The sequence below is a fragment of the Alligator mississippiensis genome, chromosome 1 (genome assembly GCF_030867095.1).
Source record: "Alligator mississippiensis isolate rAllMis1 chromosome 1, rAllMis1, whole genome shotgun sequence".
Lineage (NCBI taxonomy): Eukaryota > Metazoa > Chordata > Crocodylia > Alligatoridae > Alligator > Alligator mississippiensis.
This window is the reverse complement of record NC_081824.1, coordinates 224,033,213-225,186,645: the sequence shown is the minus strand read 5'-3', so window position 1 is coordinate 225,186,645 and position 1,153,433 is coordinate 224,033,213. Positions and strand designations below refer to the sequence as shown.

Here is a 1,153,433-nt window from a genome sequence, read left to right as displayed (position 1 = left end):
CACCACTGCTGCGAGCCACCTAACAGAAGCCCCATACATCTCTTACCAGCAATGAATGCCACCCTTTCCCAAACATTCCTTCCCTATGTCTCTGCTTCTACTTCATTTTTCAGAAAAAAAAGCTTTTTACAGAACCCATCTTCCACAAATACACCTTTTCCAAACCCCTGGGTCACCCACAAGGTTCTCTTCTTCTCCCTGCACCTCGCCTCCCCAAAGCCTGTGTTACTCCCAAACATACCACACTAGTATTTTCTTCATACCTCTGTCTCCTCCGTATTGCGAGGACAAGAAGGAACACAGGCAGACTGACTCTCAGTCTCTCCAATCCAGAGAGCTCAGTCCTATGCTTGCCTGACTTCTCTCTACTTTCTATCACAAGTTATGTGTGTATTGGGGCAGGTGTTGCAGGCCCCAGGGAGGAAGGCAAAGCTCCCCCCCCCCCCCCCCCCCCCCCCCCCCCAGCCCCAGCCCCAGTTCCAGAAGGCTGCAACTGAAGCTGACTTTTCCTATGTCAAATCAGTGTGGAAACACAGCACATTTAAATTGACTTTATTTCATAGTAAAACTGAAGGGGGCCACATGATGGGGCCTTATGCAAGTGTCTCAGTTCCAGATAAAGTTACCCCTCAGGAAGTGAAGCCTAACTGGTGCAAGTTACACAGAAATAATAGCTGTATGTCCAGAGTTCTCACCAGGTTCAACCCAGGGTAGCAATTTGCTAAATGCTAAACTGGATTCTCACCCAGCTAGTAAGCAGGTACTATAATAGCTACTAACCCAGGCAACGAGCCTGGCAGAGCTGGCTGGGTTACTTACCCTTACTGAAGGGTGAATTTACAACAGACAAAAAACTGTAGTAATCATATCACACCCTCACTGAGTATAGAGTGCTCAGCTACATACTAACCAGCCTCATACACCACCACCAGCTCTCACTTTTTGCACCCTAGGAAGGGGTTGAAAAGGGGTTGAGAAGGAGGAAGGAGGTATCAATGATTATGCCTCCGTATACCTCCCTAGCATAGTGGGAAGCTGCTACCAGGTCCCCTTTGAGCCTTCTTTTTCTCAGGTTGAAGAGTCCCAGATCCCTCAGCCATTCCTCATATGGCTTGCCTTTTAAGACTATGATCATACTGGTCATATCATCATATGACTCTGATCATACTAGAGCTTTCCTAAGTCCTCTAAGGCTGAACATCCTTTCTGGTTAAGGCAGAGCCATGCCAGGAGGGTTGCACATGGAGTAGCTGCTCATGCTAAGTAAGAATGTAGGTTGTGGCTACAAAAACCAAAAAAAGTCATTGTAGAAGACAGGACTTGTGAGCTGACTGCAGTCAGACCAGCCCCCACTTGCTATGAACAGTCATGTAATTCTGACCCACAAATAATGTAGATGTTCAAGGCAAGGCTCCCAGTGTCATCAGGAGCATATATAGTGCAAAGGAGTTTGAACTGGCATTGCTCCTACTTTATCTGTTCAAGCGGGCAGATAAACCAGAAGAGTTTGTCAATACAGCATTTTCTCAATGGGCCCCAAATGGGCCCCAAAGTTAATGGATGTCGCAATGGGGGCTGGATCTGGACATGAAGCAACAGTGCAAAAGACCCATGAAAGTGAATGACCACAGAGAATTGCTAGAAACCCTGTGTCTTTTGCTGCACCATTTACAGTACAATTCCAGCACTGTACAAAGACCAAGAATGGTAAAAAGATTATGGAGAATCAAAGGAATACTTATTTATCTTCATTTGCAGTGAAATGCCTTGATCTGATAGGTATAAAGTATGTTTTTATGCTCATTAAAAAAACCTCTTGAAATGACAACAAGCAGAAAATGCATATGTTTAAATCATTTGAGGTCACCATTCACTGGCATGGCAAAGAGTTATTTGGATTGCCGACTGGCTTTATAATCTGTTATGCAGCATAAAGTGGTAGTTACCATGGGAATGCCCATAACCATCCTGCCTGTGATAGTCAAAGCACCTGACTTTAAAAGACATTCTTAATATTACAGCATATCACCTACTGAATTTCTCCAGTGTCCTTGATTAACCAAAAAACAAAGAGGGAATTAAAAGCCCAAGGGTTACTACAGCATTAATGGTAGACTGACTGGTCATGAATGAACACACACAATGCAAAGGTCAGTAGAAGTAAGTCAGATAAAAGAAGAACCAACTAAACAAAATCTCAGTTTTTAACTCCAACATTTTAAAAAGTTTGGTACAGAATTTAAAAAATAGGAAGGTGGCTGGTTTCATTGACCCTACCTGGGCAGAATGGTAAGGACTGAGATTTTGAAAGGCCAAGGCATGAAAACCAATCCTTGTAACGTTTTTTGGTCACGGTTTGCATAACTCCACCTGCATAAGCTGAGGATATGATTTTCAGCATCTAAACTCCATAACAAATTGATTTCTGGTTGGGAGACAGCAAGAAGGTTGGGAAGGTTTTATTGTCCTTGTGGGAACCCTGCTTCCACACCAAAACAATGCCCCTCATCTCTCAAATTGCTTTCCTAACTCTTGCTGCCCTAACCCCCCCAATTAAATGAATATGCCCTCCCATCCAGTGCAAGTAAAATGAACATAAAAGCTAACAAATAAATGTTTTCTTGCTGCAGATCCAACTTTAAAGGCCTGACAAAGTTCCCAGGGAAAATGAAAGAAGGCTTCTGGTGCTAAATGCCACCAAGAAAAAAGCCCTAGGGTTCAGATTCTTATTGATGTAAATCAACGTAGCTTCGTTACCCTCAACAGAGATGCCCCAGTTTACACCAACCAAAGATTGAATCCCATTGATTTTAGACAAAGATCACAGCCTTGTGTAAATAAGTGAAGTGAAATAAATGATGTTGTTGTGGAGTGAATTTTTGGTCCCTTCTCAGTGATATAAAACCAGAACCCGTTTAGACAGGAGTTCTTGAGTCAGGGTCAACAACCTATGGCCTGTAGACCAAATTGGGCCCATGATCCACTCATTTTAATAAAGGAATACCAATTCCCTATTACAGCTTAGCCATAGGATCTGTCATAGATTCTGTGTTCTACATTTTATTAAGGGCCAGCCAATCCCCTTGCTGCCAGCAGCTCTGGAGTGCACCCTGAGCAGCCTGCACGGGCTCTGTACAGGGAGCTGCTCTCTCCCCCAGCACTGCAGTTTCTGCTCACTAAATTAATGACTCTAAATTGCCCCTCACCATACCTTTCAGGGGAGGCTGTGGGGTGGGGTGGCAGAGTGAAATCAGTGAAATGACAGAGTCCTCTTTCCCACCCCCATTTGAAACCATTTCAGGGTGTTGATAAGTGAATGAGCTTCTCCCTGTTAAAGGAACCTGGGCTTAGTTTTCCCAAGTTTCTGGGTGGCAACTCCAGCTGGTTTAGTTGTTTGCCAGGAGGGAGTCTAAATATATTGAATCCAGTACTCTCTTGCTGCCATTAGCCACCTCACAAAAGAGGTGCAAACATGTAGAAAGAATTCTGGAGTCAGTATCACTTGTTATTAAGCATACATTTGGGACCCATTGACGCTCCCCAAAAGGCCAGCCCCACCCAGCCCAGGTTTGACAGAACATAATGGTGGATTCAGGAGAAAGCTTGGGTGTGAAATGCTATTGCAGTTCATTAAAGCTCATATGTAAAATCCATCTCTGATCATGAATTGGGATGTTTCCTCTGCTACAAAGGTTGTTTCCCCCATGGCTGTGTTAGATTTCTGTATCCAGCTGCTGTACGTGGCTGCCTTGTCTGTCTGCAGTGCCAAACAGTGCACAGTACTTGACCCTCAGCTTCATGACAGAAGTCATTTTCTAGCTGTTAAAGATCAGGCTAACAATTATCCCACATCTGTCTACACAGTGTTCTTGTGCTCCCCTCTGAAGCAGCTTGGGTGGTTGATGTCAGAAGCAGGATAGTGCCCTCGACAGGCCTCTTTTCTTCTCCAATCAGTTCCTGTGTACTGTGCCTTCTCTTTTCCTTTCCCTGAATCATTCATGCAGTAGACACCCATATCTAATAGGAATGGGGAAGCTAGAAACATGTTGTCTATTCCACTGCCCAAGTTCATCTTTTGAAGACAACAATAAAAATGGTTAAAAATCCCATGCTTTCATGTTACCCAATAAACTTTCCTTAAGTCTCTATGATTTAGTAACCCAACAGGTAGGGCACAGAAAAATCCAATTAGAACAAGAAAAATGAATACATTACTGAATACAGGAGACCCTCGCCATTCGCAGGGGATATGTTCTGGAGATCCCTGAGAATGGCAAAATCCGTGAATACTGATGGGGCTCCCTGTCAGACCCCACAACCACTCCCTGCTCCCCCCCCCCACATTGTTCGCAGGGCTTCCCCGCAGCGCCTGGAGACCAACCCTTCCCCCACCCCAACCCCGAGTGCCACTGTGGCAGCTCCAAGTGCCTCAGCATCTGCCTCCAACAATGGAGGCAGAAAAGATGCTGCTGCTGGTGCTGCCGCCACCCTCCCCATGCCCGGGGCTCCCCCGCGGCGCCTGAAAACCAACCCCTTGCCCCCAAGGCTGCTGCCGGGAGAGAAGATGAAGCCACCACCACCACCACTTCTCTCCATGTTCCCGGCACTCACTCTCCTCCCACCTCCTGGCTCTGCCCTCCCCCACGAATATTTGAATCCATGAATCCAGAGTTTGTGAATAGCAAGGGTGTCCTGTATATTAATAGTATTAAAGACCATATCAGAAAAAGAAGAGGTATCTTCAGTTCAGCCCACAGAGAGCAAAACAATGCTGCTGGAACTCTAAAAACAGAACAGTAAAAACTGAAATTTGCAGCACAGAATTGTGTCATCTCATCTTCATATCACCCATGATTGTGTACCCGCGGTTTGCAGTATCAAACCTTTCTTAAACACACTCTCTGTAGCTAACACCATTTTTGCATGATTATAAAAGGTCTAATGGCAGGCATCACTTCAGTATAAATAGTCAACACTAGGCCTGTGCAAAGCAGCTATTACTTGCTTCAGATTCGGATTTGGCAGATTCGGGAGACAGTGATTCGATTCAGTAATTCAGGTCACTGTCCTGAGTCAATAAGGCCAAGATTTGGCAGCAGCTGAATCTCTGAATCTCCATATCAGCCAGGCCCACCCCCCACCCACTCTCCCAGCCCCAGCAATGGCTGCACTGCCCACCCCAGCTCCTGGTTCTTTGAAAAAAAAGCCCTCACTCACCAGGTGCTGCTGGGTGGGGGGCGACCCCCACTGCTCCCACTGCCCCATGCTGTGTGGGAGGCTTTGCATGCCAGAAGCACTCACCAGACATATTCTGTCATTGACATATGCTGTCCCTGGCCCTGTGGGAGGGGGGAGAAGAGAACCAGCAAAGCACACTGAGATTTCAGAGGATGGCTCTGCATCTGCTGCCTGTACAGATGTTCTGTCTCCTGAGAAATATTCTCCAGGGAGCCACTTCACTCAGGGTGTTTCCAAGTTCTTTTTCTCCCCAAGTGGCCAGTTTTTCTCTGGGAGAGAAATTACAAACTTCCATACAGTTAGTTTCTCCACAGAGAGGAGGGACTCTCCCTGGAGAAAATGAACATCTCTTCAAGCCCAGAGATGCATCTCTAAATAAGATCATACTTATTTGCATAAGATACATTCAGCTCTTACTTAAGATCCAATTTGCATTGGCTGGACAATAAAATCAACTATTTTGTAAAGCAGAGCTGTATGTATCTGCCCAGTATTATGTTTCTGTTTTCATGAGGACCATGATAGGGAGTGTGAATTAGATCCTAGCAAATCCTTCTTGTGGACTTCCAGATCTATGGCTTATTTAGAAACATGTCCTTTACAAATTGTGATGGGTTGGCAATTCCTGGAACCTGAAAGAATGAATCTTTGCAGCATGAATTAGCTGGTCTCAGAGCACTGAAATCAGATGGGTCAAATATATCTATTAATTCTCTGCCTCCAAATGCTAACAAACATTCTCTGGGTGTGTGATCAATCAATTTTTCACCAACCATCCTCCCAAGCTAATCTTTTCCCTAGATCTATTACTTCTTCTAGCCACCCCCCACCCCAAAACCTCTCTGAAGTCCTCTCCTGCTGCATTAACGTTATCTTCAGAGGCCAGTGGCATGCCAGCTCCTTGTGCTCAGACACTCCTATTCCTGCACTCCTCACTTGTCCCCATTTCTGAAAAATGTAGCACTCCTATCAACTTTACTCTTTCCACCTCTGTTAGTCTGACTTCCCTAATTCCCTCCTTTTTTAAAGCACCAGATGATCCAAGCAACATAACTGGAGGGGTAGGGAAGCAAACAGATCACCAGCCCCAGAGCTATTAGGGGGCACCAGAATCTTCCCCAGGAGTCTTCACCATGGCAAGGCAGCCCTGCACTGCCTGGTTGTAGGAGCTGGGCAGTACATCCCCACACTCAGTAGTAAATCTGGGAGGTAGGGGAGCAAGCTGAATGATGATTCCCCACCAAAACATCCACAGGGAACTGTTCTCACAGTAGGAGCCAACCTGTGCCCAGTAGCATACTTAGGGTGGTGGTGGAGCAAACAGGCCCTAGGGGCAGTTACTAAATAACTCATACCAAAGGGTTGCCACTGCTGGACTCACTTTCTTCTGCTGCTGCCTGGCCTCTTTACATAGGGAAAACAGCTGCACAGAGATGTTGGCTACAGCAATAGCAATAGTAGCTGTCTTCCCTGTAAAGAGCACTAACGCAGGTAAGACTGTCTCTCCCTGTTATATAGGTCTGTATATCCCCTCTTTCCTTGGCCCCAGATAGTGAACAAGCTTCTGAGATGGTCCAAGACAGCTCATGCTTTGAAAATCTTAAATAGCTTCAGGTGACTGAATAACAGAGATTGGAAGAGTCTTCCAAGTCCCTCTGTTAGAACTATTAGCTAAGACCACAGTTCCTTAGCAGAAGCATTTAAAACCCAGCTCTGGCCTAACCAGGTAAAGTCTCCAGTAGCTTATGTGTTCTCCAAACCTTTGAAGAAGCATAGGGAGCAGTCAGGGTTTTGGATCAATGGCTCTTACACTAGTCCACTTGCAACGACATTATCCCAAAACAGTTACTGTTTCAATGTTGCAAAACCATACCAATTGGCACTTGGCAAACCAGTAGTTTCAGGTACAGATCCTTTATGAGAACAGCTAGTGTCCACATGAGGAAGGGCATGGTTCTGACTCTGCCTCATTACTGATTTGTAGAGGTTTGTTTACCTTGAGACCCTAAAAATCTTTGATGGATCTTTGAGCCTTTGGGGATTGCTAAAAATGCCATCCTTTGTTACAGACTTCCTGTATGGCCTTCACAGGCAACTTAATCTCTCCATCACATTGCTCCATTTATAAAATAGAGATAGTAACATGCTTTTCTTCCCATTGGTTTTCTTGTCTATTTAGCTCACAAACTCTGCTGGGCAGAGCCTGCCTCTGATGTCTCTCTCATGTGCTCAGCACAGTAAGACCATAATCTGGATGGAGACCTATGGATATCATTGTAATAAAATAATAATAATTAATGTAATAATGCCAATGTACTCACCTAACCATGCAATCTAGAATCTATACTTGCAATCTGAACCTTTGTGCACCTCCCAACCTTCAGGCAAAGGTACAAAAATAAATACAAATGCTGAGGTTCTGCAAGTACTGTACTGTGATCAGCGATTCGTTTTAATTGTCCAAGCATTGTCCCTTGAAACCACTGGAGCACGATGCCTCAAAAACAAGGATTCTGAACTGTAAGACAAAGCCAGTTTGCATCTGGAGGAAAAGCTTTCCTGTGTCAAGAACATCTTTGTTTTCAATGTAGCACATGTGGTATTTTCCCTCTGCTTGGCAAGAGATAAGATAAACAGAAGCAAGGCAAAATGAAAATAAAATGGAGTATGTAGGCATCATGAAACAATTACTTTGCAGTTTCACTACGAGACCACAGAACCATGGAATCATAGAAAAGTAGGGCTGGAAGGAACGTCTGGAGGTCTTCTAGTTCAACCCAGCCCCCTCCCCCACCGCCTAAGACTACCCCATCCCTATGCAACCATCCCATACAAATCGTTGTCTAAACTATTACTAAAACTACACAACCAACATTGTCACACAACTGCAAGGCATGGTATCCTAACCTGTCACAGGTAAAGCAGAGGGATGATGGTGGTCAGTGCTTTGCTGCTGCAGTTTCTCCATCTGTAAATTATGAAACATACCCTCCATTTTTAAAGTGCTGTAAGATCTGTAGCTGACAACTGCTGTATAATTGATAGAGGGTGATGATGATGATACAAAGTATGACACCTTAGGTTCAGCCAAATTTGTCCAAAGTATAATCTCTAAACCATTCCCAGCATTTTTAAGTATAAATGTAAAACAAAAATATAGCTGATGTAAATCAGCTTAGCTTGATTGTTTAAGAGTTGTTAAAATATGCTTGAGAGAACCAAGGAAGAGGGCCACACCTGACAAAAAGTTTCACCAATTCTTTCCTGACCTACAAAATGGCAATTGGTCTGACTCGGAGCACAGGGGCAAGACCCTCTGGCCAGGAACCTTCAATTTTTAGTCCCAGCAAAAGCACTGGCACACCCCAGTCAAAATCCCCAGCCTTGACTGCAGCCAATACCCAATGCTTCTGGGGAACGTGAAAAAACCCCGACATATGTAGCTCAGGAAGGGCCCATGCAGCAACTAGCAAAGTCCTGAAGCATGGAAAATACTAAACACCCTCCATTCTGTTCTGCAACCTGGGGACAGTAAGCATAACTCCACACATCACATCCTCTTACTGGACAGCCAGAACTTCCCTTTCTGTATCCCCTCCATAAATCTTATCCCAGCTCCTTTAATCTTCTTTCATAACTAAGCCAGGTTAGTTATGCTAAACATGCTGGGCTAGAATTTGAAAGCAGAAATATTTTGCAGTCTGTAAGGCCAGGCCCCTAGGAGGTGTAAACATATGCAGGCTGTTTAAGTCATTGGAGCTGTATTGATTTACACCAGCAGAGGTTCTGTCCCACTAACATTATACTAACTTTCTAGGCGTGATCACAGAAGTCAACTTACGTGTGTCCTGTAATGAAGCAGTTATTTATAATGGCCTTCAGTGTGGTTTGCAGCCAGTTTTCCACATCAAAAGTAGCTTTATAAGAGATATCCTTACAGGGAGTTTCACTGCACAATCATGACTTGAGCAGCCAGCATTCCCCATACTCTTCATATTTGATTTCAGACTGAAAATCACTCAGGAGGCCAAAAAAAGCAGAGCCATTCCTGCCTACTTCCCTAGCTTTGCTTCATCTCTCAGTCTACTGCATATCCAACAGGCCTGAAATCTGCACTGCCCATTTATCAAAGTGAGTTACTCTAAGTGTCTGTTTATTTATGTTCAGAAATTCTCAATAAGAGACAAATTCCAGGCATAACAGGCGCATTTGGGTTTTGTTTAGTTTTTCTTTTAATGCTGGTAATGTAAAAATACTTTTACCAGGCCCAGAGCAGTTCTGTTTGGTTTGGCTATAAGTAAAAAAAAAATACAATAGAATGCCCCAGAGTCGAGGGTAGACCTGAAGGGCACAAGGAAAGATTTGGTAGGCTAGATGTTCATTGTACTGGTTAAAATATACAGCCTTTAACTCCAAATTATTGGATGATGATGGCAATTTACTTATCCTAGCCCCTGGTAAATGCACTTTCTAAACATTGAGGAAAGTGGTGGGACTCTGCTTTAGATTGGTGATGTCTGTGAACAGACAGATAGACAAGGTAGAAGAGGTGAAGTCTGGCCAATCTAAAAATAGTATGAAGTCAATTGCACAAGAAGCCAATGAATGAGCAAAAGTGGGAGCAATGGTGGAACACCAGGAACGTGTGGCAACACAAAGCCATGATCAGACCAAAGGGAATGGCAGATTGTGGCAGCATAGTAGGGGATGCTATTACACAGAGGCACCTGCCTCACTGTGCCAGGCCTAAAACCTCCCTTCAAGGGTCTTCCTCAGGGAACCTACAGCCGGCTGTCCTGCTTCCTGGAGAACCCCGCAAGCCTAGGGTAACGCTGCCACCACCCAGGCACTGGTCTCTGGCAGGGCTCTGTACAGCCAGAGACCAGTGCCCAGGTGCACACAGACCCCAGGAACTTAGGGGGTGCTTTGTCCCTAGTAATATTTCTGGGTGCTTCTTTCAGCCTAAAGCATCCCAAGATAGCATCAGGAAGAACTGAGGGAAAATAAAAAGACAAACTTTCCTGGCCCGGCAGGGAGTGGAAGGCCTTGCCCTCTCTTGGTGCCCAACAGCCCTGGATGTAACCCAACACCTTTACTCATGGGGGGGGGCAGTAAGGAGGTTGAAAGAAGAAGTCAGAATACACTTTGAGGAAACAAAGGCAACTTGAGTCCTTACAGAGTCCAGGTACAGTGACCTTTCTAAGATGTGACTTGCCTATACCAAATTCCTAACTCCTGGCAGGTTTCCAGGTTTCTACTTACAGAAATTTCCAGGCCGTTGCCTGGGATACTTGCTTGTAGTTTCAAGATGACCACTAGAAGGAAGAGAGCTCCCCCCTTCTCCCTAGAAATTTTATCTGGCCAGGTCACCTGGGCTGACCCAAGTGAAGGTCAGAGTGAGGGGGAGGTGATTTCTTCAGACAGATAAACTTAGGAGTTGCTTCTGACATAGGAAAAGGGGACATTCAGCTCCCATGGGTTATTTCTCTAGGACAGGCTTGAGACAGTGATGGTGTGGAGACTTAACATTCTGTAGAGCTGTCTGTAGTGCATCTGATATGTAAAGACTTGATAAAAATCCAATAAAATTAATGGAAAATCTCCTGGATCAGATCCTAGAACAAACCATTATAGCCCCTGGGGAATATCAAACCAGTACCTTTCTGCATGTGATAAATTTACATGAAAATCCAAGCGCACAAAACCAGAGGAATTCCTCTCGCTGATAATTATTAGGGCAGAAGATCTGTTCTCAGCTCATTATGGGAAAAGATATCATAGGAACAACGACAAAACATGAAAACTCACAAAACTTCGGTGTGTCCAGAATCTCCCCCATTTGGTCTTACTCTTTTGTTCAGACAGTATCCAATAAGAGTTTATCATCACCCTTCATGATTTGTATTACAGTGATGCCTAACCATGACCCATGACACCGGGTCTTCCCAGCATCTACTGTTCCTCATGTCCACCTCAAAGGCTTGGGCCAGTTTCTAAATTTTTTATGAAAGCTGTCATAAGTCCCTTCTCTGTTTCTCACTTTTATTCTGCCTCATTATCCAGTTAAGATTTGGAGGTCAAGATGCTTTCACAACCTTGATCTTGTTCCCTATGTTGAACACTCACAAAGCTGTTGTGTCTGGATCTCAGCCCTGACACTATGTAGTCCTATGCTTCCCTTTCATGAGGATATGTTCCAGAACATCATCTCATTCCTCAACCCCAAAGCCCACTCACTCAACAAAGACTCTTTGTCCAGCTACCCAGGACTCCAAACCAGTGCTGAAACCCCTAAAATTCTTCAGTAGCTTAAGCACACCCTTCCCCAAGACCTGTCTGTATTGGCAGGAAGGCCTGAAGTTTCATTCTGTGGGGACAGGTGATTGTTGAAAATACAGACTTTGCAGAGGGGTGGTTAACCTGCCACTTTAATCTTTAGATAGCACTAAAGTGATAGAGATCTATGCAAAATAAGAAACACCTCCATGCAAATCCCCAGCCTTACTATTCTTCATAGTCCTTTGGGATTTTACTCATTGTTTCCTAAAGAGTTCAGAGTTTCTGATGTCTTGTCTTTCCAAAATTGCAGCTAAAAGATACCTTCCTTTATTAAAGTTGCAGATCCTTTGTCAGATGAGCCTCCTGGTCTGCCTCATAGCATATCTGGGCGTTAGTTAGCTAACTGATCAGGAAGATTTCTATTTGAAAAGATGGCCGTCAAATTTTAATGACCTCCCCTGTTAGCCAATGCCGGCACCAAAATGTTACCTAGCATTTCCTGTGTGTTTCAGCTCAATATGAAGGTTACAGAGCCAAGGTGAAGGCACAATTCAAAACTGCTTCCAAAACAAGAAGTGCACTGCCTGGCATGACAGACAGACAGATATATTTAATCAGCACAAATGCCAGATACTTTTCTTGTGTTCTCACTGCTGCTGCACCTTCTATAGAGGACTACTACTTACTGTTCTTGGTATTGAGCTTTGGCTTTAGTTTTGAGCCACATTCACAAGTATCTGTACTTTCTCTGCTAAACCAACTGACGGTAAAACACTAAGACTATTCCATCCTATTCCAATTACCTTCTTATCATGCCCTCATCATAGTAACATTGACCAATCTTCTTGCCATTAATTAAATTCTAAGTTCTAATTAAAGCACAGAAACAATAACCTAGAAATAGTTAATTAGCCCAAGTAACAAAGTAAATTTCTTCACCAAAGAAATTTACTCAGAACCACAGCATTACAGAACCTTCCTCAAATTCGGCTGGGGTAAAGACAGGAAGTTGCCTCTTCTAAACTTTAGAAATAGATCTTAAATTTATAAACATAAGATATTGCACCCCTATCTTATAAGTAACATTTATATAATCTAAAATAAACAGTCTTTCTGAAGCTGCTCTGTAATTGACATCTGACACAATCCACATTGCAACAAATATGCTAAGTGCAGTAAACAGTAGGAATTATGCAGCCTTATGCTCCGAGAAACATACATATTTCCTTAAACATATAAACTTTATTTTGTTGCTAAGCAATCATCAAGCAACACAGCCCATTCTGTGGTAAATAAGAATAATAATTTTACAATAGAAGGGCAGCATTTGGCCTCTTGGGTTTTGTTTTGTTTTGTTTTACCACCTTCCTCCCCCAGAACACACACACTTTGAGTTCTAAGCCAAACATGAACTCATGTTGTAATATTCACAGATTCACAGAAGTTTAGGCCTGGAAGGGACCCTGTGAGATCACTGGGTCCAGCCCCCCTGCCCTTCTGTCATTTTTTTCTAAAGCTTTTTTACAAACTCTCAAGCTCTTGGTAAAAATGTTCCTACAAGTGAAGTGCCATGACAGGGATCCAAGCACGACATCAGTGGAGTCAAGAGATCAAGTGTATGTGTCCTATTAACAATGATGGGAAACAAATAGCTAAGGGCCTGAATCAATGGTAAACTCCCCTGAAATTGTCAGTGGCACCAGAAAATGTAGCTAAGATATCAACTTTTATATGTTGCTTCAAGAAATTACTCCTATTCTTGTAGGGCAGAATTTTAAAAGGTGTTCTGCACCAACTAGTCTCTGCTTCTTTTGACACCATCATTGCTTTCATTGGAAGACACATTTGGATGCTTATCTTGCTGGGATCCTATGATCCCTGCTGACTTCCTGCCCCTGGGGCAGGGGGCTGGACTCAATGATCCTCCGGGGTCCCTTCCGGCCTAAATATCTATGAAATCTATGGAAGCAGAGATCAGCCAAGACAGACCCCTTATAAAATCCTACCTCCACTGTTCTGCATTCACTTGGAAACCAAGGACACCAAGAGCCATCATGATTTTATCAAGGGTATGACTTTAGAGTCCTACTTTTTTTCTCTCTAATGCAGGGGTAAGCAACCCCAGCACACATGCCAGAGTGTGGCATGCAAAGGCATTTTGCTTGGCGCACACACTTCAAGGAAGGGGCCAAGGCTGCACTGCCACAAGAATCAGACCCCTCACTGCTCCCCCATCATCCTCCCCTGGCACACCATGATCTTACAAGTCAAAGGTGTGGGCGTTTTTGACACTCTGCCCAAAAACATTGCTGATTCCTGCTGTACAGACTTGACAAGGCATTTTACCCTGCACAGCCCATACTCTTATTCTTCACATAGGCAAGATTCCCATTGTACTAGACAAAAGTTTCATTCTCCCAAGGAACAGGTCCCACATCTCATTTTCCCTTATTTCACACAGAATGATTACTATATCTTTAGCTGCCTTGGGATCAACAGACTGTTGCAACTTGGGCACCTATTTTCATGCAGGAGGGGTGGCTCCAGATTCTTGATTCAGTCCATGACACTATTTCTGCTGCTCCTGCTTTTCCATCTTCTGTTGTCATAATCAGGTTTCAAAGTACTGAGATCCTTGCAGGAGACTCTTCCTCCACTTGGGGAAGTCCTGGGTATAATCTCCCGTGAGTTGTTGTTGATGTTGCATTTTTTCAAGTTGGTCTTGAGGACATCCTTGAAGTACTTTCTCTGCCCTCCACTTGAGCATATGCCTTGACTGAACTGGGAGAATAAAACTTGCTTTGGGAGTAGAGTTGGACATCTGGATGATATGGCTGGGCCAGTGAAGCTGATATTGGACGAACATTGTCTCTATGCTCATGGCATTTGCTTGCAAAAGGACGCTAATGTTGGTGCATGTGTCTTCCCACTGGATTTGAAGAATCTTCCACAGGCAGAATTGATGGTACATCTTCAACAACTTGAGGTGTCTCCTGTATGTTGTACATGTCACAGCTCCATGCAGGAAGCTGGGGATCACAAACGTTTGACAAACCATGAGTTTGGTTTTAGATCTGATGTTGTTATCTTCAAATACTCATTTCCTCAGGTGTCCGAAGGCTATACTTGCACATTTGAAGTGATGTTGGATTTCTCCATTGATGTCATCCTTCCACAAGAGATGGCGTCTTAGGTATGGGAAATAATGTTCTCCAGAGTCTCACCGTGAATCTGAACTGGAGACTGCTCATAAAAAGCTTGTTGATGAAGGACCTTAGTCTTCTGAATATTAAGCATCAGTCCCATTTCTTGTATGCCTCAGTAAAGATGTCAACAATTGCCAATGATCTGCTTCTGAGTAAGAACATGCTACAGCATCATCAGTGTAGTGGAGCTAGATGACTGAGGTTGGGGTTCTCTTGGTTTTGGCTCTGAATAAGATGATATTAAACAGCTTACCGTCCATTCAGTAGTTTAGCTCCACTCCAACTGGAAGCTTGCTGGTGGCCAGATGTAGCTTCAAAGTAAGGAATATTGAGAAGAGTGTTGGAGCGATGATTCAGACTTGCTTAACTCCCATCTTAACCTCAAATAGATCTGTGATAGATCCAGTTTGGAGAACCACTGCTCACATGCCATCATGAAGCTGGCAAAGAATGGGTCCTGTCAGCCCTAAACTGACACTGAACCATAAACCACACCTCTTGATGCCCTAAACCCACACTGAGGTTCTAAAATGAGCTCTTCATCAAATGGAAGGAAACAGTTAAGGAGGGTTCTTGCAATGATCTTCTCTGTTGTGGATAGCAGAGGTCATCTAGGATTTCCTCATCATTCCAAATCCTTAAGATGAGAACATGGAGCTGTGATGTGAGCTCCTCTCTCCCCTGCTTGAAGATTTCAGTGGGGATTCCATGAGCTCAAGACACCTTGTTATTCTTCTTCTGCTTGATGGCTTTCCTCACCTTGTTAAGGGCTGGAGAGATTCCAAGATCATCTCTGACTGGGCATTGCGGGATGGAGTTGAGAAAACTTTCGTTAACAACAGAGCCCCAATTGAGAAGGTCTTCAAAATGCTGCTTCCAAGAGGCATTGATGTCTCCACTTTCCTTGATCAGGTCTCTTCTATCCTTAGGTCTCAAGGAGGGTGGACCCTCAGTGCTCAGACTAAAGATGGCTTTGGTGGCCTTGACAAAACCGCACATATCATGGATGTCAGCAAGATGGTGAATATCCTTCACCTTGTCTTCTCACCATCTATTCTTCATAGCATGGGTCCTTCTTTGGACCTCTACCTTGGCTCCTGGGAGATTTTTTTTGCTTGAAGTTTATGTAATTCTGCCAAACACTTTTTTTGATCAACTTTTGGATCTCCTGGTTATTCTCATCAAACCAGTCTTGATGTTTCCTGGTAGAGGATACAACTGTCTTTTCACAGGGGTCAATGTCAGAGGTCTTGAAGGCACCCTAAGTGTTGCCACATCATCCATTGTTGTTGATTGGAATTTGTCATTTTTCATTGAGTCACTGATAGGTCTCAGACTAATGGATGAGGTCTCACTTTAGTCCTTCAGCGTTAAACTTCTATCAGCATTGGATCTGCAGCAGTCATCATTTGGGAGAGCAGGTGAGTTGGTGATCATTGCAGCAGTTGTAAGCTCATAGCATAGCTTGGGTTATGTGGACATTTTTGCAATCCTGGACATCAACAATGTTGTAGTTAATCAGATGCCAGTGCTTAGATCACAGGTGTTGCCGTGATGTCTTGTGCCTGTTTTTTCTAGTGGAACAGGGTGTTGTTGATGGTGAGGTATTGTAAGACTACAAGCTACAAATCCTTCAAACTGTTCTTACTACAGTTGAAATACTCATGGAAGTAAAGCTTTACAAAGTCAAGTCATGAAAAACTAGGGCCCTCACATACCAATTTCACTGAAAGCATTGGGATTTTATATTTGAAGGGACTGCTTGCATGAGGAGGAGGTGTAAGAACTGACCTTTTAAGGCCCATTGAAGTTGATGGAAAATTTCCCAAGGATTTCACAGGCCTTTGTATGATGGCCTCCAAGTGTCAAATGCTACTCACATGAGAAGTCTTGCTGGCTTTGATAGGATTTGGTAAGTACAATAGGATTTATATGATATTACTTATAGTCCAGTTTGAAATATGATGGCCGGAGAGGAGAGATGTGTTATTATCCAAGGACTGTCTTCTGATCTACCTGAGGGTTAAAAATTCCCTTTAAAGACCTCCACTAAAAGAAAGACTTGTTGTTCCTAATGTTATTAAAGGAGAAATAAAGCGGGGAAAATATCCCTTCTGGGCCTCCTTACTTTATCATGAAGGGAAAAGAAGGGCCCAAATTCAATTTAACTTACACCCTGAACATACCGCCATTAACATTTTTGCACCACAGCTTCTTCATCTGTAAATTATAGGAATTATGAATCATACCCTCCATTTTTAATGTGCTGTAAGATCTGCGGCTGACAACTGTTGTATAAATGATAGAGGGTGATGGTGATGATGAGGCAAAGTATGACACCTTAGGTTAAGCCAAATTTGTCCAAAATATAATCTCAAACCATTCTCAGCATTTTTAAGTGTAAATGTAACACAAAACTATAGCTGTAACAGTAACAGTATATATAACACGTAACAATATATATAACACAAAACACACATCAATATAATGTAACACAAAACTATAGCCAATGTAAATCAGCCTAGCTTGATTGTAGTCATTAGAGATACCTGAAGCCAAGATTCTTGACTGGTGTAAATTCAGGCATCTCTAATGACTACAATCAAGCTAAGCTGATTTACATTGGCTATAGTTTTGTGTTATATTATATTGATATGTAATTTATATTTAATGGAAAAGAGCATTAGGTCAGTTAAAAAAGACTTCCCAGATCCTGGTTTCCCATTCAGTTCCTTGCAACTAAAACCCTTCAAGGATACTTACACAGCTACAAGTCTACACTGTTTATACAGTGATGAAGCTGCTAGAGGAAATGATGCCATGTTGATAGGAAAGCAATATTTAATCTGGATGATCTGAAGTGTAGTTTCCATAAACAGTGAACAAGAGGTGTCCTTTGCATTTTAAACTTTTACATTTCAGGAGTTGTTTGCTATCAAAATATTTCTGTTTATAGTTTCAGTTTAACAGTTAAGTTACTTCCAGGCATGCAAGTTCGTATCTTAAAACTGTTCTTAGCATTTGTACACATATTTCAAAGTCAGGGCTTTCTGGGTAATGAGAAAATAACTACAGTTTGTGTACTAATAGAGGAAGACAGTCCATGCCTGCAAACCTAAAGCCTACCGGGTGGAAAGAGGTATCAACTTTTTCAAGAGTGTTCAGCTCTGAGAAAGAACTGCTTTTGGGTTTGGAGACCTCATGCAGTGTAACTAGGGAGACAGGTAAAAAGAGCACCAGCCCCAGGCACCAACTTTGAGGAAGTGTCAGAATGAAGCCCCCCTCCCCCAGAGCCTTTGCTGAATCTGGAACAGCCCTGTGCCCGCTTCTCTGTGGTCATAGGAGATGAGCTGGAGAAACCCTGTGCTGCTTGACTGTAGGAGGTGGGTACTGGGGCACAGCAGAAGCAGACTTTTTTTGCCCAGTCATAGAAGCCAAGCATAAGAAGCCCTGTGTTACCTGGCCATTGGAATCAGGTGCAGGGACAAAGCAGGAGCAGTGGGGGGGGGGGGGCAGTCTTTGAGTCCCCAGGACAGGTAAGACCTTCCCTATGGCTGGGTGGCACAAGGCTGCTCCAGTCCAGCTTTTAGGGCCAGGCAGTGCAGAGCTGTTTCAAATTCAACACAGGAATGCTTTCTACCACTACCCCTACCCTCCAAAATTTTGCCCAGGGCACCAAAATTCATAGCGAGACCTCTGCTCTTGTTAATGTCTGACCAAAGTACTTCTCACAAAAATAGTCCCATATAAATGAAGGGAACTGCATTCTAGCCAGTGGGTAAAGAAATCATCTTCAATGTTAAATCTTGGCAACAGCAGCTGACGCTGTCCGTACCAGCATTCTGTCAATCTCTTTCACACTTCGACATCCTGGTGAAAAAATAAAAAATGTAACACAATTTTAGGGAATGTAGAATAAGAGTTTGCATTTTTCCAGTCCCAGTTTTCTCATAAAGGTGGACATGGGTTACTGAGAGGAAGACATTGTTTTCATAGTAAAGGCGTAAAACTAGTACTCAGGAGAATAGCATTAAATTTCTGGCTCTGTCACAGACTTTCCACATAACCACAGGCAAATCCTCTTTGTAGCCTTTGATTCTAGAACACTGTGACAGGGGACCATCCCAAGGCCAGTTACAGTACTAGCCCACCCACCTGTCTAGGGCAGTCCACCCTGAGTCGCCTACCATGCTTTGTAATAATACCTGATGTAAAATACAAGAGGCTGCCCACTGAAATGCTCCCATGCCTAGAGCGTTATACACGGCTCCAACCTCCCCTTTACTATGTCCCATGCCTTGCAGATGGCATCCAAAATCACTATCACTGTTACTCCCCTAACCCCATTGCTGGGCCACACTTGGCCTCTGGCCCAAACTTGGCGTCAGATGTCCAGAGACTTAACTTGGCCACTTGCCCCCTCACTGGGGCCTCATTCACTCATGTACCCTGGGCTCTATACCTCTCATTAGGCTTCTAGCCCCTTACATTCTACCCCTCACTGGGGCTGTGGAGCCTTCTGCCCCTTAGGGCTCAGGCATCTGTCAACATACCTGGACACCACTCTCCTTCCAGCCTCTCACTAGCGCTCACTTGTTCAGGCCTCCCAGTAGGCCTTACTTGTTCAGGCCTTGGGCCTCAGGCCCTCCAGGCCTCCATATTGTTGCCCAAACCTGTTGCTTTTCTCTCAGGGTGTGCTCCCTTAGCCTTTCCCATCCATAGGGTTACCCGCAAGGCAGCAGGGGCTGAGGCTTTCTGGTGCCCTGTACTTGCCATTCACTAGGGAGGCACTAGTGTAGAATGTCCTGGGGATTGCCCTGCCACCACCAGCCCTACCACACTATCTCCCCCAGTAGGGTATAGTTTGAGGTCATTCTCCAGAACCATGGCAGGCCTACCTGCCTTGGTCTTTCCTTGCCCCCATGGGCTCCTGGGTGTTCTCCTGGGGCTGCTTACTGAATTGCAACCTCCATCTCAAAGACTGTGCTCAGTCACTGGCCTATCTCTCTTAGACCCCCTTATAGGATACCTCCCCTCAGGAGGCTGGGCTTCAGCCTCCGTCATTGCAGTCTGCATGCTGGCTGACCCCTACCCTCTTTCAGCTATGAATCCCCCCCCACCCCGAGGGGATCTTCAGCCCCTTCTAAGCCCTGACCCCACCTCCAGACCATTCAGGGTGCCAGATGGTTCTCTGCAGCCCTGGCCTTCCCCTTGTGGTGGGCTCCTTCAGCCTTTCTGCCCTGGCTCCCTTACATTGGCTAGTCAAGAGGTCAGAAGGTCAGCCTGGCAGCCACTGACCTCCCTAATCAAGAGGGGTCATCGCCCCCCCCACCCCACCCTGGGCCCCACCATACAGTCATCACCCCAAGATGGGCTGGCCTAGAGCCCCAGAGATCTTGCATGAGGCCCATTACTCAACTGGGCTCACCTGAGCCCCAGCCTCAGCCCTGCCAGGTCTAATCAGGGGCTTGCCTAGCTGCTGTGCAGGCCCACAGCTCTAAGCCCCTTTCTAGGCTGGACCTTGCTCTCCCTACGCCCATAACCTTCTCCCTGGGGCTTTGGACCCCACTGGGCCCCTAGGAACTTCTTCCATCCCCATAGTTCCTACCTGGAATCTCCAGATGTTCCTGGGAGCAGAGGAGCTCCAGCTAGGCAATGTTAACTAGGCAGCATCCCTGCAGCAGCTGCCACACACCTCCCCACTTAAAATCCTTCCAGGTAGGGGTAGGGGGTGCATCTTTCTGCTGCTTCCCTTGCAGGCACCTCTGTAGCCTGCAAAAGCCTTCATAGTGGCAAGCACCCCAATAGTTCTCCACCACAAACATACCATTCTGATGACTTAGCCTGATCTTCAGGAAGGGGAATTTCACCATATGAATTTACTTGATTCCTGTATGGATCCCAAAGCTTGTGCTTGGTCTAGGGTGGATCTTTTAGGAAAATATTCAGGCCTCATTCAAAAACTCCTGGTGATGGAGAATTTACTACCCGTCTCTGTGTGGTCTTTCAGTGGTAAATTATGTTCCCCTTTAAATACACACTGCTCCTTTCCACTTAGTTTCTCTGGGACTTGGTCCCTCATCAGAGAAACAGGATTACAGCACTCCCTTCATTGAATTCAACCCTGTTCAGTTCTCTTCCAAATAGTAACTTCAACAGAGCCACACAACTATAGGGGGCAGAAAGTATGCTTCACCTGATAAAGCAAGCTATCCTGATGGCCCAAAGCAGGATTCCTTAGGTCTACCAGGAGCATTTCAAAAGAGAACCTGTGAACCTTTGCTTGCTATGCAGTGCACCATATGCACAGATCCACCATGCCCCCTCCTCTTCCCAAGCCATAGACCATGTCTATTTCTTGGGCTCAAGTCAAGGGATAGGGTTACTGCTACATGGATGCTAAAATGCAGTTCCTGCAAATCTACTGTACTGAGAGAAAGTGAACATGTGTGACACTTCCTTCTACACATAAAGACAAAGAAATAATTGTATCCACAGTTCTCAAAATTCCTTTGAGATGAAAGCTGTGATAAAACAGCAGGCAGCAATACTGATGTCAGGAAGTAAGTTTCTATGTCTCACCAGAAAGGGCCATTGCTAAATGGAGTTCTTCCTTCAGTATCTGAAGAACCTCCTTTGCTCCTTCTTCACCCTAGCAGATTAGAAGACAAAACACTGTAGAAGAATACCTAACTCAAGATTAAACCTTACCTAGCTTTTGAGTGCCTGACATCATTCCTTTAATATGCTTTTAAATTACTTTTTGGGAATAATTGATGCATGCTCATTTTTAAAAGGCCAGTGAATTTTGCTGGATTACCTGATAAACCAAGCCCCAGATGATAGGTCTTCCAATGAACACAGCCTTAGCACCAAGAGCTAACGCCTTAAGAATATCTGTGCCTTTTCTTACACCACCATCAAGGAACACCTCCACCTTCCCCGCCACAGCCTCCACAATTTCAGGCAACACATCAATCTAGAAAAGCAAGAACAGGAATGTAGCAAGTTCATTATTTGATTCTTAAACAAGCCAGCATATGTAGGACACAGGTTTAAAGATATTAAGCACATGCACATTTAAGGTGATTGTGGGACACGTGAAACTGAATAATCATGCACATACAAAGATCATATTTTCAGGGTGATTTGCATATGCATGGTATGTAAATTCTTATTCATTTTGAATACAGACCCCACTACAGGAGGTCACTGTACATACACATAACAGAGAGTCCCTATCCTGAAAATTTTACTGTGAGGACCAATGGAAAACTTCCCATTTCTTCATAAACTGATGTTGCAATGAAAGAGAAATTCTTGCTAAAAAAAAAAAAAAAATCAATTTTTGCAAAGAAAAATTTGGTTTTAATTGAAAACCAAAGCATTTTTATTTTTTCAACCAATATCTAAAACAATGTATGCATGTTTGCCTACATATTTTGTAAATGTTGATGGAATCCTTTTCAAACCCACTCCACTTACTATCTATCTAGCAAGATATATAGGAAGGCAGACAGACAAAAATGATTTCTAACTTATAAATGGGAACTGGGGCAGAGAGATTAAATAATTTGTCCAAAATCCTACAAGACATGTGCAGAAGAAACAGACCACTAGTACTCAGTTCCAGAGCAGTACACACTAACCACAAGACCTTCATTCCTATCATGCCTAACTATACAAGATAAGCAGGAGACACAGTCATTGGGGAGCCAATTACTAAAGACGCTGAAATTACTCTGCCATAGGAGGACAAAAATGGATACAAATGTATGCCTTCTCAAACACGGATGTAATTCATTCCTTTTTAATGGATAAAAATGACTGGAGGTAGAAAGGAAAGAAGCTTTGAAAGTGCAGTTAGTGTTTAAATTTGGATTCAAATTTTCTTTAACTTTGGCTCTTGATATGAACACCCCTCCCCCTGCTCCTCCCACCCCTTTTGGTTTTGTTTCTTTGCCAAACATATTCTGGATCTACTTCCATACACAAACCACTCTTTCTACATCCTGACAAACTGCACCAATATAGGAGTGCTGTAATTACTAAGGTATGATGCAAGCCATAATTAAAACATATATTTCTTCAATGTGTAACTAGACACTAAAAATATTAATCAGGTTGGGTTCAAGTCGCATTTTGAGAATGCATCAGATTAAAGCAAATTATTATTTTTTGAAAATAGAAACACTTAAGTGTGTTAAAAGACAACTATTTATATTATGAAAATTGCATTATAAAATATATCCCACTTTTGCTATGAAGAGTACATACAGACATTCAGGGAAGTTAGAGGAAGGTTAGATTGAGTTAAAAATGGCCATCCAATATAAGGTAAGTTGGGAAGTGGGGCTGACAGGAGGAGTGGGGGGGCGAGTAAGGTCCATGGAGGGGGATTGCGGGGCTAGTAGAGTCCACAGGAAAGATCATAGGGCAGGCAGGGTCTGCAGAGGGGTTTGGGGGTATGGGGAGGCTCTCCCCGCAAACAGGCCAGGGGCAATTTTTATCCCCCTGGCCCCCACCACCCCTAAGCAAACAACCCCCACTTCCCCTCTGGCAAATGTACCCTCCATCCCACCTGCCCCTCCCCCCACCTTCAACTTGCTTCAGTTGGCTCCTGGCACTGGCAAATGCCAGTAAAACTGGCACCAGGAGAAGCTTGCAGGATGAGGGAGTTTGGCAAGCTCAGCGGGGGAGGATGCCGACTAGTCCACAAGAGGCACGGTATTGTCCATGTGGGAGAGGGATTAAAAATAGCCTGGTACCATACAGGCAGGGGCCAGTGTCTGGGCTTTCCTACCCTAGGAGCTATGCTGAGAAGTATACAGAAGTTCAGTTAAATTGGTCTTGTCTAACCTAATCTAATTTAAACTAATGGAGGTAGCAGTAACTTAGATCAGTTCAGCCATTTTAGACTGATCTAAACTTCCTGGAGTTCTATACAGTTCACACCTAGATCCCTAAGTTTAGTCAAAATAAGTGTAAGGTTCAGACCTGGGTGAAATAAGTTAAATCAAGTGGCCATTTTTAATGCCATCTAACCTCCTCCTATCCTCCCCAAATGTCTGTACCTAGCCATGGAGTCCAATGAACAGACCAGATGGTTCTACACATAGAGCTTTAATGCTTTCTTCTCTGTGCTGAAATAGTAAAAAGAAATAATTTGTAACACTTCATTTTTCAGTAAATTTTCACCTCTATCACAGTTGACCAAACACAATCAGATTTTAAAATTCTTCAATGTACATAATATTCAAAATTATTTATTAATTTCTTCATAATTTTTTCCTAAGTGTATATCATCTAGATAGATAGATAGACAGATTCATAGATTTCATAGACATTTGGGCTGGAAGGAACCCTGGAGGATCATTGAGTCCAGCCCCCTGCCCCAGGGGCAGGAAGTCAGCAGGGATCATAGGATCCCAGCAAGATAGGCATCCAAATGTGTCTTGAAGGCATTCAAAGTGGGTGACTGAACTGCCTCCAGCGGCAATGTATTCCAAACCTTGGGGGCTTGGACAGTAAAAAAGGTCTTCCTTATGTCCAACCTGAATCCGTTGCAGCGGAGTTTGTGACCGTTCGATCTTGTCATCCCTTGGGGTGCTCTGGTGAACAGACATTCCCCCAGATCCTGATGAGCACCCCTGATAAACTTATAGGTGGCCACCAGATCACCCTTGAGCCTGCACTTTTCCAGGCTGAAGAGTCCCATAGCTCTCAGCCTCTCATCATAAGGTCTGTTTTCCTGACCTCTGATCATGCACGTGGCTCTCCTCTGCACCCTCTCAAGTTTCTCCACATCCTTTTTGAATTGTGGAGACCAAAACTGGACTCAATATTCCAGCTGCAGCCTCTCCAAGGCTGAGTACAACAGGAAAATGACGTCCCGGGATTTGCTTGAGAAACATCTATGGATGCAAGCCAGGGTTTTGCTCACTTTTTACTAGCTGCAGCATTACGCTGAAGGCTCATGTTCATCTTGTGGTCAATCATGACCCCCAAGTCCCTTTCGTCTGTAGTGCTAACCAGCATAGCACTGCTGAGCCTATAAGCATGCTGCAGGTTTTTCCTCCCAAGGTAGAGAACCTTGCATTTTTTTGGTATTGAACACCATCAGGTTCTCATCCGCCCATTTCCTGAGCCTGTCAAGATCTGCCTGGATCACCCTCCTGTCCTCAGGTGTGGTGGATGCTTTACCCCAGAGTTTGGTGTCGTCGGCAAACTTGGCCAGTCCACTTCTGACACCAATGTCCACATCATTGATGAAGATGTTAAACAGTATAGGGCCTAGGACGGAGCCTTGAGGGACCCCACTGGTGACAGTGCACCAAGACGATTGACTTCCATCAACTACCACCCTCTGGGTCCTACTGCAGAGCAGTAATTACAGCACATCATAGCAGCCTCCAGGCTTGTGTACAGGCACCTTTTGTTTTCAGAAAGTGCTAAACAGCTTTCGAGAGTCAGGCCCTTTTCAAATTTGACACCTGGAAACTGAAACAACCAAAATTACTAAACACAGGCCATGTACATGAAATGCTACTGTGCAATAGTGAACTAACTGTGACATGACGCTACTGCACATTAGCGTCAGAAATAAAAACATGCGGGACATATAGTTATTTAGTACTCAGTTATGCAAGTGCTAAATGACCATGTAGTAACAACTGTGCAGTCCACCACTCATGTAGACGTGGCCACAGTTGAAGAGCTTGGCTTATGTCACTTTTGTAAATGGGAATCATGCACAAAAGTAATTGAGGAACCCTTGAAAATGTTGCTGGTATTTGCTGATATCAGCTTCTACAGATAAACTAGGTACCATGAACTAATAAACCTAAGTCACATGGTATTGTTTCTTCCCCACTGGAGAGATTTATGAGCTGAGCTACACGGAACAAATTTTGAATTTTACAGTCAGATATATAATGAGAAAAGTGCTTTCCACAAATAGGCATGTAAGGCAATAAAGCCATTTTGACTGAATGTTTGCAAAAAGCAAATACCCTAAGGTCATAGTCAGAATTGCATTTAATTTAGGATTCAAACAAATATTCATAGAAACACTTTCTCACTATTTGTTCAGCTCCAGTTACTGAAATTAGCTGGTTGGAATAGGTGCTGTGTTCTGGTTACAGTCTTACCTGATTTGCATAAAGGTTGCTCTTCCTTACCTATAAGGGTAAGCCTCCTAGTGGGCCACCACTGCAGAATACCTTGCCACCAGCTCTTCCAATCACCAGTACTCCATAGTCTGCCTGAGACACATGGCTAGGCTGGAGCCCAACACGACATGATTCTTCACTGGGTTTAACATCAAGGAAGTCAGTTGTAATCATAACTTGGCTCCATATTCTAACTAGTTTTGGGTTTTTTTCTGGAATACTAGCCAGTGTTATTGACAGTGGGCTGGTCTGTTAACACCAGCAGGATCTGCAGGAAGGATGAAAGGTGAAAATTGGCAGGACTTCTAGTGAAAAAGAAAATGAAAAGGCTCATACCGGAAGGCTTTGGGGAAGGAAGGGATATTCCAGAGCAAATCTATTAAAGTAGAGCAGATCAAAGGTTTTCACGGAAAATAAGTGTTGATGACAAATAGTCTAGTCTTTTATCAGAACTGAAAATTATCCTAATTTTTTTTTATTTTGAAGTTCTTCATTAAAAACGGACATTTCAAAAAAAGTTATGAGGATCAAAATATTAATTTGCATGACCAGAAGCCAGTGACCAAAGCATGCTCAGCAACATCCCTGCCCAAGAGCAACTAGGATGCAGCAGAGGCATACCCAGTGGGTCCTGGGCAAGTTTCACAGCCTGTGGCTGAGCCTCTTTGCTGCCTTGGATATGACATTAGCAGAAACCAAACTAGCTCAAGTATGTCTACATTAGCTTCAGTCAGTCACACCCTAAACTGCAGCATAGAGTCATAGAAGATCACTACAGACCATGTCTCATGAGCAGAGGAGAGAAGGAAGGAGTTTGCTACAGCTCAGTTCCCAAGGAAAAGAGAACTCACTGCCAACAGCAAGTGGAGAGATTGGTGTTAATCTAGCTTCAGTTAGCTTGTCTCATCACAGTTCACCCAGCCAACACCACCACCTTCATTATTATATGTGACCCTGTCATACTCTTGATTATGGAATCTATGTTTCCATAAGTCACTGGGCCATCTGGTCATGTGAGGTAAGGTGTGGAGGGTGTGAGCAACAGCTCCCTGTACAACCCAAACTTTCAATTATCCATAGGATCTTGAATGCCCAGGGCTATCCTTACTGCTTTTACTAAGCTATTAAATGATCTAACCTGAAACAGCTCCTTTAGAGGACTTTACCAGGCCCTACAGCCAGGGCAGGATGCCCAGGTAGTCAGAAGAGGCAGCCCACGTGTAAATCCTTCTGTGGTTTTCTGTTTGATTTCTTAGAAGAAAGAAATCCACACACTACACTCACCCTCACCAGTGAGAGGTAAGGGTTGCCTGGGAAAGCATGCAGGGATGTTCTGATTGCCTCAGAAGAAACTGGTCACTATAGTTTAAAAAATACGGCGCACACATTTATACATTCCCCTCCAGTAAACACATGTGCAAATAAAAAAAAAGAAGCCAAAGATGCAATTAAATATTAATAAACAGATTTCTGAGAAACATTACTAAGTGGTTTCCTTCAATACTCACAGTTGCAGGCACTCCATCCAGTTGGCGCGCACCATGGTTTGACACAAGGATCCCATTTACACCATGCTTCACAGCTTCTTTAGCATCATCAGCTGCAAGAAACAATACTGGGCCTCTCAGGAATTGAAGATAATTAGGGCTGTCATTGCAGTAATTGTCACATCTGTGAAAATGTTCTCAGAGAATGAAAATCTATTCAGGACTTTGGCTTTTAAAAAGTGGTGGCTTGCCACAGAGTGTATAGAGTTAGTCATGGCACCCATCTAAATAAAAGTTCCTGTTGTTTCACCTGAATCATAGAAAAATATGGCTGGAAGCCGTCTCAGGAGATCATTCTGTCCAATCTCCTGCTCCAGGCAGAATTGTCCCTGTCTAAACCATTCCAGCCAATTATCTAACTCAGTGGTTTGCAAACTTCTTAGTCATGGAACCCTTTCACGTCATTTTTTCCACGGGCCCCTACCCCCATCCTAAAGATTGCCATGGAGCCTGGGGACCCAGACTGGCCATGGCAGTGTACTGCCTCCCTGCCTGCTCTGCCATTACTCCCAATTTCTTTGCAGAACCACTGGTAACAACATATCGCAGAACCCCAAGGTTCCATGAAACACAGCTTGAAAACCACTAACCTTCTCTTAAAAACTTCAAAGGATAGAGATTTCACCACCTCTCTAGGATATCAGTTCCAAGACCTAATCCCCATCATTGTTGGAAGGTCTTTGTAATATCCAACCTGAACTGCCCTTCATGTGAGTCCACTATACTCCTTGTCCTGTTGGTATTTGAAGGCCTTTATCCAATCTCTCCTCAGTTCTCTCTTCTCCATAAACATTGGAAAGGATAAACTTATAGCTTAGTTTGAGCAGTTATTGGCCTCCTCTGGCTGCCAGCCTGGCTTTTCCTCACTCTGATCTCCAATTTGCCATCAACAAGAAATCTTACTGCTGCGTGATATAATATAGGCCAAAAGTATTAGTATGATTACAGTTATCATCTACACTTAATGTAAGAATTTTGCTATGTTCAGTTGGCTTTGGATTTATTACCGATCCTGCCAGAAGAAAAATAAATCCTTCTCTCACTTGCACACAAGCAGTCTCTGGGCCTCTCTACCCAGTGGATTGAACAAGCTCTATTGTTCCCATTCTGGGTGATTACAACTTCAGACAAATGAATGCCAGTCTGGGAACTCTGATAAAATAATTTAAAAAGGAGTATTTTAAGAGGTTTGGTTGCATTATTTAAAATAGGATATTAAGAGCCCTCAGAAGGCAGGATATTTAAAATAGGATACTAAGAGCCCTCAGAATTGACTTCATGGCTTATTCTAGTCTACCTGATTCCTTCTAAACTCTAACCTCCTGGTGGTTAGCTCACTAGATTGGGGCTTAAAACAGAATTCACTGAGGCATGTCCAATTCAGCTGCTAAAGGGCCTGCCTCTAGGCCTGCCAAGAAATGCTCCAACCTTGACAATGCTGAGCAGCTTTGCACCAATCACATATAAGTTCTTGGAGGATTCATAAACTGGGCATTCCTCCACCTATCTCCAGTACTGTAACACGGGGTGGGCAAGCAGGGCACATGCCCCAGACATTGCTTAGGAGAGAAGGCACCTCTCACCCTCATATTCCCCCCCTTACCTTGTAATTTCCAAGCTGCACATTGCAGTGGCTCAGGCAATATATGTCATGGAGTGCATCGATCTTAGTTTTGTAGAGCAGCAGTACAGTTCACTGCTGCTGGGGGGCAGAAATTGACCCCAATTTTGCTACCAAGATCAGCATGGGTTTCAGCAGCAAAAAATGGGGTGAAAGTTCCTCCCAGTGGTAGTGAAGTCCACTGCTCCCCTAGAGAACTACAGTTCCCAGGACACCTTGCTCCCCATGACACACACCGCCTGGCTGCTGCTTGCTAGTGATGGGAGGGGTGAGAGAGGGCTGTCCCAGATAGATTCTTTCCATGTCACACCCCCACCTATCTGGCCTACAGGATGTGAACCATTATCTCAGAAAATTCCTCCTAGATCAGACCCCACACAAAAGACAGTGCAACTCCTCCTTATCCAAGAGGTCAGCAGTTAGAACACTCCTCCAGGATGTGGGAGAAATGGGTTCAGTTCCCACCCTGAGAGAATGTGCCTCAGCCACCACTTACAAAACTGTTAAGGGAAGAGTACTCTCAGCCCCTCCTGGTGAAGCTGTTCCACTCTCCATGGAATAATTAAATATTTACTGGGCTGGAGAGACCATGTGCCACTCTAGCCCAGTGGCTAGGACAGTTACCTGCTAAAGGGAAACCTGGCTTTCAAATTCTGTCCCACTGAACATTTCAATATTGTGCAACTGTGCATGTCTGCAGGGGATCCTTTCAGGTGACTAATCTGTGCTGCTATTAATACCCAGGATATCTAGGGTAAAGCTGGATTGTGTGTGCCAGTTTCAGCTGTAGTCACCACCTCTTCAATGCAGCCTAGACATAGGTCTTGTGTACACTAGGCAACTTCTGCCACTAGAAGTGCTGCTGGTAGAACATATGTATGCCTGGGTGGCTGCTGCTGTCTCCACTTCATCAGTGCAAAGGACACCCTGGGGAGGCACAGCTTTTACAGTGGTCACAGGAGGTGCGTTCATGTCTATGGGCATCTTGTGCTATCTGCTGGGTGGTGGTGGAAGTTTTCTGTCAGTCAGAGAGCTACCAGGTCATAGTCTGAGATCAATAGCATTGCACTGGAGGAGAGACAGCAAAAGCATCATTGGACTTTCTGTCTTCTCTTCTCTGCCTGTATCATGGGAGTGATGATAACCATTACTTACCCTGCAGGAGCTATGTGAATCTTTGCTAACCAAAATGATGGTTGTGTCACTGCCATTAATGGATTTACCCTGGCTTCTGGGAAGATATTCCCACTTTTCATCAGCGTGAATGAGATAAACATCACATTCATTAAGTGCTACACCCTGCAAATGTTTCCTAACCCAAAAGTGTCACTCCATAAAAAAAAAAATTAAAAAATCTCTCTTTCCCCACTGCTGTGTGTGATGGGTGCATAGGGTATAATATTGTAGGATCACACCCTCCTAGGGCCCAATCCTGAAAATCAACTAGTATATCCAAGCCAGGATGACTGCAAACCTCAGTCGGCACCTTCAAAGCAAAATGCAAAACTGTCTTCATCATACAGACCAATCCCTGCTGACCCAGAGGAGGAGAGAACACACGTATGGTTCTGTGTACACTTCCTAATCTCAAGAGATGCTCTCATAGTACAATGAGGACCTTGTGAGATGGGTGCGTGAGCTTGTGAGATCCAACATGACAGACAGTCTTCAGCCCCCATTGAACTCAACTGCAATTGAAGGGCATTTAGCACCTATGAAATGATGACTTCTGCTTCACAAACTCTCTTCATTTGACTGACTTTAGCCTTACTCCAGTATGCCATCCCTATTCAGCAACACACTGAAGCGTTGAATCTAATGACAATTAATTACTGTATTTTCTCACGTACTACACACCCCCACGTAAGAAATGCACCTTATTTTTGGAAGGCAGAAGATAAAAAGAAAGATTTTTCCAGAATTATGGCTGACTGCATGCAGCCACTCACTTGTCCTCGACCAGCTCAATGACTTCGTCAGGCACAAGTACAGTGTTAACCCTCTCACAGATGCTAAGGAATTAGTAGCAAGTTTTGGCTGCCCAGCCAAAAACTACTGCCAATGTCTTAGCAGCTGTAAAAGTGTTAAAATTAGATTCTACTCCTGCTGTTTGCTGGGCCAGAGATAAGTAGCAGCCATTTTGGAGGTCACTAGAGTACAGTGTCTCCATATTTCCATTCCATCAGAGAAAAATCAGCTTCCCCACTTAAGACTGGGTTAGGACAGTATTTTGAAAAACAGAAAAGCAAAATCATGCCCTCTCTGGATAGTCCTTGTACTTACTTATGTGGACAGATGCTCACCATTTATTTGTGGGGGGAAATCAGCACAAATAAAGCAACATCAAAGGTATTATTGGTATGGATTTGAATAAATGAAGTCTCATCTACTCTCATTAGAAGGTACAGCATAGCTTTCACTTCTGTGAATCTCACCTCGGAGGATGCCTTTAGCGACAATGGGTAGTGAAGTCAGTCCTCTCAGCCATTTAACATCCTTCCACTGGATGGATGGGTCAATGGCCTGTGCCACATACACAGCCAGACCACTGTTTTCTCCATAGCCTTTTTCAGAGGAAAAAGCCAAATCGTTGGTTTCAAAATTTTTCATTCTAAAGTTGCAAAGAAGGGAAAGGAAAATTAACCTGAAAAATGAGCAGCATTAAAAATGCCCTCCATAAAGTACCAGCCCTGTCACAAGTTCCATGCCAGTAGCCCCCCTCACCTTGCAACTGTGCAGATCTTACAGCAGATTTGGGGCTTTATATTACACAGAAAAAGCAAGGGTGCACAACCTAATATCTACAGCAAACTCACCAACTTCCTGGGCCACTTTCAGACTGTGGGGCTCCTTGTAGGCTGGATCCAGATATGGCAGCAGTATGGTGAGCTGCTAACAGCAGTAGGGCAAGCAGCGGTAGCAGCTACAGGGGTTAATGCAGCCATCATTCACCTCTCACCCCCTGACATATGCCTGTAGCGAGGCTTCATGCCCCAGATTCCCCTATTTATCCCACCCCTGAATTCTCAACTCTTCAGGCCAGAAAACAGAGATTCATGGGCCAGATCCACCCAGGGCCATACTTTTGATTCCCTTGATTTACAATAATATTCAGTATTCAAAAACAAAACACATGGTCAGTCATGCATCTTGTAACTTGAAACAAAGGGATCCAAACTATTCTCTTTGGAGTCAGTAACAACCCTTTCCTTACCTGCAAGAGAACTAAGATCTGGCCCAAGTCCAAAGACTGAATCAGTATCAGAATCAGGAATTGAAGACATAAAGAGTAAAGATATTCCAGTGGTTATGGACCTATCTTAGGACTGCAGTTCAAATGCCTGCTCTGCCACAGACTCCCTGTATAGTCTTAGACAAAACCCTCTGTGCCTCAGTTCTCCATCTATGAAAAAGGGAGCAAGAACATTCCTTGCCTTCTGAGGATAAAGGAAAAATGCATTTCAGACTGTGAGGAAATCAGACATTATCATGGATGAAGGTAGGTATGCATCAAAGACAGACAGATCCTTCTTCTCCTTCACCAGATCTGACCCTTTAACTCATAATCCAGAGCCCACTGATGTCAGTGTGAGAACCCTGAACTCATTGACATAAGTAATAAAACTCGTTTTGACTTTAATGCAGCCAGGCTTTCACCCATGGATCCAGCCTGTAGCTGTCTCCTGATTCATCCATGAACATGCCTGGTGTTAGCATGAAGCCAGAAGAATATAAAGAAAATTCACTCTGATACAACTTCCACAGGCCAGTTCAGAGGTTTACCTCCTCACAGAAATTCACAAAAGACTCATCAACCTTAGCAGCAACTAATAGTTAGGATTTCTACTCCAACTGCCCTGTTTTCACTCGTACATGTGTTTCTGAATGGTTTATCTTTCAGACTGAAATTTTCCTCCTTGGTCACTGCCTGAAGGTGAATATTATTGGAAAGTTCAAATAAGTGAAGGTTCAGATATTTTCTGAGCAAAATGAAGAGGGATGGGAGGCGCACACGAACCCTGTGAGTTTTGTTAAGTTCTATGCGTTGCATAGGGGTCTATAAGGGCTCACAAACCCTTGAAAATTAAATTTGACCAACAGAATTAACATGACTAAATGACATGTTTCTTTATAAAATATAAAACAAATTAAAAATTGCAGACATATTATATGTATTCTGGTAGCATCTTGACACTCCCCAGCTGGCCCATATCATGAAAGGTGTTGTATCTATACAAACTAAGAACCAGTCCCTGTCTTAAAGGTTGTAGAGTGCTAATAGAGAAAGTGAGAGAAGAAAACATATGATGGATAGGCAAAATGGCTTGCCCAAAGTCATATAGCAGGTCAGTAACAGAACCATGATTAGAAATCAGGTCACATGTGCACCAAGTTACAGATCTAGCCATTGGCCAGCTCTGCTTCTTCGAAGTGTTGCTTATTCTGTGATAGCATGGCATTTCATTTTGCATTTGTGAAAAGACTGGGGAACTTTTGTGTGAAAAAAAATGGCTGGTTTTACTTCTGCATCCAAATCAGGAACCGGCTGAGTTTGGCATAGGTTTAGACCTTTGCTCTGCTGTTCTAGTCATAGCATTCAGAGAAAATGAGGAAGGAGCTGTCCGCATGCTCACTCCCCTGGTAGGCAAGATCCAGCTTCTCAGCTGTTGGTTTGTGGGGAGGCAGGGTGGATAGGAAAAAACAGGCCCATGGATAAGATTATATAAATAACTGTTGTTTTTCTTGGACTCTGAAATGCAGATCAAAACTTGAATGAATGTTGCCTTACATAAATTTCTGTGCACAATGGCACCTTGTTGTTACTTTAAAACTTTGTTGAAAGTCTGAAGCCAAGAAAAAGTTGTCACATAACTTAAGAGAGTACCACACTGGAGAATTTCACCTATGACTCTGAAATGAAAAAACAACATGAATGCCATTTCATAAAAAAATCTCAAGTATTCTATTTACATATTACTCCAGTATTAGAATTTTACATGGTTCATTCCATTAAAAGCAGATTTTCCTCAAGGTACTCCTTTGATTAGATTTCACAGTCCCAGAAATGTTCTACCAGCTATAAGTGCATGGAGGTTCAAAGTGTTTCATAAGAAGTAAATGATAAATCAAGCAGGCAGAGGTGTAAGAAAAGGTTGGTTAGGGTACACATTGAGTTACCACTGTTTCATGATGAGCACCTAATATTTAAGAGGTAGCAGCCCAAACAGCACGCATGACTGAGCCCCCTTGTCTACGCAGTGAACCAGGATAACTCCTGGAATAAATCTCAGTTTCTTCAACCCAAATCATCCCTGATTACACAAGATGGTGAACAAGCCAGATTAAGTATCAAGCTACTGGACGCTTATTTAACCAACTCTAAATTACAAACAAGTGAAGTTAATGGACCTATGCCAATTTGTACCGGCTGAGGTCCTGACCCCTTGTCAAATTAGTGTTAGTGTTAGAGACACATGTAGAATATTCTTGGAAACATGCATTTAGATACTTGAGCCCTGGGATAAAGGTGACCTGAAATGATTGCTGGAGTAACTCAGGAGGCTGCAGCTGTAGTGTGTCATAGACTATAAAGGTTCTAAAAAGAGGTGCGAGAATGGAAATAGGAGCATATAGAAGGGCAGAGAGAGGTAGACTGTTATGTTCAGTGAAATCTCAAGACAAAGCTGTTGGAAATGTGGTACTATGCTTGGCGGAGAGGCACTTGGTGACCTTCCTGAGGGACAGATGTGTCCCTTTTCCCATAATGTCTCCATTTCTCATAAGGGGAAATGGAAACATGGGGCATAACCCAGGCAGAGACGGCCTCAAAGGACTGTTTAACCAGAAAGTATGTCCCAGTAGGACTGGAAAATATGAGACACTTACATCAATGCAGTTGTTGGATTGATGGCAAGAGAAGTTATGCTACACTGTGATTTTCATGTAACTCATGAAGAAGCTGACACTTCAGTCTCTTTATGCATGTATATTAATGCAGTGCCTCTCTGTTAGATATTGCTCAGAATTCTTAATAAATGGTAATTATCTTCTATGATGCAAAGCACTCTTCTATTTTATAGAAGTGCAGGGAGATATGCCCCTGCCTAAACGGGCTCATCCTTGAATCACATGGCATCTGAATGAGTATGAAAGAGGAATCAGTGTCTGTCACTTGATTCTGCATATTCACTCTCAAAGCAGAGTGGAGGTGACAGCTTTAATCAGTGCAAAACACCACACAGTGCTAAAGCCTAGAGGGGACAGAGTCTATTCCACCTACTAGGGATGAAAGTGGACTTAGGCACCTACGTGCAGTTCTATTCTATTCTGTTCAAGTCCTTGTTTGTGCAAAAGGTGTGCAAGTCCTCCTCCTCGTTGCTCTTTTGTGATTCAGTCTTAAGGGTCAAATAAATACAAAAGTAGATGTATTCATGGATTTCACAAATAAAATGAAACAGAATAGCGCTTAGGTGCTTAAGTCTACTTAGTGCTCAAGAGATGAAACAGTCTGGGTTATGGTTGCCAATGGATGGCTCCACCTACAGAATGAGTCCCGAGATACACAAATACATCACACAGATGAATGCCTTCATAAAGAAAAACTACTTACACAAATGTACTCAAACAAATAAACCCCTTCAGCTTCTCTCTCATACTGGCAGCTTCATTCAGCCCAGCTACTGTACACACTGTCTTCTTCTTTATCACTACACTCAGCTAAGAAAGCCCAGCAGCCCCATGAAAGGGGGTTGCTCTCAAGCAGGCTCCTATAGCTGGCAAGGGCAAGGGAAGCATTGCAGAGGGAGCTTGCTCAACTCCTGGCATGGTAAATGGAAAAGAGACATTTGTAATCGAGAAAAATGTCCTCCTCTCAGCAGAAGGAAACAGCCCAACAACAACAAACAACATTGCAGAGGGAGGCGAGGAGCATGCCCAAGGTGAATACGCCCTTTCCGGAGCAGCAGCCTGGTCAGTACCTGAGGTAAGGGGGGAGCTGGAACCTGTTGCGTACATCATCAAAGCGTTTGCCAAGGAGCGGCGTGTCCACAGTCACAAAGATTCCTTTGTAGCCTGCTTTCTCTGCTCGCTGCACAAGTGCTTTAGTGACCTCCCGGTCTTTGTAAATATAAAGCTGCAGCCAGCGAAGGCCATCAGGAGCTGCTTCTGCAACTTCTTCAATGGAGGAGGTGGCCCAGGAGCTCAGCATCATCCCTGTCCCCATTGATCTGCAGGCTGAGAAACACAAGTTTAGATTAGTATCTATTTGTACTATGCTGGACTCCTTTCAATCACTCTGGATGCATTTACACGTGCAATCAATGCTGTTTGGCTTTACTGCACAGTATTTACATATTTACTGCATAGTAGACTAATTTACTGACCAGTAAGCACCTGCACGTGTAGCCAGTGACACTTTACTGCACAGTTGATTAGTCTACTGTGCATTAAAGTATCATTTGTAGACATGGTTTCCATGTGGCAGGAGTAAATGGATGGCCTGGTTACAAAGAGTCTTCTTTTGGCATACAAGTGAGCTTTCAGTCTTTGAAGGAATGCACAATGTTACTTCTGTTACACACTCCAAGAGAAGCTGTGGCAGGGAACAGAGCTCGCCCTCTGGTTTATTCTTTGTATTGGGAAGCAATTCTTAGTATAGAGTGTACCTATGTTGGTGCAGGGGCTCAAGGAAGGAATTGGCTGCACATGTTTGTGATGTTCTCTCTTCATGTCCAGATCCACATAGTTTCAGTTAAGGAAGAGACACTTAGGATATGCCCAGACTTCCCATTGCTCACTTTTCCTTGAAGGGAAAGAAGGCAATTTGCAAAGCCTCAGAATCCAGCTACCAGCTGCCAGAAAGACTGACACCAATGCCAGAAACAAAGCATGAGTGCCAAACAAAAAGGACATACACACGCATGCAGCCATAATTAACAGGGGCCTGTGCACAATATGTAGAGCCCTTTTAAAGGAGATATGTCAAAGGTTTATGTTTGAGGAGACTGTCTCTCAAACTGTGACCTTTGGACCCTCAGAGATACTTGAAGCATGTATTACTGAAGTGTCAGTCAAAAGGTTTTGGTTCCTCTTTGTTTTCATCTGCTAAATGTCATTAAATAACCTACAAGTATTTTTCTACTCATATTTTTCTAAGTAAGCAGTTCCTGTTGTTCCCACAGGGTGTTCTGAGGTGTAGGAAGTAGAAGGAAAACCATGGTCCACAACACTGTCTTACTACTTAGCCACTCTCCACATTATGAAGTTTAAATACTGCTTGAGGAAATGCTGTTCAATATATCTGGTGTTTTCATTGATGAAAATTTGGGCCTCAGCTTCCTGCTTGTAAAAGGATACGTAGCATCCCTCATGGGTGACTGGTGCCACCTTAGTTAGGGGGGGCACATGCCCCCCCAGCCACCAGTCAGTGACTGGGGGTGGGGTTCCCCCGTGGCCAATCTCACCAACCGGGGGGAGGGGGGGAGGTCCACAGCTGATCACACTGACTGGGAAGTGGCCACGGCACTTCATCCTGTGCTCCCAGGGTGGGCACCAGTGCTCCCGCCTGCCCACCTTGCCCATTGCCTAAGCAGGGACTGCTGCCTGTCAGGCCCTGAGTCTGAACATTTATAATGTGAAATTTTATCAACCAGAGATTAATCTAAAGCTAGAAATCTTGTCTTTGGTTGAACTATTGCCCTAGTGCCAAAAGGCTCTAATTGAAATCAGGCTTTCACTGTGATAGGTGCTGTACATACACCAAGTATCCTGTGAGCTATATTTCACTGCCTTTTCATAGGACAGAGCCTTTCTCCCTTACACTTAAAAATCTCCTGGGTGAAATCAGCCATGTGCAGTGGGGTAGGTAAGGACTGGGCATCATTTAAAATCTCAAAATAGGGACAGAAGGGCTAAAAGCAAGGTTCTGTGCTGGCTATATCCACAAGGGAGAATCTACCCAAGCAGCTTAACAAACCAGCTAACCTCATGCCATTATATTTTATGAATCTAACACTTATTCTTTTCAGAGTGATCTATCACTTAATGTAAAATAAAGGAAAACATGCTGTAAAATTCAAAAATATTACATAGAGCCTTATTTTTCTTGGTCTACCACATTCTGCATATTTTTCATGTAAATGGACTTCTGTATAAAACCTCATCTCTATACCATCCAGACCCTAAAAAGTGGTCTTTATGACAAGGTTTTATTAAATAACGATTACAAATCTCTCAAAGTGGAAACTTATGAACAGTTTATTCAAACAAATTGGTTACACCCTCCCCTCAACCACCAGGCAGTTTTCAATCAGTGGAAACAAGTGTGCTTTGGTCTTCTATCTTTCAAGTTTCGCTGCTTCACAAAAATGAGACAGAGAGCGCCATAAATTACCCAATCCATAGATTCCAGGAAGCAAGTAGACATCACATAGGCATTTATAATGTATCAGAACCTGGTTAGCCCTTTCTGCTTATATTTTTCTTTTGCTTAAAAATACTATTCATTCAGTAGAAAAATGACAGTTATGCAAAATGAATCATAACAGATGCATCTCTTGCATTTACCTGATCCTAATGAGAAAAGTGACATGCAATTTTTTTTCACTTTCCTGCCTACTCAAGAGAGGGTGAATTACAAACCATTTGTTTGGTAAATGTTGCTTCTCTTTTTGTTCACAAATTGTCAGCAAGCAGACAGCAATTTTCTTAGATGGATCTGTTCCTTGAAATTATCTTCTAAATAATCCTCAACTCAATTATTCAAAAGTATTAAAAAATCAAGTCAGCTTGACATATAATAAGGCATATTTTTTGTCACTTGATTGGGTTATTTTTAATGTCTAGTTGTGTGGAGGAACTCTCATGTTTTAAATTCACTTTCTGTAAATATGAGCTTGAAATTTACTATTTCAACTAGTAGTCCCTACCGTTGAACTACCTGGGCATGTCCAAATGAGTGGGCACAGACATTTCCCTGGGGACAAATGGCAGCGGCACAACTATGTACACGCATACTCTGGTGCACAACAAGTTGCCCCAGGTCGGGTAGGGGAGACTGAGCCCAGCACCTGGACTGGTCCCAGCGGTTTGGGGTCCTGTGTTCCTCCCAGGGCTCCAGCAGCAGCAATCCGTGTGCATAGAGCCAGGCTGACAGCTGATGTGTGGCTCTAGCTGGCCAGGCTTCAGTTTCAGGTGGCACACACTGCCACCCTGTGCATTGTCTCACTTTTTTCTGCTTGGATTCCCCCCCTGAAAAAAACCCCAAACCTGCCATGCTGCAAATTAGCAGTATGGCAAATGCCTGCATGTCCAGTGTGTGTGGTTTGTGCCATCGGAGACGGGTCTGCAGTGCCGCAAACTACACGTTTGCACTCATTTGGATGCACCCTGAATGCGGTATTTGAGGAATAAATATCTGTATAGCACTGCTGTTTTTGTATGGTCTAAATCAAGATATGACTTGGTAAAATTCATCTAGATTGACTTAAAAGCCCTAGTTGAGTTCACACCATTGGCAAATCCAAGAAAAATCTTTCACACAAACTAGCCAATCCAAGAGGGAGTTTCTCAGAAATCATAAGCTTTTTCAAGATAGAAAGCATCCAGATCTAGCAAAGCACTGATGCATATTAAATCCTGCTAAAATTAGTGGGATCATTCATATATCTCAATTGTATAAAAGTAGGATTTCCAAAACTGCCTGTGAATGTTGCACACTTAAGTCCAATTTAAATCAATGGAACTCGGGAGTCCAACTCAATTAGGTCCTTTTTTAAAATCCCACTAAATCAAGTCCTTTAAGTGTTGACAACTCAGAAGCCTGAAACCAGATCATGGCAGAAAATATCTATATTTCATTTCACAGTGGTTTCACTGTTCTCTGTTATACCTGCACAAGCCCAGAAATACAAGTACAATTGCAATTTTGTAATGAGAATGGATGTTGTGCATTTTCTGAAACCTGTACTAGATTCTAAAGAAAGGAAAGAAAGAAAAGGAAAAAGAAAATCAGTAGTATATATGGAGAGGGACTGCAAAGAAAATGCTTACATATGGATCTAGATTTAGGTTTAAGTTAGACATTGAGTTCAAGGTTAAATCAGGGCTCACCATACCAAAACAGATTACACAGTACTGAATTCTCACAGGTCATGCAACATTTATATCTCATGGGTACTACACCTGGAAAATTAACCATTTCTGGTTATGACCGAGATCCAAAATCTAAACTATAGGAATGTGTTTTGGATTCCCAAAGGCAAGCGTGAAGCACACACATGCACATGCAACACGCACACGCACACACAAAGCTGTTCAGATTTAGGCTCCAGGTTTAACTGAATGGATGTATAAGTGAATGCACTTTTACATATTTCAACCATTTTATAAACTTTAAACACCACAATTTTTACATTTTCAAAATGTGTGATGCTTTTAGCTGCCCTAAAAGAACTTCAGACCTTTCATCTATTGATGGCAGGAAGTGTGAAAAGAACTGACAGATATTTAAAGCAGTATATTTTTCTCTTTTAAGTCCTCACAGCTACCATCAATGTTCATAGGAATTACCTCCATCGGACTAGAGAATAGGCTATGAGATCCTATTCCAATATGATCTGAATGGCCAGAAAAGCCTAACACTTCAGAATAGGTATTCACTGAAACATCTTAATGACACTATATCTTGAATCTTGGCTTATACTAGGCATTAGTTTTTATTTGCCTTATTATGCAAAGTACTATTGGATTCATGCTAGGGACATTCTGGTTACACCAAGGGAACAGTGGGAGAATGTAAACATTAGATTATTTGTGTTAATCTCCCCTCTCACACTCCTCATTGACTTGGTATGCATTTCATCTTCTCTCTTAGGCTTTGATCCCGCACTGGCTGGCACCTGTTCATACACTATGAAGGCTCCCATAAGAGTCAACAGGGCTGCTAAAAGGAAACCAAGTTTTCCATGAGCAAACATCTTTTCAAGATCAGGGTCACAGACTGCAAGGTCTTTCTGGAAGGGTCCGTCATATTCTATATGCTTGTGCCTAACTCAGTGGGTCCATCAGCTGGCTGAGATCCAAAATGAATGCAAGAGGTCATGCGATACTGCCACAAGAAAAAAAAAAAGATTTAATATAATGTAGTCCTGAATTCAGTATACCATATTTACTCGATTCTAAAATGAGGTCCGCTCCCCACCCCCCATTTAATATGGATAGGAAAGCCCCTCATCTTAGAATCAAGTATGAAGGTGGGGGGCATGTGGCTTTTGTGGCTCTGGTTCTAGCCCCTACCTGGGGTTTGGGCCATAGCCGCAGCCCCCCTCCCTCCATAGCCTCTGCACCATGCCATCTCCTCCCTGCAGGCTTTTCTCCTCATCTCTCCCCACCATGCAGCCTCAGCTCCTCCACCTGCCCCTCTCCCTACCCCCCTTACCTTGTTCCACACTGGCAAGCTTCATCCATGCTGCAACATGGGGCACAGAACATAGCCTGGCCCTGTAGCAAGAATGGGGATGGAGCCTGCCAGTGCAGAGCAAGGAACAGAAGCTGATGGGGAGGGGGAGAGAGAAAGCAGAGGATGCGGGGGAAGGGCAGAAGTGGGAGCACAGGTGGAGAGGGAAGGGGAGCGGGAAGGGGAGCCCAAGGCTATAGGGTTGGGGAAGGCAGGCAGGGGGGCAGGCACAAGCAGGGGTAAGTGTTTGACCTACCCACATCACCTGCACCTCAACTGCCTAGCCATGTGCAGCAGTGGGGGGGGGGGGGGGGGGGGGGGGGAATTAAAGACAACCTTCCAATAATTAGATTCTATACATGGAAAATTATAATAAAATGTATAAATGTTTCATGTATAGAATCTAATTATTGGGGAGTCACCTTAAATTTGAGTAAATGCAGTAAAAACATAGGATAAAGAGACAAATGAAGGTTAAGAGGAGCCTAGATCAGCCAAAAAATGAGGTACCCAACACCACCTGGAAATTTTGGGCAGTGCTCCAAGAGGCAGCACAGTTGTTCTTCACCCCCTGAAGACATTTCTTCTTACTAAAAAAGATATCATTGCGACACATAGTGGGTGCACGCGGGTGCATATGCACCCCCTGAGATTGGCAGTGCACCCCCTGCAGTTGGCCGCCACCGATGCTGCTGGCAGTGCCTGCGGGCAGCTACTGCTCACCACCACCCCCCACTCACTGCCAACACCGCCAGAGTTGACAGCTGCAGGAGCTCCCCGCTCACCAGCGACACCGTTGCCACTGCCTACGGGCGGTCGCCGTGCCCCCCCAGCCTCCAGGGGCACACATCATTCATGAAAGATATGGTTTAGAACCTACTCTCACTCAGTGATATGGAAAGGGTACACTGGATGTGACCTCCAGGTTAAACATAGTTGTGGAGAAGAGCATGGCAAGGCCTCAGGTTTAGCTTGCATATTTTCTCAGGGAATTAGTCTCCTTGTGTGATTTATATGAGCTTGGCTATCTCTTTCTTGCCGCATCTCCCATCATTTCCAGTCTTACAGGACCCTTTAGAAAGGGTCACCAGGACTGTCCTAGTCCAGTAAATCTGATACAAACCCACCTGTGAAAACATCATTTCTAGGTTTCAAAGGGAGGAATGTACTATTTTGTGTTCATTTGGTTTCCTTCTGACTTGGTGGTATTTATGAAGGGAAGTAACCAGGTTTTCTAGGTTGCATTTCCTAAGAAATAAATTGTTTGACGTGCCTAAAGTTATTTTCTTGATGAAATGCATTTGGCCAGGAAGGCCCTGACAATGACTTACTCAACAAAACACCCTGTGCCAGCTCCAGCTGCGCCTAAAATAATTTTGTTGACAAAATGCATGTTGTCATCTATACAGGATGTTGTTACTCAGTGGGGAAAATAGGCAGTGACAAAGTACAAAATATTTCGTGTTGATCTAAAAATCAGGGCTGTCATGCCAGAGCACTTGTATAAATGTGCTGAATGAAGTCCATTGCCTGTGGCAGCCTTTACCAAGTTTCGGTTTGTAGCCGGAAAGGCGATTAACTCAGACTAGCCCTTTTTTGCCTGCATTTACATTGTTTGATGAATGAATTAAATGATTCCACTGAGATTTGCCAAAGGCGTGGTCAAAAGACCATTAACTTAAGGGGAAAAAGGCCCCTGAATGTGCCAATTATGCTAGGCTTGAAGTACTTAGGAAGCATCACACAAAAAACTGTTGTCTCTCCAAATGGTCAAAAAACAAGTCATCCCTTTTTCCCAACAAAACAGAAAGAGATGCATGGAGTTTACAAAGATACATGGAGCTTTGTTGACAAAGGTAATAGTGTTGATGGAATATATTTAAATTTCTGTAAGGCATTTAACTTAGTACTTCCATGACATTCTGATTAAGAAATTGCAACAATGGCCCACAGAAAATTTTAATCTATCAATATAGCCCACAATAAATCTTAATGACAGGCAATGGATTAAAATTTGGTTAACTGTTAGGTCTCAAATACGCAAACATGCAATCTTCTGCACTGCAAACTGCACTGTATCATTTGCAAAGTAAAATGTGGACTTATCATCAAGCAGGTGTGTTTCAACAAGGATCCTGCAGAAATTGGTTCCTGACCCTATTCTATTTAACATGTGAAGACAAAGCTCTTCAAATCCAGCCAGAAAAGATATAACAAAATCCAGTGGCAGGATGCTTATGCTAGGCACACTTAAAGATGCACTTAAAGTACAGATAAGGAACACATTTTTTTTTAAACAGGAAGAAAATTAACCTACTGAAACAACTGATTAAATGTTGTACTAGATTCTCTATCATGGGAAATTTTTTAGGGCAGGATTGGATGGTTTTGCTAAGCAATAAGGCCTTGCTCAACCAGGACTATCAGACCTGAATCAGGCATTAATACAACAAAGTCCAACCATCTGTGTTATGTAGGAGGATGGCCAGAGAATCACAATGTTTCTACCAGTCTTTAACATCAATGAATCCAACACTGAAATACCAGAAGCTCCCCCAGGACAGATACTCCAGATTCCCAGAACTACAGCTGGTATGAATCACCATACACAATTATGCTTTATCAGTTTCCACCAACTGAAAATTGGGTTCATAATTCTTATGCAGTATTCAGCAGGCATACAGTATTTACAATTACACTCTAAACTAATGACCTGTTGGTGTTCACTCTGTAGGATAAAGTTGCAAGAAGAAATTCACTTTTCTCCCAAAAGCACTATAACAGCATGGATGCCCATCTACCCAGAATTAATTTTTCATTTAATGACATAGAATCTGGAAGAAAAATGTAGAAATGCCATTTGTTTAAATCATTTTCTTTTCTTCCATCTCTGGATGATGTGCCACATAAGGGAATTCAGTGGGCAAATTAAATGTTATAAATACATGTGTTTTTAAAACACAAAGAGGTAGATAAAAACTGTTCTCTCTCATAGCCATAACACCTGCAAGGTTGGTACAGTCCGTGTCAGCTTAGATTCTCTCTTCTGAAGTCCAATCTCCATAACACTGAGATCTATTGTTGTGTCTGCTGAATGGTGGCCAGATAACACAGAGTGGTCTTATTGACTAGCAGAGCTGCTATCCTCCAAAGCTGGATTCTGTGCATGCAACCTGACCACTACCTCCACTGGGATTCAAAACCAGGCCACCCATGGTCTGCAGACAACAGTTTTACCAAAGGCCCTACAGAGAATCCTTCTTCTGGCAGAGAGCCTCAAGCGACTGCTCCTCCTGACGATTGTTCTCTTTCTGGAAAGAAATGTCACAGAACACATTTTGAATGTTCTCACAATAGGAAAGGCACACATTATGGGTTTTTTTCCTATGCATCTTCCAGAATATTTGAGCTTACACATCATGAAGTATTTTACAAAGGGCATCAGGTAATGAGCCAGATCCTCTGCAAATATAAATAACTGTAGCTCAGTTAAAGCAATGCGAATTTACGCCAACTAAGAATTTCTTCTGTATATTCCTGTCGTCAGTGAAAATATGACATAGGTTTTTAAAGGGATCATAAGAAAAATTAATTAAATGTTAAAAATTGTTCAGAACCCTATATTCCCAAAATTAGAGGGTGCTCCAGTTCTTATCACTGCATTTCAGCCAAACAGGATCTTGGATCTAAATATCCACTCCAACTTCAAGAGGTTTCAAATCTGGTAATAAATATTAACCCAATATTACAGCTGAGATTCTAATCATATCTTTATCTGAATGTGGAGAGTTATATAATATTTATATATATATATATATTTGACCACACACTCTGACAAATGTCAACTCCCCTTGTTTTTCCTTTTTTGATGTTAAATCTGAAAAAAAATAAATGCAAAAATCACATGTTAAATTTAAGATCTTAAGGACACAAAACCAAGACATTCCAAAATTAAATTATCTACCATAACCATAACTCAGCAATTGTAGTTAGCATATTGTAGGGCTGTACTGTAAATGCAGTTAAAATTTATGCTTTAAAAAGCAGCCAGGTCATGATCTATGTGGGAATCTTAACTGTGGGAATGTCCTGAATTTTGCACATTTGCAAATCTCAGCCCTTGCATTACATTACCATGTTTGCATTTAACAGCGTTATGGTTCACAGTTTCCTCAGCAATGTTCTATCATTGTAGCCAGGGCCAGAAATAACCTAGAAATGTTGCCAGGGAACCAGACATCACTAATACAACTGACACTGCTGGAACCCCTTCTCTTGAATCATTACTTCCTGTTAAAGGTATTAGAGCTCCATCATGTGGAACATGTCTGTATAACCATACACCATGAGCTCTTGTTAGCTTATAAATCTTTTAGGAAATAATACTTTAAACAGGTATGTCTCTTCATCAAAGCAACTTGCTTTTACAGAGTTTATCCTTCAGGCTGCTTCTAAATGAACACTAAAGATTGTGAAACCTAGTCCTAATAGAAGAGCTGACCTTGATTAAACTGCTGGAATCCTGTGCTGGAGTTGATATGCCCTCTGAGTACCAGTTTCAGCATGTAAGCAAGGTTTTCAAGTAGATCTTAATCCTTTTCCCCATGGAAGAACAGAGTGGAACTATAAGTTTCACATGAACAAAAAGCACTCAAGTGCATTTCTTCTGCTTCTAATGTGGGATATGTATAGCCCATTTCCCATACAGTGCTATTTTACCTTGCTGTCCCATGTTTCATAGCCCTATTTGCAGAGGTTTAGCTTCGCAGTTCTGCACCCTAAGAACATGGGGCAGCAGCAGTGGCCAGGTCATTGCCACAATCAGGCTGGCAGCAGTGGCAGCTACTATGTTTGCACCCTCCTGCCCCCAACACCAAAGTTGGCACCTAGATTACCTTGCTTATCCTCCATTAGTTGCACTATTACCTATTTGTTATGTCTTCATTAGAAAATGTTTATGTACAATCTGATCCTATTCAAGTTCAACACATATATCCACCTGAATGACACCTTTCTAAGATACACACCAGGAGCCAGATTCTATTCCACCCATCTGGTATGTAAGTGGACTCATGCACCTAAGTGCAGTTATATTCCCTTTTTGTGACTCAGTTTTAAGGGTTAGATGATAGTGGGCATGTCTACATGTGTGGCCTACTTAGCTCCACAGAAAAGTCTGTTATTTACTGTGCAGCAACACACATGTAGATCCTAACAGGGCTGTGTAGGGTATAAGGGTGCTTTAGTGGAGGGGCTGCCTACTGGCTAGCCCTGCACTGAAGCACACTTGTGCTCCAGCCAGCCCCTCTGCAGCACGTTGAGCCAGGTCAGAGCAGCCCTGGGCTGGCAGGCTGACTCCCCAGGGCTCCTGCCAGCCAGAGCTGCTCTGACCTGGCTCAATGTGCTGTGGTCCCAGACACACATTCAAACACGATACCTGGAAGCAATAAACTCCAGCACGAAATGCACCAGAGTGTATTGCTTCAAATTAATTGTATGTGTAGATGCACCCACTTGCAAAGATAGAAGTGTTTATGGATTTCAGGATTTCGACAAGGTGGAACAGAATTGAATTGCACTTAGGTGCCCAAATCCATTTAGATGCCTAATAAATAGAATAGAATTTGTCATTTCTTTGGAGAAAAGATTGCCAGTTACCCTTTTTGTACAACACCTAACTTAATACAGTCCTATTTTGCTTGATTGCTTGATATATAAACAAAGGGTTAAAGTTCATGAACAGATTGCAGTTTTTCCAGTTAATCAAAGCCCCTTTAAATTCTATAAGTAAAAGGATGAATTACTTAACATATGCAAAAACAGACTTAGGATTGGCAGTATAGACAGTCTAACATAAAAGCCTATTATTTTTGTTTGCATTTTTATTGCATTATATTGAATTGTTTTAGTAATTGTTTTTATACAGTCACCTGCATTCACATTTTGCAAACATACTACCAGAAGACTTAAACGTTAAAAAAATCTCAAAAACAATTAATTATAAGCAACTGTGGTAGAATATTTGGGGCAAGTGAATTCACAGTTGGACACCAGACATCCAATACTGAGTGTTATGCTCATCCAATCAAGAAACAAAAACAATATCAGAGAATTTGTATAATCCAAGAAGCTACAATTTTAGATACTAAATATTTCCCCTTTAAACAACTTGACAGTAAATTATAGACCAAGAATGCCATTACACTGAGGGTATGTTTGAACAACAAGTAACTGTAAAGAATTTGCTATGAAACATTTGCACAGTTTAAGCTGTAAGTGATAACAAGAACACCTAGAGAGGTAGAAAATATGCTTTAATAACAGTACTAAAAATCACAGAATCATAAAGGAATAGGGCTGGACAGTGCCAAAGAAAGTAATCTAGTCCAACTACCTGCTCAAGATTAGATCATCATTGTTTAAACCACTGAAAACAAACTTTTGTCTAACCTGCTCTTAGAATCTGCATCTTTGGATATTTTTATCTATTTAATTTACCAAAGAGATGGTTAAGAAATGAACTGTTCGTGGTCCTTAAGTGCTTGCATGAGAGAAAGTTTTCTGATAAAGAAGACTCAAAGCTATCAGAAGAAAAAAAGAAACCATATTAGAACCTTATGGCTGGAAACTGAAGATGCATACTACAAAACAAGATGCTAATTTTTAAGAGAAGGCAATTAGCCATTGAAACAATTCATCAAGACTTTCTTCATGCCACAGCTTTAATGCAAGGTCCCTCCCTCCCTCTGTAGCTGTAGGAAGGGCATCAATCCCAAGTCAAGGTGTTAGATTTGGAACATCCTAGGAGTAAAGGGAAACGCCCCCACCCCAAACACTGATAGAACTGAGAGCAGACAATGACTCTCACTTAGGAATAGAAAACTGAGAACTTACTTCACCACAAAAGAATAAAATAAATAGAGCCAAAAGTAGTTCTAATGGTACCAACAATCCATAATTAACATGGTATGTAGACATTTCATAAACAGCATTCGTTTTGGGGAAAAAAGGAAAGGTTGGGTTTCCTGTTGCATCACTTTTTGGCCCAACAGAAGTTCTCATGAGGCAGAATGAATTCCACTTCATGTTGGGTCAATGTCATTCCCTAAAAGGGTCAAATCTTCAGCTGGTATAGGTGGGTGTAATTCTATTAAGAAGCAAGCTGATGACACCATATGAGGATAGGACAGTCCATGTAGCTCAAAGTATGGAAGCCGTGGCCCCTTTGCCCAGGAACCAACTGCGACATTCCAATATGTTCACGCACAGCTTCCCTTTGTAAATTATGCATAATCGATTTGAAAAGGAGATAATAAAACAGATATGACTTTTTGCCTTCTCTCTTGGCTGGTGAATCATTTCCCTTTCTAGATTGGATTTCTCATCACCATTCTATAGTGAAGGAAAACAAACAAACAAAATAAAACACCAATTATTCTGACAGTAACATCTGAAATGCAGAATTACTAGCAAGAAGCTAAGCAGGGGGGTTGTGTACAACAGGCTCATTGATTTGGTCTTCTATCAGAGTTCCTTAGCTGTTGGGCAATTTACCTCTGGCAGTTGCTGTTTCTCCATCAAGGTGAGCCATGCACTGCATAGCAGTTGCTCCAACACATATGGGCATGCTGACATTCTGCCCTAGGACACAGGTTGAAAGGTCCATTACAGACACGTCCCTGAGCATCCGGGGGTACAGCCTCAACCTGACAGAAGTGGGGAGAAAAAGAGAAGGATACGTTATATACATTGTTTACAGCTCATTAGGAAATGAGATCAGATTTCCTTTTCTCAGAAGAACCATTGTCAAAGTTTGAGAGAAGAAGGAAGCAGTGACCGTTCTCTAGAGGGGAGGCAAGGGTAAGTTAAAACTAAGGACAAAGTTTTAACGAATTGCCTGAAACTCCAGTGAAGCTGATAAAATTTACAAAGCTGAGCAAAATGGGGGAGAAAACCAAGAAAGAATGAAAGAGACAAAGCACACTAGAACATTATCAGTTGATATAGTATTATATCAATATAATATAAACTGACAAAGCCCTGGCTGGAATGGTCTGGTTGGGGATGGTCCTGCTTTCTATGATTCTATTAAAAATATATAGACAGCAGCTGCAAAACAGTTACATTTCAAATGAGTTTTAGGTTCTCAGAGCAAAAATGAATGTCTGTCAATGTCAGATAGCAGCAAAAGTTATTGCTACAAAGCTTGAATTCACTCACTGATTTCCCCTGTGTATCTAGGAGCCATTGGAGGTATGCACTCCGCAGAAAATTATACAATATAGTCAATGCCCACACCCACTTTGCCCCTTTCCACCCGCCTCCCCATCATTCTGCTGTTTTCTTTCTTTAAGGCTTAGTTATCTTCTGTCTCATGCACACACACCAGCAAGTAAACAAAAATAAATTGACCTTTTACACTCTGGAATGGGCTGTCTGCATCATGGGTCACAACACTGGGCTGCTGATCTTCATCTGATGCAGAGGGATAGAACAAGGATAGGTACTCAGAGCTGGGACAAACTGAGCCAGTGCAGTGGGGGGAAGTTAACTGTTCTTGCTCTATACGCAAGAGCCAAGACCCAAGAAGTCATCCTCCCACTTTATTCGGCCTTGGTGAGGCTGCAGCTGGAGTACTGCATCCAATTCTGGGCTCCACACTTTAGAAAGTATGTGGAGAAGCTTGAGAGAGACCAGAAGAGAGCCACAAACATGATTAGAGGTCAAGCGAACAAGCTTTATGAGGAGAAGCTGAGAGGCATGGTACTGTTCAGCCTGGAGAAGCAAAGACTTAGGGGTGACTTGGGTGGCAGCTTATAAGTGCATCAGGAACTGGGAGAATGTCCATTCACCAGGGCACCCCAAGGGAAGACAAGGTCTAACAGCCACAAACTGCTAGAAGACCATTTTGGACGGGACATAAGGAAAAACTTCTTTACCATCCGAGTCTCCAGAGTCTGGAATAGTCTCCCCCTAGAAATGGTGCAAACACCTACTACTCTGGATACCTTTAAGAAATGTTTAGATGCTTATCTTGCTGGGGCGATTTGACCCCAGCTGACTTCCTGCCCCTTGGGCAGGAGGCTGAACTCGATGATCTCATGAGGTCCCTTCCAGCCCTAATGTCCATGAAATCTATTAAATCTATGCCACCAGAAAAATTACTTCTACCAGGAAGCAAGTTACAATGTAGTCCTAGACTGACTTGATCCAGAATCAGCCTGAGCGTTCCAGCCCTCACAGTGTCCCCTTTCATTCCAACAACTTGGACAGGACAACCAACATCAGTCCAGAGCAAGACTTTCCTGGGTCTTCGTAAAAGGCCCTTGTTCCACCAGATTGACACAAAATAGACAGGACCAGAAAAGGGAGAATAAGAACCAATAGCATATGCTTTTAAACGAAGCTGTTTGAGACAGGGCCATCTTCTGACTATGTGCTTGTGCAGTGCCTAGCAGTCACTAGGGGCCTGAGGTGGTAAACAACAAATATTGTGTTCACATTATTGCTGGCCTCCAGTCACACTTTATGATCAGCCAACTGCACTAAAGAAGAGCCAGGTATTACATTTGGCATTATTACTCTAAGCCACAAGAGGGTGTGCATCAGCAAGGATTGGTGCATGTCATGAGGAACAGTGTGAGGCTCGCAAAGAGAGACCCAAGTGTCCTCAGGTTGCACGAACAAGATGTGCATCGATAGTTTGTTAACGCACATCCTGGGATGGCTCATCACTGTTCCACTTGATCTCCTGGATTTTAATTAAGGAAAGTGAATTAAAATAGTGCTTCACTAGCACTGCTTATTCTAGTGACCTGTATTGACTGAGAACAGATGGCTTGTAAGATAGCATCCAGGTACCCTGGATGCTGACCTAGCACAAGTAACAGTAGCAGTGATGCTACAGAGGGAAGCCACGTATTCATGCTATCCTAGCACAAATAACACTACTGGGCAGAGACATAGGGAGAAATGGTCCCTACCTGGAAAAGCTTGCCAACTAAGAGGACAGAGAAAGGAAGCATTACTCCCTTGGGAACTGAGACACAGAGAGATCACGTCAATCTCCCTCGATTGTAACAGTAGTCTATGACAGAGCAGGCAACTGAATCCAGACCTCATTAGTCCCAGCAAACAGTCACAGTACAAATGAATCTACTAGGCCTGTGAGAAGTGGCTAGTATTTGCTTTGGATTTGGATTCGGCCAGTTCAGAGGTGATTGGATTTGGTGATTCAAATCACTGTCCCAAATTGATTCGGCCAAATCTGATTCAGAGATTCAGCTGCTGCTGAATCTCCAAATCACCCAGGCCCATTGCCCCACACCATGTGGGGGTTCTGCATGAGCCCCCACAAAGCCCCAAGGCCACTGCAGGAGTGGTAAGTCTCAGGGTTTTTCTTGGTTTTTTTTTCTTAAAGGGCTGGAGCTGGGACAGGTGGAGCAGCCATGGGGGGCTGGAAGACCAAGGGGGAGGGTCAGGGGGCTCATGAAGAGCCCCCCATGCAGTGTGGGATAATGGGGGGCAGTGGGGATTGCCCCCCCCCGCCCAGCAGCGCCCGCTGAGTCAGGGCTTTTTTTTAAAGCACTGGGAGCTGGGGCAGGAGGTGCAGCCACAGGTGGGATGGGTGAGCAGGTGGGGACTAGGAGGGTCTGGGTGAGCAGGCAGGGGTCAGGGAGGCTGGCGGAGTCCCTCCATGGTCCCCTCCCCCTCTTCCAGCCCCCTCTCCTCTGCCCCCTACTTACCGGCTCCAAGTCCGTCTCTAGCACCCTGCTGCAGCAGGTGGGGACTGTCCGAATCATCAAAGCTCTCCGAATCTTTTCCAGAGATTTGGAGAGCTACGAATCAATTCAGACCTTTTTATTGGTCCCCTGATTCAATTGAGATTTACACTGAATCAGGCTGAATCTTCTCTGAATCGAATCAGCACCCGAAGCTTCACACAGCCCTACAATTTAATTCTCTGAGAAAGCAAGGAGAAGAAAAATTCTCTCTTCTTTTTCATCCACATTACAGAATGTAGTAGCACTCATGAAGTACTCAGGAACCTATTTATCAGGCTGCACCTTTCCATTCAAGTCTTCACCTTATGATATCTTCCTGTTTGTTTTTCAGGGTGGATAGATAGATGAGTAGGTTAAGAAGAAGAAGCAAAGATATTGCTGTTTCTTTTCCAGTTCCCACTTAACATCCAGTACCTTATTATCTAGAGGTCATTGTTATTTCCTATATGTGGTCATGGATCTGTTCCAGACTGAATTAACATTAGAAAAAAAACCTCTGTGTGTGTGTGTGTGTGTGTGTGTGTGTGTGTGTGTGTGTGTGTGTGTGTGTAAAGGGGGGAGGGGAGGGGACAGCACTTTACTTTAAGCTTAGTGCACCCTCGTACCGAGCACAGCACCTGCCCACAACAGGCATTGTGTTAGTTTGACCCAGCTCTCCCAATGTCTGTACAGATCAGGTGCTTCAGCGGGGCTTTTTGGTGCTTTTATCTAATAGCTGATTGAATCAGCTATTAGATAAAAGCGCCCAAAAGCACCACTGAAGCTTACGCTCTGTATAGACATTGCATAGCTGGGTCAAACTAATAATGCACTGCCTCTTCCAGGAAAGTGCTGGGGGCATTTTTTAGTATTATTTTCACGTCTGTCAGTGCCCTAAAAGACTAGCATTAACTGTGGTCTGCTTCCTGCCTACAAGACCTGCTGCTTGGTCTACTGATGCTGCTCTCCCTCTGGCTGTCCAAGTCAACTTCTCCCAAGTGCATGCACAGAAAATGCAACTCCACCACCTCCCTGCCCCCTCCCCTCCGCAAAAAAAACCACTTCTCACTGTTTTATACCATACACAAATTTTACAATTTGAAATTCAGTAATTTAATGCATTTTATCCTAATTTCTTCTCTAGAAATCTGGGTCCCTAACACCTTGCTGTGCAAGGAGTCTTTTGGATTAACCAAATTGAAAAGTGAAGATTCTTATGCAAGGCAAATCCTGACTCATTCTGCTACATTAATTCTCTCTACATTCTCCATTTCCTGACAGGCTGAAATATGCTGTTGCTGTGCACTGTCAAGTGAATGCTGCCTTACCCAGAGAAAAACACATTTCAGTGCATGTGTGGTTTGGAGACTTAATTGTGTAAGGCTTTTCAGCTACCTTGAGTTCTCTAGATACAAGGTACCATGGAAGGCAGAGTACTATTCTGAATAAAAATATATCAACTTCTCAAGGACAAGGAGAAATCTTCATAGATTTCCTTGAATCTTCCTAGAATTCAAATGAGCCATCTAAAAATGGACATATTTCCACTGCAGCCCCAACATTTGAGTCTATCCATTTATCCTTTGCCACCAACGTAGTAATGACAGCATGATGGCATTTCTAATTTGCCATATGCTGCCTGGCATTATCTGGCATCAGTAAGGCACTCAGTTCCAAGAATTTACACCCAAAAGGCTTGAGGAAGTTGCTGACTACAAGAATAAACTACAGCCAGAGTCAACAAGCAGGAGCAATAAATCACCAACTGTTCAAACAAACCAGCCAAAGAAGTAGATGCCAAATGAGGTGACTTGCTACTACTCAAGTGAAGCACTTTGGCTTTTCCAGAGGCAACACTTTTCATTGTTCCTTTGAACTTCTGCTTCAAATACAAACATTCCTTGGCATGGTATTTTTTTAACTGAATATACATAAATCTGTTTGAGCCCAACAAGAATCATAGAACAGAAAATTAGGGCTGGAAGGGACCTCAGGAGTTCATCTAGTACAACCCCCTGTTCAAAACGGGACCATCTCCCAACTAGATCATTCCAGTCAAAGCTTTGTCGAGCCGAGTATTAAAAACCTCCAAGAATGGAGATTCCACCAACTCTCTGGGTAACCCGTTCCAGTGCTTCATCGTCCTCCTAATAAGAAAGATTTCCTAATATCCAATCCAAACTTCCCTTGCTGCAATTTGAGACCATTGCTTCTTGTTCTGTCATCTGCCACCACTGAGAACAATCTAGCTCCATCCTCTTTGTAACTACCCTTCAGGTAGTTGAAGGCTTCTGTTAGATCCCCCCTTAGTCTTCTCTTCTGCGAACTAAATAAGCCCAGTTCCCTCAGTCATTCCTTAGAAGTCATGTGCCCCAGGTCCCTAACCATTTTTATTGCCCTCCACTGGACTCTCTCCAATTTGTCCACATCCTTTGTGTAGTTGGGCCCCCAAAACTGGACACAGGCCTTCAGATGTGACCTTACCTGTGCTGAATAGAGGGGAATAATCACTTCCCTCGATCTGCTGCCAATACGACTACTAATACAGCCCAGTATGGTGTTAGCCTCCTTGGCAACAAGGACACACTCTTGGCTCATATCCAGCTTATTGTCCACTGTAACCCTCAGGTCCTTTTCTGCAGAACTGTTGCTTAGCCAGTTGGTCCCAAGCCTGTAGCAGTACATGGGATTGTTCCATCCAAAGTGTAGCACTTTCCACTAGTCCTTGACATGATTGATATGGTGCAGGAGGTAGGTATATCTACTAAAGCCCCCAGCTCGGTGTCATCCACACATTTGCTTAGGGTGCAACCCATCCCATCTTCCAGATTGCTAATGAAGATATTGGAGGGAAAAACTGCCCCAGGACCAACCCCTGGGGCACTCCACTTGATACCTGCTGCCAACTAAATCTTGAACCTATGATCACTACCTATTGAGCCCCACAATCCAACCAGATTTCTATCCACATTATAGTTCATTCATCCAACCCATTCAACTGCACTCTCAATTTTGCTTTCCAAACAGATATGACTAGTCATTTGAATGACCAGCCCACTTAACTGCAAGCCAATGATAATTTGTTGCATGTAAATGGAGAAGCAGTCTTTGGTAAACAAGCTGTCATTGTTCCATGGACATACAACACAGCATAACATTTCTTACTTCAAATGCCTTTGCAAAGTCAACAGCAGTGTGTGTCATAACAGGTTATCAGAGATTTGATTCCCCCTTTAAATGCTGAAAGAGGAGAATTCAGATTGATTTCTTGAGTGCCATCAAGCTAAAGACACCCTGACCTTGTCATAAAATCCATTCTCTGTTCCCTCTGATTAGTTATTAAGAGCCAATTTAATCACCAGGCAGCACCGTATTGGAAGGACATGGTATCACAGAACTGAAAAACAAGTGCATGGTGCCCAAGGTCAGATCCTGTCAGGGATAAAGAATGTGCTCAGATTTCCCAAAATCTTCTCAGGCCTTAAAAATCACACCCTCACAATCATCTTTCATTAAGTGAGAGCTGTAAATTGAAAGTTACCTACTCTATGCTATAAAAGGGCAGACACTGAAATGTGAGCTCTGGCTCTTTATTCCAATGTTATTGATCACAAAAAAAATCAAAGATACGGGAAAGTTACTGAGACTAACTTTAACCTCGTCTAAAAAAAAAACAGTCTTGGGTGATCTGATTTTATGCACAGAGCATCTGAACCTACTGGAGACTTCTCCTAATTGCCAAAAAAAGTGAATTCATGCATTTTTATAACACAATGGATTTGATGTCATTCTCCACAAAATCATGGCTGGTGCATACCAAACAAATAGTTCCATGCCAAAATTATCCCTCACTTGCCAGTACATTCACTGATAGCCAACTGAATAATCATTTGTCCATTGATGCAGCCCTTAACATGACAAGAAAGGCTAGCAAAAATAATGCAATGTGAATGTGAAGTGTGCAACAGCAGGGGGCCATCTACAGAGCTGTGCTGACTATAATGTGGACTACAACCCCCCAGAAGCGCCCAGGGGGCTGAAAGACAAAAGAAAATAGGAAGAAAGCAAGAGGCTGCTGAAGGGAAGGAGAAAAACTGCAAGAGAGATATGCATGGTCACCAGACCCCAGGAGTGCGCAGCTGGACTAGACATCTCACTGGCTCAGTTGGTAAGGACTATGGACTGAAGTAGCTAGACTCAGACTTGGAAGCAAGTGCAGACTGCTGTTTGAGTGCTCTCAGAACTAAAAGCCAGGTTGGGGACACCTCTGGAAGCATGGGGGAAAAATTAAGGTGCTAAGTGTATGTTACCACCATGTTAATGTCTATTTACCTCTGATCTGTTCCCTTCGGCCTGTTGGCTTGTGACCCGAACCCCTATGATTTTCTCTATAAAAGTGGGAATCCCCTTTGCTTCTTGTGACAGTTTCTGTGGCTGCAGGGTTGGCACAAATTAGTGGGAGCACTTGCATTCTGAAGGGGGCTATCCCACAAGTGAGGCAAATGGGGATTGGTGGTAACAGGCCATAAAGCACAGGACAAACTTGGCTGGCTTGGTCGGCCAGGGCTATGGACTGAAGGAGCTGGACTCAGACATGGGAGCAAGTTCAGGCTGCTGTTTGAGCACTCTTGGGACTAAAGCCTGGTTTGGGGACACCTCCAGATGTGGGGAGGAGGGGCAGGAATTAAGATGCTAAGTGTATGTTACCACAGTGTTGATGTTTCTTTACCTTTACCCGTTCTCTCCTTTGGCCCATTGGCTTTTGACCCTAGCCCCTATGATTTTCTATAGAAAAGTGGGAACACCCCTCCTTGCTTCTTGTTGCTGGTTTCTGGAGCTGCAGTTTTCTAACAATAATACCATAAAGTAAGTTTGTAATGTGTGTTTAAAGAACCCCTGCCTAGCACAACAGTTCACAGTTTGCACACAAAGAATTGCTGCATGTACCACAACAGTAATTTGGGCATTTGCCACATGCTAAAGTGTATGTCTGATTCATTACTAATCTTGTGCTGTGTACTCTGCTTTGCAGTAAAAAGGAAAAAATTAAATTGAAGTGCTATATTGAGCCATGCACCTTGAAAGAATGACCTGTGTCTGCTTCCATAGAAGTCAATGGAAATTTTAGGGCTTTCATAAATAAGGTTAAATATTAATTTGTCTTTCCAACACTGACTTTGTGAGCCAAGCATTCCTTTTTCTTTTCCAAAGTAGCACCAAGATACAAGGCTAGATGCTCATAGCTAGCCCATAACTGCATAAAATTAGAGCAGAGTCTGGAACTAAACTCAGATCTGCATAGGATTAACCTAGTGCCTCAGTCAGTAGACCATCCTTCCCCAGACAACCCTCAGGCAAAAACACTGATGCTATCATTTCCACTGAAGCAAAGATGTTTTACAATCCAATACACAGTGAAGTCTGTAGACAAAGGGAACGTAATGTTCTAAATAAATTATTACCCAAGACACTGGCTTCCTTGATTTGCTATAACCTTAAGTCACAACATCAGAGTGTTTGCTTGGAAAACTGAAATTCATGATCATATTTGGCAAAATCCCCCATGTACTCCTAATACAGAACAAAATTACATTACCATACCAGAAGAGTACAACTCCTTAGCTGGTATAAATTGTCACAGTTGAACAAAGCTATGACAACTTTCACTAGCAGACCATCTACCGTCCCTTACCACACCTGCACGCACACACTGTAAGATGTGCTCTTCAGAACAAATTCTTAATCCTGCAGGAAAAAGCAAACAGATCATTAAGGTACATTCAGGCTGCAGGCTCTTTCCAGATAGTTGAATGTATGCAACCTCTAACAAATATGTGAGTTTAAAAATAAAGAGACACACACACACTAGAAACCCAAGAAATACATAAAGGTTTGTACATGTCAAATAGCATTAACTCTGCAGTAGCAGGGATGCATACCTCTGATCTTCCCTACTTATTACAGATAGATAGGGAAACCTGAGTTTCCTTATCTATACCTAGGCACTTCTACAAAGCTGTGTGTGTGGTGTCCATACATACACAACCACCCAGTGAAATCCCCTTTGACCTTTCACTAATACAAAGCAGATTGTAACAGGGGCCAAGCCCTGTAGGGCTAAGCAGTAGAGAGCTAGAGTGTCAGATAGCTACAGCACCTCACCTAACAAGCAGCTGGCAACTAATTCAATAATGACCTGCTAAGGAGACCCAGGAATGACACCTGTAGCTTGCTGAGAGGAGGTCAGGAGATGAGAGAGAGGAGTCGGGGACTAGGTAAACCTGCAGACAGTCAAAGGGGGCAGTCTTACCTGGGCAGAGACGGAAGAAGGAGGTTACTGCTGGGAACTGGAAACTGACCCTGGCTGTGCTAGCTGAAGGAGTTTTCTGTGCTGTATAGAGAAGCAACATGGAAGACGAGAAGGACTGTGAGTAGGCTCAGGAGGACCGAAGCTGGGTGAAGATGGCAGAGCCAAGTAGAAGCCCAGGGAGAGCTTAGAGAAAGGCTCCCCAGCTTCACTTGTGTTTGAGTTTTGTTTTAAATTGCTGTTTAGGCTGCAAGCCATGGGAGTGGCTCAAGGTGGGGGACAGAGACCACTTAAGGTGCCCTGCTTCAATTACTATTGAATTGGTAGGCTGCTAATGGCCCTATGAGCCACAATCAGGCTCCCGGAGCCCACGAGACAACACGGGTCAGGGCACCCAGAGTCGCCATTCTAGTTCTCTGGAGGCAACCTCCTAAAGTTAATAACAGCAACAAAAGTGAGGCCAGGGTGTCACCTGGAGTGAGGTGAGTGGACGGGGTGAGATTAGAGTGTCACAAGATGATATCCTTTCCCATCAAGCAGCAGATCCTGTTACACAGGTAAGCTCCTTGGGGTGAGAATGAATGCTCAAAAAGTAAGAACTGTTAGCTGCATGTAGCAATTCTCACTGAATAAGAAGCAGTGATTCCTAGTGACTAAATCCTCAAAATGGGATTCAGGAGACCTGTTTCCTTTTCCAGCTTTGGCACTGGCCTGCTGGCAGGTCACTTCAACTCTCTGTGCCTCAGTTTCCTCATCTATTAGGAGCACTGTGCGATATATCAATGAAGACAGCTACTTTATAATAGCATTATTAAGCCACACTTATTTTGGACTTTCCCCCTGATAGTTATGAATTAAAAGGTGACACCCCATGAAAAGCAACACTGAAAAAAATATATCCTAGGCCCTGTCCTTTTCTCACAGAAGTCGGTGGCAGGCCATCCATCATCCTGTGGGAACACCTGTTATTAATGGATCTTCCTCTCCTTGTAACTACCACCAATAAAAACCTTTTTAATTATTTATTAACAATACAGGAAAGAAAAGGGGGAACCCATTAAAGCAGATGAAATAGAAGGTAACTTAGGCTTTTCATCCTTTTCCTTAATAGCCACTCCATTTTGTCATGCTTTGGCAGGGAAAAGGGAAAACTTTAAATTAGATGACCTCGAGTGTTTTGGATTCTGCTGCTGTTCAAGTATGATCTTTTTCTTTTCCACAAAAGGGAAAAGAAGCGAGAACAACCAAGATAGAAACAGCAGCTCCTATCTCTGGTACTGACTGTCCATGGCAAGCTCACTAACAGGAAAACACAAGTACAGCCTACAGTCTTATCGGCCACTGCAAAAACTGGCAAACTTTTATCCGTATCAGGCTGTTGAAGTTATTATGTTTTACCAGCATCTCTTGTCACAGGCTTGCTGCAAGAGGTGATGTCTCAGAGAGTCGGGGCCTAATTTATATGACAGTTTTGCTGCAGAACAAAGGGTGGGCTTGCATTCAAAGCCCTTCCAGGGCAGCCTCTTCTCTGACAGCAGAGTTCCTCCACCCCCGATGAACCGAGAAATGCTTCTGTCACTGCCTAGCAGCCAGTTGAAGGTATTTGTGGAACATCCTGCTCCTTTCGCCCATGGCTATGATCCATTCAGCAGCTGGGGCCTTCCCAGAATGCACTTCATGTCTGGGTAATGCAGCCGCTCAGAGTAGCCAAGCAGAGTTGCCCACAGCATGCCATTGTACGCATAGTCACAGCTTGTCTGCCACCAAAAAATCTGGCAACAGAGACAAATGAGCATAGACGTGGCCCAAGATGCTGTCTTACTTAATAAAGAACAAAGGGAGAGACACAGGAATGAAAAGGTAGGTAGGGAAGGAAAATTACTCTTAAAGGTGGGGTTGACTGCAAATCTTACATCCTCGATGTTGGTCAAGATTTAGTCTAGATATTCATAGGACTATAGGAAAGAAGAGTTGGAAGGGACCTCACAAGATCACCTAGTTCAGCCCCCAGCTAAAGCCAGGATCATCTGTGACTAAAACCATCCCAGCCAAGAGTCTGTCTAACCTGCTCTTGAAACCACTTTGAGATGGAGATCCTATAATATTGACAACTGATTCCCATCCTCTGTCTCAGCCTATCAGGACATCTTTCAGGATCAGAAGAATGAAGACTCAGAGTCAACATCTGGGTCTGAGATCAGGACTGTTCAACTTTTACGCAGCCAGGGCACTGCACCACACACCCAGTGCCCCCCTGCTGCTGCATCAAACTTCCTACCCTGTTGCACTGCATGCCCAGGCACCCCCCTTCACTGTACCTTGCACCTGGGCCTCCCCACCTCCCCCTAACCTTCCTGGCTGCCTGCTGGCCTGATGCATCGCATCTCTTGGGTGTCCCAGACCACCAGCTCCCCCAGCACTACAGGCTGTGCAGTGCTGTAGCACTCCACACCCTGGGGCAGGGGAAGGGAAGCTGGAGGGAGAAGGAGCCCAGAGACCCACACTGGTCCTGCAACCAGAACAATGTGGGGGGGGGGGTGGCCAGGTGGGAGCATGAAGACCCACAATGTGACCCCTTGTGAGTCATGTGCACAGCCCTCTCCTAGATGATGGTGGCAGTAGCAGCCATAATGGCAATTTAATGCACCTCAACCCCCAAGAAAGTGTGGTGACCCATCAACACCCCACCTGCATTAACAAATAAAAACATATTTGATGATCTCAACTATAAACATCAACTCCCACTTTAATTCATTGTCTTAATACCTAGCTTTTACACAGCAGGTAGATATCATCAATTCAGTATACACAACATATATACAAGGATCATGACTAGCAGATTCTGCTGCAGGAGTACGCCCATTGATATGTACTACATTTTGCATATAGACCTGCTCCTGTAGGTCTATATTTAATCTCTTAAGCACTGTCAGTCTTCCACTTCTCCTTTACTTTGAAGTTGAACTAAAACGGAGAAAAATGTGACAAATCATTTCAACCTGTTCAATAATGTAACATGCAGACTATGCATGCTTGACATTTCCCTTCTTATTGTAGTGAGGAAATCTTAGTCATCATGTCAGGTATTTGGCACTCATAAAAAAGAAAAATAATAAAAGCAGGAGGAAAAAAATCCAAATATAATTCCAAATCTTCAGTATTTTGGTTTTGTTAGAGAGATAATACATACAAAACATTAAAGATTAAACCTGCAAAGATTAGCAGAAACAACAAGTGTAGGGAGACCTGAACAACAGGACATAAGTTAAAAGAATGAATACAAAGCTAAATGTTGTTTATTTAAACTGTTTGAGGAGGCTTAACTGGGATTAAATTTGGATCCTGCATTTTTGCAGTGGTTTGGTGAAAGGTGTGGAGAGATCCAAACAAATTCAGGAGGTAGGGAGAGACAGCATCAAAGAAAGTACAATTTGAAACAGTTTGGGAAGCTTCTGTGGAACCTACTGGACAAAAAGCTTGTTCCATGTGGCTTCTGAATGAGGGTGAGATCTCATGTTTTGGGGCCAAATGTTGAATGGGTTTAGATCTTGAAATCAAGATGAATGGCCAGATCCTCACATAGTAAAAATTGCTATAGCTCCATTAGATCTAATTTATAATGACTCCCAACCTTTACAATAGTTAATGACCAAATGGGGACCCTTTCCATGGAGTCTGAGAAAGGGCCTAACCAAGAAAACTCTAGTCCTTTTCATTATGGGAGGAGTAGGCTCCATGGAGGTTTCATAGTTTCATAGTTGGTGGGGTTGGAAGGGACCTTGACAGATCATCAAGTCCGAATCCCTGCCATGGCAGGAAAGAGTACTGGGGTCAAACGACTCCAGCAAGGTGTTCATCTGGCCTCCTCTTAAAGACCCCCAGGGTAGGAGCCAGCACCACTTCACTTGGAAGTTGGTTCCAGGTCCTAGCTGCCCTGACTGTGAAGTAGTGCCTCCTGATGTCTAGTCTGAATCTACCCTCTGCCAGCTTGTGACCGTTATTTCTAGTCACTCCTGGTAGTGCTCAGGGGGACAGGGACTCCCCCAATGCCTGCTGGTCACCCCTAACTAGTTTGTAAATGGCCACTAGATGCCCCCTCAGCCTTCTCTTGTGGAGGCTGAACATGTTCAGATCCTGTAGCTTCTCCTCATAAGGCCTGCCCTGCTGCCCCCTGATCATGCAGGTGTCCCTCCTCTGAACCCTCTCAATGCTGTCCACATCCCTCCTGAAGTGCAGCGCCCAGAACTGGACGCAGTACTCCAACTGCGGCCTGACCAGTGCTACATAGAGGGGGAGGATCACCTCCTTGGACCTGCTTGAGATGCATCTGTGGATGCATGACAAGGTGTGGTTGACCTTCCTGACCACATCCCCACACTGTCAGCCCATGTTCATTTTGGCATCAATAATGACTCCAAGATCTTTTTCTGCCTCTGCACTGACAAGAAGGGAGTTCCCCAGCCTGTAGGTATGCTGCTGGTTCTTCCTCCCCAGGTGCAGCACCTTGCACTTGTCAGGTTGTTAGCGCACAGCCTATCCTTTCACAATGTACACTAGCTTTTGTGGTTTGCCCATCCGTGCATAAGTAGGATATGCAGTTTTAGATATTCAGCCATCCTGCAGGAATGCCCATCACTAATAGAGTGCTAGAGACATAGATCCCCTTTATTTTCACCCTTCCAAAAAAAATCAGGTGGAGGTTAAGCATGACCTAATTTTTCATATTTGTTCATGTGAGCACACACTAGTGTCAACTACTTTGGATTATAATTTTGGTGAAATGCAATGTAATTCTGCGACACTTCTCACCTGGCCAACCAAGACAGATGTAAAGGCACACAGACAGGTAATGCCATCCATGTTGTGAAGTATGATATAGAAATTAAAATCTCACTCAGTACCAGTAGATTAAAATTGCTTAAAACAGGTCTGATCCAAAACCCTCTGACATCAATAGGAGATATTCCATTAACTTCAGGGTACAGTCAGTCAGGCTCACAGTTACAGGCTGATCTACAATTTCCACCAAAAATGTTTCCTTTTTTCTTTTCTGTACTTTTTAAATAAAAACTGTTTTTTCTGACAGATCAGAAATGTTCAAGAGAACTAATAAATTTCATAAAACCTAAATCATGTTGCTTAAAACAATTTAAAACAATTGCTTCATGTTACTTGAAGAAATGTTGATGAAAGGGAGTTTCTCATTTTTGTTACATTCCCCTCTGCCCCACAAAATGTTAATTTTCTAAACAGCACTAGTTATGATACAGAATTTCAACATATTAAAAATTAAATACATGATTTGTCCTACCTTGAAAATGCTGCTACATTATCAGCTAAGGTTTGCTGATCATCTGCTCCTGATCGGTAATAATCATACACTGATTTTGGAAGAACTTCTTTAGCATGTTGTTCAAAATCTGCTATACAAACTGGCTTTCCAGACATTTTGCAGGTCCCAAAGAATAAGTTTTTTCCTACTTCAGTCTCTTTTTAGCTATATTTTTCCTCTCTGTAAATCATTAACACAAAACTTCAACAAAGTTCAAGTCTCTGTATTTAATTAACTACATCAAAAAAAACTGTACAAACAATCTGTCAATGTGTTGGACATTCTTTTTGGACATTGCCCTATGTGCTGATTTATATACTGAGTTATGGGCCCAGTTTGCTCAGATCAGATCAAGATCACAATGGTCCAAAACATGGCAAAAAAAGGAGGAAGAAACAAATTAATACATAAGCAAAACAAACATATTAGCACCACATGGATAAGTAAATTAAAGCTTATTCTGGGAAAGCCTATACGTTACTTGGTCAGTGACTTTATGTCCTGAGGGGACACAGCTATGATGTGACGGCCGACACACTCACTGTGGGAATGCTCAGAGCCTGGGGACCCCAGCAATGAGAGCATCCTGTATGCCTGCCGCGTCTCCCGCTGCTACACCAAGCTGATGCACTACCTCACTACCATCCATTGGTCCCGTGAAATCTATGTCGAACACATCACGGGCCAACGCCAGTACACCGACCCCACCAGACCAACCGCCACTGGACCGGACACAGAGGGGACTGCCTGAAACCCTCTCTGCATCTGATGGACTCCAAGAGGAACCTTCAATGATGGACCACTCCACTTCACCCAAAGAGGACCTCTGCAATGAGACTTTATATAGACTGAGAAACTTTCCCCAACCTATGCCCTCCACCATTGCAGACCATTGTATGGGTTTGTGTGCATCTATATTCTCTCTCTCTGAGCATTGCAACCCCCCCGCCCTTCCCCCACTGTGGCAGGGCACTGCGGGTGCCTGCCACTTTAAGGGTCTGGGACTGGTAGCTGCCAGGTGCTGGATAAGGGCAGCCATTTTGAACCCTGGGCTGCCCATATAAATAGGGCAGTTTTGCTGCTGGAGGCCGCGCAACAACACCGCCTGGCAGCAGGGCTGCTAGTATCATCTGGAGGCAAGGGAGGTGCTGTAGGGGATGGTAGGAGGCTCCTGGTCCTGGGCATGACCTAAAACTGCACCCTGCCAGGAGTGGGTGGCCTGGTGGGGCTCTCAGTGGTGTGGGAGCCCCCAGGAAATGCCAAGCCAGTTACCACCCCAATGAAAGGCAGATAGGGGTGCCTTAACCCCAGCCATCACCTTCAGGTGGGTAGAGGTAACATCTGTAGTAGCAACACAACCCACTGCCCCAGAGGGGGAGTGAGAGTCCCCTGTGAGACCCCGGGGCACCAGTCATGGTGTGAGGTACCCCAGCTCCCCAAATCCAGGAAGGGGGACCCGGAGAGACTGTGGGGCTAGTGAGGCTGGCGGTAGAGTGCTCCTTGACTGGTCTAAGCTGGGGCCAGAGCCAAGATGGTCAAAAGGGCCAGGGGCCCGCTGTGAGGGGCACCCTGGGTCATGGGCCTGGGGCCCCACCTGGCCTTGGAGGTGAGGCCAGAGCCTGTGTATGGCCGAAGGTCCTGAGCGGGGGACCACACCCGAGAGGGAGCCAGCTACGAGGAGCTTAGAAGCCAGAATGAAGGCGGTGTAGACCACCTGAGCGGAGGGTCCGAAGGAGGTCCCACCAGGAAGATTCTGGGGCCCAGTGTGGGGGCTGAGATGCTTGTTAACATCTGGATGCCATCTGTGAGGCTTGGGCCACGGTGTAGGGGTGGTACAGAGCTGCGGGCACCCCCCTAATATTGGGGTGCGAAGGAAAATGGGCAGCCTTCTGCCTTATTTAACAGCTTATTAATTTTCCAGCAAGTTATGGCAGGCAAGACAGGCTGGTGATGATGGCTGGCCTGAGAGAAACTCACTTTGCCACACCCACCCCATTCCCCCACCCCCAGGCTTAGTTGGCTAACATTGTATTTTCTGTAACCTAGTTGTATTCCCCTCCTTATCCCCATTCCTCTTATATTAGTCCCTTGCTTGGGCGCTCTGTATTTCCCTTCTGGCTTTGTCATCTTTTTGGGCTCATGACTCTTAACATCTACTAATAAAATTCATTCTGAATATTGCCAGTGCTAAAGAAAAAAGAGGAGGAACTGCTAGATATGCTCAAATTGCAACAGCAAAAAAGGGCCTGGTCATTAGAGTAGGCTTCAAGCTAAATGTGAGTCAACAGTGTGCTCTTGCTGCAAAAATAAAGAAGAAAGCAAATAGCATATTGGTTGTAATAACAGAGTGTCACGCGCAAGTCAAAGGAAATGATTCTTCCACTCCATCCAGCACTGCTGATGCCTCACCTGGAGAACTCTATCCAGAAGGGAAAGAAAGATGAACAAATTGAAAAGGATTCCAATAGAGACCAACAAAAATTATTAAGGGTCCAGGAAATACAATTTACAAGGAAAATCCTAACTGGAGTTATAAGCCTGAAAAAATGAAGACTGAGGGGTGTATTGACAACTACAGGAAGGGTGGTTATAAAGAGGATGGTGAGGTTATCTGTGGCCATAGGGCATGTCCACACGTGCAAGCACATGCACTTACAGCAGCTCAAATAGAAGTGGTGCAAATTTGAGCTGGGACGTTCTGCCTCAGTGCACATGCTTGAACATGCACTTTGTTGTGGAGCAAATTGTGCCACTTGGAGCAAAATAACCCTGCCTGGCTCCTCCCAGATCTGCAGCCAGGGGGAGCTAGAGCCCAGGGCCAGCACCTGTGCTGTCCCCAGCAGTATAAAAAGCTGCACTGTCCTGGCCTCAGCAGTACAAAAAGCTGCCCTGGCAAGTAGCTCAGGAATACTCGTTCTCAGGAGCTTCTGGGCCCCAGCCAATTGGTACCTGGGGACACTACCCCTTGTGCCAGCTGGACTGCTGAAGCAACCCTGAGAGTTCCCTGCACCTTTTACCCACTGCAGCAGTCTGGCAGTGGGGGCTGTGACCTGCTGTGCACCTGCCAGACCTGGATGGGCACTGGCCCCTCTAGGCCAGCTGCCACTGGGCTGTGGCTGCAGAGTTGGCCTCTGTGCCACTCTAATGCCACATGTGCCCCCTGCCCAGAAGATGTTCTGGGTGTGGTGGCCTGCTTTGAACTGTCAATGCATGTCCTCCTTGCCCCATTTGGCTAGGAAGTCAGCCACAGCCAGCTGGGTGCAAGGTGCCAGCTCTGAGCAGGCAGGGTCCTGCCACTGGCCTACCTAGCAGGAATTCTGATGTTCCCTATTGGAAAACTGAAAAATCCCTGATAAAAAAAATCCCAAAGTCACTCTGTAAAATACCCTAAAATCCATGTTCCTCCACAGTTAAAACAAAAGACAACTATAAAGAGAGAGACAGTGAGACAGAGACAACGATCAGTTGGACAATGTTTTATTGATATATCTAGTATTAAAAGATGTCTCATCATAATAACAAAGTGAACTCTAAATACATGTTTCATGAATTCATGAATACATGAATATATATCTTGCTGCCCTCCCACAGCGGTGACAGCCCTCACACAGGAGTTATGGCCCCCCAACAGGGGCTACCACCCCCCTGCAAAGCCCACATGTCCCCCCAGCCTCTCCCCCCCCCCCGATTGCTGCCCCACCTGGCCCAATCCCCCACCAGCTGCTGCAGCCCCCCAGTGGCTGCCTCACCAGGCCCCATTCCCCACTTGCACCCCCAGGCCCCCATAGCTGCCCCCCAACCCCAGGCCCCATCACCTAATGGATGCTGATCTACACTGAGTATCTAGGCATTTCTGTAATGTGAATGGTGATGGCTTACCTTTGCTTATCATCATGAACTGGCAAAACTGACACCCAGACAATTTATTTATCAATACCAGGATTGACATGGCTGTTGCACTTCCCCTTCCCCAAAGCAGGAGGTACTATAAGGAGGCGAAGACTGTTAAGGGTGCTTCCTCGGTCCATTCCTCCATTTGAATCATAAAAACATGGAGGAAAACAGCCTGACAACCACAGAGGGGAGCCCAACCTCCAGCCAAAAGGGCCAGTGTGTTAAGGTGACAGAGCAGTGAGTAGAAGACATCTCTCCAGTTCCTCCAACAACCTCCAGGCTGGGCTTCATTGTTGTGTATTTCCACTTTCTTATTGGGTCCCTACCCTACAATCTGCCTCAGTGTACCCTGAGCAGCGGCATATTTTAGGACTGGTCATCTCTTTGGGATGCAGTTCCAGCACAAATGAGTAGGGCCTGAAAGGATTCCTGTGGGTTTTTATATATTTCAATAGGTTACTTCCATATTTGCTAAATCCCCCACTTCTGCTGTCTTATATAGCTGGAGAATTTTCTTAACAAGTGATGATGTTGTAAGTATTTTTAAAACCTTGTCATTAACTCATTTATGCACAAGCTGGAAATAAAATGAACTCACCTAGTGGGTGTTATTTATCCAAAATGCAGTGACTGTGAAGTCAAGATTTGGACAGGAAATCATAATATTTGACTCTATCACAAATTTCTTACTACATGTTTGCCAGAGAGAATTGCAGCTTACAAGTGCATCTTATCACATGTTTTCAACCTTCTTGCTCTGCAGGTATCAATTATTAATTATGTGGTTATTTTGCCACTGATGTTTGGGATGGAGGGAGAAATCAATAATTAAATTTAAAACTAATCCTTCAAAGCTGTAGGATCAGAGACAGCAGCACTTTGAACTTGTCATACAAGCCTTGTAGGTCACAGCTTGGTCACCTCTGGTGAATACAGGCCTTGATTTCTCACTGTTACTCCAGTTTTGAAGTTATACCAGCTTAAAACTGGTCAAAGATGTGAGCCAGAACCTAGCACCCATTATTTTACAATCTGCTTAGATATCTGTAATAAGAAACAGGGTAATCCATCATTTACTGAGACATTTGGATTTTAAAATGGCTTGATTTTTCTGTAATGAGGCTATAAAGTAAACAAATGGGGGGGGGGGGCAAGGGGGAGAAAGAATTACAATCACATGCTTCACTATCCTAACACAGGATAGTGAAATGCAGATTCTTTTTTAAAAGCAAACACTGCCTTCTTGTTCTAAAGGAAAACCCCGAGCTCATAGATACACTCTCTAGTGTATAGGATTCAACAAAAAGTGAGAAAGACACTTAAGATTCCAAAGAGATTTGCTAACATCTTTTGAGAAATACCTTGGGGACCGGAAGAGGAAGAGTAGCGCTGGCTATAAGGTCAGTCTCGAGAAACATTTAAAGAAAACTATAGCACATGGAGACATTCTGCTTTTTCTCTAATTGCTTTCCCATATGAAGGGAAGCTTAGCCTAAGAGGCTTGATAGCGAGGGGTTTATGCTTCCTATGGGCATTGATCTGCTCAGAATTTTCATGAAATGAATTACTGGAGGTGAATATTAATGCATATGTAATTATGCCAGGAGGTATTTCATCTAAGGCAGGCAAATCACACCAGCCATATTAATTTCAAACAAAACCCAAAAGTGTTCAATTGACATATCTTTATGTACCTTGTATAAAAATTAGGGCTGTTTCTGCTTTATTTATGCATGCATTTAAAATGAACACTGTTCATGCAAAACATGCACATCAGACAATAAGCACTGTATGGAAGCCAAATGCTTTTAATGCAGGCAGCTGTATTCAGCATTAGTTTGTGTGTCAGTTTATAGTCATGACAATTTGCAGAAAAACTGCTGAAGATAGCTAAAGTGCTTCACTGCCAAACTTTCCTCTCTATCTTTATGAAACCACTTATGCACTTGCTGGAAAAAAAATTTAAAAATTGCTCCCAAGCTGTTCCTATTGCCTCTTTCATTCCTCCCTCTGCTTATTTTCATTAGTCATATTCACATAAATCAGGAAGCTTTTATGTCACAAATAGTTACATTGCATTCATGCTAATACTTGCTTTCCTCAGTTACCACACTCAGGCACATGCACTCTGCATACGCTAAGGCTAGAGGTTCCAGAAACCCTGTGAATGGATGCTCAGTCCATATTGACTAAGGTAGACAGAGGATCACATTCTGTTCTGTATAGGGAGAGTTATGTCAGAAGATCCACAAGGAAGGGAAGGTACATTCTGTCATAGGCGACTGGTAGGAGGAGCACAGGGAGGCATGTGTCCCCCCAACAGGGTCCCTGCCACCAATGCCATCAGCAGTGTGTGTGTGCTCTCCAGCTCCATCCCCGCCGACAGCGTCTGCTCGCCAGCTCTGTCCTCGCTGACACTGCCTTCTGCGGGTGCCCCTCAGACTCAGGAGGCACTAGTTGCCCATGCATTCTGTCACCATACCAGTGTCACAGTATATTCCTGTGCAAAAACTGAAAGGGAGAAAGTGTTCATAATTCTGGCCTGGCAGAACCTTAAATTGAGGGATCATAGTTCACATATTTGTATGAAGAAGGTCTTTGGTCAAGTGACGGTGGCAGTGCATGCACCTCACACTATTCATGTCCCTAGGAGAGAATCTGGATAAGGAAATATGGATATTTGTGGGGGGAAAGTGACTTTTGTAATGTTCATTCATCCCCTTTATGGTGCTACCTACATGACTGAGTCGAGCAAAAGGTCCACCCAAGCCTAATGGTCCACTGAGGCTAGCATGATAAAGATCCTGCTGCCAGCAGCCACACAATGCAGTGACATGGCTGCTTCTGATTCCGGAGCCTGAGTAACTAGGTGCCCATTTACGTTTAGGTCATCTGGAAGTGGTCTTTGGCATGAGTCCAGAGCAGGGCTATAATTCATATCTCCTGAGCCATAGCAGGATGCCTTAACTCTCTGCCACCACATGACAATTAATTGTGCTTGAATTTATCCCATATTCACTCATGACACAGACATTCAAGTGAAATAAAAAAAGAAAGGCTACATTTTTTACAGCAAAATCATCACTCAGCTTCCTGATATCAGGTGACACCAGCAAAATTGCCTCCAGGCTACAGAGAAATGCTTTTGTAGAACATACTTGAATTTATACTAATAATTTATAATCTCTCTGCAATCCCTTTTGTGTCCCTTTGTATTCTGTTCTTGGAATTTGGTCACAGAGATGCTAATCTCCCCTTTCAAAGATGCAACTGTTTAACACAGTAGTCCCCCAAAACAAGTTCAGAATGTCAAGCACAGAATGCGTCCAGAACCTATACCTGTACTGACTGATATATCATGAATATTGGGCAGCACTTAAAAAGCCCACCCAGGAATACCACAGATAAGCTTTTGAATAATAGTCAAGAGCAAACACCACCTAAAAATAATACCAGCCATGCTTCTGAAAAACAGCTGAACAATCAAGGAGGAGACAGTTGTCAGCAACATCAGCACTTAGCTTGGGATTCACAGTCAACCCCTATGTGGGAGAGCTTCCCTTATTATGTCTTGTATCTGAAAGGCAGTAGGCAATACCATACATTAAGGCTTTTGATACTATTGATAGGGACCTACCAAAATTGTGATTGTGTATTTTTCATGGAAAATGCAAAATTGGTCTGACTCTGTGGAAAAAATGGCAAATTCTACGAAAAATGGCAGGTTGGTTGTGAAAAAAACAAAGAAAAAAGCAAAAAAAACCCCCTACCAGTAAGCAGGGAAAAGAGTGGGAAGCCCTGCAGTCCTGAAGCACTAGAGGCAGGGGAGCGGGGTGCTAGGAGAGCAAATAAGAGGCTCAGCCCCTAATGTAGGCTTAGTCTAGGAGCCAGTCCAGGACCCAGCTAGAGAAGTGATGCTGGCTGATACAGTATGCTGCAGCCTGAAGAAGATTCAGCGTGAATGCTGAGAAGAAATCATCCAAGATAATCAAAAATGTTTCAGTTTTGGACCATGTGAGGCAGTATCTTGCAGGGGCCTTGCATGAAGACTGTTCTGTAGCACCTGCAGTGTAACTCTGAATATGCTGAGGAAAACCAGCATAGATCGACACTTAAAAGTCCGAGGTGCACATGAAGCAAAAGGCTGTTGCAGAAGCTGAAGGTCAGAGCAACAAACAAGTAACAGTCTCTTTGTTCTTTAAAAGAACCACAGAAAGCAGCTTGGCAAGGCAAGAGGCAGCATTTTTCCTCATGGAGGCTTTCACAGTGGTGAACATCCCACTGGAGAAGCTTGATCACCCTAAGTTAAGGGACTACACCTGAACCAAAATATGCCAAATATTAGCAGTTTTCTGTGTGCCAACAAGCTCTGCCAGGACTATCTCCCTGCAGTGACACATGTACAGTCCATGAATGCTGCCCTGGCAGAGTATGAATCCTTCTCCATTGTGTCTGATGAAGCCACTGACCCTCAGGACAACTATGTGCTGCACATTTGTACCAGGGAGCTGGACAGATTGGAACCTGCCCATTTCAAACAGAACCAGTCCACCTCACATCTGTCAATTTTTCTACCATGTCTCAGGCCATAGTAAAGATAGTTGTCAACTATGGCTTAGAATTTAATGGAGTTTCAGCATTCCTGTCTGGCAATGCCATGTATGTGTGCAAGACTGTCTCTGATGTGCATCTGGTGTGCTGCAAATACAGTTTGTGCCACCTTCAATGTGCACATTCTGTCTTTAGTAAGTGACATCTGGTGCACACAGTTCCCTAATGTGGATATCCTGGTGTCATCCTTCAAGAAGGCCTTCAAACACTGTCCAGGACATAAGGTCAGATACAGGGAGTCCATTGCCAGTCAAAGTGAAGACTCACATGGAACTATGCTGCTGCCACCAGAACCTCTGTCCATTCATGGTTCAACATGGTCCATTACCATGCCAAGCACATGCAGTACTACCAGCAATTTATGAGCAAGGAGCTAGAAATCACACCCAGTGCACAGTGCATGCTTAAACTTCAAGATTTCTTAAGGCAGGGCAACATTCAAGATCGAGTCATGTTTGTGGCTGAAAATGCCACCCAATTCATGGAGCTTCTAATGTGGTTTGAAGGCCAGGAGGCATGATCCACCACACAAACAACCTCATGGATTTGATAAGTTGAGTCGAAGACACAGCATCACAAGAACTGTCAAGCTGTCCTCATGAAAATCAGCAGAGACAGAAACTGCTCCAGGCAATAGCTGTAAAGCTGAACCAGTACTGCAGGTGTGATGCATCACTGCCTCCGTGGTTCAGACAACCACCTCCTTCCTTCCTTAATGCTGTTCACATTTTGGCCCCCCAACTAGGTGCCTATTCTGAGTTGTGACCCTCAGCTACCAAAATCAATCCCTGGATGGTGGAAAGAGCATGACAACGAACATGCTGCTTATGTGAGCTTTGTCCAGGAGTGTCGGATGACTGTGCCTGTGTCTTGTGACTCTGCTTGTGAAAGGTTTCCATATCTCTATGCCCTGGCAAAACACTGCCTCAGCATTTCAACAAACTCAGTAGATGCTGATTATACCATCTCAGTGTACAGACAAGTGTTCACCCCACAGAGAAAGAGGCTATGTCTATACAAGAATCTGACTGCACAGTAGCCCGATACTATTGCACAGTAGCACTGCATGGCAAAAACCATGGCACAACCCTACTGCACAGTAGTGTTAGGCTACTACTCAGTAGCACCACAAAAAAGTCATTTATTGGCATTACTGCACTGTGACTCAGGTTCCTGTGCAGTCAGTGTCTCATGTAGATGTAGCTAGAGAATATCTACAGTTACTGCTACTGGATACGGCACGCTAACATTTGATAGCTACCTCCTTTTTATTATGTCCTTTAATAAAGTGTATATAGTTGGTATTAATTACAATTCATGTTGTGTATAGCTTTAAATTTCATAACACATTTCAATTTAGTGTTTAATTAAATGCTTAGATTGCTTAATAATGTGTCCCCTGATTAAGCACACAAAAGCCATTAATGGTAAGCAATTAAGCCACAGTTTTGGGCCATCTGTCAATCTTTGGGGAAGGGTGGGACTGCCAGGACCCCTTAGCCAATATGTAGGGGGGTTGGGAGACACTGCACTCAGCTTGAAAAAATGGCAGCTGGTCCCAGGATCTGCCCATGAAATCAGCCAACCTCCTCCTTGAGTTCAGTAGACCTCTACCTATGAACCAGAGTGACAGTACCTTATTTTGACATTTAAAATGAGCATCCCAGAAATGCAGGGGTGCAGGGCACAGTCTGGTGAGGAGGCAGAGTGATGAGGAACAGAACAGGTGGGCAGACACCACCGCCGCCTGCCTGCCTGGCACACCATGTGGCCATACCCCCACCTCTGCCTGCAGCAACGCTGACCCAGGAGAGGAGGGGAGGAAGAGTGTCACGGATTTCCTATTCTCCCATAGTCACCCTAGACATAGCCCATGAGGACAAGTTTGCTTCTCTAACTTATGATCATCAAATGGAGTGGGGAGAGGCAGTTTGATCCAGTGAGACAGGATACATTTATTTTGCCCAACAGAAGTAAGTTTTGTGTACTGACTCCATCCCAGTTCTAGGGACTCTGAAGCTGTCTGTCCATATACCTTAATCTTCAAAGGCAACAGCTGTCATCATTGGCTGAAGATGAAGTTTATAAGGCATTCAGTGATCAGTTTATGAGCTGAGGACTGAATGTATGTGAGCACCTCCAGCCTTAATACAAAGCAAGTAAAAAATGTCATTTGGTAGATCTGATCTTTTCACCTCTTTTTGATCTGGCAGCCCCTAGCACACAGCACTGAACAGCCTATCCAGTGCCACTGACAAAGATATATAGGCTAGGTCTGACACAGCCTCCTTACAAGTAATTGGCTCCTTTATTTTATTGAACCTATCTAGTTGCTATCCAATTGGATGAAAGACTCCCTCTGTCTGCTTAATGAGACCTCAGCTGTCTTAGCTTTAACCTTGGGGGGAAAAAAAGAAAATGACATTTTACTTAACGGCAAAGGGCTCACCTGAATGACTAAGACAAAGATCAATGATAAAAGTCAATGCTTGATTCAATTGAAATGTTCAAATACAATTAGGGCAAAGAAAAACAAAATCAAGACAGCATTAATGTTCTAGTCCATATCTTACTGCTTCTCATTTGTTTCCCTGGCAGACTTTGAAGAATCAGCTTTGGACAGTGGTGTCACTGCTGTGACAGATCAGCCAGGCAAACCACCAGAGTTTGGACCATTGCTAGTGGTGCCAAAAAAAATCTTGTTTAAAAAAAAAAATCTTTACATTAGCTGCATCTCAGATTGTTGTCATGTATGCTTTTAGTTTTATGCATTTGCTTTTCACTCACCTTCATTTTGGAATTGGATCAGTTGGTTTCTCTTTATGGCAGAAAACGCTTTTACAGCACTGTATTAGCAGAGTTATTTTACGCAGAATGTGTTGCTATTATAGGACTTTTCATTTTTCCAGGATGATTAAAGTGTCACACTATTTCCATTGCAAAGCTGGCCTCACAAGGGAAGGTCTTACCCATACAACCTGGGTCTGGCAGGGACTTGGAAGGGGACAAACTAGCTTAAAACAAGTTTGGTCCAGCTTGTGCACATGCCTTGCAGAACCAAACTGGGCACTTCGATGGTAGTAGCTGCTGGAAGGTCAAGGAGGAGCCATGGCTTTTTGTCAAGATCACATCATAGAGTCTTCTTTTCACCAGCCTCAGGGACTGGGGTGGGAGGAGGAAAAGTGCAGAATCCAGTTGAGGGGATGAAGCCTTCCAAGCTCTAGGGTTCCTTCTCCCCCCCAATTCTACAGAAGGTTAATCTCTCCAAACTGCTGCTTAGGCTCTTCCAGAGTACCATGGCTCTTTCCTGTTAGAGTGACCACATAAGTTCTACCCCTCATCTACCCATCAGGTCCCTTCCTCTGATAGGTGCCGACTTCATCGCCAATGTGTGCTAGAATAGCCAACCACAAAAAGGCATGTGTATGAGTAGCATTTCCAATATATAACTTTGTAGCTGCTTCCTATCATGCCATTAATTGAATGCATGGCCAGGAGCTCCTGTGGCTGGGAGCCCAGGCAGCTGATCAGAGCTCCCAGATGGAGTGGGGAGGGGGGTCTATGTGTACCTCCAAGTCTGACAGCTTCCAGATAACAGGGCTCCTAGCTGCAGGGGGGCCCCACTCACCCCCACAGCTGAGACCACAGCAGCTGTAGTCTCCCAGCTGTGAGGGTGCATCAGGCACCCCTGCAGCTGAGAATCCCATCACCTGGAGGTGGCACTGTGGTAGCCAGAACCAGAGGGGTTACTATCATGAGCAATAAATATATGCTCTTGGAGGCATTCAGGCAATTGTGTAAGCAGTTAAGATTAGCTAATGCAAAGCTTGCATGTTTGCAACCTGCAAGTGGAATTTGTCTGTCACAATTTAACCAAAGTGTTAAATCTAACTGTTTGCACTGATCATGGGCCCCAAAACCAAGCAGAACTATAAGATTAACTGATCTAACAGGTTTTTTAAAGGTCAAGCCATAAGAAGATCTGACCACCTAATATAATTAGCACATTCCTAGGAATCCAGGAATAAGAAACTAAGGGCAGGTAATGCTAATTTCAAACCTCAAAGTAATGTGGTGTAATTTGCTTATTGGGTGAACCCGAGTTCGGGCAGTAACCTTTCATGATAATTTCTAACACCTTTTGATCCCATAGGGTAACAGCTATAGGGCAAGATTGTGAGTGGCTCTAAAGCCAACAGATTAGCATAAAATAAGGCATAAAGGAACATGCGTGTCAAGTGACCAGTTAGAAAGTCGGGACAGAAGGACCATCGCTGTACCAAGCCTGGACCCCAGACTCTCAGTGTGAGTGAGGACTGGATCCTGACCAAGGATCTTCCCAGTGACCCCTCGGACAGCATTGATCGGGGATGCCTGACTTCGCTGGAACAACTTGACGCGCACCTGGCATAGAGGGACTGCCGATAAGTTGCCAAACCCATGTGGGAACTCTTTGTCATTCTATCTGTTGTTATCATTCACTATTAGCTCTTTATTACTGTACTATCTGTTTGTCACATTAACCTTTTTGTTAACTGTTGTATGCTAAGCTATAAGTAAATTTGCCTTTACTTCACTCCCAACTCACCTCCTCAATCCCAAACCCAGCAGCCTAATGGCTGATACACTCACAGCGCCTAGCTGGCTTGTGACATGGCACCCAGCTGTGGAAGTTTGTTTCTTGCTGGTGCAGGGGAAGCCCATGATCAGACTCCCTCTCTACTGCCCATAAGGCATGATGGGATCTGATTTACGATCCCACAATCATGCTTCCTGCCATGCATATGTGGCACAGCAGGAGGTGCAATTGAGTGCATTGCATATTAGATCCCATTGCATCTTTACGTGCACATGTAGAGGGGCCCTAAAAGTCAGAATCAGTTGGGCTCCTCTTTACCTACTCACGCTCTTCTCAGATGAGCTGTCCATGATGGAAGGATGATTCTACTCTGGTTAAGATGGTGCATGCCCCATAGGCACTCAGGAATTTATTCCCAAGTGAGGTAGGTAAGTACTATTTGGTATTTTGACAATAAGAGCACACCACAGAGGTTAGATAACTTATACAAGCCCCAAGTCTGTGTCAGAGATGGGAACTGAACCCAACCCACGTAAGTCCCAGTTCCATGTCTTACAAAAAGGGAAGGATGAGTTTGTGGTAAGAGTAGTTTCACTAAATGAAAAGGATAAGAAAAGGTGGAACTTTCATTTTCATGCCAGGAAAAGGGCTCAGGCAAAGTAATGTACCAACTGTATAGCTATATTTGAAAGCTGTTCCTTGCTGGCGATGGCAAAAGACTTTTTTTCTGAACTCACACATCAAAGGCCAGATGTTTAAAAAAAGACTTACCACTCTCAACTGGATCTAGATTTTCCAAAGTACAAAGCTCCAGTTTGAGGCCTTCATTGAAAGCAGCCACTACTCTCATTTGGATATGTTGGGCGTGGAACAATTTTAAGTAGCCATGGAAATACCAAGGCTCATAATTGGGAACTACTGGGTGCAGGGTTCTTTTGGATATCTGGTTTCAAAGATCTATTTTTACATATGCTACATATGCTACCCAGAGACTAACTCACTGATGTATATGGATACATTTAACCCAGCTAATCTAAAACACAAAAACAGGAATAGGGAAGGAGGATCTCCTTTTATTTACATAAATATATACGAGTCAAGTCTGGCCATGAATGCAGTGGCTTGACAACACTTTTAGTAAGATTTGATGCCATCTACAGTATCCTTTCCATTTCCATCAAAATAAGCTACATTCTTTTGAGAACCTCTTTTCCGTCGGACTATAATAGTGACAGGGCCTGGTTTTGAAAATCTTTTCCCAGCTGCAGCCAGAGTTGCAAACTGAAATGAAAAATGATGACAAGGAGGTAAGAAACTGACACACAACATTTACCTTCTTCATCAGCAATCTACAAAGTCAATGTAATGATTAAGAAAAGTAGGCTTCCTACTGAGGAAAATAATGATTGCCCCTAGCCATTCAACAGCCAGGCAACCAAGGATAGTGAGGGGTGTGGGTGGGTTTCAAAGAACTGTCCATTCACTTGTGCTGAGTAAGAAGGACACTGACCTCTCCATGGTAAATGGAGGGTGGAAATGTCAAGTGTAGTCTGCAGGGAGTATCTGCAGGACTCTAGTAAAGTGAGTAACCAAAGTGGGGTCTAGAAAGGTGGTGTGGCCATTCCAGGCAAGTTTTTACACAGATTTTATCCACTGCCAGAGGAGAGGTCACAAGCCCTCTCAAACTTAAGTGTAGCGGTAGAGCTCCCCCCCCCACCCCAAATGTAATTTTATGGTGCACTAATTTATGAGAGAAAGATCCTTATAGGATTTCTCTCTCAGCTCCTGCTTCAATATCCACTAACTTTCATGTTGCCCAGTCTGTAGCAACAGGGATCTCCACATCCCTAGGAACCTGTCTATGCACCACAGCTTGAAAGCCCCCAGTCTCCACCTTTAAAATACTTCTAGGTACCAGTAAAATAAAGGCACAACAGACTTAGTTTTTTATGGAAGCACCCATTCCTTGCTTGCTCACCTTGTATGGTCTGCACCAGTGCCCTGGTCCAGCCATATTCACTGCACGGACTCTGAAGACATAATCCATGTTGGGTGTTAGGTTCTTCAGTTCAATTGAGTTCCCTGCTACTTGTGAGAAGCCACATGTGTTGGGCTTCTTGCTGACCACACCTGTGCTCTTTACTTCTGCTTCATGGATCAGCAGCTGGTAAAACCTGACCTGATGGCTATCAAATGGACCTGTCCAGCATATCTGAAAAGAACCAAAAGAAACTTCCTAAGACCTGGGGAATCTTGTAGAAGCAGGGGGAGGTTTTAATTTTGCATTACTTTGAGAGTAGATCCTCAAAATTATCATGGCAATAGTACCAACATTTGCACACACTTTGTAAGTCTGGGAAATTGACATGCAGCTTACATGTACATCATCTGTCCATACATGAGCTTAATTCTCTTTTCACTTATTCCAAAAGGGTAAATTCATTGGAAAAAAAAAAAAAAAAAAAAGACCAATACAAGCACAAGAGATAGGGAGAATCCAACTTCAGTTGTAAAGAGTTCGTTAAATTTTTTGCAAATGTTTTTACTTTTTCAACATTTTGTCAACAAAAATAAGGTATTTTGAGGAAAAAAATTAATTACTTTATTCCTTCTCTTTTCTTCCTTTCCATCATTTTAGCAAAATTTTTTCTTCCTTCTCTGGAAAAGGGAGGTCAACATTAAAAGGAAAAGCATAAGAGGCAGTGAAACAATTTTTTCAACAGGGAAAGTGGGAGAAAATATTTGTTAAGTGAGAAAAATTGATACTTCTCAAGAAAGAAAGAAAGACTTTGACTTTTAAGAGACCTTTATTCCCCGGAGGGTGATGACTCGGAGCCAGTAAAAAGCATGTACAAGGATGCCTGAAGCTCTGGGCCTCATGGACAAGGCCTGGGCTCATGGCCTGCAAGGCCTGCCCGTACACGCTAGACAAAAAAAAACCAACCAACACAACGAACATAAGGACTATTTACAGTTCTGCCAGCAGGGACACCCATGGAGGCCTCCGGGGTCGACCCGCACGAGCAAAAGTCCAGGGCCTCGGCCCGCTCTGCGGCTTGAGCAGCCGGTGGCATCACAGAACGAGGATCAGGCGTGCCGCCTCGACCCGGCACAGCACCCCCTCGAGGGCCCAGCACTCCTCAAAGGCGGGCACCGTCCGCCGGAGGACAGCGTGCTCAAACTCGAGCGAGAGGCGGGCCCGCACCAGCAGGCGGAAGAGCTGCAGGGCGTCGACCATCCCGGTGCTGGCGAGCTGGTTTCGCCGGCTCTTCAGGGTGGCCATCTTGGCCTGGCCCAGCAGGAAGTTGGCCAGGCTGTCCGTGGCCCGCTCGGCCGCCCGGTATGGAAAGGAGTGGACGTAAGCGTCTTCGGAGAAGTCTCGGCCCAGTACCTGAAGCAGTGCGCCCAGGGCGGCAAAGAGAGGCTGCAGCCGGGGGCAGTCGAGGAAGGCGTGGAAAATGTCCTCGTCCAGCACCCCCGGGCAGAAGGGGCAGGCCGCTGAGGCCGCTGGGTCCAAGTGACGCACAAAGGTGCCGGTGGCCAGGATGCCGTGCACGAGCCGCCACTGCAGGTCGCCGGTCTTCTTGGCGATGGGCACCTTATACAGCGTGCGCCACGCCGGGGTCCCGGGCCGCGCCAGGCGCCGCCGCCACGCGGTGTCAGGGCGGCCGGCGAGCACCTGGGCGTGCCGGGTGCGCACCACCCACATGTAGAGGCCCTTGCGGGGCAGGGTGCCAAAAGGGCAGCCCGTATTGCTGCTGGGGGGCACCGGGAGCCTGAGCAGCGTGTTGGGCCGCTCGGCCAGCTCGCCGGGTACCGCTGGGATGACGGGTAGTGGTGGGAAGGTGTCTTCTGCGGCGTCTGCGGCGGGGAGGGGCCTGCGAGTCTGGAGATGGGCTTCCAGGGCGGTCGCTGCCTCCGTCGGAAGGGCGGCCCTAACGGCCCGCAGAAGCCGCCCCGCGATGCGGACGGAGCGCATCGCCAGCCGGGCTGCCAGGGCCTCGGATGACAGCCAGTCCGACCGAGCGGGGTCCAGGAGGTGCTCCAGGCGGGTGGAGCGTGCCTCGACGAGAGCTGCCGTGAGGCTGGCGGAGGCCAGGCTCGGCACGACACGGTGCAGGGCCGGGTTGTGGACCAAGGGCTCTCGAAGGAGCTGCGGGAACCGCAGGTGCCTGGCCTGGGGACAGAGATGGAAGGCCGCCCACCAGGCCCGCACCATGCTGCGGTAGAACGGGGGAAGGACCGCCCCGTTCAGGAAGGTGAGGTCCAGTTGAAACAACTCCCGGTCAAAGCCGAGGCCCCCCACTCGCCGCAGGAATCGGCACGCCAGCTGTCGCCACGGGAGGTGGCCTTCGGTGTACAGGAGCCGCTGGAGGGCCTGCAGCCGATAGGCGGCCACCCTGCTGGCCAGATCGATCAGGCCCTGGCCCCCCTCGCCGGTGGGCAGGTAGAGGGCAGCTCGTGGGAGCCAGTGGCGTCCGTCCCACAGGAAATCGACCAGGAGCCGCTGCAGTCGCTCCAGTAGCTCCGGCGGAGGGTCCAGCACCGCGCAGCGGTGCCACAGGGTCGCCGCCGCCAGGTTATTGATGACTAGGATGCGCCCCCGGTAGGAAAGGCTGGGCAGGCGCCAGCGCCACCGCTGCAGGCGGGCCTCCACTCCCTCCTCGAGGCCGTCCCAGTTGCGCGCCATGAAGGTCGTCGGCCCCAGGAACACGCCCAAGACCTTGAGGCCCTCGCGGCGCCAGGCGAGGCCCCCCGGCAAGTCCGGTGGAGGCCTGCCAGTCCATGCGCCAAGCAGCAGAGTGTCACTCTTGCCCCAGTTGATGCGGGCGGAGGAGGCACGCTCGTAGGCCCGCTGGCAATCTGCCAGAGCCCGCACGTCTTCCTGGGTGGCGAGGAAGACGGTGATGTCGTCCGCATAGGCCGACAGCCGGAGACGAGGGCCAGCGGACGGGCCCGTGGCCGATGGCAGGGCCACCCCACTCAGGCGGCGGCGCAGCACGTGTAACAGCGGCTCGATGGCCAGGGCGTAGAGCATGCCCGACAGCGGACAGCCCTGGCGAATGCCCCTGCGCGCGGGGAACGGAGCGCAAAGCACCCCGTTCACCTTGAGCAGGCTGGAAATGTCCCGGTACAAGACCCGGAGGGCCCCGGTGAAGAGGGGCCCAAAGCCAAAGGCCTCCAGCGTGCAGAAGAGGTAGGCGTGGCCCACGCGGTCAAAGGCCTTCTCCTGGTCGAGAGAGAGGAGGCCGACGTCGAGGCCAAAGAGCTCGCTAGCCGTGAGCAGGTCCCGCAGCAGGAACAGGTTGTCTTGTATGGTCCTGCCCGGCACGCAGTAGCTCTGCTCGGGCCCGGTGAGAGAGGCCATGACCGCGCGGAGGCGGCTGGCCAGCGCTTTGGCCAGAATCTTGTAGTCCGCGCACAGCAGGGAGACCGACCGCCAGTTCTTCATGTAGCCCAGGTCTCCCTTCTTGGGCAGCAGGGTCAGCACCGCTCGGCGGCAACTGATCGGCAAGACCTTGTCGGCGAGACTCTCCTGGAAGACGCGCAGGAGGCTGGGGCCGAGGAGAGGCCAGAAGGTCTTGTAGAACTCGGCAGGCAGCCCGTCGAGGCCCGGGGCTTTGCCGGAGGCGAGGCCGGCCGTGGCGGCCGCCAGCTCTTCCAGGGACAAGTCCCGCTCCAGCTCGCCGGCCTCCAGGGCATCGAGACGCGGTAGGCCCTCGTGGAGTTCCCGCGTGGCCTCGGGGCACGACGGCTTGGCCGCGAACAGGTCGCGATAGAAGGCGACGGCACGTTCGCGGACTTCGCCCGGCTCTGTAATGACCCGGCCCTCAGGAGTCTTGAGATGGTCCAAGACTTTGCTCGCTGCCCGCCGCCGCTCCAGGTCGAAAAAGAAGCGGGTCGGGGCGTCGGTTTCCACCAGCTCCTGGCAGCGGGCGCGGATCCTCGCGCCGCGGGCCACGCTCTCCGCCAAGTCGCGCAGGCATTTCCTGGGAGCCGGAGGCTCTCACTCAGTGGTGCGTCGCTGCCAGCGGCCAGCAGAACAGCCTTGAGCTCCGCCACGTCCTCCTCCAACTCCCGGATACGGCGGCGCGTCTCGCTTGCGGCCAGCTGGGTGTACTGCTGGCAGAAGGCTCGGGTCTGGACCTTGCCCACGTCCCACCACAGCTTCCAGGAGGAGTGGCTCGGTCTCGCAGCCTCCCACCTCCGCCAAAAGTGGGCAAAGCAGTCCCGGAAATAAGAGTCCTGGAGCAGACTAATGTTCAAACACCAATACGGTGCCCGTGCACAGGCTCTCCCCGGCAGGCTCAGTTCGCTGAAGGCCAGGCCATGATCTGATAGACCCGAGGGAGCGATGCGGCTGCTGCGCAGGAGTGGCAGGTGGTGTCTGGTGATATAAAGGCGGTCGAGGCGAGCCACGGTGAGACCGCCGGCACTCATCTTGGCCCAGGTGTACTGGCGCGCATCGGGATGCAGGGCTCGCCAGATGTCCACGAGGTCTGCCCCCTCCAGGGCAGCTTGCAGCTTGCGAGCGGAGGGCAGGTGGGGCTCAGGCCCTGTGCGGTCGAGGCGCGGGGCAGTGGTGCAATTGAAATCACCCCCGAGGAGGAGCAGGTCATCATCCTCGCTAGCGTCGCACAGGAGGGCAGCCAAGCTCTCAAAGAAAGCGACCCTCTCCTGGCCATCGGAGGGCGCGTAGATGTTGACGAGCAGCAGACGGTGTTGCGCGAGGGTGATGCGGACGGTCAGCAGGCGGCCGGGGACGACCTCCCGTGGCACCGCCGCGTCAAGCTGCAGCGATAAGAGTGTCGCGACCCCCGCGCGGAGGTTGGTGCCGTGGCTCAGGAACACCTGTCCTCGCCAGGCAGCCCGCCAGGCCGCCTGGTTGAACCTGTCAGAGTGGGTCTCTTGTAGGAAGGTGATGGCCAGCCTCTTCTGTCGCAGGAGCTCCAGGATGGCCTCGCGCTTCACCGCGTCTCGACAGCCGTTGACGTTGAAGGTGTCAATGGTTGTGGCTGCCATGGGTGTGGGTGTGGGAGAGGAGGAGCAAAGCAGAGTGCGGGTGGAAGAGCGAGCACCCAAGAGCAGAGCAAGGCAATACAGACAGGTCAGGGAAGGCCTACTGTGCCCTACTCTAGTCGAGGGACCCGCCCAGGCCCCACTCCACTCTCACCCTCTGGGCAAGCTTGTCCAGACGGTAGGCCATCTGATGTGTGCCCCGATCTTGCTGCATGAGCTTGACTGCCGCCCTGGCAGCCTTGACAAACACTTTGGGGTCCGCACACCACTGGGTGATGCGCCCCGCTACATTTTTCTGCCCCTTAGTTAGCTTCAGCAAGGACAGGAGTCCCCCATAGTCAGGAGGGACCCAGGGGGGCTCCGCCAGCTTGGGGTGGATGTTGCCTACGGAAGAGCGGCGAGGCCGCACCCCCGGCGGGAGCTCGCCCGCAACTGCAGCGTCAACCCCCTCGATGTCCAGGCACATCAGCCGCCTCTCGTCGTCCGAGTCAAGGACCGGCTCCGCGAGGACATTCCCTGTCTTCTTGGGGGGGGAGGGGCCATCCTGCTCACGACGTCTCTTGCAAGACTCCGAGAGCTGGATCTCCATCTCGCTAACGTCCCCGTCTGCTCCGGTAGGCTGGGGCGTGACCAAAGGGGCAGCGGGCTCTCCCGCCACCCCCGGGGCTAGGCCACCGGAAGAGAGACATTCGCCACTATCCCTGCTGCCGCCCGACTCCGGAGGCTGGGGGACAGGCGAGGGGAGGGGGACCCCTGAAGGCCCCTCCCCCCCACCCGCTAAGTCTGCCTCGTCAGTGGCTACATCCGACGGGGCGGGTGGTGTGGCAGCCGGAGCGGGGTCCGGCTCTGTAGTGGGGGGGCCCTCGGCACTGGCCGAGGAGGGGTCTGTCAGGGATGGGGTGTCCTGAGAGGCCCCCCTCATCTCCCTCTCTTTGTCGGGTGGTTGGGAGGATGCCCGAGCCCCATCATCCGATGAGGCTCCAGCGCCGCAGTCCCCGGCCACCCCAGCCACTTTGGCCGGGGCAGGCAGGGGGCAAGGGGAGGCGTCCGCCTCTCCACCCGGTGGGGCTGCCGCACCGAGGGCAGGGGGCGCCACAGACGGGGGAGGGGGCGGTGGGGCCATGGTAGTAGCACCAGCCCCTCGGCTGGACGATGGCTTCCCACTGGAGACCCCGGTCCCCTGAGATGGAATGGGGGGGGAAGGAGGTCGGGAGGAAGAGCTCCCAGCCTCCCTGGGCCTGCCGCGTGCCCCAGAGGTCGACGCGCCGTCTTTCGGCGCTGCCGCAGGCGGCGATGGTCCGGCCGCCTTGCCCCGAGGGCACTGCGCGGCCAGGTGGGAGGAGTCCCCGCACTTGAAGCACGTGGTCTCTCCCACAGATAGATAGATAATAAACCGCCGCCCCTCGAGCGTGAGGCTCAGGGAGCGAGGCAGTGACTGGGGGCCCTCCTTGAGGAGCATGAAGACCTGCCTCCGAAAGGACAGGACGTGCTTGCCCTGAGGGTTCTTGTTTCCCATCTGCAGGCGGCGAAAAGGACTCGCAGGAACCCCATAGGCCTCGAGTCCCCTGGCCAGCTCCCGATCGGAAACGTGCGGTGGGACGTTGGAAATCACCACCCTCACTGCCTGAGTCTCTAGGGGCGTGACAGGGTAGTGGATGCCCGCAATGTCCAGGCCCTCCGCACACACCCTGTCAACCAAGGCGGGCTTGCTCAAATAGATCATCGGGACCGTATAGATTTAATAAATAGATTTCACGCGCCCCGCGTAGCGGATGGTACGCCATCCCAGGAGGGCGGCCAGAGCCTCCACGCAAACCTCGAGCCCCACATGGAGAGGTGTATGAACCCTCAGGCCATGAGTCAGTGGGAGGTCCCAAGAGACATCCTCATGCCAGCTGCCAGGCGTAGGAGCCGCCATTCCTCGCCAGGACAGGGTTAAACTGCGAAGCGCAGCAAAAAAAAAAAAGCCTCAGGCTGACTCGGGGGACTGGGAGGGGGCTGAAAACGCCCCAAAAATCGGCCTGAGGGGGGGGACAGAGCAACCCCGCAGGGGCTCAGGGCAAGCCCCAAGGCAGGGGGAGATGGCAGGGACCCAGGGAAGGGGCCCTGGGGGAGGGAGGCAGCAGAAATCAAAGGGACAACTCAGGCGGGGGAGGGGCAAAGACAAACGAGGCTGCCAGAGCCCAGGGGAAAAAGGCTAAGAAAGTGGGGGGAAGGGGCAGGGAGGGGGTCCCCAGGGACAGGGTGGAGAGAGGCAAGGGTTTTTTTTGGGGGGGACAGGAAAAGGGGGGCAGGGAGTGCCATATGAGAAGAGGAGAGGTAAGTTCTGCAACAACAAATGGTAAAAGGGCCAAAGGGGACAAACACATTTCTTCCAAGCTGTGCTTTCTTGTAAAGTATCTTGTTTTTCATTCAAAAAGAGGAGAGAAGTAATTTCATTTCCCTCCCACCATAATACCACAGCCAAAAAGGTGCCTTGCCAAACTCTCCACTGTACTGAACTTTTCATTGTGAAAACAACATCACTACCCACTACAGCCAGCCACCCTCAACTACCATCGGCATGCTTCTCTGCACATTGCATATGTGGGATGAGAGGGATTACAGAACAAAATTAAAAATAATCTAGATGAGAGGGGGAGAGGGTGTTCCTCAAAAAGTTAAAGGTTTCAATGGGGCAAGTTGTAATGGGGGCTGTGATATTTGGAACAAAACTAGAACAAAAGCAAATATCAAATTAATGACATCTCTTTCGGGATAGGAACTCCATCTTTCAACCAACTCTAGTGGATGGTGCCCAGAAGATTAACAGGCTTTTTAAAAGAAACTCCAGCTGGTGCTTGCTTTGCCCCATGATTCAGTTAAGTGCTAGATTGACTGTGTTGAAATAAATACACAACCTATTTCCCCCCACTCTCCAACTAAAGCGCTTCATATTCTCATACCATTAAACAGGGAAAGAGAGGGCTGGCTGAATGGTAGAACCAAAAAAAAAAAAAATCCAGACCATCTCATCACTCTCATTCAAGTTTCTCGTTCAAGTTTCCCCAATAGCCTCAAAAGCAGAAAAAAGTAAAAGCCACTCAACCCATGCAGTAGTACTGGTCACACGATGCTCACAAACAAAGGGCAGTTCAGGCAGTTCCCTGGGCAATACTGAATCTGACTGCTTGCCCAATCCATTAACATCATGCATATCATCTAAAGCCATGGGGATGACAGGCAGCTGCTCGTTGGGCTCTTGGGACTCCGTTTCCATTTCCACATTCGGCAAGCTAGAGCTGAGACCACCCATTGTGGCAAATAATCCTTGCTGTAAGTGACAGCCAGCAAGCAGACCATCGATATTACCCCACTTCTTGGTGGTCACATTGCCATGAAGTGATGTGCTGCTCTCTGTTCTTCCCCACACTGGGCTGGTGGATTGATGATAAGAGTAACCCTCCATGTCATCCAGAAGCATCCTAACAGAAGATAGAAGGAAGTGTCAGGCCGCCCTGTATTAGCAGGCAGAAGTCTAGGGGATAAAGCCTTTTCTTCTACCAGTATACAGTATGTGACTGCAACCTAAGGCTTGGTATACTCCTAAACCACAAAATGAAAGCTTAAGTCACCAGAAATCCCCTGAGGGAGAAAGAGGGGAAGGAAGTGCAAGGATGGGGGAAGAGGTCACCATTTGCAGTGGGCTACCAAAGAGCTGAAGCACAGCCCGTGATTTCATCCCCCCTCCCCAGTGGAGGACAGTCATGCCCACAGGAGGCCTGGCATAAAGGGGTGTTGTTTCAATATTTTCTCCCACCTATATAAAGCCTATGTATGCCACTGAATAAAAATCGCAAATATCTAGCCTTTGACACACTTGTTGCTCCCAGTTACAATTGGATACTTTGGAATAATTCTGGGTAGTATATTACAGTCAATGGGGAGACTTTACAGCTAAGGTGCTAACCCAATATTGGTAAGCCTATTTCATTCAGGCCCTAAGTACCTCTGCCATGGGGCAGAGAGCATCTTACTCTGTCTCTTGTGCAATACTGTAATTGTTAGCAACTCCAGTCCTCCTAAAGGATGTCTGCGGGGAAATTTTGCAACTCATCCAGTTACAAGCAACACCTCAGATAACTAGCTGGGTCTTGAGTGAAAAATCCAGGCACTCAGATAGCCTTACTTACATCTAAGGGAGCTGTTTCCAGCCTTTTCTAGGCTCACAACTCTACCCTTTTCTGATTAGCCCCACAGAAATTCAGTCATCACACTTATTAGAGCTGGAACCCGCTTGGGAGTCCCTTGACTTGGGAGACCCCAGAATGAAAGCCAAAGGTTTATATGCATTTGATGCTGAAAATGTAATTATAGAGGGATGACTCTATACCTTAGCACAGTACTCACCATTTCCAAAACTAGAAAACAAAGATCACCAAGCCCTGATAGAATAATGGTAATCAAGAAGGTTGCTTCAGGCTTTCTTTCTCCTAGCCTAAACTCAAATGACTGTCCACAGGCAGACCCAGGATTTGGCAAAGGGGAGTGTGGAAGTAACTACACACACTGCGAAGGTGGCTGCTTTCCTTGCTCCCAGCCTCCCCTCCCACCGGGTATACAAGCAGACTGCACCACTGGAGCCTCTGGGGATTTGTTTGAAGTCCCCAAAGCACATAAGAATCCCCTCTCCCTTCTCCCCAGTGCTCAAAGGCATGTCCCCTCCCTGCCTGCCACTTTCCCCACAGTCCTGGGGGAAGGGGAAGCTGCAAAGCTGCTTCTGCCTGCTCTACCTGGACTGTGCAGAGGCTGGGCTCAGCAGCAGCAGTGACAGGCTGGGGGTTAGGGGGAGGGAGGGTAAGTGGGTTTCCCCACCCCATGCCTGCTCTCAGGGGACCAGACAGAGTAGGGAAACCCACCCACTGGCCATCTCTACTGCTGCCATTACCCCCTGCTGAGTCCCATCCCCACACAGTGTGGCTGGAGCAGGCAGGAGTGGATTTGGGCTTCCCATGTCCACTAGGGCAGCAGGGAAAACAGGCAGATGGGGAAGAGGAGGGGGCATGCCTTTGAGAACAGAGGGAAGCCCTTATGTACTTTGGGGACTTGAAAAAACTCCCCAGAGGCTCCCATGGCTCAGTCCAGTCCAAAAGGGTGGCAGCCTTGCCAGTGCAACCCCCCTGGGGACACTCCTGTGAGCATATGCAACTGCTGGGCACTAAAAGTAACCACAGCAAGCCATGGTGATGCAAACACTGCCCCAGTAATCACTATAGTCAAAGGAATCTGATTTCAGGCACTCTACAAGCAGAATCCACACGCACATGACCTTAAAGGAAAAGGCATCAAGAGGCAAGTGCCAACCAAACACCCCAGTATGGCAACCACCAAAGTGAAGATTATGTAACCAGTCAACGTGACATAAACCTCATGTCAGGGAAATCGACTGCATCCATGTGTTAAACGGGGAACATTAGTCTCTTTAGAAAGACACAAGAATCCTGTCCTATCCAAAGAATTCCCATGAGCACATAATTAAACCACTTGATATATTATGCAATACAAGTGAAGAAACAGCACACTTTTACTCAAACACGTACGACCAGAATAATAGTGACAGTGATGACCACTATTCTGTAAGCTCTTGAAACAATTTGGCAAATACTTAAGAGAATAAAACTGTGATTTTCAGAAGGGAGTAATGATTTAGAGTGCCTCGGATTTTGAATGCCCAAGTTGAAAGTCAATTTTGAGTATTTCAGTTTTTGGTTTTCCAAATTCCATTTTGAAAACCTTGGCCCAAATTTCTTGAGCCTAACACCTAACTTAGACTGAATGCACTCAAATGTACACTGTACATCAAAAGCAGTACCAAAGTGCAACCCAGATTCATTGTAGAGAATACATTTGTAACTCTATCCTCAGATTAGATATGCCTAACACCTATTAAGAAAGAGATAGAAAAGTCTAATTTTTCTTACTGCATTGGGATCTACTGGGAAATGCAGCCCTTATCCATGAACAAGAGAATCGCTCGTGATGGGATGTTTCTTGTAATTCAGATTGACTAGTCATAAAAATATGCCAGACAAATGCAAGTAGAAACCTCAGACTGCACCCCTACTATCCCTGGAGATAGTTTTGTAATATAGTGTCTCCAAGCCAGAGAAGGAACAAACTGTGCAGAGAGCAGAAGCCCTGCTGTGCATACAACTAATTCCCCACCAGCTGGGTCACAGAATTTCTGAGGTCACAATGGCAAAGCAGGACTGCTAATCTAGGACAAGAATGCATCTGCATCCCGATTGGTAGAGAACGGTGACATCATCATCAAGATATCCATTTTAGCTGACTACAAGTCTCACGTGGGTTGAACCTTTCGTCGAGATTGCTGTGGGTTGGGCCTTTGCTTCTTGCATTCTGTACAAAAATCACATTCTGTAAATCAAAGGACTTCTAAGATCTCTGTAAATTAGGAATGTAACTGGATATTTTTCTTTCCAAAATTAAGTCATTTGATACCACCTGTTACAATTGCACAGTATACTGGTATTATTGTACCTTTGTCTGTTGAATTGCTGAAGCTTACTTTTTAATGTAGGGGCTTAACAAAATTTCAGTTTATTTCAAGGGTTGCGAACCTTGTCAGTTTATTTCAATCAGTTTTTGCCAGGAGTAAAAACTGGTTAACCACCTGGTGAGAAGTTCCAGGTATCCCTTAGGGACACGTTGGCATTTCACCACAATAATTAGCAACAGGTAATGAAATCTGCAACAGTGGGAGGTGTTGGGTCATAACAGCATTAGCCAGGTGTGATGTGGCTGTAAGACCAGTAACAGGGGCTTGAGGGGATGAAAGAATGGTCAACATATGTAGAAGGTTTTTATCTGGAGAGACCAATAGAAAGATTATGAAAGCAGGAGAGTGAGGGAAAGAGATCAGTAGGAGATGGCTATAAAAATGGAAAGAGGAGACGCTTCCTATCTGGTAGAATGGAACTATAAAAGGGGAATCTCTTGCTATAGCAAAAGGAAGCCCCATTTGTGATTCTGCATTTCAGGCTATGCTAACAAAGGGAAAGAATCTCTCATAAACAGAAAGAGCTCGTCTTCCTAAGGCAGGGGCGGGCAATTATTTCAAGCGGAACACCGCTTACCGAATTTAGGTAAGCTGTCGAGGACCACATTGTTAGCCCCACCCTTTGACAGGTGCCCTGCCCTGTGATCAGAAGTCCTGCCCCCTAACCCCTGACCTTTGCCACCAGAAGTCCCTCCCCTTGGCCCCAGAAATACTCCTTTCAGCCAGGGGGTTTGCCATCTCAGGACCAGAAAAATACCAAATTATATTCTAAAAATTGAACATCTACAACATGCATTAATTTGATTTCAAAAAATATTTTTGTCCTGATTTACTTGCATTTGTGTAGTGTACATAGAGGGGATTGCACAATAGCTTAAAATGAAGTCTTACTCTTATATTGTGGGGGGCACAGGGTGGTGGGTAGACTTATGGGGGGCTGTTGGTGTGCGGGTATGTGAGGTGTAGGTGCGGGAGCATGTGGGTGTGTGCATGGATATGTGGGGTGTGGGTGGGTATGGGGTTCGTGGGGGCACGTGTATGGCAGAGTGAGGGGGGATGCATGTGTATGGTGGGGTGTGAGTGCGTGACTCACCCTATGAACACACACACACACACACACACACACACACACACCCCTCCTGCTCCTGGCCTTGGGGTAGCGGTATGGGGCCATGCTCCCACAGTTCAGTGACAGCTGGGGCCATATGGTACTGGAGCACCCAGTGGGCAGGAAAGGAAGCAGTGAGAGCTGCAGCAGATAGAGGTTTCCAGCTGGGGGGAGGGCAGGGGCTGGGAGTGTGGCAGGGCTGACCTTGCTACTCAGTCCTGCCAGCTTCCCCCGAGTCCTACTACTTCTGGCTCCTGTCATCTTTTGCAGGCAGCCAGAAGTAGATACATACACATTTTCTAAATATTTTAGGGGCCCCATGGGCTGGATAGAATGGCCTGGTGGGCTGGATCTGGTGTGCAGGCCATATTTTGCCTGCCCCTGATCTAAGAGTTCAAACAAAAGGGAGGGGAAGAACTCAAGTTTTGCTATAGCTTAGAACAGTTTTACATGGGGAGAAGCATGCTTCTGTTTAAGCTCACCTCCATTCAAAACATGCAAAAGCAGGACCCCATTTTCCACCATTTATTTATCTGCCTTCTTCACTTCTTAAAAGATTACTCTAAGCATTTTGTTTTCACAACACTTAGCAACTGATATGAGAGGCAGGGACAGAAGCAATAATTGAGTCAGCAGCAGATGAACAGGTCAAACATCAAGGGGTACTACATAATGGTTTCCAATCCAGTGCACAGCTCTCCCACAAGCTAGAGAAAATGGCAAACAGCCTCACTTTTTCCCATCTGATCTCTTCTCGCTTTCCATCCCTGTGCTTCCTCAAAGGAAACCCATTCACTCCTTGTCTCCACTCTTACACAGCTGTAAGTTCGCCCCATTTACTCAGGTGGCTGTCTTGTTCTTTCTACTTATCTGTTATTCATTATAGAAACCCTGTGCTTTCATCTAAATATTTAGAAGAAATGTAGAGATGCCTGTGGGCATGAAGTTTTGTGCTAGCAGGGGCTGCTTCCAACACAAATCCTCCAAAAGAAGTCCTCATCCATATGTACATTTTACCTGCGTGTGCACGTGTGTATATAGAAAATAAATAAAAATATGGGTGAGGATCTAAACATGTATATAGGTTACATTTCCTTATTTAGAAGTTGCATGGCTTTATTTTTTTTTAAACCACACACACACCATGCCATTTCTACATAAGAAAGCTACACGTACACCCCCCACCCACATACCCCATGGCTTCTTGGACAACTGATATAACATTTTAAAAGATCGCACAATTTTTAGACACCCCCCCCCCCAAAAAAAATCTAATGAAGAGAGAGACAGCTACTAAAAAAGAAAAAGAAAAACTTATTTTAAAAAATCCTGCTTCTCTCTCATTCCCAGAACCAGGCTCATGTAATGAAATGCTAAATAGTTTAAGCTATATTTTAACAATTAATAAGTCATAAGCACTGATTAAGGTTTAAGAGTGCTTCAGTTACTCAATACACTTGGACCACGGATGCTTTTATGAGAATCCTAGGTGTGGTGAGCTACAATAAAGAACAAAAAAATCCCTACCTTCCTGTATTGAGATCTTTATAAAACTGGAAAAGTTCTTTATTCACGTTTTTTCACATAAACTCTGAATTTTACTCAGCTTGTAACACTCTTCACATTTGTCTTAGCAGTCAGGCCCATTTTTAATATTTTTTTAAAATTGTATTTAAGGTCCAAACAACTGGAAAAAATATTCACATTCAATCACAACTGCAGACAAATCTATGAAGGAGGAAGCAGGGATTGGTTGCAAGAAAATGGAGACAGTTTAGAAGTCTTATTTGTTTGCTTTAAGCAGATGTGGTGCCTTGACTCAAATTATCCTTGATCCAACTTCAAGGTGACTATGCCAAACTTCTACCCCAAAACCATAAAGGTTCTTTATTTGACAAACATGCAGCAGAACTAAACTCTTTTTATACCTAGCCACTTGAGATTTTTGATCATTTAAATACAATTATGGTAAAAATGAGAAATTAGCCATGACAAGGTTATAAATAGAAAATTTATATGCAATTCCATTACAAATACCATAGCATAAATCTGCAGAGCTTTTAGTATAGAAAGATAACTTTGCATAACATTTCAATGAAAAAAAGCTATATAAACAACAAACATTGTTAAACACAGTTATAACCTAGACAGGGTATTCTAAGACTTACATGCAGGTTTGTATTTTCACTCAAAACTTTGAGAAATACAAGCAGAAGTAGAACGGCCTCATTTGTGCTCAACGTAGGCTTACATTTTTCATAGACACTTCATAGACATTTGGGCTGGAAGGGACACTGGAGGATCATGGAGTCCAGCCCCCTAAGTGACTTACTGATTTTTTTTAGATGTCTCAATTTTGGGGTGAGAGATTTATGGTGAGGTATCGTAAGGAGGCCCAAAAGGCAATGAACACTCAATTTCTGAAAGTTGGGCATTCAAAAACCATCAGTCACTTTTGAAAATGTGGACCTCATCCACAAGACTTAAGAGCACTACATTAAACCTAACAAACATTTTCAGCCAACTGTGAGAGCAACAGCTTCTCACTAAAAGGCATTCTGTCTATATCCAACACTCAGGGTGAATTGTGCCTCAGGAAAAAAACCAAAACAAAAAACCCTCAAATGACTCAAAACAGAGAAGAGTGGATGCCAACAATATTTTGAGTTGGCACAAATGGCAGGTGTCAACCCTTTGGATAATGCAGTAACACTGCAATGTTAATACTGTTGTAAACAGCACTATACTCATGCAATTTAAAGATTGACAAACAAGGTATTTTTTCAGTGCAAGAGCATAAATCCTGCAGGACTCATACCAACACATTTTTATTATTATTGCACCACAAGCACACCTTTTTTTCTCATCAAGGAGAAATCTGCTCTTTATAATGCCCCTTTAATAATATCCCATTTGGCTAAAGTTCAAAAATAGATTTCTTCCATAACCCAAGAATCATTCATGTTTTATTACAGCATTCTACCTAACACTGACATACAAAAGTAGCATTATTACAGATGATGGGGATGTGAACATTGGTGTAACATTTTGTAAAAATAAAAGTGGTCAATCATTGTACTTTTAAAAAAGACCTTTCAATATAAGAGATCAATATTCAAATCACATTATGTGCTTAAAGGCTTGCTGTTCAGGAATGAGTTTCCCTCTTGCATTACGTCACATGAAACAGATTTTACATATCTTCATCCAGATTGGATTTTCACTGAACTCTTAGTAGACCAGCACCCCATCTCCCCCCTAACCTCCCAACAATGACATGCAAAAATGCCCCTTTACTTCAATGGGAGTTTTGTGAGCAGAGAGAGAGAGAGCTCCAAGAACTACATGCAAGTTTCTGATGGTTCTTATGATACCCTGTAATACCTACACCTGTAAAGCGGTAATATTCCCCACTTAAGATTTAATAACTAATATGGACACTGATGTCAAGAAATGGGATAATCTTGTAAGGAATAACTTACACATCCAACCAAGCCTGGATTTTCAAAAATAGGTGCCTGAATTCAGGTTCATCTTCAGACACCTCAATTAGAAACAGATCAGAGAGTCAGTACATACAGCATTTTTTTTTAAAAGACACAGAGAGGTCTTGTATGCTCTGAATTTTTAAATACTCAACCTTTAAGCCTAAAAGATGGCTCTAGGAAGGCACCTTTAAGCTTTAGATCTTTGCCAGGCCTATTTGACAGTCTAACATGGATAGCTCGGCACTTCATACGACTTACATTTGTTGGAGAAGCTCATGCTCCCACTCATTTTTTTCCTATTTTTTTAAAATGTTCTTCTCCTGCTTTAGCAACTCACACAGAGATGAAAGAAACTTACTGCACTGTGTGGGGGGAGGGAGGGGAGGCATAGTATAGAGTTCTGTTAAGTGTGCTAAGTTTTCTGTCTGATAGCAAATGTGATTTACGTCAACTATGTCCCATTAAAAACAGCGGACCTCAGCTACACTACGGAAGTTTAGGGGATTGTCTCCAGACAAGTCAGGCCATCTGCTCTCATTCATCATCTCTTATTTCGGAGCAGTGCAACAAAATATTTACTCCCATAACTGCTTAATAAATCTTCTCTAAATCCAGGTACAAATCCAAAAAGCTAGACAGTAAGGTAATTAATCTTCACGGTTGTCAGAATACCATAAATACCTGACTTGACCATACTTCTGTCATGGAGACAATTAAGTACAGGTCCAAATCTGATCTTTACCCTCAGGATTTCAGTAAAGCAGGTGCAACTACAATGATGTGAACAAACCAAGATCAGGCCCTGTGAACACAACATACACACAACATACATAAGCATGTATTGAAACCACTCATGACAGTAGAAAGATTGCAATAAAGTTTGTATTATCAGTAAAACAAGCAACTCAAGACCAAAATTGACTAGTCTCAAAAAAAGAGACCTTTGTGCACATGCAATATCCCTTGTCTAACACAAGGGGGCTAACGCTCTGTATTCTTGGAAAACAAAAATAGAGCAAAGCTACTTAACCAGCTTTGTGAAATAAAAAAAAAGGGGGGGGATGACAACCCCAAAACTTTGCTTCTTATGCAATCTTGATCAATACACTACCAAAATTGGAACGTTTAAGATTTCATATTCAATCCCTTATCGTAAATCAAGCCAACTGGAACAAGGGAAAAAAAATGATTTACTGAATAAACTAGAAAGCATGAGGGGCTGTCAGCAGATTAGCTTAAGCGCGAGTTTCACTTTACGCAATTCAAAACAGCCCCATATAGATTAAAGAAAAGAGTACAACCAAAAGGCTATTTCTTTCATTCCCTGGTGTGTTTTTTCCACTACTTCTGCCAGTAAAGCCAGCACACTAAGGGGAAAACCATGAGAAGCTTTTTAGTTAATAATATTAAAGTAGTCCTAACTGTGCCAAAGAACTACTCTGGACTGGGAATGGCCAAAAAACAAAAAAAACCCCTACAGTTCTCTGCATATGGCTAGCTTTTAGGGTGTACTGGTTTAGAAAGGAATATATTTCATGGTAATATCTTAAAAAAATAAAAGGCTACACTTTGGCAAAAATTCCCTCCTCTTATCCTCTTACTAAACTATTTTATTTATTTTTAGAACTCCTGAGGTTCAAGCTTGTCATATTAAGCACACAGTCAAAAAAAAAATAATCCCAAAACAAAAGAACAACTTGGATTATGAGACAATGACAACTATCTGAACCCCTCGGGTATTAAAAGCACCATCTGAAATAAGTCTGACTTCTGCGTTATGCCTCTGAATACATAATCAAGAGCTGAGAAGCCTTGGGGCCCCACTTCAAGCACAGCACAAAAACCAGTCAATGTTATAACACTGTGGCATATTTTCACAATAAACTTGCAAAAGAAAGAAAACACATTAAAAAAAGGTGCTTCAGTTGAGAGGAATGAAAACAAAACCACCACACAAAGAGGTTTTAATGGAAGACTATTAAGGTGCCTCCTTTTGCTACTTTATGGTGTGGCTGCTGTTCTCAAGACATCTGAGGAAAATAAATACTTCAAATAGAAGAGTCAGACTTCTATTAAGCTACTTCAGGGCACTTCCAGTTAATGCAGGTAAGTGAATTCAAATTTGTATAAGCATTAACAGCAAGTCCCTCGTTCAAGTGTTCATTTCCCCTTCCTCTCATACATTTCTAAACAAATCAAATTTTACTTACGAGTGATTGTCATGGCTAATGTATTCTATTAAAAAAGTCTGGGCTGTAAGTTTATGAACAACTACTGGTTTCAGAAAGAAAAGAGCCTGCTCAGGCAGAACAGAGGTTTTGCTTAATGTAAACACAAAACATACACCAAGTGTTTAGCTTCAGCTGCAGACCAAAAGGCCTGATACTTCTTCGGTCCACGTTTAAGGAAACTGCCACCAAGGGAACTATGGTCCACTATCAGCCTCCTGGCTTTTACGCTGCCTTACTGAGCTCTGGGTCTCTGGATCGGCTGGAAGTTGTTCAGAGATGTCTTCTCTCTCTTCTGTCCCTGACCCTTCATCAACTGCAGAGTCTTCTTCTGAACCATCAGCACTTGAATGAGCCCCATCTTCTCCATCTGAAAGGTCCTTCTTTTCATCCTCAGCTTCTTCTAACTCATCTGCTGAAAGCTCTTCAGCCTCTTCCTGCTCTTCACCAGCAGTTTGCTCTACATTCTCCTTCTCAGTCACTTCAACTGAAACAGAACAAGCAGCAGAAATACTGAAATCCTAATGACAGCTCATCAGCTAATAAGGAGTTCAAGGAAAAAACAAATACTGTTGTAATTCTGGTGTAGCATTTAAGGGAGTGTGCAAAGGAAACGGAGGCCCCTAAATTGAAGCGGTGGGTTTTAAAACCACTGCTTTAATTTAGGGCCCTTTAAAACCCTGTGTCGTGTACACCTGAACTTACCTGCTGCTCCAGTGGTAGGGAGGGGAGGGCGAGCTGCTGGCGGTCAGAGCGGTCCCTGGGCTACAGGGGGCTGGCTCGTGTTTCCCTCTGCGGCAGCAGCACCCCACCCCCCAGCAGCACTTGTTTGCAGGCACTAGGCTCAGGCAGTCCCGGGGTGGGGGGCACTACAGCCGCAGAGGGAAGCACCAGGCCCCAGCGCACCTCAGGCAGGCAGGCTCCAGGGAAAATAAAGATCAGGCTCGCCGCTTTTCTTGGGCAGAGCCTACCTTCCCAGGCTGCTGCCAAGCTACCTGCACGGGCTTCCTGCAGAGCTACATGAAGCCTGGTGCTTCACTCCGTGGCTGTAAGGCAGCAAACTAAAACTCCTCAGGGGAGTTTTATTTTGCTGCGCCCCAAGTCTTTTAAGGCTCATAACGCCACCAAATTTGCTACAACAACTGGAATTACTGCACAATACACCACTGATGCATGCAAACGCCAGCACCATTTAAATGTTGCAAAAGCATTTAACCCACTTTAAAGTGTTGTGCACACATGCCCCTTGTTTTGTCTAGACACAGCCATAGTCTTTTCATCATTTTTTTTCATTGTATTCTTAAATTTCGGTGTAATCTTTCCCGTTTAAAATTTGTTTTCCTTACTATCTGGCAAACATTTGTTTTCGTTTTGTTCATAATGGATTACAAGCTAACAACAGCGCTTTTTTAAAATTAATTCCTTAAATGTAGACCATTATCCTAAGAAGTCAGCAGGAACATAAGCAGCTCTTGGAATCCTTTTTGCCAGATAATTGCTGCAGTTGTGCCAGCTCATAAAGCAGACAAAGCATACATTTGTGTAGATCCAACATAACTAGAGTCTTTTTTCCATTACCAAGAATGATATAACTCTTAATAAAATCTTGTACATGAAGCCTACTCCCCACACTATGCAAATTTTGCTTTTGGCCAAAGTTGGGTCTAATGACTTGGCTGCATCACTTTATATGATGCATCAGACAGACAGGGTCTTTGTTTCCAATACTATTGAACCAAACCCAAATATCTGCCAACACACATAAATATAATCACAGTTTCATTCCCATAATTTCTATAAAATTACAGTTTCTTTGCCTTCAAGTGATAGAACTACACCAAAATAATAAGGTTCTTGGAATATGTTTGCCCAGAATTAAACACAAACCTGAATACTTATTTCTGCTGGTATATCAATTGGGACAGACTTTTTCTTATTCATAACTGTGCCTCCTGCGCTTATAGGGAGAAGAGCCTTGCTCTGACATTCTTCTTACTGACAAGATGGCAGGACTGGGTCTCATTTAAATCGCAGGAAATGTAAAAGACTTTCCAAAGCCCACTTTCTATCCTCAGATGCAAACAACATGTCTGTCAAAGCCTATGGAGCAGTCTTTATATAATCAGCAGAGCGAATGAGAGATACAGACAGAGAGCTAATCAGATGATTAAATGTGTAGTTTGTGTGGTAAGAGACAGCTGGATCTAACGGACTCCAAAACTGCTTAGCATCAGTCTTCCATCTACCATGCAGTCACCAAAATGACCTTCACAAAAATTTTACATAGCAAATCTGTTTACATTACATGAAAAAAAAAAAAAAGTAAAATTCTCATTTTGAGAAGCTGAATTTGACAGAATGACAGAGAATGAGTTCAGCTCTACTAAACACTAAAAGTTATTAGACTGCAACTGCAAAAACTTCAATTCCGGTGCTGACACAAAAGCAAAAAAATTGCCTGACTAAGCAAACTGATCACAAACAAATTGTATCTTTAGCCTTAGCAACTTCAAAAAAACCCAAAAAACCACAATCCTGCAGTCCCCACAGGCATACAATTCTGAAGTACTGCACAGGATCATGTGGATGCAAGGTAGAGTCAAATAAAGGTGAGCAGTAGGACTGAGGCCATCACCACTGCTTTTCCCTGCTGCTAAGCAACACTGCAGTGCAGGGACAATCCTCCAGGTAGCTAACAGCCGCACAGTGCAAGGATAGCTCCCACAGAGGCTGAATGCTGCCAGACTACGGGCTGTCAGCGGCTGACCTCTGTACTGGATTACATGATATGCCTGACTGTATGCAGAATGTGTGTTAGGAAGCACAGGCGTCTGTCCCACCTGAGAACAAAACATTTGCACCTCTCTAGTCATGAAGCTAGAGAGAAAAAGTGGAATCTGGAGACCCAAAGTATTTCCAGGTCTCCACTGCTTTTCCATGCTATACCCCACTTTCCCCATCAGTAAAAGGAGTTTTGCCATTTTCCCCTTACGGAGTTATATGTCAAAGTCAACTGGTGTTTGTAAAGTAATTCGAGACCATCAAACTAAAAAACTTGGATGTTCACAGTATTTCCACAACAGGAAATATAAACAAGTGTCAGACATCTTTGTAGGACAGTAGTGCCCAAGCTTTCTGGCAAACAGGCTGGATGAGTGGGTTAGGGATGTTGTAGGAAATGCTCAGAGATGTGTCACTTACTCCGTTGCCATAATGCAAGCTTAAAAAAAAAAAAAAAAGAGAGAGAAAGAGAGAGGCTGCTGACACATGGAACCCCCCCCCCCCAAAAAAACCCCTTACGCTTTACTGGAAGAAGTAGCGCATTAGTTCGAACCAGCTCCGCAGCATTTTTATAGATCACACTCTTCAAATGGACCTGTTGGAGCTTTTATCTAAAGCTGATCAATCAGCTATTGGATAAGAGAGCCAAAAAAAAGCCCTGCTGAAGCTCTCACTCTATACAGACATTAGAAATGTTGGGTCAAACTAACACGATGCCTCTTCTGGGCACGCACTGGGCTCAGTGCAGGGGTGTGCCTAGTTTAAAGTAAAGTGCCTGTTTTGTGTTTTTACATCTGTAAGCAGCCAGCTAGAGGTCAATGGGATATACGCTAGTAGATAAATATCATTCCAAAGATCTGTTTATGCACTCAAAGTACTTACCAGAGGTTTCATCTCTGTACCTTGATTTGGCTGGGCAAAGGCAGTCTGATATCAAAACCAAGAACTGAGAAAAAGGAAAATGTAGTTCAGTGATCAATCAATAAACACTGCACTGCTATCCAATTTGTATTTCTACAATATAGTATACTCATGATGAAATTTAAAATTATTCTTGTTACAAGTTCATTAATGTAAGAGAATGCACCATCCTGCAGAGAACAATTTGTTGCTGTACAACTCCTCAGTAGTGCATGACAATTATATCAATTACTTGACCATTTAAAGCTTATTTTATACTGAAGGTACAACCCCCTTTATCAAATCGGTTATATGGAAAAATTAGAATTAAACACACAGAATAGATTGTTAGACTAACAAGCCAGATGTTAATTGAGTGACAGACATTATGTACATGGTCTATAATACAATTAATTCACTTCTCACATGCTTATATTGCATTTTATAAACTATTAATATACCATTAAAAAAAAAAAAAATCAAGTGACCATTAAAGGATTATTTCAATATGTTGCTGTTACAGTCTTCCAAATCAGAAGTGTAAAAAGATAGCTACACAAAATATAATAGAAAACAAAGCAAGTGTCATTTGCCAAGGCAGGAAAAATAATGGCTCTGGTAAACTTTTAATGGCTACCATATAGCATCACAGCCTTCAATGGGAACTGCACTTAAAAGGTCATGTTCCTCTTTTCCCATCTTAGCCAGACTCCCAAATAGCCCTACCTCACTACAAGCAGAAGGCAAAGACCTGCCTAAAATGGTAGGTAGCTGCTGTCATTTCAAAATTTGCCATAGCCCCCCCCAACCTGCCCTTCCAGCATTGTTGCCAAGCACCAGGAAGAGCCTGGTGCACCACCAGCCCCAGCCTGCAGCTGCAGCCTGCTCTCATCCTGCATGCAGATCCGGGGGCATGCACCCCCCGAGAAGAGCCTAGCACAGCCCCCCCAGCCTGTAGCCTTCCTGGGATGCGTGTAACAACAAGAGCTGCACCCTGCCATGCTGCACCCACTGACAATTCCCTCACTTTGCTCCCTGCTGCAGCTCCAAGCCTCTGCTTCTCCCCACTCACCCCAGCCCCTGCTGCAGCAGCCCCAGGAGCAGCCAATGTCAGTTGCCTACAGCTGCTGGGCTGCATTGTGTCCCAACCCCCCGGGGCTCGACCTGTCATCACTTATCCCAGATCCTGCTGCACCAGATCCGGGAGCAGCTGACACCAGTTGCCTGCACCACGGCACAGCACAGCCCTGGAGCTGGGGTGAGTGGGGACAAGCAGAGCCCCAGGGAGTTTGAGGCACAGTGCAGCCCAGTGGTTAACCACTCCCAGAGCAGTTTCTGCAGGGGCTGGGGTGAGTCCTGAGCCCCATGACCCATTCCCCTCCCCACAGACTTACCTGTTGGGGAGGGTGGGGTGCCAATGCCAATCACATGTGAATTTACCTTGTGTATCATAAATTTGGGGTATAAAAAGGGTCATCACATAACAGCTAATTTGCATATATAGAACCCACATAAATCGAGGGAAACCTGTATTTTGAGTGTTATCATAATTGTGCCATAAAATCACAAACCCACAACAATTCTATGAACATGTCGCCAGTTGTTATTCCTTACACAATAAAGATCTTAAATCGTGCCAGAAGCATAATATGTACCAGGGACCTGAAGGGCCACACCTTAATCAAGGACTTATTCTGTCAGAATTAAGGTCCGCTGTCTGAACCACTCCAAGCAATTTTTTTGCCTCAAAAACACCAAAGCAGATGTCCAGTCCACAGCCATTAACTAACTGACTACCGAGCATGCAAAATGATTCATGTAATTCTGGTACGATGGCAAAAGCTAGAATAGCACGATTGCTCCACTTGCCCATTTTCCAGAGGACAAAACACTCTGAAGAATAGCGTAGCTTCTCTCCCACCCCCCAAAAAGTAGCGCAGATCCAATCTGCAAAGGAACCTATTAGACACGTGGTCTATAGAGCTGAAAACAGCATAAAAATAAGATACCCCTGCGACGTCACAAGAAGTTGCCCCTTGGTAAAACTGAGCCAAATTAAAGCAATAATGGAACCACGCTGTAATCTGTCAACTCTCTTAAACCACTTTAAGTTCACACTTTTGTAGAAGCCTTGGCTATAAAATGCATGTTGCATTTTGATCAAATAAATTTAGTCATGCTCAATGCATTTTTATTACAGTTGCATGCAATCTACCTGAATTTCTACCAAATATCATTAGGAGACTGAGCATGTATCTCCATCTTTCAATAAATCAACCATGTGGCTGACAACTGGTTGCATAAGACAGACCTTCAATAGTGTGCTTTAAGGGCTTTGTTTAAACTTCTTTGAGAAAAGCCTGATTAAGTAGTGCACTGAAGAAGCTAAAAAAAAAAAAGATTCTTGCATAAGTTCACTTTTTCCCTCCCAGTTCATTTCTGTTTATTGAGCAAAAATAGTTTATCATACTTTTTCTGCATTATGGGGTAACATTCAGTGATTTGAATAGACTTTTCAGCCACAGAACCAAAAAAATACAACCCAGTAAATATATGCTCCTGGCTTAACAGAAGCATCACTTGCAAATGAATGGAAGTAATCCTTCTGCTCCATTCAGCACTGGCAAGGCTCTACCTGGAGTACAGTGTCCAGTTTTGGAACCCACACTTTAAGATAATCGTGGACAGTTTGGAAAGAGCTCAGTGCAAAGCAACAAAAATGATTAGGGACTTGGGAAGCAAGACTCATAAGGAAAGGCTGAAAGAGCAGGGTTATTCAGCCTGGAAAAGAGAAGACTGGATGAGTGATTTGATAATAGTCTTCAAATATCTGAAGGGCAATTACAGAGAGGCTGGGGATGGGCTTTTCTCTGTTGCCATAGGGGACAGGACCTGGGAAAAAGAGTATGACATTAAGCTTCAGCAGGGGAAATTTAGGTTGGAGATTATGAAGAACTTGGATTTTGAGGGTGGTCAGGCATTGGAAAAGGCTGTCTAAAAAACCTGTGAAACCTCCATCCTCAGAAGTTTACAAGAGTAGATCAGACAGATGCTTGGCTGGGATGGTTTAGTCAGGGATAATCCTGCTTTGAACTGGAGGCTGGACTAGGTGACCTTGTAAGGTCCCTTCCAGGCTTACTTTCCTATGAACCTCTGATCAACAGCTTCAAGGAGGAACACATTTTCACCTGTAACCATCTATAAGTCCATATTCATCCAACCCTCTTAAAATTAGTGCCGTGTTGATTTTTATCAGTGCTATAGGAGTTGCCAAACATGTTGGCCTGCAGGATGGATATGGTCGGCTAAGCTCCTGGAGGGGCAGAGAATTTGGTGGCAAACTGAGAGATGATGGAGTTAACTCCTGCAGTTCCCCGAGCCAACGCAGCAGCTCAGTCACCCACAGTGGTTAATGCTGCTGCTGCCACCACAATCTCCTGGCTCAGCTGGTCTCAGAGTCTTGCTCCTCTGAATATTTTCAACCAGAACTATTTGGTAAAATTTGACCAAAATTTGTGAATAGTCTTGAGTGACTGAAGCCAAACTTCAGCCAAACTATTCAACAAAGAGAATTCACCCATGCCCAGCTGCAGCTTTCCTGTGAAGTTTATGGTCATAAAAAGAAAGTAAAAAAACCCCCAAGAACAAATTAAAAAGTCAAAGTAGCAAAGAATTTTTGGTTTTTTTTAATTTTGAGTTGGCATATGCGCATTGAGAAAGGTCCTGAATGAAGTTTCCACTGAAAGACCCGGAACAGGAACTTAATGATCATTGAGGCATTTCAAGTACGGCACATCTGCTCCAGACAACTATAAATACAGTGTCCACGGAGATTTCCATAATTTGCTTCTGTGCCTTCTCAATAATTGTCTCAGTAAATTTGCTGGACAGAAGACAGAGCTGCAAGGTGAACAGATGAGGAGGCTAGATTTGGAAGTGCTAAGCAGATTTTTTTCTTCTATTTTCTTTATATTTTCCCCTTTTTTCTCCGGAGATTCTTCTGCTCTTAACAGAAACACTAAATGAATGAACTCCATGCTTTCAGTCTGAAGGAGCTAAAAGTGCCAAAGGGATGTAGAAAAAGCCAAGTCATTTATACTGACTGACATTCCCCTGCCTCTTGCTTCCTTTGTGTATGCTGCATTGAAGCACCTTAAGGTATAAAAGGAAAAAAACCCAGCAACTGCCATTTAAAGTACTGAGGCTGTTTGCTTGAGGGGGAGTAAGGAAGGGGAAGAATTTTAGGGAGTATATTTCTTTTCAACATAAATAAAGTTACTGTATCTCCTGGACAATTATCTGGCTTGTTTTGCATAATGTGTATTCTGGCTACTTAAACAGGCTTTGCTATGGGAAGATAATGTAACTTGAAATGAAAAGACTGTCTTTATCTCCACTTGCCTGCAAATACTTAAGACTGTGGCACATCTCAAAATGGTAAGGAAAACTTAAAAAAAAAAAAGCAAACCATGCTGCCTTACAGGGAAATAGATCTCAGCCACCCAGAAGTAGAGTTTCCCCACCCCCTACAAGTAAATGCCACAAGATAAGCCAGGTGTTGGCAATGATTTGGGCTGGAGGGCCACTTAAGAAGTTTTGGTGAGCTGTTGTGAGCCAGGGTGGAAGGGAATGGGCGGAGTAATTGATCCTACCCAGCCCTGGGCCCATCTGCCCCACACCCACCACTGGGGGCACTGGACTGAACTGGCGGGTCTCCATGGAGACCAGCCTGGGACCCCCAAAAGGCAGGACACTACTGGGCAGATGGAATAGGGTTGCAGGCAGGCGGAGAGTGGCATCTGGGAGTTGGATGGGTCTGGGACCAGTATCACAGGGAGGTGACAGTGTGAGGTCGCTCCCTGCAGGTCCCTACCACAGGCACCAGTTCCATGGGTGGAGACCTGAGGGGAGTGAATCACGGCTCTGCCCCAGGTCCCGGCCCCATGCTGTCACCACCCTTTGATCCTGGCCCAAGCCCCTAACCACCTGTCCCTCTTGCAGATGCTGCTCCTCACCTGCCCACAACCCCATTGTATCTGCCTAGCCCAGCATGCCCTGCTCACAGGGGTCCAAGGTCAGTCTCTAAGGAGACCTTGCCCACACTCCTGCTCCATCTACCGCCCATGGCAGTGGGTGCAGGCAGGATGGCTGGGGTGCCCAGGCAGCAGGTGGTGACACTGGCAGTGTCAGCTGAGCAGAGCAGAGCAGAGCGAACTGCTGCCATGGGGGCTGCCAAGAAGCAAAGTCCAACTGCTGCACTGCCCCTGCCCCATTGTGCACCCAGGAGCAGCAGGACAAGCCACACAGACCATGGCCTGGACTGCCCCCCATGCCTGGGCCAGGTGGAGCCATGAGACCCACTCCCAGCCAGACAGACTCCTTTGGCAGGCTGGATCTAGCACATGGGCCATATTTTGCCCACCCCTCAGCTAAGCATACTAGTTCTGTCCATTTTTGGTTAGCAACGCACTTTTTAATTGCTTTGAATTAATTAAAAAATGTTCATTAAATTCAGAGTTTAAAGGCTATAATTTTTGTAACAGTAAATTAATCTTTGCATAGGTTACACATCAATGACCAGAGCATGCTGCATCCAAATTCTGTGGGTAAATACGTATTATCTTTCTGTGGTGTTTACAATCGGATTCTCAGGACACAGCCCTCAGGTCTAGCAATGCTTTGCTCAGTATAGGACTGAAGGGAAGAACCAAAAGATGGCTTTAACCAACTTTTATACATCCTAATACTTGAGCTGCATATGGAAGTAGTTCAGTCCCACAGCAGGATAACACTCACCTGCCCAATTAAAGCAGCTGTACAACTGGAAAGCACAGGGACCCGAATCTGGTCATCAGCACTTCAGTGTGTTACCAAGGTCATATAAACTTCTACTGGAAATAGTTTCTGAATTTTATGATCACCAGGGGATTGCAGAATAGTCTTGTGTGCCAGCTCTGCTCAGTTGCAACAGATGGCAATATCACAGATGCTTAACTTCTGTGTCACCAAGAGGGTCACAAACCAGGAGAGAATACATGGAGGAGAGTAGAAAATCCAGTTCCGATGCAAACTCAGCTGTTTATGAAGCAGAGGAATTATCAACTGTTTCACATTTTCTCACAATCAAATAATGAGAAACTGCCCATAGAATTCTCAATATTTTTCTGTCAGTCTGCAATTCAGTTGCTTCTACTCCCTGAATCTCACTTTTAAGGGTGCAATTTTTTTACTCTTACATAACTATTATCCATATGATTGACTTCAAAAGTAATTTCTGTTTTAAAGCTATTCCTTCCATTCTTCCAGATTGCTGGTAAATTTACCATGGCTGTTTTTAAGTGCCTAAAATCCTTTGAACATCCCATTCAAATGAAATATGTTGATTAATGACTGGACCTAGACAAAAAATACACCCAAACAACTCTTCAACCTGCTCAAGCAATTCCCATTTCATAAGAAGGCTCAGGGTTTGGTTTTCTTTCATTAGGGCCATCATTTTTGTCTTGGAAATATTAAATCAGACTCTTGCACTACTTTATCTACCCTATTGACAAGCACTGTGGTGCCTCAGATAACAATGTAATCAAGACCATCCTCTACATGTCTCAATATTACTACATCTCCTGTCCTAATGCTTCCTCTAAAACTGTACCTTTCCTCACTGACACCTATTGCAGACTATTAAGATAAGGTGACATAGGTATATTCTATCACATTACCCAAATGCAAACCATTTTGACATTAGTTCTGCCATTCTACCGCAGACTTCCAATTACAATAATTGAAATAAGTGCAGCCGGGATCCCATCTCCAGCACAGTCAGCCATAAGGTATGTTGAACCAAATCAAATGCCTTAGTGAAATTGACAAAACGGACATATAATGGCTGTCTGAATCCTCAAGCCTCACCCATCATGATCCTGAGATCAGTCACTTAATCTTTTATGCCCTTTTCAGATGTCATTATACATCACTGGAATTACAGCACAAAAAGGCTAGATGATAAACTGCTATTTAAAGAAACTTTGATTCTGAAATACTAACAAAGCAAATGAACAATTACAGTTTAGATCTTATGAGCTGAGAAATGTTCAGTAGTTCATTCACAACAGAAATAAGCCAACCCTTTCAATACTGCACCTCAAGAAAGAAACAGTGGATATGTGCATTGATGAAACAGGTGAAGCAGCTAAGTCATGGATGTAAACATACATATTTCTACTTTGATTTCCCAATTTTTAACATCACTAATAAAAGGAAGCAATTACTACCACGGTAGAAGGGGGGGTGGGGTATTAGCTTCAGTCAGACTGTTATCTCCTTACCTGTCATACTCACTTTGACTTCCAAGGAAATGTATTTAACATGTATTTAACTTCTATATTCAAAGGATAAGTTGCTCAACTGAATATCAGTATACTGTATTTACCCAAACACAATATGACCCTGAATGTAGAATGACTCTCCCCCAATAATTAGATTCTACACCTGGAAAATATATACATTTATTATGAATTTCCATGTATGGAACCTAATTATTGCAGGGTTGTCTTAAATGTGTCCCTTCCCCCACTACTGCACGTGGGGGGAAGAGGTGATGAGGAGGGGTAGCAAGGGGTAGGCAGTGGGGGTGCATGTGGTAGGCAAGCGGTAGGGGACGAAGCAGCAACGAAGCAGGCATTAGGGGACACGCATTGTGGAGGTGGTAGGGCAGGCAATGAGAAAGAAACGCAGCTTGGCCCCCTTCTGCCCACCCTACCCCTCCACTTACCTCCCATTATGCCTATCCCCCCAGCTGCCCCAATTCTTCCTTCCCCTATTCCCTCCTCTTCCCCCCTCCATGCCGCTTCTGTCCCACACAGGCTCCGGGTCTTCCCCCTCCAACCCCTTCCCCCAAGTATCTTTCCCCCTGGGCCCAGGCTGGAGCAGCAGTGCCAGTTCCATGCTACTGCTACAGGGGTGAGCTAGAGCCAAGCTCTATGCCCCTGGCTGTAGCAGGGACAGAGCCTGGTTGCACAGAGGAAAGGTAAGGAATGCAGCAAAGGGGGGAGAGAGGGAGAAACAGCACAGGGGTACTGGGGAAACTGGGGGCTGCAGGGGAGGAGTGGCAGGGCCTGAAGAGGCAGAAGGGGACAGATAGCAGCTGTGGCTCCAGCTGGTGCCCCAACCCCAGAGCACCTGCCTGCCCCCCCACCCTCATGCTCCCCCTCATGCTCGACTGTAAGGCAACAAGGCTTCTGTCCTCTTGTTATGAGGGGGAGGGGGGGAACTTTCTAACAGAGAAAATACAGTAGTTGACATTTAGTCTACTCTAAAATTGTAATATTTTTAGTACTGTAGGATACCCATAGGATAACCAAAGCAGCAGGATCTAATTTGAGCTGGTGGTCAATTCGGACAAAGACAGCCAGTTGGGGAGGTAGGAGGCGGCAAGGGGCAAGACAGAGACTAATGGTAGTGGGTACCATGTAAAGAAATCTGAGGGAGCAATGGGTGGGGTCAGCACAAAGAACAGCTGTCCCCAGAATATCTGCCAAAGTGTTTTGATGCTATTTAGTAAAAACCATTATTATGGCTGCCTCTATTAGCATAACTGGCTGTGCTTAGTCCCATACTATAAACACACAGCTTAATATATTGCTAAAAAAAAACCTCCTTATAGCTCTTGATTTTAAATAAAAGCATTAGAAATGCTATTTTTGTCATCAATTACTGTGCAGCACAAATCTCAGAAGTACTTTCAAATGCACATTTTTCCCTATTTAGTTGTAAGAAAAAAATTAAGAACAAAATATGCTTACCAAGCCCAGGGTTAAACCAATCAATAAGGTGGCCAAGATGAAAATTGCATAAGAACCCCAAACATGAATTCCAAGAGTGTCTGTGAAGTAGCTGTGAATTTGCTGCAAATGGAAAAAAAAGGATTTAATTTGTTTTTAAACACACACTGTACTACAGACTACAAGGGGCTAGAAAAGGTCAATTATCCATTCTGCCATCAGCTATTTCTCAAATTGATCTTCTCAAGTTAACTCCCAAATGACACTTTCCTTTGTGTTTTCCTCTAATAATTATGGAAAAAACCTTTAAAAAAAAATCAACTGACCATTTTTTCTTCCTCTGATAACGTAGCACTAATAAGTTTAGACTATTAAATCAAACTGAATCAATATTTCATGGTGGCACTTCCCTTGATTTACAATTCAATCTCTTTATCATGAGATGAAAAGTCTTCTTGACCACATTCCAAAGCACTGAAGGCAGAAAGTTAACCTAAAACTTACAAAATTGCATACTCCAAAATACCTACTTTCAACTGGTATATTATATATACACTAAAGTGCAGAACTAAGCATTTATATTAAATAAAAAAGAAATAAAAGTCATAAAGAAGTAAGTATGGAGGTACCTCTTCACAATACAGAGTTGCATCTTTTCCATTCTTACTATATTTTTGCATCTAATGTCCTCACCTCTACTTTTGTTCAGAAATTGGCTGGCAAAAAAGGACAGTAGTAACAAAATGAAAGACTTCAGATTATCCTAATGCACTTAGCAAGCAGCTCTGCTAGCATTAAGGATGTTAACAATCCAGATAATTAACGGTTTAAACTATGATTAGCAGACTCACAAGAATCAGAATTAAGTCTAGATTTCAGGGAATTTATCTTATCTTATTTACTTGAATCCAAGATGAGGTTCATCCCTGCTCCCCCTCACCCCACCCACTCAGCAAAGGGGAAAAAAAAAACATGATCTTGAATTCAAGTACAAAGAGAAAGTGGGGGGCAAGGGGACAAAGAAAGTAGGAGGGGGAGGCAGGCTCAGGGTCAGAGTCAGAGCAGCTGCCTGGACCCTCTGCCCCTTCCACCACCCCCAGCAGCCTCTGCGCAACCAGACCATCCACATCCCTCTCCCCCCCTCAAATCCCTTACTGTCAGGTGTGGCTCCAGCTCCATTTTATCCAGGGGCACAGAGCACATGCAAGTTCCATCCCCTGCGTAGCCGTGCAGCAGCATCCTGGGGCTGGCACCATGCCACCACTGCCAGGCAGGAGATAGAACTTCCACAGGCTGTCTCAGGAGGCAATGGAGCCAGAGTCATATCTAACTTAAAGGGTGAGGGGAAGGGCGGCAGGGGGTCCCCACCTGCCTCCCACAGCAGCAGTGGGGTAAATTAATTTAAAGATGACCTTCCAATAATTAGATTCTATACCTGGAAAATTAGATCCTTTGTATGAAAAATGTGTTATAATTATTGGGAGGCAGTCTTAAATTCAGAAACCATCTTAGGTTTGGGTAAATACGGTGTTTAGGTTTGGGTAAATATGGTATTTGTTTTGTAGTTTATGCCAGTCTCCAAGTATGAGAGATTAGAGAAAAGTAGTTAGCCAGGTTAGTCTGATGTTAGGCAGGAGGCAGGGAAATGTGTCACCTTAAAGACTAACTTGTTAAGAGTAAGGCTAGGGAGACTTTCCTGGAGGCTGCAAATGATCCCAAATCTGTATGCAGAGGCAACCTGAGCAGGGTGCGGGGCCTGGGGCAAATCAGCTGCTCTGCCCAGCTCTGCAGGGCCCAGGGCAGTCGCCCCAGTTCACCCCCTCCGGGCCCTATCTGCATGCTGCAGGATTTTGGGGGGTTATTTTCTGAATTCCTCTAAAGTAACTACTAATCTCTTCAATCTACCTTCGCCTTGCTCACAGTGCCCCCCTTTCCCGATCCTTTGTATTTAGAGAAAGATAGCTACATTAGTCTGAAGTTAGGCCGTTAAAATATACCGTGGCAGCCTGCTCTGCCTTCTTTGTACAGTATTTAAATTACCATATTCTTTTCTATTCAGTAACCCTGCCCTCTGCAAATCCACTCGCAGCATCTGATTAAGTAGGTTAATTATCTATGAAAGCTTACACATTTCTGAACAAGTTGGTCTCTGAGGTGCCACCCTGCCCTGCCCTCTCTCTCTGAATATGGTCTTTAGGCAACATATCCTACCATATTTTCAATGGAAATGCTTGCATAAGAAAAAGCATGCAAATACATGCATAAGAAGAGCATACAAATCACACCTGGGCAAGAAAGAGAACCTCTGTCTCAAGTGTCCCGCCTCTGAAGTGTAATAGAGAATAAAAAGATATGTACTTGTTGGGAGAGGAACAGAAAGAAGAGCAACAGGTTGTGCTGCTGACCATTCCTTCCAATGTGACTGAAGGGGTAGCTCAGTCTACTAAAAAGTATCCAGTGAAGCCTGCCAAACCTAACACTAACCCGTTTCTGACTCTGCTCATTCTATGCCTACAGATATCAAGGTACTTTGGTTTGTGGCCTCTCCTTCAGAGAAATCTGAAACCCAAACACCTGTGCACCAGGGATCCACAGCTGTGAGCAGCTGCTAAATTTCTCCCAGTGTTATGCATGATAGATCATTCTAATCAACCACATTTTAATAATTAAGCAAACATGGTATGGGGCTCAGGGAAATCAAGGGTTGTGATTTTCAAACTCTTCCGCTCATAGGAGAAAGTATGTCAAGTGCCTTCAGTAATGGCATACGTACAGAACCCTGTCATTTGCCTTCCCCCTGTCCCCACAATGTATGTGGGGTAAGAGTTGATGGTACATACCTATTAAACTGTTGGCAGAGGCCCAGGATGGTTCTTGATGAAAGGAAAGCGGCAAATCAAGATTTCTTTTAATAGCTCTGTTAGGGAAGTCTTAGTGGAGGGGGAGAGTGTTGGGGGGGGGGGGGGGGGGGGAAGCACGTGTGAAAAGATCTCAGCCAAACTCAAAGTTAAGGAGCCTTTATGAGAGAGAGCCTGCCAGTAGCCCGTTCCATTGTACCAAGAAAACTGAAGCTTGAGAACCCTAGTAATAGCAGTTGTACCACTAGTGGTAGTCTATAAAGTGGACTTGCCACAGGTTGGTGTTTCAGGGGTTGAAACCAACACTTTATAAAATTCCACCTAGAAGCCAAATAGTAACCAACCCCGGTTGCAAGCAAATGTAATGGCCACACGCAGACAATCAGTTTCTACCAGAAGAAACTGTTATCCTCCCAGCAGAAAGCAAAAGTGTGCAGATGTTCCAGCTTTTTCTCCTAGAGCAAAAATGGCTGTTCCAAGAAAGAAATAACTTGGCCAACCAGGGTTAAACCACTCCTGGGAGAGTTTCTCCTGGGAGACTGAACATCTGCATAACTTTCCTCCAGCTTAACTCTTCCTGGGGACCAGAAATATTGGAGCCAGAGGAAAGGCTCCTGTTCCTTCCCAAGACCAGGGTCAGTAGCCTGCAGAAGGTAGGGATGGCAGTTGCTCCTGCCCCTTCCTGTAGACAGGAAGAAAAGGGAGAGGAGGAGCAGCTGCCATCTGTTCACCACGTACTTCTTATCCCCGAGTTCCCGGTGTGAGATGCAGGCAGAGACTATTATGCTGCTGCTTCTGCTCAGCTCCCAGGTACTGGGAGCACTGCCCCCCCCCTGCTTCCCCATGTCCCCCCTTCTCCCTCAGCTGAGCAGCAGAGACTGCAACTGAAAAGCCAGTGTGACACCAGCTGGGCCTGAAAGCCTGGCTTTCAGATGAGACTGCTTCCCCTTCTCTCCCACCACCACTCAGTGGAGCGCGAGGGCAGCAAATTAAAAGCTGGAGGGGCCAGGAGGCCAATTTGGGGAAAGCCTGTGCACACCTGGCTCCCAGATGTGCCAGCTTTTCAATTGCTACCCCTGTTCAGATGACCCAGGATAGTGCACAACCAGATAGGATACTTTTCTGCTGGAACAAAATGGCTCCGCCTTGCCCCATGCTGCTCAGAGTCAATCCAGGGCAACAGAAGGTAAGGCAGGGTGGCATGCCCATGTGGCAAGGTTCCCAGAGCCTGGCCATGACTCAGTGGTCTCCAATTCTCTCACACTCCTCTGGGTCAGCCCAGAGAACACAGAGTGGGGGCTAACCTCCTATGGGCAAGAAGGAGGGTTCCCACCTGTGGAGGAAGGCCAGGGCTAACAGAACTTAGCCATCCATACTTTTCACAGTGGCCAGCAACAGCAGCAGCACCATGGTGCTGCCGTCCCGCAGTGCCCAGCATTGCTCAGCGTGCAGTTACTCCTCTGCCGCTGCATACAGCACCAGGGTGAACCAGCCCTGCAATGGCTCTGTGGGAGGGAGGGATGGGGGTCAGCCCCCCAAATAATATTTCCCCCCACTGCTTATGGTTCCCACAGTGAGAAAGTATCCCCACCAATCAGCTGAATGGCAGGAGACGGGGCATTCTCCCAGGGCGGGGACCTTCCCCAGCTGTCTGTGGCAGCTGCTGCTTTTCTGCAGCTGCCAAGTGCCACTTAACAGCTTGTCCCCTTCCGAGGCAGGGGAGGCTGCCCATTAATAGTTCCCCTAAAGGTGGATGTGGCCCTTGGAGCAGCCCTCTAGGGCCCCCTGGCTAGAAAGCTTGCTGAATAACTCTGCACAGTCCACTTCCCAGGCTACTTTTCTACTGGAAGACATTTCTTCAGATAGAAATGAACATCAGCACGCAGCCTATAATAACATCTACACCCCAAGCAGTGTGGCCTATTGCACTACTTCCAGGTTCTGAATGAACTTAAGAAATAGCTCTATATCCTCCACCATCCTAGCTTAGACATAATATCTGAAACCCAACTTTTGGAAATTTAAAACGTTATAAGGCTGGATTCCACACCTTATTTTAAACTTTCTTCCTGGGAATTTGGCCCATATCTGATATTGAAGCCAAGCTGTTCTGCAAAGATTTTAATAAAAAGAAGCTGACAATGGAGTAAGATGCATTATAATTTCTAAAATATTTATTAAAGGAGCTTTCCAAAAAAAATTTTCAGACTTCTTGAAAAGCAAAGAACCCCATTATTCAAACTGGTATATCTACAAGAAGGCAGGATTTAGTAATCCAAATCTCCAGGAAAAGTTTCCCTGCCAGACAGCTATTAGACACTCCAATGGAAAACAATTTATGATACTAGAAGAAGGGAGTAGTCTAAAGTAAGTCTATTATAAACAATTATTTCAACCTTAAAAACCACTGCAACTCCAAACCCATTTAATTTTTCTGTCAGAACAGCTTCCCACCTTTATAAATGAAAAGGTACGTGAGTAAAGTGATGAAAGATACAGATGAAATATTAACAAGGGTTCAAATGCAATGAACAGAAAGCAGAATGCTCACAATAATTGAAAGGCTAGTAGAGGCAGATAAATAGTGCATTTAATGTTAATATCACTAAGACAATGAATTAAGCAAACACATAGTAAAAGGGTGTGCATGTCATATGCATGATATGACAAATATAACACATCAACTGAAACTGAGAGGATGCCTTGCATAGAAATTATCTTCAAGAAAGGCTGCACCCTTCTGAACTATGAAAGTGTTTCCTCTGACTGAAACCATATTTAATAGATGGGTCTTGCTTCTGATCACTTTTTTTTTTTTTTTTTTTAAGGTGTCATTATCCATCGAAGAGGATGCAATATGGGACAGCCAGTGTGTCTGAAATGGCTCACAGTTAGACTGGAAAAATTTAAGTGGTTACAAGAATGGACGTTCCAGTAAGTAACAGAAAAAGAATTTTAAGCTTGACCCTTATCTTTTCTTACAGAAATAAGAAAAGACAACACCTCAAGCTCTGTATGTAGAGGTATAATGATCCTAACATGAGTTTGGCATACAATAGTTGTCCTTTAAGTAGGGGTAGAGCACTAACAAGATCCTTCCAATAACAAAGGAGACCAAACCCTATATACAGATTCAGTCCTGATGATCTGTATTCATGTCGCTTTAGACATTCATAAACAAAACATTCAATGCAGATATACTTAGGATTGCAAAGCAACACAGATACTTAAGAAAATTACAAAACTGGAAGTGAATAAATACTGCATTTCAGATTCCTAAACCAGATTCAATTCTGCCAGTTTTTTCTCACTATATTGCAAATTAGTACTAGCCCTCCAACAGCATGGCAATATAGCTAGCACAAACCCTCTTCCTTTTTTTACATTTGTTAAAATAAATTAAAAAATAGGGAAAAAAATGAAAATGTCAATACTATTAGCTTGACTCTCCCAAATTTTTGCAGTACTTCTGAAAAGTCATTGCAATGCTTGACTGGATATTAGAAAGCTGACATTCTCAGTAGAAAAGGTTTTTCATGTGTTTGTGAACTTTCAAAACATATACAGTATTTTTTGCTTGCTTGCCTAAGGAGGAAAAGTTCCAGTTTCAATGAATTTCACAAAAAAATGAATTGGACATACTTGCACTACTCCATTCATCTTTCTTAGTTTTGTTTTTCATGACAGAAGGTATACTTATAGAAGTCACAGCTATTGACTTTTCCCATTCTTTTGACACAACCATATTCATTTTAATTTACCTAGTCCAATTTAGAACTGAATCATATTATAATCTTACAGACCCCCTAAATCAAGAACCATTGGCTATAAAGATTAAGAGGACAATAACCTGCAACATGTGGTGGCAACTTAATGAATGGAAAATAGATCCTGCTATGGTTATGTGTGACCTATAACAACTCCCAGAGCCAGCACTGTATTTATTTGATAATGGCTTATTCTGTTAAAACTGCTGAACAATATTGTTAAACAGTTAACACCTCTAGTAGTCAATCAGTCTCATCTAAAAACTTTTTGGAAAACAATCTTAGTCCCATGTAGTTTGTGCCATGAGTTGCAACGACACAGAAAAGTAAGTATCAAGGACATTAGTTAGTCACTACAAAAAAGTGCAAATCAAATAAGACTGTCAACGTTTAACATATTTAAAATCTGAAAATACTCAGGCCCTGTGTGAGTAGACAGTTTTCCTTACCCTGATCCATCCAGATAAGCGAAAAAGTCCTGCCATTCCATTCATCCTAAGAAATAAACAAACATATTCCAGGTAAGATCAAAACTTAGACATGTGACATTGAAAGACGTTTTACATCCATCTCTCCCAACTTCTTTCACATCCAGCCTTTCACATCCTCCAGCAGAAAATTCTGTAGTATATCTGTAAACAATTAATTAAATGTGTCCCTCCTCCACTGTACCCAAGAACAGTCATATCTGTGCAGGTCAATACAACAAAGATTTTGGGGAAGAAACTGAAGCAGACTGAAAAAACTTAAGAACAGTTCTACACAGCAGCTATCCAGAAGCTACTACTTTCATTAGGCTAGAACAGCCACTATTGCCTCCCCACAACATCTAAGAAGGATATACATGATCTTAAACCAATCACCAGCTCAGCTTCAAACTCCCCCATTCATCTGAGGGGGGAAAAAAAAAAGAAGAGGCTCTTTCTACTTTTAAAATTCCTGTAGCCCTTCAAGTTTTCCCATGGTGCACAGGGGATTATGCAAACCTTCCATATTTCCTAACTCTCATATGCAACTAAAGAGACAATCTTTGTTTCATCACTGACAGTTTAAATGTGGTTTTCACTCAACAGAAAATAAGCCCTGTGTAAATAAAGCAGAGTAGATCAAAATACATTGTGCCAACATTAAGTTTCATCTCCTCCCATTCAGCAACGGAAAAGACCATTTAAAATAGTAGCCCATCACCTAAATAAAATATACTTTAACCAGTACAAGTGGACCAGATGTTATGTGATGATCAGTCTGTGATCGACATAAGAGTTTCATTCTAGCACTCCATGGAAATCAGAACCCTCGCTGCTGGCTAATAAATCATTTATCGTTAAAGAACTTTCTATATATTTAATATTCACATCTCAGAAGAAATACTAAGGACTGAGCAGGCATGGTGAATAAATTTCTATCACTCCAAGGTAGAATTGATACACTTAGTAGGGTAGTTTGTGAAGGTTTACATTGCTTTCACCAGTACTATGCACACACAAGAACAAAGGTCTTCAGGACTTAAAAGCTATCAGTCTGGCCCCTTTATGAACACTCGGGGAACTGAAGAGAGTTTAAAGTTGCACTGTAATTACATTATAGAAGAAGGGGATTTCCATCCTGCTACAGGTTCTACAGCCTCCCATTTTCTCTCCAGAATATAGACTTGAAGGTCTTCTGATGTTCTTGAGCCACGGTACCTGCGAAATACTCCATCCTTTGCACTGCAAACAAATACATGGTAATTACTCTAATGTTACTTAATGCAAGCTACTGCTGTAACATGCTTCATTTACTATTTTTGTGTCACTTAAGAAATACTCTATTGGGGTGGCCAACCTGCAGCTCTTCAGAAGTTAATATACCTCTCCTTGAATCTTTGCACAAGCCCATGTTGACCAGCTTCCATAGCTATGTCATGTGCTTGTGCAAAGATTCAAGGAGATGCATGTTAACTTCTGAAGAGCCGCATGTGCCTCCGGAGCTGCAGGTTGGCCACCCCTGCTATAGCAGGTTTCAGTTCACTGCATGAACCTCACAATCTACTGGGAGTGATGACTTAAAAAAACAAATCCCAATTTATTTCTAAACAAATTTACCCATGCATATATAATCTCAATCCAGTTGTTGGAGTCTTCCCAAAAGCCTAAAAATTGGGAACAAAATCTTATTTAAAAAAAACAAACAAACAAAGAAAACAATCCACAATATTCTCTGGTTCTGGAGGAGGGGGAAGGGCAGCTGTAAAAGTTACTTTTAACACAGACTGTTAGAGTAAAGTATTATTAGAGCTACACATTCAACATTTTTTTAAACAATAATGGAAGAAAGGATGACTGAGCAAAAACAGCTTATATATTTCCCCCCTAAATTGTTGCAAATTATTTTGTCCTATGGGTAGCCTAACCAGGGCAAGTTAGTGAAACTATTTTTCTTGGGACAACTCCAAGAGACAAATTCATCTGCATTAGAACAGTTGAAACTATTTAGTCAAAGGCATTAATTAATGTCAAAGTTAGTCTATTTATGTCCATTCTACTTTCAATTATGGTTTAAACACCAGACAGAGAGAACATAAAACTTGGCCAACTCTCCATGAGGCTGCATGCATGTCCATTTATATTAAGAGGCCTACACATTTAAAAAGCTATCCAATTTTTAAAAATCCATTAAAAGTATATGCAGTGTGACTTGCTGTGATGAAACCCCACTTGTATTCTGGCCTGTTTATATTTGTTTATTAATTTTAAGTGGGCAATTCTTCCTGGTCAAGCAATTTTTCCAGGTCATCTGAGTTGCAATAAAATTCTTTGAGAAAATTTTTGCCTTGGGCCGATACGGACACTGCAAAACTTCAACTAAAGTTAAAATTATCCAGGAAAGAGGACAGAGGAAAACTTAACTATGATGTTAATTGTTACAAATGCTACTAAATACTATGTTTAGACTAAAACACACACACACACACACACACACACACACACACACATAAACTGTTTGAAGATAAAATGTTACATATATATTGAAAAAGACTTCTGTATTTTGCCTTGGAATGAAGATTAAGTTCAAGTGTATTCGCTGACATTTTTAAAGATATAGTTGTAAACAGCCTGTGTCAATCCCAAGCATTAGAAAAAACTGGCCACCCTAGGATTACCCATATTTGCATCTACCTCCTACCACAACGTGGTTAACAGCATTAACAGAAGCAAGTTAAACAAGTTTTGATGTCCTTACCCATTCTGATAGCCAGCATTCTGGGAAAAGGAAGGTGGGAAGTATGTTGTACAACATACAATATACTAGAATTATGTTCAACAGGCAGTGGCCATCAAGAACAGTAAGTAAGGATTCATTTTAATTTGCATCTGTTCGCTGGATCTACATGATATTTGCAGTCATCTAAAAACAGACCACTGTGTTTCCCAAGGGACATGGACTTACTGGTAAATAGTAGGAAGTGTTGTGACAAAGAAACGGCCACTCAAACCTAGGAAAAAAGAAATTAAAAATATTTTTAATTTGAACTGCTGAAACATTTCCATTTTAATTTTCTAAAGAAACCATAAAAGATGAGTCTTTCTGGACTAAAATGTTGGCAGTGGGATTTTTAATGACATTATTTATTCTAGAAAACCCTGCAGTAAACAGTGGCAGTGCTATGTAACGTGAAGTACTGTCCAGAATCAAAGCAACAATAAAAAGTAATGGCTTATTTTTTAGAAACTGTGGTTCTTTATCTCTATTTTGGTTCCTATTCTAGTTATATGCAACTCATACATGCAAGATCAACATTTTAAATAGCTGTTTAAACATTTAAATAGCATTTAAATATCTGACGACTCTGTACCCTGTTTCTCCTTGAATGCCTCCACTTGACAGCATTAAGAATAGAACAGATGCAACCATTCTTTCTCTGTCAATTCAAACTCCCCATAAAAGACCTCTCTGAAAAGGGTCCCATTCTTGGAGGATAATGATAATCTCTTCCATGAGATTGGAGCTGAGGAGTCCTTACTACCACCAAGTATCTAGCAATTGTAACATTGGCTCATGAAACCTGGCACTTAAGCTTGTGGCCAGATAAAGGATAGAGCTCTTAACAGCATGGAACATGTTCCACCTTGCTGCCTTGCACATCACAAATAATGAGGACACTTTCTTTGGAGGCGGTAAAAAATAAGTCTTAATGTTTGAAGGCAGAGGCAGACCAACAACTAGATAAAAGACCCAAAATAGACTGCATAGACTGTTTAGATGTTATCTTCTAAAGAGGAAAATAGCTCGCTCCTTACAGGTGAAACTTATGGCAGCAGATGGAGTTTGTCTACAGGGCTTTGCTTATAATTTGCAATTTGTGATCCACCAAGTTTGCTTATGATATGTGATCTATCAAAGCATCTCGGTTATGAAGGGCTGCCCAAATTGATATTTTTTTCCCCTTGGGTGCATATTTTTTCATTGTAGAAAGCAACCGCATTTCTTATTCCTGCAGTTAGGAAGAAGGACTCAAACAGCTGATACCCAGGCTGTCAGGCACAAAAGTGGCAGGCCTGAGTACAGTATTTGAACCTAGTTTTATGACGTTATACATGGACAGTTTGAGAATGCAACTGAAAGTGGAGTAAGAGGAGAGTCCCAGTACATATGGGAACCAGAACAGTCTTGGACAAGATGGAGCTTGGACATTTTTCTGTGGTAGGAATGAGTCTAGCATGGATTTCCCCAGTGGCAAAATCTTGGCATGATACCAGGGCTCCTCTAAAAACATTTATGATTTCTAGATTACTAGTTCCTGCAAGACACTTATTCAGGTTTCCCCATGTTGGCTGCATGCCCATAATTTCACTGATAATTGGCAAATGGGAAAGAAGCAAACAAAGATTTATAATACATTGGAAGCACTTTGTCTGTAAGAATTTGCATGGAGGAATTCTTTCTATTAGCTAGGTTAACTTCCACAGCAATCCTAATTACTTGTAGTTCTTGAACATTTATGCATAAGGTCATATCCTTTTGAAGCCAAGTCCCTGCATGCGATTCCCATGTTCTCCCCAATTCATTCATGCACAGTCATGTATCACCAGTGCATCAGGGCCATAGAAAAATGAACTGTTTCTATAAATGTTCTTACGGTCTGATGACCAAAACCAGTAATGACAGTAAGCTGGAATTACTATGTGCACATTTATCAACTAGCTTGAGAAGTGATAGAGATCTCACCAAGTGAAGTCTGGCTGGCAGTGTCACATGTACATGCTGTCATGTGGCTCAGAAGTTTAAAGTGGGTTCTTATCCACAGCTTCCACATCATTTTTCTTGATGTGTTCATTTTGATGCTGGCAAAAAGAAAATCTAGCAGAAATGTATCTTCCCAAGGAAAACCTGGAATCAATTGAGTATGGGAAAGATTCAAGGAGCCTCACGATGAATGTCGCTCTCTGCAATTCACAAAGAAGCTTATGTTGGTTTAGCAGGTGAAGGATGACAGTACATTCTTGATGGACTTATCTTAAACCATATAATTGTCTACAAATAGAGCTAAACATGAATGCCTCATCTTCTTAGCTGGTTGTTCTTTGTAGCCAAAGTGATACTGGCGACTAAGTCTTTGTTACATTCAGTGCAAAGATCTAGTTTCTGTGCTGGAGAAAGGTGCCATACTGAGTAGGTTTTCCTCCACTGTTGGCATCACCACAACAGGAGATCAGATGTCTAGCAAGGCTGAGTCTAATACCATTTGTCCTGTTCCATACAAACAGCAACTTTTTGACTTCAGGTCACCAGCACAGTTTATGTTTGCTGTTGGTGCCTAAACCTAACAGCTTGGACAGCTGTTGGGAACAGCACCAAGAACATCCGTCTCGTCACTACTGAGTCAAGATTACTTGCCTGTCTCACAGGTGATTTCAGTGCTCCAAGCTGTAGAAAAACATGAAGATTTCAGCATCTAATGAGAAGATCCATGTTGGGAATTGCTTTGAGTCTGACATGCCAATCTCCCTAGTCTTGGTGTGGAAGTCTTCACTACCAGAATAGTAGACAAGCAGTTACTGGCAATCTCTGGTCCTTGTCCAACAGAGCAGAGAGAATCTTCTTCTGGTAACAGTTTTAGGTTTCAGGTGCCAGACGCTGGGATTAGAATCTAGAGGTCCCATCTTGGAAGTCAATGACCATTTTTCAGGGATTGAAGTTCCTCTCATTTATTGGTCAACTAGGTACAATTTCAGTAAACTACCCCTGGATTTTCTTGTTCTGCTCAGAGAGTAACAAACTGAGCAGCCATCATACATGTGGCTCTCACCAAGAAAAAAAAAAAAAAAAAAGGCATTTTTGCAATGCTCTTTAAGGCAAATGAGTCTGTCACAAACTGAACAGAATTTTATATATAAAGGCTTTGAATTTGCGATCTTGGTTTCAAGAGTCTGCTCAGCATCGGTAAGTTAAAAGAACAATTATGTGTGGAAAGGAAAGTTGGTGAGGAAGTTAAATTACAACGGCAAGGAAAAAATGTCAATAAAATGTTGGGGACAGGGTCCTTTTGTTTAAAGGTAACTAAAGAATGAGTGTTGCACTTATGCGCTGGAAATGCAAAAGCATGCAGTGAAGCAACAGTCCACACACTGCTACTCAAAGTAGTGAGAAGCATATGCTCACTTGGAGAAAACACAAGAAGTCCCACAAAAAAGTAGTTGCTGATTCAATTTCTTCTAGGTTTCACTAACATTGCATGCAGATAATCATCTAAAGATGCAACTTCACACAAACTTATAAAATCTTACTAAATGGCATTCTTATATGGAATCATAGAACCAAAGGGCCAGAAAGGACCTGTAAGGGCACCAAATCCGGTCCCCTGCCATGAGCAGAAGGTTATTGGGCTCAAACAAGCTCAACAAGGTGCTTGTCCTGCCTCCTCCTGAATACCTCCAAGGATGGCGACTGCACCACCTTTGCTGGAAACGCGTTCCAGATTCTGGAACGGAAAAGAAGTTTTTCCTTATGTCCAACCTGCATTTTTACTCAATTAGCTTGTGCCCATTGGTTCTTGTCCTTCCAAGGGGTGCCTTTCTGGAGAGTTGCTCCCCTACATCTTAGTGCTCACCCTTGACATACTTACAGGTGGCTATCAAATCACCTCCCAGTCTTCTTTTGATCAAACTGAAGAAACCCAGTTCCCAGAGTCTCTCCTCATACAGCCTATCCTCCAGGCCCCTAATGATTAGGGCTGCTGAAATTTTGCACAACCATTTCATTTCAGAGGTGTTTCAGACCGTTTTGGCACCCAAAACACCAAATTCAAATCAAAACGGAAGGCTCCAAAACATCTCAGAAATGAAACAAGGCATCCAAAACGTTCTGGAAAATTTCGGAGTTTTGGAGCCGGGCTTGCAGAGAAACGGCTGTCACTGTTGCCCTGCAGCATGGCCTGGGTTTGCAGGGAGCAGAGATCTGCGCCAGGGATCTCCTCGTCACCACCGCCCACCCTGCACTGCCCCAGTGATGTGGGGCTGCGCAGGGAGAGCAGCAGTGGCAAGGAGACCCCCAGCACAGATCTCTGCTTTCTGTAGAGCCAGGCCACACGGCAGGGCAGTGCTGGTCCCTACCATGCAACCTGGCTCCGCAGGGAGCAGAGATCTGGGGCACCACAGGGCAGGCAGCGGTGGCAAAGAGACTCGGCCCTGCAGAGTCAGATCACATGGCAGGGACCAGCAGGCTTGCTCGCCACTCCGCGCTGCTTCCCTGCCCAGCAACCTGGAGTGACAAGGATCAGAGATCCGTGCGGGGGTCTCCTTGCCTGCACGGAGGGCAGCAGGGCTGCGCAAAGCTTGCAGCCTGTTCAAAACAAATTCGGCGGAAATGAAACAGGATGGCAATCCAAAACACTGAAACGAATCACCTTCCTCCGAAATGGCTGAATTGGAAACTGAATCAAAACAAAGCTGTTTTGCACAGCCCTACTAACCATATGGGTGGCCCTTCTTTGTAACCTTTTGAGTTTATCTATATCAGGGGCGGGCAATTATTTTGGGCAGAGGGCCGCTTACTAAGTTTTGGCAAGTCATCGAGAGCTGCATGACAGGCAACCAGGGGCAGATAAATATTAATTTTCTAAATTTTTTAGGGGCCCCGTGGGCTGGACAGAATGGCCTGGTGGGCCGCATTTAGCCCACCCCTGATCTACATCCTTCCTGAAGTGCGGCACCCAGAACTGGACACAGTACTCCAGCTGTGGCTTCACCAAAGCCAAACAGAGTGGGAGGAAAACCTCTCTGGATCTGTTTGCAACACATCGGCTGATGCAAGCCAGAGTTCTATTTGCCCTGCTGGCAACTTCATCGCACTGTTGGCTCATATTCATCTTCTGCTCAACTGTCACCCTCAGGTTCCTTTCAGATGCAGTCACCACTCATTGTATAGTTATGGTGAAGGTTCTTCCTACCCAGATGAAGGACCCTATTGAACCTCATCTGATTGCATTCAGTCCATAGGACCAGTCTATCAAGGTCATCCTGGATCCTTACCCTATCCTCAGATGTGCTAGCATTTCCCCACAGCTTGGTGTCATCCTCAAACTTAAATCATTCTGCTTTCCAACCCCTCAACCAAGTCATTGATAAAGATGTTACAGAGCATGGGCCCAAGCACTGATCCCTGAGAGAGACCACTTGAGACAGCCTCCAGGATGAGGCCATCCCATCAGTTACAACTCTATGGGATAGAACTCTGAGCCAACTGCCAACCCACCTTACTGTAGACTGTTCTACACCAGTACCCTCCAGTTTAACTGAAAGAATCTCATGAGAAACAGTATCAAAGGCTTTGCTGAAGTCTAGGTAAATGATGTTAACCTCATGTCCCTTGTCCAGCTTGTTCATTAACCAGTCATAAAAAGGGCACCAAGTTTGTTAAGCACGACCTTCCCTTGACAAAGCCATGCTGGTTACTTATTAATACCCCACCAGTTACTAGCTTGTGGTTGACTGTCCTTGACAATTTTTTCAAAGATTTTTCCCAGGACCGAGGTCAGACTGACCAGTCTGTAGTTTGCAGGGTTGTCTCTCTTCCTTTTCTTAAGGGTGGGTACCATGTTAGCCCTCTTCCAGTCATTTGGGACCGCTCCTGAGTTCAACAACTCATCAAACAGATTCGCCAGAGGTCCTGCTTTGAGCTCAACCAGTTTTTTCAGGACTTTTGGTTGCAGGTCAACTGGTCCAGCAGACTTGAAGATGTCCAAATGTTCTAAGAGTACCTTCACCTGTTCAGGACTGATTTCATGTGGACTGTTGTCTTCCCCATAGAATGGGGTTGTACAACTCTACTTGGTGCCTCAGTTGTATCCAGTTTGGAGTAATGCATTAATAAGAAGGATGCAGAGGAACTGGAGAGGGTGGAAAGGATCTAGTGTAGATCAAAGATGATAAAAGGGTTAGAAAGCAAGTCATGGGAAGAAAAGGCTAAGGAATTACTTGTGTGTAACATCTGTTGAAAAGGAGATTAAATGAGCATGTGATAGTTTTAAAATAATTGAGAAGGGAAAAAAAAAATCAGCAAGCCAGCAGAAATGGAAAAACCCTGGTCAGCAGACGTGCTGCAATGGGTTTAAACTGCAACAAATCCCAAGAAAGGCTTCTTAACTAACAGTAGTGGGAAGATGGAAGAAGCAGCCTATAGAAGTTGCACCAAGGTTTCCAAAAAGAGTTTGGAGGGGAATCTAATTGGGATAGCTGAAAAACAAAAAAAATCTGCATTGGACTAGATTTGTGGTATCCAACCCATAGTGACACAGGTAGTCAATGTGTTAGGCACACAACAGACTGGGGAGGGCAAGAGAGACTGGAGTGGCAACTTAGGAGAGGATGGGAGTTTGGGGGAGAGAAAAAAGTGGAGTGGTTCTGTGCTGGCTTGAGGGTTTGGCCCCACAGGAGCTGCAGGGGTAGATGCTGCTGAAATCACATCTGGTGGTGCCAAGATTCAAAGGCACTAGAGGAAGTGGTGGCTGATTAATAGAATGGCCCATTGCCAAAAAGGTCAGACACCACTGGATTAGATTATTCTTGACATCCTTACTATATTCTGACAAAAAAATATATTTTACAAAAAAAAAAAAAAAATACAGAGGATATGGATTGTAGTAGCAATATCAGAATAATAAAACTGCTTGCATCATTGGAGACAGCACTCAGAGGACCATGGTTTGGTCTCCAGGTAGGTGACTGGTGAGAACAGTGCTGCCAGAGAACCAAGTAGCACAAGCAGCAAAGGCCCTAAATGCTAGCAAGAAGGTCCAAAGTCTCGCACAAAAGGCCAAGTAACTGGAAAGGAGTTAAGTTGCCCCAGTTTAATTTTATCCTACAACATAATAATTGTGTGCATATGATCAGCTCCTGTGTGCCATCTGCTCTCTGGTTTAAGTCTCTGCTCCCTGTTAATTTGTCTCTCTTTTATGTCCAAACCGCAAGTGTGAGGATTCCATGGCACTTGCATCACCTCCCAATCTTTGTTCAGCATAAGAAGCCATAAATGTGTTATTAGGAGTCTTGAAATACCAAGACTACTCTCTTTTCCTTCTGGAACAATATAGTCTTGTGCTGATGAGCCGAGAAATAGCACTGGATATAGATCTTAAAGATTATTTGTTCTTCAGTGTCGAAATCAGAAAAAAAGTGGGGAAAGGAATAGAGTGAAGAAAACTAATTAAACAAAATAAAATGCAATCTAAATGCAAGATTGAAAGATATTACCTATTATATAAGGATCAAATCAAAATCAAATACCCTTTCTGTAGCACATTGGACTGTTTAAAAATAGTGCTAAATGAAATGGTAATTCGTTTTTTGGACCCACACAGTTTTTCATTTACCAAGCTGCATTAGGTCAACTGGTCACTTCTATCTGGGAATACTTAATTCTAGGGTGTATTGTTCTTTTCAGTTCATCTTAAAGAGATTTACCTCCCTCGTGCTAATTATTTTTAATAACTGCCATTTAAAAAAGATTCACTTTTCACATCAGTTGCCAGATATTCTATTTCATTTTAGATTGTTGCTATGGGATCTAAAAAAAGTATTTTTGAAATAACAACAATGAATTAAAACCTTTGACATGTCAAATTATTCCACACCATCATTTCTGTTCCATCCGCACAACAGCTGTTCCCTCTATAGCTGGTTTTAATTTCTGCAATGTATCTTAACCTTTTATTGGCCTTTCAGACTGCAAATCACCAAAAGGCATGATCAAGGCATTAATGCAGGAAACATTCATAATAATGAATATGGATATGATCATTAAAGGATATGCTGCCCTGGACAGAAGTTGTAGGGGAGGATTTCCAAAGGCACAAATTGACAGGTAGCCACTTAACTCCCATCGAAGTAATTAGGAATTAGACCTATACCTACAGAACTAGACAGTTAAGTACCACGTAAGTGCCTTCAGTCCAACATGGAAATCCCCAATGCCTCCAATTAATTACCGTCTAATCCTAGAGGTGCCTAAAGTCTACAAGCACCTATACTGCTGACAGTAAAGTTCTCTAGGCACCTACTTATTCAGGGGTCCAGAGAGAAGAAAATGCAACCATGGCCAAGCTATAGCCTGATAATTAAGGCCTTTAGTTGAGATTGGGTGAAGAGCTGGGTTCCAGTCCAAACTTCAATGAATTTATACTTCGGCACTGCCCCCATTCCCCACACCCCCTCTCCAGCCCAAACACTATTTAATTATTTCATGCAAAGTGGAACAGAGTCACTAGGAGGATTTGAGAAAGCAGTCTTCTGACCACCCAACATTTGGGTGGGTTACAGCACTATCTGGAGAGGAGGGATTATAAATTCAAATCCACTTAAGCAGAAAAACCCGACTATCCCACATCTTGTGTGAGTGTTTCAACCACAGAGATGGTGTGGTAAGAGGGACATCACCACCACCATTCTCAGTGGTGTTTTGAGAGAGATGCCTACACCTGCCATAAGACCAGAAGAGGGTTCTGGGCTATTTATCACAACCAGAAACAGGCACCTTACTCTCCCACTGCCAGGGGAAACTATATCCCACAAAGGTGCTATTCAGCCACAATTCTTTCCTCCCTATTTCACACTGACTAACTTAGATGAATTCCCATTCAGCATTCTGGCCTTTGTGTGATCCCACCAGTAGGCACTCAATTCTCCACAAGCACATTAGACAGAAGGCACATTTGCTAACTACCCGTCTCCAAACACAAAGTATATAGATTCTATAAGTGCCTAACCCAGGACAGTGGATTTCTCTAGTCAGCGATAAACATCCTGTGTAAACACACAGTCCCAAAAGAGTGAAGGTAATAGCTGATGTGCATAAATCAATTATTTAGCTTTCCAAAACAGTTCTCTTACTTCTCTTGGACCTTAGTTTACAAAGAAAAAGGTTTTTTGCATTGGTAAATTAAAGTATATTAAGAAGCAAAGCAATAGAGCTGCAAGGCAGATGGTTACCAGGTACATACTGAAATCAAGCTAGTATTTAAAACTTTAAAGACTTCAACTGTGGTTTACTGCCAGTTTTATGGACAGTTTCATCCCAAGAAAATGAACCATTATAAGCAGGCTTAAGGTCACGCATGGAGTTTTTAAAGTGGTTCTTTACAGTTCTATAAAGCAAGTTGCCTTTATTTGTTTTTTTTCCAATTTCATAGACTCTTATTTTTATTAATATGTGGAGAGTTGTTAATAAACAGTTCAAAATGCCACAGGCAATGGATTATACAGCATAAAATAAGGGCACCGTTAATCAGGTAGAGAGAAAAGCAGTGGACCTGAAAAAGGTAAAAAGAGCAATAAACGGAATGGAAAGGTGTGGAGAGACTAAGAAAGAGAACCTGCTTGAAAAGGTCGAGACAAATGTTAGATTATTAGTTAGCTTAATTAACAGTTCAGAGGAAGGTGCATCTTAGAGTATGAATCATTAGCTTCAGAATTAATGTTAATGTTAAACAGAAATCTGTATTAAAAGTTGTACTTTTCAGCCAAGATATGTTTTTAAAAGCTGAACTAAGTAAGGAAACACTGGGTGTTAACACAACCTGAAATAAAAAGATTTTTTTTTTTTTTTGGACCCACGCCCTGGTGAGCAAAATGGGGTAGTGGGAGCTCTGATTTTCTGTGATAAAAAAACCAAAATCAAACACCAAAATATATAGGTATTTAGAACGTATGTTACTATAATGATTGAAGCACTGGTAGGTTTTCAAAATGCTTTAAAAACTATAAATATCAATAAAACATTGTGTTCAACTCATACGTATAAACAGTGGCATTTTATTTTAATCATGGAAAAAACAGATTTTAGGGTTTTTAAATCAGAGAATTTTGGATTTGTTATCAGGAGAATTTGTGATCTTTAAACAGAGAAAACCAGATCCTTGTCCACCACAATGACACTAACTCACCCCTAGCTGCCTTCCCCCTCTCTATTTCTTAGTCCTTTCGGTCATTGCCATCACCATCTTCTTTCTTGTCGACTCTGCTGCTGCTGTCGTCATCCTCATCGCCACTCTTTCAGGGGTCCCACCCATGTATAGTCTGTGCCGGCCCATCCTCCTCCATACGATTCCTGGCATCTCCTCCTGCTTTCTTGTAGTACCCCTGCATCATTTAGACTCATTTTGGCACCGACCTCTATTGAGAGGTTTGTGCACTTGTACATGAGCAGGCTCCTGGACTTCCACACAGCATTTCTGAAGCAGATGAACCAGTCAAAGCAGGCTGTTGGGGTCCCCTGCTCCTTGGACAGCTGCCCAAACAGCACCATTTCTCTGGTTAGGGTTCTGTTCCCTGTCAGCATCTTCTTGAGGAGTATAAACACTTTCCTCTGCACCCCTTTGGCATATGGACAGTATCACAGGAGGTGGTCGGTTGTCTCGGCCTTCCACAGGCAAGTTTCTCTGGGGCAGTATGGTTGGTTTCCTTGCCCCCGTGTCACCCTAACCACACTGGGAGTGCTTAGTGGGCCACCTGAAAATTCATGTCTCTATGCTCCTTCTGCAGATCTTCACAGAAGATCCTCTCCCACACAGCCTGGCAGGTGTCACCAGGGAGTACGTCCACATGTGACAGTCAGCCCCAGGCTGATAGAAGCTATCAGTGAGCAAGCCTGGTTAATGATAGGAAGCCAGTTAACTAGGAATAGAACGCAAGCTTATCTGTGACCAACAGAGGCAACAATATTACAATATAAGCAGACATGGAATGACATGCAAAATTATACCAATAGCTTACAGAAGACCCTTCTACACACTACAGAATAAAAACAAATGTTGACTTAAAAAGCTATCAACCACAACAGGTAACTAAGAAAGGAATGACCCCTTCCCTCCCTCCCAAGCACATCCTGATACTTCAAATCGAAGAAAGATTTAAAATGTTGAATGGAAGTAGCCACCAGCCAGCAAGCAAAACACAGGAGAAGATTATTCAACTAGGCTCATAGAAACCTGTTTTTCTTTGGTGTTTTGTTTTGTTTTGTTTTGGGGGGCAGGGAGAAGGAAAGTCTAAGACAAGTAGTTATGTGACATACAGCATACTACTAAAACTTCCAGAGCCAGGGGGAAGCTTCAGAGATTCTCATCCTTTCCCTCCTTCGATACACATTAGGAATGGAAGGGAAAATACCCTCCTCACAAGCGTGCCATCTTGAAGAAAAGAAATTACTTCTAATTGGACCACGAAGGAATGAGAGAGCCTGAAAGAAACTTCAGAAACAGAAGATAAGCACAAATATGAAAAATGAAGTGAACATGGGAGACCCTTGGTTGATTCAGCTATCAGCAAGCTAAAAACATCTGTGGAAGGGAAGGTTAAGAGAAAAGAAGCAAGAGATGAAGGAGAAAAGCAAACATTTAAGTGTTAATGAGAACAGCAAAATAGCAAGTGCCCTAAGTATCTCGCAGAGCAAGTACATGACTGTCCTCAATCCAGAGAGTTTTCTTTAACTCCGACTTAAATAGATAGAAACAGAAGACCAGTAACAAAAATAGGATGATACATAAATACTGAGAACAGGGAACTAATACAGAAACATCATTAAGGTTGCAGTTATGCACACTTAATGGTACATTACAAAGGTGAAGGGGGAAGTTTTCAACTGAAAAACTGATTTTTAAGAAATTAATTTTTAGAAGCCATTGAAAAAAGTTGAAAAGACAAAACTTGTTACTGTAAATGCATTTTTTCCTTCTGAAGGGACCCAGCATAGGACAGTCACTAAATAATGGGACTTGCAAGTTTAAGAGACAAATGATCTGGGCTTGGTCTACACATCATTACTGGGAAACAAGCTCCACTCGTTCACTCTCCTCCAAGCATGTGTGATGCCAGCAATCAGGCAGCCGACAGTCTTGGGGTGGTTCACAGCACAACCCCCAGCACTGCTCTGCAGCTGCCTAGTTGCCAGACTCCAAAGTGCATAGAAGCAAAAATGAGCAGGCAGCAGGGAGGTGGTAGAGATAAAACCCTTAGGATCTTGAAAATCTTATCAAGAACTTTTAATCTACATAACCAAAAAAGGGGTTGGAGTGTTGTTGTAGCTGTGATGGTCCAGGAAACATACAAGCAGCATGGGGTTTTGTTTTTATCTTTTATTGGACCAACTACATTCTGATAAAAAGATATCACAAAAAAACTTAACCGAAGAGAAGCAGGCAAGGTTTAGCACAACCCCCCAGCACTACTCTGCAGCTGCCTCGTTGCCAGACTACGATGCGTATAGGAATACAAGTAAGCAGGCAGCTGGGACATGATAGAGATATGCCTGCCTATGGCTTCAGACCAACACAGCTACAACCAAAAACCCCTTAACCAAAAATACTCATTTATTCAAGAAGTTTCCCCCAAACAATTCTGCCTTTCTTGCATACCATTTGAAACTTCTAGTTTCTAAAAAATGCGTACTCTATGTATACAGTAGTGTTAGAATGATGCATCCGGACAGTCCAGAAATTAAGAGAGCAAAGATTTCTCAGGGAAATGTTTTATTAGACCAGCTATAAGCATGGGACAGTTAGACAAGCTTCTGAATGCAAGACATTCTTCCTCTTTTCCATTTTAAGTGGCAGATTTTGATATCCTCCATGTTACAGTACTGTAAGAGTGATGTTGCAGCCATGACGGTCCAGAGATCCTTGCCTCACAATTTCTGGCCCGTCGTGGCTGCAACATCACTCTTACACTACCATAACATAGAAGATACCACCATCTACTGCTTAAAATGGAAAGGAAAAAGAATGCCTTGCACTGGAAAGCTTGTCTAACTTTATCCCAAGTGCACAGCTGGTCTAATAAAATATATCACCCTAAGAAACCCTTGTCCACCCTGTGTATATGCATCCTAGGTAAGTGCATCATTTGCTTAACTGCTCAACACAGTGACAGTCCCAATTTGTTGCCTATCACTAACATTCTAGCAAACACAGAATTAGTTAAAAACACAAGCCATTTCATCACATACCATGCATCATCACTACCATGTACTTTGTAACCTAATACTGTTCTGTTTAACTACAACAGCAACTGTCCACTTTGAAAGTCAGTGCAGTCCCTTTACTCTAGAAACAAAAAGTCTATCAGAAGTTTTTAAGTATACAGAATGAGTCTCATAGCTAGGAGCACCCCATATTTTCAAGGCTTCTCCTAGCAATTGCAGCACTGATTTTTAGAAAACATGAAAATGGGAGGAACTAAAGAGTTTCAGGGCTGCTAATACCACAGCAGTGACCCAACCATGTAGGTAACAAGCTCCAGTTGTTTACAGGTAAGTGCACCCACTGGTTAAGCACACCCACTGGTTAAGCACATGGCCTTTTTCACTCCAGAGGCTATGCACGTAAAAGGAATGTATTGGATTTGCATCATAGTCGTGCGCTGATCCCCTAAATGAGGATCAAAACTTCATTCTACAAAAGGGAAGAAGTTTGTCTTTTAATTAATGGCAGAAGTAAAAAGGTCATGTTTATAATGAAATATTAATTACGACCATGGCTTGACATACTGCCTATATCCCCATAGTTTCGTAGTAGCTAGGGTCAGGAGGGACCTGAACAGATCACCTAGCCTGACCCCCTGCCACACGCAGGAATGAATGCTGGGTTCACAAGACCCCAGACAGGTGATCATCCAACCTCCTCTTGATTTTGCCTAAGGTAGGGCCGAGGACCACTTCCCTGGGAAGTTGGTTCCAGATTTTGGCCACCCTAACTCTAAAATATTGCCTTCTGATCTCTAACCTAAACCTATTCTCCATCAGCTTATGACCACTGTTCCTCATCACCCCAGGTGGTGCTGGGGAGAAAAGGGCTCTGCCTATTTGCTGTCGATCTCCCCTGATGAGCTTGTAGGCAGCCACCAGGTCCCCCCTCAGCCTCTTCTTGCTGAGGCTGAATAGGTTCAGGTCCCCTCCTCCCATAATGGAGTTTTCATGGTTTCTTTAGTATGCAAAAACAGAGGATTTCTTTTTTTTTTTAGTTTGGTCTTGGGTGAAAAAGAAAAAGTGTTGTTCAAAAACATCTATTTATTAATCTGCTAATAATGATTAGTGGCCAAAGAGCCCATATTGACAGTTTGTCACCTTTGGAGAAGTCTGGGACATCTCCAAGTTACTAATTCCACTCATAAGTACACACTGAACTTCTAGGAATAGTTGGCATTCTTTGTCTTTGAGACCAGAGTTCAGCTTCACAGGTATTGAAAATTAAATCTGAACTTGCTAAAATTAACGGCAAGGAGTTAACTCATGCGAAGCATCACCATCTTGAGCAAAAAACCCATGAAATACGCATGCATGTCTAGTTTGGTAAAGCAAAGTTTGGTGTTCTCATTGGGTGTAATCAATCCCCTTCCACATTTATCACTGGAAGTTACCACTATATTAATAAATGTAAAAAGTACATAGACATTTTCTTTCACAGACCTAACAAATGTAACAGTTCAACTTTATCTACACACACTTCCTAGATTAACATGTGTTTCAAAATGTTACAAATGCGTTATTAAAAAAATACAACTGAAGGCAGGAAATAACCTAATCTGCAAATATAATTATAGCACAAGTGTTCTAAAAGCACTTTTTCTATACATGCTCAAGGAGGAAGGAAACCTGTCCCTTCAAAGCAGTATAATAATCAGGTAACTACAAAAAAAGTAATGAAATGGCAAATTTGAGAGAGACCACTAAGCTAAAATGGATTTTTATTTATTTATTTTTTTTTATAGAGCAAGCTCAAAAGTTGTTTCCTTACCCAGAGGAATTCATAGTTTTCAGCCTCTCAGGTTACAATCAAGCTCTGAAAAATGTCAATCAAATGACAGCTTTCCATGGCAGAAATCAACCAAAATTGTAAGCAGACCCTTCAATCTTACACTTGCTACATAGATAGGGCCTTAAAGCTGATGACTGACCAAGGTAAAAGAACAGCTGTGAATTTAACAGTATAAAGAACAGTCCAGAAAAAAAAGTAATGTTTCATTTTGATTTAGTATAATTTTTTTTCAATTGGTGAGTATCCCAGCTGCCCCAATGAAATTGAGCATATTCCCAATAGTTAACAGCTGCTTATGCTACATATTCTTTTTAATATAAATAGCTATACTGAGCCCATTTCAAACAGTACCTGGGTCTTCCGTGACATCCACTTTCCCTACAGCGAGATCTAGAAGTTCGCTTTCCTTTGCAAAATTCTCCCAAGTTGATTCAAGCCGCTGACAAGCTGAACACCAGGGGGCATAGCTATTAAAAGCAAAATCATCAAATTACTATTTGTGTATGCATAAAGTTTTTTTTAAATCAAAATCCCTACAAAGTAGAGCATATACTATACAAAGTTAAAATATAACTAATCATAGATAAAATGGGTTACCCCCCTCCCCCGCAGCAAATTCCCTTTATCAAGTCTTTTTGGACTAGAAGAATTAACATACAAAGTAATCCTAACCACATTTCACCAAATCAACCTATAATTTTCTCTTACACTGAGATAATTTAAATTCCTCCTTCCCAAATCCTTCACAGCTGAACACAGATGAATAACTCAATTTATTTTTTTTATTCAAGAATTACTGAAGGAAGGCTCTTAGAAGTGGTGTTCAAAAAACATTTTGCATCACCCTTAGGTACTTAGGCCCTCCTCTAAGTGCCATTTACCGTACCTTGTTACTCTATACATCTGTGAAATACACCATTGCTGCCAAGGTATACTCTTCCTAAACAATGTTCTAAAGAGATGCACCCTAACAAAACTTGTTCAAAAGGGAAAACCACCACAAGCACTAGGCATGAATACCACAAGTATGAACTTGATGTAACAAAGTAGGTAACTTAATCAGAAAAGAAAGCTGCCTTCTGAAGGATTAGCAAATTGTCCTTTGACCCAAATTTATGATTAATACCTTTGATGTCATAAAGGTGGAATAGCTTCAGTTAACCAATGAAATTGGAATGCTAGATGTTGATAGGACTCTATTGGTCATTTTTACTGGCTGGTTTCCCAAACTGAATTTAAAAACAGGAATTTTTTAAAAGCCACATTCATTCCATAGTATCCCTTTTTCAAGTGCAAAAAGATAGGCTTTCATTTATAAAACTTGTAATCAAGCTTATATCTTTAATGACACTGGTCTTTTGTAAACACATAATAAGGAAGAAAATGCCTATCCTCAGATCATGTACTTATCAGAATTAACTCCATTACTCTACAGCTAGGTACAGACATTCAAAAAGCCCAAGACAGAAGCAATCTAAAGTATGTGGCTTTCTGTAAGCAGCATTTAGATCAGTAACAAACAGTTGCCCTTTGGTAGGTAGGGGGAAGCAAATCTTAGACTGGGTTCTGCCATTTTGAAGCCAGTCTGTGTGCCAGAGTCCTATTATGGGTACAGATCCGTTTCTGATCATTTATACTAGTAAAAGTATAATGTCTGTACCTGGCCTACGCATTCTACAACTTTATTGTAACTAGGGACCTACCTTAATCATAGCACAAGTCTGTGGCACTGCAGCACCTTTAATTTTGTTCTTTGCACTATGCACCGTGACACTCCTGCCCCGGTGAGAAGCTAAGAGTCAAAAAGTGTGGCATTAATTGCCTCTTGGCCTCTCAGCAACGGGGGGGGGGAAGGAGGAGGAGAGGGGAAGTGACGCACAGTGCAGCAAAAAGAACAAGATTAAAGGCGCTATTGCACCACAAATTTCTGCTGCAATTTAGGTAGGTCCCTAGTTATTTCTAGTGTGATATATTCCATGGTATAAGTCTTATGGGAGCACTCAATTTGCAACTAAAGATTCTCTGTCTGTGGTTATTACCATGAAGACCATCTCCCATTTTACTCGCAGATGCACACAGATCCGCTTCACAATTGCCCCAATTAGCCAGGCAGCAGAGTATAGGAGTGGTTTGTATACTTTAAATACTGGAGGCTTCATCTATTTACAAAAAAATTCACAAAATTGTCATTAATGTCCTTGCTTTTAAATTTTGTCTCTACTTCTTTCAACTATGCATGCATTTCTCTTCTACTAGACCACCTTGATGATTTTCACTCTGAAAGGTTCTTTCTAACCAATTCCCCTCGAGAGACAGACCACTTATGCCTTACACATCATTACAGCTTGTTTTCCTCTCCTCATCCTCCTTTACTAAAAGTAGTCCAGTGCAGAAGCAGGGAAAACAATATTGTACTTGTTTTACATCTTATTAGACTCAGATTTTATTGCCTAAACGTCTACAGAAAAAGAAGAGGTGTAGCAAATCTGAAGGCCAAAACTTAAGTTTTAGTCTTAGCTCTTCCATCAAGGTCTATTAATATTTCTGTGCCCTATCCAACCTATAGTATGAACCAGGCACAGGCTTTGGGGAATAATTCTAATAAGATAGCCAAATCGCATCCACTTCCTCACAAGGTCATTCAGAAGGAACATGCTTGGCCAACAGACATGGACTTGTAGAGGATAGAAGTATGAGAAAGACAATACATGGGAGGACATAAAAAGCAGTGAAGTAGCTGGCAGCCCAAGCAGGAGGCTGGCATTCAGAAGATCTGTCCAAACCACTAGGATTTGTCTCATTTATACTACTTGTTTGGGTTTTTCATCTTTGTTAATTTTCTTAGCCCATAGTCTAGGAGGAATTAGAAGAAATTTAAGCAGCTACGTAAGAACCTGTCTTCTCTACGCTTAGATCCATCAGATGACTTCTACAAAAAAAGCCAAAAAAAACTTCAGCTTCAACTTCAGAGAACATGTTTACCTGCTTAAGACTCAGGTTTATTTGCACAAGTCCCTCACAGGGAAAAAAAAAACAACACACTGAGTTTAGTTATTAAAAACGTTTTGAATTCTTACAGATGTCAAGATGAGAAATCTTAAGTCTTTAGAAGCTAAAAGGGAAAGTATGATTGGAAATAACTTTTCTTGCTTGCAATAATTAAAAAAAAAAGATACCTTTACATGAAAGTTAATACTGTCTATTTATAAAGCCAATGGCATGAGAATTTAAAAATCCACAAGTGTAAGACTTATCCAAAGAGGTAACGAACACTTGCAGATATTGAGGGAATGCCTTTCTTAACCAGAACAAAAAATATATTTTATTTTTTTACATTTCACAATATTCCATAAAAGTTTCTGACAAATAAAGCAAAAATATCAAATAACCAATGATGCATGAAAAAGCAGAAGTACTCAATCAACTGAGGTACCTTTAAAAAGCAGAAAGCAGTCAGAAGATGTAAAAGACGAAAAATCACAAGTGCAAGATAAGGATGCCATTACTGAAAGCTGATGCAGAACAAAACTTACTATCCTTTTTTTTTTTAGCTTTCAAAGTTCCTTTTGGCCTAGAGTTGAAATTTTAAAAATAAGTAACTGTACAGAATTACAATAAAAAACCCAGAAATTAATAGAGAAATTAAAACAGAGAATCTTAATAACTGATGCATGGATGAAATGCAATCAAAACCACCTCAAACATCCAGGTTGCATATAGTAGCCTAAACTACTTTAAAACTTTATTAGTGAATGTTAAAAAACTACAGTTAGTCGCATGGGTTTGTAGAGCCTGAAGAATATAGGGGACTCCACGCATGATGGCTACATGTAATATAATTGCAGTATATTGGTGCAATCTAGGACATGGTTAGTCATGTAAAATGTGAGAGCCCAGGGTGAGGGGGGAAAAGGAAACAATGCATCACTACCAAGGGGATACAAGACCCTGTGCACTGTAATCACATCCGTAGGGAGTTGTGTCCTGGTAAGACACGGACAGATACAGGTCTAAGCACGTGGTGTACAATTGCTGGGATGGGGGTAGTTCAGGTTACAGAGAGCTTTGTCAGTTCATGGCAAGTGCAAAGGGGGTTCAGGCCACCCCCTTGGTCTCACTTCCAGCTGTCAGTCTTTAGCAGCTGTTCTCATATTGGCAATGGCCTATGATGCGTTCAACACAGATGCCTATGGACCATCAAATAGTACTGGATACCATGAGGGGCCTCATCAGCTTAGCATAACAGTGGGGTACTCTGCAGACATCCCCGATGCTGTCATTGCTGGGGTCCCATGCTCCAAGCATCCCACTATCATGGCATACCCTTTGGCCCTCAGGATATCAGTCAGTGGCTTGTAATTGTTTAGCTTTCATTCCCAAGCTCCAGGGAAGGCCTGCCACCAGTTCTCAAAGGGGCAGTTACATTGATCGTCAGGATCCAGTTGTTGTCTTTGTCCATCACAATGACGTCCAGGCACAAGGGGCTGTCACTGCTGTCACCACTACCATTCCAGCTGTCTCCAAGACAGCACTAACTAACAAGGATTGGCTGATAAAAGCTGTGGGAGAGTTGCCAGGCTCTGGCATCGGGCCTGCAGCCACACAGGATACAGGGAATGGTCTAATTTTCACAGCTGCACCTCCAGCATCTCTTGTCATTGTTTCTGGAGCCAAAGGTGCCATTAAGCAGCAGATAGATGAGAAGGCCCTGACTGATGAAAAGCCAGCCAGTGTGTGACATCCCCATGGGGCATGACGTAGTTACTGGCATCCCACTTCAAGGTGACCTCAAAAACCTTGCCCTGGTTTTTAAGCTCTGGGTAGCCAATGAATTTGGCCCTCAGAGTCATTCAGGAATCTCTCCTGGCAGGTCCTGATGTGGGGCGTGTTAGTGATTCAATCTTAGCCAAAAAGCCAAGAAACAAAACACAACCTAAGTAAGGTGTTGAATAAAAGCAAACAGCTTCATAGAGAACAGGGGCTGGGTTGCAAGTGTGAAGTATCCATTCCAACCACAAAAAGTAATTAAAAAGATATGGAAAACATAAAGGCAGATAAAACTTTATGCACTGCTGCCTCAACTAAGCTTATATAAATTGTTTACAATATAAATATATATATACACCCAAGTTCTGCAAGTCGAACTGAAAAATGGCAACTGCACTTAGAAAGAGGGGACCCTGAACTGTCTCAATGCAAATTTAATATATGCATACATAATACACACCCCGTTTGACACAATGCATTTGCCATATAATGCAAGCAACCTCACAGCCTCCTTTCCCATAACGTTTCTCTTATTCACGTTGCCTGCATGGGCCCTGAGCCTATAATCTAGCCACATGGACAGACCCTCACTTTAGTCAAGATCCTGTTCAAAAGCAAAACAACAGTGGGGCCGATGACAGATCACCTAAATAACATGCACGGGTTGACTGGTAGTGAGGTATAGGTTTCTTTCGATTTATGTGGTACATGCGTTCCCAGAGAACAGCGCATAAATTGAATTCGCATAAAGCAAATCCACTTTACAATGCAGGGATAGGTTCCCACGGCAGTGAGGGAGGGAGGGAGTGAGGCTGGGACTAGGGAAGGGGCTGGGGGAGGGGTGCCACTTGCAGGGCTGCAAAAGGCAGCAAAGCAGAGGGAACAGAGTGGCACTCACCCCAGTCCTGGCTGCAGCAGCCCTGAGAGCAGCCAGCACCAGCTGCCTGCAGCCATTGGGCTGCACCATGCTCTGCCTGTCCCCCTGTGCCTGGGCTCTGGTTGTCCACACTCACCTCTGCTCCTAGGCTGTGCCATGCCCTGGTGCAGGCAGCAGCTGCTCCCAGGGCCGCTCTAGCACAGGCTGGGGTGAGTGCAGACAAGCAAAGCCCCTGATGACACGGCACTCACACCAGCCCCGGCTGCAGCAACCCTGGGAGCAGCCAACACCAGCTGCCTGTAGTAGCTGAGCTGCACCAGTGCCTGGGGCCAAGCACCCAGGAAGTTTTAAAATGAAAGCAAGCATGAAGGCAAGTGCAAGAGCAAGTACATACCATACTTATTTCATACAGAAGACTCTGCTAGCCCCACCCCACACCCTTATAAAGGTAGAGGAATATGAGCTAAATACTGCTATTCAGCTCAGTTGCACAATTATCACTGTGCTGTTGGGAAAAGCTTTCAGTAGGCTACATGTAAGGTACACCTTGGCTGTGTTAATCATAAGGATCTACACTTAATTTTATTTGCAGGGAGGGTGTTACTAAATATGGTGGTCAACTGTATACCTGTCACATTCAGTAATGCCTAAATTAAGATATTGCTAGATGTATTAAAATAGTGTAAATGGATGCTTCATGAGAACCTGGCTTTGGGGGAAGTTCATCTGTCACGCAGCTGCTTGTTGTGTGCCATAAGTGCACAAACATCTAAGATAGCAGTCTTGCCCTGTTAGTAGTCTCTAAGATCAGGCATGGATAAATCCTGGTAGAGCTGCATGTTTCAAAGAAACTTTGTAGCAGGCTGCTGTAATAACTGAAGTCACCCTTTGACACTTCAAAATTTTGGTAATCTGCAACTAGCTCATCTTTCATTTTCATGGAGTACTTTTTTAAATCTACCGCAAATCAACCCTTCACACCCCAGACCCAGTCAGGGACACACCTTAAATGACAACTACTATTCAATGGTGATCATCCATCAGAATTCAGTGATGTTAAAAAGTACACAAACATTAATATGGTATTATACAAACTTGCAGCAGACTGCCAGCTCAAGGAAGCTGGGGGCAGTCTGCAGAGGCTCCAGCCCATCTGCAAGCAGTAACCCCAATTACAGGCTGCTCGTGAGAATTGAGCTAGCTGAGAGAGATAAGTAGTGGTTGCAGAAAGTGGAAAGGCTCCAAGGGAAGAGAAGCCAGGGAGAGACTCCCCTGGAGGGAAAGTCTGGGAGAGATATTCAAAAGGAACCAAAGGGATCCTGGGGAAACAGCCAGAGAAGGGAGACAGAGAAGAGTTGGATGGAATTGGTAACAGAGAGACACAGCTAGAAAGACACCCAGAAGGAGACCTGAGAGAGAGAGAGCTTGCAGAGAGATGGACCTGAGAGAGCAGCGTCAGGTTCATGAAAGCTGGAAGTCAGAAGCTGGGATCTGAGAACGGAGATGGAGACCACCTGCAAAGGAGAACAGTGTGTTGGCTGAGCAACAGTGAACCAGAGGCTTCTCGTCTTGGGCTGGAAAAGACTCAGCATCATGAGATAATTTTGAGGAACTGGGTGGATGGGTTGATGTTGACAATAGACTGAGACTCTGGTGTTCCTATAAAGCAAGTGTGCCCAAGGACAAAGGACTGTGGAAAGTGTTAGAGACTGGGAAAGACTGTACGAGCTGAACAAATCAAACCTGCTACAAGGCTATAAAATAGTTGTGAGTTAAACTAGATGGGAGTTGGGGAAATGAATACTTGGGACAAAATGGAGACTAAAGTTACAAACTAATGAAATATTAAAAGGACACTGAATACAGCTTATGTCCCAACACTTTAACAAGCAGACGTATTTAGGCAGTTTTATGTAACGTGCTTCTGGAACAGCTGGCTTCAGAACATTTTCAGGAGCTCTGAAATATTAGAGGATGGGGGGGTATAGTTTACTATAGCAAAAGCCCCACCACCTGGTCTTCAAACAAAACCCCCAGATCCTGAAATTTTTCATGATTACCTATTATAAAAATTGAATTAAAATAGAATTGATACTTGAAGAATCATTTAACATTTATAAAAGATAATCTCTGAGAAACAGCTCCCCCCCTTGTAATGCTAAAGTATCTTAATGCTGTGAGCAAATAAATGTTCATAGTAGTGCAACAAATGTGTGAACCAGACAGCTTAAAAAAAAAAAGAAAATAATGAAATGCTTGACACTAGCACTGTAGCTTATCACTTCTTATACAGAATATGCCCCTTCAGCAGTGAGAAACAGGTCAAGGTCTCACTGACACCTGTAAGTTGTTAGATCACAGGTAACAGTGCAGTTCAAAACCACCATATTTAAAAAGTGTTGTTTAAAACTGCTTGAGGTTCAATGATACATTTGTGTATCATCACTGAACAAATAGCATAAGCAGCCTGCAAAGACAATTTTTTAAAATAAAAAGTTTATTAATCTATGTTTTAGTCTCTCTTATGCATACAAACACCATAGGAGTACTGGTGCTTAGAAAAAAGATTGCTACTTAAGCTCAAAAATTTCTTCTTAAACCAAACTCTGTTTCAATAATGACCATATTTACATGAACCCAAGATAGCAGCAAGTTTAAGAGTACCATCCCTATCCCACAATACTTGGGCTCCAGTTGGTATTCCTGCCATACTTGCTAGTCTTCCTCAGGCTCCAGTCGGTCCAATAAAAGATATCACATTAAGAAATCCTTGCCACTTGCATAATTTTTGGACCACCACATCTAAAAAAACAACACATCTTACCTTAAAAAAAATTCATAAACTCTTTAATGCACAAACCGCATCTCCACAAAAAAAACCACTCTCCAGCTCTAAAAGTAAAAACCCCACAGCTACTGGCTAGTAATTTAAGAGCGAGATGCTTTGCACTTGTGCCACTCCCTTGATTTAAAGCTCTCAACTGTTCTTTGTAGCATTTTTAAGCATCACAAGAGGCTTGTGATCCATCATGCCCATTTTGTAGAGTAGGGGATAAAAACTGAAGCCTAGAGAGAGAAGTGAGTACAAATTAGGCCTGCTTTTATTCAACTCTGCAGCATCCTGAAAGAGATCAAGGCACTATAAATAGAAGTGGGAGTACCAAAGTCTATGGAACTATGAATAATCTCTACTATGTCCTCCCCATTCAAAGTCCTTCTAGCAGATCTCCCCTAAAGAGATGAGGCCTCCTCTAGTTTATGAGAAGCAGCAATCCCATCAGCCTCAAGTCTCCTTTTTTGTTACTTCCCAGTGGTGCATTAGTCCAAAGCATTTTTGTCATCTTTAACATAGTTAAGTGCAACAAAGTCCACAAAGGCAGCAAGAATTTGTACCACAGACTGCAAAATAACCCTGAAAGTGTCCCACATGACAGTATATTGCAGGCCTCACTGTAATTAATAGGGGGGGTTTGTTTGTTTGTTTTTTTAAAGAAAAGCTGTATTTTAGTCACTGATGCTGGGAAGCCACGAGGGCACAAGTACTGTATCAGTAAAAGCTTGCTAGCTTCCAACACTTCTTACCAAACTAAACACCATTTTTCAATGACGCAGTATCTCAAATTACCTACGTTTGACACAGGGTATTTTGTCAGCTTTCATAATCAACTTACAGTCTTACTGAAATTCTTACAGGGTAAGAAGTTGTTTGAACCTAGCCTCAAATATACAACACACCAGTGAGGTAAGCAGTTCAGGTAAAATCTGATACTAATTAATGTAATTAGGTTTGCACTGTACTCACTGGGTTCACAAGTTTTGGTAAGGAAGGTATTGAAATGAATGTCAAGAGACAAAATTCCCCAATTTCCATCCCAAGAAAATGAGCCACTTAACCGCCCCACTTAATACTAGCTGTTGTAACAAACAGAGGAGCTACATGGGGCAAGGTACAATTTTACATATATATTTATAGATATATCCAGAGAGAAAGATAGAGACAGAAAGACCTGTATAGACAGACATATACATATGCATAAACATGAAATCTTTTTCATCTGCTGTCTTCATGAATCCTTTCATTATATATATGTATGTGTGTGTGTGTGTGTGTGTGTGTGTGTGTGTGTATTCTTTCATTATGTGTGTGTGTGGTTTTTTTTTGGTTTTTATATATATATAAGGTAAAAAAAAACAGACAAAAAACAAGACAAAAAAACAGTACACACTCTGAGGTTTAGGCAAGACTTGCAAGGTAAAGCAGAGTTAATGACATATACTGTGCACCATATCCTCTAAATCAGGGGTTGGCAAAGTCCAGTCCACAGTGCCACAGGGCTTTGCCCATGACCATGCCAGGGCTGACCAGTATGGAGCTGCATTCATATATATACATATGAATATATATGAAAGAATTCGTGAAGACAGCAGATGAAAAAGGTTTCAGCATTATTACAAGCAAAAAGACTCCAGATCTGCTCAATATGCAATACTTGTGGTGCCATATATGCACATTTGCAGACCCAAACACCTAAGACAATACCAATGACATTATCAGTTGCAAGGAGTAGGAAAAATAGTACAGCTCAAGTCCAGCTAAACCTGTGTTTCTCTACAAGACAAACATAACACACTCTGAGGTTTAGGCAAGACTCACATTTTGCACCATACCCTCCATATCAGGGTTTGGCAAAGTCCAGTCTGTCGGGGCCGAGGGGCTGTGGCCAGCAGCCCGCGCACATGGGCCAGGGAAGAGGTCGGCATGGCAAACTAGAATTAGGCACTGACACATAGAGGTTGATTAAAGATTGTTTTACTTACACTGTAGGTGGTCGCGGTGCAGGCAGGAAAAACTCTCTTGAGTTGCAGTGACAGACAAACACAAGCGGAGTTTGCTAGGCTCCACCGAAGACACACGAGCGGAGTTTGCTAGGCTCCGCTAAACGAACATGAACAGAGCTCTGGATACCACTCACGGAGTTTGCTAGGCTCTGTGGAACGACTGAAATGAGAGTCCGAAAGGTGACTCTCCACGAGCACGCGCGGTAGGGTACGTCGAGGGATCATGCAGCGACGGGGAGAGGCTAGAGGTTGATCAGGTCCCTGTATCCTCCTCTAAGATACATGCGGAGTTTGTTAGGCTCCACAGCGCGCTTAGAGTTCTTCACGAGATGGATGTGAAGTCCTCCAACTTCAGCGGAAACTGCTCAAGCCTCTTATACGGCTAGCAAGCCAATCGCCAGCCGCTACGTGGGAATAATTTAGAAACAGCCAATAGCGGGAAACAAATTCACATACGGGGGGCGGGAACTCCTTTGCACCGGGGTTCTCTCTATGCAACTGAGAATTGCACCGTGCAAAGAAAGCTCCTTGTGGCGGGAAATAATTCTGCAGTGCCGAAGCACACACAAAATCATACCCTTTGGGTCACGACACAGTCCACAGTGCCACAGGGCTTTGCCCATGACCATGCCAGAGCTGAACAGTATGGAGCTGCATCAGGGCTAGGGAGAGGGAAACTGTACCCATGTTGTTACTGCTCCTCTGGTTCCGATCTCCCTCAAGGCTGAGTGCAAGCTCAGCTTCTAGACAGAAGGGTGCTGCATCAGAGATGGGCTGGATAGTGTGGTGTAAATAGGAAGGAGAAAAAGGGAGAAGCACCATGGAAACAGCTCCCCTGCGGGTGAAGGCGTGCATGTACTGCAGCTGGGTCTGCAATGAGAAGCAATGCGATGCCAGAGGGTAGCTAAGCCACGAGCAAGCTGCTTCCACACTGCTACCATTCCTCTGTGTCTCTGCCCCACAACCAGCCCAGCCCTGGCACAGGTCCCCTGTGACAGGAAACTGCACTGGCACCACAGCTGGGATGGGGGTGTGGAGAAGGGGGAGATGCAATGGCAGTACAGGAGCAATTCCTCGCTGCATGGCTTTGCTAGAGGCACAGAGAACCCCTCACCCCCTCTAATGTGGTGCAAAGCCACCTGGCCTGCATCAGACCACAGCCAAGTTGTTTCAGCCCATGGCTTGAAAATGGTTGCTGGCACCTGTTCTATGCTGCCAACCTTAGCCATCCTTTGCCACCTTGTAGAGGCTGAAGTCACTTCCACAATGATGGCAAGAACTTGTTTGAAAGCGAGTATAATAAATGCCTGCTTTCAGCTTTCACTAATGTGAAAATGGATGCTCTCTTCTCTTCACTACCTTCTCTAGGGACAGCTTCAAGAACCTGCAAGAGACCAGGAACTAAACAAGTGATCCAAAGAATGCCAACCAATAGCACCCAACCAAAAGGTGTTCTAAGACTTGCCAGAAGCAAAATCGCATACACATTTAATAAAAATAAACCTGCAATAAAACTGTCTCATAATTTCCAAGTCACCTGTATTATGCCTTCTATTCCATGATAGGAAACAAAAACAAGTCATCCTGTAAATATCAAGAGAATACCCTAGAAACAGAGGGACATACACCACAAAAAAAAACAGAATAAAAGCAATAACCTGTGTCTTCTATCTAATTATTGCATTTTACTGTTGCATACTTGGGGAACAAGATAGATTTACAGAGCAACAGACAGGAAATTCTGGACACTGAAGTTACTTATGTATTTTTGTAAATTAGAAAATAGGTAACGGATAAAAACCCCAAGCGTGCTCCTCCACCCCTTTAACTAAAGAGAAATTATGGTATGTTATTTATATTGCAACCACACTTAAAACCTGTAGTCAGTTATTGTCTCTTTATGATCTGAAACCAATTTACATAGTAAACACTAGCAATGGCAGGTGAGAACAAAACATTTAGCCCAGGTAAGCTACCTTACATTTCATCACACCTAGTAAATGAAAGCCATAAACTCACTCATCCAGCTGAGTGATGATGAGGTTAAGGCAGTATGTCCTCCCTTCACATCTATCAGAACAACATGCTCTTTTTACCTTATCAGTTGTTGTAAGGAGCTAAAACTAATAGTTTGTGCAGCCTCAGACCATTCCCAAGAGGTTCTCATAGGACAGAAAGCAAACAGTCATTTCTGGCATTATGCCACCAGTATAGTTTTATTTAGCCTGTAATAAAGTCAGTTTTCCATGGCCTGAACTGACAGAGCCCCAAAATAGTGGATTAAAAGAAATTTGTAAAATTATACTTCTCAGACTATATTTTAATTCCTGGTTCTGCCAAGGAAAGTTTCACCTTGGTTTTTTGGGGTTTTTTTAATGTTTTTTTTTTAAATAGTTTGATTCAGAAAGAAATAAAATATTGTAAATGCAATGATTTCTCAGACCCCACCCTCACAGTGGGCTCTCTTAAGTCTCCTGTGTATTCCAAAGCAGCAGACACGGTTCTCTGGCTAAATCTGATTTCTTTTATTAGACCAACTCAAATAGTTGGAAAAATTCTTCTTAGCAAGCTTTCAGGTACAAATACACTTCAACAATCTAAGGAAGCATCTGCAGCTGGTCTGTGCTCTTCCTAGATGCTTCCGCAGCCTGACGAAGAGTATTTATACCCATAAGCTTGCAAAGAAGAATTTTTCCAACTACTTCAATTTGTCTAATAAAAAGAGATCAGACTGACTCAAAGAACCTTGTCTGCCTGTGCCCTTAGACCAGCACAGCTACAACCTATAACCCTGTTCCAAAGCAGCAAATGCTCACTTATCAAAACCTGAGGGTACCTGCACAGATATATATTCTGTCTTTATTCAAGTCTCAGTGAACCCAATAAGCAAGGCAGATAGAGTCCCACTGCCCAGACCCTGAGAGGATGTCTTCATGTCCAATGACTAACCTCAACAGGGCAGACGAGCAGCAGAGATCAAGGAAAGGAAGAAAAGTATGTATTTTCTGAGCTTCAGCAGGACAGGGGAATGGAGTCAAGAGTGCATATGGCAAAGGGAAATGAAAGAGGGAAGGAAGGCGCACAGTCAAAGAAAAGGAAGAATGGTAAGAGAATGCAGGCAGATGGAGACTGAAAACCAGGTTCTGTTGATCAGGAAGATAAATAAGGGCTTTCATGCTGCTGAGGGACAAACACCAAAGGGAAATGGCATTACCACCGACTTCAGTAGATTTGTGATTTCACCCCACTCACAGAAGCCTACCACCCTTCTCCATCAGCCTTAATCAAAACACTTCTCAGGCCAGCTTCTCCTCCTTCATATCTTCTAGCCTTTTTCTCCCACCACTCTCCCTCGCTTCCTCACACAGGTTCCTCTAATTAGTCTCATGCCAGTGTCTTACACAAAAAGCTGTTTTTCTTCCTTGCATTAAACCCTCTCAGGATGAGAGAGGGTTACTGTTTATTAGCACATCTACTGTAGCATAATTTTTGCTGATGTCTTATCTTAAATCTTTAGTATAAAAAGAACTGATAAACCTGCCGTTAAAAGCCTCCCCCCTCCTCCTACACAGCCAAACTTGTGAAATGCTTGGCTCTTTCTCAGTTCTCAAGCCGGAAACTGGTGGCTAATGCTGTTGAGACTTGGTTGCCCACAGACATTAAGATCTACACTGATGGCAAATGTTTTCCTGGAAGCTTTTTGCAATGGTCAGAAAGGGTATAAGCCAATGATTCTCAACCAGGGTCCCACAGGACCATAGGGTACCTTGAGATCATAGAAAATTAGGGTTGGAAGGGACCTCTGGAGGTTATCTTTTACACAAGCTTAGTGGTGTACAAATATAATGCACAAGTTAAACCTAGAGGCTTCAAATAGGAATCCAGAGTATTAAAAAAAAAAAAAAAAAGAGACTGCAACATCTCATAATCTTGAGTTTTTGCAAGAGAAGAATTACTCTAGTTTTCTATAATCAAAAAAAACCAAGTGAAAACTAAGAGTTGGCATTTTCCAAGGGTTGCTTTGAGTCTAATGAAAGCCAGTGGCTCAACTTTTAAAAGCATTAGTCTCTAAGGTGCCGTTCTTCCCTGCCTGCTGCCCGACTTTAGACTACTAATCCAGCTAATTACCTTTGTCTACAGATGGAATCATGTATGCAGTAAATAGAAAACTATGCATTGCTGGAAGAACACAGACAGCTAAGTGGTATTTTAAAACCAAAAATTGGTGTTATGATTAGAAAAGGCAGTACTATTCAGAATGAAACAGGTTCTAGAAAGCCATCTTTATTTACATGTAAGGCAAATACTCCACATTTACCTTGGGATGAATTTGGCCCACAAAATAAATTGCAACTACAGATGTAAAGCAAGAGCACCTTTTAAAAGAAAATGTCCCAATTATTTTGAAGGATCACTTTATGGAAAGTGTAAAAATATCAAAATAGAAAAAGGGTAACACTCAAGAAAACAGAAGTGAACAGGAGCTATGGTTATTTTAAGCTTTCCAGCTCAATCTAAGAGCTCTCTCTGCTATGCAAGATATACCTTAGAGCAAAGATGTGGGGCAGAAAATTTTCCAGTTCTTTATTTTCCCATGTGAAGTTTTTCATTTCTAAAAATTCATTGTTACATAAAATTCATTAGTAACAATGAATGGATTCCAACACAATATTAGGCAAGCTTGGCAGTTTCAAAGTTGTAATTAATGTTTTTCACATGATTATCCCTAGGAAGTGTGAGAGAGAGAGTACATATATGTTTTACTGATTTGTAAACAAGTTAAATACACTCACAATAATCCAAGCCAAAAATCAAGTTATGAATTCACCTGACTGGCTGTGCAGGTCAAATCAAAACCAAAGCTAAAATTCTTATTTAATCTCAGACTGCAAGTGAAAACAAAACCAAAACTAAAACTGTGATTTTCTGTTTCACTTTCAGTTCAGCAAACGCACAGAACAGTGTTGGAAGTGTTTGCATAAGATGTTATGGTTTTAGTCCCTTTGGTCTGCAGTAGTCATAATAATGCCTAATCAGGAAAAAAAAACTAGTGTGGGGCATCATTACAGTGAAGTTCAAGCCACTGAAGGAAGGAAGAAAGCTGGTAGATGTAAATACTGCAGGCAAGAGTATGCAACAATACAACAAAAATGAAGAAACATTTAATAACATGTAGAAACTATCCTGAAAGAGTACAAGCCATATACAGAAAGCTAATACAACAAAGTGGTGGAACAACATCATCATCTGAGAGAAGTCTACTTTAGGACTCCTATGTAAGTAAACAAATTAATGTATTAAAACACACAGTATAAACTAGCATATATATTGTTTTAAAACATAATTTCAAAAGTTGTTACTGCAACTCTGGACTATTATTTATTCATTTAAAATATTTGTGTCCTGCTTTTCTGCTTGCACTAAGCACCCAAAGTGGCTTAGGCTTAACAATAAATTGTTTTTAAATTACATAATAGATAAATAATTAACTATTTCAACTCAGCAGAGCGAGCTTCAACCTCTGGCCAATGGCAGAGGCAAGGCTATACTTCCCTTCGTCTCTGCAGTCCCAGGGCAACTGAGCAGCAAATTGAGAGCAACGTGTTCTTTCTGGCAGGGAGTGGGGAAAGCAAGCTCCCTGCCACTTCTCCTTCCGATGGATGAGGCCAGACTAGAATAGGTTAAAATAAAAATCTTTTCCCCATTTTGTTGCAGGAACTTGGTAGCTGAAGTGAAATAGCAGATTTGCAGAAAATGGAAAATGAAAATGTTGAGCTGCCAGGGGAAGAAGCAGCAGGATCCTCCCTTTCAAGATCACTGTCACCAGACATGCGATTCACCATGAGTAGCTGTTCAAGACAGTCAAGCTTTTTATCAAGCTTTGTGGACAAAATGTCAAAGGAAGATCAAGAAAAAGCAGATGAGACATTAGCTCTAGCTATATTTGCAAACAGTACACCTCTTTCCATAACTGAAAATCAATACTGGAAGGAACATTACAAACTAATTGGCCCATCATATAAGTTACCGTCACGTTACCGCTTAATCACATTCTCTCTTTGAGCATGGCAGAGTTCAAACAATGGTTATTCAAAGGATTGGTCAAGCAAAATCAAAAACTCTGATGCCGGACAGATGGACTGGTATATAAGGAAATCCTTTATTGAACATTATGTTAGCAACACCTGAACCAATATTCCTGAAAGCAATTGCTACCAAATCTTCTCATCATACAGGTGAGCACATAACCCAATTACTGAGTGAAGAGATCGAAAGTTTCATAGTAGTCTGGGGTCAGAAAGAACCTGAACAGATCATCTAGTCTGACCCCCCACCACTGGCCGGAACACACGCTGGGATCACACGACCCCAGACAGGTGTTCATCCAACCTCTTATTGAATTTATCCAAGGTAGGAGCAAGGACCACTTTGCTAGGAAGTTGGTTCCAGATCCTAGCCACCCTAACAGTGAAATAGTGCCTCCTAATCTCTAACCTGAACCTATTCTCCAGCAGCTTCTGGCCATGGTTCCTCATCACCCCAGGTGCTGCTGGGGGGACTAGGACCCTTCTTATTTGCTGCTGATCTCCCTTAACAACTTTGTAGGCAGCCACCAAATCCCTCCTCAGCCTCCGTTTGTAGGTCCCTCCAGGGTACAAGCCCTTGTAAGTGATAATCAGGGATCCGGGTTTTTCATTTCCCATGGAAAAATGAAGAAAACCACAGATTTCCGGTTTAATAGGAGAAAATGTAGATTTCCCCGTTTTGCAAAGAGCTCTCCAGGCTGGCTGAGTTCAAGCCTGGAAGAGCTGTTTGCAAAAGGGACAGGAAACCCCCAGCCCTGCCCAAAGGGGAAGGGAGAGGGGGAAAGGGTGGGACCCAACCCACCTCAAAAATCACTCTTTGTTCCTGGAGTTAAGTGGGGCTTGGGGGTTGTGAGGCGGGGCTGGGGGTAGGGAGCTGGCTGGGAGTTGAGGAAGCGAGGATGTGTTGGGGGAAGATGTGGAGTGCCTGCTGGCCAGCCAACAGGCACACCTGGTGGGAATTTCCCCAACACCTTCCCTTTCCCCTCAACCCAAGTGGGTGGGTGAGCAGGCCGGGGGGGGGCTGTTGTGGGAGGTGTAAGGGGCACAAGCAGAACTGGGGAGGCTATAGGGGGGGAGTGAGGGGCACTAGCAGTACCCGGGGGGGGCACCATAGGGAGCCTTTAATTATTATCATGAGTTTTGGGTTTTTTTTAAATCAGAGAATGTGTCATTTTTTTTTTTTTTATCAGGGAAAACCAGGATCCCCGCTGATAATGGGAGTAACATGAAAGCTGCATGGCAAATATTAAAAGCAAAGTATCCTCATTTAATAGTATTTGGCTGTCTGGCTCATGGGTTGAATCTTCCAGCAAAGGACATAGTAAGTATGAATACAACAGAAGACAATATTGGCAAACTGCAAAGCAATTGTGAAGGTATTCAACAATCATCACGTTGCTAATCGGACTTTGAAGAAATTACAGAAAGAGAAGCAGGGGAAGGAAAGTGCACTTTTCTTGCCAGGAGAAACTAGATGGAGTTCGGCTACAAAGTGTTTACTTAGTTTGCTGCACTCAAAACTGTTTGCAGTGTGCTTCAATAGATGACAGTATCCCAGCTTATTCCCATGAATATTCAGAAGCAGATTCTCAACAACGATGTGTTCTGGGTTCGAATTCAAGGAGCATTCGTTTGCTACTACCAGTTTCAGTGGCTATCAAGAAACTTGAAGGAGATATACCAAGCCTTTCAAATATTCCAGAGATATTCAGACAACTGAAAGAAAATCTAATCAAGCTTTTGCCTTCTTCACCTCTATCCAAAAAAGTAGTAAAAAGAAATGTTTACTAAGAGATCTGAGTTTTGCTCTCATCCAGTTCATCTGTCAGCAAACTTTTTGGATCCTCAACACAGAGGACAGCATTTATCAAAAGATGACTTATCGACTGCTCTCAATACAATTGTGGAAGTAGCTAAGAATGTCCTCAACATCAATAACATGGCCATGATGACAGACATTGCCCAGTACCCTGCAAAAGAAAAACTTTGGAGCAAAGACATCATTTGGCAGGCAGCAAAGAATATGTCTCCTCTCACATGGTGGAAGGGATACTGTAACACCTGCCTGTTGTCCAGGATTGCTCTAAGGATCCTAAGCATGCCACCAACAGCAGCTTCTTGTGAACAGAACTGAAAGGCATTCAGCTCAATCAAGATAAAAAAAGAGGAATAGACTAACAAATGAATGCACCGCTAAGCTTGTTTCTATTTCTCAAAATCTTATGCTTCTGGAGAATCAGTCAGAAGCACAATTAGCGAAGAAGATGCAGCGTGATGATAAGTTGCCCTTGCCCATAGGCTCATTGGTAAAACCATCCTTTAGCAAAAGAGAACATGGGTCAAGTAGTTCTGAATCAGGTTTGCCTCAATCCAACTCTGAAATGGAACTAATAATCAGCGCAAGTCATTCTACAGATAGTGATGGTGAAACTGGAGGTGCCACAATGCCCTCAATGGAAAAGAGTTAAACTCTGTTGGAGGAGATGAGTGGATGGCAAATCATGCACAGTTCTTTGAGTGTGCTAAAATTAGTGTCTCAACAGTTTTCAATGCCTTTGTTTGTTTTTTTTCTCCTTATTTTTTTTTCCTTAAATTTAAACAAACAATGCAAGGGAAGTACATGCTATTGTGTATTGTCTTTAAATTTTTACAGATATTTGAATAAAAATAATTTATTTCCGCATAAAGCTTTGAATTTGTTTGAATATACCACTGAAACCACATTAAGTGTGCTATACTTAATATTCTTCCTAATCAAATATTTCAGTTCAAATACTTGTGGCTATTGAGACATAAAATTAACATGGGGTCCTTTTTTGGTTTTGTTTACTAAATATAAGTCAAATAAACATACTAAATCAGATCACACACTATTTAAAGCATTGGAAAATTTTCCAGAAAACCCACATTTCTGCTTTAATGTGAATAAGAACTTTTTTTTTTTTTAATTTAAAAAAAAAAAAAAGGGGGAAATTGAAGAAAAATTCCTATATCTGATCTGGGTACGAGGGAAATAGAAAGGGGGAGAAACAAAGTCAGATGTGCAGGGCCAGGGAAATGATCTACAGATGAGGCACAAGGTGTGTACAATGATGAGACTTCAAGTATTGCCTGTAATATTATTTCTTACCATGTTATTAATTTAGATTGTGTTTGATTTTACCTTATGTGTTAGCAAAGTGATTCTCAACCTTCTTCTACTTGAGGCACCCCTCCATAACATTTTTGAAATTGGGTCCCACTTAATTCACAAACAAATTTATACATTACAGTACTTATTTCCTTACACAAAAGCTGAACAGTAGGGGAAGAGGACTGTCCAAGCAGGGACAAGCCTGACTTATCTGCTCACACCTCCCAGAACCCTTCAGAGGACCTGGCAACACTACGATTGAGAAATACTGTGCTAGCAGAATGTATCAAACCACAAGCCACATCTGATCCTTACTGTAAGCTTAAAGCTGGGGTTTCTGTAAGATTTGCCACATCCAAGTGAAACTGCACAATTATCCCGGACCTTTAACGCAAAAATGAAACACAACTTGGATATTAACATAACAAATCAAGACAGAAAAAGAAACGCTCTTATAAATTAGGACCACAGTGCCAAAGTTAGTTAAATTCACATCTGAATTTTAACAACTGTTGTACTACTTATGGTGTAGGTTTACCCACATTTTACTTTTAGGCCAAGTGACCCAAAAAACTTAAGTTAATTTAAACAACAAAATGAATGGGAACAAATGTATTCAAGACCTCCAGGAATCTTAGCTATGATCAACAGCATTACATAGTATAATGCAAGATTGGTATGAACTCATTAGTGAATTGTGTCTCTGCTTCCAAATGAAGATGTGAAGACTTTTCTACTACATCATTCTCAATTAGATAGTTTTCATTCAAACCCCCTCTCCCCATATACTCTTTCTGGGCATTTAAGCCATATTTAAAAACTACAAAATATTTTTTAAAAAAAACTTAAAGTCCTCAAGTTCCACTTTCTCTACATCTCTGGATGCACATAACCAAATACATACGGAAGTTAACAAGTGAAAAAAAACAAGCAAAAGAAGGCTTCTCAATTATTGCAGGATGCATTTCTATTCTGTAAGCTGTAGGAAAAAAGACAAGTCAGCAAACAAGCCTTGGCAACACTATTCATTCTAACCTCATACTAATCACCATTTCCTAAAAATACTGGATATTACGCACTTCAGTGCACCATTTATCAGATTAAGCAATGCAAACAGTAGACAAAAAAGCTATAAGGCTTTCAAAGACCATCAGTTATCCAAAACATGCGTCAATGATATGTAGGAATATTTCCAGATCCTGCAATTGTGCCAGCTCTGGATGGATGAACAGGCACAAGAAACCATTCAAGTTCTCCCTTTCATTGGCATATTTTGTAACAAAAAATGTTACTGGGCAAGGAAACTTATTTTACATAACACAGGTAAAAAAAAAAACCTTAGAAAAAGTTTGAATGTCAATATAGCTGTTTGCCCCAAGACACCCGGACACTACTAAGGAAGCAGCAGTCTACACATTATTCCACAAATTTCTGTATATTTGCAAAATGCTATCATTTGTCCAGGTTAACATGGAATTGGCAACAGTCCTTAACACAGACCACTGTAAACCCTTCAGTAGGGACTTCCAGGATAGTTATAGCTACCGCAGAGATGCTAGAAGAACTAGTCATTTGTTTGTATAGAACAAAAACTCAGAAAAAGAAAAGGCTCAGAAAAAATGACAGGCCTCCCAAACAGCTACTACTCTGCAACAATATCAGCAAATAGCGGTACCGTAGAAAGAAACTGGACCAGGGGACTGACAACTGGAGGAAGCACTCAAAGCGAAGTGGCCAGTATAAAAAGAAAATTAGTAGCAATCAGAAGTCATCATCTAAAGATTTTTCTGAGATCATGCACAGAACAGCAAGTGTACTTCTAGCTATTTTAGCAGCGATGTGCAAAGACTCGCACTCTCAAACCTGAGACCAAAGGCACCAAGTCAGCTCCCTCAGCAAAAGCCATGAAAAAAACCAGGTAGCGTGTGAAATTGCTTCTCACTTAGAGGTGACCCCTTGAGGAAAAGTCAAGGACATATGGGGCTGCATGAGAGACAACAGCATAGGAATGCATAAAAATCTGTTCCACGTCACCTAAAATGTATACAAATAAACATGGGTATGGCTATTCTAGAAGGAGGAGAGTTAGGACAGTTCATAATCCACTTCTGTTAATCCTGTGCTCCTATTTCTCTCCATACAACCACCACCATATCATCTATTTTTATTGTGTCAGGGCAGAAAGCAATTGCTATAGGTGGGAACATGAAAAACAGGAGTTTCAGGCTGAGGAAGTCAGCAAAGAGGGGAAAAAAAAGAAAAATCCAGGTGGCTGCCTCTATCACACGAGCCCGTTGTAAGATATTAAACTTGTTCTTTACAATTTAAAATGCCATAAAAAGTTAATTTAACATATGAAGCACCACTTCTTCTGTAGGTGTAGCGAGGGTGGCTAGCTTAGAATATTCTCCACTTTGAGGAAGAGAATACAAGAGGTCACAATTAACCACCCACTTACTTTCAGTATAAAATTAATATTCATGCACAGATACCAAAGCTTTAAGTTCTGACTTTATGTAACAGCCTTTATTTATAATCCTTCCCAGAAATAGTCTATCAAACATTTTTGAGGGAGTTAATTTGTACAAATCTCTGTCATGCAAGTCCTATATAGGATTATCACCACCTAAATACCAAGTGATTTAAACATTAAATATAATTTCATGATAAGTGGCCCAGTAATTTTCAGTCTGCAGCACCCAGACAAGTTGAAGTAGCATTGGTACCCCGATCATCACAATCCTTTCCTTGATTTTCCTCCGTTTACATCAGAAACTCATTTTCATATCACATTTTTGCATTTAGGAGAGCCAGTAAAAACAAAACTCCACCCTACAAACTTACACAATAATAGTCTTTATTCAAGTACAGGTCCCTAAATCAGGTGTTCCTGGATAGTCTGAGTAGATATCATCTTTGCCCATTTGCTGACATCACTACCCCTCAAATTGGCTTGTGAAATTTGCAGTCCCAAGGTGGAGCTGGGCAGGACCACTCCCTTATAACCCTGCCCCCACATAGGGAGGCTCCATCCCAGGAGAAAGAGAGACCAAACTAAATTTAAGGAAACATGCTGCCAAACAGAAGAGAATGACTACTAGCACTGTAGTTTTTCATAGGAAGTTTGCATCCAATATCTGCCCAATGATTTACTGGGATTGACCATCCACCCACCATTAAGCTTCAGGTCACATTATTTAAGGAAGCTGGCAAAGACACCTGATGTGCAAGCCATCTGTAGCACTCCTGCTGTAGCCCATAAACAACTTATTCTGTTTCTCACAAAGCCTTTTTGAAAAGCTTTTGCATAATCAATATATGAAAATGTTCCTCCCCCTTATGATATGGTTGCACAGGTCATGACTGCCATTTATAACTTGCTCTAAATTGCTCGAATAGTAAAGATTTTAGGGCAGTCTCACAGAAGAGAACTAAATGCGTCATGATAGAACTCTACAATACAAAAAGCCTAACGAATATTACAATCTCTTTTTCACTAATTTCCTTTTAAAATGCTTTATAGAAAAACAAGCTTGTTACACCAAACTCCACTTATACATATACCAGAAAAATGCATAAAACTCAATTAATTACATAACATAGTGGTGATCAAATGGCCAGCTGTGTGGGCCTGATCCCACTGACAGGTCTATAGGTCTGATCTGGCATGCCAGCCCAGCTGCATGCCCACCCCAACAACATGCACAGCCCAACCCATACACTGCCTCCAAGGCATGTTGGTGCAATCTAGCACACAGAGCCAGACTGGCCCATGGGTCTGGAAGTTTGGCAGCAGGGGAGCTGCAATTGATGCTGCAAGGCCAAATTTTCAGACCCATGGGGAGACACAATGCCAGTCCCAATTTGTTTGCTGGTGCTTATATTATAACGAACGAGAGGACAAGGATTTGTTTTTGGCAGTATCTTTTATTGGACCAACTGTATAGTTGGGAGAGAGATTAAACTATTAAAAAGGTACCCTCTGACTAACATCTCTACCAATTATACAGCTAGTCCAAAAAACAAATCACCAAAAAAAGCCTTGCCTTTATTTATTTTTTGGACCATTGCAGCTTTGACAACATCTTAACACTGTTATAGCAAACATCAGTTACCTGTGTATCAGTTAAGCACATAAATTACTTAATTGCATAGCATCTTGCAGTCCCACTGTCTACTTTGTCATGATAATTGTACTCTGTTTACCTGCTAAAAACTAGCACTAGAAAACACTGAAGGGGAAAACAGCTGTCAAGGGGCTGCTCTTGGAAACCTTGAAAACAACAGGAAAAAGCTAATCATTTTCAGGGTTCTGTCTCCTCTCAGCCTCAAGGCTTCTAACAGCAGCCAGGAACTGACAGTAGTTAGTCAATTTTAGTGCTCCTAAAACCACAGCTATGACAGCTCACATTAAGTGTAGTTAAGTGCATACTCCAGGAAAGCGCATAGCCATTTTTCAGTTCTCAGGTTTAAACAAAGCACCACCTATTTCTTAACAAATACAGCAAAACTAGCCTGCAAAAGCAAATTATGTACATTTCAGAAACTCAAATGCTCTGATACCCTGAATGAAATCCTGGCATCCTTGAAAAGTCAATGGGAGTTTCCCCTAGTTAAGTGCACTCAGCTCCCACAATCATAGCCAACTGAACTCCTATGGACGTCAATGGGAGAAGGACCAAGCTCACAATGTACTGGGGGTTTGTGCTTCTTATCTCTCAAGGACAAGAATTTTAGACCCTTGCTGCTGGGGGAGGAAGAGGATTTTAGAGGACATGGAACTGGTTACTACTTCAGAAACCTGCTCCTACTCATTTCTACCCAAGAGAACTTTTGCAATCTTTTCTCCGATGCCTGATGAAGGGTTTTTGTACCCAAAAGCTTGCAATTAAAGATTTTTTTTTTTTTGCAAAAATCAAGTGGATCTAATAAAAAATACCACTTCTACCACAAGTCCTGATCGCTTTTTCCTCTAGACCAATACAGCTACAACCTGGATACCTACTCATGAAGCACATTTTACCACAGTTTGAGTGCGAAACAGGTGCAAGACACATTCTTTAACTTCTCGCTTGGCTTTCATTAAAGTTAATGCAATGAAATAAGCGTGTCCTGCTAAGTTTTTGCCTGAAGCCAAGGCCAAAAACCTTTACTACATTGTTCTTCCTTGTGCTGAAGACTATGAGACAAAAATAGACAACAACTACAACCATCAACATTGTTTCTGTGCTCACAATTTGCAGCTGAGGGTAAGAAGTAGCGAAAAAGTTTAGTCCTGATAGGATCTCTCATATATAAGAGTTACTAGATCAGAACCATATTTCAGAGCTTTTCTATTAGTTATCTTCTGTGCACATCAATATAGAACTAAAGGGAGGGAATAAACATTCTCTTCCACTCCCCTACCAAAGCAGGTGGAGAACCCAAGCACAAGACACGAATTTCCTGTCTCCTCCACACCCTCCTTTGATAGATGCTGTATAAAATCCTGCTCAGCTTAGTGCAGGAGTGGAATGGATATACTATTAGCCCAGTCATCCCTGCCCCCAGAGGGCTTAGACATGTGAGATTCAGCAATAATGTATCATTTCACTGTTTACACCCCAGGGAAAGGATTTGTTGTAGAAAAAAGAAAGAGCACATACACTATCCTCATCACTGCAGCACAGATACAGCTTCTGGTAGGACCAAGGGGGAGGGAGTGAGGGAACAAGCTGACTTAGTATTATATTCATATATGGTCATGCTCATTCTCTTCCTATTATGATTAATAACAGGAACACAGTATTAATGCCTAGACCTTTTGCATGGGGGGGGAGGGGGGGGGGCAGCAACCAGGTCATGGCAAGGATGCAGGCAGTAAATGACACCAGTGGTGCTCAACCTTTTGGCCACATCAAGTGAAAGATATAGAGCTTGATCAGATCCTCTGTGCCAGGACTGGGCCCAGGAGCCCACACCACCTGTGCCTGGCCCCATATACAGGGCTTGGGGCCCCAGATCCCAATGCTGCCTCTGTCCAACCCTGCGTGCCAAGATTGGGACCCCGGGGCCCTGTGGGTTGAAAGAATGCTGCAACCACCAATGCTGCAACCACCCAGCCCTATACGTGGCATCGGGGCTGCTTCTGTCTAGCCCCATGTGCTGCAATTTGGATCTTGGAGCTGTGCCACCTTTGCCTGGCCCCACAGGTGTGGATGGGGGCCCCGGATCCCAGGGCTGCTTCTGTCCAGCCTCACGTGCTGGAATTAGGACCCTGGGCCACCTCTGCCCAGCCCCAGTGTTGCCAGCTGTCAGGATTTTTATATAAGTGACATGTAAAACAAAAAAAAGGGCCAAGTTTGTCACACTGCAGCCCTATACCCAGGGCAAGGACAGGGACCCAGGGCTCTGTGCCACCTCTGCTTGGCCTGATCCGCGGCATCTCAACGCCACTTCCATCCAGCCCCACGCGCTGGGACCGGGGCCCTGCACCACCTCTGACCAGCCCATAGGTAGGCATCAGACCCCAGATCCCACTTCAGCTTCCATCCAGCCCCACGTGATTGGATCCCCATCCAGGGGCTGTGCCACCCCCGGATCAGGCCCCCAGAGCCCAACACTACTTCCTCCCTCCCGCCCAACACCCTGCGGCCCCGAAGCCTGTGCCGCCTCCCCCTGCCTGCCACCCACCCCGCAGCCCCAGGGCTCCCCCCTCCCCGGGAGGCAGCTACTCACAACTGTACCATCCACTGGCCGCGCAGCACCAGGCTCCAGTTGGCGGCGCCCAGCACCTGCACGCGGGTGCGCGCCGCCCCAGGGCTGCCCGCCGCGCCGGGGGGCGGGGAGGGGGCGGCCACGCACGCCCAAGCGGCCAGCACGCCCACCACCACCGCCACGCCCGTGGACCCCCACCCCCGCCACCGCCGCTGCAGACCCAGCCCGCTCGCCGCCATCTTGGCCCAGCCCCGCCCGAAGGCGCAGCGGGGCCTCCCCGGGGTGGGGCTTGTGCTGCAGGGGAAGGCACCGCGGGAACTAGGCTCGAGGGCGGGGCTTGGAAAAAGAGAGGGGGGCCCTGAGGCAAACCGCGAGCTTGGGGGGCGGGGCCTCTAGGCGGCGGGAAGGAGGCTCAGGGGACGGGGCCTAAGCAAGGGAGTGGGAATAGCATCTGCTTCGGAACGCGACGCCGGGGAGGGGGGCGGGGTCTCTAAACTGGGAACGAGGTTCGGGGGGCGGCAGCGTGGGCGGGGCCGAGGAGGGAAGGGGGAACCCTGCAGCTGAACGCGACGCGGCGGGAGGGAGGCTGGGGGCGGGGCTTGAGGCGAGGGCAGCGTGAAGCAGGGGAGTGGGACTGGCAGCGGTGTGCGAGGGTGGGGGACGGGACTGGGGTCGTTGGTTGGCGCTGGGGGAGTTGTTCCTCCGTCTGCCAGGCGGGCGGGACCTATGGGGGGTGCATGAGGCTGGGGACATCATGTGTCTCTGGGGTGAGCCCTTGTGCCTGTGCCCTGATGGGTGTGCACCTACGTGTGCAATGTCAGGCTCCGGTCTGTGCCCTCTTTCCAGTAGGAAAAGGCAGGAGACCTTAAATGCTGCGGGGTCCCCTGGCCGGCTCTGCGTCAGTGCAGTTGCCCCATTTGTATTGCCCTGACATCTCCCTCAAAGCATCCATAGGCTTTGCCACACCTGCTGTTGTGTAGCTGTGTCCATGGGCTCGCGTCCATCCATGCTACAGAAGAGTACCGCTATGCACATGGTCCAGTCCAGCGGTTCTCAAGCCTTTTTTGTACCAGGACCCCTTTGTGAACATCGATGGCCAGTCCCGACCCAGTGCCCCTCAGTCCCAACCCACTGCCTCCTGCCCCCAGCCCCACAGTGTGTGGGGCAGGGGGGGCCCAAGCAGCCCCTCACAGGCTGGAGCTCTGCCAGCCTGCAAGGGAAAACTCCGATTTTGCCACGTTTTCCTCCTTTAAAGGAGAATCCATATTTAAAGGTTATTGATCCATTTTGAACGTTTGTTCACAACCCTTACATATATTCTTTCAACCCACACCTGTCCCATTTTGAGGGTGTGGGGGGAGGGTTGTGACTGCTTTTGTGCATGATCAGTCTCCACTGTCTGGCATGAGGGGAGGAAAAGAAAGGGCACAGATGGCATTAACACTTCCTGCACTCAGGTGAGTGGTTAAAGGGAGCTTGGGGTATGTATTAGCACCCTCCCTTACTTCTTTGTCCCTCTGGCTGGTGCTGGAGTGGATCTGCATTCCATTCCCACCTCGATCGTCCTCTTACCTAAATGGGTTGTTCTCCTTCGTCTCACGAAGGGTTGAAGGAGGTTGGAAACAACAATTAGACACCAACATCTTTGAGATATGGGGTATGCCCTAGTGCACTGGTTCTCCACCTTTTCAGACACAAGACACCTCTTGAAAAAGACCAACTCTTAGCTTTCACTCATTTTTTTAACTACTGAAAAGTAATAGAGCAATTCTTCAGTTCAAAGAACAGGGAAAGACCACAAGTGAGAATGTTGTTTGTAATGTAGATTCCTATCTGAAATTTAAGCTTGTGAATCGTGTAGGTGTTTGCACAGCTAGCAGTCAGTGCTGATACTCCAGTTGAGAACTGACCTAGTGCTTGCAGGTCCTGATGCCACATCTATGTGGGTAAACACTTATGGACACATTCACAAATCATGTGGATGTTTGGTTCCCCCAGGGACAACTACTGGCAGCAACCTTGTGCTGCCGTTGGTTGTCCCTGGGGAATGCCCATGCCACATGCACTCTGGCGTGCGGCACGCTACCTCTGGGGCAGTAGAGGAGGCTGGGACCAGTACTGGGCTGGCCCTAGCAGCCTTACCTGGGGGCCTCCCAGGGCAGCAGCAGTGGCAATTCTACAGTGCAGAGCCTGGCCGGCAGCCACAGCACAGCTCTAGCTGGCCCGGCTCTGGTTTTGACTGACATGTACTGCCCCAGCGTGTGCCACTCCACGTTTGTTTGTTTTTAACACAGGATTTTTGGAACCCTGGATATCCAGGGAAAACCCAGCGCAATGCTCCTTTGCAGTGTGGAGAACAACCAAGTATGCGCTATGTTTGGAGTATGCGGTATATGCGGCACAGCCATGTTCATCTGGATGCGACCTATATGTGACCTTACTTGCATACAGACGCAAGTAAAAAATGCTTCCTGCTATCATTGTTGTCCTGCTGAGACAGACCAGGCCCAGCTTTCTTGAAATGTTCTCAATGTCTATCATTTTTTTAAAAAACCAAAACACATAGCATTTCCTTGGCTGGCGGCACATTCAAAGTGAGTGCAGCCAATTCTAAAAAACTCTCTGAAGCATCTGTAAGTGGGGCAAGGAGATATTTAATAACCTCTGTTTTTCAAAGACTCCCTTTCCAGCTGTGAGAAAGCAGTAAGGCTCAAGCCTAATTTAATGCAAGTCAAAAGAGACCATTGTGATAATTTAACCTCTGGAAAAACACAAGCCAGAGGATTTCCCTGAACCATTTCCTGCCTGACAAGAGCATCCCTTGAAGGAGAGATTATCAGGGATAGAAAATCTATTTCAAATTGTTCCAGTAGTTAAGTAGACCCAGTGTTAAATAAGTACAGCTAGTTTAGATAAATTCAAATTTCTAGCTAATGGAAGTTCTTATTACTTTGCCTGCTACCTTAAAAAAAGCTCTACTATTTAGTGTTTCCGCCATGTGCACACTTCTGGACTGATTAAGTCACCTCCTAAACTTCTGTTTAAGTCTGACCTTTACTAACTGACACCTGCATACCCAAGGTTAGCTGCTATGGTTGGACCTCAATTTTCCCTTGTTCACCACTACTTAAAAGTTTCCAGTCCCCACCTGGCTATTACTCAAATAAAGTCTGTCTTTTCAAGCCTTAATAACCCCACTACTGGTGGACAATAGAGGAACCTAGAGCCACACCCACTCCACTGGCTTGAAGCCCAGGGCCCCCACATGCAACAACAGATCACAGTTTTTCATCATTGTTTTTTCAAGTAACATCTTACTTTATAGCTCCCAAAAATATTCTCTCAGTCCTTATGCTTCTTTTCCCGCAGTCACATGGTCGGCATCCCTGAACCCTATAGTCCTAGATCGTGCTTCAATGTGACCAGGAGATGCAGGAGGTGCTGGCATGTGACCCCTGGGCTACATACTGTGAGCCACATGCTGTGGACGCAGCCCCCAACCACATGGACAGCACCAGCAAGGCACAGCACCCCCTACCTTCCCCCGCTCTCCCTCTCCTGTGGACCCGGGCCCTCCCCTACGGTGTGGTAGCAGAAAAGGCAGCCACCAGGGTCTGCAGGGCATAAGTTAAGCATTCATGGTCCACACAACCTGCAGACCACCAGTCAGACAATGCTGTCATAAGTCATTCTTGATAGCTCCTGAATGCTTATGAACCATCTCCCTTTCTGAGCTGCAGTATTTTTATCCACCCAGTTGCTTCAGGGCCCACAATTAGTCCCAGCTGAGGGGGTTGTTAATCTCCCCTCTTAAACTCTTGAGTGGCTGGAGTAGCATGGAATGCAAGTACAACATGGCACTTTCTCTTGATAAGCAGAATGAATTGTGCTCTTGAAGTCTGCTGTTATACAGCATGCTTTTCAGCCTCTTCATCATTCTTGTGGCTTCGCCATGAACCCTCTTCAATTTATCAACGTCCTTGAATTGTGGATGCAATATTTCAGTGATAGTTGTACAAGTGTCAAATAGGAAAGTACAGTAATATAATCTCCCTAGTGCTCCTTCTCTAGACTCCCTATTTATACACCTACGGATCACATTATACCTTTGGGCTATTGAGTCACACTGGGGGCCCATGTTCAGCTGTTACCCACCCTGACTCACATTAGGAAAGGCAGCCAGATGTGCCCTGCTACAGTTAGCATCACTAAGATGTTCCTGCTCCTTTAAGGGCAGAAGCTGCCTGGTGGGGGAGCCTGGCAGGCTAAGCAGAACTCCACAGCTGCAGGCTGCTTGAACAACAGCCTAAGGGGGTAACTGGCCAGCACCTGCAGGCAGTCAAATGACCAGAAGGAGGCAGGGCCCTGGGGAAATATAAGCTCAGGGCTGGACCTAGCATGGTTACTCTGTCTCTGGCAATTGCCAGAGGAAGAAGCTCCTGCATGAGACCTGTTTCTGCCTGCTGTGTTACCCAAGTACAGTGAGACTCCAGGAGCTTCCCGTGTGCCCAGTGCTAGAAGGCACACTATCCTAAGGTTGGAAGTTTACTCTCTTAAAGGAGTGGAGTGCTGCCATCATTGTTAGTGTTATGTTATAGGCCAGGGGCTTACGTTTCTGTTGTTATTTGCACTGGTGGTTTTGGGATGAGTCTATAAGGGGAGGAGGAGGCCACATTAGTGCCTAGTGGGCAGGGCACCCTATGTATAGAGCCCAGGGCTAGAAGAGCACAGCTACAGAAGCCAGAGGGCCTGGCATCAGAAGGGCATAGTAAATACAGGGGCTAGAGGGTGCCAGAGGGGCATGATAAACAGGGACGTTAAAGAGGACCAGCATTGGGGCAGAGGTGGGTCCTGGGAAAAGGCTAAGTCAACTGTTCACATTACATCTGCAAGGCATGGGGTGTGGTAAAGGGGAGGATTTGGAGACACCTCGAGCCTTATGGGCTAATTGCATATCCCGTGGGGCACCGTCTGGGAGAGGGGCCCAGTGAGGGGTCCAAAGACCAGTAGGGTCTAGCAGGGTTTAGTGGGACTGGAAGCCATGCAAAGGCTTGGGTGCAGCCTCCCTATCTATCATTTTACCAACAAGGCGTGGCAGCAGAAATGAGAAGGTGCCCTCGGGGCAGAACTGGCCCAGTCACGGGGCACCAGGGAAAGTTTACAGCCAACCCTGGGACCCCCATCTGCCACACTAATTATATTATTCCCTTGTGCACTGTTGACTATAGAAACTGGGGCACCTCACCCATGTTAGTCTGAGGAGCTAACCAACTTGGGTGGACTTCTGAATTACATTTTTTATTTTTTTTATTGTTGTAATTTTTTAATTAAAATGTCATACAGTACCAAGTTGAATGCTTGACATACATTTAAGTGTATTACGTTGACATAAGCTCATTAAACATATAAAGACAGTTTAACAGGATCTTTTGAGGGGAGGGGTTGGTCATCTTGTGTGTCTCAGAGCTGCTGGCCCCTTCAGGTAAAGGACTTCCAGAATCCCTATGATGGGGTAGATACATTCCATGTGAACCTGACAATCATAAATAAAAACAAGATGAAAACTCTACATCAGTGATTCTCAACCAAGGCCAGGTACAGAAGTTACACTTTTTGTGCATTAAGACCACTAAGTGCTCTACAGCCATAACCAAGCAGACACACAGGGCACATAGAGCACTGTAAAAATTGCAGATCCTGCTCTAAGATAACCCTGGATAGATGTGGTATCAGACATCAGTTCTGTAGGTTTGAGCACTGTAACAAACATCTATACTACATCCCATCCCAATGTACAGTAGATCATATTCCACCAACATCCCATGGAGCATTGCAGCACCCCCACTTACCACCCCCCATGAGGCAGCAGTCTTACTTAGGCCAGAGCTTTTCTCTTCTGCCTGGGTGCTAAGTCAGCCCCTCCCCCAGCTGTCACTGACAAGAATCAGCAAAGCCTCTGTCCTGAAACACACTCACATCCTCCCTCCAGATAGCATAGGTCCACCCCCACAAAGAAAACTGCTTATTGCTGAATTTCTCTTATTGCATATTGTCATGGGTACAGGTGAGCAAGTACTGAATGTGGGTCAGCTGCTATTTTGCTTCTGCTGACAGTTAACCTGTCTTAAGAACTGATTCATCTGCACTGATTTCTGGCAATGGACAAATTCCCTAATGGCAGTAAAAAATGTACTTGAACATGCCCAAAATGTACATCAGCACATCTATGCATGCTAATACGTAGCATCACTGCTTTCTGACTTGTCTGTGGAAACTGAATGCATGTGTAAGATGTAGATTATGAAAAGCACTTACACTGTCTATGCTCAATACAGGAGGCAGGACCCATGGGTTTGTCCACGCATGCAAGTACGTGCGCTTGCAGCAGCTTAAATAGGAGTGGCACATGGAGATTTGTGCCTCAGCACGTGTGCCTGAACGTGCACTTTGGTGTGGGGCAAGTTGTGCCACCTTGGGCAAACTGACCCTGCCCAGCTCCTCCCGAATCTGCAGCCAGGGGGAGCTAGAGGCTGGAGCCAGCACATGCACTGGCCCCAGCAGTATAAAAAGTTTCCCTGGTGAGCAGCTTAGGGCTACTTGCTCTCAGGAATTTCTGAGGCCTGACCAGTTGACATATGGAGACACTAGCCACCTATGCCAGCTGGACTGCTGCAGCAGCTCTGACCTAGAGTGGACCCTGCACCCTGTACCTACTGCAGCAGTCTGGCAGTGGGGACTGCTGCCTGGCTGTGACCTGTTACCACCTGCGACAGCATCCACCCCGTTGCACCTGAGGCCCCATGTCTGCCTGCCTGCCAGACCTGGACAGGGACTGCACAGCCACCTGGGCTGTGGCATAGGCACTGCAGCAGAGGCATCTGCACCTCTGGGCCAGCTGCCAGTGGGCTGTGGCTTCACAGTTGGCCTTTGAGCGGCACTGCTGCCATGTGTGCCCCTGCGCTGCCATCTGGGCAGCTATCGCCTAGATGTGCTCATTGTGGTGGCCCACTTTGAACTGTCAAAGCAGGTTCTCCTGGTCCCAGATGGGCAGGAGGTCAGCTACCTCGTTTGCCCTCCACCTGGTCCCTGGCCCTGGGCAGGCTCCTCTGCCTGGTTCCTGCCACTTGTCTCACCAGCAGGAATCACAGTGTTCCCTGTTTAAAAATTGCAAAATCTCTAATAAAAAATCCCAAATTCAGTCTTTAAAATACCCAAAAATCCATGTTCTTCCACGATTAAAATGAAACGCCACTATATATATATATAGAGAGAGAGAGAGAGAGAGAGAGATCAGTTGGGCAATGTTTTATTAATATATTTACAATTTTAAAGCAATTTGGAAGCCTACCAGTGCCTCTATCACCATAATAAAATACATTCTAAATATCTATATGCTTTGGTGTTTACTTTTGGTTTTTTTAAAGTAGCTGTCCAGCTCTTACACGGAGAAATCCCTGGTTTTGACTCTGGACCCCTGAAAGTAGGATGCCAGGTCAAAAAGTTTCATGTTTATTGAGTTTCATGCATGTGTAAGAGTCCAGGATGCCCAGGTTTTCTGTGTGAGTGTGTGTGTGTGTGTGTGTGTGTGGGAGAGGGGGTGCATGGACACACACACACACACGCAATCCAAACATCATATACACACACACACACACACACATGCACGCCACCAAGGTGGCCAATATACAGGACACACTGAGGATGCAGGACACACTCAGTGGGCATGCAGGTAGTATGTGGCCATGAGAGCACCTGCCAGAATGAGCTACTGCTGCATCAGGTCCATGTGAGTGGCTGTGATGTCCTCATCAGCCAATCAAATGACTTGGCCATCTGACACCCTTCAGGAGTTTTTGCTGCCTCTTCCCCTCTGCCCTCCCCCCCCCTACCCGCTGCCCCCCTCCTGCCCTGCAAGGACTAACATGTGTTCTGGTTCCTTCTGACCTAAATGGGGTCCCTTAGAGTAAAGCTCAAAAGTTAGAGCATTTCTGCCGTGGGCTTCTTAAATGCCTATACTTAGCCCAAGGTACTGTAGCACCCTGGGTTGTTTTCAGAACGTTGCCAAGGAGCCACGTATTGTTGACACATTATTCACAAGATAAATGACTAAAAAAAAGCTAGTATTTTCCAAGGGGTGCCTTGAGTCTTATGAGGTTGAGAACCACTGCTCAAGATAGTTACAAAACTTTCTAAGAGGAAATAGCTAGTGGGGGCTGTCTAATGGGGATGGGTAGAAATTTTTTTCAGGTATGGAAAAGGAATCGATTATCTGGACCTTCCTGGTGATCTTAGCAGAAGTCTTCCGGAAAGCAGCAGAGGGATGTGACCGTGGACTTTCCTAAATGGGTAAGCTAGACTGAGAGAGAGCAGCAGGAAAGGTTGCTGCTGGCTTTTTCTAAGGCTGGTAAGTTGGAGTGTGCTGGTAGCTCAGTGGAGGGACTGAAAGGTGGAGAGAAAGGGCCAGAAAACAGAAAACTTCTGGTTGAGAGTATAAGGAGTTCCTGTAGTAAAGGGCAGTGCAGGCTGTTTGACAAGGGGTATCTTTGAAGAATTTTGAACACAGAAGATGTGAAAACAAATTGTTCAGAGGTATCTGAAAACATCAGTGAAGTGGCTGTCTGCAAAAGTGATGGTGCATGATGAGCCCTAAAATTACAGGACAATGAAGTATCAGTTTGGAGTTCAAAAGAAAGGAAAAAAGTGAATGGTGACTGATCATGCTGCACCAAGAGTGAAAGGAAGGGAAGACATTCTTTTTAGGGATGTAATATCATGGAGAACCTCTCTGAGCACTAGGTTTGCAAGGAGCATTTCAGATATTAAAATCCCTGGGAACAGCCTCTGAATCAGCAAAAGCCAGCTCAAAAAAAAGAAACCATTTATTTTAAGAAAGAAAGCTTTGTGAATGGATTGCTATTGCACCTGATAAAAGGGTAATGTAGCATCTGAAACTGAAAACTGGAGAATTAGCTGTCTACAGGCAATAGCGAGATGAGTCTAGGTGGGATTTGGCTGGCTTTTCCTTTGAGAGTAACAAAGGGATGTGCCAGCTGATATTTCTGAGGTAAGGGGAGATGCCAGAGGGAATATCAGCAAGGCTGGCTGGTTCCCTCATGTAGTAGAAGCTGAAAGGTTAGAGGAGGGTAGCAGTAAAATTTCCTGCTAGTTCTCCTAGGCTTTAGTCAGGGTATCAGCTGAGTGGGGCTTACCCAGGGATTCATCTAAGATAGAGAGCTGGGGCTACAGAGAACAGGGAATTCAACTCCAAAGTTGAATACTGTAACGGAGTTGGAAGCTCCTGTTACAAAACAGGATCAGGCTCATTGTAATGGCTGCTGGGCAAGTAAACAAGCAGGCGAGATAAGAAGTGCTAGCCAGTGAGCAGGCGGCAGGGAGGAAGCAAAGAACTGCTGATTAATTCCTAATCAGAAAGAGACTAACACTTGGGTACCAGAGAATAATTGTCCACACCTGATAATGGGAAAAAAGAGATAAGGGAAAGCAGAGCAACACACAGCTGCCGAAAGCCCTGTGGAAGAACTGAGCCCTCTCACAAGAAGGGGAAAAAAAATTGGGGGGGGCACATCTATGCATTCATTAATGTGCCTTAGATACTGTACATTTAGTTTAGTACTTCCTTAATGAAGTAATAACTAAATGTATAGTACCTAGCGTTACTGCACAGTAGTGCCAACACACAGGTATTTAGCGACACTTACTACACATTAGCCTAATAATACTGTGCAGTAAGCTATTAGCACAGTTTTTACTGTGACACGCTACTGAACAGTGCTATTAAGCTAATGTGCAACAAGCGTCTCTTGTAGATGCACTCCATATGCTGAGGAATCCTGGCAGGGGGCTAGACTTGTGCAGCTTGTGCCAGGGCAGGCCCAAACTGCAAAAATAGCCAGAGGCAGCAGGAACCAGGGCAAAGGGCCCAGCACCTGAGAGGGACAGGACCTGAAGTTATAAGTGAAGAAGCACAAGATTGGATTTGGGACCTGTCGCAGGGCACTAAGATGTGCCTGCTCTTTAAAAGGCAGAAGCAACCTAGTAAAGGCACTTTGCAGGCTGGTCAGAACTTCAGAGCTGCAGGTTGTCTGAGTAACAGGCTAATAAGCTAATTAGCTGGCACCTGCAGGTGGTCAGCTGACCAGAAAGAGGCAAAGCCCAGGGAACATATAAATGAAGGGCTGGGGCTTTCACAGTTTGCTTTCTCTCTGGCAAAGGCAGGGATAGGAGCTCCTGCACAAAAGTGTTGCCCCTAGGATTCGTTTTTACTAGAGATCCCCAAGGATTGATGCGGCTCCCAAAGGTGGCAACACAGAACACATGCGTGTTCCTTTGTTTGTCCATCACTTTTGTAACTTCTCTCACCCCAAATTGTCCAATCCCTTGGCTCTTTGCCAAGCATTCCTTATATGGTGCACCAATCCCCTGGCACTGTGTCAGCCACATTCCTTATAGGGAAACTGCTGTGCCTTGCTCCCCTACTGCTCAATCACAGCACTCGCATCTCCCAGTGCCACAGAAGGCACTCTGTCAGTTTTGTTGCTTAGTTCTGGGAAAGCCTGGACTATGGCTAAGAGTCTTAGCATAACTCAGTTTGCTTGCTACACTCTCCTCCTTGATGCCCTGAAATAGAGTGGCATCACACAGCCATCGGTTGGCCTCTCGCGTGTGACTCAAGGCATGCAGTTTGCTGCCGCATCCGAGACATGGATCTTCTCTCAAGCAAGCCACCGTGCCCTGAGTGAACTTACTTTATGGGGAGTTTTGAAGGAAAGCCTTCATCTCTTCCTCCCTTGCTCTGGCAAATGAGCACACACTGGATGGTTAATAACAGGATTCCAAGAACCAAGATAACCACAAGGGGATGTAAAGCCAAATTCAGGATGTAGGTTGCAATAGGCAACCAACCGAACAGTTGGGGGGGTACTAACAATAATTATGGGTAATTTTATTTTTTTTGACGCTATTATACATTATTATTATTTTTACTATAAGAAGCTAAAATACATGTTTAGTACAAACAAAGCAAAACAAACAAAAGGAACCAATAAAAGAATGACAATAAAAACAAATGGTTAATTCAGCCTTCTCAATCTTTAGCATGGCCAACCTCATTTTTGAGGCCCTGGAGGTGATGCTCCAGGTGATGCATCATTTCTCTATAACCATTTTGCAGATATTTTATAGGCTATCAAGAAGTTCTGCTTACATTTCATTGTTTAGCATAGTTAATATCACAGCCACTTATAATAACATTGCACAAACACAGCCAAACAAGCAAAACAGTTGCTATGCATAACACAATCAAGCTCTATTCTTCTTTAAACCAAGCAAATGTATTGATGCTCCAGTGGCGGTCCGCATTCTGCAAAACACAAAGACAAAAAGGAAGGGGCTCAACCCTTCTTTAGGTTAGTTCAGGTTCTGGAATCACTTTTGGCACTGTGGCTGGCTTTTCCCTGGCTCTGGCTATGCTGCAGCTTAGAGATTTTCTTTCTTGCTTCTTGCAAAGGCTGCTTTTTTTAGCAGTCTTTTCTTTCTTAAAGAGACAGGTTTTCCAACATGTACCCTGAGACACATCTTTCCTCCTTGGCCTTCACCAAGGGTTTTTCTGTTGAGGTATACTTCCCTTAGCCTTGTCTCATCAAAGGGTAACCCTCAAGGCAGTGGGAGCCAGGGTTTTCAGGCACCCTGTTCTCCCTTTTTTCAGGGGTGGCAACATGTGTGTGTCGTTTTGTAGAGACTACCCCACCACAAGTAGCTCTAGCACATTAACCAGTCCCAGGAGGGTATAGTTTTCAGGTCTTACCTAAGACCAATTTCCAGGTTTTCCTGCGCTGGTTATTTTTACTTTTCATGGGCAAAGTCTTTTACTTCTGGACTTCCTGGCCCCTCTCTGGCACCTGGCCCTGCTTGTCCTGGGCTGCAGACCTCTCATCAGATCTTTGTTTCTTTCAGCTCCACTCTGAGCCTCTTGACCCATCTGGTATCACTCTTTCCAGAAGTTCCTTGAAGTTCCCATACTTTTTGAAAAAAACATATTATGGATTTATCCACATTTAAAGCTTCCTGTTGCCACCAAGATTGTATTTGACATTTACCATAGAACCTGTGTCCCTCGTGAGACTGGATATGTACCACCAAAAAGTTGTTTATATACTGGAAGGAAGTGTCCTAGTCTGGGATTCACAGACAAATTCAAATTTTTAGAGGGAGTATTATCAATGATTGTTATCACATTTTTATTATATTTACAAGCATTTAAACTTTTGACAACTTAAAACAAATTAAACAAACCAACAAACAAAACACAGCAAGACAACATAAAGCAGACAAGACAATATTTGCTGTAATTTTTGCCATGGCTTAGGTGAGGAAGACACTGTTGATGGTAATGAGGCTTCCTGGTCTACCAGTCACCTTTGCTACTGGATTAATTACAATATGGTTACTGCAAAAGTAAACAAACACACACAAACCTTCCAAGGAAAACTCCTTGCAATGAAATATTATTCATAGTTACAAATTTACAATGCTGACATCTGCATTGGCAAGGCACACACCATTGCAATTTGGGAGGGGGGGTTATATACACACACACACACACACACACACATATTAAATGACAAGGATTATCTATATTTAATCTATTGTTTTCAATGGCCCATTGCACCATATTGAGAGTTGGAATTAGGGCATTTACATTTTTTTCCTAAAAGTGAGATTGAGGGATGCCAATACCCTTGCTACAATTTAACCAAAAAAATTTAAAATTTAAAAAATGCAGCGGGGGAGGGTCCATTTAGAGGGACAATTTCTCCTTCTGAATTTTTACTTAGAAAGCTTTTTTCATATTCTGATTGCTGGACATTGTAAAATGTTTAGGATACTTGGATAAAACAATACTGTTGTTTCCTGAATATAAATTTAAAACTATACCAGAACTTTTATACCAAGGAAATAGAAAACAAAACAAAATACCAACTGCATTAGCCAAATTCAATACTGAAAATCATTTTACCCCTCCTGCTCTAGCTGCTAGAATTTCAGGGCACTTTGCCACAGTTGTTACTGCACTTAATCTATTGTCAATTTTCAGGTTTTTTGCTTTGCCTTTAGAACAGACCAAACTCTAAATCAGGGAGTCTCACACACTAAGCATCTATTATATTATCACTTTCTGGCTTAAACTATCTACTGTGAGTTCTAGTATTATTTCAGCTTCTAGTGAATATTCCCATTGCCTTTGTGGGGGAGGGTTTGGTCCCTCAATCAAGATGGGGGGCCTGCATATTGCCACATTTTAACTTATTCTTTGCCTGAAACTTAGCAGTCAATTGTCTTGGTTAATCCTATCAATCACGGCACAAACCTTAATAGCTGCTAACACTTTTCTTCGTAGGCTGTTCACGCTATTTCTGGAGAGCAGGGGTGGGAGAAGGGGAAGATAGCAAAGACAGGTTTGCAGGCACTTACACGTCCAACAGTCTCTGCATTGCAATACAGGCACAGAGCAAACACACAACACTGCTTTATATTCTGTTTTGCACAAACACTTTAACAATTTCAGTAATGCAGCCCACTTCTTATTTCTACTTCTGTTACAAACATTCACACAGTGCCTAGCACAAAACTTAGTTTTCTCTGCTACTGACTTCTTATCGGACCAGCAACAGAAGTTGTACTTAACCCAAACAGACCACAGCATGACCTCAGGCACTCTAAGATCAGGACACAACTTTTCCTCAAAGCAGTCCTACCTAAAGTTTCATTCTTACTCTCTCTTCCTGCCTGCTCTTGCATCTAAATAAACTCTATTAATCTCTTCACTGCCTTTCTTTCTAAATGGAAACTGTACAACATGACAAAGAAAGAAGCCAAACTCAACAGCGACATATATTTTCTAAGCCTATGCAAGAAACACAACTCCGTTCCCCTAGGACTAAACATCTACAATCCTCTGACTACTACACACAACTCCAAATATGCTTCACAGCTATGCAGAAGAACTTCAGAGAAAATTAGAAATCATCTACTTCACCTAACCTACTCCAAAAGAGACCAACTCAGGAAGGAAATCACCACATACTACAACAACTTAAAAGAAAGAAATCCAATCATCTTCCCTAATAATATACAATGGATACAAAGAGACTACGAAAAACTTTCTACAACTTTCATCCTACATAAAAAGAAGAAATGGAACAAATTCCTCCAAGAACAAGTTACCCAGCCACAAAACAACCATCAGAGGAACACCACCAACACCTTACAACATTCCAACCCCAGACTTGATAAAACTGAAAGCAGCAATCAACTCACAAAAGTATCAATCTCTCCACACACACACTTACCAAAACTGAAAAATCTGTCCTTTCTAAAGGCCTAAATTTCTGTCCAGAAAAATACCCTAATAAAATACTTCAATGTGGAGAACTAGAAGAATTCTTCCGACACCTGCACCTCAAGGAATATTTCCACGACCAAACTGAATCCATTCCCAACAACAACTCATCCTCTGACAACATTCAGGAAAAGATCAACCCCAAAACACCCAAAAAATCATCAGATTGGAACCTCACAGTGGATGGAACCCTAACCTTGACCGCTACATTGACTGCTTCAGGGAAAGAATGAGCAATGAAATAATCAGCAACACACGCCACCACAACAACCTCTCTCTACCAGAGGAAAAGGCCATAGAATATATAAGATCTAACCACCAAATAGTAATAAAACCAGCAGATAAAGGAGGAGCAATAGTCATCCTAAACTGGGAAGACTACATAAAGAAAGCCAACAAACAACTCTCTGACACCACCTGCTACAAAGAACTACAAGAAGATTCTACTCCCCCTTTCACCAAGAAACTCAACAATACCATCAAATCATTTCCATCAGGACTACAAAAAAAAAACTACAGACCTTGATCCCCCCACTACCTAACCCGGGGACTTTCTACATGCTCCCTAAAATCCACAAACAAGGGAACCCTGGCAGACCTATCATATCTAACCATGGGACCCTAACTGAGGAAATATCAGGTTTCATTGAAGCAACCCTAAAACGGGTCATCACCCACAGAGCAAGTTTTATCCAAGACACTACAGACTTTCTATGGAAACTTAAAAACATAGACCACCTTCCCAGCAACACCCTCCTAGCCACCATGGACCTTACCAGCCTGTATACTAACATCCCACACCAGTATGGCATCCATGCCTGCCTTACATATCTACAGGAACAAGATTATAACTCAGAATACAGACCCAAAGATATTACTGACCTTATACACTTCATCCTCACACACAACAATTTCACTTTTAATAATCAACACTTCCTCCAGACGATGGGAACAGCTATGGGCACCAAAATGGCCCCACAGTATGCCAACCTTTTTATAAGCCACCTGGAAGAAGACTTCCTCAAGAACTGCACCATCAAACCCTTGCTATACTTAAGATATATCGATGACATATCCATCATTTGGACTGAAAACCTGCAATCTCTGATTGAGTTCCATCAGAAATTCAACAATCACCATCCCTCCATCCAACTATCTCTTAAAAACTCCAGCACCAACATCTCCTTTTTAGACACAATGATCAGCATCCAGAATGATAAATTACAGACCACGTTATACAAGAACCCCACAGAGCAACCTACATATCTGCACAGAACCAGCAGTCACCCTAAACACACCAAAAAAGCTATGATATACAGCCAAGTCCTCAGATACCACCGAATTTGCACTGAAGAGAACACCCTGGATTGCCACCTCACCAATCTTAAAAAGGCTTTCACCCAATGAAGGCACTCCTCCAGAGAGATAGATCGCACGTTTGAAAGAGCCATCCGGATACCATGTGAAGAACTGCTGCAGTACAAAAGAAACCCTCCCCCACAAATAGCACACAGCTGGTTATGACATATCCCCGCCTCCCTTGAACCCGTACGGCAAATCCTCAAACAATTGCAACCCATACTAGAAAGAGACCCTAATCTTAAAGAGATCTTCCCAGAGCCACCCATCCTAGCCTTCAAACAAACACTGAACCTCGCTAACCTCATCACCAGAAGCAAACTTCCTCAGGCCCAGAACACACCGAATGGATCAAGATCATGCCATGACAAGAAATGCAAAACCTGCCAACACATCTCCACCACCCCCACAATTACTACACCCCACAACAGAGCCATCAGCATTCCCAGATCTTACAGCTGCACCTCCAGAAATGTGATATATCTCATCCAATGCACCAAATGCCCTGATGGAAAATACGTAGGAGAGACCAAACAACAACTGCACACCAGAATGAACGCACACCAGAAATCTATCAAAGACAGGAATACCCAATTACCGGTGGGGGCACATTTCTCACAGGAGGACCACTCTCTCTCCAATCTCTCAGTCCTGATCCTCAAAGGAAACTTACACAGCACTTCCCAGAGACGAGCCTATGAACTCCACTTCATCAACCTCCTGGACACTAAAAATCATGGACTAAATATAGACATTGGATTTATGACACATTATAACCTGCCTGACATCTGACTCCCCAGGTATCTCTCCACTTTCATCCCCCTTCTCTCTCTCTGCCTCCCCCCCCTGCCCCCCACCCCAGCCTGTCTCTCACCCACTGACTCCTCAATCTATATTTTCACTGACTGCCTGTCTTGTATGCAGACCAGCCCAGCCCCTGGCTTCTTTACTTGTCATTCCATCCAGGAAGAGCACACACCAACTGCTGAAACTTCCTCAGCCTGACGAAGGGTTTTTGAACCCAAAAGCTTGCTTAATAATTGTTTTCCAACTATTTAAGTTGGTCTAATAAAAGATATCAGATTCACCCAAAGAACCTTGTCTTTCTTTCTAAAGGCTTTCCGCATCTTTCTCTCCTCTGTAGTCGCCTTTTGTTTAACAGCCCTCTGGCAAAGCTTTAACAGCCATCTGATGGTAAGGATTTTTCAACTGCTTAACCTGTTTCTCTGTATCAGATTTCAGCTCCCACAGTCTGCTGCAGGGGAAAGGAAACATCATGCTTAATTTTTACAACTTGCCCAGAACTAATCCAATCAGGAATCAGCTCCCTCTAGCACCCTCAGACAGATACCTAAAATGGAAATTAGGGTTCTAGGTTGCGGTCCTTGTTCCCCAACCCCTAGAGATTACCTTTGCCCACTGGCTGTAGTTCCCAACTTGATACCATCAATCAGTCTCTGGCTCCTGCCTGGCTTACCAATTGTTGCCCATAGGATTCCTTTTATCAGAGACCCCACAAGGACTGACACGTTCCCTCATCCAATTTGATATCAAGTGAACTTTTAATAGTAACCCCTAGGCTTATTAAAAGTATACTTCCTTGCAATATGACCTGGTAAGTGGTTCCTTCAAAGCGACCTTTGGTGGTACCAGCCTCAGATCCTCTGCTGGGTGTGTGTTCTGTGTTGCCACCCTGGGGAGACAGGAGCAGTCTTGGACTTCTTGTTTGAAAAACAAAGAATCCAGAAAATAACATCCCACACAACCAGCAGAGGTTCTGCAGCTGGTACCACCAAGGTTTCTCCTGTAACACCTGAAGGAAACGCTTGCTAGGTTGAACTGCAAGGAAGAATACTTGTAATAAGCCTAGAGGTTACTATTAAAAGTTCACTTGATACCAAATTGGACGAGGGGCCATGTCAATCCATGGGGATCTCTAGTAAAAGGAATCCTAGGGGCAACAAAGAGGTGCCCGAGACACAGTACTGCCTGCTTTGCTACCTCCAAACACAGTAAGACTCTAGGAGCTCACAAGGCACCCAGGGTTAAGAGGTATGCTATCCTAAGGGTGGAAGTTTACCCTCTTAAAGGGGCAAAGTGCTGCTTTTATTGTTAGTGTTACGTTATAGCCCAGGGACTTATGTTTGTGTTATCATCTGTACCGGTGGTTTTGGGATGAGGCTAAAAGGGGAGGAGGAGGCCTCATTAGTGCCCAGAGGGGGACACCTGATTTCCCAGCACCAGAGGGGCACAGCAACAGATGGCCAGACAGCCCAGTGCTGGAGGGGTGCAGGAGACAAGAGCCAGGGGCTGGGACACAAGAGAAGGTTGAGGAGAGTTAGTGCCTCAAAGCCAGGCCTGACACCATTAGTCTAGGTTAGAAGGCCTAGCTATATTAAAGGGGTGGAGGCTGAGTAGGCCAAGGCCCCAACAGAGGGTATAACAATGGTATAACACCCACAAGGCATGGGGCATGGTAAAAAGGGAGGCTGGAGCCACATATTTAGCCACCACAAGGCCTAAGGTGTCCCACGAGGCACTGACTTGGAGTGGGACTCAGGAAGGGGTCCAAGAACCCGCAGGGTCTAGTAAGGTTCAACAGGACTGTGACTGCATAGAAACTCATGGGCAACCTCCCTACGTATTATCTTTACAGACAAGATGTGGCAGGAGACATTAGAAGGCGCCTGCAGGGCAAAGCTGGTATGGTCATGGAGCCCTAGGGGCATCACAGCCATCCCTAGATACCCTGCACCATGACAGGGCCAAAAGCCCATTGGAATGACTGTGTGTTGACACCTGCAAGGCATAGGCATGGCTGTAGGAGTGGTCAGAGGCCACGAATACACCTTTAAGGCATTGAATGCTAAGTTAAGAGGAAAAGTGTGCTAGGACCTAGACCAGTGAGTCCCATAGGGTCCTGGGCACTCTCCCAGCATTTCTTTTTAGAAACATCAAAGATGTGACAGGCAAGTGAGGGGGAAGGGCTCGGGGACCAGGTAGGCAGGAATAGAGGACCGGAAGTGCGCGCTACTACAATGCCCAACATCATCCTACTACACGCACTGTTGGAGGCAGGTATGCAAAACAGCTAGTTAGGGAAATTAGTATAATCACACAGTAAATGAAAGGGGTGGAAGTTTGCTCTTACCAAGTCTAAACCTGCAGTCTGGCTCTAACCTGGAGCTACAAAGGGCTAAAAAAACTCAACAGACTCAATTTAAATTTAAAACCACAAGATGATATTATTATAACAATGATGCCAACAAACAAACAACAGTGAACAATAGCAATCACAGAATACAATGACAGAGGAGGAAAAAGACCAGGGGAACACAGGAGAGAAACAGAGAGGAAAGTTCCTTCTCTTACTCCGGACTTGCAACACTGTTGTGGTTGCAAGTTCAGTCTTAGCCTGTGAGTCTCTGGGAAGTTTTCTCAGTCAAACTAGTAAGGCACTCTGTACTACCTCCCTCACACCAGGAGGCTTAGTTCCTTTACCAGGGATGGGTGATACTTTACCCTCCTAATGGCGGTGGTGGTGACAAATAGTGGTTAGCTAGTGAGATATTGACCTCCCAGGTCCTCACTCAGTCTGCGATATTCCACACGCAGTTGCAGAGGAGCTTGGCCTCCCAGGCCCTCATTCACTCTGACAATCTCACACTGTAATAGGGCACCAGCCACGGGCCCTATTATGGTCCAAAGTGTCCCACCGGACCTGGACACAGACAAGGACTTGCCGGGGAATGCAGGGCCAACTGAGCAGCAGAGAGAAAGGCTCCAACAGCATCCAGGGTGATCATGGCAGCCCACACACCTGGTGTGGAGTGAAGCAGAGATGTGGAATCCTGGGGCCAGCTTCTACCAGCTTAAATAAGAAACTGGCTCTTACTGGACTTAATGAATTGATGTTTGAAATTAATTAATCACAGATGGTAGCCATTTAATTGATTAGACTGGCAGGGAAATTGCTCAATGGAATCTGACAGACCTTATAGTCAAGTATCCAAGCGACAGATAAAAATAGAAATAAATTGATTAATATAATGTGAGACATAAGGTCAGCAAGATAAGCTGAAGACTGAGACATCAGTTGATTGATATACTTCTGGGTATATCAATGGATGAAGTAATGGTGGGTGTTAATTGGATGTGTAAACCTCAAACAATTGAAGTGAGAGAAAAACTGGGAAATTGCTGATGGATTACCAGGCCTCCATACACTGTTCTTGAGAGAACAAAGTCCTGGGGTGGATAACAAGCCAGTGTCTACTTAGATGTGGCAAGGGCATGTTATAGGGGAAACGGAGCTCTGTGAAGGAGGCTCATCAGCCATCTGACTCACTAACTATTGGCAAACACCTCTCCTATCCTTATTTTTCCTTTTTCTTTAACATCAGGAAAGCATTAAAGGAGGTGTTCAAAAGTGGAGAGAGGTGGCTGATCAGGAGAGGGACCAGGAAACCTAGAAGTAAAAGACTGTGCCCATGAAAAGTAAAAATTACCAGGGCAAGAAAGCCTGGAAATTGGTCTTAGGTAAGACCTGAAAAATATACCCTCCTGGGACTGGTTAATGTCGTAGAGCTAGTTGTGGTGGGGTAGTCTCTACAAAATGACACATGTTGCCACCCACGAAAAGCAGGCTAGGGACTATTTAAAAAAGCTGGATGTGTACAAGTTCATGGGGCAAGATGCAATGCACCTGAGGGTGATAAGGGAGCTGGCTGATGAGGTTGCAAAGCTGGCCATTATATCTTTGATAAGTGGTAATGAATGAGAGATGTCCCAGATAATTGGAAAAAGGCAAATATAGTGCCCATTTTTAAGAAAGGGAAAAAAGAGGATCTAGGAAACTACATACTGGTTAGCTTTACCTCAGTCCCTGGAAAAAATCATGGAGCAGGTCTTCAAGGAATCCATGTCTAAGCACTTGGAGAAGAAGAAGATGATTAGGAATAGTCAGCATGGATTCATCAAGGGCAAGACATGCCTGACCAACCTGATTGCCTTTTATGACAAAATGACTGGTTCTATGGATGTGGGAAGACCACTGGACCTGATATATGTGTACACACCCCACCACACACATGCACCTACACCTCCCCATCCACACCCCCCACCCACTCCTCCACACACACACCCCATCCACCCTCCCCCGCCACACATCCCACAGCCCTCCACAAACCCCATACCCACACACACACACACACAAACACATGCACATCCCCACAAACACACACTCCCACAAACCCCCCATACACATCCACACACACATCCACAGCCCCCCACAAACCCCCATACCCACCTACCCCACAGAAACCCCATACCCCCCACACCTCCACATCCCCACCCCTCAATATACAAGAGCAAGACTTCACTTTGAGCTGTTACACAATCACTTCTATATACACAACGCAAGCACACACAAATCAGGACAAAAATCTTTTAAAAAATAAAATTAAAATATGTTATTGTGGATGTTTGATTTTTAGTGTATATAATTTGGGTTTTTTTCCAGTTCCAAGATGGCAAACCCCCTCCCCAAAAGGAGTACTTGCAGGGGCAAGGGGAAGGCCTTCCAGTGGTAAAGGTCAGGGGTTAGGGGGACGGACTTCTAGTTCCAAGATGGTGACCAGAGGGTAGAGCACCGGTCCAGGGGCAGGGCTACACTTGTGGCCCTTGACAGCTCACTAAAACTCATTAAGCGTCCCCCCAGCTGAAATAATTGCCTGCCCCTGGCTTGATGGCTAGTTGGCAGCCAGTACCAAGTGCAGTGCCCCAGGGGTCAGTCCTGGGACCAGTTTTGTTCAATATAATATCAATGACCTGGAAGATGGGATGGAGTGCACCTTCATCAAGTTTGCAGATGACACCAAACTGGGAAAGCAGTAGATATGCTGGAGAGTAGGGCTAGGATCCAGAGAGACCTCAACAAATTGGAGGAGTGGGATGAAAGAAATCTCATGAGGATCAATAAGGACAAGTATAGAGTCCTGCACTTAGGATGTAACAGTCCCATGCACTGGTACAGGCTGGGGACTGACTGACTAAGCAGCAGCTTTGCAGAAAAGGACCTGAGGGTTATAGTGGGTAATAAGCTGAATAAAAGCCAACCGTGCACCTTTGTAGCGACAAAGGCTAATGGCATACTGGGCTGCATTAGTAGGAGCATCGCCATCAGGTTCAGAGAAGTGATTCTGCTTCTCTATTTGGTATTGGTGAGGCCACATCTGGAGTAGTGTCCAGTTTTGGGCCCCCCACTGCAGAAAAGATGTGGACATATTGGAGAGGGTCCAGTGGAGGACAACAAAAATGGTTAGGGGGCTGACATGACATGAGGAGAGGCTGAGGGAACTGGGTTTATTGAGTCTACAGAAGAGGAGACTGAGAGGGGATTTAGCACCAGCCATCAACTACCTGAAGGGTGGTTACAAAGAGGATGAAGCTAGAATGTTCTTCGTGGTGACAGATGACGGAACAAGGAGCAATGGTCTCAAGTTGCTACAAGGGAAGTTCAGGTTAGATATTATGAAAAACTCTCTCACTAGAAGGGTAGTAAATCACTGAAACAGGTTACCCAGACAGGTGGTGGAATCTCCATCCTTGGAGGTTTTTAAGACCTGGGTAGACAAAGCCTTGGTTGTGATGATCTAGTTGGGGCTGGTCCTGCTTTGAGCAGGCGGTTGGACTAGATGATCTCCTGAGGTCCCTTCCAACCCTCATTTTCTATTATTCTAAAAGAGATTTGGGTGTAGCAGAAGATGCTGGAGCTGGGAATACTTATACTGATAGATTCTGCCTGGGGCTTCAAATATGTGCAAGCAAGGCAACTCTCCTACATAATGTTAATTGCCAATGATTAATGGCCTGCCTTTAATTGGTTTTATTATTTTAAAAGTCCTGTCTATGTTGTTCCATTATTCTGAGGGTCAGAGTTATACTAAAAGACCCGTCATTACCTGGACCAACTTGTTCAGTCTTTTTAAACAGAGGCATAACATTAGCTCTCTGCAAGAACTTTCCAAGCATTTGAAAAGTTACTGCTCCTTAGCCAGTCCTTTTAAACTCTTGGTTAAGTTATTCAGATCTGCTGACTCACAAAGATAACTGTAGTAGCTATGTTTAATTTAATCCCAAATTACTGCTGATGAAACACTTTCTACTCTTTGATACCATTGCATTTGCCTTTCTCAAATACACTATGGAAACTGTTATTCAAAGTTTGTCTTTTATTGGCTACTGCCATTTTCAACTTCTAATGAACAGTGGACACATTTACACATGTGCTTTAATGCACATTACCCTATTTTAATATGCATTAAAACATCACAAAAAGTGCACTTCCACCAATGCGCATTAAAATAGGCTAATGTGCCTTTTTTCTAGTACCTCAAAATGAATGGCTTTTATAGACATGCTCCCAGAGGTGGGGGTGAGGAGTACTTTCATTAGTGCAGCTCCAAGATCTCTAAAGCACCCCCACTGCCATTTTTCAGCATGGGGATGCTGATACACCTGACACTGGAGTCTGCTGGAGCATGGAAATGACCACAGTCCAGCAGACTCAATTAATCAAGTCTGCTCCAACGCACTGTAATTACAGCACATTGGAGCAGCCTCCCTACATGTGTGTAGGAGCCCTGAGCTACTAAATTAATGTGCATTAGCAAAAGCGCATTAATGAACATGTAGACATGACCAATATTACTATTTTGGGGATTACTTTATGTCCCAGTATACTTACAAAGCCTCCTAATGGTTGTAGAGTTCTGTCATCTCTTGTTTTTTATTGCTTCCCTTATCTGACAGTTTCTGACAGTTCATAATTTCTGATCTGTAGTCATTCCCACCAAATGCCCCTTTCAATCAACTTGTAATACCAGTATGTTTCATATTTTTTATAGCTGCTTTCTCAGCCTCTTTAAGCAATGTTAACCTTTGTAACCAGAGCAGCCATCTTTCTCAGTTATGACTGCTTGGCATTGTGTCAAAATATTCTAAAGCTATTTCAAATTATCATTCATGTTTTTTCTCTTTAGTTTTTTCTCCCATTTAGTTTTCCATACCAAATACGTTATAGTACTCTGCACTTTATTTGCAGGATCTAAGCTTTCACTAATTTATTTTTGGATAAATGTTCAATTTCTCCTTTGTCGACCAAGATGAGGTCATACAGCTTTCCCACAAGTTGGGTGAAATGCTTTTTTCAATTAGGAAATTACAGTATCATAATAATTAGCTATTCTAAGGAAGAGACGCTTAGCATTGAATTCCTTCCTAATATTGCAGCTTGTTACAGAGAGTCACATTCTTCAGTCTGTTTGGGTAATCTATAGCAGATGCCAGTTAGTTCCCTATCTTCTACTTTATCTGATTATCTTCCACCACATTGTCCATGGTTAGGAAACAGCCAGGTGATATTTTATTGATGTTGCTTCCTCTTCCCCCATTCCTTTTGTCCATTCATTCCTTCCTGCATAAATTTGTAAGCATTGTTTTCAACAGTCTTATTATGCAAATCATCTTCCAATGTTTGAATCATGCCAGCTTGGTCATTTTTATACTCATAAATGACTAATTCCAGTTCCTGCTATTACCCAGGTTCCTAGCATTATTAAATAAGCAGTGAAAGACTTTTTCCCATTCTTTGCCATCATGCTTAATTGTAGTGTCAACATTGTGATTTTTGTTCATGTTGTTAGTAGCCACACCTTTTTCACCTTGAGTCTTGACCACTGACATTGACACTGACCAGTTGCAAAATATGGCTGCAGGCTGCTTGATCCTTACAGCAGGAATGAGAGGTACTCAGGCCCAGGTTCAGAAATCCGCGCTGGTTGCCAACACACTAAAAGATACTGTCAGAGTCTTTGTGTATAAAAACCATTCATAATCTAGGTGTCAAGTACGTGTCAGGCATTGAGTGACTGGCAGTTATGAACTGCCACAGCAAATAAGCCCCCAAACCTTAGATGCAACCAGAGTCAGGCTCATGCTAAACAGTTCTCTGTCTCAGGTTCTTTAGCTGAGGAGCAGTTTCTTGGATAAGATGTCCATTAGAGCTTAATATGTTTAATTTAGACAGCTGAACCATGCATTTTCTGATTTGCTTTGAATTGTTTTCACCCTTTTCTTTACCTTCTTTTACATAATTTTTGTGTAAGGTGTGGTTGGAAGGCTATTGGAGTTACCTCATTGCTAAAGCCTTTGGTTTGTGGCTAGTTAATGTTGTGTATCATTACTGTTCGGTGATCACATGTTTTCTCAGTTGCCTTACAAGTGCATTAAATAAATATTATGCACTTAAGAAATGACCTAAAGGCACTAATGGCAAAACACAGAGATCAAGCAGCAAAGTTAATAGATTAAACTTTTTATAATAAACTATAGCTGCCAAAGATAAAAACTAGAAAGTAGTGGTAATCCCATCTGAAATCTTCCACTAGGTTGTAATAGGTAACACTGCAAGCATTTTTCACAGATGGGGCCAGAATCCTCTTTTGAAACCATAAATGGTCCAGGTAATGTCTGACCTGGAAGATTCAAGAATGCAGGGTGTTTATAAAGTCTTTGTGCAACTTTAAACTTTAATAAGTTTGTATATACATATGATAGAACAAAAGTATAAATGGTGATTGAAAGCATAATTCATTAAGCTTTTTTAGCATAGTATAAGTTATGCATAGGGCAAGGATCACAAATGTAATTCATGAAATCACTCAGCAGCAACTCAAACATGTTTTCTATGAGTTGGAAAATCGGATTGAACGATGTATCATGAAAGGTGGCAGTTATGTTGAAGTCTAGAAATTTGACCTGAATTGTGTTAAAATTTAATGAATTCTAATTTCAATTACAATTTACAGTTTGCTTCTATCAGTTGTACATCCGAAGTAACTAAAGTTGAAAGTTGCACAAAGACTTTATAAACACCCTGTATTAAAATTACCTAGTACAACACATGAATTTGTGTGCCATCAGTGCATCTATACCCATAATGGGGTTTAGATGTGTCACAACCCAAAGTTGTGATTTTGTGTTTTGTGTGTGCTTTGGCACTGCTAAATTATTTTCCCGCTAAATTGCGGCTTCTTTGCACGGTGGAGTTTTCTGCTGCAGAAGAGAACCCTGGTGCAACAGAGAATTTCCTGCCAATTTGTAGCTTTCTTTGCATGGTGCATTTCTTTTTGCATCTAAGAAATGCTCAGTGCAAAGAGTTCCTGCCATTTGTATTGAAATTCGAGCCACATTATTGGTTCACATTAAATTATGTATACGTGGCGGCTAGTGATTGGCTTGCTAGCCGTATAAAGAGCTTGAGTGGTTTCCGCCCAAGTTGGAGGACTCCACGAACACCAGGAGGAGGAGACTTCACACTGTGTGAAGATCTCTAAGCGCTGCAGATCCTTACGGACCCAACGCATTTCTTAAAAGGCAACAGGGTCCTGACCAGCCTCTGGCCTCTCCCCATTTCCAATAGATTCCTAGATGTATCCCTTCCTGCGCGCAAAAGAGACGGACCCACGGAGCTTCAACAACTCCGTGGGAGAGAGCGAACTTGTCGTAATCCTCAAACGAGGATGTAAGCGGAGCTGTGCCTGGAAAACTGTCCAGCCTACACCACGACCATCTTCGGTGTAAGTAAACAATCTTTAAATCAACCACTACATGTCCGTGACTAATTCTAGCTCACCCCCGGTCTTCTCCAACCCCACGTGCCCGGGCTGCTGGCCACAGCCTGCGTGCACAAGATGGGCCCGGATCGCTCCCGGCCCGTACAAGATGCACTGTACATTCAGACATAGTGTCTCTACATCTTTGTTCAATTAACTTTTAATTTACTTTGACTATCTCTTTTCCCCTCACTCCTCTGCCATATATTTTTCCTTTTATTGATATAACAATGTCAGGTTAAAAAAAAATCCTAAAATAATTAAACTAATTAAGTGTAGACAATGCCCATATGTGTTCAGGATAAGCCTTAAGGCAGGGGTGGGCAATTATTTCAGCTAGAGGACTGCTTAATGACTTTTGGTTAGCTGTCAAGGGTCACAAGGATAGCCCTGTCTCTTGAGAAGTGCCCTGCCCCCTGGCCACCATCATGGGACTGGAAGTCCTTAACCTCTGACCTTTGCCACCAGAAGTACCTCCCTTTGCCCCCAGAAGTACTCCTGGAGTGGGAGGGAGGAGGGATGGCATCTTGGAACTGGAAAAAACAAATCATACACCAAAAATCAAACATCTACTAGAACATATTTTAATTTTATTTCAAAAACTAGTTTTGTCTTGATTTATGTGTGTTTCCATAGTGTGTACAGAGATGATTGCATAATAGCAATGTGCATTGTGTGTAAGGAAGGTGTGGGATGTGGTTGCGGGGGCGTGGTGGGGTATGGAGGGTTTGTGGAGGGTGTAAGTGTTTTTGTGGGCTATAAGTGGGTGTGGCTGTGTATATGGGGTTTGTGGAGGGGTGTGGATGTGCATGGGGGTGTGAGGCAGGATGTGGGCAGGTTGGGTATGTAAAGTAGGATATGTGTAGATGTGGGGTTTGTTGAGGGGTGCAGGGATATGGGGGGTTGTGGATGTGTGTATAGGCAAGGTGTGGGACAGAGGGCATGGGGTTTGTGAGGAGTATATGTGTGGGTATGGTAAGGTGTGTGTGGAGAGAGGCTTTCCTCATGTTCCCCCCACAGCATGATGCATATCCCCCACCACTGGTGGCACCAACAGCAGGCGGTGGGCTGTCAGGGTGCTTATAGGCCTTTTTTTTCCTGAAAAACACAAGGTTAAGCTTTTGCTACAAATATATTGGCTACTCTTGAACTTCTCTTCCAAGTCATTCTTATCTTTATTCTTATTCTAAGCTGAGGAAGTTTTGGAGGATGTTGCAGCAAAATGTATCTTCAGAGGTGGAACTGAAGAGTTGAAGAAATTCAACTTTCAAAACAACTTTTACATTAAAACAGTAGGAACTAACCTTTTTGGCCAGCATGCCACATGTAGCCTACTGGCACAACCAGAAGCATGTGCTTCCCACAAATATGCATGTATATTTCCAAATAAAGTTGATGACACTGTCTTCAGCTGCTGTAAGTGGATGGGAGCTCCACTGATTGCAGCAGCATTCCAGAATTTCATGAATTGGGATGAGGGAGCAGCAACCTGAACTTCAGGAATAACTTCACACTGGCTCCCACCCACCCCCAACACAATGGTAGGCAAACCAGCAGCAAGACCCTCAAGCAGATAAAATCAGTGGCACAACCCCACCTCTGGGACAGCTGGATATAGTGTCAGTGGTGGACAAGGGAGGGGAAGGGACATACCACTGAGCAAGGAGAAGGGAGAGGAGGATTCTTACTTGCTTTGGGAACTTATGGAGTCTTTACTCATGCTCCAGAGTTGGGGGCAAAGAGAAGAACTTTAATTAGAGTGGCTCCAAGAGCTACTCTAATTAAAGCTTCTGCAATTTCACATGAATTCAGCATCCGGTGCTTCAAAATGTTGGTGCAGGCGCTTTAACTAAAGTTTGTTCAATGACCTAAACTAAAGCTCAATGAATATATGTGACACAGAGGCTGCTGAAGCGTGCTAATAAATGCCTAGTGTAGATGTTTGTATAATTACCTGGAGGAGGGAAGAAAACAGGGCATGGTTAAGGGGCTGACCTTGTGATGAAGGAATTCCTTGTAAGTTTGGAAATAATGAATGGGCCAGAGGCACCAGAGGCATTGATGTGTGATTGAGGGTGCTGGCAGATGCCCTGATAGCCTAAATCACCCATGAGGTAGGGTGCACACTATTTTCCTAGGATGAACTCTGAGTAGTCCAGGAAATACAAAGGAATAAGCAATATGGCAACTTACTAGACTGTAGAAGACCTCTGGAAGGGTGCACCCTACCATTGGGTACACATGACATTTTAGGCACCAAAGACTGAGTTAGAATATCTGATTAAGAGTGCAAACCAGGTCCTCAATGAAGAAGGCACCCGGGACAACTGGGGTGGTAAAGGCAGGGTATGGGGATGAAGAAGCCCTGTGAAGAGGACAAATGGCCATCTAAGATCTAGCTGATCTACCTTCCTAGTTTTACACCTTCCTTTGGGTGGGGGGGGGGGGGGGGGAAGGGGTTGACAATTCGCATGGCAGGCGAGTTCCAGAAAGGGGGACTATTAGGTCCCAGCAGTTTGACTGCAACACACAAACATCAGAAGCCAGATCTTCTACATACTTCCAAAAGGAAGTACTAAAGCATGGCACAGTAACAGAGTCACCATAGGGCAACATGTAGATGCAACCCCTGTAACTCAAACCTATTGCACACTCATGAGTTTGATTGTATTGGAATGCAATTTTCAGTGCAGGATCAGTGAGTTTGTATGTAGGACATCTAGCATCTGCATAGAGAAGAGTAGCAGTCTGCTATCTTTCATAAAGCATAGGAAAAGTAATGGCCTTTCAGTGTGTGTATCTGGGTCCCATTGGGAGGACATAAGAGTTCCTGCACCCTGTACATTTTTACCATGGGTAGATTCATTTTTTAATTATATATTGTTCACTGAACCAGAATTTGGCCTTCTGTGACTATGTCTCCCTGTTTGCCAAACAAGGGGTTAACAGGATTCTCTGTTTTAGATGCAACTGTGGTATATAGACTGTGTTCCAAATATCTCTTCTGTAAGTCTGCTTGTATCAAGTTTATTTTGTACACTGTTAAACACTATCCTATTATTAGTTTGGGTGGGTGTCCTGTGGTAAGGAGTGGTATTCCAGCATAATCTAAGTGGCTTCCTTCACCATGTTCCATGACAGATTCATGACACTGCCTAGAGCAGAATAGATTATCACAACACTCATTTTCCCAAAATATACCTAATTGCATCAGCTGCGTAATTTTATCAGTTCTATACTGAATTTCCAGACCTATCATTCTAAAGTTTCAAGGGTTTATTTTTGTCCTTTTTCTTTTTTTTCAAAGGGCATGTGTCTGGGAGCTGAAGTACAATGGCAAAACTTCATTTTTACTTTCCAATTAAATCAAAAAATAAACCATATTCAGTTTCCCCACTGCAACATTATTATCAGCACTTCTAGTTGTTTCCTTGAGGGAAACCTGCATATGCTTTGGTCAGCCTAAGCACCTGGAGAAATATTATTTGTCATATATCTCAGCAGACATAGACACTTTGCAGATTTCACTAATGATAATTTGGGTTAGACACTTAAGTAAAACAATAACAATTCTTGACACCTGTCATAATAGGCAAGATAATGTATTTAAATATTGTGTAACCATAAAATATATAAAATTTAATTAGGATCCTTAGAAATGAAACATTCAAGGGTTTCCTTTTAAATTAATTTTACCACTGTCTATAATATTGAAAGTAACACTCATCTAGTGAGAAATTGTGTAGTTCCACTACATTTGGTATCCTTTTAAACCAAATCAAAACTTTCCATTAGAATCCCCATATTGACAAATAGATCATTTACTTCTGTGCTTCAGAAGTCAGGCTGCTGCATTCCCTTTGGAATTGCTAATAATATACAGAAGGCCTCCAGTGTTTATACGCATTTTCCTAAATCTACTATGTACTGTACAGTTTCATTCCTGCTACTTGCACAAAGGTGAAGGGTGGGTTCTATACCAATAACTCAATTTAATTCAGAGTTTAAGAATCATATTACTAAATTCCAGGATTTGGCATTACACACACACAAACACACACGCTAGATTTCAAAGACATTAGGGCTGGAAGGAACCTCGGAAGATCATTGAGTCTAGCCCCCTGCCCAAGGGGCACGAAGTCAGCAGGGACAGTAGGATCCCAGCAAGATAAACATCCAGATGTCTTTTGAAGGTGTTCACAGTAGGTGCTTGAACCACCTCTGGTGGCAATCTATTCCAAACCTTGGGGGCTCAGACAGTAAAGAAGTTCTTCCTTATGTCCAGTCTAAAATGGTCATGGAGAAGTTTGTGACCATTCAACCTTGTCATCCCTTGGGGCACTCTGGTGAACAGATGTTCCCCCAGATCCTGGTGAGCACCCTTTATAAACTTAGAGGTGGCTACCAGATTACCCCTGAGCCTGTGCTTTTCCAGACTGAAGAGTCCCATGGCTCTCAGCCTCTCTTCATAAGGTCTGTTTTCCTGACCTCTGATCATGCACCTGGCACTCCTCTGCACCCTCTCAAGCTTCTCCACATCATTTTTGAATTGTGGAGCTGAAAACTGTATGCAATACTCCAGCTGCAGCCTCACCAAAGCTGAGTACAAAGGCAGAATGACCTCCCAGGATTTGCTTGAGAAGCATCTGTGGATGCAAGCTAGTGTTTTGCTTCCTTTCCTAGCAGCAGTATCACAATGAAGGCTCATGTTCTCCTTGTGGTCAATCATGACACCTCCCAAGTCCCTTTCGTCCGTAGTGCTAGCCAGCATAGCACTGCCGAACCTATAAGGATGCTGCAGGTTTTTCTTCCCCAAGGTGGAGAACCTTGTATTTTTCAGTGTTAAACACCATCAGGTTCTCGTCTGCCCATTTCCTGAGCCTGTCCAGGTCAGCCTGGATCACCCTCTTGTCCTCAAGTGTGGACGCTTTACTCCAGAGTTTGGTGTTCTCGGCGAACTTGGCCGGTCCACTTCTGATACCAATGTGCACATCATTAATGAAAATGTTTCATAGTATAGGCCCAAGGACAGAGCCTTGGGGGACCCCACTGGTCACAGGGCACCACAACAATTAACTTATCAACCACCACCCTCTGGGTCCTAACATAGAGCCAATTCCCCAGCCAGTGGATTGTGGTGTGGCTGAGGCCACAGTTAGCCAGTTTTACTAAGAGGTGATCATGGGATACCAGATGGAAGGCTTTTTTAAAGTCAAGATATACAACATCTTGTAACTTTAAACTAGGCTCGCTGGGGGGAGGGGAAGATGAGGGCGGGGGAAGCTGTGGACCACCAAACCATGTGTCACCCACAAGGACAGCCCAGCCTGAAGAAAGAAAATTGGGAACCTGCAAGATGCGGGGCGGCCAGCACTACGGCACAGGTAAGAAACGAGAAGGTAAGAAATAAGGGGCCCCTTGGGACTCAGAGCAGGGGGGCATCAAAGGCACCTGTCGCAGGGCTCAAGTGCCTATATACTAATGCTAGGAGCATGGGAAACAAGCAGGATGAACTAGCGCTCCTGCTTGCACAACACACCTACGACTTAGTAGGGCTAACGGAAACCTGGTGGGATTCGTCCCACGACTGGGTGGTACATATTGAGGGTTATAGATTGTACAGAAAGGACAGGGTGGGGAAAAAAGGGGGAGGGGTAGCTGCGCTCTATGTCAATGAGCAATATACGTCAACCCTCATCAAGACGGAATCCAAGGATGAGGAAGTAGAAGGATTGTGGGTTAGGCTACATGGGGGGCAAGGAAAAAGGGATTTGGTGGTAGGGGTCTGCTACAGAACCCCACATCAAGGGGAAGAAATAGATGCGGGGCTCCTGAGGCAGCTCTCAGACACCATAAAAGCTAAAGAGGCGGTAGTCATGGGGGACCTAAACTACCCAGACATCTGCTGGGAGACACAGACGGCAAAGTCCCACCACTCACGCAGGTTTCTAACCTGTGTACAGGACCTCCACCTGACACAGGAGGTACACGGTCCCACTAGGGGGAATGCCATACTGGATCTGGTATTGGCAATGGGGGATGACATGGTACGGGACCTACAGATTGGTAGCTATCTGGGGGACAGTGATCACCTAATAATAGAATTCACCATAAGATGTCGAGTGGGTAAGGTAACTAGTAGGGTGAAAGTACTAGACTTTAGGAAAGCTGATTTAAATGAACTCAGGCGATTAGTCAAGGACACGCTGCAGAGTAGGAGTTTTGAAATGATTGGAGCCCAAGAAGGCTGGCTGTGCCTTAAGGAAATGATCATTCAGGCACAAAGCGAGACAATCCCTGTGTGGGGCAAAAGAGGGAAAGGGGCCAGGAGGCTTCCCTGGCTGACCGCAAAAATTCAGGGCAGCCTAAGGGCCAAAAGGGGAGCACACAAAAAGTGGAAACAAGGAGAGATCACCAAAGACGAATATACCTCCTCTGCTCGTGCTTGTAGGGAGGCAGTTAGACGGGCCAAAGCTACCATGGAGCTGAGGATAGCATCCCAAGTAAAGGACAACAAGAAATTGTTTTTTAGATATATAGGGAGTAAAAGGAAGGCCCAGGGAGGAATAGGACCCCTGCTACATGGGTAGAAACAATTGGAGACGGACAGGGGGGACAAGGCTGAACTCCTCAACGAGTTCTTTGCCTCAGTGTTCCTAAGTGAGGTGCACGACAAGTCTCTCACTGGGGTTGTAGAGAGGCAGCAGCAAGGTGCCAGACTTCCATACGTAGACCCTGAGATGGTGCAGAGTCACTTGGAAGAACTGGATGCCTTTAAGTTGGCAGGCCCGGATAAGCTCCATCTGAGGGTGCTGAAGGCACTGGCCGACATCATTGCAGAGCCACTGGCAGGAATATTCGAACGCTCGTGGCACATGGGCCAAGTCCCGGAGGACTGGAGAGGGCCAATGTGGTCCCCATTTTCAAGAAGGGGAGGAAGGAGGACCCAGGCAACTATAGGTCAGTCAGTCTCACCTCCATCCTTGGCAAAGTCTTTGAAAAAATTATCAAGGCTCACATTTGTGAGAGCCCAGCAGGGCAAATTATGCTGAGGGGAAACCAGCACGGGTTCGTGGCAGGCAGATCATGCCTGACCAATCTAGTCTCTTTTTATGACTAGGTTATGAAACGCCTGGACACAGGAGGAGGGGTGGATGTCATATACTTAGACTTCAGGAAGGCCTTCGATACGGTATCCCACCCCATACTGGTGAACAAGTTAAGAGGCTGTGACTTGGATAACTACACAGTCCGGTGGGTGGCGAATTGGCTGGAGGGTCGCACCCAGAAAGTCATGATGGATGGGTCGGTCTCGACCTGGAAGGGTGTGGGCAGTGGGGTCCCGCAGGGCTCGGTCATTGGACCGACACTCTTTAATGTCTTCATCAGCGACTTGGATGAGGGAGTGAAATGTACTCTGTCCAAGTTTGCAGATGACACAAAGCTATGGGGAGAAGTGGACATGCCGGAGGGCAGGGAACAGCTGCAAGCAGACCTGGACAGGTTGGACAAGTGGGCAGAAAACAACAGAATGCAGTTCAACAAGGAGAAATGCAAAGTGCTGCACCTAGGGAGGAAAAATGTCCAGCACACCTACAACCTAGGGAATGACCTGCTGGGTGGCACGGAAGTGGAAAGGGATCTTGGAGTCCTAGTGGACTCTAAGATGAACATGAGCCGGCAGTGTGACGAAGCCATCAGAAAAGCCAATGGCACTTTATCGTGCATCAGCAGATGCATGACGAATAGGTCCAAGGAGGTGATACTTCCCCTCTATAGGGCGCTGGTCAGACCGCAGTTGGAGTACTGCGTGCAATTCTGGGCGCCACAATTCAAGAGGGATGCGGATAACCTGGAGAGGGTCCAGAGAAGGGCCACTCGTATGGTTAAGGGGCTGCAGACCAAGCCCTACAACAAGAGACTAGAGAAACTGGACCTTTTCAGCCTCCGCAAGAGAAGGTTGAGAGGCGACCTTGTGGCTGCCTATAAGTTCATCACGGGGGCACAGAAGGGAATTGGTGAGTATTTATTCACCAAGGCACCCCCGAGGGTTACAAGAAATAATGGCCACAAGCTAGCAGAGAGCAGATTTAGATTGGACATTAGGAGGAACTTCTTTACAGTTCGAGTGGCCAAGGTCTGGAACGGGCTCCCAAGGGAGGTGGTGCTCTCCCCTACCCTGGGGGTCTTCAAGATGAGGTTAGATAACCATCTAGCTGGGGTCATCTAGACCCAGCACTCTTTCCTGCCTATGCAGGGGGTTGGACTCAATGATCTATTGAGGTCCCTTCCGACCCTAACTTCTATGAATCTATGAACATCAATCTCTTCTCCTTTGTCCAGGTGATAGGTCACCTGGTCATAGAAGGAAATGAGATTGGTCAAGCAATACCTACCCACAACAAGCCCATGCTGGCTATCCCTCAGAATGTTGCCATCGGGAAGTCTGTTAAGAATGGCCTCTTTGATAATCTTTTCTAAGACCTTCCCCAGGATAGAGGTCAGGCTGATGGGCCTATAGTTTGCTGGATCCACTTTCCTCCATTTCTTGATGATAGGCACCACAGTGGCCTTCTTCCAATCTTCGGGCACTTCACCAGAGTGCCAGGAGTTCTCGGAGATCTGTGCCAGGGGCTGATCTATGAAGCTAGCCAGCTCCTTGAGTACCCTGGGGTGTAAACTGTCAGGGCGAGCTGGCTTGAAGGTGTCCAGCCTCTCAAGGTGTTCCTTCATGAGGTCCGCAATCTAAGGCTAGCTTCTTAGATGTGCACTACTGTGAGGAAAGAGAAGAGCCCCAGAGAAATAAATTGGTCCCACCTGAATTGCAAAGAACTCCACAGAGCTCATTCTTCACCCACGTTTCAGGAGGGGAGGGGGAGTCAGCTGCAACTCCAGGATAAAAGGAGTCCTGGGGCAAGCAAAAAGGGAACACCAGAAACTGTAAGTGGCTGACTCAGGCAGAGAGATGGCAGGGATAGCTGAAGGCACTGAGAAAGCAATGGAGATCAGGTTTAAGAGAAGCAGTTTGGTGGAGGGAGCTGCTAGGGGAGAGAACCCTGAAGGAAATGCCTGGAGAGAAACTGAAGGGGGGGAAGTTAGAGGGTACTGTAACCAGAGGGATGGCAGGGTCACTGTGCTAGCCCTTGCCGCCTCCTCTACTGTGCCAAGCTTTAGACTTGCACCCTCCTATTCTCGCCCACCACGACTTTGATGATATGTGTTTTTATAGGGAGGCTACCTCTCCTCCACTTGGCCACAGTTCTCCTGCTCCGGGTGTCCTGCGTATCTAAGTCTTGCGGGCCTTCTCTGTACGCCACCCTTCTCACTAGGGCCTTCTCTGTACTGCTGCCCTTCTCACTGGGGCTGCTCCGTAATGCTGCCCCTCTCCTGGGGCACTCCGGGCTCTCACTGGGGCTTCTCCATAATGCTGCCCCTCTCACTGGGCTCTCTGCGCCCACACTGGGCCTCTCCGTAATGCTGCCCCTCTCACTGGGCTCTCTGCGCCCACACTGGGCCTCTCCGTAATGCTGCCCCTCTCCTGGGACTCTCTGCGCCCAGCCTGGGGCCTTCTCTGCAAGGTTGCCCTCTTACCAGGCTCTTCCCTCTGCAAGGCTGCCCTCTCTCATGGGCTCTTCCCTCTGCAAGTCTGCCCTCTCTCAGGGCTCTGCTTTGGAGCTGGGGTCTGTACCCCTGAACTCCGTGCCCTCACTGGGGCTGGGGTCCTCACTCTACCATGAGTCCCCTATGAGGCCTCCTCCATCCCCTTATAGCCTCACCCAAACCACCGGTGTTAAACAAACTGCAACATAAACTCAAGCCTCTTGGCTACAACTTAAACCTAAGCCACCTGGCTGTACCGATATTGCTCAGCCGTCTTGGAGCTGCTACCCTTTACTCTGCAAGCAGTACCTGCAATCAGGCTTCTCCTCATATCATTGCTCCAGGAGCTTCTCTCTCTCTACCTGCTGGCAGGGAATTCCTTCTGTCTTAGATGCTGGTCGGAAACTGCCTCTGATCTCAGCTCCCTCTCTCATAAGAGCCAGGCCTTGCCCCTTATAGCCAGCTGACCGCTGGCAGGTGTGGGTTGTTTGCTGCCTCCCGTTGCCCTGGCAACCAGCACCTGAGGAGTCTTCCGGGCTCTCTCAGTATCAGGCACCTTAGTGTCCTGCTACAGGTACCATAAAGACCCTAATAGCAGGGCTGAAGAAAAAGGGTACCATAAAGTTGGGAATATAAGTGCAGGAGAAATGCCAGTTTGTTTTCATTCTCCTTTTCGGTAGCGTGAAAGGGAAGTCATCCCAGATAGATAGTGCGTTTGCAACTATTGGGACAATAGGCTAGGATTAATAAAAGAACTGGCTAGTATTAATGGCAGGTCTGTGCAAGGCTCCAAGTCAGGTGAAATACAACCGGGCCCATCAGGGCTATTGATTGGCCAGACCTTGAGACCCACAGAGCATTTGTACTTCTCGGAGGCAGATTGTACTGAATTAATGACTGGTGGAATGGGTGAGGGTGTAGGGGTTGGTGGAGCCCTCACTACACTGAGACAGATTTCAAGAGCTAAAGTGTCAAAACCCACATGCCCTGGCATTCTATTTTCTCCTGAAACAACAAGTCATGGCAGGAGAGATCATGGACGTGTGGGAGAGCCCAGCAAGACATCGTGGTGGACTTCGGCCCACTAGCTGAGGTGCTAAAACTATTTTGGTGCAGAAGACAGAGTAAGAAAGAAAAAAAAAAGAGAAATCTGCTCAGACAAGGCGATGAGCACCAGAGATTGACAAAAAACATAGAATGATAGAAACAAGCCTCTACCCCAGATAGGGGTCGGGTTTTGGGGTAGAGGCCCACCATTGGACAACTACCCACAGTTGATGTCAAAATTATTTTGAGAAGTACCCTCTTACACTGGCTAAAGAAATCTGGTCACTTTTATCTGGTTATCTTTTTTTTCCTTTTCTCAGGGTGGGGTGAGGAATTAATGCAAAATAAGGTGGGATGTAAATTTACACTGTACAGTGCACTAATTCCTTGTATGGACACTCAATCTGCACTATGAGTATCCTGGTATGGTGTATCTTAATAAAAGTGTATGCCATTTCATCTTGCCACTCCATCCAACTGTGGAATGCACTTTCCTATCATAGTGATAGTTATCATATGAAAACCTAAAAAGCATACAAACCTGGTGTAGTGAGTTGTCAGGTTGCATACCACAGTCTTTATTTTCCTGGGAAAACTTGCCCTACAGAACCCAACATAAACCAGAAACCAACAAACATCAGGTGCAAACAATACAGAGTTCAACCAAACCCTGTAGTCTTTTCCCAGACCCTGAGAAAGTACCCTGGCTCAATGCTACAGCATGTAGCTTCCCAATTTCTTTCTCCTCCCCCCACCCCACTTCCCTGGGAACTTTTAACTTCCTCTGGGCCAGCCAATTATCCTCATCAGCTGGCACAGTCCTCCTAGGCAGGCCTGCAATCACTTTCTTACTGCCTACAGCTGGGCTGCAGCCCCTGAAACATGCAACAGCCCCTGAAACATGAAACAGTGAGTTATAGCTGGTAACTCACTGTTAGACCCAATTATTGCTCAATGTCACTTCTAGCCACCTAGGGATATTATAATCTTAACGGTACAGGAAAGGTACCAACAAAATGTAGAGAGAATATAGCTTAGGAAGAAAGCAAAGTTTGTGGGAGAGATGAAATAGGCGATTGAAGACTATAGCCTTGGAGCTGGCTTTAAAGTTTAGGAGCTAGGACTAAAAAGCAGAAACCTGTGTTGAAATTCTCTGCTATTAGCCAAGAGACCAGCAGCAACCATGATAAGCAGAAACGTTTGTGGTTTGCAAACAACTGGATATTTGTTCAGACACAAAAGATCTGAACTCTGGCCAAGGGATCTGCTAAGCAGTACATGATTACCAGCAGCAAAAGGGTGCTGTAGAGTACATATCTATGGCAGCAGGCTGGAGGAGCCCCTTCTTACCTCTGCATTGCATAGCCTTTTGTGCTAAGTTAAGAATTCTGATTTGTCTTTATTTGTAACTTCCATCCATTATCCTTTGAGTAAACACATTGTTTGAACCTGGCAGCCCTAGAATACTAATCCCATGTTAGTCAGATGTTGAGTGTTCAAGGCAACTCACTCTGGACTAATGCCTAGAGGAAGGTCTAGTACATGAAACACTTTCAGTGCTTGTCTGCTATGAAATGTCTACAAGACCGCAGCACTTGCAATCTATCTCTTCTCTGGGCTTGGCTACAGTAGATTAGAATTTAGGACAAAGTAACTTATATTGTATTTAAAGGAAGGAAACGACATAGAGTATGTGCATGAGAGAGAAAGCAATATCTCCCATGCTGCAAGCGCATCCATTTTGAATTTTCTTGTAGCCCTACCCCAAGCAGTCAGATAAAATGAGCTAAATACTCAGCCTGTCTTCCCTGAAGTCAATGGAAACATGTTCATTTATAGCATTAGCCAGAAAGATGCAGTGCACAGGAAATAGAGTTGTAGCTATGCATACTTTGAGTTCCCACTCCTACAAAGAAATATGTACTAAGGGATTCCTTCCTGTTGAGCTCCACTGAAGTTCATTGTGCAGAGAAACATTTTTTTTTACAGATATCAGGTCTAGGCTCCAGTAGTGTAACGAGGGATGTGTGAGAGGGGCACCTGCCCCATTCACCAGGTGGGGGCATCAGGATTGCCCCCCAACCCTGCAAAGTCCATGCCCCAGCAGAATGCTCCAGAATAGTTCCCATCTGCTGCAAAAACAACAGCCAGAGCAGGTGCAGACGGTGCAGTGGCACCAGCTCAGCCAAGCGTTTATGAGTCCCTGGCAAGGGTAAAGTTGCTGCCCACTCCACCCACCCCCACTGTTAGAACCTGGCCTCCCACTCCCACCCTATGCCTGCCCCCCTCAGAGCCCATGCACCCCCCTACTTTCCTGCAGGATTTGCCCTGGGTGCCAACTATGCTTGTTATGCCATTGTTAGGCCCCTTTGCACATCAGCTTTTCTACCCCTGAACTGCTCCCCTTCACTTCTGCAGTCAGCTAAGCCTTCCTGTCAAGCCTCTTCAGAATACAATGAAGAATGAAGCTGCAGGAGAGAGGAGGACAAGCTTTCAACTCTGAGTGAATTGTATTAGGACAGTACTGACAAGAAATGTGAATTTTTATTGCTTCATTTTTTTTTTCAAGATGGAATTCTCCTTCCGGGTAAGGAAATGTTTCCAGGAATATATATCTTTTCTGCAGTAAAAATATCTCTGAGGCAGAGATACAAATTTCTCTTTTTAGACTTGACACTTCCAAAGCCTGATATATATGTGGCTGTGTGAGCTAGATGAAAAGGAATTATTAGGTTTTTATTAGATTATGATGCAAGCACAAGCTGGCTGTGCTTGTCAGACTGCAAGTTTACTGCAAAGATGTACTGCCAAATTCTGTCCTTCTGCTTCTCCTCCAACATCAACACTCTTCTTTACCACAGTAAAATAATCCTTCTTGAAATCAGTGGGGTGATACAGGTATAAAGGAATGGATAGTGTGTTCCACAAGACTCTGATCTACATCCGTATTAAATCGAGAATAACTCTGCTGGAGCTGGTGGAGTTATGGCAGCATAAAATTCACATGATAAAGGCTGGAATCTGACTCTACAGAAAAAAAGTCCTATGTTATAATGTGTAAACCTCATACCATCAATATAACTTCAGTATTTTTTGTAATTCCAAAGGCAATGCCTACCCACTTAGTTGCAGTAAGTGCAAACTGTGTTTAAGGAATAGGCAAATCCAGCTATATGGACAGCTCCCATATGAATCAGTAGGTCTTGTAGAGGGCTGGAGTATTTGAGGTCAGCAATGGACACTTCAAGTACAGCAGCTATCTGGTCAGCTCCAGATGGTGAGACTTTGTAACCACATTGTTTCTGGCAATGGCCAACCTTGTACACAGTAAGTTTGTATACATTTCAAATCTGCTTATCCTTAGGGAAATCACTGGTAAGGTGGACTGGACTGAATGCTGCTGTAGGCAACAATAGTGTAGAGCTGTAGTAAATCCTCTGACTTTTAATATTACTCCAGAGTAGAATGGCATCTACTGTTCTCTCTGCAAAACACAAAATCTATAATGTCCTTGCATAAATTCAAATTTTAAAAAAGATCACATGCCTCAGGAAAAGTTAAATAATTGACACAATATAAACCACAGTCTTGTTCACTCTCAGGAACCTGGAAAAGGGCCTGCATCAGATCCTAACATCCTGTAAATTTGTGGAAGTCTAGGTTGAAAGCTAGATTGAAGTCTAGGTTGAACATTTGTAGTTGGCCCTTATCTGTATAACAACCCAAATTAAAACCTCAGGATGGAAGGAGAAAGGGAAGGAAGAAAGGAAGTCTCAACCCATGGCTGCACATAGACAACTTCCAGGTGAAGGGCTGCCCATCACTTCCACAATGAGAAAATATGCTCTCACCAGAACACAGTGAGAAATAATGCACCTGTAATCCTATATCTGAGTTGATATCCATGCCAGGATGGTTCCTACTTAAGAAATATTTGCTTATTTCATTATCAATAATGCAAACAATCAGGAAATTTTTGTCCTGGAGTCACTATGCAACTAGCAAGCTAAGACTGTCGTCCTTATTTTTTTTCTATTGTCCTGCCTGTTCCATAGTTATTTATAGCACTATCATTCTGCTTTGGCTGTTTCACCCACTTAACACTGGTGTAGTAAATGACTACATGAGGTCCCACAGTGAAGGATTAGGCCATAATAATTTGTCTACAAAGGGAAAGTGAAAGAACTATAGTGGTATGGTTTTTCTAGAATGTTCTTGATAACCTAAACCAAGGGTTTACCTTCAAATTGTTTACTGAGTACTGCCACAATGGCTAGTAACGATTTTTGGTCTCAGTTCAATAAATAATTGCTTTTTTCATTTGAGGATTAAAATAATGTTATGCCGATCTCACTCGTCCAAAACTAATTTTAATCAAATATGTGTTTTGACTTTTTTTAAAAGGTGGGGGAGAGCAGCTCTATAATGAAACATTTGCATTCCACTTTTTAGTAATGATTTTGTTTAGTAAGTATAGGTTTCCTTTGCAAATCTGTTCACTTCAGTGTACAGAGAAGGGAGGTGGAGCAGTATTAACAAAATAGGGTCTGACCCTTTTATTTATGCAAAGTTGTTCCATTGACTTGGAAGAGGTTATTTGGGTGAGTAAACTGAGCATGATTTGGCCCAAAAGGAATCTCTGGCTTGTGAACATGAAACTTAAAGCACTCTGAGTGCACAGTTCTTGATCCCAAGAACACCCTGCACCTAAATAAAAAGCACATACATGTACAGAGGTGACTTTTATTGCCAGTGAGACAGATTTCCTCTGAAAGAAGAATACAATTAGAAGCTTGTTTTCATCAGAAGCAATTCACAGTCTTATTGTACTGTTCCTTTTTTGCACCATAAAAGGGAAAAGTTCACATGATTTTTGCAAGAAAATACTCATGAAGGAGCAGAAGCATGCAAGAGTCCTTGGAATCCAACATTCACAAAGCAAAGGTACAGAAGGGAAATGAGCTACCTGTATAATCCCATTCCTACTCAGATCACACACCTGCCACAGATGTCTCTCGAAAGTTGTCAGCGTAGCTGCTTGCTTATGGGAGTTGTGAAAAGCCCAGATGCTGCTTATTAGGGCTGTGCAAAGCTTCGGTCACTGATTCAGTTCAGTGGAGATTCAGCCCAATTCGGCGGCTGAATATCCAAATCCAAATCAAATCAGGAGACCCTTTAATCTCTCCAAATCGAATCGGCACCCTCCAAATCAATTTGGAGAGATTTGGAGAGATTCCATGATTTGGACATTGACACAGCTTTAAATGTTTTTTCTACATACCTCAAGGTACCAGGTGGCTTGTGAACACTGAGATGGTGGGGTGGATGAAGCGTCCCATGGGAGCGTGGGAGGGTCCCCAGTGCACTCGGCAGTGGCACTAACGGTCCACTTCTAGGTCTTCTGGGGAGCGTGCAGCCCACCCCATCCCTGGCTCAGTGACTGGTGCCTCCTGGGTCTGGGGGGGCACTTGGGGTCCCCCTGCGGCTGAATCGAATCACTGTCCCCTGATTCCGGCTGAATCCGAATTGAATTCAGCCCGCTTCACACACTTCTACTGCTTATGTTGGAAGAGTATTTTCAGCCGCTTGGCATATGATTCTTGCAACTGCTGTGCAAATAGTAAGAGGGCTATTGCATAAGGGTAATCCTTACTCAGGAAAAAACTCCCTTTGACTTAAGCAGGAATTTGTCTTAATTCCTGTTGAAGAAGGTTACAGAATGTTAAATTAAGGAACCATTTTCACTGTCACAATGTCCAAAGACACACATCTTCACTGCCTTTTAGGCCATATCTATATTGCTTCAGTCCTGGGTTTGGACACGCTCAGAGTGGGAGCAAACAGTGGGGCTTGTTTTTCGGCAGGAGTCCTAGGCTTGGCAGACAAGTGGTCTAAACATGGTCTCGGAAACAAAAAGGACAAATGGGATTCCATGGAGCTTAAACTCCAGCTCTCCTTATTTACCCATCAACTCACTACAGATATGTAGGGATTATGCCCAATCCTAGAAACTGTCCCTATGGAAAATGTGATTGACTACTTCAGGAATTTCCCATGTCATGGAGCTGGAGAATCAACATCTCAAAAATAAAGAGAAAAATATGGGCAGTAATAAGAATATGCTTTTATGGAAGTCCTGCCCCCAGGAAAATAAATTTGCGGGCTAATTTAATCTCCCATGTAATTATACTGTTTACAATAGAATTGCATTAGGGTAAAATTAATCCATCATGGTCCCAAACCAACTTGCACTGAAATTGGTAGAGGGAGATACAGAATTTAAACATCTATAAAATCAATAGATACCACTGAAAGAGAGATACTTCTGCCAAAAACTGCATTAACAGGCACCTGGGGATTAAGTTTATAATCTTTTCCAAAGCATATGAGTGCTGGGTCAGGTAACTGCTTTGTATATCATCTGCCAGTTTTTTCCTGACCATTAAGTCATGGTTAACCTGGACAAACAACAACGTATTTCTTTAAGTGGATACTATGGATCTCATTCAGGATTAGAACATAAAATATAATCAGTAAGTACATTGTGTATGGTAAAATATCCATTTGGGCAGTTCCTTACTGAATGTAGGTATATGGTCTGAAATGGTACATCCAATGAAAGCTTAGTATTTACAGTTTGTCTGAGTTTATTTCCCTGCCAGTAATAGTAAGGCCTTTTGTGTGGGAATACAGTATCTTCATGTTAATTGCAGAGGGTCTTTCAACTTCATCTATGTGCCCTCAAGCTCAGGTTCCCACTATTTGCCCCTTCTGTTCCCCCACTCTTCTTTTCCTGTAGAAGTGGGGAAATTAAAATCTATATCCCACTGATTTTCCAGTACTTTTTCCTGTTTCCCAGAGGGCATATATGTGTAAATTTAAAAAAGCTGAAGACCAAATTCCAGCTTCCCAATGGACAACCTCAGAAATGAGCTGGGCAGTTGGTATGTCTGTGGGTGAGCCTGGAAATAAATATCTTCCAGCTAATTTACTGGAAAAGTAGGGAGCTGCTGAATGAAGTAAGCTTCTACTGCCCCAGTACACCCTTCTTGCTGGTAGTGATATTGTAGATTCACTAAGTTTGGGATCCTTTATCTCTTCTACCTGGCAGACATGCGTCCATAATGCAAACATACCTCTCAGCATACCCAGCCTAAACTCTAGTCCTCCTCCACAGCTTTGCCTCAACTGCTGGCCATGCAGCAGTTCTACTGCTGGATGGATTTTAACAGCTAAATAGGATATGACTGAATTGGTTTGTGTGTAATTGCTAGCAAAATACAGCACTGATCAGTTGAGGCCCTTAAGAGCTGCTGCAGTAAAAATGATAGATAATTCATGTGCTGTTAATATTTCAAAATGTTTTTTTTCCAATAATTTAAGTAACTTGTACACTGTGAAAGGAAAAAAAATAAAATGTGGGGTACAAAATGTTGCCTTCCATTATGACACTTTTGTTGTATCTGAAACCCCACCAGCAGTTATTTTTGCTGTTTTCTAAATCAAAGAGAGAAAAACCAATTTAAGATATTTAGTTTTAGTTTTATCTTCTGAAAATGCCACAGTTGATTAGGTACTCATTAAAGGAATGTAACAGGGCTGACATCTTTGGACAGCTTGCAGCCCAAGGTAATTTGAAATGGCCAAATTATAAACTGCTGGTTTATAATGGAAATGCTGACAGAACTTGTACCATAATAAAAGAAAACCGCTTTCTGATTTGGCTTCATAAAGGATTTTGCCTCTATCTACCTACAATAGGTGAATAAGGTGAATCCATCCACCTAAAATACAGCTCCTTATTTCAAAGGCTGTAGCACTAAATTCTTCCAGGGCTACCACTAGTCCTTTTACAAATGGCCATGAAGAAGCACAGTTGGCTAAGTATAGACATTCAAAAAGCTGAAGCCTGAATTGATTCAATCCTTGTAAATTAGTCTAACCTGCATAGATTGAACCAATTTACAAGTGAATAAACATTCACTTTTGATTCTGGAAATGCAGGCACATTCCTGCAGTGGCTCAGGAAGCTGGGGGGTGTTCGAGTGAGCCCTCCCTTCCCTTCCACAGTGGCTGGGTGGGGGGAAGCTGAGCTGAGAGGGGGAGGTGTGGCCAGGCCCCAGCAGGCTGTGATTGAGGAGAGATTTAAACCCCTACCCTGGCCTGAAGGGACCCCAGTCTGGGTGTGCCTGGAGGGGGAGGGAGGGGGAAAAGTAGCTCTTGCCAGGCTTTGGGGTTGGGTGGGAAAGAAGCTTGGCCAGACCACAGCCCCTGGCCAGACACCAGCCCAGCATGGCCCTCTAAAGAGACGGGGACAGGGAGGGGGTTTATTCCCCGCTCCCTCGCCTCTTCCCCGTGAAGCCCCTGTCAGGCATCCCCCCACCCTCACCACTTAAGTAGTGGTGGGGCATGGCCAGCCCCGTCAGCAGCCTGAAGTGAGCAGTGGGGGAGGGAGGGGGTCTTAATCCCTCTCTCCCTCCCATGCCCCACAGGCACAGACCCCATCCAGAGTCTGCCTGGCCAGGGCACAACAGCCCCTGTCAGGGACCCTCTGCCTTGCTGCTCCAGTGGCAGGGGTGGAGGCATGGCCAGACACCAGCCAGCATGGCAAAGGGGGAAAGGAGGGGATTTATTCCCCCCTCCATCACCTCTCCCACTTGGGGACCACAGGTGAGGTCTGCCAACCCTGGCCACTGCCTCTGCCACTCTCACTTGGCCAGAAAGATCCCAGCTGGGGTTCCCCAGTGGGAGACAGGAGAAGGGAGGGAGAGGAGAATAAACCCAGGGAACACAACTCTCTTCCCTATGCAGGGCGAGTGGCAATGGCACTAAGTAAGGCTTGCGGGGCTATGGCTTAGCTTAGCCTCCATAGCCACCCCTCCAAGCCCCACCAGTGCCATTTGCTCCACACAGGCTGTGGTGGCTCTGCCCGCTTCACTCCTGCCTGCAATGCAGTCCCCCCACCAAGAAGAGGCTTGCACTCCCTGGGACACCGTGACAAGGTATGCTGCCCCTTCAGGGTCCTCCCCACTTGTGGGTTCTGCAGCAAGGATGAGGGCATGGCCAGATGTTAACCAGCATGGCCCCCTGAATTGAAGGGAGCAGGGAAGAAGTTTATTCCCCACTTCCTTCCCTCTCCCTCCAGGGAACCCCAGCCACGGTCTGCTTAGCAGGGTGCAACTGGCAAAGGCGGCATCCTGGGTTGCCATATCCCGGCTGCAATCCCCTGGTGGGAGAGGGGATAGAGGGGAGAATAAACCTCCTCCCTGCCCCCTTCACCTCAGGGGCCCATCCCAGCTGGCATCTGGCCATGACCCTGCCCCTGGAGCAGAAAGGCAGGGGGGCCTTGACAGGGACTGGTGCGCCCCAGCCAGGCAAATCCTGGCTTGGGTCTCTGCCAGTGGGACAGGGGAGGGAGAGGGGATTAAATCCCTCTCCCTTCCCCTGTTCACTTTAGGCCACCAATGGGGCTGGCCATGCACCCCCCCCCACACACACACACATACACTCACAGTTCTCTAGCAGTGGAAGGTGGAATAAGCCCCCTCCCTTCCCCCTTTGCCTAAGGAGCTCATGGCAGGCCAGCATCTGGCTGTGCCCCACGCCTGCTCTGGCTAGAGAGCAAAGAGGTACAGCCAGCCCTGCTCTCTGGAGAAGAAAGCACAGTCCAGTCCAGGACTTCAGAGCATGTTGGCTAGCCCCACACTGAAGCACCCTCATGCCCCAGCCAGCCCCTCTGCAGCACATTAAGCCCAGTCAGAGCAGTCCCAGCTGGTAGGCTGATCCCCCAGGCTCCCTGTCAGCCAGGACTGTTGTGACTAGGCTCTATGTGCTAAGCATGAATAAACTCCAGAGCTGATTGCTCCAGAGATAGTTATTCCCATGCTCACATTCAAACGGTACGCTTGGGAGCAAAAACTTGGGAGCAATCAGCTCCAGAGTTCATTCATGTGCATTAATTGCATGTGTAGATGCACCCACTGTGCCATAAGTTCTGTTAATTAGCTTTATAACCTGTTAGAACTTTTGGGAATACCTATTGTTTGCTATTGTGCAAGTCTTTTTTTAGAAGGTAAACACATCACCAGGAAAGTCTGTTCTGCCTAACCTTCCTGTCAACTAAGCTTCATGGATGCAGAATAGCTGCTTACAGGTTATAAACTGATGCTGGGTTGTATGCTAAACCTCTGGGCCCAGAGACTCTTTTCAGGTACAACTTTATTCTTTGCCAGAACATTCAGGCAAAACTTTTCGGTCCTCTAAGACTCTGATTAGCTGAGGGGGTTGCCTTTCATGCAGCCCTGCCCTTTGCCACTGATTGGCAGAGAGGGGCAAGGCTGTACAAAAGGCAGCCTTCTCAGCCAATCAGCAGTGTGGGGGGGAGGGTGCAGCTGCCATTTTGCTGCTCCCTTTGTGCCAGTGGCTTTCCCCTAACTTCCTGGCAGGCTGCAAGGCTGCAGCAGCCACTCGCTCCCACTGGGGAGCCAGCATATTATTTTTAGTAAGTTTTTTTCCCCACTTCGGTGATTGCATGTAAAATCACAAGGAATAACAGCTTTTGCAGGGATCACAGAAACCACCTTTTTCACAGATTTCATGAAAATTGTGAAATTGCGAATTGAGTAAATCCCTAGTCCTAGTGGATGGAATTTTTCAAAAGCATTTGTCAGCAGTGGTCTAATTTTGTTCTTGGTGGCATGAATGGGAGTGTCATGATTGATTTCAAATGGGAATTGTGTTTGATCAAAGCATAAGGTTTCTGAGCAGCACACCTTATGGACATCTTCACACGTGTTCCAGGGTGGGAGAGGGCACTATCATTGGACTGGCTCCAAGAGCTACTCTAATTAAAGCATCCACAGCATCATGCATATTCAGCATCCTGCACTTCAAACTGGTGACAGGGGTACTTGAACTAAAGCTCATTTGACAAGCTTTAGTTCAAGTGCCCCCACTGCCATTTTGAAGCATGGAGTCACTGAATAGATGTGATGTCAAGGTTGTTGGAGCTCATTAATTAACACTCTCCAGCAGACTTGATTAATCAAGTCTGCTCCGATGCATGCTAATTAGCATGTGTCAGAGCAGACATTTGGCACGTGTATAGGTGTATCCCTGGGCATTGTTCTGTACTATAGGGATAAGACTACAGTCGAACCCTAGTAATATCACACATAGGACTGAAAAAAGCCTGTGCTATTAAGCAGAATTGACAATATATACGTTGCACATCATGTGAGTCATACATAGTAATGAGGTGGTTTGCAGGATAATGAAAAGTAATAAAAGTCCATTTCCATTCTGAATGTGAATTTTGCTCTGTGTTCACAAGGTTCATGCACCAGCCTCCCCAATCCCTCAATGACATGGCAACTGAGCTTGACCTACTCTCTGACACTTAAACAAAATATTTGCCTTTTTTTCCAAGAATTTCACTGTCACACCTTAAAAATTATCATCTGTTTTAAGAACTCATATATCCTAAACAAGTTAACTAGGAGATAAATCACACTCACAGCACTAAAGCCCTTGGTAAGCTTCACTCAGGCCTGGTAGTACCTACATTCCCTGGTAATGAGCAAGTGCCTGATGATGAGTGCATCTTACAATTAAAATACATATAATCTTTGGTGTTGAGTACGTTTACATGTACAAGAGAAACAAGAGAAATTACGTTGCCAGTAATGGTCTGCTAACACATTCAGTCTCAGAACATCCTTTGTTAGTTGTGGCATTGTAGTCTTCGATGTCTCTCTCCTGGGCGTTGCGTATGTGGGTTCCTCTCAAACCTCACCGTGGGTCTTTGGGATGAAGAGTTTGGTTATTGGGGTGACTTTGGGTTGGTTCCCCAAGGGCCTTGTCTGCCATGTCTTTGATGATGATTATGTTTGGATTGGGAGGGCAATGTTTGGTTCCGACTCCCCTGGCACCTTCCCTTAGTCTTTCCTGCTGTTCCTCTTTTGTGGGGCTCCACCTCCCCTACACCCCGCCTAACGCCAACCATGATGTTCTCACCTGCATCGTCGAGGTTGGTGTCCTGAACCTTCCCAGTGCTCAGGCCCTTGGGATCTTATGGCCATAAGCTAGTGGTGATATTCCTATCCCGAGCATTTCCTATGGCCTGCTTCTCTCTGTCTATACAGTGTCCAGCCTTGGCACCGTTTCATCCCCCGGCACATCACCTCTTCCCCAGGTTTGGTACCTGCCATCACCTCTTTCCTGGGTTTGGTTCCCCAGGTTTGGTTCAGCTGTTTTTTTTTCCTTTTGATCTCTACCTGCAGTGGCTCCGCCCGCTGCAGTTTCACTTTCGCTGCATTCATCTTCCGGCATGGCGTCCCACCACCTCCATGCCTTGTCCGGTAAGTCTTTTTCACATGCATTAAATGATAAACTGGAGTGTACATGTCCAACACCCTTTGTTTGCCCTACCCATTTTGATTTTAAGATCAAAGATAGCATCCCCAATTTTTGTATGGTTCCTCACTGTGGCAGTGCACCTTTGAGTGCCTGCCATTTTAAGGGCAGAAAACAGGCAGCAGCCAAGTGCCTGATGAAGGCAGCCATTTTGAGCACTAGGCATATAAAGGCTGCAGTTTGCTGCTGCCAGCAGGCAGAAATATTGCCTGGCTGAGCTGCATAGGACATCTAGCAGATAGGAGCAGGAGCAGGGTTGATGTGTAGGGGGTGCAGTCAGTGGGCAGGGGGGCAGGCAGGAGCACCAGTGCTCTCCCTGTGAGCACTGGCCATGGAGTGGGGCTGCCAGCAAAAGCAGCCACACTGCTTCCAGAAGGGGCCACAGGAATTCCAAAAGCAGTGCGGCCGCTTTTATGGTAAGTGAGATCAGCTGGGGGGACCCCCCCCCCCCCAGTCAGCAGGATTGGCCCAGGTGCTGACTGGTGTCAGGGAGGGCATGTGTCAAGAGGCACCAGACGCCCATGAGCAGGAGGCTCTTGGTCCTGGGCATGACCTAAGACTGCACCCTGCTGGGGAAAGGTGACCTGGTGGGGCTCCTAGTGGCATGGGAGCCCCCCAAAAATGCCAAGCCAGTTACCTCCCTGGTGAAAGGTTAGGAGGGGCACCTGAACCCCCAGTTCCCATCTTTAGTTGGGCTTTCGAAGGCAGTAGTAGAGCCAGGCACAGCTGTGGCCACCTGAGCTCGTGAGGAGGGTGTACAACCCTGGGGAGGGAGTGTGGTAGGCCAGGCCTGGCAAGTGGAGTGCCACCTAAGCCTATGGGGGTGGTTGACCCTGAGGCCCTGAGAGAGGGTGGTGTAGTGAGGCCCTAGGGAAGAGGGCGGAGCTGTGTGGCCCCGCACAGAGTACGGCTGAAGGGAAGTAGGCCAGAAGGACTGTGAGTGAGGGGTGCTGAGTAGGGCTGAACAAGGAGTAGGCCTGAATGGCAGTCCCATGGGTGCGTTGAGTCGGGCTGAATTGGAAATAAGCCTGAAGGACAGCGCAAGGGCCAGCCCCATGAATAGTTGATTGTGAGGATGGTAAGAAGACCCCAGGTTGGGGCATAGTGTAGAGTGGGCGCCTTAGAGTAGACGCAGCAGGAATCCCAGGAGTGGGGAGTAGGCCAAGGTATGTCTTCAGACACCTGAGGTCATAGGTGGGCCAGAGGCTGAGTGGGGGCTCAGCCAGAGAGAGTCAGCTATGAGTCCTGACCCTGGTAAGTCCTCCGCTGCAAGGAGGCTGAGTGTGGGCTGAAAGAAATGACCTGCTCCAGGGAGGGAGTGAGCATCCTTGTGAAACCCTGGAGCACCAATCATAGTGTAGGTTATGATTACATTATGTGGATGCCATCTGCAAGGCATGGGCTGCTGTGTAGGGAAGGTTTCAGAGCCACAGATAACACCCCCTGTAGGGGCAGGGAATGGGCAGCCTCCCACCTAATTAAGACACCAGTTATTGAACAACAAGGTGTGGCAGGAGAGAGAGGTGGGCGATTAGCTCAGGAACAGGTGGGCGGGCCTACGCTTAATCGGCCCCAGGAAGGCCCCCTGTTACACTCACCACAAGCTCAGTTGAGTCCTTTAGTTCTATCTTCTGAAAATGCCACAGTTGATTAAGTACTCATTGAGTTAGACACCTCAAGTCCCTGTAGGTGAATCACCATTCAGCTTGTCACACCAGTCAACTTACAGTTAGAGACCTCAATTCATTAGCCTAAGACAAGTAATAAATAACAAGTAATATTCAGATTCTGGGGAATGAAGCAAATTGTAATCATTTACTTCTTCCAAATAAATTTAACTTTCATTTCAAACCAAAGTGGAAGTTAAATTTTATAGTCAAATTTTTCTACTCCCTAGTTCAGCACCATCCCATGGATGTCAAGAAGATGATGTGTGAAACTGCTTTGTAGGATTAAAGTCACAAAATAAAAACATTATGAGAGAGGTTAAAAAAAGATCAGCACTCATTCAAAGTAAAGCAAACTAAAACTTTCCAGTTTTAAATTCCTCAGCATTTTGACCTGATATATAAACTCAAGGCTTTCAAAAAAAATTTTTTTTTGCAAGTCTTGAATTTATTCACTTATCTCTTAAATTCACAGCAACATTCTCACTAATCTTTCTCAGAAAAGCATTCTGTTTGCAGTGCTGCTCTCTACCTTTCAAAGGGTAATGTATTTTCTCTTTCTCTGGGATAGCAAACCCAGTATACTTAATAATGTTGGCATGCTGCTTTCACAGCTGTAAGTGTCAACCTACTTCCATGGTAAAAAAAAAAATGAGCAAAAGGGTGTCTGTTAAAATACAAGCTGGGAGCAAAAAAGATTAGAAAGGATGGCTGGACTTTGGGGCCTTCCTGAGGCATTAGGAAAGAATGGAACATGCAGTCCTTCACTGTGAAGCACAGGGGTGGCCGCCAGAGTTAAATTGTCACTTGATATCAAATTTTCATCTTCCTTTTTGACTTGTAGCAAATGCCTCTCTTTCCCTTTGCAGCATATCAAGCCACTGAGCTGCACCAGGCTTTTTTAACAGTCAGATTTTTAGGGCTGGGGGCACAGGTGACTGGTAGAGGGGGATGGGGGGAGGCATGTGCCCCCTCTGAGATTGGCCCCCGACTTGGCACCACTCAGGACAGGGCAGTTTTTTTGGAGTGAGGGCCGGCAGCATGCTGGGGGGGAGGGAGGGCACTAAGCCATGACAGAGAAGTATAGGAGTGGATATGGGGCTTTTGACCCACCTACAAATTGTGCCCCCCCGGACTCAGGAGGTACCAGTCACCCCTGGCTGGGGGAACAGAAGTATATGAGTGGAAATTGTTGTATTAACTAATGAAGGAAGAGAGAATCCAACCTTTAGAAATATATTCTTGCTCCTTTATAGCTTTCACCTTTCGTAAGGTTTAAAGCTACCTTGGACTTTTCTTTCTGTCTAGGCACTTTACTATTGTGTTTATTCTCGTATTGAAGTACAAATGGGGGAGCTGAGGCACAGAGAATAAATGGCACCTGAGGTCACATGAGAAATCTGAGGAAGAGCAAAAACACAAGCCTAGTTCTTAGCTCCAAGCCTAGTGTCCTAACCACTGCACCATCTTCCCTTTCTCCATACTTTATTCATTAGGCTAAAACAAGGATGTGCAGCCAATTATTTCCTGAGTATGAATGGCCTTGTGGACTATGCTAGCATAGTATTAGTGTAACTGGGGCGGGGGGGATATTTTTGTTTTTGTTTTTTGTACCATTTTTATTAAAGGGAAAAAAGTGTACCGGTAGAAACCTCAGTTAGCAGATATAAAACCTTGGTTTGATACCAAGTGTTCACCTTCTCTCTGTACCTCTCATTGTGTTTGGGTTTAGGTGAGAATATTCAATGTTACGTGGATATATGCATAATAAAAGACAGTGATATTTTATGTTTTTCAAAATTATGTCCCAGTCCCATCCACTAATATTGTAATATCACTGATCAATAATATATTAATATGACTAATATCTATAAGTATACCTTTATAGCACATGAAAACAAAGTATATGCATAGTAATACATCATTAATATAGTAATACATATTAATAATGTGTTATTTCAAAGCACCTTCTCTGTGAGTGAACTGTAATTCCTTGAGTCCTTTCATTAGGCCTGTGGATCAAGGATCCCTGTGCATGCCCACAGCATGGAGCTCTCAATTCCTATTCTGCTAAACATGCAAGTCTGCACTCAAACTGGTAGCTTCTTTGATTTCAGAGGCACTAACCCATGTCAAAATTTTGGCCTGCTGACAAAGAATGAAGGGAGATTTTCTCCTGTTATAAAGTCCAGTACTAAAAAAGCCTTTATAGATACCAACATACTTTATATTTGTTGCTTATCTCTTTCACAATAGTACAGCTAATTAGCATTGTAACATGGGGACACATGGCTGTGCACGGAGAACAGTTCTGTGCTCATCTTTTTGAGAATGTAACAGGTGATTGGAGCCTTATTGATTTAGGTGTCCCATAACCCACAAGGGAACCACCTTTAGCTGCAGCGTGTATTGGTGGATAACACAGTCAATTAACAGTTTGCCCATAGCTCATTGCAGTTTAGCAGAATGAGGGCAGCACCTTCTAGTAAGTGGATTTGGCCTCTGTGAGGGTACCAGAACGTTAATAATTTAATCCCTAATGACTAATTACTGCATTCTGTCTCAATGAGGAGCTTGCTTCTCCTCTTAGTAATTCTCCTTTCTTGTCCTGACATCCTAAAGGTAGATCAGCCCCTTTTTGATAGGCTCAAAACCACAAATAGTATATGAAAAGCAACTTCTATGTATTCTCTGAGGTTTTGAAGCTTTTGGTCTTTCATCACAAACATTGACAAGAAATTAGCACTGTTTCTGAAGTGTCTTGGAGACAGTCATGTTTTAAGCCACTAGGAAACAAGGTGAAAGAGACTCTGTCAAAAAAAAAAGTAAAAAATAAGGCAGTTATTTTAATTTTGTCTGAACTGCTTCTGTTTGTGATTGCAAGCATGGCACATATGGAAGTAGCATAAGCATGCTTACTTTCTCCACCAGAACTCTTGTAGGATAGGGAGTACTTCTGCTTCCTGTTAAGGTCATCTCTGCTGTCACTGCTCTCCCAGGAGAAATCATGAGTGTACAGATTTCAGAATTTTACTCCCAGGGTAAAAATGACTGCTCCAGGAGAAAAAGACCTGGGAACCACCAAGGTTAAATCACTCCCAAGAAAGTTTCTACCTTTAAACTACCTTCTCTACACTCCTGGTTCTTAGGACTAAAGAGATCCTGCACATAGCTTAAGGTTTGGACACACATCCCTTTGATTAACACCAATTTAATTTAGACTTCTTTTTATACTACAGTAGATGACAAGGAGAGCAGGTAACAGTCTGCACTGAGCAAATAATTAACCTGGGATAACTATGGACATCTACACCAGCATAATTTTCTCCTGAGAGACTAGATGTCTGTGTATATTCTCTTCTAAGAGAAGCCACAACAGTCTTCCAGCTTCCCAGTATGCTGTTCACTGGACTGTGCTGGTCCTGAACAGAACACCCCCTTCACAATACCACATTGTGCTGTAGGGAGACAAAGGCTGATCAGTCTGGGTCAGCCAGTCAGAGCTGCCCTGTGCACTGCTGCCATCTGTTGCCAGGCAGACTTGGGAGTCTGTTGAGCATACTGAGATGTATGTACAAGGACAAACTGGCTGCACAGCATCAGCATTGCAAGCTCTCTTCTCTTCAAGGGCTCAGGATTCAAAGTTCTGTTCAGGCATCTCTGGGTAAATTTCTTTACCAGGAGAGCAAACCTGGGAAAATTTTTCCATATTATTTGAAGTTGCGTACACAGCCTGTGTAGCACAGTCTTAGACAGGTACCAAGAAAGTCTAAAGGGCCTGGAGAAATTAATTTACAGTGCAACGAAACAACTTTATACCAGCATAAAAATAGAATATACTATGTAGCCCCCTACACTAATGTAACTTAGATTCATAGATTGTAAGGCTGGAAGGGACCTTGGAAGATCATCAGGTCCAGCCCCTTGCACCAAGCAGGAAAGATAACTGGGGGTCAGGTGACCCCAGCAAGGTAACCACCCAGTCTCCACTTAAAGATTTCCAAGGTAGGTGATTGCACCATCTCTGGAGGGAGCTTATTCCACAGTCTGGACACCCTGACTGTGAAGAAGTTTTTCCTAACATTGAGCCTGAATTGGTCTTCCAGGAGTTTGTGGCCATTACTCCTAGTTTTCCTCTCGGGTGTCCAGTTGCTCACCAAGTCCTTGATGTACTGCCCTACTGTAGCAGTAAGCTGCTACCAGGTCCCCTCTCAGCCTTCTTTTCTTCAGGCTGAAGAGTCCCAGATCCCTCAGCCTTTCCTCATGTGGCTTGCTCTGATCATACAAGTGGCTCTTCTTTGGATTCTCTCAAGGTTGTCCACATACTTATTAAAGTGTGGTGCCCAGAACTGGACGCAGTACTCCAGCTGCGTTCTCACCAATGCTGAGTACAGCAGAAGATTCACCTTCTTGGTTTTGCTGGAGATGCATCAATTGATACATGCAAGAGTATTATTTGCCCTACTGGCTACAGCATCACTCTGCCGGCTCATATTCATACTGTGGTCTATTTTTACCCCCAGGTCCCTTTCATTCATGGCGCTAGTCAGTTTGGTGCGGCCAAGCCTGTAGGTGTGTTGGGGGTTGCTCATCCCCAGGTGGAGCACTTTACATTTCTCAACGTTGAACTTCCAATCTGCCCAACTTGCCAGCCTGTCTAGGTCCGCCTGTAGCTGTAGCCTATTTTCAAGCATGACCATGCTTCCCCACAACTTGATGTCATCCACGAACTTGGCCAGTGAGCTCTTTTCCCCCACATTCAAATCATTAATAAAGATGTTGAAAAGTACTGAACCAAGCACCAACCCCTGTGGGATACCACTGCCCACTTCTCGCCAGGATGACACAGATCCATTCACTACGACTGTCTGGGTCCTGTCCTGCAGCTAGCTTCTCACCCACCTGACTGTTTCGGAGTTAAGTCCACAATCCTCCAATTTTCTCACAAGGACATTCTGGGATACTAGATCAAAGGCCTTTTGGAAGTCTAGGTATACAATAGCAATCTGCTCTCTCAATGTCAAACTTACTAAAATCTAGTGCAAAATTACTAGAGTGGAAAATGAGCAGTAACAATACACTGCAAATTATGCTGGTGTAGATGTCCATAGTTATCCCAGGGTAATTATTTGCTCAGAGCAGACTACTACCTGCTCTCTTTCTTTGTCATCTGCGGTAACATAAAAACAAATCTAAATTAAATTGGTGTTAACCAAAGAGAGGTGTGTCCAGACCTTCAGCTATGTGCAGGATCTCTTTAGTCCTTAGAACTAGAAGTGTCAGGAAGGTAGTTTAAAGCAGCCTTGGTGCACTTTCATACCTACACAACTCTCCAGGTTCTGAATTAAGGTGCAGCACAAACTCTTCCCCCACAACTTTGTCAGTTCTAGACTTAGCTGCTTAATGCAGAAAAGAGCTATCACCAACAGGCAGTTGTTGCTTTTCATCTTCTATTTACCTCTATACCTCCCTCCCTTCATATGACTATGATTTCCCTTTTAGTGGGCAAACACTTAGGGAAGAGAAAATCTGTATGAAGCTTTAAAAAATAAAAAGCTGATTCAAGCACAGCCACAACATTTCATCCCTTTTAGCTCTATATGATTCAGCTGAGAATCACCGCATTCTAAGGTGGACATTCTAGAAAGAAAAGACTAACCTACTAAAAGTATGAAATAGATTTGCATAGATTAAATCAAATTAACCTTTCCCTCCCTGATGCTTTCATTCAAAATTAAAATGGCCTTAGCTCACTGTAGCTTAATCCTAAAATTCTCACAGGACAGGAAAAATCATTTCCCAACTAACTCTGCTCTTTGTTATTAATTTAAGCCGATTTCTTATTTTTTTTCTTTTTGAGGTCTGATTCATGTATTTTGAATGTTTGAAGATGGCAATACTGCTTCGTTACCCCATTGTTACCAAAGAGTGGTACCATGATTGGGGATCAGTTATTGGAGCACCAGCACCAGGTGCCAATTTAGAGGGGGCACGAGAATGATAGCTACTGCCACTACCAGACCTGCCACCACCACTGCCTCTGCTGGCCTGGTCACTGCTAGCCTGCCCAGGGCACAGAAATCTCGTGTTACACCTCTGCTAAAGAGGAGGTGTGGTAAAAGGCTTGCTACCTATATCTGAGTTACCTCTGAAATGTCCAGTGGAGGCAGAAGTAAAGCTAACCCAGCATCTTCTATGGCCTGAGGTCCTGTTGTAGTTCACCATGGTGTGATTTTCCAGGGGAAAAAATCATTACAGGGCATGTTGTGCATCAATTGTCCTCTTACTCACCTCCATTTTTTATGAATAGAACTGCATTGATTTTAGTGTGGCAGCTTCTGATATATGCCATGGTTAATGAGAATTAGGCCATGAAATTGAAGCCCTGACTTGCATGTTTATAGGTACTGCTCAGTTTCATTTTTCTTCTTTTGTCATTTCCATTTTTTTCTTATCATGCACTGGCCTGGTATTGCACGATAAGATAGCAAATGCTATAGGAAATGTTCCTGTCTGATTTTTTTAAAAAAAGCTAATTCACATTAGCCTTAAGATATGAAAACAATCTTGTTAATGCTAGGAACAGTACCTAAATAACTTGATTGTCACTGCAAACTCATTGCTGGATTCTTGGTAACCATTGCTTTAAACAATAAGATATTCAAATATTCCTCCTATTACTCTATCCCCTCAATAGTGGACTAATTAACTTGAATCATCATTGCCTCTTTGTTGGGATGTACATGATAAATGAGGATTCCAATAAAGGTTAAGGAAGCAAATAGGATGATAATCTGATTCTCTTTCTACATCTCTAGCAGATGTAGAAAAATGAAAAGATTATTCCATTTTATTTTAAAACCAAGGGAAATATGCCCGAATGTGGTAGAATGTGTTATGCCTGGATTTCGCAGCTGCTGTCCCTTGACAATCAAGCTATTTCTGTGCCCTGGAGAAAATTCAGTTACTCATAAAGATAGGAAATAAAATTACATTTTGGATGTCTCAGTGTTAAATACTTTGGAGTCCAAGCTGGCTGAAATTTAGCAGAAGTTTCAAAAGCTTTCCCTTGACTGGTTTATGAAAAATAAGCTCTGTCATCCTCCTTCCTGTAGCATAAATCTAATTGTTGGTTTCATATCAATTAATGGTGAAGATGGGGTCCAATATTGCCCCGATTGAAGTTTATTTGAATTTTGCTAATTGCATCAGTAGGATTAGGTCCCCAATTCACCTCTTTTCAGTTTTGTTGCCTAAAGAATTTTATGGAAAATCCTCATTTCCATAATAATAAATACAAATATGAGAAAAATGTGCTAGGGAAAAAAACAGCATTTTAACCCCATAGTGCTATCAATCTAATCTGTGAGTTGGATTAATATTCCAATGAGAAAAGCTCCTCCTCACATACTCTTTCAAAAGCTACATTGACTTTGGAGCCAGAAGTAAAGTAGTAAGGAGATCTACTATATAAGTTATGTCCTTTCCCTGCAATGGGTTGAATTTTGCTGCCATCACTCGCCCCAGGCACCAGAGTGGGTGAACAAGCAGTGAAGGACTATAGTTTGGATTCTCAAAAGTTTTGAAGTGGCACAGTAAATCCTATGTTCAAAAATGACTTGAGCATTAGGTGCCTTAGCCTCGTTGAAAATCAGTGAGACAGTCCATGCCGACTAGGCACAATATACAGTGCCAGGCAGTGGCAGTCTTGCACATGTCATTCTGCTCTGCACAGGCTGTTTCCTAAACTAGAAATAGCATGACCTCATTGGCATACTGCTAGAGATGTGGGGGGCAAGGCCTGGGGGAGGGATGTCATCCAGCAGTGCTAATGACCTGTTCCTGTTACCACACTGACACAAAGACACTGGTCCCAGCTTCTATAAAATAGGGGTGACAATACAGATCCCCTTTGGAAAGTGTTTTGAGACACACTGATGAAAACATGCGATATAAGAACTAGGGATCAGAATAAATATAGAATATGTTTCACTGTGCCATATGCCATATGTCTCATTGAGGAGGGAGTTAGGAGAAGATTGAGTTAATTTCCAACCTTTCACAGAACACTGTTATTCAACATTTTCAGTCTAGTTGGGTGTTAATTTAATTTTTCAAACAAGTCACTCAATTATGTGGTGGATAGGTTTCCAATATTCCTTCTTAAAAATACCTTAATCAGGATTTCTTTTAATAGATAGTCAAACCCTACTGGTTCTCTTCCAGGACAGCTAGCCACGATCATAGCTATCACATGGTGGAGCCTGTATCAGTTCATCACTTTTTAAACTTGAAAGCTCTTTTTAAGAAAGCACACAAGTTGGAGGAAAAGAAGCACACAACTACACTGACTGAATAATAATTCTTGCACAGCTCTTCATCTTGTGGAAATCAAAGAATTCTGTATAAAAAGTAATGAGCTCCTGCTATTCCTTTCCTGCAACGTAGACTTCTTGATTCATCTTCTGCTCTCTCATGGTACCCAATCTGCACTGCCATCTAGTAAATAAAATTAAAATGACCTCAGCCTCAAATAGTTAGCTGCTCGAACACCAGGAATTTGGCACTGGTGTCGCTCTTTAGTATGTAAGGGCCTCTAGGAGGGAAATTAGGAAGCGTCTTTTAAAATATGCAGATGATGTAGAAATTCTACCAAGAGGCTGAAAATGAAAGCAGCAGTGAAAACTAAATTTTTCTTTACCAAGTGGTATGTCAGAAAAATTCCACTTGGAATAGGTGAGGTAGGGAGGAATCTGTTGGGGTCCCAGCCATAGGAGGAATCCACATGCATATGAGGCAAATGTGAAGGAAATGGGATGGATGTTACTCTATGTGTATTTTGCCCCATTTACTTCCATCAGTTTGCCACCTCTGATGGCAAAATTCAATGTAAAACCCTCTGATTCTCGTTAAACAAATTCATTTGCACTTGAATGGGGTTAGAAGCAGGTTCTTTAAGGTGGTTATAAACGAATGTAAAATGAAGTTATAGTATAAACTTACAACATCTTAGTTTTGGAGCCAGATTTTGGGTAAGGGCTCAAAACAGCCTCCTTATTGGTGGCTGCATCTTTGCTCTTGTGCCCATTTTGGTTTGCCATTTTTATTGCGGATTCAGTTATTAGCATTTATGCCTGATTTGCTGAGTTGAGCAGGTCCTTATGTACCTACCAGTAAGTACTACTACTGCATTGTTAAAATGAATTGTAGGTATATATATACCTACAATTCATTTTAACAATATATATAGATCAAGGATATAAAGATCAAGGAAGAGGTTGTCCATGAATATCTATGGGGAAATGCAAGCCAGCCGTGAATATATCTCATCTACCATAGGCCATCCAGTAGAGAACAAGAGTCCAGTTGATTGCATCTGATTCTACTTGATAGAGGGCTGTGGAGCATAAATATGCTAACCAGGATATTAAAACGCACGGAGATAAATTTTCAGAAGTAGCTAATTTGGCATGTGCTCCCTTAAAATCAGTGTTAGCTCATGCAAATGTGCATTTGAAAGTATAACTCAGTGGCAAATTTAAACAAGCAACTGCTTGTTTCATAAAAAGGGCTTGCACTGTGATTGCACTGTGAATCATGGCAAAATTCCCATTGATTTCAATAGAAGCAAGAACACGTTTGATATTTGCATAGGCAAAATCAGAGACTGGTTTAAAGCTAGTTGCAAATCTGGTACATATTAGTCATCCATCCTGGATGTCACTGCTGGATGCTAGAGGTTACTGAAGATTTACCAATTTTGTGTAAGTGAAAAGAAAAGCATGAGAGCAAATTGAAAACATTTATTCTTTTAGAATGTAATCCTAGAAGCTACTGCACTTTAAAATGAATTAGCACCCTCAAGTTATCACTTAAAGGTGTTGCTTTTCCAGTTGTTGGACTTATTTGATTTTCCACAATAGGAATCACCAGTTTTTTATTTACACTTGAGATGCATTAGCTAGTAGCCTGCTAGGACGCAAAATCACATTAACATTGACAGAAAAGAAAGAAGTGTTGGAAAATACCATAGGAGACCTAGATTCACTACTTTTGATATCCTTTTCAATGTTAAAACTTTTTAAAGTGTTTTATAAGCTTGACTTTCCAAACTAGGTCATTTCTAGTTTCACATCTACTCTACTGGTTGTGAACTGTTTGTTTTGTTTCACCCTGAATACAGAACAAAAATAATTGTAAATGGTACTAAACTTTCTTTTTCACTACCACTAATTATTCTTGATGTTCTTCAGTATAGATGATCTTGACTTGGGGCCCAATACGAAGTCCAGTGAGGTCAATGGACATACTCCATTGAAATATTAGCACATCAGTGGAATTTATCACAGGAGTTTGTAGAGGCAGATAGTATAGTCAGGTTCAAAAAGGGACTGGACAAATTCATGGACAATAGATATATAACTATCAGTTCAACATAACAGTTGGAGATATTTTCTCTGGCATCTTTAAACCAAAGATTGTAAATGCCAGGGAAGGTATAACAGCCAATAGATCATTCTAAATATACCCTTTTCATATGCTCTCCCTCTAAAGGAGGGTTGTCCAGCTTTTCAGTGGCCAGGGGCAACATTCCCCACTAGCTGCACCAGAGGGAACTGTACACTGTAAGGACTGCACTTATGGGGACCATGACCCCCCCTCCAGACACCATGCTGATTCCCCCCTACCCCAATGCACTGTGCCCAGGCAAGCAGGCACCTCAGTTCAGGGTCATCAACATGATGCACCATCTCATCTCAGCGACAGTTCCCTGTAGACTCCCCTCTGACACTGCACCACACAGGTGCTCCAGGCACTTACCTGGCATTGCTTCATCCTATCCTGGCCCCTGGGCCTGAGTCAAGCAGTGGAGGCCAGGGGAGAGTTGGGGAGCTCTGAACCCCCAGCTGCTGTTGTTCAGCTCCAGCAAGGGGCAGCAGTGGCAGGTGGAAGCCCAGGGGCTGCATGTTAACCCCTCACAGGATGCATATGGCCCACAGGCCACCAGTTGAACAGCCCTGCTCGAATGCATCCATTCCTGCCTTGCTCAGACAGGCCCATTTGCTATGCCAAGAAACAGTGGGCCTAGACCCACCAAGAAAACTTATAGCCTCCCTGAGTGGGAGACAGGATATTGTGTTAAACCGTTGGTCTGATACAATATGGCACTTCTTATAATACTTTTTAATAATTTTTAAAAAGAACACTATCTTTATGAGTGCTAGGGCCAAAAGCATTGATCTTCTTCACAATTAGACTCAACCCACTAGTTAGATGGCAAAGTCCTCCTCTAATGGTGTATATGGGGCGGGGGGGTTATTATTAGTTTCCATTTAAAAAAAAGCAATTGGAAGAATAAAATGTGGAAAATGACCATGTAAGCAAAGTAACTGCCAATGTTTTAATAATGTAAAGTGCTGTTTCAGTGTGAAGAAAGTAGTTAGCAAAATGGGATTTACTTGCACATAAAATGCTGAAGTTTTGAGAAGATATTCTGATATTTCAACTAAAAAATGGCAAGTTTGGCTTATTGAATGTTGTCTGGGTGCCTTGAAGGACCTACATTTCAGCCCTTCACATCCCCATGTTTCTATAGGCTGGGCTCCCTGAAGAAATTAAATCTTTGGTTTTGTTTCAGACAACAAATCTTTGTCTTTGGACATCTGAGTTCTGATGTAATATTGAAATCTTAAGCAGGAAGCAGGCACTTTTCTCGTGATTTTTTTTTTTTGTAAAAATATATGTCTATATATATATGAGGTTCTATATATCTACCCTCCAAGTATTATTCCACAAAGAAAACCTTAACCTGTTACAAAAACCACACCCACACAGCCTGCACACCTGTACAAAGGCCCGCTGGCCACCCAGACCCATTACAATATCCGCACTGCATGCTTCACACACTAACAAACTGGTCTCTCAGATCAGGCAACCCTTTCGTTTTATCCCCACCTCGTTTGCAGGGTCACATGCTCAGTTTACCTGTCATCCATGTCACTGTCACTCCAGCTCCCTCTAGAGGACCCACTGCTGCTGTTGCTATTGCTGTCTTCAGTTCTATTTGTCTCTTCCTCTTCCTTGCTGTCACCGTCAGGTGACTTTGGCCATGTCCTCTCTGTCCTCCACTACTGATTTCTGGTAGCAGGTCTGGAGTTCCCTCAGCACCATTTTCACACAGCCTATGACCTCTACGTCTGTGTGTCTGTACAACAGGAAGCTCCTGGCCTTCCACAGGGTGTTTCTGACACAGGATGCAAACTGGTCAAAACTGGTCAAAACAAGACACATAAAAAATAGTAAAGAAATGTCAACTCTGTCTTTTCATAAAAACATGCAGCTGTGACTGACTACCGACGGGTTCCCCTGGTGTTTGGCGAGGAGCCCGTACAGTGCTGCTTCTCTGGTTAGCCAGTTGACGCAGGTCTATTCTTTAGTTGAAAATCTGATTTTCCATGGAAAACTTTTTTTATAGAAATTTGTCTACCCACCTGAATGAAAGTCACTTTCTGTGTGTGGTTACCATTTAACAGTCAGCCACAGTTGCATGTTTTTATGAAAAGACAGAGTTAGCTTTTCTTTACTATTTTTTAAGCATCTTGTAGAACCAGATGAGAGAGTGAGCTGCATTCCATTCTGTTTTGTGAGTCATCTTTAGCATTTAAGGTGTGTTTCTAAGAGTAAAACCGTCTTTGCACAGGTATAAAAAATGAGTCACAGGACAGGGAACGAGGTGTCAACACCACACTTCAGTGGAAACTTTCATTAAAGACACTGAGGCTGCCTTGTGTTGAGGGGCTGCCTTAAATACACAGTGTAAAAGGATATCAGAATTCCTTGGAAGGGGAGTTGCCAACCATTCCTGCCAGTGTAAGGGCTAGTTTTACATATTCAACAACTCTGAGAACACTATGTGGTTCTTTCAGGCCCCTCCTGTCCTCTCCCTAAAAAAAATATGAGGATGAAAATGGAACTGGAAGCAAGCCTACATAGTGATGGGCAGCTAATGGATTAGTCAATACAAAGAGAATTTATCTGGAGTTCCTAGCATTTACTTTCAAAGATGGGCCATAATGTTTCCTTGAAATTATCTAAGTTTTCAAAGAATCTGTGTTCTGTTCTTTCATGTTGAGTCACATCTCCACTTGCTTTTGGCATTCATTTTTAAATGTTCAAAACAAAAAGATTTTTTTATGACATAAAGACATCGCTTTTGCCATTTGTCATTCTAGTATAATAAATGTCTATTCCTATTTCCAGCTCCACAGTAACTTCCCCCAGTAACCATTTTCCAGCCTCTACCCCAGTCCTTTCTTTCATTTTGTGCTATCATAATTTTTCAGTGAGTGCAATGGGAATGGAGCCCCACATTTGCCCTATTTTTATGTCTAGGGGATGATTCTATTTGTAAAGCAGAAATCATTTATCCAACTCAGCCTCAACTCATCTTAAAAACATTTTTGGATTTATTTTCAATCAATTTTATACTGAGTTTAAAACAAAAAACAAAAACTTTTAAAGTCAGGTCATATCCTTTGAATAACCCTGAAGTAGTGTAAAGGTGGAATTTGGCCACTGAATATCCCAGTAGTTTTTACATCTGAATGAAATCACCGAACTATATTTAAATATTGTTTCATCAGCAATATATTGTTGATTGCAACTGCTAAATAAAGAGAATGAAGGACTGTGGGGTTGATGTGAGGATGTCAAGATCCTAATAACATGATTGCATGTTTCTGGAGATGATTTAAAATGTCATGAGACAACGCATGGAGACTCCATTGAGAGAAGAGTCAAACTAAACAGAGAAACATCAATGTACAAATCAAAATTCAGAGATGTAGCACAACTGGAGGTCAGAGGTTATTGAATGAACTGAAAAAAAAAGGTTATGCCTTTTGTAGGATAGGAGGAGAGCCAAACAAATGATGACATAATGGGCAACATTCAGATTGGCTCCTTAAACACCAGCAACTTAGGGGTCAGACAGAAGCTATGCTTGTCTCATGATCAGCCTCCTGAAAATGCTCTCCAGTCATGCCATGACACACATGCACAGCTGCAGAGTGCTTTTAAAGTGGCTGATCACATGACAAATTAACCCTCTTCAAGTGAGGTATCAGATGAAGGCGCTCCACAGTGGAACTCCCTCTTGTTCCCTAAGATCAATCTGTCATGTGATCAGGGCTGGGCTGCTGCCCCTAGGGCTATCTGCAGGAAGGGAGTGGGGAGGAGGAAGGGAGAAGAGGGAGCGAGCGAGCTGCGGGCTGGGGTTTTCCCAGCCTGAGCTGGAGGCGAGGCAGGTGTATTGAAGCCTGCCTGCCTTGTGGCTCCACTCTCTACCCTCCTGCCTCTGGCTCAGGCTGGGCAAACCCCAGCCCACAGCTCACTCTGCCTCCCCTCTTCTCCCTTCCTTCCTGCAGACAGCACCGGAGCTAGAAGGGGTAGGGGTGAGGCTGGGGGAGAGGGACAGGTCCTTGACTGCAGGCGGGCTCCCAGGGCTCCTGCAGGCAGGCTCCATTCCCCCCCCCCCACCACCTTCCCTAACCCAACAGTCAAATGTCTATTGGGGCGGGGGGGGGGGAGGAGGGACGGGAGCACTCTAACTCATGGCACTTTATGTAAAGTGCCATGAGGTAGAGCAGGGACCTGAACTTCTGTCAGCACCCTTAGACTTCAGCATGCTTAAAATTCAGGTGCCTGGCCCTAGGAGTGACATCCAAAGAATCAGGGTTAGGCTCCTAAGTTTCCTGTTCACTTACTGGCAAGAGTTAGTTAGACACCTCTGAAGCGATCCACAAAAAAACACATGGTATTAACAGGAAATATGAGGACAAGGGTGTGTCTGAACTGTGCACTGCTCCAAAACTCAGGCACCTGGCTCCAGACCACTTTCAGGTGCCTCTATTTATTCAGAGTCCAGGGTCCTCTTCTGTGGGTAGGTGCCTAGGGTAGGTGTGGGTAGGTGCCAGAGTCCAGGGTCCTCTTCTGTGGGTAGGTGCCTAACTAAGCAAGAGGGTGGTGACCACATTTATCAGAGCACTGATCCAGGACATGGGTTACCTGAATTCTAGACTCCCAGACCCTGAAGGTATCCATACCAACGTCTCCCACAGTCAGGGGCCCTTACAGGCAGCCCAGGGCTAATTGCCTAGGGGGCCATACCTGCCTGGGACTTCAATTGTCATCTCTACCCCAGCTAATGGTCCAACTAGCCACTATTAGGGCCCCCAGATTGGCTGCTGGGGAGAGCAGCCTCTCCATTTAGTTCCACCAATGTCAGCAGGCTGCAGGTCAGCTAAAGGTTCTTCTGAAGGTCTGCTCTGGTAAGCCTCTTTGATCCTGTGCTCTTGGTTTTCTGGTTCCTGACTCTGCTATATTTTGTCCTTGGACTCCAGGTTTTTGGATATTCCTTTTGGATTTGGTTGCTCAGTCTTTGGCTCTTAGTTCACTCTAACTTTGGCACTGACCCCTGGCATACCCTGACTTTGGCTGACTTTCAGCTTACCCTGACTTTAGCATCAGCTTCTGACTCCCGAACATAGCCTTGCCCTGCAGTGTGGACTCTGCCCCTGGATTTCCTCATTGTGTCTTGTATTTTGGTCCCTGATTCCTGCCCTTTGACTTGGCCTGTGATTCCAACTCTGCCCCTGGCTCCTGTGCTCCTCCATGAGTTTAAGCAGTGGGCCAGACTACCTACACCTCTGTCCTCACACCCACCCTCTTGTTCAAGCTGGATAATGGGACAAGAAATGCAAGAGTCGTGGGGCCAGAAGGCAAGCAAGGAACCTGATATTATAGTCTTGCATGATTTCAGAGAAATGATGGGTTCATTCTGATAGCTAACAGGAAGTGTGTGTGATGGCCTGCAACTTGAATGAGATGAGTTCCTCCAATACCTATCTATTGCAATAGGAGTTTATGGCACTATGAATGACTGTCTTAAGAGAGGTTGTTTCCTCCTCCCTCCCTCTCACCCCAATGCTTCTTCCTCCACAGACAGGGATTTGAAGAACCACAAGCAGACATTTGTTCAAAACCTCCTATAAGCACAAAAGTTCCTCAAGAATTCGGTATCTGACATGTGACCTTGGGTTTTCAGAATGAATGCCTGTCTTCCATGATGATCTGTAGAGCTGGTGTCTTCTCTTCCTCACAGTTTCCTGATGGCATGGCCCCTCTGTGTACTTGGAAGCAGCCCTCAGATACTAGTAATCATGTGTGGTGAGGTAGGGATGGGAATGTTTGGGGGTTACTTGTCTCCAGGGAGAGGGACCAGCCTTATACTTACCCAAATATTCATCTCTGGCTCATGGTCCCTGCAGATGAACAGAGCAATTGAGAATTTGGGATTAGGAAACTGTAACTGGGTCTCTGCCTACCTTTGTCTTTTGTGCTATAAGGGAGGGAAGCAAAGAGGAGAGGAGAGAAGAGAAACAATATTTTTAAGACTGGAGGCTACATGATGAGCAAACAAGGTTTAGGGTAGGAAGGAGCTCTGCCAGAGATGCTGATATGTAGAGCTGGATATACTGATACGTGCTGTTGGGGAAAATTGTGTAGATGAGTTCAAGCCAAAGATATACTTCCAATCTAAAAAAACCAGCTGAGCACACTATGACTGAATGACAAACTACAATCATAACTAGTCAGAAAATTTACCTATAAACCCATTCAGCTCCCCACAGAAACCAGTGTGAAACTGCCCATTTACTTGCATAGAGGCAAGCTTCATGCAATTGTTTCCCTACATAAATCTAATTCTACCCTGCAGTACCATTGGGCAAGTCAGGCAAAATATTTATCCTGGGTTTTGGTTTTGTTTTGCTTTCTCACAATATTTTTATTCTGCTGTAACCACTTTCACTGTCCACCCCCAAAACTGCTCTTTATAGCATTTGGGTGATTCTCAGTTTCCAAGTGATTGTATTTCAGTGTTTCCACTGATGTGAATGATTTGAGTCGACAAACTGTATTACTCGAGGTAACCAGTATACTCACTAAATGCCATGTGTGATTGAGATAAGTGAATTTTATCATTTCAGGACAACTCTGCTAAGTACTAGAAGCTGAATAAGCTTTACACTCTAAATTTCAGTAGGTGAAGGCTATTTATGCAGGATAGTTACCCAGTGGAGACGGACTGTTCTAATTTTTGAAATCATAAAAGGCTTTTGACACTTGCACTATTAATTTTCCAGTAAGGACAGTGAGTCCTTAAAATAACTGTTTAGCTAACCTCTATATGAACTGGCTCTGCCTGTTACTTCTAAAATTGGAAGTACTCATTGTACTAATGGATTTTGGCTTTTCTCCACTGTCTTACCTTTTATCTTTTAAGCATAGACTTTCATATTTGAGCACTGGTTTTTGGTGTAAAAAGATAAAAAATGCATTTTACATTAATCAAATGTAGACTCTTATTCTATCTTGTCTCCTTAGCGTTTCCTGTTAAAAGCCCCTAAGTGCTGAACAATAATGCAATTACTATCATGTAGTACATGGGGCTGCACCAACATACCAGGCCTTTGCCTAGCTTTTTCTAACAATTCCCTTTCTCAGCCATGAACATTAGTACGTGTGATTTCCGCAAATCTGATGCTGAAGGATTTGAAGGTTAATAAAGCTTATAAATCTGTTGATTAAAAGCTCCCTGCTATCAATATATTAATTAATTAATTATTGATTTGTGTGGAGATATAGATGCACTAAATATTTCATCCTCTTTCCATTCTCAGTTTCACCAGTGTTAAAGCTCATTGTGAACACTGAGAGTTGCTTTGATGTACACAGTTAATCACTTCAGTGAATCAAGTCTCAGGCATGATATACTAAGATGCAAAGACTCACTTGCTGCCTTCAAGTCCTAAAATCCCAGCTGAACCATAAGCAACATGCCTTGAACTAATTTCCTGACTTCCTAGCAGTGAGGAAAAATCTTCTGTAGTTGTATGCAAGAGGGCTGAGCTGAGCTTTGGCAATGCATCATGTATTTGCATGTGATTAGGTTTCATTTAAGTTCTTTCCTGTACAAAGAAAGCATTTTTCTTGAAGGGACCTGCACAGGAATAAACAACTTCACAGGAGCTCTCTGAAAAACAAATGTGTGCACCAAAATAATTTGCTTTTGAAGTAACTTCTGTAAAATTGTCTGTGAATGTAGCCTTCTTAGCGTAATACTATTATTCACTGCCTTTTAAAGTTAGGGAGGAAAAATTGGAATATAATCCAGTAATATGAATAAATAATGTCTTAAATTCATTCTAGGATCATCTCAAAAGAATTTCTGAGACATAGCACTTTTAGAGACTAATCATAAATCCCCAAATGGATCTCTAGTAAGCAAATATGTATTTGTCAATGAGAAACTATGAAGCTATTAGCACTGACAAGCTTTGAAAACAGAAAAGTACTTCCTGACATAATATGTGGAAATTGGCTTGCTTCACTTCAAGAGATGGTAGTGCATTAGGATAATTTAAAGTTTGCTTTAAAAATGCACATAAAACTGAACATCGCTGCTTTCAATTGTTGCTGTCATTATTTAGATGCATGTTCTTTATTAGGTGGCAACTATACTACTAACTTTTTTTAATTATAGGTATGTACTATGTGTGTAAATGTACATACGTATACATCTAAGTGTGTGTGTATGCGCAGAGTCATTTTCTGACTTTCCAGCACACACCTTCCAAACCTTAATGTTCTTGTAACATAGTATCTTTGGAAATACATCTAATTAGGATTTTTATTAAATCTGGAAAAAATACAAATTCCATCATGTGGAAAAATAGTGATACCTGTTCTTGAGTCATCAGCAGGATTTTTAGGCTCATAACCCAAACCTTTAGGAGTTCAACACATTTGAGTTAAAGAAGTAACTGGCCATGGCTTCTGTGTTTTCTGTGAACTAATCACTAGAGGAGAATAACAACTTGCAAAGTATATGGGTCTATTTAACTATTTGTTAATCAACGGAGGGATGTACAGAATTAGAAATCCTGGTCCTGTTACTGGTTGTGAAGAGAAGTGTTGTCTAGTGGTAACAAACATCTGATGCGTCATGCATTTAAACTATGGACATTAAATGAGATGTGGATAAGTGGGGACCTGGGTTCTATCCCAGTTTTACCAGAAGTTACGTTGTACAACTTTGGTGTAAAATAGAGGGAATGGCATTTGTCTACCTCCTATGTTAAGTCTCTGAGGCTTCCCTCAAGGAGGACTGCAGAATGGATAGAATTATCAACACCAGTTAACAGAAGAATGAATCTCTATTCTGACTAACAATACAGTACATATTTCCTTCGGAGTTGTTGGTTTGTTTCTCATCCGGAGCTCTTCTAGTCCTACCATGTGTGAGTCTCAGCAGTCTTAGAGTGTGCTCTATGCACATGGGATATTCAGAGATTGTACGAGCAAGCCTCTCAAAACCCCACAGAACAAGTGCAAGTCACGATTTCCAGCATTTTGTTACATGGTGATATCTGAGGGAATTTTACTGGGCACAGTAAAAATGCTTTTTTGTCCTCTTTGCTCCTCTCTTTCACCTTCTGCTGAATTTCCAGTGCTTGCTCCAAAACACGGAGTGTCTAGCACTCTTTTAAGAAATGGTAGGCGAGGGGAAATTAGCATGGGCAAAGCCACCCTTTTTTACCCTACCTGGAGTCTCCAAAGTGGCTGAGTGATTCTTGTTATATTTTCCCAAACAATACAGCCTGAGGCAAGCAACTGGTGTGGAAAATTTCAGCTCAAACAGTTGAAGTCTGGCAAAATTGCAAGCAACTGAAAACATGGTTTTATAACTGAACATGTTAACCATCTTAAAATATAGATGTTGCTTTGAGTTCCATATGTAGTAATAGAGCCATGTTCCTGTCTGTCAGGAAAAAGCACCTAGAATGCCCTCTGAGGGCCATGCCTCTCATACTGTTGTAGGACTGTGCTCCAGAAGATATGCAAGACGAGGAAACTTCTGGAATTTCAAGAAGCTTCAATGAACAAATTATCTTTTCTTTTTTATATGCCTGTGGTGTACTAACTCGTACCATTTTTTCTCCAGTATGCACTTTGCTATGGATTTTCATGTCTCTGCTATTCAAAGCCTGGATTATAGCAATGTGTTCTACAGAGAGCAATTCATGAAGTCAAGTGAGAAGCTTCAGCTGCTGCAGAATGTGTTGGTCCTAACCCTGTATTTCAAAGGGTTGATGTTTAATAGGCCTGTGCGAATAGGCAGCTATTCGATTTGGCTTCAGATTTGGCTGCTTCGGATGCCAGGGATCTGATCCAGAGCTCCGGATCGGTTTCCCACTTCAATTTGGCCGAAGCAGCTCCAAAGCTTCAGAGCCGCTTCAGAGATCCGGCCACAGGGTATAATGGGGAATCAATGAAATAGCTATAACTTTTTGTTTTTTGTCTGAATTGAATAAAACTTACAGGAGTGGTAGCCTCTGCTGAGAGCATGAAGTCCACCAAGTTTCAAAAATATCGGTGTAGGGGTTCGGGGGGAACTGCACCCCAAATTCTTGAAAGCAAAACTCATGTCACGTCTAAGTGTTACACCACAGTGGGGTGAAAACTGCAGGAGTGGTAGCCCCTGGTGAAGCCATGAAGCTTGCCAAGTTTCAAGGAGATAAGTGCAGGGGTTTGGGGGAAAATGCACCTCAAGCTGCTGATAGGCAAAACTCGTGACATAGATGACCCTGTATGTGTTAAGGCGCAGCGGGCTGAAAATTTGGAGTACAGTTCCCCCCAAGCCCCTGCACTGATCTTCTTGAAACTTGGCAGACTTCATGTTCTCAGCAGAGGCTACCATCCCTGCAAGTTTCATCCAAATTAGACAAAAATCAACAGAGTTATTGATATTTCATTGATTCCCCATCATACCATACGGCCAGATCTTCGAGGTGGCTCCGAACCACTTCGGGAAGCCTAACGAGGCCAGCGCTTCGATCCAGACATGCTGCTTCGGCATCCAAAGCGTCCAAATCTTCTCCAGATCCGAAGCGCAGTCCGAAGCCTCGCACAGCCCTAATGTTTAATCTTTTAAGTCTCTTTTGTCTGCACCTTAGCCAACTGAGGGGTCGGTACTTTCCCCAGTGTGTCCTTCCAGTATGTTGTAGTGCTGTTAATAGAACTTCCCCAAATTTAAATGAATGAGGACTGAAGTTGGGAGACTTTCAGAGGAGGGTTGTTAGCTCTAGGGTTTGCTCCCTTCTTGTTCTGACATCATGTGAATGTAAGGATTTTCATGACAGAGTTCACATCTGAAGTGCTTGTTCATCTCCAACAAGCTAAGTAGAGAGGCAACAGAAGTAAATTAAATGTTCACTAAATATGATTGAGAACTTTCCATTGACTTCAGGGAACATTGGACTGGACTCAAATTTAGGCCTTCTCAGTCCACTTGAGAGGCACATGAAGAAGAAGCCCAATTTATAGAGGTAGTAAGAAACTAGAAATCCCACTAAAACCAATAGGAGCTGGGTGTTTAACCATACCTGAAATCCAGACCTCTTAGTTAGAGACTATGTTTGCATTAGATTAGAAGAAGCAGCAGAACCTAGAGGCTAGAATACTTGGGACTGGGACTTAAGAGAGATCTACTTCTGATTCTGCCTCTGGCCTGCTGGGGAGACTTGGGTGAAGTATGCCTCAGTTTTACCATCTGCAAAATGAGGATACTGACATCTCTTTTGTGACATGCATAAGTGAAAGACAAAGTTTTTCTTATTACTGTTATTTATTACTTACTAGTGAGGTGCACAAAGTGAAAATCTTGGCCTAGGTTTCTGTAGGGCTCTTTGAGATTAAATCAGCTACTAGATAAAAGTGCCAAAAGGCTGTGCTGAAGCATGCATCTATACAGATACAGATGCTGAAGCACAGCATCTATACACATGCTGTGGGGCAGGCTCAAACTAAGGCAATTCTGCTTCGAAATCCTACTTAAGCTGGAAAAAGAGAGAAAATCCTTCAGATGCCATTGTGTTTGTAGCCTACCATATACCTAGCTATTGCAGCGTTCGTCAGAAGTGTTTGCATCACCAAATACGCAGTCTTTCCACAGGATACAACTTCACTCTTATGTGATAAATAAGCATCCTTGACTTACTTAGCTTGATGAAACCATTAGCAGTCTTTAATGTTGCTTTTGTATTTTAATTTTCTATGCATTAGCAGTACTAAATGAACACTTCTTTGAAAAGAATAGTGTTTTTTAGTTGGAAGAGGTTCCTATGACTCTTCTTTTTCTTTTCTTTTTTCTTTTTTATTGATTTTAAATTGCAACACAAAACTCAGAAATACATAAGAATAGCACTGTATTACAAGGGGGAGAGGGAAATTCCATATACACTGTATTATTTGCAGATGTTTCAAGTCCTTCACAACATAGATAGAATGCTTGGTTCCCCACTAACTTGTTGCCCCTTTAACACTTTCCATGTAATGTTGGCATCAAAGGAATGTGTAATCTATGTCAATTGCCAGTTTTACATCCTAAAATATTACCACTGAGGCTGTCCTTTGGGATCTTGTGCATTGTCTTTTCATTGTCTGGCAAATGGATATACATGTCCAGTTATGGCAGATCATGTGGGCCATCAGCACAATGGCACATGTGATCATAAGCTCCTTCCTTTAGGGATGCATTAGATTCATCACAGAGGCTGCCAACAGCAATGACTTATAACTAATGTCAGTACTCATGTGGTGAGAAGTGGGATAGAAAAGTTTATATTTCATGGGGCACATCCCCATGAGCATGCATATGCAGTTTGCAGCACCACAAACCCATCTGTGGCAACACAAGCTGCATGCACTGCACATGCATGTGTTCACCACACTAATTAGCAGCACAGTGGGGGGTTTTGACACCAAGAGATCTCAATGTAAAAAAAAAACTGCACCAAAAGAGCAGAGTGGCACACATGGCTGCAACATGTACCACCCAAAAGTGAAGCCTGGCCAGCCACAGCCACACTCTGGATGCCGGCCAGGCTCCATGCTCCTAGATCACCACCAATACAGCCTCAGGAGGACCCCAGAACTCCAAGTAAGGCTGCTGGAGCCAGCCCAGGTGCTGGCTCAGCCTCCTACCCCTGCCCAGGGCAATTTATCTTACTCCAGAGCACACATGCAGGGGCATGCCCAAGGACAACTAGCAGCGGCACAAATATGTGCCGCTGCTAGTTGTCCCCAGGGAAATGTACATTCCCGCTCATGGGGATATGCCCATAGATGCTATGGTAGGTAGCAAGTTTAAAGACTTTACTCCCCAACAGAACCATTGACTTCAGCAGGACTCTGGTGGGCCCAGACATTATTCAGTATCTGTCTCTACACAGTCTTCTTAATGCTTCTGAACCTTTTATGAAGATAGATTATACAGTAAAAGCTCTGTTATCCGGCATCCCCTGGAAACGGGGGATGCTGGTTAATCATATATTCTGGTTAATCAGTGTGCCGGGGGACAGGGAGGGGGGCCCCGTGCAGGCTGCTTTGCCCCGTGCAGGCTGCTTTGCCCTGGCCCATGGGCTGAAGAAGTGGCAAAGAAAAACTCGGCTCGCAGCAGCAAAATGGGAAGTCTCCTGGAAGTGGTACTTCTGGTTCAACTTTTGCTGCATCCCTCAGATGCCGGTTAATAGAGTTTCCCGGCTAATAAAGTGCCGGTTAACACAGCTTTTGCTGCACAATGTTTTTAAGCAACACCACTGTTTTGGACAATTGGCAGACCTATTAGCATGCTGCCATGAAAAATGTTTGTTAGGGAGGCATCTGACACCTTTTATACTTTATGAGTCAGAAACACATTACCTGTAGCCCTTAGTAAATAATAGACAGATCATATCATCTGTAGCAAGAAAGACAATTTGTTAAACAATTATTATTTAGCCTTTCTCTTATAGTGCCTCAGAGCCCTAGTCAAGGACCTGTACCTCAACTGTGCTAGGAGCTGAAGGAACACAAAACAAAGAGAGGGTCGCTAATCCAAAGTATTTAAATCCTAAGTAAACTGAATTTAAACTATAATTCAGTAGTCTGTATGAAAAAGGAATCCTTTACCTTAGCACATGAAAATGGCTGATGACAATTTTACAGTGTGGACACAGGAATTCTGCAATATTACATCCTAGGGAAATAGTGGGCCAGCTTCTAACTTGCTGCATTGCTGTAAATCTAGGATGCTCTGCTGAAGTCAAGGTTACTGAAAAGGTCAGCATTACAAGGAAGTACACATTCCATTTCTAATGTAAACTGCAGTCAAACCTACTCAGTACTGTGGGCAAACAGCTGGCCAAATTTCACTCTAAAAATGAAGCTTTCCTTATTAAGTATCAAGATAATATCTAAAGCAACCAACCTTCTATTTATTAAATGTTGTTTAATTAAAAACCTGGATTAAAGGATTTAAGGCCTGAACCCATTCTCACTGGTGCTAATGAGAGTACTTCTATTGATTTTAATAGCAGTTTGATCTGGCCCTTAACCTTTTGGAAAGAACTAACAAATGCATATTCAGTGTGTCCCGCTAATCACTGATTTGGCCAGCAGTCTGGAAACTGCAAGTGTTCTGAGGATTAAATACAATTTTGCACCACTGGACAAAGTTGCATGCCAAGTTCTCATCACATGCATATTAATAAAGCTGGATTTTATAAACAACTCTGAAGTAGGATTTATAACCATCTGAATGACTCACAGGGCTGCTAATGGGATAGGGAGATGTGCCCCCCTCCCCACACAAAGACACACACACACCCCTCTTCTCTAGATCACTAAATTTAGTTTAAAAAACATGCCCCAACTGAATAAAGATCATTAGGATTTGAGAGAATTTATTAAATCAGTCAGGGTGCTGAGTTTATTGTCCTGTCTGATGAGTGTCACATCACAGAAGGCCAACCATCATGGCTGGCACTAGTGGCTGTACTGTGGGGAGTCCTCATACAAAAGCCAAAGACCAAATGGACATGGAAGCTAAGCTCCCACTCATGCCAAGTGGCAGTCTCTCTGAGACAGAGTTGAGTCATGTTGACAGCATAGAGAGAGAAAGCTTGTGCTGCTACTCAGCATGGTATTTGTTCTGGGCATCTGGCAGCTCTTTCAAGTGCTAACAGAATGAATCCCCTTTTTGTTTTCTCAAGCAAGAAGATTTATTCTGGAATAATGCTGTGCTATACCAAAGTATCTTTAATGCACAGACAGCTTAGGGAGGGAGAGGTTTAATTCTAGGCACAAGCTAAGTAAGGATCTACATGCAAATAGCACCACCCCAGGTGCGGCCCTGGAAGGCTCTGTGACTCAGACACACGTGAACCAATTACTTTCTGCTCACAAGGGTAGTAACATGTTCTTAGCCTATAGCAGCCTGTAATTTAGTACCCTTTCCATGACCAAGTTAGCTCAGCTGCTGGAGCCAGTGAGCAGAGCCAGCATGTTGCTCGTATTCCACCCACTTTGCTCCAAGGACAGCATGAGTCAGCAAGTACTCCCATTTCCGGTTATATGCCTGAATCCAAGATGTGGATAGCTAGTGTAGAGGTAAACCAGGGTGTATTATTGCAACCCCCCTTCCCCAAACATACACACACTGATTCATAGAATCATAGAAAATTAGGGTTGGAAGGGATATCAGTATGTCATCTAGTCCAATCCCCTACTCAAAACAGGCCCATCCTCAACTAGATCATTCCTTTGAACAGGCACATAATCTACATCTTCTAGTTCTTAACTATGCTGAACTCCTGAAAAAAATAGTGATCTCTTTTATATACATACTGCAAAAACAAAGACTACTGTATTGCTCTAAAAATGAAGCCTTGCAGTTTCATACTGGAGATGGAAGGTACAGGGCAAACTCAATACTTTCTGTCCTTCCTTTAAACTATGTACTAATAACCTTTCGTAAATCAGCCATAGCGTCAAGCTGTTATCGCCACAGAACACATGCATGAGTCCCATCTAGAAATGTGCCAAACTCTTTGCTGCATGGGGTTTCTGTCTGGCATGACACCAAAGTTACCCCAGACTGATACTGCTACCCACTGCAGATTGCACAGTTATAGTCTGGCCTTTGAAGAAAAGCTGCACCTGAGATATGCACATTCTTAGTCCTGTTCTCTTTTGGCCATGTCCAAGTGTCATTTCAAGCTATTTACCAACAGCAATACATCAGGAAATGCTGAACAGAAGTGACAACACTGATGAGATATAAGTCTTTGTCATTCTGTTCTCCTTGATTTAACAGAAGCAATGGCAAGAATCCCAAGAACTCTAACCATTGAAACAAGCTTGGAGTGGAGAACTTATCAGGAAAATTTTTACAAACCTTGGCAGAAGGACTTGCATTCTCAGAGAACATATAGGTGCCAGCTACCTCATCTCTTCCAACACCATCTTTATGTGCCCTTAGACTATCAAGCTCCAGCAGTCCATACTCTTTCATCTTTCTTTATAGTGAGAAATAGTCTGTCTCACTATACCACCCACATTTACCTCCTCCACCACAATGCTGGACAACCCTGTAGAAGATCGTAGCATTGCATTGTAGAGAAGAAAGATTGAGTTAAGTAGCAAGATAAAAGAATAGAAACATCAGAATAATACTGATATTTGGTGGAAGGTTGGGATGGGGCCTTGAAAGTAATTTAGGAAAGCTGGGTTTTTAGGAAAGCTGGGAAGCCCCAGGCTTCCTTTATGGCCATGGATAAGTCATTTAATTCACCTGCCTCTGTTTCCCATCTGTAAACCTGGGTAATACTGTTCTATATATCAGAAATGTTGTGTGAAAGAAATCCTTCAACTATCATAATTTCATTGGGAACTACTACATGTTTTCTATCATGATAGAACTTTTAAAAGAAATTAAAATTCAAAATAAAGTAACACTGGTGTTTTTGAGACATAATTTTGATGGAAAGCAGTCAAAGTCAGTTCAGATTAATTGTGTTGTGTATAATCTCTCCATCAATCATTTTGTATTAAAGAAATAGTTTTCTTGTAGAATACAAACTGTGAACTAAAAGAATACAGATTAAGGATCCGTATTTCACAATCTATTAATTCTAGGCCACTTTGGAAATAGCAAAATATTTAGTATGACTAATATCTTTTCCCTAGACTGTAGAAAGTAATGTATAATGAATTATGTACCTTTTGTGTGCATATGCATTATGCATGTTTTCTGAACAAGTTGCAATCAGGTCCAGGAATTATGTCAAGTTATTATTAGAAAAAATGTAGTATTTAGTACTTCAAAGGTGCTTTACATTTTCAAGTGGAATTTTAACTAAGTAACCCTCCCAACAACACTGTGAATAGACTTATCCCTATTTTGTAGGAGACAGACTGACAGTTGTGGTTAATCTTTAACAAATCCTCCAGCCTATATCCACCAACCACCTGCACTGTAAAACCCAGTTGCAGTTCAGTCTGACCTGATGAACTTGCAGGTGTAAGGTCAATCCTATCCCTGCCGCTTCCATGTCTGCCCCACCCTGCAGTCTTCAAACACTAAATGTCAGCCAGGTGTAATCCCATCATTCCCTATCCCTGATTTCCAGCCCTTCTGTACCCCACTTCCTGTCTCTATCACCCATAAGTAGAGATAAACCCAGAAGAAGAGACAAGTAAGCTGCAGATCTATTCCTAGAAGGTCTCTACAAGGGAACCTTAGATAGATCTGGTTACAAGGCTAAATATAAACAGGGAAGGGTGGCTTACACACTTCAGGCTGGTTGAGGCCAGTTCCCAAGATTGGCCCCAAATATCAGTGTAGATGTACCTAAGAATCGAAATAAATAAATCTTTAAGGCCTCAGAGCAAGTCACTATAATACTCAGGATTAGAGCTCAAGTCGCCAATGTTTGCATTGTGATTATGCCACTTCATTCATTTCCGATAAAAATGAGTCAACTTGTAGAAGAATCTGGAGTGTTATGGCCTATTCCAGAACAAGGGCTTCTTCCAGAACAGTGTCCTATTTCCTCTATTAGACTATTGTGTGAGGACCCACATGAGTAAAGAAACAAAATATGTAAGCATTACATCATTAGAACAAAGTCTGCAATTATGACCCTGTTGCCTAGCTATGTTTTTTTTCAAATTAACACTTTTGTAGGATCACAATTCACAGTTAGCTCCTGGACACAGTCATAGCCTCTTGAGAAGACTTGAAGCCACCTAGAATCTAGGTTCTCTCCACGTGAAACACACAGTCTCATGCCCCACAACCTCAGGTGGCCAAGGAGGGGGTTCTTATTACTGTGGATTCAAAAAATGAAGATATATTGAAAGGACATGACAAAACATGCCTACAAAATAAAGCTAGTTTCTGTCAGTCATTGTGATTCCAGGTTGCCAAACCCTCAAACAATTTTATTTTTTACAAACTACACTTTTTTTTGTATCTTCCACCCATCGTCTCAATCAGTCTTTTCCTTTGTAAAAGGATGCTAGGGGTTTTTTTAAACATGGCTACGACTTTCCGTATATTCACACTCTTAAATATACAGTGCAACCATCATCTTAGGCAAAGACTTTGGATGGTTCAGTTTCTGAGCACTCACCTTCACAAGACCCAAATTTCAGAAGTCAATCACTGTGCTTTTTCTGAAAATCCAGTTCCCTTTCTAGCATGTCAGCTTGACCGCTTAAAATTACTAGCCCCTTGGGAAACTTGTGTGAATGACTATATAGCATCCTTGTTCAGATTTCAGATTCCAATTGTATGATCTGAGGAGTATCTTTTTCACTGTGGCAGACCGTATGCCATATAGCAGATGCAAGATTTCAGGATGACATCCTGGCCTTGGACATTCCCTCTGGACTTAGAGTGAGTGTAAAGATTTCCACTGACTTCACATTTGAAGAATGGAGAATCTCAATTTTGCCCTATAGTGTTGCAACCTGTATGGAACTTAGTGAGGGAGCACAGAGAAATATGTAGGAGGAAGCAGGAACATGCTTTCTATACCAGGGGCAGGAAACTTGTGGCACAACTGCAATACGTGGCACAGCCAGCCTCCAGAGAAAGCAGGGAACACAGCAGCAGATAGAGCTGGGAGCAGAAAGCAGAGCAGCAGATTGGGCTGGGGAAGAAAATTGAAGTGGCACTCAGGGAAGGCACAAGGTTGATGTGTGGCATGCCTACCAAAAAGGTTGCTCCAAGTCAGCTACACTGTACTTTGTAGCAAAATGTAGAGATACATGAGCCAGCTTTAAATGAGCTAACTCAAGTACCACAAGCAGTGAAGCTGCAGCAGCATGGGGCTCCATGGCAAGGAACAGACATTACATTTTTACCAGTAAAAGTGATTGGAAACTGGTCTATAGCCATGACAGAACAGAAGTTTGGCGCACACAGACTGGTTTAGAAATGGCAAAACCCAGTCTAAGATTTGCCCCACCACCCCCAAAGGGCTAACGTGTGTTCTGTTCACTACCAATATAAATTACACCGGTTACGGAAAACTGCATAACTGAGGTTCCAACCTAGGCTTTTTGACTGTCTGTACCTAGCCCATACAAACTAATTTGTTGTGGTTAGACTGCTTCTAAACTAGCCCACTTAGAGCTAGCTGGGGTAGCTCTGTAGTGCTGTGCTGCCCACATCAGTGGTAGGGATCACAGCAGGGCAGTGTTCCCCAGCTACCCCTACTGCGAGCCCCACAGCCAACAAGGCTCGTAAGGGGGGCAGTGTTATCCCCGCTGCAAGCTTCACAGCTGACAACACTTCCACACCTGCGAGCCTTGTCAGCTGCGGGGCTCCCAGCCACAGGGGAGCATCTGGCCACACATTAAATTAATGGAGTGATTAGGACAAGCTACGAAGTTATTACACCCCAGGGGAAGTAACTGCTGCCGAGGCCATGGGTCTTGTTATACCTGGGTATATTATAAAACCCTGGTTTGGCCTCAGCTGAATCACAGACAGGAGGTGTTGCACCCCACCTGGGCTCCACTCGTTTGCTCTCAGCACAACTCATGCCCTTGATGACCCTATCCAAACACCATGTTTGTCCCACACCTTCCCTACACACATTAGTCTTTGCGCATGCAATTCCAACTACCTTTCTGTGTATTCTGCCTTTAATAAACCTGTATACATTTGTCACACAGCTGCCCTGCTCCTTTAAAGAGTGGAAACTGCTAGGGAAAGTGCCCTAGCAGTGAGTGGGGAGCCCCAGCTGCTGATTACCAGGGCAACCAGAGTGAGCTAGTGGCCCACACCTGCCAGTGGTCAGCTGACCAGAAGGGGCAGGGCCTGGCTCATATATAAGCTGCAGGGCTGAGGCCAAGAGGGCAGGTCCCTGCCAGCAGCCAAGGGGGAAAGAGCTCTCCCAGAGCAACCAGAGGGAAGAGGCTTGCCTGTCTGCAGGTACAGCCTCTGATGCTGGTGAGGGACAGGTGGCTTGAATGATGTTATAGCCCAGGGGCTTGTGTTTTGTTTGCTGTTTAGAACCAGTGGCTTGGGTAAGGCTAATAGAGGATGAAGTAGGCCTCATAGTGGACCCACAGCAGCATAGGGACCCCGGTGCCAGAGAGGGTGTAGCATTTGAGGGTGCACTGACCCCAGTGCCAGAGAGGGCACAGCACTTTGCAGGGCCACGGACAGCCTGAGCGCCAGGGAGGCGTGGAGCAAAGTGGGGAGCCCAGGGATGACCAGGGGGCCAAATTATAACAAGGCCCAGACTGACCAATGTCAGTTCCATCTGCGAGGCTTGGGGCATGGTAAAGGGATGGTTGGAGCCACACATAGCCTATAAGAGGTGACGGTGCCCCAAAATACCCATTGTGACATCCATCCTGGAGCGGGACCCACGGGGTCCTGGGAATCTATCTCAACAATGTCCAAGAGGACTTAGAGGCAGCCTCCCTATCAATCATTTGATCAAAGTCATGGCGGGTGAGAACTGAGGGTGCCCATTGGGCCAACTTGGCACGGTAAGGGAGCCTGGGGAAGACCATGTCCATCCTACAGGACCCCGTCCTATGACAACGTTCTTACTATAATCAATTGTTCCCTTGATTTTTCTCTTGCTGTAAACTTTATTCCTCTTAGTTCCTCCATCCCACATTTCTCTTTAGGTTTCTTCCAAAGATTTTTTTCATGTCCTTCACTGGTTCCAGTAAGTAAACTCCCAAGTCTTTCTGTTTTGGAAAGCAATCAGGCTGGTGAGATGTTCCATCTGTACCTCCAGTATCTCAAATAGTACCTTTTTCTATGAACTCGTATCCATTAATCATCAACCCTGTCTGCATCCCATCACCAGTTTAATATTGCTTTAATCTGCAGCTTCCAATCCTCCCTGACATCTTTCAGTGCATCTTCCATGTCTTCCCGCTGTACTGCTCCCAGTGGTCCAGCATTCCATTGTGCTCCTCCTGCTCTCTGCCTCTTGTCCAATGTACCTTTTCCTGCTGTTCTCACTGTGTCTCTTATTCTCTGCTCCTGTTTTCCCCCTGGCCTTGTTCCTCTCCCCATCACCTTCTTTGCTACTTTCTCTGTTGTTGCTACTTCTGCTGTTGCTCCTATCTTTTTTTGCCATCTTTCTTCTCTGCTTCTCCATCTTTTGTCTGCTGTCCATCTATCTTTAGACTTTTTTTTCTGCTCTTCATTTCACCGTCCAGTTACCTGCTGCCACTGCCATTGTTTTTGAGCTTTGGGTTTCCTTCCCCCACTCTGACACTCTGTTGATCCCTATTTCTGCCCTTAAGCCATTGACTATGCTTTCAGCTGATCACTTGATCTTAGCCCAAAAGGCCAAGAAAATGCTGATGGGAACCTACCACAAGAACAGGTTAGTGCAGCCCATCTGAATAAGAGAGAGTGCTCATTATGCTCAGTTCCCCTCAGCACTAATTCTTTGTAAAGTCACAGTGAACCATTACATCAAATCCATTTCAACTTCATCTTCACTCCCATAGCTAAGCAATTTCTTTCTTTCCCATTTCCAGTGAGCCTTAAATGTCTGGCAAACATCACCAAACATCTTTGTAGATGACAGGCTCTGTTGCCCCCTCTTGCCATTGCATATGATAAATGTGGTCATTTCCTCCATGGGGTGGTACCAGACCAAGTAGCCCCATGCCTCATCTTCATATATGTTTTTGGAGAGTTCCTGGACTCATGACAAGAACACCTGGCTCCAATCATGAATGGGGGACTAATTAGTTCATGGATCCTTTGGGGGGGGGGGCAGTATCTAGAGTACACGCACATGCTGAGCTGCAGGTTCACCATGGCTTGAAATGCTGTTGACTTTGCTAGGGTCAGCCCAATGAACTATATGTAGGGTTACCATATTTCCAGTTTCAAAAAAAGAGGACACCTGTGGGGAGGGGGGGGGGAGGGAGAGAAGAAGGGGCGGATGGGGAGAGGGGGGAAGGGGTATATGATTGTGGGGGGGCATTGACATGCCCGTGCCCTGCCTCTGCCCCTCACTCTCTCTCTGCCTGCAGCTGCAGGGCCCACACGCAAAGCATGTGACCGGCATCAAATCACCTTCCCCAGCTGCTCCCAGCCCCAAGCAGCCAAACTGGTAGTGCTGGGAAAAAGCAGAGCCGGAGCAAAAACCTGGACACTTGCTTGCATTTCAAAAACCCAACAGAGGACAGGGAATAAAGAGGACATGTCCAGGACAGGCCTCGCTTGCAGCTGGCTCTTGATCAGCAGCAAGCAAAACGCGCAGTTTCAAACTTGGTGCTGGTTTTGTCTCCCCACCAGTCAGCAGCAAGCAGCAGAGCTGCTGAGACCCCTTGGCCAATCAGCAGTGGGGAGACAAAAATGGTACCAAGTTTAAAACTGTGGGTTTTGCTTCTCTGCCAATCGGGAGCTAGCCACAAGTGGGGCCCATCCACCAATCAGTGGAGAGGGGAGGTGTGGAGGAGAACGTGCAAGATTAAAGGAGCTGAAGCACAGCCCACTTTTACCGTGAATCTGGTAGGGCCCTTGCCATACCCATGCAAATCAATACAGCAGGGGCTGGGATGAAGGCAGTTGAGAATTACCTGCTTTGGCCATAACCTAACTTCATTCTATAAGCACTAGAGGATTCTTGGTAGACCAGTCCTTCCCTCTTAACTGTTACCTTACCACACCAAGGCACCATAAGCAGTCTGTATCAGAGAACCGAATCTAACCCAGTATTCTATGGGGAGCATCTCTTCCTAACATTAGGTGTTCAATGGATGTCTGGAAGGTTGAGGATATCATTTCCTTTTAAACATTTTCATCTTAGCTGGTACAACTGAGGATATTCATATTCACAGAAATGTCTATTCCTTGCTTCACCACTGAGTCAATTTAAAAATAATCTATGTTTGCAGAATAAACTAAGTAAAAATTAAAGCTAATGGATTCTTGAAATGGCTTCAAAGTTGATTTGCACTTCAGCTCACGCTATCCATAAGTACATTTTAAAGTTACAAAATTATGAGAGGATTACAGGATAATGCTATTGTGAAAGCATTATTCATCTGGACATCTTTTGATTCCCCACACTATTAGGCATATTAAGCATCTGAAACATTCTAAAGAGACTCTAAAAATTGTTGATGAAAGAAAGTCCATTAGCATGAATGAGTGGTCATAATAGATGGGGCTAACACATCTCATGGTCTTTTCCTATATTTGTAAGCTCTAAACTCCTGAAAAGCTTTCAGATTCAATCTCATTCAGAAATGATTCCAGATGCCACTTAGTGTTGCCATCGTTTTCTATGTGCTTTTGTGTGATGAAGCAAGCATGCTGCGGACTGTACACATGTTTGTTTTAGACTTTAAAATAAATTAAAATAAATTAGAGAAAAAGAGATATTGTAATGGCTAACAGAGAAGACAGTTTCAGCTTTACATATATATATAGGAGGAGAGGCCTATTTTCCAATCAGCCCCTCACACAGTTAGTGGTGTTCCATTGAAAATTAATGAGTAAAAACCCAATTGTGCAACAAGATCCTGCAAAGAAAACTGCTTGCCTATTGGGACTCCATATGTCGATGTCACTTCCAGCTTTATGGGAGTAATAAATCTTTTACCTTTGTTCACAGAGCCAGATTTGATTCTTGCTATTAGTTGTCAAAGTGAAACTTAGGCATTTAAAAGAGATCCTATTTCATCTACCTCATGTCCCCAGAAAACTGTTAACATGAAGGAAAGGTGGGTCCTTCTCATAACTTTTTTATAACAAACTCTGACCAGTTTTTCAGAGACTCAAGCAGAGTAGAACTAGAATTGCATTCATGTAATTAAGTGCCACGTAGATGCCTAGTAGGTGGAATAGGACCTGGCCCTTAGTGTTTCTTTAGCAATGTAAGAAATTTGTTAACACAAGCTAAGTCAGATGCAGGAATCAGTGGTTGAAGTCTGCGGCCAGCATTATACAGGAGGTCAGATTATACAGTCATCATTTTATTTACTGTATTTATTTAGCATACTAGCCAATTGCCCATCAAGAATGATAGCAGGGGGAAGGGGGATGGGGGATGGGATGGAGTGCCTCCACCTAGCGCCCCATGCTGCCATTGTTCTGCCTCTTGCAAGAAACGCGGTGAAAATCTGTCCAGTCCTCGGTAAGACTTCGGAATCATGGCGGTGCTCCCCCACACTTGGAGCACTCTGATTGGCTGTTTCTGTCAGCCAATCAGAGCATGAATAAAGCATTACAGGCAGACAGACAGACAGACAGACAAACATAGGCTTTTATAATATTAGAATTATGGCCTGTATTATCAATCCACTAACTGACAGTGCTTGTGCCCAAGAGCTTGCAATTAAATAATTTTTTTGCAAAAATCTAGTTGGTCTAAAATAAAAGATATCACTTCTACCACGTGTTCTGATTCCTATATACACCAGTGAACTATAACCTGCACTATATACACCAAATCCGGTAATGGGATAGTGAAGCCACCCTGTGGGAAAGGACTGCTTTTCAATGGAGCTTCCAAGCACAAAGAAAGTGGCATAGACATACAAGCATTTTCAATTGAATACAAATCATTGGCCATCACAAAACATCATGAAAACTGTTTTACAACTCAACCACTTCAGAAATGACCTGCTTGATATGAGGTCATATCACAGCTACACATTTCCAGTCTCAGAGTGAATAGGATATAGGTTAAAAACATAGGCATGAAATATAGTTTTGTACCACATGTTGAAAAATAGCTAATCAACCAGAAGCAAGAGCCAAATTTTCAGTTCAGCTTAGTTCTCATCTAGGTGCCTTTGAGGCAGCATGCACCATTTTGATAAAACAGGCTGTAATTCTCTGGTGCTGTTTCACTTTTTCCTCTTGCAGCATCAAGGTCTTTGGTGAAAACTTACCAGTTTTCTTTTTTTTTTTTTAATTAAAATATCAGTGGACAAGCACCAAGTACTCTTTTATGGCTTTTTTTATTTTTAAGGTGACTGGCTTAAACTGTAAGGGTGGGGCAGGGCCCATAACAACTTTGTTGCATGGTCCAATTACATTGCTATTGACAAAGGCCATGTTGGGGTTGTAGCCCTGTTTCCATCAACTGTTTTTCAAAGAATTAGAAAGCTTTGGGTCATGGATTAGGCTCATTGGGTATATGTCTGCCCACATTTTGATTAGTTTCTCATCTTTGCATTATAAGCCCAACTGATACTACAGCTTTTGAAATTGCCAACCATACTTGTATTTTATCATGATTGAGGTTGGATGAGCTTATAAACTTGAGCCTTTTGCATGACAGCTTGTATAAGGCCATTTCTTGTGGCCAATAACATCTCTTGTCAGGATTTAGGTGTTTCCATTAGCGGTCATATTGTGTTGACTGTACGGTTGGGTTTGTACAAGATTGTGTTGTCATACTGCTCATACTGTCTTACAACAGTAACCAGGGGCAGTTTTTTATTTATTCTTATAACAAGGGGCAAAGGCTTCTAGGCTCCTCATAGCCACACCCATGCCTCGTGGGTTTTACATTAGCTCCATTCACTGGGTCCCCTGGCCCTGCCTTGTCAATTCACTCATCCAACCAGGGCTGATACCTCTCCCTAGGCCCCTGGACCTAACTTGGCTTCAGCCAGTATTCCAGTTTAAGAGGCAGAGACAGCAGGCTGGAGCTGCAGTCTGCTGTGGACAGCTGGGCTTGGACCAGCTGCATGAGAGTAAGCAGCCAGGGGAAAGCCAGGATAGAGGTTACAGGGCTGCAGTAACTACTTGGGAGCTAGCTGCCTGGCAACAGGAACACAGGGAAGAACTCTAGGTAGGCAGGAATGACTGCACCTCAACTGAGATAAATGTAGCAAAGGAGAGCAGGCTGTTCATTGACCTGAGAGGACACACCTGAAGAAAAAATAAGCTATAATTATTATTTCTGACATCACATATGATATCCTTCTGATATAACAAGATTGTTTATTAGAAGTAAATCATTCACCTAACAAAATTGTCTATACAGATCCTTCTTTTTTTCTCAATTTAGATTAATTCTTTATACTTACAGCACTGGGAATGCATATCTGGGGATATTTTTGTAGTAGAGATTTCTTCTTGAATTTTAAAAAAAAATTTCCCCCCCCCCGTTCACCTAGCTTGTCACATTTGAAATTGAGTTTTTCAGCCTGGCTTATTCAGATAGCAAAGGGTGCATATTTCTATGTACTCAGTCATTCATATATTTTGTGGATTTCAATACTTTTTAGTGCAGCGGTTCTCAGACTTTTTGGATTCAAGGCACCCCTCATTGGATTGAAGGTATTCCTCGTTGGGCTTGAGGCATTCTTCTATAATTTTTGTGAATTGTGTGGCACCCAGTTTCAAAAACTAATTTATGTATTACAGTCTTCACGGTTCATGTGACCAGACTCTGGAGCAGACTCCCAGTGGGGTGGTACAGGCAACTACCCTGAAGATCTTCAAAAAGAGACTGGATGCACACCTTGCTGGGGTATTTGATCCCAGCAGTCTTTCCTGCCCAGAGTAGTGGGGCTGAACCCAATGGGTCATGAGGTCCCTTCCAGTCCTAAACTTCTGTGAATCTGTGTGTGAATCTATGTTTCTCACCTTACAGATGGGAGGGGGAGAAGGTGGGTGATCAGCCAAGCAAGAACAAGCCTAAGTCTGGCTTGTCTGCTTATCAGCTTGTACCTCGTTTATGTCCTCACACTCCCTTCAAAGAAGTCTATGGCACACCAGGGTGCTGCTGGTTGAAACTTACTGTTTTAAGGTACAGACAGAAATTCAACCCCCATGTTGCAACTCATGGCACTTCACAGGTAGCACTATAAGGTACAACAATACCCCAGACCAGAACAGAAGTTCACTGTTGGGGCACAGGGGTTGGGGAATACAGCTGTTGGTGGTGACCCTGCAGCCAGTTGCCCCTAGCAATGCCTCTCCTTCCCTCCCAGCCCCAATGCTGTTTTTGGAATGGGAGGGGGGAAAGTGAGTGAAGGGAACTCATTCTATGGGTTTCTCAGCCAGCGCTGGAGGCTGGAGTGGGTGGACGGGAGCCCCGCCCTCCAACCTGCCCCCTCCTCCAGTGCTGGCTGAAAACCCCCCAGACCAAACTCCCTCCACTCCCTTTCTCCACTCCCATTCTGAAAACAGAGCCACGGCTAAGATTCAAATGAGACAGAAATTACTGAAGCCACTGTGTTTTGGAGTGGCCTCATCTGAACCCCCATGCAATGAGGGTTCAAATTTTTACAGGATTGGGCCCTTTTACAGAACTCTGCAGCCATGCATTTCTGTTTGGTCATGGCTGTAGATCATTTTCAGGGACCCAGTTGGGCAAAAACTGTCATTTCTGTCTGCATCGTTCATGGCATGAATGATAAATATTAAGGACCCAATTTTGCCACCTGCACTCATAGGGTGCATCCAGACAGGCACGGACATGTGATATGCGGCACTATAGACCCATCTGCAGCATTGTAAACTGCACATGCTGCACATGCAGGTGTTCACCGTGCTGTTAATTTGCAGCACGCCAGGTTTTTTTGACACCAGGAGATCCTGGTGGTGCATGTGGCAGTAGCATGTGTTGCCCGAAATCGGAGCCTGGCCAGCTGGAGCCATGCTCCAGCTGCCAGCCACGCTCTACACACTGGATCACCACCACTGGAGCCAAGAGAAGCTGCCAGGACCCCAGGTAAGGTTGCTGGAGCCAGCCCAAGTTCTGCCCACCCTCCCTTACCCCACCCGGGGCAAGTTGCTTCATGCTAGAAGACACATGCACAAGCATTCCCCAGGGACAAGTAGCAGTGCCACAACTATGTTCTGCTGCTATTTGCCCCTGGGGAAACATGTATGCTTGTTTAGATGCACCCATATGAGGCAATACCTCATTATATGAGTTCTCCTTGAAGTTAGTTGGACTATTTGAAGAGTAAGAACGGTAGTCTTCCCTTAATGCAGTTATCAGGATTTTATGTTGCTCTGTGGACTTCACTGAAGTTTACATTAGGTGAAGATCTGGCCCTTTGTCTTTGGAGTAGATTCTTTTAAATTAATTTTCATAACAAAACATAAAGTATTACAAAGAGATGATCCTGCCTTGAGCCAGGGGTTGGACTAGATGATCTTGTGAAGGTTTTTCTAGCCCAATTGCTTTGGTGGGCAGACTTGTAATAAAATTGGGCGCCATCTCTAGTTTTTCCCTATGTGCAACTGTAATAGCTGCATATGTTTGCCAGAATTATATATGTCACTAAGTATACCCAATGCTTCCCATGTCTTTTGTTATTGTCTCCTGGGAAAAATGTTTTCTGCTCAAATTGAAACGTAATGATTTGTCAGTTAAATATATAAACCTACCTTCCAGCTGTCACCTTGAATGTAAAAATTGAGAAATGTGAAAGCCAATGTTTCAACATGACAGTTAATTGGCTACTTTGGAAATACTGTACCAGTTATTAAATATGGCTCTCCATGGATTTCATTTGGTTTGCCCAGATCGTGTCAGGTTTTGCATTTGAAAATCCAGGTAAAGCTGGAGTGAACCAATGAGACACCATGCATTTAAAATTATACTAGATGCATTTTGTCACATCTTCCCTTTATACCTCACAGCTCTACTCCTAAAAGAATATTTTGTTGTACTTTCCTGGTCGCCTACAACCCCCCACCTACAACCTCCACCTTGTCATTTAGGTTCTTTGTTCAGAATATGATTAAATGATTTTCTACTCTATCCTGAAGTGACATCCTTTGGTTTCTCTGTCATGAACTGTGCTTCCCTTAAGCAACATATTCTTTTACTGTAGTCAACCTGATTAAAGCTCATTTGGTCATTGGTGTCTATGAGTTCCATAATCTAAACACCAAGCAAAAATATTTCCATATAGTTTTATATTATGCCATTAACTTCTACGAAATAAAATATGCCAGAATTACAGTGTAAAGACACTGATCATTTCAATAAAAGATTAGATTTAAATCCAAGCACCAGAGCTAAGAACTGTACTTTTGAAATATGAACGGAATTTATTATTGTTTCATTTTAAAATCATTTTGCATATTTATGAGGAAGAATTCCTTTTGTCTTCCATAAAGATAAAATGATACATTGTATTATAAATGGAACTCGTGAAGTACTGTATTTTTGCACATTCATTTGCAATATTTCACATAACCCTCTTAAAAATTGATACTGAGGGGCTTAAATTATTTCAAATGTGGTGATTACTGACTGAAAAAAAAGGGCCATTATGAAACATATAGAGCAAGTAAAACCACTGCCAAAATATTGCTGATAACAAGGATGATTGTTAAATAACAAGTGCAAATTGAAGAGCTAGTACAGTGTTATATACAGAGAAGCTAGGAAGAGAAGCCCTGATTCTGCAGACAACATAATAAAGGTATTTCTAAATTTAGCCTCCTGAGGGGTTAACTTGTGAGCCCCAGGCTCTCAGTCTGAGCACTGCTCCCTCTGTTACTTCTGCTGCTGCTGCCAGAGTTTTTTGTCTCCACCTCTGGAGATGGGGCAGGTTGCAATGGCTTGTGGGACTGAAGAGGTCTGCAGCTAGGATGCTTAGGGGAACCCACACAGTACAGGGACAGCAACACAGTGCAGCAAGGCAGGTGGGGCAAGTGGCAGTGTGTACTGATCTAGACAAATATTTAATTTCCTTTGGCAATAGTGTGATTCTAAGTCATAAAGACCCTGATTCAACAGTGTCTAGTTTTAAGCATGTGAGTAGTCATATTAGGGACTATTGTGAGTAGACAGGGTAGGGACTCTTTAGAAAAGCTGGATATGTACAAGTCCATGGGACCCAATGCAATGCTTCCGAGGAAGCTGAGAGAGTTGGCTGATGTGACTGCAGAGCTGTTGGCCATTATTATAGTGGCAGTCTTTAAGAAAGAGAAGAAGGAGGATCCAGGGAACTACAGACCAGTCAGCCTCACCTCAGTCCCTGTAAAAATCATGGAGCAGGTACTCAAAGAATCCATTTCTAAGCACTTGGAGGAGAAGAAGGTGATTAGGAACAGTCAGCATGGATTCCCCCATGGCAAGTCATGCCTAACCAACCTTATTGCTTTCTATGACATGACTGGTTCTCTGGATGCAAGGAAAGCAGTGGGCATAATATATCTTGACTTTAGCAAGACTTTTGATACTATCTCCCACAGCATTCTTGCAAGCAAGCTGAGGAAGTATGGGTTTGCTGGATGAATGGACTGTAAGATGACTAGAAAGCTGACTGGATTGTCGGGCTCAACAGGTAGTAATCAATGACTCAATGTCAAGCTGGCAGCCAGTATCAGGTGGAGTGCCTCAGGAGTCAGTCCTGGGCCAGTTTTGTTCAGTATCTTCATCAATGACCTGGACGATGGGATGGAGTGCAACCTCAGCAAGTTCACAGATGACACCAAGCTGGGGGGAGTAGTAGTAGTTACATTGGAGGGTAGGGCTAGGATTCAGAGTGACCTTGACAAGTTGGAGGATTGGGCCAAAAGAAATCTCATGAGGTTCAACAAGGACAAGTGCAAAGTCCTGCACTTGGGATAGAATAATTTTATGCACTACTACACCCTGGGGACTGACTGGCTAGGCAGCAGCTCTGCAGAAAAGGACCTGGGGATTACAATAGACAATTAGATGGATATGAGTCAGCTGTGTGCTCTTGCTGCCAAGAAGGCTAACAGCATACTGGGCTGCATTAGTAGGAGTGTTGCCAGTAGATCAAGGGAAGTCATTGTTCCACTCTATTCTGCACTGGTGAGGCCACATCTGGAGTCCTGTGTCCGGTTTGGGCTCCTTACTGTAGAAAGAATGTGGACGAGTTGGAAAGACTCCAGCGGATGGCAAAAAAATGGTTCGGGGGCTGGGGCACATGACTTCTCAGCAGAGGCTGAGGGAACTGTGCTTATTTAGTCTGAAGAAGAGAAGACTGAGAGGTGATTTGATAGAAGCTTTTAACTACCTGAAAAGTGTTTCCAGAGAGGATGGAGCTGGACTGTTTTCAGTGGTGGCCGGTGACAGATCAAGGAACAATAGTCTCAAGTTGCAGCAAGGGAAGCTTGAGTTAGATATTGGAAAAAACTCTGACCCTAGGAGGGTGGTGAAGCACTGCAACAGGTTACCTAAAAAGGTGGTGGAATCTCCATCCTTGGAGGTTTTTAAGGCCCTGCTAGACAAAGCCCTGGCTGGAATGACATATTTGGGGCTGGTCCTGCTTTCAGCAGGGTGTTGAACTAGATGACCTCCTGAGGTCCTTTCCTATCCTAATTTTCCATGATTCTATGATTTTGTGATTCTATGTTACTCCCATCCTTAAAGTTAATGATGTATGCAAGTACATAATGCCTTAACTAAGGATGAAATTATCTTCAATGTGTTAATCTGACTGCTAATTGCCAGAGCACAATAGCTCTTTATTTTCTTAGGATGTTTCCTATGCTGGAGGCCAGCATCAGAGTTACCATGCCAGTTCCAACCATCCAGGAAGTCTGTCTACATTGAAGCTATCCCTGTCTAGCCCGGAAAGTCAGCTTTATGATTCCTTTGTTTCCCAGGGACTACTGCTGGGTAAAAGAACCTGTCCCTTAGAGTCATGTACAAACCTATGCATTATTTTATTTTGAAGAACTTGACTTCAAAAATTACATATCAAAGGTGTTTTCACTGAGTATGAAACAAACTTTTATCACAGAAATGAGACAAAGCTGTCTACCTAACAGCAGGCAGAGTAAATCAAGTGCATGTGCTAAATGCCGGGGGGGAATGATCCTGAAGACAGTGAGGCAATTCTTTCGTGTCTCCAAGGAAACTCATTTGTATGCCATGGCACACACAGAGTACCAATGTAATAACTCTGTGTCAAACCTAGTTAGCCTTAGAGTATCTCCACTGATTTAATAATGTAGGATACTGTAACAAAATCCCCAGAGAAAAACAAGAAAGGAGAATCTTTCCATTTTTGGCATGTCCATGTGAGAATGTTTGGCTTTGGACTGGGGGCAGATGAAGGAGGAATTTTAGCCTCCATGGGTTTTGTAGAAAATGACGATGGCTTAAAATGAGAAACTTGCAGTGAAATCATTTCCTAAACCATAATTGTAGCATTCCCACCATGATTCCACAATGCCTCCCAATATATTTAGTTCATTTTGATATACAAAGCTTTTATTTTTTATGCACAGCTGAGCTTGCATCATTTGAGGTGAAAGGATTCAGATAAAACAGCTTCAACTATTTAATAGCATTTTCATATACTGAAATCTCTGTCAGTGATATTATCCTTTATACATAAAGCATCCATTCCTTTTTCATTGTATAATGGTAGAGATGCAGTGTATATATTCCCCTTCTTTGAAATGTTCAACAGAGATTGGAGGTTTCTGTCTGAGTGGTTATGCTTATAAAGCACCTAGCACTGAAATAGGTTTTAACTCATTTTTATAGCATTATTAGGCATTGCCTTTTTAACAGGCATTTTCCAGACCACAGAAATATTACCATTAGAAGTGTACCACTGCTGTCTCTAGGTACTAGAAAGAGGCAAGTCTTTCAGCTAGATTAGACACTTTATCAAAGGTGGCAATAGTATACATTCAGGCAAGAATCAAATTTCCTATTTACCCTTTAATGTTTCTTATAGACAGAAACAGAGACGCATTTCTGTGAAATTCATCTACCAGCACAATGGACAGCTGTTAAAACCACCAGCTATCACTAGCTTGCTGCCCCACCCACACATTTCTTGATTACTAAATACTTTCACCAGGTTCCCCTAACAGGCAATACTTCCTTATTCACAAGTGCTGAGGAAAGAAGGAAAATATTAGGGAACACAGCATCTGCTAAGAAAAACACACTAAGAGTATGAAGGGTACAGAAAACACTGTCCCATGAGTCTCTTTATTTGGGTCCCATCATGCCTATGTGAATACCTAGTAAATAAATATCCCTTTGATCTGTTACTTCCCTCTTTTCCATCCATAAATCCATGTTTGGGGTGGGATGGAGATTAATGGAAAGAATAACTCCAGTATCCTGAGGTGCATTTGGGTAGACTTGCTTCCAGTACCTTGGGAAATACTGCCACGAGCCTCTACTTCCTAACCTAGCTTTAGTGGTTGAGCCAGAGAGCATTCATTACCGTTCACTCAATTGTCATGTTATCCTCTATAGGATCAGCAAACAGCTCTCTGCAAATCACACCCTCTCATAAAGTCTTCAGACTGTACCGTCCCTTACTACAAAGTACTTTCACAGGCATGGGATCTTCAGAACAGGGATTCTTGTGGCATCTGTAATTCTGGAGCAGAGCCATGAACCCACCAGAGGTCATTAGCACTCCCTCTTTCCTCTTCCACAGTTCAGTTCAACTACCCAGCCAGCTTTGAGATCTGCAGAGTTAATGGACCCCAAAGGGTTGCCAGCAGAGTTCTGGTTAGATATCCTATGCAAATAAAGCTCTCTGTGGCTGTACTTTACCCTGTTCAGCAATAAATGCACATGGAGAGAGGAACGTCTGTCCATCTGCAGTTCTGAGTATTTGACTTATGCTGATGCAGTAGTTCTGTGGCTTTTTTCTTGTTTTCTTCCCAGCAGATGTGGGAAGAGAGCTTCTGGCCACAGGGCTTATATCTGCATGTAGATAATTAAAAGGGTGTTTCTCTCTGCCTATGCCATCATGTCTACCTACCAAGTATAGTATAGTGTAATTAATCACTGGGATAGCTTAGCATTATGGTCTTATTATTTGGTGCACTATGTCTCTGGCAGAATTCTATTGACTTGTACACAAAACATTTGGGTTAATTCATCATTATAGTATCTGTGATATAGGAAGTTATGAATGGCGTAGCACTGAGCTGCTCCACAGAAATGATTTCAACATGTACTAAATTGCTATTACAAGCAATGTTTCCATTCAACATCTTTACCTATTATGTTCCACTTGGTCTTGCTAAAGTATTACATTGATTTCAAGGGTGTACTTGGTAGCTGTGTTGGTCTGAGACAAAAAGACATACAAAAGACTTTTCAGAGTGTCAAACTATTCCTGCTTTGTATATTAATCAGTGGGATATTTCACAAAAAGGCAAGATCCCAATGAAAATGTTATTTCATATAAGATTATAACAATATAAACATATGCAAATAAAAGCTTCCTCAACTGAAAAGATGCCTGAACTTTTGTTAAAAACTTTCACCAAAAATATTACTTTTGTAAAAAAAAATAAAAAAATAATCTGATATTTGTTAACTGCTGCTCTCCACAATGTCAAGATTTAGCAACAAAAACCCTAATATAGTATAAAAAAAAATCCTATAGTGAAAGAAAGACTTGGTCCTCGTCTCATATTTAATAGGCTGTGGACCAGAGTGCTGCTCAGTATAAAATAAGCCAATCTATCCTTCCAGAATCTGCATGTAAAAATACACCCTTTGCATATAGATCCACCCATCCAACCCTTTCTGGATGGAAGAAAGTTCAGTTCAACCACCACTGCAGCCTATGTAAAATTACCTCCGTGTAGCTGATAGCTCACAGCTAGGGCCAGCATGGCCAGCAGAAGACAGGAGTCATATAGCAGACTGGATGAGTTGAGGGAAAAGATGGAACCAGAAACAATCTGCATGTAAATGGCTCTCTAATTTGGATGAAAGATCCAACCAAAATCAATCCATCTGATCTCATTACAAAGAGGTAGCCGTGTATTAGTTAAAGCAGTGATCTGACAGCTAGGATTCTGGTGTTCTCTTAGGGGACTGGATGTGAACGTCCAGGTCTTAACATTAGAGGGTTACCAGCCAGGGAGTTAGAAGCTAGAAGCCAGACTGAAATCAAAAGCAAAGAGTTTACAGTCAGGGAATGGAGATCCTGACTGCAGCATAGCTAAATATAGAAGCACTACCAACAAAGGCACTGGGAGAGAAAGAGCGTCTGCTTGAAAAATGCTACTTATATTCAGGCAGCCGCACCCCTGCAGATGACTGGGACCAGGTAGGGGTGGTAATTGAGAAGTAGCAGCCAGGCCCAGTACAGTAAATGAGGGCTGGCTGGGGGCTGATTAGCCTGTCTGCTACTCTGACTCCTAACAAGTTCTTTCCCTGCTCTGCCATGGTCAATTTATGAAAACCATTTACATTTGTATCAAGTGCCTCCTTAGTATATTGAGCTGGAAAACAGGTATAATAACACTTGCTTATCACACAGGAGAGTTGTAAGGCATATGTTACATCTGAAAGCACAATAGGATTGTCAGCTAAAAGTGCTAGGAAAACTCAAGACATAACCTGTATAACAAAATGTTGGGAGTAGAAGTGTTGGCACTACTTCGGGGCCAGATTGCTTCCCTTTACAGGGAAACCTGCATGTGGTAGAGGTGATAGGGAGAAACATTCCACATCACTTTGTAAAAATATCATGGGGTTTCCCCCACCTAGAGAAATGTGCTTAATGGAGAGGAGAGGAATATGGATCCCAATTCTGTGCCATCCACATCAACTTTGAGGCCTTTATCTCTATCTCTGGAATACAAGCTACACCAAGTCTTTCTTCCTAAGAATCGTCCCTCTGCCTTTTTGAAGGCTTCCCTTCTGTTTACTGGCTCCACAATGCACAGAGGGAAACACGATGGATGACATCAGGTCTGGCTACCTTTGTTCTCTAGCCTGAATAATCAGGTATCCATTTTATAGAAGGGTTGACTGGGAGAGCAATCTTCAGCTGGGCTCAGACTCATAGCTCCAGAGCCACAAGAAGATCCTTAACCATTCTACCACCATATCTCAACCACCTGCTTAGATTAATTCAGTCTCTTTACTAAGGGCCCTACAGGTTTCTTGTATGCAATGCACAGTATACTGTCTGAACCTGAAAGTGTCACGAGACTCAATGGGGCAATGAATGGGGTTAGTACTTCCTAGGATCAGGGACTTGGATTGCACTTTGCAACAGGGGCTGTCATTGTTTTGCCTTCTCAGAAACGCACTTGCTAACAATGCCATCGTGGGTGCTATGTTTATCTGGTTCCTGCACTGTCCTGCATAGAATAGCTTTCTTTAACATATCTGCAAGGCAGCTATCCTGTCCTCATTCAAAACCTTCTCAAAAACAACAACTATTGTGTTATCTGCAGGAAGCTGGCCAACAATGTGAAAATATTTCATAATAATTTTATTTGCGATTAAAAAAACATAGGCCTGATTTTCAGCTGGTGTAAACTGATGTTGCTTTATTACTTCAGCAGAGTTGTATTGACTAACACTAATTGCCCTAACCCCTATCCTTACTGTACCACATCATGCGCTAGCCCTTTTTGAGTAATGATGAAATCATAATAACATGGTCTTTGTCCTTTCCCCCACTTCCAGTACTGTTATGTTATTAACCCCAGTATTGTATCATATCTAGAACATTTGTATTTCCTTATCTGTATTATGAGGCACTTGCAGGAGAGAGAATATGAGTGGTGGATAGTTTTGTGGTTAAGGTACACATGATTGTCTAGAGATATGGGTTCCATTCCCAGGCTTCCTCTATGACCTTCCTACCTTAGTATCTCTCTGGCTTATTTCCCTATCTGTAAATTAGGGGTGACAATCCTTCCCTTTAGCCGACTTCCCTCCATTGTGTGAAATTTCTGTTTAGACTGCGTAAGGCATTTGCACAGGAACTGTTTCTTCTTATTAGTGTCTACACCATGGCAGCAGAGAATGCAGTCTCATGGATGGGGCAATAAGCACTGCCCACCTGCTCCTGATCTGCGTGGATCAACCCCAGAAATGAAGCAGTCAGGACCTCCTGGGGCACCCCAAGCAACCCCTCCTGAAAATGCTGGAAACCCAGGTTTTAAGCATGGCACCAAGGATGCCCCCAGGGTGGCTTCACCACTTCATTTCTGGGGTTGATGTGTGCAGAACAGAAGCAAACAGGTAGGGTTTAATTCCTCAGCTGTGAGACTGAGCACTCCACTACTGTGGTATAACCATGCTCAAGATATATGTACTGCATGTAATAATGTGGTGGCAAGGGTATGATCATGCACTGAGTAATCAAGACCTTACTATATAACAAGTAAAGAAAAACCTAGAGTATCTGTGTAGTGACAGAAGTTGTAATTTAAAGATACTCCTTAACTAAGGAGCCTGAAGAAATTAGTAACTGAGAGATGCTCCTTCAGTTAGTTAGCTAGTTAGTCAGAGAAACCAAGGGCCTGCAGAGGCTTGTCTACCGCTCCACAAAAAAAGGTTATTGTTAGTTCTTTTTATTCATGTATGTCTGTCCTTATTGAACCTGGTGATCACTACATGGTGTCAGAAGTGGCAAATGAGACGGAGTTTGAGATCCAAACTAAATAAGAAGTTGGAAACTGACAATAAGAGGAACAAGACAGTCACATGGAAGGACAAGGGCATTTGTAAATGATCTTCCTGCACAATTAAGTAAAAGGATAGTTAGTTATGGAAGTTTTTCAACCTTCATCTGCCATTCTGTTGTCAGATAATATAGCAGAGCATGGGAGGGCATTCAGACAAAGGTTTGAGTCATACTTACCAGCCATAGGAGCAGAAGAGAAAAATGACAAAGTCAAATCCTCAATTTTCTTGCATATTCTACTGGAGGAGGAAACCCAGCTGTTTATAGTACTTTTACCCTTGAAGAAGCCAAAGTATGAAATGAAGTGTCATAGGGTGTGCATACACATTCATTAATGCACCTTTGCTACTGCTCATTAAGTATAGTATCTCTAATATGAGGTACTAGGTAAAGGCACAGTAGTTGCACTAACATCAATCCACAAAGGCGGATTTTTTATAATGCTTAATGCACGGTAGATTAATTCTGCTGTGCATTAGTGCATTAACAGGATTTTTGCCATGCCACGCTAATGAGCAGTAGAACAGTCCACTGCGCATTAAGGCATCTCATGTAGACATGCCCATACTGTCCAAATTTGAGTACTGCATGCCAAAAGAGAATAAGACTTGAAAGACAATGATCTGTTATGTGCAAACAAACAACATAAGGTATAGATCGGTATTCTACTGAACTAAAGAGACTAAGAACTGTGTTTTGGGGAACTTGACAGGATAGTCTAATTAGAGATAGGATTATTTATGACATTGCTGATAGGTTCATAGTTTCTAGGGTCAGAAGGGACCTGAACAGATCATCAAGTCCGACCCCCTGCCCTGGGCAGGAACAAGTGCTGGGATCATAATACCCCAGCCAGATATCTATCCAACCTCCTCTTGAAGACCCCCAAGGTAGGGGAGAGCACCACCTCCCTTGGGAGCCCATTCCAGAGCCTGGCAGCCCTAACTGTAAAGTAATGCCTCCTGATATCAAGCCTGAACCCGCTCTCAATCAATTTGTGGCCATTATTCCTTGCTATCCCAGGTGGTGCCCGGGGGAACAGATCTTCACCTATTTTCCGTTGGTCAGCCCTGGTGAGTTTATAGACGGCCACCAGATCCCCTCTCAGTCTTCTCTTATGGAGGCTGAACAGATTCAGGCCCTTTAGTCTATCTTCATAAGGCCTGGCCTGCTGCCCCCTGACCATGCAAGTGGCCCTCCTCTGGACCCTCTCAAGGTTAGCCACATCCCTCTTGAAGTACAGCACCCAGAACTGGATGCAGTGCTCCAACTGCAGCCTGACCAGCACCGCATAGAGGGGAAGGATCACCTCCCTGGACCTGCTTGTGATACATCTGTAGATACACAACAAGGTGCAGTTAGCCTTACTGACCGCTTTCTCACATTGGCGGCTCATGTCCATTCTGGAGTCAGCAATGACTCCAAGATCCCTTTCAGCCACTGTGTTGTTGAAAAGGGTGTTCCCCAGCCTATAGGTGTGTTGCTGGTTTCTTCTCCCTAGATGCAGCACCTTGCACTTGTCTGTGTTGAATTCCATCCTATTGTCATCTGCCCACCTCTGTAACCTATCTAGACCTAGCTGGATTCCATCCCTCCCCTCCAGTGTGCCCACTTCTCCCCACATCTTTGTGTCATCAGTGAATTTGGACAGTGTGCTTTCCACACCCACCTCCAAGTCACTGATAAAGATGTTGAATAGCACAGGCCCGAGGACTAAGCCCTGGGGAACTCCACTGCCCACATCCCTCCAGGTCGAAAACAACCCATGCACCACCACTCTCTGGGTGCAATCATCGAGCCAATTTGCCACCCATCTGTCTGTGTAGGTATCAATGCCACAGTTGCCTAGTATTTTTTATGAGCATGGGGTGAGAAACAGTGTCAAAGGCCTTCTTGAAGTCCAGGTAGATAGCATCCACCTCAACACCCGCATCCAAGGGCTTTGTGACCTGGCTGTAAAAGGAAACAAAGTTACTCAGGCAGGATCTGCCCACAACGAACCTGTGTTGGTTGCTCCTGAGCATTACCTCCCATGCTGGGCCCCCGCAGATGTGCTCCTTGGTACTTTTCTCAAAGGTCTTCCCAAGTACCAAGGTGAGACTAACTGGCCTATAGTTACCCAGGTCCTCCTTTCTCCCCTTCTTGTAAATGGGAACCACATTGGCCCTTTTCCAGTCCTCTGGGACCTGGCCAGAGCACCATGAGCACTCATACAGCCATGCCAGAGGCCCTACTATGATCTTCACCAATTCCCTCAGTACCCTCAGATGAAGAGCATCTGGACCTGCTGATTTAAACACATCCAGCCCCTCCAGAAGTTCCCTAACTAGATCGTCCCTGACCCTAGGCATGGCGTTGTGTCCCCTGAGCCTGTCCATAATTCTAGTGGAGGAGTTGTCCCAGTCCCTGCTCAGAAATATGGAGGCAAAGAATGCATTGAAGAAATCAGCTTTTTCCTTTGCTGCAATCACCAGATTGCCAAGCCTGTCCTGTAGGGGCCCCACATTACCTGGTACCTTCTTCTTACTCCGTATGTATTTGAAAAAGGACTTCTTGTTATCCTTAATTCTGGTCACCAGCCCTAGTTCCATCTCTGCCTTGGCCTTCCTAACTGTCACCCTGCAATCATGAGCAACGGAGGTGTAATCCTCTTTGGTGATAGGCCCTTGCTTCCACTGATTGTATGCCAACTTGTTTACACTCACGGCCTCCTGGATGCCTTTAAAAAGGCCAAGGGGGCTTTTTAGCACTTTTGGCCCTTTTGGTTCACATTGGGACTGACTCCCTCTAAGCCATCTCCTTAAGGAACAACCACCCATCTCATTGAGGCTCTGAGTCCCCAGTGTCTCGCTTACTAATCTCCTTAGCTCACTGAAGTCGGCTCTCCTGAAGTCAAGGACTTTTGCCTTACTGCTTGCTTTCACCACCCTGCTCCACATAGTAAATTCCAGCAGATGATGGTCACTAATGCCTAGGTAGTCCACCACCCGCAGATCCCTCACCAGGTCATTGCCTGTGGCAAGGACCAAGTCCAGCAAGGCATTTCCCCTGGTGGGACTATGCACCTCCTGGGTTAGGTGGAGGTCCTGTATCCCGGCTAGGAACCTACATGAGCATTCCGACATGGCTGACTGATCCTCCCAGCAGATGTCTGGGTAGTTTAGGTCACCAATGACCTAATACTGTTGTCCTGGTACAGGTCCTGCTACAGACACCAATTTTAGGTCTGGCAACTTCTGAGAAACTGAGTCTAATTCAGTGTGTTCTCATGGTACAAAAAAATACAATATTTGTGCTTCCTGATGATCTTCTTGGCCATCACAGCACAGCAGGGGGGATACATGACCTAATGATACTACATTGCAAGAAAGGTTCTTGCATAAGGGAGACTTGTCCCTAAAAAAGCCCATCCAAATGTGCAGGGAAGCAGAAATTATGAAGGCTCAGTCTGTAGAGCTGAATGTACCAAAAGGGTCATCCATGCAGTAGGCATGAAAGCATGTGTCCAGAAAAAGCTCCCTCACAGGGTGTAATTTTCTACTGGCAAGAAGCCACCTCACAGAATGGAATTTTTTTGTTGGCAAGGAGACTTCTAGGGGAACGAACTCAGCAGCCATGTATCAAATGTGGAAGGCAACATGGCCCCAAACATTTTGTTGCATTTGAAAAGTTCTGTTTGAACTGAAACAAAAGGAACCACTTTGCCCGGTGCTGCAGATTCCAAACACAAAGACCTAAAGAGCACACACTTGAACATAAAGTAGAAAAGGAGGTTTTTTTCATAGATATGAACAAATCAAGCAAAATCAATTAGAGGTGGCTGATAAAGGTGGTTTTGGAGGTCATGGGTGAAGTACCTGTGGAGACACTCCATGTCATAAAGATCTGAAGTCCAGATAGAGCCCTTTGAGGGTCTGGGACCTGGTGGGCTGCACGGGCCAAGGCCAAGGGGTTCATGGGCAGAGGAAATAGCCCAGAAAGTGAGGGACTCAGAGGGCTGAGAACAGGATAGGGCCAGAGAGTCTGGTGAAGAATATAGAATAAAATCTGTAAAGAATGTGTGTGGCTATTGGGGCAGCTGGGAACCATGATTAGAGCTCTTAAGGTGATATAGGCCTGGAGGGCCATGACTGGGGCCAATAGAGCTTGATGCAAGAGAAACAGGGTCCGGAGGCTGGTATAGTGAGTTCCAGAGGGCATCAGAGTCCCAACTGGGAGGTGGGGCTTGGAGGGTGGAAGAACTGGGGGACAGGGCAGAGAGGGAGAGAGTCTGTGTCCAAAAAGCTCACATTGACCTCTGAGGGCAGTCTTCTTAATTTCACCATCAAGGTGCAGCAGCAGGGATAACAGGGTGATACACTGAGAGCCCACAGGGAAACAAGCAGGACAAGTGAAGCTACTACATACAGGGTGCCATGTCCAAATTCAGGGGCCAGGTCTTGCTACAGACATCAATTTTAGGCCTGGCAGCTTCTGAGAAACTAAGTCTAAGTGTGTTCTTGTGATACAAAAAGACACAACATTTGTGCTTCCTGATGATCTTCTTGGCCATCACAGCACAAAACTGGATTCTCTTAGGAAGAAACCAGTTTTTCCAGAATACAAGAAGCAACTGTGTGTCCTTATGGGAAGAAATGTAACTACAAACCCAAATGCAGACATTGGGCACATCTACATGTGCAATTGTGCATTAATACACTTTTTCTAATGTGCATTAAATTTAGTACCTCCAATATGAGGTACTAAATAAATTTGCACTAGGCTGAGGTACTGTGCAGTAGCGCAAGTGCACACTTTTTAGATGATGCTTAAGGTAGAGTAGCCTATTCTACTGTGCATTAGCCTATTAGGATGGTTTTTTATGTGCTGCTTTAAAGAGCAGTAGAATAGGCTCTGTGCATTAAAGAGCACCTGTAGATTTGTCTCCTGTCATGCAGAAAAAGGAAATCAGTCTTGGTGGTCTGACATGTGTAGAAGCACAGCTGCCAAAAGTGTAAGTCAGTTGGATCCCAGTACAAGGATTCAAGTCTATCAAATCTTGGAAGAAAAGCTTCCCACCAAAAACAAATCAGTAACTGGATCTGATACTTTGCTGATCTAAGAAGGAAGTGAAACCTTTTGAAAGACTAACAGAGACTTGCTAATGAAGCTGTAGAAAGAGGTATAGGAACGTGATTAGTAAATACTCACTTCAAAATGATGTGCTAATAACCTCTCTTCTCTAGATAAGTGTTAATTAGTGGGGTGTGTTGATTGATTTTTCTTTTGCACTTGAAGATATAATGATAAAAGTTATAATTTAAATTTGTTCCCTAATTTAGAGGAAGTTGGTAATTGGGAAATCGTCCCTCTTTTCATAGCTGTTAGAATTAGACAAAAGATCTGCAGAAGTTGCCTATAGCTCCACAACAGAACTTTATTTAGTTTTAGTTCTTCTCATTCATTTGTGCCTGCATTTATTGAACCCAGTGATAACTATAACTGTAAAATTGATAACGATGTCATTTGGTCTTTGCATTTCTCAAGAATGATCAGAAACATATTTTCTTTGATTTTCATGCCCATTCAGATTAATTTTGTAAGCCCACTATCTGTCCAATAATGACCTATGAAATAATACTGAGAACACTACTGGTGGGAATATCAATTCAAGTGAAATCAGTGCATATGTTTGGTCTTCCAAGCGATTATTGCAAATCTCTCCTGGTTAGGGAGAGCGATAGGTGGCCTTTATCAAATTCTGTGCCATTCATTTTAGTTTTGTTTTGCTCAAACTTTTTTTCTTTGCAAGGCAAGCTGATGAGGTTTCTTTATGGTAATTGCTTTTTCTTATTTCAAATGATATGTCATGACCTTTTAAATATTTACAAGACTACTGGGAAAACAAATGTTGAATCCTAAATTAATCATCAGCTGCTTCATCAAAACTGTTGCATAATCTCATAAAATGATAATTACCAGATAATTTAATATTGTTTGCTCTCTTAGGGCCTGTCCCAACTCCCATGGAACTGATGAAATTACTTCCATGGGGTTTGCATTCGGCCCTTAGAAACCCCTTTCTGTCTGCTTTTGTTTTTTGTTTAGCCTTCTACATCCTTGACAGAAAGGGTCTTAGATAGCTGTGGAAGCAGCTTACTCAGCCTCTGCTGTGGAGACTGAGTGGGAGAATGGGAACAAGGGACGTGTTCAACTTGGTTCAACAGAGATCCTATGCAGCTGTTTTGTCTTATGTACCACAGACACATTGCCTGCTTGTTTCTCCCCTTCTAGTGCCAGCCATGGTTAGATCATGAATACCAAGTTGTAGTCTGCTGGCTCCTTCATAAAGGCCTGTCTCCCTCCTAATTTAACCTCCTCCCTTCCTCTTAATAAGCCTTATGCCACTAACACCATCTTCCAGTTGGGCAATCAATAAAAGCTGTTTGTGGTTGCTGAGCAGGTTACTTCCTAGACAGTACAATGCTTTATCTCTGAAGTGCTCCTACTCACCGCAGGCTCATGGTACAAAACACATCTTGCCCAGCCTCTACATGAGAGCATGGAATAACAGTTTCCCGATTAACAAGCACATCCTTGTATGCAACAACACGCAGAGAACAAAATAGCTTTAAGCCTACTTGGCAAGCTGAAGTTTTTGGATCATGGAAAAAGGTACCTGTTTGGTCTCAATTTAGCAGCTATGTGTATATGATATAGCTACCCTGCTAGGGGTGTGAAATTAATTGGGTAAGGAGTGGGAGATTAATTGATTAACTGGTTCCACATGCCTGGTTGTGGCAGGGCACTGTTGGTGCCTGCCACTTTAAGACCGAAGCCAAGCAGCCAGCAGGTGCTTGATTGAGGCAGTCATTTTAGATCTCTGGCCGCCCATATAAACAGATCGGTTTCTTGCTGGCAGGGGAGGCAACAACATTACCTGGCTGTAAGGCTTCACATATCATCCTGGAGGTAGAGGAGAAGCTGTAGGGGATGGCTAGGAGGATCCTGGTCCTGGGCATGACCTAAAACTGCATGCTGCCGGGAGTGGGTGGCCTGGTGGGGCTCTTAATGGTGCGGGAGCCCCCAGGAAATGCCAGGCCAGTTATCACCCCGATGAAAGGGGAATAGGGGCGTGTTAACCCTAGCCCTCACCTTTGGGTGGGTTAAGTAACACTGGAGGTAGTTGGGGGCCAGGCACAGCTGAGGCCACCTGAGCTCTGTGGGGTACAAGACCCTGAGAGATCCCGAGGAGGGAGAGTGGGGCCAGGCATGGCTACAGCCACCTGAGCCCACTGGGAAGTGAAGCCCCATGGCCCCAAGTGAGGGAGCGGTGTAGAGCCCCAGTGAGGGGGGCGGAAATGAGAACCTCAGTGAGTGGGGAGCCCCAAGTGAAGGGGGCGGTGTGGAGCCCCGAGTGAGGGAATAAGAATGGTGAGGGGTGGCCCCAGAAAGGGGGGGAAGATGAAGAGACCCAGTGGGGGTGGAAGGAAAATACCTGGCACTTAGCCCTCTGATGTTTATGTATATAGAGTTGCCCCCAGAAGGAGCTAGAGCAAGCTTAGACCTAGTCGGGTAATTGGCTGGCCACTACCCCGGTGATGAGTCGCAGGAGAGGCCCAAAAGACGGTATGTCTGCCACCCAAGGGATGGACTAGCTAAGCCTATGGCCTAAGGGGCCCCCTCCAAGAGGGAGCAAGGCAGGATGAGTCGTTGATGTATGAAAGAGACCCTGTGAGAGAGGGAGGAGTAAGAGAGGCCCTAGTGAGAGCAGGGCGGTATGAATGTGTGTGTGACTGAGGTCTGATGGCACAGCCTAAGCTTGGTCCGGCTGTAGGCCAGGAGCACTGTAAACATCTGGATGCCATCTGCAAGGCATGGGCTGCAGTGTAGGGGAGGTTCGGAGCCGCAGATAGTGCCCCCTGGCATCAGGACATAAAATGGGCAGCCTCCTGCCTTAATTAACAACTATTAATTAATTAAGAACGAGGCATGGCAGGCAAGTTAGGTGGGTGGCATGCTCAATGGCAAGTGGGGAACCTAGCACTGTGGCCAGGAGGGGAGCCCCGCTTTGAAAAACTGGTCATAAGTGGCCAGGTACAACACAATTCAAATTTTTAATTTATTTTCTTCACTATTAAAGGCTGCTCTCTTAAATGCAGCACTGCTTTGTGTCTTTAGGAGAATGGGTTAAAAAACTTAAGAGGAACATTATAAGAAGCATTGTGGTTAAAGTTTTACGTCATGAAAAATACAATTAATCAAACCCTCAGAAAAATAGTTTAGAGTATCTGTTTTCAACTACGTAAATGGTGTTCTGTTATTTTGTGACTAATGTTTTGCAAGTCATAAGTTCCAGTTTTTACACTGTGAATTTTGTAAAATACCCAGAATGGGAAGTTTCTGTTAATTCAAAATACTGTAAGGTATTAAAAGTAAATAAGTATTTCTGAAAAGGGAGTAGAGAGGGAATATTAGAAGTTTATAATAAGACTCTAAAATGAGATTCATAGTCCTTGGTAATATACATAAATTCATTTCAAAGTGGTATGAAAAGATACATAACAATTTGGAAAACTTCAAAATTTTGGAAAGAATGTGGGCCAAATTCCTAGTGTAAGGATATCAAACCTAAATTTGTCTTTAGAACAATATTGTCTAAAGTAGCACACTCTTTTCATGAAAACATAAGTCATGCTTATGTACATCTTTCACTATCTTAAACTTTCATTTTTGTGTTGGCTTATTATTAAACCATAAATCCTTATTGTTTAATTTGTACTTGACACCCTACCAAGATTAGTGTTCCTGTGGAATAGAAGTTGCATGAGCTCACAGAGGCGGCTCCTGGCCCTGAAGTGTTTGTAATCTAAATGGACAGGACAGCACAACTGGTGAGAATGGAAACAGTGGACATGAGAGATCAAGACACTTGTTTAAGCTTACATTTTACTAAATACCTTGTCACAAGGAAATGACAAAGGAAAGGACACAGGAGGTTAGTGAAGGAAGGTGGGACTAGAACTCAGGCCTCCAGGACTCCCTATCAAGTGTCCTAGTCATGGGTAGGCTGTACTTCGGACTGTGATTCATAGATTCTTGTACAATTACCCAAAACGTGGATCTAAAGCTTCAGCTCATTAGTTTCCATGGGACAAAGCCTGCAGAAGTCCATGTGACTTCTACTGTCCTGGGAACTATTGCACATACTGAGGAGACAGCCTCCTTAAAAGAGACACATATAGGATATGATGCTATTTCCCCTGTACCCAACAGGAGAATCATAGGTGTGGCCCACCCTGACTGACACCCTTGGCAATCAACCTGGTGAGATCAGAACCAGGAGATCCAAGGAACATGCTTACTCCCTCTCTCAGGGTATGTGCCATAGGTGGGGTGAGCTGGGTTTCTCTGTTGCCAAAAGACAGTGACTTGGCTGACTGGTTCTGAAAAAAAGGTGTCAAGTGAGGGAATTGAAATACTACCAAGCAATCCACTCTTCAACTCATCACCTGCAGGGTAACAGAAACATAATTCGGTTTGGGAACACCCTATTTCTGTGCTCCAATTTTTTGTAGTTTTCAGTTTGTTGTCAATTAAAAAAATATATATGGGTTCAGCCTATTCAGGCAGAAATTAATGTAAAATAAAAAGCCATATTATCCATGGACCAGAAAACCCTTTCATCCATCTCTAATCTACAGCCATGTGAGAGGAGCAGGGGTTAACAATTTGAAAAAAAACTAGAAAAGCAACAGCTAAAGAAGCAGATGCTCAGCTGGTGTAAATAGGTGCAGTAACAGTAAAATGAAGGGACCTTTGCCAATATACATCAGCTGAGGATCTAGTGGGTAACAGGATATTTCACACCAATGTTAATTCAGGCAGTAGTGTACATTCTGTACAGTTTGTGGTGTATATTTAACAACAAGCAGAAATATATTAAGCTACAAATTTATCGGGGAAGCAAGAACAGAATATATTACATGGAGTAACAAGAATGAAGTAACAACAGCTCTAAGAACCTTACCTATTGACTCTTCTGACTTGTTATGATTTTAATGGCATAATCTTAGCATTGCATTAATGTAGTGTTTTGCATTGAATAACGTTTTAATGTGGTCTAGGCTTTTTTTCCTAAGTAAATGGAAAATATCCCTGTTTCAATCCAGCTGCTGAACATACCAACGGATATTGCACGCATAGTTCTGTGATATTTGCCATTGTAATGAAGTAACCTGAAGGGTGCATCGAAAGAATGATGATGGAATTCAGAATCAACTGGTAAAAGAACTTTGGCTGATAATATCCACTCTAAAGATCCTTAGGAGACAGATCTTCCTAATATTAGATTAAGTTTGTTAAAAATAAGCAGCTTTCTGCTGTGCAGAAATTGATGTGTGCCTGGGCAATGCACCCAGAAAAGAAAAGGTTGGCTCAGTACAGGACAAGATTACTGGGTTATTTCATATGCACAAAGACACCACCAATGTCACAAAATAATCGGGATGATCTGAACTGTCATGCATTATGGCTTTTTAATATTCTGTATTCTTTCAGGATTTCTAAAGACATTTGATGACATATTGTTATGAACAAGAAATATTTTTAAATTAACTTTACAGGAAATGGACTTTTGTACAAGATTGCTTTTTATTTCTCCTTCTAATTTTCCTTTTGTACAGCTGCTGCTGTTGCCAGGCTCTCTTTGTTGCTATGGCGTTGTTTTGTGTGCCAGAATTTTATATTCATTCTTGAGGAGTCACCTGATTGAGTGGCTGTGCCACTTAAGTTATCCGTCTGCTCACTCATAAAGGATATATCCAACCTCAGCCATCAGATGTTATTTATGTGTAACATCCAGCAAGTGGATCAAATTACATACAAATAGAAATACATTGCACCATGTGTGGCCCATGAGTGCCCAGAACTATACATTTAATAGGTGAATTCTTTTAGTAAAAAGGATTGACTGTGGGAGGTGGTAGCAATGGGAAAATCTCTGAAGAAGATATCTTTTGGATTTTTATCTTTATTTTTCACAAGGCATTCATCCGTGTGAGGCTTTCAGTATACACTACTATAAACATCTTTCATTGATAAGATCTCAGCCCTATGCAGGAAGAGATTTGAAAGATGATTCTCTTGGAATGACTTTGTTATTTTATTAGAAGATTTAGTGCTAACTCTTGCTCAGTTTTTTCATGCCAGTTGAAGCCAAGGGATCTGTCCTGTATTGTAAGAAAAGCATAATTTGGCCAATTTGTAAGTTAATTGAAATGATACAGTTTGGGTGGAACTTAATGTGCCTTTAGCCTCTAATCCTGCTAACTTCACTGAGACTTCAGTAGGACTGCTCAAACCTTCCTTTTCAGCATGCATTTTACATACTGGTCAATTTAAGATTAGAAGTGAAATAATTGCCCCCTTGTTATCTATAGTAAAAATTAGTCTAACTGACTTCAACAAGATGAGGATATCACTGAGGCCTTGTATCACCCAGCACCAAAATACATACTAGTATTACTAATGTTCTTATGCAAATGTAATGCAAAATCATTATTCATCTCTCTTCAGAGTTATTCCGCTATTTAAATAACATGTTCAAATTGTGTTTTTTCTTTCTCCTCCTTCCAGTAATGAAAAATCCATTAGATGTGTGTGTTGTATAAGGCATATTTCTGTTAAGATAAATTCTACTCCCCAGCAAATCTCCATGACTTACCTGGGCAGGTTTTGGCCTAAATATGTGACTGAGGCCCCCTCTACACATTACAAGCATTGTGCAATTACCTAGATAATTATGCAGTTACCTGGAAACAAGCTACATGTGCAAAGTATCTATCATACAATAGAAAGCTCCAACCAGCTTTAAAGTTAGACCTCGAGAATGTGTACTAACTTTATAGCTGGTTGCTACTGAGCTTCAATTTGTGCATGTAGCAGGGCTTCCCCTGTGGCTGGGAGCCTCTCAGCTCCTGGGGCTCTTAGCTACAGGTGTGCACCTTGCCCAGTGAAAACCCCCCAGGCCCTAGGGATTGCTGAAGCTGCAGGGTCTCCTAGGGTCTGGGGAGTTTACCCCCCCCCCCAAGCTCTAGGGATCATGGCAGCCAAAATCCCCAGTGTCCAGGGGTATGTGAAACTCCTGGGACCACAACTGAGCAATCTTCCCACCCTGGAGGTGTGGGAAACTCACATGGCTGGAGGATGACTGCAGGGGCAATTTCTTCCCTGATCCTCTGGCCCTAGGGGCTTCTTGCATCCCTGGGGCAGGGCAACTGCCATAGCTGGGATCCTCCAGGGGGTACATGGAACCCATGGGGTTCCCAGTTGTAGAGGAGCCTGCTACCTGTCAAGGCACAAGGAGTCCAGGCGATAAGCAATATGGCATGATGGCCTCTAATGTGCGATTCCACAATTGCATCTCCTGCCATGGATGTGTGGCATGATGGGGCATGATTGTGTGAATCACACATTAGATCCCATTGCACCTTTATTTGCAGGTGTAGAGAGGTCCCAAGTAGCCACAAGGATTGTCTGATCCTCCAGACTAGATCTTCTGTGTGAACATGTCTGAGATGCTAAGAATTAAAGGATTCCCAAAGTAGAGCATGACCACCAGTAGTGGAGAGACAAGTGCTCTTCAGCAGAGCAGGACACTGCTAGATCAGCTATGCTTACCCTCGTTTTTAAAAGGCCAAGTCAGGTTAAAAAAAAAAGGAAAAAACATAATTTCACTCCTGTTGAGAAAAGGGACACAGAAATCCAGACAACAAAAGGACTATATGGGCAGCATCCCTGCCCCATTTGATAAGCTGCTGTAAAGGTGAGAATTTAAGTTATCATGAATGATACCACTCTCACTCCTGCCCTTAGCACCTATTTAATTAATATATATATATATATATATATATATATATATATATATATAAATGTATATTTATTAATGAATGTGTGTGTGTGTGTGTATATATATATATATATCTATATATATACCTATAGTACCTTTTCACCCAACATGCAAGTCCTGGTGGGTTTGTTTGGGTTTTCTTATATAAATTAAATTAGATGCTAAGGGCAGGTGTGAGAGTGGGATCATTCATGATAACTTAAGTTCTCACCTTTACAGCAGCTTATCAAATGGGGCAGGGATGCTGCCCATATAGTCCTTTTGTTGTCTGTGGATTTCTGTGTCCCTTTTCTCAACAGGAGTGAAATAATGTTTTTTCCTTTTTTTTTTTTTTAACCTGACTTGGCCTTTTTAAAGTGAGGATAAGCATAGCTGATCTAGCAGTGTCCTGCTTTGCTGAAGAGCACTTGTCTCTCCACTACTGGTGGTCATGCTCTACTTTGGGAATCCTTTAATTCTTAGCATCTCAGAGGTGTTCACACAGAAGATCTAGTCTGGAGGATCAGACAATCCTTGTGGCTACTCGGGACCTCTCTACACCTGCAAATAAAGGTGCAATGGGATCTAATGTGTGATTCACACAGTCATGCCCCATCATGCCACACATCCATGGCAGGAGATGCAATTGTGGAATCGCACATTAGAGGCCATTGTGCCATATTGCTTGTCGCCTGGGCTCCTTGTGCCTTGACAAGTAGCAGGCTCCTCTACAACTGGGAACCCCACGGACTCCATGCACCCCCTGGAGGATCCCAGCTATGGCAATTCTTATAAGAAAACCCAAACAAACCCACCAGGACTTGCATGTTGTATGCTTGGGTGAAAAGGTAGTTCTGAAAACTGTTACTAAAACTCTGTTCTCAGTTACCTCCACCTAAATGGAAGAGTCCTGGGCTTCCTTTGGTGTTGCTGAAACCAGAATTTTTATTGTCTCTGATGTTGTGGCGAATCAACAGAAATTAAAACACAGCAGTGAGAGAACAAACTTTCATCCTCCCTAATGTGGCATATGTATTTGCCTGGAAGCCTGATGATAATAAAAAATAGATCAAACAGATTAATTGGGACTGGAAACACTTTTTTTTTTTTAATGCACAGACTATCGTAAAGGATCAGATTCAACTTCCACTGAAGTCAAGGAAAAATTGACTTTGGTGAAGTTGGAGCAGGCCCAATATGTTTTAATAACCAAGGAAATAACAAAAACAGGAAAGTAGGAATCAAATATTACGTGTTTGGTAACATTTTAAAAATGTCTTTAAAAGCTATATGCTGAATGTATATGCCTATACCAAACATACAAGTTAAAACTGCAGTTCTCAAATACAAAACTAATTTTTCTAAACGAGTGTTCCCTAATATATTTTTTCCTTGTCCAAGTTAGATCAGGCTTGATCTTTTTGGTCTCTATATGTGAAGGGACAATTGAAATCTTTACAGAGAAATTAGAAATCTTATGTGCTGTAACACCTGATACTTTACCTCTGCAGTGACTCTTAAATGCAGAGAAGGTCCTTTCTAAAGTATATTCATCTTTGCTCTTCAAAAATCTTTTTTCTTAAAAACCTATTTCTGGATGTTACTAGAAGGTTAGTGCACATCTTTACCCTCCTTCTATGTTTCAGTGAACTCTGGAAAGAGACTTAAAATAGAATTAAGGTTGCATGTTCATACAGACAAAACCTCCCTGTTAAGAGAGCACACAGTCTTCTAGAAATCGTTTCTTATATGTTTTGGTGGTTCAGGCAGGACAAATGAAATGAGATTATTAACAGGAGACTCAAACAGAAGCTGCGGAGTGAATGATGTGCATCATCTTTTATTTGAGGCACATTGTCTTTCGTCTTGTACCCTCTCGTTTTCCAAGTTCCAAACCAATGAGCTTTCCTCCTTGTCAAGTCCCTGCAGTGCTAGCTCTGGTCCTGTGGGTACTTCCCTGCTCCCCGATCGGGCTCCCCCCACTCTCCTGTCATGTCTTGATGGAAAATTACTTCAAGGAGGGGTTCAGTGGTGTTATCGTGAACTCAGTGACGGTACTATTCACATTACCAGTGCAGCTAATCCAGGGGCTCCACCTCCCCTACACCCCGGTCCACTTGCCAACCGAGTGGGTCAGGGTACTGCAGTCCAGAGCCACTGTGTTAAGCCCCCTGAGCCTCCTCATCAGTGCCCAATATATCAGGGTGTCATGGGAGGATCAGACTTGAGGCTCCAGCCCACCTCCCTTGGTTGTAGTTGCCTGAACTTTTGGTCCTACAAAGAGCGAGGAGCAACTGTGCAAGAAGAAGGAAGCCAGGAAAAAAAAGAAGGTGGCAAAAAACCCCAAACAAAGCCTCTGCTCAGGGTTGCCCCTGCCATGGGGCTCTCCCGGCTCTTTTGTGCCAGCCCTGCTTCAGCTTCCGCAGGCTCAGCACACCGGGAAATGTCCTGCAGCTGGGGAGTCCCAAAGCTGCCCTAAGTTTGGACCCCAGTTGCCACCCCCTGCCCACCTTGCCCTGCATTAGCCAGTATTTTTAAATCTCCCGCAGAGGTGCCTGGGGCTGACGTCATCAGCTGGGCACTGCCGATCTTGATTGACAGCCAGTTCAAAAGCTGGCACCACATTAGTATGCACCGCTCCTGCTCCAGTTCCTGATTTTTGCCCCGGTAAGTCACTAGCCTGCCCCAGGGTCCTGTGCCCATGTTCAGGGGTGCTGGGGCATGTCCTCAGCTCTCATGAGTGGCTCTAGCTGTCGCTTTCCAGAACAGTGCTTCAAGAGCACTTTGAAAGACTAACCCCAACTTTCCCTGTGCTTATTCTCTCTGGAGCAATATATTTTACTGATGGTACCTTTTGCACTGAGTATCAAGTACAGTACAACTCTTCCCCAGCATCCTTCATCCCTAGCCTTCCCTCAGACTTGTTCCAGTAAACCAGTGAAAAACAGTAATGCTTAATGCTTATATTAGTACAGGTTTCTCTCACTTTATGCCGTACATGTGTTCTTGGAAAACGGTGCATAACTCTAATGTGCATAAAGGGAACCCGCTTTACAATGTAACAAATAGGGATACTGTGATGGCGGTGTGCCACTGTCACGGGCACAGACGGAGGGCAGGAAGGATTGGGAGGCAGCGACAGCCCCTAGACAGAACCCCGGGCCAGGTTACTTACCCCCAGGAGGGACGGCAGCGTTGGAGCTGGGACCGCGGCAGCAGCTGCAGCCGCCATTGCAGCCGTGCGAGCCACCATTATGCCGGCTGCTTAAACAGCTGTTTCTGGTAAGGGGAACAGCCGAGCCAATCGCGGCGACCACAGTGGCTGCCGTGGGAGAGTTTAAAAGCCCCAGCAAACCCCGTGGGAGGGGGAAGCAAGGGAGAGAGAGAGAAGACATGCAGCACGTCGGTGGTGCTGCAGCTTCCCCAGAGCAAGAGCCTCGAACAGGCAGCTCCGCATCAGCCCAGCAAGCAGCTGAGACTAAATCCAAACCCCCCAGCAGGGGCAGGAGGAGTGGTCCCTAGGGATTGCCGGGGCCAGGGCGTGGGTCCGGGAAGCCTCCCCATCCCGGAGGAATATTATTTCTAAAACCAGGGGAGGAAAGTGAGACGACCTGAGCTAGCGGAGGAGCCAGCAGGATTCAAAGGCAGGCTGGCTGAGGGCAACCATTAGCCCTAGGTCCCTACGGTCGGAGGACACCTCCAGCAAGTAAGCCTGCAGAGAACCGCAGGCCACCATTCCACCAGCAAGTGACCGGTTGGTGAGTGGACGGGGTGTAGGGGTGGCGGAGCCCCGTGGAACAACGGAAGCATCAACCGTGAGTACACCCGCATCGGGGAACCCCTCTGGTAAAAGAGCTCCACTGAAGCCCTCCTTCGAATCACCCATAACATCAAAGTCGTGGCAGGCGGGACGAGGGGAGAGGCTACCTAACGGCGGGTAATACTGGATGTGAGGCTCCCCAATGTCACAGATACATTCTGTGGCACAGCACCTTTGGTGCTTGCCACTTTAAGTTTTGAAAGCAGGCAGCAGAGCAGCCTGCGGGTGTGGGCTAGCCCTAACGAGGCAGTCATATGACTGCAGGAGAGCCCTGGGGTAGAAAGAGAGGTCTGAGAAGCCTCCATTTTAGATCCAGGTGCCCAGAACTGAGGTAGCAGTTTGCTGCTGGCAGCTGGAGAACACCACCTGGCTAGAGCTGCTGCTCACAACATCCTTGGAGGTAAGGACAGGAGCTATGGGAATGGCAGGAGGCTCCTGGTCCTGGGTAAGACCTAAAACTGAACCCTGCTGGGGAAGGATGGCCTAGTGGGACTACTTGTGGTGGAGTAGTTCCCCAAAAATGCCAGGTCAGTTGCCTCCCCAGTGAAAGGCGGGTATGGACACCTTATAACTGCAGCTCCTGCTACCCAGTGGATAATTTAGAGAGCAGACGCTGGGGGTGGGGGGCAGGAACATCTCTGAATACCTGAGCCCCATGGGCTGAATGGCTGTAGCTTGCAGATAGGAGGGCTCAGGACAAGCCAAATGAGGAGCCATGGTGGTATAAGACCCTGGTGGCCCTGGCAAGGGGACAGAGAGAGAAGCCCTAGGAAGGGGACAGGGAGTGACCAGGAGAGGGACCAGTGACTGAGTTCAGCCCAGTGTGGGGCAGAAAGCCAGTGGATACAAAGAGTAGGGCTGTGTGTGTACTGGCTAGAGTGTGTGAGCAAAGAAGCATGAAGGGCCACATACAGTAAGGTCCAAGGGGAACCCGAAGGGCTGCACAGAGTAGAGCGCAATGTGTGAGGACTGGTGAGGGGCAGTACGAAAGAGGCCCTGTGAGAGGGGGCGGTATGTATGACTCTCCCACTCCTTATTTCTACCATGCTACAAGGCCTTCACATCCCCCCCCCCCCCCACATTGTAGAATCATATAAAATGAGGGTTGGAAGGGACCTCAGGAGTCCAGCGGTTCTTAACTTTTTTTTGTACCCGGACCCATTTGAAAACATAGATGGCCAGTCCCCACACAGTGCCCCCCACTCCTGACCCATTACCCCCTGTCCCCAGTCCCCCAGCATGTGGAGCAGGGGGTGGATATGTGAGGTGGGGGAGGGGGGCAGCCCCTTGCAGGCTGGAATTCTGCCAGCCTGCAAGGGAAAAGCCATGTTTTGCCATGTTTGTCTCCTTTAAAGGAGAATCCATTTTTAAAGTTTGTTCACCACCCTTTCATATATTCTTGTGATGTCCATTTGGGTCATGACCCACGGGTTGAGAATCACTAAATCTAGTCCAAGCCCCTGCTCAAAGCAGGACTAGCCCCAACTAGATCACCCCACCCAAGCTTTGCCTATCTGGGTCTTTAAAACCTCCAGGGTTGGACATGCCACAGTCTTTCTGGGTAACCTATTCCAGTGTTTTACTACCCTCCCAATGAGAAAGTTCTTCCTAATATGTAAGGGTATAGCGTTGCTGCTGAGTTTTCTTAGATTTACTCAAAGAATCTTGTCTGCCTATGTCCTTAGACCAACATGACTACAGCCTATACCCCTGTAACATGGAAGATATCGAATTATGCCATTTTGAAATGGAAACTACACAACATGAAAAAGAAAGAAGTCAAACTCAACAGTGACTCTGGCTTCTTTACTATTCGTTCCATCCAGGAAGAGCATAGACCAACTGCAGATGCTTCCTCAGCCTGATGAAGGATATTTATACCCGCAAGCTTGCAAAGAAGAATTTTTCCAACTATTTGAGTAGGTCTAATAAAAGTTTTATCTTAATATCTAACCCCTCCAAAGGGGTCTAATAAAAGTTTTATCTTAATATCTAACCCCTCCAAAGTCCACCACCTCTCTGGGTAACCTGATCTAGTGTTTTACTACCCTCTAGGGTTGCCAACTCCATTTGAATCTATTTTGGGAGGTTTCTGCAATGCCACCATGCCCACGACACAACACAAATGTGCCTGCATGCTTACATATATCAGTTAGAGAGTAGAATGTGAAGACTTTACATCAGGAAGGCAAATGCACATGACTATTACCTTTAAAAACCCACTGGACTACTTAATCAGATTCAACATTTAATATTTATTTTCATGAATGCCCTATCGTTTATCTTCTGGGGGACTCTCTGCAGTCTCCTGGAGATTTATATCTAATTCCTGGAGATTCCAGGGCAATCCTGAAGGGCTGGCAACCCTACTACCCTCCTAAGGAGAAAGATTTCCTAATATCTAACCCCTCCCATGATGGAGAGTCCACAGTCTCTCTGGGTAACCTGCTCCAATACTTTCCTACCCTCCTAGGGAGAAAGATTTCCTAATATCCAGGGATCCTGATTTTCTCTGATTTAAAAAAAAAATCCCCTATTTTCGGTTAAAACTGCCCACCCCAAATCCACATTTTTCCATGATTAAATTGAAACATCACTATATATATAGTTGTTGATCCTTCACAAGTGAAGATGACTGCATCTGGCGGCTGGGGGGAGGGGCGGGGAGGAGAAGAGAGAAAGGAAGCCGGAAAGAAAAAGGGAGGGAGAAAAGAGAAAGGGAGAAAGAAGAGAGAGGAGGGGGGTGGAGGCTAGGTCAGATGGGTAAGCAGGCGATTTATAAGCCCAATCTTTGCCCTGAACAATCTGCTGCAGCAGATACAGGAGAGCGACGAGGACTGAGAGGTCCTTGTTTTCCTGGCCACACGATTCCTCACTGCCTCTGCCATGTACCGCTGCTTGAAGGCCAGTGCTCCACTCTGGACCAATGACCTCCAAGATGGACAGTCACGAGCAATTTGCTCCCATGACTGCGGGGCAATGCTGAAACTCTTTAGGGACATGTGACAGGGCACCTTTGGGTGCCTGCCACTCTAAAGGCAGAATCAGGCAGCTACCAGGTGCCTGATGATGGCAGCCATTTTGAGAACAAGGGATACTAAGGCTGCAGATTGCTGCTGCCAGCCCAGGCAGAAAATCACCTTGATGAGCTTTAGCAGGAACATCTGGAAGGTAAGAGCAAGAGGCTTGTGGTCCTGGGCATCACCTAAAACTGAACTCTGCTAGGGAAGGGTGGCCTGGTGGGGCTCTTAGTGGCGTGGAAGCCCCCAGGAAATGCCAGGCTAGTTACCTCCCCAGTGAAAGGCAAGGAGGGTCACCTTAACCTCAGCCCCCATCTGTGGGTGGGCTTTGGAAGCAGCTGTGGGAGTAGGGGGGCCAGGCACTGCAAGCAGAGTGCCACCTGAGCCCAGCAGGGATGTGAGATCCTGGAGACCCCAGAGGGGGTAAGTGTGGGGAAAGTAGTTGTGTGGCCCCACCCAGAAGAGAGCTGAAAGAGAGTAGGTCTGAAGGGCAGTCCCAGGGGTGTTCTGAGTTGGGCCAAACTGGGAGTAAATTTGAAGGGCAGCACAAGGGCCAGCCCCATGAATAGTTGATCATGAAGATGAGAAGCCCCAGGGTGGGGCGTGGTGTAGAGGCCCTAGACAGGGTGTAGTAGGAACCCCACATATAGGGAAGAGGCCAAGGCATGGTCGTGGATGTCTGAGGCTGTAGTTTGGACCGAATTGCCGAGTAGGGGGCTGAGCCAGAGAGTTAGGGGTGAGTCCTGACCCCGGTAAGTCCTCCGCTGCAAGGAGGCCGAGGGTGGGTTGAAAGAAAGACCTTAGTTTCATAGTAGCTAGGGTCAGGAGGGACCTGAACAGATCATCTAACCTGACCCCCTGCCACAGGCAGGAATGAATGCTGGGTTCACAAGACCCCAGACAGGTGATCATCCAACCTCCTCTTGAATTTGCCTAAGGTAGGGCTGAGGACCACTTCCCTGGGAAGTTGGTTCCAGATTTTGGCCACCCTAACTGTAAAATACTGCCTTCTGATCTCCAACCTAAACCTATTCTCCATCAGCTTATGACCATTGTTCCTCGTCACCCCAGGTGGTGCTGGGAAGAAAAGAGCTCTGCCTATTTGCTGTTGATCTCCCTTGATGAGCTTGTAGGCAGCCACCAGGTCCCCCCTCAGCCTCCTCTTGCTGAGGCTGAACAGGTTCAGGTCCTTCAGTCTCTCCTCATAGGGCCTGTCCTGCTGCCCTCTCACCAAGCGGGTGGCCCTCCTCTGAACCCTCTCCAGGCTGGCCACGTCCCTTTTGAAGTGTGGTGCCCAGTACTGGACACAGTACTCCAACTGCGGCCTGACCAAAGTCGCATAGAGGGGGAGTAGGCCTGCCTTAAGGGCAAGCACAATGACCTGCAGCTCCAGGGAGGGAGTGAGAGTCCCTGTGAGACCCTGGAGCACTAGTCATGGTGTAGGTTATGATTACATCATGTGGATGCCATCTGCGAGGCATGTGCTGTAGTGTAGGAAAGGTTTGGAGCCGCAGATAGCACCCCCTGGCATCAGGGCATGTAATGGGCAGTCTCCCACTTTTACCACCAGTTTATGGAAACAACAAAGTCGTGGCAGGCGAAACTGGGTGGACTGCCCCATAGAGACAGATGGGCGGGCTGGCATGAGACCTGGCCCTGAGAGTTGTTCCCTCTCACAGGCCTTGTACCACTTCTTTGGTGCGCCACTAATGTGTACTCCATTTGACTGTCGCAGAAAATTTTCTTTAGCAGGTGAATGTCGGGCATTCTTGAAAGATGGCCAGCCCAACAGATATTAGGTGGCTGATATCTATATATTAACGGTGTTTCATTTAAATCATGGGAAAATGTGGATTCATGGTTATTTTTTTTTAACTGAAGTTGGGGATTTTTTTAATTGGCGAAAACCAGGATCCCTACTAATATACCCCACCAAGGATGGTGTGTCTGGTCAACCTGCTCCACTGCTTTCCTACCCTCCTAGGGAGAAAAAATATTCTAATATCTAACCCCTCCAAGGATGGCGAGTCCACCACCTCCCTCGGTAACCGACTCCAGTGTTTTACCATCCTCTCAGTGAGAAGGATCTTCCTAATACCTAACCCCTCCAAGGATGGAGAGCCCACAGCCTCCCTGGGTAACCGGCTTCAGTGCTTCCGGCCCCCCCAGGGAGAAAAAGTATCCAAATAGCTAACCCATCCAAGGAGGGAGAGCCCACCACCTCTCTGGGTAACCCGCTCCACTGCTTTCCTACCCTCCTAGGGAGAAAAAATATCCCAATACCTAACCCCGGCCAGGATGGAGAGTCCACGGTCTCTCTGGGTAACCCGCTCCACTGCTTTCCTACCTTCCCAGGGAGAAAAGATATCCTAATATCTAACCCCTCCAAGGAGGGAGAGCCCACCGCTTCTCTGGGTAACCCACTCCGGTGCTTTCCTACCCTCCTAGGGAGAAAGATGCCCTAATAGCTAACCCCTCGGAGGATGCAGAGCCCACCGCCTCTGTGGGTAACCTGCTGCAGTGCTTTCCTAACCTCCCAGGGGGAAAAACGTTCCTCCTACCTAAGCCCTCGCAGGATGGAGAGCCCGCAGCCGCTCCGGGGAACCCGCTCCAGTGCTTTCCTGTGAGCCAGTCCCGACGCGACCCCCCCCGGCCGCGGCTGCCCGTCATGGCCGGCAGGTGGCGCTGCCCCGCCGTGACCCGGCGCTGGGAAAGTTGGGGGCCGGGGCGGGCTGGGAGGAGGCGGCGGCAGCGGCGGGGCGCGCGGCTCGCCCGCGTGCGGATGTGTATATAGGCGGATGCGGCGCTGCATGGCTCGCCGCGCTGCAGCCCTGTGAGCTACTGCTGCTGCTGGCACCGCATCCCTGCAGCGGCGGCGGCGGCGGCGGCTCCGCCTCGCCCCGCGCCATCGGCTCTCGCCGCCGGGGAGCGCGGCTCCATGTGCCGCAGATGGCTGGGGCGCAGCCCGGGGTCCATGCGCTGCAGCTGCAGCCCGTGCGCGTCTCCGACGGCCTCAAGAAGGGCACCAAATTCGTCAAGTGGGACGATGTGAGTCACCACCCCCCGCCTCGGGCCCTGGGCTCCCCCCGGGGACGTGGGGAAGGGGAGGGCGCAGCCGCGGGGCTGCTGCGGACACATGTTGGGAGCTGGCGGCCCGCCACATGTTGCCAGGTGCTGGCGGGGTGTGCCCGCCGGGAGGGGGCCGGGGCTTGGGCGTGCTGCCAGGGTGGGGGAGCCCTTCCTCCTCTAAGTGCCCCTGGGGGTGGGAGAGGGAGCGGGGAGGGTGGCTTTGGTGGGGGAGCAGGGTGAGGCAAGGTGTCTCCTTGCCCTGCGTGACCGGCCCTGGTTGTTCAGGCTCCGGACACAGCAACTTTCTCTGCAGCCTGAAAACTTTTCTGAACTCCCTTTGTCTTGCCTGTTCCCGTTCCCCTGGTCTGGCTGGGATCTCGCCCCTGCTCTAACTGCTTGGTTTCATCCCACCTCTTCTCTCTTACCTTTCACTCCACCCGCCCTTCCAGTCCTTTCCTCTTCCCTTCCCCATCCCCTGTTCTCTCCCGCCGTCCTGCCTGCTCAGCTTTTCTTCTGTCTTCTCTCCACCTGCCACACAGCCCACAAACACCGTCTCCTACCTAAACCCAGCACTCGCTCAGTGCAGCTCCCTGCCTTTGCAAATGGGCTACCACTTCGTGGCCCCCTTGCCAAGAAATCGTATGCTTCCTGACCAAAACCATCTATCTCGCAGGGTGTTTTCATCTCTGACTTCTCCAAATCTCTTGCGTGCACTTGTTGCTGCTACACCTGTATGTTCCTGTCTTCAGTATGGTCATTCACACAGGCAGCCTCCTTTCCTCCCTGAAACACCTGCTGCTTCTGCTTCTTTTCAGTTCAGTGCTGCTTCATTATGGAGATGTGTAGTAGCTTGATGGTGGTCCCAGTAGCTGGGACTTCTTTCATCCCTCACAGACTGTGCCGGGGACCTTTTCAGAAGAAGGCAGCATTCTTCTGTCATCTTCTTTTGGGCTACCACAGTTAAGGGAGCAATGGAGAAGCAAAGCAGAGGGACAGCTTTCCTGTTAACCTGTTCCCATAGAAATTGCTCCTCAAGTAAAGCATCAGGAGTCTGTCTTTCCACACACAGATACCTCTAAAAGGGCAGGGGTGGGCAGTGAAGTGTATTTGGAGGAATTGCTGGGGTGGAGAAGTATAGGTATTGGGCAGCTTGGCACACTACGCAGCTGGAATAGGAGAACCGGTAAAGAGAACTTGTTTCTAAGAGCTACTTTTCCACTAGTGTAGCTGTCAAACAGTGTTGCTGTAAAGTTTACACTCCTGGAGACAAGCACAGTAACAGCTAGAGGGCTAGCTGAGAGAGAGTGCTGTCCATGTGTGTGACAGCCCTTCCAGTTCAGTTGCCTAGTACAAAGTTATCATTTCTCTCAACATGTCAAGGAACCAAATGTGCGATCCCGACCTTTATAAACCTGTGACACACACTTATAGTGAGATGCGACACCAAAATTTGGGAAGAAATCTTGAAGCAACGTGGGACGTATTTACTAAACAGTTCCCATCTAGTTAGGTTCATGCCTGTACCTCTAATTTACAGTAATGAACAGTGAGATAACATCAGGTTTGCTGGAGGTAGCTTTGAGTCTAGAATGAATGAGTTAATTGATAGTTGGATAGAGCTGACCGATGTAGGCTCTTCTTGCTGATTAGATTTGCCAGACTATAGATCGCGACATTCTTAGCTTTGGTATTGTAATTATGTTTGCATGCTATTTTGCCAACAAGTACATAAACAATACATACGTTGAGAGCCTGTTAATGGCAACTTGTACTTTCCAGGTAAAGAATCCAAGCCATTGGGCAAAATACATAATCCGTGTCTAATATTTTTGCCCCCTCAGATATGTAACTGTGACAGGAATGTGGCTCTTTGCAATATGCTTCTGATATTGCTGCTTTGAAAGTTAGGACTGAATTCTTTCCTGTTATGAAAAGCTGGTGGAGTTATGCTTGCAGATACTTCCCTGCTTAATTCTTAGGTTGAAAGCTGTTACTAAAGCGTTAGGCTGTATTTGTGGGTCATTAGAGAAGAAAAGGTGCACTGTATGAAAATGGATTCGTCCTGTAAAATGTGTTTACTTTGCTTATTATATAGACTGAAAGAAAACACAATATTAAGCATTATTGTTCTGGTAAGACAATATGTCCAAAATCTGGGAAAGGACGTAAATTTTAAATTAAGGTATGCCCTGTAATATCTGGCTCTTATCCTGTGACCTTATGCAAAAGAGTAGATCCCCATGCCCAGTCCCCTGAATCTCAGTAGGGTTTTGTGGGAGCAAAAGGGGCGTGTTTATATAGGATTGGGGCTATATTATGTAAAATCATCGGCTGTTTGACAGCAGACATGGGCATAACATAGTGAAATAAAGAGTTGTTAGCCTTAACTCTTATACTTGAATTAACAGCAGCATATTTAGCATGTTTCCCCACAACACGTACTTCCAGCAGTGGAATTGCCACAGGAATGAAACATTGTGATGGAAGTGAACATATTTTGGCACTCTAGTATGGGAAATTTCATCTGTAAAAATGATCAGTGACATTGTAAAGTATGTACTATTGACCCATCAACACCCAATTTGGAGTTTTTGTTAATTATCCTGTGAATCTGTATTAAGGGACTTGTAAAAATTGGGATTCTTGCCCGAGCCTTTGTGGTCCATTGAGGGAATAAGAATACTTCAAGGAAACAATAGGACATGATGATGACAAATATGTTACAAAACATGTTGTAATAATAAAACATAATCGATCATAACAACTACTTTGGATCTGTTGTGTAAACACAGTGGCTGTGCAGAGAAGCAAAGCTCACATACTAAACTTCCTGATGAAATATTTTGTATCAGTTGTTTAGGAAGGTATTTTTAAAAAGCACTTATTCAGATTTTTTTTTTTGATTTTTTTTTTTTTTTAATCCCATTGTCTTTCTCCTCAGCGTACAAAAGTTCTAATTGCTGTTTGCAGATAGAGGACCAAATTCACGACTTTCAGTACAAGTCAATAGAATTTGGTTTTGGCATTTCAGTTTGTACTTCATAAGCTCTAAAACAGCATCTGAAAAGAACTGGTTTTGCTTATTATAGCCATAGACATTGGATTTGGAAAAGATTTGAACCAACAACCACCCTTCTGCGAGGGCAGAATTAACCCCTGTAATACACTTTCTCACAAAGCATATTTTCCTTCTGTTTCATTTCTGTAATTGAAAAATGACCATATTGACTAGTTTTCACATTTCGTAAAGCAAAAGCGCATCCTGAATGAATGCTTGTGTCTTGTACCAAATTTCAGCCAAGAGCAAAATTTTTCCAGCTGAGTTTATAAACTGCTGAAAATAGCTTCTTTTAAAAGGCAGTGCTGAAAGGATTTTAAGCTGAGTAGCATTTGTTGGCTGTAACATAGTCATACAATTAATTTTATACAGAATAAAGCAACAATTCTTAAAAATTAAATTAGGTCCCTTTTGAATGGCATTGGAACAAGATCTACAGAGCAGGTCTGGCAGTGACAGTGAAGGCTTTTAAGTGCCCTGGGGTTCCATTCGGAGCCAAAGAAGCCATTTCTAAGTACTTTCTGTGTCCATCTAGTAACTCTGCTGACACTGCTAGGAAGTAAAATGTGTGGTGGTAAATTTGCGACGTAGACTTCCTCGAAGTGCAGTGAGATTGCTTACATACTTCATATGGGCTTGATCCAATGATCTGTGTGAAGTTGCACTCCATTGAAAGACTTGCTGAATTCATTGGGTTTGACTTGGGCAGCTACAATTCTGATCGGTCATAGTCTAAATGGAAAGAAGAAAGATTTAAGTGTAAATCCATGGAAGCAATTATGTTTTTAAAAAATTCCGCCTTTTCAGTAGGGAATTTTCTGTCCTGTAACTTGAAATTCTTACTCAAATGTTGTTGCTGTTGTTGGTTAAGTTCCAGTTCAGCAAGATAAATAGCACCAGGATTGTAGGGCAATGTAAACATCACTTGAATTGATATTCACCTTCCCATTAAAGATCTGATCCCAACACCCAAAGCATCTTTCCACTCAAAGTGCTTTAGGTGAGTGATTTTTAACCAGGGTGCTTTGAGATCCTTTTAAGGGCGTTGTGGGGCACAATACAATGTTAGCACTGTTAGAAGTGCAAACACGATTCACAAGATTAAATCCAGAGATTTCAAATAGGAATCAACAGTGTCAAAAACATTCTGACCTGTTGTGATCTTTCTGAGTTCTTTTTAACAGAAGGATTTCTCTACTATTTTTCTGCGATCAAAAATGAGTGAAAACTAAGGGCTGGCATTTTTTTGTAGGGTGTCTTGAGTCCAAAAAGGTGAGCTTTTTATCCATAAAGGTTGAGAATCACTGCTTTAGATAAAGTCCTAAAGCAGCAATTGCCAGCTAATTGTTTTCCTATTACAGTGACCTTTGTTTATGGAAATTTAGTTTTATATCTGAAGCAATAATAAAGTTATGCAAATACATTTTTACAAGGGACTAAAATGATAATGGGGCATATCTGCTCTCCTTGTCGTTGTTTATTAGATCTTGTGCTAACATTGTCAGAAGCAAGCAGTGCTTTGTTTTTTGGGTTGGTTTTTTTTTTGGGGGGGGTGGTGCCTCTACTGTGTATTGGTGCATTCCTGGGTTTGAGACCTCATTTAAAAGGACCTGACCTGCAGCATATGCTGAACATCTGCTTTCTGAAAATCATGCTTCTTCAAACTGCCTAAAGTTTAGGCTTTCTGAATCATTTGTCATTTCTGAAAATCTTATTCTCCAGTATTTTAATACCAAGGAAACAAATCTGAATTTCTGAAGCATTGTTCAGACTACCAAACCAAAGATATTCATACTGGCATTCCCATTGTTCCCAGTCGCAGTGTTTCCATTTTAGGGTAAGTTTTAAAAATGAATTGAGTTGCAGTGGCATGGAACAAAGCAAACTCCGGGTTTTAATATTTCATCCTTATGAGAGTTTTTAAAGTTGCTTTACAAAAGCTGCTTTTACTGGAAAAGTATGTCATTATGTGCACGGAGAAGCATTGTAAATCCAGTTTTATATAGAGGAATGGTGTTTTTGAAGTAGGGTAGCTAATGACTGTGCGGCTTAGTGAAAACTGACTATAAAGGAGCCTTTTCAGTGGGTTGGTGGCAATAGAGGTGAGAGGCTGAGATCTGCCCCAGGTCTATACATTATGTTCTTCTTTCTGTGTGGCCCATAAGAGGAATAAGACAGATATAGCTGGATTAACAGTTGGCTCCAGAGCTAGGGCACAGCTGAAGTGATATGGTCTGCAGCAGTAATTGGTATGTCAGGTTAATATGATGGCAGTGTTAAAACACAGAATTGTTTTCAGCCCTCAGTTAAAGATTTTCTCATTTTCTTTAGTGATAATGTGTGCTTTACATAATAGCTTTGACTGGTCTTTGTGGCTTGTTAAATTACTTTCATTTTCAAACTGAGTCTGTCAATAAGCCATGGATACATTAAATTTACCTGTAAAATCACCTAAATTGAGTAGCTTTTAAACTGGAATCCATTTTAGCTCCATGTTAGTTATCAGAATGGTTAGTTATCAGTATGGCTGGGACTCTATACTAGAAGTCCCAAGAGGCCTGTCTAGAGGGGTGTGTGTGTGTGTGTGCGTGCGCACATGTAAGACAAATCTGTCTTTCTCCGAAATGCCTGAAAGGACTTGATCAAGGTTGGCAGTAGAATTCTTCCTTGGTTTTATCAGTGGCATCAAGAGTTGAGGTTTATGCACTGGTGACAATGGCATATTGGCTCCCTGCCAGTTTTTAAGACCAGAGTCATCATGAAGCATTCAGTAATTCTGAAAGGGAGCTCATTGGGTAGGTTGATGAGTTCACTCTTGATGGCAAAGCCAACTCCATGAAGCCGGCGTTCTTTTTCCTGTTTTCCCTTCCAGAGGCAGGTATAGCCACCTCCTTGTTCTTTGAGCTGCCCATCTCCCTCTTGCTGAGTCCCGCTCAGTGCAGTGACATCAGTGTTGTGTCACCTGAGTTCTTAAACCACAAATATGGTACAGCGCTCTGGGCATTCACTATTAAAAAAATGTTTTTTTAATAAACTTGGTTTTACTGGACTTACATGTCTTCACTGATTTCAGCTGCAGTAAAGTTGATCCCACTGAACATGGTTATCCAGTCAGGAAAAAGGTAGTCAGGTTATGTTTAGGGCATCTTTTCTAGCTGCCTCCCCATGTGGGGTGAGCAGAACGGATCCTGAAGAGGGCTGTTAAGTCTCAGTTACAACTGCTGATTTGCACTCCTGGATCCACGTGGTATACAGCCTTCTTGTAACTGCTGCCTTCATACCAGTTCATGACTAGGAGCTTCCAGACCTCACAGTTCTACTTCTGTTGTTACCAGCTGGTTGCCAAAGGACTTGAAGAATGTACTAGAAAAGCCATTTCCATTGCAGACACCTTTGCATGATTTCTTTTATCACGGGGAAGCTGCTTCACGTCAGCTTTCCCACAGTTCTTGACAGAATGGGATCTTGATCCAGTGAAAAGAAGGCCAAGACAACTGGAGATCTCATTCTGCTGCAGCCTTTGTCTGTCTTTGCAGCCACTCAGATTCTAACATCTTCTGCCTACTCCACCGGCGAGGACTTGTAGACCCATGGCTGGGGGCTGGGCAGGCTCATTATAATGGTGACCTGTACTCGCCATGTCCACAGCACCATCAAAGGATACAATATGTGACTTTTCAGGAGGGAAGCCATTGCTCTCTGCTGTCCCCACCACATTCTGGTGGTGGTGCTCTTGCTGCAGCTAACCTTCCCGGAAGGTAATCTGAGAATCGTTGACATCTTTACCCGGGCATATAAGAAAAGGGGACTGGGACTTAACATTCAGAATGTAAAGGTCCTCCATCAACAAGCTCTTAATGACCAGTTCTCAGCTCCGGCAATTCAGATTCATGGTGAGACTATGGAGAACATTTTAGTGTTTCCTGTACCTCATAAATCATCTTTTGCAGAAGGCTGACATCAACAAGCAGAAGGCTGAGCATCAAGGACAATAAAAAGTCCTTTTTCAGATATGTGGGGAGCCGGAGGAAAAGCAGAGGCAATGTTGGACCCCTGCTGAACCAGATGGGGCAACTGGCAACTGACGCCCAGGAAAAAGCCAACCTATTAAATAGGTACTTTGCGTCGGTCTTTCATCAGTCCCATGGGACGCCCATGCCCACTACGGGACAGGGAAGTCCAGGTGAGGGTGATCCCTTGCCCTCCATTGATGCTGACTTCATGAAGGAACATCTTGAGAAGCTGGATACCTTCAAGTCAGCCGGCCCTGACAATCTCCACCCCAGGGTACTCAAGGAGCTGGCGAGCATCATAGCCCAGCCTCTAGCGTGGATCTTTGAAAACTCTTGGCGCTCTGGTGTAGTGCCCGAAGACTGGAAGAAGGCCAATGTGGTGCCTATCTTCAAGAAAGGGAGGAAAGTGGATCCGGCTAACTATAGGCCCGTTAGCCTGACTTCTATCCCGGGGAAGATCTTAGAAAAGTTTATCAAAGAGGCCATCCTTAATGGACTGGCTGACGCCAACATCTTAAGGGATAGCCAGCACGGGTTTGTTGTGGGTAGGTCTTGCTTGACCAATCTCATTTCCTTCTACGACCAGGTGACCTATCATCTGGACAAGGGAGAAGAGATTGATGTCATATATCTTGACTTCAAAAAAGCCTTTGACCTGGTTTCCCATAATCACCTCTTAGAGAAACTGGCCAATTGTCGCCTTGGGTCCTCCACGATCCACTGGCTGGAAAACTGGCTCCAGGGTCGGACCCAGGGGGTAGTAATTGATGGAAGTCACTCATCGTGGTGTCCTGTGACCAGTGGGGTCCCCCAAGGCTCTGTCCTTGGACCCATACTGTTCAACATCTTCATTAATGATGTGGACACTGGAGTCAGAAGTGGACTGGCCAAGTTCGCTGATGACACCAAACTTTGGGGAAAAGCATCCACACCAGAAGACAGGCAGGTGATCCAGGCTGACCTGGACAGGCTCAGCAAGTGGGCGGACGAGAATCTGATGGTGTTCAATGCCGATAAATGCAAGGTTCTCCACCTTGGGAAGAAAAACCCGCAGCATCCTTATAGGCTCGGCAGTGCTATGTTGGCTAGCACTATGCAAGAAAGAGACTTGGGGGTCATCATTGACCACAAGATGAACTTGAGCCTGCAGTGTGATGATGCGGCTAGTAAAGCGACCAAAACGCTGGCTTGCATCCATAGATGCTTCTCAAGCAAATCCCGGGACGTCATTCTCCCCTTGTACTCGGCCTTAGTGAGGCCGCAGCTGGAGTACTGCGTCCAGTTTTGGGCTCCACAATTCAAAAAGGATGTGGAGAAGCTTGAGAGAGTCCAGAGAAGAGCCACACGCATGATCAGAGGTCAGGGAAGCAGACCCTACGATGACAGGCTGAGAGCCCTGGGGCTCTTTAGCCTGGAAAAGCGCAGGCTCAGGGGTGATCTGATGGCCACCTACAAGTTTATCAGGGGTGACCACCAGTATCTGGGGGAACGTTTGTTCACCAGAGCGCCTCAAGGGATGACGACTAGGTCGAATGGTCATAAACTACTACAAGACCGTTTCAGGCTGGACATAAGGAAGAATTTCTTTACTGTCCGAGCCCCCAAGGTCTGGAACAGCCTGCCACCGGAGGTGGTTCAAGCGCCCACATTGAACACCTTCAAGAGCAAACTGGATGCTCATCTTGCTGGGATCCTATGAACCCGGCTGACTTAATGCCCTTTGGGCAGGGGGCTGGACTCGATTATCTTCCGAGGTCCCTTCCAGCCCTAATGTCTATGAAATCTATGAAACAAAGAGATCCAACATTGCTTCAAATGTGCAAGTGCAGCCTTCAGAGTCCTGAAGAAATGGTTATTTGGAGATTGCAACATCAGACCCGAAACCAAGCTCATGGTTTGTCAATCACTTGTGATCTCCACCTTACCATCCAGGGCTGAGACATGGTTAACGTACAGGAGACGCCTCGGGTTGTTAGAGAAGTACCATCAATGCTGCCTGTGGAAGATCCTTTGAATCCAGTGGGAAGGATGTCCTCAAGGCCAATTTGAAAAAAAAAAAATGCAGCATCAGTATCAACTCATGGGAGGCTATTGTCCAGGACCACCCCAAATGGAGGAAGAGTCTGCTGCAAGGATCTCAGTACTTTGAAACTGATGACAACAGGAGATGGAAAAACAGGAGCAGCAGAAACAGTGTTGTGGACCAAACCAAGAATCCAGAGTTTACCTACCCCATACAGAAACATGTGCCCAAACTGCAACAGAATCTGTCAATCCTGGATAGTCCTCCCGTACCTCCCTCTCTGCTGCAGTATGAAAACCAGTGTCGGTCAGGGGAAGACTGTTGGGGGCAGCTGTGGGGGAAGCAGTAGGGAGCAGGCAGTGATGGAGTTATGCAGCTTGACCCCTTCCTCTTGCCCCCCACAACACACACATTGCTCCCTGCTGTCCCCCACTTATCCTCCTATTGCTTCTACCCCCACCCCCTTCCCCTGGGTTGAGGTTGGAGATGTGGCAGCTGCTTGCCCCCCTGCTATCTTGTACTCAAATCCAGAATAAGGGTTGCTCCCCCACCCCATGTAAAAAGGGAGGAGGGGGATCTCATCTTTGGATTCTAGTAAATAAGGGTGGGGAGTATGTATGTATGCCAAGTATTATGATTGTGGATAAGCAACATTTTGAACAACCAAAATTGGTTGGTAGAAGCTTTCAGATGCGGTCTGAGATATTAGTTCTTGTGTAACCTGTTTTATTTCCACATCTTTTTTTTTTTTTTTTTTTTTTATTCTGCACAAGGCTGTCACTGCTGTAGAACACTGCTTTCTGAGACCCTCAGAAATGAATCAAGCAATTCTTTTATAAATAAACCAAGCAATTCTTTGTTTTTATTTTCTCCAGCTGTTTTCAATCTGAAGGGTTTTTTCAGTAAAATATATTTAGTCTGGATATTTGTTTTGTTTTTCTTTCAATCCATTTAATATGCAATCATGGGACCAGCAGGGGTGTCAAAGTCACCCTGCCACCTGGGCTGTTTCTGGACCTCCAGGCTCCTTGTGGGCTGGTTCTGGATGCAGTCGTGGGAGGACATGCAGCTGCCTCAGGGGGTTAATGCAGCCACTGATTGCACATGCCCACCAACATGCATCCCCACTGTGGGTCTGTGTGAGCCCCACTCCTGGTTACCTCACTCCCAAATTCCTGGCCCTTTTAAGCCATGCTGTGTGGTCCACGGGGTAGAGTCCTGCAGGGCATACATTTGACAACCCTGATGCAATCTAAGGAGACTCTTGTCCTAAAAGTATATGAAAAATGGTGTTACAGCAGTTTAAAACATAGATATAGCCTCCTGTGCTCTAATGTAGGAGCACCCCATAGTCTTTATTATTAGTAGTAGTAGTAGCATATTTGTCCTGTGTTTATTCTTGCAATGTGCCAGTGAGTTAAGGGAACACTTTTTCTCTTCCTGTTTGGGAAGTGAAAGGCAGAAAAGGTAAATTATTTGTCCAAAAGGTGTGTACATATAGGATATCAGTGGCAAAGCAGGGAACTGAACCTCCCAAGTTACAACCTAGTGTTGTAACCACTGGATCATCTTGCTAGTCAAGCACATTTACCGAATAATGGAATCTTGCAATTTTTTTTCCTTTTGGAAAATAATGAGGGGGGCAAATTTGGTCATGCTAATCTTATAGACTCTGTGTAAAGATGCTCTCTATTAAAGATGGTGGAAAAATGAAGAAAAACTGTAAAACACTTTGAAGTTTTATTTAGCAGGATTTGAAATGGGCTGGCTTTCATTATTCTGTTTTAACAGTATTGGGGGAAGAACGTACCTCAGCTTGTCACCAAAAAACATTTTTTATGATCATCTTTGAATGCTTTAACTTACAGACAGACAGAAAGAAAGATTTTAGTACAAGCATGGACTTACATAAGAATTTTAATAAAAACATTAGGAGAAAATTACGTTAAAATTTTGATAACGTTGACATTTTCAGTGACAAACCTGTTCAAGGATAAGCCTATATTTGATTTTTTTTTTTCCATCTGGTTAGAATTTGACATGATCTACATTCTATATTAAAGTTTAAGTCTGATTTAATTGCACTCAAACTGCTTTAAAAGGTTATAATCAAGGTTGCAAAGTCAAGCACTCAGGAGTTCTGAAATGCCAGAATGAAAGCTGCCTACTCAACCTTCATGCATTTGTTTAGTATGTTTTGCAACATAGGCTTTTTACATAATATTTTTCCTTCCATGGGACCCCTGCCGCATTCAGTTCAGTGATTGGATGGTGCATGTAATGAACAATTATTCAGTGTTTTGTTCTCTCCTCATTATTTAGTGGATTGCCTCAGGCCTTATTTACTGCACATTATTCAAAGGCTGCTATGAAAACGGAATTGTTAATTTCTTGATGGGCTTTTCTTTAGCACTCCTCACTACACTAGCTTTGCTTCATAAACATTAACCAAGTTCTCATCATAGCCCCCCTTAAGATGAAGGGGTGTTATGTTCCCCGTAAGACAAATGGGGAGCTGAAGCACAGAGTTTCAGGCCAACAGTGTCTGCTAAACTGGGTGCCAAGTTACAGACACCTCGGACCTGTTGTTTAAGATTTACTTAGCTCTTTATAACAGTTTATAGATCAAAATGTATACTTCTTGCTCAGCACTTACACAAATAAGACTCCAGAATATCAAGTTATTGGCACACTAAAATACACTATTTGACCACTCCTACATGTTTTGCTTTTAGTGGCTTGCCAGGCATCAAATAGAAACTCTGTTTTTCATGGCAAAATTCAGCTGCCTTAACTATGAAATGATGAAACCTTTTTTTTTCCTTTTTTTTTTTTTTGTAATTCCCTGTCTCATTCACCTCCTACTTTTCTACTTTAGCAACAAGTAAGGCAGGAATCTGACAGACAATAGTCTCCTCAGTCACACAGGCCAGATTTAAAACTGAGGCATGTCCATCCTGTGCCACAAATAAGGCAAGGATCCTGTAGAAAAATAATGAACATGTAATAAGGATTTGGCATTTCTTAGGATTTGAAAAGAAAACTAGAAATATAGGCCAGCCTGCGGTGGTGTTCTTGCATCCACCTGGGTTTTCAGTAGGGTTTGCAGCTGTAGATCTGTCCCACAGACCTCCATGCCAAGTTTTCATTCACTGCCCTTGAAGGCTGTCTCCTAATCATGTTTTCCTCTTATCCTTCTTAGGCCTGGTTCATATTCCTTCTGTAGTTAAATCAGGCATTTCCTATCCTGCATTTGTGTTATTTCTGCAAGGGTTCTTTGAGGGCATAGGAAAGACACTCTCCCTGCTCTCAGTTTGCTGGTCAACAGCAGCCCAGAATTACGGTGGCAAGGAAGGTCATTCTCTGCTTCAGAGAATAGTCATAAGATTTAGTCTGTTGTCTGGGATTGCTTTGTCCAAATGATCAAATTCAGTGCAGATTTAGCCCTGAAAGGTAAAAGGCTCGCTTACTATAAAAGTTGCCTTTCCCTACTATATTTCCAGTCCCTTTTACAAAGCATTGGGCTTTAGACCTTCTCAAAGAAAAGGCTCCCAGAATATTTTTTGTCAGGGACAAAATAGCCAATTTTTCCTAGTCTCATTTCTTAGAAACAGTTAAATTATTTAGGCTGAAAATCATCATCATCATTGCCATAATCAGCAGCAGCCTGAGGTGAATGGCCAGTAGGGGTGTGCAAACGGGCCCTATTCGATTCAGATTCAGCCGGAATCAGGGACAGTGATTCGATCTGTTGATTTGGATCACTGTCCCTGATTTGATTTGGCTGAATCCGAATATGAAGCTTTGATGCTGATTCAGACAGAGACACAGCTTTAAATGTTTTTTCTATATACCTTGAGGTAGAAGGCACGGCTTGTGAATGCTGCAATGCTGGGGTGCATGGAGTGTCCCACAGGAGTGCAGGGGGACCCTCCACATGCTTGGTAGCGAACCCAGAAGTAGACTGGAAGTACTTTCAGTCCACTTCCCGGTCTGTGCTGCCCCCCCCCCCCCCCCCAGTCCCTCCCTGGCTCAGCAATCGACTACAGGAGGACCCTGGGTACTCCCCCCCGCTCCCCAGACCCAGGAGGCACCAGTCACCAAGCCGTGGGGGGGACTCCCCGCACGCTTCCTGGGGGGCATGGAAGTGGACCGGAAGTGCTTCTGGTCCACTTCCAGGTCTGCTGCTAAGTGTGCTGGGACCCTCCCCACTAGTGGTTCTGTGGGATGCTCCATGCACCCCACCATCGCAGCATTCACAAGCTGCCCGCTACCTGGAGGTATGTAGAAAAAACATTTAAAGCTGTCTCCATGTCCGAATCTCCAAATCGATTCAGAGGGTCCCAATTCAAATTGGAAGACTGTTTAATCTCTCTGAATTGATTTGGATTTGGTCACCGAATCGGGCCGAATCTCCTCCGAATCAAATCAGGGACCGAAGCTTTGCACAGCCCTAATGGCCAGTCTGGAAAGAGTCAGACCAGATGCTTCAAGTCTGGCAAACAGCTGAAATCAGGGGCTTATAATGAGGAAGTGATGGGCAGCCTTAAAAAAAAAAAAAAAAAAGAGAGAGAGATCTGAGGTAAAGCATGAGCTGAAATGATGATGATACACACATCTATTGTAGTTGTCTATAAGAAATGCTGTTGCCCTTCTGGTTCATAGGAAAGTAGGTCTGGAAAGGACCACTTGAGGTCAATTAGTCCTGCTCCCTGCTCAAGGCAGGATCATTACTGACTAAACTGTCTTAGCCAAGTGTCTGTCTGTCCTGCTTTTGAAAATGTCCAGGGATGCTTTATTAATCACTATCCCTCTGTTCATCTGGGTCTTGAGGAACCTGTGGTGACTTTGTGCATGCAGCCTTGTTTCCACATGAACAGCAGAGGGGTCTGTTAAGCATCAGGGCTTCTAGAAGTTAGTGAGAAACCTCTTGTTGAAATCCTTAGAGTAGGACTTATCCCATAGAATTTTATGAGTTGGTCACTGCAGTAGAGTGGCCATGTAAGTGTATGGAAATTTCATCTATAGCTGCATTTTTAATGGTCAACATATTCACTGGTCAAGACATGACTGTTTCATGTTTGCACTTAGGGAGGGATTTTCCATTAAGAAAATGGAATTAGCATTGGCTGAATTGTGCATCTATTAAAGTCCTCAGCCACATTGATTTTGATACAGCAAAGTTAGGTCCAATATGAAAACCTTTGAAACTCCTTCCCTAATAGCATTGCATTAAAATAAACCTCTTCCTTATTGCAGAAAGTGTGTTATGTATCTTTACTTCTGCTCAGTCACCCACTACTTCATATTTGTATGCATTAAAAAGAATACCCTGTCTGAGAGACGCTTTTCTTGCCCGTCTTGTGAAAGGTTCTGTTGTAGGGTTCAGTTCTGCTGAAGTCAGGATAATGTTGCCATGGTGTCCAGTGGAAGAAGGAACAGTCCCATAAGGAGTATACACCAGGCTATGATAGCCCCTTATTCTGCTTGGCTTCTGCATTTTGAAAATCTCTAATGTAATAGTTTAACTGACCATGTTTCAGGGTTGAGCAACCAATTATCTTTGGTTCAGAGTTCTAAAATAATCTGAAAGCTTGCAGCATAATATTACAATTTATGTTGAACTCTGATTTCTTTAACTGATAAATGTCCTGCCATGGTGTCCTTAGCTTTGTCTGGGTGCATCTACACGAGAAATGTTATTATGCAGTAGAGCTAATTACTGCACAGTAAGCATCTGTGTCTATGTGTGCGGCTGCTTACTGTGCAGTAAATGGCTCCAATAGCAAGTAAGTTTGCTACTTGCAAGTGCAAGTAGCAAATTTACTCACGATTAGTAATTGCATAGTAGCGCACGTGTAGACCCCTGCCCCGGAGCAAATGTGCTCCTGGTCAGCCAGGCAGCAGGGGGTGGGAGATTGCTGCCTGCCTCCAGGAGCTACCTACTGCTGGGGCTCGGGGGAAAATGTACCCCTACCCCTTTGCATGGAGCTCCTAGCCCCCACTCCGTTATCATGGGCCTGGGGCTGGGAGATCCTTATCACCCAACCCGAGTCCAGCGGTCGCAGGACCCAGGCTGGGAGATCCTGATCTCCCAGACTGAGCCCCATGGTTTCAGGACCTGGGCTGGGAGTGAAGAATCTTCTAGCCCAGGCCCTGCAATTGTGGAGCTGGCACTGGGAGAGAAGGATCCTCTAGCTTGGGCCCCATGACCAAGGGACTTGGGGTGGGAGAGAAGGATCTCCCAGCACCAGCCCTATGACTGCAGAGCTGGTACTGAGAGGAGGATCTCTCAACCTGGACCCTGCATCCATGGATCTTGGGCTGGGAGCTGCCTTGATTGTGGAGCTCGGTGAAGAATAAGCTCTCCAGCCCCCATGGGGCTGAGAACTGTCCTGGCCAAGGTAGGTCCCAGGCCCCTTCCTCGATTTGGGCCATCAAGGTGCATGGCTTGGAAAGAGCAGCAGGTATGGGACAGGTTTCAGCCCACTAACCTGGGCGGAGAATCGTTGCTAAGCCAGGGCCTCCCTGCTAGCTGCCCCACTGTTAGATTGGGGCAGGGGGCTGGAACCTGCCCCTCCCATGCAGCTCTTTCCAAGTCCCCTGCCCCCAGTCAAGGAGCTGGGGCCAGGAGCTCCCTGCTGCCAGGGCAGGGGGACATTGTCCCTGCCCTGGCAGCAGGCAGTCCCCTGGGGGCAGGGAGCAATGTCCCAGCCCCTGCCAGATGACAGCTGTCTCCTACCCTGGTGTTCCCTGGCACACTGTGGGCTAGCACCCAGGGGGAGCCTCCCTCCTGGCTGCTGCAGGGGGCCGGTGCAGGGACAGCAGGGATAGGTGCAGATTGCTGCCATGAGCTGCAAATCTGCTCCTGAGACCCTTGAACGTGTAGACACCTGCCTGGGAGTGTTTACTACCAAATATTTGACTAATGGATAAACTGCTTCCAGGTCAAATGCATGTGTAAACACACCCAATGGGTGTACCTACATGTGCGCTTAACTGCTCAATAGATTAATTTGATGCAGTGTAAAGCATCACAGTCTATATGTGTGATGCTATTAGACCACAGCAAACCACATTTTGCTGCCATAAGATGGTACTGTTGGGGACAGTACTATTTTACAGTAGCAAAAATAACTGCACCTAAATGCATGTGTAAACACTGGCTCGGGCATAAATCGCACCCAGTCAGCCCAGGTAGCAGGGGGCCAAACCCCTGCCTGCCACCTAGCCACATGGCTCTGCTCTTTGGGTACTCTCATGGCCCAGCGATTCCCTCCATGACCAAAGTCATCCCCTGGAGCCTGAGGCTGACCCCCCCCCCCCACCTTACCCCACCCCCCTGAGTCTGCTGCCAGCCTGGGGCTGCTTTGCCCTGGCTCAAACTGCTGGTATCTTGGGTTCATGTGTAAATGCTGCACCCAGAAGCAGTTAACTCTGGCGCAAACTGCACCAGAGTTTATCCTGTTGCCGTAATGGCATTTGTAATTGTACCCAGAGACTACAAGAACAGTCAGCATTAACCAAAGAACCACCACAACATAATCAGCTCTTGGTGAATTGTGGTGTTTGCATTCCATTTAAAAAAACCCAAAACAAAACAAAAAAATTCCTCCAGAAAACTGAAGTTGCAGACCTCTACAGTATTTACTAAATGTAGTTATGTGCTTGCTTAAAATTATGATTTGATTGCATTTTTCTGAAGAGCCATAGGGGATAAGTTGAAATGCTGTGGTTTGGATTTTACAAGGGTAACAAAGAAGTTGGAATGCTTTAAATATACTATGATAGAACAAAACAATTATGTCAAATTCATTCTGCTTTTTTGTTTTAAAGTAATCATGTTCATTTCATAGATGTTAGGGTCGGAAGGGACCTCAATAGATCATTGAGGCCAACCCCCTGCATAGACAGGAAAGAGTGCTGGGTTTAGATGACCCCAGCTAGATGCCCATCTAACATCCTTTTGAAGACCCCCAGGGTAGGGGAGAGCACCACCTCCCTTGGGAGTCCATTCCAGGTTTTGGCCACTCTAACTGTGAAGAAGTTCCTCTTAATGATTTGTAGCATGAAGGGATAAAATAGTTTGTTACATAAAAACTTTTCTCCTATGTAGACCATCTAAGTAACACCAGGCGGAAGTCCTGTTAGCAAAACTATTTTGATGGAATGTATTCATGCTGGTGGCTAGATGCACTGAAAGGTTTGGGTAGAACTGAGACATTTAAATTGAGCCTAAATCCAGAATTGCAATCCAAATAATTCCTGCTCATTTCCCAGAACTGCCCCAGTCTGGACAGTTTAGGGCCTATCTTGTGCTTGATGTTTGAGAAGGGAATTGGAGCAAGCTTTTTCAGCTTCTGAGTGAGGGACTTAATCACTGTGCTGTTGTATGAAAAGGTGGGCATTGCTGCCATTCTGTATCAATTCTTATACTTCTGCCTGTATATTGTGCCTATGTAGCACCAGTTGGCAAAAATGTGGTGCCTTGGAGGTGGGGATCTTAAAGTCTTAGCTGCACCTCAATTGCACAGTCATTTTAGAAAAATGGAAGACGATTCAAATGTTTATTATATTTAAAATGTGATTTGTAGAATTCTATTTGGTTGGTAATGATTTGAAAAAAATAGGAGCCTTAAAGTACAGTTTCTGAGGGGGAAGCAGGAAAGAGGAATTTTTAGAAGAACCCAAGTGACTTAAGAGCACAGTTTTCATTGAGTTAAAATTGCAGACCCTGGTAGTGCACTGTAGCCTATTTGTAGCATTTCAAGTCTTCTGGCCTGTGTACTTTCAGTATATCAGAAAGCAGTGGTGGTGGCAAATATAGCAAAGGAAAATTGCTTATCAATTTTATGTTTGAGTTTGCAGTGTTCTCATGGTAATGGTGTACGTAAGACCCTGGATTTTTCCTTTTTCAGCACAGATGAATGTCTTAAGTGTGAACATTCTTGGGAGAAGAGCTCTTTATGCAAAATCTGAAGTTTATATTATCCATTAGGAAACTGCTTAAAGGGGCAAATGCAAGACATCCATGTAAGGTTGTAAAACTGAAAGAAAGTAACCATCTGGCAACATGTAAATAATATTTAAATTTTTAATTTTGAAGCATCCATTTTAATAAGATTTTTTCGGAACTCTCTCTCTCCTCCCCCATTTGGGGTTTAAATATCTTTTTGTGATTGTCAGATTGGACCTATGCTGCAGGAATGTACAGAAAATATCCATCAAAAGTCAGTCCACTGTTTGGCAAGAGTGGCCAAAGCATGATGTTTGAAAGAGCTAACAGTGCTTCATGGGACATTGCAGATCTTCTCTGCTTTTCTTTGCTGGTATTTCTTATCACACCTTGTCTTTTCTTTCTCCCTTCCCACAGCATTGACTGTGTTCTTGGAACATCTCCATGTGGATTTGGCATATTGATTTCCTTGTTTGTTTTTGTAAGGCCAACTTTTCTGAACACCCCCTGCTCCCATTTTAGGCTCTTAAATAAACGTTTGGATATCTGGACATTTTCCATGGGAACTGTCGGATGCTCAAGTACCTTTTATAAACCTGACCATTTCATTTAGATGCCTAATAAAAGCAGAGCTGTTTAGAAAATCTGGCCCTAAGAATGTGTACTGAGAACATAGTGAGTTGAACCTCCTTCTTTCTTCTGTCACTTCTTATTCTTTGTGCTTCTTTCATATATTGGATACAACTGGGGTGGGAAAGAAATGCATTTCCTCTCCCCGTGTACTCGTCTTGGAAGAGTACTCTCTTCAAGTGCTTTTGGCTTGTCTGTTGCAGGGGTTTAGGTTGTAGCCGTGTTGGTCTCAGGACATAGGCAGACAAGGTTCCTTGGGTGAATTTGGTATCTTGTATTAGACCAACCCAAATAGTTGGAGAAAAGTTATTAAGCAAGCTTTCAGGTTCAAAAACCCTTCGTCAGGCTAAGGAAGTTTCAGCAGTCTGTGTGTGCTCCTCCTGGATGGAATGAAAAGTAAACGAGCCAGGGGCTGGGCTGGGGAGTCAGTTGCCAGGCAGATTACATATTGCTTTTATAGGTGTGGATGAAAGGTGGCTCCATCTGAGGATGTCATAGGATGGGTCAGTTATACTTGTGCAAATAAACTGAAATAATGGGCTTGAAGACACACTCTTCAGGATGACTCACAGATATATGTGTAATAAATCTTGTAAATTTTGTATGATTATTATACAAAAAGTATATAGTCTACCAGTCAGAGGACAACTGATGTTTGGGACAGCAGGGATGAACAAATTCCTGATGCACTTATCTGGGCTGCTCATTTTCTTATCCATAAGTAATACAGATTTATGTTTCTTTTTTTACTTAATTTGTCTCCCAATGTTTTTCCCAAATAAAAAGACATTTGTGGTTCCATCTTCCCAAGGACTATGAGGTTTATGCAGCTGGGGAAGAATCACTTCCCCAGGTGACCAGAGAAGTTTTTATTTTTATTTTTCCAGAGACATGAATAGGGATATGGCTCTTGGTGCAGGATTTGGATAGCATTTTATTTTAGGTAGAGTGCCATTACCATTGGGCAGAAAAGAAATAAAGACCACGTATAAATAAAGTTAAAGATTATCTTTGCCATTTAGAAGTTTTCATTTTGTAACTGCCCCTTACAACGTGTGTATTAGAATGGGGTAACAATTTTCACCGGGGCCATAATATTAGAGAAGTAATATGGGAGCAATGCATTTAACAGGAAGGAATGCAAAGCATTACATATTGGTATCAGGACCAGTTACTGTGTTCTTACAGGACTTTTGCATTTCCTGATTTAAAAAAAATTTTTTTTTTTAATTATTATTATTTATTTTTTAAATGGGGCAGGGCAGCTTTTGGTTTTATATTAAAAACTTCCTATAGCTGAATAGCTTTAATTAAGAGACTGTGTGGCATTTAGCATCATCCATAGCATGATGGAGATTACAATTTGTCATCTACTGGGGGTTGAAGGCTCTACTCCTGATTTTATTTATTTATTTATTTATTTATTTATTTACTTCTCATAGAAGCAGCGTGGCGTTTCCTGATTATAGTCTGCATCACACAGCCCATAACTTGAAAAATCTTACTTTGACAGCCATATGTCATCAGCATAGACACATCTAAACAGTTTTTGGATTTAAGAAGCTAATTTGGAATGATTAACCTGCAAAATTGATTAATCTTAGACATAATCTCTTCATGCCTGTCTGTTTCCCATCATGTCTGCCCCCTCCCACTATAAATGTCCTCTGTGCCTCATGCTGGTGCAGAGTAGTGAGAGCCTCTTTCTGTACTGTCAGTTTGCATACTTTCACAAAAAAAATCTGGAGATGGACTGAAGAAAGACAGGTTGTGTCATCAGGAGATATATATTATTTGAGTGGCACAGTTTTCAGAAATTTTAATAGTAACTGCAGATACTGACAGCCAGTCAAAACCTCTTCGATAATGGGCTTGTTTTGTAAAACATTTCTTTCTGTTATACCCAATGCAAGCAATCACAGATGGATACAACCCTTATTTAATAGAGCAATTAAATGCACACTTAAGGGTTTTTTGTTTTGTTTTGAGGTTTTTTTGTCACTTTTTTGTTAAAGCATTTTAGGGCATCCTGAGCTCTACATGTGAAAGGAATGTATATGTTTTTTCCGAGTCGAAGCAAAATGTATCTTAACTTTATTTCAGATTTTTGGTGTCCAGTATTTTTAATTGTGCACAATCCTGTTGGTGTTTGCTCTTCTTGGGAGACAAAACTGTGCTTTCTGTTGACTACCATGCTTCCCTCAACACAGTTTATCACTCACTATAACTTTAACTTTAACCAAGGCTCATTCTGTGATTTTATTTATTCTTATTGTGACTTTATATTTAGAAATTTTCTAAATATTCTTCATACTTGTGCGGGCCAGGAGTGGTCCGAGGCTTTTGGGGGAGCACGGCGGGCTGTGGCCAGCAGCCCTGGCACGTGGGTCGGGGAATTCGGCACGGCGGACTAGAATTAGGCACAGACGCGTAGCGGTTGATGAAAGATTATTTTACTTACACCGTAGATGGTCGCGGTGCAGGCAGGAAAAACTTCGCTTAAGTTGCAGTTACAAACGAAAAGAAAACTTGCACGAACAAGACCCGTAGAAAACTCGAGCCTCTTAAACCCAGAAAGAGCTCTGGATACACACACACACAAAGTTTGCTAGGTTCCGTGGACTGAACATGCAGGGAAGGGTACGTCGAGGGATCAGGAGGCGACGGGGTGAGGCTAGAGGTTGATCAGGCCCCTGTATCCTCCTCTAAGGCACACGCGGGGTTTGTTAAGCTCCACAGCGCGCTTAGAGTTCTTCACGAGATGGATGTGAAGTCCTCCAACTTGGGCGGAAACTGCTCAAGCCTCTTATACGGCTAGCAAGCCAATCGCTAGCCTCCACGTGGGAATAATTTAGAAACAGCCAATAGTGGGACACAAATTTACATGTGAATGGCGGGAACTCCTTTGCACCGGGGTTTTCTCTATGCAACTGAGAATTGCACCGTGCAAAGAAAGCTCCTTGTGGCGGGAAATAATTCTGCAGTGCCGAAGCACACACAAAATCGTACCCTTTGGGTCATGACAATACTAACCAGTATGATGACATTGCTTTTTTGCCATCCTTTCCCTTTCACTTGTTCATTCCTGTATAATTTCTTATCATCAATATTTTTTCTTGACTTTACATCTGAGTTGATTTCCAGTATTGTATGCACTGGAGTTGAAGCATACCACTTTTAAGGCACAGAGTTGTTCTCAAGAGTCAGGTTTTTTGTGCCATTACTCTACAAATAGCCCTGTTAAATTAATGTGGCTTTTTGCAGAGTAAGATGCTGCTGAACATGAATAAGGCTGTCCACATCTAGTCTCATATATATGGGACTTAATAGATAATTGTATTCCGAAAGCATATAACTTCACGTTGGCTAGTTTTATCAGGTAGTCCTCATGAGTGCATGAGTCTGCATTTCTTATGTAGCTCCAAGAAACGTAGTATTTAGACTTTCAAAGGCATGTTTACATGGCTGTTTTCTAGCTATGTGTATGAGCAATTTTGGCCCAACCTCTGCGCTGCAGATGTGTAAACATCCACACATAGACCTGAGCATGCAAGCATGGTAGACTACGCAGTTTGGACACTACATGTGTACCTGAGTGTAAGTCCAGGAAAACGCAGTGGTATGCCTTTGCGTGTTTTAGCCCTAATACCTGAGCTGTTAGAGCACTCGGTCAAGTTTTGGGCTCCTTTTGTCCACAGGGATTTTAAATCTGTCTCTCTCTGACCTGTTAGTATAGAGCTGTAACCAACACACCATAGATCAGGCATTATCTTGTTACCTTTCCAGCACTCTTTTTGAAGTTGATCCATTTTCATTTGCATTTAATAGTAACTGGATGGAGAACATTGCAGTTTCTGTCCCATTTGAGGGCAAAGGTCCAGGCTAGAATCCAAGCACCTTTCTTTTTAGAGCAGCAGCCATCTCACTGAGCCATTCACAGTCCAACCAGTTCTTTTCCTGCTGACCCCACATATCTTCCTCTCTTTTGCTTAAGGAGGGGCAGCTTTAAAAGAAGTACTGTAAAAGGGTCTGGATAATGCCTAACTTAATGTCTTGGTAGTTAGACCACTGTGCTAGGAAATTTGGGAGATGAGGGTTCAAAAATCCTCTGGTTGAGTGGTGCCTAGGACTTAGGCCTCCCGTTTTCCAGGCAAATGCCTTAAACTTTGAGCTATAGGAGCCAAAACATAGCAATGATTTCCTCCTCCTCTCCTCATATCTAACACCTATTAGACAAGAGTTTCTGCCTGGCTGAGTTCTTGTGACTTAGATGCACGCGTGTGCCCACAGTAAGTGCATGTGGCTGTGTACATGCCTGGCCAGTGTGTAGCATATTGCACACACTTGGTCTACGCATGCATGCTTACATGCCGACAATGTGAGGGTAAAAGAGTCTCTAATTGTGTTAAATTAGTGTTAAATTAAGTGCCAAAAACACCACCATCTAGGAATTTTGCCTAAGAGGACCAGAATTCATAGAACCTTGGAAGATCATCGTGTCCAGCCTCCTGCACCAAGCAGGAAAGATAACTGGGGTTCAGGTGACCCCAGCAAGTTGACTGTCTCATCTCCTAAAGAAGGACTTCTTATTGTCCTTGATTCCCGTTGCTAATCTAAGTTTGGTTGCCGCTTTAGCTTGTCTATCTGTTCCCTGAAAATGTGGGCCATCATGGAATAGTCCTCCTTGGGGCCTGCCCTGAGCTTCCATTGTTTTTAAGCCTCTTTCTTCTTTCTTAAGAGGACTGTGATTTCCCTGTTTAGCCAGGAGGGCTTCCCAGCCCTTCTCTTACCTTTTCTCTGCATGGGAATGGACTTCCTTTGTTGCTTCAAGGATCATGTCCTTAAGGTACAACCACTCTTCGTGCACACCTTTTGCCTTCGGTCCCTTGTCCCTCAGGACGTCCCCTACTAGTGAGCTAAGCTTGTTGAAATTTGCATTTTTGAAGTCCAAGACTTCAATACTGCTATCCAAGACTTCAATACTGCTATCAGGCTGTGGCTTCATGGTCGCTGTCGCCCAGACTTCCCTCTATATTTAAGTCAGTCACCAGGTCGCCTCCTTTGGCCAGGACCAGGTCTGGCAGAGCATCACCTCTCGTTGGCTCATGCACCTCCTGAGTCGGGAAGAGCTCCTCGACACAGGTCAGGAAGATTCATAGATTCATAGATGTTAGGGTCGGAAGGGAACTCAATAGATCATCGAGTCCGACCCCCTGCATAAGCAGGAAAGAGTGCTGGGTCTAGATGACCCCAGCTAGATACTCATCTAACCTCCTCTTGAAGACCCCCAGGGTAGGGGAGAGCACCACCTCCCTTGGGAGCCCATTCCAGACCTTGGCCACTCAAACTGTGAAGAAGTTCTTCCTAATGTCCAATCTAAATCTGCTCTCGGCTAGCTTGTGGCCATTGTTTCTTGTAACCCCCGGGGGCGCCTTGGTGAATAAATCCTCACCAATTCCCTTCTGTGCCCCCGTGATGAACTTATAGGCAGCCACAAGGTCGCCTCTCAACCTTCTCTTGCGGAGGCTGAAAAGGTCCAGTTTCTCTAATCTCTCCTCGTAGGGCTTGGTCTGCAGGCCCTTGACCATACGAGTTGCCCTTCTCTGGACCCTCTCCAGGTTATCCGCATCCTTCTTGAAGTGTAGCGCCCAGAATTGCACACAGTACTCCAACTGCGGTCTGACCAGCGCCCTATAGAGGGGAAGTATCACCTCCCTGGACCTATTCGTCATGCATCTGCTGATGCACGATAAAGAGCCATTGGCTTTTCTGATGGCTTCATCACACTGCCGGCTCATGTTCATCTTGGAGTCCACTAGGACTCCAAGATCCCTTTCCACCTCTGTGCCACCCAGCAGGTCATTCCCTAGGCTGTAGGTGTGCTGGACATTTTTCCTCCCTAGGTGCAGCACTTTGCATTTCTCCTTGTTGAACTGCATCCTGTTGTTTTCTGCCCACTTGTCCAACCTATCCAGGTCTGCCTGCAGCTGTTCCTTGCCCTCCGGCGTGTCCACTTCTCCCCATAGCTTTGTGTCATCTGCAAACTTGGACAGAGTACATTTGACTCCCTCGTCCAAGTTGCTGATGAAGACATTAAAGAGTATCGGTCCAAGGACCGAGCCCTGCGGGACCCCACTGCCCACACCCTTCCAGGTCGAGACCGACCCATCTACCACGACTCTTTGGGTGCGACCCTCTAGCCAAGTCGCCACCCACCGGACTGTGCAGTCATCCACGTCACAGCCTCTTAACTTGTTCACCAGTATGGGGTGGGATACCGTATCGAAGGCCTTCCTGAAGTCTAAGTATATGACATCCACCCCTCCCCCTGTGTCCAGGCGTTTCGTAACCTGGTCATAGAAAGAGATTAGGTTGGTCAGGCACGATCTGCCCGCCACAAACCCGTGCTGGTTTCCCCTCAGCATAATCTGCCCTGCCGGGCTCTCACAAATGTGAGCCTTGATAATTTTTTCAAAGACTTTACCAAGGATGGAGGTGAGACTGACTGGCCTATAGTTGCCCGGGTCCTCCTTCCTCCCCTTTTTGAAAATGGGGACCACGTTAGCCCTTTTCCAGTCCTCCGGGACTTGGTCCGTGTGCCACGAGTGTTCGAATATTCCCTCCAGTGGCTCTGCAATGATGTTGGCCATTGCCTTCAGCACCCTTGGATGGAGCCCATCCGGGCCTGCCGATTTAAAGGCATCCAGTTCTTCCAACTATCCCTCTGTGTGTTTAGCTTTCATACAGCAGTGAGGACTAATAACATTTTTAAAATATAATTTTACAACCACTAAAAAGTGGCAAGAGGATTCTGAGCTAGATTCTCAGCCCTAGCTCTGAAGATTATAACAAGTGTAACTAGGAAGTGGACGTCTAGTAGCTGCTGCTTACTGTATCAAATATGATTCTGTCTCATTGGGGGCAAGATTGTATGTCTCTCTGGTATAGATGTGTGGTACCTACTGCCATGCCCCAGAGCAAGGCTGTCCAACTAGGGGCCTGTGGGTTGCATGTGGTTCCCGGGTCCCCAGTTCTGACACTGGTCCCCCACATCATGCTAGGAGTTCCTGCTATAAGAGTTTCCAGTTTCTTTTTCTCTCCTCCAGCTTCTGTTGCCTGAGGCTGCCCTTGGAGACCAGGCTGAGGGTTGGGGGACTTGAGGGGGGTGACCCAGGGTGCCCATGCAGTACCGTGTGGAGTGCGGGTATGGTGTAGCAGAGTGCCCATTGCATGACTCAATGGGAGGGATCTATACTGCACAATATGCTGGAGTGCTGGGACTGTATAGCATGGGGATGCAGATGCCTGTGGTGCAGGAGGAGCATGGTGCAGTGCTTCATGTGGCCAGGGAGTGCCATGCTGTGTGACTGAGGGCTTTGCAGCCCCCAGCTACTCAAAAGGTAGACAGCCCTGCCCCAGAGGGCTGCCAGAAACATACTGTGCCTGCTGCATTTAAATCAGGTAGTGATAGGTAGATAGATTGGGGATGGACAAACTCCAATTTGTCTACGTCCTTTCTGTAGTGGGGGGCCCAAAACTGGAAATAGTATTCCAGGTGTGGCCTCACCAGTGCAGAATAGAGGGGAATAATCCCTTTATCTGCTGGCAATGCTCTTACTAACGCAGCTCAGTATGCTGTTGGCTTTCTTGGCAACAAGGGCACGCTGTTAACTTGTATTCAGCTTATTATCCACTGTAACCCCCACATCCTTTTCTGCAGAGCTGCTCCTTATCCAGTAGGTCCCAAACCTGTACAAGTGCATGGGATTTTTTCATCCTAAATGAAAGACTTTGCATTGTCCTTGATATGATTGATATGGTGCAGTATGTGCACCAGATTTCATCAGACCCAACCAATGTGTGCATCAGACTCAACCAGATTTCAAGTTGACAATGTCCTTTTTAAATAAATGACACAGTTTGTTTTTGTTTTTTGGTAGGCATCTTGCATTAAGGGGACATCTACAGTGACACTAAAAGTTATCCTTAACCAGCTTCAGCTGCAAAAGCTGCCCTTCTCCCCTCCATATTGTATTCCTACAAAATCTGTCCTACTTGTGCTGCTGCTTTTTTGAGCACAGCACAAAGATATAGCCCAGGTTGCCTTAAGGAGCCTGTCAAGGAATCAGTGTACAGCTCCTTGTCTCTCCTGTGGTTGTTTCAAATTATGGGCAGAAAGCGTCTAAGTATAGAAGTCCTGACATTAGGAATGGGGCATTCTAGGATTGCTGTCTTGGTTGTATGGGCACCAAGAGGTTCTAACCACCTCTTGGAGGGACAGAGAAGGAGGTGAATGTGGGACTAAAACTAGAGGCTGAATGCAGTTTTTGCAATGCAGATGGCTGGTGAGTGGTTTTAAGGTTTTCACTAACTGTCAGTGTAGATAAGTGATTCTCAGCCAGGGTACAGTGAAAGCCTTTTAAGGGTGCTGCAGCATACTGTTTAATATTAGCATTGTTAGGTGTGCAAACACCTACACATGAGCTAAGTACAGACAGTCAAAAAACCTAAGGCTGAATTGATTTAATCTTTGCAGGTTAGTCTAAACTGTGTAGATTGAACCAACAAGCAAGTGAAGAGACATTCACTTTTTGATTCCAGAAATGCAGCCCATGCTTGCAGTGGCTCAGATCAGAAGCTGGGGGGTGCTAAAGCATGCTTCCCTGCTTTGCTGGAGCAGACTGCTTGGGCCAAGGCTAGCCCACCCACCCTGCTGGAGGGGGCGGGGTTTGTGGGGGAGGTGCAAAGCATCCTGGGATGCTGGGGGACTGGTGAGTGAACGTGAATCTGGAGGGCATCTGGGACAGAAGTTCAATAAACCAATTTAACCTAAATCAGTTAGTCTGATACTATATCCATCCAGGTTGGTTGGTTGATTGATTGATTTTTTTTAAAAACTGGTTTCAGCCATTTTGAAAGTGGTTTATGTACACTGAATTTCTGTTGTGTTACAGATTTGAATTGGTTTCCAATCACTTATATCTGTTTATGTGTAATTTCTGTCCCTAGCCATGATGTGCAAGATAAACCCAGTGATTTCAAACAGGAATTCACAATGCCAAAAACATTCTGCAGTGTTCTTTGCAACAGAACGTTTGCTTTGGTATTTTTCCATAGTCAAAAAATGAGTAAAAGCTAAGAGCTGGCATTTCCTGTGTGGTGCTTTGAGTCTAATGAGAGGTGCCTTGCATCTAACAAGGTTGAGAACCACTGCTGTAGATATAGCCTTAATTTTATACATTGCTTTTGATCCATCCACACTAGAAAGGGAGTGAATTGGCAGGAAAACTGAGCAGCTACCTGTGATCAGTTAGCAAAGGGATGTCCATACCTAACTGGTTGTAAGTCAGGTAGCAGCCTATGTGCTCTTGCAGTAGTGATGGTACCTCATTTTCTAGGAGGAATGTTTGTAGTGGCCCTAATCAGAACTGATCTGGAAAAAAAGGCCATGACTGATACCATGTGAGGAGAGTGGCCATGTCAGAGCAATAGGCACTTGTCAAGGCAGGTACTAAGGGAAATAACCTGTCATGCACAGGGCAGATGTGCATCTCAGTGAAACATTTTTTTTTCTCTCTGTTGTGGGGGAAATAAAGCCAGTCAAAACCTGGCTTCCTGAAAAAATGCTTCTCTTTCAGGAAAGTACCTAAACCTTATTCTGACCTCCATCAGCAGTTTGCTACTGTCATATCTGATGCAGTCATGAAAATGCTGTAGGAGGCAGACCCCACTAGAAGGACCCAGCAAACCAGCTCGCCATCCAGTCCCCATTCTTTATCCCCATTCCATGTATCAGTGGGTCGTTCCCTCATCTGCTCGACACTAATGGCTTTCTTCAGGATGTTTAGTATGGGATAACTTTGGATAGTCTTTACCTTATCCAATATGGTACTTGATGAGGAGTTCCAGTCTATTTATTTATTTATTTATTTATTTACTTGTTTATGTATAAAGAGTGTTGGAATTGGGACGCACAGTTCAAGCCCCTGCTCCATAACTAGCTTCTTGTATGACACTTTGGGTACATCCCTTAGCCTCTCTGTGCCTTTCTAGCTGGAAAATGGGAATAACAGCACTTCCCTAACTCAGACGCATTGTGAAAATAAAGGCACCAGCTAATGAGGTGCTCCGATACTATAGGAATGAAGATTGCACAAGCACCTATGATACATGAGCATTATCTTGCTTCCTCCTAGTTACTTGCGATGCTTAAGTTTGGAGTAACAACGTTGTGTGATGTCCTAGACTGCAACTTGATTTGAAAATTTAATTTTTAAAAATGTTTAGTACAGAGCCACATTTTTTTACAAGTATATGCAGAATGGCCTTGATTAACTATTGCTTTGGAAATAACTGAGCTTCAAATCCTTGTATTGTCTGTAACTGTTTAGTAGACATATGCATTTGTTTTCAGGATGATTTATATATAAAAAAAGATCTTAACTATGGCATTTACAATACAAGGAACACTTTTTACAGATTTTATACAGCTATAAAACAGTATTATAATTGTAGGAAAAAAGGAAACTATTTATAATGGATTACACGATTAATTAATAAGAGTCTGTTCTAATGGAATTTAATACATATCACTGTGATCACTCCTGGGTAAATAAATTCTCTCTTGTACATATATGCTATGCAAGTCTCATAAACATTTTAGAGCTTGTCTACATTTGAAAGTTAACTTGGACTAAGCTGAAGTATGATTTTTTTTTTTTGTCATAACCATTCTTTATTTAATCAGCATGTAGACTAATTACAGAATAAAAGTACCTTGTTCCTGTAAAGCTGAATCTGCTTTCATTTTTTTCTGAAATAACGCTATGCACAGACAAGCCTGCAGTAATTTAGTAATACTCTTCTCAGTAATGGAAATACATTAGGTTATAAAAATGGAGATGAGCCATGTGGTATTAAACTGTGATAGTGACATTTTATGAATAATACCTTAAGGGTGGCTTTGAGGAACTGCTACTTCTGAACACTAAAGATAAGGTGGAGAACAGTGTAGCATCTGTTTTGCAAGTCTAATGTTCTTGTTTTCTCCCCTCTTGCTAGGACTCCACTGTTGTGACTCCAATTATCCTCAAAACAGATCCGCAGGGATTTTTCTTCTACTGGACAGATCAAAATAAGGTAAGAGAATAAACACCATCTTTATCATCATTTTGAGTGTCACAGGTGGTAAGAAAAGCTGTGGTCAGGATGCCTTTCCCTCTAATGCTGACATAGCAGATTCAGAAGGCTCATACCAGTGTAAAAAGCTCCCCTGTGACTGAGTAGGTAATAACAGCACCTACCTAGTCCCTGTTGCACAAGGCATGGCATAAGGGTAAGTTAGGATTAACTGGAACTTCTCTGTTTTCTCATGATCCCCAGTTTAACAGTCCTGTGGGACACTGGCAGTTTGTTTCAGTTCACACTGAGGGATCAGTCTTGTGGGGGAATTCAGTGGGCATCTGCATGGAGGTAGGCTTTCATCCTTGGTAAGTTTGGTCCAGAACTGAAGGAGTTTAAAGGTACCTTAGCAAACTTCCATCCTCATTTATGGTGTGTTTTTTGGCCACAGCTGCAAAACTAAGCCTAAATTTCTAAGTGGGCATGTCTACATGAGACATTGACTGCACAGTAGCCTGATACTAGTGTTCAGTAGCTTTGCATAGCAAAAATAGTGACATGACGCTACTGCACAGTATTATTAGGTTAGTGCACAGTCGTGCCACAAAAAAGGCGTTTGCTGGCACTACTGTGTAGTAGCTCAGGTTTAAGTACACTTATTTAGTACTTGTTTATAAAAGTAGTAAATGTGTGGTAATGGTTGTGCAGTAGTGTCTCGTGTAGATGTGGCCAGTTATTACTAATCCTTGCTGGTCTTAATTTTTTTTAAACGTGCTCCTATGCACTTTAAGTCAGTTACATGGTTAGGGAGCTGTTGGGAAGGCTGAGGGCCAGATTCACCACTACATCATTCCAGTCCCCCATCCGTGTTACTCCACCAAAAGCAATGTTGTCATATTCCCAGCTGATGGAGTCAGTAAGTGTGGACAAACGTAGTCATGAAAACATTTCATACACCTTTGAAACATTTCAAAGGACCAGCTGGACACACATGCAAGCCCTGTGAAATCTTGGTAAAGTGGCTGAACCACTCCAAAATAGCGCCTCCCTACATGAAGAAATTAGGTGGAGCGTTCAACTTGTTCCATGTGTACTGGGACAGTGCTATCCAGGGAGGAGTGAGATGGGCAACCTGTTTGCTGTCCAGATGCTAGGTCCTCACTGGGACTTCCACATCCGCTGCTGGGACATCTGCCAGACCAGGAGCCAGGCTTCCCAGACTCCTGCCAACTCCTGGTGGCTGCTGCCACCGCCAGAACCAGGCCCTTCTGTTCCAAGCTTCTCTACCTCTTGACTGAGAAGGGCAGAGGAAAGGCATAGGGGATTGAGGCAGGCTCCCCCTGTCTCTCTCCCATTTATTCCTCTACTCAGCTGTTAACTCTCCCTTCCCCTCCTGTCTTTCTTGTGTCCCTGTGAGGTTGGTGAGGGGAGTGAAGAGCAGAGCTGTAGGTTGGTGCAGCCTACTCCAGCACCCTTTGCAGAAGAGGCTGCAGCATTTGAAACCTTTCAAACAGGAAATATTTCAACCAGGGAGATATATATATATACATCTAACTTGTTGTTGTTTTTGTGTGTCCCCTGGCTGAAATATTTCCTTTATGAAATGTTTCTGAGTGTGTTTGTAGTTGAAAATATTTCAGTTGTAACATCTGTCTGCACCCAATGGAGTTAAACCCATGTAAGAGCAGAGCTGTGCTGTGGTGGGCCTAGATCTCCCATTCATGTTTTCCTCAGCATTGCTGTGACATAAGGGCATAATACTAAAAAGAGAATGGTTCCACTTTCCCAAAGTAAATTGTTATGTTACTTTGTTATAAATTAACTTACTCTTGTATCTTGTGCGTGATATTTTAGTGATTTCAGCACATTGTTCTGTTCATATTTATATTGGGTTCAAAATAAAGCCACAATACCAGGGTTTCTTCAACTTCATTTACAAAAAAAATGCAGCTTTCTCACAAGTTTATATTGATTCGGGGTTTGCACTCTCACACACAAGAAAAGATTGCCTGAGGAAATAAGCAGGTACTAAATATTCAGTTCCTAGAGGCAATATGCAGTTACTTTCAGAAACAATTTTTTTTTTCTTGGTGTTTACTTTTCAGAGGAGACTGGCCTGTCTTGTGGGGTTTTTTGTTTGCTTTTTTGTTTGTTTGTTTGTTTTTTGGGTCTCTTTTTTGCAAAATGTATTTGGGGATAATTGGTCAAAGTTGCACAGGCTCCTTCCTTTCTTTCTTCGGGCCCGCCTCTCGCTCGAGTTTGAGCACGCTGTCCTCCGGCGGACGGTGCCCGCCTTTGAGGAGCGCTGGGCCCTCGAGGGGGTGCTGTGCCGAGTCGAGGCGGGACGCCTGATCCTCGTTCTGTGATGCCACCGGCTGCTCAAGCCGCAGAGACGCGTCGAGCGGGCCGAGGCCCTGGACTTTTGCTCGTGCGGGTCGACCCCGGAGGCCTCCATGGGTGTCCCTGCTGGCAGAACTGTAAATACTGTAAATAGTCCTTATGTTTCGTTGTGTTGGTTGTTTTTTTTTTTTGTCTAGCGTGTACGGGCAGGCCTTGCAGGCCATGAGCCCAGGCCTTGTCCACGAGGCCCAGAGCTTTGGGCGTCCTTGTACATGCTTTTGACTGGCTCCGAGTCATCACCCTCCGGGGAATAAAGGTCTTTTAAAAGTCAAAGTCTTTCTTTCTTTCTTTCTTTCTTTCTTTCTTTCTTTCTTTCAAGATGGCCGCCGACAGCTGAAGCCCTTCTAAGCTCCTCCAGCTCAGGTGCTTTCAGCTCGTTGCCTCGCACTCCCTGCCCCCCTTTTCCTGTCCCCCCCCCCGAAAAACCCCTTGCCTCTCCCCACCCTGTCCCTGGGGACCCCCCCCCTGCCCCTTCCCCCCACTTTCTGAGCCTTTTTCCCCTGGGCTCTGGCAGCCTCGTTTGCCTCTGCCCCTCCCCCACCCCTGCCTGAGTTGTCCCTTTGATTTCTGCTGCCTCCCTCCCCCAGGGCCCCTTCCCTTGGTCCCTGCCATCTCCCCTTGCCTTGGGGCTTGCCCTGAGCCCCTGCGGGGTTGCTCTGCTCCCCCTCAGGCCGATTTTGGGGCGTTTTCAGCCCCCTCCCAGTCCCAGTCCCCGGGCCAGCCTGAGGCTTTTTTTTTTTTTTTTGCTGCGCTTCGCAGTTTAACCCTGTCCTGGCGAGGAATGGCGGCTCCTACGCCTGGCAGCTGGCATGAGGATGTCTCTCAGGACCTCCCACTGTCTCATGGCCTGAGGGTTCATGCCCCTCTCCATGTGGGGCTCGAGGCTTGCGTGGAGGCTCTGGCCGCCCTCCTGGGATGGCGTACCATCCGCTACGCGGGGCGCGTGAACACGGTCCCGATGATCTATTTGAGCAAGCCCGCCTTGGTTGACAGGGTGTGTGCGGAGGGCCTGGACATTGCGGGCATCCACTACCCTGTCACGCCCCTAGAGACTCAGGCAGTGAGGGTGGTGATTTCCAACGTCCCACCGCACGTTTCCAATCGGGAGCTGGCCAGGGGACTCGAGGCCTATGGGCTTCCCGCGAGTCCTTTTCGCCGCCTGCCGATGGGAAACAAGAACCCTCAGGGCAAGCACGTCCTGTCCTTTCGGAGGCAGGTCTTCATGCTCCTCAAGGAGGGCCCCCAGTCGCTGCCTCGCTCCCTGAGCCTCACGCTCGAGGGGCGGCGGTTTATTATCTATCTGTCTGTGGGAGAGACCACGTGCTTCAAGTGCGGGGGCTCCTCCCACCTGGCCGCGCAGTGCCCTCGGAGCAAGGCGGCCGGACCATCGCCGCCTGCGGCAGCGCCGAGAGACGGCGCGTCGACCTCTGGGGCACGCGACAGGCCCAGGGAGGCTGGGAGCTCTTCCTCCCGTCCTCCTTCCCCCTCCGTTCCATCTCAGGGGACCGGGGTCTCCAGCGGGAAGCCATCGTCCAGCCGAGGGGCTGGTGCTGCTACCATGGCCCCGCCGCCCCCTCCCCCGTCTGTGGCGCCCCCTGCCCTCGGTGCGGCAGCCCCACCGGGTGGAGAGGCGGACGCCTCCCCTTGCCCCCTGCCTGCCCCGGCCGAAGTGGCTGGGGTGGCCGGGGACTGCGGTGCTAGAGCCTCATCGGATGATGGGGATCGGGCATCCTCCCTACCACCCGAAAAAGAGAGGGAGATGAGGGGGGCCTCTCAGGACACCCCATCCCTGACAGACCCCTCCTCGGCCAGTGCCGAGGACCCCCCCACTACAGAGCCGGACCCCGTTCCGGCCGCCACACCACCCGCCCCGTCGGATGTAGCCACCGACGAGGCAGACTTAGCGGGTGGGGGGGAGGGGCCTTCAGGGGTCCCCCTCCCCTCGCCTGTCCCCCAGCCTCCGGAGTCAGGCGGCAGCAGGGATAGTGGCGAATGTCTCTCTTCCGGTGGCCTGGCCCCGGGGGTGGCGGGAGAGCCCGCTGCCCCTTTGGTCACGCCCCAGCCTACCGGAGCAGATGGGGACGTTAGCGAGATGGAGATCCAGCTCTCGGAGTCTCGCAAGAGACGTCGTGAGCGGGATGGCCCCTCCCCCCCCAAGAAGACAGGGAATGTCCTCACGGAGCCGGTCCTCGACTCGGACGACGAGAGGCGGCTGATGTGCCTGGACATCGAGGGGGTCGACGCTGCAGTTGCGGGCGAGCTCCCGCCGGGGGTGCGGCCTCGCCGCTCTTCCGTGGGCAACATCCACCCCAAGCTGGCGGAGCCCCCCTGGGTCTCTCCTGACTATGGGGGACTCCTGTCCTTGCTGAAGCTAACCAAGGGGCAGAAAAATGTAGCGGGGCACATCACCCAGTGGTGTGCGGACCCCAAAGTGTTTGTCAAGGCTGCCAGGGCGGCAGTCAAGCTCATGAAGCAAGATCGGGGCACACGTCAGATGGCCTACCGTCTGGACAAGCTTGCCCAGAGGGTGAGAGTGGAGTGGGGCCTGGGCGGGTCCCTCGACTAGAGTAGGGCACGGTAGGCCTTCCCTGACCTGTCTGTATTGCCTTGCTCTGCTCTTGGGTGCTCGCTCTTCCACCCGCACTCTGCTTTGCTCCTCCTCTCCCACACCCACCCCCATGGCAGCCACAACCATTGGCACCTTCAACGTCAACGGCTGTCGAGACGCGGTGAAGCGCGAGGCCGTCCTGGAGCTCCTGCGGCAGAAGAGGCTGGCCATCGCCTTCCTACAAGAGACCCACTCTGACAGGTTCAACCAGGCGGCCTGGCGGGCTGCCTGGCGAGGACAGGTGTTCCTGAGCCACGGCACCAGCCTCCGCGCGGGGGTCGCGACACTCTTATCGCCGCAGCTGCAGCTTGACGCGGCGGTGCCGCGGGAGGTCGTCCCCGGCCGCCTGCTGACCGTCCGCGTCACCCTCGCGCAACACCGTCTGCTGCTCGTCAACATCTACGCGCCCTCCGACGGCCAGGAGAGGGTCGCTTTCTTTGAGAGCTTGGCTGCCCTCCTGCGCGACGCTAGCGAGGATGATGACCTGCTCCTCCTCGGGGGCGATTTCAATTGCACCACTGCCCCGCGCCTCGACCGCACAGGGCCTGAGCCCCACCTGCCCTCCGCTCGCAAGCTGCAAGCTGCCCTGGAGGGGGCAGACCTCGTGGACGTCTGGCGAGCCCTGCATCCCGATGCGCGCCAGTACACCTGGGCCAAGACGAGTGCCGGCGGTCTCACCATGGCTCGCCTCGACCGCCTTTATATCACCAGGCACCACCTGCCACTCCTGCGCAGCAGCCGCATCGCTCCCTCGGGTCTATCAGATCATGGCCTGGCCTTCAGCGAACTGAGCCTGCCGGGGAGAGCCTGTGCACGGGCACCGTATTGGTGTTTGAACATTAGTCTGCTCCAGGACTCTTATTTCCGGGACTGCTTTGCCCACTTTTGGCGGAGGTGGGAGGCTGCGAGACCGAGCCACTCCTCCTGGAAGCTGTGGTGGGACGTGGGCAAGGTCCAGACCCGAGCCTTCTGCCAGCAGTACACCCAGCTGGCCGCGAACGAGACGCGCCGCCGAGTCCGGGAGTTGGAGGAGGACGTGGCGGAGCTCGAGGCTGCTCTGCTGGCCGCTGGCAGCGACGCGGCACTGAGCGAGAGCCTCCGGCTCCGCAGGAAATGCCTGCGCGACTTGGCGGAGAGCGCGGCCCGCGGCGCGAGGATCCGCGCCCGCTGCCAGGAGCTGGTGGAAACCGACGCCCCGACCCGCTTCTTTTTCGACCTGGAGCGGCGGCGGGCAACGAGCAAAGCCTTGGACCATCTCAAGACTCCTGAGGGCCGGGTCATTACAGAGCCGGGCGAAGTCCGCGAACGTGCCGTCGCCTTCTATCGCGACCTGTTCGCGGCCGAGCCGTCGTGCCCCGAGGCCACGCGGGAACTCCACGAGGGCCTACCGCGTCTCGATGCCCTGGAGGCCGGCGAGCTGGAGCGGGACTTGTCCCTGGAAGAGCTGGCGGCCGCCACGGCCGGCCTCGCCTCCGGCAAAGCCCCGGGCCTCGACGGGCTGCCTGCCGAGTTCTACAAGACCTTCTGGCCTCTCCTCGGCCCCAGCCTCCTGCGCGTTTTCCAGGAGAGCCTCGCCGACAAGGTCTTGCCCATCAGCTGCCGCCGAGCGGTGCTGACCCTGCTGCCCAAGAAGGGAGACCTGGGCTACATGAAGAACTGGCGGCCGGTCTCCCTGCTGTGCGCGGACTACAAGATTCTGGCCAAAGCGCTGGCCACCCGCCTCCGCGCGGTCATGGCCTCTCTCACGGGGCCCGAGCAGAGCTACTGCGTGCCGGGCAGGACCATACAAGACAACCTGTTCCTGCTGCGGGACCTGCTCACGGCCAGCGAGCTCTTTGGCCTCGACGTCGGCCTCCTCTCTCTCGACCAGGAGAAGGCCTTTGACCGCGTGGGCCACGCCTACCTCTTCCGCACGCTGGAGGCCTTTGGCTTTGGGCCCCTCTTCACCGGGGCCCTCCGGGTCTTGTACCGGGACATTTCCAGCCTGCTCAAGGTGAACGGGGTGCTTTGCGCTCCGTTCCCCGCGCGCAGGGGCATTCGCCAGGGCTGTCCGCTGTCGGGCATGCTCTACGCCCTGGCCATCGAGCCGCTGTTACACGCGCTGCGCCGCCGCCTGAGTGGGGTGGCCCTGCCATCGGCCACGGGCCCGTCCGCTGGCCCTCGTCTCCGGCTGTCGGCCTATGCGGACGACGTCACCGTCTTCCTCGCCACCCGGGAAGACGTGCGGGCTCTGGCAGATTGCCAGCGGGCCTACGAGCGCGCCTCCTCCGCCCGCATCAACTGGGGCAAGAGTGACACTCTGCTGCTTGGCGCATGGACTGGCAGGCCTCCGCCGGACTTGCCGGGGGGCCTCGCCTGGCGCCGCGAGGGCCTCAAGGTCTTGGGCGTGTTCCTGGGGCCGACGACCTTCATGGCGCGCAACTGGGACGGCCTCGAGGAGGGAGTGGAGGCCCGCCTGCAGCGGTGGCGCTGGCGCCTGCCCAGCCTTTCCTACCGGGGGCGCGTCCTCGTCATCAATAACCTGGCGGCGGCCACCCTGTGGCACCGCTGCGCGGTGCTGGACCCTCCGCCGGAGCTACTGGAGCGACTGCAGCGGCTCCTGGTCGATTTCCTGTGGGACGGACGCCACTGGCTCCCACGAGCTGCCCTCTACCTGCCCACCGGCGAGGGGGGCCAGGGCCTGATCGATCTGGCCAGCAGGGTGGCCGCCTATCGGCTGCAGGCCCTCCAGCGGCTCCTGTACACCGAGGGCCACCTCCCGTGGCGACAGCTGGCGTGCCGATTCCTGCGGCGAGTGGGGGGCCTCGGCTTTGACCGGGAGCTGTTTCAACTGGACCTCACCTTCCTGAACGGGGCGGTCCTTCCCCCGTTCTACCGCAGCGTGGTGCGGGCCTGGCGGGCGGCCTTCCATCTCTGTCCCCAGGCCAGGCACCTGCGGTTCCCGCAGCTCCTTCGAGAGCCCTTGGTCCACAACCCGGCCCTGCACCGTGTCGTGCCGAGCCTGGCCTCCGCCAGCCTCACGGCAGCTCTCGTCGAGGCGCGCTCCACCCGCCTGGAGCACCTCCTGGACCCCGCTCGGTCGGACTGGCTGTCACCCGAGGCCCTGGCTGCCCGGCTGGCCATGCGCTCCGTCCGCACCGCGGGGCGGCTTCTGCGGGCCGTTAGGGCCGCCCTCCCGACGGAGGCAGCGACCGCCCTGGAAGCCCATCTCCAGACTCGCCGGCCCCTCCCCGCCGCAGACGCCGCAGAAGACGCCTTCCCACCGCTACCCGTCATCCCAGCGGTACCCGGCGAGCTGGCCGAGCGGCCCAACACGCTGCTCAGGCTCCCGGTGCCCCCCAGCAGCAATACGGGCTGCCCTTTTGGCACCCTGCCCCGCAAGGGCCTCTACATGTGGGTGGTGCGCACCCGGCACGCCCAGGTGCTCGCCGGCCGCCCTGACACCGCGTGGCGGCGGCGCCTGGCGCGGCCCGGGACCCCGGCGTGGCGCACGCTGTATAAGGCGCCCATCGCCAAGAAGACCGGCGACCTGCAGTGGCGGCTCGTGCACGGCATCCTGGCCACCGGCACCTTTGTGCGTCACTTGGACCCAGCGGCCTCGGCGGCCTGCCCCTTCTGCCCGGGGGTGCTGGACGAGGACATTTTCCACGCCTTCCTCGACTGCCCCCGGCTGCAGCCTCTCTTTGCCGCCCTGGGCGCACTGCTTCGGGTACTGGGCCGTGACCTCTCCGAAGACGCCTACGTCCACTCCTTTCCATACCGGGCGGCCGAGCGGGCCACGGTCAGCCTGGCCAACTTCCTGCTGGGCCAGGCCAAGATGGCCACCCTGAAGAGCCGGCGAAACCAGCTCAGCGGCACCGGGATGGTCGACGCCCTGCAGCTCTTCCGCCTGCTGGTGCGGGCCCGCCTCTCGCTCGAGTTTGAGCACGCTGTCCTCCGGCGGACGGTGCCCGCCTTTGAGGAGCGCTGGGCCCTCGAGGGGGTGCTGTGCCGAGTCGAGGCGGGACGCCTGATCCTCGTTCTGTGATGCCACCGGCTGCTCAAGCCGCAGAGACGCGTCAAGCGGGCCGAGGCCCTGGACTTTTGCTCGTGCGGGTCGACCCCGGAGGCCTCCATGGGTGTCCCTGCTGGCAGAACTGTAAATACTGTCAATAGTCCTTATGTTTCTTTGTGTTGGTTGGTTTTTTTTTGACTAGAGTGTACGGGCAGGCCTTGCAGGCCATGAGCCCAGGCCTTGTCCATGAGGCCCAGAGCTTCGGGCATCCTTGTACATGCTTTTGACTGGCTCCGAGTCATCACCCTCCGGGGAATAAAGGTCTCTTAAAAGTCAAAAGTCTTTCTTTCTTTCTTTCTTTCTTTCTTTCTTTCTTCGGTTGTTCTTGTACCAGGAGATTGTGTTAAATATTATGCCCCTTCTTAGAAAGTCTTCAACTGCTCTTTTGGGCTTTGAGCCAGCAGAGTACTTAAATACCTGTGTAAGATTTTATAAGTGGTATGAATAGCCCCATGGAAGACAATGGGATTATATTGATTTGTTTCATTTTGAGGACTGAGTCCAAAATCAACTGTTAATGGGTTTTTTTCCTCCTTGAATAAAGCAATTGTATATGTACCAAAATAATAAAAAGCTACTTTAAAAAAGCAGACTTGATTGGAGAGTTTTTCTATTCCATTTTTGATAAGGTTGGCATTATGACTCTCTTTTGGTTTCCTACAGTTGTCTGTAAAAACAGTGTCTTGAAGCAGTTTTATAAAGAATGGCTATTTATAGAATTGTTGTTGCCATATTCATGAAAAAAATATATTTATAATGCCCAGAGCATTTTTTAAAATGTTGGATATTTGTACAAGAGACAAGTGTCAGCCTGATTTTTTTTTTTTAACTTGTAAATCAAGCATCTATAAAGGGCAACAAAAGGGATTTTGTCCTGTTAATAATTCATGACAACTAAGTAAAGCTTGTTTCCAAAGCCTATCCAAATGGTCCCTTTATTTAAAGAAATCAAAATGTTTCCATGGGAGGAAGAAACACTTTCTCCCTGTGCTATGAAGGTTTTGATTTATGTTTTTTGTGAAATTGAGAGACTTGAAAATGATGCTAAAGTGAAGTAATGGTTGCATTGTTTCTCTCTATTAGCCTGTATTATGTGTATCTTGTGATGGAGGGACTATTTGAACCTAATATTAGGCCTGTGCAGTCTACTTGTATTCTTTTTTTTGTTTGTTTTTTTTGTAAAGTAATTTGCTTTTGTCATAATGCAAGCCTGTAATTTTCTGGATGTAGGAGGATAGCTAAACAAAATGAAATGATAGCTGGTGATCTGGATTTCTCTGACCATTGATGGTTAAACTGTTTTGCAGCTGGGTTTCAAGAGAAGACATGAGTAGCACCACAAAAGTCTTTCTGCTTCAACCATCTTCTTTTATTGCCTTTTGGCCCCCACCACTCTGTGCCTGGATAAAGTGTCCAAATACTGGTAGATCATATGGATGAATCCTCCATGGTCTAAGCAAAACTTATACTGATTAATATGACTTGCTCTATGTGAGGGAAGCTTTTGAAAACATACCTGTCTGGCTAAGTGAAGTGGTATTCTCCAGCTCTGCAAAGTGACATGTTTAACCTGTTTGAGCTATGATGGTTTGGTATGTGCCTTGGCATGGAGATGCAGAACTAACCCGTACCTACCTCATTCCTTCTCTGTTCCATCCTTCTACATCTTGCTTCTTGATTTCAGCCTTCTGCTGAATGTAATGCTGTCAACAGGGAAGGAAACTGTCCAGAACACCTACAGGTTATTTGGACCGCCCTTTACTCTGTGATTCATGTGGCTATGCAGTACATATAAATCTGATACTTCAAGTGCTAGGTAAAGATATATGCTGCCTTTTCATTTCTATATATCAGGGGTGAAATCATGGTTCTACTTCAGATGTTGGGAGTTTTGTAATTAGTTTGAATGGAGGCGGGATTTCAGCCCAGGTAAATGGGAAGGCCAGCTCTCAAGTGCTAGTGATAGGTAGCTCATCGCTTCTCTCATTATGTTTGTTCCACATTCTGGTTTACACTTTCTCTTTATGACTTGTTGCCCAGAGGTTGGGAGTAGCTTGGGATAACTTCCCTGGTAGATATCAATCTTTCAAATGGTATGGTTCAAGTCAAGTAGAGTGCCCAACAACAGAAGGTGAAAATTTTGCTCCTCAAAATTTTGCTTAAGTAATCGGTGAAAGACTTCAAGATGGCTCATCACAATCTATGGTTGGGAACTGGGAGAAGGGAGATCATTTACATATCTGCAACCACTGATGGATCTTCTAAGTGACACATTTTTCTCAAACGTTCTAATATTTCTGACAGGTGGTAGATCTTGCATGTCATTCTGCTATCAGTCAAAGATGCAATAATATTTTGGACTACATTCAAACCATTCTTTACCTCTTGGAAGAAGCAGATCAGCTTTTTGATTTTATTCAGTGTAATCAATGGTAACTAAATCACAAATGCAGAGCAAATCTTATGTTTACTCATGTATACATAAGCTTTTTCAAGAACTTCTTTTGCCTAAATTAATAAACAGTTATACCTGTTTCAGCACATTGAAATCTGAATGGGACGTGGATCTGTTCATCCTTCATCTCTTTAATGATCAATTATGCTACCGTTTAAAGGCTATACAGGTGCCCATCATGAGACTATGAAGGAAGGGACTGATGTTCAAAGGAAAGATTCTTTGCATATTGATCCATGTGTCGTTGTCTCCCACCCCTTTGGAGGTACTACGCAGAAGATGCAAATCAACTACATTTATGCCTGTAGGAGTTCCAGTTGTTCTGGCATTTGTGATACTGCCCATTATGAGTTTACTAGACAGAACAAATACCTCATTAGAATTACAATGTAAGGGACATAGAAAAAAATTATTTTATTTTTTATGTTGGTTTGATCCTGTATTATCATAGACACTGGAATATTAGGACAGCCAACTTGGTAAAGATCAGCAAACCACAATACATGGCTTTCTAGGTCTATTTATTAATGTATGATGCCCAGTGTGGTGGCAAGACAAAGAAGAGAGGTAAGAGATGGGGAAAGTGTTCATAAAGGACTAAACCAAGTGTATCACCTTGGAACTTGGATGCACGAACTCCAGGCATGGTATAAAGCTGGAAGAAAATCATAATTTTTTAGCATCATAAATGTTCTTTCTTCACAATCCAGACAGGGTCCATAAATGCCAAGTATCCCTAAAAGTGCTGGCACAGAACTCATGTCTTATCGAGCTGAGAAGAGAGAAGACAAAACACTCAAGAGTAAAAGGAATCTAGTAATACTCTGAACTAAAACTATACCCAGAGCTCTTTAACCATGAAGATGATGTGAACAGGTTGCTTGAGAACTCGCACTATCCTTAACCTGAAATCTAATTTACAACTTCTGATGACCCCGTTGTTTTGAGATTTCCTCTGGAGAATAAAGAACAGAGGCAGTATGACTAATATATACTTGTGGAATTCTAACAGAGTTTGAATGGAAAATGTCAAGGGATTGGTCTAAGGCTGTTTGTGAGCATTTCTGAATGCTTTGGTAGTGGAGGCAAGGAAGGTGGAGCATTAGCATGATCTGGAAAACAGCAGTAGCTCTTTGGTGTTTAGATGGTAAGCTTGCTGTGGCCTGCACTGCTTCTATATGCATGATACGGTTATTGCGATGACTAAGCTTTCTGTGCTGTCCCAAAACGAACAAAATGTAACAGCAAAATGAAAATTGGCAGTTAACCTCTGACCTTTTTCCTTCAAGGTTGATGGCAGCAGGCATCATGGCAGTGATGCATCATCATCAGACACTGATGATGGATGTTGTAACTTGAGATGTGACTTATCCAGTTGCATGTATGGTTCCCAGAAAGAGGCTTGATTTAGTCCTGGGTAGTCATCATAGTATGAGGGCACTGCCTTCTTCTACTATTGGAGGCCCCATTTCAGAATCAAGAACTGTGCTCTTTCATGCTTCTCTGCAATATGGAATTAGGATTCTTTATCATGTTCTGGCAATGTTAAGACCACATCCAGGAGAAGATGAAGATATAAAAAAGATGCTAGTAACATTTCAAGGATGGTCTTCAACAACTTCTATAGCTGAACCAGTGTGTTTTCCCACCCTGTTCTGCCCAATGAAAGTAATAACTAATGAAACAAAGATGGCAAAATATTTTCAGACTCTTGCAGTTATCTTTTTCCCTTAGTAGTGAAGCATGTTCTCTAAGAGCCCGGGTGGATAAAAATCAATGATCTTTTTTTTTTTAAGTTAAAAAAAAAACCCCCAAAAAACAAAACAACACCCCCCCCCCAATGGATTTTTATTTAAATCAGGTATTTTTGATTTAATCATAATTTTTTTAAGATGTTTTAAAAAATAAACTTTTATATAAAGATAGTCTTAATTTAAATTATGTTAAAGTTCAAAGATATCATCATGGAATAGAGATTATAATTTCTAATTGTATACTATTTGAAACAGTATATTCATGTAACCTTTTTAGAAGTTTTATAAATAAGTCACAACTGGCTATGAACTATATTAGGGTCCCAATCTTTTGGGGTTCCCAGGGGCTCCTCTATAGAATGGTAAGGATTAAATAAAAACCACTCCACTCAGTGCTCAGTCTAGAAGGTCCCATTAAGCATCTCTGTGAAGCTTAGGTTCTGTTCTCAAACTGGATTTGTGTCTCCAAACATCATAGGCAGACAACATTCTTTGGGTAAATGTGATATCTTTTATTAGATCAACTAAATAGTTGGAACAATTGTTTGCAAGCTTTCAGACACAAGCACCCGTCTTCAGGCATAAGGAGAGTTTATCTCCAGAGATAAAATCCTTGTTCACAGCATGATATGGAGATGGAATAGACCTGATTACCTACCCATCACCCCTATTGTCTCTCTCCAAGTTTGTGTACACACAGTCAAGTCCTCAACTTTCTCTAAAAGTGAAAAGTTTCAAGAAGTTAAATGGATAAAGGAGATCAACCAACAAGAATGCACTTTTTGTAGAAAATGATGATTAAATCAAGGCTTCCTGACCAGTGGTTTAAATCATGATTTAAATCAATTTAATTTAAATCAAATCCACCCTGCTAAAAGCATCCTTTGTTGATCCAGTGCGAGAACAAGAATAGCCTTTGTGATGAAATAACATCAACCAAGCTAATGATTGATTGTTCTTGATCACTGGAATTCTGCTTGAGAGAACATTTGAAGGAAGGGTACTGTGCAAGACACTGTAATAAAATGGCCATACTGCTGTTTCTCTGCTAGGCAGAGATAACAACTAGCTGAAAAGTAGAAATTTCAGAATACTTTATATTCTGTATAATCCTTCTTGTTCGGTCAGTACATAACGTAAATAATTGCTCTGAGAGCTCTTCAAAACCTGTGTTGAACCAGTAGCTGGCTAATATATATATATTTCAGTTGAATAGTTTTAGCTGAAGTAGAAACTGAGCCCAGGTGAAAATTCATGCTATTTCTTTTGATCATCTAGAAGAGGGGTTTTCAACCTTTTTTGATCAGTGTACCCACAGGCGGCTGGACGCAGAGCAGTGTACCCCCAGCCACTGAGCAGGGAGGAAAGGGTGGTGCGCAGCTGGATGCCAGGCATGGTGGGGAGGGTGCTGCATGACCAGACATGGAGTGGCAACAGCTGCTGTGTGCGAGCTTCCATGTCTGGCTGGGTGGGTGGTGCCTGCGCGGCAGCATGGGATCATGCATGGCGGTGCTCCATCCCCACCTGCCCATGTATATCCACTGGGGCCTTCTCAAGGAGCCCCGGGGGTATGCATAACCCCGGTTGACAACCCTTGAGCTAGAAGACAAGTCTTGGCTCACAAAGTTGTAGACAAGAGTGAATACCGTGGAAAGATTATTATCTGCATATACATGCATAATGTCTATTCCTGTGTAGCCACAATGATTGATGCGGATCTCTGAAAAAGTTCACCCACAGCAGGATCAGAGACTTACTTTGCAAATGTTTTGAAAAATATCAATTACAAAACCATAACTTGATCTCCATTTTAATTGTCCCTAATTCTTTTACTAATTATTCATAAGGTGTCTGTGATAAGTTATGGTACTGTCATTTATGTATACCTTGACTAATATTTGTAACCAATCAGTATTAATCTGATTACATGGGTGCTTGGTTTGAGATATTTTTCAAATCTGCCTTGACAATTTAGATGCACAGTTCCATTTGAAATCAGTCAGTGGGATTTAAAATGTGCTCAAGTCACCCAGGAATACAAGTTTCATGGTAGTTCTAAGAGAACCCTTCCAGTGTGTCTAAATATCTTAATCAGGTTGGAAAATCTCAGCCTTGCTTTTCACACTTGTACAAACATCATTTTTTTCCAAATCTTTTCTTTAAAAGAAAAATAAACTTATAACTTGGCTACAGCTAACATTTTATGCTTATTTTTGGTGCTTTTAAGTGATGTAGAGATGACATGGCTACTTCAGGAGTCATGGAAATATATTCATATTATTGACCTTCAGTTTCTGCATCAATAGCTGCATTTTGCCTTAAATGAACAGCTTTGTGTTTTAGCTTAGGCAGTCCTTGGAGGAAGAATGGTAGGTGCAGACATAATTTCCCTTGAAGAACCCACTGCAGCCTATACTGCAGTGACAGTTTCTCCACTTCTTGAACTGGTGCCTTAAATGCTATACCTATGAAGGTGTGGCCCTCTGGCATAACTAATTTAGGTCTGTGTGCTGTTCAGCCACAGGGAGCCTGACCCAATGCTTAGGGATGGAAATAGATTGAGAAGGAAAGCTGCATATCCACACAGAGCCAGTGGCTCTGTGTGGATATGCAGTGCTTGAATAGTGACTGTACGTACAATAAGGATCTCAAAAGGATCTTCACTCTGCTGTTAAATATTACCTCTTTTTGAAATCCTCGAAGCACTAGTGAGAAAACACCTAGGTCATCTCAATGTCAGTTGCAGGATTGTCACCCATACTGGTTTAATTTGCAGATTCGCTGCTTCTGTTTTTCTATCAAAAACTAATTTCGACAGATAAATCCAAATTTGCAGTTCTGCCTTTCTGCACATTATTTAAGCACCAACTTGTAATGCATGTAGCAATCATCACTGGACTTACTAAGGTAAAAATATTTTGTTAGCATCAACAAAAACAATCCCCTAAATCCTGGCTGCATGTTAGATTTTATTATGCCTTCCCTTCTGTGCTGTTATCAGGAACATAAAAATCTTTGTTAAACAAAAGATAGGAATGTGTTTTGATTATTTTTATTTTAGTTGTTTTTAGCTTGGGATTTCTTTTGCCAGTGAAGGTTAGGGTGCTGGAATCAGTAGACATTAATGCTTGCTTCATTTGCATGTAGAGTGCCAGCTGATTTTCATGCGAGTACTCAAATAGCTCTTAACATCAATTTTAAAAAAGAAAAATTAATAAATAATTATGACAAGCCAGCGTCTGTTACATATTTTTCTTGCTTCAGTAAAGTTTCCTAGTTATAGCAAAACCAGATGATAGTTTTGCATTTTAGTGCTTTTTAATGAATTACGTGCTAGCTTTTTGGACACTGCTGCCTTCTTTCTTAAGCAGACAAGGAGACATTTTAACTCCATTAGTTACACCCAGGAGGACATACTTTAATTGGTTTTCAGTAGCGGGCAGACGCATCCGTACGGGCAGACTGACAGACTCCTTGTTTATTTTTAGAGAGGTGGGTCACCACATTTGGACTGAAATAAAAGAGAAGGAGCCGGATGCATGGGGGCCAGTTGATGCTCTTATTCCTGATTTCCTCCTATGTTTGTTTAACAGTGGCCATGTCTACATGAGACGTGGACTATGCAGTAGCTTGTTACTACTGCACAGTAGTGTTGAATGGCAGGAAGCATGACATGATGCTACCGCGCAGTAGTAACGAGCTACTGTGCAGTCAGTGTCACCTAAAAGCTGTTTGGCGATGCTACTGAGCAGTAACTCTGGTTATTATGCAGTCATTTAGTACTTGTGTTTGTAAGTACTAAAAGACGTGTGCAGTAACAACTGCACAGTCAGTGTCTCATGTATATGCGGCCATTGTATGCTGTAAGACTAAGCAAAGTCACACAGTTTCGAGGTCTCAACTGCTCTTCCTCATTGCTGCCCTAGAGAGGACTACCATTCTGCATAGGACAGTCAAACTACCTTGACCTAAGGTAAGATTGTGGACAGAGAATGACATTCTTAGGGTCCATTTGCCATAGAAGGGGGGTTGAGTTCCGACCTGGGAGAGGTGGTTACATGGCATGCAACTGCTGTCTGCCACTTGGCATGGGAACTTCCCTGCATCACATTGAGCGTGGATGAGTTCCCATTGCAGGGTTTCTCAGCATGCACAGAATGGATAACACTATTTTGCCCATCCAAAAGAAGAAGGTGAAGAGGTGAGCTCACCACACTCCAGAAGTACCTCTGTTGGAAAGAGATTTCCTGTAGCAGAAAGAGGAAAAACAAAATCCAATAGGTGGAAGCTGAAGCTTGATAGAAATGAATGTTTAAATAGGGAAGGTAAGTACAATTTATCTAGGGTTGCAGTGCCTTTTCTGTCCCTTTAATTCCTGTCTTTGTTGGAGTAAGTGATAAAACTCACTTTTTCTTAATGGTGCTAGGATTTCACCTAGGATGCTTCTCTGGAGCTCCTGCTACACATTACATATATTACACAATTAACTGGTTAATCATCCAATAAATTTTAGACTGGCCACATGTACAAAGTAAGGCCGGCTACAAATGCAAATTAATTATGACATGATAAAAATGTCTATCCAGCTATAAAAAGATCCAACCAGTTAAAGTTAGTGCTTGAAAATTTGTAACAATTCTATACCTTGTTCCTATCCAGTTTTCATTTGAACATTTAGCAGGGCCCAAAGATATGCTGTAGTTCAGTTACAAATCACAGGTTCAATGAGGAATCACTGGGTTATATTCTACAGCCTGTGCTACACAAGCAGTCAGCCTAGATGGAGCTTTGTTATTTGAATGGGATTATATCAGGTGGTTGCCTGTGCTAACAAGGGACTGGACTTAATGACTCTGGAGGTCCCTTCCAGTCATTTGCTCCTACATGATCATAACAGTCTCTTCTGACCCTTGCATCCCAGATAGATGATTGTTCTGATGTGTGTAGGAGGGCTTAAAGGCAGTACCAGGAGGAAGAGGTAGAAACATTTTAAGGAGGATTGTCCAGAATTAGGCTTGACTTCAGCACCCTTTTAAATAGTGGGTCCTGCTTCTGCTAAGTTAAATTTCTATAACCCCATTCAAATCCAAGGAACTGTGCCTACACACACCTGCTGGGGCTTTTTGTGAGTATTTTTAATGATTATTTGAGTCTACTCTAAACTTTGGTTTCAAGGCGGAGCAGTTCTTAGTGACATGCAGGCCAAAGATCTTTTAATTAGATCTGTCGATATCTTTACAGTGAGTTTGAGTAGCAAATAGTAGAAGCTTGCATTACGTGTTTCATGTGTAGCAAATAATTTAATTGCCCTATTATAGTATATAATGGTACCATGTTTTATAACTAAAAATTCCAGCTCCAGCTTCCAGCTGTTTGGTTGAATTTATTCAAGGGTGAGAATACTCAACTGTACCTCCTGACAGCAGGAACACACATTCAGGCTACTGTCTCCTGCTGGAGAAAAGGAGGATGGACACACACACTTTGTAACCAAAGTATTTAGAAGACCCAGTTACATATGTATCTTTTTTATTGTTGAGAAGAGATGGTAATTTATGTCTCTCTAAAATAATTAGCTTAGCATGCTATTTCAAACTGTTCCTAAGTAAATATTCAGATAGCAATCTTAAAATGTCATCAGTAAGATCCTCCTACAGTAAGTCACTGTCTATCTGTACCAGGGTGGGCAAAATATGGCCCGAAACCTGTGTCTGGCCTGCCGATTGATTCTATCCAGGCTACAGCACTGGCAGAGGCTGAAGGCTGAATCAAATCAATTGGTGGGCCTGCGGGTGGTGGCTCTGGCCTCTGCTGGCACAGTAGGAGACACTGGGTAGAAGCAACCCCACCTGCCCGGCACTGCATGGCAGCCTGGGAGATGGAATCTGGCCCTGCAGTGCCAGGTGAGGGGTGCTGCTTACACCCAGCATCCCTCATGGCTCCAGCAGAGGCTGGAGCCTTGAACACCTGCCTGTCACTGTGCAGTGGAAGGGGCAGGTGAAGGGGGAACCTAAGTCCTTGTCCTAGGCCTCGCACGGTAGGCAGGGAAGGGGCAGGGAGGGCCAAGAGGTAGGGGCATTCCTCCTTTCCCTCCCCTCCTTTGCGGCCCAGTTCCACAGATGGGGCTTCAAATGCCATGGCCCTGCTTCCAGCACAGCATGGCTTTTAGCTCCGTTCCTGCCTGCTGGTGCCAGCCAAATCGGTAGCGCACAGGATGGGGAAGAGCATCTGAGACAAGATGCTGCAGCCCCAGGTGGGCTCATGGTTCCTGCACTGCTTTGGCACCAGCCTCAGCCTGGGGAATGTGGGGAACTCATTTGTGAGTGTGTGCGTGCATGTGTGCAGCCCTCAACAGGTTGCCAAAACTCATTAAGTGGCCCTCAAGCCCAAATAATTGCCCACCCCTGGTCTATACAATAAGACTTGGTTGCAAAGACTTTCTGTCAAATGTTATGCATGATACAGATAAATAGCCTTCTGCTATAATTGCAAGATATAATCTGCCCAGTAGTCAAGAGAAACAGGAGATGCATATTGCGCTGAAATTATGCAGTACATTCTTTGAACAAGATTTTTTTGGGGTTTTTTTCTTTTGGATCGATTGGGGTTTGCAGATTTGGCTGTTTGTTTGTATGTACTGAATGATAGGATACAAGCAGGATTTCCTGACTTGCTTCCAGCTTTTCAGTAAATCTGGGTCTTCCTGGTTGATATAACATACACCTTCATACTTCTAGGATCAACCCAGACTCCTGAGAGAACTTTGGATCATAAGTGTGTCCCAAATCACTTTGTTCTTTTGTCGTGTGAACATTGTCTCATTCCTTTAAAAAGAATTGAAGAAAATTCCTGGAAAGTGACTCTGAATGATTAGTGAGTTAGTGAAAGTGTTATGTTTGCTGATCTTAACAGACTAGTTTGTGGTGTGTTTGACTTTTTTACTGTTCTTTTCCCCTTATGTCATGCAGCTTGGTCTGCTGGTACTGCTTGTGCTAAATTATATTTTGCATCACAGTAGAATTAGGCTTATCTGCAGAGACTTGATTGTGTTGGACTAGGTAGTCCTGTCCAAAATAAGAGACCTCTGTATTTAAAGTTGAACATATACCTAATCAGGTGCACTGATAAAGATTTTCTTGGTCGATATGGCTTGTTAATACTCAGCCATCAGTAATGGCCAATACTGATCCAATAGCTGATATATAGGAATGCAGCTCAGCAGCTTGGAGAGCAGCCTTCTGCTAGGAAGTCTGTGGGGGGGCAGGGGGTGGGGGGAGGGAAGGGGCATGGGGTGGCAGATCGTGGCCCCAGCAGTAAGGGACAGTGGGGCAGAGGCGAGGCAGGCGCTGCCCAGCCAGGGCAGTGAATGCGACCATGCTGGCAGCTCGTCCGGGGGCATGGGAGGGTGAATAAGGGGGGCGGCTCCCTGCCACTGCATACACCCCAGGGCAGGCAAAGTGGGGCATGTTCCCCCCCCCCCCCAGATTTGTGCATGGCACAAGGGCAGGCTGCCCACTGTGGGCTCGGGTCCAGGGGCTGCACCAGCCTCTTCCCTGGCCCAGACTCCCCACTGGCTGTTCTTGGGCAGAGGTGGGGTAGGTATTGGTGGTGCTGGGAGGGGTGGCTATGGAGTGGGCTACAGCCACCTGAAAATTCCCCATAGCTACCCCTCCCAGTGCGGCCACTGCCTGCCCTGCTCCTGCCTCCTCAGAATCCCGTTTCGGCCCAGCCCCCTGCCATGAAGAGGCTGGAGTAGTCCCAGGTCTGGAGCCCACAGCAGGCAGCACGCCTCTGGACTTGTACACATGGCAGGGGGGCACATGCCCCCTATGCCTCCCCCTGGGGGATGTGTGCAGCTGTGGGGAGCCACCTCCTCCCCACCTCCTTCGGGACTTGCCCTTTGCATGAAACAGGGAGATGGAAAAGTACCTGAAATGGCTGGGAAAGCAGCCGCAGCAGTAACAAGCTCAGGTGGCTGCCTTGTGGCAGTGAGCAAGAGGCTCACGTCTTGCATGATGGATATCCTTGATTCATGAGGGAGTAGCAGGTGCTGGAGTGAGAGGAGCAGTGTCATCAGCAGTATTTCCAAAAACTTGGCAGGGGAACTGTTACCTAGACTGGTAGCAAATGTTTGGTCATTCATAACTAAAATGGAAGCAGAAGCTACCCAAAAGGCATGAGGTCATGCTAGATTGAGCAAGTGCTACAGCTGCATGGCAGTAGTCCTCCAGGGCTATGTGACTTAGTCTTTCCCATTAGGAATGGGACAAAAGGCACTTGCGGGCCTGGGCAAGGATGTGAATTACATGCTACAATCCAATCATCCCAGCCAGCTTTGAAGTCTCAAGGGTTGTGGCTTCCAAAGGTGAACTCTTTGCTGGTTTTGGAAGAGTGCAGCCATGTATGTGTGCTGAGTGCTTGATTGACTGAGTGTCATGTCTGACTTGCAGACAGTTGGAGAGGTAATTAATCTCCTGGACAGAGGACAGTTTTTTAGGCTGGCAGCTTGGGAGCAGTGGTACCAGCTATTTATATAAGATGAGGCACTGCAGTTGAAAGTGGAGTACTTAGAAGTTTCACATACTGCAACTGGAGTGATAATTGATAGATTGTAAGGCTGGAAGGGACCTTGGAAGATCATCGGGTCCAGCCCCCCTCAAAGGTTTGTGGCTTCTTTTGTCTTCTACCCCACCCTCTCCTTCAGTTCAAAAACTAACTCTGGTCATTTTTAGGTGTGTGTGCTACACAGTGCTGGGTGCTTTTGAAAGCACCCAGTGCTGCGTCACATACATTTGTATAAATGGTGAAATGTGCGTCAGTGCTGGGAAAATGGTGGTGGCACGCTTTTGAACTAAAACACATTGAAGGTGTTTTAGTTTAAAAGCACACTGCCACCATTTTCCCAAAGCTGATGTGCATTTTGCTGTTTATACAAATGCAAGCAATGCAGCACCGGGCATGTCCACTCGTGTGTGGACCAGACCTGAGTCTGATGTGACATGCTGGATCTCTAGCAGATCGCAGCATGAAACGGAATGTGTGTGTATAAATGCCCTCTGAGCTTTGGGGTTTATTATCTGTGGTTTAACTACTTGCCAGACCTTCTCCAAAACAGTGCAGGTGATAACAACAGCATTGATGCTTTCCTGCTGTTGGCAACTACACTTGGCTTTCTGCATTAAGAAGTATGCCCTCTGCTCCCCTTCCCCCCTTCCCCTCTGCCTTACTTATGCTACATCGATCATTTTGAAGGGGAAAATAAATCTGTTGTATTTTAAAGTGGGACAGCTCTCTAGCTGTTAACACAGCAGGGGAGTTAGGCACCTGGAAGTCGCACATGAAGTTGTTTTTTTTTATTTTTATTTATTTTTTATTTATTGTTTCCAAACTGCTTAAGATCAGCATGTGAGAGGAAAGGAAAGTGGAAGGGGAAGATTGCCGTAGAAAGTGAACATGGAAGGAAATCTTTCATGGAGGTCAGCTTCCCATTAGGCTATTGTGTTTTTATTTTTTGTTAAATCCCACAGCTTTCAAAACATGGAAATTGTTCAAGACCCATAAGGGAAATGTGACTGCATCAGACATGGAGAATCCTGAATGGGTATTTCCTGTCACTAAATATCTCACTGAGTGTTAGGATGGATGTTAGTGTTAATGAATGAGGTATGGGGGGAACCAGAACATGAACCCCATATGTAAGTACCATATTTACTCAAATAGGAGATTACCCTGATTTATAAGGGAAGTTCCCAATAATTAGATTCTGTATATGGTCAATATATAAATTTGTTATAATTTTTCAAGTATAGAATCTCATTATTGGAGGTTTGCCCCAAACATGTCCCCATCCTAGGGGGAAAAAATTCAGGTACCTCCTTTACTCTCTGCTTCCCCCCAACTTTTTTCTGTGGCAGCCCCTTTCCCCTCTTCTTACTGTTAGACCCTGCTCTCCCTGAGCACATGGAAGTGAGGAGCAAATTTGAAAATAATAACCTTGAAATTAAATGCGACTCTAGCAATTTGCATATAGTTCCCGTGCACTTCATTCATCCAGGATTGATGCGTGTTACCTTTTTTGAAACTATTGCAAGTTTTAGCATAGGTACTCCATCAACATGCTTTTGAGCAGCACTTTGGCACCTTCTTATATGTAGTACAAACCATGCATTTCAAGTCATGTGACCCCAAAACTCAGCACTCTCAGTATGGGTATGTACTCCAGATACCAGCTCCTCCTCTCCCACTCCACAAAAGATCCATATGTTAATTAGCCCCCACTCATGACTGGAAATGGGTGTTCTTGTCACAGATTCCAGGATGTTCCAATAATATATATGCAGATGCAACACAGGACAGCATGGTCCAGCAACAAAAGGATTCTAGGTGAATTGTTTGGGGCCCTGTTTGATGTTTGCCAGACATTTTTAAGGCTGTCGAGGAAACAGGAATCATTGGAAATGGGAAAGAAAGGCACAGCTCAGTGGTGGGAGTAAAGAAGGCAAAATGTGTTCAGTGTTGTGGCTCAGGTGTTAGATGCAGGTGTAGCAGTGGACGTAGTCTTTCTGGACTTTAGGAAGGCCTTCGACACTGTCTCTCACCCCATTCTCATTAAAAAACTAGGGGACTGTGGCGTCGACACCTACATAGTCAAATGGGTCACTAGTTGGCTGGAGGGCCGCACCCAGAGGGTGGTGGTGGACGGGTGGTGGACCCAGAGGGTGGTGGTTCGACCTGGAGGGATGTGGGCAGTGGGGTCCCCCAGGGCTCGATCCTTGGGCCTACACTGTTCAACGTCTTCATCAGTGACTTGGACGAGGGCGTAAAAAGCACCCTGTTCAAATGCACAGACGACACTAAGATGTGGGGAGAAGTGGGCATGCTAGAAGGGAGGAATAGGCTACAATTAGACCTAGACAGGTTACAGGGGTGGGCGGATGAGAACAGGATGGGTTTCAACACTGACAAGTGCAGGGTACTGCACCTGGGGGGGAAGAACCAGCAGCAGACCTACAGGCTGGGGAACTCCCTTCTTGTCAGCACAGAGGCAGAAAAGGATCTTGGAGTCATTATTGATGCCCAAATGAACATGGGCCGACAGTGTGGGGACACGGTCAGGAAGGCCAACCGTACCTTGTCATGCATCCACAGATGCATCTCAAGCAGGTCCAAGGAGGTGATCCTCCCCCTCTATGCGGCACTGGTCAGGCCGCAGTTGGAGTACTGCGTCCAGTTCTGGGCACCGCACTTCAGGAGGGATGTGGACAGCATTGAGAGGGTTCAGAGGAGGGCCGCTCGCATGATCAGGAGTCAGCAGGGCAGGCCCTACGAGGAGAGGCTGAGGGACCTGAACCTGTTCAGCCTCCACAAGGGAAGGCTTAGAGGGGATCTAGTGGCTGTTTACAAACTAGTCAGAGGGGACCAGCAGGCATTGGGGGAGTCCCTGTTCCCCCGAGCACTACCAGGAGTGACTAGAAATAACAGTCACAAGCTGGCAGAGGGTAGATTCAGACTAGACATCAGGAGGCATTACTTCACTGTCAGGGCGGCTAGGGCCTGGAACCAACTTCCAAGTGAAGTGGTGCTGGCTCGTACCCTGGGGGTCTTTAAGGAGGAGGCTGGATGAACACCTTGCTGGGGTCGTTTGACCCCAGTGCTCTTTCCTGCCATGGCAGGGGGTCGGACTTGATGATCTGTCAAGGTCCCTTTCGACCCTACCAACTATGAAACTATGAAACTCACCATGACTTGAAAAAGAGTGGGTGTTAAGGTGGACTATGCTTAATGGACACTAACATGTTGGAAACAAATAAGTATCTTGTCTGATACTGCCCATTCACCAGGGCTTTGTGGAGGAAAGTAATTGTACTCCTTTTGATGGTGGTAGGGGTCAAGACCATGATCAACAAGGTAATGCTGTTCTGTTACTTGACCAAGCAGCAGTGATCCCCAGCAGCTTGCTTCAACCCATTCATTGTTTGCTTCAGGAACTCACTGTGGAAAAACAGGAGCTTTCTCTAAACAGTCTCTTGAGCTTCTTAGTCCTGGGCTGCGTCAAAATGGGACTGAGTGAGATGCAAGAGTACTACAGAAAGATCGTTGAAGAAAACAGGGAGGAGATGGCAGAGATTGTATGGAAGAGAAAAAACTGGCTCAGACTGTTTAGAGGTGGCAACACCACCAGAGATGGTAATGATGGAGACTGACGGTGATGGCTATTACAATGACAAATGAAGAGACTGGGGAAACAGGCAGGGAATTAGAGGGGTGGGAAGGAAGGGAGACACTGAGGCGGTCCTCTGTGTGAGATTCATTGAAGTATGGATGCATCTGTATATAGAGAGAGACGTATGTATATATGTTTTGATTATTTATTTATATCTATAGAAGTAAATATTTTTGCAAAAAACAATCAGCAAGTTTTCTCCTGTGAGGTGTGCAATAACTTTAAATTTAGAGTCATTTTAAGTAGTATTAACATCTGACTTAAACTAAGGTCCTTGTTACATGTTACACTTTGAGCTGCTCAAATGTTGATGGGTATTGGTGCTAGCTTGAGTTTTTGGAGCAGTCACATGTTTAAGCCAGGATGGGGCTTGAGGACTGAAAGGTAAGAATCCACCCTCCCACCCCCATTCTGCTCCCTACCCAGTAGGGCTCCTCCGGATCCTCCCCATGGCTTACTAGTGGCTGTTTGTGCTGTCTGTCCCTGGGGAGGAGACAGGGAAGGGTTAATCTGTTTGCCCAAGCTGCTGCTGCTCTTCTCTGGGCTGCTCCTGACCCAGAGAGCAGCAGCAGCAACAGCAGCAGTGGCCAGACAGGCAAATTAGCCCTTCCCTGCCTGCTGCCTTGGGATAGACAACGCAAGCAGCCACAAATAAGCAAGGGATGGGGGATCTGCAGTGCTGGGGAAGGCATGGGAGTGGAGGGGGACAGCGAGCGGAATCCAAGCCAGTAGGGAGGGGAAGGGGATATTCACACTAATGTGTTGCCTAGAGTGGCTACAAGTTTATCAGAGATACAGATCAGAAATAAACGTAGGCTGGAGTGGCCTAACTTTAAGCTGCCCAAAGATTTGTAGGTGTTAATATGTGGGAAAATAACATGTAGCAAGACTCTAACAGATGTGCATGTTTTTAGAAAACAGTCTAGTGGACAGGATCTTACCTTAGGAGTCAGGAGGTTTCGGGTTTTCTCTGCTTTGGGTCTTCCTGCTCTGCTGTTTACTTGCTTTGAGACTGTGGACAAATCTCTTTGCCTCTTGTTTGTCTTGTCTATTTGAAGGGATCCTACATAAGTTTTTCAGAGCTGGGGCTGCCTCTTTGTGTACTTAGTGCATAGGACAGTGGGATTTCAATCTTCTGTAATACTAATAATCTGGCATTAGATATGCTAATGTACACAATCTTGCAGTTTAGCAGAGGCACTTCAGATAAGGGAAGAAAGCAGTGCGTTAGCCCATTGGCAGTCAGAATTTGATTTCTACAATATAAATGTCTTCTGTGTTTATGCCTTTTGTTGTTGTACCACTTGCTTAAGCACATGTGCCATTGATTTTTGTCAGCTGGTGTATTGTTAGTACAGTTTGAGAGGTTCCTGCTTGAACAGCAAGCTTGGAACCTGTTAGGAAAGCAATTGATGTCTTGATGTGTCTGTTAAATTACATTCTCTGCATGTAGTTGTGCTAGTTCAGATGTTCTTTTTCATGTTTACTGTCCTTGCTTATTGTATGCTCTCCCTACCATGCTCTTAGATTTTCGCATTGTTTTGGTGAGAGTATGCATTCAAAGTAGCTTTCCCCAAATGAAACCTGTTCATTCTCTGTGCCTATGATTTCTCTGTGTGTGTATGTGCACCTATGTATGTGGATGTGTACGTGAACATTGGCAATGGGGTAATTTTAGTAGAAACATGGAACTAAATAAAGGGATTTCAGAAACAAGAGCCTGAGAAACTAGAAGTTTGAATGGATACTTGTTCTTCTGTAAGACCTCTCAGTACTGAATTATACACTTGATCATCCCTGGTTTTATGTTTTCCTGGATAGTCATTCCAACATGTTCTTCACAGTTGCATATGAGGGGCAAAGTGGTGAAATCATATTATTGTAGTAGGGCTGCAAGGGACCTCATAAGGTCTGCCAGTCCAGCCCCCTGCTAAAGGCAGGATGGTCCTTAGCTAAACCATCCCAGCCAAGTGTCTGTCCAACTTGCTCTTGAAAATTTCCAAGGCTGGAGATTCCATAGGTTCTCTATGTAGCCTGTTCCAATGCTTGATCACCCTCACAGAATGTTTCTCTTAACCTCCAACCTACATTTCCTCTGTGCAGCTTGAGGCCATTGCTCTTAGTCATTTCCCGTATGGCCACAGAATAAAAACCCTATTTCTATCCTCTCTATAGTTGTCCTTTAGCTGTTTGAAGGCTGTTATCAAATCCCCCCCCCCCCAGTCTTCTCTTCTTTTCTCCAGACTAAATAACCCCAGTTCTTTCAGTCATTCCTCATAAGTCTTGCTTCTCAAGTTCCTAATCACTTTTCTTGCTCTACATTGGACTTTTTCCAATCTGTCAACATCCTGCTTGAAGTGTGGGTCTCAAAACTGGACACAGTACTGCAGGTGAGGCCTCGCTAGTCCTTAATAGCATGGAAAAATTACTTCCCTTGGTTTGCGAGTGCAACTCCTGCTGATACAACCCAGTATGCTGTTGGCTTTTTTTCTTCTTTTTTCTTTTGTTTAAAAAAAAAACAAAAAAACCCCACATTTTTGGCTCCTATGGTCCATTGTAACCCCCAGGCCCTTCTCTGCTGTCCTGCACCCTAGCCAATTCTTGCTCAGTCTGTATTTGTGCATGCAATTATCCTGTCCTAAGTGCAGGACTTGTCACTTATCCTTGATGAATCTCATCCTACTGACTGCAGGCTATTTTTTTTTTTTCCAGTTCAGGCCACTCTGGATCCTAGCCTTACCCTCCAGAGTGTCTGCACCTCTACCCAACTTGGTGTCATCTGCAGATTTCCCAAGTGTGCACTTAATCCCACCAACCAAATAAATGGTGAATATGTTAAACAGTATCAGATCCAGGATAGACCCCTGGGGAACCTTACTTTGTACCTTCTCCCAGGTAAACACTGAGCCATTGATGACTTCTTGTCAAGTATGATGGTCTGAGTTATGTATCCATGTTACAGTACTTTAGTCTACTCTGTATTTCCTTAGCTTGTTAATGAGGATGTCATGGGAGATGGTGTCAAAAGCCTCGCTAAAGTCAAGGTATGTCACATCTACTAGCCTTTCCTCTATCTTCCTCTCCCCACCCCACACCCACAATCCACAGAGCTGTCACATTATAGAAGGAAATCAAATTGGTCAGGCATGATTTTCTCTTGGTGAACCCATGCTGGATGTTCCTGATCACCTTGTTCTTCTCTAAATGCTTCACAAGAGAGTCCTTGAGAACCTACTCCATGATCTTTCCAGGTACTGAGGTCAGGCTGATTGTTCTGTAGTTCTCTGGGTCTTCCTTCTTCCCCCCTCTTAAAGATGGACACTATATTTGCCCTTTTCCAAGGCATCATCTAGGACCTTACCAGACCTCCATGAGTTCTCAAAGAGGATAGTTAATAGCTCTGAAATTATCTCAGCTAATTTATTTAGTACTTGGGTCCCATCTGGGCCTGTTGACTTTAAAACATCTAGCTCCTCTAAGTAATCCCTAGCCTGTTCTGCCATTACTTTAGACTGTTGGTCTCCTTCCCTGTCTTTGCTGCCAACACTGCTCATCATTTGGTAGCTGCCTCTCTTTGTAAAGACTGAAGTAAAAAGGGATTAAATGTTTAAGCCTTTTCTGCACTATCTGTAACTAAATTGCCTTCTGCATTTTGTAAGAGAAGTATGGTTTCTCTCATCCGCCTCACACTTCTGAGGCTGCTCTCTCCCTCTGCTGCTCTCTCCTCTGACCTTTACCCAGAGGCTTTCAATAGGCCAACCCTTCCACTTCATACTGCATGCACCTCAGAACACGTGTATGTTGCCTTCTTATTTCTAGGGCAACACCTTCTCCCCCCATAGATGGTGACTGAAGAACATCTAAAGCATAAATCTCCAGGGAAGCTCCTAGAAATTCTGCAGAGTCCAATTACACAATAATAAAATTTATGTTTAGGGCAGTGCCTGTGACTGCTATCTTAAATAGGCTGCCAGTGAAATTTTTGCCCTGATGTCAGTACAGGCCTGAGATTTGGAGCAAGCACTTAGGCTACTGACCATAATGAGCTTTGTGCTATTGAAGTTAGGCTGCCAGCAATACCCAAACTAAATAGTGTAAAGCTAGCCAGCCCAGGTATATCTACATGTGCAGCAGTGTGGCCATAATGAATGTTGTAGTTGCCATAGGAATTTGTTCTCCTAAATGAGACATGGGTTATCAGGCCAGCCACTTTGCTGCTGCATCTCCCTGGGAGCTGATTAAACATAATGAGGATGAGTGGTAATGTCTTCTGCTAAACAAGGGCAGGACTAACAAAAATATATTGATTCATGGGGGTGCTTTTGCTTGGTGCCAACAGAGAAGTGATGCCAGCTTAACCTGCCGTTAAGTAGGAATGAGATTCTAAAAATTGTCTCCTGCTGTGGGCTCAGTTGCAGAACTTGTTGCTGAGATCTTTACTTGGTAGACTACATTTGTGCATGATGGGCATTGTTGGCTCAGTTTGTGCCAAGAAAAGGAAGAAAAGCAAAATAGAGCATCTCCTCCCTTACCTCTCCCCTACCCCCACTTTTTTTTATATTCAGTGTAGAAACTGTAAGATCACTTCAAGCCTTCATTAAAAGAGGCTTGTGTTTTGTAGGAATGTTGAACCATACACAACAGGTCTGTCTTTTAGGAGGTGTATATTTGTTAATCAGCTAAGGAACTGCAGAGGTTGGCCTGGCTACCTGCCCCTACTTGATAAATATTGACAAATCAATTTTCCAGATACAAAAGTTTGTTTATAAATGGGAGCTTTTTCAATAATGGTTAGGACTAAGTACAGACAGTCAAAAAGCCCAAGGCTGAATTGATTCAGTCTTTGCAGGTAGTTTAAGATGCAAAAATCGAACCAATAAGCACATGAACAGACATTCACTTTTGATTCAAGAAATGTAGCTTTCCTGCAGTGGATCAAGCCAAAAGCTGGGGAGCATTAGAGCATGGCTCTCTGGCATGTAGTCAGCATGGACTGTGTTCACTTCCTCTTCCTGCTGCCCCTGAGGTCTCTGGGATTTGCAGTGCACAATCCCAGCAGTAGGACTCTGCAGGGTTGCTCATCACTTCCACTTCCAGGTGCCTCTGGGATTTGTAGTCCACAGTTGCAGCAAGCACTAAGTAAGCAGGGCAGAGCAGCTCCGTACTTGGGGAAAGGTGAGTTTAACCCCCTTTCCTGGCCCCAGACCCCATACAGGGTTTTCTTGGGGTGGGCAGTAAGCCATCCTTGCTGCTCCAGCTAGGGAACAGAGAAGTGAGCAGACAGTACGGCTTTGCCCAGGGCTGCAAAGCATGCTGGGATGTTGGGGGACTGTGATTTAAGTTGAACCAGGAAGGGGTCTGGGACAGGAGTTTCATAAACTGGTTTGACCCAGATCAGTTAAGTCTGATACTACATTTACTCAGGTTTATCTTAAACCTGTTTCAGCCATTTTGAAACTGGTTTATGTGCACTGCACTTCTGATCTATTACAGGTTTAAACTAGTTTGTGTAACTTCCTAGCCTTGGAATGCCTGAAACTAAACAGACAAGGTTCTTTGGGTGTGGAAAAATTGTTCTTTGCAAGCTTTCAACTATTTAGTTGGTCAAATAAAAGATACCATGTTTCCTCAAAAAACCTTGTCTGTCTGTGTCCTCAGACCAACACAGCTGTAACCAACAACTCTGAAACTAAACAGCCATTCTCTTTTCCCTTCCCTCTCCCTTAGTCCTTTGAATCAATTATGTTTCCTTTCAAATCCCATCACCAAACTTGCTGAGACCTTAAATTTTCTGCTTGCTAGTCTTCCAGAAACACAGTCTCTGTGCCATCACTGTTCACTCCTCCAAGCCACTCTGTACATAAATAAAAGACCCAAGATTAAGTATGAAATGAAACTTGATATGAAGTGCCTTTTCTGTAAAGTGCTGCTCAAGGGCAGTCTCTCTTTACAACTGCAGTTGGACACCAACTGCACAGCACTATTCCAAGTGCAGTTGCACTATTGTAGAAGATATCCCCTTTGCTGTCTCCCTTCCACATTTCCATTCTACTGTAATCTGGTGTTATTCCCTGTTTTTTCTAGGGATTTGATCATGAGATCAGTGAAAGTTAAACTACTATAACTGAGGTGTTCTGCATACTTGGAACTCTTTGCTGTGTCTAGTCGACTGAAATCTTGCCCTTGACCTCCCTAGCCCATGATTGGGCCCTTAGCTATCTAGTGACAGTAGTGGGGGAGTGACTCAAGTGGTGGTATGTAGGTGGTGTTGCCCTAGGAGGAGGTACTGTGGCTGGTTCAGGGGAGCAAGATGTGTGGGAGAAGGAGATAGTAATTTACTGGTGGTGCCAGCAGATTGACTCAAAGGACACACAATGGAATAAGAAACTCTTTGCACATCTGCCTGGGTTCTGAGCTCTACCTCCATAGGAATAATTGGGGTTAATCAACAGAGCAGCAGGATGAAGGTTCAGGGAAGCAGAGGTTCTAACCTTCTGCTTGCTGTTCAGAGCAGTTACGTCAGAGCTGCAGCAGGGCTGTTTCAAATCCCCAATTTAGCTCTTCTGTGTCTAGCCTTCTGTCAGCCTCCCTGTGGATTACCACATGAACTTGTTGCATTACATACAAATAATGCTTCAATATTGAAGCTCTGCACGCTGTATCACAAGTGCCACATGTGCCTCGATACCTACAATGCACGCTTATAAAGTGGCTACTTTACTTTCTGTAGCTATGATTAAACATTGGGCAATGCGTGCATTGCAGGTAATTTGTTTTTTTAATACAGGTTTTACTGTATTTTCTTGAATACAAGATGAGGGTTTTTTTCCTTTATTCAACATAGGGTGGGAGAGAGCAGCCCCTTTTTTTAGATTTGAGTACAACAGGGTTGGCAACTGTAGCTCTGACTATCGCCCCAAACCAGGGATTGGAATCGCAGCCTCTGCTGCCATCGCTCCTCATCCGATTTTGCTCCCCACCACTACTTGCCTCCTGTGGCACCTCCAGTTCCAGTTAAGTTCCCACTTGAGTCTGGGGCAGGGAGCTCAGAGCACATGCTGCTGTCCTTGGCCCCAGCCCAATTATGTAGTAGAAAGATCAGTGGTGGGGGAGGAACAGGTCCCAGGGGTTCAGGCACCACAGGGTGGAAGCAGGTGGTAGAAGCCCAAGGGGGGCAGGCTAAAGAGGGGGCAAGTGCCAGGGTGGTCAGGCAGTAGGGGTACAGGCATCATGGAGTGGGGGCAGATGGAGGGTGTGTAGGCACTGAGGAGGGCCAGGCAACCAGGGGGTAAGTGGTGGGGGGAGGGCAGGTGGAAAGGGGCAGGGTCAGGCCACTTGATTCCCCTTGCTGCCTGCCCCCTGTCACTGCTTACCCTACTGCAGCAGTTGCAGGAGGGGGAGACTTAAGATGACCCTCCAAAAAATTAGATTCTAGACATGGAAAATTAGAAAAAATTTCTTTAACTTTTCCATGTCTAGAATCTAATTATTGGAGATTGTCTTAAGTCAGGGGTGAGCAAAATGCAGCCTGCCAGGCCATTCTGTCTGTTCCACAGGGCCCCTAAAAAAATGTAGAAAATTAATATTCATCTGCCCTGGGCTGCTTGTCATGCGGCCCTCGATGGCTTGCCAAAACTCAGTAAGCGGCCCTCTGCCTGAAATAATTGCCCGCCCCTGTCTTAAGTAGTCTTGGATTTGGGAGAATACAGTAATAAATATGTGCTGTGCTAAACTAAGTCTTGCTGTTTGTTATGTATCAGCTTGCATATCATGTTATCTACCTTGTTAAGTGAAGCTCTAGACAAAGGGTAATGGTAGGCCTCTGCAAAGTGGCTAGTATTCGCTGCCAATTTGGGAGACAATGATTCAATTCTGTGATTCAAATCACTGTCCTGAATTGACTTGGCCACCACCAAATCTACTGAATCTCCACATTCAAACAGGGCCCATTCCCTGCCTGCTCTCCTAGCCCCATTAATGTATATATATATATTTTTTTTAAAGAACTGGGAGTTGGGGCGGGCAGGGCAGTTATTGATGGGGCTGAGCGAGCGGGCAGGGGATGAGGGCTCATGGCAGAGCCCCCCCGCGCAGCACGGGGCAGTGGGGGAAGCGTGGATTGCCCCCTGTCTGGCAGGAGCTGGTGAGTGTGGCGCTTTTTTTTTTTTTAAAGAACCAGGAGCTGGGGCTGGGTGGGGCAGTCATTGATGGGGCTGAGAGAATGGATGGGGGTCAGAGGGTCCTCAGGGAGGCTGGGGGAGCAGGCAGGGGATGGGGCCTGGCAGGAGTCCTCCTGTGGTACCCTCCAGCCCCTCCCCCTACTTACTGGCACAGAGTCTGGGTCCACTTCCCTGCAGCGGAAACTGTCCGAATCTCTGAAGCTCTCCGAATCTTTTCCAGATTGATTCAGACAGCTTCAAATCTATTTGGACTTTTTTAATGGTCTCACAGTTCAATTCAGATTCAGAGATTCGGCTGCTAAAACAGGCTGGATCTCCTCCAAATCAAATCGGCACCCGAAGATTCACATGGCCCTAGTAACGGGTAATAAATACTCCATCACTTCCTGCCCTCTGTGCTGCCTTCCTGTAAACTAGCTATTCTCTAACTCTAAGCAGATGCTGCAGTCTGGAGTGTAGCTTAGAGACCATAAGAAACCTTAAAATACTTCTCTGCAAAGTAGATTAGTCCACACTGAGCTATATGCTGCTGTAGCTGGACAGCTGACAGCACCCGTGCTAGCTTTTCACTATTTTAAAACTAGCTTGGGTATCTTTTACATTGCTCTGCAGTGTAGATGTACCCTAAGGTAGAAACCTATAAATATTTTTTTCTATTGTGAAGGTTAGCTGGGAGGTACTCATTAAAGGTATCTCCCTAAGGCTACTTTTCTTCTTGCTCATTCAACACACTAAAGCTTTTTCAAATGCTCCTTTTCAAGAGACTTGCATCCAGCCTAGTTTAAAAAAAAAAAAAGGCCACAGGGGGGAATGTTGCCTCTGCCAAAAGTGAGTTCCTAATGCAGCACCTACAGATGTATGCTATCACTGACAGCCTGTACAAAAGTATGTAGCATATCAGTTCTGCAGACCCAAATTTAGAGCCTGCTCCTATAAACACTAGCATAGATGTTGAACTTCAAGAGTTTGAATACTTGCACTAAAAGCAAGCTTAATATGTATTGAAGGATTTGCTGGAGTGAGGCCTGGGTTGATAGGAGAAGTAACTTGTAGGCCAAGCCAACCACTTTATGGATTACCACAACTATGGTTATGTCCTGAACACATCTAATGTATTTAGAAATCATAGGAATGACATATTTCTGAGTAGTTAAAAATAGTCAGCTATTTGTTTTGTTTTTACCCCTATAGTGCTCACTTCTACATTATCTATATGCCTTGTGATCACTAATAGTTTTGTGCATTTATACACATACTTTTTTGTCCTGTGACGTGTCAGAGATCCACTGCTTTGGAGCAGGCTCGATTGACTGAGTCTGCTCTGCATGCGAGCTGAGGCGAATTGAGTTAGGTCACATGCTTTCTCTCTACTTTCTCTCTCAATTCTTAGTCCAGTGCCTCAATTGTAAGACCAGTCTTCCTCTCAATTTACAGAGCACTGTCATAATTCAATACGGAGCTGTGCCTGATTGTCAGCCTCCCTACCCACAGCTTCAGGTGACTTGAAATTCCATGTGCCACTTTTCATTGGAAGGCCAATTTATTTTCCTTTGTCAAGTTGCATGCAAATCAGATAGCAATTTGATACTTGAGGGTCAGAGCCTCTGTTGATGTACACTGTGGTTTTGTTGTTTTTGTTTTTTCACCGGCTGATGACTTGGTGCACACAACTTTAGGAGAGTCATTGTAAAGTGGAGTAGGTTTGTTTGCTTGTTTTTCAATTTTTAATTTTAGTTCATTACAGTAGCTCTATGGATTCTTGCAGTACTTGTAACTGTAAATGCTTGAGAGTCAGTTTTTAGGCTTGTTGGAAAAAGGGAGGTGTGATTTTTTTTTTTTCTTAAGGTTGTTTGATCATACAGAAGAATACACAAGCACATTTACAAACCATCTGCACGTTGATGTATAGGTTATAGACAAACAGCAGCTTGCAGGTGTGTGTGACTGAGATGCAGTCAAACACATCTCCATGCTTGGGAAGTGGAAGATAGGGAGTTGTGTGGCTGGAACGTGTAGGGAAGAGGATGCAGCATTGTAGCACCAAAAGACTTGTGAGAACCAGGGAGGAAGGAACAGGAACTGTATCTTGAGCTGGGAGAATCTGAGAAGTGGTTGAAACCCATTTCTAAATGGACTGAAGAGTCTGAAGTCCTGGAGTGCCTCTTAAAAGTATTCACTAGCACTCTTTGTTCTTGGGAAAACTTTCGGCTAAACTTTTGTGGATTTTTAAATGAAAAGAATAACTTTGGTTTGTGTATGTGACAGAGATGTATGTGGGGGAGAAGAAATGGGTACTTGTCCATTTGTGATTTCACATTAAGGTAGTACCATATTTACTCAAACATGAGCTGACCCTGATTTTAAGATTACTCCCCAATAATTAGATTCTATACATGCAAAATTTATAAAGTTTGGTATAATTTTCCATGTTTATAATCTAATTATTGGAGGGTCATCTTTTAATTCATCTCCCCCACCACTGCAGAGGGAAAGGCAGATGGTACAGGGGAGGTAAAACAGCTTGCCCTTTGCTTGTGCCTGCCCCGCTCCTGCCTGCAGCCTCAGGTCCTCCCCCCTCTGTCTCTGCCTCCCCTTCTGCACCTCCCCACCATCACCCTTGCTGTTCACTGGCAGGCTGCATCCCTGGTCTAGCCTGGAACACTGAGCATGGCCCTGCCCCTGTAGCAGCCATGCAAACTGTGTGCTGATTCATAGATTCATAGATGTTAGGGTCGGAAGGGACCTCAATAGATCATCGAGTCCGACCCCCTGCAGAGGCAGGAAAGAGTGCTGGGTCTAGATGACCCCGGCTAGATGCATATCCAACCTTCTCTTGAAGACCCCCAGGGGATGGTGGGGAGGCTGGGGGAAGGAAAAGGGCAGGCAGAAGAGCAGAGGCTGTGTAGAAGGGGCAAGAGGCTGCAGGGAGAGTTCATGGGGTGCAGAAGTGGTGGTACAGGGGCAGATAGGATCTGCAGCTATGGCCCTGACTCTAGGTAGGGTCTAGAGACTGAGCCACAGAAGTTGCCTGCCCCCTCCCCCCATTCAATTTCAAGAGGAGGGGCTTCCCCCATATTAAATGTGGAGGAAAACCTCATTTTAGTATCAAATAAATAATAATACATTTTATACTTAAAGATTTGGGGCTGTTTTTTTTTTGTTTTGCAAGTACACAATCATGGTCCCTCATACACTAAGTTTGAATTTATGCCAGGAAGATGGCTTTGAGAACAATCTCACATTCTATTTGTAATCTCCTTGGATAAACTGTTATAATAATGTGAGTTAGTTTCAGATGCTGTTGACTGTCCCATAGTAGAACAAAGTCTGTAACCACAGGAACTATGCATTTCCTTTCAGAGTCATGCTGTATTTTAAACCAAAGCTTTGATATTTCAGTGTGTTAATTTGTTGCTATGGCGTTCCATTATATTTTAAGAACAGTGAGAGATAAGTGGAGATACGAGTTTAGTTAGAGTATCCATCTGTGATGCCAAAAGTCTTGAATCTCGGAACTGGGGAATTTTCTACATGGTTGGTACTAATATTAAGACCAAGGATGTTAGTTTATACATGTGCCCATATCTTTATAGGTCATTTTAATAAAGTAGTGCCTTCCATCTTAGGATTTCAGAAGCAAGTGTTATAAATAAGTACATCAGAAATAAGTAAATGGAATTGCCTAGTATGTAAACATCAGGTCAGTGGTAGAACTAGGCCTCTAAGGGTATTCTGTACAAAACTAAACAAGTGGTATGTGAAGGGAGAGGAGCACAAAAACAGGAGAGACATGATGAGCCACTTGAAAAAACACCCAAGGTGGAGGGTGCCCCTCACAAGAATGGGAGAGAGAGCAGGAAATGTCAGTGAGAGGGAAGGGCTTGCTTCAATGTGGAACAATGGGGTGGAAAGAACATAAAAGCAGGGACTGGGCAAAAAAAGACAACATAGGAGTAAGCAGATCATTGGTGGAGAAGATGTGGTTGCCTTGAATATTCCACCTAGTCTATAATCTACAGGACAAGCATTGGAAATATAAGTTGGGGTTGATATTCACCCTGACATGCTTTTGTGTCTTCAGCTTGGGAGAACAGAAGGTATAGGTGTTGTCACTGTGGCTGACAGTCATCAGGATGAAATTTGGAGAGGACTGAGCTGGAAGTGCAGTTCTTCACAGAGCAAGGCTTTCTGTCATATACACAGTATATGAATAGGTCCATCAAGGGTGTCAACTCAAGAGAAATGTATTGCATTTCCTTGTTACACCAATGAATTTCTATGTGACTCTGGGGAACTTACTTTGGGCCAGATAGCAGCACTCAGTGCCTAACACCTAGCAGTCTGCTGCCTAATATGTCCAGGTTCTCTGCGCGCTATGCATAGAGAGACCTGTACTTAAGAAAGGGGTTGCCTAGGCAGTTGTTGGCTCAGATGGCTTCTAAGTTAACCAAAAGTTAATTGCTAAAGAAAAGGGGTGGCACTTGGGCATGTAACTTGGTGTTTCTGGCCTCAGATGTGCCTATCTCGAATGGAGCAGGTGCCTTTCTCTTTTTAGGACACTCAAGTGCTTATGGTCCTGTGGTTTCAGCCTGCAAAATAGTTGAGGCTGTCTGAGCCCTAGGGGTTCATTAATGTTTTTACTACGTGTGAATTTTCTAATTTTGAATTTAAATCAGGATGATGACCCCAACATGGGGCTAATCTTTGTGAATCACAAGGGAATGCTATAAGATGATAGCAAATTCAAAGGAGTTGAAAAAGATGTTGGATTTGTGTGTGCAACAGAAAATGTGAGACCTTCCAGAGAAATTTAAAAACATTTCACAAATAATTTTAATTGACTGTTTTAGAAATGGTAAAATCTACCATATTAGCATGAAATCCAAACATCATTAGACATGTTGTTTCAATTGCTTAACATTAGGTTTAGAATATAGATTAAGTTTGTACTGTTTGAATGCTCTTTAATAGCATAACTGATGACATCAATAAGTGTTTTACAAAATTAGCCTATGACAACAAGAGCATAACAAACTATAGTTTGTTATAACAAGATAATAGGCTAAACAAACAAAGCAGCGTGGTTTGAGTTAGGAGCTTAAAAAGAAAGGGCCATATTTATCCCCAGTGTTAGTTGACTAAATTGAGAATTCTGCCAAGAATAAATTTGGCTTGCCGTAACTAAAGGGAAAGATAGCTAAGGGAATAGGCTTGACTTGGAACTAGAATCAGTTCCTGGATAATAGGCTCCCTGTTCAGTATTGGCCAAGTTCTGTGTTCCGTGCTGCATCTGACATATGGAGGTAGAAAAAGGAAGTAATTTGACAGTTCTTATTGTATATACGTCCTTTGGGCAATGGCCTGCTTACTGTATGGATGTACAGGGCCTAGCACTATAGAGCTTGGTTCAGCATCCTGTGTGCTGCAGATAACAAAGGTGTTTTATAAGGGGTGGGGCACACCAGGCATTGAAGCCTGCTGATGTCTGAGAAATGATAAGCCTCTTGAATTAACCCATGCATTTCAATAGAATGAAAATAGTTACCACGAGAGCAGGATTACCTGTGATCAGCAAAATGATTGCATTTAGAAAATGGCAAGAGGATATTTGCTAGATGGTTGCTCCAGGCTTTTTCCTCCCCTTCTTTTTTGTTTTTGGTTGCACCTTTTGTTTTCTGTGTTAGACAAACTGCTGCAGTGATAATAGTGCATGTGAATATAGTTCTCATGGACATAGGCAAATGATTGCTTGCCATTGTCTGTCATTGCCCCCTGCCGTCAGTTGTGCTAGGCTAGAAAGGGCTCGCAGAAGGGCTCTTGCCAGTTCACGAGTAGATAACGCTAACATTTAGAAAGAACTGCTGTTTAAAGAGACACTGCCACAGCTGTGCCTTGATAAGGGAGGAAAACAAAGCAGCCTGTCAGTTCAGAATGGACAGCTTGTCAATTCAAATATGCCTGGCCTGTAAAGTGGGTGCATGTGTGGGGAAGGAACAAGAGGACTCCTACCCCACTTGTGTAATTGATGTTAAGTTGTATTCATGTGCTCAGGGGAGAGGAGAGACCCTTACTTTATGCATCCCTAGGGTTGCACAGTAGACCTTGGGATCTTAGAGGAGATGGGGCCGTCTCCAACAGAGTAGGCTAAGTTTTAGTTGGACAGAGCTGTCTGTGCTGGCAAGCAGAGGAGAGGTTCTTATCTCTTGTAGGGCAGGGCTTGGATCTAAACTGCCCAAAATGCAGGGCTGTATCCTAAAGGGCCAGGGTAAAACTTTCAGAAGTGCCCAAGTGCTTTCAGAACCTGAGAACATGACAGGTAAACAAGCTTAGCCACCTAAATTAGGGTTGGGCAGACCTGAGGCATCTAATTTCATACCTAAAATCCAGAAAAGTTACCGTGAAATGACTGCTGAATCCTGGAGGTACCTAAACTTCCTGGGTGCTAAGTGTTGGACCAAAATGTTCCTGAAGTATTTGCAGGACTGCTTCTGTGCATGCCTAGAGCTATCACTGTTGGTGAGCAGCCAACAGTGGCAAAAGAACAGGTTAGGGACCTTAAAGAAAAGCTGGGTGTGTACAAGTCCATGGGGCCAGATTCAGTGCACCTGAGGGTGCTGAGGGAGTTGGCTGATGTGATGGTAGAGCTGCTAGCCATCATCTTTGAAAACTCATGGCAGTTGGAAGAGGTCCTGGATGATTGGAAAGGACAAATACAGTGCCCATCTTTAAGAAAGGAAAGGAGAAGGACCTGGGAAAACTACAAACTGGTCAGGCCTCATCTCAGTCCCTGGAAAAATCGTGGAGCAGGTCCTCAAGGAATCCATTTATAACCACTTGGAGGAGGAGGAGGTGATGATTAGGAACAGTCAGCATGGCTTCACCAAGGGACAAGTCATGCCTGACCAACTTGTTTGCCTTCTTTGGACTGGCTCTGTGGATGCAGGGAGACCAGTGGATGTGATCTACTACAGTCTCCCACAACATTTTTGCAAGCAAGCTAAGGAAGGATGGGTTGGATGAATGGACTGTAAAATGGTGAGAAAACTGGCTGGATCATTGGGCTCGAAGGGTAGTAGTTGTCAATGATTCTAGTTGGCAGCCAGTCTCAAGTGAAGAGCCCCAGGTCAGTCCTGTGCCTGTTTTTGTTCAATATCTTCATCAATGACCTGGAAGATGGGATAGAGTTCACCCTCAGCAAGTTAGTAGATAACACCTAAGCTGAGAGTATTAGATGTGCTGGAGGGTAGGGCTAGGATTCTGAGTGACCTAGACAAATCTGAGGATTGGGCCAGATATAATCTCATGAGGTTCAATAAGGACAACTGCAAAGTCCTGCACTTAGGACAGAACAGTCCCATGCAGTGGTACAGGCTGGGGACCAACTGCCTAAGCAGCAACTCTGAAGACAAGGGCCTGGGGGTTACAGTGGACAATAAGCTGAATATGAGCCAACAGTGTGCCCTAGTTGCAAAGAAGGTTAGCGGCACTTTAGTAGTAGTGTTGCCAGAAAAATCAAGGGAAGCGATTAATCCCCTCTATTTGGCACTGGTGAGGCCACATCTGTGGAATCCTGTGTCCATTCTTGGGCCCCTGTGACAGGTGTCTGCTCTGGGCCGATCTAAATGTAGCCTGAACACCTGTTACTGGGGCAACAGCCTGCCTTCGCCTGCCATGCCTTGCTGTTAATTAATTAATTGATGTTAATTAGCAGGAGGCTGTCCTTGTACTGCCCACTGCCAGGGGGCACCATCTGCAGCTCCGTTTCCTCCCCTACACCACAGTCCACACCTCGCCAATGGAATAGGCGTTATATCTCAGCTCTATCACTATCTGGCCCCCTCTTGTCCTCTTTGAGCCTTCCTTCCTTTGATACACACCCCCTCCGGTGCTAGGGTTCTCTCCAGCCTTATCTCACTCTGTGCCCTCTTCTCCGGGGCCTTATCAACAATGCTGCCCCCTCTCCAGGGCCCCCATGTCCACACTGGGACTTCTCAGTGATGACGCCCCCTCTCTGGGGCTCTCCGTGCCCACACTGGGGCTTCTCAATAATTCCGCCCCCTCCTGGGGCTCGCCGTGCCCACACTGGGGCTTCTCAGTAAGGCTGCCCCCTCTCTGGGCCTGGGGTCTGTGCACCCCAAATGCTGCACCCTCACTGGCGCTGGGGTCCTAACACTCTGCTGTGAGTCCCCTATGAGGCCTCTTCCAACCCCTAATAGCCTCACCCAAACCACCAGTTTATAAACAGCAACACAAAATGCAAGCCCATTGGCTATAACTTAAACAGAAACCGCCCGGCCATAACAGTGCTCAAGCCTACCGGGAAATACTCCATCCCTTAGCAGTGCCAAACACTACTCCTGCAGTCAGGCCTCCCCTCTGTTCCATGACAGAGCTCCATCCTCCTGGGCTACTGGCAGAGAACTGCCTCTAGCCTCAGCTCCTGGGTTTATAAAGTAGCCAGGCCCTGCCCCTTCTGGTCATCTGACCTTCCCTGGTTGCCCTGGCAACCCACAGCTGGGCTCCTTCCTCCCTGCTAGGGCTCCTTCCCCAGCAGTTTTTCCCTTCATAGGAGCAGGGTACTTCAATGCTCTGTGACAGCCCCCCACTACAGAAAGGATGTGGACAAGCTGGAGGGAGTCCAGTGAGGGCAGAGAAAAATAGGGGATTGGAGTGCATGACTCCAGGAGAGGCTGAGGGAACTGGTTTTGTTTATTCTGCAGAAGAGGAGAATGAGGGGGAATTTAATAGCAGCCTTCAACTACCTGAAGGGAGGTTTGAAAGAGGATGGAGCTAGACTGTTCTCAGTGGTGGCAGATGACAGAACAAGGAGCAATGTTCTCAAGTTGCAGCAAGGGAAATTTAGTTTGGATATTAGGAGAAAACCTTCTCCCTAATAAGGTAGTAAAACACTGGAACAGGTTACCCAGAGAGGTGGTGGAATCTCCATCCTTGGAGTTTTTTAAGACCCAGCTAGATAAAGCCTTGGCGGAGATGATATAGTTAGGGCTGGTCCTGCTTTGAGCAGGACGTTGGACTGGATGACCTCCTGAGGTCCCTTCCAACCCTCATTTTCTATGATTCTATCCCAGTCTAAGGGTCTTACATGTTTAAGCCTGACTCTGCCTCGTTTCTAGATTTTGACTGGGGTTAAGCCCCCTGAGGGGCCTGATCTGGATGGTATATTCAAAGGATGTCTAATGTTCATTGCCAGGATTGGGCTCCTCTAGTGCATGTATTCACATTCTTGTTAACATGAAACTGCACTTTACTGCTGCCCCTTTGCACTTCATGTCAAGAGGTGATGGGGGTGGTAAGTCCTGCCTTGTTCTTCAAACAGCTGTTGTTGATGCCTACCTTTTGGATTGTGAATGGACAGGAGTGCTAGTCTGCAGCTCTGACTTGGGAACCCTGGCATTGGATGGGAGTTCAGACATACCTGTGTGCTTATTGGCTTTCTCTCCTCTATCTATAGATGGCTCCCAGCTCACTGTGGTGGTTTTTTGTATTGTCTTCTGAGGTCTCCAACTCCCCCATGCACTAGATCAGGGGTAGGTAACCTTTTCTGGCTAGTAACTGGAATGACTACTCCAGGTCAGATGTATGCAGGTGCTAGGATGTGGCTTCTACTGAGACTTCTCTGGGGTAGCATGGGGAGGGTGCCCCGCAGCTGAAACCCCCTGCTGCCAAATGCTGTTGGAGCCCCACATCCATGGGCCAGATCCAGTGGCTCTATGGGCTGGATCCAGCCTGTGGGCTGTAGATTGCTGGCCCCTGCACTACATGCCTAACTCTGTTTTGAATTCCAATCTAGAAGCCAGAGCTCTAGAAGTTGGGCACTGTGTGCCTCTTACTTGTAGGTGCTTGAGTCCTTTATTGGATCACTGAGTCCCACTTTTCAAAAATGACTGAGGCTCCTAAATGATACGAGTGCTTCTGAAATTTGGCCTTAATGGAGACTCTTGAAAATATGGCTTTTCACTGGGGAGTGAAGAGAAAGAGAGGGGGGTAATTTCAGGAGGCGTTGTTCCACATGGACCTGTTTAAATGAGAGTTCAAGAAAGGAAGCACGGAATAGTGAATGAGGATGGATCATATTTTTGGTGATCAACCTATGTTTCTCTATAACTTGGCCTTGTAGCTTTTTGTAAAATTAGAATCTCAAAACTGGCTTGTAACTAGATCAATATATTCGTAAATATATTAATATACTACATGAATTAGATTATATTTTATATAGATGGATATCTATATTATGAAAATTAGATGTTAATCTAATCTATACATTATAAAGCAGGTAATACATTACATAAATTAATTTACTTTGAAAATGCACAAGGTATTTTATTCTTCCTGTAAAAAGGGACACATTGGGAGGGGATGTCTGATACAGTACACCCTTGAATTGTCATATAGAAAAATAAGTAGATGAGTATACACTCAGTCCAATGTAAGGCTAAGTGAACAGTTCTGGTTGAAATCCCAAATTACTTGAATATTAAATTGCTTGAAGACAAACATTTACAGTGTCATTGCTGCTTGTCTTGGCTCTTTTCCCATACCATGAATTGAAAAAATAAAGACGGGGAAGGGAAGATGTACATTTGGGTTTGGGGAAAACTGACTTAATTGTATTGGAACAGCCTAACTATTTACAGTAACTATTTACCTACAGGGCAGTTAGCTTGGGAGTTTGTAATTGTCCCTTCCACCAAGCAAAAGTGATTCCTGTCCAGGACTTCCACAGAAATCTATTTTCATGAGTCTGGAGAACAATTAATGTTGAAAGAGTACTGTTAAGAAAACTGTACAGCAGTCATAGAAGACAAATATTTTCCTTTTTTGGCTGGGAAGCTTTAGTCCATTGTGGAAAATATTGCCACAAGATACTCTTTAAACTGACATAAAAACAGTGTCAGCAGGAAATGCACAGGTTCAGGACTGGATTAATAATATAGTCTCTGTCTTATTTGTTTAATTTGAGAATAAGACTTCTGGCTGTTCCTGACCTCTTTCAGAGACCTTGTAACCACATTCTGTACAGCTTTTAATCTGCCATGACTTGATTGGTTGTCTAATGTACATACTATAACATAATGTATTATTATTGGTATTTATCTAGGGAAAGAAAAGGTGGTGACTGTTGTTTTCAAGGAGGATTGACAGGATTGTCTTTTTGTCCAAGCGCAGCGTGATAGCAAAATGATGTTTTGCAACTTTAAGCTGTTTACAAGTGTTCAGCATGTCTAAAATAGTTATTGAAATTTAAATTGTTAGCATTTTCCTGGAACAACAGGATTTAGAAATCCCCTATTCATATTGTGAGCTCTAATGTATTTTGAGGCTGTTATCATTTTTTTTTAAATCTATTTGTTAAATACAGGGTTATGTTGATAATAAAGTAACCCAGTTACATGAGTAATACGCTTCCAAAGGCCAACTATTTTGTGATCTAAAGTTTTCATTGTTTGTTAAAATCTGAAGTGCATCTTTTCCTATTAAAGAGGTACAGAACTTCCTCTGCGTGCTATGTTATGTGGGTGGCTTAATATAATTAATTATGTAATTTTTAAAAAGTAAATCCAATTCTTTTCGCATCCTCCACTCAAGTACAGGATGCAAGAAATGTAACATTTTTTTTGTTTTAAAGTGTCATGCCCTTATTAAAGCAAAGTTTAGAGACAGCTTAAAAAATTTTAAAGTGCCTCACTGGAGTTGCCCAAGATCTTGTCAGAAAAGATTCCCGTAGAGACTAGTCTAAGGTAAGAAGGGACCATCTAATCTGTAGTTAGGAATATCATAGGCTAATTTAACCAGTCACCCCAGGATTGACTCTAATTTTAAATTTGGCTAAAGCACATGTTCCAGAGAGGCTTCCAGCCTTCATATGAAGACTTGGTGGATTCTCCATCTCTCTGCTTCCCTGGGTAGTTCATTCCAATAGTTATTAAATCTCACTGTGTAAAATTTTAGCTTTGTATCATCAAGAAAAATGTAGACAAATTGGAGAAACTCTGGTAGAAAACAACAACAATAATTTAAAGGTTGGGGAAACATGATTTACAAGGGAAGGCTGGAAGAACTGGGGTTATTTAATCTGAAAAGAGAAGACTGAGGGGGATTTCATAAACAGCCATTACCTCTGTGAAGGCTGTTATCAAGAAGATGGTTATAGTCTATTCTGTTGTGCCTCAGGGAACAGGACAAGAGGCAATGGTCTTAAATCACATCAAGGGAAATTAGGGTAAATATTAGGAAGATCTTTTTAGCTATGAAATCTGGAACAAATTACCTAGCAAGGTTATGGATTTGCCATCCATGGAAGCTTTTAAGAACAAGTTAGATGAATGCTTGGATGAGATGATTTAGATAGGAATGAGCAGGGAGTTGACTAGATGATCTCTTGAGGGTGGGTGGAACCATAATTTTAATCCAAAATGCTGCCAGAATTCATCAATAATAAGCATGGGTGTCTGGTGCCTGATCTGTTTTAAAAAAAAATGTATCAAATGAAACCAAAATTTCAGAGGGGTAGTTGAGTTCTCTATAATGGAGTTCGGGGGAGGTCAAATTATATTACCCACCAAGAGTTGAATGCCCATCCTGTTAGGTATGTCTTAGCCAATAAAAGGAACCATGTAGCTAATGTCTTGTTTTGTTTTGTTGTTACTATATGTTGTTATACTGGGTCTTTTATATACAGTATATAAACTGTCCACTACAAGGAGTGTCCTTGTGAGAATGTAGCTTTGCTTTTTCCTCCTATACAACACTGAATAAGAACTTGGACTCCAAAAACTTGGACTCTGTGCTCTATCTTTATTTCTAGACGTTGTTATTTTTGGAATGCATGTGGTTCTAGACCTTCCTCATTGAAGTATGAGCTTAGAGGAAATCTCAGAAATAGCCTGCTTTAGCATGTTGCACATATTTAAAAAAAAATTGCCAGGGCTGGATTCATCTTTACAGATGTGGAAGATTGGACATCTTCTCTTGGGATTAGAAACAAAGGATATTGTAGCTGTTTTGGCAGTTCTTGTTAGTATTTGACCATTGTTATGGGAATTAAGGAAAATTGTATTATGTCAAATGATTGTTTTTTTGTTTGGCTCTCTGTGTTTTTGTTAGTTTGTTTTTTTAATATACATGTATTAACTCTATTGGACATATCTGACTTACCTTTGATGGAGGGCCATGCTATGGTGGTAATGTTCTCATCCTCTTAAAATACAGAGAAAACTGCCTAAGGTTTTGGAAGTGAAATCCAAGTGCCTGGTGGGGCACCCAAGTGGGGGTTTGGCTGCTGTGCCGGCACAGAGTACACCAAGCATTACTAGGTACACATTTTGTTTTGTTGGGCAATCGTACATCATTTTGGGGAAGTGGAGCCTTAAATGTGGAACTTTAACAGAAAATGTGAGACATACAAGATGGTTTTTTATGTTCTCTTTGGCTATCCAAAGAGTCATAAATTAATACTGAATGTTACTGTTAGGCTACTGTTAAAGCCAAAGAATCAATACTCTTTCTGCTGGGATATTAGTGAGCATAGAGGATAGTAACTAAGACAAAAGAGAAGCATGTTGGAAAGGGCTTGGCTTATCTTAGCTTGGTCCATGTTTCTCTTGTTGAAATCTAGTGGGAGTTTTTGCCATTGCTTTCAGTGGGTGCTGAATTTAGCCAACACTGAACTGTTTTGGGTTGTTTTTTGGGGGTGGTTGGGGGAAGGAAGGCTAAACAGTGGCAGGGTGCTTCTCTAGATTAGATTTAGCAAATGTACTGCATTTGAATTGTACATCAGTTCTTCAGCAACAAGATACAGTATTAGTTCAAGCACTAGTTGGGGAGGTGGGGGTGAGGGACAAAAATGCAAAAGCATCGCTTCTTGCCCAGAAAATGCATTGCCATGTGCAGATATCTGGTTTTGCATCTATTAAAAAAACGTTACACTGGTGATAAATAGCCTTTGGCAACTGAAATCTTAGATCAGGTGGTAAATAACTAATGAGCATAGCATTAAGGAGCAAGGGGAAAAAAATCCCTCTCTCTGCAGGCCATGGGGAAGGTTGTCGTAGGGAGATAGCTTAGAGCATTTGAACTCCAGTCGCTTCTTTAATTAAATGCTAGGGCAAAAGAACAAGAACCTTTTCAAAGCAGTGAGGCTGCACAGTGTGTTTTTAACCTTGGGGGTCTGTCAATAGCTTCAGAATAAATGAACAGCTGTAAGAGCTCTGCACTTGTAGAGTTTGGCATTGGAAAGCTTCTCTATTTAGACTGGAGAATGAGAAACTTTTTAGAAAAAAACGTACCTTTTGTTCCATTTGTAGTTTACTTATGCAGTAACTCTTTTCCGTTTTGTTTTTAAACGGGTTCATATTAAGCGAAGCCATCTAAGCTATTTGTTTTGTGTTCATGCCCCAGTAAGTAATAGTCTTTTCCTAGTAAGGACTTACTAGGATGTGGGGGAACTGAATGGGATAAATGCCATCTCCAAAGGTAGATTGTTATTTATTGCATTTCTTCCAGAGAGTAGAAGACCTTTGCTTTTTAGTTCATAGCCCAGGGTTTTCTTGGGTAGGAGGCCTCCTCCCAATACAGAACCCTTATTGAAGTGAAAATCCAGGAGTACTTTCCTACAGTAGTGGATCCAGGAGTGGGGTAAGTAGGTTGAGGCCTCCCACTCCAGCTGTGCTATGCATGCACAGCGAACATACAGCTCACTGCCCAGTCAGCACTGGCTCCTGCTGGAGCTGTGAACTCACCAGGTGATCATGGAGCTCACCAGTCTGGCTAGAGCCCCTGCTTTCATGTGGCTCCAGAGCTCAGGGGATGAACACTGCCGCTGTTTGCCCTTCTGCTTTCTCTTCATCCTTTCTCTTGCTGCAGAACTCAGTCAGGAAGGGATGAGCAGCAGCAGGCTCTGGGGCCATGGACATGGGTGGATCTAGAATTTTGTAAAAGTGGGTATGAGAGCAGCAACCAGTGCTGCAGGGGAACGACATCCCCTGCTCCTAGGCTCTTCCCTCACTGGGGAGGGCAGACTCCAGGGCAGCAGCAGGTGTAAAGCTAAAGTCCCTCAATCATGTAAGAATCCATTCCCTTCTGCGCACAGTGACACGTTCCCCCCTTGCCCCACAGCGGTGTCACTGTCCCCGGCTCACCTCAAGATGAGGTGGGGAAGGTTCCAGACCCACTCGTGCCCTGCAGCAGTGTTGACTGAAAGGGACTGTGTCCACATCACTACACTTGCTCTGGATCCACCTGTGGCTACAGGGCAGATCCTTTGCCAAAGCTTGTGTGATACAGACAAGGGAGGATGCAACTGCATTGCCACAGCCCCACTGGATCTACATCTGCTTCTCTGCCATATGCATACAGCTGTGATTTTAGGTTTCATAGCCTTTGGCTAGCATACAAAATAAAGCCTAGATTCTGTCTTATGGCTTTTAGTAAAATAAGGATTCATCCCTCACATTCATGCTTCCTCTCTTTCCTTAACACTGTAGGCTTTTTTTGTTATTATTAATTTATATATGATTCTTCTCTTTTAGTTAGTGCTTATTGAGGGACTACAGGCTCTAGGGCAGAGGGTCACAAGCTTTCTTATTGTGTACCTCCTTCCAGGTTTACCAGCTGTCTGCATACAGTTTATAGTTTAGGCTCTTAAATGCCAGCTATAATTATAATGAAAATTAAATCTGCCACTACACACTTTTTATCACATATCTCCCCCCCACGAGACGTCTTGCATACCCCTCAGGGTACGCATACCAGTACCTTGCTCTAGGGCCTAGGTAACAAGCTACAGGCTCTAGCTCACCGGTAGGAATTTAGCCCTCAGAAGTATTTAAAAGTTGTTCTAAACTAATGAGTCTTGCTTCAGTTCCCATGTCATTAACTCACTACCACACCTGGCAGTAAATGGCAGAACTGGGAGCGAGGTCCTAAACTGTGCAAGTGATGGAGATCAAAGGGTTCCCCAACAGAAGTCCTCACTCGCAACCTTTTACCTTATCCCAGTCCTGAGGGAATTGTCTTGCCACACACTGTCATATCCACTTTGTTGCTGCCCTGTAAATAAAGCTCTTCACATTATAGGCACTTTGGGGCAAGGACCATCTTTGCTTTTGGCTTATGCAGAGCCTAGCACAGTTGCAGATGACTGGGGCTACAAGGCCTTTTTGAGTACAAATTGGGAGCAAGGTGTAGGTCTTGGCAAGACTGCATATGCTTGTGTAGCTAGCCTCATGAGTTGGCCTACCCTCTGGGGTCTGACTTACCTGCCAGGTCTTTTCAGCCCCCCCTCGCCTCCAGTCTCTCACCTACCATGCTTTTGATGTTTTTGTTTATTTAGGAGGTGGTCTCTGGGATTGGGAGTGCCTCCACCTACCAGCTCAGTCCTTGCTACTAGGACCATGCTTGCTCCTGGGGTTGGAGAGTGGTGGGTCTCTCTGCTTCACCACCCCCTTCCCCTTCCTGCAGCCCTTCTCAGGCCCGTCAGGTCTTCAGCTTCTCTGGATTTAGATCCCATTTACTCTGGGCAAGTCCTCAACCCTGGTCTACTGTCTGAGGTCTCAGTTTCCAGGCCTCAGCCCCTCCCGGGGCTCCAGTTTCACTAGACCAAAAGTTGAGAAGACTGAGGCTGATATCTCCAGTCCCTGATAAGGGGAGTGCCTCCAAGGCTCTCTACTTTTCGTAGATTCATAGATGTTAGGGTCGGAAGGGACCTCAATAGATCATCGAGTCCAACCCCCTGCATAAGCAGGAAAGAGTGCTGGGTCTAGATGACCACAGCTAGATGCTCATCTAACCTCCTCTTGAAGACCCCCAGGGTAGGGGAGAGCACCACCTCCCTTGGGAGCCCGTTCCAGACCTTGGCCACTCGAACTGTGAAGAAGTTCTTCCTAATGTCCAATCTAAATCTGCTCTCTGCTAGCTTGTGGCCATTGTTTCTTGTAACCCCTGGGGGTGCCTTGGTGAATAAATACTCACCAATTCCCTTCTGTGCCCCCGTGATGAACTTAAAGGCAGCCACAAGGTCGCCTCTCAACCTTCTCTTGCGGAGGCTGAAAAGGTCCAGTTTCTCTAGTCTCTCCTCGTAGGGCTTGGTCTGCAGGCCCTTGACCATACGAGTTGCCCTTCTCTGGGCCCTCTCCAGGTTATCCGCATCCTTCTTGAAGTGTAGCGCCCAGAATTGCACGCAGTACTCCAACTGAGGTCTGACGAGCGCCCTATAGAGGGGAAGTATCACCTCCTTGGACCTATTCGTCATGCATCTGCTGATGCACGATAAAGTGCCATTGGCTTTTTTGATGGCTTCGTCACACTGCCGGCTCATGTTCATCTTGGAGTCCACTAGGACTCCAAGATCCCTTTCCACCTCTGTGCCACCCAGCAGGTCATTCCCTAGGCTGTAGGTGCGCTGGACATTTTTCCTCCCTAGGTGCAGCACTTTGCATTTCTCCTTGTTGAACTGCATCCTGTTGTTTTCTGCCCACTTGTCCAGCCTATCCAGGTCTGCCTGCAGCTGTTCCCTGCCCTCCGGCGTGTCCACTTCTCCCCATAGCTTTGTGTCATCTGCAAACTTGGACAGAGTACATTTGACTCCCTCGTCCAAGTCACTGATGAAGACATTAAAGAGTATCGGTCCAAGGACCGAGCCCTGCGGGACCCCACTGCCCACACCCTTCCAGGTCGAGACCGACCCATCCACCACGACTCTCTGGGTGCGGCCCTCTAGCCAATTCGCCACCCACCGGACTGTGCAGTCATCCACATCACAGCCTCTTAACTTGTTCACCAGTATGGGGTAGTGAACCTCCTTTGGCCACCACCTCCTCCTCCCAGTAGCCACAACCCAGTTCTCTAGTAAAATTCAAACACAAAACAGCAACCTAACCAGTCAGAATGCAAATGCAAGCCTTTCTGGAAACACTAGTCCTTGAGCCCCCCTACTTAATTCAGCTTGCTTCTATCTCTCCAGCCCAGCAGGTACTTCTCCTAGGCTAGCTTGATGCCTCACTACAGCCAGCTATATTGGGAGCTCTGTGTTCTGTAACAGCCAGGGCTAGACTACCCCTTTTATGGCCAGATCCTGGGCTTATATGCTTCAGACCCAGTCCCCTTCTGGCCATGTGATCCTGTCTCCTGCTCCCAGGGCCCAGGTGCTTTCAATTTTACCATTAGAATTGCCTGTCTTTTTCCAGGCCCTGGCTTAGTTCACCTGGCCAGCTCACACCTGCTGCTGCTTTGTCCTCAGGCTCCTTGCAAACCTGCCTCCAGCTACACTTCCCTCTTCCTAATAACAGGGGCAGGGGTTCCGTGTTACAGATGGTGTTCAGTGGAAGTTTATAATTTACTTATCAAGCTGTTCTGAATAAGACTTTCCATGTGGAGCCATATAAAACTCAGTATCTATGCCCTTGCTCCTTCTGTTAGGAAGGAATAACTAGGTGGATATGCAGTATTATTCATTAAAGCAGGATTTGGTTCACCCTGCCATCTCTGCTGCTTTTTTACATTGTACCTATACATACAACACACTGTTCTGATTCTGTGGATGCTTGGACCTCTGATCCTATTTGGCAATGTATTCAAATCCTGAAGGATAGAATTTGCAAATGGAGACTTTTTGGAAGGTTCTCTTTGGATATAGCTTGGGGAAATAACAAAGTCATTTTTGTTGCTGCCCAGAGGTAAGACAAAAATCTCCTACTTAAATTACTTTTATTTTAAATTCACTGGTTAGGAGCAAAACAGTTACATCTTTACAAAGTACTATTGACATTGCAACCTGCCTCATCACAAAACCCCATCTGATTGATGTTTCAGCCTCCTTGCATCTAGCTTAGCTTTGCAACCTACCTGCCCATCTCATGAGCTAGGCTACTTCATGCCAATTGCTTTGTCAGCAATTGGTCTGACTCTAGAGGGATCCAGCTGGCCAGTTCTTCTCTGGAAGCTGTCCTTCTGGCAGCAGCATTCTGATCCTTGGCAGATTCCATAGGCGGTTAAGCCAATAATGCTGAAGTTGTATCTGGGTCTGTTTTTGTTTCCATTAGGGATGAGGAAACCTCAATGGTTTTTAATGCCTACCCAAATGTTGCTAGGCTTCCCTTGCTGCTCCTAGAGAGGTAGACTGAATTGGTCTCCATTTTTCCCCACCCTCCATCCTCCCTGCAGCTCTCCACTAGCCCCCGAGCACTATCCATTCCTTGTGGGACTTCAGCACTCTACAGTCTTTGAAGTTTTTTAAGACTTGTTGGCTCTAGTGGTATTTCCATTGGATCCCATAGTCTGGAGATTTTTATAGGAGACTTGAATTCCATGTGGCATCTCCTGTTCTGAAGAGAAGATGGTTAGGCTGAAGGTGTCCCATGGATTCTTCAGTATTATGGGCTGTTCCCTGAAGTAGCAGTATGTGCTGTATTCTGCCATCTACATGTGCCCTTCAATGGATTTCCCAACTGGTAATCAATGGAGACTTGACAACAGGAAATAAAAGCAGGATTTCTTACCAGCACATTAGCCCATAGTTTCTCAACCTGTGGTACGTGTACCCCTGGGGGTATGCAAGACACAGGCAGGGGGTACACGGTCACCCCTACACTCTTGCCCTCTTTTCTTCTCTCTCTCACCCTCTTTTCCTCTTAAAACTGTGGCAAGACATTTGGTGCAATTAAAAAAAATTAATTCTCTGGTAATAATGTGGTGTTCAGCCCCGCTAGCTTTGGCCAACATCACCTCTAGCTCAGGTACATACTTGAGTTGTGGACCCCTGGTGTAAGATGTGGCAACCCTACCCACATCAGATCAGACATCTGTCATTCACGGCCTTATCTACACAGCCCTTCTTCCAACATATGGCACACATTAGTTTGTAAATATAAAATCCCCTGGAAAATTGAATGTTGGGGTACTTATTAACATTTTCAGAAGTTAGGGGGTGCTTGCTACTTAAAAGGTTGAGAAACACTGCATTAGCCAAGTCTGCCAATTGAGGGTCCTGGGCCAGGGTCAGATACCTAATACCACTGCTGATCTGGGATTTTCTGTTATCAGTGAGGTTAGTGACTAAGAAATTACCCCTAAATGCATGTAAACATCAGTGTTTGCATTTAATGTTCCAATAGTAATGAGATGGGGAAAGAGAACAAGTTAGGCTACCACTATCTGTAGGCAACTCAACATGGGGATGTTTGAGGGTGGTGTGACTTGTTACTACAGATTTTTAGTTTTCTGATGTTAATCCAGAATGACACTGATCGCAACCATCAGAAAAATGGGATACCGAATTATCTGGAGGTTGGTGATGATAAGTAAGAGACTGTGCTTAACACCTACATATTTGCTGTACAGAGTGTTTATAATCATTGTCCTGGGAACCAACAGTCTCTGAACACTTGGAAGCTGGCTTTTTAAGGACTAACGTGAATGAAAGTTTGAGAAAAGCTAAATATAATGGCATAGGCTCTGATCTAGTGGCACTCAGAGAAGGTTAGATATTGGTAGAAAAAAAATAAAGGTAATTTATGGTAGTTCCTGGCAGACTAAAGCTTTTATTTTTAATCCTTTTACCATACATCTGAACAGCAATCTCCAAAGCCTGTCCTCCTTCAACAGTGCTACCCCTTTACAGCATGGGGGTGAATGAGAGCGTAGCTTGGTCTCAAGTGTCACCATATTACCAGTTGACCTTTATTATTATTTTTTAAAACCAAATTAAATAGTCTAGTCCCAATTTAAGTTAACATGCCCAAAAAATATTAGGGCTCTTCTACATGTGCTCTGGAGGTGGTGGTGGTGGTGGGGTGTGTGTGTGTGTGTGTGTGTGTGTGTGTGTGTGTGTGTGTGTGTGTGTGTGTGTGGTTGGGGGGGCGCTTTAGAGTGGCTCTGATTGCCGCTCTAATTTAAAGTGCTGCCATGTCTCATGTATTGGTGTCTACGTGCTTAAAAATGGTGGCAGGGGTGCTTGAACTAGATGTCGTTTGACAGTCTTTAGTTCAAGCACCCCCACCACCATTTTTAAGGGCAGGGACACTAATACATGAGGTGCAGGAGGCAATTGCCACCCTCCAGCAGACTCGATTAATCGAATCTGTTCCAACGTGCTGGAATTTCAGTGCATCGGAGCAGCCTCCACACTTGTCTATAGGCACCCTTAAGGCCCAGCTTATCAGAGAGGTATCACTGACAACAGTTGTTCAGCTGCTGCCTACCTCTGTAGGCACCTGAGGTTTGGCAGGTGGCACAAAGCTATGTGAGCACAAATATCTCCACCACAGCCAATGTGCTTTAGCCCTAGCCCTAGGACAAACCATGGAGGCCCTGAAGTGGAATGCTCAAATTAGACATTCCTCTGCCTTTCTTGCCAGGACAGCAAATATCCCATCCATTAGGGGACTTGGCTGTGAGAGGTTCTAGTCTTTGCTCTGCTGTTTCTGGACCAAGGTGTTGAATCTATCTTGCCCTACATAGAGAGTAGTTCTATTAATTTTTCTCAGCTCCAGTGAATATATAAGTGCAATGGGTCTACCAGGACAGGTTGAGCAAGCCTGCTCCAGAATACCCAGTTACCCTGCAGGTTGTAGTTTGTGTCCTCACTCTAAATTGGATAGAGGATGGATTTGAGCTTAGGTTTATAGCATCCCAGGTGAGTGCTTTGAACAACATGGTGTTAGGTGGGCCTGCCTTGTGTGTGTATTGTGTGTGGGAAGCCTGGCCTTAAGAATTGAACTTCAGAAGCAGGTTAATGGTTTGGATACATAAGCCCAGTTTCTGTCCCCCGAAGTTTAATCCCAGCTAACCTAGGTAGCATCCTACTCAGCTGGATTCTAAGAATCCCTTCAGAACTGCGTGGTAAACCTGGGTGGCCAGCCTGGGGCTGACCATTCTGTTGGATAGCACCAGGCCTAAGACCTGGGTATGGCAGGATGTACCTTAAGTTTTATAGTTTTTGGAATATTGCAGAAATATTCCAGCTGGCCCTGTGGGGCACCGCTACCAGAGAGGGAAGGACCGTCCCCCTTTCAGCTCAGGGACTGCTCAGCCTGCCAACAGCTTGCCTCCCAGCTGTGGGGCAGGCAGGGAGGCTCCACAACAGGAAGGACCAGACTCCTCACCACTTCTGCTTGAAAGTAGGCTCTTACAGCCGGCAGGACATCTGGCACTGCTGGTGAAGGGGCTGGCTTGCCCCATGGGCAGTGCAGGGTGTCTGGCAGGGGTGAGGGGAGGCTAGAGGTGTTGGGCAGGGCCACCCTAACACCCCGTGCTGCCCATGGGGCAAGCCAGCCTGTTCCTAGGCAGTGTCGGGCATCCTCCCAGCTGCAGGAGCATGCTGAAGGCAGAAGTGGCAAGGGGTCCAATACAGCTTTCGGCAGAGCCTCTCCCCCTGCCCCATGGCTGGGGGGCAAGCTGCAGGAGGGCCCAGTTCTTCCCTCCAGGACAACAGCACCCCCTGGGGCTGGCAGGGCAGACTGCCAGTGGTCCATGTGCTGCTCAAGCTCCCAGGGTCCTGATCCAACTTTCCAGGAGCCTGCTAGCACACCGCCTCTCCCACAAGCCTGCCCAGGCTTCCAGCACCTTCCACACTGAGGCAGGGTCCACTTATACAATGGATCTACAAAAATCCTAACTTTTTTGTACAGAAATATGGGGTCAATTTATACACTGTGTTAACCTATACACTGTAAAATATGGTAGGTTAAATCGGTTTATTGAACTTCTGTTCCAGATCCAAGATCTGTCCCAGATCCTCCAGATTCAAGTTAACTCTCTGTCCCACAACATCCGGGATGCTTTGCACTTCCTCCACAAACATCCCCTTGCAGGATGGGCAGGCTAGCCTTGGTCCAAGCTGTCTGTTCCAGCTGAGCATGGAAGCATACTCTAGCACTCCCCGGCTTCTGGCCTGAGCTACTGCAGTCATGTGGCTGCATTTCCAGAATCAAAAGCAGATGTTTGTTCACTTACTTACTGATCCAGTTTACTAAGCAATCCATCTTAGACTAACCTGAGAAGATGGAATTGATTTGACCTCGGGCTTTTTGGCTGTCTGTACTTAGCCTAAATGTTTACATTGCCTAGTGTGAGCAAGGGTAGAGCAAGCTCTTGATCTATGAGTGCAAATAGACTTTGGTAAACTGAGCAAAAAGCCCCATAATATAGGTAGTAGAAGCAATTGCATCATTTACAGTTCAGTTTTCATAGAAATTGGTCTTTGTGGCAGTGATTGTACTTCTCAACAATCAGCAAGCAGGAATAATCTTTAGTTCTGCGACTGGATCTTCTCCTTAGGGCATCTAGTTTCCAGTGTTCTGCAGGTGAATAATAATGAAGTATAATTTAGCAGAGGAAAGGAGTTCTGCCAGTTATATATAATCAACACCAGTTACTACTAGTTTAAACATTAACTCAGCCTTTTAAAGCCTGACAAAAGAGCTGGAAATGATTATCAGTGTGGAGGACATTTCATGCCAGCAAAATTCCCAAACTTTACCTCTCATATAAGAGGTAATATAATAGTGGTGTTGTGGTTCACGAACTATGTGAAAGACCAGGCTTTTTTTGGTTGATATCTTTTACTGGATCGGGTGCATAATTGGAATAAAGTTAGACAAGCTTCCGAATGCAAAGCATTCAAAAGCTTGTTTAATTTTGGACCAACTATGTGGTAGGTCCAATAAAAGATATCAACCCCCCAAAAATCCTTGCTTCTCGTTCTTTTTCATATAAAATCACTCTTGGCTTTTATTGAAGATCAAGTATCCTGGAGGCTTTTATTTACCTCTGAAAAAGTAGGTGTTGTTTAAAAAGAAAGTTTTATAGCAGTGTGATCAACAGAGTGATACTGAAAAGAGAACTTTCAAATCTGTTCTTTTTTTCTTTTTCTGTAACTTGTTATTGCCTCCAGATTCCTTCTTCTTTCTTTTTTTATCTCCTTCATTTTTTTCTCTTTGCAGCTTTCTCTGTCATTTAAATGAAAATATTACACTATGGAAGTTTGGTTTTCTGCAGATGTAAATGACCTCTAAGAATTCATTCATTAAAAAGCTGCATGCATGAGACAGCAAGTTCTTAAGTACAGAATGGAACACCTTGCTGTTTTATGTACTAAAATTCTGCTGTTTTTTTTTCCTTTGTCACTGGGGTAGCCTAGCTATGAATGCTTTGCTCAATTAGGCAATCATACTTGCAGAGTTTAAAAAGAAAACCATGCATTTCTTCAGATGAATGCAGAGTTGTAATAAAAATGTAATAATGAAGAGCTATTATATCTGGCAGTGCCATCTGCCTTTCCTTACAATGTTTTGGTGATACAGCATGGAAAAAATGCAAAAAGAATCTGATCTGCCTTCTGCATTACAACTTCGTTGTGCACTGATATTTTAAGTTTCTTGAAAGCACCTGAAAATAACTTTAAAAGCATAACATTTAACTTCTGTTCTCTTAGAAAGTGTGAACATAGAATGTTGGCCAGCAATTAGGCTTCTTGACTGGGGAAGACAACCAGTCAATACAGAATAATCTCCATCCACTGGTGCTACTTGCCGTGATCTGATCTGGAGCTCCAGACCTGGTTTTTGCCTTGATCTGGCCGAAGTGGCTTCGAAGCTTCAGAGCCGCCTCGGAAATCTGGTCATAGGGTATAATGGAGAATCAATGAAATATCTATAACTTTGTTTTTTGTCTTGATGATGAAACTTGCATGGATGGTAGACTCTGCTGAGAGCATGAAACCTGCCAAGTTTCAAGAAGATTGGTGCAGGGGTTTGGGGGGAACTGTACCCCCAATTCTTGAAAGCCAAACTCATGTTATGGCTGTGTGTTACAATGCAGGGTGGTCAAAACTGCAGGGCTGGTAGCTCTTACTGAGGCCACAAAGCCTGCCAAGTTTCAAAGAGATCGGTGCAGGGGTTTGGGGGGAACTGCACCCAAGCTGTGGACAAGCAAAACTGGTGCCATGGGTGACACTGCGTGTGTTCAGGCACAGCAGGGTGACAGCTGCAGGGATGGTAGTCCCTGCTGTGACACCTGCCAGCTGTGGAGGAGGTCGGTGCAGGGGGGCTCTGGGGCCCTGTACCCCTAGCTGCTGACAGGCAAAACTCGCGCCAAGACTGTGTCTGTCTTGGGGCAGTTGATTGTCTGTATTGATTCTTTCCTCTCCTTAGCCTAGTTTTGTAGGTGCTAATTGCTGCTCGTTAAGTCGTTATGTAGTAGCTAGGTCCTGTGTATTGAGCTGGTCCCTGAGTGAATCATGATTGATTGGTAACTGGTAACACAGCAGCTTAGCAGCCAGGCCTGCAGCAGTGTCTCCCACGCCCCAAGACCGAGTCAGTCCCAGAAGCACCCATGGCATGAGTTCTGCTTGTCCGCAGCTTGAGGGGCAGTTCCCCGCAAACTCCTTTACCGATCTTCTTGAAACTTAGCAGGCTTTGTGACCTCAGCAAGAGCTACCACTCCTGCAGTTTTCACCTTGCTATGTTGTATCACATAGACGTGACAGGAGTTTTGCTTTCAACAATTTGGGGTACAGTTGCCCCAAAACCCCTGCACCAATCTTCTTGAAACGTGGCAGGCTTTGTGGCCTCAGTAAGGGCTACCACCCCTGCAGTTTTCACCCCGGTATGTTGTAACGCCTAGACGTGACATGAGTTTGGCTTTCAAGGATTTGGGGTGCCGTTCCCCCCAAACCTCTGTACTGATCTTCTTGAAACTTGGCAGGCTTCATCCTCTCTGCAGAGTGGAAATTTGATCCAAATCGGACAAAAAACAACAAAGTTATAGATATTTTATTGTTTCCCCATTATACCCTATGGCCGGATCTCCGAGGCGGCTCCGAACCGCTTGGGGAAGCCGAACGAGGCCAGCGCTTTGACCCAGATGTGTTGCTTCAGACCCCGAAGCATTCAAATCTTCTCCGGATCCGAAACTCTATCCGAAGCCTCGCACAGCCCTAGTAGAGAGTTGTGTAATTTCCCTATTTGATTTTCATACTCAAGAAGAGGAAAATCAGGCAAATGGAGAGATAGCAGTGGAAAGACCTGAGAGAGGAGCTGAAAAGCAAGGAGAAAAAAGACAAGTACTGATAAGGAGCAGTTAAGTAAATAGTATAGTTTATAAAAGCAAAACAAACGAACAAACAAAAAAGAGGCTAGACTTGTAAGGCTAGGGAGTTGAATATGGTTTGAGCCATAATTGTAGACAATGAAATGGAGGTGTTAACTTGCATCAGCAGTTCTGTGATACCAGATGTTACAGGTATAATACAATTTTGGTGGGATAACTGGAATATAGGTAGTTGTGGAGGATGTGGTGTTTAGAAAAAATATAAAAATGTGTGGGGTTGTATTATACATTTAATGACATGGTAAAATGCAAGAAATCAGGAAGAGAGAGCCTGGATAAGAGAGAACCTCTTTTTTTCTCCAAATCATTTTGGAGAAGGATGAAAAGAGTAGGGTTTAACGCCTTTGTTACAGAATATTGAATGACCTGGCATGTGAAATTGCAAAGCTAGTAGGCAGGGGTTTTAATAAGTCTTCGAAGTCATGAATTGCTCCATCTGATTGGAGAACAGCAACTATAATGCTTGTATTTAGGAAAGTGGGATGAGAGAAAGGAGGCTCAGTGACTGCACTGCCCATAGGCATTTTAGCTTTTGAAGGCAAGAATAGCTAAAAACATGGTACTGAGTAGAAAATAGGATAAAATACAACCTGGGTTTTCCAAAAGTAGACCTTGTCAGGCTCAACTGAAGAAAATTTGTTGATATGAGATAAGTCAAAACATTGTAACTCAGAACCAATTTTCTCATAAGAAACAATGTTATAAATGGGGGAATGGTTCCTAAACCAAGGCCCGATACCTTATTTTCACCAAAAATACCCCAGAATTTTGTATTTGATCAATTATAGATGAGTAATATAGCTATATTAATTTTATTTATATTGTAAATAGCAATCATATTGATTTGGAAGGACTTCTTTGAGGTGACTTTGCTGGACGTTTTAATATAGTCTCCCACAACCTTCTCACAAGCAGCCTGAGGACGTACAGAGTGGATGAATAGACTGTAGGATGGATAGAAAACTGGCTGGATCATTGGGCTCAGAGGATAGCAGCTGGTATCAAGTGGAGTACCCCAGGAGTTGGTCCTGTGGCTAGTTTGTTCCATATCTTCATCAACGATCTGGAAGATGGGATGGAGTGTACCTTCAGCAAGTCTGAAGATGACAGCAAGCTGCTGGCAGTAGTAGGTATGCTGGAGGGTAGGGCTAAGATTCAGAGAGATGTCAACAAATTGGAGGATTGGAGCGAAAGCATCTCATGAGGTTCAATAAGGACAAGTGTAAAGTCCTGCACTTAGGACAGAACAATCACATGCACCGGTACAAGCTGGGGACTGACTGGCTAAGCAGCAGCTCTGCAGAAAAGGACCATAGGTTACAGTGGACAATAATCTGAATATAAGCCAACAGTGTGCCCTTGTTGGGAAGAAGGCTAAAGACCAACTGGGCTACATTAGTAGGAGTGTTGGCAGCAGATAGATGGCAGTGATTATTCCTCTCTGTTCAGCACTTGTGAGGACTCATCTGGAGTCCTGTGTCCAGTTTTGGGCCCCACTACAGAAAGGATATGGAAAAATTGGAGAGGGTCTAGCAGAGGGTAACAAAATGGTGAGAGGGGTACGGCACATGACTTCTGAGGACAGGCTTAGAGAGCTGTGCTTATTTAATCTAAAGAAGAGAAGACTGAGGGGGGACTTAATAGCAGCCTTCAACTACCTGAAGGTTGATCCAAAGAGGATGGAGCTAAACTGTTCTCAGTGAATTATCTAGTTGGGGATTGTATTGCTTTGAGCAAGGGGTTCAACTAGATGACCTCCTACGGTCCCTTCCAAACCTAATTTTCTGTGATTCTATCATTTTAAATTAAAGCGTTCTATTTAAATGTTAAAAGAGCCTGATTTAAATGAAAAACATCATTTAAAAAAATATTTTTAAATAATTGATTTTTATCCAACAAAAGATGCATCAGGCAAGGTCTTTCCAGGGGAAGTAAGAAAGTATTGATACAAATGTAAAAGGCACTGATAAGATTTCAGTTGTAAAAGATACTGGTGAGTTCTCATTGGGAATAGTGTGTGCAGTTCTGGTCACACACATTCAAGACAGGTGAACTTAAATTGAAGAAGTTCAGAGGAGAAATGATCCAAAGAAAGAAAAGTCTACATTACAAGAGTGGGCTCAGCCTGATTTGTTCAGACTAGTAAAATGAAGATTGAGGGGGAATGTAATTGCTGTCTATATGAATACATAAGAGGGTAAAGAGGAGGAAGAGATGAGAACTATTCAAGTTTAAGGGCAGTATTGGCACAAGAGCTGTTCAAGTTAAAGGGTAATATGGGCACAGGACCAGATTAGTAAAGTAGCATTCAACTGTTTTTGCCTGGTAGGCCTGGTGTGCAGTGTGCAGTCTGTCCATGGGCTAGAGCCAGTTGATGGTCCAGATCTGGCGTCCAGATCAAGCAAAGCAGGGCTCCATCTGGCTGCATGAAGGGAGCCAGGGGACAGCCTGACTCCAATACAGCTGTGCGGGGAAAGGAGTTTTGGCCTAGCCCCAACCTAGCCCTACAGTGGGAAAAGGGGTATGACTCGGCCCTAGTCTTGCTGCATGGGGGAAGAGGGCATGACCCAGTCCCAAACAAACCACACAAGGGAACAGGGTGTGGCCCAGTCCCAATCTGGCAGAGTGGGGTAAGGGAACATAGCCCAATCTGATTGGCTGCTCAGGATTTGGGATTCTGGCAGTGAGGGAGGGCCACTGTTTCCTCGCCACCACATTTCCTGACCTGTGGGGAGCCCTGTGGGCCAAATGCCATGGCTCCACAGGCCATACTTGACCCACAAGCCCCCTGAATTAGTTTAAACTGACTTTGAAGAAATTTTAGGCTGGAAGTTAGAAGTAGGTTTCTAACAATCTATTAAAGAAGGTTCTGGGATAGTCTTCCAGTTGGGGTAGTGGGGACACAACAAAAACAACCCCCCCCCCACCATTTAAGCTGAAACTTGATACGTATGTGAAAAGGATTGGTTGTTTGTGGCTTTTCATAAGAATGGGAGAATAAATTCAGTGAACCAGGAGGTTCTTTTTGGTCCTTTGTTCTTAGCTCCCAATAATTATAAACTTATTCTATAATGAATTTTCACTACAGTGAATGACATTTCTGCTAACAAGAGTTTCCCCATTTCATGTGGTAACTAAGGGAAGCTCAAAATCATGGCTTTCTTCATTATATGAATTTAATGGAAATTATGTTGCTGTTACAGAGAAGACCTCTCCTTTGCAGAAACATTTGGAAGATAAAAGATTTTGCAGATCTAAAGTGGCATAGCTCCATCAACTGAGTATTTGGCCCATTGCATTGAAGGCATAAAACATTTTGAAGAAAGTCATCTAATTTCCTAATGAATGTTTTTATTGAGTGCAGGAGTGCTTATATGAAGGGAGAGCAAGAAGACACTGGACCTGGGAACTCATGTGGGAGAAAAACCCTCTCCTCCATTATTCAGCTGCTTAGTTAAAGAAGGCTTTGTCTCAAGATTGTGACAAATGAGGCATGCCCATTGACATTTTGATCACTTTGCTTTTTTATCTAAAATTTTTAGGTAAAATGGGTGATTTTGTTATGATCTCATCTCGTACTTGAGTAATGCAGATCATACCATTTCATGCAGGAATTCTTGCCCTGAATATCCTCTATGATCTTAGTGGAAGGATTTTCCCATTCTTTTGCTAGACACCTTCCATAATGGAAATCTGGGATAGTACTGCAATCTAAGCAGTCAGCAAAGAACAGTAAAAATATAGTAAAGGGCAAGTGGAGAAGTTCTGACAAAGGGACATGGTAGCAGTCAACTGCAGTAAATCTAGATCATTAAGGTTGAAGGGAATAGCTATAATCTGGTGTTTTGCCAGTTTTCACTGGCAGTTTTGCTCAAGATTTTGCTTAAAGTACAGAAACAAAACACTCATTGTATTCGTGCAAAATCTAGATCATTAGACTTGGGCTCATCAATCCATGATTACTGAAAGCTTCTTCAGATGTTTTATATTAGCCTTCAGAAAAGTTCTTGCTACATTAAAAGACAAAGTCTATTAAAGCAATTGTTTTAGGCAGATGCCTAAAGGTAAGGAAATCGAAAGTTAAAGATGAAACCAGTGTTCTTTTGGGCTAGAGACAGACATTCAAAAAGCCTGAGCCTGAGTTGATTCAGTCTTTGCAGGTTAGTTTAACTTGGCTAGGCTAAATCAATTTGTAACCATACAGGCATCCCAGAAATGCAGGCACATGCCTGCAGTGGCTCAGGTTAGAAGCCCTCTCTTCCCTTGCACGGAGCTGAGCTGAGGGGAACATGGTCAGGCCCACAGGATGCTGTGATTAGGGAGGATTCTCCCCCTCCCCCCCCCCCCCCCCCCCGGCCTTCTGACCAGCCCAGCAAGAAATTGATAACAGTGTTTATCACCTCATTAAGAAAACAGAGGGACATTACCAGCTGCCTGTTGATTCTGCCTTTGTCCCATCTGCCACAGCACAGACCATAGCCAGCATGTGGTCTGCTAGCTAATGCTGAGAGGTGCCTGTACAGCAGAGGGGATGGGGAGGGAGGGGAGGGGAGGGGAGCGGGGGAACAGGGACACCTGCAGTCTGCACCAAGCTGCAGCCAGGGAGGACAGGGGAGGGGCCAGCCCTGCTGTAGAGCAGAGAGCCCCACCTAGCCCAGAGAGCATGCCGGGATGCTAGGGGTGTGTGTTCTAACTTAAACCAGGAAGGGGTCTGGGACAGACATTGCATAAACTGGTTTGATTTAAATCAGTTAAGTCTGATATTACATTCAACCAGGTTTATCTCAAACTGGTTTTGGCCATTTTGAAACTGGTTGATGTGCACTGTCTGTTCTGTTACAGGTTTAAACCAGTTTCTGATCACTTAAACCAGTTTGTGTGTAATGTTTGTCCCTAGTCTTAAGGTGCCCTATTATGTCTAGCTGTTGAAGCATGCAATAGGTCGTGGTTCTTTGGAAGTACATTACCTGTTTGTGCTGAGGCTCCATTTTGATCTGCTAAAAAAACTAACATAGTTTGAATCCTTTGCTTTATGTGCTTGGATTGAAACATCTTCCCTATACTATCACACAGATTCAGTAAAGAGTGGCTTAGCAGTGTTTTACTGATCTCTGTAGTAAAATCTGTAGCATAGGTTATAAATTGCGGATCTCTAAATTCAGTGCAGGTCAACTGAATTATTCCATATTTGTCTAGGATAGGGTTATTTGAATCATCAGGTGCTACTGTCACTGGCCAGTGTCAGAAATTGGTTACTTGCCTTAGAAAACACCATGCTGCTTTGTATCTATAAACAGAGTTTTTTGACAGGCTTATTGACTCAACATATTTTATTTAATGTATAATTAGACCTTAGCCTAGACTGTATTAAATTCACATTTTATTTTAAGCTGATTAATTTTTTAAAAGGAAAATTTAATTATTATTTAAACTCAAATTTTACAAATCCAGTTTAAATTAAAAAAAAATCTGATTTAAATACAAATTATTTTATTTTATTTTAAATCATTAGTTACTATCTACCCTGCTTGATGGTATCAAATGCAAGCTCTGTGCTGTCATCGCTATAGGTGTATATAGGGATCATGTATAATATGATCTTAGTTCCATGCACAAATTCTCATTGGTAATACTCAAATGCAGTGCCAGTTACTGTAGGATTCCAGAACTTAGTCCTGGGTTGCTGAAATTTGCCAGAAAACCCTCACTGACTCTCAATGAGAAGATTAGACCTTTCCCAAATAGAAAGAATGACCTTCAGGTGAAATACTAAGCCAAAATCTTTTCTGTCCATTAAGGGATAGCCTTTTCAGGCCTTGATGTTCTGGCCAGCTTTTTATCCCATCAAGTTCTAGTATTCAGTACTGCAAGAAAGAAAGATAATTGTGTAGCTGCTCAATTTTTTGGTGTCACAATAGTTAGACTACATGTCCAGCGTCATGAGGATCTACTCGTGAACAGCACTGTTACACTGTGATGATACTGATAATAATGAATTGTGCATTACTTTACATTTAGGAAGCAAGGTGTTTTGTTCTGGGAAGGAGGACTGCTATCAAGAGGTGGAGTCCATCTGACCAGGACTGGAAATAGCATCTTCGGGCACTGCCTGGCGAACCTAGTAAGAAGGGCTTAGGTTCCACATGAGATCATAAACGAAACCTCCAGCAACAGAGCAAGCAGTCCAGGGGGAAAGGCCTGAATGAAGCAGCTCCACTCTGGTATAGGGCCAGAGAGCTGCAGGATAGCAACAAGGGATACTAAAAGGAAATGCAAAAATGGATCTGATGTATGTATACAAATGTGAGCAGTATGGGGAGTAAGAAAGCTGGAAGTCACAGCCTGTGAAAAGAACTATGACCTGATTGGTATCACAGAGCCCTAGTAGGACAGCTCTTATGACTGAAACATCAACATTGATGGCTAGTCTCTTTTGGAAGGATGGGGTTGTTTGAAAAGGTGGTAATTGGCTGCAGTGGTACTTTGATATGAGGATGGCAGCCTTCTAGAATATAGGAAGTCAACGAGTCCAGAGATGACTGAAAAGACCAATCTGAGATCTGCATTTTCAACTGCAGACAAGACATAAAATTCTAGGAAGGAGTGGATCCTGGTGATATTGGGTCAAAGCTCTTTCCCTCTGTTTCTCTTGCCTATTCACCTTCATAGTGAAGTGAGTTTGCTCAAAATGGTTGATGCCTTGTCATACTTTATGGCACCACTGGGGATGATTCAGTGCTCGAGTCTCCCAGGTGTTCATGTTAATATCTCATTTCTTCAGATTGGCTTTCAAGGTGTACTTGAATCTCTACTTTTGCCCACCTCTATAGTGGTGACCATTGGTGAATTGGGAGTATAGGATCAGTTTCGGGAGCTGGTTGCCCAAAATCCTCGTGACGTGTCTTGTATGTCAAAAACATACACTTCTTCCCTGGTTCAGGAAGAAGAAGTTAGCAGATCAGAATGCATTTGGGTGAAAGATAAAAGGTGAAAGATCCAGGACTGATATAATAGTGGGGATTATTATAGGCCTTCAAGTCAGGAAGAAGAGGCATGCTTCAAGGTGACAAAATTATCTAAAATTTATGGGATGGTACTGATGGGAGACCTGAATTTTCCAGACTTATTTTGGATCTTGTCCTAACAGATAGGGAAGAATTGATGAAGTATGTGAAAGTGATGAGCTTGAAAGGAAACAATCATGATATGATCGAATTCCAGATCCTGAGATGGAGAAAGCATGAGAGCATCAGAATTTAGATGCTAGATTTCAAAAGGTGTATTTTGCCCAGCTCAAGGAATTAATAAACATGGTGCCATAGAAAGACGGACTGAATAATAAAGGCGCCCAGGAGGGCAGGAAGCTACTAAAGGGCACAATATTGGAATCCTGAGAAGAAACTGTTCCAACACAATAGAAGCATAAGAAGAATGGTAAGAGAGCAATGTGGCTGCACAAGGAGCTTCTAGGATGCCTCAAATGCAAAAGGAATTCATATGGGCAATGAAAAAATGGGCAGATCACCAAGGAGGCATTCCAGGACTGCAAAACCCTGTAGACCTAATTAAGGAGGCAAGGGTAAAGAATGAGCTTCACCTCATGAGGGATATTAAAGAACCTGAACTTGTTGTCTTTCAGAATTTTAGTCAAAAAAGAAAGACCAAGGAAACTTTAGGTCCACTGTTAAATAACCAGGGTGAGTTCTTAACAGAAGATGCAAAGAAGGCAGAGCTTTTTAATAATGACTTTGTCTTGGTACAGACATGTATCAAGACAAAGGACCAGAGGATTGGTAAAGGGTAATCATAGTGTTCCTCTTTACAAATAGCAAAAATGAGGACCTGGAGAACTACAGTCCAGTTAGTTTTACCCCAGTACTCTAGAAGTTACTGGAACATACCCTAAGGAAGTCCATTTGCAACCATCGGGAGGAGGAAAGGCTGATCATGGATTTACTAAGAACAAATTGTGCCAAACAAACTTAATTTCCTTCCTTGGACAAAGTGATTGCTTCAGTATATGAAATGGATGCTGTGGATATAGTGTACCTGGACTTCCGCAAGGTTTTTGACAAGGTCCCACATGAACAAATAGGAGAAATGTGGGCTAGACAAAACTACTATAAGGTGGATAGACAATTGGCTTAGTAGCCACAAGCAAAGGGTAATTATAAATGGATCCATGTCAGAATGGTAGGAGGGTTCAAGTGGAGTCCCGCTGGGGTCTATCCTGAGTCCAGTGCTATTCAACACATTTATTAGTTGAATGCTGGAATTGAGTTTCTTCAGCAAGTTTGCAGATGAGACAAACTGGGAAGGATTGCAAACGAATTTGAGAACAGGAGCACAATTCTGAGGGATCTGAGAACCAAAGGTTGAGAACCACTAGATTAGACAGTGGATTTATGAAGCTTAGTTTGGATAGAGATGTTCTGGCCTCAGGCAAGGGGTTGAACTGAATGACTTCTTAGAGGTACCTTCCAACCCTACTTCACTATGATTCTATGTTTAACCAAATTTATTTTTCTTATAATTGCCAACCAAATGGTGTTGGTGGATTATTTAAAAACAATGTATTGCTACAGAAGAGATTCAAAAGTCTGAAATTAATTTAAGTCTCCCCTCCACTCTTCTTTTTCCTTCCCCCATTTTTAAACATGTTTTCAAAGAGCATAGACCAGCAACTATTTTCTATTGTATGCAAAGGTGTGCATATCTGAATTGATCTTAGTTTGCCAATCTTCATTTCTATTTCCAAAGCTTATAGAAATTTAGGATGGGAATTTTCATATATGCCTAAAATGTAGTACTGATTGGATTACTGGAGAGTAAATTACAATAATCTGGAGACATAATCTTTGTTTGATTTTTTTTTTTTGATTCAACATTTATCCATATCATTCCATTTCAGCATTTTTTTTAACCTTATTGGTAGAAATATGATTCCTCGCAAATATCAAATTGTCATGTAATACTCAATACAATAAGCTGTATAACAATGAATGTTGTATAAGGATGTTTTTTAAATAATTGCTGTTGATTCCAGTATGTATCATCTTTTGAAATTCAGCATTTGAACCCTAAGCTTGTTTTATTGTGCATATTTGCTTGTCTTGAATTTGTTCCAGCTCCTTTCATTTCCCAGGGCATATAAAATTGGTTAAATTCCATGGGAAAGGATTGTTTTGGGTACATAAACATCTAGCCAAGTGTTTTTTAGAACTCAGGAAGAACAGACACTTGAAAAGTTGCTGGAGTAAAACACATCCATATAGCATGTACATGTTCCTTCCTTTAGGCAACATACTGTGTGAACAGATGAGAAAATTCATTTTCCAGGCTGGAGCTTCCTGATAGTTTTACCCTACCAGAAATGTACATCAAAGTGAACCTTGAGAAATGTGGCTTTGTTGTTTGCTGGATGATACGTATTTACCACCTAGAAGAATTATGGAATAAATGAATCAAAAAAAGTTGGCATAGCCAAGGTTGATGGAATTTTCCAAAGGAAATGTCTGCTTAAGTTTTTGGTGTTTTTGTTTTTAATTTTTCTGTTGTGCTTCCTAAAAAGGAGACATGTAAACAATCAGGAAATGCTGAATTCAGTCTAAACATGGAGGGTATTTTTACTTAGTTGCACATTTACTATGCACTTGTCATAGGTTATGCTTGATGATGTAGGGTTGGACCTACAGAAATTAAACGTGAACAACTGTAGGATGCAGATACATAACAGATGGGGGATGGATGAAGGTAACTGAGGCAGCCAAGGGCTTTTAATGCTAAATTCTTATCATTTTGTTATCATAGAGTAAATTGTAGTTGCCAAAGAAAACATCATGTTTAAAAGTATCCATTCTTCTCCAGAGTAGTTCAAATAAGGAGCATGTGTCTCATGTTAAACATTTGGTTCTTGACTTCTTAATTGACCTCATGCAAGTTGAAAGTATGAAAGGATGTGTTTTATGCCTTTAATGCACTTAATAGCTCCCGGGAAGGGGTGGGGGGGATGTGCAGAGCAGTTGATCTGCGTTGAGCAGAGTTTCTGTTGTGCACTGGATTTTTGTTATTTAGCGTGTGGCCACACAGCTGATTTTGACACCCCAGCTGAGTCCCACTTGGCAGGGGTCCCCAAAAGAGCCTGAATGTCTTCAACCACAAGCTTCACAGGCCATGGAAGCTGTTCCCAGGCAGCCCTGATGGTGCTGTGAATAATGCAGGTTTCTGGGGACACTGCCAGAACACACTTTCAATCAGAGACTTGTTTACAATTTGAAGACTACTTGTGCAACAACATGGTATAAGTTTTGAATACAAGCTGAAGTCAGCATCAGCACTGACAGGATCCAAAATTATGATGGGGGTGGGGAGGGATAAAGTAGAGGGGCTTTCCCCAGCCCAGCCCTTTGGTTGGAGTTTGCTTTTTGACACAAGTGTTTTCCCCCCCTCCTCCTCACCCCTCCTGCCCAATTTCAAAACTTCAGTGGCTCTGCATGGCATGAAGGTAGCAGCAAAGCTTCAGTAGGAGCAGTGAACAAGCTGTTCTTTCATTTTCTATATCTGTTTTTGACAGGCTCACTTTGAGAGGGATTCACAGAACACAGCTGGTTCGTCAGTAGTGATCTCTAATACATCGGTGGTAACAAAAAAGTTAGAGGGAGTTGCTTTCTTGTAGCATAAACAAAGGAACTTTGTGAGATTAGTAAAAGGAGTTCTGCCTTTTTTAAAGAAGTTCTTTCGTTCCTCCCTACTTTTTCCTTGTACAGAACCTTACTCAGCCTCAGCTTGTCTCTGGCTTCTGTGTAACTTTTTAAAGAAATAGCACATATCCTTGGAAGCCTCATACTTAGTGCTATATTTAAACACTTTTCTCCATTTGTGGTATTATGGTCTGAGTTTGAAAGAGCTCCCTAGTCTTCTAAAAGTTGTGGTTTTTATCTCATGGATGCCATCCCAACTGTTTCTCAGAGAGAATTAACTTCTAGCAGTTTGGGCACCTGAAAAACCCAGGGTCATTTTCTGGACTGTAGCTGAAATGTGTGCACCTGTGCTCAGAGCTGGAGATCTCAAAATGTTATATGAATATATGATTGATCTAAAATTAATTGTCCTTAGTAGTAGCTGCTAGAGTGGTCATATCCCAAATGTGAATCAAAATTATGAGACTGGATATCTGGTAATAATATCATGCCCTGATAATATGATATATGGCCCTTGACTGCCAGTGTCATGTCTTCATTGAAAATGGAACTTGGTTTCCTTACTTATCCAGGTGTATTTGAAAACATCACCATGTCTGTTTAAAAGTACCCAGACTGTTGGACAGAGGAGTAATTTTCATAGTATGCTATACAGAAGGCTGATGAACCATTTTCTAAAGTTTTTGTCTACCTTCATGCCAGGAAGACTTCTAAAGGCTACAAGCCTTTATGAAGGATCTGAAAGTAGACAAAGGAGCTTTCCACATGAAGTGCTGTAAGAAGAGTGCAAAGATAAAAAAGAAGACCAAAGGGAGAAAGGTGGGAAGCCAAGATTGGTAAGAAAGTTGGGGTAGAAGACAATGGTTTTCTGTGGATGCCTCAAATGGATCCTGTAAGTATAGCCACATTCTAGATGTGCAGAATGCATCTAGTGAGAACACTTTAAACAAGCCTTTTAAAATCATTTACAGTATTTGATGTTGCATCTGTTTTCATGCTCAGATACTGCAATTTTGAGAGTTGTGGCTACTTGGGAATCCAGCTGTCTATTTTTATATAAAAATAGATGCAATTTGGGATGGTAGATAAAGTGCAGTCTGGAATATTCTCACTCACTCGAAATTTCCAGCTAACAGTGTTGAAGTCTGCAGAATTCACTCCTTATGCCTTGAAGCAATATGCTATGTCCAGGGTATCCACAGTTCTGAACCGTACATAGTTAAACCTTACAATCTGTATTTCTAGTGTCTGAAAGAGTCTGGATTTTTATTTACTGGAAGATAAATCTATCTTGAGTGATTACAAAATTAAATCTGGTGCTCTACAGCAGTTTTTTAAAATATGGTCCTATACATCAATTAATCACATTGTTGAATAATTTAAGATATCAAAGTAGTTCAGCTCATCTCTTGCTCCTTTCAGCTTGTTTTTCTTGCAGTGCAGTAAATGTCAGTAATTGTTCCCACATTATTTTAAATGCCATTGTTAAAGCCAAGTAAATTTTATAATGCCAGCTGTACTTAAACTTACAAATGTTTTTGTTATGTTTAAGCTAGGAGGAGTTTATAAGGAAATGAAAGGAACTGAAGTTTTAATTCTCTTGGAAAAAAGGCCAAGGCCTTCCCTGCAACAAGATATTTGCCTGTGCAGTGTGTTTTTAAAGGAAAACCACACTTACAGTGCCTTTTCTGTGCCCTTCGCAAGAGAAGTATTTTACATACAAGAGACCTGTTTCAGCATGACTAAGTCCTCCAGGTTTTGTATACATTTTTTTATTAAAAGTCACTTTAGTGCTTAAATGTGTTTACTTTTTATCTTGAAATCTCATGTTCCATATGAAAACATGGAAAAACTTCCTTTTTTGAGGTCAGCTAATTGAAGGAGACCGTAAGAAGGCTTTAACTATGGTAGTGAGCTCACCTCACTAGGCTCAGCCATTGTTTCTTGCACCACATCAACATTACATTGCTTAGCACTTAGATGTCTCCTTGTCTTCCGAGTCATTAGTTTTTCGCTAAGGCTCACGGTAGAGGTGTTATTATCCCAACCAATCAGTGCACAGGGATCCTATGTGTTATGACCTATAGCTGCTCAGTTATACATCTCTGTGCACCCTAAAACTATTTCTTAGTCCTTCAGAAGTTTTCCTTGACAGGCTGCAACACGATGTGGCCACCTTAACTTCTTACTGTTGTGTCATGCAGTCTAAATCCAGGTCCTATATTATTTTAAATAAAGGAAATATTTGCCCCCCACTAAGCAGTCCTTAAGAGGCAGTCAGGAGTAGGAACATATACCGAGAAGACTTGTTGAGTGAGAGAGAGTTCCACATTTCTTGAGCTAGAACAGGAAAGAAGGCCATATTTTTTGAGGATCAAAAAGTAGAGAGTTCTCCCTTCAGAGCAGAAATGTGCAATAGGACCAGCCTGAGTATGGAAGAAAGATGAAGAGCACATGTAACCATGTTTGGGCTAAATGAGCAGCCTGGTCTCTGTTGTCAGGGTTTGTTAAGCCCAGAAAAACATTACTTTTTTTTTTTAAACCTGTGAGTACTCTCAATGTATGCTCAAATTTGTCCTGTTTTGCGCATGGGGGAATTAGAGACTGAGAATTACCATGCTTTCATATGATTACATGAATACTGTGGAAAGGGCTTCTTTCAGATCTGGGGTTAGAGTTTGAAGTCCTGACTTGGTTTTCCACTTTTTGCTTCCCTAGTCATGCTGCGTAAGCAGTGAAAACAACCCAAATGTAACACCTTCAGTAGGTACACAGACAAATGCAAGGAATTCACACCGATACCACCCTATCTTTTTACCAGGAGAAAGTCATCCAACCGTATGATTGTAACGGGGCCTCAAAGGTCATCTGGTCCAACCCCCTGCATGAATGCAAGAATGTTACCGCTCAGTTGTTCCTGTCCAGTGCTTACCCAGTCTCCTTTCGAAAACCTCCAGTGAAGGAGAGCCCTCAACTTCCTTGGGAAGTCTGTTTCAGTGCCTTACTGTAAGGTAGCATCCTCAATATCTGAATAAAATTTACTTTTCTGCAGCATAAAGCCATTGCAGGTAGCAGGACATGAAACAGCAAGGGAGAACAGTTGTTCTCCCTCTTCTTTATGGCAGCATTTCAGATATTTGAAGATGGCTATTATTTCTCCTCACCATCCCCTTTTCTCCAAGTTAAACATCTAGTTTGTTCTCTCAACCTTTCCTCTTACAGCTTGCTTTCCAAGCCCTTTATCTTGTTGCCTGCTTCTGAACCCTAACTTTTCAACATCCTTTTAAAAACACGGAGTCCAAAACTAAACATAGTACCGTAGATGAGGACTGATGAGGGCCAAGTAAAGTGGCATTATCACCTCCAGTATCTTATTCCTGTGAATATTGCTGATTCATGTAGAGTCTACCATCCACCAAATCCGCTAGATCCTTCTCTTTTTAGTGGTGCTGCCACCCAGTTAGCCATCTCCCATTCTGCATTTGTACTTTTGATTAATTCTTCCCTAGACGTAGCATCTCACATTTGTCTGCATTCAAATTCATTTTGTTGTCTCTAGCTCAGCTTTCCAATCTATTGATATATTCTGAATTGTACTCTGGGCCTCCAAATGTCTGCAGTCCTTCCCAGTTTTCTGTCGTTTGAAACCTGATCAGAAATCCCTTCATTTCTGGAACCAAATAATTAATGAATGAAGGCATGGCAGAATCTCATTTTCTAGACCAGTAGTGCTTTTGGCCTCACAGGCTACATAAGTAGCATGGGGCCAGTCCACAGGCTGGACTGAGCCCTGAGGCCTGGAACTGCTCCCTCTGTGTGCTGAGATTGGGCCCTGGGAACCTAGTGTCCCCACTGCCTATCCCTTGTGTGCTGGGATTGGTTCCTGGCAACCCAGCCCACTGAGATTTGGGTCCCAAGAGCCTGGCGCTGTCTCCTCCGAGTCCAGAATCAATGCAGGCCATATCTGGCCTACAGACTGGAGGTTCAGCACCCTGTTTGAGACTAACGTATTCAGACAGGACTGAACAAGTTTAGTATACAAGATGTCATCCTATCATGCCCTCTGCCTAATTTCATACCAACTCAACTAATTACTTCTTCCTATTTAATGAATGCATTAAATAGCACTGGACCCAGGACAGTCCCCTGTGGAACCCCGCTTGAAACCTCCTTCCATTCTGACACTGATCAATGTGTAATTACCCTTTGTTTGCCGTTATTGAACCAATTATTTATCCATCTTATGGTAATGTGATCTAGTTTGCTTATGCAAATATCGTATGGGCCTTTAGTAAGGCTTTTGATAAAAGTCTACTGCAGTCCCTTCATCCATACAGCTAGTTACTTTGTCAGAGGAGCTGGTTTGGCATGAATTATGTTTCCCTTCCTCCTTCTGCCATGCTATGTGTTACCTCCAGGTCATTATATGCCGAAAGGCCAAGAACTCCTTACAAGGTTCAGACCTCTGCTGCAGCTACCTCTCTGTTAAGATGCAGGCTGAACGCCTTCACTTCTGTAACATTGTAATTCTAAATGCAGAACTGCAGTTTTAACCACTGGAAGTTTCCATGGAAATCTCAGGCATGTGACTCCCCTTCAGCCATGTCCTATTCATGGGGGAGTCCAAAAACCCCAATGGAAGATGGATGCTTCTTCCTGTAGCACAGAAACTTCCAATTTTCTTGTCTCTCAAACTCCTGATAGACATACAGAAGGAGAAATTGTTACATTGTCTTAGGAGCCTGTTACTTTAGCAGGGTGGAGTAGCCCCCTCTAGTTTTTTGTGTTCTTGGTACTTCCAATAACTGCACCCTGCATGTCCCGAACAATCCTTGTTTTGCTCTGTGCTTAGCATCCTGACCCCAATCTATCTAATTTTAAAGTTAGGACATGAGTGAAGTAAGTAAAATTAGTATGTGAATAAAATTTGAACCACCATGCTGGAAGGCTGGTATAGGACTTCATCATTATGCAAGTGACCTGCACAGCTGTAAGGGGCAAATAGATCTTGTTTCAATCTCATTTCCTCTGTATTGGTTATCAGTAATGGGAATAAATAATTGACCCTTTCTCCCCACTGGCATATGATTCGTATAGAAATTAAAACACAAGTGCTTCTGGACAGGCTGCACTCACTTCTCATTTGTTTGACTGGTAAATGTATCAGTTGTCTCTTAAATGAATTGCATGCATTGCCTGACAGCTTCTGAAAGAGCACTCCCAGAAGGGAGGATACCAATAAGGCACATCAATACAGAGGACTGATGGGTTTGTCTTTATTAATAGATGCATTTCCTGCTAGTGTCAGGTTCTACTGATTTCCACCTCATCCTGTCATACTGAGAAGTTGCAATTGCAGTCTTACCCTGGCATAGCTCTGCCAATCATTATGAAATGTCACTCCCACAACATCAGCTATCAGCTACCAGGATAGCCACAAATTCTGACTTGCTTTACTGTGGTGGGAGCAGATATTATTTTACACACATGCACAAACACATGCATGTTCTGCATTGCCTACCTCACTAGTCACATCATCCATATAAAAGAACATTTATTTGTCTTCTCTAAAATCCTATATCCTTATTGTCTTGTAATTTTTGTCAGGAAGTCTCCACAATAAGAAGCATGAAGAGAAGCAATATTAATAGCTGTCTTTCAGGACTTAATCCTTATAACCCAGACCAAATCATTAGAATCTCTCCATCCATTTGTTGGAAAATACTCGACTGAACTTGCAAGATCAGTAGCCAGTTAATAAAATAGCTGTATACCATGCCAAAAAGCTAACCATAAATTAGATTCATAATATCAAAAGCTTTGGCTTGATACAATGCCAAAATGAACCCTTCTAATCTATCCTCTTCTCAGGTTCAAATACTTTGCATAGACCGAATGAGGTGTTGGTAATAAGAAATGGCTGAATACTGAAGGTGAGTTTCAAGTACACCCTTCAAATGTGATGCATAATTAAAGCGCTGCCTAAGGCACTTCTTCTGTCTACGGCATTTTTAATATCTGCCTAATTGGTGATTGTTAAACTAATCCTGCATATTTACTAACAAGTCCTGAATACAAACCGGTTTTCCTTCTCAAATATCTGCATTTTGGCAACTATTTATTACTTTCTCTGTCCCCTTTTACATTTGGAAAACTAGTGTGAAGAAGAAAAGAGAATAGACTGAAGGGCGTCTTCATTTTCTGGTATTTAATGTTCTACCTTCAAAAATACACATTCCCACATGGCTTGGGGCACAAGAAAATATATTAATTCTTAATCTAGAATTGTATTTTAGATTTCAATTGTGAATGATAACAGTGCTCAGTCTCTTTCTCTTTGCAATTTTTAGAAAATATGCAATCCTGCAAAATACTGGTACTAGAATTATCAGCAAATGCTTCTGTAATTTTCTTTTCCAATTTTATAGATCCACTAAAACCACAAACAGATTCCTTTTTTGATATGGATACAATGCAAAAGACGCTGAGGACCATAAAGTATTTGATGCTTGTGAGGTCTTGTTATGATTTGCTTTAGAAATTGGCATTTACTGTTTTCTGTCATACTGAGATGGCAAATGTAGTGTACTCCATTCATACCAAGCCTGTTTAATACAACTGTATATTAGAAAGCCTGTATCTAGCTCAGTGCTGTTGGAGTCTGATCTGTTTCTTGCAATTCTTAATTATGGTATTTGAATAAGAACAAGGAATATTAGTTTTCTATGGAAAAATTTTTGGCCTTTTTTTTTTTTCTTCCTTTTGTTCCCTGATGGCTTCATTCCTTAATGGGAATAACTATCTTTATTAAAGACACTCTCTTAATTGCACCTGTCGGTCAGATGCAAAGACATATTTAATGGAAAAGCAAGTTAGTAGCTGTACATCATCTGTACAGTATAGCTGTCACCTACATGACATAGTTAGTTTTCCCCCAGAGAATGCATGGGCTAATTAGTAATAGTATTAAACCAAACCCTGGGAGTGTTAGGTGAAATATTGAGTAGCACAGGGTTTCTTTCTTTCTCTCTTTTTCTTTTCTTATATTTTTTGCCCCCAGCCCTCCTCCCCCCTCCCCCCGCCTTTGCCTCCACCTTTTCCTGCAATGCTGGGGAATCTCTTAAGGAAATGCACTATGGGTTTCAAACCTCAGGCTACTCAATAAGAACAAATAGTTGTGGATAACATGTAGCTGGTATTTCTCTCAATTCACTGTTGCTGCCTTTGCCCTAATGTTTTCATGCTTGGTCTTTAAGATGCCCAGTGTGCTTGGAAATCTGAGAGCTAATTAAAATCAAATATTTAGGTTATTCCACATGAATGAAAGAAAACAGAAGCCAAAATGAGCAGAGCAGTAAGGAGAACAAAGGAAAAAAAAATAAAGGAGTGCAATGAAAGGAAATGAATATTCCAAAGCATTTACTGAGGTGAATGACAGCAAGGCCATAACTTTGATTTTTCTATACTGGATTTTCTGTCCTCACACTGTAGAGTGGTTTATTACCAACAGCCTGATTCTGATCTCAGATGCATCCATGTAAATTGGGAGCAACCCCAAATGCAGCCAGTGGCATAGCACCTGGGTGTAAAACCTCTTAGTTCAGAGTTGGACCCCATGTGTCTCACCATTTTTCCTGAAGAAACCAAACAAGCATTCTCACAGGCCACCCAGCATTGCCTCCAGGACTAAGGAGATGTACAGAAATTTCCATGCTTGCTTATGGGTTTAGCCTGCAATACCAGTGCCCCATACCACATGAATGATGGCTGTGCCAAATTCAGCTGCTGGCCATTCTGGGTGCTTGTACATGTGATGGGGGTGTAATCCCCAAGGTTGCATTCTGTGCCCCCTAAATTGAAATGGTGGGTTTTTAATTGAAACCCATCATTCCAATTTTTCCATCATATTATGGCAAGGGGACTGATCCTTTTTCTTTCTTTTCTTTTTTTCTGGCAGAGCCTGCCCACCTCTCCTGTGGCTGGAATTGGGGGGGGGGGGGGGGGGTGCAAGCTGCCGGTGAGCTGAGGAGCTCTGAGCTGCCGAGAGCCCTGGTCCTTCTCTCCACGGTGGCAGTGCCCCCCAGGGCCACCTGGGCAGGCTGCCAGTAGGCTGGGTGCTGCCCCAGCAAGCTTGGTGTCAGAAGATTTGGATTGGGCCAGGTGCTGCCTCTGAGCTGGGGCAGCATCTGGCCCACTAGCAGCCTGCCTGGGCAGCCTCAGGGGACACTGCTGCCATGGAGGGAAGGACCAGGGCACCCTGCATCTCATGGGCCACCTGGCCTGCTGGCAGCGCCTCCCCCCCGCCCCCCCGGTTGGGGGAGAGGTGAGCAAGCTCCATAGGAAAAAAAAAAAGTGCCTGCTAAAGGCAGAAGTGGCGAGGGGCCTGATCCTTTTTTTTCTGCAGAGCCTTCCTGCTTCTCTCATGGCTAGGGGGTGAGCTGAGAGCTGCAAGGCATTGTAGCAAGCTAAACTACATCTGGATGTAGTTTAGTTTGCAATGATGCAGTCATTTAAAACCCCCAGAACTCTTGATCGTGTAAGGTGTGACGCCATTAAGCCACACAAAATGACATTTTCGTCATGTGTACATGTTAATGGCGTCACGTGTACAAGTACCCTCTGAGCCTGCCTTTGCTATGGGAAAGAAGTGCTCTGTGTTGAGTAAATCTTTTGTTTGGTAGCATAGCAGTAGAGTGAGAATGCAAGAAAGATTTTCTGAAAACAATAGCTGTAAAGAGGGATGCGGTTCTTCACTTGTTCTTCCTTGAGGACTTGCCCAGTGGCCAGTGAGGGGACCTTGTAGCTGTAATTTGCAAACCCAAGTAACTGATCACTGATCACACTGGCCACTTCTGCTGGGCTAAGTGAGCCCCTGCTGTAGGCCAGTGGAAAGAATTCTTAATTGCTTGCTGCTAACTAGAGAAACTGCTATTTAATGGATATCATTACATGAATATAAATAGAACTCTTAAAGAATCCAGATGCACTCTTCACAGCGGATGCTATTTTTAACTTAAATTCTGCCATATGAGTTATATCATTCAAATAAAAATTACCTTTCTCCGCAAAATGTTGTGTAGCATTTTTATATACAGTGTTATAAAATGAAAACCTTTTGCCTTGTGTTGCTAGCAAGGAACCAGTTCTGCTGTTTAGGACTGTTCTTGGTTACTACTATTTGATTTTGACCATGAAGGGATCAAGATTTCAATTTTTTACCTTAAAGACATAGAAAGTTTCATGGCTGCATTTGAGCTAGCTTGAAATCCTAAAAGGAAAATGAATGAAGGGAGGAGGCATACAACTGGTCATTCCATTTTCAAAGTCTTCTCAGTTTTCTCTTTCCTCCTCCCAAATGTTGGTGGTATTTCAGGGGCCCAAGCAACCCATTCTGGGTAGGGAGCACCTTAGGCAAAACAGATGTTGGTTATATTTGCTGCATGCAAAAGTTGGCTCCACATATTGCAATTTTAGTAAGCTAGGAGATGGCATGGCCATAACCTTGATGTGCATATACTGTGTGGTCAACTATTCTGGCCTCTTCTAGAAGTTGTGTATAAAAGGAAGCAAGTTTAGCTGGAAGTGCAGCTTTTCTAACTCACAATTCAGTCACATAACACATGGGGCCGAAGCAATCACAAATGCTACTGAAAGCAGTAGAGTTATTTAAGTATAACTGGGGGCAGAATTTGGCTGACCTGCTTATTGCTTGGAGCATAGTCCTTTTTAAATTGATGGAGTTTTGCCTTGAAACCACTGGAAGCAGGACTGGCCTTTAGATCTACCAAGTGCCCCAAGTGCCAACAGCAGTAAATTTAGTTGAGTGCCTTGAAAACAGCACACATGCTGCACATCCCCACCAACACATGGGGTGACCAGTGAAGCAAGGCCTTGGGCCAATATTTTCTGCGTGTTTCAATCAATGTTATTCAAGCTATAGCAAATAAACAGTTGTCCTAATTGAGAGAATGGTAGGAGCTTTCCTTCTAGTGAGAAAAAAGCCTGTGTACAAAGCAGAATTCCTAGCAGCAATGAACAGCCTGATTCAGTGCTGTTCATTGGAATATCTAGTATTGGAAAGAGCTATCTGCTGCTGCTGCTGCTGCTGCTGCTAGCGGGGGGAAATCCTTCTCAGTCTTGGCAACCTCAGTCTTGCAGCTGCCAAGTATATTTTGCATATGGGTATGAGTATTAGTTTTGGAGCTGAAGGGGATAAAGGAAGAAGGTGTGAAAGGATCAAATTTGACATCACCCACGGTAGAAGGAGACAATGAACTATAAATGAATAACTTACATGTAGCCTGTGTCAAAATGCTGTTTGTAGTGGCATTACTAACAAAAAAGACAAATTCATTTTTAGAGAAGCACAATCTGTTCTCTTGCATCTGGGGATTTGTAGCTAGCTCTGTTACATCTATGAAGGTTTGAAGGCAAGAGGATAATTACTGAATGCAAAATAAATAAATAAATAACCCTAGTGTTTAATGGAGCATATTTAAAAAAAACCAAGCATTCAGAAGTCAGGGGACTCTAGGAGCAAGGTTTATCCTCCAATATTACCTTGACTATGTTGTCTTTCCCATATATTCAACTGCATACACTATAAAAGCAATAAGTACATTAATTTATTTCCCCTGAAGAAGGGAGAATAGCAATAGGAAGGGATATGTGTGCACAACATGAATAGTTAAAATTGTGAGGTAATTTTTTCCCTCCCTTTCTGGGGAGCAAAGGAATCTTTGGAGAGATTAAGTCTGTAGAGTTTATAAACTAAAAGTAAGAAGTGGAATCTTCAGTTCACAAATATAAAATCCCATTAGCTACTTTGAACTCCACAGATTGGGAGTGTTGCTCTTAAGTATGCATCTGTCAAGCTTCTTGGGCTTTACCAGGGGGTCTTTAAAATTCCTTCAGCTGAAGGTGCGATAAGCATAGACTGGCTGAACTCTGGCTTTTCCCCAGCTCTTGGTCACCTGCCAGGTATGTGTGCCCTGAGGCCTGACTCATGCTTAGAAACAGGGCTAGATCCTAAGTGAGACTTATGTAATTGAACTAAATGCAGCTTTAGGCACTTGTAGCTACACTGAATCCTAATCTGTGCATGCTTACTCGGTACTCTCCTACTGTGTGTGCTCAGTAAGCTGTGCTCAACCTGTGTAGGTACCTAGGGAAAATGGACTTAAGCACATGCTAGATGCTGGGTGAATCCAGAAAGTTTTAGTCACAGAAAAAAACAACTACAGTACAATTAAATATCAGGGAAAAGAGGGAGCACTTCTAACCATTAGCCTAATGGTAGTGTAGCAAAACCCCCGGTTTTTCTTTATATATATTGAAGGGAATGCATTTTATTTTATTTATATATATATATATATATATATATATATATATATATATATATATATATATATATAAGATGCATCCTCTAAAATATATAAGAAAAACTGGGGGTTTTGGGAAGGGAATGCCTAATTGGGGAAGGGAATGCATATTATATATATGCATATTTTTTATATATATATATATATATATATATATATATATATATATATATATATATATATATTTCTGGCTTTTCTTTCTCTCTCTCTCTGTTCCCTATAGATAAGCATAAGTGAGTTCAGTCTTAGGATAAGCTTTAACATTTTTATTTTGGTAGCAAGTTTTTGGTTTTGGATATCCACTGTTTTATATTGTATTATTATTATGTTTGTATTGATTTTTACTGTTGTATATTGTATTATTATTATCATTTTCGTATTGATTTTTATTGTTTCATATGGATATTGTATGATTTAGGCCTGTGTTTGTAAGTGAACCAAAGTAATGTTAAGTTTCCATTTTGGATGTCAAGTCTCCATCTTGTGTCCTCTGCCCGGGCATCTCCTGTGTTGCAACTGTATGATTCAAGTATCCCTCCCATGTAAATTGGTTCCTGGATGAATGAGAGTGATTGGGAATGATTAAAATACAATGGTAGGAGGCCTCTGCTGAATGGCCTGTAACAACTAGACCATCATCTCGCATTGATTCATCTAGGAACCACGGACCTCACCCAGGAACAGAGACAAGACCAGCATTTGAATGACAAAAGACCCTGCAGAACCAGCAACTCTACTATTGTACCCCACCATTACAGACACCCGAAGAGGGGCTGGGGATAGCAGCGTGGCTTGTGAACACTGTGATGCTGGGGTGCATGGAGCATCCCACAGGAGTGTGGAGGGGCCCTCTATGTGCTCAGCAGCAAACTGGCAGACATGGAAGTGGACCAGAAGTGCTTCTGGTCCACTTTCGGGTCTGCTGCCAAATGCGCTGGGGAGCCCCCCGCGCTTCTGTGGGACACTCCATGCATCTCAGCATTCACGAGCTGCCTGCTACCTAGAGGTATGGAGAAATAACATTTAAAGCTGTGTCTGTGTCCAAATCCCCAAATCTTTCTGAATCTCTCTGAATCTATTTGGAGGGTTCTGATTCTATTCGGAGAGATTAAAGGGTCCTCTGATTCTATTTCAATTTGGATTCGGAGATTTAGCCAGTGAATCGGGCCATATCTCCACTGAATTGAATTAAGGACTGAAGATTTGTACAACCCTAATGATCAGGGGTTTTGCAATGAGACTGGGGATAATGGTGGAGTGGACCAGGAGGTTGTGCATTGCCATTGCTGGGCCAGGTTGCCTGAGCCCATGCATATGGGTAGGGGTTCCAGAGGAGATGTGATGTGTATAGGGTTTTGTGACTTTTGGAAGTTTGAAAACCACTGCTTTGTAGTGTGTTCATAGATTCGTAGATGCTAGGGTTGGAAGGGACCTCAACAGATCATCAAGTCTGACCCCCTGCCTAGGCAGGAAAGAGTGCTGGGGTCAGATGATGCCTATCCAGCCTTCTTTTAAAGACCCCTAAGGTTGGGGAGAGCACCACCTCGCTTGGAAGCCCATTCTAAATTTTGGCCACCCTTACTGTGAATAAGTTTTTCCTGATATCCAGCCTAAATCTGCTCTCTGGCAGTTTGTGACCATTGTTCCTTGTTACCCCAAGAGGCGCCCTGGTGAACAGAGCATCTCCATGTTGTGCATGCAGTTGCAGACTTTCGTTAATTATCAGGACTTCATTCCCACAGTTTGTCTTCACCTTTCTATGCTGCTAATGGGATTGAGAATGGTGTAGGAATAGTCACTCTCTCCTCTCCAATCACCATGAAACCTTTGGATCAGGCAGATATCTCATGGTTCAGCAGCTTATAAGTACCTGTGACCAGTCACAGATGAATAATTTGGAGGAAATGACTTATTTAGCATTTGACCTTCTTTCCTGTTTGTGCATAGAACACAAGTAGTTAGAGAAAATCAGATGCATGTGTTTCTAACCATTGGATGGGTAATTTCTGCAAATAATTGTTTCTTAATGAACTCCATATATTTAGTATCTAAACTTCAAGTTAGATTGCTTCTGAATGGATGTGTAAGGCCCTTGCTATAGTTTGTTTGCTTATTAGATCAACATAACTCTTTATAATTATGATTCCAGCATGAACACTTGTACTTATAAGTTCAGGACTTGATTTTGGAGAATTTTGTTTAATATTTACTTTAAACCTCCCTGTCCATTTCTTTTTCCTGTCAAGCAATCTATTCTAGCAGAACATTCACAAAATGGAGAACAGACACAGGCCAAGCGAGTTCCACTTCCTCTTCAAGCAAAGACTGGACCACTGCATTCCCATCAGCTGTAGATAAGAGCATGGGAAAATTAATTAAAATGGAACCTGGTTTTCATCACTTTAACTGTAGATACTTTTACTGGTGGAACCACTAATCTACTTTGGGTGAGATTCTGCACTGTTCTTCTCAGAGGTGCAGCACTAAATTTTCATCCAAAGGAGTATGGGAGAAGTAAGGTGGCTTCAAATCACCTTCTGATGTCTCCCTACTACCTGCTACTCATGGATTTCATGGAGAATACGGAGTCCCTAGGGATCTGTCTGAGATTAAAGCCTCTGTTTTCTGCTCATTTATCTGGAGTACTGCCTGGAATCCCTGTAGCACTCAATGCTGTGGCCTTCTTCCTCCATCAGCCTTTTCCCCAGCAGATTGGTTCTTCCAGGCCTGTAAATGAAACTAGGTTGCAGCCTTATGCTTAATTTCTGGTGTGCCTATAGTAAGATGTATCCTTTTCATATCTTGCAGAAAAACTAGCATGCACTATGCTCTGCTTAACTTTTGTTCCTAATATTTTTTCTGCTTCAGTTGTGTGAAAACAGCTTTGTAAGGAGCCAGGGAGATTCTCTGTTTATCCTATCCATTATGTGGACTGTGGAGGAGTTCTGCCCAATTGTACATGATAGATTTGAAAGAGTTGTGGGCACGGGGGCAGAAATTCTTCCTTGCTATTTTGCTGAATGTGTCCTTTTCACTCTCGCTGTGTATAAGTGGCCTTCTAATATCAACATCAGGCATAGTCAATGCAAAACTGACAACTGGCAGGAAAAGAACCAACTCTTTCTCTACCTTGAGATAAACTTAGAAAAAGCAAGGATTTTTACACTCCAAAGCTTCTGATTTAAGCAACAGTTATATTGGAGTGAAAGTTTAAATCTGGGACACCTTAAGCTGCATCCTTTTTAACAAACTTGTCCTTAACCCCCTTATTTTGCATGGAGGTATGCTTAATGCTGGAGTTAACACAATGAATCCTTGTGACAAACTGAAGTGCCCTTAATAGAAGTACCCTCTACATCCAAAAAGCTGTGGATTGCCCTTAGGCAGGTGTGTCACACTAAGCTGAAGTCCTGGGTCCAATCTGGACTGCACGGGCTCCGCCTGGGTTAGATTTATGGAACCAGCAGCAGTTGTGTTGGGTCTGGGTCTGGGTCCGAGACCAGTGGTGCAGGTCCAGGGGTGGACAGCAGCATGGGTTAAGAGTTGGGCAGTTTGTCAGGTCCAGGGGAGGACAGTGGCATGGTTTGGGAATCAGGCAGAGTGGGGTAAGCGAGGGATGTATCTGCACAGCCACAGATCCAGGGGCTTCCAGTAGCCTGTTGAAGTACTGGTGAGCTGGTCCCGTAGGCTGAATTTGGTCTACAGGTTGTATGTTTGACACCCCTGCTCAAAGGGAAAGCTGCTCTACAAAAGTGAATTGAAAATATTCCCAGGGACATGGGATTTTAGAGAAACAACAGCTTAAACAAAATTGAATCAATTTTCTTCAGTTGTGAGAACTGTAAATAGAGTACTATAAAAGCCATCAACTTTTTAGCATTTAGTTCTTATCCATCAACGGACTCATCTACAACCCTTTATTTGACCTGTGGGAGTGATCATCCTCATCCGTGGGTGGTTGTTGACAACTATAAAAACCATCCTTACCCAATCCTGAGTTTTTGGGGAGTATGAGATTTTTTTTTATTAATAGTACATGAAGAACATATAGTAGAAATTTTTCAATGAGCCCTCTAAGGCACATTCTAAGTGGGAAAACTGGGTTTTTGACTAAAGTTTCCTCCTCCCCCTCCTCCCCCAATGTTTTTCATGGAAAGCTTGTTAAATAATAAAAAACTAAAATATTTTGCACTTTGGCTCTTTTTTGGTATTTGAAATTTCAACCAGAGAAATATCAAAGATTTTCACAAAGCAGAAAAAATAATTTCTTTTTGAAAATTGCAAAACATTTTTTCTAATGATTGCATATGTGTGAACAGAGTTTGCTTCATTGTCTCCTAAGAACAAATTGGCTGTAAACTGAAATGAAGCCAAGACAATTCATTCGCCAATTCTATCTAGATATGAATGCTATCATAACTAGCTATTATTAATTAACAGTTTTTTGGGTTTTGTTTTTTTAAATGAAGGATTGTCATCGTTGAGCTCAGCCATCATTTCTGCAGTTTTTTCCCCTGGGTGGAAACTACTAGGGCTGTGCAAAACAGCACCGTTTTAGTTTCGACTTCCGTTTAGTCATTTTGAAGGGACGGTGTTTCATCGTTTCATTTCATTTCGAAGCACTGTTCCATTTCATTGTGCAAAAACTGTTTGCTGTTTTGATGCATTTTGATGTTTTACTATTGGCTATCATGGGGAATCATGAAGATGCCTCTAACTTTGTCATTTCATGCCTGATTTGGATGAAAATTGCAGGGATTGGTAGCCCCTTCTGAGGGCATGATGCCTGCCAAGTTTGAAGGAGATAGGTTTAGAAGTTTCTGGGAAACTGTACCTCAAACTGTTCAAAGAAAAACTCCTATCAGTTTCCAGCAGCAGCAGCCTGCTGTCATCCTGCGCGCAGATCTGGGGGCCCGCTTCCACTGGGAGGGCTGTAGGGGCGTGCCAGATTCTTTCTGTGGGGAGCAGGTCCCCAGATCTGCATGCAGGATGACAACAGGCTGCCGCTGCCAGCTGTGGCCAGCGTCAGCACTCAAGTCTGCCAGGCACAGCATGCTCCGAGTGCTGGGAAGAACCCAGCGCTGGTGCTGGCCCCAACCGGCAGTGGCAGCCTGCTGTCATCCCGCACGCAGATCTGGGAGTCTGCGCCCCCTGGGAGGGCTGCAGATCCAGACTGTTCCAGACTCTTCCCGGGGGGGCGCAGGCCCCTGGATCTGCTCGTGGAATGAGAGAATGCTGCTGCTGCCGGCTGGGGCCAGCAGCAGCACCAGGCTTCCTGGTGTTTGGCACAGGCTTCCCCCAGCACCGGTCTCAGTCGGGAGCACAGCCTGCTGTCATCCCAAATCATATGGGGGCACACGCTGCCTGGGAAGAGCTGAGGGAAGTGATCAGAGAGCTGGAGGAGAGATCAGGGAGCCAGGGAAGCAAACTGGGAACTGGGGGAATATTCAGGGACCTGAACGCTCCCCCACTGCCAGTTTGATTTCCCCAGCTCTCTGATCATTTCCCCAGCCCTTCCTGGGGGGTGCGGGCCCCCGGATCTGCGCACTGGGTTTCAGGCAAGAATTGGTGGCTGGAGAAGGGAGAGGAGGCCTGGAGCCCTTGGAGCCGGGGCAATAGGGAGAGCAGTGGCTGAGAAGGAGCCTGGGAGCTGCAGTTTAACTCCTCACAGGCCACATGCAGCCCACAGGTCACCAGTTCTGGCCTACTGTACTGATATAAGAACTGCCACTTACTGGGTGAGACCATAGGTATATCTTGCCGAGTACCCTGTGTTGCACAGGGTGAAGAATGGGAAAGTGACCTGGGTATGATCAGGGATTTTTCCCCCCCACTGTTTTTCTGTCACTTCCAGCATTTAAAGTCTAGGAAGTTTTGATTTAGAAGCTGTATCCCTAACTCCCATGCTCCATAGCTGCTGTTGCCTCTTTCCTCAAAGAATTTGTCCAATCCCTTTTTTTGGAATCTGACTAAACTGTTAGCTTTCACAGCATCTGGCGGCAATGGGTTCCACACTTACTATGTGCTGGCGGGGGAGACGGGACTTTCCTTTGTTAGTTTTAAACTTACTGCCTGCTAGTTTCATTTTGGTGACCCCTAGTTTTTGTCTTGTGAGAGAGTAAACAAGTTAATCAAGAATAATAAATAATACATCTATATTTACTTTTATAAATCCCTAAATAAATAAACTGATTCTTAAATAAATAAAGTGAGCAAAACTTTCTTTGTTTTGCTTTTGCTTTGTCTTGTGTATTTGATTCCTGGTGCAGTACAATGTTAAGAGGTGGTGTGTTTTCCTCCCCTTTCTGCCCCCACAAGAAGGCAATTTATTGTACATGCTATAATATGTATGAGATGTTGGCAGATTATAGATCATCCCCAACAGAATCTTTGCCCATTCAAGGCTTCCCATCATAATTTCAGCCTTGCCTTTAAAAAAATTATTGTACTATGGCTGGCTGATCAATAATCTTTTTGAAGATTCTTCATTCCTTTTGCATGTCACACTCTTATTGACTTCAGTGGGAGTTATGTATAGCCTATTTTAACAGTCCTTGTAAGGACATATGTAGATTGATCTTGTGAACTTATCCTTTAGAAATCTGTTATCTTAAGTTATCACTGTAATGCCACATGCACTGAGATCTTAGCTTGTACAAATGAGTCATTTTCTTAAATATATAAAGTCAAGCATTTTTTTTTTCTTTTATAGTGGGGTTCTGGTAAGGCCAATTAATAATAACATTATAAGAATTCTCCATCTAGAAAGCACTCAACTGTAAATTGAAGCTTTCACTATTTAGTAGATGACCTTTTGATAAGCCTCTTCCCCTCTGTGCTTATTGCTTAAATAAATAATATTAATTAAAATGATCGAGCATACGCGTAATATCAGTTGAGCAGAAACAGTGACTTAAGGTAAGACTCTGAGATTTTCTAAGCTGTTAAGAAATGTATGAACTGACACTGGCCAGGAGGCCTTTCCTTAATGCAGTAGATCTAGGGTGAGATTTAATGCGACTGTAGCAAAAGGGAAAGCATTAATGTAGCTAACAGAGTCTGACAGGCTGGACTAGTTTGTTTATTTGTTGTTTGTTTGCTTTCTTCCTTCAGTCTTTTTCTGTAATTGGAAGGAGGGGGAGAATAATGTTAACCTCCAGTGGACAGTACTGTAAAGGACAGCGGGGTGAGAAGAGTGGGGAAGCTGAGCTGTTGGATAGAGTGCTTGAACTTGACTCATTTATAAGTTGTATAGCATCATATGACTGTGAGTGCCAGCCCTGTTAGGTGCCTCTTCAAGTCATGCAGTGATACATGATGTGTGTGAGGCAGACCTACTTGGTGTTGGATTTGATGGTTTTATCTTTTAATCTCTTGTATTGTTTGGCAGCTTGTAACAGTTTATTAATTTATGATGGGTTTTTTTAAAGGTGCATTTGTCCTGAGGCCGAAGGCATGAATATAATTTCTAACTCACATAATTACGGGAAAGAGCTGTCATCTTAATAGAGCTGGGAAAAAGATATGTCTTGGCAAAGGGATATAGTTCTTTGGACTGAGTTCATGGTTGCAAGACTTTACCATATCTGGATACGTGGTTGACTGCTTTCGTTCCTTTAGTTTTTGCTTTTCACAAATATTGTAGAGCATGAGTTTCTATTAACTGTGAGTTTTGAAGAGTATGACTAGACTGGAGGGCAGTTTGCTATGCTGGGGAGAAGGCCAGAGCTACAATTGTCCCTCCCTTAATGTCTGGAGAAATACAGCTGATTTTTGGTTCTTGGTTGGTTGTTTATTTTAGGGGTAAGATTTTTCCATGTAGAATAAACCCATCTGAGAGCCTATACCAGAGATGATTTGCCTGTCCAAAGTAGCAGAGTAAAGAACCTGTTTGCAGTCTCCTCTTTCCTCCCCCCTCATTTCTTTTTGTACTGAAAGTACTCCTAAATAGTATAAACCTACACAACTTGTGGGTATTCTGACTGGAAGGTTAGGGATGTCCTAGATGGGGTTATATGATTTCCTTCATGCAATTTCGATATCATCTGCATTTGCATATTAGATATCTAATTCAGTTATCATTGGTCCTTATAGGAAATAGTCTTTGTCAGCAGAGATTCCAAGTACTTTTACACTGGCAGTGATTACTCTAACTTGTTGCCTCAGGTTTATTGACAGTCTAATGGGAGTGAGTTAAACTCTATAGGCAGGCACTTGGAAGACAACAACAAATGTATTTATGCCCTGATTTAATCAGTTCCAGCTTGTGATGAATGAAGGAACTCATCAGCTTCTTTCTAGTAGTTTTGGAGACATTGGTGCATTTAAGACTCCATTTAATGTAATTTGTCACAGCATTATTTTCAAGATGATCATAGCCACTGCCAGGAGTCAATGATACTTGTATTATACAGTTTTAAACTCATTTCCTCTATTGGTTGTGTACAGTGCTTTTGCTGAACTTCTGTGTTCAGTAGGTCATTTCCTAGAACCTAGGACATATGAAAAGTCAAACGTCAGAACTATTGAGTCGTGTTATGATGGGTCCTAAATTTTTTGTTAAATTACCAATATTTTCTAAAGTGTCCTGTTCCCAAGATTACAGACAGTTATGCTTTTTTCTTGTGGGGCTTTTTGAGAGGAGGGACCAAGACATCAGGCAGTTTCTTTTGCAGCATTTTCTCTGGAGATGATATTGTGGCTTCTGCAGGTAGATTTTGAGATTGGATACCCTCTTCAGTCAGATCACTGAAGTCCCATAATGGGAAAGTATTTTCAACGTTTTTAAAGAGAATGCATGCAATGTACTGTTTGTAGTTTTGGAATAATTTGTTATTATTTAAAGAGTGGCAGAATCTGAGGGCATAGAAGCACCATTATGTAGGATTTGGGTATCTAGATAATTAACTAACAGTGTAGACCAGAGCCTAGTTTTGTTCTATATTACACACAAATGTAGTAAGATAAAGCTTGTGCTCCAACAATCTCATAGTCTCCATAGACAAGACAGACCAAAGGTAACACCTTACCTTATGTGTGAGAGACTGACTTTCCAAGGCAGGAGGTCTGTAATGCATCTAGGAATTTTGAAGCTGGTGTTTTATCTGCAAAACTATCTATCTCTGTAATGGTCCAAACCAGGGCTATGCTGCATGGTGTTAAACTGCAGCCCCCAGGTTCCTCTCCAGTCTCTTCTCCCCCTCCATTGTTTTGGCTACAATAGCAGCCAGAGACTCTGAGCTCCTTCTCCCTCCTCTGGGTGCCACTTCTTGCCATCGCCCCAGGGACAGGGCATTCTGGAAGCCTGGGGAGCTGAGGGTGAGCCTAAGAAGCATTGTGCAGCAGGGGGTCAGGAGAATTGAGGGGTTCATAGGCATGTGTTATAGCTGGGGGAAGTTGCGTGCATGCAGTGGGGTGGTGAGGGAGAGGTCATGGGTGCGGGAGGGAGTGCAACTGCCCCTAGGTGCTTGGAAGTTGGACAGACCTGGCCTAAACTAGCAATTAAATGAATTCTTTAAAGAAGAGTCCTCTTGTATTGCACCTGAAAAAATTCATGGGTCCTAAATTTTAGGGCTCAGTCTCACTTTTGTTAAACTAAAGGCAAAGCCTCACTTGTATTAGCGAGTAAGAATATTACAGGATTGTAAAAATAGCCACACACAAAAAATCTACAGAAGGAATTCCACAAAAGTGGAAGATACTCCCTGGTGGTATGCCCCTGGTAGGACAAAAGGGGAATTTTTATTTTTTTTGTGCATTGGCACAACAGTAACATCCCACATGGACATGGCAGTGGTAGTTTTAGCACATGTTAACAAGTCAAGGTGAAGCCAGAATGGGACAGTCTGTCAATACATGTTAAAAACTACCAGAATCTTGTTGGCCCATGGGTTTTTACCATGTGTTTAGTTACCATGAATTGGATACCAGGTGGCAAAAAAAACACTTTTCTCCCACGTAGAGATGACTTAAGCCAGCTTTCCAGTCTTTCAGTTCTGCTGCTTAAATAAAATTTATATTAAGAGTGCTCAGATTTGGAAAAGAAGGGTAGCTGCTTTGTTTGTCTAAAAATATGATGTAAGCAGTAAATTCATGTAATCTGAATGCAAAGGGGAAGTTATTTCTCAAAGGGGACTAGCCTACTCCAATGTAAATGCTCTTCTTGGTTGAGCTAAAGTGTCATATGCCCACAATGTTTTCCTTTCTTTTTTGTGAGGTGGTTAGCTATGTTAGCCTCCAAGGCCCCTGACAGATGTTACAATTAAAACACAGTTAGCCTGTTAAGTGCTCCATAAATAGCAACCCAACCACATATTCAAACAATTAATGATGAAATAAAATGGGAAACCAGCTACACAAATATTCTACAAAAGATGCACAGTATTTTTGTGGTTGGTTCCACGATGCCTTAAATTGAACTTGTGGTAGGGTAACCAGACACAACTTGAGACTCCCATGTGGTCCTGTGGCTGGGTTGGCAATCAGCTGGTTGTCAGTCCCAGCCCTAGGAGTGCACAGGAGGTTTGAGGTGGCCCCAGTGTGGGGCTGGGACTAACAATCAGCTGTTTATTGGTCCCAGCCTTTGGACTATGCAGGAGCCTCAAAATGGCTCTAATGCAGTCCCTAGGCTGGGACCAACAACTGATTGTTGCTCCCAGTCCTGGGACCACATTGAGGTCTGCAACTTGTTAGATCTTTGTGCCAGGACCACACTGGGGTATTGAACTGACCCTGATGCAGTTCTGGGGCTACAACTGCATGGCAATCTGGAACCAGCTCCATTGTAGTCTTGCAGTGGGGACACACTACGAGCTGATTGTCAGTCCCAGTCTCAAGAATGCTTGGGTCCAGCTTGGGCTGTGGAGACTTGGCTTTCAAGTTGCAGGCTCCTGGGCTACCCATGCCCTGGCAAGTAGTAATGGTGCAATTGGGATCTGATCTCTGATCCCAAAATTGTGCATCCTGCCATGCATGTGTCATGGCAAGAGGTATGTTTGTTGGGATCAGGGTTCAGATCCCATTGCATCCTTAAATGAATATGTGCCAGGGGCCTAAAATGCCACCTTCTTTCTGCCTGACTTCAGAGTATATGGTTCAGAGATACATGAGCTTTTGTAGGCAACAGCCTACAAGGTCATTGCCTTTGAACTTGGCCTTGTGAATTGGTTTGTTAAGTGACCCAAATGGAACCATGGGAGCAAGTCAGAATAATTAGGTTCTAGCTTTCCCTAATTCTGTAACTAATAAATTTAGCATGGCTTTCCATGAAACAGTTCACAGAACCACATACAAAGGCACACCTTATTATAATAGCACCTGGGAACCTCAACCAAAGATGGGGGCTTACTGGGTGTTTATACACATGTTCCAGAAGGAAATGGGGCTGGGTGCTTTAATTAGAGCAGCTATTATTAAAGTGCCAGGAGTGTTGCATGTATTGTCATCCCCATGCTTAAAAATGGCGACAGGGGGGCTTTAATTTAAAGCTCATTCAACGAGCTTTATTTAAAGCACCCCTGCTACCATTTTTAAGTGTGGAGATGCTAATACACAAGATGCTGGAGTCTTCTGGAACGCTATAATTACCGTGTTCCAACAGACTCTAATAATCGAGCCTGCTCCAATGCGCTGTAATTACAGCGTGATGGAGCAGCCTCTCTGCTCTTGTATAGGTGCTCATTGTACTAGGTCAGGGCAGGGCAATTGTTTCAGGTGGAGGGCCACTTAATGAGTTTTGGTGAGCTGTCAAGGGCTGCAATGGTAGCCCCAGCCCTTGACAGGTTCCCCGCCCCTCCCAGTCACTATGTTGGGCCCAGAAGTCCTGCCCCCTGACCTTTGACTTTTGCCATCAGAAATCTCTCCCCCTGGCCCCAGAAGTTCTCCTTTTGGCTGGAGGGGGTGCAGGGATTGCCATCTTGGAACTGGGAAAAAAGTCAACCATGTACTGTAACATATTTTAATTTTATTTAAAAGAAAAAATGGTCCTGATTTATGTGTGTTTGCATAGTGTATATAGAGATTTCATAGATTTCATAGACATTAGGGGCTGGAAGATCATCAGGTCCAGTCCCCCCAGCATAGGCAGGAAGTCAGCTGGGATCAAGTGACCCTAGCAAGAAATATATCCACCTGATGATTGCATAATAGCTCAAAAAAGTTGTTATTCTAGTGTATTGTGTCTGGGGTGTGGTTGGGGGTGGGTATATGTGGGTGGGTGTATGTATCGGGTTTGTGAGGAGTAGGGTGGCCATCATAGTGGACAGTCCGGTTGTCCTCTTTCCTCTACTGATACGAAACTGGATAAATCGGATAAATCGGGTTTTGTATCAATAAAGGAGAAAGGACAGAGTAGCAGAAAACCGGAATGTCCTCTGTGATGGCCACTCTAGTGGCCATCATCTGTCAACCTGGCTGTGTGTGTGGGGGGGGTGTAGGATATGTTGGGGGGGGGGTGTATGTGTGAATGTAGCGGGGATGTGTGGGGTTTGTGGAGTGTGAGGGAGGGTGTGGGGGGTGAGGGAACCCCCACATGCTCCCCCCATGGAGCCCCTGCCACTGCCGGTGGCAGCAGCAGCAGCAGGTGGTAGGCCCTCAGGGTGCTCATGGCCCACACAATCACTTGGCAGGATGCGACTCCAGCCAGTTCTTGGAGCTGCACCTGGTGGCAATACAAGCTAGAACGAGGCCCACTTGCTTCTATTGTGTGGGGCTTTCCCCTTGTGGCACACGAGTCCTGGGATCTGCACGTGATGGCAGGGAGCAGGGCCAGGCCACCAGGTCCATCCCACATGGCTTCTACGTGGTAGTGTGCGAGTCCCAGGAGCTACACATGAGCCCCATGCAACAGAGACAGGCTGGTTTGGCTCTGGTCCTTGCAACTACGTGCAGCTGTCGAAGCTGGCTAGAGCCACGTGCTGCTGGGAAGCTGTGGCTGCGGCTGCGTGGGCCATGAACATCCCAAGGGCCTGCCACCTGTTGCTGTTGCCACTGGTGGCAGGGGCTGTGCACCCTGGGGGGGCATATGGGAGAGGTCTCCACAGCCCCCCACCTTCCCTCATACCCTTCAAACCCCACATACCCACACCCTGCCCAACCAAGTTCGGCGCTGCTGCCACCCTGCTGGGCACGGGCCCCTGGCTCTGCACTCCTGCCCAGCTGCAGCTTCCCCCTGCCTGCCACTACTTCCGTACCTGCTGCCCAGCATGAGCACTGTAGCAGGGACATGAGGAGGAGTCACTGGAGGCCAGGAAAACTGAGCAAGTCCTCCAGCAGCTGCAGCAGCAGCCCCTCCTGGAAGCTGTGCGTGCTGGTGGCCCTCCTACGCATGAGGGTGGGAGAAAAGCACGTAGGTTAGACAGGGTACAATTAATTGGTGGGCACCCATGGATCAGATTAAATCACCTGGTGGCCCAAATCCGGCCTGCGGGCTGTATTTTGCCTTCCCCTGTGTCAAGTCCTGTACAGAGTTAGATCCTACGCTAAAGCACCACTCAGTAAAATGAACTGACTTTACTTCCCCAGTAGGTATACTGTTGCATGGTCTTTCCCTTCCTAGAAGTGTGTTGGCAACCAACAGATCAATTGAGCCAGGTCTTCCCCTGAACAGGGTTGTAACAATCAGAATGTCTTTCCCTCTCCTAGAGCAGAACAGTTCATCCAAGTACTACTCCATTTCCAGGCTTTGGCCAATCTTCTGAAACAAAGGTGGTTCAAGTTACATTCTCTCCTGCCTTTAAACCTTGACCATCATCTCCCCAGCCTGACTCTTTCCCTTTCTCTCTGTAATCTAGCAGCTTGGCTTTAATTTATTGAGCCAGATCTTGTGCCCTAAGTTTAATAACCCTTCCCTGCTTCCTCCTTCAGTCTAGGGGGTTGTTAGGGAAAACTGACTTTTATACCAGATCAGATAAGATGACACTAAAACTTGAGGCCCACAGGTGTTGTGTTGGAGATTATGCTGTTGCAGCTACCCACAACTCTATTTTTTGGTACCCAAACCATTTGCAGCTAATCTTAGTTCTATATACAATTATTGTGTTTTCCCCACCAAGACAAACTGTTCCTACTTGCCCTGGAGTTCATGTATTTATTTGTAATCTCAGCTCTTAAAATTTCACATCTTTCCGTTTGATTTTGATACCTACTTGAACACACACATTAATTGGTCATGCATCCTCCTCATCCTAAACATTTATGCTTAAAAACTGCTATGAAATTTAATTGCCTCTTTCTGTATTCCTCTGTTCCACATTGAACCATGGAGGGCTAGGAGAAGGAAGCATGAATCCCACCAAACTTCCCCTCCTTTCCCTAGCACCAGCTGTGCCAACTCCTGTTAGACTCCAGAGGGTCCTTGTCAGAGTTTGGTGAAAAATCTAATATTTGATCCAGTCCATTTTTTTTTTTTAATTTGAAAGCAGGTAACGTGGGATTAATTTGAAGACACTTTAAACCTTTTTAATAGATCTAATTGTATACTACTTCCTTTTTACTCACTAGTGTGCAAATATGATTAAGTAGGCTATCACAACCAGGTTCAGCTCCACTGTGCTCAGGGTTGCATGCTTCACATAAGCTGTGCCCACCTTGTGTAGCTGTAGGCTGTTACTACTTTTGATGCCCATGCTATCATTGTACATATAAAAGGCCTGATTCTTTTTTTGAATCTTACATTACAAAGGTGTATATCTGTGTATATCTTACTGTTCTTCCTTTCTTTCTCTCTTCTCCCCCACCCCCCCACTTTTTTTTTCTGTAGTAGGAGTGGGAGGATCTTAAGTGATCAGGGGGCTAGTCTGGGACTTGAGACCTTAGTTTAGGTTATGACTCTATTACAGTCTTTGTGTGTGATGTAAGGCCAGTCATTTAGAGCCAGATATTTAATGGGAGTTGGTGGATTTTTTGAAAGCACCTAACCTTTGTTGTATTTTTGAAAGCAGCTAACCTCTTGGAAAAATCTCACTCATTTGCCTGCCTGCTTATATAGACACCTAAATAGATTTTAAAATGTTGTAACACTGGTCTCTGTGCCTCAGTTCATCATGTATAGTAGGACTACTCTGCACACCCCTTTGCTGGAAGGATTTTTAAAGAATAGGTAGCTTCCAAGAACCTCATGATGTATTACTAGACTTTGTCACCAGCAGCCTCTCTTGTAGATGGCAAACTGTGTACTTTTATTATATTCGTTTGACATGCTTTCAGATATTACTGTTGGATAGATTAATGTTGAAGTCCTTCCAAATGTTCAACAGTCATGGTAAATCAAATATTCAGGGGAAATGTTGATGGATATTATAGACTGGAAGCTGCATCTAGAAATATTTTGATTTGCCAAAGAACTTCCTGTGTGGCGATTCTGATGTACATATTCTTTCCATGGTAATTTCAGCTGGTCATCATTGAGAAAATTGGCCTGCAGCCAGCTAGGGTCTCCCTTTGCCATGGTTTAAAAACTTTGCAAATGGCCACTGGTGGCTGATGATGTAATTTGTGAGGTAGAAAGAACTGAAAAAAACATTTAAATTCTTTGTGGGAGACAAAGACAGAATTTTGAGAGTGGAATTTACTCCACAGCAGGAAAATTCTCTATTATCAGCCTATTTGGAAAATTCTCACACTTTTTAAAGTGGGCTTTCTTAGCATCTAGCACTGAAAGATCTTTAAAGCCCTTTACAAACATTAACATTATCCAGGAAGGTTGGTGGAACACAGCACCTACAACAATGTTGGGCTTCAGTTCTGCAGAATACTTAAGCCAATCTAAAGCCAGAGGGGCTGCCCATATGTTTACATTTAGGCGAGAATCAAGTATCTCAAATCGAGGCCTTAGAAAACCTCTACCTAAAATCCTGCTTTTTTTTTTTTTTTTCAATCCCATTTTTCTCCCTTTTACTGAATGTATCACAAAGGCATTCTTATCTGTTTTCTTATTCCATATCCTCCTCCTCAAAAATGTCATAGGAAAAGTGACCCTATGTGTACATTTTTAAAGGAGCCTTAATTGGTTCTCTGAAATTCTGTAGAAATTGGATGCTTTACCTCTTTAGGGTCCTTTTAAATCCCAACCTATGTCTGTATGATAACAAAGGGATGCACATTATTATAGAAGAGAGATGCGTAATATGTAGCAGCCTTCGTAAAGTGCTTGCTAAATTCTGTTTCATGTATATGTATATGTAGAATTCCATTTAGGAACTTCACGTACAGTGTTATTTTTATAAAAACAACATCTTTTATAGCACCATAGTTGCCCAAAAGACCTATCAAATTTAAGACCTGCAGGTACTTTGTTTCTTTCCACATCTTCTGCTGCCTCTCGGTAAATTGCATCCCCTTGTGTTTTATACACACAATCAAAACACAGAGCCTTAGAGAATACTGAAGCATCCATTTTGGAATTCCGTTTTGCTTTTCTCAATGGTAATTACAAAAAGACAGTATCCATTTGCTTAGTACTCTAGAGACCGTGTGTGTCAACTCTTCCTTTCAACGCATTTCTAAGTGCCTTCTCTCTTCTAAGCGATTAGCTGATGAAATAACTGTTATTACTTGGCTTTCCTGAATTAAAATTAGTTTGAAAGGCTCTATTAAATGCTGAAAGTCTTAAACTGGCTTCAGTCTGTCAATTGAAAATCTGCCCAATGTATTAAATGCAGAAGTGGGCTCTCTACTGAAGTAGAAATTACCCTACCTTAACGAAATAACTTCACATCACTTATTTGGCTCTAAGAACTCCTTTTTTCTTCCAGTCCTTGTTTATAATTCATGGGAAGTCTCTGCCAAAACGTTCTGCTTCCTTTCAATCTGGATAATTTGCCCATGAAGGACCCCATTTTGATATACATAGACTTTAATTGTTTCAAGCAAAAAGCAGAACTATCGCATGATAAAGCAAGAAATTGCTTAATCGAAGTAGGAGTATGAAGTATATGGCTTTTAGGGGCTTTTTTACATGGGGACACTAAGGAAAATGTAAAGTGGATTAAACTGCATTAAATCACCAATTCAGAATGAAAGTGGCCTTACTTCAGTTTAGCTTGCTTAACTTAGAAATGAAGTAAGACAAATTAGAGTAAGGTCATGTTGTAATTCTGAATTGGAGTGTCCGCACAGGGGGTTAATGAAGTTTAGCAAATCCATTTTAACACTATACAGTACTTTACTTGCTTCAGGATTAACTTCCCCCAGTATTGTTTGTAGATAGTCCCCAAGGGCTGTATCCGGTTCCTAATCTGTACATACAACTTTCATTGACATCAGTGGAAGTTTTTCCACATATTAAAGGTAGTATAATCTGATAACAATGCTGATAACATTGTTTTGTGAATAAAATGCTAATATGAGAAATGATTTTTTAAATCCTGTAGATACACTTGATAAAACCATACTCTGCTCAAAACTGATGAGTTCATGAAACTCTGAAGAAAAAGTAGTTTTCTAAGTAGCATTTTATAACAGTTTGTTTCATCTTTGTGCATATTAAATACCACAGCCTTTTTTAAATAAAGTGTGCACAAGTACTTAAAGTGCATTGACATTTTAATTATTAAAATCAGGACAGAGAACCTTGTTAGCAAACATCATTGGCACAGATCCAAATTTGATTGAAAAAATGTGTTAGGCAATTGACTGAATTAAAATAACCAGAAATGACTTCATTAATCAGCCTAATAGGTTTTGCAAGTATAAGAGATATCAGACTTTATCCAAATGGTCATGCTGGCTCTGTCAATAGGCTCTACCTGAAAAAAAGCGAACAAATGCACAGATGTGTTGTTAGTTGTTGAAACCATTTTCCCCCAGTTTTCTTCCTTACTCTCAACAATGATTGCTCTTATTGTGCATGTCCCAGTTAGGGACCTGTGATTATTTATCCATCAGCAATTTGTGTCAAGCCCCTGAGCAAAATGTAGGGGGATAAAAAGAGCTATCCTCTCTGCTTTTTCCTGATGATGCAGTGTGTAAAGAGTTGTTTTACAGAACCCTAGTCCAGCAGTCAGCATGAAGAGTTCAGTAGCCCATGTAGCATTTCACAGAGCCCTTCTGCAGTTTGGGGCATTAATTGCAGCATTTGCCATGTGATTTTTCATGAGCATACTTCTCCCTAAGTCCACCTGTGATCCAGCTCTTTGTAACCATGTGCAGGATCGGTGCCTCTCAGTCTTACCTCCTTATGAGTTCCTGGGACTGCAGGAGGAGGAAGGTGGGTGCTGGGAGGCTGGACTTTTAATTTTGTGCTCCATGGATTATAAAGTAAGACTTCTTTACAAAGATGGAGTAGGTACTTAAGAAGCATTTATTTTTGAGTGTTTTTCTACAGTTCTTCTCTTGGTTGTGTGATGTCCCCACTTAAGCGTCTTTTCTGCAAGCTGAGGATATGCCTATTTCCTTCAACCTCTGGTTGTATGACTTGCCTCCCAAGCCCTTTATCAATTGTCATCTACCTCTGGACCCCTTCTCACGTCTCCACATCCATTTCAAAATGTGGAGTTCACAGCTGCACACAATACTCCAGGTGAGGCCTAATCAGTGCCAAGTAGAGAGGCATATTCACCTCCAGTGTCTTGCTCTTAATGTTTCTATTGATGCATCCCCAAACTGCATTCACTTTTTGTGCTGCTGCATCACACTGCAGACTCGTATTGAGTCTGCGATCCACCAAGACTCCCCAGATGGTCCTCTGTAGTGCTGCTATCCAGCCAGGTGTCATCCATTTGTATTTGTATTTTTTATTATTATTTTAATTTATTTTATTTATTGTTATTATTTATTATTGTTCATTCTGATTTATTCCTCCTGAGGTGTAGCACCTTGCATTCATCAGCATTGGTCAATGCAGACTATTTTGGAGTTAATAGTAATATCGAGAAACTTCTTTTTAGAGATGCTAGTAGATCCCTCTTTTACATGTCAAGAGAGTTCCAGCTCAAACACTTCAACTCCAAAGTGGTACCTTCAACTGCATGAGGAAGGCAGTTGGAAGCTAGTGCAGCTCAGGGAGCTGAGCTCTCAGCTCAGACAGCTCTCTCCACTGAAGAATTTTAGCTCTTGTTGCCTACTTCAGTTTCCAAATTGGTTTAGAGAGAGTGCTCAGCAGCTCCTGTCCTTCACTATGGGAGCTGCTGCAGGCCAAACACTACTCCAAAACCAGCCATGTCGTGCTAAGTCCCTAAATTATATCTGTCTCGTATGTTGGCATTTTTATCTGACCCTTATGATATAGACCTATCTAGAGTATACTGTAGCAGATCAAATGGTTAGGTTCTGAAAGGGGGAAGACTACTGCTTTCTGGCCAGATAGGTATAAAACAGTTGCATTGAATGTTTTTATGTGGATAGATGGTCAGAACAAGTCCCTTGGAGTGATGGGTGCTCACCTCAAATGGCAGTAGATGATTTGTATGCTATTTGCAAGAAGAGCCTTCTGATCTCTGGTTCCAACCCAAAGGTCGGATTCAGACTGTGCTGCGTCATATACAATAACCTGGCAACTAGCCTGGTTTGCTTCAGAACTGACATGGTGGCTCTGTGCTTCTAAACTGGGTCAAAAATGTTATTTGCATGGGCATTAATATCTCCAAGGGCAAGGAATCCTGGTAACTTTGCCAGGAGATAATATGAGGTGTATCCCAAAATCAGTGCTGACTTGACTTTGATTTGAGATAAGTCCACTTTGTCATGCTGGAACATACATGGCTGGGTCTTAGGCTACTCAGGGATCAAGGCGCTGACCAGAGTCCGGATGGGTGAACAAAATCTAAGGACAAATGGTCAGGAAGTCAAAGGGTCGATCTGAGAGTGGGATCTAGGAGTGAGCTGAATCAAGAAATTGAAGTTGGGAGATCAAGCAGAAAGCAGAATCAAGGAGCAAGCTGGAGGGAATGGCAAAGCAGTCTTGGGTCAGGTTAAGTCCTATTACCCAGACATTTCCTGTTCTGTACAGGGGTGTATGCGGGCGAAGTGGAAGATCAGATGACTCAGTCTGGCCCCTCTGGGAACAGCAGAGGGTTGTGTCCTGCCAGAGGCTTCAAGACGGCCTGGATCAGTGTGGGTGATCTACCATAGAGTGGCAGGATAGGATAAGCAGGTGTATTTGGATCAAGGCCACAGGTTCAAGGCCATGGCCTGATATAAACTCCCCCCACCCCTTCCATACACACTCAGCAGCAGCTTTGGGGGGCCGTTGGCCCTCGCTTCTCCTGGTGGTCCCAGTGGAAATATTTTTAGTAATTTTGGGGCATAGATGTTTTCCATTGGTCCTATATGAGATATTCGGAACTGTATCTGTCCCAGTCTACTAAGTAGTGAAACTTCCCACTTTGTCTGTCTCATGGTCTGTGTATTCCTCCTGTCACTGGATTGTTGTGGGTGGTGGTGGTGGTTAGGTATGGTGTGGGATAGAATATGCTTGAGTGGGGTTTGAGTAATGATATGTGGAATATTGGGTGGATCTTTAGTGTCCAGGGATGTTGCAGTTTGAAAGATATTGGGTTTCGTTGTCAGGTTATTGAGAATGGGCCAAGGAACCATTAGTTAGTAAGGGTTGGTCTATGTAGAGGTGTTTAGTCGACAGCCACATATTCTGTCCCATGGTCTGGTTAGGCCCTGGCTGGTGGTGCTGGTCTGTCTGCTGCTTATAGGCCTCTTTTGCCCTTTCCAAGTGCTGCTTTAATTCTCCTGGACTTTTTTAACATGGCATACCCATACCATAGCCACTGAGTTATCAGAGTCTTTGGTAAGGTGGGATGCAACCAATAGTTTGTGAAGAACAGGCTTTGCCTAGTTGAAGCATGCTTGGAGTTGTTGTATAGAAATTAAGCAGGTGTTAGGAGTGTGACCTAATTATCATGTTGAAAATTAAGGTAAAGTTAAGGTATTGTTCTAAGACCTGATTGGTCCTCTCAGCCTGGTCATTTGTCTGAGGATGGTAGGCCGATGCAAAAAGGACACAGACTCCCAGTAGAAGATGCAGGGCTTTGCGCCAGAACCAGGAGATGATTTTGAGCCCCATGATTTGATATGATGGAGTCTGGGAGGCTGTGGAGGCATACCATGTGGGGCAGCCATACGCTGAAGCCCAGGGAGATTGCAGACCATGGCTAAATTGAGATAGGAAGAGGTTGGAGAAGAGCCCAGAAGGCTTCTGAAGGGATCTCTGGGTGCAGGCACAAACATTGCAAGAGCTGTCAAAGGCCTGCACCATCTTGCGCAGTCATAGCTACCAAAAGTAGCAAATGGTAAGGTGGTAGCTCTTCTTGGTTCCAGTGTTGCCTGCTAGCGGGGAGTCATGGCTCAGGTGGAGGATAGTTAGTCTAATCAGATCTGGGAAAATATACATCCTCCCTTGGATAAATATGACCCTGTCCAGGACCTGGTGTGGTTATTTCATGAAGATGTTCTGCTCTTCTAGGGATACTTTCTCTCCAGTGGCAGCCCAAAGGAGGGAGAGGTGGTCTTTTGGCAACACGGTGCCAGTGAAGTTAGACTTCAGAGTAGGGCTAGATTTGTATGGCTGTTGTGACAAGTCTGTGTCATACTTGATCTTCCAGGAGAGGGTGTCTGCCTTTCCATTTCTGGTCCCAGGCTGATAAGTTATCTGGAAGTAAAATTGTGAGAAGAATGCCCACCAAAGTGGCCAGGGGGGTAAGTCTAAGAGTGGGATGTAGGAGCAAGCTAAGTCAAGAAGTCAGGAGATAAAGCAGAGAGGAGTTGAGGAACAAGCCAGAGGGAATGGTGAAGTGGTCTTGGGTTAGGTTGAGCCCTGTTGCTTGGATATTTCCTGTTCCCATGAAAAGCTTACATGGGTGGGTCAGCTGACCCGGCTTGCTACCCTGGTGATGAGGAATGAGTATAGGGTTAGGCTGTGTTGGAGGCTGCAGGCCAGCCTGAGTGATCAGCCGTGGGGTGGCAGGCCAAGATGAGTGGCCACGTTGGCTGGGTTGCAGCCCAAGGATTGAGGCCCTGACCTGACATGCCATCAGGTCTTGTTTTGACTTATGAAGGGCATGTTATTTAACAGGATGTTAGCTACTCTGACATGATGGTGGTGAGGGGTGTCCAAAATGCCTAGAACCTGGATGGCACAAAGACTTCCAATTGTAGGTACCTCTGCTGTCCCCCTTCTCACAATAGGCAGGCTGAGCCAGAGCCATGGCAGTTCCTGGCCATGCTGTGTGTGTGGAAGCTTCCCACCCCCTACCCACTAACAGAGTCAATCCCAGGCATTTTTAAATTGTATTTTAAACTCATTCAAAGAAATGTTTTGAATGGAAGAGGATTCAGATTCCTGAGTAACTGTCTTTTTGAGGCTGGCATTAGTCTGGCCCCCATGTGTGTGCACTTTTCTATACAGCTTTGTGATGTGGACAATCTGGCAACAGGGATTCAGGCTAATAGAGTTCTTCTCCCAGCCTCCAGTGAGTTTGGTTAGCTAAGAATTTTTCAGGCAATTTTTTTCCTTTAGTCTTGCCAACAGCAGCACCAATGTCCTGGGCAAAGCACACTAGCGTTAGAACGAATAAGCCCAATATTAGTCAGTATCAATATTCTGATTACTAGGGATGCTGCACTTCCATAGTAAATAAATAAGACGATTTTTTTAAAATGGATTCATTGTTAGCTGAGGAGATTTGTACACCTTGTCTTTTATAGTGTTTATCAACTTTAAACTTATTTATTTTGATTCTGCAAAAAGCACCTGTCTAAAGATTCAAGCCCATTGCCATCACTTAAAATAACTGTTCAGTGTTATACAGAGCTTTATAAAGTGACAGGCTGGCTTTGTGGACAACTTGGCAGAAGTGGCTTCACATTTGAGCTCTGCTACAAACTTCTGTTTTAATCCTGGAAAGATTACTGTGTTCCCAGTATGTACAAAAAGTATAACAAAACTCTTTTCTTTCATTCTACATTCATTTATCTATTTAGACAGTAAGGTCTTTGGAGCAGAGACTGATTTTCTTTGGTCAATTCTTACCCTTCAGTTTTATCATGACGACAATGGTTGCTAAAGTTATGATTGTTTTTAATCTGATGTAGGTTGAAAAAGCCTCCCACAGACAATTGTGCCATCATAAAAGTGCTTTTTGGTATAGTTTTTTCTTGTTGAATGGTAAAACTAAACAGGTAGGAACACTTTTATGCCAGTATAATTGCCTATACCAGGAAGCTTTGCTGTTACAGATATGGCAGCAACACTTTCAAGTGCAGACTTTGGTCTTAGTGTTTGTACAGCCCACAATGAGACTTCAATCTAGCGTAAACTGCCTAGTCCTTATTGTAATGCTAGATAAAGTACCCAACAATCTTGCCACTAAAAATCATCCAGCCATACTTGATTTACAAAATGAAGCCCATACCCCATTCCACCCAAGATCCTGTCCATTTCCTTATACATTTACACTTTCTTATTTTCATAGGCTTTTGAGATGGAATTTGCAATGCATCACAAGTTAGGCATCAGTGAATTTAAGACCAGGCAGGGGAATTTAAACCCAAAATCAAATGTTTTTTTGGAAACACTGCTAATTGTCTGCTGCCTATTGAACAGCAGGACACCCTATCTCCGTGGTGGTTGGTATTGCAGGACCAACAGAGGCAGATCATGCACATAGTCGGATTGGTTATTTAGGGCTCTACATTGTCCTTGAAGTTGAGCTGGAAAGCAGTTCAGATCATGGAGTATCAACACAAATAAGATATTCCAGTCTCCAAGATAGCAACCATATTCTTCACTAATGTCAGCTTCTAAACAGGCTCAAGAGTCTGGGTCCCTGCTGGGTCAGGCTGAGATCTGCTGATTTGATGTCCTTCAGGCAGCCTCTGCGAGCTGCGGCTTCCAAGCTTCAGTTAGTTACCTCTCATCAATGAGAGCCAAAATGGAGGATGTTAATGCAAACCTTACCTCTCCTCACCTCAAGGCTGAGTTTACCTGAGGCACAGTGGCCTCTATTAAGAGAGAGGGTGCAGTTTGCATACGCAGTTTGCCCCTGTCCTAACAAGGACACATTGAGTTCATGGCTAAGTGCAATCTAACACAGGCCCCTTGTTAGAGGCATACAATATGGTACTTCATGCTTGCCATCCACACGGTATTACAACTTCTGTGGGAAGGCACACTGCACAATTCTGCTCTTGTTTACACCAGTGTGTAAACCTAAAGTGATTTCACTGATTTCCTCGGAGCGACTCCATGTTTGTATGGGCGTTACGGAGAGAAGAATTCCTCCTGGAGGATTTTGCATGCTTAGCATTCCTGTCCCCTGTTTCTTTCTGCCTGAAAGAGACTATGAGGAAATAGTAGTTAACATAATTGGAGACTTTGTTTATTAGTTCTGCTGAAAAATGGAGAAATGTAGAGGAGAAAGTGATGTTGTTTAAGCTTTCACCTTTTTTACCACAAAAAAAACTTGGCATATTGAATGCTCCAGCAGCAATTTGTCTTGAAATACCAAGATAAGATCACCGGGATTTTTCATAAATAACATTATCACTTCTTGTCTTTCAGAAGCTTCTGAGGTTTTTGCTCTGAATTTTGTTCTGTGCTTACCTCCTGTATTTAGCTCACCAGAGCAGTCTCGTGCTCTCGTTTCTAAAATTGGACTCCTCAGACATGCCTTAGAGTTCCTTTGCATGATGCACAGTTAATGCACCAAATACATATATAAAAAAGCACCATTCATCAGGGAATCTTTTCTCAATAAGAAGGGTGAAATAATTAAGGAGGATGTGCCCAGTACCACTGTTTTGGTTTTTTTAATTATTATTCATCTTTAGACAGATATATGTTTGTGTTTTCATGCTCACTCTTTTATTTTTCTAAACAACCTTGATTTTTGACAAAATGCTCTTTTAGACCCAAAATTGCACTTAGAACATCTGATTTCTGTAAGAGGCCATCCCCCAAGGTACCAAGCACCTTTTTATTAATGTCCCACATCCAAAGGCTCTAGAGTGGAGCAGTGCCTCATGTGGTCTTTGTGACTAGTGGAGATGAATGTGCTGTATCTGTGGAAAGGAAGGTCTGCATTCCATCCATCTACAGAAATAGTGAAACTGTTGAAAGACGTATTTGTTTTTACCTGGTTTATTTTAATAACATGCATATTTTTTGTCTTTTCTCTAAATGAAGTAAGTGCCAAGGCCTTTATATCTTTAATTAGCCAAATCATTTTCATGGTTTAGATGCAGACTATTTGTTATCATAATGTCAGTGGTTGGAAATACTGGCAGCTAAACACTACAGGAATAGGCTTGGAGTCGCTATGTAATATGGTCATCATGTTTTACTATTATGGCATTACACTAAGCAATACTGAAAATGGACGACTTGCCTTTCACTTACTAATAGTTGAACTTGTTGTCATGAGTTCCAGCACAGTGCTCATGTAGCTTTTATGTAGATGAAAACTCTCACGGGAGTGGCTTATCTGCATAGGAATCTGAAGATGAGTCTTATTATATTTAATAGTACTTAAATCTATTCCTTGGTGCTTAACTTCCAAATTAAAATAATAGCTTTGGAAATAAGGATAAATTTCACCTGGTAGTTTCAGTTCATCATGTGTTTGATTAATGTTAAATCTGTAAATGTATCTTCTTGACTATTAGTCACTGTAGAAACAATGAAGTAATGAAGTAGAATTAATGTCCCAATTTAATATTGATGTAGGTGTCCTAGTAATATTCATCCTATAGCTTAATTATATAACAAGGCAAAGTATTGACACTGACATGAGATCATATGTACCTGTAAGATAAGAAGCATAGCTCGATAATTAGATTCCATTTCGGGCAAGCTGCACAGATTTTGCTTGTATACGGTAACATTTCAGGAAGAAAAAAAAGTAAAGGCTTATTGACTAACAGTTGTTCGGTGACACCAAACTTCATAATGCTTTGATAAAGTCTGGGTCTCATCATGTTTAGCATCACTCATTTACCTAACAACTCTTATTCTCTTTTTGCTTTTTCTTCTTTCTTTCTCCTTGTTTGAACACAATGGCTGCCTATACATGTTCTCAGGGTGTTTTAACTACAGCGGTTCTCAGAGAGCCATTCTAATTCAAATGTCTGTCTTCTGCATTAAGTCCCTGTGTGTTTAAAAATGGGTGTGGCATACTTTATCCAAACCTCCATTTGATGAGGTTTGGATAAAGCACCCCTGCAGCCACTTAAAAATGTTCAGTGGCTTATATATGTGATGGTGGGGCCATGCTTGAGTGTTCTATTTAGAACATGAACCAGCATGTGTATAGGCAGTCAACAATGAGGCCAACCCCCCCCCAAAAAAAAAAAACAACAAAAAACAAAAAAAAAAACCCCTCTGGCTCTTCCCTCAAGTCATTTTATTCTATTGGAAATATTTTTTTTATCCATTGCTAGAATGATTATTTACAATATTTATACTAGGTTTATGACATTAAATATCTTTGTTTCCCAATGCAGAGATGTCTTGGGAATTATTACTATAGATAAATGTTATTCTCTTTATTTGGTATGGAATAAACTGCTTTAAAAATAGTCTGATTTGTTGCTTTGAAAACCAATAATAATTTTTTTATACAGTTTTGAACAAAACAAAAATAATTAGCTAGTTTGTATGATAGCAGGATTTAGTGTAGTATTTTTGGAAATGTTATAAAACCCCTTGCCCTGCCAACATGTATATTTAAATGGACTTGTGAATAACCCCCTTGACCTTAGAGCCCATGAGTAAACTAAAGCATGGGCCTGAATGTTGCTAGGAACATTGCTTCACTTATAATCATCCTCAACTATTCAAGTCTTTATCTTGGACTCTATCCTGACTTTAGCAACTGAGCCCACAAATGAGATATTCTTTAAGATGGAGAGTTTTACTGGCATGGAGTTGTTCTCTCTAGTGGTACTAGCAGTATTTAGGGTGAGTTGCTTTGCTGGCCTTTGTAAATCTTCTTCTCTTACGATTCTTATGAAACCTAAAGCAGAGACTGCAGTTGCTTGGTGTGGGCTTTTTATTGCTTAGACACATGGAAGGGTGGTTAAATGAAATGCTTCTAGTGTGCCATGATATAATGGAAAACAATTTTTTTTTCTTTAATGTGAAAGAGACCAAACTGGGATTACAAAGACTAATGATGTAGAAAAGGAAGCAGATCATTTTCTCATAGGTTTTGTTGCAATCAGCACAGTTTCACTGATGCATATTAAAGAGGAAAAAGGGGTAAAACTTTCCAAAGCACCTAAATGACGTAGGAGCCAAAATTGCATTAAACCAAGTGACTTAGGGTTCTTTGTGGGAATTTTAACTTTGTTTCTGAACTGGTATATGTCTTGCAGAGGGCTCCCTGCCCTGTAAGGGCAGTTCCATTGAACAGTTTTTTTGTGGAGGAGGGGGCAGGGAGAACGATTGTATTCCTGCAGCACAGAAGTTTAAAGACCAATCTGAATTGACCTGCAGCACAGAAGTTTAAAGACCAATAAGCATTGAACATTTGATTCAATTTGTTTGAAATATATTGAATCAAAATGGTATATCATATTTGTAGACTTGTCAAGAGCTTTTGATAGTATAGATAGATGGAAACTGGAAGAAACTGATAAATTATGGGATTGCCCCTTCTTTTTTGCATTTGTTGATAAAATATTATAAAGATACATGGGCCCAAGTGAAGTGGGGCTTGAAGGGTGAACTTACACAAAAAAAATCACATACAAAAAGGGGTTAGACAAGGATGTATTTTGGCCCCTTTGTTATTTAATCTTTATATGAATTATATTATTGGAAATATGCAGGATGCACATTTTCATCCCCCAAAATTATTAGCAACCCCAATTCCTATTTTAATGTATGCAGATGACTCTGCTGTACTGTTAAGAACTCCTTTTGGATTACAGAGAGCAATTACGACTTTTGAGCATCTTTGTGGACAAAATAACTTAAAGATAAATTATGATAAATCCAAAATAATGTACTGGGGAAGTCATTTGATGAAATATCCATGGAATATGGGGGGAACCAAACTCGGAGTTGTCAAAACCTATAGATGTTTGGGTATGTTATTCACAGCTTCTCCATCATGAAAACATCATATTCAGTCCGTTAAAACTAAGGCAGCCCAATCGGCTGTGGCTATAAAAAAACATGTTGTGAAACCACAGGAGGATGATCAGTCCAAGCTCCTATGTCGGCATACAAAGCCAGTTACCTCTCAGATGTTATACAGCGGTGAAGTATGGGGTTTTGCTGCTAGTAATGATGTAGACATACCTCAGAACAAGATTCTTAGGGCTCTTCTGGCTCTTCTTCCCTCAACTCCTGCGTCTTTTCTAAGATTAGAGATGGGAATGGATTCTATTTTAACTAATATTTATTATTAGAATGGCAGGATTTTGGTTTAAAATCTTGCCCCTTTTACCACCTTGTCTGCTTAAATTATGCTATATAGAATATAGTATTAATCCCCTTCCTCTCCAATCACCCTGGTTAACTTTTCTTACCTGCACTTTTGCACTTTCTGGGATGGGATAATATCTCAAAGATAATGAAAGCTCTTTCTCCCCTGTAGAAAAGGTTTGGATTCCAGAGGATACGAGATATTGCCAGGCAGAATGATTTTGCAGTGGCTAGGGCTACTTGCATTGCCCCTTTATATACACTTTGGAAATCAGATTGGAGGGGAGAAACGTATTTACAGTTGGATCTCAATAATAAACGGTGATCCTCTTTGACTAGACTCAGGACCGAACAGATGCCCACAGCTGTTCTGGCTGGATGTAGAATTTCCATTTCAAGGGCTAAAAGATGTTTCCCAGCCTGTCTAGGAGTTTTGGCAGGTACTATCCACTGTGTTTTAGAATGTTCTTTATATGATGACATAAGGAGAACCTATTTATTACCGTTCTTGCAGAAATTGATACATTTCTCAAACTGAGAGAAATTAATCTGGCTTTTACAGCAAACAGATCCAAATGTAGTAAACTGTCTTGCAATTTTTGCTTACAAGGCTAAGACGATTAGAGTTAAACAACCTTTATTACTGATATGAGTGATACGTTTTAACATTAGACTTGATTTTATTGTCTGAATTGTGGATCTATGTACAATGATATTATAGATTCATGTCTTGATTTACTACTATATTTATATTAATAATGTTTTTATGTTGGTGGGCTCTATGTTTAGTATAATATTTGGAGTTTGGTTACCTTGTTCAAAGTTATTTATATTATGGTGTATGTGTGTTATGGTGTCTTCGGGAACATGGCATTTACCCAGAATCCTTAATAATGAATTGAATTGAATTGAAATGTATTGATCACCACAGTGATGTCCTGATACAGGAAAACATACAAAATGGAGGTTAGTGCTTACATCGCATATTTGAACTCAGGCATGAGCTTACGCTTTGTCCTGAATAGAGGTGGATTAGAGCCCTTACTTGTATGTACTTTCCTGAGTCTGAGTGAAAATGAGTTTGATTTAAATGAACATTATAGTTTGGTGGGTTGTCTTGTGCCACTAACCCAGTGGTGACCAACCAGTTGATGTCGTTCAGCTAGTTGATTGTGGAGCCTCTAACTGCCAATCTTGGGGTGCTCTTTACTTAGAAAAAGTGATCTTCACCCTAAAAAGGTTGGGGACCACTGCACTAACCATTTCTGCACACAGCTAAATTACAATTAAAAATCAAATTAATTGTACTCAGAGTTCTTTAGTGAGTGAAAGAAGCAAGCACTTGCCTTATTACCCAGAAGCAGCTTCTAATTGATAAATAGAAGATTAAATATTGGTCTGTATTAAATAAGAAGTCTGATGCTGTTGTAGCTTGAGTTGCAGGCAATGAGCACTGCCTGAATACATGATGAATTTAACAGTCTTTCACTCGTAATATATACCTTGATATAAAAACCGACTACATTTTGAATGGAAAAATCTAAATGGAGGTGAGAAACTTGTATTAATTTTCTTAGATTCATATCCTGCCCTATCCAAAAGGCTCAGAGTAGCTTACAGTAAATGCCAGAGAACCCTCAGATAGTTCCCCACATAATATCCCATACCCTAAATGAAATTTGAACACCAGGGAGAAATTCTGGCCCTGCTGAAGTCGATAACAACGCTCCCATTGGTTTCTCTGGGGCAGAATTTTGCTCTCAATACCTTTTGTATAGCTCACCTAATACCATAACAGAGTGTGTTTCTGTGAGTGGCTTGCCTTCATTTTCAATAGTTTGCTCAACAGTGGAATTATCTAGTTTAAAAGGAGAGTGGAGGTGACCAGAAATACAGTAGCAGTAACATGAGATTCCAAGAACGTTACTTTTTCCTCAGGAGAAGTAACATTTGCACAACTTTAAGTGGGGAAGATGGTGCCTGTTGGAAGTTGGCTTGAGTCTAAGTCTGTATAGCAGGCCAGCCGGAAGAGTACTGCTACTTTAATATTCTCTAACAAAGACTTTCTGATTTAGCATTTCATTATCAGAACAAAGAATTGCATTTAGATAATACTTTTACTCTTAGGATCTCAAAATACTTCCTAACAAACTTTTCACTTTGCACTGTACACTGATACCCTTTACCAAAAATCTGCCCTCACATGTTGGTTATGCTGCTGCAGGTTTTATTTATCTGCATGATGTTCCTATGAGACTTTTCAATCCAGAGTTTTGTGATAGTTGCAACTGAGAAGCAAAATTCTTTTATCTATGGAGTACTGTTTGTTGCCGTCATGTCCTTACTAGGTACAGGGCCAGAGAGCACAGCTGTTGTAAATCAACCTGGGCCGACAGTGTGGGGGACACGGTCAGGAAGGCCAACCGCACCTTGTCATGCATCCACAGATGCATCTCAGGCAGGTCCAAGGAGGTGATCCTCCCCCTCTATGCAGCACTGGTCAGGCTGCAGTTGGAGTACTGCGTCCAGTTCTGGGCGCTGCACTTCAGGAGGGATGTGGATAGCATTGAGAGGGTCCAAAGGAGGGCCACTTGCATGATCAGGGGGCAGCAGGGCAGGCCCTACAAGGAGAGGCTAAGGGACCTGAACCTGTTCAGCCTCCACAAGAGAAGGCTGAGGGGGGATCTAGTGGCCTGTTACAAACTAGTCAGGGGGGACCCGCAGGCATTGGGGGAGTCCCTGTTCCCCCGAGCACTACCAGGAGTGACTAGAAATAACGGTCACAAGCTGGCAGAGGGTAGATTCAGACTAGACATCAGGAGGCGCTGCTTCACAGTCAGGGTGGCTAGGATCTGGAACCAACTTCCAAGTGAAGTGGTGCTGGCTCCTACCCTGGGGGTCCTTAAGAGAAGGCTAGATGCACACCTCGCTGGGGTCGTTTGACCCCAGTGCTCTTTCCTGCTATGGCAGGGGGTCGGACTTGATGATCTGTCAAGGTCCCTTCTGACCCTACCAACTATGAAACTATGAAACCTAACTCTATTGTAGTCAGTCTCCCCATGTCCGTTGACAAACCTAACTATCTGATCCAGATGGCCTAAAACTAAACTCTGTTTACTGACTCAGCAGTAAAGGATACAATCTTTTAAAAATGTTGCTCAAATAGATAGAAAAATGTGTTGACATAGCAAACGTATAATCCTACCCTCAACAGTATTCAGTGTAATGAAACTTTTGTTGTGTTTGTCATGCGTGTCCGTTGTCAATTGTCCATTCCAACAATAACTATGTTTTAGTTGCAAGCTCTTTAGACAAGGAGATTCCTTTAAAGTTCCTTTAAAACACATTTTTATGCATTGTTCCAGTTTAATGTTCATAGAGGTTATTCCTCCATCTTTATTACACCCAGAAGAGCATTTCCTGTCAATGTTTTGAGGGTTTTCTTTTAATGAAAAACTTCTGTTTTAGAAAATGGATTTTTTGGCCAAAGAAAAACCCCTTTCTTTTTCATTAATTTTTTCCAAGCTTATATTGTAAATCCCCCAAAATGTTTGTTTCATTTGTAGCAACCAAAAGATTCTCCTTTTTGACAAGAAAATACTTTCAGTGAAACAGCTTGATAGATATTTTTCCTTTTCATCAAAGTAATGTGTGGTAAAAATATTAGCTCTTTGATCAGCTCTACATTTACAAGGTTGCCCAGTGCAATTTGAGAAGTTCTCACATGACTGCTTGCAGCAAGCTAATATGTACATACTATTGATTTAAATCCCATTGCCCTATACCAAGGTGTATGTATGGCTATGTTGTTTTGCCAAGAAAGGACTGTGTGTATTGTATTTCTTTCATTTTTTCCCTTAAGGAGGACAACTAATGAGTGTTAGGAATCCTGGAGTACGATTCTAGAGATGAAATGCCTTTAGTTTTTACCACAAGATGTTGGGTACTTTTCCACCCACATTTGGTTGATTTCACGTAGTTTACCTTGCAGTGAAACTGTAGTGGCTTGTCTCTGCTAGGATTTTACAATTATTTATTAGTTGCTTAACTATGACACACTTGCACACCTTTTTCTGGCAGGAAAGACAAAGCCTGTGTCATCTTGTAGGCGCTGATAGCCATAAACTGGGAAATTATACTTCCGTCATATGGGTAGCAGCTTTATTGGCCATATAAGTGTGAGAGAGAAAACAACAGTGAAGTTACTAGCTGCTGCATTTTTTTTTCTTTTGGGCTTGCTTGTATCAAAGGTCCTTGATTTCCTTCTTCCAGTTATTTCAGGAGAAAGAAGGGAAAGGAAAATAATCTCTGACACTAATATCTTTGTTTCTAGCCTGAAAATCTTGCTTCAGTGTTTGTTATGGTTTCTTGTTTGCTGACCGACTTAAAAGAAAAATAAAGATAGAACAGTACTAATGAGGATGCAGTATTGGCTGTAACTTGTAAACTGGTACATACTCCTTTTTTAATTGTTTTTTTTTTTTACATTTGTTTATAAAAAAACCAAAAAAACCCCCAAATATCTTGAAAGTTGTTTTCCGGTTTTCGTATTGTTTTTGAAAATTCTGATTGTGAAGATCTTACTCCCCTATTTTTTATTCCCTGGACCACTGGGACATGAGTGAATTTAGGAGAGGCACCGTGGGGTGTTTTGTTGGGGTTTTTTTGGTTTTGTTTTTTGGGGGGAGGGGGAGAGCAGGAGGGGGTTTTGTCTTCCTTACATGCATGCTATAGCCAAGGTAGTGTTACCAGTCCTTTTTGGATTGATGTGTTGGATTTATAGATGTGGGTTTATCAAGGGTATCTGTTTGACAAAGGCATTCTTCTATGTGGTGTAGTACAAATCCTACATAATATTAGATCTAGTAAGCCTAATCTTTTGATTTCCAGAGTTGATCATTCAGCTTATTCTCACGATCTGTCTACTGCATTTTTTGTAGTGGATAATGAAGTTCTGTCTTCCATTGAACCTTGTGTTTTTCCCTCATTGCCACAAATCTGAACTTCCTACAATCACTGTATTTAACCTAAAGTGCAATTATTCAAGATGCTGGCTTTGACCTGTAAGACTCTACAATGATCTGGCCTCTACATCAGTGGTGCCCGGTCTTTCCACTCCACAGGCCAGATGGGTGGTACCAGATCTGTCCTTGGGCTGGATCTGGCCGGTGGGTCAAATCTGGTGTGTGGGGCGCAGCACCAGCTGGGGTCTGTTCTAGTCCCATGCCGGGGAGGGGGGGATCTGCCCCATGCTTACGAGTCCACAGCAACTCAAGCATCGTTACACAGGTTTGATGCAGCATTATCATTTTTATTTTCCCCAGCCCCTTTTTGGGGGGAAAATGAAACATGACACTGTGGCTCCAATAAGAGGCTGCTGCCATTGTGAATTTTGGATGACACTAGGTGCATTCAGATTTTTTTTTAATTTTTCTTGTAATTTTTGGTTGCACTTTGTATTTTGTGAGGTATTTTTTCCTCCTTGAAATTAATGATGAGATGGGGGAGGGAGGGATTGTCTTCTCATTTAAAAACTGTCGTGGTTGAATATTTCTTTGTGGCTGAAAAAGTTAATTTTTGTCAGGCTTTTATAAACTAGTTTTCAATCAGTGCATATCCATAAAGTATTTAAAATTGTCATTAAAATGGCAGAAAACTCCTTGAATGTCAATACATTCATTTATTCCCCTTTCCCCTCAACTCTTCAATCTCTTTGGGTTCAGAGCTAGGAAATCGCTAGGTTTCCTTTGCCATTTCTAGTGTATCTTGTTTTATTGCTCAGTGATTACAGAAAGATGCATCAGGTGGGGCAATCTAAAATGTCTCAGAGTATATACTAATATGAACAATCCCATTGATTTATAGAGATGCAGGGCTAGTTAGCACTTCATGTAGCAGTAACAATACCACCCATGCATTATTTTGTGCTGTTCCAGAATAGATCTCCAAGCACAAAATATTATTGGCCCTGTTTTACAAAGAAGAACAGGGGAACTGATCTGCAGCAAGAGAGAATGAGTTGTCTTGGGTGCTGCAGGAAATCTGTGGCCGAATGGGGACTTGAACCCAGCCTCCTAATGGTCAGGCATGTGCTGAACCACTAGACCACATTTCCATACTTAGCACATCTTAGCTGTTTGCAAATGCTTCTATTTCTAATGGCAAGTACCATTCTGCAATAATGGGTACCTTAGGAATTCATCTTTTAAGCGGTTATAGATTTGCTTTAAGCATTATCTTATATATACTTTTGGCCACTCTGATGAAGAAACAATATATTTTATTTACATGCCTAATTCTATCCGTATTGGATCAGCATTCTCTAATTCTAAATACCATGAAGTAGAGATTGTCAGTCTGGTGTAATCTTTGCCTGAAGATTGCTAAAAGAAGAAAACACTTTTTTTTTTTTTTTTATAGGCAGCATAAGAGGACAAGGACAGGATAAAGATAGAATCACTCTTGTGTTGAAGGGAATCTTGTAGCTTTTGATGTGTCATCAGATTCATTCTCAATACCTCCCAGCTCTTCAACTCTCTGTATAATCAAAATTGCACAGAAGGCAGTATGCCAATCTCAGTGCTTACCACAGAGTTTGATTTATATCTGTATTAGGAGAGAAACGTACAAAGCAGTTCACATACTTTACATTTACCAGTGCACAAATCAATTCAATCTTAAGTAATGCAAATTTGATAGATTAATTTATTGTTTGTGTGGTCATGGTATCCTCGATCCTATTATGTTAGATATGAGAGTTATAATCTCTTGCCTGTTTTGGTCAGCTGGGTGCAAAGTTAACCCTTAAAAATGCATTGAGATCCAGCTGATATGATCTGACTTTTTAAGATATTGAGTACCTTCAGCTTTCATTGATAGCATTCTGGGTATTGCGCTGCTACAAGTTAAGTTGCTAGGATATTTCCTTTACAGTCAGGTCAAATATAAGCCCTTTCTTACTTTCTCTAAACTAATGTAGCATATATGATCCCTGAGCCCTTTGTGTTCTTTAAGCCAATTGTTTCATATATTTTTTTTCTCTTGGATATCTTTTGGTTTAGAATATATGAACAAGTTTTTATTTTAAACCTGCATTTGATTATGAGGGAATGTTTATCCTATCAAGATGGTGGTCTTTTATAAAGAAATGATATAGCTAATGTAGAAAATGTTAATTTTGTTTATTTTTTTAATTTTTTTCCTGAAGAGTTTAACACATTCTGCTGTTGTTCTTATTTATAGGTTTGTTTCTCTTTTAAATAAATATGTAGTAAAATAATTTTAAAGCTGTTAGAGAACACACATTTTTTTATAGAGAATATAACTTCCAAAGGAGTATTTTAAATGTGCTAACCGTTTGGTGAAATTTGGTTAAAAAGCAGGTTTACCAGTTATGCCAGTAGAAGTGTTTCCATGTTCTTTTAAAGAATCAAGTGACATTTTAAAAAGGAAAATGAAAACAGAAACAAACTCTCATCTGTTGTAACTTCTAACCCAGACATTTGTCAGTGTCCTCTAATATCTGAAAGTGACCTTCATTAGAATTGGACTGAAACCAAAACTGAAACTGAATGTGTATACTCATTGCCCTCTCAGATTATTATCTGAAATGCACTTGCAGCCTAAGTAAAAGATGTTTTATTTTGACAATTTGATTTTAAATCTGACAGCATCCCCAGTGCATATAAATAAACCATGGAGTCCAGCATGCTTCACGGTGCTCTGGGATAAAGTTTTCAACATGTTCTACGGGAGATTAGGTGTGTTGTCACCAGTAATTGGAATTCATAGATGTTAGGGTCGGAAGGGACCTCAATAGATCATCAAGTCCGACCCCCTGCATAAGCAGGAAAGAGTGCTGGGTCTAGATGACCCCAGCTAGATACTCGTCTAACCTCCTCTTGAAGACCCCCAGGGTAGGGGAGAGCACCACCTCCCTTGGGAGCCCGTTCCAGACCTTGGCCACTCGAACTATGAAGAAGTTCTTCCTAATGTCCAATCTAAATCTGCTCTCTGCTAGCTTGTGGCCATTGTTTCTTGTAACCCCCGGGGGCACCTTGGTGAATAAATCCTCACCAATTCCCTTCTGTGCCCCCGTGATGAACTTATAGGCAGCCACAAGGTCGCCTCTCAACCTTCTCTTGCGGAGGCTGAAAAGGTCCAGTTTCTCTAGTCTCTCCTCGTAGGGCTTGGTCTGCAGGCCCTTGACCGTACGAGTTGCCCTTCTCTGGACCCTCTCCAGGTTATCCGCATCCTTCTTGAAGTGTGGCGCCCAGAATTGCACGCAGTACTCCAACTGCGGTCTGACCAACGCCCTATAGAGGGGAAGTATCACCTCCCTGGACCTATTCGTCATGCAATATATGTGATGTGATATATGCTTCTAACTTCCAGCTTTGTCATAACATTGTCTTTTATCACAATCTGCATATAGATTTGTGTGTGTGACCAGGGGCAGCGCCAGCCTCTTCCTGGTTGGGGGGGTGAGGTGAGCTAGACAGAAAATTGGAGCGGGGGGCTGCGCAAAGACAGGATGTGGGCCTCACAGGCTGAGCTGGGAGTGCCGCATCTCTGCAGGCTGCAGGCAGGAGTGGGAAGCAGGGTGGGTTTAGCTGCATGGGGTGGGTGGTAGCAGGTTTGGATGGGGTGGCACTGGGTGGGATGGCTATGGGGGGGGGCTAAGGCAAATTTTGGGGTGGCTATAGCCACTGATAGTCATAGTCACTGATCCTTTGGTTCTTACCTAAGCTAGATTTCCGTTAGTTTCCATGAAAGCTTTACTATAGTACCCAAGCCAAAATGAGCTAAAATGGGTTAAGAACATTAAAATGTTCTTCTGTGTGCTAACCTTGTGTGACACCGGTTAGTCATCTGTTTGCCAGTGGAACTCTGAACATGCTCAGGGAAGGCGGGTTTGTGTATTTCTATACGAGGCAAAGTGAAATTGCAGTCTTGACAACTAATACAAGTGACTTCTTGTTATGATGAACTCTTACTGATCACATTTTATATAGATATATCTTTTAAGCCAGTGCAAATTCTTATTTCCCTAGTGTAGCTGAGAACACACTAGACTGTTAAAAGATTAAGTTGCCATGTTGGGAATTATAGTACATTATTACTAGTATGCACAATAAGTTTTATAGTCATTCAGGGTGTTCTTCCTTGACCTGAAACCTCTTGGAACGTGTCTCTCTTTGCACTACAGCCACAAGAAAATAATAACCACTTCTAAAAATAGCTGCTGCTTTCTGTTAAGATGCCAGAGGGGTTTAATATTTGCATGAGTAAACAAAGTTGAATTCTTTCTCTTAAAATTACATACTCTGCTCTCTAGGGAACTTCTTGTTGACAGTCTGAAGAATTACTCATGATAGCTTTTCAGCCACTGAAAAGCTACCACTTTAACTTGCCCTTGCAACCTCTTAAACTACTTCAGTCACCTGTGTTTTAATTTTATTTCACTTTTGTCTAGTTATCATTTTAGGCCACTCATTTAGAAGGTTACAGTTGTTGAGAAGGTCAACTGGAGCGATGTAGAGTCAAAATCAGTAACAATGTAAATAGTAGTTTAAGTAGAGTAAGCTTCATGTACATTATATTGTTAAGTGGATATCATTTATACAACCAAGTGGTGAAAAGATGTCAGAAAAAGCAATGGCATGCTTTCTTCTTGGAAAAGTTTATCTTCCAGGATTGCAGCAAGGGAGGTAGGGGGACTGTTGCATCCACATTGGCTGTTTGGTGCATGTGCCATAATCTGTCTGAGTTCATTGGCATGACAGCACAGCTCCTGCTGGAGCTCTGCATGTGCCTTGAGCTCTCTGAACTCATCTGGCTGGAGCCACTGTTTTCCCATGCCTCCAGAGCCCAGGGACTAAGCACTGCTGCTGTTTACCCTCCCTTCCTCCTTTTTCCCTCTTTTTTCCTCCCCCACAGCTGAATTCTGCAGCAGGGGAAAATGGATGAGCAGTAGAACCTGCATTCATCCCCTTGGCTCCAGAGCTGAATGAAACAAAGGGCCTTGACCAGAGCACATGCTCACAGACATATGGAGCTCTGGAAGTTGCTGTGCTGATGTTCTGGCAAGCTCAGAGAGCTCATCGTGCGTGCAGTACATAGCCGAAAGCAGTTGTGATTGTGCCACTGTACCCTCCTTGGATCCACCTCTCTTCCTCATAGCTTTTTTTCTCTGCTGCAGCCTTGCTGTTCTGTCCCCATGGTACATAAAATACTTCCTAGGGTTGGTTTCTAGCTGTTAGATTTCCTGCATAACCTTGGAAGAGCCATGTAAGGCTCTTCTATGTAAGGGGGCCAACCTTTTTAGCAGGTTTGCCAGAAATGTCCTGCACCCTGCCTGAGTGCTAGAGTGCTACTCCAATCCCTTTCCCTTGGTGATCTACTGCTCTGCTTTCAGCTCCTTGCCCTATTGGTTACTCTGCTTCCTGTCCCTTACTGTGCTTCTGCCTACACTTGCCCCACACCTCCCAATGGCACTGCCCTGGCCAGCACACAGCTTCCCAGAGGTGCTGCCTTCAATCCACTTGGCCACCCACAGGTGGCTGCTCATCACACCGGGCTGCCGTGTGGGTGGAAGGCAGCTGGGAGGTAGAGCTGGAACCTTACATACAGGGCAGGAGCCACCCGGTTGCAGCTCCCCTCATTCCCCTCACCCTCTCCCTCATCCCCCTGCCTGGCTAGGTGTGAGGTGCCCCACACACGTCCTCACAGCCATTGCTGCTTCCTCACACTACCTGCTGCCCAGAGCGGTGCAGCTGGGGCAGAAAGAGAAGGAGCCGTTGGAGGTGGGGGGAGCCAAGCAGTACCCAGGTGGCTGCAGCATTAGCACTATGCGCAGCAGGCATGGGTTGGATGTAAGTTGGAGAGCAGGTGGGTGCAGGTGGGGCTCGGCCCCACGCAAAGCACCGTGTGGGAGCCATGGGCCAGAGGCCAGGGGAAGGGGATGTGGACTGCACTGCACTGTCCGGGCAAGCTCTGCTGCACACATTGCCTACCTCCCTCCACCCCCACAACCCCACGTCGGCTCCCAGGACCTAGCATGCAGGCAGCCCTCCCCCCCACTACCACATATACACACACAACCCATGCCCATGCCCACCACACATACAATATACAAGATAAAGCTTTGTTTTGAGCTATTATGTAATGGTATCTATGTATACTACTCAAGCAAAACCCCATAAATCGGATAAAGAAAATTTGAAATAAAAATAAATCATACTAAGAATCGAACTATAACATATTTTAATTTGATCTATAATTTGTTAAAATGATATCTTCTAAAAGACTGTGTGCCTACTTCTAGCTCACCAAAACTCATTAAGTGGCCCTCCAGCCGAAATAATTGCCCGCCCCTGACATAGACAGATGTACCAACTATGTCAGTGTCAAATGATATTGTTATAAACTGTAGTAATATAAGTGTTAGGTCTATATGATTCAGCTGTGATACAAATGTAGCCTTTCACCAACTCTAATCCTGTTTTGTTCAGAGTCAGATTTGCAGCAGTTTAATTTGTGCTGCTGTAGGAGCACAAAGATGTAATACTTACATCATTATATCTGGTGTGAGCTCCCTAGCAGACCAGCAGTTTTCCCTTTTCTTTTACAGTAATTAAAGGTACATTTGTCTATAGCATACTCTTGGCGATATACTTCTCCATTTGTAAAGTCTGATTAGTAAGAGCTACTTTCTTTCTCCCATATCACCTGTCTTTGTTTTGCTCTTTTTAAGGCAACAGCTTTGTGTATAAAATGGGGGCTGAATCTCATTTAGGGCCGGTAGGTATTACTATTAATGCAGATAATATTTTTTTAACATTCTCCTCTCAGGTCAGTGCTATATTGAAATTGGAGGAGTTTGCACCTCTCTATCCATATAGCCTTTTACCAAAAGCCAAAAAATATGGAAGGTATTAATTAGTATAAAGATCAAACTCTACTAAAAAAACAAACAAAGAAACCCCAAAACTTGTACTTAGATGATAAGCCATCAAAACTGTTGATTTTTCTTTCCTCTCAGCTAAGGGAAGAAGTGATCTGGAAGTATTACTGGCTACTTGAAATGTTATCAGAGTATGTTGAAGAAGTGTCTTGGGTTTGTAGTTAGTTTCCCTCTCCATTTGATCACCTGGTGATTTACTGGTATGGATGATAGACCAAGCGAACTTCTTGTTGCTGTTTTATTTGTACTACTTTTACAGATAGTATAGGTCTAAAATGGTGATTACTGGTGTTCAGCCAGTAGAGCTCTCTGTCAGTTCCTGTCCTTGGTCAGAAAAATTTGAATATGATTTTCTTTTAATTGCTCTACTTGGTACCAGGGTGAAAAGTTCCTGCCTGCAAAAACCCAGCTGCTATTACAATTATTACATTATTACTAGACAGTCTAAAATATAGAACTGTGGCCTGGCAGGCAAAGTAACCATCACTGGCCCTGTATCAAATGATTGTCATGTGATAGACCCTTAGCTAATGCTAAATGCAACAATCACAGTGGAGTAGGAGTCCAGCACCCTTGAAGCTATCCCGGTGAACCAGGGTTTCGGTAAACAAATGGTTGAATGACCGCTGAATAACCACCACCTCATTGTTAAAACACAGACAACAATAACTAAAAGGAATGGACAAACAAAATGAATGTGCAGGTTGGCTGGGAGCAAACCAATCTGCCAAATAGTTGAGAGAGGTTTCAAAAGATTCTGAGGATGTTTCGTTACTAATGCAAGACTGCTTTTCAGGTTTTAAAGGGCCATTAACAGTCATGATTAAGATGGAAGAAAGGAAACATTTTCAGGAAGATTGTTTGCAAGGTGGCCAGAATTCAAGTGCAAATTGCATAAAAAATACCACAGCTCACAGGCTCACTTTGTAATGAACCCACGTATTTGGAAAAGCAAAGAGGGAATTATGCCTTGGGGAGACAGGTTGGTGTTGAACTTCAGGTCTCTGTAATATTCTGAGCATCACAGTGGTACTATCCATGTGTTGAGTTTTCTCAAAGAGACTGGATGTCATTCATAGATAGGGCAGTCAGTGGACTTGGATGATGAAAACCTTAGGCCGTGTGTAGATGAAATGAGGGGCGTGTGTGCATGACACTAAAGTGGGCTAAATGCTTTTGCACCACTTTAATGGTGTCGATGTTTGAATGCCTCAGTGGTGTATTGTGCACGAATTCCAGCTGCTGTAGGAAATTCGGCAGCATAATGTGTCTTAAATGACTTGGGGTGCAGCAAACTAAAACTCCTCTGAGGAGTTTTAGTTTGCTGCCCCTATAGCCGTGGAGTGAAGCACCGGGCTCCGTGCAGCTCCATGGCTCTGCAGGCAGCCTGGCGGCAGCCCAGGAAGGCAGCCTCTGCCCAAGAAAAGCAGCAAGCGGATGCTGCCTTGGTGGGGGGAGGCACTGCTGCCATGGAGGGAAGCACCAGCCTCTGCCTGCAGCCCAGGGACTGCTCTGCCTGTCAGCAGCTCGCCTTCCCCTCGTTGCCAGAGTGGCAGGTAAGTTGGGTGCATGCACGACACATGGGTTTAATCGGCCCTAAAATGAAGCAGTGTTTTTAAAAACCCACTGCTTCAATTTAGGGCCCCTGTTTTGTCTACGCATGCCCTTAGTCTGCTGCATCTTTCATCATCCAGATCTCTTTTTTTCCCTTTCTGGTAAACTAGCTTGTCACTGGCTACCAGTGCAGGGCTGGCCCTGTCCTGTAATAGGCATTAATGCTCACAGTTTACTCTGTCATCCCCATTGGCTCTGATGCATGTTTTTACATAAGCATACAGGCTTTGCCCACTCTTCAGCATAGAGCCCAAAGGGCTGAAAATGATCCCTGTAAGGAATGGTCTTACACTGGCCTTCCTGGGGATTGAAGTCTTCTGTCCATCTGTAGAACCAGGTAGATCACATGCTTGTCTAATATATTTCAATCCCATGCTGGTTTCTGAGAGGTACTGTGGTATCCAATGTTTCTCTTGCAATGCTTTAAGGAAGGTGGGTAAGTAACCATTTTAGCAGATAAGAATACCATTTGCTAACAATTACCTGAAACTGTACAGTGATGCCTGGTAGTAAAAGGCTTACTATCTCTTCATCAATCTTGTGAGCTTTCTTGATCCCCTGAAATGTACCTCTAAGTCAGACTTCTATGAATTAATCCTATTTTAAAGTTTTTCCTCAACCTGAAAATGCACAGACACAGCAACTCTCCAGAGTACTTGTAAAGTAACACAGGGGAGAAAAATAACCAGGTGATGTGGGGCATTTTGTTTTAAGCAGGTTATCAGAGTGATTTTTTTTTGTGTTTCAGTTCAAAAAGTATTTCCTATACTACATAGTGCATTCCCTAAAGTTCTAGCTCTGTAACTTTTTTTTCCCAACAATTTTTCCCTTCAGCATTAGAATGCTAACTCTGGGACAGAACTCAGTTAATTTATGTTAAAAATGGTGGTGTTGAAAAGTATAATGGAAATTACTTCCTTGAAAACTACCACATCAGCAGCCTACACCCCTCGGCATGGCACAACTGCTAAGTTCATCTCACATGCAATTTCATATGGTATGGCATTAATACTCCATGTTATCAAAGGCAGCAGACAGAGCTAAAAGATTCTACTTAGGCACTAACCTGTATCCATCTTTGGTAGGGGAATGTACACAACAATGAACTATGCATACCATACCAAGGACTGAAACCAAGTTGGTTGATTTTAAGGTGACCAGAGAAAGGACCCTGCTCAGAAACATTTGAGGTCATTGTGTAGTATATCAGAAACACAGATTAACCAGGTCATTCATCACTGAGGATAATTCATCTGGCACTGACTTTGCAGATGTGGTCACCATCCTTGGATTCATACAAAATACTGGCATACCATTTGAAAAAGAATTTACATTGCAATCAGCAAGATTCAGTAAAAAAATGCTTGCCCCTGGCATTTTTGCCCTCTTTTCACCTGTCACAAGCAATCAGTATACTATAATGACAAAGCCAAGGCAGAAGACACTTGAGGGCTTACTGTGCTAGTATTCAAGGAATAAAGATAAAGATAATGCGTGTCCTAGTGGGTCATCGGTTTGTTGGCTGAGCAGTGTTTCCCCCCCCCCCCCCCCCCCGAGTCCTCTTACTTTAAACAGATGTCTTAATGATTTAGGAGCTCAGTTGTGGTTTACTAGTTCCTTTTAAATGCCTGCATTTAATTCCAACTTTGAATTGGTGGAGCAAGGATATGATCCCTGAATTTCTGCCAAAGCATTTGCCATTAATTTTGTATGAGTGTAAACAAATGTGAGGGATGTAAATTCCTTATGTATTCATAAAACTTTTTTTTTGTGTACCAACTTAATTGCTTTGCCCATACAGGACCTCTGGTTAGGGCTGCCACTTTGCTTTCTTTTTCTTCTTCTTTTTCTAAGACTGGGCAAAAAATTAAATCCATAGAAACAATACATTGCTCTTCTGTTTGCAAAACTTATGAAATGCTTAGGCTATATCACTGAACATGGTGAAAGTACTTAAAGGGAAAAATGTTACAGGCCAAACACATGGCAACCCATTACCCTTTCATTTATATATCCGGAGGGTTACTATGTCCAGGCTGCTGTAGGTTCTATTTAGCTGGTCCCCAGTTCTACAGCACACTTAATTGTGTACATAAGTATTTAATGAAATGAATAGTGCTATAGAAGCTATTGAGCCAGGTGTGCCATTGCTCTGCTCCTTATATGGCCTTTTTACAGCAATGCAATGTAGGGATAAAGTCCAAAGCAATGGCTAGTGTGGGGCTCACATGGTGGTGACAGAAGTAGGGGGTAGACTTATGCTGCTCCTGCCATGGTTGAGGAGGGGGGCGGCAGATGAAGGGCTGCATGTGATGCGGGGTCCAGTGAGGCCACACAGCATGTGGCCTTCACAGTTTGGGTACCAATTTTAGTTTGGTACCCAAACCTACTAGCATCTACCAGCACCTACTTTTAAATAGGTGCTGGTGGATACTAGTCTCGTAGGTGTCATATGAAATAATTTGTGGTTGCTAGGGTTTGGAGTGAGATGGGCACAGGCTCCTGGTATCATTAATAGAAGTTGAGAGCTAAAGATCTCACTCCATCTGCTTCCAGTTTGCACCTTCAGATTTATTGGCTGTTGGAAAAAAATAATTAAAAGATTTAGGAAAGGTTTTTATTGACTGTGAATTCAACATGGTCAATTTGGTGTGTCTATCTATCTATCCTTTGTGTGTGTGTGAGGTTTTTTTAATTTGTATTAACTGGACAGTAGTACCAAGTCATTTTTAAATGAAGGCAGTATTTTTTCATGCAATTCTTTTTGGTTTTGTGGTGACCTGTCCCTCAGGGACAGGCTGTGGTTGTCTTTCCTGTTATGGGGTAGACCTGTAGAAACTCATCCTCCTAGTTCTAGAGCTTGACTAAAATTGCAGTCTGACTTAGACCTATAAATAACTTGGAGCAGTCTTCTGTAGATCGGGTACCACAATGGTTACAGATCCTCAGGAGAGGACTGCACACATTCCTGCCCCTCTGTGTCCTCTTTGGATAAAAGGCTGAGTCCTCCAAACAGTTTCTGTAGTACTGAGCACCTTTTACCCTCACTGGTGCCAGGTGGAGTTCATAGTATCATAGTACTTAGGGTCGGAATAGACCTAAACAGATCATCAGGTCTGACTCCCAGAGTTGAAGGGGTTAGAGGCTTAGAGTTGAAGCCTCTAAGAATTTCACAATGAGAAAACAAACAGTCCTTGTTGTGATTTTTGGTTCATGGGCAGGTGAGTTTGTGTATTTGGGAATGTAGTTTCATATGTGATTAGTAGGTGATAGTCTGAGGACCATAATATTTATCTCTTGAGCCAATGGTAGGGTTACCATATATCTAGTTTAAAAAAACAGGACACCGGGGGGGCGTGTGGTCAGTGATATATGCCTGTGCCCTGCTCCTGCCCCTCACTCTCAAGTCACAGCCTCCCCTAGCCCTGGTGCTGCCCACCCTCCAGACCAGAGTGCCCCCCACTCCCAACCCACGGCCCCCTGGTCCTGCCTGTACCCCACGTTCTTGACCCACAGTCCCCTGCCTCCCTTGTGCCCCTCTCTCCGAAGCTACAGCCTCCCCTCAGTGCTGCCGGTGCCTCTCACTCCCAGCCCATAGCCCCCTGCAACTCCAGCCCTGCTGCCCACATAGCTCCTTGCTGCCCCCGAAAAACCTTTCACTCCCTTCCCCTGCTGGAGGGACAGAGCACCTCCCTTGCCTCTCCACCCTGCTGCAACCCCAGTGCCAGCAGGCACCTGCCCCCCTCACATGCTCACAGCACATGCACCCCCCCCCCCACAAGCCCTGGCCTTTCCTGCCTCCAGCTTCCAAGGCTTGTGAACAGATTCACGTGGTGTCCTTCCCCTGCTTCCTGCAGCCCCAGCAGCTCCTTGCTAGGAAGTGCCAGGAAAAACTTGGAAGCTAAGTGAAGGCAGAATAAAAGCCCGGACATTTGTTGATATTTTAAAAAAACGCCTGGGCAAAGATGGAAGGACCAAAAAGAGGACATTTCCAGGAAAACCTGGACATATGGCAACCCTAGAATGGGCTACAATCAGTTGTGGAGATGTATTCTCTCAAACAGTGGGGGGCCAACCTTTTTGGAAGGCTTGCCACAAATTAATCCTGCACTCTCCCTGGGTGCTGCTCTGATCCCTTTCCTCTTCCTGATTTGCTGTTCTGCTTTCTGCTCCCTGCCTGATCTCCTGCTCTGCTGTATGCACTCTGCCGTATCTGCTGCTATGCTGTCTGTCCCGTTCTTGATCTGCCACATACACAGAAGCTGCCTGTGTCACTTGTGACACCTATGCTGTAGGTTGGCCACTGCTTTAGGAGAAGTGCTAGCAACCACAGCAAGGAAAGGAATTCAGCTGCTTAGAGTGCTCTTGGGTCATATGAGAGCTGCGTATGAGGTTGCAGAGGAAGTATATGGAGGTATGCAGGGACATAAAGAGAATCTGACACAAAGGTTTTGTGGATTGCTGAGTCATGTAGCCCTAGGCAAATTTTTATTCCTTGGTTTAGGCATGTAGGTTCCCGAAAATTTGAACTGTTTTTTTTTTCCCCTCAAAAATAATTCTGTGTTGAAACTCCAAATGTGTTTTACTATGTTGTCCTAAAAATAAATTATGCCCAAGTTCCAGTAGGCTCTTAATGCACTCGGATGATTTAAAAAATTCGACCTGATGCTCTCAAAGTGAAGAACGTTGCATGTCTTTCAGGTTATTTGAAAGACCCAGGACATCTTGCAAAAATTCATTTTTGGAAGATGCAGATACCTAAAAATCTCAGGTAGTAGCTGAGGCTCAAAATAAGGCTAAATAAGAAAAAAAATGCCATGACTTAAGTCTTGATCATGTGTAATGTTTTCAAAAGCACCTAAGTCGATTAGGAGCCTGACTTATTGAAACTTAGGCTTCCTTGCAGCTTTAAAAAAAATTAACTCTACAGTTGATAAATTACAGGGAGGGAAGATCACAAAAAAAAATTTGCAATGTGGGATTTTTTTGGGGAGGTCAATGAAGAGATATGCAAAAAAAATTGACTTGGTCTAAAAGGAACTGCTGTAAATAGTTGAATGTTGCCCTTTAATTTAGATTCCATGTGTCATGTTTAATTTGTTAGCATTGTATAATTGTCCATCTTCAGTGGCACAATTTAAAATATTCAGGAAGCCTGAGCTGCTATGTCATGAATCAATTAATAAAAACTTCTTGGATGCCAAAAGCCTTTAAATTGTGGTATTGTCATTTTTACAGCCATTGTGGACTGGATTTCTAGAATTTCCTTAGCAATTCATAAATACAGGTATGCTGGAAAACCAAAAATAAGAGATTGCATTTAAAGTGAATCGTTGCTCTTTCTCAGTCCTAGATGTAGCAGGAAATCTTTGGTATACTATCACTCTTGCACTGAAACTTCTTCAGGTGTTCAGGGTGTGGCTATAAACTCAGGGCATGTGCAGACATTACACTTAGATTGACCTAACTAGGGTTAAGTCAATCTAAGTACTGAACTGTACATGCATTCAAGGAACTTAGACTGGGAGAAAAAATGACCAGCCTGATATAACTTAGTTCACTTAAGGTGGTGCACTATGTAGCTTGGGCTAACCTGTACCCAATCTAACCAAACGTGTGTACTCATTCAGAGGGCTGCCCCCGAGGCTGGGAAAGCTCATCAGTTTGCCCTACCCCCCAGGGCTGCACTCTTCTTACCCATGCCCCATACCCTCCCCACCACCCTGACCAGGCTATTTTTAGCCCTCAGACACCTCTTCCCCCTCCCTACTCCTGCATGGACCTGCCAAAACCATCCTGCAGGCCTACAGCCCTGCCCGCCCATTTCCCACCACAACTTCCTTCCCGGCACTGGCAGGAGCAGACGTGCGCACAAGCAGGACCCAGTCTGATCACACGGCTTAAAGCAAGCCATGTGATAATAGATCAGGTCCTGCGAACATGTGTATGTGCCCTCAGATACAGAATATGTGTTGATGCTATCCTGTAAACCATCGATTCTGCAGTTAGAACCCAGCCCATGACTTCCAGTGCTAACCTTGACCACTAATAATTTGTATACAATGTAACAATGTAGCAGGATTGGAGTTTTTTAGGCACATTGAAATGAAGTCCCTAAAAGGCCTTAAAATAGTACTAGATCATTTGCTCTTAAACATTTCAAATGCTTTAAAGAAAGGTGTAGATAAAATGCTAATAACATTTTGCTTTTTCCCCCCCATTTCTTTATATTCTTGCATATGCTTTTTAACTAAGAAAGATGACCCTCATTTCAACATGGGCACAACATCAGCCTTGGAAGAAAAATGTATGCGTGGGCCTTTTTTCTTTTTTCTCCTTCCTTTATTTCTTTAAACAAGTGACTTACATTTTTCATATATATCTTGTGCCTGCGGCTATTGTGCAAACTACCACCATGTGTTTTGTTTTTTTAATCTTTTAAATTACTGCAGAAGACCGAGGCCCTGACCCAGTTCCCACTAAAATCACTTGGGACTTTTCCATTGATTTCACTGGGTCTTTGAATCAGTAGTGAGAACAAAACAGGAAGTTACTGATTTCTAATTGCTAGATCTGTTGAGCAATTGTTGAAATTGGGCCACTGGCCATTTAACTGGCATTGTGTAGTCTATAAATAGAAGAGGTTAACAGTTTTCCTATTTCAGTAGTTAAAATAAGCATTTTACTGGAGAATATTAGGAGGTGGCATGGGAAATGTAACTGTGTTGTCAGCAGAGGGGTAAATTCTTTAATCCTGTTCAATTCAAATTATCAACCAGCAAAGAACATGTTTTTCTTACTCTCAGACAGGATGAGATAATTGCAAATGGACAAAAGTGTAAGAGGACAGATTTTTAAACATATTTGGGCATATAATTATTTTATAGAAGCCTGGGTTTTGGTTTCTAATATTTGTTAACTCCTAATAGGAGTTCCTTGCCTAATTGGCCTTTATGCCTTTCAAAGACTACCCCTGCAACCCATTAACCAAAACCCTTTGTTGTCTATGGAAAGTGTCTTTTTCTAACTCTGTTGGGCTTTGGATCAGGTCCATGAGGCAGGATGCATCTTGGCCTGAGGATGTGTGTGTTGGAATTTGTATCAGTCTCTGTTCTGCTAGTTATAAGCTCTTGGGCTAGATAAACTTTGTAATAGATACTGTAGCTGGTGGTTCTTGGGGAGGAGCGGGGGGGCACAAAAGAGAGCTTCCTGCTTTTGAAGACTGAACTTAAAGTAACAAAGAATGTAGTCATGTATTTGTATGGCTTGATAATGGCACAGGATTAGACAATCTGTATCCCTGCTATACGTACACAACACCCATTCTTTTTTAAAATGCCTCCCACCTGACACTTTCTCAGACTAGTATTTCTACAGCAACTAGTAAATCCGGCTGTGTTGTGTCCAGCTGGCAAGATGATATTGTGGCCTGACTTCTCAGATAAGTTTTAAAAATCAAGCTGCTTTTAAGGTGGTCCAAAGTTCACTAATCGCTTTTGAAATTTGAGGTCAATAAATGAAAACCAGCAATCAGGGCTTGAAAAATTACATGCAGTACCTTGTGGATTGAAAGCAAGGATAACATTTTTAAAAATGCCTAAAATGATATAGGAGCTTAAGTCCTGTTTTGAAAGTGTGGTAATTAGGGAGGGAGGGGGGACCCTGCTAACATCCAGGAAAGAAACATCTAGTAATACCACATCTCCTGCAATTTGCTTATGTAGAGTTTATGATGTGTTGATTTCATTAGGATTTATTGTCAGTCAGGTTTTTCTATAACACAGTTAACTTCTTAATCAGATTGGTAGAATAGCAGACAATTGTGTTTACTGAAAATATTTTGGGGCTAAAAAATTGGCATTTCTGAAATGCATTGCATAACAGCCAGGTAGAGAAGATGGTCAAATACTATTGAAAAGAAAATTTAATCAACCTACTTTTTGTAGGCCTGTTACAAATCCTGCTGGAGTTTAGAGAGAATTTATACTTTCCTTTCTATAATAGATCTCTGTGCATCTTTTCCTGTATCATTAGTATCTGTTCTATCTTTTCCTTCTGTCTCTCCATGCTCATTTTATCTCTGCCTTTCTCTTTCCTGCTATTCTGATCTGGTAGCACTTTTCACTCCCTTTACACAGCTATACAAAATTTCACAAGGCGCAAAGCCCTGAAGTAGAATTGGACCCTGGAAACATCTGATTAGATGGGGCTTGATGGAAAAAGACCCAGGTGTCTGGATCTGTTTGCAGATGGAGAGGGACCAACTGGCCCACTGCTTTGCTGGTTAGGGAAGCAGAAGGGACTCCAGGTTTGCTATCGGTTGTCCTGTTGGCTTCCTCTGTTTCTACTTCAAAACAGCTGTTGAAGACTTTTTACTATATCATGTAAGGAAAGAAATAGAATAGGAAGGGCATAGATGAGTCCCTCTGTTCCCCCCCTGGGTGAAAGAAAAAGGAAGGGGATATTGTTATGTAAGTAGATATGGTTGGGAATTGTTTACTTTTATGAACATGCAAAATTCATAAGCCTTCGAAATTAAGAGTGATTGTCACTAAAATAAACCCAAACCAAAAGTTGAATTCCTCATTTCCATATGCTATCAGTTATGTGATTGGCTTTTTTTTTAAATCACTCTCACTGTCTGATAATAAAGCAACCAATTTATGTACTGAGTTTAAATACCATAGTTCAGCATTAATGTGAACTATCCTGTGAAATGTGATCCATCTAAATAATCTTGTTGACAGCCGTTTTCTTCAGCCCTTGATTCACTGCTCATCTGGTGACTGCTGATTGCCCTTAACTCAGCTCTGGCATTTCTCTGTTTCCATGGTACTGATCTGCATATGGAACTAGTATTTTTAAGTGTGTGCCTCACACATTTTTACTGTGAATGTGTTTTTCTTCTAGGAAGGGTTTAGCATGTTACCAGTTTGCTGGAAGGGAAGGGTGGGTCCATAATTCTGTAAAAGAAAAAAAAAACCCCAGGAATGGCTTCTGCATTCTCTACGAACTGAACAGGAAGTTCCTGTTCCAAGCTCCAAAGTCGTTATGGTGCATTAGACCAGTTTAACCAAGTCCTATTTTTGTCTACATCGCTGCTAAATCACTATGGTACTTGTGAAACTTTTGTCCTCGGGTATAAAATATATGCTTTGTGTATGTGTGTGTGTGTAAAGTATAGGCACACCTCCATTTCTAGATGAAAAATTATGTACATGTATACACAGACATTACCATACACTCATACAGGCCCTAAGTTAAAGAGCTGTTTAGGAAAAGGGTGAAATCAGGCTGCCAGAGTTAAGGCTGCCTGTGCAACCCTAATTGAGCCCCTGTACTTGTTGGGTACTCCTTGTGATGCAGTCTTTAGTTATGGGAAGATATGTTGTCCGTGCAGGGGGCCAGTATCAGTCAGCTAATAGATGGTGCTCACTTCATTGTTGTGACTCCAGTCCAGCCTTTCTATATGGTCTGCTCCCAGTATTCTGCACAGGCCACTGCTTCTGGTGTTGGTGTTGCCAGATCTTGAGTACACTGGGGTGCTACAGGGCATCTCTGGTTTGCTTCTCCTGAGTAAATTACATCTGCCAAGACCCACTCTGAATCTGTTCAGGCTCCTCCATGTATGCCATTTGTAGTATGAGCCGGATGCTAACTCTTCACTGGGGGTAATTTCTCTCCAGCTCCATTCAGCTGATTTGTCACCTAGTTTCTCCCATTCTTTTTGCCAGACAGTAGTTCTGGTGATAAGGTCAATGGTACGGTAGAGAACAAAAAGCTATTTCTTGATGAGAGCTGGCGCACTGGTTGGCTATATAGCGAATGGCAGCCGTCTTGATTCTTGTACCTGGTGGTCAATGTCACCGGTTCTCACTTAAGGAACAGTAGTTCAGTATTTTGTGTTTTCTTTTCAGGTCCATGTGTAGCTCCCTTACAAAGTGCCCACAATTCAAACCCTGCTCTGCAGGCAGAGTTACTAATTTCCTCATGAGGTTTTCTGTGGGGCTCATCACTGTGGTGTCTAAGTAGTTCACAGACATGAATTAATTTATTTTTACGGTGCCTCTATGAAACAAGGAGTTATAGTATTCCCATGTTACAAATGCAGAACTGAGGCACAGTGAGATTAAGGACAAAAGTCTCTAATTGAAGAGAATGAGATACATTGAAGACGTGACTCATTTCAGAGGACTTGTCCCTGTGTATGTTCAAAGCACAACTCCCATTGAGTTTGGTTCCAGCTGGAATATTGCTTCTACATCTTCTCAGGTTGCCCCCTGGGTTCTTTGTGCTGCATTAAGATAAATCTCAAGTATGAGTTTTTCCCCCACTGAGTTCTGGGATAAATTATCTGTCCTTCTTGGCAAATGGTGAAGAAATTGTGGAAAAGTATAGGGGAGGACTTCGGGCATTTGGACTACTTCAGCTTGTATCCTCACTGCCAGGTGGGTGTCCAAGTGGAAGAAGAACCCATGCCTTAACTCCTGTTTAGAGGTATGTAAGCGAATCTGGGTCAAAAGGGCCGCCTGGCTTAGGTCAGAGGGTTTTGTAGGATGATGTGGGTTTTTGCCTCATTCACTATTCACATTCCAACTTCTGCAGCAAACTAATCAAGGACCATGCAGACAATGGTTTCCTTCATTGCACAACCCTGGTTCATTCCCAGAGCATGTTTCATTCTTGGCAGCAATTGAGAGGGAGTTTCTGTTGAGGAAATTGCATGTGACCGTACAACGAAAAAATGTATTGGGCATCTAAGTAGGGGCTAAAATGGATGATACTCAGGTCCCTGTCCTCTAGTTTCTCTTCTGTTCTGTCTCTCTTCCTGGAGCATTGCTCAGGGTGAATGGAATCTAAGCTTTTTTTTTTTTGCACTTATAAAGTGTCATTCCCCTGCTCCCCCCCCCACCCCGTCTCCCAAATGGCTTATAACATGGCCAAATTTGGGTAGATTTTCACAGGGTTGAAAGTGGTACATCCATGCTTCAGAGAGCTCCAAAAATTGCTCCAGTTGAAATGAAATGCTGGTCTTTCTTATTCCTATGTTTATACCATATCATCCACTTAATTGGAATATGCTTAATTGAGAGACCAGTCTTACTGGGACTTCTTTCAGGCAGCTGTCTGAGTCTAAGCCCCAGATTGGCCCTCTAGCCATCAGACTGCCTTACTCAGCCTCTCTCAGTTAAGTGATGCAAGCTCTTTTTTAAGTATTCTAAAAACATTTTAAGATTGCACAACATCTCATAGTTACTCCAAAGGTGAGAAAAAATTAGCACTTATTGCTTTTTGGATTCACAACCATTGCTTCCATTTGTCACTTGGCATCCTCTGCATTCAAGCACAGGATCCCACACTTACTTTAACACCTGTTTAAATCCTATTTAGATACATATGTGGTTTGTGGCTGTTAAGTGGGAATGATGGTGCCTTCCTGATTAAGCAACAGCCCTTGATATTGAATATCTTGGTGTGGGAAGTGTTCAGTCTTGCCACCGTTTACCACACACAGATGGTGGAAGCACAAGTGCAGTCTTCGTGTCCTCTTGCTCTCATATCCACAGCTCAAGAGGATGCATTGGCCAGAACATGCCTCCCCTGAGTAAATTCAGGAAGGAAGTTTTAATCTGCTGTGATAATTTTTAGGAAGATTAAGAATGAAAAATGCACATTTGTTAACAGGGAAAAAATTATGCTACATGTCTGTGGTAAGGTGTAAACCATACGGAGTTGCATTGAACCCTGTGTGGTCTGTGCAATGCTTCAGACCAGTTGTGGCGGGGATGAATCTGTCTTGCTGAATGTGTATGAGTTGTATACTGATTATACACACACATCTGAAACAGCTTGTTTACCCCAGTTGCCATTCTCCATCACAAAACTTTAAGAAAAGGGCCCGTATTTCCAGATACTTTTTCTATCCATAATTGCTCTGTCAATTCTTTTAATTCAGTTTGCTAACTTGTAGATTTTAACAATTATTTTCCTAGCAACTGTGCCAGCTTTGAGGAAAAAAAATTGTGCACACTACATTGATATCTGGAAGATTTTCAGTGTCTCCCATGGAATAATTTTGGGCTTTCTGTAGTGCATTAGCTTGAGACACATGGGCTTTTCTCCCAGTATAGCAAGCTGAAACAGCAGGTGCTGACTCTCCCACTGCTATGCCTAATCAGTCTGCTTGCCTATCACTAACATCATCTGTCCCAGTTTTAGGAAAGACAGTTTCCATTTAGCAGAATTAAATTCTTCCTATTTTCCTTCTAAATTGTAATGTTCTCTCCTAGTCCATTAAATTATAGGAAAGTTTCAATGTGTGTCCCCCCCCCACTCTGTCCTTTGTGTTGTATCTCATATGCATAATCAGGTGTAACGGGGTCAGTACTTTGCATCCTGCCAAAGAATCCAAGGGTACTTTATACCCAGAGTTTTCAGCTGATTCACCCTTGTCCTATAATTTCCTCATGAGTTTTCTACAAGACAGTAGGTAATGGAGCTTCTTATTCTCTTTAGGAACAATGCAACCCACCTTAGGATGAGAAATAGAAATGCAATGCCCAATCTCATATATGCCTCTTATGAAATAACTTATGCTTTCTCTCCATCAGGGGCTGAAGTTCTGTCCAGCCTGTATATGGGTTAACTTATACCATATGCCTGCTTTTATTTCATAGATTCATAGATGTTAGGGTCGGAAGGGACCTCAATCGATCATCGAGTCCGACCCCCCTGCATAAGGATTCTTTGGCAGGATGCAAAGTACTGACCCCATTACACCTGATTATGCATATGAGATGCATGCAACTTATACCATATGCCTGCTTTTATTTCAGTCTTGGCCCTCAGTGATGTCATGACTTTCTTACCTACAGGTCACAAACCCTTGTCACAGGCTGCAGAAATAAGGAGTATATGGCAACTAGAATGTCCCACTTGCACTTTTTCACTGTCTTTTTTAGCCAACAGCTATATTATTCACCTAAACTGAGGTAAGATTGGGAAAATATTTCTTATTTAAACTTCCCCCATATATCTGATTGGCCTTTATAAATACCTGCACCTTTTCCAACCCCTTTTCTCTTGGTGTAGACATTTTGATGGATCAGTGAGAGTTTCTTAAATAGAAATAGCTCCATGTTCTGTTACATGGTAAGCTCCGTGTCAGGAGATATTTTAAAATTCACAGGAAGTCAGGGTGCCATTAGTGCAGCTGCTTTATTTTTGCTTTGCTTCTCTAGCATCTCAGTACACTGCCACTAGATGCAAAAGGACAGGTTGTGCTAAATCTTTAATAGCAGCCTTAGTTAATATTGCAGGACCAAAAACTTGCCTAAGAATAAGAGAGATTCTTATTGTGCATATTTTCACAGTATCAAGACATGCACACTTGCATTGCCCACACTGCCAGTCTGTCAGTGGAATGACACTTCTCTTCAGGCTGTTGTATATCTCATTGCATCATCTAGTTGAGAATGAACTTTCTTAAAACATCTGAAAAGGCCAGGGTGATAATGGGGAATCTTAGTTACCAGACATTGACCATCATACAGAACATTAGAGGAGGAAAAAAATATGAAGTTATGGCTTGTTCAGCTTGTGTAGGCAAACTTTCCTGTTCAATACATGTATGAACAGACAAAGCAGGGAGAAAAATTCAGAGAATATGTTTGCTACTTAATGGAATAGAGGACTAATGACCATAGCGCTACAAAGGGAATTCAAGGTTTATCTAGTCCAAATTCTTGCATAGGTTCAGATTAACTGTTCTTAATCCATTCCAGGCAGATGCCTCTTCTTGAAAACCTTTAGTGAAGGAGATTTTCACAACTTCCCAAGTTGGCTTGCTTCATTACTAGTCTAACAATTATGATTTTTTTCTGAGACAATGTATTTTTGCTTTTGTTTTCATTCTAATTCTGAATGTGAATCCGTCCCATGCCATCAGATGTCTCATAGGGTGTGATCAAGCTTCCGATATCTTAATCTATCTTGTTTGTTCAATGGCTTCATTGCTGCATTTCTATAACTTCTTATATGGGAGGAGGTTGGTGGCCTAACTGTTCAGCCTCAAACTTGGAGGACTGGCTTTGTCCCTATTTTTCACCTCTGAATTGTATAGCCCTATCAGGAGTTAAATTTTCCTGCTTTCATAACTCTGAGTTATTGATACACACAAATGTTCCCAGTGCATCAAGATACAGTCTTCAGGCAAAATGAAAGGTGATTATAGCAAAATAATTGCATGTTTCTTTTCTTTTACTAAAAACCTGGTGTTTCACAAAGTAATAAAAAAAAAGAGAACAATGTGGTTATTTGAGGAAGTGCTCCATGTAATTAAGAGAGAAAGCAGCTGTTGAGACACCTAAAATATGGGGGAAGGAAGGGGATGAAAATGTAAATGGGTGAAAGAGGCCTCTCTAAAAGTCAATGTAACAATTAAGATAAAGATAGATCCCTTGGATGCTAAATACTCAGGAAGTAAATACAGAGTTGGATATGTAGCAAGGAGGGAATATCTGTTTTGCTCCAAAATTTGATGTATAGGGCATCCCTGGGTGGATGGGGTACATGCATTTGTACTCCTTCCTCTGGTCTGGATATCTAATTTTTGGAAGGGTGAATACTAATGGTCAGGAACATATTTTCCAAATAGTTTAGTCCCCATCTCTGAAAGCGTGATGGCTACCACCTGGGCTGATAGTGGCCATTGAACCAGGGACCTAGAATATGAACTGTTGCAGCCAAAACTGCTTAGCTAGTTCTGTGACAGGCAGCCATCTAATATGGGTCGGTCTCAGGATGGGATACCTAATGTATGCTTCCATTAAGGGGGTTACCTTGTGACATCAAATACATGGGTATGCTTTTAGAAGACCTTTGTATGTTGGATGGGTGTTTCTTGTGAAAGTTGCTCTGAAAATATGGTGTCTGGTCTAGACACACCTTCATGTCCTCCAGCTTTGAGCCTCTAGGCTGGAAGTGGACCTAATGAACAATAAGCGTTTGCTAGAGCAGTCTTAAGACAGGTATTCTTTGTATACTATACATTCTGGGTATTGCTCCTTTCTGGAAACATTTGGTTGCAGTGAACAGGAAATATTTCAAAGCACAGATCTTCTCGGAAAAGTGACTACGCAAAAAGGCATTGCAGGGATTCATGGTTATTGTGGGTCTGATTACTTCTGCGTGGAGCTGATATGGAGAAAGAGATGTTTTTTCTAACTACTGGCGATACAAAACTCATCATGAGTTCTGAGAGCTAACCTGAGTTACTTCTCCTTTTCCTGCCATCAAGGTTCGCTAAGCTAAACTCTGCCCTCAATTTCACTAATTCTATCCCATTGTTTGTGGGTTATGGATGTGCTTTTGGAGTTTAGATCTCTTTGACATGACTTGCATTTTTAATTCTTGCTAAGGGTACTTTGATCTCTGAGGTACTTTTTCATATGCATATAATTTGTAAGTTGAAAAATTAATTATATGAGGATCTAATAAATTATAGAATCCATCTTGATATCCCTTTAGTGTAGCCCTAAGAGTATAAAGAACTGAACGCTTAGTTTGAAACAAATATAGGACTCGGCAGGTGCACAGAGATGAGTTTACTGAGGGGTAAAACTGCAAATGAATGATAATTCCTTCTCTTTGGACTGATGTCTGTTATTATACAATATCTGCCTTTGGTAGATTTTTATCCTCATACTTTAGCAGTATTGTGCAGCTTGTCCTACAAATAAATTATTTTGAAAGGAACTGCAGGGAAAAGGTATTAGTCTCTAACCACTGCAGCCTGGTGCCTCCATCTCTGCTTCATCCCAGTCCTTTCTTTCTCTCCTCTTCCTTGTTCCCTTCCTCCTTATTAGACAATATCTTTCCAGTACCTTTATCCCTGGTGACAGTAGGCATAGCTGGATTCTCTACAGCAGAGAAATGTGCAGAGGATTTAAGACCTTGACGGGGCAGTCAGCTAATGAGAGAGAAGCATGCCATATCAGATGCAGGTTCTTGGGCCTGTGCTTCTGCATCCAGTAGCAGCATGCCTCTCATTTTGGAGTCAGGGAAGAGATGTCAGAACCATTGAGACCTGGGAATGAAGTGCTAGTAGACAGATGGAGTTTGGCATCTTCGTGGGCTCACATGGTTTCTTTTATTTCGTCTTCACAAAGAAAGCAGAGAGAAATGTTCTCTTGAATGAAAAATAGTATCCTGGGAGGGAAACTGGAATGCTAAAAGACTTTATTGGTGTACTGAAGCAGATACACAGTAATTAGAACTGTTGAGAGTTGACAAAGCTTCAGGCCAAGATGAATTGCATCCACACATGCTAAAGGAAGCAGCAAAGGAAATAGAATGGCCTCCTTAAGTGAGCCATCCTACCCTTGATGTAGACCCACAACTCCCTTTAACTGGTGTAGGAGTTGTGTTGTGTTGTGGGCCTCAGGGGGAGTCTCTACCTTCTGGACTAAAGATCTGCCAAAGTGATGAATGTCCTTCCTACATTTTAAGAAAAGGAGAAGGATTTAAAAGAATGTAGGCTCTCTGTTAGTGATGAGGAAAGAGAAGAATAAAATAATATAAAGAGGAACAATGATATCATTGGAGAAGATAATGCTGATACCCTTTCTGAAAAATTAAATCAAATTAGGGGCTTCTAGGAACTGCTGCAGTACAAATAATAGTGAATCTTCTCTCCATTCTGAAACATTTCCTGATAATTTGGGCCTCTGCCCACCATCTCCCTGCCGTAGGGTCTGTTTTGTGTGACATGGCACTCAAAGCGGGAGGGGCTTATGTCTTTGGAATTGGATGAGAGGCCAATTCCATGACGAGGGTGGATAAGTTCCTTTATAAGCTCTGTCTCTGCTTCCCTTCAAATAGTTTATTTCCATGTTTAAATTTCATTACCGGCAGTTCCTGCCCAGGGCAAAATGTCTTAGTGGTTTTTTGTTTTTTTTTAAAGGAAAAATTAGGTGAATTGGACAAACTGTTTTTATCTTAGGATGATTTGAAAAAAAGTGGTAGGTTTAAGCTCAGGGTGGGCAAAATATGGTCTGTGGGCCAGATCCAGCCTGTGGTAGGGCTTTGCCCTGCCTGTGATGGGTCCTTTGGTCCCATCTGGGTGAGGTGCCACCTGGCTGTGGTGCGTCCTGCTGCCTCTGGGCACACAGTAGAGCTCGGGCAACTCTGCAGCTGGACTGCCTTTCTAGACGATCTGGGCGGTGGCGGCCCCCACCTGCCCACCCACCCACATCCACACATACCCCCACACTAGAAGTGCACTGATACATCGGTCTCATGTCGTATTGGCAGCGATTTAAAAAAAAAAAAAAAAAAAAAAGGAAAATTGACATTATTGGTAACGTTGCCAGTGCTGCTCCTGGCCCCAGCCCACATCAGCAGACCGCTCTCATCCCATGTGCAGATCCGGGGGGCATATATCTCCCATGGCCTCCTGGGGTGTATGCAGTGGCAGGAGCCGCCCCCCTTACCCATGTCCCCTAGATAAGCTGTGGCTCTGTCCTGTGCCCTGTGCTGCCCCGGCTGCAGCGCCTGCCCCTGCTCCAGCTCCACTCCCTCCCTCACCATGGGGACCTTGGTCTGCCCCTCCCCCCCCATTCACACACCCCTTCTCTCCCCTCCCCTCTTGCCCCTTCCCTCACAACAGACTTACCAGCCAGATGCTGTTCTCCATGCTGCTGGGCCGCGTATCCACAGTCAGATCGGTATCATTCGATATGGCTTGTTAAAAATTGGCGATCGGTATCAGCCCAAAAAATCTCTACCAGTGCACTCCTCCCCCACACCTCCCCCTACATACACACACATCCCCCTGCCACAAACCCCATACTCACCCATCCACCTACCCACAATATGCAAGAGTAAGACCTCATTTTGAGATATTATTGAATCATCTCTATATACACAGTGCAAATGCACACAAATCGGGACAAAAATATATTTTTAAATGAAATTAAAATATGTTATCATGGAAGTTTGATTTTTAGTATACAGTTTTTCTTTTTTTTTTCTAAGTTGGCAAACCACTTTCCCAAAAGGAGTACTTCTGGGGACAAGGGAAGGGACTTCTGATGACAAAGATCAAGGATTAAGGGGTGGGACTTCCAGCCCCAAGATGGTTCATGCAAGCAAATACTAGTCAGATCATACTGTTTTTTGCTAATACATTGGCATCAAATTTAAGATAATTTTTTTATTGTAAAAAGATAACCTTAAGTATGTTGTAAGAGAAAAAGCAACAATATTAAGCAGCAATAATTAATACGTTTTTCTTGATAATATATGGGAAAACCTTGGGGGGGGTGTCATTTTCTTTTGACCCTAATTTCGCAAGGTTTTGTTGTGGTCCAATACTCCATAGTTTTAGTCTACAGATAACAGATCAGTTTTGTAATGTACAGTTAAAACATGAATGAAAGCTTTTTGTATTCTGGTGACACAGAGTCTGAGCCAACATTAATTGGTGTGAGTAGAAAGGTCCCTATTTATTTTCACTGCAGCTGAATTGAGCTCATATTGTCTGTTTAATGAAGAACACTTTCCACATGACTCTTTTACTTTGCGTGCAAATCAGGCAGTCAGAGATGACTACAGTTTGCATCTGGGACACTGTATGAAGATGAGGATGATTACGTTGCGGAAAGATATACATTTTCTTTTATGTGCTTGATTTTTGCCATTTACTGGCTGAAGTCTGTTTTTTAATTTTTCTCTGTCACAACTACCAAAAAGAGGCATTTTTGGTCTTTCATCCAGTTTAGAGAATCGTTGTACTCTGTGGCTGAGCAGAAGAAAGATATTAAAGTTTCAGTGACTTTTAAAATATTAATTTCCTAAATTAGAACAACTAGGGGCAGGTTATTTGCTGAGGTAAATCAGCGTGGCTCTCGCATACTCAGTGAGGCTACTCTGATTATATGAGCTGAGAAGATGGCCCTGGCATTTGAACTGCTTGTTCATTAGTCATGCACTTCTAAAGGTGTTGCAAACAACTCCAGTGTCAACATGTTTAAAAGAGACCTTTTTGCTGCTGCATTGGAGCTCTGTACAGGAATATGGAGTATGAGATGCTGACATAGCTGTCTTTTTGTTTTGTCTGTTGTTAGTTGGGAAAAAGGGAATTGAGTATACTCTTCTCTAGTATTTTTCCATTCTTTCTGATCAGGCGTGTTTGTGACGGAACTGGTACTAAACTCAATTGCTGCTTATGGTGTTTTGGTAGGATATGCTGATGTCTCTGTGCTGTTCTTTAGCTTTCTAAATTTGTTTAGAAAGACCTCACCCCAAAAGGGACAGCAAAGTCTGGGGAACAGGATGCCGGAAGCTCTGACAATGAAAACAGAGGTCCTGCTGAAGTGGATGCTAAAATCCCATAGACTGGAAGGGTGCCAAGATGCCACTCGTGAGGTTTTCAGCTGTTTCTTTTTTTTTTTCCTGGCCTTAGGATACTCTTATGAATTCAGTGCTGACAGTTCTTAGAGTTTTATTTAATGTTTGGGGTCTTACATAAAGCTCTGTTTTTTTTAGAGTCCCGTGATTTGGGGATCATGAATAATCTCCAATTTCACTTGTTTAAAGAAAGGAGGTTTCTGGCCCTTGGGTTTGCTAAGAAGAGCCTGAAGGTATGACTGTAAAACAGTGGTGCCTAACCTCTCTGAGCTTGTGGGCTAGATTAGTGGTGTGGGGGTGATCTGTGGATTGGATCTGGTGTGCAGGCTCTTTTCAGGGGCCCAATCCAAGGTGTGGTCCAGCATGTGCCTGCAGCTGTGTGCGCCAGACTGGGCCCCCGGCCCCACATGCAAGCCCAGTCCCGCACATGGGGCCATATCACCTGTCTGCAGGGCTTGGAATTTTATCTGTGGGGGAGCACTGACTACATTAATGGCTGCTGCTTCCCAACCGACACAAATCAGTGGATCTGTGGGGAGTCCTGTTGGTGTGATGACATGACTCTGTAGGCCAGAGGTTGAGCACCCCTTCTTGGAAGGGTCAAAAAACAAAGGGCAAATGAAAAATCCATCTTTGTTGTTTTAATTGGGGAGAGAGAGGGAGGGATTAAAGCCTATTTCAGGATTTTAATACGTGGAGTTGGCAGTCTTGTTAAATGGGCAGCAATAATGAGATCTGCCACCCCCATATGAGATTGGTGGTTGGGGGTGGGGAAAACCATCTTTCTTCTTGTAAGCAGAATGACTTTGAAATGGCATCATGGGGGGAGAGAGAGAGAGAGAGAGAGAGAGCAAACACAGACAGCTCTCCCCCTTTCTTACCCATGCCAGGTCTACAGAGCCAAGCCATACTGTGACTGCCTTTAAGATGGCGGGATCAACATACAGCACAGATCCACTTACTTCAGTTAGTGTAAAGACAACCTGTTGTCTTGATGTCGAGTTATCTTTTTACTGGCATAACACCTCTCCATTTTTATTTCTTCAAAGGGAGTAGCTGGACTGTAGATTTAATGTCACTGCTTATTGTTTTGGAGTGGTTGTTGAATGCTCATTTCAATGACAATATCTTTTAAGAAATTTTATGGGGTTTTTTTTATCTTAATTTTCTTTGGGTTGCTTTTTGTGTTTTGCTAAAATGAGAAACTTCTTTCTCTTCTACGCTCTGGCTGACAAAAAGGCCGCAGAAAGTGTCTAGGATAAGTCGAAACCATCAGAGTCTATGATATGCTTAATGAGTATATCACTAGTTCAGACAGACCAAATATATTTTTTACTAAGTGCATTTTGTAGACAGAAAAGTTAGCATGCACACATGCACATGTGTACATTTTTTTAAATAAGTCATAAATTGTTCAGTCATGACTGGCCTATGGAACAAGGATCTCTGTTTCAAAATTCAGATACCAAGGGATATAGCTTCCTGCTATTGCTTGTTTGATGTGCAGGTGAAGTCCTGATCAGAAGCTGGTGGCAACAGATCTGGATGGATATGTATGCTACTTAGCAGGAAGTTAAGGGAGTTGGAGAAGATTCAATGCAGTGAAGAAAAGGGAGAGAGGAGAAAGGGGTAATAGGGTTATCCTCATCAAGTAATGCTCCTTGTTTAGTGATGGTGAAAGTGTCTCTAATTCCTTATCTTAATCCAATTACAGAGCTTTATTTTTCTCTACTTTCTCTTTCCTCAGTATGTATTCTGGAGTGCAGAGGATCTGAGATTGCTCAGGATATGGAGAGAATGATTGATAGAACTAGCAACTTGTTAAATTTTGGGAAGTTTAGAAAAGTTAGAGAAAATTAAAAAAAAACAAATAAAGGAAGGAAAGACCTCTACTCCCTGTTTATCATTAATTCATTTCCTTTCTCAGTTGTAAGAAGGAAAAAGGGGAAAAGAGATGTGAGAAACAATAGTTGATTTTATTTTTATTTTGATGAAATAAGAGTGTTAGACTTTTTGTAAATGCAAGTAGATGCTATGTTTGAAACTGTCCTTCCCTGCAAGAATGCTTCAGCTGAAAGATTTTTCAAGGAGCCGTGTGTCAATATCTTTCCCTGTGGTTACCAATCATGCTTGCTTACTCTGCTTTGCCTCTCCTTCTCAGAGACACAAAACCAGTTTGCTTTCTTTATTTTTTTTAAATCAGAAAGCTAATTAAAAATTAACTGACTAAAAATTCGCCCCCCCCCCCGGTCTGGGCAAATATCTTTTAACAAATCTTGTACCATTCCCACAGACTGAGGCACTGCACTGCTTGGTGCCTTTTTCTGCCTTGTTCTCTTCCCCTGGCAAATTGCAGTTTATGAGGTTCTTTTATTTAAAATAAAGATCCTACTTTTGTCATTGTGTGGTGTGTATTCTTGTGGATCCTGTTAGAGTAAACTGTCTCCAGCATGTTTGCAGGGGACTGGACTTGGTGACCCAGGTGATCTTTTTCAGTTCACTGTGGGCATCCTAGAAAGGAAATTGAGGTCAGGTTGCGTCTCACTTGCATACGTTCCATCCATACCTCCCCAGAGGCTGGTGGGGCTAGTCACCTTGTACATGCTGCTAGCAGTCTCTTCCAACCTCTAGGGAGAAGACAAGGCCTGTCTGCCAGCTGTGCCCTCTCACCCTCTGATGCCAATGGGTAGAGTCTTTACTTTCCTGGTTGTGGCAGCCATCTGCATGTGGTCAAGAGGCTGTTTGTTGCTTTTCCCTAGGAACAAGGCTAGAACAGAAAAGGGACTGTGGCTCTCCAAGGCTTCTCTTAGCTCTGTGTGGGTTATGCCCTGCCTCTAAGGACATTTGGCAAAGGCTTATCTTCCCCTTCGGTTTCAGCCTTCTGTTTGTGTTCTTGCTACTCAAATATTGCAGCCAAGCATGGGATGTGCCTGTTATGCATTTAATAGCTATTGACTTGCTAAACAAGCTGTAAGTACTTCATTATGGCTAGAGCTGTTTGTCTTGTTTGAAGGAATTGTTTGGGGGGAAGTAGGGAGAAGGTGACTTACTAGTATTATGGGTCACCAGTAAAAGGTTACAGTTTAATCCTTAGGTCTGAAACATATGGCTGGGAATGACGGGATTAGCAGAACCATGTGTGTACCCTGGGGCTAAAGCTGTGCAGTTCTGCTGACGGGGAATGTTAGGGCAGAACGGTGAAGTGATAGAGGAATTACTTCTACCGAATCTGATTGGTTGACTTAACTGGATGTAAATGAAGTTAGTGTTAACAATATCTCCCTGCAGCATGCTACTAGACATGACAGCTGTTCTAGTGATACCATTTAAAACACCAGATTGAAGGCTCAGTAATGGCTGTTGGGGATCTGATTGGAAGTCCACTGTAGTCGGTGACATTACTTGGTTGTGCTGCAAAGGTGGAGGAGGCATGCTGTCCAAATGGAGGTGTCTTGAAGCATTATGTCTGCTGGAGCCAAGAAAAGTCTTGATACCTGCAGGAGTGTTTGGAGGCCAGGGGAACCATGAGACGGTTAAAACAGCAACAGAACAGGTATAGCATGCACTGCCCGTAGGCAGCCCTGCAGGTGTGTGTCAACATGCAATGGGGCTGCAAAGACAAGAGGCCGTGAACAAATGTTCATTTCTACTGGTGGACATTTCTGAGAAATTTCCATTGATAGAACTCTTTCTGGGAGAGGGGGCATACAGACATTCAGCCTGCAGCTGCCACTCTCCTGTGCTCTCCCCGCATTCCTCAGACATGGCTGATCCCCGTCTGGGAAAGGTATAGGGAGCCAGTGCCTGCTTCATTCCTCCTGGGGAATGGAGCAGTGGGGAAAGATTCTCTGCACCTGCCCCAGACTGGGGAATGGGCAGAGAAGCCTCTTCATCTCGGCTCCCAGTCTTGAGGAGGGGAGCAGAGGGAGCACTGGAGCAAAGCCCCCAACCCCTTCCCTGTGCTGGGCAGTGTCTAGATGCTTGGGAGCCAAATGGATGGAGCAGCCCTCTTCTTGCACAGGAGTCCTTGGAGCATGAGGAGCTGACGGGGACCAGTTTTTCCTTGGTTGGAGTCGGATTATTTTGCTCCCAGTACTATAACTTTTAGTCTGGGAGAAAGAGTGTGAATGTTCATACACTTGGCTTCTACTGGCAGAATGGTGATTCTGCCTGTAGAAACTGAACATCTGTACATGGGCGTAGCCTGTGTGAACCAGTGGATGCAGCTGTCCCTGCAAGATGTCCCCCTCTTCTTCTTGCCTTCAGTTGCTGTAAGCAGGAAGGTGCATCTCTTCAGATAGAGTTGATAAAAGGGAAAATAGTTCAGTGCAGTGAAAAATAACTAAGATTTGAAAGAGTTAAACTTATAAGCACCCACATGTGCACACCACAGCCATCCTGTTCTGAAAGGCACCAACCTGCTGCATCCAGCCCAGGGAAATAAAATGCCTGTTTTTTAATGTCTTGTTAGGTCCATTGAATTGTTTCAGGCTCTTCTACATGCAGAATGTGCCAGATGCTTCTAATACCTGTGCTGTTTTGTTAGAAAAGCTCATGGAAGAGATGCTTAAAAGAATGCTGCATTAAGATCCTCTTGTTCGTTGTTTTACCAAGAAGCTTTTAGCAAATAAATGTTGGGAACAGGCCAAGTGCCTTGTCCCCTATTCCCTCTTGGCTGGTGTTATTTTCCTTTTTTTTTAGGAATTTTGTCACTTTAATAGTATATCAATACATTGAGCAGACACGATATGTCTTAGACGAAAGGTATCTGTTAGCAATGCCTAGGAAGTGTGTGACTAAGAGCCAAAGGGATTCAGGACTAAAAGTGTCTGCAGGATGTTTCTGAAAACTGAAAAACAAAAGGAACGATGTACAGCGGGCCTGGGATTCTACTTGCTATCATTGAAGTACAGGTTTCTCTTGCCAACCATGGTTTTGCCAACCATGGTTTTGGGTATCCACGCTTAATATTCTATATACCATTTTGGCTACCATGGTATACAGTTTTGAGAAACCCTGATTTTTCCGTGGCCGTGCATCAGCCCACCACTTGCCAGTTTTCCTGTAAGCCTTTTGTCTTGCCAACCAGGGTTTTGCCAACCATGGGAACTTTCAGGAAGCTAACCCCAGCGGTTGGCAAGGGAAACCTGTAAATGAAGAGCAAACTCCTCTGCTAAATTATATGGGAGCAACAATGTATGAGTGAATAGAGAACTGAGTTGAATAGATGTACTGGGTTGTAACTGGAACAACTTCCCCAAGCAAATGCAGCCAGATACACAGCTGATGAAGATAATTTAATGGAATGTACCATAGTCTTTGTAGAGTCATCCCTCCACTCTTTAATAAATTCAAGAGCTTTTCTTATTCAGTCTCTCACAGAACACAAGATACACTCTTCATTATGTCAGGTCCTTATAACTCCTATTTGGACTAATACTTAAACACCTTTTCAAAAGCACTTCGGGAGGAAAGACCACGATACAACTGCAGTGTATTAGCGTAAGGCACAGAGGTTGCCATGAAAAATAAACATTCTCCATGGTTACCTCACAGTCAGTGAAAATACCACTTGCTACTGTAAGTGCAGGGACAAACTGCAGTGCACAGACTGCCACGGTAGGTAAATGGTGTCGGGCCCTGTCAGCGAATCTGAGAACTACCAGATGTCCTCCGAATGTTTATATGCAAGCTTTCATCTTGCACACCTCCCATTTGGATCCTCAGACTATTTAAAAGGATAATCTTGGAAGGACTTGAAGCTGAGTCTTTTTGTTTATAGGATTCCAACTCTCCCATTCATTATACACCAATGATCACCTGTGGCTATTTTCAGAGCTAGGATCTACATCCTTCTGTTTTCCATATGCTTGTGTGTATGTGATGAAAAATAGTCTACAGGCTTGGGACCAACTGCAGCCTGACTCCCTGAGGGAACTGATGGGCAGGATCCCATAGGAGACCAATGTGAGGTAGAAAGGAGTCCAGGAGAGCTGGCTGTATTTTAAAGAAAGCTTACTGAGGGCACAGGAACAAACCACCCCGATGAGCAGGAAGAATAGCAAATGTGGTAGGTGATCACCTTGGCTTAGCAGAGGAGTCTTCAGCGAGCTTAAACATAAAAAGGAGGCTTACAAGAAGTGGAAGCTTGGACAAATGACGAGGGAGGAGAATAAGAGTATTGCTCGGGCATACAGGGATGAAATCAGGAAGGCCAAAGCACAATTGGAGTTGCAGCCAGCAAGGGACGTTAAGGGTAACAAGAAGGGTGTCTACAAGTATGTCAGCAGCAAAAAGAATATCGGGGGAAGTGTGGGTCCCTTACTGAATAGGGTAGGTAACCTAGTGACAGATGATGTGGAAAAGACTGAAGTACTAAGTGCCTTTTTTACCTCAGTCTTCATAGGCAAGGTCAGCTCCCAGACTAGTGCACTGGGCAGCACAGTTTGGGAAGGAGGTGAGCAGTCAACAGTGATGAGAGAAAAGGTTAGGGACTATTTAGAAAAGCTGGATGTGTACAAGTCCACAGGATTGGACATGATGACCCAAGGTGCTCAGGGAGTTGGCCAGTGTGATTTGCAGAGATGCTGATCATTATCTTTGAAAACTTGGCATTTGGGAGAGGTCCCGGATGACTGGAAAAGGGCAAATGTAGTGCCCATCTTTAAGAAAGAGAAGAAGGAGGATCCAGTGAATTACAGACCAGTCAGCCTCACCTCTCTCCATGGAAAAATCATGGAGCAGATCCTCAAGGAATCCATTTCTAAGCACTTGGAGGAGAAGGTGGCAATTAAGAACAGTCGGCATGGATTCAACAAGGGCAAAGTCATTCCTGACCAACCTGATTGCCTTCTATGATGAGATGACTGCCTCTGTGGATGTGGGAAGAACAGTGGACATGATATACATGGATTTTAGCAAGGCTTTTGATATGGTTTCCTACAACATTCTTGACAGCAAGCTAAGTAAGTGTGGTTTGGATGAGTGGACTATAAGGTGGATAGAAAACTCTGGATTATTGGGCTCAGAGGGTAGTAGTCAGTGACTCAATGTCTAATTGGTGGTTGGTATCAAGTGGAGTGCTGCAGGGGTCAGTCCTTGGGTTTGATATCTTCATTAATGACCTGGAAGATGGGATGGAGTGCACCCTTGGCAAGTTTACAGATGACACCAAGCTGGGGGGAGAAATAGATATGCTGGAGGGTAGGGCTAGGATTCAGAAAGGCCTAGACAAATTGAAGGTCTGGACTAAAGAAATTTCATGAGGTTCAATAAGGACAAATGCAGAGTCTTACACTTAGGACAGAAGAATCCCATGAACCTCTACAGGCCGGCTGACTAGCTAAGCAGCAGCTCCCCAGAAAAGGACCTGGGGGTCCCAGTGAACAGTAAGCCGAATATGAGACAACAGTGTGCCCTTGTTGCAAAAGTGGCTAGCAACATACTGGGCTGCATTAGTAGGAATGTCACCAGCAGATCAAGGGAAGTGATTCTTCCCCTCTATTCAATAGTGAGGTCACACCTGGTGTCCTGTGTCCAGTTTTGGGATCCCCACTATACAAAGGATGTGTACACATTGGAGAAAGTCCAACGGAGGGCAACAAAAATGGTGAGGGGGCTGGGGCACATGACTTTTGAGGAGAGGCTGAGGGATCTGAGCTTATTTACTCTAGAGAAGAGAACTTGCTGGGGGGGGGGGGGAGTAGCAGCCTTCAGCTACCTGAGGGGTGGTTCCTAATAGGATGTATCCAGAGACTGTTCTCAGTGGTGGCACATGACAGAACAAGGGCAATGGTCTCAAGTTGCAGCTGGGGAAATTTAGGTCAAATAATAGAAAATATTTTCTCATTAGGAAGGTAGTGAAGCACTGGAATGGGTTACCTAGAAAGATTGTGGAATATCCACCCTTTTGAGGGTTTTAAAACCTGGCAGAAAAAGCCTTGGCTTGGGTGACATAGTTAGGGATAGACATAGTTGGGGTTGGACTATGACCTCCTGAGATCCCTTCCAACCCTAATTTTCTGTGATTTTATGCCCTCTTTTTTTTGTTAAGTTGCCCAGAGGCCTGGATTCCTTGAGGACCTGCTCCATGATTTTTCCATGGAGAGAGGTGAGGTTGACTGGTCTGTAATCCCCCGGATCCTCCTTCCCTTTCTTAAAGATCAGCACTATATTTGCCCCTTTCCAGTCATTTGGGACCTCTCTCAAGCATAGGCCACCTACAAAAAAGCATTTATGTAATGTTTATGCAGTACACTGTGGGGCTGAACTTTATATAATGTTATGCTTGGCTTTTTAAATAATATCTGACATGTTTAGTATTGCCAGATTTAGCCAATTACCTGTGTAGATTCACTCCATGGCTCTCAGAGATGATTGAATATTATTGTATGATGAAGAATGCAGCCAGCATGGTCAGTAGCAGGTGTATATCACAAGAACAGATATATTCACTGGTGTCACTTGTTAAAGGTATTTGTGTGTGCATGTTAAGTAGGACTTTTTTTGATAGGTCATGAATGGATTGCATTATTTATTTATTTATTTTTGAGTGGGAGAATTAGTATGCATCTAATGTGCTAGATTGACAGCCCTGGAGACTGAAACCCTCTGTTCAGGCTGAGAATGGGTACTGCGTCATGGAAATGTGGCACATGCAGAGGCTGCTATGTTAACATGCATCAACCCAGTCCCTTGGGGGGATTAAAGGTGGCTGAATATCTGTATTTGAGGGCCTGGTTAAAAAAAAAAAAAAAACGCCCAGAGGAAAGACTCCTGTTTATTTCAGTGGATTTTAGATCAGGCCTTAAACCTTCTCAGACAGCTGACTAGTACTCAGTTCAGTGTCTGCATTGGTGATGTTGGTTTAGTGATGTGAATTTTTCCCAGTGGGACTGGAACTGAGATTACCAATTCACTTCACATAAACCAGTAGATGATTCATCGTTGCTATCACCCTGGGCCAATAGTACAGGGCTCTGTTCCTCATAGTAGATGCAAAGATTTGCAGACAACCACCTAATCACACTTATTCCCATAGCAGCAAATGCCATAGTTGCAATATCTAGATTTGTATAATAGCTACACAAGCTCTTCACCTACTTTTATAAGGGAGTGGGCTGAAATAGATCTTAATGCTACGTGCTGCCTGTTGTGTAGTCGGGCTCTGTGAAGCTTTGGGTGCTGATTCGATTTGGAGGAGATTTGGCCCAATTTGGTGGCCGAATCTCCAAATCCGAATCAAATCAGGAGACCAGTAAAAAGGTCTGAATCGATTTGAAGCTCTCTGAATCACTTCGGAGAGCTTCAGAGATTTGGGCAGTCCCCACTGGCCATTGCAGGGAGCTGGACCCAGACTGCATGCTAGTAAGTAGGGAGCCAGAGGGGGGTGGTTAGAGGAGTGGGGAGGGAACCATGGGGGGACCCCTGCCAGGCCCCATCCCCTGCCTGCTCCCCCAGCCCTCCTGTGTGCCCCCAGTCCCATCCCGCTCTCCTAGCCCTGTCAATGGCAGCCCTGCCAGGCCCCAGCGTCTCAGCTCTTTTAAAAAAAAAACTAGCCCTGCGCTCACCAGCTGCTGCCAGGTGAAGGGGGTGATTTTCTGCTGCCCCATGCTGCACCCCATCCCCCCCACACTTGTTCTCCCAGCCCCATTGATAGCTGCTTAGCTGATAGCTGCCCCACCTGCCCCGGCTCCCAGTTCTTTAAAAAAAAAAAAAAAAAAGCCCCCACTCACCGGCTGCTGTAGCAGCCATCAGGGCTTCTGGGGGCTTGTGGCAGAGCCCCTCATGCAGCAGGGGGCATTAGCCAGTGAGTGTGGGGCTTTTTTTTTTTTAACATACTGGGATGCTGGGGCCAGGCAGGGCAGCAATTGACAGGGCTGGGACAGTGGGAGTGGGATGGGGCCTGTTTCATTTGGAGATTTGGACAATTCGGCGGTGGCCGAATCTCCAAATCAGATTTGGCCGAATCAGTTTGGGACAGTGATTCGAATCGCTGGATCGAATCATTGTCCCCCGAATCAGCTGAATCTGAAGCAAATATTAGCTGCTTCGCACAGGCCTACTGCTCAGGTGTTTGGGCAGAAGCTTGTGTCTCTGGCATACCTTGTTATAGGAGTGCAACAGCTGGATGTTATGTGGCCCTTTGATATTCATAACAGTCTTGTAAACAAGAAAAAAAAATGCAGTTTAACAGTCACTTGTCTTCTGGCAAAGATGGACTTCAGAGCAGAGCACCAGGTTCTAGTGTACACAAATATGGTGTATTTGCTGTTTTTACCAAAGTTAAACTGGAAGCTTTTTCACCTGCCAAGATGCCACACAGGCCTCAAAATGGGTAAGGGCAACACCAGGAATGTTGTTTAAGTTCTGGGGGGTTTTTTCTCCTTATTAGGCATATAAATGGACTGAAGTGCCTAAATGTGATCCTGCTCCACCCTGCTCATGTCCCTGAAAAACATTTAATATAAAAGAAGGTCTCTCTTTCTGCTTTTCTTCCTCATTGCTTTTTGAGAGTCAGTCTTAAGAGTTAGAGGGCAGCATGTTACAAGAATATGTTAATTTATGGATTTCCAGGGACTAAAATAAGGTAGAATTGCTCTTAGGTGCCTTGGTCATGTTCAACACATGGAATAGAGGCTGAATTTTAGAGTGGGCACTTTCAGTGCTGTAACTGATTTAGGATGAAGATGTCATGCATCTACTTCTACGATGGCCTAGGCACTGTCCTCTGAATGCTGTATGAAGACAGCCAGGTTATACAAATAGGATGTTCTAAAGCACTCACTCAGTCTCATTTTGCTCCCCTTGGCTAGGGACAGAAGTTACACATAAGCCAGTGTAAGTGGTCAGGAGCTGGTTTAAATCTGTAACAGAACATAAGTTCAGTGCATATAAGCCAGTTTCAAAATGGCCGAAACTGGTTTAAGATAAACCTGGTAGAATGTAGTATCAGACTTGACTGATTTGGGACAAACCAGTTTATGGAACTTCTGTTCCAGACCCTATCCTAGTGTAAGTTAAATCAGAGTCCCCCAGCATGCTTTTCAGCCCTGGGCTACGCTCTCTGCTCCAGCTGAGCAGTGCTGGCCCCACCCCCAGCTGCCAGCAGTTTAACAATCACTTCTTTATCTTCTGGCAAAGATAGACTTCACCTCTACCATGAATTCTGATTCCTTTTGCCTCTGTAGAGCAATTTGGCTACAGTCTGAATGCCTGACTGTATTTGCAAGGCATAGCTCTAACGTGTGAATACCCCAATGCCACATTCAGGCCAAGTCCTCTGTTGGTATCACTTGCTATGCTTGAATTCTGCTTTCACCAGATAAAGAATAGCCCATTTAGCATCCCTATATGCACATATAAAAACTGAGGAATTTATTTTGTATTGTGAATTAAATTCTACTTCTAGCAACTCCTGATGTCCTCATTAGGACAAGCCTATAAGCATTATAGCACAGACTTGCAAGGCTTTATGTTTCACCTTTTTAGTAGGTAAAGGAAATTTTCTGGTTTAATTTTGTTAAGGGGCAGTTCGATCAAATAGCTGAAAGTTGAATATTTAAACATGATTTCCTAATATAAGACCCTAAGTTTCTTTGGTTAATAATTCCCTTAAAAATAGCATGTTAAAGTTTTGGGAGTTTTTTTTATACTGATGTTTTAAGTGTATTTATTAGAAGAGAAGAGGCCAGTCTGAAAACATCCAAATGAAATAGGTTTATTCACCTTTTGTGCCCCTATATCTCTCCCTTAGACTGATCTCCTTTCTCTTCCCTGTTCCTGTTGTTCCATGCTGTTGTGTAGGGATCCAGAGGGAAGCCATTTCTTATTTCCTTACTTGAAACAGCTGGGGTGCTGTTTACTTGCTGATACTGGGAGACCATTATGTAACATTGGTTCACCCCAGAACAGTGCATGAGGGGGATGTTACAGGATGGGTTCATGATAGATACACAAGGTGTCAAACAATGATTCCTCACGAAGTGCTGCCAAACCCAGAATAACAATGAAAAGACAGAGCAGGTTTTCTTTTTCTATAAGCTTTGTGATATAAAGACATTTTAAGTACCACTGGTAACTGTAATCAAGTTGTGATCTTTTGGGGGGGTTTCTGCCAGTGTGTTCCCCTTTGCATTTAATGTTGATTCCATGCTTTGTTTCAGTAAAAATAATACAGTTTTTTCCAGCTGCAGATAGTCAAAAATCCATTAATACAAATTAGCTTCACATTAAATGAGAGCTAAGGAAGGTGAGTGACCAAAGGAGGTGGGAAGAAAAAAAAAATGAGCACATATGCAGGCATTTCAAGTTCACCTTTTAATAGTAGTCTGCAAAATATTTCCTGCTCGCTTACTCGCATACACATATGTGCTCTCTTGTGTACGCTTGCTCGTGCACACATTCCCTTGCTTGCTCTCGCTTTCTCATTCTCGCTCTCTTATTGTGTATGTGCAATGGATGTGTTACGAATGCATTTCTTTCAGATTGTTCATTTCTCTGCTATATGTTTCATATGTGCCATTTATGATACTAGCTCTGAATAATTTGTATCAAGGTCGTTTCTTGGGAGCATGTGACAAGTAGATTGAGACACTTCAATAGAAAGTGTTCTTAAGTAATGGTTTAGACACTAACTATATCTGCCAAAGCCTTTGATATGATATAAAAACCCTGCCCTTAGTTGTTCCAGGCACACTGATAAATTTTTAGCAGCATGTAGTGTAAGTTGAACTACCATTACAGCATACAATGGTATGTTATATTATGCCAGTTATAATACTCCCTGCCCCCTCCGTACACTGAGATCCAAATCTATCCCAAGACTGGAATAGTACACTGAACGTCAGTGGTACGTAGTCAGCACATAAGACTTGGGAAGACCAAATGGAAATGTTCTGATTCTTAATACCAGGGCTGTCTAGTTTAGGGTTGGGTATTTGACTAGTTAAATAAAGTTTAATCAATTGACTAGTCAAATATCGGTAAAAAACAGGAAAAAAACATAGCCAATAGGTCCAAATAATATACAGAAAAGCACAATTTTTCCATTTAGAAATGTGTCAGAAAACAATTTAAAAAAATCATATTTCTGTCAAGAAAACTACAAAAAAGTAGGTTTTTTTTTGTAAAATGGCTATAATCTTTGACTGGTCAAAAATATGCAGCCAATTGACAATATTTGACTGGTCAATTGATCGGCTTGCTAGCCCGAGTCCAGCTAATGGCTAGGGGTTAATATGTGGCCCTCAGGCTTCCACCCAGCTGCTGCTGCTGCCCCTATAGCTATGGCTGCAGCAGCAGCCAGAGGTTTGAGGCTCCCTTCCCACCCCCAGTTCACCCTCTACCCTGAGGGGCTGGGTGGCATAGTTTGGAGTGCTGGGGGAGCCTGCAGCCTGTAATGCATGTGCTGCATGGTGCATAGTGCTGCATGGTGCAGTGGGGGAGCCTGCAGTTGGGGGGCTGAAGGTGAGGCATGCAGTGTGGCAGGGTTGGGGACGAGGGGATGCTCATACTTAGTGTTCAATGTGTGGGGCCCCTGCTGGTGCAACTCCCACAATATGCAGCTTCTGCTGGAGTGGCTCATGGGGGGTGTGGTGCCCGGGCCCTTTAGAAGTTGCACAGCCCTGCTTTGTACAACAAAGGAGATAATTCTGTTATATCATATCTATAATGTGGAAATCTTGTAATACTGCTGACAGAATAGTACAAATGCCCTAGTAAAATAGCTCAGACAGTCATAGCAGTAGCATTTTATCTTCTTGCTATGCGTACCTTTAAATCTAAGACATGGTATCTGTACTCTTATGAGCATTGCTAATGTATAGGAGCTCTAAAGACTAATGGCACGAGTTGTGCACAGTAGTTAATTTTTCCTTTTGGCCCATATCTGCCCTCATGTAAGCAGGTATATGTCCCAAGTTGTTTTGAGGTGTGCAAGGGTAGAATTGGTCTGTGTAGGCTCCTTTATTTGTTTGTATGCTGTCATATTTCTGAGGGTAGGCGTCTGGCTGGGATTTCTGCTCCTTGCTCAGTTGCTACAGTAAAAGGGGATAGAATTCATTGTCACAGAACTTTCTCAGTCATCAGGGAGAATATACTTATAACCTATAACAAGGTTAGGTTCTTGTGTTGAATGAGAGTTGCTGTAACAATTGTACTGTTTCTTGAAGAAATACAGAATTATAAAATTATTATTATAATCTGATTATTGCACGAAGGTGTTTGGACACATGCTGTATAAGAACCTGGAAGAAACATGTATATTTATTTGATGATCTGCACTCATTCCACCATAATTAATTATAGCTGACTGTAACTATGTAATTATGAACCTTTTAAAAAAGTGTAACAGTTGTTCTTTAGCTCTGAGGAAGCCATTACTGAGTTTAGCTAGACTCTCTAGAGGTTATTGACCTAACAGATTATAACCATGGACTCCAGCATGTTATTGACATAAGAGACTGTAATGTCTCCTTTACAAGCCATTATGGCCTCTAATTCAAGACATCTTGCACTTTGAGATTTACTTTTGGTAAAGACTGACTTGGTAGAACATAACAGTTCTGATATATTGGGGATATGTTAACCCACATGCACAGTGGATGTTTTATTAAAATACGTTTCATAGGAGCCAAGGAAATTACTTAAGCAATAATCTTCAAAGCATAGATATTTTCCAAGAGCTGCTGAAAGCATGGCTTTACATGCATCAGCCTTTACATGTAGCTAAGACCCATATAGCTGCCATGCCACACCCCATGCATACTTAGCAACGGTTAATATAAATTTAAAAAATAAAATCTCTTTTCCAATGTTTAATGATCTTTTTATAGGCATTTGATGTGATGGAGAGTTCTTAGGCAACATTTTTAATTATGCTCTGTTAGCTCTGTAGTCTCCTTTTTTAGGCAGCCATTATCAGAGGTCCCCATTGTTCAGATCAACACATTGCATCGTGTTCATCTGGAGCCATTAAAAATCAGTGAACTTGCATAAAGAAGGAGGAAGAAGGAACCTCCATGAAGAACCAGGTTAGCCAGCTCAGTCTAGTCACAATGGAGTTGGATACCATGCACCTCTCTTGAATGCAGGATAAGACCATTAACCACCTCTAACTTGTAATATTACAGAGAAGACAAAACTATTCAATGAGCATAGGGAGGAGGAAGTTCTATGCAAGGGCACATTTAAAAATTGAGAATTATTTAAAATTGAAAGAGTACTGAGAGATGAGAGAGGATGGAAGCATAGAAGCTAATGAACAGTGCTCCTTTTTGTGGTCTCATTATGCAATGAGATAGGAATATGGGATGGGAAGAGGCCTCCTGGTTCTTGAAGTTCAGTCCCCTGAATTTTCAGGCAAACCATTTACCCAAGGAATCCCCAGAATTTTAACTTCAAACTCTCCACACAATTACCAGGTAGAATAACTAAAACACCAATACTTCCTATACCATGAGGCAAGTGCCCTACCACTGCAGTGACAGACAACTAGCTGAGATGATGCTCAACAAAAATCAAATTATATCCAATTCAGAATTGTTAATTTAATGTGTCGTCCCTGAAAATTGCTGCTGCAAGATAACATTTCAACAAACAACTAGGTTAATTGTACTGGGATTACATTAGATAGCTATACCATATCATAGACAATCTACATATTCTAGGCCATAAGATGATCATAGTCTGGTACCAGGAAGACCATTTTCAGCCACGCTGTACAACAGTAAAATCGTTCAGATACAACTTAAATGAATTTAATTTTCCTGTCAAATATCAGAAACAGAGTTCATAGCAAATTAGATTCTCCATTTATTGCCACACTGGCTCAGGCTATAATCATTTCATACCTTGACGTGGGGTATTTCATTCCAAAACACTGTAGAAAACAAAAAATCAGTTTTTCTATTCTGTTGCATGGATTCAGATATATTTATTTAACATGTATGCAAATAAAGAGAGATTACATGATTGCATGCTGCGATATGATTTTGTTTATTAGCAGGTGCATGGTTGGGTGCACTGCTCACACGTAGAAACACTGTGAATGAGCGATGGTTGTTTTAATGGCATCTGAAGCTAGTCAGAGGTTTGGAATGTTTATAAGAAGTCCCAGTGGAGCAGGACGGGTGCATTTTAGTTCAGACACTCAAACTGCATAGTAAATATTATTTATCACATGCTTGGCAATTTTCCAAGTGCATTTGACTCATCAGTAGATGCAGCATATATCTACGTTTTATGTCATATCTTTGCGGAAACGACTATTTATTATTTACCACTGAAATGCAGCCGTACCTATAGCAGCTGTTATATGTACAGCAGTGATTTGCTGAGATTATATGTAGAATGAGATGTAAAAGAAATTTCTGTATCTCCATGAAATTCCAAGGAAAGTTTACCTGAGTGGAATGGATGGGAGTTCCCCAATTATTTTCTCAAAGTACCCCTTTCTGATTTGTTTGGGAACATTTCAGATCTTTATATCAAAGAGTTAACAATGTAATTCTCTAGAAAGAGAATCTGGATGTAGAGAGAACTGACAAATCCTACCACACAGTCTTCCATTATGTCCAGATTACTGAGAGAAATGAGAGCTCATCAATATGCTAGATTTCGTAAAAAGCGTAGAAGGATACATAAAAGAAGTACAGCCCTCTATTGCTGAAGTGCACTGACTTAACTTATATGTGCTATAGTATGACTGGTATTAAATAAAATGATAATATGTTTCTATCACTTAGGGATTTGTTTAATATTTCTTTCAAAATTATTCTGAATGTCAGATATTACTTATTATTTAGCGAAAGATCAAATATAATAGATGTGTTCAGATTATCAAAAGAATTTGGGAGTAAGAAAATCAAACAATCCCAAATGTGGCTCTTTCCTTTGATTAGCAAAGGCTAGACATCATGTAATAAATGAATACAAAGTTTGATGTGAAAATAAATAAATGTCACCAGTAGAACAAGAGTGGTGTTGTAGCCATGATGGCTAGAAGTTATGCAAATGGCAGGGATTTCTTAGGGTGATACCTCTTTCTGGACCGACTGTGTAGTTGGTATAAAGTTAGGTAAGTTTTCAAATGCAAGACATACTTTGTCAGGTCTCTGATCACAAGAAGCCAGAGACCTGATGAAGACTATCTTGCGTTTGGACGTTCGTTTAACTTTACCCCAACTACATAGTTGACTCAATAAAAGCTATCACCCTAAGAAATCCTTGCCACTAGTAGAATAAAACACTCCTGTGTGAAGTCCAAAAGACCAAAAGAACAAACCTTATAATTCCATATACCTACTGGAAATGTCATAATTCCAAACAGCATACAATACTATGAAGCTGGGCAAGAATGCGGCCATTTTAGTTTCAAGTCTAGCTCAAAATTTGTTTGCCATCGAATCTAGTTCCCAAGAAGATATTTGGTTCCATTGTATTTGATAATACATCTCAACTTGTTGTTACAGTAATAATCTAAGTACTTTTCTTTTTTATATGTATAACTGTAATTACTCACATGGCTTCAAAGCTGATTTTAAAGGTAATGAAAATCTCAGCTCTTCCTGATATTAATCACTAGGGACCAGGTGATACGATTCTTACTCAAGACGAGGTAAAATTTTAGTCCAAAAACAAATTCTTGTGAAATGTCTGGGGCTACTCAAAGAACAAGTTTCTATGCAGCTTGTGCAAGAATTCCTTATAAGAAATATGTGATTTCTATTGTAATATCAATCCCATGGTATTAAAATGTCTGTCTGATTTATGCTGAAGGGCCAAATTTTCTGAGAATTTGCTTTAATTGTACTCGCCCACTTTTAGTAAACAGGAACTTGTATTTGCATATGCAGGCAGAAACTAATGCATGCATTCATACTGTTCTGCTCATCCAACTTCAGGCTTATACATGCACAAATTGGTACTTGGACACAATTTAGGAAGATCATCTGAAAATGCAACTTGCAGTCTTAAAAATAAGTATTTTTATAAAGTGTTAAACCAGGCTTGTCCAACATGCGGCCCACGGGCTGCCATGCAGCCCTCCAAGCTGTTTTCTGAGACCCGAGGTGCTGCGACAGGAAACGAAAGTAAACACTGTATTTTCATTTTGGGGGGTGATGTGATACTGCTTCCTGTGAGGTCTTTGAATATGGCTCGCTGGCCCACTGGGTGATAAAAAGTTTCATGATCCAGCCCCACATTAAAAAAGGTTGGACACCCCTGTGTTAAAAATCCTACATCTACACATTTTGGAACCTGACTTTATAACAGGCAAGCTAAAGCTTCCTGCAGAGCTTGCTATTTTTCATGATTGGTCCTATTACTGTTCTCTTTGAAAGCCTGGAACTGAGCAGAGAGAAATGAGACCTGTGTACAATTCATCTTTTATTTTCTCTTTTCAGCATTTTTGATTGATGCCGCTTATTTTGTGCTAGTATGAAAAATGATTTCAGTCCTTGGGGTGCCTCTTCCAGGACAATTTGATGATATTTGCTTCAAGACTTGTACCAAATATGTTGTCAGCATGTAAAAGGAACACCCGCACCACCCTCTTTCAATGTGGTAACTAAGCCTCAACTACTCTGGGCATGTCTACACAAGATGCTATGGTGTCATAGCATTGCCTGGCACAAATCTACTGTGCAGCTACTGCAAGCCACGGTGCAGTAGCTCCTTGCAACTGTGCAGTAGTGTCTAAAAAAACCCATGTGGTGATGCTACTGCGTAGTAACGCCAGTTACTGTGCAGTCATTTTGTACTGAAGCAAAAATGCTTAAGTACAAAATGACTGCACAGTAACAACCGTGCAGTGGGCGGCTTGTGCAGACACGCCCGCAGTGTATTTTATTGCTAGGCTTTTTGTTTTAGGATGTCTGGTACATGAATGTGTTTGAGTTGTTTTTAAAACAGGGAGCCTGATGTCATGGGATTTAGCCCCAAATCAGTGTAAAAGACCTGAGGCAAAATTAAATGTGGGGGAAGGCAAGAGTTCAACCTGAAATTTCTTTATTAGCTGCATGATTGCTAAATATAGCAGAATTTTTTGCTTCATACTTTTCAAGCAGCCTGAGCAATACCGGGAAGCAGCAAAAGCCATGTCTGCTTGGAAGCAACTTCTGTTTCTATTTATGGGATACAATCCTGGTGTCATGAAAGAACACAAGCCAGCTTGGCCCTGACTTATTAAGCTTGGTTTGGCTCTGGCAAACTGTTCTGCAAGAACGCCCTAATCAAGCGTAATGTGTCACAAGCCCTTTTGTTATATTAATCACCTAATTGAGAAAGTTAGTCTAGTTATTTTGTACTTGATAACATAACAGGAACTTGTTTTCAGACAAGGTCCGATTCTGATCCCCCTGCCTTGGTTGTGTTTTGTTCCTCTGGGAGAGACTGTTCACTTCGGGGAGAGCATCTATGGGCTTTCGGTGCTGCAGAAAATCTGAAAGTGTGGTAGAATCTGGCCTGTACTTGGGGATAGATGCAGTTGTAAACTGAGAGAGATTGCAAGCATTTCAAATTCTTGAGGTGTGTATAGTTAATAAATATAGTGCCTTTTGTTACCCTGTTTGTCATTGCTGTATAGATTTTTAAGGCCAAGAGAGACCATTGTGATCAGATAATCTGTGCTTGTGTATAAAAGATTATAGAATCTGAAGCTATAATTCCTTCATTAAACCAATACCTTATGGCTGCTCTAGAGTGTAATTTATAGAAGGAAATCCCAGTGACGGCCACGCATACTTGTAAGGATTAGAAGCAAAGTGAAATACTTTATCTGATCATTTTTTTTTCCTAAATTGTGCTAGGCACATTGTTTGATATTTCCCAATGCATGGCTAAATCCCATTCACCGCTTAAAAAATCTCAACTGCTTGAAATTGGCTTTGTTTCAAAAAATAAGAGGGAACCTCGACTTTTATGTTGCAAGGCCTGGGTAATAAAATGCACTGGAATATATATTTCAGCTTGTGTAAAGTAACCCCCAGCCTCCTCCTCACTAATATGTAAAGCATTTGAAGGAGAACATGAAGAAGATGCCTGGAAGTTGAGGTGCTGATAGCGGGACTGAGCATGGAATTTCCTTGGACACTGATGATTACAAACTTTTAGGATGTTACTTGGAATATTTAGTCACAGGCTAAGGTTCGGTCTTGCTGGCACAAAGGTGAAATAAATTACCTTTCTTTTCCCCCACATACCACACATCCCTGAATTAGAGGCACCTTGTTTTGGGAAGGCAGAATGAAGAAGAAATGAAATGGCCAAGAGCTGACAGCATGGAGCAGCTTGCTGACCCCCAGCCAGATCATTGGCTGCTTCAGGCCAAAGCTATAGTTTTAAATTCTCTCAAAGCCACTGCCAAAGTAGTTGCTCAGGCCTGCTGATTTGGCAGTGGCTTTGAGTGGGTTTAAGACTGTATTCCACCCCTATTGCTTGCTGGCTGGCAGAGAAGCAGAGGCCTTGGTAGCCATTGCAGTGTCCCCATGCTTCTATTCTGGGGCAGAAATCGGAGTACCTGCTTAAGACACGCACACCAATTTTTGAAGGCTAATTTTTGGAGGAGGAGGTGTGCGTTATGTGAGTAAATGCAATGCATCCTTCCGCTTTTACAAAGGCAGCACCAGGAAAGGGGCAGACTGGTGTCTGGAGGAAAGCTGGGAGTACTATTTCTGCACTACTTTAAATTGTATCACTGACATCTAGTTTCTGAGCCTTCAGGACAATTTTGGGGGCGGGGGTTTGTTATAAACTTACAGCAAAGCTTACCTTAAGAAAAAATAAAATATAACAGTCTTCTATAGTCACAGGACTCCAGGAACCATGATTTAGAGAAAATACCAAATATTGCAAGGCTTGAAATAAAATTGTGAGATGTGGCAATGTTGACAAGTGTCACTGAACTGAGAAATATTTGACCTTTTTAGGAAATGCCACTTTTCCACCTCTATGCCTTTTGACCAGCTAGTATGTCAGAGAGACCGTTTCTGATTTCAGGCATCTGGTGTCATAAATTCCTGTTCTGACCTGACTCTCAACCTAGTTCTACTTCAGGCTGGTGGAGAGCAGGTTGGGTGGGCCAGAAATATTCATGTAAATGGTAAAACTCCCAATGGGTTGGGGTATAAATTATTCTACATAAAAACTCCTATTCAAACCTGAAACAAGGTGCTATCTTCCAAGACAGTTTTTCTCTCTCGAACTTTACTAAAGTTGTTTTAGAGAAATAGATTAGCTTTCTGATTTTCTTCTTGGTTATCTTTCATAACTGTAAACATTTCTTTGAAGGGGATTCCATGTGACGACTTTCTCAGTCCCCCTGAATATTTTAGCATAAAACTAAGCATCCATCATATGCTTTTGTTTTATATTAACTAGCGCCTTTTTACATGAATGTTTTTGACTATTGGTTTCTACTTAGAAGAACCCTACACTCAGTTTGTTAAAGCTGCAAAGTCAGCTACACAAAAGTTACAAAATACAAGAATTAAAGTTGCCTGCATCATCTGATTTTGGCCCCCTGGTGTGTCTTGTATTATGAGACAGTCTTTAATTAGATGTTCATATTTTTTTTCCAAATTACACCTTTTAACCTCTGCAAGATGGATTTGTCAAGCCATGTATCTTGCTCCAGTGTAGGTGTATTTTCACATGTACATCCCTGATGCGTGTTCCAGTATATGGAGGTGTTTGTTTCTCAAAAAAAGGAAGAAAGTTATGCATGTATTTTTAACATGGGCTGAAACAACCTATTTTCTATTAATCTCATTCAGGGAAGTAGATGAACCATTTTTGTTTATTTTTCACAAAAATAATGAGCCTGAGGCAGACATCTAGTATGACAAATTTCAGTGTGAACAGGTTAAAGTTTGGCAAAGTTATAAACAGTTGAAAACAAGGGTATATGGTGGGATGCACTGGGCAAGTTGAAGTCTATAGGCTTTGCTCCCTGCATCTCCTGTAATGTGCATCAGAGCCAGCTTAAGACTAGTCTGTCGCAGCACGCACTACTATTAAATTGCATCCAGATCTCTACCTTAGTTATGCTTATGAAAGCTGTCTAAGAGATGCCCATATTCAGTGCTTTTCTCATCGTGGCTTCACTTAGCATTTGGTATCATGCCCAATTATTTCTAGGTCCTTCAGCAATGCAGTATGTGTCCTGAGTGCCTGTGGTGGACAGTAACAATGCAGGCCTCTTAATCTGTGTTTTGTAGTTTTTAACAAAGTGGTCTGAATATTGCTTGGATGTCGAAATCCAGGAGGTCATCTCCATCAGTGTTGCCAGACACTGCTATTTTATTCTAAGTCCCTCAATGATTTTTCTTACAGCTTCAGCTCTTGGCATGGTTTGATTTCTTAAACATCTCACGTATTATTGTTTTAAGGTAAATTTCTAGCATGTGTATTTGTGGAGAGAAGCTTTAGAAAATTCTCAGGAATTGTTAAGTCAGTCTTCTATTTCTTTTTGGAGTCTGGTTTATTGTACCCTTGGGAATGGCAGTACTGTGTCAGATACATTACAGTCCAAAGCTTTTTTTCTGAAGCAGCTCTTCTGTTCTTCCAGATGGGATTTGGTGGAATAGTGTTGTCATAGAACAGTGGGGGTCCACTGTTTGGGCAGGTATGCCACGAATTAAGCCCTGTGGCCTCCCCAAGTGCCACACTGATCCGTTTTTCCCTACCTGAACTGTTGTTTTGCTTTTGGCTCCTTGGCCACTTTATTTTCTGCTTTCTGCCTTGTGCTCCCTGCCTGATCTGCCTTCCTGCTTTCTGCTCCCTGACCTATCTGCTTCTGTGCTATTTGACCCACACTGAGGCTTCCTATGGTACTTGCATCATGAGTGCCTCAGGTTGGCCACACCTGTCCGAGAAGATGCAATTCTTGTTGAACATCCAGTAAGTAGCAATATGCTGTTTGTAGGGGAACAGTGGTCTCCGTGGTCATAGCCCAGAGAAATGGGAATTTAAATGTTTGGCCAGCTGTTTGTGGAATGGAAGATGGCAACAAAATCCACAATCTGAATATGGGAAATGCTGTAAATAGCATTAGTGAGGAGGGGTAGCCTTGGCCTTCTGCTTTGTACTTATCTCCAAAATACTTTATGTTAAAATATAAACAAACAACAAGCCATTTAGGAAAAGACTCATTTTAGTCTTTACAACTGTATGGGGAAAACTTAGGAGTAGCAACTACAGTGTTTAAAAAATAAAACCAAACCTAAAGCCATTTTTATTCGATCAAGGCAATAACATTCCTAAAAATAGCCAGTGGTTTTACATTATAGCCAATGAGGATGCTGAAGAAAACCCATAAATATACCACAAATTCAGTAGGGTGCATTAAGATATGTTGAAGTTGGTCTGTATTTGACAAAGTGCTTCTTTAAGTCTCAGTGAAGTTCAGGGGGTTTAAGCACACACTTGGTTGAAATGAAATACTTAAGTGCCCAGATCCTCTAATTTTGGGGGATTGCCAATTCATCTTTCAGTGAGAATCCAGAGTGGCCCACTTCTTTGTGCAGTAAAATTCCAGTTTCAAGGCTAACTTCCAGCAGTCCAAGAGGATTAGGCATGTGACTGCAAATATACTAATAAAAATAATCTCCCATATGTATTTGTTAGACTTATGAATGAATAATGAAAGAAATTATGTATTCAAATTAATAGTGGAGGAATATAAATTAAATCTTTTGAGATGTATTAGTAATTTAGATTCCTATCTATTGCTTATTGTTATGTCTTTTGAATTATTGCTTACACTTATAAAATGTGTTTGTCCACCAACCCTGGGACTACACAGAGTAAAAACAATTACAGAGTTTACAAAATAAATCCATATGAAATTTTGAACTCTATCCAACCATTTTGCCAATAAACGCCGTGTGAATGACCATCCTTGTAAATTCCATTCACTTTTTACGGAGTAGAGGGAAAATGAGAAAACCAGGGCAGGCTAAAGGATGGTAATTGTAAGTTAAGAGAACTAGACTGAGAGTAGATGGAATGACTTTTCCTGTGACAAGTAGCACCATCCATCTTCTGTTGAAGGACAGACAGGAAAATATGGCAAATGATTGTTTCTGATGAGTTATTACATTAGAAACTATATACATTCAAAGAGGCAAAACACATTTTGCGCAGTGACAAAGTGTTCTCTGTGCTTATATTTGGCAGCTGAATACAATTTTTCAGTAACCTAAACTCTTATCATCTGTTATATCTCCAATGTGGAGAGTCAGATCCTCAGCTGGGGTAAATGTAAGTAGTTCTGTTAACTCCAATGGACCAATGCCAAATTTAAGAGGCTGAGCAGCTAGCTAAATACGTGTTCCATTGTCTTTTTCTCTGTGCATATTGCCTTGCTTGTATTTGTCACATATTTCTATATAATATTTCACAAATTTCTATACTGTAGTCCTTACACAGGCAAAACACCCATCGAAACTCCTGCATTCAGACCCCCTAGATACTCATTAGTTAGTCCTGAAGCTTGTTCTGGTAACTTTAGTTTTTACAAGTAAATGCTTGGGAATAAGAGGAAAAAACTGAAATATTTCCTTGTTATTCATATATTCTGTTTCCATGATACCAGATCACTGATTTAATAGATATGTGAGTGTTATTCAATAAGATTGATTTTCTCCAAATAGGGGCAATAAGCTTCATTATTTGTTGTGTTATGAATTTCTTAAAAGGCTTTTTAAAAGCCTACACACTAGAGCACTTTAATTACCAAGGCGTCAAAAACAAAAAAAAACAAACAAAAAACAACCTGAGGAGGGAGGCTGGTAAGATGTGTGGAGAATTTTAGTTTAAATGTGACGTTTGTTATTTCCCCATAAATACTGAACTGGCATTTTAGTGTACCCTGAATTTGTACATAATCAAGGAAGTAAATTAAAAGGGCTGCAGCTTTTATGTTGCTTCTGGTTTTCATTTGTGTGATTTCACTTGGATGTAGTAGATTGCCAGTGGTGCCAAAAGATCACTGAAATGCCTACTACTTTTAAATACGTCACAAGGTATTCAGTGCTCATGTCTAAATGTTATTTTACCTATTCCTGTAACATGTAACACTTAAAATTACTTGGATGAATGATTAAAGGGGAAAAAAAGATATTCTTCTATATTTTCATAGTTTGTTTATTGACTATATTTAACAGTTCTTTGTGTCCATTTCACTGTTTTCCCTTTTGACTGTAGTGAATTGGCCCATTTGTTGTATTTGTGCAGTTGTTCCAGAGAGAAATGTTTACAAGCGTATAAAATTGTGAATACCTCCCCCCGGTATGGGAATTCAGGGATTTTGAAGACTCTGGAATAGGGCAGAGGTACCCAAGCTACCTTTAAACAAGAAGCTTAGGTACAGGAATCTGTTTAACTGTGGCAGTGTTGTGAGGGCTAATATATCCTGCTGCAAAGAACATACCCTCTGGGTACATCTTCACTAAAGAGTTGATGCAAGTGATTGGCACCCAGGTCTGAGCCCCAATGATAACCTCATCTTGGTGTGAATAGCACGACTGCAAAACCCAGCCCGAGTAACTGTGCCCTCTCTAGGACACCATGGGGAACATCCCAGGTTTTTCTGTACTGCAATAAGTTAGGTCGCTCCATGATGCTCACCTGCCTCAATATTCCTCTGCTGCTCCAGTTGGAGAGGGGCCTGTCAGAGTGGGTAAAATGTCTTACAGCTGCAGAAGTTCAAGCCCTGCTCCAGACTAGTGCCAAAGGCCACCTCTAGCCCCCAGTTGACCCAGCTGTACATGAGTGTCTTTATCATTTAGGATGGCAAGTTATGGAAGTTGACATGATACCAGTCACATGACTCCCATGTGTGCTGTTGGCTACCAAAACTGAAGCATTTTAGCCATTGGAACCCAATGGGTTGTTAAACTGGAGAGAATGCTTGGCCTTTTTTGGTTCCCATTGCAATGCTGTTCCAGACCATCACTGTACTCCAGTGCTTAGCCATCAACTTCTAATTTACAGTCTAAATGTATTCGTGGCGACGTTGTCCCTTTGTTCTTGTGCCAGTATTGTACTTTAGCTTTTCTCCTTCCCTGGTGTTTACCCTGTGATGTATTTATAGACATCAGTTGTATCCTCTCTAAGACTCTTTTTTGCTAGGCTAAACAAAATGAGCTCTTTCAGTTGCCTCTTCTAAGATAGGCTGCCCCTTCCCCTGATCATCCTAATAGCCCTTCTCCTGTTGCAGTTCAAATTCATCTTTCTTAAACATGAATGACCAGAATTCAGGATGAGGCTTTGCCAATGCCTGGTAATGACATGAATACTTCCCTATCTGCTGGAAATACCTCAATTTTATACTTCTATATTGAATACAAATTATTTGTATTTGCCTTTTTCAAGGCTGAATCACACTGGCAAACCATAGTCATCTTATGATCAACTAACACACCCAGATCCTTTTCATCCTCCATTGTTTCTAGTTGACAAACTCCCAACTTATTATAAAAATTCTTGTTAGTCCCAAGGGCATGACCTTACTGTATGAACTATTCATTTTTATCCCATTTCATTGTTTCCAGTTGTCATTGTTATCTGGCTCTTTCTATATATCTTGACCCTTTTCTATATTGATGATGCCTCAAAAACTCTTCATCATCATGCTCCTGCTTTTTTGTGCCTGTTGTATTTGTGAAAATATTAAACAAGAACAATCCCAAGATTAATCCATAGAGAACTTCATTAGCAGCATTTGGCAGTGAACCTGATTAGAAACATCTGGCCAGTCAGCTGCTCTGGCTTTCATCAGCACCCATTGCCATTCTTCCCTTTAGCCAAGTGATTGCCCACTTCTATTAATCCTCTTATTTTCCATAACTAATAATTTATTAAGATGCCATATCAAATGGATTCCAGATAGATAAGAGCCACAGTGTTTCCTTTGTCTAAAATAATTGGTTCTATTGTCAAAGAAAGGTATTGGGTTCATTTTTTCTGCCTTTGAGAGAAGAGGATTAGGACTTTGTTTTGAGCCAAACCACAGCACTGAAGGCAAGCCTGAATCCTAACATCATCACAATGTCTCACAAAGTCAGTTTATAGCTTTTTGGGCATTGCCTATGGTAGAATTAGTGCTCAGGACCTGTAAATAGGGTGTGGGTTTCCTGTTAAACTGCCATGCAGTTCTATAGAAAATGTGGTTAAGAGAACAGTTCCCAAGCTTCTAATCCCATAATTTTGCTAATTTTAAAGGCATCAAGAAAGTTTGTATGTGTGAGAGAGTGTGTGTGTATTTAACATAAGTAAACCAAGGGCTCTAGGCAGTTTGCCATCAATTAAAAATATAGTTTATAACCTTGTCTGCATAAAACATCAGTCAGCAGGAAAATCAGTTCTGAAGAATGTCACTTCATGAAAATCGTGCACTCTCACCTCCTCTAGTCTTTTCCAAAATGTCCATTCAAAAATAGATGAGTTTTCTAGTCTTCCTGTGAAGGTCATCAAGATAGATTTGGAGTACATAAAACAGTATGTGTAAAAAGGGCTGCATTTTTGCTTGTCCATCCTTGGCTAAGACTCCTACTGACGTCAGTGGGAGGTTTTTTTCTGAATAAGGACTAAAATATCAGGTCCAGCATCATATATGGCATTTGGCAGGGAGCAGAAAGCTTTTCCCTTTTAGGTCTCTTGAAAGTTTAGATGAAAGCCTTTGCTTCAGCCCCCCACTGTTGAGGGCACTCTGTTAGAAATAATGCACTCCACTTCAAAAAGTGGAAGACAATGGTCTTCTATACACAATCACCTGGCAGCATGAGCCAATGGCAGAATATCTGACAAAAATATGTTGTTATTCTTTTTGTGAGGAGGAATTTAATCATTATATTTTCTTATGATTATTGGTCTTGGTTTGGAAAGAGAGGCTTCTTAATAGAAATATTGCATTTTATCTGCTGCTTAAAAGTTCACTTCAAAGTGTCTCTCCTTCTGACTAGCTAAAAATTGCCAGGTTATTCTCCTATGTATGTGAATAAAAATCAGCAAAGTATCATTATGAAAGCTGCCTACAATGCACTTTGTATTTTCTTTTGAAGCTGGTCCTCCTCCAGTTCTGTTCTGTTCTTGAATTCTGGCCCCACCTCATCAGTTCTACTTTTCCTCCCATTATTACTCATTGGTGGTGACTGTGGAGAGCAGCTCTGTTAACACGGTTCCAAAGGAGCCAAACTAATTCTAACAAGTACACCACCAGTATTTATATCTACGCCAACTCCCACAGCTAATTACAGGGGGAAAAATCTGGATGAGAAACATCCAGTTGCAAAAAATCAAGTATTCTTGCCTTGTACCAAACCTTGTAAAAAAGAGCTCTTACTGTGTTTAGATACCGAGCTGTGAAATAAGTTAAACTTTTTTTATGGTAGGTCTAGTAGCTTAAGCAATAACATAGTACTTGGTCATGTGTGCCAGAAGAATAATGTAAAAGGGGATCTTATGGAACCCACTGACACACTCGTTGAAACACTTTAAAACCAGAAGACAGCTGTGTAGCTCAATGGTCTTGCTTTCCAACCATAGAAACTAATTTTGTTTGATAGAGAGGATGTTGAAGTATGAGTCAAAAGACCCATGGCCTATTCCTTATTCTCCTTTGGCTAAACTTGGTTTTGGGGCAAGTCGCATACACCATGTTAGCCTGGAACTTGGGGAACCCAGCTTCACTTCCACTTGGAATGTGAAACTATTTTTGATGCAAAGTGTGTTGAAATCACCACTTCTTGTGGGAAAGGTTTTAGGTATGAGAAATTAGCTTTTAGATAAATGCTGCTTCATTGAAAAACTCCTGGAGGACTGAAAACTAAGAATCCTACCCCATTCTCATTCCAGGCTTCCCCCCTGCTCCCCAGGGCTCCTGCAGTGCTCCCCACACTTGTCACTCTCCTCCTGCCCTTAGGGTCCCCCCCCACTTCCTTGTTATTGCCTGTGCTGTCTGTCCCAGGGGAGCAGGCAGGGAATGGTTAACCTGCCTGCCTGGCTGCTGTTCTTGTCCAGGTTAAGTCAGGCAGGCAGGTTAACCTGCTTCTCCAGGACAGAAAGCATGGGCAGCCACAAGGAAGCAGCAAGCATGGGGTCTGGGGGAGGGCAGGGAGGGAGGGTAGGCAGTGGGCCTGATCTGGGCCAATGGAAGAGGAAGGGTGGGTGGGATGTTTACACTAAGAGTGTAGCTGAGTGTGGCTACAGCTTAGTTCAGTGGTTTTCAACCTGTGGTCTACAGACCCCAGGCAGTCCGCAGACCGTGTCGAAGGGGTATGCAAAAGATGACTATGATCAATCAAAAGTATGTGAATACCCACACTTACAATTCAAAAGCATCTGCACCTCCATTCAAAATTTCCAAGGGGGTCTGCACCTCCATTCAAATTTTTTTTAGGGGTCTACAAATGAAAAAAAGGTTGAAAACTACTGCCTTAGTGTAACACAAGCTGAGTAGCATAGATCGTAGATAATCCTGCTCTAGCGTGGCATAACATTGAACTCTCTAATGACTGCTTAAAACTAATTTCAGGTGTTAATATGTGGACAGTCCAGGAGTTAAGAGCTCCAGGATGTGCCCAAAATTAATGGGTCTCAGTAGTCTACCAAATAACACCCAGGGAAGAAAGAATGACCCAGGGCTACAGGAACCCAAAGCGCCAGGAGGGTAGGGGATAATAGCCCGACCACCTGGGCTGTTCAGCTGACCAGAAGAAGGCAGGGCACTGGGCACATATAAACCCCAGGGCTGGGGCTAGGGTGTTGATTCTCTGGCAGCAGCCAGGAGGGAAGTAGCTCTCATAAAGGAAGTTAACTGGAGATGCCTGACTGCCTGTTACACTTCGAGTAGGAAAGGGGCTATAGGACCTCATAGGGGACCTCATATTTACTGGGGGGGAGGCCCAGTAAATTGAGAGAGAAGCTTGTCTTCTAAAAGGGGTTAGTGTGTGGCTTATAGGACTCTTATTATGTTATAGACCAGGGGCTCATATTTATTTTGTTTGTCTGGTGGCTGAGGCTTTTTGGGGGGAGGAGGCCTCAGTGGGGCACACTACTGTGCAAAGTCCCAGTGCCAGGGGGTGATTGGACCCCAGCGCCAGGAGGCACAGCACCAGGCAGTACAGAGACGGGGCAGACCCCAGTCCCAAGAGGCACAGCAACAGAGAGCGAGCCGACCCAATGCCCTAGGGCACAGATCAACATTTTATATCATCTGTGAGGTGTGGGCCACCGTGTAGGGGAGATTTGTAGTGGTGGATAGTGACCTCTAGTGTTGGGGGTATTAAATAGGCAGCCTTCCACCTGAATAACATCATAATTATTGTTCCATCAAGGCATGGCAGGTGAGATAGGTGGGTGGGTAACTCAGAGACAGAGGGTCAGGCCTCTGTTAGACAGGAGCAGGGATGGACCCTTGTCACACCCAGGCTTCTGAGCTCTAGTCTAATCAAGCAGTAGCCATACTGAATCATAGCCATGACTACATGCATATAACCCCCCCACCGCAAACATCATGGTCTTGGGCTGAGGTTTCAAACCTAGCATGAGGATGACATGTTCTTTGCTCAGGAGCCCAGTTCAGTTCTCTGTACCGCTAGGTGAGTCGGGAATTGTTACCACAGTCAGGGCATGTGTCTGGGTTTCAATTGTGAGACATGGGAGTCAGGGCCCTGCCACACATTCAAAGTAAAGCTGGGTAGAAACCAGCTATAAAGTTGTTACACATTTTCAAGCACTAATTTTGTACTTGGTTGGCTCTTTTTATAGCTGGATGCACATCTTTATGGTGTGATAATTATTTTGCACTTGTGGCTGGTCTAAATTTATTGTGCAGTTAACAAGTTAGTTGTGTAATACATGTGATTAAGACCCTGCCACACATTACATAATGTGTGCATGTGCACGCTGTCTCTTGCTCTCTCTCTCTTTTTGTTCCCCATCTCCACTCCAGCATTAAGAATTGATAGTCAAGTGTGCTGGAAACTCCACAACCATTTCCTATCTCTCAGTTGCAATGTCTGTAAGTCTAAGCAAATTAAATTTCCTTTAATAAAGAGGCAAAAAACTGAACACGTGGGCACAGACGGGTTTGTTTTGCCTTTGTCATTAGGGGAGTACTTAGCATGGAAATCTTCTCTCGTTTATTTTCCTAATGGCATTGTACATCTTATGAACTGTGACTTCTTTTCCTGTGTATTTGGAAATGTTGCTGTTTTGATGTCTCCAGGTCTCTAGAGACATATGTAGAGAGACTGAATGGCAGTAAGAGAACAAATGTTTTAGAGCCAGCAGTTATTTCTCTGGGCTGGCCTTGCTGTAAGGATCTTCCCATAAGAATAAGACCTGTTAGCTGGCACCGGACACTTCAAACAAACCCTGCAAAAAAATTTTAAAGAATAAAATAAACTAGAAGGCATTTAAAAACTTGTTACAGATATTAACTTACGCTGCAAACGTGTTTTCACAGCTTGCCAGGTGCTGTGCACATTCGTGTCCATTTGAAAATATGAAATATCTTACAAGCAGTGCCCTACCCTTTGCAGATTCAGCCCCATGTAAAAAATGCCATTTTGTATCAGGACAAAAAGCAAAGAGTTTCAGAACTTTTCAAAACATTCCAAACATTGGGAGGGAGAGCAGCTGCCCTCCCATCATATTATGGCACTCAGCAAAGCTAGGAGCTGGACTAGATGGCTCTTGATGTCCCCATGTTTCCTCAGATTCTACAGTGTAGAACAGGGCTGTCCAACTGAATGACCATGGGGCACATCATGCCATATGGACTCCTCAACCTCCCCATGCTGCACCATGACATGATGTGCCACATTGGCCACTGGGCCATGTGGAATCCTGAGTTATCCTGATCACCCAGACTGTAGACTATCTTGGTCCTGCCCTGCCCTAGCCCCAGGAGCAGGGGAAAGCAACAGAAGCAGGAGGAAGGAAGAGGAACCAGGAAAGCAGCAGTAACAGGACAAGGATAGAGGGAACGACAAGCAGCCCAGGGACCACAGGGGAAGCATGCTGTTATGCTGCAGGTGGTGCTTGTTCCAGAGATGACTGGCAATCATCTTGTGTTTCGGACTGGCTAGGTCTAGGGTTCTTGCCTTGCCTCATTACACATTAGTCCCATAGGCTACCATTTGGACAGCACTGATAAAGAGGATGAGGGAAACCCAGAATGGGCACATTGGCTAGGGACAGACATTCAAAAAGCCTGAGCCTGAATTGATTCAATTTTTGCAGGTACGTTGAATCTGCCTAGGTTGAGTCAATTTGTAACAGACATCCACTCTGGACTGAAAAAAATGCAGGCACATGCCTGCAGTGACTCAGGCTAGAAGCTGGGGGGCACTAGAGCTGCCCTCCCTTCCCTGCTACAGTGCTGAGCTGAGGGGGAGCATGGCCTGGCCCCAGAAGGACATTCTGATTAGGGAGGGGTTCCAGCATTTATCAGCCCATCAGGAAAACAAAACAATCTCTCATTAGTTTAAGCTCTTCTTAAACAGCTTTTTCCAAGGAAGGAACAGAGGGACATTACCAGCTATCTGTTGATTAGCTCCAAAAAGCCTTAAGCTGGCAGTGTCCTGTCTGCCTTTGTCCCCTTTCCCACAGCACGGATCATAGCCAGTGTGTGGTATGCTAGTTAATGCTGAGAGGTGTCTGTAAGGCAGAGAGGAGGGGGGAATCCCTGTTTGAGAAAGGAGTGGGGGTGGGGGGAACAGGAGGAAGCCAGGCATACCCCACTATACCTGCAGTCTCTGCTGGAGCTGCAGCCAGGGAGCAGAGCAGAGGGGAGGGGCCAGCCCTGCTGGGCTGGAACAGAGAGCAGAGCCCCACCCAGTGTTGCAAAGCATCTGGGATTCTGGAGGAGTCTGATTTAATTTAAACCAGGAAGGGATCTGGGGCAGACATTGCATAAACCAGTTTGACCCAAATCAATTAAATCTGATACTATATTCAACCAGGATTATCTCAAACAGGTTTCAGCCATTTTCAAACTGGTTTATGTGCCCTGAACATCTGTTCTGTTACAGGTTTAAACCAGTTTCTGATCACTTAAACCAGTTTGTGTTACGTCTGTTCCTAGCCTTTGAGCCTTTTCAGTTATCTTCAGGTCTAATGAGTATTTAATAATATATAAAAGCTGAAATAGTTCTAACTGTAGAGAGCAGTAGTGATGTATTGGGAGTGCATGGGGGTGCACATGCACCCCCCGATCAGCTGCGCTCGCCTCTCAGGCAACGGGCTGGCAGGAGCGCTGGTGCCCACCCTGTGAGCTCTGACCAGGGAATGGGAGTGCCACAGTGCTGCCCCTGGAAGTGACTGCAGGAAGTGGTTGCTGATTGGTCTCTAGGGGGACACTCCCAGAAGTGGTTGTTGACTGGTCGCTGAGGGGTCATGTGCCTTCCCCCCCCCCGACTTAAGGAGGCACCAGTCGCCCATTGGAGAGAGTGAAGTATCAAGACAGGTTGACTTTTATAGCATGGGGTGTAAGGGACCTGGGTACAGCATGCTCCTTTGAATTGGGTACAGCCAGGACTTGAACCTGGTTTTCCCATGTTCCTTCAGCCTTAGATGAGTCCCATGACTATCAATCATGATGGGGATAAAAATGCTTTAATGGTTTGAACAGAAATCCCAGCATGAAATGTGAAAATATTTTTGATGAAAAATTTGTTTACATCACTACTTTTTGTGGGGAAAAGTTTTAGGTGTATTGAATTAGCACTGTTAGATAAAATGCTGTTTCATTGAAATACCCCTGGCTAGCTCTGTTACTAAGTCTTGAGATAACATCTCATTTCATTGCTTGCAGAGAATGTTCTCGTGCTTCCAGAGGCATTATTTCCCAAGGTTAATGGTGGATGTGTGATGGAGGACCAAAAATGGGCTATTTCTTCCTCTTTAGCTTTGACAAAAATGTGGGTTGCATCTCTCAGGCTCTTTTAAGCGATGGTGCCTACACAATTAAAACATAGTGAAGGCACCATTTGGAACCTAACTTAACATCTACCTCCTGCTGATGTTAGAAGCCATACTCAGATGCTCCTGTTTTGCATTCCAGCCCTTAATAAGGAATGTTGGAGGAGGTCTGCCTAGCCTTTCTTAATGGATGTTGGGAACCCTTTCAAATTCCTTGGAGGCAATGTAAAAGCTCCCACTGATGAAAATGCTACGTGAAAAGTACATTTCATGCTGTAATGTCACTCTGTGGCCAGCCATTATGAGTGGTGCAGAATAATCTAGACTTATACCAACCCCTTCATAATACCACCACTCCCTCATAGTCTAAAGGGTTGATACTCCTGAGAAATGCATCAGGATTTTGCAAAATATGTGCTGTGACTATGTTCACATCCACGTTTAGTAGATTTCTGTGCTAGGATTGAACATTTATGTTTGTTTAGAAAGCTCTGCAATAGTTAAGCGGTTGTTTTGATTTCTCCCTAATGACAGCTAGGTAAAATTTTTTGCATGCTAAATCTGTTTGAGATGGTAGGGTTGTTTCATTGTAAATGAATATTTTCACTGTTTCTAAGAAGCTTCTGGTTTGTCGAAGGAAAATTGAAAGCTTAAGAACACCTCCCTGTTTTATTAAAACAATTTGAAAATTTTCACCAAAAACTTGAAAATGACGAGAAAAACAACAAAAAATCTTTCAAAAACACTCAGTGTAAATTTACTGTTTTCCAACAAGTCTGACTCGTAATGTTATACCAGAATTATTTTCTGGTTTTTATTAAGATTTACCACAGATTGCATTGGGGGTTTTGGGGGTTTTTTTTTGTTTTGTTTTGTTTTTATAATTGTTGTCTTGGCAAGTTCATGTGAGTTTCATTAGTCATAATAAACAGCATTCTCCCCTTATGTTTCTCTGATTCCCTTGAATGGGAAGTAACTGTTTGTATATGGATTGTTTAACTTCAGATTTGGGGCCAGATTGACTCATGCAAAGTGCATATGGAAGCAGCATTGCAAAAAAACCATTCCCCTCGTACATCTTGTGCAGCCGCCAGGTGCAGTCAGTCTCTATGTTGCCTGCAGTGAAAAAAAAAAGATCAAGAGTTATGTCTGTTTTTCCAGAAATCACTCGGGGCCCCTCTACACGTGCAGGTAAAGGTGCAATGGAATGTAATGCGTGATCCATGCCATCAGACCTCCTGCCATGTTCTTCCTTCACTGGCACCTTGAACTGGTGGACTCAGCATGGCTCGCAGTGGGGGCAATGTTACCCATGCTACCCCTGCTGTGAGCCCCGCAACTCATGTGGGTGGTGGGGTTTGAAGTGGGCACAGCACTGGGAATGCTGCTCTCGCTGTGAGCATTGTTGGCTGCTGGGCTCACAGCAGGCATTGTATAGCTCGTAGCAGGGAGAACAGCCACCACCACTGTCAGCCTAGCTTCTGCAGTCAGTGTACCCAGCCTATCTGTAAGGAGAGACATTCAAAAAGCCTGAGCCTGAGTTGATTCAATCTTTGCAGGTTAGTCTAACCTGGTTAGGCTGAACTGGTTAGGCTGAAAAGCCATCCCCTCTGGACTGAAGAAATGCAGGTACATGGCTGCATGGCTCAGGCCAGAAGCCAGGGAGTCCTCCCTTCCCTTGTATAGTGCTGAGCAGAGGGGGGTGTGAGTAGGCTCTGGCAGGATGCTGTGATTGAGGAGGGGGGTTCTACCCTCCCTCACCACTCCTGACCAGCAAGGGAGTCAGCAGGGAGCTGATAACAGAACATTTAGCACCCCATCAAGAAAACAAAAGCCTGTCTCATTAGTTGAAGCTCATCTTAAACAACTTTTTCAAGGACAAGTTTCTTTGGGTAAATCTGATATCTTTTATTAGACCAATTCAGATAGTTGGAAAAAAAATTCTTTGTAAGCTTGTGGGTGCAAACACCCTTTGTCAGACTGAGGAAGCTTCTGCAGTTGGTCTGTGCTTGGAAGATTTTTCATTTTTTCCAACTATTTGAGTTGGTCTAATAAAAGATGTTAGATTTACTCAAAGAGCCTTGTCTGCCTATGTCCTTAAACCAACATGGCTACAACCTATGCCTCTTCCTTTTAGAGCACAGGTAGAAGAAGCCCCGATAGGGTGCCTTTATTTGGAGCCCAGTTACAGGAAACACTTATGAGCCACAGAGAGCCTCAAAGCCAATGGAGAGGTATATTATCTCTACTAAAATGACCCCTAATCATTGGATGCAGAAGGGCTGTACCTAGGGGTCAAGCTGCTGCTGCTATTTTGACTTTCATAGATTTCATAGACATTTCAGTACAGTGATTCTCAACCAGGGTTCTGTGGTACCCTGGGGTGTCTTGAGATCCTTTCAAGGGTAATGTGGGGTGCCGTGCCATGTTAGCAATGTTAAGTGTGTAAACATGAGTAACAATAAACCCAGAGCAGAGGCCACATCCACATGAGCATGGACATTTGTTTCCATGGGGACAAGAAGCAGCAGCACAACTTGTGCCACTGCTTTTTGTCTCCGAGGAACACCTGTGCCATCCACCCTCTGGTGCATGGCAAGTTACCCCGGGTGGGGTAGGGGAACACTGTGCTGGCCCCCGCAGCCTTACCTGGAGTCCTGGGGGCCTCCTGGAGCTGCAGCAGCAGTGACCCTGCCGCTTGGAGCCTGGCTGGCAGTTGGAGTGGGGCTTCGGCCAGCCAGGCTCAGGTTTTGAGAGGCGTGTGCTGCCCCCATGTGTCACACTTTTTTTTGTGCAGTTTTTTTTTTGCCCCCTAGATATTCAGGGATCAAACCTCCCCTCCCATACACGTCTCTCTTGCAGTGTGGAGAACAGCTAAATGTCTGGTATATGCCACCACAGTCATGTTTGCAGCACCACATACCACACGGTTGTGCTCTTCTAGACGTGGCCAGAGATTTCAAATAGGAATCCATAGTGTCAAATACATTCTGACCTATTTTCTGACCTGTTTCTGAGTTTTTTGCAACAGAAGAATTGCTCTGTTATTTTTCTGTAGTCAAAACATGTGTAAAGACTAAGAGCTGACATTGAGTTTAAAAAGGTTGAGAACCACTGTTTTAGCAACTTGCTAGCTTCAGTTTCCTGTTTGAAGAGATTGCCTTAGTTTATGGAACTACCATAAATATAAAGCAAGTTGAGCGGTATTGGCAGCAAGACATGTATTTCTATACCGCCGAGTAAATGCCTGAGCAGAACATATTCCCTCTTTTCTGCTAGTTTGCATGTTGGCTCTTTAAACGAGAGTCCTGCTGACATTGTCAAGCAGAGATTTCAGTCATAACCATAGTAATTTGCTAACTGGATTCTGTATAATATGAATTAAAAATCAGAACTGTGGTTTGATTGAATCTGTTTGTTCTTTTGATTACTTCTAGGGGATCCAGTTACACTCTCAGAGGTAATATGCAAATATAAATTCAGGTTAAGTACAGATGGTCAAAAAGGCCAAGTGGGAATCGATCCAATCTTCCCAGGTTTCACTAGGCTGCATAGATTGGACCATTAATGAATGGAACTCATGTTCAGTCTTTGGTTGGGGAAGACCAGCAGATGCCTGAACTGGCTGCGGCTAGAAGGTGGGCAGTGCTCTTGCATGTCTCTCAGTGTGATGGACATTACCGAGGGCACCTGAGTGCAGCTGAGCAGGGGCCATCCATCACTAGCTGCCAGGCACATGCCTCCAGCCCCCTGCCACCCCTCCCCCTCTTGCAGGGGGGAGTTGAGTGGGGTACAGAGCTCTCTGAGCTTGGACCTGCCTGATTGAACTGTCACCCTGGTTGAGAATCACTGATATATGACATAGCATTGGCTCTAAAAGTGCCCTTTCTAACTAAAACTTTGCTATTCACTGGTCACTTCTAGGGTTTTCAGTGCTTGAAACTGTTCAAGTGTAATTGGTATGTAAGAGTGTCTTTACACATGCTCCGGAGGCCAGGGGCTCACTTTAACTAGAGCGGCTCTAAATACATGAGACACTAAGGATGCTGGAATGTGCTAATTAGCATGCTCCAGCAGAGTCGATTAATCCTCTTTTGTTTCATTAGTCCTGCAGTCATTAGAATTAAATGGACGTCTCTTTCAGATTCATAAAACAAATTCTAGCCTTCTTGAGCATCTTAATCGAGTCTGCTGGAGTGTGCTAATTAGCACACTCGGCCAAACTCTTTTGAAATAATTGATTAATTGAATCTGCTCCCACGCTCTGTAATTATAGCGCATCAGAGTGGGTGTCCTGCACATCTACAGAGACCTTAAGTTTTCTACTGATATCTTTAATTCTTGTTCTGGACGTGAGTGTAAATCACAACTTCCTATATGTCAAGAGTCAGATTCTCAGCCAGTCTAATTTGTGACTTGTGAATCTGAATGGAATATAAAACTTAGAAAATTTCTTCAAAACAAAATTTAAAAAAATGATGGGCCAGCTAAGGTTGAATTTTGACTTTGACTTTAAGATTAAATTGTCAATACAAAATTAATTTGGAAATTAAAAGAGTTTTCTGAAGCGAAAATAACCCTCATAAAATGAGCAAGTAGAAGCTAACATTATGTAAACACCATGTTTTGACAGCCCCTCCTCCCATGCTAAGTCTTGACTAACTCTACATATTCCTTGAGCAGTTTCAGCTTCACCAAGAGCACATTTTTCATTGGAAATTTATCACCTGCAGTTGTCTGTAATGGTGCTTATGTATTCAGATTCATACTGGCCAACCACTTTTCAGTTCAAGCCTTCTTAGAACTGTGCTAAGTACAGCACGTCAGTCATGCAGGGATCTAGAATTGTGAAAGGGGGGGTGCATATGGCATGTTTCATCATCACACATAAGAAATCACATTTTTATCAAGCTGAAAGGAAACTAGAAGCTTTACTAATGAACTAGCGGTCTGGGGCTGTATTATTCAATGTAAGATGTGAGTAAAAATAAATACAAATTTATTGGAATGTGCATTAATTTCAGATTCATAAAACAAATTTTAGCCTTCTTGAGCGTCTTAATAATGCATTCCGCGATCCACTGAAACTTATTTCCAAACCTTTGCTAATGTTTGTAACTAGAGCTAAAAATAGTCTGCAGGGCTATAAAACAGGAGCTAGATTACCAGGAGCAGCTACCAGACAGCAGAATTGCAGAAGAAAGGCCAGGTTGATTATCTGAACATCCAAACCATTAAAAAGGAGAGAGGTTCATTAACATGTGAAATGAAGAAGTTTGAAGGAATTGGGTAGATTACAATGAGACATGAAGTTAATAGACTCCCTCACTGCTGCCTGAATAAAGATGCTACTGCTACTGCCCTTGCTACTGCCAGGCACTTGGTTTTAAACTTTGGGTGGAGCAGAAATAAAAGGGGCATGCAAGTGCACCATTGTATCCCCCTGGATCTGCCCCTGACAGCAGTATAGTGTGTAGCTTTGGCATGATTTTGTGAAGGGCATACTAGACTGGAAGGGAATGATGGACAGAGATTACAGCAACATGATTCCATGGTTACTGAAAGGCTAGCACTAAGCACTACAGAGAGGAATTCATTATTTTGTGGGGATGTATGTCTAAAATAAGCAGATATCTATTCTGATATCCCACACAAGCTTCACCACATACCTACCTTTACTATGTAATCCTGACAGGTTTTGAAGTTCCGTATGATGCTTGATTCTAACTTTAGGTCATACACATTTGATTAACTGTTTTTAAGCTGAGCTCTCTAGTATCATCACTGGGGACTCCTGCTTTCTCACTGATATATAATCATTAAGCAGGCTGTAGCACAATTTTTGGTAGTATAAAACCATTAGTGAAAAAGAAGAGTGGGCCAGATCCTAGTTGGCATAAATTGGAGTTGCTCCATTCATTCAAAGGGGATTAATCAAGAACACAGTAAGGGTTGCACAATCTCTTGTGCCTGTGCATTTGTACTGTCATATAAAAGTGAGTTGCACAATCTAGTCCTATATGAATAGATTTCTGTCTGAGTTACTAATTAGAAACAAACCTAGCAGGAATAATTTTTCACTTCTTAGAAATCTTTGTACTATAAATTACTGTTCCTTTTTTTGTAATAATAAATTAAGAGACATTATTCTGTTGCAAGATTAATATGTCCCATTAACAATGGTTACAGGTCTCTACTCAGTGCAAAGCTGAACTTCTGCTGTTTTTGCTTTGCAGTTGCCATAGGCTTTCATGGCTCATCTAGCACACAGTACGGTTCCAGTCCTGGGTCTGTTGAGATCAATGCTTAGACTCCCACTGACATCAGTGGCAGAAGGATCTGGCCTGTCAGTTTTGCAGCAGGAGAGCTGAGGCTTTCACCTCCTCCTCTTATGCCCCCCCCTTTGCTGAAGGAAAGACAAAGAAGCAACTACGGTGGCCAGTTTTTTGTGAACCCTGAATTTGTTAAAAGCAATTAAAGAATTGCCGTCTCCCTCTTCCATGTGGACTTCAGGCAATGAAAGCAAGTGTGAGTGGTCACAAAGCTCCCAAGGTCTGGAACTTTTGAAAAATGTTACTGCCCGAGGAATTCTTATTTAACCAAACCCCTCTGAAAGCTGCCTGAAGTGGCAGTGCAGTTGTTGTGCCTTTCTCATTCTCTGGCCTTCAGTTTAGCTGGTGTGTTGCAAGGCTGTAAAGGCCTCTATTTTCACAGTTTGAAATGCAGGTGTAAAATTAAATTACAGAAACGTACCTCTTGCCTCCTAAAATCTGCTAACGACCAAGAACATAGGGCCATCTGTTTCAAAGCTTTGCATAGCTGCTTCCCACCTAATTTACCACACCAGATCAAAACCTCTCGGATGATAACTTTTTACACCCGTTGGTTCATTTGAACATGGTAATAATGCATGTGAGACTACTGTAAGCCTCTTTAAAAGGAGGTGGCCTCTCACCACAGTCCTCCCATCGCTCAGTCTTTGAAGCTTTTTGCATTCCATCCTATATTCTTCTTTACATTTCCTCTTCTAGAGGGAGCCCAGTAGGGCACAGGTGCCATTAAATTGTGTGGTTTCATTTATGGTTTGTGTGTTTGTTGGCTGTTTTTTGCTTTGTGTTTATTCCTAATGCCTATTATTCCTGCTGAAAACCCTTTTTCCATTTGTGTTAGGGGAGGTCTGGATATCCTTTCATAAAATCAATAAAGGATTCATGCCTTTTTTTAACGTATGAAATGTCAGGCCAGTTCTATGGTAAAAAGCATCTGACATTCACTGTGTGTGTGATTTCATCATCTTCACTTGTGATCCTTTTATTCTTCCACATTTTATTGGTTCTTCCCTCTCATGTGAATGCTGTTAAAGTAATTTATTTATAACATTTGTTGAGCTTTTCAGTGTTCTGAATCCTTTGATTAGCATACTTTCTTTCCATGTGTCCATAGCTTCCTCAGAACAGCCCTGCTACAATATTATAGTATTACCATTTCTAATGATTCTGTTACAAGTCTTGTTTTCCTGGAGTGTGCTTATAAAGTTCCTGCTTCTGCAGCCTGGTGATTTTAAAATGGCATATTTTTTAGAAGCTGAAAAATGTCGCTGCTCCCCCAATGGCTCAATAACCAGAAACCAAATGAAAAAGAATCCAAAGGATTCTAATGTCTTAAAATATCATGATTTTTTAACCCAATTTCTGATTTTTTTTATTTTTTTTTTTGGACTTGTGGAGTTAGTGGTGTTGAAATACCTATATGCATGTTGATAAATGTATTATAGTTTTGCTAAGGACCTTGTTAGACCTTACACTTTTTGTTGCTCAAATGTTGATAGGTGTTAGTTCTAGCTTGAGTTTGGAGTAGTCACACGTTAAGACTAAAAATCTTCTCCGACTCTTCCTGACCTGCATAGCTGTGACTTGCCACTAGACAGTTGGGGAGTGGGGGCCTGGCTAGGAGCCACTAGTGTGAGTTGCCACTATAGAGTTAGTGAGTCAAGACAGGCTTCTATTCATGCTCTAGGTGGGGTTATGGGGATAGATGGGTTGGGGGTGGGAACATGAATCTGGGAGGTGGAGAGTTAAGGCAATGGGGGTGGGTAATGAAATGAGAAGTGGACAGGAAGTAGGGTGGGGGGTAGTTATTAAATGAAGTCAGCCACTAAAGGATAAAATAAAAAGAAGTGAAAAAAGAGTTTTAAAAGAAATAAAGAGGAAGTACATTAAAGAAGCTCTCATGTTTTAATAAATTAGGACTTGGAATTGGGATGTGGGGTTGCTGGTCCATCAGGGGCATCTTTTAGCTCAAGTTGGAGAAGATGGCCAAGTTGGAGGTCAAGGAAAAGTTTCTGCTTGCTAGCTGGTGTGTGCTCTGCTGGTTATTTACACAGGATTGCATCCTGGGTGGTGGGAAGGTTGCACCCCTGGGAGTGAGATGGAGAGTTGGCTTGGTGTCAGAACTGCTCCCTGGGCAGTAGAGTTCAGGAGGTGGAAAGTTTGTCCACACAGAATAGTGGGGTTCAGGGAGGGGACACTGCATACTGGGATGCTGGAGGACTGCAACTTGGGCACCTTCTCTGTGGGGAGTGGCCACACATTAATAGAACGAGCTCGGTAACATGGATGAGAGACAAACCTGTCCTGGAGTAGCCTAATTTTAACTTGCCTAAAGTGTACTGAAAATTAGTTTCAGGTGTTAATGTGTGGACAGTTCAAGGGTTAAGAGCTCCAGGAGCCACCTAAATTTAAAGTCTAATGAGGCCCTTTGATTGGTGGGGATTGCTTGTGAGATGAAAGTCTCATCACCTCAATGTGACCAAGAAAGTTCTGCTCAGGACCTTGTTACTCCTTACGCTGTAAGCTGCACTAATGTTGATGGGTGTTAGTGCCAGCTCGAGTTTGGAGCAGTCACACTTCAAGCCAGCAGAGGCCTAGAGGGTTGAAAGGCAAGAAATTAAAGTATGCTGATTTATTGCAGTTAAGGACACAGTGAGCCTTTATTTTCTAATAGAGGGTATCCGCATGGTTTCTTGTGGGTGGTATTTTTACTCTGTTCAGTTTCATTGTGTTTCTCCTCTATCTTAGTTTCTCCAAGTGTTTTTTGAGTGCCTTATCTCTGCCTCTCTTCTTGGTTTCTTTCTTCCCTTATCTTCCTTTTGTTAAATGTCCTCTGTTCTCCTTCTTTCCTTAATTATATCTAGACCTCCTCATCCCATCCTAACCCTCAGTCTCAGTGTGATAAACACTAATGCAACTCTGCCATATTTCATTATTTTAATTCCTGCCAATATTCAAGCATCCCAGATGCACTAAATCAAAGAAGAACTCCATGTTGTGTGCTTATTTTGTTTTATTTAAAGTCACACTTGCTACCAGCCATTTAATAGAGCATTGTAGTTGGCTGTTTCATTTCAGATGTTTTCCTTCATACCTCCAACATTGAGCCTGCCTTTGGTTTTGATGTATTCCAAATGGGACCTCAACGTAACCAGCACTGTGGTGTTTCACAAGAGTTTGAAAGAATAAATAACTTCCTTCATTTTTTCCCTCTTTAAATCCCTCTTTTGTTGTCAAAGAATAGCCTGGTGCCTGCACTAAGAATATGAGGCTGCATTTGGAGATACATTTACAGTAGTATGCAAATACAGCATGAAATAAATTATAGAAGAAATAAAAACATGTGAGAGACATTCTGGCACTAATCTGACATCCCTGGGGTCTGAGAAGAAATTCTGCTCAGAGATGGACTATAGATATGAAATGAATATAATAGAAATGTTACAGTAAGGCTGAGGGCCATATCCTTAGCAGGGGTACACAAACATTTGCTGCTTCAAAGATTTTAGAGCAGGATGAATTTGGCACAGTTGAGAGTCATGCCTCCCTTCCCAATCTGGGAACCAGTCATGTTGGGTTCTGGAGGGACAAAGCACACAGTACACATCACAGTTTTTGGGTATTATAAATGAAATCTGCTTCTCAATAGAGGTCCCATGTTAGACATCATATCAGGCAGGCTTCATGCAGGTGGTCTTCAGCATTGCCTTTACACTGAAGGTGGGTTCTGTGTTGGCTTTGGCTTTAAGAGGCTGGGGATGGTTAAGATGAGGAGCACTCCATCTAGACTTTGATCTGGTGAAGAACACATAGGAGCAGCAATTTATCATTGGGTGCTGCTGAAGAAGGGTTGGGTTTCACTCAGTGAAACCTAGGGGATAACTTCATCCCATTCACATCCCGTTTTGTTTCCATGATTCATTTGTTTATTCCTGCTTGGAAAATGCTGGGATTTCATGCATATGAGCTGAGTATCCCAGGGCTCTATGGCTTTCATTGGCCTTTCTGTACTCAGCAGAGCTTGGGTTACAGATCTTGTCCTGATCCAACCATTTATATTGACCTCAATTGGCATAGTATGTTGGGTGAAACAGGAGATGCAGCGTGGGGAAGTGGGACTTGGGAGGAGCATGGGTATGTCTGTGAGTGTTTTCAGCTGAGAACTGAACCTTTGATAGATAATATAGTCATTTTATTAAGAAACAGTTACTCATGGGTACTGAGAGGGGTAAGTGAACATGTATGTGCATGCACACACACACACACACACACACAGATCTGGGGTGGGAGGTGCAGTGCTATGGACATAGCCCCTTTCAGTCAACCATGCCTTATGAGCAGCTGCAGGGGCTTTTTTTTTTTATTTTTATTTTTTTTTAAGTCCTCAAAGCAAGTAAGAATCCCCCCCTCCCCCTGTGCTCAGCAGCAGCACCTCCCCCTCCTCCCTCACCCACAGTCACCTCTGGGGCAGGGGGTGGGGGAGTTCCAGAGTCACTGCTCCAGCAAGGCTCTGTGTGGAGCTGGGCTCATCTAGGGACAGCAGCACTAGCAGGTGGATCCCTCCTCCCTTCCTGGTCCTCTGGGCTAGGGACAGAAATTGCACAAAAACTGGTATACGTGGTTGGGAATCAGTTCAAATCTGTAACACCACAGAAGTTCAGTGCACTTTCAAAATATCTTAAACCAGTTTCAGCCAAACCTTGACCCGATGATCTACAGGGTCCCTTCCAGCCCTTAACAATCTATGAAATCTATGAGGATGGATGTAGTATCAGACTTAACTGATTTAGGTAAAATTGCTTTATTGAACTGCTGTCCCAGATCCCCTCACGATTCAAGTGAACTCACAGTTGCCCAGCATCCCAAGATACTTTGCACCTCCTCTGCAAACTTCCCCCTTGCATGGTGGGTGGGCTAGCCTTGCCCCAAATTGTCTGCTTCAGCTGAGCAGGGAGGCATTCTGTAGTGCCCACCATCTTCTGGCCTGAGCCACCACAGGCATGTGGCTGCATTTGCAGAACCAAAAGTAAATGTCTGTTCACTTGCTTAGACTAACCTGCGAAGATTGAATCAATTCAACCTTGGGCTTTCTAACTGTCCGTACTTAGCCCTGGGTTTTCCTGCTAGCCTGGAAGTAGACTTGTGGGAAGAGAACCTGGCTGCTGCTGTTCCTGTCTCTGACTGAGCATAACTCCTTGCAGAGCCTGGCTGGAGTGGGGAAAGAGTTGCTATGAAGCTGTCATCCCAGCCTGCCTCTGGATCAGTTGGGGACAGCAGTGGGTGGGAGAGGGAAGGAAAGGGAAGGGGATGTGCCACTGTGCACAGAGGGGAAGGGAGGGAGGAAGGAAGATTTTTATCTGCTTGAGGGACTTTAAAAATAGTCCCTGGTTGCTGCTCTTGTGGTGAAGTCTGCTTGCCCTGGTGATGGAGGAGGCTGGGAACTGGTGTGCAGCCCCTCTGCAGTTCAGGTCCCTGCTCCTGCACCCTCTTTTCCAAATCCTAGATCTGCTGGGTCACACCCCCCCAGCTATTTGGGAACAGAATAGGTAGTGTTCCCAGAATAGGAAGTGCTTTCAGGGTAGGATGGTAAGTGTTTGGGGGTTAGGATGAGGTTGGTGCAGGATTTGATTCATAAAAATGGGAAAGAAATCAGTATACAGAATAACCTATTACAAGGTCATTATGTCCCTGTAAAAAAATACCTGTGTTTTGTTTTGGGAATTTGATGTTTGCTTTTCAAAATACAGATCCTTTTCACTCCATTTAAATTTCAGAATCTTTGAGAATCAGTGGAGTAATTACTTGAATGCTGGAAATGCATTAAATTAGGCTGTATGGACTGTGGTCACATTCCTACTTCAACACTATAACTGTAATTGCCTATATTTAATATGTATTTGAACGTGAACTTGCTACTGTGGGCAGTTAGTCTGTATTATGATGCAAATGAGGAAGACAGTAGTAGGATGTGTTTTAACATGTTTAATCAATGCCATATCAAATTAAACCTGTTTTCCTTCATCTCACAAGATAATTTTTGTTGCCTCTGGGGAACAAATATGTGCCTGATGCCTGGGTCTGAGTGCGTGGGAAAGGTACATGAGCAGACATCTGGGCCTTTCAAACTGTACCATTGTTATTCCTTCCATACTAGCTCTCTACCTGTATACAGGCATTTCTTCCAAAAAACTTGTGCTATCTAAGGAATATGTTGCTATCTAAGGAACATCTAAGGGAAAGATGTTGACTCAAAGTTACAGATTTGTTTCCTGGTTACCCCCCGACTCCAGAGAGAGTAGAATACCTGAAGCTGGTGCAAGAGTACCCCTCTAGACACCAGTGCTGCTGGGCTGCCATGCTAGATGTGAGGAGAAGTACTGAGACTCGAGCCATTTGTACTGTGTGTGCCCACTCCTTCTACTCGCATTCACAGTACAGATTAGTAGCAGCCCCTTGGAGAGCAGTTCTCATTCTTCTCTGCTGAACATGGAATGGAAGGGAGTGGGGAGGCATCTGCCATGCCTTGTTCTTCTGAAAGGGGGCACCAGACAGGACAATCTGGTCCTAAATATGCAAACATATATTTTTGAAAGCTGAGTTGATATTAAAAACTAAAAACCAGAGAAAATCCAATGCAACATTTTCCTTTAAGCTATTTCCCTCTATAGAGGATAGTCTATTGTATGTTGGTTTTGTTCTCGTGGTTACAAAATACAGCGTGTTCTTGGGGGCTGGGAAGTGTCATGAACTATGAAAGGCTTGTCAAAAGTACATGAGCAGTAAGGAAAATAAGTCTCCATAAAATTGATGGAGCATGTTATCACCAAATGTATAACATCCCTCTTTTTCATGCATGCTTTTCAAAGCATTCTGTCTGTGATCAAGTATTGCAGAGGGCAGATTTTGTGTGAGGCAGAGTTCTCTTTTTCATACTGGAGTGAGGAACTAATTATTGAGGGGGAAGCTATACATAAATACCAGCAAATGGATGTTCTGCCTAAAAAAAAAAATCATGCGGTTCAGTAGGGGTACTTGGCAATCTAAAAAACAGGCTAAATAGTTTTGGATCATCATGGTTAGCAATCCAAAGATCAAAGAGTTAGAGAAATAACACACATCAGAGCAGACTCATGAGGAAGCAATCAGGCTATTTGACTAAGGCTCCAAAATTGTAATAAAGCACATTAAAAAGTAGGGTTTTTTATAAACTCTGCATCCTGCACCATGTTCACTGCAAGACTGTCTCTCTGTGGTAGCAATATTTTGTAACTTGCACATTTAAGTATATCTGTGACATGTGTAATGACAATATATTTTCCACTTTTCCACATAGGAGACAGAGCTGCTTGATACCAGCCTCGTCAAAGATGCCAGATGTGGAAAACATGCCAGAGCTCCCAAGGTAGGCTGTTTTGCTGTACACCTACCAGATGTCACATTGATAATTTTGATATGGCCTCATGGAAATGATAGGCAGGCATGAGACAATTTATCCAAGACAAAGAAAAATATTTGGATTTTCACTTTACCAAGTCTATGTAGACCTGTGGCATTTGGTCCTGTTCTGGTGAGAGTTGTATTTATGGTGGATAAAGAATAAAAAACTTGAAACCTGAGAGTTATTTCCAAAGATGCAAACAAAAGAATTAAAGATTTTCCTTCCCCTTAGGTTCAGCATTTATTTCTTTGTTGCATTTTGTACAGGATGGTCTCCTGCTTCAGTTATCCTGATTTGATGCCTGTTGAGGCCAGTAAGAGTCTTTTTTGAACTGATTTCAGTTCACATTTGTATTAGTCCCAGGAGACCCAGTTATGTTTGGAATTCCCTTTTATTGTCGTCTGAGAAAGTCAGTAATAGAAATACATTTTTTGTGTGCGCCTGTATTGTTATTTTTGGACAGAGAATTTAATATGAAAAGAAAATCTCTAGCGCACAGCTCTGGTAACTGGGCTGTGCCTTGGGGAAATCCAGAGGTTAAAGGAGGGAAGGAAATCTCTCCAGGGTTCTGAAAGTACAGCTGCACAGTTTCACAGCTGCGGCTGAAGCTTCGAGGCTGAAGTGGCCTCTTGAGATGCCATTCATACCGTAACCTCAGGGGAGGAAATGGATGGTGGATTGATATCGTCTCCATTTGTTTGCCGTCTTTCCTCCTACACTCCCTTCCCTTCCTTCTTACCTCCAACCTGCTGTGTTGCAGGACACTATCCCATGATTGGGCTTTCTGGCAATACATGTTAGCAGGTTCCATAGACCTGGAGCTATCTGAGGTATATCTCAAAAATACTCCATTTACATTTGGTTTTCAAAGCTTTCTGTGGAGTGCTGGCAGCATTTGAAATGCTGAATTACAAGTGGAATGCTACTGAATTGCTTTATGACATCCACATTAATATCAAATTAGTTCTCTATGATTAATGGCTTTACGATGAATAGCAATAAAACATTAACAATGGCTAGAACATTATTTTAAAGTGCCACCCGCTTTACAGAAGACATTCATGTTCTTCTACCAAAACATTTTTAGCTAAGATTTATCCACAGCTATTACCTTGGTGACTTTTATTTATTAGGTTACATAAAGGCTGTTTTTGTTATCGTGCAACATGACTGCAGTGGCATTAATTGAAGGGTATGAGAAAACCCTGGCTTCCAGGGTGGTGTAATGCACCACCTGAGTGAATCAGGTTGCCTTTTTGTCAACGAATGCATGGGAACAGAACAAAAATGGCACCTGGGTTGACTGGATGGAATGCTATTTAACACACGAAGCAAAATGCTTGCTGGGGGTCAACCATATCTATATTTATACACAGGCACATATTAGGGGCATTTTGGGCAAGTAGATACAGCCCTCATGTGAGCATATGCTTTGCTTATAGGGATTCCTCTGCCCGAGCCCCACAGGATAGTGTGAGTCTTTTGCAGCTGAAGGAAGGGTTGGCTCTTCAGCTCAAACTGCAACAGCTCCTGGTTTGGTCACTGGTAGTCACCCTGATGTGTCAGGCAAGATGATAGCTATCATAGAGAGATTATGGCTGCTGGGGTGTATCTACACAAGCAGTTACAGCACTTGAATAAACTAAAGAGCTTATCGTTCCAGAGTTAATTGCTCCTGCGCATGCCATTTGCATGTGTGCTCAGGAGCAATTAACTCTGGTGCAATGAGCTCCACAATTTATTCAGGCATAGCACATCCAGCTGGGTGGAGCAGCCCTGGCTGGCAGGGGGCCCCAGCAGTCAGCCTCCCAGCCCAGGGCTGTTCCCTTTGGCTCAGTGTGTTGTGGAGGAGCTGTCTGGAGCATGAGGAAGCTTCAGCGTAGGGCTAGCCAGCAGGAAGGCCCCGAACTGAATCACCCTTGTGCCCCAGCCAGCCGGGCAGTGTCTACATGTGTGCTGCTGCAGAGTAAATACAGGTACTTTCCTGCTGGGGAGTAAATTAGTTTACTCCAGCCTAGTAAAGGCACATGTGTAGAAGCTGAGTTGTTTAATGCGCAGCTAATTAGTCAACTTGCAGTAAACATCTCGTGTAGACATGCCCCTGGAGCTACCAAATGCAGAGGCATGTCTCAGCTGCTACACTTGTGAATAGGGTGTAGAATATCTTACCCATGCTTTCACTTCCTCTCTAGTCACTAGTGGCACCAGTCATAGTGAGGACAAGGACTGTGACTCCTGAAAGGAGTTTATATGGGGTGGAAAATCTCTTGCCCCTTGAAACCCACATGTAGGCTGTTCACAATCTGTTCATCCTAAAGTATTCTGGTATAAAGTATGATCCAGAGACTCACCTTGCATAAACTGTCAAAGCTTCATTACTGCTGCTTCACAACATTTGAGGATCTGGACTTCAAGAAATGTTAAACAATCTATGGACTGTGGACAGGTGGTTAGTTTGAAACCCCTGGTTTCCTCATGTGCTTTCTACTTCCTTGATGCCAGTTAACAGGGATTAATAAGTCCCCAAGTGTAATATTTCATAGGCTTGTAGGAAGGTAATTCATGATGAAACTCATCTGCTTCATTAGTCTCGCTACACCCTGGTGTTCTTTAGATCATAGCACAAGATCCATCTTTTGTAGATGAGAGGAATTGGCTGGGTAGTCTATCGCATGACTAGAAGTGATCATGTTGTCCTTGCATTCCTCTAGTTTATGACAACATTTGGTATTGAATTTGGTAACTCTTTGCTTTCTGCCAGTTTGAGGAAGCCATTTTGTTTCTAAGTGCATTAAAAATTATAAAGATCTGATGAACAGGCCTGTGTTTTCAGGGTCTGGTCCAAAACCCATATAAATTAATGGGTGTCTTTCCACAGTATCTAGTGGGCTTTGGATCAAGACATGCTTTTCTAATGTTCATTTTCATTTGATTATTTTGATTGAAATAGTAACAAACAAGATGGAAGGTGTTCTAACACATTATTAGCACTATGACAAAGTCCCTTCATCACTCTAGGAGGCAGTTTAGGTCACTTTTAGCCATAGGGAAAAATATTGAATTCCTTTACTCTTAGTCTTTTTGCTGATCTATCCCACTTGGACACATTGTTAGACATAAACAGACATCATGTTTTATCTTGTGGGGCAAGCATTTAAACTAAGCTAAACATTTACGTGCTGTGAAACGCTGCCAGAATGCAAGGAAGAGAGAGGAAGTATTATGAATGTGGAAGCTTAAACAGGACCACAGTGCGTGGTGTCTGTTGACACAACCCTTGGTAAGGTGTAGCAATACCCAAACACTCCCCTGTATACTCCCTTGTCAATGCTATAAGAATGACATTCTACCTCTCTGTACCTACAAGGGCTGCCTCAGTGTAGGATCGGTGTTGCTTCACAGTCCTTCATATTTTTTGTCCTCACAGCACTCCTGTGAGGCATAGAAGTACTCTTCCATTTTACGGGTGGTAAACTGAGGCACAGGGTAGCTTAAATGACTTGATGCACATTTCACATGAAGTCTTCTTCAGAACTAGGAATTGAAACTTGGTTTCTTGCATGCTAATGTGGTATCCTGCCCACCACCACATCCTTCTTATAGCTAGGGTCATGAAAACTACTGGTAGTAATAACTGACCCCATACTTACTTGCACTCCCATCCACTGCATCCTATTTCTGGCTCCCCTCTGCTGGTATCTCCTGTAATCAGTGGGGTTAAATTGCTGTTAAATTTGTTTACATGGGAGGACTGGTCAAAGTCGTCTTTGTTCATCTGTTTAGAATGGGTCAGTAGATTTATACTAATGCACACTGAATATCCCTAATAAATGAAACTCAAGGGTCTGCTAATATGGAAATGAGAACCACACTGACCCACTGAGATATCATTATATTTTGGCCCCATAGATCATGGCAATTCAATAATAAATCCCTGCCCCAGAGATATTACCTTGTAGGCAGAGAAAACAAAGAATCAGAACCATCTTACAGATGGGGGAACTGAGGCACAGATAGATCAAACGCTAGAATTGTAATGGTATAAAGACAGCATATATGAGGCAGAGAATCTTTCAGTGGGAGTGAGGTGCTTTTGAAAATCCCTAGGCTCTTTTGCATCTCAAGGCACCTACATAACTTTAAAATGTCAACCCCCACAGTGATACGTTGGAAGTCCCTGGGAATGCATCCCAAACTTCCTCTGTTCTAGCTAAGAGCTTTAAATACAAAATCATCTTTCCTGTCCTCCCAACTTGTTCAAGGATTTGTTCAGTTTCCTTACTCAGAAGTTGCAGGAGCATTTTCCATCCAAAATCTGATGTTTGTGCTAAATCTTGCAAATGGGGGAGAAGGGTAATTGTAAAAGAGGGCAAATATCAAGCGGCAGGAGCATTGAGGTGAATATGCAAATGAGAAGAGAAATGGAGCTAATGTTCTGGAGAAAACGAAGAGAGACCTTTATAATTGTGTATCAAGAGAAGTGTCTTCATTCCAAATATAATGAGAGCTATACAGGGCTGAGGGAATTATAAGATAATTATCATAACCTCTGCTTTTTAATAAGTTATTAGAATCATTTAAGAAAGAAGAAGAAGTAATTTTGAGAGCAGGAGATTAATAAGCAATTCATCTTTAAATCAGAAGGAAAAAACTGTTTATGTACAGATTCATTTGAGCAGTTTTGAAACATGTAGTCCTCAGAGCCTTATTCCATAGTCCTCCCTAAATCAGAACTCCCCCTGACGTCAAATAGATTAGGACTTCAGGACCTTTGGGGCCCTAAACTGTTTGGTTTAAAAATGCTGAATCAAATTTGTAAATTGATACTTGCAATGAAGGAACTTCTTTTGTAATATCCTCTTAGCCTTTCCTTTACCAGGCACTACTCCCTCCACTCCTATTTTGTTGTGCAAACTGGTCCAGGCTGCTTTTGTTTCTTTACCTTGGAATGCTCAGTGTGCATGAGAATAAAATATAATTAATTATATTACCGCTATCTAGAGATGGTATCTCCAGATAGAGATCTGTGTCTGTCTATATCTAGATCTGTACACGTGCCGTGAACATTAGTGTAGTAAAACACAACAAAGGCTCTAAACGTTTTAATGTTTCCATGTGACATATAGTTATGCCAATAATATAGAAGTTCTTAAATCTAGGAATGTCATTTAAAATGGTCTAAGGTATAAATACTGGTAAAATGATAAACCTTTAAAGATTTTTCATCTGCAGTATGCAAATGGGACTGTAAAATGCACACTTTTTAAAACCATTTTTAAATTCTTTAGACAATAACAACAGTTTCTATGGAAACTAAACTCTTTATATAACTGTATAACACTTTCAGTTTCAAGCTGAAATATCAGGATGAATTGGTAGGGATAAGGAAGAACCCCCATGCCAAATATTCACATTTACAACTTTTGATGCATTTGATGATTTTCCCCCCATGGATACCACCTATAAATCCTTGAACAGGGAGTTAATTACCATATTTTCTTGTACACAACACACTGCAGAATAAAATATGTACCTTGTTTTTGAAAGAAGAATGAAGAAAAAAGATCTTTCCTTGTAGTAAGTAATTGAATAGCAGCAACTAGGGAGCTGAGCCTGCTCGTTGTTCTGTTCCTTGTGTGCTGCTTTTTGGACAAAAATGTTCATGTTGTAATTGAGAAAATACAGTACTTTTAAGTGATACATGGTGGAGAAATTTCAAATATTAAATAATAAATAAAGATATCTGTTCTGAAAACTAAAATACATAGAGAGAGTACAGTTCTTAGTGTTTAAAAACATCTTCAGCAACACAAACACATTTTCAGATGTAATGTGGTATTGTTCTACTAGAAACAACAATTCTACCTTTCTAAATTTCTGACAGTTTTCAGCTCTCTCAATTTTATTCTGAGTCTTGCTGTATTAGATATCTTTTCCCCTAAAACCTATAGCTCCTGGAATCAGGTGATTTTTGGAGAGAATACTTGGTTTCAGGATTTCTTAAAGGACTTTTCTAGCTGTAGGGTCTTTGTAGAAGGGTCTGAACAGATGAACCCAAAAGGCTCAAAATCCAGAAGATGAATAAAGGAACACTTTAAATTTAATTAATTTACATATCTTGTGATTTTTTTTCAGGGTTCTGGCTAATGCTTTTTGAATGCTTGGGGTTAACAAGATCCCAGTTCTACTGCCTCAAATTCTCTACTGTGGTTTGTTTTGGGGCCAGTGAAATTGCTTTGTCACTTGTATAAAACTTAAAAATGAAAAGGTATCAGGCCTATTAGATACTAAGATTTTCTTTCAATCTCCCTTTGTTTTTTTTAACCTTTTCTGAATATGAAGTTAGGATATTGAAGATCTCCCTCAAATCCATTCAGAACAAGCATAAATAAGTAAATAACAGTTAACACATGGTTAATTTAACTTTTGGATAAAGCCCTAACTTCTGATATACATGACTCAAAGGGAATTACAAGAACCCATTTCAATAGTAAATATAACTGGGTCATTTGGCTTCCATATGAACCTTGTATTTATGGATTATTCCATGGTCAAGTTATATTGTTATCAGTAGAACAAAAAAGGCTTTTGTTGTTTTTATCACATTTGAAAGCTGAGTGGTTGTTCATTTCTTTATGATCAAGCCTGAACCAGGGCAATTATACCGTGCTTAATAGCCTTCCTGATAAAGCGGCATGTGGGAAATGGTGCATAGACTTTTTTTTTCTTCCACTCTATAAACCCCCTAGAAAAGTTAGCCACCTACTCTGCTTTCACTGGAGAGTGGATCAGTCCTTTGCTTTGCAGCACAGTGAGGTTTCTGTGGCTCTGCCTGTTTCAAATGTTGGCGTAGCTGCTATTTTTATCCCTGGATAAATGCATGTCATTTTTCCCTTCAACAACCTTGGCGTTAAATTAGGAACTCTTATGTAAATTACACCTAAGTAATGCTCTATTTCTGCCAACAATAAATAAAAACAGAATGTGCATACTGCTCACCTTCTTTTCACCGAGGCTCATTTGAATTCCCACTCTTTAAATACAACGGTGGCATCTATTCAAAGAACTGTTTGTTCTTTTTCTGCATAGCAGTTTGGTTTCACATTAACAATAATGAAAGCTATAGGCTTTTCTGCTTTTTGTTTGTTTGTTTGTTTTTTAGAACATAAGATGAGCCATCTTTAAAAAACAAAACAAAAACAACAACCCCAAAACCCAACAACAAACCAAAAACCCAAAAGCAAAATAAAGATGTCAAGGACTTCCCCTCCTCCCCGCTGCAGTAAGTCTGATATGCATAGTGCTGGGTATATTTATCTGAGACATTGATTTTTAAACACAAGCAAGGCAGATTTAGTGAAGACTTTGCTGTGAGCTGGGGTCATCTACTAAGATAGTTGTGTAGCACCTGCAAGTCACCTGGGAAAGTCACAGTCACAGAAGCGGGGTGGTGAAATAACTGGAGTGCAACAACTGCTAGCTGAGCTGGGTGGACAATGGGTGAGTGATTAAAAGAAGTTTGCCTAGAGGGAGCTTTCCTTGGGAGAAGATGACATAAAAACGCCCTGTACCTGTTAATTATTTGAGGCAAATTGTTTTCTAGTCACTCTGAGGTAGTGTGTGAATTTGAAGACAGCTGGTAACTTCCTAAATAAGGTCCCAAAAAAGGAAAGGCTAGGTTTAATTTGCCCAGGAAGGAGTCCATGTATTGGGAAGCTGATCTTACATATACTGGGCTAGAGGCCCTTTGATCTTCAGTAGGATTTGTGCTCCTGCTGCTCTTTGAGACTTGTAAATGTCTCTTCTCAGAGAGTTTCCACAGTGACACAAAGTGATGAATTCAGATTGAGTCCAGGCTTGCTTGAGCTTTTTCTCTTGTGGATCATTTCCTAGCCATTCAATATGTAAGACCAGCTGGAGTCACCATCTTGTGGCTGATTCTTTTGCTAGTGGTTTTTTATCCTTCTCATGTGCCTGTTTATGTAACCTATCATCCCTCACACTTGGGACTTTCCACTTCCTATGTGACTGTTGTCATGAGATGTTTGCTCAAACAGCTACCCTTCCCTCTTTCAGGTCTCTCCTCAAAGTACAATTCCTGCAGGATGTCCCTCCCTGTGGAACCTGCCTCTTGTTGAAGTGCTGTCATTTATTTAGAGAACAAAACACCTGCTCTGCTAGGGAGTTTTTTCATGTTATCTGCCTTTGTAAGTTGGCAGCTTTTTCGAAAAGACTTTTTCCAGAAAGTAAAATAAAAGCTTTCTCAGGGAACAGATCAATTCTGCTACCTAGTGTACAGGGCAAGGTGTCACTCAACTGCAAAGCAAAATCCCACTGTACTGAACCTTATGGATGCTACAGTGGAAGCAAAGCATAGCTTGCTGCACAAGTACACTCAGCTACAGGCAGGCTAGCCATCTAGTCAGTATTTTGTCACAGGTTGTCATCTTGAAAGCAGCGTGACCTTCAGTTAGCACAGTTACCTTTACACCTCCATCTGTAGCCTGCACTGACTCTTCAGCTGCCTTTTGGGTATAATTCAGGAGTTGACTTTAATCGTCAAAGCTCTTCTTTACCTGAGGACCTGGTCACCTTAGAGGACAGTTGATCCCTGGGTACCACCTGCAGTTGGCTACAGTTTCTTTGCTTGTAGTCCAAGCTCCCCAGAAGACCAGAGGCAAGGCATTTTCTGAGGCTAGCCATTGTCTTTCAAACTTCCTTTGCCTGCTAGAACCAGTATTTACTAACATTTACACCATTGAACAAAAAGCAATAGTTTGGGCAAGACTTTGTAGGTAGGTAATGATTGAGTTTTCATGCGTGAGCTGCAGTTGCATAGGGAGGGAGATGTTTGCACTGTCTGCTTTGGATAATTTCATGTGTTGCTTAGTTTTAATTTATGTCATTTTGTTTTAGTTTCAATGTATGTCTCATGGCCAGATGCCAAAATACATAACAATAAATTAAATCCATTTAAATGAGAGAGAGAGAAGCAGGACCCTACCCTTTTAAATATTATACACTTCCAAGTTGCTAAGAATGCCAAGAAGTAGGATTTAAACATATATTTAAATGCAATTACAGTTTGGATAGTCTGAACAATGCTACGAAGTAAGATCCATAATTTCTCTTTGTATTGCTTTTTTGAGAATAATACTGGGAGACTGACAAATCAATGTTCAGTAGTCTTTGGATGTCATTTGTTGTGTTAATCAAGTATACTTAACAGAAGCACATGCTGAAAGTGGTTGCTTGGCCCACAGGTCTATAATTAAGAGAAATAATTACTAAAAGTGACACCTCCTCAAAGCAGTAGGTACATATAGCTAGGACAATGTAATCAGACCTTAATGATAATTAATTCAGACCTTAATGAGTGGCTTATAAAGTATAATGAAAGTTGAGTCAAGTGTGGTGAACCATAGCCTCTCAAGTCCTGGGATGGATTTTTTTAAAAGGCCAATGTGAAATTACTCAGGAAGCCAGTTTCAGGATTTTAATATGGGAGTTGCCTAAAACCATGCCCATCATGGTGTGCAGTGCTGTCTTATTGTTGCATAGTGTGTTTCCATCTGTCTATAACTATCTCTTGTCATATAGGGATATAGTAAGCTTTCTGGGGCTGGGCTTGCTTTTTTTGTTTTTGTTTTCTTCTGTATCTATAACAGTGCCCAATGCAGTGTAACCCCTGGTTTATGGCAAGGGCATGTAATAGTATTTCTTGCCTCTAAAGATACATGGTGCTATGTTATCAGTAATTCTGTCACGAACTCAAGAAAATAAAAGAATTACAATAATCGGTCCATGGGCAAAACAAACACATTAGGTAACAAAGTCATGTAAATCCTTCTTGCTGAGCAATATTCTTAGCCTGACAGTATTTCATAAATATTAAAATACATCCTTCTAGCTGTAGTTTAAAGCTACTTGCCCATCGATAGATAGGGTGATAGTGTAACAGACCCCCGTTTCGCATGCTTGAAGACAAGAATCAGTAGCACGTGATCAGATGAAAATGCCAAAGTAGGTACATTTTTCAGATGGCGCTCACAGCAAATAATTAAAAACATTCACATTTTATTAGGATTCATCCTAGTAAATTTATATGACACCCATACAGCGATGCCTTGTAAACAGTTGGTCAGAGTTGAATCTGCAGCATTTTAATTAGATGGAAAGGTTAGATATATTTGTTATCATCTGCATATAAACGAGGCAGATTATTCTCTACATCCTTGAACTGGTACCAAACAGCAGCACAAGAGCAAAAAACAGGAGAAGTTTTGAAATGGATCCCTGCGGACCATCACAGCGGAAAGAAATAGAAGCTGAACCACACTGTCAGATGTGCTAAGTGGGTTTCGAACTGTGTAACATTGAACTCCTCCACCCAATACTGAAGTCTAAGTGCTTTAAAAGAACAAGGTGCAGAATGCTGATGGGAAGTCCGGTGATGCTCAAAAGATGTCGGAAGGATGGAGAGTCATCACAATCAATAAGTCATCCTCTATCTACTTCCACCAGCACAGCCTGTGCACTGTGGTGTGTCCCAAAAACCTGATTGAAAATTTTCAGATAAATCAAATGGAGCCAAACAATTTGCACTTGATTACAAACAAGTACAAAAGAATCTTTGATCGTCCTTGTGACTTAGAAGCTGGATGAAAATTGGAGAGGTTATCAAAGAAGGCTTCTTTGGTAGTGAAATTATTCAAACTTGCTGAAAAATGTGCTGGAGCAGCTTTGAATGTCAAGGACAAGTTCACTGCCTCCTTTACTGTTCTAGTTGTACCTAGTGATCACATTTTTAATGACCAGTTACAAATTGGATCTTAATTTAACATTACTGCTTATCCCTATCACATACATGGACATCATTGGGGCAGGGGGGAAGGGAGGCATTAGGAAAAATCATTTAAAAGCTAGAGACAGAGGTAATTATTCAATAGACTGGGCAACTCCTGTTTACAAAATAATTACACTGCTGTAATAGATGTTCCCTGGAGGCAATGTGGCTTTTTAGTTTGTGTGTCAGTGTCCTAGAGCATATGAGTACCGGGGAGTAGCATACTTTGCTGCTGACATAACGTCAGCATCAGACATATACAATTATTGCTCTAAGTGACATAGATAGCCCTCAGGGAGAGATTTACATATCTTACTTTCCATGCAAACACGGAAAATAATGTAAAATAATGAAGCTTGGACCTAAAAATCTTCAAGGCAGCCATATATAATATTATATAAAGCTCTCTTGAAGATTTTTAGATCCAAGCTTCATTATAAGTCATCAACGCACCACATTTTATATATATAAATCTTGGCTAGGGACAGTCCTTATGCTGGTAACTTGGGGACCTATCTTAGTAGTACCATAAAAATGACAATTAAAAAATGTAAAAAAAATGAAAACTCGAAGTTGGTATATATCAAAATAAATATTAGCACAACTAGGGAAATCATATTTTAAATACAGAAGACAGATGCTTTGCCACTAGAGGGAAATACAAATCCTGCCTCTTCTGTATTAATAAAGGCACATGGGTGGTGATAGACTGAAATGTGTAGAGACTCTCTTTCATACCCTTACTTAAGGCATATTGAAATTAATGGATAGACTTACAATGACTTTAATGGGCTGGAGTTCAGGCTTTAAGCTAAGAATTTAAGCACACATGTTTTTAAGTACTTTATTTAATTGGGACTTTACTTGGATATGGCATTAGTATATTATGTGGGGGGATATTGCAGTTCATAAATATTTGAAATGGGACCACACAGAGGTAGATAAGGATTTTTTTTTAACTGACCAGGATTAAGACATGGCAAGTTCTAGATTGAGTACAGGTTATTCCTCTTCCAAAGTTCCAAAGTAACATTACAGTAATGTACTAGTTCAGATTCTGCCAAAATCCACTTTATGAGGAGTTTAAACAGGGTTATTATGTGGATTCCAAAAATGTATTGGAATGTAATTTCTTTAACTAAGTGACTGGATAACATGCATCCTCAAACTGCAAGTGAGAAGCTATTTAACACTAGAGAATATTCATTAGGGCTGTGCAAAATTTCTTCAGCCATTTTGTTTTGGAGGTGTTTCATTGCCCAAAACACCAAATCTGAAATGAAACAGAAGGCTCCGAAACATCTCCAAAACAAAACCAAACCATCCGAAATGTTTCAGAATGTTTTGGAGCCGGGCTTACAGGGAAACAAACTAAGAAGAGGGAGGGGGAAGAGGGGTGGAAGGACTGCTCTGAGATTGACATCTGTAGCTGGCCAGTGTCTGCGATCTGTCCCTGAGGTCCCTTCCAATCCCAGTGCTCTGGGGGAGGGACAGCAGCCTGCTGTCATTGCACATGCAGATCTTGGGACCACGCCCCCTGGGAGGGCTGCGGGGCTGTGTTGGACTCTTCTCAGGGGCCATGGGCCCCTGGACCTGCATGCGGGATGACAGCATGCTACCGGTAGTGGTCCAGCTGGTAGTGGCAGCCTGCTGTCATTCACATGCTCAGTGTGCTGTCCGAGAGCATTTATTTATTTATTTTATTTTATTTTTAAAGCTCTTGCCTCACTAGCTGCAGCAGCAGTGATTGGGGCCTCTGGGCACTCATGGCAGAGCCCCCCCCATGCAGCGCAGAGCAGTGGGGGGCGGTAGGGATTGCCCCTCCTGCCTGACACCCACGCAGCAGCTGCCCTATGATTTCATAGATTTCATAGACATTAGGGCTGGAAGGGACCTCGGAAGATCATTGAGTCCAGCCCCTCCGCCTGAAGGGCAGGAAGTCAGCTGGGGTCATAGGATCCCAGCAAAATAAGCATCCAATTTACTCCTGAAGGTGTTCCGTGTAGGTGCTTGAACCACCTCTGATGGCAGGCTATTCCAGACCTTGGGGGCTTGGACAGTAAAGAAATTCTTCCTTATGTCCAGCCTGAAGTGGTCTTGCAGTAGCTTATAACTGTTCAACCTCGTCATTCCTCGGGGCACTCTGGTGAACAAACGTTCCCCCAGATACTGGTGGTCACCCCTGATAAACTTATAGGTGGCCATCAGATCACCCCTGAGCCTGCGCTTTTCCAGGCTAAAGAGCCCCAGGGCTCTCAGCCTGTCATTGTAAGGTCTGTTTTCCTGACCTCTGATCATGCGCGTGGCTCTTCTCTGGACTCTCTCAAGCTTCTCCACATCCTTTTTGAATTGTGGAACCCAAAACTGGACACAGTACTCCAGCTGCGGCCTCACCAAGGCCGAGTACAAGGGGAGAATGACATCCCGGGATTTGCTTGAGAAGCATCTATGGATGCAAGCCAGCATTTTGCTCGCTTTACTAGCTGCAGCATCGCATTGCAGGCTCATGTTCATCTTGTGGTCAATGATGACCCCCAAGTCTCTTTCTTCCGTAGTACTAGCCAGCATAGCACTGCCGAGTCTATAAGGATGCTTCAGGTTTTTCCTCCCAAGGTGGAGAACCTTGTATTTTTCAGTGTCAAACACCATCAGGTTCTTGTCTGCCCATTTGCTGAGCCTGTCCAGGTCAGCCTGGATCGCCCTCCTGTCTTCATGTGTGGATGCTTTGCCCCAAAGTTTGGTGTCATCGGCAAGCTTGGCCAGTCCGCCTCTGACTCCAGTGTCCACATCATTAATGAAGATGTTGAACAATATAGGTCCAAGGACAGAGCCTTGGGGGACCCCACTGGTCACAGGGCACCATGATGATTGACTTCCATCAATTACCACCCTCTGGGTCCGACCACGGAGCCAATTTCCCAGCCAGCGGATCGTGGTCAACCCAAGACCACAATTGGCCAGTTTCACCAAGAGGTGATCATGGGATACCAGACTGAAGGCTTTTTTGAAGTCAAGATATATGACATCAATCTCTTCTCCCTTGTCCAGGTGATAGGTCACCTGGTCATAAAAGGAAATGAATTTGGTCAAGCAAGACCTACCTGCAACAAATCCATGCTGGCTATCTCTCAGGATGTTGGCGTTGGCCAGTCCATTAAGAATGGCCTCTTTAATAAACTATTCTAAGATCTTCCCCAGGATAGAAGTCAGGCTGATGGGACTATAGTTTGCCGGATCCACTTTCCTCCCCTTCTTGAAGATAGGCACCACATTGGCCTTCTTCCAGTCTTTGGGCACTACACCAGAGCACCAGGCGTTCTCAAAGATGTGTGCCAGAGGCTGGGCTATGATGCTCACCAGCTCTGTGAGTACCCTGGGGTGTAGATTGTTAGGGCCAACTGACTTGAAGGTATCCAGCCTCTCAAGGTGTTCCTTCATGAGGTCAGCATTGATGGAGGGCAGGTAATCTCCCTTGCCCGGACCTCCCTGTCCCATAGCGGAAATGGGCGTCCCATGGGACTGATGAAAGACCGATGCAAAGTACCCATTTAATAGGTAGGCTTTTTCCTGCACGCGTGCAGTGCAACTTGGCAGGCCGCTGCATGCTGTCTGGGAGCTGGGGTGGCTCCAGCAGTCAGCCAGAGCCTGGCAGGGCTCAGCCTGAGTGGCCCCAGCACCCAGACAGCCTGCAGCCCACATCCCCCAGGAACAGTCTGGCACAACCCTGCAGCCCTCCTGGGGGGAACGGCCCCTGGATCTGAATTCAGGATGATACCAGGCTGCTGCTGCTGGCAAGTGATACGAGTTTTACTTTGAACAGTTTGAGGTGCAGTTTCACAAAAACCCCTGCACCTATCTTCCTGAAGCTTGGCAGGCTTCATGCTGTCAGAAGAGGCTACCATCCCTGCAATTTTCATCTAGCAAGAAATGACAAAGTTATAGGCATTTTAGTGATTCTCCATTATAGCCTATGGCTGAAACACCGAAACAGCATTGAAACTCCGAAACAGATTCAGCTGAATATAAATGGGACAGTGATCTGAAGCACCAAAACGAATCACTGTGCCTCAAACATCACATCCAAAACTGAAACGAGACATAGCCGTTTCACACAGCCCTAATAGTCATCCTTTATAGACCAAGACTGATGGCCAGTGTTCTCCCATTGTTATGGGGACAGGTTCACATATGTCTCATAATCAGTCTAGGACTCCTATCTCCTCTAAATATGGTATTCAATTAGCTGGTGTGCAGGAGACTGGAAAGGAATGTATTCCTGTTTCCTTTCTTGTTCATACCAGTACGGTACAGGCATTTAAAAAGCCCAAGGCAGAATTGATCTAAGTTGCATGGTTTCCTGTAAGTGGCGTAGTTTAGATCAGTAGTGAACAGAACACACATTTGCCCTTTGGTGGAAGGGCCAAATCATAGACTGCATTCTGCCATTTTAAAACCAGTCTATGCGTGCCAAACTTCTGTTCTGAGTATAAACTGATTTTGTGTGTTGAACTTCTGTTCTGTCGCAGGTATAGATCGGTTTCCAATCACGTATACTGGTAAAAGTGTAATGTCTGTACTGGCCAGCATGTTTCAGTAAAAATTATGGAAAGAAATGCATTGACGTTAAGGCATGTGCAAACTCCAGTTTTTATACACAGTCTTATTATCTGCATGCTGATAACAAAATACCTTGGAGCTTTATTCAGCATGAATTCCATGTCTCCTGGCTTTCACAGCTTAGCTGCCTGCAGCCGAGTCCTAGTTAAGTAAACAAAATTATCAATTGTTGCTGCTGGAGTATTTAGATCCTTGCCTTTTGCTACACTCCTCTGCTCTGCTCCATTCAGTGGGCCTTAATGAGACATCCAGGGGGAATGTGGGCTTAATATGCAGTGCACAGGAAAGCCCACTGACATCAGCCTGGCTGACTTGAGTATGCACCAGAGAACACTTGAATGCTGTCAGTGTATGAATGCTGGAAAGTTCTTCAGGTACCCAGTACTGCTTGCATTTTTTAAAAACTCAAATGAGCACTGGTTTCTATACTTTTGCCAAAATGAAATGAAGAATTCAGTTATACCTGGCATGCATTGCCCAGTGCACTGCCATAACAGTGCCTCCCAGAGCAACAGTTTCAGGAAAGTTAATTCTTCCAGTAACACGCTGCATCCTGATACTTCTACCCATACAGCAACACATCTATTGCTTCAATGCTTAGCTAGGTGTAGTTGTTGCTGAGTGAGCTCCCTTCCATGGTTGGCCTGGAGTCTGCATGTGGGGTTGTGGCCCATCTTCCTCCCCATTTCTGTCTGTTCATTTTTGGGGTATCAGGGCTGCTGATATTTCTTTGCCCTTGGAAGGTGTTTGCTGCAAGGCCTGAGTGGGGAAAAAAAATGGAGATTTGCTTTTGATTCCTGAGGAGGAATGGTTGTGAAATTCTGAGCATGTGTCCAAGTCGTTGCTCCTGAGTAGAGCTCTTTTTTTATAAGATCTTCTGGAAATAGAGTGAAAGTAGCTACATTGCTTGGGTATAAGGTAAATTTATTTTGCATAGCTGCATGTGGAATAGAACTGCATTACATTGAAGGTCTGAAATATGTGAGCTGAACCTAGGTTACTTGCTGAATACAATTGTTCTCTATTTTATGCAGTTGAAGTGGTCTCAGATATGGAGTAGCAAAATATCCTCAGGGGGTTCTCTTGAAGGTGTGCAGTATCATAGTGTAAATTCCTGTCATTTGAATGTATGTGTATTTGAGAGTGGGATTAGTCCATTAGCTTTTGCATTAGTTAGGGCTTATATTTTCTAGTCTGAATAAAGTGTTCCCATCTGAATTTCACACCTGTTCTGAGATATTATGGAGTTAATGCCTCTTAGAGTCATGTACTGTACTTAATCTTCATGCACAAATAGTGACAGGTTTGTCCCAAGGGCAGAGATATCATCATTAGACATCACAGGTTACTTATTATCAAACGTCCTGATCAAGGTTGAGAAATGTTATAAAGAAAAATTTTAGGCAGGATTTAATGTTGATCTTAAAGCAGGCTGAAGTTTGTTTTGTTTTTAGGCAGAAAATACATTCCTGCTGGTCCTTTTAAAAGCAAAACAAAAATAAAAAAAATTGGGGGCATGTAACTATAAATTACAGTAGCCTAAGAAAGTAAAGGATCAGACCTTTAGTGGTGATTCCACATGGTGTGTGTTAGTTAGCTTCTGAGTTACGTTGCCAAGTTTGGTTGGTATGAGCATAGGTGGGGGAAATTAGTTTGGAATTAATGGAAATTCTGTTGCCAAGAGTTGTCATGTAATTTTTTTTTATTTTATTTTAAGATACTCAATTTCTCTTGTGTGGTTTGGAATCAGAATGACTCTGAAAATAGCAGAGACAATTTAGAAACAGATCCAGATGTGAAAGAGAGCTGGTTGCTGGTATTTGATTTTGACATTTCAGCATTATTAATTTATTTCATATGCCAGGATTATGCTGCTTCTGATTCATAGCCAGAGATTTTTCAGAGGTTTTCCAGGATATAAATTTTTACTAACTTTTACTATCCATAGTTCTTGTCATTTTGTAAATAAAGCTTTATTTTACCTCCTTATTTCTATAAAGGCTCCATCCTCAACGAGGTATAAGATGGAAATGCTAACACAATAATTTGAGTTACATGAATTCCAGCATTGCTGTGATTGAGTCAGCATCTCTGATAGAGGACACCTACGTTTGTCAAGGCAAGCTGGATTCTTTGCTGTTGGTGGGTGGCTAGCTGGCATCCAGAAGGCAATGAGTTAGCTTGCAGTTGGCTGACATTGCAAGGGAATATATATTTATATATATAAGGCTGTATATTTCTTTTTTCCCCTATAGCAGAAATATAATGTCTCTTTTTGAACTGTCCTGTCCAGTCCAGTCCTGACCAGTATAAAATGAGTTGTGGTTTGTTGACTGAATTAGAGGAAAAAAACATTAGTCCAAGGGAAACAAGTTCTAGTTGGGGGCCAAACACTGAAAGTAGTGGTACCAATGTTTGTGATAATAATGATTTTTTTTTTAATAATGATTATCATTATATTTGGGTTTTTTAGGTTGTTATTACCTGACAATTTCAGCTTCCATTTTTGTGAGGGAGCTCAGGGGGAGAGAATAAATTTTTGGCTCTAATTTTTGTCAAAAAAAGGCCTGAAAACAATGAACTTTAAACAGTCCAGCATGTGAAAACAAGTAGAAAGTCCCAGCTGTAGTAGGGTGGATCAGTGAGGAAATGGTTAGGGTGTCACAAATGAAAATGCATCCAGAACCCTGCAAGTTTTTCTGATCCAAGGTGGTGCATTGTTTTCTAAGAGTTGTTTTTTGAGTTAATAAAACATGCAATGAGAAAAGACTTGAAAGAAATTTGGGCATGGCCATAGATTTTGGCTGTGGGAGAGAGGGCTCACCACATTTATTTTTTTAATATCTCATGACATTGTATGATGTTTTGGGGTCCAGCTCATTATTTTTTACTTGGTAGAGCTGGCAAGGCTGAGAATGTGCTCCTTAGTCGGTCTGCATCCGTATAAGCTGTCCTTTTCACAGTGCAAACATGTTCCGAATCCAATGCAAGTTTGCGATGAAACGCCAATCTCAAAGGTCTATTATATACTGGGTCTTCCCAGGAACAGGCTTGTTTGTTCTGGTTTTTTTGTTTGTTTGCTCCCTCTAAATTATATGGTTAAAAGAGAGCCAAGTCACTCTGTCAAGTTATGGACAGCCAGTTGGCTGTCCGGAAGAAAAGTAGTAAAGTTTTCAATGTCTTGTGGCTTTAATAGTGTGTGGTGATGTGGAGCCAAAACCTAATGTTGCAAGTCACTTCTCTCCTTATTGACATGCAAGCTCCGTGTTGCAAAATGCTGCAAACTTCCTGCTTGTTTTAGAGGGATATTTTCTTGGTTGCTGAATTTTCTCTCAAAGACAGTCCTCAAAAACAGTTAAGATGCTTTGTAAAAAGAGTATTCTTGTTAGAAAACTGAAGTTAAAAAATGACAAATGTCATATGTCAATTTAAGTCATATACGCATCATCCATGAACAACTCTGCTTGCACTGAAAACTGGAAGATCCATAGGAGTTGAACCAGCAACTCAGGAAGAGAAAATTAAAAAAAGTATTCAAGCATATGCAAATGGTGGTGGGGAGGAGTATGCAATAATGCCGTGCCTCAGATTTCTCCAGGATCCCCAGGCTTACTGCAACCTCTCTGGGAAACCTGTGAAACCAGCTGAAGGTCCTCCAATTTGTCAAGGTTACTGTAAATCCTAGCCCTACCCTCCAGCATATCTAATACTCCCCCCAGGTTGGGTGTCACCTGCAAACTTGCTGAGGGTGCTCTCCATCCCATCTTCCAGGTCATTGGTGAAGATACTGAACAAAACTGGCCTCAGGACTGATTCCTGGGGCACTCCACTTGATCCCACCTGCCAACTAGACATCAAGTCATTGACTCTCTGAGCCCAATGATCTAGCCAGTTTTCTGTTCACCTTAAAGTCCATTCATCCAACCTGTATTTCCTTAGCTTGCTTGCAAGAATGTTGTGGGAGACCATTTCAAAAGCCTTGCTAAAGTCAAGGTATATCACATCCAATGGTCTCCATGCATCCACTGAGCCAGTTATCTCATCAAAGAAGGCAATCGGGTTGCTCAGGCATGACTTGCCCTTGGCAAATCCATGCTGACTGTTCCTAATCACTTCTTCTGCTCCACGTGCTTAGAAATGGATTCCTTGAGGACCTGCTCCATGATTTTTCCAGGGACCAACGTAAGGCTGAAAGGTCATTAATTTCCTCCTTTTTCTCTTTCTTAAAGATGGGCATTATATTTTGCCCTTTTCCAGTCATCTGGGACCTCTCCCAATTGCCATGAGTTTTCAAAGATAATGGCCTGCAGCTCTGCAATCGCATCTGCCAACTCCCTCGTCACCCTCGGGTGCATCTCGTCCTGCCCCATTGACTTGTACACATCCAGCTTTTCTAAATAGTCACTAACCTGTTCTTTTGCTGCTGTTCACTGCTTACCTCCTCCCCAAGCTGTGCTGCCAAGTGCAGTAGTTTGAGAACTGGCTTTGCCTGTGAAGACTGAGATGAAAAAGACATTGAGTATTTTAGCCATTTCTGCATCCTCAGTCACTAGGTTGCCTCCTCCATTTAGTAAGAGACCCACACATTTCTTGATCCTCCTCTTGTTGTTGACATACTTGTAGAAACCCTTGTGTCCCTTCGTGTCCCTTGCTAGCTGCAACTCCAGTTGTCCTTTGGCCTTCCTGATTTCATCCCTGCATGCTTGAGCAATCCTCTTATATGCATCCCTAGTTGTTAGTTGAAGTAGTAGCTTACCCCATTGAAAAGATCTCATTCAGCTTTTGCATGGTGGATAGAGTTTGGGTTAATTCTTGTAATATGGCAATTTATTTTCTTTATCTTTTCCAGGCTTAACTATTTTAACTCATTACCCATGTAAATATATAGTCACTCTTTGGATCTTGCAAATTTCCTAGCCTCAGTGTCTTCATGTGGTAGGGTGTAACTCCTTTACAATGACTTAAGGCCCTGAATCTGCATGACGTTTACATGTGTATTTAACTTCAGGTACATGCCAGTGTCTCTTGTATTTCAGTGGGACTTTAGCTGTAATTCCCTGCTGAATCAAAGCTCTGTGTTTCAGGAATCAAGAACCTATTTTTGTCCTCTCTAGAAGACATGCTCTGCTCCATTTGAAGTCAGTGGTGAGACTTTCAACTTCAGTGGGCTGGGTTTAAATCTCTAACTTGTAACAAAATGACACAAACATAACTTTTTTTTTTTAAACAATGGCCTGCTTTTTTAGATTTAATAACTTATTTATTCACATTTCCTAGGAGCAAACAATCTAAATTTAATGAAAAGGTAAAATCATGCAAAGAGCAGACAGCTAGATCCTCAGGTGGTATAAACTCGTGTTACTAGTTCTATCAGTTCACATCAGCTCAGAGTCCTCTGTCTTTGAGGGCTATTCTAAATGAGAGCATGAGGTAAGGCAGTAGTTGAAATGTTGCTAACACCCCCTTCCTGCTCTGAGAATTCACCTCTTTCCTTTGAGCTTGCTCAAAATACAAAAGAAAACTGCGTGAGGATGAGAAGCTGTTTGTCAGCTCATCTGAGATAGCATTCTTAGAAACTATTTTGGAGCAGTGTTTTACAAATGAAATAGCAAGAGAATATCAGTTAAATCAGGGACAGTTCTAACACAAGGAAAAAAAGGTAATCAACTTTATCACAGAAATAAAGATGTGGATTTGCATGTTGTTAGAGATGTAAAAAAAGAGTAGTCTCTTAGTAATAATTTTTCAAGTCAATTGCAATAGAATCTTTGAAGGGTGTATTGCAGATAGTGTCAATTTGAGCGGTTATTTCATTTCAGTGTAGCTGACAGAACAGTATGTCAAAACATGAAATAAGTGCCCAGTGTTGCAGTGATGCTGTTTCTGGCAAGCTACTGAAAACCACCAGTGAAGTCAGATATTCAGCAACTTTATGGATCAAACCCTAGGGAAGTATTAGACCAAAAGTTTTCCTTATACTTTGTCTAGAGTAGTTCAGCAAGCTATGCTAACTGGAGGGAGATGGGGAGAAGAAATACTCAAATCCAGCAATGATTAGCTGGCACTGGGAAGTAGGGAGTTAGGCAGTAGAATTCTTAGGTCTTTCCAAATAATTTGAAGACTGTTGCCTTTAAATGAGGGCGAGATTACATGTTAAAGTTAGCAAGTGCTAATTCTAATGAATGTTAAATCTGTGTTAGGATTAACAAGTGCTAGTGATCAGTCACACACTCAGGGTTAATACCCTCTTTAATGTGCACAGCTCAGATCTGCCACTAGGTTTAGGGACAAAAGTTACACATAATCCCGATTTAAGTGATGAAAAATTGGTTTAAACCTGTAACAACATAACATAAACTCAATGAGCATAAACCAGTTTCAACATGGCTGAAACTGGTTTAAGATAAACCGGGTTGAATGTAGTATCAGACTTAACTGATCTGGATCAAACCAGTTTATGAAACTTCTGTCCCAGACCCCTTCCTGGTTCAAGTTAAATCACAGCCCCCCCAGCATCCCAGGATGCTTTGCAGCTCTGGGCTGGGCTGAGATGTCTGCTGTAGAGAGCAGGCATGGCCCCACCCCTCTACTCCCTAGCTGGAGCAGTGAGGACTGGCTGACAAGGGGGCAAGCCTGGCTGGGAATGCAGCCCAGTCTCCAGGGAATGGGGGGGGGGGGAACGGTCTGGGACCAGGGGCTAGGGAAGGGGTTAAACACCCCTTTACCTGCTCAAACTTACTGCTGGCTGCAACTGTGGATTACAAGCCCCAGAGGCACTGGGAAGCAGAAAGAGGAAATGATGAGCAACTGTGCAGAGTCCTGCTGTTGTAATTCTGGACTGCAAATCCCAGAGACCTCAGGGACAGCAGGAAGAGGAAGAGAACACACAGCCAGGGAGCTGTGCTCTAGCACCCCCTGGCTTCTGACCTGGGCCACTGCAGGCATGTGGCTACATTTCCTGAATCAAAGGTAAATGTCTGATCACTTCTGTTTCAATTTAATTTATGAAGCTTAGACTAACCCACAAAGACTGAATTGACTCGGCCTCAGGCTTTTTGACTGTCTGTACCTAGCCTAGAAGGCTCGTTGGCAGGGACATGATTAGGAACTGCAAGTCTGCTCCATTTCTGCTCTGCTTGTTAGCTCTCTAGCAACAGTATAGGCCAGAGAGAGTGTGTGTTGGGGTGGGTGGGTCCTGAACTACTGCATTAGGAAAGAATGGATGCAATTCATGACATGTAAAGTTATCTTTCAGTAGTATCTGAGGAAAAATTACTTTTTCTGGTTTTATTGGTCCATTTTATTTACTGGGGAGAAGGGTTTTGGGTTGCTTGTTTGTAATCTGGTGAGCATAAATGTTTTCCTTCTTTATGGGAAATATATGTTACCTTTTAGGATAGGTGAATGTGTTGAAGTTTTCCAAGTGGCTGAAATATAGGGCCATGAAGGTCTTGCCTTGGTGAAGTTGTATAGAAACTGATTTTGCAATCAAAATACTGAATATGCTGAGTGGGCCTGATCCAAAATCCTGTAGACGTAGCATGAACCTCTTTTAATGGATTTTGTAGCCTAAAATTGAGCACATAACTGGAAATGATCAATGAAGCAAGAATTACTTTCCCATGATGCCAAAGGATGTAGAGAAAACTTCTGAGAGAAAACAATGTTTAATAAAGAGTAACTGAATATCAGATGGGGAGATTTGTTATGAGAGAACCAGGGCTAGAGACTGGAGTTTTTCTCTATTACACATTCAGCCATTCTAGGTTGGCCATGACCTAAAGGCTTTATCAGCTTGCACTGAAAACACTGGCGGCCTTTCTTGTGATTCTGATAGGTTTGTATCTGGATCCAGCTGGTCTGTGCAGCTGATAGCTCTTTTGCTGAAACTTACATGGAATGAAAGATGGTTTCAATTGTTGGTGGACATTGTTTGTATTACTAAAGGTAACCGCCGCATTAATACTAATTGGCTTCCATCTTGGCAATTTTAAAAGGGAAGGGAATGCTAAGATCTCCTGGTTCGCCTCCAAAGCAGCAGAGGGGTTGAATCTGCTAAGATCACCTTCTGTTCTGCTTTTTTTGGGCCAATGGCAAAATTCAACCAAAGATACATAGGTAACCCTGTAGGCTAGGGGCAAACATTACACACAAACTGGTTTAAGTGATCAGAAACTGGGTTAAACCTATAACAGAACATAAGCTTAGTGCACATAAACCAGTTTCAAAATGGCTGAAACCAGTTTAATATAAACTTGGTTGAAAGTAGTATCAGACTTAACTGATTTGGGTCGTCAAACCGGTTTATGCAATGTCTGTCCCAGATCCCTTCCTGTTTTAAGTTAAACCAGACTCTCCCAGCATCTCGGCATGCTCTCTGGGCTAGGCTGTCTGCTTCAGACACCAGAGCTGGCCCCCTCTGCTCCCTGGCCAAAGCTCTGGCAGAGGCTTCAGGTACAGCAGGGTCTGCCTGGCTTCCCCCTGCCCCACCCCCTTTGCTACTCAAGCAGGGACCCCCGTCCCTCCCATCTTCCACAGCATGGACTTCAGCCCCATGGCCCCTAGGCATGTGGTATGCTAGCTAATGCTGAGAGGTGTCTGTGCATGTGTTCCAATTTCACTGGGACTGCCAGACAGAACAGTGTCCACTTAGGACTTTTTGGAGCTAATCAACAGATCAGCTGGTAATTCCTTCCTTGGATAAAAGTGTTTAATAAGAGCTTGAACTAATGGAGAGGGGCTATTGTTTTGCTGATGGGGTGATAAACACTGTTATCAGTCCCCTCCTGGCTTGTTTGCCTGTCAGTTTGCTGCAGACAGTATAAAGAAGCAGGGAGAGATATTAAAAAAGCTCCATATCCTCAACAGATGCATGCACTGCACCCTCCCCCCCTCCATCTCAGAGTACTAGCCTGGGGCTAGGGTTTGGCAACACTCCTGCCCCTGAAGCAGCCAGCGGGGATGGTGCAGGCAGACCTTCCTAATCAAAGTGTCCTTCTGGGGCCTGGCCACAACTTCCTCAGCTCAGCACTCTGAAAGGGGAGGGAAGGCTGCTATAGTCGCCCTCCTCCCCCCGGCTTCTGACCTGAGCCACAGCAGGCATGTGCCTGCATTTCTTCAGTCCAGAGAGAATGTCTGTGAGGTTACAAACCAGTTTAGCGTAGCCAGGCTAGACTAACCTGCAGAGGCTAAATCAATTCAGGTTCAGGCAGAAACATTTTTCTGTAATGAAAGAAGTAAAACTCACATTTTTCTTGATTTGGCTTCTTTTGTTTGCTTCTGAAAGCACTTTGACCCCTCCCCTCCAACACGGTTCATCTAATTTTCTGTTTGAGAAAATTCTGTTCTGTTACATTCATTTGCTCCTCCTTTTGTTGAGGTCTGCTGACTTCAGTCAGTGCTCTTCTTCTCTGGCTGTGGTGGTAGTGTCCCATTTGCATTTTGTGTTCAGGCTGGGTGCTATCTGAACCTCTCAAGGAAACCCAATGAAGTGTCCTTTGGGAATTGCATCCATTCTTTCCTACTGCAGTAGCTCAGGACATGGGAGACAACTGCAGCCTTAACTTTGCTCTCCATAACAACAAATTCATTCTGATACTTCCTTTGTAGTCATCAGTTGCTAGTATAACAGCCCCAGGCAGTTGGGAATACATATTTTTGCTGACTGAGGAGAGTCCAGCTCCAGACTTCTCCCCATCTACTTTGTGTACCCCCTTGGTCTAGGTACAAAGCAAACTGCTGCACATTTGCATCTGCCACCTAGATTTCCCAGTGCACATTTGCAAGACATGAGATGGGCCGGAGTCACAGAGCCACTTCCTCCCTCTGCTTTCTCCTCCCTTTCTGTCCATCTGCTCTGGGGTAACTCTTAATATTGTAGAATTTGCTTCTTTTCCACCACATACTTGAAGTAGTGGTGTGGTACAGTAGAAGAGGGCACCTTGCAGCTCAGGTCTATTTTCCTGGACTTAGCTTATGTCACAGTATGGCCTTGTGTTTGCAGCATTTATGGAACATGAGCATGTTGTCTTTTCTAGAAGCTTCCAGATCACCTATTTTCTAGTGTTGACACAAAAGTGTATTTTAAAGCCTGTCTGTTCATACTCATATACATGGAAAAGATGTTCAGTGCCTGGCTGGTTCAGGAAAGTTGTTCATGGATTTATGTTGTAGGGGTGTGAGTGTGTGTGTGTGTGTGTGTGTGTGTGTGTGTGTGTGTGTGTGTGTGTGCACACGTGCATTAGAAGTGAACAAAATATGACATTTTCCACACAATCCAAGGTTTCTGGGATTCTGTTTTCTCTTTCCCACATCCTTTGTATGTTCTGATTCATATCTTTATTTTGCAGAAATTAAAATAAGCTGTTTCTTTTTTGTTTTTGTTTTCATGGTTGCTATTGTATTTCCCTTATGCATTACTCTCTGTGCAACTCTGCCAGATTAGGCATGGGTGACCCTGACAAGCCAAATTTTACTAGAATGCACCAGGATGAAGGTGGCTCCGGTTCTATAGAAAAAGAGTAGCCTCCGTTCTTATGATCAGAGTCTGCGGGCCAGATTCTGGTCTCAGAATCTGTGGGCTGATCCAGTCATACTTGTATAAACCCAAAGTTCTATCCAGTATTGATGGAGTTATACCTTAAGTTGCACCATAGCAACCACAAATAAAATAGCTTTCTTAAATTCACCTAGCATTTATGGGTGCCCATGCACATGCGGGACACCTGCTGAGACATGTTCTAATTAGACCAGGTTAGAGCAACTTGATTAATTAGAACATTCTAAGTAGAATGCTCCAGCAGCCTCAGTATCGCGTATATTCAGGGTCTCTGTATTTCAAAATGGCAGCAAGGGTGCTTTAACTAAAGCTCAGTTAATGAGCTTTAGTTAGTGTCCCCACTACCATTTTGAACTGTGGGATGAGGTGTGATGGGTGTTTTAATTAGAGCAGCTCCTGAGAGCCTCTCTAATTTAAAACACCTCTCTACCACACAACCCCTCACCCTGAAGCACATGTATAGATGTCCTATGAGAATATCAGACCCATGGGTGTGGTACCATAAGCTTTTGCCAAAGCTGTTGCTTTTTGCATTGATGAAAATCCTAATAATAAGCATATTAGTAAGTGAACCATGATGAGAATAAGTTTCTATTGTCAATAATGGTGATTCTTCTACATGATCCAAAGGAACTACTACTTTTATATATTGTTGTCGGAAGCATATTGAATATGATCTGGTTTATTTTTAAGAAGTTGATATCAGTCACCCTGTTGGGAGAATTAAATATCTTGCCTTTTGGTCCTAATCCTGTCTTTGAAGTCATCAGCAAAGCTCTAAGTGACTTCAGGGGGAAGAGGAGTATTTTAGTAATTATGTGATAAGAAAGGAAAACATTAAGACTGCTATAGTCAGATCCTGACTATCTTTGGCATTTTCAGTAGGCTTATGGTAAAAGTGACTTCTTTCAAAGCATAGATGAAGTCTTCTAATCAGCTGATATGATGAATTGCAATACTACCCCCGTGGGTTATGTAATTATTAGAAATGCCTCATGTTTAAGATACCTGGTATTAACTAGTAGCTTATTTTGTCCAAATAAGTGGCAATCCTTATCTTCGTTCACTGAGAGAAATTTTAATCTATGTGAAAAACGGAAAGAAAGTTACACAACTCCTGTAGTTATTTTACTTCTATGTTTTAAAATTTCTATTTGAATTACCAACAATAGGGTAATTTACTGCTTCTTGATATTACCTGCAAATGCCAAAGAAACTCAGTCTTGCTTGTTCTAGTGTCAAAGAATCTATTTTTGCCTTATGTTTCAGTGCTGAAAGACTGATGGTGAGACAACCTACTTTGTTTGCAAGGAGACTGTCCTGGGAAGCAGCAAAATGTAGATGGACATTTGATATCTTTGCACTGCAACATGACAGTTCATTTGCAATGTCTGAGAGAATCCACATATATTCAGTAATTTGAGTCTCAAAGATGCAGTCGTCTATACTGTTTGGTTAACCTTGTTCCCACACTGAAACCAAAACTGAAGATTTTTTCAAAAAGGTACAACAGTAAGGATTAGATTAAAAAAAAATCTTTGTAACCTCAACCCTTCTGCTACAGAGATTTAGTGGTGAGGAAAGAAAAAAAAAGCCACATAGGAAATCATGCATGTTTTAGTCAGAAGAGCATATGAATATTTTACTTGTCGAATGAATATGGTTTCCTACTCAGCTCAGTCAAGCTGAGGTTAGTCTCTTCACTGAACAAACACATATGTATTCACTCTCAGAGTAGGAGAAAATAAGGCAATAAGAAAATAAATATGTTTGTTGCACAGGTTGCTAGTAGTGTCATTCAGCACACTAAAAGTTTGGTGTATGGAGTGGGTTCTGTCACGCTGATGCACTGTCTACCTTGGGTAGTGGCTAAATTCACCTACCTTGGGTAGTGGCCAAATTCACCGTCAAGTCAAGTCAGTCCCAAGATTTTGTGACTGTTGGAGCACCTTAGATGCTGTGTATAATTGGTGATTCCTTGGGCAAAGTGACCTGGTGATGCCCATCTTCTCTCCAAGTCTGGATGACTGATGGCTCACAGGGAGTTCATATGCCCTTTGACGGGTCTACTTTTTAATCCTGCTGCGGATCCACACACCCCCCTCACTCAAGCTAGTCAAGGAGGCAGTGCTGGTTTGGTCGCTGACAACCTGATCATGGAACAGGCTGTACTGGTTTACATAGTACCAGATAGCAGACCACAAGAGGCCTAGCCTGAAAGGAAATGTACCTTATCTTATTCAACTAGTGTGCCTCAAAGGGAGTTGTGACTCATGTTTCCCCCTCAGTTTTATCCTGAATTTGCCCCGAATACCCAATTAAGATTTCCAGGAAATATTTTGGGAAGCAAACATAAACAACCTAAGTGTATTTTCTTTCCCCACATGACTGCTTCATAGCTTCCACCGTTCTGATCAACCCTTGGCATATTTGCAGATGGCATGATGGTTGGAGAGGGTAGGAAACATGAAGGCAGAACCAAACTATAAAGTGACTCCACAGGTTAAAACAGCAGGGTCCAGAGTGATGAAGTGGATGAAATGGCAAATTGTTAATAGCAAGCTCCCCCCCCCCCAATTTAATTTCCAGCATAAATTTTGGTTCAGGATAGGAAGCAACAAGCACTGACACAAATTTGTTTAAGTTGGGATTAGATGAGTGAACGAGCAGCCATGTGCACTGCAATAAAGAGAGACTGTTTTCATCATGTCGACTTTTAAACACCAGTTAAGCAAAGCACATGACACGTGCTTTGTCGATAAGTGCTTTGTTGATAAAGGTGTAGATGACTTAGTATTTCCTTCATATGTAACCAAGTGCTGTAGTTAGGGCAGGGATGAATATCTGAAATGATTCTGTGGAAGGGGCAGTGGAGTAGAGAAGGATTTCTGTCAAGAAGCGATCTAAAATGAAGCTGAAAGTTGAGAATTCAAAGAGCACTGGCACAACCGAGTTAACAGCCCCATCCTAAAAGACATACAAGCTTGCCTGTGTTCACACATTTTAGCCTAATGACATCAATTTAAGGCTGTTTGGATGGTTCATTGATAAGTGGGGAAAGAGCAAATTCAGATGATTTCTCTCTTGGCTCTAATGCAGGTCAATATTTTTTTATATTAAACTTTTTAAAATTACACATAGCAGCTAAGTCTATAGCATTCTTATCTTTTCTTCTTGTGTGGGCTATGATAACAATAGGGACAGCAGGGAATGTTTTCCTCATTATTATTAGCCATTAGCATAGCTACAGTCTGATGCACTTCCTCTGAAGTACAAAGTATTGTTCACTGTTTGAAGAAAGGTACTGAATTCCAGGAAGGAGTAGTCTCATTTGGTATAGTAAATCCTCCTTTGTCTAAACCTTTTGCTTCATCAGAAAATCAAGGAGCTAGATAGCTTTTAAACATATCAGCTGTTGGCCATTTCTCATAATTTTACAGTTTTCATTTACATTCTCATTTCCTCTGTAACATGGATGTCATTTAGTGTCTGATCTTTTTTTTCAATGGTCCCTGGCACAAGCCATGGGTCAGGATTCTGAAATCCTTGTCCCATGGCAGGTATATGTACCATGGGCAGGCAACAGCTTCATTAGGAAAATTTGGCTGATGCTAAGAGACCTAGCAGAATATCCCTTTTTTTTTTAGTAGAGCTTCTTTATAACTTCTAAGACACCTTTTCTTTAAAGACCAGAAAAGCAAATAGAAAAGAAGGAATCTGATAGGGCTTTTGGAAATTGTACCAAATTGAAGACCTGGAAAATTGCCCTCTGAGGAGCCCACAGAAGCTATTTCCATCGAAAAAATGATGTTTCAGTGCTGAGCAATGGAAGAGGAGCAATTTGTGCTGCTATTATATTACTTTCTTTTTGTATAGCAATAGCTTCAAGCAGGGTTAGAAGTACAGATAGTGGGAACAAGCTTTGGGTTTACTGAATCCACATGAACAATGTGAGTTTGAAATGTTCCAGTTCATATATAAAACACTGTTCAATTTATCTGGATCCTTTGTGCGTGGTTCAGTATGCATGCACGCACAGTTAGCATTCCTGTTCCACTGGGAAAACTTCATTCCCAGTTTTTGTAGGTGGTGCTTCAGCTACAATAGCTCAGGTATGAACAGTTAATTTTGTACACAATTTGGACTTCTTGAAAAGCACATCAATCAGAGGCTAGAGTAACCTTATTAACCATCTAAGTCTGGCAATGTTGGTGAACAGACCCTTCATACAATCTGGACTATCCACACTGGTGTGCACCTTGGTCTGGTGTAGGGGACAGTGATGGGGTGAGACGGTGAACATCACACATGTGTTTAATGTGGGTCCTGTGGTTTCAACATCCCATGCAAATGCCACAAAAGGGATCTGCCCATAGTTCTAACCTAGAGGCCTGAGCCTAGTTTAGGAGATGAATTTCATTCTTGCTTGTCTCATATAGACTAGAGTTTCTGTAGGAAGCTATGTTTTTACCCTGCTGCATTCCAGGACACTTTAAAAGTGGAATATAATATTATTTTAGTTGTCATAAATCAGGTTTCCTGTAACAGCCAGTAAACTAGAAGCTATTTATAGAGCTCTTTGTTATCTGCATTTGCCATGTGTTTTTCAGTTTCCTTAATGGTCATATGAGTCCACCCCGAAAACGAATGAATAAATATCTTCCATCCTCGCTACAAGTGTGAGGCCACACAAGTATTCTAATGCTTCTCTTGCTATAAATTGCTTTCCTTTTTCCTTTCTTACATTAACATCTGATTGCAGCTTTGGGAGGGGAGCGGGGGATTTCCTTTTTTTAAAGGAGAGGATTAATGTATTTGGGATTCTGCATCAGGAGTCAAACCATCATTCCCAAAGAAAGGGTCTTCCTCAGTATTAGCAATTTTCATGATTTTAGTTGCAATAGCAGTGACTTTCCTTAAAGCTTCGTCTGCTGGAGTTAGGTGATTACTGGAAGGTCTTAGCTTTCATTTAACATTTTAAAGTAAATTTCTAGTTGTGACTGCACAAAAGTTTGGAAGCATAGGCTACCCTACAGGTTCAAAACTTGTCAGGTAAATAAATTATCACAATGCTGTTTTTAAAACTGAATATTTTAAGCCATTTTTCATGATTTAGAAGCCTGACTTCTTATTCTGGACTACATCAGGGTTTGTAAAACTGCTTCTTGCAGGCTGAAACTTCTAGGTCTTCGTGCTTACAGAAACAGCATGTGTTCCCCCTCTTTTCTGTGTGATAGAGGTGTATGCAGCCAGCCCACATACAGTCTTTTGTGCTTGATGTGGCAAGATAGCCAGTCAAAATGTTCTCCATTTCCACCCACTTCATTTCACCTCCTCTCCTCCCCCACACCTTCCTTCTTCCAGTGTGCCAGATACAAAACTCCTTGCCTTCAAACTACCATCTGATCCCATCCCCGGTGTTGCCCTGGTATGCAACTTTTAAAAAAAAAGCTTATTCCTGATGATAAACTGCTTCCAAGATGTGATGAAAATAAACCTTGATGCATTGCAAACAGGTGACCTAACTCTTAATTTGCATAAAATAAAATCATTTTAAAAATCTTGTATATGAAACCAGAGCTAAGGGGGAAAAGAAATATGTCTAGGTTCACTTGAAAGGACTTGCAGCCTTGACATGAAGAGATAAATGATGTGTAGACACATGTCTGCTGAAATTTGGTTTAAAGAATGTTACAGTCATTGGTGTACTGGTGTATTAGGGCAAAAATGCCTTCTAGGCTTCCAGAGCTCAACAAGTTTTATTAATAATTCAGCAATATTTCTCAGTATGGTTAATCTATGTGTCCTGATTTCCATGGATTTATAAATTGTTTAATTAGGAACCACTGAATGACATTTTTTAAACAGATGTACAATACATTGATAATTGTATTTCCTTAAAAATGAAATTGCAAAAAGATTTTCCCATTGACCTCTTATGTCCTTCAGAGTTAGTAAAAAAAAAACCCAAAAAACCCCCCAAAACATGTCAATCAGTGTGACATCCAGGGAAAAGTTTCTTCATTTAAACAAATGAGAGATGTAAGCTGATTATTTTAAAAGGAGGTTTTAATTTTTTTCACTTCTTTGTTTGCTTGTTGTGTGTAAAACATCTGTTCCTGTCCACATCAAGGATCAAATTCTGTCCTAAAATAGCTGTGTGCATGTTTGTAAGGGTGGGATTTTCTCTCTCTCCTCTTTTATGGAACCAGTTTAGATCAAGTTACAACGTTGGAAATTTAAAAAATGAACATTGTTTTGGGTGGTGAACAACAGGATCTGAATTATCATTTGTGGTGAATGTGGGAAATTTCTGATTTTATGCAAATGTGTATGACTTCATTGCCCTTCTTGCTTTCATTCTGTAACCTACTACATCTAAAGAGGTTAAATTCTTCTTTAGGACAGGGGAATGCAAAATAGGTGCTGGTCACATAGATATGTGTGGGTTCATACCAGTAGGCTACTGAGTACTGTCAACATACGATGAGACTCAACTTGGATTAAGTTGGTCTTCTTATCATTAGGGCTAGAGAATTCAAAAAGCCCAAGCTTGAATTGATTTGCCCTTTGCAAGTTAGTCTAAGCTGTGCAGCTTAAACTGATTAATATCTGGATAGACATTCCCTGTTAAATCAGGAAATGCAGCCTCAAGCCAGAATCTGGAGGGCACTAGAGTATGCCTGCCAGCCACTGCCAAAGGGGAGGGAAGAGAAACGCCCTCCAAGGCTCTCACTCCTCCCTGATGGGGCAGATGGGGCATGGCTAGGCACCAGCCAGGGCTAGCAGGACACACAGGATGCCAGCCCCGAGCCACGGGGGGGGGGGGAGAATGGACCAGCTGCTGTCAGACTGAGGAGTGGGGATGGGGAAAAAGTCCTTTCTCTGAAGCAAGGATGTATTGAACACAACAATTTGCAAAGCATACAACAGAGAACTACCAAAAATTTTCATCTAAGCTAAGATGCAGCCCAGTAAAACACAGCATACACAACTTAGTCTAACTTAACATGTAAACCAGGAAGACAGGAATTGGTTTTACTAATCCTGAGGGCAGAGTTTCTCCTTACAGCCAGGCATTCAGAAAGGCTTTGTTTAGGTATTCCAGCTTTTACACATTCTGCTTTATAATGTAAATGTAACTCTCTGCCTTCTTTGGTGAAGCTGTCTGCAACTTCCCTTAACTCCAGCACATGTGATAATTCTCAGGTCTTGGCCAACACTTCCCACCTCTGTCTGGTGCTGCGGGTCTTAGCTCTGGGCTCACAGGTGCATTCCTGTCTGGCTGCAGGCAAGCTGCAGAGACTGCAGCCAAACCCCTGAAGGTTCTCAGGGAGAGTGGGGGCAAAGGAAGGAATTAACTCTGTCTCTGCCTGGCTGCAGGCAAGTGGTGGAGGTGCAGCTGGGGTTGGCAAACCCCAGCTGTGGTCCCCAGGATTTGCCAGAGGGCAGGGGGAGGGGAGAGGGACAGAGGGAGGAATTTGCCTTGGGGCTACAGCAGGCCAGCATCTGGCCACATCTTGCCCCTGCTCTGACTAGAGAGCAGAGGGGAGGGGCCAGCCCAGCTCACTCGAGCAGATAGCAGAGCTGTACCCAGCCCAGAGAGCACACCAGGATGCTGGGGGAATCTGATTGAACTTAAACCAGCAAGGGGTTTGGGACAGACATTGCATAAACTGGTTTGAGCCAAATCACTTAAGGGTGATACTACAATGAATCATACTTCAGCCATTCAAACCGGTGCAGTCATTTTCAAACTGGTGTATGTGCATTGAATGTCTGTTCTGTTACAGGTTTAAACCAGTTTCTGATCACTTAAACCAGTTTATGTGTAATGCTTGTCCCTCGCCTAGAAGAACAGTAGTCAAACATTCACTTTTAATGACTGCCTGTCAAGAGGAGGAAAAGTGAACATGTGAAAGCAGTATGAGTAAAGCTTGCAGTTAAGTGCTGAAGTGCCAGAAAGTTGATATAAGCTCTGCCCCCATTCATTGGGAGGGATAGCATGAATGCTGGATGCCTTGGGACCAGGGAGCCAGGTTGTGCTGCCAGTGTGGACCTGGGTGTTGAGCTTTGCTTTTGCCTTGTAACTTAAAGACCCAAAACACTGTGTTCCAGTTGGCTATCAAAAACTTTTCAGGTTTGCAAAGGCTGTCCTGTGATTCTGTAAACTTGCGCTAGTGGCATATCTCCGTTCAGAGCTCAGCATTCATTTTCGACCTGTTAGAGGAGCCCTCATGACAGAAACAGAGGTTCTGAGGTCAGGTACCTAATCTCAAGGTGGCAAAGCTGCAAGGCTTGTATTCATAAAAAGTGGAGGCGTTGCCTAGTACTAACAAGGCAACACACCCAGAGGGAGTGTACAAAGGTCAGAGTAACAACCATGTGGCATCATGGTAGTGCTTTGTTTATTATTGACAAGCCCCATAAAAAAAGTAGAGTAATAAAAAAACTGTGGCACAATCCAGCTAGAAATAGAACTGATATCTATTTATATTGTAGACACTTTTTCTTCCACTCTTTTACTTTTGTTGCTAATAGTATCTTTAAGCAGGCATTTACTTGTTTGTTTGAAATGATGTGAAAAAGCTACATGAAGAAATCCAGTGATGGGTGTATAGTTCTACCAGCCTACCTATTTTACCTGCCTAATTTTCTCTCAGTAGTTATATTTAGATTAGGAAATTCTCATGGCATCTGAAATGCCTTGTTAACAGAGCCTGCTGTATTTTGGGTTTTTTTCTTTTCTTTTTTTTAAACTGATTTCATATTCTGTCTTATCCTTTGAAAAGTGGAAATGCATTTTCACTCTATGCATTTGCTTGTAAAATCTACTACAGCACAGTAATTAGATTCAGGAGATATGGACTCGGCATGCCACATCTTCGGTTAGGATCACGCATTAATCTATAATCAGTTTAAGTAAAGTCTGTAATCTAGTTACAGTTCCATTCCTTTTGTCTATAGTGTGTTTCTTGGAAGAATAAATTATGTTTGACAGTACACTTGTTATTGGAGAGATAAAATCAAATTTGTCTAACCCTAGAAATCTACCCCATGTTTTTATTAATGGAGAGAAAGATAAAAGGCCTTCAGTTCAGAGTACTGTCCAAAGTGTCCTGCAGAAATGACAACTAGCAATCCATTAACCCTTTTCAGCGGAAAGTACACAGTTCAAGCATCAGCTAAGTAGGAAGACGGATCCAAATTGGCCATGTGGCTGCTGCTTCCTCCAATAGACTTCTGTATAATATTAGTACTACTACTCCTCACTTAACGTCGTAGTTACGCTCTTGAAAGATGCGACTTTAAGGGAAATGATGTTAAGCGAATCCAGTTACCTCACAGTAGTTACCTGCTAGCGGGAGGTCACTACTAGCGGCCAAATAATGTTATAACCAAACATTGCATGACTTTAAACGACTATGTTGTCTAATAGATCAGCGACGTAATAATGAAATGATGTTAACCAGGATGACTAAGTGAGGAGTACCTGTACCACTATATATTGAAATAACTTCATGGTCTTCAGAGACACGTGTTGCATAACTAAAGGCATCAACCATTTGTTTCTGTATATCTGTAACCATTCACTGAAATGGTTTTACTGGTGAAAGAGAACTTACAGATAGTGAAAAGATCAAGATATGTTATCTGCTGTTTTATGAATGTAGCATTTTTATTCTACATTATAAACTGCTGGCTGGCAGACATGGCATAAAGTATGTTTGCAAATGTGTATACATTGTATAAAAGCCAAGGAGCAGAATGGATATTATTTTGTGATTTGTGCCTAATGCAAAGTTACAGTAGTAACTGAATCAGACAATGCTGTCAATATTTATTTGTTTCTTTTGTTTTTCCTCTGCCGTCCTCTCCCTCCTCCTCCCTCCCCTTTATTTTTTTTTGTTTATCATGAACGGGGAATTTTTTGGTATTTTAAGCATGAGCAACAGCATTTATAAAAATGTTCATATTAAAGTTCTTTTGATATGTTTCTCTCTTTCCACTGAAGCTTGCTGAAGAATATTTTTAGAAGTGAAAGTTTTTTGTTTAATTTAGCCTTTCTCTCCCACAACAGTAGGATATAGGAGGAAATATTTGTTTGTAAATGTACAACAAAAATGCAAGACTGAAACAATCATATGCTTTAAACTGATGACCTAAAAGTGTAGTTTAACAGATGAAGAATTAACAGCAGAGAATTCACATAATGTCATCTGTTCTCAGAAGTCTGGGATAAAAACCCTCACAGGACCTTCACATTCAGTTTGCATGCCATTTAAAAAAAAATCTTTCAAAGTAGTATAAGGTAATCTAACTATGTACCTCTGGTCAAGCAGCTTTCTTGGAACAATAGATTTTATTGATAAAGATTGTAATCAGGGAAACATCAAGCACACTATTAAAACATTTCTAAAACTACTTCGAAAAAGGAACAGAAACTCTTATCAAAAACCAGTTTTAAAGATGCCCTCCTTCAGTATACAGCTTCTACAGCATATGAAAATGAACAGCTGACAATTGATATCTTTCCCAAAAGGCAGATCACTCAAAGAAAGATGCATAACTGCTGTAACCGAATTATTGCTGTTGATTAGCTTGACTCTGGCTTTCTTTGCCTAATTAACTGATGGCTTATCAAGGAGTCTTTTGTAGGAAGGAACTCATCTAGAAAAGTTGTTCCTTGAGCTAAAATCTAACATGCTGAATTTGGAGCTAACATTGTCTGCAGGCCAGAGGAGCTCTGATGTTTTACACCATCACTTTTTTCCCCTAAATCGAGGCCCCTTTTCCCTGGAAAAGAGAATGCAGCAGATCCTTCTCTTTCCCATTCATTTTCATCAAATTCAGTCTAAGCCTGTGGGTCCTAGTAGACATCAGTCAGCACTGAACCTGAAGTTTATACAAGGTACAGTGTATAGATGAAGCTACTATTGAAAATATGTGGGATTAGGTTTTCTACATCTTTTTTAAGCAGTTAATGAAAAGATGAGATGTTTGGTGGTGGGTGCTGATGGCATTTCCCCTACATTTATGTCTAAAATTGCCTCATTTAGCAGCATACCATCTATATGTCATTGGCAGCAGTCCCATTAGATGAGGATGATAGAATCATCTATATCCATGGAACCTCAACAGACAGCATTACTGCACATCTGAGACCCAAAGCAGCCATCAACCAATACAGAAGAGTGAATAAATAACAGGCAAGGAGACAGACTGGATCTGATTCTCCACTGGTCTGAATTTTCTGTTGTAATTTATACTTTTACAAACTGAAGTCACATACAATACCAAACCAGAATATTTCCCTTGTTCTTCTAAGGGTCCAAATCAGGTATAAATGCATGGAAAGTTATAGCCATTTCCGTATAGCCACCCCCGCCCCCCATAAAAAACAAAAAAAACAAAACAAACCCCCAGAACATGAAGCAGGCTTGCAAAAACCATTCAACAAGCTTAGCAATCATGAAACTTACAAATATATTTTACATTCTCTCTCTGTCTCTTTCTCTGTCCCTCATAATTTCTGAGCCTCTAGAATTCTCTACAATTTTTTTTTTTTTAATTTTAAAGGATTTTCACGTGATCCTCTGATTCTAGGAACTCGGGTATGAAGAAAAACACCCTATTATCACTCAAATTGGTAACATTGATGTAATTTCACCACCCGTTGTTATCGTTTCTTTGTCTTTAGTTCCTGTAACTTTTCACTGATGTTCTGCTTTACCTCCTGAAATAATATGGAGTATGTAAAGAAGCTGGTGGAGATGGTAGGAGATATGTATATAATATATCTCCATTGTGTGTGTGTGTGGGGGGGGGTGCACTCAACAAAGTAAGAGAACTGGGATATATATATGTGTATGTGTATATGCGTATATAAAATATAATATTGTTGAGTGAACTATATGTATATATAAAACCCAGCTCTCTTACTTTGTTGAGTGCACTGTAAAGCCAATGCTACTTCACCTTTGTATATGAATGGCACTTATACAACTTCTAGATTAGATTTCCACTTGGTTATAATAGTGTTACCTGTGTATGCACATAACTGCACATGAGAAGGCCCCATCTACCTTTCTACCTTTCAGGCCAATAGCACTGAAGTAGGGAATGGGAGACTCATGTTTTAGTCCCCCCTTACCCAGAGTGGGTTTGAACATGCATTAACCACCAGATCACAGGTTAGATGTTGCCCAGTGTTCTCTAGCTCTCCTTTTGAAGCTGACGCACTGGGCAGTAAAGGAGGTAAAATGCTTGAGGCCAGGAGAGAGGGAAACCAACCTAGGGGAGTGTGCCTGAGGGGGGCAGTGATTTGGAAAGGAGGGTGCCCTAGGTTCTGGACTCTGTTTCTGCACCTATGCATTTGATATTAATTTGATGAACTACATAAACAGCAGTGAGTTAACTTGTGGCCCATTTCACTCATTCATTCCTTGGTAATGTGCAAGTGTGGTTGAAACCTGAACAGCATACAGGCAAAATAATTGCCATTGAGACCTGTAAAGGGAAAACAGGATTTGGCCCTTAATGTACAATTGAAGAAGAAAAGATAACAGACTGCCATCACACTTGGCCTTCCATGTTTTTTAATGGTCTTTAATCTGCTGATTTGGATCACTGTCCCCAATTTGATTTGGTCAAATCCAAATCTGAAGATTGAATGCTGATTCAGAGAATCAGCGATTCAGACATAGACAGAGCTTTAAATGTTTTTTCTACATACCTCAAATAGTATTGCAGCTCGTGAATACTGCAATAGTGGGGTGGATGGAGCATGCCCCCCGCGTGTTCGGCAGCAAACCCAGAAGTAGACCAGAACTACTTTCCCCGCACAGTTCCGGGTCAGCCAGGGAATGCACAGGGCCCCCCCCAGCTCAGCAATCAGCCGTGGTGGGACCCCAGGTGCCCCCCCCCAAGACCCAGGAGGCACCAGTTACTGAGCTGGGGGTGTGCAGGGCAGGGGGCCCCAGCGTGCTCCCCGGCGAACCTGGAAGTTGACTGGAAGTGCTTCTGGTCCACTTCTGGGTCTGCTGCCAAGCATACTGGGGTGCTCCCTGCACTTCTGTGGGATGCTCCATCTGCCCCAGCATCGCAGCATTCACAAGCTGCTTGGTACCTTGAGGTATGTAGAAAAAAACATTTAAAGCTGTATCTATGTCTGAATCTCTCCCAATCAATTCAGAGGGTTCCGATTCAATTTGGAGAGATTAAAGGTTCTCCTGATACGGATTCAGCCACCGAGTAGGGCTGAATCTCCACCAAATCAAATCGGCAACCGAAGTTTCATACAGCCCTAAAAGGTAGGTCATCCTAGGTTAGATCAGTGATGCCTTGGGTACAGCTACATGTTGTAGGAAACGGAATGGGTGGTGTTTTTCCATAGTTGAAACATACTTAACATCTACCACTTAGAGCTAGGGGCTGCTGCGCTGCTGGAGGTACTGTTAAATGAAGGTCATGATCTACTATAAAAGCCCCAGGGTGATTTTTTTTCACAACAGTAGTAACATTTAGACCCTGGTATATTGGCCAAATTTCATTGTGGGTTATTTTTCACTTTTCCTCCTGATTTTTCATGACTCTTTACTATGGCTTGTTAAATAGTGATTGCTTTACATTTCAGAGGTGCATAAATGAACTTTATGCATAGTTTATATATCAGTTTATCATGAATGTAGAATGATTATTTTCAATAGAAGAACAGCACCAAATGCACCCAAGATGATGATTTGCTTTTGATTTTACATATCTTCTATATTGTTGATATGCTGTTCTTTGCTCTTTTATCCCTATGTATGGGATAAAAGGAGTTCTATTTGAAGATCATAAAGCAAATAATCTTAAAATAGAAATATTTATTTCTCTATTTAGAAAAGAGAGGCTAAGAGAATCCAGAAGTCCAATGAGTTTATAGAAAACAGTGGTAAACAAGTGAAACAAGGAGTTTTAAACAGAAGAGAGATTTACTGCCAGACTATGAAGAGAGAGCTAAACTGGGGAACCACTAAGCCACAAGATTCTGTGATTAGTCAATGGTGTAGTCATAATAATCATCACTGTTAGCACCATTCTTATTATCATCAGTCCCTTCATATTATAATAGCACATAGCAAACTCAGTTATGGACCAATACTCTTTTGTATTAGTAAATCCACAGCACAGGGCAAAAGAGAATCTCTGCACCAAGGAGCCTAAGGTAGTACTTTGTTCAGATATTTGTCTTTAAGGAATGTCCTAAAGGCATCCCAGTCAAGCAGTCCTTCCCTTCCTTGCATGGCCTATTTAAAGTCTGTTTGGCTTAGGTGATACTTTCCAAAGTAGGATGATGAGAAGGGGCTGTAAAGCCACTGAGAGAGCACCTGAAAGCAAAAAGTTTGGAGAGAAGTGAATCCAAAACTATAGGAAGTGGAAATGGCAAGTAGACGTATCCCATTAGCTCCCACATACTGTATAGGAGTCGGGCAGCGTGGGTCTCTGCTGGTCTTCATCTGCATCTGAGTCTCCATGGAGTCTCCATGTATTTTTTTGGCACAGGTAGAAGTCATCTAGAATCGAAGCCTGACAGCTTGGTTATCAGGAATGGGAAAGACTGAGAGATTGCAAGTGGAGATTTGATTTATAGAATCAGAGAATAAAAGGAAGGTGTGTAAAACAGTAGCTTCCCCTGGAGGTGGTACTACTCAGAGCTGTTGACTTTTAAGAAAAGCATATAGAATTACAGGCTTCTGTTTCTCACACATGGGATTAAATAATGAGCAATATCACCGGAGTCAGTGGAGTTGCATTAATGTGCATCTAAAGAGGAATTGAGACAGAATCCCATTAACTTCAGTGTATGCAGGATTTTCATCCTTAATTGCCATTCTCCATTTGTTTTTCAGTTTCAGAACATAACTATTGCCTGCTGCTCCTCAAACTCTCGATTTTTGGGTACTACTAAACTACTTCTAAATCAGTGTATTGCTGGTGTAATGAACAGTTCATACTATTGTTCTTATTTTTCTGGACAGGGTTTTTTCCTTCATTTTTCCCCACTGGATTGGTTTAAATTTTAAGGCTTTGTACTTTAATGAAAACTATTTTCCTTTGATTTGCAAGTAAATAGTCAACGTGTTTAGTTTCCCATGTATGTTTGGATAAGGCTATACTAGCAAATAAGCTACAAAACACTAGATAACATTAATACCTACAAATCAGCCTCATGTTTTGCTGAACTGCTTTGTCAGCTGGTGGAATTTAGCTCATCAGAAGCATTTAACAGAAATCAGAGCATGACTAATTTTTTGTGAGAAAGATTTGCACACCAGAAGAGGCCAAAGAAATCTAAATATACAGCATTTACACACACACACACCCTTATTTATGCATTTTGTAAGTGCACTACTCAAAGTTTAAGGAAAAAGTTCATTGCTAAAAAAGGAATGCAACCTATGTAAGAAAATATCAGTCACTAAAGACATGCATATTGGAGACATCTACAGGGAAGGCATTTTTTAAATTGAATTATCTAACTCATGCAGGCTGCTTTGCTCCAGATAAACAAAAACAGGCAAACTATAAGCAGATTATTAAGATATTGTACAATTAAGGAGAATTCTTGGAAATATGAACAGCAATGTTAGTGTTCAGAGTTTTCAGTTTAACCTTTAGTGTGCTAGCATGACTGTGTTTAACTAAGCAATTTAGGCACTTGGGTTTTTCAAGATCCAGTTGACTAATAACCAATGATGAATTATTCTAGATTTATTGTGAGTATTAAAATACAGCTTTCTGCCTATATTAAATAATTTTAAGTCAGTGGGCTTTGAGGTTGTCCAGATCTACACAGGAAGTCTTGGTGTCTTGCAAGATCAAGTTCTGAGTAGCCCCAGCTAAAATAGATGCTGCATTTTTATTTTCTAACTTCCACAAAGATGATGGATATAATTTATGCACTGAAGAAAGACCCAAACAACTTAAGCTATGTAGTACTGCACATTATCACCTTGTGAAACAGGCACAAGGTGATAAACCTTGAAAGAAAATGATTTTGCATCATTTACTTACATCAGAGTAAGTATTTGATAGTTTTACAAGGAATTAAGCAGAGATTACAGTATAATTTTAATGATATCTTTTTGGGATGTTAAAAATAATGGTGTGTGCTAAAAGCAACATCTGTAATAAAGGCCATTAATTGAACTATCAAAACCAAGAAATTATGCCACATGAGTGGATACATTTAAGATCATTTGCAGTGTGAAGCAAGAGATGCATTAATTCAGTAATTTCAAGTGGCCTTGAGCCTCATCAATTAATGCCTTGATGCAGCTTGGTTTGATAGTAATGAAAAAGTACTTATACCCTCTCCCTGCTAGGTTTTCTTACTCATCATAGGAGCCTTCTAAAAAGTTATCTCAAACAAATCTCTCAAATTTCATTGAATTTTGAGGATGTTAGATGGTTCAGGGCTTTACCTGGGGCCACACCAGCTGCCAATGTATATGCACCTGGTTTTGGCCTCTTACTCAAGAACAGAACCTTGAATCTGGAGGGAAAAAGTAGTGTGTGGTTTGTAACTGAAGAAGTATAATGCAGGGCTGATCAGAGCTTAGTCAAGATGGATCAAGGAACAGCTGGATGGTTCAAGAAGTTGTTTGGCAGTTTAGTAGGCAATGGTATTTTGTTTGAGTCAGTTCTGAAACAATTCCCTTCTCAAGTTCCCACAATGGATTCTACAAAAGATGGCATCCGTCCATCCCCACTTAAAACCATTGTCATTTCTGGTGATGTAGAATGCCTGCTATCTTGCACCCCTTGATTTTGTTCTAGTGTTTTACGAGTCTTGCCTAATAAGAACATTGGGCACTTACACACATGCCCGACACGCTAATTAGCACGCTCCGGCAGCCTCAGTGTTATGTATATTCAGCATCCCTATGCTTCAAAATGGTGATAGGGGTACTTTAACTAAAGCTTGTTGAACAAGGTTTAGCTAAAGTGCCCCCACCGCCATTTTGAAGTGAGGGACACTGAATACACAAGATGCTGCAGGCACTTTAAGTAGAGAGGCTCCAGAGAGCCACAATAATTAAAGTGCCTCTCCCCACCCAGGAGCATGCTCACTGGGCCCGATCAAAAGCCCATTGAAGTATTTTAAGACCTGATCCAAAAAGGTGGCTAGGGGCCTTTCCTCTTAAACATAAGAACACAAGAAGTTCCTTGCTGGTCAGACTAATGGTCCATCTAGCCCAATATCCTGTCTGTGACAGTGAACAGTATCCACTTCTGTCAGCAACAGCACCAGATCAGATCTCTCTAGGCTGATCTATTCCCTTTTTAATACCTTCCTTGGCATCCACCATTTGTTGGGTTAGAGATGCCAGAGGATACAACTTCAGCCATTCTGTTAAAGAGCCATTAACAGATCTCTCATTCATAAATTTATCCAGTTCCTATTTTCACCTGGCTTTGCTATCTGCCTGCACCACCTCCTGTGGCAATGAATTCTACACATTAACTACATGTTACATAATAAAGTATTTTCTCTTGTTAATTTTAAATCTGTCACCTACTAATTTTAGTGGGTGCCCCCTAGTTCCAGTATTCTGAGACTTGGTGAACAACTGTTCCCTGTTCACTTGGTCCACACCCTTCCTGATTTTATAGACTTCTATCATTGCTTCCCCCCAACACCTGCTGCCAAGCTTTCTCCTTTCCAAATGAAATTTCCTAGGTTTTTTAGTCTCTTCTGGTGTGGCAACTGCTCTAGGCCCCCAATCATTTTGTTGTACAACATTGTTTTTGAGATTTGGAGACCAGAACTGCACATAGTATTCAAGATGTGCATGCACCATGGATTTGTATAGTGGCATGATGATGTTCTCTGTTTTGTTTTCAATTCCGTTTTTAATGATACCCAACATTTTATTGGCTTGGTTGCCACTGCACACTAAGCTGATGTTTTTAAAGAATTATCTGTGGTGACTCCAAGGCCTCTTTCCTGAGTTGCAACAGCTGTTTCCACATCTCACCCTGATGAGATGTTTACCCAGTTTGTGAGGATAGTTGAAGTCCCTCATTATTATTGCTTGCCCCATTTTAGAAGCTTCTCTTAATATCCCTGAGCATTTCATAATCACTTTCACCTTCCTGATCAGGGGGGCCAGTAGTACAATCCTAGTACTATATTCTTTTTATTCAAGTATGGAATTTCTACTTTCAGGGGTTCTATAGTTTCATAGTAGCTAGGGTCAGGAGGGACCTGAACAGATCATCTAGCCTGACCCCCTGCCACAGGCAGGAATGAATGGTGGGTTCACAAGACCCCAGACAGGTGACCATCCAACCTCCTCTTGAATTTGCCCAAGGTAGGGGAGAGGACCACTTCCCTGGGAAGTTGGTTCCAGATTTTGGCCACCCTAACTGTAAAATATTGCCTCCTGATCTCTAACCTAAACCTATTCTCCATCAGCTTATTACCATTGTTCCTCGTCACCCCAGGTGGTGCTGGGGAGAAAAGGGCTCTTCCTATTTGCTGATGATCTCCCCTGATGAGCTTGTAGGCAGCCACCAGGTCCCCCTTCAGCCTCCTGTTGCCGAGGCTGAACAGGTTCAGGTCCTTCAGTCTCTCCTCATAGGGCCTGTCCTGCTGCCCTCTCACCTTCAAGAGGGATGTGGCCCTCCTCTGAACCCTCTCCAGGCTGGCCACATCCCTCTTGAAGTGCGGTGCCCAGTACTGGACGCAGTACTCCAACTGTGGCCTGACCAAAGTCGCATAGAGGGGGAGTATCACCTCTCTGGACCGGCTTGAAATGCACCTTTGGATGCATGACAAGGTATGGCTGGCCTTGCTGGCTGCGGTCTGGCATTGGCGGCTCATGTTCATCTTGGAATCAATAATGACTCCGAGATCCCTTTCCGCGTCTGTGCTTTCAAGAAGGGAACTCCCCAGCCTGTATGTATGCTATGGTTTCTTTCTCCCAAGGTGTAGCACCCTGCATTTGTCTACGTTGAACCCCATCCTATTCTTGTCTGCCCACTTTTGTAGTCTGTCTAAATCTAGTTGTAGCCTCTCTCTCCCTTCAAGTGTGCCCACCTCGCCCCACATCTTAGTGTCATCAGCAAACTTGGACAATGTGCTTTTAACCCCCTCATCCAAATCGCTAATGAAGATGTTAAACAGTGCAGGCCCAAGGACTGAGCCCTGGGGTACCCCACTGCTCACATCTCGCCAGGTTGAGTACAACCCGTCCACCACTACTCTCTGGGTAGGCCCTTCAGCCAATTTTTTACCCATCCAACTGTGTAGGCATCAATGCCACAGTCACTTTATTTATTAGTGAGAATGGGGTGAGAGACAGTGTCAAAGGTCAGTGTCAGTAGAAGTTTTCCTCTGAGGCAAGATTTTTATGCTGTTACTATCTATACTATCCCTAGCATACAATGCCACTCCTCCACCTGCACATCTTACACACAATAGGCGGGCGGGCCGGCCTGGCTGCACTCCTCGCCACCAAGTGCAGCGCTGGCCACAGCTGTGCCACCACCAAGCAGCAGTGCCTGTGGGAGCCCCAAGTGCCTGATACCTGCTGCCGCTGGTGGCAGGGCCTGTGCACTGGGGGGGGAGGGTAGGAGGGTCCCCGCAGCCCCCCACCCTCCCTCACAGCCACACCCTGCCCAGCTGAGCTCCGCATTCCCTCTGTCCCCCTGGGCGTGATTTCTGCACTCCTGCCAGCTCCTGCCCTACGCTTCATGCCTCTGCCAGCTTCAGCTTCCCCCGCAACCAACCCAGGTGCTTCCCTAACTGGTGCCAGGAGCAAGTGGGATACTGGGCAAGCTGAGCAGGTCCCCCAGCAGCTACAGCAGTGGTAGCAGCAGCCCTGCCTGGGAGCTGCAAGGTGGCTGGGCTAGGCCCTTCCACCCATGAGGGTGGGAGGGAGGCGTGCAGGCTGGGTGGGATAAAATTAGTTGGTGGGTGCCCGCAAGCCAAAAGAAATTGCCTGGCAGGCTGGATTCAGCCTGCAGGCCATATTATGCCTGCCCCTGGTCTAGCTCCATCCTCTTTGGGACCACCCATCAGGTAGTTGAAGGCTGTTACTAAATCCCCTCTGTCTTCTCTTCTCCAGACTAAATAAGCCCAGTTCTTTCAGCCTCTCCTCATAAGTCTTTTGCCCCAGTCCCCTAACCACATCTTCCTTCCACCATCCTTTCTGTAGTGGGGGGTCCCAAAACTGGACACAATACTCCAGATGTGGCTTCACCAGTACCAAATAGAGGGGAAGAATCACTTCCCTTGATCTTCTGGCAGCACTCCTACTAATGCAGCCAATTATTCCATTAGTCTTGGCAACACGGACACACTGTTGGCTCATATTCAGCTTATTGTCCACTGAAACCCCCATGTCCTTTTCTGTAGAGCTGCTGCTTAGCCATTCAGTCTCCACGCTGTAGCGCTGCATGGGATTGTTTCACATAAACACTTTGCATGTGTCCTTATTGAACCTCATAAGAGTTCTTTTGGTCCAACCCTCTAATTTGCCTAGGTCACTCTAAAGCCTAAACCTTCGTTCCAGTTTACCTAGTACACCATCCAACTTCATGCCACCTGCAAACTTGCTGCATGTGTACTCCCTCCCATTTTCCAGATTGATGAAGATATTGAACAAAACTAGCCCCAGGACTGATCCCTGGGGCACTCCACCTGATACAGGCTGACAATTAGACATCAAGACATTGATTGTGAGCCTGATGATCCATCCAGTTTGTTTGCAGTCCTATTCATTTGTTCTTGTTGAGGAATTTTACTCCTTGTTGAAACCAATGGAACTTTAGGCAGCCAGGCACCAGATACTTTTTGCAAACTAGTCCTTAATAGCGTCAGTCGGTTTGGATCTGAAACTTTGAGGTTACTGTTTACAAAAGTCACTAAATAAAAATAAGGTGCCAAATAGAAAATTAGATTTTACAGCTTTTTTTAAATGACTTTCCAACTCAAAGTGAATGCTTAATACAGTATTACTTTTTCAAGACATGTTAAACTAAACCAGCACTTGCTTGTGTGCTCGCTCACTCATGCTTTCTTTCCTCTATCTCTTTCCTTCTCTCCCTCTCGAATAGTCTTTTGATATTTAATATGTGAGAAAGGTAGATTGAACTTCCTGTAGTTGTTTTAGGACTAAATAGTTCAAAGGAGTTAAAATTTATATATGCTTTATACCAGGGATATTTTACTCATTTCCCACCACTAAATGGTGCTAGGTAGGCAGTTGGATTTTTAAGTGAATTGTTATAAGGACCCCCTTTTTATGCATAGCCAGAATCATTCTGGACCCCAATTCTAGAAGAATTTACATTGCATTGACTTCTATGAGACCCCTGAAATGCACACATTTAAGCGCATACTTTAGCATGGCAATAGTTGTGATATTTAGGCGTGCATATTCTACATTTAATGAGTAGGACTAATAATTACCATTTAATTGTTTGTTGCTCAGTATTGAAGTCACTGCTGTTCCCTTGCACTTGCTCTGATCTCCATAGATTTCTCTGCAATGGTTTCTAGGAGCAGTACCTATTTTTTTTTTATAGATTTATAAGATTTAAGGTAAATATGTTATGAGTAGAGTTTGATAGCTCTCCTTTGACAAATATTATATTTTATGGGAGGCTATTCTTGTGGTAGACTCATTTTTTTTCAGTCCTACATTCTTCACCTTTTCCCCCCATTAATAAATTTTACAGCTATTTATTTACTCCCTGTTTTTCCTTTTTATTTCCTTCTTATCTACTGCAGAACTGTATCCTGTTCCCCTTCCCAGTTTCTGATTGTGTAGGTGATGTGTTAAGCAATCACATTTGTACTGTGAGATTTGAAGTCATTTTTGGTATTGAATAAAATTATTTTTATCAATTATTTTACTCTTTGCTAAATAAACCTTTTTGTGGTTATCTACGTGTGGGCCAACACAATAATTTATTACTTCTCTCCCGATGTCCAGAAGGGGCTACTAGTTTTAGGACTTACAGGTGAACTGAAAACCTTGATACAGTTATTTTTATAAAAAAACAGTAAATCCTTTTTGTACCCTAAGACAGAAAGAGAGAAATCCTGTCTTAACAGGCAAAATTCTCAAGTCCAACCACATGGGAGTTTTTCTGAATGAGATTGGCAGGTTTTAACTCTAAGAGAACTCACATAAGAACTTATGCATTTTCTAAATAATTGCCTTTTATAGGGGACTGATATACTTCTGCATTTTGAGTCCAGAGTTGAGCCCCTGAGGATTTAGCATTGGTCCTACAGCAGCTGCTGACAACATCAGCATGCGATCAGCTCAGCAATGAAAACACGTCAGAGATTAGAGGGGTCATCCGCTCTTGTACAGAAAACACCAAACTTGGATCTTGGCAGGAAAATAACTGTGAAACTGATTAAAAGCCTGACTGTGTTATAGAATGAGCTTGTTTGTCATGTCTGTATCTGCATATGTATCCCATTATGCGAGTATATTTATTTTTTAAGATATGTACAGTCTATTTCAGTGTACTAGTATGATTCAAGATCCTCTTATTTCTATCTTGCATGGAAATGTAAAGTGTGAAGTTATGTGAATGTAAAACTACTGAGCCCAAACTTAGCTCTGATATGAACAGGCACAACTCTGTTGGTTTCAGTGGATTTATACTAAGGTAGAATATGACATAATGGTGTGAAATTTAAAGTAATTTTTAGCCTTATTCCATTTCATAGGTGCAATTTCTGGTAAAATTTGATTTTGCTAGCATGTGTAGTTTCATGCCATGGCAGAGGGTTTGCCCTAGGTTCTCTATGGTACTATGTTCCCTGCAAGGCGGAGAGTATGGAAGGAAGAGGAGGTGGGGAGATAGCCTCCATTTATGGGTAAAAAAGATGGGACATTATGGGAAAAGGGACTACTGAGCTTGTGGTCAAATAGATCCAGGGCACAGTAACCCCAACATAGTGTGTATAAAGAGGCATCAACCACCATTCTAGCCTATACCCCTGAAGGAGCTATAATACAGGCCCCGTAATTTGCTATGAAGTGAGGTTGCATTATTCTTCTCCCATGTACCACACAAGTATATGTATGTGGTGCAGTTAGGCTGTGAAATTGCACCCCATATAGATGTACCTAGAGTATCTTTGATCTAACTGACTTGAGAATGATGAGCCTTAAAGATGCAGCAGCTCAGGCTTCATTGCTGGCTACAAAGAGCTACTGGGTACCCTTGGAGTATACCTATACTGCACAAGTCAAGTGCTTTGTCAACCCTGTCCCTCTTCAACCCTGGTAATAACGTAGTTAGACTGCTCTGAGCCATGCCCCCAACACTGCACTCATGATCTGAGGTTGTGGAAGGTGCTTGAATGGAGACTCAAGGGACCCTCAATACATTCTTACTGCTCCCTTTCTGGGACTGGTGTTTGCAGACTTGGAGAGGATGGGAGGAGCTTATTTTCTTGGTGGCACGATTGAGCTCTCTGTTGCTGTGGCATGGACATACTCTTGGTCAGGTGGCCAGGTTAGGTTTGACTGTTATATTTTTTTCCCTGTTACAACTTCATGGCTCTTGACACTGAGCCTACTAGCTTAAAGCTAACTCAGGGCTAGCTGCACATGCTGCAAATCAAACTTCCAATTAAGGTATAGATATAGCCTTAATACTGTCCTAAAGCCTGGTTCTGGGGCGTTAAGGTAGAAGTTAAATTGACTTTTGGTGTATTGAGAAATTAGGAAATGAATCCAGGGTTGTTCAGGAGTACCATGGGTTCTAAATCAGTGAATTTATCCTTCCCAGTCTTGTGATTTTTTTTTCTTTATTTTTAATACCTTTCGAAAATTCACATGCTTTTTATTGAATAATTTTGGTCCTGAATGTGGTGTCCATTTACACTACCATTTCCATTGGAAGGACTGGGCAATTGTTGTCACTTCAAGTGCAGAAATTTACATTTATTTTTAGGTATCAGGTAGTCTCGTGTAAAACCATTATTTCTGCCACTGGGAGTATCCGAGCAGTGAGCACATAACACTATATTCTTCCGTACTTCAAGAAGATTCCTCTTTGGACTTTCAGAGCCATCAGCCAAATGACTTTCCTTTAGTATTCTGCTTTTTAAGGGAAGATAGGGATAAAGTTCAGTTTTTTTCTTCCCAGCTGCAGCCTGGCATCATTTCAACATTTTGGTGATATAGATGCATCTGCTCTGAGTGTGAGTGGGCACTCTGCTAACTGTCATAGCTATGCCATGCAGTTAGACTGACAACATAGTCCAGTTGTCAGCCTAGTTGATTTTATTTAAATTAGCTTGGCAAAAAGAACTCTTTTGCCAATATAAAGCTAGGTCTTTGCTTAGAGGATTTAGCAGTATATCCCAGCAAACCCTTTTCCATGAAGGCAAGGCCCATACCTTAGGTATGGATCAGTCATTTTCAAGAGCAGAGCAATAGGGAACAATAATTAGTCTCCAATTACCAAAAAATAAGTTTCTGATTTATTGTGGCTGTCATTTCATAAAGACGTTTTTTCCCATCAATCTGGACTAATGGATTTGAGATGCAGAAATCAAATTTATGAGTAAAATATGTCCCGGCCTTAGTTAAATTTAGGGGCTTATGCACTAAATGGTAATTGTATACTTGCAATTCCTTCATCTGGACTGGACTTAAAATACCTATGTTAGTGATCAGATTGAAGTAAATTTTAACCATCCAGTGTGGGTAGACAAAGGACTAATTAAGCCCAGGAAGATCTATTTGTATAATTAGCCTGGGGGCAAGAGGATTCAAGAACTGAAAACAGCTTCCTTGTAGCATCCTGTCACTTTCAAAGTAAAATATTTAGGGCAGGAGGAAAAGAGCCAAAACCTACAAAAACTTTTTTTTTTTCTCTAAATGAAAAAAGCTGAAAAATATTTGATTACTTACCTGCCCATGGAATAAGTCACAGTTTTATTCCATCCCATTATTTTGGATCTCGCTGCCATTTTAGGATGCTGAAATTGATCAGAGAGCTATCAAATTCTCAACTAGTGTAAATGGTGGAAACTTTGCTGGAGAATGCCTGTATACACCAGCTAAAATTTTGGACCTGAATATCCTCAATTGTACCAAACGTGATTACTGTAGCTTGCAACTTAGAAATACAGTCGTGTTCAGTCTCTCTCTTTGTTGTAGCTGCACAGCCATTCTGACTGATTAACAAAAGATCCTGACAACTTGAATGATGAATTGGAATTTAAGACTAAAAAGCCTCTGAAAATGTAGTCTCTCTGGAGATGAATCCTTCAGCTCCCTATTATATGCATGAAAACAGATGTTCTCTTGATGTGCTTAGATGCCTGGGTCACAATGTAAAGAACAATACCCGCTGCTGAGCCAAGATTAGCAAAAGCAATTTTGGTAGCCTAATGTTTTGGGGCCCCAAGACACCTGGTTTTCAGAAGTAACATGCTCAGCACTTTCATAAAATCAGGCCCCTTTAATTTGCCTCATCAAACTGCCAGAATTGAAGCATCTAAGATGGAAGATTTTGGTTTTGCCCCATAGAAAAACTACAGGAAAAGAAAAATACACATTGCACATTTTGAAATTGTTTACCATTAAACAGTTCCCTCATCTGCATTTTAGACCACGTAGGTGAAATTAGATGGAGAAAATCCTGGGCTGGTTATCTTTTTCAGTTCAATAATTTCTCCAACTTTGCTGGGTCTGGGCAATTCCATTTGTTTGTGAAAAAGGAAACATTCATAATACCAAATAGCCTTCAAATGTCATGGAAGAGTGGAACTGCACAAGTGCAAATGGGAACATTTCTGGAAGTGTTGTGGAAGTAGAGAGAGGTTCTAAGGTGTTTGCGTTAAATAACACAGCCAGTACAGTGCTGTTTTTATTTTGGGCAGTTGACAGCTTTAAGAACCTGTATCCCAAGACCCAGACATTACAAAACATTTGGCAGATGTTTTACTCTTCAGGGGGCCAGAATACATCTAAAAGCACTTGTCCTTGAGCAGAAAAAATATTGTTTTTTTTTCCTGTTGTCTTTCATTCTACAAGACTTACTGTAGTTACAGGTATTCCAAGTTTTCCAGGCAGCACCCACTTTATTATTATTTTTATAAGCAGAAGGTACTCTGGATCTTTACAGTCCTCCTGATTTAGCATACCTCATCAATCCTCTGAATTAATTTAAAAAGTTCCTTTAAGTTCTGTCTCTTTCAGGCAGCTGGGGAATGAAGAGTTTCTTCTTTTGGAAATGAAATCGTTTAGTTTTAAACAACTCTCAAATGCAGTTTGCATGGTTTAGTTAAGACTCAGGACAAATTAGAGACAAATTAGACTGAAACTGGCAAAACGCCAAGAAAATGTGTTTATATATGAGAGTTAGTGAACACAACAGTTGATCCTTCCCAAGGTTATACTTCCTTGTTGGAGTTTGGCCATTGAGAAAAACTATGTATCTATGAACCTTAAATTGAAGGGATTATGTGGCTGGCCCAATGGCAATTTTTGCTTCAATACATCTGTTGCTTTCTCAACAGTTTAAGGAAGTTTGCTAGTTTAAGGAAATAAGTTCCTTGTCTAAGAAAGCTGCGAGCTTGGCTTCTCTGAAATCTATATAGCTAGATTGCTAGCGTTTTAGCTCTTTGGAGCAAAAGGGAAAGAGTGACAGTCAAGTGCAAGTCTGAGTAGTTAAGGAAGCTTATACACCTTGAGCTGTTGAAACTTAGACATTTAAATTTAAGTATCCTAAAATAAGTTTAGGAATTCAATACAAAATGTATGTCAGTGAGAGCTCTTGGGTGATCAGTGCTTTTGAATATCCAGTTACGTACGTGTCTGGATATAGACTTAGGTACTTAAATTTGGACTTTTATTTTTCAGAATATGGCTCTGCATATTAAAAATGGGCCTGCCTTTAGAAACAGAGAGAGATAATAGCAGAATTTATTGTTTGTGCATTCCTGGGCATACAATATAAAAACTTCATTTTCTTGTGATAGCAACATTTTCAGGAAAAATTTTACCTTTGGCCATCCTCGTGGGAATTGTGAATAAAAGCAGTGGCCTCTAGCATGCTGTCCCCAACACATAGTCCCAAAGCTGGCGATTTGAGATGTCACCCACTCATCACCAGTGTTACATCAGGGGTGTCATGGGTCAGATTTTCAGCTGTCCTGCCAGTATTTCAGTAGGATAACAGAAGTTGGGGGATGTGGCCTGCCACAGAATATGGTATCCTTGGGCCCCGATAGACATGGCCGTCACTAGCAGCCCCAGGGACCTATGCTGTCACCCAAACACAGCTCCATGCCGCTGCATGTCCCTGGCAGCATGGAGCTGTGTTTTGGGTGACAGCATGGTGTTGCCTCCCAAGTATGACTCCATGTTGCCACCCAAAAATGACTTTGTGCTGTCACCCAGCCCTAGGCCCACCACAGTTTCTGCTTGTCCTATATATCTAGCCCAGGTGCAGTTCTGTGGTCCAGACATGGCCCACAGTGAGTTTGACACTCCTGAGTTACATTGACAAGTCCATTTCAGTGTCCAGTCCACAGGGGATAGTTGTTGCAACCCCCAGCTATAGAGCTTTATGTCAAGCTACATCAGCTCATGCTTTCAGCCAAGGAGATCCACAGTTGAGTTCCCCATGAATTGGCTAAGAAGTGAGTGTCACATTAATACAAGCACTCTACATGCTAGCGTCTTGAACGTTTAAGTCTAATCCAGCTACAATCGACAAGCAACTGCAGACAGTGGGGTAAAGAACGCCTCCTACCAAAATGGAAAGTGCTAAGAGTAATTTTAGGTGACAAAATAAAATTACTAGAATGTTTGTTGCACTTGCCATGCGCTGCAGAAATCACCATGGTGTTTGATGCTCTTTTCAATAGAATCTTGCAGTGCAAGGCAGGAAATCATGGCTGGACAACTTGTGCACAGAGCCTCTGTCTGGGACATATAGACAGAGACATACTACCCAGTACCATCAGTGTTAGTATTGTGCCTGGCTACCAGGGAAGAGAACCAGCATTTCCTTGCTTGCTGTAGATATGGGTACTATGCCAAAGCACCATGATATAAATTTTCTTAGAAATTAGATTTTCAGTTTCATAGAATAAAATAATTTGTTTGTCTCTACAGAGGAAAAGTCTGTAGAGACAAAAGCTCCAGGTTTTCATTCAAACAGACTGCAGCCAGAAAGTTCCTCAAATTCATGCCTTTGTTTCAGAGGGGCTTGTGCTAGACTTCTTTTGCAGTCCTGACTGTTCAGCTCTTCTCTGCTCCACTTACTGGTAACTCTGAGCATCTACAGGTCAATGAGACCACCCCAGCATCTTTGCCCAGATGCACAGGTCTCATGGCACAGCTATGAGAATATATTTTCATGCAGTTTTATTCACGGATGAACCACAAACCTCCCGTGTGAAAAGATTAAGGCATTCAGAGGACTTCACTGCACACTGTGACATTTTTGGCTTATTTTATAAATCATTAAACTTGGAAGAGTTTTGTTATCATTCTACTAGTTTCCCTTGGGTTATACTGCTACATTCATCAAGCCAAGAATAATGAGGTGAAATGTATGAAGTGGGTCCTGAGCACAACATTTTCACTAGCTTATCTTCAAAGGAAGGATGGGCATTTGCAGGCACTCTTACACAATACTTTCATATGCTAGTATCATACAAATTATACATAGTGTGAGTCTGTTTTAAAGTGGAGAAAAAATAGCTGCTTCTCACTTGGGCATGGATTTATGTAAGTATCAACATGAGATCTAAACCACTAGTTTAGCTTAATATAATCATATTTCTACTTGCGAATTTAATTGCATGTAATATTTTTATTATTATTATCCGTAATACTACTTTTTAACCTCAAAAATTACATTATTTGAAAACCCGTAGTATTCAGTAGCAAGGAGCAGCAAAGAAAGCAATGATACAGACATAGGCATAGAGCAAATTGGAAGCAATTCAAGGAAGAGCAATACGCGTTGTAAAGGGGTTGGAGTGGTTGATTTATGGAGAAAGAGAGGCAAGTATTTGCCTATCAATAAATGGCTTGGCTAAATAAGACCACAGGCAGCATAACAAATTTACAGGACATGAACACCCAGAGAGAAATTCATCTACATTGTATTGGAGTAGGGAGCAAGGGTTTTTTGGCATCAGGCATCAAGGACTCAAAGTGTGCAGTGCTTGCCCTGATTGGGTACAGTGGTGGTATGCATTAATTTGGTACTCTCCTCAGGCTGACCAAAGGCTAAGATCTGCCTCATGTCTTTACAGAATAGTTTTGCAGAAAGCCTGCATCTGGTCTGCCAACTAAAAATACAGGTCATGTTACTGCAAAGTCCCACTCCTCCCAAAATTATATGAATGTCTAAAATTCCCCAGAAGTACTTAAACACCACCAGTCATTGAGCTCAGTGGTCTCAAGATCTTCTGTTTCTTTTTATGGTTTTCTATGATGAAGCTCATTTTAATTTTTAGCAAAAGCTTTTGGACTCAACAACATGTAGTGGGTACTGCTTCTTTGGTAGCCAGAAGCAGCAGGTGCAGGGTGGCAGTGATCAGTTACATTGAAGGTTTCTCAAAAAAAATCTTCTTGAAAGCCACCTGCTAATCCTTCCAGTCACCTTTGTGCAATAATGGTATAGCCATGGTAGAGAAGAGCTGTCTACATGAGGGTGGGTGGTGAAAACTCTTTTGCTGGCCCAGAGAATGCTCAGCTAGCTCTGGCAATGCTGAAATACCTTGCAGCTTTTATGGCTTTAAGTAATTAAACAGGACTGCTTTAGTAATTAATTAATTACTTTCAATCTATTATTATTTTTTAATCATCTCAGACTGGCATGGCACTGTTTTGCATGTTAAAAATGTAATTCATACTAGTTATCTGTTTTATTATGCAGGGCTACTCATCATTTCTAAGGGGCAGATAATATCCAAGAGCTGTGTGCACAACTTCCATTGACATCTGTCTCGAGACCTTCCCTGAACTATATACCTTCAATCAGTATGGGATCTGTTGTGTATCCTCTTAGGCCTTGATCCTGTGCAGTGCTTGTGTGTGTGTGCAGTGTTAAGCACACAGCTTCAATGGCATGCTGGCATATTTCAAGTTATGCACGTGATGGCGTGCTCTGCTGAGTTGGGCCCTTAACCAATATCTCTTTGAAGGCAAAATCTGACATAAATAGTCATTGTATACCTTTCTTCTATTTAGTATCAAATTAATTAAATTAAACTTCAGTTACTCACCTGTTCCTCAAAAAAGTCTGTGAACAAAAGCATCAAAAACATTTTTTTTAAAATATCAAAGTAATAGAACCTGATGTCAAAATCCAAGACTTTATGTTGTGAAGAAAAATGATTGACCCAGTCTCTTTGGATTGAGGTTATGGACAATGGTACCTTTTAATTGCTTTCAAAGGGTAGGGGGAACTGCTGATCGTTGGCATGCATCATCTGTTATGATGTTATATCTGCTGAATCTGCTGCATTTCCCTGACTTTGACCTTGACTGAAACAGAGTTAAAGTTTTTGTGGTCTTGCTACAGGACTTGTATCAATTGTACTGTGACAGCAATACAGTTGTTACATCTGTCTGTATAGGGAGAGACCTGAATTCTGCACATCCTGCTTGAGAAGTGATTGTTAGTGTAGAGGGGTTGGTAGGAGTAGTACAGAGGAGAGTTTATCTTTTATTCCTTAAAGCTCGTAATACAAGGCAAGTAAGAAGGTCTCCATGTGATAAAGTAAATCTAAAACTACCATGCAGTTTTATTTATTGTAACTAAGCGTTAAAAATGGACACGTGTTCTTCAGGGCCAGCTTTTCCCTGATTAATGTGTCCTTTGCCATTTTGATGTAGGAAATTATTTTGATAATTTTTGGTCAATCTGAATTATTCTGATTCATATTTTATGCAAATATTTGTAGAAATTTAGAAGCAGTAAGAATGGAATGTATCTGGCAATTGTCATGCAGTTCAGAGGAATGTCACTAGTGCTCTGAAATGCTTTTAACGGCAAATGTGAGCAAGATGTCTAATGTTTCTTGCCTTGGTTAATTATTCCTGCAATATTAGTAGGCATAAACTCAATATTGGTCTTGTCTTTACATCTCTTTTGTATGCAATCCAATATTTTTTCCAGCTGAAATCAGTAATTGAATAATGTAGATGAATATAGATAAAAATACCATTGCATACCTGACATGACCAGATGAAGCTAAAATTGAGAGATGAGTCCTCTCTTGGCATTATTGCACGTGCAATTTGCAGAAAGCCACAAAGACAAGGCAATTCTATCTATTCTAGAGACAAGACAAAGGGCTAAAACCTTAGCTGGACGTGAGCTGGTATAATTCTACTGCCATGGAGCCTCATCAGTTTAGCCATCTTGTGGATCTGGCCCGAGGACTTTACCCATTTATGCATCTAAGGGAGCTATTTTCAAGTTGTGGGCCAGATCCTGATACCTTTGCATATACTCAATAGCATCTCATACTATGGGGATGCGCAGTAACTTCTGAAGCAAGGAGCTTACTTGTGAGCGGTGAGAGCTGAATCTGGCCCTGTGTTGGGGAGGGGAGTGAAGGAAGGAGGCAGCAAAGTGTAATTCCATGTTCATTAAAATTAGCACATAATCCTTGTGATGGCTACATGGAAAAGAATGCTGATCTTCCAAGGTTACTTTAGTTAGTAAATGTTGTCGACTTTTTTATTAACCAGTGTGACAGGATCTGTTTTCAAGACGCACAGATGTTATTGTGCAGTAAGCAAGCAGGCTGGCATAGATAACATCAGTAAACGACTATTACTAGAAAACTGTGTCTAGGTGAATTTAACTGGATTTTTTTCATAATCTAAAAGCAATAGTGCTTTCTGCTGGAGCTGAAAGCTCTTGCTAAATGATTTTTTTCCAATCCCATTCTATTCACTGCTTCACTAATTGCCAGAGAAATAGGTGCCACGTTCGTCCTACTTTTAGTTATTATTCTTTTAATTGGCTCTGAAAGTAACAGCATATTTTCTTGCTGTAAAAGAGGTTTTAGAAATCCTGTTTATTTTCTAAAGACACTTTTTTTACCTCCTTTGTTTGCATGGTATACTGTATGCAGTCAGTAACAACAGATCATCTCATTTCATAAAGTTGTTGGAGGTGGTGATGTTTTTGATGCAAGTAACAAGCATGATCCTCATTTAGGTATTGGCTATTCTATCTAGCTTTTTTGAGCAAGCCCTTTCCAAAACAGTAAAAGTAAGGCAGCATATAATTCACTTAATTCAGAAAGATGACCTGACCTGCAGCTGTTAGCTGCAATGTTTAGAACTCTGATTTCTTTTATCCTTTATTCTGTATGTTGCTGGATGGTGTATGTTGGAAATACAGGAAATTTGTTATTAATTTCTGTTCTTGAATTCTGTTTCTTCATGGGTCTCCTCATGGCTTCCCATTGCCACTACTTTAGACACAGTAAGCGCTCTAAAAAGAAAGCATAAAGCAACCTATTTTACCAATGAATTTCTTAAACAAATATGTAGGGAACAAGAAAAAGTGTACTAACAGTCACTACCCGTAAAATATTATTATTGCACTTTATACCCTGAGAGTTTTGTGTCTTGTTATTATACTGTGTTTTCTTACATAGGGAAAGAGCTATTTCTCTCTGACCAAGCAGTCAAGCACTACTGCTTTGAAACTTTTAGTGGACTTGAAAATATTGTATGGATTTCTCAATTTAGCTCAATTTTGATGCTAAAAGTGTTATATTAACACATTAACATCATAGATTTCAAAAATAGATGGAAGTGTTATGATTGTCAGGTCACAACTCCTGCATGGCACAGGCCATATCATTTGACCAAACAGCTACCTACATGGAACCCAGTAACTTGTGTTTCGGCTCCAATATATTTTTTCAGGTGGGTACCAAGTCTTGATTTTTAGGGTCTTTAAGTGAGAATCTGACCCATCCTTGTGCCAATTGTTCCAATGGTTAATTGCCTTCAATAGTAAAATGTATTCCTTGCTTCTAGTTTGAAAAGCTATCTAGCTTCAATTTCTAGCCATCAGATCTTGCTATCCCTTTGTCTGAACAACCGGTGCATTTTGCCTTGCTTCAGTTAATAAGCAAAGATCGAAAAAAACAAAACAAAACAAAACAAAAAATAGCATCGACTAACCTGTTAGTGAAGTAAGAATAAGGCAAGCTGCTCTTCACAATTATGTGATTTTAATAACCCATATTTGCCGTCTGTATTCCATCGTGCGCCAGAAATAGAAACAAGTGCCGAAAAATGCTGGCTACCACTATAACTGGATGAGACACATACTTTTATACTCAATGGATCTGAAGGTTTTGAGTAAGCAAAACTGTCAGCTCTCCTTTAGTCTAACCAAGCTTTCTGATCTAAATATAACCAGTCCTGTGGCTCCGATCAATGTAATTATCTTTCTCTGTTTCATATTATAGTAAAAACAACACAAACATTTAGTTGACATACTAGTTTTGAGTTTTTTGGAAGATGTTTTGTGTCTTTTGAGATGGTGTGCATTATTGCTAACAACTATTTTTATGTGTACGGTTACTGAACAGCATGGCAAATGAATTCAGAGGTTGATTGTAGCTATTTGATTCCTAACTATTCAAATGGCCTCAGTTTCATTTTGTTTTTATCTCAATTTTATCACTCTGCCTGCATTCTCCATTTGTCTTCCCCATCCTGTTTGGATGATCTGTGTTTTGGGACATAAAGAAGATACGTTTTATCTCTATGTATGATTAAAAATTATTACTTTATCTCACAAGCCATGCCATTCTTGAAAAAGTATACCCAGGCATTTTTTTTTTTTAAATCATCCCAAGTAAAAACAATTACACAATTGCAACATATAGGAATGATTCCTTTCCCATTTAAAATTCCCAGAATGAGATTTGCAAATGAATGAACCATCCAAAGCTAACATGGACTTCAGTGGGAACTGTGGATGGTTAACATTTTTTAATCCTGTGTAATACTGTACTTCTGAAACTGTAATCTAGGAGCCACTGCTGGTTTGTTGAGATCTGTCTTGCCAAGTGATGTTCTCTCTCTTTCCTTTCACCTGAGAGAACTGGAGAAGAGAGGAAGTGAAATTAAGAACAACAGCAGATTCTAGGTAGGACTTTCAAAAATAGTGCACTGGTATTTCCTTCTATGTGAGAAGTTTTTTGACATGTTTGAAAAAGTGCATCAGATTTTCAAGGATACTTTGGTACCTGGCAAGCACAGTTGCCATTGGGGGTCACTGGAACTTTTGCTGCTAAGTCATTAATGTCCTCTTAAAAATCTGACCCACTCTTTCAAAAATGATAAAACACTTCTCTCAATAAAGCAGACAACCTTGCATACAAACTTCCCTACGCTCACTTTCTGCTAGAGGCAATTGTTAGTTGCCATGGAGACAATATACTACTGCAGTGATGGCCACGTGACTGAGAATGGGAGGGAAATGTTCCTCATTTTGTGGAATGGGAAGGGAACTGGTCTTTGCTATTTGGCGGTATTTAGGCAGTGTGGTCCATAGGAATTGAAGGAAGGGGGTCCCACTGAAGGGAAGGCACCACAAATGAGGGTGCTCAAGGGGGTTACTTAAATGGTCTACAGGGGCAAAATACACACTCTGGACCTTTGTTGAAACACTTGGGCTAAGTACACCCAGTCAAACAGCCCAAGGCTGAATTGATTCAGTCTTTGCAGGTTAGTCTAAGCTGCAAAGATTGAACCAGTAAGCAAATGAACAGACATTCACTTTTGATTCAGGAAATGCAGCCTCATGCCTGTAGTGGCTCAAGCCAGAAGCCAGGGGGTGCTAGAGCATGGCTCTCTGGCACATGGCCAGCATGGGTTGTGTGTTTGCTTCCTTCTCTGGGATTTGCAGTCCACAATCACAGCAGCAACACTCTGCAGACTGACTCTTCATTTCCTCTTCCTGCTTCCAGGTACCTCTGGGATTTATAATCCACAGTTGCAGCCAGCACTAAATAAACCAGCAGGGCAAGGCAGCTCTGTACTCGGGGGGCAGTGAGTTTAACCCCCCTCTCTGGCCCCAGATTTCTGTACTGGCAGGGAGCGGGGCAGTGAGCCAGACAGTGAGGACAGTGAGCCAGCCCTCACTGCTCTAGCTAGGGAGCAGAGGGGCAGGGCCAGCCCTGCTCTCTGGATCAGACAGCACAGCCCAGGGCTGCAAAGTATGCTGGGGGACTCTAATTTAATTTGAACCAAGAAGGGGTCTGGGACAGAAATATCATGAACCAGTTTGATCTAAATCATTTGTCTGAGACTACATTCAACCAGGTTTATCTTAAACCAGTGTCAGCCATTTTGAAACTGGTTTATGTGCACTGAACTTCTGTTCTGTTAAAGGTTTAAACCAGTTTCTGATCACTTAAACTGGTTTATGTGCAACTTCTGTTCCTAGCCTTGGGGATTATACCTTTACTCAGATGTAGAGTAAAATTTTGCAGAAATAAACAGTATCAGATACTGAGCTGAATTATGAAAATAGTATCAATTCAGGGGTATTGTAAAGTAAGCCAGGTCCTGTGTAACTGAAAAGATAACAAAATAAGAACAGAGAGGTAATAAATTATAAGTATGTCCTTTTATAAAAACCTTACATAGCATGTCTATGGTTGGTGCTTCTCTAATCATTTATGATAATTGAAAAAGGTTTGTGCAGTTTATAAGAGCATGGGCATGGATTTATTTATTATGACTAAAGCAAATGCTAACAGATGGTAGTCATTGGGTTATTTATACAGTGTGTCATGTGTTGCCTCTTATGGCACAGTTACATGTTTCCGTTCATGTAGGCAATGTCAGTGTCTATAATATTAGGCAACTAAATGAATGTTTTCAGTATCAATTCATACAAAAAAGGAACTTTCAGATATAAATTTGTTTTTAATATTGTGACAAAAAGACCAATGTACCAAAATGACAGGGCCCATTGTTGTCAATAAGGCTTTCCCTTGATTTCAAAGGATGTTGGAATCTCATCTCAACATGTATCTTAATCTACTAGGTCTTATTAAATAAGGATTTATACTAGCCTAATATCATACAGGGATTTATAGAAGCCTAACATCATCGTGGGATTGCACTCTTTCTCTGTTTAAGGGCAGAGCCTTAGAACTGAAGCAAAGACTATGCACTTATCTGGGATATGTACTTATCCTAAGTTAACATAAGCAGTGCTCATTAAGTACACTATGAGGTCAGTGCCGTGGTATAAGAAATCCTGAAATTTTCAAAGCTTCTAATACTTTCAAACCTTGAAAACATTAGGAAATATTTTCACAGCTGCTCTTAGAAAACTTGGAAACAAGGGGAGATGGTCACTTTCTGGGGAACTAGCTATGAGCATTTTCAAGGCTGGAGGCTGTGAATCTGACTAGCTCTCATCAATTCAAAGGCTGATAGCAGCTCTTCACCATTTTTGGCTCTGATCATTATCCAACTAAATGGAATAGAGTTACATGACAAAGTAGACAAGAGAAGACTGAGAGGGGATCTGGTGGCCATCTGCAAACCAGCCAAGGGAGACCAGCAGGCTATGGGAGAGTCTCTTCCCCTGAGCACTACCGGGAGTATCGAGGAATAACGGCCATAAGTTGACGAAGAGTAGATTCAGGCTAGATATCAGGAGGCACTACTTCCCTTGGAAGTTCGTTCCAGATCCTAACCACCCTGACAGTGAAGTGGTGCTCGCTCCTACCCTGGGGGTCTTCCAAAGAAGGCTGGATAATCACCTAGCCAGAGTCATTTGACCCCAGCATCCTTTCCTGCCCATGGCAGGGGATTGGGCTTGATCTGCTCCCTTCTTAATGATCTGCTCCCTACCTACTATGAAGCTAGACAGTGAGGATGAAAGGTGCAACGTACTTAAGTGGTTTATGCATTGAATTGCGGATAACAGATTTTGTTTAGAATTTACGCAATAGGCAAAATATCAAGAGTATAATTGCATTATACAGGTAAACAAAGTATGTACTTTAAGTGCAGTATACTGTATTCATGCTTAAAGTTTGCTCATGTGTAAGAATTCTTGTTGGAATGGGGTCTCAATTATCTTGTTTTCAGCCACTGCACCATAACTATTCTTCTGTTTTTTGTTAATCACTTGTTTACAGATTTTGAACTCTGCATGTTCCTTGGTTTGTTGTTGTTGTTGTTGTTTAGCTCCTAATTAGCTCTTTATCAGTAGATCTGCAAATGCTTTCCAGAGGAGATCAGAATCATTACCCTATTTTACAGAGAGGAAAGCTATTTTCAACTAGAACTATTCATAGATAAATACTTTAAAAAATAGAACAGATTGAGCATTAAAGGTAAATCCTGGACAACCTTACCTGTAGTAAAGAAGGTAGGGAATTAATATTAGAATTCAGTCCATTGTATCTGTATAAAGGGGAGAATTGTGGATATTCTTCCATAAAAATGCTTTGTGTAGCATAGGAATATTCTTGCTTGTGTTCTGCTATCATAAAAGTTTTCCAGTAAAGCCTTAGGCTCTTTCTGTGCTGCAGTATCTTTTTGTTAAAAAACTGCTTATAGGAACTTTAAAAAAAAAATTGAATTAGAATCTCAGTGGATTTAGTTTAGCTCAGCCAGAGGTTATGGGTATGATACAGAAACTAGTGGATGAAAATCTCTGCCCCTAAGTTTTCCGTGGTGCCATACTAGATATTCATGATGGTGTTTCTTGGCCTTACAGTCTATGAATAAATTGGCTCGACCCCAGTGGCATAAATGCCTTTCATTTCAAGAATGTTTTCAGAAGGACCGCAATGTACTTAGCAGGTGTGTCAGGTACAAAGTTTGCACTATGTTCCACATAGTCGGGTTCTGTGGATCTCAAAACATCTTGGTTTCTGTCTAAACTGGTACCAGTACAGTTTTCTGTTGCTTAGAAGTCATTTTTACACACAGGTGTAAAGATGGCTTCTAAAAGCATAAAGACGGCAGTTTTTCTTGATGGAGCAGAATGTTATTAAAACTTTGTTAAAATAGTTTTCAAGAATGAGGCAAATCCTTCCCACTGTTATTCGGAAATCATTTCATTGGTGAAAATGGGCACTGGATGTAACTAAATTGAGGAGTATTTGACTGTAGTTCACTGCCTTGCCTCTGGCAAGATTGTACCCCAAAGCCGCATCATATCCACACAGATTAGATAGAACTAGACACCAAATGCTGTAGAGAACTACCACATAAGTCTTCTGCATCATGGATGGAGTTAAAGAAAAAACTACAAAGATATAATGATGGGGCTGGAGCTGTGTATACAGCAGCAAATACAATTCAGAGAGAACAGCTTCCAGCTTTGAGAGGATGAGCTGGTGGCACTGGACCTTTCTGATGATAGAATAATAGCTTGCAAAGCACAGTTACTGTTGTTGCTTTCCATTTGGAGGAAGATTTTCAGAGCTGGCTAAAGGCCTGAGGATCACAGTTCTCATGACTTTCAGCCTTTGGTTTGCAATGGATTAATATGGTGCCGTTTCTCCATATATCACATCTCAACATTCAGTAGGCTGCAGGCAGAACAGATGATCAATGCAAATGAAACGGCTTTGCCTTAAATTTTGTTCCATCACCTATCACAACACAAACTCTCTTATTACAAGGCTTTCTTTGGATTTTCTGTGATTTTTCCAGGATAGTCGTGGGAAACTGTTTTAAACTCATGTGTTGACTCATCGGATAAGTGTGCTTGAGTGAGTGAGACAGTGCAATAGAAGACCAGAGAGGCCTGAGATGGAGGAAATATCAGTTATAAATCATCAGGTAGCTCTCCTTGTGCACCAAAGAGATATGAATGACTTTAAATTTATTCTGGCTCTAGGATCCTGAAAAGGAGAAAGACTTGTCTTAGTCAATGTGCTCTAGAAAATGGTCAAAATCAAATATGCCACTAAAGAGAGAGGGAGAGAGAAATAGATATGCTATATAAATGTAGTTGTTGTTGTTGTTGCTATTGCTTCACACTGCTGTTTTTTACTATCAGAAGAGCATGTTCATTCTCCTATGATCTTTTTAGTTACTGAGAGGAGAAGGGTGGAGTGCCATATCTGTATGAGAGGGGATGGACTTTACTTTTTTATTTTGTATTCCCTCGGATCAACATATTGGCAACAGTTGCAAGTTGTGTTTTCCCCAAATTGGCACTGGCAACACCAGGAGGGTAAAGAAGAGCTTGTGTGTCCTCCTTCATGAGAGGTTGCTGACAGACGTGCACCTCCCTGCTGTACCTCATGGCACTTTACAGAAAGTGCCATGAGTTACAGGAACCCCTCTCCCCCAACCCAAAAGACATTCATTGTTTGTTTCAAGGGTGGGAAGGATTGAGCTCCATTTTGGAGCTGGTTCAGCAGAGAGAGGCTGTGTGTCTACAGCCTCTCTCCCCTAGCCCTGTCTGCCTCTCCCAACCCCAGGGCTGTGTTCAGGATGGGAGAGGGGGGGAGAAAGCAGGGGAGGGAGCTCTGGTTGGGGTTTGCCCAACCTGAACTTGAGGGGGATAGTGGGTAGATTGGAGCTCCCCTGAGGTTAATGAAGTTAATAAATATGCTCCACTTTGGAGGATCTTCATCTGAACCCTCATTAATTGAGGGTTAGTTGTCACATGATCAGGCACTTTTAAAGTGCTCTGCAGCTATGCAGTTCTGTCAGATCACAGCTGTAGAGCACTTCCAGGAAGTGTAACAAATATCACTTCTGTCAGCGCCCTTACTGATAGTAGGTGCATCTACATGAGATGTTTACTGCAGAGCTCTACAGTAAAGTCTCCATGTCTACACATGCGGCCCTATTAGGTCATAGTAAATTAATTAACTCCACTGTAGGTTAGTACTTGTAAATACAAGTACTATCTTATGGTATGCTTATTTACTGCAGAGCAGGATACCTGTAGATGCTGACAAGGGTTGGCTGAGGCGCCCTGCACTGGAACCCCCTTGTGCCTCAGCCAGTCCCTCTGCAGCATGTTGAGCTGACCCATGCAGACCTACTGCCAGCCGGGGCTGTTCCAACCCAACTCAATGTACCGAGGTCCCGGGTGCACATGTAAATATGGAGACCAGGAGCAATAAACTCCAGCACAATATGCGCCAGAGTTTATTGCTTCACATTAATTACAAATGTAGACGCGTCCAGTGCCAATAAGACAGTGAGCAGAGTACAGCGGTGTACAGTGCTGCCCAGTCTACACACTACTGCTTTGGTGGGGTGGGGAAGAGGGTCATTCCTTTTGCTTAGGGGGAGTTCAGTTTCTGGAAAAAACTGCTCAAAAAATACAGATCTTTTAATGCCACATTCAGCAAAAAGACTTCATGCTGTTTATATGGGGCTTTTTCTTTGCACCTCTGTCAGATATTTATACCAAAGAGCTCTGAAAACCCTTTAATGAACATTAGTCCTGAACTTTTTTTTTGTACGTGTTACTAATGGTTGGTAATTATACCTCTTTCTAAACATTTAGTAGAGCTGACTACTTTTTCTATAGGGAGGAAAAAAATCACTTTGTATAGTTAAGTGGCTGATGTGCTTTGGAGCAAGCCGGTAGATGCATTGTTTAGAAAACTGGGAGGAAGCGAAAGGTGGCAGCCTAATTACTGAGTTAGCATGCTACTAGAGACAAATAAGGTGCTTGCATCTATGAACAGCTCTCTTCTAAAACATACATAGTTTGGCAGCGGGAACTCTTACCTCAGTAAAAATAGAAGCCTAGAAGTTAGAAATTTTAGCAAACTGAAGAGCAAAAGGTCATATTATATTACAAGGATGTGATCATTGTTAGGCATGAGTCAAGATGTTGCCCCCCCCCCCCCCGTGCATGGCATTTTTTTATCCAGAGACTTGTGTTGAGTACTTTGTAATTGTTTTCTATGTTTGGAGGTGTTTCAAAAGAGAATATTCACAAGGGGAGCAGCTGGTACATTGTAACAGAGGTGTAAGGAGGAATCTGGGCACCCTGCATGGGAGATACACAAACTCAAAAGACCCTGGCTGCTGCTGCTGCTGCTGCTGCTGCCACTGCATAGGCCTTCCCAACACTGGCAGCTGTTCTTGCTGCCCCCACTGTGCGGGCTCTCCAAGGGTAGGCATTCTGGTGCCCCATCCATATTGGCTCCTGGAGCTGGTGTTGTGCTAACCCACTTCTTGTTATACTGCTGTACTTCATTTAAGTATGGACAAACTGGGCATGATGCAACTGTTGCAAAACTGCTCCAACTTTAATCTGGGATAAAGCAATGCTAAAGTTGGAGGGGTCTTTCTACATTTATATTGTTGCCAGCTCATCCACAGGTAACAATTAGGATGTATCAGCTGCTGCCCTTGTGAAATGTTCCCCTTTTGAAATAGCTTCAAATGTACGTGTGTCCATGTAACCTTTTCTTTTGGTGGGTAAAAACCTAAAGCTGATGTTAAATTGGCCCTATAACAACTAACATACCAGGACCCCTTTTACTCCATCCATATTATGACTTATATTTAGCCCATGTAGCTACAGAGTTCAAGGAGCAATGCCATTCCAATGAGCTGCCTTTTGGCTCCCCCCCCCCCCCCCCCCCCCAAAAAAAAAATATTTATTTGTTTGGATTTTTGTCATGGTACAAAAATTGGAAAGACTTTGTGTAATGATAAGGACTCATTAATGCCCTATTCCAAATAAATACATTTGCCTGCCTTGCTTTTTTCTCCTTTCATGTGTAAAATTCTTGTGAGTATAGAAGAGTTCTGAATGATGTCTCTGTTGTTCTTTGAATTTTAAATGGTCATCTTTGATGACATAGGCTGGTTATTATTGAGCCTAATTGGTCTCCCTCAGCTGAAAATGTATACCATAACAGGGCTGAAAAATCCCTATTATTAAGCTGAAAAATCAGCACCAGGGATGCTTGTCTCATATTATGTTCTTGTAAGAGTGATTAAATGGCATTAGATATTTTTTAACATATTTTAAAGTTAATAAAAAAACAGAAGCCTGTGAAAAATTCCCAAATCATCAGATGTCCATGCATTTGTTTGTTCGTTAAAATGAGGGTGAGAAGTCTCATGAGACTCCCTGCCTTCTGAGAGCTAAGCTATGCTGTCAGGCAGCATTCTGGGGAATAGATGGAGCATAAGCCTCACTACCCCAGGAGTAGCCCCAGGAGGCATCATGTAGGACCCTCACTCCCTCCTTGCCTGTGTGTGTAGTCATTTGCTATTTGCCTGTTCTGCTGCTAAATCATGCAGTTGCTGTGCCACCCTGTACCCGCTGGTGCCATAGGAGAGGGGCAGAAGCCAAAGTTCCACCCACTTCTCCAAGCCAAGACCTGGTTAGATCGGGCAGGGGGGCTGAGGAGGGAAGGAAGGGTTTTAAGTGGTATACTAATCCCTTATAGGCCCCCACCTTTCCAATTCATCACCTTACTCAAGATTCACTGGAAATGCAGTGAAACCTTGCTGGCAATTACAATGGACATTTTGAGCCTTGTAGAAATGTGTATTTTTCTAACAATTTTGCAGCTTGTCATCTACAATGACAGGACAGAATACCTCTTTTATAGCCTGGCAGGGAGTAGAGGGTGGCGTTTTTTTCCTTTCCAAACACATCTCTTTGAATAACATAACCTAAGTGATTTACCTTGCTCATTTGTCCTTGACCACTTTTTTCCCTGGCTGTATGCACTGCGTTCATAACTATACCATACGAAGTGTGCCTGTGTGCATGTACATACTTGCACATTGCCAGTCATCATTCAAAATCAGCATTTCTTGAGAGTTAATGTTTCACAGTTGCTATAACTTTTTAAAGTTCTAATTAAGAGGAATTTGTGGTTTACCAGGTGCCATAATTTCATCTAGTGTCAGCAAAGGGAAAGTGCTAAGAGGTAGTATTTTAGTTTCACAGTTCAGCCTACATTCTTTTATGTCAGCCTTGGTTTGAGAAGGGTGGCATATCAATCTAATAAATACATAAATACATTTATTATTTCTCAGACCAATTACATATATTACACAGCTGTGTTTGATGAGCTAATCCCACAGCAACAGATGCACCTTGAGCATTTTTCTCTCCTACTTTGAACTCAGGCTCCGCCTGCTGGACTACTACAGTCTTACATGTGACCTCCTTCCCCTTCCATATGAGAAAGTAATGTTAGTCTCATTTACTCTCCATAATGCAGAAATCTTGGGAAGATAAAAATTACTTGGATGAAATGGGTTTGACAAGGACAATACTGCCTTGGGCAGCGGGTTGGATTAGATGACTTCTAGAGTTCCCTTCCAGCTTGGTTTTTGTCTGGTTGTCATAAGCTGCTGTGGATCTCAAACAAATTGAATTTCCAGTAATTTGACTTTCATTTTAGGGCTGTTTAAAGATCCTGTGTCTGGATTTATACTTGTACAAGAATAGGAGGGACATAGGATTGGAAGGGACTCCTAGGTCTTGGAGTCTAGTCCCCTAATATTTCAGACAGCTGTGTCACGTAACCCCTTCAAGAAACAAATTAATTTGACTTTGAGCATTTGTGTGTGTGTGTATGTAAAGCCTGGTGGTACATGGCCAGCCATTTCACTATTCCTGATTTCCTTTACACTGAAATTCATTGGCTGTGCATGTTGATAAGCTATTTTTCATTTGTGTGCATAGCTCTATTAATAACTTTCTTTTATTTCTTCCATTCTGAGTGGCTCAGAACTTGCTTGGACACAGATTCCATAAGTCTCATACATTATTTGCTGCACAGACTATGGCTTTTGGAAGTTTTTGGTTTCAGCTAGATGCTTGTTTAAGGCAGCTTAGCCACTCTTGAATGTCTTGCTTTGAAACCTGAGAGTTTCAGTCTTCTGCAAGTTGGAGACTACTGGCAGGTGATATCAGATACTTACATAGCCAGAGAATGTGACAAATTTGGAGTACTTTTAGCAGACATGTAGGCCTTGGCCTAAACTGATCACAGATATCTTCCCACTCACTTTGGGTGGTCTCCGCTGGGAATTAAGCTAAATTTCTTTAGAAGGCCAAGCCTCCATCCTCTCTCTACTAAGCTGCCTTCACATGTATCTTTTCAAAGGGCTTGCTCAGGAAAGGTTCTTGGGAAACAAATCTGTGTAACCATGGTATTTTAAACTAATTCTTCTAATTTGAAATTCCTTTGGAGAATTAGTGTCCTCTGGATTTCTTTCTATCATCATAACAGTTGCCTCAGGTGGCAGAAAAAAACCAGATTAGGGATCTTTGTTTTCAGAGTACCTCATCTCCCATACTTCCTAATGAGGGAGGGTGGTATTTAGAAGAACAGACTCTCCTTCAAAATTTTTAATTCCAATACTTTTATCCTGTGTCTGCCAGGGAGGCAATATGGACAATGAGTGGGGCATTGAACTTGAAGTCTGAAAGGTATGCTTGAGACGATACAATTTCCTGCCTGTTAGATACTAACTGGTTCTCTATATGTGTGCTTGTATCCTTGTGTAAAGGTCTAAATCCTTGGCATCTTGTTTAATAATCACTAATTATGTAAATGTTATATAGGTTGAGGCTCTCAAAAATGCAAGTTTCTATAAGATGACAAATTCATTGTAAGGTCATGATTATCTTTCAAATGGGATTCAACTTCCTTGTGAGATTTGCCATGTTTCATTATTACTTGCACACACTGTCTTCTGGTCTTTGCTACTTGTCTCAAGTATAACGTCACCACATTTCCCCTTCACTTTAGAGACATTGAGTGCTGCAGAGAATGGTGTTGGATTTGCTTGCAGGTAACCCTATAAGAACAGCAGTAGTTGAGCCCCCCCAACCCATTCCTTAATGTGTTCAGCTTTCACCAGAGAAAATAAAAATATTAGCCGTGGTACTGCTGGTTCAACTTCATTAATTCTGACATTTAAATACACGATTCCATTTTGTTCTTACTTGTGTAAACAGTGATATCAGTATAATTCTGCTCTTGCCCTTCTCAGAATAATGCAAAAATAATTACTTTTAACCAATCTCATCTGCTTGCCCATCAGTTTTGACAAGGTATAATTAATATGGCCATGAAAAGCTTTACCGTTCCTAAGAAAGCTCCTGCTCCAGTACAGACTTGAAATCAGGCTTCCATGAGCACTACAAGAGACCTGTGGAGCCAGATCTTTTTAGGTTTTGCATAGGCAACATTCCTGTTGCCAAAAGTGCTCTTATTACTTTCAGTAGGGGTTTTGTCTGAAAGAGGACAAGACAATTTCACCCTCTATAATTCACTTTGAGCTCTCTTGCTCTTTTCTTCCAATTGTTTCCTTGAACTTCCCAGTGTTCCCATCTTCTAAAAATACTTTCCCCCCCTCCCTTCGCCGCCTGTAACAAATATCAAATAATGCAATGTGTGCAATGAGAGAGGAAATTGGTTTTTGACATCGTTGTGTCACAGTGCCACTTTGAAGGAGATTTGTTGAACTTGTGCTCAGTTCCTGTTGGCAAGTCTCATAGAGGTTTATCTCTTTGTAAACACTGCATAGTGGGTTTCAGGGTGCCAATTGCTTTATGTTTTCTGTTCAATAAAACATACAGTGTAGCCCATTCACATAGTGATTGAGCTCTTGGCATCCTTCTTGTTTGGCATCTTGGGAGCGAGCACCCACAAGAGGTCCAGTGATGACTAATTCCTAAAGCAGTGTTAGAAGCAGTGAGGCAATAACTAGAGGGCAGATTAAAATGCTGAATGCAACTCATTTCAAAAGAGGAGTAAGATACTCACTCTCCTTTAACTTGGGATCTCTGGCTAATGATTTTACCCTAGCTGTTTTGTATGCTAGGAACCTGATGCTTACTGAACTCATTACAGTATGTACTGAACTCAAAGGGCACATCCAGATGTGTGTGGACATTTGTTTCCCCAAGGACAAGTAGCAGCAATGCACCTTGCACCATAGTTATGCCCAGGCCACACATACTTTGGCGAGTAGCAAGGTACCCTGGGGACAGCAGGGGAGTCAGTGTGCTGCTCTGGTTTGGGGTTTTTTTGTGGGAGGGGTTTCAGGGGGGGGAGGGCGGAGGGTAATCCAGGGGTCAAAAGAACCCATAGAAAAAAAACCCGGCACCATGTGCGCTCAGGCAGCGCTCCCTTGCAACACAGAAAACACCAGACTGTGTGGTATGTGGCACTGCACACATGTTTGTGGCACCATATGCCGCACGACCATGTTCATCTGGATGCACCCAAAGGGAATATACCCTAAGTTTACATGTATGTAATAAAAGCTGGTTTCCTGCCTTTACATTTTCCATTCCAGTGGATATATCCTGCCCACCAGACATGATCTAAAGTCCTTCAGGGGATAAGACCTACTCACCTCATTCTAAGATGGGAAATGCTAACACAGTGGTTCCCCTATGCTAACAGTAGCCCTCTTTCCAAATAAAGGAGCCCTCTGAGAACTGTTGGTGGATCTACAATGCAGTATCAATGGATTGATATTGAACCTGCATGAGGTGTTGTATAAAAGGTTCAACTGCTAGCTTTCTTGAAGGTAAAAACAACAGAACTACTATATTGTGCTTCCATTAGTAAAACACAACTGATTTTTTTCACGGGCAGAAAGATACTAATTATATATATAACAATAGTAAAATTTATTTATTTTAGCACTAAACAAGGACTTTATTTAATAAGGCCAACAGTGTTATTCCTAAAGCTTTTCTTTCCCTTTCCCACTCCATTCCAGAAATAACTAAGATGTTAACTATACTTCCTAGAAATTCTTGGTTAAAATCCCAACTATTAGTTTCTTAAGTATTCTTCCTTGTTTTATGTGATGGACATGGAGCTACTGTGTTGTAATGTATTAATATTACATTGTAACCTGGTTTGGAGGAGGTTTACTGCATGACTCAATTCAACAAGGATGTTAGAAAAACAAGCAGGAAATGAAACAAGGGCTTGAGATAATCCACCCACAATATATCAGGGTTAAGAAAGAATGTCCAAATTGCTAGATGGGAAAGGTTTGATCTCCAAGCTCCAGACAAGTTGCAACATTTGTTTGACCACACAGACACCATCAGTTCAAGAAAACTCATGGGTTAAGGACAGCAGTTGCACATAAACTAGTTTAAGTGATCAGAAACTCGTTTAAACCTGTAACAGAACAGAAGTTCAGTGTGTATAAACCAATTTCAAAATGGCTGCAACTGGTTTAAGATAAACCAGACTTAACTGAGTAAGGTCAAACTGGTTTATGGAACTTGTGTCTCTGACCCCTTCCTGATTTAAGTTAAATCAGAATCCCCCAGTATTCCAGCATGCTTTTCAGTCCTGGACTAGGCTGTCTGCTCCAGAGAGCAGGGCTGACTCCACCACTCTTCTCCCTAGCCAGAGCACTATCACTGCTCTGGCTGCCTGAGAAGCGGGTGGGATACTGTAGCTGAGGTCTGCCTGGCAGGAGCACGGTAGTCTCTTCCAGGCTCCCCACTGCTCCCTACCCCACCCCCTCGATGCTCGCTACTCAAACAGGGATTCCCCCCTCCCCCTCCCGCTTCAATAGCAGGGACCTCAGGGGCCATCTGCTCTCCCCCCTCCCATGCTAGCTAATGCTGAGAGGTGTTTGTGTGTCTCCAATTTCACTGGAACGGAGGCAAACAGAACAGTGTTGGTTCAGGGCTTTCTGGAACTAATCAGGGCTACAGCCAGGCTGCTGCTTCCTGAGCAAGAAGCCAGTGGCTTGCAAATGCATATGTACCCTGTAGGTAAGAGCTTGAAACTAATGAGAGATGCTTTTGTTTTCTTTCGTAGGGCTTGATGAGATGATAAACTTTGTGTTCTGATAAGCTCCCTGCTGGCCACTTCAAACCCGTCAAAGTGCAGGCATCTCAGAGGCAGTTCTGAGAGGCTTTGGTGCTATTCACTTCCTGTCCATAGCAGCAGACAGCATAAAGAAGCAGGGAAAGGGATCCAATATCATGGGCGACTGGGCCTGCCGGGTTGTCTGAAGAAGCTAGGCCTGCAGGGTCCAGCAGACTTGTGATGAGGTTCTGTGACTCAGGCTGTGACTGGTGTCAAGCTTCTGACCCTGACAGGATAGTGAAGGGTTGAATGTTGACACTTCCTTTTCCTCTTGCTTATTGTTTCCTTCCATTTGGGATGAGGAACTCTATGAAAGGATGTAATTCAGTGTTATCCTTAAAACTACCACCTCTTTGCTTTGGGTCTTTTTCCTGTCTTCTGCTTCAGCTCCTGGGTTATAAACAAACTGTTTTCTTACCCTGAATCTGCATAGCAGGGAGCTTAAATCTACATGCTAGTAATAATGTGTATCGGCAGTAATGAACAGACTAATCTCCGTTATAAGACCAGTCTGCAGGCCAGGTCTTTTTGTTCATCTTCTTGCATATGCCAGTTTTCTTTTAATAAGCATTTGGCTCAGTTGCATGTTTATCCATGATGAGTTCTCCTGCTTTAATATTAAGATACTGATGATGCATTCATACACATTTTAAGGGAAAAGGAAATTAAAGGAAACTGTGAGGATACAAAGTGATTAAACAAAATGGACACTGCAAGCTTAATCAAACTAGCGTCCAATAATTTACAGTATTATTTGCTATAGTTCTGTGGTTCCTTGATTTAATTGGAATTACTCAGTTCTCCTAGCTAGTAGTTAAGAATGCTTTTTCACAACCTGCAGTATTTATTATTAGTGGTTCTCAACATTTTTAGACTCATAGCACCCACATTATACTCAAGGCACCCCTTGGAAAATGTCAGTTCTTTGTTTTCACTCACTTTTTTGACTACGGAAAAACAATACAGCAATCTTTCTCTTGGCAAAGAACTCAGACCACAATAGGTCAGAATGATTTTAACACTTTGGATTCTAATTTGAAATCACAAGGTTTATCTTGTGAATCACGTTTTCACCCCTAAGTATGCTAATATCGTGTGGTATCCTGCAGCACCCTGAAAGGATCTCAAGGCACCCCAGGGTGCCTGCTTGAGAATCACTGTTCTATAGTGACCCACAGATTTCCAAACATTGCTCAAGTCCCATAAAAAGCAAAAATACATCTTCCAGCCAGATGTGAGCAAGCAGTTAACAAAACAGCTACATATCATGTTAAGTAATATTGTCTTTTAGTTGTATCTTAATCCTTGGTAAATGCAGGAAACAATCATTACCTCAGCAGTGTCCAGACTATGCCATTCAGAAATCATGAGCCAGTCTTTCTCCCCTGCCATACCATGAAATCGTTTTAAAAAACCAAGAAATTAAAAAAAAAAGGAAGTTATTTGTATCTGTTTGCTTCCAAACTGTTAGGTTACACTCAAGTCCTATCTTCAAGCATCTCTCAGTTATCATGAGAGCTAGAAACTTAGTTAAAAAAAAAAGAAAGAAAAAAAGAGATGAGATACTGAGGTAATTACATAACCCTAGTGCCTAAGGCGGTAATAAAACATCAAATGTTTGTGAGATTCCAAATAAAATCAAGAGAATTGGGCACACTACTGCTAAGAATGTAGTAAAATCATCCCAGTGCAGAGATCCTATGCAAGTTGAAAGTATCAAAAAAGACTTCTAATTAGGGATGTTATACATGCATTGTTCTTAGTGATTTTGGGAATGTGGAGCATTCAGCCTTTCGGAATATCAGGCCAAGGTGTCTCAAGTAAGAAGAACAAGACATGGAAACACCTAAAATTAGAAGTGTTCTCTGAAAGTTTGAATCCAATGTGTGGTGTTTTCACAGATATGGAGTGCTTTTAAAAATCATGTGCTAACTGCCGGGCTTAAATCAGGATTAAGTTATGCCTGGGGCTGGCCTCATAAAAGCCTTGTGGAATTCTGAATTTCACTTTGAGACAAAGCTGAGAGCAGGTTTGTTCAGCATTGGTTTTCTGCTAGACTTTCTTCCTTCTGTCAACAGGGAAACAATGAATGTGGGTGAACCACCCACAATTTACCATGAAGCCACACACAAAAGATCTACATTTATAAGGCAGGAACACCTACAAGTTCCGGTTGCATTGCAGTAGGTATCATAAACCCCCCCCCCAAAAACCAAACCCCAGAACAGAAATACAGTCCTTGCTGGATAAAGAATTGAATCCAGGGAAAAAAAATGCCTCCACACCACATGACTAAGGATAAAGTTGCACGTTATACTTAGACCATACTAATGGCACTTAAAATACGAGCATTATCACGTTATCGCTTGTGTTAAGTACCCTCTGAGCATCTCAGAGTTGCACCACTTCAGGAGAGGGTTAACTCTGGGCCGTGCTACCTAGCTGTGTTAGGGTAATTCAGTCTGCTTCACAGAGATAAGCAATCTGCAGTGTTCCAGCATCCAAGGATGTGCTGCTTCTACCTTCCCCTCTCCCCTGAGCAGAAATAGAGCCCAGGTGTCCTGGCTCTTAGCCAAATCCCTGCTTGCCAGCCCCGACTTGTAGTGGCAAGTCAGAGCTGTGTAGGCAAGCAACTGTATTAGCCCTTACTGTGCCACTGCTCACTGCACATTCTGACTTTAGCACTGCTTAACAGATTTAGCGTGGTCTAAGTGTAAAGTGTAACTTCACCTTAAGAGAATACCAAGGAAAATTTCTGGCCACACTGACATTTTGGGGAGCTTTGCCCCTCATTTTAATATAACCAGGACTTTATCCAAGGTCTCCTGAGTTTTCTGAAGCTCACAATACCACTTTTTCATTGTGTATCTCCATGCCTAGAGAGTTAATCTTTATGTCTACCCTGTTTACTACTTGTTGCCTTACTGTGTTTTAGTAGATTTTATTTCCAAAATACCTTGTTAACTGCAAATTGTTTTTCTTCATAATCCCTTGCAATATTATAAGATTGGTTGTTAATCAAAATAAATGTCTTCCCATACAAATAGCTAGGACTGCATGGTCCACTTCACTGTCAGACGCTTGGGGGCATATCCCCAGCTGGAATACATAGTCACAGCTCAAAGGAGCTATGATAATTTATACTAGCTAAGGATATACCACCTGCTTTCTATATTAACATATCCTCCTCTGGGATACAACTTCCTTTTTGTAGCTTAAGATATCTATAGCCATCTATTTCTTGACTCAAAGCCGCATCAGTCCCGTTTTTGCTGGTCTTTGTAACGGAAGAGGTTTTGTATAATCCAGGCTGTACAGTGCATGCCTAATTATATGAAGGATTCTCTGTGGTCTCTGTAGATAGTTCGTTATGCAGAACTTCAGGGGCCATGTATTAGGCATCAAATGACAATTAGGCATCAAGCTTCCTGTATGCAATCCTATTTTGCCCTGCTTAATTCCCTGAAACATTGATACTTTTTTAATGCTTTAAAAATGCTTTAATGCTTTAAAACTTTTTTCATCTGAGCCTTAAAATCAAGGCACAAAAAGCAGCAAATGGGAGGAAGATCTCCCCACTTTATGTGTTAAGTTTTTCAGACACTCTGAAGGAGGGTCCTCCCAAGCCTAACAGTGCATTGAGTAAGTGTGAATAAAGCACTCCAGTTCCACAGTGTTACACAAGAGAATAATGTGGCTAGCATCACGGTGAGGCACTTTTGATTCCCTCCCCTGAATGACAAGGTAGCTTTTATAGCTTAGCCTGCTGGCAACAATTAGATGTCTGCTAGGTGGAACAGGATGTGTCCCTATGTGTCCACCCTCTTTTAGTTCATTTTGTTGATTAAACTTGTAACTTCATAATTAAACGTGGGAAGAGACTAGGAGGGCTTGCATTGCTTTACCTAGCCAAACAAAGTCCAAGAGGGGATATGATCCATATAAATCTATCAGGGGTAAGTACCAGGACAGGAGAAGAACCATTTATGCTACAGTACAATAGTGGTTCAAGAACAATTGACTACATATAGTCTGGAAACTAGGAAAAGGTTCGTCACGACTAGAGTAGCTGGTTCTGAAACAGCCTTTCACTGGAGTAGGAGGGGCAAGAAACAGAAATCCTTTGCAGATGATGTGGAACAAGTTTATGAAAGGAACTGCATGACACACTGCCTGTAATAGGAGGGGACTGGACTGGGTGACTTGGGAGGTCCCATCTAGTTTTATGTTCCTCAGTAGACATCAGGATGTTAATTTAGAAATATGTAAAGAAGTGACTGGTACTTCCCTAACTTGAGCCACTGACAGATGTTTGTTTAAAGGCATGATGGAATCTGATCCTCAGTCCGAACAACTGTGCCTCCTGCCATGCCATGTGTGCCTGGTAGGGCATGTGATTTTGTGACTGGAGATCAGATCCCAATTGTGTCCTAGCTGCCAGCTCAGGGGAAGGTTGGGATTGTGATCCCCCTGCACCAGCAAGTTGAATGCCAGGTATTTGACAATCAGCTGATTGTTGGCTTGTGGGGACCACATTGGAGCCATTCTGAGCCTTCATGCAGTCCTGAATCCTGCTGACAGTAAGCTGATTGTTGACTGATGGGGACCACACTAGGGCCAGTTTGAGTCCTGGTGCGCACCTAGGTCTAGTGTGCTGTGGTCTTAACCCTGTCACATATTCAAGTTAAGGTTTAGTGGAAACCAGCCACAAAAATATTACTTGTTTTGTGTACTATTTTTGTGGTTGGTTTCCCTTTTTGTGGTGCCTTAAATTCCTGGAACATGTGGCTGGGTTACTATTTAAGATGTGATTAAGAGACCAATCACATCTTAAGTGTAATGTCTGCCAGAGGCTTGGATGACTACAAATTTGTCCCCACTGTAAGTAACGGCAACTTTCAGGGCTGCACAGCTTTACTTTTTGGCCGCAGTTGATCACCATGATAACAAGAATTGCTGGATCAGAAGAACATCCTGGTGTTTCTGTTCCTGAAAGTTTTTCTGGCCTACTCCAGCGGTGTCCATACCCCCAGGCCTCCATCACCAGACGTGTGAATGGAACCACCGCTTAGCGATTTGACTTCTTTTCTTTTTTAAACTTTATTTATTAGCAAATGCAGCTTAGTAAGCAAGAAATTTAACATTTAAAGATGCATCCAGTCCCCTATGATGTACATAAAGACAGATATTTATCTTCTATCAGCAGTGCTTCCCTGACCTAAGTCAGTATCCACAGAGTATACACCTTGTGTTCTTTTCTTCTCTTCCTTTCAGTCTGTGACGGTTTCTGTACATTTCATAGTCAGTCTTAAGCTTTTGTGATTCTTCATCTCTATATGTAACCTTCTTAATAATTCACGTTCTCTTTTTCCTCAGAGCTCTGCATAATACAAAACTCACTATCTCCTACCCATCTCTGCTTTTAGATTTCAAATTAATTCCAAATTTGTTCAGTTAGCTCATATCACTTGCACTCTATTTCAGTATTCAGAAAGTATCTCAGACTTTCTGCTTTGGAGGCCAGAGCAGATTCTTTTTCAGCAAATATCAGTAACTTCCACTGAATTTCTAAGCAAGCATCTTTTTTTTTTTTTGCCCTTGTAGAACAGTGACTTGATAGGACATTTTTTTTTCATTACTAAAACCTATCATACTTTGAAAACACTCAGTGATTTTAGGTGTGTCAATTCTTTGCCAGGCTTTTGCTAAATTAATTCTTGCAGCCACTAAAAGATGAGTGATCAAGTCCCTATGACTTGTATAGGTTGCAGACTTTTCAGAAAAGTTCAATAAGAATACAATTTCTCCTTTTTTTTTAATTAAGAACTGAGACCTAAAAGTTCACTTTAGGCATGTTTATACAATAAATATACAACCCTCAACTTCATGTCTTTCCCTACCTTAAATCATTTTCCTTGGTGTACTGTAAAAATGAAATCAAATTGAACAAACTAACAAGATGAGACCTTGATCCTGCAATGTCACCCACAGGGATAGAATTTTACACCTGTCTGGAGCCATATCAAAGTCAATGGGGCCCTCAAGAGGCACAGACTGTCTCATTTCCTGGATCAGCTTGCATGATCAGGTCTTCAGCCTTTCAGTAAATACACTGTTTGTACCTTTTGTGGTGGTAGATTATAGTGATACTGAGAAATAACAATATTTTGCCAGCATCATTACTTAATGAATGAGAGAACTTAAGAAGTCTAAGTGGGGTATTTCTTTTAACTGCATTAAATGTTCCATATTATGAGGACAATATGTCTGTATGAGTGTAAATCGGAGTAGAATTTGGTCATTTAAAATTTAATTATCTTTATTTTGCCATTTTATATTTGCTAAATTTGACTACTCGTCTTCTCTTATCAAAATTATTTCCTCTTCCAGCCATTTGCTTATTATAATGCTGTTACCAAAAAAAAAAAAAAGAAAGAAAAGTGTCACTTAAAACAGAAAACAAAGCATATGCAAATTTGGAAAAGAAATTGGAAGTTTAGGGCTGTGATTTAATGTGAATGGATGAATTATTTTATGCATACCAACAAGTTCTTACACAGGAATGATATATTAGACTTTAGTAGAATATATATATAGAGAGAGAGAGAGAGAGAGAGAGAGACCTATAAACTCTATGCACTATATGAGGAAAGTCTGAGAGACATGGGACTCTTCAGCCTGGAAAAGCAAAGGCTCGGGGTGACTTGGTGGCAGCCTATAAGTATGTAAACGGAGTGCCTCAGGAGCTGGGAGAACATCTGTTCACCAGGGCACCCCAGTCACAAACTCCGGGAAGACCATTTTAGGCTGGACATAAGAAAAAACTTCTTTACCATCCGAGTCCCCCAGAGTGTGTGTGTGTATGTATATGTATATGTGTATATATATATGTAGAGAGAGAGAGAGAGATCTATATAGATATGTATATGTGTGTGTGTGTGTGTGGAATATATATAGGGTATGGGTGTGTAATATTCCTTAATTATTTTACAAGATTCATACCTGCACCAATGCTTTTTTAGTGGAGCTACAGTGTAGTTCATATTTTAAAATGTTGTCAGTTGTGATTTTTTATTGCAAGTATCTTCTGTTACCACTGAAATTAAAAGGTACTGACAGCATTTTTATTGGTATATTCATAACCATTTACAGGGCCTGTTAAAAGCTCAATCCATGTTATACTCTGCAAGTCATTCTCTTGTACTCTGTGATATTATCTAGGTAACTAAAGAAATCCAGTCATGTTCAGCTGGAAGTGACTTGTCTGTTCAATGTCTCAGGATAATTCATTTTACTGTGAACCAAAGGCTTGAACCCTCCCTATGTTGAGTGTTTCCAGAAGGATACCCGGTACCCACTGAAATCAACGTGTGTTGGGTTAACTAAGCTAAGAGCTAGCCAGTTTTGTCTGAACAAGGTTTTTAATTTTGTGACGAAATGTCCCTGAAATCAGATATATAAATAAGACATCATATTGGGTGATTTGGCTGGTATTTTAAGATGCTCTCAGTTTTTGCTAAGGGTTTCATCACTTAAATTTACATGCCATTATCTTGCTGCTATTTTGGAGCATATATGCTACATCGTCTTTCTTTGACTGTCTCCCACAGAGATTTAAATTCTCAAATCTAACCAGTGGCAAATAAACAATGTTGTGACATTTCTAAGACCTAGTTTATTACTAGATCTGTTAACTTGATAGTAAAGCATTGTTTCCCTAGGATACATCATCCTTCTTCCTTAAAGAATAAAAAGTTTCTGGTCATCTGTGTCTGGCCTTAAAGGAGGGAGGAAGATTCATTTTTTTAAATATTTCCTTGAAGGTCTTACATTCGGACCTGTATAAAACTTTAAAGGGATCATTTTTTCATCTGTGATGTATTTTTAACAGTTGCATCACTGTCTTCTGTTCTGGGCTGCTGTGTTTCGGTTTATATTCCCCATACATTATCCTAGCTTCTTTTCTAGGAATTAGAGAGTTCATTTTAATGCTCAGAAGTTACATATCCATGAAGCTGAGATTTGGTGTGTTTTTAAAATATTAATCTGCTTAAAGTTTTAGATAGATTAAAGTAAAGACTAGCTAAAGAGTCTCCCAAAAAACAAAAAGCCCACTAATCTATAATCTACATAAATATTAGCTATTTATGGAACTCCTTTTATTACCTAGCTTTTAAAATGATTTCAGACACTTACAACTGATTTTTAAAAGAAAGACAGAGAGCTGAAGACTGGAACTGCAGAGTAAAAGAGACAAGAACATTTGGTGCTTTTATTATTTTAGCTGAAATCTGGCATCTTGTATAATGAATTAGATTTGGCAGGCTCACTCTCCTCTAATGACTCTAAATCCCACTTTATTTGTCCGTGAAGATGGAGGAACAAGGGTAGGCATTCCTCTCTGGGCAAATGCCCGTCAGCAGGAAGGTGCGTTTCCCTGGGGACAACTGGCAGCAGCATATATTTGTGCTACTGCTAGTTGTCCCCAGGCACGCTCCTGCACACATGCTCTGGCACACAGCAGATTGCCCCAGGTGGGTAGGGAAAACTGGGGCTAGCACCTGTGCTGGCCCCAAAGGCCTTATCTGGGGGCCTCCTGGGGGTACAGTGGCAGTGATCCAGGCACATGGAGCCTGGTCAGCAGCTGGAGTGTGGTTTTGGCTGGTCAGTCTCCGGTTTCAAGCGGCACACAATGCAGCCACATGTGCCATTCCATTTTTTTCTGTCACGGGTTTTTTTAGATACTGGGATTTCCCAGTATCTAATTTTGGTGCTGTGCTGTATATCTGCAGCACGGCAAATGGAATCACGAGTACCACGAGTGTTTCACTTCAAAAGGCTTTGAGGCGCTGCAGACCACACGTTCCTGCTCATCAGGACGTGACCTCCATGGCTGTCTTTTATGTTTCTCTCACAGCAGTGGGTCCTTCCTAAGAGTGGCGAGGAAAGTGTCAATGCTTGCATTGAGATCATTCAGGACAAAAAAGGCAAAGTTGCCTCTTTCTCAGTATTATGTATCTATTGGAGGTACTATAGACCGTGTAGGTGAGACGTGCAAAGAAAGACCATCCTTGCCTAGTTTATCTCATGTTACCTCTGTGGACCATTGTTGACATTTAAACATCTATTATTTGTATTAGTTAATTACTTCTCCATCTGTACTCTGTACTTGTGAACAGCCAGTTTGAGCAGTTAGGGATAGGGTAGCTTATAAATCCATAAAGTAAGCCTTATCTTTGATTGTGCTTTTAATTACTTCCTGTTAATTTGCAGGGGTTGGTATGGTATTAGAAATCTCTTTCTTGGATTTAGAAGTTTTCAAATATGATTTATTTATTATATATGGTGTTATTGTTCTTTTCTCAGCTCTGGTTAATGCAAGTTACACACAGAGGCTAAGTACAAACATTCAAGAAGCCAGTGGCAGAAGCACCCTAACTTTTGAGTTTTACTCTAAGCACCCCCTTTTAGGTCAGGAAGAAGCAGAATGCACATTAGCCCTTGGGGTGGGTGGTGGGGGGGCTCAGATCCTGGCTGCACAACCTGAGTGCAGGAGGTAAGGGCTCTTGCAAGCCTCCCAGTGTGCTTCGCGGGCTCCCCAGGCTGCCAAAGACTCCCAAGTGGAGCTGAATGTCTGAGCAGCCCCTGATTTGGCTAGTGGGGACATCACAGCCACCCAACTGGACCTGATACAGCATCAGCTCATCATGGCCTGAGCCATCAGCTATCCATCCTGTGCATGCCCACCCAGCACGCCCTGCACTTGCCGTGTGTGTGTGTGTGTGTGTGCGTCCTGGACACCTGGGTTCTGTGTGTGTGTGTCCCAGATGCCTGAATTCCCCCTCCCACTGATATTGGTGGCCCTGGCACCACAGCAGGCTGTCTGGATCTGCAAAGTACTTGCCTTGGCCAAGTAGCTCCTCACCCCCATAGACTGGGGAATCTCTCTGGATGACTGGCAGGGCCATCCCTAGGGGGAGGCCAAATCAGGGTGACCACTGCAGACCCCGCGCTTTTTGGGGCCCCGTGGACAGTGCTGTACAGGCCTTGCTGCAGCTGCCATGTGCCACTGGCTACATGCTTCTGCTGCTCGCTGCCCCCCATGCTCCGGCCACTTGCCCACCACCAACTCCATGCCCTGGCTACTCGCCACCCCCTCCCTCCCCGCTCTCTGCATGGGCTGATATACCCTGGTCCCCGCACACCCCTAGGGGCAACTCTGATGACTAGGACCAGAGGGCTTCATACACCCCTGCCCTGGCACCAGGAACACTGTGAAACATTGCCCATTCTGGAACTTGGACCAGAGCCCAGGGGGCTGCCTATCCTCAGCTTGCATTGCTTCCCCACAGTGGGACCCAGGCCCCCAGTGACCTGGCCCAGTGGACTGGCTGTCCCCAACCCCAGCATTTCCCAGTCAATGCACAGTGTGGAGCATTCCCCCATGGTTGCCATCCAGGCCTCTCCCCTGTGGGACTCTTCAGACATCTCATTCCAGGGAGGAGTCACTGGACCAGGGCTCTCCATAGTGGGGGGTGGGGAGGTGAATGGCAGCCTGCCCCACCACTCCAGCCTAGGAGGGCAACAGTCTCCCTGATGGAGGCAGCACTGATGCCACTTAGGGGTGTCAAAGATCCCAAGCAATCTTTGACCTTGTGCATGAGCTCCTTATCCATATGCTGCAAATCTGTCAGCTCTGTAATGGCATGTCTGGCCTCCCTCAGAGTACCTGGCCATCTGTAAACCTCATTCTTGGACCTTCACAGTGCGTTCCTCAGCTTAGGCAGCTTGTTCAAGTGCCGCAGCACTGCAGATGCAAACAGTCACATTGAGGGTCTCGTTTGGTCTTCATGTCACTGGTGCCATCTGTGCACATGTCTGTGGCATTCTGCAGGTATCCAGGCAAACATCCTGGATCTAGCATCTTGGACTCCATGTCCAGACCTCCCATGCACAAATGCGGAGCTGGCAGATAACGGAGACGGCAAGGAACCTCTGGTGAGTTCTCTGTCTGGGCCCTTTCCCTCACCAAGGGCCAGAAACTGCAAAGCTTCTCACAACCCAGTGCTGACCATGGCACAGAAAAGTCTGCATTCTGCTTCTCAGTTGGGAAAACCTGGACACCTGGGTTTTATCTTCCTTCTGTGGGAGCCAGGAGGGCTGGGAAACCCCAGCGTCAGGACCTGGAGGGATGAGTCTTCTCTGATTTTCAAGCAGGAAAGGGAGGAAGGGAGTGGGCGGGGGGAAAGGGGGTGCGTTTCCAGGAAGATTTCCCATTTCCTCCTGCAGCTTACTTGTAGCGGTGCTCATTCGTAGCTGCTCTGCCAAATGGCACCTGGAGGATTGCCAGCAAAAATGTGCAGCTTTGCCTTTTGGTTACATCTTAGCTGTGGGGCTCAAAAAAAGCTTTCAATGTATATCAGGGCCTGTTTGGATTAGGGTTTGTGTCAGGTGGATCCTGGTAAACACACTAGCCTCTCTCAGGAAAGCAAGTGACCTTGAGGGCTGGAGTGGTCAGTTGTCAATTACCCAGAAATATGGCCCCACTCAATGGAACAGACTGATAAGCCCCCAACAACAGTAGGGAGAACCTGCCACTGTACCTTTGTTTCAGGCCAGTGGCTTGGGTTTTGGGGGAGTGAAGGGGGGCTTGTTTGAGAAGCAAGGAGTCAGTGACGAGCATCAATAAATCAGTAGCATCAGTCTTCCATGTGGACAGTTGGTGAGCCAAGAGCATGTTGAATATCAAAGTAGGCAACTATATCCTTACCATGGAGTTGCATTAGACTATTCCCTCACCTATAAAAATCATGTTCAGAAGGTCAGCAGTAAGGTTTCTGCATAGGTAGCTTCCTTAAGACATTTAGCCAGCATGACATGCGTGCCAAATTCAAAGTGCTCAGGACTGCCACTCTTGCAGATTACTGTGCACCTGTATGGTCCAGAAGTTGGCACACTAAAAAGCTCAACACTGTACTTAAAAGTGATCATAGACTCATAACAGGTTACACCACTGGCACACAGATGTATGCCATGCACTCTCAGGTGTTAAACCAAGTGACATAAGAAGATTGACCATATCCGCTCCCCTACTGCCAGGTTTCTGGGCTCATGGAGAGCCCAGAAGGCTTGGTACTGTAGCCTTATGTGTTGTGCTAAATTTAGGTACAGGGTGAAGCAAATGGAAATGAAATGATTTTTCAGGTCATCTGATCTGAAATCTACTTCTAAGCATTTTATAGCAGCACCAAATGAGTCCCCCATTGGGCACAACTTTGACAGAGAAACATAGGTCAAGCTGAACAGACTAAGATCTGGATACGGACACTTCAAAATGACAGTGTACAAGATGAACCTCTTGGGCAGCCCCCTGTGTCAATGCGTTGTCCAGCAGACAGCACATCACTTAATCAAAGGCTGCAATCTTTACAAATGCCCAGATGGGATAGATGGAATCTGCACATTGAGCAATAATACCACACAGTGGCTCATAGCTGGCTGGAGGGAACAAGGATTGCGGGGCAGGGGGCAGGGGTTGGAAACAGGGGCATCCCTGCCTCTGGTCACTGAGAGCCCAGGGACAGGGCTAGCCCAGCGCTTGGGCAGAGGAGATGAGCTCTGGCCTAAGCCAGACTACCTTCCTATGAGGGACAGCAAGTGGGTGGCTGCAGTGGTCCATGGGATGTCAACAGAATGGAACCAACCATGAGTCACAACAGGATCTAGTACAGACGTTCATTATGATGCTCTAACCTACAGAACTGAAGTTTGATACCATATCCATCCAGGGTTATTTTGGAGCAGGATCCTCCATTTTTACAGTGCCCTGACCGTCTGTTCAGTTATGGCTATAGAACACTTTTTGTGCACCTACCGCACAATAAATATAACATCTACACCTGGCTACATCACCTGTGATATTCTGCATTTTACACTGACATGTTAAAAAACACGCAAGCTTTTTCCATGTGAAATGCAGTGTGACCAGCTGCTGGCCCACAGTGTTCTCCTGCTTATAAAATTATCTAGGTCAGGAGTATTTTAAAAGTATGTGCACCTCAAATACATTGCATTTCCATCGTGGAGCCCAGTCGCATAGGAAAACAGGGAGCCAATGGAAAAAGGGGACTCCAAAACTTCATAAAACATTTAGTCAAGTAGGTAAGGTAGAAACATTCACCAGCAGTACCCCTTGCTGAAAGAGACCCCTTCTTTAATCCTCACATTATACACAAGTCTATGAAACATAGGCTGGTCGCCAGGTTGTCTACAAGACGTTAATCAGGTAGAAACTGAGTTGTGTGTGTTTTTGTTTTCTGGGTACATAATTGCTAGGAAGTTTTGCTGTTCCACGGTTTAGATGTCTCTGCATTGGTTATTTGACCTTGTTTAGACTAGAGAAGAGTGCTTAGTATACAGAAAGCTCTATGCACAGATTTTGGAACTCTTCTCACCATGCAGGGTATTCAATTATCAAACGCATCAACAGAACAAATATTAGCTTTGCAGTCAGGCAAGCACAGGGAAGATTGGGTCATCGTGGACAAAATTGTACCTGACAATCCACTCTTGTTTGCTAGAACCATTTTGATAAGTATCATTAGCATGTGGATTCAGAACACTGAAGCAGATGGAAAACGCTAATGGACACTGAGCGTCCGTCAAGGCAATGCAGCAGCATCTTCTGAATGGAAATTGTCATTGTATAATTTGTTTTGTCTGAATTGCTCAGCGTATGAAAATGCGTGACTGGGACCAGTGAAGACATGACGTCATGTTCCCTAGAGAAGATTCTTGCATAGTGTAATGAGTCTATTGCTTTCTGAATTCCTTCCAGTCCTCTCTTAAACAGCTTTTATTACTATGTCCTGTTTAAAGCCAGTTACCAATTGTGCACCATAATTCTACAAGTAGAATGTTACTTTCCAAGAACCTAAATGGAAAACGGTTAATCTCAGTTGCACCAAATTTCCTTGGATTAAGACTAAACAGATTAACCTACAGGCAGTAGTACATAGTACTTGGTAAAATTATTGCTACTTTTAATTATATTAACCCATAGACTTGCATTTGAAGTATTTGGTGCCTATTTTACTCACTTAACATCTTTTGAAGTCTGTGAGCCCCAGCTATTCTGTACTGCCTATGGGAAATGTATGTATGTCTATAGAAAGATACAATCCAATTAACCGAGAAGGTCACATGATCCAAAACATTTTCATTATTGGCCTCTTAAATGATAAATTATTTCAGAGACAAAAATGACTGACTCAACTAGTTCCTGGCTGAGACAAGATGACGACCCTTGTAACCAAATTTAGAACCCCTAAAAGGGAATAGTGACTGAGGTCTTAGGACATAATTGCAACACTTTTTCTTGCTTTATCCCCTCTTCAACCGTTGAGTCCTGTTTTGTTAGCTTTTTCATTTCTTAAGGGGCTTGGTAACTTACGGGAAACTTAAAAAGAAGCAAGGATGATTTTTAATATGTACATCCCTAGAATATCAGTAAATGAGGAAATCCTGAGCCCATATAACATCTTACTGTCTTTGTGAGCAACAAGCAATTTTAAATGTAAATGTAGTCAGACTAGATGGACACCATAATTAATACTGGGCCTTGGTGCTAGCTTAGAGAAATGTATTGTCCTCTGATATAAGGAAGATAAACCTCAACAGAGCATAAATACAGGTTTTGCATTCTGTACCTTGTATTCTTAAGTATGCATATTCCTGGTCCTGCAGTCAACAGTGTGCTTCCGCGCCTCTACCAAACCTAATGAAGGCTTTAATGGGGTTGAACAGAGGCATATCATAATGGCAAAACAGATCCTATATACCAGTTGCAATAGGTAGAACTCTCCTTTGTAGGGCAGCATTTAAACACATTAATTTAAGCATGTGTTAAGACCCCATAGATTAAGTGAAACTTGAGAATATGCCCAAAAAGAAGTATTCAGTTAAACACAGTCCTGAACTGAAGACTTGGTTAAAGCTTGGCCTGTTGTTGACTTTTCTTCCAAATTAACATATTGGTGAAGAAGAAGCAGTGCCCAGTAATCCTGAAAAGTAAATGAATGGTCTTACAGTGATCTTTAGTAACTCAAAATGTCTGGCTGCAAAATGTAGCTACTTTGCTTATTGGTTCATCATTAAATTGGTTCAGCCATGGTCACTGAAAAAAAATAGGACAGAATGATGACATAAAGAAAATGCAGTTTATCTCTGACTGCTTCTTTGTATTTAGCTAGATGAATTTGTTTACAATTTGGTGGTAGTGGTGGTGGATCATTGTAAATCATTGTTGGTGGTGGTGGAATGTAAATCATTACATTCCTTGGTAATGATTTATTTTTTAAGATAGGTAGACATTTTCTTTTGATTGCACTGGAGACTATAGGCTATCGTGTTAAGCAGTTTACATATGTTTCTACCAGTGGAGATACCACTCATATATGGCAACTCACGTACCACTTGTCAATTATCATCCATTCCCTTGTGCGGGCCGGGCCCCGCTCCTGCCGCCGCGCGCGGGTCGGGAGAGGCGATCTGCGGCCCGTCTTTCGCGCGCGCGGGCTGTGGCCGGCAGCCCGGGCACGCGGGGTTGGAGAGAGCCGGCGGCGAGCTAGAGTTTGTCACAAACGCGTAGTGGTTGATTGAAAAGATTGTTTACTTACACCCAAAGATGGTATTGGTGTAGGCTGGACAGGTTTCCAGGCACAGCTCCCGCTTAGATCCTCGCTAGAGGACCACAACAAATACGATTGCTCCCATGGAGTTGTTTAGGCTCCGCGGCTCCGGTTCGGTTGGGTTCGAAAAGTTCCCCGGAGTTAAGACTCCGTGGGTTCGAAGTTACAGGAAAGGGAATCATCTGGGATTGCGATCGGCGACGGGGAGAGGCTAGAAGTGAAAGCTCTGTAGGTTCGGTTCTATTGCCTGCTTAGGGGAGGCGCGTTGGGTCCGCAGCGCTTGGAGATCTTCACGCAGAGTCTCTCTCTCTTCCTCCCTCCTCCGACTTGGGCAGAAGCTACCCAAGCCTTTTGTACGGCTAGCAAGCCGATAGCTAGCCGCCACGTGTGCCTACATTTGGAATTGGCCAATAATGTGGCGCGAATCCGAATACAAATGGAGGGAACTCCTTTGCAGCGTGTATCACTAGTATGCAAAAGAAATGCACCCTGCAAAGAAGCTGTAATTTGGCGGGAAATCCCCGTTGCACCAGAGTTCTCTCTCGCAGCAGAGAACTCTACCGTGCAAAGAAAGCTACAATCGGTGGGAAAATAATTTAGCGGTGCCGAAGCGCGCACACAAACAAAAACCACAACTTTGGGTTGTGACACCCCTCATTCACACTTTTCAGACTCTAACTTGTTGCCATATTATGGTGGCAGAGAACACCATAAAGTTACCTTTAAAGGTAACGCCTTGCAATTCCTGGGTACCTATACATGTGCTCTGATTCGTTTTGATTAGAACATGTTGGAGCAGACTCGATTATTAGAATACTCCAGTTTACTGCAGTGTCTCATTTATTCAGCTTCCCATGTTTCAAAGTGATGGTGGGGGCACTTTAACTAAAACTCCATTTCATTTTGAAAAGCAGAACACTGAAATGCCCTCCCTCACACCAGAGCACGTGTATAGGCACCCTTAGATTCGTTGGAATGCAACTCTTTAAACAAATATAGTTTCTTTGTTCCACTATCTTTTCATTACTAATGCTCTGAATGCCTTATTTCCCTCTAGAATGCGAGAGGACCCATTTAATTTGCATCTTGAATATGAGTGAGCATGAATTACTAATACTAATAACAAAAACAGTTGTGTATTGTATAGGAAGAAATATTAAAATGTGGTCCTATGATTTATTCTCTTACTGTATTATTGCCATTAAATGGAAAGCATTAGAAATTGTATGACAATAGGTTTTTCTTCCCCTTCCCACTCAGACTATTTAATAAAGAGAAGGAAAATCCATTGACTCTGAAATTGCATATAAATATTTATCAAAAAAATATTAGCGTGATGACATGTTGTCAGGAGCCACTTGGACTTCTGATTATTCCTTCAGGGGTTTAAGCCTGAAGTCGCTGTTTGTATTCATCTTAAAATGACTGCTAAATCAGAGAACTGCAAAGTCAGATTAAATATTAAGTGTGATACTGGGAATTTCTTTCATTAATTGTTTGTTACTTTATTCCTTAACCTCTGTTCGAACAACATGTTGCAACTAGTTAAGTATGATGGGCCTACATATTTATGGTAGTTTTTTGGAAACTAGTTAAAAAAAAATCTTCAAGACCCTCATTTTGTTCACCGAACTCCTGATGTTGTCAAAAGGAGTTTTCCACATTGAAGATTAAATCCTGCAGTTCTTATGTGGTAAAGTCCCCATAACTTTACCAGGAGCACAAGATTGCCCCTCCATAGGCAGAACACATGGCTCTCTGTAGCTAGTTTCCCATAAACACTAAGGGTGTGTATACACCTGGTGATTTTTGCCACTCGAAGTGTTCTAAAGCTGTCACTTTATACATGCTGGCAACTTTAGAATATTTTTAAAATGGTAGAAGTTACCTTAATTAAACCTCATTGTATGCATTTTAAATGTAAGGCGAACTGCAGTAGTGTGTGTCAGCCTCCCTAGTTCACCTTTATTGCACATGTATTTAACTGGGGCTTTTCAAAGTGCTAATTACTGATTGCTGTCACCAGATCTAGCTAGCTCTGGAGCTTGGTACCAGCATGCCTCTAGCAATCGCCTGCATTGTGCAGCGTCCGGTGCCCCCTGCCTCCTATTCTACTGAACTACAGTAATGGACAATACTGCACCAACCCAGGGAATGTCTATTAAGTTTTAAGGCACTGTACCTAAAGCACTTTAAGTAAAGTACAAAAGTTACAGTGCCCCTGGAAATGCCTGCCCTGCACCCTGAAAGTTTAGGGCATGTTTAGGCCTCTGCTACTGATAGAGATGTACATAATCCTGATGCTGGACTATTGACATGTTTGTACCATTTATGTGCTCAGCAGTGCATCAGCCCCTATGTCAGTGGTTTTCAAACTATACCTCATGGGACTTTGGGGTTCTGCAAAGAGTTTGGGGTAATGGCAGAGCAGGCCAGGAGGCAGTGTGCTGCCATTGCTGGGTGGGTTGCTTGGCTTCACATCAGATTTTTACTGAATCCATGATGCCACAGCCATTTTATCTGTACCTAAGCTATTTAACATAAAGATACCTTGGGTCCAGCATAGACACAGAGATAGATCTCTAAGAAGTATTTCCCATTCGTTCCTTTCACATAGTTTCCAAGATTCTTCAAAAATACCTATGGCCTTTTATCTTTTACTGTTTATTTGTACCTTACAATTGCTTTCACTCACCGGACCATCTTTTGTTCACTGGTACATCGGGGCAAATCTTGTTTTATATTGCTATGACTTGAACAAGGATTGAGCTTGTTCTTCATGCATCTGAACATTTAATAAATTGTTTTCAAGCCAAAAAGTAACTGTTGTATGTAAATGTGACTCCTGGAAGGCCAGCGTTTGTTGGCATGTAACATATGGAAGCATATACTCCTTTGTAGGCAGCATTGAGAATAATGTTTAATTTGTTTAGAGTGTTTTCAGTAAACTCTCTAACACACTGTTGTTTTTGAACAATTACTCCCTCTAGATAAAGTCAGATTTTTCTTTGCTCAGTGCAGTGAGAAGGTACCTAGTTCGTGATAAATCTTTGAATGTATTTAAGTTTTAATTAACCTAAACTTCACCTAAATTACTGATACTAATTGCATAGTTATTTCATGTTTACCTGCTTGCCGTTACATAAATTAAAAAACAAATAATATAATTACAACATCAAGGATATATAATTAGTTTCCCCTGGTTTTCTCTGTTCTTCTATAAAGAAAGCTTACATGTATTTCATAAACAGCATGTTGAAAGTGAAATACAAGATGCTTTCTGTGTTAGCTATAATTGTACCGGGATATTAATTTTTGCATACACAGAAGTATTTGGAGCTGTGAGAACATTGCTATCCCTGGGCCTATGGGATTGGAAAATAAATCTGTTTTCTTTTTTATCAAGTCCATTTTGAAGAGGGATATACCACAACATCGGCCTCTCTGCTCTAGTGGGAGTTGTTCCCGTTAACTTTAATGGGAACATGGTTAGGTCAGTTCAGAGTGCTTTTGAAAATCGTTCCTTTAGGCAGCATGCCAAGCTGTTGCACAGTGCCCTTTCAGACCTCACCTGTAAAGAATGCAAACCCTGGCTGTAGAATTTGCAGGTATGAAAATTCATTAGGAGCTAGCCTCGCTGAATAGGAAATAGAAGCCTGCATTCATTGGGCCAGTGGCTGCAGAGGCTGCTAGCTGTGAAAGGAGGCTTGAAACATCCAGGGGCCAAATTCTTGGCTGGTATTAATGGGGAAAACGCCACTGAAGCTTGTACCGCAGTTGCCAGCTCTCACATTTTTTCTGTGGGTGTTATGATACTAAGTGTTTTTTTTCTTCCAGCAGCTGCTCCTGGAAATTGGTATTTCTGTGAAATTCTCCATTTCATCAAAAAAGGAAGTTTCTAGCCCTTTGTCCTTGCAGTGAAAAGCTTGAAAATGTGATCTTAGTGTACCCAAAAAACTCAGAAACCAAAAGGCAAAATAAAAGAACTTCAAGTGTGTGGGGGTGTTTGCTTTTAACATTTTAATATAGTAAGTAGTTTTTCCTGCTGTACCTCCTTTGCACCAGAGGAGTATTTTACCCCAAAACATTTGATTACCAAAATTGCTCTCTCTTAATAATTATTCAATTTTGGTAGAATTTATTTTTCTTTAAAATGAGAAGAACACTTTATCATTACAGGATTTTTCATTTCACGATCAGTTTGATGATTGAACCAGAATTTTTTTGATCCCTGGATTTTTTTTTTTTTAATTTGGTATGTGAATCGCAGCAATAAACTCTAGACCTAGACCAGGACTCCATTGTCCTAGGTGCTGTAAAACACAGAACACAAAGATCACTGCTGTACAGAGCTTGCAATCTTCTCCCCAAAACACTTGGATGTTGCATTGGAGACTGGAGAACCCTACAAGAACGGCACAGGACTGTGTTACGAGTGCAACTCGGGAAGTCTGTCAGTTTTGTATAGATTGGAAAACCTGTGGTGGCAGGAGCCTCTGCATGAAGGCAGAAGATGTAAAAAGTTTCCACCTACAGCACAGCAATTTCTGAGCTCTGTAATTAGGTCTAAAGGTTGTATGAATTTGGTGCAGAAGGTTAGGCCTGCAGACCAGCAGTCTTCTACTTACCTGTAAAACAGGCACTGTGTACAAGGTTTTGTACCCTGGACAAACTGTTGGTTAGATCAGTGGTTCTCAGCCTTTTTTTTTAGACTTAAATCACTCCGTGTAAAGTGCTAGCTCTTAGTTTTCACTTGTTTTTTGACTATAGAAAAATAACAGAAAAGGTGAAGCACAAAGGAATTAAGTGATTCTGCTGTTGCAAGGAACTCGGGAAGACCACAGCAGGTCAGAATGGTCTTAACACTATGGATTCCTATTTGAAATCTCTGGGTTCATCTTGTGAATCATGTTTGCACACCTAACAGTGCTAATGGCACCTGAGGTACCTTTGACAGTATTTCAAGGCACCTCAGGGTGCTGTGGTACCCTGGTTGAGACTCATTGGCTAGATGTAGAGACATCCCCACAGGGGTATAGGACATTAAATATCCATAGCTTATCTCTAGTGCATTCAGTTCCTAATATAGTGAGCAAGTCAACACATTAGTGACATTTGCACTATGAATACCTGGCTCCTGAGAGCTCTTCTCAGCCCCCTAAGTTCACCTTGCTAAAGCATCACTATTTAGGACATAATAAAGATGAATGGATAGTAGTATTTAGACCACTATAATATAGCCACACAATATTCATTATTTTCAGTCCACATCGATGAGAGTTAGACTTGAGTCAGTGCCTTACTGCAGAGATGAAAGGAACCATACCCATATACTGCCAGTCCATTGAGTCGTGCAGTGCTCTCTGGGGGACCTTTTTTGATTATTTTTTGTCACATGCTTTTTAGAAGTCAGCAAAGTGCATAGTAAAACTATAGCAATCACTGGTAACTCGTTTACTATAGATCTCATTGCCTGTTAATAGAGTTTTCCCATAAAGTGCAATAGAATTTACTCCTCATACAATCCTACCAACCAAAAATCCTTCCTAATTTTTTTTTTTAAATCAATTCCCATTTCAAAGAATATAATACTGAATTTTCTTAACATTTCTGGGTAAATCAAGTGTCATACCCCTAACAACATAAATGGCTTCACTATCAAGCAGTTTTATGTAATGCATTTCCCAAACTGGATTTTAGTTTTGTAAACCCAAGGCACAGCTCACCTGAAGGAGGAAGTAGTTCAGGTGAAAGACCAATTTCTGAAATGCTAATTTCTCTGCTGGAATTACAAGATATCTAAAAGGAGTTCCAATAGAGTTTAGCAGGACTTTAAACTGGCAGTGCCCTAAGAACAGATTTAGGCTCCTGAGTGGTAGTATAGGATGCAATATATTCACATCCCATTACAACTGGACAAAAGGAAAAGTAGGTTGCAGCCTTTAAGAATAGCCTGTGTACTATGGTATGTCTGGCTTGTATCTCACTGTTGGTACAAAATATACATAAATATGGTATACCCTGCTGTATCAATGTGGTAGGGGGTGACATAAAGCGAGCATATAATCCTTGCTCCAGCTTCCTGCCACTTAGTTACTTAGGACCTGGCCAGAGGTCTTGTTGAGCTTATGCTTGCAGGATGCCAGGCTGCTGTATCAGCTGCTTGGACTTGATGGGAGCAGGAGCAACTTCTGGCTTCTCTTAATTATTTCTTGGAAGGCATGAGTGGAGCACATAAACGTGCTTTATATTAGAGCTGTGCGAAGCTTCAGTTCCTGATTCAGTTCGGAGAAGATTTGGCCCAATTCTGCGGCCAAATCTCCAAATCCGAATCGAATCGGGAGACCCATTACTTTTTCCGAATTGAATTGGAAGCCTCCGATTCGATTCAGAGAGATTCAACTATTCAGCCATAGAGACAGCTTTATATGTTTTTTCTAGGTTCCTCGAGGTACGTAGAAAAAATATAAAGCTGAATCAGGCTGAATCCAAGCATGCTTCTTGCCCCTTTTTGGCTTTTAAATCACTGCCCAGCTGGGCAGCATGAGTAGTAATTTTAAAAGCTGGTGGAGTTGGGACCTGAGCTTGGCCAGGCTCTTACTGAGCCCCTGGCTTCACATGGCCATCTGTGTTGCCCAGATCTTAGAGCCCCAGGTCTGGGAGCCTTGCTGCTGTGATGCAGCTGTCTCATTCTTCCCTCCACCCCACACTCCTTCAGTTCAAAGCAGATGTGTGCGCGGGGGGGGGGCATTTTCACCTGTTATAACTTTCCTGGGGCCCTGGGAGAGTTCCTACTGCAGGAAAATGCAACCCCCCCTCCCCTCATCAGCTGATTTGCAGGGGAGGTGGGGATTTTTCAGGGCAAGGTCCCCTGACAGCTTATCTCTGGATGGAGCCAGTGTTTCTCCTCCCCACTTGCCTTTAGAGTGAGAGGGTGCAGACTGGTCTATTGGGCATGTCTCTGTCTGAGAAGCATACAGATGTTCATGTTGGATCAGAAGGAGGGAGATCTTTCTAGTAGGTATCCAGTCTAATTTCTTGTAGAAGAACTAATTTTCTTCCACAGGAAATCCCTTGAATGCCTGTACTCTCTCTTTTTTGTGCCAGCCTGTCTCCCAGCACAAATAAAATGTCTGTCTGTGGCCTAAGTCTTCCCCACCTCAGCATGTGCTTTCAGCTATTCACTGATCAACATAATGAGCCGAGACCTACCTGGGCAGAACTGGTCCCAAGTCCCAGCTGGAAGTAATCAGGCTGAGGCTGAGCCATGGCCATCACTGGGGAAGAGGGCCTCTGCTGCATTGGCTTTTATAAGCTCTGAGCAGGCAGCGGTAAGCTGTCTAGACAACAGAGTGTTTTGATGTGCCCTTGGTCTGCTTAGGTTCCTAGTCTACCATGAATGGTGTTTAACCTCAACTTGTGATTCCTAGTTTTGGGATCCTGGCTTGTGCCCTTGCAAAATGGATGACCTACTCTGATCATCTATTTCCCCCCCTTGCATTATGGTAATCTGTTAACTGCTTGCATATGGGTAACCTGCTGCCAGCCAGGTTCTGTTTTATGCAGACTGCTTCTGGTTTCAGTTTCTTCAAAGCATGCTTACAAGAGGAGCATGTTGCACTGGCATGGTAATCAAGGGGAATATCTATATCTAGTTTGAGGCACTCTGCTTTGGGACCCCCACCAGAGTTTTGCCCCTTTTCAGCTATAGGGTACTATCAACATTTAGGCAGGCTCAGCATGTTTAGGCAGCAGATGAATAGTGGCTTTGAGGATGCTGGTGGTGCCAAGAGGCCATATTTTAGTACCTAAATACCTTTGGAGGCTCTAAGTGGAAGTGTTTTAATTTCTTGCTACAAACACATTTTTGAAAATTTTACCCCATAGTAGTTTTTTTCTGTATGGCTTATTTGTGCTATGAACTATTTTGCTTAACAACTTATTCATGCATAACTGACTGAATTAAAAATTGCTATCTAAAGATTTGGTATTGGCAGGGACCCCAGGCATTTTATAACTGCAAGAAAACAATACAGATTGAGAGCTGCCAGATGAGTATAAAGATTCCACCAGGCTGTTTAACTCTTATTTAGCCACTTGTGGTTTTTATGCTCTGCCGTGTTTAAAAATAAGTTGGTAAAGGAGGAGGGATGAGAAGCGCTACTGAGAAAAGGAGTGAGTGGAGAAATTCAGGACTTACTAATGAAATAGCTACTGTTTTGAACCCTGTAAGCACTCTTTTTTTAGTAGCCCTTTCCTGCCTGCTGAATGCAGGTTCAGGAATGTTTCCCTTCGATTTGTATCCATAGCACAGCTTCCCCTATCCGGATCATCTTGCCAAATCCCCATTTAATATCTCTCTTGTTTGCCTTTGCTTTTATTCCACTTGATTTCATGTTTCCCTTTCATTTCATGTTTTAAGCCTTAAGAACCTGCTCTGTTACTATACTTGGCAGTAACATTTACCTGATTCACAGGTTTATTCTCTGACTTGCTCTCAAGTGATTATTGCTCTGAGAGAGTGTATTTATGCTCAACTCAATAATCTAAAGCAGGCAACAGTGTAGGTACGTTTTAACACTTTTTCTGTGTAATACTTCTTAACCCTTTTGTGTTTGGGATCTATTTTCAAACTTCTGTGTATAAAGTCATACATCTAAATCTGTAAAACAGGTAATTCCTGGTATAGGGAACTATTTGTCACAGGTGTCTGTAGCTCCTGTTACTTTGAGCTTGTATGCTGCGTGCTTGGCCTAGAGGCATAGTATGGAAAAATGAACCCTGAACAGCACCCTCTTCCACCTTTTCTAGGTACAGGAACAGAGCAGAGAGCCGGGGAGTGTGCAAAGTATACTAGGAATCGTAGCTCTCTAGAGTAACAGTGGAGTTCATTGCTGCTGGAGGGGAAACTTTCACCCTTTTTAAAATTTAATTTAATTTTATATTATTTTTGCTGTCAAAGCCAATACCAAGAGGACAAAAAAAATTGCTGAATTAGGTGGGCAAAAATGGAAGTCAGTTCTCCCACCCAGTAGCAGCAAATCCACTGCTGCTCTTCAAAAATGTTTCCCAGCATGCCTTCCTTGGGTTCCCGTGCTTCGTAGATCTAGAAAATACTGGCAGGGCAGGGCAAGGCAAGGCAAGGCAAGGCAGCAGCAAGGTGAGCTGCAGAGAGCAGCCTTGAGGTGAGTTTCCCCTGCCATGGTCCTTTGCCTTCAGGCAGTGCCTAGGTCATGTGCCCTGCTTACCCACCCCAATTTACACTGCTCTCTTAGCCTTTCTGCAAATCAAGCCATTAATGCAGAATTTACAAAGGGAAGTAGGTGAGTTAGTTGCCCAGCTAACCATGTTTTTACATAGTTTCTTTGGTGCAAAATGTCTGTACATTAGCAGAAGGCCAGTGGTGAATTCTTGCTATGGAGGGGAACTCTTTCTGCTAGTATGAGTCTGGTGAGGCTAGCTTTGCTGGTTCCAAGGCATATGCAGAGGAGAAAACATGTTTGAGGCACTTCAGGGCTGGGTAGGGAGGAATTTGAACAGGACAAAATTTCTCTGTACTTGATTGTTCACAGCAGCTATATACCAGTAACTTAAATCAGGCTTGCCCCTGTGCAGCCTTTACTTGTGTTTGGGCTAGACATCTCTCTGATAATGAACTACCTCTCTGGATACATGTCCATACTATGTTCAGGCAGTGTGACTTCAGACAGGAAGCCTGATGGTAGAGTGATGCCCTGGGACCAGTTTGGCATGACCAGTTGCCCTGGAATCCAGTTTGGCTCTGTACTGTCATAAACTGCCTATGTGATCCAAATAGCTCAGTCTCACAATGTCTGAGTTCTGCATCTGTAAAATGGGTATAACAACACTTCCCTACATAATTGGCATGCGTGAGAGCGATCTATTTATGACTGCAAGTTGCCAGGCACTCTGATTTTTTAAACTATCAGCAGTGGTTAGGCTGAATTGGGACTGGGTGCCTGTTTGAAAAGAGAGGGACCCACTTCTACTATATCTTTCTACTGTTTGTTCTTTTTTTCTGTCATATTTCCTGACTAGAAGCATATTATCCATCTTTGTGAGATGTTATCTTTCATTGTTTAAATTATTTCCTCTCTGAATACACTTGTATTCCTTTCTAATCACACATTTATTCTCTACTAATCTAGCAGTCATTTTCATTACTATTGTTAATAGAGAGCTGCTCTTCATTAATCAGTGCAACATCAACAGCAGATTACAAATGATTCACTTCCATTGTTTAAATAGGTTTGCTTTGTTTGAACACAACATTGAGTAACTTAGGGCAAATTGTGTCCATTCATTTTTTTTTCTCTCTGCTAAAAAACACTGCTCCATTACAAGAGCTTATTCCTCAAAGCAGTGTGTCTGTGATTAACTATTTACACAGCACTGTGAATACTCATAGTGCTTTGTAGACAGAGCATGGATCCTGAACAAAGCAACTAGCAGTGTAAATTAGGGCAGAGAGAGAAATGACAATGGATGGATGGACAAGGTTTTATCTAGGGTTTTGTTGGGTTTTTTTAGGGGGGCAGGGGTTATGTTTTGGAAAAATTTTTGTGTTCCACGTCAAATTAGCTAGATCAGGTCCAAATCCTTTTGACTGAACTAAGTTCAATTGTTCAAACGCCGTATGTGGCTCTGCAGCCAGCAAGTATCCTCCATCCCAGACTTTTCAGCCTGGGCCTTCAGATACTTCCAAATCCATAGTTAAGCATCCTACAGTTCGGATGCCCCTGAGTTTCCTCTTGCCCTCAGCCAACAACCGCAGGAGCAAGCTAGGGAGGGAGTCCCCTATCTCCATAAAGTGGGCATGTAGCCGAGATCCTCCCACTGGAAACTGGACAGCGGGAAACTAATTGGGAGGCTCTTGTAGGGAGTCCTGTCTGCATTTGGATCAGGGTTCACCCTCTACTGCCATTTAAATCCATTTCAGCTTGGGTACCAGACCAGTGTAGCAACTATCTGTCTAGCTAGGTAATTTAAAAGTCACTTGCCACCATCATGGCTGAGCACCTCACAAGTATTAGGAGATTTCATCCTCACCAGCTTATTACCCAGTGTGAGGAGAGAAAATTATTCCTATTTTACAGACCAGGAAGTTGAGACTGAAGGGAATTAAGTCATTTGCTTAGATCTACATACGATCTACTAGATAGTGCTAGGTAAAGGGAATTCATCTAGTTTTCCTGAGTTCTATCCTCGAAACAGTGCATCTTACCTAGTCACAAGTGACATTTATTTTCATACCCTCATGTGAAAAACCTTACAAGATGAAGGAGGGAACATAACCTTCATGTGGTTTCTTTTGTTCTGCCCATTTGATTGACAGTTTATCACCCCCTCTGAGAAGCCACAGGACCTGCTCCTGAACCTGTTAGACTATTGTTCCCTTCTGCTTTTGGGAAGTATGGTTTCATCAAAACCACGTGTGGCTTTGGAAACCCCTGGTAGGAAGCTCTACAGTAAGCATGATATAGTGGTGGGACCACAGAAAAGAACTGTAACCATCTGTTCATCAGCATTCTTGTCCCTTCCCACTCTTTTCTGCTCATTGCCCTGCCTAGCCTCTACCCTTTACCCCCTTGTGGCTCCATTCATCCTTGATATACCCTCCAGGGCACTAGGTGGAAGTGGAGATGATACTATGATGGTAGCCAAACCGCTATTCCAAGCACAATAAGGGAGATCTTTCGACAAAGAATTCCACCTGCATGCAGAAAGTGGTGACCTGAGGATGCAGGAGTTGCGCTGTTATATTTCTGCCTTTAAAAATATATATGTATATATTGCGTGAACATGAACTGCTGTTAGTTGTTGCTTTGTAACACTGGGGGATCAGCGTTCTTATGGAAGGACTCTGAATTCCAAATCATTCTACCCAGTTCTGGTTGTTTCATTTGTCAGCCCCAGGTACCATTCTTCTATTGCCCACTAGGAAACACTAGGTATTCTTTTAACTGTATATTTCATGAGGCTTGTGAGCTGCCTACTTGTTATCTGTGAAAGTTAATGCTCTACTTGATATTTATAATCCTGTTTTTGTTAACACATGATTTGCACTGCTCCAGTGGAAGTACTAAAGCTCTCTCTAAAGCCTGGCTTTTGTTTTGTTCTCAGCTGGTTTAACTGGAACGCAGCACCCAGCTAACAAGTGATGATCATGAATTAAAGGAATAATGAAACTCTTTTTTTCCTTCCACCTCTATTTTTTTCCTTTTGGTCATTCTGTCCAGTTTTGTCTATTTTCCTGGATATATAGTGCCAAGTAGAAACTCATTACCAGCAGAAGAGAGCCCAAACACCAGATTCCTGGAGCATGACTCAGAGAAAGGACTGCAATGTTTCTTTCCTCCTTCTGCAGCAAGGAGGCATCTCCCCATTTCTGCCAACTCACATTTGAGACAAGTGGAGAGTCTGGGGGAACAGTCTGTGGTCAGACTCTTCTTTGTAGGAAGGAGTGGGATCTGCTATTATGGAGAAGAGGGTTGAAGCTATATAACATGAGAGCTGAGAAGGTGTAGGGGGGGAAAACAACTGAGGGAGGAAACAGCGAAGGATGCTTATGGGCCAAACTTCCAGTATTTTATGATGCTTTCCTTGAGCTCTTTGCAAATGCTTCTCACTCTTGCAATGAAAGATGGGGCTTGGTGGCAGAGGCTTACACCTACCTCTAGTAGGAGTGGCAGCTTCTCACAACCCTGGTGGTGATTCTCATCTTCATTTCAGATCCCTTCTTCTGGGGAACTTGCAAGGTCCTGCTAGGTCCCAGCCCTCTGCCTTGAATCATTACCTGCTTTGGCACACCCGAGGAATAGGTACGCTCCATGTTCAGTAATGAGCCATGGCTAGGAAGAATTCAAGGGGAGAGATGGGGAGTCAGTAATTATACCCCAGGGGATTATGCACAGAAAAAGGCAAAATTATGCTAAATTAATTACTTTTATTTGTCTTACAAATTGAACTAAATATAACAGTATTTGAACCTTTTTTAGAAATACATGCAGGTACTTTGTATGGTTGAGGGTGGGGGGATTTGTGAAGGTGTGCGGGCTGTGGGTATGGGATTACGTGAGGGTTTTTGGGTAGGGGGGTTGAAAATGGGTGTGTGGAGTGGGGGTTTGTAAGTGGGTGTGGGCGCCTTCACTACTTCCCCGCCCCCCTTCCTCCCGTCAGGGGTTCAGCAGCAGTAGGCAGCAGGCCCTCGGGGCACTCACAGCCACAGCAGGCAGAGCCCCTGGCAGTGCATGCCTCTGGCTGAGTCCCAGGGCCTGCGCATGCTGGCACAGAGCCAGTCAGGGCTGGTGGCATGCACCTTTGGACCAGACTGGGCTGGTTCTGTGCCAGCACATGGGGCTTGGGCACTGCAGGTGGAAGCCACGTGCCATCAGGCTAGGCAGGCTCTGTGCCTCGATGGGCAGCTTCCTGCTGAAGTGCTGAAAGCCCTACGTAGGGGCGCAGAGCTGGCCGGTCTGGCTCTGTGACGTGTGGATCAAGACCTGCGCACCATCAGGCCAGGTGGGCTTTGTCTCCACATGGTTCTTCCAGCACTCCAGAGGGAAGCTGCATGTGGAGGCAAGAAGGAGCCCACTTGGCCCAATGGTGTGCGATTCCATGCCTCCATGTGCAGCTTTTCACCCAGCCTGATGGTGCATGGTTCCCGATCCACATGACATTGGGCGGCGCTACCCCTCCACATGGGGCTTCCAGCACTTCAGCAGGAAGCTGCACATGGAGACACAGAATTGTACGTCATTGGCTGGGTAGGCTCCATGCCTTCATACGTGGCTTCCCATTGGATTGCTGGAAGCCCCACATGGAGGCACAGAGCTGGTTGGCCCAGCCTGATGGCACATGGCCCATACCCACCCACAGTCCTTCCACCCCCTTGCAGGCAGGAGCTCCCTTCCCCAATTACCCAGATGTCCAGTTGTGTGACTCTGTGCCTCCACATCATGGAGGTGGAGGCACAGAGCCCCCAACAGTTAAATTATGCAAAATTATACACTTATGTGTAGTCATGCCTTTTACGTGCAAAATTGCTCAGGCACATAATCGTGTAACACCACATGGTGTAAGTAATGGGCAAGGAAGAAGGAAGTGGTTTAGTGTTGTCCAAGGAAAAAGGCAGGCAATAGTTCTTTAACTCCTATGAAACTGCCTGTGATAGAGGGTAGGGAAATATGTGAGGGAGAGATCAGGCCAACAATTTGCTTGGTTGCTTGCAAACTTTCTTGTTCAGTCCTATGCTTTAAGAAATCTACAGCACAGTTCCTCATTTCCCTTCACCTAGTTCTTATTATAGCTCCTCTGTAGGGCTAAGTACAAACAATGGAAAAGCCCCAGGCTGAAATGATTCAATCTTCACAGGTTAGTCTAAACTGCATCGATTGAACCAATAAGCAAGTGAACAGATGTTTATTTTTGATTCTGGCAATATGGCCATATGCCTGCTGTGGATCAAGCCAGAAACCACTAAAGCATATCTCCCTGCTTGACTGGAGCAGACAGCTTAAATCTGGAGATGATCTGGGACAGAATTTCAATAAACTTATTTAACTTAAATCAATTAAGTCTTATACTACATCCATCCAGGCTTATCGTGAACCAGTTTCAGCCATTTTGAAAGTGTTTTATGTGGACTGAACTTCTGTTATGTTACAGGTTTGAGCTGGTTTCCGATCACTTATACCAGTTTATGCGTAATTTCTGTCCCTAGTCTGAGAGGCCTTTTTACTAGGCACTGAACAACATGTAACCATGGGAAATGGGCTTTGCGGTGATTCCTTATTACCTAGACCTATTCTAGAAATTAGGATCTATGAGAAGGGATGGCATTTTCTACTCTCCTGATCTTGTGGCTGCATTGCATTTTATTGACCATACTTTGATAGCCTGATTTTTATGATTCAAAAACCACACATGATGAAAAAAGAATATCATCTGCCATTCTACTACCTAGGCTGAAAGTCCTTCATTTTCAGGGAACGAGAATTAGGTAGGTACTCTAGTCTAGGCTTCTTCAGTTGATATAGATTTTTTCCTCTGTTCTCTTATCAGTTACAGAGCTAGAGATATGTTCTATATTCTTCTGTGCTCTAAAATATTAAGGGATAAAATCATTTAAAAACTCTTATCTTATGTCTGCTCCCCAAAACCGGCACAAATGAAGCTAAATTCAAATGAAAAATTGATCTTGCCAAAGTGGGATTGAGCTTTCATTGAAGCAGGTCCTAGGAGATTAAATTAATGTTCCTAGTAGTTTAATGTATAAAGATCTTGGGATGTAAAATTGTGGTTCATGATCCAATTAAAAAAAATGAAGTTACTCCTGGATTCTCTTAATTGAACCAAATATTTTTTTACCTAGTTAGCCTCTCAGACCTTAGAACACGTCTACAACTGAGTATGTTCAAGACTGAAAACTTCTCTTTGTTCTTGGGAAGATTTATGAGGAAGAATCTACTGATCCGTTGCAACCCAGTAACTAGTTACCTAGCCCTAGGTTCTGAACCATTGATCAAAAGCCCTTTGATGTCAGTGGAAAGACTGTTGTTGTTCACTTTAGAAGACTGGATCAATCTGATTTCCACTGGAGAATATTCCTATTACAACACAAACACACCGATTTTCTTTTTCAGTTTGGAATAATTGTCGCACGTTAGTTACTGGCTATGCTGCAAATTAAATTACATACATCTTACAAAATGTTTTTTATCTACATTATGCAAAAGTAATCAAGTTCCCCTTTCAGGTAGATGCCCATCTTCTTTATTTCTAGACTTTTTTCCCCCTGTGAATGCCAATTTTTTTTCAGTCTCTTGAAGCAAAATAACATGGTAGCATTTTACATCGCCTCACACTGCCCACATGCAACCCCTGCTGATTTCTGTAGCAATGTGAACCTATTTAATGATTGGCATTTTGCACCACTGTATAGTATGGTACAGAATGAAAAGGAATTGCTTGAAGTGCCCTCATGTATTAAATCTACTACTTCTTTTTTTTAAGTACAAGTCACGTTTTCTGGAAGACTTCTTAGCAGGGCATATTGTAGGCATCTAATATAAATTAATGAACAGTTGAGGGCTGTTGTCAATGTATTCCATCAACGGGGACCAGCAGTGTGCCAGAAAGATAACATGAATAAACAACGCACACACTTGTTCCCGTGTAGCAACGGAACGATAAAACAGCTCTAAGTGCATCACTGATGACATTGCTTTAAAACATCTCTATCAAAATTTCCTGTGGAGAGATCTTTTTTTCCAGGTGAATTTGTTTCTAAAGGTGAATAGACAGAAGACCTCACATTCAGTGATGGATGTTGTCTTTCCAGCACTCCTGTGAGGCAGGGAAATGCAGAGAATTGAGACACAAGGCAAAGCAATGATTTGGACAGTGGATTGCACAGGCAGTCCATCTGTGCTGGGACTTGAACCCATGTCTCCTAACCACCCAATCCAGTACATCATCCACTGTGTCATTCCCCCTCTTCCCCTTCCCTTTCTGGTGAAGAAGCACAAATTACTTTGTAGTAAATAGATTCTGAAGGTCACACCGCTATGTTGATTGCACTGAGAATGCCAGAAAGACAAACAGGTGGGGCCTCCAAGAAAAAGAAGAGCTGTACCACCATATACATAATGAGCTCGGGAGGATTTTGTGCTGAAAACAAAATGCTTCAGAAGCATTTCCTGATGCTTTGCAGTGATTTCTTATTGGCATATAGTGTGTGGATAATTTAGGCAAGGATCTTTGAGTAGATGTCTTTCATTAGACCAACTGAGTAGTTGGAAAAAAGTTCTTAGCAAGCTTTGAGGCGCAATCACCCTTCTTCAGGCATAGGAAGTCTCTGCTTGCCTGCCTATGTTCTTAGACCAACACATCTACAGCCAAAAACCCAGCAACATGGAATATTTTAGGAGTTTTAGCATAAGTCTTAGCATAGTTTATTTATAGACACCTCAAAAGTTAAGTAATGAGCTGTTAAGTCAGAGCTCAAAGAAGTGGCTTCCAGCATATAAAAACCGAACTTTGTCATACTTTCTGGGTAAATTTTTGTGGCTTAATACTTTAAAAGGACTCGGTCTTAGGGGCTGAGATGTCCAACCTGCTCCACTTATGACGTGGCTTACCTCAAAGGTAGAAGTGGCCCTGTGGACTTTGGTGGGCTGACTGATGTCCTTAGAGAGAGGCATCTGCTTGTATACTTTGTCAGGAGCTGGAGTACTCTTGCCCTAAATTTGAGGTGCTCTGCTCCATTTACTTCCTTTGTACTCTAAACTAGTGATTTTCAGGCAGGGTGCTGTGGTACTCTGGGGTGTCTTGAGATCCTTTCAATGGTACCTCAGAGTGCCACACCATGTTAGCATTGTTAGGTGTGCAAACAGATTCACATGATAAAGCCAGAGATTTCAAATAGGAAGACAGTGTTAAAAGCACTAAGACTTGCTGTGGTCTTCCTGAGTTTTTTGTAACAGAAGAATTGCTGTATTATTTTTCCATAGTCAAAAAATGAGTGAAAACTAAGAGCTGGCAATTTCCTAGGCGTGCCTTGAATCTAACGAGGAATGCCTTCAGTCTAAGAAGTTTGAGAACCACTGCTCTAAACTTACTTTTTTATTGAATGTCTCCATGCCGTGTAAACAGGCTTTTTTTTTCCATTAAAGTAGATGGGAGAAAGACTGGCTTCTATGTCTTATGATTCATTCAGTTATTTGCTGAAGTGTTTCCCTCAGTGTAGCAAACACAAATATTACACCATTCATTTGAAATAATGCAACCCATTCTCTATATTGTTGACTTGCTTTGTGTCTGTAGAGCTCGAAGACTGTGGTACACAGCCATTTCGGAGATTGCAAAGTAGTTAAGGCTTCTGCTATTCTCTTGAGGCAAGGAAACATCTGCAGCAATGCACGCCAAATTCCAATGTCGGCTACAATTAATCATAGTGATACATTATTTTAATGCCAACTTTAGGTATCAATTGAGTTACCAAACTCTGTTATGACATCTTTTAGACAAAGTCCTTAAAAACTATGAGCTAAAATTGGGCATGGGCAGTACATAGGCACATGATGAGAAGCAAGATCTACATACTGCCAGCAAGATCCATGAGGGCAGGAACTATTTGTGTCCGTTCTTCCTGTCCTCTGAGTCCACAGAGAAGATATTCAGTGGTACCTCATGGGGGATATAAAATGGGCCCTTTGAGATGCAGCATACATTTCCCCTGGCAAGAACCCCTATTAATTGTCCCTTTATCTGGGTTTTTAATTCAGTTCCTGGGTAATCTGTAATGGGACCAGGCAGAAAAGAGGCCCTGTGTACACTAGTGGTAGGTCACAAAAAGTGCCCCTTATAGCTATGTATTTTTATTTTCAGGGTATAACTCTACCTAAATCAGGTGGTATATGATTGACTTAATCTAACACAGAGTATAGTTGTGATGTTGGTGAGCTTCCACTTAATGGCGTTTCCTTTCTGATGCTCTTGGCACTCCCATATGCAGGGAGAGTTGCCTATGGGCTGCTCTAATTTATGCTAGCTGTGCCTGGTCTCTGAGTGAGGGTTGGTTTAGTTGGGGCTATCTGAACACCCCTGTGTGGCCACTGCTCTGCGCTGGGAGCTTCAGGGAGTAGACAGTGTAGGAAGTGGCTTTATTACCTCTGTTCTTACTGGGGCAGAGGTCTGCACCGGGCAGCATAGATGGTGTGAGACTCTCCTGTTACATGTTTCTGTATACATGTAAAACCCTGAGAGAGTGTGTGTGTGCGTACACAGACTGTTTCCATGGTCCAGGGAAGATAAACTTGCTGTTGGCAATGTCTAAGTGGCAAACACTATTAAGGGCTCATAGTTATCTTTGTCAAATTACAGACTGGTTAACTACACTGATTTTCTCATTTCCTTTGTTAAATCCATTTATTTAACCTCATATAAATTACCCTATAACTACCTTGATTTACTTTTTGTAGTGCTTTATTTACTTTTCATCCCACTTTTAATTAAGAGTGCTGGTGAATTTATAAAAAGTCACAAGCCTTTGTTTAAAGAAAACAAAATATAATGGATGCATGAGAAATTAGAAAATCAGGAATATGTTTGTGTGTATATGTGTGAGAGGGAGAGAGAGAGACTATATTTACTGTAATATTTTTCCAGTTGGCTATGTAACATGCTCAGCTCCACTTAGTGTAAATGCCCTGACACCACTCTTTCGCAGGTGTTAATAGCTGTGCTAGGACGTAGGCAGACAAGGTTCTTTGGTTAAATGTGATATCTTTTATTAGACCGACTAATAAAAGCCTGACACCCTTTCCATTCTTCATATGAATTTGGTGGTAGGGAGGTAAAACGGTCCCCTGGGTAACTGGGAGCAGCTGCAGCAACCATGCAATTTGGCAGGGCGTGATGCACCTTCCCCTCTGCCTCAGCCAGTATGACAGACACCCAGATGCTGGGGCCCGACTCCAAGCCAAGTACATTCAGACTGGTTGAGCTCAACAAATGTAGAAGGGAACATGTACCAACCAAATGCAGCAAATTAAAGGCTACTCTAGAAATAAGAGAGTAAGTCTTGCACTAGCAGCACAGTGTTTTAGTGCATCAACCAAAGGCCCAGTTTTGTCCCACTGACTCATGCAGAGGAGTGCTCTTCTTTGTGAGGCATCCTGTTGTGCTCAATGGCCTTCCCTCAGAAAAAGGTGAGGGTGGGAAACATATCCCTGCCTTGGAGTAGACAATTAAGGAACATTTTTAGCAAGCAGTATGATTTTGAAGCACCCTGTGTGTCTCTTTCCTCCCTCCTTGCTCATTTTTATGGGAGTTGTGAAACTCTGCCTTACTCCCCTCCATCCTCCTCCTGCCCCTCCCCACTCCCCAGTACTTTTTTCCTCCTGTGAGCCCCAGCCCAGGCCATCATTCTGGCAGCTGGGTTCTCAGTGGGAGTCCTTTCAGCCAAACTCTGGTTTCCTTACTTAAGCAAGTGTACTTGTCATTTTGAGGCAGCATGATAAACTCCAGTCCTGGGGAGCAAAAACACTACACATTACTTCACCAGCATGTTCAGAGACAGGCAACCCATAGAGAAGAGGGTTCAGACTGAACTTTCCTGTATGGTAATGCAGAAAATTTTAAGTCTTTGGAGCAGCGAAGAACAGCATTATGATATGCAGAAAACAGAAGACCAAAATGATAGAATTATGGTTTTTTTATGGCTACATACATCTCAATTTCCCATTTAAGTGGCCCTTTTCAGCTTCCTTTCTTCATTGCAATAAAGAGATTCAAGTATCTTCAGTGACAGAATAGGCAGGTCGATGCAGTGACTTGCTCCTGAAAGTTCTTTCAAAGCCACGTTACATTCTCTCTCCAGTGTCTGATGTTTGAGATGGTTGAGTCACAAAGGGAAGTAAAAGTTCTGTTTGCATTGTTATCCAGAGAAGAGTTTGGTAAGTGTACTCTTTTGGGCAGAAATAAAATATTTGATTCAGTAGTTTGCTCTCTCAGTTTGCAAAGCCACAATATAAACTACACTTTAAGCCTGGTATCATTGGATGAGTTTCAGTGAGATCCAAAGGACAGGCTTAAAGGCTTTATTTTATTGTCTCAGAAATTCTCTTCCAGGGATTTTTATTTATTTATTTTTTTTACCCTCGTCATGACTGCTGTGCCTTAGAAAAGACATAAGAATTGGAAACAATGTGCTCCCCCAGTATTCGGTATTTATGAACAGTTGGCACAATGTGCTGTCATTACTCTGAGAAGGTAATTATTGATAAAGGTAGGCTTTTTGACAAGGATCACTGTAGCAAATGGGTATAACTTGTATTGCTGATAATTTGGGCATAAGAAAGGCATAGACAGTTTGCCCCGGAGGGATGATTTTTTTTTTCTGCCATGTGATATTTATAAGGTCCAATGAAACTTTTAAGTGTCACTGGGGGAGTTTTCGCCTTTGTACTTCCTGCAACCACAGAAAGAATCTCAGCACTGGTGCGGTGTTGTGGGAGCTAGAAAAGGAGGTCCTCAGTAGCTGTGATTTCTGCTTTGCTCTATAGGTTGTGGGAGAAAGGTTGGATTTCACCTTTCATACTGCTCAATTTTCCATCTGCGTAAAATCCAATTGTATAGACTGTATTGAATCACAGCTATGTTAATTGTGTACAGAAACAAGTATTTCTATTGGAGACATGGGGCCACATCTTCAGGTTCTCAGCAACCACAACTGGAGACAGATTTAAAATACAGCACCCAGTGTGCCTAATTCTTTTCAAATTCCGCCTATTTATTTTGGTGTGTAAGTGGGGAAAGAAGCCAATATGGGAGCTTATGTTTTTTTGCTTTGAATCTGACACATTGTTAGTTTATAGGCGTTTACATGAGAACCCAAGCTATTTCATTCAGGCATTCAATGCAAATATTATTCAAGCATTTCTCTGAATATGAATTTCATCTGATTTGATTTTGTTAACTTGTCATTGCTTGAGGTTTTAATGTTGATTAAATGTGAATTACTCAGAACAGAAGATGTAACCAGCAGAAGCATTGCTGAGCAATTGCTGCCAATTTTTGTTAGCAGTGTTGTACAGAAGGCTGAAGAATGAGTGTATTTCTTACCTGGAAAAGCGTTTCGTGTAAAAGCAGTGCCTGGAGCTTGGATTTATTCCTACGAGATGGAATTGATAAACATATATATAAAGAAAAACAATTGGACCCGTTTATTTGCCAGGTATGACTGATATAGGTACAGCCCAGCTAATGGACAGAAATCCCACCTGTTTGGAAACTCTCCAAACCTAATTCCCTGTCCTGCAAACACTTAGGCATGTGATTAATTTTATTACTATAAATAGCTACACAGAATAGGGACAGACATAACATTTGAAATGCATCCAAGCTTAAAAATAGAGCATTTTGGCTACAGACACACGGGAGCGTCGGGACACAGCCAGGCACCTGGGGCACAGGGGGCAATGATGCCTCCCAGTTGCCTCTGCAATAGCAAGCAAGTGGCTGCCAGCAGCAGCTGTTCTCCCCTTCCCCCCCCCCCCCACAAACCCCTCTGCCCCACAAATTGGCACCTGGGATAGCTAGTTACACTATTGCCCTGTCTTAGTTATGTTACAGCAGACACTTCACATTTGCTGTGTTTGCATGCAATGGCTTGCTCTTCAGCTAGGGGGCATGACAGAGGACTGCTCCATCCTTCTGCACCATCCAAAGGGTGTGGGGAGCTGAGGAGATTGTCAGTGACCACCAATAGCATAACTAGTTGGCAGGTGATTGGAGCAACCACCCCAAGTGCCAATTTAGTGGAAAAGGCAAAAAATAGGTAACTGCTGTTGGCAGCCATGTGTTCACCATTGTGAACTGGAAGTTGCTCCTTCTCTTCTGCCTTGTGTGCCCAGCCACCTACCTACAGTGTTTGTGAGCACTGTCCTGCAGCACCCTACCACCAGAACCAGGAGAGGCATGAGCGCCATGGTGTCTCCAGCTTTCTAGCTTCAGCAGGTGGAGAGAGAGGGCATGGGTCCTATGGTCTTGGCAGGGAGAGTGCTCTGGGAGAATGGATGTGGAGCTCACAGGAGACTGCTCATTGACAGTGTGCTCTACACACACTGCCTTCCTCCTTGAGTGGGGTGCTGGAGACCTGAGCCATCTCCCATCATGCTTCTTAAGAGTGTCATTATATAAGGGTCACACTTGATAATTAAAGGTGCGTTAATCTGTCTAGCTTGTTTTCAGACATTCATCGCACCATATGCATACACAGAATAACCGTAGTTTTAAAATTCTTAACATCAAACTCGGTCTTAAGTACTTGGGCAGAAAATGTCACTGTGATTTTACTGATTTGCATTGTCCTTGTTACGACATGAATAAAATCAAGCAGTAAAAAAGAAAAATGAAAATGTCAAGGAATATTTTAACTAGAAAACACATTGAACATCACTGTTTCAGGAGACGCGTGGGTTTTAAAAAAAAACAACCCATAGTTGCTACTGGTGTCAACTATTGGTGCTCCAGAAGACTTCTGCTGCTAATAGTACGCTGTTCCATTAATTGTCTGTCTGGAGGGACAGATACTGCTAATGCTAACTTACATGAATGACCTTTTGTCTTATCTAAACCGAGAACAATGATGTCCAAAATTTGCATTCTGTTCATGGCCAGGTTCACTGAATTTGTCTTAAAGCTAATTGCTCTATGAATTGCAAAATATGAAGCTGTCCATAAAGTAGTTTCATAATGCAATCTCCTTATAATGTAGTAATAGCATGGTATATCAAATTGATTTTGATCATTATATTTATGCAACTCCACGCATCCATACCCAGTATTAAAGAATACCAGGGACAGCTAATACTGAATTAATTAAGCGGTCTGACATAAATTACATTGTTTTAGAATAAAAGTGATCATTGCATTTTTACTTTTATTTTTGCAAATCTGAGAATTCATCTGTATTATGCAAGCTGTTTACCATACATATATCTGTAATCTATATTATAATTTTGGTTGGTAAATGTATTGCATGACCTTTGGCATTATACAGTGCATCTCTTTTCTTTATGGTAAAAATTGTTTTCAATTAAAACGATTTGTTGAAAATATGAAATCAGCTTTATACTAACATTTTTTTTTAATCCAACAAAAGCCATTAGAAAAGATGAGCCCAAAGAAGAAAAATATACATCGAGTAATAACAGTTGATGGTACTGTAATCTGCAAGTAGTATCAATGGGGCATATCTCCATAGATATTTTGATGCCTACAGAAGAAGCTGAACACCTAAGCAGGTTAAGTGGCTAACACCATATAGATTTTTGCTGAATCAAGGCCTATGCCCCTATACTTGGGGTCTTACTACGCTACACTGCTTTCTGCTTTTTTCCCCTCCAGAACAACAATGTAATTTTTCAGTTAGTCACCTTTTCAGTGTAACGAGTTGCAAAACTAATTTTCAAATTAGTTTTGCAATTGATTTTTATCAGAAACTCAAATTAGGTGAGTACATCCTAGAATGAATAGATTATGGGAGTCACAGACTCTCAATTGAATGAAGAACAGCAGGTTTGAAAACAGATTTTTTTTTCTCATTTCAATGCTAAAAAAACACTGTCCTACTTAGTATTTAGATGGGTTACCCAAAAGGGTAACCCATACCTGTTGTTGTTCCTCTGATGTAGCAAGAGCTGATCTTAATCATTACAGCTGGGACTTTCAAAGGAGCCCATACCATTCAGGTCTTCTATTCCCACTGCATTTCCCATTACGTTGAGAATCTTACTTCCTGAGTTTTCATATACACGTCATATACAGACACAGATATACAATAAAATGGCTTATGTCTTGTTACCTACAAAAATAGGTTTGTAAGAATATTATCTAAGTTGTAAAATCAAATATTTGGAAGACCAGAATGCCAGTTTTATAGTTGTCTGTGCAACCTTAATTTGGCCTCTGTGGCCACGTCCAGATGAGCAAGGCCACATGGTATGTAGTGCCGCAGACCCATCCGCAGCACCACATACCACGCATCCAACTGTTCTCTGCACCATAAGGGAGCAGCACAGGGTTTATTTGTTTGGTTTCTTTTTGACCCCTGGATATCTAGGGGTAAAAACCCCAAAATGGAGTAGCGCATGTAGGGGTGGCATGCACCATTCAAAACCAGAGTCTGGCCAGCCAGAGCCATGGTCTGGGTGCTGGCCAGGCTTTGAGTAGCAGGATTGTTGCTGTTGCAGCCCCAGGAGGCCTCCAGGACCCCAGTTAAGGCTGCTGGTGCCAGGCCAGTGCTGGCCCCAGCCTCCTCTACCCCACCCAGGGTAACCCGCCATGCACCAGAGGGTGCATGGCACAGTCATTCCCTGGGAACAGCTAGCAGCGACACAAGGTATTCTGCTGCTTGTTCCCGGGGTACCAAACATCCATGCTCATGTGGATGCAGCCTGTATATTGAATCTATGCATTAAAACAAGGAAGAAATCCAGTGGCTAAATTTATATGGGGTGGCTGAGTTAAGGTTGCTCTTGAACACTTTGGTGATTTGGGTAGGCTGACGAGACGTTCCAAAAGAAGGTAAAAGAGAAAAGCAAAAGGATGATTACTTAACACTTTACAACTCAGCTCGATGTGTTTGAAATTTCAAAAAGACAAAGGAAATTCACTTCTATAAACTGAGGAGCTCATCCATGTAGCATGTCAAAGGCCTTCTCTGAACAATGAAGGTCTTCAAAGAGAAGCTCTCAAGAGGTAATGAGAGGCAGCCTAAATAGAGAGGCAGTGTTAAGTCCTCCTATATTACATTGTGGCTTTTAGCTCAGTTAGAGCATTCTGAAATACATTTTCTACTTATTCTCCCCCATGAAGTATCTGTTAAAGCAGGTATAAAATAATGTAATAAAATCTTGTTCTTGTTGTTAAATAACTGAAGTCCACTTCTTGTTTAAAAAAAACAAAACTATATTAGCATGGTCTATGATCTTCTCAGATTTCATAAGGTCAGCCAGGTTTCTTCTGGAAGTCAGCCAAAGAAGACGAAGAAATACATCATATGCTTCTCTCGCTCACTAGACTTCAGTGAATATTTTTAGTTCTCCTCCTCCCCCCTCCTCTTCTTTGTCATATCTTTTTATCTTGTTATTTATTGTTGATGTTAAAAATGATGGACCAATCCAAAAATTCCACTACTGGCTTGTATGTTTGGGTAAGAGTTCATAGCCTAAGTAGATTTTTAAAATTGGGGAAATAGATTTGAAGCAGATCATATCTTCAAGTTTGAAAAAATTCACCTTGGTCTCAACTGATTTATCAGTATTTTTTACTAATAGAGCTTGCTCTTGCAGCAGTTAAATCCAAGAAACACAGTAGTTGACTTTAATGGTGAGAGATTGAGTCCACATACACTGGAACCTGCAGGGTAAAAGATAAAATTGTTCCAGCAATGAGAATAAGAGACTTCATTAGTTTCATTAGTGTGATAATGATTGACATTATTGGGGCTAGGGACAGAAGTTGCACATAAACCAGTTTAAGTGATCAGAAACTGGTTCAAACCTGTAACAGAACAGAAGCTCATTACACATAAGTTAAATCCGAGTCCTCCAGCATTTTGCAACCCTAGGCTGGACTGGGCTGGGCTGTCTGCTCCAGGGAGCAGAGTTGGCCCTGCTGCTCTGCTCCTGAGCTGTAGCAGTGAGGGCTGGCTGATAAGGGGGGCAGGGGAGAAGAGGGCAAGCCCAGCTGGGGATGCAGCCCAGTCTACAAGGGGAGACTGCCCCCTCCAGGTAAACCTTGGCTAGGGTCTGGGATGAGGGAGGGGAGTTAAACACCCCTTCCCTTGCTCAAACTTACTGCTGGCTGTGACTGTGGACTACAAATCCCAGAGGTACCTGGAAGCAGAAAGAGGAAGTGATGAGCAACCCTGCAGAGTCCTGCTGTTGTAAGTCTGGACTGCAAATCCCAGAGACCTCTGGGGCAGTAGGAAAAGGAAATGATCACACAGCCAGAGGGCCATACTCTAGCGCCCCCTGGCTTCTCGCCTGAGCTACTGCAGGCATGTGGGTGGATTTCCTGAATCAAAGGTAAATGTCTGTTCACTTCTGTTTCAGTTGAATCTGTACAGCTTAGACTAACCTGCAAAGACTGAATTGATTCGGCCTCGGGCTTTTGACTGTCTGTACTTAGCTCTGAGTTTCTTACCCCCAGTTTCTATGTCTGTGTTATGTTGCAGATAATTAGTATGTAGTTCGTTGGGTATCATGTTCTTGCTCAGTTTAGTGTGTATGTGTGACCAGAGGGAGAAGCAACTGGAGTTGCATTTAAATATTGTGATGTTCTTGTCCTTGAGGAACTAGACACTTTAATATTTCAAACTGATGAATCAATTATTCTGTAGAGCCTAAAAGAAATTGTTTTTGTTTGTTTGTTTTTATAATTTGTGCCTGTGTCACTCTTTCAGTTGTTTTTCAGAACGGACATGTTTCTCTGTCTATTTAGTCTCATTCTTTTCAGTCTGATGGATATCTCAGTTCCATTAATGTTTGGGTTTTTAGTGCAGTACCTGGGATTTGATGTCCCTTATTCCCTTCTTAAAGATATGCTTTTCATTTTATGGTGGAGTGTATGTGCATGTTTTTATGCCTTTTGATACAAATGAACTTTATGAACAAAACCCAAACCTTATAAAGGAAGCAATTGAGTTACTAAATGAACTTCTAGAGTCCTTCAAATATACTGTAAAATGTAATAAACACTTTATCTCTGTATATGTTTTGTATCCAGTCATTCCTGCAGTGAGCTAGCCATCCATATCCATTTTCTCCTTGTGTCTAGATATATTTTTAGTATCCCAAGCTTTAAAGTTAGCAGGATCATCATGATGTGTACGTTCCCAAACTGAATAATCATGACATCAAAGTTCTTTCTTGCCTCATTGTTTTGTCATGTCTAACACTAGATTTTGCAAAAGCCAATGCACCTGGATAGTTTTATTGGACTCTACTCTTACATGCAAGGCTACTCACCTGTGATACTATTTGCACGATCTGACACTTTGACTGTGCTGTCTCTTGGGAAGCAACTGTGTTCTCTTCTTTTGGTTGTGGTGCACCTAGTGCCATGAAAGAAACGGTGATGATTGTGACATACAACATGCTTTACTACAGCACGCAGGGATTGTCAATATTTTGCTCAACCTGGAACATGAGAAATGGAAGAAGGGAAACAGTCAGCTCAAAAGGACTTTTGTAACTGTGTAGGGCAGAGGATATTTTGGGGACAAAAGATGTTGGTGTAAACCACTGTTATGGAAACTGCCATCTTTAGCTCAGATTTAGCATCTTGCTTCAGGATGTATTTAGCGTTAAGGTCAAGACCAATGTTGTCCCTATTCAGCAAGACACTTAAGAACATACCTAACGTGTTGAAACTTGGTGCTGAAATCTGGGTAGGAAGAGATGGCTAATAGAGAATATTCCAAGGGCAAGAGCTCTGCCAGTCACCTCTGCTTGTGCATCATATGAAGAGACTGTAGTGAGGGATGGAGAATGGGGCATGTGATGTTAGGTGGGCAGACAGCATGCACGCAACCAGCAAACTCCTCCCCTTGCCGGAAGAATTCCCCTTATATCTGTGTGAAGCCTAGGATAGAGCACTACAGAGAAGAGTGCTAGCAGTTCCCTGCCTTAGTGGAAATCAAGACTCTAAGGAGGGAGGATAAACAAGTTGAAATGAAGGCTACTCAAGGGAGCTAAGTAGGCAGCGGCTGCTACATGTAACAATGAACTGCTAAAATCAGTACAGGAGAGAATTTGTCCATAAAGAACTTTGGCAGAGACTGTGACTGTTCTATAGGAAATTTGGTTGCTACTCACTGTTACCTTTATAAGGCTTTGGAAAGGAAAATAAAGTCAAAATGGTGAAAGATACTATTATCTGAATTATTCTAGCACTTAGGAGCCCTAGTTGTAGACAAATAACATGCTATGCTTGGCAGTGTTCAAAATAAGGCACAGTCTCTTTTTCAGATTTAAAAGGAAGTGAAATAGAATGCAATTTTTCCCCCCAGAGAGTTATTTGACAGTGGTGTGGACCATGTTGGATCATATCCATGCTTATTTAAGGAATTGGTGGTCATTTTTTTTCAATATACTTTGTCCTATTCTAGCCACACTGCGCTAGGATGCATTCTTAGCATAACAGTTTGTCTTCAGCTACCTCCTAAAGTTCAATGATAGAGAAACCGCTTCCATCCATCACAGTATTTAAAATACCTTGACAGATTTCAAACTATCTAAGATCTTCTTTCATTCGCAAGGCTAACAGGTGCCTCTCTGTCAAAAAAATCCAAGCATCAGTGACCAAAAGCACTTTGGGAACAGAAAGAAAAGACAAGCAGTGCTAGGTTTAAACTACCACTACCTTTTTAGCCTTGCTGATATGTAATAAACTATCTTGTGACTGTTGGTACTCTGTAGCATTTACCTTTATAAAACAATGCTGAGATCTGAAATGCTTGCAACTTGTTTCTGTTTTGGGGTTTTGTGTTTTTTTAATGCTTTATGCACTTTTGCAACTTAAGTAGGATGTAAGATGATAGCCATAAAAGGTTCTTTAAAATGTAATGACCATCAAAGAAAAAAATAAAAACACATACTGAAGTCTGCATTATTCCCTACAAGTCAGCATATTTGCCTGCTATGAAGGCAAGTGATCCTACCAAAAACATGTGGGAAAACCAAATAGTCACAGTATTTTTCTTCCTGTTCTCGTCAAAAGCACTGAAAGCAGTTGCATGGATGAGGGCTGGGTTAGGAAACAGGTTATGCAAGCAGTCTGCTCCTTACTTTGGCATGGAATAAAATGGTATGGAAATCCTCACCTCTGCTCCTAACCCCTCTCTTAATCTGGAAAGAGTGGAAATAAAATAGAGGAGCTCTAGAACCATTTTTTTCTGGCCAGGTAGACAAGTGAAAATACCATAGCAAGCTATGTACATATGCCAAGGCTGTGTACAAGCTGCGACACTATGGAGGTTCTAGATCAGTGGCACCCAACCTTCTGGCCATGCAGGCCAGATAAGTGGTACAGGGTCTGTCCATGGCTAGATCCCTGCTAGGGTCGGCTCATGGGGTGTGACCTTGCGCATCCAGATCCTGTTACATGGGGTCAGTTTATGGGTGAGGTGCACCAGCTAACCATACCTGATCCCGACACAGATGAATGTCATGGGGTCTGTCCCCGGACAGGATCTGGCCCATGGGCTGGGGTTAAGCGACTCTGTTTTAGATGGTACAGATTCCAGAGTTGTCTAGATTATACTGAGGACCCTGGAGCAGCTGAGTATTCGGCAGCTGCAGAGATGGGTTAAACACGGCACCTTTGCTTCCCTGGGCTGAAAATTCTGTGCTGCACCCCTTAGAAGACCATAGACACTTCCTATTTGTCAGTAAACCATGATTAGATATTGTTCCTAGTACTTCATGTCGGGACCCAGGGCAGCCGGCCAGCAGCTCTCCCTGACTCCCACCCAGGCAGATAAGGGTCCGGGGCCTTAGAAGGCCGTCAGGCGGGTATTTGTGACGCTTGGAGTGGAATTAATTAGGCGGACGCTTATCGGTTGTAAAGCAAGATTATTTATTCACGCCGTCAAGATGGTGAATAGCGGAGGTCAGAGATATTTGGTTAGTTATAGCTTAAGGTTCGAAGGTCAGCCTGCATAAAAGTTCTTTGGTCGGGCAGATAAACGGAGAAAAAATCGGGCCGGCAGGTCGTTGATTTACGTCTGATAAGGTCGAGACGAGGGAGACTGACAAGCGATCAATTTGTCAGTTATTCTCACGCATACGTTCAGAGGTTTTTTTAGGTGTGTGCGCGGAGGTCTCCCGTTCTTCACGGAAGTCAAGACGGGTTTTATTTGTGTAATAGCCAATTGTTTTTCGCCACGTCATAAATTTAATTAGAATTGCCAATTATCTAGCTGTCTTTGCTAGGGTGTTATCTCACAGGGTTACTCCCTGTTTTTTCTGACCAGTTATAATGATTTATGTATAGCACAGAAGGCTAAGTTCTATTTCACGTTAGTGTCGCAGTTATAAATTTCTTTTTGACATGCACAGCAAAAAAAAAGCGGTTACTATCATTATTGTTAACCCTTAGTTAACCTAGTGTAGAAAAAAAACTGTTTTGAATGGTTTTACTTGTTTGTGACATGGGCGCTACTTAATTTGGTTGTGACACTTCATATTGGAAAAGTTCTTCATATTGAAAAAGTACTTCATATCTGCAAAGTGGGAGCATGGATGGTGCTAACTGGACCAGGAGCTTTGGACTAGTCTGTGGCTGGTTCCTTGTCTCCTTGTGTTTCCCAGTTCTGTTAGTCCTATAGACCTTACTGGAAGCATATGATCTCACTGCAGTTCTTGATCAATAGGTTCTCCCTTCCTCTGACAGATTAGTCTCAGCTCATTCCTCCAAAAGGGAAGCACATAGTTGTAAAGATGGATCCCAACACATAGCTTTACTTAAGGAATTGAAGGATAGGAAGAAGGCAAAACAGCAACCTGGATGATGTTAATAATCTTTTTTTCCAACCTTTGCTTAACTTTAAATGTATTTAATTTCATAGATTTCATAGACATTAGGGCTGGAAGGGACCTCGGAAGATCATCGAGTCCAGCCCCCTGCCCAAAGGGCAGGAAGTCAGCTGGGGTCATAGGATCCCAGCAAGATAAGCATCCAGTTTGCTCTTGAAGGTGTTCAGTGAAGGCGCTTGAACCACCTCCGGTAGCAGGCTGTTCCAGACCTTGGGGGCTCGGACAGTAAAGAAATTCTTCCTTATGTCCAGCCTGAAACGGTCTTGTAGTAGTTTGTGACCATTCGACCTAGTCGTCATCCCTTGGGGCGCTCTGGTGAACAAACGTTCCCCCAGATACTGATGGTCACCCCTGATAAACTTGTAGGTGGCCATCAGATCACCCCTGAGCCTGCGCTTTTCCAGGCTAAAGAGCCCCAGGGCTCTCAGCCTGTCATTGTAGGGTCTGCTTCCCTGACCTCTGATCATGCGTGTGGCTCTTCTCTGGACTCTCTCAAGCTTCTCCACATCCTTTTTGAATTGTGGAGCCCAAAACTGGATGCAGTACTCCAGCTGCAGCCTCACCAAGGCCAAGTACAAGGGGAGAATGACGTCCTGGGATTTGTTTGAGAAGCATCTATGGATGCAAGCCAGCGTTTTGGTCGCTTTACTAGCCGCAGCATCACACTGCAGGCTCATGTTCATCTTGTGGTCAATGATGACCCCCAAGTCTCTTTGTATTAGTTTGGTATTTTCTTGTCTTAAATAGGGGAACAGGAAATGCTTGTTAGTTCAGGAGCAGAAACAAAGAAATGAAGTGGCATTTTACACTTGGACAGAAGAGGATGTCATACTGGAGAGACAAATATTACTTTTGCTGAAGTTTTACAGAGATAATTAGTTAATAACACAACAAAAAATGAAAAGAGAATCAGTTAGCTAATACCTTTGCTTTTAAGGTTTCAAACTTCATTCAGTTCCAGGGTTTGAAACATTGTAAATATCAGTTTCATTTTTTGAAGCAATGATCCAGGGCCAAGAATCAAAAAGCAAAATGATTAAGCTCCTGCAGGGGTGGTTAGAAGATTATTCCTATTTTATATGAGAATTTCAGCTCGCTATTTTGGGGGCAGTTCTTGATTGCTGGAAATTAGCCTGGTATGCTCACTCTCACGATATACCTCGCCCTCCCTCAAGTTAATTTTGCAGTCATAATCTAACTACTGTCAAGTTTTAGATTAAACAGTCAATGTGCAGACAATCTCCTTAAGAAGCTTTAAAAAAAGCAGTAGTGGATTTTTTTTATTTTTTTTTTTTGCTTTAAACTTGCAAATATTTTGCACCCACGCCTCAGAATGGGAACATTTATGTAACAGACTTGATTCCTTAACATCTCTATATTTGTACTCTGAAATCTATTAGGGCTTTGTTACATATCATCAGTGTCTGATGAGGCATTATGCCTAGTGGTTAGAGCCAGGGGTTGTTACCAGTGTTAGTAGTTGGGGGACAAGCCAAGATCAAAATGGGGTTCACATGTGGAACCAGAGGTCTTACTAGGAGCAGAGATCAGGGAGCAGGCCGAGGTCAAACCAGGGTTTACATGCTGAGCCAGGGGGTTAGTAGAAGCAGATGTCAGGAAGCAAGCTGAGGTCAAACCAGGGTTCTGAAGTTCAAGGATGGGTTACACATGCAGGAATGCAGGAACGCAGACTGGGGAAGTTACACAGATGAGAGTTACATACAGACTGAGGCCAGTTTGTTGCACAGTAGGGCCTAGGTGCTATAAGACATTGGTGCCTTGTGGTGGGGTTGGGCACAGGTAGGGCACATGCCTCCCAGATTTCTGTGCTGATGGTGATGAGTATCTCACGGTCATACTACCCAGCTTGTATGTTGATAGCATTAGTCTTCTCCACAAAGATAAAATGAGCAATTTGCAGTCCTACAGCATGCCAGTGCACACCACACACAATTCTGCAACCCCCTGAACCATGCCCAGCCCCGCAGCCTACTGAACTCTACTGCCTGGGGGGTAGTACAAGCCCCAAGCTGACACCCCCACCTGTGCCCAGGATGTGTGACCCCAGCCCACATGGTATCACCCCAGGCACCCATGGCATTGCCACAATTTGCCACTAGTGCTTGAGTGCTCCTGTGTAAACAGCGATCACCTACCTTCAGGAACCAAACTGAACTGAACCAGAGAATGTCCCCATAGGACCCCATCAGGAAGGCCTCAAACTGGACTTGTGATGAGGTGCCTGACCTCATTGTGACCTAGGGTGAGACGAGAATTTAACACTACTACTTCCAAGGGCACAAAGGGCAACCAACAGAACCAAAAAGCCTACGAGTGCATCTCAACTCAGACGGTGCCTCAAGGGCAGCAGCAAGACTGGCTGCAGATTTATACTTAAATCAAGTGCCTGAAGTCCCAGTAAATTCAGGGCAGGGATGCCAACAAGTCTACACGCACAGTGAGGACCTTGGTCCCCTACCATGAGGAATCATCCCATATCTTTGAGAAGGGTCACAGCATTGCTTCCTTGCATACTGTGTGCACTGCACAATTGTGGGCTCAGTGCTGTGCAACAACAGTGATGACAATGAAGAGAGCAACAGCTGTGTCTCCCTGCCACCACCTGCTGCCAGAACAGCCATGGAGAAGCAGATGGATGGCTGCTTGGTGATCTTGTTCCCTGGCAATGCTCTAACTCTGACCCTGGTGACTCAAACCCTGATCCATTCTCAGACCCAAAACAGAAGATGGAGGCAGTTCAAATGATACCCTCATTGAGGAGGCAGTCGCAGACAATTTAGCACTAAGCACTAGTAAGTCTCAGTGTCTTGGAGGGAAATGATGACTGATAGTATGTTTGGGGGCATCGGGATATGGGGGTGGTCATGGAACAGCGGTGACTCAGCTTTGGGTTGTCTCATGGCTTGGGGTTACCTCTGGCTCTACATATGGCAAAGTGGCTAGGCTTGGAGGTTGCGGTCAGTGCAGACTGCCCTCCTCCCTCCCCCCTGCAATCTCTGCAACTTACCAGGAGGATGAGGTGGTGTTCTGCATAATGCAGAGGAGATCTGAGTAGGTGGCCACCCCCATGTTTGTGCCACAGGAATTTTGCGGGCTCTGTGGCCAGTCAAGGCATTTAATTCAAGGGTTAATAGTTCCATGTGACACCCCTTCCACCTGGCCTGCCCCCTAACTCCCCCCTCCACTCTAGTCATGGCTGCATGCAGGCCAACCCCTGCCCAGACTCCTAATGATGGGCACTGCCAACCTGATCCCAGGCTGCCCCAGCCTTCCTCAGAGAGGGCTTTCTCTTTTTCCTGGAGCTGGATGGAAGCAGCAAGAAAGTTCACTTAAGCACAATTACTTGCAGTTAGTTAATTTTTTCCCATGCCGCCTGATTCCGTTTCCTCTAAGCACCACTGGCTTTCCCTTGGCCAGGCAGCCCAAACAGTGATGAAGCCCTGGGGGTGTGGATGGGAAAGGGCTCAGCTGCAAGGAACCCCTGAGATAGTCAGCTGGGCAGTGTCCACTTGGGAAAAGAGGCAGGGAGCATACAAGTGTTAGGTTTTCTCACAAGAGAGATTTTCCAGGTGGACACCTGAAAAATCTTTCTCCTGGAAGGGGCATTTCTTCCACCTGAAGACATTGAGTGAAACCTTGTAGTTCTCCCAATAGAAACATAGGCCATTTGTAGATGTGCTCACCATTTTCTAAACTGTGTTAACTGATTTGTATCACACAGTTCCAAACAAATTTCAATTTGAATTAAGGGTTAATAGATAATCATTGACCATCACAGCAGAGAGCCCTGGCTCTACATAGTCTATACACTAAATAGATTCATAGACATAGACACTAGGGCCTGGAAGGGACCTCGGAGGATCATCGAGTCCAGCCCCCTGCCCCAGGGGCAGGAAGTCAGCAGGGATCATAGGACCCCACAAGATGGGACAGCTCCTTAACAAACCCAATTTGTAGCCTGTGTGTGTGGGCTTATGCTTGGAAGTAATTAAGAGGTGATAATAAGCCTGTTTAACCACTGCTACATTGTTGCAGTCCTACTGACAGATATCTATTGTGCTGTTCCGGAAGCGTAATGGGCGCAGTTTACCTGCAATCAGTACTTGGTGAGGTGTTGTTGGCACATTTGACTTTCTAAAGGTGTTACTTTGTTCCTAATAACCTCTGTTGTGTTCCAAAGACCCAATTGAGTTTCCCTTGAGAGGACTGATATTTGCAATGCTTATCTGCCAAGTTCCTAAGGACTTGTATATACATGCTAATTAATACAGTTTAAATTTCCTAATTCAGACTGCTCTAGTCTGCATTCATTTTAACCCTTATTCAATGAGGATTACATAATTTGGGCTGGAGTCAATTTTAATTTGGACTACAGACGTCCGGGTATATAGTGAAAGCTGTAGTCCAGATTAAACCTAGAAAAATGTAATGTCTATAAGTGGCCATAATTAGGGCCGTGAGTAAATGGTCGATTTCTTGTAAAAAAAATTCTCGACATGTGCACAGGTAAAGTATCATTTTTCATATTGAGGGAACTACCATTGATCTTGGCAAATGGGTCCTGGTAGTTCCGTGAATATTCTACAAAAAAAGATACTTTACCCGCACACATGTGGCAGGCAGGCACACAGCCATAGGTAGTGGAAGGCCAGGGCTAATGGGGCATAGCCCTCTCAAATGTGGGGCAACGCAGAGGGGCCGCAGGGCAGCTCAGATGCGGGCTCTGGGCGGCTGTAGCATGGGGGAGGGACGTGCACAGACAGATACGGAGCCTCTACACAGCCAGGATTGCAGGTAGATGGCGTGCAGAACACCACAGCAGGTAAGTTGGGGAAGGGGCATGGGGGTGTGTGGGCAGAGTCTGGGGTGAGTGGGGCCCCAGGGTGGGTTGTGAGATGCTCGGAGCATGGGCGACTCATCCAGGGGTGTGGGGGGCTTCCTGCTGTGCACACACGTAAGGAGATGCCCAGGGGGCATTTGCCCCCCAGATCTGTGAATAGGGCGGAAGTTGGCTGCCTGCTGCAGGCTGGGTTCTGCTCCCTGCTTCTGCTGCCTCAGAAGCCAGCTCCAGGAGCCAGCAGCAGCAGGCACATGGTGTTGCGCTGTTCCTGGGGCAGTGGCAGCAGGGCACAGAGCCCTGCCCATATTCAGCAGCCCACCTCTACCCTATGCATAAATCCAGGTGACACGTGCTCCCCCATGCCTCTTTCAAGGTGCGTGCAGCAGTGGGAGCTCCCCCCACCTTCCTTCCCCCCCACTTCTGGACAAGCTACCTAGGCTCCAAGCATCCCATGACCTGCCCCGGGACCCCACTCACCCCAACCCCTGCCTCTGCCCCATTCCCTCCCTTCCTGTGGGGGCCTTGATCTGCCCCCCTCCATGCCACTTCCCCTTTGCCAACTTACCTGTTGTGGTAGGCAGTGCTCCGCACACTGTCTGGCTGCAATCCTGGCTCCATGTCTGTCTGTACACCCACCTCTACCCCGCCCTGCAGCTCATGTAGCTGTGGCCATTGTGAATTTTGATCTTTTGAATTCATATGGAAGATCATGACCAAACCTGTGTCTTGCCTTCACAGTGAACCCCTAGCCCAAGTGAAGAGAGAATACAGCATAAAGGTGCATTGCTCTGGGCAGGAGTCTCTTCATGGGGTTGTAGATTGAACGCTTGGTGCTGTAGGAGGCATCTGTTAAGGAGCTAGCTATTCTTTAGTGCCCTCCTTATAAATCACAAGCAGATCTGAACATGGAGTTCTAAACCCAGTTCACTTTTTATTTTATTATTAATCGTTTCCTTTCAAGCCATCCTTTGGGCTTTCTTTGCCCACGCACAACTTTAGTTTTGGTTCTTTGATATGAAGGACATGTTGTGGAGGGTAAGGGGGACAAACTGAATATTTTCTTCCCAGGAGCCCACTTACTGAATGGCACCCTTTGTTCCGAATGAAGATGTCTAACAAAGACAGTTTGCTGTGTGCAAGTTCCTTTTATTTGCACTGCAGTAAGAGAACGGGACACAGAGCACTGGTTCACATTTAAAGGCCTCTTTATTAAACTTACTGCACATTCACCAGCTAATTTCTGCCATTGAAAACATCCCAGTGTGCACAGGTAGAACAGTGCATCATTTGTTCTGGTGTTCTGGTCTGTGGACTTCAAGCAGTGAACAGATTCTTGGGAATGCTGATGCAGATGTACAGTATGATTAAACGGGATATATAGCAATTGTTTTAAGTTTTTCTTTAAGGCTTTCTATGTTTAAATGCTTACTATTTAGGACCAGATGAAAAAGAAATGACTCAGAATTGACAAGGCATAAATAAGGAGTTTGCAGCATGCTCCTTTATGCATTCATCTGCCAGTTAGATATATGGAGGAAGCTGTTCCGTGAGTGAAATCCTTCCATGGAGTTAATTGATGTAACTTGTGGAAGCCAGCACACTTATATGGATTTATGCCAGGTGAGGATCTGGCCCTAACATTGTTTGTATGTAGCATGAATTGTTCAAAGCATTCAGAATCCCATCTGATATTTTTATTACAGAACTTAGAATGATGTATGGGCTTTAAATAAATACCGTCTGTCTAAAAATAATTTTGGAGAGTCACTCAGAAGATAATGTAAACACACACATGCCAGCAATAATTAAATATGCTTTGTAGAGAAACTGAACTCCAAATTGCCCATCTCAGCCCGGCTTTATCAGAAGCTAAAAGAAATATTTTTAGTTATTAAAGGGCTGTGAAACAACAATTAGAAGCTAATTGAGTGAAACAGTTCTAAGGTTCAGCTTTCCATCTAACCATTAAATGGATCAGTTCTAGTTGGCTGACTGCTTTTGAGACAGCTTCACATAATCTTGTGCAGATAGAAATGATAGTTTTGACAACTATGTTGTTAATTGAGAGAGAGCCCCTGCACTTTTAATACCAAAGATATTAAAGTCATTTCTCTTCTTGTGAATTTGGATATATTTTGAAGAAAGAACTTTTGGGAAATAGCAAAGTAGCAGTTATTCATTATTAAAATGAGCAAGGGTAGGCTATTCTGTATTATTAAAATGAGCAAGGGTAGACTATTCTGTATTTTAAAGCTAAGTAACTCAGGGAATTCATCTGTTTTTCCATTGTTCTGGAGAAAAGGCTGCTTGTTTGGAACAAGTTAATGCAGCTGGTTTCTTCTAATTTAGATTAGCCATTGGTATATACCAGTGCTTTTCAGCCTTTTTTAAACTCAAGACACCTCTCAGAAAATTCCAGTTCTCTGATTTCTCTCTTGTTTTTTTGACTGTGAAAAAATAATAGAGCGATTCTTTTATTGCAAAGAATTCAGAAAGACTGTAATAGGTCAGAATGTTTTTGACACTATGGATTCGTATTTGAAATGTCTGGCTTTATCTTGTGAATCATTTATAGGTGTTTGCACACCTAACTATACTAATATTGCATGGCACCCTACAGCAACCGTAATAGGATTTCACAGCCCTGCAGGGTGCTGCAGCACCCTGATTGAGAATCACTGGCATAGACAATGAACGGAAAAGAGAGGAAGGCAGCTGCATTTTATTTATTTATTTGCCTTGCACTCAATAAGCTGGATAAGCTTTTTTTCCTTGATAGACTGTCTTTTTCCCGGGATTGTCACGAGGTTTGCTTTTTATCAGGAACCCCACTGCTATACATTCTCTTCTGAGGGACTGTCAGAAACCTGGATTCTTGTCTTTCTCCTTGTGTGCTGCCCCTTTACAGTGCTGCTTCATCACCAGGAGTGGGAAAGTAGTGGCAGGGGCTGTCAGTTGTACCAGAGAGGCTGATTGCCTGTAAAAGTCCAACTGCCTGGGCGGTGAAGAATAGATAAGACCCTGAATTTATCCTGTGGGTTCAGAAAGATTTAATCACCACTAATGTGATCTTAAAGCACCTTTTGCCATTGCTTACAGAGACACCATCACCTAGAAAAATTGCACACTATCTGAGAGATCTTGTGCCAGCTATAGTTGTAATAGCTAAGAGGATTAGAACAAAATCAGTTAAAAACCATCTTTTTCTTTTATTACTGTTACTTTGTTTCCTGCAGTTGACAGCACCCTGTGAATAGCCACTTTTCTCTGTTTTCTCCCTAGCCAGCCAGCTTCTATTGCTGAAAAGGACAAACCAAAAAAAGCAGGGAGATTTTTTTTTTAAAGAGAATCAATAAATAAATATTAAGAAGAGGCCTTGATTAGAAACAGGGCTTTTCAGAATACATTTGACAACACATCTAGCAACAGGTGACACTTCAGTATAAGAATTGAAATGAATTATGAGCTACATGGAAGCCCAGAAAAACCAGAATGGGAGATTTTAGTCAAAATGATGGGGAACAGTCAGTTAACTGGCTATTCTTGGCAGGTGTTTAACCCATCTGTCCCTGACTGTTGTAACACTGAGTGTAATTGCATCTCCATTAACATTAACCAGACCAAAATCACAATAAGATTGCAGTGGCAAAAATAAAGCTAAATATGATTACACAAGGAAAAAAAATCAATAAGCTTTAAAGCAAATAATGTAGACTCAGATCTCCCAAACTTGCTTCTCCCACTCTCTATACTGTGATAGTGGATTTTTTCCCAAGGGTCATTAAATTTTGATAGCGTTGTGAGTAATTATTTCCCCCCCCTCAAATATTAGGGCATTTAATAGCCTAGAACCCCTGTATCCCTGGGTGAGTGCTCCATTCACTGATGTATTGTATAAAACCAATCCACCATTGAGTCTGCTTTAAAGGAAAAAAAGTCAAGCAGTTATCTCTTTCCAAAAAGGTGACTTAGGGGTTTAACTCTAGGAACTTGTTCTGGACTGCAAAGTGCAAGCTGACACTGGTGCCTACTTGCAGCCTGAAATTAGGTGCCTAAGAGGTAGTAGGATCTGAGATGCACTTTTTTTCCTCAGTGGGCTAGCTGTTGTATGTCTTGTGCTGAGGTCCCTAAAACATTGTATAGGAAGCTCAGGTGCCTGACTCGCGGCTGCTGATTCCACTCTGGGAGCTGGGCATCTAAAAGTTAGATCCGTTTGTAAATCTAGCTCACTTTGATAGATTGCAATAAATGAGATGAGACATCAAAATGCCATCAAACACCTGGCGTTGAGTCAATAATCAGATAGGAGATCTCAAGAGGCAACCAAAGGATTGCATGAAATAAGGCCAATGCTTTTGTTGGTGGCATTCTTTCAAGTGTTGCAGGCTTGAATACAAATCTTAAGAATGGCCCTTTTGGGCACTCCATGAAGTATTCCTATCTAGATAACATGTAAAACTGAGTTCCTGGATATAAAACAAATATTAAAAGTCTCAAGGAACTTTCCTCTTGTTCTCCTTCTCCTACAACCTCTCCTCACCCCTCCTTTTTTTTAAACAGCAAGCAAACTGGACAAATCCCAATTTGGGACATTGTCAGAGAGGTGGAGTGGAAAATTTTCCAGGAAAAATGAAAAATTTTCCAGTGCTTAATTTTTCTGTGGGAAATTTTCCATTTCTAAAAATTCATTGTTTCATAACATTCATTAGTAACAATGAATGGATGCCAATAGCCATGATGACGGACATTGCTGAGTAGTGCACAAAAGAAAAACTTTGGAGCAAAGACATCATTTGTCAGGCAGCAAAGAATATGTCTCCTCTCACATGGTGGAAGGGATACTGCAACACTCAACTGTTGTCCAAGATTACTCTAAGGATCCTAAGCATGCCACCAACAGCAGCTTCTTGTGAACGTAATGGGAAGGCTTTCAGCTCAATCAAGCCAAAAAGAGGAATAGACTAACAAATGAATGCACTGCTAAGCTAGTTTCTGTTTCTCAAAAGCTCATGCTTCTGGAGAATCAGTCAGAAGCACAATTAGTGAAGAAGATGTAGTATGGTGATTAGTTGCCCTTGCCCATAGGCTCACTGGTAAAACCATCCTTTAGTGAAAGAGAATGTGGGTCAAGTAGTTCTGAATCAGGTTTGCCTCAATCCGATTCTGAAATGGAACTAATAAACAGCGCAAGTCATTCTACAGATAGTGATGGTGAAACGAGATGCTGCAACAACCTCAGTGGAAGAGAGTTAAACTCTGTTGAAGGAGATGAGTGGACAATCACGGCATATCATGCACAGTTCTTTGGGTGTGCTAAAACTAGTGTCTCAACAGTTTTCAATGCCTTTGTTAGTTTTTCTTAAATGTAAACAAACAATGCAAGGGAAGTACATGCTATTGTGTATTGTCTTTATACTTTTACAAGTATTCCAGTAAAAATAATTTCTTTCTACATAAAGCTTTGAATTTGTTTGAATATAACATTTAAATCACATTAAGTGTGCTGTATTTAATTTTTTTCCTAATCAAATATTTCAGGTCAAATACTTGTGGTTATTGGGCCATGACTGAAAAAGTACCCCCATGTTAATTTTTTGTTTACTAAATATAAGTAAAAAAAACCACGCTAAATCAGATCACGTTTTATTTAGGGCATTAGAAATTTTTTTGGAAAATTTTACAATTCAACATTTTCCAGAAAACCCACATCTGTGGATATTGTATCCATCCTACTTGAAATTCTACCTGCATTTTCAGTTCTGTGTTGATATTCTTCATTTCTGAACCCAGCCATCATGTATTTTTCCTATATATGCAGCATGATCAATATTCCTTTCTGAAATATTACGTTCCTACTGCAATTCATTCAGAAATTCCACCTCTGACAGGTGATCATTTCTCAAATCATCTTTTGGTGCAAACACTTTGTTATGGACTAAACATTGTAGAAAACATCTCTCTGATACTTGAGGTGCTGTGGATTTTCTCAAACACTGTGAATGTAATTACTTTGCTACTTCTATATCTGTGGAGTAGAATTGTTTACAACAAAGTTGCAAGCTGTAAAATGTTACGAATTGTGTTTTCTTGAACCTCCATTTTAAGAGACTCCTTGTTATATAGTGTCAGCTTTCTTAATGTCTGTTCTCTACTTTTAAGATGGCCTTGATTATCCAAAATGCCAATTAATCTTTGACTTAATCAGTATCTCCCTACAACATTTAGTGACTCAAAGTTTTATACCACTGGTCTGCATTGCTAAAACCAAGTACATGTGTTTGGATGCTTTTATGTTGCAAATAGATCTTCCATGAGTGAATGTTAATTATCAAAGTCAAAAGACAACAGGAAGGGATGGGAGGTGCTCCCATCTATTCTGTAACCAGGTTTTTAGGGCGTTCTCCTGGGAAGTTGCCTAGAGCCCACACCTCCCACTTCCAGGATGAGTGCCATAACCATCCGAGTGTTATGTGAAAGATTGCCACTGTTACCTCCATTACCCAGTTAGGTATTTCCACTCCAGATCCTGACTCAGGGGAGGCACCTATTGCCCAGCCCTGAGTTAGGTACCTCAGCTTTGTGAAAGGATGGGAGATCAGATGTGCCCCTATGCCTAGTGTTCCTTATTGGTTGGCTGTAAGTGCCTTCTTGCTTGGCAGTGAGGCACTCCATACTGTCTGTCAGTGCACAGCCTCTTTCTGCTAAGTCTGATGGAAACCTAGGTACCTATCCCTGATGGGCTGGAGCACTCTTCTGGGGCAGGGTTCCTGCTGCCAAAGTCCATCTGCTTCAGCCCCTTGAGTCTTAAACTTACGCACATACTTAATTGTTTTCCTGCATCTGGGTGCAATGTTGCTGTGTCCTGGTATTTCTGGAATGTGGTAAAGAATACAGAATTGACTGCTTTTACTAGGTGGAATAGGGAATGTGGGCAGAATTGAGCCTTCAGTTTAGTATGGGCTGCTCCTGTTAAGGTCAGTGCAGTTCAGCATTCTTATTCCAGGTCTGATTATAGGTTCTGTTTGGATCACAGAATTGTGGGTTGGAGGGGACCTTATAGGTCATCTGGTTGAACACCTGCATCCGTGCAGAAATTCTACTTCTAGGCAAGGGACAGAAATTGCACATAAACTAGTAAAAGTGATTGGAAACCAGTTCAAATCTGTAACTCAATAGAAGTTTGGTGCACAGAAACAGCTTTCAAAATGACTGAAACCAGTTTAAGATAAACCTGGATGGATGTTGTATCAGACTTAACTGATAAATTGGTTTAAACTGGTTTAAATTAGGTTAAATTGTTTTGTTGAACTTCTCCCCCGAATCCCCTTGAGATTCAAGTTAATTTACAGTCTTGTAATTCCCTGCAAACCATGCTCCCCTCTCCCCCTCTTCCCCCAACACACCACCCTCACAGGGTGGGTCGGTGGGTGGGTGGGCTGGTCTAGCACCTCCCAGCTTCTGGCCTCTGACTACATGCCATTGCAGGCATGTCACTACATTTCTGCATCAAAAGTGAATGTCTGTTTACTTGCTTATCGGTTCAATCTACACAGCTTAGACTAACCTGTGAAGATTGAATCAATTCAGCCTTAGGCTTTTTTACTGTCTGTACTAGGTGCTAAAGAAGGCAGGAGCTGGTGCTTACAGAAGATGAGTGCAAGAACTTCAATCTAACATTCATTGTTACTATCATAGATGTGTGGCAGAGGAGAGAGTCTTTCTGGTGGTTTCAGTGACTTTCAGATCAGGCCTCTGCAGCAGCTTTATTGCTCTGTTCTGGTCTCCCTTTACCCGCATACCCAGAGCTTTCTGTTTGAGGCAGGTCCTTTTATGAAATCTTTCATTTTAATTGAATTACATTTAAAGCCACAGCCATGGAAAGGCTTGGAGAGGAGCATTATTGGTGCTCAAGACTTAAGAGTACAAAGTAATTAGTATGTGTATAAATAATGAAACAGTTTGCTTTTATGTTTAATAGCATAATTAATATAGTAGGATGTTCATTTCCTACCAGAGTGCTTTTGTGTAGAGTATTTTCAGTTCTGTATCTGACCTGATTCAATATATTAAAAAATTGACAAACAAACACAGAAGTAAAAGTAAGAGGTTGTACAAAAATGCAAAGGCTGGTTTTCATCTTTGCTTACTGCCTTTTCTATTTCTCCAGAGGGTAACATGATGCCGGGGGCAGAGGGAGGGTGGTTGGCATCTCTTGATAGTTGTGTGACAAACTTGCCATGTTACACAAAGACAGCTGCTTTGTACACCTGGTGTCACTGCTTCACATTTATTTTTCTGGATTCCCAAGAAGTCAATTTCACATTTTTATTTGGCCAGTGGGGAGGCAAAGTGTTTCGATGAGTTAGACCATGGGCCTCGAGCCAGTCGACTGGGCAACATTCCTAGTGTAACCCCTGCTCTGCTGCATGACCTTGTGAAACTGGCTTCTTTTTCTGAGCAAGAACTTGCAGCCCAGGAAAAAATGGGGCTAAGAAGGCTTTAAGGCACTTCTGTACCTACCTGCTCCTGAGCTGTTCCAGGAGAGAGAGTGCCCCAGAGTCACCTTGAACAGTCTGTGGCATTTGTGCTAGTCAGGAATTCTCCAACAGAAGCAGGTTTTCACCTGAAAAGGCTGGATTGAAATATTTTATAAAAATAATTTAGTTTCAAGAAACTTCTGAAGAGACACAGGCTTGCTTCCAAGTGCAACTGGAGGGCTGCTGAGGACCTTGGGGGTTGTTTATTCTGCAGGGTCAAGAGCCTTGTAACCAGTTTTGGGAGCTCAACTCTGCATCAGGGTACATGGGCTGCCCTGTACAGCCAGGGTTAACAGTGTGTAGGTTAGGAGCCATGAAAGTTATCCCCCACTAATGTTTTCAGGGCTTCCAGGTCCTCAGCTGTGGAGTCAGATAAGCTGTGGGGCTCTCTGAATCTAGTAGGTTTGAAGTCCTGGAACAGGCTTCCAGGTCTAGAGCTTGAGGACAGCCCCACTACATGGAATACATTGACATCAGGGACTTCCATATTCTCTGGCTAGCTGGCACCCATGGCCTTGGGAGCCAGACTGAAACATGATGTTCTGTAACTGTATCATAGGCTTCCAGTGTCACAAATGTTTTCAGGTTTATGGTTTTTCAAGATGAAGAAAATTCCAAAAGCTTAATTCCATGGTTTTGCTTTAAGCTTGATTTCCCGTGTGGCCCTCTTCTGTAGATTGCCCACCCACAATCCAAGAATGTCGTTTATGCCAACCAAGCTCTCGGGAGACAGCATACCAACTGTCTTCCACAGAGTTTATGCTGACAGAGTCCTTCCCCTAGTATCTATATTTTTTTTAGGATACTGTATGATGTTCTGGCCCTGTTATACAACTGAGCAAATGGGAGCAGAATAGGACTGTGTGATACAGTTTCCTTTTAGTCTTTTGCCTATCTTAATTGTTTAGATTGCAATCTCTTTGGATCAGGGACAAGATTTTACCATATCTTCGCACAGTACCCTAAATTTGTTTGAGGTCTTTAGGTAATACCATGATCCAAATAATTCACTATGAGCAATCTGCATGTTTGGTCCTATGGGATCTAAAGAATGTGGTGCTGCTGTCTTTTTCAATGGTAGCCATACTCAGAGGTTAAGCCTGGCTGGTCATCAGCTGTTTATATTACATTGCAAGTAATATATTATCTAAAATGTTCCTCTTCTCTGTGTCTTGTTATATATTAATTGACTAAAATGCTACCTAATCATATTTTAAAATAGGATTTCATTTCTTCTTTTTGGAATAGTCAGATACGTAATTCAACATTTTTTGTACTGGAGGCATTTCTGTATTCCTGGTTGATTCCTTCTTTAAATGTATATTCCAGAGCATCAAAATACTGACGTTGTTGAGGAGGATGTTTGGGAAGAGGGGTAGCCTCTGCTCGGCTTCTACAATTAAACCTGCCAATTCCTTGTTCTGTTGCTTTCCTAGAGTCTTCTTGGCCTAGTTTTCCCCTAACACTTTGGACTGTATAAGCTTCTCAAGCCTCAGTGTCTCAAACTGAAACATTCCTGATTGGGTTTGCTTGGTTCACAGAATTTACATGCTCGGCTGCCTTTGTCAAGGAACATCCAGTGGGTTTTTTTCAAGCACAGTTCTATGCTTTCTTCTTTTCTTTCTGTAGTTTCATTAAGATGTAACTTTTCCTAGTCTGCTTTCTGTCAGTCTTTATATCTACCAGACCAGCAGAGGGAGCTCGATAATTTTGTCATCAAACAAAGATGTTAATCAAAGTAAACAAGCATTAATGTGTCAAGCCTGCCTGCACAAAGTTTTTGAATCAGTTTATCTATTTTGAACCAGTCGGAGAGAGGGTTGGGTTGTTTGGTTTTTTTTTACTGATTGATACCCAGTTCAACCTTTAGTGTAAATACAGTTAACTAGATCTACATAAGCTTTTACTAGTATAAATTGTTCTACTTCTAATAAAGGAATAAGTTACACCTGTATAAGAACATTTGTAGTTCTAGGACTGCATCCAGGTTATCAGGAGGTTGTACTGTTTTACTATGTACATGATTGTACAGTTCAGGTTTTGTATATACACTGAAGTGTGGGAGCAGCAGAAGAACCTCTTAAAGCAAGGCATCCTACTACACATAGTTTCCCTACTTGGAAAGGATGAGAGAACAAACAACATGAGAAACATGTTAGTTTGGTTACCTAATGCACTAATGGAAGATACTTAAGAGTGCTTAGGCTCTTATCTCCTTGGAATGTACATTAACTCCGAAGGGGGTTAGACACCAAAGTATCTTTAAAAATCTGAGTGTCAGCTGCTCCAGTGATAAATGCAATATAAGCTTTTATATAGAATAGAATATGACTCTTTAGGAACGAGAGTGAGTTAGAGAAGAGAATAAATCTATTTTGATATTTGAAAAAGGATTTACAACTAGTAGGGAGATAGGTATTTTATTTCTGAGGTTCGAAGCAGCTGTTGCAAATAATGGAGTGTGGAAAAACACAAATTTATATACGTGAAATATTTGACAGTTGGTACCTTTCAAGTACTTGTATTTGGGAAGAAGCCTCACCTTGAATGGAATCATCCCCTTTATTAAAATGTCCCATTCTGGCACTGCAATATCATTCTGCTCTTTATCCTGTCATTCTTATCCAGATGGGTAATAAAGGTAAACTTGCTGTACAATGGTGGAATGATAAAGCAGGTATGTATGCTGCAAAGCTCATCAGACTCTTTCCTGGTGAGTATCCTTGACTATGCCTCTGCATGTAACAAAGACAGGTCTTTTCCCTTATTTTTGAGCATGAAGTGCCAGTTTCCTCTTTTGTGATTTATCAGTATTTGAATCTAGCTGCTAACTGCTTAACGGCTGAAGGGATTTAAATAAAAATAACATCCCTGTTAATATCTGCAAGCAAAACCTGTGGTTTTACTTGAATTCCTATTGTTGTCATTGGGTAAACAGAACGCAAGTATTTCCTCTAGGCTCTATGATGGCAAAGAAAAACAAATTGAAACTTTTAAATGATATAAGTCCAAACAACAAAGCAAAATCACTATTTTACTTCAATTGATACAAAGATATGGACTAGCCTTGGTTGACACTTTTGGATGCCTGTCAAGCAAATGCTTCCTGACCATACAACTAAAACCACAAGCTCCCATGAGAGATGGCCTTAGAATTACAATCCACTAGGTAACAATGGTTACAACAGCAATTTTAATCCTTCTTCAGTAAGACCAGAGCCCCACCCATCTTCCAGCTCCAAGCATTTAGACTCGTGGTTCTCAACCTTGTGGCTAGGGACAGACATTACAAACAAACTGGTTTAAGTGATCAGAAACTGGTTTAAACCTGTAACAGAACAAACATTCAGTGTACATAAACCAATTTGAAAATGGCTGAAACTGGTTTGAGATAAACTGGTTGAATATAGTATCAGACTTAACTGATTTGGGTCAAACTGGTTTATGCAGTGTCTGTCCCCAGACTCCTTCCTGGTTTAAGTTAAACCAGACTCCCCCAACATCCCGGCATGCTCTCTGGGCTGGCAGGGCTCTGTCCTCCAGAGCAGGGCTGTCCCCTCCCCTATGCTCCCTCGCTGGAGCTCTGGCAGAGACTTGCAGGCACAGAGGATCTGCCTGGCTTCCTCCTCCCTCACACCTTCCACTGCTCTCAGCTCCAGCAGAGATCCCTCCCTCCCACAACATGGACGGTAGCCAGCATGTTATGGTATGGTATGTTATGGTATGCTAGCTAATGCTGAGAGGAGCCTGTGTAAGGCAGACAGGACAGTGTCTTTAGGGCTTTTTGGAGCTAATCAACAGGTCAGCTGGTGATGTCCTTGCAAAAAGTTGCTTAAGAAGAGCTTGAACTAATGCGAGGGACTTTGTTTTCTGATGGGTTGTTAAATGCTGATAAATTCTCTGTTATCATGGAAGGAGCGGTGAGGGGCTCCCTAATCAGAGTGTCCTGCCAGGGCTTGGCCACACCTCTCTCAGTTTAGCACTGTGGAAGGGAAGAGGATGATCCCTTCCACGGTAGAAGGGAAGAGGATGATCTAGTGCCCCCGGCTTCTAGCCTGAGCCACTGCAGGCATGTGCATGCATTTCCTCAGTCCAGAGGGAATATCTGTGCAGTTACAAATTAATTCAGCCTAGGCAAGTTAGATTAACCTGCAAAAATTTAATCAATTCAGGCCTGGTTGAGAACCACTGATTTACACACTTCCTTGTGCTAGCATAAATCCTGAAGGCTACATTTGATTAGTAGGAAGGAGCATGGCAGTGAGAACAAAAGGGTCAAAAATCTTACCACAAATAACCCCTGACAGGAAAGCTAGGGGCAGACATTGAAAAAGCCTGAGCCTGAGTTAGTTAAATCTTTGCAGGTTAGTCTAACCTGGATAGGCTGAACTGGCTTGCAACAGTACAGCCATTCCCTCTGGACTGAGGAAATTCAGGCACATGCCTGCAGTGGCTCAGGCTAGAAGCCAGGGAGCACTAGAGCAGCCCTCCCTTCCCTTCCTCAGTACTGAGTTGAGGGAGGGTGTGGCCAGGCCCTGCAGGATGCTCTGATTAGGGAAGAGTTCCCTAATCTCCCCCCCACCCCCACTTCGCTGCTTCTGACCATCAGGGAGCCAGCAAGGAGTTGATAACACAGCATTTAGCATCCCATCAAGACAACAAAAGCTCTTAAACAACTTTTGCCAAGGAAGGAATGGAGGGACAATACCAGCTACCTGTTGATTAGCTCCAAAAAGCCCTAAGCGAACACTGTCCTGTCTGCCTTACACAGAAACTTCTCAGCATTAGGTAGCATATCATATGCTGGCTACAGTTGGTGCTGTGGGAGAGGGGAGAGGAGGAATCCCTGCTTGAGCAGCGAGTCGGGGGTAGGGGAAAAGGGAAGCCAGGCAAACACTGCAGTCTCTGCCAGAGCTGCAGCTAGGGTGCAGAGGGGTAGGACCAGTCCTGCTCTCGAGCAGAGACCCCAGCCCGGGACTGCAAAGCATCTGGGATGCTGGGGGAATCTGGTTTAAGTTAAACCAGGAAGAAGTCTGAGACAGACGTTGTATAAACCAGTTTGACCCAAATCAGCTAAGTCTAATACTACATTCAGCCAAGATAATCTCAAATCTGTTTCAGCCCTTTTCAAACTGGTTTATTGCACTAAACGTCTGTTCTGTTACAGGTTAAAACCAGTTTCTGATCACTTAAACTGGTTTATGTGTAATGTCTGTCCCTAGCCTAAAGGAGCAACTGACAGAATAGAGAGACTAGCTGTCTCAGAGAGAGCTTGCATTCTAGCCCAGGTAAGAAGCCAAGAGAGAGATTTACTGCCCAGCAGAGATGCTGTTTAGTTTTGAATCAGTAATAAAAAATGCAGTATCAAAAAATATCTCCAACAAAAAAATCTGCCTTTCCATCGAATCTTCATTTCCATAAAAAAATTGTGGCTTTTTCTTTATTTTCCCCATGCCCTTCCTTTTCCCCATTTTTCCATTTCTTTATAAGGAAGCAGAAGAAAAGAGGGTTACAATTAAGAAAAAATCCAAAATAAAAATATATGTTTGGGAAAGAAGCATAAATAAATAAATCATGAGACAGGTTTGAAAAAAAAAGATGCCTGGGTTTTCAGTTCTTAAAGCAAGTTTACTTTGGGACTTTTTTTTGTAACACACAGATAGGTCCCTTTTTGGAGGCAGATTTTCACTGTTGCTTTTCATGGGAGAGGAGTGTTTTGAGAGGTGGTGGTTATATCCCCAATCCAGAATCTGTAACCATTTGTTATGTATGCCAGTATCAACACAGATCAAGCCTGGGAAAGGAATGATAAATTATGCCCATAGAAGCCCAACTTTTCATACCAACTTTGTCATTTTTATGCCTTTATCCAGATTGTGTCTGGTTCTGTTATAATTAAAATTGTTAGATGTGCTCTGTTGTTGTTTTATTTATGCATTGGTTTTAAAATGGTTTGTATCGTGACAAGTCTGCAAAGCTGTGCCTGCCATTCGGTATGATTTAGAAGTTGTGTCAGCAGGGTCTAGACTTCTGGGATGAACACCCTAGAAACAGCTGACAGAATAATGGCTTAATCCAGAAGCTGGTAAGAATTGTTTGTCATAAAGCAGACCGGCTGCTCTCAAAATGTGTGTACCTCACTTATAATAATATCTACATGAGATGAGGACAGACTGTTCTTATAAATGTTCAGCTTGACCATGGGTCTCATAATATTCATGAACAAATGAACTTATTAGGGGAGTTAAGCACTGGAACAGAGTACTTAAACTGGTTATAGAGTCTCCATCATTGAAATTTTGTAACATCAGGTTAGATCAGCACTTGGATGAGGTGATTTAAACACGGATGATCTTGCCTTGAGGACTATAGATGGCCTCCTGACATCCCTTCTAGCCCTGTTTTTCAATGATTCTGTTAAAACCTCGTTTTTCCAATTAGGTTTTCTTCAGTGATTCTACGAACATGCACACAGAACACACCTTGAAACCACTTATTTAAAATCCTATACCACGGTATATACTCCAGGTGTGAAAGAGTTGAGAGAGAGCTTTAAAAAATAAAACTAACATTTATAAAATTAATAACTCTGGAGGCTCTCCGATGCCAGGTTGGTAGGCTGGTAGATGGGAAGGACCAGGTATGTACAGCACAGAGGTATAGAGAACAAATTGCAAGGAAAAGCAGGGATGGGTCATCAAATTAAAACCTGAGCTGGCATATCCATTTTTTCTTTATGAGCTCATCTGATTCTCTGTACCACCTGTGTGATGGGATTTTTTTTTTCTGTGCAATTAAGCAACACATTTTGAGAAGTCTCTGTTAAGCTGACAGAGGTCTGCAGCTGTTGAACAGTAGTAGGCTGTTTGCTTCTGGAATAAACAGTCACTCATGCCCATTTTTCTCTATGAGGACATAGGTTGGTGTGAACAGTGGTGTCCTATGGAGTGAATTCAGTAGCATAGGGATCACTGCAGTGGTACACACAGCAGTAAGGGTGGGAGGAACCCTGACACGTCTTTTAACAAGAGAAAAGATGCTTTGCAAATACCTGTGCATATACCGAGCTCTATGGAGCATTTTTGTGAGACTTTATATGTGATAGAACTTATTCTGTCTGAAGCTTTTGGTGCTTAGCAAGATGACACAGAGGGTAATTGATAAGAAGGAATGGACATTGAATTCACTCTCATCTGTTTGAGCCAGGACATGCTGCTCACTTATTCTGGGCCGCAAGCAGGGAAACTGATTTTTTTTCTAGCTGTCCTTACAGTGACAGTTCAAGAAATATGAAATCTAGAAAGGTACAGCTAATAGAAATTTTCTGTTAAGTAAAAACTCATACAAGGTTTTTTGGGGAGGGAAGGGAGAGATGGGCTCTTTGTTTATTTCTTAAGTTACTTTTAAGCTCTTAAAATCTCTTTTTAAAAAAGGTTTCTTTGCCATGTTTGGTTTTGGTGACATTGCAGCCTATAGCTGTGGTACTACTACTTTTAGACTTCCAAGCTTGCGTCCTACTCATCTACTGGCTATCCAAATGCATTCAGTATTATAAGCGCAGTGCAAAGCAATATTCTGAAAGAAAATAAGCAGATGTCAAGGTTACAGCTGATTCTAGGGTAATAAGTCTATGGTAATAAGCACTTTGTTCAAGAGATGCACTCAATAGTTGTATGTAAAATTTCAGCATTAAGGCTTCTGTCATGACTCATGAGTCACAAAAGCTATTCTTATATTTAAAACAAGGATTTTCAAGATCTCTTACTTTCAGTGAAAGGTACAATTGGATTCAAGCTTACTCAGGTGTGTGAGGTTTAAGGGGGTGGCAGTGCCACCTCACAAATGTCATTTGCCTCACCACCCTTCCTTCCTTTTCCTACTTGCTATGTGCTCTCTCTCTTGTACTGTCTTCTCTAATCTCTTCCGCTGCCTTTTCAATCAAAGAGGGTAGTCAAAGGGATTTCTGCCACCTCCCTCCTGTCTCTCTGTATCTTCGCCATCTATCCCAGAGTGTAGACATGAAACTAAAGACTGAGTTATTTTTGTTTTGTGGTTGAGAAGGGTCAGTCCTGTCTCCTCATTGTTTAGAGACCTGGGAGAACTCCTTCTCCTGACAGATTACTGCTTTCCAGGCTGCTAGGGAACAGGGGCAGGAGAGAGATGTTTCCTCCTTTTATATAACTGGCTCTTGTCTTCTGGTGTCCAAGAGCTCCTGTTGCATTCTGGTTATTTGGCTGTATCTAAGTGCTGCCAGCTTCTCACTTCTCAGGATGTGTATTCATGTATGCATCTGGGCCTGTGGTCTCCAACTTTTTTAAGTAGGAGATCACCTTTGGCATTTAAAAACAAACCAAGATCTACCGTATGCTGCCATAGTTTCATAGTAGCTAGGGTCAGGAGGGACCTGAACAGATCATCTAGCCTGACCCCATGTCACAGGCAGGAATGAATGGTGGGTTCACGACAGGTGATCATCCAACCTCCTCTTGAATTTGCCAAAGGTAGGGGAGAGGACCACTTCCCTGGGAAGTTGGTTCCAGATTTTGGCCTCCCTAACTGTAAAAAAATTGCCTTCTGATCTCTAACCTAAACCTATTCTCTATCAGCTTATGACCATTGTTCTTCGTCACCCCAGGTGGTGCTGGGGAGAAAAGGGCTCTTCCTATTTGCTGCTGATCTCCCCTGATGAGCTTGTAGGCAGCCACCAGGTCCCCCCTCAGCCTCCTCTTGCTGAGGCTGAACAGGTTCAGGTCCCTCAGTCTCTCCTCGTAGGGTCTGTCCTGCTGCCCACTCACCAAACTGGTGGTTCTCCTTTGAACCCTCTCCAGGCTGGCCACATCCCTCTTGAAGTGTGGTGCCCAGTACTGGATGCAGTACTCCAACTGCGGCCTGACCAAAGTCACGTAGAGGAGGAGTATCGCTTCTCTGGACCGGCCTGAGATGCACCTTTGGATGCATGACAAGATATGGCTGGCCTTGCTGGCTGTGGTCTGGCATTGGCAGCTCATGTTCATCTTGGAGTCAATAATGACTCCAGGATCCCTTTCTGCCTCTGTGCTTTCAAGAAGGGAACTCCCCAGCCTGTATGTATGCTGTGGATTCCTTCTCCCAAGGTGTAGCACCCTGCATTTGTCTATGTTGAACCCCATCCTATTCTCGTCTGCCCACTTTTGTAGTCTGTCTAAATCTAGTTGTAGCTTCTCTCTCCCTTCAAGTGTGTCCACCTCCTCCCACATCTTAGTATCATCAGCCAACTTGGGCAGCGTGCTATCCACCCCCTAGGCCAAGTCACTGATGAAGATGTTAAACAGTGTGGGCCCGAGGACCGAGCCTTGGGTTACCCCACTGCTTACATCTCACCAGGTTGAGTACAACCCGTCCACCACTACTCTCTGGGTGGGCCCTTCAGCCAATTTTTTACCCATCCAACTGTGTAGGCATCAATGCCGCAGTGACTTAATTTATTGATGAGGATGGGATGAGAGACAGTGTCAAAGGCCTTCTTAAAGTCTAGAAAGACTATGTCCATGGCAACACCATCATCCAAGGATTTAGTTACTTGGTCATACAAGGCAATCAGGTTGGTCAGGCAGGACCTACCTTTGGTGAACCCATGCTGATTGCCCCTGAGCATGATCTCCCCAGATGGCCCCCCACAGATATGCTCCTTGATGATTCTTTCCAAGATCTTCCTGAGAACCGACGTGAGGCTTACGGGTCTATAGTTACTTGGGTCCTACTTCCTCCCTTTCTTGAAAATTGGGACCACGTTAGCCAGTTTCCAATCCCCCGGCACCTGGCCAGATGACCACGAATGCTCATATACCATCCCCCCTCCATAGCTCCCCCTCCCTGCACTGCCACCGCCCAGCCCGAATGCAACATAGCATAGTCCAGACAGCTGCCATGAAGAGCGTGCTGCCTTCCCCTGCCCCCTACCCTCCAGAATCTGCGTGTGTATGGTGGTCCAGGCTGAGGATGGAAGGCAGTGCTGCACTCTTCATGGCGGTGGTCTCAGCTGCTCTGCTCTGTGCTTGGGCCAGACAGCAGCAGCAGCACTGGGAGGGGGTACTATGGCTAATTTTTGGGTGCCTGCAACCCCCACCTAGCCCTGCTTCCAGCGCTGCCTGGTGCAGTCCCAGCCCCAGCCTGCAGTGGGAGCTGGCCCAGCCAGCCTGCAAATCCGGGGGCACATGCCTTCCATGCCCTCCTGGGGTGTGTCCCTCATCATGGGGGCCTCGATCTGGCCTCCACACCTTCCCTCCCCCATGGACTGACCTGCTGGGCTGGGGCACACGCGTGCATGCACGCAGGCACTCAGCCCCCCACCCCAGCCTTGGATCAACTCCAAGAGGCTCTGAGATCTACCGGTGGATCCAGATCCACTGGTTGATGACTACTGGTTTACACACTCTCATAGCTGAAGGCATTAGCTTTCTTTCCTCTCCTTTTTGTGGTTAACAATGGGCTTTAAAAGCAGACCTTTGACAAAAAATATTGGGATAGTTTATGAATTGCACATTGCAAATAGTAAATCCTGTTTCCATTTTGGCAGTATTTATTTGGAAAAAAAAAAAGTCTGATTCTCTCATCCATAAGTACCCAGAAAAGATTAGAAGTAGCTGTCCCAGAATACTTTCCAGTAACTAGAATTAACATCTGCTTGTTTCTTAGTCCACCCTACCATTTATTAAAGATATTATCAACAATGGAGCTGTTAAGATGTGAAGAAGCTACTGAAAAGTAATTATGTTGGCAGTGTTAAGATTGGGGAGGTTAGTTCTGCAGATAATCTCCAGTATGCAAAAACCAAAAGTAATTGCCCATTTTCCAGCTGAGTGCTCAATACATTGTTGCTACATTAGTCAATTTGAAGTTGTGCCTGCATCTGAGAACGCACCCACCACCATCTGCTTTATTTCCTGTGAACTTGACCATGCTCTCCTTTCATTTTATGGTATGCATTATGGAATGGTTATGTACTAGGATCTATGTCGATTATTTCAACCAGTGAACTAGAGTGGGCATGTGCTCAATTGATTTGATGTATGGCGAGTCATAGCACATTGGGAAAAATGGTAAACCTGCCATTCATTTTCTCTGAAGTTAATGAGCCACAAACTTTCCCCCCATTTTGCAATGTGACCAGTTTACCAATAATTGCAAAGTGCCTTGAATGTTTCATGTGACCCAGTAAATAAGGCTGTTTGTTTTGCTGATTTGACATTATCAGAACTGGCTGCGGGATGCTTTTGCATTTTTAATTATCCTATTCATTTAGCAAAACTGGTCTTTTTTTAATAATAGAACAGATTATACAGGGTAGTTTGCCAAATTGTGCAGTGTTTTTGTTTCTGGACTACAAGTTTTAAGCTTTCCTGCTTCCTCATCCAATTAATTTGCTTAATTCATAGATTCATAGATTCATAGATTCATAGATGTTAGGGTTGGAAGGGACCTCAATAGATCATCGAGTCCGACCCCCTGCATAAGCAGGAAAGAGTACTGGGTCTAGATGACCCCAGCTAGATACTCATCTAACCTCCTCTTGAAGACCCCCAGGGTAGGGGAGAGCACCACCTTCCTTGGGAGCCCGTTCCAGACCTTGGCCACTCGAACTGTGAAGAAGTTCTTCCTAATGTCCAATCTAAATCTGCTCTCTGCTAGCTTGTGGCCATTATTTCTTGTAACCCCCGGGGGCGCCTTGGTGAATAAATACTCACCAATTCCCTTCTGTGCCCCCGTGATGAACTTAAAGGCAGCCACAAGATCTCCTCTCAACCTTCTCTTGCGGAGGCTGAAAAGGTCCAGTTTCTCTAGTCTCTCCTCGTAGGGCTTGGTCTGCAGGCCCTTGACCATACGAGTTGCCCTTCTCTGGACCCTCTCCAGGTTATCCGCATCCTTCTTGAAGTGTGGCGCCCAGAATTGCACGCAGTACTCCAACTGCGGTCTGACCAGCGCCCTATAGAGGGGAAGTATCACCTCCCTGGACCTATTCGTCATGCATCTGCTGATGCACGATAAAGTGCCATTGGCTTTTCTGATGGCTTCGTCACACTGCCGACTCATGTTCATCTTGGAGTCCACTAGGACTCCAAGATCCCTTTCCACCTCTATGCCACCCAGCAGGTCATTCCCTAGGCTGTAGGTGCGCTGGACATTTTTCCTCCCTAGGTGCAGCACTTTGCATTTCTCCTTGTTGAACTGCATCCTGTTGTTTTCTGCCCACTTGTCCAACCTATCCAGGTCTGCCTGCAGCTGTTCCCTGCCCTCTGGCATGTCCACTTCTCCCCATAGCTTTGTGTCATCTGCAAACTTGGACAGAGTACATTTCACTCCCTCGTCCAAGTCACTGATGAAGACATTAAAGAGTATCGGTCCAAGGACCGAACCCTGCGGGACCCCACTGCCCACACCCTTCCAGGTCGAGACCGACCCATCCACCATGACTCTTTGGGTGCGACCCTCTAGCCAATTCTCCACCCACTGGACTGTGTAGTCATCCAAGTCACAGCCTCTTAACTTGTTCACCAGTATGGGGTGGGATACCGTATCGAAGGCCTTCCTGAAGTCTAAGTATACGACATCCACCCCTCCTCCTGTGTCCAGGCGTTTCGTAACCTGGTCATAGAAAGAGACTAGATTGGTCAGGCACGATCTGCCCGCCACGAACCCGTGCTGGTTTCCCCTCAGCATAATTTGCCCTGCCGGGCTCTCACAAATGTGAGCCTTGATAATTTTTTCAAAGACTTTACCAAGGATGGAGGTGAGACTGACTGGTCTATAGTTGCCCGGGTCCTCCTTCCTCCCCTTTTTGAAAATGGGGACCACGTTAGCCCTTTTCCAGTCCTCCGGGACTTGGCCCATGCACCACGAGCATTCGAATATTCCCGCCAGTGGCTCTGCAATGATGTCGGCCAGTGCCTTCAGCACCCTCGGATGGAGCTCATCCGGGCCTGCCGTCTTAAAGGCATCCAGTTCTTCCAAGTGACTCTGCACCACCTCAGGATCTACGTATGGAAGTCTGGCGCCTTGCTGCTGCCTCTCTACAACCCCAGTGAGAGACTTGTCGTGCCCCTCACTTAGGAACACTGAGGCAAAGAACTCGTTGAGGAGTTCAGCCTTGTCCCCCCTGTCTGTCACCAATTGTTTCTGCCCATTTAGCAGGGGTCCTATTCCTCCCTGGGCCTTCCTTTGACTCCCAATATATCTAAAAAACAATTTCTTGTTGTCTTTTACTTGGGTTGCCATCCTCAGCTCCATGGTAGCTTTGGCCCGTCTAACTGCCTCTCTACAAGCACGAGCAGAGGAGGTATATTCATCTTTAGTGATCTCACCCTGTTTCCACTTTTTATGTGCTCCCCTTTTGGCCTTTAGGCTGCCCTGGATTTCTCTGGTCAGCCATGGAAGCCTCCTGGCCCCTTTCCCTTTTTTGCCTCGCTCGGGGATCGTCTTGCTTTGTGCCCGAAGGATCGTTTCCTTAAGGCACAGCCACCCTTCTTGGGCTCCCATCCCTTCAAAACTCCTACTCTGCAGTGCGTCCTTGACTAATCGCCTGAGTGCATTGAGATCAACTTTCCTAAAGTCTAGCACTTTCACCCTACTAGTTACCTTACCCACTCGACGTCTTATGTTGAATTCTATTATTAGGTGATCACTGTCTCCCAAATGGCTACCGATCTGGAGGTCCCCTATCATGTCATCCCCTGTTTCCAATACCAGATCCAGTATGGCATTCCCCCTAGTGGGACCATCCACCTCCTGTGTCAGGTGGAGGTCCTGTACCCTCTGCACCCATATAGAAATTGAAGTTAGAGCCTGATAAGTAAAGGGTATTATAAAATTAGGCTGCTTCATCTTCACATTGAGCCTGCTATGATTTTTGGATTGGTCAGCCACCATTTTGGGTAGTATTGCATTTAACTTTTCACCAGAGGTTCTAATCTCTAATTGGAAAACCTGTCAAAGCTGCCAGCATTTATCTACTAGACTGAGGATAAAAAGCGAGTCTTGTCATCGTTCGTGTTAGCCAAGCATTATGTTTGGTTGAAAACCAGTGTGAGTCAATTTTCCTGAGCTGTCATTTGCCCTGCTACACATGCATTGTAGGCAAAGAATTCGACATGAGGGGTGAAGCCATGAATCTTCTTACCCAGCGATTGCATATTTCACTGCTGTTATTCTTCAGTGTATGCACTTCTCCAGCAAAGTTCACGCTTGAATTTAGTCTTGTTGCTCGTGGCTTATAACAACCTTTGGAGGCATTGTTATAGCTAGAAAGTAGAGGCTAATCAGAAATGAATAAGATATTGATTTAACACTTATGTAATATACTTAGAACAAAGTGCAGGCAGTTATTTACTAAGTCATTCGCTTTAACTCCTGAAATGAACTTTAGAATATTCCTCAGCACTGACTTCAGACAGGAAAGTTAATGCTGTTTCCTATTTAAAGTGATGAAACTGTTCAATACAGAACAGTTAAGGGTCAGATTTCCAACTCTTGTTTTTGGATTCTTTAGTTTTTGTGTACCCAGCTACAGAAGCAATAGCTAAGATGATCAAAAATGCTTAAGAAAATAAGGTTTCAGTGTTAGGAACCAATTTTCAGGGCATCTGTGTAGTCACAATAGTTAATCTAAATAGCCTTAAGGGTGAAATTTGGGTTCCAGTGAAGCCAGTGGCAAAATTGCAGTTATCTCCCAGTTGGGCCAGGAGTTTGTCCTGAGTGGATTCAAGACAGGCATCTAAAGTTAAAGCATTCTGTTGAAATTATTGACATAGCAGATGGAGACAGGTGGAGACAAGCTAGTAACAGAAGAAATCCTTAGTTTCTGGACTCCAAAGTTTAGTCTATATGTTGCCTCTGGCTTGCTAATACATGGCATTGAAATATCTCTCTGTTTTCTTCACATTTTGTAAAACCACTTCTATGTTATTTGTTCATTTTATCGGTTGACTTTTGGTGCTTTTATCAGTTGACTTTTTATTTCTCAGTAACTTAGCACTTAGGTTTTTATTGTGACATTGTTTTTATTCCATGTGGAAACTAACCTCAGATGGTGGGATGTGAAACCAAATGCAAACCCTGAGCTTTCTCTTCCCATTTTCTTCTATATGCTTTTAACCCCTGATACGTCAGGTCTCTAGACATGATGGATTTCCTAATAAGGTCCAACACAAGGTGCAAAAGCCAGGTTTCCACAACTGATACACATTTAAAGGAGATACCCTGGTCTGCTTGTTTCATCCTTCTTCCTAACATTTGACATGCAGCTTTGACATTTTAACAGGTGGTAAGATTTAAAACAAGAAATGTCATCAGTCTCACAGCAGGAATATCAAAAGCATGAAGAGAAATATCATTAGCAAAGAAAAGGTTAATATTCATCAAAGAATTTCCAACTTCAGACTAGAATCTTCCCCTACCACCACCTAGATCTCTCACAGGGACCGAAAGTTTAACTGCAGGGAATGAACAGCAAAGCAAGGGACCTGGAACCACCACTCTACAATGAATTGGGACCTAGGCTTGCATGACCAATGTGGGTAGACTATAGCCTAAAAAGGAGGGCTGTCAGGTCTGCTACGATTCACTCTGTCCATAGGGAATGTCTGTACAGACATAGCCATTTGCAGTGTAACAGTTTCCTGATTGTTGAATCCACTGGGAGCTGAAAGTTTCCATCCTACCAGCAGCCACTCATTGTGATGCAGATGCACCAGTGGACTCGTGACTGTTTCAGGTAAATGCCATTATGGCTTCAGGAGGCGAACAGTGTATGTGCAGGCATGTGAATGTAAATACACACACACACACACACACACACACTCAGAAACACACAGTTGGACCAACAAAGACAGATGCTTCTTTGAATTGCCTTTTGTGAACACTCTATTCGTGTTACATTACACACACTGAACCAGTTTCTTGGTCCTCCCTTTTAAAACCCATGATGAAACTGAGATGGAGAGGTGCTCTAACAGGGCAGCTAGCAGGTGTCCATGTTCTCTATGCAGCATTGTATAGGAAACTCGCTATTCGCGGGTTCGGCATTCACAGTTTCAAATATTCGTGAATGCTGAATCCACATCTTAAATACACTTAAAGGAGCTCCTCGGGAGCTCCACACTTGCCGCCACCAGGCTCCCTCTGCTGCTGCCGCACTCCCACCACCCCCACTGTGCCCCACCCCCCCAGCCACCGGGGGCACTGTGTTCATGAACGCAGACAGCATTCATGAATGCAGTGCCTTATTCGTGGATTTCACCATTCATGGGGGATACGAGAACATATCCCCCACAAATGGCGAGGGTCTCCTGTAGTTCCCATCTGGTTTCAAAGTAGGCTATTCTGATGCAAAGGAAGGATAGGAAGAGCAACAAGTGACCAGCCTGGTTAAACAGTGAATTCTTTAGTGAGTTTAAACTCAAAAAGGAATTTTACAAAAAAGGGGAAATTTGTCCTTTTTATTGGGGATGAGTGTAAGAGTAGGCTTACAAGGACAAAATCAGGAAGGCTGAGGTGTGAATTGAGATAGTTAACAGAAGACATAAAAGGGGAAATAAATAAATAAAACCTTTTATAAGTATATTAGAAGCAAGAGGAAAAACAAGGGAATTTTACTGAACATGGAGTTCAATCTAATAGTGAATGATGTAGAAAATATAGAAGTATTTCATGCCTTTTCAACTTCAGTTGTCATGAACAATGTCAGCTCTTGGATGATGGGTTTAGTTGGCAGCAACGATAAGATAGAAGATAACCAGCCTAAAGTAGGGAAAGAACATGTTAGAGATTAGTTAAAGAAGCTGGATGTTTTTAAGCCTGAGGAACCAGATGAGATTTATTCCAGAATCCTCATGGAATTGTCCAAGGTAATTTCAGAGCCATTGATTCAGTATCTTTAACAGCTCGTAGAGGTTAGGAGAGATACTGGGCAGCTGGAAAAAGGCAAATATATAGTCCATGTTTAAAAAGGAAAGAAGGTAGATCTGGGGAATTACAGACTGATCAGTTTGACCTCAATATTTGGAAAGATTCTGGGGTAGATCTTCATGGAGTCTGCTTTCTAGGACCTAGAGTAGAGGTGTCAGACTCACCAGACATGGTGGGTGACAGGATGAGTAGTGGTGATGGGGTGAGCAGTGAGCTGAGTGGCAGTGACAGGCAGAGGAGTAGCATGCATGGTGAGTGTTGACAGTGGGGGTTAATAAAGCTAATGCTTGCCCTACCACTGACAGGTGTGCCCAATGGCTTCTGTGCCTTGGGTTTTGGTGCCTCTATCAGTCCCACAGGCCACACGGCATGGCTTCATAGGCTGGATCCAACCCACATGCTGCAAGTTTGACACCCACAATCTAGAGGATAATAAACTGAGCAATCATATGCATTAATACTTATTGGGAAACAACTAACTAGTACTGCAGAAGACAATGTGGGGTTATACCAAATATGAATAAAAAATGTGCTAATGGTGCAAAAAAATCCCATGGCATACTTGGCTGTATTAATGGAAGTGTCACTGCAAGCCAAGGAAAGTGATTCTTCCACTTTATTCAGTACTGATAAGCCTTCATCTGTGCCCAGTTTGGGCACTGAACTATAAAAAAGAGATAGGTCCTGAGGAAGCAACAAAAAATGATTGAAGGTCTAGCAAATATGCCTTACAAGTTCAGAGAAGAAAAGAGGAGACCTGGAGGTGGGTGGATATTTAATAACGCTTCATATACTTGAAGCATGGTTATAAAGAAGATGGTAATAGACTATTCCCTATGGCTGCAGGGGATAGGATAAGGAAATTATATTACATTATACAAGGGAAATGTAGGTTGTGTTAGGGAGAACTTTCTCACTATGAGGGTGGTTAAGTCCTAGAACAAATTACCCAGTGAAGTTGTGGAATCTCCACTTGTGGTAATTTTTAACAACAGATTAGACAGGTACTTGTTTGGAATGGGTTAGATGGGAATACACCTTGAGCAGGGGGGTGAACTATATGACTTCTTGAGGTCCCTTCCAGCTCTACACTTCTGTGATCCTATCTGGCATTTGTAATTCAGGGGAGCTCTTCCTTACTGCCATCTTTCTAAGAGTCATTCGCTAATTCCCACAGGTACCTGTGATAGGTCTCATTTTACCGAGACAGAAGGCAGCCACCTACACAACTTCTAGTGTCTTTGAGAGAGAATTTTCAAGACTTTCCAATAACACAAGAGAACTTATTTAATGTTCCTTTAATAAAGGAGTTTAGATAATAATACCTATTCAAATGGATAGGATTTCTGCGATAGTACCTTCTCTCCTAATGAAATGCTGTTATTATGGCAAGCTTTTTTCTTGCACACATTATATTATATAAAATTGCTTTTAAAATTCAGGTACTAAATAAACCTGCTAATGCTGCAGAATATTTATTACACACTTTCTCCATGATCAGAAATCAGTAAATTTTAGGTTTGTATGGCTAAATCATATTTGATTCATCTAGTTGAATAGCCTGATTAAAACCAATGGGACCACTCAACTGAATTAACAGAGCAAGATCTGATTCTAGGTTTTTAGGCATCCCTTATTTCCTCAGCAGCTGAGGACTTGGCTCAAAGTATGTGTAGATATGTCAGCTAGTATAAAAAAAGGAGCATCAGACATGTTCAATTTTTTAGATAGCTCCCAGAACTTAGATGCCAAGGCCCAGATCCACAAAGGGATTTAGGCATGCCAAAGGGACAGAGTGCACTGGCATGCATGTAGTGCCTCACTAAGGCAGTTACTCTGCTTTTTTTTTTCTTCAGGAGGTAGGATACATGAGCATTGCAAGTCTTAATACATAATTAGCTACCTTTGCCATACCTTGCATAGGGCTGTGTATTTTGTGCTTTATCACCTGCATGGTCAGTACAGAGACTCACTATGGATTTGTATACTGGCAGGATGAAGTTTTCCATTTTGTTTTCAGTTCTCTTCCTAATGAGGCCTAACACTGTATTGGCTTTTTGGTCACTGCTGCACATTGAACTGATGTTTTTAGAGAACTATATACAATGACTCCAAGGTCTCTTTCCTGAGTCATAACAGCTGGTTCAGAACCCAGCATTGTGTTCAGATAATTGAGGTTATTTTTCCTCATATGCATTCCTTTGCACTTTTTGATTCATCTGCCAGTTTGGAGATCAAGTTGAAGATGAAGGCATTAGAAGTTCAACTGGGAAGCTGATCCCAAACGAGTGGGATATTTTAGTATTTTAACATGACGTGTTTTATTTTAGGGTGTCTTTTGGTTGCTTGCTCTTGAGAGCACAGAGATTATATATGATTTTGAAACATCCATGTAAACCAAAAGAACAATGTAAAAAATGTATTGCTATGATCTGCTCTTAGTTTTCTGATCATTTTTCTTTTGGTTTGTTTTGGAAATGTTAAAATCCTGGACAGGCTCAGCAAGTGGGTGGACGAGAATCTGATGGTGTTCAATGCCGATAAATGCAAGGTTCTCCACCTTGGAAAAAAAAAACCCTCAGCATCCTTATAGGCTCGGCGGTGCTATGTTGGCTAGCACTATGGAAGAAAGAGACTTGGGGGTCATGATTGACCACAAGATGAACATGAGCCTGCAATGCAAAGCTACGGTTAGTAAAGCGACCAAAACACTGGCTTGCATCCATAGATGCTTCTCAAGCAAATCCCGAGACATCATTCTCCCCTTGTACTTGGCCTTAATGAGGCCGCAGCTGGAGTACTGTGTCCAGTTTTGGACTCCACAATTCAAAAAGGATGTGGAGAAGCTTGAGAGAGTCCAGAGAAGAGCCACACGCATGATCACAGGTCAGGGAAGCAGACCCTACGATGACAGGCTGAGAGCTATGGGGCTCTTTAGCCTGGAAAAGCGCAGGCTCAGGGGTGATCTGATGGCCACCTACAAGTTTATCAGGGGTGACCACCAGTATCTGGGGGAACGTTTCTTCACCAGAGCGCCCCAAGGGATGACGAGGTTGAATGGTCACAAACTACTACAAGATCGTTTCAGGCTGGACATAAGGAAGAATTTCTTTACTGTCCAAGCCCCCAAGGTCTGAAACAGCCTGCCACCGGAGGTGGTTCAAGCGCCTTCATTGAACACCTTCAAGACGAAACTGGATGCTTATCTTGCTGGGATCCTATGACCCCAGCTGACTTCCTGCCCTTTGGGCAGGGGGCTGGACTCAATGATCTTCTGAGGTCCCTTCCAGCCCTAATGTCTATTAAATCTATGAAATATTGTCCTCCTCCAAACTTTACTTTGACAAGTATTAATCTATATTTTTGAAGTTTAGGAATAAATGAACATATTTTGTTGATGTTACAGCCATTATACAATGCTGGAGCACGGATCCCATCTCAAAGGACATTGTCAGCTGTCAGCAATGAGTATAACATGGGCATTATATATATTAAGTTGTTAGTCAGTAAAGCTTATGTATGCTATTAAAAAAGCCAACATTGAATGACAATTACCTGAAAGTGGTGTGAGATAAAAAGGGAAATAACTATGCTAAGCTTAGTGAAAACTATGACATTTCACAGATCAATGTGTTGTCGTAACTGTTGGCAAAAGATGACCTTTTCATTGTGACTCTGGAATTTCTGCAATTTGGCCTGTTAACTTCACAGCTTTAACAACTGGTGCATGTGTGAATTCGTGTGTGCTTGTGTGTATGTGGATAGATTGAGAGATACAGATATAAAAATCCCCATGTCATACACATTGCTTTAAGTACCTGACTAGAGGGGATCAGTGTTCCAGCACTCTCCAATGCTTGTAATACCATCAAGATACATTTTGATATAATGACCTTATTTGTTAATCTGGCTGAGGTTTGCACAATGTATATCAATGAGGATGTGGGTGTACCTGTGCATGTACACAGGTAGCTTTAAGCCACTTTTATGCTGTTCTGATTCTGCAGGAGGTGTGAAGGATGTTCTGATTTGTGCTGCCTGCCAGGGGCTTCCAGTGATAAGCTGAGTACAAGGTAGCTCTCATTCAACTGGCCATATCTACAGAGAGTAGGATGGCTTCAGAGCCATTTCAATAGCTGTATGTGACCCATAGATCATCTTGCATTAGGTGAGTCTTCCCATGGCAAGCTAATTTGGTTTTAAAGATGCGATGTGCTGGCAGAACAAAGTGTCCTAAGGCAGGGGAAGCATGAGACCCATTATATTTTATCTAAAAACGTACTAAAAAAGGCAGGAGGAGGAACCACCCTCCCCCCTCAACTATCTAGCAGGTTATATGAGTCTTGGATGTTCAAATTAATACAGAAGCCATCATTTCTGGGCTGGGAACAAGCATGAGAAATTAAGGTTTAGAATGAAAATGCCTCCTCAAGCATAACTCTTATGAAAAAAAAATAGCAAATGAATAAGCACACTCTGGCAAGAATAAATAAAAACTCCACAACCTGATGTGAACAGTATATAATACAGAAAAGTTCTTACGTAGTAAATATCATATAAAGGATTATCGTTACCAGAGGGCAATCACTCTGCCAGGGACCTCAAGGCTTATCAAAGTAATGTGAATTCTTCTCCAATAAGAATCATTAACAACCTGAACAACAATTTCTTGGGCAAAAAAGTCAATTTGTTCCACACAGCCCTTAGATGGCTTTTGTGATGGTGAGGTCAAGACCTGATGTTCCTTGCCTTTTCAAAATCACATGAAATAAACAACTTTCGGACCAAGGCAGCTGTCAACTTTAGAGCTTCCAGCCATTAGGTCTTACATTGCAATGTAATGTGACCTGGTTAAGGTATTCATTTCACAATGTAGAGGACGACTTGGGGCTTATAAAATGGCTTAAGGATGTAGTTGAAGGGCTCTACATCCCATCACAGTACTGTGCCTAATTTAATCTCCCCAAAACAGTCATTTCACCACAACATCTGCAATGTGCACCTTTTCTCACACTGATAACTATAATGGCTGAAATTCAAAGAAAACCATGACCATGGTACTAAGTGTAAATTGTTTCAGTTCAAGAGTAAAACTATGAGTGAGTGAACCTGGCGCTTGGGTGTCGATGAGCTATCTGACCTAATTATCTTGCAGTTTTCCAAACAGAACATACAATCTTTAGACAAAAAGTTATTAAAGAGTCTACTGAAAAAAAGAGCCAAGTATATCACTGAGAAGCTGTCTTTTCTAATCCAGTAGTTTTCCTTTTTAGACTCAAGGTGCTCCTCCATAATTTTTATGAACTGAGTGGCATCCCATTCAAAAACGAACTTATTTATTACAGTGGTCAACTCCTTGCAGACGGGCTGGGCAGTAGGGGCAGGAGAAGTGGGCAGGGAGGGATGAGCCTGAGCCCGCACTTATCTTCTTATCTGTTCATACCTCACAACACCCTTCAAAGGGTCTCACAGCACCTCTGGCTGTCCCATCACCCAGGTTGAGAATCACTGTTCTAGACTATGACTTTGAATGACATAAAAATCTTCCTTTAGGATTAAATTTTAAAATTAATAATGCTGAGTTGCTCAGCATAATAATGCTCCCCGCCCCACAACCTATGTATAGGAAAGCCAAGCCTTTGTTATATTTAATAGTCAAGGAAAACAAGTAGAATTTTTTATCAGGAGGGTGATATAGCATTCAACTGTTGCTATTTGTGAATTTTAAACTGCGTAGATGATTATAGGAATGCACAGAACGTTGACTGGGATCTAGGCAGTAGCTGTGTTGGTCTGAGCACAAAAGGCAGGCCAAGTCTTTGGGTAGAGGTGATATCTTTTATTAGACCAACTAAATAGTTGCCAAAAAGTTGTTACAATAATAAAATATATCCCCTGTACCCAAAGACTTGGCCTGATTTTAGACAGCTGACTGTCACTATACATTTCTTCTCCTAAAGTGTGCAGGGCTTTCAATTCTCTTGTTTGTACGATAATTGTAATGCCCACTTAAGGGCTTGCCAGATCCAGGTAGTATCTTGCAATAGTGTGTGAAACATTATAATACATGGAACTCATGCCATTTAAGGTTAGGAGTTTAGGATAAAGGCTAGAGTAGAGCAGGTTGCAGTTGGATGGCATCTTCTGGAAGAAAACCTGTAGAGGGGGACTGAAAGATTGGAATGAAGGAAGAGATAGAGCCTAATATAGTGCCTGCTGCAGTTAACATAGGAGGCTTTTGTTGACTTCAGTGGGATTTGGATCAGGTGCCTATTGAACACTTTAATCCTATTTCAACATCTTCTATTAGCAGAGGCATCAAAGCACCCATAACAACATTTTACTCTACAACTGATTTATTTTATCCTCAAACCATTGCAATGTCTGATCTTTATAGCCAGATTTTCAAAGGGACTCAGCATAAAACGTGCTTCTTTAAAAAATAAATTTTGACCATTTATTTTTGGTGCTTAGCAAGAGCAGGGCTCTTCTGAAAATCTGACCTTATTATATCTATTTAATAAACAGGCTTAATTGTGCAATCTACACCTTTTGAGTAAATGCTCATTAAGACAAGTAAATCAATGCACTGTAGCCCACAGAATTTAGCTTATTACTATGATCCAAATACAAGTTCCTGTTCCATCCTTAACCAAATGGACCTTATTCAGCAGGTAGTTACTGGTTTCCATTACAAAGTCAAGATATTCTGAATTTTGAGAGGGAAATCTCCCAGTAACATTTCAATTAATGGATCATCAGTGGGAAAGCTGAACAGCATTGTTAATTATACCTATAATTAATAATAACTTGAAACTCCTACCAAATATGAATAAAACAATTTCATTAGCATGCAAGTGCAAAAAGAAAGCCTGTTAAGATCTTTGATTGACTTTTGTACACCAAGAACTACTGTACTGGCATATTTTAAATTACGGGATTAGGCTCCAAAGTTTGATTTTTTTTTTTTTTTGGTGAGGGGGGTAGGGGGAGGGTGTGAATTAGTTTGTGTTGCTTTTGTTTTTTCAATCTCTTGGCTTTTTTTCCTAAAAGTTCAAGTTATATGAATATTTTTTTAACATGCAGATCACCTACTGGCCTTTCTATCATTCCTAACTTTGTTGGGTTCAGAAGAAATTATAAAAGTAAACATTTGCTAACATTGGAATTGAAGGTGCCATAGATTTTTTCCCATGTTTGTTTGAAAAATACTTACTTTTATCAATGGTACTGAATGTGAATTGCTCACTTTTTACCAAGAGCAAAACATGGGAAAGAATTTTGCATAGAAAAAACATAATAATTTGATTTCCATTTTAGCATCTGTTTCAATAATAGTTGTGCATCCCCGAGCCAGGGAATGTTAGAGATGAATAAGATTCTAATTTATCTAATACATGTGTTTTTTTTCATGTAGGAAAAGGAAGGAAATGTAGATATAACTAGGAAATAGCAATACATTATGGGCAATGTGTGAAGTGGTTGATATGCCTACTTAACATATGTGGACATAAAAACATATCTTTACAATGATTAATTGTGCACTAAATCATGTGTCTCAGGAGTTTAACAAGCAGTGTGAGTTGAAAGGGATGCACTAAGTTCATCCTTGCAGTAACTCGCTAACGTCCAGTCAATTTCAGGAGAATTATCCCAGGGATAAATTTTGATCCTTATATTCTTTTTAATATATGCCTCCTGCTTTTATTTCTGTTTTTACTCACCCTGTGCTGGTAATTAAAAGGCTGTGTACAGTTTGATTGTTGTCTTCATCCATTAAAGGTGCATGTTAGATTTTGCAGTGCTGTAATCGGCTGAGTGTCACTTGCATTACAGTAACATCAAGTTACTTTAATGTTTAGAGGTCAGCTATTTTTGTGTACAAAACACAGAAAAGTTAAAAAAAATACCACAGGTCTATCAATAGGGTGGGCCTTCAATCAAGAAGTGAAAAGGAATTGCTATTCTGAAAACTTAGCTTGGGTGTTTATAAAACCCACATTTAGCCATTTCTGTAAAATCAGCACTGCCTGCAAGAAGCTGATATACCAAATTGGAATTCTTGTTAGGCTTACCAAATACAACCACTACAGCTTCTTTCCTATTTAAAAACAGATCATGTATAATATTTCGTTGCTAGGCACCTGCTTGGCCAAGCGCTGGTTTCTGGGCTTGTAGCTATGTTTAACTGTAACCCTTCAGTGCTTGGCAATAATTTTGCCCATGCGTGTTCTAATTTTCCTTTCATTGTTTTCCATTTTCATGTTTCCAAGCATAGAAATAGTTCTATTTTTGTACCACAGCTTTAATCAAGGACATTTCTATGAACTAAATATAGAATATTTACATTAGTGGTGGTCCTTGGAACCAAGCAAACATCATGCAATGGAAATATGACAGGCATTGTTGCAGTCAAGTGTAGTAACAGAAAACAATCTACATGTAAGGATTTTATTCTTCCTTTTATCCTTTATTTTTTTGTATTTTCATGTTGTTTGAATGAAAACTTCTTTTCATAACAAAATGGGAAGGAGAGTTGTTCTTTATCCAACGACTTCTGTTTATCTCGTTAGAGCCATGCAAGACTTGCATATCTCCAAGGGAAGACAGGGTTATTAGGAGGAGAGCATCAGGTTTTCCAAAGCAACTTATATCTATCCTGCTTATTTAAAGAAAAAGGGGGAAGGGGTAATTGAATTAACTATGTCAATTAAAGCTATTCCCTCTAACTATATTTCATCTGGGTCTCAATACAGAACAGCATTTAGGACTGTATTCAGAAAAACATGCCTAGTAGGAAAAGGTACATAAGTTTATGGTAACTTCCAGCTGGAATCAAAAAAGCACATGCCCATGCTTTGCTGTTTAGGGATGAACTACTGAATTGGGGTCCAACTGGATTTTTAAGCTGTAGAGGTCATCTTTACATACGCAGTTCTTGGTGTTGTATAGTTACTTCTGTGCGTTGTGTGAAAACAGGTTCCTGCTTACTCTTTTCAAACACGTTGGCTAGAAACAGACATTACACTTATCGTGTGATAAGTGCACAGAAAGTGCTTTATAGCCATAGCCAAACGAGGCTCCATGGCACATAGAGTGCTTTAAAATGATGGATCCGTCTCCAACTTAACTGTGGGTGCATGTGGTTTCAGACTAAAGCACTTGAGGTTAGAGCGCTTTATAAAACACCTGTACCACATCCTGTTGTGAGCCAAGGTAGGTCTCATTCTGCTGGCAATCCAGGGGCCCCTTTTAGGGCAGCATGCTAGCCTTGGCTGATGCTCATTAGCTCCAGGCGAGCACCAGCCCAGCCCCTGGACTATCACCCTGTCACAAAGAGGAAGCAGAAAAGCGTTGCCTCTTCCCTGTGTGGTTGAGCAGGGGAACGGAGCCTTCCTGCTGCACGGGGCCCCCACCAGCTTGCTGGCTCAGGTCTTGGGGGTGGTGCTGGGCTGCATCCCTCATGGCAGAGGGACTCCATTCCTCCAGCTGCAGCCAGGAGCTGCAACACTTTTCACTGTGCCAGGAACTTGGAGTGGGGGAGGAATGGAGATCCCTATTGTATGGAGGCCTGGGCCCAGGCCCCCCTCCCCCAAGACCCAAGCCAGCAAGCTGAGGGGCGACCTGCACAGCAGGAGTCTCCATTCTCCTCTGGCCCTAGTTCCCAGCATGGTGAAAAGCTGGGTTTGGCAGCTCCATGCTGCAGTTCCTGAATGCAGTTGTCAGGAGGCTTGGGTGGGGGAATAGAGCTTCTCTGCTGCGGGGACCCAGCCGCCTCCAAGACCCTTTCCCCCCCTGCCCCAGTTCCTGGCACAAGGAAAAGCAGCTCAGCCCTGAGCTCTGGGATGTAGCTGAGGGAATGGAGCCCCCCCTGCCATGTGGACCTGGCCCAAGACCTGAGCCAGAAAGCGGGGGGGTGGGGGGGGTTCACGGTAGGGTGGCTCCATTTCTTCTCTCCCCAGCTGATGCTACCAGCTGGCAGGGGGGAAGGACTGGGGAGAACGGCTTCTCTGGCAGCCTCCTGGAGGTGCATGGGTGCACCCCCCTGACATACACATACCTGCTAGCCTCAGCCAGTACAAGCTGCCAGTGCAATTTCACCCCCAAATGCAAATGTCAGTTCTGTTCAGTCCCACACTAATCTAGAGTGCTTTGATTAAAGTGTGAAAAGTAGAGAGCACTTCTGCACTGCATTTTTTGAACGTCTGTACATAGCCATTGTAGCCATTGTAAAATATGAACCCTCCCTAAGTTAAATGTCTATGGAAACTTCAATTCTGTAGCAGCACCCCTTTGAGCTTCAAAGGTACCTATAGTCAAATGGCAAGTGTTCACAAGGCACTAAAAAGGGAAAGAGGATCCCTGTCCTTGTGGTATTGATATGAAGAAATGCTATTTTACTGCTATAGGTGTTTAAGACATTTTTCCTATGGGAGTAAAACATTTAGGGTCTGAGATTGATTGCTTTTTCATTTAAATATACTGGGACATGAACTTCAGTTTATCTTCCAAAAATTTGCAGTGTTAATAAGATGGCTAGGGGCTGAAAGGCAAATGTTTTGTAGCAAAAGAAAAGAAATATTTGCTTTGTGTGCCCCATTGATTTGAGGTTTCCCTTGATGTCTCTTTTTTAAATCTCACACTCTAGTAATGAGACATTTGGATAATCTACCTAATACCAGAAGGTATACATTTAAGTTTCTAATTTCTTAAAGACCAGGGCAGACAACACAACTCAAATTTATACATTTAGTATCGGTAAGTTCATACCTATAAATGTACTTTTCCTTTCTAGAAGAAATGCAAAACTCTTGGTTCAGAGATGATACCTTTTATTAGACCAACTAAGAAATCGCAAAACTAATATCTTTTGCTGCAAGCTTTCAGGCACACACGCCCTTCCTCAGGCTCTGGGAAAATTAAAGATGGTGAAAAGTCCCACTGTAGGTAGAAAATAAATTTCATTTATCTTTTCCTTGTTATGGCCCCAATCTCCAAAGCATCTTGGCTGTGATGCATGTTTAAATTGAAACACACGCTTAAGTATTTTACTAGAGTCGAGAGCAGAAATGTTGAGTAAGAGGGCGATGCTCCAGCACTTGTATAGAATGTGGAATTTCTGCTTTTGATGCATAGCCACATTCTATACCCAGCTTTTGACACACTTTCTGGTCCTTGATTAATATTATGAGCACAGGTTTACTGACTTCTGTGAAGCTGTGTTGATGCCTACCAGCTGAATGTTCTGGCTCAGAATCTTTAATACTAAAATGCTTTGTTTTGTCCTTTAAGACCAGTCTTCCTGTACTGGGCCTTGTGCTGAATACTCCAATGAAAAACAGTTAAGAATGGATGTTGTTGTCACTGTCCTGAAAGTGAAATAATTAGTGCAGAGACAGGTGTATGGGTACAGAGGACTCCCTTTAACACTCACTATCACCACCAGCTTTATACCTTTTCATCTCAAGAACAAGTAACAGGATTTCCTTGCTTTACTTTTTTTCCCCCTTGCTTTGGTGAACACCTGTTTTACTACTTTATGACCAGAAATTTCAAATGCGTGTCAACTAAGAATGAAATTCTGTCATCGCTGAAGTCAGTGGCTCCCATTGACTTCAGTGGGGCCAGAATTTCACCCCCAAAACACAAAGTCTACTATCTACCGGTCTTCATTTAACCAATAAGTCGAGCACTTGTATACATGCAGCACAGCCTGTGTTACCTGTGTAATTTATAATCTTTGCTTATAGTCAACTTTGCATGACATGCAGTATGCACTGTAATACCTAGGCACAACAGGATGAGATAAGGAAGAATGGAGAGCCCTTTGTCTGGAATTGTTGTCAGCTTTTCTAATTGAAATAAATTGTATTTATTGGGACAGTCATTTAAGGGATCCTTACTTCAATATGAGCTGGACCAGTGTGTACAAACATTTTGGGCCGGTGTGCTACAAATTACCCCTGCACCCTCCCCTGGTGCCACTCCTCTCCCCTATCCCTTCTCAATCCACTGCTCTGCTTTCTGTTTCCTGCCCTGTGCTCCCGTCCTGATCTGCTACTTTGCTTTCTGTTCCCTGCCCTACCTGCCACTGTGGTGCCTGTCCCCTCCTTCATCTGCTATGTTTCACACACAGAAGCTGCTCATGCCATTTGTGGCAGGTTGGCCACCCCTGTGTTGGTCCATGGTTCAAGCTTTGAATCAGTATATGGATATATGCATTTCGTATTAGGTTCAATGACAGGAGTGTGTGTGAGTGTGTGTATGTGCGTGTGTGTGTGTTACAAAAGTGTGTGTGTATGTATGTTTTGCTTTAAAAATATTAAAGTTTGAGATTTTAACATTGTGTTTGTATCTGAAGAATCTTACACAGACTCGGAACACTTTGAAAGTTGTTTTTGTGCTAGGTGGACTCCTGGGTCTTGCTCCAAAGACACGTTCTGAGTACATTTCTCAGTAGTGATCAAGGAAAAGCTTGTCAGATTCTGCTAACAGCTGTGCTCCACACACACAGATTGTGGAATTCTTCTCCTCTTAGCTGAAAATACATAAAGGGCTAAATTTACAAAAGACCATAGAGCATCAGGCTGGAATTTCTTTTTTTTTAATTGGGGACACATCTAGAAATGTCAAAGCATCCAACCCCGCAGGCCTTTTTTATGCGAAGAATCCCATTCTTTCTAGGATCATAATAATCTTCTCCATATGGGATAAAGCTTTTTTTCTCAGAATTACATACCAATTAAAATTTTGGAGCTGGATCCTCAGCTGGTGTAAAGCTGGTGTAAAGCAAAGCTCGACTGAAGTCAGTTGAATCTGCAATAGATAGCAGAAGCATTTTTGCTAATTGTTTTTTTCTTTCCACAGGCGTTGTTCACTCTGCAGCGTTAACTCATGTAGAAACATGAGCACGGCTTCTAACTTGACTGCTGTCTACATGTAGAACCCCTTAACTCTAGTGTAGTTGGGGTTTTAATTTGAACTGGTGAGGCTGTCAGGGGGAACAGATTGTTGCTTGAAGTAACACAATTTGCCAGCTGCTAACACCATCATTGTGCTAAACTCCTCACTGAAGGGGTATGTAATCACAGGCTGTATTTTCCCTGTTTGTGAAAGAAGAACAAGAGCGGTAATATTTAAAAAAAATGTTTTCTATGGCAGCAGAAGCACAGCCGTAGAGAGCAGCTCTGAAAACTGTTTTGTTGGAGTATGATGCCATTGGTTTCCTCTAGTTCAGTTATGGTCAATGTTTTTGCCCTGTGGGCCAGATAAGTGGCCTGGGGTCAGTCTACAGGCCTAACTGGACCCTGCACACCATGATCAGGCCCGCGTACCTGAATCAGGGCCCGCATAGTCTCGGCTGGCCCCTGTGCACTGGAATTGGACCCCATGCATTAGGATCGAGCCCTGTACCACCTCCACCCAGCATGCCAGATGTAGCGTGCAGTGCCACAGCCTATAGGCCTCCTCACTGACCCTGGGGAGCCCTACAGGCTGGAAGACATTGTTCCAGGGGCCAAACAGCCCTGCTCTTGTTTATGCAAACCCATAGTGAATTCTTGATAGTTTTACATATTCATTTTTCTGGTTTTACCTGTATCTGGGCAGTTTTCCTGAGCTTAACACCTTGCTAGCTGCTCAAAAAGTATTAGGAGAACTCTCACACATGTGCATCTTGAAATGGGTTAATCCATTTAGAAAAGTACAGTTATGTACCTGCAGTGAAAGAGAAGCCAGTTTTTGTTGCCAAAGATCAATAAGCTGTTTTAGTCAGTCTTAAAAGCTGTTTTCATCTTTAAAGCAGAAGCAGTGATAACAATAATTTAAAACTAATATTGAAATAATGACCCCGTGTGCTGCAGGCAGTGAACACAGTTATTAGAAAAGTGGCACATATGCACAAGGAGGTCTAGAGCACTAGACTTAGAACATCAAGAACAAACAAGCTGTCATGTCAGCTTTAGCATGTAGTACTCGAGTGTCCTTTCAGCTGTTTGGTGAGCTATTTACTAGACTGTGGATTTCTTACATGCCATGCACGTGCGCACACACACGTGCGTGCGCATGCGTGCATACTATGATACTACATACAACTATCAAGTAATCTTCTCTTTGGCTATGAATGGCTTTCACAACCTTTGGTTTTGACCAGTAACAGGATTGTACAATATTGGTAAGCAGTGGCTTGCAATAAGTTTTTGACCAGCCAGGCATGTGAAATGGCATGTATGAACTTTGTCAATATATGACACACACACTGGAGTCGGAAATTATTAATCTGAATCTTGCCCACTGTAATGTGGAGTATTTCTAAAAGTATGTATAGAGTTACAATTATAGAATGGTAAATTATGGCATTTAGAATGGTATAAAAGCATAGGGTAGGTTGATGTGCTTGTGATGGTAATGAAGAATACTGCAAGTGTCTTTTGCTTTCATTGGTCCACTGATAGCCTGGCAAACTGACTGCCAGGCATATCAAAGATAACATTCACACTTGATACATACACATAGTTCTCTCTCTTCTCTTTTGTCTGGATTATTTCAGCTCCATTGCCACAGATTGTTTCCACAATACCTTCAGTGGTAACTGCCAGGCATGGATTATGTGACTGTCATTTTACCTGTTTCATTTAGCAAACATCAGAATAAGTGTGGCTTGGGTAGTACTCAAAGTAATGCTAAGATAAAATTCTCATAGCAATACATATATTATGGGAATAGTTAGTAGATTTGAAGAATAACCTTTTTAGAATTTTATTGCTATTACATTTGCATAAATCTGTAGAAACTGTAATGTCATCTACAATGGAACTGAGTGGAAGGATGAGATGGATTTAGCTATCTATAGAAGGCAGATTCTGATGAATATGCTTCACAGCTGCTTGCAATTTTCACGCCAAGAAGAAGTCAGTATTCAGTCATTAAAATACACTCATTTTATTTGGAAGTGCAGTGCACTGTGTGGTTCGAACGCTTGGTAAAGAGCTCAGCTGGCTAACAGCATGATTGAACTGGAGTAACTACATCATACTCTCTGTTTTATACCAACATAATGCCCTAGTATCTATGGCTTGATCAACTCTTAATAAACAAATTCTATCCCCAAAGATTGCTTTGTTCCCATTGTGTTGCTGTCTCCTGCATCCATGGGTGTTACCCATTTAACAGCCTGAAAATGCTTATTGCTCCCTCCCTTCTGCTATACCCAGGCACTGTTCTGTACAAACCCTTGCATCCCTTCGGTGAGGTCAGCTGAGCTGGATTGACTGAGAGCATCGTAAGAGTGTGTCAGCACTGTAATTTAACTGGCCATAGGGATCATTGTCTAACAAGACCTGACCTGCCCTGCTTGAGGAGGGCTTTGGCATGCTGCTTCAAGAATACTCCTGAGTTGTGACAGTTCAAAGAGCAAGTGGAGGAATTGCATGTTGATATGTTTATGCCAAAAGGTAATGCAGAAGCAAAGCACAATCGGAGTCATAAAGTGACTTTGCCTTTTCAGTTATATGCTTACCACGAGTGTGCCAGTAAAACCATTCTGATGCACTGCTTTCCTCAGCAGTAGGTGAGAGGAACAGAGTATGGAACAAAGCCAAGTGCATATGGAGCCTGTGTTTGCCCAGAGCCTCAGCTGTACTTAGACATATAACTACCATTGAGAATCCAGCCCTAGAGGCAAGATGGTCACAGCCTTGGCTTGGCTGTACTTCACCCCTAATAGCACTTTCTTCTCAGAAGTAGACCTGAGCTGTAGGAGGAAGGAAGGAAGAGCTGCTTGCCTGCTGGCCCGTGCTGTGAGCAATTGGGTGGAGAGAATAGTGCTTAGTCCCCATTTTGTCACAGGGAAGAGAGGACAGTTGCATGGAAAGAGATTAAATAATTCTTTTCTATCCTCCCTCCCAAAGCCAGGAAGGAATAGGCAAGGAACATTGACCCAATTCAAACCTGGTCCAACCTTGCCTCCTCCTCAAGGGAGGTTATACCATTTCAGTCCAGCTTGGAGCTATTAGAGGTATTTCAAGGCACTTCCCTTGCACCAGATGATGTGGACAATACTTAAGCTACTTTCTCTGATTATCTTTATTCCAAGTCTCTACCAGAGAAAAACAAGATATAGCTGTTTCATTGTCTATACTTTGTGTACAGTCTGTGCATTATTCATTATTAAAAAATAAAAACTCTCAGCACAGTTGGCAGTAATGAGGACCTCTGCCTGGATTCTCAATAGGAAGGTGCCTGTGTAACCTAGTTTAGTACAAGGTCCATTTTAAACATGCACAAAGGGACAAAGATACCTGAATGGATTTATTTATAGAAGTAAATGGAAGCAAATGAAACTAATCCTGTTTCTTTGTTCGTGCAAGTTTTAGCTCATTAAACTTGAGAGGGTTTTCCTTTAGTAAATACTAAAGGAAATATACTGCTGATGTACTGAATTTTTTGGTCTGGTCAGATAAACCCTGTGGCCTAAATTTTCAAAAATGACCTCTAATATTGTGAAATTATGATGACACCTTATGGAGAGGTCTACATGGGGCTATTTTTACACTGTATAAACTGATTTCCAACTAACTCAAGGTATTTAACACCTAGGGAAAGTCGAGTCTGGATGGTCTGTCAAGACCTTGTTTTCACTAGGAAAAATGTGTGTTCTTAATTCAGGTAAATCAAGTTGAGTTAAAACCCTTGTAAAGACAATGCAGCTTGTTGTTTTAGCTTGAATTGGCAGGTCAGGATAAAATCTAGACTCTCCTGTAGTCTAAATTTACATAACAGGTGAAATCATAAACTGTCTTGTTTTTATGTAGAAATTTACCTTAGGTTAATCTGCTCAAACTAAGTAACTGGTAAAAGAACACTCCTTTTCCCCTAGTCAAGATATATCTCTGCTGTTTACTCCAGACTACAGGTATTTGAGGGATTAGCCTAGGGTTATTTACAAAAAAGGATATTAAGTATGTCTTCACCAGATTAAAGACCAAGTGTTTCTCTCACCTCTCTGTTGAAGTTTTATTTCAAAATTTAAATTATTTTGAAAATAGGGCTGTAGTAAGAGCATTGGGTAGAGGCCATGGATTGGGTCTCTGTTTCACAGGCCATTGGACTATCCTGTATGCCATTCATGGAGAGACTTGCTTATGTTCTGCAGTTTGAATTCAGATTCTCCAAGGGAGAATATAATTTCTGTGCAGGAAGGAGGTAGGGTACTCTTACTTTGTCATCTGGCGTCTTTCTCCTACCTTCATTTCTGTGACACCTCCTCTGACAGACAAAACTTTTGTTGAAGCTCAGACGTACTCACACAGCTTAGACTAAGACTCCCACTCTTTCTAAAATTAGAAAACCATCCATTCTCTATAATAGAGACATCTATTGTTAAAGCCTGTTCTCCCTAGTTTAAGGTGCTCCCTGAGTTTGTTTCCTACAGACTATGCTTTCTCTAATATACTTTTTTTATATTATGCACAAATTTGGTTCCAGAAGTGGCAAATGGTATTTCTGCGGAATTCAGAATATAGAAACTACCACTGTTGATATGTCAGTGGTGACTGTCTCAAAGAAAGGCTCTCAAATACTTCTCATTGTTTGACCATGAAATATTAAATCAGTTCTTTGGCTGATGATAGCTAAACTAGTGAAACAAACTAGCCCTTCTTCAGTGCACACTGCTGCTGAAGGTTAAACATTTACAAGCAAAGAGGGAAAAACTTGGAAATACTGTTTTTCTGCATAAAACCATGAAAACCTTTCAGTAACAGCCCCTACCACCCTTCTTTTATTAATCTTTTACCTTGCATCCTACCACCATTATAATACCCACCAGCAAACAGCTCAAGCAAGACATAAACATCTTTCTACACTTTTAAAAAACTTTTACATGGCTTATAATATTTTTAAAGAAATATCCACCTTGCCATGTGCAAGACTTTGACAATCAATTATATAAACTAGTTACTGTCTGTCTTCCCTCCTTCTACATCTCTACCACTCTGTTTCATTGTTCCTGCATGCCTTACACTATATGGAATTTAGATCCATTTGTGTCATGAGCATTGTATGGATATAGGTGTTTTTCTGTGTGTTGTTCATTGCAAGACAAGGTCTTTAGATTTTAAAACTTGGAGTTTTGACCAGCATGCCATGCATCTCTTTTGTAATATGGCTAGCTTTCTTGCAAGTTCTGCAGTAATGATGATGATAGATATGCATCCATATCGTACTTGTGATTTATGTATGCAGCATTCTCATCAAATCATCCATGAGCACGCAGTTGTTACTGAGTCAGTTGAAGCTGGCTATGCACACAATTCTTAATCCAGACACACTTCAAAATGTGTAAGTACCGACTCTTTCCTTTTAGGTAACTTTCAATTTTAGCACATCCATTGCAAGGAACATGGAATATATGTATATACTCATTCACTCAGAAAAGGGAACTGAATTTCCTTACTGTGATCCAGTGGAGCTTCATATCAAATATGCCATGGTCAACAAGTCAAAGATTGTTTAAGCATCTTTTTAAAAAGCAAACGGACATACACATTAGGGGTGTGCGAAGCGGGCCCTATTTGATTTGGGTTCAGATTTGGCCCGAATCAGGGTTGGTGATTCAATTAGTTGATTCAGATCACTGTCCCTGTTTCGATTTGGCCTAGTCTGAATCTGAAGATTCGATGCTGATTCAGAGAATCAGTATTTCAGACACAGACATAGCTCTAAATGTTTTTTCTACATACCTTGAGGTACCAGGTATGGCTTGTGAACTCTGCAATGCTAGCACAGGAGTACCGGGGGGAGGGGGGGTGGGGGGAGGTCCTCCACGTGCTCGGTGGCCAATCCAGAAGTGGACTGGAAGTGTCTGGAAGTGAACATGGGCCCTCCCCCATGCTCTCCCAGCTCAGCGGTCTGCTGCCAAGTGCACTGGGGAGCCCCTGGTGCTCCTGTGGGACGCTTCATGTGCCCCAGCATCACAATGCTCACAAGCCAACTGCTACCTAGAGGTATGTAGAAAAAACATTTAAAGCTGTGTCTATGTCCAAATCGCTGAATCTTTCTGAATCAATTCAGAGGGTTCTGATTTGATTTGGAGAGATTAAAGGGTCCTCTTATTCAAATTGAATTTGGAGATTCAGCCACTGAATTGGGCTGCTTCTCCGCCGAATCAAATCAGGAGCCAAAGCTTCACACAGCCCTAATACGTATCCTATAAAAGCTAGATTTTATTTTTATTTATTTATTGCCTTACTAGATGTGTTTATTCCTTTGCTCCATTTTTCCTATACAAGTAGCCCATTTTTTCTAGGATTTACTTATTCTTTATTCTTCTAGCATTTTTATATTTGCTTCAGTTATGCCAGCAAACCATGGCTGAAAGTGCTTGCAGATCAAAATGCAGTTTATTCAGGAAAGAAGGTAAAGGTCTCAGACTTAGCACATGAATAAATTCAGGGTCACTGTTCTTACCCTGCTCTGCTTGCTTTCAAAATTCTATAAATGATTCTACTTTTTCCTACTTCAGCTGCCTTTAGAACCTTGCTGAATGTTATCTATTTGTCAACATTGAATCAAAAGTGTGGCATCCACTTTGTAATTAAATAATTATTCCTAAACTAATAAACAGCACAGCAGGTTTTAATTAATATACATCAGTTGTGCAGCCATTTTATTTCTTCTGAAAGTATGATGCCCTGAAATTATTACTTTCAGAATAAAAACGGAGGTTTTTTTTCAATGCAGGGCCATGGGAAAGCCAGTAAGGGATATAGCGATTACATGTGCAATTATCTTTTTGTTCAGACTGTTTCTTTTTGCTTTTGTACATTTCTAGGGAATAGGTAATGTCTCATTTTTAATGGACTCCTGCTGGAGGAACAGCAGAAAAACTCAATTAGGATTTTCCCCCTCAAATAGGGCTATTATCGTTGTAGTAAGTGAACTATTCTTTTGAATTCTGCTATGCCTTTGTTTTTGCAGGTATTTGTTAGTAGTGGTTTTAACCTTGCTGCATGTTAGCTCAGTCGCTCCAGTCTGCTAGATGATAAGCCTTTGAAGAAGTCATGTGTTTAAAAGATAAGGCTTAAATGTTAATTAAAAATTATTATGAAATAACCAACTCAGAATACTGTTCACACAGTTGCTGGGAAACACCCACCCTTCTCTTATGTGCTCCCTGCCTGTCTCCTCGCTCAGTAAAGGCCTCTCAACTCTCAAAGTCTCTGTTAGAGGCATGGTGTATTTCTGTAAATGCATTGGAAAGTGGACCTTCCACTTGTGGATCAACAGGCCACTGCCTGGTCTTTGACTAACATGTTTTGATTAGTCATTTGTAAACCAAAAACAATTACAATGAGGTGCAGTTAAGGTTGAGAGTATGTCAGAGTTGCATAAAGGTTTAAAAACAGCAACAGCAGCGGGTTGTTTTAACTATCTAAACCCAGGCATTATACACCTAGGAAAATTCAGCATTAAGGTACTATTTAAACAAAATTGAAACATGTTAAACACGAAATGCGCAGTTGAGGTATCCAAGAAACCTTTAATAATGTCACGTCACATATGATTATGATGAAGAAATTTCAGTATTTGTGGCCCCAGAATATATATATTATATTATACAGAATATTTGTGGCCCCATTCATTATAACCACCCTCCCCCCCATGACACACATATTATTTTCTTTTTCAATATTTATTTTCTTCTTGCGGCATCACTCCAAAGGTGAAAGATACTCCATGCTTTCCTGATTAGGTTGTGAATTATTACTGTTGGTTAGCTACTATGTGAAAGAAGAAAAGGAACTGATGTTGTAGGTGTGACAGCTTTGGCTAGCTATATTGCTTAGTGTAGTTCACACCTACCCATCTTTGAAGTGTCTATTTATTGATATAAAAATGAATGCCCTTTTTTCCATTAGTTTATACAAACTTCTAGAACTACATATATAGAAAGTAACAACTTGAAAATAAAAATTAACCAAACTCCACAAAGTCTATTTTATTGAATTGAGTTTACTGAAATAATATCTTATGCATGAAAGAACTGGGCAGTTGTTTCTGCACTGTGCATAAGCATATTCTATTTTGAATATTGGCAGAATCTTTTCCCAGCAACTTTGTAAGATTATTTTTTTATGCATGAATGAAATTGCTTCTTTTGAGGAACACTTTCCTAGATAGAATGATACTCAGTTTACACATTTAGAGGTTTGGGATGACCTTAAAGAAGTAGGAAATATAGTGAGAAAAGATATTATGCATAGACTTATTCTTACAGTAGTATTCACAGGGATGTCAGAGTGACATTATCTTTCCATTTTTTAAATTCTTATTATATCCCAGGTCCTCTCTTTGCTTCTCCTGTGCCTCAGATTTTTGGACTGAACTGATTAAATTATTTTCATTTTGCAAGCAGGCCCCAACCCTGAAAATATTTTTAGGCACATGCTTATCTTTCACACAAATAGTCCTTTGAAACCAAAAGGAACAACCCTGTGGTGTATATTTAACTGCATCCAAATGTTTGGGAAAAGGCAAGATAAGGATGCACCTTATGTTTCAGGTCTAAATGGGGAGCACATACAACTCTGCAGCTTCTTCTGTTGTTGACAGAAATGGGGTACCTTCTTTTTAATATCCAGTAAGGCATTTCTCCACTGTATATTTCTGTAGTCATTCAAGTTGTTTTCTAAGCTTTTTAAGAAAATATAATTTGACATTCTCTGTATGAGACTGATCACTTCTAGTATCTTTTCTATTTAGTTTGGAGGTAAGTGTTTGGTTATACAGAGAAAAATCAAAGATTACATGCTTTAAAAAAACATACTTCAGTCACAGCACAAACTTCTTGAAAAAGAGATTACATGTGACCCTGATCCTAGAAACACTTACGCACTTTATTAACTCAGTAGCTAACTACTTGTCTAAATGTACTCATCTGTGTAAGTATTTACAGTTTAAGCTTTATAATGTAAGAAACCTACAATAAATACCCCATGTCCTAGTAAATGTATAGTTTCAGATGTGATGAATGAACATTGAATTGATTTGTTTTAAAATTTTAAGCTGATAGACATGTATGGATTTGTTTGTTTGTTTTTTTAACAATCAGATTATATTTTATCTTCTGTACTACTAGCATCCTGAATGTAGTGATAAATCTCTTTCACCGTATGGGTTGGGTTTTTTTATCAGGTTATACTTTATCTTTTGTACTACTAGCATCCTGTATGTAGTGATAAATCCCTTTCACCACTTGAAGGGATTTTCTTACAATTTTTTACTATTATGTAAAGCACTAAGATGTAGGGGAAGGAGACAGAAGTTCACAGTCTGTGAGCATTGGTGATGTAAATGCATTACAACTCTGTGGTCAGTATGGCTGCATGTTTCCTCCTGAGACCAAGTGTCTGTTATTAACTGCCTTAATCCTGAGAAAAATGTAGTTGGCTTAACCATAGAGGGACGACTACTTTGTCTAGGGACTGCATGAGATATGAACTCTTGAATCCCCTCAGTGAGTTGGGGCTCATTCCCATGGCACAAGTGGAAATTGTCTTAAAACACATTATTTTTCCTTCAATATTTAGGCTGAAAATCACTCAGATATGGAGGGAGGGGCTGGCTCAAGGTGCTTGGTGCCACTGAAGTCCTGTGGAGCTGCTGCCAGGGCAGCTGCTCTGTGGGACCTTTATTTCATCTGATCTGGATGAGGGATCTCTGATCTTTCTCAACAGCTGCCATAGCTGTGCCCTTTGAGCTGGGTTTGCAGTGCCCCCTGGTGCAGGTGCAGCAGATGCCAGAAGGATGTATTTTCCTGCCAGCATGAGGATACCACCTCCTTAGATGATATCAGCTCAGTGGACCAAAACCCTCATCTGTCAGTCTGGGTCCCTTCACACTTAGGGCATTGCAAGCATAGCTGTTGGTTGGCAGGATGGTCTTTTCACAGCACCCAGCTCATGTAACAATGCTGGCAAAACTCTGAAATGTAGACCTGGCTGAGGCCAGACTAGTAACTTTAGAATCACATTTTACACTTATTTAAGGGTCGATGAACTCTTAATTTATTTTTAATATATCACTGGGCTTTCAATAATGGGTCTTTGCACAGACCATTTGTTTCTTTCTCCACCTTTTTTGGAAACATTCCTTTTTTCCTGTATTTTGAATGGGTTTGGTAACACAGCTGGTTTTACTGGATAATAACTAAGTTTCAAAAGCTGTTATCATGCCAGAACAGCTGTCTCCAAGCACCCTTTGCCAGTCGTGCCAGAAAATGGGAATGTGTGTCAGATGATAGCTGTTGCTGCAAGAACTAGTGGTTGGAGCATAAGCCACAGTTTTCAAACTAACAGAAAATCAGTTTTGGGAAAGCAAGTCTTGGGTTTTGTTTGCTGTGTAATAGCAATGCATTTAATATCTATAGAATTCCTCTTATCCGCACCTCTGCTGACAGATCTAAAAATTGGGGATAGGACTTCAGGATTTTATGAAACGTTTCCTATTGACCTAACTGCTCTCATTGAAATTGGTGATAAAGCTCTTAGTGACAGGGAATTAAAAAATCCTACCCCAGAGATTTAAAACTGCGGAGGGTTCCTGTGAGGTCAAAAGACAGAAGGGTAGAGTGAAAGAAAAGCTAGCCCTGAACTTAGAAGAAGTGCAGGTTTACTGAATGAAGGCTTGTTACAGTGATAAGCAATAATAAAGTAATATGATCATTTAGATACAATATAATGTATAGTAGATAAAATACAATTATTTATAATAAAACCATGCCCCTCACACAGCATGAGACGAGTGAGGCTATAAGGGATGGAAATTCACCTTCTCAAACCACAGGTAAGGAGAGGGCTACAATATAGCCATTGTGGCTGCTATCCCAGCGGAAGTGCTATGATTACCACTGCCCAGTCATACACCATACTTTGGAAAAGCCAAAAGTGGCTTTTCCAGGGCTGTCCAACTGGCTCGCTACAGGCTGCGTGAAGCTCCCAAGGGTATACAAGGTACATAGTTGCACATAGTATCATATGGGTTATCAGAGGGGTGGGCAAAACGCAGCCTGCGGGCCGGATGCAGCCCGCCAAGTCATTCTATCTGGTCCACAAGGCCCCTAAAAAAATTTAGAAAACTAGTATTTATCTGCCCCTGGCTGCCTGTCATGCAGCCCTCAACGGCTTGCCAAAACTCAGTAAGCAGCCCTCCCCTCAAAATAATTGCCTGCCCTTGGGTTATCATCAGGGATTCAGGTTTTCTGTTTCCCATGGAAAAATAGAAAAAACATGGACTTTCCCTTTTACCTGAGAAAAATGAGGACTTTTCATTTTAACAGAGAAACATGCAGATTTTGCTCTTTGCAAGGAGCTCTCTGCAGGCTGGTAGAGTTGTAGCCTGCAAGGGGTGAGGTGAAGAGGGAAGAGGGCAGTCAGGCAGAGGGCACCAAGGGAGAGCAGCTCCCACAGGTAAGTTTGGTGGAGGGGGTGGGAATTGAGGCCCCGAGTCAGGGCAGGGCAGGGCAGGGCAGGGCTGGGTCTGCTGCCCAGCCAGGCAGTGCATGGGGCTTGGGGCCTGGGGCTGCAGTGCATGGCTGCAGGGAGTGGGACAGAGCTGTAGGCAGCTTGTCTGGGGGATGGGCGATGGGGATTCTGCTGTTCTCCCCCGGGGCCTCTGCAGCCTGGTGGGTGGGACCTGGCAGAGCGGGGCTGGGCGGGCAAACTCCTTGCTGCTGTGAGCCCCATGCTGCCCTTGTGATGCACTCCCTGCTCACTCTGGAGCAGTGGGGGCAGCGGCATGGGGTTGTGCCCCTTGCTGCTCCAGGGCAGGCAGGGGGCACCTCACCAAGACAGCGCAGGACTCAGCAGCAAGGAGCTTCCTTACCTGGCCCTGCTCTGCCCTGCCATGCCAGGTCCCACCCGGTGGGCTCTGGAGGCCCCAAGGGAGAGCAGCAGGGCAAGGAGCCTGAGTCTGCAGTGGGCAGCCCACACCCACTCCAATCCCACATATGGATCTGGGGGGCATGGGTCCTCCTGCCTTCCCTGGGAGTGTGTGCAGCAGCAGGGAGCTGCCCCCCCCCCCCCCTTGGCCAAGCCCACAGTGGACAGCCAGCCACCCCTACCATGGGCTCCGCTCCAACTGTACAACCCATGGGGGTGAGCTAGCTGGCTGGAGCCGTTCTCCCCAATTGGGTTGCAGCAGCAGCTGCTGCCTCCCAGAGGTGGCAGCCAATGCTCGGGCACTGCAGACCCAGGTCCCTGGCCTCATAGCCTGGCAGCTGGGGTCTCCCTCTGGCAGGGCTGGAGGGGGCAGAGGCTGTAGTGGGGGAGCAAGGGGCACTAATAGGGCTGAAGGGCTGTGGTGGGGGGAGTGAGGGGCACCGACACGGCTCGGGGGTTGTTAGTGGGGAGTGAAGGTCACCAGCAGGGCCCAAAGGGTTGTGGGTGGGGAGAAAGAGGCAGCAGCAGGGCCCCAGGAAGCCATGGGTGGGGAGTGATGGGCATGGACCTATGTCCTCATGAGTGAAGGGGGCGGGGGGAGCTCTGATTTTCCATGATAAAAAGTCCAAAATTTATAGGTACTTCAAACTGATTTTACTATAATGGTTGAAGCACTGGTAGGCTTCCAAATTGCTTTAAAATTGTAAATATATCAATAAAACAGTGTTCAATTGATACCTTTATATAAAGTGGCATTTCATCTTAATCATTTTGGGGGTTTTATCATAGAATTTGGTTGGGGGGGTTATCAGAGAATTTGCAGTTTTTTTGTCAGGGGAAAACCAGCATCACAGTTGCACAGTCCTAACATATATGAGGCCTAAGTGTTGCACTGTTAGTGTTTGAGGGTGCAAAGTCTTCCACCAAGCATTTTATGATAATCAGTAATCATTTCTGTGATAGACCGCTCCTCCTTAGCAATATTTCCAATTTCTCTTGCATTAGACAGACTCATTTTATTATGTTTCCTCTGCTGTCAGTCTGTTGCTTAATATTAGCTGGCAGCTAGAGCTCTTAGGGCTGTGAGGTAGCAGAAATGAATATTCCACTGGGAAGAGAGACAGATGTGTGATCACCATGTCAAGTTAAGGATAGCTGAGGGGGAGGAGGTGTCATTTATCAAAACCCATTAACTGTAAAAGCATATTCTGTTCTACAGATAAAACTGGATGTTTTCATTACATATTAGACAATGGATTGGGGGGCAAACTGGCAATAAACATTCAAGGATTAATACTTTTAAATGCTATAAGGTAAAACTCCAGAATATCAGATCTCTTCAAATCTAGAGAGCATTTCTATTAGCCACCCTTCATCAGAACAGATGTTACATTTTTTTGTTAAGATTCAGAGGGAATAGTTGTTTATGCGTGTCTTTATTCATTAGGATTGTCCATTCTTCCCTATTTATGATTTTCTGTAAAATGGTAGGTAGCCTTTTTCATCTAAAGCATCAGTGTTGTAATGTCAAAGCAAAATGCCCAGTAAAACTGATGGGCTTTTTACTTTTTTTCAAATGGTTATTTTATTGGGCTGTTAATTTGTAGTTTTAAGCTGCTAATATTATTGTATTATTTATTGCAGGAAATTTCACAGTTTTCTCAGCCAGGACAAAATAATAGCCACAGGGAGATATAAAGAAGCATTTAGCATATCTTTGCAATGCTGTGTTTTTTAAGGGCAGTGTTGTCTCTTTTGCAAACTTCATGCATTAAAACAAGTGAATCTGTATTTACACTTCATTGAGATTACCTAGATGTTGAAGAGATAATTCAGAAGTATACGTTACTAAAACTATAAATACAAAAATGAGAGAGGGTGATCAGCTTAAGCTATTAATTGGCTCCTTCCTTGCCACCCAAACACATTTTATAATTTCTGTGTACAGATGAAACTGCCATTAACTTCTGTATCAATTTTGCGTGTAGATGGATTCCAGGATCAGTGTTTGTATACAGTTGGTAGCAGACAGACCTGGGGAGTGTCATAATTACATCCGGACCATCAGTACAAATATACACAAATAATGTTATGTCAAGACAGATTTCATACACAGTGTTTGCTGATGCAAAAATTATTGCAGCTAGCCATGTAGTTAAGTTACATTTTGAACCAAAGGTACAGTGTGCCAAAAACGTTTGAAGTAATGCTTTTCTTTAATTTTTAAGGTTGTACTTCTTAATATTCCTGTTTGATAATATTTGTATCGTCAATATAGGAGAGAACGCTGAACCAGAAGGGCTGGATTTTGAATTCTGGTTCTTTGTGTGTATGAGTAATCCAGATCTGAAATGAGTGGTTAGGATCTTTTAAAGGAAATGTTTTAAAATTCCCTAAAGCCCAAACATAAAAAGGGACTTACGTGCCTAAAGTGGAACCAAAGTGTTGTTTAGGAACCTAAATCCAAAAATGTTACCCCCAGAACACTCACCCGGTTGCAGCCTAGCTTGGGAAGCACCTAAACTCCCTTAATACCTCCCATTTTGGATTAAAGTTACCCTAGCACCTAAAATCCTCCTTCTCTGTCCCTTCCCAAAAGTGCTTCAGTTTTGACAGGACTGAGCAGCTCAGGACTTGGTCTAGTGACAGACGTGATACATAAACTGGTTTAAGTGATCCAAAACCAGTTTAAATCTGTAACAGAATAGATGTTCAGTGCACATAAACTAGTTTGAAAATGGCTGAAATCGGTTTGAGATAAACCTGGTTGAATGCAGTATTAGACTTAAAGACATACAAAAAACTAGAACTCTTGGTTCCAAAATGATACCTTTTATTAGACCAACTGGAAAATGGCAAGAAAATTGTCCTTTTCTGCAAGCTTTCAGGATCAAAGTCCCTTTCTCAGGCTCTGGGAAGAGTGTAGATGATACAAGATGGTAAAAAAATCCCCATAGGTAGGAAATAAACTTCATTTTTGCACAGAGGGAGCTGAAGATGGAAGGCTATCCCTCTGAGTCCATGGCAGTGTCTTTGTGAGCTGTGTTGAGTACCTCTTTGATGTGTTGATCAGGTAGAATTCCCTCCCTGGAGGTGTCAGATGGCAGTCAGGGAAGTAAAAAAACTTCCTTGTTGTTCTGCAGTGAAGTTTAAAATCCAAAATTGGTTAAAATTTGGCATCTTCCATGTTTCAGGGGGGTACTTGGTAGCCGTGTTGATCTGAGACAAAAAGACATACAAGTATTAGACTTAACTGGGCCAGGCAGATCTCTCTGCTCCACAGCAGGACTGTTTCCTCCCCTATCCATCCCCTCCATGGCCAGATCTGCAGCAGACATACAGGCACAGCAGGGTCTGCTGGCTTCCCTCTCCCCATCACCACTTGCTGCTTAAGCAGGGATCCCTTCCTCCTCTCTGCTACAGCATGGAGTGTAAGGCTTCAGCAGAGACTACAGACACAGAAGGGTCTGCCTGGCTTCCCCCTGCCCTCCCTGTTCAAGCAGGAAATCCCCCTCCACCCCCTGTCCCTCCCATCTCCCACAGCACAGACCCCAGCCCTATGGACCCCTAGACACATGGTATGCTAGCTAATGCTGAGAGGTGTCTGTATGTGTGTCTCTCTCTCCAATTTCACTGGGGCAGGAAGACAGAACAGTGACTGCTTAGGGCTGGTTGGAGCCAATCAACAGGTCAGCTGGTAAGCTGTTTAAGAAGTTTGAAATAATGGTGAAGGGCCATTGTTTTGCTAATCAGGTGATAAAGACTGTTATCACTATCAGCCCTCAGCTGGCTTGGTCACCTGTCAGTTTGCTGCAGACAGTGTGATGAAGCAGAGAGGGAGATTGAAAAGCTCTGTATCATCAACAGATGCATGCACTGCACCCTTCTCCCCTTACCTCAGAGTGCTAGCCCGGGGCTGGGGGCTGGTAACACTCTCACCCCTTGAGCAGCCAGTGGAGAAAAGTCTGGAACCGTGCAGGCATACTTCCCTAATGAAAGAGTCCTGCCAGGGCCTGACCTCACCCCCCTCAACTCAGAGCAGCCCTCCCGTTCCTTCTGCAGGGAGCTAACGCCCCCCGGCTTCTAGCGTAAGCCACTGCAGGCATGTGCCTGAATTTCCTCAGTCCAGAGAGACTGTCTGTCCAGTTTCAAACCAGTTCACCCTAATCAGGTTAACGAACCTGCAAAGATTGAATCGATTCAGGCTTTTTGAATGTCTGTCCCTAGCCCTGGCATCAAGATCTCCGTGTATCTGGGTCTGAGATACTTTCAAGGTAGCCAGAAGAACAAACAGGCACTTCTGAAAGTCGCAGTAGGCACTGGACTGCATCAGCAAGCATCTTACTACCTTTGAAAATTTGGCCAGAAGTCACTCTTGAAAAATTGGATTTCAGGCTCCTAAGTCAGGATACTTTGAAGTTGCTATGTTTGTCTTCATAGGGCACATCCCTACATGCAGGGGTGTCCGCTTCCAGTGCCAAAAAGAGTAGCAGCACCAATATGTTCCACTGCAAGCACATGCCCCTGCATGTGGGCTTTGGTGTGGGGCAAAATGCCGTTTCCCCTCTACCTCCAGCTCCTGGCATACTGGAAGAGCCAAGGCAGAGCTAGAAGAGGTTGAGACACTGGCCAGCAGCCAGAATGTCTTCTGGAAGGACCAAGCCTGTGTGTCTGCTGGCGCACACTCCTGTGGCATGTGCTGTGCCATTCCACTTTTTCACAGCATTTTTTTTTTGCTTCTGGGATTTCCTGGTAGCAAATTTTGCCCCCATGCTGGAAAACTGAATTGCAGGCACCCTTTAACATGGCAGGTATGTGGTTTGTGGTGCCTCAAAGAGGCTCGTGACACCACAAACACCATATGCCTACAAGCCTAATCCAGCCATACAGACCAAACTGGAAACCTAATTTAAAACACTTTTGTCCAGATGTGAACTCTGATCTGAATTCTGCAACAAAAATTTCTCCGAGTTTAACATAAATACTGAAAAGTATTTTGCGTATTAATATTGCAACTCTTTAGATGGCTTTAAACCCAAGATTCATTAACACATGGCAATTAGATGGTATATGATACAGAAATAAGATAGTTTACCAACAAGCTAATTGATCAGCAAGACAGCCAGTTAATATAATTGACTAGCAGTCTTGCAGAAAGTCAAGTGCATAGCTCAATACATGGCTGCTATGTAGTGATTAAGTTGGAGTGATGTATCTCAATGTGACAGGAACAAATGTAAGGAGGAGTATATCTCTTGCTTCTTAGAACTATGGCAATGTGGATATTTATAGTATAGCGCTAGCAGCAGGTTTCTATTCAGATGAACCACACAAGAAGAGATGCATTGGAATGGATTTATCTTTTTCACATGCATATGTTTTCCATGTTCTTGGATAGATTTGCTTGTGAATTTTTTCAACCAGAGCTGATAAGTGTGAGAAGGTGAGGAGGAAGAGGAATATGGGGGGAAAAAAACCAGAGTAAAATATTTTTTCTCCGTTTTTGTAACTCTTTGCATTGATGTTTAATTTTCATTAGGAATGGTGTGAGAAGTCCTAAATTTATTCCATGTTTCAGTGTTTCCCGTTCTTGTGTGTGGCTTATTTTTATTGTAAAAACTAGGTTACATTTTATTGAAAACTGGTACAGCAAAAGCTTTGTTATCCGGCAACCATTAGGAATGGGGGTTGCCAGATAACCAAATATGCCAGTTACCTGAGAGACCCAAACAGGTGTCTTTGCCCTGTGGGCAACTTCCAGTTTCACTTTTACCTTACAAGCTGGCATGCTCATTAATAGAGCATGCCAGTTTGTAAAATGCCAGCTAATGTGGCTTTTACTGTATAAAGATTTTTCGTAAGAGGAACTTAGGGGGCATGGCCACAGATGATGCCTGGAGACCTGGGATATGGATTAATGAGGATAGAGAAATTTCTAGTGGAAATTTTTGGTCAGGAAATGCTGATTTGTGAGAACCCTTAGGAATGTATTGATTCTATTAAAAGTTCTGGGCTAGGAACAGACATTCAAAAAACCTGAGCCCGTATTGATTCAATCTTTTCAGGTTAGTCTAACCTGGCTAGGCTGAACCAGTTTGTAACCATACAGACATCCCCTCTGGATTGAAGAAATGCCAGCACATGCCTGCAGTGGCTCAGTCTAGAAGCTGGGGGGCACTAGAGCAGCCCTCCCTTCCCTTCAACAGTGCTAAGCTAAGGTGGGGCATGGCCAGGCCCCAGCAGGACTTTCTGATTAGGGAGGAGTTCCCCCCCCCCCCCCCCCCCCCCCACAACTTGCTGCTCCTCTGACCAGTTGTGGAGCCAGCAGGGAATTACACAGCATTTATCTGCCCATCAGCAAAAGAACAGCCTCTCTCGTTAGTTCTAGCTCTTCTTAAACAACTTTTCCCAAGGAAGGAATGGAGGGACTTTACCATCTTTGTTGATTAGCTCCAAAAAGCGGATACTGTCCTGTCTTCCTTTGTCCTGTCTACCTTACACAGGCACCTCTTGGCATTAGCTAGGATACCGCATGCTACCTACCATCTGTGCTGTGGAAAAGAGGAAGGAGGGATCACTGCTTGAGCAGCGAGTGGTGGTGGGGTGGGGCAGGGGGAAGCCAGGCAGACTCTGCTGGGCCTGCAAGTCTCTGCTGGAGCACCAGTGAGGAAACAGAGGGGAGGGGCCAGCTCAGCTCTCTGGAGCAGAGAGCCCTGCCCAGCCTAGAGAACCTGCTGGGAAGCTGGGGGACTCTGGTTTAACTTAAACTACGAAGTGGTCTGGGACAGACATTGCATAAACCGGTTTGACCCAAATCATTTAAGTCTGATACTACTCTCAACCAGGTTTATCTCAGACCGGTTTCAGCCATTTTCAAACTGGTTTATGTGCACTGAATATCTGTTCTGTTACAACTTCAAACCAGTTTCTGATCACTTAAACTGGTTTATGTGTAATGTCTGTCCCTAGCCTGATGAAAACAGGCTGCTCAGCCAACCTGTCTGCCTTATACCCTGCCTGGTCATCTGTTTGCTTCCCTAGGCTTCCAAAGGGCAGAAGACAAAAGGAAAAAACCTGATTTTTACTGTAGTCATCTCTGATTGTTATGATTTTTAGCCCTGCTTTGTGGTTTTTGCACATTTGGTTTTAGCATTTGGTTTTGCACATTTGGTTTTGAGTATGTCTTTACCACTTCCACAGTGCTCTCAAGAACAGAGATGAAAAGCATACCCTCACTCACTGCCTAGAAATGAGTGAAGCCACCCTGACATGCCCCTCCACACATACCACTGCTTTTGAATCTCTGTCTCCAACATGTTTGAGGACAGTGACAGTGTGTCCCTCCGTAGCTTTACTGCTTCATTTCTGGGTTTGGCAGAACCCAGGAATGTGTGTGGAAATGCTTCTGAGCTGTGCTCTCCAGGGTGCGATAGAAGTGGTATAGCCATACACCTGCTGAATCTTTTTCTTCTTAGAGAACTACCTGTCTCTCTTACCCATCAACCTGATCCTGAACTTTTAGTCAGGCAAAACTTTGGGGCTTTGAGCTTTCTGTGGTGCCAGGCTCTTATTTAACATGCAGTTGAGGAATTTGGCTGGGAGCTCAGTAAGGCTCCGTGATTTTACACCACACTCACGCAGTTCAGGCAAGTTGGAGTTTTTACAAGCTAAAAGCCAGAGTTCTCGTGCCAGCTACCTTTGATGACAGACTTGATCCTGATCTCATGCTTGTTTAAAGGCAATGGTTAATATTTCAAAGCAAGCTTCAAAACCACTGCTGTTGAAAGTGAGCAACTCTCTTCATGCCAGTGGAGAAACTCAGTGTGGGATCAGACTCAGTTCAGAAACTCCTATGTTTATAGCCTGGATCCTGCTCCCATTTGAATCAACACAAGTTCTTCCATTTAGCCATATTTCCCATGGGTCAAATCCCTTAGACATTTTGCTTGAGTAAACACAGCAGAGTTGGTTCCTTAATATTACCCATCTCTAATGTGCTTCACTCTTGGCCTTCACTAAAAGTTTACATGCTTTATCATTAGAAGCTACAAATGTCAATATATTCTCCATCAAATATCAAAACAAAAAGAGATTGAATGAATAATTTAAAATCCCTCAAATGTATGGACACTTCATTTCTAATGGGAGCTCCTTTTAGATGTTCCATCAAAGAATGGAAGTGACTCAGTGTTGTTATTGTATTTTATTTTTACCAAATAGCTTTTACATTATTTTAGGTAAATATGACTATACGTTAAGTTTAACAAAATAGGGCTAGTTTGATTAAGGAAAGTTTTCTGATTTAGTAACCATGACAGATTTCATCAACTGTCAGTGGAAAACCGTGTTATAGCTACTAGACATCCTATTCTGTAAGGCCATTTAACCTGCTTGCAGTGGTGTGCTGCCATTGTTTTCTCCATCTCTGCTGCATGATAAATCCTGGAGCAGTATGTGTATGTGCTCTGTTCCTGAATGCTGAGTGAGCTAGAATTCCCTCCGTGATGAATTACTCTGGTCTCAAAAGCCCATTCCAAGTAGTAATGGGACACAACAAGAGCATTATTCTAAACTTAGAGATGGTTTTCAAAATGCAGCTTATTACAGGTTTGTCTGTTTGCTGGGAAGCACATTTTTCCAGGTGAAGTGACTTATCAATACCTCCATGTAAATATGCTGTTTGTGACAAACAAATGGTTATTGGTCCCTTCTTTTTTTAACAATAATCTTTCAGTGAACCACTAACTGTTAAAACAGCACCTGGGTTTCAGTTACTATCATCTTGGGTTTCAGTAAATTAGGATACCATGTGCAAAATGCAACAAATCAGACTCTCTTGATTAAATGGTTTGCTTTTTTTCCATCATTCTGAATATGGATTAACATGACTTGGTGATTGCAAGTTAGCACACATATTAAACTACAGTAATGTAACTGCTTGCCACAAGATATCATTAGAACCATAAGCACAACAGGATTCAGAAAGGCTAGGTACAGACAGTCAAGCAGCCTGAGGCTGAATCGAGTCAGTCTTTTCAGGTTAGATTAAACTGCACAGATTAAATTGAAACAGAAGTGAACAGACATTTACCTTTGATTCAGGAATTACAGCTACATGCCTGCCATGGTTCAGGCCAGAAGCCAGGGGGTGCTAAAGCATGACTCTCTGGCTGTGCGTTCACTTCTTCTTCCTGCTGCCCCTGAGGTCTCTGGGACTTGCAGTCCAGAATTACAGCAGCAGGACTCTGCAGGGCTGCTCATTACTTCCTCTTTATACTTCCAGGTACCTCTGCGATATGCAGTCCACACTTCCAGTCAGCAGTAAGTTTAAGCAGGGGAAGGGGTGTTTAACTCCCCTCCCTGGTCCCAGACCCCAGCCAGGGGGTCATGGAGACAGTCCCTCCCCTGCAGACTGGGCTACATCCCCAGCCAGGCTTACCCACCTTTGTCAGCCAGCCCTCACTGCTCCAGCTAGGGAGCAGAGGGGTGGGACCAGCCCTGCTCTCTGGAGCAGACAGCCCAGTCCAGCCCAGGGCTGGAAAGCATGCTGGGGGACTCTGATTTAACTTGAACCAGGAAGGGGGTCTGGGACAGAAATTTCATAAACTGCTTTGACCCAAATCAGTTAAGTCTGATACTACATTCAACCAGGTTTATCTTAAACCAGTTTCAGCCATTTTGAAACTGGTTTATGTACACTTAGCTTCTGTTCTGTTACAGGTTTAAACCAGTTTCTGATCACTTAAACCAGTTTATGTGTAACTGCTGTCCCTAGCCAAAAAAGGTTTGGACATTTAATCAAATGATGAGGATCTCTATAGTTACGGTAATGAGAATTAAAAAAAACTAAGGGTTTCAGAAGGGAGGTAAACATTCATGCCCCACTGCAAATGGGGGTTAGCAAAACACTCTTCCTGTGGGTAGGTTATCCCATGACTGCATACTGCAGGATTTTAGTATCTTGTTTTGAAGTATTCGCTGCTAGTTGGGAGTCAGGATATTAGATGGATCTCTGCTCTGATGCTATATGCTAATTCATAGTTTTCCTTTGTAGTCAGTTTTTTCCTTTTACCTTGTTTCTCCTGTTTGTACAGGTGCATAATATATTTCCTTTTTTGTATTATTTCACTGTGCATTTGAGAGAGAGTTTTAAATCAATGCCTGCTCAGTTCAGAAAGCAAGCAGATAGTAGCATACACAGTTCATATCAAGTCTCCACTGTTTGCTATGATCAGATGCTTGTTGATGAAGTGATTTCTTTTCAACACTCAGGATGGATAAAGCAACAAAAGCACAGTCACGTGTGTACGGATGTGGCGCTGATACAGTTCTGTTAGACTGTGGTAAGGATATAAAAGGAAGCACGTTTGTTTCCCTTAAGGAGGGAGGCTGTGAATGAGATTAGGATTCTGATTTAAATATCACTGAATAAACATCATTTCATAGGCGTGTACTTCTTAGATTATTATAGTCTCGGCAGCATGTATTACATCTTTGTCATGCTTAGCAGCTAGGTAATCAGGATACTGAATTAAAAAAATTATTGAATTTTCTTTGAACACTTTTGGTGATGTAATGTCACTCCCATACTTTTCACATGCAGCTAGCTGCTGCTCATGACTTTCACTTGCTAATAGTCACTGGTGAATACATATGAATCTGAACATCCTTGTTAGTTACTAAGGCTCAAACCCATTTGGGGAAAAAAAATAAATATACAGTAAAAGCTCTGTTATCCGGCATCCCCTGATTAATCAAATATTCTGGTTAATCAAATGTGCACTGTCTAGTGCACTCCCCGGCATCAGTGTGCCAGGGGACAGAGAGGAGGGCCCCACACAGACTGCTTTTTCCCATGCAGACTGCTTTGCCTTGGGCCGTGGGCCAAAAAAGTGGTGAAGAAAAACTCAGCTCGTGGCGGCAAAACAGGAAGTCCCCCGGAAATGGTACTTCTAGTTTCGCTTTGCCTCGTCGCTTGGATGCCGGTTAATAGAGTTTTGTGGCTAATAAAGTGCCGGTTATCACAGCTTTTACTCTGTGTGTGTGTGTGTGTGTGTGTGTGTGTGTGTATCTCGACCCAGACCCTATCCCTTCAGTTTATCTGAACAAAATCTGAGTGTGAAAACCTGAATCAATTTACACTTGATAGCCACTGATTGGGGGATGATCTAGGCATGATCTCCTATGCCTGTTTTCTTCAATGGGTATTTCTCCTGCTTCTGGGCTTTGCTCCTTTCCCCAATCCCTTTTTTTCTGCTATATGTGTCAGGGTGTTTTTAAGCCAACACAGAGGCATGGGGTGCAGTTAAAGCTGAGGACTTCACATGGGGTGTACCCTATTCTCTTATTAGGAGCAAAGCTAGAGGTTCTTGGCTAGAGGGTCTTGTCTTTCCATTCAGGGTCAGACCGGTCGTCATATTTTGTGTCAGGAAGGAATTTTACTCCATGGTCAGATTGGTATGGACTGTGGAGGTTTATGCCTTCTTCTGTAGTAGTGGCAGGTGGAGAGAGCATGGCTCTCTACCCAGGACCTCTTAAGTGTACATTGACAACAATTTATATATAAGAAGGGCATTGGCTGACATGGGACCCCTGCTTTACCTGGGCAGGTTAGGGTGTTAGCTCTACGTTGTGTCAGCGTTCTTGGTAGTCTTATGTAGAGTTGAGATTATGGTTTGTATGAGATGGTTTGGATAGGGATGGTCCTGCCTCAGGCAGGGAATTGTATTAGATGATCTCTGGAGGTCCCTTCCAGCCCTATATCTCTGTGATTCTATGACTCTGTGAAACACAGCTATGTTCAGCATCATTTCCCACACCATTACCAAGTATACATCTTGCTTCTTTCTAAAGATCCTTATAATGGTTGTTGCGGAGTTGAGACTTCTTTCCCTAAGAACCTAGTCTTCAGCCTGGCCATTGTTGCTCTTTGTCTTCATTTCTCTTCTAAATCTCTGCTGTAACCTCAGCATTTCACCATAATCCTTTTGTTAGTGTTACATAATGAACTGCTCAGTCCACAGCCACTATCTCAACCGTAAGCTGCTGCGCTCTGGGAGCACTCTCCGGCATCAATATGCCAGGGGACAGGGAGGGGGGCCCGACACAGGCTGATTTTTTCCCATGCTTTGCCCTGGGCTGTGGGCCAAAAAAGAGGTGAAGAAAAACTCAGCTCGCGGCTGTGAAACAGGAAGTCCCCCGGAAGTAGTACTTCAAGTTTCGCTTTTGCTTTGTCTTGTGCTTAGTGTGTTATGGTATTCTCAGATCAGGGAATGCGCCATGGACCAGGTTTGGGTATTCTATCAGAAGGGAAGAAAGGGCAGTTTAATGTTGTAAGGAAAAGGCTGGAACTGACAGGTGTGTGTGTCCTGGGAAAGGTACTCATTCCCAAGGCAAAGAGTGAGCAAGAACGTGCCCACTGGCCACTGAATGTGTAATGGCAGGGTCAGTACCTTCTATGCCTGATCAACAGAGGATGTGAATCTGTTACAGCTCACATCCTGGGGTCATGGCTTTCTGGGTCAAGCTGTAGGAGGCATATATTTTTATCTCTAGAAATCCATACTTCAGTCTCCCCTGTCCATTGAGATGGAGGCTGTCACACATGTACTTCTTTTTCTGGCCTCTTCTTTACAGACTTTCAGCTGATTAAGGAGACAGGCATAACCATAGGGAGGAAGAGCCTGCGCATAGTGAATGTTCAGCAGATGCCAACAAGGAAAATTGAATTTCAGCTGGCCCAAGAGCTACCAGAAAAGCAGTGATGGCAGACCTTTTTTTCTGCCACCTTGAGGCAGTTTGACCTCGTGTCTGGGAGAAGAGGAACAGAATAACAGTATACAGAGACAACTGGAATATCAGGGGCTTGGGACCAGAAGGCACAACTTGAGGGGTGTCTCAGAGACAGTGATCAAAGCAAACATGCCAGATACATACAGTCATTGGCCATCACTATCTCTCTGTGGTAGGGTTACCATATATCTGGGTTTTCCTGGACATGTTCCCATTTTGGGTCCTTTGATCTCCATCTGGGGGGTTCTTTGAAATCTGAACAAATATCTGGGTGTTTGCTTTGCTCCACTGATGGAAGTGGGGGGAGGATGATTGGAAGAAGGGAGCACAATGTTTGTCTCTGTGCGCCTTGGTAGCTGAAGGCTGGTAAGTCTGTGGGGGGCGGGGGTTGGAGGGCTGAGGCTGGGGCTCTGGCAGGGCAGGGGGGCCAGGGGCAAGTTTCTCTCCAGTGAGGAAAGGGGGCAGGGAGAGCCCTTTGAGGGCAGCAGGGAACTTTGAGGGAACCGGGACTGGTGCCTGTGCTTGCAGGGGCAGGGTGGCCAGGAGACACTGGCCAGGCTGCCTGGTGCAGCATGGGAGACCAGCCCAGGTTGGGGTGTGCTACAGGCCTCCCCTTCTCTTCCCTCCAGCCCATGCCAGGGCCAGATTTGTTCTGTCGTCACCCATGTGAATTTGAGTTTCTGTGCTCCCGCCCCCTCTGGCAGGGCTGGGGGAGGAGCAGAGGGCTGCAGATTGGGAGTGAGGGGCACTGGCAGGGCTGGGGGAGCTACGGCTTGGGAGTGAAGGCATGGGAAGGGTGAGGGGCTTGTGGGTCAGGGGTGCAGGACACTGGCAGGACCAAAGGGCTGTGGGTCGGGAGTGAGGGGCACCAGCAGGGCCAGGGTGCTGCAGGCTGGGACTGAGGGTCACCAGCATAACCCAGGGGAACAAGGGACAGCAACAAGGATGGGGGGCTGTGGGTTTGGAGTGAGGCATCCCCCCAACAGGTGTCCTCTTTTTTGGAACTGGAAATATGGTAACCCTACAGGCATCTTTCCAGTCTAGCATTCATTGTACATCAACTAGCATCTAAGGCCAGTAACTTTTCATTACATTTATACCATTACATGCATCTTCATTTGGGTTTTGTCAGTATCTTTGGGGGCACCTACCTGAAGTTGCAGAGAACAGTTTAACCATCTGACGGTCACGGAGAGGTTTTGTCCGTTTTCTGATATTTCTTGGGTTAAATCCCCTTCTTAGAACTGCTGATCCTAGTGTCAGCTGAGGTAAGAGATTATTACTTGGTAAGGCTGCAGCACTCTATCGATCTCTGATGAAACCCTATCAATGAGAAATTCAATGCCGAAAGCTTCTTAGAAAACTGCAGGGTTGACCTCTGGCTGTTGATCTTGCCTGATAACCCATTACACCTGATCGGAAGGAGGAAATGACTTAGGGCTATGGAAGCAAATTTTAGACCAGTATTTGGACTTTGTGACCCTGTAACTGGTTCATCTTGGAATGAAATTTGCTTTCAAACATTCATCTTCAAAGAGAGAGAGAGCTGAAGCAAAATAATTTAGCACAAATAAGAAACAGGAAATAAAGGAAAATCTCTAGAGCCCGCCATTTGAGGGCTGCACACTACAAAGACTGAATGCTTTTTAAATGTTACCACTAACACAATGGCTCTGTGTTGCCATCTAGTAAGCTAGCTTTCCCTTGTTTGTATAACAGAGAAGGTTTTAGCTGAGGGACTCAGCAGAGCTCTGAAAAACTGTATGTTTTGTTGTGGTCATTGATGTTCCTTAATCATTTAGCACATGTTTATCATCTGCTTTTACTATTATTACTTGAGGGGATTTGTGCTATACATTTCTGCATTTCTAGAAAGGTTCACCTGTCTCAAGAGGTTACTCATATTTCTCAGCCAGTAGCTGCAAGATACAGATGTGAGGCATGTTTAGGAATGTCCTATGTGTGAAGTGTAATCATTGTTATCTCTACTGCAGTCTGATGGCTTTTCTTTTTTCCCCAAATTATAAAGACAGTATCTGCCTGATTTTGAAAATTACTTTGTCATTCAGAATACTAATGTAGTCTATCTTAGATAATAGATATTGATTTTGTTTTATTTAAATCTCTTTAAAATATTTTATAGGATTTTTTTCTGTACCCTTTATTAAGTTTCTAAAGTCCATTGTGTCATAAGGGCTTAGAAGCAATGCTAAGAAATATACTTGCCTAGTCTTATTTAGAGTTTGCCGTTCTATCCCACTTATCCTTTTTGGATTATTCTTAATTTGGGCAACAGCAAATATGAATCATTCACTTCTTTTAACCGGTCATCTTTTCAGTGTTGCCAACATCTGATTTCATTGTTTTACAACATTCAGTGACGTTTAAACCACACTTTTGATTTTGAATGCTTGGGATTACCACCACTGATTTTCCTATCCTGTTTCTCATTTAGGGGCACACTGTTGCAAACACTGCAAAAGGGATATTTATTTGGTTTTGTAAATTGTTTCCTTTGGCATTGTATCCTGATTTCTACTGACCTTTCTGGCCCAAATTTATCCTATGTCTTTCATAAAGCGCTGCTGTAGTCTTCGCCTACCTACAGTAAGAGTAAATGGTGCATCTGCTGTCTGAAAGGGGTTTCACAACGAGTGTTGGCATGACATCCTGTCTTCGTTTATGAACATCACCATTGCCTTTAAGTGTTTCTTCCAGTTCAACCCAATGTAGTTTATGCATGCTTTTCTTGATTAAGACCTAGAAGGAATTAAGCTACATAAATGAGTGTAGTGTTACACGAAATTTTACTTACACATAACAGAACTGGCAATATGTGTGATGTTCTTTCTTTCTCTCCTTGATATGTATCTATGTATCTAGATACCTATATATATTAAGGTTTCCTGGGGAACAAAAAAGTTTTAGAAAAGCATTTGTCTTAAAGACATCAGATTGCTAAAAATTTCTTTGATCGTGCTGTGTGCAATGAAAATAGTTGTACTTTGTTTTAATTATGTCTACTCACATAATCATTCTGCATTTTCTATGCCTTTATATAGCGTAAAATATTTTGAAGTATGCCTTTAAACATATTTAAAGGTTTATTTTTTTTTTAATTAAACTTTCTGGAAGCAATAAACTAAAATTACAACTTTGATGTAAACTTATACTTTAAAGGGAATCTGTGATCAGTTGGAATTTCAAATCTTTTATCCCAAATGAAAGTATAATCTACATTTTCAGAGGAATTCAATGTTTTAACCATCTTTAAATTTTCAAAGCAAATATGTTTTTAAATATGCAGGAATAATAGTGCACCAAAATGCCTTGGAGGAAAATATGTAGGAGAAACTAAACAAGTGCACACCAGAATGAAGGCACACCAAAAACCTGTCAAAGAAAAAATACCCAATTACCTGTGGGTGCACACTTTTCACAAGACAATCAGTCCCTCTCCAGTCTCTTTGTTTTAATCCTCAAAGGGGATTTACAAAACACCTTTCATAGATGAGCCTACGAACTTCATTTCATAAATCTACTGGATACAAAAAATCATGGACTAAATATAGACATTGGATTTATGACAAATTACAACCTGCCTGATATCTGATAACCCCAAGTAACCTGCCTGCAGCTGACCACTTACGTTCCCTCACACACTTCCCTCCCTTCCCTTCTCTTCCCTCCTGTCCCCTCCTATCTCTACCTATTGTCTTCCAAGCTACCACTCATTTGCAGTTTCACAGACCTGCATGTTGTAAATTAGCTTATTTTCTACCTTGGAGAACACATAACACCAGAGACTCCCTATGCCTGAAGAAGGGCGTTTGTGCCCAAAAGCTTGCAAAGAACAGTTTTTCCAATTATTTAGTTGGTCTAATAAAAGATATCACGTCTACCTAAAGAACCTTGCTTGCCAGGAATAGTAAATAGTATGAATAGTAAATGTCAGTGGAAAGCTTACACAGTTGTTTTCTTTTTATATAATGTACTGTACTAGCACCCAGTCTTGTAAGCAGTTTTCATGTAGGACACTTCTGTATGTTGAACATATGTAATCATGGACTGTATTTTTTTTGGTATCTATTTATTGCTATCAGCTGTTGATGCCAAAGAATAGCACAAAATGCTATTAAATTTAATCCCCTATCAGAACCACAATGGGAGAGGAGCTCTTTTTGTTTGCAGAATGTCACAATACTGAAGTTCTCCTGTCTGTCTCCACTTTAACCTTACCCAACCCTCCTTCTTTTGCTAGTCAAGTAGCAGCTAGTCCCTGTGGGAGCTGGTAAATTCAGCTTGTAATCATGTGCAGCTGAACCTGAGCTGCGGTTCATTCACCGGAAAGACCAGGGACAGAATCATGTGAAAGTTCTCTCTAGACCAGGGTTCTCCATCAGGGTGCTATGAAATATCTTTAAGGGTGCCATAGGGTGCCATGCAATGTTAGCATAGTTAGACATGCAAACACATACATGCATTCACAAGATAAGCCCAGAGATTTTGAATAGGAATCCATAGTGTCAAAAACATTCTGACCTGTTGTGGTCTTTCTGAATTGTTTGTAACAGAAGAATTGCTCCATTATTTTTCTGTAGTCAAAAAAAAATTGAGTGAAAGCTAAGGGCTGGTATTTTACAAAGGGTACCTTGAGTTTAACAAGGGAGACAACCCAGACAGAGGGATCAGATTTCAGAAGCTGAGGATCAACAATACCACAAATACAGAAGCCAAAACTGAGGGTCACAATGCTGGGTGTCACTCTGAATTGGTTGTATTGTGCCAGGGGTTCAGATGGGTCCATGGTCAAGGCCAGGCCAGAGGTCCGGAGATAGGAAATCAAATATGCACAATAGGGTAAGCAGAAGTGAAGTTCTGGAGCTCAAGACAGGGGCAAGGCAGGAACAAGGCATGTCTTTACCAACAGTGGGTCAGATCCACTGCCAGTGTCCAGGCCATTAGACATCAAATGTCTTCTGACCACTGTTGGTAAAACTCAGCTCCCTCTGGGAACAGGTCCTTTAAAGGGAATCACTCTGAAGCAAGGCAGATTCCCTTTAACCACCATGATTAATGGCTGCTGAGAATCTGGCTGCTCGCTTTCACCTCAAAAGATACAAAACTCCAACCTCTGCCACTAAGTGACTTAGAACTGCTTCTACATTTTAAAGCCTTTGCTATTAAAAAAAAGTAAACAACACTTCCTAGTATGCCTCACATAAAAGCAACTAATGATGCCAGTGTTAAACTCTTTCTTCCTCAAAGCTGGAGGTCTCCGAGAAGGTGGGTCATGCCCCACCCATGCTTTGGCAGGTCTGTTTGTGGGGGCATCAGCTACAAGTCCGCAGGCATATAGGACTCTCTGCTGCACCCTCCTCAGTTGCAGGGAGCAAGGGAGCATTACAGCTTTTCAATTCCTCGTACCTCCAGACTGTGTAAGGTCCTTGCGTTTACGTAGCTTTGCTTTTGAGAGACAGAACTGAGACATTTGTCCCATTCAAAAAAAAAAATCCCAGTTCTTAAGAGCATTAGGCGGAGTTATCATACTGGCATAGTGGCGTATTTCTTAAATATAACCTTTTAGCATTTCTAATGGTGTTTGTGTTGCTTTTAACTGTCTGATTTGTAACCAATGAACAGTTTTATTGCTTTTTGTGGGCTTTTTTCTGCTGCACCATGGTTTTTATGTTTTCTTTGTTACTTTTTGTTATTTAATGGAGGGTTTTGATTTGTGAGCAGGAACCTCCCGCAGTTGCTGTCCTGTTGAAGGAAAGTAATCCCTTAAAACTCACTGGATTCTTATTTCTTGACCTTTTAGATTCTTTATCTGCTCTTTAATGAGGTTGAAACCAAATTTCTTGAGGTATGGAATGCCTTGACTTCCTCTAAAATCAGAGGGAGTTGAAAGAACTGTCATGTTCAGTGGGAACTGGAGATTTGTCTCATAATACCTTGACGATGACATGCACTTTTTCTAGTAGCAACAATTCTGCTAAGATGCACTTTTTCTATTAGCAACAATTCTGCTAAGATGCCAAAGCTCATGGAAACTAGAGCAAAAACGAGATTAATGTTGATTTTAGGCGCTGCTTTTTGTTCCAGTCTAGTGGTTAGATAGCAGTTTGAGTCTGCTACAGGCTGTGAGCTTATAGGTGTGATCCCTTAGTTCAAGTAAAGGGGATTCCTGATTTTTAGATCCAGGGACCCTGGGTTCAAATTTTGTTGATCACTTGGCCATATGTCACCATTACCAGATGAAGTTAGGTGCTCATCGTTTTGTGACAGTATCTGTCACATCTTATTTCTGTATATGGGAGATGAAATAGGTTGCCACTGTATTAGACTATCCAGTAGCAAAGCAAAGCATACGTAGAGGTAAGGTGGAGCAAGTGAGAATTTCTGATAGCAGTGTTTCTCCCTGGCATCTCCGTACACAGAGATTCCCTCCTGTTGCCCTTACTGGCCTGTCCAAGTAGTGCTTAGTATCTCACTGCCACTGCATTCTTTCTACCTGCTGATTCCTCTCTGGCAGCCTATGCCAGGAGTGAGGACAGAGTCAGAACACCAGCCAACCCATAAAGAGACAAAGAAGAGGAGAAGACCTCATTTGTCTGTCTTGGTTCTGCTCAGCTCATATGTCCTCTGGGAATACCGAGGGCCAGCTTTTCAGAAATTCAGGATCCACAGATGAAACTGTGTTCTAATTTCAGCATCTAAATGAAGCAGTCCAGTTTTTAAAAGGTACTTAGCACCCAGCAGCTTCCATCAAAAGCAGTAGAGACCAATGGATGCTGGTGATGGATGCACTTTTGAAAAATAAGTCATTCGATATAGAGTGCCATGTTCTTTTGAAAATGTGGCCCAGGCCATCTAGTGAATAGTCTCTTCTGTTGGGAACTGGCTGGATCCTACTGCCCTTTCTTGAAGTCCTTGAAAATGGTGCTATGAAGGCCTACCTAGAACTTTATTACTCTGAATACCTTGTTTCTTTCCTCAACAGTTTTGAAGGGGGTTGCATTCACAGCAGAGCTGCACCAAGACAATCAATACTATAGATTTTCTTTTATGGCCATCAGCAACTGGTAGTGTGTTAAAAGGGTGTTGATGCTTTCCTTATGACTGGTTGAGGAACCTTGATTAATGTAACTAGTGCCACTCATCTGATGTTTATGAAAAATAAATCTGGAAATTTTCTGAAATTGAATCTCAGCCATCCCCAGTTTGCAGTGCATTTTGGTAGAAGTATGTTATTGTCAAACTCTTCTACTTGCTTCTCATACAAATGCAACAGTTTGGGCTGATCATGTCATTGCTACAAGCCAGTGTATGTTGACCAGGTAAATTATGTGGTATATGCATGCAAGTGTCAAAAAGTCAAAGCTCCACCCCAGCCTAATGGTGTATTGTGGTTAAGGCATACCAGTTTCCATCGTCAGGAACATACAAGGGTTGTGCCCTTTAGCCTCATAGACAGAAGCCTTGGATTCCTCAGCCTGAATGATCATTTTTAGTTGAACAAACAGGGAACAGTCTTCAGCATGACTCTGGAGCATGGCCAGAACTATGCAAACATATTTTGGACATAATACATGTCTGCCTGGTACACATGCTGGGCACTCAACTTTGAGGGCCTGAAAGGTATTGCTGGAGAAACACGGAGAGTACAGTAGAGGTAAGAGAAAGACTCTTACAGTCTCTTACCCTTCTCCTTTCATTTCTTTCTTTCTTAACACTATAAAAGTACTGCAGGGAATTTTGAGGGAACAGCCTCATGTAGCCATAGTTCAGAAACTAAACTGTCATATGCTGGTCTGGATGCTAGTTATTGGTTGGAGTCACTTATGGAGTGGCCTGAACCCACCTGTCACAGTGGGACATGCTGTACATGTCTCTGTTGTTTGTAAAATACTTAGTGACCCTGCATTTTATATTAAAGTGGATCAGTGTAGCTGCCCAAAAGGTAGCTTCAGCCCAAGCACATTTGCAACCAGACTTGAGGCATATAGATACTCTGAGAGCTGTCTCACCGGAACCTTTTCCATTACACTTTACCTAAGAAAGCTAACTTGGCTTTTTTTTGTCCTGGACTGAGTCTGCTAGTTTCCTGTTTAAAAAAAAAACCCATTCCCACTACTTTTTATGTATAAAATGACTGGATAAAGTCTGGAAATCAGGGAGAAGCTATTAGCATGGAACCCTACAAGACCCTTTTCTCAGTCACTTAACACTTCAACACACTTAAATGATGCAAGTTGTAAAATGCAGTAAAGCAAAATGAGCAAGCAATTAGCAAAATGTAAATTAATTTACAAAATTAAACCAGGAGTTAATTACCATCCTTAGTAGATGATGGTCCCTAAGAGGATGGTCCTTAATTTCAACACTGGATCAGGAATATGATCCAGATGCAAATGACATCCAAGGAAGAGTGCAGCCTGCTCAGATCTAGTGTTTTCATTCAGGCTTCTGTATGTTGGAACTATATTAGGGTATGGACAAATGTACCCTTTAACCACGTTAAAAAGGGAAAGGAAGCTGCTGCTTGGGAGTACATGTTGTCTACTACTATATGTCAAGTTTGCAGAGTCCGTAGCAGTGCAAGTTAGCTAGGTTGTTTTAACTTTGATCCTGAATGAAATGGGGTTAAAAAGTTGGACCAGTTTGGGGATGTTTGCATTTATTACAGAATCATGCAGATGTACCAGTTGCACCCTAAGGGCATGTCCAAATGAGATTGCACATATGTTTGCATGGGGACAAATAGCAGTGGCACAATATGTGCCGCTGCTACTTCTCCCCAGGGAATGCCTGTGTATGTGTGCTCTTGTGCATAGCAAGTTGTGCATGGTGAGGTAGGAGAAGCTAGGGCCATTACCTGGGGTCCTGGGGACCTCCTGAGGTTCCAGCAGTGGCAGTATGGCAGCAGGGAACCTGGCTGGCAGCTGGAGTGGGGCTCTGCCCGGCCAGGCTCTGGTTTTGGGAGGCATACGCTGCCGCCATGTGCACCACCCCACTTCTTTCTACTGCAGGTTTTTTGGACACTGGGATATACCAGTGTCAATGCCCCCGCCCCCCACTGCAGGGAATGCCTGCATGTGCAGTGTGTGCAGTGTGCAGCACCACAGACAGATCTGTGGCACTGCGTACTGCATGTGTGCACTTGTCTGGATGTGCTCTAACAGTTTATATCTGTATTCTTCCATGCAGCTGTTACATCTACGTATATGCTTAGGTATACAGCACATGCCCATCTTTAGGTGCTGATTAAGCAAGGCAGCTGTCAAGTAATTCATTACCAGAATATTATGCTTCAGATAAATTGTATCGTGGTGAGAGGTGGATCATTTGAGAGTGAGTGGAAATACAGAAGTAAAGGAATGCTTTTCAGCTTTTGTGGGAATGTCAGATTACTGCCAAATGAAAGAACAAAGTCTTGAATGTAGGATATAAGGCGTGATAGATAATGCATTGTTTCCTTTAAGAATAGTTGCAGACTTTCTGACCATGGTTTCCATAATGGACATGGTGTAGTCTTTGGGTGACATTACACATTAGAGTTAGCAGGTGCTAATTCTTAGAAATGTGTTAAGGTAAACAAGTGCTAGTGATTAGTCACACATTTGGGTTTAACACCCTCTAATGTGCACTGCTTAGACATGCTGCTAGAAGGCAGGTGAGCAGGAGCAAGACTGGGGACTCCAAGTCTTCTCCATGCCTGCCCTGCTCACCAGCTTTTTAGCTATAGTATAGGCTAGGGAAGAGGGAGACAAGACTCCACCATGCAGCTTGGATTGCCCGCTCTGCCCCTCAAATCACCCTGCTGACCTCCATCAGCCCCAGCATCTCCCCCTCCATCCTGCAATTGCTCCTCCACCCCCTTGCTGGCCACTTCACCCCCTTACTGATCCACCCCTGGATCACTGCCCTGCTATCTCAATCAGCTGGAGAAATGTGGCAGTAGCATCGGGGGTGGGGACAGGGTTTCTCTTCCCTACCTACTCCCTGCAGCCTGTGTTACCCCTGCACAGCTAGATCAAGCCTCCATACCTAGATCCAGCCCCTGGCCCCCCAGCAGCTACCTGGCTGGTCCTTGCCCCACCTCCCCACCCTGAACCCTGCCTCCCCTTCAGTTGCAGGGCCTGGCAAGGTGTGGATTTGGGTGCACTGGGACAGCAAAGTCTTCGGGGACCCCAGGAACAGGCAAGGAGGAGGAACACTACCCCCACCAGCACCTCCATCAATCTTTTGCTGATCAGGGTGGCAGGGAAGTGACTTGGGGGTGGAGGAGCTGATGCGGGGCAGAAGGAGTAATTGGGGTAGCAGGGTGGAGAGGGCATTTGGGGTCAGGGTAAATTTGGGGGGGCAAAGGGGACATCAGTCTGGCAGATCCCAACCCACCCACTCCCCCCTTCCCCCTGCTTTTCTCCCCTTCCAATCCTGCCCCCCTCACCCATCCCCCATGCCACCCTCCCCCAGGCTCCCCTACAGCCCCTCATCCCTTTTCTGTCTCTATTCACTCACCCCATCCCAACCAACCTGTTGCCAGCTTGTTTTCTGCTGCCATTCCAGGGCTATAGAATCCTTGATGATAGCTGGTCCACCTGAGAACAGTGCCACCTGAGATACTGGAGGACTGCAAATTGCTGATTTTCTCTCAGGTGAATACTTAGAAGCTAATTTAACTGGGTAGCTCAACTCAAAAATAATCTTGACCTGAGGTGGCATAACTTTAAGATGCCTAAAGGGCACTTAGCACTAGTAATGAGCCTTGAAGTGTGATCATTCAAGGTTTAAGTACTCTTTACATGATCTAATTGTAATGTGTAAACTCATCCTTTTATTATTGTTGTTTATATTATGGTGGCAATTTGAGGTCTCAGTGGAGATCAAGACTCCATTACTCTAGGCTCTGTACTAAAACAATAGTGGGAGACCTTGAAGACAATACAACTGGTAGGCCTAAAAAGACCAAGCAGACAAATGGAGATAGAGGGAAAAGAGACATGAAGAGCTGATGTGATACACATCAACAAAATGGCAGAGGCAGGATTAAACAACAGGTCTCCTGACTCCTACTGCATCCTGCCTACCATGTTAGCATTTCTGTCAAGCGGAACAGGTGATAAAGTAGCCACTCTTTGGAAACCAAAAGAAGCTCCCTGGGTCATGATCCAGCATTCATATTGCAAGGTATAAAATTCTAAGAAGATTAATTTCCTTTAAAAATTTGTCTTGGCCTTATTGAAGTTGGGTGGAAAAAATGACCTCCAATGCAGACTACTTGACTATTTTGCAGTTTAATTCAGCAAGGACTTGTAACAGCAAAATCAACCACCATAGCAATTCTTTACATCAAAGTTTTGACTTCAGTATACCAAAGCTTTGTATGGAAGACAACTGTCAGGTATAAATATTCAATTGATTTTGTGCCGTTGTAGTGTTAGAATAACAACAACAGTAACATTTTTCTGTTGTTTTTCTCTTGCATATTTTAATCGTTTATGTTTAAAAATTCAGGAATAATGCCATTTTCTACTTTCACCTTTTCTGGTTTTAAAGAAGTTAAGATGAACATATTTCACATTATCAGTAAAAAAGATGTATATATTTTTGCCCATTTATACATTACTGCTAAACCTAATTTCATATTAACAATAAAAGCATAGTCCATAACTATGTAACAAAGATTGTAGATAAACAAAAAGGCACAATTTCACTTGAAATCATAGAGCAGTATTGATATGTATTGTAGATGAGGATAAATTTTGTTTTCAGAAAACAAAGTAGGCAGCGTCTAAACAGGAGTCATTATAGTTGTTTTTAAAACAGTAGCAGTAAACTTTTCTCAAAATGTATGTACATGTAAGCTATTATTCTTGTTTATATATTTGATAACTGCAACATGTGTGGTGCTGTATTTTTGCAAAACCTTTTGTCAGTCTATATCATGCATAATAGACCTGATCAGAATATCTCATTTACACTAGTTCTGAGGGTCTGACCCATCTGGCCAAAATATTTTAGTAGATGGAGTTTTTTTAGATTATTCTTTAAGAGGATGAAGTAGTCTGACACAAATTAATTGGAAATATGTTTCACTACAGGTTTTGAAATAAGGAGCCAAACTCTTAAACACTTGATCCAGATTTTGGAGTGGCATTTCAGAACTTGTCCTGTTTGATTATAGCATTTGCTTGTTTGTTTTTCATTTGTTCATTCATTTGTTTAGGGCTGTGTTCGGAGGTTGATGCTGTTCAACACTATTAAGGATAGTGCAATGTACTTTATGGATACTATAAATACCATATTTACCCAAATACACAATGACTCTGAATTTAAGTCAGAACCTCCCTTCCCCCAAATAATTTGTCATAATTTTGCATATATAGGATAAGTAGTGTTAGAGTGATATTGTAGGTGGTTCAGAAATTATGAGAAGGCAAGAATTTTTTTGGTCTTTTTTGGACCAACTATGTAGTTGGGATAGAGTTAGACAAGTTTGTGAATGTAAGACATACTTCCTAAGGAGGTCTGGTCACAGGGAGCCAGATACAGCATAGTAAAAAACATCAGTGGTGATGGGGTGGGAGGTGAGAGAGATTCCTAGAGGTAGCAGACACACAATTGGCAGAAGAAAAGAAGCTGATTACCAGGAGATCAAGGCCTATCAAAAGGGAGGAGGGTTGATCTCACCTTTCGTGTCTGGAAAGACTTCAGGAGTCTCAGGTAAAATATAACAGGCTATAAAACCAACATAAATGTTTAGTTTTTGGTTTTTAGTGTCTATCCAGCTTAAGAATTTTTGCTCCCAAGAGTGCCTTTTAAAGGTGTTAGGTAGATGTCCCTGGACCCACTGCTATTCTTTACTGTGCTGTACCTGGCTTCTTGTGATCAGACCTGAGGAAGAATGTTTTATGTTTGGAATGTTGTCTGACTGTATCCCAATTACATAGTTGGTAAAATGAAAGCCTTGCCTCTCCCATGTATAGAATCTAATTTTGGAGGATTATCTTAAATTCTTCCCCTCCCCCAACACACTGCTACAGCAGGGAAAGCAGTGGCCAGGAGGCAGTAGAGAGACAGGTGGTGGGGGAAGTAGTAATGAGGGAAGAGGCAGTAGGGGAAGGGGTGGGGGGCAGGCAGATGTGGTAGTGGAGCATGTGGTGGGAGATTCAAGCTATACCCTATCTCTTGCTCCCCCTGCTACCTGTCCTTTCTAGTACCTGCCCCTCCCAGCCTTGTGTGCCCCAGCTCTTGTCCCCTCCACAGTGCCTGTCCCTTTGGCACTTGGCACCTGCCATCTCTGCCTCTCTTCTCCCCCTATGCATGCACCCCCTGGTGCTTCTCCCCTGCTCCCCCCCCCCCGGATACTTCTGCTGCTTACCCTCCAGCTCCAGCACAGCTCTGGTCCCACTCCAGCACAAGGCACAGAACATGTGCCCTAGCCCCAGCTCAACCCAGTAGCAGCAATGGCAGTGGCAGCAGCTCCATCCTGGTATCCAGAGCCAGTTGCTACTGGTCTGGGGCCAGAGGAATCACATGCTCTGTCTCCAAGCCTATAGCATGGCTAGAGTCAAGTTGGAGCTGGAGGGTAAGTGGTACAGAGCAGGAGCGGGGTCAGGACAGGCACCAATGAGGAGAAGAAGTAATGATGGGAGGGGAAACAAGTATAATGGGTGGGAAGCAGCTGCAGCTCTGATCCTAACCCCAAGCTCAGGTTGTGGCCCTAGTTGGATCCTCAGCCACAGCAACTGCTTGCCCCCTGCCACCTTCTACTCAAATTCAATAGCAGGGACTTTTCCCCCACCATGTTAAATTGGGAAAAATACTTGTTTTGGATTTGATAAGACATGATACTAATGAAAATTCATTTTTATGTGAAACAGGCACTACTTAACATTCAGAATTCCAATTCCATGGGAAATTTTAACATTTCTGGTATTGTGTTAAAATACATTTTCATCTATATGGAAATTTTCAGCTATATAATTCAGAAAAAAAAGCAGGTGATTGCAAAACCTTATTATCTTCTTTTCTAGATGAATGTCTCCTGTCTGAGATATCATGAAAGGGTTTGACAATTTGATTTAGAAGAGAAGATAAGGTCTTTCAGTTAGTACTAAATAGCAACTGTTCATAATTATTTAAAGTATGTAGTTATTAAAAATAAAAAATTGAACATGTCAGCTATTTATGAGCTCCATTTGTGATATACTACTGACATATAATCGAGCGAGGTGATATCATGAAGTAGAAACTATAAAAATGAAAAACCCACAAAATATAATTAAATACTCAAATGAAATTGTGAAATCCTCAAATTTTCACAAATGTGCTAAAAGAAAAAAAATCTGATGTATTTATTTATTTGTTTATTTATTTTACTATTTCAGTGTCAACAAAAAGCATATTGCTTGGAGGATGGAAAAGCAGTTTTGACAGAAACAAATTCTGACGAGCTTCAATTAAGACTGCATTGTCTTAATGAAAGAAACAAGGCATTGTGTGTTCTATTATTATGAAGACTGGGTTGATAGAACTCCTCTAGTTCCTTTAGTAAGACATAGTAAAAGATAGCTTTTTAGTGGAAGGAATATGATGCTATTTTAGCTGCCTCCAGGTCAAGCTCAGTAAGAAGCATCCTCAGCCCATTTGTTCTAACTCAGCACGTGCCAAAGCCCAGGAAGTAAGCTGTTGCAGCTGACTTCAGAGCAGCCTTGAGTTTGCGCTCTGTTGCCACTCTGAGCGGTGATTTTTGGAATGAATACTTGGAGCTACTCTAAACTGTCTATCCCATCTAATTTCTGGGCTTTGGTATGTACTGAGCAAGGGCAAATAAGCAGGGGGTCGTGCTTCTTGGCAGTGGTCCTAGGCTTAGCACAGAAATGGTATAGACACAAAATTCTTAAGGACTTCACACTCCTATAGATTTGCTAATCAGTCATGTACTTTTCCACACTAACAATCTCATTCTGGCTCTTGACTGGATACGTTTTTTCATTATGCCCCATTTTTGCTGGTCCAGTAATTTACAGATCTTTATCAAATCTCCATGGGCATACTCACACTATGCCATATTGATTTGTCTGTTGGAGGGTGTTGCTTTTGGAAGGGGAGAGAGCTGTTTTGCTGAAATATGTAGCAAAGGACAAATCACACTGTTCAGAAGAGTGAACAGAATATAAGATACTAACGAAAATGACCTCCTATATCATGGAACATAGACGGAGTGAACTGAGAAACAATGCTGGCCTTCTTTCAGAAAACATTCAAAACTGGATTCTCTGGCCTGCTAAGTGTTTCTTGTGGCAGCTGAAGATGGCTAGCGGAGAATTCCCTCTGTTCAGGACAACTCTGTACTCTTGGGAATCTGGTAGAAGGAGCTTCACCATTTTCTGTGCCTGCCATTCACCACTCTCCTGTTTGAAGGGCTGAATGAAACAAGGAGGGTGAAGGCATGAGGGTGTGTAACTACACTTAACTTCTCACATCAAGGATTTCTAAATCAAGAAGATTCTCATTCCTTGTGAACCAGACTTGCACAGAGAAAAGAATGAAAACTTGGTGTAATAGTTTAAACCAGTGTTTCCCTATCTGTAGTATAGGTACCACCAGTGGTACGCAGACAGCCTGTTAGTGGTACGCATTAACAGATTCATTATAATAAATATGACAAAAATTTACTGGCAGTGCTTTACGGTTGAACTAAAGAAGTTGCGGGTTGTACTTAAGGTTGTATCATTTTAAATTGGTGGTACACAGCTGGTTTAAACAAATGCTTTGTCCCCAGAGCAAATCATTTCAAGGTGGAAAACCAGAAAGAAACCTTAGATTGGGCAGTGGATGAGCCTGACCAGAAGCCTTTTGAAATCAATAGTACCCTTTTTGTTTGTTTTATTGGACTATAGATCTAGTCCTAGTTGGCAAGCCAGGGAAAAACCTTTATATATTTGTGTTTAAAATTTACTCTCAAAGACCTGCTGAATGACTATTGACAGAAGCATACAGAGCTTTGTTTATGCAAACTGTGAAAACAGCATGATGGCCAACAGGCAGAGTTAATCTTGTTACTATTCCTGATACTGAAGTGCACGAGGAAAAATACCCATATCAGTACCATCTGAACGAGATTTACAATAGGTCCCAATGGGCGGATTTTAAGAAAAGCATATCAGCCTAGTTGTGAAATTTCCTTCCTTTGACCTCATTTTGATTATTTTTCCCCCTTGGTGCTTGGTGAGATGATTTGCAACAAGGGCGCTGTGTTTTTTCTTGGGTAAAATATAAAGTCTGAAATGAGAATTCACTACTGGAAGTGACCAATCACCTACTAGAAGGTTCCTTTCTGTTTACACTAATTTATAAATATTGTACTATAAGCTGCTGCTTGTGCTAATTTAGAAATATTTACTATACGGTGGCCTGATATGATCTAGTCATAACTAGATTACTGAAAGATGAGAGTATAAGAGCAAGAAGAAACAGAGTCAATTTTTATCCAAAACAGAACTGCAGTTCCGACCTTCAGAATTATCCACCCAAGTCCGTATAAAAATAAAATGTTGTTTTAAGTATTTACAGGGCTATTTGTTGTTTAGTATGCTAGAAAAAATGTTGCCTCTTGAACAGCATTAAATTGTGCTAATTACTGTCTTTTTGGCCTGTATTTTACAAGATGTCAAACTAAGATGATCTAATGGTCTCTTTTGGCCATAAAATGTATAACTCTTTTAAGGTTGTATGAGAAAACCCAAGGGAAGATGGCTGAAGTTGAAGATTTCTTGGGGAATTTTCCAATAAACTCCAGTAATTAATTTAGCAAATTTGGTCTTGCCAGTGAAATGAAAAAAAAGATGCAATGTGAAGATAAAAGCTAAAAGCAATCTGGAAGTAAATATGCCATATTTATTCATATATCACATGCCCCAATATACACCAAGCTTTGGGAGGATGGAATGAAGGGGAAATAAATTATCCTTTTAACCAAACTGTTTGAACCAGTTTCCTCATTTAAGACATGCCCCCAATTCTTGTTAAATTTCAGGTGAGTGTAGTATATGAATAAGTATGGTATACTATTCCAGTAACTTAGAAAATAAAATAAAATGGGAATTAAACAAATGAAACAGGACTGGAAGTAATTTGTTGGATCACTAAGTCCAATCCCCTGCAGACAGCCTTGCTCAGCCCACAAAGGGTCACAAGAACATATATTTTGTCCTCCTCTCACCACATGCACATGTGCACGGGCATCCCCCTCACCCACCTCCGCACACATACACACACACACACACAAGATTTGGAAGTGTTATTTTTGTAAATATCTAATTTTCAAGCCATACCACAACTTTTGACTAACTAGCTTGTGTGTTAAAATTAATTCTTGTTGGTCTTGGAATGGTGGCAATACTTTTTATTTTAAACCCTCAAAGGAACTGTTCTTAGCCCTTCTTCATTTCTTTAGAACAGCCAGTTTCTCTATATAGTATTTTCTTCCTGGACTCACTTTTTTTCCTGCAACCATCCTCCTTGGAGATTTGTGTATTGTGAGTAGTTGTTGTTTAGAAACTTGCTTTGAGTTTCCAGGATACTTCTGGAATGAAGGCAGAATTGGCGCAGCCAGCATGGCCCAGGCAAGCACTCCTTCATTGTAATGAAAACTTTGTCACGCAGTTACTGTACAGTAGCCAACCTGCTGGAAAAGCAAGATAATAGCAAAGCTATCCAGACCTCATGTTCATGGAGAAGACAGATTTCATTATTCTTCCCCCTCCAGTACTATTCAGCAGGCTTTGTGGGAATGTGATTTATGCTGTCAACACTGAGTGCGGCAGTTGAAATTCTTGTGATGCTAGAACCACACAGAGGTGTACTTCAAAACATGAAAAAATCTGGAGTCCTGCTGTAGACATAAGACCAATACATACGGTGCCACAAACTCACCCCAAAAGTAGAAATAGCTTGAAGGGTTAAGTGTCTCCTGCAGAGATTTTTTTCACAACATTGATTCGACTAACCTTATGTTTGGTCTTGTTCAAAAACCAATGTTAAACTGTATTCATTTGTATCATTATCGCTGCATGGATTATGTTATTCTGTCTGTATATAAATCTTTATAATTTTGGGACATAATTTAGTCAAAGGTTACAGCCAAACTTCTAGTTAAAAATTGCTGTCAACTGAACCCATTGCAGTTAAATGGAGTTTTTGCACTCAGTTCAGTGGGCTGAAATGAAGAAGAGCCTTATCTAGGCTAAGTACAGACAGTCAAAAAGCCCCAGGCTGAATCAATTCAGTCTTTGCAGGTTTCTCTAACCTGCCTCATTTGAACCTATAATCAAGTGAACAGACATTCACTTTTGGTACTGGAAAGGCAGCCAGACCCCTGCAGTGGCCCATACCAGCAGCTCAGGGGCAACAGAGCATGCCCCCAGCCACTACAGAAGGCACCAGAATGCAGCCAAGTAGGGCTTATCCTTGATTGGCTGCCCAGTACCCCCCAAACCTTTGCAGTTTCCCCCCAGGGAGACTAGGTCCTCCAGCCCAGGTCTGGCTAGGGGGTTTCCCACCCCTGGCATGGTCTCTCCAACCCTGCCCGTAGTACAGAGAAGGAAGAGATTCCCTTCCTTGTTACCAGACTTAATATTAGACTTTAGGGTCAGGGGGAGAAAATGCACCCTGCCCTGCACCAGACCATCCAGCCAGGTGCTGCCCTTCACAGGTGGAGGGAGAAAGCCCAAAGTAGGGGCTTTACTCCTCACTCCTGCTTGGAGCTGGGAGTGATTCCCCTAGCCACACCCCATCTTGCAGTCTTTCCTGCCTACGCAGGGGGTCAGACTCGATGATCTATTGAGGTCCCTTCTGACCCTAACATCTATGAATCTTCAACCTCTGGGGCAGCTGAGGAGGGTGGTGGGGAAACCTACCCCACTGGCCCAGCATTGGACCTCCAGCCAGGGTCTGCATGGCAGGGAGGAAGGAAGTCCACAGAGGCTTCCCTCCCCCTCTTCCCCCCCCCTCCCCAAATCAGGGGCCAGGAGGGGGCATGGCTAGGGGATTTGCCCTTGGGTCCTGGCTGAGGTAGCTGGGGGGGGAACCCTCCCGGTTCAGCACCAGACCCCAGGCAGGGTCTTCCTGGGTGAGGGGAGAGAGTCCATGGTGTTACCAGATTTACCCATCACTTTGGGGTGTGCTCATTTATTAGGGGTATGTTTCTGGGGTCTCTGTAATTCTGTCAATGTGCAATGGGGCTTGGTTTCTCCAACCACTGAGTCAGTCAAACACATATACGCACATACACACAGATTAACAGGATATGTCTGAGCTGGGCCGAGTTATTCAGCATTGACAGGCTAACACCGTCATATGCCTTGAACTCAGTTCATCAGGGCAACAATAAAATGCAGTCCAACACAAGCACACAGGTTAACAGAGCACATCCGAGTCAGGTCAGGTTATTCAGCATTGACAGGCTGACACCCTAATGTGCCTTGAACTCAGTTCATTCCTTATTTTAGCAGGACAAAAAAAAATGCAGTTAGACACACACACTAACAGAATATGTCTGAGCAGACTAGGTCTGATCAGCACTTTCAGCTGATACCCTCACACTCCTCAAAACTCATCATGTCCCAATCTCCTGTCACAATGGTCCTAGGAGTAATTCCCTTGATGAGCATATCCCACCGTAGTTTGGGGCATTACAGAGATCTTTGGCTTTCATAAAAGAAGTGTTGTTGCAGAGCAAAATGGGGAGGTCAAGGGGAAGGAAGAGTAAGTGAGGTTCAGAGAGAGCGAGTATAGCAACCAACTTGACAATAAAAGTTATTTATTGCCAGGTATATGAACTTATGATGATACCGGTGATAATAGCCATACAAGAGAGACAAATAAAACAGTCATTTATTGCCAGGTATATGAACTTATGATGATACCAGTGATAATAGCTATACAAGAGAGACAAATAAAACAATATTATATAGTTTCAGTTAAGTATTTGGGAAGTCTAGCTCAAGTTTGATCAGCAAAAGGCAGGTTTAGAAAGCTATGCCTGGAGTAAGAAAGCAAAAGTCAGGTTCCTGAAGTCAGAGAGAGAGAGAGAGAGAGCGAGCTGTGATCTCACCACACAGCGAAGCTTGAACCAGTCGTGGTTCCCAGGTGTTTTTTGGAGCTTGCACACAGGCAGAGCCCTCAGCACGATAAATGGAGGGATTTCCAGGCCGAAAAGGAGTGGGACTGGTGCAGCTTTTGGATCCAAGCACCAGGACAGGAACTTGAGCTTGGGTAAGGGTTTTTGTAGAGAACTAACAATGGCTCAAGAGAGAACACTAGGTTTGCTTATGGGTAAATGACGGCTCATATGCTGGATAATAGGAACAGTGTCGCAGAGGCAGGAGCTGGGGTAAGTTGAGTGGGGGCCCCAGCCAGGTGGGACTTACTTGCTAGGGATGCGTGCCCCCAAATAATTTTTTCTCCCTCTGTCTCAATCGGCCTTCCACCCCCTCCCCTCTGCCCAGCAGGTAAGTCTGTAGGGGGGGAAGGGGAGGTGGCATCAGCGTACGGTAGATCTTGGGATGCTTTTAAATACCAAAGGTGATCTCCTGCTTAAAAAGGCTGCAGAGCACTGCCGTAGAGTATGTCTAAGGATCAGAGGGAAGGTGAAACTAGTAAATATCCCTGGCCAATTATGTTACTAGTGCAAGAACAATTTCCACTCCCAAACACCGTCAAAATTGTTAGGCTGATGTTAGGACAGGCACCCAAGATACAGTTTGCCCATAATGGGAAAAATCAGTACCATAATAATAAAGGCAACCCAGGGAGGTGGGCTTTCAGCTAAGGGAATTTCAGATGCTCTAGGAAGGAAAGAAATTTGTGGAAAATACTCAGACGCTTCAGAAAATAGAACAATGTTTGTGGGGAGAGGGGGCAGAGGGGCTTTGGCTTGGAGACATTTGCCTTTCTTTGAGGTAGTGGCTGTCTTTGGATTATTCTAGTGAGTCCAGGTCCCCAGGTGAGTCCAGGTCCCCACTGGTTAGGGCTGGCAGGGTCAGTGGGAAGGCTGAGCCCTGAAAATACTGGCAGGGCTCTCTGAAGGACTAGTTTGTAACCAGATGAAAGGGTGACAAACTTTACTTGTCTTTTTGTTCTGCCTTTAAACTGTGTAGTTGGCTTTTAATGATATTCCAAGCTAGTTCCTTCTACGAGACTGGGGGAGTATGGCACTGATTTTTCCCATTACGGGCTGTAGAGGGAACCCCGTGGATGGGTTGGTGCTAGGTGGCTACTGCCTGAAGGCAATTTCAGCCTGATGCTGAACCCATTGCCATTCACAGGAGCTTTTGCACTGAGTTTTGCATTAGACGGGAATGAAAAAGATCCTCATTTAGAAATCTGAAGTCCTTGATGCCATGTTTTGTTAGAAGAACTTTCATTCTCTGACGCATGCATAGAAACGCCAAGCTGCAAAGAATGAAAATATATCTTATCCTACTTTCAGACCGAGGGATACTTTGTAGGGCCTAATCTATGGCTGTGTAAATCATCATAATTCTGTTGACATTTGTGCAACTTAGACTGTTTACACTAGCTGAAGATATAAATGGGCATGTTCCAAATGTGAGGGGGAGCGTGGAAGAAAGCAGTGAAAGTACCTGTTTGAAAATCTAGTGAGCAGGTGCTGGAGGCTGGCACCCTGAGGAGATTTAGGAGCTGACCTTGCAATACAGTTTGAGAGGTGATAGGGAAGGTGAGAGTAACTGCAAAGGGCTGCAAAAATGAAGGCAATAGTCTTAGACTTGATGTAAGAGAGAAAGCAGTTGACATGATACCAAAAACAGTAGAAACGAGGCACGCAAAATCCTAAGACTGAAGCATGGACCAGGATTGTCAGTGCCCTGGAAGGTATAAGATTAGCAAAGAAATAGCAAATATACATCAAGATGTCTGATTGTACTACATCTGTGTCAAACGGAAATCATACGGAGCAAGCAACTATCAATACAGTAGGAGCATTATGCCATTCTTGGTTACTTAACATGCTGGCTCACTCTTCTATGTCTGGAAAAATCAGAAACGGGGAGCATCAGCATACTGAGTAACAGCTTGAGGAATTATAACCATCCACACATCTGCATTTGAATTAGCATGGTCAGCTCCTGTAATAACACCCCTTAAGACTCTATGCTGTAACCCTTTCATTGGTGAGAGTGACATTAGCATCTTTTTGAATAGGTCACTAGGGAGGACAAGAACAGAATTTTAGAATTAGTAACAGTGCTGTATGTATCTTCAGCTGGAAAGCACGTTTGAGTCCAAATAATTTGGTTACATGTGGATTGTTGGTAGGATTTTTCCAGCGAAATACAAACTAAAAAAGAAATGACATTTTAGCTAAGAGAAGGAGTTGTAATCACATTTCTTTTTGAGCTTGTGGGTTATGGCACAGTTCTAATCCCATAACAGAAGTGAGCTGTTGAAAGCTTGCATTAAGTCCTGGAGTTTTGCTGTTGACCTTTTTTGCATTTCCATTTGACACAAATGGACAAATGGAGTGTGTTAAAAAAGAATGTCAAAGCCTCTCCTAGTTATTTATAATATTCTTTCCTAGATGTGACTGCCTACCTCCCATTTACGTCAATAATGAGATGCATGTGTATAGCAACAGGAGGAGAGACACTTCTGTACTTAAAAAAATCAAAATTAAAGGCATGCTGCCAAAAGAAAGGGAAACAGGCTTCAGCCTCTGCAGAGAACCTTTTCACCATTCAGTAATTTAAATACATTTTAACAGCTGGAGTTCAAACAGCAGGAATATGTTGACCTGAACACAATATTGCATCTGGGATATGCATTCCCATATTGTTAGTTACAGCTTTTGTATATGGATACATAAGGAATAAAGCACAAGACTTAATTAGACTTAAATCATATGGTGGAGTATGAAAGGTGATACAGAGGAGGGAGAGAGGAATTATGTTTTTTATCTGAATAACAAACTATTGTTTTTGGTAGAACAATAACATGATCTCTGCCAGGTGCTGATGAGAAGTAAACCAACTTTCTACATGGAGACAGGCATTGCAGAAGACATTATTCTAGATCTAATAATTATTTAGTAGGACTAGTAAGCAAGGGTGCAATAGGCATCTGCTTTTTATAGCTTGGGATTTGACTAAATGTTACTACAACCATACTTTTACTAAGACAAGAGGTTTTTGTGCCCTGTGCGGTAGAGATAAAGCTTTTCTGTTCAAGAATTAGCCTATTCATATTCAATGCTGAAGACTGGATAGATTTAATGCAAAGTATATCTTTGCATGGTACCTTTCTTTTATGTAGGAAAATTATGGATTGGTCACCTTTTAATAGGCATTTTAACTATATAAACACTACTACTACGCTTGCAAATTCCCAGAACATCCACCACAAACTAGGTAAAGTAAATGTGTACTATGAACACCCTTTTAATATTAAGAAAAAGAACACTGCAACAAATAATATGGTAGAGGTAGTTAGCCATATTAGTTTTAAAATCAGGCAGAAGGTAGGGTAGGGTTGTGAGGTATTTTTCTTAAAGTCCCAGAAGCCATGTAATACATGAGTCTCAACTTTTGTTTTAAAAATGGTAGGAAGATACAGCTGTTCGGAGATTTAGATTGTGTTACAAATGGCCATCCAATCTAGCTTAGTGTGTCCACATGCAGACCTTACACTTCCATTCCTAGCTAAGTTGACCTAAGTGTGAATTGTTTAGAAGTTCCAGGAAGGTTAGATTGGTCAAAAAATTGTTGACCCAATGTAACGTAACTGTACCTCAGAAGTGTAGTAACTTAGATTGGGTATGGCTAGACTGATCTAACTAAACTTCTGTACATGTTCCCAGGGTTAGGAAAGCCCAGTGCTGGTCCCAGTCCCGGGGCTGCACTTTTCCTACCTCTCCTTGGCACTGGGCTAAATTTAACCCCATGGTATGTCTGCCCCCAAGCCTGCCAAACCCCCTGATTCTGCAAGGTGCTCCTGGTGCTGGTTTTACCAGTGTTCACTGGTATCAGGAGCCAATGAAAGTAAGTCAGTGTGAGGGGAGGGGGAAGTGGGATATAGGGGGGTTGGTTTGCCAGGGGGAGGCTTGTTTGTGTGTAGGCTAAAAAGGGACCCTGGTCCCAGGTGGGGAGAGAGCCCCACTGATCCTACCAATCTCCCCCTGTGGAGCTGCCAGTCCCCATGATCTGCCCACCCCTCTCCCCAAGTCATGGACATTATGACTTGTCATGGACAAGTAATATTGACTGGTTTGACTCTGAATAACAAACTATTGTTTGACTTACTGCAGTCAGGCTCCCGGGACTGGTGAATGCTGGTAAAACTGGCTCCAGGAGCAGCTGTTCGGCAGCATTAGGGAGGGCTGGGGTTGGAGTTGATGGGATTGGAGAGCCTCTCCAATCCTGCCAATCTCTTTGATCCCTCTAGTCAACCACCACAGACCCTGCTAACCCTCCCAGTCCCTGCTAGCCTCCTGCCCATGAACCCTGCTAGCCCCTCCACTCCTACCAAACCTTCAGAGACCCACCAACCCCACTGAGGACACCACTACCCCAATCCCCTCAGGTCACCTCCCCACCCCATCCTGCCCACCCCTTCCCCTACCCTGATTTACCTTAGATCAGGTGGACCATTTGTAACCCAATCTAACCCCCCAAACTTGTAGCTATAATCTGTACAAAGCCAGTAAGGGCCAGATGCTATTCTATCTATTAGCTAAATCTATTTAGCTGCCAAAATACAATTTTAATCCACCTTACTTGAATCCCTGAAAACCCATTACTGAGAAAGGTGGGTGTGTCATCCCCCTCCTTCTCACTTTCTGTGGCTTAGCTGCTTCAAACATTTTTCATACTGGAGCAGGATGGAATAGGATTAAAATGAAGTGCCTAATAGGTGGAATAGGAACTGGCCCCAAGTTTCTGTACTCATTCCTCTGTTGGAAAACTTGAAAATGTGAAGTTTGATGGCCCTAAAATCAAACTGTGTAAAATAATTACTTAAAAAAAATTATTACATTTTAATCTCCTGATTTGGGGCCCTGACTAATGGTTTTGGAATGCTGGAAGTAACAATGTTGGGAATGGAGAACTAAAATGGTTATAGTTTCATAGTAGCTATGGTCAGGAGGAACCTGAACAGATCATCTAGCCAGATCCACAGGCAGGAATGAATGCTGGGCTCACAAGACCCCAGACAGGTGATCGTCCAACCTTCTCTTGAATTTGCCCAAGGTAGGGGAGAGGACCACTTCCCTGGGAAGTTGGTTCCAGATTTTGGCCAGCCTAACTGTAAAATACTGCCTTCTGATCTCCAACCTAAACCTGTTCTCCATCAGCTTATTACTATTGTTCCTTATCACCCCAGGTGGTGCTGGGGAGAAAAGAGCTCTGCCTATTTGCTGTTGATCTCCCCTGATGAGTTTGTAGGCAGCCACCAGGTCCCCCCTCAGCCTCCTCTTGCTGAGGCTGAACAGGTTCAGGTCCCTCAGTCTCTCCTCATAGGACCTGTCCTGCTGCCCTCTCACCAAGTGGGTGGCCCTCCTCTGAACCCTCTCCAGGCTGGCCATATCCCTTTTGAAGTGCGGCACCCAGTACTGGACACAGTACTCCAACTGCGGCCTGACCAAAGTCGCATAGAGGAGAAGTATCACCTCTCTGAACCAGCTTTGGATGCATGGCTGCCCTTGTTGGCTGTGGTCTGGCATTGGCGGCTCATGTTCATCTTGGAGTCAGTAATGACTCTAAGATCCTGTTCCACCTCTCTGCTTTCAAGAAGGGAACTCCCCAGCCTGTATGTATGCTGTCGATTCCTTCTCCCAAGGTGCAGCACCCTGCTATAATTAAACAGACTCTAAGGTGCAGTGACGTGAAAAAATCAGTCAGTGACATTCTAAGAAGTATGTATTTTGATTAGATGCGCTTAAGTTTTACACTACCTTCCTTCCCATCTAAAACGTCAATAAATATTTTTATTTAATCTGATGGTGACTGGGAAACAATGAACTGTTGAACACTCCCTGACAGGTGATTGTCATTTGTACAACTAATTTGGCTTATATTTTCTTATAATTCCATCTTTAAAATCCAAGCTACTATTATATGATTTGAACAGAAATAATTATGAGACTGTTCATTGTGGATAAAAGGCAAGATATTCAAGTTTAAAAGACAACATAAGGGAGAGCTCTAATAGAGGGTGTTACAATGGTTTACGTTTAATGTTCCTTTCAACCAAACAAAGCCAAGGTTGTCAGCTGTTGAAGTTCACAGAAGATGGAATTGAGTGTGAGCTATGGAAGCTGAAACAATGCTCTAGGGAAAATAAAGGAAACTGTTGCTCTTGAAGAAAGTTAAAAAAAAAAAAGTTTTTTAAAAAATGTAGTGACCAAGTTGGCTGCCTCCAAAACATGGAATTACACTGAGAAAAGAACATACACTATCTTTTGCTAATATATACCTCACTAGTATCTGAAATACCCTCAGTTCCTCCTATAAATAAAAATACGAAAAAATGATTATCCATTGGCAAATGTTGACGTTTTAAATGGCGACTGCTTTGTAGCATGTGTAATGATGTGCTCCTCTGCTTTGCATATAAATGCCAAAGTGTCTGAGAATTAATCAAATGTTACAGCTACTGATGAAGTTTCAGTCCATTCGCATGACACCCTAATTGAGGCAGGCATGCTGCTCAAAGATGATGAAAGAAATGCTTAATCTGCGTGAGAAAAGAACAGTGAATATGCTAAGAGCCTCTCACATTTTAAGTAAAAATCATAACCTTCCTGATCTGTTTTCATGAGGATTTGAAAATCACATATGCAACATTTAAAGTGAGATTATTTTATGACGATTTTTTTGGAGTGTTATTCAGTGGAGAATTGATATACCAAATTATCTGTGTCTTCGTGAGGTAGTTAGTGCTCTGTACGTCAATTAATCATGTGACATTTGTTTTCTTTACTGTTACCATTTGGGGTGAATGTGTTTTTCATAGGAGCCAATCTCCTAGTTATGCATGAACCTGGAGTCTGAAGTATGTAATCTAGGCCAAATCTTTGTAAGCTTTTCCACTCAATTCTGCCATGAATCTTATTCTTCACCAGCAACATGCATTTGCTGTTTACATGTTAGACTTTTCATAACAAATAGCTTTTATTATATTTTATTTTGTTTCAATTTAAGTTAATTTAATTTTTCTAATGCTGAACATCCAGTCTTAAGTATTGAAATTAGAGCTAGATTCAACACCCATGGAAATCTATGGAAGTCTTTCGATTGACTTCAGCTACTTTGGGATCATACTCTTGGATAGTGTGGTCCCTAGAATGTACCTGTCGTGCTCCCAGCTAGCTCCATGAATTGTTGGGAAGAGAAAAATGTTCCAGGCGAGGCCCTTTCTCCAGCTCTTCTGCCACACCTTGATGTTAAATTAAAGGAGGGGTTCAGTGAAATCTCATATAGGCTCCCAGATGGGTTTTACTCTCAGTACCACTGAAGCTGACATGGAGCTCTGCCTCCCCTACACCCCGTCCATTCAGCAACTGCTGGAGATGTTAATTTAGGACATTCAGCTTCTGACACAAACTATAGATATCTATCCAAAATCCTTTCACTGCTCCTGGATGCAATCATGGTATCTTGGACTATATATATATATATATATATATATATATATATATATATATATATCTTGTTCTTTTAAATGAAAAGTGTGAAAAATAAAAATTAAAAAATCCCCAACTGGCAAAAGGCTTTGCTGGTATGACCACCCTCCCCCCTCCCTTTTAGTGCATTGCCTGGTCTTGCCCTCTTCAGAGAGCTGAGCAGTATGGCTCCCCCTTTTTTAATTTAATGTCGACCCCAGCTGCTGATGCCTTTCTCTGGTGTTCCTTGCTGGTGTACCATCCCTGCTGCCAGGCTCCCACCAGCCGGAGCAGGTTCCTTCCTCTCCTCCTTCCCCGGCACCCTCTGTGCTTTTTAAATATCCTGTGGCAGTGCATTAGGCTGACATCATCAGGTGTGTGCTGCCTACCAAGACTATGAGGGAGCTTATAAATTGGCACCACTGTGCTGCATGGAGTTCCAACCCCAGCTCCCTTCTTGGTAAGTTTGGGGCAGGCTTTTCGGACCCTGGTCCCTTCCGGACTGGGTCAAAAAGGGCATTAAGGGGCTGGGGATCATGCAGAGCACTCATGCTGCCACAGTACCTATATGTTTTTCCTTTTTCCCCTTCCACTGCTGATATAATATCTTTATTGCTTAGTGCACAAATACACTATGCATATTAAGCATTATGTGACACTGGATGTAAATTAGCCAGGCAATTTTGGCAAGAAGCATTTTCCCCAAACCAGTTCTGTATTTCTTCTGTTGTTTGACTGAAGTCACTGTGGGCGTGTCTGCACATTCATTAATGCACCATAATTATGGCACATTAAGTTTAATTCCTGTAATAATAGGTAGTAACAATGCACTGTATTTGGCGCTACTGCACATTAGTGCAGATGAACACTTTTTTGTGCCCATTGGAATAATCTCCTGTGCATTGGCACAGTTTTTGTCAACCTCACTAATGCACAGTAGAATTAGTCTAATGGGCATTAAGCATCTCATGTAGACACACCCACTGTGCAGGCATTTTTATACCTTAACTCTCACATGGTAGCTGGTATGCCTATCTTGTGCTTACCTACACAGTCTATTCAGTTTTCCCCTTTCTTCTCTAATGGTTTTCCTGAGCATGTACAATGCATCAATTGAAATATACACAAGGAAAATCAATAAATACCAGCAAGTAAATCATATGTATGTGTTAGACTGACCATTTGCATTTCCATTGTATTTGTCAAGTATGCCAGACCTATAAAGGAATAAAGGGAGCAGAAAAGGGATGCTGGTTTCAGCACAACCTAACAGGAGTCAAATCTTTTCCAGGAATTTAGAACTAATATTTTATTTTGCTGGAGTGGAATGGGAGTGAATTAGGGATGCAAGGTCAACCCATGACTTTTTAACTTTTCTTAAAAGTCTTCTATAGAATTATCTTTACAGACCATAGTCTTTCAGAAAGATATATCATTCCAGCATATCTTTGCTATCCAAAAGGTCACACTAAGCAGGGTACTAAATCTTAGCACAAAAAACAATTTGTCTTTAATAGCTGATCTTCCTTAAACAATTTGGACATGGTTCCACTGATTCCAAGAGATGGGGTTATGCCTATACTAATTTCACATATTCTACTCCCATTAATTCACCGAGTGATTATAAATTTAGGTCTGATGTTTGTGTGAGTTGGACTTAAAGTAGGATCCAGAGAATGTGATTAAAAAAACAATTTCTAAATGGGAAAAACATTTCTCAAGATTGAAAGAGGCATTTTTGGTCATGGTTTAATTGAAGAAAAGTTTTTTGGGTTGGGACAAAACCCTTCCATTTCTCGCATTAAAATCTTTGTTCCATGCATCTAATACTATGTAAAAAGGAATCTTATTACTTTCAGACATGACTGCTTGAAACAGTAATTGGAAGGAGAAAAGCTGGCGTTTTCCAAATCATAGCCGTGTCTTATAAATGTCAAAGTCACTATTCATGTCTTTACATTGTGAAAAGTAATCCATTTTCTCAGACAGTCTGTTCTACCTGAGCCATGTAATGCTCAGGAACCTTAAGGTTCAAATAAAAAATAAAGAAAAACTGAAAGTATTTAACTGTATGAAAAACAGTTTCATGTTTTCATGAATAATGGGTTTGTGTTCCTCAAGCTTGTTTTGAAATAGCACATATTGAACCTTTGAAAAATAAATGCATTTTGAAACAAGTAGGTCAAAGATAGAAAGAACCGTTTTTTTCTTTACAGTAAGGCTACTTCACACCACTCTGGCAGTGTAAAGGAGCTTTAAATTATAGTTTATCACAACTGGAGCTCCTTTACTTTTACCTCTGATAAATAGAGAATCCGGTCCAAAGTGAAACTTCTAAATGCCTTATGGTTCCGTGGTACTGCGAGATAAGGGTATGGACGTACATCAAACCAGCTTCCCCAGAGTGAATCCCCATATGCATGCTTCTATACCCTGTTAAATTGGAAGTATCTTGCCTCTCTTTCATTAAGGGGTGCACTGCTTCATATTTACCATGGGGTAACAGCATGCACACAGCAAGTTGCAATGAATTAGTTATATCGTGGTAAGTTCACAGCTCAGTTTACCTCATAATCAATTGTCTGTGTGCCTGTGCCCTTACTTTGTAAATCTACATCACATTGAGTTCAACAGAAGTCCATGTGTACTTCCTGTTAAACCTAGGTTAAAGTGTTTTTCTAAATTGGGATGTCGAAATCCAATCCTTGACTGCATGCATAGCTCCCTTTGGAGTCAGTGGAGGTTAGTCTGTAAGTCGAAGGACAGACTCTTCTCTGCTTGATATAGCATTATCTATTGATTCTTGTATTAGTGGGGAGTCATGGGCCCTCTGTGGTAACTCTGTCCAAGAGAGCATTACATCAAGTACTCTGTCCCTTTCTCACGTAAACCCTGCCCCATATATCTCGAGCAACCACAGTCTGTAGGTGTATGCTGTTCTTCATAATCATGCTGATACCAGATTAGCTTATTCACGTGCATTGAATTCAGTTAGACCATTAAAGTGAGTAAGGCCATTACAGTTCATATTCTTCACTCGAACAGAGCTAATATAGTGCATCATCTATACCTTTGCTATCCTCCAAACAGCATTAATAGCCGTACTCAGGGTAAAAATGCATCAGCTAGAATGCTGACACCTTTCCATTTATAATACCTAGATGGTACTATGTTGAATGCTAAGTATTGGTGTTTAAGCCACATGTCAAATCATTTTTTTAAATAAAACGTTATGTAAGGTATCTTTTTATAAGATTTCCTAATCTACAACATAAGTGTTTTGTATACAATTGGCCACTTGTGTTTACATAAAGTGAAATGAAGAAAAGAAAACGTATGGATGTGGTTTAAGTTCCCTTTGTGCAGTTAGTTTACTGTGTGAGCTACATTTCAAGCCGTAGCTTTCATACAGTCTTTACTCAGGTAGAATTCACCTTGCCTTCAGTTGAAAATGTATTAAAGCTCTTGTCTGCAATTTTTCTGGGCAATTTTTATGTAACTCTATGGAGAGGATCCCTTCATTACTTGCTTTCTTCAATGCTTTTCCTTTTGTTTAAAGGTAAAGGAGAATTCATCTGACAGCTGATCTAATAAAATATGCCATGGTCCAATATATTTTCAACTGCTGTTGACACTTGATCTGAGGGGAAAAACATGCTTAGTAACTTTTTTCCCCAAAAAATATAAACTTGGGTTTGTTTTTGACAGATACTTGCATGCTGTTGAAACACCAAACAGACTTCGTTGTCTGAAAAGGAGCTCAGAGCAGGTCTCAAGAGAGACCTTTCTCTTTCCCTGAATAGATGTGTGAGAACAGTTTTGTACCTTTTTTGTTGGGGGGGGGGGAGAGGGAGGTTGGTATTTTCTTTTAAGGTTCAAAAGGCTGGTTTTCTCCTTAATCCCCAAATTAGCTGATGTCCGCTCTAGATAACATTTCATCCTCTCTATCCATGAAGTTAATTTGTCCTTCTCCAATAACTTAAATGAGATTTGCAGCAAGTATGTTTCTTCCATTGTTTAATTAGATGTCTGTTCAATCTAACAACATTAAATGTCATAGGTGCATTATGTTTAATAAGATCCAAATACATTTGTGCACCCTATTTTATAGTTTTTAATTCCTGAGTGTGTCAATAAAAACAATCTGCATTACTCATTTTGATTTTTCTGTAACAAAAAATATCCTCTACTGAATGAGTTGACAGGGATTTTAATAACATAGCCACACATGGGCTGGATCCTTGTTTTGAGGTGCTGATCATTTCCAACGTCATTGACAGTTTAGGGTATTCAAAAACTTCCTAGCCATTTTCAGCACCTTGCTAAAATAAGCCATAGGTGTCCTTGTCACTTTACAAAGATGAATGACTCGTCCCCAAAATCTTACAAGCTAAATAAGACTGAGTGAGGGAGGGGAGCCATGATGAGGCATCTTCCATCAAGAAGAAGTGGGAGGTCTTAGCAGACAACAAGCACTATGTATCAAAAATGGCCAATTAGCAATCGAGCCTTTCACCAAAACATAAATGAATTCATTTAGCTTTTATTTAGCTTTTATGTGGCACTATTCACCTGTAGATTGCAAAGCACTTTACAAAGGAGGTCATAATCATCATTACAAAAAACAAAGGCACAGAAGTGAAATGACCTGTCCAAGATCACTCAACAGGCTAGTGGCAATGCCAGGAACTAACTGCGTGTGTCCTGCTTAGTGACTATAGGCTCTGGGACATGCTGCCTTCCAGGCAGGCTGCTTTGGGTAAGCTATACTTTACTGTAACAATCAACATTATATTAATGCAAGGGCGGAGAGGAAATGTCTCTTGTAACTTCTGTGCACATTTTGTTTTTATAAATGCGTCCAGGTTGCTTCTTTCCTTCCTTATAACTATTTTAGACCTTCAAATTTTAACAGACCACTCATCATCCTGTGAGATGGTTCAATAAGGTAATAGTGCATCTTACTCAACATTTTGTAGAAATGGTTATGCAGATTCCTTCATGAATAATGGGAATGTAAAATTGTACTTTAGAAATATATATCAGCGTCACTATTCTGTAGAGTGTTCTTATAGATTAGAATGTTCTAGGTTGGTTACATAACTTAATAAGCAAGACTCAGTGTCAGAGAGAGTCATATTAAAGTTTCCCACATCCAAAACTTCAGCAAAGGGGACCACAGGGCATGATGATTTTATAGCCATTTTGAAAGCAGGAAGAAAAAAGCTATCATTTACTTGACTAACTTCCTAAATATTTTGGTTGATCAGAAGCTTAAAAAAAAGGGGGAAAAAAGTAGTCTTGGCAGAATGGTATAATTCTCAAAAACATTTAGTAAAAAACTTAGCAAAATTACATGATACAACAAACAGATGTCTGAGTGGTTTTGGCAAGATTAAAAATTCTTGAAGTAGTTTACAGCATAGTACACAATGCTGAACATTAAATTACTGTTTGAAACTTAACCAAATATTCTGTATTTTAAATATATTACAATTAGTTTCTGTAACTCTTACATCCCAGTATATGTGTGTATGTGTATCTATCTATCTATCTATCTATTGATGACATAAAATAGCAGTGGCCATGGATAGGTATTCATTTCACAGAAATTCTTCGCACTAGTAAAACACTTCAGGAATTGGAGTGCACATGCTTTGTATCCCTCTGGCTATAGAAGTAAGCTCCAGCCAGGAGGCACTGGAGGATCCTTTGGTCATCCCTGCCCTTTGGGGAGACCATTGATTGACAACCTACCCTTCCACCTGCTAGGGAAAGAGACTGGCTGTTTGTGGTATTTTTGCCACCATTTTATATGAAATTAAAAAAAAAAGAAAGAAACAAAACCCAGATTGTAGCAGCAGACTGGGCTAAAAAGAGAGACTTTGAAAAAGGGAAGGGAGATGGGAGCAGGGGGGAGAAATGAAGACAAATTTCAGTTCATCATGCCATGAACTCCTTAAGCCTCAGGTTGTATATATTGTCTTCATATATTCCAGGAAAGTCTCATTCCCCTTTTTCTGTTGAAACATGATGGCTGCACAATGCAGGTTAGTTAACGTTGCTCTTGCACATTGAAGAATTAAGATTTATTGGGGCCCTGAGGAAACAGAAAATTGGAGGCTCCCCACACCCCATTATAAAAATGAATGCATCAAAAAAAAAACATTAATAGACCCATTAAATGTACATACGGTGCATAATGCACAACACATAATGTCAAAATTAACTACTCAATTTTGCCACACACAAAACCGAATAAAACAACTGCCTTAGGAAAATGACTCTGATGCACGGAGTCGCCATAAAAGTATAATAACATGATAGGAATGACGTTTTAGTTTACTGGTCATGTAGATTCTTGTTTGACTTTTTTTTAAATACACATTTTAAATTGTACTTACACTACAGTAAACTCCTACAGGAAAAATACAGGCCATACTGACAGCCTCAAGTACAAGTCTAAGAATACTTACAAGTAATTTTTGCAATTAAAATAAAGCAGTAGGCCAACACAATACATCTCCATTTTTTTTATGATTCCTAAAACATTACACATGTGCTAAACTTCATATACTGTGAATCTCTCTGTCTTATATACCCATTACACTTGTGTTTTAATGCTATTACCACATAATTATGTAACCAAAATGTGAAAAAATACAAATATAAAAAATCTCATGAAAATGTATGCCTGTGAGCGGCGGTGCCAAGATAGGCTTTGCCGTAGAGTCTGTGCACTTTGGCCTCTGGGGTGCCAACTTTTGGGGTCAGACAGTTTGACTTTTAAAGCAATCCTGCTCACAGGGCATGCCCCCCCAACTCACCTCCCATTCCTTGATCTTTTGAGCTAGAGGGAGAGTCCTTTGTCATATACCCACGTGAGCTGTGCATACTGATGGTACTCAGGGCTCTTCTTCCCTTTTCATCCCTTCCACACAACAACCGGGTCCTAAACTGGGATCTATACTTGGGTTCTGAGCAGAAGGGTCCCAGGCTAGTAACTCACTTGGCGAGTGATTCAACCCGCCACATTCAGCAGAGATTCATTAAGTCCATAGGTTGGAAAAAATAACTTACTACTTTCAATATCTCCATACCCTCTGGTGGTGGCAATTCATGAACTTCTTCAGGGCATAAATAAATCAAATTTTCAATTAATAAATAGTTTGTTTAAGCCTCAGTAAATTCATGGGCAAATCACTCCATGCCATCTGGCAGTGGCAATTCATTAATTTCCTTGGGACATAAATAAATCAAATCTTCAATAAATAAATATAGTCCATGTAATTTTCAATCAATTCTTAGCCCAGTTAATTAACTCAATCACGTCCAACCATAATTCATTAAGGCTTCCAACAGGTGCAACTAAAGTACATATGTAGAGCAGCCGCCTAACTCGTAAAGAAACAAATGGTCTGCTCCAAATCCCAAGTGCCTTCGGGTCACTTACACCCACTGTCTGTGCAGCACTCTCCACTCGTGGGTCTAACGAGTGGGTCCAGTGGTAACAACAGCGGGCAGATCCCAGGCAGTGCTCTGATCACTCCTCTATGGAGTTTGAACCCATGGGGCTGAAGGCCGCTCCAGGCCTTCAGTCTACAAAGCCAGTCTTCTCGCTTGCTTACACAAGCCCCCACTGGAGCTTTGTTACTGTGGAGCTCTGTACCTTGCCTCCTGGCTTTCCTGTGCTTCTCTCTCTCACTGGCTTGTGTCACTCATATATGATATCATCCCCAGAGCATCTTCCAATATGCAGCTGGCACAAACTTACAAAACGGGGCTGATGTTGCACCTGCCGCTCCGCTGCTAGAATTGTCACCACCCTTACGGGTAATCGGAAACTGTCTTCCGCCCTTACCAGGCTCACAGTCAGTCCCCTGATGCTACCAGGGATGCCTCACGGGACACTGTCTCTCTGGTACCGCCTTGCCGGGTACTCCTTATTACCACAGTGACTTAGCTTTTAAATGATAGGTTTCTTCCGAGCTTTGAGAGAGGAAAAATCTTATATAATGTCATCAAAGTCTGCAAACTAGAGGGAGAGCCAAGGAGCAAGCTCCTATCACTATCCATTGGGAAGCTACAGCAGCTTTTTGCAGGGCCCTACAGTGCGGTAGACTGGTCTCCACCTACAGCTATACCGCCTCATTCAGGTGAGACGAAGGGGTCACTTCTGCCAGGTGCCTAAAACCACCTGGGCCAAAATCCCCATCTCAGATGTGGTGTCTTCTTTACCAAGCAAAGGCAGGTGCCCTCTGCACCCAGCAGGTACACCTAACATGCCCAGTCTCCTTGGCACATCCAGGGCAAACCAGGGCACATGACGACTGCTGAGGTGAAGGCAGCCCTGGCCTCAACCCAGCCCAGCCCAGTCCCTCTGCACCTCTGCCCGGCATGTGGCGTGCAGCCAGTGCTGTGTTCCCCCAGCACTGTGGGATGGGGCAGAGCCACGGCCTGCCTGGGAAGCAGCACAGGCTCCATGCCACACACAGCTGTCCGCCCACATCTCTATCAGCCATGGTGGAGCAGGGCTGTCCAGTTCCATCCTATCCAGTGGCACTGGTACTGGGGGACACCTGCAGATGGCCCAGGGGGCCCATGCATTAATCTGCCCCTGCTCTTGGAACTTTACCTTGACTTAAAGTCTGATCTTGCAACTTGCTATCCATAGGAATGCAACAGTGGACTGAACCCCAGACATTTCAGCCAGTTGCTGGCCAGAAGACTTCATGTTGCTTTAAGTTGTATGCCATGTACAATGATTCAGAGCCCTTTGGATAGAAAAGTTCCTTTTGACTCCTAAGACTGGTAGACTAAACCCAGGCCAGTAATCTTCATATAGTTCTCAGACACTGTACCTGATCTTCCTTTGTTTTTTTTCCTCCTCTTCAGTTGGTGCTTGTTGAAACTATACGGTGCCTAACCAATTCAGTGATTTCCTACATTAGATGGCACAGAAGGAAGATAATCTCTTTTAAAATAATATGGAGTGCTTCTAAGGCAAAGGTCACGCATTAAATGATTTTGTATATTCAGATGCTGAGATGGATAGAGTGACTGGTAGAATCTGCCAACTGCAGGAATTTCCAAGACCCCTGTTCAAATTAAAGTCACATCTCACTGTCCATTTTAATCAGAGGGGCCTCTTATTCAAACTGATGGGGGGTTTTTCTCCTCTGCAAAGAATGTTTTTAGCAGTTTAGTGTAATATGGCCTGATCCTCAGCTCCTGTAAATTGAAACTGTGTTGACTTACATCAGCTAGGGATCTAGCTCTAAAGACTCATATATTTTACAGATTACATTACCCTCTCTAAATATTAATATGCACTTTTAATGTGCATATATTATTATTTGGTAATAAACAAGAGAAATACTCAAGAGAAATCTAGAATCTCATCTCAGCTGTTTTTCTTTCTCATGTTGCCTTTGTAGTATATATATTTATTTTCCAAAGGCAAAATGGAGAGGACCAAACTGGAAAAACAATACATGCCCTAACTCAAATAATATTATGGCCATGAAGTATTTTTCAAATCTTCTCTCTCAAAATACCTTCTACAGCGCATTCAATACAGTACGTTCAACTTATAGCCTTCCATAAATCATTTGGCCAACCCTTACAGTGTAAATACTATTGGAAATTGTTAGGAGATTTGACTGAGTAGATGCTAGGACTTCAAAATATGTTTCAAATTTTGATGGATTTTTTTCATTTTTTTCATGTGCTCTCAGACTGCAGCCAGGTTAACAAGTACACATGCCAAACTTCCTGGAGATATCAAAATGGTGCTTCAAAGTGAACTATGAATATATCTGGGCTCATAGGAAGATGTTATGGATCTAGGTTTTTAGTTTCCACTTGCTTAAACACAGTTCCACGTCTTATTTAAATGAGACAGCCTTAAAATGACTGGATGTAGTTCATTAAATTCTTGAATAACTAAAATCCACTTTGGTACCCAGTTAGTGTCATTAGTAACAGAAATGTGGGTTTGTGATCAGATATAAGAAATGTAAGTTGGCAGGATTTGATGAAGAAACCTTATTTTGTTTTAATGAATATATTTTTAACTGTTATATTGAATGGGCCAAATTGTGTTCCTTTTTACACAATGGCTGTGGGTGGAGACCTGTTTTCTGCACTGTAGGGCCCTGCAAGAGGCTGTAGTAGCTTCTCAATGGATAGTGATAGGAGCCTGCTCCTGGGCTATCCCTCTAGCTTGCAGGAATTACACTGCTCTAATTCCTAAATAACTTCTTTGAAGTCAATACAGTTATTCAGGATTTACACTGGCATGTTAGAAAGCAGAATCAGGTCAGATATATCTTTAATTTACTATATTATATGATTTTACTGAGACTGACATTTTCACAATTGCCTCAGGCAGTTGCCATTTTACTATTGCATTGGGAGTACCTGTTTACCTTTGAATTTCCTTGTGATTTAGTCAGCTAACACAGACTCTTTTAAAAATTCCAGCTAACATTAAACATAATTGTCATTTTTTCTTTTCTGTCGATTAATAAATAGGAATCAGAGATACAATATGATCTTTACTAAAAGAGGTATTCACTAGGTATTATCTGTTTCAAGAATGGTAGGTATTGCCTTTCTTATTTTTTCACTGAATGAATAAAAGGCTTTAAAATTCACAAGAAGAAAAAAATTACAGGGAAATGTGAAGGATCCAGTTAGACATGATTGTTGATACAGTAAGGGCATGTCTATACCTGGCCATATGGTGCCTTTTGGAAGTACTAAAAGACAGCACAGTAACAGCCCATACTGTGCTTTGTCAGCTGTGCAATGTAATTTTTGGGTGCTACATTGCCGTAGCAACACATTATAATGGGGGGAGTGCGTTTGCTACGGTGACATAGCGGCAGTGTCACAGTTTTTGCCAACGAAAGCTACGGTACCACAGTGCATTGCAACAGCTCCATAGCATCTTGTGTAGAGACACCCTAAGTGTATCCGTTGTCTTGGTTAAGCCTCCAATTCCACAAATACTTTGTGTGGGGATAATGTTATTCATAGGAATAGTTCCATTCAGTTTAATAACATGCAACAATACCTGTGAAGAAGTTACTCACCATGCAAAATGTCTTCAGGATCAAGACCTAGAGTAGTCGTAACATACTGGTCCCCAGATAGCTCTACTTTGCCATTATCGCTATCCTCTTTGTTGATTGATTGTATTCCAACTGGGCTTTCCAACATATATTCCTAATACCATTTACTCCATTTTCTACTGGAACTGTTTCCATCACCTCTTTCACACATTGATTCTCCATCATCCCTATTGTAGTATTTTCACTTAGCATGTTATTCAGCTGTTCTCACAGGTCTATGGTTCTCATTATTTCCATCATGACTCTGGTTTCTGAGCCAATGTGTTATAGTCATCTTACAAACTGATTTCAAATGTCTCCAGCCTGACTTTTTATGTCCTCTTCATTGATTAGCTCTCAGCACTGTAAAGTACGAAACAAGCTATTTAAAATGATTTTCATGACATCCCCTGAGAAATTTCTTCTCTTGCCAACTGCTTGCCGAAGACATTACAGTTGGAATGTACTTTTCTAATGGTTACTGAGACACTGTATGCACTTTCTCAGGTAGTGAAATTAATTTGTCATTTTACCACCAAAACCAATTTCATCATTGCTTCTTCATTTACCTGTCTCTCTGAAACCTTGGGGGTCAAAAGAACATATTCATAGTTATACTCCTAGTGTATTTCCTCCACTTTTCCGATTAATACATAGGTACATTGTCTTGTTAAGCTGAACTGATTTCTAGTAATGTATCAATATATCAAGTTCAAGTATATTTACAACACTTTACCTTCCCTGGGGACAGAGAGCATATAGCCTGTTTCTCCATAATAAAATAACTTTTCAGTTAATCAGTTTGCTTTAATGGCATATTAGTTACTTCTTAAATTATTGCAGTTAATGTAAAATGACAGACAGTAGGTTTTAAACAAATCAAATTACTCCAGTCTGTGACATCTCAGGAGAACATGCCATGTAAGCATAAGGTAACTTAGCTTGTGTACACACATTCATATAACCTGGGAGAGTTCTCCCAGGTTTGTCCTCCTGGTAGATCAACTTACCCAGAGTTGTATGTACAGACAGCTTATTTTTCTCCTGGAGTGGCCATTTCTGCTCTAGGAGGAAAAGCCTGAACATCTGTATCCTTGTGGTTTCTCCTGGGAGAGCAATGACTCTCCCAGAAGAAATTGAGTGTCTGCACAAGGCCTTAGGCGTGTCATTGTAACCTGCTGGTGTGTGTACTACAGGTATCCGTCTGTCCTTTATTCACATAGGCTTTGAGTCTGTCCTAATCCTAGCTAGAGAAACATGGATCTTAAGGTAAATGGGTCTTAAGTTCCCTGGAAGTGGTTTCTCGGGTCACTCCATTGGGTGTCCACCAAGATGGCAGCTGTCATGTCCCTTCTGTAAAACTTCAAATCTGTTTGCTAACTGTGAAAATGTAGTGTAAGGGCAAAACTCAAAATACAAGTACAAAATATGTATTTGGCAAAACTCAAAATCAGGCCCTTAAGAAGTAATTACTCAAAAATTTGTGGCTTTTCCTTCCTTCCTTTGCCATATTTTTGATTGCCTCAGCTACATTTTTCCATCTTCCTTTCTCTTTGTAAGTAGGAGGCCTTAACAGGAAGCAACCAATAACACATATAACTGAAGATGTATTAGCAATTGTAACCTAAACTTTTAATGTCTTTACAATGAAGATGGTCCCTGGTTCACTTAATACTGAAGATGTTGACATGTGGCTAATATGACCAAAGTACCTCTCTCTCTCTCTCTCTCTCTCTCTCTCTCTCTCTCTCATTCTTCAGCTGTTCTAATCAAACTGTCATAACAATATATATTAACTAAGAAGTTTATAATTGACATGTTTTCAGCCATAACTCTTAATGGTCTGTTTTCTCAGACAGTGGTTATTTTGATACTGTGTAGGCAGTAATTATATTTAGTATCGTAAGTGCTCTAGCAGTACATTTCCACCAGCCAAAAGTGCAGCAACCTCATATTTATTGTAGGCATCCACATCTTATCCTGCAGAGAGCACCACAAAACATAACTGACATTTCTACAGTGCCTTTCATCCAAAGGATCTCAAAACTCTTCAGACTTTACAAACTAGGTAGAAAGGTATCGCTTCAATGCACAGACACATCTGAAGTCAAGACTTCCAACAGAGTAACTCCACACGCCTGTTCAGAACTGAAAGAAGAATAACTTACCAGATTTGTAGGTGGGTAGAAATTGAGCCAGGACACTAGGGCAAATGTTCCTACTCTTGTGTAACAGGCTATGCAACTGTCTAAATAAATCACAAGTTTCTGCAGGATTCTGTGTAATGGATGGTTATGATTACAAGAGTCCATCCTGGACCAAAGAAAATGAATTAGCAAGGGTTATAGTGGAAAAGAAAATTGAATGCCATGTTTCTCTATCTTTTCTTCTCTTGTAATTCCCCTGGAGAAAAACAGAACCTTAAAACACTTTGAGAAAGAAAGGAAAATGCAAAGATTTTTTATTTTATAGGTTGGTTTCAATTTTTAATAGCAAGTGATTCATAACTAATGGAAATATCATTAAAATGTTTGTGATTTTCAAACATTCTTAGGGAAGGTGGCTCCTGAAAATTGGTGGGGTTTTTTTGTTCCATGAGTCAAAGCTGCTTTTAAAATAGTTTGTGGATTAAATGTAGCAGAGCTGTGTGACAACCAATGTAAATTATGCCTAATGTTTGGCTATTTTTATTGTAGGCACATCCATAAAAGAGCTTGGAGTGAAAAAAATCTCATATGAAAAAAATATTTCTTTGAATTGGTTTTATAGAACTAATAAGCTTTCTTTTGCTTTTACATTTTGGCTCTTTTTGCTGGGTTGTGTGGGTGGAAGTGTTGGGAGCTTTTGCAATTCAGAGGGGGAGACAGATGAAATTGCTGTAATATAATGTCCAGAAAAATAAATCATAGAATCATAGAAAAGTAGAACTGGAAGGGACCAGAACCGAGGACTGGCTGCTGTCTTTTGTGCTGATCTGAAGTCTGCTGGTATGCATCAGACCTGGTCTTATTGGCTGTTTGTAGATGTGCTCAGTGTTTTCTAAACCATGTTAACTGATTCATATCACGTAGTTCGAATCAAATTTCAATTCGAATTAAGGGTTAATAGACGGTCATTGACAGCTCCTTAACAGACCCAATTCGCTGAGGTTGGAAGTAATTAAGAGGTGATAATTAACACATTTAAACACTGCTGCATTGTTGCAATAATCTAAAGTGGCCTGCAATTGACCTGTGGTGTTGTTGACACATTTGACTTTGCAAAGGTTTGTGCCTGATAGGCTTGGTTGTGTTGCAAAAACCCAATTGAGTTTCCCTTGAGGGAATTGATATATACAATGCATATCTGAGTTCCTAAAGATTGTTTTTCCTAAAAGCAATGTTTATATACATGTTAATTAATAGAGTTTAACTTGCCTAATTTGGACTGCCCTAGTCTGCATTAACTTTAATCCTCATTCACTAAGGATTAGTTCATTTGGACTGGAGCTAATTTTAATTTGGACTATAGATGTGCACGTGTATGTAGTGACAACTGTAGTCTGAATTAAACCTAGAAAATCAAAAATCTATAAATGTCCATTGTATCTACCAGATCAGGCCCCTTATGACACCTACATAGCATCTAGTCCACCCCCTGTGTGAGACAGGATCATCACTATCCAAACTATCCAATACAAATCAATAATCTGACCTCTTAGTAAAACTACCATCAACCCTGACACAATACAAGATGTAAAGCCCTAACCTGCCACAGGTGAAGCTGGGGGACCACAACAGCCAATGTTCTGCTAATGCAAAAGCTTATTAATAAATGCTGAAGAGACCTCAGATAGAGAGCCACAACCCCTGCTACAGAGGAAGGCAAAAACCCTGACAGTCCATACCATTCTTACCATGGTGTAAAATTATTTCCTGACCCCAAATTATGGCAATTGATCTGACCCTGAGTGAAAGGACCAGACCTTGTTTTTGAGAAATAAAAACCACCATAATAAAGCAATGGAAGAGTAAAGGAAAATGATCCATGCTACAGCAAATGGAATGAAAAACAGACGAAATTGCATATTTGTTCTTATTCATAGCTGCTCAAAATATGCTGGGAGCTGTACAATACATAGGGAAATACAGCTACTGAATGGTTTACTCTTCTAAAGAGAGGACTAAGATGAAGGCAGATGGGAATGGAGTGAAATGTAAAACATAATCTAATTGATGAGTTTGTTTTGCTTTTGTCAATGTCATTTTTTCTGTACATCAAAACTTCACAAAAACAAGGAAAGGTTTTGAAGAAAAACAGAATGTTTGAAGTTGTCTTTCATTTGTACGGCTTTCTGTTGTTTCATGAAATTTTCTGTGTTTTTTTGTACTGAAATTATTTCAGGAATCTTTTTTCATTTTTTTATGTTTTGTTTTGAAAAAACTTGATCTTCGATAAGAGAATGTAGTTTTTAATAAATGAAAATTTTCGTATATCATTCTTTCTTCACTAAAATTTTATGGAAGAATTTTATAAAAAAAGACAAGACTTCAATGTGGTAACATTGGAGATGGGAGAATTCATGTGAAATGCAAGTCATTAGACTTGTTACAAGAAAATGTTCTTTCTGTCTGCTCTACATAGGTCTCCTTGGGCAAGTTACTTAGGGCAGGATCTAAAGAAGCACTCAGGTGCCTAAAGTGTAACTTGCATGCAATTTAGATGTGAAGGTCCAGTGAACAATCCACGACAAACCCACCTCAACTCCTTAGGTGCCCAGAAAGTCACAGGCATCTAACATTTTTTATTTTCCACTGGTGAAAATATAGGTACCTAAAGTTCTGCTACTGTACATTCCCAGAGCTGCCACCATCTTGGCTAAGTTGAGCATCTTGGTTCCTGTCTCAGATCAAAGCCTGTTTTGTTATTCACCAACTTAGGTGTCGCTGCATGTAGGTGCCATGAGGGGCCTGATCTGGTAGGCAAATTCAAAATAGGCCTAATGCACACAAACTGGCTTTAGTTCAGCCTCTTAAAAGACAGTAGCCAGTCCTGGGTTCTGGTCTCTGCTCCAGGGATTATTTACGCATTTTGAATTAATGAGTCATTGGATAAGATAGATAAATAGTGCTGTGATCAGAGAGCACAGTCTATGACTACCTCCACATCGTTAGACCACATGGAGTTAGACTCCCTCTGTTGTGTTCTCCTCATGATTCTTGCATTCTTTTTTAGACTGTGGCACAGCTAACAGGAGTGGAGAGTGCTTCCCTCCCCGTGGTGTGGTGGTTAGGGCATTCTCCTAGGGCATCTGTCCAAATTGATTCCGAGAGATTCAGAAAGATTTGGCAATTCAGACATAGACACAGCTTTAAATGTTTTCTGTACAGACCTCAAGGTACCAGGTGGCTTGTTAACACTGTGATGGTGGGGCAGATGGAGCATCCCACAGGAGCGCAGGGGGCTCCCCAGTGTGCTCAGCAGAAGCACTTCCGGTCCACTTCCGGTTCTGCCAGGGAGCGTGCTGGGGGGCCCCCCGCAACCTCCCAGCTTGGCAACTGGTGTCTTCTGGGTCTGGGGGAAGCACTTGGGTCCCCCTGTGGCCAGTTGCTGAGCCAGGGGGACACGGCGGGGGCCCCCAGTTTGCTCCCTGGAAGACCTGGAAGTGGACCGGAAGTACTTCCAGACCACTTCCAGGTTCACCGCTGAGCGCGCAGAGGCCCCCTTGCGCTCCTGTGGGATGCTCCATCTGCTCCAGCATCACAGCATTTACGAGCCACGCCTGGTACCTCAAGGTATGTAGAAAAAACATTTAAAGCTGTGTCAATGGTCGAATTGCTGATTCTCTGAATCAGCATCAAATCTTTAGATTCGAATTCGGACAAATTGAATTGGGGACAGTGATCCGAATCAATGAATCAAATGACTGTCCCAGATTCAGGCTGAATCCAAATCCAAATTGAATATGGCCCGTTTTGCACACCTCTACCAAAGATACATACAAGTCAACCCGAAATATAGCTACTTTTTGGGAGCTATTTCAGATGCTGCTGCCAAGCATGCAACAATATACTGGGCTACCCAATCAATTTATTCTCTCCCAGAAGCTAGGGGAAGGGGAATGAGGCAGGGTGGAGATGGGGTAATGAGAGACTCAATTCCATTCCTGCTCTCTGGCCACTGTGACTGAGCAAGTATGGGAAAGAGGGATAGTCATTGCTTATAGGGACCAGCAGCAAAATAGTGCTACTGCTGGGAGTAAGAACAGCCTAGGGAGAGAATTGTGTATTGCCTAATCACTATATTTTTCCTGAGGCATTTGGGGCAGAGGGATGGGACACAAGAGGTGGCCTACAGCAAATGTCAACCCTGGAATAGCTTGAAATGAGAAATCTGAGAAATGTGGACATTAAGAAGAAAAACAAATGAGCAAGAGAAGTAGGGGCAAAGAATCATGTCTTGAGAGAGCCCAGGGGCTCTGGTTCTGGATCATTTAAATTAGGAGACAACTCGGAGAAACAGAAGGTGATCTTGTGAAATATTAATACAGTGGGTCTTTGTTGACACACACAATTCACTCTCTGGTTGCATATGAAACCTCTTCCTGTGGAGACCCTGGCAGCATGGGCGCAAAATTGTAGACTGGTTATTTCCCAAGAAGCCAATATGTAGTGGTTCATTCTACAGGGAAGAACTGTAGACTTGGCAGAACTGCTATTGAGATTCTAGCCATACATGCAATAAGTTAAGTCTGTGGTTTTACTGTATGTTAACACTTTCCTGTCATAAAGGGAGCCACAAGTATGATGCAATCATCAATGATATGGAGTGTAATTTGAGAAGGGCAGGGGACCATCTTTTTGGTTTTTGTATGTGTCCATTACAGTGGGCTCTGGTCCATGATTAGGGGGCATATATGCTACAGCAATACTACACTGTACTAATAGTGTTCTGTGATTCTGACATTTTTTCACTGTATTTTTTTGTAAAAAAAATGTAAATAGGATCTGCATTTTCCTTTAAGTTTTTATATCTCATTGTTATAATTACATTTGAAAATGCATGTAGGTACTGCACTAATTCTTCTATTCAGAGTTGAATTTTGTTCTTGCAAGCATATGAAATCTGTTCAGCATTATATTGCCAAGGGACATTTAAGGTTGTTGTTCTTAATTGCCTTTTCCTTATTAACTCCCTGTGTGGATACTCTTATTCCAGAATAAGAGTGCCTTATTCCAAGTAAGCTTAATTCTCTATGAAAATGCATGAGGCTAATGTGGAAGAAGGCATTGTTATTCTGCAGTAAGACCCTCTACATGGGGAATTAATCAGGAATTGCTCTTCTGTTTTAAATTTCTGCAAATGAACTTCCATGCTAATTCCCTGCCTTCATTCATTACTTCAGTGTATAGCCCTTGAATGTTGCTTGCATCTAAGGCACTTAGCACTTTTACACGGATCAAAAAAGATCAGTTGTAGAAGGCAAATATAAGTTATGATTGTCTTCTACACAGGCTGAGTGATCTTCTGTATGTTTGCCAGGTTCTGCTTTCATAGTAGTGTATCAGGAACCATACTTGCAATTTAAGTAGCATAGTACTTTGCCAGCTGTAAGCTATCAGCTTCAAATCTTTGAGTATTGAACATATAGGACCAATTTCGCAAAAACTCCCTTTCATTTTGTACGTGCTGAATCAGGCTTTGCAACTATCACTTTTGTAAACAAGCACTTGGATGTTCAAATTGTGCACTTAGAGTGCCTATACATGTGCTCAGGGGTGGAGGGTGTGTTTTAATTAGAGTGGTTCTCAGAGACCCGCTCTAATTGAAACATTTCACTATCATGTGCATTAAGCCCTTGTGGGTTTAAAAGTGGCTGTGGGCTGCTTTATCTAAATCTCATTCAATGAGGTTTAGATAAAGTGTCCCAGTGAACATTTTTAAACCCACAGGGGCTTATACACATGAAGATGAGGCCACACAGGTACATTCTAATTAGAATGCAAAGCAGGCTCAATTAATCGAGACTGCTCTGACGCATTCTAATTAGAATGCGAACCAACACATGTATAGGCAGCCTTAGGTACTTAACTGCTGTTTTTGCACCCATAACTGCAGCAATTGCATACATAACATTTAGAGTACATTTGAGGAAAATTGAGTACTTTTGGTTAGAAAGTAATTGTATAATCTTCAGTAATTTATTGATTTTTTTTGCAATAGATATAAAAATGATTTTTATAAAAAATCACTGCTTAGCTTCTGGCTTTTTATAAAACAGAATATATTCTGGTTTTCTGAAAGTGAATTTAGTGAAATTGACTTCATTATATGAGCTGATATTTTTTTTTTTTAAATCAAACTACATTCTGCATTTTTCTATGAAAAAGAAAAAATTAAAAAGAGCTAATTTGAATATCTTTCATGTAACCAATGAAATAAAATCACTTCACATGTCTCTCAGTAATGAAAAACATATGAAACCCTTTCATCTTGTACTGTTGTTACATTTGAGACCCTTGCATGGACATTTTCTTTAATCAGTAAAAAGGGATTGCTGACAGATAAACTATTGATAGTTGTGACTTTGGTCTCAGCAAAGAAAAGACTCAGAAAAGAAATATTGATTTCTGTGAGAGATGAGTCTGTCAGTCTTTTTGATTGGAAGTCCTTAGTCCTATATTGTGGCTTGATGATGTGTGACAGAAAGGGTATTTGAACCAGTTTTTGAAATCTGTATTTGAACTGATAGCCATGAATTTGATTTAGTTAGTTGTGATATCTTGTATCTTTGTGCCACTGTATTACACTAGAACAATCCACAGTTGTTCAAGGAATATATCCAGTATGCTGGTCCCTCCATAGCTAACAATTGAGTTGTGGATCAGTTGGTCATATTGCTAAGAAGTTATGCAGGAATTCTCCATAAGCAAATTGTGGCATTTAGGGAGAAGGGGCTGCGAAGATGTATGCCACTTCAGGAGGAGCTTAGACAGGAACTGGGGCTTCCTTTGATAGCTTGGTATGCTTGATGGTACATTCCAGAAGGGCACCTTTTCTGCCAAGTGAAGTTGGTTTAGCCAGTGATTCTCAACCAAATTGCTGCGGTACCCTGGGGTGCTTTGAGTTGCTTCCAAGGGTGATGGGGGGTGCCATAAAATGTTAGCACTATTTGGTATGGAAACATGATTCACAAGATGAACCCAGGGATTTCAAATAGGAATTCATAGTGTTAAAAACCTTTTGACTTATTGTGATCTTTTTGAGTTCCTTGCAACAGAAAAATCGCTCAATTGTTTTTCCATAGGAAAAAATGAGTGAAAACTAAGCACTGGCGTTCTCTGAGGGATGTCTCAAGTCTAATGAGTTTAAGAACCACTGGTCTAGTCTTTAAGTAAGAACAGATGGAGACAGGAAAAGAAGGGTAACTAATTCCATATTTAAGCATATAAATAAGTGGCTGTATTTTCTTGAAGTTCTTAATGTTATGAATTGTGCTACCCTTAGAACATAAATGAGGCCATTGTATTTCACTGGGCACATAATTTTTTGCCTCAAAATATCCATGTTTTGTGTCTATTCTCTTCCCTCCCTTTGCTTTACTTCATTTTAATTAAATACAAGCTCTGGTAGCTTCTTCAGAAAGAAGGGTCTGTTCCTACAGCACAGAAATCCATGGGATATTTGCCTTCAACTTATGTTTAAATAGAATTAGCTTGTAAAGCCCCAGTCCAACAATGTAGTTAGGTTAAACTAGGGCTATGTCTACCCTGAAAGGCAGGTATGACATTCATGCTGCTCTTAGTTACATACCTACTCTTATACTGCAAGTTTCCTGCACTTGACACCCTATCAATAGTCCAGTCCAACTCTGGCAGCTCTACTGAATTTCCAGAGATTACATAAACCACGGGTCCACTCACTTGCTCCATTCTCCTCCCTGCAGTGTGTTCAGAAGTCAACTAGGCATTTAATATTCTATGATTCCCTATTCTTGACTTCCTCCCCTCTGCAACCCACTTCCTGTCTCTGTTTGCCCATAATTAAAGCTAAGGTCTATAATATACAACCTATACAGCAGGGGTAGGCAACAATTTTGGTTGGAGTGCTGAAAAAAAACACAGTGTCTATTTTGTAAGGTGCCGGAGTGCAGGCATGCCAACCCCCCCCCCCCCCCAAAAAAAACTGGGGCAGAGGGTGAATGGCAGGACGCACTGCATATTGATATAGTTAATAATCGTAAATGTTGCTTTTTTTTACTGTAAATACCAGGTTTTCTAAAAATTCGAAACCTGGAAACAATAAATAAAACTTCATAGACTACCTTTGTTTTTTTGTATTCTGTTTTTGTTAAGCATGTTGTGATGAGAGAGAGAAAAAAAGAAAGAGAGAAAGAGAAAAAAAGAAGTAAGAGGATGAGAGAGAGAGTGGAAGCAAAAAGAAGGAAAAGAGAGAAAGAAAAAGAAAAAAGAGAAGAGACAAAGGGGAGAGAAAAAGAAGAAAAAGGAGGAGAGAAAAAAGGAGAGAAGAGAAAGAAAAGAGGAGAAAAAAGACGGAGAGAAAAAAGAGGAGACAAGAAAAAGAGAAAGAGGGAGAGGGAAAGAAAGAAAAAAGAGGAAGAGAAAGAGGGAAAGAGAAAAATGAGGGAAAGAAAAGAGAAAAAAGAAAAGGCAAAAAAGAGACAAGGGGAAGCGAGAAAAAGAAAGAAGAGAAAGACAATAGAAAGAAAAAGAAAGGAGAGAAAAGAGAAAGATGGTGCATCCCTTGCCTCTCATGTCTCCCACTGCTACTAGCTGTGGTTGAGGCCTGCTGATCCAGGGCAGTATCTGGTGAAGGGAAGCAGCAACACCCCAGCGACAGCCACCAGGGTTGGGGTGCTGAGGCTTCCCTGACAGTCTAGGAGCTGGGGGAGCCCAGGCCCACGGCTGGAAGGGAGAGCCCGGCTGAGGCTTGGGCAGACAGACATCCTATCCCACTTGGGCAGGAACAACACGGGGACACCAGGGCTAGGTACTCGAGGCACAGTGTTGAGAGAAGCAGGCATGGGAGGAGGCACTGCAGGTAAGTCAGGCGGCTGGGCCTCTGGGAAGGCAGCAATTGGAGGAGAGTGGATTCCAGGTGGGAAGTTGGGGCTGCCCCTGGACTCTACAGGCTTCAGCTGTGGTGGGTGAGTGGGCAGGGGGACCCAGCAGCACCTGAGGTAGGACCTGGCCCCCGCAGCTCTGCAGGAATGGGCCACAGCCACCATGCAAGTGAGGGGATGCCACCTGTCCAGGGCAGGACTTCAGGCTCACGGGCTTGGCCTCCCTGCATGCTGGGCACAGTGCAAGCAAGGTGAAACCACCCCTGCTGCAAGGGCCTGGGTGTAGGAGCCCCCCGGCCCCAGGAACAGCTGCCGTGGGCAGCATTTGGGACCAAGCCAGCCAAGAGCCTCCAGCACAGCAGCCCTGTGCAGCGCCTGCCCAGGCCCCCGCCTTGCCCACCTGCAGCTCTCCTCTAGGGGCCGGGCTGAGCTGGAGGGCACGGTGCAGGGACAGGGGGCAGGGTCAACAGCATGCAGACAGCATCCCTGCCTGTGGTTTGTTTGGTTTTTTTTAAACAATTTCCTCGCGCACCTCCTGGCGTGCCGAGAAAAATTTCTCCGCGTGCCACTAATTGGCACAGATGCTGGATGTTGCCTATCCCTGATATATATTATAGCATCTTAAATATGCTAATATTTACCCTGTTTAATATAGATTTAATATTAATATTGACATTAAAATGTAAATAAGTTTAATATTTGTAAATATTTATGTGTTTTCCACTTGATAAAATGTGTGCTATAGAATGTGCTATAGTAAAAATTATAAGAATCCAGGGCCCAATTTTCTTGACTATGTGTAGTGCTCTAGCTAGTAGTAATTAAAAATTCACCACAGATAATGACAAATGCCTGATTTCAGACATTTTACTGTCTAGAGTGTTTTTCCCCTAATTCCCACAGCTCCTTGCTTTGCTTAGGCCCCTGAAGATATCTTTTTTTTTAACACCGTACTTCCAGTATGGTGGTAGCCCAATTTTTTAGCTGGAACAACGATGAATTCAGTGACTCAGACATTCACTTAGATAAGAGAGAAGAGAGATTTTACATAAAAATGCAACTTCCGGAGAAACCCTGTCACTTGGCTGGTGCCAGAAGTAGTCAGTCTTTGTGCTAAAGCTGGGGGTGGTGTGCAGGGAGGTCTTTCAGTAGTACAGTAAAACAGTAGTCATGGGATTTAACTGACAGGACTCTCAGAAGCTTAGCTGCTCTTTTATCATCTTCTCTTCTGAACTGGAAATGTCATGCGCCCATAAGCGACTGGGGGGGGAGGGCATGTGCCCCCCAACAGGTCCGTCCCCCCCCACCACCAACACCGCTGGTGGCTTGTGCGGGTGCTCTCCAGCCCCATCCCCGGCGCCAATACCAGCTTCTGCGGGTGCTCGCCAGCCCTGTCCGCGCCACTGCCTCCGGTTTCTGCAGGTGCCCCCCCGGACTCAGGAGGCACCAGTCTCCCGTGCATGCACCTGTTGCTTTATTTTTAAAAGCACATGCTGTCCATTTTGCATGCCTTCCTTTGATACTATATAACAATCACACACTACATGCCACTAAGCCGGATTTCATCTCCTCAGCGATTCACTTCTTATTTTGCTGCTGCTGCTGTAGAATATTTTCTTTGGTTCACCTCAAAATGCAACCTTCCTTGTGTTCAAGATAACAACAAATGCTTGGAACTACAATTACTGCTAAGGATCACTTACTTTTCAGACACTTGCTGTTTGCCTACAGAAACAGTTAACTTGTTAAACTTTTTTTTAATCCTCGTTTCCATTTTACTACAATCATGCTTTGAATAATCTTGAGCCCGTCCAAGTCAGCAGTGGCAGAATCTCCATCCCTGGAAAATTTCAAGAGTAGGTTAGACAGACACCTGGCAGGGGTGGTTTAGTCAGGCTAAGATGATCCTTTGTTGAGCAGGTGACTGGATTAGATGACCTCACGAGGTCCCTTCCAGCCCTACTTTCCTATGATTCTAGCGTAGCATAGGTTTAGGGCCCTAGAGAATTTATTCTATCAAACTCCTGTGCAGTAGGTGCGTATTATTATCCCTGTTCTTAAGGACGGAGGAGAAGTTAAGTGATTTTCTCTGGTCACCCAGGAAATCTTTCAACAAGCTGGGAATGGATTCTATTATTCCTGGCTGTCAGTATTACTGATTAAGCTTACTGCCCTTCCAAAAAATGCAAAATAGCTACCTGAGCTCAAAATGAGTTGTCCCACAAGAGTATGCATTTCAAATGATACTAGAGAGTACAATGCGTACACTTGACTGATGATGCAGCAGTGTGACTTCTTAATTATCTTTCAAACCACTATAAAATTAAAACATTATTAATATATCAAGAAATTTACTGCACAAAGATTCATAAGAGTCCCTCAGAATTCCCAACGCTGTATATTTAGCCCTGGATCAAATGAAGACTGAATTGTTACGGAGATATTTTTAAAAAATCTCAACCAGACCCTTTCTGCCAAAAGAAGTTCTTGCACTTTGGTCTCTCTGAGTGTTACAAATCCAAAGAAAGTATTCAGAAGAGGTCTTCATTATATGAGTTGCATATTTTTTTCAGATTTGCCAATGCCAAGCAGTCAAAACTTTTTGAGTCGCACTGAAAAAAACTGTGAGAGTGACGTTAAAATAATGGGACTGGGGTTTTTTTTGGTTTGTGGTTTTGCTTGTTTGCTTTTTAAAATACACTTAGGGATTTTTTTTTCTTTGCTTTTTGCCTTTGGGTAGGCTGTATATGGCTTTGGCTGCAACGGACTTAAGTATATGCTTTACTATCCTCAATAAAGTCTGTGTTCTTGAATGGGGATGCCTTGTGATATGTTAATCTGTGTGAATTCAGTGTCAGTCTTAGGTGGTGTTTTCATATCACCCTACATAAAGATTCAGGTGTGTACTCGAGGTGGATTTTCTCTCCATAAACATTACAGTGCTCTCATGCAACACTTCAATTTTGATAACAGCAAAGAACCCAAGAGATGTTAAGGCCTTGTTCATGGCGATTCCAACAGTTCAGCATCTTTAATGTTTTATATGTCCTTTACAAACATTATTGTAACACACCCTGTTGTAATATTTATGTACCTAAGAACTTTAAGGAATGTTTATGTCAAAATGTCAATCACTGTAGACTTCCCTTTATGCAAAGGGATGTAGTTCCTGTTTTGGAATTATTCTGAGAGACTGAAAAGTTCAAATTAGTAAATTGATGCTGCAAAATGGTAGGCCATTAAGAGAAAGGGCTACAATTTATTAATAGTCTCTGCATATGCTAAGCCTGCTTGCAATAAAGTTCTGACTTATGTTTTTAATATTCTCACAATGTTTTATCATAGGATCCAATACACTGAGAAGTACAATGAAGTAGTTAACATTATATCTTCTGCATTTTATGGCACTTGCTTATACTCACGCCTTCATTAAATAAACACTGCAAAAGGGAAAATTACAATGTTCAGAAAAGGTAGAAACATTATTTGTCTCATAACCAATTCTTACTTTTTCAAGAAAAGGATAGGTACCTTTCCAAGACAAGTGATTTCATGATCAAATAAATCTTTTCCACATGCATTGCTATGGTTCCACATGCCATGTCATGCCTCCTATTTGTTTTCATGCTTACTAAACTTGCAAACTCGAAGGTATCTGACACAAGAAAGATAAGAGTCTTTCTTACATATTTCGGTGACTGCTCTGCCATAATATGACACAGGGCACAACAGATTTCTGACTACTGGTGTAGGGAGTAGGGGCAAGAGGAGGACTTTCTCCATGAAAAAGGGCTTTCTGCAAACTGTTATGCCTGTGTTTGGCCTGGCAGGAGCATGCGGGATTTTGTGGTCTCTTGAAAAGCGAGTAATAGTTGGAATTTTTCTGGTAATTTTACAAAAGCAAATTTGGGCAAAATGAACCTAATTTTGTAAATTGTTTTCATTTCACTGTAACTGTGTATTTCCATGGATTATGTGTTTTAAGTATCACACTGACCAGCCTTACCAATTTTTCAGATACAGAAATATGATTCATGAAAGAATAGTTCAAATGTATGAGGATATTTACGGATTCAAATTGCTGATAGAAAAATATAGGAACAGGAGTTTCATTTTTTTACTAGGATTGTCTTGGGGCAAAATTCTGTTAAGCTGATAGATTCAGTTATTCATATATTCACAGATTGCAAGTCCAGGGGGGATCATTAGATTATCTAATGGTGCTCAGCCTTTTTGGCCTGCAGGCTGAATGAGCAGTGCCCAATCATTCTGCTGCAGGCTGGCTTTGGTGGGGCCCCCCACAGAGCGGGGAGGGTGGCAGCCCAGCCCTGGTCCAGCTGCATGGTGGAAGGAGGCTTGGTCTGGTCTCAACCTGACCCTGCAGGGGAGAGGGTCCATGACCCAGCCTCAACCTGGCTGGATGGAGGGAAGGGGACTTGGGTTGGCCCCATGGTGGGAAGAGGAGGGAGTGTGGCCCTGCCCCAAACCAACCATATAGGGGGAAATGTTGTTGCCTGGCCCTGTGGCAGGAAGAGGGCATGGCCTGGCCTTCTGGAGAGAAAGGGCACAACCTGGCCACATGGAAGGAAGGGGGTGTGACCTGGCTTCACTTGGGCCATGCAAGAGGTTGGGGCATGGCCCAGCTCCAACCCGCCCTGCAGGGTTTGGAATTTCGGCCCCAGGGAGGGGGGCAGTATTAACTGTCACTGATCCCCCACCGCCAAATTTGCCAACCAGTGGGGAGGCCCACAGGCTGGATTCCAGGTCTCCACAAGGACTGGAAGTTGAGCGCCCCAATCTAGTCTCAAACCCTGAATAACAGGCCACACAATTTCATGGTTACTTTTGCACTGGTCCTTAAAAGTTGTGTTTTAGGAAGGCATTTCAGCCAGAAAACATCTAGCCTTGCTCTTAATGCTTGCAGATATGGAGAATGTATTTGTTCCCTTGGTAATTTGTTACAATGATCAATCTCCTTCACACTTATTTCTAATTTGATTTTATCTGGTTTCAGCTTCCATCTGTTTATTTTTCTTGTGCCTTTTTTTTCACTAGATTAAAAGGATCAAAAATGAGGGCATTTGTACCCATACTTTTTGGTCCTATGACACGCCTGAGATCCACCACTTTGGAGCAGACTCAGTAATCGAATCTGCTCCGGACGTGACCTGACACGCACTGCACTGTGTCATGTTCAGTTGTATAAGAGGTGAAATACACGCCAGCATGCAGAAAATGGTGGCAGTGCGCTTTTGAACTGAAGCACCATCTATGTATTTTAATTCAAAAGCGTGCCACTGCCATTTCCTTAGCACTGACGCGCATTTGGCCACTTATACAACTGCAAGTGTTGCAGCACGTGGCCCTTTTCACGCTGTTTGGTGCTGCGGTGCTTGCATGTGTAAAAATGTCCTGAGTTCCTTATGTTTTTTCTTTGTGAACGTACTTGCACCTTTCTGTCCCAACTAACCATTGGCAATGCATAGGGGGTGCACATAGGTGCACGTGCACCCCCTGAGATCAGCCATGCACCCCCTGGAAGCACCAGCTGCAAAACCAGAAGTGCCACCAGAAGTGCACTTCCAGTTCCTCGGCACTACCTCGGCGATCAGCCGCTGGGGGGACCCTCCCCTCCCCTCCCCCAGTCAGCGACGGGCCTCTGGGAGACCCCCCCATCAGCAATCTGGTGCCCCCCAGGACTCAGGAGGCACCAGGTGCCCATGCAACTAACTTTTCTTTGGAACCAACTTAAAGAAGACACACATATGAGCACAAACCCACCCATCATATGTGAAACAACAGGATGTGCAGATCATTTTATGGTTGCCTCTTTAGTTTAGCAATTACTTTGTATTCAAATGACTTTATACATTTATGCATAAACCAGTTTAAGTGATCAGAAACCGGTTAAACCTGTAACAAAACAGAAGTCCAGTGCATATAAAACAGTTTCAAAATGTCTGAAACTGATTTAAGATAAACCTGGTTGAATGTAGTATCAAACTTAACTGATTTAGGTCAAACTGGTTTATGAAACTTCCATCCCAGACCCCTTCCTGGTTCAAGTTAAATCACAGTCCCCCAGCATGCTTTTCAGCCTTGGACTGGACTGTGCTGTCTGCTCCAGAGAGCAGGGCTGTTCCTGTCCCACTGCTCCCTAGCTGAAGCAATGACAGCTGGCTCACTGGCCCCCCCAAACAAACCCTGGCTGGGGCCTGGGGCCCGGGAGCGGGGTTAAACTCAACTTCCCTTGAGTACAGAGCTGCCCTGCCCTGCTGGCTGGCTTAGTGCTGTCTGTGATTGTGGACTACAAATCCTAGAGGCACCTGGAAGCAGGAAGAGGAAGTGATAAACAACTCGGTAGGCATGTGGTTGCATTTTCTGAATCACAAGTGAATATCAAGTCTCTCACTGGGGTTGTAGAGAGGCAGCAGCAAGGCGCCAGACTTCCATGCGTAGATCCTGAGGTGGTGCAGAGTCATTTGGAAGAACTGGATGCCTTTAAGTCGGCAGGCCCGGATGGGCTCCATCCGAGGGTGCTGAAGGCACTGGCCGACGTCATTGCAGAGCCACTGGCGGGAATATTCGAATGCTCGTGGCGCACGGGCCAAGTCCCGGAGGACTGGAAAAGGGCTAACGTGGTCCCCATTTTCAAAAAGGGGAGGAAGGAGGACCCGGGCAACTATAGGCCGGTCAGTCTCACCTCCATCCTTGGTAAAGTATTTGAAAAAATTATCAAGGCTCACATTTGTGAGAGCCCGGCAGGGCAAATTATGCTGAGGGGAAACCAGCATGGGTTTGTGGCGGGCAGATCGTGCCTGACCAACCTAGTCTCTTTCTATGACCAGGTTACGAAACGCCTGGACACAGGAGGAGGGGTGGATGTCGTATACCTGGACTTCAGGAAGGCCTTCGATACGGTATCCCACCCCATACTGGTGAACAAATTAAGAGGCTGTGATGTGGATGACTGCACAGTTCGGTGGGTGGCGAATTGGCTAGAGGGTCGCACCCAAAGAGTCATGGTAGATGGGTCGGTCTCGACCTGGAAGGGTGTGGGTAGTGGGGTCCCGCAGGGTTCGGTCCTTGGACCGATACTCTTTAATGTCTTCATCAGCGACTTGGACGTGGGAGTGAAATGTACTCTGTCCAAGTTTGCAGATGACACAAAGCTATGGGGAGAAGTGGACACGCCGGAGGGCAGGGAACAGCTGCAGGCAGACCTGGATAGGCTGGACAAGTGGGCAGAAAACAACAGGATGCAGTTCAACAAGGAGAAATGCAAAGTGCTGCACCTAGGGAGGAAAAATGTCCAGCACACCTACAGCCTAGGGAATGACCTGCTGGGTGGCACGGAGGTGGAAAGGGATCTTGGAGTCCTAGTGGACTCCAAGATGAACATGAGCCGGCAGTGTGACGAAGCCATCAGAAAAGCCAATGGCACTTTATCGTGCATCAGCAGATGCATGACAAATAGGTCCAGGGAGGTGATACTTCCCCTCTATAGGGCGTTGGTCAGACCGCAGTTGGAGTACTGCGTGCAATTCTGGGCGCCGCACTTCAAGAAGGATGCGGATAACCTGGAGAGGGTACAGCGAAGGGCAACTCGTATGGTCAAGGGCCTGCACACCAAGCCCTACGAGGAGAGACTAGTGAAACTGGACCTTTTCAGCCTCCGCAAGAGAAGGTTGAGAGGCGACCTTGTGGCTGCCTATAAGTTCATCACGGGGGCACAGAAGGGAATTGGTGAGGATTTATTCACCAAGGCGCCCCCGGGGGTTACAAGAAACAATGGCCACAAGCTAGCAGAGAGCAGATTTAGACTGGACATTAGGAAGAACTTCTTCACAGTTCGAGTGGCCAAGGTCTGGAACGGGCTCCCAAGGGAGGTGGTGCTCTCCCCTACCCTGGGGGTCTTCAAGAGGAGGTTAGACGAGTATCTAGCTGGGGTCATTTAGACCCAGCACTCTTTCCTGCTTATGCAGGGGGTCGGACTTGATGATCTATTGAGGTCCCTTCCGACCCTAACATCTATGAATCTATGAATCTATGAATCTGTTCATTTGCTTATTAATTCAATCTTGCAGCTTAGACTAACCTGCAAAGACTAACTCAATTCAGTCTCAGGCTTTTTGACTGTCAGTACTTAGCCATCTACAGCAAGCAAATGCTGATTATAATCAGTGTCAAGATAGGTGATGGAACTGTGCAAGCTGGTGTTGGATTCCTGCCCAAAAGGTTTGGGCTCCATGCAAAGATAACATTGCTGCACAGTGTTATGGTTCCTGCTCATTTTTAAGTGTATCGGTGTGCTGGTGGGTGTGTGGATAGGTGTATGCTGGGGGCAGGGGGAAATCAGGTATTGTACATTATAGCTGATAGTGAACTGCAGGCTTAGCTACAAATTTCAATTGACCATACAATAAAGATGACAGCTTCTATTGTGTCAGTTCCAGAGAATGGGATATGACTGCCCTGGCCAACATACTCTCACGAGTACTTCCAGTCCACTTCTGGGTCTGCTGTAGAGCACGCAGCCCCCACCCCCCCCCCCATGCCCCACAGCTCAGCAATCGGTCACAGGGGGACCCCAGTTGCCCCCCCCCCCAGACTCAGGAGGCACCAGTTGCCGGGGCGGGAGGGGTCCCCCATGCACTCCGCCATTGAGTGTGCTGGGGACCCTCCCACACTCCCATGGGACGCTCCATCTGCCCCACCATCTCAGCATTCACGAGCTGCCTGGTACCTTGAGGTATATAGAAAAAACATAAAGCTGTATCTATGTCCGAATCATCGAATCTCTCCGAATCTTCTGATTCGAATCTTCTCTCCGAAGCTTCTGATTTGATTCAGAGAGATTAATGGTCTCCTGATTTGATTCAGATTCGGCCACCAAATTGGGCCTAGTCTCCAAATTGAATCAGCGACCAAAGCTTTGTACAGCCCTAATAAATACTCCATATTCAATACGTTTTCACAAATGTCACCAAATTCAGTCAATAAACTCCCATCCTTTCCACCTGTATAGAACTATTTTGAATGTCTTTCCTCATTGCTGGCCAATATCATCTTCTGCTCAGCATTTGCGTAGTTCTTTGCTGTGGGGCATATTTTCCTTTAGTAGTTTCTACAGACAGTTTTTAAAGGAGGGGATCGCAGCGCTGGCATCTGCCCTATTTGTGTTGCAATTCTACATGAACAAACCACTTTGAAATAGAGTCTAAAATCATTTGTACTGCCAACACCATCCTTTGTCAGCCTTTCTGCACTTATCTGTTTTATAATACGTATCTGTCAGCACTTGAGCCACAGAGGTGCCACAGAAAAGCTGGCTTTGTCTCAGCTGATCTCGGGAGTTAAGTCTTAAGACAGTCCCAGGACTTAAAATTGTAGTTTCTGAGGACTTCTTTGGGAAAGAGCTAGCAGGTTGACACACAGACCTCATAAATAAAAGAGGTCAGTAAACATCAAACGTGCTGGAAGTGGAATTTCATCTGATCACAACATTTTGAATCAACTATAAATGTAGCCCATAAGAATTATATGATCACTATCTTCAGCAGTCAATTATTTTGCTTAGTATGCCCTGAGATACTTCTTAAATAGTGGTTCCCTAGTGTTAGCATAGAAAAATCTCAACTGTAGCACAAACATATCTATATTCAAAACAAAACATCTAGCTGATTTTTTGTCTACCTCTGAAAGAGCTGGGTAGTCTTTTATACATATATATATATATATATATATATATATATATATATATACACACCTGTATTCATTAAGCTACAACCAGCAAAGTTTGAAAGTTCTGCTTGATGAAGTCTGTAAACTGGTTGACATACTTGCCAGCTGGAGGAGAAAATAAAGCTCCAGACGGCAGTAGGGTTTCAGTCCCGTTCTTCAAGGATGAGTCTATTTATTAAAATCAACGAAGTCCAACATAATTTAAAGAGATAAAGCAGGTCTTGTTGCCTGGCCCCTTTACCCCAGCCAGGGTTTCTTGAGGGTCTTTCTTCTCACAGAACTGTTTGTTGGCCCTTTAAGTGACCCTGTCCTCAGGGCCATCCTGTGGGGAAGCAGTTTTTCAACACAAGTAGGGGCAAAGCCAGGCCATGTTCTGACAGTGGCTTAAAAGGGGATAGTATTTTGCCATTTATCAGAATTATCATTTGTGGCCACGTTTCTTCATGTAATCCGTATATACATTTTTTAGAAAGAAACCTGCAGGAGAGCTACTGGTACTGGGGCAGTTCTGTTCCTTGGTGTTGCCCAAAGTAAAAATGCGCATTTAAAATGTGTTTCTTCAGGTGTGGTACTGTGTCCTTGCAATATGATATGTGCAGATGAAGAACCACTTTTTGCATATGCTGGCTATATATTCTTGCATAGTTCTTGGAAGTATCTTTTTCTAAAGTTAGATTGGCTCAGGTTTATAAAGACTCAAGCAGTTCCAAACTCTTTGTACAATATCATGCTATATTTCAAGATGTCCAATTTCCACGCATTTATACCTAGCTGCTGTGGAGTGGCCAGATACCATATTAGTGTTCTGTTCAAAGTGACAATAAGCTATATTAGATTAGCATCACAAACAGCTACTTCCAGGCAGTACTTAACCTCATTTTATTTATTCTTTGCAAAACAAACCCAGAATGGATGCCCTGTCTGATTTTTGGTCTTGACTTGTTCTCATGATGTAAAAGATTGGACTTCCTATATCAGTGTATCTCCTGATTCATTGCTAGGTATGCACGTCTTAAAAACCATGTCCCAGCAGTCCCAGCTGTGTTCGCTATCGGTGAAGAGAAATCAAATATAACTTTCATTTAATTTCATGTACAGTTGTGGGTTATAGTAACAGTTACTAGAATCATAGAATGATTATGTATAGTAACGGTTACTATGTATAGTGTATGTATATATATAGAGAGAGTAACCATTACTATGTATAGTAACGGTTACTAGAATCATAGAATTACTAACAAAATATAATTTAGTTGTTCAATATTTAACCACATTTAAATTGTGGTTATATTGCCATGTGGTAAAGCACACAGCATAGTGAAGATGTGATGTTTAGGCTCTACAGCAGTATAAATTGGAAGAAGGTGGAGATGAGAAAAATGTTGGGGCAGTTAAGATAGGAAGAAATGATTGTGAGAGAGAAAATGCAGATGATTAAAATAAAATAAGGAGGTGGAAAAATAAAGAAAGAAAAGATAACTTGGAGGGGGGGAAGCAAAAATTATGATACAGATGTCTAGTCTATACTGTTAATGGTGGGCTAGCAAAGCCCTCTAGTGGTGACATGACTGTTATGGGCAAAAGGAGTTCCTTTGCTGGTATAATGACCTCCCCAGCTGACAAGTTATAGTTGCAAAGGATGTATGTACATATGTGTTTATAAGGTGACCTCCTATATAAGTTGTGCTTATCTAGTGGGGTAGGAATGAATCATCTGTGACTGACAGCTGTGACAGCAAAACTTTGTAGGATAGGCCTTCCTCAGACTGTGGGAGAAAAGAGGGGGAAAAAATATGTAGTAAGCAACATACAGCATATTTGCTTTAAACAAGCTGTAGTGAGCTAAACTGAATTAATTTTGTTTCTCATGGAAAACTGTTTCATTTTTGCAGTCAGTTGCACCTGCTATTTCCATGGAAAAAATAAAAAACTTCATAACTGAAAAGTTGATTGTTTTTGCTTCAGCAGAAGGGCATTTTTGGCTAACCTATAATTTCAGTTCTAATGTTGTATCTGAGTTTTAAAGATATTTTGGTTAAAGCACAAATAAAATGAATACTTTCCAAGTTCACTTTTGGATGGAGAGGAAGTACAGATACAGTCCCAGTTTGGAAAATGTCTTTACCTGCCTCATTTTTGTTTGAAAAAGTTCAGAATAACAGCCAGCCTGTATTTCTAAATCTTCTTAAAGCAAGATTGACAATATTTTGTGAATAGAAAAAAAGAAAATATACACACAGAAAATATATTCTACATATACTGCTCACATTGATGATTGGTCTGTTTAGCTCCTCACTCAGTAGCAAGCTAACATCATCTCTGTATCTCTTTTCTTGACCTCTCTCAACCCTGGAACAGACCTTCTGTTTTTATTTTTGCTTTTTGCTATTTTAATCTGAGGCGTGAAAACCTGTCATTAATGTGTTTATCCATGACAGCAGTTTTGCCTAAGAGTACAAACGATAATATTCCTCATTTACAACACCTTTGAATAGGCTCATTATATTGTCATGTTTCCTACATAGCTTACCATTGTACCCGATATTTAGTGAAGCTCAGTGCTAATGATAGGCCATCCTTCATTTCCTTGCAATTAATATGCAGTGCTACAAAACTTTCCTTTGAACCTGTTTAAGTGTCTGGTGTAGATACCCACAAGCTTTTTGCTGGCAAATGCATATTATAGTGATCATAAGATATCCCTGTTAGATTGAAGCTTATTAGCAAGTTAAAGTACCCCCTCCTCTCAGATGTTCCCTTTTCTGGAATAGATGGTCATTTTCACAATCTTGAATTTGTTGTCCTGCAGTAATAAAAATATTGATATCAGACAAAGCTTAGATTATTACACAGATGGTATTACATTTGAAGAACTGTAGCATGAATAATGAATACACTTGCTTAACAGATTTTTTAAAAAGTTTACGTGAGTTTTAAATGGGGATGATTATGCCAGTCCTTTACAGTTCACAAATGACTTATTTCACTCCAGAGATTTCATCATGTGTTAAGTTTACTAAAGGACTTTGAGTTTTGGTTTTAGAAACAGTATAGTTAGTTAACCCCATGAGGATCCAATTTGCTAAGTAATTTTTTTACATTTTTACTATGCTGTGAAACATTGCCTTTCTTAGAAGCCAGAATTTCCAAACTGTGCTAGCACTCTGCAAAGGAGGAATTTCCCTGTGTGATACGTTCTTGAAAATTTTTATCTGACTTTTCCACCTTGGAAGCTCTTCATGGCTAGGACCAGGCATTTTTTTTTTGTACTGTGGCATGCTAATTAGGACTTTTGTGATGTAAATTGGTAGACGCCAACATAATTATAACATATCACTAGACCTTTTACTGGTGCCAAACCTCAGTTGCTGTCTATAACTAATATTTTTTAAATGGCTTAAATGGACTTTGGATCAAGCCCTACAATCCTGATTCCACAGAACCCTTAAGTTTGTACTTGACTTTGAAAGCCGAGTTACAAGGAATCAGAGAGCAGCATCCAGCTATATGATAACATTTCCTCCTCACGGCCCCTACACAGAGCTTGGATTCTCTGCAGAAGATAGGCCAGTATCTTTCATTGTTTCTGAATGTCATCACTTCTGCAGTGAAGGATTAACCAGGCCAGAAATGTAGATGATGCCTAAAGTGTTAATGTTTCTCAACACTTAAAATAGTTTACAAAGTGCTAAAGTCTGATATACTTTCTTGAAATATATTTATTTGCAGGATCCAAAGCTGCGTGAACTCTTGGATGCAGGGAACCTAGGAGGTAGACTTGAGAATCGAATGATAACAGTCGTCTACGGTCCAGACCTGACCAACATATCGTACCTGAATTTAGTAGCTTTCCAAGAGGAAATAGCAAAGGTATTATGCACTCAGCTTTATCATTTAAAAAATCTTTAAGTATGGGTTTAGGATGTGGCTGAAACTGAGCTAAAGAGACAACTACTAAGTTGCATTTTCAAATAAAATTAGCCTGCTGTTATAGAAATATGACATACTGTGTAACAGACAAAAATTGTAATAATTGTTTTCTGGGAGTATTCACAGGTAAGTAATTATAAGCTATCAGTGTTGTCATTTTGAAAATGTTTCTAGCTCTTCTCTCTGTATGGCCCAAATGCATGTTGTGAAAACACATGTAAAGTAAAAAAAAATAAAAATAAAAGATGTTGTGAATCTCCAGTAACAAGTCAATATTTATCAACATTTAATACCTGTTCAAAGTATATGAGTATTCTGGTGTATCTATGATACTGCGGTATGGAGACTATTGATGTTTTAATGTTGACCTATATCAAACTAAAGAAATGAGGTGTGTGAATTTATTAATCTAACCATGCCTATTTGTACACTGTTAGGCCAGCAACAAGACCCTTAACCTAACCTAACCTAACCTAACTTAACCTTTAATTATAATGTTCATGAATCAGTCTTGTATAGTGTCACACCTATCTCTTGTCCACTAATAGCAGTTAACTGCAACCTTTAAATAGAGGTCATTATCATACATCAACATTTTTATTTTCTGTAGAGTTAAACTATTGCCTATCAATCAGACAGCAGCATCAAGCTATGTGATAACATTTTCTTCTCATTGCCCTCCTTTTTGATTCCTGCTGTACCCAAAGGTTAAACCAACTGCCTGGCAGTGGCAGCAGTATTCCAATTCAGGCATCATTAAGACAGTCACTTGACTTCATGGCTCATTATAATCTACCTGATTTCTTCTTGACTCTTCAGGTTATTATAGATGCGCTCTGGGGGTGACGCTTTAATTAGCGCAGCTCCAAGAGCTGCACTAATTAAAGCGCCCAGTGTCATGTGTATCAGTGTCCCTGTGCTGAAAATGGCAGCAGGGCACAGCTCATCAAACAAGCTTTACTTTAAAGCACCCCACCACTATTTTTCAGCACGGGGATGCTGATACACGTGTCACTGGAGTCTGCTGGAGCACAGATTAATGAGTCTGCTCCAACACACTGTAATTACAGTGCATTGGAGTAGCCTCCATGCACGTGTATAGGAGCCCTATGTTCCACAGGTGTTAACAACTCTTTCTCTCCTTTTTTTCATGGTCTTAATGTTACATTAATCATGCCATCCTTTCTTCTCCAATTTTGTTGTCTGTAGCTGCTCCTGGTAATATAGCTTCTATTTCACAGTCCTGCAGATTCTTTTTAATACTTAACTACAAACATTACTTCAGAAGTGGAAGCATTAACTCAGGTGAACATTAAGTCAGATTTGGAAATAACTTTCAATGAAGCATTGGATTCACTGTCAAGATGCTCAAAAAGGCTAGGTTTTATTTTAGAAATTAGAAGATGTACATTTAATTCTCATAACTATAAAGAAACAACATCTTTTGAATATTTTTGCCTAGTCTGTTGTGTTCTTAATATATAAAGTATGATATAGCAAATTAATGAACATTCCAATAGAGTTATATTTGTTTTTGCTTTGTTCTTAAGCTGAATAACATAGCCTTTGGCACATGGCACACTAGTAAACTTTTAGTTTCTTGTTAACTGGAGAAAAATGGGTGCCGTGTTCAAATATGATGATGCACCATATCATCTGCACCCACCTTTTCAAAATCCTAATCTGCCCGTGCCAGTACCTTCTGGTCCTTCATCCATTTCCTTTCTAAGAAAGTCACCCTTGGAGCCAGAACTCCAGTATCTGTGGGGAACACCAACCAGACCTTGAGAGGTATGAAGAGAAATCTCTTTATTCCTGCAATGCTTATATCCTTCCTGCAGGGCCATGCTTCAGTTTTTGCCAGTCTAAATCTCTCTGGTTGGTTGGTTAATTGTCCTTTCAGCCAAACTAAAAATGTGTTTTGGTATCCCTTTTATACTTCTGCATATAACTTTATGGAAAAGTAGAAGGATAAATAGCACAAAGATGCAGTAGTTCATGGACTAGCACCCTGTCAAGAAAGTTAAAACATGCAGAATAGTTATCCCAGCCATACTGCTGGGCTGCTCAGAAACCCAACTCAGTGTTAGTCTCCATATTTGGAAAGACTTGAAATCGAGATAAGCAGTGGAGATTAAAAAAAATGAAGGGAAATGGAGATTCAAAAATGTAGGTAAGAATCTAAAGGGAAATTTGAAAGGAAATGTAAAAACATGGAAAAGTTGAACTGAGAAAATCTAATGTTCCTGCAGCCATACAAAGCCCTGTGAAGTCAGTCAGTTTCTGCACAGGCACAGCAGTCTGATCGTGTGGTATCCATTACTGGACTGGGGCCTCCTCAATTTTTAAGAGGAGATTTTCAAAATCAGATATATACACTGAAGTCCAATTGACCCTCAATAGGAAGTGGGTGCCTAACTCTCATGTGTGCCTTTGAAAATCTCTTGCTGGTCACTGGCATACATCCTTTGCTGCTTTACCTTTCATATCCCATATATTATTTTTCAGACTATGCTATACTCATCCCTAAACTTTCATTTGGAAAAAAGTTAAATTAGAATGATATAAAAATGATCTTCATAAAATTAATAAAATTGTATTTTTCCCCTTAAAAATTGGGGAGAGTTTTTTTTTTTCCTTTAGGATTTGAGCTTCTTATTATTCAACTTTTGAGCCTAATGCAGTTCTGAACTGTTTGCTGGTCATTCTGTTCAGAAAGTTCAGGTCATCATATCCGCTTTTGGGGCTGTGGTAGAATTAATGAGGATCAGAGCCTAAGGCTAAACATTTACCACTGACCTTGCTTTAAGTGAACTGAGTAAAGAATTAGAAAATCAAAATGAAGTAATGATACACTGTTTTGCCCATATTCCTACAGGGAACGTAAGTAAACATACTCTAGGGGTCTGTGAAGGATATAAATCTACTGGTGTATACTTAAGGTGCCTATTTGAAACTCTGCTATTAAAACTCCAAAAGATGGATGGTTGGACATGTCCTCATGATGAAGGCAAATGCCAATGGGTGCAACTTATGTTTATATCAGAGGGGCTTCAATAGGCATATCTCAATGCAGAATTTGGGGTCAGTTCTTAGCTTGATTCTTCTCTGCTTTATTTTTCCTCTAAAGTGCTTCTCAACCTATATAGATAGATGTCACAATCCTTCACCCACCTTGCATCTTGCTCTGTGTTTTCAGTCTAAACTGTGAACTTCCTATCATCTAGCCACTCTTCACTTTATATCTTCCATGGCATTTTTTCTGGTTGGAACAAGTCTCCAACTATATATGCCTTCCATCTGTTCCATCAAATCTCTACTTGAATTCCATTTTCACTCATGAAACCCTCCAAAGATGCCTGTTCTATTCTGCATTGTGTTGTGTTGCTGTGTTTTGTTATACTTCATCCGTTATACTGCATATCTGTTCTGCCTCTTGTAGTTGTTGTGGGTGAAATCCTGGCTCCACTGATATTAGTGGAGAAGCTCTAGTTGACTTCTACTCCAAGCCTCTCTGCTGTGCTTGTATTTAAAAGGATCCTGCATGTGAAGAGACCTGGTGCATCACATATCCTTCAATATGTCATTAAGTCTCAGACTGAATTATGTTGCCTTCTCCTTGTTTATATCTCAGACTAAAATGAACATAGGATGCAGAAAATATTCAGCCTCATTTCCCAAAAATAACTCCTTCAATATCTTATTCAATTCTACTTCTGGGACCCTCCTAAGCTGTCACATAGAGAGACCTGTCCTCCACAGACAGCTGGGGGCTTTTTTAACAATAGCCCCTGGCAAACATTTCCACTAAGCAACAGGCATCATTCTTGATGAAAACTATTTCTGGATCTGACATGTTTGACATTCACAGGGCAAGCTATCGATAGGGGAAGGGGGGAATATGTCCTAGGAACTTGTCCTGCCATCACTGGCCAGCAAGGGCAGCTGGCAGGACCTGTAATTCCCTCCCCCTCCCTTTCTCTGCCCCATCTTCATTTCTGCTGCTAATAAGAAGTGAGCCCTGAACACAACAGCTGAGCCTCCCTTGGGTGATGGAGCTGCTTCCCCCCAACCTTGATGCAGACCAGGGCAAGGATGGGGGTTGTGAGGGAAAGGTGGAGAGTGGGGAAGAACAGCAGGGTGCATACTGTCCTGAAACAGTTTTTGAGATGCTTTCTTGCATGTGCTCTTCCTCTCTCCCCTACACACTCTTACTGTGTACAAGTAAAACACATTGGGCTGAGTGTTTGTATATACTCTGGCTGTTACAGGGAAGAGGTGCTAAGTGGCTCCTTAAAAAAGCAGCCTTGAAGGATGGTTGGAGAAAGGGAGGAGGGGCAATGAGTCATTATATCTCCTGCTGAGGCACCCTAGGGCAGCAGAGTTCATCATGATGAGTCACAGAGAAGTCCCTTTGCAGGGAGGAGGGGAGTGAGGAGAAAGCAGTTTATGCAGGAATGCTGGAGGACCTGGCCGGAAACTATCACCCTATGTGTAATATGCTACACATTAAAATTAGAGCCTGATACAAAGATATCCTGTATTTAACAAGTAACATCTTTGAGGCTGGATCACCATTTTTGCAGCTTGTTTTCTAGTGATAAATTGCTTGAATGTGTGGCATGTTACAATTTATTGCTCTATGAATATGTTAATCTCACTTTAAATTTAACATCTACCAAGAGCTAATAACATTTCTGTATATAGCCTGTGCCTAATTTAGGTGTCTACATCTCTCCCTTCTTTTTCCTCAATCTGATCTGGTATTTAGAAACAGAAAAGTATGGCTGAAAGGGACCCCCAGAACTCATCCAGCATTTCTCAATCCAAAAGTGGGTCACAAGAATATATGAAAGGATCACAAACAAACTTTAAAAATGGAACAAAAAACTTTAAACATGGATTTTCCTTTAAAGGAGAAAAACATGGGAAATAGTGGGTTTTCTCTCGCAGGCTGGCAGAGCTAAAGCCTGCAAAGGGCTATGTGCTCCCCCCTGCCCCGAGACCCAACCCCCCCACCCTAGACACCCACCCTCTGCCCCACACACTGTGGAGCTGGGACCTCGGGGCAGGGGGCAGAAGGTCTGGAATGAGGGGCACTAGGTCGGGACTGGCCATCAGTGTTTACAAATAGGTCCTGGTACAAAAAAAGTGGAGAACCACTGATCTACTCCAGTCCACTATCCACAGTATCCCAATACAAGTCCTTTCCTAACATATTTCTAAAACTACATAATCAATCCACACTGGCACGACTATGAGGCATATTGCCCAAAGGCACCAAAAACAGCCAAACCTGCCACAAGTAAAACTGGAGGATGAAGGCTGTCACTATCCTGCTGCCAGAAGGTTTTTTAAAATGTTTTCAAGTGATGCAAGGAAGAGGCCCAGGCCCCGCAGCTGTAGGAGAAGGTAAAATCCCCTGTGATCCATACAATTTGACTATGAGGCCAAATTTCTTCCTGATCCCAACTGTGGCTATCAATCTGACCCTGGGGAGGGATCAGCTTCCTTTAGCCAGGAAACTTCCGATTTTTGTCCCAGCAAGAGCATTAATATACCCCAGTCAGTCAAAATCCCCAGCAAACTGAGGAAGGTGGAAAAAAAACTCCACCAACAAAAAAATAACCTGACACCTGTATCAACAGAAAGGGGAAAAAAATCCTTCTCAGCCTCATGTGGCAGCCAGCAAAGCTCAGAAGCATGGGAAAAACCAAACACCCTTTATTCTGCTTTGCAACCTGGGAACAGCAAACATAAGTCTACACATCATACCCTCTAAATAAAGAGCCAGAACTCCCCTTTCTGTATCTCCTCCATAAACTTATCCCAGCTGCTTTCATCTTATTTCATAACTAAGCCAGTTGTGGAGCTCTGCTTATCCACTGATTGTTCATCCCACTTAAAATGAATCAGGGCAAGATTATAGATGGCCCAGTCCAAAGACGAGTAAATGCAGTAGTAAAATTCCCTTTATTTCATTGTGTTCTGGACCAGGCCTGTAGCTAACAATTATTAATTTCTCCATTAATAAAATGAATCAGTTACAGCATGTTATGTCTCTTATATTAATGCTGTTATTTTTTCTAAAATACTTATAAATACAAGGCTAGAGTGAAAAAAATGAAAAGCCTAAGATATTGCATAGCAAAGACTGTTAAAACATGTGACTTTACTAACTTAGAATGCTCATCACCAGACTATGCAAGAAACATTGTGTGCACACACACAGTCAGTTCTGATTTGAATGAAATGTGTTCAAGAATTTGTACCACTTAGGTGCTGTCTTTTCTTATGAAAAAATGCTCTCATCTCTTATATTGAGATAAATGCATTTAGGTATATATTGTGATGCATGTAATGGATGAAATGAATGAGTTCATTGAGCAACAGCTCTCAAAATGTACTGCAAATAGTACACTACTTACTTACCAGAGCACAGGACAGCTACATAATGTGTTAGTAAAGTTAACAGGAATGACATAAATATGAATTCAAGTAACAGGACTCAGCCAAAAAGAGAGCAGGAACATAGGGCTCTTTTATTATGATGGATGTGATTCGCTTGGAATTAAAATTTGTTGCATGGCTGGACCATTCCATTAAAAAAATGGATCAGAGGCTTCCAAGCTAGGAACGGACTTTGTTGTCACTAGCAAAACCTTATTTCAAAAGCCCTAGATTTATCATTTCTCTTCAGATTACATCCACACACATAGTTAACAGTAGTGATTCCAAGTCTGTTATAAACTAGCTCTGTTCTTTCCATGTATCACTGCTTTGAGTCCTATGCTCATCATACTTTGCATTCTAATATCTATGATACTCGTAACATGGACTTCCACAGTGTGTTATACAGTGATTTCTAATTTCAGGTTTCAGCATTAACTACTATACTGAATAGCCTAACTAGAGAGACAGAATGCCATTTCGTAGCTAAAGCAACAAGGATGTCTTTCTTCTCAGCTTGATCCAAAGCACATCAAAGTCACTAAGAAGCCTCCCATTGATTTCAGTGAGCTCTGGGTCAAGACTCAGTACCATCATTTCACATCCTTCTGAGGATTCAAACCAATGACCAGAAAGAGGATATGACCTTTGGCAGCTTTTCTAACCTTGGCTTTGCTGGAGCTTTGGAAGATTAGACTGAAGATCCTCAAAAGAGAGGGAAAATAGATTCATTGACTTGGTGCAGATGGGGTCTCAGGTATTACTCAGTTTCAGGGTAGGCTTTTAGGCTACTTGGCTGTGGTGTTCCTCCTCTCACAAGTCATATGGGAAGAATAGAAAGGAATATGGCTTGATTGCATGTAAATAATATTTGCAACAGATACACTATAATTACATTTCTGCCAAAAATTCTTGAAAATCAGGACTCGGAGTACAAAGAACAGCTGAGATACAGGATGGTGTGGAAGTGACATAAGTTGGTTTGCTACAAAGTGATTGCATTGCAAGGACTGCCATATTAAATACCTCAGTGGATGCATCTACACGTGCAATTAATACAAAGCAATAAACTCTGGAGCAATTTGAGCTGTAATAAACTATTCCTGGGCACATGCACCCATGCCAGCACAAATATGAGCTGGGGTAGAGTAGGCCTGGGCTGGCAGGAGGCACAGGAGGTCAGTCCTGGGATCCAGGTAGTGGCCTCCAGTTGTGTCAGGGCTGGCTGGGGCACAAGGATGCTGAAAGTGTGGAGTTGTGTGGCTAGGAGGCAGGCAGAAGTCTGGCCCCCAGCTGGCTGGGCTGACCAGACACAATTTATCCCTGCAGTCAGCAGCTACATATGAGTTTCAGGTAAATTTCCCTGTCGTAAAATAGTACTGTCCCTGATGGTAGTATCTTATTGCAGTATTAATTAGTTTACTGCAGGCTAATATTGTTGCATGTCTAGATGGCAATGCTTTACTTTGCAGCTAATTAGTCTACTCCAGTAAAGTGCATGGGTAGACACAGCCAGTGAGAGGCACACAAAGCTATCAGGTTTTATTCTAAACAAATGTATTTTAAGTTTCTTAAGTAACATATTAGGCTACCATTAATCTTTCTAGCAGTTAGTATCACAAAGAGAGTTTTTAACTGTTATTATTCTATGTATAGAATAATAACAGCAAGTCCAAGGAGGTGATTCTCCCCCTCTATATGACATTGGTCAGGCTGCAGTTGGAGTACTGCATCCAGTTCTGGGCGCTGCACTTCAGGAGGGATGTGGACAGCATTGAGAGGGTCCAGAGGAGGCCACTTGCATGATCAGGGGGCAGCAGAGCAGGCCCTACAAGGAGAGGCTACGGGACCTGAACCTGTTCAGTCTTCACAAGAGAAGGCTGAGAGGGGATCTGGTAGCCGTCTTTAATTGGCCAAGGGAGACTAGCAGGCAATGGAAGAGTCCCTGTTCCCCGAGCACTACTGGGAGTAACAAGGAATAATGGCCATAAGTTGACGGAGAGTAGGTTCAGGCTAGATATCAGGAGGCGCTACTTCACAGTCAGAGCGGCTAGGATCTGGAACCAGCTTCCAAGGGAAGTGGTGCTTGCTTCTACCCTGGGGGTCTTCAAAAGGAGGCTAGATAGACACCTTGCCGGGGTCGTTTGACCCCAGCATTTTTTCCCGCCCATGGTAGGGGGTCGGACTTGATGATCTGCTCAGGTCCCTTCCGACCCTACCAACTATGAAACTATAGTGAGTTGAATGGTTCTAGGAAACTGAAACACCTCTGAATTTAGATTAGATCAGAAAGCCATGCAAAAATGTGCAATATCAGAATACTTTGCCGTTCTTTGTATCCAGGCAGAGGAAAAGGAATCATGAAAAGATCTGTCAGCCCTGTCAAAAAATAATGTATATACATGCAGAAGTTTCTTAGTATCTTATTAAATAAAAAGATAACCTTCAGTAATGTTTTGACTTAGCAGACTCTTATGTATTCTCTATAGCCCCCAGTGTCACCCAAGGGTGCATTTTCAGAAATGCTGAATAACATGAGCTCTAGTTTGTCCATGAGAGCACTGGTGCTTTGAGAAACAGGCTGTAATACAGCAGCCTAAATTCTCAAGAGATTTTGGATGCTAAGTTTCTAGGTACTTACCTTGGATCACTGCAGAGTGGCCTTATGTAGTTAAGGTGTAGCACTTCCTGAAACCTAGAACCTCTTTAAGATCTCTCAAGTTGAGCACTTAGACGTTGCTAGTCACTTTTGCAAACAAAGGTTTTATTGAGAAAAAATTTCATAATCACCAGAATGGATTGCCAAGTTGGATATACAAACAATTTACAGTACTGTGGATCAAAAGGGGTGGAATTTTAATATATATCAGCTGCTCTGGTAATTGTCCCTGTGACTGCCCAGTGAAAGTTACTGTAGGTTAGCTTTCTCTTACCAAAGAAGACGAGTGTCCGTATAGGCAGTTACTAGAGGCTGCATACACACCAGTTATTATTCAAATAATCTGGGAGAATTCTGCCAGGTGTGCTGTCTGGGTACAGAAATTTATTCAGAGCTGCATGTACAGACATTCGAGTGCTGAGCCCTGAAGTGTGGAGAAGCTGACACTGTGCAGCCAGTGGGGGTCCCTGTGCATACATCTCACCTGGCTCTGTAGGCTTCTTTAGTCTGCCTGGTGACAGATCACAGCAGTCCCTCTTTCAGAAGAAACTGAATGTCTTTATGAGGCCAGAGTAGCTGATTTATAGTCCAGATACCTCCCCCCAACTTTTGCGCTAAGGTAAATTGTTCTGTTTGTACTAAAAGTCACATTTTCAAAAACACCTTAGGCATGAAGCCCCAGTGAAAGTCAGAATGAACATTTTCAAAATACTGTCATGTAGTTTTTAGGTTTTTTGGCTGAAACAGAATTTTCTTTTTTCATATGTTTTCCATAGGGGAAGAGATAAAGAAAAATAAAAGAGGGAAAAAGCAGCCAAGTTGGGGGATGGGGGGAGTTTCCATTCAAATTGAAGCAAAATGCAGTTTTTGGTTGCAATCAAAAATCAAAAAGCAGCACAAAAGCTGCAGAAACACTGGTTTAAAAAACTGAAAGGACTGAGGTGTTGTAGAAGAGCAGAGGATGAGACAGTATGAGAGGCACGACTGACAGTTTTGTGCCCTGGGTAGAAGAAGTCAGTGGCTGAGCCACCACTACTTGTATTACTGGATAGGCAGAGGTGGCAGCTGCTATTTATGTCTCCTACCCCACCTCCTCTCCCCATCTAACCCCCACAAAATCAGCTCCTGGGGCTGGTGCCCTCCTCCTCCTCCCCCCAACCTTAGTTACACTTCTGACAATGCCAGTCAACGGTAGCAAGTAGGATTGTGCGAAGCAGGCCATATTCAATTCGGATTCAGATTTGGCTGGATTCGGGGGACAGCGATTCAAGTAGTTGATCTGGATTACTGTTCTGATTTGATTTGGCCGAATCCGAATCTGAAGATTTGATTTTGATTCGGAGAATCAGCGATTTGCCCTGAGACACAGCTTTATATGTTTTTTCTACATACCTTGAGGTACCAGGCATGGCTCGTGAATGCTGAGATGGTGGGGAGCACGTAGCATCCCACAGGAGCCCGGGGTGGGTGCCTCTGCGTGTTTAGTGGCAGACCCGGAAGCAGACCAGAAGTACTTTTTTTTTTTTTTTTTTAAAGTAAAGCACACACTGTTGGAAAAACAGCCTCAGGGGGACCCCAGGTGCCCCCCCAGACCCAGGAGGCACCAGTTGCCAATCCATGGGGCAGGAGGGTCCCCCATGCGCTCCACAGTGGACCTTTAAGTAGACCGGAAGTGCTTCTGGTCTACTTCGAGGTCCACCACCGAGCATGCTAGAGACCCCTCTGCATTCCCATGGGTCGCTCCATCCGCCCTGCCATCTTGAGGTATGTAGGAAAAACATTTAAAGCTGTGTCTATGTCCAAATCATTGAATCTCTCTGAATCAAATTGGAGGCTTCTGATTCAATTTGAAGAGATTAATGGGTCTCCTGATTCAATTTGGATTCAGAGATTTGGCCCCTGAATCAGGCCGAATCTCCACCAAATTGAATCGGCAACTGAAGCTTTGCACAGCCCTAGTGGCAAGCAGCAGGTAGAATCTCCAGGAGCAAAGAGGGCACGTGACATGCGACACAAAGGAGGTCATTCTAGACTGAGTGATTACTCCTGTGACTGAGATCACACAATCCAAATGCATTTGCCTAAATTTTGATTATCCAAATTGTAGCCCTGTCTGCCAACATCAGTTAATTCCAATAAAGTGTTCTAATGGGAAAGCTCCATTAGATGAACTTGTTCCTTTTTCCCCCCAGATTATTCAAATAATTGAGCTACTGCAGTTCCATACTATCATGTTCTCTTGTGCATGCAATCTTGGGACACTGCATAAGGAATTTGTACCTACTGCCCCTGGATTTGAAGGGTTTCCCTGATTCTGACTGTAGGTAAGGTGCTTGGGGTCTCTAAGAAAAAATTATCCAGTACCTAGAAGAGCCAGGAAGTGGGACCGTCACCTCACACCTCATCAAGAAGGACTGTTTGAGACAAATTTGACAGCTCTTTCAATGATTCCTTCCCCTCTGACTGGGTACAGACACGCTCTTAAACTGTGCGCTTTGAGAATTGAGAACAGTGCACTCTGATATACTGCACATGGCTTTCTGATCTAACCTAAACTCAGAGGTGGGTGATGAAGGCATATTGATCACATCCAATAAAGGAAAGGTTGCTTGCTTGGATTATTTCCCTGTACAGGAATTGATCTATCAGCGATATTATATTGAGATTTTCCAAAAAAACCCCACACTCACGCTTTAGGACACATAACAAATTTAGATAAGAGCAGTGTTACCCACTAGTAAGGTTGCAGGTTTTCCTTGGTGCCACTCCAGAGAGGAACTAAGTCCATTTCAGCCCCAACCTAGAAGCCTTGGCTCATTACTTGCAAGTCATAGCAAGCCCATGCTGGTCAATTCTGGGTATTTCAGTCCTTTGGGTCTCAAAAAAAATGGGAACATAAAAACTGCTGTTTACTAGGTCAGACCATAGGTCCATCAAGCCAAATATCCATGCTGAGGGAGAGAATGACAAGGGCATCAACAGTTTCTAGCCTCGCTCCTCTCCCACCTGCTGATGGACCTTCCTCCAAGAATTTATCCAGTCCTCTTTTGAACTGGGTTAAGCTGCTAGCTTCCATAACTTCTTGTGGCAATGAGTTCTGCAAATTAATTACTCACTCTGAAAAAGACTTTCCTTTTTTTAGTTTTAAACCTATTACTCAGTAGTTTAATTTTATATACCCTAGTTCTAGCATGGTGAGAGACAGTAAATAAGAAAACCATATTTATTTTCTCTTTCTCTGCTTCATTTAATATTTTTTAAACCTTTGTAACCCCCCCCCCTAAAATAGTGAATATTCACACAGTCGCACTATCATAGATTTTTTTCATGACTCTGAGCCTCAGCCTACTGACATCAATGAATTTACTCCCATTGACTTCCGTGGGCTTTGAATTAGGCCTGAATAATCATCTTTGATCTTTCTTTTGAAATGCACAGGTGTTTGTTACTTTTTCTTTTCTTTATAAAAAGAAAATTCTATTCATAGCAGGCTGTGTTTCATGCAGAATGAAAAAGACAGGCTAGTAATCTAGAAATGGAGTTCTATTGGGAAAGAGAGGGTTCAGGCTTTCATTAATCAGTTTTTTCCTAATAATATTCATGTTGAAATTATTTGCAGTCATGAAAGTAAAGGTCTAAACAACTCTTCATTTGAGCAAGGTCAAATTTAATTTATCTCTCTTTAGGAGTGGACAGATGAAGTTTTCAGTTTGGCAACAAACCTGTTGGCACACAACATGTCAAGAGATGCATGTTTGGAAAAAGCGTAAGTAACGATAATATTTATTGCAAAGGATGTTACTCCTTTTTCTGAGTCATTCCCCTTTTTTACTTTATGTTAGTCAGATTGCCATCTATTGTTTATATTTTGAAAGGTTGTCATTTTTGTAAACACAGATTCTCCTCTCTCGTTGAGTTCAAAAACCTAATATCTGAACTGTAATGTTAAAAAAGAAATTGGGGAAATAAGGTTCTTTTCACAAACTACTACCGAGAAGTCACAGCTGGATTATGTTTTTCAATGCAATCTTCCTGTTGCACACAGAGGGAATGTCTCCAGCTCTTGGCACTGCTGCTCTGGGTTAAAAACAATAAATTTCAGACTGGCTTACGTCTCTATTTTTTTTCTTTGTTATCTGTTATTAGTCAAAGAATGAAAAGTACAAGATTTCCATTTTCCTCAGTTTAATCCCACAGGTCTCGGCACTCAGTAGAGTGAAATTGTAAATCTGTTCATCTAGATTGGCTGGCACAATGCATAGATTCTGAGTACTTGTACGACAAAGTATAAAGGGCTGTTTATGAGATATTTTAGGGATAAAATTAGCAGGCACCTTGCAAATTAAAGAGAAATAGCTGAATCAATCCAAGATTAGTAGGTGTCATGTGGATGATGAATGCACAGACAGAGATAGTTTTGTTTAAATGGCAGTGTTGAGGATAAAGCCTGACAGGTAAAAATGATGTATCGTGGGGGGTGTTACCTTGCTGGCCTCAACTTGTTATGAGGAAAATGGTATTCGCATTTAGCCTCACATGTCCCTTGTGAAATCTAGCTCCTTTGCTTTTCAGAACTTGTCCCAAGTACTGCATAATTCCTTTACTGGAATAGTTGCTATTTTAAAGGTTAAAACACTGAGACTTTGATTCCTTCTCTCAACTTGGAAGCTAAGCCTGAACTAGACTGAACACAGCAAACACAACTTTGGGGATAGGTGAAAAGTATGCTGCCCAAGGTACACTGGAAGCAAAGGATACTTGCCTATGTTTCTTTGGGGGATGTGGTGCTTGTGGGCGTGTGCAAATTTTATTTGGATATGTAATATTGTGCCCCCTTTTACCACTCGTACCTTCATGTGCCCAGTCAGCTCTGCCCAGGGTATGCAATAGAAAAGAGCTGCTGCTCAGTCACATACATACTGTTCTGCTGAGTATCCATGATAAGTGTTCCATTAAACGGGGTGCGTTTACACATGCATTAATGAACTTTAGTTTATATGAATTAAATCTAGTTCCTTCACGGTGAGGTACTAGGCAAATGCATGTTAGCCTGTCTTAATGTACATTAACTAAATAGCATGGGTCACTTTTACACGTGCTCCGGAGAAGGTGAGGAGGGGGCAGCACTTTAATTAGAATGACTCCAAGAGTCATTCCAATTAAAGCACTGCTGTGTCTCGTGTACCAGCATCCCCACACTTAAAAAGGAGGGTGGGGGCACATGAACTAAAGCTCATTTGATGAACTTTAGATAAAGCACCCCTGCTGCCATTTTTAAGTGCAGGGATGCTGATACACGAAACGTAGGAGGCTGCTGGAGCACAGCAATTGCCATGCTCCAGCAGACTCTATTAATCTAGTCTGCTCCAACGCACTTGTGTATAGGTGCCCATGGTTTTTAAGTGATGCTTAATGCGCATTAGCCTATTTTAATGTGCACTAGCTAAATATCACAGTGTTTTAGTGATGCTTTAATGTGCATTAAAATAAGTTAATGTGCATTAAAGTGCATGTATAGACATGCCTGCTGTGTAGTAATAACACTGGTCTCTGTTGTAGTCCACTCTTTTGGATCCCTTTACTATGGTTATTTAGTTCAATTCATAGAAATAAAGTCACAATAAAGTAAACAGCAAGCACGGTATTGTCATGTCTCTTATTTTCCCACTAATTAATAACTCAGGTACTACAGCATTTCCAGGGGCCTTGGCAATGATACCAAAGCAGAGTTATTCAAGGAATCTTTAACTTTGAAGATAAAACATCTTGTCCCAATTTAATTACTATATGGAGTAATGGCCATCCCCATCCAGTTAGAACCCTTTCATCTAATAGAAAAATGATTACATTAGAGCCGAATTATGAAGACATTTTCTTTTTTTGGCATCCAAACTTTTCTCATATCTGGAAGCGTATTAATAAAAAGACTGAAAGTTTTCCTCTGCTCAGGTTACATGAGGAAGTTAGATTGCATTTCACAGAATAGGCACTTTGCATTTAAATTGCTCTTTTCTTTCATTGTGAAGTAGATTTTTCACACATTCCTGGAGTAGACAGCAAAGGTTTAAACAGGGCTAACTTGAGATCATTAAGTCCAATGTCAATCATAGCCACCAGGTTGCTATTGGACGGTATGCTCAGCTGCTGATGGTGGTAGTATTTTCAGCAACAGCACCTATAGTCAGCTGTGGAGAAAAAAATAACGTCCAGACCCCTTCAGATGGCTTTAGGAGAAGATAAAACAGCACATTTTCAGGGTTCCCTAGAAAGTATCAAAGAATTCTGAAGAAAAAGGCAGATCAGCAGGGATGCCAACGCTTGCTGTTCTGTCACAAGTATCATGACATTTGAAGGCTTACAAAAATACATATCTGAGACTCTCAACTTCTGTTTGAAAAAAGTAAGTTTTTAGCCCTCTGTTACAGAGAACAGTTTGCTTCAGGAAAGCAAATAAAACTCAGAATATACTTTAAAAAAAAACAAAATTATCCTGATATTTAAGTCAATTTAATAGTGTATTGTTTAATGTTTGGGATTGGCAAAATGGTAGTACAGGAGAAGTGCCCTCTTTGGAAAATATAAGTATCACAAACAAATAGATAAATAAATAAATAAGTATGCTTCCTCATAGGCATATGCACATACATATGCATATGTGTGTACATGTGTGTACAGACAAAGAATGATTTGTGAAAATGACTTTTTTAGCAATGATTACACAGACTACAGTGTTAGAAATCACTGTTTTTGACAGTGCTACAAATGTTCTCCTCCTGGAAGTATTATCTTTTTGGAGGGGCGAAAGTCATGTGAACCATGCAAATATCTATAGTTTAATTTTGAAAAAATGCCAAATCCGAAAGTTGCAATAAAATTAGTTTTGGTTCAGATAAAATATTTTGTTTAAGTGGAAATGAAATGCGTCCTTTGAGATTCATTGGGGATCCTTTTTAATTTTTTACATCAAATTATAGGACATTTTGACACAAAAATGTACATAAAATTAAAACTAAACATGTCAACACAAAATATATCATTATTTCTTTTTGTTTGTAAGTTTTATTTTTATGTAAATATGAACAGTTCAACAAAAAGGAGACATAAGTAGCAAATGTCTCCATGTTAATAAATCTGCATTTTTTTTACAAAAAGCTTCTAGTTGAAAAAAAATCCATACATTTCTAGTTTTAATTTTCTCTGAACAAAAAGCAAAACAAAGAAAAAAGATCCTGTAAAATCATTACAAGTACAATCCCCAGTAAATGCCCATAGGCCTGTTCTAATGCCTGTTGAAATCAATGGAACAACTCCCATTTCAATGGGCTTTGACTCAGCCTCTTCTGTGTGATTATGGATTTGCAAGGCTTGGACAAAAGAGATATATTCTGTCCTGAGGCATTAATGGACAGGGGATAGGTAAAGCTGTGGGTATGGAGATAAAGGATAGATTGAGTCCAGGTGCTGTGCTTAGATGCCAGAATGTAGGTGGTTTTAGTAGGTGATTAGGAGATTTGCTTACTAAAAAAACTCTAATGCTCTCCTAGCCCCTTTAACCACTAGAGAGGACTTTGAACTTGGCACATGTGGGGGGTCCTGAATGGTGGTCATACTCATTTGAACCAGTGATTCTAAGTTTTTGAGCCTGTCCCTGCCTGCTAAAATGTGTTCATACTCCCACAGGTGGAGAGGGAAAGTTGTACACAAGAGCCAGGAACACCGACAGTCCCCCCATTCTGGAGAGTGCATCCCTTAGCAGCCCGTGTATCTGGTCTAGCAGAGCATAGGAAGCAGACTGCTCTGCATCCAGGAATAAGGCTCCTTGTTCAGGGAGCAGATCTTGTGCTTTCTAGGGCAAAAGGAGTAGATAATCTCTGTCCAATTCCAAATGCTGTGATGTGCCTATATTTGGCGTCATGGAGGGAGAGAAGGTTTCTTTTTCTTTTTAAAGGGTGATCTGAGAAATGGAAATAGGACTAAGCAAAAGAAAATGTACACTGATAGTGAGGAAATGGTCCTACCAATGGAATCCTTTGGGCTATGGAAGACCTTTCCAAGGGTGATGGATGGCTCTATGACTTAAACCTGAATAGGACACAATATGTGTATGTGTGTGTGTATACACACACACACACACACACATATATATGCACATACACACATGCATATACATATATACACATACACAATCACTTAACACTTTGATAAGACTATAAGGCGCAAATTTACTCTGCCTTCTACTTGACTTCAAAATTTCAGCTAACTATGTCTCCGTGGACATAGCAGCAAGGAGCAACTCTCCACAGTTGGTCAATCCATTTCTCATCTCTGTGCTTTTGCGCAGCAGTGTCAGCACTGAAAATTTTTGTATCAGATCCTAGTGTCCTGACCATGTTTGTACTGTCCCACCTGACTGCTTTTGACTGTGACTGCATTACTGTCCTGACACTCAAATATTTATGCTCTCCTGCCAGATTTTTCAGATAGCTCCAAATAAGCGAGTCAAATTTGCAGGCTGACAGAAATAATGGAGCCCAACTAAAAGACTGTTTGCAAAGTGTTTTTCTTTTAATGCTGGAGGAAAAATAAATACATTTAAATATGTTTTCCCACCACAGTTACACAAAACTGAAGCTGCAAGTCACACCAGAAGGACGTATTCCTCTGAAGACGTAAGTTCTTGTCTTCTTTGTTATTGGTTCTTTCAGCTTGAAGCTATGAAGTTGGGGTTTGGACAGGGACTGGGCTGTCATCCCTTTGCAGGAAATCATCTGCTTGTACTTGCAGTATGTCTCCTGTGCAAGTAATAACATGGGGTATCCCCGCACTGTTGTGCCTGCACGCTGCACCCTGAACTAGATAGCCTGCTTCCGAGTTGGAAACCAGTTCTGTCTCCAGGAGGGTAGAATTGGGCCTCATTCCTGATGTCCTCAGTGACAGGATTGCCACCCAAGCTGTTCAAAAGGAAGAAGAGCCTTATGGTTTGTGCACAGGATGCCTGAGTTTAAGTCTCTTCTTTGCCAGACATTTCACTTGGCTCAAATCACTAGGTCTTCCCATGCCTGCAAAAATACAAATATTATCAAAATCCCTCATGCAGGGTGTGGAAAGTTAAGTATATTAGAGATCACTGAGATACTTTGATGAAAGAAGCCATAATCACTAGAGTACCTAGATACCTGTTGAGGCAGTAGTGTGGAGATACCACAAAAGTCACATCATATACACAAGCGTATAGCCACTTGTGGCGGGAGTTTAACTGGGAACCTAGAGGTGAAAGGAATCAGAGGTCTCTCCCTCCTAGGGTCAGTCTGCCCACATGTGGTATAGCTACTTCTCCTTCATCCTTCCTCCCCTTCCCTCTTAGCCATGCTCTACAGGACAAGCATGGATTTTTTTTTCAAATTGTAACCATTGTAATTTTAAAAAAATTAAAAAATAGCATTTCTATTTTAATATCTGGTTATGAAGCAAACGATAAACACACAGGTCTTTCAAAAATGTCACTGTGCTGTGCAATCTATTTAGCCTTGTATTTTTTGCACAGCTTGTAGTTGTATAACACAGGACCATGTGATGTACCACTGAATTAATTCCTCTATTGATTTCCATTTGGCAGCATATACCGCCTATTTTCCACTGACAGAAAACGAGTGGAGACTGCGTTAGAAGCTTGCAATCTTCCCTCTGCCAGGGTAAGCATTTTGAGTTTCTTCCTGGTCCACTCTGAAGTTCCACTGTAGTCAGTAGGTGCTAGTCCACTGCTGATTCCAGTTGTGACTTCTCAAGGGTTGATTATTCCTCTTGAGACGTGCTTGTGCAGCAGGTCTTCAGCCAGTTAATCTTTCTCTCCTGCACAAAAGTTACACTCCCCCAGACTCCAAAGGCATCTATCTGCAAAACTGAGGATTTTTGTTTTGAGGCTGGTTGAGCTTGAAGGAAGTGTGAACAGACTGGAGGGAAGGACAGAGAGTCGTATGTATTCCCCTGTGGATACCACATGAGACTCTAATATAGTCAGTGTCTCCATTTCATTTCACTTGACACCACTGCAACATTAGCTGTGCTTGAATGCTGCCCCTCACCTGACTCCTGTTCAGACACAAATATCTCTAATTTGAGTGAAGTGGTTTACTCTCCCTAGCTCACTCCCAAGTGAACTGGGTTAAGAACTCAAGGGCCTCGATGCTGGAACTAATAATACAATGGGGATGCAGCTACTCTATGCTGCTAATCCAATCACTCTGTGCTGCTAATCCAGTCCCTCTGTACAGCTAATCCAAGCGCTCTGTGCAGCTTGAGTGGCGTTTGGAAAGGGTGATTGCTCTCACTCCAGCAAGGCTAATTCAAGTGTAGTTAACTCCGGATAACGCTGCAGTGAAAAGTAAGCCTTCTGTCTTTCTGCTGTATCCAGTTTCAGAGAGATCCAGTAACAGCTGCCACCAGGTAGTCCCTTTCAGCATAGTCCCAGTGGATATAAGACAGAACTCTTCTGCAGAGGTACAAACCTCACAGGCTGTTTCATGGGTGGTTCATTAAAGTGAGTCAAATACAGGGTGAGGCAACATAGCAATAGGGCCAAATCTTCACAAAAAGAGCCTGTTCAGTCCAACCAACAGCTATTTCAGAAATTTGGGGGGTGGAAATGAAAATAAAGAGATAGAATGAAACTTAGAAACTCTCCCAACCCCAAATAATTTATGGAAATATTTGTCAGACATAGATAAAGATTATGAAAATCTAAAGTGATTGTTTAAATAATGCACTGCATAATACCATGAACAACAGACACTTGATTGCTTTTCTACCTATTCATTTATTCCTTTCAAAATGGTGGCACCTTAAAGACAAACTCATCCAGAAAGGCATAAACTTTTGGTAAGCTACAGCCTACTTTGACAAATGCTATGAATCCATTGCAATGGATGGATCCATAGCATTTGACAAAGCTGGCTGTAGCCTATGAAAGCTCAGGCCTTTTTGAAAGAGTTTGTCTATAAGATGTCACCCTGCCCTGCATTCTCCCTGATTTAAGATTAAGAAGACTTAACTACCTTTCTTTAAAAATGTTGGTAGGTCAGAAACATGAAGATATTTATTTTAAGACTTGTTTTTCATTGAAATAGTAACAAACTTAGCATTTAGGATGAGCTATTCAAAAGTCATTCAGGCATGCTTTTTCAGCTCATTTGAATTAATGCATCTGTTTACTGAGTAGTAATAAGGATAAAAAATATTTCTTAAGTCTCACTGAGAGATACATAAACATCTTTAGCATCCTTGAGAGAAACCACAACCTTTCTGGTTTTTTTATTTAAGTCAATAGTCAGTATTATCTAGACATTGCTCCATATGTGTTGCTGGGATACCAGTATGAAAAGTATTAATAGTCTGAGAAAGCTCTTATATATTGTGAACAAAAAAAAAGGTACATTTCAGCCAATAAAGAAAACTCATCTGATTATCCTGCAAATAAAACCTTTTAAAAGTCACAAGTTTGCATTGCACTGCTACGTGGCCAAATCGTTGATGAAACAGCAAATTCAAACCCATACAAAGTACTAGCTCTCAATAAGATGTATTGATATCATAGAGTCCATTTCAGAAAAAGGGCATTCAGGGCATTAGTTGATAGTGCATTCAGTGCACCCACCTCATTTGCTGGGTGCTTTTTATTTTGTTTTAAATTGTCTTCTGAAAATCCAAATATTTTTTCTAATGTGCATAGCAAAGTCATTTAAATTATTCACTAAGAAAGTTTAGGACTCATGAGCCAAATTTTTCATGTGAGATGAAAATATGTTAAGCACAGGTTTGAGTAGCTTAGGTGCCTGCCGCATATTACACTTAAGACATGCTTAACCAGTTCACACTTTAAAGCAATGAATGGTACCATAAAACAAAGAATATGCTACAAAGATGTTCCACAAAAAATGTGTAATCACTTTGGACTGGTTCCTATAATGCCATTAACTGAACCCCTGGCCAGGTGACTCCATGTGGCTCTGAGCTATGTCATTTAATGGGACTCCCAGCCATGGGGAAGCACTATGCAGTCCCGTAACTGGAGCCTCATCAGCTGATGGGGCTTCCAGCTGCAGAGGGTACACCATGACTTTGGCAGGCTTAGATCAGCTGACAGGACTCCCAGCTATGGGAGTGGATGGTGTGCCCCCATTACTGGGAGCCCAGAATAGCTGATGGGGCTCCCCGCCCTAGGAATTTGCTACTTGCTGGTTCAGGGGGAGCTCAGTATTGTGATCCCAGGCTCCCCCTGCCCCAGCAATAAGGCATGATAGGATCTGATGCTCAGTCTCACAGTCACGTTTCCTGTCATGCATTCCTAAATTATAGTAGCCTTGAGCTGAGCTGACTATGAGTGATGTCATTTACTGAATTGCTGCAGTGATGCTTGCCCCTGACCCAGTGCTTCCAACCCCAACCTCTGGTATGTTCTCAATGCTGTGGCTGGCCAAAGGCAACTTGTAGTGACTTCAGTTCTAAAATGGGGAACTTTCTCCCCCCAACTAGAAGCAAGGTTTCTACAGCCTTTGTACAATGCTGCAAAAAAACAGCAGAGAAGAAACTTTTCCCTGAGCACCTAAAATTCAACACTCATTTAGGCACCTTATTGACAGTTTATTTCTACAAGAAGTTGATCACTCTGATCCATGTTGCTTTAAGTGCAGGAATCTTCCTATTGACTTTAATAGGATGACTCACATGCCTCAAATTAAGCACATGATTAAGAGCTTTGCAGGATTGGGGTTAGCAGACTAGAGCACTTAACACTTTGCAGGATCAAGACCTAAGCTGTCTGGTTTTCCAAAGTGTTGAGCAACCATTGAAATGGAGGTGGAGGAAGAGGTAGGGAAATTTTCAAAAATGCCGGAGACCTTGGGCACTTTTGAAAATCTCAGATGGTTAGAAGTGAATGAGAGGCATAAGGCACTCAACATTTGGAAAATAAAGGGCAATATGAACTTAAGAGTTTTATTTTAGATACCCTGTTTCATAAATGTTGTCTATGTAGATTGTTTTCTGCACAACAATTCATACAGACACCCTTGGAAAACAGCAAAGAAGTCTGAATGTTAGCTTGAAAATAAAATAACTGCTTATTAAATTCTACCAGTGCAGATTGTCATGGTATGTGTTGTGCCATTAAATAAACAACAGAGAGATACAGATGCTACGAAAACAAGTGGAACACCAGACAAATCATAAATCATCAGTGCCTGAAATTAATCAAGAGGCTTAATGACAAAGTAATAGAGAATGCCAAAGATTCAGCAAAGCTAGAAATTAGAGATGTTTTCATGCCGTGCAGAAAGTTGTGCAGTTTATTCATAAGTCACCAAAAGAACTCAGGTACAGAAGGTGTATGGATTGCTGCACTCGTATATGGCTGCCTTGCAGGCCAGGATATTGAAAGTAATGGCATATTTTAATCATTTTTGGCATTCAAGATGTTGTAATCTAAATGTAGTGATTGTCTGAAGTTGCATGTTGGATTGTAAGTGTTTAGGGCCAAGCTTTCATCTTCTGTCTTTGTCTTTGTGTTTTGTAGGGCAGCTTGCACATTGTTAGAAGTCAATAAATAATTATAAAAAGGGATATAAAATTTCTCATACTTATTTCTGGCCCAAAGCTTGCATTGATTATTTTTTGTATAGTTGTGTTCATGAATGAATGCGAATTCAAATGCCTCTCTGAATTTGAACCACTCTGCATAGAAAAGAAGACAGAAACCTTGATCTCTGATCTCCAGGAAAGGGCCTCATCTTGCCAACTACTGAGCGTCTTCAAACTCCCATTAAGGCAAATACAATTTTAAGTCTATGAGAACTTAAAGATCCTCAGTGATTGTAGCTTTGAGGTTAAAATTGTCCATATGAGAAATACTCATTTAGGAAAACAATGGTATATGTTAATTAACTGCGTATTGGTTACACAGACTTTAGATGCTATGCAAATTGGCATGCATGCTTCACTGAGTAGTGTAAATGTTTTACTAATCAAGCTCTGCTCAGAAGACATACAACAGTGCTGAGCTAAACTGAAGCTAAGTTGACACAGCCAAGGTTCATCTAACTGACACAGCCAAGGTTTGTCCAAATTTAGCAGTTCACTATGGTGTGAAATAAGTCAGTTATTTTGCCTGTTCCTATGTGATCATTCCTAATGGCTAAAATCTTTTTAAAATGGTTTTAATGTCAGATTACAAAGGAAAATGTTAGGTATTGTAAAATAACCAGAAGTTATCCTTTGCTACTGCAGGTGGCTTTGCTTTGTTTTGTTTTTAAGATTGGATAGCAGTTAATTTTAGAAAAATGCCTGTTTTCAGCTGTGGCACAGTACTTTTTAGATGCTGAGCACATCACAAATAAAGTCTTTTCTGCCTGATTCTATGGAACACTTCTTATATGAAGCTGCTGCCTATAGATTATGCCCACACAAACAAGTACATTTCACAGCTACTACTCGATTGTACAAAATTCTTTTCCAGAATTGTTACTATTTGTTCTGTGTTATGCCCCAAAATATTTAACGTGTTGCTTAAGTTTAGCCTTAAATCGTAGTAACTACATTTAAAGACTGCATTAATTCTTTGGAAACACTTTCTCCATTGAGTTCTCAAAGATACATAAATAAGGAAAACTCATCTCCATTTTCCACCTACCGCTTAAGCAAACATCTGAGAAAGTCCAAATGGGTTCCACTTAATGCACTGATATTTTTTTTATTTTGGATTAAAAAAATGAAAAACAATGTCATCTAGATGCCTTCCCGTTTTGTAAACATGCACCCCATTCCCCGAGCAGTTGCACTTCGGTCTGTGATCAGGAATGCAGGTTTGCCCTGGTTCAACTCTTTGGGTGCCTGAACACAAGCATAGAGGCTGTAATTATAGCATGCTGGAACAGACTTGATTAATCGTTGGAACACACTTGCTTGAGCGTGACAATTACTGTGCTCCAGCAGTCTCCCGCATCTCAAGTATCAGTGAACCTGTGCTTCAAAATGGCGGCAGGGAGCACTTGAACTAGCTCGTTGCTTTAGTTCAAGCACCCCCGTCACCATTTGGAAGCACAGGGATGCTGATACATGAGATGCTGTGGCACTTTAATTAGAGTGCAGGCCCCCACCTGTGGAGCATGTGTAACAGTGCCCAGGAGACAGAAGTCTAAATCGTTGCAAGCACCACTGCAGGCTGATCACTAGATGGTTCTCTCCTCTTTCACCAGTGCCCAAGCCTAATTCTTGCAAGGTGGTTAGCTTTTAATATATATATTTTTATGATCACCCAAGTTGGGGCTGAGAAGGATCATTCCTAGACACCTGTTCGCATAATTCATTGGTACAGCTTTGAACAGACACAAGGCAGATGGTGGTCACATTGCTTAGTGCCCTTCTGGAAGGTGTTCAGATCTGTAGTGATCAGCATGATACAAGAATTGAAGATGATACATGACAGAAGGTACACAAAAAAGAACAGAGTAGAATTTGTGTAGGTGTAAGGAGCCACCATCATGGGGCTTATTTGAACCGGAGCTAAGGGACTGACATCATCGTGCAACTTGATGGGTCTGCCAGGGCCAGCAGAATCACATCCAACAGCCAACAGAAGAATTTTGGCTGCCCTGTGCTACACCAGCCTGTCACTCTGCTTTGTCCTTGTTTGCCTTTAAGGCTTGTCTCTTGGCTCTTGCCCTGGACTCTTCCTCAGCCTGGTTGCCAATCTGTTGCTTCGTACATGCTTCAACCTATCTTCTGAGACCTGGTCTGGATCCTGCCTCAGCCTCATCTCCATTTTCTAGTTTCTGTCTAAGCTTTGTTTCTACCCCTATTCTGTTTCTGCCTGGTCTCCTGGACTTCCTTTGTTCTAATATCTGGCTCTGTCTTGACTACAGTTTTGGGTCTTGGCCCCAGGCTGGTTTTTGCCTGATTCCTGGCTCCTTGGTACAACTTCTGATGCTGGTGTGGCTTCATCTGCTGACTCAAATGCTTGCTCCAGTCCATCAGATCACATATGCTTCAGTTCTTTTTAGCCTATAAACAGTGTTTCATACATAGACAATAGGCCAAATCTTTGATTCTATCTAAGTCCCTTTATTCCACACTGGCACTTTCCCTGTCTTACAGAAATCTCCTAATACAGTGGTTCTCAACCTTTTTAGATTCAGCACACCCCTCCAAAAAATTCTGAATTTGGCAACATCCCCAGTTGGGAACCACTGATGCACTACCTCTGCTTACCTCCTGCCTATATTAGGGTTGTCTGATAAACATAAAGCAAGCAGGAGCAGAGGCCTAACTAATGAGTTTTTGACGCTGGGCAGATCTTCCCTGTTCCCCTGAGGGGTGGTAGGGTGCTCTAAGTGCTGGAAAGCAATGGGTGAGGAGGAAGGAGCGTGGGTGTCCCCACATCCAGATACTCTGACTGGCTCAGCCCACCCTATCTCCTTCAGCCAGGCAGTAGAAAAGGCAGCTCCAACCCAGCCTGGCTTCCCTAGCCAGCCAGTGCACAGGGTTGTGGCTGGACTCTGCAGTCTTGATGCAGCCCTCCCTGGTCCAACCCTGAATGTCCTGCTGGAAACATAAGGGCATAGGACAGTTCCACCTGCCTGCTGTGTCACATGTACTTCAGCACCACTGGAAGGATCTTTCAGCACCCCAGGGTGCTCAGCATCCAGGTTGAGAGAACTATTGTCCTAATAGCATAAAGCTGCTTTTCAACCCCTCTGTGTAAGGGTCCTTCTGGGACGGCAGGAATCCAGAGAGTACCATGAAAAAAATATACTAAGCTCCTAGGAGACCATTGGACTGCTCCAGCCAGCAAAACTTAGAGAAGTTGCATGGGTGCTATCGCTTATCCTGGGGGTTAGTTAGGCCTCCGCTTACTTCCCTATGTTAGGAGAGGCAGCAAATTTGATTTCAGCTACTTTTCACCCACCACCACAGATGTACTGATGAGAAATTAGTTGCACCTTAGTTTCTTTACTAGTTTTGCTTATTTTTGCACATTCCAGATTTACATCCCATCAGTCCATATTAGAGCACAGCTGATTGTCCAAAGCTACATTGTGTTTGGGCAGTTGAGCAGTACATGTCAATGCACCTAAACAGCAATGGTGGAAACTAATCACTTTGAAGGGTTATGTGGATAAAGAGAGGGAAGAAAAAGAGAGTCAAGAGCAAGAGAAGCCAGTTTGCCCTCCAAGTCAGCTTTTTGCATAGTAACACACCCATCTGTGCCTATCAGCTGAGCACAGAAGCAGATATGTAATACACACTGTTCAGTAGCTTCCAAATGTCCTCTGGAAGCGGGTAGCATCTGATGGTTACTATAGCTCAAATACCAAAATGGCTTCCAGCCAAGAGAGGCAGGGAGAGGGAGGGGAGTGTTCAATAGAGGAGGCCTTTGCTGGCAGCAATGAGGAACATTGATGGTTTGAAATCATCCCATCCCTCAAAGATGTAAACCTGCCCTTCCAGAAGCAGACGGTAGTCCAGCAATTACCTTCAGCTTCCCTGAAATTACAATAAATATGTTAACAGCCACTGAATACACCCAAGTTAGATGTTTATAATGGAAAAATGAATGAAAAGTGGCTGCCTTGGCTTCTGGAAGGAAGGAAAAAAATGGTCCTGGAAACCAAAGGAAGCAAAATAAAAAAATAAAAAAAATTAGCTGAAAAAAACCCCACAGTCTGTCAACACAATCAAAATAGTGTTTTGTGTATGTCTGTATTTTTCAAAGATACACTTCTACCTTCCGCTGTGACTGAATGGGTGTAAAAGCAAGGGTTTTTGTGTGTGTATGGGTACGCTATATAATTGGTTTGTTGAGAGGGGTTTTGGCTTCTCATATAAGCAGAACCAACTGGAGCAGTCCATGGTCTGAAGCAAACAAAAGTTAGTGGTGCCTGGCAAACATGCATTGCGTAGGGCTCGGCAAATAATTCTTTGGGTCAGCAGCCAAATAAAATAAATTAAATGAAGTAAAATAGGTTTGGATTGTTCCTTTTGTCCTGGTGAAAATAAATTAGAAACAAATTGATACTTCATGGAACAAAATATTCATTGAGTAAGAGAGGAAGGGAGTTGTTAGTGGGTATGCCGGTCACCTGGGAGATAGGGTGTCTGAGTGGCAGCCAGTGCTCTAATGTATATTTAAGTAATTTATTTAAAGAAAAGCAGTGTCAACAAGAGCAGCTGAGGACACATCTGCCCCAGGATAACCCTTAGCACAGTGGTTAGAGCATTTTCCTGGGGGGTAGGTAATAATGATTCATGTTGATATATATACCCAGGTCCCTGACTTCCTGGGTGAGTGATATAATGACTGTCTGTTGGACTAACTGGGGAAGCTGTTCCTCAGCTTTCTGAATATGCCCCTAGGCAAAGATTGCTTCTTCTGTCAAACTCCTCACAAAATGGGCCAGGTCCTTCCAGATTGATCAAAACTGCCATTTCTGATGAATAAACTGTTCATGCAGTCAGTGCTGGGGAAGGCAGTGTCTCATTGTTAGTTTTCACCATGCCACAAAGCTTTGAGGTAAGTGCTGCTGTATGTGGAGGAAGCAGGGCCTTTAATGGCATAAAGCTACCCCCTCCAAAGTGGGTACCTCGTGAAGGAGAGCAGGGAGGGCTACATGGCTATTAAAAATGAAGAATGCACTGGATTGGCACGTGCTTGACATGGCTTATCTGACGTATTCCTTCATATACCTCATATGAAGTGTATCTTATATGAAGGGTACCTTGGATGTGCTGTCTCCTAGCAAGACTATCACGGAATGGTGGTTGCTGAAACACCCCCTTGGGGCTCAGTCATGAAGGGTAAGATGCAGTCATGCCCACAACATATTTTTTCCTAAAACAGGAAAGATACTGAAAAGTTCTTTTCCCTGTAACAAAGGTTTGAATAGATGCTTCCGGTTCCCTTGGCAACTGTGCTAAACAGCAGAATAAATAATAGCAATGATTTCCTCTTTCAGTGGCTTTCTTCTGACACAAGTAGGCTCAGCAGCAGTCTCAGCAGCTTTTCAAGGGAAATAGCTTTGTGTACAAACCATAAAATTACTTTTTGTATGTCCCTCTCACTCCCACCTCACTGCTTCCAGTTGATCAGAATCATGCATTAGCTTGCGACTGCAGAGCAGCATTGTCTGATTCTGTTGTTCTTCCACATGATATGTGCTCACAAGATAGAAATGTAGGATCTGAGACTTTGATATGTATATTCTATTTTTTTCATGTTTTTAGGGGTGGAAGGCTTAGGAGAGAGAGTTGCTTATGAGGTTTCCTGTGCATGATGACTGCTTTGTATGTCATCTTCCTTTCTCAGAATATTTTAATAGACGCCTCCAAAGGCAGAAGTCAAAGGTCACTTGGTTATTGACTTGCACTTGCTTACACCATCTTCTAGGCCTCCTCCCTGCCTTTTTCCAGGCCCATGGAAAACACGGGCCATGCTTTTCCCTGGGTTGGAAGACTACAATCAGAGCTCTTTAGATAGGTATGCAAATAGGTAGGATGCCATTGGCTGCTTCCACACGTGCGTGGACATTTGGTTCCCCAGGGACAACTAGCACCGGTCCACCTTGTGCCATCACTAGTTGTCCCCAGGGAACACCTGTGCCACATGCCCTCTGGCATGCAGCAGGTTACCCCGGGTAGGGCAAGGCAGGCTGGGGCCAGCAGCTTTACCTGGAGTTCTAAGGGACTCCTGGGGCTGCAGCAGAAGCGATCCTGCCATGCAAAGCCTGCCTGGCAGCCAGAGTGTGTCTCCGACCGGCTAGGCTCCGGTTTTGAGTGGGACACACTGCCCCCATATGCACCACTCTGCTTTTTTTTGCAGGGTTTTTTCACCCCTGGATATCCAGGAGTCAAAAAAAAACACCCCTGTGCTGGTCCCTTGCAGCATAGAGAACAACTGAACATGCAGTATGTGGTGCCACAGACATGTCTGTGGCACCACATACTATATGGCCATGCTTGACTGGACATGGCCATTGAGTCCCAGGAAAAGGCCAACCACAAGGAGGCCCAAATAATTTTATCTGCTCTAATAAAACAATCTAATTTGCATGAGAGCAAACATTTGCAATGCTATCTGCATGGAAAAGTTCTGTAGAATATAATAGGGATACTGGAAAGTACCACATAGAAACAAGGTTATATAAATTCTGATCTGGTTCTCTTGTGTGTTCCAAAGAGATAAGTAATTTGCTATTGCTCCATGCCATTATCATTTTATTTATCCCTTTGTGCTAGTTTAACTCCATTGGCTAAACTGAATGCTGGGTTCCACCCCATTTATAAAGCTATATGGGTCTGGGATTAGCAGCCCACTGTGAAAGTTACTGTGGATAACCTATATCAGAGAATAAGGAGCTATTTTGTGTCCTTTTATGCTTCTGCAAAGAATCACAGAGGAACTTGCTTTTAGGGAGGACACAATCTTACAACCAACCTCCAAATTATTAAAAATGTGATGATGAATTTATTTATTTTTTAAAGGAAGATACATGCTTTAAACGGATCTGTTATTCAAAAGAATGTATTATCCTGAAAAGGCAGTGACCTTGTAGGCAGTAGGAAGGAAATCAAAGGAAACACGGTAGCGACCTGTTTATAAAAGAGAACAAAAAGCAGTGTTTCTTTACTTTATTTTTTTTCCATTTCACAGAATGATTCAATCCCCCAAGAAGACTTCACACCAGAAGTATACAGAATATTCCTAAACAACCTCTGTCCTCGGCCTGAAATTGACCACATCTTCTCTGAGTTGTAAGAAAAGATACAAATTTATTGTTTTTCCTTCACTGACTTTCTCTCTGCACCTGATGGCAAAGTAGGTTAATTGGCCTACGGCATCACAAAGTGATTGCCAAGAACAGAATCCTATGTCAGCCAGGACTCTTGTTTAACCTAGGATGTGAATGTAGATACACTGTTCCTCTCTCAAAGCTCTAGCAGTCATTTGGAATGGGCAAACTTTCACGGTAGCTTATTTCTACAGAAACAGACTGGCTAGGCCTTGTTTTTAAGTGTGGATGATGCTAGTTTAGGCTACAGTGAAAGTAAAGTGGGAAAAATGGGAATATACATTTGCGACAGGCTCATTTAAACCACAAGGGTTGCACCCAGATGTGTGTGGACATTTGGTTCCTTGGGGACAAGTAGCAGCGGTGCACCTTGTGCCACAGCTACTTGTCCCCAGGGAATGCCTGTGCCACACACGATTTGGCATGTGGCAAGCTACCCCCAGGGACAGAAGGGGAGGCTGGGGCCAGCACTGAGCTATCCCCAGCAGCCGTACCTGGGGACCTTTTGGGGCTGCAGCCACAGCAATCCTGCCAGGCAGAACCTGGCCAGCATCTGCAGCACGACTGCAGGCAACCCGGCTCTGCTTTCCAGTAGCACATGCTGCCTGAGTGTGCGCTGCTTCATTTTTTTTCCTCATTTCTTTTTTTACCCCTGGATCCAGGGGTCGAAAAAGCCTACAGAAAAGAAAAAACAGAAAAAAAAGCTTCAGAAAAAAAACTGGAGCAGCACACACTTGGGCAGCACATTCTTGCAGTGCAGAGAACACTGGACTGTGCAGTGTATGGCACTGCAAACACATTTGCAGTGCCACATACCGCATGACCACACTCATCTGGACGTGCCCAAGAAGACCAATTAAGAGCTGCAAAAAGAAAAGAGTGGTGATGAGGATTCATTCATGATGCAATTAGAACTCATATGCAGCAGCATTGTGTAAATGAAATTACCAGTCGTTTGTGCTTCAGTCAATTTCATGTTTTTAGTTTCTTAAACACCTGTAACTGTAAAGTTTTAGTTGTATGAGTTCATGACCCCTTTTCTCTGGGATTCAGTCAGTACAAGTAAATCATTTTCTGTTTCTTTCGTCAATATCAGACCTTTCAGGTATAAAATACTTGCTTTGATTTCATGGATGCTACTATTTACATATTTGTCTGCCACAAGTTATTGATAACTACTTCTAGAGCAACCTGCTATGTGCCAGTGTGAAAGCCAAACACAAAATTGAACTAAGTGGGTTTCACTTAGTTATGCCTGCTTTCTCCAGAGCTCAATTTGGCTCCTGGTGAGCAAACAGGTAATGATAAGTAGTGGCTACTCTTCCTAATTCCACTTCCTAATTTCTCAGCCTCATTATAGCTTCTTTATTATTACCAGGGGAATCCAAAAATGGGACAAGATGAATGGACAGTTGTGCCTGTCCAGCATCTTGACAGATGAAAGATGTGAAAAAAGTCACTTAGTCAGTCAGTGGGGCTTGGCAGTGGTGTGGGAGAAGAGCCCGGAGTGCGAGCGGCATACCTTTCCATAGTGACTACAGGTCATAAGCAACTGGTAGGGAGGATATGGGAGGGGGGGCACATGCCCCCCCGTGACTGCACCATTCCTGCTGTCAACACTGCCAGCGGCTTTTGCGGGTGCTCGCCTGCCCCATCTCCGTCACTGATGTTGCCGCCAGCTTCTGCAGGTGCTTGCCAACCCCGTCCCTGCCGCCAATGCCCCCACCAGCTTCTCAGACTCAGGAGGCACCAGTCACCCATGGTACAGGTCCACTCACCAGGTGGTGGCTGAAGCACACGCTGCTTTCTGGCTCACCTGTAGGCCTCAGCCTGGGCTCTCTGGTGGAGCCATTGCTGAATGCCTTGGTCCTTCCCCACCAGGATGAGCAACCAGGTAAAGCACAGACCTTCTATGTGTATGCCTAGGCAGAACAAAGAAGGAAGGGGTTGCCATGGGCCCTCCACCTTCTCTGTCAGCAGGATCTATAGAGTTCCAATGGCAAGACAAAGGTCATGACAATTGGCATAGGCCTGCTGCAGCTTCGAGTCAGAACACCACTCTGAGTTGAAGGAAGTGTCCGTCTTATTGAGCTTGTAACTTTGCCTTTTCTGAATGTGTGGGGTCCCAGTAGCATGGGTACTGTTGGCCAACACATTTCTGGCTCATCGGCTTTTCTGGGGACATTTCCTTCACCCAAGAGGTTCCACTACCCCACCCTTAGGCACTTCTCTGGGGCGTCCCAAAGGGAGACAGGTTTGTTAATCAGTACCTGTCATTCACCATTGCATCACTGGCTGCACTGTCTACACATCCAGTGGCAAATCCTGGGGGGACTGGGCAGACAAATGACAGTACAGGAGATATTAATTCCCCTGCACAGTAATGCTTCAAAGGCAGAACCCAGTAACTGTCAAAAAAAGAAAAAGAAAATCTCAACCTGGGCCTAACTTTGCTCCATGTGGATTTACTGATAAAAATCCCATTGCCTTCAGTGGAAGGAGATGCTGAATCCTTTTAAAACCCCCAATCCTACCTCTTGGCAGGCATACCTTGATGCTCTATAAAGCCAAAGGACTCCATTGCTTTCCCACAAGGGGCATGTCCAGAAAAGCATGCATGTGTGCTTTGCAGCACCTCAAAGGCTTTTGAGGTGCCACAAAAATCATGTGGCACATGGAAAAAATGTCTCCACACTGTAGTGTGGAGCCAAAATTAGATACTGGGAAATCCTTGTATCTAAAAAAAAAATTATCTTAAAAAAAATGGAGCTTGGCTGGCATAGGCCTGGCTGCCAGCCTGGCTCTGTGTGCCGGGATTGCTGGTGCTGCAACCCCAGGAGGCTCCCAGGACCCCAGGTAAGGCTGCTGGGGCCAACCCAGGTGTTGGCCCAGCCTCCCCTACCCGCCCTGGGTTAATTTGCCATGTACCAGTGTGTGTATACAGGGATGTTCCCTGGAGACAAGAAGCAGCAGCACAACTACGTGCCTTTGCTATTTGGCCCTGCAGAAATGCACATGCACACTTGTCTGGGTACATCCAGGGGTGCCAAATCCACAGAGAGCCAGTTTAGTATCGTGGCCTCAGATGGCAAGCTCTGTGGGCAGGGATCTTTTTGCATGTTTTGCAGAGTGTCTCACATATTTTGAGGCTCTATAAAACAAGCAAGTAATAGGATAATAAAGTCAGGGTTGCTACTTTCTGGTAGTGAAGCCTAATGGTTAGACCTGGAATGCCAGTGGAACTTTGAAAGACTCAGGATTTCATTTCCTTTTGTTTTCAACTAAAAAAAAACTGTCAACAGGTATCTGGGAATGGGATTTTCAGATGTGCTTGGCATTGTCCTTACTCTTCTCCCATTGACGTAAAAAATGCTGGGCACTTTAGAAAATCTAACTCCTACATGTTTAATGAAGCGTATCTGCCATACCTACTGGTAACATAAATTAGTTTAGAGTCTTAGCAGAACGTAATTATTATTGTGCAACAGTTGGAATCTTGTTTCCATTTTCATGAGAAATTACAGAACATTTCACAAAAATGCAAGGAAAAATAGTCTAATTACTCTGTGTTGCTGTTGTTTTGGTTTTTTTTTCTCAACTTCATTTTTTCCTAGTGGTGCCAAGAGCAGACCATACCTTACTGTTGATCAGATGATGGATTTCATTAATTTGAAGCAACGTGATCCACGGTTAAATGAAATCCTTTATCCACCATTGAAACAGGAGCAAGTCCAGCAATTGATTGAGAAATATGAACCCAATAATACTCTAGCAAAGAAAGGTCAGTAATTTTCATATTTTCACTATCCTCAGTTTCTGGTTTGAGACAATGAACACATTGTACTAGAGCAGCCCAGTAAAGCAGACAGTGGTTAGGAATCAAATAATTTCCAACTAGCTGATTTTGGATTTTGCAGACTTATGAGTCTTGATGTAGTTAATATTCAAATCAAATACATTTTGCTGGAACCAGCATGAGGAAAGCTGGGCTGGTTTCTCTGTTTGCCTTTCAGTATGTATAATTGATAGTTCAGAGCAGTTGCTCTGACACATAAATTTCAGCATAAGCAGCGCTATGACAATTACTATTTACTTGCTTCTGAAATGTTTATGAAATGCAAAACATTATAAAACAATCAGCAGTATTGAATTTGAGAAAAATAACGCTATCACTTGTTAATAGCAATAATAATATGAGCCCAGCCATCTATTTCTTGGTAAGGTAGCCATACAAAAAAAAATTTGGAATAGCTGAATACCTTTCTTTGCCATAATTGCAAAAAAAACCTCTTTCAAAAATCGTGAACATTGTCCAGGCTTAGCTGGGCAATCAGCCAAAAGCAGTGAGAAATCCTATTCAGACCCTCTGCAAATAGATTTTTTACTACTTCCCCAAGTCTTAAAATAACACTGAATTTGCATGGTACCTCTTATTTTATTCTGATTCATATATTCTAATGACTACCCTGCTTTTTAAAGTGTTTATTCCTTGGAAATCCTAGGGGTGTGGGAATATCCTGAAACACAGATCTGACATGAAAACATATTTTGATTCAGAGATATGGGACTCAGTTCAGGATGCTGAATACCCTGAGCTCCATACCATCAGCACCATGAATGATCCAGTCCAAAATAACACCAGAGACAAAGGCCTTGGATTCTCAGTTAAATAGTACTTGCAGAGCCTGATTCTCATGTATAATAAGGCCAGTACATTTGTGCCAATGTTAATGTCTGCTTATGTTGGCAGAGGGGTGTAAAGGGGCATTTATGTAAATAAGAATCCTTCCCCATTGGTTTCAGTGAGAGCTTGATTAAATATGAGTTGCAGGTGTTGCCCCAAAATAAGTATAAGGAGCCTTTTGAGCTTATAGTTAGTATCGCTGGCCCGGATAAGGGGCTAACTGTGTCCTGGGTCCCCTTGGGGTCTCTCTAAAGGCAGCCCTTCCTCAAATCTTGAGTTTCATTCTTTTATCAGCCTTAGGGTGGAGAGGTCTCATTCTTCCACTCGTCCTCAGGAACCTGGGTATCTTGTACAATTGTAAATAGCTGTCTTTTATGCAGTGTTATTACCATGTATATATAGCCTGTGCCACACAATAGGATAACATTGGACAATTGTAGATGATGCAACACCTTCCAGCTGAAATCAGGTTCTTAACCTTATTTCCTTGTTTTTGTGTGTTCACTATACTGACTGTTTGAGAAAAAGGAAGAAAAGATTGTCAAAAAGAGTCAAATAAATCTTAATGGATGTATGTGAGATGACTGAAAAACATTCTGTTTTGGCCTCATCAAACATTATTTTGCAAAAAGAATATGGTCAGAGACCCTAGCAGGCAGTTTGTGATCTGTTATACCAGTGTACCTCCGGAATAACTCCCTAGAAGTGTGCACTGATGTAGAAGAAAAGAAAATCCATTAAGCTAATGTGTAATTTATATAATAGACCATAACAATTGCTTCAGAGCTCCTTTACCTATCTTGCCAGTGGGAAATAGAGTACTCTGACATGTGTAATCTTCATGCTTACTTGTAGATAGGTTGTAGTAGAAATCTGCTCTCACTAGCCATGCATATACCTCAGTAATGTGATAAGTACATAATGTATGGATAGGAAAATAGCCTTACTATCATTAAGGGATAGAAAGTTCACACTAAAATTGTATCACAAAGAATCAGAGCCGTAGGTTACTTATCCAAGGTGAGCCAATCAGATTTTGAACATGCTAGATTTTTTAACATATGGGATTCATTTACACGGGACGGATTGTGGCACATAGTCACTGCCTCCGGTAAGGTATGTGGCAAATGCTGCACAATTTGGATGGTGAGAAACAGAAATGACTGTGCATCAGAAGACACATTCCTTCTCTGAGCTTTCTTCCCTGTACACTGTACCATCTCTCTAGCTAGTGCAGCACAACTACCTGCCCAAAGCTCTGTGGACCAGCGCAGAGATGGGGACATGGTGCCATCCCCTTTCACCTGGTTTGTACCTTCTAGATGGGAGATATCTGATGAGCAGATACTATAAGCATTTGTAGTTCTTGTGCAGAAGGAAAAAAATCCTTGTACCTCAGTCCCTAGCAACACTACTTGCTTCCTCCTGCCGGTCTTGCGTCATTGTGCTGTCTCTGCAGCTGGTGCTATGATCTGTACCTACTCAACCTAAGGTCAGTTATCCCTTACCATTATTTCAGAAGGGTTCTCTGCTTTTTTCCCCTCTAAAGTTTGCTCAGTTTATTAGTCTTGTCAAATTTTGTCTTTTCAAATCAAGTACTAAACAAGAGTCAAATCCTGCTGGTATCCCCTGCTTGTGGACGTAGCTCCTTTGATTTCAGTGGGAATATTAGCATAATACAAGGAAGATGTGGCCTTGTATTTCATCACTGTAAATATTAGAATACTGCTCTGTGCTTATCATATTCCACATCAGCTTCCACATCTAGGAAAGTTTAGAAAGATCATTCTTATTACTCAAATATTGGAACTTAAGGTAGACCAAATACAAGATTTTATTAGAATGAAGGTGTGCTAATACAAATAAATCTAAAATCAAATTAAATCATTGCAGCTAACAACATGGAGAAGATGTGAAGCAAACCTCAGAAACTTCATTGCTAGCAAACAACTTCATAATGCAGATTGAACACTTGTCATCTTAGGGCTGTGCTTCTCAACCAGGATGCCATGGCAATATGGGGCACCTTGAGATCCTTTTAAGGGAACCCTAGGGTGCAACACAATATTAGCACTGTTAAGTGTGCTAACATAATTCACAAGATAAGCCCAGAGATTTCAAATAGGAATCCATAGTGTTGAAAACATTTTGATCCAATGTGAATTTTTCTAAGATTTTTGCAGCTGCCACATTGCTCCATTATTTTTTCATAGTCAAAATATGAGTGGAAACTAAGATCTGGCATTTTTAAGAGGTGCCTTGGGTCTAACAAGGGGTGCCTTGAGTTTAATGAAGGGTACCTTGAGTCTAAAAAGGTTGAGAACCATTGTCTTTGAGACCCTCCACTTGGATACTATTTATATTGTTCTTTCAAAATCAGATCTCAGTGCTTGGTCTTTCAGTACTCACTCAGACTTGGGGTGCACTTACAGATTACAGTTGGCACCTGCTAACTTTAAGGAATGTTAGGTTGTTGTTAAAGTGAGTTCCATGTGCTGGAACAGTGGCACATTTGGGATTAATACTCTGTAACGTGCACAATTCTTGAGCTGGCTGGTGAGCAGGGGCATGGCTAGAAGCTGACAAGTCTGCTCTGTGTCTGCCCCATTTGCCAGCTCCCTAGCAGCAACACGCACAACCTCACTATAGCACATGACATGCACAGCATACACCCCCAGCACAGCACAGCACAGCACAGCACACATGGCGCACACACATGCCCTCCCCAGACTTGCCTTTAGCCGCTTGCAAAGAACAGCACAACCAGGGCAGTGGTGGGGGAGGAGCCATCTGTGACTGCATGGAGCTGGGTGGAGCCCGGTAGTACACAGGGAGCTCCCCTGATAGACAGTAGCCAGAGGCACACATGTGAGCACACACTTTCCCACTGCCACTTGTGTGTGTGGTGCTTCAATGTGTGTGTTTTTCTGTGTTGTGCATGTGTGCTGCAATGTGTGTGCAGCCCCTCCACCCCAGCAGTTCCCTGCATCCCTCCCCTGCTTGTCCCACTTCTCCCATTCCCTCCCACCCCCTCATGCAGCTTGGCAACTCCCTCCCTCATCCCCAGTTGCTGTTCCACTGTCCAGACTGGGATGGGGGTGGGGTTTGCATCAGAATCCAGGAGGATCGCTAGCCCACCTGGGAACAGTGTCTCCTGGGATAATGGAGGACTGTGAGTTGGGCATTTGATCTCCTGTGAGCAGTTAGAAAGTAGGATAAATCAAGCTGGTTAGCACAAGTCAAAGATAAACCTCACTTCAAATGGCATGATTTTAAGATGCCCTAGAGAGCACTTTGTATTTTTAACGAGAGTGAATGTATGATCATTCATGTTTTAAATACCCGTGACAAAGTTTAATTGCATTCTAATACCACCCTTAGCTCACACAAAAGCCAGTAAGAACAGAGCCTGAGTAAAGACTGCAAGGGCTAGTCAGAGAGAGGGTTGTTACACATTGCCCTTAGGCTACACTAAGTGCTGTGGAATGTTAGGCAGTCTCAATGTTAGAATGAGCTTAGAGCAGCCGCGCATTAGGGCGTCATGCCATCTCTGTCCTGCACATCTCAGACTTGCCACTAAAGGGCTGGCAAGCAAGGGTGTGCCTATGAGCTGCATACTTCTGCTCTTGTGTGCTGCTACTGGACCTCCCTTTGGCTTTGATATATGGGTCCTGCCCTTTGACTCAGCCCTAGACCCTGCTTTCCATCAGTGGACTAACCATTAGGCCAGGCCACCTATGCCCCAGTGTCTTATAGTGGGTAATGATCGCATGGTCCTTCTTGACAACCTGGTCTTGCAGTAGGAGTTCAGGGTCCTCACTGCACCCTGCACCCAACACTTTTTTGGCATCCCTGCCTCTTATGTACTGTGACTTCAGGGATCTAATTTTTGGTCTGAATATGCAGCCAGTCCCGATGGTGCCCCCAAGCCACTATGTGAGCTACAGTCTGCTCATAAAATGTCTGGTTCTGCCTGTTTCCCTTCATGCCATTGGCAGTGGTCCTGCCCTTGTCCCACATTGTGATGAGGTCCAGCACCTCATCATAACTCCAGTTTGTTGCTTGCCTGATCGGGTTTGGGAAGACATGCTTTGGCTCATGCTCTGACTCTGTCTGTCTGCCACAAGTAGGTAATAGCTGGTTTCCACTTATGGCTGCTTGCACTGATTGCATGTGATCACACCCTTGGGGGCAGAAGGTCATAGCCCCTGGGGAGGTAGAGCTTGTGGGTTGGAATGTTTATCCACATTGAACAAGAGGCAGAGGGAGGGGATGGTGCATCCCAGGATGCTAAAGGACTGGAATTTGATTGTTTGATCTCTCCAGAATGGTCACACATTACTGTGACACAAGCTGGGTAACAGCTCAAAGATAAACCTCACCTGAAGTGGTGGAACTTTAAGATTTTTAGAAGGCACTTAGCACTAGTTTTCACATCTTAACTTATGGACAATTAAATATTAAGAACTCTTATCATATCCTAAGGGTAATGTGTAATAACATCCAGAGGTAGAATAAGGCTACATGAACAAGGTACCATGAAGTAAGCTATGGTGAAAACCTACAGGCTAGGAACAGCAATTACACACAAACTGGTTTAAGTGATCAAAAACTGGTTTAAACCTGTAACAGAATAGAAGCTCAGTGCACATAAGCCAGTTTCAAAATGGCCAAAACTGGTTTAAAATAAACCTGGTTGAATGTAGTATTAGACTTAACTGATTTAGGTCAAACCGGTTTATGAAACTTCTGTCCCAGATCGTTCCTGGTTCAAGTTAAATCACAGTCCCTCAGCATCCCAGCATGCTTTCCAGCCCTGGGCTGGGCTGGGCTGTGCTGTCTGCTCCAGAGAGCAGGGCTGGCCCCACCCTGCTTCTGAGCTGGAACAGTAAGGACTGGCTGACAAAGGGGTGGGGAGGGAGCAAGCCCAACTGGGGATGCAGCCCAGTCTAGGGTGGGGACTTCTCAGTTTAGAGGGGGGCAAACCCGGGCTGGGGGCTGGGGCCAGGGAGGAGAGTTAAACCCCCCTTCCCCTGCTCAAACTTACTGCTGGCTGCAACTGAGGACTACAAATCCCAGAGGCACCAGGAAGCAGGAAGAAGAAGTGATGAGCAACCCTGCAGAGTCCTGCTGCTGTAATTCTGGACTGCAAATCCCAGTGACCTTAGGGCAGCAGGAAGAGGAAGTGAACACACAGCTGCTAGAGCTGTGCTCTAGCGGCCCCCAGCTTCTGAGCTACTGTGGGCATGTGGCTGCATTTCTTGAATTAAAGGTCGATGTCTGTTTATTTCTGTTTCAATTTAATCGGTGCATCTTGGACTAACCTGCAAAGACTGAATCGATTCAGCCTCAGGGTTCTTGACTGTACTTGGCCACAGTTCATTAGCTGTATCCCACAGGCACTGATGAATAAGCTACCTCACAGTCACTGCGGGGTAAGAGCATGCACGTGGATATTACTGTGAAGTAGCTTATGAGCTATGAGTTCATGCCCTGGCTTCCTTGTGGTGTCTTATTCATGTGCCCATACCATTATTATTCTTTTTCACAAATTTGAATAGGTTTTGCTGAACTATTTAGTTAAATTGACACGAGCCCTGTGTGGACACCCTTATATGAATGTAATTTAAACCTGTCCCTACACAGCTGTAGCTAAATGATATAAACCTGTTTTAAATGAAAGATAGAGTATATAAGCAGCCTCTTGCACTAGTTTAAATAACCTGCTTTAAAATAATAGCTTTAATTAAACCTGTCTTCTTCTTCAGCAGTCCCTCACAATTGAGAATGGTTGTCTTCCATTATCATCTTAAATGTTCAGTGCAGTGTGTAGACAAACCCTGGCAATCAGGCCATCTTCATATCTATTTTGATTATTTTATGAAAAATAAGAGCTATAACCATATAGCCATGAAAATCAAACAATAATAACATTTAAAAAACCCTCAGATTTCTAGTTAATTTTTTTCTCTAGCAAATTTCATCTAATTTTCCAAGCTAACATTTGGACCTGCCTTCCAAAATTCACTGGCAAAAACAAGAGCCTGTTCAGTAGAGTGAACTAGCAGCATAAAAACAAAATCTTATGTTTTAATCGATTTCTAGCTTTTTGCTTCAAAGATAGCCTTGGAAACATAAACCAGTCATTGAGTTAAAAAACAAAAAAAAAACCCTCCATTTTGCAGCAGTAGACTGGGGAAGCTGTAAAATCTTGTCTGCTTTTCTTTTTATCCTCTACTACAGTGCCAATACACTTCTTGCATGTAATGAGCCAGTTTCATTCAGGGTATATTTCTATGAAGATTTTGCTAATCAGTTGGCAGGCACTATGTATAGTTATGTGATAATTAGGAACAAGCTATTGGGATGGGGCTTGTGGGGCACATCATTGTTTTGTATGTTTGCTCCAAGTTGTTAACAGTGCCTGTACATGAGTGTGAAGCTACTTGTGTACAGGTACCAAGCGCCGGAGCAGACTTGATTAATCAGGTCTCTAGCAGCCTCTAGCATCTCATGTATTAGCGTTCCTGAGCTTCAAAATGGTGGCAAGGATGCTTGAACTAAAGTTTATTCAACAAGCTTTAGTTCAAGCGCTCTTACCATTTTGAAGTGCAGGGACACTGATATCCAAGATGCTGCAGTGTTTTCATTAGAGCAGGAGAGCTGCCCCTTTCCCCCACTCCCCACACCTGGAGCACGTGTAAACATGCCAATTAATTCTGCCTGTTGCATATAAATATGTAAGAATTCCCCAGAGAGTAAATAAGAACATAAGAAGTGCCATACTGAGTCAGGCCAATGGTCTATCTAGCCCGCTGTCTTGTCTCCAGCAGCGGCTGGAGTGGATACTTTACAAGGAGAGTACTGAACCAAATTTATTCAGTGATCTATCTTTTATTAACTATTATTACTGGTTTAGACATGCCAGAAGAAACATCTCCAGCCATTCTGTTCAACATGAACATTCTGCTCTATATCCCTGATCATTTTGGTTGCCCTTCTCTGTATCTTTTCTAATTCTACTCCATCCTTTTTGAAATGTGGAGACCAGAACTGCACACTGTATTCAAGATCTGCATGCACCCTGGGTTTGAATAATGGCTTGTAATGTTCTCTGTTTTGTTTTCAGTTCCCTTTTTAAAGACACTCAACATCTTATTGGTTTTTTTGCTTGCTGCTGTACACTGAGCTGACGTTTTTAGAGCACTGTCTACATTATGTACACCCATAGTAGTTGCAAGAAAGCCACAGACATCTGCAAAATGTAGCCATGTTATTAAAAGCAGGAATTGGTTTAATGATGTAAGCCAGGGCTGTCCAGCTGGTGCCCTGTGGACCACATGTAGCCTCTGAGCTCCCACCATGCTGCCACTACCCCTATTGCTCTGGTTGCCGTAGCAGCCAGGGACTTTGGGCTCCCACATGCTCCTTTGGCTTCTGTTGCATACTCCTACCCCAGGGAGCAGGGCAGCATGGCATGACGTGGCACAGCCTAAGGTGCCTGAGAGCTGACAGCCCAGAATGATGTGATGTCATGTGGTGCCACAGGGGAACCCACAGAGAGTTGAAGGTGAGGCTACGTGCCCACCTGCACGTGTTGTGCAGCATGGGGGGAGGGTGGTACTGCAATCTGCACATGTGCACATGTAGGACATGCAGCTGTGGAGGCCTGCACCCCCCCACTCGTGCTGCCCCTTCAGTGTATGGCTCCCTCTGATGTAGCCTGTGGGCATGTGACCCCTGGTCACTCTGAAATTAGACATCCCTGATTTAAGCATCCCACTGTTTTTGTTTTGTTTTGCTTTTATTGAATTGTAAAAATAATTTCAGACTTTAACCTCTCTCTGTAAAGCTACAAATTGAGCTAAGGTAATGATACTTTTCTAAGCCCCACCTATAAAATAAGCTCAACCCACTTTAAATATGAGGTGGAAATGTTGCTGCTAGCTGTTGCAACTGTTCAGATTATGATTATATGTACTGTTCGGGTTCCCCTTCTACAATGCACCAATGATCCCTACTTGGCTTGGGTTTCTTGCTGTGCAGCTTAAATATCTTATTGGTTTCACTGCATTTATAGAGGTATCTTCCAATCCCACTCACTGCAGAGGAGGGGGTGCCAAAATGAATTGACAAGTCACGAGAAGGGGTCTAACTAACTCGAGGAGGCGGCCAGCCAATTTCAGGGGGAGATTCCAGGGCTAGCTTCTGTATTCAAGGGCTGATTGTGGTGGGGCCCCAGCATGCCTCGGTGGCTCCGCCTGTCGCCATTGATTGGTTACCAGGGCTGGCCATCATGCATGACATGACAGGAAGCCCTCTCAGCTAACCAGTGATGAGGGGCGGGGGCAACAGCCATCTTTGGCTGCCCTTCATGTGGGCACCGTTCTCTCTGCCACCCTCTGAGGAGCCAGTGTTTTATTTTTTGTAAGTTTTTCTTGTTTTTGCAAATTTCATGGGAAGTGCCAGATTTCTGCAAAATTGCTATTTTGGTAGGTCTCTAGTCATGAGAGGCTTTGCAAGAGTGGTTTCAGTTGAGTTCCAGATAGAAAACTAGATTGGAGAAAGGTCTGGAGGACCCAGTTGCTTTCCAGCTATGATCAGGGACCATAGACCATCCACTGAAATAAACAGGATAGCTGCAGTGCTCGTGTAGCATGCTTGGCTCTACTCTTTTCTTTCACAGGGATCAGGGCAACGACAACACTACAAAGAAATGGAGTTGCATGTTCTGCTTCTCACAGATCTGCCACCCAGAAAAGCTGCCCCAGTTGCATAGGGTAAGACCAGAAAAGAGCCTAGGTACACAACCACTTATCTGCATAAAAGGGGTACTAAGAGTGAGAAGGTCTGGGTAGTGTAACAACAGATACAAGGGAAGGGTGGAGACATGAGCCAGTTGTCATGAACAGCAGCAGAAGATGCAAACTAGCACAGGTAGCCTGTCTAGGCACCTGCACTGAACTCCTTGCTGTAGTTTCTCAGCCCCTGGTCAAAATACCTGGTTATCTGGAGATGCGGAGCAGCAAGAGCTACAAAACCAGGTTGGTGTCAGTGTTTTGATTGCAACCCAGCACATCCTTGCAGTCTGCTTGAAATTAATCAACACCGTTTGAATTAGATCATGTCTAAACTCAGAGCAAAAGATAACCCATAAGAAATACAAGGCATTTTTTTACCAAGTGATTTAAGCCACTTTATGCATGTATTAGAGTGATTTAAAGTGCTTTTGTGATGATTTTATAGAGCCTTTAAAGGCTTTTTGCTGGTATTAGGTTGGTTTAAATTGCCAGCATTAGAGCAAATTAAAGCTCTTCTTTCCCAGATTGCTCCAAAGACTTTAAACATTTTCAGCTGGGTTTTTTGTGTGTTTGTTTGCTTTTGTTTTCAGTTATTTCCCTTTCTGTTTTTATGATAACCTATCAGCTTTATTTTCTTGTTGCCGTGTTTCAGATTAACTGAGTATGTGAAGGAATAAATAGAATAAAATATATATTGAACATAAAACTAGATAGAAATGGTTCAGGTCAATCCCTTTTCTTGGTTGAATATCATTCTGTGTATTTATTTAAATAGTTGGCATTTTAGATGTGGATACACATCCTATTGAAGTTAATGGAAATAGCACCAATTCACCACCCTTGTAAACCAAACCAAGTGTTACTATTGCATTTTAAAGCTTAAAGCCGTTATTAGCCTTGCTTAAATTGCCATGTAAAATGGCTAACGCAGGAGCTGGAATCAAATTCAGTGACAAGTGATCTGTTTTTTTAGGTGTCCCTTTAAGCCACTATGGGCTGGACTTCTCACCATTTCTTAAAAAGATAACTGAAGGAATACCTTGGTCATTATTTTTCTTCTGTGAAATAATGCACATTAACATGTAGATTTTCAGTAGATACCTGTGGTTCAAACAGGTTGAAAGCACATGGTATCAAGCTTACCAGTGCACCTATTCTGTGAAGATAAGAGAGTATATTTGCACAATGTAGCCACTTTGAGCTTAGTCTATTGCATCCATTAAGCATGTACATAAGCTTGAGTATAAGATGGTGTGGGGTGCACTTGGGGGTATTTTTCTCCACTTAGCTCCACTTCCCTGCACCTCATGTTAAGTGTGTTCAAACTTAGTTCCCAGAGCTTTCTGTTTTCAGAATTTGGGGAAAAATTAAAATTTTGAGGTGTGGTATGTAAAACTCTGAATGTGGGTAGTGTTAGTGACAGCTGCCAGTCAGCTTCAAGGAGTGTTCCATACAATTCTTAGTAAATAAAATTAGGCACACAGACAAAGACTGGGAACAGTATTTGAAATTATTTTTAATACTTATCAAAGAGCTTAAATCAGGGCTATCCAAGTGGTGATCCCTGGGCTGCATGTGGCCCCCAAAGGGTTAGCATGCAGCCTGTGGGCTCTGCTCAGCATTCCCTGCTGCCATTTGGTCCAGGCTCAGTGGCTGGGAAGGGACTGGAGTGCTCAAGCTGCATGTGTGGCAAAGAAGAGAGATGGGCTGCCTGCATTGCAGATGGGCAATGCATGTGAGGGAGTAGGGGGCACTTTGAATGCAGCACGAGAGAGCCAGGCTGCCTGTGCTGTTGTGGGGAGCTCCTCATACCATACGTGGGTGGGAGAAGTAGAGAGCTAGGCTGTCAGTAGTGTACAAGTGACAGGGGGAAGGCAGGCTGCCTGTGCTGTTGGGGGCAAAGCAGGGGGCAGGCTGTTTGCACTGTGTGCACAGTGGAGAGGTGCTGAATGGTCCATAAGAGGAAAGGAATGTCCCACATAATTCTTAGTAAGGTTCTGCAACATCAGCAAATATGCAGAACTAACATGAACATAGGTTAAACAATAGATGTGATCAGTGTCTCTAGCAGAAGCACCATGTGCTTGTGATAAATGCTTCATATTAAACTGTGAAGGAGATGAATGTGCTGTGTCCTACATTTCCTTATCAGTTAGAGGTAGAAGGAGTTGTTTTTGATGTTGCATATCAGTCCATCACTGTCAGTGGAAGCATGTGTGTAGCCATTCAGTGCTGCTAAGAGGTGTCTCAGAACCAGGTGTTTACACACTGTTTAGGGTTTGCACTATGTGGAGACCACAACTAATCACTGTTAATCCCCTATATTGCCATGCCTTTAGTACCTTTAGTATAGGAATTTCTATTGTGTTTAAGATATCTTAATGCTTAGTGAGTACAAAAAAATTGGAGTGCCTAAGCAGGGGAAGATAATCTAATATGCAGAGAAATTTCAGAACAAATCCCAGTTGATATTCAATTAAACTTGTGTTTCTAAACGTAAGAGTACACATTACAATAATATCATATAAAGAGCACTTAAAACTTGAATGATCACACATTATGTCTCATTAACAAGTGCTGAGTGCCCTCTAGATCATCAGGGGTTCCCAAAGTTTCTATGCCGTGGCCTAGCAAACTGCAGCCCGGAAACGTCCACGGCCTGGCAAACTGCAGCCCATCAGTCACAGCTGGCCGCAGCTAGAATTCCCAGCCTAAAGACAGGTAAGGATACCCCCACCCCCTGGGCAGTGGGGTGGTCTAAACCCTGTGCTGCTGTGGGCCCTGTGGAAGGAGCTGCAGCTTCTCCCCCCAGCTCTGAGGGTCTGCAGCCACTTCCAGTCCAGCAGCTGACCATCCTGCAGACCAGCAGCCAACCTGCCACAGCCCGGCACTGCGCGGCCCAGGGATTGAGAACCCCTGCTCTAGATATCTTAAAGTTACACCCATTCAGGCAAGAATTATCGCTGAGCTGTGCTACCCAACTTGAAGTAAATTAACTTCTGGGTGCTTCCCTGAGAAAACCACCAATTTGTGGTCCTTCAGTATCCCAGGAGGACTGCTCCCAAGTGGACTAGTTATTATCCAGCACTCTATGACCATGGACTGACAGATGTGAACCAGGCAACAGATGGGTTGGGATAGGATGAGTAGCGAGGCAAGGAAAAGAGGTGAAGGTGGGGAGCAGGGGCCAAAGGGAGGGAAGCATAGGGAAGGAGCGATGGAAGGTGTAGGAGGAGTGGGTGGGTGGAGAGCTTCTCAACTGCTGTCCCTCCAGACACAGGCAACTGGTAGCGGGGGCACTGGAGACATGTGCCCCACCTGAGATTGGCCCCTGACTCAGCACTACTCAGGACAGGGCAATGTTTTTGCCATGCAGGTCGGTGGTGTGTTGGGGGGGGGCACTAAGCTGCAGCACAGAAGTATAGGAGTGGATTTGGGGCTTTTGGCCCGCCCCAGGCCCACCCACAAATTGTGCCCCCCCAGACTCAGGAGGTACCAGTCACCCCTGCCTCCACCCCTGAATTTTTCCCCTGCTACCCCAGTCTCCCCCACTGCCCCCATTGGTCCTTCCACCCGCAAGACACTGCCATGCCTGCCCAAGAGCATGAGAGGCACCAGTAGTAGTGGGGTTTCATAGATTTCATAGATTTTAGGGCTGGAAGGGACCTTGCAAGATCATTGTGTCCAGCCCCCTGCCCAAGGGGCAGGAAGTCAGCTGGGGTCAAATGATCCCAGCAAGATAGGCATTCAGGTGTTTCTTAAAAGTGTCCAGAGTAGGTGCTTGCACCACTTCTGAGGAGAGTCTAGTCCAGGCTCTGGGGACTTGGACAGTAAAGAAGTTTTTCCTTACGTTCAGCCTAAAACGGTCTTCCTACAGTTTGTGACTGTTAGACCTTGTCTTCCCTTGGGTGCTCTAGTGAATTAATGTTTTCCCAGTTCCTGATGCACAACCCTTATATACTTATAGTCTGCCACCAAGTCCCTCCTGAGCCTTTGCTTCTCCAGGCTGAAGAGCCCCATGCCTCTCAGCATCTTCTCATAAGGCCTGTTCTCTTGTCCTCTAATCATGCATGTGGCTCTCCTCTGGATTCTCTCAAGCTTCTCCACATCTAAAGTGTGGAGCCCAGAACTGGATGCAGTATTCCCACTCTGGCCTCACCAAGGCCGAGTAAAGCGGGAGGATAACTTCTTGGGTCTTGCTTGAGATGCATTGGTAGATGCAAGGCAGGATTTGTTGGCTTTGCCAGCTGCAGCATCACATTGATGGCTTATATTTTGTCATGACCCCCAAGTCTCTTTTAGTCATGGTGCTAGTAAGTGTAGCACTGCTGAGCCTATAAGTATGATGTGGATTTTTTTTCCCCAAGGTGGAGCACCTTGCATGTCTCCGTGTTGAATGCCATCAGGTTTTGATCCACCCACCTTGCCAGCCTGTCCAGGTTGGCCTGAATCGCCAGCCTATCCTTTAGTGTGACCGACCTTCCCCATAATTTGGTGTCATCAGCTAATTTAGCCAGTCTGCTTCTGATACCTGAATCTAATATCATTTATAAATATATTAAAAAGTACTGGTCCAACTACAGAGCTCTGGGGGCACCGCTGGTCACCATGCACCATTTTGACATGGTTCCATTGACTATCACTCTCTTGCTCCAACCACGCAGCCAGTTCCCAAGCTATTGGACTGTAAGTTTGTTGAGGCCTCAGTTCCATAGTTTAACCATGAGGACTTCATGGGAGACTGAGTCAAAGGCTTTTTTGAAGTCCAAATAAATTATATCAACCTCTTTTCCTTTGTCCAGGTGATGCAACACCTGGTCATAGGAGGCAATGAGGTTAGTCAGGCAAGACCTACCCACAACAAAGCCAAGTTGGCTATCTTTCAGAATGTTGCAGTTTGTTAGCCTGCTGTTAATAATTTATTTGATGATTTTTTCTAATATCTGACCAGGGATTGAGGTCAAACTGATCGGCCTATAGTTCCCTGGATCTTCCTTCCTTCCTTTCTTGAAGATAGACACCACATTGGCCCTCTTCCAATCTTCAGGAAACTCTCACGAGTACCACAAGTTCCCAAATATCCTCACCATTGGCCGCACTATGATGTCAGCCATTTCCTTTAGTACTCTTGGATGCATTCCATCTGGGCCAGCTGATTTGTGAATGTCCAGCTTCTCAAGGTGTTCCTTCATGAGATCTTCGCCAATGCTGGGCTTGTGTTCACCCCATACCCTGTCAATCCTGCATCTTGTTTGGCAGGGTGATCCTCTTGGGCTGGTGGAAGAGCAATGCAAAGTAATTGTTAAGGAGATTAGCTTTTTCCTGGGTGTCAGTTGTCAGCTGCCCCTTCTGGTTTAGCAAGGGTCCAAGGTTGCCCTTGTTTTTCTTCTGATGATCCACATATCTGAAGAATGACTTTTTGTTGTCCTTGATTCCCGTAGCCAGTTTGAGTTTGGTTTAGTCTGTGGCTTTCCTAGTTTGCTCCCTACAGGTGCAGGCCAGTGCTGAATACTGCTCCTTGGTGATGTTATCTGACTGCCACTCTTTATAAGCTTCTTTTTTCAGATACAGGAGGACCATGAGTCCCCTATTTACCCACGGGGGTTGCTCAGCCTTTTGGCTACCTTTCCTATGGGCTGGAATTGATTTCCCTTGTGCTTCAAGGATTGCATCCTTAAGAAGTGACCACTCATTGTGGACTCCACTCTCAGATCATGGTTTCTCAAGGCCTTGGCAACCAGCCCTCCTGAGTTTATGAAAGTTGGCTTTCCTACAGTCAAGGATTCTGCCTCCCTGCCTCCTCCCAGGGTACCTGCAGACCACAGTCCCCCTGCATGCCCAGATCCAGCCTCTGCCAGGCCCCGCAACTGAAGGGAGAGCAGGGAAGAGAGGGTAGGAAGGAACAAGGAACTGCGGGGCCCAGGAGGGTCTGGATCTGCGTGCATGGGAGTAGCATGGGCTTCAGGGAGCCTGGGAGCAGGCAGGGAGGGGTGTGCCCCCTCCCCAGCAGTTGCCACCACTGCTGCTTTTGGGCTGATTGGAGTGGCAAGGGGATAGGGGCAATCTAGGGTGGAGAGGGGATCCAGGGCCTGATGGGGTAGAGAGGGTGATCCAAGTGGCAAGGGGGGCTCCTTCCTCCCCTCCACCCACTCCCGCTTCCCTGACCTATACTGTGGCTAGAAAGCTACTGATTGTGGCAGGCATGGAGCAACCTTGCAGACCCTAGCCATGTCCCTGCTCGCCAGCCCTCTAGTGGCAGGTCTGAGGGTATTAACCCCAAATGTGTGTCAGTGATTCCTAGCACTAGTTAACATTAATGCAAACTGACATTCCGTAGAATTACCACCTGCTAGCTAATGTGTAATCTCAGCCTGGGTATTGGGGCCTTCTAAAACTTTGTGCTTTAGTCACAGGCCACACAATTTAGAACAAGCATGGTACCTGTAGGACCTATGGCTTCTCACCTGTTTAGCAGGGGTAGGTAATGAGAGGGCTGGGGTCCTAGTGTGGGTTTCTCCATAACAGCTTGGTAAATTGTCTTCTGTGCCCCAGCTATCTCATGCTGAGACAGGTTCAGTTGGTTAGCGTCTAGTGTTTCTTTTCTTTTTTTCATGGACCTTGTCTTGGCAATAACCTGAGCAATAAAGATGGAACCTTGAATTACCTTGTTACTTTTCTATCCCTTGCTGATGAATCTATACACCCCAAAAGAAATCTTTGAGAGATGTAATAGAATAAAGATATACACCTGTTTAAATATACTCTCTGCCTATCTTAAATCCTAAGGAAACTGCTCTGTTCAGCATAAATCAAAAATTAATTATAAAATCCACAAGGGCAAAGCCCTTAAATCTTCAGAGAAAGAAAAAAACCTTCCTCCATCAATAAAAAGTCTTCTCTTTTGAGAACCTATATTCACATTACACTGTAGTATACATGTAACACAGACACTTAACCTCATAAGATTTGCCCTACAGGACATTTGTGCCCACTTCTCCTTGTGCTTTGTACTCAGATCATAACAAGCAGTGCTTCTCACTCCTTGGTTCTCCTGAAGCACCCTGACTCTCAGAAGGAGTTTCTGCACTGTATTCCAAATCCTTGGTGTTCGGTCTCCCTATTTTCTCCTCTGGTTCCAATATCACCCCACCTCAGTGCATCAAGTGTCTTAATTATCCAACCTGAACTAGAATTGGTTGAGGTCTCGATCTAGTGCAGGGGCAGGCAAAGTCCGGCCCACAAGCTGGATTGGGCCTATGGCAGATTCCATTTCCCAGCAGCCCCTGCCCATGTCACTGTGGCCCGTTTCCATGGAGAATGCAGGAGCAGCAGGGCTATGACAGTGCCAGGCTGCATAGACACTAGCCCAAGCAGCGTTGGCGAGGTGCACAGCTGGGCAGTGAGCTGCTTCAGATCTGGGCCCAGGGCCAGGATCTTGTGGCAGTGACAGCACCCGCTAAAGCCAGGGCACAGCTGAGATCCGCTGCCCACATGCCCTGGGCAGGAGCATGCAGGCACTGGATCATGCTGCCTCTGCCTTAGGGGCCAGGGCATGCAGGCAGCAGATTGCAGTTCTGCCATGGCTCTGGACCATGTTGCCACTGCCGCAAAATCCTGGCCCAGGCCCTGGAGCAGCTTCCCACCCAGCCACATGCCCTGCCAGCACTGCTTGGGTCAGTCTCCATGGAAACCCTTGCCCCACACTGTCATGGTCCTGCTGCTCCAGGGGTCTCCATGGAAACTGACCACAGCAACACAGCCAGGGGCTGCTGGGACATGGAGTCCAGCCACTTCTGGATTCATCATTTTGCCCACCCCTGATCTAGTGCCTCAAAAGGCATGCCCTAGGCATGAGGTTACCATGCTTCTGATATCAGGTCCCCTTTGCATGGTAAAAGGATCTTTTCTCTTAGAGGAACTAAATTTGGTCCATACTGCCCTAAGAGTCCCCCATTTGAATTGATGGCACCTGCTTGCTATTCCTTCTGGCCATGAAGTTGGCTTTCGTGGAGGCTGTTCCTTTTGTGGGGACGGTAAGTAAGACTCAGGCAATTGTGTTGTGTCCCACCTCCTATGGAAAAGAGAAATAACCCCAAATTTATACCCACAATTGTCATGAGATTTCACTATAGTCACTTACCATATTTCCTTTTGAAGCCTCACTCTTTCAGCCTAACCCTCTCTTACATATCCTTGACAAGAGGAAAACTTAGTTCTTTTCTTGATACTGGACTAAGCCTTTGTGCATATCTCAGTTATTTAATTCTGAGCTGTGATCTCAAAAGACAGGAAAAGCCAAGGCTGCAACTGAACTCCAACTAGCTTTGAGCATCAAGGACAATAAAAAGTCCTTTTTCAGATATGTGGGGAGCTGGAGGAAAAGCAGGGGCAACGTTGGACCCCTGCTGAACCAGATGGGGCAACTGACAACTGACGCCCAGGAAAAAGCCAACCTATTAAATAGGTACTTTGCATCGGTCTTTCATCAGTCCCATGGGACGCCCATGCCCGCTACGGGACAAGGAAGTCCGGGTCAGGGTGATCCCCTGCCCTCCATTGATGCTGACTTCGTGAAGGAACATCTTAAGAAGCTGGATACCTTCAAGTCAGCCGGCCCTAACAATCTACACCTCAGGGTACTCAAGGAGCTGGCGAGCATCATAGCCCAGCCTCTAGCACAGATCTTTGAAAACTCTTGGCGCTCTGGTGTAGTGCCTGAAGACTGGAAGAAGGCCAATGTGGTGCCTATCTTCAAGAAAGGGAGGAAAGTGGATCCGGCTAACTATAGGCCCATTAGCCTGACTTCTATCCCGGGGAAGATCTTAGAAAAGTTTATCAAAGAGGCCATCCTTAATGGATTGGCCGACGCCAACATCTTAAGGGATAGCCAGCATGGGTTTGTTGCGGGTAGGTCTTGCTTGACCAATCTCATTTCCTTCTACGACCAGGTGACCTATCACCTGGACAAGGGAGAAGAGATTGATGTCATATATCTTGACTTCAAAAAAGCCTTTGACCTGGTTTCCCATAATCACCTCTTGGAGAAACTGGCCAATTGTTGCTTTGGGTCCTCCACGATCCACTGGCTGGAAAATTGGCTCCGGGGTCAGACCCAGAGGGTAGTAATTGATGGAAGTCACTCATCGTGGTGTCCTGTGACCAGTGGGGTCCCCCAAGGCTCTGTCCTTGTACCCATACTGTTCAACATCTTCATTAATGATGTGGACACTGGAGTCAGAAGCGGACTGGCCAAGTTCGCTGATGACACCAAACTTTGGGGAAAAGCATCCACACCAGAAGACAGGCAGGTGATCCAGGCTGACCTGGACAGGCTCAGCAAGTGGGCGGACGAGAATCTGATGGTGTTCAATGCCGATAAATGCAAGGTTCTCCACCTGGGGAAGAAAAACCCGCAGCATCCTTATAGGCTCGGCGGTGCTATTTTGGCTAGCACTATGCAAGAAAGAGACTTGGGGGTCATCATTGACCACAAGATGAACATGAGCCTGCAGTGTGATGCTGCGGCTAGTAAAGCGATCAAAATGCTGGCTTGCATCCATAGATGCTTCTCAAGCAAATCCCGGGACGTCATTCTCCCCTTGTACTCGGCCTTAGTGAGGCCGCAGCTGGAGTACTGCGTCCAGTTTTGGGCTCCACAATTCAAAAAGGATGTGGAGAAGCTTGAGAGAGTCCAGAGAAGAGCCACGCGCATGATCAGAGGTCAGGGAAGCAGACCCTACGATGACAGGCTGAGAGCCCTAGGGCTCTTTAGCCTGGAAAAGCGCAGGCTCAGGGGTGATCTGATGGCCACCTACAAGTTTATCAGGGGTGACCACCAGTATCTGTGGGAACGTTTGTTCACCAGAGCGCCCCAAGGGATGACAACTAGGTCGAATGATCATAAACTACTACAAGACCGTTTCAGGCTGGACATAAGGAAGAATTTCTTTACTGTCCAAACCCCCAAGGTCTGGAACAGCCTGCCACCGGAGGTGGTTCAAGCGCCTACATTGAAGACCTTCAAGAGCAAACTGGATTCTTATCTTGCTGGGATCCTATGAACCCAGCTGACTTCCTGCCCTTTGGGCAGGGGGCTGGACTCGATGATCTTCCGAGGTCCCTTCCAGCCCTAATGTCTATGAAATCTATGACAGAGTGATTTTTTTTCTGCCCAAATACTAATCTAATTGAATTGCTTCAGTGTGTGCTGCAAGGTCACAAAGGTGGACCTACCAACAGTGATCAAAGCCCATTCCACTGGAAATATAGATGCCATCCATGGCATTCATTCTGAACATCTGCAAGGCAGCCACCTGGAGCTTCATATACACTTTTGCTAAGCACTACTCTATCACAGAGGCATCTGGAGTGGATGCTGCCTGTGGAAAAGCAGTCCACCCATTATTGTTCACCTAGGATCCTGGTCGTGCCCCCATTTGAATCAGGCACTACTTTAGAGTCACCCACTGTGGAATGTGTATATGGACAAGCACTTGAAAGAGAGAGATAAATCACTTAATTAGTGGAGTTCCTTGAGATGTGTATGCACTTTCCACATTTCTACCTCTTCTTTGGAGTCCCTGTTGTTCCAGAATTCTGCAGTTGAGAGGAGCAGGAAGGGTCCACTACCCTTTGTACCTGCCGTGTAGAACACAAGGGGAGGGGACTGTGCATGGATGCTGTACAAGAACTACCAGGATAGAAAAATATTTCAAGGGTAAAAGCATGAGACATATGCACACCTAAAGCAGAATGTGCATATCAATGGTTCTCAACCTTTTTTGGAACTCAAGGCACTACCTTAGAGAGTGCTGGCTCTTAGCTTTTGCTTTTTTCTTGACTACAGAAAAATAATGGAACAATTTTTCTGTTGCAAACAACTCAGAAAGACCATAACAGGTCAGAATTGTTTGTAATATTATGGATTCCTATTTGAAATCTTGGGGTCTATCTTGTGAATCATGTGTTGGTGTTTGCAAACCTAATATTCTACATCACCCTTAAAAGGATCTTGTGACACTCTGGGGTGTGGTGGAACCCTGGTTGAGAATCACTGGTGTGTATGATCAACAGCAAATCTCAAAGGAGTCCAATTACTGGTAAAGAACTTCTCTTTTCTCTCTAAAGATTCCCTCAGCTCCTTGATCAGCCCATCCATAAATACTGTATATCTATTTCAAATCTATTGATAGATATTTAGCCTAGGATGTTCTAAGGAACTGCTGAGGTTAGGTGGCTAATTCCAATTGAATTTCACCATTCATTCCACTTTTTCTTCCAATCAGCAGTCCTGGTCATTTAAACAATAAGGTAAATTAACAAGCCTGCAGATTAAAATGTATTTTATTTATGTAGACCTTACAGTACACGCATTTTTCCCGGAACAGTGTTCGCCTCCTGTAGTATTCATTTGAATACTAATATTGTAACTTACCCCTGTTAAACATCAACAGACTTTAAACAATTTCATCCCACTGATTTAAATCACCTTTCAGTAACTGCTTAAGAATAGTTGTACTTTAGAGTCCTTTGAGATGGCTTGATGAGGTCATTTCCTAGGCAACAGCATTTACTGCCACAAACAAGTACAAAGCAAGCAGGGCCCCGCTGTTGCACTTTTAAGGAACGTTAATAATATAATTCTGTTTACAGCGTATCTTTTGACATTTAAGCCATTAGCTTCAGTGATGGGGTGTCCTGTCACTAAAGCAAATGTAAGGACAGATCTTGCACCTCCTGCAAGCTGCTGCCTGACTTCACACTCCTAATTCTAACATTAGAAATTAAGGACACTATAGTAATTCAGAGGTCCTCACCTTTTTTCATACTATCTACCATGTTAGCACAGAAGATCTTTTGGCTCTGTTTCCCTTGTTTATTGAGGACAGTTCAATGTATCTCAACAATGCTGCATTCATGATTCATAACTCTTGCTACCAAGACTTCATAATTTTTTACAAATAATAATGTTACAAATTCTAGTATGTGTTATATATTAACAAAAATAATTACACATACAGGTCACTTGTCAAAATAAACATTTTGCAGTGTATTATCTCTTATTTTTATGAGTGTGCTTGGTTTACCTGTAAAATTCATTTATTTGGTGTCTCAGTTGCTTATGAGATTCTCTTGCAGGTAAAACCCTGCCCCCAGTACTTCAGCTGAAATGTAAATCTCTACACATTGCATTCAGTAGCTGCTTCTTTGCACATATTTTACACTTGAAGCACCTCATCTTTCTAAATTATAGACAATACAGAGTGAGCTAGTGATGTGGGCTAGCAGTAGCAGATTTTGTAATTGCTATCATGAAGACATTGCCATAAAAAAAACGTAACTTTTTTTGGCTTGGCAGTGTGGCTAGAGTTGTTTATTTGTTGCTTTTTAAATCACTAGTTGTACTTTAAAATGTAGGATTTGGCCTCGATTCTACAGTTTATATGAAATTTTGTGCATTGACCTTAAATTTGTATCATCACCCCTAATTATTAAGTTTAGGGAAATGACCTATTCTTTGATGTTTATTTTAAATACTTATGCAGAAATAATGAGTTGTCTTTGACTCATGGCCTTGTTACACATTGTGCTTTGAGGTGCTCAAATGTTGATTAGTGTTAGTGCTACCTCAAAGTTGAAGTAGTCATACCTTAAGGCTAAAAACCTTCTCTGACTGCCTGTACAGCTGTGACTTGCCACTAGAAGGCTAATGAGCAGGGGCCTGAGTACAAGCTACAGCTCTTATTTGTCACTTCAGAGCTGGTAAGCCAGTTCTGTCCCTGTAGGTGGGAGTATGTGAGAGATGGGTTGGGGAGGAGGATGGGAACATGAAGCTAGGAGGAGAAGAATTAATGGGATGGAGGTGGGTAATGAAATGAGAGGTGGAAAGGAAATGGGGGTGGGGGGGTAGGTTGGTAAAATCAAAGAAATCAGTCACTGAAAGATACAATAAACAGTGACAAAAATAAAGAATATACAAATAGAAAAGAAGTTGTGGTTTAATAAATTGGGATTTGAGATTGGAATGTGGGGGGTCCTGGCCATGCTTTGCAAGGTGGCTGGGAGGTGGGAGCAGTGAGGGAAGGCACTTCGGGGGAGCTACTGCCCCTACCCCAGGAACTAAGCCCCTGCTCATGGGGGTATGATCCAGCCCCCTACCTGGTTCCCCCCCTAGACCCCACTCCTGAACCCGTCTGCACCCTGCTACCTGGCTTGTTGCCATGTGCTCTGAAGGCTGTTTGCATGGGGTTACACTCCCAGGGGTGGGAGGGAAAGTTAGCTTGGTGCCAGAACTAATTCCTGTGCACTAGAGTTCAGGGGGTAGAAAAATTGTCCACACAGGAGGGATGGGAAGGGGACACTACATCCTGGGATGCTGGAGGACTGCAGCTTGGGTGGTTCATCTGTGGGGAGTGGCTACAAATTAATGGAACATGAGCTGGGTAATACAAATCAGGGAGAAACCTGCCTTGGGGTAACATAACATTAAGCCACCTAAGGTGTGTTTAAAATTAGTTTCAGGTGTTAATTTGTGTACAATCCAGGGATTAAGATCTCCAGGAGCTGCCTAAAATTAATGTGTAACAAGGTCCACCAACTTTCTGGTCCTGATTCAGGTCTTGGGTGTAAATATGAGGTAACTCTATTGACACGTGTAGGTATAAACTAATGTAAACCTGGTTTAACAAATCAGAAGCAAGTCTTTGCTCTTCATAGCTTTGTCCAGCTGTGAATATCCAATTTTTCCTGTCCCCACTGATTCTTCAAGGAAAGTCATGTAATTGAATTTGTGCCATCAGAGTCTGAAAGCAATAGTGATATCTCCAATTCACCAGTAAGATTTTCATGTGAAAGAGGCTGATCATGGTGGGAAAACTCTTTAGCAACTTGCCTAAGTTACTCTGGACAATTTTAAACAGAAGGAAAACTAGTATGAAATATTTTTGCACCCTGGTTCCAAGAGTATAGAACTGGTGAGAGATTCCTCCTCCTATTTAGATTGCATGGGACAGCAGTGTATTGTGTTGTGGTTTTTTTTTTATATTAGTGCTATGGATTACCCAAGCTCCATCTCCTTTCTATTTCTCAGCCTTCCTGCAGCTTTTCTGGAAAAGGAAAATGTTCTTATCTGTCCCTTTTAGGGTTTTTCAACCATGATGCTCATTTCCTTCCTTTCCTGGAAAAGTGACTACACTATATCCTGCACTAAAACATCCTTAGTACATTGCCTGTGACCATTACCTATTTGTTTAGACAGTTTCAAATGACCTGAGAAGAATGATGGCTTGTGCCTGTAGGTCACCTACTCTTCTCTGCTCCATATAAGAAAGTAACGTTATTTCACCAACATGACATACCTACTTTAGGACCTGATGGATGGACCCCTCTGCACCTTTCCCACATTGGAGGAATCTGGACCCTAGGATTAATGTCTGAATCAGGCCTTTGCTGGTGCATATGGGTGACTCTTTAATGCCCCAATTGAAATTCCTGCACCCAGGCTTCACTGGTTATGAACCTTCCCACACCCTCCCCTGAGAAAACCTTTCATCTTCTCCAACCTGACACTCCTACAAGTGATGAGGGAAGAGGAATCTTCCCGTCTGACCTTGGAGCAAAGCCTTTGTTGCCAGTCTTCTTTGCATCCTATGTTGGTGATATGAACCAATAAGGAACACCCTTTTCTGTGTTTTGATCTCTTTCCTCAGGAGTGTATCAGGAGTGTCTGAAGTTAATTCCAAAGTATTTCAAGAGTCATGTGGGAATATTTTTCTTGTGCCTGCCTGTGCTATATCTGCCTCAGCCCAGCAATATCTGATCCTTACTTTATAAACAGGAAGCTTACTCCTGAATGAAAATGATGTTAGCATTAGTTTTCACCTTTTCTTTTTTTCCATTTCCTTTATTTAAGTGCAGTCTCTTTTACGGAACACTTTGATGTATTTCAATTTAGCAGCAGAATTTATTCTTTGCTGATGAACATCAAGTAATGTTTCCTTCAGACAGTATAAAATAGTCACAGGACTATGTTCAAGTGTTAAATAAAAATGTGACTCACCGTTGAATCAAAATCATGAGCTTTGCCTGTTTTAGGACTGCTACAAGATCACCAGTTCAGGGATTATCTTTCTTTGTATGAGTCTCTGCAGTCAGAAGACCCTGATCTTGGTGCAACTGTAATGCAGGACTGTAGATAATGTGGTCACCCCACTGTATCTATCAGGAAACATGTTTTATTTTAACCCTATTATTTAAAAAATGTAATGGCAGGAGATTTTACTCCAGTGAGGGTTTTTAAGAAGTGTAAACACACATTCAAAAATGCCTGAGTAGATGAGGTTAGTAAGGTTCGATGCTTGTTTGAAGGCTAGGATGGGTGGCTCTGGGAAGATCTTTTTAAGAATAGGGTCTACAATTGCAACCCATGCTAGAAAGAGACCCTATTCTTAAAGAGATTGTCCCAGAGCCACCCATCCTAGCCTTCAAACAAGCACTGAACCTCGCTAACCTCATCACTAGAAGCAAACTTCCTCAAGCCCAGAACACACCGAATGGATCCAGACCGTGCCATGACAAGAAATGAAAAACCTGCCAGCACATCTCCACCACCCCCACTATTACTACACCCCACAACAGAGCTATCAGCATTCCCAGATCTTACAGCTGCACCTCCAGAAATGTAATATACCTCATCCAATGCACCAAATGCCCTGATGGAAAATACGTAGGAGAGACCAAACAACAACTGCGCACCAGAATGAACGCATACTGGAAATCTGTCAAAGACAGAAATACCCAGTTACCGGTGGGGGCACGTTTCTCACAAGAAAACCACTCTCTCTCCAGTCTCTCAGTCCTGATCCTTAAAGGAAGCTTACAAAACACTTCCCAGAGACGAGCCTATGAACTCCACTTCATCAACCTCCTGGACACTAAAAATCATGGACTAAATATAGACATTAGATTTATGACACATTATAACCTGCCTGACATCTGACTCCCCAGGTATCTCTCCACTTTCATCCCCCTCCCCCTCCAGCTTGTTTCTCACCCTTTGACTCCTCAATCTACATTTTCACTGACTACCTGTCTTGTATGCAGCCCAGCCCAGCCCAGCCTCTGGCTTCTTTACTTTTCTTCTTTCCATTCCATCCAGGAAGAGCACACACCAACCGCAGAAACTTTCTTAGCCTGACAAAGGGTTTTTGAACCCGAAAGCTTGCTTAAAAATTGTTTTCCAACTATTTAAGTTGGTCTAATAAAAGATATCAGATTCACCCAAAGACCCTTGTCTGCCTGAGTAGATCAAAGTTTCTCAATTTTTTTCATGGAATGAACTACATACTTGCTACTTACATGTTACTTGTCTTTTCTTTCCATTATACTGTGGAAAATCCCCTTGGTAAGTGCAGACACTTGCTTATGTACAAAGCAAGCAAGGTAGGGTCAAGAGAATGCTTATTTTTATGTGTCTCCTACTGCTGTTTAATAGCTAGAAGTATATGACCAATCCCTTCTTTCAGGATTTACCTCTAAGTGGCTGCAGATCACAGTTTGGGAAGATAACTGCATGTGCCCATGATGTCATTCATGAAAGACTCTGGCTGGGTCAGATTTGTTTCCTACAGTGAATTGCTATGCGGCTGTTTGTATAGAAATCTGTTTAATCATCTATTAATATGCCCATTGTTAAATATTGAGGCACCATGTTCTCAGAAAAAAAACAGATGAAGGCATCTATACAAAACAGATCTAAATCTCTTGCCATTCTCACATCCTAGAAGATATCTTCAGTGGGGCAACGTAGAGTCTCATGTTGCTGCTCTGAAAGGGCTTGTATTATCAGGCAGCATGATTTGAAAATCTTGAGACATAGCTTCATTGTGATTTGCTATAAACAAGGAACCTCTACTGGGAGAACACCCAACAGTATCTCAGGTTACCAGCTCTAAAGGCTTTCTGGATCAGAGCCAGTATTTTGAAAGTGGAGTAGAATTAAATAGAGAGTTAGAATAAAGCAGTGAGAGATGTTCCCTTTGGACTTCATGATGGAACAGGTTGCAGGCTCCATGCATCTTCTACAGTTAAGCTCAGAAATAGTGTTTTGTGGTAGTCCCACCTAGATTGGATAAAAGTGTGAATCATTTTGGCTAGGTTTTCATCTTCAAGGAGATGCCTTGCTAATTTACCCAAAAAAGGACTAGTCCTTACTGATCATGGCCACTTGATACTTCTGTGCATGGATTAACTGATACGGAACAAGTTCTCTACTTTCTGGCCAAACTCCTGTTTTCTATCCCTTCCTGCTTATCATTCACCAAATTTTTATTTTGGATATTGCGTAGAAGAGACTATTCTTTATTTATGTTTCCCCTATGTCCTCATTACCCTATCATTACCCTGTGGGCTTAATGAGTGGTTCAGAACCCACAGACTGGCCCTGCATGCCTGGAGCAGCCAAATTTGGCACCATGTGCAGCACAGTCCTACTCCTAGCTGCTCTGGGCTTGTGCTGCATGTGGCAGCTGCTGCACCACACCAGGACTGTGCTGCATTGCACCAAAGCAGCTGCCAGGTGCAGCACAGTCCTGGAGTGGCAGAGCAGCCCCCATGTGCAGCACAGTTCTGGAGCGGCAGAGTTGCCCCTGGGCACAACCCAGCCCCAGAGTAACAGAATGGCACACAACTGCTCTGGGGCTGTGATGCATGCAGTGTCTACTCCAAGGCTGTGCCACACATAATGGCCACCTTGTTGTTCTGTCACATGTGCTAGAGTGGGCACTGCATGTAGCACAGTCCCAGAGTGGTGGGAGAGCCGCATGTGGGGCCACCTGGCATACTCTGCATGCTGCATATGAGTGAACTCTGAGACCCACAGACAGCACTGGGGGCTGGATGGTAGGGCTTCCTAGGCCAGATCCAGCCAATGAGCTGTACCTGAGACCCCTCCCCTGGGGTCTCAAGGCAGAAATACAGCAAGGAATCTTGTTCTTTTTTCAGATTTTGCTGTTGTAGAAACCTTTTTTGTTTTGCAGTAGAAAACACATATAACCACTGAGGGTTACTGAATGAGCATGACTAAGGGTAGAATTTGGTCTGTTGCCTTTGTTTTCCAAAAAAAAAATGTAACACATGGTCACCATTCTCCCAATGTGACAGTATATTCTCCAATATTGTACCTGGCCTCATTTGAGATGATTTAAGCAATGGGACTGCCACAAATTCCATTGCACAATTGTTCCCCAGTGCTCTTGATTTCATTATTGCAAAACTTTATCAAATATTCATCCTAAACTTTCCATTGTTTATTCCTCTCTCAATGCTTTTAGCTGCTCTGCCTTTCATGGCTGTAACAATTCTTTTTCATCTTTATTGTTTGCACTTCAGACACTTCTTGAAAATTATTACTTCTACTTAGTCATTGTTTACCAATGCTATAGATGGAAAGGACTAGGCTATACAAGTGCAAAATATTTCTATTAAACTTACTTGTTGCCTTTTTTCAGTATGTAGACATGTCTCTGGTACTGAAGAGTGCACAGTACATGAATTTGTTTACATGCAGTCTCAACAGTACCACATAGACACTGATACTTCAGTATGTAGGTCCACACTAAACTTGGAGCACATTTAATAGGGGCTGTTCACATCATTAACATGATGGTTATGGGCATGGACAGGTGACACATTTACGCTGGTGTAATCAACCATTGCACCAAGTAAAGAAGTAGATAGACACTATAAATATCAAGTCAGGTAACTCTACCCCAGGAGTGATGAGTTGCACAAAGCTTGTCTGTGAGCCAGATTGGGCCCATAGTCCCCCTCCTCTTCCCTCTCCCATAGTATACTAGATCTGGTGCTCACTCAGGGATCCAGCCACTCTGGGACCTGCACAGTGTGCAGCACAGATCCCAGAGTCGCCAGAACGTGCACCACATGCAATGTAGTTTGGCTGCCCTGGAGCCGTGCTGTGCTTGGGCCAGGCAGTGGCAGCGCTGGGAGAGGGTTGGGGAGGCTACAGCCAATTTTTGCTCCCAGTGCCACTGCTACCTGGCCTGACCCACGACGGGAATGGCCTGGCCCCAGCCGGCAGCTGCAGCCCGCCCTGCCCCACTCAATTCCAGGGACACGTGCCCACCCCGTGCCCTCCTAGGCTGCATCCCACCCTGTCCTGGCTGTGCAGGGCCTGCCCCTGCTCCAGCCCCATTCCCTCACCACTGCTGCAGCTGCCCACACTGCCCCACATTTGGGTGGGGTATGTGCCTCCTTGAGCTGTGCGTGGTGGAGGCAGCTCCTACTGCAGGCTGGGCTTTGCATCCTGAGCCCTGCTGCAGCTGGTCCAGGAGTGGCCCAACGCCACATGCATCTGGTTGCCGATTGGGCAAGGGATGAGGCTTAGCCCAGAGCAGGACACACATGATGTCAGGCCGCCCAGGCCAGCTGCAATGGGGCTCAGGGCACAAAGCCCAGCCCACAACAGCAGCTGCCTCTGCTGGGTACAGATGGGCGAGGCATGTGCCCCCTGGGACCTCGGCTGGGGTGCACATAGCGGCAGGAGGCACTCCCCACCCAACGAGCTGCCTGAGCTCAATCCTCCCACTGTCCCACCACCTGCTGGGGCCCCACTCACCGGGCTGCTCCTGCACTCTGTCCCTCACTGCAGGGGCCTCAGTCTGGCCCCCACCCCTTCCCTTCCCCCACTGACTGGCCTGCTGAGCTGGGGGGGGGGGGGAGAAGGTGCACACATATGCACACATGCTCACCCCCACCCCCAGCCCAGGATTGACTGCAAGAGGCTCTGGGGTCCACCAATCAATCTCCATAGACTGGTTGGTGACCCCTGTGCTATGGGGATGCTAATTCATACCCACACTAGTTTTCAGTGAATTTTTTCCCCAAATTATGCTGGGGCTATTGACAGAACATATGCTTTCTCCTTTGAAGGAACTAATGAACATGTTAACTATATGGGACATTCTTCCCTGGTTCTGTAAGACTTGCTGGGCCATGGAGGCAGGTCCGTGAATCCTGATGTAGGAAGCAGTGCCAAGGCACATGACACCAAGGTTCTGAGGAGATCAGGCATTTACATGTTTGAACTACCAACGCTTATTCCCTACCAATAGCATTGATATCAATAGCATGATTGAGACTACAGGTAAGTATGATGTGGCCCTTGGACCCATGACACATCCCTGGGAAATTAGAGATGACATATGTGCTCCCAATTAATTGTAAATACATGTGCTGTTTTGTGGCTAGTGAAATAGTCTAGGACACGTACTGATCTGTTACAGTGATTTGAAGTGCTGGTTGTACTTATTTTTTTTAAGACTCCTGGGGCAAGGGGACTGCTGATCTGTATGGGGTATATTGTGCCTGATTAATTTTATGGATTGCACCAGGTAAGGACTGATTTCTTTGCCGAATAAAATATCTGTGTAAATGTAACTGCAAGTCTGGGTATATGTGGTGCCATTTAATTAGTTTGGTAAGCTTGCTTGCTGTTTTTCAGACTTCAGTGAAACTGTGCAACATGGTTGTGCCGAGTTAAGTGGACAACCACAGATACAGACCTTGATTAAACACACAGATCTAAACAGGAACAGCTTAAGTCCTGCTCAGTCAGACCTGCTGACTGCTTACAGAGAGCGAAATGTGTTTTTCAACAATTAAACAAGGAAACCTGCAGGAAGCTGAGGCTCATTCAGCTCCATATAGCAGGGAAATAAATCAGGGTCATTGCAAGATGTGTGATTAGTGTCCTTTTCCCTTTGACAGAGCTGATTCAAGTCCTAGATATATTGTGGACAGTGCAACCCAATTCAGTAAATGTCCAACTGAATCTGCCCTCTGGATAGACACCAAAAAGCATGTGTACTCCTCTGTCTACTTGGCTTCATGTTGGGAGCATATCCCTGACTTATAAGTGAAAGCCTCCTTCAGGCTCCAGATAGACAGGCCAAAACAACCTGTGAGGGAAGTGAGGAGTTAAACACTACACAAGTTGATATAAATAGTTTCCATTTTCCAGTGCACAGAGTGCAAAGAGAGAGGTTGTGGAAGGGCTAGAAGGCTGAGAAACAAGAACTGGGCACACGCCAGTGAAGGACTAGCTATATTTGAGGACTCATCTATGTGATAAGCACATTGAAAATTGGCAATGCAGGGCACATCTACTTATGCAGTTAATTGCAGTTGAATAAACTGTGGAACAATTTGCACTGCAGTAATCTGCTCCTGGGTGCAGCGTCTAACCCGCACCTGAGACAGCAGCAAATTCAGCCAGGGAGAAGTAGTTTAGGCCAGGGCTGCTCCTGCTCTGCTCTGCCCCTCTGCAGCAGCCAGGGGGAGCTCCAGGCTCTGGCTGTAGCTGCCCAGGTGCCAGCCCTGGGCTGGCAGGGGGCATGGGGTCAGCCTCAGGCTCCAGCTGGTGCTGGTAGTGTGGCCCAGGGGGCAGCCTGAGGCTGGCAGGGTGCACAGGGAGTTAGCCCTGGGTAGCAGGTGGCAGCATTGGGTGGTGAAGTAGCTGCCTGAGCCACAAGGTTCCTGATGCTGCCAAGCCATGTGGTTCAGCAGCAGGCTGGAGACTGCCCCCCCTGCTGGCAGGCTGACCAGGCACAATTTGCACCCACATCACCATCAACACATACATGCGTTTAACTGCATTCATTTTCTTCGCTGTTGGATAGTACTTGTGTGTGATGGAATTACCCTGCAGTGGAGTAAATTAGTCTAATCTGGCCTAATAGTGGTCCACATGTAGACTGAAGCTTTTCTGCAGAGCAAATTAATCTATTCTGCAGTAAAGCACATGTGTAGACGTGCCCACAGGGAAGCAAATAACACTCAGTGTGGTAACATTCACTTTAGAAATAAGCATAGGGGCTTTCAGCAAGAACAGGAACCTAAATTTGCAAATACCAGCAGAATAGATATGCCCTTAATTTTGTGATGGGATGGGAAAAATATTCAAGGGCCTTAAGTAACTTAAAAGCCTTGTGTTCCCCTGGCAAAACTGACCTAGATACTTAAAGGGCACATTTCTAAAGGTTTTTAGATGCCTACAGGTACAAATAGATGCCTAATGGGTTTTACCAAAGTATCTAATTCCCATTGAGTTTTTCTAAATGCTTATGTCATATTTCAAAATGAGACGTAAGCTTTTAAACCATTTAGGTACTTTTCCAATTTTCTTTCTATAATATGTAGAATTATGGGCCCATTTATCATCTATGATATTCTTTAGAGGCATTCACGCTTTTTTCTCAGTACTTGTTCTGTTGTTTTTTCACCACCTGTTTCATGGTGCTATATGGAAAAATACTGGAATCAGTTCTTTGTATCCACATACCCAGGATGCTGCTTTCAGTAAACCTTAACTAGAGCCTTATGAATGCATAGTTTAGGAACAGAATATCATATAGCTAATACTCCTCTCCTGTCTCTCTCAGGATGATGACTACATGCTGGGGAAAATGAGAATATCCACGTGCTAATCATCAAATACAAATTTTGTGCAAAAGCAAGATAGTTACAACAGGCTTTGTAAATAATCCAGCTGTAGTATAATACAGAATATGCTATTTGAGCTTGTTTAATTTGAGAACAAGAAGTAGCAAGGAAGGTCAAAAACTCATCAAGCACCAGCCAACTTTGTCAAAAACATAAAGAATATCTATGACCCATCTGTTTTCTCTTTACTAAAAACACACACAAACAGAAATCAAAAATTCTGAACCAGCCTGGGTTTTTTACATGATTTTGACACCAAAATATATCCATATGCATTTCCTTTGTAAAGAGTTATAAAGCCAGCATCCTACATTGATCAGAAACAGGTTCGGCTTAAATTGAAAAATGGTACTTAGAACATCCTTAATCTTATTTTCATGGTAACTATAAGTTTTGATAGCATGTAAGTAAAAGACTTAGACAATGGTATAAAAGATAACAAGAGCTGGAGAATACGTGCACATACGTTTTTTTCCTCTGTGGAACACAGATCTTTAAACAGAGCAAGAATCCAGGGCATGACAGAAAAGAGCCAAGTAAAGCATTGATAAAGGCAAGTTGCCACAGAAGGAAGTGAGAGTTATTTTTTGCAAATTATGAGTGAACATTCAGAGAGGGCACTTCTGAGTCATCCTATGAAACATAATTTTATAAGTAAGTTATGAACAATCATTGTGACAGTCACCTGGGGTATTCTGATGAGAAAGATAAAGGTATTCTGGACACTGGTGACCCTACTGAATGATTTACAGCACTAGCAAAGAAAAGGTACTTTACTGATTTTTGCAAAATGTACCTGGACGTATCTGTCTGGGATGATTATAACTTAAAGGAGAGTCTAAGCATGTTAACCCAGAACTAACATAGCTTAAAGACAGTTATCCAGAGTCTAGGCTTTTTTGCATTGTCAATGGATTATTTAGGAGGGTTTCACCCAGAGTCCATTTATGTCAATGGTAGTCTTTCAGTTGACTTCAGAAGGCTTTGGTTCAGCCACTAGCTTTTAATCCATAATACTGAATCAAACCTACTGAAGACAGAATTGGAGGAATCTAGAGATGTTACTAAGGGCATACCACACAACCAGACAGAGAATGTTTTTTTTTTTAATTTTTATTCATGTCAATGGGGAATGAGAAGAAACAAAACAGCTCGACTATCCATGTATTGCAGTTTACATCAGAGAGATAGAGTATTGGCTATTTTAAATAAATTAAACATGAGCACTTCTCTGGACCCAAAAAGGAGAAAAAAAAAACTTGGAGTAATAAAGTTGAAAATGTAACATAAACCTAATGGAATTATTGCCTGAGTAACATCTTTATGGTCAGTCCCTGTCTAACTGCCCTTTTCAGTCCTAGGACTATGTGCTTTTCTCTGGATAAGAGTTTGAATAACCATAATTTCAATGTCAGCCCTGCTTATTATAGCTTTCTGCCTGACAGATGCTCCTTTCCCTCATACAGAGATAAAATAGGAGAGGTGATAGGGAAAGGGCTGATGATGAACTTTAAAAAAAAAGTCTGAAGTCAATTTGTAATATGCTTAAGAAAACTGAGAACTAACCTCACCAATAAATGAAAGTGATTTTATTATAAACTCCCATCGATGGAGAATTACCTCTCATTGCAGTTGGCCTCAGCAATATAATTTACATGGTCACACACAGTCTATTCTTTAGTACCCAGGAATGAATACATCTTTGACATCTGGTGCCTCTATTCTGTTCCACAAACTCTTGCCAGCGTAATATATCGGCTGTAATTCTGCTCCCAAATTGCTTCCATTTCTAAGATGCTAGCTGCTTAATTGTGATGGGTTTGTGGCGGGGAGAGAAGAAGTAGTGTTCTGTAGCTGTGTTTTGTGTGACCTCTATGAAAATAATTCCAGTGATAAAATACAGACAGCCCACTCCCGAACCTGGTGTTCCCTTTCCCTTTCTTCAGCTTGAGTGGAACAAAGGGACAAATGGCTCATAAAACAGAAGGAAGTCTCTTTGGACTTCAAGCTTAGGCATCACGTTCCTTTCTTTTGTCCTCAGAAAGGGCTAGTAAATAAGAGATGAGGCTGTGCCCGAAGGGGACCATGTGGATGAATTCCCAGCCTTTCCTCATTGATTTCTCATGTGATAAAGGTTAATCAGTTCTGTACCTCAGATTCCCATCTCTTAAATGGAGCTAAAACTGCCCTCCTTAGGATGTAGTGATCACACGGGTCTACACATGATCACCAGCTACATCGCCATTGCAGCGCACTCCCCAGCTAAGTACTAAAGCATGGCGCTGTAGCAACATCGCCGCACAATGATGTGTAGACGTGCCCAGTCAGTTGTTGATTAATTACTCTATGAGAGAGCATCCAAGGAGCCTCAGATGATTGCAGTCTTCAAACAGTGGATGGACTTAATTGTTTTTCCTTTCAGCCTCCTTACAATTGTTGTCATAAGCATGCATGATAATTGGGCTATTCTGTATTCTCACTAAACTCTTTGTCACATGAAGAGATTCGTGTGGTGCCATAATCATTGGTTGTTACGAGAACAAGACATCAAAATTTAGAAGTGTTACAGAGCTAAAACACTTTGTTTGGCTGCACTTTTCTTCCTCTCTGAGCAGGGGCCAAATCCCATGCTTAGTGATAGAATAAATACTTTATACTTGTATAAAGTATACATTTTCATCCTGTGTTTATGAAGCACTTTATAAAGGTGGCCGGGTGGGGGGAAGCTCACACCTTTTTACTGGTCAGGTGACATTTGCTAATGTCATCTAAAAGAAGGTTCTAAAGATTTAGAAGTAAAGCCAAGATCCCTGTGGGTCAGTAACAACATTATTTAGTTAGTTCATTATTAGATTTATATGCTTCCCTTTTCAAAAAGTTTTAGGGTGATTTACAATAAAAGGGGTAAAGGAAAGGTAAAAAAAAATAGAGGTATTATACAGGATACTTGTGAGAGGCAAAGAAGAACAAAGCACGCATTGTTGGGAGATATCATCTTGGGTAGATGTTAGGGGTATGTGAAACAGGCCCTATTTGATTTGGATTCAGATTCAGCCTGAGTCAGGGACAGTGATTTGATTAGTTCATTTGGATCACTGTCCCTGATTCTATTTGGCCGAATCCGAATCTGAAGATTCGATGCTGATTCGGAGAATCAGCAATTAAACCATAGACACAGCTTTAAAAGTTTTTTCTACATACCTCAAGGTACCAAGTGCGGCGGGGGGCACCAGTCCACTTCCAGGTCCTCTGGGGAGTACTCCCCTGGCTCAGCGATCAGTCACAGGGGGACCCTGGGTACCCCCCCAGACCCAGGAGGCACCAGTTGCTGAGCCAGGGGGATGTAGGGGTGCCCCCCAATGTGCTGCCTGGCAGACCCAGAAGTGGACTGGAAGTGCTTCTGGTCTGCTTCTGGGTCTGCTGCCAAGTGTGCTGGGGAGCCCCCTGCACTCCTGTGGGGCACTCCATCTGCCCCAGCATCTTAGCATGCATGAGCCCCCTGGTACCTTGAGGTATGTAGAAAAAGTATTTAAAGCTGCATCTATGTCCGAATCTCCAAATTTTTCCAAATCTCTCTGAATCAATTCAGAGGATTCTGATTTGATTCAGAGAGATTAAAGGGTCTCCTGACTCAAATTTGGAGATTTGGCCACCCAATTGGGCTGAATCTCTGCCGAATCGAATCAGCGACCGAAGCTTCACACACCCCTAGTAGATGTTGCTGTCATAGGTTCTTCAAAAGACAGAGTATTCGGTGTTTGTACTAAGTCTAGTCTAGAACCAACAGAAAGCTCTGAGCTACTAAAAATTGCCAAAGATAAAGGAAAACTAGGCAATCAAAAACAGAAAAGGTTGAGAAAAGTCCTGACAGGAAATATTATAACTTGGTGCATTGCAATATATTATATGAAATAGAGACATGAGATTAAAAGTGTAATTCCAAATCTATCAATCAATCAATATTCAACCTACTATGTAATATGGAGTGGCTTGTAAGTCAAATTACACCCCTGTGTAAGTTAGTAAAACTCTGCTTGAGTCAACAATGGTGTTTCTATTTGTGTCAAGGATGAACTTAGCTTTGTGATAGTATCCTCTGAGGATATATTAACCAGTTACTTCTGCCTTTGCATTATGAGAACATTGGCAGTGCCCTCATCTCCTATTACTTGTGGCATGATTAGAATGTTACCAAATTTGCCCATTACTTTGGGGTGTGCTCATTTATTAGGGATAGTTTCTAGGGTCTTGGTGATTCTGTCAATGTGCTGCTTGTGTTACTATACGGAGCTGTATTTCTCCCTTCTGCAAGCCCTCACCCCCAGTGGAGCTATCTTGCAGGACTCAATCTCAATGGGACTGGGTTCCTCCAGTCACCAAATCAGTCATACACACAAACACACACACATTAACGTGACACGCCTGACCTGGCCGGGCTGATCAGCATGGACAGGCTGACACCCTCATATGCCAAGAATCAGTTCATAAGAGCAACAATAAAATGCGGTCAGACACAAGCACAGAGGTAAACAGAATCCCTCTGAATCCGGCTGGGTGTCCAGCTGACACCCTCATGGGCCAGCATTCAGTTCATAAGGGCACATCTGAGTCAAACTGGGTCAATCAGCCTGTACAAGCTGATCCCCTTATGTGTTTCAAACTCAGCACGTCCCAATCTTTGGCCTCTTGATGAGCAAACCCCACAATAATCTAGGCTTCACAGGGATCTTTAGCATAGGTAAAAGAAGCGTTGCTGCAGAGCACAGGAGGAAAAAGAAGCAGAGAAGGAAAAATATACCCAATTACTACCAGTTTGCCTATAAAAGTTATTTATTGCTAAGCATATGAAATATATAATAGTACTAGTAGTAATAGACATGCAAAAGAAAAACAAACACAAACAGTGACAATACTACCCTGGTTTCACTAAGTATTTGGGGAAACTTAGCTCAAGCTTAACTGATACAGTTCAGGTTCAGAAGTTTATGCCTAGAAAGAAGAGAGAACGCTGGGAATCTCACCGAGTCCACGGTACCCAGGCTGCAAAGCTGACAGGCACAGTCCATAGCACAATCCTTGAAGAGAGAGACGATCTGTTCTTCCAGCGTCCCAAGAACGACAGGGGATGGTGTCAGCACAGGAGTTTTCTTCTTCTTTCCTTTTCCTTCTTTCCTCCTGCTTCTTCTTCTTCTTTCTTTCTCTTCTTTTAGCACACACACTTACAGATTTTTATACCCTCAGTTCAGCTGCTTCAAAGCACCCTCAGTAGTGTAAATCATTGTCTTTTCTATTGACAAGGGGTTATCTGGTTTGGACCATCTCAGGAAACTGATTGATAATCAGGAAACACTTAAGATTAGGGAGTAACCCAAATACTTGGGAGCCAGCTTGAGATTCTTATGGATGGCAGATATCCTGATGGGATATCTCATGGTTTCTTCAGGAACAATAGATAGCTTGCAGCATCAGGATTTGGGATTTTTACTTGTTGTGCACAAGCCTCAGCTTAGCATGACTTTTCCAGATTAAAGCAATTATTGGGGTGCGCATAACCTTTTGTGGAGAGGACTTCCACCAGTCATCTCGGGAAAGATATGACAACACCTGGGATTAGGGCTCCAGCAGGCTGGATGCTGTGATGAACCCTTAACCATTGTTCAAATGTTGCCCATACCCCCTCTGACTCGGTCTCTTGCCTCAGCATACCCTAACCCGGCAACCAAGTTTTAGTCAATCAAGTTTAAATAGGCTTCCCATAGTGGGACCGGGGAATGTACGGCCCGAGATGCCTATTAAACTTAGAGCTCTGTGTGTGTGTGTGTGTGTGTGTGTGTGTGTGTGTGTGTGTGTGTCTGGGGGGGGGGGTGGGGAAAGTCCTTAGCAAATCCAGATTAGAACTGGTCTGATAAGTGCTGAGCTGGGTGTATGTGAACATGGGTTGATTAACATTGGAAGCACAGATTCCCCATCATGCAGCGCTCTCCTGCTTCTCTGGTCCCAGAATTCACTGCAGTCTCTGCTTCAGGCTTTCTGTTTTCCATCTCTAATGTAAATGAATGGTCATCTGGTTCCATCTCAGATGCAGATGAGACCGAGGGCAGTTGTTCACTCTTATCACCCTTATCTGGAGAGTTTTAGGTGCGTCTCTCACTGCATCTTAATCAGTTTCGTTTATGTGGGGGGGGGGGGGGGGGAGTCCTTTGTGAGTCAGACAGACTGCATCCTGTGCCAGGGTTGCCCAAGAACACAGAGCTGAGGCGTAACAGAATGTTCCTGGTTTGTGCCTCATTGGGCGCATCCACACATGCAGGCACATGCATTTGCAGCAGCTCCAATAGAAGTGGTACAGATTTGAGCATGGGCTTTTTGCCTCCATGCACGTGCCCAGACATGCACTTTGGTGTGGGGCAAATTGTGCCACTTGGGGCAAAAAAACCCTGCTGGCTCCTCCTGGATCTGCAGCCAGGGGGAGCTAGAGCCTGGGGCCAGCACCTGTGCTCTCCCCAGCAGTATAAAAAGCTGCCCTGTCCTGGCCCCAGCAGTACAAAAAGCTGCCCTGTCAAGTAGCTCAAGGCTACTCGCTCTCAGGAGCTTCTGGTACCCAGCTAGTTGGTACCTGGGGATACTACCCCTTGTGCCAGCTGGACTGCTGAAGCAGCCCTGAGAGTTCCCTGCACCCTCTACCCACTGCAGCAGTCTGGCAGTGGGGGCTGCTGCCTGGCTGTGACCTGCTGCGCACCTGCCAGACCCGGGTGGAGATTGCACAGCAGATAGAGGCATCTGCCCTTGTAGGTCAGCTGGCAGCAGGCTGTGGATGCAGAGTTGGCCTTTGTGCAGCACTACTGCCATGTGTGCCCCCTGCCCGGCCATCTGAGCAGCTATTGCCCGGAAGATATTCCCAGTGTGGTGGCCTGCTTTGAACTGTCAAAGCATGTCCTCCTAGTGCCAATTGGCCAGGAAGTCAGCCACAGCCAGATGGGTCCAAGGTGCCAGCTCTGAGCAGGCAGGGACCTGCCACTGGCCTCCCTAGCAGGAATTCTGGTATTCCCTATTGGAAAACTGAAAAATCCCTGATAAAAAAAATCCCAAAGTCACTGTGTAAAATACCCCAAAATCCATGTTCTTCCACAATTAAAACCAAAGACCACTAGATAGAGAAACAGAGTGAGAGACAGAGAGACAGTGATCAGTTGGGCAATGATTTATTAATATATCTACAGTGTTAAGCAATTTGGAAGCCTACCAGTGTCTCTATCATCATAATAAAATGAATTCTAAATACATGTTTCATGAATTCATAAATACATTAATATATGTTTTGCTATGGCTCCCCAACAGGGGTTACAGCCCCCCACACGGGGCCAAATGGCCCCTGCAAGGGCTATCTCCCCACCCTGCAGGGCCCACATGCCCCACCCCTGCTTGCTCCCCCAGCCCTCTGGATTGCTTCCCCACCTGGCCCCATCCCCCACGGGCTCCTGCAGCCCCCCCCCAATGACTGCCCCACCCATCCCCACTTTCCCAGAACCCCCAATGGCTGCCCCACCTGGCCCCACCCCCTACTTGCGCCCCCAGCCCCCCAATGACTGCCCCCCCCACCACAGCCTGTAGGACTTAAAAATAAATAAATAAAAAGCTTCTCCTCATGACAGGGGCTGTGGGGGCTCTGGGACCTCCTGGCAGAGCACCCCCTGGGCAGCACAGGACAGCCAGGGGCAGCAGGGCTGCCAGTGACCCCGGGGCTGCCCCAGTGACCCCAGTGGCAGCTAGAACTGCCAGTCACTGCCGGGGTTGGAGGTTTTTTTGTTTTGGGTTTTTTTTTCTTTCCTGGGATGCTGGGGGGCGGGGGGGACAGGGATGTCAGGGGCTGGAGGGACTGGGGGGGTGAGACTGGACAGGGCAGCCATCAGGGGGGCTAAGCAGGTGGGGCTGGGCAGTCCCCCCCATGGTCCCCTTCCCCCTCCTGCATCTCCCCTGACCCCTTACTTACCTGCAGTGGAGCCTGGGTCCAGCTCCCTGCGGCTGGCATGGTGTGTTTCAGCACCAGGGCAAGGGCTAACCATAGAGATGCTCTGGCAGCCAGAGCATTTCTGTGGAGGACCCAGCCTCCAATTGCCTCAGGGAATGGTCCAGGACTGTGCCCTGCCCAGCTTTTTTTTCCCTGCGGGGTTTTTTGACCCCATGGCTATCCAGGGGTCTAACTTTGCCCCCGTGCTGCAAATTTGCAGCATGGGGAACATTTTCTCGTTCCTGCACATGCCTCTTGGAGCATCTCAAAGGAGTTTGAGACACTGCAAGAGGCACGTGTGGGCACGTCTAGACGCGCCTGCTGTGTTTAAGGATTTGAAGTGGCAATTACAGGGCATTTCCTAAAATCGCTATCTTGGATGAATGGTTGCCTGTGAACAGAGGGGACTGGAGTTGATGGCTTAGGAGACTCTTCCATTCCTTTGTTCTTAATATGAAAACACTGCATAACACCAGCACCCTGTGCAATACCATTTCAAACAGAAGTAGAATTACAAAAAGAAATCCAATTCATGTTTGCCAAGCACTTCTAACATATTCTGGGTTCAGATATGCATTCTGAAATTTAGTTTTAATCAAACTGAAATTTTATTTTAATTTAACTTAAATGTTGTACAAAAAAAAGTTGGGCAAGACAAGGCAGCGTTTCTGCCAAAATGATCTGGGGGTTATGGTGCATCATAAGTTTAACAGTGTGTTATTGCTGACTAATGTTATAAGAATAAAAAACCCCAAACTTCATATTGGCATGTACGAACAGGAGTGAGGTATGAAAGACACATGAAGCAATCCTTCCACCCTGCTCAACAATGGCTTTCAGCAGAGTATGTGGTGTTTAGTTTTAGGCACTGCGCTTCATGAAAGTTGTGGACCAGTTGGAGAGAGTCCAAAGAAGAACACCAAAAATGATCAGAGGTCTAGAAAGCAGGGGGCGGGTGGAAATTTAGATAACTGGATTGGTTTAGCTTGGAGAAAAGAAGACCAAGGAGAGATGTGGTAACAGTCATCAGATGCATAAAAGATTGCTGCAAAAAAATCGTTTTCTCTACTAGTATAGAACAAGTAATAAGCTGCTTAAACTGCAAGGGAAATTTAGATGAAAGATTAAGAAACTTTGTCACCTTCAAGATAGTTGAAGGATAGTTAAGTGAAGTTGAGAATCTCCATTAGTGAAGGGTTTTTTTAAGAACAGATTGGACAGCTGTCAGGAATGATTTAGGTGTAGTTGTGTAAGCGGGTTGCCATGTTTGTGTGTTTCTTCAGGCAGGCTTGTGCTCCCTGAGCAGTGGCTCAGCCAGTGCCAGCAATAAAGGGGGTCCTTAAACAAAGCAAATGATATCCTGTCCCAGACAATTGGAGAGGTTCCCTGTAACTCCTGACCTTTAAGCAGTTCAACTCACCGTTGCTTCCACATTTCCACTCTTCCTGTAGCCCTCCCAGCGAGCAACTCCCTCGCTACCAGCCTTCTCGCAGCTGCAGCTTTTCAGCCAGGCTGGTTGGCTCCTCTTAAGGTGAAAGACCATCCTGTGGCAAGTTGATACAGGCCACCCTGTGACAAGTCTTGGAAAAGGGATGGGCTAGAGGACTTTTCAAAGTCCATTCCAGTCCTGTGTTCTGTTATTTCTGTGATATTAACAAGACAGAGAAATTACCAGTTCTTGTGAATTGTTCTTAATCCATCCAATTAAGGGATTTCTGGCCTTCAGATTAGCGGTGTGTTTATTTCCTCTAGCAGTGATGTTTTTCTGTCATTGCTCAGGCAAACTACCATTGCTGTCCAAGGGAATTTGCCCGAATAGAAACAGAATAAAATTAAGTTAAAGTCCCAGGCTTTGGTCCCAAGGAAATGGAGTAAATGGAGATTGAAGACAATGAGCAGACCAGAAGAAATAGCAGAACAGTATAACATTTTATATTTGGGCCACATACGGGGAATGTTGATCCTAGTCTCTCTGTCTAGTGAGTGGAAGAAGAACAAAAGCAGTGCATAATAATCTGTTTGCTTGAGTACAACACCTTCATTTTCAAAGCAATGAATGGATTACCTAATCTTGTTCCACTTAATGTCATGTATTTAGATCTTTACACACCATTTCAAGGTCTTAGCAGTAATTATGATAAGAATACTATGGTAAATATTGTAAAACTAGGATATATTCATAACTAGAGGAGACATTATTATCATATTGGTTCTCATTCGCCATGTTCTAAATATGGATCAACTAAAAAAGTTTGTATGTCCTGAAGATACTCTACTTAGAATTAATGTATGCCTCCCCTGGGTCTCTGTTTTCCCAGGACAGATATCAGTGGATGGATTTATGCGATATCTGAGTGGAGAGGAGAATGGCGTTGTTGCACCTGAGAAACTGGATTTGAATGAAGATATGTCTCAACCACTGTCTCACTATTTTATCAACTCCTCACACAACACCTACCTCACAGGTACTGTACTAGAAAGGTCTGATTTATTGCTTTACTGGCCTAGCAGCATGTTTGTACTCATACTGTACTCTAGACATGCAACAATAAATGATCCTCTATTCTGTTATTCTACAAAGCAGAGATAGCACCAGTATTGACTGATATTCTAACTGCATCACAGATATGACCCCTACTGAATGCATGTCAGAAATTATACTGTTCAGTTAAGACCTGATCCAAAGCCCATTGAAATCAGGGGAAAGATTCCCATTGACTTAAATGGGCTCTAAAACAGGCCCTATATTTGGAAAAGAGATGGTTAATTGTTTAGTGACCCAGACCACACTGGGACAATGGCTTTGGATAGATTAATTAGTATTTCAACAGTAGGTTGTTAAGTACCACCCTCAAAGTACTTCAGATGGCCTGAAGCAAACTGAACCACAACATTTTTGTGAGATGAAACTTCAGTTTAAGATTGTGCTGCTTGGAGAGATTAGAGGGGGGTTCCAAAATGGTTTATATGACTTTGGACCCTTTCACTGTGTATTACTGAAGAAAAGAGGCCTGATTAAAAGTTTTAAAAATATGACCTCTGAGGAACTACAGAAAGAACTCGATTTATGGAGTGTAGAGAAAAGAAGATAGAAGGGGAGTTTCATAACAGTCATCCAATCAAAAAAGGGTTGTTATGAAGAGACCGGTGTTCAGTTGTAATCTGTGGCCACTGGGAGACAGGACAAGAAATAATGTTTTAAATTGCAACAGGGAAGATTAAGATTAGATATTAGGAAGAGTTTTCTAACTACAAGGATGATTAAGCACTGGGACAGACAGATTACCTAGGGAGGTTGTAGATCTCCATCCTGGAAGTTTATAAGTGCAAGTTAGGCAAACATTTTTCTGGGATAATTTAAGCAGTGGTGGACCTGTCTTGAGCAGGGAGTTGAATTAAATGACCTCATAAAGTCCCTTTGAGAAGCACATTTCTATGATTCTGTGGTCTGCTGCCTTCCTGTAGCATCCAGGCTCGTGTTCTGGTGCAGTACCATTTGAAAAATGACGAACACATAGGACCTCTCATTGACTTAAGTTATATTAAGAATCTGACTTAGACTGTTCGTACATTAGAATAAATGGGGTTTAAACCCACTTAAAACTGAGAGAGCAAGTTAATTACTCTATAGTAACGTTTAGGAGTCTAAATTTTGGTTTTCATGTCTTATAATTTTCACCGGAAATATTCGGCCTTTTGCAAATAATTGTAAATTCACAAGTTTATTTTTTAATATAGCATGTAAAAACTAAATATTTTGGTTCGAACATGCTTACTGGGGCAGTTGGTTTCTTGTGTTGGATTTCATCTTAGTATCATCTTGCTTCATATCAAACAAGGAAATAAGGCTAGAATATGTGCTAACATATGACTAGTGCAATTGATTTATGGTCTTTTTAATGTTATTAATTTTGCAGATATTCCTCAACTGACGCCTTTAGTTCTGCTGAATACCAGTGTGCAGTAATTCAAACACTGGTGCAGACTTCTTTAAATAGGCCAAGAGGTTGTTCCTTGGATCTGTTATATGTTTGTCATAGCACTTTCCACAGCGCCCACTGATTCTGTTATATAGTTAATGATCTGTCCTCGGTTCCATTTGACACCCATTTTTCAGAGATTCATAACTTGGCCGTAAAATGTGTTTTGTGCTAAAACTTGACATGTAAGAACTCAGTTCAAGAGCAACTGTGTTTCTATAAACTGGGGGGGGGAACCAAACCAGCTGGACTGCTTTAAAGTTAAAATTCCAGTACAAAAAATTATGATCTCTGAAAGATTACAGATGACTGTGCAAAAGCAACTTCCTTTTTTACGGCAATTCTTTGCTAGCACGTTGTCTGTAATGTGGAAAAGGCCCTGTAGGTAAGCGGTAGGACTTGTTTAATCAGGATCCTGCCACATCATGCAGAATTCCTGATCCATAGAATATCTCATTTCAATAGGAATGCTGTTGGAGAGCTGCAGGAGGTCTGTCACATTATGGTGTAGGCCTACATGGTGGGGAGGCAGCAGAATCTGGGGCCACATTCTGCTCTCATTTATGTACACAAAAAGATGTAGTAGTTCCTGTGATTTTTCTGGAGCTTTTTACTAGGGCTGAGCAGCATACAGTGAAAGCCTAACTGTCTAACTTAAAAGCACAGGAACCGAGAAATGCAGAAATTTTAAGGAAGAAACATCACATATCCAGCCCATTTTGTCTAGATACTGTAAATGTTTCAGCACAATAAGTGATCTGATAGTACATAGCTTCTCAGCACAGTTCCTAGCAGTTGTGTTTCAAACTTGCTTTGCCTCCCCAGGTTTAAATTAGTCCAGATTCTCGAAAAGTCCTTCCAAGCTGCTCCTGCAGATTACTTGGCATTTGTGAGCAACTTCAGAAGCTGCTCTTGAAAATGTAGCCTTCAGTGTTCGTTTAACTTCACTTTAGGGTTTGGCATAATTATAAGACAATTGTAGCACAGGTGGAGAAATGTTGTAATAAACAAGATAAGAAAAATATAGTTTCCTTTTGAGTTGTACACAAACTTTGGTTGAGACAGGAGGAGAGAAGAGACAGAAAACACATGTTCCACTTCTTATTGGGTTCGTCATGCTTAGTAATTCTGAGACAGCTGGCCTGGAATGGGGTTTAATCATTAGATTTTATAGATTCATTACAAAAGCTGACAGCCATAGATTTTAATTCCAAGATAGACCAGTTACAATCATGTTGCCATTTGCATTCATTCAACAAGCACTTAGTTCAGTTTAACATGTAAAACAAATGCTGCTGAATTGTTATCTCATTCGTGTAGATGCCCAAGAGCATGTTGAAAGTATTGCGAAGGAAAGCTTCAGTAACATCTGTGCACTCATTTGAGCAGTGCAAATGGCAATAGCAACCAATCATGTAATAATTATTAGGGAGATAGGGAAACAATTCAGTTTAGCAATGCATTTTTGTTATGATTACATTTATTGCACTACTAATTATCAACCCCTTTGTTAGTTTTTAAGCTAAGAAAATGACATCCCCAACGAAGTAATATTACACCATAAAGAGAAGCATATGCACAGTCTGAATTTATTTTTAATTATAATGATCATTTTCCTAGCCTTTAGTAGAAACCCTTGGCAGTACATCAAGTCCTGATTATTTATTTAGAGGCTTACTTTTTTTTTCCTTAGCGTAATGTAACTTTTAAGAATGAAGGTAAACCCTACCAAGAAAGAAATGATTTCCAGTGATTCCAGTCTGGCTTAAAGAAATGTCATTTCGCCATTCTTTTTTTCTTTTTTTTTTCCTCTTTTTCTTTTTTTACCTTACCCTTTCAACCTGCAATTTGCAGCTCTGCTTTGTGACTGATTTCTCATCAGCATTGCCTGAGGTTATTGCTATTGTCACAGTGGGAAGTGATGCTGGAGCAACTCTCCTGCAACACTGAGAGCCACGGAATAATGATCTCCATCTATCCTGATCATTAGCACACACTTACTTAACCTTTATATGTATTTTGCCATTTGCCTTTTTGCCTGTTAGAGGGGAAGGACAAAAAACAGTTCAGGACATGACGCTGAGCAGAGCACAGTTTAATGCTATTTAACAAATAGCAAAATATATCTCAGGAACTTCCACCCCTCCAGCATCCATTGCTTCCATTCATGATACAGTGCCACCAAGCATCTCTTGATAAAGCTCATAGGAAATGCCAGGTAGTACTCCCCAAAAGAAAGTCATTCTCTCCTTTTGTATTGCCACCATTCTGTATCTGTGCCACACTCCTGCATTTCAGACATCAGGGCTGGAAGTGACCTCACAAGATCATCGGGTCCAGCCTCCTGCCCAAGGGGAAGGAAGTCAGCTGGGGTCAGATGACCCCGGCAAGATAAGCATCCAAGATTTTCATAAAGGTATTCAGAGTAGGTACTTGTGCCAATTCTGGAGGGAGTATATTCCAGACTCTGGAGACTCAGATGGTAAAGAAGTTTTTCCTTATGTCCAATCTAAAATGGTCTTCCATCAGTTTGTGACTGTTAGACCTGGTCTTTCCTTGGGGTGCCCTGGTGAACAAATGTTCTCCCAGTTCCTGATGCACACCCCTTATATACTTATAGGCTTCCACCAAGTCACCCCTGAGCCTTTGCTTCTCCAGGCTGAACAGTCCCATGCCTCTCAGCCCCTCCTCATAAGGCTTGTTCTCTTGTCCTCTAATCATGTGTGTGGCTCTCCTCTGGACTCTCTCAAGCTTCTCCACATCTAAAGTGTGGAGCCCAGAACTGGATGCAGTATTCCCGCTCTGGCCTCACCAAGGCCAAGTAAAGCGGGAGGATGACTTCTTGGGTCTTGCTTGAGATGCATTGGTAGATGTAAGCCAGGGTTTGTTAGCTTTGCTGGCTGCGGCATCACATCGGTGGCTCATGTTCATCTTGTGGTCTGTCATGACCCCCAAGTGGAGTGTGGAGCCCAGAATTGGATGCAGTACTCCAGCTGCAGCCTCATCAAGGCTGAGTAAAGGAGGAGGATGACTTCTTGGGTCTTGCTTGAGATGCATCGGTAGATGCAAGCCAGAGTTTTATTTGCTTTGCTAGCTGGAGCTTTGCATTGGTAGCTCATTTTCATCTTGTGGTCAATCATGAACCCCAAGTCTCTTTTGGTCATGGTGCTCATAAGTGTAGCACTGCTGAGCCTATAAGTATGATGGGTTTTTTCTCCCAAGGTGGAGCACCTTGCATTGAGCACCCTGTGTTGAGTGTCATCAGGTTTTGATCTGCCCACCTTGCAAGCCTGTCTAGGTCAGCCTGAATTGCCAGCCTATCCTCTAGAGTGACCGCACTTCCCCATAATTTGGTGTTATCAACTAAGTTGCAAAATTCAGCAATCAGGAGGAAAACCTATCCACCTTCTGCATTAACTGTTTTCCATCATTTGAGCAGGGAACAAGCTACATGGTGCTTAATGGATGGAATAATATCTCGCCCAAGAAGTCACATCTACACTTGTATCCTCAATGCACAAAGGAAAAGAATACGTTGTGTATCGGACCCTAATTCTGTCTTCCTGTGCAAGGCAGAGTGGCTCAGGAGGGGAAATGTGCTCTAAGTTTACTACTTCAAAAATAGTAGCCAGTCTCTAACACGTGACCGCATTGAGATCACCAGAAAAACTCCCATTAACTCAATGGCATATGTTCCTGCCCAACTTACCCACCATAACTTTAAGCAATCAGGAATGCCACCTGATTTTCCCTGGCACTTTTCTAAGAGACTGTGGCACTTGGGGAAGCCGTTCTCCATGCCTTCTCCCTAAGCTAGCTTTCCACACCATAAGAAGTAGCTGATGCAGGAAGGAGAATGCAGGATAGTGGTCATCAAAAAACATAATTTAACTTATTTCTACTGTGTTTTAAAGGGTTGATGCAAAACCCCAGCTTTGAAAAGTAGACAGTTTGGGGCTTTTCAAATCTAACTCTGGATTTCACATTTGAGTCAGTCTTCTATGAAAAGAAAACTTAAAATGTAGTTAAATCTGAATTTGTTTCAGCTCATCAAATTATCATAAGCACATTCCAAAGGTGTTTCTAAAATCTTTGGTTTAGATGTCACCTCATGCAATATGCATCATATTTTCAACTTGAATAAATGCAGCTTAAAATTTGCATTCATAGGTGCCCGACCCATGTGTGCAATACCCAGTTTGTATATGACTGTTGGGTATTTACCAGTTTAGTCATGCAGTTGAAAAAATATATGTATAACATTTTACACGCCTATGGTGTAGGGAGAAAGTACAAGTGTGTGGCTTCTCCATTATCAGTAGCCCAAATTTGGAAGGTCTGAGTGCATGTTCCATAATCTATGCTATTTGTAGACACAATAGGTCATTACAAGTAGAAGGATATTCCTAAAGACAGTGGATCAGAATCGTGGCTGGAAAAATCCAGATAGCTCCATTGACTTTGAACTATTCCAGTTTACATTCAGTGAATTCAGAAATGTAGGTTTTTCTAAATATGCTCTCCCTTGCCCAATGTAGTACAGAAACAGCTAGAGTACTGTAATGCTACACTAGATACTGTGTGTATTGAGGAAAAGAATGTCTAATAATTTCAGTTTTTATAATTAAATTGTGATATATTGTGTGGTATTATGAAGTATTACCATTGGTGTTTGATATTAGGATGCTTTCTAATACATTGTTGAAAAGAATAATTTGCAGTAGATGCAGATTCAAGTACCATCAGTGTCATAAATAATGTACGTTAAAGTCCTTAATGGAATATTTTCTCTATTCTGTATCTCAGAAAAATTAGACATCAATACCAGTGAGTCTGTTGGTACCATTTTGTAATCTGATGACAGTCCAGCTGAGGACTGACTGTTCACAAAGCACGAACATCCTCTTGCCCTGAGCTGTGATCCTTTCGAAGAGAGGTGAATCTTATTAACAACGCAGCATGAAAAAGTGTCATAGAGCAAGTAGAGCATATGATGATTTAGTTAAAGTCTTAGAAGGTCAAGGATTTCTTAAGTCTAAAATGTTTGCTACAAACCTGTAGATGATGGACAGTTGTCTCCTCAGAAATACAGTACTGAGAGCTAATAAAAATCCAGTATGCTTTGAGGAAAAACAAAGACAGCATGAAGGGAAACAGTTCTATAAATACGTACAGCTTTTCAGTCAATCATAGAGAGGTAGGGCTGGAAAGGACCTCCAGAGGTTATCTAGTCCATCCCAAATATAGATCAAAAACAGACCCTTAAGATGTACGTGTGCTGCTAATTAATGTATGCTTGAGTTAGTTATGTATTTTTCCAGGAAAATAGATAACTGTGCACCATGAATGGTGTGGTTGCACACAAAACCTGTTTTCAAGTAAGATTATCTGTTTGTGTAGTTGTCTGCACCTGAAAGCATATGCTAAAGGATCAAAGTGGAAAACATTGAAGAAAACAAGATAGAACAGTAGATTAGAAAAGAAAATAGAGGGACAAAAAAAAAAAGAAGTGAAAGGAATCAGCTGCATGTAAACACCTTTGCTGAATTATCAGGATAGGGTTTCCAAAAGCACTTAGCTTTGGTCTAGTTCTGTTGTCAGTGAAGCAAAAATCCCTGTTGATTTCAGAGGTTTGCCAGTACTTAGTGCTTTGGTGGTTCCGTCTTTCATTCACTATATCAAACACAAGCCTTAAATAAGCATTTGCAAAAAAGGTCCTTCAGTTAATTTTAATGTGAATTGAAAATATGGTAAAAATAAAGAAAAAAATAGAAGTCTAAATTTAGTGGAACTAGTGGAAGTGCTTAGTTCCCAGAAAAAAGCTGGATGACTATAGAAATTGTAACAGAATAGAAGTACATTAATCTACAAGTACATTATATAGCAATCTATTTAAGGTATTTATATGTTCCCAGTTCTGTATGATCAGATCTTCCATCACTCTTTATCCTCTCAGTACCCTTGTAAAGTTAGGGAAGATCTATTCCCATTTTACAGATCCATACAGAAAGCAGATAGCTAGCTCATGTCATACAGGAAGTGTGTAGTAGGGCAAGAATTGGAATCGCATTCTTTGAAGCTAGCTCTGAACAATTCTTTTGATATCTTTATGGCTTTGTCACAAGAAGTCTTTACTACCGTTACTGATGCTGAACCTGTCGGAAAGATTGAAGGTTCCCATGCCTGTAAGTTCAGCATCTTTCATGATCAGGAACATTTGATTTAAGTCAGGGGTGTCAAGCATATGGCCCACGGGCCAGATCCAGCCTGCAGAGCTCCTCCATCCAGCCCACTGGGCTACTGGTGGGCCAGGGTATTTGAGGGCCTGGCTAACAAGGGACAGGGCCTGCTACAGAATGTAGGGGTCCTGTTGGCCAGGTCTGTTAATAGGAAACAAGGGCTGTGTTGATACAGTTTGGCTTACCCTGCAGCCACTTGCCTTGCCACCTCTGCAGTTGTATCACCTCCATGGTAGTAAGCAGTGATTTGGCCTGCAGCTGCTTGCCCCACTGTTTCTTCTACTGGCCCTGCTGCTTGCCCTGTGGATCCAGCCTACAGAGCCATGTGTTCTGGATCTTTCACAAAGCACGAGGTGATTTACTACCCTTGATTTAAACCATGGGGGGAAGATATCTACCACAAGTCTCCTTGTTTGACAAAAGTTGGGTTTTGTTTGCTTGTCTATTCAATTTGTAACATGTTATTATTGGAAATGGATAATATCATTAAACCTCTTAGTGCAATATCATATCAGGAAATTTAACTGACCAGTTCAGTATGAGGATTAGCACGTTAACTATAGATTTGGGAGATGTCAGAGCAACTGTACAGCAGTTGATTTTATATTGTATGGAAATGTCTTATGTGCCATGACAAAACATGTTTTTTGCTGTTCTGGTTTTACTAGTTGTCCTTTGGGTCTTGTGTGGCTCAAAAGGTACAACATCCCTTAGACTTCAGATGGTTGAAAGAGCTACTTATTAAAGTATAAAATTCAAGCTATTTTAGGAAGTTAAACATTACACTTTGAGAACAGCAAAAACATCAGAGCTTTTTTTTATAGTCCTGCAATTATGAAAAATCTTGCATCTGTCAAAGTACACATTTAACAGTCTTATCATTTTAGGCAAACATTTCACAGAATGGAGAGTAATATTGGGTGACACTGGCTATATTGTTATTTTAACTGTCTTGATTCTGCAGTTCCCCGTTATTTTTCACCTGTTGTTTTCAATGAAGTCTCTCTTTATTTGCCACAGTATAACTAAGAGCAGAATCCAGACAACCTCGTTGACTTGGCTTAACTCATTTTCATTAAATTCTCAAGCTTTTTACATGCCTTTGACAGCTTGCCTGTCACCAGAGGGTAAAATCTGCTGTTAACTCTAATTATTATTAGCTTCTTTGTACTGGCTCCATAAGCCTGGAATGAGTTCCCTTGTTACATGTTCATGTTATTTTGTCACAGCTGGACAGCTGGCTGGTAACTCTTCAGTAGAGATGTATCGCCAAGTGCTTTTGTCAGGCTGCCGCTGTGTGGAGCTGGACTGCTGGAAAGGACGAACAGCAGAAGAAGAGCCGGTCATTACACATGGATTCACCATGACAACTGAAATTTCCTTCAAGGTATGATAATACAGTACAGTGTCACTCTAGCTGGTATAGTTTCTTTTTGTGGAAAATGCATCCAGAATGCTTTACAAACTTAAGTACACTTCTCCAGGGACTATAGTAAAGTGAAGGTGGAAGGAAAAAGACTTGAGGGGCAAAGAGATGTCTTCAGATGACATTGAAAAAAGATAGAGAGTTGTTGAAACTGAGGAGGGAAAGTCTGTTGAAGTGTTCTGGTACTAAAGAGTAAAAGGTCACCAATGATCATGAAGTCAGGAAAGGGACTATATAGGGTAGTTACCTGCAGGGACAGTGTATTGGGCTGAATGAACCAGGAGGCCTCCAACTGTTCCACGTTCCTCTAAGTGGAGGACACTTCAGGACAGAGAAGAGGCCACTACTGTGCTGTAGACAAAGCAGGAAGACAAACATGGAGCCCTCAGCTAATTTTATGCACATGGACATGAATGGGAACTGGATCTTGAGGTGAACAGGAGCCAGTAGGATTGTTAGAAGATAGAGGGGATATTGTCCTATGCCTTTGTACAAGTGAGAAGATGCTCAAGAAAATCCTTTACATGCCAGAATCTGGAAAGCTGGGACCTGCATTGTGATGAAATGGGTCCAAACAAGGGAAGAGGAGTGAAGATTTCAATACCAAAAAAGGCAAAGTTTTCTCCTTAGCTTAGGAGGTAGTGTTAACTCCTATCCAAGTTTGCGGCCACGGGTTTTCTCTCCTTTCCGTGGCATTCACTGCTACTCCTGTCTTTGCCCACACAAACTTAAAAAAGAGGCCTCCTCCCCTTCAGGATCCCAAGAGCTGCCAAAATACCAGTGCTTTCAGTGGTGCTTTAGGTGTACTCCTTGGTCCCATAGCTCTGTATGCCTTGGTCTCTGATACCACATGGCTTGGGAAACAAGGAATAAACAGGGAAAGCAGAAAACTAAAAATACCAGAGCTTAGAAAGTAGTGAGACCACAAACACAGTTGAAGAAATTAGTTCAGCTGTAAATTCTAGTTAGCAGAGAACAGTGGGCCCATCCATCCAAGTAAGTAAGATATTAAGATTATCAATTGGACCTGAGCATTTGTAGCAATAATAATAATGAATTTAAAAGTTAACTCTAATGGATGCAACTTTCCCATTAGGGGCAGAATCTGAATGAAGGCAATAGAAGCAACTGTTGTGGTAGGGAAAGCAGCGGTGGGAGGCAAGGGGCCAGACCTTGTCCATCTGTGCCTGTCCCCCTGCCACATGCCCACTCTGCCTCCTGCCCCTCCATGCCTTTTCCTGCCCCCCACTCTCTGAATCCCACACTCCTGGCCCCCACCCTACCTTATCTTCTGCTGCAGCTCTGCTCCCCTGGGGTAGTCAGCAGAAGTGGCAGCCCAGGCCTGGCCCCAGCCCAGCCTGGCTAGGAAGAAGCAGTGGCAACTCCCTGCCAGGCCAGTTCAGGGCTGGAAGGACCAGAGCTGGAGCATAAGGTCGGGGAGAATGCTGTGTGGAGTGGAGCAGTGTGTGGGGGGAAGCCTCAGTGGGGGGCAAAGGGTAGGAGGGGTAGGCATAGGCACAGAGGGTAAAGGGAAGAGCAGACTATAGGTTCCCCTACACCCCCACCCCATGGTCTCCCCTATGCTCCCTCTGGCTGCATGCCCTTTTCCCACCGTAAAGACTATTTCTGCCAGGGCAGGCAGCAGCTCACTCCAGCTTCTGCCCTAAGTGCAATGCCAAAGCCAGAGCTGAGCTGCTACCTTCCCCAGCCAGTACTGGAGTCCAAGGCTGTTTCCGTCTTTTCTTTTTTGTCTACATTAGATGGTCAGCAGTAACAGTACTCACCTTAAAATGTTGCATCCAGGTAGAAATTCCGACTTCCAAAAAAGATATTTCTATATATTTTAGGTATTTCTTTTTCCATGAGACTACCTTTCTAGGCTTACTTATATGCAGAAGGCTACTGGGGGAAAAAACCATCCTTCTGTGAAATGTCATAATAGAACAAGTGACAGATCCTACCACTTTTCCAACTGCAAATTTTAAGCCAACTACTCGGAGGCACAAGTGTATTCTTGTCTAGAAAGTCATTTCTTTAAAGATAAACATAGTGGACACAACAACAATGTGTCTGCTGTTCCACACTTCCCATGTTTTTCTTGAACTCTGCTCCAATTGATATATTCCCAGGAAAATATAAAATATAATCCTTTTGCACTATTACTACTAACTCTCCCATTAAATTGGCAAAAAGCTTGTTGATACTGGTATGTGAAGAGTTTGGTTCCTAAAAGATGTTTTATTAAATAAAATTGTTCTCAACCTTTTTTAAGCCACATGTAAAAGCATAAAGCAACCTGCTGCCTGACCCTACAAAAGTACCTTAGCATCCTGGAGAAAGAAGTCCAAAATTGTTGGGAGTTAAGCCCATTCTGTGGTTCAGCTTAGTCTCTGTACCACTGGAGTATGACTGATATGAACAGGGTCGGCCCTTTAGTCGGCCCTAGGCAAACAAACTAGGTACCTAGTTGCTTTGCATAGGGCAGCAGCCATTGCCAGGGCTTAGAGCTGCAGCGTGCATCCCTAGAAAGGAAAAGGAGTCCGGCAGCACTGCAGCAGCATGGCAGTGGCACTGCTGCAGCAAAATAAGTACAACTGGGCCCCTTCTTCACTTAGGGCCCTAGATATGTGCCTAGTTTGCCTATGAGTTAATCCGGCCCTGGATCTGAAAAGGAAATTCTGAATCTAAAACAAACTTTCAGTCATTCCTAAGGTGGATGTTCATATTGTTTCTTTGTTTTTTAATTTATTTCTTGCTGCTTTTCTTCCTTTCTAAAGAGTATGCTGTTTGACTTGGAATGAACAAAGTGGCAGTGAAATAACACGTCAATGGTGTGTGAATCAATTCTGAATGATCACTGACTCTGGCTCTTGAGTGCTGAGTCATTAATCAGTTCACTCTTTTGGCATGTCCATGACATGCAATGCTTTTTTGCTCAGTCTGCCAGTTGATACTGACTCAAATAGATTTTCTGAGGTGCAGAAATAATATAAACTCACCATGAAAGAACTTCATTCTTTTGCTTTTTTTTAACCTCACCTCTTGATTTGGAGGAATTTGTGAGCTTTCTATCTGCTGCTTAAAACTGCAGAGGTATATGACTGTACAACAAAACCAAACATATTTTCTCTCCTCAAAATCAGAATGTGCTTTCTGTGTATATATACTTTTATTGTGTATTTTCGAGGTTCACTTCAAGTGAGTCTGACTCCTGTTGCAGCAAAGCTTGCATCTTAGTTTCCCTTCCACCTTTCATCTTTTACTGATTGAAGATGATCGTGATGTAAATATGAAGACCCAGGACGACCTTGAAAAGGCACATCACTTCATTTACCCCATTTCCGTGTCTCTCATCTACAGATTTTGGCCATACAGAAGGACTATCCACACTTTTACCCTTATAGACCTGATGCCTCCTCTTGTAGTTAGTATTATACAGTTAAGTTGCAGTTGAGAATATCGACACTTTAAAATGACTGTATGGAACTTGTCCATAACTAGGGGATAAAACCTGCCTCAGATGCCTAAGGGAAGTGCTTCACTGCAATATTCTGCTCCCTTCACATACGCAGAACTCCCACTACTATCTAGGCTTAGTACTGTTGTGTAGATCTGAGAGTAGAACTGAGCTCTCAGTCCATAGCTGGTGTTAAAAGGCTAACACATGCTGTACTCTTTACCTGAACATGAGTCACAGGCTCCTGCAGACTCTGGCAGCATCTACTACAAAATAGCATTTAGCTCCATGCAATATAGCTGAGGGCTTGAAAAATGTGTGTTTTTATTGTGTTCACAGGTACAGTTATGGTCCAGTTTTGAGGGTGGTAAATTAAACCAAAAAAAGTAATGAATAACTCTTAGAACCTCTAAAGATGGTCTGCGCTTTTTTGGTAGGTCATATTGTTATCATATTGGTGAGGGATTGTCCAAATGAGCCTACTGACTTACAAGTATAGGTCACACTGGCTTTCAAGTGCTCCAAAATCACTTAAACTCCTGTCATAAATCCAACAGAGTGACAAATTGAAGGTAACAAAACTATTTGGTGATATATCAACACCATCAAAAGGAAGTATTTTGTTCTGTCCAATGGCATAATATACGTCATTGGACATATAGTGGATGTGGATGTGGATGTTGATGTTGGTGGGTAGACCACTTGACTTGTGGAGGACTGATTTTAGAGTCTGATCTGGCCACCATCATCCACACCTTCATAACCTTAACATTAGACTACTGTAGTTACTCTATGTAGGGCTGCCCTTGAAAACTGTCCAGAAACTGCAGCTGGTGCAAAATACAGTGGCCCACCTTCTGGTGGAGATGGGTCATAAGGAACACAAAACTCCAGTCCTCCAATGTCTGCACTGACTCCCAACAGCTTTTTTTTGTGCATTTCAAGGTACTAGTCTTGACTTATAAGGCCCTAAGCAGCCTGAATCCTACATACTTAAGGGATTCTTCCCTATGCCCTGTCAGCCAAAGGCAACGCCCTACAGGTACTATCCATATGTCAAGTCCTCTTGATGAAAACTTATAGGAGATCATTCTCAGCAGTCACTCCTCAGCTCTGGGACTCCCTCTTGAAGCTCTCCAGAGCCCAAGACTGAACATCTTTCAGAAATGCGGCAATAGTTTTCTATTTGGGCAGTCATTTAGCAGGCAAAACTAGGCTGAGATGTTATTTAGTGGGTCTCTGCTTTGTTTTGTTTTATTTTGTTTTATTTTTTCCAGTTGCTCTTTTAAGTTGTTGTTTCTCTTGCTCTTAAGTTTCTGTGAACCTTTGTTGGAAAGGTCAGCATGTAAATTGCATAAATAAATAAATCGAATGAATACATTTGCTGATGGTTATCTATTATCAGACTAGATGTGATTACTTATATATTGATTTATTTAGTGATTTTAATTCTGTAAATAAAAATAACCGTGATGCTACTGCTTGATATGGCCAACCCCATGCTAGGGTCTCAATTGGGAAATTGCTTACAGAAGAAAAGGAAAAAAATAAAGTTTTGGCTTTTGATTCTGCTCAGAGTTTGGAAAATTAGAAATAATCCTGGTAGAAATAGATTTATAGAGTCCATACGAGGCAGTTAAAATTTCTAGATGTTTGTTCTTTAACACATAGTCTCACCATATCATACACGTGTGCGCATGGGTGAGCATATATTTATAGCCACCTAGATAAAGAACCAGTTCCCTAGCTCTGTTAACTTCAGGGCTAGGGACAGACATTCAAAAAGCCTGAGCCTGAATTGATTCAATCTTTGCAGGTTAGTCTAAGCCTTGTCACAGCATGGACCGGAGCCAGGATGTGGTCTCTTAGCTAATACACAGATACCTCTCAGCAAAGCAGAGGGGAGGGGGAATTCCTGCTTAGTAGGGAGTGGGGAGGGGGAGGAGCAGCCTGCAAGTCTCTGCCAGAGCTAAAGCCACGGAGCAGAGGGGAGGGGCCAGCTCTGCTGTGGAGCAGAGAGCCCCGCCCAGCCCAGAGAGCATGCCGGGATGCTTGGAGTGTCTGGCTTAACTTAAACCAGCAAGGGGTCTGGGACAGACATTGCATAAACTGGTTTGACCCAAATCAGTTAAGTCTGATTCTACATTGAACCAGGTTTATCTCAAACCAGTTTCAGCCATTTTCAAACTGGTTTATGTTCACTGAACATCTGTTCTGTTACAGGTCTAAACCAGTTTCTAATCACTAAACTGGTTTATGTATAATGTCTGTTCCTAGCCCAAACGAGGATCTTCACCAGACAACATAGATATGAAATAATACAAAAACTGTAAAGACTGAATTACAGTTGATGTTGCCAAATCTTTCTGTACTGGATATTTTTCTTCAAGCCTAGACTTAGCTATCATGTGAACACACCAAAATATATCAATTTGATGGAAAAAAGGAGTACATTTCTAAACATCATGGTCGCAAAAAACAGGTTTAAAATATAACCCTGAAAAGTTCACAAGCCAGAAAACAAACAAACAGTAATCCAAATGCAGTTTTTAAAATATTATTTTAAAACTGCTCTCATGATTTTACAAGGGCCTAACTCATAATTTTTGCTTAAATACCAAAGGTTGGCAACAGTGCATGTTAAAAAATTTCCAATGCTGGTGTGAAACAAGCATGTAACCCAAGAAGGAAATGTAAATAATTTCTAACAATAAGTATTTTACTACAGGGTATAATGAGCCTACAGCTGAAATTAGTGTCATAAAATGATTACACGTGTGTGTGTAAAATAGAGAAAACCACAGATTTTTATCCTTTACCAGAGGAAAATTTGGATTTTTAATTTTACCAGAGAAACCTGCAGATTTTTCAGTTTTGCAAACAGCTCCCTGGCAGGCTGGCAGAGTTCTAGGCTGCAAAGGGCAGGGAGGAAGCGGGAGGAGGGCGGTCAGGAAGGGAGCATCATGTGCATGTATATACACATGGCTGCCAAGCAGCCTGAAGAGCAGCTCACACAGGTAAGTGGGGGCAGGGATTTGAGGTCCCCCTAGGGAGGGAGGAAGTTGGGCAGGGTTGGGGCTGGGGATGCTGTCTGACTGGGTGTTGCGTGGGGCTTGGGGCCTGGGCCTGCAATGCATGGCCACAGGGCCCCTGCGGGGAGTGGGAGAGGGCCACAGGTAGCGTGTGTGGGGAGAGGGGCCAGTTCCCTGCTGCTACATGCACTCCTGGGTGGACAGGGGGACCTGTGCCCCCCCAGATCTGTGCATGGGGTGGGAATAGGCATGAGCTGCCCACTGTGGGCTTGGGTTCCCACCTTGCAGCCCAGCAGGTAAGGCCCAGCACTGTGGAGCAGAGCAGGGTCTTGTGGGGAAGTTGTTTGCCTCTGCAAGCTTCGTGCCACCCTGCTAATGTGCCCCCTGCATGCAGGGGAGGGCAGCATGGCAGGAGCCTGAGCCTGCTGTGGGCAGCCTGCACCTGCCCCAAACCCCGTGCACAGATCTGGGGGGAACACGTCTCCCCCACCCCCCTAGGAGGGAGCATAGTGGCAGGGAACTGCCCCCCGCCCCAACTTGAGCCTGCCACAGGCAGCCAGGAGGCAGCAGGGGGGAGCTGGGCTCTGCTCTGCTGCAGCAGCCATCACCTCCTGCCAGGGGCAGGGGGCTGCAGACCCAGGTTCTTGGCCCCATAGCCCTGGTAGTTGGGGGCCCCCTCTGGTAGGGCTGGGGGGAGGCAAGGGGGTATGTGTGGGGGGCGAGGGGCACCAGCAGAGCTGTGGGGGATGGGGGGGGAGTGCAGAACACAAGCAGGGCCAGGGGTTTGTGGGGGGAGGGAATGAAGGCTTTTCATTTTATTCACAGATTTTGAGGTTTCTGTCAGAATTTGCAATTTTTTTATCGGGGAAAACCAGGATTCCCGGTGTTCACGTACCATTGCTTATTCAGTCAAAGTTGAAAACCAGCTTTTATAAACAAGCCAGTTTCTGAACTGATGTTTGATGATTATTACACCGTAGGTTGCTAAAACTGAATGAAATAATCTTTCATTTTTATACCTTGGAGAGATTTCCTACATCAAAAAAAAGGGACATGGAAAGTTGTAGATCAGAGTAACTAAGGATTTTACTCCTCAAAAAAAAATGCTGCTCAAAAAATACAACAAGCTTGCCAAACAGAACATGAATTATTTTAATTATGCAAAACAGTCCATGCAAAAGGCATAGCTTTAGGAGTGGCATTGTTCCCTGCAAAGACAAAATTATGTTTAAGCTATTTGTTCATTCACAGACAGACACCAAAACGTTCCTAGAGTAATGTAACTCTTGAGGCTATTCTGTCATTTTAAAAATAAACTTTCAGGTTGCTTTGAATAAAAGGTCTGGGCAGGATTTTGAAAGGCACTCAGGTCTCTTATGTTTGCTTTGCAGGTAGATAAGTTAAATCAGAAACCAGAATACATTTACGTTAGCTACAAGGTTGTGTGACTCACCTGTGTTCTAATTCTTTAGGAAGTCATAGAAGCAATTGCTGAGTGTGCATTTAAGACGTCACCTTTTCCAATCCTCCTGTCCTTTGAAAACCACGTGGATTCGTAAGTAATTATAGGATTGCAGTGTATAGTATTATAACTTGACAAAGCCTAACGTCAGGATTGTTTAGCCATTCTTGGCATTTTTATTAGTTGGCTTTTTCATCAGTCAGCATCACCAGGTTTCTGTCATCCTGTACTTAGGCTCTATTTCAGCGCATACTTAAGCACAGTCAAGCAAGTGTGAGTAGTACCATGACATCAAATGAGACTTGTCAGCTGCTTCAAGTTATGCATGTTCCGGGGTGTCGTGGTGAATCTAAGCCTTAAGTATGAATGGGCATGTTTAAATAGTCATGGGCCAAATTCTGCCACTTTTCCTTAGGTTGAGAAATATCTGACTCATCAAGCAGCCCCATATGATTTTATTGTAGCTACTCCATGAGCAGTTAACAAGAGAACAGAGGACAGAATCTGAGCCTTTGTGTAAAGATTTAAGGTCAGATTCCCAATGACAGTAAAATAAGACTAAAAGAGGGAGCAGGAAAGAATATGCATCATAATCTGTTTAACCCACACAGCCCTACATGGAGGGGTTGTGGAAACTTCTTCATTGGAAATTTTTAAGAACAAAATAGATGAGCATACATCAGGGATGCTCTTAAGTATACGAGATCCTTCCTCAGAACACAGAAATGGGTTACATGATCTCTTGACATCCTTCTAAGCCCCACATTTTTAGTGATTCTGTTGTATGATTATCAATGGATACTTCAGCACCCAAACTAGCTGGTCCACAGAGCAAGATTTAATCTACAGAAATAATTACTCATGCCTCCCTTCTACCAGAATCTCAGCTCTGAGACCTCAATCTTAATCTTGCTGAGGAATGAGTTACTTAGCTCATACCTGAATGTCATCAGGACCCATAAATTAGGCAATTCTCTTGGCATTCTCAGATTATGATGCGCACACAGGCAGCTGAAGGAAGCGAAGGTATCCTGCTTTTATTCGTAGTCCAGTAGTTAGGACACTCGCTACAAAGCCCCAAGTTCAAATATCTTCTCAGCAAGAGGAGATGAAAGCCACATCTCCCATCTCCCCATTTAGGCTTGTGCTCTTTCGCTTTCTGCGCCAACAGATCTTAAATTCTTTGCTGCATTGACGCATAGCTTCAATAGGAGGGGTGAAGCATGCTTTCTTCTGTCTTACAGTAGAGTTCATCATTAACTGCACTGTCTCTGCATTATGGCAAAACAATGGCCAAAGTAACATTTTAGGTCCAGTTAACCATGAAACTGATGATTATCAGACTATCTCATACCATACTTTTTTTAACCCCTCCTTCCATTCACAAAAACAGTCAGATAAAGTTGTTTGGGTAAATGTGATATCTTTTATCAAACCACCTGAATAGTTGAAAAAATTGTTCTTTACAAGCTTTCAGGCAAAAGAACCCTTCTTCAGGCATAGGGAGAGTGTGGTGGTGTAGACAGAGAGTAGACAGACCCCAGCAGGCTTTCCCTGCGCCTGAAGAAGGGTGCTTGTGCCCTAAAGTTTGTAAAGAACAATTTTTCCAGCTGTTCAGTTCGTCTAATAAAAGATATCACATTCACCCAAATAACCTTGGGTGCAGACGGAGGTGACAATCTTTGCCTTATCTGGCCACAGAAAGCAGTTTATAGGTGTGGCCAAACAAAGTGTACAGCTGCAAATAGTTTAAAAAATAACCATCAGGTGAAAATCTGACCCTTCATTGCATGATGTATTGGATAAAGTGGTTACAAAATGTAGCATCTTTTGTCATTTGTGTCTGCAGAGTGTCCTGCCTGTCACTGTTTTTTGAATGGGAGGTGGAAAGGGAGTGGAAGGAGTTCAGTCTGGGAGTTTTTCAGCCCAGCCCTGGAGGGTGGAGCAGGTGTATTGCAGCCCTTGCCAAGGTGGGGGAAGAAGAGGACCCCAATTCACCCACCCCATCCTTCAGCACCAGCTGGGGAGTCCCAAAACAAGCTCTCTCTGCCTTTCCCCACTCCCATTCTGAACACAGCAAGCACTGGCAGAGAGCCCTGGCTATTGCTATGGAAACCTGGTTGCAGGTTCTGAGCTGGCAGCTAGATTTCCCTCCCCCCTGGAACAACAGTGAACTTCTGTTTGGCCTGGGGTATTGCTGAAACTCAGAACAGTTTGCAAAAATCGTTCTGAGTTACAGTTGGGAGCTGCACTTCTGTCTGCACCCCTTGTCTGCCTATGTCCTTAGACCAACACAGCTACAAGCAACACCCCAGAAAACACTCAGCAACTCGTGACTACAAATTTGAGTTAGGCCAGTAGGATTAAATTGAAAGTTCGATGTGAAGGTATCTAAAAGGGTATGCATGGAAGACAAACTGGGTTTGTGTCGCTTTTAAAGCCAAAATGCTTTAGTACTACTGCTTTAGTACTACTACACCTGTTAGTATCTTCCATTGACAGACCCCTTTCTTTTGGCCCTTTGAGACAGCTTGTACTCACTTATGTTCAAGTTACCAGTGTCTAACTCGTAAACTTTTACAACACTTCTGAATTTGGCCCATAGCCTGCAAGAGGGACTCTATTCTCAATCCTTTTCTTTCCAATCTTTTATATTAAACCTATTGAAACACTCTGGGCATGTCTACACATTCCCCTACAGTGACACAACAATACACTATGTCGCTGTATGGCGCACTATGGCAGCATAGCAGTAACATGGGTCTACATGTGATTGCCAGCTACATTGCCACAGCAGCACACGTCCCCAGTATAGTGTGCTACTTTCAAAAGGAAGTACTAAAGCACAGCGCTGTAGCAACGTTGCCATATGGTAATGTGTAGATGCGTCCACTGTCTATAAAAGGAAGAACCACCTTATCTATTATCTCAACCATCCATGTAATAATCTTAAACAAAAAAGCATTAGGAATAAGGTCTTTAACCTTTTTTGGAATGCCTTAATGTACTTTACTATATAAAAACTAAAGAATTTATAATGGTTCGGGGTGGGGGGCGGGAATTAAATGCCAAAACAACTCCGAAAAAATGACACTAAACTTAAAATATCAATTAGCGGTGATATGAAAATCTAATAGGGTGATAAAAAAGAGTACTATCAGTGCATGAATCCAGTCTTATGACAGTTTATCTCCACAAAAAATTGTGGATTTTCCCTGGCATAGCCTATAGTAACGGATGATGAATTAGGCCCTGGGTGTACTGCCGTGCTCTTCCATGTGTTGTTATAACAGTAAACGGTTATTATTGGAGCCCATTTGAGAAATGTTTTCTCTTTTGTGAGGTTTACGATTGATTACTCTGGGTAGTTGTTGTTTTTGCAGCAATAAATGATCAAATTTAATGCATGTGGGTTCTAATTCTGTTTTGGCTGAATACTATTTCCAGTCATTTAACTGAATGCCACCATTAGGCTTTCATTTCGCCACAAGTCGCTAAAGAAATCTACAGTTGGTCATGCTGGTCAGAAAAACTCTCACATAATTTCATGGACTATTTTTTCTATCTTTATATTTACACAGAACATTGTTTTTCCCTTAACTTTTCAAGAGCATTGAGGTCGAAAATCAATTCATAATGCTAAGTGCTTCTGTGTCTTTCAGTTCTAGAGAATTAATGCTAAATGACAAGTGAATCACTTCCCAGTTATTTCAGGGGGACCAGAATTTTCCTTAGCTCTTCAGCTCTTAGACTCCCTCCATACTAAGGGAGTATTTTGTGGCTGAAATCCTGGTACCACTGAAGACAGTGGGAACTTTACTGTTTTATGGTATATGTTTTGTTCATATCTATTTAGGGAATTGAAATTACTTTGCAGCAAATATTTTAGATCACTCCCATGGATAAATACAATATTGTTAATCATCAGCTTAATTCCTTTCAGTATTTTTTCCAAGTAAAATTCAGACCTCATACAGTTTGATAGAATGTGAGTTAGATTCCCCCACCTTTCTGCCATTAATTCCAGTATACAGTATCATCGTTCATACCCATTTTTTATACGATAAGAAGTCCAGTGGGATGTTTAGGTGCATATATATCACTATACAATACAGAGTATATTTGTTGTAAAATTCATATACATGGGCTAATATATATTGTGTTTTATGTTATTTGATATGCAGAATAATATTTATAATCTAAAAGCCATTCATTTATATATCTCTTCATGTATGAATTTATCTTTTATATTAGTTATACATAAATACTTCTATTGTGCATAGGTATTGCTTATAAAAAGTATTTGTTTATACATTATCTCAATGTAATTGATCCATTTGTTAGATGTTACTGTATATAACATAATCATCCTGTAAAGAAATGTATTTCCTGAACATATATTCAAATCAAAGTTTATATACTGGGAAAAAACACTATAAAGAAAGGAAATGATCCCACCTTCTCCCAGTGTGCAAAAAGGTGGGAGGGGAGGGAGAAAACCTTTAGGACCTTGAAAATATTGGAAAGATATAAAAAAAGACCTTGAGGTTTGAAGTGAAACTAATTTAAGAAGATAAGATATCTAAAAATCTAATGGCAGACACTTCTATAATTAGGAATACACCAATGACATAGGGAAAAGGTTAAGTGATCCTTGAACAGTAGCCATTTAAGATCAATGTTAAGATTGAACATAATTACATTCAGATTGCTGATTCTGGCTAGAATTATGTTACAAATGTTAATAGTTTTTTTCTATCAAGTTTTCTGGTTCCATTTTACTTCTTTTTTTTTTTTTACTTGCTGTGGGAAAGAACAGAGTTTTTATTTGTGTATTATAGATAATTAAGACTATTCTCAATATAATAATGAAAATATACTGCTGCAGCTATTATTATTATTTAAGAAATCTGTCCCAAATAATAATAGTAATAACAGCAACAATAATAATGACAATAACAGCAACAACCACCACAACAATATGGCATTGGTTCTTAGAGTGTGTTGGAATGGGTACAGAACACAGGAAGTTGCTTGCTCCCAGAAAGGGAACCTTTTGTATGATCTTGACAATGCATAGGAGCACATTTTGAATTAGTAGGATAATTCACTCAATTTTCCTGCATTTTTGAGGTTGTCAGAGCTGACAGTAAAATAACTCCATTTATGGAAAGCATTCATTACTGGTACCACATTCACCTTCTCCATGTGTCTGTAACAAGGTCAGGGTAACTTCTTTGCTTTTCTTCAGTAATGCACAGCACACTGTCCTCTTGAGGGATAGTACTGTCTATAAGTACTACTATCCAGGTCGTCTTGTCCATGCCCATGATATCTGGTTAGTTATCTATTTGTTGGATGTTAGATCACTTTTCTCAGTGATGTCAGTCTATATTTATACTAAGGAATTGTGGCATATGTTAACTTTTTCTTGTAAGACAAGTGGTGATGCAATACCTTAGCGACAGCATTGGCCAAGAGAGCATTGACTAATTGAAAGTATATGCTTTCAACTAGCAAGGACCTGGCATCTGCCTGAAATATGCTGAGGTGTTTCTCTGATGAGGCCATGTAATCTTCATGTCAGGTGTATTTTCTTTCAGGACACATTACTTAAAATTGTTGGTTATAATACTCTTGTCCTATTACCACCAAAAATCTTGCTGCATCTCAACCAAACAATCAAATGCTTGCTATCAATTTGGTTTATGGAGAGCATAGTCAAAAACCTTCCATGCAGCACCTTCTGCTTCCTTTCACTAGTCTATTCCTGAGCTGAACACTAATGTTACACTTCTGGCACCCCTTTCTCCTCCAAAGGCCAGGAAATATTGTTAAGCCTTAATATCTGCCCCATGTAACAATGAATATTTAGGAAGTATTTCTTCAAATTTTCCACCCAGTTGTTGCAAAGATGCCCAAGACTCAATGGACTTTTTGTGCCTGTTTTATGACGTAAATGAAACCTCAAAATCAGGGGTGTGCAAAATGCAGTCCTAAGGCTGGATGTGGCCCGCCAGGCCATTCTATCTGGCTTGTGGGGCTCCTAAAACTTTTAGAAAATTAATATTTATCTGCCCCTGGCTGCTTGTCATGCGGCCCTTGATGGCTTGCCAAAACTCAGTAAGTGGCCCTCCACCCAAAATAATTGCCCACCCCATTCTAAATGGAATTAGTTTGGCGTAAGTAATGTCCTCACCTTTTTCAGGGCTTCCAGATTTGGCTTGGACAATTTAAATATTCTGAAATACAAGCCAGCATGGCTAAACATTGCTGGGTTTTTGCCATAATTTAAATAAATAAATAGGAATTTAAATCAGTTGTCAAGTCATATTCCAGCTTATTAAAGAGCCTATATGGCAGTGTTCTTGGTGTCTTGATGTGTTTAATCTTTAGAAGTTGGTTCAGTCCCATATATTTTTATGCCTGTTCCCTGTCCAGTTCTTTGATTTTAGATTCATCCGCAAGTTTCAGTTTGGTTCACCTGACTGCTCTTTTGCATTGGACATATAGTGTAGCACACTTATCCAACACACAGTTCAGAGAGATAGAACAACTGAAAGAGTTCATAATGCCATCATACTTTGGTATTGCTTCCATTGGACAGCTTGAGGTCATCCATACAGACTAGATGCAACAATCTGAGCTGCTAGTTGCATAATCATAGCCAAGATCCCATGGCATCAGGCTGAATGGATTAAATGTCAGGCAATACCATGAGAGGGTTCAAGTGTCTCCTTGGAAGTTCCCCTGTGATTTGGATCAGGTCCTTACCATATTTTTGGCCTTGATGTTCATGTACCACTATCTATCCAAGTGGACTATTATATACAAAAGAGTAGTTATTAAACTCTTTGGCATTTTGTTTAGCCTGAGTACTCTGAGGACCCAATTTTGAAGAATTAAGTCAAACCCTATGTGTAGCCAGTGCAGGTGATTTGAAATTGTCCTGTTAATTGACAACAGCTCCTTATATCCTCTTAAAACCTGCTTTCAACCATTTTGTCCCAGTGTCTAGAACTTCTTGTCCATTGCTGCTAAGATGAGGAGGAAAATGTTGATGATAGGTATGCATGTTATCAATAATTTGCACTTCTGAAATGTGATCTCGTCCATCAGAGCTTTGCAGCTTTGTTGCAACTTCAGAGCATTGTTCCCAGTGATAATTGTCTCCTGTGATGGGAAGGTTCATGTGCTTGGTTTCTGTACTCTTAGTCCTGTAGGCAGTTTTGTTATGCTGAATTGCCAGAGACCAAAAGGCACTCCAGAAGACATGGCAGTGCAGGAATGCTGGTGGGGCCCATTTCTTTGTATGTCCTGGTTTCATGAATTGACACCACCTGGATAAAAATTCTTCTGATTGGCGTTAAACTAGATATTATTGTTAGGAGTATTAGTACCAGTAGTATTTGTAAGACTCATAATAATATTCTTCTTATTGCTATTATTATGGTTGTTATTATTTTTGGTGGTGGTTATAGTAGTGCAGTCCTACCTGGTAGCTCCAGTATTGAACCAGGATGGCACTGTGCCTGGCACTGTACAAAAACAAAATGAAAAGATGGTCCTTATCCCAAATAGACAATCTCAGTAAAGGAAATAATAACAAATCCAATCTCTGTGTTTGTCCGGTATAATGTATACAAAATATTTCTAATCAAACGTTCTATTTCTGCCTAATATTTTAGTTATATTGCTTTGTTGTAGCACCATTTCTGGGTATCTTCATTCTCTGTACTGCAGTTCCAAATTAACATAATATTTGAAGGCATTAAAATTCTGAAGTGAAACTCTTCTGCTGTAGATATTTTTCAGAGTTCCATGTATATAGGGTATTTTGAGCCTATTTATTTTCACCCTTACTCTGAATAAAAGCAAATTTTGAAAGGTTGAAATGCCCTGTTTTGACCAGCTCTGTTTCTACATGTCTTAGAGTATTAGCAAATGTTAGTTAGTAACATCAGTTCCCATCACCCCTAGAAATTATAGGATTGGAATTGTATCTCCATACATATTATGTATTCAAAGTAGTTGCAAAATCAGGTATGATGCATTTAGTTAATCTCTTATTTAAAAAGAGCAAGTCCTTCTTTAACTTTCCATGGAGAGAGAGATATATATATCTCTCTCTCCATGGAAAGTTAAAGAAGGACTTGCTCTTTTTAAATAAGAGTTTAGCTATATATCCATAGAAAGTTAAAGAAGGATTTATTCTTTTTAAATATACATATTGTCCCAGCGGAACTCGGGGGTCAGGAGGGCCCTGGGCCAAAAGAGAGCCCCACTTACCTCCCGTAGAGCCCGAAGAGCCAGAGGAGAGGCGCGCAGCGAAACCACCGGTGAAAGTGATTAGCCGCACGTATATCCAGCTGCGGCCAAGCAGCATGGGCGGGAGACGCCGCCCGGGAGACATTAAAAGCGGCTCCGATGATATGGAGGGGCAGCTGATGCGTGGAGGCTGGAGCAAAGAGCCCTCACTCAGAGGGAATCAACCGCCGCACCCGGCAGCGTGGAAAGCCGGGGGTGGAACTAGGAGAGGCTCCGAGAGAGTCGGCAGAGACGCCGACAGCAGAGCGGGCAAGGAGGCCGGCTGCATCATTGGTAGCAGAGCCAACAGGGAAGCCAACTGCAACATTAGCAGCAGAGCCGGCAGGGAAGCTGGTTGTAACGCCGGCAGCGGAGTCAGCTGGAGAACCGGCAGTGAAGGTGGGGCAACGCCGACGGGGGAACCAGCAGCTGCACTCGCAGCAGAGCCAGTAGCAGCACCCCGTGGAGGATCTGGAGAAGAGGTAATAGAGGGGCGGGTCCAACAGGGCCTCTTCGGACCACACCAAGGGGCGGACGAAGACCCAAAGCAGGGCTGGGCAGTGGACCATCGCAGCCCACAGCAGCCGTGGGAAGAGGCAGGGATTCAACACCCCAGTGGGTGAGCCGCCTGGGCGGTGGAACCCGAGCCCAGGGCAAACCACGTGGCCCAGAGGCCAGAGGAACCCTTGTGGGCCTCCTGGCCCATTAGCTTAGGAACCTTGGTTAGCTCGGTGGTGGGATAGGCACATAACGTCACAGGGTGATTAGTTTAGAACGATAGGGAGACTTACTGGAAGGACCAGGCCGGAGGTCCTCGCGGACCGTATACCGGGCCCGAAGACCTGGTTACACAGCAGGCGAGCCGTGGGCAGGAGTTGGGGAAGAGCTGAAGACACCAAAAGGGGCCTGAAGATCAGCAACCCGAGGTGGTGAGTGGCCGGGGTGTAGGGGAGGTTGGAGCCCCGTGAGTGCCCGTTGGGAGGCGCAACGACCCTGGAGGCTGCCCCAAGGGGGAACCCCTCCACTGAGGTGACATCCCAAGTCGTGGCAGGAAAGTTAAGGGGACCCCCCTGACATCAGCAGGGGTAGCCTGTGGGGTCCACCCGCGAGCCTAGGACAGACACGATCCCTAGTCCGGGCAAAGGCCGCACGGGAGTGCCTAATTGAACGGAGGCGGGCACATATATATATATATATATATATATATATATATATATATATATATATATGTAGAAGTCATGGCAGTGTGGCATCTCGTAGACCAGTGGTTCCCAAACTATAGGTTGCAACCCCAAATGGGGTTGCAACATCAGCAGATTGGGTCATAGACGTAGGGGGCTGTGGGTTGGGAGTGAGGAAATGGGGCCATAAATGGGGTCACGCTGAGGAAAGGTTTGGGAAGCACTGTCCTAGACTAATTTGTTCAGAGAAGAATGAGTTTTCATAGGCTACAACCTACTTCATCAGATGCTACATGTGCTGCAGCCCCCAGGAAAATCTCTTACTAATCCCTCTCTGAATTAGTTAGCCTACTCTGTGCACACTGCTCTGCCTTCTGCCTAATTTCAGACTGATATAGTTAACTATAACTCTTTATATTTACATTCAAATATTAGATAAAGATTTTACCTTAATCAGCATGGCAAGATTCACCCTACATTTCACATACAAGGAAATCTTATTAAATATATTGTCTGTCATTAAATTGCTGCCAAAAGCAGCTTGTGCTCAGTAATAGAAACCAACTATGAAGTCGATTAAATGCAGCCAGCACTGAGCATAGCTATAAAATACATGGCCCATATTGAGCAGACATCCTAATGGGAACATTTTTTGTTTGCTTGTTTTTTTGCTTTTGTATGTCCCTTTAAAATATGGTGAGGTGTTCCCTATGCAGGGAGCTGGCACTGGGCCTGGAGGTCCTGTAATACCAGACTGGCACCAGGAGGGCTAGAGCCAGCCCTGACACCCTCCCCTTGGTGCCAAAAATGCTTGACCGTAACCAAAAGGCTGATGGGAAGGGTAGGTTAGTGCAGCCCATTTGAATAAGAGATATGACAGTGCCCATTGCACTCAATCCCCCTCAGCAGCATTCTTTTTCAAGTCATAGTGAGCCGCTACATTAAATAGACTTTGACGACTTCACTCCATACTATAGCTGAGCTGTGCCTTTCCCATTTCCAATGATTCCTGTTTCTTAACTAGCTTTAAATGCTTGGTAAACATCACCAAACAGGGCCCCAAACAGTTCACCTAGAATCTGTTCACCTAGAATCTCTCCCTCAGCCTTTCACATACGATTAGTATGGCCCAGCCCCCCATGAAATGGAGCCAAACCAGGTTACCCTATCCCTCATCTATATATACATTTTTGAAGGATCCCAGGACTTGTGACAAAAACACTTAGTTCCAGTCATGAGTGGTGGGCTAATTAGCACACGAAACCTTTGTGGGGATATCTGGAGTTACACACACATACTGAGCAGTGCTGAACTCTCTGGTCACCATGGCTTGAAACACTGTTGACTGCTGGGACTCAGCCCAATGAACTATATGGTAAATCATGAACGTCTTGGCTTTGGACTAATATCATACATAGTTTACACTTTATATAAGTAGGTACAAAAGGGCTGATTAAGTGTGTTTATGGAGTATCTGTGCTAAAATTTGCAGCAATTTCAAAAAAGGTAAAATGCAGCCTGATAAATTCTAGATGAATTAATTCTATGGGTACTTCTAGTAATTTCCCTGTATGTGAATGACTACAGGCAAGTTTATTTCAGTCAGTGTTTTCAAATGTGCTCCTCATTTCTATGTGCTCAGGGAGAGCAGAGTCTGACATAATGGGTGAAGGGGCTGCAGGGAGAAAAAGTTGAGGGAGTAGAGGATAAGAGGCCCACAAGCCTCCCCCCCCCCCCCCCGGATTTATTTTTCCTGCTTTAGCAGTGGGAGGGGGAAATTCAAGGCAAATCTCCATTTAGATTATATACCCAGAAAATTATAACAATGTTTTCCATACATAGACTCTAAAGCACATCTTAAATTCAGGGATGTTTAGAAACTGGCATAAAATCAGATTTTCAAGATTTCTAATGGGCGCTTTAAGCAAATAAGAAGTGTCTGGAGGTTGAAAAAGTTTTAATCTTTTGTAACAGTGAAATATTGTCAAATTTACCCAAATACTTGCATAGAATGGTTTAGAGATGGATGATCATGACTTGATTTGGGGATTGGACTAGGGGACTTCTGAGGTCCCTTCTAGCCCTACGTTTCTATGATTCTGTGCTTCTGTAAGATTTTAGGTTTAAGGCTATTTTAGTTGCAACAGAGGGGGGAAACCTGCATTGTTTTGTCTGAACACCATGTCTAACACCACTCCCCCCCCAATATTTACTCAAATATAAGACACCCCTAAATTTAAGATGTGCCTTAGAGTCTATGTATGGAAAAATAAATTGTTATAATTTTCCGGGTATATAATCTTGAAAATCTGATTTTATGCCAGTTTCTAAACATTAGATAAACCTATGCTTTGGGTAAAAGGAGGATATCCTTTGAGCTCCACAGTTTCTAAGAGTGTGGAATAAAAAAATATAGGTACTGTCTGCAGAAAATGAGGATTCTCTTGTCTATAATGATCCCCACTGGAGATGGGAGTTAAAATAAATACCCCATACAGAAGCCCACTTTAAAGGACTTTGCCTGTCTGTGTCTGTCTGTCTTCTCTTTTTGTAGATGAAGAGTCAATATGGACTATACTGTTCCATCAGCATCCTCAAGTCACATAATCATTTTTCTCTCTCATCTCTTCCTCCAGGGTTTTTAGGTCATTTTGCTTGCCGTAGTCATTGTCTTAATTTTATGCCTGAGGCTGAAAATGGGTTTTAACTTCCTTGCAGATCTGACTGAATTTAAAAGAAAGACTTAACAAAATACTGTAGGGCATCAACATGCTGTCATTTAAAACCTCTCATGGTTTTGTGGAATCATTATAACCTCCTAACCCACATTTTTTGTGAATGAATGGAGTTATGTCTGTTTAATCACAAACACAGTCTGCTGAAAACAAGACCTCAAAACAGAGCAATACAGAGCTTCAGGAAATACAGATTAGGATTAAAATGCCATCTAAACTACATCTTATCTCTGATTTCTCCAATGTGATACCAGCTACCTTCCAGCCCCTGGCACTCTGCTGGCACATAATGAATAATTAGCTGCATTAAAAGAAGTCTTACTGATTAATAAGAAGAGGTGCTTGATAAGGCAAGTAGGTAGGTGTATTGCAGACCTGGAGCAACATCTAAACACTTTTGAACAGATTTTCATGCTTGTTAAACAACCCTCCCAGTCCTGGTGGCATAAAAGTGCTTTAGAGTGCATAATAATCAAATGATGTTTCATTAGTTCTGTAGTGTAGCTTTGTTTTTATTTGTAAAAGGTTAATTGAGAAGTAGATTCAACATTTTTTGTCTCACCTGGGCCGTTGCCATTTCAACCTCAAGGGAAAGGAAATCAGCTTGCTGTAGTGATTCCCAAGTTTTTTTTCACACTTCAGGTTTTTCTGGTAACTTGCCAATACACTTCATTTTATATTACTATAAATTCCTTTCTCTCATGAAAAATAATTGCATGTAATCATTACCCAGAACTTATGTATCTTCCATATGGATATAAATTGCTAATAGCTAGAGTTCGCCAGCAAAACAAAGTAGCTATGGAATAGTTGTGTTTTGTTCTTGGGAGAAACTAAATGGATTTATTTAAAGGTTAGAAGCAGGCATAAGAAGAGACTAGAGATTTTTTTAAATGGGCACATTGACGAAGACACAGTTGTGTGAAGGTAGAAAGAGTAAGAAACTTTTGCTTCAAGCTGTGTCTTAGAGCTATGCAAGTAGTATTACTAAATACTATAACCTCTTTGCAATCCTAAAACTCCCTTCACTCTAGCCATTATTTTTCCATTTGGGTTGCATTATGAGCAAATTAGTTGTAAGCAGAGTTTACTACATTTGGCTTATTCACAGTGGATGTCATAGGAACCATTGAATAATTTACCCTAGTAAAACTTGAGACATGCAGACAGTGCTGGATAAAAGGAAATCTCAACTGTGACCTAACCGGCAAGATAAAATAATCATTCAGCCACCCCTTGCAAGAGCTCGGGTCTAAATCGAAGGACACTCTTGTTGTTATAGCTAGGTCTTCCTAATGTGAAGACAGTTATACTGGCATAACCATGCTTATGGTATTATATTCTGTGCCAGTTCGATGAAACTACACAATCTACATTGGCAGAAGCATAAATATGCTAGTATTGCTGTCTTTACAATAGAGTTTTCTGCTAACATAGTTCTGTCAGTAAAAAATAAAAATTGTCCCTCACCGACATACTTATAACAGCAAGAGATTTTTTAAAGTAGGCTTGACCGTAAGGTGACTATGGCCTTATGTGACATGGGCAGATCTAGGATTTTGAAAGGTGCAAGGGAGGGGTGTAGATGGTGTGGTGCATCATCAAATGTAACACAACACCCATTTTTTTCCAGTTACAAAAAAACTAAAAGCTTTACTAATAACCTAGGGGGCTAGGATTATATAATTCAGTTTAAGCAAAAGAAAAAAAACCCACTTTATTGACATATTTTCTATCTCATATGTATAAAAACACAACAAACGAGGCATAATAGTCAAAAGATGTTTCATTAGTTCTATAGTTATTAGAATTAAATGTACATCTCTCTTTCAGATTCATAAAACAAAATCTAGCCATCCTGAGCATCTTGACAGTGTAGCCATGCTTCACTAAGCATTATTTCCACACCTGAGTTAATGCTCACTTGAATTAACATTTCCACACTTGAGTTAGCTGGAGTTAGAAACAGTTTGCAGGACTGTGAAATAGGAGCTATGTTTCCAGGAGCAGCTAACAGACAGCAGAATTGCAGAAGAAAGCATAACTTAATTAATTAAAGCTTTAAAGACCAATAAAAAAGAGAGAGGGTCATTAACGCCCTAGGAATGAAGAACTTAGAAGGAATCAGGTAGATTATAATAAGTCATGAAGCCAGTTAATTCCCTCAGTGCTGCCTGAATAGAAATGCTGCTGCTTCTGTTAGACAGTTGGTTTTAAACTTTTGGGTGACCAGGAATCAAAGGGTGGGTGTAACTGTATCACTGCTCCCCCCTGGATCTGCCTCTAGCCATTACTTCCCAGGAAACCAATCCTGAAGATGCCACTGCTGGGGATGGTGAGTTTAACCACGAAGACATCATGTTACAGACAGTCTGTACATCATGCTACAGACAGTCATGTTGTCACTTTCTGAAACATGTCTGGAGTTTAGTTGAAATGGGTCATTCTTTTTCTTTTCTTTGTTTCTTCTGCTTTACCTCCTCAGGTTATGTATGTTAAAATGGCAAATTCAAAGAGGAAAAATAAAAGTATGCCTGGTAAATACAAATAAGAGTCTCACAAAGGAGAAAACATTTAAACATTGAATAAATGTGTTGTCTACCAGAAGCCAACTAATGTTATAGTTTATTCCTATCACTCGCTGAACCAACACATTCAGTTTTTATAATCTATTAAGTATGTGAGACTGTTCGTTTCAATGTGACAGGTTCAGTTTCATTATTTATGATTCAAATGACCAACACCTTTATTTCATGTATGATCCCTGTGATAAGGGCTGTCAGAGAAGTCAGAATAATAGCACGATGAATCTAGATCATTGTGAACAATTCACAATGATAGGATCAGGAAATTATGTCTCGTTAAGGGATATTAGATTTTCCATTACTGCCGCTTTCAGTCAGCTGTATGAATAAGCCTTATTTAATTCTATCTTTTCCCCCCATTAGTCCTAAGCAGCAGGCAAAAATGGCAGAATATTGCAGACTAATTTTTGGAGATGCGCTACTTATGGATACGCTGGAGAAATACCCAGTAAGATGGTTTCATATTTATCTGATTGTAAACATCTGTATTAATTCTTACTTGCATGATTCTGTTTTAGATTGTTCTTCATCTACTGCTTTATGAGAGAGAAGCTGTGAGGGAGGGGAGGAGTGGCTAAGTAGTGTATGGTATTAGTGGTTTAAGCGTATGATTTTTGATGTGGAGATTATCATGATACAATGAATTATAATCCGCTAAAGCTCAATTGGCTGTCACATCTGTCGTTTTAGAATGTGGGCTTTCACATTTGAAAGAATACTTATTATGGTTATTATCATAGACGTTTCATAGTGAATATTTTATTTGTCTTCTAAAACGCCCTCAGTAGCACTGTTTCGTTTAGCAGTGAGACTACCTCTTGTGCAAACCGTACTTCATTTTAAATTAGGTTCACATTATGGATTACAGAACTGTACATTGTATCATACAGATAGTACTGAGAGCTGCCACAGGCTTATTTTTCTTGTTACAAATCTCTCCTCCTTTCTTCAAAGCTTGAAGCTGGTGTTCCTCTTCCAAGCCCTATGGACTTAATGTATAAAATTCTTGTGAAGAATAAAAAGAAATCACATAAGTCTGCAGATGGAAGTGCAAAAAAGAAGCTCTCTGAGCAAGCTTCTAACACATGCAGTGATTCGTCCAGCGTGTTTGAACCCTCATCTCCTGGAGCAGGTAAAAGTCAAATTCACAAACACATTATGGCCTGACTCAGAAGCACACTAGGGTCTGAGTATGGCTGAGAGTAATGCCTGTTTACATTGCTATGGTAGTGCAAAGATACATCAATCTTGGTCTAGATCAATGAAGCCCAAACAAAGCGAGGCCCTGGACAGACATGCCATTTGAAGCAGGCTGAGTGTCTTTGAAGCTGTCCAAACAGCAAGGCTTCAGACCTTCATAACTGAAAAAGTACTTTAAAAATGGCTAAAGGTCTTCAAAAATTACCCTAAAAATGGGGAACATATTTGATTGCTTCCTTTTAAAGTACTTTGCCAAACTTCAGTATACTCCACCAGTCCTCTGGCATCCTCCAGTGCTCTGGGATTCTGAGCACTTCAAATACACGTCTGTCTACGGACCAAATGGGTTTTGCTGAAGGGAGTCTAAGGTTTGAGGCTGAGGAGACATTCCCACTTACCTCATGACTGGGGCCAGATCCACAAAAAAGGACTGTAGTGCTTGAAGAACAGGACTTAGATGTCCAAGTCCAAACTTGTGATCTGGAAAACTGCTAACCACCTATCCCTGGAAGCACCTAACACTTACTAGCAGCCTCACTTTTCACCATAAAAGTTCCCTGGGCAGCCAGCTCCTGTTGAAGCCCCTTTGGAATCCAGAAATGAGGCAGAAGGGTGCCAAGGTCCTATAAGGCTATGTCTGCACCATGGTGGTATTATACTCTGGCTGGGGCAACCCCCACCATGCCCCACCTCCTTCCACTCACTTGTATGCTCCAAACCCTGAAATATGCAGGTGAAAACATTCCAGCATGCTTGAGGGTGGCTTCTGCAAGTGATTCCTGAGCAGTCTTAGGAGTGTACTTATGGGCTTGGAGCATAGCATGTAAGCAGAGTGGTAAGGCATGCTTATGACTGTCCTAACCTACCCTAAGAGACTTATCGAGTAAACATATGCTGAACATACCTGACACACACCAGAAGGATCAGGCAAAGTGTGCATCTCTTTTACTTATCATGGCTGATTCACAAAGAAAATAACAATCTCCTCCCACTACATTGTCCCACTAACTCAAGTACTAAGAGGTCAGTATTACAAATCTTAAAATGCATACTCTTCTGACAACCTAAGTTGTGGGTCATTTCCACATGGTAGGATTTCTGTTTTTTCTGTTCGTTTTTCTTAAAAAAAACAGAGCCAACATCTTAGGAAATTGCATCGATAAACACTGTGTTAACACAGCATTAAAATTGCAACATCAAGCACTTAAAAGCTAAGAAAAGCCAGAATTAGTGTTTCCTGGGGCCCCATGTGCAAATCCACTATGATACAGTCTCTAATGGTATAATCACAGATTGTTTTTCCCTACAGCGCTCCACCTTAGTCAATAAATGAGTAGTTACTCAATATTTTTCTGTAGCTCCATCACACAGTGTGTGGCTCTAGAGACCTTCTGTACTGCAGTCCATTCACATCCTGCACCAAACAGAGTTATTAATTTTCTCCCAGGCATTTCTCTAATGCTCTCTCTTCATTATACTGGAGTGCTTCACACTCTTCAATGAATCTTTGCAACACCTCTGGGAAGTGAAATCGTATTTATTTTATGGGAAATTAAAACCCAGAGAGATTAAAGCCAAGATTTTGGGTGTCCAACTTCAGGCATACGGGACCTGATTTTTAAGAATCCTTAGCAGTTTTACATGGACACAGCACTTCATATATTAAAAAAAGAGCTCTAATCAACTTCAGCTATAGCTATGAATGCTCAGCACTTCTGACAATCTAATGTCAGATGCCTAATTCTGGACAACCAGAAAATGAGGAGCATAAAATTAGTGGCTGGTTGTAACCATTTGCTTAAATGACTGGCTTAGTATTGCACAGGAACTCTCTGGAAGAGTCAGGGATAGTATCTAGTTCTCAATGACAGTACTTGCCTACAATACCCACTAGATCTTCCTTTCCTCTTCTTGTAGTACCTTGCCTGGCTTCCAGCTTCTGTAGCAAATGAAGTGTTCTACAGACAATGGTTTTCTTTCCCTCACAACCATGATTTTTTCCACAAGCATCTAATACACTGAATGAAGCAGTAGACCAGTGGAAAATGTTAATATTGATATTAACATTTTAATGTGATCTTGTATTTTAAGACCTGTGTCATAATACATAGATCCAGGGGGCTAAATTGAGATTGCACAGGTGGCCTTAATTTTGGCATTACTAAATTTTGAATGTTGTTTGACATTACAATCTTAATGTAGTTTTTGAGATGTATTATTTATACACACACTTAGGGCGTGTCTGTACATTGCCATATGGCAACGTTGCTATGACACCGTGCTTTAGTGCTTCCTTTTGGAAGTACTAAAGCACAGCACCATATGGGTAGTTACTGCACCATGCGTGCAGCGCGTGGGTAAATTTAACCGCTGTGTTGCTGTAGTGGCACACTATACCCAAGGAACACGCAGCTACAGCGACGTAGACACATGTGATCACTACATTACCATAGTATGCCATAGTATGTTGCTACATCATCACAGGGTGTTGTGTAGATGCCCTTAAAGTGTCAATGTAAGGGTGGAGAGAAAAAGTCGCCTGGGTCTAAGTAAAGGTGTATTTTTAGACCAAGGTGCTTATACCTGTGGTATGGAGACTTTGATTTCAGTGCTTACAAGGTTTTTTGCTTGAAGTTAAATCAAAGTAAACTATGCCTTAATGACTCTTAGACTCACTTAAGAAAAATGTCCCAGAGGAGTCTGATACAATTTTTTTAAAAGCTGAAATAAGAGTGTTCACATAATGGCTTGCAATTAATGTACTAAATTGGTTTTGAAACAGTTAAACTGTGAGCTTCTGTGATAGGAAAAGGCTTGTGGCACAGTGGTTTCACTGCCATTACTGATGTACTCACCAAGTCCAAGGGGATCTTTGAGTTTGTGTCTGTGAATTAGAGTTTCACTTCAGCAAAATAAAATCACCACCCCCACATCCTTTCCCAGGAATGCCATAGCTACTATGCTATGGAGTCAAACTCTCTCTCACTTGTTCTAGGCATGCAATCTGGTTTGTTTGAACCACCTTCTTTGGCTTAAGATGCCTTATACCTTGGTATTGTAGGTGTCTGATCCACTTTGTATGCTGCCTTTTAAAGTCAGATCCTCAAGTGGTATACATTAGCAGAGTTCCTTTGGAGTCTGTAGCAGGACAGCCCCCAAGGGCTGCTGTGATGCCTGCTAGTAGCCGCCATGCTCCTGCCTGGCTCCCACTCCATCCTCCCAGGGTCTCACCCTGCTTTCTTGCCAGCCATGCCTTGATATTAAAAGGTAATGAGGGGAAGCCCAGGATGCTCTCTCTCTCTCTGTGCCTGTTTTCTCAGGCCCCACTTGTCATAAGGGCTAAATTCATGGCCTTCCACCCCTACAGCCACGCACATGCCTTGCAGATGTTACTCTGTCCACAGTTCAGTCCTTCAGTATTGCTAGCTGTCATGATTTTTGGCATTGTTCTTAAAGTCTACAGTTTGGGAATGTGAAAAGCTTAGTTCTTGTATATACATAAAAGTTCTGTTATCTGGCATCCCCCAGGAATGGGGGATCCCGGATAATCAAATATTCCGGTTAATCAAATGTGCACCATCTGGTGTACTCCTCAGCATCAGCGTGTTAGGGGACACAGAGGGGGGCCCTGCGCAAGCTGCTTTTTCCCACGCAGGCTGCTTTGCCCTGGGCCATGGGCCAAAAAAATAGTAAAGAAAAACTCAGCTTGCAGCAGCGAAACAGGAACTCCCCCAGAAGTGGTACTTCCGGTTTCGCTTTTACCGCGTTGCTTGGATGCCAGTTAATAGAGTTTTTCGGCAAATAAAGTTCCAGTTAACACAGCTTTTACTATATGTATATAAATATACATAAAAGAAATATCTAAGTTTTTCACATTCCCGAAGCACAGACTTTAAGAACAACGCCAAAAATCATGAGAGTTGGCAACACTGGTCCTTGTGTAGAGGACTCAGCCCTCTTGGCTTTAGCTCCCCTTTTCTCTTGATGCAGACCTCCAGCCCTGGCCCACTAATTTGGGCCCAGCCTGCTCAGCCTCAGCCCTTGCTGTGTCTCTGGTCCCCGGACCCCTCAGCCCTGTCTTGTAATTAGTCTCAACCCCCTGCCATCCCTGGCCCAGGGCAAGGCTGCTCTTGTTTGGCTCAGCCCCCCTGATGTCCCTGACCTTGAAAGGGCTGTATGCTGGGTGACCCTGCAGCACCCCTGTGGTCTCCTGTCCACCCCTCTTAGCCACATCTGGTCCTCTGGTCTAAAGCTTAAATTTTAGCATAGATTCAAGGCACTGCTTCATGACTAAGAGCCAATCCAGATGTTACCTCACTAGAGGCCATAAGCTCTCCTTAGCTCTCTCCTGGGAGCTCCAGGGAATAACTCAGGTGCCTACCAGCCCATCTGCTGCAGGCATCTCACCCAGGAACTCCTCTCTGTGCCCTACGCAGGGCCAGACTGCCTGCTCTGGTTCAGGCCCTGAGTTTATATGCCTGGAAATCATGCCCCCTTTCTGTTATGTGCCTTCCCCAGCTCAGCACAGGGGGTTTTCCCTGTTAACTAAGGACCTGGCTCCCCTCTTGCAGCTTCAGCCCCATACAGCCAACATGCTGTGTCCTCTTAAGGAGACAGGATTCCCCTAGCTTCCCGTTACAGTCTCCTTTCCTCCTCTTCCATTATACCTAAATAACAGTGTTTGGGTCCCCTGTTACAGACTCCAAGAAGCTTTTTGGATTGGCACCAGTAAAAGAAATGGCCCGTTGCTAGCTGTTAATAGCATACAGCGCTAATTTAACAGATTGCATACTTTTGTAGTTTACTCCAGCTGAGATTTTTGAATGGGCCTAAGAGACAGGTGCCCTTTGCATTTCAATCAAAATTGGCCTCCTGGTTATCTCAGGCCCCTTTGATAATCCAGTATCCACTGCTGTGAGTTACCATACTGCTTGAATAATGCTAAAAACGTTCAAATGCACCTTCTTTTTGAAATACCCTTTGAAGCTGTTCGGCTTCACATTCAAGGCCTTCATTGAGTTTCCCTGCCCTACCTTTCATCTGTCCTTCATTGTCAAATTGTAGCCCCTGCCTCTGGCCAACCCATTATCCTAAACTTTATAGCCTACTTGTTAAGTTGTCGAAATCACCCTTGTGCTTTCATATTGTCCCTCATGTTTGGAAGAAGCTCCATATAAGTCTCCATGAAGCTGCTCCTTATTCTCTGTTATATCCTTCCTCCAAACTCACCATTGCTATCATGCCTACAAAGCATTCAACAGTAGTTAGGTTGCTGGTGTGTTATGACTACAACCTCAACACTCTGAGTAATATTGTCTCATTGTTTCCTTGTACTCCCCCAGCCCTCTGTATCCTATCTCCCATTTGTCTTCTCTTGTCATACGCATGGATTGGCCACCATTTAGGCTGATATCATTGGTCTGTTTTTTTCTAATGTTGTACAGTGTCAAGCTGAAAAGGGCCCTGACTGATGGCTGGGCCTCACAGGCCTATGATGATATTTAATTACCTGTCCCTTTTCTCATTATGGTTTTCAGTGCAGCCTTATCTAAAGTGGTAGGGTCAGATCATCAGCTGGTGCAAGCTGTGGTAGCTTTCTTGAAGTCAGCAGGTCTGTGACTTGGGGTCTGCCCAACTTACAGAGGCAGCCAGCCAATTTTGCATGCAGATGATGGGGCTGGCTGCCATTTTTCAGCACTTATCATGGCTCCTCCCCCCCCCCAATGCCTCCGATTAGCCAAGGAGCCCTGGTGGAGAGAGCTGTCTGTCAAATGGTCTCACCCCTCACTGCTGATTGGCTGAGAGGGCTGTCCATCATGTGGCACCATCTCTCATTGCTGATTGGTGGAGAGGGGTTAGGGTTAGGGTTTCATGCCAGTGGCCTCCTTCCACCTTTCTCCTGGGCGAGCTGTATGTCTGAGAGGACTGCTGGTTCCCACTGGGGAGCCAGCATTTGATTTTTAATAAGTTTTTTTTCCCCTTAAGGATTTTGTGGAGATTACCCAATTTTGCAATTTCTGGGAAATCCTCACAATCACAATTTGGGTAGACCCTTATCTATGACAAGTTCACAAGATGAAAATATGTCTCCTAATTTCTCTGGGTATGAACAAACTTACACTTCTAAACAGGAGGAGGAGGTGCTTTGTCGGACCACACTGCAGCTGATATGGCTGAAACATGCACAAGCGTGTAGCTATACATGTAGCAAAGGTGCTCCAACTTTTAAGTTTAAGCCTCCTTCATCCAGGCTCAAAGCTGAGGAGATTTAGCCCACATGTACCACTACAGGATCATGCACATGTAACAATTGCAGTGTAACGGCTGCTGGACACTCCTGTGCTGCAGCCCCATCCTCTTTTGAAGTCACTCAAAGCATGTTTGTCCATACCCTCAAACTGTAGTAATTTGCAGCAGGTTTGTAGACCTGTCCTTATGTACTACTGCTGCTTTTTCTCCAATCTGGAAACAGCTTTTGGACATGAAATTGAACCTTACTTGAAACTTTGAAGTAAAATATTTTTAAATAAATAGGGAAAATGTTGCCAATTTCCATCTGTGACCATTTTTAGCAATAGTGAGTTACCAGTTACCTGGCCTCACTAATGTGTGCTATGGCTTGGCCATGGGGATAATATGCTAGGGCAAATTGGCAATGGTCTGCTCCTTCCTTCCACTTCATAGGCTCTGGGACATGAGTTTATTTGGAAAATCAAATGACTACATTGAGAGATCCACAGCCAGTGACTGTCACTGCAAATCCAGTAAGAATGCTGCCGGCTTTTAGCAGCATGCTGAAGTCCCTTAAGCTATCCCCTGAGCCTGTTGAGCAATCATGTTATTTTTTCAATGAAATGTTCAGACAGAGATATGTTTGTGAATAAAAGTTTGACATTTCAACATCAGCATCTGGAAGAAAATCCAGTCTGGGCAGTCACAGCTCAATTGTGAAAGGAGTTCACATTATTTTAATCAGACCTCTTCTGCGTATACTTAGATCCAGCAAAGTTCATTTAGATCTTCTGTTTCAGTTAAAATTCAGTTTTCAGAGTTCCTCCTAAGAATAACACTGTACAGATTATTAAAGTCGAACCTACAACAGAAATTCTGGCTACGTCCCCACAAGCAGGTATGTGCAGTTTGTGGTGCCTCAGAGCCTTTTGAGGCTCCATGAAATGCACACAGTGCAGGTGATTCCATTTACTGTGCTACACATTTGCAGTGCGGCAGCAAAATTAGATACTGGGAAATCCCTGATCCCTGTATCTAAAAAAGCTATGGTCCGTGACAGCAGAGCGTGCCTCCCAAAACCAGAGCCTGGCTGGCCAGAGCTGCATTCCGGCAGCTGGCCAGGCTCTGAGCAGCTGGATCGCTGCTGCTGGAGCCGCTGGAGGCCCCAGGGTCCCAGGTGAAGCTGCTGAGGCCAGCCCAGATGCTGGCCCCAGCCTCCCTTGCTCTACCTGGGGCAATTTGCCACACACCAGAGCGCACATGCAAGGCCCTGTCTAGGGACAGCTAGCAGCAGCACAAATACATGTTGCTGCTAGTTGTCCCCAGAGAAATGCACATTCTCACTTGTGGGGACACACCCTCTGAAGGCAGAAGGTGAGATTTTGATATTGTAGATGTGTTCACGTACTTCTTTCCCCCTGGGAGCAATCTAATAATAGAATACTATTATTCTATTATTAGGGGACATAATTTTTTAAAAGCAGCAAAGAATCTGCCCTGCCTGTAGGGATTTGGTCATCTTACAATATTTGAGAACAAAGCTTAAAAATCCGTGTTGTTTAAGATTATCTACCCATTCAGGATATTTTGAGGAAACCATTATTATGCAGCTCTTTTGTATTGTTTGGTTTATGTTGCCCTCTGCCGGTGTGCCTTTGCTATGCCACCTGAGTGCTGACCACCATTCACGAAACAGATCGTTCAACCTGAGAAACGTATGTTTAATTCAAAGGAGCTATGCCAGTTTCTACCAGGGGCATTACCCCATTATCTTGGTGCAAGACATTTTGAGAAACAAGGTGCTCCATTTATGATACTTATTTGGCCCCCCTTACTGTGGTATGTGAGCATCTCATGTTCTTGCCTTTGCCTCACAAAATCCTTACAAGATAGAGAAGGGGGCACAAAGAGGTTCAGTGGCTTGCTCAAAATTGGACAGGTGTAGACATTTGAATGCTAGACCATCTTGTCCTAGGGTAGCACCCTGAACCCCAGCATACCCTTTCCTGGCAATATACAATATCACTAATGCATTAATTAGCACATGTAATCGGAACTCCTGGGGAGGTGATATAATTTATTAAACCAACTAGATAGTTGCAAAAAAAAATCTTTATTTGCAAGCTTTTGAGCACACATGCTCTTCCTCTTACATAGGAGAGTGCAGATCACTCTTTTGTGACTGGTAACATCCACTCAATAGTTCTGAACTGCTATTCTGGTGACTTCATAAAAACATGAGGAGTTAGTTGTTTGATAGATTCCAAAGAATAATTCGGCAATCCTGAGTCTGGATAAACCCTTTGAAAGTAGTTTATTTGGTTTGTGATATGAGAGGCAGTCCACATTAAAGCATGGACTCCTGTATAGCAACAGTAGATAGATATATTTCTCATGAATATTTCTGGTGTTTATAATTATCATGTCAGCTGATAATGTTATTGTATTTCAAATATTGCAGGAGAAGCAGAGATTGAGAGCGATGATGATGATGACTATGATGATGACTGTAAAAAATCATCGATGGATGAAGTGAGGACTTATACAGTTGTTTTCTAAGACTGATTCCAGAGCTTGTTGAACTTGCCTTACGTTCCTAAGTATTGGTCTGCCATCTACTGGAGACAAAGCAGTGCAGTTTAAAAAGCACTGCAAACTTTTAAAATGTCTCCTAATAGGCTTGATGTTCTTTTCAGTTAGATTTGAACTCATTAAAAGTAGGACATTGTTTATCTGTTTTAAACAGCTACTTGTTCTACAGCTAACTCTGCGGGAAATTATAACTGTCTGCTTCAGTCTGTATTTGCCATACTTATTATCATTCATTTTCCTGAGCGCTGATATTTTGCTCAACGTTGTTCAGAACTGAAACTAGTGCATCTCCTTCCCTATGGATGCTACAACTCTGTATAGGAATTACAATATCAGCTGAATAATTCAACTTTTAAATACCATGGTACATTCTCATCATGAGCATGTGAAAATCCCAGAAGGCTAATCAAGACTTGTACACATTGTGTCCCCATAAAATTTCATCCTTTCTGGATTTTGTCCTTTCAAGAGGTTTCTTGGCTTTCAGGGTTAATTTCATTTGATAAGATTCAGCTTTTAAAAAGTAATTTCCTTCTCCAGCAAAAGAAGAATTTAAGGGGGGAAGGACAATACATGTGGAATACTCCTATAAAAGTCCGAGGGAGGAGTGGGGGGGGTGGGATTGCATGTTTTTGAGAAAACACACCAGGTAGTGTGCAGGTAAAAATGAATACACCTGAACTGGGGCTTTATCCTGCACCTGTTTTAAGTCAATGGGAGACTTCATGTGTTTGGGCTCAGATCTTCAATAAAAAGTGGCATCTAAGTACTTTTTAGGGTGGTGCTTTACAGTACTGCATAGAAATCCTGCCAGTGAATTTTGTTATACCCAAATCATAACACTTTCCTGTTCCTGTTCAAGGGCACAGCTGGCAGTGAAGCCATGGCCACTGAAGAAATGTCCAACCTGGTGAACTACATACAGCCGGTGAAGTTTGAGTCATTTGAGATATCAAAAAGTAAGTATACTGAGTCATATGAGCAGCACTGCTTTATATTAGGCATGAGTTAAGAAATTGTTCCCTTGTTTTACACGTGGATAGCTCTAACAATAATACTGATTATTTCACAGATCTTTTGCCTAGGTAAATTGTCATAGCTCCATTGTCATCAATAGATCTGTGACTGTCTAAACCAGCTACGGGCCTATCACAAAAATAGAAGAGAAGAGTCTACATAAAGAATCGATGACTCTTTCTTCTCTGATGCATGTGCATAACTCCCACAAAGGGTAATAGGAAATATTCTCCTTTAGCAAGGGCATAGGAGACTTGCATTTATTTTGAGATATGCCCAATTCTTAATGTTCAGGTTTATTTCCAGTTACTGCTGGCACAGCGGTGCAGATATTTATGGAAATAAAGAAATCTTTGCCCTTCCAATATGCTCGTAAATAAACACTATGACAAGCTAAGGCACATTTTGGTTTGATTGATGCGTTCATAAGTGTTCCATCAGAAACAACTAGCAGCTTTTCATTTTGCCTACATTTACCCTCGTAAGAGAGAAAGTATAAACATATGCCCAACCCGTCATGCAAATTCCATCATTTCTGCATCAAACTACTGTATAGAATAGACCATAACTTCATCCCCTGCTGATTTGCACGGAAAATGTCTTGCTGGGAATGCACTTTGCAGCATCCTTAATAAACATTGCCTTTTCCTTTTTAGGAGCAGAACCACCCGCTGGTTACCTGTCCCGTTTCACTGTGTTTTGACAGGCTACAACACCTTCTTGAAGCTTTTGTTCTTGCTTTTGTTAAGGGAAAGCTATGGAATTTTAATTTATAGTGGATTTATGGAGAATTTGGAAGAGAGAGAAGCAGCAGTTATAGATACCTAAATCTCTAGTAGTGATATAAATAACAGCAACTTAATTAGAACAAAAGTTACTCTCCCAAAGAAATATGTTAAAAAAGATTGCCCACACGTGCTCACACACTCCCCTGAAGCTCTTGGATGCATACTTACAAGTTTCATTAGCAATACTAGGAGTTAGGAACACACATCAAAGAGAAAAATATCTCTCCTAGGAGAGAAACTGTATGGGTGAGTCTTGCCAGGCTTTCAGAAAAAAATGATGTTTCAGTTACCCAAAGCTTGCGGGTATAGATTTCTCCCCTACATGTTCTTGCCCCTATTGATTTCTACCTCTTGCAAAGAACATTTCATATACATATTATACACAGCAGGTTTTAATTTTGACCTTTGATCAAATATATTATGTTCTCATTTGATTATACCTAGGATGTTCCTTACACTATAATTAGTGCTGAATTACAGTATAGTGGAGTAAAAAAAAGTAATTACTGTAGAAGTTTTGTCTATCAGCTAGAAAGTGACCTACATGGCAAGGTATATGGGAGTCTCTTTCCAGCTAGTTCTGCTCATTCACTTCTTGGCCTTGAACAAGATTATGAAAGGTATATTAAAAACAAAACATAAAAAATAGGGTGTAGATCGATCCAGATTGATTTTCAAATTTAATTGCCAATTTTTAAATTTAAAAATGTTTGCTTTAATTTACTTGTTGGCAGTACTTTGTTTTCTTTCCATTTTACACTTTTCAGCCACTAAAATGTTTTGTTCTTGTTTCTTTAATTGGTTTCCTAATTGCTAGGAATGTTTCAGATTTTATAAGCAGGTTTATTTTTCCCCTGTAAAAAAAAAAAAAAAAAAAAGAGTCATACTTAAAATGTTCATCTGTTCTAAAGAGATCCAAGTCCGTGGCCTCATTAACAACTCTACCGTGAGAACTCCACAGACTTAAATACAGCATCGATAAATAAGTCACCTATGCAAGCTCTGCACCTATGCACCTGTTAAGCTTTGCACCTATTAAGCTTGTACAATATTGAAATGCTGAAGTGCTTCAACCAGGCTTCATTGTATTTGCAGTTTGAAGTCACTGAGCATGTCTACATGCGCCCCTATAGTGCCATTGTTACTGCACTGTCATTTAGTTCTTCTTTTTTGGAAGTACTAAATGATGGCACAGTATCAGCCTGTATTGCACCACGCCGGCAAAGCACAGTTATTTTTAGCCACTACATCACTCTAGCAATGCTCTATATCAAGGGAGTGTGTTGCTACGGTGATGTAACTGTGGCATCATGGTAGAAGTGCCCACTAGGACTTAATTTCCCAGACCAGTAGCACTCAACCTTTCAGCTCTACAGTCTGGATGAGTGGCATGGGTTGGATCCTGCAGCCAGGGTCAGTCTGCAGGCCAGATCCAGTGTGGGGTCAGCATGCAGGATTAGTTCACAAGTGTTATCCGGTGTACTGGCCCAGCCCCAGACACCAGATACAGCTGTGGAGTGACCTCACACACTGTCACAATCTGATGCATGGGGCTGTGTCATCAGATGCACGGTGTTTCCCATGTGTCCAGAAATTTGACAGCAGGGAAGCACTGGCAGCATTAATAGCTGTGATTTCAAGAGCCACTGCAATTAATACTGCCACCAGTTCCCCCACTGCCAGGTTCCCAAACGAGTAGGGAGCCCGGTGGGACAGTTTATACAGCCCTGTGGGCAACAGTTGAACACCAGTACTTGGATGCCATAATATGCCCTTAGAAGGTGATGTTTGAGCTTCTATTTGGGTATACTAAAAATCTCCCTGGTAACTTGATTTGATGGAAGGAAAATAATGTCTCATTGTTAGAACAGAAGAACTTTGTGTTGAAGTGTCAAAGATTTTATGCTATTAAGATTTAAGTTTTTGATATGATTTCTTGAAAAGCTTATGCACATGCTTCAGCTTGTGCACAGATATAGTCTCCTTGAAATTAATGGGACTGTTCATGTGACTTAATTTTTAATTTTTTTAATGTTTTGCTTTTTTCTTCACATCAGTTTTGTAAATTCAGATGAGGAATTCTGCCAAGCGGGGCATTTATGGCATTTATTGACAAACTAAAACCAAAAAAACCCCCATCCATAAATAATGTAATTGATTACACAGTTTTGTCTAAAGTTGCAGTAGAACAAATTTTCCAGTTAGTTTTACAAAGCCTCAACCTGAGGTGAATCAATTATTTAAAATAAATTCTAGTGATTTGAAGCAATTACTCAAATTGATCTGCTCTGCCAAGAAGCAAAAAGGAGCGTAAATCCTTCTTTTTTCCTAAAATTTTATGTCATTTTTTTTCTCTGCCTGTGTCTCAGTGTCCTCACTGGTAAAAAAATACATAAATAAATAAAGATATAAGGCTAATCAGACCTACTAGCCAAGGGTACTGTGAGGTTGACTTCAACTTTGCAAAAATGATTTAAGATCCTTGTTCAGAAGACCATACATGTGGAGGGCTGAAAAGGGACCTTAAGAAATTATTTACTCCCACTCACTGTGCTGAGGTGAAATTGGTGCTTCAAAGACCCTAGATATCCCCCCAACATATTTTTGTCTAACCAGTTCCTACAAAAAAAATCCAATGAAGGCGGTTCTACAAAATCCCTTGATAGCCTGTTTTGGTATATTCCTACTCTAACAGAAAGTTTTTTCTAATCTCCAACTAAAATCATTTTTAATGCAAATGAATCTAATTTCTTTGGTCCTTCCTATGGTGACCCCGGAGGACACTTAATGACTTTTATATTTTTATGTATTAGAAGTTTTTGGAGGTTTTTTGTTTGTTTGTTTTTTACCATTCCTCTCTCCCTCCAATCTACATTTTTCTATATTAAGCAAATGCAAGTCCATCAACCTTTCCTCCTACAGATCATTTATTTAAACATCTTACCAGTCTTGTTGGTCTCTACTGGATTCTCTCCTCTTGATCTTATTTTTAAGTGTGATGCCCCAAAACTCATCATAGTACTCCAGACAAAGCCTGACTAGCCCCAAAGACAGCAAAATACTTACCTCTGTCTTACATCCAACACACCTGTTAATCCATTTCAGAATGGCATTTTTCCTATTTGCAACAGCATCACATTATTGACTCATGTTTAATATGTTGTCACTACAGATCCAAGACCCTTCTCCGCATTACTGCAGCCAAGACAGATATTACCCATTTTGTATTGATGCATTTGATTTATCTTTTCTAAGTATACCACTTCACATTTGAGATTGCAGGTTTTAAATGTCATCTTGTTGTCTTAGGGCCATTTCTCCAATTTAACAAGATCATTCTGAATTCTGATCCCATCCTCCAGAGTTTGGGCACCCCTTCCAGCTTGATGTTATCCACTTATTTTAGAAGTATAACCTCCAGTCAATCAGAAAATATTGAGCTGAACTCAGCTCAGAGAAGGCCTCTGTGGGATCACAGTTTAGGAGTGAAATATTGATAACTGCTCTTTGAGAAAACTTTCTAGGTAGTTATACTCCCACTTTATACTGGTCTCATTTGGTCATCATCTGATAACCAGATTGCAAAGTGTGACCATGGAGGGAAATGGGTCTTACCAGAGCATCTCCTGTATATTTGGCCTATTTCCCATCTTTCCTTAAGTTTTCAAAAATAGCCATTGTTATCATTATACAGCAGATTGAACACCAAGATGTTCCATAGATGTACCATTTGCAGTTACCAACTTCTGCACTATTAGGGTCATTTTCCTCTTGGATCAGAAGGCTGGGTGATATATTTATCCCACAAACCCTATCACAACACTTTTAAATAAAGTTAAAAAAATGTTGCTTTTCCTTCCTTGGAGTGTTAGAAGTTGAAGGCAGCATCTTTCTCAGATTTTCCACTGAGGTCATATTGAAGTCAAATAACCCTGGAGAGGATGGATATTTGGGAAAAAAAACAGTGGCCATTTCAGGACATCACAGGATTTAAAGTAAATAATCATTAAAAGGAATGTTCAGTGTGGAAGAGGAGGAATGTGGCTGGACATATAAAGAATCAATAACATGCTTCATTGTCATTTTAATAGGAGACACATGATTTTTCTTTCTGAGCTGTCATCAGCCAAAGTGCTTTTCATATCTAATAAAAAAAATGAATGACGTGTTTAGTATAAAGGCTCAGGAAATCTTCCCATTGTGGAACATAAACAGTCTACAGTTTACCTCTCTTATTTATTAGAAATCCATATTCTAACTGCAGAAGGATAAAACTCATGGTCTTGGAAATGCTGACGCCTGTTCAGATTCTCATACCACAAAGTTGCCAAAGTAGTTAAAGTACTATTGGCCTATCTGCATGAACCTCCCTGATGCTGGTAAGGCCATAGCAATGGTCAGGCAAAGGTGAGAAACTTGATTAGAAATGCTATTGCAGAGAAAGCCTTAGTGCCTATAAAGGGTCTTAGACAAAAGTGAGCTGGCTGAAAATCTGACTGAAAGACATGATAATACTTAGTTGTGGGAGAGGGTACAGAATATCCCTGGAGGGAATCTGCTCCATTAGGAATTAAAACCTCTGAATATTATACAGATGGGCTATAAAAGTAGCTAAGTTGTATTTCCTGGACAAAGAGGTTGTGATACAAAGAGACTGCCACAAAGCAGCCAATTCTGATTCTAGGAATTAAGAGGAATAATTTATGTAAGCCATGAGAGGTAGTGGGCCTGCCATACTCACAGCTGGTGAGGCCTCTACTGGAGTACTTTGTCCAGTTTGGGGTACTACATTTTATAAAAAGATGTAGATAATATGGAGAGGAAGCAAAAAAGGTTTAAAAAGCATATCCTTTAAGGAAAGGATGAAAGACCTGCGTTTACTTAATTTACTGAAGACTGAGCTAAGACATGAAAACACTCTTCCAGTACATAAAAGGTGGCAGTAAAATGATCAGTGACCCATTGTTCCCTACGGCCACTGTGGGAAAGAAAAGCAGAAATCAGATTAATTTTCCAAAAAGATGATTTAGTTTAGTTATTAAGAAAGAATTCCTAACTGTTTAGGAAAAGGCTACCCAGGTAGGTTATGGAATAAGAACAAGTTAAACAGATATCTGTTGGGGATGGCCTAAGTATATTTAGTCTTACCTCAGTGAAGGTGATGGGAGTAAAAGATTTCTTGAGGTCCCCCCTTCCCTCCCCTGGCTTCTGGCGTGGGCCACTACAGGCATGTGGCTGCATTTCCGGAATCAAAAGTGAATGTCTGTTCACTTGTGTATTGGTTCAATCTATGCAGCTTAGACTAACCTATGAATATTGACTTGATTCAGACTCTGGCTTTTTGACTGTCTGTACTTAGCCTTTGTGGCAGGGAGAACTCTTTGAAAGTTTAATACCTCTGAGCACCCTGCAGGGATCCTGCTGTACTGTAGCTTCTGATCCCGTACAGCTGTGCAGCTCCTTTTCTTCAGTAAGTGGTAGGGAGTCACTGCTCACCTTCCAGTTCTAAGGAGGGAAAGCTTCTGCCAACTTCAGTCTGGTTTCTATGCAGGAGAGGGGGAAACTCATAAGCCATGTTACCCTGTCTCCTCTTGGTTTTCTAATTTGGTCACTGTGAGCTGGCCAAGCCATTTCTGTGGTACTCCAGCACTTTGGTGACTGCAACAAAATTACTTTAAAGACAGACCTGCCATAGCACAATGTACTTCAGCTTTGTCTCTGACTTGTGCCTTGCCTTTGAGAACTTTAGGAGCTGAGAGAACAGACTCAGATGTAACTCACAGGCTATTTGCTTTGTTTACAGTGAGATGCCAAGATGTTTTGATGGATGAGAATCTGCTCCTCATACTGTAGGAACCTCTAGGCAAACTTCATAGCTCATTATTCATTGGAATGTGAAGCATTATTTTCCCCAAGGGAATCATGTACAAAGCTAATTTGGAAAAAAAATTGAAAGGAAAAATTGCATAAGCTGGAGGGCTTTTGACCTGAGTTTTCCACTGCAGGGTGATGCTTTAATGCATAAGAAGGATGTGCACAAGGAACGCCGCACTGAATAACAAGTAGAGAAGGAAGATTGTTCTCTCCAGTTTGAATATGCAAATTGAAGTTAGTAGTGATGTATTTGGCCCCTTTGAGCCATAAGTTTAGTCTTAGACTCTCTCCCCTGCTCCAGCCCCCTTATGCCAAGTAGAAAGGCCATGAAGGCCCCAGGTCAGTGCACAAGTGGGGACGGGGGTATGCTGAGGCAGGGCTGCAGCATATAACATCATGCTACAGCTCGTACCTATAGGAATGAGGATTGCCTATAACAGGGCTGCCTTAAGCCATTGTAGTAGGCTAGACGTTAGGTGGTGCAGAAGTGGTCTGAAGCCTCCATATCTCCCTAAAATGCTGGGGATCTTTGTTCTCTTCACTGTCTTGAAGAGGGAGAGATCAACACCTCACAATTAGTGCATTGTTGCAACAGACATGATGCGAGGTACTACAGCATTTCTGCAGTGCATCAGCTGATTGCTGCAGTGATGAGGAAGAATGCTCTATTGTGTATTAAGCAGGCAAGGTTCTTTGGGTAAATCTGATATCTTTTATTAGATGAACTCAACTATTTGAGTTGGTCTAATGAAAGATATCAGATTTACCCAACAACCTTGTCTGCCTCTGTCCTCAGACCAACATGGCTACATCCTATAAACCTATTGTGTATTAGCAAGACGAGGAATTCAGTAGAAGTTGAACTGGATCAGATGTTTATTTAGACCATCTGCGTTTACCACAGAAAAAAATGTTCAGAAGGGTTATAAATCCACGGGCTTCAGATTATAAACCAGCATTTTATTGTCTTGAGTAAAGATGCAACTTCCCATATGAACAGGCTTTACCATAACACAGGGTGTCAAATATATGGTCCATGAGCCAGATCCAGCCTCTGGAGCAATGGGATCTGGCCTGTGGATCTCTGGGCTGGCTTTGGCCGTGTGCGCTGTATATAGCATGCAGACCACACCTGGCACCATGCATGATACAGGCAGTACATGCAACCCATGCCCAAGACCCCTGTGCCATATGCAGCACAAGGTCCATCCTGCACCCTGCACCATCCCTGGGGGCTGGCACGCTGCTCACAGTGCACGGGCTGAACTTGGTGCTGCATGCAATACAGGGCGTTCAGGTTGCAGGCTGCAGCACCAGATCTAGCTTGCATGCTATGGGCAACACATGCCTTTTGCTGGCCCCAGGGGCTGGCATGTGTGGAGCCTAGGCAGGATGCATCATGGTGGGTGCTCTGTAGGAGGCTGGTCCTAGTCTGGCCTTCAGATCAGCTCAGGTATGCCCATTTAGCCTGCAGGGCTGGATAATTTGGACACCTCCAATAATAGGAATATCAAACTATTTAGTTTTTCTTCTAAAGCTCTGGCACTGGCCACAGTAGGGAATAGGATTAAAGGGAAAACTACTCTGATCCAGGAGAACAATTTCCAAATTCCTATTACAGTCATAAGCAAACTCTTCTTTGCTATCATCCATGCCTATTTCCTTATTTTAACCCTAGGAATAGAAAGACTTATAGTTTGAAAGATCCTATTATCCTGCATGTGGAGCATTTCCACAGGGTAGCAAACTTGATAGGGTGAGCAAGCACTGTGCAAAGAACAGCTCTTTGCTATAGTACTTACAATTGCATTGTTGTAGCTGAGGTTTGAAAGTAGTTTCCATTTAAAAAATAAACTGTGTTTTCATGCATTTTTGTCTTTAGGAAATTGTTTTATTGAAATGTTCTGTCCTTGGTCTATACATGAAGGTGATGCCTTTTGAAGTGTGAGCACCATATATTTTCCTATTGAAAAAAGAAACATTCTCTAGGAAATACACCTTTGAGCCATAACCTCAATCCTTTTACAAGTATGTAGAGCAAAAATTTACAAAAGGTTTTCAGGCACCTAAAGAAGCAGCCAGCTGCCTTGTTTGTGGGTGTGTTTTGTTTGTTTGGTTGGTTGGTTTTTGCTTCTCTTTTTTAACAGAAGAGTATATGAACAAGTTAGGCACAAATTGTCAGTGGCTTTCATTCGGAGTTAGCCATCTAATTATATAGCTACATTTGCAAAGCCTGCTAGTCCCTGCCTTGTGATCAGGCCAAAACTCCATAATGATTGTGCTAGTTCTAGGGAAAACCTATTAATTTGAAGGTTAGGTGCAAACCTATTAATCTGAAGGTTAGGTGCATTCAAAACTATGCCACTATACATACCCAAGCTAACACATGCATCCAAACCAGCAGCATCATGAAAAGCCTCATTACCTGGCAGTGGAGAAATGTCCCTCATACGTGTGGTTGTAGCTTCCCATCATCATGTGCTTTTAGGCCACTTTTTCAGTTACTCTGTGCCATGCAAGGTTCCATGCAGAGGGTCTAAACAGTCCTTAGCATGCCTCCTCATGTGCCCTCCAAGGAAATCTTGTGTCTCATTTGGTGATCTGAATTGTGGAGTGAAACATGCATGTCTGAATGACAGATGGGATAGAGATGATACCATGTTCCCTCCCAGTTACAACTCTACCTCATATATTAGTATGTTCTCACATTCTGTTTTTCTTTCTTTTTTTTCTCTCTCTCCTGTAAACTATAGAACATAACAGGAGTTTTGAAATGTCATCCTTCGTGGAAACCAAAGGGCTTGAGCAACTCACAAAGTCTCCAGTGGAATTTGTGGAGTATCCTTAACATTCAAAAAGAGTCCTTATGTACATTTCCGACTCTAAAATCTGTTGTGTTTTTTCCCTGAAATTTGGAGTCATGAGTCTGAGAAATTTGGAACCCAAATTAATGGTGTAACCAAAGTCTTAGATTAATAAGCAAGGCTGGTGAGAGTTTGCTGATGAGAGTTTATTTGGTAGTCAAAGTGAAGTCTAGTGATGATCATTAAGTGTGACTGAGAGTTATAAAATACAGACTGAAAACCCACAGAGGCGTAACTGTTCTGTGTTGTGCCTTGGGCAGTCGTGGTGCAAAGACAGCAGCCAGAGGTCTGATACTACTGGGGGCAGTGTTACCTCATTTTTTTGCTGCCAATGTATGCGTCAAGCAGCCATTTACTTTTCAGCATCAAGCAATAAGTTGACATCTTCCCCAGCAGCAGTGAACCACCAGCCACTGCTTCTGTAGTGTATGCCATTGACATTTCTCTGCCATCCCCGTTGCTGGAGCCACTGCAGGGAAAGTGCAATGTGCAGTAGTGAAGGAGGACCAGGAGGATGAAGTGGCCCCTAGCTCCATTCTAGTGCCCGTCTGCCCCGTTATGCAAGGCCTAGGGCTCATGTCCCACTTGTCCATCTACCATTATGCTACTGAAAGCCCAACAAGGAAAAGGAAGTCAGAAAAGTTAGTGAATATGTTCCTTTATTTTCCTGTTGTTAACATAAAAGTAATGGTAGCATAATGGATAAATTAAAAATGGAGAAAAATTGTCCAATAGGAATAATCTGGGTAACTCACCTTTTTGCAAGAAGGCTGGGACTATAGATAGATAGTCTTTAAACCCAGCATTTCTCAATCCAGAAGTGGGTCACAAGAATATATGAAAGGGTCGTGAACAAACTTTAAAAATGGATTCTCATTTAATGGAGAAAAATGTGGGAAACCATGGCTTTTCCCTTGCAGACTGTCAGAGTTCTAGCCTGTGAGAGGCTTCTTGGAGCCCCCCATGCCCTACACACACCCCACTATAAGCAACTGGTAGGGGGTGCATGGGTGTGCGCGTCCCCATCCCCCACCCCTGATGGGGTCGGTGCCCCCCTTAACAGCTGTCACTGACGCTGTCGGCGGGGCTGGTGCCCCCCTGACAGTTAACAAGGAGTGCAGTGTGCAAGCCTGCAGTTGGCAAGGAGTGTCCCAGGTAAAATACCATTTCAAAGATTAGTTAAGAGTTAGTCTGTAACATATTCCCACATCTAAAATTTGTGGATTGGCCATATGGAGTTTATATCCAACAATCAACATTGTCTTCTTTATGTAGAAAGTCGATTAAACACTTATTTCAGGAGAGCAGTTACTTTGTAACTGGGCATTCCTCAGTCCATCTGTGGAAGGATTGCTACTACTTATTTGCGTCTGTAGAAGCATATTAAGAAATGACTAAGTTACTTACCATAATTATAACTGGAGTTTTGCAAAGCTGTTATCCTCTAGATCTGCACACACACACTTATTCCTTGTTTCTTTAGTGTTTGTCTAATCCAGACAGGAACTACGGGTGGTGGTAGTATCATTTTATAATCTCACTTCACACAACACATAAAAAGGCTCGCTGTTCCTAAAGAGCACGGATCTTTGAAAAAAGAATGGTTGGAGAACACCCATAAGTGAGCAACCATCATTCTGTAAAGAGTTTCGGTACTTGAAGATTGAAATGATATAATAGGCAGCTAATAATTTTGCCAGATGTACTGTATCTTAACCATTCATCATCTAGATACAACAAAATGCAGCTTAGCCGAATTTATCCAAAAGGAACACGTGTAGATTCTTCAAACTACATGCCACAAGTCTTCTGGAATGCTGGTTGTCAAATGGTTGCCCTTAACTTCCAAACTGTAGGTAAGTCTCACTACTTCCTTGATTTTGTTGGCTTCACTTTCCGCTTCTTGAATACATTATTAATTAGAAGCCCAAGTAAGTTTTGCCCAGTGGAAAGATGTTGAGCTGTTGATTGGTGTGATGAAGCTGCTGGATCATTCTTTTTACTCAATTTTTGCAATGTTCAAAATTAGTACATTATATAAAAATTGTGCATTATACTTTAGTCTCACCTGCTCACATGCAGTGGTCACCATTAGGAAGTCAGCATTTGCCAAGTTACCCTCACCAACTGAAAAATGCTTATGACTTTATTTTCTGGGTAGCAGAAAATCTTACAGTATCTCGTATGCATTGTATTAAATGTTGAATTGTTAATGATGACTGCTTTATATAGTATAATAAAGTGAAAATACAGTTAATGTTGCTTCAGTCTCCAATAACAGTTACTGTTATTTTTCATGTTTATTGCAGTAGCCCCACAAAATGATAAACAGAACAGGGCTTCATTGTTGTAAACACTATACATAATTACAAAGAAATATTTTCATAGGAGGGCCTAATAGGAATATTCTTCCCCAAAATGCATGTGCACTCAGCCCCATAAACACCAGAAGGTGTATATGCACACACAAATGACAAATTGCACTCAGACATGCCTCATATTTGTGCTACTGGATGGAATTGGTTGCTAAATGAACAAAGTATCAAAGATGTGTCAATTCCATATATCCATATGACTCCAACCAGAACCTACAACAACCACCAAGGTTTATCTTCAGATTTGAGGTAATGGTTTCAGTGATTATTTTCAGTTTCATTTTAACAGTATGGAGAGCCTCCTCCCCCCCTCCCATGTTTTTCTATGCATCATGTGTGGCAAAAAATATCTTGAATTCATGGTGCAGTATTCATCCCCATGGCTCCTTTCCAATAGCGGTTCATAAATGCAACTTTGCAAGTTTTAAACTGCCATTTATTGTTTGAAGGAGCTCATCCTGGTGCTGTGAATGCTCATAGAAGTGATTTAAAACAAAAAACTTTGTGCAGCTGCTTCAGAAACTGTTATTTTAACCATCTTGAACTTTCTAAAGACAGCTGTGTCTTCAGAGGCCCCCTGTAGCTATTATTATGAGCACTATTACCTTTTAACATAAAACACCTATTTCAAATTAAAGAAGCTGTAAAGATTTTTAAAGGTTATTTAGCCATTGCTTTACTCAGCATTTCAAAGCTAAAGTATCTTAGACGATTAAGTCCTATTTTCAAAAGTAGGTCTTGAAAAGCAATGGGATTTACAGAGGCATAACTGGGCAGTTTTGCACACTGAGCAATGGCAGCCCATGGGGCAGTGGTCACAACTGTGCTGCTGCTGGCGGAGTAGTAGGCAAGAGAGCAGTGATGGTTTCTGCTATTTTTGTACTCCAACTGAAGTTGGCACCTGGGGTTGGTGCTCCAGTCTCCCCTGCTTCGTTACACTACTAGGGATTTTATGTTCGTATGTGGTAAATGCCTCTTAAAGATATGAACAATTAACTCACAGCTTCAGGAGAAGCTATGGAGAATTTCATCCTTTTTTATAAGGACGGTTCCAAAGAGGATGGGGCTAAACTGGTTTTAGTGGTAGCAGATGACAGATCAAGGAGCAATGGTCTCAAGTGGCAGCAAGGGAAATTTAGGTTAGATATTAGGAAAAACTTTCTCATTAGGAAGATAGTGAGGCACTGGAACAGGTTACCCAGAGAGGTTGTGGAATCTCCATCCTTGGAGGTTTTTAAGACCCAGGTAGACAAACCATTGGCTGGGATGTTCTACTTGGGACTGGTGCTTCTTTGAGCAGGGGTAGGACTAGATGACCTCCTGGGCTATAGACAGAAATTATTCATAAACTGGTATAAGTGATTGGAAGCCAGTTCAAATATGTAACACAACAAAAGTCCAGTGCACATAACTGCTTTCAAAATGGTCAAAACTGGCTTAAGATCAACCTGGATGGATGTAGTATCACATTTAACTGATTTAGGTTACATCAATTTATCGAATTTCTATCCCAGATCTCCTCCAGATTCAAGTTAACTGACAGCCCCCCAGCATCCCAGGATGCTTTGCATCTCCCATCCAAATTGCCCCTTACAGGGTGGGTGAGCTAGCTTTGGCCTAAGCTGTCTGCTCCAGCTGAGCAGGGAGGCATGCTCTAGCATCCTTTGGCTTCTAGCATAGACCACTGCAGGCATGTGGTTGCATTTCCAGCATCAAAAGTGAATGTCTGTTCACTTGCATATTGGTTCAGTCTATGCAGCTTACACCAGCCTATGAAGATTGAATCAATTTAGCATCTGGCTTTTTGACTGTCTTTACTTAGCCCTAAGGTCCCTTTCAGCCCTGATTTTCTATGGTTCTGTGAATTCAAGGTAGCCTTCCCTAATGACAGCAGTCACTGTGAGGGAGAGGGAGATCTTACAATAAAGAACCTTCTGAAACCTTTTAAGTGACAGCAGCACGCAAGAAATACCTCTCCTTCACAGTGTGCTCAGTTGCAAAAACATAATCTAAATAAAGTGTTATTTTGCTATTTAATGGGGTTTTTTATAATTGCAGCATATCCTATATTAATTCTTTTTTAAATTCTTACTGCTCAGATTTGTCTATGCAAATAAACATGGGAATGTATGAATACAATGGCAAATGTGGATACCGGCTAAAACCAGAGTTCATGAGAAGACCAGACAAACATTTTGATCCATTTACAGAAGGCATTGTGGATGGAATAGTAGCCAACACTTTATCTGTTAAGGTATGTATACAATTACTGAGACTACTGTTGATGTTTGAAGACAGTTTGGCTGGGTTCAAAGCTGAGAAAACAAAATACTCATCTGTGCTGGGTCACATGTTAATTTTCAAACTCAAAGACTGCTCATTTCCTCAGAAATAGATACTCTGAAGGAATGCTATATAGTAAGTAAATTTGCTTTTCCTGTAGTTTTAATTCTGTTCTCAGTTTCATTCCTTTTTTAAATTCATAATAGTTACCAGGAAATTGATGTATTTAAAAAGGGTTAAAAATGTTACATGTTAAATGTTATGTTATATCTTCCATGTTGCAGGGGTTTAGGTTGTAGCCGTGTTGGTCTAAGGACATAGGCAGACAAGGTTCCTTGGGTGAATTTGATATCTTTTATTAGACCAACCCAAATGGTTGGAGAATAGTTATTAAGCAAGCTTTCGGGTTCAAAAACCCTTCGTCAGGCTAAGGACGCTGCAGCAGTTGCTGCGTGCTCTTCCTGGATGGAATGAAAAGTAAACAAGCCAGGGGCTGGGCTGGGGAGTCAGTTGCCAGGCAGATTGTAATGTGTCAAAAATCCAATGTCTGTGTTTAGTCCCTGATTTCTAGTATCCAGCAGGCTGATGAAATGGAGCTCATAGGCTCGTCTCTGGGATGTGTTGTGTAAATTTCCCTTGAGGATCAGGACTGAGAGATTGGAGAGAGAGTGGCCCTCCTGTGAGAAATGTGCCCCCACCGGTAATTGGGTGTTTCTGTCTTTGATGGATTTCCGGTGTGTGTTCATTCTGGTGTGCAGTTGTTGTCTGGTCTCTCCTACATATCTTCCATCAGGGCATTTGGTGCATTGGATGAGGTATACTACATTCCTGGAGGTGCAGCTGTAAGATCCTGGGATGCTGATGGCTCTGTTGTGGGGTGTAGTAATAGTGGGGGTGGTGGAGATGTGGGGGCAGGTTTTGCATTTCTTGTCATGGCACGGTCTGGATCCTTTTGGTGTGTTCTGGGGCTGAGGAAGTTTGTTTCTTGTGATGAGGTTGGCGAGGTTCGGTGCTTGTCTGAAGGCTAGGATGGGTGGCTCTGGGAAGATTTTTTTAAGAATAGGGTCTTTTTCTAATATGGGTTGCAATTTTTTGAGGATTTTCCGTATAGGTTCAAGGGATGGGTGATATGTCATAACCAGCAGTGTGCGATTTGTGGGTGTTTTTCTTCTGTACTGCAGCAGTTCTTCACGTGGTATCTAGGTGGCTCTTTCAAATGTGCGATCTACCTCTCTGGAGGAGTGTCCTTGCTGGGTGAAAGCCTTTTTAAGATTGGTGAGGTGGTGATCCCGGGTGCTCTCTTCAGTACAGATGAGGTGGTATCTGAGGGCTTGGCTGTATATCACAGCTTTTTTGGTGTGTTTCGGGTGATTGCTGGTTCTGTGCAGATATGTATGTTGGTCTGTGGGTTTCTTGTATACTGTGGTCTGTATTTTACCCTTCTGGATACTGATCCTTGTGTCTAAAAAGGGGATGTTGGTGCTGGAGTATTCTAAAGAAAGTCGGATGGAGGGATGGTGACTGTTGAATTTCTGGTGGAACTCAATTAGAGATTCCTGGTTCTCACTCCAAATGATGAAGATGTCATCGATATATCGTAAGTACAGCAAGGGTTTGATGGTGCAGTTCTTGAGGAAGTCTTCTTCCAGGTGGCTCATAAAAAGGTTGGCATACTGTGGGGCCATTTTAGTGCCCATAGCTGTTCCCATCGTCTGGAGGAAGTGTTGATTATTAAAAGTGAAATTGTTGTGTGTGAGGGTGAAGTGTATAAGCTCAGTGATATCTTTGGGTCTGTATTCTGGGTTGTAATCTTGTTCCTGTAGATATGTAAGGCAGGCATGGATGCCATCCTGGTGTGGGATGTTGGTGTATAGGCTGGTAACGTCCATGGTGGCTAGGAGTGTGTTGCTGGGAAGGTGGTCTATGTTTTTAAGTTTCCGTAGCGAGTCTGTGGTGTCTTGGACAAAACTTGCTCTGTGGGTGACAAGCGGTTTTAGGATGGATTCAACAAAACCTGATATTTCTTCAGTTAGGGTCCCATGTTTGGATATGATAGGTCTGCCAGGGTTCCCTTGTTTGTGGATTTTAGGGAGCATGTAAAAAGTCCCTGGGTTAGGTAGTGGGGGGATCAAGGTCTGTAGTTTTTCTTGTAATCTCGGTGGAAATGATTTGATGGTATTGTTGAGTTTTTTGGTGAAAAGGGGAGTAGGTTCTTCTTGTAGTTCTTTGTAGTAGGTGGTGTCAGAGAGCTGTCTGTTGGCTTCCTTTATGTAATCCTCACGGTTTAGGATGACTATGGCTCCTCCTTTATCTGCTGGTTTTATTACTATTTGGTGGTTAGATCTTAGAGATTCTATGGCCTTTTTCTCTGATAGAAAGAGGTTGTTGTGGTGGCGTGTGTTGCTGATTATTTCATTGTTCATTCTTTCCCTGAAGTAGTCAATGTAGCGGTCAAGGTTAGGGTTTCGTCCACTGCGAGGTGTCCAATCTGATGTTTTTTGGGGTTTTTTGGCATTGATCTTTTCTTGAATGTTGTCAGAGGATGAGTTGTCGTTGGGAGTGGGTTCAGTGTGGTCGTGGAAATATTCTTTGAGGCTCAGGCATCGGAAGAATTCTTCTAGTTCTCCACATTGAAGTATTTTATTAGGGTATTTTTCTGGACAGAAATTTAGGCCTTTAGAAAGGACAGAGTTTTCAGTTTTGGTAAGTGTGTGTGTGGAGAGATTGATAATATTTGTGGGTTGGTTGCTGCTTGCAGTTTCATCAGGTCTGAGGTTGGAAGGTCGTAAGGTGTTGGTGTTGTTCCTCTGATGGTTGTTTTGTGGCTGGGGAGCTTGTTCTTGGAGTAATTTGTCCCATTTCTTCTTTTTATGTAGGATGAATGCTGCAGAAAGTTTTTCGTAGTCTCTTTGTATCTGCTGTATATTGTCAGGGAACATGCATGGATTTCTATCTTTTAAGTTGTTGTAGTGTATGACGATTTCCTTCCTGAGTTGGTCTCTTTTGGAGTAGAGTAGGTGAAGTAGATGATTTCTAATTTTCTCTGAAGTTCTTCTGCATAGCTGTGCAGCATATTTGGAGTTGTGTGTAGTAGTCAGGGGATTGTAGATGTTTAGTCCTCAGGGAATGAAGTTGTGTTTCCTGCAAAGGCTTAGAAAATATATGTCGCTGTTGAGTCTGGCTTCTTTCTTTTTCATGTTGTACAGTTTACATTTCAGACGGCTGAATTCGATATCTTCCATGTTGCAGGGGTTTAGGTTGTAGCCGTGTTGGTCTAAGGATATAGGCAGACAAGGTTCCTTGGGTGAATTTGATATCTTTTATTAGACCAACCCAAATGGTTGGAGAATAGTTATTAAGCAAGCTTTCGGGTTCAAAAAATGTTAAGCTTTTATTTTTTAAGTATGTTATTTCAAGTAGGGTATTTCAAGTAACATAAAATGCCCCTAGCACAGGTTAACTTACAAGGCAGTGACGAATGTGAAATACACTGCTGAGTATAAATGATTAAAATGATAGGTTTTCATTAAAAAGTAATAGCTATATTTGTTCCTCTGGGTGTAATACCCTAAGTTATCTGAAGCAGTAATATTAATAAGCCTATTCAGTTGAACAAATATCTTCTCTTAATTGAAAGGAAGAGAATACCCAATTGGAGGCTGTTAATGCAATTCAGTATAGTAGAGTACTAAATACTGATGGCAGAATGTATGCTGGTAGCGGGAAACCTCTTTTGAAAATCCACACAGCCTTATGCTTGAAAAGTCTCAACTTGTGTGGGTTGTTGAGCATGCTCTTCAACCACTGTAGTAAGTGGGATGGAAGCACTTGCTCAATAGCTGTCAGGTTGCTGTATTTTATCCATGAGTAATGGGGCAATTCCATAAACCAGCTCCTTCTGCCTGCCCTGCATAGATTGCATGAGATGCAGCGGTAGAGTACATAATGTGCCTATCTATATACTCATTGGTAGGCTAACCCTCTGCCCTATGCTTTGTAACAATTTTTTCCAAACCCTTTCCTTTTATCTCCCGGTTTAGAAATGCCTAGAAGTAGAGTTCTGTTTCAGTTGTTTTCTTTTCCTAGCGTTAGACCGGAAGGAAACCAAGGCATCTCATTACCTTTGCTGCAGCATGATTACACACAACTTCAGGGTTAACCTGATGTATTCTTTTACCATAGCACTACGTGCATTGTGTTGCTATGTTTGCAATATAAAATAGTGCGCTGGGGGCGGAGAGGAGAGGAGAGGAGAGGAGAGGAGAGGAGAGGAGAGGAGAGGAGAGGAGAGGAGAGGAGAGGAGAGGAGGGTTTTTTGGGAAATGAAGTACCATCACCAATCTGAGTTCTCCAGCTAGAAATTTCAGAATTCCCAAAGTCTTTCTGTTCACCGCTTACTAAAGCCACACATATTCTGTTTTCTAGGTAATTTCAGGTCAGTTTCTTTCTGATAAAAAGGTTGGTACATATGTAGAAGTAGACATGTTTGGCCTCCCTGTGGATACAAGACGAAAAGCGTTAAAGACAAAGACCTCTCAAGGCAATGCTGTTAATCCTGTCTGGGAAGAGGAAACCATAGTATTTAAGAAGGTTGGTATAATGTTTTTTATTTTCTCCCCATAAAGTGTACAATAATTTTACTACTATCTGGTAGATTCATTTTGTATTTTACAGAATATTTAAAATGATTGAATTTCTGAATATAAAATTCAAGAAACTCTGAATTATTTTTCACAAATTAATCTTTCTGTTCCAAAGCCTGAAATTAGTCAGATGAAGTTATTTTTGCTTCATTGCCACAAGGTTTGGCCTGATGACTTACAAGACAAACTTTTCCAAAGCCTGTAAGACCCAAGAGCCTAAATCTCATTCACTGAGCAGCCTGCCGCCCCCCCCCCCCCCCCCCCATCTAGCCACATTCCAGGCTTGTCCCCTGCTGCCCACCCCAGGGCTCCTCTACTCCCCCACACGTCCACACATCCTCCCAGGGCTGCCCGCCAACCCTCCCTTCCACTTGTGGCTGCTTGCACTGTCTGTCCAAGGAAACAGGCAGAGAAGGGTTAACCTGCCTTCATGGCTACCACCACCACTACCAAGCTGCTGCTTCGCTCAAGGCTGAGCCCATCCCTAAGAGCAGTAGCTGGGGCTGGCAGCAGCCAAGAAAGCAGGGTAACCCTTCCCTGCCTGCTCCCTGGATAGATAGCATAGTCATAAGTTAGAGTGAGGGAGTAGTGAGTAGAGGTCTGGGGTACTGGGGAGGGCAGGACATTGGGCCCAATCTAAGCCAGCAGGGGAAGGGGATGTTAACACTAAGGTATAGCTTAGAGTAGTGGTCCCCAACCTTTTTTGTACCAGGACCCATTTGTAAATATCAATAGCCAGTCCCAACCCAGTGCCCCTCACTTCCAGCCCGCTGCCTGCCACCCTCAGACCCCAACCCCGCAGTGTGTGGGGCGGGGACTGGGTGTGTGGGGCAGGGGGGTGTGAATGGGGGCATGGGGAGGCCCCAAGCAGCCCCTCACAGGCTGGTACTCTGCCAGCCTGCAAGGGGAAAGCCATGGTTTCCCACGTTTCTCTCCTTTAAAAGAAAATTCCTTTTTAAAGTTTGGTCATCCATATTTTAAAGATTGTTTGTGACCCTTTCATATGTTCTTACGACCCACTTTTTGGTCCCGACCCACGGGTTGAGAAACACTGGCCTAGAGTACCTACAGGAGTTAAGATGATCCAGGAACCACCCAAAATTACTATGTAACAAGGCCCTTAACTGTGGAATTTGGACTCTTGAGTTACATAAGTATTTGTGAAGTTTTTACCCAAAAGACCCAGTCCTGAAAAGTCAGTGAATGCTAAGAGCCTTAGTAAATCTCAGAATCATATCTTTGCAGAATTCATATATCATCATGATTTGTAAGTGTGTTTGCAACCAGTTTCCTAAAGAGAATTCTAGTATTATGTGTTTTTACTTTACTAGATAATTCAGGTAACTTGGTTTTGCATCCTGTTATTTGAGAGAGAGTTGCATAATTAAAGTTATGGAGGCTCTAATGCCATTGGTTCCCAAAATTCAGCATTGTAGCAATAGCAGTAGTGCTCATATACATTCTGCCTTCAGAAAAAACTTTCCTTTGGCAGTATGAGCTAGAGTTTGGAGATGGCAATTTTTTTTTTCTCACAAGAGTGCTTAACTTTTATGCAGCATCTTATTTCTCTAATCCATTACCACCAGGCTTGGAAAGAATCTAGTCTCAGAAAGAGCATGATTTATTTTTCAGCTGTCTCATATCATCTTTATGTTAGAATTCTATAAATATGCATCCATATATTTTTATATAGGTTGTAAATGTTCTGAAATTAAATCACTGATTTCAGCATGATATGTTATGAATATATTATGCCTGTATGTTTATACAAGTATGTTTTTACCTGTGTGGTCATTCTGATGCAGCAGTGAGGTTGATGGCCCCTGGCATAAGGCAGTGGAAGATGGTCTTCTACAGAGGACCCTAGGAGTGGAAGGGATGTCCTGGGTTCTAGAGCCCAGTCTAGGCAACTGCATCATGCAGGGGTGTAGTTTTAGTTTACAGTTAGCATGAGCTAACTTTAGTAGGTGTTAAAGTTACCCTTTTGCTTTGAGCAGTTGCATGTTATGTGTTAATTATACCCCAGGGAATTATGCACGGAAAAAAAATCACATTTTTATGCAGAAAAATTCAAAATTATACACAGAAAACTCAAAATTATGCACTTTTTAAAAATGAATTGTTTGAACCTTTTTTAGAAATATATGGAGGTACTTTGCCTCCACGTGCGGCTTCCCACTGGAGTGCTAGAACCCTAATGTGGAAGAACAGAGCCGGACAGCCCAGCCTGATAGCGCATGGCCCATACCCACCCACAAACCCCACACCCACCCACACACACTCATGGAGGTGGAGGCTCAGAGCCCACCACAGTTAAATGCAAACTTATGCAATTATGCAAAGCCTTGCTTCGAACCAGGTGCTTTGCAGCAAATGTGGTTCTTCCCTCCAAAAGTGCTCCCCACCCTGCCCATGTGCATTTGCTCACAGAAGAACGAAGGCACAGAGGAATGAAGGTACAGAGGATTAATGGAAAGAGAGAGACTGTTGGCTTAATTCATTTCTTGAGCCATGGATAACTGGTGCTGCGTTAGCCAGAGGGGACACATGCCTCCCCAGCAACCAGTCAGTGACCAGGAGGGTCCCTCTGTGGCTGATCGCGCTGGCCAGGAAATGGCCACAGCACTCCTGGAAGCAGCCACGGCACTCCTGGAAATGGCTGTGGCACTCCCACTCCCTGGCTGGTGCCCACAGGCGGGGCACTGGCACTCCCACCTGCCCCGCTGCTCATCGCTTGAATCATCCCCTATCTCTTGTATAACATCCAGGCAACCAGGCACAAGGATGGGAAGGAGTCTGTTCAGGGTGAATGACTCCCTTCAGAATGCTTTGCAGAAGATGGTGGGATGCATTCAGAAATCCTAGGTGTCACTTGTCCCTTCAGGGCCAGACTTGAGGAGCAGACACCAAGATGAGGATCCTGCATACCATAGCACAGCATGTCCTACTAAGGGCGAATCAAAAGGCCATCTTTATGCCTTGTTCATCAGTAACATGATTATGGCAAAGAGGGTCAAGCCTGTAGCAAGCAAATGCTGGGACAGGCAGGCCCTTTCGCTTAATAGGTTATAGAAAAACAAGTCATTGACAGCAGCCATTCTGGCAAGAGAATGCATTTCCCTGGAGAACCCTAAAGGGTGAATGTTCATATTATCATATTGAACAACTCTGCACCACAGCTCCTGAATTTTCCTAATGTGCCAGGAATCGGGACTGGGGGACATGTCTGATTTCCAGGCCACTAATAGACATTTAAAGGTACAATGGGATCTTATCCTTTTTCCTAACAGTTATTCCTCTTGCCATGACACACATTTGTAGCAGGATGCATAATTTTGGGATTGGGGATCAGATCCAAATTGTGCCCTACTTGCTAGTGCAGGGAAATCCTGGGATCACGACCCTGAGCTTTCCCTGCACCAGCAATTTGAAAGCCAGGGGCCCGATGTTCAGCTGATTGTTGGCTGGATTGTAACTGCAGTGGGGCTCAAATGAACTATGATGCAGTCCCTGGAGCCAGACAACAATCAGCTGATTGCCAGCTGGCTCCGGGGACTGCACCACCACTGGTTTTTGCCCTGGTGCACTCCCGATCCAGCCAATGATCAGCTGGTCATTGGTCAGTTTGAGACCCCAGTGCAGCCCTAACCCTGAAACACATTTAGTTTAAGGCACAATGGAAAACAGTCTCAAAAATATTACGCATTTTTTGCATAATATTTTTGTGGCATCATTAATTTCCTGAACCATGTGGCTAGGTTATGATTTAAGATGCAGTTGACAGAGACCAGGGGCCTTGGGAACAGATATGAGCAGGGCAACATGAAATTCCTCTGTACTGCTCATTAGACTGCCAGCGAGTAGTTTCTTTTAGACTACAGTCTACTTTGTGAATCTAGTCCTGGATCACTTGGGCCTTTATACGATCTTACATTTTGATCCCCATGAACAAGAAGCACTGTTAAAATCAAACAGACCTTCCAAGGTGAGTTCTTGCAGATCTCCCTATCTCACAGAGGAAAACATTAAACCTTCTCACTTAGATTGATTTCTTACCAAAGTCATTATTTCCCCTGCACGGAGCTACAGTGTTGTTTCATTCATCACCAGCACAATCTCCCTTTCTAAAGAAATCACATAATGCATTTCTTTATGAGATTACTTTAAGTTTCTTTCTGACCTACTTCTGTAGTCTTTTTAATAGATTCTCTGCCCCCCCCCCCCCAATCTCCCTACCTAATGCATACCCATTGTAGTAACCCTGGTAACTTAGCATTTGACAACCCAAAAGGACTTTTCTGTCCTTTCACTGAGGCAAAGGTTAGCATCTTAGGTTTATCGATCTCTCTTCCCAGCCTCATCTATCCACTAATCTTCATTTGCCTGATTAGGCAAAGTCACGATAGGAAGCGATGGGTCAGGAGACCTTTATTAGTTGGAAGCATATTTCATGCAATTACAGGCTTGCAGCATAGTCACACTTTTCAGACTCTAAAACAAGTATGCTGATGACGCATATATCATATTAAAACTGGGGATTTTGTTTTCTGCTTCAAATATGGCTGTTCTAAAAATTCCCTGTCTAGGACTTACCCACCTGTAAGGATTGTCCTTCTACAGGTGACTAGATGAATGCATGATCATTTCTGAATTATTTTCATATGTAGCTCATATGCCTTCTGACCAGTTATATGGCAAAAACTTTGAATGTCTGTGTAGCTATTTTTATTTGCTAGCTCATTTTTCTGTTCTTCTATATATCTTATATTAGGAAACAGCTTTTCATTCAGAGCAAAAAAATTAATAAATGAACTAACGTGTCCCTTTAGGTTGTTCTACCTTCTCTGGCATGTTTGAGGATAGCAGTATATGAAGAAGGAGGGAAATTTATTGGTCATCGGATATTGCCTGTCTCAGCAATTCGACCAGGTGAGGTTACTGCTCTACTGTTTTACAAGTTATGTAGTGAAGAGAACAAAAGCCAGAGTCTCCGCTGCCATAAATCAGCATCGACTTCAACACAACTTTGCAGATCTGATCCAAAGTATTCAGTTGATGATACCATTCACTAATACTAATACTTTGTTTTAGCCTTAGCCTTAAATTTCTGTGAAAAAGAAAATAATGTGATCACTAGAAGTTTAAGCCTGAAATGAAACAAGGAAACCTGTGGAGCTAAATGTTACAAAGCAAGCAATAATAGTTACTGGTCCCCAGTATATTTGTATGCACAAAGCTTTTAAACAATAAAGGCCACAATACAAGTTTGAGAAGAAAAGGGGAACAGCCATTTTTGACATTTCTCCTTTGGTTAGAATGGAACAAGGTTGTGGGGAAGGAGTGAGGAAGAATTACTGACATGTGGGACCAGAATCTGAATGTGGCTCTGCCCTATACACACAAAACCATTTATTAAACCAAAGCTACTTATTTTTTATTTGCTGAAAGTACCAAATAGTCAGTTGTGGGTCAACCTGGAATTAACTTATTGTTATTGCTATGAAATATTTGTGTTATGGATGTATTATCCCAGTTTTAATTGATTGATTGATTGAATTGTACCTCCCAGTTTTAATTGATAAACCAGCTCCATGAGCACCTGGGCCACTAATTATAAATATAATTTAAAATAAAAATGAAATATGGTTATGAACTCAAATCCAAATGAAAAGGAATACAACAAGGTATGTTTACACAGGCCAAAGTGTGAACATTTAGTCAATGGGTAAAAAATAAACGTGAGAAGATTGACTAAAACTGGAGTCCTAGACTTCTCACCTGGTCCCTCAACTGAGTTTTATCTAGGTAGCTTGAAAACTCTTCAGTGCGATGATCTAGCATACTATGATCTCCAAATGAATTAGTTTACTGGCAACACTATATAAATAATGAAAAATAATATCATTACATGGGAAATGTGCATGGGGAAGAATTTACATTTTGGCTGGATGGCTTTTATTTTCTAGGCTACCACTACATCTGCCTAAGAAATGAAAGGAACCAGCCTTTGACACTGCCGGCTGTCTTTGTGTACATTGAAGTCAAAGACTATGTACCCGATACCTACGCAGGTAACTCTATGAAACTTTCCAATTGAACTTCAAAAAGGACAAGATTTGGAAGTTTAGGCTACCAAACTGACTCACCTTTATTGAACACACTGAAACAAACTTTTCTGTCTGCTGTGGCTTAAGGCTGTACATACTGCTGTATAAAATTGCTATAATGGGCTGCAGCCTGCCTGCCTGGACCACAGTTCAGAACTGAAGCCAAAGCACTTGTTTTCCAGCAAACTTTTTGCAGCCCTAAAGAAAGTATGAACCTTGGGAATTGTTAATAAAAACACAAATGTAGCTTGGTTGAAATGACACAGCAGTGCACAATCACTTTCAGACTGAAAGTAAAACAGTATTCTTAATTTTATAAAATTGAGTAGTTGCATTGCACATATATACCTAAAAAGACTAATTTAATTTATTTATTTTGATCTTAATTTAGCATTGGAAGTTTTACCATTGTCTTCGTGTGAGCAGAATTAGACCAGTTCTGAACAGTTTGGAAAATCTCATCCTGAAACTCTGCTCCAAAGACACACATACAGGGTTCCTGTTAAAACAGTTAAAATATAATAGAGACAAGCTACAAACCAAAGCTCTATCTCAAGCAATAGCATCTCTCCTACTTCTTCCTCCACTAACTACCTTTTGCACTAATCTGTAGTGAGCAAACCCAAAATCTATTTAAAATCTTACATAAAAACTAGCCTAAGCAAGGGTGGCATGCATATTACCTTTAATTTTTCAGAGCATAGTGGTACCTTTGGTAGAATGGGCACTTTTACTGATATTTTTGAAGTCCAAGTAGTAACTCTAAACATTAGATAAAATTTGGCCATTTAAATATTTTAACAGTACTGAAACAAAACAGTAAGGAACATGGGTCTCAAACATTTGCTTCATTTCTAGATGTGATTGAAGCACTATCGAATCCAATTAGATATGTAAACTTGATGGAGCAAAGAGCTAAACAGCTGGCAGCACTAACACTGGAGGAGGAAGAAGAAGAGGTAAAGAAAGAGGTAAGGGAGATTTCAGTCGCTACATGTTAAGGGTGTTGGGCAGGATTCTTTTAAAGCATGTCTATCACTTAGAATAGGGGTTGGCAACCTATTGCACACAAAGTCATTGAATGAGGCCCACAGAGCCAGGAGGCATAAGGGCAGCAGCTGTTATGGTTTAATTGTTATTTGTGAACAAACTGAGAACAACTCAAATGTAGCAAAATCTACCAGTTCTTCATCCAGAAAGTTGAACCATTTTTGCAACATTTGATTTGTTCTTGGCTTGGGCTTGTTCATATATAACAGTTAGTAGTGGTAACAGTAGTTTATTTACAACTTTTGCTAAAAGGATATAATTGAATTAACAGTAAAATTGTATATTATACAATAGCATTACATGCTTTGTGGCTATTGGCAAAAGCATATATGAAAGTACAAATTCTACTAATTGAAAAAAATTAACGTAATATATGGTAATTAAAAATAGATAAAATGAAGTAATATAAAACAGTAGAGTAAAAAAGTAAAAACAAGGAATTCTGTTTGATTTTGGCTCTCATTCTTTGTGCAAGTAATGCAGATACACCTATAGAGTATAGGATAGGCTATAAGTTGTTAGAGAGGAGCCATTGCTTTTTCTTCATTAGACCAATACTTAAAATTTTCCACTAATGGAAAGATACATTTTCCTCATATTTCTTCAAAGAATGAACAAGGCTACAAATAGTAATTGAAGTAATCTATGTCATTCTTCTTGCAAGAACATATCCTGTCCAAATATGGGATCCAACAAGGTATCCCTACAGATCTTGTTAGACTGAATCACAGTTTAGTAATGGCTTCTCATAGTTTCTGGTTTTGTACTCCAGATAGGTAAGTTTCTAGGCCAAAAGAATACTGTATTAATCTCAAAACAGGAGAAGTTTCAGAAAATCTCACTCCCTGCATATCTGCCTGTGTGCTGGCATCTTAAATTCTTACATTTATCTCTTGTTTGAATATGGGGGAAAACATTGGGTCAGTAACTATCAGCACATTTCTCAGGCCATTTGTTTGTAGGATAGTATAACTGTTATATAACCATCAGGGCTGTGCGAAACAGCACCATTCTGCTTCAACTTCTGTTTCAACATTTCAATGCAACAGTGTTTTGTTTCAAGCGTTGTTTCATTTCGAAAGCACCGTTCCATTTCGTCTTGTCGAAACTGTTTCGCTGTTTCAACGTTTTTCCCCTAGGCTATCATGGGGAAGCGTGAAACTGCCTATAACTTTGTAATTTCTGGCCTGATTCAGATGAAACTTGCAGGGATGGTAGCCCCTTCTGGGGCCATGAAGCCTGCCAAGTTTCAAGGAGATAGGTGCAGAGGTTTCTGGGAAACTGCACCTCAAAATGTTGACAAGCAGAAGACGGGGAGCAGGAGGAACCTCCTGTGATCCGGCAGGCAGATTGGGGGTCTGCACCCCTGTGAGGAATCTGGCACAGTCCCTGCAGCTGTCCTGGGGCTGCAGGCGATCCCTCGATCTGCCTGCCGGATGACAGGAGGCTGCTGCTGCCGGCTGGGGCCAGCAGCAACACTAGTCTTCCCAGCACTGGGTGTGGGCTGTGCCCAGCAGCAATGCCAGCCTGCAGCAGCAGCCTCCTGTCATCCAGCAGGCAGATCAGGGGCCCACCTGCACCCTTGGGAGGGCTGCAGGAGAGCTGAGCCAGACTCCTCCCATGTGTGCTGGCCCCCGATCTGCCTGCCAGATCACAGGAAGCTGCTCCTGCCACCTGGGACTGGCACTGGGCGCAGCCTGTACCCAGCATCGGAAAGAATGGTGCTGCCACTGGCCCCAAGCAGCAGGTGCAGCCTCCTGTCATCCAGCAGGCAGATCAGGGGCCTGCACCGCCCAGGAGGAGTCCAGCAGAGCCCCTGCAGTCCTGGGGGTGCCAGTGGACCCCCTATCTGCCTGCCAGATGACAGAAGGCTGATGCTGCCACCTGGGACCACCTCTGGGTGCAGCCCACACCCAGCGTGGCTTTATGAAGCTAAACCTTGTGGTGAGAGGTGGAGCACAGCCCCGGTGCTGCACTCCACTTCCTGCCACCGGGCTGAGTTCCATGGGTCTGTGAGCCACTGGGAGCTTAGCCTCCCACCCCCAGGCTCAGCTCCCAGTGGCTTGCAGCCCCATGGAACTCAGCCCGGTGGCGGGAAGTAGAGCGCAGCCCTGGTGCTGCGCCTCACCTCCCATCACTGGGCTCAGCTCCCAGAGCCTTGCAGCCCCGTGGAACTCAGCCTGGTGGTGGGAGGCAGAGCAGAGCGCCTGCTCTACTCTCCTCCCACCACTGGGCTGAGCTCCATGGGACTGGCAGAGCCGATCGGAGTGCCGCCCGGTGGCAGGAAGTGGGCAGAGCTGGCGCTGCACTCTGATTGGCTCCGGCAGCCTCATGGAGCACAGCCCAATGGCAGGAAGCGGGGAGAGCCAGGACTGCACTTTTTGCTGGACTGAGTCACATGGTGCTGTGGAGCCGCTCAAAGCGCAGCCCTGGCTCTCTCCTGCCTCCCAGCACCAGGCTGCTTCAAAACTTGAAGCTTTTCAAAACTTTCAAAACTTTTTGAGTGCCCTCATATTGTTTCAAAGCTGTTTCAATGCTTTTTGTTTCATTTCAATTTTGCTGTTTCGAACTGGAAATGCATCGAAACAACTTCAAAACGAAACAGTGACCCTAATAACCATATAAATAAGGGTTTGTGGGTGCCAAGTATAGCAGGAATGAGGCCGCAGCGATGGAGTGGAATTAGGCACAAACGCGTCCTGGTTGAATTGAAAAGAACTTTACTTACAACTTGGCGTACAGGAACTTGCATCAATGCACCCAGTGTAGGCACCTTCAATAAGAGTTACACCGTGGAGCACATAAATGCTCCGTTCACAATTCCGTGCCGGCAGTTCCCTTTTACAATGACTTCCAAAAACAAAACAAACCGTAGGGAACCCGAGAGCTCTTCTCGCATCCAAAAGATGCAATTAACCGATATGGGGGCGTCCGGGGGGGGAAGGAGCCATGGACGCAGGACCTTCGGTGAGGGTGATCAGGCCTCTCCGATGTTGTGTGGGTCCCAATGCTGGTTCCAGAAATTTCTTCCCTTTTATAAGCTAGAGAGACAATCAGAATGTGCCCTGTGTGTCAGCTGACTTTCAGTCAGGAGACTGTGACTGCCGGCCGTGCAGCCACACGCCTCATTAACACTGTGATTGCAACTCCCTCACACTTTTTACATCCGGCTGGTGTTTGGTCATTTTTTTTAATCTATCATACTGGCGTTTGGTCACCTTTTCTTTATCACAAGGTTTATCTGTAAGAGAAGGGGCTTCTAAAATACATTTCTTAGGGTATCTGATTGGGGCACAAGCTCAAATTTTTATCCAATAATTTAGTTTTCAATTGAGCTAAGGTGCTCACATTAAGCAGCCCCATTTCAGAATGCATAAGCCTCCCCCCCATCATAGAGTTTGTAAGAGATAAAAAACCCCTTAAGAAATACAAAGAATGAACCATGGGGTCATCACCCCAGAATTCTGACCCATACAATAAAATGGACTCTACCTTAGAGCTATAGTCCTTGAGCACCTGCCAGTTACCGCCCTTCTACCTGTCTTATTGTAAAAGGATAAAATTCGAACCGTGGCTTCTTTTGACTTAATGCTTACATTTTATTGCATTTATTCCAGCTCAGGTTTTTTATTAAAATAAAGTCTAAGTATATTATATAAATGAGAAGACCATGTCTAATTTCTTTATTTGTAAAAACCATGCTTGTTTCTTCCTTTTGTTCCCAAAAACAGTACCTTAGATTCAGCAATATTGATTTCCAAGCTATTCAAGGTGTCATAATATTGAAAAGCTTCTAATAACTTTTGGAGGCCTATCTGGGATTATGACATTAACAGTGCATCACCTGCATAAAGCAAGACAGGGATAGAATCATTCATTATTGTGGGTTCATGGAACTGATTCTCTGTTTTCACGTTTTAGATTATTCAGGAATAGATTAAATTCAGCTGGAGAGACTTACAAAATAGCAATTAGAACATACCAGCTGCTACCCTTTTGAATTTTTCCCCTCTTGCAAAGGCTCCAGATGTAGTTGTGTCCACACCCTAAGTAGCTCCACTGAGAGGCAGTGCTAATTAACCCATATTTGGGTCTACACAGACTCAGCTACCTTGCTTCTGGTCTGGGCAGTAGCATTCACAGATCTCCTCAGCTTGTTTGACTGTGCTGCTGCCCAGCATAATGAGTTCAGAGTTTAAACACAGCCGTAGATGGTATTGAAAATCTCATTGTCAGATTTTGAATAATGCCTGCATCATACTTTGGGCATGTTACATGAAGTAAAAAGTATTCAGCACAAGTAGCTAGTCATGAATAATAGAAGCAATGGGAAAAAAGGCTTCCATAGCCCTGAATTAGCCCCTGATATTTTCCCTGGCTTTGCCTGTTTTCTATTCGGAACTGAATTTGTTTTGTAACCAAGAACACAGTCCCCGTTCCAGATTAGATGAATGAAAGTCATTGAAATTCCTTGGCCAACAATTTACCTCTTTGTCTTTTTTATACACATGGTGTCACAAGTTTGGTTGAACAAGGATGCTTTGAAATACTCAATACTATCTTAGAGGTTTATCTTGGATGATCTACACACAAGATTCGATTTTAATAGCAAAGTCTTTTTTAACATAACCTTTAAAGTACTTCTAGAGGTCATTTTTGCTTATAAAAAGCAGGTTTCTTTTCTCTGAACAGGCTTATTTATTAGGCTAAGAAACATTTGCCAGAGTACTACTTAAAGCAAACAGGAAACTAGGAAGCTGAATTGCTATAAGTAGCACTGAGTATGTTCTCATATGTCAAACAACTTAAAAACTTATCTGGTAAAGGCACCTACTTTAAAATAGTAGATAAGCATGTCTTTGGAGAAAAATAAGATCATTATGGTGGTGCATTTATTGATTATATAAAACTAACCAGGCCAATGAAACAGCAGGAGAAATGCACAAAATTGCAACATGAAGTTACATTTAAATTGTATTCTAAGTGTACTGTTCTTTGGATTTGTGAACATGCATCATGCAAGATAAGTAGCCTGAAATTATATGATCACTAAAGCATTCTTCTTTCTGAACTTTTCCGTCTTTTTTTATGCTTGTTTCATTTCTTGTAAGCTTCATTTTCCTGGGCAGGGTTTTTTCAGAGTGAAAGAGGGTTATATTTGAAACATCCCTTTACTCATGAGAATAACACTTCCAAGCAGAATTAAGTAATTTTAGGTGTGAATGCCAGTTTTGCCCGAACAGATGTGTGTGCATACATTTTTTGTAAGTGAAGTTTCAAATATTGTGGCTGTGGCTACATGTATAGTCATCAATGGCTTAATGTCTAACAGGGAGGAAGAACAAGTGGGGTTCCCTATGGCTCTGCCTGGGGTCTAATAAACTTTTTGAGATAAGATCACTGAAATAAACCCAGATGCTTTTGTTATAGACTCTGTTAAAGATTGGACAATGCTTCACCCTGGGCAAATGTAGATCACATGCTAATACTAAAGCCTAAGAATGCTTTCCACGAGCAGAGAGAGTTAGCCATGTAAGTCTGAAGTCAGGTAGAAGACAGGATAGATTTGCACTGTACAGATTAACTAAATCTGTATGGTGCAAAAAAAATTTTAACTAACTTTATGTACAGCATAAGCTTTTTGTGAGCCCAAGCTCACTTCATCAGATACTGTGAAAGAAGGTGCACAGACTAGCATATCAAATGGAGAGAGTGACTTGAATACAAAAGATAGGGAAGGAGCCATGAGGTAGGAGAAGCAAACAGGCAATAGGAGAGACATGGCTGGGAGAGGCAAACAGGCAATAAACCCATAAGGACAAACGGGTCACAAAAGCTAATCCGGGTAGTAGGATAAGAATCCATAGTCCCTGTTTGGACCATACTTAATACAATCCAGTCAGTGGATGATTTCTTGTTCAGGTTAGTTTTTAAAGTTTTTCTGTGTAAGAACAGCCACCCTGAGGTCAGTTTTGAACTGTCCAGGGAGGCTAAAGTTTCTGCCACAGGCTTGTATGTCCTTCTGGAACTTATGGGTTTTTTTAACTGATTTTTTCCCAGAGCAGCCACTTTTGCTTCAGGAGAAAAAGCTCAAATGTCTGCACACTTTTTATTTCTACCATCAGAAAGGCACTTTCTACCAGCAGAAAGATTTCTACCAGCAGACAGAAACTGATCCTCTGTACATGGCTTCAGATTGGATTAACATCCCAGAACTTTATATCTATGTAGATATCCCAGAACTTTATCTCATGCACAGGGGTCTGTTTGTCTTTTAACTCTACCATAAAGATATTAATTTTAACATTTTCTCAATAAAGCTTTTATATCTTTATTAATGACTAGGGCATGTTCAGTGAATGTGCATGTCATCAGGCTGGGAGGGGTAGTAGAGGTTAAAGTTAGGATTGAAAATGACCTTGATAAATTGGAAAAATGATCTGAAATACCATATTTACTTGAATATTATACAAACCCAAATATAAGACAATCCCCCAATAATTAGATTCTATATATGAAAACTTCATAAATTTGTTATAATTTTCCAGGTATAGCATCTAATTATTGGGAGGTTTGCCTTGAATTTGTCCCCCTTCCACTGCTACAGCAGGGAAAATTAAATTTGAAAGGTCATGTAGTCCCCTTGCCCTTTACCTCCCCCAAATTTTTACGCTTGTAGCCCTTCCTTCTCTCCTTACTTCCAGATTCTGCTATTTTTGAGCACATTGAAGTAAAAAACAAATTTGAAAACACTGACTTTGAAATAGACATTCCTGTACTGATTTGCATATAGTACTTTAGATTTAGTTCATCCAGAATTGATACATTTCACCTTTTTTTTTAAACTGCTGCAAGTTTTATCAGCACAGGTACTCTATAAATTCACTTCTAGCAGCACTTTTATACCTACTTACATAAAGTACAAACTATGCACAATGTTAGTTCAAAGCCAAAAGGCTCATGATTTACCATGTAGTTCACTGGGCTGGGCCCCAGCTAAATCAACAGTGTTTCAAGCCATGGTGACCTCACAGCTCAGTGCTGCTCAGTATGTGTGGGTACTCCAGATAATCCCACAAAGGACTGATGTGCTAATTAGTCCCCAAATCATGACTGGAACCCAGTGTTCTTGTCATGAACCCTGGGATCCCCCAAAATATATATACAGATGAGGCACAGGGCAACCTGGTCCGGCTCTACCTCATATGATAAATATGCAACAGGCATATGCAATAGATGGTGTGAGGATTATGGATGACATGTTTGGGACCCTTTTGGTGATGTTTGTCAGACATTTAATGCTGGTGAAGAAACTGGAATAATTGGAAATGGGAAAGAAAGGCTCAGTTCAGCTGTGGGAGTAAAGGGGAAGTAAAAATATATGCAAAGATCACCATGACTTGAAAAAGAGTTGGCACTGAGGGGACTGAGTTTAGTGGGTACTACCATATGTTCTGTTCAGATGGGCTGTAATAACCTATCATTGTGGTTAGTTGTACAGGGGAGTGGGTGTGTTTATTGTAATGGGAAATACAGGTTTTTTAATGTGGTTTTAAGATGGGTGATGGAAAGCTGACGATAGAGGACGTGTATATATAACTCCCTCTATATACAGAAATATATTTTAATAGAAAAGGTAGGTTCCCATCAGAATACTTATCCAATATGGGCCATGTGTTTTATAGCTCAGTGTTTGCTGCCTTTACTCATCTTCATACTTGGTTTGCATTACTGAGCGCATGCTGCTTTTGGCAGCAGTTTTATGCTAGACAACATTGTTAATGAGGTTTCCTTGCGAATGTAAGACAACAGGCTTTTTTTTCCCCATACTGACTGGAAGGAAAAAAACGTGTCTAGTATTGCAATAAATAAGGTACATCTGATTAAATCCAATGAAAATTGTTAAGTGTGAAATACTGCATTTGGATGTAACAATCAAATGCACAAATACAAATGAGGGACCAGCTGGCTGCAATACTGCAGAAAAGAAGATGTAATGAATTGCAGTCTGAACGAGTCACCAGTGTGCTATTGTTGAAAAACAGGCCATGGCATACTGGATTGCATTAACAGAATTGTCACATGCAAGCCAAGAGAAGTGATTCCTTTACTGGTAAGGAGAAATCACTTGTAGAACTGTGTGCAGTTTGGGACACCACGCTTCAAAAAAAAAAAGGCATGGACAAAGTGGGAGCAGTCCAGAGTAGAGCAACAGAAATGATGAGAGGTCTAGGAAACATGACTTAACAAAAATGGTTGGAAGAATTTGGGATATTTAGTCTGGAAAAGAGAAGATAAGAGGATTTGACAACAGGCTTCAAATACAAAAAGGGTTGTTATAAGGAAGATGATAATTGTCTCTTTCCCTTGTCCACTGGGACTACAGAAGGAGTAATGGACTTAAATTCAGAAGGACTTACTGCAAGGGCAAGGACAGACATAGCGTTTACTTCTAGTGTTTACTTTTAAGTTACTTCAGAGTATTACAAAAATTGAGTGAACAGATGTCTCACAGGGCTTTAGTGTTACAAATTGTCCCAAACCATCTAAAAAAAGGGTCTGAATGACACAAAGATAACTGTGGAGTGCTTCACAGTCAAGTTTTAGCTGGAAGGCAGTTGTCCATCTGTCTATTACAAGCATGCGACAGATTAAAAATGTGCTATCTTATAGCTCAGGGAAAGGTAGGGAGATTTCTTGCTCTCAGAAGGGCTTTACTGCAACTGCTAATACACACATAACGATGGCTGACAATTTCCTGTTGATGTCATCATGTCAGTCTTCAGGAAAGCAGTTACCCCTTATTAATTACAAAAGACACTTCCAAAAAAGACAGAGTCTGAAACATCATCCCCTGAGCATGGTTAACTACTGGAATATATTACTTAGTGGTTGTATAATCTCCATCACTGAAAGTTTTTCAGTGTAGGTTAAATAAATATTTGCCTGGAATGGGTAAGAGAGGGATGATCCTTTGTTGAGCAGGGGTTTGAACTGGATGACCTACTGAGGTCCCTTCCAGCCTTTCACATTAACCCTTATGTCCATGGTTGTGTTGTTTCCTGTCTTTATTTTTAGCTATAATAATGATTATGATTATGTGATCTAGTTTCTTGCAGAGGTTAAAGTGAAAGGAAATTGACCAATTTAACCTTCATGGCTGTGAAAATCTGCAGGGCAGCAGCTAGCAAAACTTACTTAGTAGTGAATTGTACATGCTGTCTGAAACAAAGAAATCAGGTTTTTTGTAGACCTGAAATCACTCTGTCCATGAAGCTTTAGCATAACAAATGTACCTGTTAAGTTGGAAATAAATTATAGAAATACGTGATTCATTTTGCAGTGTTTAGACCTTAACTTTTAGACAGAAACCATTTAAAGCATGACATGAATTCCTAGTTTCAGACCAGTGGGCGCTATGCAAGTCCAAAATCTTCATTGTAAGCCTTAAAACTTCTACATTTCCAATCCCCTTCCCAGTTAAAGACTTCATAGACTTGGGATTATCACAAAAATATGATGATGTGATAATGAGGTGACACGTCAGCTCCAAGCCCTCCCCTGCACTGTTCAGCTACACGTCTGTAGAGAACAAATTAGATGTAGGGTATCCATGACAGGAATTATTTTAATTGTTATGACTTAAATTTCTGTGCATTTTAACTATACTGATCACAAAATACAGTGCACTTACTATTTGTAAAGTGATTTGTAGTGTAGTAGTAGTTTTATTGCCTTTGCCCTCCTCATATGGCACAAAAGGAGCAGCAGCCATTCAACAGGCCCCTAGCTAGGGACCTGTTGGCACAGAAGTCCCCACAAGATGTAAAACTCATAGTTCTCTATCATTCTCTTACTCCTTCTCCCCAAAAGACATACACATTCTCCTACAAGTGAATGGGAAAGAATTGTAGAATTTCTCAGCACAGTGAACCATGAAATATGTCCCACAGGGTCATAAAAGTTTCCCCCAAACATGTATGGAAGATAGAAACCTGAAGGTATAGTAACAGGAATGGGGCTTTTGCATAGGAAACAGTCATGCTCAGGCTAGGCTAATCCAAGTGCTCACACTCAAGCATCAATCACCTGTAACAATCGATGTAAATACGCCCAGTGTTAATGACGTTTTCTTTTCTACTCAGGGAAATCTCCAGCCACCTTGCACTCCAGAATCTACCTCTGTGTGTGAGGCAGTGTATGTAAACCTAATTCTCCTTACTGTGCACTCAACTTCACTTAGCAATCACATTCTCTTTTATTAAAGGCATGAAAGTATATAAATCATTTTCCTTTCATATTTCAGCTGTAAGATACAAGGTTGAAATATGCAATGAGAAATAGAGTTCATTGTTCTTCCTTAAAGGGAAAATCACCATTGCTTTAGTGGCTGGTGATGAATTATGAAAAGAGAAGGTGCTATAAAACAAGATTAAATTGCTTGATCCATAGAAAATGACTGTTTATGCGCTTCCTGACCTTGTCTTACATTTGTGATGCAGTTTCTTGAAACAAAGACTTTTGGTGCCCAAAACTGAGCAGTCACATAAATTATTTGGAGACAAGTTGGAATGCCACCTCGATTTTTACATCTAAAAATCAGATCATAAATCAAAAAAAAAAAAGAATATGCTCCTTCACATACCAAAATCAATCATATTTTTGTCCACATTTTCAGACTGGAATGCAAAGTTTGTTAAGACTAGTTTTATTTTTATTAATCATTCATGCAGTCCTCATTGTGGCATGTTTATATCAGTGAAGTCGCTTTCTTTTAAGCAGTATTTAAAGAGAAAACCAAATTCAGCCACAATTTCTGCCAGAAACATCTTTGTAGTATAATTAATGTGGTTAAGGATCAGATGTTTAAATCATGCTTTGCATTTTTTTTAATCAAATATGAAAAAAATAAACAAAATGATTAAAATGATCTGAATCTCATGATGGATACAGCTGCAGTGTTATATTTATCTCTTAGTATCTAGCTCTTCACGGAATACAATGTGTTAAGTTATGGGACTGTTAAGCCAGGTTGCAGACATTTACCAGTACAATTGCCATGGAACAATTATAGCAGAATTTTTTTTGGCTGTGTTGATGGAGGGGCAGATTGATGTTCTGAAAGGGTGGACTAATCAGAGAAAAGAGCTGCCTCCTGCTTCTGCATGTAATGTGATTATCATCAAAGAATGAAAACAAAGGAGCTTGGGGAACAAATCCAGCACTATACTTAATCAGGTGCCATAGTAACTGGTCCTTCAAATATATATTTTGGCCATTTTAGAGTCTAAATTGCTTATCCATACTATGAGTCCCCTTCCCCCTCTATGTGTATGGCTTTACAAACCTGACATCCACAAAAGTAACTGCATAGCAAAATATATGGTACAAACATGAGCCTTCAGGGAAAAAAATGTAGAAAACGTCTTGACAACTTGGATGCCACAAACATGCTTATGCAGGGAGCAGGAGGATGAAGGTACTGTTTACATATCTTATCCTTTGAGTATAATTGTGAAAAGGTGATTTCCGGAGAATAACTGTCTGTGTGTATTGAAGGTTGGTGAGTAATTATATAGTTGTGTAGAAGTGCAAAATTTAGAAGCAACTCTATATACATATTTGTTTTACAGTAGTGATTTTCCTGCCAGCTTTTGTATTACTTCAAGAAAGCTTTCATGACAGAGTGCAGGGCTGTGGTATTTTTCTGCCAGCTACTGCATTATTTGTAATAGTATTTTATGGCACACTGCAATGCTGTAAAATAAAATGCAGGTCTGCTGTACTATAAATTTGTAAATTATCCAACTGAAAATGACTCTGTTAAGTTACATCCTGCTAATTTTTCTCCTCGATGTTTATGTAAGAGAAAAGTATACTTGAAATAATTTTTCCGAGATGGGTGCCGTATGTCTTCTTGAAAGTTACACTGCAAAGATAAACTGTATGTGATAAAGGGACAATTTAAAAACACTGACTTGATTTTACTTGTAGCAAAATAGATTACAAGCCTGTAGGAAATTTCAGTCATAAAAGACATGAAGCTATGACTCAGAAGGTTTTTCCTGAGGGATCGATCACATTTCTGGTATCCATTTAGAAAAGTTGTGTAAAATATTCTGTATTTCAGGTTGATCATGGAGATGCACCCTCAGAAGCAAATAATGAGCCCCGGCCAACACCAGCAGAAAATGGAGTAAATCACACCACCTCTCTTACACCAGCCACTCAGGGTGTTCCTAGCCAACCAGCACCAGGTAAAAGAATTGACCCTACTTTTCCTATGCTAAGTAGTAATTTCACTGCATATTTTCCATTAAAAAATGTCTTTATAAAACGAGTGGGAATTCCTCCCTCCCCCCCCCCCCCCCGCCCTTTTTGGCACCATATGAAATAAAATTATAATCCAGAACCTATAATAGTCTCTTCCATATGTCCAAGTAGGCCCCACTTTTTTCATTCTTTTAAAACAGTTACCTCTGAGATAAAACCAAACATGAAAATATAACCACCGAGAACATAAAGATAATAAAATATATATGTGTACATGATGTATGTCTATACCAGTGGTTCTCAACTTTTTAAAATCAAGTCACCCCTCATTAGACTAAAGAAACACATCAGAAAATTCCAGCTCTTAGCTTTCATTTGCTTATGACTACTAAAATTCTTCTACTACAAAGAATTCAGAAAAAACTACAGCAGGACTGAATGTTTTGGACTCTGAATTTTTCTTTGAAAACTCTCTTGCCCTGTCTTCTGCTTAGCTTTGTCTTGAGATTCGTGTGTAAATGTTTGCATATTTAACTGTGCCATTATTGGGTGACACTTTGTGGCATCCTGGTTAAGAATCAGTGGTCTATATCACACAGTTGTGGCTTCAAATTGTACCTTAACAGAACATACTATATTGTTTCCTGCACGCTACTCCTCAGCTGGAATTAATATTGTCACTTCAGGGTGACACTACACACATGTGCTTTTGCACCCTAGAGAAGTCACTCCGGCTTCACTGTATCTTTCATGTTCAGTGATCTGATGTCAGTCTACACAATTCTGTTGTCTTACAAGACAGACAGATGCCTCCTATGCACATACCAGTAGGCTCCACTGAGAGGATTCCTAAGAATCTTGGAGTGGGAATCAGCAGAATATAATATGAAGGGTATTTTTGGACTTTGCTTGTGAATCTTCAATTCCAATACAGTGCATAGACATAATGGGCCAGGTTTTGACAATGACTAGTAGCTTCCATTGATTCTGTGGAGTTAGATCTTGAGAACAGTGGGAGCTATGAAGTGCCATGAAGTTACGAGAAATCTGGTCATCTCAAATACGTTTCTAAACTGGAGCTGCACTCCAGAAAACCTGATATCAATACTGCATAGTATTTTCGGTACCTGGCTCAACAGTTTTAAGCATAAAGGTAGAATGGTCTGGTCTCTTAGCTTCACAATAAAAGGCAAACCTCCTTTTCTTCAAGTTCCTTCTATAATTCTGCACTTCTTTTACAATTGAGTTTGTTATCCCAACATCTGGCTTTGCAAAATTGACCAGTCCTCTAATCTAAAAGTATTTAATATGTTCATGCCTCTGGTTCTCGTAAATTGCAGATTTTTCATGGGAGAGACTCTCTTTATTTTTTGTATGTTATTTAGCCACAAGCCCATCTTTATTGCAAAGCAGATATATTTTAAAATACTCCCAAGGAAAATGCATATTTTTACCCCTTTCCCAGGGCCTCCCAAACAATTTTGCTATCAAATCAGTGCCCACATATTCACTTTTATTGCTATGGCTCTGTGCCCTTGCTACTTCAGAAGCAATTTTCACACACAGGGAAGGGTATAAATAGAGAGGACATGTATTTTAATGACTAAGGGAGCATATAGTCAAGCACAAAACTTTTCCATGAGTTTTGAAAAAGTCTAAATATATTCTGTGGTGTAGTTTAAAAACTGAGGGTGCCATTATGGACAAGATAGTTTACATGACCAATTATTATTTCCAAGTTCAGTGGGCTCTTAAATGGCTTTTATGGTACAGTTATACTTTATTCTATATTTAAAATTTTGTCTCAGAATATGGGTGCCTGGGTGCTTTAATTTTCTTTTTTTTTTTGGATAAAAAACCCATTAAAACTATGGTGCATTCAAGTGTACTACTATGCAGTGTTCATCATGAGGCTGTTCCAGCTCTCGTTCATTTCAAAGGCTCATAGATTCATAGATGTTAGGGTCGGAAGGGACCTCAATAGATCATCAAGTCCGACCCCCTGCATAAGCAGGAAAGAGTGCTGGGTCTAGATGACCCCAGCTAGATGCTCAGCTAACCTCCTCTTGAAGACCCCCAGGGTAGGGGAGAGCACCACCTCCCTTGGGAGCCTGTTCCAGACCTTGGCCACTCAAACTGTGAAGAAGTTCTTCCTAATGTCCAATCTAAATCTGCTCTCTGCTAGCTTGTGGCCATTATTTCTTGTAACCCCCGGGGGCACCTTGGTGAATAAATACTCACCAATTCCCTTCTGTGCCCCCGTGATGAACTTATAGGCAGCCACAGGTCGCCTCTCAACCTTCTCTTGCGGAGGCTGAAAAGATCCAGTTTCTCTAGTCTCTCCTCGTAGGGCTTGGTCTGCAGGCCCTTAACCATACGAGTGGCCCTTCTCTGGACCCTCTCCAGGTTATCCGCATCCCTCTTGAATTGCGGCGCCCAGAATTGCACACAGTACTCCAACTGCGGTCTGACCAGCGCCCGATAGAGGGGAAGTATCACCTCCTTGGACCTATTTGTCATGCATCTGCTGATGCACGATGAAGTGCCATTGGCTTTTTTGATGGCTTCGTCACACTGCCGACTCATGTTCATCTTGGAGTCCACTAGGACTCCAAGGTCCCTTTCCACTTCTGTGCTACCCAGCAGGTCATTCCCTAGGCTGTAGGTGTGCTGGACATTCTTCCTCCCTAGGTGCAGCACTTTGCATTTCTCCTTGTTGAACTGCATTCTGTTGTTTTCTGCCCACTTGTCCAACCTGTCCAGATCTGCTTGCAGCTGTTCCCTGCCCTCCGGTGTGTCCACATCTCCCCATAGCTTTGTGTCATCTGCAAACTTGGACAGAGTACATTTCACTCCCTTGTCCAAGTCACTGATGAAGACATTAAAGAGTATCGATCCAAGGACCGAGCCCTGCGGGACCCCACTGCCCACACCCTTCCAGGTCGAAACCGACCCATCCGCCACGACTCTCTGGGTGCGACCCTCCAGCCAATTCTCCATCCACCGGACTGTGTAGTCATCCAAGTCACAGCCTCTTAACTTGTTCACCAGTATGGGGTGGGATACCGTATTGAAGGCCTTCCTGAAGTCTAAGTATATGACATCCACCCCTCCTCCTGTGTCCAGGCGTTTTGTAACCTGGTCATAAAAAGAAACTAAATTGGTCAGGCACGATCTGCCTGCCACAAACCCGTGCTGATTTCCCCTCAGCATAATTTGTCCTGCCGGGCTCTCACAAATGTGAGCCTTGATAATTTTTTCAAAGACTTTGCCAAAGATGGAGGTGAGACTGACAGGTCTATATTTGCCCGGGTCCTCCTTCCTCCCCTTTTTGAAAATGGGGACCACGTTGGCCCTTTTCCAGTCCTCCGGGACTTGGCCCGTGCGCCATGAGCTTTCAAATATTCCCGCCAGTGGCTCTGCAATGTTGTTGGCCAGTGCCTTCAGCACCCTTGGATGATTTTTAAGGGATTTTGAGCTGTCACATAAAGCAACGTGGTTATAATAACGGTGGGCCCAATCTTGCCTACCTTATTCACATGAATGAAATCAGTTGCATCACCTTTATAAGTAAGGTGGAGAGTTTGGGTTTTTTCTTTTTTGTGTTGCCTGTCATGCTGGTATTCTAACTAGTGTAAAGAACTCCTAAGAAACATATTTCCCACAATAGTTTACTGTACAATTGTATACTCCATGTGAACTACAGGATTTTTTAGATATGGTATATAGAATTTCCTGTTATCTGTGGGCAACACATGTGGTCAGCTGTTTAAAAAGAACTGGAATCAATGGTATCTTTTACTTCCAGGTTCTGTGAAAGCACCTGCAAAAACAGAAGATCTTATTCAGAGTGTCCTAACAGGTAATAAATAAAGAGATGTCACACAGTTGCATATGCTGAATGCATTGTATGGTTTTGGATCACAGAAAGATTATTGCCAGAATAGCAGATGTATATGCCAGCTTTTTGTTCCTTTCAGCACAGGTATACAGCTTTGAAGTTGATGGGATCTTGGCCATTGAGTTCCATGAAAGCATTGGGTACCTAAAAGGAGGTTCCTTTTTAAATCCCTTTCTGGTACTCTCACCAGCACAGCTCCATCACTTTCACCATTTAATGGATGTGAACTAGTGTTTGCAGGAGGCTTAGTTTAACCTGCCCAAACCTGAGCTGTGTCGTTCATGTGCATATGTTTGCTGCTTGCAGGGAGGAGGCATGGGCAGCCAGAAGTAAGTAAGTCAGTGGGGTGGAGGGAGGCTGGTGGGATTCAGGTGGGAGGAAGGCTGGAAGGTCTGGGGGAGGTGTTGGTGGGTGGGGGATGACCTGCCTGGCCCAGGGGAAAGAGTAGCCAGCTGGGCTGAAGGGGTAGAATACCCTGGTTGGAGGCATTAAAACAGCCCTGAGGCTCTGGCAAGTGGCTGGGCTTTCCCAGACACAGGGCTGTGCTATGAATGTATGCAGACATTCACTAGACCAGTTTAACTATATCAGATTAACCCCAGGCTAATCTAAAGTTAGCTCACCTCTAAGGTGAACTAACTTGATATCAGGCATGCCATTTTTAGAGCTACCTAAGTCCTGGAACACTTAGACACTGAGGGATTTAGATTGCACTATGGCAATCTAAATGTAATTTTGGATGTGTCTAGTGTTAGCAAAAGGTCAACATGATTGTCGCCAGGTTAATCAAAACTTCTCAGAGAAACTAACTTTAACTCCATCATGGAGGGGAAAATACTGACACTTTCATTATATCAGGACTCTCAATTACTGAAGCCAAATTGAAGATAATGTACAAATGAAAGTGGGAAGTACAAAAAAAGGAAGGGCATTATATAGCAGCAGTTCCCAGTCTTTTTCTGTAGAAACCCCCTTCTGGGCTTACAAGCCTCCTTTTGTTGCCCTGTGGGGTCAGGCCAACTCTCAGGATCTCAATATTGTGCTGTTAGACAGGAGGGCATAACACAATTGCACATATACAAACACACAAATCAATTAGGTACATACACACGCACACTACCAGCTCAGGCACATACACATTCAAACGAGCCTAGGCACATGCATACCTATTACCAATTCAAGCACATACACTATACACCCCAAAAATTAGACACAGATCACTAATTCGTATATCATGCACACAATGCCATATATATATATATATATATATATATATATATATATATATATATATACATACACACACACACACACATACACACACACTAGCAACTCAGATACACACACATTCAAAATAATTAGTCTAGGTTCATGCACACCTATCACCAGTTTAAGCCCATACACGCTACACACACCAAATTTAGACAGAATCAGTTACCAGTTATCAACACCTGCACATCCAATACACGTATGTGGATTACTAATTCATATACCACACACACAATGATATCTGTATATGTATATATATGACTATTCAGTAATTTACACACATACCACCCACCTACACACACACACACACACACACACACACACACACAGGTGAATTCCCAAGTTGGGTGTTGTGATGTGTGTGTGTGTGTGTGTGTGTATGTATGTATGTGCTTAGTGTACTTGGGATACCTGGGGAAAGGTTAAGGTAAGAAAGTAGAAGTGTAGGGAGTTAAAGTTACCAGGACTGGGATTAGAACCGGTAGACTAGAGGGGCCTGGGCTGAAGAACTGAGGCTCGGGGGTAACTTTAGGTTAATTGATCTTAATTGATTAAAAGACAATGCCCAAAGCCTGCAGAATAGGGAAGCATGCCAGCACAGAGGCTGGGTCTGGAGCCAGAGCTACAGGGGAGCTGAAAAGGTAGGTAAGGAGAAGGAAAAATGGGACTAAGGGAATGTGTGGATGTTAAAGAGGGGCTCTGGGTGTGGGGAGCCAGAGGATGGCTCCAGGGCAGCTAGAGAAGTTGTAGGAAGCGGCAGTAGGTGCTGGAAGCTGGAGAAAGGCTCCAGCTGCTGGAGAAAATTGTAGGACAGCTAAGAGGAGCTGGGAAGCTGCAGGAGGTTGGGGGAGGATTACAGAAGGTGCGGGGGAAGCCTGAAAATAGAGAGACAGACAGCAGAAAATCACAGGAAAAGCAGCAGGCAGCAGGGCAGCAGGAAAGCAGAGAAAGGCAGCAGAAAGTCACAGGGAAAAGACAGTAGGAATTGAGAGGTGATCGGGAATCGAGTGGAGAGGGGTGGGGGCTAGAGCTGAGAGAGAGAGAGAGAATGAGGCTGGAATTTAAGATAAGGAAGAGATGGCTATTCAGTAGAACATGACCCAACTCGGGGTTGCAAATGACAGTGGTTTTATTGAACAGGGGAGATGGTGACACAATGTCAAATTGGTTCCCTTGCACCCACACACACACACACACACACACACACACACACCCCCACACCCACAATGGCAGCAGCAGTTAGAGAGGCTTGGTACAGGGGCTGAAGTCCACTGAAGTCCAGGAGGAGAGAGGGAGAATGAGAGAGAGAGTCCAAATTGTAGGAGGAGGTGTGCAGTTAATATCTACCTATCCAGGCTAGAAAGGAATCCTTGTCCAATAGGTGTTGTCCAGAGGGGGGTCGCCGGCAGGGCCTCTGGGTGGATAGGTGGTGTGGCATGGTGCTGGTCCAGATGGAGAGAGCGTCCCACTTGGTCTGTCTTCACTGGCCCTTTTTATAGGGGCAGACCTTGTGTGACCGTAGTGACAGGAGGCATGTCCAGGCAAGGGTCAGCCCCTGGTGTACTGAGCATGTGTGCTCCATGCAGGGATGTGCAGTTTCTGGTGTCTGTAATGGTGAGAGTTGCTGGTTTTGCAGGGTCTTTTGTCTTTCAAATGCTGGTCTTGTCTCTGCTTCTGGGTGAGGTCTTTGGTTCCTGGGTGAATCAATGCGAGGCGATGGCCCAGTCGTTACAGGCCATTCAGTAGAGTCCTGCTACCATTGTATTTCAAGCATTCCCAATCATTCTCACTCATCGGGAAACCAATTTACATGGAAGGGGTACATGACTCATACAGTTGCAACATGAAATGCCCAGGCAGGGGACAGAAGGTGGACGCTTGACATATAAAATGGAAACTTGACATGACTTTGGTTCACTTACAAACACAGGCCTAAACCATACAATATCCATATGAAACAATAAAAATCAATACAAAAATGATGATAATACAATATACAACAGTAAGACTCAGTACAAACCTAATAATAATACAATATAAAATAGTAGATATCCAAAACCAAAAACTTGCTACCAAAATAAAAATGTTTAACACTTATCCTACATCTTAGCTTACTTATACTTATCTATAGCGAATAGAGAGGGAGAGAAAAAGTCAGAAATAGTTGGGGGAGGGGAGCGAATGCAATAAAAAAAGAAAAGAAAAAGAAAAAAAGAAAAACTGGGGGTTTTGCTACACTTTCAGCTAGTCTGTGACCCCACTTCTGGTTTAAGCCTGAATTTTTGTGGGTCTCACAACCCCATTTGTTAAGTGCTACAGCCCTATTTCGGATTGCAGTCCCTAGTTTGGGAACATCTGGTGCAGGGCCTGAGGCCAGGAATCAATAGCAAATGTTTTAATGCTAAAATAAACCACCTGTATTTTATCAGACCTGGTTGAATATTGGTATTGGCTCGGCTTCCTAATGGCATCAAGTCAGATTTCCACCTGCAAAACCCAGATGTGGGGGAAATACTGGAGAGAACTTTGGGTAGTGGTGTGGGATGGATGAGAATCCTCTGAGCCTGAAAATGTGTTAGGGGAAAGGAAAAATAAGTCAATTTTCCCTTGCTGAATGTCATACTCTTATTTAGCACCCTACTTCCAAGCCTTTATAACTGATTACATGAAACATATATTTTCAGACTCATAATTTCTTTTCCAATGAAAAGCCTGTCACTATAATTGAAAGCACTTCATTCATCTTAAGCTAGTATATTTTGACTATGAGTATTAAAGAAAAGGACTTAGTTTCATGCCCTCCTAGTAAGAATTTGAATATCGTACTCGTGTGATTTTGAGTAAAGAAAAATGAAGCTGCTTCTGTGGTTATTGTTGCAGAAGTAGACGCTCAGACTATTGAGGAGCTAAAACAACAGAAATCATTTGTTAAACTACAGAAGAAGCACTACAAAGAAATGAAGGACCTTGTAAAGAGACACCACAAGAAAACCACCGATCTTATCAAGGAGCACACTGCAAAGTATAATGAAATCCAGAATGACTACCTGCGGCGCAGGGCAGTCTTAGAAAAAACAGCCAAAAGGGATAGCAAGAAAAGGTACGCTGAATGCAGCTTCCTTGTCTTTAACACAAAAGACTTATCCATTAAGTTTTGAGAGGTGATAATAACAAGGATGTGGAGATGGTGTTAAAAAGTCCATGTAAAAAATAGGGCTGTGTAATTCATTGCAGTCAGAGGTCTTGAAATGGAGCTGGAGTTTACACCAATAAAGGCCTCCTTGTGAAGTGTTACCTCTCTGCCTGCAGTTGAATAAGACTGTCACAATTTTATATGCCAGATTGCTTGTATGTGTTTTTTGTTGTGTGTGGGTATGTGGCATTTGGGAAGTGAAAAACCAACTTTTCTTCACATCTTATGGTGATACCAGGTGAAACTGTTCTTGGTTTTGTTTTTTACAAACAGTATGTGAGGAGCTGGATTTTGGAGCTACTAAAAGGTCCAAATAAGGATCAGATGAGGGGTGAAGTTGCAACTCAAAGAATTACAATCCTTGATTCTCCTGTCTCTAACCAGGAAGTAATTGGTACCAGCCCATTTCCTGACATAGAAGGCAGACAGAAATTACATGTGTTGTGTGATTGGCCCCTTGAAAGCACTCTACAGCCATGCCCAAACAAAACAGCATAGCTGCAGAGCACTCTGATCATGCGACAAATTAACCGTCAGTATATGAGGGTTCAAATGAAGGCTCTCTGAAGTGGAGCACCTTCATTAACTTTTGCCTGCTCCAGCCCCATCCCTGGTGCTGTCTCAGGATGGGAGGGGGGGAAGGCAAGGGTGGGAGGTCCATTCTGAGGTTTGCCCAGCTGCGCTGGAGGGAGGGGAAGGTGGACTGGAGCCCTCCCAAGGTGAGGCGCTCCAATCTACACCCCCCTGTGTGACCTCCCATGCCTTCTCCCCCTCTCAACCTGAGACATTACTGGAGCTGGGAGGCCAGAGGGGGTGGAGCTGCAGGAACAGCTAACATCTGTTGGCTCAGAAGGGTTGGCCTTCTGTTAAATGCCATGAGTTAGACTAGGGAACTGCACTTCTGTCTGCACCGAGAGAGTACTTGTCCCTCCTAACAACCTCATTTGCACTGGTAGAAATGTTTTATCATTTAGCATTTCTCAAGTATTTTTTCAGTTGTTTCAGCTGACTTTGGCTGTCACTCATTTTCAGATTGTCATGTTCTAAGTCTGAGTCTATAAAATTATCTTAATCACTGGTTGTCAGATGTGTTATGCAGTAACTGGTAATGTATTATATTGTCCAATCCCAATGTGTAAAACAAAAATATCAAGAGACAAAGCAAAGCAAAGATTTTCTTCTCTTTTATTTATTTCAACAAGAAGACAAATCCAAATAACAAAGCCACTTACCTTTCAGTAAATCGTTTTTTTTTGTTATGTTAGCATGTAACCATAAATCTTCCACAGTTTCTGGCAAAAAAATGTTCAGCTATACATTGTTAAATGGAGCTGTCAATATAATTTTGAAGATGTGATTTTTTTAATGTGAAAATGGTAAAAAAGTGAGGGTGAGAAAGTCTGATTTTGAATTTTAAAAAGAATATACACATAGGGATGTTCAACTTTATAAGTGTATTATTATTTCAAGCTGAAGGCTTTTAATCAGTTGCTGTATCCTAGGAAAAAGGCCTTTTTTTGTGTCTTTCTGACCACTTAGTTGCTGTTTGTCTGGAACTGCAGAATACAAATTTACTTTATTAGCTGTCCCTGTTTCATAAAGTGTCACAAAATAAAATATCCAGTGGCAGTCAGTTTTGCATTCGTATGTAGAATTAGGCCCTGGTTCAGTAAAGTTAAAGCCAATGGAGGGACTCACATATGCACCTGAGGGCTTTACTGAATTGCTGTCATAACTAAACTTAATACAGAGTGATATTTTCAGTTAGATATTCTCAACATCTTAATATTTTGGGCTGATGTTTAGAGATAGGCCTTATTTTTTTCCAACAATGGCTTAATTTGGTTAATAAAGTTTGGTCCAATAAATGGCTTCGTTTGGTTAGCACATCTGTCCTGTTCAGTGCTGCAGCACTGTGTTTGGATTGCACTCTCCTTTATCATTAGCACTTTTATCTGAAACAGGTAATAAAGATATTAGTGTTTACTAAATTTACTCTGTTGATAGCACAAAGTGTTCAGGCAGAATATCTGCCTACTCTGTGGTTCAAAAGTCTAAAACACAGTAACTGCAGTTTTGTGTGTGTTGTAGAGATATGAGTGACTATGACAGGGGGTATGTCACAACCAGATCTTAATGTCAGCCCACCCCTCTGTCTAGGGAAGTCTGCCCTTGTTCTCCTGCCACGACTTGCTGGTTAATAAAATGGATGTAAGGTGCGGGAGGCTGCCCATTTTATGCCTGGATACCTAGGGCATTACACATGGCTCCATACCACCCCTACACCATGTCCCGTGCCTCACAGAAGGCACCATAAGTTGATGATAGCTCCGGCCTGTGGCCAGGCCAAACTCTGCCCCTTGTACCTCTACCACTCAGCTCATTCACTGTGCCCTTCATAGGGTCTCTTTCATACCAACCCATCTCACAAGGCCTCTTTCATATGCCCCTCACTGGGCCACTCTCAACCTGCCCTGCTCCATGAGTGGCCCCCTTGGGCCATCAGGCTTAACTACTCTTGTTCTGCCCAGCCCATACATAGCCCTTCAGGTTGCTCATGCCACCCTTCAGGTTGCTCATGCCAGGCAATTTCATATACTTATAAGGGTTGACCTGTGTGCTGCCCTTCAAGCTGACTCTACAGCCCTACTCAACACACCCCTGGTACAGCCCTTCAGATGGCCCTTGCAACCCTACTCTGCACCCCCAATGCACAGTCCTTCAGGCCACAACAATGCACCCTACTCTGCAGGCCACCTCACACTTCTGCCTTCTCAATGGGGCCGCTCTATCTCTTTGCCTCCCTCGCTGGGGCCTCTGGGGTCTTTCATCCCATGGGGCTCAGGTGTCTGGAGACAACCTGGCCCCCATGCCTGTCCCTACATTGGGGTATCCTACCAGGATGTGGTTGTAAGGTGCCCCTACCTGCCTTTCACTGGGGAGGCAACTGGCCTGGCATTTCTGGGGAACTGCCCCTCCACGGGCAATCTTATCAGGCCATCCTTCACCAGCAGGGTGTAGTTTTTGGTCGTACCCAGGCCCAGGAGCCTCTTGCCATCCCCATAGCTCATGCCCTTACCTCTGAGGATGTTCTGAGCAGCAGCTCAGCTGGGTGGTATTATTCCGGCTGCCAGCACCAGACCGCTGCCTCAACCCTGAGGGCTTGGATCAAAAATGGAGGCTGCTTCACCCCTTCCTCCAATCACACAGCCCTCCTGCAGTCACCTGACCACCTCATCAGGACTGGCCTGCACTTGCCGGCTGCCCTGTGCTTACAAGCCACTCAAAGACCCTAAAGTGACTGGCACCAAAGGTGCTCTGCCACAGTGACACCTTCAGAAATATTTGAATTTTGGGTGCCTGGATTGAGCTAGAACTTGAGTTAAACTTTTAAAGGCTTTTAGGTATCAAAAATTCACAAATGTTCCAAGCACTAAAGAAAGTTACATGCCTATCTCTCATTCAGTGTGAGGCACTACCTTGCTTTCGGCATTTTTGAAAATCTCATTAGATGTGCAGATGTATTTTTTAACACATACATGCCTGTAAAAATCTGGCTTTATTGCGCCAGCTTTTCAGCAGTGGTGAGGACTAATCATATGCAGATCTAGGATTTGGAAAAGGGGGTGCAGGTGTTGTGATGCATTGTTCCATATAATGCAACCCATATTTTTTCTCCAGTTAAAAAGAAACTAGAAGTGTTACTGATATGCTATGGGCCTAGGGCTATATTCACTTTAGGATGAAAGCAAAAACATATATAACTATTGGTATGAGTTAAAAACAGTTTGTAGGGCTGTGAAATAGGAGATACATTACCAGGAGCAACGAACAGACTGCAGAATTGCAGAGGAAAGGCTAGCTTGATTAGTAGAACAAGATCATTAAAAAAGAGAGAGGGTCATTAGCAACTGTGGAATGAAGAGTTTAGAAGGGATCAGTTAGATTTTAATGAGCCATGAATTAATTTGACAGTCTCGCTGCTGCCTGAATAGAAATGCTGCTGCCACTGTCAGGCAGTTGGTTTTAAACAATGGGAGAAGCAGGAATCAAAGGGGAGGTGGAGGTGTGCAACTACACCCATGTACCATGTCCTCCCTGCTCCCACCCCTTGGATCTGTCCCTGGGACCACCCCCAACTCCTTTGAAAGTCATAAGTTGTCTTGGAGCTTGGCACCAGAAAGCTGAGACTTACAAAATTGGTGAGTATTATTGAAAACATTGGATTAAATGGGCATATCCCCACAGCAGTGAACATACATTTCACTGGGGACATATTTGTGTCCCCAGGCATGCCCCTGCATATGTGTTCTGACAAATGGCAAATTGCCCCAGGTGAGGTACAGGATGTTGGAGCCAGCACCTGGAGTCCTGGGGGCCTCTTAGGGCTGTCACGGCAGTGATCTGGGCACACAGAGCCTGGCCAGCAGCTGGAGTATGGCTCTGGCCAGCCAGGTTCTGGTTTTGGGTGGCACACACTGCAACCATGTGCGCTGGCCCCATTTTTTTTTTGCTGTGGGTTTTTTAGATACTGGGATTTCCCAGTATCTAATTTTGCCACTGTGCTGCAAATATGCAGTGTGGGGAACAGAATCGCAAGTACCACGTGTGTTTCGGAGTGCCTCAAAAGGCTTTGAGGTGCCACAGACCTCACATTCCTGCTCGTGGGCATGCAGCCAATATGTCTTTAATAAGGCTCAAATACCATGATAAGTTTTCCTTCCAGAAGTAATTGTTCTGTTAGTATAAACAGCATGAAACAGAAAAACAGTGCTGTTTTTATAGGCTTTTATTTTTTGTGGAGTTCCTCTAGAATGCTTACATTATACCTTGGCATCAATCCTTCTCACTGAAAATGGTATTTTGAGTTTTGGCCTGGAATAAATGCTAATGGAAAATCTACCTGAACTTTGTCTGAAAATTGCCCAGCTAATCTCACAAAAATAGACTTTCCCAGAAGATCACCAATACCCTCTTGTTCTGGAAAATCTCACTTGAGAATTTTCCCATGCTGCTTCATTGGGCTTTATATTCCAACCCATGTCCAAAGTCTTCCTTTGTGATCTAACTATGCTTATCAACAGTACTTCACTGAACTGTACCAAAGGTGGAGCTCTGTGAAGTTATGGGCAAAGCATTCCTAGTAGCAAGTTCTAATCTCACTTTACGGTGAATTCACTCTCATCATAAATACATTTCCCCTGGCCTCATTCAGAAAGCACTAGAGGGACTCTCCCTCAATCTTGACATTTTCTGGCTCTGTTTTCACACTCAGAGCAGTATAACTTTTACCTAAGTTTTTAAGATCATATCAAATAAGCGGGGATTCCAAACTTCCTATTCAGGAAGGGTTTTTTTTTTTCTTTCAGTCTAAACCGTGTGAGTCCTGCCTGGGTGTTTTAATGAACAGTGCCATGCTTGTTATATAACTAAACACAGAAAATCCAGAAAGTCTGGGGAAAAGACAGAAATAAGCATCATCCAGAACCTTGGAAGCTGTTTTGGTTTCAATCTTTTGAGGAAGGTTCAGTTTTATTTATTCAAAGCAGATTTTCTTCTCCTAAACTCTTTTTGCAAATGAATATACTTATGAGTTCTTGTAAGTCTTCACTGTGAGAGGGAACAATTAAAAAATGCAATGGTACAGAAAGGAGGACTGCATTTACTAGTAAAAAACTCTATGTGTGTGTGTGTTGGGGGGGGCAAATTGAAATATACTATGAATATAAATTTATACATAATGGGCATGTCTACACATGCTGTTAAGGTGCCTGGATTAACTGCAGAGTTTATTTCTCTGGAGTTTATTGCTCCCAGACATGCAGTTTGAACAAGCACCCATGAGCAATTTACTCTTGAGCAATAAGCGCTGCAGTTTATTCAGAAGCAGCATGTGGAGCCAGCACGGAGCAATCCCCACTGGTAGAGGGCCCCGGGGGTCAGCCTGCCAGCCCATGGCAGCTCAGCATACTGCAGAGGGAATGGCTGAGGAAAAAGGGAACTTCAGTGTGGGGCTAGCCAGCAGGCGGTCCCTGAAACAGCTGAAACACTGTTGTGTCTCAGTCAGCCCCTCCCGCATCTACATGTGCGCTTCTACAGAACTTTTTACTCCACAGAAAGATAGTACTTGTATTTACAAGTACTATCGTGCTGAGGAGTAAATTAGTTTACTCCTACCTAATAGGGGTGCATGTTTAGATGTGCCCAATATGAATAGTAACTAATATCATAATATATTATTAGCATGCTACAAAAAGTTTAATAATACTAAATAATGCCAACATTGATAGAAACAATTAATATTAGTTGTTAAACACTAGCATGCAGCATCCACCAGCAGTTGCAGCTGACATCCTCTGTCTCTGTGCTGTGAACACATGTCCATATACTGAGATCACATGTTCTGCATCCATAGGCAACACGTGGGGGGGGAGGTATGGGGGAAGCACGTGCCCTCGCTAAGAGGGACACTGCCAGCGGCACCTGCGGGAGCTCGTCAGCTCCGGCCCTGATGCTGACGCTGCCAGCAGCGCCTGCGGGAGCTCACCAGCTCCAGTCCCACTGCCAGCAGTGCCTGTGGGAGCTCACCAGCTTTGGCCCCGCTGCCGATACGGTGCCAGCGATGCCTGTGGGTGCCCCCCCAGGCTCTGGAGGCACCAGTCGCCCATGTCCGTGCCTATTGAATTGGCTGGAATGGTAAGGCCACTTTTTGCCAAGTTGTAGAGATGTGGAAACCAATCAGAAACAGACTGCCAAAACACAGTCACAGTCAAAGGCATCTGGTACACTTTGACAGAGTTCATGTAAACAGCACATTCCTTGTCATGTTCTTTCTGCCATCCAGGGATTGATTTCAGTAGCTGAGGGTCAAAACTCAGAAAAGGCACCTGACTGGGGTAAAAAATGTGAACAGCAATAAAAAAGGAGGCAGTCAGTTGTTAAAGCCACGGTGTCAGTGACTGATTGTTCTTATAGTACTGATTCAACTTCACAGCTATTTCCTGGAACAGTTCTTGTCTCAGCTGGTTTTCATGCTGATGGTTTGAAAGTTGCCATGTCCAACTTATCAAATCCATCAGCTTGTTTTGTGCTTGATGGATCAAAGCCTGCCAACTTTCAAACCACATTAGAAGCTCAATGGACTGGATCACTTTTTCAGCCACAAACATAACTTGATCTTCATTGATCTTCAAGCTTCACTTAATCAGCCCTGTCTTAAGAGATCACGTGGTTTAAGCATGCACTGTGTGTTGGGTTTGATTTCAAGTTCTTTGTGCACAAATTGCTGGTATTACTTCATATTCCTTGCATGGTAATGAACTGTGTTAAACCGTGAATTCTACCTTGTAAGCCCTGGCCCCGGTGGAAATGATACAGTTGCAAGTAGATCCCCACTTTGATTGGCAAAGGAGGCTTTATCAAGGCTTTTGGCCTGGACCTTGTTTGAACATTTTTCTTAGAAGAGGAAACCAAACTACCCACATCAGAAAAACATGTGTGGCAGATGTCACTTTAAAGAAATGATGTGTGCATTGCAGGTGACATAAATTGCATTGGGCATCATTCCATGAAGCACATTAGAGAACGCTTTGCTCATATGCATTGCATTATCAGACAGAAATATTGAGATCTTATTAAATTCTAAGCTGTAGTTTAAGCAGCTTTCACTACAGTTTGTGGCATGGTGGAAAACTCAATAGACTCAAGATGAACCAGTTCTTTCTGAAATACAGGCAAATTGCAGTCTGTCCAGTTTCCAGGTACAAATAAAATGTGCAGAAGAATTATTATGGGCATTTGTTGCTTCTTCTGCTACAATCGAAATTAATTCATAATCTGCCTATGCAAATTTTATAGACTGTACATGCACACCAATTACTCCTGGTAGGTAATCTCAGCAAAGCTTGTTCACACATAAGAAACTGCCAGCATTTGGCACGTGTCTGTTCAAATAGTCCCTTAATTTAGGGTTATCAATTTTCTCCAGAGGAATGTTTGGCGGTAATGAATGCCTCCACTAACATGTATGTAGCCTCTCTGCATGTCAGACTGCTTTCAATGGTTCTTTTAAAGACTGAGGACATACTTGCTTGTTTCTTGCTCTGATCTTCAGCCTGTGCAGCAAACTTTCGCTTTCTATGCAATTCGAACTCTAAATGCTGATCTGTGCTGTTTTTCCTCAATACATCCGGAGTCACGTTGCATGAAGAACAAAACAATTTACAACCATCTGCATGCAAGGCTCCTGCAGGGAACTACCCTATACAACCCTGAGCTGAAATGTGTGTAGCTTTCTTGGATTTCTTTTCACTCAGCATCCTCAAACTGCAGCCTTGCTGCAGCATTGCATCTGGCTTGTTAAAAGATGGCGTTGAAACCCTTTCACTTATCTGACTGGAGCCTTCACCAAGTCTACATCACTAGCTCAGCGTCTCAGTAGCACTCTCTCAAACCACATGCTCTGTGGTTGCAGGGATTGCTGCACTTTCCTTGTATTCTGGTAAACTTTTCTTTTTTTCAGGTGATTCAGCGCAACGTTGTGAGAGAAGCCATTTTTCACAGTGATCATGAAAACTACCATTTTTTGCAGTTTCCGCAAAATTTGCAAAACCACAATTTAAGTAGGTCCCTACAGATAAGACAATTGTGGAAAATAATCATCCTTGACTATGAGGGATTGCCAAAGAGAGATCTAGAGAGAGAGAGAGTATAAAGCCAGCTACAATGATCAAGATCCTAAGGTGGTATAAATCCTTCTGGCTCATTGACTTCAGTGAAGTCACTCTAGTTCAAAGCAGAAAGGAAGACACACAGTGTAGTGAGAACTCTACAGTATAATTGTTTTTCTGGATATGAATTGCTGAATGGAAAAATTGTTTCTTTCTGCAGGTTCAACTCTCATTTCAGGTCTTTAAAATTCTGTCAGTTTAAACAGCATTTCCTAGGCAACTAATTTAACGCCTGAGTAGAGCAGCAGCTATCTCAGATTATGGGTTCTGCTGTAATGCTATATATATTTAATATTTTTTACCTTGGATTTGTATTTTAGCACAATCCATTAACATTTTTGAGTTGTTTATCTTGCTCACAAGCACTGTTCACTGCTCCCTTCTCCTTAGTTTTCACAACTCCTGTTTATCTTTCCCCAGGCCAAATATTTCCAATTCTTACTGAGTTTGTTGTTCTAAGATTTTATTTTTCCTTTGCTTCCATGGGTTGCCTTATTTAAGCTCATGTTCCCTTCTGCTTTTCTCTGGAGTACACATTTTACAGTTCTGCGGCTTGTTAAATGCTTTTGCACAAATGCACACCCAGTCTCACTGTACATAGCCACCTTAGAGGAGCCAGATAACAGATGAAGTGATGTTCCTAGATGCTTTAAAGAAAAACTGGCAAAGTTTTTATAAATGCAGGCATAAAGTTAGAATCTTCAATCACTAGTTATACCTCTAAAAAGTTACAAGATTTTCAAAGACTTTGGTGATGTTTTTCATGTTGTGCCTCAAAGCTTGACAACTATATAGTGCATCTTTAGTAAAAGATATTACCAAAATCCCCTTGCTTCTCACAAATTTGCTGAACTGCCATGGCTAAAAAAACCCATACCAACCGTAATATATGATCGATTTCCAAAAGTATTTAGCACCCAGAAGCTCTAACTGTTTCCACAGTGGACTGAGCCATTTTGAAAATCATGCCACTTAATCTAAGTGCCTAAATGTGGATTTAGAAGCCCCAGTAGGAATCTCTATTTGTTTATGTGGAGACATATTTTCCCACTATGCTACAATTTGTTCAGATGTGATTTAAAAACGACAACCATCATCATTTTTATTACAAGATGTTTTACTCTGCATAGAAAAAAGTAGAGGAGGAAAAGACCTTTCTTTAAGGGTTTGGACAGACAGAATAGTTATAGCAGTATGAAATTATACCAGTGGAAATGTTACAATATACATGTTATGCTTGTCCACCCAGTAAGTGGAGCTAAAGTGATGCAGTTTTAAAACTATTTATTTCAGGTTTAAAACAGCTAAACTTGAACAGCTGATGTATGCTACCAAAAGGCAAGTCTTCCCTCCCCTTTAAAAAATAGTTTAAAGTTACATCTGTGAACAGCCTGAATGTACTAGATCATGTCATTGACAAAACTACAGTGCTGGGAGATTTGTACATTCTTTTGGGGCTACAACCACCCCAAAATTGAAGAAGTTTAAAAAATAATAAAAAGGAATGAGATAAACTGTACATAGTGAACAAGTTACAGCTGATCTGTGTGTCTTTTGTAGATGTGACACTGGCAGCCCAGATCACAGTTCTTCTATTGAACAAGAGCTGGCTGCACTTGACTCAGAAATGACCCAGAAGTTAATAGAACTGAAGGAAAAGCAACAGCAGCAGTTGCTCAATCTCCGACAAGAACAGTATTACAGTGAAAAGTACCAGAAGCGGGAACATATCAAGCTGGTAAGTTGTGCTTCCCATCGACGATTGCTCAGTCACTAATAAAAGTGTGATGTATTATTATATATTAAGTTGCATTTTATTGTGCCCCTTCATGGAATCCATTTTGCATATTTTATCCTGGTTCATAGAATCTTCTTTGTGAACAGAACTATGGCCAGAAATCCATGTGATAGGTGATGTCCAGAGCACCAAAGCTCTAAAAGCTGATGAAATAAAGTAGTCAAGTAATAAACAATGTGAAACTCTACATAGAGCTACCCTTGAACACCATCTAGAATCTGCAGCTAGAGCAGTAGTACTACTTGCTGCTACAAGATCACATGTACTACCCATCATAGCTGCACATCTGCTCACAGCTGACACTGTGCAATTTATTTTGTAAAGCAACCTAATAGAAATGACATTGGCATATGTGACAGGTGATCCCACCTAAATTTAATCTATTCCTGCAGTAGTGCAGCCATGGGCAGATCTAGGATCTTGAAAAGGAAGGTGCAGTTGATGTGGCAAAGCATCACATATAACACATTTTTCTTCAGTTACAGAGAAACTAGGAGGTTTGCTAATATGCTAGATGGCTAGCAGTATGTTATTCAGGTTCAGAACAAAGCAAAAACAAATATAACTATTGGAATGTGTCCTGATTTGCTAGATTCTATATTAAATTTAAAAAAAAACACAAACTAGGCAAAACAGAGTCCAAGCACTCAAAAAGATATTGTGTCATTAGTCCCAGATTCATAAGAGTTAATGTATGTATGGATCTTATTCAGGTACATTATACAAAATTTAGCCCTCTGGTATGTTTTCACAGTGCCTCCAATACTTCACTGTCAGTCATTTCAACATCTTATATTTCTGCACCTAAGTTATATTTATATTTCTGTACTCAAGTTAAGATTTTTAGCTAGAGCTAGAAACAATCTGCAGGACTATGAAATAAAAAAGAGGTATTACCAGGAAGGGCTAGCACACAGCAAAATAGTAGAAGAAAAGGTAGTTTGAATAGTAGAAGGTCAAGACTATTAAAAAGGATAGAGGGCCATTAACACCTGTGGAGTGGAGAGAGATTAGCAGGAATGAGGGAGATGATAATGAGACATGAAGTCAACTGATTCTCTCAGCATTGCCTGAATAGAAATACAGCTGTTCCTCCCAAGAACTTTGTTTTAAAATTCAGGTGGAGCAGGAATCAAAGGGAAATGTGACTGCTGCACCCCCTAGATACATCCCTGAGTGCAGCTATGTGCTTTCCTTTCTCAGGACAGATCATAAAATGACATAAGTTTCTTATGTATTTGCTGAAGATATCAAAAAGGTACCTTGGTACATCAGAATTCTGTTTCCTGATTCTGTACTGTGTTAGTAAAGCCAACTAGTAAAAAATAATAGATGCCATTTTATAATCTCACTACTTTATTTTGATGGTTGCATGTCTTTTGCTAGTATTAGGGATCAGTGTTAAGGTTTGCAAGGAGAGTAAATCAGAGAATGGTAAAAGATCATACAGCTGTGAGAAAACAACTCTTTTTTTGTCCCTGCTAAATAATCCAAGCACTGATTATTCTTAGTACAGCAGCTTTATACCACAAAGGGAGTTAAGAAATTCACGGTGAAGTCCTGACTATTGAATTGAACAGGATTTTTGCCATTTGCTTTTAATAGATTCAGGATTTCAACCCCAGAATTTACAGACTCTTTGGCCTTGGACACACATTACTTTTATACTGCTACCAAGTGTCTCAGCACTTTGTAGCACTGCAAAGATAGAGAACATGCATGCGTGTACAGCCCTCTGAGATGACAATTTACCTCAAAGGTGTACTTTCCAGCCATCCAACTAGGAGGTGATAGGAAGCTGCTTTATTGCTCCCACTTCCCCCAGCAGAGAGACTTCCTCCAGCGGATGCCACTGCTAGAGGCAGCAGTGGTAACGAAGCAGGCCCTGGCCACCCAACATGGGGAAGGGGTGGGGAGAAGGGAGCAGGTGACTAAATGGAGTGACCTAGGAGGCTTCCAGTCCTATGCACCTATGATTACCTTGATCAAATCTATGAAGCCTCTCTGGCATTCTGTCTGTAAAATAGGGCTAGTGCTTGCCTTTGCCGAGTCGCTGTAAGACTTACGTCTTTGAGGATCTTAGAATGAAGGCACCAGAGGAATACAAATGATTACTACTACTACTATAAAGGAGAAATCCCTGACATTTTGTTCAGCTAGTTCCACATTTAGTGCAACATTTGGATCATGATTCAAGGTTCTTCTGCTGCTTTATAGACTTACAACACTCCAGGAAGCAAAATTAGTTAGAAAAAAAGTAACATCCCATGAAAATAAACTGATGGAAATAGCTTCAAACATTTCCCGGGGTTGTGAAGTTTTGCCAAGCAATATTCTCATTGAAAATGAATGCTCTAGGATATTGGGGCATCATCTAGGAATGGTGCAGAAATATTTTGCATAAGTTATTCCACACCAACTTTTGTTTTAACAGCTGGAGCATTGCTGTCAGCAGAGGCAAGATCATAAGGCCTGAAGATCTAAAATAGAGATGCTGAAGCAGATGGCAGTGGATGTTTTGAGGGGGGGGAAAGGACTTTTCTAAAGGGTGCTGTATGACATACAACAGAATTTTAATTATGGGGGGAGATATTGCTCTTAGATTCAGTGAAGGAGTTAAGGATCTGAACTCCCAGAAGCAGAACACAAAGATCCAGCTTATCTGAAGCTAGGACAAAAACGGCAACTTTATGCCTTCTGCATTTGTGGGCCAGAGGTCCTCTGTGCAATTAGAGGATATTTGGGAGTCATTTCAATATATAGAAAATCACCCAAGGACTGTTCCATGATCTGGGACATTCCCAGAATCCCCACTGCAACCTACAGTATCCAGCTTCCTGAGCCCACCACAAAATTAAACATCCCATCCCTGCAACACCACACATGTAGATGCTGCCTGGTGGCTGGGGCATGAAGGTGCTTCAGGGCAGGGGCTGCCTGCTGGCTGGCCTTGCACTGAAGCACCTTTGTGCCCCATCCAGTCTCTCTGCTGCACATTGAACCCAATTGGAACAGCCCGGGGCTGCTGCAACTGGGCTCAATGTGCTACACATGCATAAGCTTCAGAGCAACATACTCCGGAGGTTTTTGCTCCCAGGCATATCCAAACAGCATGCCCAGGAGGAAAAAACTCTGGAGTTTATTCTTGCATGTGAATTGAACACTTAGACATGCCCCCCGGGTGCGTTTACAGGAGGCACTGACTGTGCAGTAGCCTGATACTACTGCGCAGTAGCATTGTGTGGCAAAAAACATGACACAATGTTATTGTGCAGTAGCATTAGGCTACTATGCGGTGACATCACAAAAAAAGGCATTCATCAGCGCTACTGCACAGTAAGTCAGGTTACTGTGCATTTATTTAGTACTTGCATAAACAACTATTAAATAAATGCTCAGTAACAACTGCTCAGTTGTTTCATGCAGATGCGACCACCAAGTACAAAAGTCACACCAATCTTGAACACTCACAGAAACCAATCTGACCTATTTCTTGGAGTTGTTGTTTATTGATTTCAGCGGGGCAGCATTAGTAGGTTGGCCATAGCTTGTGTGTTCTTGAGACATCATAGCACCTCTCTGAGTTGTTAACAACTATTGCTTCTTGTCATTAGTGAAAGAACCAAACCAGAGAAGGAAAGGCCTTAAGAAACTATAACGATATTGGGTATTGCCTAAACCCTAAGTGGCATCCACATTAGCTGTAGGCAAGAGGCAGAAAAGATGTCCCAATAATTTGACACTAGATTTAGATCTGTCTGCGCTCTATCTGGGGAAAAATAGGAATAATGGATTTCCTTCCATTGTAGAAGTGCAATGAAGATAAGTACAGGGTGTGGATCTACAACATGCTTATGCCAGAGTAATTCGACTTTACTCAGTGGTAAAAGAAAAGTGGACAAGCAGTGTATAGCTCTGCTCTGGTGTAAGTCACTGTAGTCCAGGATAAAGTTATGCTTTGGAAAAGAAAGAATTATACCACTGCACTGGTTATGCATCTACTTCCCTGGTCCATTGCATTATAAGATAGCTGTTTGCTCACAGGAAGTCAGCTTTCCCACTACTTAATGGCCAGGTGACATACCTGCCTACTGCCAGCAGCAAACTTTGGAGAACTGGTTATGTCTCCGCTCTTTACTGCAGAGTAAATTTAACAGTTAGGAAAATCCAGGCTAAATTATTCTGTTGCAGTTGGGCTATTTGCATAAACCAGTGATTTTTGATCTCTTCAGATTCCTATGCTTTTCTGAATTTAGTATCACCCAATATCAAAATGTTATACAAAAAATAAGTAGCAACGTGTTTGTGAATGGTCTGGTTGTTCTTTTTTTTTTTTTTTAAGTCCCTTTATCTTAGATGAGATCTTTTTAGATTTTTTTAGGGTTCGTTTTTTTTAATCAAGAACATGGAAATAAAGCAGGAACACTAATTCTAAGGCAAGATTACAGTTAAGAAGTTATGCATACAGAAGAAGTCAGAAAATAAAAACACTTCAGGGTCGCAGCCACATAGCTATGTAGGTGCACTGGTCTGACTACAGAATATGGACCAATATTTGTGGCACACTTGTGAGAAACTGAAACTTCATTTCCTTACCTGAAGATATCAGCCTCTGTGCATGGTGGGTTAGTGCTGGGGTCTCTCCAGTGAGCTCTGGCAGCATGTGCCCAGTGTCAGTGGGTCCAGCCTCATGCCGTGGAGCAGACGCAGCACCAAGTCCTGGTTCTGTGCCTGCAACCAGCCTGGCTCTGAATGAGCTGTATTACATCCCCCCGCCTGCCATTCATGTCTCCGTGTCCACTCTGCAGTTAATGTTTCTCCCTGTGTTGATTCCTCATGAACCACTGCAGCTCATTCTCTACTGGCTTGTCCTCTACTGGCTTCTCTACCAGAAGCCCTAGTACCGTCTTTCTTGTCCAGGCCAGGTCAGCTTGACAGGTCTTTCACCACCATGAGCAACTCCACGCAGCCCCGGTGGGAGGTGGGGACAAGCCATGTTGGGTCACTTCTGGGAGGCTGCTCATGTCCTCAAGCACCTTTAAAAGCATGTTGTGGCACCCCCAAGGTGCTGTGGCACCCCAGTTGAGAATCACTGGCCTAAACATACAGGAAAGATTGCAAAGTGCTCAGATACTACAGGGATAGGGACCACATCAACTTCTATGGTTAAATAAAATACCTGATTACCTGTTCCATTCCCTTTTGTCTTTATGAGCAGCATGTTTTTCTAGCTTACAGCTCACATGCTCCAGGTAGTAGCTAATCAGACAAGCATTCTTTGCAACAGCACTTTGTAATTCCCTGTCTAGAGAACTAACCCTCTGACACCACCCATCCAACAGAAATGCTACCCATCTGACCTAACGTACTGTTCTGCTAACATTTCTTAACTGCTACAGTGGGCATATTTAGAACAAATCTCAGTAAAAACTTTCCCTTCGATATGACATAACAGAAATAAAGACTTCTACCATTTCAAAGATGATTCTTTTTTCTTACACCCCTTGGAATAGACAGTAAACAATAAAAGATCAGGGGTTTTTTTTTCCTTTCTAGCCCTTCTTTACTCTGCTCATGTATTCATGAGAGGTCTGAGTACAACATTATTTCCCTGATCCCTGAAAATCAAGCAGGGCCTCTCAATCTTGGTCTACTGTGAAAATGAATGTTTGCTTTGAGGTCTAGCTGAACAACAGGCATTGAGAACTCACTGTAGGATAGAAGGCCTAACGCGCTCATGTCCGCTGCCATTTTTCAAACCCAGCAGAGTTTCAGTGTGTTATCTGTTCATTGAATTAAGCTATTAACAGTAATTTTACTTACTTGATAAAAATGTTAGGATAGAATGAAAGTAAAATTTAAAAACACCAGTAACTTAAGGGTAAAAGACAATACAGAGAAGTGCCATACTTATCTAAAATCCAAACATTAAACACTCAGGAAACTGAGAGGTAGTGTTAATTTTAATATCCTTTTAAACAACCAACAAGTTTAATTTCCCTGGTACTGACATCATTCAGTAACCACATGATTTTGATTAAAGAATTTTAGTGCTTGTGGTTCCTGGGTTAGATTAAACTGATTTCTAAAGGTATGTTATGATTTGGGGTTTGGGGTTTTTTTTAATGTTTTCACCTCGTTATGTTACTACAGGGGAGGATTAAGATTGGTTGGATGGCTTCAATTTATATTTTTTTATGCTTTAACATGTTTGGCTTTCTTTTAAGGGTAAACCTAACTCTGATTTTCCTGGGTTTGGAGCTATAGCATTTCTGTAATTAGTTTTATCCTTAAGTTACTGATATACGGTCTCAACCTTAGCCCTGTTGACAACTCAATATAACAAAGAGTTGTCAACATACTGTATTTGCTTCAGTCTTTTGCAAAGAGGTACAATAGCTGTTCATTTAATAATAATCATGAATGATAATCACTACCACATCTCAGACCTTGTCAACACCTGTGTGACCTTCCATGTAAATATACACTGATATAGCTAAACTGGGGTACGCCCTTGTATGGGTACTTTTTCAGTGTTTAATAAGTTGATTGGGAAGAAGTTTAAAAGAATATCAGTTAAGCCCGCCTTACACAATAATGAGCATGCTCAGAAAGACTTATACCACTTTGATTATATTGGTTTAAAAAGTTAAGTGCAACTACACCAGGGGAAGGCAATTATTTTGGACGGAGGGCCGCTTACTGAGTTTTGGCAAGCCATCAAGGGCTGCATGATAGGCAGCCAGGGGCAGATATATATTAATTTCCTAAATTTTTTCAGGGCCCCACAGGCCGGATAGAATGGCCTGGCGGGCTGCATTCGGCCCGTGGGCTGCATTTTGCCCACCCCTGAACTACACCAATGCAATTTTTCCACACAAATTGGCTTCGTTTTTTTATGCGAAACACCACCTGAATACTCCACAGACATTATCTTTGACATCTGTACAAAATGATGTGAAGCAGCACTATGTAAAATGGGGCTAGTCTCACCACCCAGGGCTACCTGGCGCAACAGGTCAGCCCATGAATCAGAGCAGTAGAGAATCAGAGTTCTTGTACATAGGAGTTATACCCTGTGTTCTGAGAACTGATATGTTTTGTGTGTTATCTGCAGCTGTCATATTAGGGTATTGCTCATATTAGGGTACTGCTCATTTATAGTGATTTGTTGTACCATCTGAAAGGCAGGTTGTTTTAGAAGCGTTGGCTGTTAAAAAAGAAATGTACGGAAACTGTTTGACAGCCAATTGAATTATGTTCCCCAGTGAGAAATTTAAAAGTGAAGTGCTGATTGGGATCTGTGTTGAGTCCATACCTGCTAGCAGTCTCTGTTTGATTGAAGTAGCAAACAGTCTCTGTCTTACCTGGGGTTTCAAAAGCCATCTCTGGTAAGTATTGTCCCAAGCTGTGTTACTCCTAGCTCAGTGGGCTGAGCTTTCACCACTCTTCTTGCAGATGCTGACATGCACTGCCAAGGACCCTGATATATCCCTCCTCCTGTCAGTGTGGGAAAGGATGGCAATAGTAAGGAATCTTAATTAGTAGTTAGCAAAGGACACTGAATTCTTGTAGCCTTGCCTTCCAGTGACACATCAAAGGGTCACTGCATAAGGTTGGATAAATGGTCCCTTCAGCATAGCATTTTTCTTTTAATTTGGGTCAATTTTGAAGTGAAAAATTGTCATCTAGAAATGACGAGTCTAAATTTTTCTTTGGCAAATATCATCACGAAATGTGCCAACATTCTGGAAAAGAAACGTTTCATTTTTTAAATGTTGAGGCAACATGTTTTGAATTTTTCAAAATTTCTCCTTTTTTGTTTCCTTTTGGCGAAAACTATCAAGAGAATTTGATCCCAGTTCATAAATACGTTCAGTACTCCCTCTTTCACCCTTCCCCTCCCCAACCTTTTTCCCCCAATTCAGCAAAATTTCTATTTGTCACTGGTGTTCAACCTATGGCCCATGGGCTGGATTCAATCCCTGGGGTCTGGACCTTTGGCAGTGGGGGTGTGGTGGCAATGTTAATTGTCACAGCAGAGTCCAGAGCCACATTCATTAATGCTGCCACCACTTCCCTGCCATAAAATTTCAGAACCTTCATGGGGTTGGGCCACAGCCAGATCCCATGCGTGGGCCAGGCCAGCACTTGTGGTCACTCCACAGCCGCATTCAGTGCATGGGGCCAGGCTGGCACCCTGGGTCTCACCCATGGACTGACTCTGGCTCACTGACCTCCAATATGGGATCTAGCCTGTGGACTGGCCCCATGCCACTCATCCAGCCCCTGGGACCAGATAAATTGAGCACCACAGCTATTTTTCAAGGACAAGAAAAAAGAAGAAAAGCACTCATCTCTGCTGCCTCAAGGGAGTTTCCATTCAGATATACATTTTTAAAGAGGGCCTCTAATGCTCCTTATTTCCAGACCTTGCTCCCTTTTCAAGTGTGCACTTGCAGCACAGGTGCTCATATCCACATTCTCATTCCCAGCTCTGTGTGTGTGTGTGTGTGTGTGTGTGTGTGTGTGTGTGTGTGTGTGTTCACATATTCTCTTAAACTGTTCAAAGCTGCAAGGGAAAGGGGCACAGATGCTATTTTCCAGCCTCCATATCCAAAGCTGCACCAGATCCTTTTGTATAGAATGGGAATAGTACACATTGGAGTATGGACAAACGTATGTTTGTTGCAGCTTCAAAAGGGAAGAGGGAGATGCTGCTCAGAAGTGTGCAGCAGCTGCTGTGCTGTAACCATTACATGTGCATCAACCTGCGGTGATACACATGAGCTAAACTGCCCCAGATGAAGCAAGGTTAAAGCTGGAGCCATTTTGTTGTGCGTGTCTTACTGCAGGCTCATATAAATGTTACAGTTATCGTGTAACAGCCACTGCACGTTCCTGAGCATCAACTCCTCCCCTTTTTTGAAGTCACTATAAGCGTATGCTTGTCTGTCTCTAGAGGCTTTGGCAAGTAGAATGAGGCAAAGGGTCCCAGAGGTCCCTGTGACTCGTGAATATGATACCTGACTTCAGTGCCGTAGCAACAAAGTTTGGCACGTGGGGCAAAGCCCACAGTGGCAGCCCACGTTCACCCCGTGCGCAGATCTGGGGGGCACCCCCCCCATGCTTGCCCAGGAGTGCATGCAGCAGTGGGAGCTGCCCTCCCCACATCCCTGCATCCCCCCAAATGAGCTGCTCACTGCTCTGTCCCATGCACTGCCCCAGCTGGGCAGCGCCTGTTGGCGCCCCTTCGATTCAGCACCTCAGGCAGTTGCGCTGCTCGACCCCCTTGCTATGGCACTGCAGTAGCGACCTTAGTGGAGGGCAAATTGGGCAACTGCCTGGAGCCCCACACTTTATAAAAATAAAAATTAATTACACTGAATATATTTGTATTATCCGAATTGTATTAAGATAGTTTTATTGCAGTTCCATGGATAGGGCAAAGTGAAATTGAAATCGGAAATCTCCGACTGACTTATAGGGCATCAAAATTAAGCCTCTAAGGGGCCCCAACTGACTATCTTGCCCAGGGCCCCAACAGCCCTAAGACTACCACTGGGCACTGCCTGGCTTACCTGAAAGCCGGTCATGCTTTCTATGTCTTTTCATCACCCTGAATCTTAGGGTGTTTAAATAATCAAAATGGTAGACTCAAGACAAAATGTTTGGCCTGGATGTGACTGAGTTTTGGTGCCCTGTTTTTACTTCTCTATCCACTTTTAATTTACCAGGATCCCTTGACTGGGTCAGGCATGGGACTTCACTATTTTTCAAATGATCTCAACTTATTTTATCATCCTGTATGTTCCATCCTGGCCAAGAACTATGTAAATCATCTATTCAAATACATACTGGATTTACAGTCACTGACATTTTCTGCTAATGGCAGGTTTGAATACATCTTGAACCTGAGTCAACGTTTCCAACCCTAATCCAGGCCAGCAGCAAGATTGGCTCTCTTTCTCTCAGAGTGTCTCCCTACATTTAGTCGATAGTCTCCTTTCTTTCTGCTTCACACCCAAAGTCTTTTGGGACAGATAACCATTTGAAAAACATGAAATTTTGTTAGCCATTGGCATTCTCAATGTGATCTACAAGCATATGTTAAGAACACTGTGTAGGGTATGTCAAAGTTTAGGAAGCATGCTTATGTTTCTCTCCCCATGTGCACTATGAGAGGATGTGTTTATTTGAAGAGTGCATAGCAAGCCCCTCCTACAAACATAATGGATATTAATTATAATAGTGAGTAAGATGCAAAACTCCTTTATGTTTGCAATTAAGTTAGAGACAGTAAATAAACCTTATTCACACCATTGAGCAGTTACTGCCATTGTTTTCAGAGGGCTGCATTTTTTGAGCTGTTTCCTCTCTTGTTTGGAAAGTGATAAAGAAGTTTGTGTTCTTTTTTTTAAAACAGCCATTTTAGACTAGCATATAATTAGTTTGCATAGCTTTCTATTGCATATAAACTCATCAAAATAGATAATGCCTGTTCCCAAAGCTAAGCTACATTTTCTGCGTTGTTCAGCTTTGAAGTGTCATGATAATTACTTTTTTTAATAAGGAACATTCTGACAGTTTGATCACTGAGCTTTATTTGAATTAATATTTCCTCAGAATAAAATTTGCTTCACAGATGAGTGAGGATTCTTTCTTCATGGTACACTTGGTAATTTGGTAGCTGTAGAGGAGAGTTCATTCTTGTTTCTTTCCTTTTCTTATCAATACGAAGGAGAAAAGAGTTGGAATTTTACTGCATAACCATATCAAAGGTTCTCCATTCAAGATTTTGATTATATGCATGCTGCTTTTACTCAGTTAGATGTAAACTGGTGAAATATTTAAGTGTGTTAATTCTCTATTTTTATAATGCACCATATTATGAATTTAGTCTCCTAACACTTGCGTGCATAGAGAATTATTACTTCTCAGAGATGGGAAAACTGAATTGCAGAGAGGTCAGAGACCAATCTTGTTCTTTTGGATATTTTATTACTGACTTTAGCAGAGGATAGGGTTGGCCTTGAAATGACCAGAATGCCCCAGAATGCATTTGAGAGAACCAGAACTAGAACTCACATTTCCTGACCCTCAGTCCTGCATTTTAGCCTGTAGCCCAGGGGTGGGCAAAGCATGGCCCATGGGCCAGATCCAGCCCACCAAGGGATTCTGTCCAGCCCATGGCAGGTCCCTCAGCCTTGCCTGCGCAGGCATGGGGGGCAGCTTGGGCTGTGGTGCATGTGATTGGTCCCACTGCCCCCAGGGCACAGAGGTGCCACTGGGTACAGCCTGCCCCATGCCTGTGTGTGGCTCTTGGGCATGATGGGAACTGTTATTTGTGAGGCAGGGGAAGCAAGGTGGCCAGACTCAGCTTCCCAGCAGGCCGTGCTGCCACTGCCCAGGAGCAGGTGTGTGCTCCACCGCCCCAGCCAGACCCACCCTGCTGCCCAGGCACCCTGGGCCCGTCCACCCTGCACCCACTGCAGAAGGGTGCCAGATGGGACCCACATGGCCAGGGCATGGTCGGCCAGGCAAGTGGGATGGGGATGCAGGTGGGTGTGAAGTAGCATCTGGGAGTGTTTCATAGTTTCATAGTAGTTAGGGGTCAGAAGGGACCTGAATAGATCATCTAATCTAACCCCCTGCCACTGTTTGGAGCACATGCTGGGATCACATGACCCCAGATAGGTGTTCATCCAACCTCTTTGAATTTACCCAAGGTAGGAACGAGGACCACTTCCCTGGGAAGTTGGTTCCAGATCCTAGCCACCCTAACGGTGAAATAGTGCCTCCTAATCTCTATCCTGAACCTATTCTCCAGCAGCTTCTGGCCATGGTTCCTCATCATCCCAGGTGCTGTTGGGGGGACTAGGGCCCTTCCTATTTGCTGCTGATCTCCCTTAACGAGTTTATAGGCAGCCACCAAATCCCCCCTCAGCCTCCGCTTGATGAGGCTGAACAGGTTCAGGTCCCTCAGCCTCTCCTCATAGGGCCTGCCCTGTTGCCCTCCAACCAAGCGGGTGGCCCTCCTCCAAACCCTCTCAAGGCAGGCCACATCCTTCTTAAAGTGCGGTGCCCAGAACTGGACGCAGTACTCCAGTTGAGGCCGAACCAGTGTTGCGTAGAGGGGGAGTATCGCCTCTCTGGACCGGCTTGAGATGCAACTTTGGATGCACAACAAGATGTTGTTGGCTTTGCTGGCTGCGGTCTGGCATTGGCGGCTCATGTTCATTTTGGAGTCAATAATGACTCCAAGATCCCTTTCCGCCTCTGTGCTCACAAGGCGGGAGCTCCCCAGCTTGTATGCATGCTTCTCCTCAGGTGCAGTACCCTGCATTTATCTACACTGAGTGGGGTGGGTGGGCATGGCCAGGATTGCAGGCAGTGACAGTGTGGGGCTGGGGCCCAGGGAGCAGCTGCAATCTGCTCCCTGCATGTCCTTGCCCGCAGAACCGACGCCCATCACAGGGACATGCAGGGAGTGGATCTTGGCTCTGCCCAGGGCTCTGGTCCCATTCTTTCAATGCCCCACAATCCCGGCTTCACTTGCCCATCCCACTCCTGGATGCTGCTCCCCACCTGCTCACAACCCCATCCCATTTGCCTGGCTGAATTTGCCCTGCCCACTAGGGTCCCAGGTCAGTCTCCATGGAGACCCTACCGACACTGCCCACCCACCCGCTCCATCAGTGCCCCTGACAGTGGGTTCAGGGTAGGCCAACCAAGGCCAGATAGGATAAATTGCCTCCCTCCCCAGCCTGAAACAGCTCACAGAAATTTCATAAGTGGCCTTCCAGCCCAAGTAATTGCCCAGTCCTGCTGTAGCTCATGCTCCTAAATATGACCAGAACCCCGTCCAACCTGCTTTGTAGGAATCTGTTATTTCTCTACAACCAAATCAAAATTGTTCTAAATAATAATAATGCCACACCTGCAAAGAAACCTTGTACTAGATAATGTCATAGAAGTGCAATTTATAATTGAATTTATAAATGAGCACCAATTTTCCAGTGCGTAACATGAATAATATTATATAACTACCCTTTGCTTTTACATCAGATAATTTGGGAAACAGCTGTTCTTGAGAAACAGGGAGCTAATATATATAATTCTACAGTTCTCAGTCTGATGATGCCTGCCTCACTGATAGAGCAGTTGCTATCTTTTAATTATACACAGATCAAAGAGGGGATATAATATTTACATATGTTCATCACCATATATTATTGAAGAAAGCTAGATTTATTTAAGATGACAAAATGTAAAATATGTAATTGTTTTGGGCTTTTTTCCCCAGCTCATTCAGAAGTTGACAGATGTAGCAGAAGAGTGTCAGAACAGCCAGTTAAAGAAATTAAAAGAAACTTGTGAAAAGTAAGGCTCTGAGTTTTTTAACTAATTAAATCTTCTTTGGCTAAGTTTGTACAGAATATACATTTTGGATTAATCTTTATTCCTCTTTCCTTTAGAGAAAAGAAAGAATTAAAGAAGAAAATGGACAAGAAGAGGCAGGAGAAGATCACAGAAGCAAAATCCAAGGATAAAAATCAAATGGATGAGTAAGTATGTCCTTAAAAGTGCATTCAGTTTTATAAAGAAGGTCAAGGACGTTTCACATGTGGAAAATAGAAAGGGAAAGGCTCAGCCCTAAATGCCAGGCAGTCAGTTTGCAGGCAGTAATCAGTCACGGAAGTAGCAGTCAACACTAATTTCATTTCATGGGACTAATCCAGCCCCATTTTCCATAACCACTGCAGACCCTCTGGCAGCTGTAGTGGTGCTGTTACACTGTACAGGGAGGGACCATGCATTACCTGAGAGCAAATGTGGAAAGCACCTGTGTCGTGACAGAATACATATAGCCTTTGCTTGTCAGCACACCTACAAGTAACTTTACACTCATAAAAAGACCCATTAGCTTTAAATCCCTTATATAAAGTTATCGGTCTGTTGCAGGAGGGCATGGGGAAAACTAGGCCTTAGCTTTGGATGTAAGTATCTCTGGGCTTGTCTACATGGGGGCACTAGAAAAACCATCTAACTTAACTTTTAAAATGGATTAATAAAATACATTCAACCTCTTTGTGAGGACTGATTTAAAATTAAAGTGGTCTTAACTCTATTTAGTTTACTTCAATTCCAAAAATAACAGTGTATTCAGAAGCACTGAAAAGAGGGCCCAAAGATGCAAAGATGCAGTGCCTTACTTAAGAACAGAGAGCAGGAGAAGTTATTAAGATGCCTAAAGAAAAGACAAAAAATGGGCATAATAAGAGATCATATGAAGGAGGAGGAAGAATTATTTAAGGTTGTTAAAGGTGGCATAATATCATGAAAGTAAAATGGAAATCACTTAGGTATTATGAAAAATGTTTTAGCTGTAAAATCAATTATAGCATGAAATAATTCATCAGTAGAGAGATTAATGAGATGCCAAGCTTAGAAGTGTTCAAAAGCAGGCAAATAAAAATCCTTCAGGGTTCCCTCAAACGCCTTCCGCAGGAGAACCCATGAGAAAGGAGAGAACAGATTAGGAAACTCAGCTATGTTTCTTCCCAATTATTCCATCAAATGAATGTAATTTGCCCCTGTCCCAGTTGAACAGATAGCAAGACCTTCCTGCAGAACCAGTGAATCCTTTCCTAATTATCTGTGCTTAGTAGTTACAACTACATCTCCTCTCCCTCAAATATGAAGTCACAATACACACAGAGTAATATAATGTGCTGAGCTTTCCAGGCTTTCATTTTTCTATTTTAGATCTGTTTTGGGTCTAGAGTTTGCTATAAAAAAAATTCTTTTTCTGCTTCCCAAACAAGGAGGCAGCTGGGGAGTTAACCAACAAACAAAATGGGCAGCAATTTAGTAGTGTAACTTAGGTGGTGGACGGGGAAAGGTGGGAGGCAGTTGGCATGGGAGCAGGGCACCAGCCAGCGAGAAGAGCAGTTCCCAAGCTCACTGTTACTGCTGCCACTATAGCAGCCCCTGTTAGAGAAGTTTTGGCTGAGGCAGCAGCAGCCCATACTGTCAACACAATTGCAGCAGCCCTTGAACAGGGAGGTAAGTGATCACTCACACCTCCCCTTTCCCTGTATTGCCCAGGGTGCCAATATTTCAAGTTATGCCTCTGGGCAGCATTGTTTTAGAGCACAGAAAGACAACACAATTCAAGCACAGAGTATAACCAGCTATGCCCTACCCCTAGCATGTCTCAATGCACGGAAGCACAACACCAGCAAAAATTCAACGTCAGCAGAATAGTCCAGTGTGCAATCATTTGGAGTTATTGAGTTGACCCTTATCTGATACCTGCGTAAAATTTTCTCACTGAAATGCTCTGACATGCAAGTGTTTGCTCTGAAATCAGAGGTCCTAGTTTACTTAATGATGTTATGGGGTGAACATTGCATTTCAGGATTTTGTCTTTGTCTTCATTTGAGCCAGGATGTCGCTTCTAGTACCTGTTTGTGCTGTTCCTTGTGCCACATGTTGGACACAGTGCACCGGGTGGCTGCTTGTGTATTGTGTTCTCTCTGGATTCCATTTTGACACTTAAAAGGGCACAACAGCCATGCTGAAGAGCTCAGTAAAAGAGCAGAACTTGTTGGATGTTATCAGGGCTTAAAGGAAGGACACAACATTATTTCACTGTGAGAGGCCTCAGTAAAATCTGTACACTTCCTAGAAGACAGATTCCCCTTCTCCCCATGTGAAAGGCCAGTTAAAAATGAAGATGGATGGATGGATTGGGGGATGGATGGACAGAACTGTGCCATCAAAGCATAATCCCCCTTCTGTAAGGAGGGAGCTGAATTCACAAACAGACTGTTGTAATTCTATCGATTGTAATAACTTGTTAATCACTTGTCTTCAGAGAGAAGACTGAAATGATTCGATCGTATATCCAGGAAGTGGTGCAATACATCAAAAGGGTAAGTCAGGCCATTATGTTTATGTACATTTTGTAAAACGTCAGTTTCCATATTTATTATCATACTGGAGAGTTTCTAAACTTTTAAATGAAGATTTGGTGACTGCAGCTTGAATAACAACAGCCCAGAGTGTTAGATACATTCTGTTCCATGTGACATTGGAGATGTGTGGGGTTGTTTTCTTCTGAGCAATAGGTAACTAAGGGATTAGTTAATTTTTCTGCTCTATTATAGATGAGTTTGGATCTTTGACTTCCATGTTTTTATTCATAGCAACTGTATGCTATTTATTGCTTGTAGCTCATGAGAACTTTTTTAAATGGTTTGCCCTCTCAAAAATCTAATGACAAAGATCTCTGAAAGTGGATAAACAAGCAATTGCAGAGTATCCTTGATTATATTTGGAAAATTGCTGAAATGCACAGGAATTGTAAACAGAGTGCTGCAAGATATAAAAGACTTTGTTTCGCAGAACTTCACGAGAAGCTGCTAGCTATTCTGTAATTGTAAGGGTTTTTCAATATATTGAATCTTATGTATTCCCATATCTTTCTTTATCAAAAATGTTAAAACAAAACTTTGGGAAGCAGACACCACTGAGTTCCAACAGATCTGCAAGGAAGAGACATTTTAATGCAAAAGCCTAATTATTTTTGTTAACAAAGACCTTGATTCAAGAAAAGAACTAAAGAATATCCTTAGCTTTAAGCATGTGTTTAATTCCCATTAAAATCAACTGCATTCTTAAATGTTTGGCACAGTCAGAGCCAAACTATATAAATATATTATTTTCACATATGTAAACATAGTTCCTTGAAGGAAAAGGTCCAGTGTCTGTAACAAAATACAATAAAAATGTGCTTTACATTTTATGACTATTATATTAAATACTTCTGAATTTGAATTCCTTTGGATCACCTGTGACTATCAGTTTAAGTCACGGGCTCATGTAAAGAGAAGAACTGTGCACTTGTATTACAAATATTTACAGTTTTCATTATACACATTTTTTTTCTAATTGGGAGGGGAAAATCAGGTCTGTGTGTTGAGTGAAAAAGGGTTGTTGGTTGTTTGTGTTGTTCTAAGGACATAGGTAGACAAGGTTCTTTGGGTAAATGTGACATTTTTTATTCAACCAACTAAATAGTTGGAAAAATTGTTCTTTGCAAACTTTTGGGCACAAACACCCTTCTTCAGGCATAGGGAAAGTCTGCGGGTGTTATGTGTTCTCCATGGTAGAATAGAAGCCAATATGCAAATGCAGGTCTATGAAAGTGCAAATGCATGGCAGTAAGGATCAGAGGGAATGGTAAAATACAAACCAACATATACAAGAAACCCATGGACCAACAACATACATAGCTACACAGAACCAGCAATCACCCTAAACACACCAGAAAAGCTGAAATATACAGGCAAGTCCTCCAATGCTACTGAATTTGCACTGCAGAGAACACCCATGATCGTCACCTCACAAATCTCAAAGGGGCTTTCACTCAACAAGGACATTCCTCTAGAGAGATAGATCATACTTTTGAAAGAGCCACTTGGATACCACGTGAAAAATTGCTGCAGTACAAAAAGAAAGTCCTCACAAATCACACACCATTAGTTACGACATACCATCCTTCCCTGGAACCTATACAGAAAATCCTCAAACAATTGCAACCCATACTAGAAAAAGACCCAATTCTTAAAGAGATTTTTCCAGAACCACCTATCCTAGCCTGTAAACAAGCACCGAACCTTGCCAACCTCATCACCAGAAGCAAATTTCTTATGGCCTAAAGCACACTAGATGCCAACACATCTCCACCACTCCCATAATAACTACACCCCACAATGGAACCATCAGCATTCCTGGTTCTTACACCTGCACCTCCAGAAATGTAATACATCTCATCCAGTGCACTAAATGCCCTGATGGAATATATGTAAGAGAAACCAAACACCACTGCGTACCAGAATGAACGTGCACCGAAAACCCACAAAGACAAAAATATCCAATTACCTATGGGTGCACACTTCTCACAAGACAACCACTCTCTCTCCAACCTCTTAGTTCTTATCTTCAAAGGGAATTTACAAAACACCTTTCGTAGATGAGCCTATGAACTTCACTTCAAAAATCTACTGGATACAAAAAATCATGGACTAAATATAGAGATTGGATTTATGGCACATTATAACCTGCCTGCCATCTGATAACCCCAGGTAACCTGTCTGCATTTTACCAGCTACATTCTATCATCATTTCAACATTCCCCCTCTTCCCCAACACGTACCTGTCTTGCCCTTATTGTGCCCATTCCTCTGATCCGCACTGCCACACACTTGCATTTTCACAGACCTGCATTTTGCATATTAACTTCTGTTCTACCATGGAGAACACATGATACTAGCAGAATTTCCCTATGCCTGAAGAAGGGTGTTTGTGCCCAAAAGGTTGCAAAGAACGATTTTTCCAACTAGTTAGTTGGTTTAATAAAAGATATTGCATTTACCCAAAGAACCTTGTCCCCCTTGAGTGAAAAAGAACATTTTGTTGTTTTCTTGTAGCTAGAAGATGCTCAGAGTAAGAGACAGGAGAAACTCATAGAAAAACACAAGGAGATACGCCAACAAATACTGGATGAAAAGCCCAAGGTAAAGAATTTTGAACTGTCATATAGTGCTTTGGAAAAGTTTTATTTTGGCAGCTGAACCTTTGTTATGCACTAGTTATGCTGGTACTTAATTGTGATAAAGTCCATGCACAGAGAGGAAATATTATTAGACCCTTTCTCCAATATTCAAGATTCTGAGAAAAGGTCATGTAGCCTGCAAGCCCTTATTCTACATAATTAAGTGGAACTTTAGTCTTATAAAATATCATTAAATGGTATTCAGTGTAAAGGGTGCTTCTCACCAGCAGAGTGTGCCCTTCACTGTAATGTGCTTTAGCAGTAAAAAAACAAAACACAGGTTTTCTTTGGGGTTTTTTGTATGTTTTTTTAAAAAGGAGATATCTTTTTAGCATGCGTAGCTCAAACTATCAAGATGCTAATAACAGTCTGTAGTACCAGATGAGAATTTAATTTTGTGGAAAACAATGAGCACTGTCGTAATACTGTGATTCAACCTGATATACTATCTGCTGATTTTTCTACTTTGGATTTTGTGCACTGACTCTTACTCTCTTTTGTGTCAGTTGAGAACATGTGGTATTCTGAAATCACACATGCAATATATTTTTTTATTACAAAGATTATGGGCCTGATCCTGTTTCTGCCAAAGCCATTGGGAGTCCTCGCTTTGACTTTGGAGGAACAAGTTCAAGCTTCCTACAAGTTATAAGATGTGTTTTGGGAAGTCATAATTAATTATATCATCAGGCTATTATGCATGAACACAATATCACCAGAGTTCTGGTTGTGGTCTAATTCTTTGTGAGCCCTTGTTGTCCTCTGTGCTTTTATATTTCTATTAGCTCAAATATATTGGTTGCTTCACCTTTAATTTCTTGTCTGTGTCGACAATCCTAATGTTCCAGTGTTGGCATTAGAGTTCAGTTGACTGTAATGGGGAGTTTTAACTTTAACAGCAGGATAATCAGTGTTGTCCTCTCATTTGCATGAAATATCAAAAGGCTAAATCAGGTAAATATTTTTATAGCTAATGATTTGTAAATGATAAACATAGTACATTTGAAGCAATAAAAATATTTGGATTTCTAATTTTCTATTGTGATTTTAAAAATTACCTTTCCAAAAGGTTAAAACTTTGAAATGCTGTCATAGCTGGGTCCAGAGCATATCTTTTTCATAAACATTCAAAATACCTCTTTTTGTGTTTGTTGTTGTAAAATCATTGGCTTGCCTTTAGAAACATTAACTCTTTTAATTAAGAGACTTTAAATTCACAGAAAAATGTAAAGACTCGTTGTCAGTCATTTGAAAGTTAAAATTTCATAAGTTTGGTTTTTTTAAATAGACATTTCCTCACCTGTTTTTTCTGTCCCAAAACTGACTGTATATGTTTTTAAATTAAGCAGTAGGAGGCCTTAATAGTCAGGACTTGCTACCCACAATAAGCATATATGTGTTGCATGCAGAGAAACTATACTCAGAGTTGAGGGAATCAGAATTGTCTTACTCGCATTCAGATGCACAGCTTTTAGGGCACAAAATAGCTTTGCCTTTTGGCATATCGTTAGATCATCCCTGTAGTCAATGCTCCTTTAGCAGTGCCTTTAACCTCCCCTGCTAGGCCCTGCTTTGGGGCCTCCTTCCTGACATGCTTCAGAGTGCACAGAGGATCTGCTTCTTTCCCTTTCCAGCAGAATGGCACTGCACAGGTTTTGCTCAGTCCAGGATTGATTGTAGGTCTTGCTTGGATGAGAAGATTTGGCTAAAACTAGATCTTCATATAAGCTCATTTTTTGGCTTGTATTCAAAGCCAAACTCCTTTCACAGCAGGCCATGCCCAATGGAATAGATCAAAAGATTTCCCCAGTTGTCAGTATTTACAGGGTGTACACACAAATTCAGAACTCTATACAAATATCAGCCTTTCTAGATGCAGCTTTCTGTGGATCCAGTCTTGCTTTGTTCATGCATCCAAAGCTCCCACTAAACTCAAAGAATTATAGGGTTGGAGAGGGACTGTAAGAGTCATCCAGTGCAGCGCCCTTCACAAGCAGTTGCACTGTTCCTAAACCATCCCAGACAGGATACCTATACAGCCTCTTCTTGCAAACCTCCAAACAGGAGATTCCATAACCTGCCTGAGCAGTGGGAGTTTATGGATACACAAGAAATGCAAGCTCTGTCCCTATGTATACTAGTTAATGTACTTAGGGAGGTTGCGCTTGTGTTGTGAGTGCTCCTATAAACAGTATCTCTGGGGACACCTTCACATTATTCATCACTTTTGCTTTGTTATTTACCAGTGACTTGCAAAATTTCTAGTGTTAGGCACAAAGCAAACTCATAGAACAAAAACAAGAATGTAGACTTAGCCATTGTGTTGGCATAATGGCATTAAGATGCTTGTAAGTGTAAAATTGTGACTACCCTTATGACAGAGTCTATAGGAAACTGGAAGAAAAGCTTTTCCCTAAATTGCTGCAGTTTTATAACATATCCTTCAAAAGCTACTTGAGTCCTGTAAAAAGGTGTGCTGCATAAAAAGGTCTTTGTGGTTTCAAGAGATCATGTATCTGGCTTAAATTCACCACACATGTATGCCTATAAACACCTCAAAAAAGCCTGTGAAATTGCACAAAGTATAAATCAATGCTGTTCTAGTCCCTAAACAAGCTCTAACCATGAGACTGCTTTGCAGGCTTTCAGTTGCTTGGCTTTAAGCTAATAATTTTTCATCTTGAACTTCTTTCCTACTCTTGTTTGACTCCTGAACTGATGCTGAGAGCAAAAAGATTACAAGCTGCCCTTCTGTCTACTATGGTGCCTTTGAAGTCAATAGGAATTTTGCTTTAACAGAGGCCAGGATTTCACACTGCATCAGCATAGTAACTTGGATACTCTCTCTAATCACAAATGTATTTCTGATCCTTTGCTTTCTTTTATAGCTCTCTGTCTTGAGTATCATGATAGAAAATGCACAATGGAAAGCTAGTTCAAAAGCTATACTCCTGCAGGTTCATGAATTACAGGTAGCAATTGGAGTACATTAAGGTTTTTAATGGAAGCCCTCCTCTGGAGCATCAGATACTGACTGCATCATGAAGTGGAACTAGATGGTTAATCATACTTAAAATGTATGTTTTTTGTATATAGTTGCTTCCCCTGTCCTTTCCCTGACAGCACTATTTTCAGTCATACATACAGACATACATACATGCATATATATTTGTGTGTGTGTGTACACATGCATACATATATACATATGTATGTATATACTTATACATATATTTAAGTGTGTGTGTTGGCTCTCTTATTTTCCCTCATCTTCACTTCCTCTGTCTTGCTTCATATTCATTATCCCTTCTTCATTTCTACACATCTTTATTCCTTGTCTTCTCTCTGTACTCACTGGTTTCCACTAAGCCTTTTTCTGTCTGTCTCATCTTCCCCTTCAGCCTCTGCTCCCTTGTAAATAATTTAAAAATTGCTATACGAATACAACTTATTACACCTCATTGAATTTTGTATGTTCAGAGCAGCATGGGGTTTGGATTGCTTACAACTAAGTACATGCAGCACTACTATACTCCCATCTGCCTTACACCTACACACAGTATTAGCTGGCAGACCACATGCTGGCTATGGTCCATGCTGTGGCAGACGGGACAAAGGGAGGATCAACAGGTAGCTGGTAATGTCCCTCTGTTGTTTTCTTAATGGAGTGATAAACACTGTCATCAATTCCCTGCTGGGCTGCTCGGTGGGGGCGAGGGGATGGACCCTCCCTAATGAGAGTATCCTGCTGGGGCCTAACCACCCCCCCACCCTCAGCTCAGCAGTGTGGAAGGGAAGGGAGGGATGCTCTAGCACCCCCTGGCTTCTAGCCTGAGCCACTATAGGCCTGTGCCTGCATTTCTGGGATGTCTGTCTGGTTACAAACCAGTTTAGCCTAGCCAGGTTAGACAACCTGTAAGGATTGAATCAGTTCAGGTTCAGGCTTTTTGAATGTCTGTCCCTAGCCTTTAAGACAGATTGGTTCTCTCTGAGGTCAACTGGCTTCTTTTCTATTGACATATTCATGGATTCAGTACCTGGAGAAAGAAGAGCCAAGCTGTGAAAGGTGGTCTGAACCATTTTCTGGTTCCACATCCTTTGCTCATTACATTCCTGTTGTTCCATCACTTCCACCCATCTCAGCTTGGGTCCAGTACAGCCGGGGGATGGGCTTCAGCTCAGGGGAAATGAGGTTGCTTGGCACTTTGCAAGATAAAGTTCCTTTATCCAGGGGATAATGAATAGAACTTTGAAGGGGAGCAGGATATTCCTCTCATAAGGATTCCCCTTCTTAGCTTTTTTTATTTAAATGAGAGGATTGGATGTGACCTAATGCATTGCTAAATTGCTTTACATGGCCCTGAGCATAGCATTTATGTATTTTTTTCTCAGATGATAAAAACATTTTTCTTATTTAAAACTGTATTTAAATAGTGGAGAATAAAAGTATCTGAGGCAAACTAAATTAATTTTGAAACAGCACAAGAATATTATCTCACAGTTTGATATGCATTATTAATTATGCCCAATGTGTGTATATATTGCTATATCTAATCAATAATTTACAATAGTGCTTTACCTGAAAAATTTATGGAGACTTAAAATAGTACATTATTCAAGGCATTACAGGAACAAATTAAGGAGCCAGCACACCTCTGAACCAGTAATACTCCCCTAATGCCAGTGTCTTCCTCATCTTAGCAGTAGAAGATGGGGAAGGATTCCTGACTGCAAGTCTAATCCTCTGTTATCACAGGCAATCACATCATATAATTGTATTCTTGAAATAGTGCCTGGCAGAGAGAATGGACAACACCCTTCCCTTGATGCACATTAAACTCAAGTATTTAAGTACACTTAATGTAGAACAACCTTGAAATCACGAAGGTTTTTAACATATATTGATCTTTTCTGTAGATCACAGCTTGTTTGCATAATTCCACTTCTTTTGTGATGGGTGCTTTAAACAAAATGTTCTGCTGCTCTTACTTATGCAAATTATGTCAATGAATTAAATGGGACTGTAAATAAGCACAGAATTATCTCCCTAACTTTTGAGACAACTCTGTATACAGTAAACTTTTTAAATTATTTTGGATTCGACTTTAATGCTACTTGAAGCACAAAATTGCTATGTTAATTCAGTTGGAAGAAAGCCATTCCCAGGAAATTTGATGGCTCACCCAATGTGTTTTCATGGCATTGCACTTAGGATCAGAATACCACAGTGGCCAGCATCCCTTCTTTTTCTTCCAACACTTCTCCAAGATGCTTGGCTTTGCTGCAGGCCAAGCAAGACTAGATGCTCTTTCAACCAAACCTTGGTAGACCTACTACTGTTCAAACAGAGCGGGGTCATTCAAGAATTTCAGGGATGGAACTTGTAAAATTATTATTTCAGTTTGCAAGATTTTGTGAAGGAGTTGAATTCTATAGACCCAACAGAAGAGTTTTCTCTCTGAAAGTATTTCCCCCAACCAGTGCAAAAAAACTATGTAGCAGGATTTCGAAAATCACTATACCAATTAAAAAGATCCTTTGTCTCCCTTGGGAGGCAAGAAATGTCTCTTTTGTGCAGTAGATAGAATTTTACTCTCACGAGAGATTAAAAATAAATCGCCCTTGAACCTGAAGCTTTATGTCAAATGAGGTATAGCAACACCCAACAGTAAAACACAGAGAATTAAAGAGGTTTTATAATAATTTACTCCCTGTTATATTGTTCAACTTCTTTTATTTTTTGTGTGTGTCTTATGCATCAGAGCCAGAAGAGTGAACTGTTTCTGTGCCTCCTTAAATTAGCAATAGAAAAAAAGAAATGCATGAAATTTACTTAGGCTCAATGAGCAACACACCTGTAAAAGAATATTTTTACAAAGAGAAAATTCCTTGGATTGCAATTTTCAAAGCTCTCTCTGGGTTTGATTCCACAAGTTGCACACCCATGTGGACTAAGTCTGGAGCAAACATGGGCTTGACTTAAGCACATGGAGAAACCTACTCATAGGCTTTAAGTGGAACATATGCTCAGTTTATTGCTGGATAAAGGACTAGATTGCTCAGCAGGATCAAGCCCAGGGGGGCACAGGCATCCATATCATGTGAGGAGATTTGACTGTCTCCTCCATGATATTTTTATATACTTGTTCAAGTGAAAGGTGAAATTCTTAGGCTTTCCCTAGTTGCGGAGTATTTCAGTAAACTGATGTGTGTCTGTCCTTTTTTCCCTATTTCCAAAGAATAAACAGAATTTGCAGGGTATTTCTAGCCTGAAACAGATGTCTCAGTGTGATCTGTTTGTTAAGGTGAAATAGGCTTATCCACATGTCACACCAGCTAGAACCAGTAAAACTCTACTGACACCAGTGAATCAACCAGTGAAGCTCACAGTTTTCAGTTATTTCAGCAAAATGTACATGGATAACAGATTGCAAAGTATACATGTAGCAATTTGAAATGATATTCAGTATGTTAATTAAACCTCTCTTCATGCTGGTACTGCATACTCATATCTCACTTGGGAGTTCCAGCTTTCAAGTCAAACAGGCCGATCTCCTCCATCAAATTTCCAATGGAAATTTGCAAAATGCTGTTATTTTTATAAAATAAAGATGTCACAGACCCTTTGTAGAAAGGATGTAAATATAATTCAGTATTTTAATGAAAGATGAGAAGGAGAATAGATAGAAAACTATTTTTCTTTTTTTTTCTTCTTAGCAAAGGACATTCTTTTTCACACATTCATTTAGCACTAGTTGGTCTTTTTTTATACCAGCAGCCTGAGACAATCTAGGTTCTTAAAAAGGATTTAAGATTAAAGGGACCAAAAGGCCAAACTTTGCTTTCATTTTACACCAGTGTAAATCTGGAATGGCTTCATTATTTCTGTGGAGTTGCATGGGATTTAAACTGGTGAGAGTGAATGTGGGCCCTAATGCAGGTCACACAGCAGAACTTTGAGATGTGAAAGAGAAGTTTTCTTTGATGATAAACTAAGAAATCTGTACCATGAAACAGCAATAGAAAGAGGTTTAACAAAAGCAGGTATGAGTAAACCAGTTTTTAGAACATAACAATCCATGCAAACTTTAAGACTTCTGAACAATGTAAACTGTGAGAAAATATAGATTTGACCTTGTGTACCTCTGCCAGCAGAGTTACAATCTCTAACAAGTGGGCACTGGCCCACACACTATGATTCAAAGAAATAAGGTTATATATAGATTCCCTCTAGAGTCAAGGGAGAGAGCTAGGTGCCCTTGAAGAACAATAAAGCAAAAACCCAGACGCTGAGCAGGGATGTGCCTAGAGTTAGCCAATAGGAAAAGGAAAGTACAGAGGTATGAGCTCTCTCTCATACCTCTCTGGAGCTTATTAGGCCCTATCCACAAAACTTCTTCTAAGGTGGTACCCACCTATTATATAGCGGTCTGGTGGAAAGAATGCTCACAGGACCATGTTCTAGGTCCTCCCTTATCTTGAGGGGATTGAAAATCACATCTCACCCCCAGGCTGTCCATCAGTCTTGCAATCCTAGATACACAGTGGCCAAGATGGCATGGTGTAGCACATCCACTCCTGAACTCTTCTACAGCCTTATGGTAAGGGTGTTCTCCTAGAAAGTAGAGATGTATGTTTGAATGTCCTCAGGCTCAGGAATGCTTAGAACCTCACTGCCTGGTTGAGTTCTCTAATCACTAAGCTGTTATGTATAAGGAGGGCCCTGGTGCTACTGCACTCATTTTTTAATGGAAGCAACCGTGGCTGCTGCTTTTTGTAGAGAACTCAGTGCTGTTGATGTGCACTAAGAGTACTCAGAACACGCCTCAACTACCAGGCCTCTCCCATAGTTAGATGCCAATCTGATTCTCTGGATCACAGTGTAATTTAGGTGAATTTAAGTGCTCAGCTGCTCAGACTAGGCCCTTTCTTGCAGTATCCTAAGTTTAGCCACTTGGATTTTTTTTTTTTTTTACCAGTGTCAGCATGGAAGTACCAAATTAATGGCACCAGCTGCAAAACCACTTCTGGTATGAACAGGAGCAGCACCCAAGCCAACCCAGAGTTTTAGTACCATGAGGATTCACTCTTTCAGAAATCCCACATACATCCAGCCCTTCCCCTTATAAAGACTTCAATTAGGGCAGCCCTCAGTCATCCTCCAGTGGGTGACTTCTTCCCAGACAAGGGTGGTCTATTTATTGTCCCATGCACTAGGAAAGTAGTATGAGGGCTAAGTTGTAGGACAGACACAGCCCCATTTTGCTGTAAAGGACAGATGAAAGTGGAAGCAGACTGCTATTTACCCCTAAGCAGATACTTATAAGGGGATCTTGCTTCACAAATACTGACTCTTCTAATGAAAATCCACTGTAATGACCAACATCCATCCATCTTTACTAGGTTGGACATGTTTACTCTGAGAGCTGGGTGAAACTACCAAATGCCCATAATTACAATGTGCTAATAAATGATTTATTGAAGGGATTATTGATTTTGATGCTTCTGTATGTTAAACTGTTCCCAAGACTGCAATTTTCCTGACAGAATAGGAGAGAAGATAAACTTATATTATTCTACACTCACTAGAAAACCAGACCAGGAAGAATGCAAAGATAAACTAATAGATGGCTCCTTGCAAAGTACAGTCCAAGAGTGCCAGAGAGAGAGAGAGAGAGGTAGGTAGAAGAAGTTGCTTTTCTAGGTGATATGATTAAGGCTGTTGGTTGCTAAGAGGCTGCCAAGAGAAAAAAAATATAGGACTAAAATCTGTTTCACCTTTATGGACCTGTGTAACTTTAGGTGCCAACATTACACTTAAGCATCTCTGTTAGATTCTTTTTCCACCTGTGGGCCAATATTACCACAGTACACATCTGTTAGATGAAGGGGCTAACCCCCTGCTGCTTATCCATATTATCCTATTGTTATTTTAATGTAAGGTGCAGAGAATCCCTTTGAGGCTAGAGGCCCCTTCCTCCGAGGGCAGCATACATCCCACTGAGCCACCCTCCTTCTAGTTTCATCTCCTGACCACATATGTTCTCCTCCTGGCTGCCTAGTATGCTGTCTTCAAGAGGAGGGCTGGAGAGTATCAGGGGAAATGACTAGTCATTAGGGCCCTTTGCTGGGAAGTAAGAGATCTAGGCTGAAACTCCTTCTTGGTGTGGTAAACCTAAAATCAGGGTTTCCTATTCCCTCGTCCTGTATTAACCACTAGGCAGACTTACACAATGTTATGTGTGCACTTGGGTGAACCTATTTCCACCCTTGATTTTATGTGGCTGTAGTGCAGCCTTCTGAACATAGCTTTACAAGAGCAAATAGAAATTTAATTCTGCCCAAGTGTGAAATATTGTATTTATTTGACTAAGTTGGCAGTACTTAGCCATGTAAAGATGAAGTCCTCTTTAGCTTCACCAAATCAGAGTGAATAGGATAAAAAGATGCTAAAAAGATATCTTACCTTTTTGCCATATACATACAGCAGTCATTTCACTGTTGAAATACATCACTGAACTTGCAGAAGGTTCAGTGGCATTTAACCAGAGCAGACAGGATCTTATTTCTTGGGTCTAACCTGAAAGACCTAAGCACAATAAACTGCAGGGAAGGTAATGTACCTACCTCTGAAGAAAGGAGAGCCGAAAAACAAGGAACAATAGATTGATGCAATTATGAGTTGAAAAAGGTCTAGGTCAAAATATATAAAGGAGTTTCCAATTACTAAATTAAACCAGGCTGCCATGCTAATGTTTAAACCCCAGCAGAAAAGCTTCATGTGATTCCACAAAGGGGATTACTTCTGCATACTACAGCTAATGAATAGAAAGGCACCAGACAGGAATTTTGAAATAAGTTTTAATAGTCGCTGTTACCTCTCCATTGTTTATGACGGCCTCTTTGAAGTTTGAAAATAATTTCCCTACTAATTTTACTTTTTATTTGAAAATCTGGACACTCCCACAAACTGTGTTTCAAGTGGAGTTCACATGAATATTCACTGCCTTAGAATGTTGAGTCATGGCTCAGATCCAGCAATGAGCTCTACAAAGACAGAACACTGCGCCCACAAGGAACTAATTGCTTAATTTATCCTTGTGTGCCAATATCAACTTATTTCTTTTTTAACTCTTCCTAAAATCCAAAACCAAGGGCCAGACTAGAGCACAACACTTAGAATCACAGAAAAGTAGGCCTAGAAGAGACCTCTGGAGGTCATCAAGTCCAACTTCCTACCTGAAGCAGGATAATTTCTATCCAAACCATCCCAAGCACATACATGTCTAACCTGTTACTACAAGTGTACCCTGTCACATAAACACAATACATAGCACCCTAACCTACCACAAGTAAAGCAGGAGGACAATGGTGGCCAATGTCCTGGTGCTGCAAAAGTTGTTAAAATATACTGAAGAGATCCAAGGTGTCACAACCCAAGGGTGTGATTTTGTGTGCGCGCACTTCAGCACTGCTAAATTATTTCCCACCACAAGGAGCTTTCTTTGCAAGGTGCATTTCTCAGTTGCAAAGAGAAAACCCTGGTGCAAAGGAATTCCCGCCACCCGCATGCAAATTTGTTCCCCACTGTTGGCTGTTTCTAAATTATTCCCACGTGGCAGCTAGCGATTGGCTTGCTAGCCGTATAAGAGGCTTGAGCGGTTTCTGCCCAAGTTAGAGGACTCCACAACCATCTGGAGGAGGAGGACTTCACGTCTCATGAAGAACTCTAAGCGCTGCGGAGCCTAACGGACCCAGCGTGTACCTTAAGAAGGCTATAGGGGTCTGATCAACCTCTGGCCTCTCCCCGTCACCGAGCGCGATCCCTCGACGAACCCCTTCCCTGCGCGCAAATTCCACAGAGCCTAGCAAACTTCACGTGAGTGTATCCAGAGCTCTTCTCCGAATTGTTTTCTTCGGTTGACACGATGGGCTCGCGGTTTTAGAGTCTTCAGCTGGATTGGGCTAGAGTTCGCAAGATTAGAACTCTTGTCCGCTCTTCTTTCCTATCTGTAACTGCAACTCAAGCAAGTTTTCCTGCCTGCACCGCGACCATCTACGGTGTAAGTAAAATAATCTTTAATCAACCGCTATGCGTCCGTGCCTAATTCTAGTCCGCCGGCCTGCATTCCCCGACCCGCGTGCCAGGGCTGCTGGCCACAGCCCGCCGCGCACCCCCGAGGGCCTTGGACCGCTACCGGCCCGCACACAAGGAAGAAGGCCATGGTCCCTGCTACAAAGGAAGACAAAACCCTGCACAGTCTATACAAAAATCTGATCATGTGATAAAATGTTTTCCTGACCCCAAACATGGCAATTGGTTTGACCCTGAGTGAGGGGCAAGGCCCTTTAGTCAGGAATCTTCAGGTTTTAGTCCAAGTAGGAGCATTGGCATATCCCAGTCAAGATGTCCACCTTTGGTCACAGCCAACATGCAAAGCTTCTGAGGAAGGTGTGGGAAAAAACAAATAAACCCTCACACATGTAGCAACAGGAAATGTAAAAAAAATCCCTTTCCAGCTCCATGCAACAACCAGTGAAGCCCATGCATGGGAAATACCCATAGTAGAACATAGGCATAGCTATGCCTAGACTGTCCCTGACAAATGCTTATTCATTCTCTTCTTGAACACCTCCGGTGATGGAGATTCCATAGCTTACCTTGGCAATCTATTCCATTGCCTCACTGTTCAAACAGTGTAGACGTTTTTCCTGATATCTGTTCGAAACTTACTTTGCTGCAACTTCAAGCCACTAATCTGTGTCCTGCTATTTGCAGCTCAAGAGAAAAGTCATTCTCCCTCATCTTTATGGCAGCCCTTCAGACATTTGAAAACTGCTGTCATGTCCCCTTTCAAGCATCTTTTCCATAAGCTGACCATGCCTGTTTCCTTGAACCTCTCCTTGTATGGTTTTCCTTCCAAGGTTTTTATCATTTTTGTCTCCTACCTCTGGACCCTCTCTAATGCCTCCATGTCCTTTTTAAAACGTGGAGCCCAAAACTGTACACAGTATCCTAGATGAGGCCTAACCAGCATTGAGTAAAGAGGCAATATTGCCTCTCATGTCTTGTACCTAATGCTCTAGTTGATGCTGCTCAAAACAGCATTTACCTTTGACCATTTACCTTTTGCACAGCTGCATCACACTTCAAATCTGTATTGAGTCTGTGATCCACCATGCTTTCTGTTATGCTTCCATCCAGCCACTTTTGTATTTGTGTTTTTTATTATTACAAGGTGTAATGCCTTGCATTTGTCAACATTGAACTTCATTATTGCTTAGTGCACAAGTACTGACTTAGAATTTATTATCATAACTCTGTCAAATAAAACAGAAGATGCATGAAATGGAAAAGAGCATATAGAATAATATCATGAGTTATACTTGACCTTCCATGAATAGAGAAATCAAGACCCTAGTCTATTTGCATAATATTTATGTGGGTGAGCTATTCATTATACATGTATTGAAGTCCTTGCAGGTTCATGACTCAGATCAGGATGCACGTATGCATACAGACATATTTATACAAATTCTTTAGACTCTTATGCAGCACCTATCAAAATGGTATCTGATCACTTTACCCAACCATGAAGTGTATATCTAATTATATATTACACTCTTTCAATCATATGGGATTTAGTGCACGTTATGGCTGAGAAGTCTTGAGATTCTGTCTTGATGAGGGTTGATGTATATTGCTCACTGACATAAAGTGCAACCCCCCCCCCCCTTTCTTCCCCGACCTGTCCTTTCTATACAATCTATAGCCCTCAATATGTACTGCCCAGTCATGGGATGAATCCCACCAGGTCTCTGTTAGCCCCACTAAGTCATAGGTGTTTAGTGCAAGCAGAGGCGCTAATTCATCCTGCTTGTTCCCCATGCTCCTAGCATTAGTATATAGGCACTTGAGCCCTGCGACTGGTGCCTTTGCTGCCCCCCTGCTCCGAGTCCCAAGGGGCCCATTGTTTCTTACCTTCTTGTTTCTTACCTGTTCTGTAGTGCTGGTCTCCCCATGGCTTTCAGGGGGATGGTAGAAGCAATGTGATTTCTGCACCAGTGGCAAGGCTGCAACCCAGCCGGACCCAATGCCCTTCAGGAGCAGGGGCGGAGACAGGGAATTCAGCATCAGTGTTGAGTTGTGCCTCCCCTCTCCACCACTATCTGCATGTATGCATTGCCTATGCTTTCAGGGATTATTTTTCATCTACCTCCATACTACATCACTTCCCCATACTTTTCCTGTCTCCTCTGTAGTTTTGACTCTTTATGCCCATTTTCCAGTTAAGATCTAAGCAGTTTGTACAAACCTTGCAGGAATAACATATTTCTGAAGGTTAGAAGCCAAAATTGAAAGTTTACTCGATATGATGTGGTTTCTTTTAATGGTAAGGGACTAGACTCAAAGGCTGGGGAGCTCCCTTTCAGTCCTGTGTCACTGCATTCATAAGCTGTTCCCATCTTCTTTTCAAAATGAGGGCAGTCGAAACGTTTTGAAAGTTTCAAAATATTTTGAGTTTCGAAGCAGCCCGGCTGAGTTCCCTTTCCCAGCACTAGGATCGGGCTGGGGAAGGGAACTCTGCCCAGCTGAGCTGAGTTCCCCTAGGATCGGGATGAGAGAAGCCAGGTGCTGCTGCCTGGGTCTGGCAGCATGCTGCTTTCCCTCCGTCATCTGGCAGGCAGATTCGGGGCCCGCAACCCTGGGAGGACTGGCACAGCCTCCACAGCCCTCCCAGGGTTGCGGCCCCAATCTGCCTGCTGGATGAGAGAGACTGTTTCAAGCTTCTCCATTGTAGCCTATGGGCAAAACGTTGAAACAGCATTGAAACAGCATCACTGTTTTGACTTAATGAAACAGAACAGCGGTTTCAAATCAAAACAGAATTCGAAATGAAACACCATTATGTCGAAATGCGGGTAGAAACGGAACTGTGCCATTTCACATACCCCTACTAGCCAGGTCTTGTCTAGGCAGGTCTTAAAAACCTCCAAGGATGGCGAGTCCACAGCCTCTCTGGGTAACCTGTTTCAGTGCTTTACTACCCTCCTAGTGAGAGAGTTTTTCCTAATATCTAACCTGAACTTCCCTTGCTGCAACTTGAGACCATTGCTCCTTGTTCTGTCACCTGTCACCACTGAAGACAGTCTAGCTCCATTCTCTTTGGAACCACCCTTCAGTTTGTTGAAGGTTGCTATTAAATCCCTGTCCCCCCGTCCCTCCCTCCCCGTCTTTTCTTCTCCAGACTAAATAATCCTAGCTTCCTCAGCCTTTCCTCATAAGTCATGTGTCCTAGCCCCCTAACCATATCACAGTGAAGAACATGAAATTGCTTGCACTTGCCTTAACCATACATATGTATTCTTTTACTGAAACATACCCCTTCAAAATAGACGCAAGCAAAAATGCAAAATCAAAAGGGAAGAGAGGCTTAAGACCTGCCAGCTAGAATCATCACGATTACATGAATGGGTTACATTACAGTCTCTTATCAACTAACGGAAATGATAAATCCACTCCAACCATAAAACAATAATGATTATGATGATGATGACATATAATAACAATAATTGCTCGTAAAGGAAAAACCCTCAGCATTACTAACTGTAACAAGGAAGGAAATATTTGAAATTATGTTAACAGTTAAACCTTGGAAAGGAAATTGGCAGCAAAATCAGGATTAAACAAGAAGGAAAACAGAGAAGAGGTGTGAAAATGGGATGTATGTTAGTACTGGAAGTTGGCTAAGAATTGTAGATAGCAAAGGGGAAATACAGATGATAAAATTGACATTACAAAAATTACATGAGACCAATCCTTGTGAGGGAAGAAGACATTTAGTTATTGATTCTCTGCTCATTCTTGCATTATTACACTAGACCTCATCTTTATGTCAGGTACTCGGCACAAAATAAAGCAGACTGGAATTGCTTCTGTAATACAGCCAGTCTTACTTCCTCTGTTTTTAGGATTGTGAGCCTAGAGCAGTTTGGGCTGGCTCCTGGCATACAGTTTTAATCTTGCTGAGGATATGCAACCTACTGAATCCTATTCTCTGCTGTGCATGATTCTAACTGCTTGAGTTTTGATTGATGATACTGTGCTGTTTGAGTCATAGCTCTGTGGTGAAGAGAAAGGCAATTTTGCTTTGAAAATCAAGGCCAAGGACTGCTGGCAAGTTTGATGTGCACTGCTGAGCCCTTGCAATAATTGGGATAAGGGATAAGTGGCAGGGTTTATATAAGAAGAGGGACTCCTGGAATGCAGGACTGATACACATGGAAGGCAGGCATATACAACACTGCATTTTTGACTACAGGAAGTTTGGTAGCTCTGTGCATAGTAGGTTCTCAGTGTCAAACTGGAGAAAGAAATTGCCAATTATAACTTAAATGTAGTTTCTTATTACATTTCATGGTGGTCAAGGGCTCCACTAACAAGTGCTCAGTCACAAAGTCCTTGCAGGAGCATAAAAACATAGCTGCTACCAAAAATTTATTCTCAAAGGTTACTTTTTCTGAATTAAAATTATAATGAATACTTTTTTCTTTTGCTTACTTAGGTTTATTCATTATATACATTCTACTTTGCAGTATTTGTGTTGCTTTTCTTTGCTGACTGTATATTGGAAAGATTCTGTATAGAACTTGACAGGTAATTGCAAGAATATTCATCAAAAAGGAGCGCCAGGAAGAAGAATTATAATTAAAAGTACAGCCACAGAGGTGTGATAGCCAGGGCATTAACGCACCCCTCCAAGTGGGTATCTAGGGCTGGTGCCCCGGTCGCCTGCTGCTTGTTATGCTATAGTCAGTACTATGGTTCGTTTTGTGGGGGAGGGAGGAGGGCATGGTAAATACTTTATTGTACAAAGAATGTGTTTTCAGTTTACAAAAACTATATGTGAAGTTGGGTTGAACTTTCTGAATAGTGTCTGCTCAAAAAGGGGGTTGCATGGCTGGGTCCAACAATCAATTGATTGTCAGACCTGGCCCAACAGCTGCAGATCTTGAACCCACCAGGGCCTGGTGGAGCTGGTCTAACGATCAGGTGATTGTCAAACCCAGCCCTGACAGCCATGCACCTGAAACCTTGCAGGGATTGGAAGCAGCCCTGGCTCCAAGACAGCTGCCCTGGGACCAGTTTGTAGGATAGGGCTGAAGGCAGTTCAGCAGTGGCACAATTGAGATCAGTGGAATTGTATACTTCATCCCAAATATTGTGAATCCTTCCAAGCGAGAGGTGCATGGAAGGAGGTGCAGTGTTTGGGATATGGCACAACATTCCTCCAATCCAAAGTGTGCCATTGTCTGAATGTCTGCCAGGGCCCTAGAAGCAAGCCATTTTTCTCATTTTCTCACATACCACATGCCCCCAAGTAAGACACACCTTGTTTCTGTGAAAGCAAAATGAAATAAAAACATTTTTTCCAGAGTTATGGCTTAGAGCAGGAACAGAACCTAATTTTTATCTCACTCGTGTTCCCTTTGCTCCTCAGGCAAAAAAAAACCCCAAACCAAAACCTATGGTTTTAACCCTTTCATAGCCAAATTTTCAGTGGTTCTTGGCTTCTTTACCAAAAACCGAAACTGTAGCTGCTGCTGAGGACTAGTCTCCATGGGCAGATCTAGTACTTGGAAAGGAGCTAAAAATAGTCTGCAGGGCTGTGAAATAAGAAAAGAGATGTCAGGAGTAGCTAAATTGCATGTTCTTCAGCAAAATTGCTAAAGAAATGTTCCTTGATTAGTGGAGCATCAAGACTATTAAAAAGGAGAGTGGGTCCTTAACACCTGTTGAGCGAACTGCAATTAACAGGAATGAAGCAGATTCTAGTAATGAGCCACAAAGTCAATTGACTTCAGTGCTGCCTGAATAGACAGAATTGCCACGGCTGCTGTTCTTGGCAGAAAATCAGCTGCCCTACATAAGACATGCACCCTGATTTTGGAACACTTATTAGAGATGGAGAGAAGGTGTGTGTGGTATGTGAGTACATGTGATACTTCATAGAAGGGGTGTCAAACATACACAGCTGCAGAGCTACTCCATCTAGCCCGTCAGGCTACTGGTAGGCCAGGGAATTTTGGGACATGGCTAGCAGTGGGTGGGACATGCTGCAGAATCCAGAGCTCTGGGGCCCTGGTGGACATGGTCCTTGGTACCAGGGAGCCAAGCAAGGGCTGTGCAGACACAGCCCTGCTCCCTCTGCAGCTGCTCATCCCACTGCCACTTGTGCCATGTCAGCCACAGAGTGAGTTTGATACCCCTGGTCTATAGTAAGCCAAAGGCACTTTCTGGGGAGTTGGGTTCTAATTTTCTCAGGTAGAGAAGAAATTTGACTCTGGGTATCCTACATCCTGGGTAGATGTCCTCATCACTGAGCTGTTACCATGCTCTCCCAGTGGTGCCTAACTATCAACTGTTTATTACCACCTATTCACTGTTGCTAAAATAGAAGCAACTAAAAACAGTTTTGTTTTCCCACAGATGGCTTACAGGTTTCAATTTTGGCTAGAAAACCTGGAACATTTTCATTTCATATTGAATTATGCTGATTTTTTTTTTTTTTTTTTTTTTTTGGTGTGGGTCCCCAAATTGTAACATCATTTATTCACAGAGCACTAATCTCTGTTCAGAAAAAGACTATCTTTAGTAAAATTATGGTATTCATATTTGTTTCTTTCCTTACTGCCTTTAGATCAAAGGTGAGTAGAGACAGGCAATGAAATCATGACTTCTATGCAATAAATGCCCTTAGTTGATGAATTAGGGAAATCTAGTAAACCTGCATGACAACAAAAACAGATATCAGTTAAAATGAAATTTTAAAAAATCCCAGAGCTAATACCTATGATCAAGTATTAGGATTGTTGCTCTTTCCCCATATTTTGAAAAATAGTAATTAATTATCATACTCTAGTTATGAGTATTAAAGGAAGATAAAAAACACAAATGAAAAAAATTACCTGAGTGAATGTTATTATGCATTTGATGTCCACTTGTAGTGGACTGCATAGCTTTAGGAACAGGGAAATTACCAGAATCCTGTATAAAACATCTACAGTAAATTCCTCCTAAATTCCCTAGTGAATGATTTTTTAGTTTAGTAGAGTAAGCTCTGGAGCAGCTGTTATATGAAATATTTGGCTGAACTAGCCATTTGTGATTTGTAGGTGAGAGTTTTGATCCACTGCAATAAAACTCAGGTTGCCTGCATCTTGTATCTCCTAAAGATTAATAGCTGAAGCACTGCAGATGAGTCATGCTGTTATCTGTAACCTTGGTAACCCCTCTTAGCTGCCGGAAATCTTGTTAGAAAGGAGGTTATGAAAAAATATATATGTAGAGCATATCCTCTCCTTAGATATGTACACATATGTGTGTATGCGTGTGTATATATGTACTTGTAACATGCCATACACATGCACAAACACACATGCAGATATGCATGCAGATGCCATCCATGTGGAGATAATATCAATGTGTAAATTGTGGGGGCATTTGATAAACATAATTTATTGTGCAACTTTAGCCATGTCATCTGAACTTTGCACAATACTATATTATTTATATCTATTTTAAAGGGGTAATAGTTGTGCCCATCTCAGGTACTGTGTACTCCTAACAAGACTGTAAATTCACAATTAGCTAGTGAGATTATTGAATTTAAATCTGTTATTGTTGTTCTCCTCACAGTAACAGTCATATCAGCTCCCAAAGCTTAATTGTTTCCAGAAAATTAATGTGTATGGTTCTCATGCTGGTACCTTCCTCGTGAGCAGGGAAAAAAGGGAGCTTTGCAACTTCTGTACAAGGTAACCCATTTAGGCTGGGAGGTCAATGGGGGAAAATGCTTCCCTGAGCCAATGATGCCTTTATAAGTCATATCCTGCCAACAGCAGTCTCTGCTCTTTTGTGGCAGCACCATGTTCACTGAATACAAAATGCAGGGAAAATGGCATAGGGAGAAAGGTGAACTGTCAGGCCTTGTTTAGATTAGGATTTGAAGGTGTAAGTTTGTATCTCAGACAACACAACAGACAGAACTGCATGTGGCAGTTTAAGAGCTCAGGCAGCCTGTTGAGCCACCAGCAGGTGGGGGGCAGGGCTAATTGCTGAGTCAGCTGACCTGGGGGGCTGGCAGGTGTGGCTAGGTCTGATCAGAGTCACCTGAGTGAAGGGAGTCTCCTGGTTGGAGGAGGGCTGGGTTTAGACGGTATAAACCCAGACGCTGAGAGCAGGGCTGGCAGTAACATCTTGGGAGCTGATGAAGGAACATCACTCAGCAGGAAGGCTGCTGTTCCTGAAGGCCAGCAAGGAGAATGGCATCCAGAGGTTTGGGTAGGAACTAAGGGGATGGAGAAGGTTCCTGTGGATCCAGTGTGTAGTCCAGAGCCCTGAGAAGGGGGATGAGAGTCTGTGGGCCTATTGAGGGGCAGAGTGAGCTCTGAGAGCGGGACTGAATGCCTGAGCCCTGATGAGAGGCCAGACAAGTCTGAGGAAAGAGGGGTCAAGTGCATAGGGGCCTAGTGAGAGACCATGCAAGCCAGGGGAGTTAGGCTGAGAGTTGGTGAACTGACTGAAGGACCAGGATGAGCCCAGAGAAGGAAAGGGCTGCAGTAAGGAAGACCTATGGAGGGCTCTGGATGAGCCCAAGGAGAGTAAGCGATCTATGGAAGGACATCAGAGAGCAGATCCACAGAAAGCTGAGGGCTGACAGTTGGAGGATCAGCCCTGGGAACCTTGACTGGTCCAAGCTGGGGCCAGGACCCAGGAAGGCCCAAAGGGTGAAATAGACCACCATGAGAGACTGCCGGAACTGGGAGCCTAGAGTCCTGACTTGCTTGGAGGCAGGGCCAGGGCCTAGGAGAGGTGCAAAGGTCCTTATGGGGCCACAGCTGAGAGGGAGTGGTCAGGGAGCATGCAGCCCAGGATGATAATGGCTGGTAGGGATCTGAGAAGGAGATGAGGGCCATAGATAGAGGCCTTAGAGGAAAGATGGAGCTAAGGCCAGAGAGCCCAGCACCAAGTAGCCCAGGAGAGGTGTAGGACATCTAGGGGAGAGCCCAGAGAGGAACATGCTAGACCAGGAAGGTTTGAAGACTGGTCCTGGGTAAGACTACACCCTATTGGGGCTGGTTAGTGTGGTGGGGCAGCCTCCATGAAATGCCATGCATGAGCCACCCCAGAGAAAGGCAAGGATAGGGCACCAGAAATTCTCTGCTCCCACTACCTTGTGGGTGACCCCGTGGAGGGGGAAGGCTAGAGGAGCACACCCAACAGAAAAGCACTTGGCCAGGAAGACCATCTAGACCACAGCGGGCGGGGGGGAGGGGAGGGAGAGGGGAGGGGTCAGAGGCCCAGTGATGGGCCAGGGAAGACCAGAACTGTGTGGGTATAGAGGCCCAGCAAGTGAGGCCTGAGCTGCATAGTGAAGCCCAGTGAGAAGGGTCCTGAGGGCCTGGAGACCATTTAGAGAAGTGGAGAACAAGTTGGGTGTAGGACAAGGGACTAAAAGGGGGTTGGCAGCCCAGAGAGGGGCCAAGAGAGATACCAAGGGGCCTGGTAGCCCAGGGAGTGGTTGCATGAGACCAAGGTGTATGAGGGCTTGGAGTGGGGCCAGAGGAGAGATGGAGGGATCCAGTAACCCGAGTGGGGGCTGAGAGAGGGAGACTGAGGGGTCTGAAGGCCTGGAGTGGGGCTGGGAGAGACCAGGGGGTTGGAAGGCCCAGATAGGGGCTATTTCAGCAACAAGTTGAATATCAATAAGGATACCATCTGCAAGGCATGGGGCATAGTGTAGTGAAGTATTTGGAGCCACACAACTTGTCCTTAAGTCTTGAGGTGCTATCCAGAGGCTCAGTTATGGAATGGGGCTCAGCAAGAGGCCTGGGAGCAAGTAGAAGCCGATGGGGGTTTGGTGGAACTGGGCCACATGAAGGCCTGTAGGCTGCCTCCCTATTATCATGTTTACCACCAAGGCGTGGCAGGTGAGATAATAAGGCACCCCAGGGACAGAATGAGGCACGGTTGTGGAGCCACTAGGGGAATGTCATGGCCACCCGTGGGACCTGATTCTGTGACACTTTACTTCAGTGCAAACCAGATTCACAAGGAATAGCTATACATCATGTATAAATTTGTATGTCATGATTATATGTGTAAATTTAACTGGCCTACTGCCCTGCCTGCATGGTTCTTACCTGTGGTGCCTGAGGTCCTAGATTAAAATCTTATGCAAGTACTGATAGCAGAAATGAGACAACTTCTTTGGTGTGAAGGATGATACAATGGCTAGGACACTAGGCCAGAGATTCGGGAGATCTGTATCACTACAGACTTCATGTATAACCTTGGGCAGGTCACTTGGGCCCAAAAACTTTTCCCTTCTAGAGCATCCAAGCAGCACTAAAGCATTTAAGTACAATGCTATTTTAGCCTGCTCAAGTCCCTAGAAACCTATTAAGAGGTCATCTTTTATATCATACCTTCCTCTAGGTTCTTGGTCCTCTGACTAATTTACCAAAAATGACAAGAAGGAAGAGGACTTACCCTGTTCAAATCCCCTAAAAAGTGTTAATTTAAAAGGTGGGTAATAAAGAATCCCACTGAGATGCCTAACTTGGGTGCCTGAAAACTGAAATAGGATTTGGGTCTTAATCTCTCTGCTTCAAATCCCCAGCCATAAAATAGATCTTCCCAAACCACATGGAGGCATAGCAAAGATAAATATATTAAAAGACTGTGAAGCACTTGGATATAAGTCTAAAACAGATAAAATACTTTTAGGAGAAGTGGATACACAGCTAAATTCTTTTCTCGGGTACCCTAGTATAAAACAAGACTAAATGTTTACTCTGCATGAAAGCTCTTGGTATAGATGAATGATTGTCATGCCTATCTTTTCATACCAAAAAAAGTGAAGGCCTTTTAAAATAGATCGCCCTACTCCCATTTTGGACGTGGGGTATGGGAAGACAAGACCTTCCTCAGTATTGTCAGATAGTGCTAAGTACAGGGATCCACTGCTGAGAAGTCAGATAAGGCCTCAAAATTGCCCACTAAATTCTTTTGTCACATGATTTATCATATGAATGTCTCCTCCCGCATGATCTGATCTGTGAGTGTCTGTTGGATATCCAGGTTGTACTGTTTAGCAGTAGTTTTTAATTTATCTTTTTAAACTCCTGTTCTCTGTAATGTCATCTTAGCTACTTGAGCACAGCTGCTCTCCCTTCCAGTCATTTCCTTTTCCATTTATCTAATTGAAAGTAATACGGCTTTTTTCTGCATGCTGGCATGTCTATTAGATTAACCTGATATCCCGGTTTCCTGGGGATTGTCTGGGTGTCCTGGATTATTTACAATGAATAATGGGCTGGCTTCGGTATCCTCAGCTAGCCTCTGTCATGGCTGTCCCTTTCCATTGTGGTTTTCTCATTTGTTTTTCCATCACCTCTCTTTGTGGCCCCTTGCCTGCTTGCTTCTCTTGTTCCCAACTGGGTAGGCTGGTGTACTGCCTTCCATTTCATGCAGTTCTGGACAGCTTAGTACAAGGCAGTCTGTGGGCTTCCCAGGTCTGGCCCCAAACCGCATTACACATACAATTAAAGGAAGAGAAGATTTCAGCACAGAGAAAACTGGATCTAAACAGTAATGTAGGTAGGAGAAGCATTTAGAGAGTATTGCAGTGAAAAATCTGAGCCAGCAATCTCCTTCCAAGGTACCCCAAGAACCACAAGCCATCCACTGCATATTTCAGTGTTCCAGTACTTCCCCTGCTATTTCCTAGCCACAAGCCTTTAATTGAGAGGGAAATCATTTATTTCTTAAAAGTCAAAGGTCATTTCCCTCACTTCTTTGGCAATTTTAAATGAGCTACCACTGGGCCCAAGCTGTTTGTCACTATACCTTAGAATAAGATACATTAGGTAAAAAGTTAGCAGAAAAATGCCACAAAGTATTCCAGGGGTTTAGGTTGTAGCCGTGTTGGTCTAAGGACATAGGCAGACAAGGTTCCTTGGGTGAATTTGATATCTTTTATTAGACCAACCCAAATAGTTGGAGAATAGTTATTAAGCAAGCTTTCGGGTTCAAAAACCCTTCGTCAGGCTAAGGAAGTTTCAGCAGTTGGTGTGTGCTTTTCCTGGATGGAATGAAAAGTAAAGAAGCCAGGGGCTGGGCTGGGCTGGGGAGTCAGTTGCCAGGCAGATTATAATGTATCAAAAATCCAATGTCTATGTTTAGTCCCTGATCTCTAGTATCCAGAAGGTTGATGACATGGAGCTCATAGGCTCGTCTCTGGGAAGTGCTGTGTAAGTTTCCCTTGAGGATCAGGACTGAGAGATTGGAGAGAGAGTGGCCCTCCTGTGAGAAATGTGCCCCCACCGGTAATTGGGTATTTCTGTCTTTGATGGATTTCCGGTGTGCGTTCATTCTGATGCGCAGTTGTTGTTTGGTCTCTCCTACATATTTTCCATCAGGGCATTTGGTGCATTGGATGAGGTATACTACATTCCTGGAGGTGCAGCTGTAAGATCCAGGGATGCTGATGGCTCTGTTGTGGGGTGCAGTAATTGTGGGGGTGGTGGAGATGTGTTGGCAGGTTTTGCATTTCTTGTCATGGCACGGTCTGGATCCTTTTGGTGTGTTCTGGGCTTGAGGAAGTTTGCTTCTGGTGATGAGGTTGGCAAGGTTCGGTGGATTTTCAGGTGTAGGAAAGTGTAATCTTACAAGCACTTGAGATATGGCTTAGACCTGAAAGATTATTTATTCATCTTGTTTGCAGACTGATGTTAGGGAATTTAATTTGAGTAGAGAGCAGCTGAAGTAAGCACAGGAGCAAATGGAGAATCTGTATGGTGTTCCTACACCAACAGTTGTCTTGACTGGGCCACACCTGAATAATGAGCAAATGTCCCATTGCACTGTTGCTCTGACTTGTGTATTAGGAGTAAGGCGCATATTCTTCAATCTTTGCTGCCACTCCTCTGCTGATCCTTGGATCTTAGGACCAGTTGAAGAACCGTTTGTTCTTCTTCTAGAAAACAGAGGACAAGAAGGATGTCAACTCCAAGGGGCTCTGCCCCTAAGTCAACACATGCTATTCATGGGAGTGTTAATGCAACATGGTTAACGGAAAATTGTAGGAATTTGGTTTCCATCAATAGTCAGCAATTCTATATTTAAACAGTCTGTGTTAATATACTATGGTTAAATATAGTTTGCACTTTTCAGTAGTTATTATAGTTAAACACCTTTGTATTTCTTAATAAACTTATATTTCTGTGAAAGTCTGAGGGTCACTTTTGTCTAAAGTAACAGCTAGATTACTGCACACAGTATTGTATTTAAAGTAATCTGTGTGCACAAATTTGGCTCCTCAGACAGGACATACAGTAGTTAGACGTCTGCCTACAAAGCTCTTTGACTGGAATGACATACCATATTTGCACTTTCACATCATTGTACATGTACATATTGTGCAGGCTGATTGAGGTCTTTGGAGGGTTTTACACTCTCAGTCTGTCTTTGATGTTAACTTTTGCTGAAAGGCTAGAATCATTGCACATTTTTAGAGCAAAATGCAAGATTTTTGTAACTTTCACTTTACCTGGGAATGCTGCTGTCATTAATGTTTACCTCCTTGATTTTAAGCCCTTCTCAGATCTTTTTCCTCCATCTCTGTTTATACATTATCAAAAGCTGCCCCTTATCTTGTGCCAAAAATCATTTAATTCTGTTGTTCTCTATGGCTGCCTCAGATTTGCAAGACTTGCATTTTTTCAGTGTCATTCTTCTCCTTTAGCCTGAGAGTTGATGGTGTCTCTTGTACTGTTTTGTTAACTTTACTGTATTCCCAGCTCACAAAGTTGTCCATTGTATTGAGAACACCTCAGAGCGTTCTTTCTTCAGGGATTTACTGATTGCTCCTGATGATAAATGGCTTTGTGCAGCTTGCAATGAAAAGTGTTTTCCATTAAGCGTTTCAGTTCCCTTTTAGGTGGGTGGGTCCTCTGTTTATTCTTTACAGATCTGGGCTAAGGAAACCAAGTTATTGTCTATGGCTTCAACCCCAGGAAACATTTAAAATTCTGTATGTGTTATTACAAATGTATTATTCATATTACACAAATACACCCCTTGTGCTGAGGTCCCATACCAAAATCTGACCCCAGGGCAAAATAGATTAATTGATTCCACTTTCTCTAGCTGTTGCCCAAATCTATTTTTCCCTGAGGAAAGATTTTGATTAGAATGAAATATACTGTGCCAGTAAAGTTGCAATATGTGCCCTGAATGCCCTAAATACCCATTTTTAATTGTCCAGTTTTCTCTCCTGGGGTTTTTGAAATATCTTAGTCAGAGGTATGAGAATCTCGTTATTATCCGCCCCCCATGTTTAACCCTTTAAGGCTTATTTGCAGTAATGTGTTCCTTCCATTTCAGCTTATTGAGTAACCTTAAAGTTCAGTCTTGAATATGTATAAATTCCAGTTGACTCTGGAAACAGTGTATATAAAGGCACATTGCACCATAAATTAAAAGACTACTATGAGAGCCTTCTCATAGGATTAAGCGTACAGCCTATATCATGCTTCCTGGCCCAAAAGGAAAGAAAGCAATACCTAGAAACAATTCCACATAATTTTTTTTAATTAATTTAATGAAATTATTTTTTTAAATTAAAACGTATGTAAAATCTAACTGTATTCATAGCAGTTAGTTACTTTTGAGAAGGAACTTAGGTTCAGTAATAGGAGTATTGTGTGAGCATTGGGATTTTTTTGTGTGTATCCTATGAACATTTTAGTTTGCTTGTAAAAATAAACAAAAACACTGTGCTTTCAAACTAACCCTTTATATGACTAAAACCTGCTTCCCTGGACTTTTTCTGTCTATTTCTGATGCTTCTTCCTTTGTTGTTTTATCTAGATATCAAACACAAAATTGACGCACGCTAAAGCATTGTCTCTCCTGGATTTAGCTGATATTTTCTTGTTTACTGTTTGTTCTTCTTTAATCTTATTTATATAAGAATACTTCCTCCCCAGGGTAGGAAGCACATTCTTTATTTATTTGTAGTGCGGGGCACAGCTGTGGCCAGAGGTGCTGAGTATGTTGGGGCCCAAGGGCCCTGGCCCCCTTTAGGAAGAGGGCTATCAACTGAAATGCATAAAACTTTCCACATGTCCATTATTTTAGCCCCTCCCCCCACCCCAGCAAAAATAAATGTCAGCGCCTGTGGCTGTCATCTATGCAATTATTATGTATCAGCATTGAGCCATTCTTCAGCACTTGTTGCTGGAATAAGTCTCATGGAAGTCACCAGAGATGGGTAACTCTGCTGAATACACCCCTGGTGCATATTAGGAATTCTTGTGTATCACTCGATGAATGAACAGAGCAAAATAAAATAGTTGTATTTCTCACAAGATTCCTGGCACAGACTTTCCTCCTCTGCTCTACATCATACTAAGAGAATTTTGTCTACCTGACTAGGTATTCAATTTTTATGAGCTGACTGAGAAAAGATGAAGACTTATCCTGTAACTGTGCCTCTTGTGGTGAGATAGTATAGCCAAGCAACACAGGCGATCTATATCACTTTTGTTCTCAGAGCTCCAAAGCATAATTTGCTGCAACCCCCACTTATCTCACTCCTCAACTGAAAAAAAGCTGTAGAAAATGCTTCCAAGTCCCCTTTGGTTTGTGTCCATTTTTTCCTTCTTCCTCCCAGGCCAGTTCTCTTCCATTTACAAGGCTTTTGTGGAGTTCTAAGATCATGTGAGACTGGCCACATATCTCCACATCAGTGATGTAAGTAAGGCCTTTTTAAGTATAGAATCATAGAAAATTAGATCTGGAAGGAATCTCATAAGGCTATCTAGTCCAGGGGTTTCAAACTCTTTTGGTCCTGTGGGCCAGATGAGTGGCATGGGCCTGGTCCACAGGCTGAATTGGACCCCACAGACCACCCCACATGCCGGATCCAGCACATATCCAGGAGGGGTCTGAGTGGGCACTGCACGCAACAGTGGCTGTGCCCTGGTCATAATGCCATACACAGTACCTACTATGCCATACCTACTATGGCATACACACTATGCCATACCTACTATGCCATACACAATACCCACTCCAGTGCATGTCTGCTTCATATGGATCCAGTGCATGTCCTGGAGCAGGACTCACGGCACTTGTAAGATCCCAAAGGACATACATGCAGGTGACCCTGTTTTCTTAAATTGTGGCATTAAAGGATAGACTGCAATATAAAGATGGATAAAGATATTGTACATTTAATGTTAGAATACTTGATTAAAGCTTTTCAGTTCTATCTGTGTCTGGAGCCTTGCCTCTTAATCTTAAGGAAAACCTCCATAATCCCTCACCTGTCATTCTGTTTGTAAATCTTCTAATTTACAGCACCAAGGTGGTCTCGAACTTCAACACAAAGTAGTCATTCTCATAATTCCTGGTCTTACTTAAAAGAAAAAGGTTCATTATAAATCTAGTCGAGGTACTTGGGATACCTGGGCTGATAGTTATCCTATCAGAATATACTTCCAGATGGACCAAGAAGAATGACTTTATAACACAATGAAAGCTTAAAGCACTAGTCCTGGGATTCTGCTCAGTACCAGCCTCAGGCATTCTGCATTGGTTGTTTCCTTGCCTGCCATTGCAAATTCTCCAGCTCCATATGATAGCTACCTTCCTGGACTTCTATTTTTCTCACCCATTCTCTCAACTATCCTGTTTTGGTGACTTGTATCTTCTCTAAAGGAGTTTCTCTCTCCAGATTACTTTCAGCTTATAACCGGTGTTGTCTGTCTCTCAGGGCATTTGCACAAGGCAGAGTGCCACAAAGCACATGATCTCTTCTAAACAGAATTAAATTTGTATCTAAATGTACTTTTGCTCCAGCCCTAATATATAGCTTTGAAGTTTCAGAAGTGCCATTGTGCATGGTTTTCTCTCTGAAATGTAAAATTGTAAAGGAAACTGGGAATAGTTGTCTGTTTGGGTAAGAAGACTAGACATAGGAATGAAGAAACACCACTGGAAGGAGACTATCTGGAAGAAGCAGCATTTCAAAAGAGATTATAGCTATATTATCCCTTGAGAATTTGTTGCTCTTAGTCCTTGACTAGTGATTTTCAACCTGGGCACTCTGGCAGCCTGGGGTGATGTGCAATCCTTTAAGGGTGCTATGGGGTACCTGTCGGTATTAGCAGTGATATGTGTGGAAACACCTACACATGATTCACAAAATAAACTCACAGATTTCAAAAAGGAATCCATAGGGTGTGTCTACATGGGACACTTTAAAGAACATTAGCCTAAATTAATGTGCATTAAGGGTGTGCATCTACTTATGTGCATCCTTAATATACATCAAAAATGAAGAATTTAGGTGCGAATAGTTAAAGTGAATGCTTTAAAGCACACTAACACTGTGTGTGTAGACTGACTTGGGACTAACTTTAGTCCCAAGTCAGTCCACACACAGCATTAATGCGCTTTAATGCCTGCATGTGTAAATACCTCCTTATACCCACTTAATGCGCATTAAGCTAATGAGCATTAAGATGAGCTTAGATGCATGTGTAGACACACCCATAGTGTCAAAAACATTCTGACCTGTTCTAGTATTTCTAAGTCTTTTGCAACACAAGTACTGCTTTACTATTTTTTTTTTTGTATAAAACATGAGTGAAAACTAAAAGCTGGAATTTTCTGAGGGGTGCTTTGACTCTAACAACGGGTGCTTTGGGTCCAAAAAGGCTGGGAACCACTGACGTGGAGTTAGCCAAAATCAGTACTGATTACATTTGCACAGGGGCAAAATAAGACATGACCTGCATTAAAATTAGTGAAGACTGTAGTACTTTTTTTTTCTCTGTTTCTGTGAGGGGCTTCATATTAATACAAGACATCTTACAGTATCAGTCTTCAGGTTGGTATCATACCTTATTTTGTTAGTGATTTATAACCTGCATGAAATTGTTGGAATATGTGCAATTTGTGCATGTTACATTTAGTATTTTATTCCATAATTCTTCAGAAAAAACCCAAACTATTTGTCAGTACTGTAGAAAATATTTGGGATTACTGAGGTCATTTAGCTAAAGAGTTTGACATTAGCCTGACTTTGAACACATTTTGCTAAATTTGTGGTCATAGCTAATAATATTCTTTGTGTTCTTATAACATAGTCTATACCTTTTTGTGGCATTTTGTTATGCTGCTTATAACTACTGAACAGGCATACAGTAGATAGTAGTATTTATGCTTCACAATCAGGAGCACTTTAAGGACTTATTGCATGTCTGGAAATTTTACCTTAATAAGATCCAGATACCTATATGCACTATTATTGCCTTTTTTGCTGAATGTTAAATATTAGCCATTTTGACTATTTGCTGCACTCCTACTGCCATTACTGTCATCTCTAAATCATTATAGTTGTGTATTTCTAAGGACTTTTCTTAGGCCACCCTAGCTTAGGATGTCAATAGCAGGTCACACTTTTGTTTCTTTGCCTGGTTCTTGTACCAGTAGTTAAAGGGTTTTTTTTTCCAGTGTCCTTTCTGAAAGGTAATTTCCATTACATAATTTGAACCTGGTTATATATCAACAGACAGGTAGTATTTCATTCTTTTTGTGATTTCTACATTAAATACAGATAGATGTGGGTACACCAGATAATTCTGCAATGCTTTTGTTGTGGTGCAGTGCAAAATTGCTAACAGGCAGTGCATTGGGGTGGTTTTGTCTGGAAGTATTTTAGCCTGTTTGTACTTTGTACTGCTTGTAATCCACACGTTGTTGCTTTTCTGATGGATTTTGTAAATCAGACTAATAAATTCAACCACTGGTTGAGCCAGATAATTTAAATAAAATGAAAACATCTAGGTTGGTTGAAATGTATCCCTAGTTTTTCAGGCTTTTTCACGTATCTGTAGCTGTTGGGTAGGAAATATATATTAAGCTATTAACTAAGAGGCAGGGATGTTTTCTATAGCTGGATAGTTTAAGGGAAAATGCACAGAACTGAGTGTCAGTGTCTAAGTCTATAGTTGCACATGCCTGTGTATGTTAGTTTAAAATGAAACCTCAGCAATCTTCTATCACTGGTTAGGGTCCTATAGTTAAGGCTGAGTTTAGCTTTGTACTTAAAGTAAGTATTTTGTCTCTCTGCTAAGGTGTGTAAAAATACACACTATCTTCTACCCAATTAAAATATCTAATTTTGAAATCTGAAATGAATTTGAGAAATTCATTAAAAGTTATTTTTAAAATATCTGCTTAAAAAAAAAAATTGGCACCTGGACTGAAATATTGTATTTTTGGCCTTAGTAACAATATGCTGCTTAAGTAAAAGATAAAATGTAGCTGCAGCTAAAGGCTGGTGCCTATGATTTAAATAAGAGCTAGGGAGTCTCCAGGGCTATGAAATAGGAGGAGAGAGAGCAGGATCAGTAAGCATACAGCAAAATTGGGATGAGGAAGGTTAGCTTGATTAGTGGAACATCAAGACCATTAAAAAGGAGAGATGATTGCCAGTGCCTATGGAGTGAAAAGCAATGAACCCTTAAGACAACTGACTCCTTCAGCTGCCTGAATAGTAATGCTACTGCTGCGGCATTGTGGAGTAGGAATCAAAGCTTGTGTTCCAGGCAGAAAACCATCTTCCCTGCTTAAGACACGCACCCCAATTTTTTTGGATCAAGTTTTGGAGAAAAGGTATGTGTGGTATATGAGTAAATATAGTATTACTGAAGCTTACTTTTTTTTACTAGTCTTTGCTGAGAAGTAAGGAAATAGCTAAAGTTTTCTGATGCATACAAGTTATAATATATAACCAACTGCAGATTCATGAGCTGCTACCATGTTTGGCTGCGTTTTGAAACTCAACCACATTGACTAATCCACAGGAACATCAGCTGTATATAAGAAATATAAGGTTAAGACTAACTCTGCTTCTCTATTGTAAATATATTAGGGTATGTCTAACTGCAGAGTTAACTCAAGTTATCTACACATGCATTACTCATCTTTAGTCAGTTTAGGTTGAATAAAAGTTTCTGAACTGCAACAAAACACTTGGTTCCTACATTCACAGTGGCACTGCATTCACTCATGTGGCACTGAGACTCCTCCAGGCATATCCCCTGGTCTTTTTGCTGTAATAAGCATAGCTGCTCTAAGAATACTCATCCAGTAAAAGAAATTTTCTCTCCTTTTTTGGCATGGGAGGAATTGTGAGAAGGCATTGGAGGACTAAGAATGAAGGTTTTTTTCCCTTCCTTGGAATCCACAGCTAGCTGGCCCTTCCTGTTTGTGAAATTGGGAGACAATATGCCCATCTCTAATATCATGATACATTTTGGGTCTGTTTTCTTGGGTTTTTTACCAGATATGAATAAAAAGATGATTTTTATATTCTGAGTTAGGAGCTGAACCTCTTACCCAAAATAGTACTTAATCTAGGAAGAGTCATTTCTGATAGACAGTTGAACCTGGATTTCTAATACAGATTTGGGAAGTCATGATTTTGTTCCTATGCTAGCCTCACTAAGAGCCATCCTGCTATTCATCATATCCTTTGTATTTCATTAACAGGGAGTATCTAAATGTTTTGATGAGTTGGGATACCTCATTGCTTTTTGAAGATCTATAAGGCTTTGTATCTAGGGAAGTTGAAGAGTGACTATTTAAAGCTTAGATAGGAACATGTTCTTGCAAACCAGAAGAATTATCAGTGCTATTGTGTCTGTCTTTTTCCGGTCCGTGTGCAAAGCATACAAGATACGCAAATTCCAGCTTTGGTCTGTCATCTCAGCAGTGGCAATAACCCTGTCCTAAAGGAGAACTTTACACACTTTTGAAAAAAGAATTCAGTGTCTAAATCAGCGTGGATGCTGCTTTAATGCACAAATGTCAGGAGTTGATTTTTCGTGACTCAGATATGGTCTGATAAGTTGCCTAAGTATAAGCAGCTGTTTCTCATTCCTCCCAAACTTAGGATAAGAAATGTTTCTCTATTGGTGTGATTAGCTATAAGCAGTGTTAACTCCTGCGAAGACCTCTCTGTAACTGTTCCTGGGTAGCCACAGTAGACCTTCTCAGTAGCAGTCTGGCATTTACTGAAAGTCCTGGTACTAGTTGAAAGGGGAAGAACGGTAAAGTATCATTGTACAGAACAACAGCCCTCCTTGTGGGTCTGGTCATGCTGCACTGAAATCCACGGAAGTGTTGGTGGTGATTTTCAGTGGGAGTAAATAAGACAGCTGGGAAATGCCTCTCTGCATGTTGGGCTTCACTTTCATGTGGGTTCGTAAGGTAACACTGCACATCCACTCGTCATGCTTACCTGTCAGGTAATCCTTAGCCAAAATCAGAGTTTTTCTATGGGAAGATTTGAAGGGAACCCAGGCTTTTAGACCCTCCCCTACATCTCATTTCAGGTACCATTTCCCTTTCATTGCAATGAGTTAATTTATTAACAGTAAACACTTCTATAATAATGAGACAGCACATTGGACAGCTCAGGACTAGCTAGAAGTATCCAGGTAGGGTCATTGTGTTCACCCAGCCACTCAGTGAAGAGGGGAAACAAATGAAGGTCACCCCTGTTCCCCATGAAATGACAAGTGGTGAAACTTCATTTGAAGAGATAATACATCAACAGAGGTTATAGCTGACAGTAAGTGACAGAGTAGAAGAAAGGAGGAAAATGTTTTGGACCTGGGTGACCTAGATGAAACCTGCCTGTCAATTCAGCTAAATTTGGATTAGTAAGCAATGTCGGGACTTCCATGCCTATGGCAACATCTTCATTCTAATCAACCAAGGGGGGGAAAAGACACAGACATTCAAAGGAATATTGATGACTTACAAAACTTTAATAGGTAAAAATATTCAATTGGCAACCCATACTTTTTATTCCTGGAATTCCCTCTGTGTAAACACTCTGAAGAGAGAGAAGGAAAAACACTGCACTTTCCAGTATTTTGTTATTCAGTATGAGGTCCCTCCTCCCTTTATCATACCTTTTTTTTTTTGGTATTCTTTCCAAACTATGGTTTGCTTCAGGCACATGTTTATTGATTCCAGAGACTGGTTTTGATTTGGCATTGACATTCTTCTCACAGCTACTTCCAAATCAGGAGCTGTTTGAAATTCCTGCTAGTCGGTAATGGAACTTTAGGATTTTTGGAGGTTATTTTTTTCCCCTTGTGCTTGCTCTTCATTATAACCCTAAAAGCACATCCAGGCTGGTGGTCAAGAAAGCAATTATGAAAAGAGTTGGCATCAAGGTTGACAGCTCTGAAGCAATAGGTTGACTAAATTAATAACTGGTGAACCGTTCTGCCCAGCTCTGAAGTGATTAACACAGTGATACCACTAAATATGTCCCTGCTCAAAGGTTTCCAATACCATAGATTTTTCCCTCCTGTGACTTTGTTTAAATGGTCTGCAAATGGAGGCACTGAAGAAAATAAAGGGGAGTCCAGTTCAGATGATGGTATTAGTGCTTCCCCCGACACTCCAATACTCCTTTCTTTTGGACTTTGGCCATATCTATATTAAGTGATCACATTTAAAAGCTGTCTACTGTAGCCCATGCCTAGATATAGGAATTGAGCTACTCTGGATTGATTGTGTATACTTTTCAAGCACAACTATAAATATTTATGCATCTATTTTTATGACATGAGCACCAATCTTGGAACAAAAAACTACTCTAAATCTAATCCATCCACCACTTACAAAAGAACCTCGTGGTATTGTATTGCTATTCCTGGTTTACTCTAACTCTGTCCTGTTTAAGACTTTTTGTTTCAAACTATATCTCAATGGTAAAGGTAATGATAGTGTGGGGGATATTTCGCACTTCTGGATGTGATTAAACTGTAATGCCCAATACCCATCAAGATATCAAATGTTTATCATTCCTATCCATGTTCTGAATGTGGTTATAACTGAAAAACAGAGCAATCAAGAGCAATCAGAACTACAATTTTTAATCCAAAAGGCAAGTAGAGTTATAAATATGAATGATCAGGGTTTCATGGAACAGACAGCAAAGCAGCAGCTAAATCATCTGCAGATTTATTAAAAATCATTTTTAAAAAGATTCCAAGCCAGTTTTTTTAGTTTGTCATTTGATATTTGCTATAATGATTGGTAGCAAACATTTGCTGCTAGCAGTTCCATTCATGGAAATGCACCTTGTTAATCTAATCCACTTATTTTTTATACATTGTGAATGTTCATAACAATAAGATGAATCTGAACCTAAATGTAGCACAGCAGCAAAATTTTAAAGGAACCAAAGAATTATATACTCTGTGGAGGAAGAGAACAAAATATTGATATTTTTCTTAAATACTTTTTTGTTTTACTTTTATTTGGGCTTTCATCATGCATTCTGGGCTTCCTTCAAGGTGCTGAATACTCTCAGCTACATTTCAGATGAAGGAACTCAGTACCTTGCAAGGAGGGACTGATGAGGATCAAATCCCATATAAACATCCTTATCTCATTCTCCCTCTCATCTCTGTCTCATATGGCTACCTTGGTAGTGACTTTTAGTTTTGCTTTCCAGTTACTCATGGGAGGTACCACTAGAAGGTAGTCACTCGGGGTGTCCAAAGGGCCATATTCAATTTGGATTCAGATTCAGCCCGAATTGGGTACAGTGATTCAATTCATGATTCAGATCACTGTCCCCAATTTTCGATTCAGCTGAAACTGAATCTGAAGATTCAATGCTGATTCAGAGAATCAGCGATTTGGCCATAGACACAGCTTTAAATGTTTTTTCTACATATCTCGAGGTACCAGGCGCAGCTTGTGAATGCTGCTATGCTGGGGCAGATGGGGCATCCAAGAGGAGCACTGGGGAGAGCCCCCACGTGCTCGGCAGTAAACCCGTAAGTGGACCAGAAGTACTTCTGGTCCACTTTTGGAACTGCCAGGGAGCACGCTGGGGAGCCTCCTGTGCTCCTGTGGGATGCTTCACCCACCCCACCATCGCAGCATTCATAAGCTGCCTGGTACCTTGAGGTATGTAGAAAAAACATTTAAAGCTCTCTTTCTGTCAGAATCTCCAAATCTTTCCAAATCTCTCCAAATTGATTTGAAGGGTTCCAATTAGATTTGGAGAGATTAAAGGGTCTCCTGATTTGATTTGGAGATTCGGCCACCAAATCAGGCTGAATCTCTGCTGAATGCATCAGGAACTGAAGCTTCGCACAACCCTAGTAGTCACTATTGTCCCCACAGACAGATTCTGATCATATTGAAAAGAAGTCTTTCACAAGTAGTCCCACTGAAGTCAGTTGGCCATTCAAACAATAATTCAATAATAGTAAGCATATCCAGGGGCTGGCTGTTCAATAAAAGTTAAACTATGATACACATAAAGCAGTTGTGTATGCCTTAAAAAGAGATCCAAAGAAGACTAAGAATATAGTTTTCACTAACAAAATTTATTTCCATGAGTGGAAAAATACTTGCCCAAACTTTCCCTTTGTAGAGTTGCTAACATTAGTATAACATAAGTTGTGTTTTCTGGCAAAGATAACTAATTTTTAAGTGGAGCCAAACAGAGCATGGAGTTGGGTGGAGGAGTCAATGGAATGGACACTGAAACTAGGATCAAAAGACTTTTATATCTCCTTCTCTTTGAAGGAGCTAATTATCAATTATGTTTCTTTAACTATGACTTTATTTGGACAGTACAGGTCATGCTAAGAGCAAACCATTTCCAATGTTATCTTAGCCTCCACAGGCACTTTGTGTCTTCCCTCTGTAACAGCAAATTTAAACAGGCATCATTTTCCCTGTTGAGATGGAAAGTGTGTGTGTGTATTTACTCAAATCTAAGACAAGTTAGTTTTTTTCCCCTCAATCAGCCTGGGAGAAGGCCAGGGGCTCATTTTGGATTCAGATTCCTGCCTTGGGTCGGCAGTGGCTCAGCTTCAGCTTTTGGCTGTGGGAGCAGGAGTGAGGCACAGGCACACAGGGTCAGAAGGTGGGGGAGGCAGGCTGCTGGGGGGAGCAGGAGATGGGGATACAGGGAACAGGGGATGAAGCAGTAGGGAGTGCAGGGTTAAGAAAAGGCACAGACATCGGGCAGGGCAGGGGGGTGCATGGCAGAAAAAGGCAGGCATGGTGGGAGGGAAGAGATAGACACAGAGGCTGAGGGGAGCAAGGGGCTCACCCCTGTTGCTGCTTTCCTCACGACAGCACTGTCAGCAATTGCCCCAACTGTCCGGGGGGGGAGGCAGTTTTAAGATGATGTTCCATTAATTCAATTCTATACGTGGAAAATTATAACACATTTTAAATCTCCATGCATAGAATCTAACTAGTGGGGGGTCATCTTAGATTCAAAATTATCTTGGATTTGGATAAATACGGGGGGGTGGGGGGCTGTTTATCAACAAAGGAGAAAGATGCTTTCTGCTAAGCAGAAAAATGAAACCCTCTTAATGTGCTGAATGAAATTAAGACTACGCATTTCCTAACAAGGAAAATTGAAAAGATGTTACAGTGAGATATCTAACATGCACATATTGTCCCCTCCGGACATTTCCCATGGGCCTCTCCAGGGTTCCCTCTTGTTCAACCTGGTCAATGTGTATCTGAGGCCACTTGATGAGATCAGGTGGAGATATGGAGTGAAAGGCTATCAGTATGCGATGACTCTTAGCTCTCTCTCTTTTTTATCTGACCCAGGCACTGCATTCTCAGGCTTTACCCAGTGCCTGGCTACAGATGGGGCCTGGATGCAGGTGAAACAAATGCCACTGAATCTAGACAAGACAGAGGTGATGTTGTTTGGCACAGCCATGACTTGGGAGAGAGAGGGACACCTATCATAAGTGGGTTTTAGCTTCCTTGCCACTCATGTTCACAGGCTTGGGATGCTCCGGGATACTTTGCTGTACCTGGGATTTTAGGTTGTGGCACTCGGAAGGAGCACCTTTCACCAACTCCATCCAGTGTTCCCAGCCCCTTTCCTTCATACTCTGATCTGGCCACCATACCATTATCCATACCTTTGTAATCTCAAGGCTAGACTACTGCTGTGCACTCTGTGAGGCTGCTCTTGGCGTGTCTATATGTGAACTAGGAGACTGCTCCGACATGCTGTAATTACACTCTCCAGCCAGCTCTGTGTCTTGTGTATCAGTTTCCCTGTGCTTCAAAATGGTGGTGGGGGCGCTTTAACTAAAGCTTATTCTTTGAGTGGGGATCCTGATACATGAGACACTGTGGGCCAGTGGGCTCCTGTCCCCACCCCCCCCCCCCCCCCCCGGGGAACATGTAAAAAAGCTTTTGATGACCAGCCAGAAGCTGCAGCTGCTGCAAAATGGAACGAAAAACCATCTGACAGGGATGGGTCACCAGGAGCACATTAGTCAAGTGTTTTAGAGCCTGTACTGGCACTGTTTTTATGATTTATCTGGATCTTTTATTTTATTTTAAGTTGCCCTGAGCCTCTTGCAGAGAGGACAGCATATGAAGCATCACATTGTAAAATCCTAGTCAAGGCAAGACACCTGCACATTTTACCGCAAAGCAAGGTTGACTAAAGTGCCTGCCTGTGGTGGGTATCTAGCTGTTGGACGAATAATGATCATCACTAAAGATTTAGTTATGTAAAGAACAAGTCCTCTACTGTCTTTTTGTGTAGACCTTCTACTGATAGTGGAAGGAGCTCTGTAGTAGGTCAAGGGCATTAAGCAGCCCTAAATGTGTAACCTGGTTCACTGGTTCTCTCCACCAAGTAAGTTTGAGGCCTATAATTTAAGACATTCTCTATATAACAAGTGAAACGGAGATTAGGACCCCTGGGGTCAAATCCACCCCCTGACATATTTAGATTTGCTCTGCTAAAGAAAAGCTGCCGTTAGGTTCTGTTACTAATTTCAGAACAATAATAATTTCTGCTGTGTGTGATGCAACTACTGCCATAAACAAAATCACCAGATTTTAATATATGGATATGAGTGTTTATTTCTTCATAGACACTCATCTCTCTCATGAGTTCTGTAGGTGCCTGTTTTCCACCATCTTCAGTGATGTCAGAGCTGAAACAATGGCTAACGAGAGAGGGCAAATCCTTTCTTTTATTTTTATGATCACAGGATCAGCAGACAACATTATTTGTAAGGCTGCATAGGCACTTTGGTTTTAATCTCTGTTTTCATTTAGCCAGTATTCTGGAGTGCAGCCCTGCTCACATCACCCAAGTTATGGAAACTTTGGCCCCGTGGAGTACTGGTTACTTCAACCTCTTGGTTGAAATAGCCTCTGTGCCCTGGCCATGTGACAAAGGACAAGGGGATGTTTTCATTTCTACCATGTTCCTCTTCTTCCCCTCTATGCTACCCCACACAGTTCTGTTGGCAGGAAAGCCTTGTGTAGTAACAGATAGAAAGTCAGGATTCAAACCTCGGTATAATATTAACTTCTCACCCCACGGCTGAAGAAAAGGACATTCCATAGAGACATAAGAGAGAATTCAGCCCTTCCTCTCCAATCTAGGGAAAGCCATGAACCTGTCTATGCCTTTGATTCAAGCCTAACAGCAATAGAGACCATGTTTTCTCTGGCACAGGTACATGCAAGCATGATCAATTACTTACTTCTATCCTGTCCCTAGTGGTCTACTCCAAGCTAGTATTTATTGCAACAACATCCTGTCCATAGCAAACTGGAAACCTTCAGGCTCCCCCTGAGTACTGCATTACTGCACTTGAGTACTGCACCAAAAAAGCAAATTTGTAGGTCTTATGGAGTACAGAGCCTCCATGCATGATGGTATGCACTGACTTCTTCATTTAATAAGTAGTAAGTAGACACCACCACCATGTAGTTTTCACATGAGAAAAAATAAAATGTATGCATACTATGGACTTTGACACACTACACATATGCACTGATCAAGAAGCTGACACACAATGAATGGCCCCACACCAGGGAAAATTATACTGGTGTAAGGATCATATGTCCAGGTATCCCAGGTTCATGATTTGCAAGGGCAGGTGGACTATTACCTGCTCCCCACATGACCAAATAGCACCTCTGTAAGCAGCTATCTGGAAATAGGTGGTGGTTTGTTCACTGTGAATTCCAGTTCAGTTTACATAGGTATATAACATAAATGTAAACTACACTGGCATAAATGTATCATGTGTCTGTACGTTGTGTCTAACTCCCCCAATCTGTATTCAGTAATAACTATACTAAAAAGACTTTGCTTTAATTAATGTTTAACCATAGGCTTCATTTTATTTTCTAGTTGTCTCCTATAGTAACGTATGTGTAGGGATTACATTACTTTTTGTATATGGATCTCTACCATGAAATCTCTCTTCATAATATCTCCACATGATCTGATGTATCCCCAGTTCTCCCGCTCATGGTATGATAATCTATAATGTATCATTAGGTAGCTTCCCATGCATAAGAACTCTTTACTTCCTAATTTGCTTTTCCAGAAACCAGAGAAGACGTGTGGCCAGAGTTTTCACAGAGAATACAGGTACCAGTTTGATGCCTAAATGAAGTAGTCAGATCTTCAAGTGGGTTGCTGAGCTCTTTGAAAACTGGCCATAAATGTCACAAAGGAATCAGCTGAGTAGTCAGCAGACTTGAAAATCTGGCTCTTAAAAGTCTTCCAAGATTTTAAAAATTCAAAAAGCAATTGTGTGTGATACACACACACACACACACACACACACACACATATATTCAGGAGTGCCCAGGGTTGTTCTAATTACTAGCAACAGAAAACATGGGATGGATACTACACCCTCGGTGCATTTATGCGAGATGCTAAATGCACAGTAGACAAATTCTGTCATGCATTAATGTGTCACAGCAAAAGCCATGCCATTGTACTAATGTACAGTAGAATTAATCTAAAAAGGTGTGTGCTGGCACTACTGTGCAGTAGCACCAGTTACTGCATATTGAGTTAGTACCTGTTATTACAGGTACTAAAATTAAATGTGCAGTAATTACTGTACATTAATGCACGTGTAGATGTGCCCCATGCTTTACAGCTTAATCCAAACTCTATTAGAACCTGGAATGAGACCTTCTTGGGGGAGGGTGGAGGTGTGCATATTATCATGTGACTATCCTTTGAAGCCTATCCTCATCTGCATCCCCATCAGAAGCATCTAGTACTGGGCACTGTCAGGAGCAGGGGACTGGCCTAGATGAACCTGTGTTTATATGGCCCTGAGCGCTTTTGAAAACCTGCCCCATGATAACCAAATGTCGCCTCCAGTTTTATTACTTCTCTTCTCTATATAGTTATATTCTCTTTTTGCACAAATATTGGGTAGTCCTATAATGCAGCTATAACCTTTGGGGTGTGTGCTGAGAATTTCTCTCTAATTTTCCTTGTGCTTGATAAGAAATGCTGAGAATTTGTCCTTTGTCTTATGATGCTTTATTGTCATCAGTATTTCTTTATAAAGTTCCAGCAAGAGGGTGTGAGGCACTTCATTAGATGTCCATATGTACACCAATAACTTGTAATTACTTCTGAGAAAGCCTTTAGGTAATAAGGAAGTAACACTTATGCATTCCTATCCTCCTGCTTTAGAAATAAGTTGGAAGCATCATTTCTTTGCCCTGTTGGAACAGATGCAGCTAGCATGCAAACAGTACATGCCACATGTGAGCCAACTAAGAAACAAAATTAAAATTTTAATCAAAGCCTTAGATGATTTTACTAAGTATTAAGCAGCAGATTGTTAGGCATGTAAGTAGGTCACACATTGTGTTGAACAACTATGCTTTGTCCTTAGCCATCTGGCAACATGAATCAACGTCATCTGGATGCAAATATAACTCTGCAAAGGTGACCTTGGTAACAATATTGGTCTACTGAGCAGAGACCACAGGAGGGTTACCTGCATTCACAAGTACATTTTAAGGGTAAAATCAAAAATGGCATTGCATGTTTTCTAAATCTGGGAAGCCTTCTGGATGTACAGCCAGCCCTGTCAGGGCCAGTTAAAGAGTCTGCTATTTTTAATTAATAATTGTATTTAGTTTAAAATAAGGAATTCTTTCAATAATTAGTCATAAATCTGAATTTCATGGAAAGCCTAGGGATTCACTAAAATCTGAGAGAGATGAAGAGAATAAAGAAACCAAATAAAATTAAAACTACTCTGTGGTTTTGATTGCTGTTATAAAGAGAGGGAGAGATTCAGGTGTTATGTAAGAGGAATTGTGGAGGGAACACAGTTGTTCTTTTGAACACTGACATGTGAATGGGCTTAAAGAAAGAGCTTACGGTATCAAAAGAAGTGACTCATCTCTTTGAAATTTAAACTGCTAATTTTTTACAGAAGCCAGAGAAAGCTTGTAGTACCTTTTTGTCAGTCAAAATGATGCTGTCGGTTCAAAGCTGGTGCAAACTTTTTTCAGTTTTTTTAAACGTCCATAACATCTAAGAACACTGGGCATTTTCATCTTTTTCACCTTAAAATGTGGTTTTAAGAGCTAAAGTGACTGCACATTGAATTCAGCTCCAACACTGTAACAGCATCCGTGTGGTTAAGGACTTTGCTGGTATGGGGATGTGAGTTTGTATTCTGCTGTGTGATTTTAGGTGCCCAGATTTGAAATTTAGGGCTTAAGTAAGTGACTTTCAAAAGGATTCAGTTTAGGTAACAAAACTAGAACCCATTCCTCATGGCTTCTGGTCCTGCCTGGTAACTGACAGACTACATAACATTTCACTGGGATCACTAAGCCTTTCACTAGATGTATGTATGAATACATTAAGTCAGAATTTCCTCTTTTTTAATGTTAAAGTTGAAACTAACCAGGGGAGGCAGATTAATCAATTTCTGATAAACCTATACCAAAGAACTTCAACTTTGTGCTCACGTTTCCTGAACAATGACAGTATCTTTAGAGAGAGAGGCTTTGAGGCTCCCTTCATTCAGCCTTCCCAAACCTCTGATGCACTTAATTAAGAATGCCACAACAACAGAATTCAAATCCATTCCATGCATGTGGATATGTTGTGTTAAAATATATATTCAGATACAATAAGCTAATTGCATTCAAACCTGAATTGTTTTTGCTTTTCGGTTGATGGCAATAAAACAAAGCCAGCTTAGAGTTTCTATTTCAAGTGTTTTAGCATTATAATTGCATTTAAATTGGAATACAGAGGGAAAGCATTCTTCTCCCATTTAAAAAGTGATTGAAGTAATTTTACTCATTTAAAATTTTTCTTACGTGTTTATCCAACAAGCAAAAACTTCTGCTGAAAAAGGATTTGTTTTGAGAACATTGCAGTAAAAAGCTTAGAATGGAAACAGAAATTCAGCCTTAGGCAAGTGCTGCTAGCTTTGGGGCAGGGTAGGCCATTAGAGGGGAGTGCCAAAATATAAGTTTGTCAAAGGTGCCTTTTTCCCTAATACCAGCTCTGACTGGAGGTCAATGTAAGGAATTATTGTTTCCACCAGCAATAGTAAAGATCTGTTTCATTATTAAAACCATTAAGAAATGTATTCAGATAAATTACTGGCATGAGTCAGAGAAAGTCAAGCATTACTCATGGGCTGTTTTCAATAAGGAAATGTAAAGAGTAAACTCTCTTACTCCATCTTTTATTTGTGTTGCATTAGCCTTAAGCTTTTATATATTTTGCTTTATTCAAGGTTTCTAAATTGACTTATTCATCTAGACAATGTTTCTCTAGACCAGGTTAATCACTTGGAATGAACTATCCAGTGAAACTAACCATTTTACTGTTTGTAGTTGGTTTGCAAACACATTTATTCATTATTCATCATTTTTAATTGTTCACCTGTCAGTTTGTGACCAAATTTCAGTGTCTGGGTTATTTGTGAAGAGCTCACTTATGTAATTCTTTGTTTGCTTTCCATGACAAATGATTGGCCACTCAAGTCTTAACGGCATTGTTTCTGATCCATGTTTAATGGGCCTGACTCAACTCCCATAGAAGTGAAGTGAAAGACTCCCCCTGACTTCAGTGAGAATTGGCTTGGACCCCAAGGATTAAATCAACGCCTTGTTGAAATCATGAGCATTGTGCTCTTGTTCCGGGATGTCACCTTGAATGACTGGATCTTATGAAGCAATAGAAGAAGTATAAAGTTATATAATAACACAAGTTCACATGCAAACATGGACGTCCCCTAGAGACCCCCTGTGGCAGGTTCGTGCCCCAGGGGAAGCTGTGATCCCTGCTGGTGGCCGTGTGACTCCTGCTCAACTCAGTCTCTATTACAGCCCTTCCTTAATTGCTCTCCTGCCACATTTTGTTCTTACTAGAGGTTGAATAAGGGAGGCTGTCCACAGGCCTTAGAGTGAGCCTTAGTCCATTCTGCAACCTTGATTCAACCCTTAAGCTCAGTGGTCCCTCTCAGCTGGCCTGTATCCCTGTAGCCTTAAAGGCTCAATGCATGGCTCCATTTCCTTCCCTGCACCATGCCCTAAACCTCAGGAGTATTCTCCCTCTTTAATGTTAATTATTTGTACACTTGGCCCCCTTGGGCCCTCAGACCCCTGGCCCTGCACACAGTCTCTCCTCTAAGCTCTCAGACTCTCTGTTCTGGCTTAGCCCACTCTGGGTACCTGGACCCTCTGATCCAGGTCTCAGCCTTTTCCTAGGCCTCTGGGCCCCACCCTCAGTCTGAGGGCTTCTGGTTCTCTAAATAGGCCTTGAGCCTGCCATAGCAGGTCCCCAAGGCTAAATTTCCAGTATAACTTAAATAAAACAAGAAGCATCTCAGACCTCTGGCAGTCACCTCAAACCCTCTAGGGCAGTGGGTCTCAAACTTTTTTGTACCAAGACCCTTTGTAAACATCAATGGTGAGCCCCAGCCCCCAGTGTGTGAGGTTGAGGGCCGGGGGGCAAGTAGCCCATTGAAGGCTGGAACTCTGCCAGCCTGCAAGAGAAAAGCTACAGTTTCTCATGTTTTTCTTCTTTAAAGGAGAAGCCATTTTTAAAGTTTGTTCACGACCCTTTTATATATTCTTGCAACCCACTTTTGGGTTGTAGCCCATGGGTTGAGAAATGCTATTTTAGGGGTTTAACATAAACAAAGGCCACTTGCCTATAAAATCCAGTCTTTCTCAACCCAGGGAACTTGCCTTTGTTCCCAGACCTGCAGAGTTGTTTAGATCAGAGGTTCCCAATCCCCAGGCTGCAGCCCAGTACCAGACCACAAAGGGTTGGCTACCAGTCCACAGGAGGGTTGGCTGCTCGATCAGAAGTCCAGAAGTGACTGGCATACTGGAGACTGGCAGCCAACCCTTTTTTATACTCGGTGTACGGGTTGGCTGCTGGTCCATAGTATGCTGATCACTTTCGGTGTGCAGTATGCTGGTCTGCAGTCACTTCTGGTCCATGGTCTAAAAAGACTGGGAACCACTGGTTTAGATAAATCGAGGTTCCTTCAGGAGCCCTGCAACCAGGAGCTCCTCAATTTCTGGTTGCCAGAGAGAGACTGCCTGACCAGTTCAGGGTCTGGGCTTATATAGCTCCTCTTCTAGTCAGGTGAATCTCTCATTAGCCTCTTTTGCCATTTGCAAGTGGCCTCTCAGGCTGCTTGAGCCTGGAAAAGAGCAGGCATTAGGGCTGTATGAAGCTTCGGGTGGTGATTCGATTCGGAGGAGATTTGGCCTGATTCAGTGGCCAAATCTCCAAATCTGAATTGAATCAGGGGACCAGTTAAAAGGTTCGAATTGATTTGAAGCTCTCCAAATCTTTGGAAAGGATTCAGAGAGCTTCGATGATTTGGATAGTCCCCAACTGCTGCACCAGGGAGCTACGGCTGGACTTGGAGCTGGTAAATAGGGGGTGGGGGGAGAGGACCCCTGCTAGGCCCCATCACCTGCCTGCTTCCCCAGTCCCCAGACCCCCGCCTGCTCCCCCAGGCCCCCATGGCTGCCCTGCCCGCCCTAGCTCCTGGTGCTTTAAAAGAAAAAAAACCCACTCACTGGGTGCTGCCGGGGGGGGGGGGCATGATCCCTGCTGCCCCCCACACTGCATGGGGGGCTCTGCCATGAGCCCCCCAACCTTCCCCCCACTCCCGCTCCCCCAGCATGGGTCCCCACCCAGGCCAGCTCCAGCCCTTTAAGAAAAAAATAAGCCGAGAAAAGCCCCGGGACTCACCACTCCTGCAGTGGCCTTGGAGCTTCGGGGGGGCTCTTGCAAAGCCTTGCACATGGTGTGGGGCAGTGGGCGGCAGCAGGGATTACCCCCCTGCCAGGAGGCAGGAACAGTGAGTCTAGGGGGTTTTCTCATTTTGTTTTTTTTTTTTCTTGAAGGGCCAGAGCTACAGTGGGCAAGGCAGCCATTGCTAGGCTGGGAAAGTGGGTGGGGGATGGGCCTGGCTGATTCAGAGATTCAGCCGAATCAAATCGGGACAGTGATTCGAATTACCGAATTGAATAACTGTACCCCGAATTGGCCGAATCCAAATCTGAAGCGAATACTAGCTGCTTCGCACAGGCCTACCAGGCGCACTGCCCTGCTACACCCCCATTCAAGAAGGTATCCATCTTCTTAATTTTAAATACATACTTAAATCTCAGTTAAATCAATGGGATTTAAGCACATGCTTGCAATTTAGCACATCTTTTTGTGCTGTTCTGAAGTCAGAAGGAGAAGCTGTTCCTCAGTCAGTTGTGGAGGGAATATTGCACAGACCACATAGTTCTGAAAAAGACACTAAGATAACCACACATGGCAAAAAGAAATTAGCAGTGGAGAATTCAAGGAAACAATCCTAAATGCTTTGGGGCTGTAGGGAGGAGGCAAATGAGTGAAGGGGGTAAGATTTGTCAGTGTTTCTCTGCCTCTGTTCTAGACCCTTTCCAGAAGCTATGACATTTGTGGTTTTAAATAATACTATTTACAATTCAGTCGGGTTTAACTTTAAACGTTTAATTAAGAAAGTTAAATTGGAAAATGTCCTTCCAAATTAGGTTTCTCCCTTGGCGCCACTTTAAATAAATAAGTTATCATTGAAAAACAAGGTAGTGATGAATGATGCACACTATTTTAAGCTCTCAGCACATGAGATGATCCACTTGCACAAATAAACGCCCTAATATGAGTTGACATTTTTATTCTTTTTTTCTTCCATTTAATTTAATTGCGCTCATTATTGAAGATGTGCAAGTGAAATAAACACTATTGCTAAGATTTGTTTGTATTTGTACCATTAATAACATGTCCCTTCATCACCTCTGTATTTCCCCAGTCTTTTACGTGAGTGGAAGGTGACTTGCCTCTAGTACAATTTAGAGCAGCCTGAAAATTGCTCTAACTTATATCAGGTAGTAATAGCTTTAATAAAGCTGTTCAGCCAGCTGAGGATACGTGAACTATGACCATTGCATAAACATGCACCTCTGGCTGTGTGTAGACAAAACTAAGGGCATGTGTACGCGACACTTTAAAGCAGGCTAAATGCTTTTGCACCACTTTAATGGTGTTGGTGTTTGCATGCCTCAGCAGCGTATTGCGTATTAATTACAGCCGCTGCAGCAAATTCAGTGATGTAATGCACCTTAAATGACTTGGGACACAGCAAACTAAAACTCCTCCTTGGAGGAGTTTTAGTTTGCTGGCCTACCAGCTGCGGAGCGAAGCACCGAGGTCCATGCAGCTCAGGGGCTCTGCAGGAATCCCTCCAGGCAGCCTGGCAGCAGCCCAGAAAGGCATACTCTGCCCAAGATAGGAAAAAAAAAAAAAAAGCAGCGAGCCTGATTTCCCCCTCCCCCCACACTTCAGCCCCCCAAGACCTGCCTGCCTGAGTTGCACAGGGGCCTGGTGCTTCTCTCCATGGCTACAGTACCCCTCGGGACCACCTGAGCCGGGAGCCTGTGAGCGAGTGCCGCCTTGGGGTGGGGTGCAGTGCCAAGGAGGGAAGCACCAGCCCAGAGACCATTCTGTCCCCCGGCAGCTTGCCCTCCCCTCCCCGCCACCAGAGAGGCAGGTAAGTGTGCACAACATGGGGGTTTAATTGGCCCTAAATTGAAGTGGTGTTTTTAAAAAGACACCTCTTCAACTTAGGGCCCCTGTTTCATCTATACACGCCCTATGAGGCTGCTACTCTGATGCTTGAGGATTCATCCAAAAGCCTCTGTCTGGTCTCATTGGGTTGCCCTCTCAGGTCCACTGAGCTGTAAGTGCAGAGTGGCCTTAACTGAGGGGAGGATCTGGCCCAAAATCTTATTATCATCTCAAGAGCTTGCAAACTGTGAGAGAGCCAGTGCATGTTGTGCTAAGCACTGCACATGCACAGAACACAAAGACACTTTCTGTCTCAGTTTGCTTAGCTGGATGTCTTACAAAATCACTATTAGACCCTGACTCCATGCAGTGCCCAATGACTAGGGAGATGACGATCCAATCGCTCATGGATCCTGTTACTCATTAGCCAGAGCAAGCAGGGAGCAAACACCAGCACACATAACTCGCAACAACTTTAATCAGAATGGAGACCGCTTCGGACTAGCTCCCTCACAGGCACACAGCTTGTGAAGCTGGGGAGCAGCAGTGAACAGTAGTTCTTTTCATATTGTATACACCTTGGTTCACGCCTATTAACATTCACTCCACCCTCGCTCCTCCTTTATTCCGCCCATATCTCCTCCTATCTCAAGCTCCGCCTCTGTTTACTGTTTACTTCATTAGCATGGAATTGCCTATGCATTTCATTCATTTATATGCCTCTGTGCTAAGAGTGCATGCTCAAGACTTTGACATCATCTTCCTCCGGTCACTTGCTGGTTCTTTCTGGTTTCTTGCTGACTCCTCCTTCACCTCCAAGGTCTGTCTTCTTCTTTATCTCCTGACGATAGCTGGAGGGCTGCATCTTGTTCTTTTTACACAATGGGCTCTATACTTTACAACACTATGACCTTGTTAGAAAATTGCTTGCCTAAGCATTTGCAATGTTATTTTTAATATATCATTCTGCCTTGTGGTTAGCAGCTTTTGCTGGGCCACAGATTAAAGCTTTGTTTCAGCTGCAAATCCAAGGCTTCCCAAGATCCAAATTTTGTCACCCTGCCAATCACTAGTGGAATTTTTTGGTATTTATCTTATGCCAGAAAACACAAACCAGTTCTTGCTTACTTCACTGCAGAACATGATTATATTCTGCATAATCATTAACCTTACTTGTGATTTATATATAGTTTTATTTACTCAATATGTACTCTTTTATTTGATTAAAACACCCAAGACCTGTTGTCAGCACCCATTTTGAAATACAAAGAGATGAGTAAATGAGAGAGTGCGATAGACTAAATTTTTTAACTAAATCTTTATCCCAAGAAAGTCAGAGTAAATGAATAAGATGCTGGCACCTATTCTGGAAAGAGCAATGTGGCTTTTTTCAAATAGCTTTTGGAAAAGGGAGGAGTGGATGAGCTTTGTCCTTGGATTTCAATTGAGATAAATAAAAAGACATATTAGTGACATAATGATCATTGCATCCAAGATAGGTGAAAATCTTTGCCTCAGGGCAGTGCAGTGGAGCATGGCTGCTATTGCTGCCGAGATGGAGCAATATTATTTCAAAGGCCTGTGCTAACCTCATGCCCAGAGACATAATGGCTTTGCAAGAATAATGTGTCCCCTCCTTCAGTGAAACAAGGAGTGCAACAATTAGTCAAATGGTTAGTGCACCAAATGGAGGTAGTAGACCTCACAAGAGATGATGTTCCAAACTGCCCCAGGCCCTTTCTGTAAAAGCAGTGTGACAAAGTATTTTGCAGTGTGTCAAGGTAAAGAATTGTAGCAACTTCTAGGACATTTTCTAAAATCTGATTACCTAACTGGTGGCAAGACACAGGTCTCATTTTGTAGAACATGGAGTTTTTTGTCCTTATGAAAGCCCATGCCAGCATTTTAAGGTGCTTTGAGTTCAGCGATGACATCTATCTATACTTCCAAATGAGAACAGGCTGACTTATGGAAGCCTGTAGTACTGACAGCTGCCATTAATTCCAGCTAGGAGTTTAGGGCCTAACCCATCTTTTCCCTGTTTGGATACTTTTGGTTCAAATTCTCTTCTGACTCTTGCTACTTATGGGCTAAATACCTAAGGGTCTTTGAGCACTTCTAGGTAGCACTGTTCATTAAAGCTGCCCAAGCGCTCATTCACAACACTAACAGGTTGGAGCCTATGTTATAAAAGGGCTTTGCGTTCCCATTTTTTTTGTAAATCATTATGTGATTGGCTACAGATATTAGAAAGCTTTTCTGTCCATATCTTGAAGTATCCCTGAGTCTACACATACCCATACTCATGCCTATGCCAATAGACAAATTGAGGTAGGTCTACCATAATATCTAACTACAAGTTGTCTTTTATCAGGGTTAGGCGGGGTTCCATATAAACCGAGGCTTTTTCCTCCCTCAGAGATAAAATTTGTGAACACTACTTAGAGTATCAATAAGCTTGGAAAACACATCTTTGTATTTTAGAAATGTCTAGGGTTGCTACCCACGGTTCTACTGGGGCACTTGTACATCCTTACCATCTTGCCTGTTCAGCTGGGACTCAGACTTGCTTTGAAAGGACAACACTGTGATTGACTAGATCTCCTTAGCTTATCCTTTCTTGTGTAGTGCATTGCCTTCAGTTGTGGGAATATGAAGTGCAAAATTCTTGGAGAAGGAAAAAAAATCTTCATGCATGAAAGTAGTTAACTTAGATGTTGCTCCTGCCTATGCACTCTGCCTTCCAACAATCCCCTGTTTCTAAGAGGTTTTCCTTCAGGGCTGAGACATAGTGGAAGGAGCTAGCATGATTGGAACTGTACAGCCCTAATGCCAGCTTTGGGAGATTAATGTTACAAAAGAATTGTTTTGTAGCTCTAATTTAATACTGCTTTCCTGAAGGTTACCTAAGACATAGAGCTTAAATTGAGATGTACCTCTCATAAGCATGAATGCTCAAACTCAATACACTCAAAGCACTAGGCCATTTTTTTTCTTTACTACCACTCATGTTGGGCTTCTTCCTAGTTGTTCTTCCATTACCTCTTGATCCTATTTATATACAATACCAAAAAAGAAAGAACGGGCACATTTGAATTAAGGGATTATTGTTTGAAACTGAAAACAAAGTGTGGGAAGAGAGGGCCAAACAACAATGCCGCTCCTCAATCTACAGATATCTTGTCAGTACCATAACCAGTGTATTAATCTATACAAAGTAGGGATGGATTGGAGATTGAGTAACCATGCAGAATGGTATTCAAACATAATGCACCACATGTTCCAGGCTAACAAGAAATATAACCTTCTTCAGCCTGGAGGTAAAATCACATCTGTGTCATTCTGTAATGTTAAGAAGTGGGTTGGACTTTTTCCCTGTCTGTCCATTCCATTGTATAGATTTCCTGTTTCTACAAACTGCGAAACTAGACTGTAAATATACAATTATATACTACTGGCTGATTTAATTGGAAACTATTTTTATAACTTGCTCTACTGCTTTAGAATGAAATGTTGTTTGGAGCAGGAAATCCAAGATTCTAAATTGACAGTAAATAGAAAATTGTTCATTGTGAATTGATCTTAAACATGTACTATTGTACTGAATTAGTTCAAAATCAGCAGGATTTTCTTTTCTGCAAATTGATATTAAGTCATTTTGCACTTAACAGAATATATTATTCAATATATTATCTGTATGAGACTACCTTTGGGTTCAGCTGATAACGCAGCTGAAAATGTGTTCTTAGAAATGAAGCAATTAGCTTAATATAGAGTAGAGAGAGACGAGACTTTCCCTATGTGGCACCTTGGAAATCGTAATTGGTTTATGCATTAAATCTTGCAAAATATAAATAACTAAAGATGATTTACTGAAAACTTCCTTGCATGCAAGATTTTCTTTTAATTTGAGCTGTGTGATTTCACAGCGATCAAATGTTGATGGTTAATTGAATTGCAGGGGAGTTGAGATTTTGCTTAGTAAGGTGTTCAAAAACTCCCTAAAGACTCTTGTGGGTAAAATTTCAGTGTTATTTTTTAAACCTTCTGTCAGAAGAAACAGCCACTCTTTCTTCTTCTCTCCCCTGTCTTCTCCTACAAAAACAGAGCCAAATGATCTGGTGTGTTAAACACAAAGCCAAAATCTATAAAGGCCCAAGTTATATAATCTGATTTAATTTAAATCAGCAAGGGGTCTGAGACAGATATTGTATAAACTAGTTTGAGCCAAATCAGTTCAGTCTGATACTACACTCAACCAAGTTTCTGCCATTTTCAGATTGGTTTATGTGCACTGAACATCTGTTCTGTTACAGGTTTAAGCCAGTTTTTGATCACTTAAACTAGTTTGTCATGTCTGTCCCTAGCCCAAATGGCTTTGTTTGGTTGCTGGGTTGTTTTTTTTAAGCGTCCAAAAAGCAAGAAACCAGTGCATGCCAAATACCATGTTTAAAAACTCAATAAATAAATAGATACATTTAGCTCATTAGGAAAATGGGCAATTTTCACTGAAAAGTTCTACTACACTCCACTCTTCCACTTTCAAGTAATTTAAAGTTGGACTGAAAGGAAAGTGAGCTCTCCTGAAATGCTGTGTCAGACCTCAGCCTCAGCATGAACATGCCCAACTGCAAGCACAATGTGCTCATTTTGCTTGATAATAAACACATTCATTTGTATAAGTCTTTATAGTATTGCAGCCTCAGACTATAATAAGAATGATTCAGCTCTGCTTCATATCACAAGCAGAATTACAAAAGCCTAATCACATTTCTAATCAATATAAATTATGTCTAGAACCAAAGAAAAAATACGCTTAACAATGAAGGTGTGCATTCAGTTCTTTTGTCAGAAGTGTTCACCCCTTCTGCTGTGAAACCTGGTTTAGAAAAAAACAGCTGATGAAGATAAACTCAGTAGAAGCAGTCATAAGTGCCTTAGATCTCAGACAAAAGCCTTTCTGTCTGAGAGATGAAGGGATCGTGGATCAGTAGAAAGATGGCAGGAAGAATGACACCCATTATTTACAGAATGTATCAGAGATCGTTCCACCTTATAGCCTCATGAACAAACTCATGACTCTCTTCAGTCATTTTAGTGCCATGTCAATTACAACTGAAAATAAAATAAAACAATGAATAATCCTCCCAAATGTCAGTTAAAAACAGGTAATATTTTCCAGTTTTATAACCATTCAAATTGATTGGATCAGTTTCTGAAGACTTTTACAAACAGCTTCAATGTACTTAAGTCAAATTAAAATAGACATCCTTATTTCTGCTTCTCCCACTGCTATTGATGTTTAAATTTTCTTCTTTCTTTGATTCTTTTTTTGTCCTGTCATTTAATTGACAGGATTTGAATGTGCAAAAGTTATTCTTTTACATCGTTTTGACTTATCCCTAAAAATACAGTCATAAAAAACTACTGCTGTTAGCTATTGGTAGTAAAGTTGATTTGCCTACCTGTTTTTATTTTTTTTAAGTATGATGAATCTCTTTAAAATTTGGTAATCAGTTGACCCACATATATTGTCTACAAACTACACATCAAATGAATCTTTATACCAAAATTAGTCATGCAGTGAGGTTTTAAAACTACTCTGATTGTAATTAGCAGCAAAAAGAAAAATCAAATTAACTTCATTAGAACAAGATCAAGACCTAAATGAATAAGTTATTGAGAGTCTTAGCAGGCAACCATGAAACTTTCATGGAGTCTTATTGATCTCAGTACAACAATATATTGACTGTTTATACTTGAGCAGCTGAACAAGGATTCTGTGGGCTATACGCATCTGTGTATGTGTAAAAAAATTCTAAAATGGATTTTATGTATTCAACTTTCATATTATGTTATGTTAGTAGAAATTTATTTATCAAAATAAATTACACTCTGTCTGTCTGTCTGTCTGTCTAAGAGGCTTATGTGTAAAGACAGATAAAATTACTCTGTGTGTGTGGTGTGTGTGTCTACCTACACAAATTCAATTCTACTTTAAAAAAAATAAGTTGTATAGAAGGTGTTCAGAAGGGCCTTTGTTGTTAAGAAGCTCATGTTCCACCCTTGCCTCTTGCCCTGTCTGGAATTACTGCCTAATATTAGTAACCATAAGTTAATTTGAAAAAATGGTATGAGTAAAATAATCAAGAGAACCTGAAAAAATGTGGGTTTCACCCAGAAATAGAAATAGGAGGCAGCAAAGTTCTGCCTTCAGTCAAACTGCACAGGTTTAATTCCTCTGCCAAAATCAGGATTCTTAGCCACCCCTAGCAACTAAAATCGGGAAAAGGGGGGCAAGCAACAGCTGCATTCACTCCCTGATGGCTAGAGCCATGCCAAAATAGCTGTTCTGGCAATCACAGGGATTAGTCTCATACTGCTCACAGATTGTCCAGCCTGCAGGAAGCTCTGCAGTCTTAATTGAGCCCATGATGCCCAACAAGTTTGACACCCCTGGGTTAAACAGTTTCCTTTCTATTTGTTTGAAACCAATGTAATTGCATTGACTTTAGCAGTTAGTCCTGATTTAAACTGCATGAATGAAATAAGAACTCTTTCTCTCCTATATTTCCATCTTCCTTGATTGAAGATATCTTCTGTGAAATGCTTATGAAATCTGTTACTCTGACATAGGCCGTCAAATGAAAAAGAAAATTACAAGTCTGCTGTCTTTGTCATAATTTTGCTGGGAACTAATCTGTCTCAGAGAAGTTAACAAATATGCATTAATGCTGTGAAGACTGGGAGATCTGAAGACTTCAAAGTTTGATAACAAATCTGTATTCGCTGTTTTGGTTTATGCAATTTCTCAGTATTGTAGGCAGAGTCAGAACTGTTAAGACAGAATCATAAAGTCATGGAAACTTAGGGCTGGAAGGGACCTCAGCAGATCATCTAGTCCAACCCCCTGCTCAAAGCAGGACCAGCCTTAACTAGATCATCCCACCCAAGGCTTAAAAACCTAACTAGAACTTCAACACCCTTTTTAAGGCCAGGTCTAGCCAGGTCTTAAAATCCTCCAAGGATGGAGATACCACAACCTCTCTGGGTAACCTGTTCCAATGCTCCTACTATCCTTCTAATGAGAGATTTTTTATAAATTTCTAACTCAAACTTCCCCTACTGCAACTTGAGACCATTGTTCCTTGTTCTGTCATCTGCCACTACTAAGAACAGTTTAGCTCCGTCCTCTTTGCAACCACCCTTCAGGTAGTTGAAGGCTGCTATTAAATCCCGCCTCACTCTCCTCTTCTCCAAACTAAATAAGCGTAGTTCCCTTAGCCTCTCATCTTAAATCATGTGCCCCAGCCCACTCCCCATTTTCCTTGCCCTCTGCTGGATTCTCTCCAATTTGTCCACATTCTTTCTGTAGTGGGGAGTCAAAAACTGGACACAGTACTCCAGATGTGGCCTCACCCGTGCCAAATAGAGGAGAATAATCACTTCCCTTGATCTGCTGGCAACACTCCTACTAATCCAGCCCAGTATGCCATTAGCTTTCTTGGTAACAAGGGCAAACTGTTGGCTCATGTTCAGCGTATTGTCCATCGTAACCTGCAGGTTCTTTTCTGCAGAGCTGCTGCTTAGCCAGTTAGTCTGCAGCCTGTAGCAGTGCATGGGATTGTTCTGTCCTAAATTCAGGACTTTGCATTGGTCCTTATTGAACCTCGTGAGATTTTTTTGTGTCCAATCTTCCAATTTATCAAGGCCTCGCTGAATCCTAACCCTACACTCCAGTATATCTACTTCTCCCCCCCAGCTTGGTGTCTTTTGTAAACTTGATGAGGATACACTCCATCTCATCTTGCAGATCACTGATGAAGATATTGAACAAAGCCAGCCCCTGGACTGACACTGAGGTGCTTTACATGATACAAGCTGCCAACTAGACATCAAACAATTGATTTGAGCCTAATAATCCAGCCAGTTTTCTATCCACTTTATAATCCATTCATCCAACATACAGTTCCTCAGCTTGCTTGCAAGAGTGCAGTGGGTGACCACATCAAAAGCCTTGCTAAAGTCAAGGTATATCATATCTGCCACTCTCCCTGTATCCACAGAGTCGGTCATCTCATCATAGAAGGCAATCAGGTTAGTCAGGCATGACTTGCCCTTGATGAATCCATGTTGACTGTTTCTAATCACCTTCTTCTTCTCCATGTGCTTAGAACTGGGTTATTTCCTGCTCCACAATTTTTCTGGGAACTGAGGTAAGGCTGACTGGTCTGTAGTTCCCCAGATCCTCTGTATTCCCTTTCTTAAAAGATGGGCATTATATTTGCCCATTTCCAATCATCTTGGACCTCTCACGTGCACCATGAGTTTTCAGAGATAATGGCTAGTGGTTCAGTACCCTTGGGTGCATTGTCTCCAGCCCCATGGACTTCTACACATCCAGCTTTTCTAAACAGTCTCTAAGCTGTTCTTTCACCACTGTTAGCTGCACACCTTCTTCTCCAAATTGTGCTGCCCGGTGCAATAGTCTGGGAGCTGACCTTGCCTGTGAAGACTGAGGTAAAAAAGATATTGAGCACTTCAGCCTTTTCTGCATCATCTCTCATTAGGTTGCCTCCCCCATTCAGTGAGGGACCCATAATTTCCCTGTTCTTCCTCTTATTGCTGACATACTTGTGGAAACCCTTCTTGTTACCCTTCACATCCCTTGCTAGCTGCAACTCAAGTTGTGCTTTGACCTTCCTGATTTCATCCCCGCATGCCTGAGCAATACTCCTGTACTTCTCCCTAATCATTTGCCCAAGTTTCCACTTCCTGTAAACTTCCTTTTTGTATTTTAGCTCATTGCAGAGTTCCCTGCTAAGCCAAGCTGGTCTTCCACCATACATGTGAGTCTTCCTGCACATCAGGATGGTTCTTTCCTGAGCCCTGAGTAAGCTTTCTTTAAAATTCAACCAGCTCTACTGGACTCCTTTCCCCCTCAGACTGGCCTCCCAGGGGATCCTGCTCATCAATTCCCTGAGTGAGTCAAAGTCTGCCCTTCTAAAGTCTGGGGTCCTTACTCTGCTGTTCCCCTTCCTACCTTCTGTCAGAATCCCGAACTAAATCATCTTATGGATGCTGCTATACTAATTGCCATCTACTACTACGTTCCCCACCAATTCTTCCCTGTTTGCAGTCCCTAGTTGGCCTCTCCAATGCTTGTACCAAGATATAGAGCGCGTTATCGTGAGCAAGATTATGCTCTTAGCACCATCCAGCAGAGTCCAATGAAGTTTATTGTGGGAGTTTGACTCCATCTCTAACCTCATTTATCTTTTCCTCCTCTGTTGTGTGATTTATCTTCATGCTTGTAGATATTAGTGTAATGAGAGTTTTGTCTAAAGCAGTGGTCACGAACCGGTTGATCTTGATCAACTGGTTGGTGATCATGATTGACTGGTCAATTGCAGAGCCTCTGGAAGTGTATCTGAGGCTGGGGAGCTGAGCGCATGTGCACACCGCCCCCCTTCCCCCCGTAGCCCAGCAGGTCAGCCTGTAAGGGAGGGAAGGGGAGGGGGCCTGATTGAGGCCCCTGCGGTGAAGGGGGGAATGCGGTACAGGCAGGAGCAGGACTTGAGGTGAGTGAGGCCCTGACCAGGCTGGGTGGTGAGAGGATCAGAGCCCAGGCCGCTTGTCCAGGGGCACAGGGGGCTTCTGCCACTGTGTGCACCCCAATGAAGGCCTGGGGCACATACCCCCCCATTTATGTGTGGGGTGGAGGCAGCTGCCATTGCACACTGTGCTTTGTACCTTGAGCCCTGCTGCAGCCAGCCCAGGAGCAGCCCAGTGGTGGGATACATGTGGCATCAGGCCCCATCCTGACTGGGTGCTGGGATCGGCTCATTCAGGGGCACCTGAGGGGGGCTTCCACCACTGTGTACACCTTGACAGAGGCCTAGGGGACACATGCCCCCCCCCATCTGTGTGCAAGGCAGAGCTGCTTCTGTGCACTGTGCTTTACAACCTGAGTTCTGATGCAGCTGTCCCAGGACCAGTGGGACATTGTGCGGGGCCACCCCCAGGCCAGCTACAGTGGGGCTCGGGGCACAAATCACAGGAGCAGCCACCTCTGCCCTGTGCACAGATTGGGGGGGCATGTGGCCCCCAGGCCTCTGCCGGCGTGTATGCAGTGGTGGGAGACCCCTGTGTGCCTGGACAAGCTACCCAGGCTCCAATGCTCCCACCTCCCAGCCAAGCCAGAACCCCACTCACCCCTGCCCCTGCCTCTGCCCCGGGCCCTCCCTCACTATGGGGGCGGTGAGATCACTTAAATAAAAGTGCAATCCACGATCTGCCATGGGCTGCCACCCTCCTCTACCTCTTCCCTCCCCCACAGACTGATCTGCTAGGCAGGGTGGTGAGTGATCCTGGGTTGCAGTTTAATTAAAAAAGTGATTTCATACTTAAAAAGGTTGGAGGCCGCTGGTCTAAAGCATGGATGTAAAAGATAAATGCTGTGGGTTGGATACAGCCAATGGAACCTCATCATTCAGCCCTCTTCGCTACCCTGGGGTCTCGTGTTGATCAACACACCACATGTGCATGCAGCTTCCACCCCAGCCAGTCTGGGACACATGCCACGCACATAGGGTCAGTCCCCCTGCCTGCTGGATCCAGAGCCCACAGCGCCTGCTCTGGCTGGTATTGGACTATGCCATACACAGCACCCACTCTAACTGGTGCAGACCAGCTGAAGCACCCATCGTGGCCACTGGATTCAACATGCAGGGGTGTAGCAGAGGTTTTGTGGGTCTGATCTGACCTGCAGGCAGCCTTTCACCATTCATCCAGCTCATGGACCAGTCCTGCACCATTTGACACCCTTGGTCTAAAATTTGAATCTAAATTCTATAGTGCATCTGAGGGCAAGCTCAAAAAGAATCACAAATTAAAAGGAATGCAGGGGCAAAACTTAAGAAGTGCCCAAGGGTTTGGGGATTCTCATAGACTTCTGTTCCTAACTTGCTTAAGTGCTTTGGAAAATTTCCCCTTCTCTCTCAGACAAGGAAACATCACAGACCGCACAGCCACCATAGAACTCTTCCTCTAAGCAACAGGCAGGGCTAGCAATTGCACAAATAGGTTCCCAGCTGGTCGACAATGGAAGAAGGTCTGAATTGTCAGGAACAGGACAGACAGAATCAGAGGGTGGACTGCTGTGAGACAGCCTTTGCAGTAAACATCATTCCCTTTCTATTTCCCATAATCTTTTGATTGCTAATGTTTTGCAAGTGCTCATCAAGGAAGGATAATCATCAAAAAGAACTAAAGGAAATAGGCAAGCTCAAGCACAGTTTGCTGATATAAATTGCATATTCATAGTACTTAGGGCTAGATCCTGCTGTTATATATAAGGATATATATGATGTATTCTAGTGGTATTACTCTGTTTACAGCACTTTAAGTGAGAAGAGATTCTAGTCCCTCATGACTACGTAAAATACATTCCTTTTTCAGGAAACATTACATGCTATCAACATAATGAAATATGGTTCATACATTCACATTTTAAGTGCTTATTTTGCATCAAATAACTTCTGAATCTTCTTAAGTGAGAGGGATTCTCCATACACATATTGAAAATGTATGACATGGCAATGAGGGATAACAAATTTATCATCATTTCACTGTATCATTAGTGTTCTCCTGAAATCTAGCCAAAACAGCATGGCATCTTCTCTCTAGGACTTAACATTAATGTGACTAATAGCTATTCAGCTGCATCATTATGGTTTGGGAAAGATACATTTTGCCTGTTGTAGTCATTTTCTATAGCTAGTTCACCAAAAATGTCCCTTAATATGACAAATGTGCAGGCACAAAGGCAGCCAAAATCAATTTGTTACTAGTCAAGGAATTCCTGATTTTTAAAAATAAAATCCATATAAATTACGGTAACATAAACACATTTCTACTAACTGAAGTCAAACAAGCTTCAAATTCAGTGTTCATTTTAATGCTTGTGTTTCTTCCTGACTCTTTCTTTCTTATGCTGCAAGACAATCCTGTGTGCTGACTGGGACTCCATAACACGCAAGCACTCTGTGGTAAATATGTGTGTGTGTAATGCCTGATACGCTAATGCTAATTGGATCAAGAGAATACCAGTAGTGGCAGTGCACAAACTATATCTTTGAAAGCTGTGTAAATACTGGAAAATTTGAATTATATGCACCTTAATTATAAACAGGATGATAGAACTTGTGACCTTGTAACTTTATATCACTGTGGAATTCATGCTATCAAATAGCTACTGCTGCTATCTAGATATCTCTGTTATGTTTGATTGACTGTGTTTTGAGCACTTGTTAATTATTAAGATGAAAAGCCTAAGTGTGGTAGGAAGGATTATTTTTTCTTGCCCCTTTTGGATGTTGTTTTCTGAAGTGTTTATCTACTTTTACCTGAATTTTCCGCCTCCAGGTAGATGAGATTTGCATGTTTGTAAATGTACACCTACTTTGCACATATAGATGACAATGTGCAGTCACAAATTCCTGACTGAACACAGGGCTAAATGAATTTCCATCTAGCTCTGCAAGGAAGGAAAATTGGGATTACTGGGCACATCTACACATACATTAAGGCACTTTTCCTAATGCGCATTACATTTAGTATCTGAGGTACTAAACAAATGCACATTAGGCTGTCTTAATGCACAGTAACAAATGCACGTGGGTTTTAAGTGATGCTTAATGTGCAGTAGCCTATTTTACTGTGCGTTAGCATAATGGCAGTTTTTTACGTGACACTTTAATGCACAGTAAAATAGTTTATTGCACATTAAAGTGCACATGTAGACAGGCCCACTGGCACATAAAGTAGATGTGCATTGTCACAAATGCAAATGTTTGCTTGCCAGGGAGTCAAGCTAAAACAACTCAGATCCTTACAGTAAAGAGCAATAGCATTGTTAAACAAACTGAACAAGTGAGCAAGGGAATGTAGTTAGTGTTTTCCAAAGTTGTTTTCAGGAATGTGTATGGGCTGATTTCAGATCTGGTATTATTAGCAAGTGCAGCTCTCACAGAGGTAACTGGGTCAAAATCTGTGGTGACAAAGTGATTGTGTAACTTTAACCTCACATGTAAATTTGTCATAAAACAAATTCAAGTGCTAAAGCATGAACCTTCGACTGATTCGTCACTTAGTGGGAGTGCAGAACAAGTGTAATTTCTAAGCTAAATGGGCAGAAAACTGAGGGACTTGAGGAAAAATAACAGCAGAATTGTGCAAGAGAAATCAGTGTTCCCATTTCCACTTCACTTTTTCCCATCTTGCTGCTATATTTTGTTTCTGCTACAGCCCTTACCTTTTGCTCCCACAGCATATATTTTAGATTCACTTTGCATGTTGAAATGGTGCAAGCTATACACTATCCTTGGCACCCAGCTTCTGACCAACTTAGAGCCAACATGTAACTTTAATTTATCGCCATTTATGTCACTGCTAATGTCATAGCTTTTGCAGCCCACCGCTGGCAAGGTGATAGAGAGTTCAAGGGGCAAAGAAATAAAGTGGCTTCTTTCAATCATCGTAGTATGGTATGAGGGAAGAGCATAAATTCCCCTATGTGCTAATTTCACTAAAATCCCATTGTTCTAAGTTAGTTGATCATGTTTTTCCTCCCCATTTATGAATCCAAGTAAATATACAATGAACACATAATGCCCAAAATACACTATTCTGCTTCTTTACCATTACCTCAGTATTTAAGATCAGTGTACAAAAATGCTTTGAGAGGAAGCACTTCAGGACAAATTTCAGTATTACTGCAGCTATCAAGATGTTTTGGGCTAAAGAAGTTATTTCACCTTCACCTACCTAAGTAGCACTTACACAGCCACATAGTTACAGTTTTGAGCACTTAAGTATAGTTTGGGTTTCCATGCTTCCTGTATTTCCTGACTGCATATGCTCAACTGGCTGCAGTCTGGCCATGTATCTGCCAAGGGTGAGTGTAGAATCATCCAGGCACATTCATACTCAGGCAAGTCCCAAATCTAGTCACAGAAAAGTCGTTCATAGACAGAGATGATCACTCCCACCTTTTAGCTGAACACTTAAGGCACTTGTTTAGGGAACAGGAGGTGCAGGTTCTAGGTCCCCCTCACCCTAATGGAGGTTTGAATCTGCATCTCTTCCTTCTCAACTTAGTGCTGTAACCACTGCTCTAATGCCTACCGCATTTTCCAGCCCTCTTTTGAAGCTGGCCCATTGCACCTGACATTTAGTATTAATGGGATAAAATGGATAAACAGCACTGGGATAGTTATTGCCCTAGTGCAGTGGTTTTCAGCCTCTGGTCTGTGCACCCCTGGGGGTCCACAGACTATGTATAAGGGGTCCATGAAAGATTACTATGATCAATCAAAAGTACATGAATACCCACACTTACAGTTCACAGGGGTCCACAGCTCCATTTGAAATATTTTAGGAGTCCACAGATGCAAAAAGGTTGAAAACTAGGGGTGTACAAAACAGGCCATATTCGATTCGGATTCGGCCCAGATTGGGGATAGTGATTCGATTTGTTGATTCAGATCACTGTCCCTGATTCAATTCGGCTGAATCCAAAGATTCGATGCTGATTCAGAGAATCAACAATTCGGCCATAGCACAGCTTTAAATGTTTTTTGTACATACCTCAAAGTACCAGGTGTGGCTTGTGAAAGCTGCAATGCTGGGGGGGTGGATGGAATGTCCCATAGGAGTGTGGGACAAACCCAGAAGTGGACCAAAAGGACTTCTGGTGAACTTCTGGGTCTGCTCCCAAGTGCACTGGGGAACCCCTCTGTGCTCCTGTGGGACGCTTCATCTACCCAATCATTTCAGCATTCATGAGCCGCCTGCTACCTTGAGGTATGTAGAAAAAACATTTAAAGCGGTGCCTATGTCTGGATCATCAAATCTTTCCGAATCTCTCTAAATCAATTTGGAGAGTACCAATTCAATTCGGAGAGATTAAAGGGTCTCCTGATTCGATACGGATTCAGAGATTCGGCCACCGAATCAGGCCGAATCTCCGCCAATTCGAATCAGCAACTGAAGCTTTGCACAGCCCTATTGAAAACCCCTGCCCTATTGCAAGCAGGGGCCCAAGCTTAGAACCTAGGACCCACCTCCCCTCCAGAGCCATTCTTCTTCTGGGATAGTCTCCTCCTCCATACCTCTTCCAGTCTTGGCTGCCCAGTGAACCAGCTTCAAGAGATGGCAATCCTATTCCACCACAGATGGAAATAGGAATCCAACCTATACCTTTATGTGATTTTGCACATGCCATTTAGGCACTGAAGGTGAAACAGAATTTAACCTTTACACTTTTTTATATTAGAATAGAATAGAATATGAAAACTCTTAACATCCTGCTGCTCATTCATTTCTATTTCATTTTTAAGAGAGTTCTATAACAATCTTGATAGAGAACAACTGGGACCAAATGCAGCTGATTTCAATGAATTAATATCAAGTCCAGGGTTAACTTTGACTTGGTGTCCCCATTTTACCCTGGATGCCATTAAGATCCTGACTCAGAATAGTTTAAACAGTCAGGGGCACACCCCATTCTGAATATATTGAGTACCATCAAAACATGATGTGGAAGATATTAAGATTTAATGGCACCTAATGTATCCCCAAAACAGTCATGAGCTAATCGCTCCTGCAAAAGTACCAAACTCTGCAGTCCTCACTCATGTAATTCCCATCTATACCCAGTAACTTCTTCATCTGATAAAAATCCTGGTGCTCTTTACAATTATCCAAATAGGTATTTGAAGAAAAAGACAACTCTCTCTTAATAATTGAATAAAAATGGGAAAAAGTATTCTTTGGCTGCAGGTGATCAGAATCTTCATCTTACATTACGTCTTAAAAACACCACCTTTAGCTGCATCATGTTCTATAAGTCCCTTTGTTCAGACATTGGTTCAGGACTAACTTAATGTCATCTGTTAAATCACTAACAACATGTTCTGAAGCATTCTGGATTGTCCTTGAAGATCTTCTCTGTAACAATTGATAACGCCCAGTCATGTTTCACTTATGAGATCTGGTGTGATCACAATTAGAAGCCATGTAGTGTCCAAAACTCATACCACAGGTAGCATGACTGATTGGCATTATCCTTGTGGAGGTGCAATTCTTTTTCCCATGGAAAAAAATGTGCTTCTTTCATGGGGAAAGTATCCCTTTCTGGGATGTACCTTAACTTCAGCTTCAGCCAAGCTTGGATCACCCATACAGCAGCATGCTGAAATGTTGTTCTCCATTAATCTGGAGTGACAGGTAGTGATGAATAGATTGATTTCACTGCCTAACAGGTTCCAGCCAACTAGTCAAATATTAATGGGCCAGAAGCATGGAGTAATTTTTCTGGCAAAAGAGATGTGACTTTACAGTATTGCACAAACGTATGTCATTTCAGTTTAGAGTATTTGTTAATCACCTAAAATTGAAATGATCCTTGGTTTTGTTTTAAAGAGCATAGAAGAACAAGAAGTAGAGGAAACAAAGAAGTAGAAATGGAATGTGAAACTATAGTGAAAGTGAGTGAAATGTTCCCCTTCTTACCTAGTAACTCTAATGTTTCTTTTTTTTTTACATGTCAGAACTTGAGCCAGGGGGTCCACAGCTTACTGCCTGCTGGTTCACTGGATACCTGAAATCCCTGACACTTTTTAGCCCTAATATTATCTGCTGGCTGCATAATAGATGCTTCCACCAGCCATTACATTCTCAGTAGTCTGGGAGAGCATCTAGTGGCTTCTTTAAATCACATTGCACCCCTCTGCCTGCTTGCGTGTTTTATTTATTGCTATGTTTGCCCCACTCCAGTGCAGTGGTCAGGAGCTGCATGTAACAGCCTGAGTATTTGAGCCATTCAGATAGATACCTGTATTGCTCTTTGGGTTATCTGAGCTTCTCCTGTACTCTGCTCACAGTAGCTGCAGCACTCTCAAGCCACCCCACCTACAACAGGTTGGAATTTAAACCATGTTCATCTTCTGGAGCGTACCCTGAAGAAGTAAAGGAGCTCTGAGGGAGCACAAGAAAGGAGGGTATGAAGGCATCAAAGATTGGAAGCATCAGGGGAGGGGATGGAAGGGACCACTGGCAAAAAGCAGGGGAGAGTGGCACTCTGAAGGCTGCAGTGGCTTGAAGAATGGGGGAAGAATTTGAGCTATCATTGCAGAATTAATATCACATAAGCAGTATACTGGAAAGGGCACTATCTAACAGAGTTTAGAAGGGGACATCAGGTCAACAGGGCATGGGGAGCAGAAGGAGAGAGGGGCAACTAGGAGACCAACCAGGTAAGGAGTATTTGAAGGCAATAAATATGAATTTATGGTGGTGACAGGAGAGGAAAGATTTTGAGATAAAAGGGAGGAGTTATTCTGAGGGACAAAATGAAGACGATGGGGGGGAAAGACAGGCAGACCTGAAGGGAGGATGAGAGTCAAGTTAAAAAATAAAGTTGCTTGCTTTATGGATGGGTTGTTCTAGCAAACTGCACAAGTGCTTAACTGTATATGTCACTAGACAGCAGGGGTATAACTCTGTGGAGGATGGGGGTTTGGGATATATTGTGGTTGATGTGGTTGTAAAGAGGAATTCCTCGTTCTCCTTGTGGACAGGAAGAAATTGCTTTGAGTATTGAATTGTTATTTTTGTTTGCTTTGTGCAGTTTTCTTTTTTTTGTTTTGTATTACCATGCTGCTGCTACCTGTCAGAATGTGTTAACTTGCTTCATGCATCTGCTGGAATAAGAACAGGTTCTTGTAGTCAGGGGGTTGGCAAGGTGGAAACTATTGTGACAAACTATATCTTCTTGCTGGTGAAAGATTGCAGTTAATCACTAAGCAGATGCTCATATTTTCTTGCATGTGACTTTTATTCTTCAGTGCCTTAGGACCAGGCTGTGACCCATCTAATGCACTCTTGCAAGGGTTAAGGAGAGTGGTCTTGCAGAAGGGTTTCTCCTGCAGAGGTGAATAGGGGTGAGAGGAGAAACACGTGGAGTCATGGTGTGTTTCCATCTGCAGCATGCCAAGGGAAGCAGTTTGTGGCAGATAAAAGTCTTCAGCAAGGAGAAGAAACAGAAGGCAGATGCTGACCCTGACTCACAGTCCATTTCCTGGTCTGCCACAGTTCAGCAACAGTTTGGACTATGACAAAACAGTGGTTCAGTCCATAAGCTTTGAGGGTACAGGAAACTGAAATGGTGATTGCAAATGTTTGGATGAGTAAAGGTCCCCAAACTCCTGTCTCAAAGGAGGTGGCCACTGGTACAAACAGAGGAGGCTGGGTCAGAGAGAGAGGTGTGGTGTCTGATGCAGACTGTGTTGACTGGAATGGTAGCAAAAAAGCCTAAATTTACTGCAGTTCCCCTCAATACATTTAACACAGTCTTATGAATCTCTCTTCTAGTAATTCACAACCTAGCATTGGTAGCATAAAATCATACCCAGTCTCCTTTTGGAGTTAATCTCAGTCCTGTCTGCTGAGATGCCTACAACAGTGTCCATCACAGATAGACAGCTTGTTTGCCATGACTTCTGTGTTTAATTCAGGTCAATATTGTTTTGCCGCTTCCTCGTGTTCCTCCATGTACTGTTATATCAGCCTTTTTCCATCTATGCATGCCTAGTTCCTGCCCCAAAGTGCTTACAGTCTCTCTCCATTATGTTTTATACAGTACCTAGCACAAAATGGCACTGGCCTCTAACTAATATGAATGAGATGTTATATTTTATATTGACTTTTAAAGTGATGTTTTAAGCTGCTTCATTTTTTTGATGGGTATCACCTGTTTTCTGTCTATATGAACCCTAATATAGTCCTCATTGCCTGCTTATGATGTCTTAGTGCTTTTATTCTTGTAAGATACCTTGCACAGGAAAAAAACCTGTCACACGCAAAAATATTTCACTCAAAATAGCGCTTCGTTCATCTTCTCTCAGAGCAGCAAGACTAGACACTAAAATTCTTAGGGCATGTACTTGTTTTTGTGAATGCTGGGGTTCACTTATGGAAACCAATAGCAAACTAGTGGCATTATGCTCTGAGAGCATGATGAATATCTTGTCCTTTCTGCATACCATTAAGATACCATCAGGTTGATTTGCCAGAGACTACAGCACTAAATTGACACCAGTTTGCCAAGGAGCAAATTTTTTTTTATTATTATTTGTACAAAAGTGTCCTTGGGATATTGATGTCTGAAGGTGTAGAATGGAACTCAGTCCTTTTGAAACAATTCAACCGATATTTAGAAAGCCAGAAATACTAGTGTCAACTCCGTTTCCTCACATACAGACATATAATCCCCTCAGATTTTAAACAACATGGCTAGGGACAGAAATGACATATAAATTGGTATAAGTGATTGAAAAGCTGTTCAAATCTGTAACACAACAGGGCTAAATTGGGTTCAAAATGGCCACCTGATTTAAATGCAGCATGCCCTAGTGCCAACCTTACGCTTACAGACCCGGTCTCAGTGACCAGCAGGAAATCAGTCTAAACTTGTAACTGTATAGAAGTTCCATACACACATAAACTGGTATTAAGATAAACCTGGATTGACGTAGTATCAGACTCATTCAATTTAGGTCAAACAGATACGTGAAACTTCTGCCCACTTCCCCTGTGCAGCCCCAGGACTGGAAAAGCTCAGCCACTGGCTGTAGCCCGGGGGCTGCTCTTTTTACTGCCCCCTTCCCCCTCACTGATCTATTTTTTTGCCCCCTTGCCCCCCCCAAACCCATTGCTCCCCTCCCAGCCAGCACTCTCAACCCCCATCCCACAAATTGCTCTGGGTGCAGCCGTTTTTATCAGCGTTCAAGCAAGTAAGTCCTGGTGGGAAAAGGGATGGGAGGGATGAGAGTGTAGATTTGCTGAGGGGGAACCCCCCGCAACCTCCCCCACCTGTGGGTCGCACCTGTCCCCCCCCACCACCTGCAGATCATGCCTCCCTCCCACCCTTGGCAGGTCGCACCTACCTCACCCCACCTGTGGGTTCCCCCTGCCCCCTCTACACCACCTGTGGGACATGTCTGGCCCCCCAGCCCACCCCTGCTCCATCTACCCCACTCATGGGTCACACCTGCCCCCCCCACCTCACCTGCAGGTCATGGGTGTTCCAATAAAATAAATTTTCCTTGCACATTCCCTGAGCAATCAGGGCTACAACAACACTACTGTAGTATTGATGGTAGTTATGCAGTAACCACAAGAGCTTTTGCACTATTTCATGCAGGGATTCACTGGGTCATGTTATTACTGTAATCTGATGCACAGATTATTTGCAGGGGAAGGGAAGGGACAGATTTTCTTTCCTTCGGTTAAAGATATTGTGATTGCTTGACAGTAGTCAGAAGGCTGAGATACAAATTTTAAAGAACAGGAGGACATATAGTCACCAATCTGTTCAGCACATGTGGCCCTTCTTTATTTGGGCAAAACAGGTATTCCTTCCAGCAGGACTTTTGGCTGAGTAGGGGAAAGGCTAAACAGAGCTATGTTCTATGAATCTTGGCACTAGGAACTAAAAAGTTATTGCCAATACCTACACATACCAGAAGCTCTCATTCAGGAAATCTTAAGCACATGCAAATGTCCTTCATTGGGTATGTCTGTGTGCCACAAGGAAGTAGCTGAACCAAAAGCAGTATCAACATGCAGTACACAGTGAGCATGTCTACACATGCAACTGCGACACCACTGTTACAGTGCTGTCATTTAGTGCTTCCTTTTGGAAGTACTAAAAGATAGGGCAGTCTGCTCTGTGAGCACTGCACGTGGTTATTTTTAGGCACTACGTCGCTGTAGTGACGCACTATAATGAGGGAGTGCATTGCTACAGTGATGTAGCCGTGACATCATGGGTTTTGCCCATGGATGTTACATCACCATAGCGTATTGCTACAGTGACATAGCATCATGTGTAGATGCGTCCAGTATAGTACAGTAGCATAATATGCTACAGAGTACAGTGCAGTATATGCCAAACTTGTTGGCCCCTGCCCAGTGCCACACTAATACAGCTATAGTACTTCTGGTTCAGGGGCTAATAGTCACACAGCTAGCATGGTGCCTTGGCACAGCATTGCCTTGCAACATACAGAGGGCCCAAGCAGGCCTTCAGCTCATGTTTAAGTGCTGTCCTGAATCAGGATGCTTTCCTAAGTCAGGGCTGCAGACTATTTTGTGGACCTGAATTATGCTTAGTGTAGCGGTAGCTTCTCTATCTGATTGTTGCATAGCTTATGGGAATTGTACTGAGCTTGGCAGCCCACATTTTGACATCTTTATTTTCATAAAGTAGGTGTTAAAATTCATAAATAAAACACATGCCATGAAATACGTAGGACAGATTGTTTTGCAAACAACTGATATTGAACTTTAGTATTTTCAGGATGTATTAATATATAGAAGAGATTACAGCTTATTGTTCTCCCATTGATTAATTATTTATATCACAGCAGCACCAATCAGGTTCAGAGTTTCTTTTTGTGAGAGTGTAGTACAAACACTTAAGATATGGTCTAGGCCCCAGTGAATTCACTATTTAATATGCTTGCTCTTTAAAACAGTCCTTCTAGTTTGAAAACAAGAACGCTACATTTTCAAGGCAACATTTTTGGAGTGTACAGCCAGTACTCATTTTAAAACTAACAGTGGTTGTGAGAATCAAATCTTCCATTATTCTCTGAGTATTACCTTTAATATATTACCTATAATGGATGCTGCTGCAATAAAGGCTATTATAGTATATTGGATATATCGGTCTATAACGCCCAGTGAAGCAGAAGGCTTTGAAGCTCCTGAGAATAACCCATTGTCCATTATTTTCACAGCATGCAACAGAATAATGGTCATTCTAACCAAGGCCATACACACAAGTCACCATCACTGTCTCCATATGCACTGGTATTAGGGCACAGTAAATTTACTCTGCTGTAAGATATTACTTTTGATGACAGTACTGTCTTATGGCAGAGTCATCTGCTGCACCAAAACACACGTGTAGACGGTGACAGGGGCTGGCTGGGGCATCAGGGGCCTGCCTGCTGCACAGCTCTGCACTTTAGCACTCTCATACCCTAGCCAGCCCCTCTGCTACCTGATGCTGCTACTGGGAGCCAGGAGCTGAACCCTTGAGCCTGCTGCCAGTCTGGGGCTGCTGTGCTCCAGCTCAAACTGCTGTGGTCCCAGGCACATGTGTAGACACTGTGCTCGGAGAAGCTGGTTCCAGTGCAAATTGTGCCAGAGTTTACCATGTCACTTTAATAGTATGTGTAGATGCACTGGGTAAAGCACAATGACAGTATGTGTCCCAAAAGGCTGTAAGATCAGTGTGGCATTCAAACAACTGGGATGAGTGTTGTTTCATTATTTGTATATGCTCTATTATATGTTTTATACATGCTCTCTGTAGTCACTTAGATTTCTAGGCTAGTACAAAGATACATTTGCTTAAAACCTTTTATAGACAGCCACAGGAAACCCTGTGTTTCACAAACAAATACACACACTTTTTAGCATGATTTTTATAAAAGTTACATCGATTAATCCAATTCAGGGGGTCAGTATGAGGAAATTGAAAGGGCCATGCTCAGTCTGAATATTAAAGGGATTTTGATCATTTTTGCACGAAAATGTAAACTTGTTACTGTCCAGAGGAATGAATAATTGTCTTACATCCAGTACAGCAATTCCACAATGTTCTTTCTTTTCCTAGCAAATACAAATGAGGATACAGTAAGCAGTAAAGAAATTGTGAGTGGTCTAGCACACTGAGAAAAAGGAGCCTTTTGAGCCTGTATGGCTTTAAAGAACCACTTCCATCAGGCATACTTTCCAACATAGAATATATATGCAAAATTGCTGTTTGAGTCTTATTGGTAATGATGGGAAACCATCAATTCCAAGATCCCTGCATTAGTGGCCTGGATGTTTACTGTGACCTAGCATTGACCCTGCGGGCACAGAGGAATCTCCTCTGTCAATTAAATAGTTGGATTTTTTTAATTCCCTTTACTGTCATTAATGTCACTCAAGAGAGCAGCCTGTAAGCAGCAAGGTCCTGCTGACTGATGTGACAGTCCACTCTGCGTGACATGAAAGCTGCCAGCATGAAACTAGTTGGGATGCCACAAATGCTAGCTGGTGGCTTCAGCCACATCAACAAAGCCGGAAGATGGCTAGAAAAGAGAACTATTTTACAAAAGCATCAAGACTTAATCAAGCAGTTTGAAACCTCCTCCTTCAGTGAGGCGTGGGTCACAACCCCAAGATGATAGAAACCAAAACTTGTAAATTCTGCAGGTGCGCAGACAAGCCTTCTTTCCAATAAACCCATCCGTATTATCTAAAGGATACACGAGTATCAACTATGTTATTTAAAACTTCCTCAGCCACACTTACATTGTCTCTTTATTGTGAGAACTTCCAAATATTGCTCCACTACTCAATACCCTTGAAGGTATTCATGTGGTTGGCCTTTCCTTAGTATTAATGATAACTTTAGTTCTGCTTGATCTGAAAACAGCTGCACGATATAATCAGAAAAAAAGAACCCTATGAAAATACAATGATGCGAGCAAAACATCTATAAGAAAAAATAGAAAACTAAGAGCTCCAGCAATCTGTATTAATATGTAACAGCAGAGAATAGTAAACTGAGAGAATCTCTTGTGTATTCATTGCCCCCATTATCTTTTCTTTCTTATCCGAAGGGCTGAAGAAGCCTTTTCTGTTAGCCAAGACTGCTTGGTGCTTCAGCTTAATTTTCATTGCATAACTTTAAATACAGATCCTGTCTACAGTGTAGCAATTAATAGATAGCCTAAAGACTTATTATTTCAAATTAATTGATATGTAAGAAAGTTTAAATAACATAACAGTGATAGGAAATTATAGAAATGACTTCTGTAAGTAATTCAGAAAAATCTTATTACAGTTGTATAAAGCAGGGAAGTAATTTAATTGTTCAGTCATAATTATTAGTTCTGATATTGCCTGTCTTTATTTCCATATTTCTAAGTACATCTCCATGAGTGGGTGGGGATAGATTAAATTTAGTAAGCCAAAAAACATTTCGCAAACACAAGGGAGAACTTTTTGTTTTAATTCATAACCTGACTTGTCTTATTCCTTATCAGGATTTGAGCTGACAGTGACAGTATCCTAAATAACAATGTGCAGTCTGGATTATATTTAAAAAAGAACTTCAGACTAAGAAACCAATGCATTAAAAGTATACTATCACTTCCCAAAATACCTTGATTGCTTATCATGGCAGTCTGTATTTTTACTAGTGTCTGTTAAATTTATCTCCAAATAGATTTTGATCAAACTTGCCATCAGAGAATTCATTTAAAAGTTGCATGAATTCAAAAGAATCTTTCAATGCAATTGGGAAATGTCAAGTGCTATAACAGTAATAAAACAGTGACAGAACTCTAACAAAATAAATGTTCCTTAAGACAGACATCCTTGCAGTTTGGAAAAAAATGGATCAGTTCTAACAGTTTATGTTAAAATAAAAACTTTTGCTTAGAGCGGAACTTAAAGAATTTGAAGTTACCAATAGTGACAAATAGAAATTAGGTCAGATGAAAAGAAAAAGAAAAGTCCTAGGAACTACATGCTACCCACCTATGGTACTCACTGGAGGAAGCAGACGGAGGGTTCGGGTTCGCCTCACATGAGGCCAAATCCTTAGGGCATAATGACATTGACTTCAGTATAAACATTTCAGATTTATAGCAGGGATCAAATCCATTACCCAGTGAAGATAATGGAAAGACCTATTGATTTCAGTGGGTTTGGGATCTCTCCTAGGGTTTCCTCTAAACCACGGGGGGTTATTATAATCTTGGAGGAAGAAGGTTCCAGTGATATGGTACAGTTCCTGGTTGGGTATATGCCTCAACCCCTTCCAGCAGCTGTTCTCTTTATCTTAGGACCCTGAGGTTCTTGACCAAACCCTTCTCCTAGTCAAGGGTGGAGTGGATTGCTTGGAGCAGAAGGAAATAATACCAAGCAGTGACTTTATCCCTGTCCTATCAGACATGTTGCTGGTTGGAGAGAGGAGCATGCCAAGCAAAGCATGTGCATCTTCCCCACTCTGTTCCCTGATACAACTGCTCTACCTCCACACCTGTAAGCTACTGAGCAGGGAGCACACAGATTTAACATAGGCATGCAAGCAGTGTGGGGGAAGGGATACCTTATAGTCAGCCCACTCCTTTTCACTCTGTCAGGGGCTTCCCTCCTACTTCATTTTATTTTTCTATGCTCATCTATACACATAATAGAAGAGAGAGAGAAAATGGTAATTGGAGGTCCCCTACAGCTACCTCTGTGAAATTCTGGTGTGTACATCTGATTATCACCTTCCCTGGTATATAAATCTGAAGCTACAACATTAGGGCTCTATCTGAAACTATTTGGTCTCTTCTTCAGTGTTTTTTTTTTCAACTTTTGAATCTTCCTGGGTCATATGGACATCAAGTCCTAAAAAAATATTTTTTAAAGAAAATATGAGAAGCACTTCAACTCTAGACAAAGTGGAGATAATACTTAGCCTGCTCATTTGGGGTTTATGTGACAAACATCTTGAACAGCTTATATTTTGCCCTACCTGGCCTGTTCTAATTTTTCTTGCTTCAGGAAACAAAGTGCAAGCTGTCACTTGCCCTAAAACAGTTACACTTCTGCAGCTCCTGTGAGAATAATCTGCAAACTAATGTGCATTATTTAGGGATCTGACTTTCATGCAGTGAGAACAGTCAGCTAGTCTCACCCTAAATCACTAAACAATTAAGAAAGAAGTTCAAAATGCAACTCTTCAACTAAGAATCTTCAAAGAATCTCCCTGTACATAAAGGGACTTCCTTTCATCCTGCCATGCCCCTCACTGTCAGTCCCCCTCCCCCTGCCTGTTGTTTCAGCATTCTCTGTCTATGAAGCATGAGGTCTTGTTAGCAATTAGTGTTGTTTATTGCTAGGTAGTCATTACAAGTTTGGGATAGCAGTAGCTTTTGATTGGGAGCAGCATTTCATCATGCTGGTTGCTATATAACTATATCTGTCAAAAACTGTAGTTACCTCAAAAATCTTACAGCCTAAACAAAGGCCAAGGGTCCATAACTGGGCACGGAGGTGGCAGAGAGGAAAATGAAGGTAAGTTACTGAAATATGAGTATGTAGATATGCTACATTTGTGTGTGTGTGAGAGAAACAGACACCGTCTACATATGTAATATCCCTATTGAATTTTAACCCACCCACCATTGTGGAGACACTTACTGCCAGCCCTTCATGATGCTGTGTTCTGTTAAACACAATGCTATGTTCTACTAACTATCATTTCCCAGGGCAGCTCATCTTATAACCGACTGATGGATCACTACAGCAGAGCCTTTTTTAGGGCAGCACCATGCACAAGCTTGTTCTGTAGTAGAGGGGCCACAAGAGCAGTTGGATTGAAACCCCATTAGAGATAGTGGTACAAGATTCAGGCTTTATATAAACACATGCCATCTTGTATTTAGTCACAGTGTAGCTACCTTCATCCAGGTGTTAACCTGATGGTGAAGATTGTTTGCTTTGATTACGGCAGGAGTGTCCATCTTCTGGATGGCAGGGGCCTCTCCCCACTCGCGCACACATCATGTTGGCTACAGAACCCCAGGGTTCCCTCCCTGTCACTTAGGTAGCACAAGAAGTGTAGACTCATTCTTGGCTGTGAGTGCATGGCTCCTCTTTTGCATGGTCATGTAGGTTTTTGACCTGTGTGGAAGAACTTTATTTAGTACAGGAAGTGAATGGGCCAACCAGGGGGAAGGTTTTGTCGGATTTGGTTCTAGCCAAGGGAGATGACATGGGAAATCTGAGGACTGAGGGTAATCTGGGAGATAGTGATCATGAGATGATAGAATTCACTATCCATTGTAGGGCAGGGAAGTCAGCCAGTAGGGCAGAGGTGCTTGATTTCAAGGAGGCTTACTTCAATGAGCTTAGGACAGTAGTAGGAGAGACCCTATGAGAAGATGTACTGGAGGGGAAGGGAGTTCAGGAAGGGTGGTTGTTCCTCACTTAAATGATCCTCAGAGCACAGAAAAGGTCCATTTTTGTATGCAGGAAAGGTAGTAAACAGGCCAGGAAACCCTCTTGGCTTACTAGAGGACTTAGGGAGTGCTTAAAAAAGAAAAAGGAGGCTTACAGACAGGGAAAGAAGGGGTAGTCACCAAGGAGAAATATACAAGTAGAGCACATATTTGTAGGGAGAGGATAAGGAAGGTGAAGGTGGCAACCAAGATCAGATTGGCAACCAAAGTTAGGGACAATAAGAAGTCCTTCTTACGGCATATAGGGAGCAAGAGGAAGAACAAGGGAAATGTGGGGCCCTTGCAGAATGGGATGGGGCAACTGATAACAGGCAGTCAGGAGAAAGCTGAACTCTTTAATGAATACTTTACGTTGGTGCTTCTGCATACAAATGGTGGTCACTCACCTGGTCGGATACTGGACGGATATGGCGGTGGGGGGGGGAAGCTGCCAACCAATGGCCAGTGTCAAACTGGTGAGGGAGCACTTAGAATGGCTGAATGTTTTCAAGTCGGCAGGACTGGATGGACTACACCTGAGAGTGCTAAGAAAAATGGCTGGAATCATTGCAGAACCATTGGTGAAGGTATTTGAAGACTCATGGTGCTTGGGAGAGGTCCCGGAAAACTGGAAAAGGGCCAATGTGGTGCCAGTCTTTAAGAAACGGAGGAGGAAGGATCTGAGAAACTATAGGCTGGTCAGTTTGACCTCAATACCAGGTAAAATTTTGGAAAAAATTATCAGGAAGTTCATTTGTGGGAGATTGACAGAAGACATGATGCTGAAGGATAGCCAACATGGTTTTGTTGTGGACTGGTCATGTCTGACCAACCTCATCTCTTTGTATGATCAGATAGTGAACCGCTTAGATGTGGGAGATGCGACTGATGTCATATACTTGGATTTTAAAACGGCCTTCAATATGGTCTCCCATTACGCTCTTAAAAAGAAACTGGGGGATTGTGGGCTGGCAGAGTCCACGGTCAGATGGGTTGGGAACTGGATAAGGGGGCAATTCTGGAGAGTGTTAGTGGACTGGTCTGTATCATCTTGGTGGGAGGTGCCCAGTCGTGTCCCGCAGGGTTTAGTTCTTGGCCCTGTGCTGTTCAACATCTTTATCAATGATTTAGATGCAGATGTGGAAAGCATGCTGGCCAAGTTTGCGGACGATACTAAGTTATGGGGAAAAGTGGTCACACTAGGGTATAGGATGCAGAACCAAGCAGACCTGGACAAGCTGGAAAGGTGGGTGGAGCAGAACTGGATGCAGTTCAATAAGGATAAATGCAGAGTGCTTCATCTGGGAAGAAGTAACCAGCGACATGAATATAGGTTAGGAGGAGATAGGTTAGCCAGCAAGATGACTGAAAGGGATGTCAGGGTTATGGTTGATCAGAGGATGGAACATGAGCTGTTAGTGTGATGCTGTAGTCAACAAAGCTAATAGCATACTAGAATGCATTAGCTTATGCATCGTAAACAGGACCAAGAAAGTGATACTTCATAGTTTCATAGTTGGTAGGGTCGGAAGGGACCTGAGCAGATCATCAAGTCCGACCCCCTGCCATGGCAGGAAAAAGTACTGGGGTCAAACGACCCCAGCAAGGTGTTCGTCTAACTTCCTCTTAAAGACCCCCAGGGTAGGAGCCAGCACCACTTCGCTTGAAAGTTGGTTCCAGGTCCTAGCCGCCCTGACTGTGAAGTAGCACCTCCTGATGTCTAGTCTGAATCTGCCCTCTGCCAGCTTGTGACCGTTGTTTCTAGTCACTCCTGGGAGTGCTCAGGGGAAGAGGGACTCCCCCAATGCCTGCTGGTCCCCTCTGACTAGTTTGTAACAGGCCACTAGATCGCCCCTCAGCCTTCTCTTGTGGAGGCTGAACAGGTTCAGGTCCCTTAGCCTCTCCTCGTAGGTCCTGCCCTGCTGCTCCCTGATCATGTGGGTGGCCCTCCTCTGAACCCTCTCAATGTTGTCCACATCCCTCCTGAAGTGCAGCACCCAGAACTGGACGCAGTACTCCAACTGCGGCCTGACCAGTGCTGCATAGAGGGGGAGGATCACCTCCTTGGACCTGCTTGAGATGCATCTGTGGATGCATGACAAGGTGCGGTTGGCCTTCCTGACTGCGTCCCCACACTGTCGGCCCATGTTCATCTTGGCATCAATAATGATTCCAAGATCCTTTTCTGCCTCCTCACTGACAAGAAGGGAGTTCCCCAGCCTGTAGGTATGCTGCTGGTTCTTCCTCCCCAGGTGCAGCACCTTGCACTTGTCAGTGTTGAAACCCATCCTGTTCTCATCTGCCCACCCCTGTAACCTGTCTAGGTCCAGTTGCAGTCTATTCCTCCCTTCTAGCGTGCCCACATCCCCCCACATCTTAGTGTAATCAGCAGATTTGAATACTGGCCTTTTTACCCCCTTGTCCAAGTCACTGATAAAGATGTTGAACAGCGTGGGTCCAAGGAACGAGCCCTAGGGGATCCCACTGCCTACATCCCTCCAGGTCAAAAATGACCCATCCACCACCACTCTCTGGGTGTGGCCCTCCAGCCAGTTAGCAGCCCATTTGACTGTGTAGGTGTTGACGCCACAGTCCCCTAGTTTTTTTAATGAGAATGGGGTGAGAGACAGTGTCGAAGGCCTTCCTGAAGTCCAGAAAGATTACGTCCACTGCTACCCCTGTGTCTAATGATTTTGTGACCTAGTCATAGAAGGCCACCAGGTTGGTCTGACAGGACCTGCCTCTAATGAACCCATGTTGGTTGCCCCTAAGCGTAACCTCTCCTGCTGGCGTCTTGTGCACATGTGCCAGGATAATTCTCTCAAAAAGTTTACCCAGGATTGAAGTAAAACTAACTGGCCTGTAGTTTCCTGGGTCCTCCTTCCTCCCTTTTTTGAAAATGAGAACCACATTGGCCCTTTTCCAGTCCTCTGGCACCACACCAGAATACCACGAGTGCTCATAAAGCCGTGCCAGGGGTCCCGCAATGACCTCTGCCAATTCCCTCAGCACTCTGGGGTGGAGGTCATCAGGACCAGCTGAATTAAATATGTCCAGTCCCTCCAGAAGCTCCCTGACTAGATCCTCACTGACCCTAGGCCTGGGTGTGCCTCCCCTGGGGCCTGAGGGGGTTCCAGCGGAAGGGCTGATCTGGTCCCTGCTCAGGAAAATGGAGGCAAAGAAATCATTAAATAGGTTAGCCTTGTCATCTGGTGCGACAACCAGATTTCCTAGCGTGTCTTGCAGAGGCCCCACGTTACCCGGTACCTTCTTTTTGCCCCCTATGTATTTAAAAAAGGATCTCTTGTTGTCCTTGATCTGGATAGCTAGTCCCAGTTCCATCTCTGCCTTGGCCTTCCTGACTCTCCCCCTGCAGCCCCGAGCAACCAAGGTATAGTCCTCCCTGGAGATGGCCCCTCCCTTCCATTGTGTGTACGCCTCCCTTTTAGCTAGGAGATGTTCCTGTATGCTTTTGGTGAGCCCTGGGGGCTTTTGCGCCCTCTTGCCCCCTTTGATCCTTGTTGGGATTACCTCCCTTTGGGCTTGGAGGATCGTCTCCTTAAGGAACGACCACTCTTCTTGGACACCCACCTCCCCACCTCCGGGACCTCAGTACTTCCCCAACTATTCTTCTTACCTCATTGAAATCCACCCTCCTGAAGTCCAGGGCTGCTGCCTTCCTGCAGGCTTTTGCCACCTTGCACTGAATGGTGAATTCCAGCAGGCAATGATCGCTGTCACCCAGGGCTGAGTAGAGAGTACTTCCTCCTCTCTACTCAGGCCTGGTGAGACCCCAGCTGGAGTACTGTGTCCAGTTCTGGGTGCCAGACTTCAAAAAAGATGTGAAGAATCTTGAAAGGGTCCAAAGAAGGGCCATAAATACATTAAGGGCCTGGAGGACAAACCTTATAAGGAAAGACCAAGGGATCTGGGATTGTTTAGCCTGGGGAAGAGAAGAATGAGGGAGGACTTAGTGGTCATCTATAAGTATGTAAGGGGTGAATATTGGCAGCTGGCAGAAAAAAAACTGTTCACTAGGGGGCCCCAGGGAAGGACAAGGATCAATGGCCATAAACTGTTAGAGGATGGTTTCAGGTTGGGTGTAAGGAAGAGCTTCTTTATGGTAAGAGTGACCAGAATCTGGACTAGACTTCCCAAGGAGGTGGTGCAGTCCCCATCCTTGGAAGTCTTCAAGAGGAGACTGGACAGACACCTTGCTGGGATCATTTGATCTCAGCAGTATTCCTACCCAGAGGGGTTGGACCCTATGATCTTTTGAGGTCCCTTCAAGCCCTTAATTTCTATGATTCTTTTGCTCCTCTCTTGCAGGAAGCCCAAGTATTCCCCTCTGACACATGCAGCACTCTCCCACCACCCAGCTCCACCATACCCCAACCCCAGGGGTGGAAGCAAGAAGCAGAAACCAGGGGAGGGTGGAGGCAGCAGCAGCTGGGCAGAAGCCCATGGGCTGCATGCACCCTGTGGGCCACCAGTTGGACAACTCTGGAGTACAGAATGACTATCTAGAGAATTAACACTAAATCTCACTAAGTGAGATTTTGTGGAAGCAAATACAACTTCTATGACATTTTCGAGCCAAAATCAGCTGTGTAGCATTGCCAATACTTGGATATTCTTTCTTACTGGGGCTGTTAAGCATGAACAATAGTAGAAATAAGACAAGTAAGGGCTACACTGGGCACGTCTACATGAGACAATACTGTGCAGTGGTTACTGCACATTTATTTAGTGCTTGGTATAATCAAGTATTAAATGAATGCACAGTAACTGGAATTACTGTGCAGTAGCACCAGTGAATACCTTTTTAGTGATGCTACTGCACAATAGCTAATAATACTATGCAGTAGTGTGTTAGCACTATTGGTGCTGTGACGTGCTGTTGCACAGTATTATTTGGCTACTGTGCAGTTACCGTCTCGTGTAGATGCACCCACTGTGTAGTTAACATTTACATAGGGTATGATGCTCTGACTCCCCTAGGGGGAGGGGGAAGGTGTGTGAGGATACTGTAGGTTAGCTCACTCACTCTTCTTGTATTTGAAATCCATCATTTGATAGAATAAGTTTACTGAGATTTGTTTCAAAAGAATAATTCCCTTTCAAAAACTAGCAACGCTAAACCTGCAGAATTTAGATTAATGTAAGGAAATTACCATAATCCCTTCATAGTAAATAATGTATGATTTCTCTTGATTTGGCTTTATAAGAAAAGGAATGTATTATCATACAGGTTTTTTAATTAATTTTAAATGCTTGGTAAAATTTCCGTTTGCTATTTACATTAATAAAGCAGAAGGTAGAGTGACATTGTTTGTTAGCCCTTTTAGCCGTGTACTGTCTAGAACTAAAATATGCAGAAGCTTGCTGAAAGAATGCAAATTTAAGGGCTTGGTGCTGATCTCACTTAGGGTGGTGTAAAGCAAGCAATGCTCCATTCAGGTTGGTGGCATGAGCCCAGTGTAAAGCAGATGTTAATGAGCCCTGTGGAGCAGTCTGACATTCCTTCAGGCAGTTTTTCAACTGCCTTTCAAACCACTTTGATGGGTTTGATGGAACTCACAACTTATGTAAAAGATGCTTTGTAGTGTCATCTGTGGCTGCCTATAATAGAAGGACATAAATATCTGCTATCTAAACTAAAATTCTTCTGAAGAGGAATTTGGCAAGGGTCTTTCAAAAATCTGAATAGAAACTTATCTTTATTAAATGCACACAGGCCCAAAGAAAAGATCTCTCTACTTCAAGAAATGCTGGGTCACTTCCCTTTGGAGATAGGGTCTCAGGGGAACCTAGATTTCATTGACTAGATAGATGTAAAATCTACCCTAGTGAAAATGTTCTTCTGTCCTCTGTAGCTGTGACTTGATCCCCCATTTCCAATGGCTACAGAATGCCTCTCCCTCTCCAGTTTTCCAAAAAAACAGTTTGACAGCTCAGTTAAACTGTTCAGTTGAGAATGTCATTGAGGGCAATATTAAGAATGACTTTCTGTATGGGGCATCACTGGTTGACTGAGAATAAGTGACTTGGAGGAAGTTTAATGAGAATGCCGGCCAAAGGTGTTGAGAAAACAAATGCACTTTGTAGAGAGAGATGGCCCTAGAAAAATGTCCATAGTAGATAGGACTCTACACTAATGGCAGTGGGAAGAATGAGAGCCACAAACGGACACAGCAGACTGAGGTTGGACATCAGGAACTGATGATACCAAGGCTCTGAAATTCTGCTGTAGGAGGAAGGGAAGTAATTTGCATGAGTTTTCTGTCAGATGCAGCTTAGGTTTGACCTTGTGCTGTGAAGGCATGGTTCTGTCATGCAAGTCAACCCGATGGTTTGCTTTTTCTTTACCATGATCTGCAGCCTTTTTGCACATAGATAGCTTCACGTAGTTCTGGATCCAAAACTAGGGTTACCATACAAATGGGTTTGTAGCTGTGACCTAATCCCTCATTTCCAGTGGCTACTGATCCCCCATTTCTAGTGACATGTCCTCTTTTTGGGTCCTCCCATCTCTGTTCAGGCAGTTTTTTAAAATATCAGCAAATGTCTGGGATTTTGCATTGCCTCTGCTTTCCCAGCACTACCTGGTTTGCTCCTGGTTTGAGGGGGGCAGGTGTCTGCTGCAGCAGGGCAGGGAGGTGCCTACTTCTCCAGCTGGGGAAGGGGGTGGGAGGGTTCATCAGGGGCAGCAGGAAGCTGCATGGGCAGCAGGGCTGGGGCAGGGGGGAGAACTGTAGGTCAGGGCTGCAGGGTGCTGTGGCTTGGCAGTGAGGGGCACCATGGGGGTGGGAGACCGTGCATTGGGAGCGCAGGGCACAGCCAAGGCCAGGGGGCTGTGGGTCAGGAGTGAGGGGCATCATCAGCAGGGACAGGAGAGCTGCAGGTTGGGAGTGAGGGACAGCAGCATGGTCTGGGGGGCGGGGTACTGTGGGTCTGGAGTGAGGGGCAGCAGCAGGGTGGGTGGGGGTGGGTTGTGCCTTGAGAGAGGTAGGGCATGGACATATCAGTGCCCCTCCATAATCATATTTTCCCCCCCACTACACACACACGTCCTTTTTTAAATTGGAAATATAGTAAACCCGACAAAGTATGGGATTTTTTTTCTATTGACCACAATGCACTATGGGTGAGGCCCCTGTTTTGCACTACTTCCAGCCTCTCTACATGGCAGTGTGAAGGCTTGTGCGATATTTACCTATATTGCAAGGTTATATAAGAAGCTCCATTTTTATGTTGCTTAAACTAGTTTAAGGTGAAATTTCTGAGAGGTTTGTTTAAGCTTATGGGACAATCAGATAGCTTCCTGCCTGATTCTGCAACAGTCAGTATAAAGATGATCTTTGATAAAATGTGGGTTTTTTAAAAAAAAGCTAAACTGAAATGTTAATCCCTTGAACTTGATCATGAGGATGACTCTGTTAACCTCCCACTTTTTAATGCTCCTTAATCCAGTGTGACTTCTAGAAAGGAAAATATGTTATTTTTCTTCCTTAAATTCACTGTGCTGTTGGTGGAAAAAAACCTTCAGGCTGTCTTTAATTAGTCTGAGCCCAAGGCAGTGTTACAATTAACTCACACATGAAATGATAAAGTTCTTAAGAGCTGCAGTAAAAAAACTGCACTAACTTTGTTTCTAAAACCTAATAACCAAAAATCATAAGCAACTCAATGTGTCATAATAGAAAGAAAGTTGGCCTAGAAATAAGAATAAATATTGGCATTATTATAGACCAAAATGCAAACTATGAAAACCTATCTACCCTTAATAATTATGGTTATTCAACCTGCTTTTGCTGTTCCTTGCACATTCAGTGTGAATGGGGTGCAAACTTTTCCTGTTTATTAAACGTGTGAGTTCCCAAACATAGCCCCATCAAGAGGTAGGAACATTTTATTTTTGGTAAAGGGAAATCCAGGAACAACTTTGGTGTCAAAGTCCATGGTGAAACTTGCTTTCTTTACTAGGGAGCACAGCTAGACAGTGAGGAATGCTTTTGAAAACTTTGAGTATGGTAACTTGTATTTATTTTACTACTTGATTGGTATCCCAAACCTAATCTATGGCCCCAAACCCAGAGCAGGCCCATATGTCCAAGCATAAGTTGACTATCCTGTTAAAAAAAAACAAAACAACCCCCCCCCCCCCCCAAAACCCTTTACAGATGATTGAAAAGAGGGATTGGTATCCCAAACTCAATCTATGGCCCCAAACCCAGAGCAGGCCCATATGTCCAAGCATAAATTAAAAAAAAAACAAAACCCCAAAACAAAACAGCCCCCCCAAAAAACCCGTTACAGATGATTGAAAAGAGGGAGAAAAAGAAAGGAAAACCCAAACCCCTTTATTTGAGCCTATCTCATCGGAAAACAACTGATTAAATAGACTTTGCAGTAAGTCCAGAATGCCAGAGCCCTCTACCAACAACTAAATTCCCTGAGCACACTAGTTGAGTTCAGATATGCAATAATGCTTACTGGTCACTAAGAATAGGTTTACACTGTCTCCATGCCATACATTGGCTCACTTCCATGAAGCATGCTCCTGCTCTGCATGCATCAGATCCCTGTCTTTAACTCTCATGCTGGTTGCACATCAGCAAGTATAACCAAAGCCAGAGAACCGCAGAATGACGCTGGGTGCACACACACTACCACACTCATGATGGCATTCCTGTAGACATGCTTCAAAATACCCACAGCCTGAGCCAGCAAAATGTGTCCTAAATAACCCTTTGAACTGCAACAGTAGTGCGTTAAGTCAGTGCAGTCTGCAGAGCACTTGCAAAATATAGGCCATATATGAAACACCAGTAAGGTAGCAGAGCTACATACTGCATGAGCTGGAACCCCCTCGTGGTTGCAGATATGCTGAGTTACAGATATTCTGCCTAAAGGTGATCAGACCTGGCACAACTGTCTGCAGAGAAAGAATGGGGAAAGCCCCCTGCCCCCCTGCTAAAATGATATATTTTGGAAATAAACTATTTAATGCCCCCTCCCCCCACATAAAAAGAAGTCATGTCATGAACCATTGCAATAAAAAGGGGACATGCCTCCAGGCAGAAAGTTCACTGTTATTCCTGCTGTTTTCTTGGGTTGTTGCCTCAGGTGATTTTCATCTGAACTCCTGAACCTAGCCAGACTGTAGGGGAGCCAGGCAACCACGGAAACATGTGAGCTAATTGTCTTGGACAAATTCCAATTTGGGTAATTGCATTCCGACTGCTTTAAAAAATAAAAATCCCATTGTACTGTCAGCCAGTGAAGACACTGTACTAGTGCATGCAGAACAGCCTATTTAATTTATTTCAGTTGATCAGCACCTGCCTAAGCCTCTGGCTGCTTCAGAGGTTTTAAAACCTACAAGATTGCATTCAACATTTTTTTTCAAACAACCCCGACCCCCAGAAGTGCCAAAGTGACTAAAAAGCCTAGGTCTTATTTTCAAACGCATCTTGGGAGCTGAAGAGTCATTGCAAGTCCCTAAATTACTGTTGAAGAAAAATGGGACTTAAACTCCTGAATCACTTAGGCACTTTCAAAAATATTACTTGACATCCATAATTTTCCTGTTCCAACCAGTTGCATAGTGTTGCCAGGCACTGCTTTTCTGTTGTTGGATGATGACTCAGCGTGTTCTTTTGTGATAGGCAAAGCATGTCTTAGGTTTTTAATGTCATTTGATTGAAAAAACCCCATTCATTTGAGTGAAAAAAATGTCAAAGTATTCCAAACAGCAGACAACTGCATGCCTTCCTGGAGTAGGGTGTTGTGAGGTTTAATGCACGATGTTTTAGAATGTTATTTTTTACTTCTAATAAGAAACTTAATTAGTGAAAACTAAGTCATAAGGAATCTGCTTAAAAATAAACCTCATGAGTATGTCAGGGACTTTTCTGCTCCATACATGCTTACAGGTATGTGTATGTGGGAATAGGCTGGCATAGGGTAGCTGAGCAATTAAAGCATCTTGCTGCAGTTTCCTGAGTTGCAAGTCTGAGCCCTGTCTTAGATTTGTACAAAAGGTTGCCATCAGTTGACCCATCTGTAAATGATCAATCTGACTATGTAGGCAGAGGACTTAAAAGCCACCTGACATGTCTGATTCCTCTCTTGTGTCTGTTGAATATAGAAGCTTGGGACCAGGTGCTTTACCCATATTAGTCCAATGGGTAATTCAGCTCAAGCAGATGATTGTCATGGCTTGATGTAGAGACAGGGAACATTTTCCATAGTTTGCAGATGTTAACATAGTCTTTTGGCTGTTTGCAATTTTATTGAAAGGATGGAAGATGGTAGTGATTATAAAGGACACATGGGCTGTATGTAGATGTGCTCACCATTGTCTAAAACATGTCAACTTATTTATATTTCACAGTTCAAAACAAAGTTCAATTTGAATGAAGGGTGAATAGAGCTGTACACAGTCTAAACACTTGACAGCCCTTTAAAAGACCTAATTCACATCCTCTGTGTGTGGACTTATGCTTGGAAGTAATTAGGAGGTAATAATAAACCTGTTTAACCACTGCTACATTGTTGCAATCCTGCTGACAATTTATCTAAAGTGTTGTTCCAGGAGCCGTAATGGGTGCAATTGACCTGCAATTGATATTTAGTCAGGGTGAGGCCTTGTTGGCACATTTGACTTTGTAAAGGTGTTACTTTGTGCCTGATAGCCGCTGTTGTGTTGCAGAAACCCAGCTGAGTTAAGCATTGCAAATATCAATCCCCAGAAGCGCATCTGCCAGGTTCCTTGGGACTTGTCTATACATGTTAATTAATACAGATTAAATTGTCTAATCGGACTGCCCTAGTCTACATTCATTTTAATCCTTGTTCAATGAGTATTAGTCAGTCTGGACTGGAGCCAATGTTAATTTGGACTACAGATATCCATGTGTATATAGGGACAGCTGTAGTCCAGATGAAACCTAGAAAGCTATCACATATATAAACAGCGATCTACACATCATGTGTTAGCAGGTGCATCACAATCAGGTCCAGGAAGGTGATACTTCCTAGGACTGTGCAAAATTTCGCCACCAGTTTTGTTTCAAGGCTGTTTCGACACATTTCGAGGTTGAAACAGCAAAATTGGAATGAAACAGATATAGTCGAAACAGCCTCGAAACAAAACGAGGCAAGTTGAAATGTTTTGCCGTTTTGATGCTGTTTCGCCCATAAGCTATAATGGGGAAGGAGAAAACAGCCTATAACGTGGTCATTTTTGGCCTGATTTGGATGAAACTTACAGAAATGGTAGCCCCTTCTGAGACCATGAAGCTTGCCAAGTGTCAAGGAAATAGGTGCAGGGGGGTTTGAGGAAACTGCACCCCAAAGTTTTGAAAGCAAAACTTGTGCCACATGTATGTGTTAAGCCACAGTGGGGTCAAAACTGCAAGCATGCTAGCCCCTGCTGAGGCCACAAAGCCTGCCAGGTTGCAAGGAGATAGGTGCAGGGGGGTTCTGGGACCCTGCACCCCTAGCTGCTGACAGGCAAAACTCGTGACATGGGTGCTTGTGCAACTGACTGTCTTGGTCTTGGGGCAGAAGCAGTTTCCGGCTCTGTATTGATTCTTTCCTCTCCTTAGTCTGTGGTTTCAGTAGGCATTAATCCTCACTCATTAACTTGTTATCCTTGCTGGCTAATGTGTTACCAATCAATCATGATTCACTCAGGGACCAGCTCAGTACATGGTAGGTAATGAGCAAGGATTAACACCTACAAAACCACAGACTAAGGAGAGAAAAGAATCAATACAGAGCCGGGAACTGCTTCTGCCTCAAGACAGAGACAGTCAGTTGCACAAGTACTCATGTCACGAGTTTTGCCTGTAAGCAGCTAGGGGTGCAGGGTCCCAGAACCCCCTGCACCTATCTCCTTAACAGCTGGCAGGCTTTGTGGCTGCAAAAGGGCCTAGCAGCCAGGCCTGCAGTAGTTTCTCCCCCACCCCATGCCCCAAAACAGACACAGTTGCACAAGCACCCACAACACGAGTTTTGCCTGTCAGCAGCTAGAGGTGCAGGGCCCCAGAACCCAGAAGCCCCTGCATCTCTCTCCTTGACAGCTGGCAGGCTTTGTGGCCTCAGCAGGGGCTACTATCCCTGCAACTTTCACCCTGCTGCATCTTAATACACACAGTATCACCCATGTCACGAGTTTTGCTTGTCTGCAGCTTGAGGTACAGTTTCCCCCAAGCCCCTGGACCTATCTCCTTGAAACTTGGAAGGCTTTGTGGCCTCAGTAGGGACTAGCATGCCTGCAAGTTTCATCCAAATCAAGCCAGAAATGACAACGTTATGGGCTTTGTCCTTTCCCATTATATCCTATGGGCGAAACATCAAAACAGTTTCACCATTTTGACCCTGTTTCGATGGAACAAAATGGAACAGCTGTTTCAAATCAAAATGTCAAAACACTGGTTGAAATGGAACACTGCTGTTTCGCACAGCCCTGACACTTCTCCTCTATATGGCATTGGTTAGGCCGCAGTTGGAGTACTGTGTCCAGTTCTGGGCACCACACTTGAGGGATGTGGATAACCTGGAGAGGGTCTGGAGGAGGGCTACACATATTGTTAGGGGCCTGCAAGTAAGGCCCTACAAGGAGAAACTGAGAGACTTGGATCTCTTCAGCCTCTGCAAGAGAAGGCAGAGAGGGGATCTTGTGGCCATTTACAAATTCATTGTGGGGTGGGGGTGCAGCAAGGAATAGGAGATGCTGCGTTTACCCGGGCATTCCTTGCAATAACCAGGAACAATGGCCAGAAGCTGACCGAGAGCAGATTTAGGTTGGACATCAGGAAGAACTTCTTTATGGTAAAGGTTGCCAGAATCTGAAATGAACTTCCAAGGGAGGTGGTACTGTCCCCTACCTTGGGGGTCTTTAAGAGGAGACTGGACAAGTACCTGGCTGGGGTCATCTGACCTGAGTGCTCTTTCCTGCCCAGGGCAGGGGGTCAGATTTGATGATCTATTGAGGTCCCTTCCAACCCTAGCAACTATGAAATGCATGTGCATCTACATATGCTTTATTGCGGAGCCGACTAGTTAATTCCACAGTAAAGCATCACAGTCTATACTTGCACCCATATTAAGGCACAGTAAACTAATTAACTCTGCTGTAGCATAGTACTGCCCAACACAAGTACTATCCTATAGCCAAGAACTTATATTGTGCTCGAACTTGCCTGCTGGCTAGCCCCACACTATAACACCCATATGCCCCAGCCAGTACCTCCACCATCTAACGCCACCACCCGAAATCCAGGGCTAACCCTTCAGGCTCCCTGCTTCGGGTTACCTGCTCCCAGGTGTACCATTTTCATGTGCATCTAAGACCACCCTGGCTCGAACTGCTGCAGTCCTGGGTACACGTGAAGACACTGGCCTGGGAGCAGCCGATTCAGGTGTGAGCTGCACCAGAGTTTATTTGGGTACATTAATATCACATGTAAATGTGCCCCGTGAGTATCTGCTTGTAGGTGTACGCAGTGTAATTATTCTATGCACCTCCGCTTCATTAATATCTAGGTCTCAGACACCATAGTTATCAATGCAATGAATAGAATTTCTCAGTAGGCTACTGAGTGAGAAAACTGTCAATTGCTCCACTGCCACATACCAAGAGCTCCCTCCAGTAAAATGCAGTGTAGAAACTCTGCTTAGACCAAAGGGAAAGACAGGCTTATGTTGTTAGTAAGAGAGTTGGGAAACATTTCAAAACAAAGGGTTATAGAACTGTAGCTGTTTGGAAAGCTTTTTCAAATAAACTTTCATGGCTTTGATATTTATTCAGTGTGTGGTTGCTTTCTAGTCTGAAAACATTCATATTTTAACAAGATATTAACAGAAGGTCTCCTCAGTAATTTGCAGAGCAGACTTTTCAAAGATTCAGTGCTGCAGAGTTGTCTTCATGATGTGGACAGGTATAGTTGTGCAGAAGGGCTCAAGTTGCTACTAAGTAGGGTAAACTTCAGAGCTGGATAAGGTTTTTCAACAGAGTTATCAGTAATATCAACACTAAGCTAGCATTAACCCCCATACAATTTGCTAACAGTAACAGGTATATAAAAGTTATACCAAAACAGACAGTTTAGGGGTGTGTGGGAGGAGGGGGAACACCAGCTAAAGGATGAACTCTCAAGACACAAATAGGACTAGATCTACCTAATGGATAGATTCCATTTATTGGGTATCTAAATAGATTTACATGCCTAAGTATGATTCTATTCCACTGTGTTCAAGTCTCAACAATCCATTAATGTGTCTGCTTTTGTAATATACCATCATCTTAGCCTTAAAACTAAGTGTCAGGAAAAAAAACAGCGAGGAAAAAGGACTCATCCACCTTTTGCATACATTTTTTCAGGGATTTGAGCAGGGTGTAATAGAACCACACTTCAGTGTGTAAATCCATTTATGTGCCTAATAAGCAGAATAGAATCTGCTCTAAGAGCTCTTATATCCAGTGCCTCTGAGAAATTTGGCTGAATGAGATGTATGAAGACTACATCCTGATGACACTATGGAATGATGTGGTCAGACCCCATCAAACATCAAGCATTTCCTGCTCTTCGGCAATGTTCAGTGATGTTAAGGGAGCTTGTGGAGTCGTCATATTCTTGACTCAAAATTGGATCAAGAGTGAATATCTGTTCTTTTGCTTATTGGTTCAATCTTTGTAGCTTAAGCTAACCTATAAAGACTGAATCAATTCAACCTCAGTCTTTTTGACTGTCTGTACTTAGCCATAAACTATGAGTATGTAAAATAGTCATCAAAAGAAAGAGTGGTTCCAAATATACAGCTTAAGAGATGCACAGGAGGACTGTTCATAAAAAATAAACTGTGGCACTGTTAGAGAAATAAAAACATTAATTGATTATACAGACAGTCCCTAAAGAGTTCAGTTTAATCCATCCATTTAAGGAAAATACAAATTATTGTCAAATACAAATAGTGAATGATGTTCACACTGCCTGGCTGCTAAAAGACAACTGATTTCATCCAGGGAATCATAAAGGAGAGAGAGAGAGATAAACTTGGGTCTAGGTACCCATCAATCTCATTATTTATTTATTACTACTTGAAATAAGTAGCATTTTTCTTACGGAAAGAAGGGGCAGTTCCTTCTGTAAAGGAAAGGGAAAGTTTCTTCTCTAAATTTAAAAGCCTAAGAATCTAGTTCTCTGCAAATGCATTAATTTAACTGGCGTTACACCAACTTTGGACTAGTGTAGCACAGAGGATGAAGGCCTTGCACTTGAAATATAAAGCCTTGGTCCTATAAAGATCAATGTACATATTTTACCTTATTCACACTTACCATTCAGATCAAGAATGTTTGTGCATAAAGTTAAGCATGTGTCTAAGTATTTGCAGCATTGAGGCTTAAGGATATAATCCTGTGCCCTTAAGTCGATGGTAAGAATATTCACTGCACAAGGAAGCGAAAAAAGAGATGTCATGAATGAGAAAAGACAAAAGACAGGGATATGAAAGCTTAAGAGAAAGTAAGAATGGGGTATCACAAGATTTTGGGGTTTCCTGGCCTTGTGAAACTTGGTGAGGTTTGTTATGGGTTTTTAAAAGTATGATTATGTAGTTTATAAAGTAAAGTCTAATGAAATGAAGTCTAATGACAAATGAAATGGGGGGTTTTTTTGGTTTTTGTTTTGTTTTTTTTTTTTAATTTCTACCCTTTCTCTCATTTGACTAGGAATCAATTTGAGGAGATCCATGAGGTGGTAGAGTCCAGAGGAAGTAAGGGAGTGGTGGTGAATAGGCTGAAATGGATCAGAGGACGTGGGAGTACTAAAGACAATTGCAGCTGTTAGGGTAGAACATGAAATCCAGTGGCACTGGCATCAGAATGCTGTGGGTGGATCAACTAATGGCAGCGAGATCTCTGCTGGACTCCAAGAGAATATGTTGTTGCTCTCTTGTTGCAGCCACCCTTGTTGCTGCTGCTTTCGTAGTGGGGTGCCTTTGGCCTCCCATGATAAGAAATGTTACTCTTAAGGGAAATCTTCTGGGATGAGGTGACCTTATCAGATAACAGGCATAATCTGAGAGAGATTCTTTTCTGTTTAAGGAACTGCAGCCAATTTAAGCTCTTGCTTTGGGGGTGGGAATTGCTGATAAAATGGCTCTGAGAATGATACCAGGGTGCAGCTTGCAGTGAGAGTGGACTCTGGTGCTGCTGAATGAAACTTTACTAGGAGTAGTGGAAACTTTAAAGGCTGGAGCTGGAAAGGACTTGGAGCTTCTGTCACTCATCTCCTCCTATATAGTCTGAATGGAAGAATAGGTTCTGGTATCTGAAGTTGTAGACATTGACCTAGTGGGTCTACAAGGTGGAGTCTGGTCTAGCAGGTCTTCCTCTCTTCCCTACTGCAGTTGAGCAAAAATGTTCCAAGGGAGTTGGGACCTTTTCATGGTACCCTTCAAAGAGCCCTGGAGCTCATGATGGGAGGATTGTGATACCACAAGCCAGGTCTCCAGGTAGCTGGAGACTGACCCATGGGGACAACTGGAACATATAAGCCCCTCTCTCTGCCACCCTTATTGCTGCTTCCATTGTAGTTGAGTGCCTTTGGCTCACTCATTTCCCATGACAATAAATGTTATTTTTTAAGTGCATCTGCTGAGATGGGGTGTCCTTGTCAGACAATAGCCATCTTCTGAGGGAGAATCTTTTCTGTTTAATTAAACAGACTAGTTAGTTAAACTAAACAGAAAAGATTCTCCCTCAGAAGATGGCTATTGTCTAACCATCTAGTTTAGTGCACTGGTGTAACTGGTCAAGACCAAACCTTCTCCTGTGGGCCACATTCCCACCTGCTTTTGTTTCCATTCACTTAGACAAGAGTGGAAGAGCACACCAGTTAATATTGAGTTTTGTTTAATTATGGCTATCAGTATAGAAAGGAAATTAACCAAGTCAGTCTCAAGTCAGGCAAAGGCCAGGGACCAAGTCTGTAATTCCCTGCCCCCAACAGCAGGCAGCTGCAGCAGAAGCAGCATGGAGCTGGCTCCCCCACTGCTCTGCCTGCTCAGGTGGGGGCAGGGCTGGCTCCAGGCCCCACCAACCTTGCTGGTGCTCCCCAGCCATGACCCGCAACCCCCCAGCCCTGCCAGAGGGGCACCCAGCCCCCTGAAATCCCCAATTACCTCAGGCTCCAGGAGCAAAGAGTGCAGCTGAGCTGAGCAGAGTCCTGGCTGACAGAGTCTGAGGCCCCACCCTTCCCACTCCCTCTCCCCCTCCAGGCAGGGCTGCGGGTTTCCCACCCTGTTTGCAAACAGCTCTTGCAGGCTGGAGCTCAACCAGCCTGCAGAGCTGTTTGCAAAAGCAGGGAATACATGGGTTTCTCTGCTAAAAGGAGTAATCCATTTTTTCCAATAAAAAGGGAAAATCTGTGGTTTTCTCTGTTTTTCTGTGGGAAACAGAAAACCAGAATCCCTGCTCATGACCAATTATATCAGAGATGTACATGCTTTTGTGATCCCAAACTCACTTCATCAGATGCTGTGGAAAGACAGAATCTGTGTTCCTTTACAGCATCTGAAGAAGCAACTTCAGGTTCACAAAAGCTTGTGTTTCTCTGATATAGTTAGTCTATAATGTCCACCTCTGTCTTGCCTTCTGCCTACTTATGTCTGCACATAATTCTTTTGAAGAGGGGAGAAATATGAACCCCAAATACAAAATAAGAAGAAAGTAATTCCCTCTTTAAAAGGTCATAAGCCAAGGTGGGAAGTTTTACAACCTCAAATTTTGCCTTGTCAGCTTACCCTGTGGGCAAGATATTTACCTCTCCCCACCCCCATTGATTCTCTTGAGATCCTCAGAAGTTCTCAGTGCAGAGGTCTGGAACTCCACACTGCCTCCAATCTCATTTTTCCCCTTTCCAGCCTCGTTGATCTCATGACTCCTGGTGGATCTGTATTGCTCCACTACTACCTCTGTCACCCCTCCTTAACTTTGTAAATTGAGTGGCACCCAGTTTAAAAAACTAATTTATATATTACAGTGCTTACCTCTTTTCAGAGGTCTGGGCATTGGAGATGGGGAATCATCTAGGCAGGGGAAAACCTGAGCTTGTCCTTATCTACTTAATTAATCTGCTTATCTCCTCACACTTCAAAGGATTTGGCAGTATCCCAGTGCAAACGGCCTCAGCGCCAGTAGTGTACTTGAGAATCCCTGGGATAAGGTAATGCAGATAGAAGTGTCCTTGATGGAGTGCTAAAGTTCAACAGGGTTGTCAAGCAAGATTCTTCAGTGCACACTCAAGCCTCACTCCTCCTAACTCTCACTCTAGGGTAGGGGTTGTCAGCAGGGGTTGTCAACTGGGGGTACATGTACCCCCAGGGATACTTGGGAAGGCTGTAAGGGGTACACGTGGGCAGGGACAGAGTGCTGCCACCCACCACCCCACGCTGCCACCTCCCAGGAGCAGGGCCTGGGTGGAACAAGGACAGCAGTGCCCCTCTGCACCGCCACCTACCACACTGTGCTGTTGCTGCTCCTTGTCTGGCCGCTCTGCGTCCCACTGTACGCCCCTCCCCATCCCCTCCCCACTCCGGGTCCAGCCACCATGGGTACACTTACTACAAAAGGTTGAAAATCCCTGCTCTAGGGCAGGGATTCTCAACAAAGGTGGCACAGGTTGAGTGGGGTGCTTTAAGAGTCTTTCAAGAGTGCCACACAATGTTAGGTTTACAAATGTGATTCACAAGATAAACCCAGAAATTTCAAATAGAAAATCACAGTTGTGGACTTTCAGAGCTCTTTGCAACGGAAAAAACACTGCTCTATTATTATATTTTTTAGACACACAGAACCCATTGGAAAATGCCAGCTCTTAGTTTTCACTTTTTTTTTCCCCATTACTGATAAGGTAATGAAAAAAAAAAAAAAAAAAAAAAAAAAAAAAGAGTGAAAGTGAAGAGCTGGCATTTTCCAACAGGTGCTGTGTGTCTAAAAAGTTTTGAGAACCATTTCTCTAGGGTGCATCATGCCCCGTATCCTGCAGATGGTTCTCAGATGTATCAAGTAAGGGGAGCAAGGAAAATAATGCTGCTGTGATGATATGCCCCAGCCTTTCCATCAGAAATCTGTCTGCTTCGTGGAAGGAACAATGCGGCCCTTAGTAAGAAACTCGTTTCAAACGAAAAACAAAAACAAAATTGCTGCTCCTAAATCACTTGATCCCTCAGCTCTGTTCCTCAATTTCACTCTCACTGCTATTGAGCCTCCATCAGCTTGTAACAATTTTTGCTGCTTACAGTCTTTAATTCCTCATCTCTCCAGAACAGCTATCTAATGAAGTAAGCTCTGAAAATGAAAAGCAGCAGAACAGCTGCTTGCTTGCTCTCTGTACGCTTAATCTGAGAGACCTGCAGGCACTAATTTGGAAGCCAAATTGGGGTTACTGACATTGTGCATATTTGTTGTTTGATGCAGTCATAAAAGCCCCAAATCCTCTATTCAAAAACTATCTTGGGGCACATAGGTCAACCATTTGCAGGCATAAAAATAAGTATGTAGAGCTTTAGCAGGCTCAGAGGAGGGTGTGGGGAGAGAAATAAAACAGTTTCAGACAGTATTTCTATTACAGCCATATGCTTTCCTGATCAGCTTTCTCTTATTAGCACTGAGGAAACAAACACTTGTTTCCAGTGGCATGTGAAAGTTAAAAATATGAACTTAAAATGCTCAGCAGCCACCACTGAATTCTTATAACCACCTCACATGGTAATTCAGCTTTTATTAATAAATGGTATAATCACTGCTATAGAGAGGAAGTGTACCATCTGCATTCAAAACAGATTCGCTATAGTCCCACAAATTCATAGAAGAGATGGACTTAATTGTTTCTTTCATCAGTAAAACAAGACGAAGACAGCACTATTCATATATAATTAAGTACTATGCTGAGTAGTTAGTGCCACACTATTTAGTGGTTTAAGAAGAGGTTCAAACAAGAGCTGGCTGAAAAGCAGAATTTCCCCTGAGGAATGAAATCATGAATTTTTTAATATTGTTTTATCCCAAATTGGCAGCAAAAAGTATTGAAATTTGAATTTTTTTTCCACACAAGGAAAATGCTGGAAAAGTATCCTTTGGCAGACCTCTGAATAAAGTGTTTGCCATATGGGAAATGGCAAAATGAAACATATCCTAAGATAGGAAATGTCCACTCTAAATGCTTTGCTTCACTGTTTATGATGTATCAGCAATGTTGAAACACAACATTTCCTCCATTTTTGCCAGTGTTTTCACAGCATCATTTTGGGCAAGGAAGGAAGTGGAGAGGAGGCTAGATGTCTGCAGATAGATGGCAGGCTGAAAGGAAACAAAAACAAAACAAAAAAAAAAAAATGGCTCTCTCAAGATAAGATACCTAACCTCAGCACAAACCAGCAAACTCTAAATGAAATACAGGAAATTAAAAAAAAAAAAAAATTTCATGTTGAATTTCAGATTACTCCAAAAAAGTCCTCAAAAAGTTTGAGGAAAATCTACTGGACTGAATTTCTTCATCCCAGTGCAAGTGCATTTTTTTGCCCCAAAATCTTTGACCAGCTCTAGAGATAGCTTTTCAAAACACTTGATTTCAGAGCTTAGATTTTCCATGCTAGGCTTCTGCCTTGAGGTTAATTCTTTGGATTCTTTTTAAAGAAGCATTCTTCATTTATTTTGAGTTCAGTGGAGATATTTTAAATAGGAAAAAGAAAAAAAAAAAAAAAAAAGTGGGGAAGGTCCCAGTCCCTATGCAAAGGGAGGCGCCGTGTAGTACAATACCTACTTTTCTATGTTATTCCCCAGTGCCTGGGCCAGGTATGATAGCAGGTCAGATTACCAAGACTAAGGACTTCATACAACTCAGAAAGGGGGACAGAGGAAAAGTATATAGCCACCTCTCCCTGGCTGGCAGGTCTAAGGTCATACAGTAGCTTCATAACTCATGGTACGAGATCTGAAGATACTGTTATGGCAGTGTGTGGAGGGGTCAACCAGACAATGTCTTTAAGCCCTTTGCCTTGGCCAAATGACCATACCATGAGCTCAGATGGGATTCATCACACATGACTGTCACCCCGGGGTTCCCCTGTGGTTTTCAGGTAACCACTGAAGTTGACTTTGTGATAGATTTGCAAATGGTCGACTAGCACAACACAGCCCCAGCAATACCTGCTAAAGATGTCTTCTTGAGTTCCGATTAGTTAACTGTGTAGTATTCCTCAGGATCAGGAGCTCAGGGTTCACTTAAGGTGTTTCTGACCACAGCTCTACCTTTAGCTGGTTCAGAGAGGCATGGGCTTTTATAGGCAACAGCTTATTTCATCAGAAGCAGTCATAACCGTCATAAATCCACCCCAACAATTGTATACCACATCCTAAAACCATTGTCTAAGAGTGTCTTACAGCTCTGTACTAATGAGGTCACTATGCAAGAGGCCCTGTTTCTCCTTTTCCCATAGCATTGCATTGGAACGTGTTAAGCCTTTAACCCTGGCTAATGTAGGCTGCATGACTTAACAGCAGGTCTTACCTTGCTTTAATATAGACCAATTATGTATCCACATATCTACCATGCACAGGATTCTTTATTGTCTCCCAACTCCACAAAGCTACATAAATAACCACGTTTTTAATATTTTCCAATAACATTTTATATCTTGTGTCCGTATATTTCTATATATAGAATTACAGATCTGCTGCCATGTTTCTAAGCTGCTGTGGCCGAGCTTTTCTGAATTCTGTTAGTACTTCTGAGAAGTACAGAAGTTTATTATCTGATGATCCAATTCCAGTAACTAGAAGAAGTCAGTCTTTTTTATCCTTATTGTAACAGGAGGGACGGCAGGGTCGCCATGCTAGCCCTTGCCGCCTCCTCTACTGCACCATCCTATTCTCGCCAGACACAACTTTGATGATATGTTTTTTTGTAGGGAGGCTACCTCTCCTCCACTTGGCCACAGTTCCCCTGCTCCGGGTGTCCGGCGTGTCTAGGCCTTGCAGGCCTTCTCTATATGCCACCCTCCTCACCAGGGCTCTGCAAGGTTGCCCTCCTGACCAGGGCTCTTCTTTGGAGCTGGGGTCTACCACTGAACTCCGTGCCCTCACTGGGACTAGGGTCCTCACTCTATCATGAGTCCCCTATGAGGCCTCCTCCATCCCCTTATAGCCTCACCCAAATCACCGGTCTCAAACAAACTGCAACAAACTCAAGCCTCTTAGCTCCAACTCAAACCTAAGTCACCTGGCTGTACCGACATTGCTCAGCCATCTTGGAGCTGCTACCCTTTAATCTGCAAGCAGTACCTGCAGTCAGGCTTCTCCTCACAACATGCTCCAGGAGCTTCTCTCTCTCTGGTAGGGTGCTCCTGCTGTCTTAGATGCCAGCCAGCAACTGCCTTTAGTTTCAACTCCCTTCTCTTCCTTTTCCTTCGTAAGAGCCGGGCCTTGCCCCTTATAGCCAGCTGACCACTGGCAGGTGTGGGTCGTTTTCTGCCTCCCGTTGCCCCGGCAACCAGCACCTGATGAGCCTTCCTGGCTCTCGTAGTAGCAGGCACCTTAGTGTCCTGCTACACTTATCTTTAAAGAGACCCTAAAATGGAAAAAAAAAAAAGTTTCAGCAAGAGGATTAAGTGGATGAGGTGAGATACAGGTGCTAAGGAAAGGAATCCACTATTCTTATCTTAAACTCAGTAAAAAAACCACACACACAACATTAAGCACCACAGATTGATCTTATTCAACATTAAGGAGATTCAGCTTCTTTTTTTCTAATCCCAATATACTCTGTGTGAACTACAGGCCTCCTGGTAATTTGTTTTGGCAGCACACTGGAGTTTTCATGTGATCGTGTTATTTTTGTTATTGATGGAAGCAGAAGTTCATTAGATCATACTGAAAGTATGTAGAGGTCTAAAGAGCTTGGTCAGAATCTGTTTGAAACTACAATTTCTGCTGCCTTGCTTTGTGTTTTTTATGGATCGTGGTGGGCTAAATTTAAGATTCTGGTTGCTGTTTTAACATACATTCTTTTTTAGTAGGTTTAATAATAGCTTTTAGGTATTAGTGATGTAAATGTTTTAAGTACTATAAATCATTGCATTTGTCTTCTTCCCTTAATGCTTTTTCCTTATTTTGAATGAATGACCATGTTAATGGTTCTCCCCACCATGTTCCCAGGAAGTGCCAGTCAGAAGTGTCTCTTCCTAAGGAAATTCTACAGAAAGTTATTTGAACCAAGGACCTCCATACGCCTCTACTTTGGACTGAGGAAGAGTTTGGTCCAAGAGATTAAGGATGCTGATGCTCCTGGTTTTAACTCATGATGTTTCTCAGGAAGCACCATGAGCTACAGCATTCCCCCTGACACAACAGGTGTTCACTGTTGGATCTGGGCATTTAGGGGCTTGAATTCCAGTCTGGAACAGTTGCGTATCTGCAGCCCCTGGAGGCTGAGGCATGTCTGCTGCATATCTGCTGCACTGGAGGCTGGGGCAGGTGGATTGGAGCTCCCACCCTCCAGTGCAAGTTGGGCAAACCCCAAATAAAACTTCCTCCCCTCTCTTCTCCCCCCTCCCATTCTGAAGACTGCACCAGGGGTGGGGCTGGGCTGCATCACCCCATCCTTGCTCCCATTGCACACTGACAGAAGTTAAGGAAGGTGCTGTGCTTTGGAGCACCTTCATCTGGACCCTCATGTAATAAGGGTTGAGACTATCATGTAATCGGGCACTTTTAAAGTGCTCTGCAGCTTTGTACTTCTGTATGGGGCACAGCTGTAGAGTGTTTTCAAGGGTCTGATAACACAGCAAATGGAACTTCTTTCTGTGCCCTAAGTCCGTCTGCCACAATTTGCATTTTTGCTGACTGGTGTTCTTGCATACTGGTCTCTGGCTTCTATTCTATCCCACCCAGGAAAAGCACATAACAACTGCAGACTCTTGCTGTACCTGAAGAAGGGTGTTTGCATCTGAAAGCTTGCAAAGAAGAAGAATGTTTCCAACTAGTTTAGTTGGTCTAATAAAAAATATCAGATTTACCAAAAGAACCTTGTCTCCTAAAAGCCAGGACATCCTGAGTTTTGATGCCTACTTTGATGTAGACTTAATGTGTCATTTGGGGCAAGTCACCTAACCTCCCAAGGCAACAGCAGAAGTGCTCATGGCATGGCCCTGTCACATTCCAATGAATCTGCAAATTCTGCTAAATACTTTGTCACAAGGACATGAAAAGGAAAGAAAAGGACCTAATCTCTCGGCCTCCATCTGTAAAGTGGGGCTAATAATACTTACAGTTTCCTGTCTCACAAGGATCTTGTGAGGATTACTAATGTTTTCCAAATGTATAACACTGATAGGAAAATATTTTACAATATGATAAAATACCTTGGAAGATAAAAATATATGGTCACAATAACTAGTGATTAATGTGCCCTCCCTAAGCACCCTCCTATGGGCTCACAATGACGGCCATGAATATTAAAACATCCATTCTTTGCCTTTAGCTAAAAGAAAACATGAAGCCACGAATTTCAAGCACAGCTCCAACACTGGGGTGTTCAGTTTGAGATACTTTAAAGAGGCATGACTTTGGGATGCTTAGAAAGGTGATGTTAATCAATAGTTTTGGGGAGAGGGGGGTTAAGAGGGGGAAGAGAGAGAACACATGGAGGATGGAAAAGAAGGCAGCAAGAGATAAGAGAGGGGACAGGGTCATTGTGTGTTAATGGTGCAGATAAGAATCTTTCCTTCCGTGTTCTTCCTAGTCTTGTCTCTCTCCAAACCCAAAAGCAACTGCAGGTCACTTTGTACAGCAGTTACAGAGAACATCTCAGCCATAACCTGGATTGCTGGATTCCTGATAATGTAGTAAAGGGAAGTAACCCAAACACAGAACAGTTTTTACCGAGAGCAAACTAAACTTCAAGAACAAAGTCATACTTCTTTCAGGGTGTGTATACAGGAGAGACGGCAGAGAGCCATATACACATCACTTCCTTAGGGGCCAGGGACTTCTTCAACTGCTCATGGGTGATGCGCGTGTCCTCATGGGAAGGAGATCTGAAAAGTAGCAGCACCCTGCAGAGAGGCAGTGCACTGCATCACTGATAACAATCAACCATGGGCTCAATCCCTCCTTAAAAAGTGGCAGCGGATCTGGACTGACATCTGATCTTAGTCAGTCAGTTCCTTTATGAACTATAAGTGGGAAGGAGACAGGAATGTTTTGGTGATGCTCCCCTACTGATGCATTGTGTTAACTACACTGTAGGCTGAACCTGCAATGCAACTGGACACCTCGGGTACCAGCTTGCAGCCCTGGTAAGGCCTGCCTTTATCTCCGCAGATGACAGTTTATGAAGGGTTGATCCAAAGCAATCATTTACTGCTGGCCTGGCCTCTACTTGTTGAAATTGGTGGTGGGGCAGTCCTTTCTGAAATTAGTAGAAAAACCTAATAAGTCTTTAAGGGCATTTTTACACATGCTCGGGGTGGGCAAGCTTCAAGAGCTGCTCTATTTAAAGCACCCACTGCATCTCATGTATCAACATCCTTGCACTTCAAAATGGTGGCAGGGGCATTTTAACTAAAGCTCATTTGATGAGCTTTAGTTAAAGTGCCCTCACCACCATTTTGAAGCATGGAGATGCTGATACAGGAGGTATGGAGGCTGGCTGGAGCGTGCCAATTACCATGCTCCAGCAGACTTGATTAATTGAGTCTGCTCTGATGCCCTGTAATTACAGAGCATTGGAGAAGTCTCCCGTCATGTCTACCCTAAGGTACCACTCTGCCTTGCCTTCTTTCTGAAACGAGTATGATTTGCGTTTCCAAATTTGGAGCTGGCCTAGAAGGAGTCAGCGTGTCTTTATTTCCCCTCGTATTTCCTGTTGTGTGTTAGACCTTGTTAATGGTCTCTTTTTTCACCCCACATTGAGCTGCGACTGCAAGATTTGTTCCATTAAGGACTAAGGTTGCCATTAGCCTGCAACCTAAGGATCTTACTTAGGAGATAATAAAGATTAAAAATGGATGACTTATCTCCGGCATGAAATCAAGGGCATAATTCATTTGCCAAGGGGTTGAGCTCAAAGGAGCAGGTTTATTTCAGTTCTTGAATCATAATAAAATAAATAAATTGAGTTGGATATTAAGTTTAAAATGCAAGAGGGAATAAACCAGTCACTCCAGCAACAATTACTGACGCATTACTCTCTCTGGAAAAGTGCTATTTTTCTATTCGGACTTTTATCTTTAATGCTGCCTCTTGCCAGTTTCCTAGCAGTAGAGTTAAGAAATTGGGATGATTCTGCTTTGGTTGAGGAGACAGGCTCCCTGCCTTTCTTTCCCTCACCCCTCACTGTCCCCAACCTTTACTGCAGAGTAACTGGAATGATTGCAAGCAATGAGACTTTTCACAGCAATGCAATGGTAAAAAAAAAAAAAAAGAACACTTGTCTCCATTACACTGCAAGGTGGACTTTTTAGGGCTTTCTCACTCAGTGATGATCCCAGAGTTAATGTCTTGCCGGGTAATCAGTGAGTGATAAAACAGCCCTGCATGACAGCCTACCTAGTAGAGGAAGTATAATTGAGCTTCAGTAAATGAACAATGTAGGCTATGGCTATACAGTAAGATTACAGTATTCAGCCAATTTCAAGGCACTGATTAGCACTGCCAAGTGACATGGCTGATTAACATACACCCAAGCTGAGTAGTTTACCTCTGTGAACAGAAGGGAGCCGATTAGGAAACAGCCTTCTTGAAGCAGCCTAATGTGCTTGAGGAAGCTGTCATTGACAATAGTATGTGTGCCATATGGACACAACCATACCTTTGTGAGGCCAGGAAGCACAGTCATCTCCATTTTACAGATGGAGAAAACTGAGGCATGGAGAGATCATAGAATCACAAAATTAGGGTTGGAAGGACCTCAGGAGACCATCTAGTACAACCAGCCCCCTGCTCAAAGCAGGACCATTCCCAACTAGATCATCGAAGCCAAAGCTTTATCTAGCTGGGTCTTAACCTCCAAGGTTGGAGATTCCACAACCTCCCCAGGTAACCTCTTTCAGTGCTTTATTACCCTCCTTGTGAGAGAGTTTTTCCTGATAACTAACCTAAACTTCCCTTGCTGCAACTTGAGACCATTGCTCCTTGTTCTGTCATCTGCCACCATTGAGTACATCTGCATGTGTGCCCAACTGTGCAGTTGTTAGCAAGTACTAAATGACTGTGCAGTAACCACTGGCACTGCACAGTCCATTGCCACATGGGTTGTTTCTGACCCTTCTGCGCAGCTGCAGCAAGCTACTGCGCAGTAGCGGCAGTATCATGGTTTGTATCTGCCAACGCTATGTCACTGTAGTGACAAGCTATATCGCGTTGCCATAGCTCACCACTATGGCAACGTAGCATCTCATGTAGATGTGCCCACTGAGAACAGTCTAGCTCCGTCCACTTTTGAACCTCCCTTCAGGTAGTTGAAGGCTGCTATTAAATCTCCCCTCAGTCTTCTCTTCTCCAGACTAAATAAGCCCAGTTCCCTCAGTGTCTCCTCATACATCGTATGCCTCAGCCCCCTAACCATTTTTGTTGCCTTCTGCTATAGTTTCTCCAATTTGTCCATATCCTTTCTGTACTGGGGGGCCCAAAACTGGACACAGTACTGAGGATCTGGCCTAACCAATGCTGAATAGAGGGAAATAATCACTTCCCTTGATCTGTTGGCAACACTCCTACTAATGCAGCCCAGTATGCCATTAGCCACCTTCATAACAAAGGCACACTGTTGGCTCATGGTCTAAGTCAGTTCCCCCCAAAGTGTGGGGTTTGGGATTTTCCAGAATAATCGATACTTACCTTTAACAACTTCAGCTTAAGAGACTTGGCCAGCATCGTGCAGGGAGTCTATTAATTACAGTGAAGTATACCATCATGGGTATTGGTGTTATCCTGCAACATGCAATAGAAGGGAGTAAATTGTAATCAGACTAGGTAAAAAACAGCATTCTCCACATCTTGTTGTTTAGAAAAACCTGGTCATTATTACCAGGATGGATTCCAGTGCACTGAGCTTGCAATAAAATAAGGTATTAATGCCTGCTATTTATTTCCATGCCTGGGAACTACCACTAAGAGCTGACAGTAACTGCAAGAAAAATCATCTTGTAAACATCTTTGAGCATTTATATAAAACCAGAATGGTGGGCTGATTGTTTGATTTTTCAGGCTTGCAAAGTATTCACTTAGCTTTGTGACTATCAACTTATTATAGAAGAAAAGTTTCTGACAGAGTAACTCCGGTGGTTCTGGAGTCCTCCAATCACTCTGCGTCCAGTCTATTGCGTTGTTGACCTAGATAAGGAACGAATTTCACTGGTTGAATTAGTAAATGATCACCTCATGCTGCACAGATGTGAAGCATCTGTACTAATTGTTTTAGGTACCAGCTGTCATTGATAGTACAAATTATAGGGCTTAGTTATCACAGCTGGAACCCCTAGAGGGCCTGGATGAAGTTGCTTTAAGCAAGTCCACTTTGATTGGAGTGCTAGTGTTAGCCAATCATTCTTTTGCAGGATGGTTCCCTCCTGCAGGTTTCTGCCTGGGTCTATTTCACTATCTTCAGGGTACAGAGAAAGGTATTATTATGAGGTTTAATGAAGAGGCATATGCTGTGATAATTTACCCAGGTCTACAGCTCTGTCGCATTGATCTGGGTTGGCAGAAATGAAGAAATGATCCAGAGAATGTTTGAAACTGTAGGCGGAATGAAGTGTTAGCTGTCATGAAGACTAAGAGGATGTTGGTAGGCTAGAGGAAGCAAATAAAAAAAAAAATTGGCACCCCTGATTGAGTGAGAGCATCTGCCACTTGCAACACAAGTTGTTAATTTTGCAGTTATTAAATTTTGCTCTAATTTAAGTACTGGGTGGCCACCTCTTTCAGTGACTTTCTTTGCCATTTCTCTCAAACATGGACCTTGCTGTAAGTCTTTTACCCCTTGGTCACCTCCAGAGCAGAATGCTGCAACGCAACCTACATAGCACTATATCTTATGATCATTCTGAGATGGAGAATCCATCCTCCCAGGTGCTGAGTCATGCATTAGACAGAGAACATACCCACTGGGGCTCAGTAATCTGCACTGGTTTTCATTAAGTTTCCAGGTGGGATTTCAGTGCATTGGTATGTACTCCATTGCTATTGTTTGTATTTACTTATACTTGTAGTATCCACACATCTCTCAAAACATAACAGAAAGGAGAGTGTGCCTTGAATACTTTCCATCTAGAGAGGAAGAGAGGATGGGGGAAGGGATGGGAGAAGGAGGGAAATACAGGCATAGAAGAGCAGATAAAGTGGCGTTTGGCTGTGTCATGGCAAAGTAAGGGTGACCTAAATATGTATTTTAAAACTGTGGTATATAAACTATTGCCATTTTGTGCCATGACTTATCAGTACCAGTTAAGTGTACAGGCTGGAGGTGGGCAACATAATGGCTGGGGAGGCCACAGCAGAAGAGATTACCATTGTTAAGATGGGTTATGAAGTTCCAACAGTGATTTTGGTAACAGCGATAGAGACAAAAGGACACTTGGATACTGAGGAGGAAGAAGCTGCAAGATTTTGACACAGTTTTTGTGGGGTGGGCAACACAGTGAATTTGAGCCTCATTCCCAATTTTGTCCCTGGTCAACCCAGATGTAAATGTGTATCTGGTCACCAGGACAGGGGAGCAGGAGGCAGCCAGTTGTAGTGATAGTACACAAGGGAGTTGTGTGGTTGTGGGTTGTAGAAACAGGTGTGTCTTAGCCATATTAGCCTGATGGGCCACCTGGCTCAAGTGAACCTTTTGCTGAGCTTTTGTTCGGAATGACAGGAATTAAAGCGTTAAAGATGGATACCAGCAGTAGTGAGCAGTGACGAATGGGGGTGGGCAACAGAACAGCAACTGAAAATGGGGAGGAGTGAATGAAGATTTGGAAGGAAAAAGAGCCCTGTGTGGGTCTTGGTGACTAATGGTGAGGCAGTGCAAAACAGAGATCCACAAGACAGGCTGAGAGGTGGGACAGGAAGGGGCAAGTCCAGAAAAATTAAATAGATTTCTGATCTCTTCATTCATAATTAGGAGTTGAAGCCAGGTGAGGAATGGAGATTTGGAGAACTAGAAGAAGAGTAGACTTAAGTTCTTCCATCCAAGTAGCAGGAAAAGTACTCACCAAAAATATGCTGAAGGGATGGCCAACACAACAGGGGAAGAAACAGTCATGGAAAAAATGGGTGTGATGTTGAGAAAGCTTGTGATGACAATATCAAAAACTGTAGAGAGGTCAAGAAGATGAGGATATCTGAATCTGGGTGGAAAGAATTTGTTGAACTTTGAGAGGTCTTTCAAAGCAAGGAATGGGACCTGAAGCCAAATTGCATGGGTTCAAAGACCGAGATGGAAGAGGAAAACTCGCAACATCTTATAAAACCCTGAAAAAAGAAAAACAAATGGATTGTGACTACTTAAGACTAATTTTAGATTACCTCAAAATCTTAATGTATGATTACTTAAAAGCTGCTGCAGCTACAGTTAGCAGAGTGCTCATGACAGAGTTCCTTATTTCAAAAAGAGACAGGTGAGTTCAGTGCTAATTTAGGGCCTTGTTACATGTTACGCTATGAGCTCCACATGTGTTGGTAGGTGTTAGCGCTAGCTCTAGTTTGGAGCAGTCACACTTCAGGCCAGCGGGGGTCTGGAAAACTGAAAGGTAAGAATCCTCCCCCCTCCCACTCTGGGCCTCCCTCCTGCCCCTGAGTTTTTTATGCTGACTTTCCTATGCCATTTCCTGGAATGGCAGTAGATATGCCAATAGGTGTCCTCATCTGTCAACATAACCTCATCCATATTGTCACGGAGTGAGGCTTTCCAGCCGAGCTGTGTCACCTGGAAGGGAGAGGGGGTGATCTTTTCATATACTTAGCAAAATGTTGAGGTGTAGACCAAGTCTTGGCCATGCTGAAAAGCTGGGCTTTTCTCTCCAGCTTCAGGCTTTGTGTGTATTGCTATTTATAATGGTATGGAGCATACAGATCCTAGAAAGGCACTAAAAGAGACCATCCACATAAATACTGCAAGAGATTGCAAAACTTTGTACAGTTGGATAGCCATATTTCCATCAATCTCCTTGCTTTATGGCTTTTATATCCCATAATAAAAGGATACTTTTCCCCCAATTTGTGTCCAAAGCATTACTCTGATTATACAACATTTTATATCATTAGAATATAAATTATTGCCATAAAATATTGAATATTGAATAACTTATTTTTCTTTTAATCCAGGTGGCAAGCTTATTGAGGTTTTTCTTACATTTCTCCAACCATAATTATCTGGCAAAAGTCTTTCTATTATTCCTAGGACAACGTGTTTGTCATTTTGAAGCTAAAAAGCATTCACAGAATTTGATTTTCTAACTAAGAGCAAATTAAGGCCTTGCTCCACTAAGGACCTATCCATGTGCTTAACTATCCTCAAATAAGTAGTCTTCTTGGAACCGGCGGGATTGTTCAAACAAGTACAGTTAAGCGCATGCGTGTTTTTAGGATTTTTTGGTGCCTAAAAGTAGGTTAGCAGGACAAAAGCCTTAAGCAAAAAGGGTTGCATTTACCTGCAACTTGGCAATGGATGCATGATAATTAATAGGTGCATGATAATTAATTATGTGTACAGTGCTCATACTAAAAATTCAAAATAATCCCCCCCCCAATCCCCCTTTCTGCTTCTGGTGTGTCCATGCTCTACACATGGATTGTATTAGAAACAATTTAAGAGAACTTTTTGCGTGTTTTGTTTCAGTTGCAGGTTGAACTTGATCAGGAATACCAAGACAAATTCAAGAGACTCCCTCTGGAGATTCTGGAGTTCGTACAGGAAGCAATGAAAGGGAAAATCAGTGAAGATGGAGACCACAGTTCTGCCCCTTCCTCTCTGGCATCTGACAGTGGAAAATTGAACCATAAACCTCTGCAGAATGAAGAGGAATTGGAAGATGATCATCCAGAAAAAGTATTTGATACTCCTTTTTAGCTCCCCAAGTCAGGCTACAGGCAGCGATTACTGTGCCAGGGCATGCCACGCTTGGGCTGCCCACTCTCTGTTTTCCTGTTGTAAGCTGCCATAGAACGGCTCCTAAAGACAGGAGGAATCTGTATTCAAATGCACATTTCCCAAAGGAACATTTTATAACAGTATTGTGCAAAGGTCTTCATTCTCATTCTTCTTTTTTATTATTATGCTAAAGCTTAGTGCAGTTATAAAGGGGAAATTAATGTGTTAACCATCTTATTTTTTCTGGCCAACTTACAATGGGTAATTTTCAGGCCATGTGCACTGTTAAGAATGTTTAATGAAGACCAGTGCATTGTACAAAGACTAATGTGCACAGATTTCCTTTTGAAGTGCCAGTGCAAAGTGTTCCAAACTAATACAGATCCTACCGAATTATATAACAATACTTCATCATTTTGTGTCCTATTTTCTAACTGCACCTTGACAGCTGTACCATCATTTTACATTTGCACTGAAACATTTAACCCTTTTTAGCTTTGCAGGCACTGGTGGCTTGCTCTCTTGATATTAGGTTTATCATATGAAAAGAAATATATTTGCTGCTCAAAATTCCTTAGTTGGAACTGTGGTTATTAGAGCAAGTTTAAAACAGAGATGAACTTTGTTTGTCTAGAGTGTGTCAGTCTGTGTGTGTGTATGTGTATGTTATATACTTGTGTGAGTACATATATGTTTGTACACATATATACATGTGCACACACAAATTTATATACACACACAGCATGTATGCATTTTGGAGGTGGTCTGATCTCATGGCAAAATGAAACGTTTCAGGGATATATGAATAGAGAACTTTTATGGATTATATCTGAGTTATATTGATATTAAATAATCATTAAATCAGAAGATTCTTTTCGTGGTGTTAGTGTTGTAAATTGAAGTAGTTTTAGAATATAAATTTGATATATATTTTGCAGACTCAAAAGTATTGATTTTACGTATCATATTTTAAGCTTACTGAATTTGATAGGACTATTAATGTTTAGGACTACAGTATTTGACATTTAGCAGTATCTTCCATAATTTTTAAGACTGAGGTTCAAATTTTACTAAGGTCTGAAATTGAAAAGCAGATTTAAAAACCTGATCATTGTTACTTAAAATATGTGTTAATTGGTTTAACCACACCTTAAAATCCGAACAGAGTTTATGTACTGCATCACACGCACGAGGGGGGAGAACCTGCATTTTTTCAGAAATATATATGAAATAATAGTGAGTCTATGAAAGCCAGGATATTGGAAAAGGGAAAATACATTCTCTAGCATCCCATCTTCAAGAAGATATGAATTATGAAAACCTACACATGGCCAAATTATACTACTAAGACCACTTTGCACTGCCAGAACAGTGCAAAAAAAAAACTGGTTCAAAATGTAGATTTTTCATGCTTATGTCTGATCCTGCAAACACGTGAGTGCCTTTATACATGTAAAGAGTGCTGCTGAATTCCCTAGAACCACTTTGGATAACTGTGCTCATATCATGTGTTTGCAAGATCTGAGCCTTAATTTGTATTTTAAAAAACTAAACCTGAAATTGTCTACTAGGAACATAGCAAGGCATTTTAATACATGATAGCATTGAAGTTACTTTATTTCCTTTCCCTCAGGATTGTAGTATTTGTAGTAACTTATTTTATTTAAATTTAAGCAATAAATATAGATCAAGCTTAAATTTTGATTTAAATAACACGTGTGTGTGTGTGTGTGTGTGTGTGTGTGTGTGTAAAGTTCAAACCATAGAAAACAAGCAGTATTTTGATGTTCCTTTTTTAAATGTAGAGCAGGTGGAAAGAAAAATTGCACATTGTTTGGATATCATATTTTGGATTAAACTATTCTAATTGATAATGAACCTCATGTAGCGAACAGAAGACTCAAATGTCTGACCTTCCTCTTGATTTTAGAACAGGTGAATCCTCAGTAATCATTGTTTTGCACTTTTGGGATCCACATTAATCAGTTGGTAAAAACTTAAAATGGTCAAAATGTAATGCTGCATTTTATAGAGCAAAAATTAACCAGGCTATTTAAATTAGGGAAAGAATGTAGTAATAACAGTGTTCACAACAAAACTGAAGACTAGTGCATTACAAACATGGTAGTATACTGCAGAGCTTTATGGTAAAAATCCTGGCTTCAGTGAAGCTCAGTGTGTCAAAATTCCCGTGGACTTCAGTGAAGCCAGGGCTCCACCCTTAGTCTTCAAACAGACTTGGGAAAACCCCAATTACTCTTTTATTTATATTTTAAAAGTTACTAGTTGGATTCAATATACTATCAGCTGTAGTCATTTTACAATATGTTTGTATTTGCCCATTTCTGTACTCACATTTTTTTATATCTGTACAGTGCCACTTTTTGCAGTTGTAGGGTAGTGTGTAATACTGTACATCTTGCATTATTCAAACTATTGCAGTGATACAAATACCATTTAATATTAATATTACTTGAACTAGAGTAAGATAATGAAAAAGGGTCTTTATGATGTGCAAGTCTTGTGCCTTTTATGTATTTGCCTTGTTATGTGTTGAAAATGTGGAAATGCCGTACTGTGGACCTTTCTGTTGTATAGAATAGAGCGCTCTATATTAAACTAGATTGTGCACTTCAAATATCTTTACACTACTGAAAAATAGCTTGGTTTTTGGCAGTATAAACAGAATTTTAAAAATTCTAATGAAATGCCGGACATTTTGGATTTAACATGTTCATAATTATGTTAATTAATACCCATGTATTAGTTGAACATTCATTAAAAGATAACTAAAGGGACATTGCTTGCCTTTCTTTGAAATCAATGTTGCTCTTGTACATTGTACTAATAGTGTCTGTGATTGATTGGACTTTGGTGATTTGCTTTAAAAAAAAAGTAGGACAAAATATTTCTGTTAACATGTACATATTTTGGTTTCTCAATCTCAGATTGTTTCAGATGCATAATTCACATTTTTGTAAAAATTCTATGCAATTTTGTGGCATGATGTTTCTTCCACTTGTAATTTTACGTGCTTTCATCACAGATCCAAAGGACAAATAAAAAAAATTTCTTAACACAAGACAGTTATACATGTTTGTTTATTTACTGGCTCAAAGGATTTACTTCCAGCTACCAAGCCATTTGGTGACAGGAAGGACAATAGCTTGAGAAATGAACAGTGAATCTTCCCTGCAGGTTCTCAGTGCTCTCTTTACAGCACTGAGAAAAGGGAATTGCACACACCAGAAAAAGAATATGGGTTTTGCTATTTTTTTAAAGCAGAAAACTATTTTAAAATAAAAGGAAGGATGCTTTGTAATTGTTCATCTGCATAGAAAAATATGAAGTTATTTTGTAGGCTTTTCTAGCAGTTATTACATAATGCAACAATTTAATTTTTTTCAGTCCTCTCTGTGTGCCTATGTGTTTCAATTAATCCTGAAAATCACATGGATGATTTAGATGTCACCAGGTTCCATTTATTTCCCCCCAACAACTGTCCTGCAAATTATGTTAAAATGGATACCTTTCACTGTGAATCTGCAAGTGATTTCCACTGAGAGCTTTGAAACAGGAGCCCATTAAAGTGGTTTTCATTCATCCCGTTCTTATTTATTTGCCTTTTAATACCAAAAAATATATATCCCTAGGGAATGAGATAAGCAGGTATACTAATACAGTTTACAAAGGGCCTATATCTTATTTAAAAGAAATAGTTCCCAAAGGAATTAGATTGAAATTGCTTTGCTAGCAAATGTTTGGGGAAACAAGGTTGGGATACAGGGGAGACACAAAATTATGTGAGTGGTGCAGAGAGTGAGGGGAAATCACTGAACCTGAAGTAGAAACCGCAGGATTGACATGAGGGAATAAGAATAGGATGTAAATAGCTGGAAAGTAATGAATAAATTATAGCACTGGGGAAGCAAAGTGCCAGCAATGTGGCACAAAAGCAAATGGTGGCTCAGAAACAAGAACTTCAGGGAGGAAGACAGCAAGAAAGCAAGAGACCAGAAACAAAGCCATGCTTTATAAAGACAGGAGGAAGAGACTAACTTGCCAACAAGATTACTGAGCAGGAGAGAGCAGCCAGTGTGAATGTGCCCGAGAAGCTGCTGCTGGAGTTTCCTGAGATGGAGCAGGAATTCAAGAGGAAAAGGGTGTGCAGACGGTAGGAATACAGGTTAGCAGAGAGAGTGCCAAATGGGAATCCAGGTAAGCAGGGATAGTCTACCCAAATGAGTAGACCTAAAACTTCAATGAAAAAGATCAGGATAAATGAAGGATGGAGTCTGGGTTTGGAAAGGTATCAGAAGAGTAGCTGGAGAGAAGGGAGGAGGTAGTGCCACAAAAACAGAAACAGCTCAAATAGGGACAGAACTGGGAAAGCACAATGGGAAGTAGGAGCAGTCAATGACGATGAGGTAAGAAGAGAATGGCCTGAAGACAAGACAAGGCTTGGGTGGGGGAGTGCATCCAGGTAGCTGAGGAAGAGGGGAGATAACGGCTGCTCGGGACAGGCAGTAGGATCCGAGATGCATGCCATTATGCATCTTGGGGCTCTGCAGGTAGGCAACCAGGCAGGCTTCAGGAACATGGAGCTGGATGCTCCCACTGATCCTGGTGATACCCTCAAGAATGTCAAGAAGCCAGGAAAAGCGTGCTGGCGGTTGCTGTCATGTTGAATAAGCACCAGCCAAGCTGGTAACCTGCCTAATAGGACTTCTGGGGTGACCTACAGGCTGGCCCCAGAAGACACTTTTCAGTCTGAAGCTACTAGCCCCCGCTGTACTTTGGTTTTAATGGAAGAAGATGCAGGGAGAGCTAATGGCCACTTTACTAGTAGCTACCTGAAAAGACAAGGTTCTTTGGGTGAATCTGATATCTTGTATTAGACCGGCTTAAGTAGTTGGGGGTGGGGGGGGAATTAGCAAGCTTTCAGGTTTCAGAACCCTGTGTCAGGCTGAGGAAGTCTCTGAGGTTGGTGTGTGCTCTTCCTGGATGGAATGAGTAGTAAAAAAAAGAGATCAGATTCACCCAAAGAACCTTATCTGCCTATGTCCTTCGACCAACACGGCTACAACCTACACCCCTGTTACCTGAAAAAGCATTCAAACCAGAACCCCAGGTAGTCCCCTTTGAAATCATAGCAACATAAAACAGGGTAGATCCAAAACAGTCATTTTCCTTCATAAAGGTGCCCAGAAATCTTGCCAAGCCAATGGGCATTCTCTTTTTGGCGATGCAGACTGTTAGTTATTGGCCTGCTTCCCACCAGTAAGAAGCTAGAAGTGCCTGTCACTGAAACTCAAAACAGCAGCAGATGGAGCACTCCAGGTTTTACCAACTGTAATTAGAAAGTCCTGTGGTGAGTTAGTCTTTACAGAGGGCATTTCAGTGCCCAGTGAGACTGATCTCTGTGGGAGGTGTCACCCCTTGAGAGAAAGGGTAGTAGGAGTTGAGGGCAGGGCTGTGCGTATTTCTTCTTGGCTTTACTCAAAGCTTAGACCTTTTCTTGCTCAGCCACAAGAGGATTCACTCGATCTTGAATGGAAGTAATTAGCTACTCATTAGAAGGCACCCTAAGGCTTTCTTTTTTTCCTTCCTCTGGAGGACATTTACTAAGTCCAAGTGAGGGAGTAGAAACCTATGGTCTGGGTTAAGAATATTTATTTGCTGGAACTGGAGATCTGAGGATCAACAAGCACATTATACAATGGCTACGTGTCTGTCAAATGTAAAGGGCCAACTTAAAGAAAAGCGTTGTTCTTATAAAGGGAAGGGCAAGTTAGTAGGAGAGAAGTGAAATATGAAAGAAAATATACCAGGGAATAGGGATGTTTCTAGTCTGTATGCCATTTCCCCCTGTCTCCTCTGCAAAAAAAATCTGACCTTTATTTTAGGTCCCAGTTGTTAGCCTTGCTATAACTTAGAACCAGTGACACAAATAGTGAGCCATTGCAAAAGTCTTTAAAGAGTTTTCAAGAGAGACGAGCTAGAAATACAAAGGACCCTACGGCCCCTCAAGTGAGAGAAGACAAAAGATACCGAAGATGAACAAGTCGAGGAACATTACCTTACATTCCAGTGGGAAAAAGAACTGCCTGAATGGCATGGCCTATATTTCACAGGTATGAGGCTAATCTCTTTGGGTGGAAACAAACTGATGCAGCCAGGGGAACATTAAACTACCAATGAAAGGTGTGGGACTAAGTCTACTGAGATTTGGTGTGTTATGAGCAACCTAAACTGACATGGCAAAGAATATGACAAGAAGTAGTTTTCAATTATTTGTGCACCAATGCCAGGAGTCTGGACAGGAAAGCAAAAGGAATTGAAAAGTCTTGCTGACAAAAAATGATTAGGTATAATTAGCATTAACTGAAACCTGGTGGGATGACTATAATGTTAAAATAACCTGTTGAAGAAAGATAAAGTCAGTGAAAAAGAAGCAAGAGGTAGCTCTCTGCATCAAAGACATCATTCTATGAGTTATTGATAACTTGAGAAAACAGCTGCCTGAAGGCATATCAATCAATGTGCTAACTAACAAAGGCCAGGAAAACATACTGCTAGGGGGTATGTTATAGACTGCTGAATCAAATTAGAGGACAGGGTGAGTCATTCCATAAGCACCAGTCTGCAATGTATGAAAAGAAAAAAGGAGGTACTATGAGGGACTTCAGTTTTGGGAAGATAGAATTGGAGGCCTTATGTAGCCAATAGCAACATATTATTAGTGTTTCAAAAAGACAGTTTTTTCTAATACAGAAGATATTGGAAACACATCTCTTCATGACAAAGATTAATTAATCAGTGCCCTGGAATTTGATGATGATGGTGATGATGACCTGCTCCATCTATTATGGGCAGAGGATTATCCTACCCAGAAATATATATTTGGTGCTTTGAAAGGGCTAATTTTCCAAAGCTGAGAAAAAGTTTTGAGCAAAATGAACTAGGAGGAAAGACAGACAGAAAATATAATTAAAATGGGAATTCTTTAAGAATATTATATGGCTAAGAAGCAGTAATTCCACAATCAAAGACTTGGCTCTGGCTAATAGCTCAATGGGAAAAAAGCAGTAATTAGAGAGGAAAAGAAACAAAAGGAGGAGGAGGAACAATCAATATAAATTAGAAGCTATGTAGAAGATTGATAAGGAAAGCTAATGACATTAAAGAAAAAATGTAAGGCTGGCAGATCAAGAAAAATTATATGTTTTCTAGTATATAAAGAACAAGAGAGAGTCTGGCAATGATATAGCCTATTACTACATGGAGCAAATGATTCAGAAAAATAAATATACAGTAAGTAACACCTGTTTAATATTTGGAAAGAAGCAGGATGATATACTTGCATCACATAAAAAAGATGAAGTACTTTTTGCTGCAGTTGAAAATAAGGAGATTAAATGCCTTTAAGAAGCAAGCCCAGAAAACTCTGTGGCATTAAAAGAGCTCGCTAAGGATATCTCTGACCTACTGATGATTTTTTAATAAATCTTAGAATATCTAGGAGATTCCAGAAGAATATTAACATTAGCCAATATTCAAAAAGGGCAAACAGGATGACTCAAGTACCTGTAGGCCACTATAGGCCCAGCATCAATCCTGGGCAAAATAATACAACAGTTAATGAGATTCAGTTGATAAAGGATTAGAATATTATCAATGCATCTAACCATAGGTTTGTTTGACAAGTTCGATCTTCTACAAAACTTTTATTTCAAATGATTGTAAGTTTGGTTGGTAAAGATGCCTGCATATACATGTTGGGTGTTTGTAAGGTGTTTGAATTAATAGCACAGAATGGTTTGATTAATAAATATAGTATGATAAAATGTCAATAAAGCACATAGGTGCATTAAGAGCTGGCTAAATGATATCTCAGTTATCATTAATGAGGAATATTGCCAAATGGAATGGTTCTAATATTGTTCCATCAAGATCTATACAAGACATAAGCTTGTTCAACATTTCTATCGATCACCTGGAAGCAACATTAAATCATATTAAATAAAATTTGCAGGTAAAACAAAGATTGGTTAAATTGTAAAGAAAGAAGATAAGGCTGTAACAGAATGACCTAATTTGGCTGGGTGAGCTGGGCTGCTGCAGATGAAATATTTTTACACAGCCAAATGCTAAGTTTTATGCCTAGATAAAAGAAATGCAGGCCAGGTGTACTGAATAGGGGACTGTATCATGGAAATCAATGATTCAGAAGATGTAGAAGTCATAGCAAATGAGCAACTGAACTGATGATATGATAGTTCCTTTGCACCTTAAATTCTATGAATCTTTTCAAAAGAGTTTTGTCTGTCATGATGGAGGCCTTTCCCAATAGAGCACTTCAGATGTGATCATCCAGGCATCCATGATTTTGTAACTCAGGCCTAATGATTGTCTTTTAATTGGCAAGGATATGCAAATAATCCTGAGCGTGGTCCAGAAGTTTCAACGACAAAGTGTCTCTCTGAAGACAAGAAGCTCCTCTATGCAGAGAATGTAAACCTGAAAAACCATGGTATCTCAGAAGCATTAGACATCAATGTTGTGGCTCCCAACCAGCCAAGTGGAACTTCTGGTTTCTCCCTGACTCTAAACAAAATACCTATAAAATCGGTGATCAGAAGGGTCTCCAACAGTTACTGAACCATTGTCCATCAGAGCCAGAGTCTCGGCTATAAATCACTCTCAACAGTAGCCCAGGCTGAAAGGAAACTTCAGTATATCTAGGACTATCAATAAACCTGAGGTACTGGATGTTCCCAGTGGCTGCTATGATTTCCATCAGAGTAGATTACCACACTGTTTATTTGGCTTTATTGCTTTGAGAGCTTGAGCCTGCTTCCCCCCCGCTGATGGGGGGGGGGGGGGAGAAGCCAAACTTGCTGTTTCTGAGAGAATCTTTTTAGGTACTTTTACTGTTTTGTTAATGACAAGAAGAAGTCCTGCTTTATCTTTAATTGCTTCCACTACAGCATGAAAGCTTGTTTCAATTTTTAAGTACATTTTTCCTTGAAATATTCACTCCCCATGCTATTACTGTGTTTGTTAGGGAGCTTTCTCATCAGTCAGAGGAGGAATTAGAGACCCCTACATTCACTTCTTTGTATAAATAAAAATGCAGAAATCTGGAGGTTACAGGGCATATCTGGAGACAAACTGGATAAACCGAATGTTTTCTTGGGAGTAAAATAAGTGAAGATCAAATAATGCTGCTGAAAGCAGCACTAACTTCTCCTTCATACTCTGCAATGGTCACCCTTGTTCATTAAAATGCAGATGTGCCATAGGATGGAATCTAACACTGGGAGATGTGTGTTCTATGTTGCCAATGTTGTGATGAGGTTGAAAAACATGAGGACAGAGGGGATTGATCATGGATTGCCTCCCATTCAAGTTTAGGGATATCTTCATACCCAGGGGTTCTCAAGCAAGCAACCCTAGGTCCTAGCTCTTAGCCTTTGTTAGGCAGAGCCTGCCTGTGGTAATTATTTGGCCTATATATTGTTCTGTGTAGGAAGAATATACTTATCTGCAGGGAAATGCAAGGAAATAATTTCCTGGAAAGTATTTGGTAACTCACTCATAAGCCAGGGGAAATATTGACAGGCAGCCAGCATTGGATTCTGTATAGGAATACAGTCTGTTTTCATACTGAACATGTCACATCTATTCAAGATATGCATTATTTTTTTAAGACAAACTCTGCTCTCTGGCACTGAACATGACATGCATGACTAACCACAAGGAGCTGCTGGTGTGTAGGTGGTGTTTTCTTATTAGCGTATGGTGAAATATGGTATTTCCTGCATTTGTAATTTAGATGTGTTCCAAGTGTCAGCTTCTTTGCAATCCTTGGTGGGTGAGGAAATGGGGAACCTCAACTCTACCATATATGCACAAAGTCATAAAAATAATATTTGGCAACTGTTTACTCACTATTTAAAATCCAGCCCCAGCAGGCCTGCACCCAGTCAGCCCCTTCCCTCCCCCCAGTTCCCTCTTGGTGATCAGTAGATACTGCAAGGGGAACGGATAAGAAAAGGCAGGTGCTAGGGGGTGCCTCCTCTGCTGCAGTGGAGAGACTAAACTGAATGCAGCAGGCAATAGGTGACCTTTGGGACATCTCTGTGGCTCTTGCTGCAGCTTGTGGCTGAGCCCCTGAGCTGCCAAGGGCTGTATGCAGTCTTTTCATACGCTAGATCCAGCCCAGGGACCATAGGCTGCTGATCCCTGTTGTAGAAAGTGGAGAAGTAGTGAATAGGAACCAATTTATATCTGGCTCTCAAAAGACCTCAGCCAGGAAAGTCACACACCTTAGCCTTTTTGTAAGCAGCTGATTAGGCTTTATGAAGAAGTGTCCGAAACCCCCTTAACATTTGCTAGTATTCTCAAGTAGCTGCACCTTCTTGCTCACCAAAACAGAAGCAGAGAAGAACCACTGGTACCCATGTATATTTGCAGAAAGCTGCCCACCAGCTGATCTATATTTGGTGCTCTAGAGCAGCACTGTCCAACTGGAGGCTCATAGGCCACATATGGTCTCTGAGGGGTTAATTGGTGGCCCCTGGGCTCATCTCTCCCCCTATCACTTTCCTGCTGCTGTTGCTTGAGTTTCTGGGCTCCCCCTCTCTCTCCTCCAGCTTCAATTTCTTGCCCCCACCTCTTGTGGGTGCAGAGGCACTGGCATGGTGCAGTGGGGGAAGTAGCTTGGGGCCTGCCATATGGACACAGCATGCAGCCCACTAAGCATATGAATGGGGAGCCTACAGCTCCCAGCCACTCAGAAATTGGGCAGCCATGCTGGGTGTCAAATTCATCTAGCTCCACAAGCCCAATGAGTGTCCTGGGACCAGTCCATAGGCTGGATGAATGGCATGGGGCTAGCTTCATAGGCTAAACCAGACCCACACTCCTCCCCACACCCTCACATATGCCAGATCCAGGGCCCTGAGCACCTGCTCTGACCAGTCTCAGACTATGCTGCACATGGCACCCACTCCAGAACCTGTGATGCACACAGTGCCCAACCCAGACCAGCTGGAGTGACCACCATGCGTGGCTCATGTCCCAGACCAGCCAAAGTGGGTGCAGTGTGCAGTTCTGGATTGGACAGAGCAGGCACCAAGTGCCCTGAATCCAACACTTGCAGGGTGTATCCCTTACTGGCCCTAAGCAGGGCCGGCACCAGGGGGCTGGTTCGTGGATCCATGGGCCATACCTGGCCTGCAAGCCATATCTTTGACATGCCTTCTCTAGAGGAAAGCAAAAACTCAGCTGTTGCCAAAAACTATTGAAGGAAAGTATTTTTAGCTCCACATATGGAGATCACTAGCTCTGTATCACCATAGTTAAGTGCTGAATTTCAGGTTCCATTTACACTCTAGGCAAGTACTTGCCATTTTCATCTTTGGTTTAGTGTCACCAATCTTTGAAAGATGTGAGTCATAACTGTCATTCCTAGACCTGCGTGGCTATTCATACCAGATATATCCCTGGGGCTAAATTTGCCAGTGCTGGATATGAATGACACGTGCCCCCAGCAGCGGGAGTGCGGCGGCAGTAAGCAGGAGCTCCCACAGATACCGCCAGCGCTGTCAGCAGCGGGGAGGTGGTGAGCTCTGACCAAGGGTCAGTGACCGCCCGCAAACACTACTGGCAGCATCAGTGGTGGCCAGTGGAGATCGCTGACCGCCCACAGATGCCACCGGTGATGTTGGCGGCAGGAGGAGCGAGGGGTGACAAGTGGCAACTGCCTTTTTGTAGGGGGTGCACCACCACACTCAGGGGATGCACATGCACCTGCATACATCCCCAATGCATCACCCCTGGTGCTGGTGGTGGATGCAGGCCCATTCATTTTAATGGATTTGTACCAGTTTGCACCAGTACTTCCCCCCCTCCCCTTTATAATTCCTGCAACTCGATTCTATTTGCTTTTTACTTTATTATATTAAATGAGTCCTACAAATTGGAAGAAAACATCCAGGTATCTGCTTGATAACAATGAAATAATCGCTTTGTTTTCCCTGAGGAAATCCAATTTAGAGCTTGCTGGCTTATTCATACACACGCTCACTCTCTCCCTCCGTGCCAGAGTCATTTTATGAAAGGCAATGTTCCTTCAGTTTTTGTGGTTTAAAAATCATAACTGCAGCTTAATTAATTCCCACTCCATGCTCCTAGTGGCAGATCAGGGAGCTATGATAACTTTTGGGTGTAAGAATAACTGATAATTTATTTTTTATCTGACTTGGTATAGAAACATTGCTATTATCAACTCCACTTGAGTTGCTGAGGTAGGGACCTGCAGTGGGAAACTAAATCTCTGGCATGTTAATAGAAGTGTTGGACAGTTGGGTGCCTGAGGAGCGTTGGTTTAAAAAGTGGGACTCTGTATGGGCTCATACTGATCGCAAGGTGGGTTTGGGATCTATAGGGCAGATTTACAATGTTTGGCCTTCTATTGGGTTGTAATATACTCCCTAAACTGGTGGCTCTCAACCAGGGTGCCAGGGCTCCCTAGGGTGCCACAAAAGCCTTTGTAGCACTGTGCCACAGGAAGTGTGAGGAGGTAAGTGAGATGTGAGGATATAAGGAGATAAAGATAAAATCAAAATCAAAGTGTGAGGACAAAAGTAGATAAAACCAGGATCAGGCTCTCCCTATCTGGCTGCTCCACTGCCCACACTGCCTGTCTCCTCCGCAAGGAGAGAAGTACTGTAATAAATACTGTAATTTTTTTAATGGGGTGCTGCTCAATTCACAGAAGTTACAAAGGAGTACCTTGACTGTAAAAAGGTTGAGAACCACTACCCTAAACAGACCAGCTGCCTTCATTTGGATTGGTTATAATGATATTTGACTTGAGTAGCAGTTACCAGGTGCGTCTATATGAGACATTTAGTGCAGAGTTGACTAATTAGTTCCACGATAAACATTTTGGCATCTATATGTGCAGGGCGATTAGGCTGGAGTAAACTAATTAACTCTGCAGCAGGATTGTATTTGTAAATACAAGTACTAGTAAATTTACAAGCATGATCCTGCTGCAGATCCTTTTGCTTTGCAGCCGCACACATGTAGATGCTGATGCGGCTGGCTGGGGCACAAGGGTGCTTCCGTGCAGGGGCTGCCTGCTGACTAGCCCCATACCTGAGTACCCTAATGTCCCAGCCACAGCATGTTGAGCAAGCAAGGAGCAGCCCTAGGGTAGAAGGCTGACCCCCAGAGACACCTGCCAGCTCGGGCTGCTCCGATGCAGCTCAACATGCTACGGTCCCATGCACACATACAAACTCTGGAATTTATTGCTTCACTTTAATTACACGTGTAGATGTGCCCATCAAGTCCTACTTTAATGTCTTCATATTTAGCTATTTTTGGCTATTATTTACTGACACTATAGGTATCACAGCAAATTGGTAGTTTTGATTTGGAAATAAAGCCCCCTTAAAATAAAAATAGGTGCATGTAAGAATGCACTTGAACTATATGAGAGGAACCATGCTAAATGTTGTTTACCCCAGGCAAGTTCCAGTCATTCACCCATCTTCAAAACCTTTTTATTTCATTAACACTAGCTAACACCCTTGCCTCATCAAAAGCCAAGGATGGACCAAGTATGGAAATTATATTACTTACATTGAAAGTTAGTCTTTCCAGAGCATGTTTTGTTACATTGGCAGGAATAGCTGCAAAGACTATTATTTGTAGTATTCCTGGTCTGTGAATAAGAGGAGGACTTTCTTTTCCACTTCTGTCAAACTGATTTGCTATTGCACGTTCCTGATCCTAAAGCATGTGAAAACCCTGCTAGGTGTTCATTCCAGTTTATCTGTGATTTCATGTATAGTTTGTTCTCTATCTGCAGTAATATTAGCTCCACTAACTTTATGACTACCTTGGAGTGACAGTTGAAACAAAGAGCTGGTTTTACAAATGATACTTGGGGCACATATGAGTGCACTAAATGCCAAAAAAAAAGCCACATACTCACTTCTCAGTGCATACCCAGGGTATAGCCTGTGCTGTACTTAGGTTTTCAGTTTTGGGCATGCTCATAAAATAATGAGCATGCAGAACACTGCTCTAAAGGTGGTTACGTGACATTTGCTCACCATGCAGCACATGCAGAGTAGGAGCGAGTAGGTGGGGCATATCTTCATGGTTGCAGTCCCCACTGCCCTTCTGTGCTTTGCAAACATGCCCAGGGGAGGATCCCAAAGGGTTGTCGTAGTATCTTGCTTTGACTGTGTCACATATGAGCTCTTGGTACAGAGTCTGGCCAGAGCCCCTGGAGCAGGGCAATGGAGGGAGTAAGTGGTCCTCTTCTTTTTCCTGCTGCAGAATTCAGGATGGAGAAGGAGAAAGAACAGAATTCACCTCCTGAGCTCCTGAGCTGTGCGAAAGAGGGGCTCTGGCCAGATCCAGCCCCGATCAGCTGGTAAGTTCAAAGCTCACTGCTTATGCACAGATCCAGCAGGAATCCATGCTGGCCAGGCAGTGATCTCAGAGCTTACTGCACATATACAGCACAGCCAAATTGCAGATCTGTGCCACACCATCCACCCTGTTCCATTATTGGACATGCCCTTAGTGTTTTTTGGACACTTGTGTTTCCTGTAAAGTGGAATTCTAGAATGTATATGGGTTTGTCTATGCATTTGAGAAGAACACCCTTCTGCAATGTTTCTGTCAAACCTTCAGCATAATCCTTTAAAATAGTACTTGGAGAGGCTCTCAGTCCCAATCAGGGTTCCACTGTGCTATACTCTGAACCCACTTATGGGGACAATTCCTTCCCAAAGAGACTGCAGTCTAAACAGGAAAAGTGAAGTTTATTAACTCCATTTTTTTTCAGTTGGGGAAACCAAGATGCAGAGAACTGTTGTGCCCAAAGTCGCACAGGAAATCAATAGCAGAACTGTCAGTTAAAGCATGACTCTTATGCCCTGGTCCAGTGCCTTAAGTAAAATTCTGCCCTTCTTTTTTTGCCTAGAAGTATACATACCTTGCCTCCTTTTGATCTGATGGTGGCAGACAACTACTTCCTTTTCTGGACAATCATGTTTCCACTGAACTAAATTTACTCTTGGCTGTGACTTTCATCCCTCATACAGTGAACTACAGAAAGTTTATATGTGACTGCTTGTCTGTCTGTGCTACTGTGTTCTGTAAATAAATTGCTTATACTAAGGTGTTCCTAATATATCACTGGCAATATATACCCTTGTTCTTCTCTTATTTCTGAACAAGGTATTACTATTTTTTGTCCCTCAAGATGGTTTTCATTAAGTGTCTGAGTTTTCCAAATTGTTGTTAATATTGATTTTGGAGTAGGTACACCATACAGTAAAAATTCAGTCCTATTTTGTGGAGATTCTCAGATACTTTCACAATGCAAATTCAGAACAAATTCCTACAATTACTGATGTCTGTCAGGGTAGGGGGGGAAGCTATTGTGTGAGATATATTTATCTTGAGAACATAATCTCTCCAGATACTGCAAAAATGTTCTTGGAGGTCTCTCAGTCCTTTGGGGAATTCTGTACTGTTTAGACCATTTATTTTAAGATGAATCAACCATCAAAGGTCCTAAGCAGAAGCTAGACTACAAATGTTTCAGGGACGGCTTCCATTCTGCATCTGACTGCATATTTTTTGTGAACCAGCCCATGGTAGAGAACTTTCATTACATCTTGCCCCTTGAATTGTACACATTGAGGTTGCTGGTCTAGATCCCACAGTGCTTTCAGGGCTAGATCCAATCTTTGCTATGCTGTCTTCTTTAAGTAAAACCAAAGGTGTAGAATCCCCAGAGAACGAAGGTCTCATCTAAAAGGAGCAGCTATACAGCAAATCCACCCAGGTGAAAAAATTGTGGTGAATGGGACTGGCTAGCCTATCAGGGTTGCTTCACCATAGAGCCCCATATAGTTCTAGCAAGATGCTGTTTCCCAGGGGAAGGCTGTGATGCAAATACCAGTCACCTCCCCCTTGAGGAACATCATAGATAGGTGCCATTTGCAATTTCCTATTAGGGTGGATTAGGTCTGTGGTCTCAGATCCTCTAGCTGCTAACCCTTTGTGTGGAACTGGATCATGGTCTCCCAATACAATATCCCAGTGCCTTTCTGCTAAAATGCTTTAGTATCTAATATGCCTCTGACTGAATCTCATGCTCTAACATGCCTCATGCTAAACTGGTTTCTAGTGTGAGTTTTCTAGCAAAGTTGTCTTCCTGGTGCAAATAGTTAATGAATGCCTAGGGCCTTGCAGAATATATCCCATTTGGATGAGAAATTGACTGTATAAATTGGATATATTTTTGGCTTGGTTGGCTAAATATAGTGACTGTTCTGATTTAAAAAAGGTATCCAAAGGGCTGGATTCACAAGGGTGGAGTTAGGTGCCTAGTGGCTCAGGGGAATTAGCCATTTTAGGTTGATGAGATGTATTAACTCCTTTGCTCTTAAGACTGCCATCCCCCCATAGAAATAACTGTTACCATTATGAGAGGAGAGATATGTTAGTCTTAAATTAGATAGGCTAGGGGTGCACCAATAAAGATTTTCTTAGCTGATACTAATAGCCACTTATTAACAGTTCATATGAGCCAATACCGATCTGATAACCAATTTACAGGAATGCAGCTGGCTAGCATGGAGAGCAACTCCCTGCAGGTAAGTCTGTGAGGGAAAGGGCCTTGGGGAGGGAAGGGGCATGGCGAGGGGCAGATTCAGGCCTCCTCAGTGAAGGAAGGAATGGGGAGGGCCTGGGACTGGGGGTGCTGCCCAGCCAGGGTGGTGAATGGGACCCGGGGTGGGGAGTGGGACAAAGCCACAGGCAGCTCATCCAGGGGATCAGTATCCTGATGCTTAAAAATGGTGGTGCTTGAGCTAAAGCTCATCGAATGAAAGCAAAAAGGGGGGGGGGGGGTACGTGGAGAGCCAGAGCAGAGTAGGAGCTGCATGGCCACCAGGGGGCAGGGGTGGTCATGGCCATCCCTGGGGCTCAGTCCCAGGTTTCCTTCTTGGGTCTTGCTTAGACTGTTAACAATCAAATTTTTCAAACCAGGTCATGACGGCCTCATCTGACCCCATTACAATAAATGCAATTAAGTTGTATCCCTATGCAGGAATTTGAAAAACAGTCATGTGTTAAAGGTATCTGTGCCTCTATACCAATTGTGCTGTCTAGCCTTGATTGTCTCGGTATTCTCTGGGAAATACAGGCAGACAGTCCATAGAGACTGTGCAGAGCATAGAGGTCCAGAGCTCTAGCAGTGCATTCTGCCTGACTGCACAGAGAACAGTAAAAAATGGCTAGTTAGCACAGTTTGGGCAGTTAACAGTGCAGTATTGACAGAGGGCAAGGGGGTACTAAACATGGTCAGGGAGTCAGTGGGTGCATCTACATGTGCAATTCATGTGCCTGAACTTTCTTCACAGAAAATTTGTGTACCTGCATCAGGAGCAAATTGCACCTGACAGGAGCAGCCCAGTTCAGGGCTGCTCCTGCCCTGCTCTGCCCCCCTGCAGCAGCCAGGGGAGCTCCAGGCTCCACTGGAGGCCAGCCCCTTACTGTCCTGGCTTTGGGGGCAGCCCCAATCTGCACAGGGGGTGGTGGGGTGGGGGAAGAGCCATCTCAGCTTGGTGGGCAGCTCTCTGCCAGCTGTGGAGAGATTGGACTGGCCCCAGGGGACAGGGGGAGCTGTCTTGGCTCAGTGGGCCTTGATCTGTGCACAGCAGGCAGGGTGCTGCCTGCTGAGGTGAGATAGCTCTCTTCCCACTCCTCCCGCCCCCCTCCCCCATGCCCCATCTCCTGCAATTTCCTGCAATTTCCCCATGGCTGGCAAGGAGCTGCTGACATGGCCCCCTGCTGCCTAGGCTGACTGGGAACAATTTGCATTTCATGTGAGCTTTGGCACATTAGTTTAAATCTCCTTTTTCTAGTAAGCAAATGACACTTTAAATTAACTACTGTGCAGTAACTGCTGTGCATGTGTAGACAGTGACGCTTTACTGCACATTAGATGAGTTTAATGCATAGTAAAGCATCACATGTAGACTCACCCAGTTTAGAAGCAATCTAAGCAGTCAGAACCTACTATATTGCTGTGTGTCACTAGGTGCTGTGGTGCCTACAGGACCTTCAATAACTGAATGCCCCGAATTCCAGGAAGAATGGGATGTACTGTATCATCTCTCTCTTTAATCTTGTAACTAAGCTTTTTCTCTGTTGTGCTCTGAAAAGCTCTTAGCTAGCTTTCATCAGCATGTACCTCGGAAAAATGCATATTCCATATCTATTGCTTGACCTTGTGCCTAGAAATATATACTACACACCAGATCCTGTCATGCAGATTGGCATAGCTCTACAACATTTAACTGATCTACATCAGGCTGAAGATCTGGGTGTACATCTGTGATTGTATCCTGCTGCCCTGGGGCATCTCTGTTGAATTCTCCAAAGCCCCTTCTCCACAAGTTGCCTCTCAGTGCTTAGGAAAGAATAATTGCAGATTGCTGGTCCGGAGATGGCATGAGATTACCGCTGGGCCTTGTTTCCCACAGTAGAAACCTTTTTCCCTGGTTCCTCAATACACACTGCCCTTTGCCTCCTGTTGCCCTGGGATCCTCTGTCTTCTACTATGGGAGATAGGGTCTATTCATACTTCAAAGCAGGGCTCAACATCTCTCTGTTCTCAGTCCTGAGGCATATTCCTAAGTGCCCAGCTCTGGTTAGAGGGGACTGTGGAGGAGGGTTAAACAACAAGGACAAGTTATTATTTCAGAGGAATCTGAAACTGCATCACCTGATTCAGAGATCACAATCCAACAAAAATGTCTATTTAACACAGACATGCATAGTGATGCCTGTGGGAACCAACAATGCAGTATATACCTACAAAATGGATGGGACTGTCTTGGAGGCCAGTGAATTGGTGGAGGGCTTTGGGCTCCTTGTGAATAATTGTCTCACCATGAGCTGTCAGTGCAACAATAGCAAAAGAGAGATTATGTTCTGTGGATTTTAAAAAAAGGAAGTACTGACTAGAACAGTGGTTCTCAACTTTTTTGGACTCAAGGAACCCCTTATTGAACTTGAGGCATCCCTCCATAACTTTTGCAAATTGAGTTACTCAGTTTCAAAACCAAATTTAAATACCACATTTACTCAAATAGAAGATAACCCTGGATATAAAATACCCCCCTCCCCCAATAATTAGATTCTATATATGGAAAATGTATAAATTTGTTATAACTTTCCAGGTACAGAATCTAATTATTGGAGGTTTGTCTTGGGTTTGTCTCCCTCCCACTGCTATACTAAGGAAAATAAATCTGGGGGTCCTCTGTATCTCATTCCCCCACTCCTTACTGTCAGACCCTGCTCTCTCTCAGCATATGGAAGTGAGAAGCAAATTTGAAATAACTGACCTTGAAATAAACATAGCTGTCGTAATTTGCTATAGTACCCATAGACTTAGTTCATCCAGAAGTGATGCATTTTACCCTTTCTGAAACTGCTGCAAGTTTTAGCATAGGCATTCCATAAACACACTTTTAAGTAGCACTTCAGAATCTACATATACATAATACAAATTATGCATGATATTAGTCCAAAGCCAAAAGACTCATGATTTACCACATAGTTCATTGGGCTGGGCCCCAGCAGAGTTAACAGCATTTCAAGCTATGGCCACTCCACAGTTCACACTACTCAGTATGTGTATGTACTCCAGACACCTCCCACAAAGGATGCACATACTAATTAGCCCCACTTCATGACTGGCACTGGGTGTTTTTGTCATGAGCCCTGGGATCCTCCAAAAAATTATATGCAAATGAGGTTCAGGACAACCTAGTCTGGCTTTACCTCATGGAGGGTAGGTTCACAATAATCATATGTGACAAGCTGAGAGAGGGTGTGGCAGAGAGATTCTGGGTAAACTGTTTGGGGTCCTATTTGGTGACATTGGCCAGACACTTAAGGCTGGTGAAGAAACAGGAATCACTGAAAGGTGTAGCTCTGCTATGGGAGTGAAGAGGAAGTTGAAATGTATGTAATGACTCATGCTCACCATTACACAAAAAAGAGACAGTGCTCAGTGGGCATTACCATATATCTCACTCAGATGGGCTGCACTAATTTATTTTTATGGTAGGTTCCCATCAGCATCTTAGTCTTTTTTGGTAAGATCAAGTGTTTTTGCCACCAAGTGGAGGGTGTTGGGGCTGATGCTGGCCTTCCCAGTGCTGGTATAGTATTGCAGAACCTCCAAGCCTGGAAGCAGTTCTTTGTGGAGGTAACACTTGCCCATTTTTTAAAAAACCCATAAAAAAGGGTTCCATCATGGCCCATATTGGCCAAACATGATGATGAGAAGCTTTTTTTTTTGGTTCTTAAAAAAAAAATAGGCAAGCATTACTTCCACAAGGAACTGCCTCTTTTGTCCAGGTCTACTGGGTCTCTGCCGCCACTCCTTTTCATTCTTGCTTGCTATTTCTTATTGTTAAGAAACTAAAGGGAGGTTAGTCATTTAGGGAAGAGCAAAAATCTGCCTGACTGAGGCCGCTCCTCTTCACAGGGCTCCTCCTGTCTCTACACCCTGCTCTTTACCAATCTTGGCCACATCTTCCAAATCTGTGGCCTTAATTTGGGACTACTGTGTCCTTCGGGTAATCATTGCCAACTGGCCTCTTATGATCTAGCCATTGTCCATGTGCCTGGACACACTCACTTCCGTATCTTCCCTTACGAGCTCCAACCTAGCATCTCTTTTGGGCCTTTCCTGGTGTGAGACAATCAATTATTGGTCTAGTCAGGAACACTGGCTCTCAGCTATCTTTTTTCACATGTCATAAAAGTTCAATTACTTATCAATGAATTTAATAATCCTCCTGATTCATAGGAGAAGGGGGCCTGTTATAAATGAATTCCACAGTCTCTCTTAATTTCAAAAAGGGTAATCAATTATCAATGCATTACACTGTCTTTCTTAATTCACGAAAGTGGGCTCAATTACCAGCCAATTCCATGGTCTCCTTTAATTCATGGAAAATTCATCAGTTGTTAGGAGCCTCCACCATCTCACTGGATTGGTAGAAGACCAATTCATTATCAATGCTTCTGACAGCCTCTCTTGAATCATACTATCCTAATTACCATTAATGCATCCCCTGGATTCCCTTTCACTCCCCAAAGATCAGTTAACCGTTATCTTCTGACCTCTCCGTGTCTATTCTTTATACAAATTCAGTTGATTACTCCCATTCCTAATCAGGGGTGAGGCTTGTAAGACTGCACTAGCACTTTAACAGCAGTCTGGGGACATGCTTAATCCATTACCCCCAGAGAAATCTTGCTTCCTCTTTCTGCTGGTTGAGTTCCTCTTCACTCACTGTCCGCTTTCAAGTCTTCCCCATCTTACCAGGCAACACCACTGTGTCCCTGTGCTGCAGCTGAGAAGAGCCCAGCTCTGCATCTCCATATGATTTACATGGCATTCTCTGTTCACTGTGCATTTCCCTCTCCAGGGCTTTGAGTGTGCCAGCTCCTTTTTAGTCTGCTGAAACTCCCACAGACCAATGAGGACTCATTCCCTCAGCATGTGATCATGTGCAGCAGGGGTTTGGCTTTTTCACCACAGCCCGCAGACAGACTTTTTCTTTGACTGCTCCAGTAGCTGTTCAACCATGTGGGATCCTTCAGCGTAAGCTTGTCCCCCAACCCCATCCCAACAGTGTTCCTCAGCTGGAAGAGGGACTGGGGCTGGTTCCCTGTTACAAGAGCCAAAAAATAAAAAATAAAAAGGTAGAAAAGTTTACAAAGTGAGGTCTAAGCAGAAGAAGATTGACTCACTCTAGCTTAGTCTGTAAGCTTCGATTTAGACAACTTTTTTTTATAAAAAGCACTTTTTGATCCAACTTCTGGACACAGCTATCTATGTGCACAGGGCTACAGGGCATAGGGAGGGGGTGTCTTCTCTGGCTTTGGTATCCATAAAGCCATGAGTCTCCCTGGTTGTGCTTCCTTTCCTAGGCTTTGGAAAAAAGAAGCTTGGAGCTGACCTAAAGACACTGGCAGCATTAAGGCATTAATTATAATCAAATCTCAATGCAATAAAACAGGCTGCACCCCTTCTCTCATTCTGCATTAGGCTAAGCCAGTGGTATCAAACTCATCTAGCCCTGTAGGCCAGATGAGGGGGTGTGGGGCCAGCCTGCAAACTGGATTGGGTCTGCAGACCAGCTCCAAGCTCTGGATTCAGGATTAGTCCAGTGCAAGCACCGCATACACAGCACTCCTTGAACCAGCCCTGAATACCACATGCAATGTATAGGGTCAAGACCAGCACATGCTGCATGCAATGCTTGAGTCCAGTCTGAGACCCACAGGCAGTTGTTATGAAACCATCCAAGAAACAAGAAATATTACTGAATCTGTCAAAGATGACAAAACTACACTGAAACTAGAAAAAGTAACACACTTCAAATATCTTGGAGCAACCATCACAGAAGATACTATATCAGGAAAAAAAAGTAAAAAGAATAGCCATCACCATTGCACATCTAACAAAGCTGAAGAAAATATGGATGAGCAGGGGCGTCATAATGAAAAAAACCCCAAAATACTCCACCTACTACATGCTGTTGTCAATTCAGCAACTCTCTAGGGCTGCAAGGCCAGGACACTCACTAAGGCACTGGAAAAGCAAATTGTGAGCTTTGAAATGCAGTGCTTCTGATGACTTCTACACATATCCTACACTGCATATAGAACAAACAAATCTGTGAAAAATCAAATCAGACAAGAAGTCAGCAAATATAAACCCATACTTGAAATCATAATGAAAAGAAAGATGCAGTGGTTTGGACATGTAACAAGAAGGCCCAGCACCCTTACCAACACGATCCTGAAGGGTGCTATGGATGAACAAAGAAGAGGAAGACCTAGGACAAGCTGGACCACCAGCATCAAAGACTGGATGGGATTAAAACTGACTGATTGTACAAGTATTGCAAAAAGACCAAGAAGAATGGAGGAAAGTCATTGCTACATCAAAGGTGCCCCAACAGAAGGTGCAGCCTCAGGACTGACTGTCACAAATGACAAAACTACACTGATGGATCAGAATAATCTCCATCATTTCTGGAGCCCAAGGCCTCTTGGGTGCATTACTAACCCACACAATGTTCCAGAGAACTAGATTTTGTCTTTTGATGTCTAATTTAGCTGAATGATCTGAGATGAGCTCAAGGGCATAAATTATTCCTTCCAAAGCTGATTGTCATTTTATGCTCCCTACATTTGACTCTAGATCTGCCTTCTTTCCCCAGAAGGTAGCACAAGGATAATGTGTGTTTGGCGCCCACAACCCAAAGAGGCCTAATTAGTTCAAACTGCTCTTTTCCCAAATATTTCCAAATTTGTCATGAGAGAAAATAGGATGAATGCTGGTGATCTACAAACATTATAGGGCAAGTACTGGTGACTCGGATGGTTACTGGCCACACTATTCAGAGAAATAGGCCCTGTGTCAGGGAGTAGTGCGAGTGAATGTGTCAACATATCATACATGGATGCACCTTGTATAAAGCTGGGTTAGATGGGCTGACAATCGCAGAGGCTGCTTGGATGCTTACTGTTGTCAACTCAAAGCGTTCAGAAGCCTGAGACAGCCCTCAGAAAAGATTAACTTGGCTCCAAAATCATAAGATTTTTTTTTAATGATCATAAGGGTCATGTGTTTTTTGTTGTCTGTGTTTGTAACCAATAGAAGCTTTTCTCTGGAAACATGAGGTTGAGAGGGGGTGAATAAAAGTTAAATGAATTCTGATCATATGACTGAAGGGGCTGGCTTTGAAGAAAAACCCCACATGGTGATTAAAAAAAATCACAGAACTCAGTAACTCTCAAAATTACAGGAACAACGGTCCTCAAAGTACCTAGATCAGCACTGTAGCAAGAAAAGCAATCAACAAAAGAGCACATTTAAAAAAATCCCTTTCCTGTTGTATTCTGAACCCTTGAGCTGGATGTCTTTCATCTTTTTATCCCCTTCTGGTGTTCCAGTGAGAATAGAGTGACACTCTTTTGCATTACCTGGAATGTAGTACAACAGTCCCATTGAAATCTGATGGGGATAGGACTAGGCTAACTTACAACAAATGGGCCTTTGTACACGTGATGAAGGGCCCTTGTACACATGACGAAATTGCCCCTTTTAGCAGTTTAATTGCCCCTTTTTAGCAATTTAATTGCATGACAGTGTACACATGCAGCGGCATATTGTGATTAAATTTCATAACAGTGTACACTTGCAGCGTTGTATTTCAACTTAACTGACTTTTTTACATAGCAAAGTAAAACACATCCAATGTATTTTAGTTTGCTGCATAACAAATTACAATGATACATCTGGAGATGGCAGCAGGGATGGTGCATGGGGTGCTGGAAGCCTGCCGAGCCTCAGCTTCCCCGAGCACGCCTGGGCTTCCAGTGCTCCATGCACCATTGGATCTGGCAGGTGCTGCCTGTGAGCTCAGACAGCACCCACACATCCTGCCTGGGCAGCCCTGGAGGCCACTGCTGCCATGGAGGGAAGCATCAGGCCCCCTTGCAGCTCAGGGCACTGTGCAACCTGGCAGCAGCTCACATGGGCAGGCTCCGCCAGGGAAACAAACAAACAAACAAACAAACAAATATAGAGTGGAGGATCCACTTCCCTGCCCTGCGCCAGAGCCTGCCCATGTCTCCCTCAGTTGGGCAACAAGCTTCCAGCAGGCTGAGCAACCCCTGAGCTGTGGGAGGCCTGGGTGCTTCCCTCCATGGTATCAGTGCCCCCCAGGTGGCACCCACCTGGTGGCACCCCTCCCAGGCAGTCCCAGGGGGAGCCGCCGTGGGTGAGGGGAAGCACCAGGGTCCCCCACAGCTCAGGAGCTTCTCGGCCTACTGGCAACTTATTTCCCAGCTGTGGGAAACACGGGCAGGCTTCAGGAGGAAAAAAAAAATCAAGCCACTTGCCACTTTACTATTTTTTTTCCTCAGTGGAGCCCACCTATGTGAGCTGTCGTCGGGTTGTGCAGCCTGAGAGCTGTGAGTCCTTCCCTCTGTGGTGGCGGCACCCCCCCAGGAATACCCAGGCAGGCTACTAGCAGGTGGGTACCGCCCGAGGGGTGCTGCCACTGTGGAGGGACTGGCAGCCCATGCAGCTCAGCATCTTTTACGGCTTTTTTGTTTCTTCTTTGGTGGATCCTGCCTGTGGCAGAGGGGTAAGGGGCGTGAGGCGACAGGGGCTGTCACTGTTCCATCACAGTGATGCAAGTCCCTAAATTGCAACTCTGGGTTTTTAATCCATACAATTTAACCCACCATTTCAATTTAGGGAGAATCCCTGCCACATGTACAAGCACCCGATGATGTCAGTTTGTTAGTGTGTCACCTTTCCACCTCTGCTCCCCAGGGGGATTTATTGGCAGAATGGAACTCTTTTTGTTCTTGCTGAGATTTGGTTCTTCAGCAATCCTGCTGCAAAATTCATACTAAATCTATGTACTTGCTTCCTGAGACTTGACTTGCATAGAAAGCTGAGTGAATGTCCTGATGCAATGTTAAACCTAGCTCTTCTAAGAGATGTGTTATTACTACATAATCATTTGCACCAAATATTAGCATGCATGGTTAAAAGATCATTTTAATCATTTAATAGGTGAAATAATGAATCTACAACTTCCTTTACTGCAGCAAATAAAAAATAATTTGCATAACAAATTACTGTTCAAAATTGCATATTGTAGTATTCTTTGGCACTTCTGATTTTGTCTCTGTATAAATACCAGGTAAATTTTATGCAACCAGTCTGCCTCTGTGTTTTGAGATGTACTTTTATTTAGAGCTAAAAGATAAAATAAGTGTTTGAACAAGGTACTGTGATAACATAATTTTACTACATAGGGGGTGCATCTACACAATATGTTTAGTGCAGAGCGGCCTAATTAGCTCTGCACTAAAAGTCTCTGCATCTATATGTAACTTGTAAACTCAAGTACTATCTTACAGCAGAGCTTTTCACTGTGTCGTAGTGCATATATAGACACTGATTGGGGTGGCTAGAGTGCAAGAGTGCTTCAGTGCGTAGGTTGTCTGACAGCTGGCCCTGTGCTGGAGCACCTTTCTGCCCCAGACAGCCCCTCCACAGCCTGGTGAGCCAGGTCAAAGCAGCCTCAGGCTAGCGGACTGACCCGTCAGGCCCCCTGACAGCCAGGGCTGCTCTGCCCCAGCTCAACATGCTGTAGTCCTGGGTGCATGTTCAAACACAGCACCCAGGAGCAATAAACTCTGATGCGATATGCACCAGAGTTTATTGCTGTGTATTAGTAACCGTGATGCTGGTTTGAAAGGAAGAAAGGTTGATACTGAGATATTTAGGGGAGGGACTGTCTTTGCTTGCCTTCTTTGTAAAGTGCATAGCACAATGCAGACTTGATTATTAACTGAGATAGCTAGATACTATGTTGCTACTATAAGTAATAACAGAAAAAAATGCAGTGTTCCCTCATTGCTTTGTTAAGTAGATCTGAACATAGGAGGTGGAAGAAGGGCATCCCATTACTTCAGATTCCCAATTCTAATATCACTGAAGTTCATGTGGGGGATGACTTTAACTCCACGGCCACTCCTAATGAGTAAGTGTTTGTTGGGGAAGGCATAGATGGGAATACAAAAATAATTCCATTCCAATTCCAGGAAAAAAGAAAAAGCACACACACATTCTCTTTTCCCCATCTTAACTGCTAAAGATTACATTAGATTTACTCTGCAAATATCAAAGCAGGTTTTCAATGGCAGCTAAATAGCAATTTCAATAGATCACAGAAGTTGCAGCTAAATAAATAACTGGTCTTTAAGGCCAAGCTAAATGATAACAGGTAATGTGGTGTGTTTTGAGACAAATACAAGATCAGCTCTTAATGAGCTAATGGCCATGTGGCTGTATCTTGACAAAATGATCAAGATGAAAAGTGATGCAGCTGTATTTCATTAGGAACTGATTAGTGTTTGAATTGAACACTTTCTGCATTACTTCTAATTTGTGAGGAAGACCAGCTTGGGGAGTTCACAGCAAAATATTACAATTCCACTCTCCATGTCTAAAAATGACAGATTTCACAAGTCCCTTGAAAGTGTATTAATATTTAATAGTCTGGAAAATTTCTAAATGTGAATCTGTGATGACTTTCCTGTAACAGAACATTTGCCATAAGAAAGAGTGAAGGCAGATATCACAGCTCAGCAAACTTGACTGTTCCATTTTCCTTCGGGGATATTTAAACCAACAAAATGATTTTCAGTAAATGACCAAATATTTCTGTGGAGTGAATGACAGGTTTTGGTAAGTGGTATACAGGTGCAGCTAACTGGGAAGTGTTGGTCAGGCAGAAGTCATAAAAGAATTTAACCTACCTAAAATGTGCCCAACTGTCTCGTTATGGGTATTCAGCAGCAGCAGGATGACTTCACTTCAATACCTAGGCAATCAACCCAGTGACTCCTATGTGTATATATGCAAGTTGTGAAGAAGCAGAGGGCATGGGGACTTATTTATGCAGGCATGGAACATTTTTAGGGCAATTGCTGTAAGTTAAGAATCAAAGCATTCCTTGCTTTACTTCAAAATTATAAAAATAAACATTTTACAGAGCGAATGCCCTGACTGAAGTCAGACTTTTGTCATCCAAAACATTCAGTAATGATTTTTAATTATTTACAAAGCTGCATTGGTCATCTGCCGTGACACTTTGCGATTAAAACAAAATATCATATCTTGAGATTTTTTAAGCATTCCCAGATGCAAGCAAAAAAATCTCTGTAATACCTGATGGTGGGTAGGGAGGGAGAGAATTTCTGTAGTTAACCCTATTTGATTCTCTGAAATCTTAAGTTTATATTACTTGTCACTTTTACTACAGTCCTCAGCTGAGAGTCAAGCCACATTGTGCTTGATACTGTACACCCATGTAGTTAAGCATAGTCCTTGTCCCAAAATGTGCTCCAATCTTCTGTTTGAGAAGAAACAAAGGCACAGAAGGATGAAAACTCAGCCCAACATTTCACTGGATGCATCTACATGTGTAGAGTTAAAGCAAATCAATAAACACTGCAGTTTATTGCAGAGTACATTGCTCCCGAGGGTCATGTTTACATTTGCACATATGACCACAACACATTGAGCTGGATCAAAGGAGCCCCTGCTGGCAGGGGGCCCCAGGGGGTCAGCCTGCCAGTCTGAGGCTACTCTGACCTGGCTCAACATGCTGTGGAGGGGCTAGCTGGGGCACGAGGGTGCTTTAGTGCAGGGATAGCTGGCTGGCATCTACACGTGTGCTGCTGTGCAGTAAATAATGCTGCCACAGGATAGTACTCATATTTACAAGCACTAACCTATGGCAGCATTTATTAGTTTCCTGTGGCCTAATAGAGCCATACACATAGACACAGAGACTTTGCTGCAGAGCTAATTAGCCGACTCCACAGTAAACATCTCATGTAGATGCACCCACTGTGTGATAGGTGCATGTGGCAAAGTGGGATTTCCCCAACCAACCACAGTGCTGGTCTCCCACTGCCTCTGGGCATGCTGCCCACCTCCCTCATCTGCCACACCTTGCTGTTAAGTAATTAGTTAGTAATTAGGTGGGAGGCTGCCCTTAGAAGGCCTTGATGTCTAAGGGCCACAAGTACATGCTTCTACCACCCTTTAACATGTCCCATGCCTCACAGATGTTGCTCACAGCTGTGCTAAGCTCTGGCCTGAGGTTGGGCTCAACTCATCACAGCATTGAGTCTCCTTCACTCTGCCCTGCTACGGCAACACTCATACCGCCTCCCTCTCACAGAGGCCTCTCACTCTCCACTGACTCACACTCAGTCTTTTTCATCCCGCCCTTCTTGGGCCTCACACAGACCACCCTTTCTGTCCTAGGGACCACATTCACCGTCTTTACCTGTAGGGTCCTCAGGCTTGCTACTCTTCATTCCCCAGCCAGCAAGCACACAGCCTTTTGGGCATCTTCTGCTACCCTCATCTGAGTGAGCACTGGGCAGTTCACAAAATGCTGTGCTGACTCTGCCCCTGGTCTCATAGCCAGGTAACTCCCCCAGCTGCCCTCCATCAAGGGGCTGATGGCTCACCCCCTGTTCTCCTCATGGCTCCTCCTCTGCCACCCTCCAATCAGCCTCCAGCCCACCTGGACCTGGATGCTAGCAGGGCCTCCGCTCAAGCCCCTGCCCTCAGGGCCCCAGCTTATACCTCTCACTCACCGGGCTTCAGAACTGCCAATCTCTACTCTGCCCCATACTGTGGGGTCAAACCCCTGCCCGCAGACTCAGATGCTGTTTGCCGGTGTGCCTGGCCCACAACTCACCCCCTCACCACAAGCCTCAATTGCTGGTGACCTCTCTCAGTGTCTTAACTGTTACCCTAAAATTAGACTAATGACAAAAGTCAGTTTCTTTTCAGTGGGGTAGTTTATTGCTAAGGGTACCAGGAAGTTATACACTTATTACAGACCATTAGCTTATTAGAAATTGTGTTACCCTACCATACACACACTTACACATGCATATATTCTCACAGGTGACACACTTATATAATTGATCCCAAGGGTGTTGCTGATAGGGATGGCCAGTCCCTATCCATTGATGGAGTGGGGTATCTGACCTGGCATGCACAGGCATGGGCTCCAGTGGTGAGGCAGGTTCTTCCCCATGTTATCCTTTCTCTTGCCCCCTTTTATACAGTTTATGTTGCTGGGCAAGGTTTCTCGAATTCTTTCTCCAAGGCATGTGCTGTTTGGTTGTCATGTAGAAAGATTTTCCTTATCTAGGTAGCTTGAATTGGTTTTCCTGCCAAGGATGTTGCACATGCATTTGGCCTTCAATGGCCTGCTTCTAGCTGCTGACACTACAACTTCTCCTTTTTCTTATCTGTTCCATTTTCTTCATGTCATCTGCTTCTTATTTGTTAGTCATATACACCACATTCATACACTTTATTGCTTACTAGACTTATTAGTAATAAATTTTCTAACCTGCTGGATATACTAACTACTCCTTTCATGGGATCTTCCACCCCTTCAGGCTCAGGTGCTTCTTAAAGCTAACCTGGCCTTCACTATTCCCCTTCAGGGTCTTGTACCCCCGCAATGGGCTCAGGTGTCGTCTATGGAAGTCTTTGGCCTCACTACTCCCTCTGTTGTTAACACCATAACCCACCAGATGGTGGAGGCAGGGTTTTAGGCACCTGAACCTGCCTTTCACCAGGATGGTCCTCGAACCTGGCATTTAAGTTGCCCTGCCCCGCCACAGGCAAGACCACCAGGCCTTTTTGTCCCAGCAGGGTGCAGTTTTAGGTCATGCCCAGGACCAGGAGCCTCTAAGCCATCCCCATAAGCTCCTCTCTTACCTCCTAGTTATTCTCAGAGCAACAGCTCCTCCAGGAGATGTTGTATCCACAGTGTCTTACAGCAAATTGCTGCCTTCAGCCCTGCTGGCCTAGGGCTTAAGATGGCCACCGGTCAGGACTGGGCTGCACCTGCCCACTGCCTGATCCAGATCTTAAAGTGGCAGAGCAGTTAAGGCCCATTGACACCCACCTTCCCTCTTATAATGTTTAGCAGGGAAGGCTTTCCCAGAGCCTGTGATAACCCTCAAGTAGCAAGCATGCCACTGGTGCTCTGCCACACTGCCCCCCCTCTCCCTCCCCCCCCAAAACTGACTCCTCAGGGTGTCTCTAGGCTGTCTTCCATACAGGCACTCTTCCCACCTGTTACAGCCTACACTCCATGGCGAGCACACCACTGGTGCTCTGCCACAGCAGAAACAGCAGCCTGTCAATAGGTCAGAGCCCAGATGTCCTGAGTACCAGGCTGCAATATCTAGTAGATCAGGATCATCAAACTGGCAGCCCATAGGCCCCTGAAGTTGCCTTTCCCATTGCCATGTAGCAGGGGAGGGCATGGAGGAGAGTTGTGTGCCACTAGTCTAACCTGGGTGGCAGGGTGTGTGGGTACACCCACCATTTATGTGATGCATGGCCTGTGGCCCTTGACCACACCACGGTTAGACTACCTTATACTAGATGTTGTTGGCACCCTATCAGAGTAGCTGTGCTACATGGTCCACATTTTGTATTCTGGTCCACTTCCAGGTTTGCCATTGAACATGTGCCTCCCCCATTCTCTAGCATACTCAGTTAAGACTGGATCTCAGACAGCTGAGCATACCAGCATTCCCCTTTTTGAAACTAGGGCACTTTGGTCTCACTAAGCAAAAGCCCCAGCTGGAAGCCAGTGCCCCTTCCTTCCAGGGCAGCAATCTCACTCAGCCACACACCCTTTGGCTTGCTCTTGTCTTCTTGGTCCCATATACCTTCTATAGAAGACCTTCCTCTTGTGGCTGCTCAGGGAGCCAGCTTCAAAGAGTGCACTGGATACTGCCTGACTTGTGGCATGGTGAAAGTGTTGTACAGTGAAAGTGTTGTCAGAGAGTCGTCCCAGTTTAAACCTCATTCAGGTGAGACAGGCCCAGAATCCAGGACCTCCACCTTTCCTGGAGATTGATTCTAGCCACTTTGCTACTGTGGGGAAAAAATGGAAGGTTTTTCTCACTCTTATACGTGTATATGCCCTGGGCATATATGTAGCTGTCCATGCAGGCAAGGCTATATTTGCAAGAACAGAGGTCCAATCCATGCATCAGTGGCATTCTTTGGCACTTAATGACCATGTAGACAAACAAATCTGGACACTAAAATGACCAGGAAAGACTAGAATGTCACCCAGTATCTTCTGGAACCATGAGAAAAGATTACAATAAGTAGGTATTTTTCCCTCCTCTTTCAGTATCTAGGGCTCCATGTCCAGGATTTCGAAGTTTCCTTTTGGAATGCAATATGTGCAAACCTGAATCTCTAAATTTTATTTAACTGACTGAAAAAAATAAAAATAAAATCAGGGATCAGCAAATCCTCACAAAACTAAAGTGGCCTGGATACCAGGGGCAGGCAATTATCTCGGATGGAGGGCCACTTACCAAGTTCTGGCAAGCTGTTGGGCTGCATGGGTAGCCCCACCCCTTGATAGGTGCCCCACCTATGGTCATCATTTTTTGACCAAAAGTCCCACCACCTAGCCCCTGACCTTTGCCGCCAGAAGTCCCTCCCCTTGCTCCCAGAAGTGCTCTTTTCAGTAAGGGGTTTTGCCATCTTGGAACCAGAAAAATACTAAATTATATTCTAAAAATTGAACATCTACAACATTTTCTTAATTTTATTTCAAAAAATATGTTTCTTCTGATTTACATGTGTTTGTGTAGTGTACATAGAGGTGATTGCACAATAGCTTAAAATGAAATGTTACTCTTGTATATTCTGGGGGGTGGGGAACATGGGAGGTGGGTATAGGTTTGTGGGGGGCTGGGAAGGGTGTGGGGTGAGGGAGCTTGTGGGTGTGTGTGTGGATATGTGAGGTGTAGGTGGGTATGGGGTTTGTGGGGGTGTGTGTATGGGGGTGGCTGGGGTATGTGAGAGAGTGTGGAGGTCTGTGTGTATGGCAGTGGGGGGGTGCATGTGGGACTCGCCCTACAAACACACATACACACTCTATCCCTCCCTCCCTCCCTCCATGCGCGCACACACACACACACACACACACACACACACTGTCCCTCCTGCCCGCCCTGCATACACACACATTCTGGCCCTCCCTCCCTGTGCCCATGTGTGTGCGCATGCACACACACACACATACACACTCCCACTCCTGGCCCCAGGATGCCAGAATGGGCCCCATGCTCTTGAAGTCCAGCAATGCAGCCAGGACTCACATGGTGATGGAGCGGCCAGCATCAGGCAGAAAAGCAGGGAAATGACAGCTATGGGCAAGGGAGAGTGGCAACATTGTTATCTGAGTTTCCCTCTCTGGCTGAAGGAGGCAGGGAACAACCCCACGGTCCTAGGCCAGAAGCCTCTGTTAGGCAGAGGCTTCTGGTTGGGGGGCAGGGCCAGGCAGTCCTTGCTGCTGAACTGCTTAGTCCTGTTGCTGGCTTCCCCTGGGTCCTACTGCCCCTGGCTCCTATCATCTTTGACAGGCAGCCAGAAGCAGATAAATATTAATTTTCTAAATTTTTTAAGTGCCCGTGGGCTGGATAGAGTGGCCCGGCAGGCCAGATGCAACCTGCAGGCTGTATTTTGTCGGTTCCTGCTGTATACTATAGTTTTAAAATGTCTAGTCACTGAATCAGATAAGAATTCAACTAATATGCACCAGAAATCAAACTTGTGTTTAAACTAGTCTATATCCCACTGCTAAAGCAGATGGCAATAAAATAGCAACACAAACAAGATGGTATATCCCTGACTAAGTGTAAAACAACACAAACTGAGTTGCCAGCTCTGCAGGCTGTAGGATCTTTATGTGCACTAGAGGAACTCAGTTTTGCCTCCTATTTTCCCAGGGAGCCATTTGACAGAGTTATTGGTTTGCAAGTGGAAGCAAGGGATTAAATAAGCTATTTTTTTTATGGATCTTAAAACTTCTAGAAGCCTTGCAGCAAGAATGCACATCTTGGTGCAACTCCTCAGATCAACGTCTTCCCCTTTTGCTGTGAGAGCACTCTCATGAGAACACCATTAAGTGTCAGGTGCAAAGCAGAGTCCTCAAACACTTTCCCTCAACAGAATGAAGCCATTTATTGAGCTTCTGCCAACTGACATAGCACAGTTCAGGCAGATATTTTTTTTTCCCCAGCAGCCAATTTGCAAAGTGTAGTCTAAAAGAAAAGGCACTTCAACCGTAAGAATGTTTTGCATTAATAATTTACGTATAAAATCCAAACTTTTCAGGAGCTCTGCTGTCAGGTGAAAAAGATTGAATGTTACTGTCAATTTTTGAGCCACAACTAAGCTTGACAAGTATCTTTTTTGTACCATTCCTTAATGTACATGCAATTTCAAAACATTTTGTTTTGCTTTGTAAGTTGTCATCGCTGAGCAAATGCTAGCACAGAAGTTAATCAAGTGTATAAATGAAAATACTGCTTCAGAGCTTGTGTCCATCTTGCATTTTCTTTCCATATACTGAGGGGAGTGCTGAGAGAGAGAGAGAGAGCGTGCATCTGCATGTATCTTCATATAAGGGGTGTGCGAAACAGGCCCTATTTGATACGGATTCGGCCCAAACTGGGGACAGTAATTCAATTAGTTGATTCAGATCACTGTCCCCAAATCAATTCAGCTGAATCCAAATCTGAAGATGTGATGCTGATTTGGAGAATCAGTGATTCAGCCATAGACAGAGCTTTAAATGTTTTTTATATATACCTTGAGGTACCAGGCATGGTTCATGAACGCTGCAATGGTGGGGTGGATGGAGCATCCCACAGGAGCGCGGAGAGCCCCACGCATGTTCGGCAGTGGACCTGGAAGTGGATCGAAAGTGCTTCTGGTCCACTTCTGGTCCTGCTGCTGAGTGCACTGAGGAGCCCCCCACACTCCTGTGGGATGTTCCATGCGCCCCACCATCGCAGCATTCATGAGCCCCCTGGTACCTTGAGGAAGTAGAAAAAACATTTAAAGTTGTGTCTATATCCGAATCTCCAAATCTTTCCGAATCTCTCTGAATTGATTTGGAGGGTTCCCATTCGATTCGGAAAGATTAAGGGGTCTCCTGATTTAATTCAGATTTAGATTTGGCTACTGAATCGGGCCGAATCTCAGCCAAATCAAATCAGGGACCAAAGCTTTGCACAGCCCTACTTCATATATGTATACGTATGTAGGTAATCAACATAAAGAGCACCACCTACTGGCATATACAAACATATGGCATTGTTCACATGTTAGGTTCAATAAAGTATTGCTATTAAGCACTGCAAATGAATTTTGGAGTCCAGCTTTTCAACCTACAAGCATTCAAAGTATTGAGTAGCACTTGGAGAGCAGTGGCATGCGATAATTTCAAGCTGTCTGCTTGAATAGTTCTAGAGTATTATATTTTTATACAGAATGAGCACACTTAGACAAAGAAATGGGACTCTGTTTGCAAAGCCCCTTACCAAAGTTCTGGCTTGTAGCCAATTTAAAAACAAACAAAACAAGGATGTAACAACCTCTTCTTTGCTAAGACAGTGCACACAAGTACTTTGTGCCACTATGAATGATGAGAGACAACAGTGTTTGCAATACATTGGGGAGTGGCATATTACTTTGTGTGAATAGGATCAAAGAAAATTCAACTCTGTGCCTGGCTAACTAGTCCTGTTACACTCTCATGTTGATAAGAGTGATCGTTCAGGCAAGGCTTGCCTATTACCTCCTTGATCTGGAAAGAAGGACAATGCCTGTGTTGGAGATAGAGGGTAAGAAACTGTATACTGTAAAGAAACTATCTGCTAACAAGTTACTGACCTGATATTCATTGGGTCTTACATAGCCCTTGTTATGAAAAGCAATATCAGTTTTGTAGTGGGGATCTAGATGTTAACCATATGGTTAGCTAAAACATCAACTTCTCTTTCTGAGTCGCTACCCACATTCAGAATCCTCACATATTTTTTAGTTGTCTGTCTGCCTGGTTTTTTTCCCCCTCAGTGAAAGCTGGCATATTGTGAAGCGGATGATTTTACTTTATTTATTTCTTCTGTTACACTTCCTGGAGAGTCACGCCTGTAGATCAGTAATTCAGCTGTCAAAATAACACTCTACCATCTGCTGGATTACGCACCTTCTTTTCACTACCCCAGAATATACCAGACTATAAAATACAAGAGAGCCTTGGCTGCTCATTCTTCTTGCCACATTTTTCTCCTCCCCCACCTTTTCTAGTCCTTTCCCTCTTGTTAATGCTCTATGGATAGCTGTTATATAGTACCATTTTACCCAAAGTCACAAAGAGAAGGGTCACTTACCCTACAAAGGGGAATATCCTCTTTGCAGGGGCCACAAGCCCAGGACATGTTGTGGGTTAGGGTGGAATTATTTTAGCTGGAAGACAAGACAAAGCATTCATGTCTGATTTACTTGCAGATCCAACAATCTGTTAAAAACCATGGGATCTGTGCATGCACACAAAGAATGAGAGTGCAGGGACAGGCTTCCAGTAGCTCCCATTCAGCCACCTGACTAAGTAACCAGATCCCTAAATAAGCACCTAAACGAAATAGGTGCTGCACATCTTGACAAATGCCACTTCCAGTAGAGGACCTCAGTGGGGGCAGAGCTTTTTCAGAAAGTTTAACCCAGTAGTAGGTACTGAGGTTTTTGGGAGATGAGGCCCTCAGCATTAAACCATTTAAATGGCCACATCACCTTTGTCTCCTTCTCCTGCCCGGTCATTGCTTTCCCACAGCTTCTTTCTCCCTTTCCATAAACAGTCCAGGAAAAAAAATAGATTTCATGTGGGGTTAAATCATTACATCAAAAACCTAAAATATATATGAGAAAATATCCAAGGCATCGCAAATGCTGGACTGCCACAGGGGTGCAGGTTGTAGCCGTGTTGGTCTAAGGACATAGGCAGACAAGGTTATTTGGGTGCACCCAGATGTATGTCTCTTGATGCAAAGGATAGGCTAAAGGATGAGGCTCTACCTGTCCAGAAACGCCCAGGCCACACTTCCCTTACTTTAGCACTGTGATTTAATGGAAAAGACCGAATGCAAATGACCACATTCCAAAGCAGGTCCTTCCTCTTGGAATCTGGTTCGGTTAATTAATGTAATAACCAAACACAAGTCTCAGTTTTCCAACTTGACCAGCCGGAGGCAGATCCAGAGAGAGTACAGTGGCTTGGACCCACTCCCCTTTCGGGTTCTCCATGGAAGCAGCAGCAGGGACTTTTTTTGAGACCCAAAATCAGGTAAGAATCCCTGAGGGGAGGGGCTGTGCTGCTGAGGACAAAGGGGAAGCACTCAGAGCTGTAGGGACTGGAATGGGAGAGGGCAGGGGCAGGTTTCTTACCTGACTTAAAAAGAAAATCCCAGCTGCTGCTCCTTTGGCATAGTCTGCCCATCCGAGGGTAGGGGGGGGAGGGGTGGAAAGGGGAAAGTTGAGAGCAGGGGTGCAGCCACAGCTACTCTCATACCCCCTTCACAAAATCCTGGATCTACCCATGAGTATAGCCTACACTCCCATCCAGAACTGAGCCCACAGGTTCCTACTGTCTTGGCTCCAGCATCTATTCATCTTTTGCAATTCAAGCTATCCCATGTGCATAGATCTCTTTTTATCAGTCTTTCCTGTGCTACTCTTTATGCATGAGGTTAACCCCAGCAGAGCTATCTTCCCAGGGCCTGTATGGCTTTTTCCTCCTTCATTTGGTTTGGAGATTAAGTCTCAATCCTAAAAGGTTCCCCAACCAAAAGCTGCTTTCTCCAGTACGCCTCTCATAGTGATGCAAATAAGTTTTAACATCCTGTCTCTGCCAGAAGGCATTTCTTGATATCAGTCAGTGACTCCCTCTGAGCCATGGGCCATGCTTGAAAGAGGGAGACCAGTACACCCTAGAATACAGTGAGTGCATCTATATAAGATAGTTATTGTTCAGTTGACTAATTACAGATACAAGGTACTATCCTGCTGCAAAGTAAAAAAAGACACAAGATATAATTACAGATGCAAGGTGCCCCAGCTGGCTGAGGCATGAGGGTGCTTCAGTGTGGAAAGCTGCCTGCCAGCTAGCCCCATACTAAAGCTTCCTCACAGTGCTGTATCAGTGAAGTTTGGCATCCAGGGCAAAGCCCAGAAGGGCAGCCCACCCTCATCCAATGCACAGATCCAGGGGGCACACGCCTCGCCCCCATGCTGGCCTGGGAGTGCACGCAGCGGCAGGAGCCGCCCTTCCCATAGGCAGAGGAACAAAAATTTATCTGGTGGGGCTGAGCGTGCACCCCCCCAGCAGGTAAGTCTATCGGGGAAGAAGCGGAGGAGGGATGTGGGGGGGCAGATCGAGACCTTGGGGGCAGGGGCTGGGGTAAATGGACCTGGCTGGGTGGTGGAACAATTGAAATCCAGGCCACTGGTCCAGAGGCATGGGGGGTTCCCACCACTATGCACATCCCAGTGGAGGCCCAGGGGCCTCCTGATTTGTGAATGGGGTGGAGGTGGCTGCCACTGTGTGCTGGGCTCTGCACCCCACTGCTGCTGCCTTGAGAGCTGTGTGACACCATGTGCATCCCATCGCTGGGCGGGCAGGGGGCGCAGTGCAGCCCAGCAGCAGAAGACACCTAGTGTTGCGTGGCTCTTGAGTCAGTGGTGGCAGGGCACCGAGCCCACCTCCGCCCTGCACACAGATCAGGTGGCTCATGCCCCCAGGCCTCTGCTGGGGTATGCACAGCAACAGGATTCCCCCCACACCCCTGGAAAAAGCTGCCCGGGCTCACCCACCTTGCTACAACGCTGCTCCCTCATGCTCCTGCCAGGCCCTTCACAGCACATTGAGCTGGAGGAAGCAGTCTCAGGCTGGTAGGCTGGCCCCCAGGGTCCCCTGCTAGCTGTGACTGCTGTGCCAGGCATCACATGCTGCACCTGAATAAAGTGCAGAGCTTATTGCTCTGGAGTTAATTGCTCCCAGGCACACATTCAAATGGTACACCCAAGAGCAATTAACTCCAGAGCAATAAGTTCCACAGTTTATTCAGGTACCATAATTGCACATGTAGATGCACTCAGTGAAGCCTTCCGCCAGGGTGTAAAGTAGCATCAGGTACCAATGAATGCCCCAAAAGTAAACAGCATCTGGCCATCCAGGGTGGCTCTGGTTTTACCTCAACTGATAGGATTCCTATGAAGGTTCAAAGACACAGTAAAACTGCCCTCTCCAGTGTGGGCAAAGTCTGAGGCAAAATCTGGCTGTGACAATAAGTCTACTAGTCCCTCAATAGAATGGATCATCCACAGGGTGCTGAAGTGTCACTGTTATACCTTCCTCTGCCAGCCTGAGCAAATCTGGAACTGATTCTGTAAACCTGGGTTACAGGAAATGCTCTTTATTAGGGGGTATTGTCCTGAATCTTAAGAGACAGAATCATTGTCATCTAGACTAACTGGTGTCCTGAGTGGATGACGGGTCATGAGTGGATTTTTGGTTATATTTTGTTTTGTTGGCAAAAGTGCAAAGTAATCCTGACCCCATCCTTGCAAACCCCACAATTCCTATGTGGGGGAGCAGCACATCAAGTGCCATAATAGTATACTACAGTGTTCTAATGTGTATTGAAACAATCAAACATTAAGCATCTGCGCAGGGGTAATGAGTGTCATTTAATTTGCTGATTAGTGTTATCATGTCTATTTGTAGAATACAGCATCATTTACAGGTGAAAACTCCAGAGGATCTTCAGTTACTGCAACCAAGTAATTGAATCTGCTGACTTCAAAAGGTCACATGAAAATTAAGCATTATTATAACAAGAATTATGTAGTGACGACATCAGGTAGCGTTACATTTTTAAGTTCACACTTACTGATTACAACTACAAGCTGCTGCTGGGGCATAAGCTAATAATAAAACGAAGAAGCCTTGTGGAAGGTCCTTATGTACTTGTTTTTTATACAGCAATTGTCTGAGAACTTTTTTCAGCCATGTTATTCAAAATGATTTAGTGCCTAAAGACAGGAAAAAGCAAAACGCGGGAAGAAATTAAAAAATGGAGTCAACTAGAAACAATTCAGGAGGTTTTTAAGAGGTGACTCTAAGAAGTAGAAAATACTTCCACCTCCTATCATAGCATCACCTGAAACTATTGAGGGAGGTGGTACTCCATGTTTGTAATGGCAGACAAAGGAGAGTCTTCTCAGCAAAGATTGAATAATGTGCAGCATTCTAGTTTCCTTCTATCGTTTGTTTTTTTTACCAGTGCAAATTTGAATATTTTGAAGAAATGTCCCCAATGTAGATGGGACAAAGAAGTTGGTGAAATAGTGGAAAGCCTCAGAGGGCCACATTCTATTCTACTTCTTATGTGCAGAAGAGAATTGTATTTCATCCTGCTCAAGTCCCTGAAAAACTGTTAATAGAAAAAAGTGCTCATCTGTGCACTTGTCTGTGTTAATAGAAAAAGTGGGTAGGTAAGATGATGGTATGCTACAAAAGTATATGCATTAGTGAATTTTCAGGACTTAAGCAAGGTAGAAAAGAATTGCATTTGAAGCACCTAAGTTCACTTATACCTTTAACAGGTGGAATAGAACCCAGGGGCAACGCATAGGGGGTACACGCGGGTGCACGTGCAACCCCTGAGTGTGGCAGTGCACCCCCTGCAAAAAGGCACTGCTGACAGTGTCAGTGGCACCTGTGGGTGGTCCACGATCACCCCTGGCCACCACCGCTGCTGCCAGCAGCGCCTGTGGGTCATTGCTGACCCTTGATTGGTGCTCAACCCCCTGCCCTGGCCACCAACAGTGCCAGCAGCATCTGCAAGAGCTCCCAGTTTACCGCTGCTGGGCTCCCACTGCCAGTGCAGCCATGCCCCCCCAAGCCACCGGGGGCACACACTGTTCATGCTAGAACCTGTGCCAAAGTCTTCTAGATGCTGACTTATGGGTCTTACAAGGATACTCCATCTCTTAACAGAACACTACAGAAATCCAGCATTCACAGGGTGAGATTTTTAAAATCTTCCAGCACTGACCCAACTTTGCTCCTGTTGAAGTGACTTTCCTCCTCATAAAATCAATCAGGATGGTCTACAACTTATACCAGGCAGAGCTTGCTTGGCATGAACTAGAGTGCAATATTTCTTAGGCAATGGGCAAGAAGCAGGTGGAACCAATGGCTAAATTCTGGAGAGAGTATCTGTCACTGGGAGGCTGCTCCCAGCCCTAGTGCAATATATTTTGTTTAACTTTATGATGAGCATTTACAGGCACACATACGTGTGGTATCTGGAAGGAGACAATAGTGCTGAGCTATTCATAATTTTTTTTGACCAAAGCACCTAGTAAAAGAGCTCAATACATACTACTCAATAAAACCTGTTTCTAATAACAAATCAAGCCCTATTATGTTATGCTGTGTTTCCCAGGGTAGAAATATTTATATGCTAAGAATATTATTTTCAGGAGCTCTGTAAATCAACAGCTTATAGTGCTGCAGGCTCATAATGGCTGCATGACCTGCTACGATGATACCTCCCACCTATAATGTTTCAATCTGCAAAGCATTTAAACATGGGCCTAACTTTGCATCATGCATAGTCTTCTTAAAGCCCTGTATAGTCCTATGGGCATTTCAGAAGTGGGCCTATGCCTGAATTCAACAACAAAACTTCCTCACTGCAGGGTCTGCTCTGCACCAACCAGCTATACTTTGCAGCAAAAGTGCTGCCTCAGGAAAAACAGGCAAAAGATAAACTAAAGGAGTAGTCTCTGCGAGAAAAAGTATGGAAAAGGAGACAGATTCACTGGGAACCATAGACATTTGGATAGCGTATGCTTTCCAAATGTTCTTGCTGCTGGAAGGAGTGCAAGAGAAGCTCCATAATGTTTCATTTAATTGAACCACCTCATGGACTTCAGTTGTTAGAATAGTGTCCGTCCTTGCCGTCTTCAGACTTTAGCACAGGTGAGTGTGATAATGCAATGACAATCTTTAGCATTATCTCAGGTTTTCATTGTGGGAATGCAGATGTTAGTTTCCCTCCAATTCATAGCTTGTTGTAAGTTCTTTCCTTATAATGCATCAAGATATTGAGATTAGGAAAAACAATAGGTTATGAATATAAACATACAACATAACTGCATTAGGAAGAAATTAACCGTTTAATTGCCAGCTGGCATGTGACAGAAGTTAGGATCCATATATAATTTGAATTTATAGAATTATAGAGAAGAAGGGCTGGAAAGGACCTCCATTGGTCATCTAGTCCAACTATCTGCCTGAGGCCGGATCATCTCTATCCAAACTATCCTATACAAATCCAGTCTAACCTCTTAGCAAAACTGCACAATCAACCCTGACACAGCACAAGACATAACGTCCTAACCTTTTAGAGGTAAATAAAGCATGTGGGCCATGGAGGCCAACATCTTGCAGCTGTAAATCTTGTTGATATATGCTCAGAGATCTGTAAAGACAGACATCTTGTTGGCAAAGGCCTGATACAATCATCACATGTGTATGTTGGAGACAGAACTAAGGGAGCAGGGAATTGCTTGGGCTGGTGTGACCAAAGAAAGCAGAGGACTACATTTCAAAGCAGAACCTATAAGAGGTGAGAGACTGAAATACACTGAATGCATGAGGGGCATGCTATATGTGACTATGGTCTAGTCACCCAAGGGAGAGAAAGATGTGCAGATTTGCCTATAAAAACAGAGGCAAAGATGAAGCCTGTGGAATCTGTACTCCAATGCCTAAGAAGACCTGCAAATTCCCCAAAAGGACCTTTTTGAATCTCTGCCTGTAAGGAGACACTTTGCCCATGGGACTATGTAAGGCTCATGCAAAGGCTTTCTGTTGTCTTTAGGTTTATTATATTGTATTTTAAATTAGACCAAATTGTGTGTATTGTCACTGTCTTACTGGGCTGTATCTTAGTTTAGGTGAAGTTTTCTGTTGTTCTTTGTCATATGCTTGAAGTTGAGAATTATTGTGCTCAATAAATGCTCTCTTCAGAGAATGCACTATTCTTGTTCAAGCATTTATGAATTCAGTGCCACTGCCTAAAGTCTAATATTAAATCTGATAACAATCTGATGCTAAGACCTATGGGAATCACAGGGTTAATGTAACTCCTGCTGAAGGCTTCCTACTGTTTTCTAAATACAACAGAAACACACAGAGAATTAGAATGACTAGTTTTATGTTTGGAGTCTAGAAATTCAATTAAAGTGCATTTATTTCATGCAGAGATGTAAAACCTCATATAATGATTCCCCTAGCTTTTTAGCTATACATTCCTTCAAAACAGGGCACGTATTAAAATGAAATATTTAGACTGTGGTTTTCAAGTGTTCAGTGTCTTCCCACCTCTGCCCATTTAAATTCATGACAGTTTCCCCAATGGCATCAGTGGGAACAGAGTACTTAAATTCCTAGTCTGGGTGAAGTTACATGTTACACTTAGACCATACTAAATCTGTGGAATGTTAAGTGATGTTAAAGTTAATATGTGTGGTGAACAGTCACATGATAAGGGTTTCCTGCACAGTTCTGATTTGTCACTAGAGGCATGGGCAACTAGTGCCTCCCGAGTCTGGGGGGGGCACCAGATCACTGACTGGGGAGGAGGGGGTCCCCCAGCAGCCAATCACTGAGCCAGCGGCAAAACTAAAAGTGCACTTCCAGTTTTGCAGCTAGTGCTTCCAGGGGGTACATGACTGCATGCACCCCCTACACGTCGCCAATGACTAGACAGCTGGTGAGGAGAGGTGAGCCAGGACACCTGGGCTTTACCCCTGTTCTGGATGGAGATGGGCCTGGAGAACAGTGCATTCTGGGATGCTGGAGGACTTCAAATTTGCTCATTTTATCTCCACTGAACAGACTGAATTCCTGTAACACAAGCTAAGTAGTGCAGCCCAGAGTTAAATGTCATCTGAAGTGGCATAACTTAGAGATGCTCAGAGGGCACTCAGCATGATTTAATGAGGTTTCAGGTGCAGATGCTTGTGTTTTAAGTGCCCTTAGTATGATCTAAATGTAACACGTAACTTTACCTTTGTGAGTAAAGGTAGGAAGAGCTGATCAATGGAAAAACACACAGGGCCTGATCTAAAGCCAACTGAAGTCAGTGGAAAGCTCTTTTTAGTGCTGTGGGTTTTGAATTGGGCTCAAAAACGAGGATTGGGGAGCCTACGATGCATGGTGTTGTCAAGGCAATGCCTTGGATTCTTCATCAGTGTTAGTCTGCCTATGACTGGAGCAAAACATCTATAATCTGTGGCAGGACTTGCCATAAACTCTTCCTTCTGAGCAGCCTATGTAGAAGGTTCAGCAGCAATGCCACATGCTTTCAGCTCTGGGAATGCCGAGGAAGTGGAATCAGGCATGTGGGAGCAGCTGTGTTACAAAGTTTCTCTGAAACAATGGGAAATACTCCCAGAGGGAGGGAGGAGCTGGAAGGAAAGCTACTGAGAGCAACATTAGCTCCTGCCGTATAGTGTCTCCATGTCACAGAGGAGGTGCAGGTGTGTTGGGGGTTGGCCAATGGTACCATAGCTCTCAAGGAAATGTTGATGTCCCACAGAGGTTCCAACTTTCCAGGGTGATGACAGCAATTTGTCAAATCCCATGAGGAAAACCTCCTGAATTTTGCTGGACTTTGTCCTTCTGGGTACTCCTACTTGTCTCCTGTGAGACAATACTAAATTTCTAACTGTCAATGTGTTTGATTCCGTTATGGAGCCAGGCAACTGATAAGAAACTTATTAAAGTAACTTCATGGTTGAAATTTATCATATTATTCCCAGGGATCATCCTTCTCAGAGCTGCGGTGGGTACATACTCCATCTTAAAGGGAGTGGTGTGCTGCAGCGGATAAATGGTATTAAATCCAAACTTGGCACATTATTTTTGTTCTGTCCTGGGAGAAAGTGAGGGCATGCAGGGTTTGATAAATAAGATGTGTAGTTCTGGGTCTCTTATGTAATAAGACTATTATAGAAATCAAGGTGTACAAGAGAGCAATTGGAGTGGGAATGAATACAAAGATCATAGCTGTAAAGGGAAAATAGTTTAGAGAAACTAGGTCTGTATTTTTGAAGGGAAAAAAGAAGATAGCAGGCCTCCTTGGGGCTTAAGATACCCCAAGGAAAGAATATGATACAGCCCACCAAGTTAAGACTGAGGGAAGGCCACAGGAGTAAAATCTTGAACTAAGAAAGTGCTATTCACTAAAGGATTTGAGACATATTATCTTCCCTCTTCAAAGAAAGTCTATGGTACCATTAGCCAAGTATGGCACTAGGAGCAATATGCTATAAGCAGTTTCTGAAGGGAGTTAGACAAATATTTGCCCTAAAATGCCCTATTCCTACCTGCCTGAATGTTGTTCTAGTGGCAGTGATACCAGTGTTTTAAAATAAAGCCTTCATCAGAACCAGCAAGTGGGAAGCCACCTTAGCATTATCACTGATTTAGAAACACTGCAGAATGTTGCTGTTTTCCACAATATATAGTCTTTCCATTCTTTTTTCAGTAGCGTGAAACAGGATTAGCACTTTGGCCAATATTTTTTTTTTCCAAATGAGAGAAACCATGCAGGAGTTAAAGACTGGTTTGAAAAATTTTCAAGCAGAAAATTTTCAAAAAGCTACTATTACACTACATTACCCCAGGCTGATATTTTATTTCATGCATAATCATTTACAGAAGGTTCATTTCTGTAGTGTAGCTTAGTGACACATTTTCAAGGCAAAGAAATAAATACCCCACACATTTCTTATTTCTCTACCAAATGCTCACTGTAACCTGGAAGCTGCATTATCCATTTCTGTGCTGTTTATTAGTTAGGAATGTTTACCATCATTGTGTGAAGAGAGTTTCTCTTCTGCTTTGCTGTTTCATAATGCAGGACAATCATCTGAATAACTATAGTGATGATGGGTATATTTGTTAATTCATTGGTAGGCATCTGTAAGTTGGCCAGAACTGTAGTGTCTGAGAATTATGGGCTAAGATACAGTCAAATTCTTGGGTAAATCTAATCAGCTTTCTTCATCTTTTTGGGGGGGGTCTGCATCTTTTGTTTTTCTTTTAAAATGAGAATATAATTTCTCTTTCCAAAGCACTGTCTGATGCTGGAGCTGTGGTAAAGGCTTCTTCAGGAAATCATAGTGAAAATGCTGTACAGTGGGGTGAAAACAATTGTAATAAAGTAGGCCAGAGAAGGAGTGATACCAGATGATCAAACAATGGACAAAATCATAATACCAACCAATAGATACATTATCAGGAAGTCAACATTATAAATTAGTATTTCTTTACCCATTGCCATTGCTATTCAGAGCACTTCACGGGCAAATGCAAGAAGGAACAATTCCTGCCCTCAGCAGTTTTTAATATAATTTTAGATACACCTTCCAGGGCAAGTCCCCTTCCTATTTAATAAGAGGATTTTATCAGTGACTTCAGCTGGAGCAGAATTTGCCTTCAAGGAATGCCCATGGCCTAACCTGCCCTATTTTAACTTACATAGCTTGCTCATACAACCAGCCGCCTTGACTGAAAAGGCCTCATTGTGTGGATGGGGTGCGTGACTACAGGGGTTACCTGTGTTTCTTTAAAGATAGGTTCTGCCAGCCTTTTCATAAGCACTGTAGGAATCAAGAACAACTCTCAGTGTGAGTAAAGATAGCAAAAATTACCCCGGTGGGCTAAAGAATGTGGCTCATTTGCAGTTGGGGAAGTGATTTTCTGTCTTTTTGGGCTGGTGAGAACATAACTCCTTGGACACGGTGGGCCAGGATTTTTTTTCTTTTCTGCAAGGCTAGTAGGCTGATTCAGAAAACAGTGCTATTGCTCTGGCTTTCCTGCTGTACCTAGTGACAGGATATTTTGTGAACGTGTTGTGCATGCATGAAGTAGTGTACGTACTAGGCCCCTTTCTTTTGCCTTTAGCTGTCTTTCTTACTAGTTTCAGGTGAGGGAAGGAGGGCTTTTGGTACCAATGTGTGATTTTATAATATGTATGGCAAAGAGATCTATCTTGACTATTTCTTGACAGAGCTCGGATGACAGGGACGCTCTTTGATTATAAGAAAATGCTTCTGAACTGACTGGAGGATTGAGGAATGTGATATTCTGTCTTTTACAGCAGAAGTGCAGAGCAGTGCCCTTTAAATAGTGGCTAAACTAAATCTATGTCTATGGTTGACTGGGCAAGATAGAGGGTCTTCCTATTCCCACAGAAGGCTTTGTTAGGTTAACTATGCTGCAGTGATAATGGTACTGTGCCTTTTTGGAAGGCAGATTTAAAGAGCTACATGAATCTGTTATAAAAATATTTCTCAAGAAAATGCACTCAAATGAAGGCTGCAAACCCAGAGGTATCTGTAGCCTCCCTTTCAGCACAGAAATGTTGATAGGGTGAAAGTGTGGCTTTATTATCTTCTAAAGTGGTTTACCGCCTTTTTTTTGTCTTTTACAAAAAAAGTAAAAGCTTTTAGTGTTGCATCTTACTGCTGAGTCACAGGCTTTATTTACCTATTTGCCCAGTCCCTCTTGCAATTATCTCTAGCAAAATAGTTACAGTTCAGCAAAGTTAGCTTGCTGCATTTGTGGGATCTACATAATGCAATTTGTTTGGTGGGGAAGATTAGCACTTTGAGGTACTTGAAAGGCTTGGGGTTTTCCCCCCCCCTCCCAGAGGTGTTTAAGACAACTGAGAAAGTCCTTGACTTCACAGGGAGCTGTAGGTGCTCAGAACTCATGAACATTGGTTGTTATGGCTTTTTCTTTGCATTTGTTTAAAAAATGTCACGCTAAATGCAGCTTCCCTTGAGAAACTGAATGATAAGTGATAAAAAAAATTCAAAAGCAACACAATCCTTTTGTCAAATATGACGTATGAGGCCAGGTCTGGTAGCAAATCAATGGAACTTCAGCATTCTGAAAATGATACTCAAAGGCTTATTTTATCTGCAGGAATATGTGTCATAATCTTAACAGTCAAGAAAACAAAATACCGGTGTCCTCAGCCATTTGATTTGAACGCAGCTGAAAGTGTATTTTGAAAAAGTACTACAAGTTTCACAGATATTTAGATGCTTCAGAAACATTGCTCTATATTAGCTGCAAATTTTACAAACCTAAACCAAGATAACTGTATACAAATAAGATAGGAGACAAAGATGGAATGGGGAACTGAGGCCCAGTAAAGAAGAGGGTTTTACAAGACTCACTGGAATCTTAAAGGGATCCTGGGCACTTCTGAGGCTGGGAGGAACAGTGAGCTGATTGTGCTCCCAGCCTCAGGAGCACACTGGAGTCCTTCAAGACCCCAATGCATTTTCAAGGCCGGGAGCAACAATCACACTGATGGGTGGTCCTAGCCATGGGAGCACCTCAGAGTCCTTTGCTCTGGTGCATTGCTATGGCTAGGGATCAGTGCTCCCAGCTTCCAGAGTGCACCAGAGCCTTGAAGGGCTCTGATGCACTTCTGAGGCTGGGAGTGTTCATTAAGACTACAGACAGACATTCAAAAAGCTGGAGCCTGAATTGGTTCAATCTTTGTCTAACCTGCCTACACTGAACCAATTTGCAACTGGACAGACATTCCCTCTGGACTGAGGAAATGCAGGCACGTGCCTGCAGCCGCTCAGCGCAGGAGCCAGGGGGTGCCAGAGCATGCACAGGGCTGCAGGGAACCTGTCCAGGCCTGGCAATGGCTTGGCATGAACTGGTCAGGGAGGCGGTTTAATTCCCCCCTCCTTGTTCCACGGACCAGAGCCGGGGTCTGTCAGGTGCTCCCCCTTTGCTGTTGCAGTGGCGGGGGCATGGGGCCCCTGAGGCAGGAGGGGCAGGGATGGGAGTTACGCAGCTAGGTCTGCCCACCCTGACTGCCACCGCTCACTCCCTGCTCAGGGCAAGTGATGGGATAAGCCCCCTCCTGTCCCCTCCACCAGATGCCGGAGGGAGGGGGGAATAATGCCCCACCCTGCTCCCCAACCTAAGGGCTGGAGTGGCAAGCGGGGAGCGACCATGATGGAGGCAGCAGGGACCCTCCTGGTGTCCGGGGAGTGTGAGCCTCTTCCTGGTGTGGGGGGCATGAGCAGGGGGTCAGAGCTTCCATGGACTGCATGAGGAGAGCAGCAGCACCAGGGCTCAGAAGGGGCCATCACCTCCCAAACCCACCTAGCACTGCCACTCTCCCCACACAGTCTACAGAAGCTTTCCCCGCCATGCAGTGTGGCTCTCCTGCTGGGAAGAGGCTCACCCTCCAGGACACCATGACAGAGGTTGCTGCCTCTGTCATGGTCACTTCCCCCTCACCGCTCCAGCAGCAGGGGCAGGGCACAGCCAGATGCTGAAGAGGACCAAAGCGGGCTATGCCAGACGGTGTCTGGCTGCATTCCCACTGCTGCAACAGCAATGGGGGAGGGCCAAGCAGATGCCAACTTGGGTTTGTGGGACAGGGAGCAGTGAACTGAATCCCCTCCCTGGACAGTTCACTTCAAGCTACTGCGGGGACTGGCCACATCCCTGCTGCTGGAGCAAGCAGTGGAGAAATTCATGTCTGTGTTACTGGGACGGGGGAGGGACAGGGGGAATGAACCTCTTCTCTGCTCCCTTCCAGGGCCAGCGTCTGGCCAGGTCCCCCATCCCTGGCTGTCCCTGCTCAGCTGGAGAGCAGTGGAGTGGGGCCAGCCCTGTTTGGCCGGAGCAGAGAGCATAGTCGCAGCATGCTGGGATGCTGGGGGACTCTGGTTTAATGTAAACCAGAAAGGGGTCTGGGACAGAAATTGCATCAATTTGACCCAAATCAATTAAATCTGATACTACATTCAACCAGGTTTATCTCAAACCCCATTTTGAAACCAGTTTATGTGCACTGAACCTATGTTCTGTTACAGGTTTAAACCAATTTCTGATCACTTAAACCAGTTGATGTCTGTCCCTAGGCTAGCTCACTGGCACTCCACATTGGGCACATCAGACACTTTGTTTGGTAACTGCCAATGCAGAGGAAGTGGGTGATCATGTGTCATGGCAGGGAAGGCAATTGTTGGGATCACAGCTCAGATCTCATCACTTCTTTAATTGAACATCTGTCAGGGGCCTTAGTGCCATTGTTGATAATTGTTTCAGAGTTGATCACTTTTAGCAGAAACAGCCAGCTGCATTGGGGTTGTTGAAGCAACGTGGGGCTGGAAAAGGCCTTGGATAGAGTAGAATACTGCTCTGTCTGTCTTTTCTTCTTTTTTTCCTATATAACTGGCCCTGAATCAGTCAGTCAGATTACAGGCAGACACAAATCCCACTATGTGTTTTAGTACAGGCTTCCATTTCAGTAGATTAATCTAAGCTTCAAATAAGTCTGACCTGGAAATCTAATCAATGGAAAACTCAAGCTCTTTGAATAAAACCAGCCTTTTTAATACTGTTGCAAAGAAGGAATTATTTTCTCATTGGGCCAGTTTCTTATTTGGTTAAATTAAAATTGCATTTGTTACAATCAGAAATGCAAGGGTAAAATCAATGTATGTGGGGTCTGTTCTTTTACATAAGAGGATGTGTACCTACACAACTCCCAATAATTTGGTAGGAAGGTAAAACTTTTTGATAATGCTCACACTTTCTTTCATTCTTCATTGAAAGGAAGATCTGCAGAAGGAATTAAAATGCATTAAACTTCAACTGGAAATCCTTTGAAAAGGAAAAAAAATAGGTATAGTTCTTTGGTTTTGGATTTTCATGATGCAACGCTTGCTAATTTCCAGTGGCAGCTGAACACTGACCTCCCCTAGGTACCAAGGAAAATCCTAGCTTTTCATATTTGTATCCCTTTACATTGTTAGATTACTTCAGGACTTATACCATTATAGCAAGCTTCTCTTTTAAGAGGAGGGGTCCTGCCTGACAGATAGATGCTTCTGTGTCTGGTTCCTGGTTTTGGTCCTTTGTACATTGATTGCACCATTGTTATCTTAATGCAGCTCGAAGCTCACCACAGTCTAGCTGCCAGAGTATTTACCTAGATTCTCCGGGAGGTTTTACAGCTGACAGAGCTTTGTACTGCTGCAGCTATAGGCTTATTAGTACCCAGGCTAGCTTGGGTAGATCAGCAGGAACTGCAGTCATAAAGTGGACTTCAATTTAAGCAAATACTCAACTTATTTGAATTTGACTTCATTGATTGACAGACAGGTTGGCCTACCTTAGGGGTGAGCTGCCACCCTGCAAAGCACTATCCAAACTGCAGTGTCCTCACTGGTGCTACATTACACTGTCATGTGTTTCATATTCATGTTCTTAGAGACATATCCCTGGGTTCTTAGCACTGCAGTAAACTGAGCCATTCTGATTATTTTCTAGTGAACTGTAGAAGAAACAGCCTGGCCCCCGCCTAGCTACCAGCACTCAATTACATTTGCCCCAAAGCTATCAAGTTAACTGGTAGAGTAAAAGCAGAACCTGGGCTCCAACTCCAATTCCCCCCCCCCCCCCCATGTACCAGTCAGCCTGAGTTGAAAGCACCTGCAAACCTAGGCTAAGTACAGGCAGTCCAAAAGCATAAGACTGAATTGATTCAGTCTTCACAGGTTAGTATAAGCTGCGTAGATGGAACCAATAAGCAAATGAACAGACGTTCACTTTTGATTCCAGAAATGCAGCCACATGCCTTTCTGTGGCCCAGGCCAGAAGCCAGGGGGTACTAGAGCACACCTCCCTACTCAACTGGAGCAGACAGCTTGAAACTGGATAGAATCTGGGACACAAGTTCAGTAAACCAATTTAACCTAAATCAGTTAAGTCCAATACTACATCCAACCTTAAATCGGTTCTGACCATTTTGAAAGCAGTTTATCTGCACTGAATTTCTGTTGTGTTACAGATTTGAACTGCTTTCCAATCACTTTTACTGGTTTGTGAGTATTTTCTATCCCTAGCCCTAATGAGAGAGTTTTCTGTGGAGACATGAGATGGATTTAGTGACTATCTGGGCAAGAGCCTCAGATAACTCTACAGCAGTGATGCAATTTAGAATCCTCACTCAGCCCCAGTCTCTGGAAGCTTTATGATCTCTGAATACACATGACAGGAATATTCTGAGCTGGAAAGATGGAGCTCTAATAAATACATTTTGGCTGCATCTACATGAGACTCTGACTGCACAGTAGCCTGTGACTACTGCACAGTAACATCATGTGGCAGAAAGTGTGACGTAATGTTACTGTGCAGTAGTCTTGGGCTACTGCACAGTCAACATCACAGAAAAGTTGTTCCTTGGTGCTACTGTGCAATAGGGGTGTGCAAAGTGGGTCCTATTTGATTCCGATTCCGATTCAGTCCAAATCAGAGACAGTGATTTGATTTGTTGATTGTGATCACTGTCCCTGATATGAGTCAGCTGAATACGAATCTGAAGATTCGATGCTGTTTTGGAGAACCAACAATTCAGACACAGACACAGCTTTAAAAGTTTTTTCTACATACTTTGAGGTAGCAGGAGCAGCTCATGATCACTGTGATGCTGGGGCGCATGAAGCATCCCACAGGAGTGCAGGGGGCCCTCCACATGCTTGGCGGCAAACCTGGCAGTGGACTGGAAGTCCACTTTCAGGTCTGCCAGGGAGCACGCGGGCCCTGTCCCACACCCACCCAGCTTAGTGATCAGACACAGGGGGATCTTGGGTGCTGCCCCAGACCCAGGAGCCACCAGTCACTAAGCTGGGGGACGTGGAGGCCTCCCCTGCATGCTCCCTGATGGACCCAGAAGTGGACAACAAGTGCTTCTGGTCCATTTCCAGGTCTGCTGTCAAGCATCCTGGGGAGCCACCTGTGTTCCTGTGGGACACTCCATGTGCCCCAGCATCACAGCATTCATAAGCCCCTGCTACCTAGAGGTATATAGAAAAAACATTTAAAGCTGTCTCTATATTCAGATCGCCGAATCTCTCCAAATCGATTCAGAGGGTTCCGATTCAATTCAGAGAGATTAAAGGGTCTCCTGATTTGATTTGGATTTGGAAATTCGGCCACCAAATTGGGTCAAATTTCTGCAGAATCAAATTAGGGACCAAAGATTTGCACAGTCCTACTGTGCCGTAACTCTGGTGACTGCAGTCATTTAGTACTTGCTTATAAAAGTACTAAATGACTCCGCAGTAATGATTGCGCAGTCAGTGTCTCATGCAGACCTGGCCTTTGTAAATCTAAGCACAAACTGTTTTAGGCCTATTCCAAAACCAACCCATTTTTGATGACTAATGATTAATTCTTTTTAATCTTAATGACTGCAACCCAAACCAAGATAATGACCCCCTAGTGCTAGGCACTGTGTATACATAGGATAAGAGACGAGGATGGAATGGGGAACTGAGGTCCAGTGAAGAAGGGAGACTCACAAGGTCACCCAGAAAGTCAGTGCAGAAGCCGGAATCCAAAGTCTCCTGACTCCCAAACTTTTTGCTTTGTTTTATGAGCCACCTGCCTCCTTAATGAAAGGTCACTGGGGATGTGTACAGCACCCAAGTAAGATCACAAGAAAGGGAGTTAGGGGGATTCTCTTGACAGTTATGCAATTACCAACATTGTAAAATGCATGCTGAATACATTCAGCTAATAGCTAACCACGTAGCTAGAGTTAATGTAGGTTCTGACAATTTGTAGTGCTACTTGCTCTCTGCCTACTTACACACACACAGAGAGTCTCTAGGTTTTCTGTAGTTAAGTAGAACAGCGGCATATATGACAGGAAGCAGAAAGCAGAGCTACAGATTGGGCAGGGAACAGAAAGCAAAGTAGTATATTGGGCAGAGAAAGGAGATCAGAGTGGCACTTAAAGGATACATCTACATAAGACGCTAGCTGCACAGTAGCCTAATAACACTGAGCAGTAGCGTGCAGGGCAAAACCCTTGGTTAGTACTTGGTTATATAAGTACTAAACTTAATGCACAGTAACTACGGTGCATTAATGAATGTGTAGATGCATCCAAGAAGGATGCATGGCTAATTTGTGGCATGCCTGACAAAAAGGCTGATCCTCACTTGTCTATTGGATGCATCTCTGCCCTGACTAATCTCTAAAATAGATTCAGTTATATCAGGTATAGCTGATTCTTTTTTCTAAATGGGACCAAGCCATACTAATATAAGCACTTTTATACCAGCCTAACTGCATCTACACCAGGGGGGCAAAATATGGCCCACAGGCTGGATCTGGCCCACCAGGCCATTCTATCTAGCCTGTGGAGCCCCTAAAAAATTTAGTAAATTAATATCTATTTGCCCAGCTCCCTGCCAAATCTGACAGGAGCCAGGGGCAGTAGGACCCGACAGGAGCCCTCAGCAGGCTTGCAGGCTTCAGCAGCCTAGCCCCAGCCAGTTCCCTGCTTTCCTGACCCCACCCTGTCCAGAACCACATGGCTATGGCTTCCGGCTGCATCCCCAAACCACAGAGCATGGGACTGCACTGGTGGGGTGAAGGAGGGCAGTGAGTGTGAGTGTGTGTGTGTGTGTGTGTGTGTGCGCGCGTGTGCGTGTGTGTCTGCAGGCACAGGGGCAGAGTGGGTGGGTGTGTTCATAGGGTGAGTCCCACATGCACACCCCACCATACACATGCACCCACACCTCCCCTCACACTGCCATACACAACCCCAGCCACCCTCCCCCCATACCCACCCACACCCCACATAGCCACACACACACCCACATGCTCCCTCACCTCACATAGCCACACACCCAGAGCCCCCACAAACCTATACCCACCCCCCACAATATACAAGAGTAAGACTTCATTTTAAGCTATGGTGCAATCACCTCTGTGTATACTACCCAAACACATGTAAATCAGGACAAAAATATTTTTTAAATCAAATTAATGAATGTTATAGATGTTTGTTTATTAGAATATAATTTGGTATTCATCTGGTTCTGAGATGGCAAAACCCCTTGCTGAAAGGAGTAGTTCCAGGGACAAGGGGAGGAGCTTCCAGTGGCAAAGGTTAGGGGGTGGGACTTCTGGTCATACGATGGTGACCAGGGGGTGGGGCACCTGCTAAGGGGTGGGGCTACCCATGTGGCCCTCAACAGCTTGCCAAAACTCAGTAAGAGGCCCTCTGCCTAAAATAATTTACACTGATCTACGCTGTGGGTGTGTCTACACGTGCCTCTTCTAAGCAGGCTTAGCCTAAAATTGCCATTTTTAAGTATGTGCCATTAATGTGCCTTAAATGTCCCTTAATGTGTGTAAAGCAGGTATAAAATGTAGGCACAAACAGCTAAGTTGCATTAGCACATGCATTGATGCGCTAATGTGCATTAATGCAGTGTGCATCAATGGACACACAGCATTAATGTGCATTATCACATCTGCATGTGCACTAATGTGACTTAGCTATTCATACCCAAATGTAATATGCCTTAACGCGCATTAATGTGTTCACATGTAGACACACACCTATATCAGCTTAACATACCTTAAGCAAAGGTGCATTAAGTGTACATGCATGTAAATACACATGTAGACATGTCTGGCAGTAGTTGTATCACTAATGATGCCTTTAATTCTATCATCTTTTTTATATGCAGAACAGATCTTACATTAGGATTTAGGTGATGCTTAGCATTGTCAGACCAATAATAAATATGAAATGTGTTTCCACACTTCCTTATATTTTGCACCAGAAAAAAAACAGTCCAGTGGCTTCTGTGGAGGTCTGGACACAACTGTTCATATTTAGAAGCTTGACAAGCATTCAGATAAGCAATGCTGATGGAATTTATATATACTCTGATGAGTTCTAAGAAATATATAGCACTTTACAGTGTATTTCATTTGTCCTAGCCTCTGCTGAGAATTTTGAAGAAATGGGGGGAGATAGCCAAAGGTGTTAACCTGAGCTTGCCACCATACAACATTAAAGACTTAAACAAGGTCTACTTACTCATGTGGCAAATCTGTTGAACCTTCTATTAAATATTTAGTAAAAAAAATGGGGGAGTTAAAGTCCTTGCAATGTTAAGTATTAAGTAAACCTTAATTGTTTCCTCTCCCTTTTATCTGTGATAAGGAAACTTCCTGTTTTTGGCAGCCACTTAAATGGCATCAAAGATTGGGTGGGGAAGGCACCATTAGTTAAATACAGGCTGGACTTGATGTTAATACAGTCCTGCCGTTTTGAAGGCAAAACAAGATCAGGAAGACAAATTACAGCAAAAACAGGACCCCCCCCCAAAAAACCCCAAAGCCCCAACATATTCCTGTCCCTAGTATTGATTCTTATTTGTAAAACTATTAATGGACAAAGTCAGGCCTCAGAGCACATTCTCATCAGTCACTCTGAGATCCAGCAAACTAGTACCAGTGGGTGCATCTACACATGCTCTTTACTGTGGAGTAGACTAATTCGCTCTGCAGTAGAGCGTTACTGTCTACACATGTGATGGCATTAGGATGCAGTAAATTAATTAACTCTTTCTTAAAATAGTATTGTCAGGGATAGTATTATCTTATGGCGGAGTAATTAAGTGTGATGAAACACACATGTAGATGGTGACGGGTTGGCTGGAGCATGAAGGTGCTAAAGCATGAGGGCTGCCTGTCACATAGCTACACAGCTCCATACTGTCAGCACCCTCATGCCCTAGCCAGCCCCTCCACCATCTGACACCACCACCTGGAGCCAGGGGCTAATCCTCCAAGACGGCTGCTAGCCCCAGGGCTGCTCTGCCACAGCTCAGTGCTGCTGTACCAGGTGCAAGTGTAGACAATGAGCCCGGGAATGTTTTTCTCTGGGTCAAACAGAACTGGAGTTTATCCCTGTGCATTAATTCCATGTGTAGATGCACACCGTGTTATTCTGTTTGTGACAGTACTGTTTTTTGGTAACAGACTCCCAGCAGTTCTGGAGAAGAAACATTCTTGTCTGGCTAAGCCAGGCTCTTACAAAACAGAAGGATGGAACAAGATTAAATCAAAGTTTGGGAAAGACAATATGATGTGAGGAACCCAAGTCTCACACTCCAAGTGCTGACTTAACTAACCAAAGCTGAAGGAGGTATTGATGTTATCCGGGTCTCTGTCTGAGTCAGCCTGGTCAGACCATCTCTCAGGGTCAGGATGGTGAGGGTTCAAAGATGTCACAGAGAATGGTGGCAGCCATGATATAGGAAAGCTTGTGCCCCTCTGTGCACCTGATCTCTGGGCATCTTTGTCCAATGATATACCCCCACTCCACAAAAGTGGAGTAGCTAATGCTCATTTTGTCCAACAGATGGACCTAATCTAAATCATCCATTTCAGTCTATTAATTGACATTCTCACACTTGTGGACTAACCAGGAGGTAACTTCAGCACAGTTGTTAGGTAGTATCAGTAGACCTTTCTATTTGGATTAATTCAGTTTTTCATCTTCAGCTTCAGATGGATTTTATAAAACCATTATAAATAAACAGGCTAAGCTGCTACCTTGACAAAATTGGGCATATCATCTCCACAGTCACAGAGATTCTCATGCTAACTTTAAACCAGCTAGCTCAGCGATATATGAGTAACAATTTGTCAATAGTAGCATGGAGCTCAGTGTCACTTAATTTCCCCTTTTTCATTTACTTTCTCAGGCTAAGTAAACACACACACACACACACACGCACACACACTGAGGGGTAGGGAATAAAACAGACTGGGGGTAAAGGCCAAAAACTGCATCAACAAATTAAAGGACCTTCATCAAAATTTGCAGACTTCAGCTAAACAGACTTGAAACTCTCATTGCTCGGTCCCTCTGTATTTAGAGATCTCCCGTCAAGTGCCTAACTTTGAAAATGTTGGCCTCTATAACCTAACCAAGGTTACCATCACAGTCCGTGTTAGAGCTCAGCTTCATCCCTAGTTTAGACCGCAAGACCCTGCTACCACTGCTTCTTATGACCAGAGGTCAGGATAGCTTTTTAGTGGAAAGTTTGCCTCAGAAGTTAGCTAGTGAATGTATTATATACATTTTAAGTATGCAAGTACCAAGCAGATGCTGTAGCCTGATTAGGACTTCATTTCTTGTGCCTATCTTCAATCTTCTCCTTGGAGGCTTCATCCCTTAGAGTTGTATAACACCTTTCCTGTCACATTGACCTCTGTGTTAATGTGCCTTGTGTATTATCATCAAGAGAACATGTGGGAGCTTGGGAGTTAGTGCAAGGGCACATGAATAACGGTATTTGCAATCAGAAAATTACTAAATTTAAATCTATTACTGAATCAAATGGGCTATTTGGCTTTGCAGTGTTCTATGTAATGTTCTGTGCAGAAGCAAAAACTTTGATAGAAAGGGGACAAAATCCTTGTAGGGGGCTGGGGGAAAAAAATTCCCAAGAGAATATAGAACATAACTTTCAATGTTTAGCAACCTAATTTATAGTCTTTAGATAAACAGCCATGCCATCTTTTTACTCTCAAGTTACTTTTTAATGAAAATATTTTCCCACCCCCATAAAATCCTAAATAACATGATAAGCAGACACCTGGAAATAATACTTTTTGTGGGGCTGAGCCTCAGGAAGTTCAAACAGTCATAACTCCATTGACTTTTGCCAGCCTACAATGTTGTACACAAACTGAGGGTATGGGTTAATAAGTCAAAATATAACAACAGAAAGGGAGAGGATGGTATAGTCAGTAGATTAGGTATACCATATTTATCAATTTCTATAAGAGCAAAAGTTACCATCCATACCTAATATACTAACCACCAAATTTTAACACTCTTATTCATGCTCACTTGTCTTTTTGTCAAAGAACAGTACTGCTGGAACCACTAGGGTGAGCAAAGTACTATTCTGTGGCCCCAGCTCAGCAAAGTATTGATCTGCCTATTCAGAAGATTATGTATGCTCACACTTAACTTCAGACATGCACTTAATTTCCACTTTGAGCTCTGTAAAGCAAATGAGACATAAGCATTTTGAATAGAGATGAACTGGTGAATCAGAAGCTGGCTGTGTGAAGACAGCAGAATCATGCCCCATGTAAGCAGAATTGCTTGTGCTGCCTATAGTAAGGTCACTGACACTACCTTTTATAATACTGCCTAAGAGAATACATATACAGAAGGCTGACAAATTAAACCTATACAGGCAAACTTGATTCTAGCATTTCCTAACTCTTTAATGTTTGAGTTTGAAGTATAATGTTTCTCTAATGCAGTATTCCTTTGTATAAATCAACATACTGTATACAAAAGAATATAATCACAAATGTGCAAAAAGTAAGTAATCTAGTTCCCTGCAAGAAAAAAATTGGACTTTCCCATCTAAGCGTAGGAACATAAAAACAATATTAACAAATGTTAGTGATGATTTCTGTTTCTTTTTCCTACTCGCAAGGCAAGGAAGCAACTTGACATTGATGAAACCATTCCTGAAGATAAATTTCTAAATGATGCATTTACTATTTACTGCTCATTCAGGTAAATATATATGCAACAGTAATACATAGCTTTAAATGATGCCCGACAAACCACATGATTTGAAGTCTTCTGTGGGGTGGGAGGTATTTTAATTTACTGTATCTTTTTATGGTTAGCTCATGGATTGTAGAAATTAAAGCTGGTAAACACAAACTGTCTCCTCTATACCTTCCTCCAGCTATTACCACAGCTGACAAACCCCATTCTTTCAAATATAATCCAACCAGCCCTTCTTCCTCGTACACAGTAACACTATACAGCTAAACAAATCTAAAATTAAAGTTTTTGTGTAACTGTAATTACCTTACCTGCCCACGTTGCAAAAAAAGATGTGTGTCCTTCCAACTTCAATTTGACTTCTCACTGGTAGGACTGAATTGAGCAGGTCATCTAAATGGTGCATTTATTTATTTCAGGTTAGAGCTCGATTTCTTTCTTTTAACTTTCTCCTGTTTAATGAATCCTTTTCCATAAGCTACTGTTACAGAGCGTGCAAAAGTCAGGGAATGTAGAGTGAGCACAGACAGCATTATAAAATTAGAATTGACTGGGGTTTGATTGAAATAGGTGCCAAGGAGTCCCATAGAAATAGAATGCTATGAATATATGAGTGCATTCTCTCCACTTCCATACTTTACTTTTTTAGTAATGTCACCAGGTATAATATATTTTCACCAGCATGACTGGGAGTTTAGTTCTAAAGGGAAATCATTCAGAAAGTAGGCTAGCAGAAGTAATTCATTGTGCATATGGTAGGTAACAAGCCAGACCTGATACTTAGTTATATAACCCATGAAGCCTCCAAACCTATGTGTTTTTCCCTTTTTCCCCTGCTTTACCAATTTTCTGTGCACTAGACCAGAGACACTCAGTCCTCACTGTGGGTCGCAAGAGTATTTCAAAAGGTTGCAAGCAAGTGGCAGAAAAATGCACGAAATAATGGGTTTCGTGTTGCAGGCTGGCAGCGATCCAGCCTGCAAGGGACTGCTTGGGACATGGCCAGCACGCAGCCAGGCAGGGTTGTGGAAGCAGCTCCCGCAGCCAGATGAAGGTAAGTGTATAGGGAGTGGGAGTTGGAGGGCCAGGGCTTGGGGACTGTTGGGGTGGGGGGGCAGTGTGTGTGTGTGTGGGGGGGGAAACAAGTGCCTGCTGACACTGGGGGAAGGTGGCCAGGTGGCAGGGCACCAAGGCTGTGGCATAGCAGGGGGTGGGGCACTGTGGGTTTGGCACTGGCAGGGCCAGGGGGGTATGGGTCAGGAAAAGCCATTGATCTTTGCAAATGGGTCCTGGTACAAAAAAGGTTGAAAACTACTGTTTTAAATGATGTTAGGTAGTAATAAGGCTACAACCATTATCCCTGAAACACGGAAGATATCATAATTAGCCATTTTGAAATGAAAACTTCATAATTTTACAAAAAGGAAGCAGAAGTCAACACCTTGAGACCTTGAGACCTGGAAGCTGACACCCCTGCTCCAGCCTTCTGTTTCAAGCCAAATTTGCATACAACAGAAATTCCTTGCCCAGGAGAACCTTTCCATCACCAATTCTCCTGTGAAATATGAAACATCGTAATGAGAAAGAAGCATACTTCAACTTCCAGCTTGTCATCAGACACCCTTGAGTGTCTGGTGGCACTGACATAATAGACTGCTCCAACTTCTATCTGAGCCTAATTTGTGTAAAATGAACTTTTCCAACCAGGAGAAATTATACCACCCTCCAGCTCTCCTGTACAATACAAATTTTCATTTCTACCTGGGAGAAATTTTACAATCTTTGCATTCTCCTACACCTGAGGAAGGGTGTGTGCACCCAAAAGCTTGCAAATAAAGAAAAACATTTTTTTGCAACTGTCTACTTGGTATAATAAAAGATATCATCTCTAGCACACTGACTAGGTTAGGTGTTAATTAGTGACACTATCTGGATGACCATAGTGCAGTCCCTACATTTCTGTAATTTACTCCACAGGAATTAATTTGTCTGCACATAACTCTATTCCTACAAAGTACTTCCGGTCCACTTCTGGATTTGCTGCTGAGCACGTGGAGGGCCCCCTGGGCCCCCTGGGCCCCCTGACGCTTCATCTGCCCCAGCATCACAACATTCACAAACAGTGCCTTGTACTTTGAGGTATGTAGCAAAAACATTTAAAGCTGTATCTGTGTCCAAATGGCTGATTCTTCAAATCAGCATCAAATCTTCGGATTTGGCCAAATTGAATTGGGGACAGTGATCTAAATCAATAAATCGAATCATTGTCCCTGATTCGGGCTGAATCCAAATCTGAATTGAATAGGGCCTGCTTTGCACACCCCTAGTGATCATCCCTTCTTAAGACTGGCTATGCTCTTATCTGCAGAGGAAGGTGGTGAGCAATGTGCTGGTGTTAATTGCATTTCATCTGCTATGCAGAGTCAGTCTCCAGGAATCCCAAGGGCTCTGTTCTAGGTCCTTAGTTAGTTCTGATTTATAGTGCTACTGGGTAATCTCATTTATCAGAATGCTTTTTTAACTTTTCATTGTGTATACACTGAAGACATCAGCCTGCCTCTTGTGTGTTTTATATTTCAATTAAACACTGTTTTTATGGAAACATTTTTTGTTGCTTTGTTTTTATTCCAATGAAAATATTTATTGGGCTGAGGCTGCCCTAAGTTGGCCAGCATTAAAGTTTATGCACAGAAAGATGCAGTTGTATCCAGTATGAAGGAAAGTCTACTGGTTATATTACCAATGGAGAGTTGAGATACCCAGATTCAAGACCCTGCTCTGCCACAGACTTGCTTTGTGACTTGAGGCACATCATTTAGGAGGATGATACCCCGTAGCTAAGTCAGCACAGTAAACATACTGTGCTTAGCAGCAGCATCCTCAAGGATGCTATGCTGTTTTGCATGGGCTGCCCCTCACCTGAAATACCAATGAGCCGACATGGCTACACTGTCTCCTCTAGCCTCCCAGGAGACAGTTCAGCTAGAGCAGTGCAGAATACCTTGGGGTGCCATGACTGAGTATGGTAAGTTCACTGGGCAGACTTTGACCTCAGCTGCCTCGAACAGGTAGTTCCTACTTAAGCCCCACTGATATTCAGAATCTAGGCAGAGTGGCACTGGAGGCCAGGTACAGAAGTTACACTTATTGTGCTGTAGGCAGCAGAAAGTACTCTGCAGCTGTAACTAAACAGACAGGGCACATAGAGTGCTGTAAAAATGGCACATACTGCTCTAAGATGACCCAGGTTGAGTGTACTATCACATTTCAGTGGTGTAGGTTACAGTGCTATAACAAACATCTGTACCACATTCCATCGCAATTCACGGTAGGTTGCATTCTGCTGACATCCCATGGAGCTTTGCACCTCCCTCCTCTCCATGGGGATACTGTCTAGCCCAGGCCAGAACTCGTCTCCTCTCTGCCTGAGCACTGGGCTGGCCCTGATCCTGACCCCTCAGTGATCTGAGGCAGCAAAGCCCCCATTTCCAACTCCCCTGCTTGTTCCCTCTGGCCAGCTATGAGCCGCTGTCTGGTATTATCATTCAATGTGCAGATTCCATCTACCCTGTCCAGGCATTTGTAAAGATTGCAGCTGTCGATTAAGTGCTGTGATGTCTGTTGGACACTGCTTTTACACGGGGCCTGCCCAAGAGGTTCATCTTGTAAAGTGTTGTTTTGAAGCATCTGTATCCAGATCTCAGTCTTTCAGCTAGACCCATGCTTCTCTGTCAAGGTTGTGCCCAATGGGGGATTCATTTGGTGTTGGTATAAAACACTTAGGAATAGATTTCAGACTGGGTTACTCTGAATGATCATTTCATTTCCATGACTCTCCCTTTATCTAAATGTAGTACAACACACAAGACCACAGTATCAGTCTGCCAGGCTCTCCACAGGTCCAGCAGGGAGCGGTTAGGTTCCATCTTCTTATGTCACTTGCTCTAATGGCCAAGAGTTCAGGGAATACATCTTTGTATGTGCAAGTTGTGCAGTTTGTTATGAGTCTCTGTGCACTGTTAATCACAGTTTTGAGCTTTTTAATGTGATGACTTCAGTACCATACAAGAGCACTTTATCTAAGCTGACAAGAGGCTGAGAAACTGCTGGGGTGTATGCCATTGCAAGTGTGGCAGTTCTATAAACTTTGAAGTTGGCACCCCATGCCATTCTGACTGAACACCTTAAAGAAGATTCCCATTGTAGAGACTTTACTACTGACCTTCTGAATTTGATGTTTATAGGTGAAGGAATGGCCTAATGTGACTGCTTGGTAAATTGGAGTATGCTCATGGGGAAGGCTGTGGTTGCCTATTCTGATATTCAGCATGCTCTTGGCTCAATGATTGTCCACATGGAAGACTGATGATACTGATTTATTGATGCTCCTCACTGACCTTGTGCCTTTCAAATAATCTCTCTCCCCTTCCAATCCTCATGCCACTGGCCAGGAATGAAGGTGAGGTGCTAGGCTTGCCCCCCCCCCCCCCCCCCCATTGTTGGGACCTTAAAAAAACACATCCCTCTGGGCCCTGATGCTTGGGTTTCCCAGCCTGCCTGGCTCCCGCAGCAGGGAGATGGAACCCAGGCTTCCAGATTTTCCTGGGCTGGGAGGCAGAACATGGGCACTCTGTGGCATGCCCAGCACCAGGTCATGAGGAGCTGTGTGGCTTCTGCTCCACAGAAGGGGCAAGGGAAAGGGTCCGGACAGGGATTCATCAGAGGTCCCTTGGTATCTCCCTTGTCTGCAGGCTCCTCACTTGTGCACAGGAGGCTGGGTCATGGAGCCTGAGATGCTGGATCCAGGATGGTTGCCCAGACACCTGCAGAGTACCAGAGACATGTGCGCAGGTGGGGCCAGTGACAGGAGGACCAAAGGGGACCCTATATGTGGGGCATTAGAATGGATAGGTTAGTGACTGCTTGTACCTTCAGTGCTGCAGCACTTGAACAAGCCACCCAAGCCCAGGAAAGCACTGCAAAGGTCAAAGAATGCTGTTCACTGGGGGAGGCTGCGCGTATCACTATAGAGCTGAGAATTGCAGTGCCAGGATAAGGAGTTTATGCGCAGGGTCAATAAACCATTTGGGATCCAGCTACAACACTCCTTAGTGGCATCAGAACCGCTTCCCACAGGGAGACCAGTGCCCTCCTTGGCCGGATTGGTGGGGCAGGCTGCTACCCTCCACTTCCCTCCCCCCCATCCCCAGCATGGAAAGCCTTACTATAAGTACTCCTTCCTCCCTGGGGCAACATGCCAGCGCATGGGGGAGAGCCCTGGATGGCAGCTGTGGGGGAACACTCCACACCGGGTATTGATTGGGAGATCCTGGAATGCAGGGGAGCTCCACAACAGGTGATATGCCATGTGGGAGTCACTGACCCATGGCCCAAGGAGCCAGGAAGGTGTTTGGTGGGGCCTACTCTGAGGAGCTACATTTGGGGAGGGGAGGGGGACCAGGCTGCCCAAGATCTAGTGCCAGGGCTGGTGTTGACTCAGCTCACCTTCCAGGGCTAGGTCACTATCCCTGGCCACTGGCAGTCGGTGTAGGCACAGGGCCCCAAAGAGGTTCCAGGGCAGTCCTAGAAGTGGGCAGGAGTGCTCAGAACAGCTGGATGGGGTGGGGAGTGGGGTAGCCCACCAGTCCACTGGGCCAGGCCACTGCAGGCCCGGGTCACGCTGTGCAGGAGCAGCACAGCCTCTGCAAAGATAGGCAGCCCCCTGGGCTCTGGTCCAAGTTTCAAAGTGGGCAACGTTCCATAGTTTTTCCTTTATTATGCACATGAGAAGTTTGGCAGCTGCAACATTTAATTAAACTAAAGGGCAGCAGTTTCATGCACAGCATTCTCCCTGCTGCCCCAAGGTTTCAAGTTTAAGTTGGGCCTCAGCGGCTGGCCCACCCCTCCCTCAATGTCATAACTACCCTGTGCAGCCAGGGCCCTTCCCCACACTCTCAATGTTAACTGAGAAGGTTCCAAGTTCTGGAGGGGGCAATGTTGCATAGTTTTTGTTTAATAAACACACTAAAAGTTTGGCAGCTTCAACATTTAATTAGAATGAGGCACATCTCTCTCACATGCTGCATTCCCCCACGCCCTGGTGTGCACCTATGGGGAAGTCGGGGAGAGAGAAACAGGAAGGGGAACAGTGTGGGTTGTGGGCAGTGGTGCCAAGGACACAAAGCCAGAGGAGCCTGGGGCTGGAAACCCATGGTCCAGTGCCAGAGCAGGGTCACTCAAAGCCTGCTGGTCCTACTCATCTCGGGAGGGCTCCCAATTCACGCAGGTGAGGAGTTAGTTGACCAGGGCTTCATGGATCCAGACAGCCTGCAACTGTGTGGGGCTGAGGTCACCAGTATCTGTGGAGGGGAATACAGGCATCCAGGGCATGCATACACACACATACATGCACACAGAACCCAGGCATCTGGGACACACACAAACACACATACACGCAACCCAGGTGTCCAGGACACACACACATGTGCACACACACACACACACACACACATACACAGACACACTTGGCGTGCACAGGGTGGGCATGTGCAGATTGGCCAGTTGATGGCTTATGGCCAGGACGAGCTACTGCTGCATCAGATCCAGGTAGGCAGCTGTGATGACCCCGCCAGCCAATCAGGGGTGGCTCAATCATTTGGATCCTCTCAGGAGTCTTCAGCAGTCCAGGGAGCCCGTGGGGTATGCTGGGAGGTATGTGATAGCTCCCCCTACCTGCTGGGCTTGGGCTGTGCCGCCAGGCTCTCAGTCTGCCCTCCCTCTCCCCCACCCCATGAGGACTAACATGTTCTGAGCAAGTGAGAGGGGTCCTGACTCTGTAGGCTAGTGGTTACAGCACTCTGCTGGTGGGTGCGAGGTCCTGAATTCTGATCTGTGCTCAACATTATTTCTGTTTTTAATCCAGTGACTGTTTAATGTAAAATAGGTAAACTGTTAAGGGTGCAGAGGCCAAAATCCTGGACTAATCCCTTTCTGTTGAGTGCTTTAACTTGTTAAGCTCCCACTTGCACTTTCTTTTTCTCCCCATGACTCTTGTATTCTTAGCTGCACAGCTTCGGTAGGAGACTTGGAGGGTGCCCCCACTTAGACTATTCTGTAGTATGATGCCTAAGGCACTCCCTGAGGAGGCACATGATGTGGATTTTCAGCCCCTCAAAATAAGGAGGGCCTAAACCCACAGTCTCACAGTTCCTCTGCGAATATAATAACCACTAGGCTGTAACTATATTTTCTCACATACAACATGCACAAAATATAATATGTACTTTGTCTTGAAAGGCAAAATGAAGAAAATAAGATCTTTCCTCATGGTAAAAAACTAAGCTGCAGCAGCTAGGGAGACAAGTCTGCTCATTGTTCTGCTCCCTATGGATTGCTACAGATTTTACTTTTGATTTCACCTGGTAAACCACAGAACCTGTTCTTACTGCATGTCTTCAGTATAATATATGCTCCAATTTCCAGCAGCTGTTTCTTGGATAAAACATATGTGGTCATAGGTGGATCTAGGATTTTGGAAAGTGGGGAACAGATAGTATGACACATCATCACCTTTAACTACACACATTTTTTCTCCAGTTAAACAGAAACTAGATTCTTTGCTAATATACTAAGGGCATAGGGCTGTACTATTCAGTTTAAGATCAAAGCAAAAACAAATATAAAGTTACTGGAATGTTCACAAATTTGCTAGATTATATATAAAACTTAAAAACACAACAAACCAGGCAAAGAATAATCAAAAGATTTTGTTTCACTAGTCCTGTAGTCATTACAGTTAAATGTACATCTTTTATTCGAGTTCATCTAAGGAAACCTTGCATTCTTGAGTGTCTTGACAGTGCCTCCAATACTTCACTGTCAGTCATTTCTACACTGAGTTAATAGCATGCTGCTGCTGCAGCCCCAGGAGGCTCCCAGGACCCAAGGTAAGGCTGCTGGGGCCAGCCCAGTGCTGTCCCCATTTTGCCCTACCCCACCCAGGGTAACTTGCTACATGCCAGCACACACATGGCAGGGGTGTTCCACGGGACAACTAGCTAGTTGTCCCCAGGGAACCAAACATCCACGCACATCTGGATGGATCTAAAGGTCACTCTCAACTAGCCCATCACATGAGCACCCCCCCTCCATCTATATTATCTTGTGGATGCTACATGTTGAAATTTCCTGTATCTTGAGCAGGGCCTTTCTTAAATATCAGACTCTCCTCTAGGGGTGTGCAAAGCGGGTTGTATTCAATTTGGATTCAGATTTGGCCTGAGTTGGTGGACAGTGATTCAATTTGTTGATTCGGATCACTGTCCCGAATTCATTCGGTCGAATCCAAATTGATGATTCAATGCTGATTCAGAGAATCAATGAATCAGCTCTAGACACAGCTTTAAATGTTTTTTCTACATACCTCGAGGTACCATATGTGGCTTGTGAATGCTTAGATGGTGGGGTGGATGGAGTGTTCCACAGGAGCATGTGGGGGCCCCACACATACTTGGCAGCGGACCCAGAAGTAGACCAGAAGTACTGCCTCCCTCTGTCCCCCCCTGGCTTGGAAATGGGCTATGGGGGGACCCCAGGTGCCTTGCCAGACCCAAGAGGTACCAGTCACCAAGCTGGGGGATGGGAAGGGGTCCCCTACATGCTCTGAGGTAGACCCAGAAGTGGACTGGAAGTGCTTCTGGTCTTCTTCCAAGCTCACTGCCAAGTGTGCTGGGGACCCACCCACACTCCCATGGGATGCTCCATCTGCCCCACCATCTCAAAGTTCACAAGTTGCCTGGTACCTTGAGGTATGTAGAAAAATATTTAAAGCTGTGTCTATGTCCGAATCATTAAATCTCCCCGAATCTCTCCGAATTGATTCAGAGGACTCTGATTGGATTTGGAGAGATTAAGGAGTCTCCTGATTCAATTCAGATTCAGAGATTCAGCCACTGAATCAAATCAGTGACCAAAGCTTTGCACAGCCCTACTCTCCACTACTTCTCTCTCTACCCGTGACTGGCTGTAATTACCAAGAGATGAAATGGAGTATTGATGGACCTGAAATCAGGTACAGGGTATTGTGGGATTGCTGCTGTTGGACTTTCTGTGCTTGCAGCCTTTCACTGCAGAGAAGGCCATGCTAGGAACAGGGTTGACTTTGGTTTCTGGGATTCAGCAGAGCTTCTGGGGATGAACTGGTCTGCTGCTAGTATACAAGGTAAGGGATTTTTTGCACTTTGGGAGATTTAAGCTATCAGGGATGGGCAAAATGTGGCCCACGGGCTGGATGTGTCTCATGGCCCAGATGCGGCCCACCAGGCCATTCTGTCTGGCTTGTGGGGCCCCTAAAAATTTTAGAAAGTTAATATTTATCTGCCCCTGACTGCCTGTCATGCGGCCCTTAATGGCTTGCCAAAATGCATTAAGCGGCCCTCCACCTGAAATAATTGCCTGCCCCCTGAGCTAGATGGTGGGCTGCAGAGTGATCCTAAATAGCAGTGCTGACATACCCCAATTTTTTTCTTTGGGTTTGGCTTTATGTCAATTTAGGTATATTGAGGCACTTTGACAATGAAATAAGTATCTAACAGTAGAAACAAAATCTATGGGATTCTACTCTTGTACCTAAAGTTTTAGAAAATATTGTATGATAGTGAAATGATTGTGATTGGGTAATAAAAGATGGCACATGTAGACTTAATGCTGTTGTTTCCTGACATTTGAGTGCTTAACCACAAAGAAGACAAAATACAAAGGATTTGTGATATAAACCAATTAATGTTTCAGGAGAAAAATGTAACTTTCAGAATTCCTCACATGCTGGAATTTTATGATCTCAGCATTGCCTTAAGATAAATATCTATATTGCTTTCAGTATTGATTTTGATTTGTTCCCTGTTAAAAGAAAACCCTTGGCTCAATATTAAAAAAATTCCTGGTAAGTTTATACCGGTTAATAGTTAGAAAAAGAAAAGAAAAGAAAAGCACCTGGAAAGGCTGAAAATGTTTTTTTCCCACCTCCAACTTTCTCCCTAAGTTAATGATTCTCATACGAAAAGTGAATATTAAATAGGGAATAATCTAGTAGCTGTTGAAGAAGGGAATGAATGGGAAAGAGAAGAGGTACATTCTGAGGTAGAAAGTGAGAGACAATATTGAATAGTTGTTCCCTGATTAGACTGCCAGGAAAAATATCGAATTGGACTAATATAAAGGAAATGTTTTGGGGGTTTTATTTGACTTCTATTGATATTTTGGGAATCACTTTGAGTTCTTAACATTTTATTTTGCTGAACAGTATAAATAGGGCCTGATTTTCAGTAGGTTAAGAATACTCATGAAATTACATGAACCACGTATACATATTTTCTGTGTGTAGTCATGGAAATTATTTTCTACATTAAAATAGCACAGAAGTAGAAAGAAATGGCACTTAGGATCCCACATGCCAATGCTCTGTTTGTGCACATGGTCACAGTAATCACATGTGTAAATAAGGTGTTCAATTTGTTTTTAAATCATACCATGAAAGACTGTACCTAATCTGGAAGAAAGAACCTAGGAACTGCTGTCCTGTTTCAGAATGCTGGCCCATTTAGTTAGACAAGGGTCTTTGGGTAAATGTGATATCTTTTATCAGATCAACTAAATAGTTGGGAAAATTGTTCTTTGCAACCTTTTGGGCACAAACACCCTTCTTCAGGCATAGGGAGAGTCTGTTGTTGTTTTGTGTGCTCTGCTGGTTAGAATAGAAGCAATATACAAAATGCAGATCTGTGAAAATGCAAATGTGTGGTTGTGAGGATCAGAGGGAATGGGAGACGATAGGTGTGAGACAGGCAAGTTTGGGGAAAAGTGGGGAATGTTGAACTGGTGATAGAATGTAGCTGGTAAAATGTACAGGGCTTACCTGGGGTTATCATCAGATGGCAGGCAGGTTATAATGTGCCATAAATCCAAAGTTTATATTTAGTCCATGATTTTTTTGTATCCAGTAAATTTATGAAGTGAAGTTCATAGGCTTGTCTACAAAAGGTGTTTTCTGCACTGTACAGAGCCAGCCCAGCCCGGCCCGGCCCAGCCCATCCTTGAAGCACACGGTTCTCTGCTTCATGGCTGGGATCCACTGGGTATGGCATGGAGCTGCCCAGCCCACTCCAGTAGTGTGTTAGAGTGCCAGGAGCCGTGACAAGTCCTGCCTGCGCTCCATGCCTCCACATGGTGTTCCTGGCACTCTAGCCAAGAGTGGGACATGGAAGCACAGATCCAGAGTCCTGCCAACCCCATGAGAGAGAGGAGGGAGGAGAGAGAGGGGGAGGTTCCACTGGTGTACATGAAGCCACTACTGTACATGAATTCCCTCTCCATGATGACCCTGGAGAGGGCATTGATGTAGTGAACACCCAGATGAGCACCAAAGCCCTGAGATACTTGCATAGTGACAGAAAACCTGAGGCAAGCAGAGGGGAACTCAGGTGCCTTTATGGGAATGCCAGAAGCATGAGCAACAAACAGGAGGAACTGGCTCTCCTTCTGATAAATGAGGAATTTGACCTCATAAGGTTGACAAAGACCTGGTGGGATGACATGCAGTTGGGCAGTGGATATTGATGGCTATAGGTGCTACATGAAGGATCGCATCGGGAAGAAAGAAGGAGGGGTGGCTCTTTATGTGAAAGAGTGGTACTGCTCCCTGCAGGTCAAGTTTGATGAGGGAGAGGCCCTTGAGACCCTCTAGATCAAGATAATGAACAAGGGGGTTCAGGAGAGGGAAACCTGATGGTGGGGGTCTATTACAGGCCTCCCTCCCAAGAAGAGGAGAACAATCAGGCATTCTCCAGGGAACTGGCTGAGGCAGCCAGCACTAAAGACCTGTTTGTCATGGATGAGTTCAACTACCCTGACATCTGTTGTGGGGACCACTTGGCCAGCTCCGGCAGGTCAATCAGTTTCTTGGTAGCTACTGATGACTTGTTTCTGTCACAGGTCATCAAAGGACTGACTAAGGGGGAAGCCACTTTGGACTTAGTGCTTACCAAAGGGGAGGATATGGTAGGAGACCTGAGGATTGGTGGTACCCTGGGTGACAGTGACCACGATCTGATTAGTAGGGCTATGCAAAACACCATCATTTCATTTTGACGTCTGTCTCACCATTTTGAAGGGACAGTGTTTTGTTTCATCATTTCGTTTCTTTTTGAAGCACTGTCCTGTTTCATTTTGTCAAAACTGTGTTGCTGTTTTGACGCATTTCGACGTTTCGCCCATAGGCTATAATGGGGAATGAAAATGTCTAAATAGGGAATGATTTGCCTAAAACTTGTCATGTCTTGCCTGATTCAGATGAAAATTGCAGGGATAGTAGCCCCTGCTGAGGACATGAAGCCTGCCAAGATTCAAGGAGATAGGTGCAGAAGTTTCTTGGAAACTGCACTTCAAACTGCGAAAAGCAAAACTCATGACACTTGCCAGCAGCAGCCTCCTGTCATCCAGCCTGGTGGCAGGAGGCAGGGGAGAGCCAGGGCTGCACTCCAAGCAGCTTCGCAGACCCATGGAGCTCAGCCCAGTGGCAGGAGGTAGAGTGCAGCTCTGGTTCTGCCTGCCTCCCACCACCAGCTTGAGCTTTGTGGGGCTGGCGGAGCCAGTGAGAGCATAGCCCTGGCTCTCCCTGCTTCCTGCTGCTGGGTTGTGCTCCCAGCGGCTCCGCAGCCCCATAGAGCTCAGCCCAGCAGCAGGAGGCAGGCAGAGCCAGCACTATGCTCTGCCTCCCACCACTGGGCTGAACTCCATGGGGCTACAAAGCTTCTTGGAGCACAGCCCTGGCTGTCCCCTGCCTCCCACCACCGGGCTGCTTCAAAACTTGAAACATTTTGAAACTTTCAAAACATTTTGAGTGCCTTCATTTAATTTCAAAGCTGTTTTGAAGCTTTTTGTTTCATTTCAATTTCACTGTTTTGAGCTCAAAACATGTCAAAACAGCTTCAAAATGAAACATTCGGTGAAATTTCACACAGCCCTACTGATTAGGTTCACCATCTTACAGAAGGCTAAGATTTAAACAAGTAGAACAGAGGTCCTCAATTTCAGAAGGGCAAACTTTAACAAACTCAGGAGTCCAGTTAGAAAGGCCCTCTGCAACCACCAACTGGATAGGGTGGCCATCATAGAGGACAGTCTGGTTGTCCTCTGTCCTCTATTGATATAAAACTCGACGCCTTTATGTCCTCTATTTTTCTCTTCAAGAGAAAAATCTTCAAGAGAAAAATAGAGGACATAAAGGCACTGGGTTTTGTATCAATAGAGGACAAAGTAGCACAAAACTGGAATGTCCTCTATGATGGTGTGGCAGGGCACTGTTGGTGCCTGCCATTTTATGACCTGGGGCCAAGCAGCCAGCAGGTGCTTAATTGCAGTGGCCATTTTAGACCTCTGGCCGCCCATATAAACAGGTCATTTTGCTGCTGGCTGGAGGCACAGCAGCATCACCTGGCTGTAAGGCTTCATGGAACACTCTGGAGGTAAGGGAGGAGCTGTAAGGGATGGTCAGGAGGCTCCTGGTCCTGGGCATGACCTAAAACTGCACCCTGCAGGGAGTGGGTGGCCTGGTGAGGCTCTCAGTGGTGCAGGAGCCCCCAGGAAATGCCAAGTCAGTAACCACCCCAGTGAAAGGCAGGTCAGGGCACCTTAACCCCAGCTCCCACAACTGGGTGGGTTACCCCCTTGTAGGGTCTAGAAGGTGGACCCCAGTGAGAGAGTGGTGCCATAGACTCAAAAAACCTGTCTTGACAACCTGGTCAATGCTGGGGCCAGGACCGGAAGGGTTGAAGGGCCAGGGGCCTACCACGAGGGATGCCCAGAGCTTAGGGCCTGGGGTTCCGACTGGCCTGGAGGTGGGGCCGGGGCCAGTGTAGCCAAAGATCCCGGGGGAACCACACCCATAAGGGGGAAGCAGCTCAGGGAACTATGCAGCCTAGAATGAAGGCAGAGTAGGCCGCCTGAATGGAGGGATCCAGGTGGGGTTCAAACAGTAGGATTCTGGGGCCCAGAGTGGGCCCGGTGGCTGTAAGAACAGAGGATGCCATCTGCAAGGCATCTGCATGGGTTGCTGTGTGGGGGGAAGTATGGAGCTGCAGATAGCACCCCCTGGCGTCGGGGCAAGAAATGGGAAGCCTCCTGCTTAATGAACAACAATGAGTAAATTAACAACAAGGCATGGCGGGGAAGAAGGCGGGTGGTTAGCCCAGGAACAGGTGAGCAGGCCACAGAGAAATCGGCCCTCAGAAGGCCAACCTGTTACAGATGGCCACCTTACAACTGGAGGATCTGGGGGCGACGGTGCCTCCTTAATGGAACAATCCTCTCTGCTCAAAGAGAGGCCATTCCCATGAGATCTAAAAGTGGGAAAGGAGCCAAAAGACCCGCTTGACTCAACAGAGATATTAGAGAACTTTTGAAAAAGAAAAAAGACACATATATGCAATGGAAAAAAGATCAGCAACCAGAGAAGTGTTCACTGATATAATGAGGGTCTGCAGGTATGAGATACGGAAAGCCAAAGCAGGCATGGAAATAAAGCTAGCATCCAAAATTAAGGACAACAAAAAATCCTTCTACAGGTGCATGGGGAGCAAGAAAAAAATCGAGTTCCACTGTAGGACTCCTACTAAATATGGAGGGACAGCCCATAGTAAATCCCCACAAAAAGGTGGAACTTCTAAATGGTTACTTCACATCAGTATTCCAGAAAGCTAACAGGAACTGCACACCTATCCAGAGGCCCAGGAAATATGGGGAAGTCAGAAGACAACATGAAATCAGCCCTGACCAGGTGAGGGTCCTCTTAGAACAATTGCACGTTTTCAAGTCCACTGAGCCAGATGACCTACATCCAAGAGTCCTAAAAGAACTGGCTGAACTCATAGCAGGGCCTTTTGTGAAGATATTCGAAAAGTCATGGAACTCGGGAATGATCCAAATGACTAGAAGATAGAAGAGGGCCAACATAGTACCCATCTTTAAGAAAGGGACGAGGGATGACCTGCAAACTATAGACCAGTTAGTCTAACTTTGGTCCTAGGAAAAACTTTTAAAAAAATTAAGGAGGCCATCAATCACAAGTTTGTAGCTGACAGGGTATTAAGCAACAACCAGCATGGTTATGTGGAGGGTTAAGAAACCTGGTGTCCTTCTATGACCAGGTAACTAACCAGCTGGACAAAGGATATGAAGTAGACATCATTTACCTAGACTTCAGTAAGGCCTTTGACTCTGTCTCCCATGAAATTCTCTCAATTAAACTGGAGGGTACTGACCTGGACCAGCCTATGGTGAGGTGGGTGGATAACTGGCTCAGAAGCTGGTCCCAGAGAGTTGTAATTGATGAGGGCTGTCTCCAGTGGTATCAGTGCTTGAACATGAGCTTTTTAACATATTTATTAATAACTTCGATGAAGGTGTGGAATGCTCTATGATTAAGTTTGCAGATGATATCAATCTGTGGGGAAATACAAGCACACCAAAGGATAGGGTAAGGATCCAGGATGACCTAGACAGACTGGTTCTATGGGCTGATCAGAATCAGATGAGGTTCAACAGGGAAAAGTGTCAGGTTCTTCATCTGAGTAGGAAGAATCTTTGCCATATCTATAGGATAGGTGGTAGCCCACTGGCTGGCACGCATCTGAACAGGACCTGGGGTTCACAATTGACCAGAAGATGGATATGAGCCAAAAGTGCGATGAAGCCACCAACAGAGACTATAGAACTCTGGCGTGCATCAGCCGATGTGTTGCTACAAGATCCAGGGAGGTGCTTCTCCTTCTCTACTCAGTGTTGGTGAGGCCGCAGCTGCAGTAATGTGCCCAGTTTTGGGCACTGCACTTCAAGAAGGATGCGGATAAGCTTGAGAGGGTGCAGAGGAGGGCCACCCACATGATATGGGGCCTGGAGAATAGGCTATATGAGGAGAGACTCCTGGAACTAGGCTTGTTCAGCCTGAGTAAGAGGCTGAGAGGTGACCTGATAGCTACCTACAAGTATGTCAGAGGGGAGCACCAAGATCTGGGGGAGCAACTCTTCATGAAGGCACCCCTGGGGAGGATGAGGACCAATAGTCACCAACTAATACAGGGAAGATTTAGGCTGGATATAAGGAAGAACTTCTTCTCCATAAGGGTAACTAGAACCTGGAACACGCTCCCAGCAGAGGTGGTGCAGTTGCCATCTTCGGAGGTGTTCAAGAGGAGGTTGGATAAGCACCTTGTTGAGCTAGTTGGAGCTCATTAACCCCCTGCTTATGGCAGGGGACTGGACTTGATGATCTCCCATGTCCCTTCCAGCCCATTGATTCTATGATTGGCTGTGGTGTGTGTCTCCCCCCCCATTCTTACCTGAATTTCAACTCTCGGATAAGGGAGACTGGAGAACAGCCACAGGGACACTAGACTCTGTTAGCCAGAAGCTTCCAGTCTCTAGAAGCTTCTAGGGGGTGGGGGTGGAAGCAGGGCAGGGTGGGTTAGGTTAGGGTTGGGTTGGATGCATTGCAGCTAGAGCCCAAGCTGCTTAGTGCTGCAGCTGGCGCCTCATGCCACTGGCACCTTATCAGCTTTCAGACAGGCAGCCACTTGCAGGTAAGACTTGTGTAAATTTTAGAGGGGCCCTGTGGGCTGGATAGAATGGCCTTGCAGGCCAGATCAGGCCCGCGGGCTGTATTTTGCCCACCCCTGCTTTAAGGCGTGGGGAAGGTGCAAAAATAGCCCCTGCTGCAGTGCCACTGATGTCCTCAAACTTGGTGTAAGACAGCAGCTCCTCATCCTGGACATCCTTGGGGTGAACATGCTTTGAGCCAGCCTATATACATGCCCAACACCTACTCTGATGTGTGCTAATTATTTGGAACAGACTCAATTAATGATAATTAGCATGCTCCAGCAGCCTCAGCATCAAGTGTATTCAGCAAATGTATTCCCCATGCTTCAAAATGGCAATGTTGAGCAGGCTTTAGTTAAAGTGCTCCCACCACCATTTTGAAGCACAGGACACTGAATACATGAGATTCAGCGGGCGCTTTAATTAGAGCGGCTCCTAAGAGTCGCTTTAATTAAAGATCCCCTCCACCCACACCCTGGAGCATGTGTAAAGATGCCCTTGCAACATCTTATGTCAACCCCTTTCCAGCACATAAAATAATTTTTTTCAAGTATCCTTCATATAGCATAAATTCTTCTCCAGCATTACATTATTAGTTAATGTAATGGTATCATGAAGGGAACACAAGTATGGAAAACAGGAAGACATGGCAATGGAGGGACAAGATGAAAAGCAACAGTTGGGTAGTTGGGTTCTTTCTCAAATTACTGTTTCAAATACTTCAAAGAAAACCTTAGTATTATCCAAACCAAAAATGTCTTTCTGTAGCATTGCTTTGCTGAGTCAAAGAGTTATGCAGAAACTGGTAGAGGCTGAGATGAACCATTAATAATTTCTTTATTAATATCTCTGGAATGGCTCATCTGGTGCTGTGCTGCTCTCCTTTAAGCTAAATCTGTATAAATCAGATGTAAGCTGCTTTCAGCTAAATCAGTATAAGCTGATTATGAACCAATGTGTATCCAAACAGGGGCTTGCCCTGTTTTTTTTGTGTTTGGGGTTATTTACTCCATTTAAAAAAGCTGATTTCAGATGAACTTTTCTTAGTAGACAAGGCAAAAAAATGGAGTGGTTTTAAAGCTGCTGAGATGAAGATAGGATGCTTATTTCCTGCTTGTCCATCTCTGGCCCTTGGGTCATTGCTTGCAAAATCAATCATAACTGGCCAATATGTTAAAATGATTAGTAATTTCTGGGAATCTCAGTTTCTGGCTTTCTGACTTGAAACACATTGAAGGGGCTTGATTTTCATGAAGTGTGGAGTCCCTACCTTTGAAATTCAGGCCTTTTTCAGGTGCATCAAAATGGGCACCAACATTCTGATATTTAACATCACTAGGAACTTTTGAAAAGTTTGGCCATAGTTTGCAACAATTCATTTAAGACTTTCTTCATGTAAATACCAAAAAAATATCCAAGCCTACTAATCCACTGACTGTTTTAAATAAATTTACTAGCCGCTTATGATGCAGCATTGACTGGTCTAGTCAACTGAGACTGGATATGTACACATTTTTTTTAAATTTCCCATGTCTGTTCATTTTTAAGTAAGAAGTCCCTCCCAAAATCTTTTCTTTCTTCAACCACTGATGATTGCAGCTTCCTTTATAATGACATTCCTCATAAGGAAATTTTAGAGTACAATGTTCATAATGTGTCATCTGCTAGCTAGACTAAAGGCCACTAGAATCAAAATGTAATCCCACTTGGAATAGCTTTCATTAGCTAGCAATCAGCTATTTCTCTGGGGTTTCAGGAAGGCTTCAGTTGTTCCAGATCTACAAGTCTCATTTTTGCTGTCCCTTTTCCCGTAGAACAAGGGGTCAATTTCATTATGAATCAGGGCCATATTACAGTATAATAAAACACAAAGCTCAATGAAGAGGCAAGACTTTTGTTTAGTAACTAAGGTTGAGATGAGCAAAAGCACCGGAATGGCTCAGGCCCCCAAGGCTAGAGTCACCAAAGGATCTACATGCAATGCCCAACATTGCAGTGCCTACATTTTATATGTCCAGCTACTTACTTGAATCTACCACCCCCTGTTAGATGCTTAGGTTCCTTATCCAATGCATAGGAAGAGTTAATTCCCTAAAAACTGCATGTGCAAAAACACACACATGCTGAGCAAGGACCCCTGAAAGTTAGGCAGTAGGAAACACTGAGGGAAGGTGATGGCTACAGCTTAGGCCCACTCTTCTCAGGAACTTAATTACCCTTCTCTCCTGATATGTAACCACAAACGATGGAGTTAAGTGCCTTAAATAGCCTTTAACCACAAAATGGTGGCAATGCACCTGCAGCCTTATATTCTATAAATCAGTGGTTAGAACCCTCCCCTGTATGTAGGAAACCCATGTCCAAATCCTTCTTCTGTTTGAAAGGAGTCTCTTATCTACACCCCCCCCAGCTGTAACTGATAAACTACTGATTATTCTGGGGTGGGGTGTAAAAGCTGTTGAATTTATTCACTTGGCATAGAGAAATTACACCTGTTTGGATAGAGAGAAAGGGAGTATTTCTATTGGTGAGGGTGCTTACTTGGGAGTGGGGAGACCTAGATTCCAACCTTTGCTCCAATAAATAATTCATATAAAATACTGTCAAAATATAAATGAGTTGGGAATATGGCCCCGAAAGTATATATTTTATTGCTTTGACATTATTCCTGCCACACTTTTAGGAAAATTTCCCTCTAAATCTAAAGTAAAATTGGGATGCTGTCTGTGTGCAATTTATGAGTTCCGGATTAATTTTTATAATTTGTCTGTGTCCTTATGATTGTTTTCCTGTGTGTTGCTCACACTTCTTTGGGCTGGGGAGAGGGGAATGTGCTGATAGGTTTGTCCATGAATAGGCTGATCATTAGAGGCTATAAGCATCTGAGTGAATTGTACCTGGGGAGAATAAAGGATTGATGCTAGATCAAGCCAGTTTTCACCAACCAGTTTGCACAGATCTGGGGTTTGGAGACTGGAAAACCTCTTCAACAGTACAATCAATTATTAATACAGGATCTTCAAAACACAGAGCTTGAGGGAGTTCAGAGGGACACAGACACAAGCAACTTGGACAAAAGAGTATGCTTTTGTAATTAACTGTGAGATAAGATGAGAAAGGAGAAAAACTTGATCGAGGGAAAAGAATCCTTGATTCAGAAGAGAAGCTAATAAGCTATGTATAGATAAGGAAATGCTGGAGTCACTAAATGACTCTGTCACAAGTCCAAAGAATATTTAAGAGCACTGCAAAAACAGACAGGGAAAATGCAGGCAGGTGTCTTGCTGTTTTGTCTAGATCTGTACTTTGCTTGGGTTAATTACACTCAGAAAGATTTTTTTTTTTAATACTTTGCAAAACCTGTGTTCCTGTTTGCTTCCACTATCACATCTCAAAGGAATGGACTATGAGCCCACAAGGCTGGAGCTCTGGAATATGGCTAAGGAGATCAAAACTGTGCCGAAGGGCCTAAAACAGGTGGGCTGTGAAGCCCCCATATTTCCAAAAAGGGTAAAAGGCAGCCTATCCCCTGGAAATGTACCAGGAAGGCCAGGAAAACATCAGTGCTTCAGACTACTTAGATCAAGGGAAGATTGTGAAAACAAGAGCCCATCACAGTAGGCATCAAAACACAGTAGCCTAGTGATTACCTAGCAGGGGGAGCTTTACCTGGGCTGTAACACAAAGGCATCTGCTTCTACGTGTCAAATGAAGATGATCACTTATTCATAAAAAGACGTGCCATCATGCCATTCTTCTTCCAGCAAGGAAGGCCCTTAGTGCAGGTGCTTAATTTAAGCCAGTAAAATTGAAGCAACAAAAAATTAATTTTTCTGGGTTCCGTTCTGTAAGTATCAATTATAACGTCTAATCCAAATGCAGTGATGCTAAGTTTAGCCACCAGCTCTTTATTATGCATAACCCAAAAACATTCAAATATATTCACATTAAGATGCAAGATCATACAAATGTTAATTGTAGAATCCTCCAAATGCTAATAGTTGTTTTTCTCCTAAGGGTATAAACAGATATTTGATTAGGTTGTACATATGGCATCAGTGTGCATCTTTAAAAGTAAATTTCCCAATGCCCAATGATTCTAGCTCAATTATTATCTGAATGTATGTTCCCTTCCTATAGCCAGTGAGGGGAAATAATTAACACTAAAGAGTTACAGTGATGGTACCAGAAACCTAGAATACTTTGTGTGCGCTAGTTCAAGGAATCTCTCCAGGAGAGGCGGTGAGGGGGAATGACCTCTGCTCCTCTGTGCTGGGCAACCTGCCCAGAGCTGCCCAGTGCAGGCCTTAAGGTGCCTAGCGTGGGAAGCCTCTCCTCCCCACCACTGAGAACCTCTGCTCCCCCATGCCAGGCAGCCTAGCCAGAGCTGCCTGTTGCATGGGTTAAAGACTACCTCCATCAGGAGCCTCTGCCTCCTCTCCTCCCAGCACCAGGCAGCCTGGCCAGTGCTGTTGGGCATGGGGTTTTCACAGTCAGCTTATTGTTGGCCTTGGCCCAGATGGCCTTGGTTCTCAAACCCAAGCGTGTCCAGGGTCTAAAATCAGCTGATTGCCTGCCCTGACAGCCCCAGGTGAACTGGACCTGAGACTGTCTGGGGTTGGGGCCAACAATCAGCTGTTTGTTGGACCTGTATTTGAGCACCTGGCTTTCAAATCCCATTGCACCATTAAATTGAACATGTGCCGGGGGCCTTTCAGATAGTTTCAACCACCTGATTCTTTAATACATTATTGAAAAATGAGCTTACTGTGTATTCCTTTTTATCTTGTCTTCTGACTTCACTGCTTTTCTTTTCCATGCAGTAAAATGTGGTGGGGTTTTTTTACATTGGTTTCAGTGCCTGTCATAACTTCTCTTCATCTCTTCCTTTACCTTCCCTTACCTTCCTTTTTATTCTTTCTTATGTAGTGCTCTCTGTCTCATCGATCCCTGTATTTTTTGCCTGTATTACTGTTCTCTTCCCAGAATGTTTCTTTCCCTTTTAGAGTAGGTCACTTGTCAGTCTCTTTCCCACTCCATTCCATGTTCATTTACATTCCCACAATTTGCTCATATTCTCCTCCTGTGTTTGTTTCCTCAGACTTAAGGCTGGGAAAAAAAAACCTTACCAGACCCTGAATATCCCCCAAATTAAACCAGGACAGGAGGATTCTCTGTCTATGGACGATAACCAGGGAAAATCCAAACATATGTTCAGTTCATATTTGGAAAGTTTTCTTTAAAAACTTAAAGGCTCTATTTCCTCAGCTCAGTGAGGAAAGTCTATTAAATCCTTTCTATTAAACCCTAAATTCTGAAGAAGCTGATGCCAGTTATATAAGAAGCTTTCTACTCACTGTGGACAGAGACAGAAAGAGATTCTTCAAGCCCTGCTGCCACATTTTAGAGAAAATGTGGAGCCTTAAAGACAGTTGCTGGTCCTGTTTTTCGTATGCACCCAGCTGTAAAGCAAGGTTGCCTTGGTCTCATTAGATCAATTGTACAGACAGAAAAATAGAAAAGTTAATATTTAATGGGCTGTAAAATTCCTTCTGCAAACACATACCAGTTCTGAACATGTAAGTGATGTCTGTTCCCTCCACCTATTTTTTTTCTTGTGGGAATGAACCATTCTACAAGACATAAGTTTTGATCTGAATCATGGACATTTTATCTAATATATTGAATTTTAATAGCTTTACTGGACCCCTGTGTTTGTATTTGTTCTTGTCATATTTTGGAGAAAGGTGAAGAAGAAATGGAAGTTATTAGTTGGGTTAGGATGGTAAGAAGAAAAGGGATGGATTTCTGGGGAAAAAATGTACTTGGACAAAATGTACTTGGAGTCTCAGCCAAATTCTAGTATGGCATCTGAACAATCCCTATTGATTTTCCTCGAGGGTGCCTAGGTGTAAACAGAAGTAGAATTTGACTTGGGGCATATTCCTATATCTTAACCAGGAAGAACTATATAGGTTTTATGGAAGGTATTTTGCATGCTATTGGTTATTATTTTATATGATAGAGATCTTTGAATGAAGAGATATGTATTATATCTCTTCATTCTGACAAAGCTACCTCCTAACCACCCCCATGCCTTTTTCCATCCTGTCCTGTGCTCCTGGAAATCTTTGATATACATCATTCCCCCACCTTTTTTCTCTTTCAATTCCCTCTTTGAAATACATGTATTTCATGAAGCCTACTGAACCTACCATGATACATTGTTGTCAAAAAACCTCAAATGAGACACCTAAAAAGGTATATGCCAGATATAGCTACTCCCTTCCCTGACATTCTCCTATGTTTACAGTAAACTGTTCAAATAGGGGGTTATCTTCATATTTGCTTGTTAAACACCAACCATAAATGGCTTCCATGAAAGCAACCTAAGCAAAGAGGTCACTGCCCCCTTTAAAACACATGTATTCATGAAATGCAATTACTTTAGAGGGTATTTCAAAGCATAGTCACCACAGAAGCACCCAGCTTTTGTTGATTTCAGAGAAAGTTGTACCCCAAGTTCCTTCAGCAATCCCAGGTGCATTGCTAATAACCAGAGATCCTGGTTTTCTCTGATTAAAAAAAAAAAAAAATCCCAATTTTTAGATTTAAAAAAGTAGCCCCAAATCCACATTTTTTCCAGGATTTTTTTTATCAGAGAAAACCAGGATCCCTGCTAATAGCAGCTCAGGCCTTTTCACTTAATTTGGATCATTCAAAATAATGACGTTCCCTTGTCATCTAAATAATATAGTGTACAGATAGGGAAATATAATAGTTTATATATTTTATACACAATTTCCCGAATCATACAGCAAATTATTGTCTAATTGCCATTTGAAGTCAATGGCAGAACTCTCACTGACTGGCTAAGAGCATGGCTAAACCTTACAGCAGATATGTATTTCCTTCTATCTTTGCTGAAGAAGAGGTGTTACTAAGCAGTGGCTTAGTTCACGTGGAGACTACCTTAATTAATTATGGGAAGGATTATATTTAGGATACTAAATTTAAAATAAGAGTATTATTTTATGCTTCTGGCTAAGATAACTAAGAATATTAGGGTGTACTGTTAGGAACATCAAAGCCCTTAATACTTTTGCAAATGTTACTGCCTTGCGCTTAATCATCTGTGCAATATCTCCAAAGATTTTTATTTAACAAATGGCAACATTAAGAAACGATCTATCTTACAGCTTCTAACTTTGGCTTTTCATCAAAGATTATTTTTACTTAGGGTTTTCTTCTCCATTCCTGATGCCAGCAGAACTATTGTTGAAGTTTTACCTGTATAGAGGCTCTAAATGATAATGTCTCAGAGGTACCGCCAAGATGGGGTAGTTTCTTTAAGTTTCAAACAGATTTTACAAATCTGATATTTTTTCATGATAACTCCTATGATAAAAAAACCCTAACATGGTATGTAAACTCATGTCAGCAAAGAATTAAAATCTAAGGCAAAAAAAGAAGTGAATAGCTGACTCCTGCCCCCCCCCCCTTTTTTTTTAACGTAGCTTTGATTCTGTGCTAGGGTACAGTAGCACAATCTATATTTAATTCTACAACCAGCCTGAATTTATTTTATTGTCTGAAGCATGTCTTAAGAGCTATTTTGTGTCTATAATTAAAAAGTGTTCTTCAAGCGAAGCCTGGGCTTGCATGATCTAATCAGAAATGTTGAATGTAGAACAGGAGTATTGAAAAGGGATGGCTTGAGCTTGATAAAGGATATTTGTAGAAGATATGTCACTATAAGTGAATGGAATCCTGCAGTGCTGCTGTAAATGAATGGGATACCCCTAACTGTATTGGGAGGTCTGCATTACCACTGGAATCCCCTGCTGGGTTTTCCCTTCACGGGCTTGTCTGTACTAGAAAAAGGTAACATGGTAGAAAATATATGTTAACTAATCCTTGAGGGATTCTATGGTTAATCATAGCCATCAAGTATGTTTTTATATATGACTAGCCTTATCTTTACTAAGCTCAAAGTTGTGTTTTCAATCACATTAGTAAATCCCTCATTATTACTGTAATCTTGGTTGCCTTATGGGGTTTCTGGAGTGCTGTGGCACCAAGCTGTTTTGGAGAAACAGTTCCTGATATACCAAGTGCTATAGGTACTTCATAGTTTCATAGTTGGTAGGGTCAGAAGGGACCTAAGGAGATCATCTAGTCCGACCCTCTGCCGTGGCAGGAAAGAGCACTGGGGTCAAACGACCCTGGCCAGATGTTCGTCCAGCCTTTTTTTAAAGACCCCCAGGGTAGGAGCAAGCACCACTTCTTTTGGAAGTTGGTTCCAGGTCCTAGCCACCCTGACAGTGAAGTAGTGCCTCCTAATGTCTAGTCTGAAACTACCCTTCGCTAGCTTGTGTCCACTGTTTCTTGTAACTCCTGGGAGTGCTTGGGGGAACAGGGACTCTTCCAATGCATGCTGGTCCCCCTTGACTAATTTGTAGACTGCCACTAGATCCCCTCTCAGCCTTCTCTTTTGGAGGCTGAACAGGTTCAGGTCCCTCAGCCTCTCCTCGTAGGGCCTGCTCTGCTGCCCCCTGATCATGCGGGTGGCCCTCCTTTGGACCCTCTCCATGTTGTCCACATCTCTCCTGAAGTGCGGTGCCCAGAACTGGACGCAGTACTCCAGCTGTGGCCTGACCAGTGTCGCATAGAGGGGAAGGATCACCTCCTTGGACCTCCTTGAGATGCATCTGCAGATGCACGACAAGGTATGGTTAGCCTTCCTGACTGAGTCCCCACTTTGTCGGCCCATGTTCATTGTGGCATCAATGATGACTCCAAGATCCTTTTCTGTCTTGACACTGGCGAGAAGAGAGTTCCCCAACCTGTAGGTATGCCGCTGGTTCTTCCTCCCCAGGTGCACTACCCTGCACTTGTCAGTGTTGAACCCCATCCTGTTCTCATTGGCCCACACTTGTAACCTGTCTAGATCTGCTTGCAGCCTGTTCCTTTCTTCTAGCGTGCCCACATCCCCCCACATCTTACTGTCATCTGTGAACTTGAACAGGGTGCTTTCTACCCCCTTGCCCAAGTTACTGATGAAGATGTTGAATAGTGCGGGCCTGAGGACCGAGCCCTGGGGAACCACACTCTTCACATCCCTCCAGATCGAATAAGACCCATCCACCATCACCCTCTGGGCGCGGCCCACCAGTCAGTTAGTGACCCATCTGACCGTGTAGGCATCAACACCACTGTCTCCTAGTTTCTTACTGAGAATGGGGTGAGAGACCGTGTCGAAGGCCTTCCTGAAGTCCAGAAAGACTATACTTCATGGACTATGAGTCCAAATACCCAGTGGGGTTCAACAAAACCTCCCCATCTGTGTTAAAACACTTCACTTATCTCGGGGCTGAGAGACTAGGGTGGCCACTGATACATCTCCAGAATATACGACATCCCCTTGGTGAGGGGCAGGCTACCTCAGCCAATCAGTGGCAAGGAGTGGGACCGCCACCTCCTTGACCAATCAGCAGCAAGGGGGTGGGCCACCACAAAAAGTCTACTCCCTCCCTGGCTGGGAAACCTGCTCCTCCTGGCTGTGCACCACCCTACCTCTAGGCATAGCCAACAGAATTATGAGAACAAATGCATCAGCAGATGCATGACAAATAAAACCAAGGAGATGATACTTCCCCTCTGAGGCATTGGTCAGACTGCAGTTGGAGTACTGCATCCAGTTTTGGGCGCCATACTTCAAGAAGGATATTGATAGACTCAAGAGGGTCCAGAGGAGAGCCACTTGTATGGTAAGGGGCTTACAGGACAAGCCCTGTGAGGAGAGACTGAGGGACCTGGACCTCTTCAGCCTCCTCAAGAAAAGGCTGAGAGGTGATTTTGTGGCTGCCTACAAATTTATTAGGGGGATGCAGCAAGGGATCAGAGATGCTCTGTTCACCAGGGCACCTCTTGAGATAATGAGGAACAATGGTCACAAACTGACAGAGAGCAGATTTAGGCTAGATATCAGAAAAAACTTCTTCATGGTAAGGGTGGCCAAAATTTGGAATGGGCTTCCAAAGGAGGTGGTGCTCTCCCCTACCTTGGGGGTCTTTAAGAGAAGGCTGGGTAGCCATCTGGCTGGGGTCACTCTTTCCTTCCCAGGCAGGGAGTCGGACTCAATGATCTGTTGAGGTCATTTCTGACCCTAGCTTCTATGAATCTGTGAATCTATGAAGTGAATGACATGCATTTCCACTAATTAACTGAAAAGCAGGACTTTTTACAGTCTGTTCCTCATTTAGAAATGGTCAGGGGACAAAGGGTTTAAAAACAGGATGGTCTGATATAAAACAGGACCAATGGCCACCCTACCAGAGACCATGTTTCTAGTGTATCCCTCACCAGCTACTTCCCAAATAGCATAAAATCTTCTCTGACTGATGACTCATTGCTTGCTTCTGCTAGAAGAAAGGAGTAGAAGCAGAGCAGGGTTGTCAACTATCTATAATTTTTGGACAGTTCATTAAAAAAGGCTCAAAACACTCATCCGTAGAGTCTGTAAAAAATGTTGAGATGTCCATAAAATACTAAGAAACCATGAGCTTGATTGATTCTGGATGCAAATGTTGATAGAGCAAAGGAGTGCCCCCTTGTATCTGAGTGGGAATGCATCTTGATGCCCTGCAGGTTGCTCTCTGTCAGGGCTTTGTGGCCCATGGGAGCCTCTGTAGTCTCCTGTTCCCCAGCCACATGCTGCCACAGTCTTGGGCATTTCTGTCTGTAATGGCTGGTCATCTCAAAGGTAAGCAGGGCTATGCACCCAAGGCATTCTGAGGTACCGGATGAGACAGGGAGTGGGGTGGTGCCATTGGGACACAGCTTCAGGACGGAAGGAGGAGAGGTCATGGGTGGAGGTCTGTGCTGGCATGGGGGGAAACATGGCTGGCAGAGGTAAGATTGGAGATGGCCTGGTGCAGAGTGTGGTTGGGGGAGTGCGGTTTGGAGTATTAGATGAGGGTAAGTAGGTAATCTCTGGGATGGAGGCAGTATAGTGTAAAACAACTGCTGCAATCAAGTAAGACTTTATTCTGGGAAAGGGCTCAAGCCAGATTTAGAACCCCTAGCCTGTCCCTTGTTTTTCCCATCCAAGGTCTAGCAGAATGGTTACATTTACAATATGTGAAACACGTCACTAAAAAACTTTGGCTTTCAGTAATTAGTCTGCAGATTGCTAGTAAACAAAAATTTTTGGTTTGGCTACCCTGCAGCAGAGACCCTTAGCTGTTCTGGTTAATGTTAGTTGGAAAGTACTTACAAATAAGTTTTGTAATACTATGCATTTTCTCAGTGGCTGTAAGGTTGCCAACACCTGTGATTCAAATTTCATGTTATTTGGTAGAAATTTTCTTAAAACAGAAAATGCTGGAACCAGGAAATCACTTGTGGATCTCATGTCTCTTTAAAAAAAATTGTAGCTCTCAGAGTTGTGCAGAAAAGCCTGCAACATGAATGCACATGATAAACACATGAAACATATTCATTTTTTAAATTTTTACTTCTCTGATTATTAAAGTCAATCTTTTTGGGGTCAGGAGGGAATTCCACTAGTATTTTTTCTTTTTAAAATATTTGAGTTCAGCAATAGTGGGTCCAAATGTAGAAGGCATAGCCACCAGTTAACACCAGTGAGCACTAGACTGCCATCAGTCAACCATTGTCTGCAGGACATTAAGAAGAAATAACAAGTCACTGATATTATGGGCCATGTATTGGGGTAGCCTCACTGTCAAACACTATAACTGTTATTGTTGTGAAATATCTTCAGAAAGTTCAAGATCAATTTATTAACATAAATATCTTTCTTTTTTTTAAGCACATTTTTTTTTCTTTTTTGCAACCAAGTTACTCAAATGGATGACTTCAAATACAAATAACCCCCTCTGCATCTTTCAGTTCACTAATCGTCCTTGAGATATAGTCCCATGATAGCTTCATATTTTTAAATTGTGAAGTTTTTTTTTATGGTCAAAAGGATCCATTTAAGACAAATGCAACAAGAATTTTATATGGCTTTCATCTGCATAACTGTTTGCAGTGCTGTAGGGTACAAGATAAATGCATAAAGAATAAATTGTTCCTCTGTATAATTAGTCACTCTGCAAGTACAGTCATCTTGAATGTACATGTACATGTATCTTGAATGCCTTCAAGAGACATTAGGATGTTTATCTATGATCCCTGCTGATTTCCTGCCCCTGGGGTAGGGGCTGGACACGATGATCTTCCGAGGTCCCTTCTAGCCCTAGTGTCAATGAATCTATAAACTATCCCTTAGCAAGTGCAACTACCTGCTTGTTAGCCCAAATTTGGGGGCAAGAGAGCCTGAATGTAGGTTCTGGTATTTTGACTGCCTGTCCGCTTGCTGCCCCTTTGAGCCAGATTCATCCTTGAAGTAACTCTTCTGTAATTGGTGGAGTTATACCAGCAATTAATTTGGCTACTTTTTCTGGAAGTTGCTTACTGGCACCCTCCACTGCCCTACTTAGTTCAAGTGATTTGGCATGTGTTGTAACCCCCCATTCACTGCAGTGGTTGGTGAAATCAGAAAGATGGTATGCATCTGACTCCTGTGGCTTCAACTGCATTTGCATCACCAGTGCAAACCTACTCCTTCGTAGATTTGTTGCCCTTTCCTGGCCAGCAGAAATAATAGGAGATGGTAAGAGGCCTGGAGAGGACCTTGTGGTACTAGCAGGGGGGGTGAGGGGTGTACTACTTTATTTTCCGTAGTTAGACATTTAAACATGTGCTTTATTATTGGCTGTGTTTTGCTCTCAGCAGCGGTGGAGCCCCATATCCCTGTACTATCTATATTTAGAAAGGCAGACCGGGCAAGTTCTTGTACTTGAAAATATAGTCACAGGTAGGGGATTTAATATTTGTCTTTACTGGAACACATCAACATATTCTGTGCCTATTGTATTAAGCTGACCAGAATATCAATAATAAACAATATAAGGTGGGGAAACAAAGTTGTACCTGAAGGCAAAAAAAATGCAGGGAGGGGAAGGAGAGAAGGATTGGGGATGCAAGGGCAGGGAAGGCTATGTAATGTTCAAAGCCACTTTGCCTTTTATCTATTTATTTAACGAGGCCTTTCTTTATCTGTTACCCTAACTAATCTCAGGCTTGTTGAATTCCATACAGCTCTCTGGCAAACAGGGGGCATATGCCCTACAGTCACAGTCCTCCAAAGGGTGCAGCATTCTCCTGCTACAAGGGTGTAGGTTGTAGCCATGTTGGTCTAAGGAGACAGGCAGACAAGGTTCTTTGGGTAAAGCTGATATCTCTTATTAGATCAACTCAAATAGTTCAAAAAATTCTTCTTAGCAAGTTTTCAGTTGTAAATACCCTTTTTCAGGCTGAGGAAGCATCTGCAGTTGGTGTGTGCTCTTCCTGGATAGAATGAATAGTAAAGAAGCCAGAGACTGGTATGCAGGCAAGAAAGCCAGTCAGTGAAGATGTAAATTGAGGAGTCAGTAAGTGGGAGACAGGTTGGGAGGGGGGAGGGAATGAATGTAGCTGGTAAAAGTGGAGAGGTACCTGGGGAGTTAGATGTCATGCAGGTTGTAATGTGTCATAAATCCAATGTCTATATTTAGTCCATGATTTTTTGTATCCAGGAGGTTGATGAAGTGAAGTTCATAGGCTCATTTGTGAAAAGTGTTTTGTAAATTCCCTTTGAGGATTAATACTGAGAGATTGGAGACAGAGTGGGTTTTCTTGTGAGAAATGTGCCCTCACAAGTAATTGGGTATTTTTGTGTTTAACAGATTTCCGGTGTGCGTTCATGCTGGTGCTCAGTTGTTGTTTGGTCTCTCCTACGTATTTTCCATCAGGGCATTTGGTGCACTGCATGAGATATATTACATTTCTGGAGGTGCAGCTGTAAGATCCAGGAATGGTGTTGGTTCTGTTGTGGGGTGTAGTACTTGTGAGGGTGGTGGAGATAATGCTGGCAGGTTTTACATTTCTTGTCATGGTATGGTCTGGATCTATTCAGTGTGTTTTGGGCCATAGGAAGTTTGCTTCTGGCGATGAAATTAGTGAGGTTCAGTGCCTGTTTGAAGGCTAGGATGGGTGGATCTGGGAAAACCTCTTTAAGAATTGGGTCTCCTTCTAGTATGGGTTGCAATTGTTTGAGGACTTTCTGTATAGGTTTGAGGGAGGAGTGATATGTCATAAACAGTGGTATGTGATTTGTGGGGGATTTCCTTCTGTACTGCAGCAATTCTTCACGTGGTATCCAGGTGGCTCTTTCAAATGTGTGATCTATCTCACTGGAGGAGTGTCCTTGTTGAGTGGAAGCCTTTTTGAGACTTGAGGTAGCAATCCTGGGTGTTCTCAGTGCAAATTCGGTGGTATCTGAGGGCTTGGCTGTATATTACAGCTCTTTTTGCTGTGTTTGGGGTGATTGCTGGTTCTGTTCAGATATGTATGTTGGTCTGTGGATTTCTTACCATTCTGGATACTGATCATCATGTCTAAAAAGGAGATGTTGGTGCTGGAGTATTCAAGAGAGAGTCTGATGGAAAGGTGATAATTGCTGAATTCCTGATGAAAATCAATCAGAAATTTCAGGTTTTCAGTCCACATGATAAAGATGTCATCGATGTATCTTAAGTATAGCAAGGTTTTGATGGTGCGGTCCTTGAGGAATTCTTCCTCCAAGTGGTTTATAAAAAGGTTGGCATACTGTGGGGCCATTTTGGTGCCCATAATGTAGTTTTATTTATTTATTTATTTTGATATGCAATCAACACTTGCCTAGGTCTGAATGTATGCTGTTCCATACATTCAGTGTACCCATAAGTTTTCAAATAACCCAACAGGTCAGGTATCTAAGAAAGTGCTTGTCATGACACTCAGAGGTCCTGCAAAAAGCCAGCTCCTTGGGTTCTGTTAACTGCCACTGTGTGCATTCATGGGTTGTTGCCCAGTATCACTTGCTAGTATACAAACTAAAGAACACATTTCAGAAAAATTTGGTGAGGAAATAAATAAAAGCACTTCAAGGGGAAAAAGTACTTCAGCCTGTGCAGGGACTATCTGTGACTCCTCTCTAACAATTCACTGTCCATCAAATAACTGTCACATGTAATATCCAGCAGATGGATCAGCAGTGGGTGGCATTAATACAGTTGCACCTCTCAGACACATAGGTGTCTGGCTTTGTGCTTGCTGCAGCAGCTTGTCAGCTAGCAGACAGACTCAGCTTTGTTACAGGCTGATTGGTAGGTGAGATGAGCAAAATAAATTTGCTGCTGTACAAAACACAATCGCCACAACTCCTTGCTGCCTCACACACTGTTGTTTGGGCCTGCACAGGGCAAATATAACATAACATGCAACCAAAATCCAAACAGTACCATTCATTTTTTGTGATGGTACTGATATTGTATGCCAAAGCCGATGAGAAACGAGCCCTGCATCTGAATAATTGGAATAACAACGTTGTTTTAGTGGCTTGTTTGTGAGCTACTGTTTTTGCTCTGATTTAATATTATAACATCTAGAGGTACCAAACAAAATCAGTGCCCCATTATGATAGGCCCAGTAGGAATGTTTACAGAAGGTCAAGTTGACTCAAACTGCTTTTATTGTACTTAAGTAAGGCCAGTACAGACATATTAGCAGAACAGCCCTCAGTGACCTTTTGCTTGAGGGTGGGTGGGAATTGGAGCCCTAAAAAGGATAAAGAAGGTAAGTGACATTGGTTCATTTTTCTAAGGTGTGATAAATTTAACCAGAACATTAAAGAGGTAGTTAAAATAATTAATATATATATCCTGGTGTATGCCGCGATACACAGAGGCATACATGTTCACATGCAGAGGCATACATATGAGGCTGGGTACAGAACAAACCTCCGAGACAAAAAAACCACCCATAATAATTAAATTTAAGGTAAATTGGGTGGTGGTGTGGGGGAACTGTCTCTTTCTCCAACCTTTTTGGATGATGGTCTCTCTACACTGGAAAATCCTGGGGGCAGTCACTTGAATTATGTCTATAAAGTGCCTACTCCTCTTGGACATTACAGAAATAATAAATAACTTAAAAAAAACAAGGGGTTTCTAGGGGACTAGATCTTTGTTACAATAAAGACATGCTTCCCATTCTGGTTTGTGAGTATATATCCTATGTGCAGGGTTCCAGGTTGTGTGGGGTTTTTATTTTTAATTTGGTTTGCTTTTATGTTGGATTTTCACATATGAACGTATGGAATTGTTTTAAGAACAGCAGTGAAGATTTTTAAGGTATGTATATAAGCAACTCCAAATGCATTCATACAGCTTAGATTTTTGTACAAATTTGAATGCGATTTGCATGCTCATTGTATTCTGTAGTCAAAGCTAATGAATCCAGTTAATCACCAAATTGCGGTGAAAAAGCACAAGTGAATTCAGGTGCTCAGTAGCCTGCTTGTGGCAAATAATCCCAGGCTCTACCTTAATAGCATTTTCATTAATATACTGTCTCTGCTCCATTGCAGAGCCTCTGGAGAATTTTAAAGGCACAAGTAGTAGTTAGGTACCCAATTCATATCATGTTGACTTTGAGATAGGCACTAAACTGCTGTTTGAGCCTTTGGAATTCTCCCTTTCTGCCCATAATTGTTTCCAGCATTCTTTTGGCTTGGCCTTTTGCTATAGTTTTATATCCTTATTAGGAGCCCCTTTCAGAAAAGCTCTTCAACAAGGTGCTTTCTTTTACCGCATACTTCAGTTGTATAGAAGTCAGTAGGACTTGTGCTTTCTCTGAAACATGTAGTTGTCATTTGCAGTCCAGAAATGACTTTACTTATCTGAATCCAGGCTTTTAATAAAGAATTTAGTACTAATGCTCAATACTACTTGCTACTGGTAAAAAATTCAGAAGTGGTGATCATGCTTATAAGAAGAATGTGTTTGCTTAGGGAAACAGGTAACACTTTCTACACCATCCCCTCCTAAGTGGAGATTTATATGTGTGTGTGTGCATGTGTAGCTTCTTGGCACTTTTTAGGATGAGCCTGCCAACCTGTCCAAATCAGCTGTTGAGAGAATATTATAATTAATCAAAAAATCATATTGGTAGAAGCTTTAGTTGCCCTGGATCTAACTTTAATAAGACCTACCTTGTTCAAGACAGCATTTGTTGCAATATGGATCCTTAGTGCAAAACAACTGTAACTTACACAGAGCACATCTACACATGCTGGTAAGGTAAAGCAATAAACTCTGACACAGATCGCACCAGAATTCACTGCTCCTGGGCATCATGTTTACACATGTGCCCAGGACAACAGCATATTGAGCCAGGTTGGAGTAGCCCTGGCTGGCAGGGGTCCCAAGGGGTCAGTCTGCCAGCCTGGGCATGCTCCGACCCAGCTCAATGTGCTGTGGAGGGGCTGGCTGGGACACGAGGGTGCTTCAGTGCAAGGCTAACTGACAGATAACCCCCACACTGAAGCACCCTCGTGCCCCAGTCAGCCCCATCAGCATCTACGTGTGCATTGCTGCAGTGGAGTTAGTTTACTTCATCCTAATAGCACTGCACATGTAGAAGGCAATGTCTTACTGCAGAGCTAATTATGAAGCTCTGCAGTAAAGGTCTTATGGAGATGTGCCCACAGATGAGTAATTCCAGTTTACGAATGGTCTAGAACAAGCAGGTATTCACTTCTGTGGAAAGAGCAAGATACTGTGGGTCCCCTCTGGGGGAAGTGACAGCTCCAAGAAGGATTCTTTCACATTGTATTTCATGCTCTTTAACCACAAAATGTGTTTAGACAAGCATTCCAAGAGGTGCTGGGGACACCAACAGTTAAAACTGTCTAATACACCTTGTTATAAATATTTCAACATATTACCAAACTTTCACCATCTGGACTGAAATATTCCCAGCTTGTCTGCCTTGATTTGCAACAAAATGGTTCATCTGTTTCCAAGAAATGAAGTTAGTGTAAAATGAAGTTATTATATTCTTCTAAGCTATTCTTCTAAGTTATTATATTCCCCCCCCCCCCCGCCCCAGACATTTATTTGCACCCATGAGACTTTGAATTTGCCATTGAGATTAGAGTATGACTATGATTTTCAGGAGTTTATAAAGGATGAAATCTTGGGTGTATTTAAGCCAATGGGTGCTTAGCCATAAACTTCATGATCCAGGGTTTCACCTATAGTCTCAATCATTGTATTGTTAACAGTATGTGTAACACTATTTGATGCAGTGCATGGGGTAGATGGTGAATGAGGCTAGTGGCTGAAAGAAGAGCATGTCTTCTGTTTTGAGCCACAGCTGCGGGACCCAGGAAAACTTGGTTCCATCCTGGCAGGTATCGAGAACTTATCACTTGCAGCTGAGCAAAACATCATTATATAAAGCCACAAGAGGAACACATTTTAAAGTTGTACAGGGAGTGTTAATTCTGGTACTTCCTAACTTCTGAGGGCTTGACCTTGCAACCTTGATATTCTCTTAACATATTTTGAGAGGTAATTGTATAACATATGGACTAGAATTGCCCAGGACTTGGAGATCTGTGGCTGAATCATCAGCTGGTGTAAACTGTCCAGCCTATGCCAACTGAGGTTGTATAACCAGATGGCAGTTTATCCTGGATTACTCTAGAGCAGTGATTCTTAACCTTCTCAGACATGAACTGTCCCTCAAAAAATGCCAGCTCTTAGTTTCACTCATTTTTTGACTACAGAATAATAATAATAATAGACCCAACCATCGTTGCCAAGAACTCAGACCACAACCGGTCAGAATGTTTTTGACACTATGGATTACTATTTGGAATCTCTTCATTTAACTTATGAATCCTGTTTACACACACAACAGCGCTAACATTGCATGGCATCCTGCGGCACCCTTGAAAGGATTTAATTGTACCTGACAGTGCTACTATGGGCCAGGAATCCTAGAGATTTCTGGCATGATGTTGAGAAATTAATTTAGATCTGAAGTCCCACAGGTCTTTGCTTATCCAGCTTATAGACACTAAGGACTTTTGTTTCTGAGCCATTGCTCACCTACTAGTTCAGGAAAATGTTGCCTTAACTTCCATTTGTCTCAAGGTACCCATAAATAAAATGGGGAAAATTAAACTCATTCTGGGGGTGTTGTGAGGAGTAATGTGTTCAGTGATGGTAAAGTACACAAGCATTCTCCAATGAGTTGTGCCATAAAAGGAAAAGGATTCTTTTATTGAAAACTTCAGGTTATGTTCTCAAAATTTTTTTTTTCTTTTTGATCTAAGTGTGCCTCAGATTGAGTTATTTTCTACTAAGACCACAGAATTGTAGCTCACCCATTTATATGGAGCACTTGGGTAGTGAAGCCATCTTGGGTAGGAGGAATGATAATGAACTCTTATCCATCATCACCCTCTGGGACCACGTTGCTAGGAAAGCATAGAACCAATTTCGAGCAGTCCCATGAATACCCACCAGGTCATGTAAATGCTTTATCAGCACCTCCTAGTCAGCTGTATCAAAGAACACTGACAAATCCAAAAAGATCAGCAGGGCACAATTTCCTGGAATCACCAAGTGATCATCAACCAAAGCCACAAACAGTCTCTATGCTATCTCCAGGAGGAAAGCCAGAACAACGAGGGTATGGGAAAGCAGGGGCATCCAGATTCCTTGGAGCTGTTGGATGACCACCTGTTCTCAATGACCTTCCTCCCAAAGGGGAGTTTTGAGGTGGGGTGATAGCTGGCTGAAAAGTCAGCATCAAGCAATGGTTTCTTAACTAGGTGCCAGACAATTACAGACTTAAGAATGTCTGGCACCCTCCCTGCCTAAAGGGAGGCATTAACAACCCTGCCAGCAATGGCTCCAAGCTTCTTCCACTTTTTTACAAGCCAGGATGGTCACAAGTCCAGTTTACAGTTGGCGGCCTGCATTCCCTCGAGCACATCCTCTGCATCAGTGGGTGACAGCAATTGAAACCAATCTACTGCAAAGACAGAGCCTTCCCAACCCCAGACTCAGACACCCTCCTGTGCTGTAGAGTCAACATACCATACTGGATAGAAGTGATTTTTTTGTTT

General features: G+C 43.0%; 3 protein-coding genes and 1 long non-coding RNA gene across 11 annotated transcripts; 1 reads left to right on the top strand and 3 right to left on the bottom strand.

Moving 5' to 3' along the window:
• Positions 1-17,546: 17,546 nt before the first annotated feature.
• Positions 17,547-64,072, bottom strand: HAO1 (hydroxyacid oxidase 1). 2 transcript variants are annotated; one of them, XM_006265327.4, is made up of 8 exons: positions 63,898-64,072; positions 49,071-49,222; positions 36,040-36,295; positions 31,498-31,673; positions 27,403-27,494; positions 21,544-21,702; positions 21,306-21,375; positions 17,547-18,593 (listed from the first exon to the last, which is right to left on the bottom strand). In XM_006265327.4, exons 1-8 carry the CDS (start codon positions 64,032-64,034, stop codon positions 18,523-18,525), a joined length of 1,113 nt encoding a protein of 370 aa, XP_006265389.2. In that variant the 5' UTR covers positions 64,035-64,072; the 3' UTR covers positions 17,547-18,522. The 2 variants fall into 2 exon arrangements, with proteins under 2 accessions (XP_006265389.2, XP_019356343.1); XM_019500798.2 differs by lacking the exon at positions 21,306-21,375.
• Positions 64,073-93,682: 29,610 nt separating this feature from the next.
• Positions 93,683-161,475, bottom strand: TMX4 (thioredoxin related transmembrane protein 4). Its single transcript, XM_019500711.2, has 8 exons — positions 161,191-161,475; positions 135,123-135,238; positions 119,921-119,966; positions 118,072-118,200; positions 116,941-116,986; positions 109,888-109,989; positions 101,069-101,132; positions 93,683-97,892 (listed from the first exon to the last, which is right to left on the bottom strand). Exons 1-8 carry the CDS (start codon positions 161,406-161,408, stop codon positions 97,603-97,605), a joined length of 1,011 nt encoding a protein of 336 aa, XP_019356256.2. The 5' UTR covers positions 161,409-161,475; the 3' UTR covers positions 93,683-97,602.
• A 121,198-nt stretch (positions 161,476-282,673) lies between these two features.
• PLCB1 (phospholipase C beta 1) lies at positions 282,674-1,060,643 on the top strand. Of its 7 annotated transcripts, XM_059720208.1 has the most exons (34): positions 282,676-282,939; positions 312,702-312,779; positions 503,603-503,671; positions 755,850-755,990; positions 768,846-768,925; positions 773,775-773,828; positions 774,776-774,851; positions 785,855-785,955; positions 789,608-789,774; positions 832,323-832,469; positions 841,453-841,610; positions 849,611-849,693; positions 864,772-864,856; positions 865,363-865,540; positions 874,301-874,371; positions 875,294-875,390; positions 884,864-884,948; positions 886,706-886,830; positions 889,449-889,603; positions 894,058-894,222; positions 899,105-899,204; positions 900,242-900,346; positions 901,241-901,353; positions 913,563-913,689; positions 917,514-917,567; positions 921,756-921,975; positions 932,358-932,535; positions 945,902-945,978; positions 946,074-946,163; positions 948,479-948,536; positions 951,096-951,182; positions 1,010,283-1,010,330; positions 1,014,766-1,014,830; positions 1,057,310-1,057,400. In XM_059720208.1, exons 1-33 carry the CDS (start codon positions 282,841-282,843, stop codon positions 1,014,802-1,014,804), a joined length of 3,510 nt encoding a protein of 1,169 aa, XP_059576191.1. In that variant the 5' UTR covers positions 282,676-282,840; the 3' UTR covers positions 1,014,805-1,014,830; positions 1,057,310-1,057,400. The 7 variants fall into 7 exon arrangements, with proteins under 7 accessions (XP_059576196.1, XP_019356306.2, XP_059576191.1 ...); XM_059720209.1 differs by lacking the exon at positions 1,010,283-1,010,330; XM_059720211.1 differs by lacking the exons at positions 1,010,283-1,010,330; positions 1,057,310-1,057,400 and adding an exon at positions 1,016,190-1,017,140.
• Positions 936,903-1,047,936, bottom strand: LOC132247552 (uncharacterized). Its single transcript, XR_009458843.1, has 3 exons — positions 1,047,766-1,047,936; positions 939,963-940,095; positions 936,903-937,692 (listed from the first exon to the last, which is right to left on the bottom strand). It is a non-coding gene; the product is annotated as an uncharacterized LOC132247552 (long non-coding RNA).
• Positions 1,060,644-1,153,433: the final 92,790 nt, after the last annotated feature.

What these genes read in the sequence shown, in the direction of transcription:
- HAO1 (XM_006265327.4), bottom strand. Translation starts at nt 64,034, where the DNA reads ATGTCTGGAAAGCCAGTTTGTATAGCAGATTTTGAACAACATGCTAAA. An exon ending in AGAAACAGCAACTGCCAGAG is followed by an intron (nt 36,296 to 49,070) that starts GTAAATTGCCCA and finishes TGTGTTTCTCAG; the next exon opens with CCTGCAGATCAATGGGGACA. An exon ending in TCTGGGGCTTGGTTTATCAG is followed by an intron (nt 21,376 to 21,543) that starts GTAATCCAGCAA and finishes CTAATCTGCTAG; the next exon opens with GGTGAAGAAGGAGCAAAGGA.
- PLCB1 (XM_014595092.3), top strand. Translation starts at nt 282,841, where the DNA reads ATGGCTGGGGCGCAGCCCGGGGTCCATGCGCTGCAGCTGCAGCCCGTG. An exon ending in TTTGAAAACCACGTGGATTC is followed by an intron (nt 849,694 to 864,771) that starts GTAAGTAATTAT and finishes TCCCCCCATTAG; the next exon opens with TCCTAAGCAGCAGGCAAAAA. An exon ending in GATAAAAATCAAATGGATGA is followed by an intron (nt 946,164 to 948,478) that starts GTAAGTATGTCC and finishes ACTTGTCTTCAG; the next exon opens with AGAGAAGACTGAAATGATTC.
- TMX4 (XM_019500711.2), bottom strand. Translation starts at nt 161,408, where the DNA reads ATGGCGGCGAGCGGGCTGGGTCTGCAGCGGCGGTGGCGGGGGTGGGGG. An exon ending in GGCCAGTGGATGGTACAGTT is followed by an intron (nt 135,239 to 161,190) that starts GTGAGTAGCTGC and finishes TGCTTTTAATAG; the next exon opens with CTATGCCCCCTGGTGTTCAG. An exon ending in TTGGTTTAACCCTGGGCTTG is followed by an intron (nt 101,133 to 109,887) that starts GTAAGCATATTT and finishes CCTTTTTCTCAG; the next exon opens with TTCTTGGTTTTGATATCAGA.